The sequence below is a fragment of the Camelina sativa genome, chromosome 6 (assembly GCF_030686135.1).
Source record: "Camelina sativa cultivar CO46 ecotype springtype chromosome 6, ASM3068613v1".
Taxonomy (NCBI): Eukaryota; Viridiplantae; Streptophyta; class Magnoliopsida; order Brassicales; family Brassicaceae; genus Camelina; species Camelina sativa.
Genome location: NC_141885.1, coordinates 22705000 through 23770622, shown reverse-complemented (window position 1 = coordinate 23770622; position 1065623 = coordinate 22705000). Strand labels below are relative to the sequence as shown.

Below are 1065623 nucleotides of genomic sequence, written 5' to 3'. Positions count from 1 at the left end.
AAGGTATAATAAACAAATTATTTAAATGAAACGTTTTGCGAAAATTTCGGATGATCATATTCTTCAAGAATCTAGATGTTGTCTTCAAGCTAATTCAACACCGAACCTTCTTTTGTCCATGAGTTACTCCTAATTTAACTATTGTATTTATATATATCAAATCTCTCACATGTCATTGCTTTTTCCATTTTCTCAAATATTATTGTACTAAGAGCAAGAAAAAAGAGAAAAATGTAATCAATCCAAAATTCTGTATACATCCCATTACCAAAGAAGATTGATTAACATTGAACTAAAAGTTATAAGACTGAGCAAATGAAGAATACTTGAACATGTTGTTGTCAAATTCAACTTCACTACCAAACTTATTCCCAATTACCAATCTAAAAAAAAATGACTCGAGAGTCCATTACAATGTTGTCAGTAAAAGTTCATAACATTTCTACTACCAAAAGGTTGAGAAGCCGGAACAGGCCGGTTAGTTGTCGAATTGCTGCTTCCTCGCCGCCTTCCTTTACTCGGCGTCAAGTAAAGCTTGAGCATTCCATTCTCAATCTTACTAACCTTCTTCTTCCCACTAACACATCCATCCACACTACTCCTTTGAAACCCTCCTCCATTGGTACCAGAACTTCTCCAACTCACACTACTATTGCTCCTAATCATCTTCGGATCAAACCCTTTTCTTGATTCTACATTCCACGACCCTGAAAACGTTCGATCCACACCGCTTCTTCCTTCTTCTTCTTCGAATTTGTTCCCGTTTTTTCGATGAAGCAGCCCGAATAAGTTCCAACTCCATCGAGGTTTCTTCGTCCCCTTCTTGTTGCATTCCATAGTAGTCCCTACATTTTCTCGGACACCCATCTCAGTGTTCTCAACAGAGCAATCATCTCTCACTGAATGTGAATGCGAATGCGAATGTGAAATCGACTCTTTTGACAGTTTCATTTCATTGATCTCAGCCACAACAGAGGCTGATAACTTCCTGGTGGAGCTACAACGGTCAAGACTCTTCCTCCGTCTTGAAGATGAGTCTAAGTAGTACTCTCGTGTCTGTGCAGATCCACCAGGAACAATCTCATCCATCACAGGTCCTGGTACCAGTAGTGGTGGAGAAGGTGGAGGCTTTTCCACCGGAATGTGAGTATCTGACCGGAGAACATGATTCCTCACCGGAGAATCTTCAACTACAGACAACATCGAAGTCATTCGCGGCGGAGCACCTGTTCTCCCGATCATATACCCATCCCAAGAAGCACGCGGCTCATCAAACGAGTAACGAGGGTCATCCACCGAAACTCTACCGGCGTCAATTGAGAATCTTCCGGCGTCAATTGAGAATCTTGGATCTGTGTCACACGATCTCCTCCCGTAACCATACTCAGCAATTTCAGACTGTGTATCTCTAAGCTGTCCCCCAATTGACTTCTCTACCGGTAACGCGGCGGATCCAGCTCCGAGATTGCCGGCTCTATGCTTCTTAAGCTTCTGCTTTTGTCTCCATTTCTGCAGTTTCTTGCTAAACACTGACGCCGCTGACCAGAAACTCCCAGCAATCTCTTTGAAGTCTCTGTTTGGCTTCTTAGTCGTCTGTGGATTAAACTCCATTTCAAAGTCCTTCACTTTCTCAATCTTCTCTTCTTCTTCAATCTCTTCTTCTTCTTCTTATTTGATGTAGTATATTTCAGTCAATTAAATTATCAATCCACAATCTCCATTAATCAACTCACTAAGAATACACAAAGTTGTTTAATCTATTCTTAAAAAGAATTGGTTTTGTTGTAACAATCTTAACTAACAAACAAATTAAAGAAAAGAAACAAAACACAACTAATAACAAACTTTGAATCAAGATTAAACAAGTGAACCTTGGGCAAGGTAATTGACTTGGGAGATAGCTAACCAATCCTAGATATCCAGGCAACAATCAAGAACAATCTTATGGCTAAGAACACTAATGCAAATCAATCTATTTCCATGGTAGAGATTCTTATACTAATCAAGTGATAATCAACTTTTTCCAAAGACAATCACAAAGCATGCATTAAGAACAAGTCTTAATACCACTAAGCACCCTAATCATCAATTTCCATTGGCTAGGAGTGCAAAGCCATTGAATAGTTTGGTTCAGGAATTTCATCAAACACCTTATGGGCAATGGAAATCATAATGTCTAGATTCAAGCTTGATCAAGGCTTTCCAGCATTATTAACACTAAACAAGATAGGAAACACATAAAATAAGGCTCTAGACATCAAAGATCAATTATATATCTCCCTAATCTATCTAACCCAAAGTTCTAATGATCTACTCACTCATCATCATGATCACACAAAGGAAATAGTTTGATCTTTGTGAAATCATAATAAGAGATTATAGATTAAGAGATTTGAAAGAGAAATTGCTATTAAAAAACTTAGAAGTACTCAATCATTCAACAAACCAAGAGTAAATAAGCTTAAGAATCCTAAGTGACTGCTAAACAAGAGATAAACAAAAGATAAACCAAAAATAAGAGATACGAGATAAGTCTCTCCTTAATAGGTTTAGAGTATTTATAGCAAAATAAAAGGGAGCCGGGTCAACCTAGTTCAAACCGGGTCAAACCCGGATCAAAACTAAAACAAGTGTGGTGATGGTCTCACACGGCCATGCTTTGACCGTTTGAGATGGCCGATTGGGATGGCCGGACACACTTTGGCCGATGGTTGTGGCCGCTGGTGTAAACGGTGTTTTCTCTTCTTGAGCTCCATCCGCCATGGCTTGGCCGATTGATGAGGTCACGTGGCTCCAACGGTCATGGCTTGGCCGATTGAGATTGGCCGCTGCTGTAGACGATCTTCCTCTTACTGAACTCCATCGGCCAGCTCTTGACCGATTGGGATGGCCGCTGGTCTTCACTCGGCCACCGTTTGGCCGCTGCTCTTGGCCGCGTGTGGCTCCTGTCTTCACTCTGGCTGTATATACGTTCACTCAAACAGATATAACTCTTTACACGCACATCTTAATGGCCTGAAATCACCTCCATTGCAAAGCTTACTCAATTTTCAATAACTTAGATGAAGAACTCTGGAGCTAAATCCCAAAGAAAGATCTTCATACGAGTCGATCTTTGAGGGACTGCAAACTGGTTCCGAATCATCAATCATCTTGTGTGCATCCAAATGTGTGTCTTCCATTATATTGCTAATTATTGACTTATTTGGCTCCAAAATACACTTTCTTTGTACATCTCTACTCCATCATCTGAGATAACAAAATTGATGCAAAATGTAACCTAAACAACCTAAATGCTCATGAATGTCCTTTACGATTTCAATTTCAGTTTCCTCCTCGAAAAGAGGCGACTTTAATACGGAATTGGCGTTTTCGAGATCAATCTCACTTAATATACCCTCTCTGGTTTGAGAATTATTATGCTCCTCTTCGTGAAACAGAGACCAAAGAGTGTTCCTAACCCTAACATCACAAGATCTTCTATGTGGCTCAAAGGTTAAAGCTTCGGCCTTTGTCGCCGAGAACGATTTCGTCCTCCGAAGTTCCTGGAACAACGACCCGGAGGAGGAGGAGGGTTTGAAGATTGCTTTAAGAGCGGCGGAAGACGACGGCGGTTTCCTTGAAGAAGACGCGACGGAGACGGCGGTGCTCTTCCCGGTTGTGATGTCTAGACCAGAGAGACGGTCGAAGAGACAAGAAGGGCAGAATCCAGTGAAACGCTCATCGGGGTGGCGATCACAAGAAGTGGAAGGACGGTGTGGCTGCGGCGGATGTGGCGGCGGAGCTAGAGCTAAGGCTAAGGCTGATGACACAGATGCTGCAACTGAGTTGTTGTTGTTGTTGTTTGCAGGATTATTCATAACCATAACCACCCGTGGCTCATATCGGGATTCGTAAAGAGAGAGAGAGAGAAGAGCTTCAGAGAGAAGGAGAAAAATGTCGATCGAGTGAGAGAGCCGTTTGGGTTCGCAACGGATAGTGACAGAGGAAAGAGAAAACAAACAGGGAAAATTATGGAGTTTATAAAAGAAAAGGGAGTGAAATTAGAATAAAGAGAAAACATTAGGGGTCACTTTGAAAAATAGCTTATTCGCTAGTTCCGTTGTAAAACTTTTTTAGCAGTGAGTGAGTCGTACTCTAACAACAACACTACTACTACTGCTGCAGACAGAACAAGGCAAGTCTAGGGGCTCTCGCTTGTTAAATGACTGTTACGCCCCTAAATTTACTTCTACTATCACTACCTAAGAAGTAAGTATATAATAAGAACAATCTTTGTTTTTTTTTTCCTACGATCTTGAAGGGACAAGCCATTTTTGTCTGTCTACTCAAAAATTTTGAGTTTTCACACTCTCTTGTTATTTTATTATTTTAGAATTTTAAGCTAGCTGGAATCAAAGCTCATGAATCATCATTATTTGTTTGACTGTTTTTGTACTTACTAAAACGTTTTAATTTATTCGAGTTTAAATGTGATAATAATACCGAATGGCCAAGGCCAAAGTGAAACTAATCCCTTATTACGGCTTTATTCTCGTTATCTCTTAAATTCTAGTTTTTTTTTGTGTGTGTTTTGGCTACTGTTCTTTCTTAGATTCGTCGTTCTATAGAAATAGATCCTCATTTGTAAGCGTTAAAGTGCGTTGTGCTGAAGTACGTTGACGAGATTGTAACTCCATGTTCTTCGGATCCTATTCATCTCTTGTATGGGTAGCGTCATGTATGCACATATATATGGGTCATGTATAGAACAGTGAATTTGAGTGCAACAAATATCATATGGGTTAGTTTGTTGTTTGTATGTGCTTTTTATGAATACTCGTAATTTTGGTTATTAAATGACACTATAAGATACTATATTTGTAAGTTCTTCTTTTTTACGTGGAACCGATCGATAACTTAATAATATGTTTTGGGAAAAAAAACATGAATAGTTTTTATACTTATGTTTTTTATACTTTTAAGGGGGGGGGGGGGGGGGGGCGAATGCAAAGACAGGTAATATTTAGAGCTCGAGGATGTTTCTGCCATTACTTGTTCACTTTATAATCACATTTCGCTTTCTTTCTGTCTTTCTCTTTTATATTTTCTACCTTTCCACTTTCAATTTTGTTTTAGCTTTTTCTTGTTCTATTGCTCTTTTTGTTTTCTCTACCTTTTGTCTTTTGAGAACACATCAAATAATGCATGTTAAATAAGTTTTGTTAATCTTTAATTATACTCGTGTATATCGTATAGTGAAACTTTTTCTCATGTCTTCATGCACAATCACATACCTTCGTTAAATCGTTAGAATTCTATTAAATTCACACACGTGAATAGTATTATCCTATAAAAAAATGAATAACCAAATACTTTACGATTTAAATTTTAACATCGGAAAGTAATAATTGAGAATATGAAGAAGGGCGTGGGATAGAGAGAGCACCGACGGCGCACGAGGGGGAGTGATGAAGATTGAAGAGAGTCCCCTCGGTGAGTCACGAGTTTAACCAGACTCGTGTAAACCCGTTTACTTTTTTTCTCCCTCAGCACACATGTGTCTCTCCATTAGGCTTATCTTCGGCCTATTTACTCACTTAGCACATGAAGTAATAATAATAAGTCAATGACTTGAAGTCATTCATCTCCTCGTAGGTTTTCATATTAAAAAAAATATAGGTTCACTCTTCCTTTAAGATGTACTTAGAAGTTGCTTTTATATTTGTGAAATATTATGTTTCTCTTTTCTTTTTCTTTTTTAGCTATCGTAGGAGTTTTAATGGAGTTTGGAATCTTTTATTTATTTAGGAAGGAATTTAAAACATGTTGAGGTAACATGACCCCTGCCATGTTATGAACCACTCGTAGGATGCATTAACACTTTGAATATTTCAGCCTCACTTTTGATGATTTTAAAACTATGTATAGACCCAAATTATGAAAGTTTTATAGATTTGGAGTTATAATTTATAGCCGTTTAGGCATCTCATGATCTCACTACAAACTATTAGGAATCTATTCATATACTTAATTGGGAATCATTTATATTTTATATGATCTATGCACATCACATGACATCATGTGTGATTGTATGAATACGACTACAACGTCTTTGTAAGCTATACCAAATATGTTATAAAAGGAACCATTGTAAACTGATTTTGGACGAAATATTCTTAATTCAAAATAACTTTAGCAACTTTTTTTTTGGTATTTGAGATAATAACGAAAGTTGTAAGCCATTCATACATTGCATAGTAATGATATTACAAAATAGTTGAAGCAAATAATGTGATTGCGATTATAATGTAGTGGTAAGTGGTAACGATATTAAATGTTTTGAAGAAACTTTTAGTTATTAAAATGAAACAAAAAAAATTAAAAATAAATAGTAACGATACAATTTGGACGTGATGTGTAGGGAAAAATTGTTTTTTTTCCCCTTTTTGGGCTTTGAATAAATTGCGCTTTCAAATAAATTGGGCTTTCTCTTTACCATTATAGACCATTACAAATACTGTACCAAATAGTTAGCAATAGTTCTATTCACACATCACACTAATCACTATGCTGTCCAAACTAATACTTTTGTTTTTACCTCTTCACAGTAGATTTAGACATTTGGTGAATAGCTCGTTGACTTATGTGGTGACCTTTTTCACGTAGACAGCGATTGTATTGACTTATGCGGACATATTTTCACTTATATAAACCCAATACAAATTGGAATTGTTAAGGTTGATTATAACGGAAGCTCCGTTAATTAATAACTCGGTAGTCCGTAGTCTTGTTGACGTGGTAGAGGCACTTTGTCATATGAAACACATGACGTGTCACCACGTAAGAGGACGCAGCATAAACTAGTATTTTTTTAACATTGAGTAAAGTAGCCTTCACCACCAAACACACCACGCCAGTCAGTACAAAAGACTTTCAAACGTTTCTTTCATGACAGCATCGTCCTCTCTCTCTCTCTCTCTCTCTCTCTCTCTCTCGTTCCTCTAACCACTCCTAAACCTTTACTAATATGAAAATTTAATCTTTTCTTAAGTAATTTAATGGCGGTAACATCGTTGGTAATACCTTTGCAGCATTCGTCATGTTTATTAAGTTTCCGCCGGAATCCAATCTTAAGCAAGAAAGCCCTTGTGCCGGTCGGGTTCGAAGCCCGAAAAAATCATACTCAACGCGATAATATACGTTCCGCGTGGCAAGTAAAAGGGAAAAGAAGAGGCGAGGCGGTGGTTGCGGCGGCGAAGAAAAAAAGAAACCAATCGCCGGAAAGATGCGCGGCGGAGGGAGTAACGATCGGAGGAGGAGAGACGGACGCGATACCGATGATGCCGGAAAGGATTAAAGTAGTGATACTGATGGCGTGCATGATGTGTCTGTGTAACGCTGACCGAGTTGTTATGTCCGTTGCGGTGGTTCCACTTGCCGAGAAGCTTGCTTGGTCGAGTTCTTTCTTAGGGGTAGTTCAGGTACTTTCTAAATCCCCTAATAATGTTTTCATTAACTCTAGATTACATTCTTGATCCGCGTATCTTGGCCTTGGAGTAATCAACTTTAAACAAGATAACGAAAACGAAGATTTCAAGATTTTAGCTAAAACATACAGTTTATTACGGATTTCAAACGTTTGTAAATTCCGTAATTGTATCTATAAACTTGTTAAACACTTACTGAAACATCGGGTGATTAAAAAAAAATAATAATATTTGATATAAATTAGAAAAAGATGGAGTAGTTGTTGAGGAAAAAAGGTTGGTGCGTTGTTTCAAGCGGTGGAGATGGCTTTTGACGTTAGCGTGAATGTGAATCACTGATATCACCCAATCTGTTTATGGTGTGGGTCGCGTTAATTGTCCTTTATTTTGTTTTTTTTCAGAGGTTTTGTGTGGCTTCAAAGCCAGTCACAAAAATCCAATCCCTCACATTTTGGAATTATTCAATTCCATTATAGAGGATCCAATTTGAGTCCTCAATTACTATAGATAATTATTTTCTTCTAAATTCCTGGTTTGACCAACACGCTATATTGGTATTTTCTATTAATTATAACAAAATTTGCCCAATAAAAAACAGAAATAATGTTAACAAAATGGACTCACATGAGTTTACTCAAATGAAAGATGCAAATTATGTGTTCCAAAATATATGAATATATAGACTGATATACTAAAGTTTTTACAAATCTAAAAGTCGTGTGGATCATATAAGTTTCATATAAGATCATTATATATGGTTTACTTATAATTATGACTTCCAAATATGTTTAGAAATTTTAATAAACATGTGGGTCATTTTGAAATATTAAAATTCTAACTATGTGAGAAACAAAGTAGGTGTAGTAATAATGCATAAAACAAACGTTTGTATGTGTGGGGCGATGTCACCCACAAAGTTTTTATCACCAATATATGTATATTATAATAAATATATGATATCCTTCTTGGATTAGCACCACTTTAACATTGTTTGGCATACACAATGGTTTCTTAATTACGTGCTATGGATTGAAACACTTTTTGATTTTGCAGTCCTCCTTCCTATGGGGTTACATTTTTTCATCGGTTATCGGAGGAGCACTAGTGGATCGGTATGGAGGCAAAAGAGTATTGGCTTGGGGAGTGGCATTATGGTCCTTAGCCACTATACTCACTCCTTGGGCAGCTACACACTCGACCTTAGCGTTATTGTGTGTCCGAACCTTCTTTGGCCTCGCTCAAGGCGTTGCATTGCCCTCTATGACCACAATTCTCTCAAGGTGAGTCCTTACATTCAAGAACATACTTTCTGAATAACTCAAAACGTTTTACTACTTCTTAACTATGTAAACCGCATACGTAGAAAATGGGGTTTGAAAACAATCACAAACCTAACTTATATGTGTAACGTAAACGTGTACTGTTTCAGGTGGTTCCCTACCGATGAACGAGCGAGTGCGGTTGGTATATCGATGGCCGGGTTTCACATGGGAAACGTGGCGGGACTTCTGCTGGCGCCACTCTTGTTATCATCTATAGGGATCTCTGGTCCATTCATTCTTTTTGCATCCTTAGGTCTATTGTGGACGTCAAGTTGGTCAAGCGGCGTTACAAACAACCCTCAAGACAGTCGATTCATAACCGGGTCAGAACTCAGCCTTATCCAGGCTGGAAAACCGGTTGACCCGCCGACAAATCCAGACCCACCTGTGCGACTACTTTTCTCGAAAATGCCCACTTGGGCGATCATTATCGCTAATGTGACTAATAACTGGGTGAGTTTGAGTTTGATAGTATCCTTTTGTAAGAGTAATGTCTTATCTTCTTTTTCATAAACTCTCACACGGTTTCCGTTAGTTGTTGTTGACAGGGATACTTTGTTCTTCTCTCATGGATGCCTGTTTACTTCCAAACCGTAAGTATATAGCTAGGGATTATTTCTTGTTTTGATTTAGATAAGAAATGAAAAGATGATGATGTTTTATGTTGTTCGATCCACAGGTGTTTAATGTGAATTTGAAGCAAGCGGCTTGGTTCAGCGCTGTTCCATGGGCGGCAATGGCGGTCACAAGTTACTATGCAGGTGCAGCGTCAGACTTCATGATCAGAACTGGTCACTCTGTAACCTTTGTCCGGAAGGTTATGCAGGTGATTATAAAAAAATGCAATACTGAAGTTAACAAAAGCCAAAAATGTAAGATTTTATTTTCTCACATTATTCTAAAGGAAAGTCTTGGCTTTGAATTGTACAGTCTATAGGATTTATGGGTCCTGGATTGTCTTTGCTCTGCCTCAACTACGCAAAGACGCCTACTTGTGCAGCGGTTTTCATGACCATTGCATTAAGCTTGAGTTCCTTTAGCCAAGCTGGGTTTCTCCTCAATATGCAAGTACGTTAATTATAAAACCTTATATATAAACCATTTTATTCCAAGATTGACTTGATCACTAAACTAACCATTTTGGGATTGATTTGATCACTAACCTAACCATTTTTGGGATAATCTTGAATCTCACAACATTGTTTTGGTTTCTATTTGCGGAAACAGGACATTGCACCACAATATGCTGGTTTCCTACACGGTAAATGTCAACATATGGTGGATCTTTTTTTCTTTCTAGAATTGTTTTTTCGTTATTTCTTGCTGAAAAAGTTAGGGCTGTATGTGCTGAGACAGGTATTTCGAATTGTGTGGGCACGTTCGCTGCGATCGTAAGTACAATAGGGACGGGATATTTCGTGCAATGGCTCGGGTCTTTTCAGGCGTTTTTGACGTTGACGGCGGTTCTTTACTTTGCAACCACTGTGTTCTGGATCGTTTTTGCAACCGGAGAACGAGTCTTCTAGATCCAAAAAAGAGCGCTCCTATTTTTTAACACGATTAGATCTTTAATTAGGATACCTGTAATTATTTCGTAATCTCAAACGTCAGCTGAGCTATAAATTCAAGTCTTGGTCAAATTGTTGTAGCTCAATGCATGGTTCATTATCTTTATCCCCGATGTCGGAAGAAACAATACGTGTCGAATCCACAATTGCCAAATCACATTTTGTGGTCAAATTTTATATTTTTTTCGGTCAAATTTTAATATTTGTAAACCCACAATTTTTTGAGATATTATATTTAGTCTTTTTTACTACAACCCCACAAAAAAGAAAAAAAAAAAAAAAAAATCCTATTAATACTATATACTATCACATTTGCTAAACATTTATGAAATTAAAAAGCATAAGCACGAGTTTGCTAAACATTTTAATGCTGGCACATTTTCACCAAATTTAACATTTGTAAAGAGAGATTCACCCCCAAATATTTTGGCTATTTGTTAAATATTCATTTTTCATAGATCCCTTTTTGTCAATTTACAGTAAAAAATCTACTCACCGAAAAAGGAAACAAAAATATTAAATCCATTTTTTTTTTTTTTTTTTTGACTTTTCGTTCATCACTCACCCTATCTTCGTATTTGAACTCTCTACCCCGGAGACGGAGAGATCTGATCTTTTCCCCAATTCGAAAACTCCCCCAAAAGAAAAAAATGGAAGAGATCGCCGATCAAACCTTCTTCCGCTACTGTCTCCTCACCCTAATTTTCTCCGGTCCACCGACCGCCGTCGCTCTCAAATTCCTCCAAGCTCCTTACGGCAAACACAACCGTACCGGATGGGGTCCGTCGGTATCTCCGCCGATTGCTTGGTTCCTCATGGAGAGCCCGACCTTGTGGCTAACGCTCCTTGTCTTCCCCTTTGGTCGTCACGCTCTCAATCATAAGTCTCTCATCTTAATCTCTCCTTATCTCATCCATTACTTCCACCGCACCATCCTTTACCCTCTTCGTCTCCTCCGCAGCTCCTCCTCTGGAAAAAGTGGTTTTCCGATCAGTATCGCCGCCATGGCTTTCACCTTTAATCTCCTCAACGCTTATATCCAGGTACGAGTCTACTGTCCAGCTTATTTCGGTTTGGTTCGATTTTTCTGGTTAATAAAATTAGATGCAAAGAATCAAACTAAACCGGAACATTTCAATTTAAACAGGCGAGGTGGGTTTCTCACTACAAGGACGACTACGAAGACGGACTGTGGTTCTGGTGGCGGTTTATTATTGGTTTGGTGGTTTTTGTAGCCGGTATGTGGATTAACATCACGTCAGACCGGACTTTGGTACGATTGAAGAAAGAGAACCGTGGAGGCTATGTGATACCGAGAGGAGGATGGTTCGAGCTTGTAAGCTGCCCGAATTACTTTGGAGAAGTCGTCGAATGGTTGGGCTGGGCTGTCATGACTTGGTCTTGGGCCGGTATTGGTTTTTTTCTGTACACTTGTTCCAATTTGATCCCGCGCGCACGTGCGAGTCACAAGTGGTATAGTGACAAGTTCAAGGACGAGTATCCCAAGACTCGAAAAGCTGTTATTCCTTTTGTGTACTGAAAATACGATATGTCATGTTTATGTCTCAACTTTATATAGTGAATTTGTTCCAAAATGTTCAGTAATTTGGTTTAGATTCTTCAACAGTGAAAAAAAAAAAAAAACTGTTTATTATTTAGACAAATCTATAAATATCAAAAGGTTTGAGCACAAGAGGGGGTGAAAGCGTTACGTACGTCATGTGAGACTTAGAAAGACAAAACTAAGTGTTCTAACGAAACAAAAAGACATAACAAATACAGAAATGAATCAAAAGACAAAAAAGTCAACAGCTAACGCTTGATCCAATCCAGAAATCATGTTTCTAGTAGCTAAAACTAGAGAAGGCAAGTCTTTTGTAGTTGCTGTTTCTCCACTAAGCGTTTATATGTTTTCTCTTTGCTTCAGATTGTGTGGAGGATACAGCCTCTTTACCAGAGAAATCGAAAGAGCTTCAAGATCCTGCGAGTTTGTTTTCTTTGTGTTAGTTAGTATTGGTTGTGTTTTTGTGAATGAAAATAGAAAGATTTCTGACTTACAAACAATGTCTTGTTCTGTGCTTCAGGCGAAGCTGGGGTTAATGATCTCTGACTTTCCAGATTCTGAACTATCTTCGTCGTCGTCATCATCTTCTTTCACACTCCCGTCTGATTCCTCTGCAGCTAGTTCACGTGCAGCTGCGAGCTCCTTCTCAAGCTCCTCTTGCTTTTCCTGAAGTCCTGACATACTCAGAGTCTCTGCAATCTTCTGCTTTATCTGTTGCTCAAGTGCTTCAATCTTCTGACTTGCCTCGGTGACACCAGGCGTTTGGCTCGCCTTTGCGGTTTCCACTTTCAGCAACTCCACCATGCTCTTGATCTGTGGTGTCCTCACCACCTCCGCAATCTTCTCGTTGATTTCTTGGTTCAGCTTTTCATACTTTTCTTGAAGGTTTTCGGATGGGGCAAAGGTCTGCTGCTCAGCCACATCCTTCAGATTTGGTTTCACAGCTTCCAGTTCCAGACCCATTGACTTTAACACACCAGCCATCTCTGCTTCAACCTCCCCTTTCGTCTTCATAACTTTTTCTTTTAGTTCATCTGGTAACTCTTCAAAAGATGAAGCTCCTGAGCTCGCGACCTCAGCTTTGATTGCCTCAACTTTTTCTCTAATTTCAGGGCGGTTAACTGCTTCCTGGAACCGCTTATTGATCTCCTTTCTCATTGAAGTAGCTTCTGATGCTGCCTTGGCTCTTGAAAAGTCCCTCAGCATGTTCAGCTTAGATTTTAGGCTATCATAGTTAGGCGCGTCAGTCAAACGGGTATTGAACTCTTCCTTAAGCTTCTCGATTTTCTCAATTAGAACCGGGTGCATAAGATGCTCCTCTGCACTCGCTTTCGAGAACTCTTCTCGCATTGCCGTTAGCCTCTCCTCCAAACCTACTGCTCTTGCAGCTTCAGTGTACTCGTCATCTATCTCTGATTTGAGTTTCTCAATCATCTCATTAAGAACTTCACTCGAAGGCTCTTCCTCTGAAGACGTTTCCTTGGCTTTCATAATCTGCTCCTTCAGATTGTCAACCTCACCCTGCAGCTTCCGGCTGTCTGAAAACACGGCTTCCCTCTTCTTCATGTTGATTTTCCTACTCGGCTCTATTTCTTCACCCTCTATGAACACTCCAATCTTTCGGTACTTAGCCATCCTGTGCTTCAGCAGCTCCTCCCCACTCATTTTCCCGAATTCCTACAAAAAACACGAAAGTTAAAGACCTTTTTGATCCACGTTCAGTGTTGAGGCAAATAACTATGCCTTACATTCATATTTTCATTGATAGCAATCTTTATCTGCTGCGATGTCCATGAAGGATCAGCATGTGCCCCACCAAGCGGTTCCTGTACAACATGTAAGAGAGTAACACCTTAATCCAAAGCGACAAAAAGTGGTGTAAGAGGCAAAAAAAATAAATAGATAAAGAGTAGAATCAGTTACAGGAATGATTCCATCGGCTACATTAAGCTTGACCAGCTCCTTGGAAGTAATTCTAAGCTTTTCAGCAGCCTGCGTACAAGAATTTGATTTCAGTTGTAACTTTAGATTCTACATGATCACTTAATCGAGTAGAAGAACAGTGAACAGACCTCAGGGGCAGCCTTGGAAGTCTTCCACAAGATCGCTGCACAGGCCTCTGGACTGTGAAAGGTAAAACAACAGATGTTGATAAATCAATCCGTAGAAATATTATATAATCATATCTACATTGTGGGAAATTTTTACCTGGCAACATAGAAAACTGCATTTTCGAGCATCAACATCTTATTAGCACAGCCAATGGCTAGGGCCCCACCAGAACCACCTTCCCCAATGACAATAGAAAGAATTGGAACTTTCAGGCCAAACATTGTCCTCAGATTGTTGGCTATCGCTTCACCCTATTATACAGAAAAGCAAAAGAAAATGTAATGCTGCAGATAAACCAGTACACTTCGAAGTTTAAACATTAAAAGACAAGCCCTGTACCTGTCCAAGTTCCTCGGATTTAAGGTCAGCATAGGCTCCAGGAGTGTCGATGAATGTCACGATGGGAAAACCGTGATGATCTGCGTAATACATCATCCGTAGTGCCTTCCTGTAACTGTTGTTGGCATTACAGAAATTCTGATAAGAGTCTTGTTCACTTTGAATATATATCTATTTGAAGTACAAACCAGAAAGTTCCTAGTGAAGCAAACATACCCATGAGGAGTAGGCATCCCAAAGTTACGCATTATATTTTCTTTGGTGTTTCTACCTTTCTGGTGACCTATGAACATATATCGCTTTCCATCAATGGTTCCAATCCCCGTTACGATTGCAGGGTCATCATACCCTGCTCGGTCTCCATGAAGCTCCATAAACTGAAACAAGAACAGAGAGTACCAAGGATTAAAAAAACCAAGAATTTATCCTCAATGCATGACAAAAAAAAAAAAGCCTTATTACTGAGAAACCAGACCTTGTCAGTGATGTTATGTATATGATCAAGGAAAGTAGGTCGGTTGGGATGGCGTGCAATGTTCACACGTTGTATCGGAGTGAGATGTGTGTAAAGATCTTTCAGTGCCTGTCTATACTTGTTCTCCAAAGTGATGATCTGCTCAGTAAAGTCCAAGCCAGTTTCATTCGCCATCTTCCTCACCTGAATCACAAGGACCAAAACTGTTTAGTGAAAACTACACTCCAGACAACTGACATTAGCAATCAAACTACGATGATTAGTATTCTCATTCATACATCGACAATCTTCTTCTCCAATTCGACTAGTGGCTTCTCGAAATCCAAAGTGACAGGCTTCTGAGTATCTCCCAAAGGTTTGAACTCAGACAGGTACGACAAGACTCCTCCTTTCACATTAGGGTCAGGATTCGCCGGCCATGGATGGTCAAATTTCTTACCTTTCTTGAGCCGAGCTGTCACAGCCAAGCTCTTTCTTCTGGTGGTAGTAAACACTGCTCTTCCTAGGGTTTTCAATGGTACCCCATTAACACCCTTGGTCGAACTACGCAAGTAATCCGAAGCAGAAGCAGAAGAAGCTCCGCCTAATGCTAGTGATGAATGAGACATTGAAGCCATTTTTTTTTTGTTTTTGTGCCTCGATAGCTGAGGTTGATTTCTTCGAATTACTACTTGAATGGATCCACTCCAAACAGATCCCAATCCTCTAAAATAACCAAAACCAAAGACTAAATTAGAGAATAAATCAATCGATCACTACTAAATCCACGAGAGATTAAATCATATGGGTCAGATTCGTTCAATTGATTATTTTGCGTCAAGCAAATATCAAATTCCAAAAAAGACTCAAACCCATCAATGACTAAACAAAACCCAGCTCAAAGAATCAAACTTTACCTCAAAACACGAAGAAAAATCAAAGATCCGAGGCGAAGAAGGTGGGCAGACTCAAAAGGGAATGAATAAGGAAAGAAGCATCGAAGAGATCGTAGTATCTGAAAAAAAAAAATTGAAGGTAGGAAGGAACAAAACAAGTGTTATGCGAGTGAGTGAGCGTGAAGAGAGCGCGTGGATTTTGTGTGGAAGTGTTTTCGATATTTCTTATGCAGATTGGGAAATAAACACACAGCTTCAGCTTGGGTTCTGTCTTTTGTTGCCAATTGCCAGAATTTTCCGGTTGGTCGTTAAACCATAAAGTTTTAGACCTTGCTCTCTCGCACGTGCCCACGTGGCTCCTCCTACGTGTGAGATTTGATACCTATCACTTCAAATAAACAAAAACTATTAAAGTTTTGGATATGTTCCGGTGGATTTGGTGGGGTTAGGTTATGTAGCGGTGACGTTTATTGGACTATTTTTCCTTAGTTAAATTAATCAGCCGGCTTAAAAACAAAAAACAAAAAAAAAACTCCGTTGCCGGGACTCGAACCCGGGTCTCTCGGGTGAGAGCCGAGTATCCTGACCAGCTAGACTACAACGGATTTGTGTTCGTTATGAGTTATTATCTTATGTATCGGATACGATTTGAAATGCCTACACCTTTGCTCTTCTTCCCTTCTTCCCTTCTTCAAGGGACTTCAAGTCCCAAATTCGAATTCCCCTTATCTCCCTTGCAAGAGATTCCATGGAGCTCAAACCTTCCAACAGTAATTACTTCATTCCTTTTCATCATCCCATTTTGCTTTCTTCTCGTTTAATCATCAACTGCAATCATCAATTTGGGATTTTTATTATTGCAGATAACATTCTTGAGCAGCTGAGAAATGGGTTCGCTCGGTTCGAGCTTGTTTCTTCCCCTACTGCTTCTGTTTCAGATTCAATTTCCTCCACTTCGCAGTCTTCACTCCCTGCTTCGTTCTTGAGTGTCACTAAGGGCAATAGCTATGTGTTCTTCGCCAGAATCGGTTCTTCCAGGTAGGTTTAAATCAGCTCTTAAACCATTGAATTAAAAAAAAATTTGAGTCTTTCTTGAAAACACTTTAACGCTAATCTGCGATATTCATGTCTAGGAATCAGTCTCCTGCAAAGAAAAAAGTTGAGCAGTACGCTGTGGATAGAGTTAAAGGGGATGGACGATGTCTGTTTCGAGCATTGGTATTGTAGTCTTTTGCTTTCTCTGATTCTCTGTGTTCTTTTACTGAGGTTTCCTGAAGAAATGTTGTGATGTTTTCAATGTAAATTAGGTGAAAGGGATGGCCTTTAACAAAGGTGTTACTCTTAACCCCACGCGAGAGAGGGATGATGCAGGTGACTATATATATTTTATCATATAGCCTTGCTTTGATGTTTGTTGTGTGTTTTTTGAGAACTAAGAGATTGAGCTGTCTTGAGGTTACTGAGTTTAAGAAATCAAAAGTAGAGTTCTTTCAGTCTGTTGTTAGCCTTTTAGGTGGGAAAATGTTTTCCTTTTGTGGGTTCTGTTGTCTATTGATTGTTGAGAATGCTATATCTTGTTCATCATGTGTCTTTATGGCAAGAAACTTGCATTTGATTTACACAGATGAGTTACGAATGGCTGTGAAAGAGGTTATATGCAATGATCCCAAGGAAAGGGAGAAGTACAAAGAAGCTTTAGTGGCTATTGCTGTTGATGAGTCTCTGAAACGGTGAGTATCCATTCACTTTTTTCCCATTTTTTTCAGCTAAATGACTATGTTTCTCTTATCACATTAAACACTTAACTTCACAGCTATTGCCAGCGTATTGGAAGACATGATTTTTGGGGAGGGGAGTCTGAGCTACTAGTGAGTTCCTAACACACACCCATTGTGTAAACTCAAAAATTGTCATCATAGAGAGACGATCTAATAATGTCAATGTGTTTGCTTTCAACAGGTTCTTTCCAAGCTGTGTAAACAGCCAATCATCGTCTACATACCCGAGCATGAGGTAATAATAATCCCTTTTGAGTTATGAGTCTTTAAAAGTAGACAAGGATTGGTGTTTCTTTCGTTCTAGTAAGTCAGGTCTCGATCGTAGTCAGGTCTTTGAGTTATATTTTTGGATTTGTTTATCCAGCACGGTAGAGGAGGGTATGCGTCAGGTTTTATACCGATCCAAGAGTATGGAGCTGAGTTTCGAGGAGGCTGGGGAAAAGGAAAGACGAACAAGAATGTTGTTAGGCTTCTTTACAGTGGTAGAAACCATTATGATTTGCTTCGTTGAATTGTATCATTATTTCTTACTTGAGAATTCCGTTGACTTCATCATGGTTATTGTTATGAGAAAAAAAAAATTGGAATTTGTTTTACCCTTAACATACATTATGTGAATCTTAATTAAACTTAAGTATTATTGTATTTTTTTTTGTAACCATTTATTTCACATTAAAAAAAATATTTAAAGCACAATATTTAGTAAATTTATAAAACACGAAAAATATAGTATTTATTATTAAAAAAAGAATAAAAATGTATTTTTAAAAAGCTAATTTATAAGATGAAAAGACGATGCTGCCCCTAAAAAGAATAAAAAAGGATCGTGGCTTGTTTGTTTTGTTCGTTCTAGGCTCTGAGCTCCGATCTCTCTTTCTCAAAACTCCGTCGACAAATCCGTCGTCGACCCTTGTTCGATTCTACTGTTAGACCAAACGTTGATTCCGATTACTAAAAGTAAGTTTTCTTATAAATTGATGAACTTTGATTGTAAAGCCTTTACCTTTATAGAATTTTGGAATTGAAAAACTCAAATCTTTTTAATGACCCAGGTTGTTTTGATTACTCCCCTGTTCCTGAGGGAACAAGATGACGAACGTGTCTGTTGCTGCGGAGTGGCAGCTTCTCTATGATCGATATTATAGGAAGCCTGAAATATACCAAATGAAATGGAAACATGTAGATTTGAGTCGCAACAAAGTGGCTTGTGCCTCCTTTGGTGGTCCAATTGCAGTCATTCGAGATGACTCCAAGATTGTTCAACTATATGCTGAATCTGCTCTTAGAAAGCTCCGCATCTTTAACTCAGCAGGTCTACTTCACTCTGAGACGATCTGGAAGCATCCCGGGGGACGTTTGATTGGAATGTCCTGGTCTGATGATCAGACACTGATTTGTATTGTCCAAGATGGTACTATTTATCGTTACAACATCCACGCTGAGCTCATTGAGCCTAATATGTCAATGGGAAAGGAGTGCGATGAGCAGAATGTGGTGGAGTGTGTCTTTTGGGGAAATGGTGTTGTCTGCTTGACAGAAGGAGGGCAGTTGTTCTGTATCTCTGATTTCGATACCATGAAGCCTTCTAAGTTGCCTGATGTGCCGGGGTTAACAGAAGACGATATGCTTCAGCCGACTTGCTTGGCTGTGAGGGAACCTAAGTACACGATGTCTGGGACTGTTGAGGTGTTGGTAGCAGTTGGCGATGAAATTTTCGGTGTCGAGGAGGACAGTGTCCAAACTTTTAGGGTTGATGAGCCTAATGTTAACGACTCTGATGTGCAGAATGATGATTATGTGAATTTGATTGGACCGGTCCAGAAGATGATTGTATCACCTAATGGAAAATTTCTAACACTCTTCACTCATGATGGCCGGATTGTTGTTGTTGAGATGGAAACAAAACAAATTGCTATTGACTACAGTTGTGAGGTATGCATCATTGCCTCTTGAGATGCTTGGTTCTTTCTTATAATGGAAAGTGGTGGTCGTTTTGTAGTATGGTGACTTGACTATGTCTTTTAATCGTATATTTCTCTAGTCAGCTCTTCCTCCACAGCAAATGGCATGGTGTGGAATGGATACTGTGCTACTCTATTGGGATGAGGATTTAACGATGGTGGGTCCTTTGGGAGATCCTGTTCACTATTTCTATGATGAACCTGTAATTCTTATCCCAGAATGCGATGGAGTGAGAATATTATCTAACACGAGCCTTGAATTTCTGCAAAGAGTACCTGATTCTACTGAGTCAATCTTTAGGATTGGAAGCACATCACCTGCAGCTTTGCTATATGATGCTTTGGATCACTTTGACAGGCGAAGTGCTAAGGTAGGTTTGCTACTGTAGACATATAAAAAGAAGAAGCATAGGCATCTTAATGGTTCTCTGTAGCAGATGTTATACATTATGATGTGATTCCTTCATAGTCAAGTTTTTTGTGTCTCAGTTCTTGATGCTGTTGCTAATGTTGTATTGTCAGGATAATATTTTTAGGTTTAGAATGAATATGGTGTTCTTACAGAGAAATGGAATGAGTTGAGAAGAAGAGTTTGTATTTACTATTCCTAGATCTGGCTGATGAAGTTGATTTGCTCTTCTTCTGTCAGGCAGATGAAAATTTGAGATTAATTCGTTCATCACTGTCTGAGGCTGTTGAATCCTGTATTGATGCTGCTGGCCATGAATTTGATGTAACTCGTCAGAGGGCTCTGTTACGAGCGGCAAGCTATGGACAAGCTTTTTGCAGGTTAGTCGTAAAAAATTGACTTTCAGTGATGTAATTTCTTAGACTAACACTCGGTGAGCTTCAACAGCAATTTCCAGCGTGAGCGTGTCCAAGAGACTTGTAGAACTTTGCGGGTTCTAAATGCTGTTCGCGATCCTGATATTGGCATACCTCTTAGCATTCGGCAGTACAAGGTTTTTGCAATTTATATGTTTGTCTCGTGAAAGAAACATTTGCAGCTACCCTTTCCTCATTAAATTTATTTGGCGTGCAGTTATTGACACCAGTGGTTTTGATTAGTCGCCTTATTAATTCTAATCACCACCTCCTTGCTCTGCGGATATCTGAGTACCTAGATATGAATAAAGTGAGTCAGAAGATATTCTATTTTCCCCTGTGACATCCTTTATCTCCAATATTGTACAAGCCTTAGGGTCCTTATGATTTTCTGTTTTTGGCGTTATATAGGAAGTGGTGATAATGCATTGGGCATGTGCAAAGATAACTGCTTCACCATCAACTCCAGATGCTCATCTTCTTGAAGTTTTACTTGATAAGGTTCAAATACTAGTTTTGATTAGTCTTTGCAAGATATATATAGGGAGATGGAGGAACTAATGGACTTCTAAGGATTTATGTCATTGAATTTCAGCTCCAACTATGCAGAGGAATATCTTATGCTGCAGTGGCCACTCATGCTGATAACTGTGGCCGTCGAAAGTTAGCTGCAATGCTAGTTGAACATGAACCACGCTCCACAAAACAGGTTTGCCTATCTAAGATGTCCACCTCCCCATTCGGATTCCTAATGCAGAAGTAGGAGATATTCATGTTTCGTGATCATTTAATGTAATCCCAGGTTCCTCTTTTATTAAGTATTGGGGAGGAAGACACTGCTTTAGTGAAAGCAACTGAGAGTGGTGATACCGACCTGATTTATCTGGTTATCTTTCATATATGGCAAAAGGTCTCTGACTGATTTATTAGTGAAATGTATACTTTTAACTATAAGAATTCTGTATGATTTTCTAACCAACACGAACTAACTGGTTTTTTATCTGTGGGGTTATCAGAGGCCTCCTTTGGAATTCTTTGCGATGATCCAAGGCAGAGTTTTGGCACGTGATTTATTTGTAGCTTATGCACGGTATGAAAATCTTCTATCTAGCATGCTTGATTAATTGAAACTGCATTTTTCAAAACTTGGTTTAACGAAGCAGTTGTAATCAGTATTATTTTGTAAGTATCTAATGGTGTTATGGAATTTTCCCGTTGTAGGTGTCATAAACATGAATTTCTGAAGGATTTCTTCTTATCTACGGGCCAGATTCATGTACGATTTCGTTATCAAGTTTTTCATTGATTTATTCTCTTAGTTCAGAAGCTAAGTTGGACCAGTTTGTTAAATGTTTTCTCCTGTAAACAGTTAATGACCATCAAATAAGTTTGTGTTAATCTTGATATTGTTGTTATTTCAGGAGGTAGCTTTTCTTTTGTGGAAAGAATCATGGGATATGGGGAAAAACCCAATGGCTAGCAAAGGATCTCCTCTGTACGGTCCACGCATAAAGTTAATAGAAAAAGCTAGAAACCTTTTCTCTCAGACAAAGGAACACACTTTTGAGTCTAAAGCTGCTGAGGAGCATGCAAAACTCTTGAAGTAATCGTTGCAAGCCAATATGCTCTTTTTGTTTCTAAGCAGCCTCGCTGTACTGGAAACTTTGTTTTCAATGTTCTCTTTGCTCTTCATCTCATTGTCTTTTTTTGGTTACGTATTTCAGGATACAGCATGAGCTAGAAGTTAGTACGAAGCAGGCTATTTTTGTTGATTCAAGCATCAATGATACTATACGCACATGTATTGTCCTTGGTAATAATCGTGCTGCAATAAAAGTGAAGACAGAATTCAAGGTCTATAAGGATTTTTTTTTCCCTGTTGTGCAATAGATGACTGTAAGATCACCATCTTCACCACAATACCGTTTGAATTTTCAGGTCAGTGATAAAAGATGGTACTTTCTTAAAGCATTTGCTCTGGCTACAATCAAAGACTGGGCAGCACTTGAAAAGTTTTCAAAGGAAAAGAGACCACCAATGGGTAATTTTACACAGCATCATCTAAGGCACTGATGCTAAGACTTAAGCGTGTAGACAAAGTCATTTTTTGGTCTATATCGTGTTTTAACTGGCATATATATCATGAATGAAGGGTTCCGTCCATTTGTGGAGGCATGCATTGATGCTGATGAGAAAGCGGAAGCTCTAAAATACATCCCCAAATTGTCAGATCTTGTGGAAAGAGGCGAGGTCTGTCCTGCATATAAAACATGTACAATTCAAGATTTGTAAAATCTATCAAACCCTTTAGTGTGAGTTTTGTGTTTTGTGCCATCTCCCAGGCTTATGCACGTATTGGAATGGCAAAGGAAGCGGCTGATGCAGCAGCTCAGGCAAATGATGGAGGAGAATTGCTGGAGAGATTCAGGAAGACATTCTCACAGAATGCTATTTTCGATACCTTGAAAATGCCTTTCCAAGGAGCCTCCTAGCTTCAAGTCCTCCAGTTACAGCGAGGTGGAGATTTTTGTTGATTGTAAGTTTGTAACTAAAACTCATCAGAGAAGTGTGTAAAATAGTACAAGTGAGATAATTCAATGATGTGAGAAAAAGTGGAGTTGGTTCTCCAGGTTGCATAAACACCAATATAGTGGCTCCTCTGTTGACAAAATACATCATCCAGTTCCATTTTATTCGTCGTCTTCACTATATTGGTTGAACTCTTGATATTTGATGTTACAGGAAGCCTGAGATATTTGATATCATTTTGATGGACAAGTCAACTCAAATTTCTCTTTTCTTGTTTGATAAATTATACACTATGCAGTGATATGTTTACTTATGTAGTAATATAATGTCATACAACTACAAAGGCGCTAGAAGTGCCAGAGAAGCTACTAATGGATCCAAACAGCGACTTAGAAGCTCCATAATGTCTTATCCTATAAACTCCGGCGGCCGCAGATTGTGGTACCCTCCACTCAATGGTTGCTTGGCTCTCCGGGCTCAGCTTAGCAGGCCTTGACCACTTAAACTTCAGACTGAAGTCATCGTCGTCGTACACTGGAACCCATGTCCCTCCATCTTGCAGCGTCTCCACCACAGCGAAAGATCCTTCCGTCAACAAATCGTTTCGAGGACACCCCGACCAAAACGTAGCGTTCACTTGTTGACCTCTCCTGAACGTTGACTTTGGAGGTACATCAGCTTTGACGTCTCCGAAGCTGACTCCTAGAGGAGTAGAGTCTACGACAACAGGGGATAGTAAACTGATTTGTTTGTCTAAAAGGTCAGGAGGTTGCGGACCACGTGGGAGTGTTTGACCATTAACCAAAGCTGTGGCTAATTTCTTGAACTCTTGGATGTAAGCAGTGAGTGTGTGTGGTCCGTATAGCGTTGAGGCTCCCTGGAAAAAACAACAAAGCTGTTAAGGTAAGCATGATGGCGTGACATGTAAACAAAGTTGAATCAAGGGAGATAATGTTTTTTTTCACAAACCTCGTATCTTTGAACCTCGTATTCTTCAAAAGTGGCAATGTACTGAGAATACGTGTTGGTGAGACCTGCGATCACGACATGGAGGTTGTTGCCAAATTCCTTGCTGTTCAAAGAGATGAGAAAAGACTTCACAGCGTCACGGAGACGCCTTCCAGCCATTGTGGTGAACTCTGCATCCAATAACATATCCATCCCAAGTTTAGGCTTTTTAGTTCTTTTGGAAACGAATAAGGAAGAGAGAGAGAGAGTCTTATTATCTACCTCCGGGGACACTAAGGATGATTAATTGGCCAATGCGGAGCATCTGAATCGGAAGAATCGAAGGCTGTAGTTCATGCAGTTTACTCTTAGTCAATACACTACATTTTCAAATCTTTTTAATCAGTTACAAGGAAACAGAGAATGGAGCCACTCACCGCCCAGTCATATGGTTCTTTCATCTCACCAGTGTCAAGTAAAATGGGTTTTGGTTTTTGGCATTGGACCTGTCCCGGACCGGGAGTTCTCAACACGTTCCTCACTAGTCTCCAGAAGACATTACCCTTAAAAAAAAAGAATTACATAAGATAACATAATCGTTTTGTTAAAGAAAGATTCAGAGAGAAATAAGAAGATGATAGTTGCAAAGCTAAACTACCTTATCATCTCCTTGTTTGAAATCAAAAGCACCTGGACCATCAGTAGTTCCAGCAGCAAAACCAAACCCCATTGCAGCTGGACATGTCTTAACCGTCTCGGAGCCGCCGCCTGCTTTAGGAACTGTGACATCAAGATTTGAGAAGTCTAGATATGCATGTTGGTAACCAATTTTTCCCTGCAACTTCTCTGTAGCTTTGTTAAAAAGTCCTACTGCCATTTTGAATTGCTTTTCTCCAATGATACGTGTACTCTCAAATTCATCAGGGTAGCTACCAAAACAAAAGTACAGAACGCTAATCAAAATGTGCAAAAGATAGAATTGGACAGAGAGGAAAAACATAAGAAAATCAAGAAGCAGCAGTATAGTATATACCCTGGACCACGGCCATAGCATAATTCGTTTTGTCCATTGCAGGTACTGTGATTGAAATCACAAGGCAGGCCAGTGTCAATGCAAAACGTACCAAGAGTATTTGGACTCACATCACCACAGTTTGATTGACAAAAGGCAGAGACAAATCTACGCTTTGAACCGTTTCTTACTCGGACTTTAGCATCAAGAAGGGACTTATCCACAGAATGTCCTTTAGAGGACTTATAAGTAGCTGAAATATCCAAAAGTCGACTCTCTGAAACAAAGAAATAACAAAACCATAACTTTCATACACATGACTGCAAATGTAGAATTGCTAGATTAGGTAACTTCAAGATAAGGATTAAACTTACGGTTTTTCCTAACATCAGAAACAATGGTTGATACTCGCCGAGGGATATTTCTTGAGCTATCTGAATTCTTCTGTCCATTCTCAAACCAGTCCTCCATAAACCGCGCAGCTGCACCTTTGTTATCTCCACTAATCAACGAGTTAGTCCGGCTCATGGAAGTCCCATGAGTAGCAAACCAGTTAAAGCTACCAATAGGTCCCAACTGAGAATCAACAAACTTAACAAGTGTCATTTCTTTGTCAACGTTATACTTATATTTACTCCTCTCAGCTGCAGGGTTGTTCAGGTAAGAACTTGGACTTCGGTTCACACCAGCATCCAAAAGATCCCCTATTAAATCACCACACACACACACACACATACACACAATGGTTTAAACAAACACAAAAATACTCAACACCATTAAAGGAAACAAGAGAAAAGATTGTAACTTTACCTTTATTGACAAAAGCAGAACCAGGACGTAGGCTTTCGTGAGCTTGGATAATGCTTTGCTCAATGCCGTTAACAACAACGTCAAAAGATTGACGAACAAATCCAAGAGAGGTCACAATATATGTGACGTACTGAAGATATCCTCCTGGTCCAGCGTGTGTGTGAATCCCACTTATTGCTACATTCTTCTCTGTGTAAAGATCACCATACCTGCAAATGTTTCACCATCACAAATTCGTATTGATTCGTTCAAAATTCAACTAACACTCTTCTCAAAGATCAAATCTTTAGCGAATGAAGATGTCAATTCTAGCTATCCGAAGATTCTTGAAGCTAACCTTGCTTTAAGTCGTTCAAGAACTTTGATTGTGACGATTTGAGAAGCCATACAAGCGTCAAGATTCACAAAGGCGACGCGGTTACCTTGTGGCTCAGCGACGATGAAGGCACGAGCTCGTAACCGGAAATGAATACCAGAAGCGATTTGATCTGAGTTAGCGTATCCCATCATGTTGACGTCAGCTGCAGGACCAGTGATGTCATAGCTTCCAACACCAATTAAGTACTCAGAAGACGAATAACTCGCTCTCGAAAGAACAAGAAAGAGTAGAAACTGAAACAATGGCACTGGCACTGACACGGCCATGGTTGGAGAGCGAGCTTGAGAGGGAAGAAGAAAGAGTACAGAGAATGCGGATCTTAGAGGGGAGAATCACACACGAGAATGAGTAGTGAGGGGATTTAAGAGAGATACCGCCATGAAAGATTGAGGAAATCGGAAAGGCGTGACTGAGTAATTTGAGTGGGAGAGAGAGAGAGAAAGAAACTAAGAAAGAATTCAAATGTGGACGCGAGTGGTTGTCGGTAAGTAGTGTTCAAACCATTACCTAACCAAACTCGTTCTCTCTGTCTACTCAACTCTGTCATCAATTCATTTGTCTCATATTTAAAACCGCGTCATATAGTAAATTTTTTAAGTCATGATTTTGCATTCTGCATTATCTCACCCAATTTCTCTACTTATGTATTATATAATGAGATAAAACAGACCGGCAATGCAATTATCTATCGTGCGATTTGATTATTCTTCCGTTTACTTTGTCAGTGGGTTGTTCACTTAATTTAGGCGTACTTCGTGTCTCTATCCATTTTCTTATTACATATTAAGACCAAACAGAAAAAACAAAAACTCAAACTATGTTTACTAGTTGTTTCCAGTAGGATATTATATAATGGTCAAAGAGGCGAGAAAGCTATGTTAGGACGTGGACTTAGGAGAAACGAAAGTCACGCTCATGACTATTGTGAGATTCGTATGAATGATATCACAACACTCGAACATAGAAACATTACATACACACCAAAAACTACATTAGAGTCGAGGATCATGGATCTAGGTATATTTTGGTCCGGACATGGCACCCAAAAAAAAAAAAAAAAATAGAAGTCAAAATACCCATTTTGTGATCACTCCGGAATATGTGCTAGACAAACGAAGATGCTGTTCATACAAATAATTCAGGTCAACAACTATCATAATTCATAATCAGACGGAAAATGTTATTTGTTCATAACCATAAGTGAAATTGGTTGGAATGATGTTTTATATTCAAGGGTTTTAAATATGAACGGAATGAAAGAACATGAAAAAAGATTTCTTGGCGAGATGCCCCCATCCCCCATGACACACAACCTCCTTTAAATTAACTTAACAACATCAAAAAAACAAGTGGGTGAAGTCTTCAACGGTTTCACACGTGGCATTTAAGGACCCGGTTCTACCCGGACCTTATCTGATCCGACCCAATCCGGTTCGACCAAACCCGACAACAAAACCCGCTTCTCTCTCTGTTTCTTGTAATGATGTATTGAAATTTCTTCACACGGAGAAGGAAAAGAAGAAGAAGAAGAAGAAGAAGATCGAATTGTAACTCTCAGAAAATCTCTATAACTTTATCTCTTTTTTTTTGTTTATTTGGCAGACAAAAGAGAATTCGTAATCCATGGATAAGCCTCTGCTTTCAGGTAATTCACAAAAATTCAGAAGAAACTTCATCATCTCCTCTGTGTAAAAATCTCATTTTGAGTTCTCTGTTTCATAATCTATCTTGTCGGAATTCTCATTTTAGGATCAGAGAAAACGAATGAATCCGATAGATGGGATTCGTACCAGTACCTACAGAGAAATAGCTCCTCTGCTCGTAACCCTTCTTTCGCCGGAGCTGGCGTCACCGTCGAAGAAATCCGTACCGCTTCCGCAGTTTCTGATCCTCCGTCTCTCTACCCTCCTGTTGTAAACACCCCCGTTTCATTACCCACTCGTAAGTCTCGTTCCATTTTTCCTGATCCTTCAAAATGTTGTATTGGCCTGCCTTTTAGTTTATTGATCGGCTTTGTGAAAGTTTCATCATTTCCTCTTAAACATCACTTCTTCTCTCTCGGGTTCTTGAAATTTTCGGGCTTTATGATGATTCTGAATGACATAACGTTGATTTACATTAGCTCTGTTTATAATGCTTGGCGTTTGACAGCTCAAGCTATTGGTTATCCAACTGCATCTGGAGCAGGTCATGAATTGCAAAGGTAAGTCCAGTGATTACATGGTTCCTACGTTTGATCTTATTGCTGTTGTTATCTAGCACTAGCTTAACATGTGTTGGAACTTATGTAAATGTTTTCAGGCAGTTTCTTGATGAGATTGAGATAAGGGAGCTGCTTCTTGATCATATTGGCCATCGTTGTTGTTGGGGAAGCCGTCCTGCTCGTACATGGAAGATTCATTCTGTCGAAGACTGCAATGTTTATGTGGGAACTCTTGACACTTTTATTGAGGAGAGGGAAGCTTTAACACAGACATTGCCTTTCAGTGGCGGAAATGTCAATGGAAAGAAACATGGAGCTGAACTAGGGTTATGGGAACTTGACCTGAGATCGCAGTTTCCTACTCTGTTTGTTCCGTATAAAGAAACTCAAGTCCCGGTTCCTAATTCTGAGACTGTTGAGAAGTGCAAAAGTAATAATATTTATGTCTATGACTACCATTAGGACAATTTGAATCTTGTAGAGACTGATGATGCTCGGTATAATTCATCCACAGGTTGCACAGGAAGAGGAGATGTAGTATGTCCAACGTGCAATGCTGATGGAGACCCGGGATATTACAAGGAGAATCAAGTGATGAAGTGTCCCGCTTGCTATGGAAGAGGTTTGGTTGCTCATAAAGATGGATCTGACACAATGTAAGTTCATAAGAACTCAAAATTTCACTTTGATGGTTGCAATATGCAAACTGTGTCTATTTTACAGAGAACCTTATTTTCTCCACAGATGCGCAGGCTGTAGTGGTAAGGGAAAGCTTCCTTGCCCAACTTGCCAATCTCGCGGGTTAATCAAATGTCAGACTTGTGACAGTACTGGTTCTCTTCTTACAAGCAGTATCGCAGTTGTAAGATGGTAAGTTTTACAAATTCTTCAAGAAGGTATAATAGCTTTGTGTGGCAATTGTAAAATTTGATTTTTATTTTCGGGGTTTGACAGGAAGACTCTGTCGAAGCGAAAGGTGAATGCAACAAGAGGGGCTGGTTCAGTACCAGAAGAAGTATTTGACAGAGCAGAAGGAGTTCAGCTTTGCAACACACAAGCTTACCAGTGCACGCCAGCATACTTTGCTGACTCATATTTCCTCAACAGGTTCTCCTCAGAAGTTATCTCATTAAGAGCTGAAGTTCCACCGACGGCGAATGTGGTATGCGAGAGACACACCATATCTGTTGTCCCTGTGACTCGTGTCACCATGGAAGACCGTGGGAAAGCATTCAGCTTTTACATAATCGGTTTTGGAAAAGAGATATACTTGAAAGATTATTACCCAGCAAGGTTCTGTTGGGGTTTGTGTCCTTGTCTTGAGTGGTTAAAGGTTTGAAAAAATAAGAGTTGCTTGAATGTAAAGACGCAAGAGAGAATGCTTGTAAACACAGCAGTACATGTGGTATGTGTATTATTGTGGCCGAAAGGCCAATAAGATGGGGAAATTGAGAGCTTTAAAGTGAAAATTATACTGGATTTCTAGACCTTGTGAGCTTTAAAATTGTTTTATGGTGCAAAATGAAGTCAATAAGATTAAATAAACGTAAACGTAAATATAAAGTATTGCTGTAACAGATACGGAGCAACTCAAAATTTGTTTTGTGATAGAAGATGAAGACAGATAGAAGAGTAAGTAAGACATGGGAGAGTCTCTTCACTTGGCTTTGTTGGCAGGCTTCTTGGTGATGTCCTTCTTAGGTTTCAACTTGTCTGATCGTCCTGACTTGTCTGATCGTCCTGACTTGTCTGACCTTCCTGACTTCTTCTTCTCCTTCTTGACGTTGTACATGTTTATCGCCTAAAATCATATTATATGCAACAGATTAAGACAATCTTTTCACATACAAACATCAGAGGCAATAGATCAAAACCAGAGAGGAGCGCTGAGAAGTATTTTGGTTTTACCTTGCCGACATTGAGAATCTCATGCGAATGCTTTGAGAATATCTTGCTAAGTACATTATTAGTCTGTTCTTTTTCTGGGTTAACAGCCCCGCGCCCTGCTACAACCGGTAAATACTGCAAATATCCCACAAATATCAACAGATATGGTCATTTAGATAGAAGATTAAATATCACATGTCAAAGGAGGGAAACTATTGCTGAATATTACCTTGTGATGTTTACCCTGCTTCTTCGGAGCTTTTTCTCCAGGCAACTTTTTATCGAATTTTCCACCACTAGCGGTTGAAGTAGCGGCTAAACCTGCTACGTCTCCAAGTTCATCCTTTCCAATTTTCTTTGGTTGAGATTTCGTGCCTGATATGGGTAATGATGTTGCAGCAAGTTGGACATGGCTGCAAAGATTGTTGACCCAGTTAGATCGTCAGTTTTCAAAAACCCATGAAACAGGTGGTATGATAACCCCACGTTGAGCATAAAAATGAACAGCTCAAACCAAAAACTGAAGCCAGGATTGACAAATAACAAGCAACTAATCAGGCTTTAACTCATAAAGACATCCTATATGGAGCTAGGATTGAGTTAAATTTCTTTTCGTCAGATAAAACTTAAAGTTTAGCAACTATATCGGTATACTATCTCAGGCAGGGATAACATATGCCATATACCAATCAAAGAAGCTGTTTTACCTCGGTAAAGCACCAGCTTTTTCAGCTGCCTTTAAATTCTGAAGTCTATTCTTTTGTTGCTTTCCCACTCTCTTCTTTTTCTCGTCTAGTCTCTTGGCAAAAGGATCTTCTCCTGGTTCTGCAGTTATCCAAAAGCTTTCATAAATAGTAGGAAAATACAACTTGTAATGAAACTCCATATACAGTCTTCACACTCAAAGAGATTAGATTTAAACAATGTATCTAACAAGATTAATCTAGGTGCCAAAACAACAAAGATAAGATAATTTTTCCCTCAACACCTACCATCTGTTGCCTTTGCTTCAATAATGGGAACATCATTATCATCATTAACACGGTCGTAACCATGGCGACGCTTAAACTGATCAGTTTGTTCGTCCCAGACAACTTTGTCCTTCTTACGCTTCTGTATACCTAAAAAAACAGAAGCAAGAACAATTTCAAACAAAATAAACATCAGTAACTTCAAACTATAGAACAAAGAGGTCGTCAACCAATCTAAATCTCAACCTTGCAATCTTCAAGACAATTTCTCAAATAGCTTTACCTTTCTTAAGCGCAAATTCTTCCCACTTTGTAGGAGGCTTAGGCCTTGGAACCTGGGAAAAAAAAGGAGAAGGTTAGCATACTAAAGTACATTCAGAAAATAAGTGATGAGCAAACCATGAACACCCTTGTAAGATGCTAGATCTATTAAGATCATACAAGAACTCCCTTGTTTGCATTTAAACTGGTTATATCCATGTGTAGTCTAATTTTGCAAACTCCCAAAACCCATATTATAACAACATCAGTAAAAACTAAAAAAAAAAAAGAAGGTCTTACGTGTTTCTCTCTAGGAAGTTTGGTAGTAGGAGGAGGCAACTGGACAATAGGACCATCATTAGTTTCAGTTGAAGTAAAGTTGAAAAGAGCGTTAGCTATTGCCTGAACAAGTTTTCTGCTCTCTTCAAGGCACTCCTTCACAAGCTCCTCCCTAATATAATTCGAAGAAACACTCATCAAGGATAGCAACAAAATAAACTCTAAACAAGAAACAAGTAACTCAACTCAAAACAATATTATGTGATAGCGACACAGCATTGTTTTAATTAGATAAGATTGTCACTCAGAAAGATGATTTAACTCCCAAAACTACTAACAGCACCGAGAGAGGTCGCTGAAATTAACAACCAACACACAACTTTTTTCAATTGGGTCATGGTTTAAGGTACTTAAATAGAACATAAAGAGACCTTAGAGTCTATGAAAAATCAAAGCTTTTCTATGAAAAATGTATCTTTTTACTTCTCTAATTCAGTAATCATTAGTATGAAGCTAAACCCACCTTCAATCAACTAATCAATACAAAAAATATGTATATATATATATATCAAGCCGCCGCCGTCAAAAAACTTAACACAAGGTTCAGGGAGATAGATAAGACGAGAAAGGACGAACCTTGAAGAAGGAGCGGAAGGGAAACGATGATTCGGATTGAAACCTAGGAGATTTCCGACATCGAGATGGTATATTTGGTCTGTCTCCGTCTCCATGTCTTTTTCTCCGGCGCAGTGTTTTGGAATTGAGAGTGGGGAGGGAGGCAAAGAAAAAACCCAAACTGTTTTTTAGGGTTTTGCGATATTTTGAGTTTTAAAACCTTCCTCTCTCTCTCTCTCTCTCTCTCTCCAACTTAAATAACGGAAATTTGCAAATCAATCCTTTTTCTTACCCTAAACATTTAAAAATATATTCAACCTTTAAAATTTAACATTTAAGTACAAAACGTTTTTTTTTTCTTAAAACAAATAAAGTACTCATTCATTTTAGTCACACGATCGTTATTGGTTGTTGTAAAACTAACAAAAATCTCTAAAATAGATTAAGAAATTCCAAATTTTTCACAAATTCTTACCCGACCCGACATTTGTTTCTTTTAATTTCTCATCACCATGGTAAGACCTTGCTAAGAATCTCACATCGATTTTGGTTCTTCTATTTTCGTTTTAGCTTCATATAGCATAGTGAATAAACAATGATAGCCATGAACTAATGCTATATGACTCATGAGAATCCAAAAATCTGACTTAACTAAATTAAGAATGTAAAGATGTTCGAACATGGAACGGTCCATCAAAGTAAATTAAGGTTTGAGGTCGAGACCCAAGACTTTAATATTTTGAATATAAAGTTTTGGGTTCACTTGAAAATTTTGTAAAATGTCTTTTTTTTTTTTTTGTCAACAGTAAAATGTCTCGAAATAATGTTTATCCAAAAGGCTAAAAAAGACAATAGAGTAGAGAATCGTCTTGATCATGCTTAGTTAAGGGGATCAACTTGTTAAGAAGGTAACTGAACCTATAGTTCCACATATCACATATGTTGAGTTTTTTTATAAAGATTTATTAGAATAAGTCAGTATATATATATATGTATACGATTTTATTTGTATTTTATAGCGAGTATAGTTGTTCCTTTCAAATACTGTAGTCCATTAATTTCCAACTACAATTAGAGATGATTCAACTTTTCAGAAGAACAAATACATGTGAAAAATTTAGCTTCAACAAAAATCTTGATTTATACAAGAACATGAACGAAGGTACAAAGAAGTAAAGCAATGATCCTGTCCAGCTAATCACAACGATTTTTGCGTGCGTATGTCTTCGTTATGTTCACTCTTCACCTGCAACGATCACTTCCCAAATAAATCATTTCAGTGCAAAATGAACACACATTTGAATTTTATGTTGATTTTAACAGAATTATTCTTGCTCTCCTCACTTTTTTCTTTGGAAGAACTATGGTTGCGTGTCTTTATGTCATTATATACTCCAATAGTTCTAAATCACCAAACTAGTTTTTTTAAATACTTCTTAAGAAATAATTAAAAAAAAAAAAGACGCATACATCATCCACAAATAAGAGATTTCCATATAAAACCAAAATCTTCTACGATTCCTTCTTCTAGTTGCATTTTCGCCTTAAGAAACACAATTCTACCGTTTCTATATGATTGGTTAATTCACAAACGAAATCTTGTTATAAAAGCAATTTTATCTTAACATAGGTCATCAAGTTCTAAAAGATAAACAAAACGTCTATCATTGATCTACAATATACGTATACATTCATTTACAACCAAAATCTGTTTACATACGACAATATTCATAGAATACAAGTATGATTTTTAATTTTCTAGCACATCACAATATATTTTGTGTATACCTCGTCCGAAAGATATACAAATGATTTTGGTACTTGACTTACGCAAATGACAAGTTCACATGTTGGATCGAGATAGATCGTGTATCGGCCGTCTGATTCGGATCCAACGGCCATCAAAGGCACGAAGAAGATGCAGAATGACGAATTTCACGCTGGTGCTTTTGCCGACCGGCTTGAGATCCGCAAAGTGTTTGGAATGTATACACGTGGTAGCAAGAGATAGGAGGCTGATGATGTACGTGTCCAATTATATTGGCTGCAAATCTAAGGTTTGCCCCCACATGATAACATCTTAATCAAATGTTAATTGTACGTTTTTCATTTTCTTGTGTAAAAAATTAGCTAAACCTGAAACATTTAAAGGAAAAGATAATGCTTTTTAAAACATGTAGTGATAGCAACTAAGTTGGATTGTTCATTTCTCCAAATTAAAAAATCATAATAATAATAATTAAGGGTAAACGAACGACATGTGTGGCGTGGCACATGTAGGGGTGTGGGGTGAGTTAGTGAATCGGGTATGAACCATTTTTGTTGTGGGATAGGTTAGAACTATACTTTAAAGAAGGTAAATATAAAGTTTTGTTGATTCTTAAATTTTTGATAAGATTGCATGTATTTATTAAAATAGTTAAAATGTCCTCGCGAGGTTTGCCAATATAAAAGAGTTTACACTTTACAAACTCTCAAGAAAAGGAACAAATTAATATAGAACGTTTAGTACTCTTTTGTTTCAAAACGTATTTTAAAACAAGAAAGCAAAACGTATTTCTCTATGCGATCTTATGGACAATTTGTTTCATGCAAATATCTTGAAGGAGATTACACTCTCTTCCATCTCCGGCCAATAACCTTTTCTGTGTAGTCTCTTTTCCCGAAAAAAGGTTCGATTGAACTATTGTTTATTGTCTATGGTGGATTAAGAAGAGACAAATATAAGATATCATTTGACCACTTCAACCCGATCGAGGCTTTTGTTATTACATCGCTCGTGACAATGGTGTTCTATGATAATATAATTCAGGGGTTCCTATCTCAAAACTCATGTACATGTCGCTGGCTTTATCCTATATAAAATGTGGAAGAAACCATCACGGACGCTAAAATTAACATATGCGGATTTGGAGGCCAAACATAGAAGATTCATTTTTGGATTATGAAGAAGGATATGGAGCATCTAATATAAAGAAACTCGAAAAAGCAAAAGATAAATCTAATCTTATAGCAAAAATTATATTAGCGTTGTGCAATAGAATTTATTTTTCATTTGTAAACAACTATTTGTGCAACGTGTAGTTTAGCGTTTTCTCTATAGTTAGACTTCCATTAGTAAACATAACATAATCCAATATGACATTTTAGTAGTATTAAAAAATGCATAAGAAAATATCACATGATAAAATTACTATGTTTAAGTTGTGTGGTTGGATATATTTTGCAGAAATGTAATATTACTTTACCAATATACACTTATATTTTAAATAAGCTAAATATTTGTAATGAATTTTAATATATCCTAAATTGTATTTGATAAAAACATAGAATTATTAAAAATATATTAAAAATTTGTTAAGAAGTTTGTAAATTCTTCAGATATTAGTAAACAATTCTTTTCTTACTTTACAATTGTTAAATTTTTTTACATATGTAAGATAAAGAAACATAAATTGTCAACCAATTGTCATAAATAAACAACTATATATATACTAGTATTTTTGCAGCAGTTTTTGCTCAAAAATGTTTTTTTGAAAGTTTTTGCATTGAATGCTATTTAATGTTTATATTCATATCCAAACAAGTTTAGTTAATTTTCTCTACTATCTTTATAACCAAACACAATTAAAATATTTTAAATATTTATATATATAATGTTTTATAATTAATAAAGATATTTAGAAGATTTATTCCAAATTAAAAAAAAATTATTCTCCTATCATCTCTTTTTGATTTTAAAATTTAAATGTAGTGAATCATCATATAATACATAAAATTAATAAAAAGGTATTTTTTTCCTGCATATATTGTGATTTGAATTTTTTAAAACAAACATATATTACTCAATTAATATAAAAAGTATGTGTTCAATATACATATAGAGTAAATTTACTTTATATAGTAAATCATAAAATTTTAAGAAGTTTATAATTTATAAATAATAAATCTAAACTTAATAAAAATTTTAAAATTATAAATATTTAAACATATTAAATTTTCAAAATTACACAAACGAATTATATTACATGACGGGTTATATGACATTACATGATTGAATTAATAATACTAAAAAATAAACTATCAGTAATATGATATTTCAATACGGGTTAAATCCTCATTTTAATGTTTTAACAACACCAATATAAAATATGTCGAATCAAACTGATTTAATTAAGATTATAGTAAAGAAAAATTATTGTGCGGTATACCACGATTTATATATTAAATCACTAAAATTAACAAAAAGTATATTAGCAAAATTAGTATTAAAATAGTATATTAACAAAATAAATAAATAAAAAAAACTTACTCCGCAATACACCGCGGATTATAATGTAGTACCTATTTATTTTCATAATGAATTTTCACTTACATTTTTTTTAGGTGAAAACAAAAATTACGACATTTTCATGTTTTGGTAAATATTACCGTTTGTTTTTTTTTCTTTTTAGTTGGTAAGTTACTTACATAATTACATTCCACCATTAAGATTTGTATTTATTTTCCACTACCGGCCTTCAAACCTGAAAATACATTAATCAGATAAATTTAACCAATGTGCTACAACAAACTATAAAAAATTGTTGTATATTTTGTAAAGTAGCCCATAATTCAGTCTTGTTATATCCTAAAAACTATATCTTATGAAGATTTGTACTACATTAAAGTTATTAAAGTTGATCTTTTGAGATTAATCAAAATAAGATCCCATTTGGGAATTACCCAACACACCATAATTTTAAAAAGAATGTAAAATCAACCAAAAAAAAAAAATGATTAGCAAAAGGTCCACACACACATACTTACATAGCATATCTAAACTATATATAAATACACAAACTCATGAAAAGAGAGAGATGAGAAGAAAAAAAAAAGTTTATAGCCGAATCTCACGGTGGCTAATACAGAAACCCCAAAATAAAACCATAACATGCCCAACCACTGCTAACACCCTCCTAAAATCAAAATAACACACCAACGAACTTATTAAACAAGCACAAAAAAAAAAAAAAAAACCAACTTTTTTTTCTTCTCTCTCTCTCTTAAAAAAAAAAAATCAATCCTTTTTTTTTTTTTCAATTTGGCGCTTTCCCGGAGATTGATTTTGCTTTCTCAGGCGGCGATATGTCGGCGGCCGGTGCAAGCCCTTTGGCCGTTGCACCAATCACTGCCCCTACAACCACCACACGCCGCCGTGTCGGAGATTCCTTAGAAACAACCTCCGAACGACCCTCCATTTCCTCTGATTACTGCAACAACAACAACACTGTCAACATCTCCGTCTCGCCTGATTTAGACGACGGAGAATCCGGTTTACAAGGCGGCGCGTGTTCCTCACCTTCCTCAATTGGTTCCTCCTCTAGCGGATCCCACTACCACCACGATTATCATCACCACCATCACCACCCGACGATTCGGTACCTTCTCCTACGTAAACTACGGTTACCGTTTCTATGCGACGGTGGCGGATCAACGGCTGTGGTTGGTCAAGGTTGGTTCTTTTGTTCCGGGAGAAACATGGGTCGTCGGATCTTGGGTCTTCTCATGATCCTCGTCGTCGCTTCTCTCTTCCTTAGAGTCTCTCTCATGAGTGGGCGCGTCGTTGACCACGCGCACAGGAGAGATTTGAATGAGCTCGTCGTCGTACGGGCGTTACACGAAGATTGGTCAATGGCTCAACGTGCAATGACGGAGAACGTCGTCGTTGAAAAGCTTCCCGTATGTTTCTTTCTTCCTTGACAAAAAAAAAAAATCAAAACTTTTAAGCTATACGCATTTCAGATTCTTATGAATTTGAAACATTAGTTTCGTCATTTGATCAGTTGTTATTTATTTTCCTGAAAAAGTTTTGAGCTTTCTAATCAAAAACCCAGAAAGCGTTTTGTTGCTAATTTTTTCCTCTGTTTTCTAATTCCGTTGAAGATTTTTTTTGGGGTCAAAGATTGGATTTTTAACGGAAATTGGCGCTTTGTTTTTTTTTTTTCTGTCTTTTTCTCGGGAAAATTTCCAAATATAAAAAAGTGGGGTAGGAGGATTAAATCATTAAACTAAAACGAATCATATAAGCTTTTTACGAAATCAAAATTCGTTTTTGCATAATTTCTGAGATTCGTTAATAATGAATTTGACGAGGAATTAGTCAAAATTGGATTTTGAGCAGCCTTTTTAGTTTGGTATGGATTACCAGTTTCCCATTGACCTTCGACTATGTGTTGCTGGAATGCATTATTGAATAATCAAATCTAAAAGGCCTGAGGTTTTGTTCTCTGTGTCAAATCTGGTGGATGGTGTGAATACTAAATAAGGAAAGATCTTAATGTTTTTTTTTTTTTTTAACTCCTTTGGGTTTTTTGAAACGGTATAAGTTTCCAAAACAATGCATTTGTTGTTGGGAGTGGGATGATCGAAATTTATGACCTTTGACTCTAGCTTTATTATCTTTGGTTGTTTCTGCAACGTATGAAAGCCACACTCATTTTTATGTTTTGACTTGATTGTCCGCTGATTTGGCAATTTTACAGATTCCGGAAATATGGCAGAAACCTGAAAGCGGAAACTTTCACCAGTGTGTGTCACGTCCGAAGAACCGTTCAAGTAAAGACACGAACTTGCATTTCCTGATTTTTTAAACCAACAACGTTCTAGTTTTCTGAATTTGTGTTTGATATCAGGGCTGCGTAGGAAAACCAACGGCTATCTTTTAGTACACTCGAATGGCGGATTGAATCAGATGAGAACTGGGGTGAGTGAGAGAGTTCATGTCAAAGTGTGTTTTACAGAAGTTTGATCTCTGGTGTTTCTTATCTTGTTTTTTTTTTTCATATGAAATGCAGATATGTGACATGGTTGCTGCAGCAAAGATTATGAATGCAACTCTTGTCCTTCCTCTCCTTGACCATGAATCTTTCTGGACTGACCCAAGGTTTTATCTTATTTACTCCCTACACAACAAAGATATTCTCCTAGAAAAAGAAGTGGAATTTAAAAGAGTTAATTCTTTGTGATTTGCAGTACTTTCAAAGATATTTTTGACTGGAGACACTTCATGAACGTATTGAAAGATGATGTTGACATTGTCGAGTACTTACCTCCACGATATGCAGCCATGAGACCTCTCCTCAAGGCTCCTGTTTCTTGGTCCAAGGTCTGTGCTCCTTGTTTCTACCATCCCCAAATTCGGATTATAGCGGCGTTTGTGGTTAAAAGATTTGTGCATTGTGCAGGCTAGTTACTACAGAAGCGAGATGTTACCGCTCTTGAAAAAACATAAGGTGATAAAGTTCACACACACTGATTCACGCCTCGCCAACAATGGCTTGCCACCATCAATCCAACGGCTGAGATGCCTTGCTAATTACCAAGCATTAGGGTACTCCAGAGAGATTGAGGATTTAGGGAAAGTTTTGGTTAACCGGTTACGTAACAACAGTGAACCTTTCATTGCTCTGCACTTAAGGTACTGTGATGTTTCTTTCTTTATGCAGCCCTCAGTTTCATTTTTTCACACAAGGTGGTTGAAAAATGAGAATTTGAAATGCAGATACGAGAAAGATATGCTTGCCTTTACAGGCTGCAGCCACAATCTCACAGCTGGAGAAGCTGAAGAGCTGAGAATCATGAGGTATAATGTTAAACATTGGAAGGAGAAAGAGATTGACAGCAGAGAGAGGCGGATCCAAGGCGGTTGCCCGATGTCTCCTCGAGAAGCAGCCATATTTCTGAAGGCAATGGGATATCCATCCTCAACGAATGTATACATAGTTGCTGGTGAAATCTATGGAGGAAACAGTATGGATGCTTTCAGAGAAGAGTACCCAAACGTCTTTGCTCATTCAACATTAGCAACTGAAGAAGAGTTAGAACCCTTTAAGCCGTACCAGAATCGCCTGGCTGCGTTGGATTACATTGTGGCACTTGAAAGCGATGTTTTTGTATATACATATGATGGGAACATGGCTAAGGCGGTACAAGGGCACCGGAGATTTGAAGGGTTTAAGAAGACTATCAATCCAGACAGGTTTGAATCAATCATAATCAATCCTTTTGCAACTGCCTTTTCTTTTGTGTAACGTTTTGACTGATATGGCAGGTTAAATTTCGTGAGACTGATAGATCATTTAGACGAAGGTATCATGTCTTGGGATGAGTTTTCTTCAGAGGTGAAGAGATTACATAATGGCAGGATAGGAGCTCCTTATGCGAGACTTCCAGGTGAATTCCCTCGGCTGGAAGAAAACTTCTATGCAAACCCACAGCCAGATTGCATATGTGAAAAGTCTCAGCCTGAGCAAGTGTGGAAATCATCAGGAGAGTCAGATAGATGGAAGAAGAGTGCTTGAAGATAGAAGACACAGTGAAACACAATACAAACACATATTGATTCAAAACCCTTTTTTTTGTAGCCTTCTTGTACAATATAGGAAAAAAGAAGAAGACAAATTCTTCCAAGAATATCCTTTACAAAATGTGTAGAATTGATTCCACCATACAGGAACATCAAAGTTATATAGCATTTTTTTTGTTTTCCCTCTGTGTATCTCTTCAGAACAGCTGATTAGTAGAAAGAAAAGTAAAAAAATCCCAATAGAGATTTTTGATTGTTCCTTTCAAAAAAGCAGCATGATTTGTGTACATCAGCAGTATTCTTTCATCTCATTGTTGTTATAAGAAGATTCTCAGAGCTTCTATGTTGATTGCTTTGCTTTTTACATAGGACTGTATTTTAAAAACTTTTTTCTTTTCACTGAAGCCATGTGGTCGGGTTCTGACCCGAATAGAGTCTAACCGGGTCAACCCGGTTCTGTTTTTTTCTTCTTTTTTTTTTCCTTCATTGAGAGATGAATTTGATGGTTCAAGTTAGAAACAGATCGCAAGCTTCGTCTTTTCGACAAGATTTCTCCAATACTCATCTCATCTCACCTGTAAGTAATCTCCTTCTTCCTCTACTTCTCTCTCTCTCTGCCTCTTCAACTGCTCATTTTATTGAGCCTTTCAACGAGTCATTTGGTGGGACAAAAAAAACTCGATCTTTTTTTATTGGGTTTGAAATCGAACCTCGATTCTGGTTAAGCTAATTGCTAGATTTGGGGTTTATATCTTTAGTGGTGATCGATCAATCAATCAGTTTGATTGAATTTATTCGAAATCTTGGATCTTTCGATAGAAAATTATACTTACGATTGTGTGTGAGCGAGCCTCTCTCTATCAACAGGATTTGTGGATTACTCTGGAATCTGTTTTATTCGTTTCTGCAGATATTCTTAGGTTCACGAGTTTCTATCAAAGACTTTGAGCTAAACTTCCTTAACTCGGGCATGCATTTGCTTAAAGCCTCTTGTTGCGTTTTTCACATTTCTCTTAGTCTAAGTATTAGATATGAGGTCTTGTTAATCTACTGTGATAACTTCCAATCTCGCTTGATTCAGCTATTGAACATGATGATCCAGTTTTTTTTAGTTATAGGTTTCACAATGTTAAACCTATTCCCATGAGAGAACCATGTCAAGTTTTCTTATCTTTCTTGCTATTTTATGTGATTCTACTTCCCTCTTGAGGATTGTGTTATTTGCTAGCTGGTATGATGGTAATAGGAGCAATCGTAAGACAACATTGGAATACTAGAAACATAGTTTTAGATTTCAAGACACTAAACAATGAAAGCTAGGACCTGCCGAGATCACTGTTGAGCTTTATAGTAGTAGTTGTATTGCAATTGGTTCTTGTTCATTATTAATGTGTTAGATTCAAGTTTTTGCCGGCTACATTCGTGGCTTTCTTCTAAAATGGTAAAGGTACAAAGCTCTTAAGAGTTCCCTGTATCTTTCAGAACACCATATATTCAAAATCACTGCAGTTGATCATACTTGACTACTTGTATATATAGTATCACACATGTATGCATAGTTTCTGATTTTTTTCAATCATTTTCCATAGAATAATCATGGGCTTCTGGACGCTGATGGAAGGATTGTTGCTATTTGCAAACGCGCTGGCTATCCTCAACGAAGACCGTTTTCTAGCTCCCAAAGGATGGACACTTGCAGAGCTCCACCAAACAGGCAAAAGAAACTCTCTCAAAGGCCAAATCATCGGTCTCATCCACGCCTGCCATTACATGAGGCTTCCACTCATGCTCTTTAACTTAATTGTCATTGTCTTTAAGCTTTTCTCCGGTTAATATGATCAAAACCCCTTTTTGAATAAATTTTTCAATCCACAACATTTCTGCAAGTTCTTCTTGTTCTTGTCCTTTGCTAAGATTAAGCAGTTTCTTGTTTGTTTCACTCATTCTAAAGGAAATTTAAAACCAAACTGTTACATTGTATACATTATTGTTATGCTTCTTTCAACTACAAAACACACAAAGTGAAACAACAACTTCTTTGAGACCAAAAGCTCATCACTTTGGATCATTTCATACAACAGGAATCATGACCTCATTGGTCCTGAACGGTGGTAACGTCCATGGAGGATTATACCTAGCAAGAATGAAATCTCCGGTGATCTTAAACCCATCTTTCTCAAGATCACTCGTAAGCTTCTTCACCTTCTCACTCACCACACTCTCCGACGTAGTACCACTGAACTTAACCACACCGTACTTCCTCCCACCTTCCTCCCTAATCACAACCCTCTCATCCGTCGGACGCGGCGCCTCCTCCGCCTTCGTGTACTTAGACGGCAACAAAAACTGCATCGTCACCATCTTCTTCTTCCCTCCTCCTCCTCCACCACCTTCCTCCTTAGTCACAACCGGAGAAGTCATCTCAATCTTCTCACTCTCCTTGGTGATCACAGGAGCAGTCATAGCAATCTTCTCACCTTCTTTCGTGATCACCGGAGCAGTCATAGCAATCGTCTCCGGCTTCTCGTTCTCCGGTTTGCCAAACACACCTATGTACTTAGCCAGAACCTGAAAGCCTCCGTCTTTATCACCTTTAAACTCCGACGCATCGTACGTAACCTCCGCCGCAACCGCCGGTGGATATTCACGGATCTCGTAACCGTCGCCGGATTTAGTCACCGTGTATTTGGGAGTCTCGACAACGATTTTACCAAAAACCATACCCATTATGTATGTTTTACCGAAAACAATTCCCATAGGAGAAGTATTTATCAGCTTTGTTCTTTCGGTTACTAAACGCAAACGTGTGGTTAGCATTTATCTGATAAGGTTTGTTTGCGTATTATATTAAAATTATAAATATTTCAGTTTACTTATAGAAGAAGATACAATTTTTTTTGATATAACTCAAATCGTATTTTTGTATTTGGGTTGAATAATCTGAGACGCGTCATGATGGTTTACGAACTTGCTTTATTATGACTACAAATTTTTACAGAAGTAGTTTGACACGTTTCTGTGTTGTGTGGTTCAGACTTCATAGCATTATTTCGTTACGTGGAGGTTCTGGTTCCGCGACAAACAGTCTGAGAGAGAACGGCACGTATGTTTTTAAGAACGGCACGCAGTTAGCATTTTAAAGATGGTGTATCCTTTCCATGTTTAATGATTAATAATTTATATGTGTGTTACCAAACAGAAGAGTAGGGTTTTATTTTTTGTTTTCCCTTTTTTCTCGGCGTCTTATATATAAATAGTTCTCGACCTATTTTGTTGAATCTGAGAAATTCGTACGGCGATTTTACCGATTCTTTCGTTCGTCTTCTGATTAAGCAAGTTGTGGTAGATTAATTCTAGTTCGATCTTAGTTTTTCTTTTGGGATTTCTAGGGTTTTTTGATTGTTTTAGTTGAGTGAGCATCGGTGATGAATCCACGAAAAAATTGTTATCCTTGCACTTTGATTGCTAGTGAAGAAACAAATGGGGTTTTCAACTTCTGAGATGCTCTTTTTTTTTTTTTTTGGTTTTGTGTCTTCTGTGACGATGATGATTATGTTCGGATTGTTTTTCGTTTTTGGTTTGATTTGTGTTAGGATTGGATCGATGATTTGTTAGTTTAAAATACTGCGTTATCTTTCTGCAAATCTCCTATTAAGGATTTTGAAGAAAAACAATAAAAAAGCTGAGATCCAATGTTTTTATATCCCTTTGGTTGGATTGTTAGAGTCAGATCGATGATGTCAATTGAAAATACTGCGTTATCTATCTTTAAATCTCCGAAATAGGAGTTGCAGACAACTAAACAGAAAATACTGAGATCTGATTATTAGTCTTAGCCTAATTCAGTTGATATGTCGTTGTTTTAGTTCTTAATCTTGGTTTTTGGGTTTTGATTTGTTCTTGTATGATTATTTTTGGACATAAGATTGAATTATAAATAAGTTGAAGACTTAAATGTAAGACTTAAATTGCAACACATTCATAACAATAATGGGTTAATATGATTAGCGACTTTGAAAGATTAAAAAAAAAAAAACTGAACATTCATGAGAATAATGGCTTAATAATATGATTAAGCGACTTTTGAAAGATAAAAAACTGAACAAAGCTCGGTTGATGCAATTGTTAACAGAAGAGTTGTAACCGTACTCGGAACATCAAAGCATATAATCTATACATACTTTGACTCATTTAAGGCCATTAGATACGCTTGTAAGCAGCAGAACCCGCCGTGATAATTTGATAGCCACACAGCAGAGCTTACAGGCTAAAAACACACACAAAAGAAAACCTTAAATTTAAACAATCCATGAATCCCACAAGGTAGGTAGGTAGGTTCGAACCCATGACATGTTCTTTTTCTTCTTCTCAGCACACAACCAGTACTTAATTCTCGGAATTTTGACATTAATTGACCGTATAATTTAATGATTTTGGAGGATTTGATGAGATTTAGAAAATTTAGAATTTTAATAGATTTTAGGGGAATTGATATGATTTACGGTAAAAAAATTTCAAATCCTACCTAAAACCATAAAATTTGTATTTCTGTATTTTTAAGTAAACAAATCCTCCAAAATCCTCCAAAATATTCCAGAATCCCTAAAACTTATTAAAATCCAAATCCACAAACTGTTTTGAATAACAATAGATTTCAAAGTAAATTTTTAAATCATCAATTGAATAACAGTGCCATGATTGAATAACATAAAGATTTGTAACTTTTACACAAATCATTTAAAATCTTAAGTTAAATACACCCCTATAGGTTTTTTAATCAAACGATTGAAAATGCAAACGAACCAGCCCAAACCGGACGGTCCAATACACTAAAAATCGAACGGTTCAGTGAAGGTTTTTTTTTTTTTTTTTTTCAATTTTGGCCCTTACAGAAAAATTTAGCTTCACCCGCCACAAGAAATCTCCCGGCAAAATCGAATTAAACCGTTCCAAAATCTCCCGCTCCCTCCTCCTTTTACCTCCTTCTTCGTCTTCTTCTTCTAATCATCTTCTTCTCTCTCGCTCTCCCTCGATTCACATTCCAATCTTTAGAGAGAAATGGCGAAATCAAACAGATCCAAGGCTTCAGAGCGTGTTATAGGCAACGGTGAAGTAACTCCAATTCAAGTCGCGTTCCTCGTCGATCGATACCTTTGCGATAATCGCTTCTTAAAAACCCGATCCCTTTTCAGATCTGAAGCTTCTTCTCTCATCTCTAACTCTCCTGTTCGTGAAGTAAGCACCTCGATCAATTTTAATTTTGTCTTCATTTTCTCAATTTGATTCATCTGTTCTTACAGTTCTTTTTCCCTGGTTCGATTTCGTTTAGGTTCCGAACAGTTTGTTACCTTTGAATGAGATTTTAAACGAATACATCCTTCTCAAGAAGGAGAAGATGATGATAGATCAGGAGAAATCGAAACTGGATCAAGAGAAATCTCATGTTCAGAATCTGTTGAATGGGATGCAGGATGTGATGAATGCTTATAACTCCACCGTCGCTACACCTCCTCCTCCTCCTCCTCCTCCGGCGATTTCGGCGGCAGCTCCGACTGACAACCAAGTCGTTGATGCTTCGACTTCTAAACAGAACAACAACTTCGGTGTCTCTTCTTCAGGTAAATTTAAGATTACTTACTGCTTTTGGTTTAATTCTGGAGCTGAATTGGAATTATCATTACTGTCTTTGGTTTGTGTTGAACTTGATTGTTATATCATTGGTTATGACAAAGATTATATAGACTTGGTAACCAAATTTGCTAATGGGTTGATTTTGTATATTGGTTGATGTATCTGGAATCTGGATGTTGTTTTGTGGAGCTAATGACATGTTCTTGTTTTACAGGATGCACTGTGTACAACACATCTAATGTAATAATGCCAGTATCATTACCAGGAAACAAAAGAGTTGGGAGTTTCACTGCACCTTGTTTAAGTCAGTCTACTACCAAAAAGCGAAAGAGTCCTGAGGTTTCTCTTGGAGCTCCTTCTGTTTCTAGGAAAGGTAGTTTTGCTGCTGTTTATTCTTTTTATATACTTCATTGATGTGATGATTATGATGATACCTTTTAAGTCTTCATAATCCTTAAACTTGTTTTGTGTCATTCTTTTTCTTAATTCAGGGATGAAAAAGCTCCAACAAGCTGATAAGGTGGTGGCTAATTACTTGACGTTTCAAACATCATCTGAAATACAAATGCCTGTGAACAACGGTGTAGCTAATAAGTCGTCTGATCTTATGCCAAGTGTAGCAAAGTGTTTGTTTAACAAATCAGACATGTTGTCTCCTCCGACCAGTTCAGCTTGTCCGAGGACACCGCCAAAGCAAGCATCTAATCAAAGTGATAGGTCTGTCAGTCCCCAGCAAGAAGTTACTCCTACAAACTGCACAATTGTTACCAAGGAGAGAATCACAGTCAGTCCTCTCAAACAAATTGGTTCTTATACAGTGGAAAGGAGCCATATGGTTTCTTCTTTTTCGCCTGTGAAGTCTGATCTGAAAATGTCGAGTAAAAGAGATCATGTGAAAGGAAGGCTCAACTTCGATGACACTGAAGCCACAATGCACTTGGATGCACCTGCCGCTGCTGATATGGTTCCAACTTCCTCATCTGGCTCTGAAGCAGAAGCTGATTTGTTTGACATAGATTTCTCCAATATAGATCTTCTGAGTGAAGACTTTTCATTTTCGGAGCTACTAGTTGATTTCGATCTTGGTTGTCAAGGAATGCCTGACCCTTGCCTTCCACAACCATCTAATTTCCACATAGAGAGTGCTTCAGGGTATATATTCTTCTCTTTGGCTTTCTAAACCGTCTTAAAATTTTAACTATCTGCTCTGCCATTTACTTCTTAGATCCAATTCTGAATCACAGGTCATCTCCTGAATCAAGAAATACGAATTTAGAGCCTGACCAGGTTGTATCAGAGTATACATCAACAGTAACAGAAATGACACAAGGGAAAGACATGAACACACAAGGTGAGTTTAGACTCCAGTCTTCACTTAATATATTAGAATGCTATAGCTGTTCTCACTGATAAACTCTTACTGTTTCAATATGCAGGATCTGACTCCATGACTACTGTGAAGTCCATAACAAAATGCTTACGAATCTTAAGTCCTGGTAATTGCCCATTCTCACTGTGATCATATAACCATACTAGAGATCTCAATCATGTATCTTTTTTTTTCCTGACATGACAATTTCTTCTATATACAGCCAAGAATTGCAGACAGAGAGTCACGATTGACTGATTCGAGTGTCCATGTCCACCTAACCACGCTTATATATATGTCTTGAGAGCTCCAACTTAGATCTTTTTCGGATGTATTGTGAGAATGTAGTAGCCCTTTGGTTAGCTCCTAGGTAGTTCTAAATGTAAGTTATGTAAACTATAATTTATTTCCTCTAAGTTAGATTAGTTTTGGTAGCTCAATACTCTACATGACGACTATCTATAAAAGTAGAAGTAACTTGTTCTTATTTTACAATTCATGTCTCTATTTGATTTACCACCAAAACTATCTGAATCAAACCAAGAGTACTTCTCCACTTTGTTATTCTGTCCACCTAATTTGGGCCACCAGCCAAATGTTTCTGTTGAACAATACATATCATTCAAATACTTCCAGTTTCTGGTCTTGTTTTAACAACTTTTCCAGTTTTGAACATGAAACTGTTGAGACAGAGCAACTACTTGTGTTGTCCTTTTCGATGTTTATTAACAAACAAAACATAAAGAGTCAAAGCAAAAAAGAGAAAAGGAATTGGGCAGATCCGGCAGAATATATGAGTAACACTCGCACGATGATCCATAACCTTCATGAGTCCTAGTTACAAGATGTTTTTTTTTTCACATTTAGAATTATAGATTTCATAAAGTGTTGAATGAATGTTTTTAGGTATTCAATCATATTTACTAGGAAAATATTCGATGTTGTTTGTTAGAACATGAATATGAATAACAAATCGTTAGAGCTTTGTAATTATACTAGCTCCCATATATTCAACATGCTTAGTTTCATGAATTGGAGGAGTTAGTACATATCTCATCTCCTCTCTTGAAAAGATAACGAACTTATTTATTTTAAAATATCTGTCATTTTGATAGAAGAAAACTCCAAATATAAAGATTCAAATGAAACAAAGAATAGGTATGTCTTGTCATTAGAACTAGACCCACCATTTTGATAAACTGTTGTTTTCTTAATTTATTTTATTTTTGCCATCAAAATTCGTTTTACCCTTTTTGTTTCTTTGTTTCTTTTATTCCTTTGGTGGTTCAACATTTTGACGTGGAAAATGAGATTCCTATTTCTTTTTAGTTTTAATTTGTATGCCTTTAAGAATAAATAGTTATTCCTTGCTTGTTTGAAATATCTTTCCTCATAAAATATAAGATTTTAATCTAAAAAAGTTTTATAGTATCTGTTTTCTTGGGTAGCTAAGCTAGTAGTAACATCAATCAAATACTACACAGCTCTTTTTTATTGGTAAAACATAGCTCCACCGTTTAACTTCGTGGCATGGCCTTCATAATGTTGTGACAAATCCACTTGTGGATGAAGTGTCTATTGAGGATGAGAATGAGGACCAAAACAAAATCAATAGAAACTGAGAGTGAAATAAGAAATTGGAAATATATGCACATGATATTTATAGTGTACACACAAACGCAAAAGCCATCATCATATCTCGTTTCTCGAAAGTGTTTGGCGTAATAGATCGACATTAAAGTTGCCGACGAGCGTTGAGGAAAATAACAAAATAGTAATGACTACGATCATTTGTTTTTTTTTTCTTTCTTGAAAACACGTTAATAATTATCGTGAATAGGAGGATCATCATCGGAGTAATTATTTTCAAACATTTCTTTGGTTAAGAGTTATGGTAAATCAAGATAGGTGAAACTGTTCAATTCAAAATCTAGAGTTATATATATGGTGTTACTCCAAGAAAATAAAGACAACAAAGTCCTACAAAAAGATGACTCAAAACCGGAGAGTACGTAACGTTTTCAAACCATAAATTTTCCCAATAGTACCATCAATGAAAAATCAAAAGACAACAAAACAAAAAAAAAATTTGGCCGTGATTAAATCGATCGGAGGCCGGAATGAGTCAAAGTGTATCCAAAACAAGAAATTTCACCATCTAATGACATAACTACCCCTATACGATTTCTATTTTTATCCTTCTTTCAAGGACCGAATCAGGTTTTCCATAAACTTATGTAATTTCTCGTTATACAAATTACGACGATCACGAAATATGAACCGAGACGTTTAAACGTTGTGATACCATCGAACGTATAGAAGAATCTCTAACTCGTAACAAACAAATCCCTTAAATTTGGTACAAGCTGCTCATGAGAGATAAACAGTTGGGGTTCTCTTTTCTTTTTCTCTTTGCTTTTAACTATTTAAAGATCTTGATTTACTTATGTTTCTTTAGCTTATTATTAATTCCTCTGCTCCACCACCACTACTACTCACTCCTCCTACAATCTCTTACTTCTCAGTAAATAATATAATCTTGTTTTGTTGGTTAGAGATCACCAAATCCACCAAAAACCCCACTTCTTTAAATTCCTTCTTCAGTTCTGTATTGAATATGTGGCATTAGACAAAAACTCACAATGACAGACATAGATTTAGAACAAGGAGGAGCTTTTGGATATCACCACCGGAGGTCATTGGACGGAAGTGACGCCAGCGTTTATTATTCAGACGGGGAAGACGTGACGTCATGCTACTCTTACTTCTATTCGACGACTGGAGGATCGTACGAATACGAAGGAGATCAGTCCAGGAAAGTGTCGTCAGTGATGAGTTCTTCTTCGGAGATAGACGATGGTGATGATAATGATGCGACGGCGCCGCCGGAGAAAGACTGTCGTATATGTCATTTGGGAGTGGAAACGAGCGGTGGAGGTGCGATTGAGTTAGGGTGTTCGTGTAAAGAAGATTTGGCTGTTGCTCATAGACAATGCGCTGAGACTTGGTTCAAGATCAAAGGCGACAAGTAATTATAGTAAACCTACTTTATTTTTAATTATTTTTTTGATTAACTTTGATCATAATTCTTGTTAGGATTTTTAGGAGTTCTTGTTTTTTGTTTTTTCATTTATGTTAGGACGTTTTATTGATCGTTATCTTATTTTTGTGTATAATTTTATTGACTTATTCTCTAATAATTAATTTTCGATTAAAGGAAATTTTCAAAAATTTGGAATATGTGAAGCGTAAGTTCGTAGCTAGAGAGGTATTAACTTAAAATGTTTTCTTCTTTTTTTTCAATATATTTTTAAATTGGTTAGGTTGTACGTAAACACCACTCAAAATTCACGGTTAAAATACCTTCATTTGTTCTCTTTAAGCACGTAAGTTTTTATGAGTTAGTTCCTAATTATGCACCCCAAGAGAGAGTTTTGTTTACTTTATAGAAAATTAACATACAAGATACAACATATGTTTATTGAAACAGAGTATGCGAGATTTGCCAATCGGTAGCCCGAAACGTGGCCGGTGCGAACGAAATGGTTGGATCAACAACGATGGAAGAGACAGAGTTGCGAAACAGCGAGGACACCGGGGCGGTGGAGAATAGGTGGCAGCCACAGAGAGTGGTGAATTTAGTGTTAGCTTGTATGGTTTTTGGGTTCTTTATATCATGGATCTTTCATTTCCACGTTTCCTCTTCTTCTTGAACCCCCAAAACATATACTATATTGATGAGCCTTTGCAATCAAATCTATACACTCTACTTTAAAATATGCTTAAAGCTGTAGGGGGCAACAACAACAATAACACATAATAACACTCATCAAATACAGTACTAAAGAAAAATGAAACAAATTCTAGTGGACAAAATTAAACAAACATATCACAAAATAAAATTTTACTTTTATCCTATATTTTTGTTAATTATAGTCAGTAGTTATTATTTAGACATGGCTTTGATTGCAAAGAATGCTAGGACTCTGCTAGAGTTATATCTAAATAATAACTACTGACTACAATTAAAAAAAAATATATAGGATAAAAGTAAAATTTTGGCCAATAATCACTTTTTCAAAACCAAAAAAATGGCATTTCTCACGAACTCAACCGAAACTGGCATTTTTGACAAGTTTTTAAGGAAAAATGGTATTATTGGCCAAAATCCTTTATTAAAAAATCACGATTAAAAAGTTGAGGCGAAAAAAAAGTGAAAGCATTTATTCTACTTCTTAAAAACATCACGTTTGAAAATTCTCTTTTACGTTTGAATAGTAAAATTTTCTCTTATAAATTACATTAAAAACTAGAATCGGACAGCGCTACAGCGCGAATATTCTCGGGGTTTTTGAACTAATAATTGATATGTGTATTAAGTTTATATAAATTAATACTTGATAATAATAGTGAGTTTTGAACAAAAAAAAAAGATAATAATAGTGAGAATGTTGTTAAATAAATAAGATAGTATGCAACTAAAACAAACAAAAAGAGTGAATTATATGTTGAGAGGGTAAATGATTGTCATTAAAATAACGTTTGCTTATATTTAGTTATGTAAGTGCAATTATATCTTAAATTTTTATAAACTTGCATTTATGAATATGACATTTGAGACTTACGTTCTCCCGTTAAAACCGCAAACTTACGTTTTCCTGCCAAAACCGCAAAATTACTTTTTCTCGCCAAAACATAAAAATACAAAATTACGTTTTTATGCCAAAATCACAAAATTACGTTTTCCCACCAAAACCGTAAAATTTTGTTTTTTCCGCCAAAACCGCAAAATCTTGTTTTCAACCAAACTCGCAAAATTATGTTTTCCCGTCAAAACCGCAAAATCATTTTTTCCGCTAAAAATGCAAAATTATGTTTTTCGGTTAAAACCCCAAAATCTCGTTTTTCTACCAAAAACGCAAAATATCATTTTTAAATGTTTATTGAAATTTAATATGAAAATAAACTAAAACATGAATAAATTAAAACCACTAAAACATATTCAACATAAAATAAATGATATTTTGGTCTTTTACATAAATTGTATCTAACAATTTATGAACACATCAACCAATAACACAAACGAACGTCATCTAGATATTGCATCGAGATACTGCGTCTTGATACTGTATCCAGATATTATGTCTAGTTCACCAAAGGAACATGACCTATAATAAATAATCATCTCGCTTTAACCGGCTACGAATCATATACATGAACAATGTGATTTTCCACCTTACTTATCAAAATTAATATATAGGTATTCTGAATAATTAATGGTTTGAAACTTATAGATATAAATTTAACTTACAAAAATTTATTAATAATAATTAATATCCATAAATTAAAATATTATTCAACCTAGACATAGGAAAGCAAAATACTATAGAAAGATTTTATATTAATGTCTAAGAAAAAAACAATTTATGAAGCCCTTCGCTTCCGGCCCCGTCTTTAGAAAATATTCAATAGCTTAGTAATTTATCTCTGTATTAGTAAGACAACATCGTCCACTTGCCCTTTTTTTTTATTTCTTCTTTTTCATTCTTGTACGACAAAACACTTCTCATCATCTTCTTCTTCTGCTTACGAGTTACGATTCTTCTTCATATACTCTTCCTTCAACATCTTCTTCTAACTCCTGTTTCTCAAATTTGATTCTCTTGTGCAGGGATTAATCAAAGATGAGAGATTCCAACAAGACAGAAGAATCTTATCATAACTCCAAATCATCTAAATAAGAATGGGCTTTTATTATTTCTGGCCCAAAGAAAGACACTAGGTCATCATCGTGTATGACGTATATAAAAAGAAAGCGGGAGACAATTAGAAAAGGAGGTTTAATTTAGTTGCAAGCAGCCGCTGACAAACCCTATATTCTTTCGTGTGTTTTCCTCAAGAGAATGAGGGAGCGTATAAAAGTTCTAGACAAATATGTAAGAAGAGTCCATCTATGATCTCTCTGTCTCTAAGTAGAGTGTTTGATCCATACTTTATTCAGTTTCAGACGATGTTGACTGTTTTTTTTTTTTTTTTTTGTATCTGAATATCGTAGGTTAAGGACAAAATCGATGATTGTCTTAATAATCTCAGGGAGATGAAGGAGATAGAGATCCAACTGAAACAGTCTTGCGGGGTTGACCCTCCTTGTATCACCACATCATATGCTTCTGACATCGACACTTGGCTTGACCATTGGAAGGACATATGGGAAGTGGATATAGATGACTACACTTGCTTAATCATCCACAAGGGTTCTGAAAAGTTTCGCAGAATGAAAATTCCAGACCGTAAGTAATCCTATATATATGTATATAATATAAAGACTATATTGACTAGTTTTGTTTGATATTTTCGGTGAAAAATATTCATACTCTGAAAATATATGCAGGTTTTGTTGCAGTATATTTACATATGCAAAACAGAGGGATAGAAGATCTACCTTGTAAGAAACAACACTAAAAACGCACTTGTTTTTTTTTGTTTTTGTTGTTGTTACTTGTCACAAACGTATCAGTTTCTTTTTTCTTTCAGATAATGATGCTAATATTCCACAACTGGAAGCTTTTCATGAAGAACATCTCCAGGACCACGTAGACGTATTGGAAGAACATTTATTATGTAAAATTCCAGTGGAGCATCGCCGCCTTGCTGACCAACTTCGTTCCAAATTCGTATAATCCGTCTTCTATAATTTAAAAAATAATGCGTGATCTTGTTTGTGCCCCCTAGAGGCTCTGATTAATAAATAATGCTTTCCCGTACAAAAAGAAGACAATCCAATATAATATTTGTGGGACGGAGAGATGATTCTAAAAAGACTTTTAAGTGCGCAGTAACTTGTCTGGTAATTAATCAGTCTCTCATAGGAGACTTGTCGCACGTTAGAATCCTGTAACTTGCGTGAGGACCCTCCCTCAGATGTGTCACAAATAGAGAAGCATGCCAACCCATAACATAAACTGAATCCCCTAATGTATGCTCTTCCACCCGGTCTTAATATCCGGTCCATCTCTAGCAATATGGTTGACATATCACATCTGATTGCATTGTTAACCATGCATTATTGACACAAAGACAAATTAATGGTTAAGTTCGATTATAGGGTATGGATCAAATGGCTCACACATTTGCAACGTATCCTTCCTTGTTTACCAGTTTCCTGCAAAGGCTAGTAGTAAGATTCAACATCTCTGGAAAATAAAACGTGAGATTAAAATCAAAGTAGCAAATGAAAACAAAAAAACTTTCCCTAGCTAGCTATACCGACAGAGACTTCCAACTTTCCATAACAAAGCTATGTACCGTGTATTGGGATATTATTCGATATCATTTATCATATCCCGTAACTTATGTAATTATATAATCTAGTTTCCATAATCTTGCTAATTAGGCTTCCTGTCCACGCCTTTGTTTCGTATATAATCATGTACTCCATATTGGAATAAGAGAGAAAATACTTCGATCATCTTCTTCCTCTGTCTCTGTTCACCGTGATCACTAACTCCAAACAACAAAGAATCTTATTCACGCCTGGATAGGCCTACTCAAAGCAGTTTAAAAGGATGTTACCTGTCCATTGTTCTTCCAGAGGGAGTTCATGCTTATAAACAGGCTGTGCAGCCCAAGGAAAATATCCTCCAGCGCGCAGCATTCTATTGATCTCAAGGAGCAAAAATCCATCTTTTATCACCGCAAAAAAAAAAAAAAAAAAAATGGAACAGCAGAATGAGAATTTTCTCTACATGTATTAAAAAGAAACTAACGCATAGTTCACAAAGAACCTTACCATCACGAGTATTCTACATCTTGAACAATTAAATAAGATCAAAAAGCTTGGCTTGGATATAACAAACGCCTTGTAGCAAAATGTTGCCGCCATAGCAGGCACACCAAGAGCAAATTGAATTTTTGGTTCTCGTGGACATCTATTGGTCCATATTATTTGTAGGAGAGATGAATTAAAAAAAAAGAGATACATAGGAGTTGAACGACTTAAATCTAAAAATTTATTTTTTATTTCGTGTGGTTTTTGATTAAGTAGAAAATACACAAACAAGAGCTAGAAAAAAAAAACATAATAAATATAATTAAACATGCGATACTGGTAGTTCGAAAGGAATGGGGATGAAACTAGGGATATAGGTGAGGTGAGAAGGCCAAAGATCAACCATAGAATCTACTGGAATCTTCCTGAACACATCTCCCTTTACAATGTAGATGCAAGCATGCCCAGTTTCATCACAAGTACACACAAACAGCCTCTTTTCATTATCAACAAAGTAACTTGGCTGAGAGTCAAGACATTTGTGTTGTAACCTGGGGAAGTCTGGCATTGACACAGTCATGAGAGGCATCCACGCCACAGCCTCTCCATTACCGTCAATCTTGTGCTTTGTCACAAAAATGACAATCTTGCTGATCATGTAGGACTGCCTTAACACTGAAAACCGATCTCCCCTGAATACAGCAAGGACTTGACTATAGCCAAAGTCTTGCTCGTTAGGAGGTAGACGACAAAAGGTCTTGAACATCTCCTTGGAAAAATCAAAGCTTCGGATGACATACTCACGGGTAGGTGAATGATAAGCAATCCAATATAAATTCCCAGCCAAGGAAATAATAGTATCTAACTGCGGCATGCCCCAATCATGTTCAGAAGGGGCATTAACAATAAACTTCCACGCATCAGAATTGCACTCGTAGATGGCAACTTTTGGGTAGAGTTTACCGCTACCATCGAAACAAAAGTCAACCCCAAAAACCTTGTAACCTGTTGTTTTGGGTCTACTGTTATCGTACCCTAGGCCACAAAACCTGAATTCTTGATTCTCTATCAATCTCTTCTGTCTTAACCAAGGGTTCCAAACCACGAAACCTTTCTTCCAAATGCTAGATAGAAAAAACCCATCGCAATGAACTAAGTTGGTACATGGCATGTCTGAAGTTATATCATGCATCTCAAGAATCGGGTTGTTGTTGTTGTTGTTGTTGTTGTCGAGATTGATGATGTCCACCGAAAAAATCTTGGAATTGGTCCTTAATATGAATTGAGGGCGTGCGCAAGCCAAGTAGTTCTTCAAGAAACTCTTGTCCTCCCAAAGAGCGTTCCAAGGCTTACATACCGCTCTGGATTGAGCAAGTGCTTTCCTTGGCAGTCGACAAAGTATCTCTCCGACCAACTCAGATGGTTACTTCTCTGATATTTGAGTGAAAGGAATGGGGGTAAAAGTGGGGATATAAACGAGGTGAGAAGGCCGATGACCAACCATGGAACCTACTGGAATCTTCCTGAACACATCTCCCTTCACAATGTAGATACAGGCATGCCCAGTTTCATCACAAGTACACACAAATATCCTCTTTTCATTATCGACGAAGTAACTTGGCTGAGCGTCGAGACACTTGTGTTGTAACCTGGGGAAGTCTGGTATCGACACAGTCATGAAACGCATCCACTCCACAGCCTCTCCATTACCGTCAATCTTGTGCTTTGTAACAAAAATGACAATCTTGCTGGTCATGTAGGACTGCCTTAACACTGAAAACCGATCTCCCTTGAAAAAAGCAAGGAATGAGTATAGCCAAAGTAGTCTTGTTGTTGTTGTTGGCTATGAGGTAGAAGACAAAAGGTCTTGAACATCTCCTTGGAAAAATCAAAACTTCGGATGAAATACTGACGAGCCACTGAATGATAAGCAATCCAGTATAAATTACCATTGAGAGACACGATAGTATCTAAGTGTGGCACACCCAAATCTTGTTCGCAAGGGGCATTACTAATAATCTTGAACGCATCAGACTTGCAATCGTAGATGGCAACGTTTTGGTAGAGTTGGCCACTAGTATCGAAACAAAAATCATACCCAAAAATCTTGTAACCTGTTGTTTCGGGTCTACTATTATCGTACCCTAGGCCACAAAACCTGAACTCGTGATTCTCTACAAATCTCTTTCGTCTTCTTAAGCAAGGGTTCCAAACCTCAAAACCTTTCTTCCAAATACTAGATAACAGAAACCCATCACAATGAACTAAGCTGGCTTGTATTGATGAAATGTCTAAAGTTATATCACGCACCTCAAGTCTCGGGTCATCATCGTCGTCGTCGTCGTCGATGCCTACTGAACAAATCTGGGAATTGGTCCATACGATGAATTGAGGTAGCGTACGAGCCAAGTACTTTTCCAAGAAACTCTTGTCTCCCCAAAACGCGTTCCATGTCTTGCTTACGGCTCTGAATCGAGCAAGAGATTTCGTTGGCAATCGACAAAGTATCTCTTCGACCAGGTACGATGGTAATTTCTCTGCCAGCGCCATTCTTATTTTTTTCGGCGCCATTATTTTTAGTTAGGTCTTTTCTTCGAAAGAGAATAGTATTATTATACTATTTGGGCCTAGTAGAGAGAGTCATATATTAGATTAGATTATGGAGTATTACCCAAGAAAGGCCATTATTAATGATTTTTGAGATGATGTCACTTATTTTAGCAGCAAAACCGTTACGAAGGTTTCATTCAAAAATAAAAAAAGAACTCTTACAACTTACAATGACCTCTCAAGCTGCTAGCTAAAGAATACTGAGTAACCTTCACAAGTGTAGAAATTTTTTGACCATGATCAATGTATTAGAGGACATATATAGCACAACACTATAAGGATTTCTTAATTAGCAATGTTCTGTTGCATTGCTTTCTAGTAGGATGTTTAGTCTTTTTATTCAATAAATCAGACACCTGTTCCCATATTAGTTTTTTGGCGGTGTATCAGTGAAACGAAATTAGAAGCATCTCCAAATGTGAGAATGACATGCGTGCCATATTGGTTCTACTACTTAAAGATGTGTTGTTTAGTTCTCCAGGTTAAGTTTCTAGGATATGGTTTTCACTGAATTCATGCTCCTTTACCTCTATGCTTGGTCAAAAATTCTAGTTCCTTTCAACTCTCTCCTACATGAAGAAGAAAGTGAGAATATAGTCTGATTTTCTATATTTATTTATGGTTACATATATCTGTTGTATGGTTCTCCTTGCTTAAATGAAGGGAAATGCTCTTAGCGTTTAGATTTGACTGACTAAAACTAGCATGAAGGAAATAGTCGAAGATATAATACCAAAGGATAGTTTAATTCTTATATGGAAATGGTTGTTGTCTCTTGACTACACTCAGATCATCTGACTAGTCAGATGGATATAGAGGTTCTTGAAAGATGACAGGAACTATAACTTGCCTATGATAAAAAAAAATGTTGCAATATTTGGTTGATTTTGGTTTCTAGATTTTGCAAAATAAATAAAAAAATTAAAAAAACAAATGTTTTGTAAAGGAAATCTCAAAAACTCATTGAGGTGGGATTTTGGATTTTGTTAAGAAATTAGTAAAATCTTAAAGAATCTAGATTTCCTATTTTTTAGAAAAACTATTTTTCATAAAATCTTGAATGGTTAAAAATTGGATTTTTGAAAAATCTAAAACCAAAAAAATATTTGAAAACCCACATCCATTCAAGGGTACATCTTTAGGTATGATAAAAAAAATAGTTGCAATGTTTGCTGATCAGAAGAGTATTTAGGTTATCAAGTAGGTAGAGTAAGACTGAGCTCGTCACATGCTTGCCGATCAAACTTGGATGTGCTACTGATCAAGCAGCATATGGATAGTGTGAGAGAGAGTGGATCATACTTTTTGGTGTGTCTGGTGTATGAAACAGCCCGATAAGCATTTGATCCACAAACCTTAAATACATTCTATTTCAGGTTAAATAAATACATTCCAATTGGTTGGTGATCCCGTTTGTACACACTCTTCAAAAATTATGAAAATAAAAATAATTCAAAAATTATGAAAATCTTTCTCATCAACCTGAGATATCCAAACGCATGTTTTCTTATATGAGTGGTTAATATTTTTGTGATAAAACAAATATCCTAAGAATATTTAACTATTTTTAGATTTTATAGAAGATAGATATTAACGCTTACTTTCGTATCCACGAGTATGCAACGCGAAGAGGGTGACATAGAGAATGTCATCAATTGGATTTCATGGTTCGTAAAATAGCTTACTAAAAATCTGATTAATGTGTGCACGGACTGAGCGAGCACTAATCATAAAGATATGGTCTGCTATATCTATTGAGATCGATGAGGTTGAACGGTCAATAATTATAAAAATCTGAAATTCATGAAGATATGATGATAGAAGAATAGTATTCGTATGATTATTGATAATGTCAATATCTTAACAAAGAAAATCTACATTTTATCACTAAATATATTGTTTACGTTTGAGTTCATCTTAAAAACTACTTGAGATAAATAACTTGTACAATCAATTTTATAAGTCTAGTTCAAAATTTCGTAACATTACAATCATTTTTATAAGTCTAGATCAAAATTTCGTAACATTTGTTTTATTATTCTTAGACATGCTACTGATCAAGCAGCATATGGATAGTCTGACAGAGAGAGTGGATCATACTCGTTGGTTTGTCTGGTGTATAAAGCAGCCCGATAAGCATTTAATCCACAAGCCTTAAATCTGGGGTAGCACGGACCAAGAAGAGTTAGTTGGATCTGTGAAACTTTGCTGTCAAATCAGCGATAAAAGCTAGGGTCCCGCGTGGATCGTTGTGGTTTTCTGTGGCAAGCTGGTGAAGAATCCAAAGCGCCGAATCCTTGTTGACGCGAACTGACCCACTAGATGTCTCTCCATCAGTCGAGCGGTTCTGTTGACTACTTGCTAATTTAGCATTTAAAGCCTGAGACATTGAGGTCACAACTTACCGAGTAGATAAAGGAAATAAACGACTGTCACGAAGAAGATATTAATTCATACTTGAGTACTAGCGAGCTCGGACTTTAGACCATTGTAATGGTTGTGAGACCATTGGTGTAGAAGAAAAGAAATGATTGTCAGAAAGAAGAGATGAATTCATAACCAATTAGAAAAAAGAAATAAACAACTATCACGAAGAATATATCAATTCATACTTGAGTACTAGCGAACTAAATGTGTGCACGGATTGAGCGAGCACTACTCATAAAGATATGGTCCGCTATATCTATTTTGAGATAGATGAGACTGAAATGTCAAAATGATTATAAAAGTTTGAAATTCATGAAGGTATGATGATAGAAGAATAATATTTGTCTGATTATTGATAATGTCAATATCTTAATTAAGAAAATTTACATTTATCACTAAATATTGTTTACATTTGAGTTTATCTTAGAAGCTACTAGAGATAAATAACTTGTTCAATAATTTTTATAAGTGTAGTTCAAAATTTCATAACATGACAATCACTTTTTTAAGTCTAGTTCAATATTTGGTAACATTTTTTTTATTATTCTTTCAGCAGTTTATCATGGTATAAGTCTATTCAATTTTTGTGACCGTGAATTCGAATTCATTTTAATTATGCAATTATGAAGAAGAAAAAATGATTTTAGCTTTGTCTCTTAATTTTATTGATTTTTATTTTTACTAGGGGATTTCAGTACCGCGCTACGTGCGGTTTATATTTTATTAGTCTTTTATGATATAGCAATATTTTGATAAGTTTTACAAATTGATTTTGGAATGCATTAGTTACCTTACTAAACAAAAATTTTAGTTGGAAATAATGAACTTAAACTATCGCATATTCCCATGGCTTTGTGGTCCATATACTTTGGCTCTCAGCCTCTTTCACATATCGTCTCCGCTAACTGTGCAGTTTGATGATGAGCAATTAATTGTCATTGAATCTTAAGCATTTTCAAAATCTCTTAACACATTTCTTCAGTTAAGTGGTACTGGTATCATATCTATGTTTCCAACAATCTATGGAACATAAGGAGTTCATATCAATTATTAGATGTAACTGAACCAAACTCTAAGCTTAAAAAAAATTTGAGGAAAACATGCATAGTTATCTTTTTAAAGTAGTAAATATTTTTCTTTCCTACGTTCCAAAATCAGTTCAATGTTTTCAATTTAGGGTTTGCTACCTTTTTAAGTTGTTTCCAAGATAAAAAATTATAAAGTATTGGTAAAGATATACCTTAGACTAATGACCATTATACTTAAACCAAGTCGTTAAAATGAACTTTGATTCAAGAATTGGAGTAGATTCTATTATACTCTTTAAAACTGTACTTGAAGAAGAACATAAAAGATTTATTAAAAACTGAGTAAAGGGCCACTTACATCTCATGATCAACTTGTGTAGATATTTCGTATGCAGAGACCACTTAAGTTGTATTGTATGAGCTGGTTACTGGTTATGATTCGAACTACTCTTGCCACTGCCCACTGCCATTTGCTGCATGTACATCAATTGAAGTTAGAGGACGTTTGAGATTTAAACATACAATGAAGACAGTGGAAACATATAACATATATATTCTAATTAGAGCTTAATTTGCTGCATATTAACATCCTCATAGTCCTTTCCACGTTCAGTTAAGCAACGGTCAATACATATTCAAATTAGAGATTTATACATATAATAAAAAAAGACTTTGTGGAAAGGAGTTTTAGAGAAATGAACGTATTAGAGAGTTTATCAAATATCATTTTAAAACAACAGTAATTAGAGATCTTTTTGCCTAAAAAACAGTTTAATCAACGGGTACATATTGGTCCTACATGTAGCTTGTCAAATAAGAGCTAAGTTTAAGCGTTGCAAAACTTGTTATTGTTTATGGTTTTCAAATAATATACATCTAGAGCTTCACACTATAAAGCTGGTGCAACTTAAACACAGGAACGGAAGTCCCTCTATCTAGCTTATGGCGACATGATGATATTCAGCCACAACAAACAAAAATGTAATCCAAAGAACTTAAAAATAGGTTAGATAGAGGGATATTTTCCTTAACTCCAATTTTTTTTTGTCTAGAAAATTCTCTTGCAACATCCTATACAAACCCTGAATAGTAACGTGTGATCAAATTCAGAAGCATAGAAATAGTAGCCAAATGAGTCCATGAGAAAGCATAATCTCAAAATATAGTTCTCATCACCTTTCCTTTATATTTTTGAGTCCTTACCGTCATCACACCTGGAGCTTCTTTGAGGTGTCAAGGGCTTATTGAACCATGTCCTAGATATAAGTCGGACCATTTTAACTTTGAAGTGGAACATAGTTTCATACTTGAAAAAAAAAAATCGTATGAACGTGTTCTTGAATCCAACCATCTGTAAATATATGTCTTTCCATCATCACTACTCAAGATCTGAAATTTGAGATTTGTAGAGAAGTTACTTCAAACATATGATTTTCTTAGGATACAAACTCCAAAGTTCTTTAAACTCTGTCAATGTAGATCAATCGTAAAACATCAAGGTTTTTTACTGTACTTTCTCTGACTTTGTTTGGAGTCATCCCCCCTGCTCTCGCTCTTTACGTAGAAAGTTTTGTAAACCAGAATTCGAAAACAAACATAGTGAGACAATCTTATTATATCCTTGCCTTACAATAAAATTGAGTAATATTTGGGTTAGAATCAGAAGCTAGTGCAACTGTATTCTAATTAAAAAAACAAAAGCAACATTAAGCTATCAAATCCCACACAGTTACAAAACCAACAAACACATTATTTTGAAAAGTGACATTGTTACCATCTATCTGCAGAAGAACAGAGAAGATGCTTCTTTTGATCTAGTTTTTTGTCCACGTTGAGTTCATAATAATCCGCAACGTTTCACAGAAGCCGAACCGTTAAGAACACTTCTGTTCCAAAAATCTTGCTTCACAATGTATTATTGCCTGCAACATCAAATTACTCAAGAGTACCAAAAGACGACGACATGTACGCAATTTTATCTGGAGAGTTTGCTTCCGAAATTTATTTGGTGAATCCAAGGGGATGTATTCAACTTGACATTTCAAGTGATTGGTATGAAATTTACAAATCTTATATTATTCAATTATGGATTTTAAAAAGTATATTAAAATTCACTGTTATTGAACTGATGATTTAAAAATCTACTTTAAAATCCACTATTATTGAACTGATGATTTAAAAATCTACTTTAAAATCCACTGATATTCAAAACAATTTTGTGGATTTGGATTTTAATGATTTTTAGGATTCTGGAAGATTTGAGAGGATTTGTTTAGTTAAAAATACAGAAATCCAAATCTCATGGTTTTAGGTGAGATTTGAAAGAATTTTACAGAAAATCATATCAACTTCCCTAAAATCTATCAAAATTCTAAATTTCCTAAATCCCATCAAATTCTCCAAAATCATGGTTTGAATACACCCCCCAAGAGATTGTGGTATTGTGGGATTTGATAGCCTGTAAACAGAGTTGGAGTTGAGACGATCTTCGTAGCGGAATAGGCGGTTTGCTGGAATGTAGCCTTGGACTCCATTAGCCTGTAGGTTTTAGAGTTAGGTTTGGTTTTTTTTGATGAGTGTTTATTGGATAGACATACCGTAGAGTCCATGAGAAGCAGTTCTACGCCCATAAACATGTTTCCTTTCTTGAAGTTTCGGGCTTCCCAAAAATGGATGAGGCGGACAAAAACGTCTTCCTTGCAAAAATCTCCATCAATGGTATCAAAAATCTGAAAGGTGAATGGATGGGTAGAGGGTTGTAGTTGTGATTTTGACATCTTCAGACTTTGGTGGTTTTGTGTATTTGTTGGGATGTATGTATGGTCGGCGAGGGTAGCTGGTTTTATAGATTTGATTTCTGAAACTGTTAATGACATTTGCGGTAGTGGCCATTAAATTGGACTGTGAAGAAGAGGAAGTGGGGAAGCTATGAGGTCTGATAACTAAAGTTGTTTCCACTGATTAAAACTCTACTTTTTAGGAGAGGGTAATGATACATGCTCTGGTTTAGGTGTCTTTGGTTTATTGGTTTAATTATAGTTGCTTCAAATATTTCCTTAAACATTAGGATTAGGGTTTGGAGTTTTATGCTTTGCTTTATGATTAGGTCGGTTGTACTAGGATCTATAAAAGGACTTCTTATGCTAATGAGAAGAATAACCTCCAACAATTAACCTAATTCTCAAAGAGAGAGTTGGGTTAAAGGGAGTTTTAACTAAATCGTTTTCATTCTCTTAGGGGGAGGTATTGGTTTAGGATTTAGAAAGAATTTTAATGACTTTATGTTCTTGCTGATTTTTAGAATCATAGAAAATTAAAAGTTAAAAATGAAGGATTCTAAGAGATTGTTTAGGAAATTTTTTAAAATCTTGCTGATTTGTTTTTTCTAATCTTGTAAAATCTTTCTATTTGATGAAAGAGTTTTCATGACTTTTGTTATGAAGGAAATGATATAAAATCCTAAACCAATAACATAAAATTTGAATTCATTAACAATCCAAGATTCTTTTGTTTTACTTGAATAACATAAAACTTTTAATGACTTTAAAAAACTCTTAATCCAATAACACTAGATTTATCAAGATTTTAGATAACTTTTTACAAATCCACAACCAATAACACCAAATTTTTAAAGAGTTTTAAAAAGTCTTGATTGAATAACAACATATTTACCTAACTTTTTAAAATCATTAAAATTCTTTCTAAATCCTAAACCAATACCTCCCCCTTACTTTCAAAACGGCACCTACTACTAGAAAGAAGGCAAAAGCTGCGGCTCATAACAGGTAACACCATTACCATTGTTCTTTCTTAAACAACAACAACAACAACAACACCAACAAAAAAAACAAAATTTTAACCCCACCCACAGGACATGATCCATATTCTATAAATCATCGAAAATCAAAAGACCACAATGTCTTTCCAAAGTTCAGTGCAAGCTTCATGCGCCATTCATTGAGTTATCGGTGTGAACGCCGTTGCTGTCAATCTTCCCGTTCACCTGAGCCCTCGGCCGCTAAAAAAAACGTTTAAGATCATCAAACTATGGGATGTGTTCAGGTTGATAAGGATAACAAACACAGATTCATCAGATGCTTACCCAATCAGCAGGATCAACACCGTTCCCATTCAACAGCTTGTGGTTCTCTTCTTTGGTTCTCTCTTTTGAGATTACTGGGAGCAACACAGCTGTCCGATCTGGTAACTCTGTTGTATGCACGTTTGAGAAAGATCAGAAAAATAAGACATACTGTTGGATTTCAGTCAGTGAAGAAGGGTTTTTGCTGAGATCAAACCTGGTAACTTCTTGTCTATACAGAACACCACCAAATTCACAGTATACCTACAGGGGAAGAATCAACACAACCAACCAAGTCAATAAATATTTCAGTGACATTTTGTTGTTTGGGGTCAATTCTTGTGTGATAGTAATGTAAAACATACCATGCAACAACGACATCGACACTGTAATGTTTACGAGATGCAATGATCAAGAGGCTCTGCACGATTGCAATGAGCCACCCAAACAGCTTTATGAACCTGATGAGGATATAGTATCAACAAAAGAGTGATTCACAGAGAACCTTTTTTAAGATGTTGCCAAAGAAAGTTTTACCTTTTAGTGCCGTATTTCTGGTAAGTGCGGACAAAGACTAGCGTGAATATCATATGAGATGAGAAAATCAGGTCTCCGCATCCGTACATCACCCCATGAGCTGATGAGATCAGAGTCGTCACGTGAGAACATTATTAAAGCAAACAAAGAAATGCGTGTGAACACAATCTGAGACTGGGGAAAGAGATATATGTATGATTACTCACGGTTAATCTCGAGCACCTCAAGAGCGCTTTTGGGCCATGGCAACGTGGAAACTTTAGAGCCCTGTAGAAAACAGTGGAAAAGATTAAGCTTAACCGGCTAGACAGATATGACATTGTGTAACTATCTCTCAGTTGATTTACCTCACGACAGTGATAGTTAGGACCAGGAAGCTGAGTCGAATAGAAAGTTATAACACGGAGAAACTGGCAGGCCTGAAAACAGAAACATCGACAAACTTTAATATAAACAAGACAAAGTAAGTAACTCAGCAAGTAAACAGAAAGGCAGGGCACTTACAACTAAGAATGCAAGAACTCTGCACCATATCAACACGGTGTATATCTTTTTGGTTTTCAGAAGGAATGGATGGAAAGTCCACTGCAAGAGAGGCTCAAGGAGTGTTAAATATCGAAATACTCCATAATAATGTAATGGCTGGTTTGATTCAGGCTGAATCATTCAGCTAATAATCAGAACATAATCCAGAAAGAGAGCCAAATAGTACAAAAATCTTAGAATACTGAGGACTATCAAAAGATCGAAAGACTCACCAGGAAAAACGAAACAAAAACACTAGTGAACACAGTCTCGCTTATGTAGCTTCTCTCTTGACCAAGCTCCTATACAATGAAAAACCAAAGCAATATAAGACATCTATTCTGATCCGATGAATAGTGAAGTCAGCAGAACTGAGCATTATAGCTGATATATCTAAAGAGACAAACCGGAAGAAGAAAGAACCCAAGATCCTGAAGCGTTGGTCCTGGGCGATGAATATAATGGACTCCTTTAGCAGCTAAACCATGAATGTACTGCACCATACGAAATAAGTAAAAAAAACTCAAAGAGGTGAAATAAATACATTGTTCAACTCAAAACGAAACCCAAGACAATGCTTTTCTCTCAAAAGTTACTATGTATAACAAAACTATGATCACAGTTTACAGTATCCTACGTTTTCTATATCAGGCCTCAAACTAAAAATCAACACGAATCATCCATCATTAAAACACTAAGCATCAGCATAAGAACTATCGATCCAACTAATCTGACTCTAACCAGAAAAAAAAAGCTCTAAAGAGATTTCAAAAGTGAGTAAATCTCATATTATATCAAAGTTCAGAACTTTAAAGATGTAAAACCTGACAGATGAGACCAGCTAGAAGATACTTCCAGTTCTGAGCAAGAAGACCAATCTCCGTCGTTATCTCAGAGCAAAATCTCTTCCATAGCTATTCAAAAAACACAAAGACAAATCAACCCAAAACATCTCAACAACCAAAAAACGCAGGATTTGGAATTAGGAGAGAAAAAGAGAAAAAAAAAAGAAAAATCAAAGAACCTTGGAAGATTCACGACGAATGTAAAGCGTCATCTTATTCTTGTTTGTTGTTGATGATGATGATGATGATGATGATGTTCTTGTTCTTGTCTTGTGACAATCAGTTCCATTTAAGTACTTTCACAGCCCAACAAATTGGGTCAACATCATCAACCCCCTCCCAAAACCAAAAACACCAAATTGAAAACCCTTTAAGAAACTCTAAAGTCTCGAGCTTTTCGCCGGAAAAAGGTCGGATTTTTTTTTTTTTTTTTTTTTTTGTGAAGCCTCTATACGAACACAAACTCGAGAAGGTCAACGATCTAGATGGTCAAATCCAAGATCTGAGAAGAAGAGGAGAGGTAACGAAAGAATACTAATTAAACAGAGAGATCGAAGTCGGGAAATTAAAAAAAAAAAACGAAGAAGAGCTTAAAGAAGATGATTATAATAAAAAAAAAGACTTTTGAAGTAGAAAAGCCAATTCCTTTAGCAGAATCTGAGAAATGAAGAAGCCAATTTCATTAAAAAAAAAGGCCTTAACCCCACCACCGAGAGAGAGAAAGAGAGAAGAGAGTTCAACACGGAGAAACGGTTGAATTGAAAATTATTAAAACTTACATAAAAAATACCAAAAATGTATACTATTAAATTTCAAGGGATTTCTCAAATTTCAAACCCCAAAGAATTTATTTAGAGAATATATTTGTACAGAGGAGATAATAAAGTTTCTTTTTATTAAAATTCGTAATTTTTGTTTTGTTATTTATTTATTTATTTTAAATATCTAACATTTTCCAACATTAATTATCAGTATTTATTTATCACATGTTGAATAATGATACTATAGCTGTTATGAGCTATGATTTTTTATTATATATATACCAATTTTAGAGAGTGACTCGTTGAAAATGTATTTTCTGTAAATTTTAGGTGTTAGGTAGTGATTTTTGCAATGAAAGTTTAATTCGATCTATAAACAATTGCCAATTTTAAAATATAGGTTGCATAATATTATATTTATATCAAGTTATGTAACAGTAAATGAAATAATTCATGGTATACAATAATAGTCTAGAGATTTTTCATGGAAATAACACCAATCTTCTTCATGCATGTTGACTAGTATTTCAAGTAAGGTTTAGCCATTGTATATAAATTTTAAATGGTTTCAAAATTCAGCTATTTCAGTGAATTTTATTTGTCTTTTTAAAAAAAAAATAATAATTTAAATCAAGTAATGAAAATTATTTATGGAAAAAGTATATGCAGAAATGGAAATGGTGGCTATAAGTAGTGAAAGAAAAGTCATAAAAGTCTCCTTAGGAAAAATATTAAAAAATATATTGAAAGTCAAATATGAACCCATTAAGTTTTGGTGTGCAAGTTAGTTACCCATCACTTGGTTTTTTCCGACACAACACAATATCCTTGTGTGGTAACATTTTGGCCATTTTTGGTCCGACACAACACAATATCCTCACACCTTCTTTAGCCTTAATCTATTCTTACAATCGTTTGGCTAGCTACTCTATACAAAACTGTCGACATCACAATGAGTCTAAGCTAGTTTCATGCCTTTCTCTTAACGTATACATGTTTATAACAAGAAAAATAGTCTTACCATGTTCCAGCCTGTGTTTTGTTTCTAGAACGATATGATAAAAGTCTGGCAATAGTTATACAAAATTGGATAATTATCATTAATCTAGTGTAATCAATTATGATTGGAAATCTCTTTGAGTGAAAAAATTAGATGATTCGAAATAGAAGGAATTAAACAAGTTCAATATTATAAAATTTCAAAATTCTGATAAAGAGCTTTTGGTTGGTTCAGTAAAAAAAAAAAAAAAAAACTAAAAAGGTAGTAGTCAGTGGTCACGAGATGATGAACCCACCAACCGTTATTAACGCTTTAATTTAAAATTTTGAAGGTGATGTCGGGGGGTAATTAGAGTTTAGTAAGTGGCCAATTTGCAACTTTTAAACAAATACTACATACAAAGGTTTCTAATTAAATTAAGTAAATATTGTGATTATGGAGTAGCATGTGGGTACGTAGGGTAAAGCAGCGAAGCATGTCTGTCAATTGACAAATACAGTTTTATTGAATCCTCCTCACATGCTCCCTCACTTGTCTATCTATCCTCAATTCCTTTTCTCATAAATAACTTTATTTAAATACCAAATGATTTTTTTTGACAAAATAAATAAATAAAAATAGACCAAATGATTTTCGATCCAACCGTAAAAACGTCTTCAGTTGAAAAGTTTTTTCCAACAATGTTCCTGATTTTGTACCTAGGATAAAAAAGTAATTTAGGAAATATATAAATTAAACAAGAATTATAAATAGTAGGGACTTATTTTTATATTGAAAAAAACAAAGGTATTTTATGGTAATATAGCAAGCAAAACCCTTAACTTATATATTATTCATAAATGCATTACACTATTTTGTACATTGCACAAATTCTAAAACGATTAATTATGTCATATATATAAACTGTTAATTACAATTATATTAAAGCCCAGCCCACATCAGATCCAACACAGTCTTAACCCAGTAAGCTTCTTCTCTGCCTCTAGACCCGACCGATTGGAGAAACCGGTGGGTTCGTTGCGTATTTCGCCGGTGTTTCTCTCTTCAACAAACCATCTCCGATCAAAACTGCTTCTTCTTCCTCCTCCTTCTGACACCAACTCTGATGACTGGTCACAGCCAACGAGATGAAGAACGCTTCCAAAAGAGAGATCGATGAGCCGAACTCAACCGAGTGGAGTTCATCTCCGTGGCTCACTATTTTGAATGCTGGCTCGTCTCTTTCCTGTGGAGAAACTCAATCAAGTGTTAAAGATGTCTCAAAAATCATCAAAATTGTGCTTAAACAGAACGAGTTAGTTTACCTGATCAAAAAGTTGAAAGCTTGAGGAGAAAGTGTGAGACTTTGTATGATCATTAGAGATGACACGGAGCTTACAACCAATGTCCCAACCACCGCAGTCGCATGCTCCACCTGACTTCCACCGCTCAATCAACGGTAAAGGGGCATCGTTACTGTCTTTAGGCAATGTGTGAACTCCACTTGGGAGTATAATTGTAGTTCTGCTATGTCTCTGACTCAGGTTTCTTGTCTGAACAATAGCTGCAAGCTCCTCATTGGTTGAAGGACCGAACAGAACAGATTCTGATTTGTGGATTGATGAGTCTGAGGTTGAAGAGGTAACAGTCTTCATATGACCAATTGTTGTATGTACAAATGGATGTTCATTCTTGTTGCGGCCTAACCAGTTCCCACTCTTGTTCTTGACTTCGTTGACGGTGTACAATGTGTAAGACCGTGTAGAAGAATCTGAACTCTTCATGGTGGCGGCAAGAACGTTATTGCTGTTGTTGTCTCCAACCACAAACTGAAACAAGTTGATACCTTTTCTCAATGTGAATTGCAAAAGAGCGTGAACTCTTGATCTGCATTGGTTCTTCTCCATGGTTGGTGGTGTTGTCTTTGAAGGTTTTGAAGCTACTTGTAATGGGACATTCCTTTTTTCGGTTTTGGGTATTAATATAGGACCTGATCTAGTTCTGCTGTGACCCTTTGGCTTTGTTCTGGTTGAGTGGTGATTGGGGTAAACTGAGTCGTTGAATGTCAAAGGACCTGATTTAGCTGAAGCATGAGATGAGCTTTCTTTGGAACTGAAACTTCTACTCATCTGACTAAAACTGAAGCTAAACCGCCGGTTAGGGGAAGCATCTCTTCCCTTTTTAGATGTCAAAATGTGAATATTTTGATCCAACAAAAATGGTTTCTCAATAAAATTTTGGTTCCTTTCAACCACAGTTACCGGACTTGAGCATTCACCTTCGATATCACGCCTTCTATCTTGACATCCAACTGTACTAGATACCTCAGATAAAAGCTTGGAACTTGTCTCTGACCCTGGAGAGATACACGAGCTAAGCTCAGAGGCATTACTTAGTTCTTTCTTTAATAGACTCTTATTTAGAGATACTTGATGTTCTTTCTGCTTCATACTCAGAAGTTGATGATCTTTTTTGCCCTTTTGATCCATTCTCATCACTGTATCAGCATCCATTGCATCTGAAGAAGCGTGTGATCTAAGTGAGAAACTGTGATTTCTCAAGTGTTGAGACTTCAAATCCACCTCCAACCTTTTAACAACACCGGTTGATAAATCTAGTTCCAAGGAACTTGCAGCAGTTTCCTCATAACTACAACATGATGACCCATTGCTTCCCTCTGCATTAGTATCTTTCCATTTTTCCAACTGTTTCCAGTCCAAAACCCCAAAACTGAGCGCTTTACCGCGAAAATCTTCTCTAGTTCTTCTTAGATACCTTGGCGGATCCAACATATCATGCTTCACCAACTCATCCTTGCCCTGACACGAGGGATATCTATCCTCATGAACCTTGGAGGCTCTTTGTTGCCTCACCATAGTGATATAATAATCACCTGCAACCTCCTGCTCTATATTGCATTCAAGACTATATTAAATCTTCATCCACCTTTAGACTAAACACTCTGCAAATTATAAGACATAACATGTGAGTCCAAAAAAACAAAGATTATGAGAGAATGAAAGCATAAAAATTTCACTAGAGAACTCCACGGAGTCATACAATTGAATACTTCATACTCAATTCTTAACAAAGCTAAAGTATCTTTGAAGAATTGAGGCTCTGGAGAATATCAGTAGATCTCTAGAGTAGTTCTTAGGAATCAATCACACACACACACAAACACAGATCTAAGTAAAATTTAGGAGAATCAGAAACCTTTGTTAAGAAAATCAGCAAAGAAGAAGAAAGAGAAAGCAAAAACGAAATTGACACTTTCCCTTTTCTTTTTTCCAAACCAAACGAGAGAGAGAGATGGTAAAAGTGGGAATTAGGGACCACTTACGGAGAAAAAAACTCAGGCAGATCGGAGAAAGCTATGTGTGGGTAAAGAAAAGCTTGAAGCATGGTGGCGCGAAATCAAAAAAAAAAATAAGGTAGAAGACGAAGGGAGACGAAGAATGTAGTGTGTGTGTGTGTGTGTGTTTGTAGAAGATGATTCTGTCCGAAGCAAAGTACTTAAAACTGCCACTAAAGTCCAAACACTTGAGTTTCAGTTACTACTTACTACTACTGTATTTAATTCCTTCTTTATTTATTACACACTCTCTTCCGTTAAATATCCTGTCTTTACTCGTTACTCTGATTTAATAAATTCTGATATTAAAACATTTAACAGATGAAGTTGTGTCTTTATTATGATTGGTGGTGATATATAGGATGAGATTTGTACAACTAAATGTATGTAGAACTTGCGGTGTTTAGTGTTCTAAATTTGGTACATCCTCTTACATTTTAGTTTGATTTGGAAATCTTGTCTTGATAAGATCTATTGGATGTGATTTTGTCAAATTGGGGTGGTCCAAAGGGTGGTGGTACCGTACCGCATGATGTGATGAGTAAGAAAGCTGACAATGATTTCGTAGGAAATTTTTGGTCCGGCTAAGATGCATGAAATTGTTTTGTGTGAATTATTTTGCTATCACTCTCTTTTTTTTTGTGCATTATTGAAAGGACTGTTTCCGCTGAAGAAAAACAATTGACAGCTATGAACTTCAATTGATTTTATTTTTCATATATATAGGTGTGCCTTGACATTAGATCTAGATTCAAAACCAATGGATCGAATATATACACTTTTACATCAATCAAGTGGAATTTTGAAATGCATTAGAGAAAAGGTGTAATTTTGAAATATATTTTATTAAGATCATTACGAAAAATGTAAAGTTGGTTTTAGCCTTTTAGGTAAGTAGATCTCCTTGGCTAATCCGTATAAGGTTGTTTTAGTTGAGAGTGATCCTCCGGTTCTATTTGAAGTGTATATATGTCTACACAATGTTTGTGATAGATGAATACAAACATAGCTCTCCTTCTTCTCTCCGGCCCCCTCTCAAACTTAATTTACTTATATTTCACTACCAAATAATATATACAAGTTGTGATTATCCATCTCAACCATTAACTAGATTAGATATATAGGTATCACATAGCCAATTGATATCAAGAATCAAGAACTTCACAATAACATGGGAAGGAACAAGCATATTTTGCTATGTCATCCGCACATAGATATGTGTGGCGACTTCGGAAGGAGAACGTGGGTTGAAATCTTATTTTTATCGTCCAAAACTCTCCTTTTGGAAATTTGAAGTCGAAGCCACTTATCACTTGGATCAACAATAGCCTGGATCAACTACTTAAAATCGCACTCAAACTCGACATCATTAAATTCCAAATTGTCAAGACAAACCATCCCTAGCTAGAGTCGCTGCATTGGCCTTCAGTATTTACAATAACTTTAGAAAAGCTTTTAACTATAGCGCCATACCATCTCATGCATCTCTCCTTTTTCATGTTTTATAATCCAGCCGTATAGCTCTTCTTCTTTTTGCTTATTTTCTATGATTTCTTTTGGTAAAGTAAACATTTAACTGTTTCTCTGCCGACACAATTTCAAAATATTAGATTAATTTTCGTTGTTAATTTAATTTACATTTTATTGGATCATGTATTATTTTTATGTAACTTATACACGTATAGGAAATACCTTTAACAAAAAAAAATATTACGAAGGAAAAAAAAAGAAGAAGATACTTTACCTATAGTTAGCTAGCTACTTAGCTTACAAAATATGCATATATGCATTAATTTGTTTATATATAAGCTGGAGAAAAACGAATTTTCAGTACAAATATACGGCAAATAATAACTTTATTAATGGACGTAGTGTAGCTTTTTTGAAAGAAAAATCCGACAAGGAAATCTCGAGTTTGCTTCATAACAAGAACATAGCATATAATTAGTAGGACCAGTCTCTTCCTCTCAAGACGAAATACTTTTTATAGGCTAAGACTAGCCGAGTCCCCTATGTCCACTACAACAACGACCTCTCCCAATTCTCTTTTTTTTTTCCACCAAATTAAAGGAAATGTTGTCGAGCAAAAACGTAGTAGAGGCTTGGAACACCACCAACACCACAACGCAAACGCAAACGCCACACAGACCGTCACTGTTACACCCAACATTTTATTGGGGTTACAACTGCCAAGTGCTCTTCTCAGGATGGCCTGGTTCTGACCGTGGGATGTATGCGCTGGCACTTATCTTCGTCTTCTTGTTGGCGTTCTTAAATGAGTGGCTAGCTCGGTGCTCTGACGCAGACACAATCAAACCGGGTGCTGATAAGCTTGCTAAAGTTGCTTTCCGTACGGCTATGTATGCTGTTAAGTCCGGGTTTAGCTACCTTGTGATTCTTGCTGTTGTTTCGTTCAATGGTGGCGTTTTCCTAGTCGCGATCTTTGGGCATGCTCTTGGTTTCGCCGTTTTTCGTGGACGGGCGTTTCGGAATGTGGGTCGAGTCGACGGGTAGGAATCGTGAATATCAGTATCTGCATGGTTTAACACCGAACTAAACGAGAATGGAACTTGTTTGGTTTATGGTGTGATTTGTCATTTGTGTGTGTTCATTGACATGTAAAAAGAGAGAGAGAGAGAGAGAGAGAGAGAGAGAGAGAGAGAGAGAGAGAGAGTTGTTTTATGATTCGTATCGTACGTTACATTTGGTGAGTGAAGTAAGTGGCGATCTGTTACTTTGGTTTTCATTTTATTTGTTAGTGATTGTGAGAATAACTTTGCCAAATGTACAAATACCAAATTCTTCTGTGGAATACATCTACAACTACAACAGTTATATATATATATATATTGATTTTGGAAATTAACAAATAATATTTCCTCTGTTTCTTAAAGATGGAATGTTTTGGAGGTTTTTTTAATGTATAGAAGTGTAAGCTGCGCAAAATTACAGTTAAAAGTTACAGTATATAGTACTAAATACTATTTTTGTAATTCAATAACGTGCAAGTACAAAAGAGACACAAAACACAACACTTTTTAATTAGCGAGGTTTAGTGAATGTTTACGTTTTAATTTTTTAGTAATTCAAAGAATATTTTCAACACTCATCAGAAAAAGTGTAAATTTTACCGCGGATTAGTAATTCTTTACCTTCTAAAAAGTTGAAGTTGCTCATTTTAGTGTTTTTGGTCAAACCATATATTAATTAAAAGACCAACTCCATAATTGGTAACTCAATGGAAGAAAAAAGTTTACAAATTAAATCTTAAGAAAATAACAATTTAGATGACCTACCTCATTTTTAAAAAACCTCAAAAACGTAACATACTTTATTTCTAAAAATATTAAGGACCATAAGATCATCATTTTTAAAAATATTTGAAAAAGTAACTCATAAAAAAAATTCAGAGAGGAACATACAACCCCAAGTATCAACATATAATTTGAATTTTTGAAACTTTTTTAGAATTGTTGGTATCTAAATCACTAACTCAGTAATTTTTGAACTAAAAATTGCGGTAGTTGAGCAATGGTCACTAAATCTTGATATAATGAATGTCTTAAACAACTTCTATATTTGAATCTATTTAATCTTAAATATCATGTCTCGTTGTCAAATTCATTATGCATGCTTATACTTAGAAATATTATCTTCTTATAAGAATTCCGAATTCGTCACTTTTATAGATTTCTATCTGAACAAATTTGATTTCATGTTACTGGTCGATATTTTTGATAGATAGTCGCACTGACCTTAACATACTTATTTTAATAATATTTTCGAGATCAATATATATATATATATATATATATATATATATTTTTAAACAACTATATTTAGTTTTGATTGTTACATGGATTACCATTATCAGTGAGATAACTCAAAAATGTTAGTTTTGATTCGTTACATGCATTACCATTACCATTACCATTGAGATAACTTAAAATGTTAGTTATTAATATAAAATTAATTTCAATTATCAAGCGACACTGTATCACCTAACCGTAACTACTTCAATATATATATATATATATATTTTTTTTTTTTAATTTCTAACTACATTAGTAGTTAATTTCAAACAAAAAAAACCAACTCAATTTATTAAAAAATCAAGATTAAGAATTTTTATCTTGTTTGATTCTGCTTTCACTATTTCTTCCCGTGGAAAGGCTGCAAAATAGGAGAGGGGAAAAAGTTAAGAAGAGTAGATTAGGAGATATGTTTCAAGAGATACATATCAACATTTTTTAAAAATGACACATGGATTTCAAATTGATAATATGCCTTTTACATATCAACATTTTTTTTTTAAATGACACATGGATTTCTAATTTTGTTTCAAAGAAATACAAAAACAGAAAATGAATACATTTTTGTCTATTCAAAAAAATTATTTTATCTTCTTATCGCCTTATTTGTTCAAATTCTCCTAGGATTTGAGATCATTATTAATCTAACTATTGTTGATTTTTTTAAAATAAAGTAAAAATGAAGAAGATAATATAGATTATGGTTTAGTATCCACCATACATTCCTAATGAACAATTAAAAACACAATTTAACATGGTTTTTCTCTATACTAGGTAATGTGTATCATTATACATTAATTAACAATTTTAAAATTTATTTTAGACACACAAAAAACTGTACAAAATATTCTCAAAATGATGTCGCAATGACAATGTAATTTCTCCCTTTCCATCTTAAGTCAGTAAAAAAAAAAAAACGTTCATCCTTTTTTTTTACTTGATTCACTTTTTGTTATTCTTGTAATTCTCCTAAATTTTATTATCTTGATAGCCATTTCTGGTAATCTCCCAAAACCAATACTAGTTAATTGAAAATAGTCTCTGAGTTGACCGAGAAAGTCAGCCCAACTCCAAGCCCAAAATTGTAATTTCATTTCACAGTTACATTTGAAAAAAAATAAATTAAAAAGGAACAGATAAAATAGCTCTCTCTCTCTCTCGTCCGTGGGATACCCAATGGCGACGATGATCGGAATCCACCTCTCCGGCTTCAAATCAACATCGTTCTTCACCTCGCCGGAAATCGATTCTCTCACCTCAAAGCTATCTTCACTATCTCTCAAACCCTCACCGCAGCCACGAAAATCGACGGTTATCCGTATGGGCGGCGGTCCGAGAACATTCCCAGGCGGCGTCTCGAAATGGCAGTGGAAAAGGATGCAAGCGAAGAAACAGAAACAGCTACTCAAAGCGAGGCTATGCCGAGAACGCCAGATCTACGAGATGAGGAAACGCGCCGAGCTTAAAGCGGCGGTTGCTGAGCTTGAACGACCTTGGGAGCCGGTTCAGAAACCGCCGAATCTGTTCTCCGTTTGCGCCGACGAGCAAGTCAAGGTGCTCGCGGATCGGTTTCAGAAACCTGGAGGGTTCGATCTGTGGACTGATCGAGATGGTCCGCAGTTGTTTGAGAGTGGTGTTGATGATTTGCCTTCCGCTAGGTTTTTTCCTAAAGGTGTTGTTCATAGTGTGAAGCCTTATGGTAGATTATCAAACTCCGAATCAGATGGTGAAGAAGAGGTTGAGCCAAGAGATGGGAAGCTACGTGGTCGTAGGGTGAGGAAGAAGGTTGGAATCAAGGGGATTGAGAGAGGTGAAGGAGGTAAGAAGAGGTTTGAGAATCGTGTTAATGGTGGGAATTTGAGAAATGGAACGTCTCAGGTATATGAAATGACTTTACAGAACGATGGGAGATACGAAGTTGGATCTTAGATTATGATCAAATGATGATGTCTCTGAACATAAACGTTGTATGTAAACCTGTATGTGCTTATGCTTAATCATCACACACAGATGTCTCTGTTCAAGTATTAGTTTTAAGAGATGGATCAATGATTTGAGATTATAGGCATTGCCAAATGTGCATAGATAGTTATGAGTGTGCAAATGTGTGTTTCTTTGAATCTGTTTATAGGATAGTATCAGTTTACAGGATGTGGTTTTCACTCTCTAGAAGACTTGTTAGGTGGTGATAGGCAATGCTGTAATTTTATAATTCATGTGGTGTAGAAATCATTTTACTGGCTATACATGAGTTCAAAAGGATGATGGAACATGATGCAGGACATTTTTTTAGTGCTTCTATAAGCTTCTGTTCTAGTGTACCATATCACAGAGGGCTAGTACTCAATGTAACTTGTAAGGCACATTGTTTACATCAGTGAATCTTCTCTTTTTCCACATGGTAAGGAAATTGTGAATATTACCAATAGCACTAGCCAAATTCTTTGTTTACTTAATTGATTATTACCTTGCATTTTTCCGGGAATTTTAATGGTAAAATAACATGGTCATTATACTCCTCTCTTAGATGATCAAGGCCGCCAACATCATCCCACGTTACACCAGGCCTAGTAGAGAATCCTTCTCTAGCTAAACTAGGTTGAACTTCTTTTAGCGCTTCCTGTTACACAAATGATGAAAACCTTAATTAGGATCGTTGATATTCTGAGCTTTGGCCCATTCCTTCACCTAAGAATGGTAGAATATACACGAGATATCTATATATATATATATATATATATATATATATATATGTCAAAGAATCAATTAAAGCTTTAGAGATACAAATCAATCACTTTAACTTACTAGCAAAACCAGGTAGCGGAGTCTCTCATCTATTTCACTGATCCAGAACAAGAACCTGCTCTTCAAAAGCACTTCCAGATTATCAATAGAAATGTCACAAGGAATGCTCTTCAAAAGCACTTCCAGATTATCAATAGAAATGTCACAAGGAATGCTCTGGGGACGCTCAAGAATTTCACAATGGGAACTCAAGCATTCTTAACAAATACCAGTTGGCCACACAAAACTGTTTATTTTATTTTTTTACATGATAATGGAGGTGAGACAAATCGCAAGTACTTGAACTATATAGTAGAAAACTTTTTTTTTAAGGATAAGGCAAAAAGCAGTGAATCATATATAAAAGGAACCAAAACGGAAAGAGTAAGCTAGCTGAATCACCATTCTTTATCAAGACTTCATACAAACCCGAAAGCAACTGTTGTTTCTGCGTATGAGTCTTTTTATTGATAGAAGAACTGCTGTATAGGTCAACAGAGATATCTAAGTCTACAAGAATAGTGAATGGGAAAGAGTAACAACATTGAACAACTTTACTAATCTGCAACTAAAACCTTGAGTAGAGATTACCTTAACTGAAAGCTCTAACTCATATTTGAATAGAAAAATCTTTCCATCATTTTATATTTTATTGATAAATTAAATCTTTATAATTTATTGATAAATTAAATCTTTATAAAGGTCATACATTATTAATTTATTAAGGTTTTACCATACTTGCGTATACCTATTACCTAAACATGCTTGCTTAATTTAATAATATTTTGAAGATCATATTGAATAGACCACATTGCACAAGTAATGTGCATCATTATACATTAATTAACAATTTTAAAATTTTATTTAAACTCTTTGATGCAATTGCGTCAATCATCGATAAAGATAATAGAGGGTGCTGTTCTATAGGCTTTAGAAAAGAGTTCCCTGATATTCTCTTCGATCCACCTAGAAGAAGGACATTAAAATGCCAATTTATTATTACCAAACCAGTCTAGCTAGAGAAAGCAAAGCAAAGAAATAGAACTAAGCGATCATACCTGAAACACCAGAAACCAATTCAGAAGCAGAACGCATATAAAAGGGTACACCAGTTTCATTGGCGATGGCATAAGCCAGTGTGGACTTGCCACAACCAGATGGACCATAAAGCAATAAACCAGAAATTGGTTGCATACAAATAGCTTGCGTTACGTCAGGACACAAAAATGGGAGTTTCACATCAAACATGAGCTCATCCAAAACACCTTTCAACCCACCCAAGTCCTTAAAGGTCGGTCCTTTTACCTCCACATCACAACCTTTACTTCCGTCTTCACTAGACATAGCTTGTATCTTCATTGTCTCCGTAGGAAAATTAAAGGCGTAATTGGTGTCTTGGATTTATTAGAGTAAGAAACACGTAAGCCATCATTGGTGATATCAAACTGCATGTTATCGTCTGATGTCAATACATATCCGGGTGAGGAAGCAGAAGAATGTGGTGATGATGCTGATATACATAAATCCGAGTTCCTCTGTTCAGAATCGTCTCGCCTCTGTTTCTTCCTACTACCCTCAATTTCATCGTCTTCTTCTTCACTCAAGGAGTTTATGATTTGTTTGACTTTGATCATGAGGATTTGACGTCTCAACCGAACGCATTCACGGTTCTTGGAACGAAGGTCATCTACAATCTCCTCCACAGTTAATCCCTTATTCCTTGATTCTATAACAAGTTTCGTAAATCCCCTAATAGGAACGCTCCCGCTACTACTGCCTCTTTTCCCCATCTCAAATGTTTTTCAGACTGGGGTTTCTGGGAAACAGGGGAAGGAGTGTTCCAAATACAAAAATGGGGTTGTGATGTGTGTGTAGTGGTGTGTTCAAATTGCGTCAAATTTTTGCCAATATGTTTGTGATATTAGTGATTGATCACACATAGATTTGTGAAGACAAATGTTAATTGGTAAATCACACATAGGTATTGATAGAAAATTTATTTATTCCGTTATTCGTGATCAGCACTAATTGGTGATCACCTATACTTAATTAAATGGATGAAATCTATATGATACTGAAATGACTTAAGTCTATTGGATGTCAAAAAGTATGTCTTTGATAATGGCATGATCTCCACAAATTAGTTTTTTTTTTGCCACTTCTTCGTGTGGTACGTATCGGCAATATCAATGATTGGCATACATGTCTATTGTTGATACTATTCCTTCAAGTACTCTGATTCACTATATGTATATCTAATCCAATGGGAATGGTTCCACTTGTAAGACCATCGTGTCTGCTCTGAATTGGTTAGCCATTTTTCCGACGTTCAATCAATTGTCATCTTTAGCTCTTGATGGTAACGTCCTCTGACTCATCAACCATTGCATGGTGCTTCATTTGATTCATAGCCATATATGTGTTGGAATGTGTCTCCTATGACCCACTTCTACTGACTACTGTTTTAGCAGTGCATAACAATGGGAGACTGTACGTATTACAACTTTTTATGGGGAGCAAAGAACGTGAAGTATATAGAAGAATGTGTGGCTTAGTGGATGTTATAGCAATTTCCATCAAATTTCAAATCGTTTAAAAGTATTTTGCTTATCTTGTTGCCATGACAACCATGTGAAAGTAGTCATTCTAGCTTTCGTAGCTTTTCACTTCTCAGAGTCCAAAATAAAAACAGAAAAAAGAAAGAGAGAAAATAATAGGACTTTTTGGCAAGAGATCAACAAGGCATAGGTGTTGTTCAAGTTGTCCATTGAAGCGTCTACTACGAGGATATGAGCTTATGCTTTATGATATCAAAACTTCCCTTAAGAATGGAAACTCTAAGCCAATTTTAGTAGTTTTTTCTTTTCTTTCAAAAGTAACTTCACCGAAGTGGAGGTCCTACTTCCAGGCAAAACATGTTTTTCATTTTTCCATTGGAAAAGAAAAGACCATTCATTGGAAAATGAGGTTTTCATGTGGCAACACTCAAAATAGTTTTTCTTTAAAGTTCCCCCCACCATTTGCAATAGTCATACTTGCTAAGCTGCGCCAAGTCTTGTTACAAGATTATCTCTTACTTTTCTTTTCAGTACTGTTTGTTTTCGTTAGTACTGTCTGTCGAAAATTCAGTCAATAGTGGTTAACACTATATAGATGGGGAAAGGTTTATCCACTTTCCTAGCCAAGCCATAATGTCACATTTGATATAAGATAGTATGTCGACTCTTAAATGCTTATCGGAGCGTATACAATCTTCAAGATAAGTTTGGATTTTGTTAGTAATTGCAAATCCACTAGACCTTAACTATGATCACAAACTAATGATTCATTGGTGTCATGATCACCTTAAAACATTTTCCCTGACAAAAATCCATTTAAATCACTGTACTGTGAGCATTAAAACTAGTACATATAAATTTTAGCGCGTTTGCATTTTTCTAATGATATGAGTAATAACCCGTAGCTGTAATTCTTTGTTCTTCATGAGTGGTTGTGGTAATAGTAATGTATCAAAGTATAATGATCAACTAATAAGAGACATAAATTAAGCTCAATATTTCTTGGCATGACATTGTGAAAATTTGTGCGGCTTAGTGTTATTTGTAGTTGTTGAATATGTTATGAGTATGGTTAGAAGGTGTATGATCTAGGTACTGAAGTATTGTAAATGGTAAAATACCAAAGAGAGGTGAGATCTATTTTGAAACGAAGAAGGTCAGTAGAGACTAGACTAGAGTCAGTGAAGTGAAGCATGGAAGCATTGGATTTATTGAGCTAAGTTATGCATCTCAGATCCTAATGGAGTAGGGTAGTCAGGATTAAGGGTTGTAATATTGCCTTGGCAAGAAGATAATTGTGACAAGATGCAGAATATTGAGAGATTTGATTCACAATAAGGAAAAGTTAATTGAGTGGGTAGTTTTAACTTGACTTCATATTCTTCATTTTGTTCTGTCAGAAAAGGATAACACTTTTTGTGAATATATATATAATCTTTGTGTTTATATACCGTACGTACGTAGTTAAGGGAATATATTTTTCTTGTTTCTGCCTGGAAAGGTGAAAAGAATAGAAAAACGATCCTGTAAAAGGACAGATTGAGGATGTGATCTTCAACTTGCAGTTTCATTCTCGGTTTGGATTTTTGATCAAGTTGCAGGACAAGCAAAAACGAATTGGGAGCTATGTTCTGTCTTCACATCTCTCTGATACTTCTCTTTTGTACTTAGCTCTTGCAAGTGCAACTTTATCTGAGTATGTGACCTTAGCTTTTAGATTATTTCTTATATTTTCATCTATGCGGATACGGTCCTCAACGAGAATTTGAAGCAAAATAAAAGATATATAATTAGAAAATAAAAATTGCTTGGGACTGCAAATAAAGCAATGTGAAAGAGTGAGCACATGATATGGAAAACACTGTATAAGATGATGAGTCAACACAGCGAGCTTAAGGTTATATAAAGAGGACCAAGTTTGCTTCTTCACTAACAGATCACTACACACACACACACTCCTTAATTAAGAATCAACTCCCTCGTGTAGTGTGTTTTGTCCATTAAAGTTTTGAAATATATGGAGCATAAGAAGATTGGTGTAGAACTTCAAGATTCGTACGATGATCAACAGAAATGGGTTCTTGATTCTTCTCTCGATAGCAGAGGACGTGTTCCTCTTCGAGCTCGAACTGGCGCTTGGAGGGCTGCACTCTTCATCATCGGTATAGAACTTTGATTGTATATATACTGAAACTTTATATCATCTTTGTGAAGTCTTTTTTCTTTTCATCTTCTATGCGCAGTAATTGAATTCAGCGAGAGACTTAGTTACTTTGGACTAGCTACGAACTTGGTTGTCTACCTAACAACAATTCTCCACCAAGATCTCAAGACGGCTATAAGAAATGTGAACTACTGGTCAGGTGTCACTACGTTAATGCCTCTTCTTGGAGGCTTTGTAGCTGACGCTTATCTCGGCCGTTACGCTACTGTCTTGGTTGCAACCACCAATTATCTTATGGTAATATATGTTCTTGCTTCTTAATTACCCTAATCCACTTTATTTATAAATTCCATAAACAACGTTAAACTGTGTCTTGATGTGTTAAACAGGGTTTGCTTCTCTTAACAATGTCATGGTTCATACCGAGCTTGAAACCTTGTCACAAAGAAATGTGCGTTGAACCTAGGGAAGCACACAAAATTGCCTTCTTCATTGCCATTTACCTTATCTCCATAGGGACAGGAGGTCATAAGCCTTCCCTTGAGAGCTTTGGTGCTGACCAATTCGACGACGATCATGTCAAAGAAAGAGAGATGAAGATGTCTTTCTTTAACTGGTGGAACGTGAGTCTATGTGCTGGTATCCTAACGGCCGTGACTTCTGTTGTCTATATCGAAGATCGGGTTGGTTGGGGCGTTGCCGGCATCATACTAACTGTAGTCATGGCTATATCACTTCTCATCTTCCTCGCTGGTAAACCATTCTATCGTCACCGGACACCTTTGGGTAGCCCTTTGACACCAATGTTGCAGGTCTTTGTTGCCGCCATTGCCAAAAGAAATCTACCTTATCCTTCTGATCCTTCTCTGCTTCATGAAGTTTCCAAAGCAGAGTTTACTAGTGGCCGGCTTCTCTGTCACACAGAGCATCTTAAGTGAGTAGAAGCAAACTCAAACAATGTCCCCATTTGTTAATTTCTGATTCTTGAGCATACTAAACTGAGCGATCGGATGTGTGGTTCCTTGTAGATTTCTTGACAAGGCAGCAATAATAGAAGACAACAATCCTCTGGCCCTAGAGAAACAGAGTCCATGGAGACTTGTAACGTTGACTAAAGTAGAAGAAACGAAGCTGATCATCAACGTGATTCCCATATGGCTCTCAACGCTGGCCTTTGGCATCTGTGCGACACAAACTTCGACCTTCTTCATCAAACAAGCAGTTACCATGGACAGGCACATAGCTGGCTTCACGCTTCCTCCAGCTTCAATGTTCTCTCTCACCGCACTCACACTGATCATCTCAATCACCATCTACGAGAAACTCCTCATTCCTTTGCTAAGACGCATCACACGGAACCAAAGAGGCATCAACATCCTCCAAAGAATCGGGACCGGTATGCTTTTCTCCCTCATCACCATGATCATTGCAGCTCTAGTTGAGAAACAACGATTGGACCGTACCAATAACAACAACAAACCGGCCATGAGTGTGATATGGCTAGCTCCACAGTTCATAATCATTGGCATCGCCGACGCCTTCACACTCGTTGGACTCCAAGAGTACTTCTACGACCAAGTCCCTGATTCCATGAGAAGCTTAGGTATAGCGTTTTACCTAAGTGTCATAGGCGCGGCTAGCTTCCTTAACAATCTCCTGATCACAGCCGTTGATACTCTCGCGGAAGATTTCTCCGGGAAGAGTTGGTTCGGCAAGGACCTAAACAGCAGCCGGTTAGACCGGTTCTACTGGTTTCTCGCCGGTGTAACCGCAGCCAATATATGCGTCTTTATAGTTGTAGCAAAGAGATGCCCTTACAAAAGTGTGCAGTCAAGCCAAGGCTCTACTGATTCGTCCGTGTTAGCCGCCTGAATAAACAAAGACATGCACTATGTCACTAAACGTTTTTCTAAAGTTAAAAGATTTCTATTTGATATTTAATTTTGTTTCACATTGTTTTGTTTGAATAATCTATTTGTACAATCTTTTTACTAATATCCTAACTTATTACCAATCAAAGCCAAAATATATTTTCAATGTCATAACAAAGTAACAATAGTAATTTAAAAAATAAAAAAGACAAGTTGAGTGAAATCGAACGGTTGGTTGACGCATATTCCGCGGATCTTTGTTGTTTTACCAAAATACCCTTCTCCTTCTCCAAGCAAGATTTAGGGTTTCTCTCAAAGAGTTTACCTTTTCTCCCTCTCTCTATCTCCCTCTCTCTCTCTCTCATGTCGATGTCTCTGATCTCCATCGTAATTCAATTTCCTTCAATTGATGTGACCTTCGATTCCAAATCTACCAACCCAGAATCGGGTTACTCATAGAAAAGAGTGATAGATAGATATGAATGTTGACGCTAGAGTCGGTGTGGCGGTGGATGGAGCACTTAACACTGCAACCACTGTTCACAGTAGCGTCCTGCCGCAGATTAAGCCGCAGGGGCAGTTAGGCACCGTTGAGAATTTACTCGCTGGAGGTATTGCCGGCGCGTTTAGCAAGACCTGTACCGCTCCTCTTGCTCGCCTCACCATCTTGTTTCAGGTCTGGTTTGAGATTTGAGTTCCCTTTTTTTTCGTTGGTCAATGTGGGTATCACATAGAATTTGTAAAAATTGGGTCTTTTTTGAGCTTCCTGCTTGGTTTTGAGTTTTTGGATTAGGAATTTTGATGTGAGGGTTTAAGAACATTGAGTGAGCTCATGAAGTCATTAGTCATGTATAATTCGTTTGGTCCTTTTGGGTTTATCACACATTTTGACACTCGTAGCAAAGTTCGAGGCTTTATTTTGTTACAATAATAGGTATAATAGGTGGCTTGAGAGCTTCTTGTTTTTTTATTAAGAAGGTTGTTGTCTTGTCTCTTTCAGTTGCAAGGCATGCAATCAGAAGGTGCAGTGATAAGCCGTCCAACCTTATGGTGTGAAGCTTCTCGTATTATCAATGAGGAAGGATTTAGAGCCTTTTGGAAAGGGAATATGGTTACTGTAGCACACAGGATTCCCTATACTGCAGTAAACTTCTATGCATATGAAGAATACAATAAAGTGAGTTGCATTCTAATTCTTTTCTCTAATCTCCTTTTACCATGATTTGTCACTCAGCCTCACAATGCCTCTTTTATTTTTTTGCAGTTTTTCAATTCAAATCCCGTCGTACAGAGTTTTATAGGTAATAGGAGTGGCAACCCGATTGTGCACTTTGTTAGTGGTGGCTTGGCTGGAATTACAGCTGCTTCAGCTACCTATCCCCTTGATCTTGTCAGGACCCGTCTTGCTGCACAGGTAATTGGTTTCCTATCCTTAAATTTTGTGTTTCTTCTTGAATATGATGTTTGAAAGCTTTATTTAGTTCCTTGATCTAACCAGTTGTACTTTCATGGCTTGCATTGCATTATATGTGATCCTTCCCAGAAAAATGCAATGTATTACCAGGGAATTGGGCATGCTTTCCGTACCATATGCAGAGACGAGGGACTTCTGGGTCTGTATAAAGGACTTGGTGCTACATTGTTGGTATGCTTTGTTTACTTTCCCATTTTCTCTTGTGCAAACTTTGTTGGTTCTTAACTTCTTCTTGGTACATCTTTTGTGATGCAGGGTGTTGGGCCAAGTCTTGCTATCAATTTCGCTGCGTATGAGTCTTTGAAATCATGTTGGCAGTCTCATAGGTAAAAGTCGTCAATAGTTGGGATTTTTCAGTTACTTTAGCACTCCTTATTGAGTTTATTTGTTTTTTTTTTTCAGATATTAACTCATCATACATATCTTACTATTTTCTTTGAAACTTCTTCAGGCAAAATGATTCGAAAGTGCTTATTGGTCTTAGTTGTGGAGGTCTAGCTGGAGCTGTTTCTTCAACAGGTTTACTATTCCACCTGACCTTCTCTCTGCGTTATAGTTTGTAGCGTCACTACATATCTGCTTCTTACTATATGTATCAGATGACAAACTTTTTGATGCCCACAATTTTTGTAGCTACATATCCATTGGATCTTGTGAGAAGAAGAATGCAAGTGGAAGGAGCTGGTGGAAGAGCGCGAGTATATAACACTGGACTCTTTGAAACATTCAAACACATATTCAAGTCAGAAGGCCTTAGAGGGATTTACAGAGGAATATTGCCTGAATATTACAAAGTGGTTCCTGGCGTTGGTATCCTCTTCATGACAATGGAGGCTTTCAGGATACTCTTAACTTCTCTCCCCAATTGACAACTTGCACTTATACTTCAGTGGAGTTTAGCTGTTGCTTATAGAGTTAGTAGAAGAAAGGAACAACTTGGTTTTCTTTTCCAACGCTTTTGGTAGTAAATTTTATTCTTCTTACCGCCGTGAAAATATAGAGAAATTTTTTCCAGTGTGTAGGGGTTTTAGTCACTTAGTTGCACTTGGGTGTTAAAAACATTCATATTTACACTGTTCCACGTGAGCATATCTACTGAGAATAACATTTGTGTCTTGTTCTTTCTCTGTTTGCCATCATGTTTACACTCTAATGATACTTATGTAAGTTTTTGTTTGCTTCATCCTGTGTTTTTGTATTGGTAACAAAGATGATGAGATTTTAACAGTCCTGGAATGAGAACATTTTGTTACTTCAAAAAAAGATTACAACTCCTCAAGAAAATCTCGAAACAATCATCAGTCTTTCTAACAAAGAATGTTTTACAAAGATCAAGAACTCAAATCCAAAAAGACCAACAAAGAACTATCTCATCAAGAACTCTCAAAATCCTAAAAAAGAGATCTTAAAACACTAAAGAGACCTAACTCATCTGTCTTCACAAATCTCTGAACCCGAACAAAAAAAACAAAACTTTATGAAAAGGATTCGTAAGTTATACCCCAAAATGCCCAATTCAACTAGACGTCCGGAGCAAGAAGATACTGAGTTCTTGAGCCGAGTTAGCATCCGGGTTAATGAGATGAAACGACTCGGAGTCAGAGCTGCCAACAACATGCTCATAGTTGGCCCTCATATACATAACCTCATCAGCATCCGAATCACCCGACCCGGATCCAGATGGTAACACACCCGCACCAACCGTCATCGACTCCAACCTCTTCAACATCATCCTCGTCTCTTCATTAGCGCTTCTCCTCACAGCGAACCCTAGCTTCCTCCCGTTACAAAACATCGTCCAAACGGGTACGGATCTCAGCAAACATGACTTCAATTCGGGTCGGGTCGGACACTCCAAAGCAACACGAACGAGACCCGAACCCATCTCCTGAACCAACTGGCTCGTAGCTATAGAAAGCTCGAGGAGAAGGATTGGTTTAACAGAGAGACGGTCGTGCTGAACGCAGAACCACACGTGTCCTTTTCTTCTACCAAATATCGTCCCAATCACCATCGTCTTGGAAGGTCTCTGCGGTACAGTCACGGCGGAGAGGTTGTAGTAGTCGTCGGAGGCGGCGGAAGTAACAGCAGCCTCAGAGGAAGAGGCGGATGAAGAAGATGAATCTTGAACGTCGATGTCGTCTCTAAGGGAAGTGCTGAGACGTTTCTTGGAAGCTCCGGTGGAAGTTGTAGCTCCTCCGGGGAACGATACGGTGGTTGGATTCGTCTGAGGTGTGATACATGGAAGAAGAAATCGACGGAGTGAGTCGATTTTGGTCATCTCTTCTTTGTTTCTCTTTGGAAAGATGAAAATGAGTTTTTTTTTTCTTTTATTTTTCTGAGAGTTGCAGAGAGAAATCTGAAAAACTCTGTTTCTTGTGTTTGCTTTTTATATAAAGGAAGCGCGAAACAGAGAAGAGAGAGAGAGAACAAGAGAAGATCCGTTGTGGGCTTTGACTGGTGTTTTGACTGTGTTTTACACGTGGATTTTTGTGGATTCGACACGTGGAAAGTGAATCTTGGATTCTTTCTTTCTTTTTCTGAAAAAGGTTTTGTTATGGAAATGTTTTCACCGGTGAATCGGAAACTCATTTGGTCAGTTTTGTTTTGTTGCTGTGACTTTACCGTACGGTCTATGATGGATCACAATTACTACTGGCTTAACGTTTAACAAAGTGAAAGAAGAAGAAAGCTTTAGAAAAAAGAGTTATCTTGTGCTGATTTCAAGAATTTGGTCAAATACTATATTTGTGTTTCACTTTGACAAAAAATATAGACAATAGATACCCTCTTTTTTTTTGTTTTTCATTAAACTGTCGTTTTAAAGTTTTCTTTTTTTGGCTTAAAAAGAAGAATATAATAAGTTTACATTTCCTATAGTCCCTTTCCAATATGATTTTTGGAACTAGATCTACTAGTATTACTTTGCTCTCCTTATTGATAAAAAAAAAAAACTTATAGTACTAAGTTAGTAATCTTATGGTATTACTAAGTAACAACATATATGTATTTTGGTAGAGTTACTACATATATGTAGCCATATAGAAGTATTAGTTTCATAAAATGTATCAAAAGTATTAGAGAAAGTTTATGACCAAATGAGTTTCCGATTCACCGGTGAAACATTTAGGAGTAGGCAGCTAAATTAGAAGCAAAACATGCACATTGTCAACATTTTAAAACAGAGATCCATCTCATAGTATATAATAAAATATGCATATACTCATATATAGTTCAACGTTATAGATTATTAAAGGATATATATAGTTCACATTTTCCCTCTACAAAGGTAAGTGAAAACATTAATTCCTTTATTTAAATCTTAACAAACTCATCTTCATTTTGATCCAAACCGCGGTTAACTCCTCATACTCTTGCGGTGATTTATGGAACAATGTAACCTGCAAAGAATCATAAGGCATGAATAAGTGTCTGAAGTTCATGATGTACTATATATACTATGAGATTTAGAAGAATCGAATCCATACGTCCACATCGCTTGCCAGCCAGACGGTTGCGGATGTTACAGCGTTTGGGAACACCTATTGCGATTCCAGGATTGATTTCGGCTCTCTTGGCTAAAGGAGAGAGCATGACAGCACAAAGGCAACGAGGATTGGTTCTAATAAGACCACCAACTTTTGCACAGCAAACGGGTGAAACCTTACCCCGCGGGTTCTTTGTGGCAGGCAAATTAACACGGGGTTAGGCTAGCCGCGGCTTGACCAATAGGCACGCGACCACACTCACCAGCCGCCTCAGTGTAAGCGAGTGTGATCAGAAGACTCATCAAAGCCACTGCAACAAACCTACAACACTTCATGCTTCTTTTCTTCTTCTGATATAGTATAATAGTAAGATGTGTTCAGTGGGGTGGTTGTGTTTTCTTGAAGTGTACCGTTAAACTGGACCTTTTCCCATTCTGTAATCATTTGGTTTTATATGCTTACTTTGATTTAAATTTCACCATCTGTCAAGTGTTTAGTCGTTTGATTTCTTGCGTGTTTGTTTTTGTTTCTCTACTTACTTTTCTTTCAACAACTTTGTGCACTCTCTAAGTGTGTTTTCAACGCCTATCACCTACTTCGTATCAATTGCTTCAAATTTGACACTCTTAACTTAATTTAGACAAAGTTATAAGGATTTTTATATTGGATCTAACAACGGAAAATGTAGTTGAACAGATGGAAAATAAACCGAGTAGGCTACAACAATATATGATTTCTTCTAAGACAACAGTTCGGGTTGTGTTCTCACTGACAACCGCTCAATCTTGCCCAATCCACAAACTGCATTCCGGCGTATATGTTATTGGCCAACCGTACACCAACGGTGAAGGCCACAGCTGCCGGAGGCACTTTCTTGGCGAAAGGAGATCTTTCAACCACTCTCTCTAGACCATTGATGATTTGATAACGAGTATTCGAAGAAACACTCAAGAATACACCTGCGAGATTAATTCACCATTGTTGTGGAGATTAGTCATTTAGCAAAGTGAAAGTCAATTATGGTAGAAAAAGCCATAAATATTATATATACCCCAGAGAGCTGCAGTCTTGATTAGTGGTGGTACAGGGATGCTCTCTTCTGATTTATTCATGTTTCTGAGAGAAGATAAATGACAACAAAAATGTAAGCCAAATCCAAAAAGTTTAAGTTACCCTTTTGATTCGGTGTGTACCGTTTTGCAGTCATTATCAGATTTGTGATGCCTTGTCCTACAATGCCACATCCAAAACCCAACTGCACCATACATGATACCCTGAAAAAAATGTGAACAAATATAAATCATCAGCAACAGCAAAAAAAATCATGGAGCAACTGTGGAGACAGAGATTGTGAAGTTTGATTACCTTGTAGAAGTATGTAGCAAGCCTCTGTTGAGCTGAAAAACTACATCCTGGTCTTTCAGCTTCAAACACGCTGCATAAGTTCAACATCTCTAAGTTTAGTAACCGATCAGTTACAAGATGAGAGACGAAAGTACTATATGAAGATTGAGGGATGTACACCTGCTAGGAAGCGCATTACAAGCAAAAGCCATGCGTCCTAAGAAGCCAGATGATGCAGATGGTTGTCCAAAACGGACATAAGGCGCCAACATACCAACCAGAGCAATATCGACCGCAGTTGCAACCAATAGATGAGAAACATACAACTCAAACTCTGCCCAGAAATCCTTCCCTCTCTTTTGAACTTCAGCAATAGTGGCACAACAAGAATCAATGACTATCTGAAATAGGCATATCAAATGCTCATTATTTCATTCAATGCAAGCATGGTAAATATGGCAGGAGTCCATGCCTTACCTCAGCTCCTATCTTAAAGAGGAAAGATGGATCAGCCAACATTCTGTTACGAAACATAGACCATGATCTTATAGCAAACCCAAGCAGCCCAGCTGAGCTCTAAAAGCAAATAAATCCAAACTCAGAACTCGTCTCTATAACTCTAACTTCCAGAAGAAAAAATAAATAATGAGATATGTACCTGCAAATCCAAGTACCTAAGGAGAAGCACTTTGCGGATCCCATAGGCTTAGCAGCTTCAAACATATCAGATGGAAGAGTAGCTCCTCGAGCTTCAGTCTCCTTCATGACCTCTTCAAATTTCAAAAGAGGTCCAAAATCTATTTCTTCGTATTCTTCGCCATCACCTTCTTCTCCTCCTCCGCCATTACCACCATCATTACCATTAAAGCCATCACCAACATTACCATCATCATCTAAATTCTCAGGCTGATCATCAGTTCCCAAGTTTCTAACATTTTCTTTCCCTAAGTTGCTATCATCACTTTCTACTTTTGTTTGTTTAGTAGCCACAACACCACCACTAGATAGCGGCTCAACAGGAGACTGAGACATATTAAGCATCAAAAGACTAGACCTTCGCCTACCTCTAATCCGCAAAACAGGCACTTTCATTGCCTTCACCGAATCTCTAAGTACAAAGTCTCGATTACAAATCCCTAACGCAGAGATCTTGTTTGAGAATTGACAATTCATTTCACATCCTGCCATTTTTCATTTTTTTTTTTCTAGTTTCTGTTACAAGTGAAAGAAGAAGAAAGCTTTAGAAACAGAGTTATCTTTTCAAGAAATTGGCCAAATAGACAAAATACTGTAGTATAACATTATTTGTGTTCACTTTGACAAAAAAAATAAAATAATAAAAAAGACTATATATAATAGTTTCTGTTACCCTTTTTTTTCCGTTAAACTGTCGTTTTAAAGTTTTCTTTTTTTTTTGGCTTAAAAAGAAGAATATATATATATATATATATAATAGTTTATATTTCCAATAGTCCCTTTCCACTTCCAGTATGATTATTTTGGAACTAGATTTATTTACTTTACTCTCCTTATATAAAAAAAACTTATAGTACTCTAAGTTCAAGTCATTCATTATCATTTAATCTATGGTATTATTACTAAGTAACAACATATACTCATATAGTATGTAGGAGTATTAGTTTTGAATAAAATGTGTCAAACAATATTAGAAAGCTTATGAGAGGAGGAGTGGACTGCTAAATCAGAAGCAAAACATGCACAATGTCACCATTTTAAAACAGAGATCCATCTCATAGTATATAATATAAATATACATTATTAGTACTCATATATTAAGTTAAAAGGATTTCTGTAGATCACATTTCTCCTCTACAAAGGTAAGTGAAAACATTTATTTAATTAAAATCTTCAGAGTCCTCTTCATTTTGATCCAAACAGCTAGCTGTTTATTCCTCATAATACGGGGAAGCCATAAGGATTTATGGAACAATGTAACCTGCAAAAGAATCATAAGGCATAAATAAGTGAGAGTTAAATTCATGATGGTATTTATTGTACTATGAGATTTAGACTAATCGAATCCATACGTCCACATCGCTTGCCAGCCTGACGGTTGCGGATGTTACATCGTTTGGGAACACCTATTGCGATTCCAGGATTGATTCCGGCTCTCTTGGCTAAAGGAGAGAGCATGACAGCACAAAGGCAACGTGGATTGGTTCTAATAAGAGCACTAACTTTGGCACAGCAAACCGGTGGAACCTTACTCCTCGGGTTCTGTGTAGCAGGCAAACACGGGGTTAAGCTAGCCGCGGCTTGACCAATTGGCATTCGACCACACTCACCAGCTGCCTCAGTGTATGTCAATGTGACCAGAAGACTCATCAAAGCCACTGCAACAAACCTACAACACTTCATGCTTCTTCTTGTTTTGTTGAGTGTATCAAGTTAGTGCTTTGATGATTCTTATATAGTAAGATGTATTTAGTGGGGTGGTTGTGTTTTCGTGACGTGTACCGTTAAATTGGATCTTTTCCCATTCTGTAATCATTTGATTTATGCTTACTTTGATTTAGATTTCACCATCTGTTAAGTGTTTAGTCGTCTGATTTCTTACGTGTTTGTTTTTTGTTTCCCTCTTTACTTTTCTTTCATAAAACAAGGTTTCAACAACTCTTTGCACTCTCTAAATGAACATTTCACTCCCCATTACCTACTTCGTTAACATTCCCACTAATTACTGATTAGACTATAAGGATTTCGAGCTAAGATTTTGTATTATTGGATCTAACAACGGAAAATGTAGTTGAACAGATCGAAAATAAACCAAGTAGGCTACAACAATATATGATTTCATCAAATAAGACAATCACAAAGAAGAGTTTTTGGTTGTGTTCTCACTGACAACCACTCAATCTTGCCCAATCCACAAACTGCATTCCACCGTAGATGTTATTGGCCAACCGTACACCAACGGTGAAGGCCATAGCTGCCGGTGGTACTTTCTTGGCAAAAGGAGATCCTTCAACCACTCTCTCTAGACCATTGATGATTTGATAACGAGTATTCGAAGAAACACTCAAGAATACACCTGCAATCAATTCACCAATTGTTGTTGAGATTAATGATTTAGCAAAGTGAAAGTGAATTAAGGTAGAACAAGCCATAATATTATATATACCCCAGAGAGCTGCACTCTTGATTAGTGGTGGTACAGGGATGCTCTCTTCTGATTTATTCATGTTTCTGAGAGAAGAGAATTACAACAAAAATGTAAGCCAAATCCAAAACTTCAAGTTACCCTTTTGATTCGAGCCAGTGGAAAGAGGATGTGTTACCGTTTTGCAGTCATTATCAGATTTGCGATGCCTTGCCCTATGATGCCACATCCAAACCCAACTGCACCGTACATTATACCCTGCAAAAATGTGAACAAATATTGATCAGCAACAGCAAAAGAAATATGGAGCAATTGAGACAGAGTCTGTGAAGTTTAATTACCTTGTAGAAGTATGTAGCAAGCCTCTGTTGAGCTGAAAAACTACATCCTGGTCTTTCAGCTTCAAACACGCTGCATAAGTTCAACATCTCAAAGTTTAGCAACCGAGTTACAAGATGAGGGATGTAATCATGTAAGTACTGTATGAAGCTTGAGTATCTTTTTGAGGGAATGTACCTGCTAGGAAGCGCATTATAAGCAAAAGCCATGCGTCCTAAGAAGCCAGCTGATGCAGATGGTTGTCCTAAACGTACATAAGGCGCCAACATACCGACCAGAGCAACATTAACAACAGTTCCGACCAATAGATCAGCAACATATAACTCAAACTCTGCCCAGAAATCCTTCCCTCTCTTTTGAACTTCAGCAACAGTGGCACAACACGAATCAATGACTATCTGAAATTACATATCAAAATGCTTATTATTTCTTAGATGCAAGCATGGTATTACATATCCAATGTGAATGTACAAGGAGAAACTATTTTCTTAATGAAAATTTTGGCAGGAGTCCCTTACCTCAACCCCTATTTTAAAGAGGAAAGATGGATCAGCCAACATTCTGTTACGAAGCATAGACCATGATCTTATAGCAAACCCGAGAAGCCCAGCTGAGCTCTAAAACCAAAGAAATCCAAACTCAGAACTCTTCTCAAACTCTATTATTTCCAGAAGCAAACAAATAAGAGTAATGAAACATGTACCTGCAAATCCAAGTATCTAAGGAGCAGCACTTTCCGGATACCATAGGTCTTAGCAGCTTCCAACATATCAGATGGAAGAGTAGCTCCTCGAGCTTCAGTCTCCTTCATGACCTCTTCAAATTTCAAAAGAGGTCCAAACTCTTTTTCTTCGTAGTCTCCGCCATCATCACTTTCTCCTCCTCCTCCATTTCCACCTCCTCCACCATTGTTAACTCCCCCATTACCATCATTACCATTAAAGCCATCACCAACATTACCATCACCATCGAAATTCTCAGGCTGATCAGTTCCCAAGTTTCTAACATTATCTTTCCCTAAGTTGCTATCATCACTTTCTACTTTTGTTTGTTCAGTAGCCGCAACACCACCACTAGATAGCGGCTCAATAGGAGACTGAGACATATTAACCATCAAAAGACTCGACCTTTGCCTACCTGAAACACTTCTAATCCGCAAAACAGGCACTTTCATTGCCTTCACCGAACCTCTAAATACAGAGTCTCGATTACAAATCCCTAACGAAGAGATCTTGTTTCTCACTTTCAAAACACTCGAGAATTGACAATTCATTCCACATCCTGCCATTTTTCCCTCTTCTGTAAACAGAGAGATAAGTCGACAAATAAAAAAACACTCTTCAATCAAAATCCAAAATTGAAGAACAAGCTAATAAAAGGCTTCTTCCACACAAGCTTCTGCAAAAGCAGCAAAAAACCCCAAAACTGTATCAAAAGGAATAAACTTGCGAAACCCCAATTAATCTCAAAGATTGAAACTTTAGCCGATGTTGATGAAACCCTAACCTTTGAAAGAAGAGAGAAGGTCCCTGCCAAGGAGAAGAAACAGTAGTGAGTAAGTGACTGCAAGAGTTGGATTAGGGCCACTGGCGCTAATTTTTCTCCGGCTTGACTCTGTATTTATTTCATTTCTCTATTCAGTCCCTTCTTGTACGTGCCGTAACATCTGCACATGTGTGGAACCCTTTAGGGTTTTGTCCTTATTCTTTAATTGTCTTTTTACATTGATTTTGTTATTCTGATTATGAGACACGAACAAAAGTACATAAGAATCTAAAGGACACAATATAAGAGGTCAGGAATTAAAGTGCCAACAAAAATTTAGAATATGTAAAGTTTAGATTTTGCATCATAGCATTTGACTTAAACAAAGTCTCCTTTTCATATTTCAGATACATAAATAATGTTTGGTATCAGACTAATGGAAAAACAAAAGGATTGGGATCAAGATAGAATAAATAAAATGTTACAACACCGATCAACAATAATCACACACATTATATCCCCCAACGTCCCTCCAGATTTAACCCCAAAAGAATAAGAATTATATGATTTTGCTGTACACAAAACAAATACATTTTTCTCTTTTAGAATAATTCAAAAAAAAAAAAGGAACACAAGAAGAACAAGAGAACCCAAACGGAGTGAATGGGTTTATGATTGTCTGTTCATCATGGCTAATGATGATCCTTGTATCTGACCACCTGAGCTTTTTCTGTGTGATTGTAGATGTTTTAACCTTCTGCTGAGGAAATCGATATACGTCCTGAGACGATACCTGACTGAGTTTGTAAGAGACAATGGGGGGTTCAGAATCAGCATTGGTGCTTCTACTAGAAGAAATACCAGCAATCGCACCGCTTTTGAATATTGGTTTCCAGCGTTCTCTGTATCTCCCATATACTCCTTAACCTACAAAGACAGTCACGCAAATGGAGTTGAGAAATATACTTCGTATATGAGAATGCATAACAGACAAATTGACTGTTTTGTTTCTAGTTTTGGATTGTTCATCAAATTCTCAGGGAAAAGGCAAAGGAAACTTACTCCTCCAAGCTTTCCAAGATCAAGGGCTGCTTCAAATATAGTCTCCATTGCATCCGGCATTTTTATATTTCCTACAACCAACTCCTTTTAAGATCTTGAATACCTCAGAAACAGATAAGTTTTGTTTTCCTCAAAGAAGAAACATACCAGGTTCAATACTCTTGCCAAGTTCTTCAGCAAGCTCAATCTCCTGGATAAACTGCCTCTGAATCTGAGAGGACATCTCCTCCGATCCATCATGGCTGAGACAAGTCATTTTATCAGAATTGTGGGTATCGTATTTCAGGCTGCTACTTCGTAGTCTGTTAATGTCTTGGTTTGGGCTTCCTTCCAGAGCTGAAATAGCCTGAGTATGACATATGTGCAGTGCCTGTTTCCAAATTGCCAGAATCGCCAATTGGATCGAGAACGCTTCTAAATGTCTGTCAGATTCAATCTATGCAAAGAATCATGAAAATAAATTTACTCAGAAACTCATGATGGCCAGTGACGGCACGATGGTAATACAAGACTATCTATAAACAGTGTAAGTTTGGTTACCCTTTCATGAACTAATTCTGTAATTGTTGCTGCACATTTTCTCAGAGACCTGATTCTTGTCAGACTGTGAGTTGATGGCTGTTCAAAAGCATCTCCAAGATCCAGAGACCCATGAGAAGTGCTTGGGGCAGAGTTTTGACTGTCCAGGCTATCAAACCGACCAATGCTGTTGCCAGTAGCACCAGTTATTGGCATGGGTGCCGTTGAACTTATGCTTCTGTTGAATAATTCTACAGGAGGAGACTTGAATGGGAAATTATACGGCTTCGACGAACCTGATGAAGATGATGGCATATCCACTGGTGGTCCAGATACGAGAACAAAATCTTGATCCATGGAGTCTTGAGAATCATCTACTGCAGAACTGATATAAGTGAGAACCCAAACAAGAAACTTTTTCATTCTCAACAGTGTAGAAAATAGTAGAGATTCAGTTACCTCTTCCTGGAGCAATAAGTGATCTGGTATCAGTCAATCCTGTAGGCTCCCTACGGTTTCTCCTATCCGAATTTATTTGAGTTTCAAATCTAAATCTATCGTTTTCCTCTCTTTGGTTGATTCTACTATGTTCAGAAGTATGTTCTGGATATCTTAAAGGACTAGATTCCGCCTCCCTTCTTTCAGCTCTGGTATCAACGTTAAATCCAGAGGACGACATCATTGAGGACGTCTTTTTCAAATTGGAAGGGCTCCCGTCAGGTCCACTTGAATCATCATCTAGAAAGAATGGCAAACAGTCTTCTTGAGAACTTTCTTCCATGTTTCTTGAGGGACTGCTTCCAGAAGAAAGAAAACCGTCCATTGTTCTTACTCCCAATCTACTCCTGCAACACAGATAATTTCATCAGTACATATGGTTGCATAAAGGAGAGTAAAAGCATTAGTCACGACAAATGCCAAATCTACCTTGAGAAATCATATGCCTGCCTGTCCGAAAGAAAAGGGTGATTAAAGAACTCTTCAAATGTCAAACGTTCCACTGCGAAAGACAAGATATTCAAGAATGGCATGCGATCGCATTGGATACACACAGACTAGGACCATAGTAAAGTGGTGTAGGAGATGAATAGAGCTCAGTGTAAACCGCTATTTAAATCACATCTCTAAGTTCTGGAACCATGAGTTACTCGGAAAACTAGAACAGTCTAGACTGAAATGGCAACAGTAACAATTTCTATATTCAATTATGCTAATCAAACAAATAACTATGAACATGTTTAAATTGCCAGTTCAACGTGGCCACAGTTCTATATACTTTTACGTTTTTTAGGCCAACACACATATGCAAAAGAATTGTATAGCCTCCACTACTTCCAGCAGAATTGACTTTAAACTGATACTGACCTGGATTACGGCGCAGTAACTTTTTACACAGATCTATACAGTCCAAACTTAAATCTCTACAGTCCGCTGGAAAATGTAATTCAGTTGATCTTATAATGTTTTGGAGCAACTGAGAACACAAGAAGGAGACAGAGTTAGATTTCTGCACCAGAACACAAAAATTACACAATATGGAAAGCAGTGAGACGGAGTATACAAAACCTGAATTTGGCTGTTTCCTGTAAACGGGGTTCTGCCTGTCACAAGTTGAAACAAAATAGCACCAACACTCCAAAGATCTGCCTGTGTATTAAGCTAGATTGTAAGGAGGTCATGTTACGAGAAAAAGTCTAGGTAGCATATTATGAGAAAGGTCTGACCTTTGCATCATACTTCTGAAGTTGCATAATCTCTGGGGCCATATACAACGGTGAACCACATAAAGTCTCTGCGAGCCCCCTAGGTTGCAGCGATCTGCATTAAGAAAAGTGTGATGTTCAAAATGAGGGAGGGGGGTATAAAAAGCATAATCCCCCAAGAAAAGCATGAAATTACCTAGAAACTCGACAATATACAATCAAAAGCAGCTGGAGCCCATTTGAAACCTTCTCTAATTCATTCATATAACACTCTTTGATCTAGTAACAAGGGGTGCTGATGACAATACCTTGCAAATCCAAAATCAGCAATCTTCAGATCTGCATCATTTTCATCTGTGGATAGAAGAAGATTCTGTTCCAAAAACGGAAGAACCTTAGATATTACATTTTAACAAAGATGCAATCTCCAAGACTCTATCTCTGCTTAGGCAAGGAGAAACCCTTGTAAAGCATATCCAATGAAAATAGAAGAAAACATGTTTGATTGGAAACTAAGAGATCACCATTCTACAACATCCTTTCATCTTTCTGAAAGTTCTATCATTTAACAGTCAGCTCAACGAGCTTAATTAAGAAACTAATCTGATAAACAAAAGATCATTGAAAGTAATGAGAAATAGACACACCTGAGGCTTTAAATCGCGGTGAATAATATTATTGTCACGAAGAACTTGTAAACCGGCGGCTGTTAGATAAAAAAAAAATCGTCTAAGATTAAAAAATATGGTTCTTTCAACCCAAGAAAAACAACAAAACAGAAGAGAAAGTGTCACTAGAATTTACCTAACTGCTGCATGAAATGCTTAGCAGTAGCTTCAGGAACACTTCCACGTCTCTGGACATACACAGACAAGTCACCTCCTTTGCAGTATTCCAACACTAAATGCACTTTCCCAGGAGACTGCATCACATTGCACAAAACAAAACAATCATCAACCTTCCAAATCTAGACTCAAATTTGTTCCACAAATCAAGCTTAATTTCATGCATATGATCCAAAATTCAACGGCAAAGATCTTAAATTGAGTAACAAAACATCTTAACAAAGCTAACCTCATTCTCAATTTCAAGCTAGAAACAGAGAGCCAACAAAAAATAAATAAAAATCGAAACTTTTAATTTAAAGAAAAAAACCTTGATCATGTCGATCATACGGATGATGTTAGGATGATTGATCCTCCTTAAGATATAAATCTCAGACATGAGACTCTCCTGAAGCTTCTTGTTAAGCCTATCCATGGCGATCTCCTTGATAGCAACCTCAGTGCCGTCAACGCGGTGCCTCGCTTCCCAAACGACCGAGAAAGAGCCTGACCCGATTTGTCGACCCATCAAGTAGTCTCCAACGACCCGACCCGTGAACTGAGCCATTTTAATTTCTCCGATAAACCGGCGCCGAGAATCTAGAGGATCGAAAAGGTTGGAGCTTTTAGAAAAGTTGAGCTGAGAGAGAGAGAGAGAGAGAGAGAGAGAGGAATCTTTTTGGAATTTTTTTTGAAATATTGGATTCGATTGGGTGTGTATTTTCGGATAATGAAGAGAGATAGATAGAGTCAAAGAGAGACAGAGAGGTTAATGAAAATGTTTGACAAAAAAAAAAAAAAAAAAAAAAAAGAGGTTAATGAAAATTGTATAATGTTTTGAGATTTTTTTATTATTATTCTAAGAATCTTGGTGCTAGTAACAACGTTTATTTTTGGTTTACATGATAAAGATCAGGAAATTAATTTAATGATTAATACTAATTAATGTAATTGTTAAGATTATTACGTCACGGCTTTAGTGGAAAAAATGGGATTTGTTATGAGATAATTTGTGGTTTGAGAATTGAGATTACCTCAATTTGGTTGCTTTTTATGTTGATTCAAAGATTGAGGCATGAAATAGTAAAACATGTTACGGTGCGGGTGCGGCAAGCTCCACGGTAAACTTCCTAGTTTTTTTGTTCGTTCTGTTATTCGTTTTCTTTCCTCAAGTGTGAAAAATTGGTTAGGTGTTTGTGAAATGTATTTCTAGTCCGAAATAGGGATGGTTGAGTATATTAGTTAATAGGTAAATATAGGGACGCTAATAAAAGTTTATTGATACTTTGTATTTGTATGTTTTATATGTACCGACCGTTTTAAAATGGACTCATTCCTTTGCTAAATAAATGTCAAATGTCTTGATCACTACTGTTCATCGATGGTGTTATTAGTATATGTCTCGGCCATGCTAGGATATAATAATACTCGTTTGTTTTATGGTTTAGTGACTTGTCAAATGATTATGGATGTTAATTTCTTAGTTTTAATAAGTATCAAGGTTCCTGACATTGTGTGTAACTGTGTGTTTGGTTTTAAACCAAAGTAACAAATTGCAGAGCAGCTTTGGCTTAAATAGAGCGATCAAGATTTTTCCACGTGGCGTCTTATGATTTGTTGTTGCATCCACGAGTTTCTCCACGTCATTATTATATGAGTTTGCAAGGTTTAATAGACGAGCAACCTTTTGAATGTTACGGATTTCAAATAAGGCCCATATTTATTAGGTTAAAGGTCCGTTTTAGTGACCATCGCTAACCTAACCAGGTTGAATTAAAATTGAAAATTACTTCGGTTATTGGTCGGTTCTGTAACTGGTTCAATAATTTGCCTCGGTTTACCAAAAACATTCTTGGAAAATGGAATTGCAAAGCCTGGAAATTAGGATCTCACTAACCTTTATTTTTTTTTTTTTACTTTTTTTACTTTTTTTTAATTATTATTTTATATATGATTCTACCAGTTTGGCTTTCTTAATGGTATAATTTTTTAAAAAATATATACAGAAACAGTAAAAAATAAATATTGGTGTGGAGAAAACTAATTTCTCAGTAAATATTTGCTCTATTTTGTAAAATTTCCTATAACTTTAATAAATTATAGTGGATTGAATTCTATTAACTCTTTTATAAAATTCTTTTGCAAAATAAATATATTTTGATGTTTTGATGGAAATTTTATAAGTATTGTTTCCTCTAAAAAACGCTTTTACGTAAATAGAAGAACCGTTCAGATTCTACAACAGCTTGCCACTGGTGAAAGTGTAGTCTTCGATGGTATCGCCGAGAAGCTTTTTGTCATTGCAAATGTGATCGAAGGGATAAACCCAGCTGACCTCCTCATCGTACGCACTCAACCGGTTCTTCGAGAAGTGACTAAGCTGATTCGTGGTTGATTACCAAGTCTCTTTGTGGCCTTATCGGTTCGTTACTTTGTGGTTGATTGATGTAGACATAACTAACGTGTTCTCTTTTTTGTTTTTAATTTGGAATTTCTAGTATTCTTAAAAATTTCCTCTCAGCATAAAGGTCACATCGCGTTTCCTTAATGCTAGTTTTAATGAACCAAATTTCTTAAAAAAAAATTTTAAATTTGTTTTTTTTCATAAATTTTTTCATATTTGCTATTTTTTATAACTATTTTTCTCCTTAAAAAAACTAAAAATTTGGGAATATTTTTTCATAAAATACATACTTAATAACAAAAACTATAAGCTAAAAGAAAATGGAACCCAAGAGACTCTCCTGAAGCTTCTTGTTAAGCCTATCCATGGTGATCTCCTTGATAGCATCCTCAGTGCCGTCAACGCGGTAAATTTTTTAGTTCTTTTGTTCGTTGGTATTCGTTTTCTTTAGTATGAAAAAATTGTCAAGTGTTTTGATCACTACTGTTCATCAGTGGTGTTATAAGTATGTGTCTTGGCCATGCTAGGAATAATGATACTCGTTTGTATACGGTTTAGTGACTTGTCAAATGATTATGGATGTTAATTAGTTTTAAGTATTAAAGTTCCTGACATTATGTGTAAACTGTAAACTGTGTTTGGTTCAGAACAAATGTATTTGTTTTGTATAAGCCATATCAGACTCACAAGTAGATCGATAGAATCACATGAACTTCTATGAATGTTTTGTGGTTAATTAGGCGTGTCATGTGTGTATTGATGTCTAAAGTGCATGCAAGTCTTATATATACAAATCCCAAAACCTAGAGTTTCACTGTCCATATTTAATTTGCGTCAATACTATATAATTCACGTAAAACCAAAAAAAGACAAAGATTCCACTGTCCGATTTTCCAAACAATGAAGAGAGCACTTTCCTTTCTCATTCTGGTCAAGACCGAGTGAAATATATGTCACACTGATTGAACGTAAAACCAATTGGCATTCAAGTCCAATTGACCTAGTCAATCCATATCTTTATCCTATATATCCTTAGACAAAGATATATAGCTATATATTAATAAAGATTTATCAGAGTTGGCATCAAAGATAGCAAGCATCATACGGAATGTATACTTCTTTTCAAGTTTTTCTCCCGGCCGTAATGAAAACTCTTGAATATAGGAACATATAAATATAATAGATAAAGTTTTACCCGTAATGAAAAACTTTGAACGTTGAATATAGAAACATATGAATAAATCAAAGTCTACGATTATACTAACTTGACACGTTATTTTGTCTGCAGGCAAACCTCGGCAACCAACTATGTATATATACACAATCGAGGGATAACTAATTGTAACGATATATATTTTGCATAAAATGGAGACATGGATAGTAATTATAATTGCTATTTCTTCTTGTTTTGGTGTTTTCGTATTTCTTGTGGCCTTGGCTGGAGCCGGAGGCAAAGGTGGGGGTGGTCATGACGGCGGAGGAGGAGGAGGAGGTGATGGTGGAGGAGGAGAGGATGGCGGCGGAGATGTGGAAATGGGTGCTGGAGTAAACGGAGGTGGCGTTGGCGGTGATGGAAATGGCGGGGGTCATGGAGGGTTTTGGTCCTTTTGGAGTGGTGCTGGTGGAGGAGACGGAGGTGGAGGCGGCTGGGGCGGAGGCGGCTGGGGCGGAGGCGGCTTTGGTGGTGATGGAGGTGGTGGAGGTTTTGGCGGCGGCGGTGGGGGTGGGGATGGAGGTGGAGGCGGCGGCGGAGGAGGAGGAGGAGGAGGTGGAGGAGGTTGCTGACCTTTGGTGTTTAATATCATTTAGAAAAGTTCATGTTAGGAAAAATTCCTAGAATTTATTTTATGTGAAAATTGTTAGTTTTGTGAAGCATTTTGAATTTTAGTAGTCTATATTTTATTTGTTGATTATTTTAGGTATATAATTTGTAGTTCTTGTGAAGATCGTTTGGTTTTCCTAATACAGTAGCGGTATGTATGTGACCAATATTATTATCCATGATGTATATATACTATGGTAATGTGTAATATCATCCTACCAACAGTGATATATATATATATATATATATACATAGTTTGGATGAATGTTTTTAAGGCAAATTAATATTGGAACACATCGAACGGTGCAAATTATTGCTTCACCTAATTTATGCATACATGGCATCTTAATTACTTAACGATGAGACTAAGTCACAAATTGAAGAAGTAATATCACAGCAGGGGGCAAGACTCCGTCAAGTAGTTCCTAATTTCCTATTAATAGAGAGTAGCTCTGATTGGTTTTGATTTGTTCCTTTTCTTTCTTTTTTCGTAAACAATTCAATTCTTTTCTTTTACTTTTTTTTTTTGTTTAGTACTGTATACTGATAAAGATTTACAACCCTAGCTACACACATGATAGAATATGCGATGCAAATTTATTTTAGGTTCTCAAACCAAGCTCACCAAGTACTGAAACCATATATTATCATTCTTTTCATGCCAAAATTTTAGATAATTGAAAGAAAAATTTATTTTCATAAAAGCATTATCATGCTTGACATGTTTGTAAAATGGTTGTCTGTTATATCGTCAGTCTAAAGTTTAAACTAGTTTAAAATGGTTGTATGATCAGGTTGACGAATCAGTTTCTATAGTTCTTTCAAGCAGTGCCGGTCCAGCAACATTGGAGGCCCAATACAAAAAAAAATTGTACTTTTAAAATGAGATTTGATAATATTTTTTTAAATTGTTTTTCTCAGTAAATCCAATGCAATTTTTTAAATTGGGCTTCAACTTAAAACAATTTTTAAATAATGCCTCAACTGAAATTAAATTTAAAAAATAAGGCATTTTAAAAGAAACTAACTCTTAAATTGAGCCCTTTAAGAAAAAAAGCAGAAAATCTTTACAGACTTGACTTCAGAAAATTGAGGCCCGATACCTATGTATCATAGAAATGTGTATAGGGCCGGGCCTGCTTCCAAGCAATTAAGACGGAGAATCGTGGTATGGTATATTATTACGGCTGTAAATAATGGCAATAGATTTTTCATTGTTTTTTTAGTTTTTGGATTTTGGTTTTTGAATTTTTGGATGAATCTAGTTTGTAAAGAATCTATTTTTTAAAAATCTTGAATGATAAAAAATAGATTTTCAAAAAATCAAAAACCAAAATCCACTTAAAAACTAGTTACCATATAAGGCCTACATATCACACTGTATGCATTGTATATCAAACCATGTTGCCATTATTAAACCCTATTAGCCAAACTTCAATCAAAGCATTATCATGCGTGACATGTTTGTGGCATGTTGTATATTGACATGTTGTCTATTTTTTTTTGGTAGTGTTGTGACATGTTGTCTATTGTCAGTCGTTTAAACTGGTTATAGAAAAAGTTATAAAGAATAATTGTTCTCTTTATCGCTTTGACCAAAATCTACTGTTTTTCGTGATTAGTGTTTTTAGATTTAGATTAAATCGTTTGCCAGTATAGAAAAATATGTAACAATAGTTCAAGTTAACTTTTAAAGATTAGTACATACCACTCAGCATATACATGATATAATACGTTATTGTGTGTTTTCTTTTAACCAACCTATCTTTGTGTGATTCTAAATGAACAACAAACATAATAAGAATAGAGACTTTTCCACCTCTTTGGTCCGTCAACTCGTCGAATGTCAACTAATCAAGGTGTGACACTCTGTCACACTAGTAAACATATACAACTCTCATTTTAATATTTCGACGAAATTTTCATTATATTCCAACACCAAACACAACTATTGTTCTTGCTGAACCCAAAAATCGGTAAAGATGGCTCCAAGAACACCAAAACAGCGAACCACTCAGCATTTCACGCACATTCATCCATTGACGGAGTTTAACAGTATCGGTGATTTCATCTGCGACGGCTGCAAAACCTACGGCTCAGGTACGACCTATAGATGCGAACCATGCAACTACGATCTCCATGAATATTGCGCCACATGTCCCCTTACCCTCCCAACCTTCATTCATCCTCAGCATGCCCTCAGCCTCGTTGTTCGGAAACAACAGTCCACGCGCCAAAACGACCGTGTGTGCGACATATGTGACGAGTCCGTGGAAGGATTGTTCTACCGATGCAAGATATGTGAGTTTGACGTGCATCCGCTCTGCACGCAGCTGCCTCAGCACGTCAGGCACGTACTTCACCCTCCCCATCACTTGGAGTTTCGCCTCGCGGGAGCTAGCCAGTGTATGGTTTGTCATGGCCCGTGCCAATCTTGGAGGTATAGGTGTGAGCTATGTAGATTCGATATTCATATGGAATGTATCTTAGCCGTGTGCAACACGTCACCTTCTGACCAGACCGAAGCATCGGGTACTAAGAGCAGAGGGCTTAAGCCAGAGGGAGGACAACCATCGTCGTCGGTGCCGTGGCAACAACCGCATTTTGGTTACCCGTATGCGTATGGACCACCGATGGGTCAACAACCTTATTTTAATCATCATCATCCATATAATAATTACAATAATTTCAACTACATGAACGGGTTCAATATGAATCCGGGACAAGTACCACCAGCGGCTGGGCCAGGTCAAAAGCCGGGTCCGAGTAAGGGGTGGAGAATGTTTACTGTTGCATCGAAGCTAACGATGGGAGTTGTTTCTAATGCCCTGTTTGGGTTTTCCATTGAAAGTCTCATGTCGTGACTTTTTTTTGTTTGTTTTCCATTGAAAGTCTCACAGTTAATTAATTTTCTTTTCTAATGCATTACAAACAAACAATACATCCGCTCCTGACTACCACCCATTTTTGCAAATCTAACTATTACAAAAGAAAAAAATTGACAATGAGATGTCTCCGTTGAAGCCAGAACAAAAAGTAATCCAACATTGCACCCGTAGCCATCCATTAATTGTGGTTACAGTTGGTGACTTCATATGCCATGGCTGCAACACCCACGGAAGCGGACATACAAAAGAAAAAGAATGCTTCGCATCTTGAAGTTTCATAACGGTTGAAGTGTCCGCAGTATCATCACTTCATAGCCAGTACCAAAGCCATTAGTGGTTTTACTTTTGAGATGTCACGTCTGTAACGTTATGCACCATTAAGGTCTGGAACGTCTGTTGCTTTCAATTCGATAAATCTACTGTGTGTTTACCATACACAACATATTACAGTCTCGTCACATGGTTTCCATATCGAATATAATTGGGGTAGCGATGCAGATTCCGAGGAAAATATTGAAAACGTAGCAGAACCAATTATTGAAAACTAGTAGCATTACTAAAAACTGATCTATGGCAAATCGTGGAATGATTTGGCACATATAGTGACCAAATCAGCTTAAGTTTCATATCTCCCCGTCCCAGAGTTCTTCAAGACTCTTATAAGGACTCGTCTCATGAACAAATGACATGCCTCTCACCAACCTACCCTGCAACATTGAAACACACAGACTTCAATATTTTCGATAACCCCCAAACGTGTACGTAAAAGATATAACCCCTTCGACTTATTTGGACTTCAATGTGCGGAAAATAACTTACCTGTTCAATCTCAGAAAACTTGGATAACATGTCATCAGGTATGGCCCAACTGAAAACATCGAAGTTCTGTTTAATCCTGTCTTCATGGGTGCTTTTTGGAAGAACACTTTGACCCATTTGGAGACCCCAGCGAAGTGCAACTTGTGCAGGAGTTTTGCCGAGCTTCTCAGCAACACCACCAAGAATAGGGTTCTTCAAAACATCGCTCTTGAGCCACGTTGTCCCTGGAGAACCCAACGGAGAGTAACCCTACAAAAACATCAACTAAACTGTTAATTTCGAAGACATTTTCTCACTTTTTAAAAAGGATATGAATATGTTTGTTTCTACATACTGAGAGGTGAACGCCTTTAGATTTGCAGAAATCCCTGAGCACGTTTTGTTGCCATGAAGGATGACACTCCACCTGGTTAACAGCAGGAGGTACGCGAGCCACCTCCAAGAGATCTGCGAGTTTCTTTGAGGAGAAATTGCTGACACCAATAGCTCTGGCCTTACCCGCATCAAAGAGTGATTCCATTGCTTTCCATGTGCTAGGAATATCAGTTGGCAAAATGTTCTCTGGTTTAAAGCCAGTAGAACCTTTCTTGAGGCTAACAGGCCAGTGAATCTTCAAACGGACCACAAGAAAAACTGTTAGTAAATCGAAATGGTTCCACAAAAATGTTTGAACAATATCTCACACTAAGTCTTTAAGACTTTAGAAAAAATGAAGTGATATACATGGTGGATAAAACTACATCTATATGCACGTAAAGTACCAAAATGGATTGCTGCAAGGTTATGTTGAAAGAAAAGCACATAGACAAACAAAACAAGGTTTTCTAATATATGACTTACCAGATACAGATCGACATAGTCAAGCTGCAAATCCTGTAGAGTTCTATTCAGTGCCTCGGGCACCTCTTGAGGATCATGACAAGTACACCTTTCATACGAGAGGGTAACCAGGTTAGAATCTACCTCTAGACTTGATAACTGATTACAAAATAAAATAACTTTTAAGGTATTCAAAGCAGAGTGATGGAGAATACCAGAGTTTGGATGTGATGAACATTTCCTCACGCTTAACAACTCCATCATCAAACAATTTCTTCAGAACTAACCCAATCTACAGGAGGAACCGGAGAATTCCCAAATGAGGCAAACCAAAGATGAGCAGTGTTAAGCAAACTCATTGAGATACACAACACACACCACAATCCATAAGAAAGAACACAACTTTTTTTTGCTCCAAGTCCCATAAGAATTAAAAAAATCAAAGCTTTCCTCACACAAAGTATCAAATCGAACAAAAATACAAAAACTTTTTCATAAACCTATACAGCTCACATCTCCAATGACTTTCAAAACTTATACAAAGAAACAGAACCATAATCTGAATAAGATATAAGATGAGTTTTTTTTGGATTACCTCTTTTTCGTTGCCATAGATTTGAGCACAATCAATATGGCGATAACCGATCTGCCTCAAGAAGAAGAATCTTTAAGGATTTAGCTAATACAATCATTAGTCACAAATAACAAAATCACAGGACCGAACCTTAACAGCAGCTTCGACAGCGTTTCCGACGAGACCAGGATCGGCCTGCCACGTTCCGAGACCGACTGATGGAATCTTCGCTCCAGTGTTGATCTCAAAGTATCTGATTTCGTCCGCCATGATCTGAGCTACGAGAGTCTGATGAGACTGGTCTCTGTTAAGGGTTAACGTCAAGTGTGGAGAAGAAGACCATACAGATATATCAGTTTGGGCCTTTTTTTAGGCCTTTCTCATTTTCATAACCAAGATTTTAAATTATTTTTTTCCACTTATAACCAAGATTTATTACATTCCTTTAATAAATGCAATTTTATTGATGTTATGTCACAACAATAATGAAAAAAAAATACAAGTTATAACGGAATTGCAAACTGAAGATTTATGCTAAATTGCTAATGAAGTTATTTTACCGTTTTTATAAAATAACAATTTAAAAGCTGTCAACAAAAAAAAAACGATTAAAAAAATATATATACTGAGACTGGCTCAGTTTATACATGTATAAAATATATTCATACATAAACATTTGCCACTATCGTAATGGTTGAAAACTTGAAGACACGTCCCAATTGAAAACCAGTCGTGTAACAGAACATTTCAACTTATAATTAAATTCTTATATTATATCAACAATTTGACACAGAAAATTTTATAACACTAGTGACATTTTCTTCTGAATGATCAGTCAACTCTACCAAAGTCAACTAAATTACTAATTTTTGTATCAATAATACCAACTAGAAGTTATTGCACCAAAGATCAAAAATACCATTTGGCATCCCTTAACCAATCTCTATTCCCTTCAACTCCCAAAAATCAAGCAGCTGGGATGTCATACACGATTCAACATTTCACGCATATCCATCCCTTGACCGAGGTTAACGGTGTTGGCACATACACGTGCAATGGTTGCAAACTGTATGGTGAGGGCAAGACCTATCGGTGCGACGACTGCGACTATGATCTCCATGAATATTGCGCTACGTGTCCTTTAAGCCTCAGAAACTCATGTCACGGGCCTGATCATGAGCTTATCCTGTACAGCGGTCCCACGCACATGACCGAACGTTCGTGCTATGTTTGCCGAGTTTACATCCAAGGGATGTTCTACATTTGCAAGAATTGCAATTTTGAATCCCACCCGCTTTGCACACACGTTCCAATGCATGCCTCATCTCTCGATCATGCAACGGTAACGAGGCAAAGAAGCCTGCACGACCATCATGGACAGCCATCGTCGCCACACCACTATGGTCACGGAAACCCATATGGTTATGCAATACCATACCCTTATAACCCCTATGGTCATCATCATTATCAGCATCAACATTCAAACATGAACACGGGTTCTCCAAAAGCGGATTCCAATCCAAGCACGCCTAAAAAGAAAAAAAGTGGAGTTCTTAATGGCTTCAAGGCTGTACTAGGTGTAACTGCTGGAGTAGCAACCAATTTGCTCGTTGCATCAATTACAGGTAGCACCATGAATGAAGAAGAGGTTATTTTCTGATGGATTTTTTTACTTGTTTCATGGATTATGGTGTGTTTTAAGTTTGACGTTGTTTTTCGTTACATGCATATGCATATGTGTATGTATGTATCTCGTTAATTTCTCACATTATCGCATGACTGCAAATTGCACTATTTCTAATTGATGTAAATTTTGGGTTAACATACCAAAGTTTAAGTATGCTATACGAAAAGATCTATACTACAAAAACATATTTTCAAATCTAAGAATTCTAGAAGATTCTCTTAATTTCGATCTCAAAATTGGTTAGACAAATAGAAGGGGTTTTTTTTTTATGATCCTTACAAATTTTGAAAATTTATTAAATAGTTTTCGATGAGTTAGAATAAGTCGTCTCAAAGCTACAACTTATTGTCACATTGATCAATTCCGACTGAATCCTTATAATTTTGATTGTATATTTTGTTCTAAGATTGAATACTCGTTTAGTCTATTTTTTTAGATAGCTAGCCCTAATGCAATGTGAATGCAGGAGTTTGATTGGTATGTTCACAATTCACAACCATATGCAAACAGCATATATCCCGATTTGATATAACTACAAGTCTACAATACATTACAAAATGTATAATAAGATTCGATCTTGTTATAAAAACTTAAATAGAAAAACAAATGTGATAGTAAATTAATATATCAGTGACAATATCCATAAGAAATTGCCAAGGCCATCAGAGAGAGAAACCTCCCATTATTTGACAGAACAAACAGATTAGCTAAACATCATCATATCTCCCCATCCCATAATTCTTCAATAGACTTATAAGGGCTCAGTGTCTCATGAACAAACAAGGAGCCATCGATGACTGACCTAGCCTGCATTTTTAATCCAAACAAAAAAACTCTCAGTCCGAGATCTTCAAGCGGAGATATATCATAGCAACCAACTTTATGGAATGAAATCTTAAGAACGTACCTGTTCAACCTCAGAAAACTTATTGAACAAGTCATCAGGTATTGACCAATCGAAAACATCAAAATTCTCTCTGAGTCTTCCTTCATTAGTACTCTTGGGAAGCACACTGTGACCCATTTGGAGTCCCCAGCGAAGCGCAACTTGCGCAGGAGATTTTCCAAGCTTTTCCGCGACCATATTCAGTAACGGGTACTTCAGAACATCGCTCTTGAGCCCTGTTGTCCCAGGAGAACCCAACGGTGAGTATGCCTGCCAAGAAAATAAATTCATTCAACCAATGTATAAGGTAGAAAGTAAATGTAATAGTGAGATGAGTAGTAATGCTTACACTGAGGTGAACACCTTTGGATTTGCAGAACTCTCGTAGCTTAGTCTGTCGCCAAGAAGGATGACATTCGACCTGGTTAACAGCAGGAGGAACACGAGCTAACTCCAAGAGATCAGCTAGTTTCTTGGTGGAGAAATTGCTTACACCTATGGCTCGTGCCTTGCCCGAGTCATAGAGTGCTTCCATCGCTTTCCATGTGCTAGGAATATCTGTAGGCAAAAGGTTCTCCATCTTAAGTCCAACGGAACCTTTCTTTACCCGTACAGGCCAGTGAATCTTCAACAACAATCACAAAAAAAATGTTATGCAATAATCTTTCCCCGAAATGCTATGTAGATTTTGTTTGAAGTGTATAAACAGGTTTGCTCATTTGTTCAACAACATAAATTTTGTATAACAGTTACAAGGAAGTGTGTTTACCAGATAAAGATCGACGTAGTCAAGCTGTAGATCTTGCAGAGTTTTGTTCAATGCCTCCGGGACATCTTTGGGGTCATGATCAGTACACCTTAAATATGATACACAATTTGTAATTGTAAATCCAAGATGATTAAAGCTAACGTACACTTATTCACAGAAATATATAAGCATTAGACAAGTAATATATACCAGAGCTTGGAGGTGATGAACAACTCCTCATGTTTCACTACATTGTCTTCAAACAATTTTTTCAGAACTGCCCCAATCTGTGAAAGAGAAACAGAGGAAAGCAACAAAATGGATTCAAGAAATTGATAATGTAACAAGGCAGAAGCACATATTAAAGACTCTTTTCATCAGTTGTCTATCAAAGACAATTAACTTTAACTGGAAGCTCAATAGTTAAACTGTGTAAGAACAATTCAAGATCCAAAAAGATAGAATTATTCAGTGTGGTTCTACCACTTTTTCGTTGCCATAAAGCTTAGCACAATCAGTATGACGATATCCAATCTGTAATCAGAATTAAGTTAAACATCTTCAATATGAGGAAAAGATGATGAAACAGAGTAGTGGAATCATCAAGCAGAGGAATCTAAAATAAGAGATGGGAAGCAAATAAGAATCGAATTATATACATAAAGACAAACCTTAACAGCAGCGGCGACTGCATTACCAACGAGGCCAGGAGAGGCCTGCCATGTACCGAGACCTACCGAGGGGATCTTAGCGCCGGTGTTGAGCTCGAAGCATTTGACCTCATTCGCCATGATTCAGATGTGGTTCATCCGTTCAACGCAGTCAGCATTTGGTAACGTCCAACTATTTCAAGAAAATAAAAGAGTGACAAGTGTGAGAGGAAGACAGGGAGGGAGGGGCGTGTGGCGAAATTGTCTTTTTTCCTTTCTGTGATTCTAATAAGTATCGTCACGTCAGATATTACTCATTACGTGGCCGGCCGCATGTATCTTATTTGTTCATTTAGATTAACTCTTTGCTGTCCTCTGTTCTCTGATGGTGACACGTTTTGGTCCGAATCAAGATAAGATTCTCTAGTAAGAGGATTCTATAGAAAAAAGATTTTGTAAGAAAAATAAAAAATAATCAAAGTCTTTAGTTTCGTGAATATACAAAATGATCTTTTGGAGTGTTGCAACTACTAAGACACCACTAATATGACCAAGGGAGGTGGTCTTACTAATTTTTGAAAAAATTCTTATATTTATTCCAAAAAAAAAAAAAAAATCTTATATTTCTTTTTGGATGTGAGACTTAAGATATGCCATCTCAAAAATACAACATATTGACACATGGATCAATTCCGACTGAATCCTTATTGTTTTGATTAACTATTTTATCCTGAGATTGAATACTAGTTTGGTCTTTTCTTTAGCTCTAATGCAATCTGAATTCTGAATGCATGAGTTTGATTGGTATGTTCACAACCACAAACAAACATCAACTTTAATTCCGGTTTGAAAAAACTACAACACATTACAATATGTATAATAAGATTCTTTTAATAAAAATTCAATAGAAACAAATTTGATACATCAGTGACAACATCCATAAGAAATTGACAAGTCCATCAGAGAAAAGAAAACAAACATACCAAACAGATCAGCTAAACATCATATCTCGCCATCCCATAATTCTTCAAGAGACTTATAAGGGCTCAGTGTCTCATGAACAAGGAAGGAACCATTCACTAACCTAGCCTGCATATTTAATCCAAATATATAATTTTTAGTTCGAGATCAAGCCGAGAAATAGCATAGCAACTAACTTATTGCAATGAAATGTTAAGAACGTACGTACCTGTTCAATCTCAGAAAACTTAACGAACAAGTCATCCGGTATTGACCAGTCAAAAACATCAAAGTTCTCACTGATTCTTCCTTCATTGGTACTCTTGGGAAGCACACTGTGACCCATTTGGAGTCCCCAGCAAAGCGCTACTTGTGCCGGAGATTTTCCGAGCTTTTCTGCGACCATATTCAGTATAGGGTTCTTCAGAACATCGCTCTTGAGCCACGCTGTCCCTGGAGAACCCAACGGCGAGTATGCCTACACAAACATATTCATTTAATCGTTATCAAAAAAACATATTCATTTAATCAATGTATTATCTTTAAATAGTTAATATATTAAAAAATATGAGTAGTAATGAATTGGTGAGATGATGAGTAGTAATGCTTACACTGAGGTGAACACCTTTGGATTTGCAGAACTCTCGTAGCTTGGTCTGTCGCCAAGAAGGATGACATTCGACCTGGTTAACAGCAGGAGGAACACGAGCTAACTCCAAGAGATCAGCTAGTTTCTTGGTGGAGAAATTGCTTACACCTATGGCTCGTGCCTTGCCCGAATCATAGAGTGCTTCCATCGCTTTCCATGTGCTAGGAATATCTGTAGGCAAAAGGTCCTCCATCTTAAGTCCAACGGAACCTTTCTTTACCCGTACAGGCCAGTGAATCTTCAACAACAATCACAAAAAAATGTTATGCAATAATCTTTCCCCGAAATGCTATGTAGATTTTGTTTGAAGTGTATAAACAGGTTTCCACATTTGTTCAACAATAATATAAATTATGTAAATGTTACAAGGAAGTGATGCTTACAAGATAAAGATCAACGTAGTCAAGCTGTAGATCTTGCAGAGTTTTGTTTAACGCCTCCGGGACATCTTGAGGGTCGTGATCAGTACACCTATGATGATACACAATTTGTAAAAATGCAAAATGATTAAAGCTAGTTACATGACTTAATTACAGAAATATGCATCAGATAAATCAAATCATACCATAGCTTGGAGGTGATGAACAACTCCTCACGTTTCACTACATTGTCTTCAAACAATTTTTTCAGAACTGCCCCAATCTGTGAAAGAGAAACAGAGGAAAGCAACAAAACTCAAATAGATTGAGAATGTAACAACAAAAAGCAGATCATTGACAAGCTAAAAGGCACAGACATAGTAAAGACTCTTTCAAGATCCTTTGCCATCAAACACAATTAAGAAGAACACGTTTCTTTTAGAACCAATGAATAATAGTAAGATCAATTCAAGATCCAAAAAGATAGAAATATCTGTGTGTGTTTCTACCTCTTTTTCGTTGCCATACAGCTTAGCACAATCAATATGACGATAACCATTCTGCAATTAGAGTTAAAGATTGGATTATAATTTTTTTACAAGAAAACAAAAAAAAAGCATGGATTTATAAAGCTGGACAGAGAAGAATCTAAAAGAGATAGGAAGCATATAAAAAGAAAAAACAAATTTCGAAAGACAAACCTTAACAGCGGCGGCGACTGCATCACCAACGACGCCAGGAGAGGACTGCCATGTACCGAGACCCACCGAGGGGATCTTAGCGCCGGTGTTGAGCTCAAAGCATTTGATCGCATTCGCCATTCTCAGATATGGTAGTGTGTTGTTGCTGTGAAACGCACTCAGCTTTTCTTAACGTCCCACTATTATTTCAAGAAAAAATAAAAGAGTGACAACTGACTGACAAGTGTGTGAGAGCGACAGCGGCGGGACACTCGTGCCGACGAAATTGTCTTTTTCCTTTCATTTAAAACCTAAAAAGTGTATTGGCACAATGTCACGTCAGATATTAAAGCCTTACGTGGACGGTGGCACGTAACTTTTAAAGTTTTAATTCGTTTATTTAGATTTCCTCTTGGATATTCTCTGCGTCTTTTTGGTCCACCGCACTAGCGACCAAAAATATTCACTATAGACGGCTAATTTGAGTTCATCATTCACACTGCCGACCTAGTACATTCCCTTAATATGGAAAAGATTTCTAATATATGTCTTGTGAAAATTCAATAAATAGATTTCGTTTCAAAATTTATTATTGTAATTTTGATGAGAATAATAAAAGATCCCTTTGATTCAGTAAGTGACCATACAACAGTATATTTTGGAGTGCAACTAAAGGTTGATAAACTGCTAAGGATATAATCTTAGGCTCGACTAAATCTCTTATGTTGAAATCATTTTATTGTTTGAAGGCTGCAGAGTAATAACATTTCTCAAACCTCATGAAATCCTAATGTGTTTAGTGTCTCTCATGGAAGGATTATATAAAACCTCATGGAAGGATTACAAAAACATTACATATATGTCCTTATTGGTTTTACAGATAGAGAGGAGAGAAGTTATCTCAAATTTCACCGTCCCATAACTCATCAAGGGTCTTATAGACGCCGTATGTCTCATGCGCAAACTCAGCAGCTCGGACTAACTTTTCCTGCAAGGTTTATAAGGTCAGTAAAGAACCATGATTTGATGATCTATCGAAGAAACAAGATAGTTAAGAAGAGGAGGGATGATCATAAGAAACCAAACCGAAAGTTACTTGACTGATCCAGAAAAAAAAAAACAGAGGAAATAACTTGCCTGGGGAATGTTAGAGAATTTGGCAAATAGATCTTCAGGTATAGACCAGTCAAAAACATCAAGATTCTCCTTGAGCCGAGCCTCGCTTGAGCTCTTTGGTAGAACACTATGACCCATTTGGAGTCCCCAACGGATAGCCACTTGAGCAGTGCTTCTTCCAAGTTTCTCTGCAACCTCGACAACAATCTGGTTCTGAAGAACCTTTAGCCTGACTTCTCCCTTAGTTTGGGAACCCAAAGGAGAGTAACCCTATCATGAATCAAAAACCAATGATGATGGCAACTTCATTAACTCATACTCACTAAAAACATAGCAAATTCAGAATGTTTAAGTAGACTCACAGATAAGTGAACTCCTTTGGATTTGCATAGCTCATGAAGACCATGTTGCTGCCAAACTGGGTTACATTCAACTTAGTTAACAGCAGGGGTTACACGTGCCACATCAAGAAGATCTTTGAGCTTCTTTGATGAGAAATTGCTCACACCAATTGCCTTAGCTTTTCCAGAGTCATACAGAGCTTCCATAGCTTTCCATGTACTTGGTATGTCAGGTTTAGTGAGCATCTCAGGTGTTGGCTTAGTCGATTCCTTCTTCAAGCTCACTGGCCAATGTATCTTCAACAAAAGTCAAAAAAGAAACACACATCAAAATGAAAGAAACTACACAAATCCAAGATTCATTTGCTAAGTTTATATGTACCAGATATAGATCAACATAGTCAATCTGTAAGTCCTGTAAGGTTTTGTCAAGTGCCTTAGGCACATCTTCAGGCAAATGATCATTACACCTGCAAAACGAAACAGAAAAAGAAAAAAACACAAACATGTGTTTATATATATATGAAGAGTAGAAAAGCTTGGCCAAAGGAGAAAGTTGCACAAACCAGAGCTTGGAAGTAATAAATAACTCCTCACGCTTCACGAAACCATCATCTATCATATTCTTCAATACACCACCAATCTAACAAATGAAACCAAAGCGTGAGAACAACGAAAGCAGGTAGAGAGCAGAACATTTTTAACACAACAGACTAAAACAGAGCATATTCCCTAACTCATTCAATGGTGCAAATACGTATTAAGGATATTGTGAGGATTCTTGTGCCACAATGAGCCCCAACTAAGCTATAACTTACACTGTTACCAGTCAAAATTTTTAATCTATTGCCAAATGAAATCTATATATGGTTCAAGAGAATTAAATTTTGTTAGAATTAAGAGAAATTGTCAAGGTTAAAATTTTTGTACCTCTTTCTCGTTACCGTAAATAGATGCACAGTCGATATGCCTGTACCCAATCTAGAATAGACAATGAGAGAGGAATGCAATTAGTTATTTTTTAAAAATAATCAAAAACAGAAAAGCTTAATATTCGATCTGAAATAATAATACCTTAATCGCATGTTCGATGGATTCCGGAGCCATGGCGTAGGTTCCGAGACCGACGGAAGGTAACTTGGCACCAGTGTTCAGTTCGAAGAATCGAATCGGAACTGCCATTTTCAAAAAAATTCTATGAAACAGAAGGAACAAAAAAAAAAGGAGAGAGAGAGAGACCAGATGCAAAAGAAAAGAAGAAGACGCAACTCAGTCAGAGACAGAGAGTACAACTCTTTTTGTTTCTGCCTCAAAATTGCTTTAAAACGTATGGCCAATGACACGTTCATAGAAATTAGCCTGTCATTATAATACCGTCAATTCCAAAGTCCTTGATAAACATTAGCGTTTGTTTTTTCTTCTTCTAAATTAGCATGTTTTTTCGCAATGGCATGTTATGTTATCTTATTACAAATTGGCTATTACATGCCATTTTTGCATGTAAATTGCCAACACTTGGCAATTTTAACGTAATTAATTAGCGTTTTTTTTACAACTCATATACCTTGATAACATAAATTAAAAATTGGATTAGTCTTCTCATCTCAAGTATTGTTATTGTACATGTAAACAGAATTGACCGCCACACATGCACTTTCTACCATTTCAATTTTATTAAAATTGAAAACAACATGGTAAGTTCAAACTATTTCACAAAAGTAATGACGGACAAACTAAATATATTCATATAATTTTTTTTATACAATTAGAAGAAGAACACACACAAATCAAAAGCCACGATCAGACTACCCTTTTGAGTAGCCCACGCTTAGAGATCCCAATCTCCCAAACCGGAATGATTACATTTACATCAGGTTTATTTTATTAAACCGTTCCAACCCTAACTCTAAAAAAACACACAAAACAAAAGATCACGAACCCTTCCCCACACCCTCACACGCATGCATCTTCAGGTTCCTTACAGAAGCGCATGTATATCACGTGACAACCCGACGAGAAACAGGTGACTGGACTCCCCTGTAAACAGCGAACGTAGTGGTGGTGGTCTTGGACGAAGATGACGGCGCCGTATTGGAAGAAGATGATCCATGACGACCCGATACATCGAAATCAGATCTTCCGAACCGACCAGAATCACCCGGAAGACGAACGTAGTAAGATGAAGAAAGTTGCTGCGAGGATGACTCGTCGCCGTAACGGATTTGCATGACGGCTTTGTAAACCAACGGGATCAGACCCTCCATTTTTTCTTCTTTATTTATCTTTTGCGAGACCAAAGAAAAACAGAGCAGGTTTGGTTTTTTATAGAGCGATCAAGATTTGCAAACGTGGCGTCTTATGATTTGTTGCTGCATCCACAAGTTTTCCCACGTCATTATATGAGTTTGCAAGATTTAAAATAAAAAGAGAAGCAACCTTTGAATGTGAAATCTGGCTACAAGAAGAGTCTGATAGCTACATTCAAACTAATATAAAAACCACGGCTGGTCCAATGGGTTTATCTTCAACAAAACTATATATTAACACCTATTTAATTATATGAAAATCAAGTTTATCCACATCCAATTTTTTGATAATGGCATGCAGCTGGACTGCTGGAGAGTTGTAATTGTAAACTTGCAAATCTTCTTTTTGTTGCTTTGCTGTAGTTTTAGAAATATAAAAATATGAAACTTTTTTTTATAGACTTTAAAAATATGTTCTTATTGATAAAGTCTACTAGAGTAGTTACTTAATTTATTTTTACGAAGCAAAACTTATTCTATAAAATCTTTGACTAATGGGAAATAAATCATAATATATTTATAAAAAGTGGAAGATATGTTTGGATTATTATAGAAAAGAACGTATGATGTCAAAAGATTTGTTGAGTGGTGACGTTTTGAGGGTAAATAAAAATAAGAAAGGGTTACGGAATTGTGCCCACTAGACTATTTTGGTATAGTCAACATATTAAAAGCATTTAGCTAATTTAGGAATTGATTAATCCGTTTGCGTTGAAGAAGCCAACTGAGTATGATATATTGACTATTGTTTTGATTTAATGTTTATCTTCATCTGCTTGTTGGGCGCACCTGGTATAAATGACGACTGTGACTATATCGTATAATATACTTAATTTGATTAATTTATAGTCTTATAGAGACTTATATGTTAACAAGAAAATCGTAATTAAATTTTTACCAAAAAAAAGAAAATGGTAATTAAATACGCATAAGACCTTTAATTATGATAGTACTGTCAAAATATAGATATCTCCGAGAATAAAGACATGTGTGATGGTCGTAATAGTTAGAAATGAAGATGAAATGTGTCTATCACAAATAACAATATAACATCATGTCAAGAAGTTTGTAGTAAATTCTTACGAGTTGTTAGTTTTATAATTTCCTCTGAAATTATATATCTTAAGAGTTTCTTGTAAAGAAAGGTAGGATGTACAAGCCAAACTTCAAACCCTTTTCGGTATAAAAGAAAAAAAAAGGAATGTAAAATTCAACAAGACAATAATATTGAACTTGTTGATTGCCCTCTCATGGTCAGGTTTATCCCTCTTTAGTTTTTCATATGGGCCTTGAATAGTATAGTTGAAGCCCAAAACTTAGGTTGGGTTGGTCTTTTTAGATCAAAATATATTTTTCATATTTTCTGGAGTTAGCTATCTTTTTTTTTTTTTTTTTTTTAATATTGAGTTAATCGAACTGGTGTGACAAATTAACCACTGTAAATAACTTTAGATTTTACTAAATTAAAATTTGAAAATTTCGGGTTAGGAAATTCCAGTTTGAACAATGACACAAAATATGAATGATAGTTCATAATTTCATATGGTCATCAACTGAAAAAGTCATATGACTTTTCAATCCCCAAGAATTTACTTAAAGATTGATTAACAAGATTCTTGATGTATGAAATAGTCATAAATATAGTATCATTTAACCAAAACATTTATTTAATCTATTTTATCGTGAGGATTTACCTATTTAAGTAATAGTTTTTGAACAAACTATAGCAACCTCAATGACAAAACATACTCGTCGCTAGGTGTGTATATATAGAATGTATATAAACGACTGTAGATTCACAAGAATAATACGATACAATTTTTTTTTTTTTTAAACTAGTATACGTTCACTTGTGGGTAGCCACTTGGAACAAGCAAACACAAAAGATTTTAGATCAGTCAGCTAACTTGTACTAAAATCCAAAGTTCGTATCATCTTTTTTTCTTCATAAAATCCCTACGGTCCAATTAATTAACATAATAAAATATAACCCCTTGATCGTTTATAATACTCCACTCGTTTTGGTTTTAATTGATATTTATCACACCTTGACCTTCATTATTTTCATGACACCATTCTTGATCTTTTCCGTAATCCACCACCTAATATTAATCACCTAGGGTTCCTCTAACCACCCAAGAAAACAAGGAAGATTTTTCTTTTTTTTCCTCTAGGGCTTGTCGTCAACTTCTCAATTGGCCATCATCTACAATGGAGAAACCTGATGACTTCTGGATCCCCAAGAAAAGCAAAAAAGAATCATCATGGGAAGAGCTGGCTTTCGCAGAAGACGATGCTGCCGGATCTTTGTGGCCGCCGAGATCTTACACGTGTAGCTTCTGTCGGAGAGAGTTTAGATCGGCTCAAGCCCTCGGTGGCCACATGAACGTTCACCGAAGAGACAGAGCACGGCTTAAGCAAGCCGACGACCAATACTTATTCTCCAAATCTTCTTCACCTCCGGAGTATCCATCTCATAACGATAGCGATGATATTCGTGAAACCTCTTGCTATACTTTGGTTTTTAACTCAAAACCTAATTATTTTAAGACTCAACACTCTTGTGTTATTGACCTTTCTTCGTCTTCTTCTTTACCATATTTGACTCCTAGGGTTTCTTCTGGTTTGCCTGAAAAACAAAATACTTCTTCCTCTTCTCCTTCTTTCGTTGTAGAACCTTCCAAGAACTCCAAAAAAATACCCTCTTCCCCATGGCCGTGCCCGAGTACCTTTGTGGAGCAAAAGCGTTGTGATCTATATGAAATTCCGGTTATGGAAGGAGACAAGAAGAGAAAGATCGAGAGTGATGTGCCAAGAATCGAGCACAAAGCAAAACTTGGTCTTGGAAGTAGCACTGATCTCTCGGTGAGCATGAATCTGGTCATCCACCAAAGTTTTCCGGTTACTGCTCACGGCAGCGATGATGAGATCGGGAGGGGTGATATATGTAAGAGAAGACGAAGGCATGAGAGTCCATCGCAGCCATCGATTTTCATTTCAAGTTTATCTTGTAAGAGTGATATTATTACAAGAAAAGAGGATATCAAACACAAGGGTGATCGCTTTGAGGATTTAGACCTTGAGCTTAGGCTAGGGACAGATCCACCAAAGGGAAATTGATTGATGGACTGATGAATCCCTACCAAAAGGTAAGGAAGAAATATATATATATAAATAGAAACATTTCATATGGTGAGCCATGGTGAGCGAAAAAAAAACATTTCCTATGGGTGTATGTGTATGTGTTTGTGTGTTACTTGGATTTATCTTTCCTTGGTTTTTGCGTGTTTAAAGTGTACCAGCTGCTATACAGATTCTTGGGTTTTACTTCTTTTTTTATTTGGGATGAGTTGTATGAAAAATCCATTAAAAAAAATGAAAAATGTAAGGAAATACTTAAGGCTTGAGCAATATCATATACAGTTTTCTCGTGCTTGATATATTTTCTAAGCATTCTTACTACACAGTATACACCCTAGTTAAATCATTCTATACACTATTATTATTACATATTTAGATAATTTTTTCCCGGAAATGAATCATGTACAATGCTTAATTATCACATACCAAAAGATAATTCATTTCCTGATTTCTAGCTTAAGGCTTTGAGATAACTATTAGCATTGCATTGTGGGTAAAATGAGATACCAAGTTATGATTAAGTTTTGTGGGTAAATTTCGTTAAAATTAAGCTTGGATTTGAAAAAGAGTATATGAACTCTCGGTACTAGAATTAATAAGTCTTTGAAATGAAAATATGAAAAAATAGCAAAACGAATATGACAATGTTGTGCGTGGCAATAAAAAAATACTATATATGTATGCATCTATTTTAAGTACTTGGATATATAAATAAGACCAAAGTATGAAGACGACAAAAAAAAAAAAAAAAAAAAAAAAACACAAAGTATGTATATATAACCCACCCAACTATAATGAATCAGTTATATACTAGAGCTAGGAAATCGTTATAAGCTTTAAAATCTCGGCTTCGAATCTTACTACTGGAAAATGACAAACTCATTTGTTATGAAAAAAACTACGGTTGATCTAAAGTCTGAGACCTCTTGGTTAAAAAGAACAAAAGAAGAAGTATTGAGCATGTTGTGGTGTAACCACAATCCAAAATAAAATCACATGAAGAAGGAATATTTTGTCACAATTTCCGAGAGAGAGAGAGAGAGAGAGAGAGAGAGAGAGAGAGAGAGAGAGAGAGAATGATGAAAATTGTCTCATAGATCTTAGTTGATTATTTTTATTTAAGGGATTTCGATGGCAAAAATACAAAAGTTTACGAATACCCGAAAAAAAAACGGATTCTAATTTGTAATTTAAGAATTAAATTCCCAACCAATAAATATAACGAATATGACGTCCAAAGTAACGAAAGATTTTAATAACCTTCAATAGTTTAATTTTTATTAATTCCTTGTTGTGGAACGTCGTTATAAGCTCGTTTCCACATACATTCGCATCTCAGTACGTAACATGATTTTCTGTCAAAATCATAGTAAATAAGCATAAGAAAGAGCACAAAAATCCAAATATGTCATAACACATATTCCCTTTCGCTTGTTTTGTCTCAATAAACACTTTAATACATAAGATTTATATATTTATACTATTCCAACCGATCGATTAGAGTCTTTAGTCTCTTTCTCTTATACCCTAACTTTTTTAGCCCCATGGGTCACCAACTCTTCTATGGCTTAGACTTAAAAATATTTCAAAGCTGTGTCGGTAAACTAGGTTTGCACTATTTCTATCATCAACCACCTATAATGCATTGGAAGAATCTGTTTATACTAACTATTTCATGAATTCAGATCCTATATATAAACCCTAGTAGTTTCACTCTTTCTATCTACCATCCAGTTTCCATATATATAACCAATTTTCTTCTTTTTTTGTTAAATACTACCATTTTTTTTTTTGTTAAATACTACCATAGCTAAAAGGTTTACATAATCGGAATTTTTTTTTACCAAATTTGCTTCCCTCAGTCCCAATTCTACGTAAGTTTATAGGAGAAACTATATATGTATATATCTACGGTACAGTATCTACTTGTCTTAAGAGTTTTGGAACTAATTAATCTTATACTGAGTTTTTACTAGAAGTCTAAGGAAAGAAAATTAAATAGTGTCTTGATGGGTTGATTTGATTTAACGATGTTGGCCGTTACTAGGTTCACATTTTCTTGTGGTATATATATGAGACAAGCAGGGCCGGCCCAAATGTATTTGATGCCTAAAGCTAAATTTTTTTTTTTTTTTTGTCCATTAACAAACATTTTATAAAAAATATTAACAAAACCAGGCATATCATGGCTGGAACTCGGATCACTTAAGTAGAAACGGTGTACATAAAACCACTGTACCACTGCAACATCCATGACATGATATCCCATATATTGGTGATAAATATTGGCATCTAAAGCCCATGCTTTACGAGTTTTAGGTCAGGACCGGCACTGGAGACAAGAGATATACATGAATCTTTTAACTATGTAAATGATCTTATCTCATAATTATGTAAATGAACATATATAATATAGGATATGTTATGAGATTCAAAGAAATGTTACAGACTTACAATGAAGTCATAGAAAACTTGTGCGAGCTATTTCAAACAAAGTTTGAATGATTTATTATGATCACATTAGTGACTATTAGTTAAAATTACCTCTAATACTTCTTATTGCAATATTGGTTTCGCAATATATTTCGAAAGTCTATAATTTTGTACATTTCACATTAGTGATCATGTTTGTCGTTGTTGTCGTTTATATTAGTAACGATTGTAGCCATTGATATTTGGGGAAATATCGTTACTAATCAAAACGGTAGAATAGCACCCACTGACTTTGACAATTTGGACGAGTCATTTAAATAAGGTATACAACCAATTCTTGTTTTACCTAGGGTTTGGGTATTAGTTAGATACGCACTTTAGACTAATTAGGTGGTCTTCTCCGAATATAACAATGCATAGGTGGAAGTGAAGTCTTCGAATAGGGGCAGAGCTTCCACATGGGAATGATCAAACTCATTCTCTATAACTCTCATACTTCAATATTTAATCAATATATATGCACAATATGAAGATAATTTTTATATGGATTCTAAGAATTAAGTGTCACGGAAGTTTGGACAATTCTTAAATAATTATATAGAATCCATAATACTCTAATAATTTGCTGGAGAAAAATAAAATATGATAATCAATTATTTCCCATTATTTAATCCATAAAATATTTAGAGTATATCTTATTATATATTTATTATGAAATATGTTCCACACAGTCGAACCCAAATTAAGTCGTGGCACGTGAAACTAACATCAAGGTAAACATACATTTAAAGATAGATCAATTATTTAGGGTTTTACTATTGTGTACAAATGCTTATGAAATTAAACCTTAATCGTTTCGTAAGGTTAACTCTTTAAAATCAGATGATTTGAGATTTCACATGGTTCAACCTTGCATTATTATTATTATATTTTCTCTATTTTCTAAGGTAAATTGGTTTTGTAATTCATTTCGTTAAGTAAAAAAGTTTTTGAAAAAGGTATTTTATGAATAAAACTTGCAACAAAACTTGTTGTCGTTGCAAACCCAATCGCCAAATGTCTATTTGCAATTAACAACTAGACTTAGAAATAATGACTGAAAATATAATACATTTGTGCGTATGTAAGCGAAAGTTCTACAGAGGATCCTGACAACAAGAAAAGACCAAAAATTCTTGGTTGGTCCGCTTTACCAATCTGGTTTTACTTGTATTTTATTCTCAATTATAAAGAACAGTAGTTGTCCACGAGTGAGATAATGTAATTATATAACATACAACTCTCATTCTGATTCATCATTACATAATTATATACTCTCATGGAAGTCTCACTCACAATTATATATCATTAAATTTTCTCTCATATATCTTTTGTAAAATTTGAGTTAAATTTTTAAAATGAAATCTAGATGCATGAAACTTAGACACTAGTATTTGATTGTACATTGTATTACTATTTACCGGCGTAATCATTCTTTCTCTATGCGTTTTCTGATACGAATTCGATAGACCAGAATAATCTTTCGTGTAGTTGCATGCTGTTTGTAAAACAAATACTACCAAGCCTTTTATTACGAACATATATATACATGAACATTGTAGATATCTACTATTTAATTAATGCTCTAATTAATTTTATTATTGGTTTTTGTGGTTTCGTTCTTTACTTATTACAGTTTTACATAACTAACATTATTCACTCAGTTTAACACAATAACCACACATACACACAAAACCATGAACAAAGCTACAGTAGTATGGTTCATGGGTTGTTTGTGTGAGTGTAACATAATTAACCCAATACTACATTTTTTTAGTCAAGAGTGTAAAACCTTTGATTCGAGTTGTTGTTCCTCATATTAAAAGACTTTTGGGCTTTTCAATTTAATTAATAGAATAACCTTTTGTATCAAAACTATTGGGTTACTCTTGCCTCCTTTTTTTTAGTTTAATCGAAATCTTAAAAATACTCAACCATGCTTGGCCCAATAGGATAGATGTTCAACAGCTTAAGGGTCCATCAATATTATTTTTAGCATACATATACAATATCTGACTATCTGATATGCTTAAAAGTTGACTATTCATATCTTTTAGAAGCTACATGTTTTGAATTCAAAAAGACAATGTTGATGACTGCATCGTAACTAAAAGTTTTTTTTTGTCGAAATCATATATTTCATTAACGAAAATAAAGGTGTAGGAATATTCGATGAACATAGACTTTCTCAATTTGTATCGCAATAAATAAATGCAAAATTTATTTCCACTAAACCCCCTTATTCATAATTTCATACAGTCGTGCCTACCACAAAAAAAAGTTTCATTACATTCGTCATATATTTTGTATAGATATATTTTGTATAGATGGATACAAATTAAAACCCCATCCCACATACTATTATAAACATAAAAAAAAATGGCCATCTTCGATCCGTTTAAGCTCCGCTACAAACCGGCGTCGATATTTCCGGCGACGACTGTAAAACCTAGCCATGTTCTCTCCCTCGTCTCCAAGTTCTTCTTTACCATATGCATCTTCATCTCCGTTGCTCTGATCTTTTTCTACATCATCTTCTCCGATTGCTCCGATTGCCACCGCAACCTCGGCCACCGTCGCTTAGGTCCTTACAATGTAAACTCCACTACAAACTCTTCAGCCTCCTCCTCGACCATCCTCCGGAAGAATAAGCCCTCGGAGGCAACCGATGTCTCCCACATAGTGTTCGGGATTGGTGGCTCCATTCAAACGTGGGGAGATCGCAGCCGTTACTCCGAACTGTGGGGGCGTCCCAACGTCACCCGCGGCTTCGTATGGCTTGACGAGGAACCGCCTCTTAATATGACGTGGCTCTCAACTTCTCCACCGTATCAAGTCTCGGCGGATACCTCCCGGTTCAACTACACTTGCTGGTATAAACTGTTTCTACTATTTCAACCAATTTATTTAGGTCAAGGATCAATTCTCACAGTACCTATAATTTTTCTTCAAAAACCTAGTTTCCGATGTTGTAACCACAAATCAAATATATTGTGACAATGCCAAAGCGTACGATTTACTCATCCGATCGCCAATTTTTTCATTAGGTATGGTTCAAGATCAGCTATACGAATGGCGAGAATCATCAAAGAGACTTTTGCGTTAGGGTTAACGAACGTGAGATGGTTCGTGATGGGTGACGACGACACCGTTTTCTTTGTGGACAATCTTATAACGGTTCTAAATAAGTATGATCACAATCAAATGTATTACATCGGAGGAAACTCGGAGAGTGTTGAACAAGACATCGTTCACTCTTACGCCATGGCTTACGGTGGCGGAGGTATGGCAATTAGTTACCCATTAGCCGTCGAGCTTGTTAAGATACTCGATGGTTGTATTGACCGTTACGCATCGTTATATGGATCTGATCAAAAGATTGAAGCTTGTCTAAGCGAGATTGGAGTTCCCCTTACCAAGGAACTAGGTTTCCATCAGGTATATTCAAATTTTTCCTTTTTTTGTTTTTTGTCATTAGTGGAAATTTCACTTATTTAGAAGTATATAATTTTTAGCTTTAAAAATAAGATTCCGGTGGAATATTGAATTTCCATTATTTGAAAATTCAGTTTTAAATTTCAAATCGTGTAAAAATTTAGAAGCTTCACTGCTCACATTTTGGTGTCCGTTTTTTTTTGTTTCAACGTATAATTATCCTAATTAAAATCGACAAAACTATTTTATTGCTTTAATTATGAAATCTTTGATAGTAAAAATTCATTAAGTTATACTTTTAGGACTCGTACGTTTCTTAAAATTCGGATGGAATGTTAGTAAAATTTCAAATTTTAGTCTCGTGGCATATTGATATTGGTGCAACTATATCTAAGTTTTTTTTTTTTTTTTTTTTTTTTTTTTTTTTTTTTGTCAAAACTATATCTAAGTTACGTTCTTAATTTTTGGAACCATAAGATCAGGATTTAATAATTTTTCTTTGAATGGTAATATCCAGGTGGACGTACGTGGAAACCCGTACGGTTTACTAGCTGCCCATCCGGTTGTTCCTCTGGTTACGCTCCACCACCTCGACTACGTTGACTCAATATTTCCAGCGACGAACCAAATCGACGCCCTAAGAAGACTCATGTCAGCATACAAGACGGATCCAAGCCGGATCATCCAGCACAGCTTCTGCCATGACCCGAGCCGGAACTGGTCTGTCTCGGTTTCATGGGGCTACACCATTCAGATTTATCCGTCTTTGGTCACGGGTAAGGAGCTTGAGACGCCGTTTCTTACGTTCAAGTCGTGGCGGACATCGAGCTTGGAGCCTTTCTCGTTTGATACCCGACCCATCAGCGGAGATCCATGCGAGAGACCCATTGTTTATTTCTTGGACCGGGTTTATGAGGTAGGGTTAGGGCAGACTCTTACGACGTATCGGAAACATGTTGACGTGGGAGAGGCGCAATGTGATTCGCCGCATTATTCTCGCGCCAACTCGGTTGAGTTCATCGACGTTTCGGCTACCACATGGAGGCATGATCTATGGAAAATGGTAAGTAAAATTATATGGACACTTAAAATCTTCACATCTGTCTACACCAATTTAGTGACCAACCATATAGGAGAAATTCATGAATTATTTTTAGGCACAGCATTTGAGAATATATCTTGATTTATAGTTATATACATTGTGCTTTTAAATTTGGTGTGTTTGATTTGTAGTTGAAAATATAGATGATCTTTTTATATTTGATTGGGTTTACAGGCACCACGTAGACAGTTCTGTGAAATTGTCAACAGTGAAGGAGACTCGAAAAACGTAATCCATGTCAAGATACGGCATTTTAATCCTTTCGAAAGTGTTTCTCTTCCAACAAAGCATCCGAGCGAAAAATGAATGGAAGGTTTCACAACTCGACAGATGGATCGGCTCCCTTTTATCTCAGAGACTATATAGTTTCATATCAAGAGGAGTTGAGCAACAATTTTCTCATTCGTTCGTTTATGTAAGTATCAACTAACTTGAAATCATAACTTTGGCTAAAGTCAAAATTATACAGATTGTTACATTTTTTATCATATCAATATAATTCTAGTTTTATTAACTCATGTAACACATGTCTTCCTCCAAAATATATATAGCTAGAGCTGGTTTTACCGTTTTAGGCCCAAGCAAAAAAAGAAGAAGATTGGTCTGGGGGGACTAGATGATCTCTTATACTCAGTATATAATAGGAAACAACAATTTGCTTTTGTAACAGATTATTAGAATTAATATTATTGGGCAGAGCCAGAGGGCTCTTAAAATTGAGGTTGAGGAGATAGGTTCAATATATAACAAGCTTGATGATATCTTATATATTATTGTAGGGAACATTTTTTTTTTGTGTGACATATAAGTTCAATATATAACCAAAAAATTAAACTGTACAGAGTATTGTTTGACATTTGGGTCGAATAAGAGAAAATCCCAAAGCTAAGTGTAAAAGGAATACTACTAGATCAGAAGTTAAAATAAATATATAGTTTAGAAGAATCCTTTAGATCTCATCTCTATGGTACTGAAAACGCCTGCTCTCTATTTCAACTTCTTCCAAGCACCACACGTCGGTGGCAAACTCTTCTTCCCGAACCACAAGAAAAGCAAGGAGAGAAGACTTTGTTAGCACTTAGCATACGGACAATGACAATATAACGCAAAAACTCAAGTAGATCAGAAGAGAATATTCACATGGTTGACTTCAAGAATCAAAGATTATACAGTCAGTCAGAAACTTCCAAGATTACTAGGGTGGACCTCTTTGGAGTCTAAAACTTTTGACCAGTTTGTGCATTTGTCACATGGGGTCCAAATTTGTCATTAAGGTCATTTCCAGTATCAGCCCACCATCTACCTCATTCATTATTCAAAATAAAACAGATAAAAGTAAAATGCAGTACCCTACACTATTAAATTACATGGTACTATGAGATGGCATACGAAAAAAAATGTCTCATGGTATCATCATTCTTGTAAACAACGCTGGTATATAAAGGTATGGGAATATGATTACAAATTAACTTTAGTTTGAATAAGTGCCATACAATTCACTTTTCATCTAGACGAATAGTAAACATATGTAAGAAACTAAGGGAGCTATGACAGCGGCGGGCAGGAACTGGAACTTTGAGAACCATCAAAGCTGTTGTGTCCACAAATATGCCCAAATTAGATTCTCACATTTGATTGGTAGTACGTGTCTTGCAATATCTTTTTCACAATTAAACTTAGAGGAAATGTTCGAAACTCGTTGTATTTAGTTGGCTTATTAGACGACCTGGGTCTGTGACTTATTAGACGACTGTAAGTCTTGTGTCTCTAAAAAAAGAAAATATCATAGAGGCAGCAGTACAGCCTAAAGTCAAATCAATAATTTTTAATTAGCACTAATTACTCGAAATACTCCTTCCCTTGGATACGTGACAGCGTATGATGATGTGGTTTCTGATGTCATTCAGACATTCTTATACTAGGAGATTTCTGGTTAAAATATCAAATTCATGAGCATAACTAATTCATAATCAATTTTCCTTTTAAGTAATGACTTCATATGCTTTACTATCTCAAATAAATAAAATCAGTCACTGTTATGGCTACCGTCGAATCTACTCATCATTACCCATAAATACTAGTACATCTTTTTTTTTTATGGTTACAAACATAATGATCATATGATAGAACGAGTAGATTTAATTATTGGTATCGGAGTATATAAAATGGATTATTTTAAAACACACACAAAGAGAGAGAGAGAGAGAGAGAGAGTTAAATTAAGCAATTAATCTTGGAAGTTGGAACACATATCACCTACCTTGATCAAATTTTCTCAATCACGAGCATATCCCCCACCAAAGGAAAATAATCAAAAAAAGATTATTTTTATTTTATTTTCTCTTCTCTAGAAACAAACTAAGAAAAAGAATTAAAAAAAAATGTAAATAAAAAGATTTGACGACTTTTCCACTCTCTTCCTCACCATAAATAATTTGTCTCTCTTTCTTCTTTCTTAAAAAAAACACAGAGAAGCAATCAAGTAAGAGAGAGTTAGTAGTAGTAGTAGCCATGTTCTTGAAGCTCTTCACCATCTTCTTGTTCTGTTTCCTTTCACAATCCCTTAAATCTTCTTCACAGACTCTCAATTTCATATACAACAACGGCTTTAATCAACAGAAGGACATATCAATCCAAGGGATCACCACCGTCACACCAAACGGTCTCTTGAAGCTAACCAACAGAACCGTTCAAAAAACCGGTCACGCTTTCTATACCAAACCAATCCGGTTCAAAGATTCTCAAAACGGCACCGTTTCTTCCTTCTCCACCACCTTCGTCTTCGCTATCAACCCTCAGATCGACATACTCAGCGGCCACGGCATAGCTTTCGTCGTCGCTCCGAAGCCAGGTCTCCCTGACGCAACGCCAAGCCAATACTTGGGTCTTTTCAACATAGGAAACAACGGTAATGACACTAACCATGTCTTTGCTGTGGAATTGGACACGATCCGGAGTACAGAGTTCAATGATACTGACGATAACCATGTCGGAATCGATATCAATAGTTTGAAGTCTGTGAATAGTGCTTACGCTGGGTGGTGGGATGAGAAAGCTCAGTTCAAGAACCTGAGTTTGATCAGTCGTAAGCCGATGCAGGTTTGGGTTGACTACGATGGTCGTAGTAATAAAATCGATGTGACGATGGCTCCGTTCAACGAGGATAAGCCTCTAAAGCCGCTTGTTTCGGCTGTTAGGGATCTTTCCTCTGTTCTTCTTCAAGATATGTATGTGGGTTTCTCCTCTGCGACAGGTTCTGTTCTGTCTGAACATTATGTTCTCGGTTGGAGTTTCGGGTTGAACGAAAAGGCTCCACCTTTGGCTTTATCAAGACTCCCGAAGCTTCCTCGGTTCGTGCCCAAGAAGATCTCAGACTTTTACAAGATCGGGATGCCGTTGATTTCTCTGTTTTTGATCTTCTCGTTCATCTTCCTCGTGTTTTACATCGTGAGGAGGAGGAGGAAGTTTGCGGAGGAGCTCGAGGATTGGGAAAAAGAGTTTGGGAAGAACAGATTCAGGTTTAAGGATTTGTACTACGCGACCAAAGGGTTTAAGGAGAAGGATCTTCTTGGATCTGGTGGGTTTGGGAGTGTTTACAAAGGTGTGATGCCAGGTACGAAGTTGGAGATTGCTGTTAAAAGAGTCTCGCATGAGTCCCGACAAGGGATGAAAGAGTTTGTGGCTGAGATTGTGAGTATTGGTCGGATGAGTCATCGGAATTTAGTTCCTTTATTGGGCTATTGTCGTAGGAGAGGTGAGCTTCTTCTTGTGTATGACTTCATGCCTAATGGAAGCTTAGACAAGTACTTGTACAACACTCCTGAGGTAACGCTTAACTGGAAACAGAGGATTAAGGTTATTCTAGGTGTTGGCTCTGGCTTATTCTATCTCCATGAGGAATGGGAACAAGTGGTGATTCACCGTGACGTCAAAGCCAGCAACGTCTTGTTAGATGGAGAGCTTAACGGGAGACTAGGGGATTTCGGTTTGGCTAGGTTGTATGATCACGGGTCGGATCCTCAGACCACGCATGTTGTTGGAACCTTGGGATATTTAGCTCCTGAGCACACTCGGACAGGACGTGCCACGACCGCTACAGATGTTTTCGCGTTTGGGGCGTTCTTACTAGAAGTCACGTGCGGTAGACGTCCTATCGAGATGCAGCATGAGACTGATGAGACGTTCTTGCTAGTGGATTGGGTTTTCGGGTTGTGGAACAAAGGAAACATCTTGGCTGCTAAAGATCCGAATATGGGTTCAGAATATGACGAGAAAGAGGTTGAAATGGTTCTGAAGCTAGGTCTCTTGTGCTCTCACTCCGACCCACGGGCTAGACCAAGTATGAGACAAGTGTTACATTATCTAAGAGGAGATGCAAAGTTACCGGATTTGTCTCCGTTGGACTTGTCCGGGACTGGGATGATGTTTGGGGTTCATGACGGATTTAGTGAGTTAGGGATGTCGTATTCCTCCTCCGTCTTTAAAGGTTTTACTGGTGGATCTTCCATTGCTGATTCTCAACTTTCGGGAGGGAGATGACTGGGATGTTTTGAAGTTATATGTTATGCTATTTACGTCGATAGTGATGTTTTGAATATTTTGAACCTTTTTTGTGTGTTTTGCATTTTGATATGTAGAGACTATTTGGATGAGATATGAGACCATGTATATATACGTCAACATATGTTGAAGCTACTGTCTTAAGAATATAATGGCCACATGATAACATATGAACGAACGAGTAAAACGATACGGTACAACAGAGTCACATATGCTTATTGATCATTTAGTATTTACAAATAGAAGTTTATCATAGTTAAATGATTACTAAAGTAGATTAGTGCGACAGAAGTGGATTTTCCGAAGTGATTCAGGGTACAAGGATAGTGCTGCTTTTGCCCAATTGGCTCAGTCAATGTTTGATTGTTAAAATTTTTGTCATAATTAAATCCACAATCCATTATTTTCCCCTTATCTACGCAGATTTTGGAATGAAGATCTGAAAGTTACTGATTGATTAGCCAAAAAACCAGATAATCGAAAATTGTTGTGTACCAATTTCCAAGAAGGAACCAATTGATGAAAAGAAAATGAAAACAGTAAGAAAAATTTTCATATACTAATTGGATTATGCCAACTTTGTATAGTCAAATGAATAGCTTAGTATTTGGGAAGCGTGTCGATTCAAGAGACTTAATGAAGAATGATCCAGGACTAACTCCTCACCAATAAAACGGGATCTCTTATCTGTTAAACTTAAATATTGGGTTTAGAATCTTTTAGACTTTCGGAAAAAGGAAGTCTCATGTGCCTCACATGTCAATGTGATGTCCTCTATTCTAACTACGCATGTATTTGTATATATATAGTAACATTCGCACACACAAGGAGTTGGAAGGACGTGACCGAGTAGTCAAGAAGAAAAATGGCGTCGAGACCAGGTTTTCTCACGGACTGGCCATGGGCACCTCTTGGAAGCTTTAAGGTCTCTTTCATTGCCTCTTTTGCTTTATAACATCTTCAAATACATCCATTTATAAACCTTTTCTTATATCACTCATTAGTCATAATGTTTGTATACAATTTGGATAAATATATTGAAGTACTTGCTGTTAGCCCCGCTGGTTATCGACAGCATCTACTCATATGCAACCATGAGAGACTACGAGAAACTTTTGGTAGTGGCCATGACGGTGTGGAGGATTGTTCATAGCCAAGTATGGATAAGTTTGTCCCGGTACCAAACTGCAAAAGGAACCAAGCGGATCTTGAACAAGTCCATTGAGTTTGACCAAGTCGACCGAGAACGATCCTGGGACGATCAGATCATCTTCAACTCTCTCATTGTATACTTAGCCAAAGTGTACGTCTTAGGGACCGATACCCTTCCCTTCTGGCGAACCGATGGATTGATCTTAGTCGCTCTTCTCCATGCTGGCCCGGTGGAGTTCATCTACTACTGGTTTCATCGAGCACTTCACCACCACTTCCTCTACTCTCGCTACCATTCTCACCACCATTCCTCCATTGTCACCGAGCCGATCACTTGTACGTACATAACATTTCGAGAATAAATATGTTCACTATCTTAATCTTACATACTTTTATTAATATGTGCGACAAATTCTAAACCATATGGGTCTTGATTGCAGCGGTGGTACATCCATTTGCAGAGCACATCGGATATACGTTAATCTTGGGGCTACCTCTAGTAACGACTTTGTTGTGTGGGACGGCCTCGGTCGTCTCCATTTTTTTATACATAACTTACATTGATTTTATGAACAATATGGGTCACTGCAACTTCGAGCTCATTCCGAGATTTCTCTTCTCTCTTTTACCTCCTCTCAAGTTCCTCTGCTACACTCCCTCGTAAGTACTTTAAATCCACTAGAATAGTAAATTAACTATTACCAGGCACGATTCTTTTGAACGCGTTACATTTCTGTGTGGTAATACTATTTTCACATTTTTAAAAAGTAATGTTCGAAATATATAGTTTTGTAAACTGTAATCGCAAACAACCGTTTGACTTTTGCGTTTACAGTTTACAAATGAATTTTAATGAAATGTTGAAAACATTAGAAGTTTTGGTTACCAAACATAAAAGCATTGTGACTAAAATATTTGTAGGTTTCACTCGCTCCACCATACGCAATTCCGGACGAACTACTCTCTATTCATGCCAATGTACGACTACATGTATGGGACTACCGACGAGTGCAGTGACTCATTGTACGAAAAATCGTTGGAGAAAGAAGAAGAAAAGCCTGACGCGATTCATCTGACCCATCTAACATCAGTCGAATCTATTTACCATCTTCGTCTCGGTTTTGCTTCCCTCTCCTCGCACCCGCTCTCTTCCCGGTTTTACCTATTCCTCATGAAGCCCTTCACTCTTATCCTCTCCTTCATCCTCACTTCCTTCTCTTCTCGAACCTTTGTCTTCGAGAGAAACCGCTTCCGTGATCTCACACTTCACACCCACCTTATTCCCAAGTTCCCTTCTCATGTAAGTCTCTTTCTCTTTCTCAAATCTTTAAACATCAAACAGTTTCACGTCGTGTAATATTTTGTGTTTGCCAATCAACAGTACATGTCACAGCAGCAGAAAGAATGTATCAACAAAATGATAGAATCGGCTATTCTTGAAGCGGAGAAGAAGGGTGTGAAAGTAATGAGTTTGGGGCTATTGAACCAGGCATGCAATTATTAATACATTAATTATATTGGTTATTCTTATGTTTGCAAGTTTTATCATCAGCTCTATATAATAAATCCTAATTATTGATATACTCAGGGAGAAGAATTAAATGGGTATGGAGAAATGTACGTAAGGAAGCATCCAAAGCTAAAGATAAGGATTGTGGACGGAAGCAGTCTTGCAGCTGAGGTGGTGCTTCATAGCATTCCTGTTGGGACCAGAGAGGTTCTCTTTAGAGGCCAAGTCACAAAAGTTGCTCGTGCCATTGTCTTTTCTCTTTGCCAAAATGCTATCAAGGTACACCTAACTTTTTATTAAATGAAAAAGATTGAACAAAGGTTTTAATTTGGAATTTTGGATGGGCCCTTTGAACAAAAAATGATTTGGATTTTGGACTGAAGAAATGAAAAGATTTGACTTTATTCTATAATTAATTTCGCGTGAGAATAGGATCGAACGTAGATAAAGTCGATGGAGTATCCATATATAAACGTTATGCCACTATCTAATTAATACTTTGATAGTTTAATAGGTGCCTTTTGAGACGTAAACAATGTCACGTGGCTTTTCCACCAAAAAAAAAAAAATGTCACGTGGCCTACTTAGGATTGTGTTTGAAATTGCCTAAGATATTTACAGTTTTGAAAGCATTTTTAATAAATTATGATTCATATTTGAGAGAAAATTATGATCGGTTTTACTCAATGTATGAAATAGGTGATGGTGTTACGCAAGGAAGAGCACTCCATGCTCGCCGAATTCTTGGACGATAGTTGTAAGGAAAATCTGGTGCTCACAACCAATTACAATCCAATGGTATGCGTAAATTACAAAATGACATTAAATTAATAGTGACATAAATTCAAGATTACATAACAAAATATGTAACGTATCATGTAGATTTGGTTGGTGGGAGATGGGGTAAGCACAAAAGAGCAGAAGATGGCAAAAGAAGGAACTCTGTTTCTTCCTTTCTCTCAATTTCCTCCTGACAAACTACGAAAAGACTGCGTTTACCATACCACTCCGGCTATGATCATCCCTCACTCTGCCCAAAACATTGATTCTTGTGAGGTACGTACATAAACATTCTCAGTTTAGTAAAATAGTCTCTGTAGTTTTTATATATATATATATACCTAACACACAGCTCGAATCATTTTTAACCATGCTCTAAACGTAAATTTCAAACACAAACAGAACATTTTCGTTTCGTGTCAAGTGTTTATTATATATAACACATTTGTGTGTCTATATATAGAATTGGCTGGGGAGGAGAGTGATGAGTGCATGGAGAGTTGGTGGGATAGTACACTCGCTAGAAGGGTGGGAGGAACACGAGTGCGGTCTCGACAATTCAGTCCTTAATTCTCCCAGGGTTTGGGAAGCTGCTCTTCGAAATGGTTTCCAACCTCTACGTGTACTTCTTCCATCTTTCGAGACCTAGAGGGATTCAACAATTCGTACTAATTAATTGTTTAATTTTAATTAATTCGTCAAAAATATAGTTTCTAAGAAGTAAACTTTGTAGCTTTTGGTAATCCATTAAAAAACTAATATAAATCAAAACTTAGTTTTGAAATCAACAATAAAATAAATTGTCAGTTTCCTATTTGTTCAATTTTCTATTTCTTTAAGAAGAAGGAAATTTGTTAATTTCCTATTTGTTCAATTTTATATTTCTTTAAGAAGAAGGAAATTTGTCAATTCCTATTTGTTTTAGAAGAGGAAAAAAGCCTGTTGTATTAATCATCCTATTTAGTATAAATATAAGAGGTACGCTTTGGCCTTAGGGTAGAAGAGGCAGAGAGATTCATAGAATAGCTTAGAGATAGATTCAAAGAGTGGCTAAAGGGTTTTGGAGATCTTTCTTAATATTGCTAGTTGCTCTTCTTCAACTCTTTACCAGAAAATTATAAGCCGTCGCAGCTGTTTTCATCTTCACCATGGGCAATTTATTGGGTAAGCGAAAGCCGGATTATGATGACGATGATGATGATGATTTGGAGATCAACCCGATTCTCAAGAAACAAAAGGTAACATCCGAGGAGACATTAACGGAAGGACTTGCTGATGATCCTAGTCTCCAGCACAAGTCTGATGATGATCAGGAGGCTAATTTATTTGGTAAGCGAATCCTGGAAGATGATGATGATTTGGAGACCAAACCCATGCTGAAGAAACTTAAGGAAATATCCGAGGAGACATTAATAACGGAAGGACTTGCTCTTGCTGATCCTACTAGTCTCCAGCACAAGTCTGATGATGATCAGGAGGAGACAATGGAAGGACTTAGTGACGACACTCCCGATTTAGTTGAGGAAGACGATGAAGCTGACTTGATGAAAAATACGCTCTGTATTTCCCATCTCTCTCGCCAAGCTAATATACAAGATATCATCGATTTCTTCAAAGGTGTGGTGCATGTTCGACTTGCTATGAAACAAGATGGTTAGCATGATGGCTATGGCTTTCTTGAGTTTGCTTCTGATCATGAAACAAAAAAGGCGCTGGAAAAGAAGAACGGTAAACGTTTGCTCAATCGCAAGATAACCCTTGATGTGGCTAATAAGAAGTTATACCCTCTACCAAAGTATTCCTTGGATCACAAGGTTTGCTACGAAGACTGCCTTGGACAAGAAAGCCCAGTGGAAGGACTTGCTGATGTTGATGAGGAAGCAAGACAAAAGACGCTGTTTGTTTCCAATCTCCCTTCTCAAGTTAAAACACGGAATATCATCTCTTTTTTCAAAGATGTTGGACAAGTTGTTGGTGTTCGACTTATTGTAGACCGCATGGGTAAGCATGTGGGCTGTGGTTTTGTTGAGTTTGCTTCTGCTAACGAAGCAGACAAGGCGCTTGAACAGAAGAATGGTCAAATGTTGCGCTATCGTAAATCTTTTTTTAGTAAGATTTTTCTTGACGTGGCTGAGAGAGCTCCATACCCAATCCGATACAAGTACAACCTTGTAGAGAAGCTTTGGTATGCAGACAACCTTCTACGTGAACCTAATCTGAAGCAGCAGGAGGAAAAATCCTAGCTACTTGATCAGATTCTGCGGTAAGAAGACTACCTTCTCTTACGACGACGACTGTTAAAGAAGAAGAAGATGAAGCTCTTTGGTGTTTTTTTTTTTTTTACTTTCGATACATTGCAACTTGTTTATCTTACTTCGGTTTTTATTATTACATTGAAATCTATGAACCGATAAATCCAATTTTAAAGTGTTAAAAAGTTTTCATGGACATCTAGGAAATACAAACTCAATTACATCCCAAGCTTTAGTCTTAAAGCGAATGTCAATAACAATTACAACAACAAAAACTAACTCAAGAATTGAGGCTAACTCTCAGATCACTCTTTAGGATCTTCGTTGCAGCAAAATCAATCGTGATGGTTCATTCCCAATAACACACTCACTGGTTCAAATATGATTCCCAACCTTCTCTCTCAAGTTTCTCTCCTTTAACCATGTTCTGATCTCTCATGTCTTTCTGGTACTGACTCATCCTGAATCAACCAAACAAAACCCACGTATCTCATTTATAATAGGTTCCCTAGTTCTTGTTCTATCTGACTCTATGTAACAAAAGAAAAAATAAGAAAAAGAACCTTGAGACAAGATCAGTATCAGAGATTCCCAACATCCGGACTGCAAGCAAGGCTGCGTTGGTCGCATTGTTTATTGCAACTGTCGCAACAGGAACACCTCTAGGCATCTTTGGTAACAAAAGAAGATAAATGGAAAGGTTTAAGAATCACAGACCTAAATTGGTTCATATAGCTGAAGTTAATTATGATGCAATGAATAGTGTACCTGAACGATGGAGAGAAGTGAATCAACTCCATCCAAACGGGTAGCACGGACAGGGACACCAATCACAGGCAAAGGAGTGAGTGAAGCAACCATACCTAAATTCCAAGAAAATCCAATCCTTTACGGTAACAATCTTGTGGGAGGGACAAGATGAGTTTCATATTAAAGGCATACCTGGTAAGTGAGCAGCGCCACCAGCACCTGCAATGATAACTTGAACGCCTCGACTATGAGCTGAGGTTGCGTATGTAAACATCATCTCCGGGGTGCGATGAGCAGAAACTATCTTTACCTGTAAGCAAATGATACCATATTGTACCATTCAGGTTGCAACAGTTTGAGGCAATGAATTTTGTTGTAATAAAACATGAAGAAGAAACCCTTCATATTTGACAGGAGAAGCTGCTTCCGAAAATTGAGGCCACTATCAATGTGGCCAAATATTGGGAAATGCATATCTTTGATTACAGAGTATGTACTATACATAAGACCTGACATACTGGACTATATTTGAGCTTCTTCACAACTAGTTTTACCAAATTACAAATGTCATGTTTCTTATATCTGCCTTCAGTGGATTATAATTACCTTATGTAAGTCGTGCCAAATTCAATTATTAGAGCAGATCTTAAAATTTACCTCATGTGTCACACCAAACAGGTCCAGAATTTTGGCAGCATCCTTCATAACAGGAAGGTCCGAGTCTGAACCCATGATGATACCAACACGAGGTGTCTCTGCAATGTATAAACAACAAGCAACAAATATTTTTATCAGATACTTTGAAAACTCATGAAGGGTTCAACAATCATGAAAATGGCGGTAGTTTCACAAAAAAGTTATACAACAGATTTTGGTAAGTTAAGTCTGAAGGCATTTGGAAACTAAAAGCCTATAACATATAGGTACCAGATGATGCTATGGAAACTGACCATCTACTTGGTGGCTTTGCTCACTTAATATACAATGTAACCTTTGTTCCAAAACACCCATAGACTGCCCAACAAGAGTGATGTGACCCATCTTCCTCTGCTTTCTCATTTCTGACAGTAAGAGTTTATCGTACAAGCTTTGTGAGTAATCAAGGTCGTTCACAAAAACTGGCAACACACCACAAGAAAACCGTAAGGGAACAAAATTCTAACCTGGCTTGTCATACCAATGAACAGATGCACCTGGAATACACATAGCCCTTGCAATTAGCCGATGAGCCAATTTGAAACCAGCTTCTCCCTGAAATTTGAAAAATTGAAACCAAAGGCCACAACATCTTCATTAAACGGATAAAAAGATAGTTGAATGGGTATTGTTATCAAGAAACTTCAAACGACAAAGTAAAGACAAACAGAAATTACATCATCTTCTCCCAAAATATTGTACATAATGGATGCTGGAGTTCTCATTGACGGATCACCTAGTGGAAGACCAACCACAGCCCGCAAGTGTTGTTCAAACTGTGAAGTATAACAGCACTCGATCGTTTGATGGCCACTGTTGTGTGGTCTAGGTGCAACTTCGTTTAGCAGGATCTGAGAGGAACTAAAACTCTGATAAGTTAAAAATGAAAATAGAAACGGTAGAGTTCCTAAAATGTATGAATATACCTGACTATCCTCTGTCAAGAACAGCTCAACTGCAAAAACACCAGCGCCTTCTAAAGAACCAACAGCCTTTTGCGCAACATCGGTTGCAAGTTTGTTGATCTTCCAAGGCACATCTGCAGGTGCTTTAACTATATGGCATATGTTATCCCTAGAGTGTATTTAAAGGTGTATTAGTAGTAGAAAGTAAAAATTTGTACCATATCTTTCAATCTTATACATAATATTTGGTGGAGTTTTGAGTTACCTGTGAATAGTTTCAACAACGGGATAACAAACCATAGAACCATCTTTTCCCCTAGCCACAATAACAGCTAACTCCTAAAATTTTATATAGCCGATTCTACACGTCAGAGCTCAATAAGTCAATAAAGCAAATAAATTTTATCATCATCATTTACCTTGACAAAAGGTGCCCATTTCTCAACATACAAACCACGACTGAAACCTCCAAGAGCTGGAAAAGAGAAAAAATATTGACGCAAAAGCAGGAAAATATAGGTTACACTGTAGAACTAAAAGGTATGTCATTAGGATATCTATTACAAACATAGGTGACAGGTCTTAATAAGAATAAAAAGTCAAGGATTGTCTCAAAACATTATTGCTAGTTTCACATGAGAGCATTATTGTTCATGTAACTCATAATTTCTTGTTTCCACAATGACTGTAGCATAGTACACGATTAACTGGTTCGACTGTTACTAGATACTGTGAAACCACATTACATATGGTTAGTTAAGGGTTTACCCGTTACAGCAGAAGAAAGCTCATCTTGGTTGTTGGCAACTGCATTTCCACGTCCATCATAAGCCAATCGTTTGCTCTTGATCATAAGAGGGTAACTAAAAAGTCCACCTGCTCTTCTTGCTCCTTCAATATCGCCTATCTGACGTGGCGAGATTTACGGGTAAAACTATTTAAAAAACTCATCATGATTCATGGAGAACTTCATGAGTGAATTCTTTCAACAAAGCATAAACAAGGGCCTAACCTCCATAAATTCTGGAAGTGGGATACCATGCTGAGAGAAATGAACTTTTTGCATGTATTTATCCTGGAACATCAAACTGACTCGTATAAATCACATTGCTGGGAAAACTCCATCTGATGAAAATAGTTGAGAGACTAGGAAACCTGTATTATTCTGATAGTAGAAGCTTTCGGTTGGCAATCCACTCCTTGTTTCTCAAGCTTCTCTAATGTTTCCACGTCAACATGTTCAATTTCTACAGTCAAGACTCCACATCTAACTACGACAATAAACAAAAATAACCATCAATATTTGTAATGAAATTAAGAATTGGGAACCTGAAGCATTCAAGAACAAAATAAAAAAAAAAGACCTTTTTGCAAATTCTTCTACTGTAGTACTGTCGTCAAAGCTATCAACCATGTGACCGTACGACAATGCACTTGCTGAACAATTTTCTGAAGGATCTAAAATCATCACTTTAATAGCCAGTTGAGAAGCAGCTTGGCAAAGCATACGACCCAATTGTCCACCCCCAAGAACTCCAACAATTTTCTCAGAAACTCCATGGGCATGTTTATTCTCGTTATTCTCACTTTCAAAGAGAAAAGAAAAATAACATTAGAAGTTCATAGTAATTGAGAAACGAGCAGGGAAGCACAGGTAGTTTCTTAACATTTTGCTTCATTGCAATTGGTGTGATGCAATCTTAACCACAACAGCTATGAAATTTCTGAAGTCCATGACACTTACAAGAAAAGAGAAAGTTTTCCTCATTTCCAAAGATTAATATATGCAAGCTTAATTGATCTTTAGTTTTAAATAAAAGACATCCAACAGCTTAATTGATCAATTCTTGTCTATCTTTCTAACCACCCTAATCACAGTAGACAAGCAAATAATAAGAATCAAGAACATACACATACTTGAGACAAATGATTATGATGCGACACCATTATACTCAAACACACATAAAATTTGCAACCTAATTAAGCGTATATCCAAACTAAAGGATGTCGTGTACACAAAATCCAAAATACAGGGGACATAACGTACCTGATAGGAGAAGCTTCATGAGAGCTGCATGCTAACACCGGATTCAGTTTCCCAGATGACGAAGTGGGAAGCTTCTGTAAATTTGCCATTGTCAAACTCTGCGACAACAGAGTTCTGCTCACTGGAAAAGGTTTAACTCTGTAGGTGAAGCGAGGAGTATGGAGGACTGGAATTGTATTGCCAACGACAAGAGCAGCAGCTGTGCTTGGCTTCAGAAGCAACATCTAAACTGCAATACAAAAAAAAACTTTGGAACAATTACATTCAGAACATACAGCTTTTAGCACCGTTCACAAGTATGCAATTAAGTAACATGAAAAAAGTATGGTAGACCAAAACAGAGGATGAACTCAAGCAAACCTAGTTCAATATCAATAGCTAAACCAATGTGAATAGATTCAAGTAACATTCTTAGAGTCAGTAACTAAACTAATGGACGAAGCAAGAAAAGGTCAACAGCTAAAACAATTACAGCCACGACTTGCGACTCTAGAATGGCTTCAAATTGAGTAGAAGACAAACCTGGTGGTGAATGGTGACAGAAGTGGCTAGACAAAGAGAAGAGTAGAGAAGTCAGGTCCAAACGTTAGATTTTTATAAAGTCAGTTCGATAATAGAGGTGAAGTAAAGCTTCTTCCTTTGTAATCGACCCCCAATAACTTTACCTTCGGAAGTCGAAGAATTCAGAGGCGCCGGCGAGGAGAGAGAGAGAGATAGAGAGAAGATTCGGTCTGACGGAGGAGGGAGAAAAGGTTTTTGTGAGGTTTTCTTTCTTCTAGTGGTGAGTAAACCGGAAAAGCCTAACCCGCTGTATAATTTCACTCGGTTTAGAACACCGAACCGGGTATAATCGGTTCGATCCCATCTCGTTAATTAAAGCTCCATAATTTGATTTGGTCGCACCAAAGATCGGATTTTTATCAGAGGGCAAGGAGGAGGAGGACGGGGAAGAAAATGCCGGTGAGAGTCGTTGAGAGCAGCACGCCTCCTCAAGTTTCAGGTTTTTATCGCTTCTTTGGTTTGTTCCCATTCCTGAATTTGTGGTTCTCTCGCTCATTCGAAATTGTTGTCATTTAGGAACTGATCCTGGGAATCGATCACAACTTCCGCCTAGTTCACTTCTTGGCGCTGGCCAGGTAAAACGATTTATCAATGAAGAGAAAAAAATGTTACTTTGCATAAATCTTTTGTGTAAAAACTAGAAATTTCTTTCTAGGATTGTAATGGGATGATGATAAATCTTAATACTTGGTGGATTCACAAGCTGTTCTCTTCGTTTAACAAATTTGTTTTATTCATGTCTGACCATAGAAAGAGGTCGTGGGAGTATTGAAGGAACTAAAATTCTTGTATTTAGGCTTGTGCATCTGTGGTTATGTATGCACACTCGTTTTATGAACATAGCCTTATGTGTAAGCAGAATCTGAGTATACCTACCTATATACAAATAAAGACTATCTTTAGGTATTCTTATCTGTAAAGGTGAAGCTGCTCTGAGGGTTGAGAGGTTCTGACTACTTGAAATCACTAGAATAGCTAATTTTCTGTTGATCGACTGTGGTAGTTCTAGAAACTCTGCTTCATAAGGGTTTGTTAATATACTTAATGTTAATTTTGTGGGAGTGGGGATACTTAAGACGGGAAGCAAAGTTATAATTTTCATGTTGTTTTAGCTACTTAGAAAAGCAACAAAAAAAACTTAAAGATCTTGTGCCTCGTTGTTTGGACTAGACACAAAGCATCATTCATAGGCAGGCACCAAACATCATGGGGCCATACACTTTCTTCTAATTAGATCTGCAACTTATACCAATGATCTAGCTGCATAAAGATTGTAGAGTACTGCTGATTTTTTTTATATGAAGTAGAAGGTGGCTTTGACTGGCTTGATATCTTTTTTCATGTTGACATGTATGTTAAAATCCAAGTGCACTTATACCTAGTAGGAATTGTAGAACATGTATTGGCTCTGAGAGGTTGTGTATTCATAATGAACATAAAAATGAGGGCTTTTAAGTTGTTGCATACGCACATGTTATTATGCTGCAGGCATTCTCTGGTACGCAAAATGTCTCTAACCAACAGAAGGAGGAAGCTTGGAGAGTTAACGTCCAGATACAGGGAATTGACCTTGAACATGGCTATCTTTGTGGCACCATGGAAGCTCTAAACGTTCCCATGGCAGATACTCCTGTAAGCCCTTACACTCTTACTCGTTTGTTGTCTTTCATGTTACTTCCTCTTGGAACACAATCACAGGAAGGATTCTTAACTCTTGTTATGTGTGTCAGGTCATAACATTCTGGGAAGGGGAAATCGTTGATGGAAACAATTATACTTTTTACACCGGAAAATGGGAAGCCACGTATGTCGCATCATCTTTTATTCTTGAAGTTATGAAACTGGTGATTTCTTATAGTAAAAGAAAGTTTTGAATTTCTGTTGTCACAGGAGGGAAGATGATATGAGACATTGGTCAAAATTCCCATCTTTTTCGCCTCTTCAGGTAACACTCAAGTAACTTTACTTGTTGAGGGTAGTAACATCTCCTGAGCAACGTTCTGAGCTTAATCCTGCAGGGTCAAGTTGAGTCTGACGGTGGCAGGCAATTGGATCGTAACAATTACCCTTATATATTTATGGTACAACTCTCAGTTTTTCCTATCAATACTGATCATCACAGTTTATCTCCAAGTGTCCCATATAATGCCTGCAACTCTGGTTTATTTACTTGCGGTGCAGAGATGGAAAGAGCAATACTTTGTAAATGTTGGCACAGATTGTGGACTAACAATAGCTGGATTTTACTACGTATGCTTCTCCTGCAGTGACGGATCCATCAGCGGTTTCTATTATGATCCAAACAGCAGGTTAGTTCTCATGTTTGTTTACAAAACTAGAATCTGTTTGTTGTTGTTGTTTGAAGTATAGAAAATTTGATAAAATGTTTATTATTTTGGCCAGTCCGTTTCAGAAGCTGGAGCTTAAAACAGTAAACGAAGGAAGATCTGGTTTCAGCTTTTCTTCTTACGAGTTGCAATGATAAAACTTGAAAAGCCAAAATCATCAGACAATCCCATATGATACACTGGTGGGCACATGCGAGGCACGTGATCCAGTACATTATGACGTGTCAATTATTATAAGATTATTTATAGTAGGATATTTTTGCTTAGATAGCAGACCAAACCAGTAAGAACTAAAATACTCTTTTGTCATTATAGTACAATCTAATGTTTTAAGTCATATCTCATTTCTAGTAATCATATATCTCAAAAATATTACCAAATTAGTTTGAAATTGATTTAAAATCTTATTCTATTTTTAGAAAAATAAAAAGATAAATAGTTATCATAACTAGATGTCAAAATAGAATGATAAATAGACCTCATCCAAATCCCATAAAATCGTCATGGGACAATAGTAAATAAAAAGATTACAATATCGTATGGAGCGAAAAGCTAAAAAAAGATAAAAAAAACAAAAAAAAAAAACGGTCCCGTGAAAGGGAGATGGGTCACCTCTCCAACACCCAAGATGCTTTTCGCCGTGTAGTACACAAACCCCGCAAAGACGAGATCAACGGATTCAAAATGGTCCGTGGAGTTCACGTTCTTACGTTGAGCGTCGTACTCTTTGATGATTAATTTTTACATTATAAAATGTTTGCAGTTTCCAGATTTTACGACTCTCCGAAAGGGGAAAGAGCATAAAGAGAAAAAAAAAAAAAAAAACAATTAGCTTCCAACTCTTATCTCTCTCTGCGATCTATGCCTGAAGTGGAACTAGTTAACAACGACGAGAAGCCATCTGAGATTAACAGGTTTCAGTTTTCCTCTTCTTGTTTTACTACCCTTTTCTATAGAGATCTCTGTGTTTTGGAAAATTAGTGTTTAATTAACTTAGAGATCAAATTTTCTACTTATGCTTCTTCTCAAGTTTCTTAGAGAAACATAATAAGATTCTTTATGATGATTGATTAGCAAACCTATATATGTATTCATAGCTGTTGAATATGATTGAATTGTTGTTACTTGATCATTGAGATTTTACAAGTTTCCATTTTTATTAAGTTCAAGATCAATAAATTCGATTCATATGTTTGATGATTAAGAATTAAGATTCATCCACTAGGTGTTTAATCATAATATGAGTTGTTCTGTCACGGTTTCTTTTGCAGGTTCCATCACATGATCATCACTAGTAGTAAAAATGCGTTAAAAATGGAAACAGTTGAAGAAGTGAGCAAGAAGAGGAAATTTCAGACAGATCAATCTGAGTTATCATTATTACCTCTTTCCAAGCACGTTTGCTTCGCCAATAATGTTGCTTGTTCTGACAATACCAATGGTGGATCGGAGATTGATACAGAGTATTCCATGTCATGTGTGAACTCAACAACTTCTATGGAATGTAACAATGATGAGGTTGAGATGAAAGAGGAATCATCTGGATCGTGCAGGGGCGAAGAGAAGATGACCTGTTTCGAAAGCCATCTTGATTTCATCTATGGGACTCAGAAACTAGAGGATTACTCAGAGAAAGACATTGAAAACATTCTCTATCTCGATGATGAAGGAGAAGAAGAAGAAGCTAAAGGATGTAGTAGTAATGCTGCTAAGTTTGTTCTGTCCTCTGGGAGATGGCCTGTTAACCAAGGTAATTAAAAACCGGTGTTTGGTTTGACCATATTGATTCACTGAACCGGAAAATTCACTAACTAGGTTTCTCATGTGTGCAGCAGATTCTACTCTACATGACACAAAGAAGCCTACAATTGATCAAGAATTTGAACAATATTTCTCAACGCTAATGTTGTGACGAAATAAATGTTAAGACTCAAAAAATATATATATGAAGATGTACATAGAGAGCTGTACTCATTCTGTTTTGATTCTTGTCAAGGTTAAACTACTCAAAACTGATTAGAGAGCTTCTTTGAAATAATGTTTGTAAACATGTTACAGATAAAAGCAACAAACAAATTATTGCAGCTCTATAGTTTTCCAACTTTCAAGATATTGATTAGCTGCAAAAAAATAGGCATATTTTCTTATGTCTAAACCAGATATAAAAGTAATTAGAATCACAAAATCTGATGATCTTGAAAGTAACTAAGATCCTTCCTTAATTATGTTCCTGTAATGAAGGAGAGTTACCGTAAGTATTATCGGTTAATATAAATACCGTTTCCCGCTAGGAGTAGTAGAACAACAAACCATTCATAATATGAAAATGCCTTAGAGAAGAAGAACAACAGCGTATGCCACGTTCTAATTTTCTTCTTCAGTTCTTCTTCATGTCCTCTGTTCCATGCGAGCAGTATCTCTAAAACGATTTAGCACTAGTCGGATGGCAGTAGCATCATCAGAACGAGAACGACATTCACGGGCAGCCACAACTCCCTTAAGGGTGATAAAATTCCAAGTCCTGCATGACAAGCAAAAGAACAACATTAATGGGTCAAACTGAGGCTTAAAAGCAAAACATAACTAGAAGAAGTGATGAGAAAGTGAGAAACATCAAACATCTAGAAAGAGTTTGTTGAATCAAATGGAGTATAAATATATAGCTTGGCTACTGGCTAGGATGCTTACTTCAAGAGCATGTTCTCTACTCTGGAGATGCCTTGTGAAATTTCCTTAGCCTAGGAGATCAAGACGGCATATGCTGGTCAGCAATAAAAGGTAGATTCACCCGTTCCACTGCTATCCTCGTCACATTTATAATCTTGACATCTATTTGTATGGACCGACACACATGGTACAATTTAGTTGTATCTTAGTCCACAACATGCCGACCCAAAATAAACCGGATGAAATATGGAATTGAAGTGTTGTTTTGATCTTAGCTTACTTTAACCATTAGAATTCCATTTTTATTTCTTACACCCTTTATGAAGTTCAAGATCGATAAACTCGATTCATATGTTGTTGTCACCTATATGTCTATCTTAGACTTGTTATAAAACAAAAAAAAAAACCTTAAAATTAGTGTTATATATATATATATATATTTATAAAAAAGATTTGGGTTACACGTAAAGACTAACATCTATATGATTTTGTTTCGTATTATATATATTATATAGTCGAAGAACCCAAACGTAAATTTTAGATCTTTTGAAGTATGACGGAAGCAAAACATGCTTCCACGACCTTAATTTTAATGAACGTGAAGAGATGAATTTGTCTTATTACAAAAAGAGAAAACACGTCTTCGACACTTTCCCCCATAATTCCCGATTTGCCCATCCTTCCATAACGCTACCCCTTTCCCTGAAAATTAAAAAAAAAAAAAAAAAAAAAAATCTGTTTCTCAAATTCAATTTTCTGGAGATTTTCGAATTCGTTGTTGTTGTTGTTGAAGAAGACAATCAATGGAAAATAGAAACGGAGGAAACAACAAAATGAATCGGAAGAGAACAATGACGATGAACTGGGAAGGATTAGGTGATTTCGAAGAAGACGAAGACGACAACAACGATAGGTTCTTCGAAACTCATGATCGTCTCTCTTCTGCTTTAGCTTTCGACATGTCTGCTGCTAATTCCTCTTCTTCCTCCGACGACGACGAAGATTTCGACGATTGTCGTCTCTCCTTCTCCTCCGCCGTCTCTTCCTTAACCACCGCTTCTAGAAAGTTCCGTACGCCGGCCATGTCTCCTGATTACGATATCTGGATGGCTGCTCCCGGATCGATTTCAGAACGGCGTCGTCGTCTTCTCCACGGGATGGGGCTTGTTAGCAATAAGGATATGGTCAGTGCTGCTGTTTCCATCCGCCGCGTTGTTTCTAACGCGGCTATTGCTATCAATAGTGATGATAATAATAAGATGAAGATGAATGGTAAGATGAAGATGGCGAATGGTGAACCGGAGATTGAAGATCACGATCATCATCATGACCACGTTCCGGTTATGCTTGCTCGGTCGAGATCGGAATCTGATATCGAGAGGTTCTTGATTGAGAAAAGGAGGAAAGATGAGATTTTAGGGAAAGTCTCAAAGCAGCGTCTCACGAGAACCTATTCCGCAATTGGAGCTACACGGACGAGGATTTACCAAACTCCGATCAGACAATCATCCCCTGCTGTTTGTCGAAACGGTAAGGCTCCCCGCGGCGGTGGTGGTGGTGGTTCAGAGGCGTTGACGTCTGCGGTTGGTGCGTTTTTCTTGATTAAGAATCTTGATACAGGGAAAGAGTTTATAGTGAATGAGTATGATCAAGATGGGATGTGGAATAGGCTTAGTGATTTACAAACAGGGAAGCAATTAACTTTGGAGGAGTTTGAGAAATGTGTGGGGTATTCACCTGTGGTTAAAGAGCTTATGCGTAGAGAGAATGTGAATAGGATTAACTACGAACCTATTATGGATTTAAGGAAGTTCAATTCCTATCTTTCGAAAAGTGTGAGGTTGAGTAAGAGAAGAGGAGCTGCCTTGTTGAAGAACATTAAAGGTGTTGCTCATTCTATGAGTTTACGTGTTGCGGATAAAGATGTTAGCGATGGAAGCACCACGGATAGTCCTAGAAAAGGGAAAGATAGTAAACATGGCAAAGCTAATGAGTGGGTGAAAGTGAGGCCTACAGGGAAGTCTTATAAGGAATTGAGTGCTTTGCATATGTGTCAAGAGATTCAAGCTCATGAAGGTGCGGTTTGGACTATCAAGTTTAGTCAAGATGCTCATTACCTTGCGAGCGGAGGAGCTGATAGAGTCATTCATGTGTGGGAGGTTCAAGAATGTGAGCTGATGTCTATGAATGAAGGGAGTCTTACTCCTATTCACCCTTCGCTTTGTGACTCTGGGGAAAGATCATGTGGTGGAAATGAGATGACAGACAAGAAAAAGAAAGGAAAAAGCGCCTCCGGAAGAAGAAGCAATCACATTCCGGATTACGTACATGTTCCTGAAACCGTCTTCTCCTTTTCTGATAAGCCTGTTTGCTCTTTGAAGGGTCATTTGGATGCTATTTTGGATCTTTCATGGTCCAAATCTCAGCTTCTTCTTTCGTCTTCCATGGACAAAACAGTCAGGTTATGGGATCTAGAAACCAAAACATGTCTCAAATTGTTTGCCCACAATGACTACGGTGAGATAAACATCTTTTGTTTCCGGTCGTTACATCTAGCTATAATTTGCTGCATACCCTTTTGACCTTTTGTCCCATTGATTCAACAGTGACTTGTATTCAGTTCAGCCCAGTGGATGAAAATTATTTCTTAAGTGGATCACTTGACGCTAAGATAAGGATATGGAGCATACAAGATCGACATGTTGTGGAATGGAGTGACCTTCATGAAATGGTCACTGCTGCTTGTTACACTCCAGACGGTCAAGTATTTGCTCTGTTTTTTGCAGTAGTCTTAAAAATCTAGTCCATTGCCGTTTTTCTAATGATGGAAATTTTGGTTTTTTTTCGATTGAAGGGTGCACTTATCGGGTCACATAAAGGAATTTGCCGTGCGTACGATACAGAAGGTTCTTCCTAAGCTCTTTCTGATTCAAAACATCACTTCCTAGTTGAATACTCCTTTTCATTGCTACCCGTTTTTTTTTCTTCTTATGTAGAACAGATTGTAAGCTGAATCAAACTAGTCAGACTGATGTTCAGAGCAATAAGAAATCACAAGCGAGAAGGAAGATCACCAGTTTTCAGGTTCGTGTCCTTAAAAAACCAAACCTCCTCCTTGACTTGAGGAAAAAAAAACCATAAAATGTTTACAAGTTGATGCATTATATAGTTTTCCCCGGTGAATCCATCCGAAGTTCTTGTCACATCAGCTGATTCACGGATTCGAATTTTAGACGGTTCTGAAGTTATTCACAAATTAAAAGGTAAACTCTCTACAACACCAGTTAGATATACACAAACAACCGGCTGTTTGAATCGATATAGGCAGAGAGCTTACAACAACTAAAACAAAAACTGATACTTTTGTTGACAGGCTTTAGAAACACGTGCAGCCAACTCTCTGCTTCGTATAGCCAGGACGGGAAATACATAATCTGTGCGAGCGAAGACTCGCAGGTTTACTTGTGGAAGAACGACAGTAACCGGACAAGATCAACAGTTACGACACAATCACACGAACATTTTCACTGCAAAGATGTCTCAGCCGCTGTTCCTTGGCACGGTCATGTAAGAGGTGAGCCACCACCAGTTCAGATTCACTCTAAACGCCACTCAAAGCGCATATCCACTTCAAGCCAGCCTTCATCCTCCACAAGCTCACCAACAAGAGAAGAATCCTCTGCGACAGCACCAACTACATCCAACCGCAATAAAAAACCGGGGTTACCTCCTATGCCTAAGAAAGTCGCTACGCAGAGTCCTCAGCAACCAGAGGAAGAGGCGGGACCGGAGCTGGGAAGCTGCAGCGCGTCGTCGAGTATGAACGGTTCAGAGCAGCATTCATCAAGGTTTGGGGAATCCCCATCAATAAACACATCGTCAAGGTTATCTTCATGGTCGTGGTTCGACAGTGGTGGCCACGGTCCACACACTATACAGCCAACGGCTTGGGGGATGGTGATTGTAACGGCTACAGTTCATGGCGAGATCAGATCTTATCAAAACTTTGGCTTACCAAGAAGAATCGGTCGCCAAACGACACTCTTTTGATTTAAAAGGAACGAATCGATCAGTGTTTATTTTCTTGACTTGTAACTTTGTTTCTTGTAGAGTACGTAAAGAAACTGTAATAGTGTTGAGAACCTCTCTCGACGTTCAAAATATTTTGTATTTGTATCATCAACACAACACAAACAAAAATTTGTGTAGTTCTCCAAATAGAAATCAAAAACAATTTGCTCCTCTTTTGTTTTCTGCGTTTTCTCGATCTCTACATCTATTTGATAACAAACAATGGAATATACGAAAAAAAAATTAAAAAAAATAAACGAAAGTAAATCAAATGTTCTGTAAATTACTATAGATACATCATCAAAAAAATTAACGATGACCGCCACCAGAAGAGTCTCCACCGGAAAATTAACGATGATGTGATCATGATGATGTTGTCATGACCGTCATTGTTGTTATCATGATGATTGATGATGATGGCCAGTGCTGGTCAAACTTGGAATATCTTTTGTTCCCGTTTGACTGTTTTCTAGATCAAAAGCATCGGACAGATACTTCTCTTCTCCCCAATTGCTGCAACCAGAGATGACACAACATACGAGAAGAATGGCAGCAAGACAAGCGAGGACTATGAATGTAACGAAAGCAATATCCATCTTGTATAATTATTATAGTATAGGAAGAGCAGATTAGGTTTTGGGGTTAAGAACAAACTGGATGTATAATATTTGACTCAATCTAGAAAAATCATACTCCCTCTGTATCATAAAATATGATTTTCTACAATTTTTTCTTATATCAGGAAGATTGATTTTCTGTATACTTTAATCAATTAATGCTAATAAATTGTAAATTTCAAAAATTAATAAATGAGAATTTAAAAGTTTGATGGATTACTATTGGTTAATAATTATAAAATATGTTATTATATAAAGAATTCATTTATAGCTAAACATTTAAAATATTTCTTAATTTATTTGAAAATACTAAAATATTATCTATTGTAATACAGAGGGAGTATTTATAATTGGTAATTTTGAGACCGATATTATTATTACTTTGACCCAAAAAAAAAAAGAAGAAGAATTCATTAATACTAAAGTCTAATTGCATTTGCAACCATGAAATGTTATTAATTTATAGAGATTTTAATTTATTAATTTATCAATAAATTAATAAAATATTAATTTATGAAGATATATTTTTCATAGTTTTGAAAATTTTCTTTATGGAAAATAATAAAAAAGATTATATATGAGCGTTAACAATAAAAATTTCTTTTTATTAGTATTGTCTCTCCATAATTTTTGGATACGATTTAAGAAAACAACGTCATAAATTTTTGATGCAACAAGAATAATTACCGAAGAACTCCAACAAGAATGCAAATTCAAAAATAGACAATCAACACTAGATTCATATTATACTAAGTTTTTTAAATATATATATCTATATATATTTTTAGTTTATATCATTATTAATTTATGATATTGATGGGGATCATATATTTACATAGAATTTTCAAAAAATATTATCTTATTATTTTATTGAATTATATCATTTTTTTATACCGGCCCAATTTAGAACCGGAAAATTTTATTATTTTATAATTTTAAAAGTATTAATTTATAGAGGTTCTACTTAATATGAAAACTAATTCTATTTGGAAGAGAATCTTGAGAAACAGCTTGTGTAGTAGGAATTGAAAACTTATTTTGACATAGAAAACAAAAAAGACTTAGGTTGAATAATACCGCAAATATATTAAAGGATAACCAATAACAAGAGTGCAATTTAACATTATCTTTTAACTTGAATGACAGTTGTATTTTTTTCTTTTTATTTTAATTTCAAAACTTACAGCTGCATTTGCATATTTTATCCAGTGGTAAAATGTAAGTATTTTATATTAATTTTTAGGGTTTGATATAAAATTTTCAAAAAGGTTAATTGGGAAAATCAGTGTATATTATTTAAAAATATATATAATATAAAAATTATATTTGCATTTTGTTTTTTTCATCAATCACTAAAGTCACAGAGGGCATCGCAACCGTTCATAGGAAGGAACGAAAAACAATGAAATCATTACGGCGAAAGGGACCAAATGGTTATTTTCAAGATGCCCAATCACACGTACTGATGTACTTGTGAGTTAATATTACTTCGACACATCAAACTTGTCACCAAAAACTTCAAAGTGATATAGGAGTAGGATAAAAGAGTGGATATCCTCAAATTTTAGGATTACAGAACTCGATCGAGTTATAACTATCAAAAATCCGGAATTGATTTTCGAGTTTTAGTTGTTTACAATTAAGAAATGGATCAATAAAGGTACCTTAATCACAATCATAATTTACTAGCAATTGAGTAATAATTTTGATTTATTTATAATAATCAACCAGGTTCTAGAAAATTTAATTATCATAGGAAACAAAACCGTGTGGTACAAGTCCTCTTGTTGATCAATTATTGTATGATAGCATTGTTGGTCAATTATTGAAGGGGTAAGTTTGTTCGAAAACAAAACAAAACAAAAGTACTAATCAAGAATAATAGAAGATGAGAAGGTGACAGCTCATCGTCTTAAAACTTTTTTTTTGTGTTGGTCCTATCATAAGTAATCAGTAATCACATGATTCTTTTGTTCAAAGTTGGTCGTAAATCAATAGCTGTATTCACTGCATTTACACCACACACATGCCTTTGGCTTTAGTTTTCTTTCGTATCATTCTCATCAACTCTTGTACTTGCAACAAGTTCCAAATGAAGGGGTAAAGATAATTATCTACTAGTCGGGTTAAACAACTTAAACAAGATCATATAGTTTTTAAACCAGAAAGCTTATACGATAATGACAAAATACGTATATATCTCTAAACAATTGTTGTATAATTTTCAATTATTGTATTTTATGTTGTTATTTTTCGCAAAAGAAAAAGGAAAATCTTATAAGATTTAACATAATTTTGGGTGTTTGTAAGTAATATGTTAGGGTTTTATTTTCTAACGATAAATTTTACAGAATGTATAATTATTTTCTAACTATAAAGTTAACAGAAATGTAAAGTTATTTTGAGTATGTCTATTATATTTGACAAATTGATGGTAAACCTAAAATTATGTAGTCAGAAAAAGTGCATTGTTTTTGTTCCGGTTTGACGATGGCTCAAATTGAACACGTAACGCAACTGTATATATATATATTCTAAAATATTTTAATGAAAAGTTATGGCCAAAAATTAAAATTGTTAACTGAAAAAGAGATACATGAAAAAATTGCCGAAAAAGAAAAGAAAAAAATGGGAAGCACGTAAAAGTTGAACACCGCGTTGGCTTTTTCTCCTCTATATAAAGCCTTTTGCCTCTAATCTTTCTCCTTCCCTTTCTTCTTCTTCTGCCTTTGTTTGGCCTCTCACCGTCTCACGACTTGTCCTCTGCGTTTTCATTAGCTAAGCCATTTGTTTCTTAGATCAGGTTCGATAATATATTACATAGATTCTTCTTCTTTTCTTTTCTTTTTTGTGTTTGCTATTCTCGCTTTTTTGATGAGTTGATTTCCAAATTTATGGAAACTTTAGGTTACATGCATTTACGCAAAGCTTGAAGAAATTCTTGTTACTAAATGGCTTCATAGTTCATATGAAAAAACTACATTGTTCATAACTACATATGATCTGTTAATTGCTATAGAGGTTCTCAACCACGTCAAATTGTAGGTTTTAATCTTTCGTTACGTCTTGATTATTTCTGACATACATTATTTTTTTGTGTGAAGTAAAAAAACCATAATTGTATTTTTCGTTCCCTATACTTGAATTCTTTTTAGTTTATAAAATCTATTATGAACATTTTAGTTCAAATTAAGTCAACATGTTTATTGTACTATTTAAGATTATGAGTGGTCGGTGTGACACCAGCCAATCAAACATAATTCTTATCCCCAAACATATGGAGATGAGTTAAACTTGCACACTTTGGCTGTTTGGTTCCCACCACTTTTGTCTGAATGTTTCCTCCCTCTTCTTTGATTATTAAGCATCATTGTCACTGAGTCTAAGATTCTCTCTTTATATAAAGATTCTCGAAGAGTGAGTAAAACCAGCGATAATCATCCCTCATCATCTACTAAAAATGGAGATTGAGCTTTCAAAATATGATTCCCTTTTATTTGGTAAGACACTCATTGCTCTGTTTTCCATTTTTCCCGCAATTTTCTCTGTTTTGTTATCTGAAACAATATCTATATTTTTGTGGGAATTTTTGTAGATCTTGATGATACCCTTTATCCATTGAGCTCTGCGATTGCTAAAGAATGTGGACAAAACATCAAAGGTGACTTTTGTTCATCCGAAATCAATTTCTTGTTCTGCAAGTCATTACGTTTTCTATAAAATTTGTTTATTTTTATCGGTAGATTACATGGTGGAGAAGCTTGGAATCGACAAGAATAAGATCCTGGACTTATCTAATTCACTTTACAAGAATTATGGAACTACCATGGCCGGTCTTCGAGTAAATTTTAATTCTCTCCTTTGAACTTAAATGAATCCGTAGCTTAATTCTTCACCGAGTTTAATCATAATTATTTTCAGGCGATAGGTTATAACTTCGATTATGACGAGTATCACAGGTATATATATATATATATATATACACAAAATCTCATCGCACAGTATACCAAGTCATAGGATGATTCTGAATTTGTCTTGTTTTTTCCTAACAGTTTTGTACATGGGAGACTACCTTATGAGAACATCAAACCAGATCCCATTTTGAGAAGTCTCTTACTTAGCCTACCTCTTCGGAAGATCGTAATGATTATTCTCTACTTAATCATTCCTACAAAAAATATCTCATACAAAAGTTTTTAAATATCTCATATATGTTTATGGATCTGTCACAATTTTTCAGATCTTCACAAACGCCGATAAGTTGCACGCAGCTAGAGCCCTAGAGAGGCTAGGGTTAGAGGACTGTTTCGAAGGAATACTTTGCTTTGAATCATTAAATTCTACTACTAGTAATCGTGAAAACGTTAGTGATGATAAGAATGAAATCTTCGACATCATCGGCTACTTATCCGATCATGAACAGCCAGTTTCCGCTTTACCTAAGACACCAATTGTGTGCAAACCATCTGAAACCGCCATAGCAAAGGCTCTTGAAATCGCCAACATCGACCCTCAAAGAACCGTGAGTGCCTCTTAAAGAGTTTCCATAATACTTTAGACATACATTTGTTTGTTTTTAATGGGTTGTTGTTTCTTGTAGTTGTTCTTCGATGACAGTGTTCGAAACATTCAGGCCGGTAAACGCGTTGGTTTGGATACTGTTTTGGTAAGTTTTTTCAAAACACGTTTCATCATTACTCTATAAGTAGTGAAAGGTCGAGACTATAATAATGGAGTGATGATGTTTGTTTTGGTGTAGGTGGGAACTTCACAGAGAGTGAAATATGCAGATTATGCGTTAGAAAACATACATAACCTTAAGGAGGCTTTGCCAGAGCTATGGGTATCAGAGGCTAAGCCTGAAAAAGTTAGCTACTCCGCCAAGCTTGCCGTTGAAACACCGGTTATAGCCTAATTAATTAAACTCCGGTTATTTGAAAGATTCCACCAGTAATTTTCTTTGTCATAAATAAGTAATTAAATAATCTCTGTTGTAGTTTTTGTAAATAGCCTTTTTACCTTCTCGCTCATATTATGAGTTTATTAATTAATAAATAATAAAAATATAAAATCAGATTATCGGATCATTTGATACAAACGGTGGACTAAAGAGATCGGCCTTTTGGCCCATTATAATATCAGGCCTGTTTAAAACGAACAAAAATAAAATAAAGTTTCAAATAATTCAAAAGATAAGGTGACGTGGCGAAAATCAGAAATTTCGATATCTACTCACTCTCTCTCTCTAGTCATCGTCTGAGCTTACCCAAAATCACCAGTCAATGGCGATGATGACGACGACGACGACGACGACGACCACGAAAACATTCTTCCATCCACAGCTTCCTGCTAACACTCACAAATCCGGAGCTGTAGCTCCTTCCTTCGTCTCAGTTCCTCGTTCGTCGTCTCTTCAATTTCGCTCACTTGTTTCGGATTCAACGTCGATTTGTAATCGAAGTAAGTTAACCGGAAAGCTCAGAAGAGTGTCCGTTATCGTTTCCGCCGCCGCAACATCTGAACCTCTCACCGTCCTCGTCACCGGTGCCGGTGGAAGAACAGGTTCTCTAATCCATCATAAAGAAGATTTTTTAGATTCTCTCTACAATGTGGTATTGTGCGATTCCATAAGAACACTGTTTAATGTTGATGGTGAAATATGACAGGGCAAATTGTGTTCAAGAAATTGAAGGAGAGGTCGGATCAGTTTGTGGCGAAGGGTTTAGTGAGGACAAAGGAGAGCAAGGAAAAGATCAGTGGAGAGGATGAGGTGTTCATTGGAGATATCAGAGATCCTGCAGCCATTGCTTCTGCTGTTGAAGGAATTGATGCTTTGGTCATTCTTACTAGCGCTGTACCGAAAATGAAACCAGGTTTTGATCCTAGTAAAGGAGGGAGACCTGAGTTCTACTTTGACGATGGAGCTTATCCAGAACAGGTTGATTGGATTGGTCAGAAGAATCAGATAGACGCTGGTTTGTATTACTATTCATCTCTTTTGAGGTTTGTGTATGTGTGTTTCAGCTAAGGTGCTAATTGTTTGATGAATATATATAGCTAAGGCTGCGGGAGTTAAGCAGATTGTTTTGGTTGGGTCGATGGGAGGAACAAACCTTAATCACCCTCTCAATAGTATTGGCAATGCCAACATTCTGGTGAGACTCGTCGTTCTCTGTTTTCTTCAACACACCGAAATTAAGTTTCACAGCAAATGGTTCAAAGTCTTTCTGCAATTTTGTATAGGTTTGGAAGAGAAAGGCTGAGCAATACTTGGCTGATTCCGGTATTCCATACACCATCATCAGGTAAACTTTATTGTTGTTTACTTGCATCCGATAAAAATTGCAATGGCGGAGTTCTCATCTTGCAATATTGCTCTTGGATTCAGAGCGGGAGGTCTGCAGGACAAGGAAGGTGGCATTCGTGAATTACTCGTGGGAAAAGATGACGAGCTTCTCGAGACAGAAACAAGAACAATCGCAAGGCCTGATGTTGCAGAAGTCTGTGTTCAGGTGGGTTCATTATGATCAAAAGAGATTTCATAAACTGGATGATCCATCCATCAACAGTCGCCATATTTATTAAAACCAGTTTTTGCTTCTCCTAATCATGGTAAGTGTTCTATTTAAGCAGGCGTTGCAACTTGAGGAGGCAAAATTCAAAGCACTTGACCTGGCCTCAAAGCCTGAGGGAACAGGCACCCCAACAAAGGATTTCAAGGCCCTTTTTGCTCAAGTGACCACTAAGTTCTGATAAGTATTTTTTTTCTTCTCTTTGTCCTGGTAACAGAGTCTTAGGATTGACACTGAGAGGGATGAGTTCTTTATGTGTGTAAACCGTCTCTTTCTATTTCTCATGAGGTCTTGCTTGCCCTAGATTCTAAGTAACACCAAAAGCTTTTGAAATATATTTAGAGATCATCAAAACTCACAAATAGCATTAAGGGACCACAACTAATAACACTAAGAGCTCAGATTCAAAGCAGAAGAGTTTTCCAGAAATAGTAAAACTTCTTATTTCAATGTACGTTGGTCCTCGTGTGTACATTGGAGAAGTAAAAAACCTTTTTCTTGAAACCATACTTTATCTAAGCTTCCTCTTATACGTGTTACAATCTAGACAAGTTAACTCTCTAGCAATATACAAACTCTCTGATCATCCCTAGCTACAAGAATACCGTTAGGAGAACCTAGCTGAGAATTCAACAAATATCCAGCTAGAAAGTTATAAATACGGACTTACATCAATATCATCTTTTAACAAGTTCTTCCGGATGACAAAGACTTTCATCTGCAAACAAAGACACAGTCTTAGTACAATGCTTAGAAAGAATCAGATGGCATTTTTAGAGCAATGTGAATATGAATCCGAGCTGTACCTGTAATATCGTATCTAGGAATTACAGGGGAAAAAATGAAGATATGGTTCTCTCTTATGCTAACAAGGATTTTTCAGTCAAGCCTTGGACTCAGGTTTCCAAACAGAAAGAGCCATGACGGTTCTTCCTTTCCAGCCTTGCAAGAGCCACCTGTTATCTTGATCGATTACAAAATCCTTGTGGTAGAATGTATTGACCTTATGCAGCGCTGTCTTCATAATGCTTGGGTCAAATGGAACTTGTACCAACCCTGACCTCATAGCCCGGACATGCCACTGCTTGTATGTCTCAGGCCTCTCCACTCTTTCCCAACCTTCGCAAGCAATTACATTCAATGCCTCTCTCCCAAAGACCTCCATCTCAAGGAACATCCTCCCTTCGTCTTCCCGTGGCACAATTGTCTCAAGCATGTCGAAAATCGAGGAGAAATGAAAGAGAGCCTCGCGAAACCGTGTCACGAAGAACGGTGCATTGTATGCACCATTCACAATGCCAAAGACAAAAAGATCCGGATTGATCTTCCCGATCAAATTGAGAACAGTGTCTCTACAGCTTTCTACTTTGACCGACTCATCATGCAAATTCTCAGCTCGGTAGAGGCAATTGACTATGATAACCTCATCTCTGTCTATATCGAGATCTTCAAGTTGAATTGCATCCCACTTCTTAGCAATTGCTTTATACTCAAATGGCACGCCAAAGTGTTTGGCATACGCTGCTAACCTTTGACCAGTTTCTTCAACCCGTTGTGCTGGACGAAACCCTGGCTGCGGAAACTCAATCCCAGTGATCCTAACCATTGGTGATCCATACATGGAAAACCGGTGAATAAGAGTTGGCCATTGGAAACCATAGAGGATACCAAAATCAATAACATGAACCCGCTGAGAATTATCAACAAGATCGCGTATCGTTTTATTGGTTATGAAATAAGAGAGCTTCCTAAACGGACAACACGCAAGAAAAAGCTGGTGAGCCTTCAACACAGCTGCAGCTGATCTCGGTTTACTCACAATCCCTTTGTAAATCTGGCTTCCGGTACCTGCTAACCTCGCCTCGAGACCATTAGCAAAACAATGAGCCAATCTCTGGTTCCCATCACCAAACGGCGTAGAATGCAGCCTTATCTGTTTCAACAACTGACCCGCACACCTACGATCATCAGCTGCAACAGCTTGAGCACAATGTATCAATAAACTTCTCAAATCCACAACTTCTTTTTTCCCATTTTGCCCACCTCCTCCTCCTCTTCCACGTCCTCTTCCTCTAGCTCGTCTCTTCCCACCTTGAGCCACTGAAGCTTTCTTCTTCTCCACTCCTTTCTTCAGAACTTCACGCAACGCATCAAACTCCTTCATGCTCTCTTCTCCAGGAACATGAACCAAGATCTTATCTACAACATCTGACCTCAAAATATCCTCACCAAACACAGCAGGTAGCTTACTACTCCTCTCTTCTTCCACACTTATCTCATCACGGCTAGAGTTCTTCCTTCCCCTGCTCATACAAATCTCTTCTCTAAAATTCACAATCAACTCGTTTTGTTCAGGAAGAAGCCTACTAGCTTCTTCAATCCCACGCCTAAACAACCAAACAGATTGATGACTCTCCCGATTCGAATCAGAATACAAACTCTTCTTAGACGACGACTCGTCAATCTCAAAACCATTAGATTGAGGAACACTTAGAACCGATGAACAAAGACTCTGAGGATTTCGAAAATCAAAAGTAAAACCACCACTACTTAGTGGCTTGATTCCACCATTTCCAAAACCTATACAATCACATCCGGTGTAGTTAACTGGAACAACACGGTCAAGATTCTCACCATTTCTCTCAGAGAACGAAGCCACCAAGTTCCGTTCAGGAGATGGAGGATACTTCTTGCCAATAGCTTCGTAGAGCGATCTCTCAGCAGCTTCGAGATCTAGAGACTCTTGGAGCATGCAAACTTTATCATCCATGTCTTCCTCATTCAACATCTGACTAATGTATCCTAAAACAGCATCGGAGAAATCGAAATCATCAGCCGGATCTTCTTCTTCTCCCACTACCACTTCCCGTAAAAAAACTGAATTCTCCGCCGGATTCCTGTGATCGGAGGAGGAGAGATTGTAATTGAAACCGTCGTATAGTGACACCGGAGTGAAAGTATGATTGGGGAGCAACGAAGTGGATTGATCGGGTAAACCGGGTAAACGGTTCCGAGTAATCGCAGCAGAAATCCCGGTTAGACCTGGTTCAGTTATCATATTCTCTCTAGATTGAGAAATTAATGAAAGAAGCAGCAGGTGATTAAGGAAGAAGAAGAAGAAGAAGGAGAGGGAGGGGACCGAAGAGAGAGATAGAGAAAGGAATCGGAATAAATGCGTTTTAATTTATTTTTTTTAAGATAATTAAGAGAATTATAAATTAAAAAAAAAAAAGGTCTGATCTCCGAGGTAGGGAAAAGCAAATCACAGCCGTTGGATCATTATGCGTTTTTTGTGGGGACCTGTTGTCGTCGTCGTGCTTTATTAATATTTTTATAACAAATTAGCTAAAATGTACTTATCGGTTCATTGATTGCCACGTGTTGTCATTATAGTATGTTAAAGCTTACATAATTGTTGTTTTTAATATGCAAATTAGTAAGTAGTACACTATACTTTTTCTTCTTTTTAGTGGCAAGTACATATTTAATGAGATTTATGATTTTATCTATAGTTTTTTTTTTCCCCAACTTGGATAGTTGGATCGTACTAGAATCAAACCTTAATTATTATTTTCCCTTTGTCCAAAAAAAAAATATATATATTATTTTCCTTTCTAGAACCTTAAAATGTCGACAAATCATTTTGAATTTCTTAGTTTACGATTAGGGGCCTAGTTAAAATAAAATAAGAGAGCCGCTGGACCTTTTCTTTTCCCCAAGAGCACACACAATGGCTACAATTATGAACTTCATTTCCAACTTTCAATCGAATATTATTTTGTGGTATCACTAGTTTAATAACTCCACGCTATGTGTTCAGTTTCAGTATTCGCCAAAAAAATATAATACGATATCAACATGTATTCGCGTGAGAAACGTAAAAGACCCGATAGATCAGCTAGTGTTATGTAAGTCAAGCATATGTAGAAATACCTTAATTATACATATAGGGTCGAGCGCAAACGTACGTTATTACGTGTATTGTTTGCATATCATTGTCTATATATCCCTTGTGTGACGTTTGGACTGATATTTTGATTGTATGTTATGGTTTAATTATATTCTTTGGTTAAGTACTATTCTGTCGTTCTTAATTGTTTTCTTAGCAACTAGCTATTTCCTATGTTCGTTCGTCGTCGTTTTACTTTTATGCATCCTTCTTTCGTTGTCTTGCTTTTTCTAAGCCACTTTTTATGTTTAATTCCATAAAACCACGCAAAACCTTATTCATTTCGTTTAGCTAAGTTTGTTTCTTACAAACGACGTGCAACTTCTAGATCTTTGTAAATTCCTATTTATCACCGTAACACTAGCTAGACCCATGCATCTATTAGAATGTTTTAGGAGTTTACTGGCGACCACACCAACGTAACTCTAACTCAAATTTGCGATAGATTTGCAAGGGATTTACTAGAAAATAAAAAACCATAGCACATCCCTCGCAAATTTGCGAGGAACTCAATCGTCGCAAATCTGCTGCTCAATTGCGACGCATTTACGACAAATTCGCTGGGAAGGTCCCATTCCTCGCAAATCCATTGCAATATTGTGACGATTTTGCGAAAACATAATCCATAGCAAATTTGCTATGAAATTGCGAGTGATTTGCGAAAGCCATAGCAAATCCATTGCAAAGTTAGGATAATATTTTTTTTATAAATATTACAAAACTTAATAGAATTATTTTGAAATACATTTGAATGTGTTCATAAGGTGAATTTACTAACTTTTAACATTATTTTGATGGTTTTTACAAATTAGATATTCAAGATTTGCGACAAATTTGCAATTGATATGCTAGACGCATAGCAAATTAGTCGCAAATCCATCGCAAACTACTCAAAACATAGCCATTCCCTCGCAAAAAAAAAAACTTTAAACCCTAAACCCTAAACCCTAAAGACTTATTACATTACTATTAATGATTAAAAAAGATGAATCCAAAACTTATAATCAAAGATAGCAGTGCAACACAAAATTGTTAGAGAATTGGAAAATTTGGCAAATATTTGTCTCAATGTAATGAACAAATATGTGATATAGTGTAGAACATCATCATGTTTAGAGTAAGATGCAAAATTGGACAATTTTGGAAAGTTTGATGATAGAAAAGAGTATGATGACACCATTGGAACTTATAATATATTTGAAAGTTAATTTGACTAATTTGTTAAAATTATTTTGATGGTTTTTGCAAATTAGATATTCAAGGTTTGCGACAAATTTGCAACTGATTTGCTTGACCCATAGCAAATTAATCGCAAATCCATCGCAAACAACACAAAACATAGCAATTTCCTCGCAAATAAAAACTTTAAACCCTTGAACCTAAACCATTAAGACTAATTACATTACTATTATTATTAATGATTAAAATGATATAATTCAAGAATTATAATCAAAGATAGGGCACTAATGACAATTGCAAATCCTAAACCCTAAAGACTTTGCGAGGGATTTGTTACGTTCTCTCGCAATTTGCTCGCAAAAACCCTAAATTATAAAAATTTTAAATTAATTAATGTTTGCGAGGGAATTCCAAGGGTGCGTAGCAAATCCTCGCAAATTTGCTCACAAAAACTCGAAATAATAAAAATTTAAATTAATTAATGTTTGCGAGGGAATTACGAGGGACCGTAGCAAATCCCTCGCAAATTTTGCGTTGAAATTGCGACGCCGTTAATTTCCTATATAACTAAAAAACCTAGTTTGAGCGAAGCTCAAACCCAGCCAACAAACCCTACTTTCCTTCTTCTTCTTCCGATTTCTTTCTTCTACGGTTGTTCTCTTCTTCGGTTGTTCTCTTCTCTGGTTGTTCTCTTCTCCGGTTGTTCTCTTCTCCTCTCTCTTTTTCCGGTGAAACCTTCTCCAACCCTTACTCCTCCTCTTCTCTCTTTTCTTTTGAATCTCTTGTCCGGTTAGTCTCCTCCTCTCCCTTTCTACCTCTATCTCCGGTGAGTCTCCTCCTTTCTTCTCTATCTCCGATTACTCTTCCTATTCTCTCGATCTGAAAGTCTTGTTATTTTAGGGTTTAGATTTTTATTTTAGGGTTATGATTTGGGGGTCAATTTTTAGTTTAGGATTCTAATTTCGAGTTTAGGGTTCTTATTTCGTGTACAATTTCGATCATAGGGTTTCAATTTTAGGGGTTCAATTTTAGGGTTTCAATTTTAGGGTTTTGATTTTAGGTTTTTGATTTTAGGATTTTGATTTTAAGATTCGAATTATAGGGTTTTGATTTTAGGTGTAAGATTTCGAGTTTAATTTGTTTTTTGTATAATTTTATTGAATTTTGGTTTTAGAGTTTAAGTCTAATTTTAATTTTATTTGATTCAGATGTCTTCTCGAGACCAAAACGGGTCTGTAAACCAAAATGTTTACAGCCAATTCATATCATCTCAAGGTTTATCTCCTCCCATCTCTGCTCGAGGGATATGCTCTACTGGCCCTGCTCAAAGGTTACCTTCTCCTGCTTCTTCTCAGGGAACCTCACCGGCAACACAAGATAACCATAATGCAGTCTTTGCGGGGGTGCAAAATGATCTTCCTCCTCAGCAATCAACTTCCTGTGTCAACAGTGTAAGTGCCTCTCAAACTTTTTTCACTTTGGAAGAGTTGCTTGCAAGTCCTGGGCGTGCTGGCTTAACAAAACTGGATCCTAATCGACCTCCGGGTACACTATGGTGAGAATGTTAATGATCTGACTTATAGTTTATCTTTATGTTTTGTATTTTCAATGATCCTCAATCATTTTATCTTATGTATGGTAGGTTTGACCAGGATTCTTTGGTTGGTGCTACTGTCCGGGCCATTTTTGAAAGAGATTTCAAATCAGCTCATGCCAATTGGACCCAAACACCATGTCCGGTTGTAAACCGGTGGTTTGAAACTTTTGCGGTAAGTTACAGATTTGTTGATGTGTTTAAATTACAGATTTTGTGTGTTTATCACTTGATTCTGGATCTGATTTTGTTTGTGATTCATTTTATGTCTTTACAAGCAAACATATAATTGGGATGCGTCCATCAATGAAAGAGTTAGAGCTGAGTTTGAAAAGAAGTTGAAGTCCCGGATGAGTGATCAAGTGTCTCGTTGGAAGGGTAAGTGGAAGAAGAAAGGTAATGACGCAATGCCGCGGTGGCTTGATCCTACCGTATGGGATGGTTTGGTCAAGTTTTGGTGTGAACCAAAATCAGAAGCAAAGAGTATCAATAGCCATAATGCTCGCTATAGTGATCCAGATGGCACCGGAATACATAAGCACCGTTCTGTTCAGACCTCTTTTAAAGCCCGAGCACGAAAGCTTGTAAGTATCTCTGTTTAACACAAGTTCATTAATCATATCATATCTACAATATAGTAATATAGTTCTTTCATTTCTCTGTTTTTAGTCTGAGAGGACTGGTGAGCCACTACCTGATTTCCTGCGAGTCCTAGAAGATACTGTCTGAGAAGGTATACAATGAAGTGTCGTCAAAGATAGCTGAAGCTGAGTCTGAGCTATTATCAGCGGATAACATGGAGAGTAGTGCTTCCGGAGGGTTATCAGTCATTGTGAAGAACCAAATTTATGCCGAGGTAAAACATCCTTCATTGTTTATGTTAATGTTTGTGTTTGTGTTTATGTTTATGCTTCATTGTTTATGTTAATGTTTATGCTTCATTATTTATGTTAATGTTCCTGTTTGTGTTTGTGTAAACACTTATGTTTGTGTTTGTGTTTGTGTAAACACTTATGGTGTGTATATGTTTTGTTGGCAGGTTGCTCCGAAGAAAAAGAACCGGATATATGGGGTTGGTAACATGCAAGCAGAAGCATCTTCAGCTCAAATTGGTCAACCGCCTCCTCCTTCTGAAGATCCACTCGTTCTAGCTGCGAAGCTTGCTGCTGCCGAAGCTGCTCTTGCAACTCAGGCAACTCAACTACAAGAAAATTCGGAGAAGATGCATAGTTATGATGCATACTTCGAATATCTTGCAGAGAAAGATCCGGACTTTGCTGCTAGATTTCCCAGAGAAGATTCAGTGACCAGACCTGTGACCAGAGATGCAACCACCGGAGAACCTACCACCGGACAGTAATAAACACTCATGAACTCTCTTTTATCCTTTGAACCTCTCATATGTAATGATCTCTCTTTTATCTTTTGAACCTCTCATGTGTAGAACATAATCGGTTATTAGGATTTGTTAACTTATTTTGTAAACTTAGTACTTATAATTACAGCTTTAATTTGCATAAGTTTTCAAGGTTTAATTTTAATTATAAGTTTAATTTTAATTACAGGGTTTAATATTAATTAAGCTTACCAAAATCAAAATTTTAATTTTTTTTAATACCGTTTTTAGAATTTGTGACGGAAATATTAATTGCAAATGTATCGCAAATTTGTGAGGGATTTACTAGATACATAATTTGCGAGGTTATTGCTAGACAAAAAGTTTCTCGCAATATGTGTGAGATTTGCGAGGGAAAATTATTTCTCACAAAACTTGCGAGAGATTTGCAACGTTGACCAATTTGCGAGAAGCGATTTGCGAGAGATTCACGATATATATGTTCACTGCAAAAGATATATTTTCTTGTAGCGCTGGTTAAGTTGCTGGAGTTTCTAAATGTGAGGGCCGGCTTGAGTGAAGTTATATATATATACATTCTTCAACTGAAGTTATGTCTTCCTTTGGAAATTAAAATGATCGATAAAAAAATATTGTTTCAAAATATCAAATTATTTAGATAAAACGTTTTCATAGTTACAGCCTTCTAAAATTATACATATATCTTTATGTTTTCTCATTTACATGATAATTTTACCATATCAGGTCGAGTACGTCATGAAAAAACAATTAGTACTTTTTAATTTGTCGGAGAGTTCGAAATAGAAATCTCAATTATTGTAAACAGTATGTAGCTGCTGTAAACTCACCTATCCTGAGCCCTTAAAACTTACAAATCACATGGAACCCTTATAGAAATTGTGTAACAACAATTATATCAGAGACACTCCACATGCATCATGTAATACGATAGCTCAAGAAGCTTGCCATTCAACTATTGCGGCCCTATGTCATCCAATTTAATACAACTTTATTATTATTCAAAAAAATCATAAAATAAACAATATTTATCCGCTGCAAAACCTAATATATTTATTTGTATGTCGACCACATGCTCTTAATGTGATGCTCTCGATTCGTTTGGTTCATTTATATGATATGTTCACATTTCACAACAAAATATACAAGAAATATGCATACATGTATTTTTTTTTTTTCATCATATGCATACATGTATATATTGTTTTTTTGGTTCTTTCTATAAACATAGACATACATGTATTTATGTTAATTGCTCTGTAACCAAAAAAACTATACATGCGTGCATGCGTAGATAATGGCAAATAAAAATACTATAACCTATACTTCGTAAAAAGAAAAGACAAACATACGTAATTGTGTTTGGCATTTGTTTTTTTGGTTTTTTAACTATGAAGAATACTTTTGGGTTGTAATCGGTTTGGTTTCGGATAGATTATATAACTTATATGTCTTTTTTTTTTTTTGTCACCCTATATAACTTATATGTCTATTATTATATAATTCTACATTAAAAACATACATAATTGTATAAATTTTGGTTTACTTTGTCATCCATCCTACACGAAGATGTCACCATTAAGTTCAAATTAAAACAGAAATAAATCGATTCGGTTTAGTCTATAAGTAAGAACCCATTAAACCGGTGAGATGGACAACAATTAATTTACCTCAAAACCCTATCACTCTGCAAAATTTACAGAATAAAACCCAACCAGCCAAAGTCCCCCCATAAATACACATAGTCCTTCCCGCTTTCTCTCAGTCCTATCCAATACACACATCTCTCTCTCTCTCTCTCTCTCTCTCTCTCTCATAATGATGGCGACTGCGTTTGGGATCTGCTTGTGGTTGGCCGTTACGGCTTCCTTTCTCTTAACAGCTACAAACGCCAAAATCCCCGGCGTTTACAGTGGCGGACCGTGGCAGAACGCACACGCCACTTTCTACGGCGGTAGTGACGCCTCCGGAACCATGGGTATATGCTCACTACTCACTACCTTACCAAATTCACCATTATCAATTTCGTTTCATATATATAACCAGAAATTACGATTTCTAACTTCTTCTTGTTTGAGAAAGTTCCTAACTTTGTTTGTGCTCTGTTTTTTTTTGTAAAGTTCCTAACTTTATTGTGTTCTCTGTTTTTGTGTTTTGGCGCGTGGGGTTTTAAAAGGTGGCGCGTGTGGATACGGGAACTTGTACAGCCAAGGATACGGTGTGAACACGGCGGCGTTGAGCACTGCTCTGTTCAACAACGGATTTAGCTGCGGTGCTTGCTTCGAGATTAAGTGTACCGACGACCCGAGATGGTGTGTCCCGGGAAATCCGTCGATTCTTGTGACGGCGACGAACTTTTGTCCGCCGAATTTCGCTCAGCCGAGTGATGACGGAGGATGGTGCAATCCGCCGCGTGAGCACTTTGATCTCGCTATGCCTATGTTCCTCAAGATCGGTCTCTACCGTGCAGGCATTGTCCCCGTCTCCTATCGCAGGTCTCTCTCTCTCTCACTGCTTTTTTGTTTTTTTGTTTTTTGTTTTAGTTTCTTTTACTTTTCTGCATCGTTTTGGTTTTACCGGTAATATAATTTGGTGAATCAATAAGAATTTAACTGTAAATAATACTTTTAGGCTGAAGAAATTACACAATAGTAACTTTTGCAAATTTGTATTATGTGAAAGATTCATGTTTTAATGGGAAATAGTGTTTTATTGTGTAAAGAAAACAAATTAGAGGCTTTATTGTTTAATAGCTCGCTAATAATATGCTAGAAAAATGAGTAAATTTTTATAAAGAGTATTTTGTTCTAAAATGCAAATGTCTTAATTCTTATTAGGTGCTCTACTTCAAAGATATTTGTACCAGACTACCGAACATGTTATTATTATTATTATCTCTGTGTGTTTTGTTTTCTTCTAGGTTTCTAGCACTTTTTAGATAACGGCCTATGAGTTTCAGAGTTCAGAAACTGAAACCATCGCTCTCAATAGTATTATTGTTATTACTTTGGTTTTTTTACTCTGAAACAGTATAAATTGATTTATTTAGTATTTCAATTTTATCATTTCGGGAAAAGAAGCAGGACACAGTAACCCAGAGATCCATCTCACTCTCTCTCTCTCTCTCTCTCTCTCTCTCTCTCTTCATATCATCTCTTTGTCTTGTTGTTAATAATTGTCTGAACTCTCTGTTTGTTCTGAAGGGTACCTTGTCGGAAGATAGGAGGGATAAGGTTCACAGTAAACGGGTTCAGATACTTCAACCTTGTTCTGGTAACTAACGTTGCCGGGGCCGGGGATATCAACGGAGTTAGCGTGAAAGGATCAAAGACAGATTGGGTGAGGATGAGTCGTAACTGGGGACAGAACTGGCAGTCTAACGCCGTCCTCATCGGCCAATCACTTTCTTTCAGAGTCACCGCCTCTGACCGACGTTCTTCTACCTCGTGGAATGTTGCTCCTCCCTCGTGGCAGTTTGGTCAGACTTTCTCCGGCAAAAACTTTCGAGTCTGAGAAGACTCTGAACTCTGAAACCACCACACACAAAGAATCAAAACGTTTTTTTTTTTCCAATGAAGACAAAACAAAACAATACTCAAGAGATGTTATTTTTATTTTTAAGACTATGGAAGAGGAGAGAGATCAGAGACATCATTTTCCAGCCCTGGGTTTCTCCCTTTAATTTTCTCGGGAAATATTCCGGTGGCTTTGGGAAATTATTTTACTTTGTTTTTGAAGAATTATTATCAGCAAATTTTATTTTATTTCGTTGGTGTCATCTTCTGCTAATAAAAAGCCAGAGAATGTAGACAGGCTGTGATTGAGTCTGATGGACCGTGTAATGGGCCCTTGGGCCAAGTTTTTCTCTACTTATTTATAATCTGGCTGGATTCGATTTCGTGTGTGGGACTCCTGTCTAAGCGTATTATAGAGTGAAGACAACAATTGATTGTAATTTGCATCATTAAGATTGCGATGTTTAAGGTTATTGGCCCATGCAGGTGGTGGTTATGGACTGAAAAGGTTAATAAGTTGTCGTCATGGATCCATAAGACTATAAAGAAAAAACACAAATGGATTTAAACCGGCAGTGCGAGTTTGTGAAGGTACGTTGTCATCCCTTACATTTTTATTGCACCTTTTTTGTGCGATTGTTGTGCTTGTGATTTTTTGTGATACATGTGCTGATTTGGGTGATATGTTGTCCTCGTTATCTTTGTTTATTGTTTAGCATTGTTATTGTTATGTTGTTTGTTTGATGTTCATAATGATTCATATTGATATTCAATGAGCAAGTTCAAGATTTTATTTATTTACTCTATATATTATACGACTCTTCATGACCGCATAGTACTATTTGAAACTCAAGTTAGAACATATATTTGCAGTGAATGATGCACATGTCATAATTCAACATCCATCATACATGATGCACGACACATAACCTAAACCATACTCATTAATATCATGATCCTCATCACATTATTATCATTTTTACTTGTACTTACTTCGTTAATAATCTTATTACATTGCCATCTATGATCTATCATAAACAAAGAACACCTATTACAAACAAGTCCTTAATCCAAAAACTGCGTCAACTCTAGTTAACATTTTAACCACAGGTTCGAGTGCACGAAATTCAGCAAAGGAACGAGTCAATTTCATAATGTTTTGTCAAAAAACAAAATGGGCACCCCGTTTAAGGATGCATGATCCAAACTACAACATGTCCATATAATAATAACCTGAACTATAACCTCTGTAGCTATATATTATTAGAATAGCGGGTTAGTTTAGTTCAATACGCATGTTATTCCCCGTACCCAATTATGACCTCAACCTAGTAATTTCTCGACCAAAAACTCATAATTTCACATAGCATATAGTTACAAGTTAAATGAAGTTCGATAACTTAGCAGACTAGCTGTATGCTCGAGGCGAAACAAGAAAGAACGGATGGATTTCCAATTGGTTCAATATAATACCTAATCTCCCTATCCTTCTAGCTAGCTATTCATTCAAGAGTGCTCAATTCACAGCATCCAAAACCAATATCATATACTCTCTCCGTCTCATAAAGATTGATATTTAGAAGTTTTTACACATTTTAAGAAAACAATGATTACTGAGTTTAAATATATATTTTTCTTTGACTAAAGAGATATTATTTAATTTTAAACCAATAACAATTCAAAATTTTAAATATTTTCAATGATTACTTCTTGAAATTTACAAAACATCAATCTTTGTGGGAAAAAAAAATATCTAAAAACATCAATTTTATGAGACAGAATGAGTATATATATTTATGAACGAGAACCCTACGTTTAACTATACTAGTCAATCAATCATTAAAACTGATATATAGAGCAAAACCGTTAAATTAATTGAGCCGATTTTTCTATGTATATGGCCCTATAGGATGCTAATCGAGTTACAAGTTACCACTCCGAGTCCGAATCAATCCTCATCACGAAAATTCTTTACACGCATAGCCACAACAAAATTTAAGAACAAATGTCAATTATAAATTTATTAATAAGTTGTCATAATTATTGGTTTAAACTCTGTTTGTCAGTCATTTAAACTGAGAGGAAAACCGTTAACTAACCGAGCCGATTTTTCTAATTGAGTAGCCACTCCGAATCAATCCTCCTCACGAACGCATAACACACCAAGATTTAAGAACAAATGTAAATTATAAAATTTATTAACAAGTTGTAGTATACAAAATTAATTAAGATCAAAATTAATTTTCTGAATTTAAGTTAGTTTGAATTAAAAATAATAATTTAAAATAGAATTCAAATAACATTATTTAAGTGATTTAAAATAGCGTAACTATCGAGATGTCCAAAAATTGATAGTTTCACAGACACCAAAGACAAATTTGATTTTTCAACAAATTTTCCATTAAAAGAAAATTCCATGTAAGAGGAACGCATCCAAACCAAAAAAATAAAAATAAACAAATATATATATATATATATATATATCTCATAGTTGTAATGAAAAAAGTTTGATAAATGGTAAAAAACAAAAAAAAACAAAAAGAGAAAAGAGAAACAAAAAAGCCGGAGGTGATGGAGCACATGAGGTAAAAGGCAAGATATGGCAGAGAGAAGATCAGAGAAGGGATCTGCCTCAATTTGACAACACATATGTCATGTCATCTCCCTCACTTTTATCATTATTATTATTTGTTTTTTATTTTCTTTTTTTTCTTATATAAAACATATTTCTCTGATTCCATCAGCATTTACTTTATTTATTTACTGTCTTTGCTCTGTTTCACAATCTATATACAATAGTGTATTTTTTAAGAAAAAAGATCGTTAGCTACATTAAGCATCCTAAAACGCATAGTCACACGCTAAATATAATATTGTACTTTAAAAAAGAAAGCTTTTTAAGAATAAAGTGGAGAAGGTTCTTTTTCAAACCTTTTTTCATATATGTATTGCATTACTACATAAATTATGTGACATTACGTGGTTAACACCATAAACATATATTTCCGATACACTGGTTGACTGACTTTGGAGTTGACTAAAAAAATATTTTAATTTTTTTTATGTATACTATTAAAAACCAAAAAATTTAAATTGCTATATGAAATAGTTTTTATTTTTTTAAAAAAATTAAGACATATTCTATATTATATAACTAAATATTCTGTTTACATCTTTAATGTATACATTCTTATAATGAGTAATTTTTATTTTGAAGATAAACTAATAGTCAACTTTTTAAAATATTGTTTTGCAAAATCAATTTTTTGGATCTTCTTTCTTCTATATATTAAAAATAAATATTATGTGTTTTTGTTGTTTACAATCAAATATATTGCTTTATTAAATAAAAAATATATTTAAATAAATCAAATAATAAGTTGATGTTTTTAATTGCAATAGAAAAAAATTAACTATTATAATACTGGATGAATTAACATATATACAATATATTTTCTATTGCAAAACTTAATAAAAGTGAAATGAAAAAGCCTTAATATTTTTTCAGATATTATAATAATTCTTAAAAAAAGTGAATTATAAAAAATTTCAATAGTTCTAATGATTTTGATATGTATTGGGTTTGGTTTTAAGTTCTTTTGTTGTAGAAATATTTTCTATTTAGATAAATTAAGTAAGAAGTTGATGTTTTTAAATTAATAATGTTAAAATAGGTAGTTTTCTTATTTGATTTATTACAACAAGATTATCTGGTTTGAATTTAAGTTCTGATATCTTATGAATGATTTTTATTTCAATTTTATTTAAGTTTTGAAATTGAAAAAAGGTAATTATTATAAGACTAAATGAATGGAATATATATATATATATATATATATATACAATATATTTATTTTGGATCCATATATATTTTTAATTATAAATACCATAAATGATTCCTAAATAATTTAATTAAATGTTTTTATTTTGGTTTCTAATACTAAAAACAAAAAAAATTGCATATTTTTATTGGTCAACATCGGTCAACGCCGGTCAACACCGGATTCTGATAAACAGTGTACCGGAATAAGATGGTTGTGATATTGAGCACATGACATCATATAGTTGGTATATGTGGCCATGCAATACATATACTTTGTGTAGTTGAATATATATCTCCAAAATTGGCATGTGTGTCATGTATTGTGATATAGTTTTTGTAGCTGACTATTTTTTTTCTTATTTTTTATACTCTTGCTAGTAGTTCATTAAATTATTTATTCTTTCTTCCCCATAACTAAAATTCTAAACTGTATATACATTTTGTTAGGTCTTGAAGGTCTGAGGGATATGCCATATTATGAAGGGTGACTATGGACAACAGGATCATACATCTTAAGATTCGCTACTAGAAAACATGCCCTAACTCAAACTTAAAATTAAAAGAACACAAAATTATACTATCAAAATTTGAATGTAAAGAGGACAAAATTTGGGTAAACAAAACGGTCAAGTAATCCAATCATTCATATCGATGTAAAAAAAAAATCATACAAAGCAGGCCCATCGAAGGCCCACCACTAGTCTCCTATCAACGTACTTTTCTTGTTTTGGTTACAAAATCAACCTACTATGTTGGCTGTTCTCTCATCTGTCTAAACTGTAAGATCAAACTACATCATAATTTCTTGAGTGTTACATTGGGAGTGACTCAGTTTCGTAATTATTGGCTAGTAACAGGTGAATATATTTGGTTAAAACATTAACACAAAGCATTTTTGAAAATGTATTTGATTCAAGTGGCAGATCTTCTCAATTTTGAGTTATGTAGTTAAAATTTTTATATATTTAAAAAAAATCATACACTAAAGAAACGTGGATATTAAGTTCAATTTCGCAGAATTTTTTAAATAAAGTTTTTCTTTTTCAGTAGAGTTGTCCAGCTTAATATTACTATATTTCTAGGGATTTTTATTATGAATTCTCTTCAGTTTTTCTTTGTAGTGAACATTCTAATTTGATGAAAATAACTTTTTGATGTCGGGTCATGTCTTTGCATGACCAAATGATAAAATGCAAACCATAGCAAACTTATTATATTTATATATAAATGTATTGACTTAATAATGGTGAGTCTGCTACAATTATTTCAAAAATTCCTCCTATTCTACTATTACATTACAAATCTGAATTGTCCAAATGCATTATTAGTTAGTAGAATAGTATTACAGTATGACTATTACAACAATAAATTTACTATTACAATATTGTAACTTTGTAAGCATTAGAGTGACGTCATATATAGAAAGTGTTATCATATATTTATGTGGTTTGCCTAATTTGTTATAATAAGCTAAGATACTCTCGAGGGGGTGATAGAGAGAGTGAGACTAGTAGTAGTAGTACTGTAGTAAGTAGTAGAGGAGAGGCAATAATAAATAAAAGAGTGAAAGTGTTGTCTGCCTGATTATAGCTAGGACTCGGAGAAGATACTAAAATACGCACATTGGTGCATGGTAGCAAAGGTGTGTGAGAGAGAGAGTGAGTAGTGGTAGTCGGATGTGATGGAACAAGGAAAAAGTATGTTTTGGTAGGGACTAATGTAGAAGGGGACCATTTACACACTTACATGCTTTCGCCTCCCCAAAAGATACCGTCCCCATTTTCTGACACGTGTTCTCCTCATCCCCCTAATTACTCATACGTCAAATCCAAATTATTCTAACCAAAGAATTAAAATAACACCAAAAACTTATTTACTACTATTATTTTTAGGTAAAATCTATTTTATTGAAGGACGTAGAGTACATGATTATTAGAAAACTGAAAATTTCAATGGCAAACAATTGTCAAAAAGTGAGTTTATTAGGACGAGTACATTAAACAAACAAGTTGATATCTTCTCTAACCCTTTCTAAAACTGGATAACTACTTTACTAATATATTACATTGTGAAAATACACAAGAGTTTGTTTTTCTTTTTTTCTCTTCGCAAGGTTAGTAATGTTTTCCCTCTTATCATCACAAAAACTTTTGTTTTCTCATTTCTATTTGATTATCATTGCGAAAATATTCATCTTTCTATCTTTTACATTGGATCTTAATTTGTTTGAAATAATATAAAGTAGATTAAAAGTTTAATTTGTTTTCTTTTCTTTTGGCTTTAGTGAATTTTAATTATTATTCAAAATTAGACAGAAACTTGTAGACAATGTGTTGAGTAGACCAAAGAGTTTAAATGGAGCAACATTTTTCTGAGTCTTCATCATTGTTTGTAGTTATACGATTAGCAAGTAAATGGTTTTTTTTTTTTTAATAACAACCCTAACCAATCTATATATATTGTATAGTATATAGATAAAAATACAATATATTCAGCCACTAAAGTACAACTAACTTTTGGCGATTTTTGGCTTCAAAATTGAAAGCATCTACGTATATTCGATTTATATATATATATTTGATAATGTGATTGAAATGAATATTGAGATCCCAATGTGATATGATTTTCGATTTTTTTATAAAGAAAAACAAAACTAATATTGGTAACAACGAACTTATGGAATTTCAACTTTTTACCTCCACGCGCCACTGTCAGAAGATTTTTTTCCCCCCACTTGTGTGAAAAAGGGAAAAACGTCTGTGTCTCAGTCGGTAAACTTTTTTCTTCTTCTTTTCTTTAATCCCATAATAATATTTGCCGTCTCTGTGGTCTAATCGTGTACGTCGTCTGGTTTTAAAAGCCTCTCTCACTTTGGTCTTTTTTCGTTTTTCTCTCTTCCATTTTCTTCTCCAACTAGAAAAACAAATCCTGTGTGTGTGTGATGGAAGTTGCTTTAGAGTTTGGAATTGTCTTCCTTTTCAATATTATTTGGTGAGCATATTTTTTTTTTGTTTTTATATTATATAATAATTTATAATTCAACTCTCTTATCTTCTTAATAGTGTTTTGGGGTCAGCATTAATTTCCCCTGTTTGGTTTTGTATAGTGATGAACTGATGATGATGATAACTAATCATTCCAAGTTTTTGCTTATAACCCTTGTCTAAGTTTTTTTTCATTTTTCATTTCTTGAAGATTCTTGAGTTTGTTACAAGTTTTTACACGTTCTGATCCCAAATTGGAGTTTTTTTTTTAAAGTTTAGTATCAGATCTTGTAGATATTATAAATTGTGGGAATTTATGGAAAGGTTTAATTTTGAAATTGGTAGAGATGAACAAGGATGGTGAGATGGGAAGAAGTGATGTCAGGAGGAGATGAAAGAGAGGCAACGTTGGAGTGGTGAAGAAGATGCATTGTTACGTGCTTATGTTAGACAGTTCGGTCCGAGAGAATGGCATCTTGTCTCTGAGCGTATGAACAAACCTTTGAACCGTGACGCCAAGTCTTGTCTTGAACGATGGAAGAATTATCTTAAGCCAGGGATCAAGAAAGGTTCTTTGACTGAGGAGGAGCAGAGGCTTGTGATCCGTCTTCAGGAGAAACACGGCAACAAGTGGAAGAAGATTGCTGCGGAGGTTCCCGGGAGGACCGCCAAGCGGTTAGGGAAGTGGTGGGAAGTCTTTAAAGAGAAGCAACAGAGAGAAGAGAAAGAGAGTTACAAGAGAGTTGAGCCTATTGACGAGAGCAAGTACGATCGGATTCTTGAGAGTTTTGCTGAGAAGCTTGTGAAAGAGAGGTCTAACGTTGTTCCTTCTGCTGCTGCTGCCGCTGCTGCCACTGTGGTGATGGCTAATTCGAATGGAGGGTTTCTACATTCTGATCAGCAAGTTCAGCCTCCTAACCCTGTGATCCCTCCTTGGTTAGCTACTTCTAACAATGGGAACAATGTTGGCGTGAGACCTCCCTCGGTGACTTTAACATTATCGCCTTCCACCGTGGCTGCAGCCGCACCTCAACCGCCAATCCCGTGGCTGCAGCAGCAGCAGCCCGAGAGAGTAGACAGCGGTCCAGGGGGACTTGTGTTAGGGAATATGATGCCATCTTGTAGCGGGAGTAGCGAGGGTGTGTTCTTGTCAGAGCTTGTGGAGTGTTGTAGAGAGTTAGAGGAAGGGCATAGAGCTTGGGTGGAGCATAAGAAAGAGGCCGCATGGAGGCTAAGGCGGCTGGAGCTGCAGCTAGAGTCAGAGAAGTCGTGTAGACAAAGGGAGAAGATGGAGGAGATTGAGGCTAAGATGAAAGCTCTGAGGGAAGAGCAGAAGAGTGCAATGGAGAAGATCGAAGGAGAGTACAGAGAACAGCTCGTTGGTTTGAGGAGAGACGCTGAGGCCAAAGACCAGAAGCTGGCAGATCAATGGACCTCTAAACATATCAGACTCACCAAATTTCTTGAACAGCACATGGGTTGCAGATTAGACCGCCCCTGAACTGCCTCCTAAACTCTTTGTTGTAATGTAATGTAAGCTTTTTTTTTTCTTTCAGACTCTTTGATCAGACTATTATTGGGTTCTGTAACTCAGCTTTCTATTTGTTACTTAGCTTCTTCTTCCATTCACCTTTGTTCCTCTTTACCACTTCAGTTTGTTTATCTATGGCTTTGTTTTCTCAAGCTTAGTGTTGAATTCAGTCAGGTCCATCTTTTATAAATAAAACTGATATATAAGTTTTACATATGCAAATTAAATTAAGGTAATGTTAGAAGATAGAAAACAAATTGTTACATTAATAATAATTAAAGAGAAAAGAGGTGTAATACTTATTCACTCAAAAACACAGTTGCATTAGACTTTAACCATACTACAAACAGATTACCATAAATCCTTGAAAATGTATTTGGCATGAATTCAAAAACATAAAAGAACAAAACCAAAGAGCAGAATAACGGAAGATTAAAAACCCGGCTTGAGGACTGGTCGGAAAAACCCCGGCGGTGCTTCTTCTCTGAAAAATGATCAACATTGAACTCAGAAGCATTTCCTGTGAACAATCGATGGACCTGACTCGTCGTACTCTGCCTTTGCGATCCACATCTGCACAAGTTAAAATATAGTTTCAGTAGTGAACCGAGTTAGTATAGCAAGAGACAGGTGAGACTTTAGTATAGGACTAAGTGTACCTGCTGGAAGGTACTGAGGGAGGCCAAGATGGAGCCTCCAATCCAGACAGAGTATTTCCTCTCCGGAGGGGCGACGACTTTGATCTTCATGCTGCTTGGAGCCAAAGCAGTGATCTCTTTGCTCATTCTGTCGGCGATTCCCGGGAACATTGTGGTTCCACCACTGAGCACAATGTTACCGTACAAGTCCTTTCTGATGTCGACATCACACTTCATAATGGAGTTATAGGTGGTTTCATGGATACCAGCATTCTCCATACCAATCATAGATGGCTGGTAAAGAACCTCAGGGCAACGGAACCGCTCTGATCCGATGGTGATCACTTGCCCATCAGGTAGCTCGTAGTTCTTCTCAACAGCTGAGCTAGTTTTGGCGGTCTCGAGCTCCTGCTCGTAGTCAAGAGCAATGTAGCAAAGCTTCTCCTTTATGTCTCTGACAATTTCACGCTCTGCTGTGGTGGTGAAAGAGTAACCACGCTCGGTTAGGATCTTCATGAGCGCATCAGTGAGGTCACGACCAGCAAGATCAAGACGAAGGATCGCATGTGGAAGGGCATAACCCTCATAGATAGGAACAGTGTGGCTCACACCATCTCCAGAGTCAAGCACAATACCTACACACAATCAAAATCCGGAAAAGGCTTTTACATCATCTTGTTCTGCAAAATGTAAAAGCTTTTATCCCATAAGAGAACACGAAAGAGGGGTTCACTCACCAGTTGTACGGCCACTAGCGTAAAGAGAAAGAACAGCCTGAATAGCCACATACATAGCCGGGGCATTAAAAGTCTCAAACATAATCTGAGTCATCTTCTCACGATTAGCTTTCGGGTTAAGAGGTGCCTCAGTGAGTAGAATAGGATGCTCCTCAGGAGCAACACGTAGCTCATTGTAAAAAGTGTGATGCCAAATCTTCTCCATGTCATCCCAGTTGTTAACAATCCCATGCTCAATCGGGTACTTGAGAGTTAAAATACCACGCTTCGACTGAGCTTCGTCGCCAACATAAGCATCTTTTTGCCCCATCCCAACCATCACACCGGTGTGACGAGGACGACCCACAATACTAGGAAACACAGCTCGAGGTGCATCATCCCCAGCAAAACCAGCCTATACTTAAATACAAAAACAACATAATCTTAAAACCACAAAAATCAAAGGCTACATTGTTCATAATAGGATCAGTCATCAACAACGTGATCAAAACAGAGAGAAAGAACCAATCACACACACACACACACCTTAACCATTCCAGTTCCATTGTCGCAAACAAGAGGTTGAATGTCTTCACCGTCAGCCATTTTCTACCTTTCTGCAAACCAAAACACACATAAAGATCAAATTTTTAATCAGTACATTTCACCAATTCAGATATAGGAAAACAATACAAAAACCAATCCTTTTTTCTATATATTATAGATCCAGAATCAAGTACAATATTATAAAATTCAACCGGGAACAAATATATATATATATATATATATATAAAAAAAGGGATTTTTAATAAAATAGACAATTTGAAAAACATCAGTCGCGGTTGAGAGAATTGTTCGATTAAACAAATTAACAAATGGGTGAGATGAAACATACGATTGATTAAAATCGATAAGATGAAGTACAAGTGATGACAATAAAGACCACCAGATCCAATAAAACAACACTCAGAAATCAGAACGACGATATGCATTCAAAATCGATGATTGTAATAAATAAATAAAAAAAACCAACGTAATTGTGTTCGAAGATCACACAATCGGAAAGGGTCTCAAAAATTACCTGGAAAAAAAAAACAAAACTTTGTAGCGGCTGGAGGATGAAGAAGAGAGGAACAAAAACGAACAAACAAGAAAAAAAAAACAGATGAAGGGGGAGAAGAGGAGGAGGAAGGGAATGAATGAACGGGGAGAGTACAAAATTAAAAAGAGAAAAACGGGTCCAAAGGCTTCAACTTCGGCTCACCTTTTTTTCCGGCTCTAAATTTTTTCATTTCAAATCCCCCAAAAAATAAAATTATAAACTTTGGAATGACGTTTTTACCCTTTATAGTTTTATGCTTTTATACAAAGACGAGACCGGTTAGACTTGAGTTTTGGTTTCATAGTTAAACTACTAAGAGTATCTCCATCAAAACATCTTAAGTGAATATCTTACAAGTTGCTTAGCAAAAAAGCAGATTAATTATAATGGAAATAATCTGATTTTGCTAAGAATCGATTGTTAGCTTAGATGTTTTAGGATCATTAAGAATCATGGGTGTGTTGGTTTGTGATTGGTTGGAGTAAAATTTTTTTTTTTTTTCTTTTTCTTCTTTCCCGATTTTATTTTGCTCTCCTCTCTCTCTCCTTAATCGTTTCTCTGTCTCTCGTCTCTCGTCTCTTCGATATCAATATATCATAATGGAAAAGCTTGAGAGAAGATGTATAACACTGAGCAAAGCGTCTTTCACCGGCGATATCATCATCTCGATCGACTGTGGCACTATCGACGGTGGCGGTTCATCAATTGGAGAGGGTTTTTGCTTCACCAAATCGGAGATTGAAGTGGTCAATTCTCGAATTGTTTGGTTTAATCGTTTCTCTAGGTAATAATCTCTTTTACCTAATCTCTTTGATTTCATTAGTAGATCGATATGAATCATTAGCTTTATGGATTTTAATATAACTGGCCTCTTGAATTTATATCGACATGATACTGGATTCAGGGCTTTTCGTGGATAGTATATTGTAGGATTCACTAATTGTGACTTTTTTGGCAAACCACCTTTGAAATCGAATTAGAATTACCTACTGGAAATATCTGATTCTTACTTGTGTTTCTTGAATTCATCATAACTGAGAACTGATTGATCTGGTTTATCTCGAGTGGTGTTTTTGAACTCATGTTGCAAAGCTTGTCCTGGCTGTGAAGAAAAAAACACAAGTTGAGTCTAATGATGTTTGTTTCATGTAAATCGATTATGAAGAGCTTGTTGTTGTTTGTTTGACGCATGGATTTTGCATATGTCATAGTTTTGTTTTGAGCATTTGAGAGTTCATTATATCTCTCTCTCCCTGTCTATCTTTCTCATAGTCGTCTGAGACTGATTCTAGTTGTGTTCTCTTCTTTAGTTTGTATTTCATAGTCATTACGATGGCGCCATCAACAACCAACCAACCGTCAAACTTATCCAAAGAAATGATCAGATCAATCCAAGACAATTAACCATGAGTTTTTATTGTAATAATCTATATGTTTTGGCACTTGAATTTCAATATAACCGGCCTCTCTTCTATTTCTCAAATTTTTAAGAAAGATATTTTTAAAAACCTCAAATTTAACAACTTTCAATGAACCTATGAAATATTAAAGTTTTTTATGAAATTCTTAATTTCACTTTTTTCAAAATTAAAAATAAAATCTGTATTAAGATACTTTACTTAAGATGCTTTGATGGAGATAGTCTAAGGACTATTCGTTCATCATTATCAATACTTAATAGACGGTTCACACACTTGACAATGCATTTTCACTATATCCAAACAAATGGTTTGAAAGCTCATACTGATGACACTTTTTAATGCTTCATATCATGCACGTCTTAGCCTATATGTTTTTTTTTTTTTTTTTTTCTTTTTGGTACCATTCACGCGTGTTTTTAAAGTTCTTAAGTGGAAATCAATATCATGAATTTCTCCAATGTCTATTTGAAAAAGAAAATTAGACAAAGAAAAACGAACAGGGAAGAAAATTTACTTACATTCAAATATATTCTTCTTCTCAAATTTTACTCTTGGATATTCCTATTTTGTCTTGTATTTCAATAATTATAGTTTTGGTTACCATTAATATATTAATGATTTTTTATAATAAAATATAAAAATATTTATGAAAATTAATAATAGTTACCTTAGGTAACTTACCTATACTGTTTAAGAGTCAACTTCATATGTATATAAGGGCCGTGTATTCAAAAGATGATTTTGGAAGATTTTGGACTTTGTTTAAAAATCACATGTTATTCAATTTAAATTTTTAAAATCTCCTGTTATTGAAAATGAGATTTTTATAAAATTAATTAAAATCTCTTGTTATTCAAACAACAGTTTTTAAAAATCATATGAAATCAACTGTTATTGAAAACATAACTTTATATTTCTTTAAAACCCCATAACAATGATTTAGGGAGATTTTTGGATATTTTTTACACTAGAAATCCAACTTATAAAATCACACCTCTAGGGATGATATTTGAAATATTTGTTTTACAAAAAAAAAATATTCACATGTAGAACTTGTAACATTCAAGAGAACTTGTAACATTCAAGAGACACTTTTTACTATTTTTATTTTACATACATGAATGTATCTAGAGTATATATCGTTAATATGGTCGAAAACAAAGTCGTTACAATTCATATTCTTTAAACTTAACAAAAAAAAAACTGTCATTTAATATATATTACATATCTTTTTCTTGTCCAAATGTTTTGCAAAATCATCAGAAGATATTATTCCTATTTAGATTTATCTTACATAACATATTTATATTACTTTGTCCTGAAAAAATTAAAAAAATAATTTAACTAAACAGGACTCATATACTGTATCTGAATTCTGAAGTTATAAATTCTCTAAAAAATAAGAGTTAGGTCTCCTTAAAAAAATACACACAAGTTATTAGCAAAAAGATTATATGGTAATCTAATATAATAAAGTAGGCTTACACCCTCTAAAGAAGCTCTATCTATCTGCCATGTGGCACCTCTGAATCTTTTTTTTCTTTCATGTTTAAGCTAATTATTAATAGGCTGTAAATAGTTAATGAGCCACAAAAATATCTCGACTTCCGAAAGCAAAACCGGCGGAATCTCACAGTTTCGTCTTCTCCTCTTTCTCGCCTCTCACTCTTCTCCACCCTCCCCTCTTATCTGTTCAATTACAGCTAGAAACCCTAATTAATCTCACCACTGTTTTCATGGTGTTCCATTGACCACAACATAGATCTTAAATTAATATTTCGTCTATAAAAAGATTACGTTAACGTCGTTAAAAAAATGTAACAATGTGATGTGGGAAATTGGCAACGAAAAACTATTTTTTATCACCTATAAAATAGTTTAAGTATTTTTTGGCAACGAAAAAAGTTCGTGTTTTTTTTGGCAATTATTAAATAAGTCATGTATTTTTTTGGCATTTTTTTTAAACTTTATAATTTAAAAATATGAGAAACACACTCTTCTATTTTTGATTATTATCATCTAATTTTAAAATATATAATTTATTTTCACATTTAATTTGTTTGTGACATGTGACATATTGTCAGGTAATTTTCTTTTAAATTTATTTTGTGGTCTCTTTTCAATATTTTCTTACCTAATTATTTTATATATTTTATATTATATAATATTTTATAATTTCAGTTACTCTCTCCTTAATGGTCTATTTGGTGTTCATTTTCTTAAACATATAATATTTATTTTTAATTAAACCTACAATACAACATATTTAATCATATACATTAAATCATGCTTTAAATATACACTTTAGTATTAAATTGTAACAGAAATTACATAAATGGTGAATTGACTATTTGTTTTCTCCATTCACTTTCCGTTAAGTACCCTAACAATTATAATTATAACTCCTCTAATTTAATTTTTGAGAAATGTAAATTCCATCACTTCTTATCCTATAATTAATCATTCTCACATCCTCCTCCATCATATCTCAAATCCTAATTTTTTTTTGTTTTAAATATTCTTGCATTAGTTGAAAACTCAATGAAGATTATATTTTTATATTATATAATATTTTCTAATTTCAGTTACTCTCTCCTTACTGGTCTATTTGGTATTTATTTTCTTAAACATATAATATTTATTTTTAGTTAAACCTAAAATACAACATATTTAATCATATACATTAATTTATACTTTAAATATACACTTTAGTACTAAATTATAACTGAAATTACATAAATTGTTAATTGACTATTTGTTTTCTCCATTCACTTTCAGTTAAATACCCTAGCAATTATAATTATAACTCCTCTAATTTAATTTTTGAGAAATGTAACAATACCCCATCACTTCTTATCCTATAAATAATCATTCTCACATCCTCCTCCATCATATCTTAAATCCTAAATATTTTCTTCGTTTTTTTGTTTCTAATGTTCTTGCATTGGTTGAAAACTCAATGAAAATAATATTGTAAGAGTTTAATAATATATTTTACTTTGTTCTCCATTTTATTTCTTCTTCTTTTTATGTACTTATTTCTTTACTTTAGATGTTAGATTATTTCTTATATATTCATATATATTTATTTGATTCTTAAAAATATGTAATGTTCTAACTTCTAAGGAAAGAAGTTTTTGTAATATAATTGTGAAATATCAAATCAATTTTTCTTAACTCTCTCTTACCTCTAACAAAATTGTAATACATTTTTAAGAATACTTATCATTATATTTAGTTTCTGATTAAACATATAATTACATAAAGATCATTAAGCTATATTTATTTAATTCAAATATGTACTTCAAAAGGATTTCTCTATATAAAAACAATATAATATTCTATTTCCTATCTACTTTTTACTACAAAAATGAAACAATTATAACTAAATCTAGCAATATAAATTAAAATGAGGGCAATATAAAAAAAGAGACTTAAAAAAGTAAAATTAATTTTTGGGAATTGTACTTTAAAGTTTTGTTTGCACTTCATATGATTTTATAGAGAATAATTTTGTTTCTCTCATTTAGTACTTTAGGTTATGTGTTAGCATATATGAACAACTTAAATTAATATTTGAATATCATAGTTAATTTTCATTTTATCATTTTTTTAACATCAAATCCTTAGAAAAACTAATGAAAATTATTATCAAAGTTAAATAATAATAAAAAAATCAAGAGATATGTATGTGTGATTATATTTAAATTAGTTATATATTATAAATTTGTATAATTTTTTTTTAAATGTAAATTTCTTAAAGACATTTAGATTTAGATTTTTTTTGCTTTTTGTCATTATTAAATAAAATTAAATTAATTAACATAATTTATTATATATATAACAATCCGCGTATGCGCGGGATATAACCTAGTAATTAATAAATTTAAGTTAGATACGAAACGAAATTAAAGTCTTTAACGGCAACAAATATTTTTTTTTCAGGAGGAAACAAAAAAGCGCACATGGAAACGTAAAGGCAGACGTCAATTTTGGTGCTTAACTTGCGAGGAGCAGAAAGGCATCGTGCCATCATTTTATTACTTTATTCGACGATATGATAAATATATATTATCGTAACGGTATAATAACGTATAAGGTCTTCCCTTCTGAACGAGTTAGAGGGTCTTGGGTTACGTTATGTATGCCTCTTTAGACTCTTTCTTACCACAACCAACAATACCACAATAAACTCGCTCCAATCTCCGACTCCAAACAAACCTGAAAAAAAGAAATAACAAAAAAAAAAAAAAGAAGCTGACAATTTTCTTGATTAGTATTCTATACCACGTTGGATCTATCTACATCGATCAATCATTATTTCTCGTCTCTCATTCTCTCCCTCTCTCTTTCTCTCTCTCTCAATAGAACAAGAGTTTTGTGTTCTTGTTTTTGTGCCATTTCTCGAGTATGTCGGATACGAGCTTGAGAAGGGAAGATGTAACGTTAGGTAGTGTTACAGAGACGAGAGAAGATGAATGTTCGGACAAGAAATCTGTGTTAAACATTTGTCGGAAAAGGAAGAGATCAGATGATGGAGAAGAAGAAGAGGTTGTGGAGGAAGATAATGACGGATTCAAAACACCGACTCGTCCGGAGAATAGAATCCCTAAGGTCAGAGAATGTCCACCGGCGCCGAGGAAACGGGAGTATTCATCGGAGATGCTTAGAGCTAAAACGATGTATTGCCGGAGACGGTTGAGTTTCGCGCCAGAAGATGACGTGACCTCGTTTATAACAGATTTGCAGTGGAGGACGACGACAATGACGATCAAGAAATAATTAAGATTAAGGAGAGAGATATTGTTTTAACTTTTTAGTTTTTTATGATTTTATTTTTTCATGATCCATATCTTTAGGTCACGTTTGGAAAATATCTGAACGTTTTTTTCCTCCCGCAAATAGACAAAAGAAAAATACTTGATTATTATTTGGTATTTTTGTTTTTAAGAGTTCCAGATCATATAGTGATTTTCGTTTCAAGATGATTATTATTTGTCCATTGTTAGGTTTTTCCTTCTTTTGATATGGATGATTTTCTTGTGTTGTGTTTTACTTTTGTGATGGTAAAAAGTTTACAACGAGCGTCTAGCTAATTGCGTATATGTTGACGAAACTGAAATATGTTTCTTCGTGATCTTGTGTATCAAACTCGAATTAATTACTCTTGTGAGTACATGAGGGTTCAACATTAGTGAAAGTGTAAATTCAGTTCGTATCCGTCAAGTCGTCAACCAGTAGTACTGGTTCAGCACTAGCCTTGTGAATCGGGTAACCTATTGTTGACAATTGTATAATGTACATTTGTTTACTAATATTCACTCTCACAATGAACGAAGATGACATCGTAAAGTTAAAGGGTTAGCAAAAGAGTGTGAGAGAGAGAAAGAATAAAAGTGAAAAAAGGGAGAGAAACATGAAGAAGAAGACAGGACAAGAAAAGAGATTGGATATAGAATTTTATAAACGCTTTAGGGGTCGAGGCCTTATTTAAGTTCCTTCGACTTCTAAAGTTGGAACATCCAACGCTATTTACTAATAAAGGCTACACGGAAACTCGTTAAGCTTCTTCCTTTTTCTTATGGATCTTCAAAATCTTTATTTTTTTTCTCAATATTTTTTTATTTCTTTCTTTTGTTGCCGTTATGTTCGTTTCGTCTATGTTACTCTCTTTCTTTTTTTTTTTTTTTATGTGGCTTTCGGTTTTGTTGACCTGTCTCCTAATTTGTTAATTAATTGACCATTAATTTTTAATCTGATTGCAGCTTGAATGAAGCGTTATGGTATCTTACTGAACAACGACAAAAAAAAAAGAAGATGTGAAAAAGAGATTTCAATTAAATTTCATAGACTCTTAATTTCACACGAAAATGTAATTATCTTATTCCCTTTGAACAGTTTTCCATCACATTTTATATCGAAATCTAGATTAATCATGAGATCGAGTATTTTCCGCAGCTCTTCTTATAAAATATAACAATAGTATTGATTATTGAACGGAAATGGAACCATAAGTCCATAACTATCTGAATCTGAATCTAGCCACCTATCATTCTTGCTTCATTATGTTTTTAGTTTACACTTATGTTAATTAATTTATTTGTAATCATAAATATACACGATATATATATATATATATATATCGTATGGCAAATGTACTCACGAAATAACCTTTATTTGTCATCCAAACAAATAATGCATACATATGAGAAGCAAATGCATATCCATACGACCATACAAACAAACTTGCAAAGTTTGTGAAACAAATAAGATGAAGATATCGTTGTGAATAGTGAAAACTGACTATAACAATGGAACAATGATCTTATTTCCATTTAAGTTTTCAATGTGGATGTGTAGACGTTGATGATCATCCATGATTATTCACACAAAAGAGATGCTTGGTAATGATGATGATGATAAAGTCTATTTGCATAGCATTAGCTGTGATGTCTTGATGGGATTCTTACGTTGGATGCTGCTGCAATTGAAAATTCAAAATCAAAACCAAAGCTTCAGTTGATATAATTATTACTTATTAGACCTGAATTTTTATCACTAAGTTTTACAAATAGACGTGTTCACATATAAAAACGGACGTCTACATTGCGCGAACAACACAACTATGAGTGTTGGGCCTGTGATAAATATAAATAGGTTCTACTAATATTAAGTTTGAATAGGCTCAATCTAAAAAGCCCATTTGATAGCAAAATAGGCCCAATTAGTTGAAAACTTAGGGTTTCCCATTTGTCGCAGTATATATAAAACTGCTTTCTTTTTCTCCAAAGTTTCGTTGTTTTGCAGCGGCTGCTTCTCCTCCATTGCAGGTTTGGGACTCTGATTCAAACTCTCTCTTCTTCTTCGTTATCATTGTTTTAAGATTTTCATATTCGGTTTCTGAATCTAGTCTCTCTGAGTTTATTGCAGGTAAAAGATGACAACTCCAGCAGTGAAGACCGGTTTGTTCGTTGGATTGAACAAAGGACATGTCGTCACCAGACGTGAGCTAGCTCCCCGTCCCAATTCTCGCAAAGGGGTATCAATCTAACTCCTCGTCTGATTACAAAGTTCATTGCTTTTTAGATATTGCTTTTGTGGGTCTATTGTTTTAGCTGGATGTGTTGTATCAACCGTGATAAGCTTAGAGATGGGTCACATGTTGTTTAATGATCTGTAGTATACATAGTTTTACTGGAAATGTTGAGTTTTGAGCTGAGAAATGATGTTGTTTTGAGCAATGGCGACACTGTTAGTTAGTTTCTGGTTCTCTAGTTTCACATTTTACTCTCTCTGGGATTCATTTCTTAAGTGTTTTGTTCTGATTACAAAGTTCATTGCTTTGCTTTCGTGGGTCTATGGTTTTAGCTCGATTTGTGGTATTTACAGAGGTAGGCTTAGACATGGGTCACATAGTGTTTACTTTTGATTCGATTCTTTAGTTTTTAACCGGAAATGTTGAGTTTTGAGCTGAGAAATGGTGTGTTGTTTTGAGCAATGAGGACACTGTTAGTTAGTTTTTGGTTTTCTAGTTTCACAAGATTTTCATTTTACTTTCTCTGGTTTTCATTTCTCAATAGATTTGTGTTGATGTTTGTTTTTTTGTTTGGATTTGTTGTGTTTGTTATAGAAAACGAGCAAGAGGACATTATTCATCAGATCACTGATCAGGGAAGTAGCTGGATTTGCTCCTTATGAGAAGAGAATCACTGAGCTTCTTAAGGTTGGCAAAGACAAGCGTGCTCTTAAGGTTGCTAAGAGGAAGTTGGGTACCCACAAGAGAGCCAAGCGAAAGAGAGAGGAGATGTCTGGTGTTCTCCGTAAGCTGAGGTATGTATAAGAATCCCATGTATTTTGATATCCCTAGAGTTTCATTTTCACATAGCTCAATTCATTTCGCAAGATTGTTCATCAATTTGCACACATTGTCTTTTGTATTGCTTCTCTTTATGAAACAGAGTGTTGAATCATATTCTAGCAATTGAATCAAACTGACTTTTGTTTGTCTGAATACTCGCAGGTCTGGTGGTGGTGGTGTTACCGAGAAGAAGAAGTAAACTTCTTAGGCTTCTGTGTTATGGGATATTTGTTTCTTTTGGAACTCAAGTTTTGGCTTCTGTATGCCCAAAAAGCGTTCATGTGTTGTGCTTTGTTAGGGATGTGGATTAATCTTGTTTCACTCTGTTCCGTTTTTATGTTGAAGCTTATTAAACTTACTATTACTTTTATGCTATTGCTCTGTTTTACCAATGCAATCTCAATAAACCGTATAGTCTACACTCCACAATAACATTAACAACCAAGAATATTTCTTTTGTTACAACGAACTATAAAAATAACTTATTTGGGCGTCTATTGAATTTGCCATAAAAAAGGAGCTAACCAAACTTTTTACTGAACAATACAAATGTCAGGATGCGCCTTAGTTATCTCAAGGCCTTGTTCTAGTGTAGACAATCGTAAGTATGTAAGTAATGCGTACGCGAGGTCTCATGATTTAGATTTTAGACAACAATGTATATGATACGTAATGAGTCGGCGAACTGTAAGTCTCCCAAAATCGTATTTTTGTTGTTTTCCTTAGGATATTTTGGATAGCAACCTTGTTGAAGTTGCAAAAATATGTATCTCTAGGAGTTTTGCTATATCTTTCGTAATTTCATATGGCTTCTGATGATGTATCGATTTTTTTTTTTTTACAAGGTGCTATTAAATTCTAATTCTTGTAGACTACGATCCGTGTGCATGTGTCCTTATCCCACTCAATCATATGAAAAAAACTAACATCTCATATGTTTTAAGGAACAAAATCCTCATCAACTTCCTTCGCTTTGGGAAATCCGTTGGAAACTTCCAATAGTCATTGCTAGCTTTTTGAGGTGGTTAGCTAGGAGTTTGCAGAAGCTGTTGTCCGTTGAGAGCTTCTGAAATCGTTAGGTGAGTTTCACAATTTACTGAGAGTAGTTTTCGAAATTGTTAGGAACTTTCAGAAGTGGTTCGAAATTTATGAAAACATCGTTTTAGATTCCATCCATTTATCAGCACACATGTTGCAACCTTTTGTTAGCGTTCTGTCTTCGGGTTTAATTCACTATACACATCCGACAAATAATATATATATAAAAAGGTTATAAAGTTGTAAACGGGTATAAACTCGGATTTACATGGTCCAACGTTACATTAATATATATATATATATATTATGCATACACGGTTATATAAGTATAGATGTACGCTTGTGTACTTTTCATAAAGTGTATAGCTAATAAGGAATCTCTGGTCTTAAAATGAAGAACGTGTGTGGTTGATGACAACATGAGGAAGAAACGTGACAAGGCAATACTACTAAAAGATTATAATCCCTTCACTACTTTATCCACATGTATGATCCTTATAATTATATCGATCAATTTCCAAAGCCTAAAAGATGATAGAGACTCTAGATCCTTTTGTATTTTATTTATGCACATATCTTAAGTATTTTTCGATTTATATGTGATCATATGTGATGCAACTTGGATTGACGCAAATATTTAAGAGAATTGATTGATACTTTCAAGCTGATACCAAATAATATGATCGATTACAATTTGGCTTAAATGTGAACTTATAACTGATCAGGTCATATGATCAAAACCGGTGGTAGAGAATGAGCTAGTTTAATGTAATTTAAAATCTTTTGGTTCCCAAAATTGAAAAGGCCCATAGTTTTTTTTGTTACGTACAAAAAGAAAAGTCCATGTTCCAATTTAAATTATACAATATCTACTGGAAACTTGTGGCATTTCCATATTACAGATGCTATTTTCCAAGCTGCCATAATACCCTTATCTACAAATTAAAGCATAAAATATATTTATCTCCATTACAAAGCGCGGCAACCACCAACTAAAAAATGAAGTTTTGATATTTTGTTACTTGCAAATGCAGCATGGAAAAGTTGTTTTTTTTTCTTAGATTCGGGAAAATAGAAACTGTCGAATCTCAAATTTCATGGTTATGATCTCCATGGGTACCATTTACACCCCTTGATATAGCAAGTTTAGTGCCACAAAAGATTTTTTTTTTTGTGAGATACTCTATTCAGTTCTAGTGGATGATTGTGTACAGACCAGATTAAGGTTAACCATAAAACAATAGAAACTCTATTATTTTTTTAAACGTTCAACATGGTCTGGCCGGTCTTAGCGGGACCAGTCCTGTACAAGTTGGTCTATACTGGCCAGTGGGTTGTATAGACTCTAGACCAGCGACGCCTGACCGATTAATTTATTATTTCGGCCAAAATCAACGCCATATTGTAGTGTACCATACTACCATTAAGTTATGCGGTCAATTATATTGGCCAAAATCTTCGCTTTTGTACCACATATTATTACCCTATCTAGTATCGAACATGATAAGACCCTATAAGTCTTAAGATTACAAAGAACAGTTATAAAATTTGTACGTTAACCAGCAAGAAATTTTTAACATGCTTATATATAAAATTTGTATCTTTACCATCTAGAAATTCCGACATATATATGCTCAAAAGTATTTGTTGTATATATAAGTATGTGGAAAGAAATAGAAGAAATTATAAATTTTCTTTATTTGTAGTCCCACGGAAGTATGTGAAAAAACACATGCTGTAAAAGTGAAAGCTGCTGTAGAAGTAGTACAAAAATATGCTGGTCGTCGTCTATATATGCCTAGACCTTCGTATGGATGTGCCTGTACATAATTGTATATATTCATGCACGGAAATACATACATGATCAGGAGACAAGATTTTAACTTGGATTTCTGAGCCCTGCGATGCGTATGTTGGGGCTCATTCATATACAGAAGCCTATCTTGATTTATTATGCCTAGCTATTATCACTTCAAATCATCAACTGACGAGTAGCTGATGAAAAGAAACAAAACTATATATCAATGTGTATAGTACTAATTTATTCTTTCATGAACAGATTTTTATCTTTTATTCACTTGCTTGTAGTAAAATTAAGTTTGAATCTACATTCGAGTGATATGATCAAATTCAAGTAACCAGTGTATCGATATTTCTGATCGGCACTTCAGACTACAAATGAACCGTTACAATTTAAAATGTAAATTACGACATGAGTACGGTAATTTGAGTTTTATACTAAATTGAAATAGTCGAAATTTAAAGGATTTGTCGTACAATGTCGATGATTATGTTTGGTAAGTAACTTATTATTAAAACTTAATATAGCTAAATTATGGGAGATCGGGCAGGTTTTTATTATGTGGCCTAGCTTTATAGGTTTGAATGTGCTTTATTCCATATTGGTGAGCAGCCTTGGTACTTGCAAAAGCAGAACACAATCATCTAATTTAGATTCCTTTCTTTCACTGTGAACCAATCCCTCCTTTTTTTAGGACCCAAACATATTATGTGTATATAATACATATCTTTCTGTCTATTCGTTTTTGAATTATCCTTTTCGAGAAGGATGATGAAGGACGTTCCTCAAAGGACTATAACATCAATAGTTAATATAGTACTAGTATTCACTTTTGTTTTTTTTTTCAGTTTCAATTTTGTAGTAATCCATAAATTTCCAAACCCTTTTGCGCATGCAATTACAACCAGAAACAAAAATGTAATCAGTAAGTGGAACATTGGAATAAGGGAAGAAACTCTAATAATAATGACCAAATCAGTAGAGAGACTTGAGATGATGAGTCCCCAAGCCTTGAGAGTGAAAATGGATGACGTGGCTCACACAAACTGACAAAAAAGTAATTTTGTCGCCTAGTGAGTTGTGTACAAAACACGCGTACCAAGGCGCGTCAAACTGACAAACGTAAGATTAAAATTCTTGTCCCGACATTGATTCTCTGTTTCTGTCCTTCTTAATGTTTCATAGTCACATGTAAGAAAAATCCGGCCGTCATCTTACGATTATATTATCGCCTACGTATTTAAAATGTGATTGACAAAAAAAAAAAAAGTTATTCGCTAACTGCTTTCAACACGTAATTTAAGTTAGAACATCTTCAAATCCACTAAAAGTGTATCTTTATAAATACAAAAATATTACAGTATATGAAAAACACACAAATAAAATATGATTTGATTGTTTTCACACAACTACATCTCGATCATAATATTGTTTAATTTGTCCTTGAAATCAACCTACTTATTCGCAAGAAACTGCTTTTGACATAGAAAATAAAAAAAATGCTGGAATGACTAAACCTAAGATTCCTTGCTTTTAATTTGGTTTCGTCAATTCAACCCAACCCCAACGATCAGTTGCTCTTTTTCGTCTCTATTCACATATCTTTTGTTCCTCCATTATATTCAAAGCTTTAATCACGAATTTTTTTTTGAAAAAATCCTTGTAAACAATGCATTTTTGGGTAAAGTGTATCTTTGCATTAGACCCGAAAAAAAAACATGTTGAAACTGATAAAAAAAATATTAAGTAATTGAAAGTAATTCTTAAAAGAGTCATTTTTCTACAATTGAAAAAGTACATATATGATCTCTAATTCTCTACGATTCAGCCAATATATATCAGATCATCAGATTTAGATTCTTGGCTTTTGGGAATTGTGACTGCCGCCCGAGGTAGAGATTTGAAGAAAAAAAGTTCTATGAGACTATTTATACCTCTACTAAGATGATAAGAGGAGCTGCATATGTACAAAGAGTAATGGTGAGAGCTTGCAGAATCAAATATAGTTAACTACCATTTTGTGATGTTTATGGAGAGGTTAAGCGCTCTATACTGATATAAAAGCTAAGTTGCAAAAAAGAAGTCAATCAGTTTGAAGCTAGATTTTTTTTTGTCAACAACTATGAACTACTCAAATATTAACGAGCCAGTTAGGCAGTTTCAAACTAGATTATAAATTTAAAACAACATAAATTTTACTAGACACTACAAAATTAAGTACTAGCAATTAACTAATTATTAACATCAAGCACTCCTCAGATAAAATAATATTAACGGTATAAGACAAAACTAGTGAAAAATTAAATGAACTTGTCGGAATTTCAATAACTAAGATCGAGAGATAAATCTCTCTAATACATTCATAGTAGTGAAACTCGAAAGATAACAAAGGAACAGTCTCAAAAACATCCAATAGCTTAACAACATTAGATAGAGAACACCGGAAAGTTGTAAACAGCATTAACTAAACAAAAACGCAAATTAAAATAAGACAAAACTAACCTAATAACTAGTAACTAGGTTTTCTTTTTTTGCACCAAAGTATACCCTCAGGTTTCCTCTTTTTTTGTGTGTGTGTGTGGTTGAACTCAACGAGAAGAGCCGAAAGCGGAAAGATCAGTCCAGGAAGAGCAATTACCATTGACATTAACCCATTTGTAAGGATTATCTTCAACTTTAACCGAAGAAAATTGCGATGCCAAAGCAGAAGAGATCGAGGCTGAGGTTATCCTCGGCGACTCAAAAGGGTAAAACCCATTTGAGGATGGATTAGGATTAGAGGAATCGTCCAAGTTTCCACCTCCCAAACTCGGCTGCTGATGATGAGACGTCGATCTCCACTCATCAACACAGCTCATAAGCGAGCCACCAGATGTTCCCATATGGATTGACCTCAAGTCTTGACTCAATCCTCCATAGTTCAACAAGCTCATGTTGTTGTCTGTTTTTGTATTATTAGTGAGATCTCCGAGATGATTATAAGTAGGATTCATTAGCCTACCCGGAGACAAAATCTGGCTTAAGATACTCTCTTGGTTTCCTCCATAGTGAGAAGAGAGAATCGAGCTGATGGTGGATGCATTCCCGGAGGAGAAGCTGTTGTTGTTGCTAGTAGCGGTGCTGTTATTGTTGTTGTTGCTGCTGCTTTTAGAACGCCTGTTTCTTCGGCAGCCACCGCCTACGGGGACGTTGCGGAGAGCACCGCCACGTGTCCAGTATCTCCGGCAGGTCTTGCAGAAGTGGCGTGGCTGAGTGAGGCTGTAGTTGTTGAAGTAGCAGAACTTGGTGTTGGTGGATTCGCATCTTGGACATTTCAGTGCCGCTTCGGGTAAGGCTACGTTTGCTTGTCTTGCTCTATCCACCATCGATCCGGCTCGGATTGAGCCGCAGCCTCCTCCCCCGCTCCCATTAGACTGCGGCTGCTGTTGTTGCTGCTGCATCTGAGGACGAAAAACATGACCTCCCGTTGCTGAGGCTCCTGCACCGTCCTGATTGTAATTGCTCGGAGGAGCCTAAAGTTACAAAATAAAAAGGATGAGGAATTATTGAAATTGAACAAGAATATTCAAGAACATGCTAAGCAAGAAGAACTTTTCTGTCTTTTCTTTTTCTTGCTTTAAATTAATATCAGTACTTTCTTTGAGTTTGATTCCAAACTCAAATCATGCCAATTGCAAAGCAAGAAGAATTTTTTTGTGTAGCTTTGAATTAAGATTTCTATTTTTGGTTTTGATTCCAGATTTAGAACATGTAATTGCTAAGCAATAAGTTTTTTAATGTGTCCTATATGAGAAGTGTATATATGGAATAGTAAATCACTTACTTGTTGCCAGTTGGATGAATCAAGATAAGCTTGGATGGAGGAGAAAACCATTGTTATTCTCTTTGTTTTTCTCTTTTGATTTTATTCTTCAAAATTCTTAAAGTAAGGTTTTTTTTTTCTTTTTTCTTTTTTCCTCTTCTCTTTTCCGTGGTGGGTGATGGATTAGAAATAGAATAGAGGAATCAGATCAAAGAGAAAACAAAGCCGAGAGAGAATGAGAATGAAGGGAGAAAGAGAGAGAAAGGAATGTTGAGTGTGAGAATGAAGATGGCTAAAATTTAAAGTGGGTGAACCTTTATATATATCTATGTCAATATATATATATATATATATATAATAATGTTGTATGGAGATGTAAGAAGATAATTGTCATATATGTAATTATTAGGGTTTGTGTTCCATATGGGGTGGGACTGACATGATTCTTTTTGTTTTCTTGCTTTAGTTAGGGTTTAAAATTTCCTATCACTAGTTTCATTTCATATATATGTAAGTATATGTTCTTAATACATAAGCTTTTATTTTGTGCCTTGTGATGAATCCATACACCGGTCATAAGCTTATATTGTCTTAATACATAAGCTTTCACAATTGTTGTTAATTTGTTATGAATCCAAGATGAAAATTATTAATTTGTTAATTAGTTAGAAAACAATTCAGTTACCGACGTAATCAAACTGGATGAAGTCCTTATGTAAAAAAGTTAACCCTTGTCCCTTAGAAAAATGACCACAATGTGTTACTTTAATTTATGTTTTTAGATTCAACTAAAAGAATCGAATTTTATCTGGTAAATAGTGATGATATATAGTTGATTTCTGTGTAGATTGATCCGAGTATAATATATGGAGTGAATTTAGGAGACAAAGGTGTTATGTAGACCGAATTCCAAGGTGTTAGCATAATGATTATAATAGGATCGTTGATCATATAATGATTTATTCTAATAATTTGAAAAACAAAAGAAATGAAAAAGAGATTGAAAATAGGAAAAGTGGGTTAAAATGGGTGCTTTGGTCGTTGGACGACAGCCGAAGCATCGCGACCGGTCCATCATGTTCCCCCTCTCTCTCTCTCGCTCTCTCTGCTTTTTTCCTCTGCATGGCAATATCTTCTCGTAGATGTTATTGATCATCACGCTCCCTCGAACCGCGTGACTCTAAAACACTGAGCCTTGGGACCATTTTCCGAGGTTTCTTTTGTAAGTTTTACTTACCACGAAAACATTCTCCACACATTTCGATAGATTTGATCTGTCATCTATAGTATGATATATGGATCACCTCGTAAACTAAAAACGGCTAACTACAAAACGGCAAACAAAACAAATTTTGTGTGTTTGGTAAGTAATGGCTCTCAATTTTGTAAATTAGGATATGGTTATGTTTTCGTTCAAAAAAAAAAAAAAAAGGATATGGTTATGCAGTTCCACAATTATTATCAATTCAAGTTTAAGCAACCAGCAAACTGTTACCATTTATATTTCGTACTCGTATAGTCGTATGTGCAATCATTCTCCAAGTTTACAAATATGCACATAATGTATATCTTCAGTCAATAGTATAGTCAAGTTGTTTCTTCTTTTCGCATTGTTATTTCCGTTCCACGTATTTTATTTTCTACAACTTTATTACTTTTGCAGCTTTACCAATTAGAGGAGCTATGTCACAAACAAACTATAATTTGGTAATGTGTAGAAACTTGTACAATATTGTACAGTGTAGTCTAAAAGAAGTGTAGGTAACACAATTAATGATTGGAATAATAATATCAATAATCAAGAGTTATTAGGCAACACAAAAAGAAACTATTTACATTGCTTAGCCCTGAAATTCTCATGGTCTAGAAGCCTAACCATGAGCTTCTCAAACCTCTTCCAACTCACTGTTGGCTTAACAACTTCAAGAGTCTTCAACCCCAATCCATCGTCTGTTTGACCCAACAGTTCGGTGTCGATCTTATCGAGTACGAGATCATCCTCTTGAAACTGCCTTGCGAATGGAGCCCCGCTTTGGACCATATCCAAGAAATTCTCAACCGTTAGATTCAAGGCGCGCTGTTGGAGAAGCGGATCCCAGTTTGTGTAATGCAGGTCGTGGTTAACAGTTGTGTTCTGATAATCTTTGTTGTTGCACACAACTGTCTGAAAATAGCCTTCGGATGACAAGAGGAAGTTTGTATAGTACATCAATAACGTTCTTGGGAGATTGTCCCATCCCCAAATGCAGAACTCGAGGAATGGTCTTGTTAAAGCTACGCTGGTTGAACCTAGTAGAACAAGATTCATCCACAAAATGAGGCAATCATACGCTTAGGATAAGAGTGGAGATGAAATGAGATTTAAGTGTGTTTTTTTTTTACCCATGAAAAGTTTGAATGAAGCAGGCAAAGATCTCCGTTCTTTAGCCCAAAAGACACCAGACTTCTTCAAATGGTAAAAGCCAGGGTCAATAATGATAGGCCTTGCTCTTTGGTTCCTGCAAAAAAATTACAGTTAGAGCTGTTACACAAAAAGCAACATAAATGATCTGTTTCTGAAGAAAAAACAAACATTCCGGGTAGGTATACATAATATTAGCTCCCTCACTCTTTCCAACCGATGTTGCTTGTGTGCTCAATGAAGTTTAGGTAGCGAGGCAAGTATGAGAAAATATGCAAAATATCTGAAACCAAAAAAAGAGCCACAAGTACAATAAGATCACTGAACTATAAAACAAGAATCGATAAGTCCAAGCCAAAACCACAATTAGACACCTTCATATGTTTTACATTCAAGTCCAGTGTTCAGAGTCTAGTTAGAGTCGATACACAGAAACAAATCAAACATATATACATCATAAGTCTGAGAAATTCTTGTACAAGTCAATAGTGCAAGAAGACAACTGATCGGACTCCACTGAAGGACACATCAAACAGAGGGAAGAGATATGAGTGGTCTGGTAAGCATTTAAAACAAGAGAAATGAAGTTTGAGGTTAAATCAAGTTAAAGAGGACAATCAAATTCAAAAGCATTAAGATTTTCTTGATTCCTATACAATACAACATTGTCTACATAGACAACCAACCAAACCATGAGCCAAATCAAATACACAAGGCTTTTGTTTCGTATGATTTTCCTACTTCCTATATACAAATGTAACATTTATCTATACCTAATTTGATATTAGATTACAGAACAAGAACAATTTCACTTTGAATCTCCAATGAACTTATCACCACCAAACATGAAGCAAAAAGATTTATAATATTTGGGTTAAAGATTGAACAAAAAAAAATTACCATCTTGAGGCATGAGAGGGTAATCAGAAGAACTAAGATTGATAAACCAATCCCAATCCTTAGCTTTCTTCAACAAAATCGCAACACCGTGAAGTGTACTAGCTAACATCGTCGGACCTTTCTCCGTAACCAAATCAGCTAAACCAACAACCATAACATTCCCAAACTTCTTCTTCTCCGATCTCACATACTTGGCAATCTCCATCCTCTCTTCATCGGAAGCTTCGAGGTCCAAATGAAGAAGATAGTAATTTCTCGGATGGTGGATCGCTCTGAGCAACCGCTTCACACGATTCCCATCTCCTTTCGTCCCCGTTACCAGATACGCTAACCTCGGAAGCTTTGATTCTCCGGTTAAGCTTCGATTTGGGATTAAACCGGAGGATGAATCTGATGGTTTTCGAGAGGTTAGTGTTAAACCCAGAAGAAATAAAAGTAAAACGCCGAATACTACTGTAACCACCGGTCGAGAATAAGAACGAGGAGAAGTAATGTGAGATCTTTTCATGTTTTAATCGTATAGGTTTCTCTCCGGAGCATGTCCGTCTCTAGATCTGAGCCGACGGTGGAGAGAGAGAGTAACGCCGGGAAGAAGACGAAAGTTTGGTTTTTTAATTTTTGAAAATATTAAATCGGTTGGTGAAAAACCAAAACGATGTCGTTTTATTGAGAGAAGACGTGGATGAATTAATAACCGTCCGATTAATCTAGGAGCTCACTGTGAGTCAACGTCAGATTTCACATCACTCACACAGATACACACACACTCACAGAGTTGCTTACGGAGTTACGAAGCAACCAAATTAAATAAAATTTAACGGACATAATTTTTTTCGAAATTGACGTAATTTGTTTTACAAAATATCTATTAAAAAAATGTTGAAAATAGCAAAATCGAGAAATAAATAATATTTTTTTTATATAAAAATTCAAACTAAACTAGAAGCATCAGGTAAGCCTTGACGCCAATCGTCATCTCTATTAGTGGCCGAAACGCGACGGTTTCCACCGCTGCGATTCGCGTTAACAGTAGTAACGTTGGCGGCAGCTGCGGTTTCGGTGGTGGTGTGTTGTTTAACGGGGACTTCAGCTCGGCAAATGGGACAATTAGGATGATCTTGAAGCCACTCTTCAATACAATCCACGTGGAAAGCGTGGTCACACGTAAGCCGCCGTATTTTTTCACCGTCGGTGATTACGTAGAGACAAACCGTGCACTCGTTTCCGATCTCCTTCGAATGTTTCTCCTTTTTGACTTTCTCGCCGGATTCAGGAGGAGCTACTACGGTGGTGGTCGGCGAGGTGATATCGATGGTGACGTCGTCGGAGGAAGAGGATGTGCTGCTGCGGCGTGAGGAAGAGGAGTTGCGTCGGGAGGAAGAAGAGCAGGGGACGGTGAAGAAGAGAGCGTAAACTAAAGCGGGAACGGCGACGATTGCGATGACGGCAAAGATTAGTTTGAGAGGAGAGAGGTCGATGCTTCGTGGAGGAGCTGGGAACGGTGGTGGAGGTCCGAAGATGATGAAGGTTGAGTTGGTAGTGATGGTGGTGCCGGGAAAGACGGTGTTGGGAACAGTAACGTCGGGATTTGGGACGACGGCGCCGTTGCCGGAGTCCGAGCCGAAGGTTGTTGTTGAATTATTGAACATAATTATGTGAATATGAAATGTGGTGGGGGACGAGTGATAATAATAATAATGGATAGTGCTTTCTTATTACTAGCTAAGTTTGGTTTTTTCTTTTTTTTCTTTGGCGAAAGGTCAAAATTAAATAATTTTATTTGTAACAACAAAATTAAATAGCGGTTGTATTAATTTGCTAATCTCGTATACAACAATCACTTTCGTAACTATTTTATTTACGCTTACATAACAAAGTAATAAATCTCTTTCATTGGTTTATTTAATTTTGATAGCGTGTCTTTATTATGATTCTAGTAGATGTATTTCGTTTTTTTTTTTTTTTAATACAGTGATAAAGATGACGAAGGATCTTCTTCGGTGTTTTGTTATGATGGTTACATGGCAGTAGTGGTTGGACATTTGGTGGTTTGTCGGTGCCACCAAAATTATTTATTATTTTATTTCTAACCTTTATATATCTCTCTATCTATGACTCTTTGGTTTTGGTTATATATATAAGCTAATAATAGACCACTTCTTTGAGGTGTAGTGGAGTATAGCGATGATGGATTTTATGGGTTTTACTTTTTACATGTTTGTACTTGTCAAAATATTCAATAGAACAAACTTGAGGAATGACTTGAAACACTGAGTAACAAATGAGTGTTTAATTTTCTTTGTCTCTAAAAGGCCGTCGAATTCCTGATGATACAACAACACCAAGGAAAAATTAGTTCTTCATTGTTGGAAATGAATCTCAAAATATAATTTTACAAAAGCAAAGGAAATGATGCACTGCACAACAAGTCAAGTGAGTTCAGATTCGGGCAGTAACCAAGAAACGTTGCAAATATTTCCCAAAAAATACTTAGGCAACGAAGCATGCAAGCAAGTCAAATTAAAGAACTGAGGTAGCGGATCCTATGTAATAATCAGCAATCCTCTGTATATGGAAAAAGAAAAATGTCATAATTAAGAAAGTTGTGTTATTGATCAATGAATAAAGCTTGATGCATACCTCTAGCGTTTGAGCAGAGATTGTCATTTCACGGACTATGGATATGGCAGTAAAAAAACCACATATCATAATATCATCATCATCATACTCTTCCACAATAAAGTTAAGATCAATGTTCACATTTGCATAAGGACCAATATTATGAACTATGAAGCTTTCAAATTGGTAATTGATGATACTTATATACTTGAGTTTGGGGAGCATAAATTTCAACCTCAGGGTCACAATGCTCTTCAGCCTCAGCAGCGTCGTAAACCCACTTGAATCTCTTCAAATTGACATTTTGGTTAGATTCTTCCATAAAGGTAACAAAAAGTACTCCAAATCCCAATAATCAGGGAAGTTACTGGAGTCCAGGTCCAATGCACGAACATGTTTCCAAAATATCTCCATCGCTTAGACAAAACGCTAGTGCAAACCAAATCCTTGGTAGAGAGGTTCGAGAGGATATGACGCAAGATACTTAATATCAAATCCAGTTTGGTTTGATGTCTAAAAAGTTTATGTCAATAAAAGTTGATGTTTTAAATGGGCTTCGCCAATGTTCATGGTTTAATTGACCTAAATTTAAATTTCATAGTTTAAATAGCCTACATTTGAAAATTCATGATTTAAATGAGTTGTTAGCTATTATTATAATTATAATTATTTTGTTATAAAGATTATGATATCAATTTTGAAACTAAAGAAAGTCAAGATCTTTGCCCATAATTTGATCCTAATTCTTAAATATAGATTTCTACTTAAAAAAAAGGATCAATATAAATCATTAGATAATTTTCTTTTATTGTTTTTCATAATTTGTTTAATGATTGATTGGAGCATATTAGAATCGTTAAAAGAAAAATAAATCAAGTTTTGGTATGACCCAATTAAAAATCACATGGATTAACCTTTTCTATACAAGGCAAAAAAAAAGTCCATAATATCAAATTCATGAAGTTTTGTTTGATGGAGAAAAAGGTTAGAACATATAAAGACCACAAAGATAAAGACAATTTAGACTACGATGTATTAGTGTATGTTGTGCTTCTTTTATTTACCAACGTTGGTTTGAAAACCAAAAAATAATTTATATCCTTCTTATCACCAAATATATTTTTTAAAATTTCTTAAAAAAAAAGAAAAAAAAAATTAGAACTAAACTGTACATAGTTGACGGCGTGTAATCATAAAAACAAACCAAAGTATATACAGTAGAACCTCTATAAATTAATAAAGTCGGAACCATAAAATTTTATTAATTTATGAACGTTTTAATTTATCAATAAATTAATAATTATTAATTTATCGATAAATTAATAAAATATTAATTTATAAATAGAATTTTTTATCAGAAATTCAGAGTTTAGAAGAAATTGCTGCTACTATTTTTCAAAGTGATGATGAAGTTGAAGAAGATATGACGGTACCTTTAGATCCAGTTACAAGTAAGGAAGCAATTATCGCGTCAATAACTCTCTACAATTTTTAGATGCGATTTGAGAAGACAACACCATAAGTTTTTGATGCAGTCAGAAAGATTAAAGATGTTTTCCAACAAAAATGCAAATTCAAGAACAAACAAATAACAATAGATTCATATTTCATTAGATTTTCTTAGATATATATATATATATACTAGTTTATTTGATTATTAATTTATGATATTGATAGGACCATATTTTTATATGAGAATTTTAGAAAAGTTATTAATTTATTATTTTATCGAATAGTGTCCAAAATTACACTAGTCCCAACTAGGGCCGGGCATTCGGGTAATCCGTTCGGGTTCGGATATTACCCATTCGGGTTCGGGTAAACAGGTTTAGAAAAATAGAACCCATTGGGTATTTTTAGATATATGGGTTCGGTTCGGTTTGGGTACTATCGAATTCGGGTCGGTTTAGGTTACAAATTTTAGAACCCGATTAGTATCCGAACTACCGGGTACCCGAAAAAATAGAACTAAATTTAAATAAATTTAGTTAAATTTTGACTTATATAACAAAATATTTTAGATATTTTGATTATTTTTGATATTTAGGTATAAAACTAAATGAAATATTCAAAATTCTAATCATAATTTTGGAGTAATTGCATTATATTAATGATAAATATTATAAATATGTTTATATGTTCGGGTTTAATGTGTACTCAAACGAGTACCGGATATTATTCGACGCTAACCCGAACCCACGGATATTAGAAAATAGAGCCTAATAAGATTTTATAGGCAAACCCGTACCCAACATGAACCCGGTTTTTCAGGTCGGGTTCCGAGTTGGGTATTCGGATATGGTTTTTATGCCCAGGCCTAGTCTCAATTTAAGACTAGAGGAATTTATTAATTTATAGAGGTTATTAATTTATCGAGTATTAATTTATAGAGGTTCAATGTATATCAATAAACTAATCATAGTCACCGTTAAGTAACGGAGGAAAGTCTCCACGGTGCCATCCAGGGCGGGCGTTTACTTCCGTCGGGTCCGTATCTTCCTCTCTCTCTCGAAAAAAAAAAAAAGCAAAGAGCAAGAAGAAGAAAAATCAAGATTTTGTTGTGTTGGCGATGATGATGACGATACCATCTGCATCGTGCTCATCTTAGCTTCATCCTCTTTCTATGTTTATCTGTATTTATTCCACAAGGGGAACAAAAAAAACTCCTTTTTGCATCTCTTCTTCAAAGTTTCCGTTTTGTTGGTGGTTTGTGGCGATTCATCAGTATCTTAGAAGACTAGGGAGCTTCCTGTTATAGGATAACACGATTAGGGTTTTACTTCCATCCCATTGGAGTTACAGCTGAAAGATTGGGAATTTAGGTGTTTTAGAGTTCGATTGAGATAAGGAGGTCTAAGTATATATGTAAGTAGTTTGGTTCCTTTTTTTAGAAAGTGTTTGTCTTTGGGAGAGGAAGATGAGAATTTCAAGTGTTGTTATTGTTATTGGGGTTATGAGATTTGTCTCTGGTGTGAGTTGAAAAAGGTAAGATACTTTTGTTTAACGTCTTTGACACAATGGAGAATCATCATCCTTCGACTCTCTTGTCTATGGATTCTAGTGCTTCTTCTCATGAGGAGCTTGATTTGGAGATGAATAATAACAGGCAATCTCTTCTCTCTGGTCCTCCTGATATCAATTTGCCACTCTCAGCTGAGCGAAGTCCTCCTCCTCAGCCTTGGAACTTGGATTCTTGTGACATTTTGGATGTTGGGTTAGGTTCACAGGCTTATGAGACTGAGAACTATATGAGTGTTGTGCCTAAGGTTGGGAGGAAATGCGCAAAGCGGGTTGATAGTGTATGGGGTGCCTGGTTTTTCTTCAGTTTCTACTTCAAGCCTGCGTTAAACGAGAAGTCAAAGGCGAAGATAGTCAGGGATAGCAATGGGATCTCTGGTTTTGACAAGTCAGATTTGAAGCTTGATGTGTTTCTAGTTCAGCATGATATGGAGAACATGTATATGTGGGTTTTTAAGGAAAGACCTGAGAATGCGCTTGGGAAGATGCAGTTGAGGAGTTACATGAACGGGCATTCGAGACAAGGGGATCGTTTGTTTCCATTTAGTGTTGACAAAGGTTTTGTAAGGTCTCATAGAATGCAGAGGAAGCACTACAGAGGTTTGTCAAATCCGCAGTGTGTTCACGGGATTGAGCTTGTTCCTTTGCCAAACCTCACGTGTCTTGATGAGGAAGAGAGGAAAAGGTGGATGGAGCTTACGGGTCGTGATTTGAATTTTACCATTCCACCTGAAGCTAGTGACTTTGGTTCGTGGAGAAACCTTCCCAACACTGACTTTGAGCTCGAGAGGCCTACACCGTCTTTGAAGAATCCTTCTGCAAGCCACTCTAAGAAATTACTCAATGGATCGGGGCTCAATCTCTCAACTCAACCATCCAACCATTCAAATGGTGAAGCAACTGATCTATCTCCCTCAAGCCACAAGAAGAGGAAGGACTTGTTCTCAAATGGGATCCATGAGGAGGAATGTTGCTTAACCGTGAACCCGATACCTCCTGTTATCGAATCTCACCAGAACGAGCTACCAAATTGGTCAAACGAGTTTAGTGGAGCCATGAAAAACGTTTATGGACCTGTTACTGCTGCAAAAACGATCTACGAGGATGAAGAAGGCTACTTGATCATAATCAGCCTTCCTTTTGTTGATTTAAACAGCGTTAAAGTCTCGTGGAGGAACACTCTCGCACACGGAATCATAAAAGTTTCATGCATCAGCACATCGCGTGTACCTTTTATAAAGAGACATGATAGAACATTCAAGTTGACTGATCCAGCCTCTGAGCACTGCCCACCAGGAGAATTTGTCAGAGAGATCCAGTTATCAACCCGGATCCCAGAAGATGCAAACATTGAAGCGTATTATGATGGACCTGGATCAGTTCTTGAGATACTTGTTCCGAAACTAAGAGCTGGCCCGGAAGAGCATGAGGTGCGGGTGTGTCTCCGTCCTCATCTCAGTGGAAACGATCTGATGCTGACATAAAAAGAGAAGCATCTGTCAAGTTTCCTTTGTTTGTAAAAGCTTATTATAGGAGACATCTCTCATTGATATTGGCCACTCATCATATATAGGCGTTTTCACTGTTTTAATAGGATTTTTTAATCTCATTGCAATCTGTGTGTACGATGCGTTGGAATCAACCCTGATTCAATTTGTGTTTGTACAGTACAAAGAAAGAATATTTGTCATGATTTAGGATATTACTAATTTACCACATTAAAAGCTTTGAGGGCTGACTGTAACATTCTCTTAAATTTAAATATGTAACCATTTCAAAGTATAATAGCTCGTTCAAGCTATAACAAACGACTCATATCAGATACAGTTTGAGGTTACTACTGATTGAGATCCAGCAAGAGCTGTCGAAGTGCATCCGAAGTGAGAGGTATATTCAGACACTCTTGTCCATCAGAGTTCCTCTTGGTCTTAACCAGTTCGTGGTCTTTAAATTCTGTGAGATGTGAGTTCAAAGTCACTTGACTGCTCACAAAGAAGCGTTCCCGAGAGGCTGAATACAGATCATCAGTGGGCATGCCATCTTCATCTGGGTGAGAAAGTTGATACTCAGCAAGAATCTTGAAGACGTTCTGAGCGTTTGGCGTTAAACTCTGTAAGACAATGGCTGCTGTTTTGGCGGTTTGGGCTGTGCTTCCCTGTGCAAGAACCAATGGAAAGAATACACCTTCCACATTGTATGGCGCAAATGTTGGAACATGGTGCCATAGCCAGTTAAACTGAGTGTGCACCATTTTCTTATCCCACACTGCCAATGGATACAAGAAACATCGCCTCAGGACAAAGAAGCAATACAGAAGATATTTGAAGTATTGGACAGATGGCAGTGAACATAAATAATGATAACAGACCTCAGTCATGATGAGCAATTAGCAGAAGATATACAGAGAAAGATGGAGAGTAATGCTTACATAATGGAGCGTTGACATGGTCAATAGAGGCAACAAGGCGTATGTGCGAACAGGAAGCAAGCCGGGCAAGAGTTTGTTGTGATTCGGGATCCCTAAGAGCAGGGCCGTCAATGTTATGGACAACAACGCATATGAAGCAGTCTTTATCTTCAGACTGTGGGGCATGTAGAAAGGAAAGAATATCATCTATGGAGCGTAAAGGAGATGTTTCTTGACCTTTAGAGACGCTCCCAGAACTCTTTCTTCTAGACTTCAACAGCTCGGACAGAAGTTCAGCTAATGCTAAAAGAACCTGAATTTACAAACATTGAAAAGACGATTTTGCTATTACCTAAAGCGAATTTCTTTCCAACCAGTGAAGAACATACTGCATCCAATCAGAGAAAAGAGTACCTGTTTTAGATTTACGGAAGGGAGGTAGCCGTTGATGACCACAACGGAATACTCAGTCAAAGAAGCAGAAGCAAAATCTTCAATTAAAGCTTTCTTAGATCCAAAGCCATACATTAGAAGGCCAAAGCCACACCTGTAAGTAGCAGCAAAATGAAATGAAGACACACTAAAAGTATGCATGATTCAGATGGATGGAACATATTTCAGATTCAGGACACAACTAAGATGGAACATAGGTGACTCTTAACTTCTAGAGAAGAAATACAGGAGAAGGTCCAGGCTCAATGTCTATGTTATATTCCTCTGAACAGTTTCTACAATAAGTGATATTTCAGATTCTAACTTGTATCCAAGAAAGAGGAGTATAACATATGCTAAGTCAAAACTCAAAAAGCAAAGAACCTTTTTACTCACCTGAGCTCAAAGACCCACTTTGGGTACATAGTCTTGTAATCACTCATAAGCTTAGAAACCTCTTTAGCGTGCTTCATTTCAATATTAGATGATGTTTCTCTAAGCTCCTGAAAACACACATAACGTTTCTCCATCAATTTGTCAAGAAAAAGCATAAAAATTGGGAAGAGAATATCCAAAAATCAGCACCTGCTCATCAACAATATGAATATCAGAGAGCTTGTGAGCTGATCGCTTACTCGCCCCACCCAATTCTTTTGCCAGAAAGTAGTTTCTTGAGAAACCAAACTCATCTTCTTCTTCTATGTTGTCAATGTCCTCCATCTTCGTTTGGAACAAAACAATGAAACAATCGAACGAAACTAACAACATAACAATGGATAACTCAATTTCACCAAATCGAACGAGAAATCACCTTTATAAAATCCGGACACCTACACGAACAAAATCACGGCAACGAATCGTTCGTGGATTCGATTGTGTCCGATCAGATCGCCGGTAAGAACTTCGACGATTAGATTTAGTTAGCAGCCGGAGAAGACAACAAAAATTGACCTACGAAGACGATGAGATGCAGTCTCGATTTTCCCGCGCTTTTTTTCTTCGTGTTTCCCGGTTACAACTCGACGCCGTCGTTTCACAGGCATTTAAATTCTAACGGTTCAGGTTCCATTATCAGATATGACACGGATGGCAAAAGATCCAACGGTCCACATGCTATGCTGACAGAATCACACGGATCGACATTATAAACCGTCGGTTAACAGCTGGTTTGGTTAGTGTTTTTTGATTTAATATGTTTTGAATGGTTTTGTGGAAACTTTGAATCAATCTGTTTCTTTTTCTTAGCTCTGTCCCAGTTTGTGTGCTCTACTGCTCTGTCTGAATTTTTTAAGGATCTTAATTATCATATATGGTTGCAAAGTTTTTTAAGGATATTATCATATAAAGTTGAGGCTAACGAACCGAAGAAGAAATATCTGAATCTCAACCGATGTTCACGTCCTAATCCTCCACCAGGATGTCATCAACATCCAAATAAACCCCGTACCCCGGTTCACAAATATAGACGTGGCTGCACCAAAATCAACCGATGCCGCCGACATCCGTAATGGCTGTCCTAAGCAAATGACATATTTTATGTAGCATGTGCCACCACATAAGTCATATAATGTATGGTGTTATGTGTTTCAAAACATTTCACAGGATTGATCTTCAGTAATGGCGGTGATATGCTAACGAAAATGTATGGTTTTAATTTGAACTTAATAAATTCATGTGTCATAGTAACGAAAGTCCATATGTGGTTCTTAGCTTATAAGCTAAAATCGAATGTGAATGCACAGAAACACAGTGAAAACATGGAAGATACAACGATTTTAAAGTTAAAAAGAAAAAGAAGATCCAACAACTCAGAATTAAAGAGCTAAATTCTGGAAACCTGTGCTTTTTTATTCATTCATACACGACTCACCAAACTTATGTTGTAAATTATTCCGCCACGATCATCCAAACTTATCAGCTGCAAAAGTTATTTGTCTGATGGGCTTCGACTAAAGGGAGGTGGAAAATAGGCCGGGATTATCAGGTTAGCTATATCGCCGGAATATCGAGGGACAGAGGGACCGGAGGTATGTCGAGGCGGGGGGCTACTCAAGAAAGAGGAAGAAGCGTAATAGTAAGCGTAATTCCAAAACCAAATTCTTTCTTATATATAATCCACCTAACGTACGTACCTGGCAAGCGTGTATGTGTTTTCCGAACTTGTCGAGCTGCTTAGCCCAACCAAAGAGATCTTCTTGAGTGATGGAAACACCCTCTGCCTCCTCCCTCTTGATAAACTCATTTAACGTATTCCTCACTCCCCTCCCCTTCTTCTCTATGATAATCCGAAGTTCCTTGAACATTTTCCTCTTCTTCCTCTGCTCTCTTGTCTTCTGAGCAGAAGCCGAAGATCCATCGTTTGTTACCGATGATAGATCAGCCTTGTAGACGCCAGCCGACGCCGATGGAGCAGCGGACGTTGTACAGGCCCGCTTCCAGAGATGGGAATTCTCGACGCTAGCGGCCGATGTCGGAGCAGCGGCCACTGTACAGACTCTCTTCAAGAAATGTGAACCGGATACCATTACAATGCGGCGGAAGTTCATTGTCTCACACTCTCACAAAGTCACAATTGTCAAAACCCTAAATAGTTCACTCTACTTCTTCTAATGTTGATTGATTGGTTATCATTTTTGTTATAAGATTCTGGTTTTGGTTTGCTATAAAACCGAATATATATATTTTTTTTTCCGGTTTTACAACCAAATTTTATATATCGTCCTTAGTTCTGTATTTTCTTGGTTTAATTTTGGATTTTAAACGATTGATTCGTGATGCTGTTAATTTTATTCTGTTTTACAACCAATTTTTTTTAATAATTCTGTATTTACTCTGTTTTCGTTATTATTACTTGATTTTTGTTAATATCTTTCTCGAGAATGTTACTTACAACGAGCATGCTCGTCCGAAGAGGCAAGGACAAACTTTGTAAGGATTTTTGGGTTTGTTGTTAATTTCGGGAGTTGAGATCTCTCTGCTGTTTTAGGGTCTCGTGCTGAATGTTTTAGTGGTTTGAATGAATGAATCTGTTTCTTTTGCTTGCTCTGTCTCAGTTTGTTGTTAACGTAGTTAAGAGTATTATGGTCTACAAAGTCAGCGCTAGAGATCCAAGTTCGATCATACATGTGTAGTTTGTTGTAGCCATATTTTGACTTGGATTGTTGATAGCGTAGTTTTATTTATGTCATTGAAGATTCATCAATTAGCCCGATGGAAAAGCTTAATGAGCTGCAGTACTGTGCGGATCTAAACTTTGTGTTTTTTTTTTTGAGGTTGTAGCCTATAGCTAAAATCGGAATGTGCTGATGGGGATTGCAAAGTTGAGACAAGTACCCATAGATATAAACTGTTTGCATCGAGAGATGAAGATGATGGTGGGGATTGAATCCAAAAAAGAAAACACTGCAATGATATATGCTAGCTGCAACACGGAGGAATCGATTAAACAAAGTAGTATGATTGCAAATGAGGTATGAGCTGATAAAGACAAGCGACCGTTAGACCTCATCTATGCAAGATTGATGATGCCTAGGTAATGACGACATTATGGACATGTGTTTAGACGCTTTTTGAATGTATATTTTTCAGACGCTTCCTCAAATATTACAAGTTCTCTTACTCGCAAAACTAAATAATCGAAATTATTTCATATGGAAGACCCGGTTCAAGTTTAGTCGCTCTAGTCAGAAGTTTGCTTTGCTTACTTTCTATTTACAAAAACGAGACACGACTCTGTTTGGTTTAACTACATGTTATATTAATGCCGGTTTGTGTTATAATCATTTGTTTAATTTTTTTCTTTGTGTGTAAATACTATAGGGTTCGACACGTTTCCAATTAAAAGCCAGAGTGCTTAAAATATAGGGCACTACTACGTAGTGTAAGAAACAAAATAGTTGTTGGCACAGTCAAAGATACTTTTAATTAGTGGCTAAAGCAAATTCTCCCCATTCTATTGGAGCGATGTATATACCCCAATAAGCTTTCGCCTTACTGAAACAAAGGTTTGACTGTTTGAGTCGATTATGGGATATTTTGTCTTTTACTCAGTTCCGTGATCTGGATATTCGCATATTTACGATAATTAGTTATCACAATTCAAGAATATTGATTTACGGTACCAACAAAGAAACATGATCGACGCACCATGAACGAAGAATGATTAATTCGACGTGTTTGTTACTTTGTACACAGAACGTTCGATCGTAATAGAGTGTATTATTCGTGTCGTGCACAAGATTTTACCTTAAAGAAGTACCCATATACATTTTTTCCCCACACCGTACGCGAGGAGATATTATTCGTGTCGTGCATTATGCATAAATATGAACGGAGAAGTAGTAGTGGACTGTCGTGAGTGCACTCAAACTAGTCTTTTGTAATTGACGACAAATACACATTTTATTCATTTAAAATTAGACCTAAGAAAAACAAAAGACTTTGTATATTACACTCAACCAGTTCGGGTCTGATGGACTGATGGACACACGAGATAAGGAAAAAAATTACCATTAATTTCTTTCTAAGAGCCACTTATATTCATTTTTAAGATAGTGGTTATACTTTTTAAACCATCACATTTATTGTTTTTAAAACTAAATAAATGTTGCTTAGAATTGTTTTTAATACAATATTACACATTTTTAAAATCTAGTATCATGATAACAGTCACTTACTTTTTTTCTTAATTAGGACCACCATTTCTTTGGGCTGATCTTGTTCAACTTTAAATTAAATTATGCTATAGAAAATACGATTTTGCACAGAGACTATAATACTAGCTTTCAATAACCGACAGTGACAAAAATGATTTTGCAATATAAATGATTCAAATGCGGTTGAATATGTCTCATCTCAGATGAGACGTATGCATGCACCGCATGCACCTTCAGAACATTGGAAGTTACATATGACAGGCAAAGGAAGCCATTCTGTTTGACAAAAAAAAAGAAAGGAAGCAATTCTATAAAAATACGATAGGATGACTCAATTCCACCCATCGGATTCAGGCACTTGCTCTTCCTTTAACATACATATTCATATCATATATAACTATGACCATCGGAGTTTCGTTATTATGATAAAGACTTGGCGATCGATTGCTTCTATAGAAATATCAATATGGGTGTTTTATATTAATTAATGTCAGTGACCTTCTCTTTCTTTGACAGCGAGTGACAATTATTTTAAGTAATTATGTCAGTGAGCACCATGGCTATACGCACAAGAGAATTCAGATATATAATAACAAAATGATGTTGACAAGGGAAAAAAAATTTGCATTACAAAACAAAAATGTATATTTGGATCTTCTCTAAAATTATTTTGTAGCAAAAATTAGTGGTTTTTGTCACTAACCACTCTCCTGTCTCGTCTATAAAAGGAGTAATAGGTCGTTCCTAACTAGTCATAAGATCTTCCAATCATGTTACAATGTTAGTGAGGAGGCCACACCAAAATCTATAAAAAAAAATTCAAATAAAATTGTTCCGTTAGATTCTTCGTTTACATGCAAAAAAAATAAAATTGTAAGTATAAGATCGTTTGAGGTTCGTTATTTTGACTGAAATTGAAGGAAATGGCGGTAAACGGAACGAGCATCAAAACGGCGTCGGATGGAGTATGGGGAGGAGACAATCCTCTCAACTGTGCCTTTCCTCTTTTAATAATACAAGTCACCATCGTCCTATTCACCAGCCGCTTCCTTACCCTTCTCCTCAAACCCCTTCGTCAACCCAAAGTCGTCGCCGAGATCCTTGTAAGCTCTAGACACACTTTACATGCATACCTATATGCTTTTCTCTATATTTTAAATTGTCACATTAACGTCGAGTATATTAATAACATTATTATAGGGAGGGATATTGTTGGGACCTTCAGCATTGGGGAGAAACAAAGAGTTTGTTAAACTCGTGTTTCCAGAATGGAGCACTCCGATACTAGAGTCAGTTGCTAGCATTGGCCTCCTTTTCTTCCTCTTCCTAGTCGGTCTAGAACTAGACCTCACGGTTCTAGGCCGCACGGGAAAAAAAGCTTTTGCTATTTCTTTTGCCGGAATCTCTCTCCCTTTTGTGTTGGGCGCTGGTGTTTCCCTTTTCCTCCGTAGAGCCGTGGAGGAGGATCATGAATCAACAGGATACTGGCAATTCCTTCTATTCATTGGAGTCTCTCTTTCCATCACAGCTTTCCCAGTCCTTGCCCGTATCTTAGCTGAACTCAAGCTCTTGACCACAAGTGTTGGTCAGACAGCCTTAGCAGCTGCTGCTTTCAATGACATGGCCGCATGGATCCTCCTTGCCCTAGCCGTGGCTCTCCCCGGAAGCCACGACAACCACAAACATGCATCTCCATTGATATCCATATGGGTTCTTCTTTCAGGTTTTGCCTTTGTTATCTTCATGATTTTTGTGATCCGACCAACCATGAAATGGATCGTCCAGAACTATGCCAGCACGATGCACGAGGCGTGCATATGCCTAACTCTAGCAGGAGTCCTAGTCTCCGGTTTTATCACAGACCTAATCGGACTACACTCCATATTTGGGGCTTTTGTCTTTGGGCTAATCGTCCCTAAAAATGGATCTTTCAGTGACCAGCTCGTCGAGCGAATAGAGGACTTTGTCTCGGGGCTTCTACTCCCGCTCTACTTTGCATCTAGCGGACTGAAGACAGATGTAAACAAGATCAATGGTGCAGAGGCTTGGGGGATATTGGCCTTGGTAATATCCACGGCTTGCGTAGGGAAAATCATTGGCACCTTCCTCATGGCGATGATGTGCACCATATCCGCGCGTGAATCCCTCACTTTAGGGTTTTTGATGAACACTAAAGGGCTCGTTGAGCTAGTTGTACTAAACATCGGCAAGGAGAAGAAGGTAGTAAACTTAGACAAGTACACATTACCACAATATTAATTCTTTCATATAAGGAATTAGAGAAATTCTCAGAACATAGAAGACCTATTTACTTTCTCAAGGTTGAGATACTTCTATAAATTTTATTTACAAAAAAAACATTTAATTTAAACACTAGAACTATATTTAAAAAAAAAAACTAAAAGCCAAAGAAACAAATATTGTTGTAGGACCTAAACACTGGCCAAACTTGTGAAAGCAGAGAACATGCAACATGGATATATTTATTTATATGTTTATTTACTGGCCATTGAGATATTTTAGTCTTGAATCAAGACTCTTGATATCTTAAAGTTTGTGATGGATCTACATGCTTTTAATATCGATTAGGTGCTCAACGACGAGATGTTCGCAATTCTAGTCCTGATGGCTCTGGTCACAACCTTTATGACGACTCCATCAGTCGTGGCTGTATATAAACCCTTGAACAATGATGGTTCTGACTCCACAGGTGACGAGAAAGAGAAGTTACGCATCCTAGCCTGTGTACGTGGTCCTCAAGACGTTCCTTGCATAATCAAACTCGTTGAGTCTCTTGGTACGTCCAATGGATCACTCAAAGTATATGTGATGCATTTGATGGAACTCACTGAACTATCATCCTCCATCTCGATGGTCCAACGAACGAGAAGAAACGGTGTGCCGTTCATAGATAAGTTGTGTAAAGGGAGGCCGCGTGACCAGATAGAAGCTGCGTTTAGTATTTACGGACAGGTCAGAGACCAGAAACAAAGGATTAGAATCCGCCACTTAAAAAGTGTGTCAGCTTTGGGAACGATGCACGAGGACATATGCAATGCAGCGGAACATAACAAGGTGTGGATGATCATATTACCGCATCTGATAACGGGATGGGGAGTGGTCAACGAGAGGGTGATGGAGTATGCTAAATGCCCAGTGGTTGCGGTTCTAGACCACAAAGAGACTGGAGAAAGCAGTAGCCGCGATAGGCCAAAAAGAATAGGACTTGTGTTCATTGGTGGGATCAACGATAGAAAAGCACTTGAGATTGGAAGTAGAATGGCTCAACACCCCAAGACCAAAATAACACTCTTGCGAATCTCCGATAGTACCTTAACTTCTGGTTATAGTGAAAAGGTAAAAAATCATTTACATTAACTTTAGTGTAGTAGACGGAACTTACTAAAGAATATAAATCACGTAACCATAACTAATTAAGATTGTGATGATGTAGGAGATTGATGATATAGCAGTGGAAGATTTTAAGCAACAATGTGAAGGTGTAGAGATAGAGTACGAAGAAATCAAAGTCGAGGAAATAGGAATGAGAAAGGACTATGAGCTTCTGATAGTTGGAAATCGACAATCAACAAGTTGTCAAATGGGACGACTAGTGGTTTCAACACTAGTCATTCAAGGAAACATTGAAAAGAATACAGCAAAAACTATTGTGGGAGACAATGTTTGAGACTAGAAACGATGATTGATATAATTACTAGCCTGTAATGGTATCCAGCTAAGATGAACCTTACGTACAGGTTTATCCAGCTATGATGGAACCTTAGTTATGTACAAGATATTGATATCAAAATATCATTAAATAATCAAGAACTAGCATACAAATTTAAAAGTTTGTAGCTAAAATTACAATATTTGGTTTTAGCTATTTGAATTTGGTAACACAATGACAATATTAGCATAAATTTTTACATGTTGAATTTTGGACAGTAATTAGTAAATGATACTTCATTTTTTTTTTATCTACTAATTTGCTTTTAGCTCGTTTACAATATTTTTAGCAGTGGGAGAAAAAAAACAATAATAATATTGGAAATTTTCAGTGAAGGTGCCGCGAAACTCGCACGTGCCAAAAAAAAAAAACGCATGAAAAAAAAAAATTCCAAATTTATTAGCAAAACGATTGAGCGAAAAAACGCGTTGGTGGTGTATCATCAGAATCTGGACCTGAATCAGATCTATTCGGGTCGGGTCAAATTAGTAGCTGATCGGAGAACCGGCATTATGGCGGCGGCGAGAAGGTTACGGACTCTCCAATCCCAGCCGGAGAACAAGGTATGCGTCGATTGCTCCCAGAAGAATCCACAATGGGCATCGGTTTCATACGGGATCTTCATGTGCTTGGAGTGCTCAGGGAAGCACCGTGGCTTAGGTGTTCACATCTCCTTCGTCAGATCCGTGACCATGGATTCATGGTCCGAGATCCAGATCAAGAAAATGGACGCCGGAGGCAACGATTGTCTCAACAAGTTTCTGGCTCAGTACGGGATCTCTAAAGAGACCGATATCATCGCAAAGTACAATTCGAACGCCGCGTCTGTGTATCGAGATCGGATCCAGGCTTTAGCTGAGGGAAGGCAATGGAGAGATCCACCGGTTGTGAAGGAATCGGTTGGTGGTGGTGGTGGGATGAATAAAAAGCCTCCGTTGTCTCAGGGAGGTGGTGGTAGGGATTCTGGTAATGGTGGATGGGATAATTGGGATAATGATGATTCGTTCAGATCTACTGATATGAGGCGGAATCAATCTGCGAGTGATTTTAGGTCGTCGGGAGGTCGTGGTGCTCCGGCGAAGTCGAAATCGTCGGAGGATATATACTCGAGGTCTCAGCTGGAGGCTTCGGCGGCGAATAAGGAGAGTTTTTTCGCTAAGAGGATGGCTGAGAATGAGTCTAAGCCTGAGGGACTTCCTCCTTCGCAAGGAGGTAAGTATGTTGGGTTTGGATCTAGCCCTGGTCCAGCTCCGAGAAGCAATCAACAAGGTGGTGGTGGTGGTGCTGATGTTTTCTCTGTTATGTCGGAGGTAAATATGGATGCTTTTTTTTAGAGTGATTTGATTTTAGATGTTGAGTGACTTCTCTGTTTGTCGAATCGTGTGAATGATTGTGTTTGTTTTACGTTGTATTTGCAAAATAGGGTTTTGGGAGATTGTCTCTTGTTGCTGCATCAGCTGCAAATGTTGTTCAGACTGGCACCATGGAGTTCACTTCCAAGGTACTTACTTCTTTTATCATTCTGCTTCGGTGATGTGCTTGCTTTCTTAGCACGTAATCAAAGCTCACTTCTTGGTAAAACAATCTGTAGTCTTTGTTATTTCATAGCTGTGTTAAATTTATTTTGAAATGTCGTAATTACCGCTTTGCTCAATATACTCTGTTAGGTTATCCCAGTTTCAACAAAGTTAGAGTCTTTTGCTCAATACTCTGTTAGGTTATCCCATTTTCAACGAAGTTAGAGTCTTTTGCTCAATAATCAGTTAGGTTATCTCATTTCCAACAAAGTTAGAGTCTTGTCTAGCTGCAAAATGGTCTCCAATTGCAGTATTGAGGCTACTGTGTTTTGTGACTTTTGTCTTTAAGCCTCTGCAAAATCTCTAGTGGGATTTACTAAAACTCTGAATATAGCATAATGCCGGATGCTCTCTATAGATGTCTATGCTGCTGACAATAATATCTTGGATTGTGAGATAAGAAACCTTTTGTTTCATTGCAGGTCAAAGAAGGTGGCTTAGATCACACGGTCAGCGAGACTGTTAATGTTGTTGCGAATAAGACAACAGAGATAGGACAGAGGACATGGGGGATCATGAAAGGAGTTATGGCAATTGCTTCACAAAAGGTTGAAGAGTTCACTAAAGAAGAAGCATCAACCTGGAATCAACAGAATAAAAACGAGGGCAACGGTCTCTACCAGAACTCTGGGTTTGGAAACAAAACAGCAAACTCATCTTCTTTTGGAGGGTCACAGTCATCATCAAGTGGTCACAACAACGGTTATCGTAACTCGAGTTCTTGGGATGACTGGGGAGAAGAGAAGGATACCAAAAAGGAAGCAGCACCAAAGGTGTCGACTTCTAATGATGATGACGATGGTTGGGCTGGTTGGGATGATAATGATGCCAAAGATGATGACTTCTATTATCAGAGTGCCGGCGCTAAGAAATCTGTAGGTCACAATGGGAAATCAGACTCTGCTTGGACTGGTGGAGGATTTCTCTAGCGGTAAGCACTTAACACCAATCAAGTAAAAACCAATCCAAAACGTAAATGCGATACGTTCGTAATAACATTATCTTGCTAATCACAGGTGTTTCAGGGATGATGGTGAATGAAGTTGTACAATTAAGGAAAAGCAGAGGCTGTGGTTTTCGTGCTCTGTCACAAGAGAGAGCAGAGTGGTAATCTCAACCATATTAAAGCCAGCACAGGTCCTTCTTTTCACATATCAATTGATTTGGCGATCAATCAAAAATGGATCGTCACTATTTGTTCTTCTACAATATAGTTTCATTTATATTTGTACAAGCTTCATAGAGAACTGTTTACTAAACTATTCGGGTTAGTCTTCAGCTCTTTTTTTGAGATTTTAAACTTTTTATTTTTCTTGAAATTTGTAATGACCACAAAAACAATTTTTCCTTCTTCATATTGTCTTCTTTCAAATTCACATATTTTCTTTTGTCCGGTTACTATGTTACACGCAATTTCCTTTCGTAGTTTTATCGGAATCTGATCCGATTACGGATACATATTCAAATTGAATTTTTGGTCAAGAAGAAAATGGGGTAATGTTTTATTCTCAGCTTATTTCATATGTAAAATTCTTATGTACATGGAGGGAAAGAAGTAGCTAAATAGAGGTGGCGTTATGTGGAGATGACACAGTTTGGAAGATATCTTGATATACCAAGTTTGGAAGAAATCTTGATATACCAAGCAATGTCTCTTTAGAATATTTGGAAGTTTGAAAGTTGAAACTGAGGGAAGGCTACGTTTGCTTAACGTATACGATGCAACTTGGTTTATGAGTTGAGAGCATGTCTCTCACACGTTCTATGTTCTGTCGTACAAACCGCACCAGTTCACACTTGCATTCAATAATCCGACATCCTGAACCGGGGCTGATTATGCTATATATACATTACAAAAATACGTTATGTTAATTTTATAATAAGAAATTTCTAGTCATATAACATACTAACGTAGACAAAAACTAGATGAGCAATTAGAGTTGTACACAAGGTTGCAACAGCATAGAAAAATACAGAACAGTGATGTATTATAAGTCTGTTATTAAATTTTAAGTATTCGATTGGGATCGGTAGACGAGTTCCTATTTTTTTTAAAAAAAAAATTGAGGTTATATATAAAAAAATTAAGTTTTCAAAGGAATAATTTTTAAAAATAATTAGTCAATTCAACGTAAAGAAAAAAATCTTTGTCCAATAAATTAGTCAATTGTTTGGATTAGTTTCACTATATGTATTAATTACTACCTTTTCTAGGCATTTTACGAAAACTGTAAGCATTAATTTTTGATAAGCTGTCAGTGAAAAGGTTAATGGACCACATGTGTCGACGACAGCAAACTCTAGTCTAAATGTAGCTAATCTTCTCACGCGTGAGAGCCTATTTAAAACCACACAAGTTCCTCCTTACCTGTAATCTCTCTACCTCTATTTCTTCTCCATTCTTCTTATTCATCTGCAGCAACCTTTTTTTAGGGTTTATATTATTGGTTAGATAAAGAGAGAGAGAGAGAGAGATCATGGGAATATATGGAATGGTGACAGGGAAAGCAGGAAAGAGTGGATTTGGCTCAGCTTCAACTGCTGAAGATGTCACTCACTCCATTGATGCTAATCATCTCACTGCCATCATCACAGGTTCTGCTTTTTGTTTTCTTTTTGTTTTGTTTTACATCTGATATTCTTTTTTACAAATCATGAAAAGAGGAAAATCAAAGCAAATCTATTATTGCCAAACAAATTTGTTTTCCGTTTTGGTGTCGTGGAAGATATTTTGTCAAAAATAAATTTTTAAGATTCAATAATGGTGGAAGAAAAAGTCAAACTTTTAAGATTTAATGTTGGGATTTTATCAGAAAATAATATAATTTATTTTTCTCAAATTGTAAAACCCAAAGATTTTCTTTCCTTTTCGTAAATAATTAACCAAAACATTCTTAATTTTATATTTTCTTTCTAATTAAGATTGAGATACACAGTAGAACAAAACTTATTGATTTGATAGTAGTCAACATGTCATATTTTTTTTTTTTGTTACTTCTGTCTTTCTTCTGATAACGCTAGAATTTACTTTCGTGTCTTAATTTTGTAAAAAGACACAGAAGTACGAATTTTATCGTTAGTTGTACACTTGTACGTTGCTTCGGCCGTTTGTTGGATTCTTCTTTTGTTTTGTCTGCAATATCTTCAAATAATGATTAAAAATATTGGAAATGAACCCAAAAAAAAAAGGTGGAACAAGTGGGATTGGATTGGAGGCAGCAAGAGTGTTAGCAATGAGAGGAGCTCATGTCATCATTGCTGCAAGAAACCCAAAAGCTGGTAATGAATCGAAAGAGATGATTCTTCAGATGAACCCTAAAGCTCGTATCGATTATCTTCAGCTCGATCTCGCTTCCACCAAATCAGTCAGATCCTTCGCCGATCAATTCCTTGCCCTTAATATCCCTCTCAACATACTCATGTACGTATGAAATATCAAATTTGAATTTTTATTATTATTTTTGTGTGTTTATTTTGAAGCGACTGAGAGTTTAATGTTAATTAGTTGTTGTGTCCTTTGAAATGTTAGAAACAATGCAGGTGTTATGTTTTCTCCTTTCCAGCTTACTGAAGATGGTATTGAATCACAGTTCGCAACAAACCACATCGGTAAGATTTTTATTTAATGTTTCCTTGTCAGAAAACTATATCGAAATACACAAATATTTATTTAGTTATTTTCAAAACATCATGTTTAGTACATGAATACTAAAGAAATAAGTATATGCTAAACTCAATAAATTTATATTCAAATTATGTAAAAATGGATCGTCCAGGTCATTTTCTGTTGACGAATCTGCTTCTGGACAAAATGAAAAGTAGCGCAAGAGAAAGTGGAACCGAAGGAAGGATTGTGAATTTGTCATCTATTGCTCATACTTATACTTATCCCGAAGGTATCAAGTTCCAAAGCATCAATGACCCTGATGGGTAAGTTTTAATATAATTCTATACTTATAATGAACTTGAGATTAAAGTTTTTAGCTAATGTAAAAACAACTATATTGTCTATATCATTATTTTAGATATTCGGACAGAAGGGCTTATGGACAGTCCAAACTCGCAAACTTGTTGCACTCCAATGCACTATCTCGTAAACTACAGGTAATATATATACATACACATACACATATTGATATAGTCTTAAACTTACATTTATATGTAAGTGATTAAAAATGTGATGCCATAATACGAAATGATCATGTAGGAAGAAGGTGTGAACATCACAGTAAATTCGGTACACCCTGGACTTGTCACCACCAATCTCTTCCGTCACTCCGGTTTCGGAATGAGTACGTACCGGTTCTCTATTCTTCATTCCTATATCGCACACTTAATTTTGATCATTTTTTCCTAATTCGACATTTTAATTAACGTATGTTCAGAGGTCTTCAAGGCTATGACTTTCCTCTTGTGGAAAAATATACCTCAGGTGAATTTCAAACCCTTTCTCATTCCGAAATTTTCTTGTGAGACTTAATTTACTATTTTAGTTATATGGTTGTTAATTTTTTTTATGGGGTATTGTTAATTAGGGAGCAGCAACGACATGCTACGTCGCAACTCATCCTGATCTCAAAGGCGTCACCGGGAAGTATTTCGGCGACTGTAACATCATCGCTCCGAGCAAATTCGCTACCGACAATTCTTTGGCCGATAAACTTTGGGATTTCAGTGTCAAACTCATCGATTCTCTCTCTCACTAATAATGCATGTACCAACAACTCAAAATTTATATTTCTTAATAATGTTGTCACATTGACATATCTTTTTATATGTCACCACATAGTTTTTTTTTATGGTATGCAATAATTAGAAAACGTTATCGATTGTGTGAGAATCGAATGAAGTATAAACACACAAAATCTTGTGTAAGAAAATAGTAACATCTTCCTCTAGTATAATAATCTATCAATTCTCCAAATGTAATTGAGAAAAAGTATGTATATTACAAGGTTACAAAAAAAAAAGATGCACATATTGTATATCCCACTGATTTATGAGAATAATAAGTGGAATCTATGCGGCGTCAATAGTGTATTAATGGGTTTCTTCAGCCTCCCAAAGGCCTATAGTTCGTACGAAGACGGCGGAAAGAGCCACAACAATCGCTGCAAAAACCGGCGACACAACTAAGTCCATCTTCGACCTCCGAAAAAGATTCGCCGGCAAACAGATCATCTCCGTAGGAAGATCCAACGGAACCAAAACTGCTGCGTCGGAACCGCACCGCCGCGAGGAGAACCCCACGAAAGAAGAAGAAGAAGAAGAAGAAGAAGAAGAAGAAGAAGAAGAAGAAGAAGAAGAAGGGTAAATAGCGAATGCGAATTCCGTCGCGAGAAAGATGATCGCGACCATGATCGTCAGAAAAAACGTCAACGTCACGCCCTGTACGAAAATCGGAATCCGCCAGGCGAATCGTTGAGTCAGGGATGAGAAAAGATTGCGAATCATTCTTGGTTTGAAGTTTTTTTCTTAAGGGTTTCAATTTTTTTTTCTCTTTTCTCTCTATGGGTTTATAGTTTCTATACCGGTCGTAAATATTATTACTTCCACCGTATACAGGGCCGGCTTTCCTTGGACTTTGTACCAAATTTTTTTTTTCTCTTTTTTATTATTTGTAAATTTTACATATTTGAGTTTTTTTTTTTGTCAAAATATCAGACATACCTTAAAATTTTGTAAAAAAATTTCAAAAGTAATGTGACCTAGTGCAAAAGCATCGCTCTCGCATCTTCCCATCACCGGGCCTGGCCGTATAGAAGATGGAGTAGCTTCGATAAAAGGAGATAAGTAGAGAAGAGAAGATTTAACCTAATGTCACCTGCTTTTATATAGTACTAACGACGAATTTGAGGACAAACTTTGAAACGACCAAACTATCACCATTTTGATGTCTTAATCATATTCTACTATATTAATTGAGAAATATAAATATGAAACTAATCTTTGTAAAAAAATTACATTGTCATGCTATTGTCATTATAATAAATTCGGTACACCCTAGACTTGTCACCACATTGGTTTAGGCATGAGTACATACCGGTTCTTTATTCTTTCATTTTTATCGTACACTTAAATTTTGATCAATTTCTCCTAAATTCGACATTTTAATTAACGTATGTTCAGAGGTCTTCAAGGCTACGACGTTCCTCTTGTGGAAAAATATACTCAGGTGAACTCGAAACCCTTTGTCATTTTTGTTTTTCTTATGAGATTTAGTTATATTATTTTTCTTATATGTTTGTTATTATTTGTTGGGGGTATTGTTAATTAGGGATAAGCAACGACATGCTACGTCGCACTTCATCGGGAAGTATTTCGGCGACTGTACGTAACGTCATCACTCCGAGCAAATTCGCTACCGACAATTCTTTGGCCGATAAACTTTGGGATTTCAGTGTCAAACTCATCGATTCTCTCTCTCACTAGTAATGTACCAACAACTCAAAATGAATATTTCTTGATAATGTTGTTACATTGACACACATCTTTATTATATATCACCACATGTTTTTTTTTCATGGGATACAATAATCAGAAAACGTTATCGATTGAAGTAACATTTTCCTCTAGTAATCTATAATTGATCCAAATTGTATTAAGGGAAGTACATATATTACAAGGTTATAAAAAAAAAGGATGCACATATAATAACTAGATGTATGAGAATATTTTTAGTGGTCTATGCGATGTCAATAGTGTATTAATGGGCCTAAATTAGTGGGTTTCTTCTTCAGCCTCCCAAAGGCCCATAGTTCGTACGACGACGGCGGAAAGAGCCACAACAATCGCTGCAAAAACCGGCGGAACAACGAGGTCCATCTTCGACCTCCGGAAAAGATTCGCCGGCAAACAGAACATTTCCGTGGGAAGATCCAACGGAACCAAAACAGCTGCATCGGAACCGCACCGCCGCGAGAACCCCACCGAAGAAGAAGAAGAAGACGGGTAAATAGCCGAGACGAATGCAAATTCCGGTGCGAGCGAGATGATCGCGACCGTGATCGTCAGAAACAACGTCCACGTCACGCCGTAGACGAAAAGCGGAACCCTCCAGGCGAATCGGTGAGTCAGAGATGAGAAAAGATTGCGAATCATTCTTGGTTTAAAGAATTTTTTTTTCTTAAAGGTTTCGACTTTATCCTTTTCTCTCTTAAGGGTTTATAGTTTCCAAACCGGGTCATAAATATTACTTCCACCATATAGAAGATGGAGTAGCTTCGATGAAGGAGATAAGTAGAGAAGAGAAGATAACCTAATCTCACCTGCTCTAACGACGAATTTGAGGACAAACTTTGAAACGACCAAACTTATCGCCGTTTTGGTGTCTTGATCATATTGTGAATTAAGACGCAACTTTGCATACTTGGGGAGCTAGAGACGCACGTTTAGGACAAAAATTAGTTGTCGGAGTCTCGATGTTAGATATTTTTGATATTTGACGTACACCCAATAGAGGTGAAATTTACAAACAAGTCAAATTATGTCATACGTAATGGCATAAATTAGTAAGAGTTCCATTGGTTCGATGACCACTTTTTATATGCCGGTTGATCGGAGGTTTTGCTAGGGGTTTATATTAAGAAAGCCAAAACTCAAGATAAAAATTTGGATTATTTGAAAAACTTAAAATGATTTTGTAGGGTTATAGATTTGAAGGTTCAAAATAAAAATTAACATCAACCCATCTTTGAAAATGTATGATTAATATTTGTATGCCTTATTTTGTCAAGAATACCGATTTGTCAAAGGTTTATTGGTGTGGGTGACAACATCACTTGCCTTACCGAATCCGAACAAATTCTTTCTTATATTTCTTAGATTTCAAATCTTTACATTTTAAAACCTAATAAACTTTATTCAAAAAAAAATAGTAATACTTTTTTTATATGAAAAATAGTTAAATACTGTATAGATTTTTAGCTAAAAATCTCTAAAAATACCATAATTATGTTTTATTTTCTAAGATTACTATAAAAAATCCAAACAACACCGAATTTATTAAAAGTTGTTATAAGTGTAGGAAATATAGTCTTTAATGAGTTTATTAAACCGTACTCAATTTTTTTTGTAAACCTATATTGGTTATACCTTGTTTTTAATTTTAATTTATGAATATATTTGTGGTATTTTAGATATTGTTTTTTTAAATTTTAATCAAAACTATAACAAAGACATATCTTATTGAAGAAAAGAGCCCACATATACACGTGGATATTCACCAAGTTTTTTTTATTTTTAAAAGAGCAACTGAAGTAAATGATTTGGTCTCTTCTCGTACCTTCCTTCCAAGATGTCATCAGCAACTGCCACGATTTGCTTCCCTCTTTTTTTTTTTTCTTTTCATTTTACATAAAGTCACCCCACAAGTTCAGTTCAATTTTTATAATACCCTCCAAACTTTTTAAATCTCACATATACACCCCCCCAAACATTAATTTTTGTTTTTAAAGTGAACTAGATTGCAAATCTCGGTCAAAAGAGTAAACATTTAAAACATTTAAGGACTTGTTTTGTATTTTCTTTTAATATGGATTTACTGATTACTATTATTATTTCCTTTTTTCCTAAAATTACAAAATATAAAAATATCTGTTTTTTTCTAGTTTTTTTTTTTTCCCCTTCTCCTCTGCTTTGCTTTGAAAAGTAATCTGGACCGCGAGAACAAAGCTTTTCGTTTTCTGGTTCGTTGCCGCCTTGCACGTTCCTTCTTCTTCCTCATCTTATCTCCTTCCCCTCTTTTACCCTAACCCTAGTTCTCTTCGCCGTCCTCTCTTTTCTATCTCTACCCAATTCGAAATCTTCCAAAGCCTTATCTACAGATCTTTTAGATCCGTAATTCTCTACTCTTGATTGATTCTTCTACCCCCCCCCCCCCCCCCCCCCCACATATCTTTTTTAGTGTTTATCTTCCTCGTTTAATTCCTATGAATTGATTTTTTTTTTTTTTTTTTTTTTTTTTTAATTTTTCTTCTGTAAATTTCATCATCCAGATTGAATTGGATTACTCTTTCTCCTAGGAATCAGATAATACAAGTTTACGGATTGGTATACTGGAACTGTTCAACGCTTACGTGATTTCAAATCCCAAGGCTCAGATCTGAACTCTCTAGTTTAGTAGTTAGTGTTGTTCTGTATATTGGATGCCACGTTGCGATGGGAGAAGGAACAATTTGTTTAGAGATCCCAATGGAAGAGAAGATGTCTTCATCAATGGGTCAATTGAAAAGAGAGCGTCTTGATACTACTGATGATGAAGTTGTTAAAGGTGATCACTTTCCCAATAAGAAACAAGCCAAAGAAGCTTCTAACGATGACATTACATCGGAGATTTCGAATCCCGTTGCTTCTCCTGTTGAAAGCACCTCTCTTTTCCGCGATGTCTCTAGCCAGCCGGTTATATCCGGTTTAGGTGATCCCGTCGAGTGTTCCGGGAGTGATTTTGGTTCCGAGGAGACTATAAGCGATGGAGAGCGTGGCGTAACAGAGGATTCGAGTGATGTGTTGTTACCATCTCGTTTTGTGTTGGAGATTCCTAAGCATCTTAGCTCGACTGGGATCACGAAGATCACGTTTAAGTTGAGTAAACCTAAGAAGGAATTTGATGAGTTGCCCGTGGTAAAGGATCATACTTGGGACGGTGGTGTTGTGAAGATGCCGAAGAAGATTGTTTCTATCAGCTACCCTTCTAATGTGAAGAAGCTTTTGGAAACGGGTATCCTCGAAGGCGCTCCAGTGAAGTATATTTCAACCCCACCTGTGGTAAAGTCTGAATCTTTGTGTTTCTTATCGAGTAGAGTTTTGGTGTCTTATATTCTCGTTATATCACTTTTTATGGCCTTTCAGAGAGAGCTTCAGGGGATAATCCATTCGTGTGGGTATTTGTGTGGCTGTGCGAGCTGCAATTTCTCGAAAGTGAGTTTGTTTGCGATCGTTATGTATGGTTTTGTTGTTTCTGTAGTTATTTGTTCTGTGTGTTTTTAACGATGTCATATTTTAATTATGCAAAAAGGTATTAAGTGCGTATGAGTTTGAGCTGCATGCTGGTGCAAAAACTAGACATCCTAATAATCACATATTTTTGGAGAATGGAAGGGCGGTTTATAACATACTTCAAGAAGTTAAGACTGCTCCTCGTGATGTTCTCGAGGAAGTAATAAGGAATGTAGCTGGTTCTGCTCTGAATGAGGAGGGCTTTCAAGCTTGGAAAGGTGATGGCCAGGTGTCTAGATTGTTGGTGCATCTATGCCCTCTCCATAGATTTTCTTTTGCAATCATTTGCTTTTTGATTACTAGTTCAGAGCCTGACATGCTGTTATTTACTGCAGCAAGTTTCCAACAGAGTGATAGCATGTCTGACCGGAACCATTACACGGAACATTCTGCTGTCAGGTAATATTACTTCCTACTTGTGGTTTACTACTTGATCTGTAATTGGGGAGTTTATTTGAGATGGTAGTCAGTGATACTTTTGGTTTCATATAGCTTTTGGTTAATGCAATCTAAGTTGCCATTTTGTGTTACTATCTGAAAGGGATTCTTGTGAAACCTGCAGTTATCTTGGTCCTGGTCCTGGTCTTGATGAGACTCAGAGTCTTACTCCATGCTCTGTGGAGAACCATTATTATCCAGAGAAAACATATGCAAAGGACACATTATATGAGCCAAAGCGGATAGCGAAGAAGTATGCATCTTTGATATTTCCACTTACAAATTAATTACTGTTAGGTATTACTTATGGTCCTTAGGACAATTATCTATGGAGCTATGGAAATTTATTTGGTCGCTAATCCTGTAGGCTTGCTTCTCATGTATCTGGTACGGGTTGTCATAAGAAAGTTTCTGAAGGAAGCAATAGAAAGAGGTTTGTGTTCTTCTATTAGCATTTGAATCTCTAATTGCTATCTGACGTTGATAGTAAAAGATACAATCCTCTGTTTCTAGGGACAATGATTTACATCGGTTGCTGTTTATGCCTAATGGGCTTCCGGACGGGACTGAATTGGCTTACTATGTGAAAACGCAGGTTTGTTATTGCAGACAAACGACTTGTTCTACTTATCTTCCCTCAAAATTTGAGTTGAACCTTAGTTTTGTTAACATGTGTATCCCCTACAGAAACTACTACAGGGTTACAAGCAAGGAAATGGTATATTATGTAGCTGTTGCAGCAGAGAGGTAAATGGTGGATGCAATGGCTATGTTGATTGTCCATCAGAATCGGTTTGAATTTCAGATGTGGTTTTACTTATTTTGTTTTGTGTTTATTACAACAGATTAGTCCTTCGCAATTCGAATCGCATGCTGGAATGGCTGCTAGACGACAACCGTGAGTTATCCAATAATATGCTATTTTACCGTGAGATATTCAATAATATGCTATTACCGTGAGATATGGTTAACTTTAATGTAAACTTGTAGTGTTGGAATGTGTTTCTAAAGTTTTTTGTATCTTTTGTAGTTATCGTCATATCTATATCTCTTCGGGATTATCATTGCACGATATAGCCATGTCATTGGCGAATGGACATATCATTACAACTGGTGATAGTGATGACATGTGTTCAATTTGTGGGGATGGTGGAGATTTACTACTTTGTGCTGGATGTCCTCAAGCATTTCATACAGGTAGGTGCTGGAGTATAGTACTCTTGCTCGTGTACTCTAATATATTAAAAATGCTTCTAGGTTTCGAACTGAAAGTAGCTGAAGCACTGGTTTTTAAATGGTTTCCTCAATCGTAATGCATATGGGACAACGTTGGTTAGATCAACTCTCGTATTTTTTTCTCTGATTTTGATCCTTCATGTCTCTTTTATATGCAGCTTGTTTGAAATTTCAGTCTATGCCTGAAGGTACTTGGTACTGTTCGAGCTGCAATGATGGACCTGTGTCTTGTAAAAAGGCTCCTGCAACTGATCCTTCTAGCAACTTGAAGCCTATAGTTATAAGACTGACAAGAGTCGTTAAAGCGCCAGAAAGCGAAATTGGTGGCTGTGTGTTTTGCAGGTTGGTTGCATATACTATATTTAGTTTTCTCGTATAGATTATAACAGTTGTCGAATCCTAAATACATGTGCAAGCCACTGCAATAGCCACCTTTGATTATTGTGCATGTTGTGGAATCTATGAGGCACATTAAGGTGCCTAATTGTTACTGTGTTTCACTCTTGTCTTATTTGATAGGTCCCATGATTTTAGCATTGGAAAATTTGATGATAGGACTGTTATTCTCTGTGACCAGGTGCTCCCTTGATTCCTGATTCTTTTAATTCAATTCTTCCTAGTAGTAGTTCAGTATTTTCTGATAATCCTCTTCTACTTTTCTTTTGTAGTGTGAGAAAGAGTACCATGTTGGTTGCCTCAGAGCGAATGGGCTCTGTGATTTAAAAGTAAGTTGTGTAAGGCTGGCTCCTTCTGCTTTGTGTTCACGAGGTCATTCGTCATATCTCAACATCTTCCTTGATTTCTGTAGGAAATTCCGCAGGACAAATGGTTCTGTTGTAGTGACTGCAGCAGGATTCACACGGCAGTTCAGAGGTCTGTTTCTTGTGGACCGCAAACTATTCCTACACCTTTGTTAGACATGATACGTAGAAAAGATAGAGAAAAAGGAATATATACCGATCATGGGGATACAGTCGAATGGAGGATACTTAGTGGAAAGAGTCGATACCCAGAGCATCTGCCCTTGCTTTCACGAGCGGCTGTTATCTTCAGGGTATGTCTTGACTTCAGATGTGTTCCAACTATGTTTTGATTTTATTACTTGTTGAAGATGTGCCCCAGGGCTATATATGTTGGACCACTTTCTCGCCTATAATTTTGACCTTCTGAAAATATGTATAACAAAGATGGACCCTAATTCTTTCCTTTTTAATCTTCTAGGAGTGCTTTGATCCCATTGTTGCGAAGTCTGGCCGTGATCTCATCCCTGTCATGGTGTATGGGTAAGCAATGACGTCACAAGCTCTAATACAATAGCCGTGTTTTGGCAGTGGTTGATTGTCCTTGTAATTCTTGTGATATATTTGCAGGAGAAACATATCTGGCCAGGAGTTTGGAGGAATGTACTGTTTGGTCTTGATTGTAAAGTATGTTCTCTTTCTGTTTATTACTCTGCCTTTTCTCTTACAGCTTTTTTGTCTTCTATGCTAATTGCTCTTCCTCATGATGTTCGTTTAGTTCTCTTGTTGTTTCTGCTGCGCTGCTGAGAATATTTGGCCAGCAAGTTGCTGAACTTCCTATTGTAGCTACAAGCCGGGAGTACCAAGGAAGGGTAAAGCCTCTGTACATTTCATATTTTCTACAATATCATAGGTTTTTTTGGCTTATGGATTAAATTAGTTTTATTATGTGATTTGGGCAATAGGGATACTTCCAAGGACTCTATGCTTGTGTAGAGAATCTTCTTTCTTCTTTAAAGGTTGAGAACCTGGTCCTTCCGGCAGCCGAAGAAGCTGAGTCTATATGGACAAAGAAGTTTGGCTTTACAAGGATGGCTGAACAGCAAGTAAGTGTATTACGTTATGATTTGCTATGGAATTGTGAGTTTGTTAGCATTCAGAAAAATAGTTTGAAACATAGATTTGGATAGTGAGTGTTGGAATCCAATTTGGTAAAAGCAGCAAGTAGCAATAACAATGGTGTTTTTTGCAGTTGCTGGAGTACCAAAAGGAAGTGCAGCTTACAATCTTCAAAGGAACCTCAATGCTGGAGAAGAAAGTACCTAAGACGATTTTATCAGAATCAACAACTCTCATTTGATCTGATCTGATCTTGAAACGATTCTTCTGGAATTTTTTGGTGTTGGGATCTATCCTCTTCTTTGTTTTTTGTTTTCTGGAAGATGGAGCAGTGTTTTTTGGTATATTTTTTTGTAATATTTGGTTCATTTTTTTTGAATATAGATTGTAGGTTTTACAGAGAGGATGAGTCCCAGAACAGTTCCATGTTTTGTATAGAGACCAAAGAGAAGAATAAACAGATACATAGAAACAGATACAAACAACATGTCCGTGAAGTATTAGACTAACCAGAAAATAAAATCATTTTCAGTGTTATTTAACAGAATCTTTTTTTTTTGCTTTGTAAAAGTTTGTGGCAATGTTTATGTAAGATTTGGATAATATTTAAACTTAAAATGAAACAATCTTTAGAGTTTAGACTTAAAAATCACTAAGATCTCATGTGAAACAGAGGAAACGACGACGTTTCGAGTGATGGAAAAAAAAAAGAGTGTTTTTTAGTTAAAACCCCCAAATCCTTGTCTCAGTTTGCTAGTTGCTACAATGGCGTTCTCATCCAGCTTTCGCCGTCTCTTTGCCGGATCCAACAATAGCCTCTTGTCTTCGTCATCCTCATGCGTTCGCCACTGCTCAACTCTTACGTCCCCCAAGCTCTTCGTTAGTGGTAATTTATTTCTTGAATTGTCTTCAATTTTAATCAAAGATGAATTTCCAGCTTTTCTGGAGTTGTGCTATAGATGATGTCGAGCTTGGATGATTCTAGTCATGTTCTCTTACAAAGGATAAGTATTTGTTTATCGTGTGGAACCTTTTGAGAAATGATCATTCTCCTACTTTAGTGATAAGTATAAATAGGAGGGGTGGAATTAGTGTGAAAGGGTCTTTGACCATTTCGTAAAGTGAGAGCCTTTTTGCTTAGGGAGAGAATTTGGATCTTTGATCTATTCAATCAGTTTCATCTTGTGTCTGGAATTCAACATGAAGGTTGAGATCTACTCGCCAATTTTCCATTTTTCTGATAATTGAATTTAGTGGTTAGTGAGGACTTGTGGTGAGTGTGCTAATCTTCTTTGATGTGTGGAACTCCGATGGATGTTCTGAGTTAGAGATTGCCTTAAAGGACCGTATTTTGTTTGCTTTATTAGTCTCTTTTAGACCTGAATATAAAGAGTGTTCTCATTATATGTACTCTTGTGTCTTTGGTGTATCTTGAATAGGTCTTTCTAGACTCACAACAAATGAAAAGCTTCAGGAAGCATTTGCTTCTTTTGGGGAGCTTGTGGATGGTAATGCTACTCTCTCTCCTTTTATCCTTCGTATGAATCCAACATAGAGAGCCTTAAACTCACAATTTTTGATTATGTTCCGTTGTTGCAGCGAGAGTGATCACAGATAGAGAAACAGGTAGATCAAAGGGTTTCGGATTTGTGACATATGCAACAATAGAAGATGCAGAGAAGGCCAAGAAAGAAATGAATGCAAAGTTTTTGGACGGTTGGGTGATCTTTGTGGATCCTGCAAAACCTAGAGAACCAAGACGGCCTCTGCAGCAGGAGCCTCCTCAGTCTTATTCTGGATCTGGTTTCACAACCAACAAAACCATCGGCTGGTGTAAATGAACAAAAAACCCAACTGACTACTTTATGTATGATATAAAATCAGATTCTTGGAGCCATTCATCTATTTTTGAGACAAAAGTCATATCCTTTGGAACCTTATCTTTCCGTTTTGGGCAGATTATAAGTAATAAGAGTAACTAAAAGCTAGATCAGACAAAACAGAAGATGTTTATACAAAATCAAGATTGAAAAGGACAATGACTGACCAAAAAAAAATCCAAGTCAAAAGTCAAAAACGCAGCGTTTTATGTTATCGCATCCACAGCCTCCGTCCGTCCCTTTCTCTGCCACGGTCTGTCACTGTGATCTTCTTCTCTTTTTGTCATAATAAAAAAACAAGAACTGTGACTGTGACTTTCTCATAGGGTTCAAAGGTTTGATTTTCAGACAAAAATACAATGTGACAGGGATTCTCTCGATCCTTTGATCATTTGTCTATCTTTTATGCAATTTGGTTTTGGTTTAATATACAATTGATCCCGGTTCAATGTTTAACTTTTATTAACCGGCTTAATCATTGAGGGTTGTGTAAATGTTTGATTGAGAGAGAGGACACTCTACATTATGTACGGCCTGCAGCCGAAGCTAATTCAAAACAAAAATAACCATTCTCGTTGAGACTCCACGAACCCAAGCTCTCTTCAAGGTGATCTCTCTCCCCTTTGATCATCTTCTTCTAGTCTTGAGTATTCCCCTTACTTCGAATTCACATAGTTTGGGACTTACAATTAATCAATCTGCAGCTTCCTGATTTGGTGATTGTTTAAAAACAATGCATTGTTCTCATACTCACTTCGCATCCTTCAAGCTTCCTCATTTCTTCGCGCCTAAGGTCTCTTCTCTCACTCTTTATCTATTTTGTATGTGTGTGTGTGCTTTTTTCGCCAATTAAGTAGAAAAAGTTTATAACTTTGGTTCAGCGTTTTATGGCGTCTTCACGGAGAGATTTTAGAGTGTTTGCAGTAGCAACCAGTGTGGAGGAGGCGTCTGGTAACATACAAGCAGCTCCAATCTATTTACCTGAAGGCTCATGGAAACAGGTTTTGCTTTGGCATCATAAATTAGTAATCTTTATTTATTTTTCGAGGAGTTGCTTCAAAAGTTTTGTAAAATTGAGGACCTTGTTGTTGGTTTAGATAGCTGGTGGGGTTACAGCTGCTAAAGGGTTTAAAGCTGCTGGTATGTATGCTGGATTACGAGCTGCTGGGAAGAAACCTGATCTTGCTCTTGTAACTTGTGATGTTGAAGCTGTAGCTGCAGGTTCCAATACTATAGCTTGTTTGGTCCTTAATATGTGTGTATTCAGAGGCTAAATGTTTCTGACTTTTTCTTTTGGGAATTTCTTTAGGGGTGTTTACTTTGAATGTGGTTGCTGCTGCTCCTGTAGTTTACTGCAAAAAGGTTCTTGAGACTTCCAAAACGGTAATCCTCTATCTTATCATTTCGGATTTAGGATCTCGAACCAAAGCATTTTGTGAATTTTGAGCTTTGAAATCAGTAAGTTTAAAAACTTTTCAGGCGCGTGCGGTGTTGATCAATGCCGGTCAGGCCAATGCAGCTACGGTAAGATGTTCTTAGATATAGTCCTATGCTTTTTCAGTAAGTTGAGATGTAGAGTTATGTGTTTAGGAGTTCATTAATATGATTTGTGAAGTAGCCTGAAATCTATATAGTTGTTAGCTATGCATCACTCATTATTGTTATATGTATTAAGGATTAAGATCATTCATTTTTCAGGGTGATGCTGGTTACCAAGATATGTTAGATTGTGTTGGTTCTCTTGCGACGGTATGCCCTTGGTGTCTTTCATTCCCGATTCTTGCGCAAACCTCATGTCCGTTCAACATTGTTACCGTTTGTTTCTTTATTGCTGCAGCTACTTAAAGTGAATCCAGATGAAGTGTTAATCGAGTCAACTGGGGTTATTGGTCAGAGGATTAAAAAGGTATAGCTTCTTTCTCATCCCTTTTCCATGCAAGTGCTCCGATTAAGTTAGTTTACCGTGCAGAAAGAGTTTCTCCAACATATTTCTCATGTGCTCATATTTATATTACTCTTTTTTTCTCTTGCAGAAAGAGCTTATCCAATCACTTCCAACCCTAGTCAACTCGATATCAGACTCTGTTGAAGAGTATAATCTTCTTTTCTCAATCTCTCTCTCTCTCTGAGTTTGTAGATGGCACAATCTTCAATTTCTTTAGTAGCTGTTGGACATAACCATATGAATTTGATATACAGTGCAGATTCTGCTGCTGTAGCAATCACAACAACGGATCTTGTAAGCAAGAGCGTGGCAGTTGAATCACAGGTAGGAAGGTTCAAGAAACACCTTTGTACTCTATTTCTGACATTTCATATATCTTACAAAAATTTGAAATTGTTTAGGTCGGTGGAACCATAATTAGAGTTGGGGGTATGGCAAAAGGCTCCGGGATGATACATCCAAATATGGCTACTATGTTAGGTGTATGTCCTTTATTAATTTCTTCCTAGGCGTGTATCTGTTTGAACATACATTGTTTTAAACAATGCCAAATCGATATTTATCTTTCTCAGGTCATCACAACGGATGCGCTAGTTGAAAGCGATATCTGGAGAAAGATGGTAAAGGTTGCAGTAAACCGAAGCTTCAACCAGATCACTGTAGGTTACACAATTTCAAACATTGTTGTAATTGGATACATTTCATTTCCCAAGTCTTGATTAAATTCAACTCATGGTCTTATAGGTAGATGGCGACACGAGTACTAATGACACAGTCATTGCATTGGCGAGTGGACTGTCTGGATCACCTTCTATATCTTCTTTGAATTCTAACGAAGCTGCACAGCTTCAGGCATGCCTTGATGCGGTATGTATGTTTTTTTTGCTATCTTCGTAATAGTTGTTCATGAGCTGGACTTAACATGGATGATGGAACCCTAAAAAATGTATGTATGGATGTTTTTTTTGCTATCTTCATAACAGTTGCTGCGGTGTGTAATGTTTTTCAGGTGATGCAAGGGCTCGCTAAATCAATAGCTTGGGATGGTGAAGGCGCAACATGTCTCATCGAGGTTCATAAAACAAAACTTCTTCTCCCAAACCTCTGATTTAACACAAACCTTAACACAAAAAATCACCAGGTAACTGTAAAAGGAACAGAAACTGAAGCAGAGGCAGGGAAAATTGCACGCTCGGTGGCTTCCTCTTCACTGGTCAAAGTATGAGATCAGAAATAGACGTACATGAATAATCAAAGTGAGCATTTCTTGCTTCTAAATTAATAGTAAACATTTATTGTTACTGGTGTGACAGGCAGCTGTTTATGGGAGAGATCCAAACTGGGGACGGATAGCTGCAGCTGCTGGCTATGCCGGGGTTTCTTTCCAGATGGATAAGCTGAAGATATCGCTCGGCGAGTTCTCACTCATGGAGAGTGGTCAACCTCTTCCGTTTGACAGGTTTATCTTACAGTAGATTTGTCTCTCAATGGGAAAATATAGTTAGATCATGTTCTTACACAAATGCATATAACAGGGATGGAGCCAGTAACTACCTCAAGAAAAAGGGCGAGGTTCATGGAACGGTTACGATCGATTTATCCGTAGGTAAGAGAGTGTTTTGACTAGCTTTATGAAATAAACCCTGTATTGTGGACCTGAGTGTGGTTTTGTCCGGTGAACAGGTGAAGGTGCAGCCATCGGAAAGGCTTGGGGGTGCGATCTTAGCTATGATTATGTCAAGATCAATGCTGAGTACACCTCATAGGACTGATACCGAGAGACAGAGTTTCATGTGCTGTTGTTGTGTTATTATCTCAATTTATAAACTGATTTTGCTTCAAATAAGACAGCGTTTGACACGTTTGAAAGACATTTCAATATTATATAAGATTGTTGTCAACCTCTTCCGTTTGACACGTTTGAAACTGTTGAATCTCAAAAAGGAAAAAGAAGCAACAAGACTATCAGAATAGTGTTAGGTATGATCGATCATCTATTACACATAATAAAGGTTTGAAACTCAGAGGGAAACTAAATCCAAAAAAGAATAAAGTAGAACCAACAAACGATTACAATACTTTTACGGATCATCTATTACACATAAGAAAAGTTATGAAATTCAACAAGAAACAGCACAGAGATTGGATGATTATTAGACAAGAGGTGGCCAAGCTCATAGATGTGATGAAATTAGTAAGCCAATGCCATTCAAGAAGATGCTGCAACTAAAGGCATCTGAGTTACCCATTCAAATTTCTCGCAGCTGTGTTTGCGAGAAGCTTTCTTCTTGTCTTTGCTGCTGCCACCACGCGAGGAAGAGTTGTCTTTACTCTTCTGTCCTTTCTTTCCGGTCTTCCTATGGTTGTCTTTGATCTTGGGTTTCTGCTGCTGTTTCTTGCTTCTTGTGTGGGAGGCTATGGAGGGAGGAGGATCATACACATCTGCCGCCCATGAAACACTCGTCTTCCTCAGTGAGAAGCCATGCTTCTCTCGACTGCCTTTTATGGCTGGGATGAGAACAACTGGTGGTGTCTGTTGCAATTCAAGAAACAGGTGAGAAACAACCAGCATAGAGCAAAGAATAATACGCAGCCTTGGCTTGAGAGATATGATAAGGATCTCACTAGGAAACCAATCTGACCAACAACACCCCATTTGCGAGGACAATTTAACTCTTACTAAAGTACAAACTATACAACTTTCAGAAACACTAATTCGAGACTCTTGATTCTTTCAAAACCATCTGGACTGATGCAGGAAAACATACCACACATAGAAAATATCAATGACCCACGATAGCCTAGGCAAAACAACTAGCTAGTGTGATCTTTGAAGCTCCAAAAACTGGTACCAAACTTGTTCTTAGATAAATAGACCAGAAACAGCAAAGTCTAAGAATAAAAAATAGATAGTTAATAACCAGAATCGTGACTTACAGTCGTAAGGTTCTCATCCTTGTCTTCATCATCAGAAGAGTTGGGACTTAAAGTGGATTTGCTGGAATCCTTATCATAAGTAGTTTCTTCATTTACAGTTTGGTGTATATAACCAGTTTCATCTCCATCAGTCTCCTGAGAATCTTCAGATCCAGTAAACGAGGTATGCTTGGAGCCTTTAGAACAACATTGTGTGGGACTAGAAGCAGAGATCTCAAAGCTTGCATCTTTGAAATCCAACTTGCCACAAACAGAGCTCATATCCAACTAAAAGCTGAAGAGAGTCACACAAACAAATTCAAAGTTAATTAGTAAATGAATGATCTTTAAAACACACAAAGGAAACAAAAGCATAAGACTAGTCACGGCACAAACAAATTCAAAGTTATTATCAACCAAATGCTCACACATATGAAACAAAGAGTCATTCTTAAATCCTATTCACTCTACTTGCATGAATATGAAACCTAATCTACGAAACAAAGACTCCAAAGTAAACAAAAATTAAAGCTTGAGACAGAAAAAAAAAATCACCTTTATTGGGTTGCAAAATGGAGCACCGCCAAAAATGAAAACACCAGAGATGGATCAAAGATTGTGTATCCGAGAATGAGAGAGGGAAAAGGGTAAAAAAAAAAGAAAAGGAGAGGAGAGGGGAAGAAGGAATCTGAATATGTTAACTAAGATTACCACGCCAATCACACTTTTCAAAAGGTTTCGAACGATTAGAAGAACTCAAACCAGAATGATAAGGAGTCAACGAAGGTGTCAAAGAAAGGAGAAGAAGAACAAGTAGCTTTGAGGGCACCGAAGGCATTCTTTATCTTATGCTCTTCGAAACCCTAGCACCGCAATAAAACCCTAGTTCTCCAATTTCGAAATCCAAAGATTAATCTTCAGAGATCTCAGAAAACTTTTGATGCAGAAAGAACAAAAGAGAAAGATATACCCAGAAAAAAACCCTTAAAATCGGATCATGGAAAAAAAAAAAGTAAAACCAGAGAATTAAGGAGAAGAAATAATTATATCCACAACGAATCTCACGCGTGAGGAGGAAGATAATAATAAGGAAAAAAGCTAATTTGAGAAGAAGAAGAAGAAGACGAACTACAAGGAAGAAGACGAAGAAAATGATTGATGACGTTTTTAAACAAGAATAAATCAACGGTGATAGATGTGGCGGCCTACCCTACAGATAGATTCATTACCGTACACGTGTTCCTCTTATCTTTTTAAGACTTTTCTTTATTGGGCCTTGATATTTTTCTTTTTGGGTTTATAACGGGCTAATAAACTGCTATTTAAGGAAATAAATTACACCGAACGATCTACCTAATTATTAGGTCGGTAGGATCAGATTCCCTCCATTGCTCCATAACAAAGCGGTTTCAGGATCAGTTGTATTTGTCATCTATTTTTATTGTTTGACAGGTCTTATATATATAAGATACACTGAGAATTGTTCAATCATCACTAACAACGGATAGAAGTCCATATTACCTGAAAATTCAGAATTGACATAAACATTTAAATGTTGGAAGACGCAAACATCTTAATCCCTCCTCCGTTGTAAAATCAAAACTGAGTAACAAAATTGTTTCTTCATGGTCTAAAGCAATCTCGTCACCTTCAAAAACACAACCTCTTTTGGTTCTATATATGATGCAGTCCGAGAGTGACATTATGTTTTCAAACGCAGCAACATGGTCATGGTGGTTCAGTTCGTAACGAACCCTAATACCTCAAGACTTGGTAGCTACGGCAACATATGTTATTTTGATGTCCTATAGCAAAATCACTAGTCTATCGTCTATCGTCATTGGTGGTGCATAACAACAAATCAGTACTAGTCTATCGTCTATCCTCCTTGAGGGCTATATAAGTAAATATCAATTATTAAGAGGATGAATAACCAAATAATCCATCAAATTCCGGCAAAAGACCAAACGAAATAGAGTCTAAACCAAACATTTAAACCGGAAATTTACGAGAAACCCTAACTAGTGAATTTGGTAACCGCCTTGGTGCCTTCAGAAACAGCATGCTTAGAGAGTTCACCAGGCAAGACAAGTCTAACGGCGGTTTGAATCTCCCTCGACGTAATCGTCGGCTTCTTGTTATACCTAGCGAGCTTAGACGATTCCTGAGCGAGTTTCTCGAAGATGTCGTTGATGAAACTGTTCATAATCCCCATAGCTTTCCCAGAGATCCCGATATCTGGATGGACTTGTTTCAGAACCTTGAAGATGTAGATCTTGTAAGTCTCCACGCTCTTCTTCGATTTCTTCTTCTTCTTCTCGCTTCCTCCTACTTCTTTGCTGATCTTCTTCTCCGCCTTTGGTAGTTTCTCCGCCGGTGCTTTCCCGGCAGGTTTCTTCTCCGCTCCTTTCGGTGCCATCACTGATGATGAGATTAATTTCAGAGGATTTTGAGAGACGGCGTTGATTATGATGAATTGATGATCTGAGAAGGCGTTAACAGATTTGTTGTTTATTATATAGAGAGTAGTGGTTGCTTGTAATTGGTTTCTGTGTTTTTACAAGGATTGATGACGTGGCGTAGATAAATAAACGGTTGAGATTACATAGGAGGATCTCTTCCATCTGACGCATCGCTTATTTTTATTGGGTCGCGGATTTGAAAGTTTGCTTAAGGCCCATATACGCTGAGTCTAAGAAATAAACCGACACCGTTTCTAGATTAGCTAAAGAGTTAAGCCCAAGGCCCAGTACTAGTTGGTTGTTTAACAACAACCAACCAGTCGTCGGTTGCAATATGGAAAGTTACACTTTATACGGCATCGTTTCAAAGGTAACCTTTTAAATCAAGCTATCACGAACAAGATCCAACGGTCTAGATCAATTCAATCCTACCAAAAAAAAAACAAGAAAAACGAAAAAAGAAATCTCCGAGATACGATTGACCGGAATGCTGACGTACTCCTTCGGTAATGCGCTCAATCTCTCGAATCCTCCGAGTAGATGATTCTGGTACTAGTTTTTGAGATTCCTTCAGTCTTATAGAATCTATTGTATTAAAGGCTTCTTAATGGTTTCAAGATTAGTTTGAACTTTGTCTATGGGACAAGTTGTATTGAGTTCCTTTTGTTAACATGGACTATGTTTATTGTCTCACTCACTCAGTCGAAATTGGGGTTTGACAATATTAATATCAAGATGTGGAACATTGAGCTGGTGATGGATGACAAGAGAATGAAGCTGCAAATTTGGGATAATTCACAAAACAGGGGTTGGTTTCTGTTTCTGACATATTCTCTGAGAGAATCATCTTGTCTCCCTTTTGCTATTTTATTATTTTCTGATGTGTGAATGTATTCTCCTTCTTTATTTATGGTGGGAATCTACAAATATCGCCTAAGTGGTTTTAATCTTATTGCAACATACTTAAGGGGAGAGCCATGGGGGCATTTTACAGATTAAAATCATCTTTTCAGTAGTAAATATTATCTTTACTCTTAGACATCATCACGTTTTTATTGAGTTTGATTTCTGTTATATATCTACTAACTATGATTAGACATCCAGGAATCAGATCCCCTAACATAACATTTGAGCAAAGACAATGTCAACACGATTCGAGTGGTAAACACAGCTGGTTTTGGATCACAAGCATAAGAGTATTTCTACCTTCTCCTTCCATGGTCTATTATTTAATTTCTCCTCCTTATTTTTCACGTGATTTTGTTTTTTTTTTTACCCGTCACTTTATTTGTCATTTCCATGATGTGCCAAATTTTCCAAGGGCCAAGTTCTTACTGATGAATATGGAATCAAGTTCTTTTTTAGACCCTATGTCATGGCTCTGGCTATTGTTATTGTCTTCAAGATATACACTAACGTTGGTTTTTTTTCATTGGCTGATGATTTATGGAGTTACAAAGTGCCACGATTAGTTTGAATGTGAAGGAACACAAACATGAACATTGTTTCCGTAAGCGACTTATATATATATATATATATGTGTGTGTGTGTGTGTTGAATGTAGTAAAATAACATATCCAACAGAAAGGTAAAGTACTCTGTTTCCAAGGGTTAGTTGACTACCTGAGCAAAGATTACTAGATTAGTCCATGCATTACCCTAATCCTAATTCATTGTAGACTCCAACATCAGTTATATCATTGACAATCTATTTGTCGTGTATGATGATTGTTTTGATCGTAACACGACCTATCTTCTGTCTTGAAATTTCTCCAAGCTACGCGAAATCAGGCTACCGGAGGAACATCCCCAAGCTACGTAAAAATCAGCATATTGCGGTTCTTAAAACGTGTAAAACGTAAGGTAAGGAGAAGAAACAAAGGCATGCACCACAATTTCTTTCTTTGTTATCTATGATATAGTCTTCTTTATTTCCTTTCTTTAGCCTTCGTCCCTAATGTTTATGGAGTTACATATTATTACCTACATATCTTTATATTTTCTACATCTCTTTATATTTTCTAAACCATACCTAGCTAATGATTCAAAGACAATTATAAAAAGAAAGAAAAAAAAAACAAGTTAGGATTGTTGAAACTTCTTTCGGTATGTGATTGGAAATTATGTCTTCAGATATGTAAAGGGTTCGCTTTTGCTTTTTTGCCACAATGGCGATGCCTATTGTCTGCTTTCTAGTTCGCATCAGATCAAGACTTATTTGGATCTTATAGTGTAACTTTCACTCCTAATTCTCCTTTATTTTTGTAGATATTAATAAAACCAAGCCAAATCCAGATGAGCATAACTTGCTATCAAACAATATCCAATTTTGATTCTGTTTTATCAATTTAACATTTCACACGATTGGAATCTATATATATATATATATATATTTTTTTAAAGTTTGATGAGATATGATTCATATGGATGAGCTTCTCTCATGATTGGGTGTCACAACATAATCTATCGTGTCGTGATTAAAACTAGCTAGTAATTATCTATTAGGAAAATGGGAATTATGGGGTTGAGATTAGAGATAGGTCAAGGCGAAGTTAAATCTGATGAAGAACGCACCGAAGAAATAAAGCTGCAAGTGGGTGATAAGACTTGATGTCTGAGTCGACTTACACCATTTTAAACATTTGAGACAGACACACTAACAAAGTAATTATGTTCCCACCAATCACCAACTACTTCACTTAGATCTGTTCTCCATAATCTTTACACATACCTTCTTCTTCATTTTTTGCTCATCTTTTTTTAATTAGTAATTATTGCTCTTTTCTACCTACATCTTTTAAATTAGTAACTTCATTTTCTTCTTTTAGATTATAGTATTAACACTCACGAAGTACCAACTCTTATCTTAAATAGTCTAACCCGTAATGCAAAGACAACTAAACTCTAGAACTTAACTTTTTGGACGTTGGATTATGTGACTCTGCAGTGTGCATAAGCTTAATTTAAGCTCAAACATAGGTTTGTTGTTAGAGATCAAATTCTTTTCTTCAATTCGAATTGTACTGATTGAGTGATTGTTCATATATTTGAATTTTAATACACTTTGCTTCTGATAAGAGGAAACCTGTTAAACAATTATCTCAATTATATATATATATATATATATATATATATTACTTAAACTAAAGTATCTTTTGTATCATATGTGAGATTCCTAACATTTTGTGGACCAACGACACAATGTTTATTTGTTTACACTATGAAAATGTAATGAAAAATAAGAAAAAGTAGTATATAAACCCCCCTGGTTATGTTTCAAATTTCAACTAAACTACGCAGAGTCGGATGAATTATTGTCGATTGATAACACTAAAAAAAATCATACCTAAAGAAAAGGCTAATTAAAAAACAGGTAAATGAAAAAGTTAACGCTAATCGTTACAATCGCACTCGGGACCACAATTAGAGAGTATTATCTTATATTAATTTCTAATAAGACCATATTAAAGCATGCCCTCCCCCCCCCCCCCCATAAATCATACTCAAATTATTCTCAATTCATATATTATTCTTTTTCGATTATAGTATTACATTAGGCACTTGTATATCATATAAAATTATGTAGATATTTAACACTGAGAGGAGAAATAACATCGGAGATCTACGAGCAAATCCATCTTCAATTTTTCTAATGACTTTTAAGAAAACGAATAACAATATTAATCCACTAGATAGATCGATGTTCATAAACGAAAGCACATTAAATCTCGTAATTGTTATATAACTTCTGATGAAAAGAAAGTATTAAAAGGAAAGACAATGCCCATATGTATTGAAATGAGGACCGCCCAAAGCATTAGCATACACAATAATGCGGGGAAAAGCATTACTAGGCAATAATGCGAGAGAAAGCATTACATAACAAGTTAAAAAAAGAGAAAAAGGAGCAACTGGGAAAAACTTGATCAGAAGAAGACGATCATTATCTTTCTTTTCGTTTGTTGTATCTTTGACCATATAAATACCATAAATAAATTAATGGAGATCCCATTCTTTCACCTTTTACTTTCGATGTTTACATATTCAATTTGGAGCTTTCAAAAACAGCCTTATATATGCGGTTTCGTATCGTTTGCCCACATACATATATCTAGGAGACTAGGAGATGATATTATAGGTCATCCAAAGGTTGGCCCGCAAGAAAAAACGACATTGTATATAGTCTCGTATATACAATCCTATATTAAGACGTTTTATATAAAAATTTATGCAGATATCATAAAAGTTTTCTTTGGTTTAACATCACCTATTGGTTTTATTGTTAGTCGGAGGTTAAATCCATAATGTATCTTGTGTTCTCACGATCTCATATAAAACCAATATACAATAACCCTATGTATAGTATAGTGATATGCAATAGTCTTCTTATAAAACTTCTCTACGAACGTTTCAGCCTTCATAATTGTATAATGAAAGTGCCAAAAGATCTAATACAAAGTGAGTTTATATGTGAAAATATACTGTCAAACGGTTAGAAAGGAGAGACGTTAATCAAAAATCATACCTTACCTTCAATAATAGCGATCAAGAAAAAAATTTCTTTTAAATCATTGCAGTTTATTCATTCCCAATCTCTTATCCTTTTTTTTTTTTTTTAAAGATCGGTGCACCACACGGAATCTTACTTTTTGTTAGCTCAAAAGGGAAAGCAGATGTATATTTAGAGTCCCAGTGTTATTTTGCACGTCTCTTATTGGTTCTTACAAAGTACGTAAACGTTAACGTTTAAGGATTTGGTTAAATTGCAATCTTATGTGTATGTATAAGATTTTTTTTTAATTTATATATATACGTCATATTAAAAGGTTTATGCATGTATCTGTGACTTTGACTCAATTTTAAACCAAGCGAACATAAGTAATATCGTTTCTTGACAGTTTTATCTTTTCATGTTTGCTTTTGGTCAATGTTTTCACGCCCCAGCTGGTCAGACTGGTTAACCCGCGATCCGAAAACTTCACCTGTTTGGATATAGTACTAATAACCGGTAATAATAAAATCGGAAAAACCCAAAAAAACTGCTATTAATCCGTGACTCAGTAAACCGGTTGACCCGACTAGTTATCAGTTCAAAAAAATATACTTGATTTTTTAAAAAGTATAGAGATTCACAGTTTCAATTATTTTTATAATCTTTATTTCTTTAAAGCTTAAACGGCAACACACATAACTCACGACACACCTCTCATCTTCAACTTCTTAGTAATCTCTCATACTTTACGTAAGACCAATTAGTTATTTTTGGAGATGTTTTATTAGTGTTCTTTATTAATTTATTTGGATTTAAAAGTTTTAATCATTTATTATTATTATTAAACTTCGTACTTTGTTAAACATGATATTCTTTTTATGATATTTTTAAAAATGTTTATTTTATATAAATGCATTAAACATATTTTATTCAATTGACCCGTGGTCGAATCCGATTGACCCAATGACCTGGTGACCCGATGACCTGGTGACCCGAGAGCTAGTCCGGTTTGCAATTTGGATCGGATTTCAAAACATTTGTTTTGGTCAAAAATAATAATTACATATGTCTCTAGAGACACATGTATAGCCTTAGGATGTATAGTAACTAAACTAAATCATTTTTGTATCTTCTTGGTATTTCTCTACTTGTATAATGTATATGAACATATTTCTATCAAATAATCATGTAATTTTAATCAAAAGGGATTTTTTTTTCAGGTTAAGAGATAGTACTAAAGCTCCACCACATTTATATGTATAACAACAACAAAAAAGTGAAAAGAAAATAATGTTACAAAAAAAAAATCTCCAAAATTGCCTATCAATCAAAATTACTACATGCGTGTGACACTTTAAATTGGTTAGTAACATTTAATATCTACAGATCTAAAATTAGTACATGCGTCATCTAAAATTTCATCAAAATTTTAATTTATTTTAGATCAATATCACTTACAACATTAATAGCACGTACGTATTATATAATAACCAAAAAGATTATATATCATTATTTATTAGCCCACTGCAGCTTCTTGTCAACCAACTTTAAATTTGATATACGTCTTATATGGTGAATAGTTCATATATACCTGCCAAGTGCAGAATTATGAATCAAAAACGCAACCGAACCGATTCTTCTTTACAAAAATAAAATAAAATTATATGTAAGAAAATAATGAAAGTGATTCCACCAGAAACTAAGTGGCAAACTGGGAACAGTGCAAATGACCCAAAATATTGGCGATTATACGCACTTACATCAATAAATATTCCATGACCTAAAATAAATTAGAAAATAACTTAATAAAAAGGAAAAAAGCAAAAAAAAAAAAAATGTAACCAATGATCACTCTACCCAACAGTGTCGGTATATTGTGACTCACTAATCGTTTACTTAGTTTATATACAAGAAAGAGCTCGATCCATCAACACCTCTCCTGCTGGAGTTAGGCGATCGACCATTCATCTAATGATATATGGGAACATAAAAAAGTTCTGCTTAGGACATTTCTATGTTGTATTTTTATACAACCGAGGAAAATAATGTAGTAGTAAACGATACATGAGATATTTTGACCCAAAAAATGACATTGTTTCAGCAATTTTTTTTGGTTGATAAAATTGATAAATGCTTCTGATGGTAGTTGACATAGTTATCAATATAACATATAGTTAAAAACGAACTGTATACTTCCACAACAAGAATGTTATTATCAAGAAAATGAATCAAATGAGAGAATATATATTTGATTACAGCTAGCGTGCAATCAAATTCGATCAAATATTAAATATACGAACACAAAGAATTACATTTAACTATTTTTACAATTTTTTGTATCTTTGGATGGTTTTAGGTTATAAGGTAGAGAAATACGTCCCATAATTTAAGAGTAAGGAATTGGACAACTTGTCTGAAAATTTGTAAGAAAGAAAAATAAAAATTACGGACATACTTTTATAATATAATATTTTACACTAAACAAAGACGTATAAGTTTCCGTAGAGGAAAGGATGTTCACATCACATCCTTTATCATTTGGCTCTATATAAAGAGAGATAACCAAGACAAAACATAACAACTCATTTCTATTAAAAAGAAATATCTCCATATATCTATATTGCTACTACTTTAAAATATAATCAACCTAGATTCTTGATCCTAAGTTATTAGGATGGAGGAAGTAAAGAAGAGGGATTGCATGGAGAAGGCAAGGCCATTCATTTCAATGGTAGTGTTACAAGTAGGACTAGCGGGAATGGATATTCTGTCAAAGGCTGTTCTAAACAAAGGCATGAGCAATTACGTCCTTGTTGTTTACCGTCATGCTGTTGCTACCATCGTTATGGCCCCCTTCGCCTTCTACTTCGACAAGTACGTACTATTCTCTATCTTCCCTGCTATTTAGATCAACATAGTTCAATGTTTTGTTTGAACCGCTACATCAAAATATCATCTACACGAAGATTTCATTCTTTTTACGTTTGTGTTTATTTCGAAGAAAAAAAAAAGTAAAATTGTTGGGAATATAACAGAGTTTGCAGGATATATATCAAGTTTGATCAATATTAGGAACAGAGTTTGCAATACAAATATTTTAGGCTACCTTCGTGTTTCTATGTGATGGTATATCTGTGATCATGAATATGATAGTATAGAAATGCAAACACAAACGCAAAGAAACTCTTGTGGTCATATTCCACTAAAGAAATTTTATATTAAATCATGTATACATATTTATTGTTGAGTTGTTTTATGTCAAAAAAAAAAAAAAATGTGGGTGGTGACTGGCGCGTGCATGGACGTTTGGTGTGTTGGAAGGATGAATGAAAGTAACAAAAAGAAAGAATGAGGCTTTTGACGTAATATATGATGATAAGAAATGGTCACTCATATGTTAAAAGACAAAAGACTTGTAACCGTTTTATGTTTGCTTTTCTGTGGCTTCTGTCATGATCATGCATTCAATATGAGAGTCGTTCCAATTTTTTAGTGTTTCTTTTTGCAAAAAGAGATATACTAATTCAACATCAAGTGCTTAATTTAAAAGTGTGTATGCTTTAGTAATTGTGAATTTGTAATCTAGTAATTTCTAGTCAGTCTATGAACCAAATTGAAATGATTTTAGGCTTATGCATAGTTCATGTTCTAATCAATTTTCAGTTTTCTGATCAAATTTGATTTTAAATAAAAACAGGAAGGTGAGACCGAAGATGACACTGGTGATATTCTTCAAGATATCACTCCTTGGTTTACTCGAGTAATATTTTTTTTTCTTCATTTCATTCTGTTTTTTTTTTCTTTTTCTTAACTTGATCTAATAAACAATTTTGTAATAATATAGGCCAGTGATCGATCAAAACTTATACTATCTAGGGATGAAATACACTACCGCTACATTTGCAACCGCCATGTACAACGTCCTACCAGCAATCACTTTTGTCCTTGCTTATATATTCGGGCTCGAAAGAGTGAAGCTACGGTGCATCAGGAGCGCGGGTAAGGTGATTGGGACGTTGGCTACAGTTGGAGGAGCCATGATCATGACACTTGTTAAAGGCCCGGTTCTTGATCTCTTTTGGACGAAAGGAATATCTTCAAAAAACACAGATGGCACTGACATTCACAGCGCCATCAAAGGAGCAGTATTGGTCACAATTGGTTGTTTTAGCTATGCATGTTTCATGATTCTTCAAGTAAGCTAGATTCTCTCTACTTCAAAAATAATACAGCTATGGGTTGATTTTGACAAATTAATGAATCAATGTTTTCATCAGGCAGTAACACTGAGAACTTACCCGGCTGAGCTTTCTCTCACAGCATGGATATGCCTAATGGGTACAATAGAAGGAACGGTCGTGGCATTAGTGATGGAGAAAGGAAATCCTAGCGCTTGGGCTATTGGTTGGGACACTAAACTTCTTACATCCACCTATAGTGTAAGATTCATTCATACATTCACCTATATTGTAAGATTGATTCATCACTAATTATATTAATAAAATAAGTTATTGAATCTAAATTGTGTGCAGGGGATAGTATGCTCAGCATTGGCTTACTATGTTGGAGGAGTGGTGATGAAAACTAGAGGTCCTGTGTTTGTAACAGCTTTTAGTCCTCTATGTATGATCATAGTAGCGATTATGTCGACCATCATCTTTGCAGAGCAGATGTATCTTGGAAGGTAAGCAAATCACCAAACATAAAACATGAGCTATTTAACTATCAAAATCAGAATGATTGTAATGAAAATAGTTTGTTTCTTTGTCAGGGTTCTTGGTGCGGTTGTTATATGTGGAGGGTTATACCTTGTGATATGGGGCAAAGGCAAAGATTACAAATATCAAGTCACACTGCTAACAAATGATGCATCAACACAACCAAAGCTAGAACTAAGCGGAATTGGAAAGGATAATATAGATCATGAAGTCATTACAATCAGCAAGCAAGGAGAAAAGAGAACAACAATTGTAGATTCAGTCTAACTCAACAAGTATATCGACAAATGTTTTTCATGGAGGAGTCAGAACGTATCACAGAGATTTTCCACTAGTTTCCAATATGTATCAGAGAAACTGTAGAAAAAGAATTGTTAACTACCATGGACGGAAAAATCTTTCCAAGAGGAAATGCAAAATTTATATATGATAAAACTATGTGATTCATGCCGTATATATACAATGAAATATGGTAAATGAATTACCAGTACAGGAGAAAAATTATTGACAATGAAGTTACAATTCTCTCAAAAGTGAGCTTATTTAACCTCCTTTGTGCTTCAAAATATCACTGAAAAATGGCAAAATTCTACCACAAGACACGCTCATACAGACTTACCATGGTCTAAGGAAAAAGAAAAAAAAAGATTGTATTGGAGCTAAGAGTTTTCCTAATAGTGTCTAAACCAGAGTTCATGACTCATGACTAGTAAACCCTACAACGTCCCGGTTACGTTCATTAGAAAGAGCTGTAATCTCTACAAGAAGTAGAAACATAGTGAACAAAGTAAGAAGCAAAGAGTAGATTCTAGCATTCTCAATGAGAGCCCTTAAAAATAACTTTTGAGTTCTGATTTTTCTGAATATTTTCAAAAATCATCATAAATTTGATGAATATAACTAACTCATATTAACTAATTAACAAACAAAAAAAAAAACTGTTAGAGGCAGAGTCGTTTTAGTGATATGCATAATTCATGTAACTTACTTCAGAGGAATGAAGTCTTATATTAATCCTTAGGAATGGAGAACTGTCGATACTTTGTATGGATGGGAAACGTTAACCTGGAAATTGTACCTAATCATGCCTATCCCTGAGAACAATATACGTATAGTGAAATAATCACTGATATAATTAGGGATTTAGACATAACTTAATTATGAGCATAATCCTTGTGAGATGTGATGCACACCATATGTTGTGTATTTTTTAATATAACCTATACAAGCGAAGAAATTGAATAAAAATCATTATGCTAATTATTATAGTTTTATGTTTGTGACATCTAAAAGTTGGAAATTGAATTTTGGGTTTCGTGATCAATTTTAGAAGTTTATCTTCATACCTCTGTTTTTGGGTGTTTCTGAAAAATTAAAAATTTAGAGGACAATTCTGTAAATAGTAAGAACTACGAAGAATGAAGTGCAAACAAGGTGAGAAAGTTATACGAGGAGAGCCGAGAGGCTCCAGTGATTTGGGCTTTTCATGTTTGGGTCTATTAAGTGTGTGCAAGAAAATTGATTTTTGAAATTTTTACTTTAATAAACAAAAGCTTTTATATGTTCCAGTGTTCCACTTACTTTAAAAATCAACATCTAATCTCGATCTAATCCAAAACTTAGCTAATAGAGGGAAACAAGAAAAAAAAAGGTTAACCCAATATTAACATAATTTAAACAATCTTGCTTTTGCCAAATTCGAAAGCTCCACTGTCCAATCCTAGGAATCCATGTGTTCATCTCTTCTTTGTGTCAACATGAAAACATCCAAAAAGAAATAGAAACAAAAAAAAACAAAAGTAAATTAGGAAGCAGAGGATATAAGTCTAGGTTGTGTATCTATACAACTTTGTGCACGCGTGAGCAACCAGATCTCTTCAGCTTGGACTTTCCCGTGGCGCGTATAAGGCAATACCGGGTTTGGACGATGGTTTTGGTTAACCGGTTTAGTTTTCCGGTTCGATTGATTATGAGTCAAGTCAATATGTACCGAAAATAAAGATTGAACCGGTCTGTGGTCCGAGAATCTTGACTCTCCCCTCACGTACCAAAGTTGCTTCATCCCGTCACCTTTCCACAATATCCGATCACACCTGAAAATTAAATTTTGAAAACATTGTTAGAAAAAAACAAAGTTTAAAATCATCATTATTGTAAAATATTCAGTTCATGTTAATTATCTTACCAAGCCGGAGTTCGTCGTTTATCTTTTGATTTTCCGGTCTGGACAACGTAATTATCAGAGTTTATTTGATATTTATACGTTGGTGCGAAATAAATTTTGCCTTCTTCCCATCCCCTAAAAACTCTACCAGCACTTTGTTCTATCTTTAGCTGCAAGAGAACATGCTTTATTAGTTTAAGTACTCTTAAATAAGTATTTTATATACACAATTAATAAGCTGTACATAAAAAAATTGTGTACCTGATCTTTCTCTAGAAGTGCTTCCCAATCATGGTTTATAAGTTTTTCATGTACGTCACTGCTCGCCCTTAGCCGATAATTCAAATCTCCGAGCCATATAACTTTACTGTAACACAAACACATAATTAACAAAATTAATAAGTTAAATCAAACTTCAATATAATAAAATAAACTTGTTATTCGGACATTTTTCATATAGACTTACTCGTGGTCCATTATTGTCTCGGGTCGAGAATCTTTAGAAGAACGTGAGAATCTTGTCCTCTTAAATATTTCAGCCACATCTAAATTTCTTCTGACCTCGTCGCCTTCTTTTTCTCCAGACGTAAGATGGGTACAAACAAAGCATAGACTTGTCTCATGCAACGACATGCTGATGGATACGGAGCCCTACGCAAGGTTACATCGTTAATTAGCTACCAAGCATACACATATGTCAAAATATCTTAGAATTTTACACCCAAAAAAAAAAAAAAAATCCTAGAATCAGCTCTATTGAAACTTTGTATATCTTGTATTAACCTTGTTTCCAAGATATCCCATGATACCACGGCCAACGCATGAAACCTTGAGGTTGGTTATACGTTTCCGGAGATCATCTCTAACCCATACACACAAAAATACCCCCACCATTTGTTTACTCGCCGCGAGGCTATATCCGCGAAGAGGGGTCGAATTGCATGGAATTGGGTTATCATCCGAGAGACCTGAGAAGCTGAAGCGGGGCTGTTGTGATGATTTCGTAAGTTCAAAGGAGGTTCTGTGATTTTTAACAACTTCAAGGTCGTTGTTGTTGTTGTTGTTCAAGGCTTCTCGGATAAGAGACAACCACTTAGCCGCTGGACCACTGTCCTCGGCTCCAAGAACATTACCGGCATTTAATGGCACGATTTCTTGAAACCTAAACAAAACAAAATAATGAAATGATATAATTAGTCCAAACCATATATATGTTAAAATAGGAGAAAATTCGTTAATATGATTATAAGCATACCCTAGCACGTAAATATCGGCATCTGTGGGAGATTCAAGCCAATCTTTTAAGTCTAATCCTTCATGTGGCGACTTCCCTCCCACGTTCCATGTCCCCACGAACATTCTAATCATCAACAATTGAACAACTTACAAAGTTAGTAACCATAGCTAATTGTAACTAAAAATAAGATAATTTGTAGGTTAATCATGAAAGCATATATATTACTTGAGATCAAGTTTGTCATCAACACGTGTCAGATGTTGTTCACCGGTTGATTGTTTTAAATCCCCATTTCCTTGGCCCAACCACCCTATTACAACCGCAAAACAAAAACAAATTTAATTAATTACGTATTAATTAGTATTATAAAAAATTATATACGGACAAAGATATGTATAAAACAAAAACTGGTGAATTGTATGAATAGCAAGTACACCTAAAACTTACGACTTTTTTCGTACTTATAGCCTAAGTCCTCATCTCTCATCCTACACGTCGAAACAGATATTACAACTAATCTATCATTTTCTTTGTTTTTGTCTTTACAACTAATCTCATTTTATCACTTGTTAAAACAAGATTTTCATAGATAAACTTCGGTTCCTTAATATCCCATTATGCCGTCGTTTTTAACACATATGTCTAATCCTACTACCAAAGATGGACCCAAAAGCTTTATAATGTACGGAGACTGTCTCAGTTCTAGTACGGACATTAGATACGACGCCGTTTTCGATGCACAATAACAATATAATAAAAATTCATGAGATTTTTTATATATTTTTTACCTGGAAAATTTTCCGGCACGATCATGTCGGAGCAGCTTTTTCGCCTTGGCTCCATATTCACTAGAGAAAAAAAAAACCCTCCGGTTAGTCGAGGACAAAAATATTTAAAAAAAAACGGCACGGAGTTCTTTAGATAAATATCCAAAACGGGACGAGTCAATATCTCACCTTTGACTGAGTAGTCGGAGTGGAATTCGTAAGCGCCGCTACGTAGGTTTAGCCACTTCCTCACGACGGTCCTTGGCCAAGAAGCCTATATATAAAGCAAAACGCAGCCGGTTTTAGCCAAAAGATGATTTTAAAGAACTAAAAACTACATGTGGTTTTAAAGAACGTACCTTAGATTTCAAGATCTTGCCCATATTTCTGTAATAGAACGCTCTGCTATTTTTTCCGCCACCGTTGTTGTGTTTTGTACAAAGTCAAGAACCACGAATCCGAGGATTTATAAAGGATGAGGATCTGGAAATTAAGAGGTAATCAAGATATTAGTACGCGTAAGAGAAAACGAAATTAATGGAAAAATAATGACTAATAACTATATGAATAATATTTATTGCGATATTTGGGTCCAATCAAAGAGCAAGAAAGACAGAAATTATAATGTTAAATAAAGAAAACGCAGACAAAAAAATTGAAACAAAAATAATACTAGTAGCTAAGATATTCAACGGGAAAATAGAAAAAAAACCTAGTTGCAGGAGAATCGGAGACAGATATTTTAAAAACTTAACTACTTATAAAAAAAATAAACAGTTCTAGAGTCTTAATTAAGGGAGAATTATATTAAAAAGCATGTTGTAAAACTTTAATTAACACATGCCATGCCCATGGCATGATGCGTATGAAGCCATGTTCTTCCTTTACAGAGGGGAAAAATAAACAGAGAATAAGGTTTTGTAAACGAGAACTGAAACTTTGTTTCTTGTTTTAGAAATAAAAAGCTAATTACCCGAAAATATAAGCGTACGCATCTTTGAACTAGGGAGGTGCAATAACGAGATCGATGAGAGGAACGATAACAAAACCATTTTTTCCTATGGTTAGTGTTAAAAGGGGAAAATAAGGAAACAGAGCTATCATGAAGAGAAAAAAACAGAGCAAGTAAAAGAAGACGAAAGCGTGAGGAAAATTCAAGGGAAGACATTTGTGAGTTTCAAACAATAGATAGTCTTGTCCGAAAACGACTTAATGAACAAATAGGGTAAATTACAGATTTATTAGCTGTAATAATTGTAGTTTTGTAGGAGGGAAGCTATAGACTTACATGAGTATAAGTTATACAAAACAATGTTTTGTGAACGAAAATGGAGAAGGGCCAGTTTAAATTTTGAGGAGGAGAAACCTGTGAGAGAGAGAGAAAGAGAAAAGTTCTGAAGGATGAAGAAGAACGTTGTGCGCTTATACGGCTGTAAATGGAATTTATAAAAGTTGTGTTATGTGTGGGGAGGTGGACTGATTGGACCAATACATTCCTTATTTTATCTGTGATATTTTAATATTTAATGATACTTTACATTACCTATGCAAAGGTGTACTGAGATGGAAGGTTATGCAATTTTAAATATTTCCTTAATTGTAATTTTGGAAATTTACTATATCTTTGGCTATGGCCTGTGGGGAGATCTAGAAGTAGGAAAGGTTTGTGGATCAGGAAGAGGTCTTATTGTCGACAAAAAAAAAAAAAGGTCTTATTATATCAAAAGTGTTTTTGGTTTCGGTTTTTCATTATTTTGGTAAAGCTTGTAGACTTTTGTGTCTACCATTGTACCTTTTATTTATTAAGTTTTCACAAAATAAACTTAAAAGTTTCAACTTACCTATTTAAAATATATTATATACTTAAATTATAAAATAATTTATATATTAAAATAATATGATTTAAAAAAATTATAAGTTTAAGTGAAAGGTCCGTAGTAATCGACTAGAAAAAAAAAATGAACAATTCATGATAGGGACTCGCTTCAAAATCACATTAACATAAATTTATTTCTGGAGTACATAAATTGCATTTTCCAACGATTTTTAAATTACGGTCAACTCCTTCGCATCTCTCAAATGAATCCTCTTGTAGTTGTATGGTTGACTTCATGAGACAAGTTTCACAATGAGCCCACGGTTTTGTCTCAGCATTGAAATTATGAATATAATTAAAACAAGTAGGATTTAATTACACAATTTACACCAATAAGATTAACTAATACCTTACGACTGAATTATGAACTCAATTATTCAGTCGTCTTCTCCTATAAGAATGTGATGCACTGATATTTCCTCATATGTATATAAAAATGCACACAATAACACTTTTTAGCACAGTATTATACATGTAACATTTTAAGTTTTACCAAATTTGGAGTTCTAATTACTATAATCTTTATTTGAATCCTTGTGATATCCTTTCCATAAATTTGGTTATGATATTCAATTTTTAGTTTTTTTTTTCCTTAAAGCAACAGTTCTGACGTGGAAAATACTGCAAACCAAACTGCAATTGGCAGAGTTGACACATACCGTACTAAAATGTCTTGGTCAAATCAGTTAAGTTCTTTTGAAAACGTGTACTATTTTGCTTTTACCTCAAACTTGCTATTTTCCCATAAGAATATTCAAATTTACCCACTTTTGTTACACAATTTCTCTTAATTTTAACTTACCAATCCTATGTAATTCACATATTTCCTGCCATGAAAATATAAAAATACAGTCACTAAATGACTAACTGTTAAGAGTGTAGTAAATTGTTCCATTGGGACATTTAAAAAACTTGGAAGGATAGCAAATATTTGAAAGTATGAGTTTTATAGTACCCAAATAACATGTAAAAGGGCGGCAATCTTACGAAACTATATGTTTACAGCCAATTATTTTATCTTTACAGTTTGCACCCAAAAAAAATTAGACAAAGTTATTGGACTCATTTTTTATGAATGTTAAATTAACATATATGCTTCGGCATGCAGTGATAAAGAACAAAACCTAATACTGATTTCCTTGAACGTTTTTACATTTTATTTCTCCTCATTATTATTATTAATATTTTTATTAGAGCCATCGACCATATATATAGACGCCTATATATATGTGTGTGTGTAGTGAGAAGAAAAAAACCTCGTAAAAATTGAACTTTTGAAGGCCTTCTTTTGACTAACCCACAAAAAAACCTACGAATCGTCATCGTGCTCCACACTAGGACATGTGTTCCAACTCCTTTTATTATTATAGTCTCGTTACAAATCAGAATTCCACAAACATGCATTTAAATATAATTAGTAACCAACTAATCACATAATCTCAGACGACACGTCCTGATTCTACGGTCCGAATGTTAACGCAACATATATAGATCAGGTAGGTTAAATTCTCACATTTATTGATCTCCTGTCTCTTTCATCACGGATATGATCTTATCGATCCATTTACAAGGAGTGATGAAGAATTGAAGATCCATGTCCCCCGATGTATTAACAATTATTAATCTCTCTTCTAAAGCTAATTAACTTATTAAGTTATTTGCTCTTTCGGAGTTTTAGATGTTTGACTAGTCGAAGAAGCTTCCAATGTGCATACTTTTTAGTTTTTATCGCTTATATATATCCCCCTTTGGATTAAACTATACAAAGTTTTTTAAACATTTTGCAAACTGTGGCTTATTTTTACGGGTATGTGTAGACCTGTGTAGATTGATTGAAATAATGCGGGCGACCTAACATGCACGTCGGATTTTAGACTCACAAACGACAAGTAATCCTTCATTATCGTCTTAAGTCTCCTGATATTCTGTACGTCATATTATCCATATTTTGTATCCGAGAATTTGGTTATCGTATATAAGTTAATACTCAATATATAGTATAATTATACATATATATACACTTTTTTTTAAGAAATTAACATATACATATATACTTGTAATTCATAAAAGAAAAAATAACATGCATATAGTTTAAATTAAGTTTTCGTGGTTAAATCGGTGAACTTAACATTCTGAAAGACAATTAAAGATTTTATCTGTGCTATATAAATTGCACTTTACAACATTGTGGTTGTAGTAGAAACTTAGGTTAACTTAAAGTTCAATTGGCAGTGAAATGCAGCATTCGATATATCAAAAGTCATTAAAAATTAATAATTTCTAGTAGATATTTAAAAAACGAATTTCAACAAACTTCGAATAAAAAGAAAGTTGAAACCTTATATACGTTTTATCTTCCTATATAACAATGAATATGACGAATGAAATAAACTTTTGAACATTTGAAATCATTGACTACATTATTTCATTTAATTCAAAAGATTAATTAGTTTAAAAATTATAACGAAGGTTATGAAATTTCTAGAAACAAATAATTTCAAAATAACTAAATCTGCAAATTTGAGTTTAAAATAGTTGTGGTAATATATAGGAGTATTAAATAAGAATATACTAGAAAAGGTATTATTTAATTATAAATATACACTCTAAACTTTAAACGTTTAGCCTGGTCACGTCACCACTATTCATTAATTCATTAGACAGTACATTATTTCTCTAATTAGAGCCAGTCTAAGTGTCATCAATACATAGTAAATTTGTTTTTTTATACGAGGCTTCAATAACACAGTGCCTCCATGTGTCAAAATAAATAAAGAATTAGATATGACTATGATGACCACCACCTAATTAAAAAGGGGGATTAGTTTAATTTTTACTAGAGGGAGTAAAGGATTAAGACATCTATATTTATGTGTTGATGAAAATAAATCTCTTTTCTTCTTGAGGTAGATTATATTGATGTGATCTACTAGATTATGCATATGCATATAAAACTATCCCATGGGAACAATTTAGCTGTCCTCAACGTACAGACATGAAATTTAAGAACAAAAGTGTTTCGAATACTATATAATCTTAATTAGTAATAATAGTTAAATTCTTGATAACATGCATGTGTCATTAAAGTCATATTTTCAGCCATTAAGTAATAAACCAAGGTGGTCGACACAAAAAAAGAAAAGGGGCTAAAACAAGTGAAGTTCATTTTTTTTTTGTCAAAAGTGAAGTTCATTAAAAGACAAATTCTATAAGTTTAGTTGGCGGTTACTCAAGCTACAATTGGAGGCAGATAATTACAGGTGTCGTCTAATCTTAATTAATGAAAATATTTTGATCCGAGTAACAACAAGAAAGTAAGTGTTGTTTTTGCCAACAACAAGAAATATAACAGACTGGAACAATTAGCAAGAACAATAATCTAAGCATTGAAATTAGAGAGTATTTTTTCTATATGAGTTATGTTAAAAGATGTAATAACTTAATTATGCTCAGGTTAGAAAAGAACCACATGCATTTTTAAACTTATAACAGTAGATCTTAGTTCATCGTAGGCGACATGATGATATTGTAACATCTTGGGTGAGAAAGGAGAAAATGGGTTTCAGAACTCTTGAACGAAGTTTGAATGGTTGTCGACCAATAAAACGAGAATATATAACCAATGACAACGACAGATTCTCGGCTAGTAGACACTAATCAAGAAATATTGTCTTTTGCAAACTTGTTTTTTTTTTTTTTTTTTTTTTTTTTTTTTTTTTTTTTGTAAAGTTGAATACTGATCATTCAACTTCTAAGTACGAGCGCTGAAGTTTTTTCTAAATCGCTGCCAAATCTATATGTTTATATTTTATTATAGCAACAAAATCCTTACAATATTAAAATATGGTTGGAAGAATATGTTAATTAATTTATATAACAAAAAAGAATATGTTAATTAATTTATATAACAAAAAAAGAATATGTTAATTAATTAAATATTATATTTATATCGTTTGTTCAAAAATTTTTTTTAATTAAATATCGAAAAAGCCAACGAGCGTTTTGAGATGGAGTGGCGCAAAGAAAAGTGGGGTTGGTTAGTAAATCTACAAAAGGAGAATAAAAATCAGAAAAAGGCTAAAGAACGAAAGTATTGTCCAATTATTAGAGTTGTAACGATATGATTAGTGTTTAGTGACTACAATCAAGTGTTTTAATAATTAAACTCACTTGCTAAAAGTTAAGTTCCCAAATAGATGCACATGTCCGATCTATATTTTTATAAAGGAAGACTGGAAAACAATAATGAATGCCTATGATGAGAAGTGTGTAAACTGCCATGCCATGCATGATCATATCTTGCAGAAGAAAATTCAGATTAAAAACTGTACAAGCTAAGGTGGATGTGAAATATCGAATTCAGAATCACGCAACCATGTAAAAACAAGCGCTAAATTTATTTAGAAATCTATATTCACGTTTGCGTCCAATTCATATGATGTGAGTCCATTTCAACCAACACCATAGTCCATATACATGTGTTAAGTGTTAACGTACATTGATACATGTTTAACTTAGTTAGAAATCAGATATTAAAAATATATTATAAACCACACATAAAATGTTCATTTTCTTATAAAAAAAGATATTTAGCGCAATATATATTAATAGATATAAAACTTTTGACCCGAAAAAAAAAGAAAAAAACTAGCAAACGATTGCTATCGATATATGACCATTCGAAAAAGATTTGCATTTCTTTTAGTCTATCGTGCTTTAAAAAGTATTATAGGTCCAATATTTTTAAATGCTCATTGCAAATTTGCGGCTCTGTTGTAAAGCTTATTATTATTTTTTAAAATAGTTTAATAAATTTATAAAAAACACTAAATAATGAATGTTTCTTTTGATGATAGAGTTGAGAGACCAATGATTTGGATCGCAATATTGTATAGAGAGGGAAGTTGGTACCACTACTCTCCTAGAAAGTGCTCTCATATGGCCAGCTTTGGCAGGCAAGTGAGTGACCCACATTTCTTTAGTTATCCCCCTTTAATCTGCGTGAATCGTGATTAATATATATATAGCTCTCATTCTATTGAGTATGATGTAATTCTAATCCACGTTGTTCTTAAAAGTTTCCAGATGGAAACTATATGGCCTTTTTTCAGTATTAGTTTTTTAAGACTTTAGTTCACTTCTTTTTTCCCTTGAAGTTTCTACTTGGAAAAAGCATTTAGCCTTGAAGCGCACTATGGGATAAATTTGTGAATAAAAAACTACGACATTTAAATTACCAAATATATACAATATAAGCAATCCCATAAGATAGGAATTGCCGTATGACACTTTACACAACAGTGGACTGAACGAGGATTGCATCCGGTAGTTACACCCATCACCCGGTCAGTGTTCCCGATCCAGTTATGATAAAAATAAGAAACTACTGTACTAAGTTAGAAAGGACTAATAAATTTATGCTATTGTAAATAATTGAATAAACATAACATAAACTACTACAAGGCTGTACATAATCTATAAGATTACTAATTTAAGGGAAAAAAAATCATAAAACATTTAGAATGTTTAAGGTTCAACATATAAGAGCAGCTCCATCAGTTTGTATGTAGGTGAATCTCTCACGTGAGAAAGAGAAAAAAAAAGAAAAAGGAAGAGAAAAGAGAAGAGAAGGCTAGAAACGTTTTTTACAGGAGAAACAATGAGAATCAACTGACAATGGGTTTCTCATACTTGGCTTGATAAGATTGGTTATTCTTTTTTTAAGTAACTAAAAATTAAAATTAAAAATTTATATATTATAAAATGATTAAAGTATTATATTTAGTATACTCATGCGTACGGTATCAAACCGATGGAACTGCTCTAAGTAATATATAATTGAAGATTATTGTTATTTTTAGTTGTCATAAATTTCATGCTAATTAACTAAATGGAGTAATTGTGGTAGGACCTCCATTGCTATGAGTGTGGTTATGGTTGGAAGCAATCGCAACTGCTGAGCCTTGGGTTGGGTAGTCTCGAAGGCTCGAAGTTAGTTTAACTAATACATCAGTATGTGTTATGAGACATTCCAAGTAGTATATATGCATGTATAGACTACATCGTGAAGATGATATAACTTTACTTAGCACCCGATCAGAGCCGTGCTTTAATTTACCGTTATAACATTTATATGATCATATATATAAATGCGTGATCCATGGCCAGTAATAATTATTATACTGAATTAGGAGTTCCATTGAGCTTTTAATTGACATGTACACTCGGTTAATAGTAACTAGCTAGCTAAGCAATGACGTGAATGATCCCCCGCTTTTTCCCATTCACGAGAATCACATGAAATGCACTTCATGCCAAGCAGAGTGTGATTTAAACTCTCTTATGATTCGTCTAATCAAGCATTATGCTGATATTAATTAATTATATTATATATAGGTAATATAAGAATAACATTAATCTCATTAATTTAGTTATTTTGATGACTAAACAACCCACTGAGACCAATAAATAATGCTTTTACGATCTATAATGCAGACAATTAATCGAATTTGGACCATCGGGTTCGTTGGGATTGATTTCCATCTTTACTAGAGTCCTAAAATTTTGGAAAGCACTACCACCGACCTAAACCATATGTATAGATAAATAAGTATGTAAGTATTAATTAAATATTATATTGTGGCGTAATTAAGTATTAACCAATGATTTGTTGAACTAATTGGGATATTCCGCATATTAGTTAGTAGGTAGGGGCTATGCATTCTAGCTAGGAAGTATTGATATATAAACGTTAGTGTGATATACGTGATTCATGCATCAATAGAGTTGAGCATTTCATATTTTCATGCATCCAAATAGAAATTCCTCAATTTATTTATGCATTGTTTATGATTGTGCAGTTTTAGTGGTGGTCACACACAATTCTGGCCCATTACTAACCAATAGAATTGAGCAAAAAACGAGCATTTGACAGATTAGCGAGTGGGGAATATGCATTATGCATTGCATATATACGAATATACCTTGCTGAGAAATATCTCATATATATTTGCACACATGATGATGAATCCATGTTTGGCTATATATGTCCTATGTATTATATATGGTTATACGAATATACAATTGTCCCCGTAGCTAGCGATTCCAAAACTCATCCAAATTTGATGAAAAGGTGAGACGACTTCTCAAATAAATGCATGCATATGGATCGACATCTACATGCACATAAGCCGAACCAGTAGGTCCCTTTATATATAAACCTTGAATATATAAAGTCACCAACTTTTCAGAACCAAAAACTCGATATATACATCGAACTATACATTCTACAATATTATAAAAGGACTCATATATCATGTTTGAAGCCGCGCATGCATATGTTACATGTTTGTCTCTATATATCTGTATTTGTTCGCATGAATATATATAATAAAACTATAGATGTGGACCATGTGCATGTGGTGAATGGTGATAGTGGTCGATGAGAAATATTGGTGGCTATCACATGTTTAGTAATTAAAACTCTTTTAAATTGGTCGTTAAAAGTGGCAATTAATTGCGTGCTTCAAAACAGAGGACCTTTGACTTTCTTCAACACGCAAAGTTAAACTTTTGGTTGAAGTCAACTTTATTACAGTGTTAATTTTTTTTGTCAACTATATGACCTAGATTTCAATATTGTAATTGCTACATGTTTGGTACTTGTAAAGAAACGAGTTTTTTCCTTCTTCTCAAGACGGATAATGGATACCCGTTGTGCAGCTGTTTACTTAAAATTAGCTTGTGATCTTTGATTAGTTACAATGTTATGAGCATGAAATAAATACACTATTCTTCAGCATCAGTTGTCTTCAAAATGATCAATGAATTAGGGACAGTTTCCTAGTTCGAAGAGAAAACGACCATGACACGACTAGTTAAAGACCCACGAGTAACAAATCAGCATTACAGAGTCTACCAACTGTTTCATCTAGACTTTTCTACCTTTTTGGGTCCAGTGAACTATTAATATTAGTTTTACGGGTTCAGATGCTTCCCGAATCGAATCCAAAGCCAAAACAAAATATTTTTAGTATCTATTTCAGTAATATTTGCAAACCGATACCAACTGAATCTCAATTTTTTTAATCAATTCTGGTCGGGTTTTCGAGTCTGATATTTATGCTCAGGCCTAGTACAACCCTTGTTTGTTTGCAAAAGAAATAGACTGAGAATCATTGCTCTATCACATTTGGAGCTTAATCTCGTTACAAGTGACGACGAACGAACATATAACGAACCCGAATTCGCACTTCAACTTTTAAAACACATGTCACAGTCAATAAAAAAATGTTTTGTGAAAACATGGAGTCTGAACTTCAACTTTCAAATTGATCACCAGAGACAAGAATTCAATCATCACTACTTACCTAGTTACCTTCTTTCTCAGGTTTGAGTTGGCATGAAAATTAAAGATATATAAGATGAAATCCTTGGATTCTTCTACTTGTTTCTCCATGAGGAGATACTCTTCCTCCGCCGAGATCTTAGGCTCTTCATCCTTAGAGCATTTCCATCCCTAATACTATTGGGAGTGTCCTTAAATCTAGTACATTATGTTTTAAAATGTCTTGGCAGAGATACTTTTAACACAATATCTCAAATTTAAAGACATCCAATTATTAGAATAATGTTTCTTTTTTACATATTATTTTTTAATTATGATAAGACACTTCTCATAGTATTAGGGATGGAGATGCCCTTAGAGCATCTTATATTAGGATAATACCTTGTCCAAGAAACATCATCATCCTTGTATAGCAAGTATGTACAGTTACATGTGTATCAATTTATCAGAGGTTTTCGAATTTTGTATAATGATCATATGTATTGAGCTACGCACGGCGATTGTTATTTGAAACCAGAAAGTGAAAGTTAGCCAGGTGAAGGATTCTGATAGTTTTGTATCATCTACAAACGCAAAAACTCTGACAGGGCGGGCGACAAATGATCTATGCCGAAAACTACATAATGTGTATATATAGAGCTGATGAGAATGCATGGGCATGAGTCTTGCATTATATAACTAGCTAGACTGTGTCTGATCACCATCCAGTATTAGACATTGGATGGCTCATGTGTCAATCGTCTGAGGATATCAATATAACAAAAAATATTCAACAGAGTTTCAAAACCCCTTACCCTAATAGAGAGAACACAAAGGAAAAGACTCAACAAAGTAATTAAAAAGACAAAAACAAATCCAAGTACAATATTATTACCAGTTTTCTAATTGAGCTCAATATAGACAAGAAAACAAAGATAGACCAAGTATCACGAATTACCTTGTTTCTCAGGCTTGAGTTGGCATGAGATAGTCTCGGGGAAAACACGACAGCTAACCTTAGCTTGGAACTCTTTGGAGTCATAACCATTAAGTAGTTTCCCTTGAAAGGTAATGTAAAACATGATGCTAGGAGAGACGTGAAAATTGGCTTTGATAACCTTGACTAACTCATATTTTGTACTATTTATTTCATTGAATCTCTCTAGGGATTCCCGAGATAACCTGTCCATTACGTCTCTGCTTGTTCCTAGTTCCAAAGGAATATTAATATTGGCATCGAGATCATATGGTCGGTAATTGAAAATGCAGCGGAACTTGGTGAAATCGATGTCAAACCCCTAAAGATATTTTTTAAAAAAACACACACACACACACACACCAAGATGATGAATCAATATTATTCCCAAGCAGATAAAAGAAATTTACCATTAAAAAAAAAGAAGAGAAAGATGAAAACCTCGGAATCTTGGACTTGTTTCTTCATGAGGAGATACTCATCCTCTGCTGAGATCTTAGACTCTTCATCCTTAGGGCGTCTTATACAAGGATAGTAATCTTTCCCAGGAACATCACCGTCATCCTTGTATCGCAATTCTACCGGTATAACCATAGTTCTCCAATCTGAGACCTGATAATATGTATAGAGCCTATTTTTTCTTTTTGGGGGCAAATATGTATTGGAATCGTCTCTGGTAAATCAGACCCCTCATTATCCCCCATCCTTTGCGTTTTATGAACAAAACAATAACCCTAATTAACACTCTAGGTTTTGTACTCTTCGCATTTTGGTCTTATAGTTTTGTTTGTCCGTAAATACCCTCAGATATATTAATGAATGTTTTCACTTTTCAGGTTAACTCGTAAAAGATTATGGATATTGAGCTAATTTTGATTGATTTTGTTAGTTTGAAGCTAGTAACTGTTTACAAATTTGAATTAAAAGACTAGTAATAATAAAGCTCTTTCAATCTATGTTGCAGTCATTTCAAAACCAAAGCTTTTGGATGGCTATAAGAGTAGTCATAGATTCATATAGTGTTGGCTAGATGGCTAATGGTAATGCTTCTAAGCGTCCTCATCAGTGTCATTTGGATGGCTCCGAGGCAGAGTTACTTCTAAACAAGAAACATGAACCTGATATTCCTACCAGCAACTTGTATTCTAGCTCACATTTCCCCTGTCTGATCAATTTACTGAGCGGTTACCCCGAAACTTCCAGGGCTGCCGATGTAGATGATAAAACTGTTCATTCCATTAACAATGTAAATGTCACTCTAGGAAGGAATGGGACTGAGGTGCCTTACAGTGAAAACTCGTTTTCATTATCAAAATCCCACACATTTGAGAATCGACAATCATCAGCTAGCTATAATATATCTGGTGTGGAAACAAAAAAAAAGAAGAAGTGAAAGTTAACAAGGTGAACGATACATGATCTGATAGCTTTGTATAATCTAACAAAGCAAAAACTCTTAATTCTATGTCGGCAACTAATGTGTGTATATAGAGCTGATGAGAATTCCATGTGCATAGGTCATGCATTATATAACTAGACTCGGTTCTCGGTCTGATCACCACCCACTATTAGACACTAAATGGCGCATGAGTCAATCTGAGGATATCAATATAACAAACAAAAAACATTAATTCAGGAGAGTGTAGAAACTCATCAAATTGAAAGAAAAAAAAGACAGAAAAGAAAAGTACTATAAAAGTAGAAAAAAAAAAACTGACTTAGAGTACTATAAAAGTAGAAAAGAAAAGAAAAGATGGAAAACCTTGGACTCTAGGACTTGTTTCTCCATGAGGAGATACTCTTCCTCCGCTGAGATCTTAGGCTCTTCATCCTTAGGGCGTCTTATATGCGGATAATACCTTTTCCTCCCTGAACCATCTTAATCATTACTACCATCATCATCATCCGCGTATTTCATATACACAGTCTCCAGAGTAGTTCTCCAATCTGGGGCCTCCGCAAATTAGGGATCTATAAATGCATTATTAGATCCTTAAAAACAAATTACAGAGTTGGATTCGTACCTGGTAAATCATGGCCATATATACCCAGAATTATCCCCCATCGAATCAGATTTCTCACTTTGCGTTTATGAACTAAATACAAGAACCCCTAACTCTTTAGTGTCAGTGAGTTGCTATTGTTATTTTTTGCAATGTTACGAGCATGACATTAAATAAAATACATAAATTTAATATTTTAGAAATATTGGCTTTAACATATTTGCTAATATTTTTTTCTTGAATGTTTTTATACAAGTTTTCTAAACCTATATATAAGCAAATTAATCTGTGAAATAACAACGTCTTAAAAATCTGCCAAAACCAAGAGATAATATGTTTTCGAATTTTGTATGATGATCATATATATATATATATGTCTTGAGCTACGACAACGACTGTTATTTGGGTATTCTCTATGTTTGTTATTTGACTAGTAATATTATTACTATTGTTAAAATCAAAACCACTTTCAGTTTTATAAAGTCAGCATTGCTTCGAAAAGAATATATATTATAGCTAGTTGAGTTGCCAACAATCTGCTTAATAGTCTGGAAAGAAAAAATAGTGCGTCATGTAGTATCACTACAAGAAACAAAATCCATTACCCCTGACTTAGTGGCCTGCTAATCAACTTGGTTAAGAGATTCGGTTTGTCTTAGATTGGTAGCAAAAGTAGTAGTAGTAGCAAGCGTCATTACATCATAACATAGACTTGGTTAATTTATCACAAGAGTGCTTGCGTCTGATCCAGTTGATATTAGATGGCTCCAGTGTCAGTCAATCTGAGGATATCAATATAACAAGAAAGAAACTTTCATCAGTGTAAAAAAAAACCCTAAGAGAGAACACAAAGGAAAAGAAGACTCATCAAAGTAAAGAAGAAGACAAGATAGATATACGTTGGTTCTTTAATTATATGCAGCCTCAGTGGAGTGAACTGCCAAAAACATATCCAAAAAACAATATTGTAACCAGTTTCAAAATGATAGTTTAACAACAGACAAGAAAACTAAGATAGACCAAGTCATGTCGAGTTACCTCTTTTCTCAGGTTTGAGTTGGCATAAGATATAATCAGGGGTACCACTGCAATAGCAGAGCCTGGCTTGGAACTCTTTAGAGACATCATCGGAGGGCAGCTTAGCTTGAAAGGTAATGTAAAACATCATGCCAGCAGATAAGTGATGATTGACTTTGATAACCTTGTCAAATTCATATTTTGTACTATTAGTTTCATTGAATCTCTCTAGGGAACCCAAAGACAGCCTGTCCATAAACTCTCTGTTGGTTCCTGGTCCACCAAACTCGTCGTCTCCATCGAGAGCAACAGGTAGGTAATTGAAAGCGCAGCGGAACTTGGTGAAATCTATGTCAAACCCCTAATGATTATTACTTATTAAAACAATACACACACCAATATGATGATGAATCATTTTCCAAGAAATTAAACTGACTTTTTTAAACACTAGTAGATTTTATAGCAAGCAAGAAAGAACCAAACATACACTAAAAGAAAGATGAAAAAACCTCGGACTCATGGACTTGTTCCCTTAAGATGCGATACTCTTCCTCCGCCAAGACCTTGTCTTCATCCGCACAGCGTCTTATAGAAGGATAATAGATTTTCCGAGAAAACTCATCTTCCCTGTATAGCAAATATACAGGATGCACCATCGTTCTCCAATCTGACACCGTACCGACTAACTACTTTTAGGGATTTCATCCAATATATGTATGTATACATACATCCTTCCAAATAAAATAAAAAATTACAGATCTGGTTTCGTACCTGGAAAATCATCCGCCATCGAAGGAGCTTTGCGTGTTTTATGAACAAAAATACAAGAACCCTAGCCCTATAATTTTTTTTCGTTTGATACAGCTAACGTAGTTTGGTTAATTGTCAATCGGACGGCTGAGACACATTACTCTAATCCAGATATACAAATAACAATAAAAGAGAATAAAAAACAACAACAACAACAACAACGGGCTTGTGTAGGTAATAAATCATATTCTTTTTGTTTTTTCCATTAGGCCTGACTTAGTTGGCTCAACATTTGGTTTAAAGGATTCGGTTTGTTTGCTAAAAGATTAATTTATAGACAAGAGATGAACGAGTGAAACTTTAAAAGAATGAGAAAGGAGAATGAGAGAAAAGAAAGAAAAAAAAAAGACTGTAAGAGTGAAATATGAGAAAGCTAAATTAATAATGTCATTTGAACCTTTAAAATAATCTTTTATCAAAATTCAGACCATTTTAATTTTAAACATCCAACTGGACCGAAAGTATCCGGTTCTATAAGGACGGCTCAAAAATGGGATTTGAAAACAACCTAAGAAAAATTGGACTGAGAGAACCGTTGCTCTCTATCATAATTAAGGGATTAGCAAACTTTGAATTCGCTGTTGGACTAATTAAATTAAAACACACCGTCAATACATAGATTAAAATATAATAAGATAACATAAGCGTCTGATGAGAACTTGGGACTCTAAAGACAAGAAACGAACAGGGGAAATAGTAGCAAGTGTCATTACATAACATAGACTCGGTTTGTGCTTGCGTCTGATCCAGTATTAGACATTAGATGGCTCCACTGAAGTCAATCTGAGGATATAAATACAGCAAGAAAACAACTTTCAGCAGAGTGTAAAAGAACCTTTAGTAACATAGGAGAGAACAAAAAGGGAAAGACGATCATCAAAGTAAATTAAAAAGACAAGATAGATAGATATACCTTGGTTTCTTGGGATCTTCTTTATCTGCAGCCTCAATGGAGTGGACTGCCAAAAACAATATTATAACCAGTTTCAAAATGATTTCTCAACAACAGACAAGAAAACAAAGATAGACCAAGTCATGTCGAGAGTTACCTCTTTTCTCAGGTTTGAGTTCGCATGAGATAAAATCGGCGGTTTCAGCGCAATAGCAAACCTTAGTTTGGAACTGTTTTAAGACATCATCGGATAGTAGCTTACCTTGAAAGGTAATGTAAAACATGATGCCAGCAGAGAAGTGAAAATTGGCTTTGATAACCTTTAAAAAAACATATTTTGTACTATTTATTTCATTGAATCCCTCTAGGGACTCCATAGATAGCCTGGCCATGAACTCTCTGGTGGTTTCTGGTTTCACAGCATACTGGTTGTCATCAAGATTAACTGGTCTATAGTTTTCTTTCTTACATTACCACCCCTCTGAATATATTAATTAGGTAAATGTCCATACTTTTCAATTTTATCTTGTTAAACTTAGATTACCGCCTACCAAAGATGAGATGTAAAACATAGTAATTAATATGGTAAATTAAATATTAAATATTATTTGGCTATTTATTATTTAGAAGATTAATAATGTATTTTCTTTTTGTTTAGTAATTAAATTGCAAAAATTACGATTTGACATTTTCACTTATAATGAGCATTATTTAGGTTTTCTTTATAAAATCCATAAATCTTTATTGTAATGTTAATTTGATGTAATTTTGATATAAGATAATATTAGTTTTATATATGTACTTCCATAATAATCGTATAGAGTTTAAATTATAGTGTTTTAATTTTGAAATTATATTAATTTTTTTTTTTTTTTAACATCTCGAATGCTTTTATTACCAGAAAGAGTGATCCTCGTTTGGGGACATTTACAACAAAATACAAGAATGTAATAGTAACTGGTAAAAAAAACATTGTTCGGTACAGGTTCTTTGGCAAGTCGATCTGTAGCTTGTGTATCTTGTATTAATGAGACAATGGGCTTTATTAGTTGAGATAGGCCATTGAATTATGTTGTTTGTAAGGTTGGCGCAAGTCTAGCTATAAGTAGAGTTGTCAAGTCTAGCTGTTGTTGTGTAATGTTTAGTAGTTTAACCGTGCTTGTAGAAGTGAGTCTACAACTAGGAGTAAGGTCTAAGCTATGGGTGCTTGTGTAAGGTACTAAGGTGCAAGTAGAAGCTGTAGTATAATAATCTATCCTTGTGATCAGTATTAGCAGTGTAGTCTTTTAATACCCAAAAATGCAACATGATAAATAAGATAATTAGTGACTTTGATATTCGTGGTAAGTGACTTGTGTTTTATATTACTTTACATTGAATGTTGAAAAGAAAACTTATTATTTTATTTACATATATATGGTATATGTTTGACTTGTGTTTTATATCATATCAAACATAGTAAGTCGGTAAGTGACTTATGTTTTATATATATTAAGATTAAGATTACATATGGTTACTATGTTTGATAGCATCATATAAAAAGGTACGGCATAACTGCATAAGTAGTAGAACAAAGTCTTTAAAAGTTACGTAAAACAAAATACAAAACGAGTTTTCTCAAAATACCAAAATACCAAAAATATGGTTTTCATTTGTTTAATAAACTAAAATTCGTAGAATTATAGTGCACCATAGTCCATATATAAGATAAATTGGTGCATAACCAACATAATAGATAAGACCGCTTCTAAAACCAAAGTATGCTCATTTCGCTGCTCCATGTGATACAGCACTTGGGTACCTGTATATATACAACTGTTATGAGTGCTTATGTTAATTTTAAGTTTATTCCAGTAACCTATTAAATTTATGATTTCCGATTCATATCACACAAAACCAATTTAGTAAACTAAATATTTAGTACAAGAATATATTACTTACTAGCGGTTTTTGGTCCTCATACATCCATGACTTGATCAAGAAGCTGCATAATTTAGTAAAAGTTTATTATATATAATAATAAAATTAGTAAATTAATCATAAGTTAGACAGAATGAAATTATGCACATGCATACCTCAGGATACATGTAGGATTTAATCAAGAAGGGTCTTCCAGCAGGCAAAATGACTCTTCTTGCAAATTTTCCAAAACCATTCACTCCCCATTTGGGTCCCCAACTGTTCTGATACTCGAAATAGGATACGCCACTTTTGTTTGTTGAATACTTGGTAAGTAACACGATGTGAATTTCAACTTTCGAGTTTTCGGGTGGCCCATAGTACATAATATCCCCCTATTTAAAAAAGAAAAGATAACAAAAGTCAAAAGTCAAATCCAAATTATGTCAATAAAAATTAGTATTTGAAAAATTATGTAAGAAATTTACTTACTTTCATTGAATATTCCGGAGTAACTTCTATTTCGACAGAAACCGGTCCTCGAGTCTTCACCAAACGAATAATGTCTGTTTAATTGACATTCTTTCCCTCGATGATGATGAACTCACCAATTTTAAAAGTTTTTTTTATCCTTGAAAATTTAATGCTGACTTTAGATATAAATTGACAAAAAATAAAACAAATACTTAATAAAAAGAAAAACGCATCAACTAATACCCTCAAAACTAAACAACATTTCCCACATTCAAAAACTAACCAAATTGAAAAGAAAAAAAAAACATGCAAGTGGAGAATAGGCAAATTAATTATGAGATGTGCTAACGTAAACTAAAGTATGATAAACTTAGAAAATCTCATTTTCTAACCTCTGGAAAAAGTAAATTATAGGCCATGGATGGCTACTGGTTTTTAACTAGTTTTTAGATTTTGGTTTTTAGCTTTTGGATTTTGGTTTTTGATTTTTTTAGTTTTTGATTTTTTGTGTAGATTTTAGTTTTTGCAAAATCTTGAATGGTGACTTGATTAGGTTTTGGTTTTTATGTATAATAATTATTTTAAAAATAATAAAATAATGATTTTTAATTTTTATTAAAAGATTAAAAATACAATGATGCAAGAAAAAAACATACGTTTATTGCATATAGAAAATACATTACTGCAAAATTACTATCATCATCATCGAGAACTCCATAATGATGCAGAAATTTCATCCCGAATCCCTTCCATATACTGCATTGGAGTATTGTTTTGCTCTAATTCTTCATCTGAATTATAATCTTCTTCAGCTATATTACTAGCTATGCGGTCAGAATCGAAGTCAACATCTCGTAGATTTGATAATCTAATAAAATTATGTAATGCCATTGTTGCAACAATAACTTTTCGTTGAACATGTATGGCATACCTTGGTTTTTCTCTTAAAACTCGTCATTTTGCTTTCCATACACCAAAAGTCCGTTCGATGACAGATCGCAGTGAAGAATGTCGTTTATTGAACATTTCTTTGTGACTACTTGGTGGTCTAGCTCCATTATATTCTCTAGGATGGTATCTTTCCCCTCGATATGGAGTAAGGAATCCAGGTCGAAGAGCATAACCAGAATCTCCCAAATAATATTTGCCCGTAGGTGGAGTTGGAAATTGATGATTCCCCTCCATTGCTAGCATTAGAACCTTAGCATCATGAGCAGATCCGGGAATACCAATATACGCATATGTAAACAACATGTTTATATTGCATATTGCTAAGATATTCATACTTGTGCCGCTTTTCCTATTCCAATATTTTTCTGAATTTTTTCCCACAACGGTGACCGGAACATGTGTTCCATCTATTGCACCAATAAAACCTCTAAAGTAAGGCCAGTACCTTCTGTCAGATTGTAACTTTGGATTAGGTTGACTGAGCTCTTCTGGACCAGGTCTAAGCAATTCAACCGCCATGTGTTCGAGAGCATTCAACACTTCGTGAAATTTTCGGCCTATGGTTTCTTGTGAATGACCAAATATTTTTCCAACATACCTCTGAGTTCCGTTTTGAGCGCATATGGTGAGAAAAATAGCAACTCTTTCCTGGATGCTTACTTCATCGGTGTCCATCAAGTGATGGTCCTCCTTAAGTTTTTCACATAGTTGGATGTACACCTGGTGGATACATCCAAATTATGACGTAGCATTGTTGCTCATGACCATGAATTAGTTCATATACGTATCTTCGGCCACGTTCTGGATCTACATTCATCGGTCTCCTTTCTATACTCATGGAGTAAGGATCCATGAATGATTCTCCAAAGTTAATGCTTCCATCTTCTGCCTCATCATCTTCAAGCATTCTGTAAAACGCTTCCCTCTAAAAAAAAAACAGATATGAATTACTAAGATGAAAATGGAAGATATTTATTAATTTCAAAAACAACAGAAAAATAAACAAATCATTATTCTACGGCAAACTAAAAACATTCAACAAAAGTGAAATAAAAAAAGTTTTCTTCTGATCAATATTATTCATTAGCCTATTCAGTTGTTCGACTTATTCCTGTTGTCCGCTCAAGATATTTGATCCTAGCATCGTCATTGGGTAGTGTTAGATAAACATGTGCATGCGTCTCGTTGCTTTGAAGCACACTCACCGCTCCCCAATATAAAGAGGAGTCATATTGAAGTCCAGGGAGTGTTAGTAGCGATTCAATTGCACGTTCCAACTTGTTATCTTGGGCTTGCTCATAAATTTCTGTTCGTTTCTTGTAAGCATCATTTGTCACAAAGTCGTATGAAACTTTTGACGTTGCTCGTTTACGTGTTGAAGATGAAGGACGTGTAGAGTTTCCGTATACACGTTTTGAGCTCTGGTTGTATGAAGACGGTGTTTCGCTCAGGTTTTCTGAAGGCACATCGAAATCATTTCCTAGATTCACTGGTTTCAGAATCATTTTCAGTAGCGGTCTCTGACTCCGTACACTGATCCACTCCGGAACCTGGATAGTATCCATCATCAGTACCAATGTGTTTGGTGCTGAAAAGCCGATCCATTCTATCGAGGTCGATAAGAGGATTTGCTCGGAGCTTTGAAGCAATTGGTGTTTCCTATATAATAAAAAGAATTAAAGTTCAATAATTTAGTTTACTATATGTTGTTAACTAACAAAATCATGTGATACGATATGTAAATATTACCTTAATACGTTCCTTCCACCATCCGTCGTCCATGTCAATAGCTTGAGTGGTGGGATCAAGTCCAACTCCAGTTTTTTCGATCAGACGACGATAAACATCATAAAGCTTTTTAAGATTGTAAAATTTGTTTTTTAGTGGAAGCCAATCAAGATCGTGACCTGTGGCTTCTTGAAATCCTTTTCTAATTCTCGCCTTACTCTCTTTCTTTAGAGGGCCAATACGCCAATTAATAAGCTCCATCTCAGTCTCATATATTTCAAGAAAATGATGAACCATACTATCGGTCCATTGAAGCTTCGGCTTTATATCATATTATTTATTTACATACACGTAATTAGTCAAGATAATTTTGTACTATGGTAGGATAGACATCACTAGAAAATAAACATCTCAGCTAAATAGGTACCTCTCTCGCATTTGATGATTGTCCACGATAAGCCATACCTATAATAAACTATAATGTAAACATCGTAACAATAAAATAAAAATTTCTAAACAAATGGTGTTGATATAAATAAATAATGGTGTTAGACTAAAATTTACCGCAAAATCCAAGCTTAATTTGTAGAGATGTTTGCACTCATGCGATGGGAATGAAATTTATGTGAGTGTAGAAGACAAGTATGAAAAGTTGCTCTTTTATAGTAGTAAATAAATTATATAAAAGAGATTAGTTTAATAATAAAAAAATATGCAAGTCTTTAGGAAATACCCGTAGAATAGGTTTTAGTTTGGTCGTCGCACAAAAAAAAGGTTGTATAGTTTATTTTAGAATTTAAGGAAATTAGAATAATTATATATTAGCAAAAAGAAAATAAATATAAAAAAAATGTCACGCTGAAAAACTCCTAAAATATGGTTTTTAGATTTTATGAACAAATTGCTAAAATCCTCCAAAATCTGGTTTTCCTAAATTTTAGAAAATCTAATTTTCTCATAATCATGAATGGCTTAGAAATTGGATTTTACTGAATCTAAAGCCAAAAACTGCACCATCACTAATATTAATTAACTTAACAAATAATGAAATAATATACTTATAGTTAGTACTATAAATGCACCGTGGGAAAAGAGAAAGGAAGTGATGGTACAGTTGCATGCAACAAAGTAAAGGTTAGTACAGATAATTTACTTGACTTAACAAATAGGGTGTGTGATCATGTATATATTTTAAAAACAAAACACAGGAGTAGTTATAGTATTGTACTAGTTAATAATATTAGTACCGTTTAACATTCTAAACGGTACTTAACACTCTATAGTGTCAAGAGTACTTGTCGTTTTCCTATTTTTTTTTATTAAGTACTAACTTCCCGTTTAGCCATAATAAGTTTTAAAGTGCAAAGGATAACTGTACACAATTAACTTGATTAGAAATTACAAAATATTAACTGATATACAATTAGAATTACAAATTAGAATTACTAGAGACAAAACAATGGTTCTCTCATTAATTTATGTGACTATGTCTATGTGTATCTAGTATCTACTAGACTACTACCTTTATAATGATTGTTGAGCTTATTGAATGTTTTTGTTAACATGTTTTCTTGACGCTTATACAAATTTTCTATAAATATAAGATATTATTTTTACGAAAACTAAGACAAATAATATCCAGTTAAGCCTATTAATTCGAAAAAAACATCCGCTTAATAGGGTGGAAAGAAAGACTAATGTGTCATCTTATACAGGAAATAAAATTACTAATCCTAAATTATGCGTAATATATTTTCATTACTACCATATATATAAGCAAATCAGTGAAATGACAACGTCTTAGATTTTAACATCTATATTTTTGCATAGCGTATTTATGTAGTATGTACGTACTATACGCATAAGCCAAGAAATAATACGTTTTACAATTCATAATCAGGTTGTTTGCCAAAAAAAAAAAAAAAAAAAAAAAAAAAAAAAACAATTCCTAATCAGGCATAGATGGGCCCAAAATTTGTCCCGCTAATGAATACGTTGTACTCCAGGAATGGAAATTTATAATTTATAATTTATAATTTTTTTTAATAGTACATGAAAAACCAAGAACGAACTTATACATACCATGAAGTTTTTTTACATTAACGTTTGAAGATTTAATTAAAAAATGGGAATTACAATACAAATGATTGAGAGAAAGAAAAGAAAAAAAAAACTAAAGAACGAATTTCATATCTATTTTTGGGACAAATGTCTTCCCAAAAATATATTCAAGATCATTCTCTAACGGAGTCAGATTCAAATCCAAACTCAAAACCCTCTTGCTACTACTGCATCGTTTCAAAACAGGCATGGTAGGAACCACGGGACAGATGAACGATGGCTGGACTTTCATGCTTGACCTATGCCGTCTCATGTGACCACCTAAAGCCTGTCCGGTCCCAAAACGTTGACCGCATATCGAACACTCGTGCAAATGATTATTTCCTTTATAATTGTTGCTAAGATGTTTCACTTCGTTCTGCTCAACGGTAGTGAGCTTTGGCTTCTTATGGCTTGCCCGGTGACCACCAAGGGCTTGAAACGAAGAAAATCTCCTGTTACACGTTTTGCATTCGAATCGGTTGCTCATATGGCTATCTGTATGTTGGTTCTGGTTCAAACCGATCTGTTTAACCATGGAGGTTTGTGCTAATATCATCAGACATTTTGCAATTTCTAGATTCTTGATGGATTCTTCGAAATCAGATCTTTCTCTCTTCATACTTATTTTTTTTCTTGGTTTGGTAAGATTTTGAGAACAAAGAAAGCAAAGTAAATTAAGATTTGAGAGGTGTTACAAACAAACAAACAAAAGTAGACGTTTGAGTTTTTGCTTGTTAAAAAAGAAACCTGAATTGAGAGAATGTTGTAATGAAGGTTGAGAACTCAGAAGTAATGTATTTATAATATAACAGCAATACCTAAAAAGTTGGACTTTCTAGTAGTTTGACCAAAAGAAGTCGTCTAAACTAATATTCTAACAATAAACAAGTAGTGCGATTGTCAAAAAACAAAAACAAGTTAAGTAGTGCGGCTTGTTTGACTTGTAATTGTTTTGTTTGACATTTTCAGTAATCAGCCTTCGACCGCCGGCACAATGCATACCACGAGGGTTGAATAACAAGGGTAATATCGCCTTTTCGTGATGCATCATCACATAGTTCTCGCTTCTTAGAAACTTCTAAGGTGTGAATCTGAAATAAAGTAGTAGAGTCAGTCAACAAATGTACACAACACAGAATAAATCTAGCAACTTGGTTTCTCATGGACTTGCTTACCACACAGTCATTACTTAAATAATTAACATCAAACACCCAACCCATCCATATATATTTAGTTAAAAACTGTATCCTAATCATATTTTCTTAAATCAATGATTGGAAAATTACAGCTCTAAATAAGTAATATATACTTATTATGTTTTTGGTAAACTGTTTTTCCGTATTTTAATGCATAGTCAAGAAAACACTACTAAACCTTCAAACTAGCGCAAAACAAATATACAAAACTAATCTTCAGATGCAAGTTCTAATACAAATCATCGCCATGTTCGTTGAGAAAAATTCAATTTGGTCAAACAAATGCACTAGAGACCAACCTAAAGCCTTTTTTAATACTGTATATAATACATTCTCCACCTAGATGGTTAAGAGCTCGAAGGCAGTCAGATTAATTTGAGATCGTCATCAGTGACGGATTCTTGATGACAGCAATTGTATTTTAAAAAGTGATAAATTAGAAATATGTGCTTATTTTCTTGACTTTATTATGTTTTTTCTTGTAGAAGCAATGCAAAAGTCTTTACTTTTCTTTTGTTTACTTTCTCATATTTCATTTTTGGTTGACTCAAATGAGAAAATTAGCCAAATCAACCGTAACCGGTGACGTCATTCCAAAATCTGAGATTTCAGCAATTAATATGCATACCGGGTTTTATGTAAAAGATAAGTTTGCGTACTACAATAACAACCTTTACACACTCTCGATCTTCTAAACTCATCTAGTTAATGAACTTAACTGCCAGAGCTTGAAGCTTTTTCTTTTTTTGTCTGATCACTCATATGTTTACTTCCAAGAATGGAGTTCTGTTGTTAGCTTCGTCCTGTCCCTGTTTTGTTGATCTTTTCTCCAAACTTGTGTGATCTTCGCTGAGAGTAATCTGCGAAAACAAAGTCCTCATCTCCTCAATCGAAGCCAGGCTTGGCACAGTTATGGACTGTTTCTTTGGTATTTCGTTCTTGTGCTGATCAACCTGGTCATTGTATCAAAAGCTTTGCTGTTAAATATATACACATATAGATCACAATATAGAGTTTTTTAGTGTTTTCCAAGTTTATGTTGTTATGGCTGCTTCAGTACCTGATAATCTTTTATGAGAGACTGTTCTGTTTTGTTTCTGATGTTTGATAAGGCTTGTCCATGACTCTCTTGCAATAATGTGACCTGGTTCATGCAAGTCTGAACTATGGCATCCGTTGTTTCTTTGTTTTCACGGTCTTGCATCAACGAGTCTATAAAAACCAAGGATTAGAACGTTTTCTTCGAGAGTCCAAATGCGGTTTTTGAGTAGGGAAGATTACCATTAACAGCTGCGTGAAGTTTATTAGTCCTAGTAACAAAGTTAGCATCCATTGAGGAAAATGTGGATGCTAATTCATCGTGTCCCCTCTCATTTTCTTTTGCCATGTCCCTATACGTAGAAATATTATTCAGTGTAATGATGTGGAAACAGAGAGAAGCATGGATACCAAACGAAAAAACTTACTCCATTGTGACATTAAGTTCTTGTTGATACTTCGAGTTAAGGTTCTTTATGCCTATTTCAGTGGTCTCCCACAACTTCTTAGAATCATTGGCCCTTCCCAAGCTGCAGTAAATACAATGTTTGTATGAGAAGATAGAATGTAAACTAAGTGAGACGTTTGAACCCAAAACAGTGGGGAGATGGAATTTGTACCAATCTTCAAGGTAACTGTCCATGACTGTGATTGACTCAGCTGAAGTTATAGTGTTTTCCGTGAAGTGGGTTTTCTCTTTCTTTAGATAGTCACACAATTCCTCCTTTGCGCCAACCGAGACTTGCTGCATACCAGACATTTGTTCATACAATCTCTTCTCTTCCAGTATGTCGTGTTCCCGGATATTGCTTGATGCATCAGAGATCTAGAAACACGTAGAGCATCAGTCTTTAAGGTTTGATTCAACAAATGAACAATTAAAGCCTAGTGGAGCTATTAATGGTTAAATACTCACCATTGTAGTTTTCTTTGAAGTTAACTTTGATAATATCAGACTGATATCATTTAAGGCTTGCTTCTCCTCTCTTTCAGCCTCTTCCTGTTTTCGGTAAAGATGATGGGTTGTCTGTGAGTGTAAGACTCTCAGAACATATCCAATTGAAGTCTTTAAGAGTTTAGCTCACCTTAAACTTCATTTCAAAAGCACTAAGCTGTCTTGATTTCTCTGCTTGGCTTGCTCTAAGGGTTTCCACCACGTTGTGGGCTTGGTTGTAGATGTTACTGAAAATGGTTGAAGTCGAACTGGAAATTTCTTGTGCAGATCTCATGCTTCTGATCAAGCCCTGGATAAGTTGAAAACACAGTTAAATTTTCAGAAAAAAAATAATTAAACTAACAAGAAACCAGCAAATAATTTTTACAGCACCTGCTCGTGTTGTCTTGCGGCAAGTGCCAAGAGCTTCTTCTGATCATTAAGTGTATTGTGGATTTCCTGAGCGATTGCAGAAGCCTCTGTTGCTGATGTAGTGAGAAACTGAGAACAGAAGGGCACTTGAATTATTACCAAAACAAATGCTGAGAAATAGAAATTCACAGCAAGAGGTGATAATATTTCATAGCTAGATCTTGTTCATACTTTCTCAACCGCCGCTATTTGTGATACTATAGAGGAGTTCGTCTTCTCCAGATCAGAGGAGGCCTTCTTTTGTAGCATTTCAGATAGTTCCTTCAAGGCTGCTATTCCTAAAGTATATGTGTCTGCTGTTTTCCCAAATCTTGATTCCAGATCCCGTGTTGCCTGCGTGAGTAATTCAACCACTAGTGAGATCAAATGGTCCGAAGCAAAAAGTGAACTGACATAAGTATGGTCTTTTTTCTTACATCATATTTATGAGCAAGAAATGCGTGGGAATGTTCCTCCATAGTTCTTAATTGTTGCTGTTGCTGAGAGACTGATCCAAGAACTGTTCTATGCAGATCCTTAAGGTTTTGATCAAGCTGTGAACCAAATTGCAGAAGCATGCTCTGGTTTTCGGATTCCAGCTGATCCTTTTGGTCTGCAGAATCAAGTAAAATCAGCACTTGACAGATCTTGTTTTCAGCCCTAGACATAGGAAAGAAGAAGTACCTAATCTCGTGAACAACGAACTTATATCGTCTGATGCATGCAGCAAATCAGAACACAAACCCTTTGCGCGGTCGATCAAAGAAGTCTCTGTCCAAGAAAATATCAATGAGACTGATCCAAGAAAGGGGAAGGACTTACATTTCTTTATGAGTTAGAATACCTGAGGCTTTCATCCTTGAGATGATGACTTCTCTTTCTTTCAACTTTGAGATAACTTGGATATAATTCTCTTTGAGTTCAAGCAACTCTTTGTTACTATTATGCAGGTCTCTCTGGATCATGAATAATTTAAAAGTCAAGAAAAATCTCATTCAAAGCATGCATAATCTAGAGAGTCAATTACTGGAGTTTTTATCACCTTGCAGTCCTTAAGGTCACTTTCTACGTCCAGTAACTTCTCTTTCTCAATCTCGTAAAGGTCACAGAACTTGGAATCTTCCTGCATAAGAGAAGCCATTTAAGTTCCAACAGGAGAAGATTAGTTTAGTTTCTAACAGTTAGAAGAGAAAAGGTAAAGCAAACATACACTTTCGCTGAGATTCAATTCATTCTCCAACTGTTCTATTCTCTCCATTCTTGCCTGCAACAAAAGAATCATTAAGCTGATGATAAAATAAATATAAACTTTTAAGTGTCGTCATTTGAACATACCTTCTTTTCAGCTTCTTCTTGTGTATAACTTTCATGTGCAATGTAAACACCATTTTTATCCCTTGCCGCTCTTACATCTGCATCGATTGTACAATAATTATAACGAATCCAGCACCTCACTTGATAATATTGAAAAGAGAAACTGGAGAATATTCACAGAACATTATGTTTGAAAACCTTCTTTCATTCTCTCAATTTCCAAGTAAAGGTCTTTAAGCAGCACAGCCTTGGATACTTTCTGGTTTGCCTGCAGAGACACGTTTGGTTAGAAGGAAAAAAACAAAGGATACAGTGATAAATAAAGATGAGATATGGTAGCGTAAATAAAACCTCGGGTTTGTTCTTGATGTTCTTGGCACGATAGGCGTAATCCAACGTACTTAAGGTTTCTTCTAAGGAATGAGCAGATGGAGAGATTGTAGCAATGATACAAGTTTTCGTCTTTCCTCCTAGAGAGTCCCGTAAAAGCCTTGTCAGCTTACTATCCCTGCAAAGATGAAGATCCATAATCATGTTTCAAGACACGCAAATAGTATGACAATAGACTCATAAATAGTTCTCGAACAGGGCAAGTACCTGTAAGGTATATGGGAAGAATGCTCCACAAGGGCATTAATCACACGACCTAGAGTAAGCAAGCTCTTGTTAATCTCACCAGCTTCTCTCGCACGGCCATCCCGAGCTCCTGATCGTAAAATATTCTCGGATCCCGCTAGATCCACAAGGTTAAGCTTGCCACATTTGATCAGCTCTTCTTCTCCCATAGACTCTTCCTTAATGTGAACAGTGATAGTAAAAACTGAATGTGACCGACTGCTTCGCTTATTCAACAAAGTATCAGCAGTGCGCCTTTTAGATGAGCCTCGTTCAAGAAGAGCATATATATCATTAGCACTATACACAACTTCTTCTTCAAGACCCCTTAAAACCACAGAACCCTTCCCATCCTCCATCAAAGAAATGGGCTTCTTCTGCTTATCCTCAGAAGATGTTGACGACTCATCTTGAGCTAACAAGTCAGTAACTTCTTCATTGTAAAGCTCCAAGAATGTTACTTTCATACTGTAATCAGCGTTTTGGGACTCAAGAGTATCGAAAATATGACGAACAGCTCTTGGAATCACCCCTGCCTCCACAGGTAAATCCCCTCCCTAACAAAAACAAAAAACACGAATCATAAAACAAACTAGCGGAAAACAAAATACAAGAGGAACCACTCTATAAATACCTTTTTCCTCATTCCACCTTCCATAGTGTAAGTCTTTCCAGTTCCCGTTTGCCCATAAGCAAACACAGTACAACTAAAACCTTCCAAAACTTCATGAACAATAGGTGCAATAGCTTGATCATATATCGACCGTTGTTGTGATTTAGGACCAAAAACCTATAAATAACTATAAACATCAAAGACCAGAACGAACCAATCCATCAAAAGTAGAAATTAAGAATCCTTGAAACCTTGTCGAAATTGAAAAGACGGTCGACTTGTTTATTAGCAACAGTGTGGAGAACATTGACTTCTCTTCTAATCTCGTTACAAGAGATGACTCTAGGAACATTAGATCTCTGCTCATCTTCACTCAATGGTCTGCATCGAAGAATCACCTGAACGTTAACCTCTTTGTTGTTGTTATCTCTGTCGAGACGGGTAGAGAAAGAAGAATCAGGTCGTCTTCTCTCAAGACGAGGAGTTAGAAACGGTGCTGGTGATGGAATCACTCCTCCTACTCCACTTTTCCTTGTAGCCTCTGGCGTAAACGACATCCTTCCTCAACTGAATTGATCTTTCGATTTCTGTTGAATCCAAAAAAAAAAAAAAAACATAAAGAAATTCAAATTGATTCCTTAATCAATTGAGAAAAAGCTTTGATTCAGAATCCCAGAGATTCGAATTCTCAATATAATTCAATTTTTCTTCGCGAACTACGAACCAAAAAAAAAAAAAGAAATTGATTCACTTACAGATAAAGAAAGATGTAGGGATCTTGGAGATCGAGAGAGAAACTTTGTTTCAAGTTTGAGAGAAATTTCAAAAAAAAGTTAGGGTAAGTAACCGTTGGGGATTCTTAGATCGGGCTCGGAGTGTGTGTTGTGTGTGTGTGTGTGACTGTGTGTAATGTAAAGCAGAGAAGAAATATTTGGATTCCAAATTCGAATTTCAAAAAGTAACAAACCAAAAAATAATTAAAAAAAAATAAATATGAAGTTTTTTTTTTGGTCTCAGTATTTAACTACACTTTTGTTTTGAAAGAATGGAGATGGATAAATCAAAACTGATAGTTACCTATTTGACAGAAGACAAACATAATGTTCATACCAAAGCACAAAGAAACAAAAAAAGAAAAGAAATAAAAACTCAAAAGAATTTGTAATTGAATTTTAGAGTATTCAATTACATATGTAGAATAGATATAGATATTCAAGTTGTGAAAATGGATTAATGATAATTTAATGTATTTATCATCTATATAGAATTCTATTCTAATATCTGTGCTGTCAAAACAAAAACAAAAAAAAATCAATAATAATTCTAATGTTTGTATTATTATATCTAAATTTTAATAGAATATGATGGAATTCAAGAGAATGCAATAGAATTTAATAGGTACAAAATCTCCTAAACCTCATATATGATTTGAAGACAAACATAATGTTCATACCAAAGCACAAAGAAATTAAGTTTCATGTGATCTCTCTTAGTTTCCAATCATATTAGTGCACATGTCAAAAATAAGTTTCCCAGTAGGCCTTTACTAAAAAGTTGAACATTTGTTTGTAAATTGAAATTTGCATTATTTTTCATTTTTAATCAATATTTTTATGAAACCAATATGTTCATATTATATTCTATATTTATTACATTTAAGATATTACTATCATTACATTTTTGATACAAACTCAAATCATCATATTTGTGAATTTCATAACTTATTGTTTTAAGAGATTAATTTTTCTCATATGTATTTTTATGTATATTTCAATAGTTAACATTTCTTTAAGAGAATGATAAAGTAAATAAATCCGCAACAATAAATTAAGTATTAGTGGGCTGAGCAACAACGGTTAGTTTAGGAAAAAAAAAAGATTTAGACATGTTGTTAATTGTATTTTTGAAAAGCGGTTAGTTTCTATAAAGATATTAAATCTTGTATTCATTTCTTTTTTTAAAAACATTTTTATAACATACGAAGATATTGGTTTCTTCCATTTTGAAAACTTACCAAAATATATATATATATATACCTATTCAGAAAAAGAAAAAAAAGGAAGAAATCATAAATCAAATCTAAATATGCCAAATAAATATTTTAAAGGAATTATTAATATTGACTCATATAACAGGTTGTGTAGGCATGAGTGACTTCAATCTCGATCTCTTCAACAAACGAATGATTTCCATCTCATCAACATTTTTTCCCTCAACCTTGAATTCGAAAATTTTGAAGACCTTTCTACCCTGAAATTGTTGTAACTGATTTTAGATCTACAAAAATTATTTGAAGTATTAACTAGTCAACTTAACAAAAAAAAAAACAATAGAGCAAACTAACATTCACTTTGTCAATGCCAAACTGCTCTAATCTCATTTACCATTTTTCAAAACGTATTTACCGTCTTTCTCTCTTATTAAACCATCATCTTTAAGAAAAATCTTTAGACCATTGTAGTTTTTTAAAAACTTATAAGCGAACTTTTCCTCTGGCCGATAGTCGAAAAAGTACCCTCACCTTATCATGAATGTATAAGTGAGCATCTATCAGTTGGTGATAGTCCAGCAATATCCCAGAAACAAGACATATTAATTTTTATTCAAAAAGTAACCAAAACAAAACAGAGCTGTAATTGATTAAGCTAAACCCAAAAACAAATCTTTGTAATATGTAACAAGCTCTTAAAAAAATAATTAATGATTTTTTTGATATGTATTTTTTAATGTATATTTCAATAGTTAACATCTCTTAAGAGAATGATAAAGTAAATAAATCAGTAACAATAGATTAAGTGTTAGTGGACTGAGCAATAGCGGTTAGTTTAGAATATGAAAAAGAAAGATTTGGACATGTTAATTGTGATTTAGAAAAGGGGTTAGTTTCTACAAAGATATTAAATCTTTATTATTCAAAAAGAAAATAAGACAATGACATATTTATATACAGTTAAAATGAGAATTCACTAATTCAAAGCCAATGAAAAATCCATGAATAACAAAGATGAAGATGTTGATGTATTCATTTCTTTATAAAAAAATCATTTTTATAACATACCAAAATATTGATTTTGATATCTTCCATTTTGAAAACTTACAAAACCAAATAAAATTAATTTTTAAAAAAGATTAATTTTAGTACAAGATTTGCTAATGGGTTAACCACCTCTATATCTCTCTATGTTTTGAAGATATTGTTGGAGGTAAGTTTTGCGGCTATATTTAACAATTATATGAAATTTATTATTATTATATTAGAATTGATCTTTTACTCTCTAGGTTTACTATAAATCTATATGATCCTTTTACTCTCTAGGTTTTTTACATAACCGAGCATCATCACTTCACTATGTATGTATTCAGATTTAAATTCGTATATCGTATGTTACTGTCAGATTTGGTTAAGCAAACAAATAATTTTTTTGAGTAAAAAAAAAAAAAAAAAAAAGCAAACAAATAATTTTTGTTTTCTACCAAACCAAACAACCCTAATAAAAGAACCTTCACGCGCCGTGTCTTCTTTCTCTTCCTCTCACTTCGTCGCGCCTCCTTTATTTTCTCATTTCTCTCTCTCCCCTCTCAAAACTACTCGTCGCTCATCCGCCGATTGATTCCTCGTAGTCTCTCTCTCAGGTATGCTTCTTTCGATCTTCACTCTTATATCAACATCAGTGCTTTCTCATTTCCGGTGGATTCATTTCTAAATCACAAAGTCTCCACCTTTTTCCCCAAAGGGGTTTTTGTCGATCGTAAAGTACCGAGCTTTGATAAACCCTAATCGTCTTCGTTCAATTGTAGATAGATACTCAGTATTTATCTAATCGGAATTATTTAGGGATCTAATTTCTTGATCGTAGTGACTTAAGAGTAACCCTAATTTCGTGATGAAATGATGAAATTTCTTATCAGTCTTCATTTTGATTCACTTACTTGCAGGTTCGATACGATCATAGCCTGAGGAATTTATTGAGGAGATAAATTAATGGGAACACCAGAGACATCTCGAGAGCCTTGCCCTGACCGTATCCTTGATGATATCGGTGGTGCTTTTGGTATGGGAGCTGTTGGAGGATCTGCTTTTCATTTCATTAAAGGGTCTTACAACTCTCCCAAAGGTAGTCGTTTTGTTGGAGGAACACAATCCGTGAGCATGAATGCTCCTCGTACTGGGGGCAGTTTTGCTGTTTGGGGAGGTTTGTTCTCCACATTTGATTGCTCCATGGTCTACTTAAGGCAGAAGGAGGATCCCTGGAACTCCATCATTGCTGGTGCTGCAACTGGAGGGTTCCTTTCCATGCGACAAGGGTTGGGCGCTGCTTCTAGATCAGCTGTTTTTGGAGGTGTTTTGCTTGCTTTGATTGAAGGAGCCGGGATCATGTTGAACAAGCTACTCTCTCAGCCTCAGCATATGATGATGGAGGAGCCTGTCCCTGGCATGCCCGGAATGCAAGGAGTGCCTAGAATGCAAGGAATGCCTGGAATGCAAATGGGGCAGATGCAGAATCAAGCACAGCAGATGTCAGAGAGTCAAAACCAGAGTACAGCTTCGTCATCATCATCATCATGGTTTGGAGGGCTTTTTGGTAAGAAAAACGAGGAGGTGCAACCAGGCAGCGGAAGTAAAACAGAGGTGTTAGAGAGTTTTGATGCTCCTCCGGTGCCATCATTTGAGTACAAGTAAGCTTGTGGACATCTCTCTGTCATCCAATGGTTTGCCTTCTGCCTCAACAATCAAGTTCCATTTTGTCTTCTTTTTTTTTTGTCTAATATCGTGCTCTGCTGAATTCTTCTTGTTCATGGAAGAATCAGCATACTATGTCCTCTATCCTTTCGCTAATGGTTATGTTTTAATGAGTTTATGTACTCAATTTAGGAATATTTATCCTTGTGAAACCATCATACAGATATTGTTGGTTCTTAAATAATGTAGTTTTAGATTCTCATAATATGCCCTGGTGGGAATGTGTTTTGAGTAATGAACATGAATCCCTTGAGAGCTTCAATGGAATCCCCTTGTCCAAGATTTAAGAGTCATCTCGATCATAGAGTCATTTAAAAGTGTTCTCCACCCAACTACTCAAAACACTGCAATTATGTAGACCAAGCAAAGTTCTTGATAGAACTGGCAAAGTGGCTTGCAGAATCTTCAAATTGAAAAAGAAGATGAACGATTCTAACTACAATCATATACCCTTGAGTATGTTTGAGATTTTGCATCACAAAATTTATCAATCACAAAACCAAACCTACTTAGCAAACACACTTGTCAAAGATGAATTTTTGGTCACTAAACAAATAAGGATTAAGGAGGAGGGATTAAGGAGAGGGATTAATTAACATTTAATTCGTGAAAAATACGTTTAATCTTCTAGTTCCAGCCCTACAAAGGCCCAAACTGTTTATCATAAACGGCGTCGTATCTTTTAGTATATTCGAACTTGAAGGCTGCTTTTGATCGTCGTCTTCCTCAAATCTCACTGTAGGGTTTTTAGGGAACATAAATAACTCTCTCTCTCTCTCTCTCTCTCTCTCTCTCTCTCTTTCTCTCTGCAATCATGGAGTCTCTAGGGAAGTTACAGATTCATCAGCAACCAAATCACCTCTCTATCACTCACTTCTCTTCATCTTTCCCGAAAAACCCTTCCTCCATCTCTTTCAGATCCTTACCCAGATCAACTCCGTCCTATAAATACGCTTCCATCAAAGCTTCCTCATCCAAATCTCAAAACCCTAGTCTCTCATTCCTTAAATCCACCTGCGTCACCGTCACTACCGCAGCAGCTTTGTTCCTTGTGAATCTCCAGCTCAAACCTTCGCCGGCGATTGCGGCTCCCGTCACAGCGACGCCGTCTGTAGAATCTCAGAAGCAGAGTAACGGGGAGCATTACTCTTACCAAGATATAGAGAGATCGATCGAAGAGTATCTCGTTTCTCACCCTGAAGACGTGAAATGCCTACGAGGTTTGGTGGAGATAAAGATCAAATCTCAGAAGCTTACAGAAGCAATAGAGTTGATCGATAGGTTGCTTGAACTCGAACCAGAGGAGAAAGAGTGGCCGATTCTTAAAGCTAACATCTTTAGTCACAGTGGTGATTTAGAGTCTGCTAAAAATGGATTCGAAGAGATTATAGCTAAGGAACCGCTTCGTGTCGAGGCTTACCACGGCTTAGTTATGGCTTATTCAGATTCCGGTGCTGAGTTGAGTGCTGTGGAGAAGAGAATTGAGGAAGCAATGGTGAGGTGCAAGAAAGAGAAGAATCTTAAGGATTTGAGGGATTTTAAGTTACTAGTGGCGCAGATTCGAGTTGTTGAAGGGAAGCATAACGAGGCGTTGAAGCTGTATGAGGAGTTAGTGAAGGAAGAGCCGAGAGATTTCAGGCCGTATCTATGTCAAGGGATTATATACACGGTGTTGAAGAAGGAAGATGAGGCTGAGAAAAAGTTTGAGAAGTTTAGGAGACTTGTACCGAAGAATCATCCTTACAGAGAGTATTTTATGGATAATATGGTTGCTACGAAGCTCTATGCGGAGAAGGCACAGAGAGAGATGGCTGGATCAAAGAGTTAAAGAATTTGGAACTCTGATGATTGTTGTCTTACACAAATGGGTAATGTGATTTTTGTTGGTTTTGTTCTGCTGCTTATGGTTTTATTAGATGGTTTGTAGTAGGTAGTTTGAGAATGAATTTGATATCAAGATCGTGTGTTGTTGTAGCATCTGTTGAATACTCAATATTGGAATCTTGAACCTCCTGCAGTTTTTGTTGTTGTTGTTGAGATGTGTATTACACTCATCACGAGTGTAATTGACACTCCAGGAGTTTGGTAAAAAGAATTTGTTTCTTTTTTTGTGGATTATATCTATCAGCTTACAACGTGTTCCTGTGAGAATTGCTGAGAAACTTTGCTTATCTTCATCATTTCCTCCTACCATGAGGTTTGAATTCGTAGGGAAAAAAAAGAGCTTGTGGTTTTTGGTTTAGAAGATTATGAAGGAGCTGCTGTATGTTTACATATGTCTTCTTGATGAAAGATTGCTCTCATGGGTTTTAATTTTGGTTTGGAATAATTAGGCATTGCTGGCGACCTTGCGTACTTGTTCTTTCAATGGTAACAAGTTGCTATCTCTTGTCTTCTTGTTTGGAAGTTTCTTATTTTGCTTGGTATGGTCTGGTATGAAAAATAGGAGAAATTAGCCTCTCTTTTCTGTAGTTTAAGAGCCTTGTTTCTCCTCTCTTCCAGCCACTTGCTGCATTTCGTAAAGATTAGTGTGTACCTCGCCAAACATATATCTACTTAAAAGAATTTGTCCCAACTTGGGAGAAGGGTCTATTTCCAACAACAATAAAAATATATAGTAGAGACTACCATAAGCAAATGTTAGACAACTTTAAACTATAGTTAGAGTGGTAAACAGAAGTTCTTGGGTCCGGATGCTTGGTAAGAAAACTGCAGCTAGACGTGCTGATTTTATTAGAATCTGGATCAGGCGGCTGATGTCCAAACTCAGACCGAAGAGGGACCAAATTCTCGACGTAAGAAGATACAACAGATGTATCGGAGGAGAGACAACGAATCTCATGTGTCTCTGGGTAATATATGAACAACCACTGGTCATTGTTATAGAAGAGAAGATTCCCCTGCTTGGAAACAGCCAGAGGCGTGAACGACATTAAGCACCTTGAGTGTCCTAGGTTTAAATCATCTAGAGCAGCTAGAGCTATGGAGTAAGTCTTGCTCCATATTTCTTGGTTTGCATCCATGCTACATATCTCTAGTGTGGTAGCAGCACGCGTAGTGGCTATGGTCAGACGGTCCTCAAGGTTGGCCATATGTGTATATCGTGAGACCCACTTATCCGGAACAGAGACGAAATGGGACTCTTGTGTGTGAAGATCCAAGGCTAGGATTTTGGAACCCCCTCCAATTTTATACGATGCACAGGACAACCAATAGATGGAACCAGACACACACACGGATTTTCTTGACACTCCGACCACATAAGGATAAAGCCTCAGGTTCGTCCATTCACCACTTTCAACATCAAGAACATCGCATCCTCCCTCCATAGGGAAAATGCACATTTTGATTACTTTAAAGCTCCCCGTAACTTTGTCTCTACCAAATCCCATGACCCAGTTTCCCCGAATGAAATCTACCTCTTCTCCTGAAAGAAGTAACAACACTAGTTTCTACCTTGTCTCGACACCATTAATTATTGCCACACAAAAAAAAAAAATTTTAAAAAAAGTAGGATTACGTACTAACCATTTATAAATCGAGAGGACACTGGATCTGGGGCGGATGGGAGCCGCAGGAGTTGTCCGGTCGAGGGTTTCAAAACGATGATAGACTCTGGTTCAGCAATGCAGACCAAACCGTCGCAAGTCATCAAGGGCCGTGCGTCGCAAGTCATCAAGGGCCGTGCGTCGCAAGTCATCAAGGGTATTGCGTCGCGGAAGTGTAAATAGACGATCACTTCGTCGAGCCGGGCCTGACGGATGATTCTCCGGGTCTTTTTAACATTCATACGCCTTTCAACGAACATATTCGATTCCAGGATTGATCTCCATTGTTTTGAGACGGTTTTAAACTTGAGGACTGATTTCGAGGGCAGTCTGAGGAATATTTCTTCTAATAAATCGGGAACTAAGAAGATCAACTTAGTGTTTTTTTCTTCTTCCACCATCTTTGTTGCTTGCATGCATTTGTTCTTTTTCTGACTTCTGTCTGAGAAACTCTATTCCGATCCCGTAAATTTATATATAATCTATTAATATCATAAATTAATAGTTATATAAATTTATTCGAACATATCTAAAACCTTTCAACAATATATAATTCTTAAATTCCAGTTTTCGTTAGTTATTTTTATTGTATTACACATTTTTTGGTGTTGTGCTTTTTTTTTTTATAATATTAATACTATAATTACTTTATAAGCATTCTATGTACAATGTATGTTCCAAAACAAAAAAAAGATAAATAATAATCTAGTGTTATAGAAAATAACCATGCACACCTTTTCTAATTTTTGAACATGTTTAAATTTTATTTGGATAAAGTTAAATCTCTAAAAATAATATTAATTTTAACAAGAAACAAAAATGATATGGTCAAAATATAAAATAAACAATGATAATAATTTTAGAGATTTGCTCTATCAAATCCTAGTCAGCAGAGATCCTTCTTGAATTCACTATTTTATTCTTGATTATCTAGAATTCTCAGTATTACTCTTGAATTATGTAAATAAAACCTCTATAAATTAATAACATCATAATTAAGATATATTATTAACTTGTTCGATAAATTTTTAGAAAGATGTGTCTAATTTAATTAAAGGTACTTAAAAATAATAATAACCAGTTACAACTTACAACTTATAAGTAAACCACAAAACTTTTTAAAACAATAAATATACTAAAACCAATTATAAGAAAAATTAACATTAATTCAAGGAAAACAAAACTTCAAAAGTCAAATTTCACTAACTATATTGTTTATATATATATATATATATATTTATACAATTATTAATTTTAGAGTATTTGATAGGACCATAAGAAAAAGGCTGAAGAGAGCTTGCAGGTTTGTGTGCATAATGGTGGATTAATGAAAAGCTTGAAGTTCTGATAACGAAGACCATAATGGTGAACAGTTAAAGAAGAATACCAAACCCCCGAAGAATTTATATCTCTACTTCCGAAGAATTTAGACCCTCAGCGAGGATTTTCTTAAATATGATAGTAAGATGTATCAAATGATGATTTTTAATCTCGACAATAATACGAATTACGAAAACAGAACTTTAGAAGTTAGAACACACCATGACCATGACCATGACCATCACCGTAGTATAGTATATGCGAAATAAAATATTTAAATTGAAGTTACAAAAGTTGATAATGCCTTTCCCACAATGCGTTGACCACGTATATCTCATCAAAGATTTTGATTTTACACCAAAAATAAATCATATTTTTAATTATTTTTTCTATTTAGGCGAGACATGCAGCTTGAATCGGATGGCTTATCTAATCTTTTTCAAGGGTTTAAAGACCCAAACGTTTCGTCTTTTGCCTTTCTATAGTCGATTCTTCATACATTAAAACAGAGAAAGAAGTTGAGAGAGAGGTACGTAAAGAGATATTAAAGAAGAGAACTCAAACCGTTTCTGCATTTGTTTTCTCTGATTCAAGACCCAAAGCTTCTGCGTCTTCTTCCTTCTTTAATCGATTCCTTACGCATATCGAAACAGAGAAAGAAGAAGCTGAGAGGTGCGTAAAGAGAAATTGAAGAGGAGAACTCAAACCGTACGTTTCTGCATTTGTTTTCTCTGATTCAAGACCCAAAGCTTCTGCGTCTTCTTCCTTCTTTGATCGATTCCTTACGCATATTGAAACAGAGAAAGAAGAAACTGAGAGGTACGTTAAGAGAAAAGAGGAGACTCAAGATAGATCGTTTCTGGGTTCCTTTTGTTGTTTTCATTGTTAAAGGGTTTTATAATTATAGACCCAAAGCTTCATCTTAGTTTCTTTTTTGATTGATAGATTCTTTATGCATTGAAACAGAGAGATGAACTGAGAGAAGTTAGAGAGAAAACGAAATATAGTTTCTGCATTTTGTGGATAGTTTCTAATCAGTTCGGATAAAGTGAAGGCAAGTTTAATCAATTCGTTTTCTCTAAATTCAAATTGTTTCTTTACTCGAGATCTTGGGCTGGGTTTGGTTTTGATTCATTCAATCCTCTGTTTCTCAGGCTGTGGAAGTGTTTGATTAAACAGAGTATCCATATTCAAGCGAATTAATCTCACAAGGGTTTAATATGGATACTACACACGAGCAAGAGCTTGAGACACATTCAGAGCCTGAGCCCTATGCTACAATTTCGAAGCTTGTGTCACGGATAAGAATTAGTAGAGACAAAGCAACAACTCTACTTCTTTGTTATGGCTGGTATATATTCCCACTATTCTTATTATACTAAATTTCTTCTTAATCACTGATTATGAATTATATTTTGCCTAGGAATGAACAAAAGTTCAATTCAAACTTCTTGCTTTCTGATGAGTATGAAAGAGTCTCAAGGAACATTGTTAACAACCCTAAACATGACTTTGCTGTGGTATGTGTTATACAGTTTTGGTTTTTTATTTTCAGATACTTGTTGAGAACCCATAGTTAAACTAGGTTATTATTTTCAGGCTAGTTGTCCTAGATGTTGGAATAAAGAAGTATGTCAAAACATAGGATGTGGACACTACCTATGCAATAGATGCATCTTAGGTATCCCACAAAATTAAAAGTGTTTTTTAAATAATTGTTTTGTGACTCTCTTTAAATGATATTAATTTTTTTTTTTTTTTTTCAAGTATACATCAATTCTGAAGTAACTGCTGGTGAAGTCAGATTAAGTTGTCCTGTGCTTGGCTGTTGGAAGTATATAGGACATGATTTTATAAAAAGTAGGCTTTTCTCAAGAAGAACTAATTTCATATGATAATGCTATGAAACAATCTTATGAACGTCGTCAAACCACTGTGAGTAATGCTTTTTGTCATTTATTGCTTTTTATTTTATACTAATGTGATTAATGATGAATTATTAATTGTCCATTTTGTAGGAGGTTAAGAAGGGTGTTTAAGAGAAGCTGTTTCGTTAGTTGTGAAAAAAAAACATAGGCCGATAAGAACTTGTTACTTTTCTATTGGTGTGTAATCGTTCTGGAGCTCATTGGACTCATTTTTTTTTTAACATAATAGTGAATTACTGAGAGAGTTATAGGTTCAAAATTGTAAAGCTCAGGTGTGTTTGAAGAGGAGCTTTTTTAAGCTCTTGATTTGTACGTTTTTCTATTTTTTGGGGGTAAAAAATCTCTTGATTTGTACATGTTTGCTCTGATTAATAAAATCTTACCCGAGGCATAAGATAGACAGGAAAAATCCATGGATACAGAGGTTTTTTTTCAAGTTAATATAAGATACGTAAAACCAAGTAGAGGTACAAAGGCAGTAGCAGAACTTGAAAAGATGATAGTGATAGGTAAGGAAAGAGATTGAAGAAATAAAAGAATATTGACAGACGAACTCATAGCACTATATCAGATTTAATATTAAACGAAAAGTCTGTTTGTTTTAGAAAGTTACTATTCTACAAGTTATATTAAGTCTGAAGGGGGGCTTTCCATATGTGGAAAATGCAAACATGCATGTAACAATGACAAGTTTAAGAATCTTAGGACGAGGTGATTGGATAGTAATATAGTATCAAAATGAAACCTACCAAGGGGGGCTTTTATATGGCAGTAAGGTTTTGAAATTTTACCAATTATTTTACAAACATGCTCAGCAGAAGTAAATTGTCGCATTCAAAAAAAAGAAAAAGAGTAAAAGTAAATTAGGGATTTTGAATGTTCACGTTTGGCTTTGGGATTGTAGGAGTTGTCCAAAATTGGGCATTTTTGACCTTTGATATGCTATCCAATATTTCCAAGGGAGTGATATTTCCGATCACAGTCACTTTCTTTGCAGCAAAATCAATGTTGAAGGATGTTACACCTACAAAGATATCAAATTCATTAGTTATAAAACCATCTTTAGACCAAAACCGATTTTTAAATTAATAGACCAGACCAGCTCTGGTATAGACAAATATAACCAAATCAAAGTGAGCCAAAAAGAGTAATTTGGAATCAAATCTAGTTCTCTGGTTTCATACTCCAAATCCGGGCCAATAATATATTTTTGTATATTGTTCATATATTATCTAAACCGGAACCTTTTGAAATTTAACCGATACTTAAGCCAAAAGAGGAATTTAAGAATGGCATTTAATCACCTTGCATTCTGGCCAAGTGTTTCCTTACTTTGCCTTCACAGCCTCTGCAGTGGAGAGACACTTTGAGAACAACGAGCTGCTGCTTCACATAAATGCAACTCTAATCATCATCACACTTGTCACCATTTATTTGCATTTATGCCACTCATATTATTTTAACGTAACAACAAAACAACTTACCTGGTCTGAATCACCAGTATCACAAGTAGTCTTCTTCTCCTCCGTCAAAGTTTTGTTTTCGTCAGCAGGAGCTACTACAGCTTCAACCGTCTTAACCGGATCCTGAACCGCAGAACCCCCGGAAATAGAATCCGGGTCGGATCCCAAAAGAAACCTCGTAGAACCCACAGGGTTGTTGATTAAGTCACATGCAGATCTCGCAACACAGCTGAAACTCTTCCTCGCTAGGCTGATATCACTGGTGATGAGCTTCAGCAACGCAGCTGCTCCGCCGCCACCGCCGGTACTTCTCCGTCCAGTGAAGCTCCTCCTGCCTTTATAGATCTCTAGCTTTTTGTTACTGATCTCTCCGTCTTCGGCGCCGGAAGGAGGTAGTTTTATGAAGTCGTCGGCGAATGATCTCCGGGGATCTTTAATGATAGGATTGTGACGGTCTATAGCTCGGCCGCTTGTTCGTTCATCGTCGACGGTGGTGGTTTGTTTCTGAACGTGGTCCATGCTTGAACATATGGCTGTCGATGCTTGCGAAGCACAGAACATACGTCCCTTCATTATATGGAGAATTAAAGAGAGCTCAAGAAGTGACAGTATGTGAACAAATCTTGATGATGAGAGTGGTAATATGTATATGATTGAAGATGTTAGTACTCGTATATAGAGAGAGAAGTGGGTCGGAACAAAGACAAAGAAAATGATATTAAAATCCCAAAGTCTATGTTTTCATTGATTTTGATCACGAAGTCTGTGTTTGGAGGAATAAAACACTAACTATTGGATTGGAGGAATAAAACACTAACTATTTGTTGACTTCAAAATAAATCCCAAACTTTCATTGACTCAGCCAATTGAGGCACCACGTTAAGTGGTCAAACGGAGCAATTAAATGGAGTTAATTATCCATTAACGGTTTCCGTTTACAACAAAAACGACGTCGGTTTATTTATCTCTAAAACCCGACAAATCCTAATCGATTTCTCATTTCCCCCAATTGACAAACCTTAATCGATTTCAATTATCCCAAATCAGAAACCCTAATCGATTCATCAATGACTCTGAGAAAGAAGATTGCTACTCGTCGTCCTAAACGGAAGAAGCCTAATAATGCTGGCGAATCCTCTGCTCAAGAGTCTACTGCTCACGGTTCAATTGCTCTTGAGTCGACTGCTTCTGGTTTGAACGCTCTCAAGTCGACTGTTCCCGAATTGGCCGGCGGGGTAAGTACTGCAATTATTCCGTATAATTCTAGTCCCTTAAGTGAGTCTATTCCTTTAGAAGAGCGTGATTGTTGTCCCTTTGAAGAATTTGATGTCGTTAGTGGAGATGATTGTGAGGTTGGTGGCGACGAAGATTGTGATGATATTGGGTACGAAGCTGGTGTCGAAGAAGACTTCAACGGAGAGGAAGATGATAATCAGGGGAATGGAAATGGAAACCAAGTAATTGTAGAGGAAGATGGTAACCGTGTTGGTGTAGAAGAAGAATTCTACGAGGACTTCGAAGCAGAGTTTGGAGAGGCTGCGAGAGAAGAGAAAGACGAGACTGATAACGACAGTGGAGCTGATATCTTTGATGACGAGAAGATTCCAGATCCTTTGTCACAAAGTGAAGACGAAGATAATGGCCAAGGTGATGAACATGTGGAATCTGAAGATCCAGAAGTGTTACTCGAATTGGGGAAAACTTTTAGCTCACCAGAGGAATTCAAGATAGCTGTTTTGAGGTATTCTCTAAAGACTAGATACGACATTAAGTTGTATAGATCGCAGGCTTTGAAGATTGGTGCAAAATGTGCTAATACCGATCATAAGGTGAAGTGTTTGTGGAGATGTTACTGCTCATACAATAAGAAGAAACACAATAAGTAAATCAAGGTATATGAGAATAAGCATGTATGTATGAGATCGGGTTTTAGTCATATGTTAAAACGAGGAACGATAACTTGGTTATTTGCGGATAGGTTGAGACAGAATCCAAAGATCCGACCAAGAGAGATGGCTGCAAAGATTAAGAGAGAACTCAATCTAGAAGTTAGTGAAGAACAATGTTCTAAGGCTAAGTCAAGAGTGAGGCAAGAAGCAAAGGCTGGTCATCAAGAGCATTTCTCACGGATATGGGATTACCAAGCAGAGATTTTGCGATCAAATCCAGGATCAATTTTTGAGATAGAGAATATTCCTGGTCCTACAGTTGGGAGCATACAAAGGTTCTATAGGTTATTTGTGTGTTTTCAATCACAAAGGAGTTTTTGGAAGCGGACATGTAGACCCAATGAAGTAGAGAGTAACTTCATAAACCATTTGATGCCGTTAGTGGAGATGATTGTGAGGTTGGTGACGACGAAGATTGTGATGATATTGGGTATGAAGCTGGTGTCGAAGAAGACTTCAACGGAGAGGAAGATGATAATCAGGGGAATGGAAATGGAAACCAAGTAATTGTAGAGGAAGATGGTAACCGTGTTGGTGTAGAAGAAGAATTCTGCGAGGACTTCGAAGCAGAGTTTGGAGAGGCTGCGAGAGAAGAGAAAGACGAGACTGATAACGACAGTGGAGATTATATCTTCGATGACGAGAAGATTCCAGATCCTTTGTCACAAAGTGAAGACGAAGATAATGGCCAAGGTGATGAACATGTGGAATCTGAAGATCCAAAAGTGTTACTCGAATTGGGAAAAACTTTTAGCTCACCAGAGGAATTCAAGATAGCTGTTTTGAGGTATTCTCTGAAGACTAGATACGACATTAAGTTGTATAGATCGCAGGCTTTGAAGATTGGTGCAAAATGTGCTAATACCGATCCTAAGGTGAAGTGTTTGTGGAGATGTTACTGCTCATACAATAAGAAGAAACACAATATGCAAATCAAGGTATATGAGAATAAGCATGTATGTGTGAGATCGGGTTTTAGTCATATGTTAAAGCGAGGAACGATAACTTGGTTATTTGCGGATAGGTTGAGACAGAATCCAAAGATCCGACCAAGAGAGATGGCTGCAGAGATTAAGAGAGAACTCAATCTAGAAGTTAGAGAAGAACAATGTTCTAAGGCTAAGTCAAGAGTGAGGCAAAAAGCAAAGGCTGGTCATCAAGAGCATTTCTCACGGATATGGGATTACCAAGTAGAGATTTTGCGATCAAATCCAGGATCAATTTTTGAGATAGAGAATATTCCTGGTCCTACAGTTGGGAGCTTACAAAGGTTCTATAGGTTATTTGTGTGTTTTCAATCACAAAGGAGTTCTTGGAAGCGGACATGTAGACCCATCATAGGAGTAGATGGTGCATTTCTGAAATGGAACATCAAGGGACATCTATTGGCTGCTGTTGGAAGAGATGGAGACAATAGGATAGTTCCACTTGCTTGGGCAGTGGTTGAGATAGAGAATGATGACAATTGGGATTGGTTTATGAAGTTACTCTCTACTTCATTGGGTCTTGAGGGAAGACAAATAGCTATCATTTCTGACAAACAATCGGTTAGTTAAAGGCATACTTTAAATTATTATGTTATCATCACATCAATCATATTAATTTATTATGTTTCATTGATTTGCAGGGTCTTGTTAAAGCCATCAAGAACGTTCTCCCACAAGCTGAGCATCGTCTTTGTGCTAAACATATTATGGAGAATTGGAAGAGAGACAGTCATGATTTAGAACTACAACATCTGTTCTGGAAGATTGCGCGAAGCTACACCACATGACAGTATCGTAAACATATGGAGGCATTAGAGAACTATAATCCAGGTGCATTTAATTCTCTACTACGCACCAATCCGATGACATGGTCTAGAGCCTTCTTCAGGTTAGGTTCCCATTGCAATGATAACCTTAACAACCTTAGTGAGTCTTTTAATAGAACCATACGCCAAGCTAGGAGGAAGCCGTTACTAGAGATGCTTGAGGATATTAGGAGGCAATGTATGGTGCGGAATGAGAAGAGGTACATAATTGCTGGAAGGTTGCAGACAAGGTTCACAAAGAGAGCTCATTTAGAGATAGAGAATATGATAGCAGGATCTCAGTTTTGCCTCAGAAGCATGACTAGGCACAATCAACATGAGGTCCAATTGGGAGATGAAACTTATTCTGTGGACATGAATGCGCTTAAATGTGGATGCGTAAAGTGGCAGATGACAGGTATTCCTTGTGTCCATGCTGCTTCTATGATCATAGGTAGGAGACAGAAAGTTGAAGATTATGTTGTTGACTGGTACACAACAAGATTGTGGCGTTAAACATATAGAGATGGTATTCACCCTGTCCAAGGTCAGAACGAATTGCCTAGAATGAATAGATTAGGAGTCTTGCCACCACCTTGGAGAAAAGGAAATCCGGGTTGACCAAATAACCATGCGAGGAGGAAAGGTAGGTATGAAATTGCCTCTTCATCAAGCAACACAAGACTTTCACGCAATGGAAGAGTCATGACTTGTAGTAACTGCAAACAAGAAGGACACAATAGGCTATCTTGTACAAATCCGACAGTTGAAGCTCCAGCTGCAAGACCAAGAGGTCGACCAAGGAAGAATCAGGTTTGATGCTTTTGTTTATCTTGTATTATGAGACTTAACACCATGGAAGAAACCGTTAAACATAAACGTATTTTTGAAACAGGAACCAAGGAACGCATTGTTTGGCCAAGGGGGATCACAACCATCTACACACGGTTTATCACAACCAGTTTCTCCAGGAGTATCCATGCTACCTACACATGGTTCATCACAGACAGTTTCTCAAGGAGTATCCATGCCACCTACACACGGTTCATCACAGCCAGCTACACAAGGAGGATCACTACCAGCTTAACAAGGAGGATCACTACCAGCTTCCCAAAGAGGACCACAACCATCGTCACAAAGGAAGAAGAGACAAAGGAAGCAATCAACACAGGAGAGGGCATCAACATCAACACAGTGGGAACCTCCTCAAGCTCCACAGCGTGAACAAGGACTAGGAGGCTGGAGATCATGGTTTGAATGCTCAAGCTAGAATGTATGACAGGACATGGTGTAGTTTTTTTTGTTGTTGTGTTTGGTCAATTACCTTTCATGTTTGTTGCGGTCTAACATGGATTTGTAATCTTTTGTTGTCAAAACGATTAGTTTTCTTTTGTTGTATGCCTACTTTAATATTTAAGACTTAAGACTTCCATTCACAAATCAACACCAACATACGCACAAGAGCATTTGTCATCAACACCAACAAGAGCATTTGTCATTAACGAACAAGAGGAAGATGCATTACACACACTAATAACCAAGAGCAAACGAACCAAAGTTTGTTTGCTTTGCTTTAACAACCACTAGGTAAGCAATGCCAACTGATACAAAACAAAGATAAACGAAACACACTTTCAACCACTTTGTAAACTTGCGGATTTCCATTTTGCTCCATAATGCTTCTTCTTTCAAGTCTTGTAAAGCACCAATCAAATCATTAACCTCCGTTTTTGTTTTCACAATCTCATTGGCCATAATTCCTAGTTTTGGTAATGCATCTTGAACTTCCTCATACACAACATCCTCCACCCACTTAAACAAGTGACTCTGTTGCAAAAACAAACACCATTACTTACCATTGCATAGATAATCAACATAGAATTTTTTAGTGACTGCTTACATCTCTTTTATTTGTCCACGAGCTAGGACCCCTTTTTGTTATACACCTGAAGAACGGTCGACCAGGATTCTCTTCAGTTCTTGATATAAAGATCATTACACCGGCTCCACAAACACACTTCGATGGCACTCCACGGTCGAACCCAGCTACTACCGATGTCTCTGAGCTAGAACTCATCACGTCAACTCGAAGAAGAAGAGAGAAATCGAAGAAGAGAGATAAATCGAATAAGAGAGATAAATTGAACAATCGGGATAATTGAAGTTGGGGGAAATGAGAAATTAGGGTTTGTCAATTGAGGGAAATGAGAAATCGATTCTCAATTTAGGGGTTTTCGAGATAAATAAACTGGCGTCGTTTTGTTGTAAACGAAAACCGTTAACGGATAACTAATTCCGTTTAATTGCTCTGTTTGATCACTTAACGTGGTGCCTCGAATGGCTGAGTCAACGAAAGTTTGGGATTTATTTTGAAGTCAACAGCTAGTTAGTGTTTTATTCCTCCAAACATAGACTTCGTGATTAAAATCAACGAAAATATAGATTTGAGAATTTTAATGACATTTTTTTCTGTGATAAAGAGTTCTTTGTCCATATATGTAATAAGTTTGTTGAGGTGGCGTTTGTAATTTTACTCTTACATTTTGTCTTTTTAAAATATCTAGGCGACTCTATGCAAAAGTTAATTTACTCTTGCATTTTGTAGTTTTAGTAAATTAGTTAGTTTATAAGTTCGTCGATTTCTGCCACTCTCAATATACTTATAAGCAAAAGTTTACTTATAAGCAAAAGTTTACTAAAACTATATCTTTCTCTTTTTTTTTGGAATTTTATGTATAAAGTCTAAGAGACAAGACATGGTTACAAACTTACAAATATGAAAAGAAACAATAAGACTGTTGTATAACTTTGCTATATATAATTGGATTTTTAAACGGATACCAATCACGGATCACACTAGCTATACACTTTCAAGTCTTAACCATATCATTGGATCCCTTGATATCAAAAGTACAAATACGTCTTGGAACATAGTTGTACAGTATAACCAAAGCATACATTATCTCAAAGTTAAAGGTTCTTAGAATTATTTTGTAGTTGTATTGTATAATTCTTTGAAAATTTACGATATTATAAACAATGCAAGTGCATCTTCAACTTCATAATTATTTTATACTTCCAAATTCCAATGCTACTTATATAGTATTCGAAGGTTAGCTAGCTAGTTCCATGTCATGATGATATGATCTTTACTCCGAACCACAACTTGGGGATAGTAAATTACTTTTCATGTGGGAGTTTAGAAGGTGTCCCTTTTGTTTTTCCACCACAAGAAAAAGATAACAAAATCAATATCATTAAGAAAAACCTTATACTATCTGAGAAAAACGTTATATATTAACAGAATACTTAAAAAAATACGTTTTCTCCTAAAGTGTTTTTTCATTAGTTGTAAATAAATTGCATGCTCACTGGGTCCCTGTCACTGGATGAAGATGTTGGGCATGGACCGTGTGGGGCATCATCATCCTTCACGAGGATTTTGTTTTCTAATTCGAAATCTTACTTCACCTATCTTCTTTACTAATCTATTAGTTTTTTTTATTCCAAATGAAACACTGTTAACTGTGTCAGAGAGGGTAACGGTCGAAAAAAAAAACAGATATATAATGTTGAGAAAAAAGTATTAATGGAGCTTTCCTTATAAATGGACAAACGTGATGCTTAAATGTTAGAGCCGGTCAGAGATATTTTGACGATTACCATAATTTATCTATCTTCTTCCTCAACTTTTCACTGATTAAGTAATTTGGATTGTTTATTGAGATCTGACGCAATTGACACGAGGAATATTCTGTGTTGGAGGTACAAATCAAGTGAGGGTGTATCCAGGCTTTTAACCTTTAATTTCTCACTATATTCAAAGTTTAACTCAGTTCAAACCTCCTACGTGATATTAAAAATACTCACTGTCGCGCATAACGTGTAGACAGGGCATATTTATATAGTAGTTTTTTTTGGTCAACATATAGTAGATTACTTTGAAAGAATTACATTGTAGTAACAATTTTATATCAAATATTTTCTATTTTTAAAATCAACAAAACAGTCTAAAATCTAAACTTAAGTTCAATTCCTCAAACATTAAAAGCTAAAAGTCTAAACCTTAAACACAATTAACTCTAAACGACTCAAACCTAAAGAGTAAAGAGTATGTTTTATATCATTAATTTGTTTTTTTTTCTTATCTATCCCTAATATATTTCTAGTTTTATCTTAAATTGAGTCATATATTGATACTAAACTATCATTGTTAAATCCCCTGATGTGTAAAAAGAAAATATATATCCCTTAAGGCTTTGCTGAGTATGGTGGGCTTTATTAATTTGTTAGATACGAGGGTTATTCACAATTTGGGTTAAGCACTAATTAAGGCCCATTGGGCGATTGTGGCTTTCAGGTTCTAATGTTTCAGCCGAAGAGAGCCGCGAAGAAAAAAGAGACTTGCCGATCTCAATTGGGTGTTAGGTGTAACAGAGCCGATCGCTAATATTGGTTGCCTCGTGGTTTCGAAATTTGTAGTTTTTTATTTTATGAAATCATGCGTCCTTGCATTTCTGCATTGAGCAGCTCGATCGTTTACTACGCCTTTCATTAGAGAGCTATACGTTGGATTAATTAAAGTTCCGATAATACTGTATATTGACTTGAGAGCCAAATTTGATATCGTACGTTTATGCATGCATGCTGCTTCAACCTATGATCAGATTTTGAAGTTAAGTGTATTATAATGATGATCTCGAGGCAAATCTGGTCAATTTTGCATAATAATTTGTAATTTTTGTTAATGTAGTAAGTTAGTAAGATACTAACTGTAATCTCTCACCTATTTGCAAACAGCTCACAAAGAAGCAGGTTTGCTTTACTTGTGATTGTAACGTACAGACTTGTTTGGTAAGCATTTCAATCACACTACTATCTATATTCATGCACGTTGTTGGTTCTCTTCTTTTGGATGCCTTATTGATTCAAGATAATATTTTCGGCAAACTGATGTGACATTAGACATCGTGTTACTTTTCATCTATGTCGTCTCTCTGTCCTTGCCAAAACATACAAAAGTAAGCTGATCATTTGGATGATGTTTACCAAATTTTTCTCCGAAATGGCACCAGTTCTGTAGACATTGGTTTCTGCTTTTGTCCCCATCACATCCCTTCTTGAGGAATGTTTCAACATGCATTATTAAAGACCAAATGATAGAATTCGAAAGAGGTGTCCTTTCTTACGCTAAATTACGTTATTATAAGTAAGTTAACCCCACTACATATGTTCATTGCAACTGTATAAATTTGATCTTGTCCAACTCTTTTCTACAGGAATTTGACTAACTAAGAGACGTCAACATTAGAATTCTTATCTAATGGGCATATTCAGTGTTTACTATCCAGCTTAGAGGATAACAAAGAAATGGACATCTTATGATTGTAATCCATATTCAATGTTTTTTCTTTGGTTAGGTGTGTTGGGTCGGGACTCTAGACAAAAGCTACAGTAACAGACGGAGCAATCCATTAGAGTGGAAAAAGCTTACCGGATTAGGGAAGAAGACAAGCTATCCACAGACAAGTTGGTGGTCCGAAAAGTACTCATACCTTGCTTCTCATTACGAAATGCCCTCTCTCTTTTTGTCACTGTCTCTCTGTCTTCGCCTATTTGCTTCCAGTATTTTTTACGAGGTCCCGTTAACTTGTGGTCTCATTGCACATCACATATTAATATCTCACATATGTGGCTCGTATTTGATCTAAAGGTTATGAGAATGGATGATTGAGAAGCAGAAACATAATAAGAAATTTTCTATAAGTGACATGGATTTTAGTAGTTAGAGTTTACTGTTTAGAGAGTGGAGAAGTGTATAAACAGTTAAAACCAGTTACGTGGGTTCCACGTTGCAGACATGATTGATCTTCTTCCTTTATTTCCATTTTAGTTGGAGACACAGGATAACTCTTTTTGAGTCTTAGCTTTTCTGAAATGTCCCTAAAATATATTAATTTATCAATTGTAGTTTCAATGAGTCTGTGTCACATGTTTGAATCTTGTAATTTTTTTTTAATTGTACCAATAGACTGACAAGATTTAGTCGTCGATGGGTCAACGAAACTGTGGAAAAGCTCACTTCATCTTCTGATTCCTGTTGTAGATCATGTGGATTTTTGGACTTAACTACGAGGGGAACAGTTTACTGATATGCAGGGGCACGAATAAGACTTTACTATAATATATATGAAGTTGATAATGTTAGAATGGTACAAATACGATGCATATTTGTTCTTAGCTTTAGTGTTGTTTTATTTTTGCCAACATACAATTTCGAAATATTTTTGATAAACGTGTAATGATATGACCATGGTATAATTTTCTGCTTAACTTTTACGGTTTTCGATTTAGATTTTAAGACTAATCGATCTTGAGGACATGGAACTAGTAGTAGTAGTAGCACATAATCACTAGGTTGGTAGTCAAATTTAGGTGGCCTTTTTTACAAAAATAAATCAATAAGAAGTTTTTTCTTTCTTCTAATTAAAACAAATAAAGAGTTGTCGATTTGATTATATACAGAAAGTAAATACAAACTTTATTGGTTATATATTCAAAACAAACTTTGAAATTTTGTATCATTTATTATCTTACAATATTATATTAATCTAACAAAAATGTAATAAAACACCTTTCATATATATATATATATATATATATTTGTATCTGCTTTTATCAAACACAAAAAAATTATATAAAAAGTCTTTGTTAATACATGTAACTTAGAAAATGCACTAGTAATCTACTATTCTCACCGACTTGAGTTGACTGGCATGCTCATATGTCAATGTCGCCTAACTAGCATGACTATATTCGAAGTCTCCAGTGGATTGGATCATAGGTTGTTTAAAATCCAATTAGAGTGGATTGGATGTTGTTTAAAAGCCACTTAGACTAGCAAACAAAAAAAAGATTAAGGGAAAACGTACTAGGATTGGAAATTTTAATTATTACTACTTATGTAACAAAGAAAATGGGCAGAAAGAAAATTACCTTGATCGTTCTTGAAATAGATTGGATTTTTTTTTTGGTAGTGGAAATAGAGTGGGTTTTAATTATAGAGAAAGATAAAACAGATCTTTTTATTTTATTTTTGTAGGTTCAATAGAACCAATAAACTATAGAAAAAAAAAACTTAGTAAAATAAATAACAATTTAAGTTTGTTGTTTCAATAGATCTTTTCTAGGTATTATTTTTACTGTTTTGAGTTTGTTGTTGATAAATAATTAGTTAGTCCCATTTTAAAAACAATTTAAGTTTATGTTTTCAATAATCACAAGCTACTTTAAATCATTACTTTTATGTAAATTAATCAAATCAATGACATATTTATAAGCTTAACTTTTTTTTATGCATGGAAAACGAAAGCTACACACTTTCATGCAGCTGACACTCATCATGCTTCCCATGGACTCTTAAAAGATTTTCAACAGAGATTTTTTCCCTCCACGCGGATTTATATTAGTTTATTTAACTAATCGAAACAGTACTATATGTTTTTTTTTTTTAAATGTGTTTTTCTTTGCTAAAAGTGTATAGACTGCTATTTATTTTGTTATCCTTTTTTTATTAGTTCATTAATTAAGCATTCAAATTAGTATTTTACAAGATTTTTGTGTAGTTACTTTTTATTTTATTTTTCATCAGAGCTTTATGTTCTGAACGCATATTGTTGTTGAGATTTGTGAAGCTGCTGTAAGATTTTTGTAACTCACAACTAAATTTGTCCAACTCTGCGTACTCAATTTCGACTTTATCCAACATTACAAAACTATATTTACAACCACTTGATATTATTCATGCATTCCCATCACTATTTCAATTCTTTAAATTTTTAAAAAATTATCTGTAAGTAGATATAGTATAATTATTATATTTTATAGAAATTTCAACATTAAAACCAAAATGAGTAGATGTATTGTTATTGTCACTGTAGATTCCAAAACAAAATGCAAAACCAAAAAAAAAAGACACTTTATTATCTATAAACAAATATATTTAAGTGCTTGCATTCACTGCTCAAATATTTCTCATCCAAAATCTTACACTATCTAATGTATGGTTTTGAATAAATCGAATAAATCATAATGGGACCATATATCTCTTGTAGTGATAAACTTCAAGAAGCTCATAATCATTGAAATTTTATTTTTGGAATATTTTTATGAAAAGATACTTTTGAGTTATTCCTTTTTTGTTTGTGGGGTTCTACATATATGAGATTTATATGAATGTAAAAGTTGGACCCCAAAACAAATGGGCCTAAATTCGCTTTTCTTCTAATATCTTTACTTACTATACAATTTAAATATAAGAAATACCATATTGACCAATTGTTATTTTGCATGGTATCCCTATGATTACAAATTTGGTTGGGAAAATATAATTCTTTTTAGGTTTGACGTAATATACAAACCTGTAGTTTTAATACATATAAAAAGGCACCTCCCTGAGAGAGAGAGAGAGAGAGAGAGAGAGAGATAGAGAGGATCCTCACTATTGCTGTAAAGTCCCTTTTATTCAGTTTGCTTCGTCATTTTTCTTTTGGGTCTACTCAATTTTTTTTTTTTTTGGCTTAAGAGAGAAATTGTAACTCATAGTTTCACCAAAGTTTTAACTTTGTGTATATTAGGAAATACGTAATAATTTGAAATTAGTGGAGAAACCTGAATTTTAATGAACATAAGAAGTTATGAAGTGAAAAAAAATTGCTACGTACCACGTAATTAAATAGATTGGAACTGTATTCCTTACGAAATTCGAGTTTTTATAATACGGTGTTGCCAACGCTATAAATGTTTAAATATTCTAACATACTGTATTGGAGACACTTCAGTCTAATAATTTATTCCACAAGTGAAAATCTGCTTTACATACTTTAAGCCTTGATATTAAATCAAAATTAAAGTTAAAATTATGGGTTTAATACTAAAACCAAAGTCATGCCACTTAAACCAAATTAAATTAATACATCCAAGTTGTATCCTCTTACTTTACTACCTCAATTTCTTTTGATATAATTTTGTAACTGATTTTACTATTTGATTGACATTTTTCTCCAATTTTATATATTTCTTAACAACTCAGTCATTATATTTTGCTGGTGTTACTTGTTGATTTGTCAATAATATGCATCATACTAGATCTAAATATAATAATGATATTTAATTTACACAAACCATTATACCGTAAGTTTTGGTACAAGGTATAAATTAATTCTTAATTTTATTAACAGCTTATAAAAATAAAATAAAATAAAAAAATCGTAGTAAATGCCACAAACTAGTGACATGTGATCATCTCCTCTAGGCTCTACTAGCTGATGAGCTGCATAAATGCAAAAAGTCTTACGAGTTTAGTACCATAGAACAACACGAGATTACTATTGTTAGCATATATAGCAACACAATCTGCATACGAAAATGAGATCGTTGTAAAATGTAAATGGATCCAGTGAATTGAAAATTCGTTCAACCAGTACAACACTTTGATGTGTACTAAAATCTTCAACTGCGTCATGTCAAGTGTCATAAAAGCATATTGACGGAACAAAATCTACATCTACTGATAACAATAACGCAACAAAATAATGGTTCAAAGTCAAACACGATTAACGTTGTATGGAACGCTATTTTAAAATAACATTACTAATGAGTAATGACTATCAGTATTTTAACTACTACTGTAGTTAATACTTAATACTTTACTTAAAGAATCAAACTACAAAAACTAGATACTATTATTACTAGTTTGTTACTAGTTGGCTTTCACCAATATTTAAAATCGGCGGTCAAAAGTATCCCGTTTTAACTATTGGTCAACAAGAAGCCTGTAAATATTTTGTAGCTAGACAATCAATACTATAAATTTTGTTTTGACTTTTTTTTTGTTTTAAGTCATTACCTATTGAAAAAAATAAATAAGTGCTCTGTTCACAAACTAAGTTTAAACCCAAGAACCTTGAAATCAGTAATTTTTGTAGCATTAACATTATAACACATAAAGAAACCTCGAATTCAGCAAACTTCTAAAACAAAAAGGCACACAAAAGAATCTAAAAATTACAAAAGTAAAAAAAAAAAAAAACATCAGAGTAGAAGAAAAAAGTTATATTTTTCGAACTTTTTTATATGTCCTTCTTTTTTTTTTGGAATGAGAGAATCAGAGAGAGCGTTTGTCACAGATCTGAGAATCTCAATCCCTATCAAGGTCACCACAAGTAGAAACAGAGGTTCTTGAAGAACAGAGCTCAGATTCAGCCACATTGCTCTTTCTAGTTGTAAATGATTGCTTACAATGCTCTATCGCTCCTTCGATGGAGTTATCACTCGCGTTACTGCTTCTCATCAGTGTCTGCAGATCCAACGACCCGTTTGATCCAAAACTGAACGAAGACGACAACGACGAAGCAGACGAAGAGGAAGAAGAAGATGTTGAACACTTGGCTTGAGAATGTCTCTGTATCACACCTGAGAACGATCTCCTATGAATCAATTGAGGATTCTGATCACTGTTCACAAATGGGTTCTTCTTCTTTCTTGAGGTTTTAGAAGGCTCAGTTTTGAATCTTGGGTTGATCTCTGATGAATCTGAGCACCCTGGTTTCGAGAACAGAGCTCTTAGGTAAGCGCTTGAGGCTTTGAGCTTTTGTGTTATCGATGACTGTTTGATCTTTTTGCTCCAACTGTTTCCGAGATGGTTCTCGTTGTTGTCTATGAATCTCTTGAGCTCTGTCGATATCTCAAAGTAGCATTGCTCGTCTTGGCCGATCTCGCTGCTACTAAACCTCCTTGGCGAGGAAGATACGGCTGCGGTGGCGCGTGGAGAGATTGGAGTATCTGTTGTTACTGCGGCAGAGGAGGAGGAAGCGAGAAGAAGCTTCTGTACCATTTTGAGACGAGGGGGGAGATGAAGAGGTAGGAGTTGACCTTTGTAGAAAAGCTCATCCGCAGGAGATGTGGTTGATTCGCCGGAAGCTACGGCGGTGGAGCACATTTGAAACTCGAACTCTCGGCTTTGCGGCGGCGGCGGGGAGGAGGTGACGTTGAAGGTGAAGAAGCTTGAGGAAGACGGACAAGAAGAAGAAGAAGAAGAGAGATTGACCTCCAAGTCAATGTAACCATCATCATCACCATCGCTGGACATAACATGTGTTCTTGATTCTGATTCATGCAAATCCATGTCTTTCTTTAATTATGTTAAAGATTGTGTATGTATCTGTGTCTGTGTGTGTATATATATTTCTCTCTGTGGTTTTACTTCTTTACTTACTTCTAGGGACTGAGAGAACTGAGAAGAGGGAAAGAGCATCTTTTAAAGTGATCTTTTCTTTCATTTTATTTTCTTTTATTTTTAAAAAAATAAATGCCTATGTGGCTACTACTACACCTTTTTCTGTTAATTTTATAATAGTTGATTGTTTTTTTTTATCATATTAATTTGTAGACAAGAAAAAGATTTGTATTTATACATCCAAATTATGTAATTATTTATTTTTCCTTTTAAAAGATTTGTCTAGGGACACCAATTTGTCTAGAGGGTTCCCTTATTTTTGATACTACGATGTATGATCCCGCAAGTTTACTGTTTACCGTTGGAGCGTGTGAATTTGCATTGGTTATTTCATTTTTTTTTTTTACTACATGCATGATTGATTTGATGGCCTTATTATAATAGAGAGGAAGGCAGTAAGCCAGTAAAATATTAATGGAGGTGTATGCTCTTATTTATATACAAATTTAAATGATCAACGAAATGACTAGATAAGTAGATATAAACTTATAAACAAATATTTTATTTTATATTCATTTAAATAATTAAATCGACTAATGAGTTTGTGGATCTATTTTGAAGTCTCCAATATAGATTATGTTCCCATTCCTCGTACTCATGTTTGCCCTTCGAAACCTTTAAACTGTTTTTTTCGATTTTATTAGTTCTCGATAAAATACCCATTTTGCAAGTAACTTCACCAATCTCAACTTGAATTTGTCCACCGTGATCCAAGATTACTAAACCTAAAATATTCCATTTACGTCCAAGATACATAGATTTAGATCTAAATTACTAAAAGATCTTATACAAAAGGATTAATTATACTAACTTCACTAATTTCTATGTTTTTTTGTTCGTTGATATTTCACTCTAAACCTAAAATTCCACAACCACGAACAAACTTGAACACTACTAATTTAGTAATTTGTACAGGGAATATACATACTAACATGTGAATGACAATTGTCCCGTGAATAAATTTAAAAGTTTTTTTAAAACCAGCATCGCTCAGCAGCACCACAACACACACGATATCATGATCGTCTGAGTTAATTTATGCTTCTTAACGGTTTCATTTCTGGTTTTGTTTGTTTCTGGTCTGATCAGCAATTATAAGATTCAGCATGAAGACTGAAAGAAAAATCTACTAAAAAGATGATAAAAATGTTTAAATCTTAGAAGAAATAAAAATCGTTATTTTATCCTTACCCTCGTGTCTCATTGGCCACAATAACAACGGTCACGTGAAGTGGTAAAAGAGCACAAACGGTAGATGACAAAAGTCACAATCTTTTCTTACATTATTTACTAATTACTAGACTATATATTTATTTTTTAAATTACAAATTAAATGCAGCATTTTCGTTTCGACATATCAGAAAAGTTTATCTTTTTAATCCAAAAAGGGTAATAATTGTTGCAGGTTGTGGGTAAGTGGATTGTGACTATCATCCCCACACTCCAATACTATATATATTTTTCCAAGTCTTTTCGCTTTCTACTTTCTTTATTCATAATATAATCACATGAAAACATTACTATATGCTTTCCATTTCCTTTTTACCGAGTCACGAATTTAGGAATAAGATCGTTCAAATGATTTATGTACCTTCCCATAAAATTATAACGATAGATAAAGATTAGCATGGTCCATGCGTCGAATTGACATAGACAAATCGACAAATTGGGGGGTTTTTTTTTTTTCTATTAACAAAAAATATTTAAGTAGAAATTCTTAATATAACTACCAAACACGGTAAAAAAATTTCGTTAAATTTGTAACATTGGTAGTTGAACTTACACAGTGTATCTGTTTATGGAATATAAAACCACCATCTTAAATACCTACTAATAAAAAATTATACTATATATATAAAATGGTAATATAAAGGAAAGTTTAGTTAATTTGTACTATTTAGTTGGTAATTCCGTACAAATCATGTCTTAGACCATCATTAGTGGAGTAACCCATCAAAGTTACTCTCACATTAATTTATTATATAAATAATCATAAATTAAGTAAAGTAACTCTTAAAGAACTAATGCAAAATCATCCTATTAGTAGAGAACCCCAAAGAAAATTATTCAAGCATTTAAATAATAATTTTAAAATTTATGTTTATTAATTATCAAATTTTAATTATCTAAAAATGACAAAACAATTATTCAATATGTTTAGTTTCAATTTGTTCTTGTGGTCTAATATCAATACAACAACAAAACAAAAACAAGGATCTCCAATTAGACTTTGTTCTCCAATTTCTGGTTTTGAATACATTGTGTAGTTTGGATCTTTGGAACCCTGCAAAAGTAACCGCAAAACGCTATACTACCACAATCTGATTTGAAACAGGGGGGCTGCAGGGGAAATCACATAACACAGTCAAAGGGATATGAAACCGACACAGGATCTCAAGCAAGAAAACAAGCTGAGAAAGAGTTATATGAGACTAAAGAAGCTTACTGTTAGTTATGGTTCTAGCTCCCTTCACTCTGTGGCAATTGTTGTATATTTAATTACAAAAGAATCTTGGCTTCTACAGTTTACTTTCAACTCCAGAACCCTGCAAATTTTTTATGTTCTTCATATTAGAATATCTTGAAGCACTAGTTTGTGCAGCGTCGAAGCTTAATCTGAAATCCTAACAATCAATCCGATTAATCTGAAACCCTAAAAGAAAAACATGCAATCAATCAGACATGAGAAACGAACCTTCTCTCTCCGATTCGTTAGGGTTTGCACCGGTAATTTCAATGGATTCGACGAGAATCCATTGTTTTCTCCGACTTCTTCATCAATCGCCGTTTCTCTCGCATGCGGAAACAAGAGAGAAGGGAGAGAGACAGTCGGGAAGAAAGAAAAAAAGAAATGAGAGAAAAAAAAAAACCCGGTTTTATATTTATTTTCCAACCACTCTCGTCACGCCACATATCGTTCTTGGGGTGTTGCTCGGAATGCTTCCGGCAGTAACGATTCTCGGCTAAATGGACCCATTTTGGATTTTTTATTATTTATTTGGGCCCCAAAAACAAAAGAAACCCAGTGAGAATCGATCAGTAATCATGCTCTTAGTTGGTTGGTAATGGGTAGAATTGGAGTGGGGAACTCTGTCGTACACAGCGAAGTACCTAAAAGGGCAGAGTGAGTTAGTTCTTCTCTGTTTCAATCATTGACAAACACCTCACAAAGTAAATATGCTTACCATTTCCTATTTCCCTTTTCCCAAATTGTTTTTGTAAATTAATTTCTAACTTCTTTTCCAGCAAGAATTTTAAAAGTTAAGCATTCCTTCTGAGATAAATACGTACATAGTGTGGTAAAGATGTGGAATGATGAGAACAAGTGAACAACTACACTTTCAACTTTTTTATTTTCTTACATATCCCATAATGTGAATAGCCTGATAATAATGCCAATGACGACGCAATCCAAAATCCGAAGTTTCTCTAACTTAAATATGATTTGAATAAGTAAAGAAAGGAAAAATAGGATTGAAAAAATAAAACAAATAATCAAAGTGGGAATAAGATTTAGATTAAATTGTAAGCAAATCATTAATTAATTTTAGATCCCACTAATTATGAGTTATTGGAGTGTGTAGTGGGAAGCCTCTCTCCCAGTCCAAAACATATGCACACCATAAGACCACCACACTTCATAAAAATATGGACCTACCTGTTTTTATTTCTTCTTCATATAGTTTTATATTTTACTTCTCCTAATAACAACAAGTGGACTTGAAATTGTTGTGTGCATTCATATCCGTAGCTACCACGTAATTCGAATTTGAACCTCTTGAAATATTGTTAAAATATCAGGGAAAATGAACTATTCATGAGGTAGGAGGACTAAGCCAAGACACCAAATGATAACAACAAAAACCATTCGGCAGCTTTTGTAGCTTCCACCAAAAGAATTGTCAATCAACTCATATCAAATCTCATGAGTTGTCTGACTTTTTCAAAAAAATACATTTTGAAGGATCTGTGATCTAGTAGTTGAAGCAAACAAGCTGCGTGTCAGTGCATACAAGAAATATAGTCCCTTTATAATAATGAATGGGGTGGAATCTGGTAATTACTGCCGCATGTAGCAACTGGAAAGATAGGACTTCCCGTTATCTAGCCTGCTCTGTTCTGCAAGTTACAGTTTATACACTATGGCAAGAGCGGAACCGAAGGAAGTATGGGGAGAAACCTATTACGGCACCTTCTCTCATTCAAACAATCGATCGGCAGATGCTGGATCAACTCTTAGCTATTGCACTCAAGGGGGATCGAAAATCATCTTCAGTCTTTCAAATTCTTTTCATTCTCTCAAACACTGATGCAATAGTTGTAACAAAGTATTTCTTTTGAATATAATTTAACATTAAATTAAAAAAAATATATATAATAATGAATGACAAATTTTGTTATTTTAATCAAATCGAAGAATATTTGATGAAAACGGCAATCGACATTTTAACTTCAAATACAATCATATATCAAATTGTATTTGTTTTAGCACTTTAGAAAAATTCGGGATGAGTATATTATACATACATATATATATATATATATATATATATATATATATTTCTACATGGTGGACGTTGGCGTTGGCATTGGCACGACGAAAAAAAGTGTTCGAAAACTTTTTTCTTAGTGCGTTCAACAAGAAGCAATAAACACATTGTTTTTAACAAATGCATTTATATCCATATTGAACGTCCTGACACAGTGAATGCATACCCCATTCAAATGTTGAACCAATATAATATGCGCAAGAACAATTGCACTCATATATATTTTTCTTGTGTAGGAAAATATTTCAAGGCAAAACATGAATCATAGTCATCATGCATTGATGGTAATCCTTTACTTAAAAAACATAGTATCACATAGGAACAAGAATGAAAAATAAAATAAATATATAAGTAATTCTAATCTCCGGCGAAGAAAAACCAAAAAATGTTGCCGGGAAAGAGTATATACAAAACTTATTGGGTGGCTGTAAAATTATCTACACTTGATCATATTTCATATTAGAAATTCAAAAAGAAGAAAGAAAATTAACTTACAATATCTTTTTATGGTATACTTTGGAACTCGGACACATTTTTGTTAGATAGTAGTAAATAAGATATACTCTCCTCTTCTTCCATCAGCTCCTACACCAACAACATAACGAAATTTTTTATTAACTTGTCATTATACCCGAGATCAACGGTTCTGACATATTTGCCTAAAAGCATGTGAATAATGCAAGCTTCTTGTAGCTAAGTATATAAGCTCATGTGGCTTACCTTTGCAAAATTTGGGTCAGCTACTGGTTTTTGAGGTCAGAGTGTCATCAAGAGCGTCGAATTCCCAGTCATTGATTTCATCTGCCAAGAACTCTTCTCCGTCATCCAGTTCCAGCTCGAGTTGTTTCTTTGCCGGGTCTTCTTCCTTCTCTGAGGATCCCTTTCTACTGTCGGGCGAATCATCATCAGCGGATAGTTTCAGGACTGTATCCGAAAGTGGAGTCTCGTGCGTCACTTTCAGGGACGGTGAGCGTGAAGAAGAGGTTCTAGAAGGAGACTCAATATCCAGAAGCGGACGTTCAATAGCCTCAAACTCTTCTTTTGTTTTGTCCAATGCCTCAAATAGTTCCTTCACTCTTTTATCGTCTTTCCTGGATCCAAAAGAACACCAAGCCAGGTCAGAGTAATGTTTGTTACTCATAATAAAAGTGCAGTCATAATTGTAAAGAAGAAAGGGCATGCTTTTTGAAACTTTACCTGGAGATACCTTCGGTCTGTGAATAGAATGGCTTTTTCATCGCATCCACAACACTTAATGTTGTTACAAACTGCTAAAGCTAATAAATAATCAGAAGAGATGTTATGGAAAAAAGGACAGGCAGAGTAGAAACTTGTGCCACAAGTTTCTGGCTCTGCAGTTGGAATCAAGCTTAGGAATGTTCTGTTTTATTATGCACGTTCAGAAAAGTTGTCTAGATGTCTGTATTTCATAAAGCCATTTACCTTAGCTTCAAGGTCAAGATACTCCTTCTCAAGCTGTTTTCTAGAATCGATTGGCTTTGTATCCATACTGTCTGTGATTTTCTCTGCTTCTAACCTAATATTTTCCCATATACACATAAGAGCTATCAGCCTAACTTAGTACAGTCAAATAAAATTTACAAGAACAGAGAAAGTATATATATTACCCTTTACTAGGTTCCAAACTTTCCACGACTCTTCGGATCTTGGGTATTGAAGGATCCAGTTGTTCCTGATTTAATATTAAGAATATGAATTTGAGATATTAATCTTTGGTTTACAGTCATGATAGGAATTAGAATCAGTTTTTTTTTTCAAAAAAACATTTTATTTACTGTATCTAATTTTGGGATGAACATTTTGAATTACCTTGTAGAAAGAGAGGAGTTGAACAATCAGATCGATGAAATGGTCACTATATCTCTCCATCTGACCACTTGAGTATTGAACCATGACGGAAGGTGGCAACAGACGGATCAAATGCAAAGTAATTAGGGAAGCAACAATAATAGCTGAGATATTTTGCATAGTGGAGATAAGACATACCTCACTTGGTTTTCTTTTTGTTGAGAAAATTTAGACTGGAGAATCCAAGTATCTTCCAAAAACTTGATCCATTTATTTACAACATCTGCCTCTACTCGGCATGAAGTTATTGAACGAGTCAGCTCTTCTTCCTACAACGTATGCCGGCCAAACATCATAACAAGCTGTTCTTATGGGCTAATTTGTTTACTATGCCTACGTTCCATCTAGCTAATGCAAGGGGAGAAGGACAAGTAGTAAAGTACCTTTGACTTCAGGTGCATAAGAATTTCATTACTTGCATTATCGAACTGCTCTCTTTCTTCTTGGGCATTGCGAAGGCGAGCCCGGGCAGACGTTATTGAGGTGTTGACCTTCATTTTCAAAAATACATGTAAAATCTGTAATATGACCCACAATTCTAAATCTCCAACCAGTTCACTAAATAAAACTTTTTGTGAAAGTTACCCTTTTCAGCTCAGCTTCAAGATCATCCTTGAGAATCTCAAGTTTCTTTAATTCTGCCGCTACATCCTGAAAATCACATTTGTACTTAGCCCATGTTGAAAACAGAAGTCCAAAGAGATTAGGGGTTGCAAACCTTTTCCAGCTGACTAACTTCATTAGTTTTTGAAACCCGGTAGCTAAGAGCTTCTTCCTTTTGGCTTCTGCTTTGTCATATGGAAAAAAAGATAGGTCTGAACTATGGTAGTAAAGATGATAGATAGAGTTTGAAATTTCAATGTTACATTTTCTCACCTGTGATCCACGATTCGCTTTTCTGCTTTCGAGGTAGAGTTGAGTAAGGATTCTGACAGAACTTTCAGTTTATCGATCTGCAAGTATATAAATAACGTAGATAATAATCTTCACTATTGCAAGACAGAATCTATGAAAAATTAAGAACAAAAAAGGTAAATGTTCTGGATCGTCTTGCAGATTCTCACCTTCTCACTGTGGCATTGAAGAGAATCAACATTGCCTAATGACTTTTTCCTAAGTAAAAGTGCTTCTAGCTTTGAAAAAGTGCGAACTTGCTCAAGAATTTCTCGGAGAGCCTGCATAATTTGAAAATATGAGGCCAAAAAGGTGAATGTTCCAAAGCTTTAAAGTGAACAATGTGGCAGTGAAAAGTAGGTGAGAATATCTTACCTCTGTTGATGCAGCAGTGCTTCCAGCGGTTTTTGAAGCATCTTCATTTGAAGCCTGCTCGAGAACCTTGAGCTTCGTCTTATCGAGTTTCTCCATCAGAGTATGGGCTTCAGTATCTATTCTGAGCCAGTTACAAACGCGAATCGAACCAACAGAAGTAAAATTTTAAGACAAAACATTCTTAAACTGCCATACAAAGCTTTCAATACAGGAACATTTGTGGAGATTATAAAAAGGTTCTGATCCAAGAATACCTTGCAAGATCAGCACTGATTTTTAGCCCTCCAATAGCACCTTGAACATATTGAAGCAGTTCCTCACGCTTTGCCTTAAAAAGACAGAAAAAAAATATGCATTACAAGGTGCAAGACCTCCAACAATTCAAGAATATTAAGATCCATTGAGATTGTTCATCATCTAGCAAGACAAGACAAGAACTCTGTTCCAAGGAACAGAGTCTAGGAAACAGAACATTTTTTCTTGCAAAATCCAGCACATCCTTACCAGAACTTCATCCTTGTACTTCAAAAACACCGTTGCTAAGTCCTGCACATTTTGAATCACTGCTTCGTGAGCTTCCTTCTCTCCTGATAAACAGAGCCTGTATGTACAAACAATAAACATTTGAGTTGAGATTCAAGATTTCACATTCAGTCACTTAAAAAGCTTCAACGGTAAGGGAAAACATCACCCAAACAGTTCAAGAAGCAGCTGGACTTCTTCCTCATTCGGCGCTTCCAAAATCTGATTCGCACAAAAGAGTAACACTCAGTGTATCAGGAATAAATTAAGAGTCTTTATGATCACTATTACAATGCCACAACAGGAGAAGCAATACAATGTATCTTGTCTTACATTGCATTATTCTAACTTACCATAGATAATACCATCCCTTCAAGTGCTTCACTATGAAGAAACACATCACGAAAAGTCATTGGCTCACCAAGACCAGGATCAACGTAATAAACCTATCCAGTTTCATAATTAACCAAACATGATTATAAACCTAAAACTGCTGAGCCAATCAAAGACATTGTGGATTTGCACTACTCACGGTGCTGAAATTCTTAGGAGAATCCTTGGAGGCTTCATCAGAAGAATTAGGATCATGATCAGCTTTGTGATTGTTACGTTCGCTATGCTCGAAACAAGAATAAGTTAATCTCTCGATCTCTCTTAGAGCAACGAGCCATCTTCTCAACAACTGCACTCTCTCGTTACCTCTCGAAGAAACCGAAACCTCTTCTAACCTCTTCACCGCGAGACTAAAGCTCTTCACATTCCTCGATCCCTGCGTTTTCGAATCAAAAACAAAACAACATCTCATCGGAGATTAAAATCTCAATATTCAAGATAAGAAGACGAGATTTGGAAACAAGATCAGGGGAAAAAAGAAACGTACGATGCGATCCTGGATCAGTTTAGCGCCTTCGGAAACGGCATTGCCGGCTGTAAGGACGACGGAATCGGCGACATTGCGAACGGTTCGTGTGATGTTGTTCTTCCCGCCGACTTCTACTGCTTTGTTTACCGCCGATCTCAACCACGACATCGCCGAGAGATTCTTACTTTTTGAATTTAAATTCGTTTTTTTTTTTCTTCTTCGCCGATGATCGGATTTTGAATTTTGGTTAAAATAAGGGTCTCGTTCTGGTTTTTCTAAAACGATATATATTAATTACTTGGTTGGAGAAAATTAAGATCACATATGGAAAAAAAAAAAAAAACAGAGTGCAATGCGAGAGGAAGAGATTGGAGAACAAGTCAGACGGTGTTCTTTTTCAACATTTTCTTAGGTGTCTTTATTATTTAATTTTAATTTTTAAGTACTCAATTTGGATTAATTTGATAATTACGTATTCCAGCACCAAAATCATTTATTTTAAAACAAATGTTTAAATATATCATCTTCATAAAAAAAGGGAAAAAGCTAAAAAAGAAAGAAAAAGATTACCCATCATAGATTTTCTCATTCATCTAAACTTTAGTTTTGTTTTCCAAAAAAAAAAAAAATCCAACTATTATTTCTTACAACAAAACAAAACTCATGATTATTTTTTGTTTGTTAAAATGGCCAGAAATTTATACAGTGGCCGCCGGCTTTTGTTTGTCATGCAATCATGCATGGTTAAAGATAGTTTTTTGTGGCCAACTTTTGTGTATGTTAATTCACGAATGATCACATATACTATTATGTAGTCACAGAATTTTTAAGTAAATAATATGTCATAGTCATAGAACAATTACGTAAAAGTCAACCTAAATCAAAGAAGAATCAATCAAGCTTGTCTTAGTCATATATGAAAGCAAGAGCTATAGCTCTAGATTAAGACAGAGAAAAGGAGGCTCAAACATATCTCTTCATTGATCAAACAAATGTTCAGAATACATCATTTGTCTGTATATAGAAGAAGACATGAGAAGACACAATGATCTAATGATTACAAAGGTAGGTAGATGTGTGACAAGTGTCTCCATTAGCTGCATAAGATGGTGAGGTAGGAGCAGCAAATTGGTCCTTGTTTGTACTATAACGTGAGATGTGTTTGGCATTACCTCCGTACATTGCAGAGCACATGAGGTGAGGATCTTTTTCTTGTTACCACCGTTGGAGACTGTGGTGAGAAAGCAAACTGTAGTGGGCTTGATCATATCTTCGAGACCCAGCTTTGGCTGATGGACTGAGTTTTCAGTGAGTCCAGTAGTGCTACTCCTTACAATATATAGCTCATGATTAATATATACTATGTTCTACGTCCGCGTAAACACGTATCGGAACTCGTAAGTCTAATCAAAATTATAGCCGACACAGATTATAATTTATAAGGCTACCAAAATATATCTGTATGTAAATATAGATTGATGCTTTTTGATAATTCATATAGTTTGATGTTGAAGGTTAAGAAAAATGTTGGACGTTCGACGAAAAAAAAAAAAAAAATGTTGGTCTGTTGTCGTATCAGGCTTACGTACACAATTCATAGTTGAATGTCTTCTGGTCTTGACTTAGTTTCGAGTACTAGTTTCTAATTGTCTTGGTCTTGTCTTAACAAACGCTTTTAAAATAACTGTAGTGCATGTAATTGTGGTTTGGTCGTGACTCGTGAACTGGTAGCAAGTGGACAGTTCAGATGTTTGATGTTTCTGAGTTCTGACTAATATTAATGATTATTTTACTTAATTTGTAGTTACCACTTGAAAATTATAATTTGGGCCGAGAGAAGACCATTCAAATTAATTAAAAGATCTAGAAAATGTTTGCTTTTTTTTTTTTTAATAACAAAAACTAGAAAAATGGGTGTTTTGTTTTGATGGTTGATATAGTTCTATTATATCCCTCGTACGTCGAAATGGCAAACATTTGGCTTGGAATGGTATCTTGCAAGCGATATATGTGAGGAAGTTATAAAATGTTTGCTAGATGTTTTGCTTTTTTCGGTAATTGTGATTTCAACTTAGCATTGACTTTTTATACATCCTATTTTAGCAATCTATACTCAAAAAAGGATTTTTGGATTTAAAAAGGTCGTATTCGCATGACGTGGCAGATCATATATCCTTTATATTGTCAACTAGCATCAAAATCTTTGTATCAAACTGAACTTTCTTTTACATGACATTAACGATTTGAACTTATAAGCGATAAATAATGAAGGCGATTATCACAAAACAGATATTTACAGTTAAATATATAAATCATAAAGTTTGTATAGTATCAGCATCAATCTTTCTAAGAACATTACAGTTCGACCAATAGAACCTACGAGAACGCATTGACTCTCATGTGAACATTTGTTAATAAGAGAACTCATGAATCATGATTCAACAATTAATATGTAAGACAATTCTTTTTCTGAGGGTTATGAGATTTCTTGTAAGAATAGGTAAATGAAATGTACTCATCATTTTAGGTCCTATTTGTGAAGCGTATAGTATAAAGTCTTCAAAAACAGATATAACAGCCATACCAAACCATTATATGCCTACTTCTCCACGTTAGGCTTATATTAAGCATTTTTTGGGGGATATGTATTATATGCTTACTTCGTCACGTTGAGCTTATCCTATTATGTTGTAATTAGAATTTTTGTGTTTTCGTGTAGCCCACTCATCATCATACTATTGAAGTCGTAACCACATTTAATTTTGTTCCAATGACTTTTCTTTGTCCAATTTTGCTATATACTTCCCAAAAAATTACTAATCACTAATATAGGCATGTTGCACAGGACACCTACTGTAATAATGTTAGACTTTAAAGCTTATATTTGTTGAGGAGTACTGATTAATGAGAGGAGTAGGTGTACTGTGCAACATGCCCATCAGTTTGAATTGTAAATTTTGTTTCTTTTAAGGTGTTAATTGGTTCTCCCGCTATCTTCCGCAAACACTGCGTTTGCGAATGAATGTGGTTGCTAGCGGTTGGTACCAATCACACAAACCGCTTATAACTGTTTCCAACCGCTTGAAACCATTGAATTTTAAAAGTTTCTTTTCGCAATCGTTTGCAGTTGCGGTTGATTTTTTTTTAAAACAAAAAACATATCAATTATACTGATTTTTTTTTCTTATCTGTTCTACCTAGCTATTGTATCCATTTAAAGATAAGAGAAAATGAAGTATGAATATGATTGAGAAGATTAGAAAATAAACAATTATAAGAATATAAGATTCCAATTAACAAAAACCTGAAAATAGCTGATTAACCAACTATAATACAAAATTTTTACCCGCTATTGCATCTGCTGGAAGATAGCTAATTATAATTAAACATTTATATAATTATATATTACATATATATTATGTTTTAACTGTTATTGCATCCGCTGGTCAACCAGTCGTAAGACTCCCGCAAATGCACCTATTTTAAAACACTAAAGAAGTTATATTCAAAATGTTTAATAACGCTTGAAACCGCAACCACCTGTTTTTGCAATTTTCCGCAATCGTAACGGCAAACGCTGTGTTTGTGTTTGAACCAGTCAAGTCCTAAATCAGTTTCTTTTATTTTGAACATGTTGAAGGTCTAGTCTTTGCAGTTTTTAAAATAAAATATCTTGCCACGCATGTATGTGATTGATTCTGAACATGTAATGAATATACATAGACTACATACAATAAATGTTACCAAATAACATGTTTAGTTATAACCAAATACAAACTAAACTACAAATAAGTTAGGAGATTATTTGATGTTTTATAAATAAAATAGGTCAATTAGCTTAACAGTTTTATTTATTTAGTGTTTTGATTGAGAAAAGGGAAGGTGACTTTCGTTTGCTAGACCAAAAACATGTTTTCTCTTTAGTTTTGGAATGTCAGCTAAAAAAACACAAGACAGTCTTCGAGAAGTGGTGAGATGTTGATAGAAGAAAAAAAAACAACAATTTTATATCATTATTATCATATGATAGGTACGAGTTTGCTGGTTTAACACGATTTGGACATCTACTAAATTTCGATGTACATAATTCTCTCAACCATCAACACCATATGTACTAATAGTACTATTATAGTTTTTTTTTCCAACCGCATAAAACCCGTGTAACGAAACCCAAGTTATTAAACAAACACTAAAAAATAGCAAATTTTGAAAGTAGCTTAAGCTAATAGACATGACGAAAAACAGAGAAGGGGTTTTTAATTTGTACAACTTCTCACCAACCCAAATACTTTTAGGTTAATACATTACATCAAAAATATATACAAAACCAAAAAGAAATCGTTAGACACTTAAGAGATAGATTACCAACTATTTTGACCATTTCGTATCTCTTTCATTCTTCTAACGAAAGCTTTTTCCTTATATAGTTTCTCTCATCATTCGTATTCATATCTTCTTTGTGGGTATGAGTTGTAAAACCCATTTAACCTGAAAAATATAAGAAGAAGAAGAAAAAAACATAGAAAATGTCTGGCTTGCTCGGTAAATTATCTCCATCCAAACGTGTAACTAGCAACAATGATCTTCCTCTGTTTTATGTGAACCAAACGTCCATGGAGCCTCAAAGATGTCCAAGAGACACGCCTAGAGTCTCTGTCACATTCGCGGAGCTTCTTATGAATGTGGAGGATGCAAGGAATGACCAAAGTACAACTCGCCGGACACTGGAAATGGCCTCACCTATCACTTCTTCTGCATCATCTTTCGATACATGGACTTCAGCTCCAGCTTCTTCGTTATCATCTTCCCCGTTTGTTCTTTCTTTTAACGACTTGACCTATAGTGTGAAGAGCCAGAAGAGGTTCAATCCCCTTGCTTGCTACGGGAAGTCACGAAATGGTTCCTCCGTGAACACTAAGATACTACTGAACAGTATTTCAGGTGAAGCACATGAAGGGGAGATGATGGCGGTTCTTGGAGCTAGTGGTTCTGGTAAATCAACACTAATCGATGCATTAGCCAACCGGATCGCAAAAGACAGTCTCAAAGGCTCTATCACCTTAAACGGGGAAGTTCTTGAATCCCGTCTACAGAAAGTCATATCGGCTTACGTGATGCAAGACGACCTTCTCTTCCCAATGCTTACCGTGGAGGAAACTCTAATGTTCTCTGCAGAGTTCAGACTCCCTCGTTCACTCTCCAAGAAAAAGAAGAAAGCAAGAGTTCAAGCTCTGATTGACCAACTAGGCTTAAGAAACGCTGCAAAAACCGTGATTGGTGATGAAGGCCACAGAGGCGTGTCTGGAGGAGAAAGGAGAAGAGTTTCAATTGGAATCGACATAATCCATGACCCGATTATACTCTTTCTCGACGAACCAACCTCGGGACTTGACTCCACTAGTGCATACATGGTTATCAAAGTGCTTCAGAGAATCGCACAAAGTGGCAGCATAGTTATCATGTCGATCCATCAGCCAAGTTACAGAATCATGGGTTTGCTAGATAAGTTAATCTTCCTTTCAAGAGGTAACACGGTCTACAGCGGCTCACCAACACATCTCCCTCAGTTCTTCTCAGAATTCGAGCACCCGATTCCTGAAAACGAGAACAAAACAGAGTTCGCACTCGATCTCATCCGTGAGCTAGAAAACTCAGCGGAAGGAACCAAAACACTCGTCGAGTTCCACAAGCAATGGCGAGCAAAGCAAGCACCAAGCTATAACAACAGAAACACCAACGTAACCCTCAAAGAAGCGATAACAGCAAGTATCTCTAGAGGGAAACTTGTCTCAGGGGCAACAAACAACACATCAAACCTAACAACCTCATTCCAAACATTCGCAAACCCTTTCTGGATCGAAATGATCGTCATAGGCAAACGCGCTATACTAAACTCAAGAAGACAACCAGAGCTCTTGGCAATGCGGCTAGGAGCCGTAATGGTCACAGGAATCATCTTAGCCACAATGTTCACTAATCTAGACAATTCCCCAAAAGGAGTCCAAGAACGTTTAGGGTTCTTCGCATTCGCAATGTCCACAACATTCTACACATGTGCTGAAGCTATCCCCGTCTTCTTACAAGAACGTTACATATTCATGAGAGAAACAGCTTACAACGCTTACCGAAGATCCTCATACGTTCTCTCTCAATCCATAATCTCAATCCCTGCTTTAATCTTCCTCTCCGCGAGCTTCGCCGCCACAACGTTCTGGGCAGTTGGACTCGCCGGTGGATCCAGCGGGTTCCTCTTCTTCTACCTCACGATCCTCGCCTCGTTCTGGGCAGGAAGCTCCTTCGTAACGTTCCTCTCCGGAGTTGTCTCCAACGTGATGCTCGGATTCACAGTCGTCGTAGCGATCTTAGCCTACTTCCTCCTCTTCTCCGGATTCTTCATCTCCAGAGATCGTATCCCACTCTACTGGATCTGGTTTCATTACCTCTCCTTAGTGAAATACCCTTACGAAGGAGTGTTGCAGAACGAATTCGAAGATCCGACGAAATGCTTTGTCAGAGGAGTTCAGATATTTGACAACTCGCCGCTGGGGCAGGTCTCCGAGGCGATGAAACTGACTCTGTTGAAGAGCATGAGCGGTGTATTGGGGATCAATGTGACGGCGGAGACGTGTGTGACGACTGGGATTGATATATTGAAGCAGCAAGGGATTACGGATATAAGTAAATGGAATTGTTTGTGGATCACGGTTGCATGGGGTTTCTTCTTTAGGGTTTTGTTTTATTTTACACTCTTGATTGGGAGCAAGAACAAACGGAGGTGATTGTTTAACCTTTTTTTTGGTTGTTTTGTGAAATTTCAGGAAAAAATAAAATATGTAATTTATTTTCTTTTTTTACCACCTAAAATATTTGTATTTCTTCATTATAAACTTATATTTAATCAATTTATTCAATGTTTTAAATACATATGAATAATTTTAACATATTGACTTGATCAATTGTGATTAGAGAGTGTAACAATTGTAATTATTAATTAAACACAAAAAATTGCAAACCTATTCTTTTGAAAATCTATAATTGTATACTTTCCAAAAAAATTGTTTTGCTATAAATGGGCTTTAATATAGTTTTAGGCCCAATAGATTGCAAAATGGTAAGTATCGGTAACATGACATCTTCGATTCTTATCTTTTTTTGGCTAAACGCCTTATACCGGTTGATTGAGGAGACAAACACCAATGACTACCCGTATTTGGATCTAGTCGGTTCTGTCTGAAGCCCATTTATATACTTTATGTAGACCAGGCTTTCTGCTTTACCATACGCTGTTCTTCCCCCTTTCGTTCCGAAAATTAGGGTTTACAGGTTACGCAGTGCTCTCCTTCAATCACCCCCAGGTATCGTGAATCTGTGTTGATTTTGATGATTCTGATTGAGATTTAGTGTTTTCCGTTCTCCAATTTTACGTTTTTACTTCGGTTTGATGAATCTGCGGTGCATGTCTTTCCTTCCGGTTAAATTTTTCTTTTCTGAATCTTGATTGAGTGACGTTCGATTGAAATTTTGACTCTTCTGGGCGGTTTTTGTTTAGGTCTTGGGTTAGTTGGAGTTGTTGTTGTTGACGTGTTCTTGTTATACAGTGGTAATGCTCAAAATTTTATGGTTTCTTTTGTCCTTTTTGTGTGTAGTTTGAACAATGCCTCGCTACGATGATCGCTATGGGAACACTCGTCTTTACGTTGGTCGCTTATCATCTCGTACTCGTACCCGAGACCTTGAACGTCTTTTCGACAGATTTGGAAGGTAATTGAAGGACTCTTCTCTCTCTCTCTCTCTCGCTCTACTTATGATGATGAAAGTAATCTGATTTTTTACGTTATGGGGGTTAAATGACAATCTCAGTGTGCTTTCTTCGTATTTTCTTAGAATTTGTTTGCTATTGTGTGAGGATCAATATGCAGAAACTTTAACACCTAAGTGTAGTGTCGAGGGGGGGGGGGGGGGGAAGATTGTGAAATCTAGGTTTAGTGTATGTTTTTAACTTGAATGATCTTATTGAAGGTCTCTGGGATTATGCCTAACCTGGAGGTGTTTGATGAATGGGTGGACTTGGTGGAATTTCTTGCCAAGTGTATAGGGCCGGGGGCCGCCTTGGCGATTCTGTTTGTTGATTTTGTTTTTGTGTGTGTGTTTTGATGGAAACGGAGACTCAGTCTCTAAATGGTGTTTACCAAGTACTTATGATGTGATGGCCTTACTTTTCTGCCAACAATTTCTTCCGCAGAGTTCGCGATGTGGATATGAAGCGAGATTATGCTTTTGTTGTAAGTAAAATCTCTCTTTTTACCCTGAGGTTTTTGTTGGTCAATAAAACTGTCATGTGCTTTGTTTTATACTAACAAGTAAGTATAATTTTGGGTAAGTTCACACTGTGCATGCGGTTTTCGTCGTAACAATTTTGAAACAGGAATTCAGTGATCCCCGTGATGCTGATGACGCAAGACATTACTTGGATGGACGCGACTTTGATGGAAGTCGCATCACTGTGGAGTTTTCCAGAGGGGTGAGTCTTTTTTGGTTTTCTATGTTCATGATCTATTGTTTGTTTTATATGTTTGGTTGATGCTAATGTCATGGATATCATGTTTGTATGATAGGCACCTCGTGGTTCTCGGGATTATGATAGCAGAGGCCCACCTCCTGGGTCTGGTCGCTGTTTTAACTGTGGTGTTGACGGTCATTGGGCTCGAGACTGCACAGCAGGGGACTGGAAGAACAAGTGTTACCGTTGTGGAGAGAGAGGACACATTGAGAGAAACTGCAAAAACAGCCCCAAGAAGCTTAGGTACTTAAACATTCTTATCAAAAAGTGAAATTTTTGTTATCCTTCCGGTTTTTTATAACTCTTTGTGAATTGTATGCAGGAGGAGTGGAAGCTACTCCAGGTCACCTGTAAGATCCCGTTCTCCTCCTCGTCGTAGAAGAAGCCCAAGCCGGAGTCTTAGCCGAAGCTACAGGTTAGTCTTTTCCCTCTTAAAAATGCTTGTTATCTTCAACTTCTTGGTTTGCAGGCATTAGATTTTTGATATGAACTTAATAGCATGTATCTGAGTAACTGCTTTCTATAGCTTTGTCTATGGTTTTAATTGTATAGCACTCTGATTGACTTCTTCTTTTCTTTATGATCAGTCGATCAAGATCCCCGGTGAGAAGAAGAGAGAGGAGTGTGGAGGAGAGATCACGCAGTCCGAAGCGAATGGATGACTCTCTCTCACCAAGAGGCCGAGATCGTAGTCCGGTTCTTGATGATGAAGGCAGCCCAAAGATCATTGATGGGAGCCCGCCACCATCTCCAAAGCTTCAGAAGGAAGATGGTTCAGACCAAGATGGTGGTAGCCCCCAAGACAATGAGAATGGCAGAAACTCTGGAGCCGGCGGTGACAGCCCAAGAGAGGACCGTAGCCCTGTTGATGATGATTACGAGCCAAACCGTGCTTCCCCTAGAGGAAGCGAGTCCCCTTAACTCTGATGGCTCAAGGCCTCAGGTTACAGGTGTTAGTATGTGTACTATTGGATCGACCGACTGCTAGATACTTCTTTTCTCGTTTAAGTGTGTTTGCTTTGGAACCCTTTAAGTTCATGTTATCAAGAATTTTTCTATCTAAGACATAATGTTGGATGTGTTCTGTTTCAAACAAGTTTTCAAAGGTTGTTGTTAAGAGAATGGATATTTATAAAAATTTCAATCTGAGCAGAAGACATGAGTTTGTAACTGGTAAGCTTTAGTGAAAAAGGATGGCCAACAAAGATACGTAGAGGTTATGCTACTAACCGTGGCTGCTCCAACCATCATGTTCATGACTACGATCTGAAGCTGAATAGCTTCAAGAGGCGACGCACCACCCATTATCATACCAGTCATTGCGCCTGGTAGAGAGATCAACCCAACGGTTTTGCAGTTATCCAAAACCGGAGATAGAGATATCACCAATGCTCTCTTCACCTGTTGCAACGTCGCTTGTCTTGGCGTTGCTCCTAGTGCCAATGCTGTCTCCACCTAAACAAATCGATTGAACCGGAAAATCTAATTTAACCGAGAATTTGGTTCGGTTTAGGTTGTAAAAGGATTTTTTTTTAATTACCAGGTTGAGTTGCATCTTGATATCATCTCGAAGCTGTTTCATTGTAACTCCGGTGACCGTCATGGCGTTTCCGACCATCATTCCGGCGACTGGGATCATGTACCTCGGAGTGAAAGGGAAGACGTTGAGGACAACGAGCATGAACATCGTGATTGAAGTTCCGGCGAGGATAGATACTCCGGCTACGTATTTTCCACGTGGCACGTGCTTAGCACGTTTTCCGGCAGTGTAACCGGCGACAGAGACCTGTACGGATTGGTCAAACATATTGAAACTATAAAGAAGTATATATAGGAAAACAGAGAACTGACCATGAAGAGATAAGCGAGGATGATCCAGCCGGAGTTTTCTTGGTTGAAGATGAACTGAAGGACAAATCCGATAACAGAGAGCTGAACAAACGATCTGAAAACAGAGTATATCATTTCTCCTTCCAAAGAGAGGTTCTGCGAGTAGGAAAGAACCACAGCCAAAAGAACAACCGCGAGCGCCGCGGCAGGCTTCACCATGCCTTTCAGAAACACGATGAGCCATTCGTAATCCTTGAAAAAATCTTCCCAATCCAGATCCATGTCTCCCTCTCTGTGTCGCCCTCTACTTTTGTTTTGTCGTCGTCTTATGAGTGCGGTAGTAGTGGAGAAGGGTATTTAAAAGAGGACCAGTTGGAAAGAGTAACACTTTCTTCTTTATTTTCTTCAGCTTATGTTTAATATCCTTCCTTTTCAGAAAGAAAAAAATTATAGATTCGATTCCTTTTATTCGTGCGAACTCATACCAGAGATATTTTATTATAAACCAAAGAAAATTTCAAGAAACTCATTATAATAATTCAAGAAAATTAAATACGTCATTTAGAACAAAGTCAAAAGAGCTGAGAGGGTTTTAGAGAACTCTTGGTGCATTTTACCGCCTTATACAGCTATATTCATTTGATTACCTGGTTGATTAAATAACTAATGTGTGTTCATTACGTAATTATAAATTATTTTCACTAGTACTAGGTCTTGTTGTAAACGTTAATGGCCAAAATATATAAAGAAAATATCTGGATCTGGTATATATACTACAAGACTAATCTAGAGGAACTCCATGTGATCTACAAGACAATGAAGAACAAGAGCAATATCTGGCATTCTACAGTTGCTACCATCTTCGGCTTTAAACATGAAAACATTGTTATTGATCTCGATCCAACTACAACCTGGATTCGTCCTCAGTCCTTTATCTTTCATCATCTTCCTCACTGTCGCCGCTTCTTTCCAGTATTGGACACTGGCGTAAAGATTCGCCAGCTGAACATGCGTGGCTGCACATTCAGGTTCAAGCATCAGCCGTTCCTCTGCAGCTCTGATTCCAGTCCACACATCGCCGTGAACACGGCAAGAGAAAAGCAGAGATCCCCATATGACTGAGTTTGGTTCCATTGGTATGTCCTCGATCAGCTTCAGGGCTTCTTGCAACAAGCCAAATCTCCCGAGAAGATCTACCAGACAAGAGTAATGGTTGAGCTCTGGTTTCAGGCCGTGTTCCTCCATCAAATTGAAGAACTTTCTTCCTTCTTTAACCAGACCCGCGTGTCTACACGATGACAAGACTCCTAGATATGTGATTGCATCAGGCTTTGTTCCGCTTTTAGGCATCATTACTTCAAAAAGCTCGATTGCTTGCGTTGCAAGGCCGTGCTGCGCGTAACCAGCAATCATAGAGTTCCAAGAGACAACGTCTTTGTTCGAAAACAGGTCAAATATACGAAAAGCATCCTTCAAATCACCGCATTTGCAGTACATTGATATCAGAGCATTTGATATATGAAGATACGACTTAAAACCCATTCGAAGTGTCTGGCAATGCACGCTTCTCCCTTGCCCTAGAGCTCCACTTCCCGTGCAAGCGCTCAAGAGAGCCGTGAATGTATAATCATTCGGATCAGAAGTTGAATCTCTCATCTTTGAATAAAGCTTAAAACAGAGATCCACACGCCATTCCTGCGCAAACCCTGAAACCATAGCCGTCCACGAAACGACGTTCCTCTCAGGCATTTCTTCAAACACTTTATGTGCACTCTCCACGTCACCAGAATCTCTATACAACACAACCAAAGAACTTCCAACGTAGACATCTGAGATAAACCCACCTTTAATCGCCAAACAGTGAAACCCATAACCTGTTCTAAAGTCACCACTCGACCCACAAGACCTCACGGCGGACGATAAACCATAAGCATCGAAACTCCACCCATCACGCTGCTGCATACCGCCATTGACAAAGCTTGAAGAACCCTCTAACATAACTTCTTTAAGCACGCTCGAAACGCCATTTTTGGTTCTCGAGAGATCAAAATCATCTGAAATCGCTGAACCTATGAATCGCCTCGAATCTGTTTGTAGAAATTCCTGAACGAAACCAAAATGATTCTGACGATTCGATGATGCTCCACCAGATTTCGAAGATATGATATCTAAAACTCTCAGTGCACGAGCTCGTCTCTCGACTTCAGTTGCTTCCTTGGTTAAATCACGATTCAGTGATCGAGTGTAGCTAGATCGAGATTGAATATAACTGAAAGCTCTACAATAATGTTTTCTCAGACAAGACATGAAACTGAAAAAAAAGACAAGTCGATTCCATCGGTCAATATGTATATAAATATGGGCTTAAGGCCCATAAACAGACCCATTAACTTGCTTTGGTATATAATGATGCTGTTTATTTTCTCCCGTTTAGCTTTTTGGTTAGATATGAATGAAGTTGGGATTCGAAATTCAACGAGCCTTGCTAGGCTTGCTAAACAAAGCGGCGGTCGACGGCGGCGCGTACGGCCACCTCATCCAGCACTTTACTACCCGTCACCGACTTCCTCTCCACGCGCTTCAGCTTCATGCGCGCATTGTCGTCTTCTCCGTCACGCCTGACAACTTCCTCGCTTCCAAGCTCATCAATTTTTACACCAGGGAGAATCGGTTCCGCCAAGCACTCCATGTGTTCGACGAAATTACCGTTCGGAATGCTTTCTCTTACAATGCACTTCTCATCGCGTATACTTCGCGTGAGATGTATTACGATGCTTTTTCGTTGTTCTTGTCTTGGAATGGCTCTTCCGGTGCCGCCAGACCAGATTCTGTTAGTATCTCTTGTGTGTTGAAGGCCCTGTCCGGTTATGATGGTTTTTTGTTTGGTTCACTGGCTCGACAAGTTCACGGGTTTGTTATTCGAGGTGGGTTTGATTCCGATGTCTTCGTGGGCAATGGGATGATCACGTACTATACAAAGTGTGATAACATCGAGTCTGCGAGGAAAGTGTTTGATGAAATGTCTGAGAGAGATGTTGTGTCGTGGAACTCTATGATTTCCGGGTATTCTCAAAGTGGGTCTTTTGAGGACTGTAAAGAGTTGTATCAAAGGATGTTACGTTGCCCTGATTTGAAGCCTAATGGAGTCACTGTAATAAGCGTATTGCAGGCTTGTGGACAATCAAGTGATCTTGTTTTCGGGATGGAAGTTCACAAGAAGATGATTGAGAATCATATTCAGATGGATTTATCCTTGTGTAATGCTGTGATTGGGTTTTATGCTAAATGTGGTAGCTTGGATTATGCAAGAGCATTGTTTGATGAAATGAATGAGAAAGACTCTGTTACGCATGGGGCTATCATTTCAGGTTATATGGCTCATGGTCTTGTCAATGAAGCAATGGCTTTATTTAGTGAGATGGAAAACATTGGTTTGAGTACTTGGAATGCTGTGATTTCGGGTCTTATGCAGAACAATCATCATGAGGAGGTTATAAGCTCATTTAGGGAGATGATAAGATGTGGCTCTAGGCCAAACACAGTGACTCTTTCGAGCCTTCTTCCTTCTTTGACATATAGTTCAAATCTGAAAGGGGGTAAGGAAATCCACGCTTTTGCTATCCGTAATGGTGCTGACAGCAATATATATGTGACTACCTCCATCATAGATAACTATGCCAAATTAGGATTTTTGCCAGGAGCTCAAAGGGTTTTTGATAACTGTAAAGAGAGGAGCTTGATCGTTTGGACTGCAATTATAACAGCATATGCTGTTCATGGGGACTCTGATTCTGCTTGTAGACTGTTTGACCAAATGCAATGTCTTGGAACTAAGCCAGACAATGTCACACTAACAGCTGTTCTTTCAGCTTTTGCGCACTCTGGAGATTCAGATAAGGCGCAGGACATATTTGATTCTATGGTAACAAAGTATGACATTGAGCCTGGAGTTGAGCACTATGCTTGTATGGTAAGTGTTCTCAGCCGGGCTGGAAAACTTTCGAATGCAATGGAGTTCATTGCTAGGATGCCAATCGAACCGATTGCTAAAGTGTGGGGTGCATTGTTGAATGGAGCTTCAGTTCTTGGTGATGTGGAGATTGCTAGGTTTGCTTGTGATCGCTTATTTGAGATGGAACCTGAAAATACAGGGAACTACACTATCATGGCGAATTTGTACACTCAAGCAGGGAGATGGGAAGAAGCGGAAAATGTAAGGGATAAGATGACCAGAATTGGATTGAAGAAAATCCCTGGAACTAGCTGGATCGAAACTGATAAAGGATTACGTAGTTTCATTGCGAAAGACAGTTCGTGTGAGAGAAGCGAAGAGATGTATGATGTAATAGAGGGTTTACTTGAGTCAATGAGCGACAAAGAGTATATCATGAAACAAGAGCTTGATGAAACTTATTGATCCTTTCTTAAGTATCTCCTATGCATTTTCTTGCCATGAAGTTCAAAGTTTTTTTTCTAGGGGGCATCTACAGTAAGTGATGATTTGTTCTTTTTGGGGCTTTTTAAAGAGTTGCTATTTAATGATTTTGTTCCCCATGATTTTTGTAGTTGTGATTGAACACACATGGGGTTGAATAGTTGATAGAAGCAGCAAAGCCCAAGCTTCAACTTGAGAGTAAATGAAGTGATTTTGATTGAAATGGTAGGGTTGCTAATAAGAATAAGAACATCACTTTTTTATGATTCATCATTTGTTTGGTTCACAAAGTAAGCATTATTATGATTAATGGTTATTTTGCTAGTTAATTTTTGGTCCCAGAGTAAAGTACACGTGACCTCTATCTTACTTACTACTAATCACTAATCACTTAATTTGTCTTTGCGTATTGCTATGCATATCTAATTTGTAAAGTAAACCAACAAAATTATGTAGTGTAAGGTTGGGTGAGAGCATTAATATTTCAGCGTGACCACCTCTAATGATTTACTCTCAGATCTATGGAGGGTCACAAGAATTTTCTCATCTCCTTAATTTTTATTCGATTACAGTACTGTCTGAAACTTATTTCTGTTTTCAATATTTTACATCAACAAATAGTGCAATGCCGCACAACACAAGAATCAGAACACAGAAATAAAGTAGGCATATAAATGCAACCGATACATTAAAAACAAAAACGAAAAGTTACTTTTGACAAAGAGTTTTGTGACACTTGGTAAAACTAGAATCGTGTCACAAAAACAGTGAAGACTTTCAATAATGGTTTTTTCTTTGGAATTAACGTCAAAGAACAACATTATGGTTTATGGATTTATATATCTTAATCCTTAGCATAAACAATCAGGATGATTCCTCTTGTGCACATGTATATTTGTCTATGTAAGATAATATATGCAAACTATGCAGTAAAAAAATGTTCAATACAGTGATATGTTTTAAAAAGGGTCTTGAGAAGTGAGAGATTTTACCAACTCACGGGAGCTGCAGGCAACAAAAGTCCAAGCCCACACTGTCGTTTTGCTTACAAATCAACTTATTTATTGTCCCTACACGACAGATTCTGTTTTTTGTTTTTCAAAATTTTGGGGGGTTTTTAGGTTCATTTCCCTCCTCTCTTCAAGTCTCAGGGGATTTGGATTTGAATCTGGATCTTTTGTTTTTTTTCTTTGAACTTGGAAGTATTTTTGAAAATTTTGTTTTGAAGAGTGTCGAGGTAAGTCGATTTTTAAGTATGATGTTGATATGGTCCTTATTGAATGTAACATTAAATGACATGATCTAACAATACATAGGTCTTCTTCTCTTTTTTTTTTTTTTTGCAGTTAGTTCTGAAGTTGAACTTTAAGATTTTACCAATTTGGTTTTGGTTGTTGAATGATAAAAACAGTATGAGTATGACCATTGATCACTCCATTTACAACACAAAATGCAGGTGAGTCTCTCTCTCTACTTATATAGATATACATATGTGATTTAAGAGCTTTTATATAGAGACTGAGGAACTACTTTTGTGTTTTCTTTTGTTTGGTTAAGAACAAATTTTGCAAGTAAGAAGATGGAAGAAGAAGAAGAAAAGGAAGGTCTGAGAACTGTGGAATGTTTAAGAGGGAGACTACTTGCAGAGAGGCAAGTTTCAAGATCTGCCAAAGAAGAGGCAGAGATTATTACCAGAAAGGTAAATCATAAAATCCTAAGTTTCATTCCTTTTTAGGAAACTGTGTTTGATCAAGAACCATGAAAGAGTCATTCTAGTCAGTTAACTATGAAGAGAGTATCACTAATTACTCTGTTTTAGTTTCTTGGACGACCAAAAAAAGTGTTGTTTTAAAGTGGTTAGTTTTGATCTGGCTTTAGTAAAAAGCTGATTTTTTCTCTTATCTCAAGAGACAACCTTTACTGATATCTTGGAAACAGATGGAAGAGTTGGAGCGTAATCTGAAAGAAGAGATCAGATTAAGGGAAAAAGCAGAGAAGAGACTAAAGCATCTGATGAAGAAACTTAAATTTTTTAAAGGGTCACACAGTTCGGAGGGATCAGATCAATTAAGTTCATCTGAAGTTTCTTGTGTATCATCGGTTTGCACTTCGGCCTCCAAGGAAGAAGAAGAAGAAAATCATGAAAAGGGAGCTGCGGAAGAAAAGAAAAGTGATCATGCAACTGACAGTGTTGCTTCTATGGAAGATGATTCAGGTTCAAAGCTCAAAGATGTTTCTTCTGGTGAAGCAAGTGTTGTTGCTTCAACCTCAAGTCATGAAGAAGAATCACAGGCTGGTAATGAGTTCTCTTGGTGCTCAGATGCAACTTAAGGGTTCAAGAATCAAGAATATCCATTTATCCTCCCCTAACCAACTTTGAAACAGAACCATTTCTCATGGTGGATATCATAAAGTTACTAATACTATATAGTATATAGTACTACTTTTGTTAATCACCAATCCAAGTTCAAGCTCAATATATTGAGGAAATTGGTGGTAATGGAGATAGTAATGAACAAGAAGAAGAAGAGAGAAGCCGAGATCAAAGACAAATGTGGGTTCATTGATACAAAAAGGTAATGGAAGGAGAGAGGCCATGTGAATAAAGCGATTTGATTAGGCTTTAGGACACATGTAGAGTTTGATAGTAATAAATTCAAAGTGTTATTAGTAGAGTTTGGGAGGACGACACGACACACATGACATAATGTTATGTCTCTTTCTTCTTGTGTTTTTTTTTTGTTACCAAAGAACGAAAGTGACGTTTCTTGGAACCTATCGATGAGACCGAACAAAAGGAAGCAGTATATTTTTTTCATTGCAATCGTTTCTTGGCCTCTATCTTTTCTTCATGTCCGATCTATACTTGGACTAATAATATGTAAAAATTTCTCAATGGCCAAAGAAAAATGAGTTCAAAGGTCTATTAGATTTTACATATTATTCATATTTTTCATTGCAATTGCATATTTGTTCATAATGTTTTATGAATTTACATTATTTTTTCTATTTGTCCACGTCATGTGTAGGTGGACTTACAAACTTAAGTAATATCCAATTATAATACGCCATGTGGATAAAAGTAGATAGTATTGCTAGGTTTTGTATTTTTGAGTTTTTTTTTGTAAGAAACAGACAGAAAATTTTGTTCTAAATTAATTAAATATAGAATTAACGTTATGAATTATCTGATACTACGAATGTTATGATTTATGAAGATATCTTTTCTATAATCGTTTAGAAATTCATCTTTTTTTTTTCAATATAATTTTTTAATTTTTTTTTGCTGGAAAACGAAAACAAATTGATCGTGCATGACCGATCATGACGGAGAAACACTTGTTTGTCGTCCACAACTATCTAAGAGACAGGTGATAATTTTTTTTAATATGTTTTTATTAATCGGTAATCTCTCTCGTTGACGATTTCTCTCAATCGCAGTACCAAACGAAACCGATGATCCTAGCTTTTGTTTTCTTCTTTTGATATCAAATTATCATCGTTTAATGTTGTTGTTAATTAATCATTAGAAACTGTGTATGGATTTGAGATTTGTGAGTAGTACTGTGCGGTGTGGTAATGTAAAGTAAAAGCTATGGGAATTAGAAATAGGCTTCTTTGTGAAATATTATGTTGTTATCTTTGGTGAGCAAACGCTCACTGGAGGTAGATTCCAGGTAATTACTTTCTCAAATGATCATTTCGTAATTTTGTGATTATCATAAGTTATTTGAAGAATTTTTTTGATTGGCACTGCAGGGACGCCTATGGATTTGCCTTGAGACCTCAACACGTTAAGAGATATCAAGAATACCTTAGCATTTATACAGTTGAGTTCTTCTTGCTCATCATGCTTCATTTGCTTTCTCAGATCATTTAGTAGATGAAAAAACTTGGCATTAGAATTCATGTATGTGGTGGTATGTCAAATCAAAATGTGTATGGGGCTTGTGTGTTGTTTCTACATTCCAACTTACGAAATTGTGTACTAATGGAATAGGAGGAAGAGACAGAGAGAGCTGAGAAATGGAAGATTTTTCTTGACCGTCAAGACAGCGCCGCTGATCCTTGTTCCTCAGAAGAGGAGTTTCAGGATACATTACCGACTGATGATGACTCTGACTTTGGAGAGGAGAGTGCTTCAAAGGAGGATTCAAGAAATGACAAACATGATTCTGGTTCTTGTAAATCTGGTGGTTTAGAAGTGCAACATGTTGAAAAAGATAGTACTGAAACAGTTGGTGAGCTTTCAAAAGAGAAGGAGCTAGCTGAGGAGGCACATGTTGTTGACGAGCACCAATATTTGAGGGAGAAGAGTCTTAGAAGAAACAGTGAATCTGTAAAAGATGAGGATGAGGGATTTGAATCTGAGAAAGAGAATGAGTCTTCAGTTGAAAGTGAATCTGTGAGAGATGTGGATGAGCGATTTGAATCTGAGAAAGAGAAGGAGTCTTCAGTTAAAAGTGAATCTGTGAGAGATGTGGATGAGCGATTTGAATCTGAGAAAGAGAAGGAGTCTTCAGTTGAAAGTGAATCTGATGAAGAGAAAAAATCTCAGTCAGTAAAAGAATCCATTGATTATGTACACATTCAACAAGAGAATGAGGCAGAAAAGCTTGTGGAAGAAGCAGATAAATGTGGATTGGATGATGAAAAAGCACAAAAAGAAACAAAGTCCCGTTCAGTTATCGAATGGGCTCATATTAGACCTTGTCTTGCGTCTATTGAGGCTATGATGTGTTCTCGTGTTAAGAATGTAAAGTCTATGCAAAACAAGCAGAAGACTATAGTTGAGGACCATGCTTCATCGATACACAAATCGTTAGCTTCCATTGAAGAATCTGAACAAAACTCTGGGGAGAATGACCGTGACAGTGAGGCTTCCACAAGTAGATCCCATTCGATAAAAGAAGAAGAACATGATGCTCAGGGTAGTGTTTCTCCAGAGCCATTTTCCCCTTGGTATGAAGAACTTGAGGTACTTGTTCGTTTGGGAGTGCCAAAGGATCTCAGAGGGGAGGTAAAGGTTATACTTAACTATCTCACTGAATAAATTGACTTTTCTTGTTCTAACATTTGCATTTACAGGTCTGGCAAGCCTTTGTAGGTGTAAAAGCAAGACGAGTTGAGAGGTACTATCAGGATTTGTTGGCCCAAATAACTAACTCTGATGAAAGCTCATCTGACGTCCAAAGAAAGTGGAAAAAACAAATTGAAAAGGTTTGCTTTAGAGAAATGCTTGTTGGGATTTGGCACTCAGTCTTTTGAATCTGGAAGTTTTCTTATTGCCATCATGACCATCACTATACAGGATATACCTCGGACATTCCCAGGCCACCCTGCTTTGAATGAAAATGGTCGAGATTCCTTAAGGCGGATACTTCTAGCTTATGCTTGTCACAACCCATCCGTTGGGTACTGTCAGGTGACTTGGTCCTATAGTGCATCTCTAGTCATGTTTACTCCATTGGTGGTGGAATTTTGCATAATAGCATTATTAATTGTTACTAGGCTAAGCTAACAATGATCCTGTAAAAACTGCAGGCTATGAACTTTTTTGCTGGACTGTTGCTTCTATTGATGCCAGAGGAAAATGCATTTTGGTAGAGTGATAAAGCTTTTTTTTTTCTCTGTATTTGAAATCTGGCATATGCATTTGTCTGAGTGTCACAATGAGCTGATTTTTGCTTTACTGTATATTTTCAGGACTTTGGTTGGGATTATTGATGATTATTTTGATGGCTACTATATAGAAGAGATGATAGAATCTCAGGTAAACAGTTCATCCAAAAGGCTTTCTGATTATGTCTCCTTACAACATTTCTGTATTACCATTGTGAATCTACCTACTTCTCTTAGGTTGATCAACTAGTCTTTGAAGAGTTGATGCGAGAAAGATTTCCAAAACTCGGTTCGTTTTCTCATCTTATATTCAAGTTCCTCTTTATATATATATTTCCACCTTATACAGAGCAATGTGATCGTTTCTTCTATTCCAATAATCCTCCTGATGCAGTTAATCATCTGGATTACTTGGGAGTGCAGGTAGCTTGGATCTCTGGGCCATGGTTTCTATCTATTTTTGTCAACATTATTCCCTGGGAATGTGGTGAGAGTTATTTCAAAAAGAAGTTTCTGCATTCATGTTATGTCAAAAGGATTGAAGTTGTATTTCATCTTTGATGTGTTCTTTTTTTTGTCTCAGTTCTGCGGATGTGGGATGTGCTTCTCTTTGAAGGAAACCGTGTAGTGTTGTTTCGAACAGCATTTGCTTTAATGGAACTATATGGTATTGCTGATATAATTTTGTATGTATATCAAATGTGTGTGTTTGAAGGAAACAAGTTTCATTCACTCTATATTTCTTTAGGTCCTGCAATAGTGGCTACAAAAGATGCAGGAGATGCTATTACTTCACTACAAAGCTTCGCTAGTTCAACATTTGATAGCAGTCAACTTGTTTTGACTGCATGTATGGGTTATATGTCGACGAATGAAGCTAGACTAGAGGAGCTGAGGAAAATACATAGACCTGCGGTACTAGAGATTGTCGAGGAAAGATTACAGAAGGGTCGAGTCTGGAAGGATAAAAAAGGATTGGCTTCTAAGTTATATAGTTTTAAACATGAAGGCTCTATACTAGATGAACAAAAGCCTACTCAAAGGACTGATGGTGATGATGAATCTCGTTCGCCTAGTTGTTCTCTGATTCTTGATGGCGCAAATGTTGATTCCGAAGTAGACTCTTTACCAGATCTTCAAGAACAGGTAATTTTTTTTGTTCCATACTCTCTGTTTTATGTCCTGTTCTTTAGAGCTAGCCCATCATCTAATAATTCATGATAATCATATGCTTCATACATATACTATATCTTGTTCTTGGTAGTAAATTTCAAGGTAATATGGTTTGAGTTCATGTTCTTCTGTAGTTGACTAAGTATGAGCAGTATGCAACTCTTTTTAAATTTCACCCATAACAGTTATTGTGTAGGTGGTATGGATGAAGGTTGAACTATGCAGACTGTTGGAGGAGAAAAGATCAGCTGTGATGAGGTTATTGTTACTCTATTTCCCATTCTATTTTTCGTTATTCAAGGAGTTTAAACTTAATTGTCTTTGATACTAGTTTAATCCTAATATATATAACTCCTTCATGTAGAGCTGATGAACTAGAGGTAGCTTTGATGGAGATGGTCAAAGAAGATAACAGATTGGAATTAAGTGCAAAGGTAAATCTAGACTTCCTCAAAACAATAATGTTAATAGCTTGAGGAACTACTATCATTGATTGGTTTTACTGTATCTTGAGAACTTTGCTTCATCTCTCTTATAGTGCATTCAGTAGGACACTGTAGATTTCCAAACGTTAGGCTCTAAACGATCTTAAGTTGATGAAACATTAAAGACTGACAAATATATTTCTTGGTCAAATTGGAGTATATTTTATTTTGGAACTTAGTGGGAGGGGATTGTATCTATTGATACTGATTAAACTAAAAACTAAACCTTTAATTTTACAGATTGAAAAACTTGAAAAGGAAGTGAGAGAACTAAAACAAGTTCTTTCTGACAAGAAAGAACAAGAAACGGCAATGCTTCAGGTCTGTTTCATATATTTAGTTTTCCACAAGCGCTCTGCACTTGTCGGTGTTTTAATCTACCTTGTGACGCGTGCTTCAGGTCTTAATGAAAGTTGAACAAGACCAAAAGCTTACAGAAGATGCTCGGATAAGTGCAGAGCAGGATGCAGCTGCACAAAGATATGCAGTACATGTGCTTCAGGTGCTTTGGCCATCTCACTTTGCATCTTCAAACATTCAATCAGAGATACATCATCTTTTATCTTAGCTTGATGAAATTATTGGAAGTACAGGAAAAAAATGAGAAGCTTGCAACTCAACTAGCTCAGATGGAGAAGAAACTAGTTACAGCAGAATCAACTCTCGAAGCTACTTTGCAATATGAATCAGGTCAAAATAAAGCATTATCATCTCCAAGGTACTTCAAAAACCAGATCCTATCTTTATGTTTTATTTGGCTGCTTTGATTCTGTATAAATCTTCCAAAAACTTTGGTAACATACCAAAAACAGAATCTACCTGTTTCTATAGATACACATCACTCAGTTTTACATTTGCTATGATGTGTTTGTTATTGTACTACTGCTCAAGTCAATGCTGTTTAAGAAGATAATTCTTATATTGTTTCCTCTTCAACGTTGTATAGGTTTCCTCGTCCTGCACCGGAGAGCCCTAAAAAGAGGACAGGCTTCCTATCATTTGGGCTAGGCTGGCGTGACAGGAACAAGGTGAAGTGCTTAATGCCAATCTAGCTAATGAAATATTCTGCTTAGACTTAGCATTGTTTTTCCTCTCCATCTTTACATTTCCACAAACTTAGATGATATGTCTGATCTATCTTAACTATCAATGTAATGTTTTTTTCTTTTTTTTGTAACAGGCAAAACAGCCTGAAGAATCAAATAGTGATAACACTAGTAATGCAACATCTGAAGTCAAATCTCCATCAAAAGATAGTGTTTCAGGGCAGGAAAGCAATGTATCAAAAGAAAGCAAAACCGAAGATCTTCTAAATCCTGAGACAAGACGTTAACCGAGAAAGAGTCATAAACTGCTGAACATTTAGGTAATTTTCAAAGCTTTCTAGCATCATCATATTCACCTTCCTATGAGTTCTCTGCAACTACCCAGAGGGCGTCTGAAAAACGTATCGGTATGGTGTTCTTAGGATCTTGAAGCTGCTAAAGATATTCTCCCGTTGTCTCTCTGTCATAAGGAAGAGTTTGGGGTTTGAACTATAGATTAAGAGGCTAATGCTATTGTCAGAAAAATTTGCTTTCCTCAAGCTTTCATCTTCAGGAGCTTGATACCTGCAAAACTCCAAAACAATGAAGTAAAGGTTTGTTCAATTTTCTTGATCAGTTATAAATAGAATAGTTTAAAACTGTCACCAGAAAAAACAAAACAATCCATATTTAAGTACATTTTATATCTTTTGTAGTGGTTGGTACATTGTCTATCATATGGTCTAAGGAAAAGCTTGTGTTGGTATATGAACTGTTTAATTGATCATCGTTTTTGAAAGTTGAGTTTGGCAACAAAGAAAGCAAACATAGTAGCCAATGCAACTGGAAATGCGATGAGAACAATGGCTGTAATCATCAAACGCTCATGATGGAATCCGAAATAGTCCTCTAAGAATATTGCAACCGTCGTGGTTTCTCCGAATGCATCGATCTCTTGATGAATATCACCATACTGAGACGAGAAAAACATGTTGAGCGTCCAAGATGTCGGGGTTATATAGTATAACCATACCCACCACTTTGGTATTTGCTGCATTATACATCATCAATAAAACACTATTAAGTATCTAATAAGGTAAAAGATCAAAGATGATGATCAAAGATAAAGATCTTACTGGTCGTGGGATCAAGAATCCGGCGAAAAGGTTAAAAGTAACAAAGAAAAGCGACTGGAGAATAGCTGCGACCATGAAGTTTGGAGTGACGGAGATGAGGAACAATGCAAGGTAGTTGAAGCAGAGCAAGTTACAGAACATTGCATAGAGACTCCACAACATTTTAGAGAACGACGCGTAGAAACCAATCATAGGATATATTATGATCACAAACTCTGCGCTTTGGATGAATATGTAAGGAATCTCAGTCACAACTTGAGCTAATGCGTAGGCAAACGCAGAGTACATTCCTGCAAATCTTTCCCGGTACATAACATTACGCTCTGTCTCAAAATACTGCAACGCTGACGTGCAGTTGTTTATCCCCACGAAGAGGACTAGACCATAAATTGCCCCTAGAACTGTGAACAAACTCTGTTGAGTGTCTCTGCAGAAACATACAAAGAGAAAGTGAATTACTAAAAACAGTATAATAAATCTTGGAATTATTTCAAATGGATTATATGTAACTTACATTTTTTTCCCTTGATTCCAGAAGAGTAAACCAAAGATGAGAGAAGAGACTAAAGTGTGACCGATTCGCATCAAATTGTAAGAAGGGCTTCTCCAGTAAGACAAACACATCTTCCATAAACAAGATTTAAACTGTCCCCACCAGTTTTGTGCAAAAGTTCTCTTGAAATGCAAATCGCTTGACCCTGGATCCGGTTTGCTCAACTCTTTAACAAGCTCTGAGTTTCTCCTGTAGAAACAATAACACATAAAGCTCATTACTCATTAGTTACATCATAAAAGGAACCAAAAATCTAGCCGTAACTAAGATCTATATATACTACTCACTTGTAAAGATCTGATTCGTTGTAGATTTTTGCAAAATCAATGTTGAGTTCAGTCTCTACAGATTGTGAAGTGACCTCTAGCATCCATGTTGCTGGATTGTACTTGTCTCTAATTTTACCAACTCCAGGGATGTTCTGTTTATTTACCCCCCAACAAAACTGAAAAGATTACTAACAAAACAACCAGAATCCAGTATAATTGACTTTTGTTACTTGTGTAGAAAGGTAACCTCAAAATACTCAGTGACACAAGATGAATGTTGTCCGAGTGGTCCAGTGTAAATCATGCGACCACCTCTCTTCAGAAGAACCAACTGAACATAATAAATAAAACATATATGATATGAATACAGGAAATAAATATTGAATAAATATTCATATCATATATGTTTTATTTATTTATGCTTAAAGCTTATTAATATATGAATAAGCTTTAAGCATAAATAAATATTGAAAAAATTGACCTCGTCGAAGGCTTCAAAGATGTGGATGCTAGGCTGATGAATAGTGCAAACAATGGTTCGTCCAGTATCAACTACGTTCTTCACAGCTCTCATTACAATAGCGGCTGATCTTGCGTCCAGCCCTGTTGTCGGCTCGTCCATGAATATGATCGACGGATTCGCCACCAACTCCACCGCTACAGTCAACCGCTTCCTTTGTTCCGTTGACAATCCGCTCACTCCCGCCACTCCCACCAACGCATCTTTGATCTCTTCAAGCTCGATCGTCTCCAGAACTTGCTTCACAAATCTCTGCACGAATTTTCAGATGATTTCTTTATTTCGATTTCTAGGTCACAGTGTTGATGATGCCCTGTAGAATTAGGGCTTACGATTTTGGTTTTGGGATCGATTTCAGGAACTAGACGGAGCCAAGCTGAGTAAATTAGGGATTCTTCGACTGTGATGTTTGGTGAGTGTATATCTGTTTGCTCGCAGTAGCCTGAGACTCGTGCGAACGTTTCTTGTACTTTAAGGTAACCGCTGATTCTGATCTCTCCTTCGATGTATCCGCTTGTTTTTCTTCCGGCGAGAACGTCGAGTAATGTGGTTTTACCGGCTCCGCTGATTCCCATCAACGCCGTTAGAACTCCGGGCCTGAAAGCTCCGGTGATGTCTGAGAGAAGCTGTAACTTCTTCTCATTGTGCCCTTGACCCTTCATCTCCTGAGATTAGCAAATAGCCAGACATGTATTACTCTCTCTTTGATGGTCATTGAAGTTGAAACTGGTTTTATTATTATAATTAACCAAGAATGTACAGAAGCTTGTTACCACAGGGACATCGACGTAATAGTTCAAGTCTTGAAATGTTATGGTGAGGGGTTTAAAAGGTAAGATCATATTCCCTGTTGATCAGCGAAGGCATTGTTAGGTTGATGGAGACTGGAAAAGGAAGAGTTTGTGTGAGTAGAATAAAGAAAGACAACATATCTCACCTGAATCCTCGTTTGTCTTTATTGTGGAATCTAGTGGCTTGCTCTTCTTGACTGATGAATCTTTTGTTCCTTGCAGCTCAGAGAGCTTGTCCTGGGAAATCATGGCACGAGATGATGTGGGAGCTGTCATGTGTTAAAGAAGCTCGTCAGTTTTTTTTTTTATTGTGGGTTTGTGTTTGTGACAATCTTTGGATATACTTACATTTCAAGAAACTCAGAGCTAGAGTGAAAATGGTGTTGAAGATAACAGTGAGACCAAACAAGGCACATAATGAGACCCAATACATGTAATCATCATAGTTCAGCCCTCTGCTTTCAAGTATGGTTCTCCCCAAGGTGACATTCGTAGGTTGCATCTACAAACATAACAAGAAAACCTAATTAAGTCTTGGAGAATGAAGAGGATATTGCATGGTTATAGAGAAACAAGTAAGAGAAGAGAGAATCACTTGCTGCCACCGCGGTGCAAGAAACTCGTTTACCGAGAGCCCAATCTCAGCGTAGCTTATAGGATTTACCCAAAATCCCCATTTCAGCCACCCCGGCATATCGGCTGCACCAACCATTGTCATATGTAAATGGAACTTTCGAACAAGATTGGAAAAAAAACAATGAAGAGAGTAGAACTCTTACTATAGGGGATGGCAAACCCGGCGAATACAAAGGTGAGTAACATGACAAAGCTACCAGCTGCCAATGAAGCAACTCCTGTCTGAAATATTGCAGCTATACACCGGAACATGGAAATCGATGTGAAGTGAACAGCAAAGAGTAGAATGAACTGTCGGAAGAACCTGAAACATCGATCAAAGATCATACATTACATTTTTCTGTCATTCTCAGGCTTGGATTGTGACTAGAACAGGGAACAAGCAAGAGAGGATTGCAAAATCTCACCGGTAAGCTTCAGGAGTGTATCCGATGACATAGTAAGTGAGGCAGGTCCAAACGAGAGATTCAATGAAGGATAGAGGGACTTTTAATACAGTTGCAGGGATTGAATAAGCCCAAGCTGGATAGAAACAAAGTTGCTTCTGCTTGTAGAACACGGAAAGGCGTTGAACAGTCATAGACAGCTCTGGAATACCATCAACCAGAAGAACAACAGTTGCAAAAAAGAGGCAACTCATGTAAGAATTCCCATGAATGATATCTATGTCCATACGTGTTCGAATAAACACAGTCATTGTGAGGATTGCGGATATAACAAGCTGTGCAACAAAAACAAGAAGGATCCTTCAGAAAAAGAAGACAAAAGGAGAGAGATATCTACAGAAAGAAAGAATGTAATTAACCTGAAATGTCTTGAAGAGGTAGACGAAATAGTTTCTCTTCATGAGAAGAAACTCTCTTGAGATGCATGCTTTGAACAGCTCCCACTTTGGAAGAGAATACACATTGAATGAAAGAGCATCTTTGTGAGTTTTTGATTTATCATATTGCTTAGAGAGGGTTTCCTCAATTTTTCTTCCAGTCTCTAAGTCCTTGAATCTCCTTGACAATGTGTATACTGAGACAAAGCTATGGGGTAAGTCATGGTGCAGCCAGTACTGTCCTTGGTCCTTCCTAGATATAACCTGCAAAGCAAAAACAAGTCAGGACCATGGGAAAGAAAATTTCAATGTCAAGGAACAGAGTTTTTGGATTTTTACCTCCTGGAGAAAGTCTGCAACACCTTTCCTTTCTGGACATTGAAATCCACATGCCTCGAAGAATTTTATTACCTCGTCGCGTGGACCTTGATACACAATTTTGCCTTCAGCCATCAGCACAATATCGTCAAAGAGGTCATATGATTCTGGAGCAGGTTGTAGAAGGGAAACAAACACAGTTGCGTTGGTAATGTGAGCTAGTTGCTGAAGAGACTTGACAATCTGAAATGCCGTGGAACTGTCTAAGCCGTTTGTTATTTCATCCATGAACAGAGCTTTGGTTGGACCAACCATCATCTCAGCTGTTAAACACTGATTTTTTTAGAATCCATGCCATACCAACTAAAAGATGACTTGTTTTGGAGGATTCTTGGCTATGAACTAACTAACCTGTGGTAAGACGCTTCTTTTGCCCTCCGGATATGCCTCTTTTCATCGCATTTCCAACCAATGTTTCTGCACAAATGTCAAGCCCGAGTATCTGAAAATTTCATATAAGACACAATTAAGATGCTAGTCTAGAGGACTAGAAATCTAAACAGTATCAGAGAAAAGAGCTATACCTTCATAATGTAATCTGTTTGGAGACTTCTTTTAATTCCTTTAACTGATATTGCCTGCACAGTGAGATTACAAACGAAATTAACACCAATAGCTCAAGTTCAAAGATCAGTTTCAACAGAAGCCTCAGGAGTGAACCTTCATGTAAGCATCTATTTCTGAGTCAGGAATGATTCCACCATCCTTTTCTCTTTTATTGACCTCCATCATGATATCTGTTTCAGAAGAGAAGATATGTTTTTTTCACGAAAACCGTTTAGAGATTGTTTCGAAAAGAGCCTGAAGATATCTACCTGTTCGGCTACCGACACCTTGACAACGAGCTGAGAAGTCGATTGTTTCCCTCACAGTCATCTCTGCAATGTGAAGATCATGTTGACTTATATACGCTGATGTTTTCTGAGGAACAACTTCGTACAGTCCGTGTCCATTGTAAGAGATTTCACCAGAAATCTATTGAAGATAAAGGAGACATGAGTTCACACATCTGCAGCAAAAGCATTCAAAAGAGAGGAACAAAGATCTGAAACCTTTAGATTCTTTTCCAAGTTTCCAGACAAGGCCTTAAGAAAAGTAGTTTTGCCACATCCAGGAGGACCAAGCAACAATGTTAACCTTGAGAAACAAGAAGAGACATTAGTTAAGTGCATTACACGATTCTTATCAAAAGAAAGCTCCTCCTGCAACTAACCTTCCCGGTTTAATGATGCCGCTAACATCATGAAGTAAGTTTATCTTGGCTTCACGTGTTCTTACACCACTCAGCTTCATCAAGTCCTGAAGAAAAAAAATATTAGAATGCGATTTTATCCCAGCCACTACAAAATTTAAACTCCACATTACATTCTTGAGTATACTCACTAAGAAAACACGCTTCAAGGAGTTCCATAAAGTTGGAAGTGCCTTCCCTTCAACGACTTCACATTCTGCTTCCACACCTAAATGCTCATACCTCACCTCTATGCTTGGAAACTCCACACCGACCCTGCAGGTTTCTTAAGCTCAAGAATCACACTTTCAAGAAGCAGATTCACAATCATATATATATATATATATTTCACCTGTCCATCCTTTTTCTGATTTTCATGAGCAGCTTGAGATTATCATTCTCAATGTGTTTGATGAGCTTCTCAATCATCAGATGACGTTCCATGGCTCCAAGCTTGGTGACATCAACGACCTTTTTCCCTTTCTCCGCAGCCACACCATGGTTGTCCACCAGAGATGATCGCAGCCGTTTAAAAGTGGGCAATCTCTGGATCTCACCCCATTGAAGAGCATGCTCTGCCTCATCATCAACACCATTTTCAAGCTCATTTCTTGAAGAACTGCTCCTGGAACAAGATCCGTTGCTTATTCCAATCTCTGCAAGCTCCATTCTCATTGACGTTTGCTCTGTTTCTCCACTTCAGCGAGCCCCTAAAGGCTAAAGTTCTATGGTGAGATGCTCACAAGTCAATTATGGGATAGATGCATTTGACTCGTTCTTCTTATGTACGTGTATAATATAAATATACGAATATGTAAAGTGTGTTTTTTAAAAATTGTTAGGTGGTGGAAGAAAGGATTGTAACATTCTAACTGTCAAAATTCAACACAACATAATTGTGTTGTTTTTGGGATCTTTTAAAGATTTCTATAACAACAATCAACAAATTCGATCTAAATTAAAATAAAGAAGAACTCGAGTTGTTAAAGTAGCAAATGACAGTAGAAATCAACCAATAAAGTAAAAATTATATTTAAAAAGTAGACTAACCGAGTAATTGCCTAATTAAACTTTGTGACTTAATGGAGAAAAATGATAATTACTACTATTATAATGTGTACCCACATTTTTTAATCAGCAGAAGCAACATAATTAAACAGGTACAAAGTAGATTACAATTCACACTTAAAGGTAAGTGAGATGTGACTGCGCGGATTAGTCTAATTAAGAAAGGTATATGATGTGTTTCTCTTGTAATTGTTATCAAATTCTAGTTTCCTTTGGATAGACAGCCTTTCTTGACTCAAAAAAAAAAAAAAAAAAAAAAAACTATCAAAGTGTCTTTCTTAGCTAAGCTGGTCTCTCTGATAGAGTGGGCGCACGGGTTTGATAAAATTTTATCAAGATTTAGAGTTAAAAAAGTTAATAGTAAGCCACAGTATCAATAATTATATAAATTTCATGCTTTTTGGCTTGTCGCTAATTATACGCTCCTTTGTAATAATTTAAAAGTCACTAAAAGACGCACGTCGAAGCCAATATATATATATATATATGGCTAAATTGATGCGTTGTTTGCTCGATAGTAATATAGAATTAGTGCTAATAAGAAATGATATTATGATGGATGGTGAGACAAAGCAAAAGCAAAAGAAGATGATAATTTGTATGTATGGTCATCAATTATAAAGAAGAAGAAAGTATTGTTCCTAACTTCGTATCTAAGAATAATAGTATTTTTTTAAAAACTTATAAATCAGGTTGGTGGTGGACATTTTGAGAACTTATTCAATCCAACGTATGATGATGATGGATGATTAAAACAAGAATAAAACTGTCCAGACTCCAGACGAAGAGCTCTTTAAATTAGCAAAAAGGAGCTTTCAAACTTTACGCTAAACCTAAACTAGTCGTATCTTAACACAACTACTGTATATTAGACCATTCCAGATTTAATTGTATTCTTCAAGAATATAGAGATATATAAAAACATTTCTATGTATATATTTTGGTTAGGCTTAAAACATCTCCCATTTATAACTTTAACTTCAAAACTAATCTATCTTCTAATCTAAATCTGAAAAAACTTAAAAAAAGTAAAACAAAGCCAAATAGCCCAACATCATAACACATCAAGGCCCAATAAAACCCATTTTATAAACAGAACATTACTACTACCACCTCACTCGTTTTCTAGGGTTTCTTCATTCGTGAGCGGAGCCGCGGCTTAAAAAAAAAGATCCCTACTTCTCTCCTCCTTCCTCCTCAATCCTCACTACACCACTTCCAGTCATGGCCGCCGCCGTGGAAATCGACGCTGAGATTCAAGAACAGCTTACCAACGAGGTTAAGCTCTTCAACCGTTGGAGCTTTGATGATCTTGATGTAATTTTCCTCATCTCTCTCTCTCTCTCTCTCTCTTTAAACTCTTTAGAGTGTGTGTAACAACAACTCGTAGATTGTGCTGCTACTCTTTTGGTTCTGTTCCAATCGATCTACTCGTTTACAGTTTCTTCTATAATCTAGATTCAGCTGTAATCTAGCCTTGTTAATGAATCTTATCTCTTGAAATGTGCTAGAAATTGAAATGATTGCTCTGCTCTGATATGAGTACTTTACATTGGCTTCATTGTTTGAATTAGTTCAAATTGTTTCACTATAGCTAATAACACTTATTTGGCTCTTGGGATGTTTTTTTTATATATTAGGGCTTTTTATAGTTTGGATCTCTAAATTGACTTCAAAGGTCATGTTTTTTGTTTGTGTCTGTGTGTGTGTGTTTCAAAAGATTGAGGCTGATAATTTTGTTGTTTCCATCTGTGTATCTGTGGATGTGTAGGTTAAAGACATAAGTCTTGTTGACTACATTGGTGTTCAGTCAGCGAAACACGCAACCTTTGTTCCCCACACTGCTGGAAGATACTCTGTCAAGAGGTTCAGAAAGGCTCAATGCCCAATTGTTGAGAGGCTTACAAACTCTCTCATGATGCACGGAAGGAACAACGGTAAGAAGTTGATGGCTGTTAGGATCGTCAAGCATGCTATGGAGATCATCCACCTCTTGACTGACGCCAACCCGATTCAAATTATCATTGATGCCATTGTTAACAGGTAATTTTAAGATTGTGCTATCGAAACAACCTGTTGTTTTCTTGCGTGCGTGCGTGCTTCTTCTATGAACGTTTTTTTTTCTCATGATGTTTGTTTTCTTTGTGTGAACCAGTGGTCCTCGTGAGGATGCTACCAGGATTGGATCTGCTGGTGTGGTTAGGAGACAGGCTGTTGATATCTCTCCTCTAAGACGTGTCAACCAAGCGATCTTCCTGCTCACCACTGGTGCACGTGAAGCTGCCTTTAGAAACATCAAGACAATTGCTGAGTGCCTTGCTGATGAACTCATCAATGCTGGCAAGGGATCTTCCAACAGGTAAATAAATACACACTCATCTACATTGTGTGTTTCTTCATGTCTTTGCATTTGTATCGGTTAGAAGCTAATAATAGTATCTGCTCTTCTCTTCTCTTGCAGCTATGCCATCAAGAAGAAAGATGAGATTGAGAGGGTTGCCAAGGCCAATCGTTAAGGGATCGTCCTTTCCTTTATGTTTGCATTATATCAAAGAGTTTTTGTGCTGTTTCCATTAGCTTTGGATATGTTTCAGATGATCTCTCTATCTTTAATGAAGTTTTGACGCTTGAATCGACTTGGGATCTTGATCAATCAAACATTTTCATATTTAAAACTATTTCATCTATATATTTCTGATTTAAAAGTTCTATAAATTATGATTGTTTGATATATGGTACCCATCTTCAAGAATTATAGTTTCCAATTTGCAGCTATTCTTCAAATAGAAAATGTAAATGATGGTGCAATTGTGTTCCAACTTCCAACCCAAGAAAATATCTTTTGAGACTCGGCTAATATTTCGAATCTTTAAGGACCCAACTAAACACTGCTTAGTGTTGCTGCTTGACTAGTTTGGCAATCATTCCATATGACAGACTGACACTAATTTATGTGACATTCCTGGATGGTGCTGCCAGTCATGTTTATACATGCGGGCATGACTATGAGAATGTTACAAATCATACTCAAGTGACGCAGAAGGGCTTCTTAATATCGAGACATGGCCGACCTTTCAATCCCCATCTACCAGGTATGATCTCAGTATTAGTTTATTTCTCCCTTCAGTTCAGACCGCAAAAATATAATCATCTAGCAGCAGATAGGTTAGCTCATTAATAAGCTTATGAGTTTATCTTTTATTTCTTGGATAAGAAGTACGATACCAACGTTAGGGGATTTAGTGGATTCGATAAACCACTAATGTAAGTGAGGCACATCAGTCGAAAGTGCATTATGTTTAACAAAAAGAGGGAAAAAAGGAAATGGCACTATGAAACCAAATTTCTCGAGTCCAATCAACCCACCATCCATGTAGGAAGTTACAATACCAATTTCTTGATTCTATCATGAGGACACCTAAAATGTAACTCTTTTTTTTTTTATTTGGTTTTGTTAAAATAACATCAGTCTTCTTATCCTTACAATCTTTATGTAAATAAAAATAGATTCACACGATTAATTAACTACTGTGGTATAAAGATCGAAGAAAAAACATGAATGGGATTAAATGGATTGCTTAGAAAGTTGTGGGAAGCTAAATGGGTAAAAGAGCAAATGGTGATTGTGTATACCAATTTGCTTTCTCTTTTTTTCTATTTCTCGACAAAAAAGAAATAGAAAAAAAGAGAAAGCATGAATGCATCAAAATGTGTTACTTAGAAAGCTGTGGAGAGTTAAAAGGAAGAGTAGAGGAGGAAGTTGGAGGGTTCAAGAGCAAATGATGATTATGTTTACCCTCGTAGGTTGTAATGAAAGCTCTTGGATCATCACTCGCTCTCTCAACATGTTTCCTTGCTCTGCAATTAGCACTCGTGCATCTGTAATAACTTCTTGGATACGCATTGCCTCCCACCACTTTTTGTCCGTACTTCCTCCACCTGAATCCATCTTCAAGACTGTCTGATTCCACCGAGCCTTGCGATACTCCTGCTTCACTCGTTTGCTTCTCGTTCTTCCTGTTGTCAAAATACAAATTCAATACAAGAAATGCAAAAAACACAAACACATAAACTAGAGTTTGAAACAATCCCTAGTCTTACCTTCTTTTGTTTCTGTTTGGATCATCAAGCTCTCCTCCGTTGCTGCCTTCATCACATTGGCTACTTCTGCAACCAGAATCCGAAGTTCCGGCATTCGAATTTGTCGATTTTGGAACCGCAAACTCGAATGGTGTAATAACACAACCCTCATTCATCTTATCTGTTCTGCTTTTAGAAGATTCATTGCTTTGATTGCTCCAAAGAGAAGAATAGAGACTATTGGTAGGGTCTTGTCCCATTGATCCTTCAGAAGCAACCGCTTTTGGTGGTTTCTGAAACCCTGAAGAGGTTGTTGATGAAGCGCGCCGTGGAAGAGGACAAGACGGCTTTGAGTGATTATGCTCACCTTGATACACAATCTCTGAAACCTGACCTTCCACTGATCTCTCTACTTTCTTCTTCACCGGACATTTGGGATGTGTGCATTTGTAATAACTCCTTGGACACTCACTCCCTTTAACTTGCTTCTGTCCGTATTTCCTCCAGTTGTATCCATCCACTGAAGATCTGTCCCCAACAGATGTCTCTGGTTCCGTAAAGGATGGAACTTTCTGGACTAGATTAGGACCCGCTCGATATGTACCTTGGCTCACACTTTTCCCATAGGCTACTGCTTCGGGTTGTCTCCAAGTCTGCTGCATGTTCCCCTGAAGCTAAAGAAAACAAAAGAGTGTTAAAACGACTTCGAAAAATCCGTAGTCAGTGTTCTTTTAGCTTTGGAAGCTACTTACCATATTAGCCAATGCAGAGACGGTTGCTTTGGAGACAAGCTTTGCTTTGGGTTTATAAACGACATAGCTTTTGCTATCTGAATCATCACAAGACTTTCCATTTCCCTTATTGTTTCTTTCAACCTAAAATTATCAGAAAGAGTTGAGTCAAGACCAAGATGGAGAAGATTCAGAAAGAAGATAACAAATGACAAGAATTTAAGAGACAACTCGATAGATACCCGTGGATATGAGACCGAAGCTGCAACTGGCTGGTTGAACCTCAAAGTCTTTGGTCTTATAGCAGCGTCTACAATGTCATTGCAATTAGATTGAGGAGATACGGTAACTGAATCAGTGAGAAGCTCAGTGAAATTCCTGAAGCTAGAACTTGAAGAAGGCCTCGAGGCCACCGGTTTTGCTATTATCACTCTATCAACCTCCTTCACCTCCATTGCTCGACCTTAATTAGTGCCGAGCCTGAACAAAAAAACAAGTATTCCACATTCTGTAAGAGATATTTCTCATGATTCTAAGTTATGACCAACTCGTTAATCTATAACTTAAAAAGACAAAACTCATTTGCCCAATTTAGGAAAGGAAAAGGTGGAGCAAGATCAAAGATCAAACAAAAGTGATTGAAGAAACATCAATTCCCAAATCCAATCATAAAAAATCTCTCGATCTATAAAACTTGAAAAATAGTTGCAAATAATAAGATAAGAAAAGAAACTTGATGATACACATGTGCCCATATAATCTACAATCATAACAAAAAAAAAACACAAACGCCAAAAGAGAGAGAAATCGAAGTAGTAAGTAGTACTCACGGTGAGAATGCCAAAAAAAAAACTGAACTTGTGAAAAGGATTTGAGAGGAAACCCTATTTCAAGAGAGTTAGGATCCAAGAAGCATATCCGAATCCGGTTTACGATGATTGCAATATGATGATATTCATATACCCTTCGTACGATAAGAGAGTTCGTTGAGCTTTGGCCGACACTGTAACGTATACACGTGTCACTTTAGGGAATTTTTGGATGGATCAAGGTCCGTTTAGTCTATATTGATGATGAAGATGCTCATGAAAAGGAATGAGACAGAGATGAGAGGAAGAATAAGATGGTCACTCGTTGAACGTTAGTTGAGTTTAGAAAGTTGGTTGGAAAACGTTGCCAGAATAGAAACGCCATCGTTTCGCTTTTTAGTTGACAGACAAGGTCACAGCGACCAAAACATGTCTTATTGTTTGTTGACACGCGCGCCAACTTGTTTTGTTCCTAGCAAACACGTGAACAGAACCATACCAACCTGTATATCTTTTTATCTAAAATTAAACCAAACCAAATTATATCCGGTTTATTACAATCACGTTGTTCTTGTCTCCTTTCGTATTTTTTTACCAACCATACTCTAAAGTAAAATATTATTAAATACCACTGCCCAATGATCATTTAAATATATATATATATATATATATATATATATATATATATATATATATTTATGTAAACAACTTATTGTTGTTTTTCTTTGTTAGCTTGCAATATTCAACGATATTGGACTTTCAACAGATATATTAGAGTTGATATTTATTAATTGTCTAACTAATTTGTTAGGTTCTTAGTTAAGAAGATTGTTGAAGCTTAATCAATGTATGTATATAAACACACTTGTACACAGCTTTATGTATAAATCACTTTTTTCCTATTAACTCACATCTCAACTTCTTCATTGTCTTGTTATATGATTCCTCCAAAGTTTTGCATTAGTCAAGTTTTAAAGTATTAATTTAATATATCCCGTTCTTGAACAAATAATGTTTTATCAAGTTTTTGACTCTTACAGTGAATAGCAAATCGAGTTTGAACAATAGAATTGCGCGTAAGAAACTAAAAACTATTACAAGCTTTGTTTGACACAACTGGAATAGCAAACCGGCTTCTAAGTCTTGCGTTACCAAGGCAATCGAAGTACAATGTGTCATCGTGATTTTAGTGAAACGGGTTAGGTCCGGTTTAGCTTTTCAATCAACCAAACTACACGTTTGTTCCTTGTGATTTTAAATGCAACGAGCTACGTCCGGTTTAGCTTTTTTAATTGAATCTGATTACATCGTCCACAAGAAGAATTTGTACTCACGTCGGAAGAATAAAAAGACCCTATATTTTTAAGAGACGCGAACGCAAAACACATAAGCTAGGTGATGACGATCACATACAGTAAAAGAGCAATAATTAATATAGAAGAGCCAATAATTAGTATCGATTCGATGATGTAAGGAACATTTCTATCCCGCACCGCCAATTCTAGGACAGTCAAGAGCTGGTTATAAGTTCCCGTTTTTAATGTATGCGACTGTTTTACTTTACTGTCTGGTTGAGTTCTTTAACCAGCCAGCTCGGCCAGCCGCAATATCATCACATTCACCAACAAAACATATCACACAAGAGCATAAAGATTGAACACGATGCACATAACAAGTAGTGTAAATGTATTGATACAATCCTGTATTATCAACTAGCAAAGCTCAAACAATCATTGGATACAGAAAATTTCTCTCATGGAGCCGAAATCACGGGCCCGTGGAAAGATAATAGTTTGCAAGTGTGTATGATTATTTCTATTGAGGTAAAAAAACAATCTACTGGTTTTTTTTTTTTTTTTCACTTTTATTTCCAACACAAAATTGATAAGGCATATGTCTTCCACATGCAAAGAATTTAAATACCGGGGAGATTTGATTGTGAACTATGCCACGGCAGACTGTTTCTCTTCGTAATCATCAAGCCTTAAGGCTTCTAATAGCCTTGGCCAAGACTCCGGGATGCCTCCAGGTAAGTCAAACTCCATTAGCTTTCCCTTGTTACGGTAGTATTCTTCTAGAGGCTGGCTCTGCATATATAGAAAGAAGACACTAATAAACACTTGATAGTTCATCAAATTTTATACACTTGAACTGGAAACGACAATATATAGTCTTACCGTTTCGCTGTATATACGAAGCCTTGCTTTCACAACCTCTTCAGTATCATCAGCTCGAGTGATGAGCTTTGACATACAGTTAGGTGGAGGCATTAGCGGATCCATGCTAATAGCAGGTCTTCCATTCTCACCCTTTAAGTTGATGTGTGCGATATTAAAACCTTTACCACATTGATTACAGGTTCTCCTCCCAAGGCATTTCTCAACCAAAACTTCCTCAGGTAGCTTCAAATTCACCACCAAATCGATGTCAGTTACATCTCCCAGTATTTCCTGAAACAAAAGACAATCCAGTGTTAGAAATTGTTACTGGAGATTGATAATCAAAACTTTCTCAATATGCTTTAAAGATGTAAAAACCAATGATTAACTTACAGCTTGTCTCATGGTCCTTGGAAAGCCATCAAGAATAAACCCTGATTCACCTTTGGCTTCACCAGCCTCAAGTCTCTTGGACAATAAGTCAACTATAATCTCATCAGACACCAATTTCCCCTGGTTTACAATCTCCGATAGCTGCATCAATCAAAAACATCCAAATGATGAGTCTTTTAACTCTTATGCAAAGAAACAAAACAAAGCCATTGACTTTAATGTATACGAATAGATCCGTTATGATGCTAATCAAATGTAATCAGAAACACTTTGAAATGGAGTTAGGTCACTAGATCTGTAACGAGATAGATTAAATCCTTCAGATCCAATGAAAAGATGTTAATTTGAGACTACTTGGATCCAAACTCGAACATAGAAGAGATCTTCATCTCAAATCTCAATCACAGTAATAGAAAAGAGAAAGCAAAAAGAGAAAAAGGTCGCACCTTTTGGGAGAGAGGTCCAGAAGAAGCTAGCGCCTCACGGACGAGATCACCGGTAGCTATATGAGGAACACCAAGAAGGGTCGAAAGTCTGCTAGCGTAAGTACCTTTTCCAACACCAGGACACCCGAGAAACACCCACTGAACATTCCTATCTTTCGCAGCAACCTTACGAGCTCCGCCGCCGTGAAGAAACGGCGAAGACGCGTGGCTAGCTTCGGTAGAGTAGAATCGGTTACCGAAGCCAAATAGGGAGGAGGATCTCGCCACACGCACTACTCTCGCCATTTGCAGATATAGAAATGTAGAGAGAGAGAGAGAGAGAGAGAGAGAAGCAGCGGCTTGGCGTGAGCTTGAGATGAGATTTGAGAGCTTTTTACCCTAAAGAAGAACGTGCACGAACATATGCTCTTTTAAAGGATCTTTTTAGATTCTTTTCCCGTTTTGCCCTAAACTTATCCGACGTGGCATGTGACTTTTCTAACAGATCATGCTTACGTCATCGGACACGTGTGTTAACCCAACTCCACGTGATTAACCAACGGTTTGAGAAAATCCGAAATCGATTAAAGTTTAGATTTTTTTTTTTTTTTTGGTTTCCTCTGCTTTCACTCCAGGAAGCAGCAACAATGGCGGTTTCTCTATCGTCACCATCGTCTTCGACGATCAATTCCATAACTTTACAGCCAAAGCTGAAGGTGGTTCATGGATTAAGAACAGTACTTCCTGGTTATTCTGTCAAATCTCACTTTCGTGGTGTTTCTCTCCGGCGTAGGGCTGTTGTTGTGTCGGCCATTACTGGCGCTTCAGGTGAGTTTTATTTACTCTATTTTGATGAAACTGAGTGTCTCTAGATTCCAGATTTCCTACTATTATGTGATGACGATTTTATCGAAACAGGAACTGGGATTGGGAAAGATACAGCTGAGTTGTTAGATAAAGTGAAAGTCTTGGATTTGAGAGGAAATGAGATTCCGATTTCTGATTTATGGAAAGATAGGAAGGCTGTTGTTGCATTTGCTCGTCATTTTGGGTTTGGTTTAATCTTTTTTTTTTGGAATTTCTTATTTAGGTTTTGATGAATTTGGTGGTTTTAGTTACTTATCTAAGATTTGGTTTGTTTAATGTTTTTATTTCAGATGCGTGCTCTGTCGGAAACGAGCTGCTTATCTTGCAGAAAAGAAGGTAACAGCTTGATATTTGGGTTTCTAAAAGATTGGTCATTTACTCATCATTTATACAATTGAAGTCATTGAGTGAGTGAGTGAGTGAGTGAGTGATGCATTTGAGATTGTGTTAGGATGTGATGGATGCATCTGGTGTGGCTCTTGTTCTGATCGGACCAGGAAGTATCGATCAGGTAATTAACACGTTTTTGAACTCAAACAATTCTTGCTAGCATTTTGATTAGTGTGGTGTTCAAAAGAAAAAGATGTTACATTACATAGTTGTTGTCTATGCTCACGTTATATATATATTATTGCTGCAGGCTAATACTTTTGTGGAACAGACTAATTTTAAAGGAGGTATGTTTTGATTCTCAATTAGCTTTTGGATACTTAAAAAGACAGGTGAATGCTTTCTATGAGTCTCATCATCTAAATTTCAATCAATTTTTTTTGTTCTCAGAGGTTTATGCAGATCCAAACCACGCATCATACGAGGCGCTAGAGTTTGTTTCAGGGGTTACTGTGACATTTACCCCCAAAGTAAAGTGACTTACTTTCTACTTACTACTTAGCATAATAATTAGGTAACGAAAATGTTATGCCTTTGTGGTCTCATTAGCTGCTGTGGTAATGTTATAGGCTGCTATGAAGATAATAGAGTCTTACATGGAAGGATACCGCCAAGACTGGAAACTCTCCTTTATGAAAGATACAGTAGAAAGAGGCGGCTGGTAGGTTTAAGAGTGCGGTTAATCATTGGTTCCGGATAACTTTATTAACCATGTGTTTGATTAATGTTCTCGTGCAGGCAACAAGGCGGAATCCTAGTTGCTGGACCTGGAAAACATAACATCTCTTACATCCGCAAGGTTATCTCTTCTTCTTCTTTTTCTGAATCTTTATGCCTTACAACTGTGTCATGTTAATACTGATGTAAAGACTAGTCTCCAATTTCAAACTCATGATTGTAACTAAACTATTTATTTGGGGAACATTTCAGGACAAAGAAGCTGGAGATGACCCACCTATTCAAGAGATTTTAAAAGCGTGTTGCGCTTGAAGGAATCCACAAGCATGGTTACAAAAAAAAAGAAAAAAAATGGCATCCTTTTTCTTACCATAGAATCAAATCTCTCCTCTTTCTCTTCTGCTTCACAAGTCACAACACAATGTATCAAAAAATATGAACATGGTGAAGGAGATTGGTTTGTTTTGTACAATAAAACATGGTGAAGTAGCTTTATACAAACGGTATACATATACATTTCTAGTTTTGCCAAAAAAAAGTTAAATCTCAATAACTTGTTTTCCTCGAAAGCTTAAAAAATTGGTTTATGATTTCAAATTTTGATCACTTTCATATGATTGATCAACAACAATTTCAAAAGTAGAGAGATTGGTTTGGGCCTATGCTATTATACACCTAAACCGGGCTTGACTATAACAATAAACGGACCGGGTTCAAATTCAACCCGACCCGGAGAAAGATCTCGGATCCGCCCTAAACCCTACCCATCACTAAAACTCTCTCACTGTCTTCTTCTTCCTTCTTTCTCACTCAGCTCTTTTCATGTCGAATTGAAAATTTTTCAGAAATTCGAAACACAAAGATCCTATACACGAAAGTTCCATTTCAGATTACAGGAAATGGCTTTCATTTCCAGATCTAAACCCTATCAATCAAAAGCTAGGGTTTATCTCTCACTTCCCAGATCGTCAAACTCATCATTCCTCTCGCTCTCTCGTTTCTTCAGCTCAATCGAAGACATCAAAACTCCAGGAGACGCAAACCCAGAAACCGAAACCGCAGACGCAAACCCCGAGACGAAGAAGAATCCTCCGGGGACGAGGCCGATTAGGGAGAGGTTCCAACGAGGTAAGCGTCAAAACCATGAAAAGCTAGAGGATACAATATGTAGAATGATGGATAACCGTGCTTGGACGACACGTTTACAGAACTCGATCCGAGATCTTGTGCCTGAATGGGATCATTCTTTGGTCTATAATGTCTTGCACGGTGCTAAGAAACTTGAGCACGCACTTCAGTTTTTCCGGTGGACTGAGAGATCTGGTTTGATTAGTCATGATAGAGATACGCATATGAAAATGATTAAGATGTTGGGTGAGGTTCACAAGGTTAATTATGCTCGGTGTATTTTATTGGATATGCCTGAAAAGGGTGTTCCTTGGGATGAGGATATGTTTGTGGTGCTTATTGAGAGTTACGGCAAAGCTGGGATTGTGCAAGAGTCTGTTAAGATCTTTCAGAAGATGAAGGATTTGGGTGTGGAGAGGACGATTAAGTCTTATAATACTCTGTTTAAGGTGATTTTGAGACGTGGTCGGTATATGATGGCGAAACGGTATTTTAATAAGATGGTAAGTGAAGGTGTTGAGCCAACTAGGCATACTTACAACCTAATGCTGTGGGGGTTCTTTTTGTCTTTGAGGTTAGAGACTGCGTTGAGGTTCTTTGAAGATATGAAAACTCGAGGGATCTCGCCTGATGCTGTTACGTATAATACTATGATCAATGGGTACTGCCGGTTTAAGAAGATGGACGAGGCTGAGAAGTTGTTTGTGGAGATGAAAGGGGATAATATTGAGCCTAGTGTTGTGAGTTACACCACGATGATTAAAGGATATCTTTCGGTGGACCGAGTTGATGATGGTTTGAGAATCTTTGAGGAGATGAGATCTTCTGGTATTGAGCCGAATGCTACGACGTATTCGACGTTGTTGCCAGGTCTGTGTGATGCTGGGAAAATGGTGGAGGCTAAGAATATTTTGAAGAATATGATGGCGAAACACATTGCTCCAAAAGATAACTCGATCTTTCTGAAGCTTTTGGTTTCTCAGAGCAAAGCTGGGGATATGGCAGCAGCTACTGAGGTGCTCAAAGCCATGGCTACATTGAATGTTCCAGCAGAAGCAGGACATTACGGTGTCTTGATCGAGAATCAATGCAAGGCTAATGCATACAATCGTGCTATCAAGCTTTTAGACACACTACTTGAGAAAGAAATCATATTGAGGCATCAGGATACTCTGGAAATGGAGCCCAGCGCGTTTAACCCGATCATCGAGTATTTGTGCAACAATGGCCAAACGTCGAAAGCAGAAGTGCTTTTCAGGCAGCTGATGAAAAGAGGTGTTCAAGACCAAGATGCTTTGAACAATCTAATCCGTGGGCATGCAAAAGAAGGAAACCCGGATTCTAGTTACGAGATTCTGAAGATTATGTCGAGGAGAGGTGTCCCTAGAGAATCAAATGCATATGAGCTGCTCATCAAGAGCTACATGAGCAAAGGTGAGCCTGGAGATGCGAAAACCGCACTGGACAGCATGGTCGAAGATGGGCATGTCCCAGATTCATCGCTTTTCAGGTCAGTGATTGGGAGTTTGTTTGAGGATGGTAGGGTGCAGACAGCAAGCCGTGTGATGATGATCATGATAGATAAAAACGTTGGCATCGAAGAAAACATGGATTTGATTGCCAAGATCTTGGAAGCTCTGTTAATGAGAGGGCACGTAGAAGAAGCCCTCGGGCGTATAGATCTTCTGAACCAAAACGGACACACAGCTGATCTGGACAGCCTCTTATCTGTTCTGAGCGAGAAAGGAAAGACGATTGCAGCATTGAAGCTGTTAGACTTCGGGCTGGAGAGGGATCTCAGCTTAGAGTTTTCGAGCTATGACAAAGTGTTGGATGCGCTTTTAGGAGCCGGGAAGACACTGAATGCGTACTCAGTTCTGTGTAAGATCATGGGGAAAGGAAGTGCAACAGATTGGAAGAGCTGTGATGAACTGATCAAGAGCTTGAACCAGGAAGGGAACACAAAGCAAGCTGATGTTCTTTCTAGAATGATCAAAAAGGGACAAGGATCTGTTTCTTTATAGAAACTTTAAAAGTGATTGATTCTTTCTTAGTTCTTCTTTCGCTTGTTAGTTCAAGAACTTGAGTCTCATGGTATCCAAATAAATCCTTTATCTGAAACTTGTTTTGAAGGAGACGTTTGTATAATCAGTTCTTTTTGGTAGGGAACTGTATTGTTTTCTGATTTACTACTGTGATTCTTTATTTCGTTTTGAAGTCGTTAAAGTACGTAAAACAGACTTTTCACTTTTCAAATCTTTATCTATGGAGCAAGTTGAAAGATCCGTGCTGGAACAAGAGTTGTGTTGCATCTTCCATTGGCATTTAGTAAAAATATCTTATCTTCTCATATGATTTTATTTTTTTGCCTAAGCACGAGACGTGCCATCTCCACAGCCCATCCAAAATTCGACGGTCCAGATCTCATCTCATCCATCATCACAACTTCATATTATGACAAGTTGTTAGTAGACTGTCCCAATTAAACCACAACCAAATACACAACTAGTTTAAGTGAGAAAAAGCACACAATATATTCACAAAAATTATTTGGAAACCTAAAAATACAAAAAAGCACACTAAAATATAAAACTAAATAATATTGTAATATGTATGTACAATTTAACTTTTTATATTACGAGAGAAAAAACAGAAAAATTAAAGATGTTTCTGAATTTTGAGATTCTATAAAATTATTGCATAAAACAGAAATCAGGATATTTAGACAACAAATCATAGTTTGAGATGTGAAATTTAGAAAATAACATTAGTTTGAGATATTTATGCAAAAGCTTAATATTTTTTTTTTTTCCATTTTGCCCATAAATATCGAAGACACTGCATCTTATCTCCACCCTCAAATCCTCTTTCACCCAAAAACCCCTAAAAAAAAAAAAAAAAAAAAAAAACCTTATCTCTTCTTCTTCTTCCAAAGTAGTGTTCCCATGGCTGCTTCAGCTTCTTCTCTCGCTCTCTCCACCTTCAACCCTAAATCTCTTCCTTTCTGCGTCTCTAGACCAGCCTCTGCTTCTCTCTTACCTCCTTCCCTCTCCTTTAAACTCAATTCCGATTCCGTTTCCGTCTCCATCTCCGCCAAATGGAACAGCTCTCCCGCTTCTCGCTTCGTCCGTAACGTCGCTGTTTCCTCAGACTTCGAGGTCGAAGAAGATGGTTTCGCTGATGACGCTGCCCCCGCGCCCCAGCAGGAGCAATCTTTCTCTGCTGACCTTAAACTCTTTGTTGGTAACCTTCCGTTCAACGTTGACAGTGCTCAGCTCGCTCAGCTCTTTGAGAGCGCCGGAAATGTTGAGATGGTTGAGGTATTGGATTTAGGGTTTTTATTACCCAATTTTTGTGAAGAAAGAACTGTTCTTTTTAGGGTTTTTATATACAATTGATTCCGATATTGCAAATGTGTGGTTACAGTAAGATCCGGAGAAGAGATAAAGATGACAACTTTGTTTGATTTGTGTTGTTGAGATTAATCGTTTTTGGTTCTTTGTTCTTTTGTAGGTTATCTATGACAAAATAACAGGACGAAGCAGGGGTTTTGGATTCGTGACTATGTCTTCAGTTTCTGAAGTTGAGGCTGCTGCTCAGCAGTTCAATGGCTATGTAAGAAGATACTTCACTCTCTATCTGACTCAAATTTGTTAATTGTTTGATATGAATTCTCTAAGGAGTTGCTTTTATCCGTTCTTGTTTGGTATGCGTTTGTGTTTTTGGTGCTACTTAGTGTGTTTAGCATGTTCTACTATATTCCTGTGATAAGCTGTGTTAATGTATTGAAAATGAAAACTTTTTCTTAGGTGACATGTAATGATAAAGCCTGAACCTTTGTGTTGTTGTTTACATTGCATAAACTTCTAGTTGCATTAGTTAATCCTGTTTATGTGAAACTGCAGGAGTTGGATGGTAGACCATTGAGAGTTAACGCGGGTCCTCCTCCACCAAAGAGGGAAGATGGTTTCTCCAGAGGTCCCAGAAGCAGCTTTGGAGGCTCAGGTTCTGGATATGGAGGAGGTTCTAGTGCTGGTTCAGGAAACCGTGTTTATGTGGGCAATCTCTCTTGGGGAGTCGACGACATGGCTCTTGAGAGTTTGTTCGCGGAGCAAGGAAAGGTTGTTGAGGCTAGAGTCATCTATGACAGGGACAGTGGTCGATCCAAGGGTTTTGGGTTTGTGACATACAACTCTTCTCAAGAAGTCCAAAATGCCATCAATTCCTTGAATGGAGCTGTAAGTATCTTTTTCCTCTTTCTTATACCAATGTATGATCAAATCAAACAACTCATGAGTCTTGACATACTTTTGTTGTGGCCTACAGGATTTGGACGGCAGACAAATTAGAGTCTCAGAAGCTGAGGCTAGGCCTCCAAGGCGCCAATTTTGAGCACCTTATCTATGGCTTCCTATTCTCAAAAACGCATATTCTGGAGGGTATGACTCAACACTAATGTATTTATAGATGGGCTCTTTGCATTTAACTATTTGATGACTGATTTTATCGAGTTCTGAAATGTAACAGCTGCTTCGAAGCAGAGAGGATTTGTGAGATGATGGCAGTTTCAGACGGTACTAAGCTCTTAGCTTCGCCTATGTTTGTTGCCTTTGGATGCACGAAGGTCGTAAAGGAATGGGTCTTTTTATTTTTTTGAGAAATATATAATTAAGATAAAACCGGAGAGACCGTGTTCTTGTCTGTCTGAATGCTGCCATTGACTGCTTCGCTTTGGTTTTGATTCAAATTTTCTCTCTATTTTTTGTGGTCTTCGTAATGCTTCTCTGTTTTTCGATCCTCTGAGCAAATGAATATGAAAATCCATAAAATACTAAAATCAAGCAATGTCTAAAACCGAACCAATACAATTTGAGGTGGAACGAACGAGTTTGCAACTTGTATGTTGTTCCTTCAAAAGGAAAGAGACTGATCCCTGCGTTTAGCCGATATAAGTCAACACACTCAACTGAGCAAATAACTCAATTGGTTCACAAAGCCCAAATGTTAAATGTAGTGTGGACTTAAATGACAAAAATCCCAAATTTTGAATAGAGAGTAATTGTAGTTGAATATACTAAGAGGATAGGCTTTTTAAGCATTTGGTCCATTTAGGTGGTAGACCATTGAGCATTTGATGAGTTCAATTGTCTGTCACTCTGTCCTATGGATTTGGTATTCATAGTTATACGACTCAAGTTTCATGAAACATCGCTAATGTAGTTAAGATAGTATATATGAGTTTTAGGTAGCACATACGAATGAAAAGGGTTTTGAGTTTAAGTTGTAATGTTATTTTTGGTTAATGGGCTGCTGCACAGCTTGTTGGCCCGTTTGAAGACAGCTTTGTTTGAGAGACTTCTTGTTGATCCAGAGTCTTCTCCTTCTTCTTTGTTGTGATGGAAGTTGAAGCATCCGAAACGTTTTTGTGTAGCCTGTTTACAAATTACAAAAATGTATTATTTTTCATATATTCACAATTTGACGTCAAAATATAGATATCTACGTGTAATATTTTTTTGTTGTTGCAGAAACGTGAAAGATACACTTTGGAAGCAGTTTATGAATTATATGATGATGAAGAGCATCACTTGCTTTCCATTGCCGATAGACGTACGTAGTTCTGTTGGTAATGATGCTACCCACAAAACGTCTCGTTCCATAAGTACAATCTCTTACAAGTTACAACAAAGCATAAACTTTCTTCTTTTTTTTGGTTTAAACAAAGCATAAACTTTGTTATATAGATTGTTTACTTTTATTAAGTCAGCTAAAAGGACAGTTTTTACAAAGCTCCCAATGATCATATATAGACTATATATCGGGACCTTGTCTTAGACACCTTAGCATGAAACATTTACGTAGGATTACAACTTTATGGGGCTCCACTTAAAAGATATTACTCATTTGAATCATAAAAAGTTTTTTTTTTAATTTTTGTATAACATATTATCCTTTAAATTGTAACAGTAAAACTATTAGTAAATTGTAGTAAATAAAGTAAAGCTGTCGTTAAAAGTAATAGACAACCTACATAGGAAAGATGAATTTGTGTTTAGGTGACGCCAAACAGTTTCTTTCATTCAACTAGGTTTTGAACCCACGCTACGCGTGGATATATTTGATATATTTTGATAAAAAATATATATGATTGATGACAGTAGTAAAATATTATCTTATAACAAATTTAAATTAGTATTAAGAAAAAAGTTAAATTTCAGATACACAATTTTTTGAAATATAAAAACCAGTTGTGTTATAAAATCAAATCTGATAACAAAAAAATTATGAATTTAACTTGACATCCAGGCGAGGCGAATTAAACTGATGACATCACATATCCTAAACCATTTCTTTGACCACCAGAAAAACAAAACAATTTTATCATCATGAATTTAACTCGTTTTCATATTTAATTGATCGCTACCACCTATGTTTTCGTGTTTTTTATTCAATGTTTTTTTATTCTTCATATTATTTCTTGTTATTTCTATTGTCAAATTTCTTGGTAATCGTCATCATTACTTTTACCGTCTGGTTCTTCGCTATACTCTTTTTCTTCTTCATTCTCGCCAACTTCTTCACTTTCTTCCACTAAAAAACTTTTTTATAGACTATCACACAACTTGTTAATCCATCAAACTCCAAGAAAAAAATCATTTCTTTTCTCATAAAAATAAAAAATTAATGAAAAAATATCAACTTATCTATAAAATCATACACAAAAATATGTTTTACAGCTCATAAGAAATAAAAAGCACAAACGTAGATAAATAAGATAATTTATGTTTTACATAAATATTTATAATATTTTAAACTTTTAAAAGGTTTCGAAATATAAATTTTGAACCTTTTAAATAGTTTCAATATTTCTAATATTTTAAACTTTTAAAATTTAAAAATTATAATATTTAAAAACTTTTTAAAAGCTAAAAGCTTTTAAAAGTTTCAATATTTATAATATTAAAACTTTTAAAATTTTTAAATATTATAATTTATTTTTTTCAAACTTTTTAAAGTTTTAATTTGATCAAATAAAAAACCGGATCAAAACGAATATACTTTTAAACTTGGACGCCTGATAAACCAAGCTTTCCTGCTCATTCGTTGTTGGAAGCATATTAATCCTATTTATACTGATTCTGAACCATTGTCTAAAACTTTTCTAGTCGATGTCGGATATGGTGCATAGTTCTTTTATTTCGATAAATTTAAAATTTTCCTTTTTCTAAAAAATTCTGGAAATTTAAAAAATGTTAATGAATGACATGTCAAATCCTGATTGGTTGTTTAAAATAATTCTTAATATATAAAATTCTGGAGATTTTAAAAAATGTTAATTAGTGAAGTGTCTAATCACACTTGGAGGTTTAAAATCCTATGTGGACGCTTTTAGGAGCTTATAACTCCTACTTTTTATTAGTATAGATTAATTCTTTTTATTTTCTTCTTTTTTGTGTTTTCAGTTTTATTTATGGTTCGACTTCGTTTTGTGTTTCGTATGGAATCACAATTATCTCATAAGCGTCCTTGAGGACTATACATATATAAAACACTAATAGGAGTTTAATTCTTATTCAAAGTGAAGCATGCAAAACAGAAAGCACAAAGGAGTTGAACTTCTATGATAAACGAAAGCCTAACAAGAAAGCAAAGCCGAAAGCCCAAACAAAAGAAAGCAATTTTTTTTTGTAGTCAGCTTTTGTGTGTTATAGCATTTTGTTTGATATATACATTTTTTTTTGAATGAAGATATATATATTTGCTTAAGCTCGATCCGAAAAGACTTATCGTTTAGTTTGATTCGGATTTGTCAAATAAATGGGGCAAATGCAAACTTATTTAGTTTGAAGTAATAATACTCCAGTACTGCTGCTAGCAAATTAAATAATTGAGGTTCTTATAACATGTAGACACATCTCTGAAAGTATAAAAGAATATTTCTCGTCGATAGTTTGAAGGAAAATATTGACAACTTGTAATAATAATTAAAAAAACAACTACGTATATATAAATACACTATATACTAATATACTATACTATATAATTAGGAGTGATGGGGAATTTCGTATAATGTTTATATCTAAAAGAAAAGATGAAGTAATATTAGGGTTTTGAATATGCCAAGCCGTGAGTTATGGGCCACACACAGCTTTGTAACTCTGGTCAGCGCAAGTAGACCCTCTTTGACTTGTGAACCTCATTCATTAGGCATGAACATGTTCCATGTTTGCTCCTTTGGTGAATCCTATAAAATCCATTATCCTTTACAAGACATTTTTAACCATATTTATGTAGCAAACTGATGTCGATGCATGCTTTTCTAATTATTTGTCGATATTTCTTTTCCGAAATAACATATTCTCCACGTATTTATTAACTCTTTTTTTTCTAGGCAATATATATTTCAGAAAGGGGACTTGATCGACATGCAATAAATATTAGGAATCAATATTTACACTATTTGATTGGCCGTATAAGTTTATAACACGATCAATCTCTCAAAAAGAAAAAAAGATTTATAATTAAAACTTAGAGATAACTAAGTGATTCATTTTTCTGTTTCTTTAAGGAAAAAGAAAAGCTATGTGTGTGATTCACATGTGTATACAGGGACTAAATATTTGGAATTGTAGGCGCTCAATATGAACTTGATAAAAAAAAAACAAAAAAAAAATGTGTAAAAAAAACAAATGGGGTATAGAGACAGCCGAAAGGTTGAGGGAATTGAAATGAATGTAAGATAATGTCCCCAAAAACTAAGGACAAACTTAATTCTCCAAAAGAAAGATAAAAACACATATGAATGTCTCTTTGCTTCTTCTCCATCATACGTCTACCACTCTTCTTGCCTACAAATTAGCTCATATCTCCTTTTGTCTTCATTATATTATAGAATATACCCCTCACTATACATATATACATTACTCGGTACCCATGTTTTAAAAATCTCCGCCTAGCACTGATCACGCCCCGTAAAATCGCTAGACCCACCTACTCTGCCTCGATTAATGACTAATCCCCGCCTAACATTGATTATCCGATTATACCGTCTAATTCCCATATAATTTTGTATATACCGATTATTTTTGGACCCAAATATAAATCAAATATATGTATTTTTGTTATTAGACATTTAAATTAAGAGTTTATGATGTTTTACAGTAACTAATGTACAAACTTTTAATTAAAATCATAATTTTGTTCTTAAAATTACGTTTTTATGTTTTGAGCGTAATTTTAAAGACAATACTGTAGCTTTATATTTTATTTGATATTTTTTTTTTTCACATAAACATAATTAAACATATATTTAGTACTATATATTTTTAATTTATAGTTAATTTAATAAAATAACCCAAAAACTAGTCCCTGATTAATCTCCGTTTAATCTCCGATTTTCTCGCTAGGCGCTAGGCCCACCCCGACCGCCCGACTAGCGCCTAGCTATTTCTAAAACAGGGCTCGATACATATATTACATAAACCAAAATTTAAACTGTTGACCCAAGAAAGAAAAGAAGTTTCAATAAATTAAATAAGAGCATGACTCTTTTCAATCAATACGATTAAGACTGATTCTTTGTAAGGTTTGATTGATGAGAGGGGTAATTCAAGTTGTTATATTAAGTGAAAAATGATAACTGATAAGTGAAAAAATGTGAGAGAGATGTGACTTTTAAGCAACGGTATTAACTGTCCGACACTTTAGGATAACTATTAAACAACGGATTTGTCCCTTTTTTAACCTTTGACTGGTCCCTTTTGACCCATTAATCCATGTTCATCTTTTTCTTTCTTGTTTTGTTGTCTCTTTTTTTTTTTTGTTCTTAACTTTATAATTCCTTAATTTATGGATTTAGCGTCGGTCCGTAGGGATAAAAACAATGTTAGGAATTCTATTTTCGGTTCGAGGCGGTAAATGTTTTTTTTTTTTTTTTGTAAAAGCCATAATTCAAAAATATTGTCGGAATCATATCAACCTTTTTTTAGATGGTTTTGCATTAAGTTTGACGTCGTGTTCATTCAAGAATTTTAACCCGGGGTGTAATCATAGTCTCCTACAGAATTTTACGTGGGATGTCCTTTCAAATGATTTTAAAATTTTAACAATATAACTAGTAACTACATAAAAAATAAAAAAAATAGGTATCATATTTCCGAGATATTTCAATCTCCAAATAAGTTATTTGGTTTAGAGTGTACCACACACGGTAAACCGTTCATGTTTTACCTTTTAACGAAGCAAACAATATCCTCAACCTATATACACCAAACTAGATCATACACAGGATTAATCTTAAATTCACACCATAATATAGAAGCCAAAAATACTAGTAATATTTCTATACATTAATCTAACAAGATCCAACCACTAATTTAGTACCTGAATCAATCTTGATGTTTCTAATTATAAAGCAAACTTACGAGTTTTGTAGACAACTTTCATGAAAGATAGATCGTCAAGATTTGAAATTATCATTGACCGGATACATAATAAGCATACAGACATTTTCCGATAGAAATTCTCTACAATGTCTATTTCCTACTTTCATGTTGATATATACAATGCTGTTGTTTAGAGAATATATAACATATATATATATAGCTCATTCGTTAATTATGATTACCCTCTGAAAGAATAAATTCACTTTTTAATATCAATACAAAGCTATATATTAGTTTAAATATATCTTTTTCCAGGTTGGTAAAATAAATAAATAAACAGATTTTTATGAACTAAAGCTAAAACTGAAAAACGAAAATTTAATACTAATATATTTCTTCTTCATCTTACTTAACATTCAATCAAATTAAAATATACATTCCAATTTGTCGGGATTGAATACTTTTTAACAAAAAAAAATATCATGTCAGATGGAAAGTGTGGAAACTTTTCTGCTTCGTCAGTACTATATATACAATAATAATACATGCATATAATAAATAGATGAGCTTGTATTATACTAATAACTTGGTGCCTCTTTGTCGGTAATATAATTTACTCTCGCCTTTTGACAAAGTTACATACACAAAAATTGTATTTGAGTATTCGTTTAAATATGAAATGAATATCGTTATAAATTCAAAGTTTTAACTGAAGTAATCATAAAACGGTCAACGTTACCCTAAAAATTTAACTGGCTTTTGATTTTTGAACTAAAGTTTCTCAGCTTTCGGAATTTTTCTAAGTTTAACTGCCTTTTTACTTTTCTTTTTTGTAAATTCAAAAATGTTAAACGAATGTTGACCATTCCAAGAACATTAAGAATACTTTATGATAAAAAAAAAAAAAATTTGGTAAAACTTTATAATGAAATTTATAGCCCCTTTTTAAAACAAAATGAACTACATCTCTGGCAACTAGTACTTTCTTTGAAACAACAACAAAAACCAAAGTGTCTTTTTAAAGTAATGTAGAATTCCGTTAAAACTTTGACATCATAACAACCGGTTAAAGAAAAAACATTAACCTTTTGTGTTAAAAAGAAGAATTTGGTCTTCAAATTAAAAAATATCCACTATTCGTTTTATCAAAAGAAAAAAAATATCCACTTTTCGAAGTTCTGTTTTTCTTTGATTCCTTACAAGACTTCATGTACCCAATTTCAATTTAAACAGAATAAGTATTGTCGGATGGAATTGTGATATCACTGCATCGTCATGGTTACTATAATAAAATAAAAATTGGGTCGGAAGTGAAAACCCCAAGAAGAATGTGGAGGCAAACTAGAGATGAACAAAAAAAAATGCGCATGCAAGCATGCAGATAATAAAACACAGTAATTTATAAACTTACTTATGTGTTTGTAATCTCTATAACCCCTACATAGAAGGAACGGGCAGCATCTACTCAGATATTGGGATTGCAACTATCTAATTCTTCTTTGTTAAATATTCACACGCTTAAAACATATATTATAAACAAATAAATTAAGTACATGATTTGTATATTGTAACTGTCTAATTAAGAATGTGGGGTACTGTCATTCCAAGCCAACAATTCCAATAGGGTTATACCATAGGCTTTGAATGAAACTATATATAGTATTTTTATGAGTATTTCCTATCCGTTTTTAAGCGAACCCTAATTAAAGAAAAGACCAAATTAAAAGACTAATTAACCTTTTTTAAAAAGCTCTCGGACACTCTGGCTTATAGGATGGAATCAAATAGGAGATCCTTTTCTGGATTTATTAGGTGAAACGAAGGAATCTCGGAGAATATTTCTGTTCAAGTGGAACATTTTAAATTGAGTTGTCAGTCCATATATACTTTATAAACCAACTAAAATATGACTAGATGTTTGATTAATGATGATGATTTTTTATGTTAATTAGTGAATTTAGAGTTTTGATGATAATATTGGCTAACATTAGAGGTTTTGATTGGTGTTATCTTTCATCCTTCGATAGCGTTCAAGATACATCCACTTCTAACGTTATCAACTAGCAAAGATAGAGTTGGAAATAGATACAGCCACTTCTGATGATTTTTAAAACATTTTGCCCACCAATAGTATTCGGAAACGTTATAATATTATCATCTGTCGAAACTCTATATACACACGTTGTCTGTCTCATACCACAATAAAACGTGGAGCGATAAGACCAAGTGGAATTAGAATGACAACTTAGTTACACAAGAAGATGGGGCAATGTTAAGAAGTGTTTTTTAGTAAAACTATAAAAAGGTTAAAATGAGTATAGGGGAATAAAAAATAGAAGAAATGTTTCCTATGCAAAGAACAAGAAGAAGGTTGTCTACATAGGGAGGGTGAATTGGGCTACATTGGTAATAAAAGCCATAACTCACTTTGTGTTTCTTATTTCAATCATCAATTGGCACATTGCTCCATATCTCAGACATCATCATCTCATTAACTTCTTTATTCCTTGATATATAAAAACAAATAAATGTGTATATATCTATTGGTGTACCCATAACATTTCCATGGGTTTCATTTAGTTATATTAGTGGGTTATTCTTGTCTTAGCTATTTTTTTCCTTTCCTTGTTTTTGTTTGCATGAGTATCAGTAAATAACGTTTGTACCCATCTTATACTGTCCAGATATAAGCTGTCCAATATTGTTTCCCCTAAATTATATTATTGTTTTTAAAATGGATTATTTGTCCTGTTCTTCATAAAGGGAATAAAAGTGAGTGAACTTTATCACTGATCAGTCAATTTTAAAAATCTAAAATGTCTCTTTTGTTTCATTGAGAGCTCTCTTAAAGAAAAATAGCAAGAGGGCTTTACTATATACATGCATAAAAGAAAATTACAGCATGACATTGTTACGAGCATATTAGAGAAGTAAATATACACGCGACTATCCCATTTTTCATGTCTTGTTCTTATTCATTTGGACATACTTTTAAAAAAACTTAAATCTGATTGATGGTGAAATTGATGAGCATGTGATGTGATCGATAAAAACAACTACTCCCTCTGTCTCGTAAAAAAATTGATGTTTAGAAGCTTTTACACATTTTAACAAAACAATGATTACTGAGTTTAAATATATTTTTTTCTTTGACTAAAGAGATACTCCCTTTGTCTCATAAAGATTGATGTTTGAAACCTTTTACATATTTAAAAAAAACATATTTCAAAATATATGATGTTTTGGAGAAGTTTTTTGTTTCATAATATAGGATGCTTTCAAATTTCAATGCAACTTTTAGATTAGTTTAGTATTTTATATTATGCAGTATTGTTTTTGATTGGTTGAACTTGTTAAAAGTAAAGACTTCTTAATCTGCGTGCTTTGCTTAAAACATCCTATATTTTGAAACGGAGGGAGTATTATTTAATTTTAAACCAATAACAATTCAAAATTTTAAATATTTTCAATGATTACTTCTTGAAGTTTACAAAACATCAATCTTTATGGGACAAAAAAATATCTCAAAACATCAATCTTTATGAGACAGAGGGAGTATTATTTAATTTTAAACTAATAACAATTCAAAATTTTGAATATTTTCAATGATTACTTCTTTAAGTTTACAAAACATCAATCTTTGAAGACAAAAAAATATTCCAAAACATTAATTTTTATGAGACAGAGGGAGTAGTTGCGTGACTGTGTCTATTATTTTACCAATGCTAGGTAGCTTCGACTATAAACATGTGTACCACAATATCGTGCTTTCTCATTGTAAATGTGTATACCTGTACGGTTTACAAACGATAGCATAAACATTTTTATTCTTATCATTAATAATTTGATGGAAAGGTAAGTGGCATTTGGTGTATATATCAAAGCAATTGTGAACAATTAGATATAAGATCTTATACTCACACACACCCTTTAATGAATCTTCACCGCGCATAGGGTCTTATAGATAGCCAGTTTAGGAAAACATTCCTATATTACATTGCTGTTATGCTGTAACCATTCATGAAGTACTCGTATAATAAAACTTGTTTATGATCTAGATGTATAAAATCTTACACGCAATATTGTACCGTTTCTTGGAACATTAAATCGTAATAGTGTACACGCGAATGTTTATCCCACCCGATGACCACATCAAAATTAAGCCTCAACGTTCAAATTTAAAGTAAAATATTTGAATAATAAGGACTTAATTTCACAAAGTCTCTATGAGCCTCTACATATGTATTTTGCCTACTGCGCTTCGATAATGTACTAATACCGAGAGTGATCAGCATGCATCTTCTAGTTTTCTACAAGCCTACTATGAATCAAGCTTATGTGTCACAACTACTTTAAAACAAAGGATTACATAATAAAATATATATTTTTCTCTCTTCTTCAAAAATAGTCGGGGTTTATGACTCCGTCTCCCGACTATGTAATATGTGTATCGTGAGTTCAAGTGTTTCCTGTCAGCACTACATACATGAACTTGCCTAGCCATAACCCATAAGGTCCATAACCAAAGTTTTTTCTTCCAACCACAACGAAGGTTTATGGTAGTAGCCATAATATTGTGATACGTTTATTTTTAAAAGAGGAGAGTTAACACTTTTAACACAAGGAAGAATTTGGTCACGCGTGCCAAAGATGAACTGTATGTGCGGTTGGAGAAAGACGCGCGTGCTTTTATCTCTCACGTGTGAAGACAAATCAATTTCTTTTTTCAGTTAATATAAACAATTTAAGGAATGCCAAAGGAATATTAAAAAAAACATACATATATATATATATGTATGTATATATCTTCTGATTTTCTCAATAAAATATCGATTTTTTTAAATATCCGAAAATATTTAACTATATTTTATAACTCATTTATATATTTTCTTCATATGTTAGGATAACTTATAAGTGTTTTTAGTATTTTTCCAAAAAAAATTATTATTATTGTTCCAATTTTAGGAAAACATTTTCTATTGCTAAACTTTTACTAATCGTTATTTTTTTTTTCTCTTAATAAGTGTCGTACTTTTGAAAATGCCAAATAAAAAATAAAGTAATATATTAAAATATACATTAATCGATGACGCATGCCGAGAAGACGCACTATATAACTAACAGCCATCCTTGAGCCAAAGCATTAGTGGTGAAGATAGACTACAACAAAAAACAAAACAGAGTTTTCAGATATCAGTTAGGTTTGTTTGACACTCGTAAAACTGTCTTAAGAAGTTTGATTAACCTTAAACTTTAGGTTTTCTTAAATTAATTTAGAGATGGAGATCACAGCTGAAACGATGCAAAAGTCAAAGTTCAGAAGAATCTGTGTCTTCTGTGGAAGCAGCCAAGGCAAGAAGAGTAGTTACCAAGATGCTGCTGTTGATCTCGGCAACGAACTGGTAATACATGACTTTCTTTTACGTACTTATGTTTTTCATTTTCGCTAGTGGGTTTTGAAATAAGATGATGATGTTCTTTTTTAGCTTCATTATGGTCAGCAAAACTGTAAATTTTGAAGGTTTTTGATGAACATGTTCACAAGATGTGTAACTTTTTGCAAATGCAGAGCATTTTTGCTTGCTTCTTCTTAACGTGCCTAGTGATAGAACCTTAGATTATTCTAGTTTCTGTTTTGTTAAATGGGTTGGAATCTATGCTTCATGTTGAACTCAAAGACTTTTTTTTTTACTACCAAAGCTAAGCTTCATGTGTAACTCTGTTTTTTTGGTTCTGCAGGTTTCAAGGAATATTGATCTCGTCTATGGAGGTGGGAGCATCGGATTGATGGGTTTGGTTTCACAAGCTGTTCACGATGGTGGTCGTCATGTTATTGGGTAAACTTTATTTTTTAGTCAAATCAGTTTTTAGTTAAAACTCTTTCTTTCTTTTTTAATCTCTTCTCTTAACAACTTTGGTGAATCTTTATCATACAAAAGAAAACAGTCTTTTGAGTTTCTGATGGAACACAATTTGTCTTAATAATAACTTTCTAACAAACCTCTGTTTTTGTCATCTTGTTGTCACTCTACAGAATCATTCCCAAGACCCTCATGCCTAGAGAGGTAAACAAATTTAAAGATTTTTTATTTGTTTATTAATTTTTATCTATAAGTTATCCAAATCACCATTCAAACCCATTTAATCTTCAGTCTTTGCTTCAGTTTTACTCTTCTCTCTATTTATTACCCTTTTTCTTAAGTCTAATGATTATGAGTAGTTTCTCTTTTCTGCCTCCTCTTCTTTCCCTTTTATTCAATTAGGTACCCTAAACTAAAAATATCTTCTTTGTCTGTATTATTTTATTTAAAAAATAAAAAAGGGATATGAAAAGAAAATGATGAAAAAGAGGTAAACTAGATTAGGGTTCTGTAAAAAAAAGTGAAGTATATATGTAAGAGATTCAAAAATGTAAACAGCCAATATTTTACGATTACTTGCATTGCCATGATTGCTTTTGCCTGTAGAAGAGTCCAAACCTGCTTTTTCCCTTTAACTACTTTTAATTATTACTTCCTTTTATTATATTTTTTTTTTTAAAAAAAATAAAATTGGTGGATGTGCTCTTTGTTTACAGTTGACTGGTGAAACAGTAGGAGAAGTAAGAGCAGTTGCAGATATGCACCAAAGGAAAGCTGAGATGGCTAAGCACTCTGATGCTTTTATTGCCTTACCAGGTTTTTGTTTTTAAACCCCCTCCACCCAAATTCTCATCATTTTATTTTGCTTTGCTTTTTTTTTTTATAATATAAACCTCAAATTTTGCTTTTCTTTCAAACCAAGTAATGATGATATTTAAGGAAAAAATTGGTCAAAACTCTAGTGACACATGAGCCTCAAGAACACCAGTTTTAGGCCCTCTAAAAGTAAAATTTAATGGGAAATAAAATGCTTAAAAGAGGAATATTTGTTCATGAAAAGAAAAAAGAAGTTTGACTGATTTTGCCAAAGAGGGAAGAGAACAACAAATTGGTAAAACTAAAAAACATGGTTAATTGTCTTGGTCAAGCTGCAGGGTGAAAGCTACACTGAAAAGTTTTTTTTTTTTTTGTTGGTATGGAAATTTTTTTAAATAATTAAAAGTTTCTACAGTCTAAGATAAAGGGCCTTGACCCATCAACATCTGGCACTTAAAATTAGACTCTTTATTTTTTTTTTCTCTTTACTCTGTTTATTGCTCTGCTTTTAACTTAGGAGGTACTATCCATAGAGCTTGTATAGTCTTACTGTGACCAAAGTTTTCTTCTTACCTATTTCAAGGTAAGAGACAAAACCTGAAACAGTCCCACATATAGCATATTTTTGCCCACACTGAATCTGAAATCATTATGGAAAGTCAAATTCTTTCAAAGATCTTGCTTTGGCAATCATATTCTTACCAATGTACTACAAACTTTGTAAGAGAGAGGAGAGAAGACTCTATTATTTTGGTTTTTCTTGTACATGTGTTGAATTGATCATATCAAATTAACTAATTAATTTTCTGGGTTTTTTTAATCTAACCAAACCAATATACTAAAAGTTTTGTATGAACACTGTAGGTGGTTATGGAACCCTTGAAGAGTTGCTTGAAGTCATAACTTGGGCTCAGCTTGGTATCCATGACAAACCGGTAAAATAAATAAATAAACCCTCTCAGATTTTCATAAACGAGGCTTGAGATATTCAAGATTAATAACAATTTTTTTCTGCAGGTGGGTTTGCTCAATGTTGATGGATACTACAACTCTCTGCTCTCATTCATTGACAAAGCCGTCGAAGAAGGATTCATTAGCCCGACTGCTCGTGAGATCATCGTCTCCGCACCTACTGCTAAAGAGCTGGTGAAAATGCTAGAGGTAATTATTAAAGAAAACTGAAGATATATATATTGATCATTGTAATTTTCTGAATATCTTCATAATCTCATAAAGTGCTTGTTGTTTTGTAGGAGTATGCACCTTGCCATGAAAGTGTTGCAACTAAGCTTTGTTGGGAGATGGAACGGATTGGCTACTCTTCTGAAGAGTGATTAAGATCAAGTTTATCTATATTTAAAAAAAAAAAAAAATCTACTTGAATATTTTCATATATATAGATATGAAAATTGTCGGAGATTTTCAGGATTTTAATCTTACTATAAAAGGAAGGAATAGGTTATGATTAGTTTCCACTACGGAGGAAGTTCTTAATTGATGTAAATTATTATTAGTAAGTCTTTTTAACTCCAAGCCAAATGTTTTTTTCTTTTTCTTTTTAAATTCTGTAAGTGCTCAAACTCTTTCCTTTGTAACCAAAACAATTCACACTTTCGTGTCGTCCCATACATTATCTATCTCCTCACAGGATATCAATACCGACAAAACATATATTATGTATAGTCAATACTCAATGACAGAGATTGTCTCTGAACCAAAAAAAAAAAAAAAACAACAGAAAAAACAAACGAAAACAACAAAAAATCTAGAAAAGTTTTATCTAAAATTGTTGTCATAGAAAAAGAGAAAAAAAAAAGAAAGGAAATCTAAAAAAGCAACCATCTTTTCTTTATAATTCAGATTTCATGATAAAATCTTTTCATTTTAATTTTACTATATTTGGAATGTTTAAAAAAACTTTAGTGTGTGTTTTTTTGGGTAGCCAATGTAATACTAACTCAAATATAAACTGTAATATTCGGGAAAAAATCAAACGTTTATTTAGAGAAATATTCAAACTGTTATGAGAAATTAAGTAAACTAGGATCTAAACAGCGGTACACCGCATGATCATTTTTTTATCTAACCAGCGGTACACCGTATGATCATTTTTTATTTTATTCTGACATTATTTTGTGTTTGCATCTAATTCCTCTATACTTTGTATGTGCTTATAAATATATTATTTAAATAATAAGACTTCATTTTGTATTATTGTAGAATAAAGTAAGAGATTAGATAAAAATAAACATGGTTATTGTTCGTTGAATTTCCGAATAAATTTTACCGTGTGAAATATGACTACTATATCATTGTAATTGTTATACACAAGTTAATTTCTTATAATATACTTTATTATATATTAGAAAATTCTAATACATTTTTGAGTTTCGGGTATGTGTGTGATTGGAAGGGAACAGATTGACGTAACAACTTTCATTATATAAACTCTAACCCACTCTATCACATGACCCACTAAACATTTAAATCTTTTAAGTTAAAAGTGTTTAGAATATTTTAAAATTTTCTTGATAATTTTTAACTATGGGACTCTAATTTCTTTTAGATGTAGTGTAAGAATCTTTTTGGAAATAAGTTAAAGAATGATTTGAACAAAAAAATTGAGAAAAAACCTCTCTTTAAATCATGACCTTATATTAGAGCATGTCAATTTAGGATTTTCAAGAATAATATTTTTTCCGCTTACAATTTGTTTCCATTTGTGGATCTTGTTTAATTTTTTTAATAAGTAATTCTTGTTGTAAACTTGTCTAAGTTCTTGAAATTAATTCCTTACAAAATTTCTTAGATTATAAAAAGGTTGCAAAATTTCTTAGATTATAAAAAGGAAATTTATAATAATATCATCATTTTAAACAAAATAATATAAGTTTTACTTGTTGGTTTATATATCACGTTTTGAAAAAAGGACCGCTGATTTGAGGACATAGGTCGGGAGTGTAACTTATTCGTTATGTTTTATTTTTCAATTATATGAGTAAATGATAGAATGGTAACTTTAAAGTCATCTTCTCCGCATGAGCTTCTCAAAACCATAATTATGACCATCAGCAGTTTTAAGTATACTTTTTTTCACCAATTTCACAATAGATTGAACTGACTTTGACAACAAAATAGAACATTTATCTGTTTTCCCAAATTTTACTCCAGTTTAAGCATTATTGCGGCAAAGCTCCACCCGGCGATTTGTCAGCTTCGGTGGCCATAATTTCGAATATAGTATTTAAACCATGATTTCTATATTAGTAATGATCCAACCAAAAATCATGCGGATCCTTGTCTCTTATTAATGTTTTTATGATAACTCAATTATACCCTTTTCAATTTCAATTAATTGAGTTCTGATATCATAATTGAGTGGCAATTGATGTAAATAAAGCTAATATTTCGGATATTTTACTAAATGTACTCTTCTTTTAATTATAAGAAGATAACTAGAGTGGCTTTTAAATTAAGTAAATTGTGTGCGTTTTAGTTAAATAACGCTATCCTTAGTATTATCGAACAAAGTACATCAAATCTGTATCATAAATAAACTACGCACAACCGAGTGCTTATTTCGATAAAATTAGTTAACGTGAGAGATTAGAGATCATGTCTCAAATTTTTAAATAAAATTATGGATAACTTACTTACCTATAAAGAGTCAAACATTTACCTAATTTATGAAAAAATGTAAAATTAGACGTCAACATCTTTCAAATAGACGTTAAAAAGATTAATCAATCGAACCGACACTAATACTATGTTTTTGTTCTTGTTAAAAAGTTATTAATTTCTTTTAAAAAAATACGTCGGTTACTCTGTTTAATGGATTTTAAAGTTTACAATAAAGTAGTAAAGTTGTATATATTTTGTCAAATATTTAAAATTTTTAATAAATTTTTTTTTGGTAAAGGGCCGGGGTATTACCCCAGGTTTTATTAAAAGAGCAAAGAACAATTACACACGAATATGTCTCAGGCACAAATGACCAGCAGCATCCGCACGTAGGAGTCCATCAACAGACTCCGGGACCGTGTTAAAAACATGAAAGTCTAAAGGAAGAGAAAACGCATAAGTAGCTAACCCATCAGCAAGATGATTTGCTTCCCTATACACGTGTCGAAAACGGACTATCCAGTCCCTCGTAATAAAGCCATGGCACAGACGTACCAGGAAGGACAGAGGATGAGAGTCTCCTATCCCTGTCGTAAGGTAACCAACCACCAGTTTCGAGTCCACCTCCACCTCCAACCTCGTAACCTTTGCCTCCCAAACAAAACTCAACCCGTAGTAGACGCCCCAAAGTTCAGCCAACTGCGCCGAGCAACGTCCAATACGTACTGCAAAGCCACCACACCATACACCCACACTATTCCTCAACACCCCTCCTGCGGATGCCATACCTGGATTACCCCTTGACGCTCCGTCAGTATTAAGCTTAAACCACCCTTAATCAGGAACCACCCAGCCAATTTCTCGGACCACCCGTGTTGTCGCTCCGGAGTGATTCACAGTAATCGACTGTGCCTTTGTCACATCCATTGTAAGCTTCTTTACAAAGGAGACCCGATCCCTGCAGACCAATTTCTCCCCAAAAACATCACAGCAACGCCATTTCCATCCCCGCCAAACAGCCAGTGCAAACATTGTTGCCCAATCCCCGTCACAAGTACTTGTCCCCTTATCCAGGTTATGGTACATCCACTCCAGAAGAGACATTGTAAAAAACCCTCGTCGCTTACTTCGTGGTAAGATTCTGTTCCATAAGCCAGAATATAAAAAAAACACATCACATTTTTTTTTTTAAAGTATATTATTACTTGACCAAGCGCAAACGTCACTTTCAGTTGCAGTTCTTGGTGGGAACTGTTCAAAGCTCGCCTTTAGCTGCTTATGATGAACGTAAGCCGGCCGGCGATTCACCCGGTGGATGTTCTTCCGATGGCTCCAACTACCGGAGCGATCGATAGACCACCAGTGAGGATGAAAGATGTGCAGGGCATGCCCGGAACCACCGGCGGTCTCATCCTCCGTCTCTCTCAATTCATCCCTGCTCTCATCTCCGTCTCCGTCATGGTCACCACCTCCGACTTCCGCTCCGCCACCGCTTTCTGGTAGTCTAAACTGACTCTAGACATAGAATTTTAGCAAATTCGATGAATTTAAGATTCTGTAAACTTTTAGGGTTTTTAGTAGGTCTTTGGAATCAAATTTGTTTGATGTTGGCTTGAAATTAGGGTTTTGATATGAAATTAGACTTCTTGGTTTTGAGAAATTGGATTTTAGTTTGAGCAATATTGGGTTTAGACAATATGAATCTGACAAAGCTCTTATGATATGTGACAGTTGCTTGGTTCTTGCGGTTAGCTTGCAAAGCCTGTGGAGCTTGTCTCTTTTTATTGTTGATGCTTATGCTCTTCTGGTGAGAAGAAGCCTTCGAAATCACTATGCTGTTCAATGTTTCACAATCGGAGATGGAGTAAAATACCTAATACAAATATCAATCTCTTGTTTTTGATGTTTTAATTAGTTTACTAAGAGGTATTGCGAATGACTGTTTTTTCCCATCTCTCTCATTTGTTTGCAGGTCACATCAACCCTTACGTTTGCAGCTGCATCTGCGTCAGCTGGCATAACTGTACTCATCAACGATCTTGGACAATGTAACGTGAATCACTGTACGAGGTTTGAGACCGCCACAGCAATGGCCTTCATCAGCTGGTTTGCTGTGTCTCCTTCCTTTATTCTCAACTTCTGGTCCTTAGCCACTCACTAAAATATATAGCACACAGGATAAGTTCAGAGGAATCCATCTTCCTAGTATAATGTAAATAAAAGGGTGGAGGAGTATAATTTATCCCTCCATTAGCTTATTAATGTTTTGAAACAGATTTTTACATTGGAAAAATCATGGTAGTTGATCTTATCGGTTAAGTGAAGTCATGTCATTTTTTCCACGAGTCATCTAGTTTATATCAACAAGATAGTGATATATGTGGAATCTTGAGGTAGGAGGAGAAGGAGAGTGAGTGGTTGGGTTTGGCTGTTTGGGTGAATAGATGATGTTGAAACGTAACTTATTTGTAGATTCCAACTTCCAAGTTAGATAAGGATGATGCATAATGATATGGAGTGATATGATTTGCCAATTTTGTGTGTGTTTTCGTATTGAGTTGAGAGGAAGTGTAGCAACTTAAACTTCTCCATAGTGTCAGGAGGTCCGACGTTGAGTAACAAACAGGGAAGTTAGATATATGATGAATTGAAATCAATCAGTAGTATTCAGTAACGCAAATCTTCTTGTTTTATAATTTTCGTCTCTTGTCCAAAAAGTAAAGAATTGATGGGTGTGATGGAATGGAGTTTGACCAATTCGTTTAACGAAAATATTATAAAACGGTAATTTTCACATGATACGTAATGAAACCAATATTTTCGTTTGTTGGTTACTAAAAATCTACGAATGACAATACTTGACTAAAGTTTCCAGCTATGACCATGTTTTGCCTAGCGTAAAGACCGGTTCGATGAAGGAAACAGAAAAAGTTGTGACGCAATCCATCCGCAACAAAACGATCACAAGGAGAAAGCAGTCGCTTAAAAAGTCAAAGAAATCTGAAAGTACTAATGCAAAAGTTTTATGATACTCAACTATGGTCGTTCTAAACAGTTAACACCTTAAAATCAAACCGTTATTTCTGCGCCCTCACGGAACCTAAGAGGCAAGAACACAACACAAGCGGGGCTAACCACAGTGATGTACAAGTGCAAACCTTCTTCAAAAACTAAAAGTGAGCTCTTTGCCTACTAGTATTTATAAACCAACCCAAGGATCAAATAAACATTTGGAGTTACAATATGAATTCAGTTAAAAGGACCTGAGAGCTAAATTTCAAAAGTTGATTTATCAATACAAGGTTATAAGGTTGGTGTTGTTGTATAGTACTGCTTCTTTGGAAAACTATCCCACGAAAGAGCCTATGAAACATCTATGACAATCCAGGATTTTTCTTACCAGTGGACTATCGCTGACAACATATCATGAAGATTATTCTAACGGGGTGCCTGTCGTGAGCGACACTTTAACCGTGAAGCTTCAAGCTCTTGTTTTAATTTCTCTATCTGAATGAGCAATGCCGCATTTTCCTACCCAAGAGACAGTGAACTAATGAGCCATGAGCATCCAACGTAAGACGATACAAAAAGAATTTGAATTCTTGAGTGGGGAATGTCACCTTTTGTAATGACTCCAGCTTTTGATTGCCGTTTCCATTCCCAGATGACTCTTTGATCTGTAGGAAAACAAGACAATGCTCAAAATCAATAGAAATAAAGAAAGAAAACTACACTCAAGGACTCAGAGTAGTGCTATGCGCTTGATGCTTCCTGATCAACGGTTTTCAAACACATAATGCACAAACGGCGAAAGAAATCTAAGTAGAGAAGACAAAGCTGTCCATTCCCATAGCAGATGCAATTATTTGAGAATTACAAGGCAACCACATCACTAGTGACAGTCTTGTTCAGTGTCACAACAAATACATTCAAAAAAAAAAAAAAAAAGAAACATTTCTACAAGGAGGAGCTTAGAAAAATACCATAGCGAGCTCTGTTGTACATTTAGAAGCTTTCTCAGCTTCCTTATCAAACATTCTCCTCCAGTCTGCAGATTCATCCATTGCTTCTCTATTAGCCAAATCAAACTGTTTCCTACACCAATTGTAAAAATCTCAAAATCATTCACATTTACTTGAATGATTCTAACACTAACCATAAAACCCCTAATTCCATAAATTGTAGCTGAGATAGATAACGAAAAGTCTCTATTCACATAAAAGTTGGAAAAATCCAAAGCTACTGAAATTAAAGACCCATCAAGAAAAACCAATACTTTAAGCAAATCAACAACACGAAAACACAGACCTTACAATGATTTAAACTGAACCAAATAGAGAATTAGAACCGTTTTTCACAAACCTTAAGCGTTCAGTGTCATCTGAAGACAGAGTATAATCGATAGTCCAGAGCCTCAAGTAAACAGCGATACCAAGAACAAGAGCTAGAACCAAACCCACCAGTATCGTCTTCCTCTCAGATCCTCCCGCCATTCTAGAACATCCACGACGAGCTTGCCCCAAACCAAGAAGCCTCTCTTCTCTCTCTCTCTCTCTCTCACTCCCCAGCAAACAAAAGAGTCAACGATTTGTTTTTTCGGGGTTCAATCAAACCGGAGAATAGTATTAAACTAAACCGAACATAACCGGATTAGTGAAAGCTTCCTTAGATTAAAAAGCCCATTACAGGCCCGACTACGAATAAGGCTAAACTCGTAATTTCTGCTATTCGTAAACCCTAATTTTAACCTCCTTCAAAAACCTTTGGATCGTCACCTCGAAGCGCCTCCTCGTTTCGGGACTCGATCGTAAAAGAAACCCTAGGAAAAACCCGAGAAAGGCAAAAAAACACCGACCATGCCGCCGAAGTTGGATCCGAGTCAGATCGTTGACGTATACGTACGCGTAACAGGAGGAGAAGTCGGAGCAGCGAGTTCTCTAGCTCCAAAGATCGGTCCACTAGGTCTCGCACCAAAGAAGATCGGAGAAGACATCGCCAAGGAAACCGCCAAAGAGTGGAAAGGACTACGTGTAACCGTCAAACTAACGGTGCAGAACCGTCAGGCTAAGGTCACGGTGGTTCCATCGGCAGCTGCACTCGTCATCAAGGCGTTGAAAGAGCCGGAGAGAGATAGGAAGAAGGTGAAGAACATTAAGCATAACGGGAACATATCGTTTGAAGATGTGATTGAGATCGCGAGGATCATGAGGCCTAGATCTATTGCTAAGGAGCTGAGTGGTACAGTGAGAGAGATCTTGGGGACTTGTGTGTCTGTTGGGTGTACTGTGGATGGTAAAGATCCAAAGGATATTCAACAGGAGATTCAAGAAGGTGAAGTTGAAGTTCCTGAGAATTGAAGAGGGTAATGGTTCGTTTGTTTCTTTTACTTCTTCTTCTTCCATTTGAGCTTTTAGTTTCTTCTACTTATGTTTTATGTTTTAGAGAACAACGACGACCGACTCTCATCTCAGTTTTGGATTGTTATTGCAACTTATTTTTATTTATCCAGTCCCAATCTTTATGCTACTTTTCAATTTTATACGAAATGCTTCCAACTTTGTCATAGGAATCAGATTATTGAGTATGAACCTAGCTTTTGTTGGTTAGAGTAGAGAAATGTTTTAGGATTAGAAATGAGAAAGAACAATGGCGATCCTCATTCAATCTGCCTGCATTCCCCAAATTGTGTTTGTCTCTCTTAAATTGGGATTTAACATACACATTGGTTAGAGTAGATGGAGATAATGATAAGTGAAGTAGTGTGGTCTTTCCCAATACACAAAACTCAATAGACATTGCGAATATGAAAACATTTCACTCGATTGATAAAAGGAATCACACACAAATACGAGTAGAAAACAGGAAGAAGAAAAGAGGGCATATTGTAAAAAAAAAAAAAAAAACCATGAGCCCGATTTCTACATAAATAATAATGATGACCACATTTTGTTGTTGATTGTGGCTAAGTTCAAACGTTGGCTGCACTTCTGAAGGATCCGAGGGACTTGGACCCTGATGCCCTTAGAACGAATTGGTGGTAGAATGCAGCAATCGCAGCTCCAATGAATGGTCCTACCCAGAATATCCACTGTAATTTACATAGACCAGAAAGAAAGAAACAACATTTCATTATTTTTCCGTCAAAACCAATAGAAACATATTTTGATTAAGATAGGAGTAGAACATACGTGGTCATCCCATGGCTTGCTCTCGTTAAAGATTACGGCAGCTCCGAAACTCCTGGCCGGGTTAATGCCTGTTCCAGTGATGGGAATAGTGGCCAAATGTACCATAAACACGGCAAACCCAATCGGGAGTGGCGCCAATACCTTTTTGCAAGAAGTAACTCAAAGTATTAATTAACCATATCATGTTAAGTTTACTAGTACTTGATAATATATGAAGAGATTAATACTAACAGGAACGTGGGAGTCTCTAGCGTTTCGTTTGGGATCAGTTGCGGAGAACACTGTGTAGACAAGGACGAATGTTCCAATGATCTCTGCTGCGAGTCCAGCGCCTGTGCTGTAGCCGTCGGCTAGAGAGTTAGCTCCTCCACCGTAACGAACGTAGTAAGCGCTTTGAAAGGCCTTCACAAACCCAACTCCACAAATAGCACCCAAACACTGAGCCACCATGTAAAGCACCGCTCTAATCAACGTCACCTTCCGGGCCAAGAACAATCCGAACGTCACGGCCGGGTTTATGTGACCACCTTCAAAAACGTTTTGAGGTTTAATATCAAATACACAAGAAACCAAAGGATACGTTTATAAATGTCACAGTTTTAAAAATAACTGAATCGGTCCGGTTTGATATATGATACCTGAGATACCGGCGGTGCAGTAGACAAGAATGAAGATCATGCCACCAAAAGCCCATGCGATGCCGAGGATTCCGACACCGCCGCAGTCAACTCCACCGGCGGTTGTGTCTGACTGAATCTTGTAGCCGATGACTGTCAAAACTGTGACGTACAAGAAGAGGAGAGTGGCTACGAACTCGGCGATGACGGCTCTGTATAAAGACCACTTGGTAAGCTCATCCGCGTCAAAAAACGGAGTAGGCGGCGGATCTTCGTAGTCCCTTGCCTGATATCCCTCGGCTCCTTCGACGCCTTTAGCCATAATAAGTTAATGGATGCTTCTTCTAGAGTTTCTTAGCTAATTAAGAGAAGTGTTTTGTTTGTTGTTTGTTGTTGGACTTGTGGTTGTGAGAGATGAAGAGCAAAAGGTTCTTTATATAGAGAGTGAGCTCTTCTTGGTTTGTGATACTGTTTATGTGACACTTTTGATTTGATGTTACAACAACAATAATGTTTTTTTTTTTAAAAGACAATAATGTTTTGTTTTTGTAACGATTACATATGTTTGTGAATATAAATACAGGAAAAAAAAATTAGATGCAAAGAGCAATCATTTTCTTTTCTTTTTCTTTTATCTACACTAATTTTTATATTCTTTCTAGATTTCTTTTAACTACTTAGTAAGTTAGTAATCTTATTTAATCATCAAATTGACGTCAAGTAAGTTGTAAAGGTACACAAACCTGGTGAACCAATTTGAGTGGGATGTAAGTAAACTTTGAAGTAAAAACTATTTTTTAGTTATTTTACATTTACATGAAAACATTAAACGAAGAAAAACTGTGACTATTTCCAAATAACTCAATTATTGCTATTTGCTACTGACTTACTGGAGATATCAACATCCCAAATTCACGTCACTAAATTTTGTTAGGCATATCACCCCAAAAAATTTGACCGTTGACAAAACAACCAAAAACCAATAAAACGTGAGCAAACTATACAAGTGAACAGATATAAACAATGATATATCAGAAATACATTTATGTTTACATACATTACCTTATCTACAAGCTTTACCCACATGCATAGGTACTTTAAAAAAAGTTTTTTTTGGCAAATATTGAGATTATATCATTTGTAAAAGTATTTGTCACGATCGTGTCACGAAACTTGTGTGTTTCCTGCCGTTTCGAGCACATTCTGGATCATTCCTGCATCTTTTCCATGATAGTTTGGTAGAGCATCAAATTATAAAGCGAATCATATTTTGTTATAGAGAAATGAAATTATATTTTGAGTCATTTTATATGAGTGATCTTAAAGAACCACGAAAAGGTTTATTCAGTGTATAAATTTATTAGAATTCAGAATAAATTAGCACATTTTTTCCATAGAGAATATTATACGTAACCATTATTTTACAAACGAAAGCGACAAATACAAATATTAAGCTGAGGTTGGAACTCTAATCCAATGCTAGCAGAGGAATGTCGCTAAAACGATAAGGATATTGTGATGTGGCAAAACATTGGCCACGAACACAATACTACACCACATTCCTTTTGTCTGTATGTATACACTTTTGTTTTTCTAATTTAGTTTTAATTTTGTATACAGAATAGTGAGTGGGGATACATACGTAAGAAAATTGCTTTTGGAATTGAGGGTGGAAGAGAGAGCAAATAATGATTATTGTTACCACAGTCAACAATAATCATAACGTGGCGTTAGAGGAGTGGTTGGGTGGAACCGACGGCTTTACTGAGTTGGACTTAGTCTGTATGGACGGTGCCGATCCAATTGTCGGAGCTATCTCTATTGGGGCGGTTTCTCTGCGGTCTAGTGGACCCGAGTTTCATCATATTTTCGACCTATTTAGTGGAAACAGAACCCGTGAAGCGACGCCGTTTCTTTTATCCTGTCCATGTGATAATTATGTTATAAATATAATGGTAGGGTACTGCTGAAAATACTCTTAATTCTTTCTTCTTTTCTTCCATCTTAGAGCATGTGCATTGGTAGAGGACAATTTATGGTCCTTCAAATATATTAATCTTATTTTGAGAGTTTCTTAAGTTTAGTACGAGTATTGGTGTTCCTCAGAGTTGGTCCCCTGGAGAAAATAATAGATTTATTAAATTAAAAAATTAATTATTTAAATTAATAAATAAAAACATATTAAAGTTTTAATTTAAATAAAACATATAACATTGACATTAAAAACATTAAAAAAATAAAAAGTTACAAAAACTTGAAAAAAAAAAATATACAATTAAAACATGAAAGATAAAAAACATAAACCATACAAACATCAAAGATAAAAACAAACATTTTATTCAATTCATAGAATTTTTTTAATCAATCTTCATTATCTGGAAGATGTCCAAAGTTAGTCCAAATATGCTCAATCAAATCTTTTTTTAACCGTTCATGGACTTTTTTATCCCGAATTTCTGTAAGACGAATAATCGTTGTGCTCATATTTGAACTCAAGCTGGCGGCACCGACGGTATATGTTTGATCCACATCTTCTCCGTGTTGAAATTCAGAAACAATGTTTCGGTAACTGTATGTTCCTCGTTCATCCTCGACAATCATATTATGGAGTATTATGCATGCTCTCATAACATTTGCTATTTTGTTTTTATCCCATAAACGAGATGGATTTTTAATAACGGCGAATCTAGCTTGCAAGACTCCAAATGCACGCTCAACATCTTTCCGCACAGCTTCTTGTTTTTTAGAGAAGAGAGAATTTTTCATACCTTGTGGAAGCCGGATAGATTGTATAAAAGTGGCCCATTTAGAATAAATACCATCGGTGAGATAGTACGCCAAATTGTACTCACTTCCGTTGACAAAGTAGTTGACCTCTGGAGCTTTACCGTTAAGAATGTCATCAAAAACATTTGATCGATCTAGAATATTAAGATCGTTCATAGTACCTGGAGCTCCAAAAAAAGCATGCCATATCCAAAGGTCGTACGAAGCTACCGCCTCCAGCACGATTGTAGGTTTTCCGGTTGATCGTGAATACATCCCTTTCCAAGCTGTTGGACAATTCTTCCACCCCCAATGCATACAGTCAATGCTCCCAACCATCCCGGGAAATCCACGTTTTTCATTTTCATAGAGTAGTCTTTCTAGGTCGTCTGGTCTGGGACGTCTTAGGTATTCATCGCCAAACAACAGGATTATTGCGGCGGTAAACTCGTGCAAACATTTCCGAGCTGTTGAACCACCAATTCGTACATACTCGTCTACTGTGTCGGCGGCAGTACCATATGCCAATTGGCGAATTGCTGCAGTACATTTTTGTATAGGTGACAGACTAGCCCGACCGGTTGCATCCTGGGATTGACGGAAATACTCGACTTCTGTAGAGAGACGTTGCACAATACGCATGAACAATGGCTTGTGCATGCGAAACCGTCGCCGAAATAAATAGTCCGGGTATGTTGGAGTATCACTGAAATAATCATTCCAAAGATTATTGTGGCCTTCTTCTCGGTTTCTTGAGATAAAAATCCGTTTGTGCGGCTCTGTTGGTTCTTGAATGAGATTAGAATTTTCGGCATAATTATCAAAATATGCATCAAAATCATCATCCATACCATCTCTTTGGTAGTGATAATGGTATGATGAAGATGCCATTTAGAAAAAAAAGGAGAAGTGTAGATCTTGTTATCTTCTTGAGGAAAGAAAGAAAAAGAGAAGTGGAATTCTTGTCTAGCTCATTTGTTTGGCTTTGTGTTACAAGAGAAACATATATATAGCAAATGATTTTGTGTTACTCAATCCGTGATGATCCGTGACTTCAAGCAATGTGACAAAAGCAATAAAAACAAAAGCTTGTGACAAAATCTTGTGACTACCACAGTAATGATCCGTGACTTCAACCATATAACAAGGATACCACAAAAGCAATACAAAACCATCAATACAACCATCATCAATACTAAACCATCAATACAAAAACCAGCAATACAAAACCATCAATACAACCATCATCAATACTAAACCATCAATACAAAAACCAGCAATACAAAACCATCAATACAAAAATCATCAATACCAAAACCATCAATACAAAACCATTTCTAATCCTATTTCTGGTCTTCCATAGCTCAGATATTTCCTTCTCTAACCGGTCGATTGTCTGCGCTGTCTCATAGTTAGTCGAGATTGGAAGGTTATCTACCTTCTGAGACAGGACGTCACATTGTCTGCCCATCTCTCTCATCTCCTCCATAACAGCTTCATCCCACCACTTGTGAATATGCATCTCTCCATCATCAACATTCCCACATGTGTAGAACCTGCATTAACATATATAATTAGCAAATCACTTAATAATCAGTTAAACATAGCAATATGAAAATAAGAGGGGCTGACCATACCGTCTGTTGTAACTTGTAGATAAGAGGGGCTGACCACCACAATAGCATACCTTCGGGAATCCGAACTCAACCTCAGGTTGAGGAGGGTATTGAGTCGCCTCAGCATTCATGAAGCTACTCTCAGCCTCATCCGTCCGAATCAAAGCTTTTATCTCACTGTCCACAGCTTGGTCTGACGAATCATGCTGAGAGTAGCTGTTGTCATGGCCCATCTTATTTATATGAAACATATACACATAGAGAATAGATTGACACAGTCAAAAACACAAGGATAATAGATTAATCATACAAGAACAGTTTGACACAATCAGAACTAAAACAGAAATTCGAACTTAGCTACTAAGAAAATCATACAAAGTAACAACAATCTCAGAAATACTGAGCCACTATCTTATCCTTGATAAGTTGATCAACTTCACTAAGTGGTTCTGGTTTGGCGAGAAGTGTGTCTAGTATGCCAAGCTTCTGTAGCTTCTCCTTTTCAGCCATATCCACCTTCTTTACTTCCCACATGCTCTTATAGTCAGCAAGAGCCTTCCCCTGAGAATTGTTCCTCCTGGCCTTTGCAGCCTTGATACCTTGAGGCCTTTCCTCAAAGACTTGCTCACTGTGGGTTGACTCGGATTGTGAAGCTGTCTCGGATTGTGAAGCTGCCTCGGATTGTGAAGCTGTCTCGGATTGTGAAGCTGCCTTTGAAACAGGTTTCCTCTTTGTTCTGACTGAAGTTGAAGTGTTGTTAAGAGCGTTAAGATTCATCCATTTCTGCTCAAACCTTAACAAACACCAGCAATGCTCCATTGTAAACTTCGTCTTTTGTTCAGCGAAGTAGATGTCATGAGCCATCTTTACCACATCGTTCTCAGAGTGTCCACTACTGTTTAGTCTCTCTGCAGCTGCGTAAGCCCCGCAAAACTTGTTTGTGCACTCATTGATTCTAAACCACCTCTGCTTACAGTTTATGTTCATCCCTTGTTCACCATTGGCTAGAGCATGAGGAGTCTCTGCATAGTATTTGTTAACCCTTTGCCAAAAGCTTCCTCCCTTCTGTTGATTTGCAATAATCGGGTCATTTGAAGTGTTCAGCCACGCACTGATAAGAATTTCATCATCGGCCGAATTCCATTTCTTCCTGTACTTCCTGGCAGGTGTCTCTTGAGAAAGAGGTACATCCTGAGATTCTTGAGACGAGTAAGGAGGTACTTCGTAAGCAACATTGTCGCCAGGTGATGGAAAACTCTTATAAGGAGAGTTTTCTTGGTTAAGAGACTCTCCTTGACTGTTGAGAAGCTCTAAATAACTAGAGGACTGACAGAATGGATTGTAAGAACTCATAGCAGAAGAGTTTTAGATGATGAGGACTCGGAAATGTTGTTGGTTTAACAAAGAAGAGAGATAGAAGAAGATGGAGAAAGATTGAAGGCGGGTTTGGTGTTTAAATTGTGAAAAGATATCAGGTAATAAGTTACCATTCATAATGACCTAACTTACAACAACCTAAGTCTAATCACAATTTATGACAACTGCAAACCATACTCGTACACAACTACACCAATACACAACTTACACAACTACACCAATACACAACTACAAAGCATTCTAGTATCCCATTAAATTGATAGAGGAGATGGTTTAAGACAAAATATTTACGGTTTTAATATATAAGTTTGATCACAATTAAGTTAGATTACAATAAGCAGAGATCATTACCACTAATAATATATATTCTCATAACTTTTAACAGATTTCTTTAAATAGATCACTATTACAAGCAAAGCAATGAATGAGACCAAGTCTACACCAACCAAAACAATTTATGATCAAGAACCTATCATATAAATTTGTTTACCAAATCAATTATTGAGACCAATACAAAGAACAACTAATCAACAACCAAAGCATTAAAAAAAAAAAAATTTACCTCTGACTCAATGATTGTCAACTGCTTCTTCTGTGATTTCCCGTGATGTGTTGCTATCTTTAAGTGACGCTGAGGAAACTCATGAACAGCAAACAATATGCAAGGTATAGTCAGTTTAACATAAAAGAATCAACATTATCCAAACAAAATAACAAAGAGACAAAGCCAGAAACTCATACACTCATCCAGCTAACCCCAGAGACATAATCTAAAAAACTAATTCGAACCAAAACTGAGACATAATCCAAAACCCTAAATCTAAACAAAAATCATCAACATTTGCACCGTAAACCCAAAGATAAAACTATTATCGAGAACAATCGAACCAGAGACTAAACAATCAATGACCAGACGTACCGAATCAGAGGAAAAATAATCGAAACCCTAACCAGAGACGAAGCCCTAAACTAATCGCAGAACCCTAAATCGACGAAACCCTAAACTAATGACAGAACCCTAAATCGAGAGATTAAATTCAGGATAAATAATCGAAACCCATAACCCTAAATCGAACTCTAATAACAAATCAGAGACTAATAAATCGAGAAACAATTTCGAATCCCAGAAACAATATAGCAAACCATAAAATCGAACACGAGTAGAACACTAACCTCCTTTCAATTGATACCGGCGGATAATCTTCTAGATGATATCGCAGATCGATTCGGATGCTTTCGCCGGCAAAACAAGTCGCCGTCGAGAGAGATAGAAACAAGAGAGAGAGAGTCGGAGATAAAAAATAGAAGTCGATGGTTCAATTTTTTTCTATCCCCTATCCAAACAACACAAACAACCGAGAGCATGCCACGTGTAAGAAAGGACGGACAAATAAACGTCCCCTTTAAAGGAACGTTCCTTCGCATAATCACATATTTTGATTTAAATTAAATCGTTTTATTATGAAGGACAGATGAAATATACGCTAATGCAAATGCTCTTATAGATCTTATAGGTAACACCGAGTCTATGAGTTATATAAATTGATTTAGCCGTTACCAGTCACAAACAAGAAGAAGAAATAGTAGTAGCTAGTGTAGTAACAATTTCATTTTGATGTAATACTTACTTTTCACAATTAGTAAATACATGAAATCTTGTTTTCATAAATATAGTTTATGTAATACTCTTCACTATTTATAAAGAGTATGATGTATAGTTTATTTAGTCCCGTAAATCTTTTATTTTGATGTTAGTGTTACTATTCAAAAACATGAGGTCCTTCTAGAGAGTTTGTATACGAGGTTTAAAGTAGCAATTAAAAAGATGGTGGAATCGACATAATTAGATTTTTTTTCCAACCATTGGTAAATCTAGCTATCTGAAAATTTCCAACATATATATAACGTTATCTCATCTTATAGCCGAATGTTTTTAGAAAAACTAATTTCAAGTATGCCCAAATAGATAAGATTCATATAATTTATAATTTTTAATGTGTAAAAGAGTGACAGTCTATATTATTCTAGGGAGAGGACGAGGCTCATGACATATGGACAAGAGAAAGAAAATATAGAAGCATATAGTATGTTAGGGTCGGTCCAAATGAAAACTACGTTTAGGTATGGGGCGGCGAGGCTAAGTTAATTTAACCATAATACTCCATTATCTACCATAATAATTTTAGAATTAAAAAGGTCGCTCTTCTTATTGATAGCTCCACAATCATTCTTTTAAAAATAATCAAATTCTCAAAATATGTTCAGCTTTTAGTTCAAAGAATTGCAAAGTTAGTTGAAACCACTAATAAATGTGAGTTCTAATTTCCTCACAAAGACAGTAACTATATTAACCATGATCAGTTGGTTTTTACTGTAATAACTACATGGATATGAAAATTTTGCTTTTAAAAAAACTAATAGTGGAACAAGAATATATTACGCCAATATCAGTTTCTATTAATAATGAAGCAATGATAAGATTGGTTTAGTATATATTATCATCACAGCTAGCTATGTAATTAATTAGTGAAAAGCAAAACGTCCACAAAAAATTAATCATAATCGTCACAGACAATTCTATATTCATTTTTCATTGAAACGGATAATAAGAACAACCACAAACCTACCAAAAGTAATTCAGTATTGTAATATAATCTAATTAATAATATGTATACGAATTACTCACCATGGACAAGCAAAATTAATAAGAGCACACACTCGGAACTAAACTCTATAGTCTCTATATAAACAACCTTCCTTCATCTCTTCACAATCACATAACAAAAACCACAAAACACATTTTTTCATAACAACAAAAAGTACAGAAATGGCGAAAGACGTGGAAGGACCTGAAGGATTTCAATCTAGGGACTACGAAGATCCGCCGCCAACTCCGTTTTTCGACGCGGAGGAGCTTACCAAGTGGTCTTTGTACAGAGCCGTCATAGCCGAGTTCGTAGCTACTCTCCTCTTCTTGTACGTCACTGTTTTGACTGTTATCGGCTACAAGATTCAGTCAGACACAACCGCTGGTGGAGTTGACTGTGGAGGTGTCGGAATCCTCGGCATCGCTTGGGCTTTTGGTGGCATGATCTTCATTCTTGTCTACTGCACCGCCGGTATCTCAGGTATCGTTTATCAAACCGGACCGGTTCACTTATTTTAAAATTGTGACATTTATAAACGTATCCTTTTGGTTTCTTGTTTATTTGATACCCCAAAACGTTTTTGAAGGTGGTCACATAAACCCGGCCGTGACGTTCGGATTGTTCTTGGCCCGGAAGGTGTCGCTGATTAGAGCGGTGCTTTACATGGTGGCTCAGTGTTTGGGTGCTATTTGTGGAGTTGGGTTCGTGAAGGCGTTTCAAAGCGCTTACTATGTTCGTTACGGTGGAGGAGCTAACTCTCTAGCCGACGGCTACAACACAGGCACCGGACTCGCAGCGGAGATCATCGGAACATTCGTCCTTGTCTACACAGTGTTCTCCGCAACTGATCCCAAACGAAACGCTAGAGACTCCCACGTTCCCGTTAGTATTAATTTCTTCATATTATCAATTAGTAAATTTTAACATGATATGATTATACTTAATACTTTGTGTTACTTTTGTAAAAAAAGGTATTGGCACCACTTCCAATTGGGTTTGCGGTGTTCATGGTACATTTGGCCACTATTCCCATCACCGGAACAGGCATTAACCCGGCCAGGAGTTTCGGTGCCGCTGTAATCTTCAACGAGAGCAAGCCATGGGATGACCACGTATGTTTCTACTCTATATCATCTCTTAATCAAATTATGTTTCTATTGGCTTTCTGGAAATAACAATATATATTTTTGGTCTATATAATTACAGTGGATATTCTGGGTGGGACCATTCATCGGAGCTGCGATTGCTGCCTTCTATCACCAATTCGTCCTAAGGGCATCAGGTTCCAAGTCCCTCGGTTCCTTCAGAAGTGCGGCCAATGTTTGAATTTAGCCACAAAAACCAACAATCATGATAACAACGATTTATAAAATGGTTGTGTTATTATGTATGTACAAAAAATTTGGCAACTTTGCTTTTTAAAACTATGCCCTGTTTTCTTCTTGTTTATTATCTGTTTTAATTGTGGTGTAATGCTTTGATATGTGCCAATGCCAACGTTTGTGTACTCGGAAAAACAATTAATGAAACCAAATTGTTTTGCCTCTTTTTTTCTTCACGTCAATATTTTTAGTTTTACTGATCAAATGTCACACGTACTAAAATTTCAGATGATTACAGTCCATCGCGAAGGATTCAATCCAGCCACAGGTTCCCCTACGGCTAAAAAAAGCTTATTTACATTAATAATTCTTAACATTTACACCAATAAATAAGAAGCATTACTAGTTTAGTTGGTTTTAGAATACAAAACTAGTGTTCAGCTTTTCTTCAAGAAAGTACAAGAAACATATGTTCCTCTTTCCAAAAGGCCCAGTCGCCAGCTCATTCTGAACCCCTAGTTGTGTTTTATGTCTGGCACTTTGTTGTCGACTTGTCGCCCTCGCCTAGTTATATTAGCAAACTCTAAACCACAAGTCAATTGGTAAAATCGTCGTCTCAAATTCAAAATTACTCTACACCATAAATTAAATTTGTGGTTAACACTTTTTGTTCAAGTTGACATTCCCATTCACTATTATAAGCAGCTATACTTTTGTAAATAGTTGAGCATACGCAAGATATAGCTTGTTGGTTCAAATAATTTGCGTCACTTTATTTAAAATATACAAAAGGTCATTTTCACAAATCACAAATAACTACATCAAAGAGAGCCTGAACAAATACACAAAACACCTATAAATGGACACACGTTTGGAAAGATTAAACAAATTAATAAAACCCGATAAAGTTAATCAATCCAGTGTTAATTATCCAAAATTCCAAAAGTAGATCAAGAATCAGGATAAAAAATCATGGTTTAAAATAACTAGAATATAGGAAAATTTTGAAAAATCACTGCAGTGCAGAAAAAAACACTTAGCGTCTTCTTCCGAAGCACCAATATTGAAATTATTGTTTTTGGTTAGTATTTTTGTTGGATATAGGCCCTAAATCCAAAATAAATGTTTTCTTCTAATTACATCCGAAAACTCTCTTCGTCTCTCTATAGTAGTCTCCATCAATCCCCAGATGTCTCAGCTTCTCACATACATCAATAGAGTCAGATTCAGTACCCAGGAGAGAATATTCACATGGTTTCCTTTCGAAACCAGGACCTGAAACAATATGACCGAATGGTGACTGATTTAACTAGAACCACCGACCTTGCTGGTCACCGAGGGTTTGCTTGCGGTTGGATTTGATGCTTCTGTGTTACTACTGGACTGGTTGTCTGGTCGTGTCCAGATCTTTAAATGGCCTTCTCTGCAAGCTGTTATCAATGATTCTTGGGTGAAGATCAAGCCCGAGAGGGGCTCCATGTGAACACGGTGAGCCATGACTGGAGAAAGCTTTGGGACATCGCGCATGCACGGCGCTGGCTGAAGTGTGCCCACTGGAACGATGTTGTCCCAGTGCGCGGACTGACTCCCCGTGCTGTAAGTGGGTGATCCTCCTGGAGGTCTCCGAAGCGGAACTACAATCTCATCCATTTCTAAGTCCCATAGCAGTAACTGTGTGTCCTGTATAGCACAAGCAGGACGAGCCAACACCACAAAGTATAAGTTACTGACACAACATTCACACAAAGTGTGCCAAGGCAATGGAAAACTCACTTTCTAACATATTTTACCGAGCAGATTAACGAATCTATGCCCATAATCTAGCAAATTCCACATGATACATGCTATCGCCCCATATGATCAAAAGAATGTTTCCATGAAAACATTTCACTTCAATTTCCTCACTATCTATTTCTCCTACACTAGGATTATTCTACATTCTTGTGTCCTATTAAACTAAAATACACAAGAATCTGAGCAGCAGTTTATTCACGTTCCTTTTGATGGTCAGAGGTCTATTCTCGTTCTCCAGTAAATATAAAAAACGGAGAGATATTAAGACTGTTCAATCGGTAGTAATAGGTCAAGGCAAATTCTCAACGTGGTACCTGACCAACTGAACCAAACCGATACATGACATTCTCGCCAGACCCGTCTGAATTTGGTGACGACCAATACGAATCAAAAGCCACTCCACTTACCTGTGAGAAAGCAGATAACATTGGTCAAGTAGTGTTTGTGTTACATACAAAATTCACTATATTCCAATTTGAAAACCATACCCATGAATTGTGCCCCTCACCCCACGCTACAACCTTTCGATCTTCCATACTCCAGACTTGAACCAAGTCATCTTCACCTCCAGTCAAAAGGTACTTTCCATCCATACTGTCAGGCCGATCACAATGTTAGCATGCAACAACAATTCCATGGTAAAAGCAGCTTGAGTGAACGAAAATTCAGTTCCTTCAAATGCAATAGGGAAGATTATTTGTCAAAGGATTAGATCCAGTCACCTCCAAGCACAACACAGTAGAGCACCATAATAACTTTTTACACCACACACTAACTTTTGGGTTGAGAAATCAAAAATTCGAAGATAACCTGTACATGGTCAAAAAAAGAAAACGAATGATCAACATTTAAATATGTAGAGATTAGAGAAAGAACTGGAGTCGGCGATAAAACAATAAAGAGCATCATACCATCTCTTCCAACAGTAGCCAAGTATGCTCCATCATTTGAAAATGCAATGCAGTTAATAGCACCTTGACCAATATGCCATCTCGCTCCTGGATTACTCTGCAGGCGTATTTGTGGGAGTGAAAACATAAGTATTATTTTAAAGACAGAAAAGAAACCAATGGAAACACTAGCAAAATCAGGTACCTTGCTATATTTTGCTTTGTCAACTGAAAACTGTGTCGGATCTCTTATAGCAGAAAATGAAGATTCAGTTGCACCATCTTTATTCTGGAAGTATAATAATTACTCTGGTCAGAAGTTAGACAAAATTAGGTAAATGAAAAGTCAAATGCAATAATTTTGTTCCGAATTCAGTGCTTGCCTTTTCATACACGTACAAATTTCCATCGGCATGAGCAACAACAAAAGATCCATCACTTCCAGGCACCCAAGCAATACTAGTACAGCGACTGTTAATAAGAACAAACTTTATCTTATCACATGACACAAATAATATATATATTGTTCCAGAAAGGATATTTCAGCCAGATTTTTGTTAAGTCTAATTTTATCCAAGAAGGGAATCAAGTATAATGTATATTATCTGATTCACTAAATTGAGCGTTACCTAGAGCATATATATCCAGTAAAGTGACAAAAACGACGATAACTAAGTGACCACATCATGTCAATTCAGAAAAATAAAGAAGTTTACAAAGGAAAAAATCTTGCCTGTTATTTACAGAACCATCTTTGTTATAATGCTGAGCATTAACAAGCTTCTTACTGACATCCTGTAACTGCTGTCTTAGTGATACGGTGTAGACTACAAAAATTCACCAAAAGAATAAAGAACAAGACAAATTTCCATCTAGAACATAACTTGATCTCAAAGTTGTACATTACCATCCCCGGAATTCAGCCCAATAAGTAGATCATGTCCATCCTTAGCATCTGGATCAAACGCATGACACATAGGGTTCGAATTGCTAATATGGATAGACTTTACAGGATCCTAAAACAAAGAATATTTCTTTAACAGTGACCAAAACAAGCACATCAAATCAAATCTTAACAAGACTAAAGGAGTAGAAGTAAAGTACCTTGTCTTGCGAGTTCAAGTCACTAATAAAAATAGCATCACCGACATTGAAGACAATATAAGTTCCTTTCCCATCGAAATTTGTATTAGTAGCCGAGGTACTAGAACTAGAGGCAGCGAATGAGGCACCGATTCTCGAACTTGCACCCACGTTTTTGGTCCCTCCATTACCTCCAACAAAACTAAGTGCACGGTTACCATTCCCACCACCCAGTAACCTTGCTGTTGCTGACCGGAAACCGCTACTAGCAGTGAAATTTGACGAAGTACCAGTTGGTGTCGATGGAGCAGGTTTGTCCTTAAGGTGAGCTAGCGTAACCTGACACACCCAAAAATTTCCCAAATCCATCCTCAGAAATTAAAAAAGATGCAAATGAAATGTGCATTTGATACTCCTACACAAAACCCCTTGAGAGGTATACAATTTCACAGTGAACAATTTCCCAAATTTTGCAAACCACATCACAATCACAATTGGAATAGATTAGATTAAACTTCAAATTCAGAGATTAAGACGCACACACAAAAATAAACGAATCAAAGCATATATAACCTGAGTGACGGTTTTGCCATGAGTATAGTGAAGGAGCCCAGAGGGATGCGTCTTCTCGTAGTGAAGCTTGTACTTCCCTTCAGGTGTCTTGAAATACGTCTTGATTCCCGGAGACTGAGAAGGATTCGCCGCCGCCGAAGCTGACGAAGAAGAAGGCCCGGAGGTCATCATACCATTCGAAGTGTTCATCATCTTCGCTCTTTCTTCTTCTTCTCCAACTCTACACAAAAAAAAATCAACAAAATCCCCTTCTTATATCGTCTTCGATGCAAAAAAAATTGCTCTCAAACTCTGTTCATCGTCCGCCGAAAAAATCAAAACGGAACTTCAAATTCTGGATTCTCCCAATGGCTGATTCAACTCTATGAAGAAGAGAATACAATGTTGTTGGTGTTGGTCCTCTTCTCTCCTCTAACTTTGTGTGTATATTTCCGATTTGCTTCTTTTTATTTGCTTTCTTAAATCATCATCATCAATCAAATTGACTATTCATGGATAAATTAAATGTCATCTCAATCAACGGTCACGATCCTGTCCGTGTAATTCAACGGCTAGAGATCTTTGGATCTCTGGGTTTCTCCGAACTCTTCACAGTTGAGGCCCATATACAGTCCACATTATAGGCCCATTATAGTCAGAACCAAAAAAATCTCTTCAGATTCTTGCTGGCGTGAAAGGAATAGCAAATTACATGATGCTTTTACTAGTTGTTTTTAAAAGTCTTTATAAAGTTCAAAAAGCCATCGCAGTATATGCCTAATCACGACCCATGTTAGTCGACAAAAAGATATTGAACGGGTTTAACCGGTAGCCGGTGAAGGTGGTCACTGGTCAGAGGCGGATTAATTGTCCCAGCAAACGTACTCAACCGCTTTAATTTGATTTTTTTTTTTTCTAATAAACCGATCTCCTCTTCATCGGCTTTATTAGTTAGTTCGTACCATCACCGATAAAAAAAAAAAAAAAAGGAAAAGCAAAAACATATATAATTTCTCTCTCTAAACCCTTTCTTTTTCCTAGAAAAGTTGCGTCATTAATACGAAATTTATACCGTCTCTTTTGCTTTTCTCCACCGATCGGTATCATTTCTCATCGCCGGGGGGGAGGGGAACGTTGTGGTAAGGTTTGTAATTGTCTTTGTCCCTTTTTTCCCGATCCTTGTTGTTTCAACCTTTTGAGGTGATGATGATTGCAATTTTATTATCATTATTATTATTTTCTCGTTACCGATCGTTGTTTTGTTTGCTTCATTCTTTTGGGGATTGCGTGTGTGTATGTGTGATGATTGTTTGCTTTTTTTTCGGTTTAATCCGGTTTATTCCCGGTTTTGCTGCTACATCGGTGATTTTTCACGCAATCTTCGGGTTTGATCGCGATCATGTCTCGTACGTAAATCGGAGTCGGTTTTGAGGATACCGGACTTTCGAATTTTGTTAGTTAGCTTTGTTCCGATGCTGAGAACTGAAAGGAGACCAAAATTGGTGGATTAATTTCTACGATGTTTTGGTTAGCTGTTGGTAGAAGTTGTCCATGCTCTGCTCTGCAGCGACGGGCTAGCTAGCTAGTTTGGGATATATTAGCGTAATCTAGGCTTAGCTGGTTTGTATCCTGCAGGTTTCCCCACCACGAACGAACCTCGGGTAGTTGAGAAACTGAGGAATTAACTTATCGGTGATTCAAGTTGTTTGGGAGAGTTGAGAGCTAGTACAACCATAGATTTCAGGTCAGAACTCATCTTCCTTCCTCCAGAACTTTTAAAAAAAAACTTTTTAAATTATAGCTTCGAAACTGCACTTTTCAGACAGATGTTAGTCTCTCATGCTTAGCCTTTGTAACACATAGGATCAGTGGCTACTGGCTGGCCTATCCTTTGCTGTATTCTGATTTGCAGATTTTGTTGTGGACCGTTTTGGTTGTTTGGCAAAAAAAGCAAAGAGGAACTGAACTCAGAGAAGTGATCCAAAAGTTATTAGCGTGGTTAGTTCTACTCCTAATGTTCAGTGACCAATCTTATGGTTGTAAAGGCTTTGTCAAGTTTATTCGATTCAGTTCTTCCGCCTGTTTTTTAGTGGTGTAGGATTTATTCTGATCCGATTACATCTTTATGGGAGTAAGCAAATAATCACTAACTAGTCTGGCCGGCATCACATGTGTACCTGAATGTGCTAGTCATTTAAAGATGCATTCGTCCTATAATGGTATCTGGAATGACATCCTGCCACATACAAGCATTTTATCTGGGTGCACGATGATGTGAAACATAATGCTGATTTCATAAAGCATCCTTTCAAACAACTTACTTTGTTTTACAACCCTTGTGCTCATGAGTCCCGAATTCAGGTGTATGTCAAGGTGCATTGGTGGGTTTAGGATAATAAGAACGCTGAAATAGTAAATGAAGTAGTAAGCTTTTACTGGCTAGCACTTTTGTGGACTAAACCGTTCGCCCAAGGAAGCTGTAGTGTATTCAATATGTGGATCCGAAGAAAAGGAACTAAATTTGGTGTTCTTATTGTATTAGTGAAGTCACATGCTTCATCACTTCCGGTTGGTCTACTTGAAAGGTGTGTGGAGATGGTGAATCAGTTTCTCAATCAAGCACAACAGCTTTGTCACTTGGGGTAGTGTAGTGTATTTTTGGTTAGGATTTCCAAACCTATATCCTGCTAGAATTATTTGCCGGTAGGTGAATTTTTGAGGATTTACTGTAAGCTTATGTCCTGCTATTGGACCTCCATGTAGTTTTCTTGGTTAGTAAACCATGGTTGTAAGTTTAGAGAAAGACATGTACATGGCCTTTATACATACTCCAGATATGTCAAATCTATTGTTTGTAACAAAGAACATTACTTGAGTAGGTGAACAAGCAGTGCATTGATAGGAGCTGAAATGATGATATTAATTGTTTCCTATTTTGCATGGACTTGCTTTGATGCTCTTCTATTCGGAATTTCGGATACAATATATTCGCCCATCCTCTTCTCTATGTCCTACTTGGTTCTCAATAGACTGTTTCTGTAAAATTTATTGACTTTCTGAAAGTGTGTAATTTTATGAACTCCTTGTTACTCTTAACTTTTGATGGCTCTGGTTTGCAGAGGCGAGAACCAGAGTGATGCTTTAAATGCAAAGTCTTCTTAGTTTCCCAATCTTGTTTGCGCTTTGTCTCTTTTTTTCTTTCTTTTGGCTTAACTAAGAAGAAGTACTATATGTCTGTTTTTCTTGACAAACTCTTATCTGTAAGTTATTCTTATGAACTATAGATCTGTACTAGTTAAGGTTTATTTATATTTTGTATAAGCATCGTAAAGTTTCCTGCAGCACAGCCTAAGTCCACGAAACTTGTTTGCTAATGTTTTCATGACATCTGAGGTATAATATGGTAATTCGTACTAGAGTTATCACTGATTTCTTTATACATTACCTTGGAAATGTGACTATCAGAGTGAATACAGATTGGTGTTTTCAGTTACCATTTAGTGCTTCTTGGGTTCACTTTAATAAATACTTTGCATGAAAGAAACATAAATGTGCATTGTAATTACTGGAATATTTTTAAATGTTTTTCTGGATAAATTTTGAATGTTGAGAGAACTTTTCTGTGCAGGTTTAATTGGAACTCAAGGTTGAAGTGTTGTGTAATCATGGGGCACAGACATTTTCCTGGCTCATCCCAATATTTTGATGATGAACATGATCAAGGATGGAATCGTATACACCCAGAGCATCCATATACGAGTCTAGGTAACTAGTCCTCCATATCTATAGATATTTAATCTGTTTTCAATTGATTGAGATCAATTTTTCAACCTCGTTTGCTATGTAAAAGCAATTTGGTTGATGATGCATGTTTATTTTTAGGTTAAGATGTTCCATATGCTTTCACCTATGGGTAGATTGGGTTTCACTAGGCAACAGTTGAATCCTAATAAGTGGATACCCTCGGCTAGTGAGAATTAGGAGGCTGGATTTTATAACCATCCTTGAAACCCTGGCCTTTTTCTTAGAAATATGTCTGGACTTTCTGATTAATATTATCCACCCCATATTTTCTCAGCAAGATCTGGGACAAGTGAGAACAGATCGCATGTTTATCCAGCAGAAAACATATCGAATGAAGGAATGCCAGGTTCTTCTCAGTGGAACTCTTCTCCACGACCAAATGCCTATACTGCCTCAGGTCATAGTGTGGAGAGACCACACTACAATCCGGGGGCTTCGGGCCCATCTCATGATCCTTTCGTGAGTTCGACAGTTGTAACTTTCTCTGCTCCACAGGAGAACTATGTGACGTTTCCAGCTTCCTCTAACTGCAACAACCAGACATGGTCAAATGCTAGTTATGTTGATCAATCTATGGAAAATGTAAGAGGAGCACAAAAGCGAAAAAGCCCGTGTGGTTCTTCTATCTATGAAATGGGCAGTTCAAGCCGATACCACAGTGACAGAACTTCTTCAGACACACCATTCCCCGCGGAATTTCACCTGGGAAAATCAATAAAGCATGATCATGATCCTCATTACATGCCATGGCTCATGAACCAAACTTACCAAAGTAATAATTCGTTGATCAGGGGAGAGGGTTCTTCAAGGAGTGTCCGGAGTCGTCCTACACTTGATTTAGAGACCAGCTTTGATAGAAGTCCGAGACTTGATTCCCATTATGCACACCACCACAGTGTTGAGCATTCTGGCTCAGGTCAATTTCCTGGCCATACATCTCACATAGATAAGGACTGGAACTGTGGTAGACTGCCCCCAGCTCCTAGAGGTATGCAATTTTCAGTTTGTCTCGAGCTCTGAATTTTTTTTTTCTTTTTTATGTCTCTATAACCACATGAATTCTCACCTTGCAGATATAAATGGCTTTAGTCCGGAGACAAATCATTTTCTTCCTGCGAGAAGTGTTGCCAACTGCACGTCTGTTGATACTTCCAGCTATCACCATGGACTTACCGGAAACAGAAACCTTACAGTTTCCCACGGTTTTCCTGGAACTTCAACACAATCTACAAGCAGCAGCCGCTTCTCTCATAGTTCAACACCCACCTATAGATCTTCTTCGCAGGGTTCGCGATTGGGACATGTAGCATCTTCATCTGGAGACAGGTCTCATTTGGTCACTGAGACTTATCCTTCTAGGCATCTAAGGCCACCACCACACATTTCATGGCGTAGCGGTGATCGCCCAGGGAGACGCAGGAGTTCCTATGAGAGGTTTCAGCCTCCTTTCGATGAAGTTGCTCTCCATGAACGGTTTTCATCTGAGGTATGGTATTCCCTTACAGCTACATTATTTTGAGTGGAAGTCTGTCCTAATCCCATTAATTATAAAGATAAGACCCCTTTCATTTACAACTAAATTTTTGGGGGGTATGTAAAAACAGGGATTCATGGACGTAGATCGCCAACCACACTACGATGGATCCAGAAACTCGCCTGATTACCACAGAGACATGAGGCTCGACATCGATGACATGACCTATGAGGTTAATTGCCAAATACTTGTGTTTTGAAACCTCACATAGGCTCACTGATATATATTCTGAATGATTGACACCATCCAGGATCTTCTTGCTCTTGGAGAAAGGATTGGGAGTGTCAACACAGGTCTATCTGACAGAGCTATCTCCAGTTGCTTGTTAGCGACAACGTATTTTCCATTGTATCAAACGGAGGAGCAAAGAAAATGCGCTATCTGCCTGGTAAGATTTGCTTGGCTAATGCAATTTATGGTGAAAGTGAAAAAGGCTAATGGTGATGTGTTAATGGTAATATAAATAGGAGGAGTACAAGGAGAAAGATGAGTTGGGGGAAGTGAAGGGGTGTGGTCATGACTACCATGGGAGCTGCATCAAGAAATGGCTGTCGATGAAGAACTCTTGCCCTATTTGCAAATCCCCTGCTTTACCTGATGCTTCGAAGAACCCATCATCATAAATTATCTTTCTAGTTTTTTAAATACTCAAATGCTTTTAGGTTTATCTTTTCTGTGTGAATGTTATATATATAGAATACAACATTAAGGTTGTCTTATTAGTTGTAAATAGAAGGAACTCCATGATTATTTCTCAAGGGTTATATAATATATGTTATTGCTAATGGCTCTCAAGGATTTCCTAGATGCAAATAGTTGCAGTACACACTAGAACATGATCGACCATACATAAAGCAATGTTTCCTCGTTGCTAATTCGTATTAATGACTTCATGTAGTAATTCGTAGCCCTCACTCTACATAAATACTCTCTGTATGTGTCAACCTGCATGTTCAAACATGGTTAACCTTAATTTTGCTTGAAAAGTTGAGAGTGTGCGTCGTCTGTGTAACCTCAAAGTTTAGTAACTCGTAAATTATTTCTTAGCAATTTGTCGTAACCCGAGAAAACTGCATGCTATTGTTATATACGTTGACACCGTGACGCCATCACGCCACCAATCTCCAAGTACTGATCGAATGCCTCCTTGGTGCTCACCTGGCATAGCTATAGCCTGTAGTTGGCTTTGGAGTACTGTTTGAACTGTACTTTAATTAGGTGATAAACAAAAGATGCTGTCTATGATAAAATACGCTTACTTGTGACTATGAATATCCACTAGAGTTACTAGATAATATATTTGTGATATATTTATTTCATTTTAAGTCTCATTTGGACTCATCAACCTCTTCATATATAAACAATTAAGAACTGAAATATTCTATTTATTCAAATATATTTTTCACTAAAAGATTTATTCGACTTTTATTGGTTTCAAAACTGAAATAAGATGAAGAGGAAATCAATGTCTGTTTACTCCATACTGTATATGAAGAAAACGTGAAAGCAAGTGGAGAATTAATTCAAGACGAGGATGATTATGATCTTGAATTACTACATAACTATAGTTTTATAAACACAAATATAGCCACACAAATTTATAAAAAACGTACGTCAGACACACTCCCAATTAAATACAATAAGGGTAATAATAAAATTTAATTGCAACGGATAAGGCTCTGTTAGGGGATAGTCACAAGGGTCAACTCATCTAATAAGTCACATTCATATATCTCGAAATATATAAACTACATAAAAAAGAAATAAATTTCTGTCTAATATTATGAAGCAATAATACACTAACATTATTAACACATTACCAAATAAGATAGAATATATATATATATATATATATATATATATATTAATTTTGCTTCGGAACGAAATGATAGGAAAACTCAAAATTATTCCGACACGCTTCAAGCATTTCGCGGGGAGAAGCAAGATGGGTCCATATTTTTGACTTTGATGAGAGGCAGAAAGTGATGGTCCAGATCCAAATTCTATTGGTGAAAGATGATCAAAATTATACTCATACATGTATAAGAGCAACTCCAACCATAAAACACCAAAACACCAAATTTTGACACTAAATTTTGTGTTTTAGTGTTACAAAAAGTTTTTTTATCTTCAACCACAACACCAAATTTTACACTAAAAACAAAACTTTTGATTATTATATTATTAAACAAAACTATTATGTATTTTATTACATTTAGTTTTTATGTTTGTTTAGTTTTAATTTTATAATATTATGTTTTCACTATTTTATTGAAGTTTAGTATGAACTTTTAATCTTATTAAATTTGATATTTAGTTTGAAATTTTATCATAATTATTATTTTATACTATATTAATTATAGTAACTAGTTTATATTACTAAATGTAATAAGATAGTTTTAAAAATATTAATGATATATCTAGCTTTTAGTTGATTAACAATAATTTTAATATATTTTTTAATAAAAACATGAATAAAATAATATATATATTTTTAGTGTTTTGTGAACAGTGTAACATTATTCACAAAACACTAAAAAAATAGAGATAGTGTTTGTTTTGGTGTTTGGTTAGAGAATATTAACTAGTGTTTTGCCGTTTCCGTTGGAGTTGCCCTAAGCCTATAGAGAAACCTTTTCCATGTAGAAGAACAAAAAAAGATCGGAGGAAAAAATCATTACACAAAGAATATTGAGGATAAGTGAATTGGCAACAAAGCATTATGTCAGCAAGTGAGTGGATTCATTGGACGGTAGTTAATGGCAAAACTAAAGACCAGAGATCAGTATTTTTACAGCCGCCATAACTAAGAAAGTGGAATTGATTTTTATTTTAGTGGTTATGCGAATGCGCGTGCGATTACGCAAGTGCCTTAAAAGGTCAAACTTAATGGCTTTTAATTATTCATACATTACACCAACGAATCTTTATTGCTAAGCTAACGATAATGCTTTGGTTTATAGTTTATACTATCATATTTCAATGAGAATGTGTTAATATTGACAGCCATGTTAATTTTTGCATCAAACGTATGCATTAGTCCGCTAAACACGCAGAAAAACTCGTATAAAACTTGACTCAATTTGTCCTGACTATTAATCAGATCTAAAAACTACTACGCGTTTACCTAAATGGCTAAATTTAAAGTCATCAATAATCCTAATCCAAACTCTTCTAAGCGATCTAATTAATGCTAATATCTGTCATTAGTAGACTCTAGAGGATCGTTGAACAGCTAATTTAATTATAGGATCTTTCAAATTTGATCAGTCTTCTCGTAACATTCAAATTTGAGACCATATCCAACCAGACTCGAGATAAAAACAATATTGTTTTTTTCAAAAAAATATACACTACACAAATGTTTCGTTGTAAGATCGGATCCAAATTTCCAATTCCCAACAAAATATTTCAACTGTTGCTAAATATACTATTAAGAAAGTTGTACTGAGACACTTGAACTTTATTTGAAAAAATATTTATTAATGTTATACGTAATCTTATATAACAAAGTAGAAAGTCTTCCAAAAATTTTTAACTAGAGATTGACACATGTCAAATGAGAGCTTGACACATGTCCTAAATTAATTAAAACCATTTAGTAATAAACTAATACATGTGTTTTTTCTTCAAATTTAAATACACTAATATAAAATTTAACTAAACAAATACATATTAAAATAAAGAGGTTCAAATGATTCAAATAAGGCATAACACATAAAATTTCAGAATTTGTGTTAAAATTTTGTACAAAAATATATGTTTAATAAACTAACAAAATGCTAACGTGACAATTAAAAGGAGATGGTATGACATTTGAGAGCCTATTTTATTTGTTATAAAAACACATATGTTTACTTATGTTTTCTTTATATTTCACATATGTTTTGTTTATTGTCTTGTTAGTTTACTTATTTATTTTTAAGAAATATATGTTAGATATTAAATAAATGCATATCAAACTATCAAATCAAATCTGATCATATATATATATATATATGATTTTATTATAGTCACAAATCAATAAAAATTTATAAACAACTAAAAACACACCATCCACACATTGCGTGGACAACTATCTAATTTTTAAGAATTTAAGGTTTTTACTCGATACTTTTGGCATGTTGTGTTACAAATTGGGCATACACATAAATATTTTAATGAGTAGTCCAATTCTTTCGTTTGATTGTTGAGAAAATAAACTTTAACAACTCCAAAAATACTGAAGACAAAAAATTTCTAAAGTGAGGCCAATGATTCTGAAGATATATTATTATTTTTTAGTTACCACAAATTTCATACTAATTAAATTTGAGAACTTGTGATTTGATGATAACACAGATCCTTCTTTTTTCGATGATCTTTGGGATAACATTAACATGGCATTAAAAACCCTAAATCCTAAGTATTTCCTACACGTACCCCCTATCAGTTATGGAACGTTCTAATCCATTAGTCTAGCGGTTGTTGATCTTCTGGGTAACAATGGGTTCGATATGAGGAGGTGCGTACAAGAACCGTCGTCTGTGATTATCGTCTATAAGTTGTTGAGTATCAGCAAATCCAGCGGACGGTAAATTTTTTTCTCTTTGTAGAATGATTTTTTGTCATGTGATCATGATACCTCTTGTTTTTCTTCTTATGAATTTCATCTTTTTTCTTTTTCTAGATAATCCTTATGAGGGGAAGACATATGCAGCTGATGTACTTCTGGTGAAAGCAATGCTCCTTCATGCAATTAAATATCGCACGAAGAGGTGTATCCTTCACAACATCATATCTCACTCTGACCCCCGTGCTACATCCTTATGGCGTTGGGTGACAAAGACTACCGTTCTACTCTAAAAAAGTAGAATTGAAGTGATCTAACTAATGCTAATACATGTCATTAGTCGACTAAAGATTGTTGAACAGCTATTTAATTATAGGATCTTTCAAATATGATCAGACTTCTCGTAACATTCATATTTAACCATTGAATAACAATTAACCATTATTTCTTAAGCGGCACCGAGTTTGAGACCATATCCAACCAGATTAGAACAATATTGTTTTTTTCAAAAAAATATACATTACACAAATGTTTATTTGTAAGATCAGATCCAAATTTCCAATTTCCAACAAAACATTCAACTATTGCTAGATATACTATTAAGAAAGTTGTACTGAGATGCTTGAACTTTATTTGAAAAAATATTTATTAATGTTATACATAATCTTATATAATAACGTAGGGAGTCTTCAAAAAACCTTCAACTAGAGATAGATACATGTCCCATGAGAGCTTGACACATGTCCTAAATTAATTAAAATCATTTAGTAATAGACTAATACATGTGTCTTTTTCCTCAAATTTAAATACACTAATATATAATTTAACTAAACAAATACATATTAAAAAAGAGGTTCAAATGATTCAAATAAGGCATAGCACATGAAACTTGAAAATTTGTATTAAAATTAGTTTGTAGATATTTCATATTTTTATATTTAAAGAGGTTCAAATTATTTAAATAAGGTATAGCACATGAAACTTACGAATTTGTGTTAAAATTTTATACAAAGATAAATGTTTAATAAACTAACAAAATGCTAACGTGACAATTAAAAGGAGTTGATATGACATTTGAGAATCTATTTTATTTGTTATACACATATGTAAAAGTATTTTACTTATGTTTTATTTATATTTCACATATGTGTTTATTTATTGTCTTGTTAGTTTACTTATTTATTTAAAAAAAAATATGTAAGATATTAAATAAATGCATACCAAACAATCAAATCAAATTTGATCATGTATATATATATATATATATATATGATTTTATAATACTCACAAATCAATAAAAATTTATAAACAACTAAAAATGCATCATCCACGCATCGCGTGAACAACTATCTAGTTTTTAAAAATTTAAGGTTTTTACTCAATACTTTTTGCATGATGTGTTACAAATTGGGCCATGCACATAAATATTTTAATGAGTAGTCCAATTCTTTCGTTTGATGTTTGAGAAAATTAACTTTAACAACTCCAACAGTCCCGAAGACATAAAGTTTCTAAAGTGAGGCTAATGATTCTAAATTTGTAACGATATCTTAACGGAAAGTAAGAAGCCTGTAAGTCTGGTAGAATATGTTTAGAATTGTGGTCGTGCACACTTTACCAGTTCAGCAGGTAGCACGGTAGCAGCATCAAAGGCTTATGAGTTTTTTTATGTTTAGTAAATTTAATTAATTAACTTAATTATAACCATAATGAAAATAATAGGCGAAATATAGTATAAAGCTATAGATTAGTATGGTGGTTAGTTATTAAGAAAGTTGGAAGTGGACGTGTATAGTATTCATAATCATTTGCAAACAATTATATTCTGTAATAATTTTGATTTTAAGAACTCTTTCAAATGTTCATATTAGATCTCTTCGTTTACTTCTCGTGGAACATGGAATTGTTTAAAGATGATGGCTAACTAATGTAGTCTATGAAGAAAATATAGAACAGGAATGTAACAAAAGAAAGTGAATAGCCAAACTAATAAACTAGTACTACTACTACTTTTGTACTATTTATTATCGAATAAAATTTTGAAATCGAGTCTCACTGAATTCACATGTCCAACAACTATTGAGTTCAGACTTCAGATAACTATAGCTAGTGGTTATATATTTGAGTATTAATATGTGTTTAGAATAATGAAGAAACCCCCTGATTATTGAGAAAAAAAAAATAATAGCGACTGCAACCACTATGACTAAAAAATACTTAATTATATAATACACGATTAAGAGAGGTTCTCAAACTCTATATAACCCTACATTGGAACACATAGAGACACACACCAATAATTTACTAGTAGAAAAAAGAGAAAGAGAGCAATGGCCAGTGCAAAGCCCTTCTGCCTCCTCGGCTTCTTTTGTCTGTTATTACAGTTATTCTCCTTCATCCATATCGGTAAATACACTCTTCCCTCATCTAATCACGTTATGCCATGTGTCTCCATGGTTCACTACTTTCATTTTCCACCGTTAAAAATTGATCAACATTTATTTTTGATTTTTAGTGATCGCTAGTAAACGCAGATCTAACATAATAACAAAAAAAAAATGTAGGAAATGGGGAGTTGGAGATGAACTATTACAGAGAGAGTTGTCCAAAAGCGGAAGAGATAATAAGACAACAAGTCGAGACGCTTTACTACAAACACGGCAACACTGCCGTATCTTGGCTCCGTAACCTCTTCCATGACTGTGTCGTCAAGGTTTATTATTAATCAACTCTTTTAGTTTTACATATTCACCATAATGAGTAATACGACATAAATACATATATTAATGTTCGTGTGTTATTTATTTTATTTTGTAGTCGTGTGATGCGTCGCTGCTGCTGGAGACAGCGAGAGGTGTGGAATCTGAGCAGAAATCCACGAGGAGTTTCGGTATGAGAAACTTTAAGTACGTTAAGATTATCAAAGACGCACTTGAGAAAGAGTGTCCTTCCACCGTCTCTTGCGCTGATATCGTCGCTCTCTCTGCTAGAGACGGTATTGTCATGGTGCGTTTTAGGCAATTTTTTTTACATGCATTTTACATTTAATTCTAATAATAAATGGCCAAAGATAGAGATGATTAATAGTTTTTGTTAATTTTTTTGTTAATTATTGTCTGGTGATATTAATAGTTGAAAGGGCCAAAGATAGAGATGATTAAGACAGGAAGAAGAGACAGCAGAGGAAGCTACTTGGGAGATGTTGAGACTCTTATCCCTAACCACAATGACTCTCTCTCCTCTGTTCTCTCCACCTTTGACTCCATTGGTATCGATGTTGAAGCCACCGTCGCTCTCTTAGGTATCCTTTTAACGACATATATCACTATAATTAAACCGGCCACGGCCAGTAACACTTAACTAGGATGGCATTTCCACGGTTTAGTTCAAACGAAAATTTTGAAAAGAGAAGAGTTTAGTTCGATCTAAAAACAATATATTTGATTATTAATCTTGGTTTGGTTGTCTTAGATAAATCACAATTTTTTTACATTAATTTTAAATTTAGGAAAGTATACAATAATTTATAATCTGGAAATTGACTTTAACAGTTAAAATTTTGTATGTTTCCGATCATTGTAAAGAAAATTTGTTTTGTTATATAAATTTGGTATTGATTCGGTGTTTGAGATAATGTCTAACGATAGAGACGGAAGTGAAAGATATATCGTATAATTTTTTTTTTAGAGATATGAATTCTTAAATAAAATTGATATTGTTATTGATCAGTCAATTTATATTACCGTAGGTGCTCACTCAGTGGGTAGGGTCCATTGCGTTAATCTAGTGCACCGACTATACCCAACGATTGACCCGACGCTCGACCCAAGTTACGCTCTTTACTTGAAAAAACGTTGCCCAACTCCAACACCTGACCCGAACGCCGTCTTGTACTCCCGCAACGATCGTGAGACCCCTATGGTTGTGGACAACATGTATTACAAGAACATCATGGCCCATAAGGGGCTTCTTGTGATTGATGATGAGCTAGCCACCGATCCGAGGACCGCACCGTTTGTGGCCAAGATGGCTGCGGACAACGGTTACTTCCACGAGCAGTTCTCACGTGGCGTCAGGCTCTTGTCCGAGACCAACCCGCTTACCGGAGACCAAGGCGAGATCAGGAAGGATTGTCGTTATGTGAACTAGTATTGGTTATAACTTATAATGCATGTGAAAGACAATAATCATATGAATTTATGTATTTAAATGTTTTGGATTCAATAAGAAGAAGAAACACCAAAACCGTTGTGGATTGAGATATGTTTGTATCGTCTTAAGGTTCCGATGGTATTTTTATATTTTGTCATGTGTTGGTGTATATCCCGTGAGTGATTTTGCAACTACCGATTCGGACTTATTCGAATTTTAGTTCTAAGTTATATAAATAGTGGTACCAACCCATATGTAAATTAAGCAGAATGGTTAGATTTTAAATTCTCTAAAACCAGACGATAAAACTATTTGAAATCATCTAAACCTATACTACAAATCTATCTTAATACATAGATATAGATTTTTAAACTTTTGTTGTTGTCTACAATGTCGACCTATTTGAAGTTTATGCCTCTCAACAAGAACAAGATAGCTAGAGATCAATTTCGGGGAATATAATTAGATAATGTCGTCGGCTCCAAGCCAAATCATGATCGTGTTTGTTTAGTTGTGAGATGCCAAACGAGTTGGGTACTTCTCCATGTGTCTCCGTTGACTCTTTTTACGATCTCTCCCATTATTGTAAGAGTTTTAAATAATTTGTTTCTTTTTAATTATCGACGAATAGTTTGGTCAGTCTCATTTGGTGTCTAATTAATAGACCTAATTATTTGTATAAGAAAATGGCAAATATTATTATTTTATTAACATATAAGATAGTACCAAGATATAGAAGTCATCTATTCAAAACCAATTGATAGAACTATAGAAGTCAAATCACATGCGAAGTAAAATCATGGAGTCAAACTATATAATCACTAGTTTAATCAAATTATTACAAAGGATCTAACGCAATTAATACGATACAACGACGCGTATATATAATAAATAATATTGTTGAATCTTTATTCATACTATAGTTGAAGAGAATTGTTATGAACTTATGATGAACGTTGGTACGTGAGCGATGAGCGAACAATGGCACTTCCCCTTCTGTTCAAATGATACTTAATTAACATTCTTGATGAATAAATTATTATTATTCTTATTATTAACAAGACAACTAAATGAATGATTTGGTTAAAATTTTTTATAGAACTGTAAAAAAAAACAAAACAAAGTTCGCATGACACTTAGAGTTGTTGATTATGTAAGCACCAATTAATTTTTCCCTTCTTCTCTTCAGTCTTTAAACTTTTCTAGACTTAATGACAAGCATTTGGGATCATATAGCACAATTCGCTATACGAAGCAGAGGCAGAAGAGGGTTGATGACTAGATGATACCTGACTGAGAGGCAACAATTGCTATAATACATTAAACATATTTTAAATTAGGTTTTAAGGTTTTTAAAAAAAAAAATGTTTTAAGTGAGGAGGAAGGATATACATACATTAGCTAAGCCAACTATAAGAAATTTTGAAAGTCAATTGTGCCCTGATTGTTATGTAATGTTATTTATTGGGCCTCTCTACATTTACTTACTTGGATGCAAATGAATTAAATACTATATTTTATTTTATTTTATTTGTCTATTTTTTTTGGTCTTATGTCTGAATCTCTTCTTGTCGGAAACACAGATCTCAGTTTCTTATAGAATCTCCGACTCGTTTCTTTGCCACATCGGGGTCTCGTAGATTCGGATCGTAGGTATGAGCAGTCAAGGTTCCGCCGGAAAGGTACCTCTCCATTTTTTTTTTTTTTATAGTAATTTCGATGAAATCGATCCATAATTGGTTTATGTTATGGTTTAATCTCATTTATATTGATAGAGAAGATTATCTGAATTTCGCTGTTAGCTTGTCGTATTGTCTTGATCTTGTTGATCCTTTCGCACTGCATTGTTTATTTTGAAACATGATCTGGAAAGTTAACAGAGGATTTCAATTGTGTTCTCCTTATGGATTAGTGTCAAAGTGTTAAGATTTCACTGTGCCCCAGTTTGCTGTGATAGATTTCACTATTTGTACATGATGCTGCTAATTTGTATCAAGAAATCAAAAGCTTGATAGTGTTGGTTTCGTTATGCTGTCTTGCATGCTACCATAAATCTCACATTGGTATGAAGAATTTTTGTATACATTGTTGTGAATTTACAGGCGGCTGTTGAAGCCAAAGGATTGAACCCGGGATTGATAGTGTTGCTTGTTGTTGGAGGTCTGCTTGTGACATTCCTGATTGCCAATTACGTGATGTACATGTATGCTCAGAAGAATCTACCCCCAAAGAAGAAGAAGCCCGTCTCCAAAAAGAAGCTCAAGCGTGAGAAGCTCAAGCAGGGAGTCCCTGTGCCCGGTGAATAGTACCACCAGTTTACTTTTTTCTTGTATTGAAAATGTCAATGAGACTTTTATATGGAGTGTAGAAACGACCCTTGTTTTGCTTTCGGTAGACTTCACAAAGATTTGAATATCAGCTTTTGGTTATCCCTTCACATATATTTTGGTAGCAGTTCTCGTAGAATCTCTCATGATCACTTAACTTTATTTGTCCATATATTGTTGGCTTTGTCGATCCAAAGGTTTTGCTTAATACTCTTACGTTTAAAGGTTAAACCAATCCAGTTTTCGTTATTTCAAGGCTCGGCGAATTGTGAAACAAATGAACATTCCAGACCACATGAAAACAAGTTCGTAACAATAAAGATATATATGTTCGTTTTCGAGAAAAAAAAAAAAAAAAAAAAGACACACGACAGATTACATCCAGATAAGGTTTTATTCAAAAAAAACGTAAGCAAAAGACAATATCATGGTTCATGTTCCACACAAGACACTTGTTTCACCAACGTGTACACAACACAACAATACAAGTGCTACTTAGACCATTCGACTCAAAGCAAGCTTCATTTACGAGCCATGGTTTGCTCTCTAGGTGGCATCACGACCACGGTAGACTGAGCATTGAAACCTGGGTGAAGAACCTTCCTGCGGAGCTCACGTCCTTCTTGGCAAAGGGCACATGTATGGCAAAGTACATGTGTAACAAAGTCACAAGTCATCTCCAAGTGTTCCCTTTGCATCTCATCCTCTATGCAACTACCACAGCAACCACAAGACCTGTTCATAGCCTCAAAGCTTCCCTGTTTTTACCCAAAACAAAATGAAAGATAAGGTCAGAAGATGATGGAATTTGCCCTTACAAAGTGGCAATATATAGAATGAAAACGGGGAGACCAATAAGGTTGTGAAACGAGACTATTGTAATGGAGATCTAGGAGACCACGCCAGCCCTTCTATGGGTTCTAAATACTAGTGAATTTGGTGGAAGTGGAACCAAACAACAATCTCTTGGGGCTATACCCCCCACTCATCATCATCCACGCAATCAAAAAGACATAAAGACAAGAGGTGATCAATCTCATCTTTAATTATCCCAAGTTCACTTGTCTATATCATATGAAGGAAACATAAACCATTACCTCAAGGTTAAACTTTCGACGAATAGCAGAACGGCTGGAATAAGAGAACCATGGAGCAAGACAGTTCCAACCAAACAAAGAATTACCAACAAAGTACAATCCCAAATAAGTCAAGCAGTGGTTTGAAAATGTTCCTGGAGCAGACCCAAGCCTCTCTGCATTAGTTCCATACAACACACATGGAGCCACACTTCCAAGAAGACCTACAAAGAACCCAAAAAAAAAAACAAAAGCAAATCATTAAACACACAACATATCCTAATTAAATATCACATCTTAGACCCAATTATCTCTGAACTCAATCAGATCTAAAGATTGAATTTTTCAATCAGATATCAATCAATCTCGAACCAAATTAACATACCCATTACCCCAAAAATTCAAAAAACCAATCACTCAAAATCCAAAAACGAAACTACTCACAAACTTCGAGATCGCTGCTGCAAAACTCATCATTACGACCAAGACATGTGAAAAGACCAGAATTCCACTGGTTTCTCCTGATGGGTTCGCCAATCACGCTACCATCCGCCGTCCAACCGTATTCCTCCACCGCCGCATGAGGAGGCACAACAACCGACGCCGCCTTAGCCTTAACATCCCCTTTCGAGCAGATCTTGCTGTCGTTCTCTTTCCCTTGCAAGAGAGGACTCGATTCCTCTTTTTGAGCTTCGCGGCTATCTTCTCCCGCCATATTGTGCTAAGAAATTATTTAACGCAAAGATCTAATTCTGGATAAAAAAAACGATCTCTTTTGATCTTAAGAAGGAAGCAAAAAAAAAAGGTTGAGACGAAAGAAGAAAGAGAGAGACTTTGAGCGTCTCGTACGCGTTAAGATAATTTAATAGAGATAGTCAAAAAGACACCTTCATCCCCATTTTCCTAAAATAATAATTTTACTTCATTAATATCTGGGCCTAATTAAGGCCCATAATGACATACTCTTGTAAGGCCCATAACTCATCAATTTATTTGTAATGTATCTTTGGAAAAATATCTGTAAGAGACATCTTAGGATTCTATAAACACGAATCTATTATCAAGTGTACGATCGAAACTGGTTCCCTTTGTTTTAATTACAATGTCATAGAAAGGACAATTGTATAATAGTATTACATGGACATGGTCAGGGGAACCATAAGATTCCCTAGGGTAAACAAAACTTTTAAAGCTCTATAAAATTTCAGTGAAACTTCCCGAAGTAAATCCAAGAAAGAATATAGTAATCGTTATACTGTATAAAACTTCTCGTAACAATACAAAGAAATAAGTAAAAAAATATAGTAGTAAACCGATCACTCACGTAAATCCCAACCTTCGGTTCTGTCGATAACTCATCTCGGGAACGAGTTTCTCTCCGATTCTCGCTGGCTCCGAGTTACTGCGCGTGAGAATCACACATTGTCTTCGTTTTGGTGGTTCATCACTCGCTACTGATTCTCTTCTTGAATCATCCAATCTCTCTGACTCTGTTGTTGTTTCTGTGACGCTCGTAGTCGTTGAGTCTCCTGATGAAACCAATAATACATTTCCCGGCGAGGCGTGTCGTCGGAAAGGGTCTTCTTTTGCTTCGCTGCTCTGTTCTTCTTGATCTCCAAAGAAGCTGTTGTTATTATTAACCAGTGAAGGAGATCTATATGGTGCAGATCTGCATCGAGTTAGTAAAAATGCGTTTCTTGGTGGTGTAGCTGTGAAAGATTTGCATGAACTTGCTTCTTCTTCTTCGTCTTCGTTTCCTTCTTTTTGAGCCTCCTCTGTTTCCTCTGGCTCCACCGTGGAGCGTCCAAAGATAGGCTCACTTCGCGACGAACTTGATCTCTTCTCTGATTTTCTCGAGAAACTTACATTAGAAAACGATTTCCATTTGCGCCACACAGGACTAAAGCAAGTAGGTTTAATTATTCCGGTGAAAGGATGACAAGAAAAAGCGCTCTTGACCCACCCGCACCGACGGCTTTGACCTGTTGCACTGCCTCCGACGACGACCCGATTAGTCCCGGGTTTGGGTTTCTTTGACCGGTTTATCCTAACTTGACCCATGCAAGTGACTTTAGGTGAAGTCGGTTCTTGTGTCTCAGTCGTCGCCGCCGCGTTCTTCCGCCGGAAAAAGATAGGTCTTCTTGAACGAGAACGGCTTCTGCTTCTGCTTCTGCTTTTGGTCCGCAAGAACCGCATCAATAGAGGCGGGTTTTCGGTTCGACCCGGACTTGAAACGGGTCTTGATGAAGAAAACCTCATCTTTTTTTGTTTTTCAGTAGTGAAGATTTTTGAAGCTCTCTCACTCTTATTTTGGTGACTCTGGTCCCTCTCCCCTATATGATTCAGATCGAAGACTGTGTTTTTATTATTATTTTTATGTTTTGTTAATGTTCACACGTTGGGTTCAGAAAATTTGACGGCTGAGATCTTTTCTATAAGAGGAAATCGATGGTTCTGCTTGGCTAATCCTTTTTAACAAAGAAATATTTGTACTTTTTGTCTCTATGCTCTCTAGTTAAGATCTCTTGCTGGATTCACTTTTCGGGACATCTAAACTTTTAAGTAAAATAACGAGAGAACTTGAGTCAAAAGAAGAAAAAGTAATAAAGAGTACTACTACTCCATTGGTATGTTCCATAATGAAACTGTAAAAAACATGTCATTTTCTAGACTCATAAACAAAATATGCGAAGAAACTTGAGATTTGTAAGTACATTGCTTCATTCTGATGTTTAAACGGATCTACCCATCACTTGGAAGTCCAACAAATAAAAAAAGCACATGAAGGACTAGAAAATGAAAATTTCAGTTTAAATCTAGATTGATTCCACTAAAATCTGAGCTTCACCTTCGTATGTGATACGGCAATAACTTTGGCACCAACTAATTTGCATATATCACATGTTGTTATCTCTTTATCATCAGTTCTTTTCATTTTGAAAAACAACAAATTTTTCGCTATAAATGTTTGCGGTCTCTAACTAGTGCTTCTCTAATTGTCAAGTATCTTGGCATTGTGCTAATTACTTAAAAACTAGAAGACTGCCAAGCTTAAATCTCCTTATGGATGTCTTTGCTCTGTCTGCTTACAACTCAATACTTGTAAAATATACTTCTGCTATATGCCGAACCTGTGGCCAAGTTGATAGTAAATCGACCCTTCTACTATCAACGTGTTTACTCAGTTATCTATTATAGTCTTTGGACCTAGGAATCAGAGTAATAATAATAATAATAATAACTTATAAGTAAAACGACTATATGAGATATTTGAAATACATATGGACTTTCAAACAGAGTTAGAGACCTTGCTTACCAATCAAGAAAGCCAAAATATGACCATGAGCATGAATCATATAGAGTCGAGCAATATGATCCATTGCCCGGTTTAAACCGAAGTAGGTTGACAACTTTAGTTTCAAAGCTTCTAAAACTTTTCTATGAATCCACATAAATCTTTAGCTCCACAACAAGCTATAGCTCCATTTGACTGTTGACAAATCATTGTTAGCATTATATTTATCTATCTAGTCCAAGCAATCGAAATGGATTCAGCTTCGAAAAATAACATCAGTGACAAGTTTAAGAATAGTAACTTTGTTCTCTCGATTTAAGATCTTTTGACAAAACCTCCTTTTTGTTAAGAGAGCGTACTAAATTCCATGTGTTTAATCAGAGTAGGGTCTCCATAAATTTATTTAGAGTTTCTGTCTACATTTACTTAGTAGAATTAATAGCTCAATTAATTTATCTATAGTTCTATTCTATATCTAACAAAGACTATCAATTTTTATATTTACTTTTAGGACCAAAAATGTTACTAAATTGTATGACCTTGCGTAGTTTCTTATATATATACTTTTTTTTCCATCACTTTCTCGGTCTCACCGTTCAAGACTATTGTCCCCATTATTAGACCAAAAAAAAAAAAGACTATTGTCCCCATTAGGTACTCTCAGTCAAGAGTTAAGAAAATAGGTAGATAAGATAGCTTCTTTTTTTTTTTAATCATCGAGTAAAATAATATTTGCAAATCAATGAATCTACTACATGTAGAAGTAGAACAATGTGTTACCGAATAAAATGACGTGATATCATATAAAATTACATAATATTTGTTAACAATGTGAAACCTGATAAAAGATTAAAGTAAGTTACTTAGTTAATGAAATCATCAAGGTTATATAGTACTTATTATTAGCAATCTACTATTCTACTTTACTACTATATACATCCACCGCCAAAATGGCAATCATCCATGGGATTAAGGTTCATTAGTAAGCAACGATCGATTATTTTAATATATATTTGATATTAGCAATGATTTTGATTAATTTCCCAAATATGTTTCAGTTAATGTGTTCCAATCCCAACAACTGGTTGTTGCAAAAGACAACCAAAACAAGCAATCATCAAACATCAAAATACTCTTACCGTAGCTCACCGGTTTCAATCACACACCAAAACTACACAATTCTCATAAAAGTTCTTAAATTATATATCACTAACTTGACACATTGTTTTTCCCAAAAACAAGAAAAGGAACTCATTCAAGAAACCATCTTCCTTTAAACAGAAATTTTATTATGGGATCCCTAGAGAGATCAAAGAAGAAAGCTCAAGTATGGAAGAAAGCTGTGATCCATTTCTCTCTTTGTTTTGTGATGGGTTTCTTAACTGGCTTTGCTCCTGCTGGTAAGGCCTCATTTTTCTCTAATTCCGAAACCACACCCTATACTTCTACAAAATCTCAGAATCCACCCCAACCTTTTGAAAACTCTACCTACACACGCCATTCCCTCCTCAATACAACCTTGATCAATTCCCAAGTCCAAGCCCCTGCTCCTGTGAAGACGCGAGAAGCCGAAGCAGAGACCAAGTCTCTCTCCGAGACTATAGAAGATGAGAGCCAAGTTAAAGTGACACCAAGAGGACTAGTGATTGTTGTCACTCCGGTGATGACAAAAGAGCGCTACAAAAACGTTCTTCTTAGAAGAATGGCTAATACCTTGAGGCTAGTCCCACCTCCGTTATTGTGGATAGTCGTGGAGAAACACTCCGATGCTGACGAAAAATCCTCCTCTACAATGTTAAGAAAGACTGGTATCATGTATAGACGTATAGTCTTTAAAGAGAATTTCACTAGCATGGAATCAGAGCTTGATCATCAGAGGAATCTAGCGTTGAGACACATCGAGCATCACAAACTAAGCGGGATAGTTCATTTCGCGGGACTAAACAACATATATGATCTTGATTTTTTCGACAAGATAAGAGAGATTGAGTACGTAAAAACTAAACGACATTTTCTTTAATCATCAAATTATAAAGAGTATTTTTTTTGTAATGTTTTCTTGTTTTGTAGGGTATTCGGTACTTGGCCAATGGCGTTACTATCGGCTAATAGGAAACGAGTGGTAGTAGAAGGGCCAGTTTGTGAATCTTCACAAGTATTGGGGTGGCATTTGATGAAAATTAATAACGAGACAGAGACAAAGCCTCCAATTCATATATCAAGCTTTGCTTTCAATAGTTCCATACTTTGGGACCCTGAGAGATGGGGTCGTCCTTCTTCGGTTGAAGGCACCAAACAGGTAACTTGAGCTTCAACCTTATCTTTTCATACTTTAAGGTTGAAGATAATGTAAATGTGTAAGTGGAATGGGTTGGTAAGTTAGTAACTTAGCACAACCTGGTCATTTTTAAGTGTTTGTTTTTGTCCTAAATTATTCAATAACCAATTGAATCCGCTAATCATGAAAACAGGCTTAATAAACATATACACATAGCATTTGTCTTTAGCAGAAACGGCCATGTCCATTTAACAGAAGGGTAGTTACATCTTTCTGTCGTCCGTCCACAGTGAATATCTACCAAAACCTACAAGCATATTTAAAACACAAACTACCCTTTCGGCTAATTAAAATCAAGAAAAGTACATTTTTCCCTAATAAACCCTTAATTTGTAATCTGTACCGAGAAAAACTGTCTATATAAACATTGCTAAGTCTGTGTAATCATTGTATTTTTCTCATTTTTTATTTTGCATAGGATTCGATAAAATATGTGAAGCAAGTAGTTTTGGAGGACGATACAAAGTTGAAAGGACTTCCGGCACAAGACTGTTCCAAGATTATGCTTTGGCGTCTCAATTTTCCCACAAGAACACGTTTAAGCACCTGATTTGCTTTATTTTTATCCTCTAATCTCCTCCAAATTAGACCTTTTCCTTCTTTTTTATTTTTGGGATTTATACATCACAGAAAAGGAAACACTTGTAGAGAGAACCACAAGCACAGGAAAAAAAATGGATTTGGATCTGTCATGAAACAGAGCTTGAAGTTTTTTTTGTCTGAGTTTATTTATACCCAAAGCTGAAACTTACAAAGAATTGAACACAAAAGGAACTCAAAATCTACTACACAAGGGGAAGTTAAGCAAATCTTAATTCATGTATTCCAAAGGCTCTTAAACGAAAAGAATTCAGAGACAAAATAATGTTAATAAGTGTGGTATACTTTCCTTAGCCAAATTTTCTGAAACCTTTGTGTTTGTTTAAATTGTTTTAGTTTGTTAGTCTGAACAATTTTTAATCACATGCAATTGAAAAGGATAATCTTGTATAATAATGAATATGAATCTTTCAAGCGAAGCAACAAGTACTTTAGTCTAATCTTAATAAGACACATGCATGCACTATTGTTTGGTCATGAACATCCTGACGAGTTCATAGGGCGACCATTCGTGTATCGGTGTCCATATATTTTTCAAGTATTGGAGTGCTAAAATGATTTGGATGGGATCCTGATCTAAAAGAACTCGAAGAACAACTTCTTATTATATGACCCCCTTTTTTTTTTAATGATTTTGTTGGATTTGTGTAGGTACTGTAAAAATTATTTTAGTAAGGTATCCATTACATGTAACATAATCAGGTAACATTTTTACATCCACTATATCAAAAAAGTTTTCGTTATGAGTAGTGAACATATTTCATGTATTAAATTTAAGGGTAATATATTTAGACAAGACTTCTTTTTGATAACCGGATGATCCTACAAAAAAAAAAACAAATTGATTTAGGGCACTGTAAGGTTAAGAAGTTTTGTATATTTCATGCAGTGGTAACAAGATGGATGTTCAACAACTAAATTGAACACCATTCACCACTAGATCATCCATACATGATACATGTTCCTATATTTTAGTCTAGCCATGTTACGAAATTACATGTTTTAAAAACATTTTTTGTGTTAAGACTAACGCCAGACAGATCAATATTACAAAATAATAGTCTTTATTACTAGCTGTATAACGTTTATATTAACCAAAATACAAACACATTTTTAAAACCAGCCAATATAATAAATTTATTGTATTAGTTATGCAATTAAAATAACTAGTATATAGTTTTTGTAACTAAGTAGCATGTACTAGCCGATATTCATATATATATATATAGGTAATCAATAATAATTTGAAACGACCTGTCAAGGTCAATAGCGTCAGATTAGCTTGTGCACATGGAATAATAGTCCCGATAAAACTCTTTGATTAAATGTAGTGCAAGGGACATGGACCGACCAAAAATTTGGGATATCAATGTTCATAAATCTAATTACATACTCCGACCATATAGTATATGTATTAAATAATAAATATGCAGGTTGCATTTAACTCCCGGTAACCTATTGCGGTGGCAACTGGGAATTCCTAGGATCCCCGAAAATAGAAAAACAATAATGGCCACACAAAGTCACAAACTCTATTATTAACTATGAGTATAATTCAAAAACAAAAGAACCAAAACATACTCGATGAACCTTTTAGGTATTTTTTTTTTACATCCAACCTCATTTTTTAGCTTATACTATATACATAGGAGTCCACTTTTTGTTTTTCAACGGCAGTTATATGTGGTTGTTAGCTGATCAGTGGTAGTATAGTCTATTTTGACTTAGTAGTTTGACATTAGGAGGTCGACTCAGCTTTTTCAATCGTGAGATACAATGGTTTTTGAAAACTGGACTTGAATTAGTAGTGACTTACTCGAACACTTCGACATCATATATAGTTTCAATTGGTGCAGTTCTAAGGTTGATGTCAATAGCTGATCTTTACTGGTGATACTTGTTTCCCACCTAAAAAAGAGCTTTTAAAATCCCCATCTCGAATACCATTACTCACCTAATCAAGTTTGTAGAATAATCTTTCACTGATTCATGTGTGTTTGAGTTGGTTTTCTACTTTTTTACTTTCTACCAATCCTGCGTGATGACTAGGTCTATATTATGCGTTACTTACTCTACTTTAATTCCAATAGTAAACTCAAAATGATGTCTCTGTCTAATAACAAAAAAAATCAGAGAAGATACATATAGGGTTTTTCAGGAATTTTTTTGAATACTGTATATGACTATATAATATACATATATGAGATTAAGTAATTCAAAGAAACTCTTGCTTAATTATAGAAAAAGAAACTGTACTGAGGGAATATAGGTGCATCTTTCTCGTAAAAAAAGGTGGAGTATGGGAATTAAAATATATAAAGTGTTTCAAGTATACAGATAATTGCATGCTTAGTATCTTCTTCTTTCACTTACTTAAACAATAAAAAAGATAACCGTTAGCAACTAAGCATATATTACCGTTAGAAATTAAGTAGAGCTAGCATAGCAACATGAGGTCGAACAATGGCACGTGACTCTTCTGGCGCATCAACAAGAGCGACGCCTTCTCTTTCTTTCTCTTTTATCATTTGTTTTCTTGTTTGTATTGTACAAGGATGCTCTCTCGTTTCCTCAACTTGATGCAATTATCAGTCCCACGAAATTTGTTTTATTCCGAAGTAAATATATTTTAAAGTAATAGTAGTATAGAAGAACGTTAATGGCCTTTTTTTTTTTGGGACAAAGAAGAACGTTAATGGTCAAGGTGTAAAAATATTTGGTAGTTCAGCCAAAATAGTGACAACATTTAGAACTTAAGAGTGTCAATGCATGCTAGCACGTGTCAAGCACAAAACTGTAAGAAAATAACTGATTATTACTGTTTTAAATCACTATTTTCTTAATTACAATAAGACTTTTGTTTTATTTGTGTTGTAAGCTAGTGAGTTGTGGAATTAAAGAAAGAGGTTGGCGTTACATTTCTTTTTAGGCTTTGAATGGTGGGTGGGTACATGTTAAACAACATAGTTATGGTTAATGGAGTTAATGATTGTAAACACATTAATAGTGTGAATTTTACTTTTACAAAATTTGGCGTATTTAACTTTGATTATGCTATATTGTGTTGGCATTAAACTTTTCAAAAAATTACTATTAAAAAATATTACTATTTCTTGAATAACGAACACCATCTGACATACCTGGTCGGAAAGAGGAGGTAAATAAAATAGGGACTAAACTGAAATAAAACAAAAAGTAACGGGGCAAAATCATGATTTCTCCTAAAGTCTCAATTTGTTCACAGTCTCTCTCTTTTCTCTTTCTGGATATTTAATGTGTAAACAAATAGACAGTTCACTGGTACACACAAAAAAGGACTTGGGAAACGAGCAGAGTCAGTAAGAGAACAACACTAGGGACAAAGAGAGAGGAAGAAGATGATGTCCGAAGAAGCTCCATTGGTTTAACTCTTCTTCTTCTTCTTCTTCTTCTTCTTCGGCTAGTTTAGCTTCTAAGATCTTTCATTTTTTTTTTTAATTCATCTCCTAGTAACTCCGATCTCTCTATTCTAAGAAGCATTTCAGACCAAAAGAGGAAAGCTAAAGCCACAGTGCAGGTGAAGAACACCGAACACCACTTCTCTTACTCTCTCTCTTCTCTATCTGTTTGAAATACTTAAAAATGGTTTTTTTTATCTTAGAAGGTGTTCCTTTGATGGGTTCGAAAAAAACCTAAACTTTGATGGTTTTTTTCTTACAAAAAATTTATTTATGCTTTTTTATGTTGGAGAAAGTGTAAATCTTTTGAGGGTTTTGGGTTCATTGTTATGTTTACTCTCTTTTTTGTTTGTTGTTCTTCAAGTTGAAGATTCAGCCAAAGAAATTAATATAGTTGTTGTTTTTTTTCTCTAAAAAGAAAGGGTTTTTAAAAGTTTTGATTTTTCTGATAAAAATTTTCTCGTTTTAGGTTGAAATTGAAATTTGTAAGTTGGTTGTTAGTTTCTTTTAAGATCTGTTGTCTATTTTAGGGAAAGATCCACCTAATAAAACGAGAACCCACGTTAACTAAATGACATAAATTGAAATTTGGTATTTTCTTCCTCTTCAATAGATTCCAAAATTTTTGTAAAGAGAAAACAAAACTAAGATTGATGACTTGACAACTAAAAAAGATTTTATGTGGAATATTAATTTGTACTTTCTTTGCTTGTAATTGGGTTTATCTCTGTCATTAGTTTGAATTACAATTTGATAAAACCTTTTCTTTTTGACTGTGAACAGTTTCTTTCTTTTTTATGTTCGTCTCTTGTTGCCTTGGTTTGGTAGTAGTGGTAGTAGTTTCAAATGGAGTCTCTTTGAAGCTAATGTATTTGTATTGTTTAGTTTGTTAGGTTTTTTTTTGTTTTTATTGTACACTTGCTTAAGCTTTGTACTTCCGTTGAGTTTGTTGTATATGCTTATGATATTCTTATAATACTGACTGGTGTTTGTTACTTCTTTCTTACACACACAGTTTCTCTTCATGTTCTTTTTTTCAGGTTCTTTCTTCAGAGGACCCAAAAGAAAAGAAAGTGTTTTTAAAACTCTAATCCCAAGCAATGCAGACTCCAAAACCTAGGTGATAATCCCCTCACTCTTGTCCAAAGCTTTCTCTTTTTGTGTGTCTTTTAGAGTCTTTGATGTGCTCATTGGAGTTTTTTGGTTGTATTTACTGAAGTCTTGATTTGTTTCAATGGTTCTTGGGGGTGTATTTTAGTGGCTTATTGATTCGTTCTTGGTTTGTTTGATTATGATAGGCCGGGATCGTTGGAGTTGCCTCAAAAGAAATCTCCTGCAGCAACTCCTAAAACTGCTCGTAATCTCAAAAGTTCAGAATCCGATCCTGTTTCATCTCCCAACCCGAAAATCAGGACACCTAAAACTCAAAGTCCAAAAGTAGTTGCTGATCGCCGCTCTCCAAGAACTCCTGTTAATGAGGTACTACTAGCTTTGCACAATGCTTTGTAGTTTGTAAATCATTGCCTATTTGATTTGACTCATACTGGTCTCAGTTAATACACGTTTCGCAAGGACTAGTTTGTGTTGTCGAGAACCTGGTACTTATTCTTGGTGTATGAAGTTTGTCTGTGTTGTTTCTTACAACAACTAATTAAACCTGAAAGTTGCTGAATCTGGACTCTTTGCAATAACTGATATGTGTATATGTGATATGTGATGCATCCATTTGGTAATTGAGTTGTTGTTTATATTTGTTGCTTCTGTATGCTAGATTCAGAAGAAGCGGACAGGGAGAACAGCCGAAGTGGCATCTCAGATATCTCAGCTGCAAGAGGAGCTAAAGAGGGCAAAGGAACAGCTAAACGCTTCAGAAGCATTGAAGAAGGAAGCTCAACATGAAGCAGAGGAGACAAAGCAGCATTTGATGGAGATCAATGCCTCTGAGGATTCTAGAATTGATGAGCTTCGTAAGCTCTCTCAAGAACGAGACAAAGCATGGCAGTCTGAACTTGAAGCAATGCAGAGACAGCATGCTGTGGATTCCGCTGCTTTAGCTTCTAGTATGAACGAGGTCCAGAAACTGAAAGCGCAGCTGTCTGAATCTGAGTCTATTGAAAACTTGAGGATGGAACTTAACGAGACACTGTCTCTAGTTGAGGAACTCAGAGGCGAGCTGTTGGATGCAAAGGAAGGGGAAGCTCGGGCACATGAAATTGTGTCGGGAACTGAAAAGCAATTAGAGATAGCAAACTTGAAGCTTGAGATGTTACGCTCAGATGGGATGAAGATGTCAGAAGCTTGTAATTCCCTTACAACCGAGCTAGAGCAGTCTAAATCTGAGGTAAAGTCACTAGAGCAACTTGTGAGACAGCTTGAGGAAGACAATGAAACCCGAGGAACCACCAACGAGGACTCATCATCAGTGGAACAACTCAAAGAAGAGATAAATGCTGCAAAGCAAGAGATTAGCCAATTGAAATATGCAGTAGAAGTAACTGAGAGAAGGTACCATGAAGAGTATATCCAGAGCACGTTGCAGATAAGAACTGCTTATGAACAAGTTGAGGTAGTAAAATCCGGATATGCAGAGAGAGAGGCCGAGTTGGGGGAAGAACTGAAGAGAACCAAAGCTGAAAGAGAGTCTTTGCATGAACGGTTGATGGATAAGGAAGCTAAGCTGAGGATACTCATCGATGAAAACGAGTTACTGAACTTGAAAATCAAAGAAAAAGAAGAAGTAAACTTAAACTTGGAGAACAGCTTGAACCAGAACGAGCCTGAGCACACGGACGAACTCAAGAAGCTAGAATCCGATGTGATGGAGTTGAGAGCGAATCTTATGGACAAGGAGATGGAGCTTCAGAGCGTAATGTCGCAGAATGAGAGTCTCAGGAACGAAATGGAGACAATGCAGAGCGAGAAGAACAAGGTTATCAATGAGGCCTTAGAGAAGCTCAGGAGTCTGACAGAGGAAGCAGACAAGAGCGGGAAGAGAGCGGAAAATGCAACAGAACAGTTAGGGGCAGCACAAGTCACCAACACAGAACTAGAAGCTGAGCTGAGGAGACTTAAGGTTCAGTGTGATCAATGGAGGAAAGCAGCTGAAGCGGCAGCTACTATGCTCTCTGGTGGTAACAACAACAATAACAGTAACGGCAAGTACGTGGAGAGAACAGGATCGCTAGAGAGTCCTTTAAGGCGGAGGAACGTGAACATGTCGCCTTATATGGATGAAACGGATGATGAATTGTCATCACCAAAGAAGAAGAATGGGAGTATGCTGAAGAAAATTGGTGTGTTACTGAAGAAAAGTCAGAAGTAATCATTGAAGTTCAGGAAACAAGAAACTACCATTGTCCTGTCTGTAATATTCGCTTGTTTTTCACAAGTTTCTATGTGTAGACATGTTTTTGTTGCTAAGAAAGTTGTATTGTGAACTACTTTTGCTTTTCTTTTCTATTGACGTAGCTGAAACTCTCTGATCAACATTTATGAAGCTGAGCTTGGTTGTTTCCAATACAAAAATATTGCTCCTAAAGTTGTTCCACATCTACTGCAACTACTTGCTTTTTCCTCTTACCAGCTTCTATCTCTTTTTCCCATACCTCTTTCTGCCTCCTCTCTTCTTGTTCTTCCCGTGATTGCACATCTTGCTATTTGACAGACTCGGAAATATTTAAGCTACTACATGATAATGAAAATATACTGTATTACTCAAAAGAAGGTTTTAGAACTTGATATACAAGTTGACATTGTTACTTTATAAAATCCATAACGAACCAGACTGCAAGTACAAATCAAAACTATACATGACAGCACATATCCTGTTGTCCGTCTCTTCTTTACTTAAAAGCTGTAAATTATAACAAGTTGCAAGTGATTTGGCTTCATCACCATACCTACATTATCCGAGTTGTTCCTCTGCACTGACTTTTGAATACATTTTGTTGGTAAGCTTTGGTGAAGCCGAGACAATCATCCTTGAACTCCTTGAAAGGGGACTGGCCTTTGCTTTAGACATTGTAGGTTGGGACTTACCAGACGTTGTTCTACTAGCAGGTGATCCATTGGGAGTACGAGCTCCATGTTTTGCCAAGCCACTTACCAGACCAGTACATGATCCAGTGGGTGTTCGTGCAATGTTACTCCTCGCCTGTTAACAACAAACATTCATATACTTAATGGATTCCACATAGATATGGCTCAGATACATTTCTTTGTCAACGTTACTCTGAATTTGGGAACTTACTCCGTCAAAGTAGCCTATTTTGGGTGATGGCACGCGGAGTCCTGTTGGTTTCATCACGGAAGCAGAAGGCACAGAGCCACCATTGACAAGTGAACCACGTTTCTCCAACTTGGGGTCGTTTTGGACAGCAGATGCATCTATAGAATTGTTAAAAAGCTTCAATGTCCGTGTTGTACCATTAACTGCAGGGCTGCTTTCACCAGAGACTGTTTTCTTGTTACCTTTAGCCATTTTATTAGGTGTTGAAGCTCGTGGTGATTCGAATGACCAGTCAACGCTAGCACTAAGACGTGATACATTAAGCTTGGACTTGTATGTCTTACTGGCTGAGAGGGGTGAAACTTTAGGCTGACCTATAATTCTAGATCCAGCTCTGGACGTTGGTCTACTTGCCAAAGAATGGGAAGCTATTCTTAAACTCTGATCTTTCTTCTGCTTTACTGAATTTATAGCAGACTTGTTAGAAGCGATTGACGAAACACTGAGACAGCTCTCAAGTGAAGAGCAAGAAGATGTCAATTCCTTCTGGGAGGCAACTGATGAACGTAAAGCACATTTAAAAGGCACTACAGGTGTTGACACAGTGGGTCTACTTCTTCTTGAAATTGGAACTCTGGAAGCCAAAGGCTCTTTACCTGTAAGATCACGGTAGGATGCAGAAGTAAAGAAAGAGATAATTCGTAAAAGACATGTAAAGACATATATGTATAAGAAAGAGTTATGACTAACCCCCAGATAATTTAGGATTCGTTTCTTGTTTGGCTTTGTTAGTATCTACCGAACCTCTTGTAGTTCTGCTGAGTCCAGTGGATGGCCTGGGAATGGATGTATTATGTTCTTTTGTAGCGATGGGCTGTAGACAATGTATCACTAACATTCATTAGTACAGTTCAACATTTTCTATCTCTCTTACTTATCCTGTCAGATGCTTTAACAAAACAAGCACATATAGAGAGAGTCATAAACATATACCTGCTTTGTCACCTTTACTAATCCTTGTGCCTTAATACTGGGCCTTTTACGAATAGAATTGGGTTTTATCTGAGAAAACAAACAAAACAAAGACATGGTTAATCAAAAGAGGGAGTGCAAGATCAAACCATAGCTTAAAGCTGTTTTTGGCACGTACCTTTTCCTCAGAGCCAGGGTCCTCTACTGTACTTGTAGCTACAAATTTCAAAAAGATGACCAATTAGAGATTCATAAATAACAGAAATTAACTATATACAGTTTCAAACAACACTTCCTATAAGTTCATCTGTTTGATACCAAAAAAGAAACATTTTGTTAGACTAAAAGCTCCATCTACACCTAAACAAGTAGAACATAATCATAGCCAGAGATGCCAATGCTTTGAACCTTATATATCAGCTTAGAATTGTAAAGCTAGTTCCATTTCTCTCTACCAAATATAAAGGAAAAACTTACTTTTTGGGCTAGGTGGTGCTGCCTCATTAGCTCCAAATTCTTTAGTCTTGTCAGGTGTTGCTGCATCAGACGATATATCAGACCTTTGGATTGACGCTCTTACATCTTCAAACAAACCAGTCTCCTCAACAGTGCAGTCACTTTTGAATGTAGATATGGACTCTGTTGATCTATGCAAATCCTCTCGAATGGTTGGTAAATTCTTCCTCTCCATCATGCTACACAATTCATCCGGTTCCAAAACACCTAAATTTCAACAACATCAACGTATCTTCAGCCAAACAACACGCACATACTAACTGAATTAGAAACACAGCAGCAACACACACAAAAAAAAGAAGACATGCCTGGATTGGTGAAAAAGGCTTTATCCCAAGCAAGACTCTTGCGTAGATGAGTCTTCATCATCTTATGAGATTCCTTCTCTTCTAAAGTAGTAGTAGAAGAAGACACCACAATCTCATCATTATCACAACAATCATGTGTATCCCCAAACAAACAAAGACCTCTGTCTTCCTTATCAGTATCTATAAATACATCATCATCAAGAACAAAAAGAATCAATAACAACAACAATAAACACAATCATGAACCAAACAACAAGAATACAGAATTGATACAATTTTGAAATGCGATTGAGAGATCTAATGTATTATAGAAATTACCTGAGAATTTCTCGGTGGATGGATCGGGGAGGGAAGACGAGAAGAAAAGGAGGTTATCATCCTCGGTGGAGACATCAATGAGAGCAAGACCATCGATGTCTCCAAGCTCCTCGCTTCTCCAGTTCTCCTTGTTGTTGTTGTTGTCTCCTCCTCCCATAGAATGAAAGAAAGGAAAGCACCTTTACCAATCTGAAGGATTTAGCAAAAAAAGAAAAAAAAAATGAAAGAATTTGAAACGAAGCAAATCGGCGGTTTTGTTATTTTGCTTATTTAATTTACAATAATCATTGTTTTGTTTTGTCTTAATTCTTCTTCTTTAACCGAAGTGGGTTCTCAAGATAAACGTGATCCGTTGATTTCTGAATTTGTGACCGTTGGATACTTTTTTATTTTTTTATTTTTCTTCTCGTAGAAAAGGATCTCTAATTTGGTTTAACAGATAACGCCGTGTTTTAAAAAAAAACAACTGTAACCAACATGTAACAATAAGCATCTAATTACAAAAAAAGGTTAAATTCACAAATCAAAATTACTACGTAGTGTGAACATTTTGCTGTAGATCACTTAGGCATCGAGGTTTTTGATTTGAAGTATTCATTTTTGTCATTTGCTGTGTATTGATTGGTTGAATCAGAAATCATTCATGGGACATGTGTTGCAATTTTGCAACAATTTTATGCAATAATAATCCACAAACCAAATATAAAAATGATTTCTTTAACATATTCAGAACAAATTCATAGGAAAAAAAAAAGAAAAAAAAAACAATGAGATTGTCACAAGTTCTGCATATATAATATAGCAAAACTCTTACAGCTCACAAATAATATACAGACGAAAGATAAAACCCTTTTTTGGTGCCACAGTTTAATAAAATCCTCATCACTAGTCTGTTCCAGGCATTGGAACCATCATATGCTGCTGAGCCTACATTATACCAAGAGTCATACATATTAGTACAGTGGTTTTTTTTGATAGATTATGTAACATAAGTGATGTTTAACAAGTTTTCAGTTCTGTTTATGCCTATTGGTATGCACAACACTCAAGGGTTTCAAGGAGGGGATTCAGAAAGATGATACATCAATTAAGTGACTGGTCGGATTTGTGTTAGCTGAGAAATGATCACTCATCTGTAACGTTTTGGGATTCTGATTAAGCTATTGATACGGAAGGAATGAGAAGACAATAGGGATTTATGAAAAAAGTAGTGAAGTGAGTATACTAAGAAAGAAATGAAGGATGTGTATCGTGCAATGAGTGTGAAAGAGAAGAGAGGAAACTTTACTTGAGAGTTCCCATAAGGACCTTGTGAGAAAGAGCCTTGGTTAGGAAGCTGCGGAAACTGACAAATGGTAAACAAACCCCGTGAATGTCAAGACTAACTCGGGTCATAACTAACGCGAAAGAGACAAGAAGCGCAGATAAATGAAAAGACATAAGGCATAATAAGTTTTGAGACATTTAACTGGCCATTTTGGCTTGATTGCCCATCTTTCTTTGCATTTGCATCCCCACCTTTTGCTGATCCCTTTGTATCACCCTATTGATCATTAACAAGGATAAGGGAAGCATCAATAATTTCATACACTAGTTGCCTAAAAGATAAATATACAATAGATGATTCTCGAAAACTATCAGGTTTGTTGCAAGTATTAGGAATGAACAAGAAATAAAAGATGAGGAGCTACTGACCTCCATCTGCGATTTTCCAGTTCAGGTAGTAGAGAAAGAAACAAGAAAAAGGAGAAAACAGAGTAAGTGAGTGAACTCCAAAAACTTCCAGCAGAACTAATTAACATCGTAATCAAAATTGTATCTTTTGTTCCTTGGGCTGGAAAAAATTAGGTAATTGATTACATGGAAGCTGAATATGGAGACACCAGAACATACCTCTCTATATCTCATCAGGTAAAGCTTGAGGGGTTCAATGTATTCTTCAAATCCTAAAGTGGCCATTGCCCAAAGCAAATCATCTCCATTAATGGTCTTCCTTTTCTCTCTTTGACACTTATCACTCGCTCTGCTCCATCAAAGTCATAATAAAAACAGCCATTGCATCATTACAAAAAGGAACTTTGTAAAACTACAAACCTAACCTGAATGATCCAATATGCTAACATCAAATCCAAACAATATAAGGACTAAAAAAGACCTCAACTTTAAATCAACCAACCAAAGCAGCAGACATTAAGAAAACCCAACAATCTCAAACTACCCAAAGTGGACTTGAATCACCATAAAGTTTAAGACTTTTGAAAACTGTGCTAAACATCAATGTTCCCATGAAGACTCTATAAACAGGTCCAGCAAATAAAAATGTTGACAAGGTTAAAAAAACAAGACATACTCGCTGGTGATGAAGCTGATAAACTCAGAGACACATTCCTGAACAATCTCCTTAGCATCTTTAGCTATTTTGCCATTAGCAGGAAGACCTCGTTTCATAATACGGCTTATGTTAGCAATAGGAAGAAACCTATCCTGCTCACGAACGTGTAAAGACCTCGGACTTTGATCTCCACCACTCTCATGGCTTCCACCGCCTCCGGGACTCTTGGCCTGCGACTCCGTCATCTCAAGAAACCCAAACAAAAAAAAAAAACCTAACTTTCCCAACAACAAACAAATAACAGACAAAACCCATCAACATAATAAACACATCACAATTAGAGAAAAACAGAAGCGAGAGAGAGAAGATATGATTTACCAGAGATGAATTCGAAAAAAGGGCGGGAGTGAAAAAACAGAGAGGTGTCGTTGATTGGAGGAAGAGATTGGGGGAGGGAGGGAGGCAGCGAGGGAGAGGAGAGATTGATCGGACGCTTGAGAAAAGAAGAGAGAAGAGAGACGTCTGCGATTTGAGAGATTAGGTTTTTCACTTTTAATGAGCTTTTTATCAGCACCGTTCGTTTTTTTTTTTTTTTTTTTTATATATTTATTCTCTCTGGTTCATATTCTACCAAATCCAGATGCGCCACGTGTTCTCTTATCTTTATTATGAAGGAGGGGTACATAGTATGTATTATTTATTAATTTACTTCTAATCATTATAATTTGATTTTGATTTGTGATACTTGTTATTCAATAGTAGGGACTAGGGAATTTTTTTTTCTTTTTTAAAGTTTATTTTTGTATTAAACCCAGAGAAGAAATCAATTAACTAAGATTATTTTGAAATTTACAATTTGTAATTTTTCAACCAAGACAATAAAATTACAAGAGAAAGGTATATCTCTGAAATATAGTAACTTATAAAATATTCATGATACTTTTAATATTTTAAATACCTTGTCTATACCAAGAATATATAGATTGTGATAATTCAAAGAGACAAAATAATTAACTCATATAAATATATTTGTGTTTCTCGCACAACATATATCTAATTTCTTTCAAATATAATTAATTTTTCTTGTGAAACGCGCATCTACATGTTTTTAGAGTTTTTTTAGAAATGTCTTTTTTGGTGCGTCTTTTTTTTTTAACTGTCTCTTTTAGCTGTGTGTTTTCAAAAATATCGCGTTTTCCTTAAATATGAAAAATTTATAAAACAAATAAGGTACTTCTAGATGGTAATTATTTCTCGGAGTCCGGAGACTTGATCCAAGTGTTTATAAAGTTTAATAAATATATTTATAAGATTTATAAGGTTTTACACATTACAAGGACACATATTTGGGTAGATTTCAGATTTTAAAAAAAATTTCGGTTTTAAAGACCGTACTAGATTCAGACCCGCACGTACAAGATTGATTTCAAAAATTAAGTTTGCTGTTAGATTTATAATATATTACATATGTGAGGAGTTATGTTTGTAGACATATTTTTTTTAGGAATGTTAACATTGATATAACCGAACTCATACCAGTTAAGTATTTGATTTGTTTATAATTTGGTTTAGACTAAAAAAGTGATCAGTTTGTCTTTTATTATATGTAAAGATAATTACATGACAGAAAATAGTAAAACAAAAGTAGTATATCCCTGTCTACACATTTCATATTATATATTTTAGTTTATCAAATAAGAAATTAAGTAAGTGTTTTGGATCCTCACAAATGTGTGGGTTTTATTGTAGATATATTTAGTTGTATAAGATCTATAACATAAAATTATGTTATTTTGCTATAAAAGTGTGAGAATGAAATAATAATCCTTTCACCATAGAATTTATTAGAATCGTAGCAGTTATGATATTAATCCACTAAAACTATTCTTAACTGTAAAATTTTTTTTTTCCACTTATGAACCAAAATCGGCAAAATTTCAACATTGTATATATTTTGAATTAACATTTTGGAAATCGATAATATTTTAATTTTTTGAGATAATGATGAATATAAAATCCAAAATTTATATTAAAAATATACTATTTTTTACCCTGCATAAACACAACCAAATTATTAGCTAATTTAAAAAACATTAAAAAACTAACAACAATTAGAATCTTAATGTTTATGTGTATTACATACACATGAGTTTGAATCCCAAGTCCAAATTATTGAACCAATGTTTGCCAACTATAAAAACAAAGCACACAAATTAATAATACACAAAAATCACCTTCAAACTCAATACTAACTACAAAATTACATCATTATTTAACAAAAATAATTACAGCTCGATGAGTTGCTTTAAGGATCCATGTTCTATGAACAACTCTTCATGCTCTTCTCAATATCCTGATAGCTTTTTTAGATGATTTAATAAAGGGAAATCAATTTATAAACTCTTTTAATCAAAGGGTGTGTCATGCAAAATAAAGATCGAACTTAACATAAGATAAAATCCACCAAGTAGTCAAACTAAGTAATATTCAAAAATAAATAGATCAAAGTACCATAGTTTTGAAGAGATACTAACACACAAAGTAGAGAAACAATTGTCTCCCTGCTCCATTTGAACGTTGATCCATTCGAACGCTAAAACCAAGAATAAAAAAAAAAACTCAAAATTAGATTCTACTTCAATTAGCAAATAGAAAAAATATATATATATATATATATATATATATATATATATATACTATCGAAATTGAAAACCAAAAAAGGATAATCTAGGATTTAAACACAAATATTTCGTTATATATATATATATATAGGAAAATGGTATAACATAAGTAAAATATCTGTTTGTGAGTTTTCATTTATAGTTAAGATATTTTTTACCCAAAACATTGTATAAACATACGTGCGGGATTAATTTTAAACATTGAATTTACTATCCGATTTTTAATATATTTTTTATGTGTAGGGTTATGTTTGTAACCATATTTTTTTGAATGTTGTTAACCTTCATAATTCAAATTCGTACCAGTGTTAGATTTTGTATATATTCAGGGTATATATTCATGTTTCGTATTATGTTCCACAGGTGTCAAAATAAATAATTATTTTTTATATATTCAGGGTATATATTCACTTCAGCTCACCATATGGTTCAAGAACTAAACACGAAACATGAACCATAAAACAGGGTGATACATGTACCCTCAGTTCTTGCCATGACCACACTTGCTTGCACTGTTGCACAACTCGTGTCTTCACAACTACAAAGAAAAATTACATTAAGGTCAAATCCCAAAACTAAAGTTATAAATTAATGAGCAAGAAAATAATTTTACGTATGCTCATTGTGTGAAGATGAAATCAAAGTCGATCCTCATTCCTTCCATGGTTTTTTCTTCCTTACTTTTTATATTAACACCAAAACGTTCATATTTCAAATATTAAAGTTATTGTACACTATCAATAGATTGGTTCAATGAATTTGGGTTGAAGATATCATTTTTTAATCTGAAATATTAAAAATCAATTTATAGCACTAAAACATATGAGGGAGAGAGTATACATAACGTAACAACTATTATTTGATACATTAAGAATCACCGTATAAGAAGTAGCTTAACTCCATAAGACCATAACCCATAGAAATTCCGACTCAAGACCACGACGATTCAAATATGTTCTGGTGTCTGTTTGTATGACTGCACAAACATTAGTCAACATTAGTCATTATCAACAAATAAATATAAATTAAAGATATAATAATTTTGTAGACAAAATGAACAACACGTGAAGAAAATTTTGTTTTTAGAATGCTATAGTAATAGTAAAGAAAATCGTTGAATGGTTTGATGAATAATGAATATTCATTTCTACTACTATATTTATAGTAGAGTTTAGATGGTTAGAATTTTCGAGATAATGCACTGCATTCAAATCACAAAATCTTTTCGAGATAATGACGAATCTAAAATCCACAATTTATTCGCAAACTATGCTATATTTCAAAATACTAAATATTTTATTTACATTATATTTGGCAAATATTATAACTGTTTTTAAAATTTTTGGAAGCAATCAAAATTTTTATTATTATTTCTTCCATCTAATACTAACCATAATTAGTTATTGAAAATTGTATGATTTTGTTATGAAAGTTTTTAAAATAAAAAATAAATGATGATTTGTTATTATTGAGTTATATTAAATTGAATTGTTATTTTCTGAAATATCTATTAATATATTATCAAATCAAGTCAAATCCAAAAAGTTAAATATATAAACTATCCTAAATTTATGTTCAACTTTAATAGTTGTTGCAAATAGGCTTTGATTTTTTAAAAACTTATATTAGAATTAATAGCGAATATTAGAGGGATTGATATTGTTAGTAGTTATGGAATGTCATACAATTACGGAAATCAAATCTAAATATAAATTACCTTATACGCAAATATTTATTTGCCCCACATTATACGCAAATTTAGAGTGTTATATCTCTAATCTGTTTGGCTCATCGTTTAATATCGTTCATATGACAATTGATCGTGATTAAGAGGTTCGAATTTCTAGGATCCGAATATGATAAACCCGGGTCATCCAGGATCCGCGTATCAAGTCAATAGATACTTACCAATTTGCCCTTGTCATTTTTTCTTTTGTTCTCCAAAATTATTCTTTGTAGGAGTATTGTATGGCATACTCTTTTTTTCTTTTTTTATTTTTATTCCAAGTGTGCTAACTAGGTAATATCCCGTGCTAGAGCACCGGATTATATATTTTGTTAGTTAGTTTTTTTTGTAATTTGCATTTTTGTAATGTAGTTTTTTATTTTGACTTATTTTCTTTGTTTATATAGTGTTTATTTGTATATTTGGGGTTATACAGTAAATTGGAAATCCTAATAGAGTAAGTAGTTTGTAGAATGTAGCTTTTCATGAAAACAGACACACCGCAATATTGGATAGTAGTTTTGTAAGAAATTAGACACTCCGCAATATCGGATAATAGTTTTGTAAAAGGATAGACACAGCGCAATATCAGATAGTAGTTTTGTAAGAGAATGAATTTTTCTTTGTTTTGGTTTGTCGTCAAAAGAGGAGAAGTTGCTTGTTAAATTTTAGTCTGAGATATTTCAATGCTTAAGAAACCATTGTATTTATAGTGAGATTAGATATATTTCGGTTATTATTTAGAAGGTAATATTTGATATATCAAATCTCAGCAAAATTGTAAAAAAAACCCAATTTAATTTATAGTTTGATAAAAATACCTGTTTTAACGAGTTTAACTAAAACTTTTTATATATTTTAAAAATTTTAAGAGTAAAAATATTAATATTACTTAAATATTTTATAGACTTTCAATATATTATAATATTTTAAACTTTCGATGGAGTTCAAATATTTATAATAATTTAAACATTCTATAAAAATTTAAATATTTATAATATCTTAAACTTTTTAAAAAAAACGTAAATATATTATTTTATGTTTACTTTTAAAAGTTTAATATGCTCAAATATAGAACCAAATTAAATTGTTAAATTTGGATACCTGATAAATCAAGCTTCCTGCTCATTTGTACTCAAAACATATTAGTCAAATATTTATAGTGATTATCAACCATAATCCAAAATATTTAGTCGATGTGGGATATACAATACACATTTTCTGTAAATTAGTTTACAACTTTACATATATATAATTTCTGTGTTTTTTATTCTTTCCATCTATACTAATCATAATTAATTACTATAATTTCGATAAGAAAATATTAAAAATCTAAACTAAATGATAATTTGTTTTTATTTAATTGTATTAAGTTGATATGTTGTTTCCGTAAATATCTCACAATATAAAAGCAAATCAAATTAGTTTACATATATATATATACAATTCTGTATTTAATCTATTGATTATTTTGGAAGCAACAAAGTCACAATTGATAAATATTAAAGATTTCTCATTATTATTAATATTCGTAATAATTATAGGGATTAAGTATGGTAGTAGTTAATATTTGATATTACTGAAGCCATTAAATACTCTGATACCAGTTTTCTTATTTATAGGGATTATACATATGTTTGGTTGTGTGTTTAACTATTCTTGAATCAAATAATATACTGGATCCAAAAATTACTAATCTGGAGAACAAACAGATCCGCAAATTTCTTTTCTTCTATTTTCGGGTCAGAGAGGATCTGCGTCCCGGCCCGGTTAGTTTTAAGTGATCGACCCAAGGGTATAATGGTCATTTAGATAAATTGAAACTACATGTTAATTTAATTAAATTAAATGATTCTGTAATCATTTTTAATGAAAAACGTACCAAAAGAAAGTTATTGTCCAATTTGAGTCTAATTAGTACTTCAGCTTTAATAGAATAGATAGTTGAAAAAATTAAATAGTTGTTTCCAGAAATATCTCAAAATATATTAGAATATTAAATATATTTACATATATGTAATTTCGAATTTAAGAGTTCGGTTTTTATGGCAACAAATTTAAATATTATTGTTATTTTTAATTTAATTATTATTATTTTTAATTTAATTTCCATAAGCATTAGATATTATTATCTTGTTGATTGAGTTGTTATAGTATAATAATTTCAATTTCAATAAACATGAGAAAATTGCATCCGATTTTTTAGTGTTATATCTTTTAATTTTGGTTCATCTAATACCACTAATATCAATTTGTTTGGCTCCTATTAAATATCAATATGTTTGGATACATGATTTATACATATTCTTATTTTGTTTTCAATGGTATTTCATATAATAATCTTTTAATTTATGTCTATTTATTAAAAATGCTTCCATCTTAATAGTATAGATTAATTAAAAGTTGTATTGAAACATAAACATTTTAAAAATGAATGAATTCACAATTGGAGAGGTTTGATATATCTCTATATTAGTAAAAGACAAGTACAAAATCTTTTCCGGGTCGGATCATTAAAAAAAATTACCCGAAATTAAGACAATCAGATATGGTTAAGAAATATCCAATGTTCAAGAAAGCGCTAGGCGTTAACTAGGCGGTGATCCAACGCCTAGCGCCTAGAACGCCTAATCGGAATCTAGGCGTTTTTAGGCGGTTTAGGCGTTTACACTATAAACTAATATATATTTTATATTATATACATAATTATACAAAATATGTAAAACAATAATAAAAATATTAAATCAAAAACAAAACAATATATAAAAACATTATTTCAATTTATTTTAAACAACAAATTAAACATTTATAATTATGCTTATAGAAAATAAACCTTATAAATTTTATATTTATGAAATTAAAATATTAAAAATACACTAAAATGATGATACTACAATTTTAAGCAGTCAAAGCGGTTGTCTAGGCGGTGCTATAGCGCCTAGCGCCTAGACGGGGCGGATGCGAACGCCTAGAACGCTTTTTCGAACACTGGTCCGAAAACTATTCATGGGTTTTGGGTTATATGTTTTCGTATGTTTTAAAAATATTAAATTAAATGTAAACTTAAATTGATTTTCCTAAAGAAACTACGTATAGTGGTTAATCGAATATTTATGGTGCCTCTAATTTAGGAAACTAACAAAATTAATGTTATTAGAAATTCAAATGATGCTTCAATTTTGGAAAACTATTATAAATTAATATCTGATTACCAAATTGTTCCTAGATTTTAGTCATCTATCGGAAATCTATTAATTTCTATGCTAAACCTAAACTAACAAAATCCAAAAATATCATTTATACAGATATCAAATATTTGTCAAATATCCTATCGCAAGTTTTCACCTAATTGTTAATTTGTTAGTATTCTAATTGATTTCGAAAACATAAATATCATTAACCACTAAAAAAATAACATAACCCAAAAATATTTCCTTATATTATTAGAATTCAATATTAATACAAGCTCAATTTCAATAAGTTAGTTCAAGTAATTACCTTGAAATCCGAAATTACCATTAATATTATAATTATATTTATATAATTATTAGGAAATCACTTAAATCTCTCGACAAGCCAAAACAGTTTTTTCAAGAAGAATTCAATTTACTAACCCTAAAAATCGACACTCATTCCTTAATATATAAAGCAACACATTTGTGGAACAAGACATCAATTGTTTCATTCCAACTTTTCTATGATTTTCTGAAGTTTTTATCTATGATTTTGTTTACTATATTCATGTTCTTTTATCCAATATGATATATATTAATGCTTTTTATTTTTTATTTTACAGGAACATCAAAAACATTGTGAATCTATCAAATAAACTCATAGTTTCTTATGTGATACGGATATGTACAAAATTTCATTCAATATTTTTCTAATTATGATGCAGATTACGACTACAAACCCAATTATAAATTTGATTAATATACTTTTTATTGTTTTTGGACAAATGAATCATTATGAAATTATGAAATTACTATCTTCTTATGTTCATGTATATACATAATTTGACTTAATATAGGAACTATATTGTTTTATTTTCTGCAACTAATATGTTGCTTAAATATATTTAAAGTTTTTGAACAAAAATACTTAAATGTATATATTTTAATTTATATTTTAACCAAATCGTATACATTACATTACAATGCAACAATAATGAAATCATATACATTTTAATATCAAAACTTATTTTTTGAATTTATAAGAATTTCTTTTTTTATCTTAGAATTTATCAATTACTATTATTTGGGAAGCAAAAATAATAATATGTAACTAAAGATCCTAAATATTTAGAAAATTCCATAATATTCATTAATCTATTTTTCTTATTCGCATGGTGAGTAAAATAACTATATATATATATATATATATATATATATATATATATATATCTTTTTGTAAACAATAAATATAATCGAAGATATATATATTTTAAACTAAATATTACGCATACAATATTCCTTAATCATTCTACTCATTATTAATGCAAAATCACTATATTTACTTAGATTATATATATTCTATAAGTTTGTTTTAAGTAAATTATTAATTTACTTTCAAAAAAAAATATTAGGAAACTATCATGTAAACCTATATTCCAATTGTTATTATTTAAAATACTAGGTTTTGAACCCATGCTACGCCTGGGTATATTTGATAAAAACTATATATGATTAGTATTAAGGAAAAAGTTAAATTTAAGATACACAATTTTTTGAAATATAAAAATCAGTTGTGTTATAAAATCAAATCTGATAAAAAAATCATAAATTTAACTCAACATCCAGGCGAGGCAAATTAAACTGATGACCTCACATATCTTAAACCATTTCTTTGACCACCAGAAAAACAAAACAATTTTATCATCATGAATTAACTCGTTTTCATATTTAATTGATCGCTACCACCTATGTTTTCGTGTTTTTATTCGATGTTTTCTTATTTTTCATATTCTTTCTTGTCATTTCTATTGTCAAATTTTGTGGTAATCATCATCATTACTTTTACCGTCTGGTTCTTCGCTATACTATTTTTCTTCTTCATCCTCGTCAACTTCTTCATCCTCGTCAACTTCTTCATTTTCTTCCACTAAAAAACCTTTTTTTTAGACTACCACACAACTTGTTAATCCATCAAACTCCAGGAACAAAATCATTTCTTTTCTCATGAAAATAAAAAATAAGATAAAAATAAAAAATTAATGAAAAAATATAATATTATCTATAAAATCATACACAAAAATGTGTTTTACAGCTCATAAGAAATAAAAAACACAAACGTAGATAAATAAGATAATTTATGTTTTACATAAATATTTATAATATTTTAAACTTTTAAAAGGTTTCGAAATATAAATTTTGAACATTTTAAAAAGTTTCAATATTTATAATATTTTAAACTTTTAAAATTTAAAAATTATAATATTTCAAAACTTTTTAAAAGCTAAGAACTTTTAAAAGTTTCAATCTTTACAATATTTAAACTTTTAAAAAGTTTCAATATTTATAATATTTTAAACTTTTAAAATTTAAAAATTATAATATTTAAAAAAAAATAAAAGCTAAGAACTTTTAAAAGTTTCAATATTTATAATATTAAAACTTTTAAAATTTATAAATATTATAATTTGTTTTTTTGAAACTTTTTAAAGTTTTAGTTTGATCAAATAAAAAACCGGATCAAACCGAATATACTTTTAAACTTGGATGCCTAATAAATCAAGCTTTCCTGCTCATTCGTTGTTGGAAGCATATTAATCTTATTTATACTGGTTATGAACCATTGTCTAAAAATTATCTAGCCGATGTGGGATATTGTGCATAGTTCTTTTATTTCCATAAATTTAAAATTTTCTTTTTTCTAAAAAATTCGGGAAATTTAAAAAATGTTAATGAATGACATATCAAATCCTGATTGGTTGTTTAAAATAATTCTTAATATAGAAAACTCTGGAGATTTTAAAAAATGTTAATTAGTGAAGTGTCTAATCACAATTGGAGATTTAAAATCCTATATGGACGCCTTTAGGAGCTTATAGCTCCTACTTTTTATTATTATAGATTGTTCTTTTTTAAGTAATCTATATTCCAAATTTAAAAGCTAATTGTATACCTCTATTGTAGGGATTTAAGATTTCTATCTATATTAACATTTTTACAACATTTTTTTTAAAGAAAGCTTGGAGTTTGAAAGTATTTACCACCAATGCCATTATCATTAAAACATTTAAAAAAAACTAAAAAAAATTAAAAAAAAAAAATGAAATAAGCAAAAATAAGGTATGTAAATCGGGTAAAAATCCTCTTATCCATCCAAAATTTTTGACTTAATTTTCCTAAATTATCTCCACCTCCAAGCCTAATTGACTCTAATAATATACAATCTTAAAAATACAGAAATCATTTAGATTCCTAAAATATCTTTACTAATCTGTCCTAATAAATATAGATTGTACTAATAAATATAGATTTTTTTTGGGTGCAAACTAATAAATATAGATGAAAACGAGATAGTATATCTAAAATAATATTTTCTATATTTCACTTGGTTTATCATTTTTAATATATTTTAACATCAATTCAACAATTTCAGAATATGATTATTGATATAATTAAAATTAATAAAAGGTTATAAATGTTAAAAATATCATCAAAATGGGTTATATTGCAGAACGAATTATATGGTTAGAAGGTTTACCTTAACATTAGTATAAATTTTTAAAATAGATTAATCCCACACTTGAACGCGGGTTAAATCATCATCTTATTGTTTTGTTAACACCATCAATTTTAGAATATTAGACATATCTAATTAAGTGATTTATTACGATTATGTAAAAACAAATTGTACCATGGGTGAATTAATAATCAAAATTAAATTTTAGAATCTTAAACACTAAACAAAACAAACAATATTAACAGAAAAATAAATACAGTATAACTTAAAAATTTTAGTCATAAAAAGTTATTCTGCGGTATACCGCAGGTTAAAATCTAGTAATATTCTAAAAATTTCTATTGTAACACGCATTTTAGAAAGAAAAAAAAGGAAATCTAAATATTGATATCACTCCTATTTGTAATTTAATTACATATTTTAAAAAGAAATCTAATTTAATTACATATTCTAAAAAGTCTGCTCTTGAAGATAAATTCTTGCAATGCTAGAGCACTCTCGTTTGCTGGACGTCTTCAGCTACTTCGATCGGTAATATTCAGCATTACAAACTTTTGGATTTCTGCTTTTAGACTTCCCAAAGCCTGCATTCGCGAAATTGACCAGCTGTGCTCGGCTTTCTTGTGGTCTGGCCCATCTTTAAAAGCTAAGAAAACTAAGGTAGCATGGACAGAGGTTGTCTCCCTAAGTCTGAGGGTTTTTTGGGGCTTCGTTCATTAAGTGAGGCTAATAATGTGAGTGTCCTGAAGTTGATTTGGAGAATTCTCTCTGCCAAGAGCTCGCTATGGGTTAACTAGGTCCACCGTTACCTCATTCGGAGTGGTTCTTTCTGGTCGGAAAAAGATAATATTGTTGTTGGATCCTGGATATGGAAGAAGCTTCTGAAATACAAGGACCTAGCAAAACAGTTCCACCGCATAGAGGTTTATAATGGCGAGTCCACTTCATTCTGGTTCGATAACTGGAGCTCTTTGGGTCGTCTACATGAGAAAGTTGGGGACCGTGGTTGCTTATCTATGGGAATACCAATCTCAAGTACGGTAGCTCAAGCAATGGACCGACTCGCCGTCGACGAAGTCGGAATGCGTTTCTCAGCTTGATTGAAGATGAAATCCACAAGAAACAACTTTTCCGTGTTCATGATCGACAAGATGTTTCTCTGTGGAAGTGGAAAATTAACATCTATCACAAGAAATTTCGAACGAAGGACACCTGGTTGCACCTCCATGGAACACATTCATTAGTGGAGGAGTCTCGAGTAATTTGGTTCTCTCAAGCTACTCCACGTTTTGCTTTTCTCACTTGGTTGGTGGTGAAAAACAGACTCGCAACAGGGGAACGAATGGTAAACTGGAACATAACTGCTAATACAAGCTGTGTTTTCTGCAATCATCTGGTGGAGACACGAGAGCATCTGTTCTTTCTATGTCCGTTCACACAGCAGCTTTGGGAGTCGTTGGTAAGAAGGATTATCACGGACAAGTACACCATGGATTGGACGCAGGTTATGCATCTACTTATGGGGACAGAGTTGGACAAAACACAATGGTTTCTATTGAATTATACTTTTCAGAATGCTATCCACTCAATTTGGCGGGAGAGAAACGATAGGAGGCATGGGGAACCACACTCATCGGTGGAGAAGATGGTGAAGTTTATCGACAAAAACGTCCGTAACAGGGTCAGCACAATGCCAGATAAGGATGGCACCCTCATTCAGGCTTGGTTGGCATCGAGGTTCCATTGATACTATGGTTTTCTCTTTGTTTAAAAAGCTTTCAAATATGTAAACACTAGTTTGTAAAACTGTTGTAACAAGTTTATTTTTTCTTTGAATATAATTTAACATTAAATTCAAAAAAAAAAAAAAGTCTGCTCTTAGCTAAATATAACTCCTTGCTAAACATCTGACATTTTCTAGCCAAAATTTTCCATTCCCCAAAAACCAATCTCCTAAGGTAAACTTCATATGAACTTATCTTTGCATTTTTTTATGCTACTAATATCCAATTAAGAAGTTTTTAGTTTTATTTTTTACACTTGGAGGAAACTAAAGAGAATCTAAAGAAGAAACCTTTAAAGATCCACAATCAACATAAAAATAAAACCAAACATCTCTTTGATAAATTGTTTTTCCAAATTTGAGTAAATATAAATTAGATTAATAAATTTAGGTAAATGATAAATTGTTTTTCCAAATTTGAGTAAATATAAATTAGATTAATAAATTTAGGTAAATGATAAATTGTTCTTATGGTTTGTCACATCATACATTATGAGTGTGTAACTTTTACAAACGTAACAATTTTTATAATATTTTTATATATTTTTCTATTTCTACTACTAAGATCAAATTGAATTATCTATTCTTTTGTGTTGTTAGAATTTTCTCTAAACTTTTAAATATTTATTTTTATCAAAACGCATTATATTACCATTTACTCACTTTTTTAGTTTAATTACTATTCTTCTATCCAAACTCTCATTACACAATTATATGATATACTGTAATGACTGCAGAAATAAAAATATATCATATTTTAATCTATTAAAACTGTATATATATTAATGAATATTCTCCCGCATTGTAGGGCGGATCCGATCCTAGTTAAAAAATAAATGAAGTCACATTTGGAGAGATTTGATAGATAAATAATAACATAAAAGACTCGTGTCAACGCAAGTAGAAATTTTATTGTAAATAAAACTGAGAAACATAGAAATCCATGTCATCCGTACTTGTCGAGTTCCCCCATATGTTGTTATTACAACGGTCATGATGATCTCTGTGACTAATAATAGCAGTAGCAAAACGGGCTATGCATCGGTCGTCCTCAGAGTAAGTATAAGCTAGCTCTGCTCTTCTGCTGCCTTCACGTTGTCTGGTCTTTATTTCACCTTCAGCCTTAGCCCTCTTTCTTGCTTACTAAATATTTATCTCTCTTCTCTGATCACCATGGGGAATTGTGTGTCATTCCAACTTTCTGTTGATGGTCAAATGCTTATCCGTATCTCTACATTCTTATGTGGTGAAGGTTATATTCGAACCCTCAAGGAGAATCTAAGGGCTCTAGAGAGGGAAATGGAAGATCTCAAAGCTATTCAAAATGTGGTGAAGAACAGGGTAGCCAGAGAGGAGGTGACACGACATCGACAAAGGCTTGAAACTGTCCAGGTATGGCTTACACGTTTCGAAAAGATTGATATAAAGTTCAATAAAATTCTGCTGCAGAGTTTTCTGACATGGAAAATAAAATTCTTCCCATTCTTAAATACAGCTACGATAGCTTGGTGGATGAAAATATCAAGTCGTGTTTCCTGTATTGTGCTCTGTTTCCGGAAGATTTTAACATACAAAAAGAAGAGGTGATAAACTAGATCTATCAGGTAATGAAAACTTGAGTGAACTTCCAGAGCAGATATCAGAGATGGTGTCCTTGCAGTATCTTGACTTGTCATTTACAAGTATAGAGAAACTGCCTGTTGGGTTCCTGGAGTTAAGAAGCTAGTTCACCTGAATTTAGCTTCTACAGAGAGACTTGGTAGTATTAATGGGATATGGAAGCTGTCTAGTTTAAAAATTTTGAAACTACGAAATTCCAAAGCTCATATCGATGTAAGCTTAGTGAAGGAGTTGCAGCTCTTGGAGCATCTACAGGTTCTAACCATAACGATAACGGGGTCAATGAAGTTGGCTTGGGAGCTAATAATAGGCGATGAAAGGTTGGCAAAGTGCATGAACTTGACTGCAGTTAGATAGATATTAATGGTGAGTATGAAGAATCTTAGTGAGCTCTGGGTGGAAAGCAGTCATGTCTCAGAGAGATTGATACAAATATGAAGTTGCCGGGAATGCGAGATGGACAAGTCCATGCATTTGAATCAAAACTGTTTCTAAGCTGGACATGGTTCAAATTAAAATTGTGGAAGCGCTAACGTTGGAATATGGTTTATGTCCAGTTATATGATCGGGATAAAGAAACTTGTATTTGGTGGATCTCTGAGTTCGAGAGCTTAAAAGGAGAATATGACATCTGAGGAATCTGGTTTCAGAGTCAAAATTAGATGAGAGAAGAAGAAGAATGACGAAAAAGTAGTAAATATGTATTATGGGGGAGGAGGAGGGGAGCTACTATTTTGTTTTTTCTAGCCAATCACAAGGCTTTATTTCTTACCCACGCGCACAAAACGCGAGTTGCGCGAGTGCGGCCAATTCCTGTGGGTTCTAACCTCCCAAATCATGCCTATTTCATTCGACGCTCTTCTTTCCAAAATTGACGTCGCGTGACATTTTTTTTTTGGTTTCTTTCTTGTTTTTAAAACCAATTGTAAACCGAACCAAAATCAATTGTAATTTCAAAACCAGTAAAACCAAACCGAAATCAATTGTAATGGTTTGTTTAACTAAACCTAAATCTACTTGACTAACCCGGTGAGGACAGAATCATGTTCGTGCGGCATAGCCTTTGAATCAACCCGGTGGTGGGTAGCTCTTACAAAATATACAAAGGTAGCTCTTAAACCGGTTTTCTTACGGGTCTAAACAGTGAACCAGACTAAACCCAATCTACACCATAAAAAACCATAAACCGGCTACAGATGATGCTTCGCTGTTAAATCTCTGGTTACGTAAGGATGGTTTGCTCTTTTTTAAAACAAAACCATGCTTAATTTATTTATGTTTAAACCGGTCTGGATACTAATAAATAAAGTAAAAAAAGACCAGACAACGTGAAAGGTAAAAAAAAAACACAAGCAAGTGGTGCATGCATCTGTACAAACAAAAGCCAAAATCTACTACTACCGAGCTGTTGGCTGCAATACAGATTCATCAATAGAGACATAATTCTGCGATCCAGCCAGGTCAAGCATTCCCATGTTGAGTGATGACGAATGCGCCGAGCTCCTAGAAAACTCGTCTGATACTCCACCTCTTACGGCCAATGCTTCTTTCTCGATCCTAATCGCGTCTTGTATATCCTTTTGCACCTCGGACATCGAGGGTCTCATGTTCCCGTGAGGTTTCACACACAACAATGCTTTCTCAGCGATCTTCCACATTGACTGGAGACTGTAATCGTCTTCTGCTAGTGCTGGATCGATGATCCCTCTGATGTCCCCGTTGTCTATATGCATCTTGGCCTACAGAAAAAGGTATCAAAGGAATGATCTATACCCAAAAAAAAGAGTAGCCACAACTAAAAAAAAAAGAACTAACCCATTGGACTATGTTCCGGCAGTTGACACCGAAGCTTTCATTTGATATGGCTTCTTGGCCGGACATAAGCTCAAGAAGAATGACTCCGAAGCTATATACATCACTCTTCTCTGTTAACTGCTGCGATATGTAGTACCTTAGATATCGAATTAAAACAAAAATATGTGAGCTCTTGACATTTGGCTAGTTTTGATAAAGACATGTGAAGTAAGTTCTTGGCATTAGTTAAAGTCTAGCTTACTCAGGATCAAGATATCCAACTGTGCCACGGACAATGCTAGAGACATGTGAGGTTCCATCAACTGCGAATTTTGACAATCCAAAATCTGAAACCTTTGCCCTCATGTGTTTATCGATGAGGATGTTACTCGTCTTGAGATCCCTGTGTATGATTGCTGGAACACACCCTGTGTGAAGATACTCGATCCCTACAAAAAACAATCAAAACCAGCAAAATGAAAATACTGAAAGCAGCCTCGGGATCAGAATTCAAGAGCTCTTTCTGTTTTGTTTAGTATGATTCACGGACCTCGGGCTGCATCTTCAGCTATCTCCAGCCGTTTAATCCAGCTGATTCTTCGATCACGGGGTACCACACCTGGAAAAGAATACGGTTGTTTAACATAACATTAAACCAAAAAGCTGCAATACACCATTCCTATCTTAAGATGTAGCTCAAAAAGCTGAATATGTTACCATAAAGATGCTCCTTCAAAGTCCCATTGTGCATGAACTCATACACGAGCATGTTTTTCCCCTCTTCTTGACAATAACCAAGAAACTGCACAAGGTTCCGGTGATGTATCCTTGAGAGTAATGTAACCTGAACAAACCATAATCACTTGGGTTACCTTACCTCTTAAAACAAAAAAAAACAAAAACTCATACTTAGGGGGTATGTTGATATAGTTATATTATTTTTTTACCTCGTTTGCAAACTCTCTCTTTCCCTGATATGAATTATTTGCTAGAACTTTAACAGCAATCTCTTTACCCTCTCTTGTTTTCCCATAGTATACGATTCCAAAACCTCCGGACCCAATTCTCTTCTCAAATTTTTTGGTGGCTTCCTCGATCTCATAAAGTGTGAAGCAATGTGCAGCGTCTCCATGAGCTTCACTCAAGGTAGATGACACTCTTTGAATCGGTAAGGGACGATTCGTCAACTCCGCTAAAATTAGCCCAAGAAAAAAAAAGGTAAGCACATTCATCCAAACACTAGAATCAAGATACACTCTGAAACCGGTATACTATCAGAAGATTAACATACCTGAAGTTTTCCTCATCTTGTTATTCTTCTTGCTTTTGCACATAAAGATGCAAGAAATAATGGTTGCGACTAGCAGAACAGCAGCACCAACTGATGCACCGATGATAACACCGAGCTTCTTCCCTTCATCTCCACTCTTTTCAAGATTAAGGTTCCCAGAAAAGCTGAAAACCACATAAAAAGGAAGAATGCATGAGTGTTATTTGAGCACGTTTAAGATACTCTAGTGAGGAACCATTCAAGCAAAAGCACTTTAAATCCGTAGTTGGATATGAAAAAATACTTACTTTGAGATCACATCTTTGGTAAGGTCTGATGGTATTGTTCCTGATAACAAATTGTTCTGCAGATACCTGGAAACATAAAGCAGGTCAGGTACATAAGAATGCAGTTTCCACCATAAACAAAATATTAATCCTGTTTAAAAAGCTTACAGTTCCTTCAGGTTTGGGAGTTTGGCCAACGAGGAAGGGATCTTTCCGGTTAGTCGGTTGTTCTCAAAGTGTCTGCAAATAGTTCATTATATATTTCTAGTTATATGAAGGCAAGAAAAGAAACTTAAACTTCAAAGAAAGTGATTTTACATTATCTCCAGGATAGGGCACCGAGAGAAATCAGGTATTGGACCCGTAAAAGAATTCCCATCAAGCCATCTACCATTGAAAAAAGTTGCAACGTCAATAACGAGAAACATCAGTTGTATACTCCCAAATTCAAAAGTCTAAAGAATAAGCAACTTACAACTCAACCAATCCAGTCAATTTCACCAGGTCAGAAGGTATATTTCCAGTCAAGTTCATATTCGAAAGCTTGCTGCAGTTATAACAGGAATGACATATAAGCACATACACAAACAACCGATAGCAAAATAAAGATACTAAGATATAATTCCTTACACAGCAACAACCCTTGGTTGTGGATCTGAATTGCATTCCACCCACGACCATGGTGAGGGTGAACATGGGTCTCCGCCTTCTTGAGCCCACTCAGTGGAAGAATAGAGAGATGCCACATTAGCCATAATGGTTGCTGCAACACAAACAATCATCTTAGAATCAAATGTGAAGAAGACACAACACTAAGAGGAAGGGCTAGTTGTTGTGCTCACCGTCTACTGAACCATCGCTTTTCCGCAGATATTTGCTGATCTCCATGGCATTCAGAAGGGGTCCCCTAGAAGAATCAGCCGTTTTGGCAAATCTGAAGTTGAGCACATATGGAAGGGTTATGTTAGGATAGCCAGGTTCATAAACACGGTATGGTCCCAGCGCATTTTCCTTGATGTTAACAATGGCTTTGCTAATGTCAGGCTGATCAGGTAGAACTAATCTAAACTTCCTTGACTCGTCGTCAGCCAAATCCTCGATTTCAGAAAAGTATGTAAATGCCCAACCAGAACCAGGGAAGCCCTCCAGATTAATTCTGTAAGTTAAAGACCCGTTTGTTCCAACCACAGCCGTCTGCATAACCTTCTGAGGCGGTTTCTCATGGACACTGCTTTCAATAGGCAATGTAGTTGACACTCGTGCAGTCCCAGCAGCAACATCCACAAGATAATTAGCCTTTTTTACCAAATCAGATTCCCATATTCTATCATAAGGATCATCCGGGTACCTGCAATACCAACAACTTAGTATTTTCTTAACTAGTCCTGATAAAATCACAATGTTGTTGACAGAACAAACATACATGAACTATTTATACTGACCTCACAGCATCTTCACTTTCAGCACCAAAATTAATCCGAGCTGCAACACTCAGGTAAAACCGGTCTTCAAAGTCGGTGTTATACATTTGACCATTCAACTGCCTAAGCTCAAGGGTAGATATAAACGGCTTCCCAGTAGTGGCATTGGACAAACAAACGCTGACAGTAGGAGTAGAAGCCAGAAACACCAGTTCTGCTGTCTCAATTGTAGAGGTTTCAGAGATGGCAATGGTCGCCCAATGAGTCGCCCCTAGGGAGATATCGAATTTGGGATACACATTGCTGCTGTTGTCGAAATCACCATACAAGAAAGTAGCTCTAAGGAGATATCGATTCCTACTCGTGACATTAAGTGTGTAGCAATACTTTCTTGAATCAGCAGGGAAATGCCTCAAAGTCGTGTACTGAGCTCTTGTTTCGTTAAGGGACGATATCTTAGCTGTTTCTCCGTAAATGAGATGATTATCAGGTGACCATTTAAGTCCAAGCTCATCAGTAAATGGCTCTGCACCTCCACAATCCAAGCTTACAAAACCTGCTCTTACCCAAAAACAAAAATTTGATTTTTGTTATAGAATTCACTTCAAATACCACAAAGACTCAACCTTTTTGCCTACTACAGTCCAACTAAACACACACACAAATCTCAAAACAGCAGAGCTCTTGAGATTTGTTAAAAAAGGCAAAACTTTTCAAAAACCCTTGTAACTAAACTACTGCATCACATAAAACTAGAATCCTAATTCAAGAAAGGAAACAACCAACAAAAAAAGTACTGAGAAACAGTGAATTTACCTGGAGCTTGTGCTGATGAAGTATGGAAAAGACAAGTAGAAGAAACCAGTAGACACAACAAAAGCAGCGAGATTCTCACCATCTCCTACTCAGAGACCCAACACTTGGTAACAGTTTCAACACATAAATGGCGTCACAAAATAAAAGAACCAAAAGAAAAAAAGAAAAAAAAAAAGCAAAATGTGATCCCAGAAAGAAAAAAAAAAAGTGAAAGAAAGCAAAAAAAGAAATGAAAATTCCCAGAAACAGAGTAGTCGAACCTAAAATATAATTACTTTCTCCAGCAGAGAGATCTAAGGAGAGAAAATGGTTTTAACCACAAAACCAAAACCCGAAAAAAGTTATAAAATTTAGGGGAACGTGAGAGAGAAATGAGTGTGTTTCTTCCTCGTTAAGTGTTTGCTTTTTTGCCTGATGTGAGAGAAGAGAGCAGAGAGAAGGAGCTTCAAAGCCAGTGGAGGTAAGTGGTAAAGTTGCAATTGTTGGGTCCATATATTATTATTAACAAGTCCTAGACTCTACTACTTACATCTAAACCGTTCGTATGGCTTTTCACGTTTAATTTAATGGTCCAGATCACTTGTGGTCCACCTTTAGCGTTGTCGTAGTGGATTCTCACACCCCCGCAGTCTCCAGCGAAACGGTGCCATTTTAGTTAATAATGATATTTTCAGGTTTAATTCAATGACATTCTCTTCTATTTCTTGAGAATATTTAATTATTTATAGTTACATCCGCATATTTATCTTTTATGGAAAATTAATATAATTTCATAAAAGATATAAAGTGATTAGAAAATTTGATAAATTTTAGGAAAATTGATATGATTTAAATTCCACCTAAAACTATGAGATTTAGATTTCAAGAACACAGTGAATTTTAATATTTTTTAAAATTTATAATTAAATAACATAAAATTTATAAATTTTATACAAATTATTTAAAATGTTAAGTTGAATACATCTCTTAAATTTAGTAGTATGAATTTTGTATATTTATGATGAAAGTTCTCTCATTGTTATTGTTATTGAAAAGAAAAATACTTAAAAGATAATGAAATCAAGTAGGAAATTTGAAAATTGATGATCACGATAACGTTCTTAAATGATCAAGTTCTAAGATATTAGTATATGCTAAACATAAATCTGGTAATATCTTAACTATATTCGAGATTCTGTTTTTCATCCCTAAATTATTATATTCGAGATTCAGTTAAGTGTTATTCGGAGATACTTTACTTGGTTTTATTTTGCCAATAGAACAGATAAATATTTATTTATTTTTAACATCAATTTTATATTTATATTTAGGCAATAACGTGTACACTATGAAACAAACATAATGAACCCAACGAAAAAAATGAAGTTCCACATTTAATGTCACATAAATATATACCCGGGGGGAAAAATCGTTAAATAAATAAATCGAGTTGTACACATGTGACAGAATTCCCAAAATAAATCCCCCACGTACGCTATGTCTATGTCTTTAGTGTGCATCTACACATGTTACTATATATTTGTTGATATGTTGAATGTAATTAGAGTAAGATACTTGTAATGTGTTGTCAAGAAGAAAAAACGTTAGCGATATTGTACCCCAAACATCTTATCATAATTATAGTGGGAAATTGGTAATTCAAATTGCGTTAACAAAATAAAGTGGAGGATAAAAGTTGTAAAAAGATTAGCTTTAACCTTTAAATAAGATAACTCTATGTTTCAAGTTGCATGGATATAGTCTAGAGATGTTAAACTTTTATTTATTAAAGGTTTAGAGATAAGTTCAAAAAAACAATTAAGATCAAGAGTTCCGCAAAATATCGTTTTTAAATGTTTAATGACAAACAGTTTGATTGATCTAGTCTTGTTAATGAAAATTTATTGTTACAGTACATATTTCTTCGGTCTCCACAACATTTATGTTCATCCGATTTTATTAGTATATAGGGTTTTACAAATTTTCCTAACAAAAGTACTACTATTTTTGTTTTAAAATGATGTTTTAGATGGAAAATACACTTGTAATTTAGAAAATATTTTAGAAAAGAAGTATATCTATGTATAAATATCAAATTGCTATATATATGGCAAAGATAGGAAACGGTCAAGACGTAGAGAAGAAAACATTCTTGGGTTTTGGGAGAGTAGACAAAAACTAGAGATCTGAGTGTTGTTTTACTGTTTTATCGTCTTCCTAAAAACATCTATCGCATCGGCTAATGAGCTTTTGAATCAAATCTCTTCTATTGCTTTATTAAAATGGATTATTCTTCTTCTTTGCCTTTTCCAATATCATCTTCTTTTTTGTTTAGTTTGGTATCTAGTTATCATCAATATGCTTATTTTATTTTATTTTCCTTAAAAGTTATTGTATTTTCTCCTTTGGATCTGTATTAATTTGTATATTTTGTCACGAGACAAAACAACATAACAAGAGTCTTCTCTAGTCTTCTTTACAGCGTGATCGAACATTACATTCCTACCAATTACACCTTTTCTTCACACACACACATATATATATATATATATATACATATCATGTTTGTAATGGATTCTAAACTTCTAAATTCGATTTTGGTATATAAAGTAAAAGAAACTTTAATTCGTTTAATCATTTTAGTTCTTAAATTTTAAAATAAGTTTGTTGTTGTTCTCTTGTAATTTTTGTTAAATTACTTATTAGGGTTCGAAACTTCAAATTGATTATATAATCTTAGTAAAGACTTTAAAGACAAGTCCAGCATTTTTTTTTTCGTCTAAAGACAAGTCCAGCATAAATAGGAATGATCTGTATGGGAAGATGACTAAATGGGTCTTATTATGTGTGGGAGTGTGGAGTTCCTTTATCGCCTCCTTGTGTATCGACTTTAGCAGACTCCAACTTTTTGTATTCATAAAGATAATATTCTCATTATTATCTTTTTTCTCTTATCTGACTTTTTTTTTTTTTTTTTTTTTTTTTTTTTGCCTCATTCTAATCTAAAGTGATGCATCTCAAAAGCACGATCCCGGTGGAGACGTAGTGATTCCCTCCCTGGCCATTTCTAGTTCCAGGCCGTTGCCAATATTTGTCAACATGAACTCAAATTTAACAGCAAATCTTTTTGTCTTTTGAGATAGAATAGAAGTTTTATAATCATAATAAAGTGACAAATGATATTCATGAACGCCAAATGAATGTACATTGGCAACATAAAATTAGAAAATTATAAGAATCATGTGATCAGAGTAGAAAATTAGAAATCAAAACATGGTTTTCGAAGCAAGGCAATTAGAAAATGGTGGGTGGCTTTTAAGTTTTAACAAACCCATCTAGAAAGATAGCCCATCGAGTAAAAGAATAACTAAACTAATTAAGCCCAATAAACTAAGAACTCTACAACGGTACAACCTCTGAGTTCTGACGAATATATAATAATTAATGTTCAAAATTGCGACAGCATGTGGGAGCAGGGTGGATAGAATACTACAAAAGACGACAACTAGTATCCATTTTATCGCAAGGAGTGTATCGATAAATACACAACTTTAAAGTTAAGTAGTTTGTTTTCTTAAACCAAATATATATGATCATACATTCATACATACCATTACGACAAGTAGTCTATTAAAATTTTACGTACGTCTCATTCTCATCTACCACCTACTATATTAAACTAAGAAAAATCTTTAGGGCGTCAATCAATTCTAATCTATTTAGATATGTCCAATCCTATAAACTTTCAACAAGTTTAAAGCTTCTCATTCCACTCTTCGATGGGTGTACAAGTTTATGGACGATAATAATTTGGAGAGCCATCATGAAAAGTTAATTCAAAAAAGAAAAGTCATTCCAGACCATTTCTTTCCGTTGATAAATATACTCGACCGACATAGCAAAGAACACTTAATCACCACATGTTTTGATAATATGAGTAATACATGAAACTCAAATGATTGAACTGGATCCATCTTCTTCCAAACTTCCTTAATTAGTAATATATATGTATTGATATAACTCGATATATGACGTGTACATATTGATTAGGTTTGTGGTGTTGTAAGTTGAGTAAGATTTGGACAGCAAAGAGGAAAGGGGTTTGGTGAAAATGTGAAAGTGGGACCTAATGATGAAGTCTGATCAAGAAGAAAAGAGGGTTTGGTGAGACGAGTGGTGTCCGATGGATCCTCGCGACTATGGTTGTTGTTACCCCTCTTTTCTCCATTTCTCTTTGTTTGTTTGGTGGCCTAATTTTAGTCATTCCCTTTTCTCAATTTTTTTAAAATATATATATATATATATATATATATATATATATATTAGTCATTTCTTAATGTAACTGATGACATCCTAAAAATCCACTAAAATAACAATATTTTCGACCAAATAATTCGCTTAACAAATTTAATTCTGTATATGTGTTCCCTAGAGATATTGTCTTTTCCCGATTACAAATATTCTTTCTTGACGTTTTCTATATATATGTATATAGTTCCATGTAGGAATCCTTAGATATGAAACAAAGTTTCCATGTTTATTTTGTTTGTCCTGGTAAAGAATACGATAAACCATTAACAATATCAATATTATTCGTGGAAGACAATTGTGGCTAGATCAGGCACAAGGAGAAAAATGCATTCATGTAAATAATATATTCATAATTTACTTACATGTGGTTGGTGTCTATATGAAAACCATTCTGATTAGATCAGTCTGATAAATAGCGTATTTAATTATATCGGCCCGCCATGTTCTATAATAAATGTTTTACATGTATATATTGTACTTACTACCTTCTTAAATATTAAAAAATAATAATAATGAAAGCTATACATAAACCAATCTGTTCATTTAAAGACCTTTAACATAAAAAAAAAACAAAGATAAATATCGACTCCAGCTTTTTTCAAACACTAGAAAAAATATTTGTTCTGAAAAGCCTATGATAGAATTCACCATAGCCCATAGGACTTACATATTGTAGCTTAAAAGATTGTAAAATCCACAAACATAACGTAGCTAGGTACGTATGTAGTTAACTCTAGTTAAGGGTATATATATAAATAATAGTTTACTGAAAAAATATTCGTTTAAAAACGATACATTTTAATAAACAAATAAACTATCCTTTTTGAAAAGAAAAAAAAAAAACTCCTTTGAATCATTAATTAATTGATTCTAACGAAGACATAAAGACATTAGTCATATAATTTTTAATTTGTTTTCTCTGGTTTCTCAGAAACTATGAATAATAGAATAGGAAACTGCATTTATGAAAATTAGTTTCTAAAACACTAGTTGAGTCGTGAATCGTAATGACAACTCAACAGTGTAAGGAGATGAAAGCAAAATATCCCAATTTTCATGCATGGAACATACTCTCTCTCTCTATTTTAAATTAATTGACATTTAAGGTTTTTAATTTTCATGTATATTAATGAAACATTATTTTTTTGTAGACACCTGCCCCATCATCAACTAAGGTCTAAGGTATTGGGTTCGTCATTTTTAGCTAAGAAACGAAATCATGAATTGTCATTGTATTTGAACTCTATATATACTGGTTTAATTTTCTCCAATGCAAATTTGGCATGTGATCGGGAGTGGCAAAGCAACGACCAGAAGAAATGTTCAGTCACCTTTATTGGTAATAAAATGGGTAGTGGAGATTATTCCTTAATGAGATCCAAGGAGGAGAATAGAAAACGCCCGACCATAATCACTCGTGGACTCTACTCTACATACATTTTTTACTCTATGTCCGTGTATGCATCTTTATTTGATGATCGGTTTGTTTTTTTTAAAAAAAACTGAAGAATCTGAAAACGCAAGAGCTATTGATATGTATGGAAACTGATGCACAAAGCTGAGTCACAAACTAAGACAGGAGTTCTTTAAAATAAAACTTCTTTATTAGATAATCTGTTTAGTAAAATTACAAGTTTCACTCAATCAATTATCTAATCTCTCATGTTCATGGATCTATACTCAATCCAAAAACCTCTCAAGACAAACCCCTTAGTCCCCTTAAGCGTTATGCTTTCCTACAAGAACCCACATAACCTTAATATCTAAGAATTCTCTTGCTCTTTTTGTGCTCACCTCTACAAAGGCTTAGTCCCCTATTTATACACAATAGGTTGTGGCCATACAAGCTTAAATTCCTATTCTAATCCTAATAGGAATTGCCAAATCTCTTTGCAAATTTCCTTTTCTTTTATGGAATACGAAATTCTTCATCATGTTTCCTTTTCTACTAGAGACTATCTGCTTGTCCTTCATTAATGTCACACTTTCTTGACTGATTTTCTTTGTATCCCTCAATTCAATCTGCAGTGACTTAATAAGTGCACCAAGACGACGCTTCTCTTTTAATAAGGTCTGATTTTCCTTTCCAATCTTAATCAGTGTTTCACGCACCTCCTTGTAACATTCTGTAAATTCATCTACCTGTTCCCCTTCAGATTCAGATTCTGAAACTTCCTCTCCTTCAGTAAATGTAGTGACTCCCAAGAATGCACCAAGCTTATTTAGTTCTATTCCATTATCATTATCTTCCTTTGTATACTTTTATGGAATAGTATATCCCAAACCTCTGTTAAATTTTTTTGTTCTAGTAGAAACTATCTGCTTGTCCTTCATTAATGTCACACTTTCTTGACTGATTTTCTTTGTATCCCTCAATTCAATCTGCAGTGACTTAATAAGTGCACCAAGACGACGCTTCTCTTTTAATAAGGTCTGATTTTCCTTTCCAATCTTAATCAGTGTTTCATGCACCTCCTTGTAACATTCTGTAAATTCATCTACCTGTTCCCCTTCAGATTCAGATTCTGAAACTTCCTCTCCTTCAGTAAATGTAGTGACTCCCAAGAATGCACCAAGCTTATTTAGTTCTATTCCATTATCATTATCTTCCTTTGTATCATCTTCAACTATCAGTTTAGATTTTTCTTTTCTAAGTTTCCGATCATTACCACATTCTAGCTGAGTATGTCCAAAACCTTTGCACATAAAACATTTAATTTCTCTTCTTCTGATTGTAGGACAATTATTCTTATAGTGTCCATATCCTCTGCACTCATGACATTGCATGTATGTCTTCTTGACAGCTTCATCTTTCTCTGGATTATTTTTGATCGAGCTGAACCTCCTCTGACCTAGTTCTTGTTATGCTTCTTTCAACACTCGACTAAATTTTTGGGCCAGCAAACCAATCGAATCTTCTTCTTCTACTTCGTGATTCTCTCTTTCAAGAGCAAAAATATCTCGTCTATTCGCACCTTCCAGTTCCATCTCATGAGCTTGAAGCATACCAACAACTTCTCCAAAACTAAGATTTTCCGTGTTATGAGACACACTCAAAGCAGTCTTGTACGCCATGAACCTTGTAGGCAGACATCTTAGAAATTTTTTCACCAATTTCTTGTCTTTATATTTTTTCCCAAGAGTCAATGCTTCCTGAGCTAAAGAACTTATCTTGGAACTAAAATCAGATATTGACTCATAGCGTTCCATCTTTAGATTTTTAAATCTTGAAGCTAACATGTCTTTTCTTAAACTTTTCACCTTAGTGGTTCCTTCAAAGTGAGTTTGCAAGATATCCCATGCTTCTTTTGCTGTTTCACATCCCTGAATCAGTTCAAACTGGTTTCTTCCAACATTATTGTGAATAGCGGAGAGTGCTCTGGCGTTATATTTTGATTTCTTCAATTCGTCGTTAGTCCAGTCCTTCTCTGGCTTAGCAACTTCCACTCCTGATTCATCCTTGATTTTTGGTTCTTCCCACTTTTCCAATATGGCTTTCCAAGCATATACATCAATGCCTCCTATAACCGCCTTCATCTTTGATTTCCAAAAACCATAGTTTCCATCACCTAATATTACTCTTGAACCGAACTCAAGTCCATGATAGCTCTCCATCTTCTCCACAGGATCTCACCTGTATGTAATCTCACAAGTGCCGCTCTGATACCAATTGATAACGCAAGAGCTATTGATATGTATGGAAATTGATGCACAAAGCTGAGTCACAAACTAAGACAGAGGTTCTTCAAAATAAAACTTCTTTATTAGATAATCTGTTTAGTAAAATTACAAGTTTCACTCAATCAATTATCTAATCTCTCATGTTCATGGATCTATACCCAATCCAAGAACCTCTCAAGACAAACCCCTTAGTCCCCTTAAGCGTTATGCTTTCCTACAAGAACCCACATAACCTTAATGTCTAAGAATTCTCTTGCTTTTTTTGTGCTCACCTCTACAAAGGCTTAGCCCCCTATTTATACACAATAGGTCGTGGCCATACAAGCTTAAATTCCTATTCTAATCCTAATAGGAATTGCCAAATCTCTTTGCAAATTTCCTTTTCTTTTATGGAATAGGAAATTCTTCATCATGTTTCCTTTTCTACTAAAAAGGAATCTCTTCATGCTTCTAGACTCTTCTCCAAGCTTCTAGTCTTCATAAACTTCATGGTTTGAATGTTAATCGCCTTAGCTGCTAACCTTCTTTCAGCTCCATATTATCTGCTTCGTTGAACTACTTCTTGTAGTACTCTGAACTAGTGCAACGACTACATCAACATCTTCATCTTCATCTATGCCTTTCATAAATGTCTTTTTCTTTTTCTTTTCATCTTGTTGTAAAACTCAGTTAAGAATACATCAACAATCTCTCCCTTTCTTATTGAGTTTTACGATCCAAGCTTCACACTGCTACTTTGATGATCTCCAAACTCTCCCTTAATCTCCAAGTAAATATCTCTGCAGCATCTAAAACTCAATCTTCATAACACCAACAGAATCGTCGATTAATCTCTTGTCAACACTAAAAGAGTTAGAGATATATAGCAAAATCTCAAAAAAGTTAAGCTAGAGAGAGAGAGTAAACCGGATAAATCGACCAACCCAAAAATCGGATATTTGACATAAGTGTTTCCTTTCACATTGAACCAAATCCACCTGTATTTTCAAATAAATTTACTTGTATATTATAATACGGTCCGTCCACTTTGAAGCTCCTTTCCTCTTGCTTTCATTTGGACCCTTATCGTAGAAAACAAAACAGTTTACAAATTATAAACCGAAATCAAACTCAAAGTCAATTAAAAAAAAGGAAACCATAAGTTAACTCTTCAGTGTTTTGAGTCATTCCCCCGAGGACAAAATTAACACAAGAACAAAATATATAAAACAACGAAATTATAATTAACCTTTGTTAATAAATATATATAATAAATAGGAGACTTTCGCTTGCTAGGCGCAGGCTACTACGATGGAGGAAACTTACATGCATTGCACATGCAAATGTTTCAATGAAGGCGCCTGCCTTGCCTAAACAACGACCCACCATTTCTTATGTTCCACCCATATATATCATTGCGTGCGACCATGCACTCCCTTCGGGTTATTGGTTTCTATTGCTCTTTTATTTCGACACTGATTATGACTATTACATTTTCTCATTTAGATTAATATAACGCGTTTAATTCAAAGAATGGAGTTTGATGATGAATTCATATTGTAATTATTAGCTTATGGTTCCATGCTTGGTTTGACAAGAATGACACAAGATAACAATATACTTTTAATAGTAAATCATAAAAATAAAGAAAAAAAATCATAAACACTTAACTCAAGTTTTTTTTGTAAACTGATTATAAGTCATTAAAGTCCACTACAATATAATCTGTGCTTAGGATAAGATACGAAAATGGAGGTTGTATTTATATATAAATGACATTTGCTTTTGTCATGCAAACGGCGTGTTGCGTCACTCGCGCGGCTCCTATTGAGAATCTTATAATCGCGTGAGTATTATAGTTTGCAATCTATCCACGCAATAATAATTATCTTTCACAATTACAGAATCAACTAAACATGTACATTTCTATCTAGCAAGACATTACTAATTATGAACTTTTACGTATCAAACTTTGCTATATATGCATGCTTTAAATATTTATTTACTTCTTACTTTTAATTTCTCAGTTTTCACCTAATGATTGCTTGCACCTAATACCTATAGCATTTAATCAAAAAGGGATGTCTGCAAAAGGAGAAAAGAAAAAAAAAACTCTCAAATTGCTCTTCTTTACAATGTAATTACCATCTACCTAAAAAAAAAATAAACAGTGTGACGGACTCAAAATTAATAGACATAGAACCATTTTTTTTTAGACATAGAACCATCATATATATGTATATATATTTGAAGAATTTTATGGTTATATACATTAAGACATTTAAAAAAAAAAAAAGATCCAAAGTATGAAATCTGATTCTTTGTCATGAATGAGTCAAATTATCAGAATTTTACAAAATTGACGGTGGTGATAAAGAAATTATATTGCATATATATTACTTTTGAATACACGAGATTGGCATGCAGGTTTTCAAAAATAAAAAAGGTAAAATTACATATTAACTGTTTTGGAGATATTTTGCAGAAAAAAACCAATTAAAATATACGTTTTTCCCGAGTTAAATAATCATTTAAATGTGCATATAAACTGTACTCAAAATAAACAAAAGAAAATGTGTAAAGAAGAATCACATTAAACAAAGTCAATACTAAAACAAAGTCAATCGAATTATCACAACTTCGGAAAAGTACAAATAAGAAACACAATAATTAAAATGAGTACAAAAAACCCCTTCCTTATCAAATTTAAAATGATATCCAAAAGGACAAAACAAATTTTTTTAACAAGATCGAAAAATATCAAAATGAGAAAACAAAATGAAATTAAAGATAGTGTTATGGTGGGGACGTTAATTGGACTCAATTACGTTCATACATTACCACACACCTACTCCCATCACAAATGAAACGCTTTACTCCAAAAAAAAAAGAAAAACTCTTTCAACTTCATAAAAACAAAACAAAAATCTCATAGTCTCACCAACCGCGAAATGCAACTATCGTCAGCCACCAGCCACGACCACTTTTTACCACCGTGACGTTTGACCCCCCCAAATAACAAAATCACCACCGCGTTAAACAAATAAACCTTACAAAAAGGAAAAAAAAAAAAACTCTACATTATACGACGTAAACCAAATCCATCTCTACCACTCACTCTCCCATCTAACGGTCATCATTAATTCTCAACCAACTCCTTCTTTCTCACTAATATTCATTTTTTTTCTTCGATATTAATTTAAAATAAAAAATTAAAATCAAAATTATATGGAAAAAAAAATAAACTAGCTCTGTATGCGCTTACCTACCAACAAACACTACCATCCTTATTTAAACCACCCTTCATTCATCTAATCTTCTTCAGGAACAAATACAATTCCTTAACCAACACAATATCGATCATAATATTACATATCTCTTCTCGATCTCTTACTCTTCCTTAGAGATCTTGTAATCTCCTCCTCTTTTAAAAAATATAATCTCCTCTTTGTAAAACTAAGAAGTCTAAAATGGAGGTTAACGGAGCACACAAGATCATCAACGGAGGAGGATCGGTCGACGCTATGTTATGCGGTGGAGATATGAAGACAAAGAACATGGTGATCAACGCGGCTGATCCTCTCAACTGGGGAGCTGCGGCTGAGCAAATGAAAGGTAGCCATTTGGATGAAGTGAAGAGAATGGTTGAGGAGTTTAGGAAGCCAGTTGTGAATCTTGGAGGTGAGACTCTCACCATTGGACAAGTCGCTGCGATCTCAACCATTGGTAACGGTGTGAAGGTGGAGCTGTCCGAGACTGCCAGAGCCGGTGTGAACGCTAGCAGTGATTGGGTTATGGAGAGTATGAACAAAGGCACTGATAGTTACGGTGTTACCACTGGTTTTGGTGCTACTTCTCATCGCAGGACCAAAAATGGTGTCGCACTTCAAAAGGAGCTTATTAGGTAATAAATCATTTTTTTTTTTTTTTTTTGTCTCTAATTAGAATTATTTGGTAAAATGGTAATATACTACAGTATATGCTTAGGCAGATACGTGGCAGTTACTAGTTGATTGCAGTATATATATTAAAAGAAAATTAATTAATGTTAGTAATTAGATTGTTTTGATATATACTCCTTACTTTTTCTAGATTTTTTAGATTTGATTTTTAAATTTTAAATAATTTAACTTTAAAATGAATTTTGAAAATAATTAAAATCACGGGAAACAACTCCCTTAAGGTTATGTCAATTATTATGACGTTGCATGGGAAATAAACGGATCGAATCGGGTCAAATACCCGGGTCGGGTCTACTAAATGGTTTATTTTGTTCGGTAGTAATTAAGAGTTTTTAATTTAATATAAACAATTAACTAATCAACACACAATTCGAATGTTTCTGTGTTCGTTACAGATTCCTGAACGCCGGAATATTCGGAAGCACGAAAGAAACGAGCCACACATTGCCACACTCCGCCACAAGAGCTGCCATGCTTGTACGGATCAACACACTCCTCCAAGGCTTTTCCGGTATCAGATTCGAGATCCTCGAAGCAATCACCAGTTTCCTCAACAACAACATCACTCCATCTCTCCCGCTCCGCGGTACGATCACCGCCTCAGGAGATCTCGTTCCTCTCTCCTACATAGCCGGAATTTTAACCGGACGTCCCAATTCCAAAGCCACCGGTCCAGACGGCGAAGCTTTGACAGCTGAAGAAGCTTTCAAATTAGCCGGAATCAGTTCCGGATTCTTTGACTTGCAGCCCAAGGAAGGTCTTGCCCTTGTCAATGGCACGGCGGTTGGATCTGGAATGGCGTCGATGGTGTTGTTCGAGACGAACGTTCTCTCTGTTTTGGCTGAGATTTTGTCAGCGGTGTTCGCGGAGGTGATGAGTGGTAAGCCTGAGTTCACGGATCATCTCACTCACAGGCTTAAGCATCATCCTGGTCAGATCGAAGCAGCGGCGATCATGGAACATATACTCGACGGGAGCTCGTATATGAAATTAGCTCAGAAGCTTCACGAGATGGATCCGTTACAGAAACCTAAACAAGATCGTTACGCTCTTCGTACATCTCCTCAATGGTTAGGTCCTCAAATCGAAGTGATCCGTTACGCGACGAAATCCATCGAGCGTGAGATCAACTCCGTCAACGATAACCCGTTGATCGATGTATCAAGGAACAAGGCGATCCACGGTGGTAACTTCCAAGGAACACCGATCGGTGTTTCGATGGATAACACGAGGTTGGCTATTGCTGCGATTGGTAAACTCATGTTTGCTCAGTTCTCAGAGCTTGTGAATGACTTCTACAACAATGGTTTGCCTTCGAATCTAACCGCTTCGAGGAATCCTAGTTTGGATTATGGATTCAAAGGAGCTGAGATCGCTATGGCTTCTTACTGTTCAGAGCTTCAGTACTTGGCTAATCCTGTGACTAGCCATGTTCAATCAGCAGAGCAGCATAACCAAGACGTGAACTCTCTTGGATTAATCTCCTCTCGCAAGACTTCTGAAGCTGTTGATATTCTCAAGCTTATGTCAACAACGTTCCTCGTTGCGATTTGCCAAGCTGTTGATTTGAGACATTTGGAAGAGAATCTAAGACAGACTGTGAAGAACACTGTCTCTCAAGTGGCTAAGAAAGTTCTTACTACTGGAGTCAACGGTGAGCTTCATCCTTCTCGTTTCTGCGAGAAAGATTTACTCAAAGTCGTGGACCGTGAACAAGTCTACACTTACGCTGACGATCCTTGTAGCGCGACGTACCCGTTGATCCAGAAGCTAAGACAGGTTATTGTCGATCATGCTTTGATCAATGGTGAGAGTGAGAAGAACGCAGTGACTTCAATCTTCCATAAGATTGGAGCTTTCGAGGAGGAGCTTAAGGCGGTGCTACCTAAAGAAGTGGAGGCGGCGAGAGCGGCTTACGATAACGGAACATCGGCTATCCCGAACAGGATCAAGGAATGTAGGTCGTATCCTTTGTATAGATTTGTGAGGGAAGAGATTGGAACAGAGCTTTTGACAGGTGAGAAAGTGACGTCTCCAGGAGAAGAGTTTGACAAGGTTTTCACGGCGATTTGTGAAGGCAAAATCATTGATCCGATGATGGAATGCCTCAACGAGTGGAACGGAGCTCCCATTCCCATATGTTAATTAAGAGTAAACTCCTCTGTTTTTTTACTTTACTGAAAAGTTTTTTTTTTTCTTTTTTTAAATGTCTGAATAATTTTACCAAATGATTGTCTGTGAAGTGGATTTATGTTTGTCTAAATTAAAATTTGTGCTGTAAAACTCATTGTAAGTTCTCATCAAATGAAGAAACAATTTTTCTGTTACGTGAATCATACTTCTTCTTTTTTTTCTTTCTCAAATTCCACATTATATTGAAGTCTCCATAACAAAACACCACAAATTCATTAGGAATTTTTTTTTTTTTTTTTTAAACTATGAAGGAAAAAAATCGATTTTAGTTGAAGAAAATGTTTACCAACAACTATATGGAATCATATAAACTTAACCAGTCTTAACTCTAATGTTAATTGTAATCATCTAAAAAGTATTGATTAATTAAACGTTCTACGGTTAGAAAATTTCTTATAGAGCTTTGAAACTATTTTTATGAGAGAAACCATAAATAGAACCAAAAATCATAACACTCTGATGATTTTTTTTTTATCTTTTGTTTGGTTAGCACTTAGCACTAACACTGATGTACATGTATAATGGTTATTAAAATGTAACATTTAGGATTTTTGTTTTGTAAACTTTTTTCCTATGTATTTTTTTTTGGTTTTCAAAGCCGAAAACTTAAATTTTAAGTATGTTTGACAAACAGAAAAATGCACATTCAAATACGAATTTGAATGATCATTATCTAAAATCACCAAAAAATAACATAAGTTACATAATGCTATTTGCACTCTACCCGGAAGGCCGGAACTACTTCATACGTATATTCTATAGTGTGAAATTGCCCAACCAGAAAAAGATAAATGATGCGAGATTCTACAATTTAGGCCCAATTAGAAGCCCATTAGAGTCAATACAAACAATACAGCTCCAATACGTTTATAGACAAAACAGAGTTAATCTCTCTTCTTCTTCTCTTTCTCTCGATCTACCCCAAAGTAGCGGGAGCGAATAGTGAAACAACAATGACCGATCAACACCACCACCACAACCACCACGCGCGGCTGAACCGCCTCCGCACAACAACCCAGCTCCTCCGTCAAACCACAGCTTCCTTCTCCACCCACCCACTCACTTTCATCTTCCTCACTTTCCTCCTCTTCTCCTTCCACTCCCTCGTCGATCATTGCTCTCTTCTTTTAACGTCTTTCGTCGACACTGACCCTTCCCTTCGCTCTCTCCTCTCTCGCCTCCCTCTCAACTCTCACTCCCACGCTCCTACGCGCTTCCACAATCACCGACGTGCTCCTTTTCTTCAGCTCACGCGCCTTGGTACCCTCGACGACGACTTCTTCTCCACAGACGAACACGATCCTCATCGCCGATCTCTTCAAGGTTCTTTTTTTCCTTCGCCCATCAACGCTACGACTGTGTTTCTCTCCGGATTTGAAAGCATTTCTGGCTTTTCTCGCCCTATCTCCGATAATGGTCTTCTCCTCCCTCAGATCATCCGCTCCGGCGTCGTTTTACGGCAGCTTGAGAAGGAAGATGATGATAAAGAAACAGAATTGGATGACTCTGAGGAGAAGAAAGGTGAAAACTTTGAGAGTTTTGTGGATCTGAAGATGTTGTTCAAAGGATTGGAGCTAGGTCGTCATGATGCTGCGGCCCTGTTCTTTCTGGTGAGCTTTTTATCCGCTGCGTATGGATGGGTGATTATAGGGTTTACCACTGTTTACTCATTGGTGCTGGCGATTATATTCGTTACTGTAATCAACGATTTGCTCGGTAGGTTTCCTTCGTTTCTTGGGGTTGTTTCGACTGGTTCAAGATTGGGGTTTAGGAGAGTTACAGGATTCGTTTTGATGAGATGGGCAGTCAAAGATGCTTTGACGCAGCTTCTTGGTTTATGGTATTTTGGAGAGGTTGAAGATCAGTACTCGTTTTTTAAGCTCTTTGTGAGGTTAAAGCTGATGCCTTTCACTGTTATGCCCCCATGGATCAGAGGTTTCGAGAAGGAGATTTCTGGTTTCTTGTTCGCTTGGTTTCTACTTGATACGCTTGTTGGTTTGATATTAGCTGTTGATGCTTTTGTTGCTATTGTGGATTCAAGAAGGAGGGGCAGGGAGATAGTGAAGGAAGGTCTCTATTTGATTTCTCTCCTGTTGCATCAGGCCGTGCAGCTTAAGTGTCTCGAAGCTATTCTTTGTGGGTCTTTCTTCAGATGGTTTCTGGTTCGAATCCTAGGGAAAAGCCTTGCTTCTGTGGTCCAATCTGCGTTGGAAGTTTACTTCATGGCGGCTTGGTTAGTGTTCTACTTAGCAGCTAGGTGTAAAGATGCGCACGCAGACGGTAGGAGGTTTGGAAGAAGAGAAATGGAGAACTTGATTGATGGGCTGAGATGATAATGAATGTGGACCTGTAGGATAAATCTTTCGGGTTGTCAAAGGAGAAAACCTTGGCGTCGATGTTCAATGCGAGTGGCTAACTCTCTGCGCCAGAAGCTATGTCATGACTGAGGTTCCTTTGGTTTTAGAATTGATGTTGATTGATAAGATTGCCTACAATTCAATGTATGTACGCACTTAGGATTACTTGTGAGCTATGAAAGAGGGAGAATGATACAACTACTGTGTATACTCATTTGCAAGATTTTCCTTTGTATATATCTTGCTGCAGTTGTTGATATCAATACCATGAGGTGATCAAGTTTTTTTTCTTTTTCATTTTGGGAATGATAATAGTAGATCAAGCTTAAATGTACTTTGGCCATTTTGACCTTCTTTATGTGGATACAACATTTTTATGCATTCTTTCGATTGACGCAATGGGGAACTGGTTTCTGACATACATATTTAATAATTTAGCTTCCTATGAAAGACGTAACTCTTGGTCATAATTCTTTTTGACTGATTCTTTCAAGAACTCCGTTGCTTTTTACTTTTGCGTTCTTGTAGTGAGGATATAACAGCAGGCAAGGGTATTCCCAATTTAGAGGTTGTTCCTATTAATCGGTGACTGCATTTCAGTTTGTTCTATATTTTGAAATGTATTGTAGAACTGCCATCTGGTTTCAGAAACATTGCTTTCAAGACGGCTTGGCCTTTGTCTTGAGATGTGTGAGAAAGTAAAGCTGTTATATGCTCTCTCCCTCTGCCCTCACTAAGAAAAATGGGAAGGTAAAGCTGTTTGTTGTTTCAGTTTAGTTGAAAACAACGGAGCTCTGGCATTTTTCTTGAGTAATTCTTCATGTTTTAGTGTTTCTTATTCAGAAACGAGCTCTGGCTTTTGTGGCTTATGTATTTCTTTGGAGCTGGAGAAGTGTGACACAGAACTTCAATCGTATTTTATTGCTTTCCTTGTAGCTAATAATTCATTCCCCACTGAATTTAAAGACACATTTAATACAAAAAGTCTTACATTATTAGTGTACCCCGATAGCTTAGCATTAAACAATATTCTTTTTGTAAACGTGGAGCCGGAGAAATCAATGACTGTCTTGAGTTCCCTGTACAAGAACCTTCCTAGATAAATATGCAGTTATTCTGATGCTGGGGAGCACCAGCGCAACGGACAACATTGAGGAAGGTACTCTCATTGCATGGAATCCATAGTCTGGAGTCAGCACTGAAACCGTAAGCGTCCTCTGCTTGATCCAGCAATGCTCGGAAGAGTGGGTGTTTAAGCAAGGTGATCTTTATCACAAACCTCCTGTACTCCTCACCCACATATACAACCAAGTGTCCCTTAGGGACATCTTTTGGTGTCACCTCAGCTTCCTTCTTGAATGCCCAGCAAATTCTCTCGTAGCATGCCTCGCAAGACGTACAAGGTATTATGACTTTGCTTGTCATCTTTTTCAGTTTCTTTTCACAGGACTTAATGAACTTGCTCTTCATTTTAGTAGGAGGAGAAGATTAATATCTAGTATAAGATAGATTGATAGATAGAATACTTTGATGAAATAATATGTTTTTTGATGAATAGTACAAGGTGAAGGACAAGTCTATATATATATGCCGAAGTAGAAATATCAGAGGTCCCCATTAAATGTTGGGACATGACAGTTAGCCAAGGGGGGTGAGATGGGCAACTTTTAAATGATACAGTACTTTATTCAACCGTGCGGTTCTGTTACTTGTGTTGATAGAGTTGCATTGCTGAAACTGTACGAACATATACTCTATGGTTAGATGTGATTAAAAAAATTGCCTAGTTCACATTGGTGTCAGAGTTCTTGAAGTTTCACGGGGAATTAAGACCCCACAAGACAAGATGAACAGAGATAGAGAGGAGATAAGATCTGAAGGAACAGGGTCCAGGGATGGGTCTAAATCTTATTGGAGATAGTGTGATCTTGGTTAATGATTCATGCATGGGCACTTTCAGTTTGATCTGCAGAAATGCTCAGCCTCCAGATCTCTTGACTTTTCCTAGAGTTATGTTGGTTCTAAACGCTCAGGTGACTTCTTGAACTATCTACACATGGACTAATGTAGAAACCTACAATGATGTTAGCTAATGATCAGCATCAGCAATATAATTAGGTAGCCTAGCTTACACATGTGAGCTTTAACTTTTTACCAATCAAAAGCGCATAGATAGTGCAGTTAAAGTACGCGGGGAAGAATGTGGTTCACAAAGTTGAGATAGGGATGGTGAAAGGCTTGTTGTCTCTAGGAGGGGTACATAGATGGAGAAGTGTCAATGTTGGAGGGTCCATTATAGAAGAGAAACGAGTATCATTGATTAGGATTCATCCCCCTAAGGATTCACAAAAAATGTTCCCTTCAATTGAGTAAGAGATCCTCATTCTTACACCATTTCTCTTCTAAAAATGTCTCTCTCAGATCTATCTATCTGTTATGTTTGTGTTGTGTGTGTGTTTTGAAGTTGGTTTTGGTCTGTCAAGTAATTTAACAACGACTGCCACTCTGAACTAAGCTGGCTTCTTCTGACTTGAGAATTTATTGCGTGCATGTGCAACTCTTATGATGTTATCTCTATACTTCTCTTTCTTCTCCCTTTTTCATGGAGTATAAAAAAATATATATTTTTAATCATCATCTTATCTTGGCCATTGAACATGTCGAAATTGACCTCTCAGACTCGGACATTTGTGTCATATGTGTACTTTTAATGTTTAATTATCAGCATCCTAAACCTTTTACTAGTATTACATAAAGTTACTTGTTATATAATTTGATGTCAATATACATACACTCAACTTTTAAAGGTTAATCAATTACATCAAGTGTTAAAGATAATCACACAAATCTTTTACTTGTTTCCCATCTGCTCTTTACTAGATGAGAAGCTACATAAAACAGTTACATATAGACACTGCAAGAAACAGGGTGTGTGAGAGACCATGTATTTTCAGACAAAACTAGTGGATTGTGTTACTGCTGTTTGTTGTTTATTCACATTGGAGGATGGAGAATATAAAGGAAGTACGCAAAAGCTTTGATGCTGCAGTAACAGAAACTTCACATGGAAGAACTTAGATGTTTCAGATAATACTGATGATATCCTAAAGAGAACTATTACTTTCCAAGACAGATAAAAATCGAGTTTAGTTTAGTATCTTTACAGCTTCTCTAGACTCTTTCTCTATATCAATTCCTCTTCTTCTTCTTCTTTGAAGTGCTTTGGCTTCTTGAGGAATCATAAACGAAACACGATGATTTGGAGAACGGATATGGATGGCGTGATGCAAGTTCCCTTACACGATGTAGAATATCCTTCGGCATAGGGCGAGCCAATGACTTTCGTCTTTCTTCAGCCTGTATATTTCAAAGTTGTGTTACAGAGGATTTCTCATTATATGATTTCTTTTCTTTGACAAAAGGAAGAAAAAAAAGCAAACCTCTCCATCATTATGCTTGTCGTTATAACTTGCTTTCAGTAGATTACGCCATTTGTCCTGCATATGTTCAAGGTGAAGGTTTGTGACAGAAAACAAAGAAAAAGGTTCAAGCAGAAGAAGAACCGAGACACCAAGCACTACTAAATGATGAGTTTGATATTAAGGTGAAGGGTGAAATACTCTGATATCGACGGGTGTGCGGTGGGTTGCAGAATGAAAGAAGTTGTTTTTTATATCGGTCCATTTGCCAACACCAAAGTGAGAAATACCATCAACCAACGTCATAACTTCATCAACAGTCCACACTCTCTGCTGCTTTCTCCTGTCACTTCTGGTTCTGGATGTCTTTGTTACAGAGATGTCATCCTCACTTTCAGATGAAGTTAGTTGATCATCACGAAATGTATTCTCCTGCAATATCAAATAGGATTTGGTTTACATAAATTAGAACAAAAAATGGGAAAACTCTGTAGTCTTAAACGAGTAAGAGAAACCGTTGAAGTATGCATGTATTTCTTCATAGGTTCTTTCCGGGGCCTAAAGTCATAAGACATTCTTTCACCAGAAGAATCTAATCTGCAACATTAAAAATGAGAGAGCTTCACTAGGAAATCTGACGTGTGTGATTATATATATTAAGAGTAAGACTTTAATCACTGAACTATTATTACCTTCTATAAGCGGTGTTGGGCAAATTCTTCTTCCGATTCCTGCCTCGTTTAACCCAAGAGCCTATAAAAGTGGATAGTGGTTTCTTGTCATCTTCTGACTCATTTGAATCCAAAATATCTTTAAGTTTTTCGCTGGATACATTCTGGTGTTCAGCATGTGGAACAGTTTCTTTTGACCACTCTGAGAGTCCGGTGCTTCCACTTATTCCAGGAGAATAAGATTCTGAAGGGAAGTTCATAAGACCATAGGGGCCACCATCCAACTCAGATACTTTCTTCTTGTCTTCAGTTTCTACAAGTAAGTTATAGTTTGGATTGTGAACCATATATTGTTTAGAGATGTACTAGGATGATAGAATCACGTACATAAATTTACCTGGAAGGATATGGTTACTAGTAGAAGAAAGATCATGTGATGCGTAGATATCTTCCACTTCTTCAACTTCATCAAGAAAGCCATCAAGAATCTAGGAGATGACAAGAAACTTCATGTCAAGAATGACCAAGAAAAGAAACCATGTGATAGAGACTAGAGAACAGAAAAGAGAGAACACATACTTCGAACTTTAAACCAGCTTCCACATCTTGAGTGGTACAAGAGTCTAGTCCACCTTATAAACAAAATGAAAGAGAACTCTAGCATTCACGATACTCCCGATAACAGAGAATGTTACAAAGCAATCAACATAAGACTCACTTACCATAGTCTGGGAGAAAGCTAAAGTCAAATCCATGAGAAAATTCATCCATGGTGGAGCTTAAGCCCATAGTCTCCATACCGAGACCTAAGAAACTGTTTACCGAGGTATTGTGATCATGTGTAGGTTCCATTACAAAACGCTTTGTGTCACTCATTTTATACTCGTTTGAAAGGCAAACATTCTCATCAACCTATCAAGAAAATAAAAGATTAAGTCATGAGGAAAATTCATCCTAATATACAACCAAAATCAAAGGAACACAAGTGAAGAATAAGAATCTCACACTGTCACACTTGAATCCAACAGCAGGAAAACCGGGTGTCCTGTCCATCCTAAAAGGTCCATACTAGAGATTAAAAGGTACGTCAGAATAATTGAACAGAACCAGACAACAGTGTTGCCCATAAAACCAAAATCTTAACTTACATGCTAGATTCACAAAAAAAAACTGGACCTCATTTCTCAATTGAAAAAAAAAAAAAAAAAAAACCAATCAGACATGTGTTCCCCAGTCAATAGATTAATTCATCATACATTCATACAAGTCAACATTGAACATGACTTTGCCTCTGTAGTCTAGGAAAAAAAAAAGCATAAATAAATAATACTCCATAAATCTACTTGAGAGAAGAGCAAAGGACAGACATTCTAAAGTCAGGCAATAATATACAGGTTATAAAAAAAAAGAAAACAAAATATATACTTATGTCGGATGATCTCAGAAGAAGATAGTAGTTCCATAAATAAACCCAAAAATAAAAATCAAAACTTTGAGAGCTACAGAGAGAAGCGTATACTATACTATTGTTTTTAGTTTTTTTACACAAAGCACCGATCAAATGCAAATACGACGTAGTATAAAGTGGGCCAGAGAGTTACAGCTGTTACATTACACCACAAAATAAAAATAAAAAAATCTAGCTTATATCTTCCTTAAACGAACACACCTGGAGTTTTGAACAATCCGAGATTAAAAAAAAAAAAAATCGAACGAGATTATACATACACATTACGATCTATTTCAAACAACAAAAAAATCTGAACTTTTGAAAAAACATATCCAAAGTAGATATGGATAAAGACAATGTCAGAGAAACATAAACAAAACTATTAAAAAAAAAGTACCAAACAGACAGAGACTTCGAGAGGAGAAGAAGAAGGAGAAGAGAAGGAACACACTGACTGACGGAGAAGGTGAATGGGCGACGACTGTTGTTGTTTGGACTTTAGATTATTTATTTTTGTTTTATGTGATTTGTTTTTGTTTTGCCGGATTCCAAAAGCTGATTTATTATTGAAAACCAAAAAAATGACGTAAGGCAAGGCACCGTCTAATGCTAATATAACGTGCGTTTCAAGTCCGCAACGATGACAGATGTTATGTTTGTTCATCTACTGTTATATTGCAATTGCACAACAGGGTGCTCTGCTGACTCGGATAACGGCAAAAGTTGCGATTCTTTTCACGCCGTTTAGTGTGTGACTCGATTCTCTAACGTTCATTCTAAACGAATAAAACATGGGCTTCTGGTTTGTTACTCAATAGGCCCACACAATTCAGAAGTTAAATAAGGTAAGTGACAGAAAAAAAAAAGAAAGAAAAAAAAACACGGTGTCGTTTTCAGGGATTGAAACTACAACGCTTCTTGCCGTTTTCATTGCTGGAGCTAAAACATAGAGATAAGACTTATTAAGATTGGCCTTGGGTTCCTTGGACGCCAGGAAGATCTCCACCGGATATTAATCCTCGGATCTTGACATCATAGTAAACTTCTTCCACTCTTCTAAGGTCATATTTCATACCTGTTCAATTATACGATAAAAATATTCTATGTTATACAATCTCACTCTCAGCTAATAATGCAAATGGAGAAAAGAGCAGTCAGAGATGTTTTTATATGACTTACTGTCGAATTTCTTGCGCAGGAAATCGTTCCTGAGATTCAGCATACGGAAGGCTGCATGAAGATCCGTCAAGAAATTCATCACTTTTCTCGGGCAGTCGTAGTCTCCTGCTGTCACTCGATTAACCACGTACCTAGGCTGCTCAAAACATTGCATCATACCCGAAAAAATGATTTACTATCGAGTGGGATGCTAAGGGGATAAGATGGAGAGTAAGAATTAGGGATGAAAAATTGATCATACCAAGTCGTTTGACATGAAACAGATTCCTGCAAAGTGTTCAAAAAGAGGAAGATCAAAGTACTATAAGTAATGTTGCGATTTTCATAAAATGGTCAGGGGATTATTTGATCTATAGAATTAGAAAGTTCTTTCTCAGAAACATACCAGTCAGATAATCTTCAGTCTCCAATCCAAACTCCAAACTGTTCACTGCAATTCAATGAAGTGGAATTAGAAGAAACGTTCTGCTTAGTTTCACCGAAAGAGAAAAGTATTTTAGCAAAATTACAATTCCAGATTACAAACAAAACAACACTTTGGAGAATGTCTATTCTACAACAACATAATGCAAATTCAGCCTTCGCATCATTATCCATCCTACGAGAGTTTGTGGAAAACTGTAATAAATCACTCAATTGAGGTGAAAGATCCAAGTCTTAGCAAATGATTGACACTAAAATGGATAAAATGCAGGCTGAAACAAAGCCTTAGGATAAAATCAATTACAAAGAGCAAGAACAAGGTAGGCAAATTAACAAACTTAAGAGAGTCAATTAACCATGAAAGAGAAGAAGACCAGTGGCAAACTGAATCTGATCGTTAAGAATAGTAGACAGGTCAGGCAAAAGGTTCAAAGCTTGTGAGAGAACCAGCACGAATCAGGTTCTGTTCTTAGTACAGCCACTAGGCCATGGTATATATTGAAAGCAAGAAAAAAAAGAGTGAAACTGAGATCCAGAGACATACACCCAAGGTTTTCTTCAGCTTCCGTATGCACAAGAAGAGTTCCAGTTTCAAGCCAGTGCATAAAAGCAAGCTGGGAGACCACTGCTTGAGTTTCACTTCTCCAGTCTCCATGGTACCTAAATTACAAAACCTTTTTAATCACTAAACCATTGCATTGCAAATACAAACAAACCTACTACATCTGGCTATCAAATTTACCTATAGTACTGTCCAGGACACTCCCGAAGAATCTCAGCAAGCCGGCCGTAAAACTTCTTCAAATCATTGATCTTTTCCTTAGATTTCTCGATAACCTCTGAATCCATCAACAAAACATAAGCGTTCTTACAAGTACCAACCAAGGTTTCAAGCAAATTCTTAAAGAACAGAAAGGTTATGTGTGATTCAAATACTCATTCCTTTCCTTAAGAACAAGTACACAATATCTTTAATTTTGATTTTGCTTCCCTTCAAAGAGAACTTAATCACCAAGTTCTGAACCTAGCAAGCCATTTCAAAAAAGATGGAATTTTTAACCTATTTTCAAATACAAAAGAGCCAAAGACTAATGATTTACCAGGAATAGGTCGAGACTGATGAACGAGAAGAAGATTAGCTTGGATTAGCCTCGTAGCGGACTCAATCTCCATAACCACAGCACGAATCTGCTCCCTCAAAGCTGCAGATTCTTCCAACTGAACACGGAAGCTCTCGAACTGTTTCTCAAGCAACTGAGAAGAAGGTGGAGGAGGCACCTGATCATCTCCTCCCGCCATAGGAATGTAGGAAGAAGAAGAAGAAGAAGAAGAAGAAGAAGAAGAAGAAGAAGAAGAAGAAGAAGAAGAAGAAGTGGAGCAGAAAGGGGAAACTACGATTCGATGACGGAGAGGATTGGAACGCCGAGGAGCAGCATCGCCGGAGAAGAGAGGAAGAAAATGGAGAATCGAAGAAGAAAAGGGGTTAGGGTTTATCAAACGAGACGCAGCAGTCAAGTGAACGTTTCGAAACGCTGAATTCATCACTGTTGTATTATTCTCTCTCTTTCCAACACTACTCTTTATCTTATGAACCGAAACGAAATTTATACCGGATCGAATTTAATCAAACCGGTTAATCAAACCGGATCGAATTTAAAATAAACCGATCCAAATGCTATTACACTAAAACCTCTATAAATTAATAAAGTCGGGATCATTAAATTTTATTAATTTTTAGAGGTTTTAATTTATCGATAAATTAATAATCAATAAATTAATATTTTCTTAATTTATCAAGAGATTTTCTTATTTTCTTAATTTATAATATTGGCTATCGTAATAAGATGAATGTCAATTGTTTACTAGATTATCTAGGTACAAATGATAAATGTTAAAATTTTAGAGTTTAGAAGAAATTGTTATTACTATCCTTCAAAGTAATGATAATTCGAATCGTAACGATGAAGTCGAAGAAGATATTGCGGTACTTTTAGAAACAGTTACTAAAGATCAGCAATTATCGCATCTAGTATTCTCCATAATTGTTGGATGCAATTTGAAAAAGATTATAGTTGAACTCCAACAAGAATGCAAATTCAAGAATAGGCAAACAACAATAGAGTCATTACAACAATAGAGTCATTTTCACTAGATTTTCTTACAAATTATATATATATATATATATATATATATTAGTTTATTTGATTATTAATTTATGATATTGATAGGACCATATTTTTACATACGATTTCCAAAAAAAATATTATCTTATTATTTTATCGAAATGTGTCATTTTTTACACCGGCCCAACTTGGGACTGGAAGAATTTACACCGGCCCAACTTGTCATTTTTATCTTATCTTATTATCTTATTATTTTATTTTATCAAAATGTGTCATTTTTTACATCGGCCCAACTTGGGATTGGAAGAATTTATTAATTTATAACGAGTATTAATTTAAAGAGTATTAATTTATAGAGGTTCTAAAAGAGGTGATTCAGCATCATTTAATTGACTTAATTCTAAGCGACTTTGACATAAATAATCCATAAACAAATTATACTAACTAACTAACCTCTCTAACCATCAATCTATCATATACCTTTCATTTATATGATACAAAACTTAGTTTTCAAAGTATATCAATAATACTTTGACATATGTGAAAAAAATCTATTGAAAATTATATGAAAAATTAAAAAATATTTAAGATACAAAGATTACAATCAACATTTTGAAAAAGTATATAAAAATGAAAAGTGATGTTAAAATAATAGGAAAAAGTATTTTATTAGCTCTTTCTGTCCAGCTAACACATCGGTCAGTATATCTTCCAAACTCCCGTTCTTCATGTACTCCTAAACGAGGAAGTGGCACTCAGGTCTCGACACATGTGCTAATAACGGGAGAACATTCTGGTGCCGAATTTGACCGACGGTGTTGATCTCTGATTTAATTTACTTCATCTTTTTATATATATAATTTTAAGAAAAACTAAAAAGTATTTAACATAAAAAGATTAAAATTAATATTTTGAAAAGTATATAAAAAGGAAAAGTAATCTTATATTACTATTCTAGTAGAAAAATAGTCTATTAAGTTACTAATTTTAATAAGAAAATATGTGCAACTAATAAGGAAAACATATGCAATTTAGTTGCAATTATTATTTATTGTTAACATGTAAAAAACAAATCTATGCTACAAAGTGATTAAAGTATATAAAATTTTATGTGTTAAAATTAGTAATTAACATTATGTAAAAAAAAAAAGAGAATCAAAATAAGAAATTAATATAATTTTCTTAAGCTTCTCAATTGGTGAATTATCTTATAGCATACTGAATATTGTTTTATATGGATGGTGAGTTTAAATTAAGTATGAGAAGATGGCCAGGTATGTGTTTCTTAAACATGCATGCATATTAGGTTTAAAGCAAGGAAGAACTAGCAAAACTCATAATGACCAGGGATGTGTTTTTTCACGCATTAACACATTGTCAGAGCCCCCCCCCCCCCTCCCCCCCCCCCCTCCCCCAAACATAGTTGCTCCGCATATTGTGGTAATATCGTGGTGATGGTCATTTCGGTGAATTGCTTGAAGACCTCAAGGAACTAGAGTTTGTCACATATAATGATGTATTTAACCTAAGAAAATTTAACCAAATTTTCTTAGGCTTCTCTACTGATGAATAATATTATAACGTATTAAACATTATTTTATATATTTATATGGATGATTTAACTTAATTTTCAAAATTTCTCATTTATAGTAAATTTTATATGGAATCCTTTGATGCCATGACAGATATGTTAACGGTTAACCTAACGTTTTTTTTTTTTTGTCGTCCACGGTTAACCTAACGTTTATAAAAATAAGAAAACATGAGAATTCAAAGGCATGTAATTATTAGAAAAACAAAAAGAAATGAATAAAAAGAATAATGTGGAATAGAATAAACAGTTTTTGATGAATGAAATTAAAATTTGCAGAGAATGAATAAAATAATAAGTGGTAACTAAACAATAAAAATATATTTTAAAATATATTAAATATTAAAAAGATCAGATTTCAATGATAATACTAATACTACTTTTAATGTATATATAATAAATTTTATATTTTTTAAAAAATAAAATTTGTGAATTGATTTTAAATATGTCATATGTCATATTAATAATTAATATTAACTTACAATAAAATTTTAAACGTAATTAAAAATAATTAAAAATATTATTAAAAATATTTTTAGCTTTTATTTACTATATAAACATCTCTTAAATTTATTTTACTATTCATATAGTTTTCAAATAAAGCTTGAAGATTAGTTTAACATGGAATTCGTATCCAAAATTTGTTATTTATGACTTTTTAGATTTTAATAAGATTTCAATACTAAACAAAATTAGTTTTTTTATGTTTCATATAATTTATCCTTAATCACATTTATGTAAGATTTTTTTACAATAAATATATAATAATAAAAAATAAATAACAGAAACGTGAGACAATAATGTTTTCGTACAAAAATAACATATAGTCTTCCTCTTTTTCAGTATCAGTGTCAGTTTCCCAGCTAGTACAAGAAGTATTGTCAACAATTTGGCGGTCGATAGGCTTTTCTCAATTTAAAAACCTTGTACAATCAGATATTGCAGGCTGGAGTATGAAATAGCATTTCTGATTCAGCCTCATCATGAGGTACCAAGAGAATGTTGGTAAAAGTGAGAATGCTTTTAAAAGTGAGAATGTTTTTACATCAAACTAGAATGTCTACCACTTCTTCAGGATCAGTGTCAGTTTCCCAGCTAGTACAAGAAGTATTGTCAGTATTGTCAACAATTTGACGGTCGATAGGCTTTTCTCCATTTAAAAATCTTGTACAGTCAGATATTGAGGCTGGACTATGAAATGGTATTTCTGATTCACCCTCATCATTAGGTTGTACCAAGAGAACGTTGGTACCTCTCCATTTCAAAGCCCAAAAAATCCTCATGGACTCCTCATCAGTAGTGAGTCTTTTTGAGATTATCATCACATTGAATCGCTGACGAGAAGAATTTACTGTGTACATAATGTCCCATAACACTATTTTAGGTGAACCTAAAGAAAATAAATCAGCAGAGATCCATGTTAGGAGGTCACACATACATACGTATAAGTAAGTATTAGAAAAAAAAAAAAGAAGTGTAAAGATGAGGTTTTAAGTAAAACGAATATATATACAGTACTCACGTTTGGGTGAGAACATGATCCTTAGGAGATCCATCGATTTTTCATCTAATGCTAAGGGGATCTCCTTCTCACTATAAGCATTGACTTCCAAAGTACCATAATAGCCCATATTCTCAAGAGCTAATTTCAAGTTGTGATAAATACAATTAGGCGCGATATCTTTAGGGATCGGGTAATCGTCGATGTCCCAGTATATGTGTGAGTAAGCACCTTCACAAAACAGACAAGTGCATCATATAAAAACAATTTAACTATTACCGATCAAGATAACTACTACATATCGATAAGATGAAATCTTAAAACAAATAAAGTCTTTAAAAAAAAAATCAAGAAGAGAGAGAGCTTACTGGAGAAATCTTCCTCGCTCTTGGTTTTGACGGATAAATTTTCCTTACTACGTTTCTTCCGCATCCACTTAGTTTGACTGGGGGCGACTCTAAAGAAGCCAATAACCTCACCTATGTCAAATAGGTATCCTGGCCCTTCTGAGGGTTCTGGTGTGAGCGTGAGCAGCTCAGGCTGTACTAAGAAAGAATTATAAGCTCTGGAATTAAAACATCTAAGACTAAAGATGAAGTCAGCAATTCTTGGCATGCCATTTCTCCTCAAGTTGTCTCCTTGGATCTTGATGTTGTTGGAGATGACGATCACATTTGATGGACCAGCATGTCCCCCAGGTGTGTCTATTTCCCATAAAAAAATGTCATGTAACATCCTATCATATCTCAGATTTTTATCCCCTGGAACTGTATAACATATTTATGCTACATTAGTAAATATAATAGAGACAAAAAAATAAAAATACAATACGTCTATATAATAATTAGATATATATATATATATATATTTTTTTAAAAAGGAAAATACCTTTGGGAAGGAAGTAGATGTCAGACTTGCGATACTCATTCAGTAATTCATTCGAGAAGGTTATCTTCTCGTCAGCATAAACCCATATTGACATGTAACCAAAATAACCTTTTCCCTCAAGTGCTGATTTGATACTCTGATAGATGGATTCAGGATCAAGATGATTAGGGAGTGGTGAATCCTGGGCGTCCCAGAATACACCTGTCTTAGGCGCATCGACGTATCTGGTAGGCACTGCAAGAACGAGATATATATATATATATATATATATATATATTTTATAAAAAAAGGAATTGCATATACTATATTGACCATATTGGTTTTACTTTGACAGAGAGATAGAGATCTTACCAGAGAAATCTTGGTAAAAACTTGCAGTTTGGTTCACAACCGGCTTTACTCTAACTAAATTAGATATTGACTCTGGAGTACGAAAAAGCTGTTGAGATGCGGCCTCATCATGAGGCTGTACCAAGAGAACTTTTATACCTCTTGACTGCAAAGCACCAACAACCCTGGCAAACTCAGTGTCATTTGGGAGGTTTTTTGAGATCACCATCAAAAGTTTTGGGTTGTTCTTAGAATAGAACGTTGCCGTAAGAAGCATTAGATTTAACATTAAGTTAACCCTAATATGTCTATCTCCTGGAAAAAAAACATACATGTATGAGTAAGTAAAAAAAAATACAAAAGAGAGTATTAAGAGAGCTGGTTAGAACCACGAGGAATTTACCTTCGGGTACATCGTAGATTCCCGCATCGTACAATTCATCCCTTGAGCCAATACTCTTCTCACAATAAGCATTGATATTCACCAGACAATCAGAATAATAACCCAATTTCTCAAGAGCTGATTTGATGTTACAAGAAATCGAATGAAGATTGACATCTTCAGGGATTGGGCAATCCTCGACGTCCCAGAAGACGTATGACTTTACGTAACAACGAGCTTCACAAAAAAAAAACGAAACGAGGAAAAGATGGATTAAAGTGGGATTAGAGGTTCCATAAATCGAACTAGCTAGATCTGCTACTTAGGAAGAGCTAGAGAGACTTAGTGGGGAGATCTTCTTCCTCGTAATCTTCCTCGCTCATGGTTTTGTTTCGACGGAGAGACGATCGCCCAGAGAATTGTTTTCTTGTTTATTAGGTTAGGTATTGTCTTTGCTTCTAAATCATTATTTAGGGTACTTATCGTCGGTCGAACCAAACCGAACCGATAACTGAACTACATGTATAATTTTGCTGATCGCTTATTCGAAGAGAAACCAAGAACCGAAAGATTCTTTGGGTTAAATTAACTCTTTGGGTTCAAACCGGATCGGATCGATCGAGACTGAGATAAACCGAAGTAAAGCACGGTAGAACTGGTAAATTCAGAAATTGGAAATTGTGAATTTCTAAAAGTCTACTTTACGATACTCAATTATAATAATGTATCAAAAATACAACTTTGTTACAAGATTTTGTATCTACAAAAAAAAAATGTACGCTTCTCTTTTTTTTTTTTTTCAGATTTATTTTTTCTGGAATGTAACCATGCAGAAATAAGCTATGAATCGGCAAATTAGTCCCATGAGAATGAGAACAATGAGACATAATATCCAATCACTAAGATCATATCCGTTTTGTGACAATGAGCTGCATCGCGTCACCACCCATACTCCAGAGTACCTAAACCAACAAAAGTATCCAAAAATCAAATTTTTTGTTAACATATATTTTGTGATAGAAGAAATTAAAATATAAAAATTTATCTACCTTTGAGCGTTGGAAAGGACAAAAGCTTCAAGAGTCCATTTGGGGTAGCAGAAGCTTCCGAGATACTTAAGAACCATGCTTTCTTTATCTTGATTCGCGATGAGAGTCATTACAACGGGTACTAACACCGACAACTGCAAGAACAATAACCACAAAATGTATCATAATATTGTTAGTCAAAGTTTTTGGTAGCTAATTATATATGGAGTATGAGAGAGTGGATACAAACCAGTTGGGCTGCACTAGGACTATACAATATGGCAAATACGTAAGCCATGCCCGTTACGCAGTAGACCAAGCAGACTAGAACAATGTAGTTGTCTTCGAAACTAGATCTCGGGTTGTTGAAGAAGTAGAACATGGACAAGTACACTAAAGGTTTCAAGAATGTGTTCAAGTGGTCCATTGTGTCTTTAGCCATAAAATGTGCCAAACTGCTGATTCCAGCGGCACTTTCTCTCCAGTATTGTATTTTATCTATAGAGAAAGATCTCAACGCTGAGATCTTACACAAAAGAGCTACAGAAAGAAAGACAGAGAAAAATAAATATTAGTTAACTGTCCAAAAATTGTGGACTATCATGGATATAAGTTAATATATTTGTGTACGTAAAAAACTTACAGACGGCTATAATCGTGTATGTGTAGCCAAGTGTATCAATGGTCTCGTCGTTCACTTTAGCAAGAGTTCCTAAACAAGCTCCTGCAACTAATAATATTAAGAAATCTAACGCTTGTAGTCTTGCTTCTCTAAGTCTTTGTTTGCCAACCCTGAAATAATTAAATAGACTAAAGTTTTAGTGTACATATATGAAAACTAGCAACCCCAATATATCATTCCATCAAATCTAGAAAAGTCATACCTTCCAACAAAATATCTATATTGTCGACCTACGGTAGGAGTTACTCTATCAGAATTGTCATGAGAGTTGGAGTAATTGTGTTGTAACTGATCTTTCGTGATCTCCACATTAGTTTTCACATCTTGCCATAGATCATTACTAAAAGAATTATGAGAGGATTCATCTTGAGCTGATCCAGATGATGATGAAGGGAGTCCATCACAAAGCTTCAACATATCATGAGGCACAGGGTAACCATTGTGTAACATCCATCTCACAGGAAGTTGTTCTACTGTTATATCACCATCTGGTTTCACTATGCCTTCAAGAATATCTATATAATGATCAGGAGGATTGACACGATCCGGTACGGTGATCCCGATGTCAGCAAAATATTCTTCAATTTTTTTGACAGATCCATGGTACACGGTAAGACCACCTTTTGCTAGTATTATCATGTCATCGAACATTTTGTACATCGTATAACTGATAAGAGATGAAAAACACATGCATTATTTGAGTTTACATTGTTAGAACAAAATTACTCTATTCTTTTCATAACTAATTCATCGTGGAGATCATAATGTACCTGGGTTGATGCACGACCATACAAATGTTAACTCCTTCAAGTGCTTCACGTCGAAGTGCTCTAAGAAGTAACTGTGAAGATGCACTGTCTAAACCTGTAGTGGGTTCATCTAATATCAATAGAGAAGGTTCCATGACCATTTCAACACCAACGTTCACTCGTTTCCTCTGTCCTCCAGAGATTCCTCTTTTCTCTACCGTACCAACCAACGAGTCTCTTACATGTTGTAGTCCTAAGCTTTCAATCACTCTTTCAATGATCAACACTTTGTCTGCTTTTGACATATAAGCACTTAATCTGCATGTAAATAAATATACAATATATTTAGTATAAACACTATATATGGACTAGGGTAAATAATAATTTAATTTAACCAAAAATTTTGAAGACTTGGAATCTTAGTATATATCTCCTCTAAGTTATGAAGATAAGTTTACCATGGTTTACCTGCATCTTGCGCTAAACCGAAGGTTCTCCTCGACGGTAAGATTCCCATGCACAACATCATCTTGTGGAACAAATCCAGTGATCTTCTTGTATGAGTTTATGGATTCATTTTTACCATTTATGAGGATAAGACCAGTCCTCGTACATCCAGTTGTTTTTCCTGCCAAGGCGGAAAGAAATGTAGTTTTCCCAGCTCCTGATGGACCCATGACGGCAGAGACACGACCGGGCATGATCTTTCCCGTAACAGATCTCAATATATGCTTATGTTTACCCTTCAATGTAAGAGTTAAGTCTTTAAACGCAACTTCTATAACAGGTCTAGTCCGCATATCAGTGTCAGTGGCCATCGAAATGACTCCAGAGAATGTCAAGTTCTTGTTGTTTTGCTCCATAGCTTTCTCCTTCTCGATCTGACCATATGCATACTTAAAAATCTGGCTTTGAGTATGTAGTTGTTTACCCTTTGGAGCTTGTAGCTTCTTCCCATGCTTACTACCAGTACCTACATTAAACCCTTCGTTGTTACCCGAGTTCTCCTCCATTGATTTCATCATCTTGGTTAAATTACTTGCTTCTTTTTTCTTGTCTTTTGACTTTCCAGAAGCTTTAGCTGGTGCGGCATCCTTCCTAGCAGACTTCATGCGAGAAAATGTCTGAGATAGTTGTGCAGACAATCCCAACTTTTGGTTCTTGGCAACATCTTTTGCAGTTTTCCACCTTTCTCGAGCTTGTGTTGTTTCTTTTGCGTGTCTTGCTGCAGCTTCTCTTGATTTTGCTTGTCTTTTCTCTCGAGTGGCAAGAACTTGATCAGAACAGTTATAAACCATGATCATCACAAGACTTAGTGATGCCTACACACACAATTAACGAAAATATAATTTCCAACAAATTTTAAAGCAAAAATGTGTTCTATAACAACTTACAATTAAGATAGCTCCATAGGCATGGATATTTTGGTTTGCGGTATTCGGATTACACGTTGCAAGCTTGAAACATGCTAAAATAGTCACCAAAAAGGAGAATTATAGATCAACTTCAGTTGTAATCTATTTAAACAGATCATATGATATAAAACAATACATTATTCTTGGGTTTTAGAAACTTACGTTTTTGTGAAGTAGAACCTTGTCTGCAGTAATACCTGAGTAATACATAAACACATTTATCAACTCATCAACTATGTGTATTAACAAAACATTAGTTGACAATCGTCACATTACATCCTTCATGTAACAACAATGATGAATACTTCACATATGAAACAATTATTAAAAAGTGAGAAGAGTTGTGCGATAAAAGAATCAATACCCACTACTACAAGTGACCTTTCGAATTGTTGTTGGGCAATATGAACCTGGAGAACAAAACATATCACCACTACTCTCGGCATCAACCCAACTATCTGCGGAACCACATGTATGGTTGACTTTTCCCGGAGGAATCTGGTAATTATAGCTGCAATATAGAACTCTTCATTTAATGATCCACTAATATCATAGTTCATTAGTGTAGTAAATTAATCTAACAACTTACGGTTCGCAAATTCCAGTTGTTTTATTAAGCTTGGCAAGCGGGCAATATGCGCCTAATGGACACGCTTTGGTTACATAAGTCAGAGAAAAAACAACAATGAATATGTTAGGCTGAAGTTGTTGGTATTCAAAATAATATAATAGGTATATATGCATGTGGATTTCTTACGTATCATGCAAGCAAGACCTTGTGGACAAAAGAAACCCTCACAACAAGGTTGACATTTACGAGTTCTAGAGGGAAGAACTTTTCCATTGTTGAGATCAAATTTTTTATCGTCATCCGCATTGCAACTCCATCCTGGCTCACATCCGGAAACCCATTTAGCTAAATTGCAGTTGATGTTAGGCCTTACATGAACCGTTGTTGCTTCATCTCTTCTAACAAAACTATTGAAGTAGAACTTTATCTCAGCAGCTGTACATAGTCTAATTGTGAGGTCACCTGCATGTTATGAACATGATATCTCAATGTTCAAGAGTTTGAGTAGATAAATGATTTTTTTTAAATAACCATTTATCCTGTTTTTACCGTCAGTTCTTTTGACACAATTGCTTAAGAAGTCAAGATTTTTATCAAAGTTAAATGCTTCATTCCAATCGCTCTTCCTGAATTGTCAACAGATTAATTGTAAGAAAAATATACAAAGTATATGTATTGACGAAAACATGGGAATATAATTCACTGGCCGATTTTATGAAAATACTTACAAATTTTTGATGCAATATCCTAAATCTCGGTCAACGTCAGCCTTTAAGATGTTCTTTAGATTCTGAAGTCGACTATATATAAGGTTTGTAACGGAAACAAGAACTTTAGGGTTCCCTGTTTTGCTATAATCATCACCATCCAGGCATAATGCAAAAGATATAAAACTCAACCAAAAAACAAAGAACAATAAGATTTGTTGTGTCCGACAAACATCAACCCTAACTCTCATTGTTCTTAAATCAAAGTCTTGACTCTTGATATAGAATTAGAACCTCCCAAACTGAAATATTTGAATTTTTTGAGCAAACAATGGAATAGTAGAAACATTGAAAGCTACCAATCGAAATATTCGTAGAGATGTCTTGTGTATCTCTATCATGTCTTGAGAGGCAAACGTCAATGGACACAAAGAGAAAACCAATTAGTTTTCTTGAAGAATAGAGATGAAGAATTTTAAAGAAAACTCTAATTAACGAGCTTGTTGCAGATTTTTTTTGTGTGGAAATCTTGAAATGATGACGTTGAGATCAAAAGTTTTGAAAAATGAGAGACTTGTGTGAAAAGAGAGAGAGAGTTGAGAAGGGTCATCGTAAGAGTCATGGAAGGAGGTCCAGATTTCTAGCAAATTAATAAAAATGAGTGGTTTCTTATTACTTATTTACCAAACATAGAAATAGGTAAACTATATTGGAGGAGCATGACAAAGAGGATTTTTTTTGGATTTCATGATAAACTTTTTTTGTAAATTATATTCTTTTAAACTGGTTTTGCCAAACAATTAATAAGCGTTCTAATAATGCCAAAGCAACGCGAACAACAAAACAATAGATAGAGATGAAAACCATATAGTATAACCTCTTATCTCCCGTTGGAAAAGAAGTGCTTATAAGCAGTGCGTAACAACACCTCGATCCTACCCATCTTCTATTATGTTTCTTTTTTTCTTATGAAACTAGATTATTATGACTCGTGCTTCATCATAGATTGATGTTTATTTTACGATTTAAAATTGTAAATTTAAATGATATATTTTTTTTTATAAACAAGAGGTTCTGATAAGCAAGTCAAATTAAAAACACCGGTAAAAATATTCAAATACAAAAAAAAAAAAACACCCGTAAAAAATATTGACAGATTAATCTTGGGATATTTTTCTAATCTTATTTTTATCGAAAAAGAAAAGTTAAACAAAAAAAAATTCCGAGACATGAACATATGGTCGATAGATTGGACATTGTCCTGATTATGTTTACAATACTGATTATATTTGCTATAGACATTAGACATATATTACAGTTTTATAATTTATAATTCAGTTTTATCAACTCATTAACTATGGATCTATGTATATAATCAAAACAAGTGTCAAATCTATCGTTTGGTTATTGGTTCGGTTTGATTTGGTTATGGTTAGTTTGTATATGGGATGATGTTACCAATCATTCGGTTATTTTGAAGATTGACGAGAGAATAACACATTAGTTGTTTAGAAAAAAATATTATATTGACTTTAATAATCAGCTTTGTGTTACATATATGTTAACAACTTAACATAGATCAGAATAATTTACAAAATTAGAAGATATTTTCATATCTATATAATAAGGAAACTATATATATAACAATATCTCCCTTCGTATAATAAACTCGTGCGTGGATCCTTCTAGAACCTTTTTGTACATCTTGTTCCTCCTCTCTCTAGCTAGAAGAGGAAAAACAAAAAGTGTCGACCATGAAGATGGAAGATTTCTCCAGTAAAGTACCCTTCTCTTTTTTTGATCGATAAGATTTTTTTTTTTTTTTTTTACCCATTATATATCGATCTGTGCATCTTTATTCTATTGTAGCCTCTCTCACTCATCTTTTTTTTTTTATATTATATATATTGCAGAGCCATTCAAACGAGACGTCTATGGGCCTAAAACAGCTGTCTTCTGGGACGTGGAGGATTCACCGTTCCCTAATGATCTTGATCCACAATCGATCTATCAGAAAATCAAATCGGCTCTTGTGGAAAAAGGTTACGATGGTGAGATGTCAATATGGGCTTATGCTGAGAAGATAACGTTATCGGATGAGTTGTTGGACTGAGTATTCCAAGTCCAAAATCTACTTTCTTCCCGGAGGTGAAATTAATACTAATGTTTACCCTCTTTTTCTTATAATACGTATGTAATACTAATAATATCTCCAAATGTTATTATTTTCTCCAGGAGCTAAGGAAGCGAGATCAATTAGGATGATACATGACACTATTTTATGGGAAATAGACACTCCTCTGGGTTATCCTACAGAATCTGATCTGATTATCATCGCAGATAACATCGCAGGTGAAATGAATTTCATCAGCTGTCTTGAATATTCCGCTTCGGCTGGTTACGATAATCTCTTGGTACAGCCTATTCAGCTTGCTGCACCACCCAATACCTCAGAATCAGAATGGCCTCGTTACTTGTTTGATGGAGGAAAGCCTATTGGTTCAATCAGATATTTGTAATTCTTTCTACTTGCTTATCAAAGAGGTCATGACATGTAATAATAGACCTTATTCTGACTATTAAATCTTTTTTTTCTTACTTTCGATATTTGGGCTTTTTTTTTGGGTTTAAGTCCAATAATAATAAAAGCCCATGGCAGCAACAAGTTTTAATCATAAAGAAGAAAAAAAAAAAAAAAAATTGGGAGTGTGTCTGTCGTCGCCTTATCTGTTCGTCATGGCTCCTCCTCAGTAGAGTTAGCCTCATGTTCTTTCTTATTCGTCTTCCTTAGCGATTCGTGGAACCAAAATTAGCGTCTTTTTGGTGATTCTGTGAAAATGGAAGCTACGAGGAACTTGGTTTCTTCTTCATCTCCTCCGTTTCAGACAAAGACCCATCTCAAGAACTACTCTTCTCCTTCCTCTGGTACTTCTTCTTCTTCTTCTATTATTCCAGCATTCCAATTTCGAAATTCGTATATAAATTTTGTGCCTTTTTGCTGTGATTTTTGTTTTTTTTCTCTATATATACGAATTTTGTGTTAAGCGTTTTCTGATTTTTGTCTTTGTTGGGTTATAATATTGCCAGTAGTGATGCTTCATGAGCAAACAGCAACTCCTGTAGTTAACTCACGTCATCTCAATTCTTTATCTCGACATTTTCCTGCGTCGGTTCTCTCACAGGAGCCACGGGAAGAGTCTAGACCTCTCTCACATGCCTTTAGAGAAGACAGAACCTCCCAGGTGCGTTTTATAAGCACAGCTGTATTTACCTAAATTGCTTGAATCAAGCACAAAGTTATAAACTTTTCTTACTCTCTTGTGTTTATGTTTCCGCCTATGAATGATCATTTTGTTTTCATTGCGAAATTTTAAGTTGACTCTGGAGAGGAGGCAGTTTGATGAATTGGTTTCATCTCGAGACGATGAGAAATTTGAACAGCAACTGATTCAGTCTGCTGGTTTATGGAATCTGTAATGTCTCTTTCCTCTTATTTTAACACACCAGTTTTGAATTTCATGTGTTTTGTGAATGATGTGTAATCTTTCTTTGTTTGCAGGTTGATATCTCCTATGATAACAGCTGAAAAGCAATTGCCGGCAGTTGTATCTCCCTTACCTGATGCAGATCTTTGTGATGTGGTTGCACTAGCTCAGAAGGCTTTATCAGCTTCAAAACAAGCTGCATTGTTAGCTGACGACACTGAAGCAAATCCATCTGACAACTCCGGGGATTCTCTCTCCACTAGGTTGGTTGCTTTTTTAAACCTTGTTTTGTCTATCTCATCAATCTGTTTCTCTGCTACTTAAGGGCTACAATGTGAAAATATTTGTGTGTTTCTGGATGTTTGCTTGTAGCTCCTCCATCTCCTTACCAGAAAAGGGAACCATAGTGAGGTCAAAGCGGCTGCAAGAGAGACGAGCAAAGAACAGAAGGGCTCCAAAATCAAATGATGTGGATGACGAGGGTTATGTTCCTCAGAAACTTAATGCCAAGAAAAAGTATAGACAAGGGGTTGATTCTGATGATGCGCTTCAGCTCTTCTTGTGGGGACCTGAGACTAAACAACTTCTGACTGCTAAAGAGGAAGCTGAGCTGATATCACATATACAGGTTCATGCTCTCCCTACTCTTGTGTCCTTGCATCTTGTTGAACTTCCTTGGAAACTTCCCCTGATGCTAACTTATGCATCTGATATATCAGCATTTGTTAAAGTTGGAGAAGGTAAAGACTAAACTTGAATCTCAAAACGGCTGTGAACCAACAATTGGTGAGTGGGCTGAAGCTATGGGGCTAAGTTCCCCTGTCTTGAAATCTGAAATCCACCGTGGTAGAAGTAGCCGAGAAAAGCTGATTACAGCAAACCTACGACTGGTAGTCCATATTGCAAAACAATATCAGAATCGTGGACTCAACTTTCAGGACTTATTACAGGTTAGCTTCAAACGAACCCCTTGTTTTTGTCCTATCAATATCTCTGATCAAAATAACAAACAAATTTGTCTAGAAACAAAGATTTCTTGTTTAAGATATCTGATACTGTTGTAGTATCTCGAGCTCTATAATAGTTCCAGTGTGCGATAGAGTGATCTAACATGAAGTCACATTTCTTACGATGCTTCTTCTTGTGCTTATCTAATGGTTCTTAGGAAGGAAGCATGGGGCTAATGAAGAGTGTAGAGAAGTTCAAACCACAATCCGGATGCAGATTTGCTACTTACGCCTACTGGTGGATTCGACAATCCATAAGAAAGTCTATATTTCAAAACTCCAGGACAATTCGTTTGCCGGTAACTACAAATTTTTCAAAGAATTGATCGTATCTGGCATTATCTATTAGACAATAAAAGGATAAACTTCTAAAGCAAGACTTGGTGAAATCTACTCATGTTAATACAGGAGAACGTATACATGCTACTAGGAAAAGTATCCGAAGCCAGAAAAACATGCGTGCAGGAAGGAAACTACCGTCCAAGTAAAGAGCAACTTGCAGGCCACGTTGGGGTTTCAAAAGAGAAGCTTGATAAACTGTTGTACAATACAAGAACACCTCTTTCAATGCAACAACCAATTTGGGCTGATCAAGACACCACTTTTCAGGTAAACCCTTTTTAAAGATATCATTTTGACCGAAGAAAAACATGGTGATAACCTTTTAAACCTAACAGGAAATAACACCAGACAGTGGGATTGAGACACCAACGATTAGCGTGGGAAAGCAGTTGATGAGGAACCATGTACGGAACCTCCTCAATGTACTAAGCCCCAAGGAGAGAAGGATCATTAAGCTGAGATTTGGGATTGATGGAGGGAAACAGAGATCATTGTCGGAAATAGGAGAGATTTACGGACTGTCGAAGGAGAGGGTAAGACAGCTAGAGAGCCGGGCGTTGTACAGGCTTAAACAGAACATGAGCAGTCATGGACTCCATGCTTATTCTGATTTGCTTATCTAGCTCATGGAGATATTGGCATCTTCTATTAATAATCATGTGTATACAAAAAAAAATATACTTTGTTTTGTTGATATTCTGAGGGATAGTGTTTTCTTGGATAAAAGTTTTGTAAACTTTTTCGGTTTTTGGGACCAAGGAAAAAGAGGGATTACCACATTTCCATAATTTGCTGTGTAATTGTCTATATCTTTTTTAGTTATGCAACTCAAAATAAAAGGTTGGTTGAGAGCAGGGGATCCAAGTAACTGTTGGAACAATTTATCTGCAATTTGTGTGCAAGTTCAACAACAAAAAGTCACACTTAACACAGTCCGACCAAACCTACTGATTCACAATAGCATTATGTGAACACCCTAAAACTAAGCCATATATGATTGAAAGTCTCTAGTATATCTAAAGGAGAATGCATTATAAAACTTATCATCTACCAGCTAGTAAGCAAAACTAGTTACCACTTCTTGTGTAAGGCGTTTGTATGTATCGACCAACCGTGATCTTTTTTATCGTCTGATTTTGTGTCTCATTAGTGTATTTGAGTGTCGGAAATAATTCTTTGGTTGGTTCAGAAACCACGTGTACACGATATATCCTTACATATACTGTCCTACATGATATCACCGTTTTTTTTCTTTTTCTAATACTAACAAATAGAGATAAACAAATCATAAACTGTTTCTATAGATTTCTTTTATGATATTGTAGGGTTCTTCTGAAAAGTCTTTAGAAATTTAAGAGCTTTTCATACCAAATAAAAAAAATAAAATTTTTGGAACTATCTTTGGTTTCAAAATATTGTTCTCTGTAAGTTAGCTACAAATATTAGTCACTTTACACATTGAATAACATGTTTTCAAAATATTAATCAACACTCAACAGTATACGCGACGGTTTTGATACCATCTTCTTGAACAGATTGACATATTTATATATTTTTTTATATATAATAATCAGAAAATCTTATACCAAAGTTCACACATGTCTTAACTGTGAAAAACCAGATAATCATGTCCTTTAAAAACGTTTATAATGACTTAACCATGGTTAAATCGAAATAGCTATGAATCGAATTTTGGTTTCTAAATCCCATAATGATCTTTCAACCATTAGATTACAATATATGAGTTTGATAATATATACAAATACGTATATTGTATTGTGTAATCGTTTATATATTGACTTCGTTTTTTCTTTGTTAAACATTTATTTTTGATAAATTTTTAATATAGATACAATTCATCTTTTAACATTTTCAAGATTAGAGTCTTCCTTTTTTTCCACTATTTAAAGGTACAATTAAAATTTGATGGGTAAAACTTGTCAAAAGCGTGTAAAAAGGTAGTATCGTACGAAGCTAATAAATTGCAATGAAGACGACACTTCTTACAGAAGTGGGGCTCGGCTTACACGGATGACCACTCACCTTCAGGTGCATGCCAATGCGGCAATTGCCTTACCATTACGTAGCTCGATATTGAATCATTTATATGTAACAGAGATCGACCAAAATAAAATAAAATTCTAAATTTATATTAACTGTGCATCACCATGTTTTGTCTCTTTCCCTTACGACATAACATAACATACCATAGCGTAACAGTGTGCATCTTTTTTTTCAACATTATTATAGTGTTTTGTTTTTCTTCAGAGTGATACATGGTTTTTGTATAGTATTTTTTCTTTTTTTAGGTCGTCTAACATAGTGATTAAATATACTTGATGAGTTTTCTTCTTTTCGTTTCTGATGAGTTATTTTGGCAAAAACTAAATCCTCAATTTTGCTTTTACATTAACGGTAACATTTTAGTCTCAAAATACTAATATATCACATAAACTTTTAGTCACTCTAATACATAATTTTCCAGAGACTATATAAATATTTCTTTCAATTAGTTTTTTTTTTGAATATCTATTTTCAAAATAAATTTATAATTGTAGTCAATATTCTCCATCTTCACGAATGGTTAGTTAGGAAAATTATTATTTTTAAACCATGTGAAAACCTTTTTTTTTGTTATTTATAGAGTTTATAAGAATGGTCAATTATTATTAAAATCACATTGAAAAAACTTAAGATCTCCAAATTCTATAGTGAGTCCTTAAACCATTTGGACCACCATAAGTTGGTTTTTATAGACAATTACTTAGTAAAAACATATTTTTGTGTGTGTTTGATAAAGCTTGTCCCCTCCCTTCCACTCCAATAGACGACTATATACTGAACTCTCCATCTTTGTCTCTCCTCGACAAAACTAAAGCTCATAAGTCATAAGAACCATCAAACTCTTCCGTTCCTTGCATTTTTTTCGTTCTTTAATTTCTCATAATATCGTAGTAGGACTCACTAATATAAGAAACCAATCAATGGCGTCGGAAGAGAATGGCACGTGCGACCCGTGCAAGACTTTTGGGCAAAAGTGCAGTCATGTCGTGAAGAAACAAAGAGCCAAGTTTTATATTCTTCGCCGTTGTATCGCCATGTTAATCTGCTGGCGCGACCAAAACCGCGACGACGCTTAATTGTTTGTCTTTTGTTTAATACGTTTTACGTTTTATTTTGTTTTAATACAATATAATAACCTTAACTAGTTTTAAGAAGATTGTATTAAACGATCCAATCTAGACTTGGGCACGACAGTAGTCCTGAAAATAAAAAAAATTATATATGGGTACTATAACACTTTTATATGTTATTAATGACGGTTGATCCTAAATGACAAAAAAAAAAATTAATCAACTTTTGCAAGATATCCCTTGAACTATGAAAATAGTATATACAACTCTAAAATTCCGCAATGTAACCTTCGACTATATGACAAGTTGACAACAAGAAAAATAAATCATTACCACTACCAACACCGTATTCTTCGTTGTCATCATAATCATGGTCGCCTCCACCGTACCACAACGGCCACAACGGCAGTTATGGTTATTTTGTTTAAAATCTATAACCAAAACAATGGTATTAGATATTCAAAGGTACATTGTTTTGCATTTTTTGTATAATTCAAGAGTGGTTTTGCAAAATCGTATTTTAAGGTTTATTTTTCTAAACTTTCTATCTTGAATCTAAGAGAATTATTGGACACAAAGTATTCGGAGCCTGAAGTACTGGAAACAGATGAAAACGTGAAAAAATTATGGCCTTTTGTCCTTTGTAGTGTTAAAGTTTCCTTTTGTTAAATTGAAGTTCAGGTAGACAAATATTGTTTCAATGGTAGATAAGGATAAAAATAGACACTGTCTAGTATTCTAAAGATAGAAACTTTTCTGCTTCAGAATAAAACACATCATCAGATTCGTAGTCATAGACTCCATTTGTTCGTAGAAAATTTTACATGAATTTAAACTAGGTACGTGACTTCGTATAGATATACGTACGTACGTATCGTACGTCCGACCGTCCTTCATTGTGCACTGTAGATATCTAAAGACAGGATTCACAAGAACATTTGATTATGAATTAGTTTTGGATTTGGTTCCAAACCTTAGAAATCAGAATAAAAAAAATATTGACGCGCACTTCAACGGTAAAAATCATATATAAGATTTATGTTCGATCGTAACTTTATCTATAGTCCATACATAGTAACGGAGTAATCACGTCAACAATATATAATACTAGTATACTACATATTAGTCGAGGCCTTGAGGGTAAATAACAATTCTCAATGAATGCACCTTTCCTTTTCCTTACCTTTTCTACGAGTGTAATTGGTACATATAATATTACCAAATCTACGTATGGTTCATATCACTAAAGTTAACAATACAAAGTTTTGGACCACACTAGCTAGCTACTTATATCAGTATATGTCCATAATTTTGTTAATACTATTCTTTACTGTTAATTATTTTAACGTCTCGTATTCACCGATTCGATTCTAGATTCTGTAGTTCCACCATTGAAAAAAAAATATAATGGAGTAACATACTGACGCAAGAAGAAAACATAGTTGGAGAACAATGATGGAAAATATTTAATAGGAAAGTCCAGTACGATCCTAACGAGCCCACGTGATCTAGTCAAATTCGTACAAATCTATGCAATCTAAATTTTTTGACTAGTAGGTAAGAGTAAATTTCCGCTGCACTTGTTTAAAAACACGAATCATTGTCACACCAACAAAATAGGGGTAATTTGTAGAGAAAACGAAGTTAGTTTGAATCTATATTTCTTCTCTTTTGTAAGATTTTCTTTGTCACTTCTTGTGGACCGGAACCGGACCTTTCACACTAGAAACCAAAAAAAAATGATGTTTCTTCTATACTCTATTTGAAGTCATTATCAAAATTTCAGTAGGAATCACTAATGAGCTTATCAATAAGAGTCAACATAACTCGAATCCGATTAGATTATCATAGAAAATTATATGAAACTTATCTTCAAATAGTATGAGACTCCCATGTCAAGATATTTTGATATAAGCAACATGAACTAATTTCCAAGTAGACACTAAAAGATTCTAAGCTTTAAGGAACACAATAACTTGGGAGAAAAAAGGCTAATTCATTTGCTTATTACTTATACAATAATGAATGTGTGTGAACGATTTTTTTTTTGTTGCTTCTTCTACATATTTCTCATTGTCTATAGCACTAAATCCACAAGTTCCAAAACGTCTCTGGGTTTCTCATTTCACTTTGAATGGAGTATAAAGTTTCAGAAAGCTCCTCCAAGCGAGGGTGCGTAGAGTCACCAACTAGAAAAGTTGAGACCTGGTTTCCTACTTCGATCCAGCTACATCCCGGTGTTTTCTTCATACCTCGCTCAACCATTTCTCTCCTTACATCTTCTGCTTCCTTCCACCGCCCACTCGAGCAGTACAAGTTGGATAACAGAACAAAACTCATCTCTTCACTTGGTTCTGCTATCTTTAGAACTTTGCTAACTTCTCTGCCTAATTCTGTGTGCCAATGTGTAGAACAAGCACCCAAAAGAGCTTCCCATGAACTACTATTACTAGCTTTAGTGACAAGTGAATTGTAAGTTGTAGCCAAGTCCTTTGCTTTTGCTAAATATCCACCTCTCCCAAACATATCTATCATACATGTTACATGATCTACTTCCAAAGGGATTCCATGATCTTTAACCATGGATTTAAAAATTGAGCAACCTTCCTCTACAAGGCCTGAATGGCTACAAGTTGTCAACAATCCAATGAATGTCACCTTGTCTGGTTTAATCCCAGACACTATCATGTTGTCATAGAGCTTTAGAGCTTGATCTGCTAACCCGTGGACACCAAATGAAAAAAGCATTGTGTTCCAAGATACCAAATCTTTGTTAGCTATATCCCCAAACGCGCGGTTTGATTCCTTAATATCTCCACACTTGGCATACAAATTAACCAAGGCGTTACCAACATAAGCATAACCTTGAAAGCCTCGATGAATCAAACAACCATGGATCATTTTTCCATGTCCTAAACAGGCTAAACCTGAACAAGCGTGAAGAACTGCACCATAAGCAAAATGATCAGAATCCACCCCAGACTTCATCATCTCAACAAAAAACCTCAGTGCTTGCTCTCCATCTCCATTCCTACCATATCCTGCAATCATAGTAGTCCAAGTAACAATATTTCTCTCAGGAGCTAGATGAAATACCTCAAGAGCTTTCTCTGTTTCTGCTATCTTCATACACGCGTCAATAACAGAATTCCGAGATACCTGACTCAATACTTCAACAGACTCGAGCCCTCTCATGGCATCATCTCTGCATCCTACTTTCGCATAGAAACTTAAAACAGAGTTTTTTGCCTCAACCGCAGAATCCCACCCGTTCTTCACCATAACAGCATGTACCATCCGTCCACAAACCAAGTTACATGAATCACCACAAGCATTCATCAGAGAACTAAACGTATAACAATCCGGTTCAAACTCACTCTTCTCAATCATCTCTTTGAACAACCTTAAACAAGAATCGATCTTTCCACACTGGGCATGACCAGAGATCATTATATTCCACGCAAAAGCCACCCTTTTCGGCATTTCAACAAAAACATCGAGAGCAGCTTCAAACTGTTCAACATTCATGTACGCAAACAAAAGCGAGCACCAAGTTACTTCATTTCTACCATCATTGCCCATATCTCGAAACACTGTGTTTGCGCTAAGAGTATCAGAACACTTACCATACATGTCAATAAGCGAATTATTAACCGGCAACGAAGCACCGTATCCAGACCGAATAACCAAAGACTGAATTTTTCTTCCGAAACTAACATCGCCTAGACTCGCACAAGTGCTCAAGATTGCTGTAAACGAGTAATCATCAGCCTTAGCGTCAGAGATTCTCAACTGGGTGAACAAAGACATAGCTTCCTGATATAAACCCAAACGAGAATAACTCGTCAACATAGTGTTCCACGCTACGGTATCTCGTTCAGGCATTTCGTCGAACACCTGGCGTGCGCTTGCTATGCGACCTGATCTCGCCAAAGACGCAATCTTTGAAGTAAGACGAACCGAAACAGACATTTGGGCATACTCATGGAGTTGATCTTTCTATTCTTCTTGCGGTGCGACAGATATAATAACCAAAAAAAAAGTGAACTTTATGTCGATTTACATATGTTTAAAATAGCTTTAGTCTGATCGACTTGTTTCGAGACCATTTACAACGGGATTACACAATTTAGTATCTATACTACTTCGGACCTCACCAACGAACGATTTAAAATTCGTCTCAGAAGATCCAACGGCTGTAACCGCATCTTTGAGATGACGTTTAACTTTTTCGACGTTGTTTCTCAGCTCACTTGAAGTTTCACCTTTGATCATCAATCTCCTTACGTTAGCCGAGACTTGGTCCCTTGTGATCGTCTTATTATTATCATTATTATCATAAAGGTTAATCCCAATGCGCCAATCATCGACCACAAGCTTCCTATTAGTGAACTGATCCGTCAATAGCGGATAACACAACAACGGCAAACCGCACCAAACGCTTTCCAAAATTGAGTTCCAACCGCAATGTGTGAAAAACCCTCCCACGGCCGGGTTTGAAATGACTGCCATCTGGCAGCACCACTGGACCACAAGACCTCGATCTTGGGTCTGGTTTACAAACCCGTCCGGGAGAAAATCCGGTACGTCGGATCCGACTATATCCGGACGTAAGACCCAAATGAAACTTATCCCACTAAGTAAAAGCCCATGGGCTATTTCAACGATCTCTTTTTTACCAACGTGTGCATAGCTACCAAACGAGACGTAGAGGACCGATCCGGTAGGTCGGCCTTTAAGCCATTCGGTACAGTCTGATTCGGTCCATAAGCTTGTGGGGACAACCGAATCGGTTGAGAAAACCGGACCGATGGCGTAAACCGGTTGTTTGGCTTGTAGAGCCGAGAGAGAGTCTGGCTCGAGCTCTTGCACGGTGTTGCATAAGACGAAATCGGCTCTCTTGACGTCTTTAAAGGCCTTGGATAATATTTGATAGACCACTGTATTTGTGTCTACGTCTTTGTCGCTTACTTGAAGATATGACATCAAGTCCTTTGGTTCTATTGCCTTAACCCCTGGTACGTAATCGATCACGTCTTCACGATTCTCTACCATAAACATTCAAAACAAAAATATTAGAGATGATTATATATAGGATAATTCCGAGTTCAATAAAAATACAAATTAAAAATCATATTTTCTTGTCGATAATACACAAAATTTCTAATTATCTATGTGACTTGTGAAAAAATTAGAAGATATGGAGACTTGTTAATATTATTGCTAAATCAGGAAAATATATCATTGACATGATTGAGTAAGAGTTTTACCAAGACATTTGAAATGACCGTTGGATATGAGGAGATCCATGTGATAATAAAGATTGAGTACCAAGGCAGGTTCGGTCCAAAACGAGACATTAACAAGGTTGTGCTTGTCGCAAATCATAGATGACCAAACATAAAACGTGTCGGCGATCAAGCAAGTCACCGGATGATCATCCTGGCGTGAGAGTTTAGCGATGAGATCATCGACGTGGGCAGAGAAGACGTGGAGAATGCCTTCGAAAAACTGGTCATGGTTAAGTGAGCGGTCAAACCCCAAAGGGAAGCCGTCGGTCACGGTGGTGTAACGTATGTCGAGCTGTCCTGAGCTGCGGGCGGCGGAGAAGATGTCTCCCTCGTCACCTTGGCGAGCGGTGGAGATGTGATGGTGGATGGAGTCGGTATTGACGAAAGTGATGGTGAAGCCATGAGAAGCGAGTTTGATGGCTAAGTGGACAAAAGGGATAACGTGGCCTTGAAGTGGGTATGGTATCATCATGATATGAGGCTTCCTCGACTTTGCGCTCTCCATTGTTTTTTTTTTTCGGGAAGAATTTTTTTTTCTTGGTGTTATGAGTGATTGTATGGACTGAGAGTGTGGATATTTATCAGAAGTACAAGTGAATTTCTAAAGATAATATATTTTATTTTTCTTCATCATTCGTGGAAAACTTGAATGGAGATTCTTCTGAAAAAACTTTACCAATTAAGCTATAAAAAGAATCATGCTATCATTTCATAAAAAATTTCTTGAAATTATATCCGATTAGCTGAAAAGGAAAAACAAATTTTGGTGTGTAAGAAAAAATTATTGCTAAATTTTTTGGAAAATATCAAAAGTTGCTCGTCCAAAAGTTGATGTCAATTACGGCTAGCTAGAAAATATCAAAAGTTGAGTCCTTAGATATATAGGACATGATCTCTTCCCTCGCATATACTACTAACTCAACACAATCCATACCGTTGTAACCTTCGATACAAATCTAGAAATTTATTTAATTTGCTCTTACTATATGGTATGGACTGTGTTGTGAATGAATGTATATTAGCTAGAGAGCTCGAAGCCTCGAATATGCCTTTATATATTTAAAAAATATATTCTGTATGATATATTGATATGTGTAATTGTGTCATATTGATCGTCCAAAAGATGATATATCGTGACAACAGAAGTCGTCAAATTTATGAAGAAGAATATTCGAAGGGCACGTAAAGAGTGTCTCTTCGTGTACGAACTCGACGTGATGTGAACGAGTAGGCCAGTGTAAAGCGGTGTATCACACTAAAGAGATTTGTCATGTTATGACAACTTGGCACTCTTACGTCATTGTTGTGTAGGACTCATTATTAAGACTTGAGAGAGCATATCCTTCGTAAAAAAAAAAAAAAATGTTGAAATTACACAAATCCATAGTTCTTCTCTACCTACTGATCGGATAAAAGCTGAATCCGACGGTGTAAACTTATGACCATACGGTTTGCCGGTTTGGTTTAATGAATCAAATTGGGTTGTAGTTGAAATTTGGTTCTCTTAGGGTGGAGAGTGTTGTGTTGATTTTAAGCTTTTTAAATTAGACTAATCATTGAGAGCAAAGAAACTGAATGTTATCGGGAATAGAAGAAAAACCCAATTTGAACACTTTGGATCAAGACAACAATCATATCTAGTTTTGAATGATTTCTTTTTTTTCTTATTACTTTAAATAAAGAGTCTAGTGTTGAAAAAACCTTGGGTTAGCCGATCAAGTGTAGAAATGAAACGTTTGGAATCTTTTCTAGATAGAATATTTAAAATGAGAGAAAAGGAGTAACTTAGTCCTATCATGCTTTATCAAGAAGATAATGGATACTTAAAATTTGGATGGTGATACAACGTAACAAGTCTAGTTTTAACCTCTGCTCATTCAATCATTTGTGTTTCAAGATGAATTTTGGAAAGCTTTTTCGTGTCTAGATATTGAGTTATAAAAAGTTCAAATAGTTTTGCGTAAATGTTATTTTACTCAACTCTTAAAAGAATTTGTTTAGTATTTAGAAGATTCTGCGACATTCTTCTTTTGCCATGAAACTTCTATAAACAAAAGAAGAAGAAAAAACGGCATGATAGCCAAATAAACATGTAAATAACAACAGTAAAGGGGTACACATAAACATGTACCAACACAGAAGACTGTGTTGAGACTTGAGAGGAAGAGTTAAAACTTAAACTTAAATCAGATTTTTGTACAGTGAACCTATCAGTTGGTGATAACGTTACTTTTTTTAAAAAAAGGAAGAGTCACTTTCTTTTCAACTATCAACATTTGGACCCCATGCTTTTAGCTTTTAGTTCCATTTCAGACCATGTTAGACTTATCCTTCTTGTTGTCCAACCCAAAGAGCGAGCAGTTCTGAAAGGCATCGAGGCTGGTCGCAATTAGACGGCTCAAACCCCCAAGGCTCTCACTGAGGATCAAATCGTCTGTATACTTTGAAGATCTAATGTCTAAGTCCAGTGGTCCTAACGAGTCAGGCTGCAAAGAGAAGTAAAACAAAGGAAACAAGAGTTTTTGAATATATGTGCTTTTTCACTTTGGAAGAAAATATGGGATTTCGAGATTTACCCAATATATATCCGCAAGCCCACAATGGGTCTTCCCTGGAGAATCCATCGTATGGGGGTCTGTTGGACCCTCTTCCATAGGCTCTCCATGGTCAGGAAGCTTCTCATCAACGGATAAAGCCTAAGAGAAAGTATTGTATCAGATGGTTTATTTTTATAAACAATTGTTGAAGTGGAGTTTGAGAATGATATAGTTACCTCCACCAATTGAGAAGGTTTTCCATTTACTCTGCCAACACCTCGAGGAGAAGCAACATTAGCCAACTTGGACGAATCTTCGAGACGATTATTTTGGAAAGAGAAGGCATCACGTGTTTCTTCATCATCCCATAGAGAGGAAGAGCCAGAAGTCAACGGTAGTGGAGCACTGGACTTGTTCTGGTGTCTTAGTATATGAGCAGCAATTGCAGCATCAAAAGAGTCAGAGGCAAATGAAACATCTCGAAGGACGCAATGTGAACCCTCGGTGGCAGGTGGATTCCCACCATCACTATCTATGTCATCGGGCACATCAGAGAGTAGATCACCTATACTTATGTTAGTAAGACTATCAGCCCATTCTCCTGCTGATTGAGCATTACCGCTGATTAAATGCTCAAGTGGAGAAATAGTTGGTGAAGCAGGTTCATAATCATCTCTATATTCTGCGGGACGATCATGGGTTTCACCAGAGGCACATACAAGACCCAGGCTGGGTTCTACAGATGTCGGTTGTTTGGCAGTTGAATGCACCGACAAGGGTCCTGATTCAGTAAGGAGCATGTTGACCTCGTTCACCCCATCCACATTCATGTCATCCTCGAGTGAAGGGCAAAGATCTGAAGTTGGAACTTGAGAAATAAAAGAACCTGATGCATCATGGACAAACCAACCATACCTGCAAAGAGATATAAGAAAATTAATTTTGTTTCTCCTGTATGATATAATTGGACAGAGAGATAAACCTGCACGAGACTAGGAAAATATGAGAGCAAACCTTAAGCGGAAAACCGAGGGACTTCCGACCATTGAATGCACTTCTGCTGCACTTAGAAAAGAGTCATGGGTCCACCTTTGATGGCACGTTATAGTTTCTTTTCGTGCATTGTAAGGAAATAGCATTAGCTCTCCAGTCGCACAACTTGAGCTTCCCCATTTGCGATTGAGATGTTCCAGTACAGATGATATCTTCTTGCGATTACTAAGGGTAAGTTCTAGATGCGGATTGTGCTTATCCTGTTACAAGATCAAGCTCCATTTCATGTCTCCGAAAATTATTGCTCCAATCAGTTTTATTCGTATTAGAAACTTACCATTTCCAAGGATCTTCGAGTACATTCATCAATCGGGAACAACTGAAGTTTCAGCTTGGCAGAAAACTGCATATTGGCATCACTGAGAGGAACATCACCAGATGAGCACAGAGAAAGTGGAGACTTTCCGGTAATATATCTTGTCGAACCTAAATCTACGATAAAAAGAGAATTCATTTCAGAATTTGCACATGTTAGTTCTCAAAAAACATGCATCTAAGAAAATGAAATATTATCCCATACTAGCAAGTAAACCTTCTTGATCATCCATATCTTTGTCAATTGATGTTCGTTCCAAATGCTCTGCAGCATCAGCAACCAGGGAGACCCCATCTATCGCAGCCTTTTCCCATTTTTTATAACCTGCTGAAAAGGAATGAACTGCTTAGAGTCACGTAAGAACCTGGAACTACATCAAGTTTTTAAATAGTAACTTAAAACCTAAGATATACATGGAATATTGAAAGTAGATGATCTCCAAAACTTGTATGAACGCTGAAAAGGGAAAACACACACACAATATGGGACTGAAGAAAACTGTCTATCTAAGAAACATGCATAAAAACTAGCAGAGAAAGAACCTTGTTTTCGTCGCTGCCTTCCACCTCTCCCAAAGGCTGTATCTTCTTTTTCGTCACCAAGGTTGACACCAAAGCTTTCACCATGTTTGGTAGATGCTCTTCCAGACCCTAGCTTTTTAACATTTTGGCCGTCGGAGAGAATCAATTTAAATGGACGGTTATCCAATCCTCTTTCTCTGCTTTGACTTGAGATATTTCCGAGGGAAGCAGAAGAGAAATTTTCTCCCTGGCAAGCCCGTTTTCTTATGCTCTTTCTGCGGTCTTTCAGCAATTGGTGTTCCTTCATGCAAAATGGTTTGTTAGACAATAGTTTGAAAACAATTCCTTGTCAAATCCAAGATGGTTTTGAGTTAAAACGAAATTTAAAAGTGCCAACTAACCAAGGCCTCTAAAAATAGCTTGAATCTCCGGGGTTTGAGATGAAGTTTTGAAGCTTTGCAGCTATACTTTTCCAGTAAAGACCACCTGCAAGTCACATGAAATAGCATGTTAACTTTAGAACAGACGAAATCATAATATGTGGAATCATCTCAACTAGGAGAACGAAAGATGGTATGATGTCTGAAATATACGCCAGTTGCTACTATCTGATCATGTATGAGGTTACTGGCAGATATTATCAATGCTCAAGAGAAACAAGAAACCCTTCCTAACCATTATTTTGTCACTAACAAGAAATGCATAACCATACTACAGAAGATATTATAGGCGAATGGAACCCTTAAATGGAGAGTAATGTTCTATCATTTGTTTACAATAATGTAACAATCTACAATACCAGCACAAATCATAATAGAAAAGAACTGTATATATCAAGTACCATCGTAGCATTGCAGCATTTGTGTCCTTTGGATTCTTGGCATCAAGGCTCAGTTCTGGACCCAATAGTTTATTCATACGTCTCACTAGACGATAATAGTAATGCCTGACCTGTAAAATCACACAAAATTTCCACAACCATTAGAGCAAAACACCAAGGTTAAAACAAACCCAAGGTTAAAAAAGGCAACCAACCTGGTCCTTGTTTTTGCTTTGGACACGAGAGGTAATCTTCTCAAAATTCTGCAATAACCAACACACAGAGAAAACGTCACACACGAAACAACATATAGACGAAGAAACCAAAACTCATTCTCAACTTCAACAATTGATAACCTTTCCAACTTGACGAAGAGCAGTGAAGAAACTTTCTTCTTCCTGATGCGTCCAAGCAGCCCATTGCCTAGTCGGCTTCTTAGCTGCTCTCCAAATAAAACAATAAACATTGCAGTCTCCATTAAAAAAAACAAGCTCATCTCAACAAACAAAAAAAGAAACATAAAAGCAAAACTACTTAAAACCAAAGTGCAAACATACCAGGAAACTGAGAAACACTGATAGAAGCAGAAGAGAGTAAATTAGGATTGCTGTTCTGGTTTGATATATGGCCCTCATCGATAGGACGACCTTCGGGGTTCTTCTCGGCTTGCATTTCGCAGTAATGCGCAAACTGTTTTTAAGCATTCATGCTTTTCCTTATGCTTCCAAGTTCCTACAAAGCAGAGCAATGAATCCAAACCATGAAACTAGAAACTCAGAACAAATGTGGATGCTTAATCATGGCGATCATCAACTTAAAATCACAAGAAATTTAGCAACCGACATAAATTTTACATTCATGACACAAAACCCTAATTTCAAAGCTAAAATGAAGAACAAACAAATTCACCCAAATTAAAAAAAAAAAAAAAAAAACCCTAAATTTAATTTCACCGGATCAAACACAAAACGCCCAATTCGATTTGATTCGATTCAATTCTATTCAATACCCTAATTTAGCTTAATCGACATATAAAAACCTAGTAAGGTAAGACGAAATTTCGGAAAAAAAAAACAAAAAATAAGAACTAGGGTTACTAAATACATACTCAAAATTTTGAATTGGGAAAAAAAAATAAGGAGAGAGAGAGAACAAGTTTGACCCAAAAACAAATACACGAAAAAAAAGAGAAATAATTTTACCTGGATTAAGAGTATGGGGTTGACGAAGAGTGGTCGAGAATTTAGGGCAAATCGAACGAAATTGAAGCCGAGGATATTTTCCCGACGAACATCTATGGTTGAACCAAGAACGAGGAGACGAGAGACAAAAAAAAAAAAAAAAAATTATTTTTCTTGTTTTTTTTTTTTGTTTTTTTACATTCACATAAAATAAAAAAGAAAAAGAAAAATAAAAATAAAATTAAAAAGGGAATGTGATTAGTTAAATTTGTACGTTGTTATCTAGATGTAAAAAAATTTAAGGATGGGTTAGTTAGTAAACTAGTAGTATATTTTATATCAGAATTATATTTTAAAAATTAAATGAGTTTAGTGTTTTTTTTGTTAACTTTCGAAAGAATCATTCAAAGATATTTAATTATTTTAACGAACAACAAAGGAAACAAATAAAAGGTCACTCTGCCAGTTGCCTTCCTCACGCTAAGTATATTTATTTAGAAGTTAAACTTACCAAAATTCGATAATTAGTTTGATGGAGGTATCTTTTTCTAAAAAGAAATTATTATTATTATTATTATATTATTATATTATTATATTATTATATTATTATTTTCTCTCTTTGAAAAAGGGAAAAAAAACAAAAAAAATTGGTTGGGTCGTAGCACGTGGCTTCGGTTGGCATCTCACAAGTCGCATGATGTAAAAAGTAGCGTTTACAATATTAAGTTAAAACGCCAAAATAATGTTTCAAATTGAGATTAGTCTCAGGGCCCTGTATAGAATTAGGTCTGCCCCAATGAAATATATGTATGGGCTTTCTTTAGTCCAATAGTAACTAATACCACAAGATCCAATGTGTTTTTTCTTTACGTACATGATTCAACTCTTTCTTTAAAGACCTCTACATTATGCTTTAGAAGATTACTAGATCAATACTTTGAAAGAAGTGGGTTTCAGGTATAGATCTTTGAGACTGATCGATCGATCAATGAGTAATTGTTTGTAACAGAACAATATGTATCGGAAACTGCAAATTAACTTCAACTTTGATCTCACGGTTCAATCAACTTGGGTATATAATGGTCGTCTTGCGGTTGAAAGACAGGACATTGAGGCTGAAGTAGAACGACATTTCCGAGATTTTTTACAATTAATTCCCACTGAGTTTGAAGGTTGTTTGGTGGAGGAGCTGGAGTTGCTGTTGTCGTTCCGGTGCTCGGATTTAGATGCTCAAAAGCTCACCCGTGTTGTGTTAGGGGAGGAAGTCGAGCAAGTCTTATTCTCTATGCCCAATGATAAGTCACCGGGACCAGATGGATACACTGTCGAGTTTTATAAGTCCACTTGGGGAGTACTATACAAAGTCATATCCAAGATAATTGCCAATCGCTTGAAGTTGCTGCTTCCACAATTTATTTCTGGTAATCAGTCAGCGTTTGTGAAGGATAGACCGCTGATTGAGAATGTTTTGCTCGCTACTGAACTGGTTAAATACTACCACAAGGGCTCTGTCTCTGGTCGTTGTGCCATCAATATCGATATCTCGAAAGCTTTTGATTCTGTTCAATGGAGCTTCTTATCGAAAGTTTTAATGGCCATGCGGTTTCCCCCCACTTTTGTGCACTGGATAATGCTCTGTGTTACTACGGTTTCATTCTCTGTTCAGGTGAATGGTGGTTTAGTGGGTTTTTTTCGCAGCTCTCGTGGTCTTCGCCAGGGTTGCTCACTGTCACCTTATCTGTTTGTGATATGCATGGAGGTCCTTTCAAAAATGTTGGATAGAGCAGCCGGTATGCAGAGTTTTGGGTACCACCCGCGATGTAAGAACCTCGGGCTCACTCACCTAAGTTTTGCAGATGATTTAATGGTTCTTTCGGATGGCAAAGCTAGATCAGTGGCAGGGATTGTTGTCGTGTTTGACGCTTTTGCTAAAATCTCGGGTTTGAAGATAAGTATGGAGAAATCAACACTGTTTTTGGCGGGTGTTTCTCTCTCCAATGCTGAAATCATTGCTTCTCGTTTTCCATTTACTCTTAGCCAGTTACCAGTTCGATACCTTGGGCTGCCTTTGGTTACAAGAAAACTTAGCAATAGTGATCTAACTCCTCTGCTCGAACAGTTGCGAGTTCGGATAAGTTCTTGGACAGTCCGCTCTCTCTCTTTCGCTGGTCGTTTGAATCTCATCTCTTCAGTTTTGTGGAGCACTTGCAATTTTTGGATGGCAGCGTATCGATTACCAGCTTCTTGTATAGATGAAATAAACTCTATTTGCTCTGCTTTCCTTTGGTCGGGAACAGAGCTAAATAGTCGCAAAGCAAAGTTGTCTTGGAATGCTGTTTGTAAACCGAAACCAGAGGGTGGCTTGGGGTTGAGATCTCTTAAAGAGGCAAATACTGTTGGTTGTTTAAAACTGGTTTGGCGAATTGCATGTCGAGGCAACTCACTATGGGTCTGTTGGGTGTACATGAATCTAATGAAAGACCAATCTTTTTGGTCTATCAAGGCCAGCTCAAGCTTGGGATCCTGGATATGGCGTAAATTACTCAAATATCGTGATCTAGCTCGGCCGTTGTGTAGAGTGGAGGTTGGTAATGGGGAGTCCACTTCTTTCTGGTATGATAATTGCACTTCTATGGGTATTTTATTTGACTATGGAGGAGATAAAGGCATGATGGACATGGGGATCCCAAAACAGAGTACATTGGCTGAAGATTGGTGTACACGTAGACGTCGCCGCCATAGAGTTAATCATCTTAATGATATGGAGGCTATTATGCACACTCAATGGCTGCAACGACGTGATACGTTTGATACTCTGTTATGGCGAGGGAAGGGGGATAGTTTCAGATCAGCTTTCTCCACCCGCGACACTTGGAACCATATTCGAACGAAGGCAACTACAGTCGCGTGGAACAAGGGAGTCTGGTTCACTCATGTGGTCCCTAAGTACTCCTTTTGTGTGTGGTTGGCCGCGCATGATCGGGTTTCAACAGGTGAGCATATGATTCAATGGAATGGGCAGGCTGCAGGTTCCTGTGTATTATGCCACCATGCTCTTGAAACTCGAACTCATCTCTTTTTTTCCTGCTCTTACGCTACTGAGGTTTGGGCTTCTTTGGAAAAAGGAATTTTTAGAACACAATATTCGACTGATTGGGTTGCTCTGCTTGACTCCATCTCGAGTGATCAACACAGTGGTGTCGAGATTTTTCTTCGTCGTAATCTTTTCCAGATAGTCGTTTATACCATTTGGCGTGAGTGGAATGGGCGGAGGTATGGTGAGGCGGCTCACATTGCACCTCAGCTCATTGGCTGGGTCGATAAGCAGATCAAGGACCAGCTAACTGCAATCGGGAAGATGGGAGAGCGCCGTTATGATGAAGCATACCAACTATGGGTGCAGTCCCGACAATAGCTCCTATGCTATAGTTCTATATGTATAATCTTCTGTCTAATTTTTAGTCTCAAAAACATTAAGCAAACGCTGCACCAGTTGTAACAAAGTATATTTTTTTTTGAATATAATTTTACATTAAATTCAAAAAAAAAAACTTGGGTATATATGTAACCAATAGTATTATCTATGCGACTATGCACGTCATTTCTATATGAAGAGCATCATTAATGGATTATTGACTTGTATATATAGTTCGTTTTGGTTAAAAGTTGACATATCGTTATGTTATAATAAGATGGGTTCAAATTCAACGAATGAAAATAGTCAGAAGACTAAGCTACGACGGGATGAATCAATAATACTTAAATTTGGGCGTTTTCATCATTTCATGGTCAATTTGTTTGACATGTTCATTTCGTTACGCCAAGCGTAGAGATTTGACCCGCACACTGATGCTAACATATAATATATATATATATATATATATGTGTGTGTGTGTGTGTACATGTGACGCTTTGTATATATTCATCAAGTTTTGTTCTTGTAAGAATATGCAAGTAGTTGTATTAGTAGTAAATGGAATGGCTGGCCAGGTCAAACTGTTTTAAATGGAGACCAACCTAATGATTTCTGTAGTCAAGGACATGCTTTTGAAGCTTGAATTATGTTTCCTAGGTGATACTTCAAAGTTTTTACATTTAAATTGATGACATAAATATAGTGGCGGGCGGAATAACAAGTTCGTTTATACGTTGAAAGGTAAAAAATAATGGTACCACAAGAGATGATGTTTTAAAAATAACATTATGTTTCTTTGGAATTTGACTGATATATTTGTAAAACAAAATTTGACAATTTTCTTTCTTGGAGATCAAAATATGATACGTGGAAACACTGGACACCAAAAAGAACTCCTTGCATGATTTTTTTCAGGCTCACATTATATAACATAAGAATCCCCGAATATGGACTTCCTCTCGTCCTCAATATAAGATTGAATGAACAGCGTACAAGTCACAATTTGGGTATTCATAAATGTTTTCACCCAATAACTTAACATGATGTACTATACAGATGCGATAAGTTAGGCTACATATTCACATCTTCTTAACACCAAAATAATTTTTATAGTTCAAACGATAGTTCTATCAAAATAACTGTCAAGATCAATCGTTACTTCATAAATGATACTAATAGAATTATTTTGTCATCTCCTAATTAAACTCAAACTCGTATGATAGTAAAAACGTCAGGATCGGCCTGTCCCTAACCAACAGATTGATTGATGAAGATGCATCATCTCTCACGCATATATAAGTCAAACCAGCATATTCCAAATCCAAACCCTTTTCAGATTCGCGACATAGACCCAAGTTTGGCGCCAACACCATACAACATCAAGTCATCAATGATCCCACATGCTTTATACATATCATGCCGTGTTACTAGAGTACTGTACATAATGTCTAGTATTATTGTAGCTTTTTTGTAAACAGTAAACACCTGAGTAATTGAATAACCATTAGACTAATAACAAAACGCAAGCTTATAGGTATTTATATTTTGCTATCATTTTCATAACTGACAAACATAATTCACTGTTACCTTTTTCTCAACAGCTATTACTGTTGACTAAAATAAGAAAAACAAAACTTTTTGACTGGATTATAAGAAATAGTAACTACTTCTGCATATAAAATAAAATAAACTTATCTGTTCATAATTCATATTCATGAACCATTATAATCATTTGAAATCATATAAACTGATAGTAATATATTTTTTTAATAATTACCATTTCATTTTAGCTGTGTGATGTTTGATTTAATTCTTTTATACTAATCACACTCACTTATTCCACTTAAATTGTATTCATTAATGTTTCACACATGTCCTCCATTTTTTAACTACTGAGGGTTATAGATTTGTGGTGAGTATAACAGAGTGTCCGTAAACATGTCGTAATATTACAAAAAAAAACTAGAGAGATGGAGAGATTTATAGATAGAGAGGTCCACTAATTTGCAACCACAAAATAGGTATCCACTATTTTTTTCGCATTTATCGAATTACTAAGTTTCTTTGTATTTTATGCTGCCAGATCCACTTCCATGAAGGAGACATGAGGTGGGCATTGATTGGATTTTGCAACCTATCACCTAATTGGTATTATCATGATCAGTACTATTGTTATTACTTTAATATTTTTCATGAATATATATTCATAGTGAGCAATGACATAACATCTTAGGTGGATTCCCATTTTGATTAAATAGATGAATGTATTTAGTACCGTTTCTTAAATATTATTTAGGTACAGAAAATTCCAAATACGTTTCTAGGTACAGAAAACCACCTTTTGAAATTTGAGGCTAAAACAAAGTTTTCAAATTCAAGATGGCGAAGATATATATATATATATATATATATATATATATATATATATATATTTAGATGATATTGGTATCTTGACCAGGGTTTGACAGACTTAACTAACAGAACTTTGAATTTATTTTTCAAAATATGACGATTGTATTTTATTTGTACTATAAATTTGACTATCTTAAATCTTAACCTCATCCTCGTAACAAACGATAAACGATATAATACGTTTGGTTTTATATTGGATCTTCTTTAGTCCCGAATGATAAAACTTGTTCACATTATTTGTTTGTATTGTCACTTTCTTATTATATATATCTCCACTAGGACACTAGCTTACATCGTTACGTGAGACATATATTTGGGTCTTAGGCCATCATTAATGGGAGAACACCAAGGGTGTTCTTAGCCCAAAAAATTATAAAAATAATGAATAGTGACTTAGAACACTTTTTTTAGTTCTTGATGTAGAACTGATCTAAACCCAGTTCTTATTTGACGTGGCTTCATGTGATTGGACAAGATTTTTTGGAAAAAAAAAAATATTTCATTTATATAAGGAAGCAATTTAAATGTTAATTTATAAGTTTTTATAATTGTAATATGTTTAAGAATATTATATTAATTTATAAGTATATAATTGCTTTTATATAAATAAGCAATTTAAATGTTAATTTATAAGTTTTTATAATTGTAATATGTTTAAGAATATTATATTAATTTATAAGTATATAATTGCTTTTATATAAGTAAGCAATTTAAATGTTAATTTATAAGTTTTTATAATTGTAATATGTTTAAGAATATTATATTAATTTATAAGTATATAATTGCTTTTATATAAGTAAGCAATTTAAATGTTAATTTATAAGTTTTTATAATTGTAATATGTTTAAGAATATTATATTAATTTATAAGTATATAATTGCTTTTATATAAGTAAGCAATTTAAATGTTATTTTATAACTTTTTATAATTTGTAAAATGTTTATGAATATTATTTCACTATATCTTTATTCTAAGAACACCATAATTAGTTCTCCCATTTTTTTATCTATGATCTTAACAACTGATCTAACATTATTTTCACTATATATTTAATATAAGAACACAAAAAAAAGTTCTCCCATCATTAATGATGCCATTATGGAAGAAAAAGGTAAGGGGAAATCAATTACTATTTTTTCTCTCTCTTTATCTATGGCGACAAGAAGTGATCACTTTGGCAACACGTCTTTTACAATTCACCAAAAAAATGAAAAGAAATTGGCAACACGTACATGTACACATGCAATTATTTGCCCCTGTGTAGATGAGTTCCACGCTATCCACAACGTATTTGGTTATTGCAATTAAATTATGTACATATTTCGATATGATTCCAAAGAGAAAAGCTTGTAATAAGTGGATTATGGGGTATAGAGGATATATTTATACATCAATTCCATTTTTAAAAAACCTCAAAATAGGGTGTCCGTGTCTGATTTATCCGCAGCACGGCAGCACCCAATGATTGATTTATTGCATGATCTTGAGTGATAGAATAATATCGTATACATAAAATACTAAACTTCAAAGATAATTACGTACGTATGCAATTATTTAAAAAAATACAAAGCAAAAGAAGACTAGAGGGGCGAAATAGAAAGTGATGGGATCATCAACATGGTTTTGTTGTCATCGTTTTGTCTTTGTCCAGCAGTCTAGAAGAAATATTAAGTCACCAATTTTGTTTCATATTAAGATTAAGTCACCATTAATCATGCTAAATCATGTAGTTACATAAATAATGACTATATATGACAATAATGCACATATACACGTACATAGAATGCAAACAAATGCTATATGTTAAAAAGACTTGCGTAATTGTGCAACTAACCTCTTTTATATAATACATGCAAATGGTTACGTAGTCTCTCTGTTTTACATATATAATATTTTTATATATACAGTATACGTAATTCCGTTTATATAAAAATACTGTAGTTCTTGGTTTGAGAAAATGTATATCTATATCTATATATATATATATATTTGAACGAATAACAAATATAAATGGATGAAAACTGAACATTTGGCCATGAGAATTATGTAGTCATGGTTTATCGAGAAAATGGCTTTAGTTTGCTTTCCATCAATAAACTCATTAATATATTTGTTCATCTTATCAAGATTTCGTACACTTTAATCATTTTAAACATCTTTCTAAAGGAATCAATAGTTAATAGGAAAGCTGAATCCAAAATACATGGTGTTAAATAAGTAAACACACATAATAATACGTCTTGAATCGCCAAGAACAACGATAGTTCTATCAAAATTATCCTTTCTGATAGATAGCAGTTATTAGTTATAATATTCGCTTCATCATTTGACATTATTTTTGTTACTTGTTTGCTGAGAGTGCAATTAAAGTAAATCAATTAATTATTATTTGTTAAACGAATTAACTAACAAAGGAACGGGTGTTATTACACGTAAGAACCGGATGGCTCCATCTCGACTTCAAAAATTTACCTAACTTGCTATACGTACGTGTGCAACAACTCCTTGAGACACATGCATATACTGTACTACAAAAAGTTTCGAAGTTTTTAGAGAATGAAATGAGCATGCAGAACTTACTTGTAAAAGCGTAAGAGAATCAAATATTGATGCTCATCAATCAGCATATATCAGGATTTCTTCTATATGTTTTCCCCCGTGCCGATAAAATTGGAGATCAAATTTGATGTAACAATGTAGTAATGAATAGAAAAATTTCTGTCGTTTCACTTTGGAAGACAAAATGGATGCCCTATACGACCAGCAAAAGGTGTTTTCACGATATCTAATTCATATGAATAAATGAAGGAAGGACTAAATGATTACTTATATAAAGGGTAACAATAACTATCATGGAGATAATAATATCATAGTTGATCGAAGAAAATGGCTTTAATTAGCTTTTCCACCAAAAAAATCATTAACGTTAATAATAAGTACTGTATAATATTTTCAAGATTTCGTACAAGTTAATCATTTAAATCATCTTTCTACATAGGTCAATGAACCAAAATGATTTTTCAATGGAAAATAAACATTCATTCATAATCCTGAAAGATAATTTATATTCCTTTTTCATCATTTTACATTATTATTGTTATTTGTTTGCTGACACTACAATTAAAGTAAAGCAATTAATTATTACATTAAAGAAACTAAACTAACAAAGGAACAAATGTTACACGTCAGAACCCGCTGGCTCAGACTCAGCCTTTCAAAATTTTCACCTAAGTTGGTACATTGTGTTCCCACATTTATGTTTTAACCCTTAGAATTTTTTATATTTACAATTTAACCCCATGATTACATAACGGAGCAACCGTTGGGGTTCTCATCACTGAACATCCCAGGACCAGGAGGAGCGTTCATGTTTGGCTGCGAGTACGGCACGTAACTCTCACTTGCGTAATTGTATCCTGAACCTGGATAACTCTGACCTGCCATCGGATAACCCTGACCTGCCATCGGATAACCCTGAACTCCCATTGAATAACTCTGACCGTACACGTGTCCTTCTTGCCAATACATAGGAGCCGTCGGATAAGATGAGTATCCATAGTAATCCATCTTATTCACCATCGCCACAGGCGGCGGCGCACCTCCTCCTCCGCCGTCTCCACCTCCTTTCTTCTTCTCTCCGCCGTCACCAGCCTCTTTCTTCTTCTCTCCGCCATCACCAGCCTCTTTCTTCTTCTCTCCACCGTCACTTACTTCCTTTTTTGCTTCATTCACTACAGCGGCAGGAGCCTCTTTCTTTGCTTCAGGAGCGGCGGCGGCTTCCGTCTTCTTTTTCTCGGCGGCTCCGTCATCTTTCTTGGCGGGAACAAGAGGCTCAACGGTTCGTTTGAGCTTCTTGGTGAGTAGAGGCACTAGTTCTTTAACGTCCATTGTTCCTTTCACTGTCACCACATCTTTAGCTCCGTCAACAGCCACCGTTTCGACCCCTGAATACAAATTAATTATTAATAAATTAGCATAACTAATATTTATTTATTTTTGGTTTTCGAATTTAGTAACTTCGTTTGTTATTGTTATTTTCTTACCTTTGATTTTCAATATTATTTTCTTGATTTTCTGAATACAACCTTCACAATGTAGTCTGATCTTTAAAGCCACCGAACTCTGAAACACAAAAAGAAATTAAAGTCAAATTCAAAATCAATAAAGAATTCCTTAGACAATTAAACTAGTTTTACTTTTTAGCTGCCTAATCTTTTTCCGTTTAGCTTGTCTGCCTATAATTAAACTAGTGTGATTAAAACTACAAAACTGTATCCTTTTAAGTTGCTAACGTACGTTGTTTAAAAAACCGGCGTACACTAGCAAAAGCATAGTTGTCTCTTCTTGTATTCAAGTAAATTTATACCTCTTTTGGAGCTGCCGGAGCAGGAGGAGGAGGAGGAGGAGTCGCCGCCTTATCTTCACCGTCAGCTTTCTTCTCTTCGACGGCAGTGGGGACAGGAGGTACGTCTTCCTTAGGTGGTGAAGGTGGCGGTGGATTCGCGAGAACCACTTTTCTCTTAGTTTTCTCCTCCAACTTCTCCCGGAGAACCACCGGGTCAATCTTTCCGACCACCGTAAGCTTATTCCCACCAGTATCCGCCGTCACATCTTTCACTCCACCGAAGTGTTTCACCATTCGCTTGATCTTCTTAGCGCAGCCTTCGCAGTGCATATCAACTTTGTAAACAAAGGCAGAGACAACCGCCGTGGCAGCGGCCGGAGCTGCCGCAGAATCTCCTCCACCGCTCTTTGGCTTGCTGTCTGTAGTCTCAGCTGCGACTACGGTGGCTGCCGGCTTCTTCTCTTGTTCAACTTTGGCACCTTCTTGAACTTCTCCCATTTCTTGGTTGAAGATAAGGATAATTTTATTAGGGGTTTATTTTTATTCTTTTGTATTTGAAAGATGAAGAAATGTTTGAACAAGAGTAAGCGGAGGCAAATGTGCGTATATATAGAGAAATATAGGGTGCGTGGAGATTATTATTTTACAATATTGTTGATTGATACTGATTTATTTTAACTTAGTATATTTATAATGGTTTGATGTTACATGTTGATTTCGTATGTGTATTTGTTGGGGGCTGAGGTCAGCGAGAGTGGGCGTTTGACGCCGGTTTGACACAAGTGATGGTACTAGACACGAAGCCACCAAGTTTCTGAACATAACATTATTTTTATATAATCAATCGGATAATATTAATAAAATTTAGTTTGTTTTTATACGTTAAAATAGCTGATCAATTTTAATGATTTCTTAAAGGTAAGCATTGCTTTTGAAACACAAAAGGGTATCATTTTCCAGCTTTGACTACTTGATGACTATAGTCTAGATTAGCCGAATCTTAATCAGTTTGAGGTAAAAATACATTCGACCAATAGTCACAATTCAAAGAATATACATCATACCTTACTAAAAAACAAAACTTTAGTTAGAAGATATATCGCAAAATGCTGTTTTATTTTTGAAGTAGTAGTATACGAAAAGTTGGGATCATTTTGTTATTTGCTAGATACAAAGTGAATGTATTATTTTGTTAATAATTAAATATTGTATATCCAATCATGAAAGAATGTGTTCACCAAAAGTTTGGTCAAAAACAAAATAAAAAATGGTCCAAACGCACAAACAAATAATCATAGGTTATACTATAATTTAGAGTAGGATGAGATATGAATCGATAATTTTATGTTAGGTGAGAGAAATTAAATTAACTGCTGATTCGATAATAATGGAAAGATACGAAGCCAGAGATTGGTTAGACAACAAAACACGTAAAACAAGAGAACAGTTTTATTCAATAGAATTTGGTTTTCAATAAGTTGGCAAATATAACCGTTAGAGATGTAACCTAATACAATACAAAAACATTACATTATGGATATCGTTACAACTGGTTCGTAAACGAATTACGGGACTAAAAAGGGATGCTTTAATTAAACCCATTTTTTTGAATTTTTGAATCACATCATTCTTGTTTTTTTAAAATAATTTGTAAAGAGATTAAAGAGATAAAGATGATACTTTTCTTTCTGATAGATATTGGGTATTGGTTAAAGTCATGATTTTGCAAATTGCATAGTCTTGTCTCATGATAAGTGAAGTTGATGGAACCTCCTCTTCTTTTCTCTTTTTGGGTTTTTCCTTTTGTTTAGAAATTTCATTTTAGGGCAGCCCATCGGGGTTACTCTAAAATTTATGTTTTTATTAAACAAATAATTAAAAAAAGAAAAAAAAGAAAAAAAATAAGATTGTTTGGTTGAGCACCATAAGAAATGTTGCTTGTTTGAAAATAGACATATGTTATTTACTTATTGATATACATATTAAAAAAAAAAAAAATTGTGTAATAAAAATATATTTTTTTAGTTTTTCTGAAATACTATTCATCCTTGCTCCATTAAAGATGGTCTTAGCAAGTGGTTTACTACAATAGACTATTAAAAAAATAAAGATAAAACTCCTTAATTACACAACAGATTTAGCAAAGGTTTTTAGATATTTGGTTGTAATTTTTAGGGAAATATACCCAAAATACATAGAAAATACCACATTTGATATTAATCCCATTTACCTTATATTAAGGTCAGATCTAAATTTTAAAATAATACAAGAAAAACGACAAATGGCACATGTTTTTAATTTGTCAAGTTGTTTGACCGATTTATATATTTAGTACAGTACATAAAAGAATTCTAGACATGTGTGTCAGTGACTCAGTGTGTGTGTAATTTGCATATATGCTAATGCTACTAGTAAATTTAACAGCAAATTTTTATGCAGATTTCAACAAAATTGTACATGTTTTCGAGTATTGAGAATGTAATTTCCACGTTTTCTTGTAATATACTATTCGTATCACCTAACCAATGCACATACACTAGTTTACACGATTCGTACAGCACCACTAGCTTACATAACTATTTTAAAATTCTTCAATATAATTTTGTTTGCTCCCCTGAAGAGCAATTATTGATTTAAATTATACGAGTTAATTTGGTTTTAGACATTTAGTAAGTTTCAGCTTCATGGAAGCGGCCAAGAACTGCCTATGTTCAAAAAACATGGGCTGCGGTATAGAGACAGAGACATGAGGAACTGCAAAAACATATTGAGTTTTACACTTTTACTTTTCTTATGAATAACACTACCTTATTGGGTTTGGTGTGTGAAAAATATTGAACTTATTTGAAAACTTTATTTCAACTGCATATGAATAGTAAAAGGATAAGGAAAAGTAAAAAATTGTTTCATGAGTTGCGTAATTGCGTTTCGTTCTCCCTTTACCGGTCCATTTTGTCAACATCATGTTTCATTGTGTTTTTTGTTGAATTTGTTTTTTTTTTTCATATGGTCCTATGTGTGACGTAATAGCTGAGGTGGACACATATTATCATATATTCATATTGACATGAGATATAATAGAGTTTGATTGAGAACTTTCTTTTTCGCAAAGTTTAACGATCAAAAATGACCACAAACTTTATCGTAAGTTTGTCTTTGTACTTTAAATTTTGTTGTTTGTGTTTTGAAAACGTATGTGTTAGTAGTTTGGAGTTTGGAGTTACGTTTGTCAGTATGTAATCCTATATTTGCCCGTAAGCTAAATACGATTTTAGCATTTAACATTTCTTGTTTTGTTTTTATTTCGGCATCGTTTTTGCTTTTGTGTTCTGTACCATGTAGGAAGAAAAACGTAAACATGGTTGTTACTTTTAACTATTTAACACGTAATATTGACTCAAATCCTTTAAACTGTTTTTGTCAAGTACCACAATCACGAATTTTGACGAAGGTTGTATAGCCACATGAAACACAAGAGTGGAAACGTTTTCAACACACATTGCATCTTCAATTATGATAACAAAATTACTCATCATTAAATCTACTAATCGCCAAGACAAAGCCGTTCATATCACATTTGCTCCTCCGCGCGCGCATCACTTTATATCTTTGCAATAGAGGTGTACATAGAAAACGATGGGGTATAGAAAACGTTTAGAAATCAAAGTTTAGTGGGGGCAGAGACAAAGTAGGAACCAATTCAGCAAGAACTCAATTTTTAAACATGATATCTAAACGAAGTTCCAATCGATATGCAACACTATTACAAGAAGAATTTAAATAATATAAGTTTGGATTTGGTACGGGTCTGTTTCAATATCATTGTTATCATTATTGTTTTCCTCGGCACAAGCACCATATTTTATTGGAACCGAGACCCTATCGCGACGAGTCTATATGGTGCAGAAGTATCTGGAAAGAAAAAAAGGAACTTCCCACATTCCTAAATCCTACCAAATCGTGCTAACAAATAAACAAAGAAACAGAAAGAAGAAAATGAGAGAGAAGAAAGAATGATTCTATTATTATTTCATTAATTGGTTTTGATATAATATCTTGTTCCTTTTATACATAAGGATACAAGGGATACTAGAGTTTTAACCTAGGTTCTAGATTCTTCCAATCATTGTTAGGTGGCGTCATTTTCATCACATGGTTCAAGGACGGCAAATTGGTTCTTGGTTGGCAATGCCGTACAATCTGCAGGTGACGTTTTTCTTATTTCTTTGTCGTGTTTGGCAGGTATCCGTTGAGTAGATGTGGGCTTAGGAAAAGTGTTGGGCCTTGGTCCCAATAATCCTTTTTGCAAAGCTGTGTCGTTTTGGACACATTTCTTCACACTACCCCGCAAACTTGGAGTAGGTGGTAAGCCAACGCCAATTTTGAGCCTAAGAATCTCGAAGGGTCTTTGAGGAAGAGACTTGGTGAATATGTCCGCGAGCTGATAGTCTGCAGAGATATGGTTCACAATGATGTTTCCAAAAGCAACCTGTTCACGAACATAGTGATAATGTGTGGCGAAATGTTTGGTGCGAGCATGGAAGCTTGGATTCGCGGTAATATAGACAGCCGAGAGATTATCGCAGAAGAGTTCTGGTGTAGCTGTCAGTTTTACTCCCAAGTCTTGAAGTAAATTGACAAACCATGTGATTTCAGAGGCAGCCTCAGACATTGCTCTGTATTCAGCTTCAGTGGAGCTCTTGGAGACTGTCTCTTGCTTTCGTGATGACCAAGAGATCATGTTGCGACCGAGGAATGTGCAGAATCCGCCAGTGGAGCGACTAGATTTCTCACATCCTGCGTAGTCACTATCACTGTAGGTTGTAAGGTTGGAGTCTAAGTATTTGTCAAAGGAGATTCCCATAGTAGTGGTTCCTTTGATGTATCGGAGAATACGCTTGAGGAGTTGAAGTCGGATACTGAGGGTTCATGCATCTTTTGACATACATAATTCACAGAGAATTGCAGGTCTGGTCTGGTTAGTGTCAGATATTGTAGACGTCCTGCCAAGCTGCGAAAGTATTTTGGGTTAGCAGATGGTACGGACTGCGTAGGTTGAGCATTATTACCAGATTGTTGTGGTTTTTGTTTTAGTTGTTGAGGAAGGGGTGTTGCAATTGAAGCACACAATAACATTCCGGCGATGGCTAACAGGTCTTCAGCATATTTTTGCTGCGATAGGAACATTCCTCCGTCATGATACTGGATTTGAATACCAAGGAAATAACGGAGCTTGCCAAGATCCTTCATTCGAAATTGTGTGTTTAACTGTTCGAGGAGGTCTTGGAGCAGCTCAGAAGAGTTTCCTGTAATGGCCATGTCATCAACGTAAAGAAGTAGCATGATGACATTCTTGCCTTTAAAGCAGACAAATAAAGAAGGATCCCTCAAGCTACAGGTGAAACCGAATTCAAGCAGGAAGTTACTGAATTTGTCAAACCAGGCCCTTGGTGATTGTTTTAGACCATAAAGAGATTTGTGGAGGAGACAAACATGATCTGGATACTGTTCATCAACAAATCCTGCTGGTTGCTTCATGTAGACAGTTTCAGTTAGATCACCATGAAGAAAGGCATTTTTAACATCCATTTGCTTAATCTCCCAGTTCATTGTTGTTGCAAAGTGAAGAACTGCTCTAACTGTTGCTGTTCTTACTACAGGACTGTAGGTCTCAAGGTAATCAATACCTTCTTCTTGTTTGAACCCTTGAGCCACCAGTCTGGCTTGAAATTTGTCTAATGAGCCATCTTCATTAAGTTTAACTCGAAACACCCATTTGGAGCCTAAGACGTGCATATCATGAGTGGGAGGAACTAAAGAGAAGGTATTTGCCTCTTTACAGTTGCCCATTTCCTCATTCATTGCTGCAGTCCAATATGGATCCTGTAACGCTTCTGTCACTGTCTCAGGATTCGGTTTGGAGATTCCTGCTTTGGAGCGAGTTTCCATCGGATGGGGTGAGTTTGATGTAATGTCTACACTTGTTTTTGCATTGGTAGTGGTGGCTTGATGATCTGCTGAATGTTGCACAGTTGGGACTAATGATTGAGAGCTCTTGCCTATAGGAACAAGTTCTAAGCTTGTCGTACACCCAGAACTCTCATCATCAGAACCATGTGTTGATTTAACAGGAGCCACTGTTGTTGTGACCTCATTGTCGTTGACTGAAACAGATGAAGCAGTAGAAGCTGGAAAAGGAGAAACGTTTAGCTGATTGTTGATTTCAGGTGCAGAAGCATGTGCAGGAGATACCACTTGAGCACAGGGATGTGAGTTTATCAGAAACCTCTTGAGCCAAGCTGTATATAAAGGAGTAGGTGCTGAGTTTTGCAGATGGACGTATAAGTTTGCAAAGGGAAAGCTTGATTCATCAAAGATTACGTGACGGCTGAGATAGACGCGTCCAGTGGGGGGATATAGGCACCGATATCCTTTAAATTTTTCAGTGTAGCCTAGGAAGACACACTTGAGAGTCCTAGGGTCAAACTTAGTTTGAGCATACAACCTTAGAGTGGGAAAGCATGCACAACCAAAGATTCTCAAGGCAGAGTATTCTGGTGCTTTGCCAAAGAGTGCTTCATACGGACTGATATTACCAGTAAGAGAGCTGTGAGGCAAAATATTAGATAGAAAATTTGATGTGAAGAAGGCTTCCACCCAGTAGCTTTGTGGAGTAGTACTTTGAAACATCAAGGTGAGAGCCATTTCAGTTAACTGTCTATGTTTCCTCTCAGCAATGCCATTTTGTTGAGGTGTATGAGGACAAGAGATGAAGTGTTGAATGCCAGCATCTTGCAGGTGAGTTAGTAATCTTTGACTTATAAACTCTCCACCACCATCTGACTGAAAAATACCAATTTTGGTCTACAACAAATTTTCAACCAGACACTGATACTTGAGGAAGATAGAGTATAAATCAGATTTTCTCTTTAAGGGATAGAACCAACAATATCTTGAAAAATTGTCAATAAACAGTGCATAAAATCTGAATCCTTGAACAGAGGAAACAGGACAAGGACCCCAGAGATCACAATGCACTCTCTCTAAGGGTCTTGAGACAATAAATGAAGAAGAACTAAATGGCAATCTTGAACTCTTCCCAAGCTGATATGGTTCACACACCTTGCTGGTACTTTTATTGACTTGAATTGCCTTATTTGCAGATAGGAGCTGAAGAACTTGTTGATTAGGATGTCCTAATCTCTGATGCCAAACTTCATCACTTGTCTTGATTTGTCTTGTAGAGTAAAACACCTGAAATTTCGGATCATCCAGCTTGTATAGTCCATTATTTTCCTTTCCCTTTGTCAGAACTTTGAGAGTTGCTTTGTCCTTAATAACAACATCAATATCATTAAATGTGACATTAGATGGGTAATCTTTAGTTAATTTGAACACTGACAGTAATGACTTTGCTATTTCAGGGCAAACCAACACATCTTTGAGATGAATATTACCTGATGTCGAAGGGAGATTTGCATAACCAACATGAGTGATTGGAAGGTAGTTTCCATCACTTGCCATTACCACATCACTACCATGGTATGGTTGAGACTGTTGCAGGCGCTGAGTGGAGCTTGTAATGTGTGATGTAGCTGCTGAATCAGGGTACCAGCTGTTGTCCTCAGTGACATTTGTGATGTGTAAGGCTGAGAAGGCGGAAACACTGATTGCAGGTGGAGCAGGTTGTTGATATTCCTCATCGAACCTATACCAGCACTCAAAAGCATTATGACCCCTTTTACTGCAAATCTGACAGACTGGTTTCTCATTTGCGTTGCTGGAAGTTCTGGTTGGGATGACAGACGAGAACTGTTGATGAAAGCCACGACCATGAGTGGAGAATGACCCTCTGCCTCTGCTTCTGTTACCGCGACCGCCACGAAAACCTGAGGTTCTTGTGGTGTTGAAAGCAAGGTGTGGTGAAACTTTGGTTGAAACAGAGTATCCTTGAAGTCTATCATCGTAACCAGTAAGGCGAGAGATCACATTATCATAAGTGGGTGCTGGCAGATGATCCATTGAATCCTCAATAATATTGATAATAGGTTCATATTCACGACTTAAACCTCTCAAAGCTGCAAAAATCTTCATTTTCTCACTAACTGGATCACCTATTGAAGCTAGCTGGTCACAAATATCTTTGATTCCCCTAAGATAATCTGACATGCTTTTCTCTAGTTTTCAGCATTTTGAAGACGCCTTTGTAGCTCAAATAACCTAGAGGATGATGTGCGGTTAAAGTGAGAGATTAGTGTGTCCCATACCTCTTGAGCAGTTGCAGAAGCTACCACCAGACGTAGAACGTTCTCTGTCATGGAGCCGAGCAACCATGCTTTAACCACCTGATCAGATCTGGACCAGCTCTCAAAATCTGGGTTGAGTATATCTTTAGCTTTGCCATTGTTGTTGTTGCGGATGGGAATCTTCTCATCTGGAGGTTTGGTAGCTCCATTGACAAAGCCTAAAAGACCTTGAGTGCGCAGAAAAGACTCGAACTGTGACTTCCAAATGATGTAGTTTGCTCAATGAGCTTTATTGTAACACAATTGGAGATGTGAAGAGAAGGAGAAGAATAGGGTTCCATGGTTCCGTCCATGGCTCTGATACCATGAAGAAATAAACAGAGAAACAGAGAGAAGAAAGAATGATTCTATGATTATTCCATTAATTGGTTTTGATACAATATCTTGTTCCTTTTCTACATAAAGATACAAGGGATACTAGAGTCTTAACCTAGGTTCTAGGTTCTTCCAATCATTGTTACGTGGCGTCACTATCATCACATGGTTCAAGGACGACAAATTGGTTCTTGGTTGGCAATGCCGTACAATTTGCAGATGACGTCTTCCTTCGTTCTTTGTTATGTTTTGCAGGTATCCGTTGAGTAGATGTGGGCTTAGGAAGAATGTTGGGCCTTGGTCCCAATAATCCTTTTTGCAAAGTTGTGTCGTTTTGAGGAATGTGACTCATTGTCCTTTCGATGTGAACCTACTAAGTACGTATATCATCAATTAAAAAAATCCGATTGGTTCACTCAGAGAGTAAGATCGGTTCTAGTTCCACTAAGCATATGTCGTCGTAGTGATTACCAAGAACACCTTGGAGAAGAAGACATTGTCGTGAGAAGCATGAAGAGTGCATGCTATGCAACTCTTAACGATTTTATATTCGTTTCTTGTTATACTGACTAGGTTTGCTATTATATATAGACTAATTAAAAACTCGTGAGTCGTGACCTATCGTCCAATGTAATTACAGACTTACCTTTTGCTATAATCAGAATTTTTGTTTGTTGCATAAAACGAGTCCACCAACTATGTAAATTCAGATGTTGGTCTTACATTTGACTTATTCTTCTTATTTTGAGCTATCAAAGGTAATAAGCCCAAATTAATCACATACGGGCCAATTTAAAAGCCTGTTTATCATAACGGGCCTTTTATCATGTCTCAATCCTTTCAAACCGCCTTTTTTTTTTTAGGTCAACACTTTTTATAACCGAAACTGAGAAGCTTTTTAGGGTTTCCTCTTCCGCATCGTCGTCTTCGTCTCCAGCTCCTCCTGTGGTATCTTCTCTAAATCGTAAGTTTTCAATTCGTTTAGACTCTTCAATTAGCCATTGATTTTGCAAATAATGATTCAATTTCACTACCTTGTGAAAAAAAAGTAGGAAGATAAAATGGGTAGATGTCCGACTAGAAAAGTGAAGAAGAGGAGATTATCTCACAAAACAGCTCGCCGTGACAAATTCGAAGTGAAAGGAGACGATTTGGTTTACACTGAGTTGCGTAGACCTGAGACGGAGATGAAGCCTTTAGAGCTTGACCAGGATTTGCCTGGAATGGGTCAATTCTACTGCTTACACTGCGAGTAAGAAAGACTATTAATCAATATAAATGTTTAACCTTTTTGCTAGCATAAATCTCTCTCTCTCTCTCTCTCTCTCTCTCTGGACTCTTTGGGGTTTATGAATCTTTTGAACTTTGAACTTGTCTATATGTTTCTGATTGTTCGTGTGAACATTTGTGTTTAAGAAGACTGACCCATTTGGCTCTTTTACCTTTTTATGTGTTTCAGTCGGTACTTCTCCAAGTCATCAGTTCGAGATGATCATTTCAAGACTAAGAAACACAAGAAGCGGTAAGCTGATTCTTCATTGACTTGTCTTGCATTTGTGTTTGGAACTTTGTATAGTTATGATGCTATGTTCAAGCTTACCTCTCTTATCTGACATAGCTGGATAACTAAACATTATATTGTTGCTCTACGCATGTCTGTGGCTCTGTTAAGGTGTTAGTTTATAGGTTTCGAAGATGTTTATTGCGCCTTAATGAGTATCATGACTCTGAAATTGTTTTGTCCATTTGGATTTTTGTATGATTGCAGTGTGAAGATGATGAAAGGACCAGCACCACACTCGCAACTCGATGCAGATTTAGCCGGTGGAATGGGAATGCCGGACAATGGTCCAAAGCTGATGTCTGTCTGAGTTTTTACAGTTTTGCTTATTAGTAAGACAGTTAATGGAACTTGGATTTTGTTGTACCGATTATATTCTCCTAAATTAATGATACAAGGTTTTGTCGGACCGTCTTTTACTATATATCGATTCTTGTTACTCGAATTGCTACAAAATATACTCATCTGTATATGTTCCATCTTCCCTGCGCATGATCAAAACTACCAAACCAGCCAAATCCTATGAGATCATCCACGCTTAAAATTCCGTAAAAGAAACAAACCAGAGGATGATGCTGTTATTCAGACACGAGAAGAGGCTCTCAGTGTAATCGGGAAGAGGCCCTCCAGAGTTTCGTTTCCAAGCCCATGACGGCAGTACAGAGCAAAACCGACCCAACAAAGTTTATGGGTACATAAACGGAACTAACTAGCATCAGTCAAAGCGTTTAGATATATAAAAAGGCTTGCGAAATTGTTGGATTCCTAGGGAAAATAGTGAAAAACGTCTAAACGACCACTCATCATGTCTCTCTGCATCCTCAAAATAACATGAATATTTTTTTGGCAGGTGAAACTTTTAGATTGTCACATATCAAATTTGTTATGTGGAAAAAATGTAAGCCTCACTTTGTCCTATAAATAATTTTGTTATGCATTAACAGTTTAGAACCACCACAAAGCGATTATTACATATTTTCTTAATGAGATTACTGAGTGCTTTTCATTAAATTATAATAGCGTCACTGATATACTGATAACATTAATTTAAAGTAAAAAACTTAACGTAGAAAAATGTTCACTCCCGGAAAATAAAATAGAAAGTGATGTAGTTATTTTACTCCTTTCTCCCTCAAAGATTAATGTTTAGAAACTTTTACACATTTTAAGAAAATAATGATTACTGAATTTAAATTTAAATATATATTTTTCTTTGACTAAAGAGATATTATTTAATTTTAAACTAATAAAAATTCAAAATTTTAAATATTTTCAATGATTACTTCTTAAAATTTACAAAACAGTGGGAAAAAAAATATCCCAAAACATCAATCTTGAGTGAGGGAGTATTTGTGAACAAGTTACATAGTGGATATATAGATACATAGTGGAGATATCGGTAGCAAGAGTAATTATTCTGGCCTTGTTTGAAATTCCCAATTAGTGAACGACATGTGCCTAGGTGCTTCTTCTCCTCCACTATAATTTCCAAGTTTGCTCATAATTAAACACAAACTTATTGCATTCACCAACTAAAACAAAGTAGTCGTCATCATCATCATGGTGTGTGTCCCATATGCATATATGCATGTATATGGTCGCACGCGTGTGCTGCACAAAGATAATGAAATCAAGAAGTGTTCATAAAAAAAAAAGTCATATAAACACAAAAGAAATGTTGCCTTGTCTTTCTTTTACTTTATTTTGTTGTTAGCTTTGGGTCTCATCATCTCATTCAATGTCCTTTTTGGACCCATCCTCTTTTTATCATTTTCTGTTTTTTTCTCATCTTCATAATTTTGTTCCCCACGTATGTTCGTGTGTCTAAACTCTAAAGCATCCTTTTTAACAGTATTGACATAAATCTGTAGTAACCATTTTTATATGCGTACTTACTAATCATGATCTACTAAAAAATCATGATTTATACACGTGATTTTAAAATAACGTTCTACAAGACCTACAACATTCAAACCCCCATCTAACCTATGCAAATGCAATAAAAAATCTTAAAATATTAGAATAAGAATCCATATATTTTTCTGTGTATATTGGGAAGCTTAGGTAATAGCCTCTAACGGCTACCTTGTACAGCTGCTCTTATATAATCTCATGAATACAATGATACTGATCATCGATTGAGATTATACCTAACCTAATATGGTATCAGAACCTTTGCTCTAATCTCTTAAAAAAAAAAAATCTCAGCCACCTCTCACCTCTCGCCTCTCGTACGTCTTTCTTCTTCTTCTCTTTGCTCTCCTTCTTTTCTTCTTTTCTTCTTTTCTTCTCTGTTTCTTTCTTCCTCTGCTCACATCCATCTATGGCTACCACTACACCAACAACAGCCAATACGGCTCCACCGGCTGCGAGTCTCACTCAGATCCGTGCCCACATCCCCATCATTCTTGACATGAACAAGATGAACTACGATTCATGGCGCATCCTCTTTGAAACTCACTGTCTCAGTTTCTCTCTCACCGGTCATCTCGACGGCTCCTCTCTTCCCACCGGACCGACAGACACAATCTGGAAACAACTCAACAACACAGTCAAGATGTGGATCTACGGTACTATTTCTGAATCTCTTTTGACTTCTGTTCTGAAAACAGAGTGTTCTGTTCGCGACGTCTGGCTCATGCTCGAGAACTTGTTTCGGGACAACAAAGAGGCTCGTGCAATCCAGTTGGAAAACGAACTCCGCAACTTCACGATCGGTGATCTGGCTGTCCACGACTATTGTCAAAAACTGAAGTCCATCTCGGATACGCTCGCCAATGTTAACTCTCCTATCACCGATCGCGCTTTAGTTATACATCTCCTCAACGGACTTAGTTCCAAATTTGATAACATCATCAATGTTATCAAGCATCGCTCACCACCCTGTTCATTTGGAGAGGCCCGATCCATGCTCATCAATGAAGAAGACCGACTCAAGACCAAACGCCAAACCCTTCCAAACAACGACGACAATGCTTCGTCCCCTCAAGTTCTTCTTGTTTCCTCTCAACAACAATATGAACCTCCTCGCTCTACACCCTCAAACCAGCAATTTCAATACAATCGTGGTGGAGGTCGTGGAAACAAAGGAAGTAGGGGCAGAGGTCGTGGAAACAAAGGTCGTGGCGGCAACCCTAACTACAATGGTGGCAACTGGGGCTCTGGAAATCAGTCTTGGTCCTGGCCCAATCAGTCTCAGTGGCCCACTCCTCCTCAATGGCCCATTTATCCAAAATGGCCTACTATACCAAATTTCCCCAGTCCACCACTGCCTCAACATCATTACGGTCAGCCTCCTCAACATCCTCGTTTCTACTCCGGTTCCAAACCACCACAAATGTCACCACAACCAACACAAGGGATCCTTGGTCATGCGCCTCCTCCAACGGGTTCTGCATATATCACAACCACTCATCCTACAACCGCTCCTCTAACAAACACATAATTTATTCCCACCACTCTCGCCAATGCTTTCAACACCATGACCTTCCCGGATCCTAACGACGCTAGCTGGTATATGGACACCGGAGCCACCGCTCATCTCACAGCTCAACCAGATACACTCTCCTCCTTATCTTCGTCTTCTAATCCCCTTCTTCCTTTCGTAACTGTTGGTAACGGCTCTGTAATCCCTGCTACGTCTTCTGGCCATACATTCATCCCATCTAATTCTCGTCCTCTCCTTCTCAAAAATGTTTTTGTTTGTCCAAAAATCCTTAAAAATCTCATTTCTGTTCGTCAATTTAACATTGACAATTCTTGTTTCGTTGAATTTGATCTTTTTGGTTTTCTTGTTAAGGATCTTCATACCTGAGTGCCTCTCATCTGATGTGATAGCCAAGGCCCTCTATACTCAGTCTCCTCACCCTCTCATGAAGTCTTTATCACCTCTGCTTCTGCTTCCACTTGGCACCGCCGCTTAGGCCATCCTGGCAATTCTGTTTTTCGCAATTTAATCTCTTCTGGTTTATTTGATTGTTCAAACAATGATATTTCTTCTTTATGTCATGCTTGCCAGCTTGGTAAACATATTCGAACCATTTTATTCTTCTACTACTACAGTTTCTTCTCCATTTGAAATAATTCATTTTGATATCTGGACTTCTCCTGTTACAAGTGTGAGTGGCATCAAATACTACGTTATTTTCTTAGATCAGTTTTCACATTTCATATGGATTTATCCTCTTCGTTACAAGAGTGAGGTCTTTGCCAAATTTTTACATTTTTTTAATTTTGTTAACACTCTATTTCAAACCCCCATTAAAGCATTTCAGTGTGATAATGGTGGAGAATTTAACAATCGCCAAATTTTGGATTTTTTTCTCCTCTCATGGTATTCAACCTCGGCTTTCTTGTCCTTATACCTCTCAACAAAACGGTAGTGCTGAACGCACTCTTCGCACAATTAACAACCTTGTTCATGTTCTTCTCTTTCAAGCTAAGATGCCCAACACCTATTGGGTTGAAGCCTTAAACATGGCTGCTCATCTTTTTAACATTCTTCCTTCGAGTGCTATAAACAATCAAATTCCATTCACTTGCCTTTTTAACAAACCTGCTAGCTATGATCACCTTCGCGTTTTTGGTTGTTTATGTTACCCCAATCTTCTTCCCACCACCGCCAATAAACTCCACCACGCTCCACTAAATGTGTTTTTATTGGTTACCCGTCTAACCATCGTGGGTATCGTTGCCTTGAATTTTCTTCTGGCCGCATAATTATTTCACGTCATGTACTTTTTGATGAATCCAATTTTCCTTTTTCTATTACTTCATCGAGTTCACCTCTTCCTACTCCATCTTCCCACTCCTTAACCCTTTCACCATACTCTCAATTTTCAATTTTCCCATACTCCACTACATCCTCTACTTCTACTCCTGTTATCACTGTCCCGTCTAATGCTATACCTGGAACAACAAGACCTACTTCTCTCTCTTTACCTATATTACCTCCTCCACCACCTCCTGCAATTCCACCATCTCCTCCTCTGTCACTCCCGGTGTCTCCGTCACCTCCAGTACCTTCGTCACCTCCGGTACCTCCGTTACCCCCGATACCTCCGTCACCACCAACGCCTCCTTCTCCTTTGGTGCCTCCGTCACCACCGGGTCCTCCACAACCTGCTCCTCCCCCACCAGCCCCTACTCGTGTCCACACAAGGAGTCAAAGTGGTATTACTAAACCTAAACGAATCCTCTCTCTTCATACAACTCATATTTCTCCTCTTCCCCGTTCTCATATTCAGGCGGCCCGTGATCCTAACTGGAATGGGGCAATGTCATCCGAATACACGGCTTAAAAATCTGCGGGCACATGGGATCTTGCTCCTCGTCCTATGAATACTAACATTGTGCGCTCTATGTGGTTGTTTAGTCATAAATTTAATGCAGATGGCACCTTATCTCGGTACAAAGCTCGATTAGTCGCAAATGGCAAATCGCAACAGGTGGGTGTTGATTGTGAGGAGACATTCAGCGCTGTCATTAAACCAACGACAATTCGCACTGTCCTTGATCTCGCTGTTGCCCGGGACTGGCCCCTCCACCAACTCGACGTTAAGAACGCGTTCCTCCATGGCGACCTTGAAGAAACTGTCTATATGCACCAACTGCCCCGCTTTGTTGATCCAAAAAAACCGAACCATGTGTGCCTGCTCAAGAAATCATTATACGGTCTCAAACAATCACCAAGGGCGTGGTTTCACCGCTTTTCTCAATATGCTACCAAAATTGGTTTCAAGAACAGCAAAAGTGATGCTTCTGTATTCGTCTATCGTCAAGGCAATGAACTTGCCTACCTTCTCTTATACGTCGATGACATCATCCTCACCGCTTCACTATTTCCCTGGCATGGTGGTTCGCAGGGACACTAAGGGACTGTTTCTCAGCCAACACAATTATGTTGCGGATATTCTTCATCGTGCAAATATGTCCAACTGTAAACGAGTCACGACTCCAGTTGACACTTCGGCCAAACTCCACGCTGCTGTCGGCCCTCCTGTCGCTGATCCATCACTATACCGAAGTCTTGCCGGAGCTCTCCAATATCTCACCTTCACGAGGCCGGATATCGCTTATGCTGTCCAACAAATCTGCCTCTATATGCATGACCCTCGTGAGCCTCACTTCACCGCCATGAAACGCATCCTCCGTTATCTCAAAGGAACCATCTCTGAAGGCTTACACATCACCCGCTCAAACACAACAACGCTCACTGCTTACACCGATGCGGATTGGGCTGGCTGCCCCAATACACGTCGGTCCACCTCCGGATTTGCCGTCTTTCTTGGTAACAACCTCATCTCCTAGTCCTCTAAACGCCAACCCACTGTATCCCGCTCTAGTGCTGAGGCCAAGTATCACGGTGTTGCCAATGTCGTTGCCGAAAAAATATGTATACGCAACCTACTCCTTGAACTTCATTGCCCTCTTAATACTGCCACACTTGTGTACTGTGATAATATAAGCGCAGTTTATCTCTCCACCAATCCGGTTCAACACCAACGCACCAAGCATATTGAGTTGGATATCTTGTTTGTCCGTGAATGGGTAGCCATGGGCTAGGTTCGTGTATTCCATGTTCCATCATCCCATCAATATGCAGACATCTTCACCAAAGGTCTCCCTACTTCTCTGTTCCGCGATTTCAAGTCGAGTCTTAACGTTTATCCTCATCACGTTTTGACTACGGGAGGGTATTAGAATAAGAATCCATATATTCTTCTGTGTATATTAGGAAGCTTAGTTAATAGCCTCTAACGGCTACCTTGTACAGCTGCTCCTATATAATCTCATGAATACAATGATACTGATCATCCATTGAAATTATACCTAACCTAATATAAAAGATTACAATTTCATCATATATCATAATATTATTTTCTTTTAGAACGGATCTCATGATTCGAAAGTTAGTCTTATTATCTTGAAATCTTGAACAAACCCAACCAATATATATATGGTAACGAGTGCACTCAATCACAATGAGATATATGACCTCAATGAAACAATCATCACCCTTCACTTCACTAGAAAGGCACATAGATTGATATGGCATAAATATAATGGATATTACAGAGGTGAAAAATTAGATTAATTATGGATAATACACAATAATAATACTATACCATCAAATCTGAAACGTCGTTCCAAAAATAAGTAACCCCAAAATCAAAACAAGAAACAAGAAAAAATGAGTTCGTAGAGTTTTTTTCTTTTCAGAACATCTTCTGGTATTTAGTTCTTCTTTATACTCTCTTCTTTCTTCTTCTTCTATATGACCAAAAGTAGTAAGTACTAAGCATCATCTTCCTTAACCCTAGAACTTGAACCTGACGTCATACCGATCACCTGAGTATGCGTAAATCTCTGCAACTGTATCATCCGCGCGTAGATTCCATCAGGATTGTTCTTGATGAGATGCGAATGCGATCCTTGTTCCGCCACTTTGCCATCATCTATTACCGCGATCACGTGGGCGTTTCTAATTGTAGATAGCCTGTGAGCCACGACAATGGACGTTCTACCAGAGCAAGCTTGGTCCAATGCTTCTTGAACTGATCTCTCAGACTCTGCATCAAGAGCGCTTGTGGCCTCGTCGAGCAGCATGATCTCTGCTTTCCTAACTAGGGCACGCGCTATCGCTATCCTCTGTTTCTGTCCTCCCGAGAGCTGAACGCCTCTCTCCCCAACATACGTCTTGTAACCTTCGGGCAGCGCGGATATGAATTTGTGAGCGCTGGCCAGAGTTGCAGCTTGTATGATCTCTGCTTCGGTCGCGCAGTCGTGTCCATATGCGATGTTTTCGTAAATGGTGGTTCCGAACAAGCATGGTTCTTGAGGGACTATGGCTATGTGTTTCCTTATGGCTTTCAAGTTGTACTTCCTTATGTCTTTACCATCAATCATGACACGGCCTGAAGATGGTTCGTAGAATCTCTGGATGAGAGAGATCACCGAGCTTTTCCCACACCCGCTTGGACCAACAAGTGCTAGAGTCTTGCCAGCTCTAGCACGAAGGCTAAGGTCACGGAAGATTTGGATGTCTGGTCTTGAAGGGTAAGAGAAATCAATGTGTTTGAGCTCGACTTCACCGCGTAACCGGTCTGGGACTGGGGTGGTATCAGGATCATCAGGTTCAATCTCGGTTTTGCGGTCAAGAAGTTCGAAAACAGAACGCATAGCTTGACCACCTTTTATGAAATCAGGAGCTAGTGTGAGTGTCTCTGCTGCACCATTGGCTGAGACCATCAGAACCATGAAGACTCTTATGGTTTTGGAGAAGTCAGAGATGCCATGTTTCACAAGCCATGATGCGTACCATAACCCGAGAGCGTATGATGCGTAAAGACAGAACTGAGCTATACCATAACCACTTCCAGCGATCTGTCCTTTCCAGAAGCAGCGTTTCAGTGGTGGTTCAAGGTTTGCAGTGTATAGACGAACAATCTTTGCCTCTGAATTGAAGGCCGCGACTGTCCTCACATTAGCTATGGCTTCACCAGCGAGCTGTGTTCCCTTGGCATGCGCCGCTTCCAGGTCTCCCGAGAATCCAGACATGAACATTTTCTATTGAAAAGACAAAACAGAGAATTAGATTTAAGAACAAACAATAAGAGTATGCATTTGCTTTGTAAAAACACAAACCTGTAAGACAGTTGCAGCAACAACAACAGGGAAGACTGCAACAAGGACAAGTGCTAGTCTCCACTGTAGAACAAACCCGGCAGTGCAAGCTACTAGCATCAGTGCTGTATTCTGCACAATTACTGAGATTCTATCTCCTATAGCGGATCTCACATTATTGGCATCAAGAGCTAACCGAGCTGCTATTCTTGCACTTTCGTTCTCCTCTTGATCAAACCAAGCCATCTCATTCTTGAGTACGGCAGTGAGCATCTTCTCACGGACTCTCTTGGTCAGATTCTCACCCACAATGTCCCAGAAAGAATGCTGGAGCGTGTTGAAGATAAGTGCTGCAGAAGAAAGACCGATCAAGAGATAACAGTACTTATCAATCTGTTTGATCATGTATTCATGGTCCGGGTTGTAGTAGATGCTTAGGACTGCGCTGAGGACGTATGCGAAGAAAGCACTGAGGGAGCCGCAAACGACAGAGCCTACAGAACCAAGCAAAGCGTATTTCCACTCCGGCGAGTTCATTTTAGCTAGTCGCCAGAACGAATTGGCTTGATCTTTAAAGGCCAGCTTGTCGTGTCGATAGTTTGGATAAGAAGAAGCTTCAATAGAGAGGCTGAAATCAGAAGTTGAGAAATCTGAGAGTCTCCTTGAATAAGGTGATCTTCCATAAGACGAATTCCGAGTCATTATTGGCGAGCTAACCGAGTTTCTAGCACTTGAAGGTCTGCAACATAAATATATATTTACATTAGTCACGTAAGAAAAGCACCTAAGTGTGACACAAAATGAATCAGAATATATACCTTGCACTACTCTTTCTAGCATTACTCATGGCAGTTTCATGAGCTGCCTCTTGCATTCTAATTAACTTAGCGTAGATTCCGTTTTCTCCCTTGGAGAAAAGCTCATCGTGCGTTCCAATCTCAGAGACACTTCCTTGCTGAAGCACAGCAACAAGGTCAGCTTTGCGTATGGTGGAAAGGCGATGAGCAATGATGAGAGTAGTCCTTCCAATCATGAAACGATCCAATGCTTCTTGCACAAGCTTCTCTGATTCAGAATCTAATGCACTCGTCGCCTCATCTAAAAGAAGTATCGCAGGGTTCTTCAACATTGCTCTTGCTATTGCTATTCTTTGCTTCTGCCCACCTGATAGCTGCAACCCTCTCTCCCCTACCTGACATTTTTCACATTTACCAACAAGAATGTAAATAAACTGAAATAAGTGATTAAAATCCATTGGAATAGTGGTTGCTGATTTTGAAGTTAAAGTGGGAAGAAAAAAACAAGCACATGAACACTCAAAAATATTCAACATCAAGACACATGACTAAAACTACTTGTCTGGGTCTCACATGCGTTGTTGACTTGACCAAACCCATGTTACTCTGTTATAAATGCTTTTCTAATGACCATACCTTCTTCTTCTCTCTTTTGACTCTTTCAAAAAAACCTTAAACTAATGAAATTAAAGATTCAAATAAACCAATTCATTTGAATGAGTAATGAAAAAAACACCAGACCTGTGTGTCAAAGCCATCTGGTAGTTTAATGATAAAAGAATGAGCGTTTGCGACTCGAGCAGCCTCCTCTATCTCAACTTGATCTGCGTCAGGACGGCCTAAGAGTATGTTTTCTTTGATAGAAGTGGCAAACAATGCAGGTTCTTGGCTCACAAGCCCTATCTGTTGCCTTAACCATCTCAGTTTCAGCGTCTTCAGGTCCTGACCATCTAGTAAAACTTGTCCTGCAGAGACACAATAAAACTTTGTTAAACTAACAATGCTGAAACAAAACAGCTTGAAAAAAATGTATCAGAATGTTAAATTTGTTAACCTGAGTTCGGGTCGTAAAACCGCTCTATAAGCGAAACGACTGTGCTTTTCCCTGAACCACTGCTCCCAACCAAAGCTATGGTCTTCCCAGCGGGAACAGAGAGGCAGAAATTGTTAAGAATCTTAACATCTGGCCTTGACGGATACGAAAAGTCCACATTTTTCAGCTCAACAAGACCCGTGACAGAATCTAACTCCACACCAGACTCACTGTTGCGCTCTATTGTAGGTTTGTGATCAATGATTCTAAAGATCTTCGCAGCAGCAACCTTAGCTTTCGCAAATGAAGCCATACTCGGTGCTGATTGTCCCAATGCCCTTTTAAACCAACAATCAAAACCTCATCTCCATCAACAAACCAATTTCAAAAATCACATGATAAGAAGAAGAGTGATGAACAGAGAAGAGTTGAGTAGCTTACAATCCACCAATCATGACTGCGAACATTGTAGCAATGGCGAGACCACCGTTGGTCAAATGGTGACGAACGAGATAACCACCGTACCAAAGCAAGAGAGCGTAGCAACAGAAGACAACGAAGTAAGTAGAACCAAGTCCCATTCCTTTAGCTAAACCTGTTTTGTAACCAAGTTTTTGAGCTATCTTTAAAGCTGATGAATAAGCTTGTGAAGCTCTTGACTCTCCAACGAAAGCCATCACTACCCTGATTTGCACCACTGTCTGCCATTTTTTTAAACAAATCGAATCAGACCCAAAAACACCCAGATGATTGATGATTACTAGATTTGACAAAAATAGAAACTTTAATTTTTTTTTTTGTTTTCAAGGGATTTGTGCTGCACTCTACCTGTTCGACGATATTACCAGCTTGTGAAAGAGACTCTTGACTCTTATTAGACAGCTTTGAGAGAGTAGTTGTGTGAATTCCTCCGATCACAGCTATCAACGGAACCACCGCGAGAGTCACTAACGCTAGTTGCCACACCGCCGTGAAACCAACGATGAATCCAGATACAAAAGTCGCCATGTAATGAATGAAATTACCCAACTGAGATTTCATCATTGAAAAACAAAACAGATCAGATGAGTGAAGAAGAAACAAAAAGAACAAAGAACAAAAAGAAATGTAAAAAGTTTCTTACTTTCTCACTAATGGCGTCTTGAACCATAACAGCGTCGGTGTTAATAGCGAAGACAACATCTGAAGTTCGAACCTCAGTATCAAAGAACTGAATGTCTTGATTTAAAGCTGCTTCTAAATACTTAATCCTCATCTTCGTTGTTTGTCTCTCTCCACTCCACATCCAACACGAAATCTCTGTTCACAACAACACTAAACTTAAAAAATCGAATCGGATCAAGAAAACAGTATATAAAGCTTAGATCTCTTTCTTCTAACCTGCCCATGAAGAAGCCCAGATTGCAGCACCAACCACTAAAAAGTAAAGTGCATACTGCAAAAAAAGTTTCAGTTTAGTGTTGTTTTTTCAGAGATTTGAACAAAAAGATTTGAACTTTAAGAGTACCTTGAGAACTTCTTGCATCATCTTGTCGACGTCATTAGCATTAGAACCAAAGGAATTAACAAGATCGGCGAAGAAACGAAGGAACAGAGGTAAAGAGCAGCCATGGACGAAAGCACCAACAGAGCCAATTCCCATCAGTACATAATCTAATCCGTCGGCGAATCTGAAAAGCTCTCTGAAAGCAACTCCTGGAATCTCTGCTTTCTTAGGCTCTTCAACCACTTGTGTCGGCGGAGGAAGGGGAGGAAGAGGAGGAGGACCACCGTCATTGTCCATTTCCGGCGAGTTTCTCCGGAGCTCTGTTTCTGGGTTTATAGAGTCGTTGTTGTTGTTGTTGTTGTTATCAGGGAGAAGCTCAATGCCTTGCATTTCGGACCAGCGCCATAGTTCAAGTGGCTCTTTAATTTCTTCTTCTTCTGCTTCTTCTTGTTTTGTCTGATCAGATTCTTGGGACATTTGTGTATCTGTTTTTTAACTTTGCTTTATAGAGAACCTCAAAAACAAAAACCACAACAGCCCTGAAGAAAAATAAAAAAAAAAATAAAAAAAATATATGTATTTTCTTATAAATTGTATATAAAAAACAAATAGCTTCTTCTTCACAGTACTTATAATTTTATAATCTCATCTTTGAGTTTTCTTCCGCTCTCTAATATGCCTTCTCCCATACTCTTTTTAAGTCTTGACTAATCCCACTTCCGTTTTTAAAATTAAAAACATACCTTATTTCCTTATTTATTAATTGTTTTTACCGTTTAATTTTTTGTAACATATTGAGAATCTGACTGGTCAGTGAACTTGTGTATTTTTAGTGAGTTAATGTAGTGTATTTATTTTCTGTTCTATGCCAATTTTGTAAAGAGAATTAAATTAGATTACCGAAAATTTTGGATTTTTTTTCTTTCTTTTCGTGTAGTGATTTTCACAGCCCACGCTTGATGTTTTTATTTCCTTTTACATATTTTGTTTCCATGTTCTTGGATTCGTTTGCGTTTTAGTGCGTTATTTTTTATATTTTGTCTCCAAAAAGTTAATATTGATTTTAGTATTATTTTTTTTCTTCGGTTTCTTTGTTGCGTAGAAAACAAAGAAAGTGACAGATGATGGAAGAGAGAGAGATTGATGGAATCCGACATACAACACTGTTTAAAATGGAGGTAAGTTTTTTGACTTACAACAGTTTCTTCTATTCATTGGTCTCAAATCTTTTAAAAACTATCAACAATCAAAAAAATATAGAAATTTTTACAGTAAGATACTATAGGTAAGATACAATGACAACAAAAAAAAACTAAGTGGAGTACTATTTAAAAATATAATAACTTTTTTTTTTAATTATTGACCGAATTTGGTAGGTACAATTATTATCGATTATGATTGTTCTTTCGATCATGGAAATGTGTACAGTACTAGTGATGAATCTTTAGCACCAACAATAGAAAATTACTGGGTTAATAAAAACATGGTTATTACGGAAAAGAAAAACATGTTTATTTGTTAAAAATAGTAGCATATAAAAATGTGACTATTGTTTTTTTGTTAAAATAAATGTGAATAATGTTACGGAGAATCCTTAAAAAATTAAAAAATATTATAAATATGTTTACAAATAAAATAGAAATGCTAACCAACGATATGTTCAATGTTACAGCTACAATTGCAACTAATCATATAAAATGTTCTATAAAAAGTTTTTTTTTTCCAGTAGATCTAATCTCCTTTGCTACTTCTTCAAATCGGTCCTTTCTTATCTTTGGGGTAATTTTAAGCAATTTTTGGTGGTTGAGTTTCGTTTGACATTGAATAATGATAATGTACACACAGACCAATTGTATATTCCAATGAGTCCAAGTGAAAAAGGGTTGGGAGTGTATTAGAAAACATATATATGTTCAGTTGTTCACACGTCTTTTTTTTTTTTTTTTTTTCACACATCTTCCATTTGTCAAGTCTCCCATTCCTATAATTACGGTCTCAGCTTTAATTGTTTCCTCTATTTTTCTAATTCGTTCTAATTGCTTTAATCATCATCATTAACAAAATAAAGAGATAAGATAATGGGGGTCACATTAACAGACACCTGGTAAACGAAAACGAATCTAACCCGGTTTAGTTTATAGAGATTTTTATTAAAAAACGAACGTCGTGATAGTGAATTATTTTTTGTGATTATTCAATAAAAAAGAAATAAAATCAGAGTCAGAGTAAGACACTGTGGTACGGAAAATAAATAATTATATATAGTATTGAAAGCCATCTTTTGTGGGAAAGAGAAGTTGAAGCTGCTTTAATCACGCCTCTGAAGATCCCTAATTTTAATTCTCCTATGTCAAAAGAAAAGGCATATAATAGCTGACTGAGTAGACCGGCTTAACAATGCCATATGCTACGAATTCAAATGACAAATATTATAGTGTATGTGAATACGTATGCTAATTTTATGTAGATAATGTTTGGTTACTTTATGTTGGTTGAAAGTCGGTTTGCGTCCATGATTTATCAGCATACCGAATCGGTTTAGTTGACCGGTAGTTATGTAAGTTAAGAGTCATTAACTCTACGACTAACTCATTTGTGTCCCTTCGTAAAAACACTTATCTTTGTCTATAAAAGAGGGAATGTAGACAAACAAAAGAAATAACTTTGTGGGCATCGACACAAAGACAAAGAGAGAAATTAGAGAGAGAAAACGTTCTAGAGAGAGAAAACTTCGAGAGATCAACGGAAAGGGCACTTGAACGGTGGCTTGTGGTTGATTTTCATCTGTGATTTCAACCCCGATCTCTGCATCAGTTCTCAGACGATTCATGCCATATTCGTCACTAAACCGGTGAAGGTACGTTTCCGATTTCACGCTTCCGCATAGTAGTCTAACTTTGGTATCAGAGCTTTTGGCTACGGTTCTGGCATGTTTTTCATTCTTAGTTATCATATCGCTTTAAGAACCGAATTTGAATGCATAAATTTGAGACAATATGTGAATAAACCGCCGATTTTAATTCGCCCATAACTCTCTGTACAAAATCCGTAATTGCATGATTTCGGTGGCCGTGCGTAGATATTGAAATTCTCTTTCTAATGGTATATCGCACGCCTGATTTCCTTCAGTATACAGAGAGTTATAGGGGCCGAAATTTTTCCGTGTAAATGGGCGTTTAATATATATATGAGGAAGACGATGAACAGTAATCGCCATGTGGCAGATTCTGATTTGTTTAAAACATATATTGTTTATTCAATAAAATGAGTTTGGTATGTCCAAATTTTTTAAAAATTAAATTTCCCTAGTTTTGTCGTGATAAGGAAATTAAGAATCTGAAATTATTATTATTATTTTTTTTTTGTCAAAATTTTTTTTTAATGAAGCATGTTTTATTTATTAATTCATGTTAGAAAATACTTTAATTAAGTGGGAGTTCTAGTTTAGTTTAGAACTTAAAATTTTGCATGATATAAGTTAATTTGTTGTGACAAGATTGTAATACGGGTGATGATTGGGAACATAGTGAACTCTCGATCTTGTATTATAAATTGAGTTACACTAGATTGATTTATGTTTATGGCAAAATGTATGTTATGTGTGAATAAATATGCAAACGAATTAATGTCTTTGAATATTCCAACAGGCATGGCTTGTAAGAATATTATTGCGGAGCTCAATAGAGGAGACAAACTGGATGGTGACAACTACGATCTTTGGTATCGCAAAGTCCAGTATGTCCTTGAAGAGCAAGAGGTGAAAGAGACTATTTTCCATCTCATGGAAGAGCCTGAGCAGGGTACTACCGCTCAACATAGAAGGGATCAAGAGGTATATGTTGTCTGGAAAAGAAAGAATAGCATCGCTCGCATTACGTTGCTGAGTTGCATGCAAGATGATCTTATGTGTGAGTTTGAAGAGTATGACACTGCTAAAGGCATGTGGGAGGCGTTGAAAGAGAAGTTTGGTGCCACTTCAGCCACCAAACTTAGGAGACTTAATCAGAGGTTTAATGACTACAAGAAGCGCCCAAATCATTCGATGAGGCAGCATCTTAGAGTCATGGCAACCATGATTAGAGAGCTTAAAGGTGCTGGTCAAATTATATCTGATGAACAGCAAATCCAAGCAGTTCTCCGCTCGTTGCCTGAAAGTTGGGACCATATGAAGGTTCAAATGACGCATAATGTTAATGTGAAATCCTTTGAGGATATATCACGTCATCTTGAGTTAGAGGATGAGCGTTAGAGGCTGCTAAACCCTTCAATGAGGCCAATGTTGCAAGTTCAAGCTCAAGCTTGAAGCGCAAGAGAGGTAACAAAGGAAACAAGGCTCCCTATCAACCTGAACTTAAGAAGCAGAAAAAATTTGCCAAGCGTGGCAAGCGTGGAGGGAAAAAGGATATGACCAAAATAAAATGCTACAACTGTAGCTCCATGGGTCACTTTGCTCGTGAATGCACCGAGGCAAAGAAGGTATTATCCTTAAATTCTACTTGCAAATATGCTTTTGTTTCTAGTTGTGTTATGCTTACCGAATCTCATCCTTTGTGGATTGTAGACTCAGGAGCAACAGACCACGTAACTAGGAATCGAGATGCGTATGTCGAGTACCGGCGGATACCTAAAGGTTCAAGATGGTTGTATGTAGGAAATAACTCCAAGGTTGCGGTACTGGGTATTGGCACTTGTCAGCTACACATGAGTGGCGGAAGAACACTTATCTTACATGATGTCTTGCATGCTCCTGAAATCCGTCGGGACCTTGTCTCTGTTTTAGCTTTACTTAAGTTAGGATTTGGTTTGAATTTCCATGACATGTGTTTAAAAATTACTCTAGGGTCTGTGTACTACGGTTATGGTTCTGTTTGTGATGGTTTTATTGTACTTGATTGTACTACGAATATTACTACTAGTAATGTTGATCAAAGTTTTTCATATGTCACAAGTTCTACAAATGTTGAAATAAATGTGTGGCATTCTAGACTTGGTCATATTGGTGTTGATCGAATGAATAGATTGGCTAGAGAAGGCCTTCTCGGCTCTCGTGCCCTGTGACTATTCATTGTGATAGTCAAGCGTGTATTGCTTTCTTGAAAGATCATAAGTATCATGGAAGGACAAAGCACATTGCAATCAAAAATAATTTCGTGAGAGACATTGTGGCAAATAAGGAGGTGGTCATTAAGTACATATCTACGCATAGGATGGTAGCTGATCCATTTACCAAACCCATCCCAAGAGATGTTTATCTCGCTCATGTTCGAGCTTTAGGTATGCGTAGAATTTGATTTGTGTACTTATGAAAATTTTGTCATTTGACGTTGTATTTGTATTGGATATTACATATATATTTAATGATATATATATATATATTTTTTTTGATATCATATACATCGGTCATTTTTTTTTTATGTTTGCATATTACACACAAATAATAAGAAGTGTCACCAAGTAGGAGATTGGTTCACTCACATGAACAATCGCCTCAAATTTCTTTGCGAGATGTTGAGATGAGACATGACCAGCTTGGCGCTAGTGGGAGCTTGCTTTTGTAAGGCTAGTTAATGTTGCCTTGATAAAGAGTCAAGATGAGATATGCTTATTAAGATATCAATCATGATTGACCCAAAATCATGAATACTTGGAAGAGCGGGATAAGTACATAATCAGGCGCTAGACAGCGAGATGATAGTAGCTTGATCCTCATAGTAGTACTTGGTTTAACCAATTGACACATTTTTTTGAAAAGAGTTAACTACTATGACATGTGAGTCATACCACATGTGCTAGTCCGACAATATAGGAAGCGAATGATATTTTATTTGTAATCCCTATCATCCGCAATGTGAGTTCCTATAAACCACACTATGGTTTCAAGAGTTACCCTTGAACCTTCGTCTATGTTCTGAAGGGATAAGCTAATGTTCGCTACTTTAGTATGTTTATCCAATGGTGATGGAATAATTAGCCTTATGGGACATGCTAGGAAAGCGGTTAGTTTAGAACGGATATACATAAGTACGGAAGGGAAAAACTATTTGATTTTACATTGACATATGTGTTTGCTGGCCAGCCACTATATCGCTCAATTGGAGTTTGAATATAGTGAACACATGATGTGAAATGTCTAACATATGCTATAGGGATAAGATATGTTAAGATTGATGTAAAAGATAAATGAGTTTGGGGAACAGCGAGACATGCTGAAATGCAATTATTTTCTTTAGGGTTGTAGCAGTTATGTATTCCTAACAGGTGCATAATTTAGCTCCCAAGTGCAGGTGTACTCGCAGGGTCGCACGGTTCATTTGCCGTATGATTTCCGAGTTATAGCTCTCGAGCTTAACTTTAAAGATCTCTCTAGTAGTAGTCGCTTCCCATCATGTGCGAGTGGGAGATGTTGGTTGAAAGTCGGTTTGCGCCCATGATTTATCAGCATACCGAACCGGTTTAGTTGACCGGTAGTTATGTAAGTTAAGAGTCATAACTCTATGACTAACTCATTTGTGTCCCTTCGTAAAGACACTTATCTTTGTCTATAAAAGAGGGAATGTAGACAAACAAAAGAAATAACTTTGTGGGCATCGACACAAAGACAAAGAGAGAAATTAGAGAGAGAAAACGTTCTAGAGAGAGAAAACTTCGAGAGATCAACGGAAAGGGCACTTGAACAGTGGCTTGTGGTTGATTTCCATCTGTGATTTCAACCCCGATCTCTGCATCAGTTCTCAGACGATTCATGCCATATTCGTCACTAAACCGGTGAAGGTACGTTTCCGGTTTCACGCTTCCGCATAGTAGTCTAACACTTTACCCGAATAAATTGTATGTTGGGTTGTCGAGGAGCTTAGATCCATTTTAAATACACAATTCAATCATCGAACAAAATTGTGAAATAGTTAAACAAGTTAGAATGCGAACTAACCAACATTGTTTTGATAACTAGTAAGTATATTTTATATAGTTTGACATTATTAAATGAGTAGGATGACTATTTGTGTAATTAGCATAGACATCGTGATAAAAAGAAAAAGGCAGAGAACATCCAACTAGGCGGCTCACATTGGTAGCTTCATCGTTAGGGATACACATGAAAACATTTTCACATCAGAATTCGAACCCTTTAGATGAATTCCTATAAACATTTGTTAAAAGTCATCTCTCTTTCTTTCTTTCTTTCTTTCTCACTCTGACATTTTTGACTAAACGATTATATTTCGAAATGTATTAATTTGTACTTTTCTGTTTTTTGCTACAATTGTTTCATAAGTCAAAAATGATTTATTTCTGAATTATTTTCATATAAACAAATTCCTAGAGACGAATATGGTCTTTTTAACCAAAAGTCACGTCGGTGATTCCCTCGTTTGTTGAAAACAAAACCTACCCTATCTTTTTTATCCTCCTACTTAATCATTTTTTACCAACTAATTTCATTATTTATGAGCAAATAATCGAAATGGATTTGGTTAAAAACCCTTTTGTTTAAAAAAGTTACTACAGTCATTGGCCCACTTGGTTTTCTTTTTTCCTGAACAGTGAAAGGAGACAACATGCGCAGACTGCAGTGAAGCTACTTCGATCCTGACATTAGCGTTAACTTAGCTACTACACCTTCTATGGCTTTGTCCCGTTGAAATAAAAAAAAAAAGAAAGAAAATAAATGAAGAACTTAAAATTTTGTGACTGTGTAAATAGAAGTATATATATTGTTGGTGCACTGTGTAATAAATGGTACTGTAATTCAAGGAAATTATTTTACAGAATCAGACTATTTATCCACGAGATCAACACATGTCCTCTGACTCTGATGCATATCTTTATCTTCATTTACACAAAAGTCACTGATGGTAACATAATTCACGACGGATTGCATTAAAAGATAAACACCACTCCAGTGTTACTTCAATCACCTGAATCATAACTAAAGCAATAAATTTAATTCTTTTTAATTTAAATGGATTAATATGGAAATAAACTTACGTGGGAAGACGGAATATGTGAGTTTAAATAAACACCTCAAAAACTAAATCAAATGAAAAGCTTTAGATGAATGTGAAGATACTATTTTGTCCAAAAAAAAAAAAAATGTGAAGATACTATATACGAGAGTTATCTTCCAATATTAATTTTTTGTTATTCAGAAAACTATTTCTCTACAACACAAACATATATAACCCTTTTAGCCGTAGGAATATGGATATGTTACGTAGGTCATGTCAATTAAATAGGGGTAAAATGACAACACATGAAAATGAAACTCAAGGGGGACTCGAATTGGTACATAGGACACTCACGTAAATGGAAAGTGGTAATAAATTGAGTAGAAAACAAACAGTTGAAAAGAAAAACAAAAATCATGTAGAAAGTAAGGGAAAGTAATTTCCGACTCTTGTTAACTTTTGCAATCGGATGCTGTCCATTACATAACCTACATCTGAAAGACTTCTTAAACACAGAAATCGATATCGTGTCCGTGTGAATATAAATGCAAATAGTAGTCGATTTTTGTTAGAGACACACATCCATGCAAACATTGACTTCAGCTCCTGTACTTGGTGATATTTAATGCGACAAGGTGGATTTTATTATTCTTTTTATTTCAAAATGCTAATATTTGAAATAAGTTATACACTTTTTATAAAAAAAAAATACTCATATTTACAGTTTTGTTTATTCACTAATTGTTATTCTATTTCCTACTCGGAACAGAAGACTAATTAGAGTTATATACCGAACCGATTTCAGACCGAAAAACAAAACCAAAGAACTATTACTTTTACAGTTTTACTCCGATATTACAGCACAATATCAGTCAACGGTTATTCATCAGTTTTAGTCATATTTTATCTTGTAAACACAGCATAATATTAATCAGAGATCATGTGCTCTTGCTTAGTCTCTCTTCAGGAAAATCTATTATTAAAGCAAACAATTAAAAACTAAGTACATGATAATATAAAGTTGGGTGGTCCAAATTCCCTCCCTAAACAAAGGGATTATAAATAATTTTCCGTATCTTTATAGTACTAATCAGATCAGTGACGGAGAAAGCAAAAAAAATAAGACGCATATCACACACTCTTGGATATATATACAGAAACACATACATGAATTTGATATTTTATTGTAGAATTTGAATTGGAGACAAAACAAAAAAACTCGAATGCCCACTCAAGTACCTCTATTGGAAAGTGGTGGACATGACACTCATTGTGCCTATATTTTCTTAACTCTCTTGATGACATTTTGCAAATTTAGGGGTTAATCAAATGTCTGATTTTGTATTTCATTGGTTTTAATATATTTTTATTTTTGGTTAAAGTTAAAACTGAAGTTCACATGGGAATCACAATAGTTCGTATGGTTAGAATCACCAATATTTGAGGGAAGAAAAACTAAGATTCATGAAGTCAACACAATATTATTCCATTAGTCAAATGATTCCAAGTAATCGCATCCATCAAAAAAAAATCGATACTTTAATAGTAGAATTAATGAGATGAAGATTAGTTGATTAAAAATTTTCTGTTGGCAAATAAATTTAAAAAAAAAAAAAAATCTGTTGGCAAATAAATAAAATACATTTTCTTACAATGTTTAATGTATCGAGGACTAGCAAACTAACAATTAAAATTTATAAAAGTCGCATTCGTTGATTTTGCTCGTTTACACATTTATCCCTTGACTTTTTTTGGGGGAACAAAGTTCAAAAAAAGGAACTTTTAAATTATGCGAGTGATGAAAATAATTCAATTTTCTTATGCCATATTATAATTACGTTAAAACAATAAGATTCTAGACACCGTCATGCTTGCAGCAATTTGGTCAGTTTCGTCAATGTGTCCGCATATGCTGGTTCATTCTCAACCTATAAACCTGACTTGACTTTGACAAGTACCTTGGGAAAGAACCGGTGGTGAAAATTGTATTTTCTTTGATAGTACTCTATCTTAATTACTACTACTGTAATAAACATCGTAGTATTTAAGTACATTTTCGTATGGGTATATAATTTACTCGAGTAAAAATTCTGTGAATTTAACTGAATCCAATACAAAGTTCGAATTGTTTTTTACTAAATACTAGTCACATATATGCATGTCTTTTATATATAACTAAGTACTACTCCCTCCGATTTTATTTACTTGTCATTCTAGAAAATTTTACGCAAATTAAGAAACTATGTAAATTAACAAGTTTAATCTCACAAATAATTTATTATTTTATTTATTGTGTTAGTTTAATAGGGTTATATTTGAAACTTTATTGTAAAAGTTACATTGGTAAATAAGAATAACAAGTATTACATTGGTAAACTTTATTGTAGACAAGTAATAAAAATCAGAGGGAGGAGTAATAGTTTTGATACTTATATTTAAGTGCTAGACTGCATTATTGGCTTTGTTGATGGTACAGTTGAGACATTGCATTATTTACTTTCGAGATGGTACAATAGAGACAGCCTCGCCTTAGCAGCAATCTACTATAGTGTGCAATCCAAAATGGTATTTTAGCAATATTTAGCAGCAATCCATTTTTTTAGCAATCTACTAAATGATATTTTGGATTTTTTACCAATTACAAGATTTTGATTTTTTTTTTTTTCAGATAATCTCTTCTACTAAGATTTTGTTTTTTTTTTTTTTTTTTGACAATTTTTAACTTTTTTGTAACGGCACTGAGATTTTGATTCAGTGGAATAATCCCTATAAAAGTTAACTATGATGGGCATAAGTATAAAGCAATATGCGACGACAAACGAACATTTATATTTTGACAGCTTATCACTAATAATTTATCTATGGGGTTTATCTTATTAAACTGATATGATCCCATTTTCCAAATTTACTACATATATGTGGGATAGATGAGATTCATATATCATTTAAACTACCAAAATTTAATTATATTTATGGTTGAATTATGTATATGATAAAGACTTTTTAAAAACTTAAGATACTTTATATATTGTAATTGGTAAAAAATCCAAAATACCATTTATCTGAAAAGACTTTGGTAGAAAACAAAAATACCATTTCTTTGTTTTGTATAAATTTATTATGCCAAATTCTAAATTTTATTAAAACTTTATCAAAAATATGCATAAACTAGCTAAAGGGTTAACTAACAGTTAATTTCAACAAAATAAATGAGAAAGAAGAAGTTTAGTTTGGTGTTTTCCATCAGAATAGAAAGCTAAATCACAGCAAAACTCCACACGTGCCCTTGCTTTGTGTATTTTTCTTTATGTTCGTCGTCTTTGTTTAAATGCAAATTTTCTAGTCACTTTTTAATTTAATATTTATTTTGTAATTAAATATTCTGTTGCTCTTAATAATTGGCTCATTTTTTTAAAGTTTAATCTACTAATTAGATATTTTTAACATCTTTAATCTACAAATGTAATTAGTTTTATGCCAAATGAGTGGGCTGGAAAATTCGCAAGTGCCTTCACGTCACTGTATCAATTATTGTAAAGGTTAAGGAATCTTGGTGTCGTGAATCTCCATCTTAATTGTCAGGTTCGTACATACTTCTTTTAATAGTGCCTTCTCGACTGTTAGATATGAATACCATAATAATTTTGAACCATGCGTGTTTGTATAAATTACTAAGCGTTTTGATTTGTAAACATTTTGTTATAAAACTTGTATTGTTAAACATTTTTTAAAAATAAATATAAACGATAAAAATAATCTAATTTATCTTCAGCAATGAAAATAATATAATTAATTTTCATTAAATATTTAGACTCACACATTGGGGTGGGGATGCATGTGTGAGCATGTTAGTTCTAAATTCATCTGTGTTTGGCTTGTTCATATGTGCCACACCACTTGCTTTATGCTCTTTGATCCTTTTTCTTTATTTTCTCTTTTTAGTTTTCTATTTTCTTAGCTTTTTCTCCTATGTTCAAATTAAATTAGTACATGTGATCTCCTCTAAACAGATTTATCCTCTTAAACCAAGGATAAATGATGGCAATATGTTATTCTTCATCATGTTATTATTTTTTACCAAAATCAATTTTTTTTTACCATATATGAGTAATCTATTGATTGACAACGTTGTTTTATTTTATCAATAGATTACTCATATATTGCAGATAATGTTGTAAAACACTTGTGGACTCCATAGACCGGCCCGCTCACAGTCCATTAGGACATGGCCTTACGGCCCATTTACTGTCCGCACATGTACGGCCCATCGGCCATAGCTTTACGGCCCATGGCCATTGCTTTACGGCCCATGGCCTATCTTATGTACTCTATTGCTTTATGGGCTTTAGCCCTTGTACTCCTATTATATATACATGTATGCTCGACATTAATCAATAAGACTAAGAGATTTCACTTCCTAAATTCTCTAGTTTACAACACGTTATCAGCACGATAGTCTCTAACCCTAAACCCTAAAAGCAGCCGCCGCTTCCTAAACCCTAAAACCCTAAGGCAGCCGCCGATCTTCTTCTCTCTTCCACAAACCCTAAACCATCTTTCTTTCTTGCTCCCATCCGAGATCAAAACCTCTTTCTGTTCGAAGATCTCCTTGTTCACGAGCATACCTTAAGCTCGTGATCAAGCTTCTATCGACAGCTTGATCGAGGATCTTGGTCCGTGTTCGGGGGTGAGTTCGTCTGTCCGTGGTTCGTGATACTGGACGAGAGAAGTACGAAGCTGTTCGTGGGAAGCTGTTCATCATCCGCGGAACCTGTTCGTTGTTCTGTCCGCGGACGCTGTATGTGATCCAGTACGTGGTTCTGTCCGAGATCTGGTTCGTGGTTCTGTCCGAGATCTGGTTCGTGGTTCTGTTCGTGGTCCGTGAACGAGAGAGAGTTAAAAACCGAGGTCTGTTAGCTCCCGGTCCATATCCAGTCAGATCCAAACCGGTGAAAGGTAAAAATATGGCCGAACCCTCTTAGAACCCTAATATCGAACATGAACATTAACAAACTATTAAAACCTAACATATCCAAGTACATAAACAAACAAACCTTAAACTTATATCCATGTAAATCTTAAAATCGGATTGCATAGGGCTGTTAGGTTGTTTGTAAATTGCACCAAACTTTGTCAAACATGAAATCGAATTTGGTTGTTTGGATTGGTTGTTGCATAAGAGCCTAGAACATGAACTTGTTAAAATCCAATATTGTTAAACGGTTCTAGGATTTAAAACTTGGATCATTCATGCATCATAATTAAAATTGGATCATTGTATAGGATGTTAGAAAATCGACTGCATGAATCCATCCTTAGGATTTCTTAATCTCGAAAATTTAGTATTTTGTTCTAGGGTTGCAAAATTCCGATTGAACTAAAAACTTTTGTTAAGTTCCTATAAAATCTAAAACATAAAATCGGAAATTAAAACTATGGTTAGGATAAGTTCCTAATCAATTATAGTAATTATCTAAAACCCTTGAAATAATATTTACTAAATCTTAAACTAAAAGGAAATTTAAGAAAAAGGAAATCCTATCTAGAAATAAGGAAATTATTGCATGCATACATATTTGATTTTGTTGTCTTTGCATGCATGAATTTAAACCATACGAAATCTATAATAGGCAAGGGCATGTTTCGGTCTCAAATACCGCATGGCCCAAGGACATGTTTCGGTCTCAAATACCGCATGGTCCAAGGCATGTTTCGGTCTCAAATACCGCATGACCTGAATAAATGTTTGTTGCATGATTCGGTCTCAAATACCGCATGCTAACTATCGGTTGTCTACATTATATGCAGATGGCGAATCTCAAAAGCCTAGACTATCCCATCTTGCAAGCTTCTGGAAAGAACTACTTGGAATGGGTCAAAGACACCGAAATCCACCTAAGGTCCAATGGCCTAGCTGGTTGCATCGATGAGGAAGTTGAGAGCACTGATAAGAAAAAGAATAAGTGTCTCCAACATATGCACCATCACATTGCAGAGAGTCTCAAGAGTCAGTACCTCTTTATAGACAATCCACTCGCCCTTTGGACACAGCTTAAACGCCGTTACGGGCACCAAAAGACGGTGCTCCTTCCAAAGGCCGAGTTTGATTGGAAGAACCTAAGGATCCAGGATTACAAATCCGTGGAGGAGTATAACTCTGAGCTTTTTAGGATTGTCTCACTCCTTAGGTTATGTGAAAAAGAGGTGACTGAAAGGGAACTGATAGAAAAGACCTTGTCTACTTTCAGCCCTAACAATAGAGTTCTTCAGCAACAGTATCGGCACCAAGGCTTTGCCGATTATGGGGCACTCATTGAATGTTTACTGCTAGCTGAGCAGAATGATGAGTTGCTGCTGATGAACAGTGCTATGAGACCTCCCGGTACAGCCCCATTACCGGAAGCAAATAAGGTTGATTTGGGAAAGAAAACTACAATGGAGCCTAAGGAGCCCAAAATGCCCCATGAGACCAACTATGTCCACAGAGAAAGACACTACGGCCAAGGCCGTGGTGGCAGAGGACATAGTGGCCGTGGCGGCCGTGGCGGACAGGCCGGCCGAGGAGGCCGCGGACGTGGTGGTAAGGGCCGTACGTCCTTTAAACCACGTACCAAGGTTAAATCGGTCTGCGACAGATGTGGTATGTCAAACCACTGGTCCAAGACTTGTAGAACTCCCAAACACCTCATTGATGCATACCAAGAAGTTCTAAAGAAAAATCCGGAAGCCAACTATGCGTACATCGATGATGAAGGAGACTTCGATCATGAGAATGACGACTTGCTAGAGACTTCCGATTGCCTACAAGATGATGATTGATTTTCGTTTTAAAGCGGTTTAATTTCAATGCTTTTATGATTTATTTTCCTTTATTGTATTGGATGATTATTTAATTTAAATGCAATGGTTCTTTTATTTTATAATTGTCCTATTAAAATACAAAATTATGTCCTATTTTATAGAAATGGCCAAGGACATGAGTGAACTAGTAGTGGACAGTGGATCCAGCCACACTATACTAAGAGACAAAAGATATTTCATAGATCTTAAAATGAAAAGTGCAAATGTTAGTACAATTGCGGGTATAGCCAACATGATAGAAGGCTACGGCCAGGCTCACATTTTGTTGCCTAACGGCACACATATTGAACTAAGTGATGCCCTATACTCACCCAGCTCTAAGAGAAACTTATTGAGCTTTAAAGATATAAGATTAAATGGCTATCATGTTGAAACCAAGGGTGAAGGAACTAAAGAATTCCTATACATTACTGAAAATGTAAACGGCCAAAAGATGGTCCGAGAGACTATACCCGCACTAGCCACTGGTTTATACCATGCTAAGATAAACATGATAGAAGCTAACATGACTAAGCACAAAATGTTCACTGAACAATTCACTCTATGGCATGACCGGTTAGGCCACCCGGGTTCGAACATGATGCGTAAAGTAATTAAGAGTTCAAAAGGGCACAACCTTAAAGAGAAAAGAGTTTTCCCTAAAAATCTCACTTGTGTAGCATGTGCACAAGGGAAACTCATTACAAGACCATCACCAGTAAAAGTCACAAAAGAGACTTTGCATTTTCTGGAAAGGATACAAGGTGACATATGTGGACCAATACACCCACCTTGTGGGTCGTTTAGATATTTCATGGTTATGATCGATGCATCAACCAGATGGTCTCACGTATGCTTGTTATCCACAAGGAACCTAGCATTTGCTAGGCTGTTGGCTCAAATCATAAGATTAAGAGCACATTTTCCAGACTTTCCACTTAAGACTATACGTCTAGATAATGCTGGTGAATTTACATCCCAAGCGTTTAATGATTATTGTATGTCCATGGGGGTGAGTGTGGAACATCCTGTGGCACATGTTCATACACAAAACGGATTAGCTGAATCCTTCATTAAACGTATACAATTAATAGCTCGACCATTGTTAATGAGATCGAAGCTTCCTGTGTCGGCTTGGGGACACGCGGTCTTACATGCAGCAGAACTCATACGCATCAGGCCATCTAGTGAACACATATAATCACCATCCCAATTATTATCGGGTCAAGAGCCAGACTTATCCCATCTCAAAACATTCGGTTGTGCCGTTTATACACCCGTTGCTCCACCACAGAGAACTAAGATGGGACCTCAAAGGAGGATGGGAATATATGTGGGATATGAGTCTCCCACCATTATAAAGTATCTTGAGCCATTGACAGGAGATCTATTTAAGGCCAGATACGCGGACTGTCAATTCGTTGAGTCCGAATTCCCTACTATAGGTGGTGAGACCGGCAAGCTGGTCAAAGAATTAACATGGAATCAAACATCCTTAAATTGGCAAGATCCTCGAACTCTAGCATGTGATGCAGAGGTTCAAAAGATTATACATTTACAACAGCTAGCTAATTAATTGCCAGATTCCTTTGCTGACCCAAAGAGAGTAACAAAATCGTACATACCAGCTTGCAATGCACCAGTACGTATTGATGTTCAAAAGGAACACAATAGACAAGTTGCTACAGAGTCTAAACCACGTTTGAAACGAGGTAGACCGTTAGGTTCCAAAGATAAAAATCCTCGAAAGTCTAAAGGTGCAAAACAGACCGAGGTTCAGGGAATTACCGAAAAACCAGACATGGCCGCGGAAATAATTAATGTACCAGGTGAAGTTCAGGACGCTGAACTTCAAGAACCTGAAGGAATTGATAACAATGAAATATCAATCAATTACATAATGTCTGGAATAAAATGGAACCGGAAAAATGTCGACATTGATGAAATATTTATAAACAAGGTAGCACTTGAGATAAATGAGGATCTAGAACCCACATCCATATTAGAGTGCACTCAAAGTAAAGATTGGCTTAAATGGAAAGAAGCCATTGATGTGGAGTTAAACTCTTTAAAGAAGAGAAGTGTGTTTGGTCCGATCTTAAGGACGACACCTACCATTAAACCAGTTGGACACAAGTGGGTCTTTGTAAGAAAGAGAAATGAGAAAAATGAGATAGTGAGATACAAAGCACGGCTTGTAGCACAAGGATTCTCTCAAAGACCCGGCATAGATTATGAGGAGACATACTCCCATGTGATGGATGCCACGACTTTTAGATATCTAATAAGTCTGGCCATAAGAGAAAATTTGGATTTACGGTTAATGGATGTTGTAACCGCCTATTTATATGGTCCACTGGATAATGAGATTTATATGAGATTACCAGAGGGTATAGAACATAAATGTAAAAATGGTACTCGAGACCAATACTGCATAAGGCTAGACAAATCGCTTTATGGGCTGAAACAAAGTGGTCGAATGTGGTATAATCGCTTAAGTGATTATTTAGCTAAGAAAGGCTATAAGAACGACCCAATCAGTCCATGCATATTCATAAAGAAGTTTGCAAACAAAGGATTTGTGATAATAGCAGTCTACGTGGATGATTTAAACATCCTCGGTACCTCTGGGGAAATCGCCCAAACTGTTGAATACCTCAAGAAAGAATTTGAGATGAAAGACCTAGGCAAAACAAAATTCTGTTTGGGATTGCACCTTGAGTACATAAATAATGGAATCCTTGTGCATCAAAAGGCATATACAGAAAAAGTACTCAAGAGATTTAATATGGAGCAAGCTCACCCATTGACTAGCCCAATGGTTGTGAGAAGCTTAGACTTGGATAAAGATCCATTTGCTCCTAAGAAGGCCAATGAAGAAATTCTTGGACCTGAAGTGTCTTACCTCAGTGCTATAGGAGCGTTAATGTTCCTGGCTAGTCATACTAGGCCGGACATATGCTTTGCCGTGAACCTCCTAGCAAGATATAGTTCTTGTCCAACTATACGGCACTGGAATGGTATTAAACACGTACTACGGTACCTGCGAGGGACGGTTGATTTTGGTTTATTTTATACTAACCATAACCGAGACTGTCTAGTTGGTTTTGCTGATGCAGGTTACCTATCCGATCCACACAACGGTAAGTCACAAACAGGTTATGTGTTTACGCACGGCGGTACGGCGATCTCTTGGCGTTCAATGAAGCAGACTCTTGTGGCCACATCGTCAAATCACGCGGAGATCCTAGCCATCCATGAAGCCAGCCGTGAGTGTGTTTGGTTGCGGTCAATGACTCAGCATATACGGACGGATAGCGGCTTAGAAGACAGCAAGGGAGCAACCGTCATCTACGAGGACAATACGGCTTGCATCGCCCAGCTCAAGGAAGGATACATCAAGGGAGATCGGACGAAGCACATACTGCCGAAGTTCTTCTTCACACATGAACTACAAAAGGCCGGAGAAGTTCAAGTGGTGCAAGTACAGTCCTGCGACAACTCAGCCGATCTCTTCACCAAAGCATTGCCGACATCGACGTTCAGGAAGCTCACGCACAAGATTGGGATGCGGAGACTTCAGGACTTGGAGTGATGTTTGGATCAGGGGGAGCAATGTGTGTTGTACTCTTTTTCCTTCACCAAGGTTTTGTCCCATTGGGTTTTCCTGGTAAGGTTTTAATGAGGCAGCATCCCCTAAGCACATTGCAGCGATCCCATCCAACATGGTACGGTCATCTCGTCCAAGGGGGAGTGTTGTAAAACACTTGTGGACTCCATAGACCGGCCCGCTCACAGTCCATTAGGACATGGCCTTACGGCCCATTTACTGTCCGCACATGTACGGCCCATCGACCATAGCTTTACGGCCCATGGCCATTGCTTTACGGCCCATGGCCTATCTTATGTACTCTATTGCTTTATGGGCTTTAGCCCTTGTACTCCTATTATATATACATGTATGCTCGACATTAATCAATAAGACTAAGAGATTTCACTTCCTAAATTCTCTAGTTTACAACAGATAAATGATTATATCGTCTAGTCCTTATTACTTTGAATATATAGCATTTTCTCCATTCTATTGTGTTGCAATTACTTTAATTTATTTCATAGTGATTTTTATGTTATTAATTTATTTATTCTAAATTTGCTAGCTTGCTCAATTTTGATATTTCATTTACACTATACATGTAATTAAGGTATTTTTAGATACTTAAAAATCACATAAAACCTACGTTTTTTTTGAATTTCTTTACTGAATTTTCTTTCCAATCAATGATTAGATCTTTTTCTTTTTGTGAAAGCTTTTTCTTCGCATGTTAAATCCCTAATTGTATGGCTGTACGGTCATGAGATGGCATTTTTTGTTTGTTTGCTATTGTTATCCACTTATTTAGGCCACTCAGCCAAATGACTAAAATCTATCTTTTATTTCCAACACTGTTATATATAGGGAGGTAGCAAAATTTTAATAAGAAAGTTACTCAATGCTACTAATCATTCAAAACCTTTCATTATTTTTGCTAATGATACAGGTGGTTCGTAATTGTAGGTTAAATCCTCCAATATTTTTGAAAGTTGATTAATGATTAGATCCTTCTAAATCACCAGTAATTATCATATGAAACTTCAAAATTTGCTTACAAGATAATCAGTATAAAGATATTCAACCAACAAATGTCAACCCATAAGCAATGAAAATTTTGATCCGATGAAATGAATACGATGAGATAGAGAAACAAAGGTTTGGTCCTTTGGCAAATGGAGAACATGTGCAGTTGTGCACTAATCCTATTCCATTATCATACTATTTTTCCAACTTCTTTTCTGTTCTATAATTTTAGTACTTTTTCAACTCTAGAATTATTATTGAACCTAAAAAAAAGAAAAATGAATTATGGTAGTAGCTAGAGTTTCAAGGGTCCATCTCATTCACGTCTCCGTGACATCTAGCAAGTGCCTAGAAAGTTTATAAAACGACCTTATTGTTTTCGGTGAAGACATAAGTATATGTCCATATCTGAATCTGTTTCCTTTACTGATTGATTGGTCGAACTTATCCAATGACGATTTTTATTTTTTTCAGTACAACAGAAAAGAAAAAATCAGTTACCTAGAACTTTTTCATTTAAATTTTTACCTGCATGCTTGTTTATATATAGTTTATGATTGTGTTTATGACTCATACATTCATATTTAGTATTAATTGTTATAAAGAGCATTTCAATTATATATAACGAAATTTTTACAGAGTTGTCTACTTTCACTATGTGTCCTTTCAAAAGATTTCAGCTGATCCTTACGTGATATGATTTTTCACTTGTATATGTTGCACTAGCTCGAAGTTAGATTGTTATAATAGATAAAAACAAAATGTAATTAACGAGTAAGGTGCTCAGCTAATTTTAAAGAATATATATTGTTCTACCTGCAAGGTTTGTCAGAACTTTACAATTGACTGGATGTGAAATATCGATCCGCACATGCATGTGAATATGACTTTTGTGATTGTGAAATGTGGTGGGACTGCGGCGTTTTTTGTGATATATAAGTCATAGGAAAGATACAATGAACAAAAAATCAAAGACAACTTACAACTTAGGTTTTCGTTTTAAGTATATATCTTACTAATAGATAAACTTTTTTACTTTATTCATTTCAAACTCCACATTTTCGTGGTATAACAAAATAAAAACAAAAAACATAAATTTGAGGTCAGTCACAGAATAATTAAATATATTTATCCAAAATCTAACTGTTATTTGGCCTAAATATATATATATATATATATATATCAAATTACTCAACATTAGCTTAACCTATAACGATATCGTATGTTTCTAATATATTTTGATTCCTAACGAATATCAATCGTAGTAAACATTTAAGTGCATGTGAATTTTCGAGATAATTTCGTTTTAAACTAAAAATCAAATAAGAAGAAAAAATGCAAAAAAAAAATGATTTACGGGGAAGTCCACTCAATAACATGAAACATCTTGGACCACAAAATTCCCAATCTTACTATTCTTGTGAAACAACCTTGTACCTAACTAGTGACAATTGAAATTTTACATAAAAATAATCATTGAAATTTCTAAAGTTTATCACTTATCTTTCATGGAAACGAGTGTTACACGTGATTACGTGAATATATATAAATCTTTGAAACTTCAAAGCTTATATATCTTATATTTCACGTAAATAAGTGTACACAAGAACAACACTAGAGAAGAGATCGGAAGAAGATCATAGAAGTGATGGTACGTACATGTATATCATGTACACAATGATTTTGCCAAAAACACTATAATATTGGCCTTTTTGGGGGTGTTAGTTTCAACACGGCACTTTGAAAATGTTGCTATTACAAGGAGTTTGTTTTACTAAACAAGTGTGGATTTGTTATTTCCAAATTCCAACCAAGAGGAGTTGGTAATATATCTACCTAGGGTCTCTTTTTTTCGTCAAATGATAATGACATTTACATGATTACACTAATAAGAAGGTAACTTAAATATATATATATATATATCTGAATATATATATATATATATATAAGTTACCTTCTTATTAGTGTAATCATATATATATCTGAATAGTAGGTTTTAATATATTAATACCGGCATGATGCACGAAAGCTTAGTCTATCAAACATATTCTTGAGCTTATAGAATAGTGAATAATCATTTGTCCCCTTATTGGTACACAAATTCATATGATTCTTTAACTTCCACTAAGTAGATTTGCGAAAAAATGGAACATATATATAATATTAAAGATATAACGAAAAGTTAAATTGTCTTTTACAAATAAAATAGTAGTGTGGATTCCACATCATTTTACACGTAAACTTTCCAAACGTTATTGTGTTAGTGTTAGTATGAGATCTCTGTTAATAATGCTACTTGACCACTTGGTACCAAGTCTAATAATGGGTTTGTAAGTTGAAGTTGAGCGAAACAAAAACAAACTAGGCCAATTAAGTATTGGATATGGGCCTAACATAGCGTTTAGCGCTTTTATTATTGTATTGTTTTCTCCGATCAAAAATCTAGATCGCCTCGTAACATCTCCGATTGCGATTTGCTCCGGCGGCAATTTCCGACACGGCGCGCCACAAGCTTTATCGTCTTCTTTCTCCTTCCTGAGGTGATTTTTGAATTTCGATCCGATTTTTTTTTTTTGTTTCTTCTCCACAATTGTTTGTTTATATTACTCAATTTCTACAAACTCTGATTCAGGTACGGAGAAGGTCCTGATTGATCTGAGTTGTGTACAATGGCGTCTGGTAGCGTCGGAGGAGGCGGATCCTTGTCGGAGGTATATAGTAGTGCGAAAAGGATTCTACTAAAGGCTCGCGATGGAATCGAGAGGTTGGAGAGGTTCGAGTCATCTTCTATGGATTCTCCCGATTTGGCTTCCTCCGTTAAACGAGACATTACTGAGGTCCGATCTCTTTGCTCCAACATGGATGCTCTCTGGCGCTCTATCCATGTTAAATCTCAGCGTGATCTCTGGAGAAGGTTCTTGTTTCCATCCCTCTCATATTCTAAATTCATCTGCAAGTGATCATTGCAAATCTCTGAATGCATAAGAGTAGTTTTAGTCCAAGTTCCTGTGTTGAAATCACAAAGCATATTAGGTGTTTCTTGATTTCTACTGGTTTTCTGAATCTCATAAATAGTGCTTCTCGAACGTTAGGGTGATATAGTTGAAGCTCTTGTGTTGAAATCAGAAGTAAGTTTTGGTGGGGTTTTGTTGCAGAAAGACTGAACAAGTTGGAGAAGAGGCTGAGTATTTGAACCAAAGTCTGGAAAAATACATGTCGAGGAATCAGAGAAAGATGTTGGAAGCTAAAGAGAGAGCGGATTTGTTAGGCAGAGCGAGCGGAGAAGGAGCTCACATTATGCAAATATTTGATGAGGAAGCTCAAGCTATGAACTCTGTGAAGAATTCGAAGAGAATGCTTGAAGAATCGTTTTCCAGTGGAGTTGCTATCCTCTCCAAATATGCTGAACAAAGAGATCGTTTGAAGGTAACCTTAACGGAATCTTAACCTGTGTTATACGCCACACAAGTCAATAAATACCATTAAGGTTTTCTCACATTGGGTTTTTGGATCTGTCAGAGGGCACAGCGTAAAGCTTTGGATGTTCTGAACACCGTAGGGCTCTCCAACTCGGTACTGAGGCTCATTGAGAGGCGCAATCGTGTTGATACTTGGATCAAATACACTGGTATGATCGCGACACTTGTCATATTGTATTTTTTCATAAGATGGACACGCTAAACCAAAGAAAATTGAAAGGCTTTAGTTACAAAGATTATATATGTAAAGAGTTTGGCTACTTGATCTTACTTCTTGTGCGCGGGTAAAAGATATTTTGTTTTGTTTATGCCATTACAAGACATTTCTGGCATCTGATCTATAGCTCATCAAGTTGAGATTGTCAAAATTGTACATAGCTTCTCGATTTCCTTTGCTTTGAATACAAACCACAACCAAGTATAAGGAATCTTTTTTGTCCTCCATATTCTCGAGGCTACGATCAAATGTTCACAATCTACAAGACAAGAGGTAGACGGAGTTTGATTGATTTTGACAAAAAAATTCGTTGTACATTAATTTTGAAATTGATATATCGTCGTTATGGAGATGTTCTCCTATCAGAGTTGAAATATAAACAAACATGTATTTTGGTTATGATGATACTTCTTTCAAGCCAGTCGAATCTTGTTGGCTTTACAAAATGATTTGTGGTTTTGATAAGGTAGTAAGGTAGTGACTTAGCGTTAGTCTCGTCAACAAACAAACAAACAAAAAAAAACTTCTAATCCGTAAGTATGGTAAACAAAGATAGCAAACGTAAAAAGAAACAAACTAGCCCAAAGTTGACATAAAAAAGATAGAGAATAAAATTGCTCCTCAGATTTCAAATCTTAAACTCCCCTTTGACACCATCAAAGAAAGTTTTCCATATGTCACCCTTGGAAGACCAACCAAAGTAAATACCTCTTCGTAGAGGATGAGTTTTTGCTGTGTAGTGAGTCACTAACTGTGGAATGTATTCTCCACGCATCTCTTCAAGTAGCGCAAACAGAAACATCCTCTAGTTCAATTACAAACCAAAGAGACGACAACTAATGAGAAGCTTAATATGTGCAAGAGCATCCTTCGTGCAGTCGGTTGTAACAAATTGTGTATCTTGGTTGCAAGCAACACAAAACTCATAGGGTATTTCTACATCTCATAGGGTATTTCTACATCTTCAACTTCATCTTCATCTTTATCTTCATTTTCATCTTTATCATCATCCTCATCCTATTTCTTTTTAATAAAGTTTTAATTAAAAAAATTATTGTATTCAAAGCTTTTTTTATAAAACAAAAGAGATTTTTTAGTTAGTGAGTAGAGTTATTTACATATATTTTTTCTTTGAAAAAACTAATTACATATATACATCTAAAATTTATTAATTAACATTTATTACAAAAATCTAGTAATGTAAATTTTCAACAATTACCATAGTTTTTGCCAAATATTCACCACTATCAAATTATATTGCCAACAATTTATTGATTCGCAGGAGCACCTTCATCCCCATCTTGCATCTCAGATACAAATGAATTGATGATTGATGTTGCCCTGTTCAAGACATGAGAAATAGCAACTTCATTCCAATCATACTGGATGAACAGGAAGAAAGCTTGATTTGAATTAAGTCTGTGCTGTTGGGCGAAATGCTCAATGGTATTCCTGATAGCAGAATGCTGCAAGAGAGAAGAGAAAAAAACGAGTGTTAAGGCAAATATCAAATCAATCCCGGAATATCAGCTACATAATCTCTCCCAATCTATTCCAAATATTATAGGATTTGCTAAGATCTACATTTACCCAAAATCAAAATATATTTACATCCAAAATCTACCATGATTTGCTAATACCTAATATCTACTACATTTAGTATCAAATTTTAAATTCAAACTTGATGGCCGAGGAAAGACATTGAGAAGAGGGTTTCGAATCAAAGCTCAAACCAGTGTCTAATCAAGCCCTCTTTTTTTTTCTTTCCCCAAAATCACATAAAAGAGAACGAATAAAATAGACAAAATTTTGTCTCAACGGTGAGTTACATTTACTTTATGTTCGGGTTCTAACCGGGTTCGGGTTACATTTATTTAACATTTATCACAGAAATTTAGTAATTTAAATTTTCAACAATTGCTGCCAAATATTCACCACCCTACTATCAATAGTATTGCCAATTTTTTTTGAAGAACTTAATTCAACAATTATCTCCTAAAATATGATTATATAATTTTCTAAAAAATGTTATTATATCAGTTTCTATTTAAATATATATATATATATATATATATATATATATATATATATCCCCACATAGAATTGTGATTACACAATTTATTGCAATTCTTTCAGTTAAATATTACTAATTTTTTTGATGGTAAAATGAAAAGAGAAGAAAAAAAAATTGAAACAAGAGGGGGACACGTGGCAGCATCGGCGTTAAAGCATGTGGCGTAGAGAGATACTCTCTCGCTCTGTTTCCTTTTTTCCCCTTCTTCTTCCTCCACGTCTCTCTGTTTCTGTTTGTGTTTGTGCTGCTCTCATGGCGGAGACCTCTACTACGCTTCTCTTCTCCACCTTCTCCTCTCACCTCACCATCTCTCCTGTTCTTCACTCTCATCATCCTCCTTCACCCGCTCGATTCTCATCTCTTCTTCTTTCCCGCGTTCGGAAGGCTTCTCGATTCGCCGTTAAGGCTTCGCATTACGGTAGCTTCTCCGATGACGATGCTTTTAGCTTCTTCCCTTGGTCCGATGCTAACAACGGTAAATCTAATTTCGGAGTCTTGCTCATTCTTATTGTTGGATTTAGATTAGGGTCTCTCATATGATCTAATCCAAATCAGGGTGATTCTGATCTCACTCGTTATGTTGTGATGCTTGTTGATCATCCTTGAATTATGTAATTTAACAGTTTTTGAAGTCTTTTATTCACATTTTTCTTGAAATCATATGCAATTCTTGAGTTGTGATCTGTGACAATTTGTTTTGTTTTGTTTTTACAGACATTGAATGGGTTCCTGAAGAAAGGATTACACTTTTCACTTCTGATGGGTTAGTTCAGATTGGAGGCAATATGGTTCCTCGCCGCATCAAATCTTCCTCTCATGTATGCTAATTTCATTATCTTTTGATTTAACTCTTTTGTTTGTGTTCTTGCTTGGAACTTCTTACAAGTTGTTCAAATCTAGTCAGGTTTTCAAATGTTTGTAGAGATTTTGTCACTCTGTCTTAGCCTAAGAGGTGTCTTGTTACTTGACCGTTGTGCTATCCTCAAACCATCTCATGTATGCATTTCATTGCATATGTTCTTTTTTCTGTTTGATTCCGTGCCTGTGGATAACAGATTTGTGTCATGTGTGTGTTCTTGTCTGGAATTTCTTATAAGTAAACAATGTAGAACCGATTTCGATGTTTCTTATCTTAAGAGGTTTAATTACTCGCCTCGCCTCATTGTGCTGTCATAGTTTTGCTTACATGTGTCGTTTCTTGGTTGAGATTGAATTATATGCTTTGTGACAGAAGAAACATGGGAGATCCAAATCACCAGAAAAACACCAAAAGTTTCAAGAAAGCGCTTACATGGATCCTGCTCAAGGTCTATGCCTTGGAGCTCTATTTGACATCGCAGCTACAAACGTACGCAACGCTTACTTTTTCGGTTTACTAAACTATGGACAACACAGATAATGTAGTGCACTGTATAAATGTTAGGGACTGGATATGGGAAGAAGACTATGTATCATTGGATTCTGCCGTTCTGTTGAGATGCTTAGTGATGTTGTTGAAGACACTGTCTTAGAACATGGTGGAGAGGTTTGAGTTTACCTTGAAATCACTCTCTCTGTCTTTCTCTCTCTTTTGCCTTTTAACGTTCTTTCTAAATTAACTACTACTTTGTGTTAAAAAGATTGTTGCTACAGAGAAAGAGAGCACAAGCGGTTTACAAGAGAAACTAACAATGACAGTGGCAGTTCCATATCTCTGGGGAGTTCCTCCGGCTGCAGAAAGGCTTCACCTTGCGGTTCGAACAGGTGGTGGCATCGTCGACAAAGTTTATTGGCAATGGCATTTCTTGTGATTCACAAAACATTGGCTCTAACCCACAATCCTCAAGTGTTTATATATCATTCATTGTACAGAACCTTTTACATTTGCTATAAATTCCCCTAATACATACTTTGATCTAATAATCTCTTTATGGTTTTTCTGCTTAGAGATAACAAGATTTTCGTTAGAGATCTGTTTGATGGGGGTATTGGGTTTTCATTTGGACTAGCTTGACTTATATGGTGGCCCTGTGCTGTCAAGGAATGCATAAATTTTGAAAAGGTTTGGATGTTTTTATTAATAACTTAGAGATTATAGGATATATTCTCTTCATGGAGATGCAGAAACTTAAGATACTCTTACTACGAAAAGCGTCTAAAGATCCTATTGAACGACCTTAAAGTAGTCCCGCGAAGCTTTCGGGAAGAGAAGTGAAAAGTCTTGTGTGTAAGCATAGCATTGGGGAAGAGAAGTAAAAAAATCTTGTGTGGCATTCCTGACCTTAACATATTCAACAACATTTAGCTGTAGATAAACTCTCTTGCATACTGTCTGTGGACGATGTTATGTGCATTCTTATTAAAAATGTCACAATCCTTACCTTCTTTAGATACCCACTCTCAACTAAAAAGAAAAACAAATACCGGTCAGTACAAAAAGTCAAAGTTCAAACACTAGCATAAACTCTAGTTCTTGTCTTTACTAGGATTTACTTTATTCCTTGCATCTCAATCCCAACAAATACTAGAAATAGTCTTGTGGTTCAATTTGTGCTTTCCGTAGAAATCTCTTTGTAAAGGATTTTGCAAAACGTGTCATGTTAAGACTTTCATATACAGCAATAGAAGCCAATATAGTCATAGCCTTTGTTCCAAAAAAAAATATTAGCAATAATTTGATTGTATATCAAACTTTAATTCTTGTCACTAATATTTATCATCAGTCGATCGCTGTAATAGTGTTTCAATGAATTATGTCGCACAATGATAGGCATCTTTTACAGAGAGGCAATGTCGTACCTTTTGTCAAGTTCCTCTCCACTCAAATTCTAATCACGCCATCTTTAATTCCTCATTCCCTTAATGCAGACTATTCAAACTACATATAAATATATAATGAATGAGATCATGCATGTACAAATATATGTTAGTGATTATTTAAACAGTGAAGATTCTTTTTTCTTTTCTTTTCTAATTCGTCGGTCGAAGAAGAAAACAAAATCTGACGGAGAAGTTAATTTATACAATTGTGTACGAATATATGCAGTAATACTAATATGTCGAGCCCAATCTTGGTACGACTCTCTTATCAGTATCAAAAAAGACGTTTGTGGCTAATTAATCATGCGTTAGGATTTATATTTTAAATTCGACCATCAATAAGTTATTTATTATCTATAGTTCATTTCTAATGTTGGAATTATGTCTATTTTCTGTCACATCAGATGCGCAATAGTCAAACTTGGAAGAAGAAATAGCAACAAAAAAAGAAATAGCAACAAAAAAAAAGGAAGAAAACCACATATATACAACTAGATGTCTGAAATATTCGAAAGATCCATTAATAAACATTGTGAAATTCTTTCTACTAATTTTGCTAATGAGTTTGGATAAGTTTGAAGGCAGCAGATACGATTGACCAGTTTCGCTGGAAGAAAATGATTGAGTTGCGCTTTAGAAAGTCGATAATTTTAATATTTAAGAACATAATGTTGTTTGGGAATATATTTTTGCCATCCATATCATTATTAAAATCCATAATAATAACAACAATAGATGTTGTGGTGAATATGGTCATCCTTTTGATCAACGATTGGTTAATTAATAACTTATACATGAGGCTATACTTAAGAGCATGGAAAGAAAAAAATAATACCTTGAAGAAATGCAAGTGGGAATAGTTTTCGAATTTAAATGGTAAGATATAATTTATATGTATGCATGTGTTTTAATTTGTGCTTATTGACAAGATTTTGAGATTCCTTAATGAGGGTGAGGGGAACAATACAAAGTAGTTAGCATACCAAATACTCTCACAGTCTCATGCATTCTTTATAGTTTATACTCTAAAAGCAAATTATAAGAGTTTTTTTTTTTTTTGGTGTGGTGGTAAAAAAACGTATTGGTAGATTATTTTAGCTATACAAATATGGAGTTGACATAGATAACCTATTCCAAATCTGTTATATATCTTAAAAACCTATATGAATGTTGTTCTTTTTCTATAAATTAACTTAATTACTCCAATGTTCCGAAGAACAAATAGTTCAAAATAGTTAAAAATGAAACTATTAGAAAATGATGCGACATTTTTATGATATGATAGATTTTTGTATCACATGTTTTTTCATGATAGATATAAGCTTATTGGCCATAGAAATGTTAGTTTGTAGACAGAAATCGATTTGTTAGTCACAATGTTCTTTTGACCACTATAAAAACTTCACTTAACACTTTAGCAGCTGTAAGTTCAACAAATTATATCTAAAGAGAGTTCTTATTTACAATAAAAAAATAAGTTAAACTCATTAATCACGTTTAAACCCCTCTTAGAACAAGCTTTAATAATTCATGTTCAGTTTTGAGAAAGAAAGAGAGAGAATATGGGGGTTGAATCAAAGTTGGTAAAAGAGATCAATAGTACAACATGAACTTATCCTCTGTCTTGTTTTCATCAAACCACAAGCTATTGCTACTACTAGTACAGCTACTACTTATTAATTGCTTGATCTCCTCCATTCCATAATCTTCAATTACAGCAGAGCTCATTGATCTCTCATCCTCTTCATGATGATGATGATCACGATGTTCCATCTTCACTCTTGTTACTGTACTTGTTGTACTCGACCCACTTCTTACATCACTCAACAACATTATTCCATTGTTTGTACTTTGCTCCTGGCTGTCTTCTTGATGGCTCATTATGAAATTGTTTCTGTTTGGAGAATTTACCAAAGTGCCCATTTCTTCTTGATATAATAGTTGTTGTTGTTGGCCCACCATTGTCATCATCATCCCCTGATGAGGTGTGAGAAGTTGGTTTGTTGATATTGATGGGTTATACGGAAGAAGACTATTGATCATATTGTAATGTGATGGTGATGATGGTGTAGCACTGGCTAAGTGGTGATTTGGAGGAGGAGCCATGGTGGCAATGAGCTTCTTCTTGAGCTTAGTGTTCCAATAGTTCTTGATGTCATTATCAGTCCTACCATGTAAGTGAGCTGCTATTACTGACCACCTGCATTTTCAATAATTAACTCCTTTATGTAACCACAATAAGCTAAATACAATTAATTTTGTAAGCTTAAATCTTCAATACTTTTCAAAGTGGATTTGCTTCACTTTTTTTCTTCTTTTTGGGCTAACTTATGAACTAAAGAATATACCCACAAAAGGAGGCAATTATACTGCACAAAAGGTGGGTATGTAAAAGCTATAATCATGAAATAAAGTATTTTTTTTTTTAATTAAAGAGAAGAAAAAAACAATTGAGATTGAAGCTTCCTTGAAACATGCAAAGTCTCTTCTTTTTCGATACCCATTTTCTTCATTTCATTCCCATGATTTAAACAAGAGTAATCTTTACCAATCTTTAAGATTATATATCTATTTAGGCCCAAGATTATTAATGTTGGAAAAATAATTATTTATTTTAAGACTTGCTTAACCTGCTTCCGATGGAGGCATAGAGGCTGTAGATAATATTGTCTTCTTCCTCAGTGAAATCTCCATGTCTTATGTTTGGTCTTAAGTAGTTCAACCATCTCAGTCTGCAACTCTTCCCACATCTCCTTAAACCTTTATAACACCATATTATTAATGATATTAAAAAAAAAAATCAACCAAGACCCACCAAAGGTTAAAAATCCAAGAAAACACACACACAAAAAAAAATTTTAAAAATCAAAGAATCATGAGAGGTATGAAAATACCAGCTTTGTGAGGGAGAGAAATCCAGTTTCCACCAGTGCCTTGTTTCTCTATGTAGTCTTTAAGCTTTGCATCTTCTTCAGGACACCATGGACCTCTCTTCACATTTGCCTTGTCACAACATGGAGCCCTACCCATCTCTCTCTCTCTCTATGTGTGTTTTTGTTGAGTGATCTTTGTTTTGTGTTTAGAATGAGAAGATGAGAAAGCAAAAGTGTTCTCTGGTTCTGTAATTATCAAAGATAAAGACATCTATTTATTGCTCTATGTATTGGAAACGCCCAAGTCAATGAAAACCTATATTTTTATTTTCTTTCCATAATGCTTTTTTTTCTTTTCTCCCATGTGGATTGCCTTCATTATTATAATATGTATGTAGAGAAGGAGAGAGAGAGGGGAAAATAGTGTAAATAAAATATAGATGTGTTTTTGGTCACCAAAGCAAAACAAGAACAGCTGGTCTAATTGTGAATAGTGGAGAAATTAAAAAGAACAAAACAATTTCTTTTGAACAAAAATTTAATAAATAGTAGTACCAACTAATTAAGTGCTTTAATGCTCTTTTATTTTAAAAAATTGGACAAATGGTTTGCAGGAAGAAAATAAACTGGACAAATGGTTAAAAGTTTGAATTCTTTGATGTCTTATTACGATTGAACGTGCATGTTTGTCTCTTGAAGAGACCAAACAACCGTTTTATCAACCCATTTGACCGGTTTTGTGGGTCTTCATTGGATTAAACCAAATCGAACCAACTAAAAGTCAGAACCAACATGAAATAATAATTATATGGTATACAATACAAAACTGTACTGTGTGAAATAATAAACACGAAAAAATGGTGCATGGAAGCAAGAGTCAAACATTTTATGGTATTTTATTTTTCTTCGTACACTTACCAATAATAAAAAAGGAAATATTTTCATGGACAGCTCGAAGGTAAGTGATAAGAAAAGAAAAATGAAGAAAATAAAAGGAAAAGTTGACATTAAACCAAAAATTAGAGAAAGGGGTGAAAGTGATGTGTACTCATTTTCCAAAAAACCAAAGTGAAAGGTTTGACTAAGTCATTTCCCACAAGACATTGTCAAAGTGATTGATCCCGAGGCCACCACACATACATATATTCTTATGGGACGAATATGTGTATATCTATATAATAATACTAGTACTAACATAAGGCATTTATGTATACAATGGCAAAATAAATTTGAATGTTTATGGCGTAGCAGTTTAAGTTGGTAAGTTGGTGTGGCACTTTTCAAAACTATATTTAAGATAGATAGTACTAGTAGAACTTAGTAACACTCATTTCTTTATACAAGATATATAGATAACACTTATCAGTCGTCAGACCAGTAAACTAAACTCTAATACTATATCACATCCATTATCTTTATCGTAGGCGGGTTGCATACACTTCATATACCAAACACATACAGCTAAAACAGTCACAAATCGGATGTATGTGAGATTATTAAATGGCAACTTGTGGATTAATGTATGTATGTTTCGTAGATGTAGGTCTACCTTGTTACAATTGCAGATTTTTGCATTTACATGTGAAATCACCTAGTAAAAAGTATTAATTTATTTTGGCATTTGTATAACTTTTTGACATATGTATGTTAGAGTACATACTCTAACAATGTATGCTATGTTTTCGTTTATTATTTACCAAACAAAAAAAAAATTCAAATATATCGTGTCATCATGACGCAAAAAAAAAGTATTATCTTATCATGTAGAAGTAAGATTCAAAATTTTCAAAATTACAAGTTTTATGAAATCATTTAATGTAGCTGTTACATTATGTAAAAGAAAAGTTTAGAACTGGTGAATTGCAACAAATTCTTATACTATAGTTACATTTTTTTAAGAATTAACGTATATAATTATTGAGATGGAGTCCCTACCTGAAAAAAGATTTTTCAGTGACTTCATGGGTTATACCGAGAGGTCGAAATCTATCGACCAATATTTTTTATGAAATACGCAAATCTAATAATTGATAAAGATGGTCTTTTATATAAACATAAAATAATTGCATAGTATGTCGTAATTTTCCACTCAAATAGCTAGGTGCCTATCCTTTGAATGTAGACGTGTAATTGAAAATCTCCTTGAGACGTTAACTGCTTACGATTATGAAATATGAATTATTGATAAGTAAACTATATAATATATAACGATGCCTACTATATATGTTGAACAATGAACAATTTGTTATCATGTCTGCAGTGGAATCATACTATTCATCATATCATACAGTGGCCCAAAGTCAAAGAAATAGACTTTTGAAAGACTCTAAACGAGGTAGAAGGTTTCAAAATTTAAAGGCTCACCACTCACTCACTCACCCACGAGGAACGTGAGAGTCACGTGGGAATCGGAGCGTGTTGAGACCACGCGAAAAGAGTGCAAAACGACAGCGTTTAAGACTAACGTCGTGTCTCTTTCTTCACCTTTTCTTTACAACTCTCATCAGACTATCTCCTTTCCCTACCACTTCCGCTCCTCACTTCACTTTACCGACACACACTAACTAAGCTCTCTCTCTTCTTCAATGGCGGCAATCACCGGATTCTCCGCTCTCACAAGCCCTATTTCGTCTACTGCTCCATCGTTTCCGGCGTCGCGTTTACTCAGTTCCACTCAGTGTCTCTCCAGATTCTCAAATCCGTCTCCGTTTCTCGCGCTCTCTGACTCTCGTCGGAGAAAAATCCAGTTGATTCCCGCGTGTTCTTCTTCGATTGGTGACGTAGATGAAAAGGTTGACGCAAAAGGTGGTGATGAGAAGGAGATTAAAGAGACATTGGTGTTATCAGTCTCTCCTTTGCCTCTCCTCCTCGTTGCTGCTCTCCCTGGAGGTATAATATTAAACTTTAAATCTGAATAATGTAATCGCTCAATGTATATCATGTTAATTTAGGAGCTATAAGTAACCATTAGTGACAAGTAACGCAATTTGTGTGAATGCTATATGAATCAAATTTGGCTTTGTGTCCAAGAAGTCAAGAATGTTGTGCTGAGCTGTATCTCTCTTTGTGGCAGCTGCAACTGTAAGATCTGTTATTGGACCTTTTGTGGAAGTTGTACAATCCTTGAATCTACCTGACTGGCTTGTTCATTGGGGCCATCCGGGGAACATGGTATTATTACTATTACTACTCCATACCCAATTCATGCTTCTTTAACCTCATCCCTCATGTGTGTTTAATCTTATCAGTTAACCAGTTTCTTTAGACATTTGTCTTGTGTGTTTGATGGTTTGGATTTGTTACCTGTTTTCTCTCAGGCAGTAGTTCTTTTTGCTATGGGTGGCTATGGAACATACTTAGGCTTCCGGATTCGTTATTCAGATGACATTGTAAGACTATTTTTAACCAAAATAATCTGCTTTTAATATCATAAGAACCGTTGTTGTTTAAAGAGCGTTGTTTGCCCTTGAAAAATGTCAGGAAGAGAAGGCAAAGGCAAAAGATCTGCACCCAAAGCTTCTAGCAGGAATGTTTTTCTTTTTCGCCCTTGGAGCAACTGGTGGTGTCACATCCCTTCTTACCTCCGATAAACCCATCTTCGAAAGGTATACTTTTTCTTACATAGTAAACTCTTATTTACTGACATGGTAACAAGAAGACCTCTTCTAACTTAGTAATGAGATCTCAATATTGCGCGACTGATATGGTTGCGGATTTGTGTAATGTAGCCCGCACGCTGTTACGGGATTCATAGGTCTTGGTCTCTTGACTATTCAAACAATCTTACCATCTTTGTTCAAGGTAATTAATGTACAATGCTGGATTTTGCAATGTGAAATCCCAAATCATTTATGTAGTTTTCAAGATCAAGAACCTAGTTGTTTCAAAAATGTGCAGGACAAACCTGAACTGAGGAACGTGCACGGGATCCTCGGGAGTGGGATAATGACACTCTTCCTGGTCCATGCTGCTTTCGGGCTTCAGCTCGGTCTCAGTTACTGACTATTCTTTTACTGACCTCTTCTCATATGTTTTCTATTCTATAGCTGCAACCACAACAACACAATCATTTTTCTTTACTTTTGTATTCGTATAAAAGTCTTGTAATTTTAATAAAAGAAGATATATAGGCAAATTACTGTGAATTTTTTATATGTCTTGTTTATATATTACACTTTTTTTTTGTTATAAACTTGCAATTTATTAAAAATAATGATGATTTTTGGGGTTTTCACTTATATATATTTGTGTTAGCTTTTAGATTTTTATTTTTGGGAAATTCACTTTTAGAAATTTAAAAAGTACAACAAGATCTACAAAAAATTAACGATCAAATCATCATATAATTATTTTTAAAACAAAAAGTTATAAGCAAATACCATTCACCAACCAACACCTAAATATGAAAAGTATATATCTATATAAAAAGAAGAAATTAACAAAAATATCTAAACCACTCCATGATTTGGCCAGCATGTTCCATGTGTGTTAACCCGAAGGATCCGGTTCGGGTTACGTTTACCGATGTCGATGTCCGGGTCGGATACTCTTATCTCACCAACCGCACCCACACCTACGACAACGGGGTTGGTGAGATTACATAAGTTACCAAACATCCCACCGTTCATTCCTCCCTTCATTCGAGATCAACGGTGTATAAACATCAGAACACTGTACATCAGAAAACACGTGATCAGAGCATCTCCAACAATATAAACCGAAGAGAGGTGAGCGAAGAGCGGGCAAACCAAACACAGAAGAACGAGTCGAACTCCCCCGAGTCACCCGCCGAGTTTTTCTCACTCGTTCTCTCAATATAAAATCTCTTCTCTTTTCTTCTCTCTCGCTTTTATTTTTCTCCTCCCTTCCAGATCTTTGAATCCGAGAAGTCTCTCTCTCTCCCTCTCTACCTACTTCGTTTTAATCAGGTTTGGTTCCTTGCTCTTTCCTTCGCTAGATCTGTAAGTTTTGATTTCTAGGTCGCGATTTGGAATTCATGGTTTGTAGTGTTAGATCTGAAGAATCGAATCTGTTTGATTTAGTTTTTTTTTAGCTTAATTGTTCAAATCTGATCTGAAATTGGTGAAATCAATTGTGTCGGTGGAGCTATACTTAATTTGTGTTGTTGATGATGAGTTGTGTGTATGTGTAGAAATGGAAACGTTCCTATTCACATCTGAATCCGTCAATGAGGGACACCCAGACAAACTCTGTGACCAGGTTTCTGATGCTATCCTCGATGCTTGCTTAGAGCAAGACCCTGAGAGCAAAGTGGCGTGTGAGACATGTACCAAGACCAATATGGTGATGGTGTTTGGTGAGATCACAACATCTGCCAAAGTAGACTACGAGAAGATTGTTAGATCCACTTGTAGGGAGATTGGTTTCATCTCTGCTGATGTTGGTCTTGATGCTGACAAATGTAATGTCTTGGTTAACATTGAGCAACAGAGTCCTGACATTGCTCAGGGAGTTCATGGTCATTTGACCAAGAAGCCTGAAGATATTGGAGCTGGTGACCAGGGACATATGTTTGGGTATGCTACTGATGAGACACCTGAGCTTATGCCTTTGACTCATGTCCTAGCTACCAAGCTTGGTGCTAAGCTCACTGAAGTGAGGAAGAACAAGACTTGCCCTTGGTTGAGGCCTGATGGTAAGACTCAAGTCACAGTTGAGTACAAGAACGATGGTGGAGCTATGATTCCGATTAGAGTCCACACTGTTCTCATTTCAACCCAGCATGACGAAACTGTCACCAACGACGAGATTGCTGCTGACTTGAAGGAGCATGTCATCAAGCCGGTTATCCCTGCTAAGTACCTTGACGATAACACCATCTTTCACTTGAACCCATCTGGTCGTTTTGTCATCGGTGGGCCTCATGGTGATGCTGGACTCACAGGGAGGAAGATCATCATTGACACTTATGGTGGTTGGGGTGCTCATGGTGGAGGTGCCTTCTCAGGAAAGGACCCAACCAAGGTTGACAGAAGTGGTGCCTATATCGTGAGGCAGGCTGCAAAGAGTGTGGTAGCAGCTGGACTCGCACGCCGTTGTATCGTGCAGGTATCATACGCCATTGGTGTCCCTGAGCCACTCTCAGTGTTTGTTGACACCTACAAAACCGGGACCATCCCAGACAAGGATATCCTTGTGTTAATCAAGGAAGCATTCGACTTCAGGCCAGGAATGATGGCTATTAACCTCGACTTGAAGAGGGGAGGTAACTTCAGGTTCCAGAAAACCGCTGCCTATGGCCATTTCGGACGTGACGACCCTGACTTCACTTGGGAGGTGGTCAAGCCGCTCAAGCCAAAGGCTTAAAAGGTAACAAAAAAAGCTGGCAGTTGCAAGAACTGAGTTGAGACACTCCCCCAACTACTGGGAACTTATCACTATACCATTATTATTGCAAAAAGACTTGAATAAAGAAGCATTCACATTTGTTTTCGCGAGCACAAGGTCAGCACCTTCATATATCTGGTACCTGAAGATTGCAAATGAAAGATTTGAGTTTTATGTTTTGAAAATTTTCGCTCTTTTTTTTTTTTTTTTTTTTTTCACTTATCTCTTGTATTGTAATTTTGATTGTGTAACCAAGAAATCCATCTTTGTGATGTTAAAAAAAAGAAAAAAAAAACATAATTTCATGCAAATGAGCAAATCTTTGAACTGGAAAAGGTAAAGAAACAGAAATGAGCAGAACAAGTATGACTGTTCCATAAACTGGAACTGAGTTTGTGGAATATAGGGAGAATCTGGCCTACATAACTGACACCTTTTTTTTTTTTTTTTTTTTTTTTTTTTTTTTTTTTTTGCAAACATATGTTTCATTCTATTTAAAACAAAAATAAAAATAGATAGAGGTCATCCAGATTGTAATCTTGAGAGCTATGAACCATATCCTAACAAAGGTTTTAGAACCTGTGAGTTCAAGCAATAACGATGCGACTTCCAAGAACAAGTCTGTGGAAGAAGATGTGGCCACTGTCTTGTATCGAAGACCAAGTGACGTTGAGATAGCCAAAGCTGAGATACTCACCGGGGTGAGGATGTCTACCCGAAGGTTAGCTTTGTTAGGAGGTCGAGCAGGGTTGAGGATACTCTGATTGAGGGTAAAGGGAGGGTTAAAAGATGTGATTGGATTCGGTGTAAAGCTCTGGATGTTGTAGTGGTAACACCCACTCCATGGAGATGGGGTCATAATGCCACGGGACTTCAAGAACTTAGGAGATAAAGAGTTCATAAGTGAAGCTAAGACCATGATACTCAAGCAGAGCTCGTGGAATCGTAATATAAAAGGTGGATCCTCTCTGCCATGGAAATGGTGATCAAGAATTCCACACAGATTATATCTACAGTGAGGCGCTGATAGATAGAACACAAACCTGGGCTTCAAACAAGAGGATGGCTGCAGGGTAATGGGAGCAGTAAGGCTCACCCAAGAAGCTACTAACAGGTGCAAAATAAACGTGTAAAGCCGCAACAAACCAGGTGGATCCTCTCTGCCATGAAAAATGATGATCAAGAATTCCACACAAGGTGTTTAAAAAGCGAGACACGGACAAGGGGATAATAGACCTGAGCTTCGTACAGGGGAAAGGGTTCTGGGATTTAAGTAAAGCTTGGTGAATCCAGTTTTTGAATCCAACAGACAAAGTCACAAACTTAGCATGTACCATAGTTCCAACAAATCCTTTGAACATCCAAAACAACCTAGCTAAATGGGTTCTTTGATGCAGTCTTCGGACACCGAGGATAACCAAATAGGCTAAGCAAAGTCGATAGGATATCTGGGGATTAGAAAGCGAGAACCTGGGCTTTTGGAGGTTGGGCAAGATCTTGCAATCAAGCCGGTAGTCCAGTAGCAAAATTAGATCTGTCGAGCTCCGACAGTGACTTGGATTCAAGGCGGTAGTCCGATATCGAAGAAGACGCAAATCTCTGAAGGTATCCTCATCAGTCGCCGTCTCCGTCTCTGCCTGCCAAGGCTCGGGTGACGTTGTCGTAGAGGATACTGTAGAGACAATGGCCATTCCAGATCGGGAATTAGAGAAGTAAAGGGACTTGATTTCCGCCAGTATTGGGGCTTTGTCGGGGTCACATATATGGGAGTTTTTCAGTCTCCTCCGACCTCTGTATTCGATGATGCGCGAGCCTCTACCTGAATCTGAGTGAGTGAAGCGGGTATGCGAGGGTTGCAAAAGAAGACTCAAACAGGGAAAAAGAAATTGCACAAAGGGTTTAAAGGAGCAACGAAAGCAGAGACAGAGAACTAAGGTCGAGATACCCCAACGCCGGCGAGCAAAAACCCCACCGACGTCAGAGAGGTTTGGGGGTAGCGGCGCTTCGATATTCGAGCTTGGGAGAAAAAAATGTAGGGGTTTTTCGTATATGTTAATCATAACTGACACCTTAAAGTTTTATTTTTCTTGTAATGAACTAATATCGTTAAAATTAAACAAATATAGAAGGAGATATGAAGGTTGAAGAAAAAAAGAGAAGAAAAATATCACACAAATAGGAAGTCTAGAAAGATGTCAATACTTCATAAAATATGTTTTACTTGATCTCGTTGTCCACCTCATAAACAATATGTTAATAGGTGAATGCCATTTAACATGTTACCTCGTTAATTTTTTACTCATCTTAAACTATTCAACAAATTGTCCCTCAATTATTTTGGTGGGTTACAATTTTCTAATATTTAACGAAGCTGATCTTCTTCCGAGTCAACTTTACTCACCCACCATTCAACTTGGTTTCATCTAACTTTTGGGTTCACAATTCGTTTTTCCTACAATCTTTTTTTGTCGGCAAAACTATACGATTCCTATATTTTTAGGAGAATTGTAGTGAAAAAAAAGAAATTCTATACCTACAGGCTACAGCCGCCGTTGCACCATGGGATTTGATAGCTTTCGTAGTCTCGTCTTCAACGTTCTTCGATGCTTCCTTTGATCGGGTGTCCGTCCTTCGCGTTTATTCCTTTGGGCTAGTTAGTTATGTCTCTTTCATGTGTTTTAAGTTTTTTTGTTTGTTCAAGGACTTATTCATTCCTTTTTTGTTAAACACATATTCATGTGATTAGTTTCTACTATGTTTTTTCTTACCTCGCATTTTCTTAACATTGTAAATCGCCCGCTATGAATAGCATTGCCTTTTATATATAAAAGAAAATTAAAATATACATCCTCTAGTCATCGATCATGACAAAAAGATGGTGCTTTTAACCTACATCAATTTTCGAGTTAAAAAAAAAAAAAAAGCAAAAATATATTATTTGTTACAAAAACAGAACTCCATATTGACAGCAAAATATAAAAGAAAAGCATCAGAATGTGGATGATGAACTCTTATCTTTGAAGATAAGTGATAGTCTTTTATGGTCCGTACATAATATGCAAACAAAAAAAATACATAATAATAAAGAATCCACTTATCAATCATTACGTGTAGCTTCGACTTCGAGTTTAGATTTCAGATATCTCGATTGTGGTTTCCAAACGTCACAAACAAAGAACAATTATGCAGAAAGAAAATATAGATTTAAATCTAGAAAAAGGAAAGAAAGAAATAGATTTGTGATTAGAAAGCCATCGATCACTCAACTCATTGATTTTGTCGTGTGGCATGTATTGTTGTGCAAGCATCCAAAAGACCTCATAAATTATTATCAGCACTAACATGACATAACGTTCTTCAATTATGTACATATTGACATGGTTCTTCTACATGACTACATCTTATCATATAAGCATCCAAGTGTGTGTAGATCAAGACACTTCCGTTTTACAGTCCCACGTATAATGCTACACTCCATATTTAATAATTCCATACATATAAATTATAGAATCACACGTCCACGTAAGCTTATTTCCACATTTTATAATGCTTCCAGTTAAATTGTCTACAAATAGCTCTTACCTATATCATAATTGATGGAAAAGTTGTTGTCACGGCCTAATTAATATTGTTGGTTAGATGATTATTTGGTTTAATATTCTCTCTTTCTTTCTTTTTTTCAGTCAGTTAAATACTCCATCCGTTTCAAAATATAGGATGTTTTAGTTAAAACACGCATATTAAAGAATAATTACTTTTACAAAGTTTAACAAATACTGCATAATATAAAATTAATCAAAAAGTTGCATAGAAAGTTGTAAACATCATATATTATGAAACAAAATTTTTTTTCTAAACATCTTATATTATGAAACGGAGGGAGTATTCCCTAAATGAAGCAAACGTACGATAACATAATATCCAAGTTCTATATCTAACCAACTGTTAAAAAAAAAATATTAGTACGATCTTCAATCTAAATCCGAATTTTTTGGTGATCTACGTCTCGACAAAGAATTTATCAGTCATGAGCGATTACAAGGGTTTTTCTCTAGCATATGTTAAAGTCACACACACTCAAGCTCTCGACGTTGTTAAATCCAAAAAAAGAAGAATAAGAATATTGTTAGGATGAGTGTTAGGAGAGTGTTTTATCATTCTCCCGTTAATTTGGTATGAATCGAAAATAATCTTAAACAGTCTTAGAACTCGGTCCAATAATGTCGTAGTCGCATTATCGCATCTTAATACAATGGGAATTCAAACTCACTAAACAAGAACATTAAAGCAGTTATATCAATCAGTTCATATCAGTTTTGTCAAAGGTGCAAAAGGTTGACTTGACGAAGGGAAACAGAAATGGTTGAATGAAGTATTCCTCTTTTCTTTATGTCGTTGAAATTTTACCATGTGAGGGTCAATTTTAATGATAGAATGCTAATCTTCTTCTTTTACTAATTTTTTTTAAAATAAACTTCTTCACTATATTGTATAATGGAAGTAAAACAATTGTATTCGTATTTGAGGGTAAATTTTGTTCATTAAATACTAACTACACAACTCGTAATACGTAATTTCAGCAAAACACTATCTATTTTAGCAGAGTTAGTATGTAGGCAAGTTGATATTTAGTAGCCGCAAATCATTTCCAAATATTATAATTTTATATGTTTATTATATCAGTTATTTCGCGGAATATATAATAAGTAGAATGTAATTAATATTGTTTTATAGTTTAGCTTATATTTTGGCTGATACTCTCGTAAATTTCTTTTTCCTAAATATACGATCACTTTTTTTGATAGACAACATATAATTTGGGTGCACAAAACAAAATGTAATATATATTAAGAAATTTCGAGTTTCCGAGTCCAATAAAAACATTCGATACGTAGGTAAACCTTTGCTAATATTCTCGAAAACTTAAATGGTTGAGTGGAATTTGGTATTAGTAGTATTTTTAATATTTTTTTTAAGGACAGCTGAAGTGGTTTAAAAACTAGTACAATAAAAAAATGTTTTTAGAATAGTGAAAAAATCAATTATGTTTGAAAACTAGAAGCTGATCAAAACATTCTTACTTTACATATGTTTTATAAAACTCGTTCGTCAAAACGCTCGTTTTAAACGACAATCTTAAGCACCGTTCCACATCTATGAATAATTGAAACAATGCATTTTTTTAAACGGTAAATCACAAACGCATCTTTCGTTATTTACCGATGAAAACGAGATCATTGTTGCTAATAACAAAATGCATCAAAACAAATGACTTCTCCACCGAAAAAAAAGAAGAAGTAATGAGATAAATGCATGATCTTAATCCAACTTCATTATTGTAAAATTTTCTGCATACGAAATTAGTAAACCAAAGAATAATGAAGTTGGTTTTTGGCAAATGAATTAATGAATTAATTTTGTCGGTCAGATGGGTCCGGCAACCGTCGATAATCAAGACTCGTATCACCGTAACACCGTTACCGACACAAATAGTGAAAGCTTATATAATTTTATTTATTTTTAAATAATATTTATGCATTTAATTTCGAATATTATTGAATTTCAGCATTGTCCTTTCGGGGACATCTTCTCAATTTTAATTTGTTTATAAGATTATAAAATTTAATATTTTTACCAAGTTCTTTATTTTAGGTAGGACCTTGGGACAAAAGAGGTTCGGAAGTACTACTTCCATAATTTATACGTAATGTGATACATAAATACAATCTCCCAGAAAATTGAATATTAACGTATTATAATTATGTTATCATTTGTCAATCAATGCTTATTATTGTTGGTTAAGGTCAATAACTATATGCATTTTTTTTCCGAGTAGAACATTTTTTTTTTGTTACAATGAGTTTTGATCATCTGTCAATCAATGCTTATAATTATTGTTGGTTAAGGTCAATAACTATATGCATTTTTTTCCGAGTAGAACATATATATATTTTTTTTTGTTACAATGAGTTTATTAGTAAAACAAAATTATTAATCGAACCCATTATCCTTTTTAACAAAAACTATAGTACATGTTTCACTCTCTATAATACGCATATATATATATATATATATTTAAGGAATCGATATTTTGGCATCTGGCTAAGGTAAAGTTTAAGATTTAATTTATATCTCCTGCAAGTGCAACCAAGAGAAATAAAATGGATAAAGGCCCTACGTTTATGTCGACAAAGCGGAGTTATAGGATTCCTAATAATGATTATCGGATTTTAAAACTAATCACGGATTTAATCCAATTCTCTTGAACCCCTAAATCACACTCTTTTGGGTAAGTTTACCCTCGTTCGAAAATTTGGGTCACACCTTTAATAATAATTCTTGTGATTAATTAATCACTATAGCAATATATATTTAATGTACATATTTGTTATGATCAGGCGTACGTGCACTATTGGAAACTAATCATTCAGATCCTTTTTATAATGGGATATGGAGCAAGACAGCTTGTGTGAAACAAGTGAAAAACAAGTAAAGCTCGAATAATAAATAATGTAGGACAAATGTAACAAAAGATATGTGAACGGTGGCAGTGTATAATGTCATCAAATTTTGAGTAATTGTTTTAATAATTTGAATGGAAAAATGTCGTCAAGGATGGATAGCCCTGCATAAAATGAGTAAATTTTTATGAAAAAAGTATATCGTGCTCTTGCATATATATATTTTTAATGGTAACAAATTAGTCTCGAAACGTTTCAACCGCAATGTAAATATCCATGTAGTTTTTGAACTCATATGTCGTCTATTTGGATGGTTAATGAAATAAGAAATATGATACTGAAGATTATATAAGGGACATATATATCATGGATTGAGAATTTAGTCACAAGAATGAAACAATTATGTTATCGACCAAACAGGAAAGTTAAAAAGTAAGAAGCAAACGCAAACTTTACGAACCATAGTTGAGCATAGATGACTAAGCTAAGTCAAGATTGCTCACTATTAACATGTGCTAATCAACTTAAAATCGCTAATATCTCATTTGCAATGATTACCAAGCATTCCTTTCAAATCTAATAAGCAACATGGTATTGGCTTGAGAATCGAACTAATATCCGCTAATACTCGATTAACACTGTTAACAGAATATAAATGTTGACAAAATGCGTACAAAAAGGTCAGTGAAATCTTAAAGACTATTTTGATTAATGAGAGTTCATGGCCTTTTCTATATATATACGAAAGTTGCGGTTCAATCAACTTTTCTTCTTCTTTGGCAGCATTACCTTAATAGCTTTCCACAACATCACTTCTTCATATCTTGTAATATCTTACTATCATAGCAAAGAAAAAAAAAAAAAAGAAGAGATAAAGCTGGTGGTAGATTTTGAAGATGATGAGATGCGCAGGGGAATCTTACGTACGCAAGGTTGTCGTAGGCCATGTTAATCGGTGTTGAAACCACTTTGTCCGTCCGTGTATCGGTCAATTTGTGTGAATATGATCTTAACCTAAGATTTTCCATAAATTTATAGAGCATGTAAGTAAGTGTATATCTCAGAAGAGCAACGTAATAATGCTAGTGATGTTTTTATATTTTTAGACCGTTTTAAGAGTCTTTAGGTGAGTGGACCACTCATTTTCATAATGTATTTTCGTGAGTGGGTCCAAATAGTTAGGACCCATTTCAATTGCAATTTCCATCATAAAGGCTTATAATATAATATGCCATGCTACTCATGTCCATCCATCCCCACATCATCATCTCTCTCTGCATTTATATACTCCACTCTTCTTCTTTCCACTCCACACAAAAGAAGAAGAAAATGAAAATGGGCAACTCTTTGATCTCTCTTCTCTCTATCTTCCACTTGTTGGTGTTTTGGGGATCCTCAGTGAATGCTTACTGGCCACCATCACCTGGTTATTGGCCAAGCTCCAAGGTTAGCTCCCTGAACTTCTACAAAGGTTTTAGGAATCTTTGGGGTCCTCAGCATCAAAGAATGGACCAAAATGCCCTCACTATTTGGCTTGATCGAACCTCAGGTACTAATCAAACTATTCTCGTTTTCTGATGTAGGTAGTTCAAGTGTGATGTGAAATTTATTTCTTATTATCAACAATGTATTTGGGGTTTATTATTATAGGAAGTGGGTTCAAGTCGGTAAAGCCATTTAGATCAGGCTACTTTGGAGCAAACATCAAACTCCAACCTGGCTACACTGCCGGAGTCATCACATCTCTCTATGTGAGCCTAGCTAGAGACTCTCTTAATTACGTACTTTTTAATTACATTTAGTGATCTTAATTAAATTAATTTTTGCAGCTATCAAATAATGAGGCACATCCAGGGTTCCATGATGAGGTGGACATAGAATTTTTGGGGACAACATTTGGGAAGCCTTACACACTTCAGACGAATGTTTACATTAGAGGAAGTGGTGATGGCAAAATCATTGGTCGTGAGATGAAATTTCACTTGTGGTTTGATCCCACTAAAGAATTTCACCATTATGCTATTCTTTGGAGCCCTAGAGAAATCATGTAAGCCTTCTTCTACTTAAATGTCTCTAGATTTTTTTTTTTGTTTTTGGGTAAAATCTTTATGACTTTATAACCCTTTAATTACCATAGTGTGTAGTTATATAAGATCCGTGTTCATACGAGAAGTTACGATAAACTCGTTTTTTTGGTCACGGACCTAGGTGGATGTATCTAGAGCCATATAGTAAACAAACAAACAAAAAAAAATACGTTTCTTAAAATGTTATTTTATAATTGGGAAAAGATCTGCTTCCCCCTTATGTTGCATTATTCGGGCAAGGAAAGATGTAAATAGATACACGAACAAGAAAGAGACAGACACTGACCGTACGACGGTGGACAATTATACTTGATTTTTTTTTTTCTTTGTAGGTTTATAAATAATCAATAATCTTCTCATGTGTTTTATTTGTCTGGGCCGAACCAAAGTGCCAGCTTTTACTAAAGTTTTTAATTCTCTTAACTAAGTATGCCCTATGAGAGTATGAGGTGCCACCTCAATGGGACATACAGAATCTACCTACCAAATTTAAGCATTTATATTTGTTATTATTAATTTTTGTTTATTTAAAAGTCTCATACTTTCATAATGCCTAGATACTACTATGAAACATACATAGTTTAATCTTGGCATATTCCTTATTTAGTAAATTAATATTGATTTTTTTTGTTCCTTTTGTAATTTAGATTTTTTGTGGATGATATTCCCATAAGAAGATACCCGAAGAAGAGTGCGTATACATTTCCTTTAAGACCAATGTGGCTTTATGGTTCCATATGGGACGCTTCTACTTGGGCAACTGAGAATGGTAAATACAAAGCTGATTACAAATATCAACCTTTTACTGCCAAATACACTAATTTCAAGGCGATCGGTTGCACTGCCTACTCATCATCACGGTGCCGTCCTATATCTGCTTCACCTTACCGTTCTGGCGGCCTATCCCGTCAACAGTACCAAGCCATGAGATGGGTTCAAACACATAGTATGGTATACAACTATTGCAAAGATTATAAGCGTGATCATTCTTTAACGCCAGAATGTAGGCGTTAGGAAATATTTGAGAAATGTCCCAACGTTTGAGAATTTTAATTACATCAAAGAAAATACCACAAAGAGCTTGGTAAAATTTTGGGATTTTTTTCTTCTTTTTGTTTCATTATTATTATTATGTGGTTGTTTGTTTCACAAATAAATTTTGTTATTTGGCTTATCATCTTGTGTAAAGTAAATGTATTCAATATCATATTGTTTGTCAATTTTGTCTCATAAACAAAAGTGTTTGAAAATGTGGTTCAGTTATTCCATACCATGGTCACACTTATCTCAACAATGTATATCATCAAGTACCATCGCTAAAATGGAGTGTAAAAGGCCAGTTGCCAAATCTGTTTTACTTTTAAATTGATTTTTAGTCTCTTAAGTATTAACCAACTTTCAAATCCAAACTAAACCAGAAATATTTACCGAAATGCTTATACATTCTTTCTATCGAAAAAAAATTAAACTAAAGCCTAACAAAATCAAAGAGAAAATAAAACTCATTGAAACATAATCATATATACCTATGAACCAATTTAATTGTGAGGTAAAATATAAATACAATTGTTTGCTATATTGAAATTCATTTTTTTTTTATAAAAATAAAAAATCTTAATTAAAACGATTTAAATGTTTGGGTATAACCAATTTTCTTTCTAGCCAGATCATCAGTATATAAACAACAATACAAATCATGCACGTAGTGAGTGGCCATCACTCAGTCTATCTATAAACAAACAAAAATAAATGGACGAATACGACTAAACAATGTGAAGTAGCTTTACATTCGCATTTGGTATATGCGTACAAGACAATAATTGAAACACCAAACATTCGTTAAGAAAACTAGCCCACAAAGCATTAGTGACCCATTCTTCTCTTTTCCTCCTTTGTTATTTTATGATAATTAATGTTCTACATTCAATTATTTTATACTAATAAAACAAATATACATCACTAATAAAAACACATGTTACTCGAAACTTGTTTGCTATTGATATGTTTTCCAACATTTGTCAATTTTTGATTAGGCAAGATGACATATCTGTTTATGAAGTGGCGCTTGTGAATTTTAACTGAATAGTTTGTTGTACTTTAATTTTAAAACATTTGTTGTAAGAAATTTCTTTTAACTCTTTAGGAAGTAGTGCTTCTAGAAGAAAAAAAAAATACAAATGTGCTGCATTCTAACAAGGAAAATTCGAAATAGTCGTATTTAAGAAGATCGGTGGTGTGCATTAAGTTAATAGCATGGACATTGATGCGAGTGGCAGAGTAAGCGATGGACTCAAAAATAATGGAACCATGTGAAAATTTATTAATTGTGGATTCTTCATATACTAGTCAAAATTTTGAGAGACGTAAAGTTTGAACAAAATACATTTATACAACTCGAAACAAAAGACAATAGAAAATTGAGTTAAAGCTTTCCAATCCAATAAATTTGCACTCGAGATACCAAATGTTTCTAAATTGTGACATGAGAAACTATGTCCTCAATGGTGATGACAGTACTCATTCAATGTGTTTGAAGAGATTAGTTACACTGATAAATTGTTAATCAACAAAATCGTATTCTGTAGAGTTTATCCTCAAAAGAAAGAACACTGTGTTGTAGAGCCCATCGTATGGAATCTTGCGAAAGATTATTTATTTATGGTAAGTTTAACACAACTGCAAAAACACTAAATATTATGGACAATTTACTAGAAGTCTACAAGTATATATGAAATTAATATCGAATAAAACAAACAGAAAAACTTAAGGGCTTTCGAGGTTCCACGTCGAAATGATTTCATTGGGCATTGATGAGATCATGAGATCTGCAGATTATAATAGTGGGCTAGCCTTGTCTTTGAGTTTCCACAGACATTGTCTCCTTTTTCAGCAATCGTCATTTTCCCTCTCTCTCTCTCTCTCGATCTCATTCCATTTTTGTGTGTTTAGCTATCTCTTTCATTAATTATTTCAATAGTATAATAAATACCATCATATACACAATGTACTTTTCAAGTAGTAGTTATAGATAATCATCTCGTGGTGATCGAATAATTGCATCATTTGTCTTTTAGGCTGATAAAATAAGATTTGAGTATTTTCAGTGTGCTTTATCATCGTTATATATAATACTCGATGTATATACAGGTTTAGCGAATTAGCTTACACTATGGTTTAGCTTCATATTTCATAATGTATATCTTATGATCTTATTATATCTGTCCGTAGTTTCAAAATAACAATATATATGACTCAAATCAAGCAACTATCAATACCGACCTTAGCTCAGTTGGTAGAGCGGAAGACTGTAGTAGTTGCTGTAATCTTTAGGTCGCTGGTTCGATTCCGGCAGGTCGGATTATTTTTTAATTTTTTGACTTTTTTATTGGTTACCCAGCAGGTTTCATATCTTATTGAATCACAAAACAGACCTTGGGCATTGGGCCTTAATCTAGTTTTTAATAATATGGGCCGATAAGTCAAAGTTTAAAAGTTGTATTACGCGGTTGCGCTAAACAAATACGACGCCGCTTTTCATATGGTCAATCCGTGTTTTTGACTCGACGGTTTTATTTCGTAGTTGGAACGGCTCGAAAGGAGAGGGTCAATATTGTAATTTCATTATAATACTTTTCCTTTTTTTTTTCTTCTCTTCCAAATTCACTTTTTCGATTTTTTTTTTTTTTTCTCTTTTAGAAAACCCACTTTGCGAAGGAATCAAATCGACTCGTTTTTATTTCTCTTAAATCCGCCATAGATCCAAACACACACCACCTGCACATCCGGGTTCGAATCGTCCACCTCGAGCATTTTTACGCGTTTTGCAGCTTCTTCTCCCTCTTTTATCTCCTCTTGTCATATGCTGTTTCAAGCTGTTTAGGGCTCAAAAGTTTTATTCGGGGAGAAATTTGAAATCCTTCTGTAGGATTTTTTTTTGTGAGATATGGCTAGGGTTTATAGTAATTGGGATAGGCTTGTTCGTTCTACTTTAAGAAGAGAGCAGCAGAGGAATACAGGTCAACAAGCTCATGAGCGTGTTAATAGCGGACTTGCTGGAGCAGTTCCTCCTTCACTTGGTCGAGCTACGAACATCGATGCTATCTTACAAGCTGCTGATGAGATTCAGTCTGAGGATCCTAATATCGCTAGAATTCGTACGCTCTTCCTTCCTTAATTTTTTTTTTTTAGGTTTTGTGATGTTTCATCTTTTGCTCAATATTGACACTGGTTTTGGCTGATGTAGTATGTGAGCAAGCGTACTCTATGGCACAGAACTTGGACCCTAACAGTGATGGTAGAGGTGTTCTTCAATTCAAAACTGGTTTGATGTCCGTGATTAAGGTGTTTATTTACACTCTCTCTAATATGTATAGTTGTTTAACGATGTTATATCAGTGAATTGGTGGTTTTTAGTCACATGCATCCTTATGCTATGTCCGTAGTGCAAATGTGCAATCATTCTTTCTTGGTTTTTGCTTTTATCTTATGTCAAATGGTAATGTTTACTTGTTCTGAGTTCAAAGGGGTTTGATTGCTTTTGCAGCAAAAACTTGCCAAGAGAGATGGTGCCTCAATAGACCGCAATCGTGATATTGAACGACTATGGGAGTTTTACAAACTTTATAAAAGACGGCATAGAGTGGATGATATCCAAAGGGAAGAGCAAAAATGGAGGGAATCAGGAACAAATTTCTCGTCAAATGTTGGGGAGTATGTGCATCTTAAAAACTCCTTGTTATTTTCTTCGTTTTCGACACTGTTTGGATTCTACCCCTATAAAATGACTGGTTTTCTGTAAATACTGAAACATGCGTCCTGAGTTGTGTTAATGCTGGTTCTTCATTTGGCAGTGGTTTTCTGGGTGTAGATTAGTTTGTTTGGTATGTACGTCCTTATAAGTGATCTTGATACATATAAATTATGAATTTATGATTGCCTCTGCTCACTTTTGCGGATGAGATTTTGTATATTGGAGATGATATCTGAGATAATGTTGTCTTACTTTTCCTTTTTGATTGAACAGTATTTTTTTTCTCTTTTTCCATAGGATCTTGAAGATGAGGAAGGTCTTTGCCACATTAAGGGCCTTAATTGAAGTGTTAGAGGTCCTAAGCAGAGATGCAGATCCAGATGGCGTTGGGAGATCTATAAGGGATGAGGTGCTTTCTCGTACTTACTGCTTCTTGTAATTCAAAATAATTTTAATCTGCTTCTCGCTTCCTGTTTTGCGGATGCCAAGCGTTCAAAACACAGACATAATAACTCTGATGATTGAAGATCTTTGTTGAGAAGTTGCATCTGTTTGAATGGATTATAATTGTTTCCTATGATCATTATATTACTCCGTTAAGTTTCATGTTATAAAAGTATATTGTCTGAGTTCATTGATATCTGTTGTTTATGTTTTCAGCTTGGGCGAATTAAAAAAGCTGACGCAACTTTATCTGCGGAACTTACACCTTACAACATTGTCCCTCTAGAAGCGCAGTCCATGACGAATGCAATTGGGGTTTTCCCTGAAGTAAGTTAAACGAGAATGATTTTTTGTTTTTCCATTTTTCAATCAGTAGTTTTAGCTTTTCAATTTTTTTTCAGAAAGAACTCCATTGTCTATATTTAGGTGCGTGGTGCAGTACAGGCGATCAGATATACTGAACATTTCCCTAGGCTTCCCGATGATTTTGAGATTTCAGGACAACGCGGAGCAGATATGTTTGATTTATTGGAGTACGTTTTTGGGTTTCAGGTACAGTGGTATTGGATCAAACTCTTCCCTGATTGTTTTTTCTTCTTCTTTCACTTACATTGTTTGTGTTGTTTTGACTCAGAGAGACAATGTAAGGAACCAACGGGAGCATCTGGTTCTCACACTTTCAAATGCACAATCTCAGCTAAGTGTACCTGGCCAGAATGACCCAGTGAGTTCTTCCTTATGACCTTAATACTCTATTGTGGCATGCTCCTTTACTGAGCGACAGCTACGATTTTCTCGTTGGTTAAGAGGATGTCCTCTTAAAATCTTGATATTTTTTTTTCAATCTTGTGTAGAAAATTGATGAGAATGCAGTCAATGAGGTTTTCTTGAAGGTTTTGGACAACTACATCAAGTGGTGCAAATACTTGAGGATACGCCTTGTGTACAACAAGTAAAATTTTGTCTAGTTCTAGTAATGGAAATACTGGTTTAGTTCATGTTAATTACTAAATTTGAAATTTTCAGGTTAGAAGCCATAGACCGGGACAGGAAGCTGTTCCTTGTTTCTTTGTACTTCCTAATCTGGGGTGAAGCTGCTAATGTCCGGTTTCTTCCAGAGTGTATATGCTATATATTTCACCAAGTAAGATACCATTTTGTTGTTGATTATGCACCAATTTCCGCTATTAGTATACTCTTGTTCTAATTATTAGTTTGCTAGGTTACTTTTTGTTTCGTATTTCCTTGCCAAGGAACAAATCTAGATGTGTAGGTTTTACAGTTTTTTTATTTAGTGTTGTTCTGCTGTTTCTCATCCTGTAAACAACGCTACAAGAAAAAACTTGTCCGAAACGCTCTAGCATCTGATCGTCTCTGCATCTTAGCACTTAGCTTATGTTAAAGCAACCAGCCTGACCCTTATTCTGGAATGATGATCAAAAAGGCCCATGCGATCTTGAATTTTACACCCAATGCGAAGTGAAAATAGATCCTTTCTCACACTTTACCTTTGTTGGTCAGATGGCCAAGGAATTAGATGCAAAATTGGATCATGGAGAAGCTGTCCGTTCTGAAAGTTGCTTAACTGAGAGTGGTTCTGTATCATTTCTTGAGAAAATTATCTGCCCTATATATGATACAATGTCAGCGGTGAGTCATTGCTGTTACAATTTTTTTTGGTGCATCTTAATTTTTGGCAAAGTAGTTTTCCATTTGGCAAAATGTTACTGTTTCTCCTCCGATAATTGGTATGTTTATACATATTTCGAATGCTAGGCAAAAATGATAGTTTGAGAGTGACTTCTTTCACTCAATCACAGCGTTTGGAAAGATAAATTGGTTATTTAGAGTATCTATCCCTTGTTATGACTTTCTGTGTTACCTCCATATTACTTAGATTAGTAGCAGTTTTTTTAGGAAATTCTCACAACATTAAGTGAGTTTTGAGTACGATCTTCATGATCGTCAGTTTCTTGACATAGTATCTAGTTTTTTCTGGTTTTATATTTGAAAGTACATTCCTACTTCGTTTTTAAGATCAGATTTTTGTTATCTGTTTCTGGAAATTTGTAGCATGTTAGTTAATGTGGATTTAAAAGTGTCTGTCATTAATGTTTTGTGATATGGTCGTCTGAGCCCTTAAATTGGTTTTGAAATTTACTCATGTAGGAAACTGTTCGAAACAATGGTGGGAAAGCTGCACATTCTGAATGGCGGAATTATGATGACTTCAATGAATATTTTTGGTTTGTAGTTTATCAGTACTATTATATTTGCAAGTATTTACTCATTTCGAGGAGTCTCCATTAACTGTGTTTGTTATTCAGGACACCTGCTTGCTTTGAGTTAAGCTGGCCTATGAAAACAGAGTCACGCTTTTTAAGCAAACCTAAAGGGCGGAAAAGGGTAAGTCTTGCTCATATTGGATAAATTCCATGATTATAGTTTCATTCCTTCTTGGTTTGGCCCACTGATCACCTGTGACCACTCAGTTCCTCTTGCCTTCAATTTCATGTGGTTGAACTCTTTCATTCATGATAAACAATTGTTTAATGGGTCTTGTCCAGTTGCGGGTGCTTTATCTTATAGTTTTGGGAGTAACTTTTTTTCCCCTACGTCTATATGGGGGAATTACGTCCAATGGGAATTATTGTCCAAGTTCCAACCAATAAGATTATCCAACAATTTTAACTCCTCAAGAGGAGATGGCTGTAAAACACTGCATAAGATTTCTCATTAGAGTCATTCATTTTCTCCACCAATCATTAACTTCTGTCTTCTTGTTAATATCCATATTTCTGCAACATCTTTGATTGGTTCGTGTTCCTGGAATTCAATGTAGACGGCTAAAAGCAGCTTTGTTGAGCATCGGACATACCTTCACCTTTTCCGAAGTTTTATCCGACTTTGGATCTTCATGTTTATTATGTTCCAGGTTGGTGTGGTATATATGAACAATTTTCTGCTTAATTTTGATAGTTTTCCTAATAATAATTTTTTACCTGTCCACAGTCTTTGACGATTATAGCCTTCAGGAAAGAGCGTCTTGATATAGATACTTTCAAGATCTTACTCAGTGCTGGGCCTACATATGCTATTATGAACTTCGTTGAATGTAAAGTTCTCTGGTTGACTATGTTGTCTTACTATTAGAAAACTCAAGTCACATTGTAGATTTGTACGTACCTTGTTGAATATACATGATGTACGTACCTTGTTGAATATACATGTTTTTCATTTATTCAGGTCTTCTTGATGTTATGCTTATGTATGGCGCCTACACCATGGCAAGAGGAATGGCTATATCCAGGCTGGTTATCCGGTTTATTTGGTGGGGCGTGGGATCAGTATTTGTGGTATATGTCTATGTGTACGTATCCAATCTCTTCACATGAGCTATTTCTTCTTGATAAAGTTCGTCTGCAGAACAGCTAACCATTCAGAAACACATATGGCAGGAGGGTTCTGCAGGAAAGAAATAAACCAAACCAAAATGAGTTTTTCTTCCACTTATACATTCTAGTATTGGGTTGTTATGCCGCTGTTCGCGTCCTCTTCGGACTTTTAGTCAAACTTCCAGCGTGCCATTCTCTGTCAGAAATGTCAGATCAATCTTTCTTCCAGTTTTTTAAGTGGATTTATCAGGTATTCATTTCGTAAGACTTTAAATAATTAAAAAAGTAGCACTATGAAGTACGTTGTTGATACTTCTTATCTTTTTCAGGAACGATACTTCGTTGGACGTGGGCTCTATGAGAATTTAAGCGATTATTGCAGGTTTTTCCTACCTGCCTCTTCAAACTATATAGATGGTTACAAAGACAAAAGTTCATTGTATTTATTATCTGGAGTTCTGATTTCTGAACTCTGACCTTGCATTAGTTGGCTAATTGAAACACATTTTTTTAATCGAAAAAGTCCTAAAATATTGCTGAACTATCTGACATATAATCAATAAGTTTGTTGAGGGAGATTTTGCTTTTGAGAGTAGAAATCCTGCATGTGTCAAATTGTCATTTTACACCTGAATTTTTTTATCCGTTTGCACAAAAACTGTTGGAAAGGTTTAGTGGTTGTTTTAGAAAGTTGCAGTTGATTTGGGATCTTAGTAAAATTTGCTAGAAAACTTTGGTTCCAGAGTTAGGTTTACTCAAACTTTTTCCTATAATGTTCAGGTATGTGGCGTTTTGGTTGATTGTCTTGGCCTCCAAGTTCACATTTGCATACTTTCTCCAGGCAAGGATGTTTCTACAGCTGTATATTATTGCTACTGTCCATATTTATTAAATTGCATAATGTCTCATATCTGAATCAAAATGTATCTGGTTTATTAAGTAACTAACAAGTGTGTGTCTCAAATAGTAACTAATAATGATTAAGTAACTAATGTTGCACTGACGGCTAAATCTTCTTCATGTTACAGATCAAACCACTCGTTAAACCCACCAACACTATCATTGATCTTCCTAAATTCCAATATTCGTGGCATGATATTGTCTCAAATAGTAAGTGCATATATGCTTAGGTACTCTAATCAATATATTTGACTGGCTGTATCTATTTGAAAATAAATATGATGTGACCACACGACTTAACAAATAACTCAGTAACTTGGCGAGGTTAGCTGTGTATTTGACTCATTTGGCTACATCAACTTTAACTGAACTATACTAGATTTGTATCTGATCAACCATAATACAGACTAGAACTTGCTACTGATCGTCTTTGATAATGTTGCTGACATCTGTGGCTCCGCTAAAAATTGGCAGGTAACGATCATGCGTTGACCATTGTCAGCTTGTGGGCTCCTGTTGTGGCGGTGAGTATTTACCTTATATGTTAGCAAAAGCTTAGATATCAACTGTCTAAGATGTCGCTTTCGAGTCTGATTTTCTTTCGTAACTACTTGTCCTTAACTTGTGTTCTTTAAAAGTTCCTAATCTTGGCATTGGCTATATATGTCTAGATATATCTTATGGATATTCATATATGGTACACACTCTTGTCTGCAATAATTGGTGGTGTGATGGGTGCAAAAGCTCGTCTAGGGGAGGTAATACGAGTACTTATATGTTCTACTGTTTCTGTTATGATATCGTGTTCTGTTTCATATTACTGGCCCCTTACTAACCATGTTCATATATCTGTCTATTTTAGATACGCTCCATTGAGATGGTTCATAAGCGTTTTGAGAGTTTTCCAGAAGCTTTTGCCAAGAACCTTGTCTCTCCTGTTGTGAAAAGGTTATAATTATAAATCCATTTTTGTTTTTGTAACATTTCTTGGACATTAATAATATTTCTGTTTATGATTATATACTAAAATATTTTTTTTGTTGGGATCCCTTCACCACCTAATCTCTGTTGTAATGATATATTTCAGAGTACCATTAGACCAACATGCTTCTCAGGTCAGTATTTTAACTCTCTGTCTCATCAGTTTGTGTATTAAGAGTTATTCTTGCAACATTGCCTTCCATAGTTACATCTTCTTCCAAAAATGGCTCAGTGATCTAATTAAAAAATTATATGTTGACTTTTGGGGATTCTGTTCGGTAGAACAGATAATGTGTTCACAGAAAGTACAGTAGCTGTTTTGGCTGCAGTGGCCATTCCTTTTGTATCTTATACGTGTAACTCTACTTGATAGGAAATCTAAAGTAGAAGATGCTTATAAATCGTATCTTGTTCATGGACATGTAACAGAGTTGAATTTCTGAAAGCCTTTGATTTGTGTACAGGCTTTGCTGTAATTTTCAGTATAATGTGGTTTTTGCAAAAAAAAAAAACAATGCGAATTTGTCGCCTTATATTTTGTTCTCTCCTGATACTTCATTTCATACTCCCCTTTTCCACTTCTTTGATGGTTGTGCTAAGAGCCGACTGTTTTCTTACTGTTTCTCTCTTTCTATTGTTTCCTTTAATGCTGTGGGTGTTTTATTTATTGTCAGTCGTTTGATTAATCCTAGAACTTTTCTTTTCGGGGTAATGATTTATTTATTCGTAGAACGTAATCCAGTTGTTTTTGCAGGATGGTCAGTATATGAACAAGGCATATGCTGCAATGTTTTCGCCGTTTTGGAATGAGATAATAAAAAGCTTGAGAGAGGAAGATTACATCAGTAACAGGTTAAAAATTATTTTGCTTTTGTGTTTTTCGTTTTTTGCCATTTCGTACAACGCATCTTACTCATCATTTAAGGTCTTCGATTGCAGGGAGATGGATTTACTTTCTATTCCCAGTAACACGGGGAGTCTTAGACTAGTCCAGTGGCCCTTGTTTCTTCTCTGTAGTAAGGTGCAACTTGTTAAATAATTTACTCTCTTTAATGTTGAGAGTTCAGATATGACATTTTCCTCTCTTGTCTTAATTATTTTGGCTTCTTTTGTTTTCCAGATTTTGGTAGCCATTGATTTAGCCATGGAGTGCAAAGAAACACAGGACGTACTTTGGAGACAGGTATGCGATGATGAATACATGGCATATGCTGTTCAGGAGTGCTATTACAGCGTTGAAAAAATATTGAATTCCATGGTTGATAATGAAGGGCGACGATGGTACAGTCTTTCAATTTGATTGATTCTTAATGTTTGTTTAATATGCCAATATCATGTTTTGTTAACTTTACATGTGACATTTATAAACATGCCTCTTTTTTACTCTTGTAAATAGGGTGGAAAGAATTTTTTTGGAGATCAGCAACAGTATGCAAGAGGGTTCCCTTGCTATAACTCTTAATCTTAAGAAGCTTCAGTTGGTAGTTTCCAGATTCACTGCATTAACGGGGCTTTTGGTACGCCTTCTCTAGCTTAATGTGACTAATAATTTTTTTGTTGGTAGAAGGTTTAAACAAATTGGATGTACTTTATTATGCCAAACACTCTTCTGTGAATTATTACTGCTTTCATAAATTCATAATGAATCTTCTCTTGGTGCTTGTTTCGTTTTCTGACTTCAGCTTTATAAACCTAAAATACGGCGTAGGAACATATGCCCTTTTTTGGTCCTGTTAGGAACTGGGTGTGCGTGATACTTAAACGCTCCTTTTCCTTCTTTCTCATGTTTGTCTTCTTTTACTTTTTCAGCGTTTTTGTTGATAACATTGGAACTTTTTCTTATGATACGAATTTGGAATCCTTTTTCCGAAAATATTAAAGACTTCAATTTCTTACACTACTTGGTAGCTTTGAATTCCCTTTTTTCAGTTCTTATTGCATCCTATCTAGCTTCTCGTAAAGTATAGTTTTCCTTTTATTATCGATTTTATCGATTAGTCCTATTATGCCTATAAGTACTGCAATTTATCGCTGAATTTATATTATCTCATTTTCTTAGAAATCTCTTTACGTTTGACACTCAGATTGTAATTGGACATCTTTCACTACTTTCTGAGTTTTATGCTATTGATTGTTATAATCTCAATTGTTTCATCTTGTTTGCTTTGGCTCCCTAAACATTATCTATGTCATGCCCAGATTCGACAAGAAACTCCAGATCTTGCAAAAGGTGCTGCAAAAGCTATGTTTGATTTTTACGAGGTGGTGACGCATGAACTTCTTTCACATGATTTGAGGTATATTGCTAGATTTGTTTACTCTCTCAAATCTCTACTTGTATGGCAACCATCGTGGAGAATATATCTTATGGTTTCACTTATATGCATCAGGGAGCAGCTTGATACATGGAATATTTTAGCACGGGCACGTAATGAAGGGCGCCTCTTTTCTAGGATAGAGTGGCCTAGGGACCCGGAAATTGTAAGTCCTTCTAGAAGAAGCAAGTAGGAATTCCATTCCAAATGCTGGTTTTATGGTCTTATGCAAATAATATTATTGTTTATAATTGCAGATTGAGCAGGTCAAGCGGCTACACCTTCTTCTCACTGTGAAGGATACTGCTGCCAACGTCCCAAAAAATCTTGAGGCAAGAAGAAGATTGGAGTTTTTTACAAATTCCTTATTTATGGATATGCCCCAAGCAAGGCCCGTTGCTGAAATGGTACCATTCAGGTATGTGTGGTAGCACTGACTTGACATTAACTTATAGTATTTCCTCCAAATTAATACATATATCCTTAAAATGTTTGGTCGAACAGTGTCTTCACCCCGTACTACAGTGAGACTGTGCTCTATAGCTCCTCAGAACTGCGAAGTGAGAATGAGGATGGGATATCTATTCTTTTTTATCTTCAGAAAATATTTCCTGGTATGTATCTTCTACTTCTAGGCGTGTGAGGTCATTCCTTGTTCAATATAGTCAGCAGCTGATATCTATCTCTATTTGTGGATTTAGATGAATGGGAGAACTTCTTGGAGAGGATTGGTAGATCTGATTCAACAAGAGATGCAGATCTTCAAGAAAGTTCAACTGATGCTTTGGAGCTTCGATTTTGGGTATCTTATCGAGGGCAGACTTTAGCAAGGACTGGTTAGAAACGATCTATATTGATTATCACTTCCAAAATAGTTTTTTAAAGTTGCATTTACATTCATTAGATGTGTGTTTATGTGGAAAGTTGGTGGTTTCATACTTGAGTATGCAATTTATTTTGTTCGTTTGAATGTAAAGTGCGAGGTATGATGTATTACCGAAGGGCTTTGATGCTTCAGAGTTTCTTAGAGAGACGGGGCTTGGGAGGTACTTATTTCCAAAAATTATTTGCAGTATTCCTTTCCTTTGAAAGGCATACCTGTAAGAGCAGTTTTTTTTTGTTTGTTTGTTACAGTGGATGATGTCTCTCTGACCAATATGCCACGCGGGTTTGAAGCATCACCTGAAGCACGAGCTCAAGCAGACCTGAAATTTACGTATGTTGTGTCATGCCAAATTTATGGGCAACAGAAACAGCAAAAGAAACCAGAGGCTACTGATATATCACTTTTATTGCAAAGGTGTGCAATAATTTCTTTTTTTGCCCATTATACAGTTCTGCTTATAAATTCTGCAGACGTAATCATTTAGTCATGAAGTTTAATATCTTCGAGGAATAGGCTACACGGTATTTCAGTTCGTCCCATTTTGTTAGTTGTTTGTTCTTCGGTTGCCAGATACTTCTACCCTATGCATTAATACGGACATCTTGTTATGAAAAACCTGCAACTATTTCAAAATTTCTATTTGCTATCAATTTTTTTTAAAGTAATCGTGATATTTGATTTGGTGTCATCTCTAAATTCTCATTAACGGCACATCTTTTGTTGAAAATATCTTACACGTCCCATGTTTCAATTATTTCTCTTGCAACTAGATATGAGGCACTCCGAGTTGCTTTCATACACTCCGAGGATGTTGGAGTTGATGGGAAAAAAGAATTTTATTCTAAGCTAGTAAAAGCTGACATTCATGGAAAAGATCAGGTACCAGATATATATGTTGGCGTTTGCGATGGTTAATTTGTCAAATTGGGTTTAGATGTTGGAATGTGCCGAAGTAAAAGTTATCCCCTAGTCTAAATAGTTCTCATTTTCATCTGGATTGATGATTTATAGCACTCAATAAGTTTCACTATTGCTACAGGAAATTTATTCAATCAAACTCCCTGGAGATCCTAAACTTGGGGAAGGAAAGCCTGAGAATCAAAATCATGCAATCGTTTTTACGCGAGGAGAAGCTATCCAGACAATAGATATGAACCAGGTTTATCATCACTTCTTTGTCATGGTTTGGCACATTTCCATATTGCCATTGAGAGTCGTTCTGCTGTTAAGCTAAACCTGTCATGCAATTGGTCGATATTGATTGTCTTAAATTTCTAAGGTTTGCTTTGGCCGTCATCAGGTTGCCCAGTGTCACTTTTCCTCCTCTCATTTAACTAGGATTTGTAACCAGGAAACATAGTAATATATCATGTAGCAGCAATATGTTGGCGCCTTCCTTACTGTGGCATCTCACCAACTTTTTTTCTTGATACACTATATTCCTCAGGACAATTACCTAGAGGAGGCAATTAAAATGAGAAACCTACTCGAGGAGTTTCATGGAAAACATGGAATTCGACGTCCTACGATTTTGGGGGTTAGAGAGCATGTTTTCACGGGAAGGTATGCAGTCGTCACCTTGAAATATTATTTTCTATTATCATATGTTTATTTTTAATCCCCTTTCACATGGGTGGCAAATTGATATTGCAGTGTTTCATCACTGGCGTGGTTTATGTCCAATCAAGAAACCAGTTTTGTGACTTTGGGTCAGCGGGTCCTAGCATATCCACTTAAGTGAGTATTCTTGCTTCAGACTTTACCTTGCACAATAGGACTACGTTTCATGTTGATTTTGATTTTTTTTTTTGTGGCGCTTGTTAAGTGGGTTTAGCACCCGCTCTCTGGTTTTTTGGATTCATTTGATTTAATCTACAACTTTTTAGTGATGGCTCAAATTTAATTTGTTCAAAATTAATCTTACAGAGTTCGAATGCACTATGGGCATCCAGATGTGTTCGATAGAATATTTCACTTAACTCGCGGTGGAATCAGCAAAGCATCCCGTGTTATTAACATCAGCGAAGATATATATGCTGGTACGTTTAGTAGATGGGTCTTTTCGGGTACACTTGATAAGTTTTTGCTGCAATATTTACATTTTAAAATACTTCTTGAATGCTGTTTACATAGTGGTGTATTGTCATTCTGAATAGAGAGTTTAACTCTGTAACATCTTTGGACATGGTATGTTCTTAAAAGGCTGAGCTCTTTACCTATAAACAATGACAATATTTGCAGGATTTAACTCGACACTCAGGCAGGGGAATATCACCCACCATGAGTATATTCAGGTCAGTGAATAGCTTGCATTAATTGTTTCTTCACTTAGCTTGTATCCCATATCGATCTGAATACATGATCCATACGTATTCATTCATGTAGGTTGGTAAAGGAAGAGATGTAGGACTCAACCAGATTGCGCTATTTGAAGGGAAAGTAGCAGGTGGAAATGGAGAACAGGTTCTTAGCAGGGATGTCTACAGAATTGGGCAGCTGTTTGACTTTTTTAGAATGATGTCGTTCTACTTCACAACAGTTGGTTTCTATGTCTGCACAATGGTACTTTTCATTCTCTTGTGTTTTGTAAGTTTGTTTCCCCCATTATCACTTGTAGTAAAAAAATTCGTTGATGCAGATGACCGTCCTTACTGTGTACGTCTTTTTGTATGGAAGAGTTTATCTGGTATGTTATGGAGCCTTCTATTTTTTCTTTTTATGAGTTTTCTTAATTATAAAATGATGCGTAGTTATGCCCAAAAGGAAAAGTGATGGGTAGTAATTGCTCTCCAAAACGTGTAAATTAGTGTTGCTTATTGCAGTTTTTTAGGATTACAACCACATGCTATTTTAGAGTTAGAATTATTTGATGTCGACTATAATTCTTTAATCCTAGAGCAATATGGGTGCGTAGTATTTGGCCCTCCTTTTTGAACATCAAAGGTTTCACATACGATTGGGCATCAAACTTTGGTTGATTGACCTTTTGACATGGATAACAATGTTGGGAAAAAGCATTGTCACCTTAGTCTTGCAATTTGGTTAAATTATGCACTTTTTTCTTTTTTATTAGTGTCTTTTATTTCTTAAGTAAATTCCCTTTCCTGTGTGTTTCTCAGGCCTTTTCTGGTGCTGATCGTGCAATCTCAAGAGTAGCCAAACTGTCAGGTAACACTGCGTTGGATGCTGCCCTAAATGCACAGTTTCTGGTCCAGATTGGAATCTTTACTGCCGTCCCTATGGTTATGGGTTTCATACTTGAACTTGGGTTGCTGAAGGTTGGTTGATCTATTCTCTCTGTCTCCTTTTGGACCAAATTGTTATCCATACTGTTCATTTTACTTTTTAACTTCTGTGATACATATTTCTTTCTCCACAAATAGCTTTGAGAAAGCTCTTCTACTAACGTTTCCTTTCTTATATCACAGGCTATATTCAGCTTTATAACTATGCAGTTTCAGTTGTGTTCTGTCTTTTTCACATTTTCCCTCGGGACAAGAACTCATTACTTTGGGCGTACTATCCTTCACGGTGGTGCAAAGGTATACTTCCTTGTATACAAAGGCAATGGACATTGTTGCTCCTTTCTATCTTCCTTTTTTCTGTTTAACCTTTTTTGCGTGTTTTTTAATCAACAGTATCGAGCAACTGGCAGAGGCTTTGTGGTTCAGCACATTAAGTTCGCCGATAATTACAGACTATATTCGAGAAGTCATTTTGTTAAAGCGTAAGCCCAGAATTTAATAAGTTCCTTATTATTATCTTTGGTATGATCTTGATTCACACAATTGGAATAAGAGCTTCGAAAGTCAAATAAGATTTATCATGTGGATGCTTAGTGACCTTCTTCTTGCTGACTTATGAGAGTCTCTTTCTTGCGCAGTTTTGAAGTAGCTCTACTGTTAATATGTTACATTGCTTATGGGTACACGGACGGGGGTGCCTCTTCGTTCGTTTTGCTAACTATCAGCAGTTGGTTCCTTGTAATCTCCTGGCTGTTTGCACCCTATATCTTTAATCCTTCTGGATTTGAATGGCAAAAGTTAGTACTGTGCCTGTTTCATTTCATTTCCATATTCAATTAATTTTCTGTGGTGCCACAGATGGCACTATATCTTAAATTGTCTTGGATAATGACCTTTAATACTTCATGTTTGATATAGGACTGTCGAAGATTTTGAAGACTGGGTCAGTTGGCTGATGTACAAAGGTGGAGTGGGAGTAAAGGGAGAGCTCAGTTGGGAGTCGTGGTGGGAGGAAGAACAGGTTTGTCGATTTTGTTTGTTTTTGATGTTTTATCTTCTTCCATACTTGTTAGTTTTTTTTTGTTTGTTTGTTAATTTTTGTGTGTCATTTTAGGCGCATATCCAAACACTAAGAGGAAGGATATTGGAGACGATTTTGAGCTTGAGATTTTTCATGTTTCAATATGGCATTGTGTACAAGCTCAATCTCACTCAGAAAAATACTTCACTTGCGGTAACGCTAGCTTTTTATCTTGTGTTTATTGTTTAGTTCAGTTTAACGGGATATTTGAAAGTTGTTTTACATTTGCTTGATTATGGAAAAAGCTGCAGCGTTTAGATTGTGTATTTGCTTTCTGAGTGCCTGACTGAATCCTCTTTCTGTGTGTATGCAGCTCTATGGCTACTCGTGGATTGTATTGGTTGTTATTGTGTTCTTGTTTAAGGTGTGTACTAAGATTCATTAGTTTCTTCTCCAGATTTGATTATTATCTTGTAACCCATCCCACTAACTTTTTATCTTGTCTCCTTGTTATTCAGCTTTTCTGGTATAGCCCCAGGAAATCGAGCAACATTCTGCTGGCACTGCGTTTTCTGCAGGGAGTGGCTTCGCTCACATTCATTGCCCTCATCGTAATAGCCATTGCATTAACAGATCTATCAATTCCGGACATGTTTGCATGTGTCCTTGGTTTTATCCCAACTGGTTGGGCTCTACTGTCTCTAGCCATCACATGGAAACGGGTGCTTCGGATCCTGGGCTTGTGGGAAACAGTACGTGAGTTTGGGCGTATTTATGATGCTGCAATGGGTATGCTCATATTTTCTCCGGTCGCTCTTCTTTCCTGGTTCCCTTTCATCTCCACGTTCCAGTCTCGTCTCCTCTTCAACCAAGCCTTCAGTCGCGGCCTTGAAATCTCCATTATCCTCGCCGGAAACAGAGCTAATGTTGAAACCTGATGAAAGAGAGGGAGAAGTTAGTGTGGAAGTAGAAGAAGGATTTAGATATCTTTGTTTGTTGGAATGTAAATGAGCTTTGTAGAGTTTGTAGAACGTCATTGAAAGCTCATCTGACTCGAGAGGATTTTATTTGTTTGTAATCTTACTTTTTGCTCTCTCTATGCTTAATTAATCTTGTGGTATTGTATTTACTGTTTATTGTCATAGGTTGACTATAATCTGATAACTTGATTTTGGTAAATTGAAGATTTGTTTATTATCTGAAAATCTTTTTGATATATGGATTGAGGGACACTTGCGTTCCTGTAACTAATCTAATTGAAAATTATATAAAGTGGTCAGTGGGGGTGTGTAATGGTCATAGCTCTACTTTAATTTGTGCCAATGGGATTACGTTACTTGGCTTAGACGTAGCATGCGGATTATTATGTATGTAATCCGTCATCACAATTGAAATACTATCACAAGGAAATATCCAATTGCTTGTAAGACGTACACAAAAACAATGACAGATAAACATCTCTGTCTCAGAAAAAATAAATACTTTCATGTGGAATTCAGTAGTCTACCATAGACTCGAAAAGTTAAATTTACCCGTGGTGACATATTACCTTACAAAGTAGATTTGGAAAAAGTAACTCCACAAGAATTTTAAATTAATAAACATTTCACAGCTCACATCGTTCTGGTTTAAGGAAAAAAAAAACAATGAGGTCACGTTTCATATGTATTGTGTAGTGTGTAGGACTGGTCATTACTTTAATTAATCGCCTTTAAAGCCCTCACTTTTAGGAGTAGAATAGTAAACGATTTTGACTAACATAATTAAGCATAAGAAATTGCTCTTCACCATCACCCAATAATATATCAAAAGCTCGTTACTACTCAAATAATCATAAACCATTAACGGAATTAAGGTCTAATTCCGATTTGATTTTTCACACCAAAGAATATATAACAAGTAACCAACCACCATGATTGGAGCGGATAATCAGGATGTTGTTTTCCTTACCGACTACTCCGACTTAGTGCAGATGGTGTCTTCGTCCTCAGAGTGGTCAGTGTTCAAGACTTATTTGGAGAACATCTAAAAAGATAAAGAAGAGTTCACATCTTTTTCGCTGATCTTTATTCCTTACATGCAGAATGGTAAAGCGGATAATCGCATCTTATTACCTATATAAACAATGTTCCATCTCATCTGGTTTGCTGTTGACAAAAAAAAAAGTAACCAACCACCATTGTATATTGCTTTAGTTCTTTTATTAATTAATTAAAATATTAATGGGAATTAGTAGGTTCTTAATAACATCTAAAACGAGAACAAATCATATACACCAAAAGAGTTGAATAATAGTAAGTCAGGGAGAAATCACAATCAGTGCTCAAAAGGGTAGGATCACACAAAACATGGTTTCAAGTACTGTACAGCTACACGACCAACAAGTTAAGCACACCTTTAAATCTTTGACTCTCTCTCTCTCTCTCTCTCCCATATGTAATAAAATCCAGCTAAAACCTTCACAGAAGCACAAAAAAAAATCGAAACTTTGAAGGGAGAAGAAGATGGGTATTTTGTCGGATGATGTTGTGATAATCAGTCAATCGGAGAAAGAAGGTGAACCGAGTGTTATCACCATCAATTGTCCTGACAAAACTGGTCTAGGTTGTGATCTCTGCCGTATCCTCCTCTTCTTCGGCCTCAACATTGTCAGAGGAGGTAAAATTTCTCCTTTTTGATATCTCTACTCTGCTCTCGTTTGTGACCTGAAATGTGTTGCTCTGTGAAGATGTAACGACAGATGGGAAATGGTGTTACTTGGTCTTCTGGGTGATTGGGAAACCAAACACGAGATGGAATTTGTTGAAGATGAGACTTGTTGAGGCAAGCCCTTCTTTTTCTTGGGCCTTTGGTATCTCAAGATGTTACCTTTCTGATTCTGAGTCTCAGCCTCCCAAGCTTCCTGATCTTTTCTTGTTGAAGCTAGCTTGTTCTGATCGCACAGGGCTTCTATATGGTTAGTTTCTTGATTCTCTTAACTTTAGTTAGTTAGTTAGCTGTGGGTTCACTCACTGTTTCTATATATTGGCAGATGTCACAGAGGTTCTTTACAAGCTTGAGATTAACATTGAGAAAGTTAAGATATCGACTACACCTGATGGGAAAGTTATGGACTTGTTCTTTGTCACAGACACTAGGTAATGTACAATGAGTATCTAAAAAGGAGATTTTTGGATATTCATGCTAGAATGTTTAAGGTGTGTTCTGTTTTTTTGTTCTTGTCAGAGAGCTTTTAGGGACGGGGAAGAGGCGAGAGGAAGTGTATGAGTACCTTAGAGATGCTATAGGAGATTCAATGATCAGCTATGACATTGGACTTGTTGGCTCAGAAATCACAGCTCGCTCACAGGCTTCCTCGTCAGTTGCTGAAACATTGTTCTCCTCGGATGTGTCGGGAGAGCAGCCGAGTGGTGGGTTACACACTTCAAGCAATGTGTCTATCTCAGTTGACAACTCGCTAAGCCCAGCTCATACCCTCATTCATATCACTTGTCAAGATCACAAAGGCCTATTATATGACATTATGAGAACCTTCAAAGATTTCAACATTCAGGTTTGTGCAAGTCTTTGATGCTTTTATCTGCATTACTCCACTAGTATTCACATAAGAGACACGTCTTCTCGAATCTTGTTTGATGACCAGATCTCATATGGGCGTTTTACAATCAAAAGAGGAAGGAACTGTGAGATCGACTTGTTCATCGTGCAATCTGATGGTCGGAAGATCTTGGACTCAAGCAAGCTAAATGCATTGGTTTGTCGTTTAAGAGCAGAACTACAACAACCTCTGAGAGTGGTCATGATGAATCGAGGTCCAGATACTGAACTTCTAGTCACAAACCCTGTCGAGTTATCTGGAAAGGGACGGCCACAAGTCTTCCACGACATAGCACTTGCCCTCAAGAAGATCAACACCTGCATATTCTCGGTATATATATATATATTATAACTGATCCAATCACTTGATTCAAGGTCTTTGTATTTTATACCAAAAACAGAACAAAATTGTTATAATCGTCTGATGTCTGATGTCAAAAACTAGGCTGAAATTGGAAGACACGTGACGGGAGAAAGAGAATGGGAGGTGTACAAAGTGTTGATCAACGAAGAAGACAGCTTACCTGTCACAAGGAGCAAGATAGAGGAACAAGTGTGGAATACTTTAATGGGTTGGGAATAAATAAATCAGACTTCAGGATCATCAACTAACCTCAGCCTCTGTATTTAACTTTATAATGCAATGAGTGTATGTAGATTAAGATGATATGTGGTTATATTATATATCCTATATGTTGATAAATTGAGATATTGTAAGTAGATAAATGAATAAAAAGAGTTGTAAATGAGTGTGGGAGTGGTTTGATAGAGAAAGAAAGAACTAAGGCTTAAGCCAAGTTTACCTCTTTGTATTTTGTTGTGCTGAGATCTTTTTTTTTGTTTTGTTTTGTTAATGGGCCGAGTTAAAGGCCTAATAGAGAGGATGGCTATTTCGTAATTAGATACTTAATGAAGGGTACAAAAGTGAAGGAGAAACCTATGAAAAGAAAATGGCGACTCTTTTTAAGAAGCACACGAAGACAATCTCGAACGAAAGCTGACCACAAAAGTTTTCGACTTTGAGAAGCAAATTAGATAAAAATCTTTCTATCCATTTCACGAAAATCCAAAATTTGTAGGGCTCTCTCTCAATTTCGATTTCTGCTTTCACTGTTTGTTTATTATCCGGAGAAAAAAGTCGAAAAAAAAAATCTAATCTTTAATGGCGAAGAAAGGAGGAGCGACGACGCTAGCTGAGGATGCACCATGGCGAGTTTCTTCAGTAAGACCAGTGCCTAAGATCAGTCGCTCACCTGTTCTTTCTATCTCTCAAAGCCCTGAAACCGATTACGCCATTTCCGTCATGAAGGTTTTGTTTCGTAGTTTTTGTAGATTGCAATTTGATTTTGGGAATTACCATTTTTTTTTAACTAAAGAATTCGGGTTTGCGTTTAATATTTGCAGCATCCGAATCCTGTGGGAGGTGGGTTTGCGATGGAAGCTGTACTTGAATCTGCAGGACCTGAATGTGTTGTTCCTGGCCAAGTCACACCTGTTCGGTTACTTGGTGTCAAGGTGACTTCTTGCAGAAAGGATGATGATTTGTTATGTGTTTGTTGTTGCATTTGTGTGTAGTACAAGTTCTTAGTATGTATATTGACTTAGAATTCATACAGGGAAAAGGTTTATGTGTAATATCCATCTTTGGTTGTCTAATTCCTTTGTCCTGTTGGATGCTCTAGTCTATTTAGTAGTTTTGTGCATTGCTCGCCTTTGAGAATAGTTTCTACTTCTGTAGCTGCTTAGGTCTGCACATAGGGTAGGATTACAAGTTGAACATATCATCTTTATCAAGTCTGGTGTTTTGACTGCTTTCTTCTATATTCATTCCTATTGGTGTTTTTATTCACTCATGGGTTGTTAGGTCTCATTTGCTAACAGTTATATGTTTGGTGTATTCGTATAGGTGTGGCCAGTTGAAGTTGATCTTAAATTCTTGGAACCAGTGGGAAAAGAGCTGAAAATGCTTGGAAAGGTAAAGACCAACATCTTATTGCTTTGTGTCTGAATCAGATACTAGTACACGATCCCTTGTTAGTATGAGCCAATACTTTGGATGATCCTGTTTTGTTCTCTGTGTTTGTTTGAGGCAATGATTTGAACTCTTAAAGCTCTTTGTTTGCCTGAGGCTAGTGTGTTATGTGAAGTTGTTACAATTGGGGATTAGATTAATGTTTCCTATATAACTCATAGCATATCAAGATCATAGATGGTCATCTTTTTTTTGGGTAAGCTAGTTATTAAGGACAAAGCCTATAGTAATCATGTGGCTCAACAAGTGGGAAGTAGTGGGAGTTGAACCCTGGGAGCGTATCTGGTCTAGCCAGCCACTTCCAACCGAGAAATCTGAAGTCCAATTGAGATGGATAGATTGCCATCTTCACACAAACAGTTAATGTCAGAAAATATGGGTTAGACCAGGATTTTGATTCAAAAATGGAACAAATTTATCAAGATAATGAAATGTGCTCGGCACATAGTATGAATGCATTACTTACAGAAGTACTTGTATATAGTACTCTCTTTTGTTAGACTTTAAGATTATAAGTGATGTCTTCTTTATCATATTTGGCTGTAATTTAATTTAACAAGTGGTATCTCTGTTGTCCTGAGAATGCAGTTCATGGACAATGCCGTTGAGCTGATGAATAAGTCTTTCATTGACCGCTAAGCACTATGGATTTAAGGGTTACATACGTCGGGAGTTTTGGAATTGCGGGAGATCTGTCTAGTCGCCGGAACTTGTTAGAGGCAGAGAGATCCAATATGAGCAAAGTTGAATATGGTGTGTGTGTTTGTATAGAGAATTTTACAAACAGAATTTATATGCTATATCAAATCATTGGTTTGAATGATAATTGTAAGAATGTCTTTAAAGGTTATCTCCATTCTCCAATGTTCTTCAAGTTTTCTGTCGTTTCCTTGTCGAAAAGAATAATGGAATATTGCAAAGCGGCTAGATTTCTCGAGATCACATTACTAACTAACAGAGGTTCAAAAGAGGAAAGGCGATAGAAAAATATGTGTTAAATGTATATGAGTGGTTCAGAAAAATTCAGTATGAAGGTGAGATTTATGTTGAGTTGGGTTTGGTTTGACAACAGAAATGAAATCTTTTTAAAACGATATATATCAACAAGATTGGTCTACAGCCACATAATCTAGTTAAATTGATACGATGTCAATACAGAAAACGTTAACCTTACCACATACCGGAAACAAAAGCGACCAAAACATATAAGTAACACTAAACCGAAAAAATAATTTTAAGTTCGAAAGCTAAAGACTCACTCAGGGAAGAAAATTGTCAATGTAGTGTGTTCTCCCACCTTTGAAAAAATATGGTTTAATAACATGTTGTAAATGTTAGATAGAGAAGTGACGTTATCGTTGGAGTAAAAGAAAGAAGCAGCAAAACTTTAAAATAAAAGAATGTTTGGCACCGCCGCACCGGCCCATTCCAATTCGAAGAGTTTACAAATTATCTACTCCACAAACCCTACAACGTGTGTAATCAGTTTTAACTTTTAGTAAATATAAAATTTTAAAACTAAACCATATCTATGGGAAGAAAAGAAAACACTAAAAAGTAAAAACCTTTTGGTTAATATATCATTAATTAAGTCATGTGGTATTCTGCTCACTACAACTTTGATTTCTTGATGTTTAAGTACTCAAGTTCTCTCATACTACTTATCATAATTCAAGAAAAATCGTAAGGGTAACAAAACTACTATTCCCTTGAAGGCTGGAATACTAATTCTAAATATAATTTGGAAGAAGCCATATAGTTGTTGAAGAAAATCTAATGATGAAGATCTGTGGAAAATGGGACCTAACATCAATAATTTATGCAAAGGTCCCCTCATCTATTTACTTTTTAGCCGATAGCGACCAGCTGTCCTCTTTTACTGTCGATTTTTCAATCACTTTTGATAGTTTTTTTTTGGCCTTGTCCCTCGTGCGAATCTGTATCCCATATTGTTTTTATTAACGACAATTTTAACGTTTGTGACATGTAATTTGTTGCCAATAACGTGGTTAAATAAGTTCTCTGTTTTCATCTCAACAATAGCGGGGAGATAAAAAGGGGTATGCTACCAACAAGTTTGATCTAAATTGCTTTTAGGTATATTAGAGAACTATAAATTAAATCTAGTAAAATCTAAAACTACATATTATAGAGATTAGTGCAACTAGCTAGTCGTTTTTTTTCAAGTAAAATACGAAGCGGTTAGATGGGTTCGAGTTTCACTTGAGATTAAATTCTTAGTTTCGATTTTGCGGGTAACCGTGTGCGTATAAGCAAAGTTTGTGTTTAGATCATGTGACCGACCTCTTTGTTCAATTTATTAGATTTTGTGAGAGCCATATGATTGATAAGGTCTGGTATGAGTTATGTGTGTACTCTTACAAAAAGTTGATGACAAATTACAAATTTCTCGGGGAAAGGGAAAGAGAAACAGAAAATTAGGTTAAAGTTTCCAAAATGGCACATGGGTAGTGAATTATCGAACATTCTGGATTAGTATATATTACTATATACTACTTTTTTTCTTTCACCAAAATCATACAACAACAGAATGAATCTTAATGGCCTGTTTAAGCTTCAGTTAAATCTTAATTCAATTATAGGTTATGTTGATGACATTGGAAAGATACTCAACAGTACACACAAATGTAACGAGCCATGCATATATACTTACGATGATGTTTTGTATAACAAAAAAGTAATCATAAGATACATTAGTACATTAATACCATGTCTACAATTGAACCAGTGTACGATTCTGCTTGTGCGACCAAAATTTCAAACTTTTCCTGATTTGTAGAAGGAAAGAAGAATGAATAGTAAGGAAGATGCTAAAAACTGGCGCAGGCGTTTTCACGTGCTTATGTACATCGATCCGTATCTATCTAATGCCAAACCAAAAAGAATTCGAATTATGGAACGTAGCATGTCGATGACAAAGACCGATAGGTCCCTATGATACTCCTCGCCGACATATCGGAACAAAAACGAAGATACAAGCCAGATGTAAACACAGAGACACTTCTTCGGATGGGTTGATTTGGTCCAGACCAGTTCAAAAGGATTTTGTAAAATAAAAACAAGAGAAGCAAGTGTTTGATAGATTTTTACCGCACACAAAAAAAAAAGTGTTTGCCTAAATAACCTAATAGATAGAACTCACCAAAGAGTAGCCTTCCACATATATATATTCACCTCGTTCCACTCCAATCTTAGCATTCGTGTCATATATAACGTTATTATGTCAACTGATTCATTCTACTTTCGATACCCAATTGTGCTTCGCATCATTGCCGTTAACCAGTTATAGTTTCATTGTTATCCAATTACATATTTAACTAGATCCTAATTTAGACGTTTTACGTGATAAACGTCAGGTTGTTGACCATAACATCATATAATCTCGGGTATGATTGAAATCTACGTTTGCAAAACAATAATATACTGAAAAATAAAACGTGTCTTTAAGGTTGTTGTGTTGAGTTTGAAAGTTTCAAATTGAATAAGTCGTAGTCCTGATTTGTAGGACACGAGCTCTAGTCTTTTTAGTTGCGTTTATTTCGGTTTCTCAGTTGTAAGGTTCTTATAAGAACCAAGCTTTGTTTCAGTTTAATTACAGAGAGAGTTTTTCCCAGTTTTGCAACGCTATTCGATCCATTTCTTACAAGTGGTATCAGAGCTTTGCTTGTCACAAACCTGAGGATTACAACACAGAGAGAATGAGTGAAAAAGACACGTTGATTGTGCCTAAGTTCGATGGAGACTATGAGCACTGGGCGATGCTCATGGAGAATCTGCTCAGATCCAAAGAGTGGTGGGATCTCATTGAGACTGGAATTCCACGGCAGGAGAGGAATGTGATTCTCACCGGACCACAAAGAACGGAGTTGGCGGAGAAGACTGTCACAGATCATAAGGTGAAAAACTACCTGTTTGCATCCATCGACAAAACGATCCTCAAGACGATTCTAAAGAAGGAGACATCCAAGGATCTATGGGAGTCGATGAAGAGGAAGTTTCAAGGCAATGACAGGGTTCAAAGCGCACAATTGCAGAGGTTGCGCAGAGAGTTTGAGATCCTCGAGATGAAGAATGGTGAGACCATCAATGGCTATTTCTCAAGAGTGATGGAGGTTGCCAACAACATGAGGAATTTGGGAGAAGACATGCCAGATCCGAAGGTGGTGGAGAAGATCCTACGCACTCTGGTGGAGAAGTTCACGTACGCCGTGTGTGCAATAGAAAAGTCTAATGACATCAAGATGATGACGGTGGATGGACTGCAAAGTTCTTTGATGGTGCATGAGCAAAACTTAAGCAGGCTTAGAGGAGAAGAGCATGCGCTTAAGGTGGAAGCTCAATGGAGGCCAAGCTATGGCAGAGGCAGAAGCGGACCATCAAACCGAGGTCGAGGTCATGGTTTGTACCAAGGCAGAGGGCGTGGAGGCGCTTCAAGGGAGATGGTAGAGTGTTACAAATGTCACAAGAAGGGACACTATAAGTCAGAATGTCCAGAGTGGGACAAAGAAGCTAACTATGCAGAGTTGGAAGAAGACATGGTGCTAATGTCTTATGTCGACATGGAGGATCAGGAGCAGATATGGTTCCTGGATTCTGGGTGCAGTAACCATATGTGTGGAACCAAGGAGTGGTTCAGTGAGTTCGATGGTGCCTTTAGACAGAACGTCAAACTTGGAGATGATAGAAGGATGATAGTAGAAGGAAAGGGAAGCCTGCGATTGGAGATAAATGGCACAGTCAGAGTAATTACCTCAGTCTACTATGTGCCTGGTCTAAAAAACAACCTCCTTAGCTTGGGACAGCTGCAGCAGAAAGGGCTTAGAGTGATCTTTGAAGACAACGTATGTGAGATCTGGCACAAGGAGCAGAGAACTATGGTGATGTACTCGACTATGACCAAAAACAGGATGTTTGTTGTTCATGCTACAGTAAGAATGGGTAGAGAGGTGGAAGAACACAAGTGTTTTCAGGTGATGGAGAAAACAGAGCAACTGTGGCACAAAAGATTTGGTCATCTTAACTACAGAGGTCTAAAAACTCTAGCAGAGAAGGAGATGGTGAATGGACTATCAGTCGCTAGCCTTGAAGAAGCTGAATCCACCTGTGATGTCTGTCTAAAGGGGAAGCAGAATCGCGACAACATCCCAAAGAAGAGTGATTGGAGAGCAACAAGAGCACTGCAGCTTGTTCACAGCGACATATGTGGTCCTATCTCACCAGTGTCAGAGAGTGGAAAGAGGTATATTATCAATTTTATTGATGATTATAGCAGAAAATGTTGGACATTTCTCTTGACAGAAAAATCAGAAGCTCTGCAGTCCTTCAAGGAATTTAAAGCTAGTGCAGAAAGGGAGTTGGGACAGCCTTTGGTGTGTTTGAGAACAGACAGAGGTGGAGAATTCAACTCAAAGATGTTTGAGGATTACTGTAGGGAGAGTGGGATCAAACGCCAACTTACTGCTGCTTACACACCACAACAAAATGGGGTAGCAGAGAGGAAAAACAGGAGTATCATGAATATGACAAGGTGTATGCTGCTGGAGAAGTCGATGCCAAGGAGATTTTAGGCAGAAGCGGTTCAATATGCGGTTCACATCTTGAATCGATGTCCATCAGCAGCATTAGGTGACATCACACTTGAGGAGATGTGGAGTCAGCACAAACCATCAGTGGGGCATCTAAAGATTTTTGGGTGTGTTGCTTATGCTTTGGTGCCGTACAAACGAAGAATCAAACTCGATGAGAAGAGTGTCAAATGTGTGATGTTTGGTTTGAGCAAGGAATCAAAGGCGTATCGTCTTTACAATCCTGCGACGAAGAAAATAGTGATTAGTAGAGATGTTCATTTTGATGAAACCAGAGGTTGGAGTTGGGATGATGAGATACATGGTAACGAGTTGACATGGAACGAGGTGATAACGGAAACAGAGGGTGAAGAAACAGTGGGAGCTGCGAATGAGAATGAAGTAGCTGAGCCACCACGTTCACCAGAAAACAACGAAGAAGAAGAGGGTGGTGAAGTGGAGACTCAACAAACTGGTACTGATCAAACGCCTATAGCTCATGGAACGAAACGAAACCGCCAAGCACCTGTGTGGATGAAAGATTACGTCACAGGGAATGCAGGGTTTGTGATTTCAGAAGAAGAAGATAACTTCCTGGCCATGTTCGTTGCAACTGATGATCCATATCGTTTTGAGGATGCAGTGCAGCAAGAAGTATGGAGAAAGGCCATGGAAGCTGAAATCAAAGCCATTGAAGAAAACAACACTTGGGAGCTGATGGATCTACCTCATGGAGCAAAAGTGATCGGGGTTAAATGGGTGTATAAAACAAAGTTCAATGAGAAAGGAGAGATAGAAAAGTTCAAGGCAAGATTGGTGGCTAAAGGGTATCATCAGAAGTATGGAGTTGATTTTCATGAGGTCTTCGCTCCAGTTGCTCGATGGGACACAATCAGATTGATCCTTGCGATGGCTGCAGATAAAAATTGGAAAGTGTTTCAGCTTGATGTGAAAAGTGCGTTCCTACATGGAGAATTAGATGAAGAGGTTTATGTAGAACAGCCAAAGGGTTTTGTAGTTGAAGATGAATCAAGCAAAGTATACAAGCTAAGGAAGGCATTGTACGGACTCAAACAGGCACCAAGAGCCTGGTACAGTCGGATTGAGGGCTACTTTTTGAAGGAGAAGTTTGAGAAAGCCTACTGTGAGCACACGCTCTTTGTGAAGAAAGAAGGAGGTAACATCTTAATAGTAAGCTTGTATGTGGATGATCTGATCTACACAGGAAATTCAACTACAATGCTGGAGGAGTTCAAGAAATCAATGATGAGAGAGTTCTCCATGACTGATCTGGGAAAGATGAAGTATTTCCTGGGTGTAGAAGTTGTTCAAGAAGAAAGAGGTATCTTCATCAGTCAACAGAAATATGCTGAAGAACTGTTGGTGAAATATGGAATGGAGAGTTGTAATGCTGTGAAGAATCCGATTGTACCAGGAAGTAAGTTGTCAAAAGAGGGAGGTGGAGAAGCTGTTGATCCCACGACATTCAAACAACTTGTGGGGAGTCTAAGGTACTTAACTGCAACTAGACCAGACTTAATTTTTTCTGTAAATCTGGTTAGTCGCTACATGGAGACACCCAATGAGCAACTTATGTTGGCGGCAAAGAGGATATTGAGATATGTACAAGGAACTAAGCAACATGGTATACAGTACAAGAGAGGAGAAGGGCAAGAACTTGTTGGTTTTGTTGATAGTGACTACGCAGGAGATGTTGATGATCGGAAAAGCACTTCAGGGTATGTCTTTATGCTTGGAGGAGGAGCTGTCTCATGGGCATCAAAGAAGCAGCCTATAGTGACTCTATCCACCACTGAGGCAGAGTTTGTTGCAGCAGCCTATGGAGCATGTCAGGCAGTGTGGCTGAGGAACATTCTTGAGGAAATTGGGTATGATCAAAGAGAAGGTACCGTTATGTTCTGTGATAATAGTTCAACCATCAAATTGTCCAAGAACCCGGTGTTACACGGCAGGAGCAAACACATTCATGTAAGGTTTCACTTCTTACGTGAATTGGTAAACGACGGAGTCATCAGGATGGATTACTGCTCAACTCAAGAACAGATTTCTGATATCATGACTAAGGCTGTTAGACTTGAAGTGTTCGAGAAATTGAGAAGAAGAATGGGAGTGTGCTGTGAGGAAGAGTAAACTGGAAGGAGAGGTTCCAGTTTAGGGGAAGAATTGAAGAATAAAACGTGTCTTTAAGGTTGTTGTGTTGAGTTTGAAAGTTTCAAATTGAATAAGTCGTAGTCCTGATTTGTAGGACACGAGCTCTAGTCTTTTTAGTTGCGTTTATTTCGGTTTCTCAGTTGTAAGATTCTTATAAGAACCAAACTTTGTTTCAGTTTAATTACAGAGAGAGTTTTTCTCAGTTTTGCAACGCTATTCGATCCATTTCTTACATATACTGCATTAAATAAGTGAAATAATTTTCTCGTTGTTATTTCATTAATTTTCACAACTTTTACAAAATGCAAATACACATGGACAGAAAACTACAAAAGCCGTAGTCACTACTACTCTCACTGACTGACCCACAATTTCATTTTACTCCCTTATTGCAAAACGTACGCCAACAATCACAACTTTCAACTTTCTACATGCGTATACGATTTTTTTTTTTTTTTTGACACTAACAGATCAAAACTTGTAACAAAGCTTCTCTAGCTAGGCGTTATATCCTTAGCACCACAATAGTTTTATAGGTTAAATTAAGTACTCATAATTCGTTTTCTCATTTCTTAAAATTTGACGTACTTCAATAGTTCAATATGCTATCTAATATAACTAATTTTAAATATATGTACTACTCCATGTCTCCATATATCAACTAAAATTTAAAACTGATGTGGAAATTAAAAATTTGGAAAAACAAATGACACAAAAAAGATTGGAACACTTGAACACTTAAGATGAGATGGACACTTAATTCACATTATAGTAGTTGCAATTACCACTCTTGAAATCAACGGACAAGGATTCATCTAGAAGATCATCCAACGGTCATAAACCCCTTGATGGTTCGAAATTACACAAACGGAATAAAATACAAAAACATTAAAATTCAAAGACGGATAAAATTACACAAGAGAGAAAAAGAGAGATGAATTCAGTAGTCGGTGGTTGGGAGCTGCTCGTGGGTGGTGTTGATGAAGAAAACCTCGTAGATGAGTCCGGCGATTCCACCGCCAACAAGAGGTCCGGCCCAGTAGACCCAGTGGTTGGTCCAGGTCCAGCTCACCACCGCTGGTCCAAAAGCCACGGCGGGATTCATGGAGGCTCCGGAGAATGCTCCTCCAGCTAAGATGTTGGCTCCAACTATGAAACCAATTGCGATTGGAGCGATTGTTCCAAGACTCCCGTTTTTGGGGTCAATGGCGGTGGCGTAGACGGTGTAAACAAGCCCGAACGTCATCACGATCTCAAAAACGAAAGCGTTCAACACTCCTACTCCGGCAGAGAGTCCAAAAGCCGGCACAGCCTTGAAATTTTCAAAAAGTTAATTAGTTACTTGAGGGAAAAGTTAGGTCAAAAACAGATAAAAATAACTAATTTGACATACCAAGCCGCCGGTGGCGAATTTGAGGATGAGACAAGCGACGACTGAGCCGAGGAGCTGAGCGATCCAGTAAAGGATACCACGGAGGAGAGTGATGTTACCACCAACGAAAGCGCCGAAAGTGACGGCAGGGTTAACGTGTCCACCGGAGATGTTAGCACCAACGGAGACAGCTACAAAAAGTCCAAAGGCATGAGCCAGTGCAGCAGCTACGAGACCGGAAGGAGTAGTGGCTCCGTTTTCAGTGAGCTTGTTAAAAGCCATGCCAGAGCCTGAACCAGCGACGACAAAGATCAAAGTTGAAATGAACTCAGCCAACGCCGCCTTCAAGGCGTCGGGACGGGTCGCCTCATCTGGACGGCCAACGGCGATGTTTCTGATCGGCATGATCGGACGGACAGCTGAGATTGAATCGGTCTTAGATGTTAGAAGAGTGAGGGAGATGTGATTGATGATGAGTTCCTCTGTTCTACTCTGTGCTCTTACTTATATCTGAGGTGGCGCCTTCTTTGTGACTTGTTACCGGTTGAGAAATTATTTAGAAATAATAAATAAAATTTTTAATTTTTGTTGAAATTATGTGATTGGAGCGGGTGAAGATTTAAATTTGTTTTAAATAATTATGGGAACAGGCTAAACAAGTACATCGCTATGATTCCAGCGAAGCGGAACCGACCAATCTACGTGGCGGATAATGACTTGTCATGTTTGTACATGTATAGAGGTTTTGTCCTTTTTTCATATTCTCTCTCTCGAATGATCTAAAGAGGAAAATACAAGTTTATTCTAGTAATTTTCTCCAACTATTTTGCTAAAAGTTTTTGTTTTTTAACTTAATTAGTGGTAGAATTTAATCTTTCGAATATATATACGTTGTAAATACAAATCAAGCTCCAGAACAAAAATTATACTAAAGAGTTGTTACTAATTCGTATGTTTAGTCATTTGTTTCTTCCTTATTTATTATTTGTCGTTGTTTTCTTTGTTATATTGTCGTTGTTTTCTCTTGGGTCTGTGTACTTGAAACATAAATAATTCTGTGTGGATAAAGTCATGGCTAGTTTTGTGAATTTGATATTCGTAGTGACATTACATGCTAACCATATCTTATGATTTAAAAAAAAAATATTATCGTTAAGTGGAATTATTAACATAAATGACATCTATGCCAAATCATCCGATTTATCGTAATTCTTTCAATTCTCCCTCCACGTATACGAGGAAATTATAAGATGTTATCTTGTTTATGGTGCCAAATTTTCTATGATTGTTAAAAAAAAAGAATGATAATATATGAATATTATTGTTTATGGCACCAAATTCTAACATTCCAGACCATCTCACAGTTTTTTACATAACATACAAATAGATAATATATATTTATTTTAGCATTTTATTTTGTAGACCAATGATCTATATATTAGACAAAAAGTATTGTGTGACGGCCCTCCACTTAAGGAAAAAAAATCATTTATGAATGTCCTACCACCACGATGCAATCTGTCTCTTTTGGGTGGTTTAGGTTTATTATTCGGCTGATTGGTTCTGCTAGAAAGTGATTATTCTTGATTAAAAAATGCAACAAGTTAAATTGAATAATAATAATCTAAAGACGCGATAAATTAGTTTGTTATTTTATTTGAAACTTATTTATAAAAAATAATTTCGAATAGTTTGGCAATTTGTTCTTAAAAATATAGTTTAAAACCATCTTGATGTTTTTTTAACTGTTGGAAGTTTTAACAACTTAACTAATTTTCTTTATATAAAAAAGATCCCGATGGTTTATATAAATTCGAAGGGTTTAAAGCGATTGACTTATGTATAACACACACATAAAACACATGAGTCGGTTGTGTTTAGAGAGAATCGTAATACGATAACCAAACCAACTAGAGAAGAAAAAAAAAAGTCCCATCACATAACACGGGACGAAGTTGGATATCTATTACAATGTCTCTTTCCAAAATTTATTTCTATAATATATTCCAACGAATTGTGACCTGTGAATGATATAAACATGTGAAACTTTTTATTTGATGTAAGTCGTGTGATTTTAGAATAACCTAGATGGGGATGGATTGTTAGGTAGATCCATTGTTTTGGGGTGGATCGCATTAATGAATATTTATGGTGCACATCAGATGGCATGCATACATGCGAACGTTCTAGACTTGTAGTGGTGAATGTTCCAGTATATATTTACCATGTCACATGTACATACTTTTTTTTTTGTCCACACATGTACATACTTCTCAAAAACATAGTAGCCACAGTAGTATCTCCAAAACATTTAACCCTCGGAATTCCCCTACTTTGTGACACTTTTAAGGTCCTTAATGTTTTCCTCGCTCAATTTTTTTTTTTTTTGAAAAGATGCATTTTTGGACCGGTCACCTCACCTATTATAACTAGTTATAAGATTTCAAAGCATTAACTATCTTAAACGTTGAAAGAGCCAAACATATACGTGGACATAACGAAAATCATTCAATTTATATTTTAACAATACTAAATTGAAGTTTTGAACCATCATATTTATTTACATCGAACCACAATGTATATTTTAGAAAAAAAAACTTGAACAATTAAACATTTATATGTAGATATATGAAAACGATTTTTAAAAAAGGAATCAAAAGTGAACTAAAAACATCATCATCTTACCAAAACTATTTTTTTATCGTTAATTATGAAAATGATTAGGTTTGGTAAGCTTGGGCATATTCTCTCTCTCTCTCTCTTTCTCAAGTTTGTGAATTGTGGGGTTGTGGCCGGTGTACTATTATATTCAAGTGCTCTAATTTAAATCATTGTTCATTTCTACGTTAATTAATATAAAAGAAATGAAATATGTTTTTTTTAATGAAAATATTGTTATTGTGGAAAGAAGATTGGCTATTTGGCTTCAGGCAACTACGTAATTTATTAGTTTTGCAAAAATGATAAGGCGCACGAATCTCTATGCATGGTCATTATAAGAAGAAAGAAGGTTTTTTTTTTTTTTTGTCAATCAAGAAGAAAGAAGGTTTTAATTTCGGTTTTTGCTAGCGAGTACACATTTTTTTGGGACAACCAACACACGTCTCTGTGGTGGATCATGTTTGGTTTTTAGATGGTTTTCACAAATCAAAGATAGAATTAAGAGGATTAATTTAACGTTTATGGTTTCTGGATCTGAAATAGATAGACTTGTATCTCGTTCAATGCTAGAGTTTTGTTGATATTGAGTTAACAGGCTTTTAATGTCACGACAGAATCTTACTGTAAGAGTAAGATTGTCGAAATAATGTATAGTGAACGTCTGAAAACGTCTGTACGTTGATTTTTTTATTGACATTGACTTTTTTTTTTGTTTCTTGAAAATGCTTGGTTAAAATGATAAGTTTATATATTTAAGTTAAATGATACTCATCTTAGACCAATACGAGTATTCATCTAACAAAATTAATAAACAACAGAAGGTAATTTTTCGTATATTAGACCCAAAATAATTAAGTCGACAAAAAGAGTGGAAAAAAAGCAACAATAAATTTCTAAATATGATCGTAAGCCGGCGAACTACAATCCACACCGCCCAATCTATCCATCCGGCCGGCCAATAAGAAAACAAAAATAGAGTTTTTTTTTCCATGAAAAAAAGAGTTCACATCACATTATTTTTGTTGACTATATAAATAACACATTTTTTTTTGTCGACGACTTATACAGTTATACTTAAATGATTTTTATAAACGTGATAAAGAATATTCAAATTTATTTGGCTCCTCAAGGCTAAAATAGTATAATCACGTTGACAAATTAAGATATTATAAAATACGTGGCGTTGGCAATCATCTTAACCACAATTTTTTCGTTTCACTTTAAAAACTATACAGTAATTAAAATGTTAAATAATCAGAGTTAATTATTTTAAAAAGTAAAAATACAATTAGAAGGAACTTGCATGTATATTTGGGTATCATAAATCGGCTTAATTGAGTGAATATTTGCAGCTTAAAAAACCCATTGTAGCTGATTAGTTTTTTTTTTCTTCTTCTGATAAGAGCTAAATTATTTTGCGTTGAAAAGAAGAGAGTTTGATCAAACCATCCTTGCAGAGAAAACTGGCCTTGAAAAACCCTTAGACAACATTGTAATTTGTAAACCAGCCAAGCTGGTAAGCTGATATTGGAAGCACATACAAGAAACTTCATTTCTAAGGGTATGGTAGATTCTCTATTATGGTTGTTTGATCTAAATGCATATGTTCTTTTTTTTTTTTTTTTTTTTTTTTTTTTTTTTTTTTATTACTGATCCATGTAGATGTAGGTAATATATCCCACTTAGCTCTTTTTTGAATTCATTTTTCTATATGCCTTACGGGTTAGCAACCAATTGCCCTTTTTTTTCTTTCTGGCTAGTACTTATCATCTTTCAAACTTTTGCAGATATGATCTTCAAGGTTTTATAACTCTTAACATTCAAGTGTGCTTTCTTCAGAGGATTTACAAGGCAATCTGAACAATATTATAGATTCACCAAGGCGTGTTGGTCAATTGGCAAATGGCAATGTTTAAAAAGATTATGAGTTTTTTTGGTTCTTGAATAATTTGCCTCTCAAATGGATTTTTTTTTTTTTTTGCATCCAATGTTATTAGCATGTATTCTAGAAACCGGCAGTCCAAATTATAAGAGTGTAAATATAAAACTCTAGAACACAAATGTCTAATTGCTTGTGAAGTTATGATATACAACATATAGATTGAGGTCGTGGCAGTTGTGGTATAAGGAATCAACGGTGTGCTTCTACCAATGCTACACCTTTTCGCAATTTGTATTTTCCTTGACTTATCGAGCTTCTTGAACATTCTTTGGAAATCGTTAGTGCTTATCAATGACAAAACCATAGATTTGTTTATGTTTTCTGACCAAGATTGAAAAGAACTAGGAGTGAAATGGCAAACGATATCGAAATCAAAGTTTTAAAGATCAAGGTTTGATAATTTAACCCTAGGTCCATGGTATCGATATCAAAAGTCAAAACCAATGGGTTGCTTACAAGGCAAGTCTTCATCAAACAACAAAAAGAGAAAAAAAAGAGTAGCAAAGAAGAATTGTCTCAGGAAGAAGAATTCTCCGATATGAAGAAGAGATTCGAAAAAGGGAAGCAGATGAAGAAAAAAATGGTAAATATACTGTAAAAAAAATGTCAAAGAAGGCGTGGTCTGATTAAAGTCTTGATCCAGTTTTGACCAGTACAACTAGTTGTAGTTTTATCATGATCCTTTCTAACTTACTACAATACATGTAATAACTACTATTAAACTTCAAAGTTTTCTTGCATTGGATACTCAAAAGTTGCATACTATTTTAGTTGATATTAACACCAGTAACATATAAAACACCGCACAGATTGTACGAAAACCATCACACTTAAGAAAACCAAACTTTCGAGCATTCATAATTTATTATGTGATCCATATATCATATAGGTAGTACCACATTATCAGATGGATCTGGTCTTGCTACGCTAGAAGTTTTGGCAAACGAACTCATGAAGAGGAGAGAGAGGGTGTGTTTCTTCATGGTTCTTCTGACGATAGCTATGTGATGACGGGGAGACATAGGCTGACGCTGACCCATATGTGGGTAAGTGTACCTTATGTAGAAAGTTGCATCTCTGGCCATGAGTCTATCCTTTGGCGGCTCCGCATTGCCCATAAGTTCCACAGCCACCATTAAAATCACCAATTTTGACAGATCCGGATTAGCAATACCTTCATTCTCTTCGACGAATGCAAATTCCATGTATAGACGAATCCAGTCATATTTTAGCAGCTCTGATTCTTCCACCTGAAAAAAGCAAACACATCACATACTGATCACATCAATGCCAGGAGCAAAATCAAAGTGAAACTTAACGGAGGGTCTTAATATCTTACCAGGTAGAAACGTTTCTTATCATTGAAATCATTCTCTGGAGGTCACTCAGGCAGTTCACGTCGGTAGCAATCAGGTCTTGGTCCGTAATGAAGACGCCCAGGTCCTGTTCCCCATACACAGAGAAAGTCACACGACGACATTTAAGTGTGCATGCAGAAGGCATAAAAAGACTGGAAACTAGCTAAGGGTATATAGTATGAAAGGAATTAGAAGAATTTGTTGCTGTTATGATAGACTGGATGAGGGTACTTACGTGGATGTTTGGGCTTAAACCTAGCAGTAAACCAAGTGAGGGACTTCTTTCTATGGCCTAAGTGAACAACACTAGTTTGAAATTGTCGACAGGATCGGCGACCTGGGTCCTTCACAAGCAAAGTTATATGGTATGTGCGATATCCAGGTTCCGGTAGCTCATTGAGTATGTCAAGACTATCGAACTGGAGGTTCGTCCCTTGTCGTAATTAACAATTAATTAACTAAGGGTAAGGAGGAAAGAGATTAGGTTCTTAAATATTTACCTTTGACATATTAAACTTATGGACCCCAATCTTAGCATATAAGATGAGAAGGGGGAGTTCATCATCGTAATTATATTCTCTAAAACTGATAGGCGCAACTCCAACAAATCCAAAGCGTTTTGGTCTCTTCAAATGATCAATTTCGAACCCCTGATTACAAATTAGGGGTTTTTGAATTAGGGTTACAGTTTGGTGAATCAAAACGACCTAATTAAAGAGATAAAAGAAGATGAGAGATGATTACATTATTAGATTTCCACACTTCTTCCCAATACGCGACTTCTGCCTCGTACCGCTTTTCCTCCTCGTCACTCTCTGCACCCATTCTTTGTCGTAATATTTCTCAACTTTGCTCGGTGGATGGAACCAATCGCGCGGCTGATGCTTTTATTCGACTTAAGGGTTTTCTCAACGCGACATGACATCATGCCCTGCCTTATTATACATCCCGATTCAAATCATGATTTTGGTGAATTTTGTAGAATTTAGGAAATTTATAAAATATTGGAGTTGAGAGATTTAATTTAAGTGAGTTTTTAGAATTTATTATTATTATTATTATTATTTTTATTTTTTTAAAACAGCTGCTTTTTCATTTATTAGTTTGGAATGATTACAAGAAAACTTGGGATCATAAGAGACAAAAGACAAATGATTTTGAAAATGTATCTTTGCTAATTTATCTAATGTATTATTATTTTTATTTTTTTAAATGGAAAAATACAGTAGTTTGTTTTCGCCGGGCCAAACTCCGATCCGTTTAACGCCTGTACCGATGTCGTTTAAAGTTGAAATACAGATGCAGAATCCCATTCTCGAACGTGTTTTTGTAGCCTTTCTTATGAGATTTATCCCATTCTTTATTCACGACCCGGAACGCAATGTCTTCATAAGACGGACCAGCTTCGAACCGGATTATACAAGTTTCAGAGCTTGTCCCATCTTTTTCTATAACACAAGTCGGAACCTTAGTCTTGTCTACTAAATCCGGGTAGAAGATGTTAAACTTGTACCCTTGAACAAATTTTGGAGGCGGGTTGTCGTGATCATAGTGTGTTTGGTTATACTTATTCCACTCGTAACCCGTGTGAACTCGGTTGAAATACTTGGGTTTTCTTGGCCGGTACTTGTCATCCCACTTGTATACCTTCGAATCAAGGTTTACTTCAGCATTAGAGCCAAATACAACATCACCTTCCCCCGTTGCTCCCATTCTTTTCATTGCCTTACGCCCCAAGTTATCTTCTACTTGTGATGAATTTGAGTCCATTGCTTCTCTAAGCCGCTTCCTCTGTTCCTCCAGCACAATCATCCGTTCCATTTTTAGTAGGGCTTTGTCTTCATTAGGGTCGATTGCTTCTTCACGATCATCACCGTGAATGAGCTCTGGTGAAAATGAACCAGCCTCTTCTAGTGAGAATGTTTCTTCATCATCTGAAAGATTCATGCCGTTTACATCATCATCCTTTTCTTCCACCACATCTGAAAGTTTCTCGAGGCGATGTAGATGTCTCCTGAGTATCTCAGCGTTTATTTCCTTCAAGCAAGCCTTTGCCTTGTATATACTGATGCGTTCAAGAATCGCTTCCCAATACTCTACTACTTTGGCTGCTCCACAACGCAGTTGTGATTCGATGTCAAACTGCAGTTTTACAAGCTCCGCGTGGGTCTTCCCATCAAGAAGTTCTCTCACATCAGCTTCAACACCAGCGTGTAGTCCTCTTTCTTGAGCAGCAAGCAATTCCTCTTCTCTAACTCTTGCTCGATCAAGGGCATCCTTTTTACGAGCTTCAGCTAACTCCCAGTCGCATATCACGCTAAGAGCCTCCCAATACTGTACCCGTGTTGGAGTTTCTCGATCCCAATCCATGTACATTTTGATATCATCACGAAGCTCTTCCAAATCTTTGATATCAAGTCCCTTGAAAACCATGTAAGGTTCACTAAGCTCGATATTCACATCATCTGAATCATCCACGTACTTGTAGAGGACGTCGATTGGCTTCGCTCGACCTTGATCTAATCTAATCGCTGACCTCACCTTGCTCTGATAGAAATTGAACTCTTCCTCTTTCTTCTCCCAATCTTGAAACTCAGCTCGAGCACGTTCTCTAGCCAATAACGCCATATCTTCCTCATGTCGAGCTTTCTCCACTGCACTCTCTTCTCTCCTATTCTTAACCTTTTCAACCTCTGCCAGATTTCCCCTACGTCTTCTCCTCTCAGCTTTAACAGAGAATTCATCCAGAGATGCTCCATGGTAAACATCTTTTTCAATCTTCTTCCGCCACACGAAAGTCTCAGTAAGGTTCGAATCACCAAAAGGGTTTGAATCATTGGAATAACCTGACACTGACCACGTCTTAAGTTTCTTTGATGCTCTTACTGCCTTCTTCAGAGCTCTTTTGGCCATATACTCCTTTCTTTCTTCCAAGGAGGAATCATCGGATTCGTCTCTTCGTCTGTTCCTACTCTTACCATGAGAACCCATAATTTTATAGTTGGAGACGACGATCTAAGATCAGTGGGGACGGTGGTGAAGGTAAGGCGGTCGAAACTTCTCCTCTCCGATAATAATGGATCGATCGAGTATTGGATTTTGTGATTGAAACTGATTTCAGAATATATATATCGATCGAATCGTGTTTTGCTCGAGCAGTCGAGCCAACACCTAAGAAAAAGTTTAACCTAGGTAACAAAAACTGAAAAGGGTATTCAATTTCCAAATTAATTCACTTTCGTATTTTATAAGTTAATATACCTATTCCGACGTAATTTCCTTTTTACATATAACTTTCCCCGTTACGTATATTCAATAATCTCTTCTAATTGCATACAACATTCGTTCTCTCTTAAAATAAATTATAAAATAAAACTTAAATTACGTAATTATGTTAGATTTAAGTCGGTGTTGGAATCGATCTCATTGACAAAAGTAATCAGGGATTAAACAAAGATATGGTCTAAACTAGAATCTAAAATAACCTAATTTCTTTATGGTCTCTAGTCTCTTAAATCAAAACTCAAAAAAAAAAAAATGAAACTAACTAAAAGAAACTCTTAAACGTTCAAGCCATATCAACTTTAGGAGTTAGAAGGCTGATTTTAGAGATATGGTGAGAACTGAGAAGAGAACGTAAGAAAAATTAGCCAAGAAGAAGCAAAACCGATTAACTAGAGATATTTACGTTCCGAAGGAAATTATATTGCTACTACTCACAAGATTACGTTGGAAGTATCATTAGATTCAAGTAGGTTCATGGAAATTACACTCTTCCGTCATCTCTTCCTCGAAAGTTACTCCAATTTAACCTCTCTTTAGATCAATAAATCTACCCATGGAACATACAAAAAATATATTTTATTGCTTGTATTGTTCGGACACATACACAATATAGGTGTGACCAATATTGTGGTGGTCTCGCCAACAACGAATCAAATGTGTGCTTACACGTTCCACCCTTTTGCAACTTCTGTCTTCCTTGCAAGTTATACCCAAAATGATTAGCTAATTCAACACTTATAATTTGTTTTCTCTGAATAATTGGACACAAACTGAATCATATGTCAGCTCATTCCTGTAGCAGATCGGTTACCTAGAAATTTGACGTACAGAATTAAGGATTAGATGATTGAGAATTCTCATCATACATAAGCAAAAGTTTTCTGTTTCTGACCAAGACCGAAAAGAAGGAATGAAACGGAAAACGATATCGAAATCAAAGTTTTTTAAGATCATGGTGTGATCATTTATCCCTAGCATAAGCGATCATGCTTACATATTTAGAGGCTTTAGGCAAAATTTTATCGAAATATGTTTCAAGGTTAATGATATAGCCTAAAAAAAACAAGAGCCCAAAAAATATAGTTAAGACTAAGATCTACCACCAAAAAAATATAGTTAAAGAAAAGAATGATACATACTAGATATCTTGGAGATAAAACCTTGTAAAATAACTTCTTAATTAAAGTGTCAATTCTAAGAAGATTGTAAATTAATGTGACCTATAAAATTATGACATTAATTGTGGCTTAGGGCATTTGCCCATTTTTTTAAGAGGTAGTCAAGGCTCTTGGTTGCTTACAAGGCAAGTCGTCATCAAACAACTAAAAGAAAAGAAAAAAAAAAGTGTAGCAAAGAAGAATTGTTTTGGGAAGAAGAAGAATTCAACGATACGAAGAAGAGACTCGATCGAAGAAAAATGCAAGCAGATGAAGAAAAAATTGGTAAATAAAATGTATCAAAGAAGGCTAGGTCTAATTCCATAATGTATTCCTGTTTTCCATAAGTAGAAATGCTTGATCACTATAGGGCCTGCTTTTTGTTAGCTTAATTTTATTTAGTCACTCTGTTGTTACTTCCTTCAGGTCCTTGGCTATCTGTCGTCCCCTCTTTTTCCAAAAAAAACATTAGCATGTTTTGGCAAGATAAGGTACGCTCTTGTTTTGGGAAGATACTGTGATAGTTTTTTAAATATATTATTTATTGTTTCCAATCATAATTATGGTTAGATTGCACCGCATAACCAAATAGAATTCCAAATGAAAATTATAATTTTTATATACTTAAAGCAAATAGAATAAAAAATATCTCAATGTTATTATATAAAACTAAAAAAAAATATAATTTTATATTTTATTCAACATAATTTTTTTGTTAGTCATAGAAAATTTGGGAAAAAATATAATCTTACGGTGTATACCCGGTTAAAATCTAGATAAAAGAATTAAGTAATTACTCAAAAGTTTATTGTCATAATGGACACTGACCTACACATTCTATTATCACATACTCTATCAATATTAAAACACTATACATATCTAATTAAATTGATTAAATTATGATTATGTAAAAAAACAAGTTATCACGATATACCGCGAGCAAATCCTAAAATTAAAAATTAAAATACAATTATACAATTTTAAACGTAATCGTAAATTGACCGAAGTGGATCATCTAAATCTATTGAGGACGCATTCTTCTCTCAGAGATGGTAATAGCTGGTGGATTGTGACACCTTATATGTCGTGTGGCTCTTGCTTCAGCATAACGAAATCAGATTATCCACAAGGTCTAGAGGAAGTTGTGATTGCTATTCTTTTGCGGAAGATTCTAAAAGCTCTTGGTCATCTTCATAAACTAGGGCACATCCATGAAAATCTTAAGGTACTTTAATACCAATTCACTCTATGTACATCTCTTTTTGAAATGTTCTGGTTGACTCAAAAGGAAGTGTTAAAGCTTAGTGACAATGAAGTTTTAACATGCATGTTTGGTGGTGTGCAAAGGATGAATAATTATGTTGGAAATATTATAATCAGCTAATTACCCTCTTACAACAATCTTTTGTACTTTTTTTGTCCAAAAAAAGGAGATTTTAAGAAATTTAAGTGAGTTTTTAGAATTTTTTTTGTGTTTTTTTGAAGAGAAAATCTTTTTAGCAAATTTAATATTTAGAGAGAAAAAAACTAAGAAGAAGAAGCAAAAGTATGGAAATATATATATTGCTAAGTGTACTCATAAAATTACGTTGGGAAATATCTCATTATTGGTAAGTTTACAAATAACGAGGAGATAACCAAAACGATTTCGAATATGCTAGAACAAAAATCATGATCTTGATCCCCACTAGGCAAATCCTCTACACATTACATTACAAAGAGTATTTTGTTCATCCATACACCAAAAGTGATCATCATCCTACACTACTCCCATTGTCATCATAATTTCATTGTACGTTTTTAACCATTAGAGAGATTAATCAAGTTGTGATTTATTGAAAATATAGATGAGTTTTGATTTTTTAAAAAAGAAGAAGAACAGAGTGGTTCAGAGAGCACCGCTAAATAATTGGGCCAATAATGTGAGCATTCTTATCAATCTAAATAATTTAAACAATAGAACAAAGGAATGATCCAAAAGCAACGGGCTTAAAAACCCCGCTATTTTACCCGACCCGTCTTGTCGGGTATGGGTCCATCGTTTGTTCATATTGATTGGTTTCATATTATTTGTTTTCTTCCCCAAAACTTTTTCCTTTTAACATTCAAGTCCCTCCTCTCCGAGAAGAGGCGACGCTAAATTTATAACTAACGAGCTCAGAGCTCTTGATTTCTCTCGGTCGTAATCTTCCCCATCGGAAAAATCTTGGTCGATCACAACGGTTGAATTTTTGGTATATTCCAAAATTCTGGGGTTTTTGAATCAGGTGGAGGAGTTGATCGATTTTTGAATGGCTTCTTCAAGTTTGGGGAGCTCAATCCCTGCACCAGGTAACACAAACTTTTTTTTATTTTCCCTGAATCTTTGATTTCAGTTTTGTTTATCTGATCTCAATTGATTAGTGTATTGGTTGTTTGGTTGAAATTTTTTGAATTGTGTAATTGGGTCAACATTGGTTTTGGCAAAGGCTATGTTTTTTTTTTTTTGTTGATCAAGTCTTTTGATTAGGAAACGAAAAGTTTACATTTTGTTTATTTGTTGGCAGAGGCTGTTCAACTTCTGGTATCGTCTCTAGCTGATGATTCCTCTTTGGTTAGAGAAGCTTCCATGGCTTCTCTTAGAGATATTTCCTCGCTGTATGTACTGTTTTATCTTCTTTTTACTTCATTCACAAGACATGCATAATGAGTATTGGGAGATCGCTGATACTGTAACTGTTGTGTGTGTTTTTTTTCCCAGGAATCCGCTTCTGGTTCTTGATTGTTGCTATGCTGTGTCTCGTGGAGGACGAAGGGTAACGTTCTGTTTTCTTGTTTTTTTTTTTTGTTTGGTCTCTTTTCGTCGGATTTTGTTTCCTTTTATTTGTGCGTAAATCTGTTGCTACTCGGTGTTGCAGCGGTTTGGTAACATGGCTGGGGTTTTTCAAGTAATGGCATTTAGTGTTGGTTCGTTAGAGAAAGGGGAGAGTGATGCAGTTTTCATGGGGAAACTTGCTAAGATTGCTACAGCTGAGATAATATCTTCCAAGGTGTGTTGTGTTGTGAAGGCTTCATCATTCTTAAAAACTTCTTTTTTATATTCTGTATAGTTAGAGATTTACATAATGCAGCTCGAACCGTAGATGGAATTTTTTTTGGAAATTAGCTTGTTTGAAGATGCATAAATGGTGCTCTGTGGCTTTTCACTACTCTTGGATATTTCTGTTTCGGTGTCCGTTTTCTTCAGTAGACCATCTATGTGTCGGTTACTTGCTTGAATCTAAGAAGGTTTGTAATGCGGTGGACACAAAGTGAATCATATGTTGCTCATTCCTGTAGCAGAAGTTACCTATAAATTTGACGTACAGAATTTAGGATTAGATGATTGAGAAATTCTCATCATACATAAGCAACGTAAACTGGGGAAACTAACTGCAATTCTTAAAAAACTTTCTTGTCGTATATGTTTCCTGATTATTGTAGCATCTTTAAATGGTTCATCATAACGTAGGAACTAAACGCTGATTGGCAAAGGCAAGCGTCAGGGCTGCTTGTCTCAATTGGAACACATTTTCCTGATCTTGTAAGTCTTTTTTTTCCCTCTTTGCTAATTCATAGGGGAATATTTGGACCTAGTTCAATGCGACTGTATATTCCTGAGTCGTTTCCTTTTACTATTAACAAAAGGTTGCTGTAAGAGGGTTACTGTACAACATGACTGGTGGTCAGATACATTACAATCTGGATTTACTTTCTGCGCTGCACATATATGTGGATCTAAGTTTAAAAAATGATCAGTATGCTGAAGTAGGTTGTTATCTTTGATAGATTGTATGACAAAAAATGAGGAGCTGATGAGAAAACCATAGTAGAGACTTGTCATCTGTCATCATGTTAATTTCTGAATTGAGGCATTTTAGATAGTGTCATGAATAAAGTTGGTCCATTGTCTCTCTACTGTCATTTTGGAGTTAGATGGAGCTTCTTTCATTAGACGCTGGCCTTGATTTTCCTTCACCAAGCTATTTGTTTTTTTTTCTTTCTATTAAGTCCAAGTTATTGCTCTTTATTGTAATTTTGATCCTTTTAAATTGATTGACAGATGATGGACGAAATATTTCTTCACCTGTCTGGTCCGGCCACAGCTTCGCCTGCTATGGTTCAAATTCTTGCTGACTTTGCCACATCTGATGGTTAATTTCTAACTCTCATCCGCGTCCCTTTTATTTTTTGTTTCTCATCTTGACAAGTTTATTGAAATTGCTGTTCTCTGATATATTGAATTTCTTTCATATTTCCTTTGAAGCTTTGCAGTTCACTCCACGCCTGAAAGATGTACTTTCAAGGGTGTCGCCTATTCTTGGGAATGTTAGGGACTTACACCGACCAATATTTGCAAATGGTATAGTGAAAATTTTGTAATCCGTTTTTGTTTAGGGAGTGAAACTCTTTTATAGAAACTGCTACTTTGTGCCAAATTTTCCCCCTCATATGATAAGCTGGAGATTTTTTCGTGTACTTTGTGGTTAGTTGACTCTAATTTGGCCTAATAGAAGGGTCATCAGGTCAGAGTTTGTTTACTTGCTGAACCAATATGGCAATTTAATTCACACTAACAGAAAAGTAGGTTATTAACCTGTTGATCTGTACATCTTCGCACTCTCTAAAATGGTGGAAGAGATGATCAACCCATATCATGCAATTTGCATGTGTGCTAATATCAAACACAAGGAAGAGCTTGCATAATTCAAATATCCCAGCTAGTATCTTGTACTATCTTATTTTTGCTTATTTTGTCTCATATATTAATCACTGAATTTATGTCTAGCATTTAAGTGCTGGTCTCAGGCAGTGTGGCTATACATCACAGATCTTACATCAGATTCTCCGCTTGACAGTGATGTCATGTGAGACCACTTTCTTTGATCTGTTTGATTTCTACTAGTTTTTGTGTTGAACGCACTCAAGTCAATGGCTTCATTTGATGCAGGTCATTTCTGAACTCTGTTTTTGAGCTTTTGTTGAGAGTTTGGGCAATTTCTCGAGATCATAAGGTGAGTCTCTTATTTCTTTTAGTATTATTCGCCACTTTAGGTTTTAATAGTATTGTGTGTTTCAGTTAAAATTGTTCAAGAGATTACCAGGGTAAGCATGTTCACTGACTATAATTTCATAACAAAGACAATGAAGAAAGGAAAGTTTGTTTTCTGGGTTTTTCTCCCCGGTAAATTGTTTATTTGATATTCAGAATGCAAGGAGATTAATCTCTGCAAGATTTTGCTATTTTGCTAGTTCTTGTTCTCCGGACGTGCCCTCGTAACTTTAAAATATGCTGAGTTAGTTGCTTCTCTTCTGAATAAGGTACGAGTATCTACTGTAGAGGCTTTGGGTCAGATGGTCGGTCTTATCACGCGGACGCAACTGAAATCAGCATTACCACGGCTTATTCCAGCAATTCTTGAACTGTAAGTTTTGTTTTTCTTCTATTTTTCGTTCTATCTCAAGCTTTACTTCTCAAAGGCCCAGAGCCCAGTAAATTCGCTGTCTGCTTAATATATTTTTCCCACCAATTTAAGCTTTGGTAAGTGAAACAGAAGTATGTACCAAGCCATGGAATGGTTTCGTGTAAACTTGTGTTTATTTTTAATTTTGAGTGTAACATTTATTCATTCCTTTCATTTCAAATTTTAGGTATAAGAGAGACCATGACGATGCTCTTTTGGCAACATGTAGTCTTCACAATCTTTTAAATGCCTCATTACTTTCCGAGTCTGGTCCTCCACTGCTTGAGTTTGAGGTATGGTGTTTCCATCATTTTTTTGTTGCTAAGGTGCCTCATTATTTACAGTCATCTCATCTGGCACATTTTTTTTAAAATGTGATGCGGTATTGGAAGGATAAAAATAGTTTGTTAGACAATGTGTCAGTAAAGCTTTGTTTCTTGTCAGGACCTCACAATTGTTCTGTCAACACTTCTTCCTGTGATCGGTGTCAATAGTGAACGCAGAAGGTGCTCAGATATTTCAGTGGGACGAAAGGTAAGTCACTGATCGCCTTCATTCAATTTTAGTTTGCAAGGTAGGGGTGGGAGTGTGCTGTTAATGTATCAGGCCTCTCTCATTTTTTGAGCCTTCAGTTTGTGACCGATGTATTAATCTTTTGCCTGTTCTTTATTACTTATGTTGCAGACATACAATGAAGTGCAGCGGTGTTTTCTGACTGTTGGCTTGGTTTACCCCGAGGATTTGTTTACATTTCTTCTTAACGTAAGGACATACTTTGTTTGATGGATATGGTTCTAGATATTATTTTTCTATGCAATGCGAAACAGTGGCATTACCTAGCACTTATATGGGACTTAAAAAAATTGATTGACGGATGGTTTCGTGTAAACTCATATTAGACTTAAGAACTATTTCTTGCCACACCGCTGTGTGATATCTTTTACTGGCTTTTTATCCTTGAAATCCCTGTCTTCCTCGTATATTTTCACCAGAAATGCAAGTTGAAAGAAGACCCTTTGACGTTTGGTGCTCTTTGCATCTTGAAACATCTGCTTCCGAGGTGTATTTCTTAATCTTATATCAGTATAAATTTTAAATTTAGAGTTTATCTGCCATCCCAACTTAATGATATTGCATCGCGTTCGGAGGTTGTTTGAAGCCTGGCACTCAAAACGGACTCTTTTGGTCGATACTGCGAGCTCTTTGTTAGATGAGCAAAGTTTAGCTGTTCGAAAAGCCCTTTCAGAGGTACCAAACTGTCATATCTTTTTCTTAGTTACTACAAAAATATGCATGCTTTAGCATTGTTCTTCTGCTTTGATAACAGTTGATCGTGGTCATGGCTTCACACTGCTATCTGGCCGGTCCATCTGGGGAATTATTTGTCGAATACCTTGTCCGCCATTCTGCAATAGGAGAGAGTGAAAATCTGAAGGTAAGACCATATAACATAACACTTAACTTACAAAATAAGGTATGGTGCTCACCTGAACTATGTGTGCTGTAGTATAACAAGGGGAAAACTAGTTTTATGCACGAATAATATGATTACAATGGTCGGAAATAAAGAAGATTTAAATTAGAAACAGAAAGAGAAAATCGAAACAAGGGGAAAAGTAGAAAAATTGAATGTTGTTTCTAGTTTCCCGATCCCTTGAGCTTGAATTGCCTTCTTTGTTGATATTTATAGAGTAAGGCAGCCTAAGTATATGTATCCTCATGTCCTGCCGAGTGTTCCAAATGCAATGAAAAATTAGTATCTTTGTTGCCGTTATCTCATGCCCTTTTTTATGTTGCTTAGATATTTCATCCACCCAGCTAAAGTTTTTGTAAAAAATAAGTGACTTGTTGGCTTCATTTAAGAAAAAATCGAGAAAAGTGTTAGGTTGACTCCTGGGTGTTGCTGTTCGTAATAACGGAACATGGTTGTTATCTTGCTCCGAGTTGTGTTATTGAGTCTTCTTATTAACTTGTTCCAAGTTGTGGAGTCTTCTAAAAACTGTATATAAGGAGCAAATAACTTGAACAAGTTTGAAGTCAAGGTACTTCTATGTTTTTCCTAGAAGTTTATGTGATCTACAAATATTTCTCTTAGGCAAAAGGGGAACCAGTTAGTCCAACACAGCTGAGAGCAGTTTGTGGAAAAGGTCTTCTGCTCTTGACCGTTACTATCCCGGAGATGGAGGTGCGATTTGTCTTTTATTATAGAACTATCCAGTTATAGCTTTCAGATTTTAATGCTAAAATGTATATGAAACTGCAGTACATTCTTTGGCCTTTCCTACTGAAAATGATTATCCCTAAGGTTTACACCGGCGCTGTTGCATCAGTAAGATCTTTCCTTTGCTGCCAAGATTTTTTCCTTTCGGAGATTGGACCTGAGTTAACGGTATTATTGATAAAATTTGATAGGTCTGTAGATGTATATCTGAACTGTGTCGACGTAGATCTTCAACCACTCCCATGTTGATCGAGTGTAAAGCTCGTGCTGATATTCCTAGCCCTGAGGTAAATTTGTTCGTATGCCCTTTCATTATGATCTATAAGTTTTGTCGTGTACGGCAAGATCATAAAATTGAAAACACATATACACATATATCGCAGGAGTTGTTTACCCGTTTGGTGGTTCTTTTGCACAACCCTCTGGCTAAAGACCAATTAGCATCCCAAATTTTGACGGTAAGTTTGTGTCAGTAATTTCACAACTCCTGTTATAGACTCACATTTTATGTCCCATAATTCCATAATGTATTCTTGTTTTCCAAGTGTAAATGCTTTTTTAATAGCTTATTTTTATTTAACCACTCTGTTGTTACTTCCTTCAGGTCCTTGGCTATCTGTCCCCTCTTTTTCCAAAAAACATTAGCATGTTTTGGCAAGATGAGGTACACTGTTGTTTTGGCAAGATACTCTGATAGTTTTTTTTTTTAATATATTATTTTTGGTATCCAATCAGCTACTAGAGAGCGAGAAATATGGTTAGATTGCACCGTAGTTCCTAGTATATTGTACTTTTGCATCATATTTCCTCTAGATATGACTTCAATTATGACGGCTATAAGAGCTACTGAATGTTGTTGTTTTTTCTTAGTTACTCATATCAAATGTGAGTTTACCAGTAACCCTAATTATTTTTCACATTTGGTAAGCTCTAGATTCCAAAAATGAAGGCGTATGTCTTTGACACAGAAGATCTGCAGCTTGATCCAACTTACCAGGAAACATGGGATGATATGATAATTAATGTAAGCTTATTCAATTAGTGTGAAGGATTTAAAACATTTTTCTGAGCTGAAGTTTCTTTAAAGCCTAAACACAAGGCAATTATAAATCTATGAAATTGACTAGTCAAGATTTTTTTTTCTCAAGACTAATCAAGCTTGTTCTATATATGACTTGTACTCATTGTTCTGCTATACAGTTTCTAGCAGAATCACTGGATGTCACCCAGGATGCGGACTGGGTTATATCTCTTGGAAATTCTTTTGCAAAACAATACATTCTTTACACTCCGGATGATGACCATGCAGCACTTCTACACCGGTAAAATTCTTGGATTTTCATTTTGTTCTGGTCTCTAATGAAGTTGAACTATCTCTACTTCTTATTGGTGCACTATTCTGACGTTAGTTGTTGAGCACTAATATTTGGTTTGGATTGTGGGTCAAAATTGTCAATCTTCAAAATTAGAAAATGTATAACATTTTAATGAAGTTTCTGGATTTTGTATGTGGTGATTTTCTGATTCCTTTTTACCATATTAATAAAGTTTGTAAAAGCCACTCCAGTACCTGTAATGATTTTTGTAATGTACATTCTTTCTGTACTTTACTATCTGGCTGAAGAAGCTTGTTTTCCTTGTGATTTAAGTGCTTATTTTCAGATTTTGATAGATGGCTGATAAGTTTTGAATTGTCTCTGAAAGCTGCAAATAACTTTAGTTTATAGCAGACTACCAGTAATTATATTGATAATCGAGCGGAAAGCTGTGTCATAAACCTCTTCTGCTTTTATTTCAGGTGTATCGGAATACTTCTCCAGAAAGTTAATGATAGAGCGTATGTTCGTGACAAGATTGACTGGATGTACGAACAGGCTGACATTTCTATACCTGCAAATAGACTTGGTTTGGCGAAGGCCATGGGGCTGGTATTTTAAGTTTACCTATCTGTACATAGCTCAGATGTTGATTTTCACCCTATATTTATATGCTACTTGAATGCGTAGGTTGCAGCTTCCCACTTGGACACTGTACTGGAAAAGCTGAAAATCATTGTAGATAATGTTGGGCAGAGTATTTTCCAAAGGTTTATCTTGCTTGACTTAATGAAATCATCGCCACATACACACTTTCTTGATATGCCTTTATATCCGTCACTCATTGTCAAACCTATTAGTATGTTTTTCTCTTTTAATTAACCTATATATCATCACAAATTCTCTACTAGTGGAAGGTTGTATCTTAATGGTTGCACATTTAAAGCTGTATTTGCACAAGCAGGATTTGTTGGTCATATTGTTATTAGCTCCTTTATTAGTCATATTGTTTCTTCCAGGCATTCTAGAGTTGGTCACGTTTACCACATGTTTGTAAAATTTATGACATAAAACTGACTTAGCGTTCTCGTGTTTTTTCTAGGATCTTATCTCTCTTCTCTGAGAGCTATAAAACAGAAAACAGCGATGATATACATGCTGCTTTGGCTTTGATGTATGGATATGCTGCAAAATATGCTCCCTCATCGGTTATTGAGGCCAGAATAGATGCACTTGTCGTATGTTTTTTTATCTTCTTTCTTCCATCCTGCTTCTTTTTCTATTATCTGTTATAAACTTACCCGCCAGACTGACTTTGTGTCATGCTAGGAAAACTCATCTAATGAAATTAAAATATTTATGAAGAACTTGGAAATCCGAATAGTTTTCTGTGGCCAGACAGTGATTTATGTTGAATTGTAGTGACCACTTCTACCACTTCTACCTTTAGATTCCAATTTCATAATCAGATTTTGTTTGCATGTACCGCAGGGCACTAATATGCTTTCGCGGCTTCTTCATGTGCGGCAACAAACGGCAAAACAAGCTGTTATAACTGCTATTGATTTATTAGGTTGGTACAGCATTGAAATATAAGTGAAGGAGTCATTCTTACGATGACTGAGCGGTTTCTTTCCTCTCTTTGTTTTTTGGCACATCTTGAGAGTATATAGGATCCTGATCTCTTGCGTCTTTGTGTGAAGGTCGTGCTGTCATAAATGCTGCAGAAAGTGGTGCTACATTCCCATTGAAAAGAAGAGATCAGATGCTTGATTATATATTGACTTTGATGGGCCGAGATGAAAACGAAGGTTTTGCAGAATCTAGTCTTGAAGTTCTACACACTCAGGTAGGGTAATCTATGCAAGAATCTGTACCGTGTGGCATTTCTTTCAAACAAGCTGATACAATTTCTCTTTCTAATAAATCTTGTTCAGGCACTCGCTCTGAATGCATGCACAACACTGGTCTCTGTGGAACCGAAGCTGACCATTGAAACTCGAAATCGTGTCATGAAGGTGATTAGTTTCTCGTTTACACCGAGTATAAAAAGGAAAGAATGAAGCTAGTGCTTTATGTTTTGTATCTATATTTTCTCTTGAATATATGCGTGTTTTCTCGGACAGGCTACACTGGGATTCTTTGCTTTGCCTAATGATCCATCTGATGTCATCAGCCCCCTTATAGACAATCTTGTGACTCTCTTGTGTGCCATCCTCCTTACAAGGTATTTTACTTGACAAGTTATATTTGGAAATCTATTATGAGGCTGCAGCTTCTCTGAATGTTTTGGTAAGTTGCATGTCATTTTTGTTGACCAAAAAAAAAAACAAGGTTGTAAGTCATTTTGTTGATCTGTTTATCATTTCCATTGATGAAATACTTTCTGTCTTCAGTGGAATCGTTTTCATAACATACAATTTCAGTTTTTAATCATTTATTCAAAGTGCTATCCATTACAAATTTCAAGTTGATTTTCTCTTATAAATCATGTGATCTGTTTAATTACCTTGCATAACAGACATGTTACTGATGTTAGATGAGATTCAGTGATTTTGGTAGTAGCTTTGCAATAATCTCTAATACCGAGTCCTACTACAAGTGCATGGTACCTTTTTATCCGCTTATTCAGTCATATCTGTGCATGATCTAGTGGAGAGGATGGAAGAAGTCGAGCGGAGCAGCTTTTACATCTGCTTAGACAGCTTGATCAATATGTTTCTTCGCCCATTGATTATCAAAGAAAAAGAGGTTGCGTGGCAGTTCATGAAATGCTTCTAAAGTTTCGTAAGCTCTGTGTGGGTGGCTATTGTGCACTTGGTTGTTCTGGGGATTGCCCACATAGAAAGTATGCAGACCGCAGTATGCAGGGGAATTTTTCAAATCTACCATGTATGAAGATATTTCTAAACAATTTTTAAATTTTAGTTCAGACACTATGATCAGCTAATTAGTTTCCTTTGTTTGACATATAGCGGTATTTTTATTTCCTGACCGCGAGGTGTTGTGTTTGGGAGATAGGGTCATAACCTATCTCCCACGCTGTGCTGACACAAATTCTGAAGTTCGAAAAATTTCTGCACAGGTATTTGATTAGTAATTATTTGATCAATTTTCATAGAATGATGGGTGATCATTTTATCTGAGTGTGACTTTGGTAGTTTCTAATGGTTCCTCCTACTATTGTTGTTGTTAGATTCTTGACCAGTTCTTCAGCATTTCCCTTTCCCTTCCCAAAGCGGCACTCTCAAGCGGGCTAGATTCTGAAGAATCCTATAAAGCCCTGTCTTCCCTTGAGGATGTCATTGCCATTTTGAAAAGGGTAAGCAGTTTTTGGTTAGATTTAGAGTTTTGTCTTTCTTTTGTATGCTTCATTTTCAGGGTGTCATATTTCTTTGAACCGACTTTCAGGATGCCTCTATTGATCCATCTGAAGTTTTCAACAGAATAGTCTCATCAATTTGTGCTCTTTTAACAGGGAATGAGGTTTGTTTTATTTTCTTTTTTTTGTATAAGTTCTGGTGTCATTGGCTGGTTGAGCATTATGTTGTGATATGTCATGTAGCTTGTAGCAGCCTTAAACAGTTGCACTGCAGCTATCTGTGACAAAATCAGGCAATCTGCTGAGGGAGCCATTCAAGCGGTTACTGAGTTTGTTTCAAGAAGAGGGAGTCAGCTTAGCGACAATGATATATCAAGGTACATCAAAGCTTCTTATCATCGACAAGCGATATTTCCATTTTACATTGTTATCTGATAACCTTGTTCCCCTTTCTTCTTTTGGTTCTCTTCTGGCAGGACGACCCAGTCCTTGCTATCCGCAGCAGTTCATATAACTGATAAGAATTTACGTGTTGAAGCTATTGGAGCTGTATCCTTTACTTAATTTTGTTAGAAAATTCAATTTGCATGTAAATGTGTTACTGCTATAATATAAAATTCAATTTATCTCGTATGCTCTTGGCATATTACTGCTTACCTTAATCACATGAAGATCTCTGCACTGGCAGAGAACACGCAACCATCTATTGTGTTTAATGAAGTGTTGGCTACTGCTGGAAGGGACATCGTGACGAAGGATATAACTAGGATGCGTGGTGGCTGGCCAATGCAAGATGTATTTTATGTAAGTACCATTCTCTACAAGAACTATGTTATAATATGAGATTATTCTCATAGATGATGTTATTTTATATTCTTTCATGGTCATCTCATCTTGTACGAAAATCTTGACACAATTTTGGGAATAAATTGTCTAATGCAAAGATGAGGCCTCTCATTGTCAATTATATTTTGATGTAGGCTTTCTCTCAGCATACGGAACTTTCAGTTCCGTTTATGGAACACTTAATATCCATTCTCAATCGTAGTTCTTTAGTTAAAGGTGATTCACATAAGGGAGAGAATATCAGCTCTTCTACTGAAACACATGTTGAAGATGATATCCTCCAAGCTGCCATTTTTGCTCTCACTGCTTTTTTTAGGTATCGTTCATAAACCATCAATTTTAATTGAGAGTACATATTGCATTTTTGGTGGCTAATATAGTCAATTAACCAGAGGGGGCGGAAAAATTGGAAAGAAAGCTGTTGAGAAAAGCTACTCTTCTGTCGTTGGGGCACTTACTCTTCAGTTGGGAAGCTGTCATGGACTTGCAAGTTCTGGTCAGCAAGATCCATTACGGTAGCTCCTCTACTTTCAAGAGAACTGTAGCCACATAACGATTGGTACTTTTATTTTAGTAAAACCTTTATTCCCCTCTTGGCAGAGTACTTCTAACGTCATTTCAAGCTTTCTGTGAGTGTGTTGGTGATTTGGAGATGGGAAAGGTACCGTTTGAGTTAAACAGTAAAGTAGTTCTGTTTAGTTTCCAGTATGATGAACTGATACCTGTCTTTGCTTAGATTTTGGCTCGTAATGGAGAGCAAAGAGAAAAAGAAAAATGGGTTGATCTTATTGGCGATATTGCTGGATGCATTTCAATTAAGAGACCGAAGGAGGTACCTAGTTATTTGATTATTGCAGTTGTGTTTCTCAGGGTCTTTGTAGCCTAACTGTTGTGTACTGGTGTTACAGGTTCGACATATATGCTCGATTCTCACGAAAGCACTTAACCGTCCACAAAGATTTCAAAGGGAAGCTGCTGCCGCTGCATTGTCAGAGTTTATCCGCTACAGGTATAATGTTTTCAATGTCTTCGAAACTTTTGTATCAATTTTATTACTAAAACTGTAGTTTTATGGAATTTTACGCGGCTTAGTGACACACTGATTTAGATACATGTACCCATTCATCTTGTAAGCTCTGTTTGGAAAAGGAAGTTAAGGTCCAAGTGAAGAAAATGGGTTTTAATTCTAGGTCATGTGTATATAAAAGTTAAGAAAAGAAAGTCAAAGGACCGAAGCATCGTGCCTGATATGTGTGTCATGAACAAAACACTTCCTTAGTACTTTAAATTCTTAAGTTTTTAATATTTATGAGGTGCAGTGGTGATTTTAGTTCTGTAATGGAGGAGATGGTCGAGGCACTCTGCCGACATGTGTCAGATGATTCTCCGACTGTAAGGCGCCTTTGTCTAAGAGGATTAGTGCAAGTAAGAGTAATTATGAGCAGTTTTTATTTACTTATCTTGATTGTCTAAGAGGACTAGTGCAACAAATAGTTATGCGGATCAGCTTTATTCCTTATCAGGATTCAAGTAGGTTTGCGAGAAAGTCTATACTCCTTTTTGATTATGATAATGATGTTAGATCAATAGTTAATATCTAAAGAACCCTACATCACTCATTATGGAGATGTGTTACCTTCCAATAAGTAAAACAACTTTATAAACATATTTATAGCATATTGATGCTATGAGAGTTATTTGGCACATATACTAGAGGATATCTTACCAGTTTTGGGACTAAGATGGTCTGCGAAATTTAAATTGTTTTCTGCTGCTTCTCCTATTTCTGAATAATCACTTTTAGCTGCTTTGTGCTTTTGCCAGATGCCATCTGCTTGTATGAACCACTACACAACTCAAGTTATTGGTGTAATATTAGCATTGCTTGATGATCTGGATGAGTCTGTGCAATTAACTGCTGTGTCATGCTTGTTGATGGTAATGCTCAAACCCACTAACAACTGAAGGTTTCTGATTGTCTACCAATTTGTTTAAATTATATATGCTTGTTTTCTTTTGTTTAGGTCACAGAGTCAGCTTCTAATGATGCTGTTGAACCTATCTTGCTGAATTTATCTGTTCGGCTTCGTAACCTTCAGGTAAGGTCCAACTTTAAGTTATCTGAAAGGTTTTAATGAAACTAGTATAAACTAAAGCTTTTAGGCTAGACTCAACTTTGAACAGAAGTAAATTCAGCAAACTGTCAGATACAATTTTCTGAATGGAGTGACGTTGAATTTTACATGAAATTCCAATTTGTAATAGGTTAGTATGGACCCGAAGATGAGAGCCAATGCATTTGCAGCACTTGGAGCATTAAGTAAATATGCTATTGGAGGACAGCGGGAGGGATTTGTTGAGCAGGTGACTCATACTCATTCCATTTCCTATTCAACAAAATACGGATGTCGAGGAAAGAAGATATTTCATTTTTAATCTAAAGCTCATTTGATGAAAATGTCTAATATCAGATTCACTCCTCCCTTCCGCGCTTAGTAGTACACCTCCATGACGATGATCTTAGCATACGGCAGGCTTGTCGGGTAATTTTCTTCATATCTTATTGCTCCTTTGTTTGGTTTGAGGTATCTTTGAGTTTACATATCTGTTATTTTTTTTTTTTTGAATAGGGAACCCTCAAGCGGCTTGCTTCACTCGTGGACATAATAAATTATTCTACCCTTTATGATTCACGTGCTTTTGGTTCTGACGATAGGTGCCAAATCTATGATTCCAAATCTATTTTGTGCGCAATGACCACCGTTATATACTAAAATTTGTTTATACTTTCAGAACTGACTATGAAAACTTCGTAAGGGATCTCTCAAAGCACTTGGTTCAAGAGTCGGAAAGAGTTGATACTTACATGGCCTCAACCATCCAGGTTAGGCTTTCCTTGCTCGATTTTCATAGTTACTAAATTTATAAACTATATTTACAATAAGTTCAAGTGATTACTACCCGATGCAGGCTTTTGATGCACCGTGGCCAGTAATTCAGGCGAATGCAATACACTTCTCCACCACCATGTTATCACTCTCAGAGGATCAGCACATAATCTCTCTCTACTACCCACAGGTAAATAAGAGAAACTACATATAAACATGCACATAAGTCTTTATTAGTTCTCAAGCCTGTCTCTTGTTCAGGTGTTTGAAACGCTGGTTAGCAAGATGACCCGGTCACAAGATTCAGTTGTGAGAGCAGCATGCTCATCAGCCTTTGGGTTGCTGCTAAGATCAAGCAAGTCAACATTGTGGAGAGGAGCTCGACTTGATCGGAGCGACTCAAGTAGAAAATCCAATGATCCTGAGTCTGTTAAGAAATAACAGGTGCATTGCGGTCCGTGTGAATACCAACCAGTCTGTTAAGAAAAATCCGGGGGTTTGCAATAAATATTTCCATAGGTACAGTGTGCGATGAGAACCCATCCAGGTTTGTGTGTTTGTTGTAAAGTGTATTATGTTTTCATCTTGCAAGGGTTGTCACTTGTGTGTCATCTCTATTACCGAACTCAGGAAAGAAACATTCACACGAAAGTGTTGTAGGCTCTGGTCATCTTTTTGTTGATTATGATTTTTGAGGCTTTTGCTAGATATAGCTAAGAGTCCAACGTTGGATTTATCTTCGTTTACTGTTATATATGAAATTTTAATTAGTCTTTCAAGTTTCAAACACAAATTCGATCTTGGTAACATTAGTAATTTCTCTTGGTCTCTTTTTGTTTATTTGTATTCTTGAGATTTGCGGTAAGATGTGGCTATCAGCGAGCCTCCAAGTTGCTTTTTTTTTTGTGTCTGTGGATTATCTTCTTTTCGTTATGAAGATATGTCTGGAAACATTTCCTGCGAAGGATGTAGGATGGTCACAAACGGACAAACTACGAATTGGCCAAGAATGTCCTGTAGTAAGCACAATCTGTGGACTTCATAAGAGGTGTTTGGCAAGTAAATTCTGTTTACGTCATCTATTACGTCTTTTGTTCACTTTATTTTTTTGCTCTCCACGTATCTTATCCTATATAAGCTCCACGAATATAAACCAAACCCAAACCAAAACTTGAGTTTCTTATCAAGGTTGAATTGAAATGGCTTCCGAAACAACTAATGAACCTTATCCTCTTCACTTTGTTCTCTTCCCTTTCATGGCTCAAGGCCACATGATTCCCATGGTCGACATTTCAAGGCTCTTGGCTCAGCGGGGTGTCATCGTAACAATTGTTACGACGCCTCTCAATGCAAGGAGGTTCAAGAATGTCCTAAACCGTGCCATTGAGTCTGGCCTGCCCATCAACCTAGTGCAAGTCAAGTTTCCATATCAAGAAGCTGGTTTGCAAGAAGGACAAGAGAATATTGATTCTCTTGAAACGATGGAGCGGATGGTACCGTTCTTTAAAGCGACTAACTTGCTCGAAGAACCAGTTCAGAAGCTCATTGAAGAGATGAGCCCTCGACCAAGCTGTCTAATCTCCGATATGTGTTTGCCGTATACAAGCAAAATCGCCAAGAAGTTCAATATACCAAAGATCGTCTTCCATGGCATGGGTTGCTTTTGTCTCCTGTGTGTTCACGTTGTACGCAAGAACCGTGATATCTTGGAGAATTTAAAGTCTGATGAGGAGTATTTCACTGTTCCAAATTTTCCTGATAGAGTCGAGTTTACAAGAACTCAAGTTCCGGTGGAAACATATGTTCCTGGAGAGTGGAAAGAGTTCGTGGACGTTTTGGTAGAAGCGGATAAGACATCTTATGGTGTGATAGTCAACACATTTCATGAGCTCGAGCCTGATTATGTCAAAGACTTCAAGGAGGCAAGGTCCGGTAAAGCATGGACCATTGGACCCGTTTCCTTGTGCAATAAGGCGGGAGCAGACAAAGCTGAGAGGGGAAACAAATCAGACATCGATCAAGATGAATGTCTTAAATGGCTTGATTCTAAGGAATCGGCCTCTGTGCTCTATGTTTGCCTTGGAAGTATCTGCAATCTTCCTCTGTCTCAACTCAAGGAGCTAGGGCTAGGCCTTGAGGAATCCCAAAGACCTTTCATTTGGGTCATAAGAGGTTGGGAGAAGTACAAAGAGCTAGTTGAGTGGTTCTTGGAAAGCGGATTTGAAGAAAGAATCAAAGACAGAGGACTTATAATCAAAGGATGGGCTCCTCAAATGCTTATTCTCTCACATCATTCCGTTGGAGGGTTCTTAACGCACTGCGGATGGAACTCGACTCTTGAGGGGATAACCGCTGGTCTACCGCTGCTTACATGGCCGCTATTCGCAGACCAGTTCTGCAACGAGAAACTCGTTGTGCAGGTATTAAAAATCGGAGTAAGAGCCGGGGTGGAGAAGCCTATGAAATGGGGAGAAGAGGAGAAGATAGGAGTGTTGGTGGATAAAGAAGGAGTGAAGAAGGCAATAGAAGAGTTAATGGGTGAGAGTGATGATGCAAAAGAGAGAAGAAGAAGAGCCAAAGAATTTGGAGAATTAGCTCACAAGGCTGTGGATGAAGGAGGCTCTTCTCATTCTAATATCACATTCTTATTACAAGACATAATGCAACTAGCACAATCCAATAATTGATTATACTCATCTTTCCATGAAAATTTTATACATTTAATAGATTTTTTTTTGTTTCTTTTTGAAAATTTAATTGGATGGATTAGTTACGAATCAGCGGAAGACAAACATAGAGATAACTTTCACTTTCTGGAGTCAAATTCCAAAAAAGTTGGCCTAAAGTTCGTTTATAGAAATATATAAATTTAAGGCTGCGTTTAATTTTGAGGTTTTCCTCCGACATACCAGTCGTGGGTTTAAATTACAATATGACCGGGTGACTATGATAAATATAAATTGTAAATCATATGTCAAATAATTTTATGAAAAAATGTGAAACGATTAAAAGTGTAGTTACAGTATAAGTATCCATCTTTGGAATAAGATTTCTATTGTGTTCAAGGCCAATTTCAGGAACTTTATATTTTACATATTTAAAGTTTGAACATGATTAATTTTGTTTAGATAGTCTAAGTAAATCTAGATTAACATGGATAATAATTAAAATTTAACATAACATAAACCTAAAGTTTTAAAATATGTCTTGCACGTAGAAAAATTAGATCCAACGATTTGGATTTTTTCTCAAAATGAACAAATTAGAATTATTAATTATGTATGAGAGACATACATATACATTTTTTTTTGGGATTTGTTTAGACTATAAATCTATAGTCTTTCAATCTTAATTGAAATAATTTTAATCCAACCATTCTCCAACTAAAATTGTTAATTAGTATTCACACATATAAATATAACTATCTTATATTATTATTTATTTTTATATTTTTGTCGGCATATAACTATCTTATAATAAAAATATATCAATAACGGCTGTAAAAAATAATGGCTATAAGTACATGTGCATGAGACATTGTGACCCATCGAGACTTTTTTTGTTAACACGTCTCGTAGTAGATATAGTTGTCATGGAAAGAGTCAAATACGATTTGACGGTTGTGGATCTTTTAGTGCCATTTTTATAAAAGTTGAATGAAACTTTGATATTTCAAACAGAAATCGATTTTGGTACGTAATGTCTTCTTTTATATATTAGTCTTTTGAGACTTGCATAGCATGTGTAACTAACTCAAGACTCATGAGAGCCCAAATTTGATTTTGCGTCTTGCGGATCAAGTCCCCTTTTATTTCATTTCTGAATAAAATATTTTTGTAAGCTTTTCCAGTAAAGAAGAGTCACTAGACGAGTGGAGGCCAAGAAATATCCTCTTCGCTGACCAATTTTTCAATTATTATCCCATTACTTGATGTGATGAGCGTCATCTATGACATCATGTTGGTGAAGTCTTATCCGTCTTATATAATCTCACGATCACATACACACACAAAGTCACACAATCCAAGAAACTACAAACTTGAGTATTCCACATTGAGTTGGGACCGGTATGGCTTCGGAAAAACCCCACCAATTTCATCCTTCTCTTCACTTTGTTCTCTTCCCTTTCATGGCTCCCGGCCACATGATTCCTATGATTGATATTGCAAGGCTCTTGGCTCAGCGCGGTGTGACCATAACAATTGTCACGACGCCTCACAACGCCGCAAGGTTTAAGAATGTCCTAAGCCGTGCCATCGAGTGTGGCTTGCCCATCAACATAGTGCATGTGAAATTTCCATCTCAAGAAGCTGGTTTGCCTGAAGGAAAAGAGAATATAGATTCGCTTGACTCGATGGGGTTGATGATGGCACCTTTCATTACAGCGGCTAATATGCTCGAAGAGCCGGTCATGAAGCTCATGGAAGAGATGAAACCTAGACCAAGCTGTATAATTTCTGATTGGTGTTTGCCTTATACGAGTAAAATTGCCAATAAGTTCAATATACCAAAACTAGTTTTCCACGGCATGGGTAGCTTTTGTCTTTTGTGTATGCATGTTCTACGCCAAAACCTCGAGATCTTGCAGAATGTGAAGTCGGAAAAAGAGTATTTCTTGGTTCCTAGTTTTCCTGATAGAGTTGAATTTACAACGCCTCAACTTCCTGTGAAAGCAAATGCAAGTGGGGATTGGAAAGTGTTCATGGACGAAATGGTAAAAGTAGAATACACATCATATGGTGTGGTAATCAACACATTTGAAGAGTTGGAGCCTGCTTATGTTAGAGACTACAAAGAGGCAAGGGCCGGAAAAGTATGGTCTATTGGACCCGTTTCTTTGTGCAACAAGGTAGGAGCAGACAAAGCAGAAAGAGGAAACAAGGCTGCCATTGATCAAGATGAGTGTATTAAGTGGCTTGATTATAAAGAAGAAGGCTCGGTACTCTATGTTTGCCTTGGAAGTATCTGCAATCTTCCTCTGGTTCAGCTCAAGGAGCTGGGCCTAGGCCTTGAAGAATCTCGAAGACCTTTTATTTGGGTCATAAGAAGTTGGGAGAAGAATAACGAGTTAGCTGAGTGGATTTCACAGAGCGGGTTCGAAAAAAGAATCAAAGAGAGAGGACTTCTCATCAAAGGGTGGTCGCCTCAAGTCCTTATCCTATCACATCGCTCTGTTGGAGGGTTCTTAACGCACTGCGGATGGAACTCAACTCTTGAGGGAATAACCGTTGGTTTACCGCTCCTTACATGGCCGCTATTTGCTGACCAATTCTGCAACGAGAAATTGGTCGTGCAAATACTAAAAGCCGGTGTAAGAGCCGGGGTTGAGATGCCTATGAAACCGGGAGAAGAGGAGAAAATAGGAATGTTGGTGGATAAAGAAGGAGTGAAAAAGGCGGTGGAAGAATTAATGGGTGAGAGTGATGAAGCAAAAGATAGAAGAAGAATAGCCAAAGAGCTTGGAGAATTGGCTCACAAGGCTGCGGAAGAAGGAGGCTCTTCTCATTCTAACATCACATTCTTGCTACAAGACATAATGCAACTAGCACAATCAAAGAATTGAGCATACGACACTTTTTTTTGTTTATCCCCTATATAGTAAAAGAAAACCATTCTGCATGTATCGTCGCTGCGTACCAAATTTATTATTCACCTTTAATATTCGATAAAATTACATAAAACTGTCGCTACCATATATATATATATATATTTGTCAACTATCACTGCTGTTCAATTTATTTATATACACAATATTTTGCTCTTATAAATTCTAAAATTGGTAAATATTATTCAAAAATTGATAAATATTATATCTTACATATTTTCAAAATTAAATTAATTTCACTATGTACTGTAATATAATAATATAACTTTATTATGAGATGTAAAAATATATATATTTAAAATCATATCTTCAAAAATATATAAATAATGGTACCTTTTTAATAATTTTATAAAGCTCTAATGGTGAAAGAATCGAACATCATTTGAAACTGGCTCAATGTTTATTTTTTTACTAAAAACAATAACTATATTTGCCCAAAAAAACATATGATCACCAATTAAAATGACATGAATTTATACTTTAATTTGGATAACTATGTTATTAAACATTATATATAAATATGTAGTTATAGTGTTTTTACAGAAATATAAAAATTTAGAAAATTCCGTCCAATAAAAATGAAAACAAGTAATAATATTATACCAATAGCTGAGATATATAGAGATCTAATGACCAATTAAAATTTATAAAATCCAGTGATATAATATAAGGGATCTAAGACCAATTATATAAGGGATCTAATGACCAATTATAGTCTTCCCCTCACGAAACAATTTTGCAATTTTATTTCTCCATCAATTACGGACACATCCATTACTTAAACAAACTAATAATATTCAAATTAATAGAATTCTCCTCAATAAAATACTTACTTGTATCTGCTATATAAAATACTCACGTTTTATACCTCATTTTATTATTTTCCCTTCTCTTACTATATTATTTACATTAAATTGTGATTAGTATAACTGAGGAATATTTCATTCAATAAATGAAGGAAATCTATACTATTAATTGGGGAATACACTTAAGGGTTAAAAAAAAATCATATCAAATATTCATGTTGCCAAACTGTCCCAATTTATATATTAAGAAGAAAAAAAGATTAAACAACAAATTTATTATATTTTAGGAAATCGTTCAAATTAGTTCCATAATAATCAGGTTATGAGAATTTTGTGTAGATTATATTCATGTATGACAATATACGTGACGAGAATTTTGGGAACAAGAATTCAAGCAAAACATATGTGGAGATACTATTTACTCATATGAATTACGAGGAATGAGGTTTTTTTGGGTCAGAAAAAATAAACGTTGCAATCAAACATATTAGACGGGTTTGATCGCTTGAAAATTATATTTTCTAAAAATTATGAATAAATAACTCCACACGTGGTGGAGGTCCGAACCTAGTAAACATTTATACATCAAACAGTCTTTTATTTCCATGTTGGAGAAATTTAAATCAGAGCGTTAGTTAAACACGTACTACTTCCTAAGTTATATATCTGAAGTCATCTTTAACTTCCTAAGAGTTGGTATTAATATAAAAGGCTGCGCCTAATAATCATAAACGAAAAACAAAGCCTTTTTTCTCGAACGTACTACTTTTTACCAGTCGCGGGTCTTAGTTGATTAATAGTTGGAATACAATAAATAAATATAAATATAAGTTAAATAAAAAAAAGTTTTAAAAAATAGTAGATACAGTATGTCTCATAAATAATTGATGTAATGATAATCCGTCAAATATTTAAGAAAATATACACTACATACCAAATTTTACTCTTTTTATTTACAAAACGGGTGAAAAACAAGAAATCATAAATTAATTTATAATTTCCAAAGTTGACAGAAATGAAATATATATATATATATATATATAAATAATTAATTTACTAATTTCATTTATCACATATTATAAGTGTTTTTCTAACAAATATCATAATTGTTGGTATATATGTATAAGAATTGAATTGAACTTTAAAATGATAAATAGAAATCGATTTTGATAATGTCCGAAAGAGTCATATTTTGTGGGTGTTTAAGACTTTTATCGCATATGTATCGTTGACGAAGACTCCACGTTTGATTTGTGTCTTTGTAAGCTTTCTCGGTAAAGAAAAGACAATTTGAAGACGCATAATGGTCACGAAAGGACGACAGAAGTTGGTCACGAGTTGTCCTCTTGTAATAACCTCTGCCGATTATGTAAAAACAACTCTATTATTAACGTCATCTACCGCATCATTTCGGTGAAGCCTTTTTTGGACCCCAACTCTTCGTACCCGTCTTATATAATCCCACGATACACTCGCACACAATCAAAGAAATACAAAAATTTGAGAGTTCCTATTGAGTTGGTACGATATGGCTTCCGAGAAAACCCTCCAAGTTCATCCTCCTCTTCACTTTGTTCTTTTCCCTTTCATGGCCCAAGGTCACATGATTCCTATGGTTGATATTGCAAGGCTCTTGGCTCAGCGTGGTGCAACGGTAACTATTGTCACGACGCGTTATAATGCCGGGAGGTTTGAGAATGTCTTAAGCCGTGCTGTCGAGTCTGGCTTGCCCATCAACATAGTGCATGTGAAGTTTCCCTATGAAGAAGTTGGTTTGCCAAAAGGAAAAGAAAATATAGATTCGCTTGACTCCATGGAGTTGATGGTACCTTTTTTTAAAGCGGTTAACATGCTCCAAGATCCTGTCGTGAAGCTCATGGAAGAGATGGAATCTAGACCTAGCTGTATAATTTCTGATTTGCTCCTGCCGTACACAAGCAAAATCGCCAAGAAGTTCAATATACCAAAGATTGTTTTCCACGGCATAAGCTGTTTCTGTCTTTTGTGCGTGCATGTTTTACGCCGAAACCTCGAGATCTTGACTAATTTAAAGTCGGATAAAGAGTATTTCCTGGTTCCTAGTTTTCCTGATAGAGTTGAATTTACAAAGCCTCAAGTTACAGTGGAAACAAATGCAAGTGGAGATTGGAAAGAGTTCTTGGATGAAATGGTAGAAGCAGAAGATACATCCTATGGTGTAATCATCAACACATTTGAAGAGTTGGAGCCTGCTTATGTCAAAGACTACAAAGACGCAAGGGCCGGAAACGTATGGTCGATTGGACCTGTTTCCTTGTGCAACAAGGCAGGAGTAGATAAAGCTGAGAGGGGAAACAAAGCGACCATTGATCAAGATGAGTGTCTTAAATGGCTTGATTCTAAAGAAGAAGGTTCGGTGCTCTATGTTTGCCTAGGAAGTATTTGCAATCTTCCTCTAGTTCAGCTCAAGGAGCTTGGTCTAGGCCTTGAGGAATCCCAAAGACCTTTCATTTGGGTCATAAGAGGTTGGGAAAAGTATAATGAACTATCTGAGTGGATGGTGGAGAGCGGTTTTGAAGAAAGAATCAGAGAGAGAGGACTTCTCATTAGAGGGTGGGCACCTCAAGTCCTTATCCTTTCTCATCCTTCCGTTGGAGGATTCTTAACACATTGTGGATGGAACTCGACTGTCGAAGGAATCACCTCGGGCGTTCCATTGATCACATGGCCGCTGTTTGGAGACCAATTCTGCAACCAAACACTGGTAGTGCAAGTACTAAAAGCTGGTGTAAGTGTTGGGGTTGAAGAAGTCATGAAATGGGGAGAAGAGGAGAAAATAGGAGTGTTAGTGGATAAAGAAGGAGTGAAGAAGGCAGTTGAAGACTTGATGGGTGAGAGTGATGATGCAAAAGAGAGAACAAAAAGAGTCAAAGAGCTTGGAGGATTAGCTCACAAGGCTGTGGAAGAAGGAGGTTCCTCTCATTCTAACATCACATTGTTTTTACAAGACATACGTCAAGTACAATCTGTTTGAATATTTTTGTAAATACAAATTTATGTTTTTGGAGGGTTTAAATTAAGAACAAATTGTTTTAAAATTTTGACCTATCATCTCATGATGATGAATTGATGATTAAAAAATAAAAACAGTATACAAAACTCTTTTTGCTTGGTACGTGTAGATTTCTTTATTTGATTTTGGTAAATTAACAAAAATGCTGTAGATTGTATTCCTTTTTTTTTGTGTGTGCACATATTGTATTCCTTTTATAAATTATTTTATATAATATATTTCTATCTGTGTAATCATTTTTTTTTTCTTCAGGAGATTATCTTCCTTCTTTAGTCTCAATACTAATTACGTCATCTATTACATATGGTTAAATGTTTTTCTTGTTCTATATAATCACGATTTTCTTGCATCTATATATTTATATGCTCACATGCACACACTCATATTCCAAACGAAATAAAAATCTGGAGCAGACATGGCTTCTGAAGATAGTCACCACTCACATTCTTCACTTCACTTTGTTCTCTTCCCCTTCATGGCTCAAGGCCATATGATTCCCATGGTTGATATCGCAAGGCTTTTGGCCCAGCGCCGTGCAACCATAACCATTATCACAACGCCTCACAACGCAGCAAGGTTCAAAAATGTCTTAAGCCGTTCCATTGAGTCTGGCTTGCCCATCAACATAGTGCATGTCAAGTTTCCACATCAAGAAGCTGGGTTACCAGAAGGACAGGAGAATTTGGATTTGCTTGAATCAATGGATTCAACTCTACATTTCTTTAAAGCGGTTAACACGCTTGAAGAACCGGTCATGAAGCTCATGGAAGAGATGACACCTAGACCAAACTGTCTTATTTCTGATATGTGTTTGCCTTATACAAGCAAAATCGCCAACAAGTTCAACATACCAAAGATCGTTTTCCATGGCATGTCATGCTTTTATCTTCTGTGTATGCTACTTCTACGCAGAAACCGTGAGATCTTCGACACTATAAAGTCAAACAAAGAGTATTTCCTCATCCCTTATTTCCCTGACAGGATCAAATTTAGGGAACCTCAAGTTCATGTCGAAACTGATGCTGATGGAGAGTGGAAAGTTTATTTGATTTAACAAATCATATGGTGTGATCGTCAACACATTTCACGAATTGGAGCCTGCTTATGTCAAAGACTACAAAGAGGCAAGGGCCGGAAAAGTATGGTCCATTGGACCTGTTTCCTTGTGCAACAAGTCAGGAACGGACAAAGCTGAGAGGGGAAACAAGGCGACCATTGATCAAGATGAGTGTCTTAAATGGCTTGATTCTCAAGAAGAAGGTTCGGTGCTCTATGTTTGCCTAGGGAGTATCTGCAATCTTCTTCTGGATCAGCTTAAGGAGCTCGGACTAGGCCTCGAGGAATCCAAAAGACGTTTCATTTGGGTCATAAGAAGCTGGAAGAAGTATAATGAGTTAGCTGAGTGGATAACACAGAGTTGTTTCGAAGAAAGAATCAAAGATAGAAGCATTCTCATAAAAGGATGGTCTCCACAAATGCTTATCCTTTCACATCCTTCCATTGGAGGGTTCTTAACACACTGCGGATGGAACTCAACTCTAGAGGGGATAACCGCTGGTCTACCATTGCTTACATGGCCGCTATTTGCAGATCAATTCGCCAACGAGAAATTGGTTGTGGAGGTACTAAAATCTGGAGTCAAAGTTGGTGTTGAGGAGCCTATGAAATGGGGAGAAGAGGAGGAGATAGGAGTGTTGGTGGATAAAGAAGGAGTGAAGAAGGCAGTTGAAGAATTAATGGGTGAGAGTGATGAAGCAAAAGAGAGAAGAAGAAGAAGAGCCAAAGAACTTGGAGAATTAGCTCACAAGGCTGTGGAGGGAGGAGGCTCTTCTCATTCTAATATTACTGTCTTCTTACAAGACATAATGCAGCTGGTGAAATCCAAGAACTGATTACATCATTGTTTAGTAATATTATGATAGTTATCTATATGATTTCCGTTGTATGCGGTCTAGATTTGCTTGAAATGTTAAATTTTAAAACTGCAATTGGTTGATGAAATTTCAAAATTTTTTATGAACCTCTCACTGTTTTTAGTTTTTTTTTTCCTTTTTATGAAATTTTTTAAGGAGGAGGTTTAAGACGGCTACTATAAGTTTTCAATTCTAAAATTTTCAAAAAGCTCTGATACTTCAATTGGTTGATATTTTTTTTTATTTTTTGAAGATTTTAGTATTAAAAATAACATAAACTCTAGCAGCCGTACATCTTAAATCTCCTCCTTAAAAATATTCATTAAAAAAACAAATGAAAAAAAAAAAAAGTGAGAGATTCAGAAATGATAGAGGAAAAGATCCATACGTTCAATAGTAATTTAATTTTTTAATTCCACTTTTTATGATTTTCAAATCCAGTTTGCTTGACTTTTCTAATTCCACTGGTGTGGTTTTACGAATCAATCAATCACATAAAATTTCAAATCCTAAGATGATTTTCAAATCTACTAACATTCACAACTTATAATTAATCCGTTGGATTTGTTCTGTTACCAATCTGAAGTTTCAACAATCAAAATATTTTGACATAAGAAAATGTATTAACAGGATTCTAATATAATATCCTACAAAGATCAATCATCAAATCTGGAGTAAGAAAACAAATAAATCAAACACTTTGATTTTTTTTTTTTAAGACATCATCAAACACTTTGATTTTTTTTTTGTTCCTTTAGGTCATGATGGGGCCTTTTTTTTTATGCTTTGAGGTTTGTTTGTTTCTAAATTTTTTCACCCAATTTTTTTTTTTTTTTTTTTTTTTTTTTTTTTTTTTGCGGCTGTGAAATCTTCACTATAATTTCGAAGTAGTTCTCAAAGATATTTTCTATTACTTTTTTGGATTATATGAAATTATGAATACGAAAGAACACTTGAGCTCCTGACACGATATATTATGATATTTTACTTAGCATTGTGAACCACTCGGTTCTGTAACTGTAACGAATAAGCCAATTTGCTTTTTGTTCTTTCTTACATCACATTTTAATTATCTCCTTAACTTCCAAGGCTATTTATCCTTTTCATGAGTCGATGAATATAAATATATATGTATTGCACAGAAACACACACACACACAAAATCAGAATCAAAGCAAAACAAAAAACCAAAAAGAACATAATTAAGAGAGTTCCTCATGGCATCCGAAACTAGCCACCAATTTCCTTCTCTTCACTTTGTTCTCTTCCCTTTCATGGCCCAAGGTCACATGATCCCCATGGTCGATATTGCAAGGCTCTTGGCTCAGCGAGGGGTGACTATAACCATTGTCACGACGCCTCAAAACGCAGCCCGGTTCAAGAACGTTCTCAGTCGGGCCATCCAGTCCGGCTTGCCCATCAGTCTTGTGCAGATAAAGTTTCCATCTCAAGAATCGGGTTTATCGGAAGGACATGAGAATTTGGACATGCTCGATTCGTTGGGGGAGTCATTAACCTTCTTTCAAGCAATTAATATGCTGGGGGAGCCCGTGGAGAAGCTCTTGAAAGAGTTTCAACCTAGGCCAAGCTGCATAATCGCCGACATGTGTTTGCCTTATACAAACAGAGTTGCCAAGAACCTTGGTATACCAAAAATCATCTTTCATGGCATGTGTTGCTTCAATCTTCTTTGTATGCATATTATGCACCAAAATCACGAGCTCTTGGAAGCGATAGAGTCTGAAAAGGAGTACTTCTCCGTTCCAAATTTCCCTGACAGAGCTGAGTTCACAAAAGCTCAGCTGCCAATGCTCTTACCTGTTGGAGTTTGGAAAGAGTTTATTGACGAAATGACAGAAACGGATAACACTTCGTATGGTGTGATTGTTAACACGTTTAAAGAGCTTGAGCCAGCTTATGTTAGAGACTATAAGAAAGTTAAAGCGAGTAAGGTATGGAGCATCGGACCGGTTTCCTTGTGCAACAAGGTAGGAGACGACAAAGCTGAGAGGGGAAACAAGGCGGCCATTGATCAAGAAGATTGTATTAAATGGCTTGATTCTAAAGAAGAAGGGTCGGTGCTATATGTTTGCCTTGGAAGTATATGCAATCTTCCTCTGTCTCAGCTCAAAGAGATCGGGTTAGGCCTCGAGGAATCCCGAAGGCCATTCATTTGGGTCATAAGAGGTTGGGAGAAGTATGACGAGTTAGTTGACTGGATCTCAGAGAGCGGTTTTAAAGAAAGAACCAAAGAGAGAGGCCTTCTCATAAGAGGATGGTCCCCTCAAATGCTTATCCTTCCACATCCTGCCGTTGGAGGATTCTTGACACACTGTGGATGGAACTCAACTTTAGAGGGAATCACCTCGGGAGTTCCATTGCTCACATGGCCATTGTTTGGAGATCAGTTCTGCAACCAGAAACTGGTTGTGAAAGTTCTAAAAGTAGGTGTAAGTGCCGGGGTTGAAGAGGTCATGAGATGGGGAGAAGAAGAGAAAATAGGAGTGTTGGTGTATAAAGAAAGGGTAAAGAAGGCAGTGGAAGAGTTAATGGGTGATAGTAATGATGCTAATGAGAGAAGAAAAAGAGTCAAAGAGCTTGGAGAATTAGCTCACAAGGCGGTGGAGGAAGGAGGCTCTTCTCATTCCAACATCACATTATTGCTACAAGACATAATGCAACTGCAGGCATAATCCAAGAACTGATTGTAACGTTTCTTGGTTTTATCCAAAAAAGAAAATGATTGTAACGTCAGTTCTTGTTGAAGAAAAATTCGTAATATTTTTTTTATTTAAAATTTTATATACTCTCAAATCTAATTATAATATGATGATCATACTCAGTTACTCACAGCCTGTTCTTCTAATAAGTTAGTACATGATTAATATGTAAGTTAGTAAGTATGTAACGTCCCAATTAAAAAAGACAGAGAAAAAAAAAACTTATGTACAATGAAGTAGAAGAAAAACACAAGTTCTAATATTATTTTTAGTTGTATAAGAGTGTAGAAACCTTCTCAAGTGGTCCTGCATGAGGAGGATCGCAACTTTGCTTCTAGCGGCTCCTCAAGAGTTTAGACATGTCAACACTTTTGTTTGTTCACTCTTGTTGAAGACGCATCAACAACTCTTTCCCATCGATCATGACAACTGTTCATGATGTTTATATCTTAAAGATAATACTATATATAATGCAAAACTAAAAGATAAAGAGACTTGTAATATATGACAAGTAGTGACAATAAAAATGTTACATGTTTGGTCATACCCTTTTATGTTCACTTTTCACTTATATATTACGTATATTGTAATTTTTCTAGTTACAAATATAATATGGGCTTTAAAATTTATCTGACTTCCCAATAACATCTAAAGTTCGATAACCTTTACCATGCCACGTGGAAAAGTGAATCGAAAGGGTCAAAAGGATCAGTGCGGTGGTCGCCGGCGAGGACGTGTCGTCAAAATAAACTCCTCCAACCTAATTCTCCACAAGGTGAGATTTTTAAGCTCATCAAACAATTCACTTCTCACTCTTGCCTTCGTGGGCACTTCTTAAATCACTGTGTTCTCACTTAAATTTTGGTTTTTTTTTTGTTCCTTTAGGTTTGTTGTCCAAATGTTATAAAAAGAAGAAGGAGATCCCGAGAGTTCGAGTTTGTTTGTTAATTTCTAAATTCTTTCACCCAATATTTGTTTTTTTTTTCTGCTGCTGTGAAATCTTCACTATAATTTCGACGTAGTTCTCAAAGATATTTTGTCTTACTTTTTTGGGCTGATATGAAATTATGAATACGAAAGAACACTTGAGCTCCCGACATTGATATATTATAGAGTTATTTGGAAAAATAGACACTTTTCAAACCATAATTGTAAAATTAGTACAATCATTATTGTTCAAGAAAGCGTTAGGCGGTATCTGGGCGGTGACCCAGCGCCTAGCGCCTAAATTGCTTAATCAGAGCCTAGACGGGTTTTAGGCGGTTTAGGCGTTTACAACATAAAACATTATATATATAAAATTATATACAAATATATGTTAGAAATTTTTTAAAAATCATAAATTATAAACAAAAATAAGAAAAATACATTTATTTAAGTTATATTAACAACATATAAACATTTATAATTATGTATACATGTATAAAACTTAATAATTTAAATATATATAGTTAAAAATCATAAATATATATATTTAAATTAAATTAATATAATTTTAAGCGGTTTAGACGGTTATCTAGGCGTCTGCTGAACGCCTAGCGCCTAGACGGCCGCCTAGACCGCTTTCTTGAACACTGACAATTACTATTTACAATTAGCAAATTCCTGTTTTTGAAAATTTTAAAAATGTATAAAAATCTCTGTTTTTTTTTCTTTATAATTTGATATATTTTTTTGTTTGATAATTTTGTTTGATAACGTTAAATATTTTTTACAAATTTTGTATCCGTACACATTAATAAGTATACAGATGTATATACACATTATTAAGTGTACAAATGTCCGTACACATTATTAAGTGTACAAATGTAATTTGTGTAATTTGTTTAATTCTTAGGGTTTAAGATATTTGTATCACAATGGTTTTGTTCAAATTACATATGTACACTTAATATTGTGTGTTTGTAAACTTAATAAAGTGTATAGATATGTGTACACTAAATAAAGTGTATGGATACATAAGATGTATATAATATATATATAAATTATGAAATAAAATTCTTATCAAATTATAAAGGAAAAATATAGATTTTTTTGTATCTAAAAAAATTTCTAAAAAAAATTATATTAACAATTATTTGAATAATTATGATTGAAAGAAAAAAAACTTTATTTCACACCCACACACATACCTCTTTTGGTAATCTTCTCATCTAAGCATATGTCCCCAATCTCTGCTATCTCACACATTCTCTATTACACAACACCTAATTTTCCAATTTTGAATAGTAAACGTATTAGTTTGCCAATTAAGTTTCCAAAATGTACTCGTATGCAAACAAATCCTATATTATAATAGTATTGTGAACCACTCGGTGTTCTGTAACTGTAACTAATAAGCCAATTTGCTTTTTGTTCTTTCTTACATCACACATTTTAATTATGGGTTTCTTTTCATGGCTATTTATCCTTTTCATGAGTCGATGAATATAAATATACATGTGTTGCACAGAGAAACACACAAAATCAGAATCAAAGCAAAACAAAAACAAAAACAACTTAATCTCATGGCATCCGAAACTAGCCACCAATTTCCTTCTCTTCACTTTGTTCTCTTCCCTTTCATGGCTCAAGGTCACATGATACCCATGGTCGATATTGCAAGGCTCTTGGCTCAGCGAGGGGTGACTATAACCATTGTCACGACGCCTCACAACGCAGCCCGGTTCAAGAACGTTCTCAGCCGGGCCATCCAGTCCGGCTTGCCCATCAATCTTGTGCAGATAAAGTTTCCATCTCAAGAATCGGGTTTACCGGAAGGACATGAGAATTTGGACTTGCTCGATTCGTTAGGGGCGTCATTAACCTTCTTTCAAGCAATTAATATGCTGGGGGAACCGGTGGAGGAGCTCTTGAAAGAGATTCAACCTAGGCCAAGCTGCATAATAGCCGACATGTGTTTGCCTTATACAAACAGAGTTGCCAAGAACCTTGGCATACCAAAAATCATCTTTCATGGCATGTGTTGCTTCAATCTTCTTTGTATGCATATTATGCACCAAAACCACGAGTTCGTGGAAGCGTTAGAGTCTGAAAAGGCGTACTTCTCCATTCCAAATTTCCCTGACAAAGTTGAGTTCACAAAATCTCATCTTCCAACTATCTTAGCTCCTGGAGATTGGAAAGAGTTTTCTGAAGGAATGACAGAAGCGGATAACACTTCGTATGGTATGATTGTTAACACCTTTGAAGAGCTTGAGCCAGCTTATGTTAGAGACTACAAGAAAGTTAAAGCGAGTAAGGTATGGAGCATCGGACCGGTTTCCTTGTGCAACAAGGTAGGAGAAGACAAAGCTGAGAGGGGAAACAAGGCGGCCATTGATCAAGAAGAGTGTATTAAATGGCTTGATTCTAAAGAAGAAGGGTCTGTGCTATATGTTTGCCTTGGAAGTGTATGCAATCTTCCTCTGTCTCAGCTCAAAGAGATCGGGTTAGGCCTCGAGGAATCCCAAAGACCATTCATTTGGATCATAAGAGGTTGGGAGAGGTATAACGAGTTAGTTTACTGGATCTCAGAGAGCGGTTTTATAGAAAGAATCAAAGAGAGAGGCCTTCTCATAAGAGGATGGTCGCCTCAAATGCTTATCCTTCCACATCCTGCCGTTGGAGGATTCTTGACACACTGTGGATGGAACTCAACTTTAGAGGGAATCACCTCGGGAGTTCCATTTCTCACATGGCCATTGTTTGGAGATCAGTTCTGCAACCAGAAACTGGTTGTGCAGGTGCTAAAAGTAGGTGTAAGTGTCGGGGTTGAAGAGGTCATGAGATGGGGAGAAGAAGAGAAAATAGGAGTGTTGGTGGATAAAGAAGGGGTAAAGAAGGCAGTGGAAGAGTTAATGGGTGATAGTAATGATGCTAAGGAGAGAAGAAAAAGAGTCAAAGAGCTTGGAGAATTAGCTCACAGGGCTGTGGAGGAAGGAGGCTCTTCTCATTCCAACATCACATTATTGCTACAAGACATAATGCAACGGGCAGTACAATCCAATAACTGATTGTAACGTTTCTTGGTTTTACCCAAAAAAAGAAAATGAACGTACGTTGCTTCTTTGATTTTGGTTTCATCCAAAAAAGAAAACTATTGTACGTTACGTTGGTTCTCTGATTACACCTTTGTTGAAGAAAAATTCATAAAAATTTTATTCAAAAATTGCCTATACTCACGAATCTAAAAAATAATATCATACTAAGATTATTAAGTAATCGACGTCTATTAAAATTATGTAACTCAATTCAGAAGACGCGAAAAAAAAAAAAAGTTATGGAGAAAGTAGAAGAAAAACACAATTTCAAAAATTCGTTTTAGTTGTCGAAGAAGAGTGTAGAAACCTGCTCATCAAGTGGTCCTGCATGAGGAGGATATAACTCAACTTCAATATTGCTTGCTTCTTGCGGCTCCTTAAGACTTATCAAAAACTCTCTCCCCTCGATCATGACAACTGTTCATGATGTTCTTATCTTAAAAGATGACATAACGAAAGAGACATCAGACAGTGTATTGACAAATGACAACATAAGTGTTCACTTTTTCACTCAAAGTAATTTTCCTAGTTAAAAAAATATATAATGGGCTTTAAAATTATCTTTACATAAAGGCCCAATAATAATATCTCAAGTTCAATAATAGCTGTTTACGAACCACTGCCACGTGGAAAAGTGAATCAAAAAGGGTGAAAAGAATCAGTGCGGTGGTCGCCGGCGAGGACGTGCTCGTCGAAATAAACTCCTCCAACCTAATTCTCCCCAAGGTGAGATTTTAAAGCTCATCAAACAATTCACTTCTCACTCCTTTTGCTTTCGTGGGCTCTTCGTAGATCAATCACTGTGTTCTCACTCAGATTTTAGGTTTTTTTTTTTGTTCCTTTAGATTTTGATTTCATCGAAATTTTCGTAAAAACCCTAATCTTGTTTGGTTAAAAGGAGTGAACTTGCAGAGGTTATCAATGGAAAGCGATAAAGAGGAGCCAGTGGTGTTCTTGGACCGTACAACCCGAGCAACTCGGGGTAAACGGTGAGAAACAACTTCGAGCTAAAAAGCTTCTTACTTGATGAATGTGTGTGTTTGTGTTTTTGAAATCTTTTTAGTCTCATTACTTTTCTTGTCTGCAAGGATGACCAAGTTGCTTGATGACGAAGTAGAAGAAGATGAACAGTTTTGGAATCAAGAAGCTCTTAAAGAGGTTTGTTTTGTTATAAATTGATAGATGTTATAATACATAATGGAAAAATCAGATACTATTGCAGAGATATTTTTGTATGTATGTTGTCAATTTATATATCTCCCTTTTATCTTTGCTATATGCAGGAAGAACATGATGATGAATATGAAGCAGAAGGTGAAGTTGCTGATGAATTTGACAGCGACTTCAATGACGATGTATTTTTTACATGCTGCTTGTATATTCAGTTCTTATTCTTCACCAAGCTGTTCCATTCTTATTAAGCTTCTTTGATTTGCCTTGTGTTTTGGAATAGGAGCCCGAGCCTGAAGCAGTAGCAGAAAATGAAAAAGTCGAGAGGTTTGTCTCGTTTGGCATTTTCAGAAGCTCATTATGTGATTGATGACTATTATGTAAATTTGCTTTAGTTTTGTTACAATTGTACACATTGTTGCAGGGATCTGCCAAAGAAGCGGCTGATTTACCCTGGGAAACCTGCATCAAAGAAAAAGAAGAAGAAGACGAAGGTAATTTCGAAATTAGAAGATACTCCTGGAGATGAGAAGCCAGGTGAAGAAGTGGGAAATAAGGAACAAGACGAAAAAGATGAGAATGAAGCACAAGAAGATATGGAAGGGGAGAAGGTCATTAGGAAATCTACTCGGACTTCAGTAGTTGTGCGGCAAGCAGAAAGAGATGCGTTGCGTGCTGCTATACAGGCGACAACAAAGGTTTCCACAGAACTCATCCTCATTAGCTAATGGCTGCATTTTCATAGTTTTAGTCTTGCCATGTTGACTTCCTTCTTGTGATTGTTCAGCCAATACAAAGGAAAAAAGTAGGGGAGGAAAAACGGATGACACAAGAAGAAATGCTGCTTGAAGCTGCTCAAACAGGTTTGGATTTATGATGCTGCATCAGTTTTTTTCTGTCAGAAACTCAAATTGCTAACGTCAGGTGTTTTGCAGAAATCATGAATTTGAGGAATTTAGAACGTGTCTTGGCAAGGGAAGAAGAAGTGAAAAAGAAAGCGATTGTGCATAAAGCAGTCTACAAGGGTCCTCAGATTCGGTATATTTCAAAAGATGGTAAGCTCTCCCAGCAAAATAAGTTTTCCAATCTAAACGGATATTTCCAGACTAAGATCTCTATTGTTTAACTTCTAACTTTACATGCAGGATGCAACTATTTAGAATTCAGTAATGGTGCGTCGTTCAATTCAGAGTTGTCAACGAAGTCTGTTCCCTGTAAGTAATTTTGTTCTGAGTTGTGTTTAGAGATGACCATAAATCATGTTGATCTATAGTTCTATACTGATCTCTGTCTGTATATTGGTTTGTTTTCTCTTTTCCAGATCCAGATAAAGCTGTATGTGTGATTACGGGATTACCTGCCAAGTAAGAGTCTTTCCCATTCTTGTACTTTTTCATTGGAAGAAAAAGATTGCGTGGAATGAGCGTTTTTTTTGTTATCCTCCTGTTGAAAAAAATGATGTTCTACCCAAGCAACTTGATTTATCTTTTCTCTGCAATTCTAAAACAGTAAAACTAGTTTTTAACTGTTGTGTATTGGTGATGATACAGGTACCGAGATCCAAAAACTGGTCTTCCTTATGCAACTAAAGACGCCTTCAAAGCAATACGTGAAAGGTAATTTAAAAATATCTGCATCTTTGATTTCATCAATAGATATATTCATTCTTTATTTCCTCCAAATGGATCAAAACAAATGAACGTTGTCAGGGAAACACGCTTTTTACATTGCCATTTAACTCTAGTTTTAGAATCTGATATATTCCACACATGTTATGTTGTGGTTCTTTTGAAGGTTCATGGACGAACACGATGGTTTGAGAAAGAAAATGGAAATGGGAGATTTGTTCGATACACTTGTAGCGAAAGGTTTTACAAGAAAACAAAAGAGAACTAAGATTCCGAGGCTAAACAAATCATTTACCCTCAGAAACTCAGCTCGTTTCCTTAGGTTCGAGTCTGAAGAAGAAAGTGAAGAAGAAGAAGATTCAGAATAATAATTAACCACCTCTCCCTACTCTGCTTTGGTTAGTATATACAAACAAAAGCCTTTGTTTCCTTGAAACATGATCATGCCACTTACAGTCGTAATCATGTTCTGTATAACCTGCAGCTCACATCACATGATTGGAACTTCCCACAACCAGTATGTGTATAAAATCATTAAATGATTTCGGTTGTCAGAGATAAGAAGAACATTAATGGAGGAAGTTTTCATGATCAGAGCTTGAAATTGAAACAGCACTCGAATCAGAGAGATTGATCCTCCCAACCAGAACCTACGACACCATCACCGAATCAGAGAGGAAAAAAAGTGTAATTTTATATATTTTGTTGACCTTGTAAATTCATGTAATTCTCTCTCTACTTAACTTGTGACATGAAAGATTATATTTTATTGGTTCAGGTAATATCAATTTCACATTTAACCGAACCGAATGAACTTTAGATTTTACTTCGGTTCTGTTAAACCAAACTCCAAAGCTATAAATAAAACACTGATTTGAAAAATTGGAACTTTATGCCTTTTACTCAGACTCAGAGCTCCAAATCCAATGGCATCATTTGACATCATTACAAGGAAGTAGAATGATTCGTAGTTCAGAGTCAAGCTTCAAATCAAAGAAACACCAATGCCTTATCTTACTCAAGCTTTGTTCCTCAATCAAACATCTTTTACAAATCCATGGCCAAGTCCATTTCTCCGCTCTCCAAAATGACAGCTTTATCATCAGCGAGCTTGTACGAGTATCTTCACTATCTCACGCCAAGGACCTTACTTTTGGGCGAACCCTTCTGCTACACTCTTCAGATTCGACTCCTTCCACTTGGAATATGCTCAGCAGAGGCTATTCATCGAGTGACTCTCCTGTAGAATCGATTTGGGTTTACTCTGAGATGAAGAGACGAAGGATCAAACCTAATAAGCTCACTTTTCCTTTTCTTCTCAAGGCTTGTGCTTCGTTTTTAGGTCTCACTGCAGGGAGACAGATCCAAGTTGAGGTTTTTAAACATGGGTTTGATTCTGATGTCTATGTTGGGAACAATCTTATTCATCTCTATGGTACTTGTAAGAAAACTTCTTCCGCCAGGAAGGTGTTCGACGAAATGACTGAGAGAAATTTTGTTTCTTGGAACTCGATCATGACTGCTCTCGTTGAGAATGGTAAGTTCAGTTTAGCGATTGAGTGTTTTCTAGAGATGATTGGTTTGCGGTTTTATCCGGATGAGACGACGATGGTGGTTTTGCTCTCTGCGTGTGTTGGTAACTTGAGCTTGGGAAAATTGATACATTCACAGGTGATGGTACGAGAGTTAGAGTTGAACTGTAGACTTGGTACTGCACTTGTTGACATGTATGCAAAGTCTGGTGGATTAGAGTATGCTAGGTTAGTTTTCGAAAGAATGGCTGATAAAAATGTTTGGACTTGGAGCGCCATGATTGTAGGATTAGCACAATACGGATTTGCAGGAGAAGCACTTCAACTTTTCTCGAAGATGATGAAAGAATCATCTGTGAGACCAAACTACGTGACATTTCTCGGTGTTTTATGCGCTTGTAGCCACACGGGATTGGTGCAGGACGGGTACAGATACTTCCACGAAATGGAGATAACACACAAGATCAAACCAATGATGATTCATTATGGTGCAATGGTCGATATATTGGGACGTGCAGGTCGACTAAACGAGGCGTATGACTTTATAAAGAAAATGCCTTTTGAGCCTGAGGCGGTTGTTTGGAGAACTCTACTCTCTGCGTGTACTATCCATCATGATGATGATGATAAAGGGATTGGAGAGAAAGTAAAAAAGAGATTGATTGAGTTAGAGCCAAAGAGAAGTGGGAATATGGTGATTGTGGCGAATAGGTTTGCGGAAGCGGGGATGTGGGATGAAGCAGCTGAAGTTAGGAAGGTAATGAAGGAAACTAAGATGAAGAAGATCGCAGGAGAGAGTTGTCTAGAGCTAGAAGGGTCAGTTCATAGATTTTTCTCTGGATATGATCCTCGTTCTGAGTATGTTTCTATCTATGAGTTATTAGATTTGTTCAAGTTTCATCACTTGACATATGACAATCATTTGTTGTCTAGTGTGATCTGAATCCATATCTTCTTAACCTCTCTTCTTGTTTCTTAAATTACACTTAAGATTTTCTATAGTGAATGACTCTAAAAAAAAAACTATTATTTTGGGGTTTTAATGTAATATCCCAACCATATGTCATTATGTCAAATTTTTGTGTATTTTAGAAAAAACATTTTCTCAAATATAATCTTTTACAAAATTTATAATCAATAACACCAAGTTTTTCTTATAAATTTAATAAAAACTTGAAACCAATCAGAATATATATACTCTTTTATTTTCAGATAGTGTAAAGTATAATTTTTGATATAGGCAAGTGCAATTGAAATACATTGAAAGTGTAAATTCAAATTTGGAAAATATAAATGGATGTGCGAATGAATGGAGCAACAACGAAGAAAAACGTAGCCAATGGCAATATGGCATATCCAATGGAAGATTCTCAACAAGGTTTTACAATATAAAAAAGTAGACTCTTTATCATTATTTCACATTATAAAAAGTCTTGAAACCAAAAGTTGTGTCTTTAGCGGCTCCGACTTAATTTCATTGATTTGCTTCTTTTCATAACGATTCATTTAAAAAAAAAAAATCTTGAATATTATGAAAATCATACATCAAATAAAGAAAAGATATAACGTTTTGGATTTTCGCTTTACATGCACTTCTTCTTCCGATAAAGTAACAAACAATATCACATAGACACATCCATTGAGAGCTTACTAACGTACGTGAATCTAACATAACAAATTAACAAGATAGATTGATCATCACCAAATTGTAGCAGTTGATACGTTGAATCCTCTCACGTTTAATAACTTATGCAATTATGTGTATCTTAATTAGGTATGCATGCCGGAAAGTGTAGTTACTTGATGTTTTCAACGCATTTACGAGTGGAAAAGTACGTACGTCAAGTCATCGCATACGTATGATCCATCTTAGGAGCTATAAATGTCATAGGTATTATTTTTTGTTTAATTTCGTGGGTGTTTTATTAATGTTATTTCCATCATAAAAGATAATCAATGAAATTGTTTTCATCATAAAGTAAGCAAGAAAAGTAACATAAATTGATTTATGTCAATATGATATGATAATCCATGGAGTGCGATTGGAGCTGAAGTGAAAAGGGTAGCTAATGCGCAATATTAGCATATCCCTTGGAAGATTCCCAAATCACCAATTTCTCAACACATCAATTCTTCTTTCTTTCTTTTTTTTCTTCTTCCAAATGAAGAGCTAGAAGAGTAAAATACTATCACATGATATAGTATAATTCATTGTTAAAGGTCGAATATCATAAAATTATGCTAGCGTACAAGGGACATAAGCGCGTATAGTTGTATACGTATATGTGTGAGTCTATAAAGAAAGCATAAAAGCATCATTTATAAAACCCTCTCCACACAACCAAACACATGACGGTGGTGTTGGCTCTTCTCTGAAGAACCTGAGGAAGTCGGAACCCGCGGTTTTAACCAGTGGGTTCTCTTTTATATATATATGTAGATAGGGCAACATCGGATCCTTTGGCATTTCCTCGACGTGAGATTGAAGAAGAAGATGTGTGCATCGTCTTCCCTTCGAGAGTTCTAATCAAATTGTGTTGTTTCATAGTTTCACTTCTTCTCTGGTTTGTATTGTTCACCCTCTTGTCTCCCACTCTCTTTTCATCTGTGTTTGTGGTTTCTGTTATAAACTTGATGATTACTACCCTACAGTTTATGGATCGATGATGAGTTTTTAATTTGAATATGTCTTTAATAGCTTCCTTCAATTGGGATTTTAGTGCACTAGTTCTTATGATCGCTAGCTACTCTGTTACCACACCAAGTTGAAAACATTGTAAGAGACATGACGAGATATATAATATATATATTGATTCTACCACAATAATTTAAATTCCACAATAAGAAGTTATGTTTATAATGTTCTTGTATTTTAATTATTTTTTCACCATTTATTATGAGCATGAGATTGAAAACAAGAATATATTATCTCATCTTATTATTACAAATATAATGTAGAAGTAGTTCAAGCAATAACAGTTGGACTAACTGTCCATTAATACAATCATACAATCACCATATTATATATGTTAGAAATTAGTTGGCTAGACCAAATTTTCTGCTGAGGTGCTGGTTCTTAAGGACATCTGTCTTCGTAGCAGCCGGTGGAGATTGGTTACACGTTCTATGACAGTCGGTACATTCTCCTGCTGATGATGAAAATTGACAATGGGGACGACACAATATACTGCATTGTACCTCCGATTTTGCTTCACCTCCGACCACAATCGCCGCTACTATCAAAACCATCATCAGCATCATGCTCAAATTCTTACCCATCTTCCTTTTATTGTTTTTTTTTTTTCTTAACTGAATGAGTCCATAATATGTAAGTAAGTCTCTCTATTTATAATTCTAAAGAAGTGATGATTATTTGACTTCCAATTAATATTTTGTATATTTTGGTGGATATATATCTTATATTATAGGAATGCAATATAATTATAGCGTGTTTCTATATATCTACGAAAAATAGGATAGATATCCTTTGTATGGATTTCCCTTGAAGATTTGTATTAAAAGAAAATATTATCTACCATTTCAAGCATGGAAAATTGGATAAAAATGTATAATGTTATTAGAGTTTTTAGTAGGAAAAATGCTTTAGACATATACTGTATATTAGTGTTCATCATATTTTGCACTCTCAATATTTGATAGGTGTCACATTTGTTGTTTTTTACTTTTAGAATTTATCATTTTCATTTATTTAAAATTTCGAAGCATATCCAAAAACATTTTGGGTGATATATATAACTACGTATGTTTACAAAAATATACAAAATAATTTTGGAAAAAAAAAAATTTCGGGGAAAACCAATCTAGCAAAAGCAAACAACAAAATTTGTCAACGAATGATCAAAATGGACCGACGAAACAGTTATAAACAAACGCAATTATTTTATGTTATAGCAATACAGTTTTAATATTAGATTTATTTTGTGTTTCTATATATCTATGAAAAACAATATAGAATTCCTTTGTATGGACTTTTCATGTAGATTTTTTTTAAATAAAAACTTTTAAATGAGGTGTTAGCTCCAGATTATATCAAAATAGTTGGTGTTAAATGAGGTGTTAGCTTATATTTTTTTGTATTGATTGATATTATCTACCTATTCTCGCATGTAGATGAAATTACTATATGAAAATGTATGTATGATGTTTTCTCACATTAGTTTTTTTTTTTAGCTTTAGATTTTATAATTTGTTTTTCGGGTGATACAATAATCTACAATATAAACTGACACACAAAAAAAAAAAAAAAAAAAAAAAAAAAAAAAATCGGAAAAAGCAAACAATTCGTCCGTTAATAAACGAATGATCAAAATGGAGGTGCAAAACTGTAAATATACAAACGCAAATCATAAACGCTGTTATTTTGAAGAAAGAGAACAAAACGAGAAAAAAACGCAAAATTTTCGCGTTTGCAACATCTGGGCCTTGAGCCCTATTACTTTAAATTAAAGAAATGTCCTTAAAAAGGTTTTATATTTACGAAATCTGCCACTGCCTTGTAGACTGTAATTTACTGCATTTTCTCTCTCTCTCTCTCTCTCTCTCTCTCTCTCTCTCTCTCACTTTCTCTATCTTGTTCGTTCTTCTCCTACCAATGGCTGCAAAATCCTAATAGCCAACCTCTCAAAGGATTTGGGTTTCATCTTCTTCTTCGTACAGATCCACTTACAAAACCTCGCCTGAACCCTAATTTCACTGTGATTCGATCGGATGTTAACTTCTAAATCCTGAAATCTCCCTCGATTCGTCTCGTAATCGACCTTGTTTTTAAGACTCTTCAAGGTTCGTTTCGTTTTTGTCTTTTCTTTATCTATACCAGATTCGAAAAGCTAAACCCTGTTATGCAAATTACGATTAGATTGCTGAATCTACTCGTCAGTCGTCACTAGTTCATACTTCTCCTTTTTTTTTTCTGTGTATATTTCATTGGGGGAGTATTGTGTTGTAGAGCAGATTCGTTTGCAATGAAGGAAGAGTCTATAGGCGGCGGTGTCAGTTCGGTTTGGCAGTCTCCGGTTAAGCGGATGTCCGTAGACGGTGGTTCATGTGGGGAAGGTGGTGATAGGAGTAGGACTAGCTGTAAGAGAATTAAAACGACTCAGGTCAATGGTTTTATTGTTTACACTAGAACTAGGAAGACTAAATTCACCAAGCTTCACGAAGAAGATGAAACTCCTGGGTTGTTGTTGGAAAATGGAATGTCGAATCATCATCATCTCGAGGAGTCGAAACCAGCAAGTGGTGGAGATACAAATGGCTCAGTTGATATGTGTCACAGCAGCTCGATATCTCAAACTAACGTTAGTGGGAGCTCTTGTATTAAGAGTACGTTTGTTGGAAGCCCCGCTGGGAAAATTGCTGTGGAAGAGAGGTTACTTACTGGCAGCTTGGCTAAAAGTCCGGTAGTTGAGACTGACAGTAGCTCATTAGTCGATGTTGTAATTGATGACATCAATTTTGTAGAACTGTTGCAAGAAGAGATTCCTGTTGAAATTCTGTCAGAAGGAAGCCTAGGTTTTGAGATTAAGGGACTACGAACTAAAGTCAGAACCATGGGAAAATCCTATAGTGTTTCCAAGGAGAAAAGGCATGGATATTTTAAGCGTACCGCACAGATCTATAAATCACTTTTACGAGTGAAGAAGGTAAACAGCATGGTGCCTGAGGATGTAGAGGTTCTTGCGGAACCAGAGTTTGACCATGAGGGTTTAGATGAACAGATTCATTCTGGCCGTACGGCGGACAAGTCCATTTTAATCCGCAGGAGGCCAGAAACTGTGAGGGATCTTTTTGAGACTGGTATACTCGATGGTTTACCGGTGGTTTACATGGGTACTGTTAAGGTTAGGCTATTCTTTTCTGTATGCTTTTATGACCATTTCATTCTAGCTTAATCTGAAAAATGATTTCTTTATGTGCCAGTCTCAAGCCTTTGGTCTCCGTGGCATTATTAAAGATGGTGGAATTTTGTGCTCATGTTCCTCATGTGATTGGGCTAATGTAAGAATGTGTTTCCACCCTGCATCTTAGAATGCAGGTTGACTTTGATGATCTCTACTTATTCTATCAGACGTACTCTGATATATAAATTATTCCCGTTTTTTGTAGGTTATTTCAACTTCCAAATTTGAGATCCATGCTTCTAAGCAATACAGACGAGCATCACAATACATTTGCTTTGAGAATGGTAAGAGCCTGCTAGATGTTCTGAAGATTAGTAGGAACACTCCTCTACATGCACTTGAAGCAACAATTCTTGACGCTGTTAATAGTGCTTCTAAAGAAAAATGTTTTACCTGTAAAAGATGCAAAGGTGGGTCTGTTTTCTTATTCCTCCCTAGCTTGTTTTAATATTCATCGATTTCCTAGATTTGCGGTTAAAATTGAACTTCAATGCCTGTGCTTTCTAGGTGTCTTCCCTTTTTCCTCTCTTGGCTATAGAGGGTTTCTGTGTATGTCATGCTCCGAGGTAGAAACTTCTCAGGCCAGCCCTTCTACTACAAGGACTTTAAATATTGCTCCTGCATGCATAACATCTCCGGTTAAGAGTAGATTGAAGATAACAAGAAAGTTGGTAACCTTTATTCTATGTACTCGTTGTCATAAAGTTGGTAACAAGAAAGTCTCTTCTTCTGTTGAGATTTACATCTTCTGTGTAGCGAATTTTTTTTTTCTTTGGGCATCATGCATGAGTATAAATATTCAATTCTCTGCTGTCTTGTTTTACCTTTTCAGGCCATCAGAATCCACGTCACAATCTCCAGTATTTATGTCACCACTTGGAAATAGCACTCGAAAGATAACAAAAAAGTTGGTACCATTTTGTTGCTTTTTTTGTTGTTGCTGTTGTGTATTTTGCATCTTCATCAATCATGGAATGAGAAAATACACCTTTCTAAACCATAAGATAAGACTTATTTATAATTTTCGTTGTCGCTGTGGCATGTTATGTTTAGTGCATGTCCTTACTTTCTTGGATTTGGTTATCAATATTAAATCATCACCTTGCATTTCAGGGCATTACGTCAAGCTTTGGTTGGGAAGGCTTATCTCAGTGCTTCGACAAATATATCTTCTCAAAATAATTGCAGATCTAAATTTAAGAAGATGTTGGTATCTTTACTTCATGATGATGTTAGCCAAATCAACACTGCTGATAAAGAGTCTTAGTTTTGATGCATCTGGTTTCGTTGTATTTGTTGAAGGTGGACCCAAGATTCTGTGACTTCCGAGGATTTTACAAGCGTGTCCTTTTCTGTTTCTTCAAAAAAGAGGAGTTATAGATTAACAAAAAAGTTGGTATCATTTGTTTATAGCAACCTTAATTTCATTTATTCTGGCTGGTTATCGTCTATTATCTTCTTACTTAAATCCTTTTTCATACAGAGATCACGGATTGCATAAATTAGTGTTTGAGAGAGGGGGATTACCAGATGGAACTGAACTAGGATACTATGCCCGTGGAAAGGTTACTTACTTTATCGATTGTGTCGTTATATTGTTATATCCGTCTTCATGTCCTTTTCTTTTGAGACATTTATCACTGTGGGCAGAAATTGGTTGGAGGCTACAAAATGGGCGCTGGAATATTCTGTTACTGTTGCAAGTCTGAGGTATTTGGATATTATACGAACAACATTATGCCTTATCAGTTAGTTCTTAATTTGGTATTTTGTGAGCAGGTGAGCCCCTCTCTGTTCGAAGCTCATGCAGGCTGGGCATCTCGTAGAAAACCGTGCGAACTTGCTCTCTTGTCTCTTGTATATTGGTTTTGTTGCATTCCCTTAATGTCTGATTATTCTCTGTTGTTGCAGTTATTTTTATATATATACATCTAACGGTGTATCTCTTCACGAATGGGCAACTACTTTCTCACAAGGTCGGAAATATTCTGCTAATGAAAATGATAACTTGTGTGTTATTTGTGCTGATGGTGGAAATCTATTGCTTTGCGATAGCTGCCCAAGAGCGTTCCACATAGGTAAAGCTATACTTAATCAATTTTGCAGCATCGTTTCATTTTCTTTCTCTATCTCTTGAATACTTTTGCTTCTACTTCGATACTTACACTTGTTGGTAAAATATGACATGCAGGATTAATTAATTTTTATGATTAAAATCCTGAGCTAGAAATAGATATGTATATATTAACAAGCAGGATCATTTCGAGAACCTTTCCCATATTTGTCACTTTGCTGCATTTCTGATCACGTATCTTAAACAAGAGGGTCTGCTGCATTCTTATGTTCTCAATAACTCTCCTGCAGTTTCAGTCACTTTTGCTCAACATATCTTTCTGGTCTATGTAGAATGCGTTTCCCTTCCAAGTATACCTCGTGGTAACTGGCATTGCAAATACTGCGAGAAAAAATCCAAGAGCGAAATTGCTGGAGACTATAATGGTAATTCTTCTGCAGTTGGGCAACTAGAAGGAGTTGATCCTGTTGACCCCGTTGATCAGTTAGCTGGACGATGCATTCGCGTCGTCAAGAACCTGGAAACTGAAATAAATGGGTGTGTCTTATGCAGGTAATCATTCTGATTGAGTCGAAATTCTTCTTCTATATGTGTTGTATACTTAAAAATTGTTCGACAAATCTGTCCTGAAAGGTTCATAGGTCTCACATGTACTGAGACAATCAGGTCTATCTTGAATCACTTGTTTCAGAAGACTGCTAGGCTTCTTATAATAATTACCTGTTCTAGTGGACCATTAGGTCTTTGTTATAGTGTTTATAAAGCACCGGTTTTGATGTGATAACTGCGTTTTGTATTTATGTCTAGCCAATGGTAAATTAGATAAAACTAAATAAGTATTTATTTTCACAATCTTAGCTAATAAAATATTTTTTTCCAGTGGTTCTGATTTTTGTAGATCAGGATTTGGGCCCCGGACAATCATAATATGTGATCAGGTACTTTCTCAATCGAAATGAGATCTTGAATAAAATTATTCTGTAAATTTCATATCAAATTAGTTACCACTTTTACTCTCTCTATTTTTGCAACAGTGCGAAAAGGAGTACCACATTGGATGTTTGAGTAGTCAGAATATTGTGGATTTAAAGGTGACCACATATAGCTTCAACCCTAGCCTACAATCTTCTGCGTTTGTTCACAGATTCGATCATTATATTTAGATTGTCTGCCCTGATTTCACCTTACACAGGGTAATATGATATTCTGACAGGAATTACCTAAAGGAAATTGGTTTTGCTCCATGGACTGTACGAGGATCAACTCCACATTACAAAAGTTACTCCTTGGTGGGGCCGAGAAGCTTTCAGATTCTTCTTTGGGAATAATACGGACAAAACAAGGGAGTACTAATGTAGGTTCCATCAATAATCTTGACATCAGATGGAGGCTGATCAGCGGCAGAGTTACTTCTCCAGAGAGCCGAATGTTACTGTCTCAGGCATTGGCTATATTTCATGTGAGTGCCTCTACTGTTCGAAAGTTTAGAATTAGAACTCTGTGATGGCCACTTTTTGTTTCGATTAGATAATTAGTAGTTAAAAGATAGATGACGAATTGGTTTAGGTCATGGCTGATTCTCTTTCCATTTGATCTTGGCGGGAAAGTTATGGGGCAGGGTAACTAGCAAAGGCTGTGCATACTACACAGTACCCGAGGAAGGTTGCATAGGTTTACATTACCCGTAGTGTATAGTAAATTAAAATTTGAATCTTGTATATATATGAACTAAATTATCATCTTGATTTGGTTAGTATGTACATATATATCTATTTCTGTGCCTACAAGTTGAACCAAAGTAAGGCATTACCATGAATAAAAAGTACCCTCTTCTGGAGAATTTGTATAATATCGAAATGCAGAAACTTCTTGCGCAAGATTTATATCCCTCTGCATTTTTAATGGAAGCATATGGATGGCCGCTCTAACCGATAGGAATTTGCTAAACTCTACCATCGTGTCCTAAGTTTATGCGTGTTTTCTTACAGGATTGCTTTGATCCTATAGTTGATCCAATTTCTGGACGCAATCTTATTCCGAGAATGGTTTATGGGTGAGGACTTTTCCATCTATGCCTGCTTCAAGTAGGCTTGACTTTGATCCTTGTAACACTTTCAAATACTATCGATAACAATCACAAGTGCATGTTTTGTTTAGGAAGACTATGCAAGGACAAGACTACGGGGGAATCTGCTGTGCTGTTTTGACTGTTAAGTAAGATCTTTTCCCTGTCGCTATCTAACAAGAAGCCATATTTATACTGCGGTTAGGCATTGATTTCGCTTTTTCTGCTGCTAATTTACACAGTGCGACTGTTGTTACTGCTGGACTACTACGAGTATTTGGCCGAGAGGTTGCAGAACTTCCATTAGTTGCAACACGCATGTGTAGCCGAGAGAAGGTGATGTCTTCTTGGCTCTTTAAAAACTATATCTAGAAGCGAAAGGCTGTTTCCTGATTGACTTCAGAGGTTCCTTAACCGAGTTTTCATGGGGTTTTGTACAAAACAGGGCTACTTTCAATTGCTCTTTTCCTGCATTGAGAAGCTACTCTCATTCCTTAATGTTGAAAGCATCGTGGTTCCAGCAGCTGAAGAGGCAGAGCCCTTATGGATTAAGAAATTTGGGTTCAGGAAACTTGTACCTGAACAGGTAAAACGATGGATTTGACACGCTTGTGAATTGTGTAGTTTTAGAAATTTATTCTAAGAGAATCTCATAACTATTAAACCCTTCACTGCTACAGCTCAGCAAGTACATAAAGACGTGCTACCAAATGGTGAGGTTCAAAGGAGCATCCATGCTGCAGAAACCGGTGCACTCGCACCAAGTCGTTGACAATAAGATCGAAACCAGTGTATCTTTAGAAGAAAAAATTGATTTGAAACAACCCAATGAGTTGTATGTTCATCCTTTGTGTTGAGGTAAAGCAAGTCATGTATTTGGTTAAAGATGGATTAAAGAGTGAAGGGCTTAGGAGGTTTTAAATGAGTTTTTACAGCAGAGACGTGTAAATTTTGTAGATGCGGAGCTTTTTTTTGGTTACATATTAGGTTCACATTTCTTACAAAAAAGAATGGTGAATGTTTTTGTTTGGATATATCATAATCATGGTCGTTACTTTCTTTACAGATTATGCTCTTCTGATATCATATTTGTTGAAATACTGTATCTACCAAAATTATTATTATGAAAGCAAATTTTTAGTGTGATCCAGTCATCACTGTTGAAAAAGAGTGTTTACTCTAGAGGGAAATACTTGAAATATATGTAAAAACAAATTTCAAGATTTAGTAGGCTTATTAGAGCATGTGCATTGAGCTCTCTTACATGTCTTTTCATAATTAGTTCAAATTTTATTAAGATAAATCATATCCAGAACAGTTTAAAAAATTAATGAAATAATTTATATTTATTGTTTTTATATTTTTTAGTTAATAATAAAGAAAATTATCTATCTAACAAGCTCTATTATGCATGACTTAGTACTTTTCATATTTTAAATATGTTTTAAGCAAATGTTAAGCATTTTTTGTGCAATTTCTTACAATGAAGAATGTTTGTATTTGGCTAATATCAAGACAATTACTTTCTATTCAAATTATGCTCTTAGTTATGTCATTTTTATTCAAATATCTATCTACCGAGATTATTATTATTAAAGCAAATTTATAGTGGGATCCAGTTATCATTGTTGTTGGTTTTGCATAAAACCACGTAATATTAATAGCGACATCATCTCTAGAAAAAATACTAGGACGCGATTCTCTTTTTTTCTCTGTTGATCTGAATGGTCTTTGTAACTTCACCAAAGTCCAGAACGCGATTGATGTTGTACCTGATTTAAGCCTTTCAAGGACCCTCATTATCATCAACTCAGGAGTTTACAACCTATGTTCTTTAAGTTCTTTATGTATGTTCTCTGTTCTAATGATGTATGTTTTCATGAAAAAACAGAGAGTAAAAAGAAGGCAAACATTTTGATGCAAGGGAGAGGATATGAAAGAACAACCATTTAATGGAATGATAGTGCTCACTCATCAGGAGGCACGACAAATAGCTACACTTTTGCTATCTTTGCAAATAATTTTGTGGCTTATAATGGGGCTGTTCGTTTGATCGCCGCAAGTAGTTGCGGCTGCGGCAGACGCAAGTTTAGCTGTTCGTTTGGTCGCCGCCGATAGTTGCGGCATGACGCAGCGGCAGACGCAGCGTTCTGCGATTAATTTTTTTGGACGCGGATTGAATTCAACGTCAGAGACGAAAAGTTGCGTTATATGAAGTAAATAACAAATATACCCTTGTTTTCTTCAAAAAATTACAAAACAACTAACCCTAAATTAACTCTCTTATCTCGTCTTCTCCGTCGCCACCATGGTTCTTCTTCTTCTCTAAGCTTCGTCATCTCCATCTCTCTGGGTAATTACTATACAAATCCAAAGCTTGGTGAACAACTTCTCTATTTCATCCTCTTCTCTCTTCTCTATTTCAGTCCAAAGGTACAATTTCTATCTTCACTCTCTCTCTCTCTCTATCCCCATCTCTCTATCTCTCGGCTCACTCGTTACAAAACTGGTTTTGGAATTATGGGTTTTTGAACATTTGAATAATTCGTTTATTTTGGTCTTGTCTTGATCTCTCAGTGTTTGTTTGTGAGCAAATTTGTTTTTTTCTTTTTGAATTCTTAGCACTTTAACAGTAGAATTATTCAGATGAAAGGTTATCAAATTGATGGTTGCTTTGGTTTATAGGTTCAAATACAAGTGCTCAAGTCTCGATCTCTCTTCTTTGTTATATAAACGAGTGTTTGGTTTTGATGTAAACAAGTCTTGTGTTGTGTGTCCCTCAGCATAAAGCTTTACTTTTGTGGCTTTAGTTTAGATTGTGAAATGTTGTACCTTAACTTAAGTCCTTTGTTAATGTTATTGGCAATGGCTGATGTGTACGTAAATGGTTCTGGCTTTTTGAATAAACAAACACTTTCAGTCCCTTGTTAATGATTTGCTTTTATACGAACCCGTTTCTTCTATGCAATGATCTGTTGTTTAATTTTTATTTTCATGTGTTTATGATTACTTGTATATTCTTCTAATAATTCTCTTGCGTACTGTTAGGTGATGATGATGGTGATGATGATGATGAATTTGGTTTGATTGATTCACTTACTGCAGAGAGATTAAGTCATAGAACAGATCGAGGAGCAGGATGGCGTCATGTCCAACAACTTATGCATGGATCAGATACACAATGTTATGACATTCTCCGAATGAACCAAAGAACTTTTGAGGCTTTATGTAAGATGCTAACTACACAATATGGATTACAAGAGTCTGAAAATGTCTACATTGAGGAATCTGTTGCCATGTTTCTTGAGGTCGTTGGTCAGGATAAAACTATCCGAGATATAGCTGCAAGATATCAACGTTCATTGGATACAGTGAAAAGGAAGGTTGATGATGTTTTGAGTGCTCTCATCAAATTTGCAGCAGATACACTAAAGCCACAAGAAGGTGAATTTACAAGAGTAAACCCTGTTTTGAGGAATGATGATCGATATTGGCCATTTTTAAAAGATTGTGTTGGAGCACTTGATGGAACTCATATCCCGGTTCGCCCTCCAAGTCGATCTGCAGAAGCATATAAAGGTAGAAAACAAGAACCAACAATAAATGTTCTTGCTATATGTAACTTTGATATGAAGTTCATATACGCATATGTCGGTGTACCTGGTAGAGCACATGATACAAAGGTCTTGACTCATTGTGCGAGGTATGAACCTTTTTTCCCACATCCGCCTAGTGGGAAGTATTATCTTGTTGACTCTGGGTATCCCACAAGGAGAGGGTATCTTGGTCCACATCGTGGTTTGCGATATCATCTTGGTCAATTTGCTAGAGGAGGACCACCAGTAAGTGCAAGAGAATTGTTCAATAGAAAGCATTCAGGTCTGCGATCTGTGATTGAGAGGACATTTGGAGTGTGGAAAGCAAAATGGAGGATTTTGGATCGTAAGCATCCAAAATATGGTGTCACTAAGTGGATTAAACTCGTAACAGCAACGATGACACTACACAACTTCATACGAGATTCACATAGGGAAGATCATGATTTTGTACATTGGCAAAGTACAGAAGGATATCATGGTGATGAAGGAGAAGAAGAAAGAGAAGGAGAAGAAGGAGAAGAGGGAGAAGAAGAGGAAGAGGGAGAAGAAGAAGAAGAAGAAGAACATATTGCATATGAGCCGACGGGTGATAGAGCTATGGAAGCTTTGCGTGACAACATCACGAATGAATATGGTCAAGGCCGTTTACCTTATTAAAAAAATTTACTTATATTTTTAATTTAGCTTATAATTTATCACAAAATATGTTGTTATAATTATTGATTTAATTAAAAAATTATTACTAGCTAAATAAACATTCTTATGGTTGTAAATATATTTAAATTATATTTTGTTGATTCAAAATATAATTATACAAATTTATAAAACTAAAACAAGAATTAAATATAAAATTGCCGCAGCGTCTATAAAACGAACACAAAACAAGCGATAGCGGCTGCGGCAGCGGTAACAATAGCAAAACGAACATATTTCATGCAGTAGCGGCAGCGGTAGCGGCAACAAAACGAACAACAACCTGCGATAATGTTTACCGCAGCCGCAGACGCTACCGCTGCCGCTGCCGCTTGCGACAATGAAACGAACAGCACCAATATAAGTTTTAAGGTAAACTATCAAGATCTCACTTATAGAACCTAGTTTTTTTTTTTGTTTGTTATGAGTTCTTATAACAGATCAAAACGGCATCACTTTCCCAAAAGACCTTCAGCCCAACTCAAATCAATTAATGTCCAAGCCCACAAGCAATGTTAAATCCCTGCAACGGTCATCATCAACGGTCTATGTCAGCAACCGATTCTTGTAGTTGTTTTCGTTGTTGACTTGAACGACTCTGGCAATTTCAGTAGTGTTAGAGAGTTTTCAACGTAACAATTTCAATATGCTTAATATCTAAACTAGATAAAACACTAACAATTTATTGAATCAAAGCAAAATTATAAAATATAGTATGTTGCTTTCATAATGGTTTTATTAAGCATCATTAGCCATCTTGGCGTGTACCCACAATTACTCGCTTGTCCGTTGCTTGAGTTGAAATTATATCTTATAATCCCAACAACTATTCCTTTAGAATAATTTAATCTCCAACATCGTATAAGTTACCTATTTCTAAATAAAACTTACGAAGTGCTCGGATCTACACTAACACACGCACCGCGGTTGAAGGTTTGTTTCACCACCTTTACAAAAGAATTTGGAACACTTGTTTGGCTATAGGAATCACATCCGGAAGCTTCAAGGCTTGTTTGCGCTATGGTTCCGAAGCTACTCTACTTAACCTATATATTATATTTCTACTTATGGTTCTTATACCGGGTTTATTCATCTTCGAGTTGGTTGTCGCAATTATAAACCAGAAAATTTTATTTATATAAGACCAGAAACTTTATAAAACAAAACATACAAAATTTTATAGTATGTTTGGCTAGATTTCAATATTATTATTAGTTATATTCTTTTACATAGATATAGCCGTGTTACGATTTTTCAAAAATGGATCTTAATGACAAGGGAAAAATCTACATATTAAACAACAAACAAAATATGTCATTAATTAATTTAAAGACGTCTCTAAGAAAAATTTCCTAAACGACCAGCTTTAAAAGTCTTACAAAACATATGTTGCAATTGTACTTGTATCTAGAAAAAAAAAAAAAAAAAAAAAAAAAAAACAAGATTTCGATTCTCTTGAACCCTTATTCCATTATTGAGTCTAACTGATTGAAAATGCCTCTAAAAAAACTAATTTTCACTATCTTTATTTTATCATTGTTAACATTTTCTTATAATAATTTGACGACAATATTTCAGAATATTTTGAAGTTGAATATTTATGCAACAATTAATATTTGATCTACATGAACTTTAGAGATATAATTTTCCTTCAAATATATAGTTAATTAGTCGTATGAAAATAAACCCCTTAAGAAAAAAAGATGAAAAGATACAAAAAAAATGAAATTCAGAAATGCCATTGGATGTTTGATATTAAAAAAGAAATGTTGAATCACCAAACGTATCTGATTGACAAAGAAAAAAGTATCACAATGTCTTTGAAGCCCATGTCCTTCACTTTACTCCCACGCCACTCTTCCTCACACCTCTCTATATAAATACCAAGCAACATTTGCCCTCTTTTTACTTTTAATTAGCTGAGACACAATAAACCCGATTATCTTAACCATGCCCATTAAACCGGTTTTAACCACCCTAATAGCCTTTTTCATTCTTGCTCTCTACACAATCCCATTGCCTTCCTCTCTATCTTCTATTGCTACAACTATCATAACCAATTCCCAACTCGGAGCATTAACAATACATTCAACATTCTTTGGACACAGACACCACCATCACCACCATCATCATCACCACCATGAGCGGCCAATAAAACTTTGTGAGAAATGGACTTCAAGGCTTACACACCAATACAAGACATCTCTTGTGTTGATTGTTGATTTGCATGGGTGTGGTAACTTCAGCAATGTTCAAAGTGCCATTGATGCTGTCCCTGATTTAAGCCCTTCCAAGACACTCATCATCGTTAATTCGGGTTCTTATAGGTCATATCTTCAACTCCAAGCTCTTTTCTTTTTCTCCTTTGTGTAATATGATATATATTTAGTAATATTTACGACTAATGAAAGCAGGGAAAAAGTTATGGTTAATGAAAACAAGACAAACATTGTTCTTCAAGGAAGAGGATATCAAAACACATCCATCGAATGGAACGACACAGCAAAATCCGCAGGAAGCACTGCTGATAGCTTCTCCTTTGTAGTGTTTGCAGCTAACTTCACAGCTTACAACATCAGTTTCAAGGTAAGAAGGACATCGAGATCACAACAATTAATTATTACTAACTTAATTATCTAACATATATGATGATATGAGTTATCATGTGTGTGTATGTGTTGAATGGAGGAAGAACAATGCGCCAGAACCAGATCCTGGTGAAGCTGATGGACAAGCAGTAGCTCTAAGGATTGAAGGGGACCAAGCTGCTTTTTATGGGTGTGGTTTCTATGGGGCTCAAGACACGCTTCTAGATGATAAGGGAAGACACTTCTTCAAAGATTGCTTCATTCAAGGGTCCATAGATTTCATATTTGGAAATGGAAGATCACTTTACCAGGTTAAAATTAAAAATATAACACATTCATGACACTTTCAAAACGTGACTAAAATACTTTAAACCGCATGCAAGCAGGATTGTACGATTAATTCAATAGCAAAGGGGAATGCATCTGCTGGAGTTACCGGATCAATCACGGCTCAGGGAAGACAATCAAAAGATGAAGAATCAGGATTCTCTTTTGTAAATTGTAAGATAGATGGAAGTGGGGAAGTGTTGCTTGGACGAGCTTGGGGAGCCTACGCTACCGTCGTGTTCTCAAATACTTACATGTCTGGAATCATCACTCCACAAGGATGGAATGACTGGGGCGACCCAGCCAAACAAAAGTACATTTACATACACACACGTTTCAGACTATATACTGTATACAAAAAGAATATTATGTGTATCTTAAATGGAGTTATTTTTCAGGACAGCGACTTTTGGTGAGCATAAGTGCTATGGACCCGGAGCAAATTACAAAGAGAGGGTTTCGTTTGGGAAACAACTCACAGACTCTGAAGCATCTTCTTTCATAGATCTTTCTTTTATAAATGGTGATCAATGGCTTAATGATCACACCAACAAACTCTCTGACCTTACATCTAAGGATATTAGAGACGATCTTGTTGGGTTTTACTAACGTTTATAAAAGATGCATAGGGAAAAAAAACCATCACAGATCTGAGTTGTGATGAAGATCATATATTTATGTAACTTGAGGTCGAGGTGTTCAACTAGATATCATTCAATCATAACATCTTCAGACAAATCCATCAAAATGAATAACCATGTGTTTTTAATTAGCTCTCGCTTTTAAATAAAATTTCTAAGTGATTTGTAAATTTAAGAAGAATAGAGGAAAGCTGGTAACTAACTGTAAGTATCCAGATGCAAATTAATTTCATCGAATGAAAAGGAAATTATAGTCATGACATCACAAACAAATGGTGAAACATGTTAGAATATAGAATATGCTATATAATCTAACAAATACATAGATTCATAATAAGAGGCTTTCACCCACCTTAAGAAAACGAAACAAAGGCAAACCCAAAAATTAAAAACAACCACAAATGAAGAGCCCTGACGTGTTTATATGACAAATATCAAATTTGATAAATAAAAAGGTAACGCGGTAGATTAATATTTATTTTCAATTTTTTGTCGCACTTTTCAGAACGAAAATAACTAACAAAATTATTTTTCCAACTCAAATCTGTTACGCGACAATTAGACTTCGCTTGGATAACTTCCCCTCTGGGCCGGCCTTGTTCAAAGGAGCATCCATGCTGCAGAAACCGGTGCACTCGCACCAAGTCGTTGACAATAAGATCGAAACCACTGTATCTTTAGAAGAAAATTTTGATTTGAAACAACCCAATGAGTTGTATGTTCATCCTTTTTGTGTTGAGGTAAAGTAAGTCATGTATTTGGTTAAAGATGGATTAAAGAGTGAAGGGTTTAGGAGGTTTTAAATGAGTTTTTACAGCAGAGACGTGTAAATTTTGTAGATGCGGAGCTTTTTTTTTTTTTTTGTTACGTGTTAGGTTCACATTTCTTACAAAGAAGAATGTTTTTGTTTGGATTATTATACAAAACAAACCACAAGGCTCCAAATTATGTTTGAGAGGCAATTTTTGGATTAGCATACGTAAATGGTAATGAAGTAATGCACTTCACTTACCTTCCATCTCTCTCGTTTCTCACCTTAAACTTCTCTCTGTGTTTCATCAATTCTAAACTCCTCATGATAATAATCATTTCTCTTATCTCTACATCTATCTGTGCAACTACACCTATCTCTGGCTCAGTTTTTGTTGTGGACTTGAAGGGATCGGGTAACTTCAGCAATGTCCAGGGAGCTGTCAACGTTGTCCCTGATTCAAGCAAGTACAAGACCCTCATCATTGTCAAGGTATTCTATATATACAAATCTATGTTTTTCTTGTTATATCTCTTGTAGTAATGTAGGTTTCATGCAAAAAGTATACTTATTAGCTCATTGGAAATTTGAGATCATTAGCTTCAAAGTATGATTCTTTGTTTTTGTATTCTTATTTTGAGTATACTTATTAGCTCATTGGAGATTTTGATTTAGTTGCCTCATCTTATTACAGAGAGCAAAAAATTAGTCCCTTTTTTGCATATTTTAAATATGTTTTAAGCAATTGTTGTGCAAGTTTTTAGTTATTTAACACTTATACCATATATGATTGAAATGCAACAAATAGTTGAATGGTTTGAAGCTTTTCAGAGTTGTTTAAATGTTTTTGAATCGAAATATATATATATATATATATAGTTACACTTGATTACTAAAATATACTATTTTTATTAATTACTAAATGTTAATCATTAGATCTTGTTTCCATGACTCTTCATTAAAAAACATTATGAAATTTACCTACTTCTTTGGAAAGTCATTTCACCAATTCACATCTCCATCATAGACAAAAATTTACTTCACACTCAAACAAAATTAACATAAATATATCTGTGATTAAACAAATATGATGTGAATTTAGTTTCATGTATATAGATATATTTTGGTTTGGTACATCCTTTGAAATATAATTAATTCTCGGAGGTTCAAAAAATTGTGTCAAATAGTTTTATAAAAATTTTGGAATCCTTGTTTAGGCTATTATGATTGTGTGATTTTTTGTAGATTAAATTAGAAAATATATAAAGAATCAAATATTTAAAGCCTAAAACTAATGGTTAGGATTTAACCATAAGTTTAGGTGCATGTGTGTGGTATAATTAAGAGAGTTCACAACTCTGTAGGAAGTTGGTTAGAAGGAGAGAAAAAAAAAGAGAAACAACTCTCATGCACATTACTTTAAATTAAACTCTTCACTAATGCTAGTTATTTGCTTTCCGATGAGTTTTGATGATCGAAACCACCTTTTAAATTAAATTCCTCCCTAATTCTAGAATATGATGTCTATTATTATATTATTGGTAACGTGCTGTGAGATCAAAATCTATGTGAAAAAAAAAATAATATTAAAACTGATCTCGGAGCTTCAATTGGATTAAAAACATTTTTCAGTTCGATTTGATTAAGATGTGTATCCCTATTTGGAACAAAATACTACTATTAAAGTAACAGAGCTATAAACTGAAGAATGTCATATATGTTGAGTCTCGTATTTTCTATTTGTTGAAGCCATAATCATATTCATGAAGAGGAAAGACATGGCTTGTATATTTTGTTCTTATTTCTCTTAAACATATATATGACGTAAGTCTATAACACAATTTAATTCAACTCAATGTTATTAACGTTAAAAAAGGGTAGTTTCATTTATCTTATACGAATTTGCGTGATTCAAAAAAAATTTGCCAATAAGGAAGATAGTCAGGGAGAGGATGTGCGTAGAGTTTCAAGAAGTCTCTCCAACAAAAGACATTGTCTTTGATCTGGTTGAAACTCATGCCGTATCGTACTGGAGCCGACATGTCTGATGACATGTATTTTGATCTCTCCTCGTACGGAAGCTAGAAGAATCTCTTACACACTTCTATCATGTTCCTGCTCACATCAGAAACAAATGGTGATACATTGATGCATAAGAGTGCTTTCACCCACCTAAGTAAACCAAACAAAGCCAAACCACCAATAATTAAAAAACAAAAAATTTAAGAATCTCAAATGAAGAGCCCTAACATGTTCATATGACCAAGAAAGATCAATATGTTTCGTCACACTTTCCACAACCAAAATAACTAACATGCACAAATACTTTATTGTCCTTGGTTTCCCATATATCTCGTATGACATTTTTTTTTATTCCCTTTGGATGATCAATAACTTCACCTCGAAATACGGAAATATCATACATCAAACTATCTTTATATCTAAAACCAAAAAAAAAAAAAACTATCTTTATATCGTGTAGTTCATAAACAAATTGAGTTCACATATATGATATATGACCAATTGTTATAACTATATATGAAAATTGACTACACATCCCATTAGAAAAAGAAAAAAAGGAACAGCATACTTACCATAATACGTACATCTATCTCGCTATTGTAAATTTTTGGTTTAATTTTGCATACTTACAGTCTTACACACATTATATTTATAAGAAAATTTCAGTAAAAGCCAACAAAGAACAAAGAATTAGTAGAAGATTTTAAGCAAGACTCTCTATGCTTTCACCTTCTTATCAGCAAACACGATTTCGGATGTCTCACGAGATTGAACATTAATTGTATTGCGTCCAATAATGAAATTATATACTTGAATGCTCCAAATGAAGGGGTTAATTCAGATCAACGAGATATGTCAACCCCATATCAACAGCCATTTTAAGCAGTAATAATAGTGAAATATGATTGGTTGGAATAGTTGAATATGGCTTATTGAAAGGGTTAATTATAGTCAAAGATAGTGTGGGCTTAGAAATATTCTTGCTAGGTTATAATAGATGCTACAGAATTAATATATTACAATATCTTAGTGATAAAGATTTAACCATATAGTAGTTTACGTAATATAATAGTCCCGTCCGATATTTTCGGTGAAAATTCTTACACTGACGGCAACTCAATGTAGTTGTTTGTTATAGAAGTTACTAATGATCGATCACAAAGAACAATCCGTTTCAATGATAGTTTTTTCTTTTGGTTTAAATAACGACTGTATAATTGTACTACTAAAGTATTGAATTTTCGTTTGATTTACATATATTACAATAATAATATATTACTTTTTAATCTTACGTACGTATGTAGTAGATATTGTTAATGACTAGTGACATACATGAAATTAAACTTAAACTGAATTCAAAATTTAACTTTCATGGTCAGGTTTTTTAGACTGATACAATGGTGAAGATGGTTCAAATGCTTATGCAATATGAAAGTGATGGATTGATTTTAACAAGATACAATGGTGAAGATGGTTCAAGGTGAAGACTGATACAATGGTGAAGATGGTTCAAGGTGATTTTAACAATATGGTTTTTTGTTTCATCTTTTGGGATTTTCGTTAGCCTAATTAAATGAGTCGAATATTAAGGTTGACTTTTTATTGTACTGGTGAAAAAGTCAATCTTCAGATAAATACTTTGGTTATCCAATATACACATACTGTATATCGCTTTTATACAAATCTCTACGTACCCTATGAACTTTTCATAAACAAATATGTACGGAGAATTTAAGTTTTTGTGAGATTTTCCCAAACAAAGTTTATTTACAAGCAAAATACTTGAAAATAAAATGTGTGCCTTTATTTAGTTGGTTTATTACATAACAATAAATGAAAAACAGAAGATGAGTGTAAAAGCAACCCTCATAGACCTGTAAGAATTCTTAATTGCACAAACTACAAAACCATTTAATATTCTGTTATACTAAACCAAAATGGCAATATTTCATATTTCATAAGAGGTTAAAGAAAAATAAAAATCAGGGAATCTTTTATTTGGGTAAGGGACGATCATTGACAGTTTCCCTCGATGTAAAAGTCCAAATCATGATTACATTACATAGATGTGATGAAAATGTATCTTTTTAAACTTCATTACAAAAACAAAAAAAACGTCCTTTATTTATTTTTTTCTTGTTAACCACAACGGTTCTAAACCGAATCCAAATCATTGACGTCCGGTTTAGCAATGCTCTCGGCAGCGTTAAATGACTTAAAAAATTTCCCGCGTATTCCTATCCTTGTAGTAAAAGCTTTAATATTTGAGGTTGATTTGGTTCGGTTTATATTTAAACAAGGCTCGGTTTGGTTTATAAACAATTTTTTATTCTTTTTTTCTTTCAAACAAACCATTTTGGTTTGGTTTTCTATCTCTACACTACACTTAAACTTTCACAATCTTTTTTTTTTTTTTGGAAGATGATCATAAAATATTATTATATATACACACTATTTTTTTTCTTTTAAAAATGATCCTGAGCTTGTAAAATACAACATTAATCAGGATGAATTATGTCACTGTATATGATATCAATTAAACCAAAAATCCAAAATTTTGAAGAAACCCCAACTATTTTTAAACTTTCATACACAAATACTATTTTTGTATTGTGTGTTAATAATTTAGGTCTTCAATGAATTTTTCTCAAAACAAAAATCAGATTTATTTTATTTGTTTGAGAACAAATTACACATTAACCTTAGCTTGTAAAATACAACATTAATCATGGAAGAATTATTTCTCTGTACATGATATCAATTACTCTCAACGGTGCAGAATCAAAATGTATGCTACTGTTTAGTGTACAGAAACGAAAATAGACACTAAAATTAGATAACTAGCGTTAAAAGCATCATGTGCAAAAAAACTATGACACCAACTCATAAGGAGGTTTATGAGTCTCAAATTTCTTAAATGCCTGAACTACAAAACCCTATACATAAATTGCTGAATATAGAAACATTGCATACAAAGTTGAAATGGTGAAAAATTAAAAATTAAAACAAATTAAGAAAATTTAGGGAATCTTTAGTTGTGATGACAGTAAGAAATATCAAATGAAAATTGGGATACTAATTGACCAACATCATCATCATCATCATCTTCCCCAAGTTTTATAAAAAACGGAAGAAGCTTTTCTCCTCTTAACAATTTTCTCCTCATTTCATCTTCCCCAAGTTAAAAAAAAAGCTTTTGAACTCTTCAAAAATTTCTCTACATTTCATCTTCTTGATACACTATGTCTATCATGCTTTTCCTCATTTTCTTTCTATCCATCATCTCTCCAATTCAATTGGATTCACCTAAATGTGACAAGTTCTCAAAGTTTCCCATCAAAGGATACACTATGGTGTTCAAGGTATCTCTTCAAGGTTGTGGAAGGTTCACAAAGATCCAAGATGCCATTGATGCAAGCATTGGCTCAAGTGTAACCAAGACCCTCATACTCATTGATTTTGGCATCTATAGGTTAGTCTTTCACTCTAATCTTCTTCTTTTTTCCTTATAATATTTAGATGTGGTGTCTAGTCATATATATATTTTTTGTTAGGGAGAGAGTTCTTGTTCCTATGAACAAGAACAACCTTGTGATGCAAGGTATGGGGTTCTTAAGGACATCTATTGAATGGAACAACACAGCCTCTTCATCCCATGGAACATCTGAAAGCTTCTCCGTGGCTCTCTATGGAGATCAATTCACGGCCAAAACCATAAGTTTCAAGGTAAGAGTGATTCTCTGATTTTCTTGTATTATTTTGAAGTATAATTTACATACTTCTATGGAAATTTTCGTTAAGTTGTCTCATTTTAATAACAGATAAATTTTTTTGCTTGGAACTTAAGATACTGGTAAAATAAGTAAAGTGGTCTTGGTTCTGTTTTATGGTTTTAAAGAGATATATCATCCTTCGTAGATAGTTTAAATTTGATAGAGTATCTAATTAAAAAAATCCTCTGTTTTATTGTTTCTAATGATTTTCTCTCTTTCTTACACAAAATTTTGAGACATTGTTTCCTCTGTTTTATAGTTTCTAATGAATTATTTACTTCGTTGGTGGATAGTTATACTTAATTGATGTATCTAACAAAGTTTTCTCTCTGTTTTATTGGTATCTAATGATTTTTTTCCCTGTTTTATGGCTTCTAATAAACTTCTCTACCCTTAACGTTTTGTCATTTGCATGGTATAAGAACACGTCTCCCGCACCCAACCCCGGAGCAGTCGGTGCACAAGCGGTGGCTCTAAAAATTGTTGGTGACAAAGTTGCCTTCTATGGATGTGGCTTCTATGGGAACCAAGACACACTATTAGACCAAGAAGGAAGGCATTACTTCAAAGAGTGTTTCATCGAAGGATCTATAGACTTCATATTCGGTAATGGAAGATCGCTTTATGAGGTAAGAAAAAAGATACAACAATATCATTATTAACGTTTCTCACATAGAATTTTGACATGTAATTAACCATCCGAAACCATATACTTTCCTCCTTTTGAGGATTGCATAATTCATTCCGTAGCAAAGGAGAATACAATCGGGTGTATTACGGCAAACGGAAGGAACACGTTAAGAGACCGAACCGGATTTGTTTTTGTGAATTGTCAAATTAAAGGAAGCGCGAAAGTTTGGCTTGGGCGTGCGTGGAGACCATATGCGAGAGTTGTCTTCTCCAAGACATACATGTCAAAATTCGTTTCTCTTGATGGGTGGAATGACATGGGAGATCACAAGACACAAAAGACTGTGTATTACGGAGAACATCGGTGCTACGGACCTGGAGCGAATCATAGTGAACGAGTTCCCTATGGGAAGCAACTCACCGATAAGGAAGCAGCTCCTTTCACCAACATATCCTTTATCGATGGTGAGCAATGGCTTTAGAGCATACCAAAATCAAGAAGATTATATACAAGCTTTACTTATCCTTTGTATATGCAAGTAATCTATGTAATATTAACTGCTTTTTATCTTAAAGACTCATGTGAAAGAATCCTCTGTTGCCTTTTTGTTTTCTCGATTAAGATTGAATAAACCAAACCCGAAGCATCATCACAGATTTAGGCCAAAACATTATAAACCAGGAGTAATTATCTCTCAGTGTGGATGATAACTAGATGCAAAGCACTTTGGACTCAACCATCATAAAGAACAAAGATAAGCCCAAAAAATAAAAACCAAAAGCATCACAACAGATGTAGGCTAAGTTATTATAACCAGAAGTAGTCTCCAACTGTGCCCTGAAGCTTTGCATGCACATGTAAGTAACACCATCATCTATGTTATTCAAAAAGTCCTGCAACTAGGTATATAAATGATCATGGATTGTGATGTTGTCATTTGCATAATACAGGAAAAAGCGGTGGACTTGCCTTTTGTTTTGTGTAACTTGCTTTGGCTACTCAGTTCTTGTTGTTGCACTCGGAAGGATAGACTCCAAAGGGGAAACGGAACTCTGAGCAAAAGAATTGGATCCAATCTATTCAACAGTCTTTGACACATTTACCATAAACACATCCTCTAGAAGAAATTTTGTATCAAGCGTAAAGGTTAATTCCATGCAGAAGACAATGTTTACAATCTATGACACTAGATCAAAACCACAGCTCCAGGAACTGTCGCAAACACAGCATAGCTAGTGAGTGAAACAGGGCCAAATCTTGATTTTGACCTTTCTCATACAGTCATACGGCAACTTCAGAGAATTCTCTGGTGTTGACACTGCAGCCACGACAGACGCTACTCTTGGTACAACCACACTAGAGGCTATTACAACAGTTTCATACACTGAAAGGGTCGCTCCTACAGACTTAGAAACTGAAACTAAAAACATTACAGCACTTCCTCCCTTGATGATGGCATAGATGACCCTAGTGTATGCAGGTTGGTCAAAGAAGGATTGGTTGGGAAAGGCCTTGTAAATAACCGGGACTGAATGTAGACGATGCCGGGACTGAATGTAGACGATGAGTCCATCATGTTGGATATGACGACTCCTTCAGCTGGATTCTAGCTGGAGGCCGAGGGAACCGTAATGGTCGAGGCTAGTTTCTCATGGTTTGGTTTCTTTCTCCACAAGCAAAAGCTTCAACCTGTTTTCGCATGTTATTTCATTCTAGAATTGTATACTAATCTCTACCAAACTCTAAACTATCTCTCCTAGAAATGTATTTGGGATATTCTGACCCAACTGAAAACACTCATTAGGATCAGGGACAAAGACTCTACGTTTACCTCATTTCAGCATTGTGGGTGTGGCCTTATCCGTTGCAAACATTCTATAACCATCACTTTATCCATTTTTTTTTACCTACTTTATCCATTTTCTTACACCGGTCGAGTATACAGTAAATAATAGATAGAAACAGTCGCCTCTTGCAATTCAGGTAACGCCGTTTTTTCTTTTTTTCGTTATTAATACAATTCTCAAACTTAATGGAATACTCAACCACAAGAAACACGCCAACATGAAAACTTGGTTTTCATCAAACAAATATAAAATTTTCTTTTTTTGACATCGAACTTATCAATCCAAAATAATTAAATTCAATTTCAAAGTAGTATTATAATATCTGACTCTAAAGTTAAAAAAAAAAAAGAAGTAAAGACGTAAATAAGTAATAAGTGTATTATTATTCGAAGAGCCATACGTTCGGTTCAACTCAAAACTCAAAAGGTTTTACACCAAAAAAAACACAAAAGAGTTTCTGTTTAAAGACGACTTGACATATATATCATCATCACATGATCATCTATAGAGAACTAAGAGAAGGCTGTGGAGACGGCGCTACTCCTTGCCGCGGCCATAGAGAGGGCGGTGCTCCTTTTCACAGCGGTGGGCACTTGGTGAGGCATCAAATATCATATAACACTATTCCCATATACCTCCGAGGAGCTTCGATACAACAGAAATACTCTATTGTCCATGGCTTTCCTATATACCTCCTATAACACTATTCCCTTCGGATAATCAATATCTTCACCTGCAAATATCATACATGTCAAACAATATTTTTATATTGTGTTACCTCATAATTCATAAACATATTGATCATTCACATTTATGACCAACTCTCATAACTACATGTGCAAAAATAGACTACATATATCCCATTAAAACTTTTTTTTTCTAAGGAACACAAGCAGGTTTACTAGTCGCCATACATATCTATTGCTAATTTTTGTTTGTGAGGAAAATAAAATTATAATAATAAAACTTGAACAAATTCTTACATTGATGAAAATTGAAAGCCAAAGAGAGACATTTGCTATGGCTTGCGCGACAAGTAGATTTGGGTGCGTGCGTCTTTCGCAAAGCCATTAAGAGGTTTATATAATAATAATACATGAGAGAATCCATCACATAAATGATAATCTTATAATTTCTTATGTAATTTATATATAACATTTTTTTTTGTCAACAATTTATATATAACTATTTGGCCAGTTTATGACAAGGAAATTGTACCAACAACTGATCACAAACTAATTGTGGTGATGCATAAGCATAAGAGCGCACTTTCAGTTCACCCACCTAAGGCCATCTTTAACGGGAGAACACCCAATGTGTTCTAAGCCCAATTAAATTAGAAAAATATTGAATAATGGACTCAGAACACAATTTTTGATCTTAAAGTAGAACTGATTTAAGGATAGTTCTTGTGTATGTGGCGTTACGGGAGTGGTTGAGAGTTTTCTCAATCGAGATTATTTTCATTTCTCTGTTTCTCTCCCAAACGCGTCTAGGTTTTATTCGAGAAAGAGAGAAAACGGCGAAAGCTTCGATTTCTTCATCTTCGCCGATTAATTTGTATTCCGGCCATTCAAACACCAAAATCGAAAGCTCTTCCGTGTAGAAGTCGATCTTTGCATAGCTTTTCCGACAAATCCGTTTAAATTCTCATCTTTTGTCGATTCACCAAGTTTCGCGATCTGAAGGCGAAGTCGAAATCTTCTACATGAGCCTTTGTCTCCTCGTCTCCTTTGTCTGGCAAATCTCATCTCCGGCGATATAGATAAGGTAGTCCCGTCGTTTCCTCTGTCAGTCATTGTTTGTTCGATGTTTCATCGATTTAGGGTAAAACTGAAATCTGTGAATTAGGTTTGGGTTTGGTAACATGGTATAGGGTTTAGGGTCATCTGTCAATTAAAGGTTTTGATTAATCAATATAGGATTTTAGTGAGCTTGCAGGATGTATGACTGAATTCCGAGTGTTGTATGTTGTATTTGAAATCAACCTTAACACTGATTAACTTTAATCGATTTTGTTTTGTTTATGAGGCTTGTAGGTGAGCTTAACGAGGGCAAATTTAATCAGATAACCATCAACAAACCTGCATTTGCTCGAAACTAAAAGGTAAGTCACACTCACTATATGTAATGCAAGGTTGGTTTCCTGATTTTGGTGGTGTTGTGGTTTGTGTAGTAGTGTATTAGTGTTTATTCACAGATTTTATTTGATTGTAGTGACTTGTTAAGTGTTGTTTGATTGTGTAATGAGTTTCTCAGAATTTTTTTGTGATGGTCTCGGATGTTTGATTAGGTTTATTTCTTGTATAATATAATTGAGTTGTTGTGAATTTAGTGTCACTTGGTTTTGATTGTAGTAGCTTGTTAAGTGTTGTTCATGTTCTCGTATAAGTGGTATTTCACGGATAAGTTCCGATTGTAGTTTTCCTATTTATGTTTGAGTTGTCTTAAAACTTTTAAAACTGATTCTGATGAAAGCTTGTAAACTTTGAAAACTTTGAAAACTGTATAATATGAATATTTTAACAAAACTAGTTGAGTAGGTAATGAATAATATGAATGTGTTGGTTTACAAAACTTTTAAAATTTTTAACAATCAATGACCATTCTAATGTAAGATCATTAGTTTAAGATTATTATATTATTAAATCTTATGATCTTACACATGTTCTCCCAATAACTAACTTCTTAACAAAAGATCTAAACTAATGATTTTACATTATTTTCATAATATTTTTACTCTAAGAACACTCAAAAGTGTTCCCCGTTAAAAATGCCCTAAGTAAATCAGACAAAGCCAAATTAAACCAACATTAGTTTTGATTTCAATTAAAAGGTAGGGAGATTATTTTTTTATTTCAATTTGTCATCGCACATTTTAAAAACCAATATAAATAACTAATATGGAAAATTATTTTCGACTCTTAATGTTTAAACCAAATATTCTAAAGATCATACTTTCAACCAAAAGGATTTATTTATTTATTGAAAGACTTGATTAAAAAAGAGATGACATGGGTGGTGGAGACGGCACTTCCCCTTTTCGCAGGTGTGAAGACGGCGCTGCTCCTTTTCGCGGCGGTGGAGACGGCGCTGCTCCTTTTCGTGGCGGTGGAGGCTGAGGTACACCTTCTCGAAGAGGCGGGCACCTCTTGATGCATTCTTTTTTAAGGTATTCAGGAATGCAAATCCAAGGAGCTTCGACACAACACACTTACTCCAATGAATATGGTTTTCCAACAAATCGCGTAAAACATCTTTCTATTCCCTTTGGATGCTCATAATCATAATCTTCTTGACCTGCAAATATTAGGCACCAAACAACACTTTCATTATTAGCTCATATATAAATCAAACGTTAACCATGTAGTAATCACACACAAAAAAAATACTAACCATGTAACAAACTGAATTCGTATGGACTAATTCTAGTGTGTAATACGTAAATTTAAAAGGCTTTAACAAAAAGTAAATATATATACATTGAAAATAGCACACACATGCTAATAAAACCTTTCATATATATCGTTAGTTTTGATTTGTGGGAGGAAGAAAATTGAAACAAATTCTTACATTGGTGAAGACCAAAAAGAGAAACAATTATGAGGCCGATAACCAAACTCTTACAAGCCCTCATATCCTCCTCTCTTTCCAACTCTTTCAATTTTCTTAGGAGTTATGCAGAACTTAGATTTGTGTGTTTGCCCCGGACTCAAAGCCATTAAGAGTATACATGTAGGAGAGAATGCATCACATAAATGTTAGTATGATATTTTTATTGTTTCCAAAGAAAACAAAAAAAAAAGTTAATTTTATGGAAGACTCAATTATATGTATTAAATAATTCATATTTGTTTCCTTTACTTCGTCCGTTTAATATTTGTTTCCTTCTTTTGGCAATTGGTTCTACATTCTCACTAATTTCTGTTTTTCCTTTCCTTTTTTTTTTGGTCAACATATTTTTATTCTTTCCTTTTAGACAAGATTTTTCATTTTGAGATTTTGTGAACATAATTAATGATACATTATTGACTAAAATAAAATAAATAAAAAGTTACATGTGAATGTGAGGGTACAGTGCACTTGACGTTCTTCTTCTTTAATTTTGGCTAGTTTGGATCAGGGTTTCAATTATTATTTTCCTGTTTTTTTACAGATCGAATTATGTTTGGAGTTTTGAACATATATCCGAAAATCACTTTTACAAATTTAGATAGTAAAACTTACGACTCGCCGAGTCGAAATCTGGATACTTTGATATTTTGAATCCAAATACTAATTATTATTTTTCTATACAACAAAGAAAAAAAATTGCCCGCGATTTCAGTTAAAACAAAACAAAAAAAAATGAATGGAAAAAAAAATGAATCTCTGTTAAAATTTGTTAGAGAATTCCATTATCTCATTTGAGAGAAGAACCCAAAGCAATAATCCGAAAAAGAAAATAACGTAAAAAAAAAATGATAACGCCAATGTTTATCATCATGCTTATATAATTATTGTATACATTGTTGTAGTTGAAATTTGTAATAATTTTAAGGACAATACTTGTCTAATATAATAGGCAAAGATTTTTCAGATCACAATTCAACTCATTTTGGTTATATGTTGTATGTCCATCCCCTATTTGGAACATAAAACGATTCAAATTTTAAAGACTCATCTCTATATATAGATTCAAAAGCCGCCACTTACATACATATCTTTATTTAATAAAACAAATAACCGCCATAGCCTTTTAGATTATATTGCGTATGCACTATTTAAAATATCTATATTTTAGGAAACGAAAAAAATGTGAATGTGAGAAATCTGACCTGAAGTCGGAGGGAGAAGAAGGCCAATAAGGAAGATAGTCAGGGAGAGGATGTGCGTAGAGTTTCAAGAAGTCTCTCCAACAAAAGACATTGTCTTTGATCTGGTTGAAACTCGTGCCGTACCGTACTGGAGCCGACATGTCTGCCGACATGTGTTTTGATCTCTCCTCGTAGGGAAGTTCAAAGAATATCTTACACACTTCTATCATGTTCCTGCTCACATCTCCCTCCATCCCATGATTCACCACCTACATGCCCATTAAGATAGCTTAACTTGTTTAGCAAGCAAGCTAAATATCACTTTGTGTAATCTAGCGCTTACTTTAACAATTTGGGATTTGGGGACCAACCTGGAAGAAGCCGTAGGTTTCGCAGGCCTCAGCTATGGTTTGTAGAACGTGAGGCCGGTTAGGTCCAAGGAGCTCAGCGAGATCTATGAGGGGAAGCGTTTTGTTTTGGTTTGATGAGCTTGTCGGATTTAGTGAAGATGGGTCGGTCAGGTTCAGGCCATATATATTTGGTTGGCACTTTGGTCACACTATTGTCACAAAGATGTTTCACACCTTTTTGGTATTTCTTGTTCTCTTCTTCCACCACCGGAGCTATCGTCGACGGCGACATTTTCATTCGTTGTCCTGCAAATGATACATGGCCACGTAGATGCATCAATAATCAATTAGCAAATATAGAGAGAGAACTTATCAATGCATGAATGCATGGATGTTATGCATGAAACAAAATTTCTGTACTAGACCTGGAAAGAAACAGGCAAAAGATTCAAAGAGTGAGACTGATGTTACCTCTGTTTGTAACAAAAAAAAAGTTAATGGTAGCAAATAATCAAAACAGCAGAAATCAAATTTAAGAATCAACGAAAAGAACACAAGCAAACAGAGAAGCAGCAAAACCGAATCGAGACTCATACAGAAACAGGGCAAAACCAAGAATACAGATACAGCCACTATTTCACTTTCACAGATGTTTATTCATCAATGTACCAATTAATCAGGAAAGCAAGCATAGTGAGTACCTAGGAGCCAAAAACAAACCAGAAAGGAAGATATAAAATTTTAAGAGCTTACGGGAGATTCGCAGATGGCGGAGTCGGAAGTAGAGATATCTCCGACGCAGTGCCGGCTCAAGGTTTTTAGGGGGCCCTGTGGCAATTTTTTTCTTTTTTGAATGAAAGACCCATTTTTTTTTTTGAATGAAAGACTATTTTTTTTTAAACCTCTCTTATATATTAAAAAAATATGGTTTTAATAATATATAAACATTTGATAAGATTAGAAAAATTTATTTTTATTCTACGTTGGAGTTGGGTGAGATAATTATAGAAAGTAAAGTCTTTTTGGTTATTGACTCGTAAAAATAAATCGTTAAAACATATTTTAATGAATTATTTTTGTGTTACAAATTTTGTCTTTGCCTCTTTTATCTTTACATTATTTTTTTGTGCCCATTTATCTTGCATTATTTTTTTTTGTACCCCTTTATCTTGCATTATATTTTTTTTGTGCCCCTTAATCTTACATTATTTGTTTCCTTAATCTATGAACCCGGGGCGGTCGTACCCCTTGTCCCCCTATCTAAGTCGGCACTGCTCCGACGGCAGACGTAGACAGTGTCCTGTCACCGCGACGAGAGAGGATCACGACCAGGTCATGAAACGACGTCGGTTACTATTAACTTTTTGGTAAATTGCAAAAGTTTACAAAGAATTTTCTATTTCTTAAAACTTAGTATATTTTTTTTGGACAATTTTTGGGTTCACTTTTTAGGACCCCTATTGGACAATTCATCAACCTTTCTTATTCACCCCCTCTTAGTTAAGTAAACAAATTATTGATTAAGGAAATGAATTATGTATATTAATTAATTTTATAATTATTAATTCTAAACATTATATTATAGTTTTAAATTATAACATCTAAACTCAAATCACTCTTTTTATAAACCCAAAATAAAATACAATTTTCTAATTGTAAAATCTAAACCTAACCACTATTTTATAAACCCAAACCGACATATAATTTTATTTAATTGTAAAATCTAAACCCTAACCACTCTTTTGTAAACTCAAACCGACATATAATTTTGTTTAATTGTAAAATCTAAACCCTAAACTCTAACCACTCTTTTGTAAACCCAAATCGACATATAATTTCATTTAATTGTAAAATCTAAACCCTAAACTCTAACCACTCTTTTGTAAACTCAAACCGACACATAATTGTGTTTAATTGTAAAAACTAAACCCTAACCACTTTTTATAAACCCAAAACGACATATGATTTCGTTTAATTGTAAAATATAAACTCTAATCATTATTTTATAAACCTAAACCAATATAATTTCCTTAATAAAAAATCTACATAATTGGTTTCCTTAACTTGTTTTGTCTTTTTATTTTAGTTTTGATTTCTTTTATAAACTAGATAAGGCCCGCGTAATAACGCGGATAAAATTTTTTAAAAATTATTGAGAATAATTAAGTAATAATAGACATGTTTTTAGATTTTATCTTGTAACATTTTAATATTGAAGATGAACTTCTCATATTTCATTTTAAAACTCTCTCTGAGTTCTATTATATAAGAGTTTGAAGGTTTTTTGCATTATTTTATAATATTTTCTCAAATTTCTATGTATAATTTTTATTAATATAACAATTTATGACTATTTGAACTATGCAATATATTTTTCGGGAAAACGATCTATTTTCCCACAAAAAGTATCACATCAAGCTAGATAGAGCTCAATCTTTGATCAACAGAAGAAAATCATTATGTTCTTTTTTTTCTTTTAATTTGTTTTAATTAATTTAATTCGGTTTAAATTAGGTTATATTTGTTTTATTATTTTATTTAGTTGGTTCAGTAAATAGTGAACCGAGCAAAACCGATGTTTGTGGGTAATTAGGTGAAAAATATGTTTCAAAGGAGATATAGATCTTGAACTATGGAGTCTGAGAGATATAAATTGAGAAATATAAATTGAGAAATATTTTCTCTAAGATATATAGCATGTGATAATAGATTGAGCTATATCTGGCTTGATATGATATTCTCTTGGAGAAGTATATCGTTTTCCGTATATTTTCTTATTGGTTGAAGTTTTATAAATGACATAATATTTATTGTTTATTAATGTTTGTGTTTTTATCTAAAAACTCTTATAGGACAAGGAGTACCATTTAAATATCTATAACATAGTAATAAAGCATATTTTAAGTTTAATTATACATTTAATTTTAATGCATAGAACTAAATATTTTTTATCAAACACAGTTAATAAATCATATCAAGTCTATATCTTAGTAAGAATTGAAAATACAAATAAAAATTAGCAAAATATATTTTGCAATTAAACTGAATCAACATATTTAAGATATATTTGTTATGTTGGTATCTCATAAGTACTAATTTTAACTCATTTCATAATCAATTTTAAATAAGTGAAAGTTATAAAATAAAAACATGTATAAAGATATATAGACATTACCATCAAATTAGTGAAGATTCATTCCTATAAATTATAATATATTTCGTATTATCTTATGTTTTAACATATGCATTACAAAAATACATGTGTTCAAATTATAAAATCAAACATAAAAAAATATGATTAATATTCTTGAATCAATTTTTTAAAAATGATACATATTAATATTTGAAATTTTTTAAATCTTCGATAAATTTCATCGTTAGACATTCAATTAGTAATCACATTTAACTATCTATTTCATCGTAAAACCATAATTCATTTTTTCATGTATTAGTTAAAATTATAATAAAAAAAACTAATATGAGCATCATATGAGATAATATGTATATTGGTTAGTATTTTAAATTTAACAATGAACAATCAGTAAAAAAATCAGTTAACATCCACAAAAAATTTGGAAATTTAAAAATATCCTATATATTATTCTACTATATGTGGTAATTTCATAAGTAATACTTTTGTCAGTTTTCATCAATTAACCAAAAATTCATTCCTACAAACTCAGTTTTTCTATTTTTCTTTCAGGTTTCTCATATTACTACATGCATTAAAATCTTTAAAATAAAACATGTAAAACTATACTAATACACATCATGTATTGATTTTTTTAAGTTCATTACTCTTTCAAGGTTTTGTGTGCTTACTTATAATAAAAATTTATATTACAACGATAAATATAATTTATATTCAACTAAAATTATGTTAAATAACTTATGTTATTCTTTTTAACTTTGTTATTCATTATTTATTGATTAATATACATGTTTAATTAATTTCTTTTTGGTTAACACATGTCAAATTTTATTGAGAGCACACGTATAATATATAATTAGAAAGTATATTGCTTTTGTTAGTTATCCTTTTTTATTTAGAAAAAATAATTTTTTTATATAATATAAACATGGAAAATTATGTAAATAAAATTAGACACATGTCATGATCTAATCAATATATTTGACACGTGTCACTATCTTGTTAATGAGTAATTTTGACATTTTTAAAAATGTAAACATATAAAATTTTGTAAATAGAATTAGACACGTGTCGACATCTAATCAATATAATTGACATGTGTCACGATCTTGTTAATAAGTAATTTTGTCATTAAGGTTTATATAATAAGATATAACATGACATAGCAGTTTGTTATATTTTGATTTGATTGATTTATAATGAGGGGGTGAATGAGAGTGGTTCACTCCTAAGAGTGAATGAGAGTGGTTCACCCCCAAGGGTGAATTCAAGAATTTTTCATTTTTTTTTCCTTTCTTTCGTTCACTCATCATAATTTTTGTTTTAATTATATCTTTTTCTTTAAAGCTGAAACATTCTCCAGGTTAAGGCCTTAATTAAATATATAAAAAACCTGAAAATCTTCTCAAATATTTTTATTCAAATGTCAGACTAAAATTCCGCATGATACACGAAACTTTATCTAATGATTTTTTTTTATAAAATAACATTATCAGTCAATAAACATTTTACATATCAGGCAATGTTGCATCGATCGAAGGAGAAGGTGTTTCATCTTTTGTAAGCGGCGGGCACTTAATGCAATCTTCAGGAAAGATGAAAGGAGTGCATATGGAAGGTTTTTTGATACAACACAAATACTCGAGTTGCCATGGTTCTCCCATAAATTTATGGAAACATCTTTCTATTCCTTTTGGATGATCGGGATTCGGCTCTTGACGATCGGGATCCGGTTCGTGGCGATCGGGATCCGGCTCGTGGAGATCCGGCTCATGGCGATCGGGATCCGGCTCGTGGCGATCGGGATCCGGCTCGTGACCTACAAATATTATCTCAAAATAATTATGTTCCAACAGTAATGATGATATATTTAAGTATGATTTTTTTTTGATGGGAAAGGAGGAGACAATGCCTCCCCTAATTTATTAAAAGAAAAATTAAACAACAACACTACGAACAATAACAGACAATGCCTCCTCTAATTTATTAAAAGAAAAAATTAAACAACAACACTATCGAACGATAGCAGAACCGTGGTTATCCTCTGACAGTATTGAACTAAGACAACTGGGAACAACATCGAAAGCATGAAAACCTAACTCAAGCGAGAAAGCATAATTTACCAAACCGTCAGCTAGACGGTTTGCCTTTCTATACGTGTGTAAAATACGGACGCACTAGTCTTAGATATAAAGCCGTGGCACAACCATACCAGGAAAGACAAAGGGTGAGCCTCGCTAACCCATGTCTCGAGAAAACCGACAACTGCCTTCGAATCAAGTGTAATATTTAGTATAAATTTTGAGTATGTATCAAGTGTAATATTACAGCTCATCTTTGATTAGATCTCAACTAATAACTTTCTTCTATAAAGTGTATGCGAAAATAACAACAAATGTATATTGACTATCAAAATGGATGTGAAAAAAAATATATATGCATGTATGACTGATCTATGATATTTCAGGGAGAACACTGATCTTATTGGATGTGTTTTGAACTTTGGATATGAATCCATCGAATCATATGACAAATGTTAATATGAATTTAGATGGGTGAGATAAGACGAATATACTTGAGTTGAGTCGCATCAACTATAAGTTTTGGTTTGTAGGGAAAACAAAAAAAACTGAACAAATTCTTACATTGGTGACGAGCAAAGAGAGAGACAATTAAGAGAACGATAAGCAAACTCTTACAACCAATCATCCTTCTCTCTTTCCAACTCTTTCAATTTTCTTATGACGTATGCAACAATTAGACATTGAGAGAATATATAGGAGTGAATCCATCACATAAATGTTAAATTAATTTCCAAAGAAAATATTAATTTGTTGACTACAATCTCATGCAATTTAATTCTTTGGTAGTATATACATTTTTCTTTATTTTGTCATAGAATTTATTTCCCCTTATTTCCTGGTCAACATATTTTGTTTGTTTTAGACAAGTTTCCAAATTTTCATTACTATCTTTTGGGATATTGTTAACCTAATTAAGCCATACGTTATTGACTAATATAAATTTTCTGCTAATGGTCACATCCATCTCTACTTGTGTTTGTACTACCCGTTTCAAAAAAACCTTGTCTATTGCGTCACAAAAGTCTGAAGTAAAAAAGTCACAATAGCTTCTTGTTGTTATTATAGCGTTCGCTTAAATTACAATTTCGGCCTAAAAAGTGTAACATGTTAAACAAATAGATTTCACGTTTGAGTATCAAAGAACTATATTGTCCCCTCATAGTTCATCGTGAATACACATATTTTAAACTCAGTACAATAACCAAAACTTGTGAATTTTCTACCATAGAACCAAAAAAAAATAAGACTATATTCATTATCAAGTTCTTGACACAATCTTAAAAATACAAAGAATTCCCTTTGCATATGGACCATCCAAACGATTGTTGACATATTTTACAAAGCTAGAATGAAATGATACTTATGTTGTGAAGTCTACTACATTAATGTGTACAACCAAGAAACACAGAGAATGATAAACCTAAAAAGCACAATTGGATATGTTTATCAGAGACCAGATTGTGTCTCCATCTAGTTTCCAAAGAAACCAATCTCAATAACTCAAACCCTTTCCTGGGAGTGGAGAACTGGCCACATCCAACAGCTTAAGTCCTAAAATAGTCTATAATTTCACAAAATCATGCTTTTTCAAGTCACTCTTCTGCTCATAGTTCTGGACCATTCTACATTTACAAACACGCAATAGTTAGTTAATCTAAAATCTTTGGAACCCGTGGTCCTCTTCTGCCATATAGACTATTCTTTATTGCTTATATCCACCAAAGAACAGAGCTAACCAATTCTGAACCTTTGCACCCCATTGTAGATACCCTCTACTTCCATTTTTTTAAACTACTTTCTCTTATCTCCTTCTCTTGTGCTTACTCAATCATTAAGCTACAGCCTACAGATTCCCACAAGCGTAATCATCGAGAATCAATAAGCCAGAAGCAAACACTATTGCGTAATCATCAGGTTCACCACATTCATCAATTGAACGAGAAGCAATTAAATCAAGTAATCTTAAAGGGACAAAAGGCAAATATCTTCTGACAGAAGAAGCTGAATCATCAGTCAGATTGCTTAGAATAAAAAGAGATGCCGAAGAACCGAATCCCTAATTCCTAAGCTCTTACTATGGTTGTCGCGACGAGAGAGAAGAGAACATTAAACAGATCCTGAACCTAAACAATGTCGCTTCAGATTTTTGACATTTTTTTTAGGGAGATTTTTTTTAGGTAAAACGACGTCGCTTCTACATTGGTTTGAACCAAACGACGTCGCTTACGTCGCTTCTACATTGGTTTCAACCAAACGACGTCGCTTAAGTCTTCAGGTTGATTTGGTTCGGTTTATATTCAAGAAAAGGTTTGGTTTGATTTATAAACAATTTGTTGTTTGCTTTCAACTAAACCATTTTGTTTTGGCCTTTTGGGCATAATAATTTTTCTTTTCAGTCAATCTCTAAATTACACTCCAACTTCCACACCACAACTCTCTCATGTCGACTCTTTCCATAAATCTTTTTTATTTTTTTTCTTGTTTCCCACAGTCTTCCATGATTCTCTTAAGCAATTCGTTTTTGGATGATGATCATAAAAAGTATTACTATCTATACACAATTTAAAATTGATCCTTAGCTTATATAACTTACAACATTAATCATGGGAGAATCATTCACAATACATGATATCATTCAAACCAAAAAAATCAATTTTTTGGAAGAAACCTTAACTATTTATAAACTTTCATACACAAATTTTAATTGTCTACGTATTATCTGTTAATAATTTAGGTTTGTTCTATGTATTTTTTTTTTTTTTGTAGATGTGAAGATATTATTTGTTACATTTTAGGTTACCTTTTGTTCATTTTGGGAAATTAAGTTTTTGTTAGTATGTCTGTTTAAAGATGGTATAAGAAAATGTTTTTGTTTGGATTATATATCAAAAAAAATTATTTAAGTTTATATGTGTTTGTTTTCTATTTATTCTACTCTTGCACCAAACATTATTGTAAAATTAGTGGAAATTATACATTAGTAGGCTTGTAATACAAACCACAAGATGCCAAGGTTATGTTTGTGTTGATTTAATAAATGGAAATTTGAAGAGAGACAATTGTTGTGTTAGCCCATCTCTTACGCATAAATGGTAATGCATGTCACTAGATAATTTCAAGTGAAGTTGAAAAGGTAAAAAATCAAAATAAAAATTAGTTGTGATAAAAATGAGTTTGAGATAGGGTCTTTGTCAAATATTTAAAATGGGATTTTAATTTATTAACGTCATCATCTTTCTGAAGTTAATTGATCAACATCATCATCATCATCTTCCCCAAGTTTTTTAAAAAGAAAGAAAAAGCTTTGTCCTCTTAACAATTTTCTCCTCATTTCATCTTCCCCAAGTTAATAAAAGCTTATGAACTCTTCAAAAAAATTTCTACATTTCATCTTCTTGATATACTATGTCTAGCATGTTTTTCCTCATTTTCTTTATATCCATCATCTCTCCAATTCAATTGGATTCACCTAAATGTGACAAGTTCTCAAAGTTTCCCATCAAAGGATACACTATGGTGTTCAAGGTATCTCTTCAAGGTTGTGGAAGGTTCACAAAGATCCAAGATGTCATTGATGCAAGCATTGGCTCAAGTGTAACCAAGACCCTCATACTCATTGATCTTGGCATCTATAGGTTAGTCTTTCACTCTAATCTTCTTCTTTTTGCTTATAATATTTAGATTTGGTGTCTAATCATATTTATATTTTTGTTAGGGAGAGAGTTTTTTTTTGCATATTTTAAGTATGTTTTAAGCATATGTTAAGCATTTTTTGTACAATTTTCTTAGATATTTAACACTTACATCATATATGATAGAGAAATTCCTTTAAATACCACTAAAATATTTTTTTTCCAAAAATACCACATTTTAGTTTTTTTTCCAAAAATACCAAATTTTTTTTTTTCCAAAATTAGCACAAACACAAAAAATTGATTTTTAAGAATGTAGAATTTTTTTTTTTAGGTTTGGGTTGACACATTTAGTTTTAGGGTATAGTTTTTAGGTGTAGGATTTAGTATTTAGAATTTAGGAATTAGTTTTTAGTATTAGAACTTTAGTTCAATTATGTGGTATTTTTGGAAAAAAATTACATTTTAGTAGTATTTTTGAAAAAAAAACTAAATTATGGTATTTTTGAAATAAAAACATATTTTAGTGGCATTTATGACAATTGTCCTATATGATATGTGTGTATATATATATAATTTAAAACCACCCTTTAAATTAAAATCCTCTCTAGTTCAAGATTATGGTTTCTATTATTGTTAACGTGCTGTGAAACCAAAATCTATGTGAAAAAACAAAAAAAAACCTCTCGGATATTTAATCAGATTACAAACATATTTGGAACAGAATACTATTAAAATAACATAGCTAAGAATATCCTATATCTCTACTCTCTAGTCTCGTATTTTCTGTTTGTAGAAAATCATAATCATGTTCACGAAGAGGAAAGATATGGCTGTATATTTTGTTATTATATCTCCTTGTACATATATATATGACGTAAATCTATAACACAATTTGATTCACCTCAATGTTATTAACATTAGAAAAGGGTAGTTTCATTTATCTTATACAGTGAATCTTGCGTGATTCAAGAAAATTCTTCCACTTAGGTTCTCGAGACGAAAGATATTGAAGAAAAGTGGCAAAATCGGTGTCCATATACTGTGGTGGATTAAGTTCATTGACGAGCTTCGATGATGGTTTCACAACGGAGGTCAAGGGGAAGCTGTGAAGCGACGCCACTGATATCCTAGGCTTTGTGGAATTTACCAATACCCTATGTAGCACGCTTTTGTATCTCCCATTACTAAATATCTACAGAAAGAGGGACCAAAATTGTTAGTTAGAACAAAAAATGTAGAGATCCTTATAAATAGAAATTAACTTTGACTTGCTAATCACTATTAAATATCAAAAATTAACTACTAGCCTAAGTCTAACAATGATTATCTTGTAGAATTATTTTTCATGAGAAATGTTTTTATGTAGTAACAAACTATATGTTTCTAAGTTTAACAATATAGTTGGAATTTTTCATTATCCATTTCTGTTCATCGAGTTTAAGATACAAATTATTTAGACAACAAAAAACAAAAACAAAAAACACTTCATGGAAAACGTTCAAGGAATATGCTAATTAATATACCTCGAGATGATCGCCGACGTTGACGACAAAAGAGCCAGGGATGGGATCAACAGTGACCCACTCGTCACGGTACAGAATCTGAAGGCCTTCGACGTCGTCTTGAAGAAGAAGCGTCAAGAAGCCGTAGTCTGAGTGAGGTGGCATCCCTAGCGTCAGCTCCGGCTCCGGACAAGGCGGATAACAATTCACCACCATCAACTGACTTCCCTCTTCCAACTCCTCCACGGCCTCGTCACCGCCATCGATTTCAAGACTCTCTATGATGGCTTTCACCATAATCTCGAACATCTCTTTCGTGTCTTTAGCGTAGGTAGCCGCCAAACTCCTGTTTTTCAATTTGTTTTTATACATATAAAGTTTAGTTACATGTAACTTTTAGTAAATTTACACTATGTTAAATAAAACATATTGGACAATGATTTATTATATATTACGCGTGATATGTAAAGTAGCCCCGTGACTGCTAGTTTTTTGGTGGTGCGGTGTAGCTATGAAGATAAATTATAAATAAGTCGTTTTTATGTGACCTTTTCTTTGTTATTTAGTAGTATGATAATAATCCCACTCATCGATCTATTGATTCACAAGCCGCCACTTACATACATATCTTTTTTTAATAAATCAAATAACCGCCATAGCCTTAGATTGCGTATGCACTTTGTGACCAAAATAGAAGAATTTGGTAAAAGATTCTAAATTGTATGTCTAAAGATGTAATACACAATATAGCTTTGAACTACCTGTTTTCGAGTTTAATACTTAAAACACATGTGCTAAAAAAGTACTTGTTAAATTTCTTGTTGAAATTTCAAAATTTAAAATATCTATATTTTAGGAAACGAAAAAAATGTAAATGTGGGAAAATCTTACCTGAAATCGGAGGGAGAAGAAGGCCAATAAGGAAGATAATCAGGGAGAGGATGTGCATAGAGTTTCAAGAAGTCTCTCCAACAAAAGACATTGTCTTTGATCTGGTTGAAACTCGTGCCGTACCGTACTGGAGCCGACATGTCTGACGACATGTATTTTGATCTCTCCTCGTACGGAAGCTCAAAGAATCTCTTACACACTTCTATCATGTTCCTGCTCACATCTCCCTCCATCCCATGATTCACCACCTACATGCCCATTAACATAGCTTAACTTGTTTAGCAAGCAAGCTAAATATAACTTTGTGTAATCTAGCGCTTACTTTAACCATTTGGGATTTGGGAACCAACCTGGAAGAAGCCGTAGGTTTCGCAGGCCTCGGCTATGGTTTGTAGAACGTGAGGCCGGTTAGGTCCAAGGAGCTCCGCGAGATCTATGAGGGGAAGCTTTAGGTTTCCTTTTGGTTTGATGAGCTTGTCGGATTTAGTGAAGATAGGTCGGTCAGGTTCTGGCCATATATATTTGGTTGGCACTTTGGTCACACCATTGTCACAAAGATGTTTCACACCTTTTTGGTATTTCTTGTTCTCTTCTTCGACCACCGGAGCTATCATCGACGGCGACATTTTCCTTTGTTGTACTGCAAATGAGACATCGCCACGTACATGCATCAATAATCAATTAGCAAATATAGAGAGAACTTATCAAAGAACAAAAACTTAGAAGTTATATAATATGTTTTGTAGGGAAGGACGCTGTGTAATATACCTGCTGGATCTCGATGCTCTTGAAAATTCTAGAGATATTAAATCTATAGGTAAATGCGAGGATCTATGTTTAAAGACTTGGTAAGATATGGTGTTGGTGGGTGGAGGTATTTATATACATACGTGTTTGGAGGAGACGTTGAAATGAATAGTCCAGAATTGATATTTTGTCGAGTTAAGGCAGTTTTGGTATTGGTCTGAGTCAAATCCTTGGAGACATGACTTTTTCTTCTTAATTCCTCCTCACCAAAAACCGTTGACATATTGTTGTTATTATTTATATACACTAAACTATTTGAACGATAAGACCACAAGATGGTAGGGTCTCTAGCTCGCAATAATATTAAATAAATTTGAAAATGATAGAAGAAAATAAGAATACAAATTACAAAAGTCTACCTAGTTTATGTATTATGGAGTTACCTCCTGAATTTTCACGGCAAAAAATATATTATATTGTTGACGAGAAAAACATATAGTATATTATAGATAATGTTTGCGTTTGATATAAATAAATAGATGGACATAACAAGATCTTATAGCTCTCGATTCTGGTCACAAATGCGCAACAGCTATCATATAGAGATGATAGAGTACATATCCTTATTTATTTCAATTATTAAATTTAAAATATAAGAAGTTTAGAAGTATGTTCGAAAATGTTTTACTATAATTACCAGATGAAAATGATAGCTTCGATAGTTCGATGCATATATGTTTATTATGAAAAGCATACCTAATTGTTTACAAGTTTTAATTCGGGTTAAAGAGTATTTTTATACATACAATATGATAGTCTGATCAGATACGTATAATTTACATAAATGAAGAACGATATGGGGGAGGCATGCAAAATCTCAAACTTTATACGTTTTAGATTCGTAATCGAAAAGGTCTGTAATGAATGCTTTTCGAATACACAGATTTTGGATACGCCAAAATATTCGTGTACTTGCGGCTGTTGTGGATACCCGTACTTGAGTACTCAAGCTTTCATTAAAATACATACATATATTTATATTTAAAAATTAATTACTTCATATAAAAAATGATACACAATATAGATCCAAAAAGTTGTAATAGAGATTTTTTGAGTCCGATGAAGCATCGACTATTGAGTCTAAATAAATTTAAGGTCTGATACTAAATTATACAAGTGAGTAACGACTAATGCCATTCTTCAACTCAATCGCATATATATACGATATGGCAATTTCAAAGTAGTTGCTAAAAAATAATGCGGAATGTGACAATTTAACAAGTGTACACCTAAAATACATATGACTAAATAAACCCCGTACGCCATAGCTAGTATCTTAAAAGCCATCGCAAAAAGTTACTTTTAGTTTGTGAAATTTCTATCGCATTTATATACCTATACTTAAATTAGTCAATCACTTCTCATTTTATACATATAGGATATAGCAAATATATACAATACTCTACAGACAAAAATTGTAGCAGTTGTACAACAACATGTTGGAGATCGTTTATCTACAGTCAACAAGTTTTGGATCATTGGTATCGTACGAACTATATTATCAGTACTAGTTCAGCAATGATTCTTTGTAAATGAAAATCATGCTACTAATTGTCAACACAGAATATTTTGTAGTGAGGAAAATAAATATGTTGAAATGGTAAATGGTAGATGCATATACATTTGATTCCATACGTCATTTTATCTCATATGTATACATAAACAGGAGGAGGAAGAAATTTCGTGATGAAGACTAATTAATTTCTAAAATATGTCATTATTTGTCAAAACTTGGAAATATAAGTATTTAAGTACCACAAGAAATTCTTAAGAAAAATAGGCTCATGTACATGTGTATCTTTTTTCCTATGTTTTTCGTTTATATAATTTAATTGTTTTTGTAAATTACTCTTAGTGGTGCATATATAAAAGATCCCAAAAATATGATATTTAAGCATTTGACGAAACGAAAGTACCCGGCGCGAGACTTCGCTGATCGGGTCCCGTTGGGAAGGGAATGGGTCAACTCAATAGGACTTCGTATATACATTTGACTTTTGCAACATTTGCTAATATAATTTTTTCCTTAATTAAAATACTAGTATTGGACCCATAATTCGTACGGGAAAAAATTTATTATAAAGATTAAGATGTAATAAAATTAAACATAAATTATTCACACTAAGACATATACTACAAATGTGCCATTTTGTATAAAAAAGATATATATATATATATATATATATATATATATATATATATATATATATATATATATATATATATATATGCAACTTTTGATTTCATGTACAATACAATCGACAAAAATGAGACTAAGAAAATGAAAATGAATTATCTGTTATGTTAATGTCATAATGCAAAGTTGGGAATATATATGTGGACATGTTCATTATTCACAATTAACAGTGCTATCATATATATGTCTCTTCTATTTGTGTCCCTTTTCTATTGAATATTACTTCCATCAGATCTAACCAACGCCATTATTGTTTGAGCTCTCTAGTTATCATCATCGATCATCATCCTCTTGATGAATCACAAACCCATTCTTTCGATGAAACCCATTAACCGACAATACAACAATAAATGCTTTGAGGACATGATCTTGAACCAAAGTAAGCAAATTTTTTTTTGTAAAATACAATTGAAAACATAGTCAAGCACAATAGAGTGTTCAACTGGAGTTTGTTGGGTATGAAATAATGAAAGCAATGTAGAAGTGGCTAAATATAAACAATTAAAATTAAGCTATTTACCTTGTCATCCACCACTATTAAATCAAGTCCATCCACAATTTTCTCCAGTTATTGTGATTCAGATCATCTTCTCAAATTCAAGCAGGTGGCAACCACAATAATACATGAAATGAAATTGAAAAATTGACATTAGAATTAATAGACAAAAATTCTGATAATAAAAACAAATTCTAAAAAATCTATGAAGAGAAAGAAAAAATCTAGAACACTAACTACCAAATCTTCCAAATGAATAGATAAATTCAGAATCAATGAGTACAAGAGAAGTGAATGAATATAAACAAAGCTTAAGTACTCACCTTTCTGAGAATTGTAACTGTAGGTTTATATGGCAACCAGAAGAAGAAAAAAATTGGAGAGGAAAACAGAGAAAATCGTAATCATAGTGAACAGGAAGAAACAAAATTTGGTGTTAAATAGGAGATTAATTCAGTTATATATCTTGATCGTGGAGGTGATAGTGAGAGTAAAATTAGGGATATATTTTTACAGTTTTTGTTTAAAAATTCTCAGGAACAAAAAAAACTGAAAAATATTTGTTTTAATTTTTTTTTCTTTCCACGATCTCTTGCTTTTTTATATATATACATATTTGTTTTTAATTTAAATATAAAATAGAAATCTATGTGGCATGATATAATTGGCAAGGTGACTTGTGTTTTATAGGATAAAAGATGTAATTTAGCTAATAGTCTTTCGATTACATCTTATTCGACTTTTTTTATTTATATATATATATATATATATATATATATATATATATATTAGGTCAAGGCTATATAACGTGTATCTATATAAATAGTATCTAACAGAATTCTAAACAGGTTGATCAAAAACAAAAACTACGAGAAATTTCTTTAAATACCATTAAAAAAGTTTTTTTTCCAAAAATACAACGTTTTAATTTTTTTTTTCTCAAAAATAAGTTTTTTTTTTAAATTACCACAAAACAAAAAATTGATTTTTAAGGATGTAGAATTTTTTTTTTTTAGGTTTGGATTGACACATTTAGTTTTAGGGTATAATTTTTAGAGGTAGGGGTTAGTATTTAGAATTTAGGAATTAGTTTTTAGTATTAAAATTTTAATTTATGTTGTATTTTTGGAAAAAAATACATTTTAACGGTATTTTTAGAAAAAAACTAAATTGTGATATTTTTGGAATAAAAACATATTTTAGTGGTATTTATGACAATTGTCTGAAACACATCATTTTCCATGAACTGAAAAAGTTTTATCGTTTAATGTATTTCTCTATGTAGTACTATATAAAATGGTTGGACTAATTATCAGAAAGAAATAGTTAGACCAGAATTACAATGACTAATTTATTTCACAAAACAAAATCATAGCTACATTACGAAATTATGTAATTTTTAAAGTCCCTCTCCAACTCTAAAGCTTTGACATTACCCTTAATAGAATAATAAAAGTCTCTAACTAATGTGATCTTGTCATTATAAAACTAAGTAAGCAAGCTTAAGTGTTTAATAAGGAATAATAATGACAATATAGATAAAATGTGATTGGACGAATCTTCCCAAATATATTAATTAAGGTTTATTTTCATCCATGCATTCCATCTGTTGACGATTAATTTTTTTTTTTTAAACATAAATGTGATGAATACACAGCATGCAAAGTAATCTCGAAGTATTTGCTTTTTTTTTTTTTTGAACAAATAATCTCGAAGTATTTGCATACGATCTTTTCCCCAAGTAATGACTTTAGTTTTGATTAAACTATCAAGAAATAATGAATTATTGTCTGAGGATATCGGATATTATTTTATGAAAGTCAAACAACGACATCGTGAAGTACATATTGGTTGGTTTTACGATATCCACGTCACATCCATGTATGGGCACGTAGCTAGCTAACTTAAACTATTGGACGTAATATAAAGCCATATAAAGTGCCCCCTTCTTGAATTTTATTTTATGTTTTTCTTAAGCTAAAAAGTTTCCAGAAGTTATACAGCATCTTCCCCGATCGAGACTAGTATATAAACAAGGTTAACATATCATTATCCCACTTTTAATATTCAAATTTATTAATATGAAAATTTATTTGTTGTCATTGTTACTAATGCCGGATGGTATACTCCTTGATTTTTAACTTCTTGAATTCAACTTTGTTTTTAATGTTGAGTTTAAAATTGATCTATAGATTCAAAGTTTTCTAAACACATCATTCCAAGAACTGAAAACTCACATATTCATAAAAATTGACCGATTCAAATTAATGACTCTTCAGTATGCACCATTCTTCAATCTAAATCCAATTATGGGTTTATAGAGTCGGAAAAGAATTATAGATTTTGTAAAGTCGTTGAAGTATAAGTCTCAAAAACACACCCCTATGTAAGCTATAAAGTCTATTCTCTCACACTAATGCTTTGGAAGTCCGTAAGTACTAGAGTTGATTTTCAGATTTTGCTGTGAAGTAGTTCTTTAATTTCTACTATTTGAATTTTCAAATCTAAGGTTTTGCATAGTGTTTTTTTTTGGGTATATATTTAGCCTGGTTATTTATTTTTATGCGTGAAACTGAAGATAAATGTAAACAGTCGTGTTGATATGCTGATTATCAAATCTTATACGAATTTAATCTAGTGACAACTGGTTATTAAATAAAGATGTGAGTCCTACACAATATATAAGTGTTGGCCTTGTGAGTCCATAATTAGTAGGAACTGTTACGTGAGTTGGCAAGAATAAATAAAAATAGAAGACAGTTAAAACTTGCGACAAAACAAGTAGCACATATGTATGGACGACCAGGCCCCGAAGTCAAACACAAAATTCATATATTAACAGGAGAATTATATTAAAAAATACTCTGTATATTAATATAGTATCTGCATGCATTTCGTCTTTTTCTTCTCCATTCGTTGCATTGGTTTTGTAGGCCACGTCAGGCTCTCTATTTCTTTATATTCTTTTGTATATTCTCCTTCGCATTAAAAATTTAGCTAGCTATTATTGTTCAAAATAAATTATTTTAACTATTAATTTTCTTAAAACAGTGTTAAAAGTATTGGCAAAGAAACATATTAATGTACATGTATAATGCTTGAATACCTTAAACAATAGTAATATTTTAGCGATGAATTTTCAACTATCGTTCATTCGCCATTAGAGCATCTCCACTCCAGCAACTCAAAAAAATAGTTTTTATATTTATTTATCAGCCAATCTTAATTAGCCACATTACGGTTCTCATGCGTTGCTCAAAATGCTTCCCAAATAATCTGTTTTCAGGTTATTGGACTTGAAATGGATTGTTTATTCAATATTTGGGGTCCAAAAATAAGAGAACTCAAGAGAGTACCTTCCAGTGGAGGTGGTCTTAGTTTCTCCGTTATTAACTAGTTCTTTAATTTAAAGATGTCAAGTGTCATTGCTACATCTTTTTCAATCGTGAAAAAGCTATGAGACATTGATAAGCTATTACATGTACATATGTATAAATTAGTATACTAGTATAATTTTATAATGTGAAGTTAATTAAAAGAGTCATAGCTAGATTTAAGTTTAACTAATGCACATTGTGACTTAGCATCTTGCAATTGAGGGGAAACGAATCCGTGGACCTTTCCAAGTCCTATCTAATAACAGTTGCCGAAGTCAAATGTTATTATCGTAAGAGTTTTTTTTTTTAAATTATTGTATGTAAAGTCAATTAATATAAAACTTAGAAGAGCTAGGGACATATTGCTGACGAACGGTTGCAACCGCAACGTTACTCGAACTATTTTTTAAAAGAGACAAGCCACGACACTAACCAATTTCATGTCTTAAAATTTGCTTTCAACTTTTTCTGCTGGTGGGATCTTAGATAATTGATACTTGGCACTCGACTTTTAATAATATTCACGTAAAGATACTGAAAGTTCCTTAACGGAAAATTTAACTTATTACTATATAGTTAAATGTTGCAAATACTTTTATGGATTTCATAGAACTATACATTATACTACTTATTTAGTTAATTGTCAAATGCTGCAATTGTATGTTTAAGGCTATTATTTGGGACCATATACTATGTCTATATGCTTTGATATTTTATGGAATATCTAGATTGAAAATGCGGAAACATGCATTGATAGTATTTGAATTGTGTTAACTGTTAAACGAGACTTAGTCATCATAGATTTACGCGGTGCCTGTTCCCACCAAATAAAATAAAAACTACGCGGTGTTAATCTCTCCAACCGTTAGCTGACCGGCATGCTGTTTGTATCTAGAAACTAAAAACAACGCAATATAATGGAGGTCGAATGGTCAAAGAGTTGAACGTTTAAAGCCGACAAGGTCTCCTGATTCAAGGGAGGGGGGGGGGGGGGGGGTCTAGCTTTTAAAGATCTGGCCATGTCCGTAAACGGAAACAGTACTTCAGATGTACTTATTTTTTTTTCTTTTTTTTTGGACAAAGTACTTCAGATGTACTTATGGTCAACTCTTCTTCACGGACAATTAAAACCAGATAAACTAATCATTCATTTCCTCTTTACGTTTTTTTCTTCTTATGGTATATGCTTTATTATAGTAAGTCGCATTTGTATTTAATGAGAGACATCATAATAAAATGCATGCATGATCCATAAATTATTGCTCAACTCTAACCAGTAACCACAAGTTTTTCTATTTTATTATTGTCCAACAATATTTTGTATATTTATACTTATTGACAACGTTTGAAGATATCATTTTTTGTTCGCACTACTTGTAAGTAGTAAGAATTAAAAGAAAAAAAAAAAAAACGACACTTCCTCCAGCCAGAACAATCTCTGAGTACAGTTGTTACATCATGTGGTGATCAGGAGATCTGAAGTTCTGCACTAATTAGAAAGATATAATTTAAACGATTCACAGTGTGTACTTATCCATAGAAATAAATTAACATATTTTTATGTTCTGTTTTCTCACCCATACAAAAAAGGTATCGTACGTAAATTATTTCAACAAAAAATGATAGTATCGTCTAAAAGAAAACACGTACATTAAAAAAAAAAAAAAAAAAAAAAAAAAAAAAAAAAAAAAAACACGTACATTTTATTTTGACGAGATGAAATAACGTGAAAATTGGGCTGACATTTATTAATTAAACCGGACAAGCCTTGGGACTTTTCAAGTTTTCTACTAGTTATTCATGAAAGTAGAGTGTTGTTTAAAAAATTGAAAAATAAATTATGAAAGTAGATTAACTGTATTTATATATCATTAGCGTACAGGTTATTTAGTGTTATCTGTTACACAAGCTACTGTCATCTAAAGTAGCTCTAACTTCTATATGTTTTAACTAACTTGATCTTACATTTTTGATTTTGGTATATAAAGAAGTCAATCAAATCGAATTTTAAGATACAAAAAAAAAAATGTCACTTATATCTCATTGCCAAAAAAAAAAAATTGGTTTGGGAAAGAATAAGAAAGTCCATTGTGTTGTTCGTGGACAAAAAAAAGTTCCTGTGGTTTCAATTTTCAAACGTGGCAAAAAAAAAATCAAACGGATTGAGAAAACACCCTAAAAGATCTCTGATGGGCCAACAATACAGGCCCATTAAACGACACATAATCATAGTTATGATGTCTCGTTGGCAGAAGAAAGTTACGATTCTGTGCAGTTGCCGACTCCTTCCTTGATCATTTCATCACCATCATCTGCTGTAAAGTTATATCGATTTTGGATTTTTGCTTTTTATTTGTATTGGTAAAATTGTTTCGGAAACAAAACCCCTTCGGCTGGATCGGTCGACTCTAAGAACCATGTTCAATTTCTGGTAATATCTCATTCAACTCCATGATCTGTTTCACTTTACTCATTGTCTCTTTGTGATTTACATATGCGATCTTTTGCTCTCTTTTACATCAGCTCAGATTATGATTGTTTTTGTCTAATCTTGATTATGATTGTTTTGGGGAATTGCGATTTCTATGTGTTTGTGATTGAATTTAAAAAAAAAACAGAAGTTACTAACTTTACTAATGCATACCGTTAATTATTCTCTAGACCCAAAGAGTTAAGTTTTATGGTTGTTTCGAACCTATCTAGAACAATCCTGATGCATAATCTTGTGAAAGCTTTGTTGCTGTGCTGGTCTCCTTTACAGTAATTTATGAGATGGTTACTCTAAAGATTAGTAGATTTGGGTATCTTCTAAGAGAAAGTATGTGGTAAATGTTTGAAAGAATCCTCATCTCTGTCCATGAAGTTGTGCTGGGTTTTCAAGTCTTTCGCAATGTTAGTATATTGAGTATTGGAACAATTTCAGGGTGTATTTTTAGATTTGTTTTTGTATTTTTGTTGTTTGTATTCAGGGGATCAAAAGAACAACAACAAGGGCAGTCTCATCCTTCTTTAGAAACATCTCCACAACCGTGGTATTCACCGTCTTTGGTCACCGGCCCTAGCTCATCCCGATCTCAAACATCAGGGCAGATTCCACCACATGTTTCACCAGGTGAAGCCGCCGGCATTATTTCGATTTTAAAAGACAAAAGGTTGGCTTTCAATTAATTTGCCTCTTTTGTGCATAATCTGTTAACATTTGTCTTGTGTCACACATTTTTTTTTTTTTGTATTCTTTAATTATGAACTTATGGCCTTTTAGGCTTGGAAGAGTTTAGGTTCGGTGGATTATATGATAGTTTTGTTGCTGAAAAGTCTCTGTGATTTTGCATTGTGTTGATGATTTACATATACTTTTCCGTATATTATGCTTACTCTTATTACTCATTTCTGATCTTCTTCAAATGGTTTTTTTGCTATAGTGTGGATGAGCTCAAGAACCTTCTGTCTGACAAGAATGCATATCAACAGTTTCTGTACTCGCTTGACCAGGTCGCTATTCAAAACAATGTAAGTCGAAAACATGAAGTGAAAATAATCATCTATTGTCTTCAAGAAATGAAACTTATCCACTATATATGCTTGTGCTTCTTTATATGTTCATTAGATCAGAGAAGAGCTTCGCAAAGAAACGTTACATCTAGCTAGTGAGTTCTTGTATCATGACTTATATTTAAACGCTATATTTAAACGATGAAAATCCTATTCATATCGCGAGATCTAAAACATTCATGCTAATATAACAGGAGAAAACTTGGAGAAGGAACCACAGATAGTGGAGCTCAGAAACCAAGTAAGTATATTGTTGATATTTGAGTGTGTAATATAGTGAGTACATATATATGAAACTTCTCAAGTTCTCACCATCTATAAAACCGTTTTCAACAGTGCAGAATAATCCGTACATCTGAGCTTGCAACTGCGCAAGAGAAGCTTAATGAGCTTGAGAATCAAAGAGAAGAGATCCTTAAATTCTACTCTCCTGGTTCTCTTCTTCATAGGCTTCAAGGTAAAGAAGTACTCTAGTTGCTGTTACATGTGTAACCAAAATTATTCACATTGGTTTTCTAAAACACAAGCCCGGTTTGTTTTAATGCAGATGCTATGAACAAGGTCGATGAAGAATCCGAGGAGCTGCAACATAAGTTTATGGAGAAGGATATTGACACAGCCGTATTTGTGCAGAAATACAAGAAGTTAAGAAGCAAGTATCATCAACGGGCTTTGACTCATCTCGCTGCTAAAACTTCATCATCTATCGGTTGAAACAAAACAATTAATGTTTTGGTGTTTTATGTGTATTAGTGTAAGTAAACAAAAATGGTTCAAAGTATAATATCTATATACGAGATCAATGTATCATTGGATTAAAGAATCATGTTATATGCTCTCTAAATCTGAGTCTTCAAATCTTTTTTTTTTATTATTATTGTTTCTTCCTCGGCTGGTGTGTGAAACATGGAGAGAGAGAATATGTGTTATGACATAGAAGAGCTTACACTACAACTTTAGAAACATTTTCACTAGAACTAAGTATGTTTAAAATACAGGATAATTCTGACAGATTACAACAAAATATACACAAAACTATTTTGGGAGGGTGACGTGGGAATGTAAACTTGAGGAAACTCACACCACAATTTACCCAAAGGCCTCCTTGACTCCTTCTTTGACGTGCCCTTTTGGATCACGACGACTAAGCGCGACTCACCCACAAGTCAATGTTTAATAATAAAGTAAACTAATACTAATAAGTATCTAACTCATTCATCGTGATTCATCATCTCATGTCGTTGTGAAATTATAACATTTGTTCTTCTTTCTTTTCGGCTAAGTTTCTGTCTCTCTAAAATCAGAACACTAGCTCTCACTCGACAAGCAACCAATATAAATAGTTCATCTTCTTACATTTATGCTTCGATTTTGTAACGTGAATATTCTAACAAGGTGCTCGTAGTCGTATCTAAAGAGATTTGCGTATATGAAAACTGATTTTTCTCCTAATAAATAATAGCCTAAATAAACAATTTGGTTGCTCCAAATTTTTTATACCTTTTACCGGTTACATCCGTTATTTAAGATAATTTCCCGGTTTACATGCACAATTTACTAATTTCATAATCAAGTAAAAGAGAAGAAACGATATACCAATCGTTAATTTATAAAATTGAACCAAAACCAAACTAAACCGAAATCAATATATATCTTTCCTTAAAGCTCTCCACTATCTCCGCTATTGAGAACGTCTCTCTCTCTATCTTTCTCTTTCTTCTCTGACAGTTCTTTTTGTTTTCCTGTCTCTCTCTCTCTCTCTCTCGCTCGCTCGCTCGATGCGAAGAATCGAGCACTTGTGTCGCTCTTTGTAAACTTTGTTTGTATCTTTATCGGGAATACAATCTCAACGAGCTACTTGAATGCGTATCTTTAGTCCCCTGATGTTGCTTCTCGCGGTGGTGGCGGTGGTTTTGGCTTTGGCCGTGACTGGATTCGCTACACCGCCGTTAATCTCAACGTTGGCGCAATACGCAGCTGGTAAAGTCAAGATTCTACCTTTAGAAAGGGCTTTTCCTCTAGACGAGCAAGTTGAGCTGAGTGAGTGATCGTGTCAGGCACGCGCGAATCTTACTCGGCGGAGGAGGTCGTCAGAGCTCCGTTGGCGGCGTTGTGGACTTCCCAGTTCAAGGCTCTTCTGATCCTTATCTCGTCGGGTATAATTTTCTTCATCTTTTTGGATTGTTCTTCTTTTTTTCTAATTTCTTGTTCTACCCAAACCAGAACTAAGAAAATGTCTTGCCTTTTATGTCATCATCGGTCTTTAGGTTGATCGTTTTCATCAGATTCTATGATGAAATTGAAAGATTTAGGGTTTTCAGAGTTTTTTTTATTTATGATGTTTTACTTTTTTATTTATGTTCCTTTAGACCTTTGCCTTTATCTTACCCCTGTGCTTTAGAAGGTTTTGAATTGAAAGACGAAGAAAGAAAAAAAGTAGAGTTTGAAATGCCATAATTACGGAGAAGATCTTATTAAGTTGTGGTCTCCTTTTCTTTGTTGCAGCTCCAAGACGACTATGTATGTCACATTTGCACACTATTTTATTGGAGTTCTAATGGGTTTTATCAGCTCTGTTTTTTTTTGTGTGTGTGTGGACAGTGGACAGATCTTTCTTTTATGTGATATGTGTATCTGTGTTTTTTTTTCTTGGTAGGCTTTATTTCACAAAGGTCAAATTAGGTTCTCCACCCACAGAGTTCAATGTTCAGATTGATACTGGAAGTGACATCTTGTGGGTTACTTGTAGTACTTGCAGTAATTGCCCTCACTCTAGTGGACTTGGAGTAAGTGTAGCTTTGTCTTAGTTTTTACTTACAAGTGAGATTAGCATCAGAGAAGTGTGAAAGGCTTATCCTTTCTCTTTTTTTCGAAATACATTTTCAGATCGACCTCCATTTCTTTGATGCTCCTGGTTCCTTGACTGCTGGCTCTGTTACTTGTTCAGATCCGATTTGTTCTTCAGTCTTTCAGACAACAGCTGCACAGTGTTCTGAGAATAACCAGTGTGGTTACTCCTTTCGCTATGGGGATGGAAGTGGGACTTCAGGTTTCTACATGACTGACACGTTCTATTTTGATGCGATTTTGGGAGAGTCTTTGGTTGCGAATTCATCTGCTCCCATTGTTTTCGGGTGAGAGCTTTAACTATCTAACATTAGCCAGCCCTTGTGTTTGCATGAAAGTGTATGGCAGATTAAAGGTCTTAAGCTTTCTAAGTGATTTTCTTGTATTTGCAACAGCTGTAGTACCTACCAATCTGGGGACTTGACAAAGTCAGACAAAGCAGTGGATGGAATATTTGGTTTCGGCAAGGGAAAGTTGTCAGTTGTTTCTCAGCTGTCTTCACGAGGGATTACACCCCCAGTGTTTTCTCATTGCTTGAAAGGAGATGGTAGTGGAGGTGGTGTCTTTGTCCTTGGCGAGATATTGGTCCCAGGAATCGTTTACAGTCCTCTTGTCCCGTCACAGTAAGCTCACTAACCTCTTCAAATTTTTCAGTTTTGGATTGTTTCTCTAATTGTGTATTATGCTGTCACAACCTGAAATTGTGTTAAGTCTTTGTGTTAGTCTAGTGCATGAGCTTTATATGTAGCGTAGGTGGTTTGTAGTGGATTATAGCTATGTCGTCAGCTCAGCAACATTCGTTGAGTTGGTTTTTTAGTGAGCTAGCAGGTATTAATCAAGTCTGTCGATGATGTGTAGTTCTTTGGTGAACTGAAATATTGAATAAAGGAGTGTACTGATTTCAATTCTAACAATCGCGATTAAATCAATTATTGGCTTTTTTGCTGCTTCCCAAATGGTTCTGAAATTGTTGTTGAGTGGCATGTGTTACTGATAAGAATCTGTCTCATCTTTTGATTATGTAATGCAGGCCTCACTATAACTTAAATTTGCTGAGCATTGGCGTGAATGGACAGATGCTGCCTATTGATGCAGCCGTGTTTGAAGCATCAAATACCCGTGGAACTATTGTTGATACAGGAACCACTTTGACATACCTGGTGAAAGAGGCTTATGATCCCTTTATTAATGCTGTAAGTTTGTGTATATTTTATGTGTTCTGCATGAGACTGTGAACTTTCACATCATGATGTTGTTGTTTTGTAACTGCAGATATCAAACAGCGTGTCACAGCTGGTAACACCGATCATTTCTAATGGAGAGCAGTGCTATTTGGTCTCGACTAGGTATGTCTCCTCATCTATAACAGCAACGTTCAAATCCTTTTCTCTCTAGATCAATGTTAAGAGGAGAGTTGTTTTGGTTCTGTGTGTTTGTGCAGCATAAGTGACGTGTTTCCTCCGGTTAGTTTCAACTTTGCTGGTGGTGCATCAATGATGTTAAGACCTCAGGACTACTTATTTCATTACGGTTTCTATGTAAGCTCTTCTGTTTGTTATATATATATATATATACATAAATAAAAGTAGTAAAACTAAAATAGTCTGCTTTTTTACATAACTTCTTCTGACTTGGTCTCTCCTATCTAACAGGATGGTGCGTCCATGTGGTGCATTGGTTTTAAGATAGCTCCGGAAGAACAAACCATTTTAGGAGGTCAGACACTGACTGAGCTTTAAAAACTAACGACTACCGCATCTTCTTGTTTCAACAGTGGTTATGTTATATCTGTACTGTTTTATATTTTGCAGATCTTGTACTTAAAGATAAAGTCTTTGTGTATGATCTTGCTCGGCAACGGATCGGATGGACAAACTATGATTGTAAGTATATACAATCACATAGTAATAGTCCTCGGTTATCTTCATCTGAACTTAGAGAACTTGTGTTTTGTTTTGACAGGTTCGATGTCTGTGAATGTATCGGTAACTTCAGGAAAGGATATCGTAAACTCAGGGCAACCATGCTTGAACATCTCAACAAGGAACTTACTCTTGAGATTCTTGTATAGCATGTTATTGACTCTACTTCTTTGTATTTTATTCTCCTTGACGTGAATTTATTATAGAGTTTTGTGTTAGAGTTAGTGTAGTCTGAATTTATTGAGTTTCTTTGATTCTTTTCACCAATTAGTGACTTTTTTTTAATAGTAGATAAAGTCACTCTTGTTAAGAAAATACAAAATAGAGTTACTAATTATGGCCTAATACTATAAATAAATATTGAAGAAAATTTCAGTATTATCCTAAAGTGTTGGGGTATAATTAAACGTTAATTAATAAGTCTATTAACGAAACGGCACGAGCGCGACGAAACGGCACTAGTTAGAACAAAACGCTACTGAAACGGAATATAAAAAGCTCAGGAGAGGAGAGGAGAGTGAGAGTAAGCGTAACGGCCTCGTTTTAATCTTGTCATCTTCTTTCTTTCTTTCTCATTCTCTCTCTCTCTCTTTCTCTTTCTCTTTCTCTCTTTCGTCGTTTAGTGCATTTGTGTTTCCTTGGAGGAATCAGGGCAAAAAATGGCGACTGTTCACGCTCCTTTTCCCGCCGCGGCGAATGCTTTTTCGGGATCGAGTTCTACGGTGCCGGCGTCGTTATACGTCGGAGACTTACACCCTAGCGTCACCGAAGGTACACTCTACAACGCGTTCGCCGAGTTCAAGAGTTTAACCTCTGTTCGTCTCTGTAAAGACGCCTCCACTGGTCGTTCGCTCTGTTATGGTTACGCTAACTTTCTCTCGCGTCAGGATGGTACTGTTCTTCCATCTCTTCGATTTCGTTTGAGATTTTTGTTTGACGATTTTTAGGTTTCCGGCGAGGCGTTTCGTTGTAGCATGTTTCGCATATTTATCGTTGTTTTTGCGCACTTAGATTCATAATCGCTGATGAATCTGTGTTTATTTTGGCCGATTTTTTCGGGAATATGTTGATGTCTTCTCCAATCTTCATAAATCTCCATGGATTAGTGATCTGGAAACGGAGCTTGTTCTTAGCCTGTGTTATTTTGGTGTAAATTTTTCACGCTTTTGATGTCTGACCTTTTCGTTCATTAGTGACATTTCCTTTGGTAACGCCTCACCGGAATAAGTTTTGCTTGGTTTATTGAGCATAGATGAAAACTAAATGCAACTTCGTGTTTCTGAAATGCTTGAATAAGAAGACATTGTTTGATAGCATTATTTACTTCACTTGTGCAGCTTACAATGCCATCGAGAAAAAGAATCACAGTATGTTGAATGGAAAAATGATTCGAGTCATGTGGTCAGTTCGAGAATCTGATGCTCGGAAAAATGGGGTTGGAAATGTCTTCGTTAAGGTAATAACTCAAACCATTAAGAGATTGGGATGACACTGTCAATGTTTGATACAAATGTGTTGGTGTCCTGTGTGTTTGATGGTGATAACGTTGTCATCTTTCTTTTTTTCTTTCAGAATCTGCCTGTATCAGTCAACAATGCGGGGTTGCAAGGTATGTTCAAGACATTTGGGAATATTGTGTCCTGTAAGATTGCAACATTTGAAGATGGAAATAGTCGGGGCTATGGTTTTGTTCAATTTGAGCAAGAAGATGCTGCACATGCTGCTATTGAGAAGTTGAACGGTACCATTGTCGCTGACAAGGAGATGTAAGACTTTCCTACTTAGTGGTTCTCTGATTTGTGTCTTTCGATATTGCTTAGAAAGTTAGGATGGGAGATCTGAATTCGACCATTATGTTTTATCAATGGCTTCCAAATCTGAATCTTTTGGGAAATTATATATGCAGCTATGTTGGCAAATTCATGAGAAAGACTGAACGAGTCAAACCTGAGGATAAGTACACAAATTTGTACATGAAGAATCTGGATACAAATGTCAGTGAGGTCTCTTTAAGGGAAAAGTTCTCAGAGTTTGGTAAAATTGTCAGCCTAGCAATTGCGAAGGATGAAAAAGGGTTATGTAAAGGATATGCATTTGTCAACTTCGAAAACCCAGAGGATGCAAGATGCGCAGCAGAAACAATGAATGGAACACAATATGGTCTGACGGAGTTGTTTCTTTTCTGAGATGATGAAACCGTCGTAGGTTTTGCCAAGTTATTTAACCCTTTGTTTCTTTTTGATAGGTTCAAAGAAATTGTATGTAGGAAGGGCACAGAAGAAGTCAGAACGGGAGCAACTGCTTAAGCAACAGTTTGAAGAGAAACGAAAAGAACAGAAGATGACTGCTAAGGTATTACCATAGATAAACGCCTTTGCTAGTCTGTTATGATATTAATCTGATATATGGCTGTTGTTAATTCTGAAATGAAGGTGTCAAACATATATGTAAAAAACATTAATGTTGATGTTACTGAGGAGGAGCTGAGAAAATACTTTAGTCAATGTGGCACAATCACTTCTGCAAAGCTAATGTGTGATGAGAAAGGAAAAAGCAAAGGGTTTGGATTTGTGTGCTTCTCAGCACCTGAAGAAGCTATTGATGCTGTGAAATTTTTTCATGGTAAGCCTCATGATCATGATGTGTTGGAACATCATGGATAAATGACATAGTTCTTAGCACATCTTATCATCTGATTATTTACTTGCGCCACAGGGCAAATGTTTCATGGGAAACCACTTTATGTGGCTATTGCTCAAAAGAAGGAAGAGAGGCAGATGCAATTACAGGTTCCATTTGGGAAAAGTTTGCCGGCAGCAGGAGGAAGCACTTCTTTACCTTCTGTCATACCAGGGACATACCCTTCAGTCTACTACACAAACACTCATCCGGGGATGGTCTATCCATCATACGCCCCAAATCTGATCAATTCATCATACCCTAACGTTCAAGTAGTCACATATCCTCCAGTGGTATATATCAATATCCTTATTATTTGTTGAAAGAATAGTCACTATGATAATTTTATAACACTAAGATCTGTGGTAGGTTGCTAATGCGCCAAGAAACAATAAGCAGAACAGAATCGAACAGTTGGATAGGAATGCTGTTTCGTATGTGCCCCATGTGTCTCAGTCTACTCAAATGCTTCCTTTGTCAAGAGATTCTTCGAACCAGCAGGTATTTGTCAAATACTATTTGTTTGTCTTATACCTTGTGAAAGATGGTTAAAATCAAGTTTTGTAAAACAGATGCAGCATAACAGATCCTATGGTCGTGGGAAAGATATGAAGAAATTAAACCAACAAAGACAGGCTGATACAATTGGGAGGGAAAAGCAAATGATCGGAGAGATGCTCTACCCTCATGTGGAGAAACTCAAGGTTGGTGTGCTTGATTTTTAGTAGGGCTAGCATTGATTTAATGCTATACCCAGTGACCGTTCTTATCATTCTTTTGCAGCCCCAACTTGCTAAGAAAATTACAGGGATGCTTTTGGAAATGGACAAGCCGGAGTTGCTTATATTGCTGAACTCACCAGAAGACTTAGCTGGTAAGGTCCATGAAGCGGTTGAAGTGCTGAAGTCATCGAAGACAAATCTTTCCAGTCCAAACAGTCTTCGTTCTGATTACTTGGCGACTGGCGTTTTTGGCCTTTCGATTAATTGAAGGGCAAAATGGAAAAAAACCTAGTTTACCTTGGTTGCTGCTACACAAACTCTCGTAGGATTTTTTTGTTTGTTTTTTTTTTTTTTGGGTTTAGTTCGTGGATTGTTATTCTACTTTGCCTTTATTTTCTTGTGTGAAAAAATTTGCTTAAATGGTTTCAATAAATACGGTAATTGTGGAGAAATGGTGAAACATTTATCATGCATTTGTAAATCAAGGCTATTACACACTAGAACATGATCTTCTTGAATGAAATATGATTTCTTCCTCAGGTTCCACTGTCAAAGAATGTCGCCCGAAACATCTTTCCTCTGTTTTTGATTTTCCCTTCTCGTTTCCTTCAACCCATTTCTTCAGCTTCTTCATCAGCCTCTTCCTCCTCGAAGCTTCATGATGATGATGTTGATTATGAACCTCTTCATGATGAACATCTGCTGTTGTTAGGGCCTGAGCATCATCCCCTTGATTTTCCATTAGCTCTTGCAAATTTCGATGTGGTGGAGAAAACATATTTTCTCCATAATTGGTTCCATTTCTCACCACGTCGTGCCTTAAGCAAGCATTGCTCCATCTCAGATTAATCACTTCCTTCACTCCAATCGCATAAGCCTTCTTCAATTCCTCGTATTCTTCTAATAACCTTCTATAACTTTCTACACTCACCATCTTCACAAAAGCAAGGACCTGCTGATAAACATAAAACGAATAGAGTATTTTTATTTCAATCACAAAAATTATACTTACCTCTGTTTCCTCTGAAAATCTGCTGCAGATATCTTCCTTTTCCTCTTGCAACACATCAATGTTAGCTTTTAGGTCTTTAACTTCATCTTCCAGTTTCTTCACAACGTTATTCGTCGTTTCTAATTCATCAACACACTTTAAAAACTCTTTCTCCACGCCAATAAACCTCATGCTTTTCTCGTTTACGACGCGGTATAACTGCTTAGATCTTCTCCTGAGCTTCTTTGCTTTCCCCTCAAGCAACCCATTATCTGATCTCAACTCTTGGATCTCTCCCACAAGTTTGAGGTATACAATCACCAAATCTTGTCTCCTCTTGTGCTCTTCCTCCATCGCCAAAACTTCCTTACGGAAGAAATTTAATTGAGATTTCTCAAGACTCAACATGCTTTTATGCTCCATAAGCATTACTTCTTGATCTTTCAAATTACAATACTGTTCGAAACGTAACTCCATCTCGTATCCTTTCTTCTGAAGCTCCTCGAATTTGGATTTTAAACTGAGAATCTCTTGCTTATCGTGATCAAGGCTCTCTGTTTCTTCTTCTTCGTTGTTTCTTCCTCCAGGTGATGAAGAGAACTCCGGATTGCTTGCAGGTGAAGTTACCTCATTATCTTCTTTCCTAAACACAAACCTTGCTAAAATCAAACCAGTCGCTGATATAACAACAGCAACACAAACTCTCAGAATCGCTGGTTTCATAGCTCCTCCTCCTTCTCTTGGACCTGAACCATCCATTAGTCTCCTCCTCTCTATCTTTCAACTCCAATGACTTTTTTTCGGTTTATATGATCGAAACACAGATTACAGAATTGATTGATGAATCTTTAGGAGGGTTTGATCAAATTTAAATGGTTTATACGAATCATGGTCTTTCAAGAAAAAAATAGTTTTCTACTCCTCTTTTATTGTGGAGGAAACATGTCTTGTAAGATTATTCGTTTCCTTGGTGTGTGCTTTTTTCTAATTGAGTTTTAAATAAGAAAGTTAATTGAGATCGGTTGCTTTTTGACCATTGCTTTTGCTTGCTTACTCGTTTGGGGATCGGATTCTCCACTTACACGACACACGTGTGTACTCACACTCACACGTACCTACATCTACATGTTATGTTATGCATGTCTGCTAGGAGCCTAGGAGGTCCTGTTGTTATGGTTAATCAAATCGAAACCTAGATATCAACATCTGCATCATAAACTTGAACTGATCAACTATATGATTTGACTTGATCTTACTAGAATATTTCGTAAAAGGAGTCAGTCCTCATGTGATTGTGTAAATCATGTGGGAAACGTGACCGATTTGGATGATTGGGATCAAATGCGCGTCACAATGTTCTCGGAAAAATAATACTAATTAATAAACGAATGATGTATACCTAATTTAAAATATAAACTATTCTATGTGACAACATGCATGATTAACGTGATAACTGTGTTGACAGAAAACAGTTAATTAAGATGTTTAACAGCAAAAAGAAAAGGTGAAATATTCGGTTAAGATCAATAAAGTATATACATTACATGTGCTAACTTGAATCAAGTAGTGAAAAATAGAGAAAATTTTGAAATCAAATCCAACCTAAGCGGATGAGAGAACTTATTGTATCCTTCCGAGAACCGTCAAAATGGTATTGATAACTGACTTGATATCAATGTTCGGATCTATCCAATGATTAAACTTGTGTCCTTGTTTATCTATACCAAATGCTTATTTCCAAGTTATTTGCATCAGTAATTTTGATGGTTGGAATAAGATCGATAGATACCGTAAAAAAATTGTAATGAAATGCAAATTTTTCAAATTTTTTACCTAAAACCCTTTCTGATTTGTACTCTTTCGCAAATCCGCAAAAATTCCAATAGTTGACCGATATATCATATATGATTTGTTTCTTCCATAGTTTAAAGATGAGATTTTTAAAAGCTTAATATTTCTCTTACCAGAGGAGACTATTCCATTATTTTTATTGTACTACAATTTGTTATCTATAAAAATACAAAAATCATACACGTTATATATTAACTACGTACCAAATTCTGTAATTTAGTAATCACGAACCATATTTTCTACACGCTACATTATCGAAATGTTGTGTTCGAGAACACATGCTTATGCCTTAATTACGAAGTCATGTCCATGAACACTCAAGATCCATGCATGAAAACTCCACGTGTCATAGTACATTCGTAGGAGATAAAACGAAGTAAATGATACGTGGCAGCTGTTGCGTCCGCCTATCTACCACGTGGATGTCTAAACAGAAGTAGAGCATTACTATAAGAAGAAACAAAAGCAGCTCAACTGATACCACAATAATTAGAAAAGAGATTCTTAAATTTTCAAGTAACCGAGCGAGAGAAGCAATGGCATCAGACAAACAAAAGGCGGAGAGAGCCGAGGTTGCGGCGAGGCTAGCGGCTGAGGACTTGCATGACATCAACAAAGATAGTGGTGGGGACGTCACGATGTATAAGGTGACAAAGAGAACAATCGAACATCCGCCGGAGCAAGAGAGGCCTGGGGTGATAGGATCGGTGTTCAGGGCTGTACAAGGAACGTATGAGCACGCGAGAGACGCAGTAGTTGGAAAAACCAACGATGCGGCTGAGGCTACGAAAGAAGGAGCTCAGATAGCCTCAGCGAAAGCTGCTGAAACGAAGGACGCAACCGTAGAGAAAGCAAGAGATACTGCGGGTTATACGGCAGAGAAGATGGGTGAATATAAAGACTATACAGTTGATAAGGCGGCAGAAGCTAAAAATAAGACCGCGGAGAAGGCGAAGGAGACCGCTAATTATACCGCTGATAAAGCGGTGGAAGCAAAGAATATGACCGCGAATAAGATGGGTGAATACAAGGACTACACAGTGGATAAAGCTGTAGAAGCAAAGGACAAAACAGCAGAGAAAGCAAAGGAGACGGCTAATTATACGGCGGATAAGGCTAAAGAAGCCAAGGACAAGACGGCGGAGAAGATAGGTGAGTATAAGGATTACACGGTGGAAAAGGCCGTGGAAGCTAAGGATTACACCGCGGAGAAGGCAATTGAAGCAAAGGATAAGACGGCAGAGAAGACCGGAGAGTATAAGGACTACACAGTGGAGAAGGCGACGGAGGGAAAAGATGTTGGGGTGAGTAAGCTTGCGGAGTTCAAGGATAGTGCGGTTGATACGGCTAAGTGAGCTATGGGTTTCTTGTCGGGGAAGACAGAAGAGGCTAAAGAAACAGCTGTGGAGACGAAAGACATTGCAAAGGTAGTCTCCTGGAACGTTATTTTCATGTGGAATGTAGAGTATATGTGATATGTACATGTCGAATGGTTGGTGTAATGTAAAATTGTTTGATGACATAGGAAAACATGGAGAAAGCTGGAGAAGCAACGAGACAAAAGATGGAAGAGATGAGATTGGAAGGTAAAGAACTCAAAAATGAAGCTGGAGCTAAAGCCCACGAGGCCTCTCAAAAGACTAGGGAGAGTACTGAGTCAGCAGCTGAAAAAGCCCAACAGACCAAAGATTTTGCGGCCGTAAGGTAACAAAAAAAAAAGCTATGTTCGTGATATATTTTCATGTTTTTGAGGTTTGAAGGTAACGGCTAAAACGTTTTGTTTTGATGTGATTAAATCATATATAGGGGAAATGAAGCGAAGGGGACAATATTTGGAGCATTAGGGAATGTGACGGAAGCCATAAAGAGCAAGTTGACAATGCCATCAGATATAGTGGAGGAGACACGCGCTGCCCGTGATCATGGAGGGATGGGTAGGACGGTGGTTGAAGTCAAGGTCGAAGATACAAAGCCGGGTAAGGTGGCAACTTCACTCAAGGCGTCGGATCAAATGACTAGTCAAACATTCAACGACGTTGGACGTATGGATGAAGAGGCTCGGAAAGATAAGGGAAAGCTGTGAAAGATTAGAAAAACATAAATGTCTTTTGGACCTTTTTGTGTTGGATGGATCTGTCTGTTATTGGGCTTGTAGGCAGATAACGTTTTCTGATAATTTCTTAGTTTGTATTCTTGTACTCTTTTCTATTTATGCAACTTTTGAAAACTAGTTCTAATTTCTCTCTAACTTATAATCTTGGCACTTGGCAGTGTGACTTCCATACGGTTTATGATACTGTGACTAATCATAACCCGCCACTGCGAGACTGAAGTACAATTTATTTTGGTAATCAATCCTTATAGGCGTACGTGTTTTTAGTTCAGTAATATTACTAGGGATAAAGTTAAAAAAAAAACAGTGTTTGTGTATATTTGTTTGATAATGTGCTTTGATCAAAAACTAGTCGGTTGGAAGAAAAAAAAAATTGATCGAACGAGTAACGTTAATTATGTGATTTGATACCGTCGAAGTGAGATATTTTGGTTCGGACGAATTACCGTCATGGATTTATTGATTGGCGTAGCATAAGAGGACATATGGGAAACAATGAAGTAAAGGAAGTAAAGGTTGTCTTGTTCCTGGAGGAGAACAAACCACCACATGGGTTCGATTAGTCTCTCCTTGGATATTCTTGTGGATCAAACGGTTCCAATCACTGACATGGCTTGCTTGTTTCTTGTTTCTGTGCCATCTTAGTTTTGCAACTTACCAAGTTCTGATACAAATTCACACGTTTAATATTGGTCAATATTGCATTAATTGAAACTTCACATATAATATTTAATTTGATTATACACTACCGAATTAATATTATGGGAATGTAAAGTGGTTGATCAATCAAAGACTCGGTTCTAAGTCAGTGAACCAAATGATATTAGATCTTTTTACAGCAAAATAGCTGGTTAGAAAGACAAGACTTTTTGTTTGTTTGTTTGTCTGGTCCACTAAGGGATGCCACAAGAACTCTACAAAGGAAACGTCGAATCCAGTGAAAATTTGACGGGAGAGGATAGCCGAGAGGTGGTGGAACCTCTATCCCAAATGTCAAACAAAAAAGAAATTAAACTTAAAATGATACTTATATTTTTTCTGGCCGTTTAATCACGGATAATATCTTTATTGTTCAGGAAATGTTTCATGGTTTGAATACAAATCCTCGCTATAAATCAGAGTTTTTGGCTTTCAAGACGGATATGAGCAAAACCTACGACTGGGTGGAATGGAATTTTCTAGAAGCAGTAATGATTAAGTTGGGGTTTGATAGAAAATGGATATCATGGATTATGTGGTGTGTTTCCTCAATTTCATATCAAATCCTTCTTAACGGACAACCTCAAGGTTCTATTAAGCCTCAAAGGGGTTTACGTCAGGGGGATCCTTTGTCTCCTTACTTGTTTATAATTTGCACGGAGGTTTTAATCGCCAATATTAAAAAAGGTTGAACGAGAGAATAGAATCTCAGGTATCAAGTTAGCTTGGGAGTGTCCCACTATTTCACACTTGTTGTTTGCAGATGATAGCTTGTTCTTCTGTAAAGCAGAGACGGCTGAATGCACTACGGTTATGGAAATTATAGGAGACTATGGGAAAGCGTCGGGACAAGAGATTAATCTAGAAAAATCCTCCATCATGTTTGGCAAGAAAGTCCCGCCTGATATACGGACTCAGCTAAAATCTGTAATGGGTATCTTAAAAGAAGGTGGCATGGGTTCATATTTGGGTATTCCAGAAAATCTTCAGGGTTCGAGGACCAAGGTCTTCAGCTATGTCAATGAGCGTTTGGATGATCGAGTAAATGGTTGGTCTGCAAAGTATTTATCGAAAGGTGGTAAGGAAGTTATGATTAAATCGGTAGCGTTGGCTCTTTCAGCTCATGTGATGTCTTGTTACAAATTACCGCAGGAGCTAACGTCTAAATTAACGAGTGCTATCTCAAATTTTTGGTGGAAATCTAATGATAAGGCACGGGGTATGCATTGGGTGGCATGAGATAAAGTCTGTAAGGATAAGTGTGATGGAGGATTGGGTTTCCGCACTTTGGAACAATTTAATGACGCAATGCTGGCTAAGCAGTATTGGCGGTTAATTCATTATCCGAATTCCCTGATGGCTCGGGTTCGAGAGGTAGATATTTTCGGAACAAACATCCTTTACAGGCCATGAAGCCATATTCTCCTTCTTTTGCTTGGAGAAGTATTTACTCTACAAAGGATTTGGTCGAACACGGATCCAGATGGGCGATAGGCTCGGGCTGCCAGGTTTCGGTATGGTGAGATCCTTGGATACCGGATTCTCAGCCAAGACTAGCTAATGGTCGAGGGAGATTGCTACATCCCAATCTAATGGTTAATCATTTAATAAACCCAATTACTAAGGAGTGGCATATGCCAATCCTGGAAGAGTTTATGAACCCGGAGGATATACAGATTATTCAATCTATGGAGGTCAGTAAAATCTTTAAACCCGATAGATTGATCTGGCACTATACTAAGTCAGGAAAATATTCGGTCAAATCGGGTTATCGGCTCGCACGTGAATTAATTAAAGAGGTTGAATATGGGCCGACGTGTACGGCCCTTAGGGCACATGCATGGAAACTTGAGATTCCCACAAAGGTCCAACATTTTTTTTGGTAGGTTGCATCCGGTTCCCTCCCTGTGATGGAACGTCTTGCTCAGCGGGGTGTCCGGTGTGATACTTTATGCAAACGCTGTGGTTCGGAGGTGAAGACCATAAATCATGCACTTTTTGAGTGCTCTCATTCGCGGCGGATTTGGGATTTATTTCCGGGTGACATATGTTCCGGGGACTTTCCTTATGGCTCGATCTACTTGAATCTAGATTTTCTATTCTGGCGAGCGCCATCCCAGTTGAACGTTTCGGATATAAGCCTTCGCTTACCATGGCTTGTCTGGTTAATTTGGAAGGACAAGAATAAAAAAGTTTTCCAAAGACTTACGGCAGAGCCTATTGACGTTATCAATCATGCAGCTAATGATAGAGTGTTATGGGAAGAGGCCAAGTCCTCTTATTCGGACTCCATAGAGCCTTTGCCTGTGAGGTTCGGGTTCCTTCTCCTCGGTGTCAGGTCGATGGATCTTGGAAGGCCTCTGATCCTTTAGTGGGTCTAGGATGGTGGTTTTGTAACAGTGAGGATATCACTCTGCTATTAGGAGCACGGAGTCTGCGACGTAGTCCTACCCGCTACATTCGGAGGCACAAGCGTTGATTTGGGCGATGGAATCCCTTCTGGCGGCAGGTGTTGATTGTCAAAGTTTCGAGACGGATTGTGCAGAATTAGTGGCGATAGTGCAATCTCCTGATGAATGACCCGCCTTCTCTAACCTGTTGGATGAATTCTGCTGACTTCGATCCTCTTTTCCGGCTTTCATGCTTTTACGGATCCCGTGGTCGTCAAATGTTCGGGCCGACTGTTTTGCTCGTTCTTCACGATCTTTATCTTTTGAAACTTCATTCGTAAACTCTTTCCCTCTGGTTTAGGCAACCAATATTAAGATTATTTTCTAATTTAATGTTTAGTTGACAAAAAAAATAATAATCTTTTTCCAATCATTTTTATTTACTATTTTCCAACGTATTTGGGTAATATCAATATGGTTACACAATCCTACACGTACGATTCTATGTAATTTTATGGTTTGGCGATTGACGACCTAGTTCACCACCCTAATAGTTTATTTAATTATTTTGCTATATCTTGGTATGCTATTTTTGTAAAGTTCGTAATATGCCATAACCCATAACTTGTTTAGTATAGTGAGCAGTGAGCACTAATTTGATGGTTCTCGCTAGAGCTTTTTATTTATTTATTTTTTAACTTCTTATTGATTCCATAAAAAAGACAAATTATCTGTAGTTATCTAATATCTTTCTTTTTTTTGAACAAATCTAATATCTATGGATTAAAAAATTAGATTAATAAAGAGGCTTATAATCTTTTTTTTTTCTTTCATAAGCATCAAAAATGTTAGATAAGTTTTTTTTTTCTTATAGTATCTGACTATCTTCTATGGAAAATATTTACGAGCCCTGGTCTGGTCTGGTCGGGTGGTCATATTGATTTCAAATATCCGGATTTATACAATCGTAGCTTTCAAAAAAAAAAAAATGTTTGCAATATCGTAAAAAAATATTAAAAAAAAAAATCTGAAGAGATTTAATTAAATATCGTCCGCTATTCAGATAAGGCTATCAATCATATAGGCTAACGTTTAAGGAATAATATTTTCTCACGTTGAAGAAAATTAAATTTATTCAATGTTCGTTGTTGTCTTTATTTCCTAATAATTTGAAAAATTATCTCCTTTTATTTCAATGTTTTCGCATTTTACTTATGGACTAGAACAAGCCAAAGATTACAGCCTCAAAAAAAAAATGTTGAATAAAAGAAATCAAATACGAATTTTCCAAAAACAGAAAAAAAAAAAAAACAAAATCATGCCACGTGTAAAACATTCAATAAAAGGTAGTATCGTAATAGTATACGCAAGAGCACAGATGATTATATAATAAAAACAATCATCATCTCTATCTTTCTCCGTCGTCACCTCTCCTCCTCCGACTCTGTTTTTTTTTATAAGACGTATCTCTCTTTCTGCTTCACCACAGACCAGACCAGACCAGAGACAACAAACATACCCCAAAAAAAAAAAAGCTTTATTTTTCATTTTTGGTGTTTTTTTTTCTCGTTGAGGGGTTTTGTAAATTAGAGAATTGTTATGGGATTGTGGAATGGGAAAGGCACCGGTGGATTTATCCTCTACCTTCTCGTAGGTTTCGCCGTCGCCGTCTTCTCTGTTTCTTACGTCGGAGACACATCAAACCCTCATCTTCTCTCTTCCTCCTCTTCTCCTCTCTCTGCCACCGAGAGAGTTTGGCCGGTAAAAAATTAAAGTTTCTTCCTTTTTTTTCTGAATATTTCCTTCCTCGTTAACTTCGTCATTAAAAGTTATCATTTTTGAATTGAAAATTACTTAATCCGATTTGGTAATTAACAAACGTGCCTTTGACTTTAAAATAAAATAAAAAAACCTTTTTAACCCAAAAAAGCTTGTTAAAAAGATAGAAAAGAAAATGGATTTTTGACTTTTTTTTTTTTGTATGAAATTGTGTGAAAGTAGGATTTGAAGTTCAGCTGGAAACTAGTTTTGGCTACTGTGATAGCGTTTTTAGGATCTGCTTGTGGCACTGTTGGTGGTGTTGGAGGCGGTGGTATATTCGTTCCTATGCTCACTCTTATTCTTGGATTCGACACTAAATCCGCAGCTGCTATCTCCAAATGTAACGAATCTTTCAATCATTTTGTTTCTGTTTTTTTTTTTTTTTTTTTTTTTTATGAGAGAATTGTGTGAGTTAATTTGTGTGTTGTTGTTGTTGATGATGGTGAAGGTATGATAATGGGAGCATCAGCATCATCGGTTTGGTACAATGTAAGAGTACGTCATCCGACAAAAGAAGTACCAATCTTAGACTATGATCTTGCTCTTCTCTTTCAACCGATGCTTCTCCTTGGTATCACTGTTGGTGTTTCTCTCAGTGTTGTGTTCCCTTACTGGCTCATCACTGTCCTCATCATTATTCTCTTCGTTGGTACTTCTTCGAGATCTTTTTTTAAAGGCATTGAGATGTGGAAGGAAGAGACATTGTTAAAGGTTTAGTTTTGTGACTCTTTCATCATAATATGTTTGAGACTTGGGATAATGAAATTGTTTTATGTGGTTTTGTTTTAAAAACAGAATGAAATGGCGCAGCAGCGAGCTAATATGGTTAACTCCCGGGGAGAACGTGCGTAAAAAGCTTCATACTTATGATTGTCTTTTCTAATGTTTCTTGGTGATCTTAAACTTACCACATTGTTTACTTTCTTGTTGATTCTGTTGTTGCAGTTTTAATCGACACAGACTATGAGCCGCTTTACCCGAGAGAAGAGAAATCAGATCTGGTAAGTTAGGTGAATGCAAGATAATTTTTGAACTTGTTGGCTCTTCAAGACTTGCATAAAGAATCAAGAACTTGTTTACTTGCAGGAAATAATACGCTCCAACCTCAAATGGAAACGGCTTCTAGTTCTGGTTACTGTGTGGTTGGCTTTCTTGCTCATCCAAATTGTCAAGGCAAGTAATCTTCTTCTGAACATTCTCAATAATGTTGATTTTGAGCTCTCATTAATCTAACTCTCGGGTTTATACAGAAGGAAATAAAGGTCTGCAGCACAATATATTGGATACTATTCGTCTTACAGGTAATAATATATCTGTTCCTGATAATCTTTGAATTGTGGTTCGTCTTACAGGTAATGATATATCTGTTCCTGGTAATAATATATCAAGTCCTTTGGAACCATTTTTTCCATTTGTAGTTCCCAGTTGCTTTAGTGGTGTTTGTATTTGAAGCAATGAGATTGTATGGAGATAGCAAAAAGAGGCTTAACAGTGGAAACACTGAATGTATCTGTGAAGCTACGATCGAGTGGACTCCTATGAGTCTAATCTTCTGTGGTCTATGTGGTGTTGTTGGAGGTGTCGTAGGTGGTCTACTCGGATCCGGTGGTGGATTTGTTCTCGGCCCTTTGTTACTTGAGATTGGAGTCATCCCACAGGTATACACACAACCTTATCTATATATGATATAAAACCTAAAAACCGATCATCTTATTTTCTTTAATCATTATCCATTGTTAAAACAACAGGTTGCTAGTGCGACAGCTACCTTTGTGATGATGTTTTCTTCGTCTTTATCCGTAGTTGAGTTCTATCTCTTGAAGAGGTTCCCAATCCCATACGGTAAGATATCTCTTAAACACACACACCGGGAGAAACTTTAAGAGCAAGGAAACTGATGGTTACTAATCTTTGTTTCATTGACAGCAATGTACTTGATGTCGGTATCGATTCTTGCGGGTTTCTGGGGACAATCGTTTATAAGAAAGCTCGTGGCGATCCTGAAAAGAGCGTCAATAATCGTGTTCGTTCTATCAGGAGTCATTTGTGCAAGTGCTCTGACAATGGGAGTGATTGGGATAGAGAAGAGCATAAGGATGATACATAACCATGAATTCATGGGATTCTTGGGATTCTGCAGCAGTCAGTAGTGAAATCTAAAATCTCCTTTGAACAAAAGTTTCCCAAGTGTTCTGCTTTGTTGATTCATTGGACAATTTCGGTTGTCCAGCATTACCATTATTATGAAAACTAGTTATAAGATCAGATTGTTTTTACTTGCACTCCAAGTCATTTGTGCTCTGTTCTTGGTCAATACATAAGTTGACCATCTTCAGAAGTAGAGTGTGTGTGTCTAAATTATTGTCATATCTTTGTATTCAACGTTGTATTATTGCATCTCTGCATGCTTGCGAGACAAACAATAAATAATTGAAAGAAGTCTATTTCTTCTCACATATTCGATGTAACTACTACAAGTAAACATAACGTGTTTTGGTAATATTTCTAATTGGAGGGTGGGTAATAGATATGGACTTTGCTAAAGATTGTCGAATAAACATAGCCATCTTTTTAAACAGTTGACTAAGAAGAAGACATTTTCAGACACGTTTTTTTTTTGTTTTTTTTGGGTTGACAGCAACTTCACACAAATCTAACCACACCCAGGTTGTATATATGGTCATTATTTTGCAGAGTACATCCCACAATATTTATTGAGTTATTATATGTTTTTAACACAATAAATATTGTGGTTCCAAAAGTTTATCAACCACATGATTTAGAGAGATTGCAATGTGCTGAGTCGGATCACCTTGGTCCATTCACCATGGTCCATTCACCATGGTCCATATGTGACCAGTCTATACTTAAAACCATTGAAGCCTTCATGAAATCCTTAAACAAAAAAGAAGAAGTTCTGGAAATTCGGATTTTAAATATGGATGTTCCATCTTCTGATCTTCAAGTTCGAACGTATTGCACAATGACTTTATTGCTTTGGTAGTTTCGAAATGAATTTCACGTTCCCATGTTCAGTGGAATGTGTTTATTTTACTGGAGGCCATAAAAAATTGTTTAATGGGCTTAACAATACTACAAATCTTATTAAATGGGCTACAAGGCCCATTACGTTCATTGAGAAGCTAGGGCTCAGGCGAATTCATCCGCCTTATATACGATCCGTTTATCTAAAGCATAGATTTTTTTAGGGTTTCGAGTGAAAAGAGTAACAAGCGCGGCGGAGCCATGGTTCTCAAGTAATCAATCTCTATCTCTCTCTCTCTCTGTTTTTCGTGCTTTCTCAGCTCTCATAGGCTCACATTATTGCTAATGATCCTTGTGAATCTGAATATGCTACTTTCAAAGATAACCTTTTTTCTAAAATGAGTGTCTTTACGTTAAGATCTGTTTATCTATGTCAGCAATTTGAGATTTTTTTTTCTGGTTTGTGTTCGGAAATAACTAGCTCTTGTTGTTCTGTATAGTTGAACTCGATTGTGTTGGTCTCTAATTGAAATTTGGAGAAATCGTACATTGTTTGTTTGCCTTAATGTGTGCTGTGTTAGTGTGGTTCGATGTAGAAATGTTGAGTTATGTCTCTAATCATTTGACTATAATTGATATGTAGGACTGAGCTTTGCCGATTCAGTGGCCAGAAGATCTACCCTGGAAGGGGAATCAGATTTATCCGATCTGACTCTCAGGTACTTATGGGGTCAATGTGTGTCTCTATGTATCAAGACTCTGTTGCTATGTCTATGCGTATTGATTATATCCACTTCATGATGTTTCATCAGGTGTTTTTGTTCCTTAACTCCAAATGCAAGAGGTACTTCCACAACAAGCTGAAGCCATCTAAGCTTTCATGGACCGCCATGTACAGGAAGCAGCACAAGAAGGTCATAACTCTTCTTTTTTGTTTTTTTTTGGTTTGCTTCTTGTTTTCTAATTTAAGTACTATTGATTGAATTCTGGTTCTTACTCTTGTTTTGTGATATCTTCCAGGACGCAGCGCAAGAGGCTGTGAAGAGAAGGAGACGTGCAACCAAGAAGCCTTACTCAAGGTCCATTGTCGGTGCTACTTTGGAGGTTATTCAGAAGAAGCGAGCAGAGAAACCCGAAGTTCGTGATGCAGCCAGAGAAGCTGCTCTACGGTTTGTTTTCTTTACACGTACAACATTCAATCTTTTGTAACCGTGGAATGTGATTGATTGAAAAGGAATTTGATGTTTTTGCAGTGAGATTAAGGAGAGAATCAAGAAGACAAAGGATGAGAAGAAGGCAAAGAAGGTCGAGTATGCTTCCAAGCAACAGAAGTCTCAAGTGAAGGGCAATATCCCCAAGAGTGCCGCACCCAAGGCTGCTAAGATGGGTGGTGGTGGAGGCAGACGTTGAATGGAGCTATAGAGTAGCCCCACTCATCTCTCTTCACTTATCTCTGTTTCTTGTTTTGACATTTGTTTTGTCACCAATTTTTTTAGTTTTGCACCAGATCTAATATATTGTACTTGAGGTTTTTCTTCACCTTATGAAACTTTTTGTTTGGTATCAGTCCCCTGTGGTTCTTTACTCTTGATATTCAAAAACTGCACTATAGAATTTTCAACTTGGCTCTAGGACACTGTTAGCCTAAATGTGAGGTTTTGATCAAGCATTTAACGAGTTTTAACTTGGCTTTAGAGTTTATGGTAGTGTATTCTTTATAAACCTCGAGAACTCATTTCCATGAAAGTTACTTAAACCAATACCTACTAATACAAAAACAGAGCAAGCCAAGGAAAGTGCAAATACAATTTTGAGCCACTTTGTAACCTAACTTGACCCGGTGCTGCCTCTAGCTGCAGGCTTTTCCCCAGTTTTGCATCTTCTTGTTTGAACCATTCTCTCTTATCATTGATTTCAATTGTATAAGCTGTTGAAACAAAGTGAAAGTAACCCAAGGAAATGTCACTTGAAATGATAAATTTATGAAGTTACTATCGACTGATGAATTAATTACCTCTTCTTGTAGCAATTCCTTTTCTCTAGAGACAACATCGAACTCTTGCCTTAGTGATTCATAGAGATGCTCGAGTTGTTTGTTCTTCCACCTGGCTTTCCTGTTCTGGAACCAAACCGCAATCTGTCTCGGCTGCAGCCCGAGTTCTTTCGACAGCTTCATTTTCCTATCCGGATTCAGCTTTATATCTTCTTGGAAACTTCTCTCAAGAAACTTTAGCTGCTCGCTCGTCATCTTCTTCTTTTTCTTCTGCTGTCCATTGTTATTGTTGCTTTCTTCTCCATAACCACTTTCAACCATTTGTAGAGGGACATGAAGCATACCTTGTTGTGCACCTACCATTGTACCTGAAGAGATACATCTGTTGTCTTGGTTTCCTAGAAATTTAATATAATAGAGAGTGACTTGTAAGAAGTCATATAGTTGAGTAAATGATAAGCATCAATCATATAAATTAGCTCCATTAGGGATGCATATGTACCTGGAAAACGGTCAAGGTTGTAAAAAGGAGAGATGAAGTTGGAGGAAGAAGCGCCATCGATGAAGGAGCTACTCCAATATTCCATCTTCTCTTATTCTTTTTTTTCCCTCTTTTGTCTATTTCTGCGTACACCAATCACTTTCAAGTGACTGCTTTTTAGCCAAATAAAGGAATGAATAGTTTTGGGTTTGATTTGGAACTTGGAGTTAAAAGATGATGTGTATGTTTATTATGCAAATGTTAGTACATGCATGTGCACTATATATATATATATAAGTGAATATGGTTGAAAACCCTAGTGGTTCTGTTTTTAACTAATTGGGTCTCCGTCAAGAGAAATGTGTAATGAAAGCGAAAGGTTTCCCACTTTCTTCCATTTAAGCTTTAACCGGGTAACGATGACTCCAAACAGTGAGAGTACGTAGAATGGGCGGTGCGGAACAAGGAAACAAAGTAAGTAAATTCATGTAGCTTATTTTTTATCGAACAATATAGTCATGTTAAAGAAATTCATTTTGAAACCCAAAATATTTATTAGAAAAAAGTCAAATTTGATTATCAATAATATTTGAATGCATTAAACTCTCAAATCCGACAAATTTAGACAATTTAGTTTAATAAAATTTCCAATTCAAAAATCAATCAAAATAAGTAAATTGGTTTACATCCCTTATTCTACTACTCTTGTTCAATCTCACTTCAAATGTGTAATTTCTAACACATCCACTCTAAGATAATATAGTTCCGGGTCAGTTTTGAACAGAACCCCAATCTAAAAACAGCAACATACCGGTGATATATATAAAGTGGTGTTCAATAACTAAGGTGTTTCCTATAATAATACGTGACTAATTTAATGTCGATATTAGTGTATATGAAGAAGTAGTGAGTGGAGAAAGTAACAGTATGATATAGAGGTGAAAAAGAAAAGAGAGAATGGTCCAGATTCTACTTTTTATACAAATGTCGATCACTCTCTCTACCTTAATCAACCACCAATCTGACATTGTATCAATTCAAACTTCTACTCTCAATCTATAACATATATAGCCTCCAGCTTTCATCTCTTTGTATGTATTTGTTATAAAGTCCCCACAATCTATAACACAGCCTCCAGTTTTCATCTCTTTGTATGTATTTGTTATAAAGTCCCCACAATCTTTATTTAACACTGTGGAGCTGCAGGGTGCTACTCGAACAGATAGATATCAGAAGGTCCAGTTCTGATCCTGACAAAATTTGGGAGTACAGTACACTAGTGAAAATAGTATCATCATATCGATGTACGAGTTTTTTTTGTATTGATCCGGTGATAAAGTATACAGTTGTTAGAAATGGGATGATGCAACGAATTTTGAAGAAATATTGTTGAATTCTTATATCGAATATATATGTATATGGTTGGATAAAGCTGAAATTTCTAGCACAAGTTACGTTTCCCCAAATCAATTTCTACGGTAGAAAAACGTTATAATTAGATAAACATGTTGTATTTTTAATCAGGTTATTTTCTTTATGAAGCATGTGATATTGACGGGAAAAAGAAAAAGAGTGGCAAGACACAAGTCATGCCATTAGTGAAAATAAAACATTAGTATAAACCTTTATGAAAGTGAACAAAAAACATAACCCTCAAGTAATTTGGTTAAACTTTTAGTTTGGTTCGTTTCACATATCTTTATGAAAGTGAACAAAAATCCTACCAATGCTAGCAAAATTAAAGTTAGCTCATTTAAGAAGACAAAAATTGTTATAATATCGGATCGAAGATATTTTTGATCATCAATGTTGGATATATAGTTACTATGATTAAAGTTACTTTTAAAAAGAATAATTTTACCATCATGCACATGATGGATAATCAAAGATGCCAAAGAGATGTAGTTATTATCTGCTGGCCTATAACTAAAGTCTGTCAAAACTTAAAATCTATTGAAAACTCAACACTTTGGGATCGAGATACTTAATTATTGTTGTCACGTACATTTCCAATTGTAATTGAGAGAGTGTAGTAGAAGTAATAATTAAAATGGGAGAGTAAATACTAGTTCTAAATAGTAAAAAGTAGAAATGATAATAAACTAAAGGAGGACCAATATTACAGAGATATAAAAGCTCAAGAGAGAGTGTTTATGTCATTTACAGAAGAATTTCGTATAAAGAAGAGTCAGTCTCATTAGAATTATTTCTTACTTTTTCAAGTTAACTTTATATATTCTTGACACAGATACCCTGTTAGTTAAAAACCAAAACCAACGGTTAATGATTCCAGTATAAACGTACTTGCTATGTTTCCAGTATAAACGTACTAAGTACTAGCTATGCATAAGAGCATGGTGAAATATATAAAGCTTTTGTTTTCTAGACAAATTTGACGATCAACTTTTGCCTACTTTGGACTGTTAAGTGCCAGAGAAGACAGAACCTGACTTTTTCTTTTGCCATTTTTACATTTTTGTTTTTTTTCTTTTGGGTAAAAGTTAAGTCGAAATTGTCAGCTTGTCTCCTCCATCTTGAAAACAAAAAATCAAAATTCATTCAATAGGAAATAGACTTTCGAATAGCAAAATACACGATTTAACAATTAACTCTAGTGGTCCTTTCCAAAGAAGGGATGGTCCTTACAATTGAACAAGACCCTCTTTATCTTTCAAGTTAGAATAGTTAGAGCCTATCTATTACAACGTGTACAGTATTATATAACAAAGGTTTTACACCAAAGTAAAAGATAATTTGAAAACAATCACGATTTCTCGATTTAAATCTGGAACAAACGGAGTTATAAACAATAACTCGATCAATTCACAATGTTATACCTAATTCAAGACCCCAGATCAAGAAGAAAAACAGTTTTACATTCAAAAGCATGTAGTATATGCAAAAGTGTGATGTACAATTCCTTCTTTCTAACTATTTATTTCACAGCAGCTTTCCTTTTCTTGCGTCGCTTCACCTCGATCGGGATAATGAATACCGAATCCACACAGATTCCACCTTTCGAATGTGTGCAATCAATCTGTTTCATCGACCATCGGACTTCAGTTGATGTTTCCGAGCAACCAACAACAAATTCTCCAACCTTATACTCTCTCCAGTATCCTCTGTGTTCCCCACCTATTTCCTTATCAGCCAAATAATACTCACACGACGCCTCTTGCCCGTCTGAAGTTGAAAGCGAAAACCGAACAGGCTTCAACTCCCAACCGTGTGTGTGTTCGAAATGGCAAACACGTCTTCCCAACCTTTTCGAGAATCTCCCAAGGTGTATTTTGAATGATAGACAGTATATACCAGGAGGAAGATTAAAACTCACCATCCCATCTACTTCAAACCACCAGATCTGCTGTAAGTAGGCTACAACATGGAACCTGTCAATGAATGTAGTGTTTGCTCAGTGACCCCGCAGACACTTTTTTTTTTTAATGTTTTTCCAGTCTAACATAAACAACCTTCATCATTTGTATTCAACTTTCTAATGGAAATTCATATCCTCTGTTGCAGAAACTTGATATTGTCATTAGCTGCCTAACCATTCTGCAAGTCTTGATAGACCATAACAATAAGTATTATTGGAAACCTAAAAGCTAGCTGAATCACATACATATTGATAGACCACTCATCAAAACTGTAACGCTCAAGCAAACTTTCAAACAAGTTCTAAACCTAGAAGAAACTGAGAGAACTAAGGATCAAACAGTTGACAAAACTCAGGATCAAATAACCAAGTATTGCAATGCCCCTTTGATTAATCTAATAGCTGAACCTTGTAAAGTTCAATGTACCTTGATTCATCAGTTGCAATCCAATTCCAATATCTGCGGTCTTCAATTCCAGTAATAGCCATTCCTCTAGCCGAAATCGCCATACAAACCCGTCCTGTCAATTTATCAATCCACACTTCCTGCAGCCAATTTATCATCAACACAAGACATTGTCATCAGATTATAACCTTAGAGATAGCTTCACAATTCCCAATTCCAATCCACAAACACAAAACACAAAACACACAAGAAAAGCCCTAATTTCCCAATTCCCAAATCAATCAAAGGGCAAAGTTGAACAAACAAACCTTATTACCATCGTCGAAAGGGATAGGACGAGAGAGCAAAGCGAAAATATCCTTCTTAGAGAGACTCTGATACCTCTCCGGAGGCAACAGAACAAGCAAATCATGGTAATTACTTGGCAGCTTCTTCTCCCACACAGAATCAGACGAAGCCGCGCCACGAAATGCTCGATTCAAACGAGCCAGATTGCAAATCTCCGGCGGAGTTAGGTGAAGAATCACGCAAGCAACGCAGCTCTCAGGTATATCGCCGAGACTCGGTCCGGTTGCTAAACCATTACTGTCACCGTTGAGGTTCGAAAAAGACGACCCCATGAGCCCCTATCTAAAAAAAAAAACCTCGCTCGCCCTAGAAACGGAGAATAAAGAAGTGATGATGATGATGATGCTCGAGAGCCATAGCGATGGCGAAGAAGTGTGAGTTCTGTTCTTATCTCATGTCGTCGATCTCTCTGGTGATGCTTTGATTTTTCCGGGGATGAGAGGAAGGTGAAAAAGGGTGACGTGGGAGGAGACGAGGATCAACGGCTGACACGTCGCAAGTCCGATGACGAAAGAGTGTGTAAATATATAATTACGGCTTACCTAAAATGATTAGTACTAATCTACTAACAAGATAACAAACCGACCATTACTTAAATTACATAAAATTTTGAAAATAACAATAAAAAGTATGAAAAGGCCGACCAAAATGTCAAAAGAAATGGGCCAGGCTATTAAATGGAAACAAAAAAGAATAGGCACGCCCGGTGGGACTCGAACCCACAATCGTTTGATTAGAAGTCAAACGCCTTATCCATTAGGCCACGGGCGCTTTTGTTCTTTACCTACTATAAATAAATACTTTGTTTTTTTTTTGGATCAAAACCAAAAATAAAGACTTTAAAATTCTAGATTTGGATGTAATGTATGATCAGTGTTACACATACTTATAGAAACAAAACAAAAAACTAATCATTTCAACGATTCTAATCTGATTGTGATGTCACATTTGAAAAATAATGATTTTTAAGTATTCAAATAAGAAAAATGTCAAAAGTACTAATATGTAGTCTCAGGCTCTCAGCTACTTACTTTTTTTTAATAACCTTACCAAACGATTAAAATGTCAAAACTCAAAAACAAAAAAAAATTAGTCCTATCAAACTTTTGACTTATTAATTGTCATTTTGTGTCTTATTACATATTTTTCGTATGAAGTCTTATTCTGCCTAACAACAAGACGGCATAAATGTCCTAAAAAAACTTTTTTAAGGATCAACCTACCTACACTCACTCACTTCCCCTATACATATCTCTATCACTTCAACTGTCTAAAGAAAACATTTAAAGTGTGTATTATCTCCACAGCCACATATATATAAGATGTCGTGTGTTTTCTGGATTGTTTTTGTGATAAGTCCAACACTACTATCATTATTCCAAATTTTGCAGTAAATGATTGTGAATAATGCAGGTTTTTGTGTCTAGCTTTGAACCACTCAATTCCAAAGGAAATATCTCCGGTTCACCTCATTGTTTGAAACTGTTCAACAACTTGTCCTTTCTAAAACCTTTTAAATATCTATCTGCCACTTCTTATTTTCACACCATAGTCTTTTCTGATCGATTGTAACCGACTATCTGTTATTAACTTATTATAAAGAGAAAGGCTCTTTTTAGCTCCAGAAACACAATAACAATTTAAAAATAATGAACTCAAAGAACCGCATAAACAATGTCGGAGAAGATGTTGATGATATCGAAATCCCTGACACTGCTCATCAGATTAGCAGCGGTGTGTAATTCGTGTTTCCCCCTCTTTTTGGTTTATTATTTTATTTTTGGAATGTTTTTTTTCCTTTTTCTTTTTGGTTTCAATGTTAAGCATGCGATAAAAATGTTGTTATATATATCTCTCTACCCCTGAAAACGTTTTACAACCATAAGACTAGGGAGGCAAAACTCTGCTTTCTACTGCATATATATGGTCGCATAATGGGAGAAGCTAAGTAGTATGTTTCTTGTAATGTACAGATTCATGGTTCCAGGCAGCGTTCGTTCTGACAACAAGTGTAAACAGCGCATACGTGTTGGGATATTCAGGAACAGTCATGGTTCCTTTAGGATGGATTGGTGGTGTGCTTGGTCTTATTCTTGCTACTGCGATCTCACTCTATGCAAACACTCTCATAGCAAAGCTTCATGAGTTTGGTGGCAAAAGACACATTCGTTATAGAGACCTTGCAGGGTTCATTTACGGTAGAAAGACTTATCGTCTAACATGGATGTTGCAATATGTCAATCTTTTCATGATTAATTGTGGATTCATCATTCTAGCTGGTTCGGCCTTAAAGGTAGTAAACATTTTTGTTTCTTGATTCTTAATTCTCGTGAGACAAAGTTAGTTATATTGGGGGTGTGTTCTGTTTTCCTTGCAGGCTGTTTATGTGCTTTTCAGGGATGATCATGCCATGAAACTACCTCATTTTATAGCCATTGCTGGTCTGATTTGTGCGGTTTTTGCTATTGGTATTCCTCATTTATCAGCTCTTGGGATCTGGCTTGCGGTTTCGACCTTCCTCAGCCTCATCTATATCGTTGTAGCAATTGTGCTATCGGTTAAAGATGGTATGATGATCAGGCTTCAATGACTACTATAAGGTTATATATGGAGTTTATAGCTAATGAGATTCTTCCCTTTTTGTTTTTGTTTTTTTTTTTGCTAGGAGTCAAAGCACCTTCAAGAGATTACGAGATACAAGGATCACTTTTTACCATCACTGGAGCAGCCGCAGCACTAGTTTTCGTATTCAACACTGGGCTGCTTCCAGAAAATTCAGGTGAAGTTTACTTATGTGCATTTAGATATGCAGGTTTAATCTTACTTAAAATGTTTAAACTTACTTCAAAATTATGATTTTGTTACAAGCATTTCACATGTAAACGCAAACGCATAAATGATCCTGTTTATTGACACTTCTTTTTCCCTCAATGATAGGCAACAGTAAAGCAACCGGTTGTGAAAAACATGATGAAGGCCCTATACTTTCAATTCACGGTGGGTCGTTTACCGATTTTCACGGTTGTATTCGTCGGATATTGGGCTTACGGATCCTCAACCTCGGCATATCTACTAAACAACGTTAATGGCCCAGTTTGGGTCAAAGCCCTTGCCAACATCTCTGCTATTCTTCAATCCGTTATCTCTTTGCACGTAAGTTTCTCTTCGAGAGAACAACTTATTAACCAGAATTGTGACCCAATCCGTTCTTACTCAGTTCTTGTTGTAGATTTTTGCAAGCCCAACGTATGAGTACATGGATACAAAGTTTGGAATCAAAGGAAACCCACTGGCTTTAAAGAACTTGTTGTTTAGGATCATGACAAGAGGCGTGTACATAGCGGTTAGCACGCTTCTGTCAGCGCTCTTACCGTTCCTTGGGGACTTCATGAGCCTCACGGGTGCAGTGAGCACATTCCCTCTCACATTCATTCTAGCCAACCACATGTACTATAAGGCTAAGAACAATAAGCTCAATCCTTTGCAAAAGCTATGGCACTGGCTCAACGTTGTCTTCTTCAGTTTGATGTCTATTGCTGCTGCCATTGCAGCTCTTAGGCTCATTGCCCTTGACTCCAAGAACTTTCACGTTTTTGCAGATTTGTAACTTCATCATGAAAGTTATAATTGCATATAGTCATCGTATTTCATTCTTATCAATAAAATGAAAATGATCGATGTAGTTGCTTATAATTTTTGAAGGTTTTAAAGTTTCAACCTTTAAACACACACAAAATTCAGTATTTGATTGGGTATGCAAAGCTAGCAATTGCAATTTGATAAATGATCGTGAGGTGATAATTCAGATTTTTAGGTACTCAATGTTGCTATAAGAATGAATATAGAACTATACTTACTAAGGAATGTAGAGATTATGCATAGAGTGGGAAGTGGTTTACAGCATAACTTGGAAACATCAATCTCCTAAATACAAAATCAAAAGTCCAGGAGATATATATTTTCACTCCGATATCTAAGCATATCACCGGCGAAACAAGAATCGCAAGTATTTTCTTGGAAAGCACCAAGAGTTTTAGTGAAGGAAAGAAAATTGATTAGTAACAAAAAAAATAAAAGACAGACGAGACTCACTTCTGACTCCGCTTCTTCTAATCCTCTAGCTCGATGATTTTGACCACAGACGCATCCCCCACTTTCTGACAGACCACAACTCTGTCATGTGACTTGATCACTCCGGCTTGCTTCCCATGGTCTAGAGCCACTTTCAGAACTGACTCATTTGTTGCACTTGTTGATTCCGCCTGAACAAAGGATTTCACAATACATTAGAGAAGATACGGTTTCAATCCCGGCTAGAGTTTTACAATTGCAACGACAACACTAAATTTGCAAGATTCTTATTGCAATGAATCAAATTATTTGCAATAGAGACTTACAGGGTGACGAGGGTCAGCAAGCATGGGGAAGAGACCTCGGACAATAAGTGACTGCCTTGCCTGAGACAACAAGATACACAAACACAACGTTATGTTTGAGCAGTAATCAAAATTTTGTCATATATGACAATGGTTTTACACGTGTAACTTTTTAAAAAAAATCTGCAATATGCTATTCCCTTTGAAAATCAATGTGGACAATTGATAAATAGGATATGCAAGTATAATTCAAGTAACAACTGTAATCACTGAATCTTGAATTTCAGCAAGTTGCATTACAAAAATCCCAGTTCTTTTTCCAAATTCACACAATCAGAGTGAACTTTACCTCAAAGGCTCCGCTAAAGCTCCACTTCAGCTGATTTGTTGTAAGCCGGGGAATGACAACAGAGAGAACGGGCATAGTTGGCCTGTATTTGGCAATCAACCTTCATAGAGATGGAAGAAATATTAAGTAACAGCTACAAAGCATTGAAATGAAGGCATAGTTTAAACTGGAAGGAATGGTGTGAACCTTGCTGCTCTTCCAGACGAGGTAAAGCATATAATTACAGATGCCTTAACCTTGATGGCTGCCCGTACCTGATATCAAGCAGAAATTAAGCCTCTCAATTAGAAATGATGACTGAAATAAACAACATGCAGGGAAAATTCTCAGCTTTTGTAGGTGACGCAGAAAAGAGACTTACAGCAGAAGAAGCAATAGATTCCAAGTGGGACATTGGTTCTCCAACATACTTGACAGTCTTTTTGAAGAACAGATCTTGGTTGAAAACCTTCTCTGCCTGTAAACAAGTACATAAAAGCATAAGAGAAAAGCAGATGACAAATCATAGCTCAGATGATTGAGATGCTAAGAAGGCAGTGGAAAAAATAATACCATAGAACTAGAAAATAAAGCGTACCTCACAACAGATTCTACCAACAGTTGATATGGTTTCCACTGGGTACAATCCACGAAGGGTCTCAGCACCAAGAAGAATTGCATCACTTCCTGCGGACAGTGAAAAGGAAGAAACCCTCTTCAATTTATGACCAAAACTATGATCCAGATATACAACATACATATTTCGGGGATTAAACATACCATCCAAAACAGCATTAGCAACATCAGTTGCCTCTGCACGAGTTGGCCGCAGATTGTCTGTCATACTGTCTACAACACGAGTGAGAACGGCTGGCTTTCCAGCCATGTTACACTTGTAAAGAGCAGCCTTTTGGAACAAAAACACCTGCGAGTTTTAGGGTCAACTTAGTACGTCGCTCCAAAATATCACGAATACTTATAAATTCTAATGAGACAACCACAAATCTAATTAGAAAATGTGTGGACTTTGGACTCAAACAAATTAATTTGAGTGACAGTCAACATACCTTTTCCGGAGGTAGATCGATACCCAAATTCCCACGAGAAAGAATAATGCCATCTGCTTCTTGTAGAATTTCATCAAAGTGGGTTAATCCCTAAAATCAAAGACACATATATATATTAACAGCACCATCCCCATTTCCAATGAAGGAAAAGTTACAGAAGGAAATATGTAAAGAAAAAATGAATGCAATTAACTTACCTCTTCATTCTCAATCTTCGCAAATATTTGTGTTTGAGAGAGGTCACCCAAACTGTTAAGCAACTCACGGGCCTGTGTTGTGGCAGAAAAAGTGATAATTCAAGTGTATCAGAAGCCCGGAATCAGTAGTAAGTAAAGAAAGGAGTCACATTAAGGCAGTATGAAAAAAAACTGTTGTGAAAAGAAAATGGACCTGGCGAACGTCTTCTGCATGTCGACAATAAGATAATGAGAGAAAATCGATCTTATTCTGAACTCCCCATGTACTTATAACCTAGAAAAGAATCAGAACAGAAAAAAAAAACTAGTAAAAACACTCCAACAGATAAGCTAGGATATTATGAAAGACAGAGCAAAGTGGTCATTGAGATATGTAAAATTATAAGCAACACTAACCTCCTTATCCTTCTCAGTGAGGGTTGGCATATCAATGTGAACTTGAGAGACATGCAATGTGAACAACGGACCACCCAGAGTAGCAGCATTTCTTGACACACAAACGACATCATCTCCTTTTACTTCTTCAACCTGAAGGTTTGTTTAAATGGTTAAATCTTCTCACAACACAACCATTTCTAAGTCTAAAAATCAAATTTCAGAGAACACCGTAGAGTAATTCCATAAGCAAACTATTTTTATACCTCAAGCCAAACTGAAGTTGTTTCACTACCAGTGAAGAGGTACTGTCCAACAAAGATAGTGTCTCCACGCTTAACTGACTGAACAAATCAAACAAATAAAAATCCATCAAACCCCTATATAGAAAAGCCAATTATCACCTCCTCCAAAAAAAACTATACAGTAAAGGTTATATAACGAACCTTCGCTAGCCCATTAAAATTGATGGGAAGGACTTCAGAGGAAGCTTCTTGATCTTGACTGGGAGTCAAAGTAACAAGGCCATCAGCTTTAAGAGAAATAGCTTTCTCAGTCTTGTTAATAACTTGCAACTCAGGTCCCACAGTGTCTAGCATAACCTAGCAATCCATAAGATTATAGCATTTTACCAACTAATCGAGTTGCCAAATCCAAAGAATCAACTAAGAGCAAAAAAAAAACCAGAGAAAAAGAGAATAACATACAGCACAAAGCTTCTTAGTGCTCTTGACAGCAATCTTAAGATTCTCCAACGTCTCTTGGTGATAGTCTGCATCACACCATGAGAAATCGAATCGAGCCACTGCCAAAACAAAGAACCAACACACATCAATAACCAGTGAGAGAGAACCCCAAAAAAAGCAAATCAAGTCTCATAAACAAAGTGATGGTAGTCGCTATTTACCGGACATTCCAGCTTTGAGACAACCAGCAATCACCTCGACGGATCGTGACTTGGGACCTAGAGTCCCAACAATCTTAGTCAAAGCCGGGAAGAAACTCTGCGAAAAACAGCCAATCAAGCAGATCAAAAAACCTAATCTCATACTATTCACTACTTCAGATAGATGATATAAAAAAACCTCGCAACAGATCCAAAAGCGTACTTAGGAAATCAAAAACAATCACAGAATGAGAAAAATAAAATAGCTCACTGATTTGGAAGGCTCCAGGATTGAAGTCATCCTGATCGGTTCCTCGAGAAGGAGATGACTCGAATGCATAGCTGCTGATCGGAATTCGTAGATCTCAGGCGACGGTATACGGTGACGGTTGAGAGACGGAGAGGAATCTGGGAGTGGAGAAGAGGCGGAGAAAAGTGTGCGCGATTGGGTATTATTTGATACGGTTGACCGGCGAATATGCCTCCAAATACGACGCAGTTTTCGTTTAAATAGCACACAATAAAAACAAATTGTTGAAAAACAAGCCATCAACTTTAGTTTCATTAATTTTACCCCCCCAAAACATTTCACTATCTAATGCAAACTTTTTTTTTGCTAAGAATGTAAATATTCATTTCACAATGAAAATGTAGGTTACACAATTAAGGGTAACTAAATCATAGTCCCATGCCAAAAAAAAAAAAAAAACATGAAAGCATACAACATTCTTGAACTAAATCATCAATTCTCGTTAAAGAAGACCATTTGGGACAAGATAGGAAGAATCCCTAAAGTGAGCTAGAAAATCTAATGCAAACTTATCCTCTATTTGTTTTTTTTATAATACACTGATTATTTTTATTTTGGTAATTTGTAGAATCCTTGAATAATAAAAGTTTTATATGAATTCAACAGTCAATACAAGAGAAAAAAATTACCATAAAAATAGTAGTATATTCAAATAAATCATTCACTCTTTCTATAAATATAAATATAATCTTAAAATCTTTTATGCATCTAACATGATTTTGGATACTAAGTATTTTTATTATATTTTTTAAAAATAGTGAAAAACTTGGAAAAAGTCTAAAAGTAGAAGGACTGGATTTAGAAATTAGGTGATTTTAATGATCATCTAGAAATGGGATCTACAAATGTCAATGAGCTCACAACGACGGTCTCAGTGGTACACGTGGTAGCAGCAAATGGGGAGCAACGTAGCTGGTTTCGTATTCTTCCCCAAGTTTATTTTTTCGTGGGGAAGGGGTCAAATTTGCCTCACGCGCCAGAGGGTTTTTCAGTTACGAGACGTCGCACTAATCAAATTAAATACCATTAAACTTGCCTTTATGGTGTAATGAAAGCTAATTTTTCACGATTGTATGATTTTAAAATTACGAATCTATTTTTGTTACCATTGAAGCTTTATGGTTTAACACTTCAACTATCAGAAACCCATGATGTAAAACTGTTTATTTGTTAAAGATTCGCTTATAGAAATGAAAAGGAATCCATGGTATTTGTCTGATTATGTTGGCTAATCATGTGCTTGACCATTCGTTAATTTAGTTAATACAGATGCCAATCATAAACCTATGGGCTCAAAAGGTACGTGAAAGGTCAAATCCAAAAGGGTGACTCTTCAACCAAGAAGACAATTTACGAGTGGAGATAAAACCATCCACCGTTCTAGAAGCATTAATCAATGTGCGTTCGAGTTTTATGTTCAATAATCAAAATTAGCACTTGCTATTTGCTAATTAACCTAAGAAGACACATGAGCCTTAATGGGCCTTAACACATATTTGAAACGGCTTTATAAATCCACAAAACCCACAACGTTACGAAATCACATACTAGTACGGTGACGACACAAAAAACATAACTAAAAACTCCGACAAGTTTGCAAATCGAGGATTTCCAAGCAAGAAACCTTAAAATCGACCAAGATCCAAACGATACATATTACTACAAAAGCCACTGACGAAAACCAAACTTAGCAGTCTTCGGTAGTAGCCAACGACGGAGACATTGAGTTTCTTGACTCATCAAAATCCTCACCCACCGGAGATTGCTCAACTCTTATCTCCTCAACCATCTTAACAACCTCAGCCATCGTTGGCCTCTTCTCCGGCTGCGGCACGACGCAAGCTAAACCGATATGAAGCATCGCAACCATCTCCTCCTCAATGTTCTTATACCTCAAAAGCTCCGGATCAAACACCTCCGCGGTCCATTCCTCCTTCACCACCGACCTAACCCACTTCGGCAAATCGACCACCGCTTCTTCCTCCTCCTCCACAGCCACCGACGCCGCTGATCTAGGTCTCGACGGTGACGGGAACATCGAGGGCGCTTTCCCTGTTAAAACCTCCAGGAGCAACACACCGAAGCTATACACGTCAGCTTTCTGAGAGAGCCGTTTGATCTCTGACTGTTCCGGCGCACGGTAACCTCCTAACCGGGCGATAGCGTGAACCGGGTTTAGCAAAAGTGATAAACCGAAATCAGCTATCAATGCGACACCGGTTCTGTCCAAGAGCACATTAGATGATTTGATGTTGCCGTGAGGGATCTTTGAAATGCTATACTCATCGTGAATCTTTGCTAATCCTCTCGCTGCTCCTAACATTAGACTAATCCTCGTGGTCCAGTCCAATGGAATCCTTCCAGGACCACGATTCCCTAATAGACACCATTCACAAAAATCAAAACTTTGATTACTCAATGTTATAAAAAAAAAATCAAAACTTTGATTACCCCAATGTGATAAAAATCAAAACTTTTAGGCACTAACGAGTGACCCAATTGATAAAAGTTAAGCTTTACCATGAAGAAGGGAGTGTAAGCTTCCATTAGGAAGATACTCATAAACTAAGAGCTTCTCTTCTTTAGCATAGTAATAAGCTCTGAGCTTAACAACGTTTTGGTGTTTAAGCCTACCAATAATCTCCATATACTGCTCAAACTCTTTCCTCGGACAAGGATTCGCATCTTTAAGCCGTTTCACCGCTACGGTCGTTGAGCCGTCGTCTAACACCGCCTTGTACACCGTCCCTAAACTCCCTTTACCAAGCATCTCCGCAGAAGCTTTCAACAAATCCTCAAGCTCAAACTGTTTCCTCCTCTCGAAAAACACAAGCCTGCTCCTATCTGTCGCCGACGTAGCATCACTCTCCCCTCCTTCGCCGTAACTGCTTCGTCTCTTCCCTTCTCCTGCTCCGCCGACGAAACCACTCTCTACACTTCCGGGTTTGGATCCTCCACCGGTCCGGTCTAATCTCCCACAACAGAAAGCAAAACCGAAAGATACCAAAACAATAACCGCAACACCACTACCTATAACCGCCGCGATTATTCCCGGTTTAACCCCTCTGTGACCGTGAATTCTCGGTTCTTCGGCGATAACCGGAGAATGCGGAATCGAAGTAGGGTTCGAAGGAACAATCTGATCCGTATTGGAAGATTCCGGGTCGTTTGTGAAAGTACAACCCGGTAAAGGATCCGACCCGCATAATCCTTCGTTACCGGAAAAGCTCAATTCTCCAAATTTCTTCACCACACCGTCGGAGACGTTACCGTGAAGCTCATTGAACGAAACGTTCAACTCAAGAAGCGAGTTCATCTGAGAAAAATCCGGGATCCGACCCGTTAACTCATTTTTCTGGAGCCGGATAGTTAAAACCCGGGTAAACCCGAGGATCTCTCTAGGTATCACTCCACGGATGTTGTTATCAGAGAGATCAAGACGTATCATTCGTTTAAGAGACGAGATCTCTTTAGGTATCTCACCGGAGAGATCGTTACCGGCGAGATAAACGAGCCTGAGGTTGGTACAGTTCGTGAGAGGTGAAACGGTGCCGTTGAGTCTGTTGTCGTGGAGGTCAAGGAAACGGAGCTGGTCTAAGGAAGAGAGAGAGGTTAAAGGTCCACGTAACGAGAGAGAAGGGAGAGAGAGTTCGGTGACGCGGTGTGATGATGGTGAGCAAGAAACGCCTTTCCATGAGGAGCTACAAGCGTCGGAGCCTGACCAGTTACGTGCGAGGTTGCCGTGTGTGTCGGTTTGGAGGCGGAAGAGTGTGAGTGCGTTTGTGTCGTTTTGAGCGAATGAGATTGAGAGTTGAAGGAGGAGGAGGAGGAGGTAAGGAAGAGTTTTGATAGACATGGCGGATGAGTGAGTGAGCGGGAAAGAGAAGAGTGAGTGTGAAAGAGAGGAAACTGTATCGTTTTGTAAAAACAGCGATTGGTAATAACGACAAAGCTGTGGAATCTTTTGCTTTTTTTTTTTTCTTTTTAAATTTTAATGGTCTGATCTGTTGTGTTGTGTTTTTTTGAATGCAGGCTGTGTCAGAAGTGTGAGTCTAGAAACGAAGGGGGAGAAAGAGATAAAACAAAAACTGAAGAAAGTGAAAAAAAACAAAAGTTACGTACATAGGCAGTGATTAGGAACAGAACTCATGAAGAATAATGTACCTTCCTATGTTAAATTTGCATATATAACATAAGGATTTGTTCAAGTAAACTCGTATTTGTATCCACTCGAATCAAATATTCTTTAATCAGTTTTTTTTTTTAAAGATCTGGTTTGATAGATATTTTACAAAGAAGGAGATGAAGGTAAATTATTAGTGACAAAAAGGTGAAAAAGTAGGAATGATTGATGTTTTCCACTCCATGTTGTGGGTGAACATAACCCTACGCCCTCGAATAAAAAAGTTTACCCCAAACTTTGAAAAAGTTAGCCACTGTATATGTATATTGCTATAACTTGTGTCTCTTTCTGCGAGAATTAAAAAAAAAAAGTGCAATTCGTTTCTCTATTTAGATATTGAGTTAACACAAATTTAGCACATTTTAGCATTCTTGTTTTCACCAAATTACTGTTTAAATGAGTAATTCGTTACACCATATACAAATTCCATGTTTCTTTTAGCTTGCAAATTTTGTTGTCGAAGTCTCTATTATGTGTCATATTATCCACTAATACACATTGTCGATATGGTCCTATGGTTTAGGTAAAAGTAAAAGTGTTATATTGTTTTGTGTGTTAGAAAATCAAAGAATTCAAATTAGCTTAGAGTGTGCCGACAAAAAAATTAACGAATAACATGGTGGAGCCATGATTGGTACGACGCGACAGTTGATGATTTTGTTTGGAAAACAAAGTCAGCTTTGCACTTTCTTCTCTCTTTCCCTTTATTAATCGGGCCCTCGGTCTTTTTTTTTTTTTTTTTACCAACCCGACATTTTCTTTTGAGACCCCTTAGACCTCTGGCAGGAGCATAACAACCGTAGGCACGGTGAACAACCCATCTCGGCTCATCGACTAGGCAAACGGATAGACAGAACCATTCGCAACAGGCTCCTTCTGCTTCTAAACTCGGGACACCCGGACTACAAAGATGTCCTCATCCGCTGGTTCTCCACCAGAACTTAAAATTGTCTTCCATGTTTTAACTGTTAAACACTCAGACAACTTACACTTGATGTAAAGAACAGGTTTTTTTCATGAATAAAATTTTACATTCATTCAAAAAAAAAAAAAAATATTATAGAAAGCCTAAAAGGAGGAATGATAGGCGCAATTGGCGTTATGATTTTCATCTTGGTTTAAAAGGCTGGCTGATCATAGTAATTTTTACTAAAGTTTTTACATCCTCCATATTTATTAATCAAAGTTTTAAAATTGTAGGTTGCTCGATCAAAAAATCTGCACTGTTTGTGTTTATTCCTACTTAAAAGAATTATCTTAATACATTGATGAATATTTTTTATATTAAAAATGTGATTTACAATCTAATGATGCATATATACAACTACCACTCTAACTAGTTATAAAAAAACTTACGTGATTTGCCACTAGAAAGTGTCGTCAGCTTTGGATACTTATTGAATTTCTTGTCAACAGTTTGGAGAGTTTGAGAGTTTTTTTTTATTCATAGGAAAGTTAAAGAGTAGAGAGAGTTTGGGTCATCTTAAAATTACTTTGGACTAACAACACTTCTCTTTGGGTCAACATCATTCAGCAAGGCTCTTTCCGTTCGGGTAGGCTTGGTATGTATGTTTGGGTTTTATCGTTGGCGCATGGAATTGTTGGGCATTGGCTCATGGGCTTAAAAGTGAACAATAGTTTATTTTATGAAGGATTCTAATTTTGTAATCAACACAAAATGAAAATACTTTCAAAACTGGGAAGAGCTAGATGTCAAAAAAGTCTTTTATGAGTTACGAGTTTGGAAAGAGGCGTTACAGCACATTATTCATCGGTTTTCACTGGCAAGAAATATAATTTGCCAGTTTTTGTTTTACTTAAATACTTTTTTTGTCGTTGATGTTTTTCCGGATAAATACAAATTTTTTTTCTCTTTTTGAATAACGTAAAGGTTCTTTGAACTTATCAAAACTGGTAAAAATCTTTTTTTCTCCTTTGTCTTATTCCCTGTTTAGACGTTACTATAATTTAAAAAAATGGGAGAAAACTATACTCGTGTATTTTGCTTCCACTGAAAAAGAAACCGTCGTTTTGATTCATTATGATTTTTTTCCATTTTTACGAATTTGTTTTTTAGTGGATTTGGTCCTACTGATTCAAACTCCTAAATTTAATAATCTTTTATTAGTTATCTCAAATACTTTCTCTGTTTCATGATTTTATTTTTGAAATTTGATTCATGAATAGATGCATTTACCATTGGATTGATATATATACTATAATGTTCTCTTTTGTATATAATTTCTATACTATAATGTTCATTTGTTATATATGTGTGCCATGTTAGTTCGATCAATCTTATGGTATAAATATGTAACTAGAGTTGGATAGTCTTTCAAACATTTGTAGTTTTGACTATATTTAGCTACTTTAGTTGTGTTTTTATTTTGTATGTGTACTCAGTAATTAGAGTTATATATTGTCGAGTTGGAACATAAACTAAAATTTCAAAATTTGTTAAAAATTTTAAAAAGTTTTTTACAATAGGTTTTAAGTGTCAAATATGGAATTAGTAAACTAATTTTAGACACGTGAAATTTCAGATCTTTTAACGGTATTTAAACTGTTTATAAAGATAAACGATCTCTTCATAATACTGCGTAAACAACTTAACGACAAGATAACTTTTAAAATAGAAATTTAGCCATAATGGTTAAAGTAAGTGATCGATCGATGCATTAAATAAAAAAAACTCTTTACTAAACATGTATTCGATTACATCCATTTTTTTGTAGCATATGTTTAACTGTAAAGTGTCAAATATAGAATTAGTAAACTAATTTTAGATATTTGGAATTTCAGATTTTAACGGTATTTAATTTTTTTATAACGATCTCTCCATAATACTATATATCAACTTAACGACAAAATAACTTTTAAAATAGAAATTTACCATAATAATGTTTAAAATATTTGATCAGCCGATGCATTATATATAAAAAAACTCTTTACTAAACATGTATTCAATTGTATCCATTTTTTTGTAACATATGTTATCTTATACACATACTTGATGATTTTAATCCAAATTATCTAAATTATCAATTTAGATTAAGTAGATTTATGGAATTTATGTTGACAAAAAAAAGTTTATCGAATTTATTATTAATTAATTGTTCTTAAATTTACCAATCTAGTTATAAAAAAAGTCATTAATTAAACTTTCTTATCTTTATAAATAAATTTAAAAAGCGAAAGTTTATTTAGACAGACAATATTATAATTTATTTATCTTTTTATATAATTATTACTAGACTTTTTAAAATGCTATTTTTATTAATACCTATACATACACACAACATAAAGATATACAGCTTTTGCAAACTGGCACATGCATGCAACATAATAATTATGAAACGGCTAAATTTTTTTCTTTCCAAACTATCTTTGATTTCCCTATATATACAATGACCTGGAAGAGTTTTATAAATCACAAAATCTAGCTATATCTCTATCTTCACTCGAATTGTGTCTTACCCCAAAAAAAATCTTCACTCTAATTCCCTTCTCATTTCCAGCCTCTTATCATGGATCTAAACTTTGCACAAAACAAAATCACGGATCTAAACAGAACCCCCCCTCCCTTGTCATTGAACTCATCAAGGCATATCTCTCCCTCTCCGGTCACGCAGACTGCCGTAGCGGCACCAGTCACCGTAGAGGATGGCTCCACCAGCATGAGGAGGAGAGGTATAATTTACGGGCGGGATATACAAGGGAAGTTCCTCAGTAAAGATGGGACACAAAAGAAGAGGTCGCGTTCTGATCAAAGAAGAAGAAGAAGAAAGAAGAGGTCGTCGTCGTTGACAAACAGTATTGCAGGTATTGAGCTCTTTTACAATATTAACTATATATATATATATATATATATATATATGAGTTTCGTTATTAACGAGGGGAAAACAAAATTAATCTTCTATATGTCGATCTTGTGTGTTAGGAAATATAAACATAACGATATGATTAGAGAAATCAATGAATCTAGGGTTACGTTGTTCAATCAAATGGAAATTTCTTGGAAAAATCCCTTGTAGTCTTTCTTTTGGTAGATCTTCGGTTTTTAATTTGGATGTATTTTTTTTGGGATTGGAGGTGATGACATGTCTATGACTTTGGGAGGAGGGGACTTCAGGCCACATCTCGTTACAGTTAACACAGGAGATGTAAGTATATAACTTAATAAGTTAAACTTATGGATACCTGTTTATTTATTTCATTTCTTGTTGTTGAAAAAATATTGTTTGTGTTTCTTCACTGTGGATTTAGATTTAGATTAATTTTTTTATACTATATATCTTTCGGTCAAAGTTAAAGAACATTTCTCTTCAATCCTCCACAACATAGTTAGTATACATATATATATATATATGTACAACGAAGGCTCTTTAAAAACACACAATATCTATAGTTTTTAATCCACGTAAACATGTATTATAACGAAAACTCTTTAACAAATTTTTTAGCCCAGTTTAACTCGAGTTTTTAATGGAGCTATGATTTTAGATTCTTTTTTTTACATGGAAGGTAAGCAAATTTATTTAAGTTAGTAAATCATATGAGCTAACTTTAATGAATCATCAATATATTTGTGAGTAAAGTTCGGTTTACATAGATATCAGATCTTTTAAATTAGTTTTACAACATACGATAACAGTAATTAATATTCTTCATTCATTTGTAGTTTTTGGTTATTTTGACGTGTACGTAACATTGTCATTTATCTCTACTTGGTTACACATACTGTTCAATCGTAGGTAGCGGGTGATGAGGATATCATATATGTGTCAAGTACTAACAGCTTTGTTTATTTGCTTCAAGAGCTATTTGGTCTTTGACTCTTAGTATATATCGTATATGTGTTGAAAATGAGATGTTTTTGTAAATATTTATGGTTTTTATACAGGATATAATCGAAAGGATTATGTCTTTCACGGCTAATGGTTCTCGTGGAATAAGTGTGCTAGCGGCAAATGGTTTGGTTGCTAACATCAAGATTCAAACGCTCCTTAGATCCCGTGAAGTCGTGACTTTTAAGGTATAATATGATGAACTCAGGCTTGCAGTCCAATCTTGGAATCTTATAACTCAATGGTTCATGTTGGAAGGATGCTTTAGAAAAATTGGTCTTAGATATAGATTAATTATATTAATGAGTTGTCTTAACTTGCATTTTGGTGTTTCAAAATGTATACCATGCATTTGGATACGTTATAATAACATTTTGGTGTAGGATGTGTATGCGATAGTATCTCTTAAAAGTTCAATGACAATATTGGAGAGCGGAGAAGTGAGGACTAAGACGGGAGAGTGGCGGATTACGATTGGTGGAGCAGATGGAGCCCTCTTTGGTGGTGTTTTAGTCGGTAGTCTCACTGCAGCATGTCCAGTCCAAGTAAGAAACAAACATCATCTTAATTTAGTTGCGGCTCAATGGTTTGAAACTATCTAAATTATTGTGATTCATTATTACAGGTTGTGGTTGGCAGTTTCTGGCCGTTGGTCACAAATCCGCCTGAGAGGAGAATCGCTGAGAGCCATCCGCTGGCTATTGCACCCGTTATTCCACAAACATTGGCTTCCTCCTCAAGACAAGTCCAACAACAAGATATGATACGCGGCCGAAATGATAAGTCCAAAGCTGTGATGATTGTACCTACTGTCCCACGCACACTGGATTTCCCAGCCAGGGGACAAGTCCGACAACCAAACATGATAAGCGGCTCTTCTCACTGTCAGACCAGAGGCGGGTCTCAAACTGTGAATTTTTCAGCCAGGATACCAAGTTCAATGGCTCTCTCAATCATGATGGTACAAGTCCAACAGCAAAATATGAGAGGCCCTTACATCTCTCATAAGAAAGACGATGAGTCCCAAGCTGCGAGTATTGCACCTAGAATACCAAGCGAGCTGGCTTCCTCATCAACAGGACAAGTTGCACAGCAAGGAACGCGGGAAGCTCCATTCCAAGTCTAGGGTGGCACAGCCAGAAGCAGACTCATCAGAAACTATTAATATTGAACTAATTAAGACTTTAAAGTTAATAAGTCTATATTAAATATATTATCTCTCCTTTTGAAATTCAAAACATTCAGCACATTAGTTTGTTTACAAACCAATGGACAATAATATTAAACTATTTTTCGTTCATATTGCTTCTCTTTGTCTAAACATATTGCAAGGATTTAACAAATGAAGAACATAAGTGATTTAACTTTATTATTAGAATTGGAATAAGTAGGCTTTTTTATGAATAGTAAGCCAAAAGAAGGGCATTATTATTGAGAATAGGGAACTTCAACAAACTGAAAAATATGCAAAGATTAAGAGGCAATCTTTGAGACATTGCGGTAGAAAGACCAGTCCGGATGAGAAGAATCGATCTTGGGCTGTCCAAAAGAATGCTCTTTGATATAAGCTTGAACATCCGATGATTTGGCCAGACCATCCAAGTAAGAGCACAACTCTCCATCGGGATCTATCATAAATTCATAACAAAAAAAAATCCAACCATTACTAAAAAGCATGTCTAATGATAAGAGAGTAACATCACAAGTTTATAACTTTGCATACCAAGTAAATTATCATTTTTGTTAGAAGAATCATAGCTCATTGGGAACAGACCTGTATTGTCCTGCATGCACGGCAAGATCAATATTTAAAGTTAAAAAAAATAACTGAACTGATTAATTACCAAAAGAAATAGAAAATAGTATATAAACTGAAGCAATTAATGCAATAATTAAGAATCATAATTAAAGCAATTAATGTTCTTTTTACCGGATTCAGAAGAGCTTTGTAGGCTCATCATCAATGAAGATGGTGTTTGAAGCAGAGAAGTCGCTGAAGCACTGAAACACTTTAGAGAGATCCTTAAAGAACATAGGCTTCTTACTATTCTCTAATGTCTTAAAGCCACTATCAGTACACTATTTTTGATCCTAAAACAAAGTATCAAAAAGTGTACATAAACAAAGTGTATCATCAGAGAGAGTATGTATAAATGGTCACTTATAAATCTAAATATACAAGTCTACTCTTACCCATACAAACAAGAGCTTATCTTCCAAATTTTCGAGAACAATGCTTAGAATCATATCAACGTTATTCCTATTAAATAGTCAAAACAAATAAAGAATCATGTACACTATAAAGCTCAAAGAACTCAGATTTTAATCAGTATTTATAAAGATGGGAAATGAAGAGACAAACTCGCAAGCAGAGGACCAAATCCCAACATCGAATCGCTCAAGACAAAACTTCATAAACTCTTCTGCATATGGCCTCTTGTACACTACACAGCAACAGTAAAAAAAACGCACTTTAAACTAAACTATATATGAAAAACAAACTAGATATTGATAAAAATGATATTGAAACGTTACCAAGATTTGGCCCACAAGAAGCATCAGGAGAGCGGTTCTTAGGTTTTTTACGCATGTCTTTTTTGTGGACACGGTGTAGAAGAAGACCACTCAGACTCAAGACTAAGAGTTTCTTCTTCGCCGCTAAACTAAGCTTAACCATAAACGAAATCAGGTCTGCATGCTCTGAATCTGAACCATCACCTTCATCGTCGCTATCGACCGAAGCAATGATGCTCTTCTCATTCTTTTCTTCCGCCATTGTTGTGCATAAGTTCGTGAAGACTCATACGATGAATTTATATTAGTCATTTGATGGTGGTGGCGATTTAGCTTCACGAAGGTCAAAGCCATTTATTTGGCGTTATATCTGCATGCGGCGCTTTGGATACTGTTAAATCTTTTTTTGTTCTTATCCTTAATTGTTCTCATATTCACTTTTATTCCTACAAAGACCAATCCATTGGTAGTATACATGGACATATATAGATGGACAAATGTCGATACGTCTTTGGTCTTTCCATCTAATTTAAAGTTTCGACGGAGTTATATTTTCTAACTTCTCACATTCATATAAAACATGAAATGCATATAATTAAATAAATTTTAAAATATGTAACATATATACACACATATATATATATATATATATATATAATTTACATATAAATGCATGAAAAAACCATAGAGTTTAGTAAAACTTAGATTATTTTACAAAAATTAGTAAATTATCAATTAGATTTTTGAAAAAAATCAATATTAATATCACCTATCCTTCTCATTTTGAGTTTGAAACTCCAAAGATCATCTAAAAAATCCCACACAAACTCCACATTTTAAAAAGAACCTCAAAATTTTGACATATATATAGAATAAGCACAACTTAATGAAAATGTATAGGTTGATCCCTCCGGCTAGTCATAAGTAACATGGCATAAAAAATGGTTGATCCCTCCGGCTAATCGTACGTGTGAACGTCACCATGTGGATGTTTTGGATTCACTATGTTTTTTTATGTGTTAGTATCTATAATTTTGTGCAGGCCCAAATTTGCTAACCCATTGTATCCTTTTACCAAAAAAAATAAAAAGAAAGTAAAAGTTCTATTAGTATCGTTTCTATATCCACACCATCTAAAATTGAAAACTTGACATTAAACATGTTCTTGAACGTTGACCAAGAAAAAAAATAAGAAAAGGAAAAACATATAATCAAAAATGGAATAAAATATTGATTCGTATATTTTTATAACTTCTTCTAGAGTCTTAAAAATTAAAAAAAAAACTAGTCATATTCATATTACTTGGACAAGGAGCAAAGGCAAAATAGAAAAAAGCCTTTTCTATATTGCAAAAGGCGTGCAGCGCATCGTTTTGGCTTCATCTTAGCACTGATCTGACGAACCTACCTTCTCATCCAACGGTTAATATCGAAACAATCCAACGGCTTAGTCATAACCCGTGACGTCTTTATATATCGAACCAGACCACCCACCCAATTCCTCAGCTACTACTGTTAAAGCGATTCTCTCTCACTAAAACCCTCGAACACATCGCCTCTTATCTCTCTCTCTCTCTCTCTCTCTCTCTCTCTAGATCTACTCACTCACTCGCTATGGCTACTATCACCGTCGTTAAGGCTAGGCAGATCTTTGACAGCCGTGGTAATCCCACCGTTGAGGTTCGTTTTTTTTTTCTCCGATCAGCTTTTTCGGGCTCGTTTATTCGTGGTGGATCTGTTTGTTTTGATGAGTATTCCTAAGCTACGATCTCTGTCTTTTGTTATCTATGATGGTTTATGAGCGTACCGTGGTTTCGATTTCGTTTTTTGTTAGGGATGATCGGTGTTTTTTGTTTTGATCTCGGATGTTTATATAACGGATCTGTTTTATTTGATCTGGTTTTCACGATTTGGTTATGTATCTGTTGTTCGATCTCCAAGTTTGCTAATGAATTGATGTGATAATGGTTTAGGTCGATATCCACACATCCACTGGTGTCAAGGTTACAGCAGCTGTTCCGAGTGGAGCTTCCACTGGTTAGTTACTATTTTTTTGTTTTTTTTATGTTCATGCCTTGGGGCTTGGATATATTACGTATTGTTTGGTTGACTCTGTATTTGTGGGATTTTGTTGTTGATAGGAATCTACGAGGCTCTTGAGCTTAGGGATGGAGGATCAGACTACCTTGGAAAGGGTGTCTCTAAGGTGAGACTGAAACTGCGATGAGATTTTTATGTTTTTAGTGGTGTAAGTGTTTGTTTATCTGAGTTGGATCTGTTTGTCTGATTTGTTCTTTGTTGAATTCACTAGGCTGTTGGCAACGTGAACAACATCATTGGCCCAGCACTTATTGGAAAGGTGAGTCTCAGTTTAATCTGCTTTCGGTATATCATATTTGTGTCTGCTAATATTGTCTTTTAACATCAGTAGTACGTGCACAAGGCTTATTCATGTTATTGTTTTCTTGCAGGACCCAACTCAGCAGACAGCTATTGACAACTTCATGGTCCATGAGCTTGATGGAACCCAAAACGAGTGGGGTTGGTGCAAACAAAAGGTAATTCACGGAAAATTATTCATGTCTTGTGTATTCACTCTAGATTGAAAGACGAGTCTCACTAACTTGCCTCTTCTTTTTTTTTTGTGTACAGCTTGGAGCCAATGCTATTCTAGCTGTGTCTCTTGCTGTCTGCAAAGCCGGGGCTGTTGTCAACGGCATTCCTCTCTACAAGGTAGAACAATTTTGCATTTATAAGTTGGTTCCCTCTAGCCAGGGAGGACAAGACTATTGTTGCTACTTTGGCTACTTGGTTTTTTCTGGTAGTAAATGTTCTAAGCTCTTCCTTTTGCGTGGTATTTGGGTGCAGCACATTGCCAATCTTGCTGGAAACCCAAAGATTGTCCTTCCAGTTCCTGCCTTCAACGTCATCAATGGTGGATCCCATGCCGGAAACAAGCTTGCTATGCAGGAGTTTATGATCTTACCTGTTGGAGCTTCTTCCTTCACGGAAGCCATGAAAATGGGTGTGGAAGTTTACCACCACTTGAAGGTATATTCCAATCCTTTTGTTCTTTGAAATGCTCTTCAATGAATATGCGATATACATGTATTACCTTTTCGTAGCTGCTGTAACTGCAGTGACAATTACTTGTCTAATTCCTCTGGACCAACACATAATACATGTTTTCTACTATGGCTTGACCATCTTCTTGTTCTCATGTTTCTCCAGTCTGTGATTAAGAAGAAGTACGGCCAGGATGCCACCAATGTTGGTGATGAAGGTGGCTTTGCACCAAACATTCAGGAGAACAAGGAAGGTCTTGAATTGCTCAAGACTGCTATTGAGAAGGCTGGCTACACTGGCAAGGTCTGTCTCTTACCTGATCCAATTTTGCTGTTCTTTCACCTGAAATGTAATTTATGAAGCTAATGGATCCAAGTCATTTTTTTTCAGGTTGTCATTGGAATGGACGTTGCTGCTTCAGAGTTCTACTCATCTGACAAGACCTATGACTTGAACTTCAAAGAAGAGGTGAAACTTCTTTTTCCTTCCTAATCTCTTCCTTGTTAGGATATAACGTGTGCAAATATATTAACTTATAGCTGCTGGGCTATTTGTTTCTCTGCAGAACAACAATGGCTCTCAGAAGATTTCTGGAGATGCTCTCAAGGACCTGTACAAGTCCTTTGTTGCTGAGTACCCAATTGTGTCCATTGAGGACCCATTTGACCAAGATGACTGGGAACACTACGCTAAGATGACCACCGAGTGTGGAAAAGAGGTTCAGATTGTCGGTGATGATTTGTTGGTCACCAACCCCAAGGTCTGTTTTTATTTGCCAGTGTTTGTGACTTAAGTAGATGTTCTTACCAGTTTTATTTTGTCTGTTCTCTCTCAAAATGCTTATATCTGTCTTGTACTATTTCTAATTCCAGAGAGTTGCAAAGGCAATTGCCGAGAAGTCTTGCAATGCTCTTCTTTTGAAGGTACCTTCACTATTCTTTTGGTTTATTAATTCGAATCAAATTAAAAAAAGTTAAGCTAGTTAATAACCAATTTCTTTTTGAACAGGTTAACCAAATCGGATCTGTAACCGAGAGTATTGAGGCAGTTAGGATGTCGAAGAAGGCAGGATGGGGAGTGATGACCAGCCACAGAAGTGGTGAAACCGAGGACACCTTCATTGCTGATTTAGCCGTTGGGTTGTCTACTGTAAGTTGAAACCATATCTAGCATTTTAAGTAGCAATCCTCTGTTAAATCTTTTGTTGGATTCTCATTTGGATCTTTCTGTCTATACAGGGACAAATCAAGACTGGTGCTCCTTGCAGATCTGAGCGTCTTGCCAAGTACAACCAGGTTTAACATCTCGAACCAAACAATCTTTGTATGTTGAATATGTTATAACAACTACCAACACATTGTCTAATCTGTTTCTTTGTTTACAGCTTTTACGTATCGAGGAGGAGTTGGGATCTGAGGCAATCTACGCTGGAGTCAACTTCCGCACACCAGTGGAACCCTACTAAGTGAAGCTTTTAGAAGCAAAGTTGGTCTTCCGTTGGCGAGGAGAAGATGACTTCCGAGTTTGATCATTTTGCTTAATTAAATAAAACGTTTGTTTTGTTTTTCTTTGTTGGGTTTTACGTTTTTTATTCATGAACCCTTTTTGTGGGGGAGAAAAGTTGTGTTCATTTTTGTAAGGGGAAACATGAGAGAGCTCTGCCTTTACGGAGGATGGTAGCCCCTATTTTACAATCTAATTTCGGCTTTACCCTTTAATTTTCTCCTATGATTGTTATGGTCTCTACTCTCTACTCTCTACTCTCTACTGAAGTTTGGTTTCTTAGGCTATCATTAATGTGTTTGCGTGCCTGTTAGAAAATTTTCTTAATAGAAATAGTATTGAAGTACACTAACACGTTGAAATGGCAAGCTCTTAAGGTTTTATAAGAATGCAATCAACATTAATTAACTTGAGAGTTCAGTACACCATCTATTTAAAGATTGATCTCTAGAATCATTCATACAAGATCGTATCTCCATGACGTTCCTTCTCGGATGACTTAAATCGTTCACTCAAACGTTGATATGTATAATCTAAGCAACTGAAGATAGATATAACTAACTAATTTCCTGAATTTGGGGATAGGGATATCGTCAAATAGGTATATTACTAATTATATACAAGAAGCAGGTTTGCCCGAGTGGTTAAGGGGGAAGACTTAAGTTCTTCTGCACATAAGTGCGCGTGGGTTCGAACCCCACAGCCTGCATCTGTTTGCTTTTAATTTTTGAAAATTTACCATGTTTTAGAGGCTATATGGAAGAAGCCTGCAATATGTCATAGATGAACAAGCAGTGTGGTTTGAGATGTTATTAATGATAAATTTTCAAAATTTGAATGTCTTCTGAACAAATGAGTTAAGTACGATTTTTGTTGGTTAACAGTTTCAATGATGTAAAAACCAAAGAAACTGTTTCATGGTTTCATGAAGCTTTAGAAAAAATTAAGGAAACACAAATGCAGGCTGTGGGTTCGAACCCACGCGCACTTATGTGCAGAAGAACTTAAGTCTTCCCCCTTAACCACTCGGGCAAACCTGCTTTCTTGTCTTATGACTTCTGTAAGAACCAATCACAATTATCAGACCATAAAGGAACAAATAGTATATTTCTTTGGTTCGTAAGTAATTAACAAGTTTTATTATTGCTTTGCAATGTGTGTGAATCGAACAAAAAAAGAAGACAAAGTAAAAGTGTAACACAAATTAAATTATTCGATTCAAAACATATCATTTCTTGGAACGTTTCAAGTAAACAAGTAAACCTATGCTCGTTAGGACAATAGCCCCAGCCATGACGCCAGTCTGCCACTGCCACCAAACACAACCGCCATTTCCCTCGGACAAATCAGTAATCGTCTCAAGAGCCGTTGTCTCAGTAAAATCGAGATGCAGTCGCAAAACCTTTTGTCCCAAAGACCTAGCAAAAGCCACAGCAGCAACAAGATCACTGTCCCTACTAATCAAAACTTTATCACCTTCATCATCTTGGTACATAATCTGAAGGCCTGTATCCGCATCACATCTTTGCATCACAAGACCCATCACTTCTTCAAAACTCTCACCGGCAGAGTTAAACCGATGTACTCTCCCTTTACGATCTTCGAATTTGAAAGCAAACGAGCTCACAAGTCCCTGTGATGGACAAGACTGCTTCCCCTCTGAATTTATCAGCATTGCTGACATATCGCTGTGTGTTTCGTAGTCCTCAGGTGGATCTAACGCGAGAGCTGAGTCCCAAAACTTTTGCATCATCGTATTCGTCATATCATTCACAGCTCCTGAGCTGTTGTTCTCAACTGTTGAAATAGCTGCGTGTGATATCTGCAGCACGTCTAAACAAGCTACAGGGAATCCATCTTTATCTACAACCGGAAGATGCAAAAACTTCCCGTCGTGCATTATATGCAAAGCGTCTAGTATTGTTGTCTCTACTGATGCACATTCAGGATTTGGTGTCATTACCTTTTCAACAAGAGTAAGCTCAGGAGACAGATTCTGCGCCACAACTCTCATTAGAATGTCCTTTGAAGTTAGAATCCCCTGAATCTTGTTCCCTACAGCGATGATCACAGAGTTAACCCGCAAATCACGCATCCTTTTGGAAGCTACAAACACAGGATCTGATGCAGACACAAGTGCAACTTTTGAATTCTCAGTAATGATTGTTGACAATGCAGGCTTGAACATCCGCTCCCTCAACGTGTCGATGAAAGCGAAGTTCCCACTTCCCCAATGCCGTTCTTCCACTGCAGTAGCTAAAGCACTTCCTTGCTCTGCAGCTTTCTCCATCCGAGAGATAGCATCATAGAGACACTTTGTGATATCCAACAGAGCAATGACTTCACCATTCTCTACAACAGGCAAATGCCTGAACTTCCCTTGAACCATCTTCTGAAGAGCCTCGATGGCTAGTGAATCAGACGTGACAAAAATGGGGTTCCTAGTCATGACTTTAGAGACCAGAGTGTGCTCTGGTCTCAACCCTTCTGCAATCACCCTTGTAGCTATATCCTTGTCGGTAACAATACCAGAAAGAAGAGCACTTGAGTCAGTTAACAAAACGGCATCAACACGTCGAGCAGCCATCCTTCTACAAGCATCAAAGACAGTTGTTCCTTCATTAATAGTGAGAGCTTTGGATAACCTTAGCTTCTTGACAGTTCTCTCGCCATCAGAAACAGGTTGAGCAAGAGGTGAATCGGGTTTGGAGGTATTCTCAGTAAGGCTTCCGCTTGCGCTTTCACTCTCCTCTGATTGAAGAACAGGTTTCTTAGAAGCTGATGATGTTCTCCTTATACTTGAAATGCTTCTCCTCCTAGATGAAGTTGGAGTAGTCGTCATATTTTACAAAAAGCCTTTTAATTTATACCCATCAACCTACAAAACCAGACAAAAATCAAAAATTTACAAATACTTAACAATAATGTGATTCATAATCTCTTTGTTACATTCTTCTTTTGGATAATCAAAACCATTTTAACAATTTGGAAGAGCAAAAGGAGATACATTACGACAAACAATGAAGCAGATTAAACAAATCCAAATTCCAGATTTAGGACATCCAAGACAAATTGAAACAGATCAAACATTAATCTCTAACCTGTGAAATACAAAATCGAGATGAAAGCTAAAAGAAAGAAGATACTAACCAGGGGAAATGGCGTAGGAAGAGTTGAAAAGTTTGAATCTTTATGTTGGGTGTTTAATGTAAAAGCCAAAGGTTTGGTGTTCTTTCCAAATCAAATTGGGAATTAGTTTCGAAATTTTGATCTTTGTTATTATGTTTCTGTCTTCAATGAGCAAAACCCAATCATCAAAATCACAAATTTATATGTTTGATCTTTAAGAAAAAAGCTCAAAAAGGTTTGATTCCAGAAATAAGACTATTTTTTTTTCTTTTTTCCTTTGTTATCTGTTTTTTCTATTTTTTCTATTTTCTTTTGGTTCGTTATCTCATCATCCCTATAACAACGTGTCTGGTCGTTTTCTACCACTCACACCGAAATTAAACAAAACAAAAAGATGAATAATACAATAATTTTTTTGAAAAAGAAAATTATTCAAAAAAAATTATTGTTAAATAGTAGATAACAAAGGAAAAAAAGTAGATAATACAATAATTAATAGACAATTAATTTTGGTTAAATTTTATTTATCACATACATGTAAAGTTTTATCAGTTAATGAGAGTGAATATTGTGTACGTCATAAGCAAAATCTTTAGCTGTAGAGATAGAGACCTTTCTCGTTGGAGTTAGTCTACTACATTCTAGAATGAATGAAAGTGAAAACTACTTATAAGCAATGATCCCAAAAGATAGAGAAAAATTGACACGGGGTTTACGTTAATTAATAAGTATATATACTTGATTAGTTAGTGTAGTCTTGTTATATGTGACTCGATTAGTCGATCGGTGGATTTTAAGCAAAGGAAGATCCGAAAGATGGCATTTCTATGTTAATTAGTATATAAGTGTGTATAGTTTAATTAGTTATTGTAGTCTTGTTCTATGTGATTGACTATGAGGATTTTAAGCAAAGTAAGATGCGAAAGATTGGCATTTGGCTTCCACTTGGCACTATCTCAATTTGCATGAAAATCACTATATGGTCTTTTTTGTCTCCTTGATTTGAGAATATATAGGCATGTTGATACAAAAAGTATTGATAATATCATAACTATGATAAGAATAAAAGTGCGTTGCTGAATCCTCAAAACTTTAATGTAAACAATTTGCCTGGTGAATTGAATAAGAGAGAATTAAATGAATCTGATACAAAAAAACGTAAACGTAGCAAGAAGAGCATGACGTTGGTGGTGAGATAGAGAGAGCTAATGACACGTCTCACACAGTGCGTAAAACGGGACGGGATTCTCTTACCACCGACAGTTGAATAGGATGAAGGACTCTATGGGGATCACTGAGATGATGAGCAAAACCGTCGGAAATCCGTCTTATTTAGGACATGACTGGTTCAAACGCAGTGTTTGCAAATGATAGCGAGAAAATCAATCAACATCTTCATTATATTGTTTGATATAAACTTTTTAAAAATATTGGACAGATTACTAGAAGTGGAAATGTTCATTCAAAATTAAATTTTTAAATGAATAGTTTGATCCGTGGAAGACAAACAAACTTCATCATTCGAAGGTTGTTGTACGTTTCGAGGTAAGCATGATGACAGATCGTTGCGAAAGTATAGTAGTAGCAAAATTTTAATTTTCTTAATTTTCAAATATGTCATTTCAAAGAGTTAGAATTAAGTTCTAAGTTTTTGAATGAATAGTTTGATCTTTGGAAAACAAACAAACTTCATCTTTTTTGAAGGTTGTTGTACGTTTCGAGGTAAGCATGATGACAGATTGTTACGAAAGCTTAGTAGTAGCAAAATTTTAATTTTCTTAATTTTCAAATGTTATTTCAAAGAGTGGATCATGGCGATAGATGAAAAAATTCTTGTTTTAAAATGTTTCAACGTTTTAAATCAGAAAATAAAGAGTAAAAAACAAAGAATAATGAAAGTATAATTAAAACCTACGTGATTGATATACCGTATACGTACCATATAATAATAATGATACAATGTTATTTAACATGTCGTTTGAGTGAGCTTAGGAAGAAGGAATAATATTGTTAACAAGCATGACATCTTCTTAGACCAAGCATTAGATCTTTGTTATGTTAAGCGTTTATTAGGATCCAAGTGCGAATTAGCTTTCTAATTTCAATCTTCGTTTATATAGTTGTATGAATTCGAATTCTTCTGTCCCAATATTAATTTTAAAATTTGAACTGATATGTTTTTCAAATTTTATACATATTCGTCCCGATCTCTATAATATATCCGAAAAGAAACACATTTGATTTTATTTTTAGCAATAATTCTTTACATGTGAAATATTCTAAAATTTGTTTGTTCAGAACCCACTACTAATCTTATACCGTCCCTATAGTATTACCCAATCATTACGTTCATCTCTTTCACCTAATAAGTTTAACCAATCCAACAACGATGAATTTCGGATATTTTTTTTAGATTTATCAAAAATTCGATAAGTTTCCAAAAAAATTACATTCTTATAAAAAAAACTTTCAACAAATTCATAAACTAAAAGATTTACGATAATTATTTCTCATGCACTGCACGTCTCTTTGAAGGTTTATTGCATGGTAGAAATTCAAAGTTTAGCATACTAATTATTTCCCCACACATATTCACAAATATATTCGTATGATGCATTATTTTTGGTTACTCACATCGACTAGACTAAACCATTGTTTATAATTTTCTTCATTCAACCTTGACAGAATTAGTTTAAAACATCGTTTTTGTTCACCTTCGACAAAGACTCAAACCTTTCTTCCAAGAATATCAGTTTATAACCTTTTGATGATGTGAAAGTGTTATCATCATTCAAAATTTAACAACAATTATAAAATATTATCAAAACAATAATCAACTATGGATACATTGGAGGGATTTAGAGGAAGAAAAAAGAGCACAAGAATTATTGGACAAGTAGCCTAATGAGCACCCAAGTGCCTACACCTACAAACTAATCCCATATCAGTGGAAAACAATAATTCTAAAACGAATCATATAACATGTTGGTAAACTCAAATGAAACTTTATAAATATATAAAATAACATAAAATTTGGTTAAATGACTTATTTTCGATCATCATTACAAATATACAATCTTATAACAACAAAGTGTTTTTTTTTTAAAAATCAATGATAAATTTAGAACCAAATTTCAAATCATTTTCCTAAAAAAATTAAAATATACCTGTCTAATTCTTGTAAAACGTAAAATTAGTTAGTGTATATAATATTTAACGTAAAATAATTTATCACTAGACAAAAACAAAAACAGAAGAAGAAGAAAAAGAAAAAAAAGAAGAGATGAAAGAGAAAACAAAAATAATAATATTATTAACTTTTCGAACCATCATCTTTCCCAGGTCCAGAAGACCGCATAGAAAAGAATTATTATTTTTAAATAAAGTACCGTTAAAACTTTTCCCGTCAACCAAACGAATTTTCGCGCTACGGCTAGAAAGTCATCACAATTCACACAACAAACAAACAAACACATGTTATATACATACGCTAAAAAAAGCTTTTCCTCCTTTTCTTATTTACTTGCTTTGTCTAACTCTTTATACTTCATCGTTTCCAAAGAGAAAGAACGAAGGATCGGTTCGGTGATCTTATCCTCTCACAGCTACCACCAAAACAAAAACTCTCTCTTTTATCTCCTCCATTGATTCTACTGGTACAGTACTTTCTTACTATGAATTTTGGTTTTTGTTTCTTACTTTATTTTTTCTTTAACAATTTTGTTGCAATTCTAAAACAAAAAATGTCATCTTTCCACCTAAATCGTTACTCGCTCAAAATCAATGACCTCCGGAGATCTCTCTCTCTCTCAAAATTCTCAGAAAAAAGTGGATCTAATCGTTTTATAGTCTTTGAAGTTTCTAATATTGGTTGGTGATCGATCTCTTCATATTTTTATTGAGAAATTATTCAAATTTTTGCAGTGGAAAAATATAGAAAGTTTCAAGCTCTTTTTTTTTTTTTTCTCAAATGAAGGAAGAGTGAACAAAGAATCAAGAGAAGAAGAGTAAGAAATGGAGAAACAAAGCAGCGTTCAACAGCCTCCATGGATTCCTCAGACACCCATGAAGCCGATTTCTCCGCTCTGCTCAAATACGGTGGAGGAGCCAGTTCATCGGAACCAGGTTGAAGAAAGGTAAGATACTTTTTTGGTCCTTAAGTTGTTGAAATTTTAGAGAATCGTATTGGGTACTTGCTTATGGATGTGATGCATGCAGGATATTTGTTGGGAACAAGGACACGAATGGTCTTGATCACTTGTCTTTTGGGGATTTGCTGGCTCTAGCCAACTCTGCATCACTCTGTTTCTCTGGTCAAATCCCAAAACCTACTACAAGTAAGAAAGGGCTTTTGATTCTGGTTTGATTAGTAATGAAATTGCTTTGTCAAATTATAAAGATGGACTGGGACTGAGAGAGATAGCTAATTGTCAATGTAGGAGACACAGAAGTGATGGACAAAGGTAATGAAGCCGTGGAGAGTGTGATCTCAGTGAGTAACAATGTTGCTGAACATATCATCAAGACTCCTGAAAAACCAAAGAGGAAGAAGCATCGGCCAAAGGTTCTTAAAGAAGCTAAACCCAAGAAGGCACCTAAACCGCCAGCTCCAAGGAAATCTGTTGTTGCTGATGGTCAAGAGACCAAAACACCAAGGAGGAAATATGTGCGGAAGAAGGTGGTCAGTAAGGATCAAGAGTCAACTCCTGCTGAATCATCAGCAGCTGTAAAAACTTCAACTCGTGCCAAGAAGCTTTGTAGACGAGCTTTGGATTTTGAACCCGGAAAGGGAGATGAGATGGAATCAGCTGTTTTAGATTCTGGGAATCAAGGATCCAACGGTTGCCTTCTTTCGGTGCCTACCACGCCCAAGAGAAAGCGCAGTCAAGGTAAAAGCAAGGGGAAGGAACCTGAGAACAATGGTAGTTACCTAGAAGAAGCTGATATTTCAATGGCACAAGCTGCAAAGAGAAGACAAAGAAAAGAACCAACAACTGGCTGTGACATGAATCTATCAGAGATTCAGTACCATGAGCTATGTGACTACCAGAAAATACATTGGTTGTATTTCCCAATGTTACAACAGGAAGGGTGGAGATCTGATGCCATTTGCAGCAAATCATTCGCTGGACAACAACACAAGGATGTTTCTGCCTTTGACTCCAAGTACTACAGTTTCACAACTCAACCCAGTGGTAATAGAGTCCTAACCAATGAAGAAAAACGTGAAGGTACCTTTCAAAGAAGGCAACAGTCTGAATTCAATGTTCTCTCGGATAAGATAGATACACCAATAAAGAAGAGAACTACAGGCCATGCTCGATTCCGGAATTTATCTTCCATGAATGAAGTTTCTGAGCTGTTACCCTCAGGATATCATAGCAAACCACTGCAGAAGGATAATAAGCGAATCATTCAGTCTGTGAAATCACAAACCAACCAGAAAACTCTTCTTCTGAATCCTTTTCAGTTTCCAGTTTCAGTTTCTGGTAACGAATACATATATAGCTACATCTATTTGTTTTCTTGAATCTATTAAATGCAGACTATTTAAAGATAATGATGATGTTTGGTTCCTGCAGGTCTTTCTCCAGATGAACTTTGGAAACAACGTTACTCGGTTCAAGCAATCAGTGAGCAATTGCGTCTATTAGACATCAACAGGGAGACTTCTGAAACTGCTCTCGTTCCTTACTCAATGAAAACTCAAGGAAACCAAATTGTAGTCTTCGGCAGTGGCGCTGGAGCAATTGTGCCTGTAACTCCTGTTAAGAAACGGCGCCCACGGCCAAAGGTTGACCTAGACGATGAGACAGAAAAAGTGTGGAGACTGCTACTGGAAAATATTAATAGCGAGGGTGTTGACGGATCAGATGAGAAGAAGGCGAAATGGTGGGAGGACGAACGTAATGTGTTTCGAGGACGAGCTGACTCGTTTATAGCACGGATGCATCTTGTACAAGGTTATACATCAAATTGTCCTTATGCTAGTTTTGGTTTTAACCACGTGGTTTCAACTTTGAATTAGTATGTCTCAGAGATAATTTCTTGTTATGGTTCTAACAGGGGATCGCCGTTTTACACCTTGGAAGGGATCCGTTGTTGATTCTGTTGTTGGAGTATTTCTCACGCAAAACGTTTCAGACCATCTTTCAAGGTAAAATAAGCTCTAACATAATTCTATGTTGAAACTAAATCCAAGACAGCTACAAGTCACAAAACTAGCTTATCTAATTTTTTTTATTTTCCTTCTAGCTCTGCTTTCATGTCACTTGCTTCAGAGTTTCCTGTGACTTCAGTACCCAGCAGTAACTTTGACGTTGGAACAAGCTCCACGCCTTCTATTCAAATAACTTACTTGGACTCAGAGGAGTCGATGTCAAGCCCAGCCGATCAGAATCACAGTTCTGTTATCTTGAAAAACACAGAGGCTGATGAGGAGAAGGATTACGTACATAGCAATGAAAACTCCAGAAGCAGTAGTGAGATTGCCAGCTCAGCCCATGAATCAGTTAGCAAAACCACGGATTCAAAGATGTATGTGGAATCAGATCGAAAAGGCTCAAGTGGAGAGGTTGATAAGACAGATCAGGAGTGCCATATCTTAAACCTGTTTCCATCTGAAGATTCTGCACTTACATCCCAACGGTCAGTGGTTTCTGATGCTCCTCAAAATAAAGAGAGACCAGGATCAAGCTCGGAGATCGACTTAGAAGAAGAGTATCGTACTTCCTATCTGAAGCTCCTACTTGGCGTACAAGGCTCACAAGAAGAGTCCAATCAAAAGAGTCAGTGTGACAATTCAAGGCAAGAAGTTGGGGTCTCAAGCAATCATGGAAGCTTCCAAGTATCACCAAATATGTCTCCCGGTGATTGTAGCTCAGAAGTTACGAATTTACAATCACTAAAAGTGACCACAAAATCTTCTGATGGGGATGTTTTGAGTTGTCAGAAATCTGAGCTGGCTGAAGGCTGTGCAAAAGGAAAAACGAAATTGAAGGAGAAAAAAGAGGCGTTTGATTGGGATAGTTTAAGAAGAGAAGCCCAAGTTAGAGAAGGAAAAAGAGAAAAATCAACAAGGACAATGGACACTGTGGACTGGGAGGCAATACGAGCTGCGGATGTTAGTGAAGTTGCTGAAACTATCAAGAGTCGCGGCATGAACCATAAACTTGCGGAACGTATACAGGTGCAACTTTCGTCTTTATATGTGGTTAAATTTCTTATAGCCTTCATTTTAAATATTTGAGTCTGAACATGAAAAGTAATGCAGGGCTTCCTTGATCGACTAGTCAACGACCATGGAAGTATAGATCTTGAATGGTTGAGAGATGTTCCACCTGATAAAGCAAAGTGAGTTTAAAACATGAAGTCTACTATTTTTTCTTTATCCACAATACAGAACAATGACTACTAATTAGGCAGTTTTAGAAAATTCAATGCATTGTGTATTCTCACATATTATACAACCTGTGTAGAGAATATCTTCTGAGCTTTAATGGATTGGGTCTAAAAAGTGTGGAATGTGTGCGCCTTCTAACATTGCACCATCTTGCATTTCCGGTAAGCCAGGATTAATTTTTCGTTGTTGCCCTATAAATAGTGAACTATATGATTCATGAACTTAATCTATTGACAGGTTGATACAAATGTTGGGCGCATAGCCGTTAGACTTGGATGGGTGCCCCTTCAACCGCTCCCAGAGTCACTGCAGTTGCATCTTCTAGAAATGTAAGCACTCTACAAAAGGTTCCTACTTGGAAATTTAAGTTTGTTACTTACACAGATGGGGTTTGGTTTATCCAGGTATCCTGTTCTTGAATCTATCCAAAAGTATCTTTGGCCTCGTCTATGCAAACTCGATCAAAAAACATTGTAAGAACTCTGATCATGTTTATCACTAACTTATTTTTTGCATGCGTCATTTTAATACACTCGTTCATTAGTTTCATCTCGTATATTCTCACAGGTATGAGTTGCATTACCAGATGATTACTTTTGGAAAGGTATGCATTAAAGAAATACACATATACACATGAAATAATCAGCTTACATGATTAAGTTTGTAATCTACATTTTTATTGTTTCAGGTCTTTTGCACAAAGAGCAAACCTAATTGCAATGCATGTCCCATGAGAGGAGAATGCAGACATTTTGCGAGTGCGTTTGCAAGGTACTACAACATATTCTTTTTTCAACCTTTAGTATTATTATGAAGAAACCCCTTAGTCAAATATAACCCTTTAAATGAGAAATGGTTCATATCTAAAGTAACTCTGAATTGGTACAGAAATTGAGTAAACCTTCATTTGGTTTTCAGTGCAAGGCTTGCTTTACCCGGTACAGAGAAAGGCATGGGGACGCCTGATAAAAATCCTTTGCCTCTGCACCTGCCAAAGCCATTACTGAGAGATCAAGGGTCAGAAGTAGTAAAGCACGCAGAACCAGCAAAACAGTTCACATGTTGTGAACCAATTATCGAAGAGCCAGCATCACCAGAGCCAGAAAGCGCGCAAGTATCAATAGCTGACATAGAGGATGCATTTTTTGAGGATCCGGAAGAAATTCCTACAATAAGGCTAAACTTGGATGCTTTTACCAGTAATTTGAAGAAAATTATGGAACACAGCAAGGAACTTAAAGACGGAAACATGTCCAGCGCTTTAGTTGCACTTACGGCTGAAACGGCTTCTCTTCCAATGCCTAAGCTCAAGAATATCAGCCAATTGAGGACAGAACACCAAGTGTACGTATTTCTTTTTTCTCTGATTATCTTCGTTCTTAGGTATATATGAAAAACAAACACACTTTTCAAATTGTTACAACTTGAATAGAATAGAATCATCAAGTGATAAGAATTGCAATGCTAAGATATCAACAGTTTTGTTCAGCTTGACTTATTTATAACTTGATTCTGTTTTATTTTCCTGTATCCTGCAGTTATGAACTTCCAGATGGGCATCCTCTTCTAGTTCAGGTATGTGAAGAGTAACTGGATAAGGTCACATGCAGTTTGGTGCTGTCAATATTGTAAAATCTGATTAGTTGTTTGTGTTTTTTTGTGACAGTTGGAGAAGAGAGAACCTGATGATCCGTGCTCTTACTTGCTTGCTATTTGGACGCCAGGTAATTTAATGATGTGCAGATCTTTTAATCATGAGATGACATAGATAAAGTTTCTTTGATTGCTATGTTCTTCAACAGGTGAGACAGCTGATTCTATTCAACCGGCTGTAAGTAAGTGTATATTCCAAACAAATGGTAAGCTTTGTCATGAGGAGACTTGTTTCTCCTGCAACAGCATCAAGGAGGCAAGATCTCAGACTGTGAGAGGGACAATCTTGGTAAGTAATTGCATCAAACTCCTTTGCTACTAACTGCTCTTATGTTTTTACAACATATAATATGCTGTATATTCTTGCAGATTCCATGTAGAACCGCAATGAGAGGTAGTTTCCCTTTGAATGGGACTTATTTTCAAGTTAATGAGGTGATACTTGAACTCCAATATATCTAACTCGTTCATTTAATTATTTTCATTGAAACTTCTGATGTATTCTATTATTTTAGGTTTTCGCAGATCATGCTTCCAGCCTAAATCCAATCGATGTTCCAAGAGAGTGGTTATGGGACTTGCCTAGAAGAACTGTCTTCTTTGGAACCTCTATACCTACGATATTCAAAGGTAATAAGATTTTCGTTATTGGAATGTGATGCTATTGTTGATAGAAGGAAGTTGTTCTAACCAAAGCTATACTTTTTTCTTTCAGGCTTACGTACGGATAAGATACAACAATGTTTCTGGAAAGGTATATCTTGTTATAAGCTATAACAATTTCATATTTTCTTTTTTCGTAAATGTATTAACTTATCTATTAAAATCTGTAGGGTATGTATGTGTGCGTGGTTTTGATCGAAAGACTAGAGGACCTAAGCCTTTGATTGCAAGATTGCACTTCCCTGCGAGCAAAATGAAGGCGCAACAAGTTAACCTCGCCTAATCCGAGTGGCAATCAGACAGACAAATACAGCTTTTGGTTAGAGAGAGAGCACTCTGGTCCAGTCTAGTAAATGTAAGAAAGTGAAACGTAAAGTTCACAGTCCTAGAGTTGTAACAGGTTTTTAAATTCTAGTTGAGTTTCGTCTTAATTTGTATCAAATACTTAGTCATAAGAAACAGACCCGTAGTCTGAATCATTCTGTTTACGTTATTTTAGTTCTCTTCTCTCCCAACTAATGTAGATTTTGAAGCACGTCTCTTGCTTCAATGTGATGTTTGGTTTGGTTTACATCTGAATTTCAGATTAGCTTTTTTGGTTACCTGAATAAAAAAAAGCTGGTTTGATATAGACCCTCTTTAACTTGGTTTAAATTATATGGTTTTACCGAACCGAATTCAATTATTGTCAATGTTATTAACCAATTTAGATGATGAGCCTATTTATACATTGATTAGGCTTTGGGTCTGTAAAGTGTAAATGAGCCTATTAACATTTTTTTTTGGTCACGTCTCCTTAATTAAAACCCCCAATTCGCAACCCTAATTACGAAAAGAAGTTATATTTGTAGAGCAATTATTTTGTGTTGTATTTGGCGTAGACCGTTTGATAGATTCATTAAGAAACCTAGGCTTAAGGGAGGAATCACACTAAAGTGCATATCGTTTTTTTTTAATTAAGTTCATTGACTAATAAATATTAATATAGGAGTTACAAATTTACAAAGAAATAATAAGCTTTCTATCAATTTATATTTATAAAGGAAAAGAATGTACTTCTTTCTTTTGTTATAGGAGTTACAAAAACCTTTATAGAGTTACAAATAATGCAATTAGTGCATGGCATACTAACCCCCCCTATGTGTTATCATATATATATATATATATATATTTTTAATTTCATTGAGTAATTACTATAAAAAATAAAAAATGGAAGTTAAGACAAAATTGTAAACATGAAACACAAAATAAATTAATGAAATATATTTCCTTTAACAACATGGACATATGAGAGTTGCATAACATGTGAAGCTACAATATATTGCTATAATAAATGATAAATATTTGAAATTTATTACTTTTTTATTTATTTTTAGAGTATCAAAACAAAAATAGTATGTGAAAAAAAAAAAAAAGACAAAATCTCAAAATTAATTGGAGAATATGTTGCCCAAATAGGAAACGCGTTAATAAAATCTGAAAGCTTGTTGTCTCTCTAATAAACATCTCTTTTTTAACTTTTCATCGTTTCGAAGAAAGGAAGCAACAACAAAGAATCTGATACTCCTCCTCTTCACAAACTTTATCACTTTGATTCAATCACTGGTAAAAGTTTTGTTTCTATCTTTTTGCATTTTGGTAAACAATGTTAACGTTTGTTTGTCAATGTTATATCTGATCTATAGTCTTCGTTCTTCTATCTACTCTCTCTATAGCTAACGGATTAATCGTTCATGTTCGCTACTACTACTCTCTCACCCAATATCAATGACTTGCGGAGATATATCTTTTTAAACCCATTCAGAAAAAAGTGGATCTTAATACATTCTTTCTTTTACTCTTCAAATTTTTTATTCACATTTCTCTGCAAAACCAAAAAATGATTTTGCAGTGAAAAGATAAGAAATTTTACAGAGGAAGATAAAATGGTTATTGATTAAGGGAGGAAGAAGAGTGAAGAAAGAGTCAACACCAAAAACAGAGTAAAAAAAAGAAATGGAGGAACAAAGGAGGAGAGAAGAAAGCTTTAGTATTCAACAACAACAACCTCCATGGATGATTCCTCAGACACCCACGGTGGATCCGATCTATCCATACACGGTGGTGGAAGAGGAACATTCTCATCGGAATCAAGTGGAGGAAAGGTGAGTCCTTTTGTTCTAAAATTTGTTCTTCAAAGGTCCCGTGTTTGGAGTGAGATTGTTTAAGGAAAGTGATGTATGAATTGATGTATGTAGGGGATTCGACATGAGTGGTCTTGATCACTTGTCTTTTGGTGATTTGTTAGCTCTATCAAACACTAGACCAGTCTATTTCTCTGGTCAGACTTCTTGGCCTTGTAATGCCTTAGAAACCACAAGGGCTTATGATTCCGGTCTGATGATCAGAGATAATATTTCTCCGATTTGCCCCAACACGGTTGAGGAACAAGCTCATTGGAATCAGTTGGAGGAAAGGTTAGTCCTTTTTGTCTTAAATTTGAGAAACTTTTAATGATTTCGTGTTTGGTAGTTAAGTTGCTTAAGGAAGTGATCTTTGTAGGAGACTGGACATGAGTGGTCTTGATCAGTTGTCTTTTGGCGATTTTCTGGCTCTATCCAACAATGCACCAGTCTATTGCTCCGATCAGACCACCCCTTGGGCTAGTAATCCCTTAGAAAGTGAGAGGGCTTTTGGTTACTGTCATGATCAGAGAATTTGATTCTGTATAAGTTGGACTGAGAAATCTGATTTTCAAATGTAGGAAACTCAGAGATAATGCAACAAGGTAATGAAGCTGTGGATTGTCTCAGCACAATGAGTAACGATGTTGCATCAGTCTATTTCTCCGGCCAGACACCACCTTGGGTCTCAGAACCTACAAGTAAGAGGGTTTTTGATTCTGGTTCTGATTAGAAATGAAATTGCTTTGACAAATTTTTAAGTTGGACTGAGAAATATCTTATTCTCAATGTAGGAAACACAGAAATTATGCAAAAAGGTAACGAAGCAGTGGAGATTCTAAGCTCTGTGAGTAACAATGTTGCTGAACAGTTCATCAAGACTCCTGACAAACCAAAGAAGAAGAAGCATAGGCCAAAGGTTGTTAGAGAAGCTAAACCCAAGAAGGCACCTAAACCGCCAGCTCCAAGGAAATCTGTTGTTGTCGATGGACAAGAAAGCAAAACACCGAGGAGGAAATATGTGCGGAAGAAGGTGGAAGTCAATAAGGATCAAGAATCTACTCCGGTTGAACCATCAGCACCTGTAAAAACTCCAACTCGTGCTAAGAAGCTCTGTAGACGAGTCTTGGATTTTGAGCCTGAAAACGGAGATGAGACGGAATCAGCTCCTAGAGAAAAGATGTTAGGTTCCACTAATCAAGAGTCAAAAGATTGCCTTCTTTCTTCGCCTAGCACGACCAAGAGAAAACGCAGCCAAGGTAAAAGAAAGGATTCAGAACCAAAGAAGAATGTTGGTAATCAAGAAGGAGTTGATCTTTCTATCGCACAAGCTGCAAAGAGAAGACAAGCAAAAGAACCAACTTGTGGTGACTTAAATTTATCAGGGATTCAGTATGATGAGGTATGTGACTATCAGAAAATGAATTGGCTGCATTTCCCAAACTTGCAACAAGAAGGGATCAGATCTGAACCCATTTGCAGCACACCATTGGCTGGGCAACAACGTAAGGATGTTTCTGCCTTTGATTATAACTGCTACGGTTTCACCTCTCAGCTCAGTGCTGATACAGTTCTAACCACTCAAGAAAAACGGGAAGGTATCTGCCAAGGAAGGAAACAGTTTGAGTTTAATGTTCTTCCGGATAAGATAGATACACCGATAAAGACGACCAGGAGCAAAAAGAAGCGAGTCACCAAGTCTAAGAAATCACAAACCAAGCAGAAGACTCTTCTTCCAAATCACTGCCAGTTTCCAGCTTCATTTTCTGGTAATGAACTACATTTCTTTGTTTTCTTGAATCTATTGAACGCAGACTATTTGTTGATGGTGATGATGTTTGATTCCTGCAGGTCTTTCCCAAGATGAACTTTGGAAACAACCTAAACTGGTCGAAGCAATCAGTGAACAATTGCGTATATTAGATATCAACATGGAGAGCTGTGAAACTGCTATCGTTCCTTACTCAGTGAAACCCCAAGAAAACCAGCTTGTACTCTACGGCGGTGGCGCTGGAGCAATTGTGCCTATAACTCCTGTTAAGAAACGGCGCCCAAGACCAAAGGTTAACCTAGATGATGAGACAGAAAAAGTCTGGAGACTGCTATTGGAAAATATTAATAGCGAGGGTATTGACGGATCAGATGAGAAGAAGGCGAAATGGTGGGAGGAAGAACGTAATGTGTTTCGAGGACGAGCTGACTCATTTATAGCACGGATGCATCTTGTACAAGGTTATACACTACACTAGTCCTTATGCGAGTTTTGATTTAACCACACGGTTTCAACTTTCAATTAGTATGTCTCAGAGATAACTTTTTGTTATGGTCTTTGGGTTATCTAAATAGGGGATCGCCGTTTTACACCTTGGAAGGGATCCGTTGTTGATTCTGTTGTTGGAGTGTTTCTCACGCAAAACGTTTCAGACCATCTCTCAAGGTATAATTCTATGTTGAAACTAAATCCAAGACGGCGAGACAGCTACAAGTCACAAAACTAGCTTATCTAATTTTTTTAATTTTCCTTCTAGCTCTGCTTTCATGTCACTTGCTTCAGAGTTTCCCGTGACTTCAGTACCCGGCAGTAACTTTGACGTTGGAACAAGCTCGACACCTTCTATTCAAATAACTTACTTGGACTCAGAGGAGTCGATGTCAAGCCCACCCGGTCACAGTCAGTGTTCTGTTATTTTAAAAAACACAGAGCCCGATGAGGAGAAGGACTATGAACATAGCAATGAAACCTCCAGAAGCAGTAGTGAGATTGCCAGCTCAGCCCATGAATCAGTTTGCAAAACCACGGATTCAAAGATGTATGTGGAACCAGATCGAAAAGGCTCAAGTGTAGAGGTTGGTAATACAGATCAGGAGTGCCTTATTTTAAACCTGTTTCCGTCTGAAGATTCTGCACTTACATTCCAACGGTCAACGGTTTCTGATGCTCCTCAAAATAAAGAGAGACCAGGATCAAGCTCCGAGATCAGCTTAGAAGGAGAGTATCGCACTTCCTATCTGAAGCTCCTATTGGGCGTACAAGGCTCACAAGAAGAGCCCAATCAAAAGAGTCAATGTGACAATTCAAGCCAAGAAATTGGGGTCTCAAGCAATCATGGAAGCTTCCAAGTATCACCAAATATGTCTCCCGGTGATTGTAGCTCAGAAGTTAAGAATTTACAATCACTGAAAGGGACCACAAAATCTTCTGATGATAGTTATGAACCACATTGTAGCTATCAACAGGATGGGGGTGTTTTGAGTTGTCAGAAACATGAGATGCCTGAACGCTGTTCGAAAAAACACAAAGGCAGCTTCCAGATTCCAGATCTTAATGAAAGCACTAGTTGTATTGATGTCATAGAAGACACGGAAACGCCACCAGGTCCTGACTCTAGACCGCTTGAAGACTCATCGTGCAAAGAGCTCAATCCTATAGATGATGCTACCTTAAATGCAAAAGGTAAAAAGGTTTTAAAGCAGAAAAAGGAGGCGTTTGATTGGGATAGTTTAAGAAGAGAAGCACAAATTAGAGAAGGAAAAAGAGAAAAATCAACAAGGACAATGGACTCAGTGGACTGGGAGGCGATAAGAACAGCGGATGTTAGTGTAGTTGCCGAAACAATCAAGAAACGTGGGATGAACCATATGCTTGCGGAACGTATACAAGTACAGTTTTATCTTTACATGTGGTTAAACATGAAAAGAATCAAGAAATGTGGGATGAACCATATATGCTTACTTCTTTTTAAGTAGTTGACTGTGAACATGAAAATAATGCAGGGCTTCCTTAATCGACTGGTTATTGAACACGGTAGTATTGATCTGGAATGGTTGAGAGACATTCCACCTGATAAAGCAAAGTGAGTTTGAAGAAAAGTATTTTATGTTTTTTTGTTTATTTATTTAATGCCATATAGAAAAATTACAACTTAGGCGGTTAAGCGTCAATGATTTAATACTGCATTGTGTATTTCTCATATACTATACAATCATGCAGAGAATATCTTTTGAGTTTTAGAGGATTGGGCCTAAAAAGTGTGGAGTGTGTGCGGCTTCTAACACTGCATCATCTTGCGTTTCCAGTAAGCCATGACCATTCTTTATTGCTGTCCATGTGATGTGAATTATATGATGTATGAACCTAAGGCAAAACTCATTGACAGGTTGATACAAACGTTGCTCGCATAGCAGTTAGACTAGGATGGGTACCCCTTCAGCCACTCCCTGAGTCACTTCAGTTGCATCTTCTAGAAATGTGAGCACTTTACAAATGGTCCTACTTGGAAATTGTGGTTTATTACTTATACATTTGGGGTTTGGTATATTCAGGTATCCTATTCTTGAATCTATTCAAAAGTATCTTTGGCCACGTCTTTGCAAACTCGACCAGAAAACATTGTAAGACCTCTCATCATGTTTAGCACTATCTTGTAATATTTTCATACCTAATTCTACTAGACCCATTCATTAGATTAATGTTGTATTATCTCATACAGGTATGAGTTGCACTACCAAATGATTACCTTCGGAAAGGTATGAAACAGTATACACATATCTTTGTATGAAAAAACAGCAGGTAACATGATGAGGTTTTATTAATCTACTTGATAATTGTTTCAGGTGTTTTGCACAAAGAGCAAACCTAATTGCAATGCATGTCCGATGAGAGGAGAATGCAGACATTTTGCTAGTGCTTTTGCAAGGTATTACAAAATGTTCTCTTAAACCTTTAGTACCATTATGAGGAAACCCATAATTCAAATATAACCCCAGTAAATGAGAATTGATCCGTATCTTGAACTAGCTTTGAATTGGTACAAAAACGTTTTAGTAACTTTCACTTGTTTTACAGCGCAAGGCTTGCTTTACCTGGCACAGAGAAATATATGGGGACACCTGATAAAAACCCTTCGCCTCTCTACCTGCCAGAACCATTGCATAGAGAGCAAGGTTCAGAAGTAGTAAAGCACTCAGAACCTGCAAACAAGGTCAAGTTTTGTGAACCAATAATCGAAGAGCCAGCATCACCAGAGCCAGAAAGCGCACAAGTATCAATAGCTGATATAGAAGATGCATTTTTTGAGGATCCGGAAGAAATTCCTACAATCAGGCTAAACACGGATGCATTTACCAGTAACTTGAAGAAAATAATGGAACACAATAAGGAACTACAAGTCCGAAACATGTCCACCGCTTTAGTTGCACTTACTGCTGAAGCTGCTTCTCTTCCAATGCCAAAGCTCAAGAATATCAGCCAGTTAAGAACGGAACATCAAGTGTACGTATCCATTTTTCTCTGTTATTCATCGTGTCTTAGGTTGAAATGAAATCAAAAGTAAATTCGGTTACAATAAGCTTTGATACAGTAAATCGTTAAGTGGCAAACCAAGCATTTACTCGTAAGTTGGGGAAGCTGACAAACTTCATCTTGACTTCTTTATAACTTGGTTCTGTTTTATTTTCTTGTATCTTGCAGTTATGAACTTCCAGACTCACATCCTCTTCTAGTGGAGGTATGTAAAAAAAACTAGACAAGGACACATTTTATAGTCTGTCAATATCTAAATTCTGACGAGCTGTTTGTGTTTGTGACAGTTGGAGAAGAGAGAACCTGATGACCCTTGTTCGTACTTGCTTGCTATTTGGACGCCAGGTGATCTAGCAATTATTTAGTGATCTGCAAATCTTTTAATCATGAAATCAGAATCAGTTTGATAAAAAGGTTTCTTAATCGTTATGGTTTTGAACAGGTGAGACGGCTGATTCCATTCAACCATCTGTAAGTAAGTGTATATCCCAAGCAAATGGTAAGCTTTGTGATGAGGAGACTTGTTTCTCATGCAACAACATCAAGGAGGCAAGATCTCAGACTGTAAGAGGGACAATCTTGGTAAGTAATTGCATCAAACTCCTTTTGCTACTAACTACTCTTATGTTTCTACAACATATAATATGCTGTAAATTCTTGCAGATTCCATGTAGAACCGCAATGAGAGGTAGTTTCCCTCTGAATGGGACCTATTTTCAAGTTAATGAGGTGAGTCTTGAACTCCAATATATCGAACTCGTTGATTTAATTATTTGCATTGAAACATCCAGATGAATTCTATATACAGGTGTTTGCGGATCATGCATCCAGCCTAGACCCAATCGATGTTCCAAGGGAGTGGTTATGGGATTTGCACCGAAGAACTGTCTATTTTGGAACCTCTATACCTACGATATTCAAAGGTATTAAGATTTTCGTTATTGGAATGTGATGTTATTGTTCGTATAAAAGAAAGTTGTTCTAACCATTGTTGAGCTATTCTTTTCAGGTTTACCTACAGAGACGATACAACAATGCTTCTGGAGAGGTAGAAGTGTCACAACATTTTGTTTAAGCTACACCAATATCTGTTTTTCCGAAACTTTAACTTATCTTTTAAACCTTGTAGGTTATGTATGTGTACGTGGATTTGACCGTAAAACAAGAGGACCAAAACCTTTGATTGCGAGATTGCATTTCCCTGTAAGCAAAATGAAGTCACGGGCTACCGAGAGTGCTAAGTAGGCAAGCAAATAAATATGACTTATATGGTTAGAGAGCAAGCAAACTGTACAAAACTAGCTGATTCAACGGAATCGTCAACATCACCTCAAGGCCTTCTTAGTTATTTTGGATTTTTGTTTTATTTAATGTATCCTACTCATAGTGACTAGAATAGATTGGTGTTAATCATTGTTTGCAATATTCATTGACTATTAGTTGAATTAATAAAAGAAGAGATAGTTTTCTTTGTTCCTCTGTTTCGGTATCATTTGAGAGTATCAATGAAATATAAGAAGACAAGACGTTTTGGTTTTCCTTCTGCAACATTAGCCAATGTAAAATGTGAAACATAGATAGAGCTAACAGTTCTAGTGGTAACACACAATTTAGTACGTCTTTGTTTGTGTCATATATGAGTCACACAAGAAACACAGTGACAGACTAGTTTTATAACTTATTTCCCAACTTGATTTGACGATTAGTTTCTGTTACGTTTTTTGCATTGTTGTTGACGGTTTAGCTTTGGGTTTACTCAATTCAAGATTTGGTTCGATATATGATCTCGGTTAACTTTTGTCTGAATCAGATGATGGGCCTATATTATACATGAAATTTGGGCCATTAAATAGACCTAATATTATTAACTTTTTTTCTTTCTATTTTTTTTTTTTTGGTCTCGTCGTTTCTCCTTAAAATCCCCAATTCGCAACCCTAATTGATCGGAGATTGTCCAAACTCTCTGCCATTTTTGCCGAATCCGAAGCATTCCTCATCTCTTCTCCGTCTTCCTCGCAGACTCGCGTTATGCATCTCAGTTGTAGATTGTAACTTAGGGTTACTGATTGCTGTAATGTTCTGGTTCTCTTTAACGAGGATTTGTTGTCACTGCAATCGATTTTGCCGATTAGGTTAATTTAAAGGCAGGCATTTTTTTTTTGTGTTGTATAGTTTTTGAAAAATGGATAATTCGCGTAGGCCGTTTGATAGATCCAGAGATCCAGGTCCGATGAAGAAACCCAGGCTCAGCGAGGAACCAATCCGACCTGTAAATCCCAACGTGCGGCAATTTTCGTCGCAGAGAACGCTTGGTACGGCTGCGGCGGTGACAGTACCACAACCGGCGACGTCGAGATTTCGGGTTAGTGGCAGAGAAACTGAGAGTAATATTGTCAGTGATCCGAGCCGAGAGGCTTACCAGCCACAGCCGGTTCATCCACATTACGAGCTTGTGAACCAGTACAAGTCGGCACTGGCTGAGCTCACTTTCAACTCGAAGCCAATAATAACAAACCTTACGATAATCGCTGGAGAGAATGTTCACGCTGCTAAAGCCGTCGTTTCCACTATTTGCAACAACATCCTCGAGGTGAACACCCAGTTTTCATGCCCACTGTTATAGTTAGTGTTGTTGTTATACTCCGTGCCAAATCTCGATTTTCTTGTTTGAGTAATTTGTACGATATATGGTAAATAAGGTGAAGGTGGTGGTTGAGATTTGTTGATATCTGTATACGAGGTTCAATGAGAAATTCGAGTTTTTGAAGCAATCTTAGTATCTTTTCTGGGATCTATTTGTTTTTATAATTTCTCATCAAGTCGCAAATCGTTTCTTTTGAAACGAAGCTCATAGTCTCTGTGAACTTGTTCATCCCATTCTGTAAAATTGTCACTTGAACAGGCACCTGTTTCCTGACACTATGTTATTAACTACCTTTTAGAATAGATGTTGCCCATGTAACCATTATGTTCTTGTTCAATTATCAGGAATGCATATTTCAGCTCCTCATGTGATTGTACTGAGGTTAGGTTGTAGGAATGTGTAGTCTCTTTGTCAGCATTGGAGTTGTTTGTATCTCACTTTACCTTTTAGCAAGAGCTCTCATAAGCTCTGTTTTTTAGTGTTTTCTGTTGGTGGCTTCTGATTACTGCATACTCTCCAGAAAGCTTGAACAGCTTTTACTCATCTTTGGGTAGCAAGGAAGCATTCAATTGAAGGAGCCTGATCAATCAAGTGGGTGGGGAAACAAGAATTGCTATTTCACTGTTTCTCACTTCAGCTAGTGTTTTCACTCTGCCATACTGGGCTTATAGATGTCATTAGGATTGTCTAATGGTTATTTGTGTCTATTATTGGATTCCTAGTTGTCAGGATATATGTTAGTATTAGCTTGAATGTCATCATGGTTTGTGCTTTTGATTCTAGTTAACCATTAAGTTATTGACATTTTTTATTACCTTTAGAGGCCCTTAAGTGCGGAAATACTCAATGTTACTGTCTGTGAGATCAATTTGGCCTTTTTTCTTCTGGGTATCTGATTAGAAGAGTATTATGCAGGTACCAAGTGATCAGAAGCTGCCAACACTGTACCTGTTAGACAGCATTGTGAAGAACATCGGAAGAGATTACATTAAATACTTTGGTGCCAGGCTGCCTGAGGTTTGGTGCTTTGTTGATACTCATGGTCATAGAATGTCTTCTACCTCGCAACTTTATCTCTGATTTCCATCGTTTTACGTCTGTGAAGGTATTTGTTAAGGCTTACAGGCAAGTTGACCCTCCTATGCATTCTAACATGCGGCATCTCTTTGGAACCTGGAAAGGAGTCTTTCATCCGCAAACACTTCAACTTATAGAGAAAGAACTTGGTTTTAATGCTAAAAGTGATGGTTCAGCAGCTGTTGTATCCACAGCCAGAGGTGATCCGCAATCTCAGCGCCCGCCACATAGCATCCATGTGAATCCCAAGTATCTAGAAAGGCAGCGCCTTCAACAGTCTGGACGGGTAAGCAAAGACCAAATAAATTTGTAGCCACTTATAGTTATTAGTGATGATACACCCTAACCTTCAGGAATTCTCTGTTCTAAGTGTGTTCATAAATGTAGGGTACATATGTTTTTTGGTTTTTAGATAGCAGCGTAACTATTGATGGCTGCAATCAAATTCTTTCATAGGGTCCTGAGGTCTCTGGATATAAGTAGAGGCTATTTACCTACCTAAATAATAGTGGCCTGAGTGTATTTCGGTTTTCTTTGCAGACAAAAGGAATGGTTACTGATGTCCCCGAGATCGAACCCAATTTGACTAGGGATTCAGATAGACTGGAGAGAGTTTCAAGCATAGCATCTGGAGGCTCGTGGATAGGTTCAGCTAAAGTAAATGTAAGAGGATTTTGCCTTGGCACGGTTACAGTTTTATATTTAACTGCGGTCTACTGATTGTGTATTTAAATTTCAGACCATTCGGCGACCTAGTGAACCCCTGTACGAGAAAGATATTGAGTCAATAGCAGGGGAATATGATTATGCTTCTGATCTACCCCATAACTCTAGATCGGTGATTAAGAAAGTTGGTTCAAGGGTTACTGATGACGGATGTGAGAAACCATGGTACGGAGCTATGAGCAGGGGTCCTGATCTGATTTCTGACCAAAGGGATGGGTTACATACTAAAAGCAGAACTTCCAACTATGGTATCGCTAGAATAGAAAATTTGGAATCAAGTGGTCCCAGCAGAAATATAGGTGTACCTTATGATAGTTGGAAAAACTCGGAGGAAGAAGAGTTTATGTGGGATATGCACTCAAGGTTATCAGAAACTGATGTTGCCACTATCAACCCAAAGAATGAGCTTCTTGCACCAGATGAATCAGAGAGACTGGTTAGCGATATAGTAATTTGAATTCCTTTTTATTTTGATGCGTCTCATTTAATTTGTTGACTCTTAACCTTCTCCCATCTTGTAGGGATCGGAAAACCACCTTATTAAACGACCAAGGTTTTCAGCTCTGGACCCAAGGTTCGACCCCGTGAATTCAACATATTCCACCGAACAAAAAGATCCAAGTATTTATGGCCACTGGACGTCTTCTCCACAATCGTTGCATGATTCAGAAGTTTTTTCTTCTATCAATGCAACCTCTACTGCAGCTAGAAAGGGAATTCAGCCTCAACCTAGGGTTGTCGGCTCTGGAATTTTGCCAAGCTTAGATAGACAGTCGCCTTTACAGGATTCAACTTCTAAACAGAATGTGACCAAGCAAGATGTTAGAAGAGCTCACTCCCTTCCTCAACGTGATCCAAGGGCTTCCCGGTTTCCAGCAAAATCTCAGAATGTCCCCAGGGATGACTCTGTACGGCTCCCATCTTCAAGTAGTCAGTTTAAAAACGCAATTATGCGTGAACTACCTGATGCATCTCAAGTGGGAATATTTGACTCTAAGTCAGCAACTGCAAATGCGTCAGACCTTTCTATTGCCTCTCAAGCTACAGGACAATCCAACATGAGTGATTTGCTGGAAGCTGTCATGAAGAGTGGAATCCTTTCTATTAATTCAACATGTGGTGCGCTCAAGGAGAGTTCTCAGAATGAGGTTAACCCAGGGGTACTAGCCGCCCTCTCTGCAGCCACTAAGCCAAAGACTTTACCAATTCCAGTGGCTGATGACAATTTATTAGCTCGTTTAAAAGTTGAACAATCCTCTGCACCACTTGTCTCATGTGCAGCGTCTCTTGCTGGCATCACATCGGTACAAACGTCAGAAGAGAATAGTAAGGCCAAAGAGAATAGTAAGGCCGCAGATCCTCTTTCATGCCTCTTAAGCTCATTAGTTTCAAAGGGTTTGATATCTGCTTCAAAGACAGAGCTGCCATCGCCTCCTTCCATAACGCAGGACCATAGTCCTGATCATTCCACCAATAGCTCTATGTCTGTATCTGTGGTTCCATCAGATGCTCAGCCATCCGTTTCGGTGAAAAAGGGGCCATCTACTGCCCCAAAGGTAAAGGAGATAGTTGAACCATCTGAAACAACAAAAACTGAATCCGAAGACCTCATAGGATTGAAGTTTAGGGCAGACAAAATCCGCGAAGTTCACCCCTTGGTCATTAGTAGTCTCTTTGATGACCTTCCACATCTCTGCACCTCCTGCGGCATTCGCCTTAAAGAAAAGGAAGAACTTGATAGGCACCTGGAGCTGCATGAAAAGAAGAAGCTCGAGCTCAGTGGCACAAACAGTAAATGTAGGGTTTGGTTTCCAAAGGTTGATGACTGGATAGCAGCAAAATCTGGAGAGTTAGAACCTGAATATGAGGAAATTCTAAGTGAACCTGAGAGTGCTATTGAGGATACTCCAGCAGTAGCTGCTGATGAGACCCAATGCGCATGTATATTATGTGGAGAAGTGTTTGAGGATTATTTCAGTCACGAAACGGCTCAATGGATGTTCAAGGGAGCTTCTTACCTGACCGATTCTCCAGCCAACAGTGAGGCCAGTGGTCCTATCGTCCATGCGCGTTGTTTGACCACGAGTTCATTGCAGAGCTTGGAAGTTGGAAATGCAATCAAGCAGGTACAAACTTGTAGCTCTACTCAATCTTTATCTTTCTGTCATTCTAGGGTTCTCTGATCTCAAACTTTGTTATTTAATCCTGCATGAATTCACCTTTACGTGTTCGTTTCATGTTTGGTTCCACTCTGCTAGGAAATTGTCGAGTAGCCTCCATATGAACACCTGTGCTGGAGGAAGCAGTAGCTTCACAGAGGGAACAGGTTTGTGTTTCTTCTGGGTTCCTCGGGATGCTAGTTTTGTAGAAAGAGTGTCAACCTTTTGAGTTAAGGAAAAAAGATGTGCAGTATTTTTATTTTATTTTCTTATTTGTCTCTCTTTTTTTTCACCGTATACGAAAACAAAAAGAGCAAAGAGGCATTCCCAAATATTGCAATTGCAAATTCCCATATTCTACGCCTTTCTTTTGTGTGTCACAAAAGAATATGATTAAGAAACACACAGGTCAGGGTAACGTATCCTGAACATCCAAAGCAAACCCATGACCATATATGTACCTTTGCAATTACTATTTCTGTTTTAAAATATTTGTGTCATCACTCATCATATCTCTCATTTTGAGTGTAGCTGTGGTTATCATGTGAATCCTCATAGAATTGAAGTTACCTTTTATCGTAAGCCCCCCTTTACTTGCTTGCAGATTGGGGAAAAGAGCAAATTAACATTTAGAGAATTTTGCACCCACACCCACTTTCTCAAAAAGTATTAACACTCACACCTACTTTTCTTAAGTTTAATTACATATTACCCCTTACTTCTTCTAACCTCTTCTATTTTTTCTTTCTTTCTCTATCTCTCTCTCACAATTATTTAACTAAACAATACATCTTCTTCCTTGTTTTGTTTTTGCTCATCCATTGAATGAGAAAAGCTTATTATGTTTCTCTCTTTCTCTCACATTCATTTTCTAAAGTTTTCAAAAACCATTCCTACAATGGTGGAAATTTATAAAATGTGAAATCTTTAGATCTTTTTCCTTAACACTTTAGATTATATGAAATTTGATCTCGGTTTTCTTGGTTTTATTGTGATTTTGTGATTTTACTGATTAATTGTGGTCTTGTGAACTTTTTAATATTGAATTTGTTTTAGTTCGATCTGGGAAAAAGTTTGAGTTTTGTTGTGTGAGTGTTATTCATTACTTATATTGTATCCACAAATAGTTATTCATTTGGATAAGTTTGACAAATAATGTATCCACAAATATTGTATCCACAAATAGTTATCCATATGGACAAATATCGTATCCATAAATTGCACTATAACCCCATATGTTTCCATATGGACACGTTGTCATAGTCACCTGAATTGATGTGTATTACTTCTATTTTGTATGAATAAACACAAGTAACTATCTATTAACAATACTGCAATTGACTATCCACTTATCATTGAACAAATGTTCAACGACAAATGGATACTTTATAATCTAAAAATTTATCAAAAATATAGCAAAATGTATCTTAGAATGTAGAAAATATATAATCATAACATATTGTATATGGTTGTTCAAAAAAAAACATATTGTATATAAATAAATAGAAAATTTGTTTTATGATAGTCATTTAAAGTGTTAATAACAAAAAAGAGAAAAATAGAGAAAATAAGAAGATAAAGAGGAGAGGGGCAAAATTGTCCAACTAATAATGACACCTAAGCAACAAACTTAAGAAAGTATAGCAAGTTTGTAAAGTTGGTGTGGGTGCAACAAATTGAACCCAAAGTGGGTGTGGTTGCAATAAACCCTAACATTTATTGGATAGAGAGAGGGAGAGAGAAATGGATAAGTTGTGAGAGTTAAATTAGAGTTTGTAACGCCATCTTTAACGGGAGAACACCCACCCTGTTCTAAACCCAATTAAATCAGAAAAATATTAAACAGTGGGTTTAGAACATTATTTTTGGTCTTGAATTAGAACTGATTTAAGCCCAGTTCTATTAAGACGTGGCAGTACGTCATTGGTTGATATATTTTGCAAAGGATAAAAATTTTCATTTCTCCTTCTTCTCGAAATCGTATCTAGGTTTAGGTGATGTCCAAGACGGCGAAAGCTTCTTCTCGAAATCGTATCTAGTCACCATCTTCGCCGACTAAAGTTAGTATTCTGGCCAAAATCGAGGGCTCTTCCATGTACAAATCGATCTCTGCATAGGTTTTCCGACAAATCCGTTTAAATTCTATTGTTTTGTCGATTCATATCTCCGGCGATTTGAAGGCGAAGTCGAAATCTTCTTCCTGAGCCTTTGTCTCCTCGTCTCCTTTGTTTGGCAAATCTCATCTCCGACGATATAGACAAGGTAGTCCCGTCGTTTCCTTTGTTAGTCATTGTTTCTTCGATGTTTCATCGATTTAGGGTAAAATTGAAATCTGTGAATTAGGTTTGGGTTTAGTAACATGGTATAGGGTTTGTCTTATCTGTCAGTTAACGGTTTTGATTAATCAATATAGGATTTTAGTGAGCTTCCAGGATGTATGACTGAATTCCGAGTGTTGTATGTTGTATTTGAAATCAACCTTAACACTAATGAACTTTAATTGATTTTGCTTTGCTTCTGATGCTTGTAGGTGTGGTTAACCAGGGCAAATTAAATCGGATAACCATCAACAAACCTGCATTGCTCTAAACTAAAAGGTAAGTCACTAGGTTGTTTGATTGTGTAGTGAGTTTCTCAGAATTGTTTTGTGATGGTCTCGGATGTGAGCAGGTTTATTTCTTGTAATTGAGTTGTTGTGAATTTAGTGTCACTTAGTTTTGCTTTGTATATCTCAGCATCTAACCTTTTACCGTCTGGTCATGTTCTCGTATTAAGTTGTGATTGTAGTTTTTTGTTTTTAGGTTTGAGTTGTCGTAAAACTTTAAAAACTGATATCTATGAAAGGTTTGAAACTTTTAAAACTTTTAAAACTTTATAATATGAATGCTTTAACAAATAGGTAATGAATAATATGAATGTATTGGTTTACATATAAAAAAACTCAATGAACTTTATTTACTTCTGATTTGACTGAAGTAGGTAATGGTTATTTAGAATTAAAAGTCTCTAACAACACCAAACTTTTGAATTAATGATCTTCTTAACTTCTCTATATTACAACCGACCCAAATACTCAATCTCTCATACGAGATACTTCTCTTCTATCATCCATCTTATTTGCTTCTTTCTTAACCTATCAGAAACCTCAGCTTCTTCCTTGTTTAATTCTCATTGCTATGGAATCAAACAATACTCCTAACAGTCAGTCTCAATCCTACTTTAGCCTTCTTAACTTCTCATATGACAGCTTTGCTCCCAATGTAAACATTGGGACCTCTCAAATCCCTGTTTTTAGTTCACAATCTAGTTCACAGCCGAGTCAACCTCCTAGTCAATCAGAAGAGACAGCAGAACAGCGTAGGGAGAGAAGAATATGGTCCACACAAGATGACTTAGTCCTAATAAGTGGCTGGTTAAACACATCGAAGGATGCAATAGTTGGGAATGGCCAAAAGTCAGGGTCCTTTTGGATCCGTATAGGAGATTATTATGGAACAAGTAGTCATGTACGTGGTGGTGCTGAGCCTAGGCTCCCTGACCATTGTAGACAAAGATGGCAAAAAATCAGTAAGGATGTGAGCAGGTTCTGTGGAGCCTTTGCAGAGGCAGAGAGTGAGAAAGCTAGTGGCATGGACTCTGAATACGACTATGGTATAAACAGCCCATTAGACTATAGTTCCGAAGAGGAGGAGGAGGCTGGGTCGGACTCGGTTGACGAATATATACGTCTTGCTGAAACAACTGCTCGTAAATGTTTGGAACATTTCATCGTCGGAATAGTTGACTTGTTTGGCACTGAATACCTACGCTGACCCACAACAGAGGATCTTCAAAGGCTACTCTTTTATGGAGAACAGCGAGGTTTTCCCGGGATGGTTGGAAGCATCGACTATATGCATTGGAAGTGGAAAAATTGCCCAACCGCTTGGAAAGGAATGTATTCACGAGGCACCGATAAACCAACAATTGTTTTGGTGGCGGTAGCTTCACAAGATCTCTGGATATGGCACGCATTTTTTGGATCTCCAGGTACTTGTAACGATTTAAATGTTCTTGATCAATCACCAGTATTTAATGACATTATTTACGGTTGAGCTCCCGAAGTTACATACTATGTCAACGGAAGTGAGTATAATTTGGCTTACTATCTGAAGGATGGTATTTACCCCGAATGGGCGACATTTGTTAAATCCATCCCACAACCACAACACTCGAAACATCGTTTGTTTGCAGAACGTCAAGAAGGTGCACGAAAAGATGTTGAGCGTGCATTTGGAGTCCTACAATCTAGATTCGCCATGATTAAAAATTCATCTCTTTTATGGTCAAATGGTAAAATTGCATATATTATGAGAGCATGTCTCATACTTCATAATATGATTGTTGAAGATGAACGAGATTCATACACACTCTATGACGAACAAGAATTCCAACAAGAAGATGGAACCGGAACTACTCCGGATCTTACGTTTTCAGTAAATAGTCTTCAAATCTTGAAGGTTTAGGTGATGGTCATACAATAATTCGTGATAGACAAGCACATCACAAATTAAAGTAGGATTTGATTGAGAATATATAGAATAAATTTGGACATTAAACAATATATTAATTAAATAAAATGTTTTTGTGCTTTAATTAATTAAGTAATGTTTGGTTTTTTTTTTTTACAATGTTTTTTTGTTTCATTTCAATTTGGTATTGTATTTTGAATTTTAGTAAAAAAATTTTAAGTTTGCAATTTAAATGTAATTTTTTAAAGTTTTTTAAAATTATAATATGTTTAAAAATTATTATATTATTAAATTTTATTATCTTAAACATGTTCTCCCAATAACTAACTTCTTAACAAAATATCTAAACTAATGATATTACATTATTTTCATAATATTTTTACTCTAAGAACACCCATAAGTGTTCCCTATAAAGAAAAGATGCCCTAATTTAGTGTAAGTGGGAAGATAGAAAAGCACAGGAAGCTCTCTCTGTTGCTTCGCTGTTCCGTCCTTTTTGGAAAACTCAATTTTCACGTGAACAAGAGCAATCAAAGTTAATGTGGAATCGGACAGGCCTCCTTTTTTATTTTCTTGTCATACTTGTTAAGGATAAGCTAAGGGTTTGTTTTTTTGGTATATGCAAACGTTTGAGAACGTCAATTGTGGTTTAATCGTTTGTTATTGTTACCAACGGAAATGGTCAATGTTTGACCAAGACAAAGGACAACATCAACATGCAAAAGTGGTATTTACATATGACATAATATCAGATTCGGTAGCCTGCTTTCTCGAATGTAATTCTCTTCAAGAGTGTTCGTTGACAAATCTAAACCTTTGCTCATTTACAATTTATTTATCTAATCAACTTTTTCCTAAGTCAATTACTTTGTAATGAAAGTATTAAGGGAAAATATACCCATTATCCCGATCGACCGAAGTTTTCCGACCATGAAAAAGTTCCTCTGAACGGGATAAGACTTCCAAATATGTGTTGCTCAACTCAGTTGCCACATCAACCATGTCTTTGAATAACTATAAATTGTGGAAAAGCAGATTTTAATTATTATTGTTGTTGATGTTGTTGTAGGTAAGATGATTGACCCTTTAATGAGCTTATTATTATCCAGTTGTGTGTTTTAAGAGTAAAATAAAATAAAGACTCGGTCCGTTTTCATGCGTCTTTGATGACTCTCATGATGCCATTTCTCAAAATTTTATAACACTTTGAGAAATCCAAATCCAAGAAGATGTCATTTGCTCATGTTTCGTTTCTTGTGTCTTCTATATTCTTCTCCCGAGAAACCAAATGAATGGACTCCTTTTTCTTTCATTATAGTAGTTATGTAGTTTCTCTTATGTTAAAAAACTAAGATTTTTTTGCGTGAACTTAGACTTTATCAGTGACGACGATTAAGTCTTTTCCTTCTCCCTCGTGTTCTATATTTCGCACGACTGCATAATTTAATCATACTTTCGAAGATGTCACTTGGAATACTATTTTGTATTTTCCTTACATTAACGAGTAGTATAAAATACCAAACGCACACATCTTGTTACAACAACCAATGCTGTATATAAATGATCAGGTCAAACTATTATTTAATTTGCTTTTGTTTGTTTGTAAGTTTGGAACAAGCTATTTTTTATTTTGTTTCTTTGGATTATACTATTGTTACGTATATAAATTAACGATTTAACCGTAGAAGCAGCGGCAATGTATTTAAAATACATCAGATTGAAAGAGCTAATCTATATATGATCCGTTCCTTGGGTTTATATAACGACGCTCGTTCTTTAACGACCTTATGAGTGAATTTTTCAATTGCAGTTTGATTTTAAGTGAAAACTCACCTTAATCCAATAAATGAGACTCAGTTTAAAATATGTCAGAAACTCCACGTTTGACATTATAAAACAATCATCTCAACAAGATTTGTAAGAAATTACACAACAAAAATCAAAATATATAAAGCACATGAGACAATCCATGTGAAGCCAATAAACTCTACCATAATTACTAACTAGTATCACATTAAACAAAATTGGACTATTCTTTTTTGACAAAATAAGTAAAGAAAATCAAATAGCAAAGCAAAAGAGATTTAAAATTCATACACGTCGATAGATTAGGCATAATGCAAAGAACATGGTACAAGAAAATATCTAAAATTTCATATCTCTTGATCTCTTGTCGTTAAGCTTATCTTATTTCTCTCCCCCCCCCCCCCCCCCCCCCCACACATATTTCTATCTAAATTACATTTAATGATGGATTTGTTTTCTAATTTTTATACTCAACTGGAGCAAAAATCATATACACATAAAACAAATATTAAAACAGACCAGACGAAACTCTCAACAAAAAATTAAAAAGTCAGAAGAGAGACATCTTCACATGGCCCGATTGAAAGAAAACACATATATCCAAAAGACAAAAGAAGAAGAAGAAACAACTCTTCACATCTCTTTCTTTCTTCTCCCATTTCTTCTCTGCAACTCTTCCGTACCAAGAAACTTAAATTCCCAACCAGGTTTACTTTTTTTTTATATCTTTTTATTTTAGTTTCCCGGTAAAAACAAACAATCTCTCTGTCACGTCTTTCTTCTTCCACGTCCGTTCCTAATCTCTAAACCCTTCAAGTAAGTATCTATCTATCTCTTTATTCACACGTATAGCATCAGATTACCATAAATACCATCCAACACGAAAACCTAAAATCTTTCTTCTTTCTTCTTGATTCTCTAAAGTTTCTTTCTTTCTATAACTTTCCCGGGAAAACTATGAGAGGCCTCGCGGCTTGTTACAGTGAACACGCCATTAAAGTATCAGATACATACTGTTCAGGTCCTTCGAATCACTCATACCTATCTCCGACATTACCACCTTCGATCCCAGACACGGTTACCACCACTTATAAATCCAATCTCCCTTCTTCCGACAAACCCGTCTCTGTTTCGTTAACCTGGTCTGATAACATCACCGTCGTCATCTCAACGCCGCCGAAGTCTTACTCTGTTTCGCTTAGGAAACCTAAAGGATCAAGAAAGCTTACTTCTTCCTCCGGTTCACTCAACGCCGAGATCTTTTGGGATCTATCTGAAGCAGAGCACGGAAACAACAACGGACCTGAACCTACCGGGAGATTCTTCGTCGTCGTCGTTGTTAATTCCGATATTACCCTTAAGATTGGTGACGTTGACCACCGCGGGAGAGAGGGAACGTCACCGTCGTCGTCGTCGTCGTTATGGCGTGTCTCGAGAACAGAGAGATTTTCTGGAACTTGTTGGCTCACGACGAAAGCTCAATTCTCCGACGTCGGAACTAAACACGAGATTCAGATTCAATGCGGCGGAGGAGGAGGAAGCGGAGGAGAAGGGTATTTATGGAAACTGAATAGTCCAGAAACGATGTCGGTTTACGTGGATAAGAGGAAAGTGTTTGCGGTGAAGAAGCTTAAATGGAACTTTAGAGGGAACCAAACAATGTTCTTCGATGGGATGCTTATAGATATGATGTGGGATTTACACGACTGGTTCTACAAAGAGACAACGGCGACGACGTCTTCTTCGACTAGTTCGTCTTCCTCTTCTTCGAGTTCGTCGTCGTCACCTCCGTGTGCTGTGTTTATGTTTAGGAGGAGGAGTGGTTTGGATAGTAGACTGTGGATTGATGAAGATGAAGAAGAGAGTAATAGGATCAACAATAAGAAGGTTGGATCATTAGATGAGAATCATTCGTTTTCTCTTATCATTTGTGCTTCTAAAAAGTGAACACAACCCAAAAAAAAAAAAAAAGACATTTTAACGTAACAAAACATTATAAAAGTTTTTTTTTGAGATGTCTGAATTTTTAGTTCTTGTGTTAGAAAAGTTTGATTTCCCTTGTCCATGTTATTTCGTAATGGGGGAATTTGCCATACCAATTCCGCAATTCGATGCCCGAACGACAACTAATTTACATTGTCGATACTTTTTAGTTTGGCTATTTTGTTGCTTTGCGACGACGACTCGAGATTCTCATGAATCTTTCCATTTAAATTTAACGTGATACATACATGTAATAATTCCTATTTTCCTTTTTCTTGTTAACGAAAAATATGAAAAAGACTGATCTACCATATAGAATTGTCACAATCTATGGGTTCATTTTTTTTTTTTGGTAGGAACAATCTATTGGTTCATTTTTTTTTTGGTAGGAACAATCTATTGGTTCATTTTGACATATTCGAAGCTTTGCCTTCACTAGCACGTCAATTAAAACTAAATTTTATAGCCTTAAATTATACGTAATTTTATATTCTTAACCGTGAAATAAAGATGAATGTATATAGATAAATATACGTAACTATTTTGATAAATTATGACAGTGATGATAGTGACTTTTTCGATATTTCCAAAAGAACAAAAATATAAAGCAAACATGGAAACAAAAATTAAAAACTTTAACAAACAAAATGGAAAAAGTGCAACTAGCTAGGGAATAAAAAGACGGGATTAAACAAGACAAATAAAAATCAGAATAAACACTAGAAACTAAAATTCTTCAAAATACTTTTTAAAAAAGAAGAAAAAAAATGATAAATTCAACAAATTTGATGATTTATTTTCAGACAACTCGCGGTCTCACATAAATAATATCAAATCAAATCTTTTTTTTTTTCAAGATCTATCAAGTAAAATCTACTATAATTTGTTTCTTCCAAGATCTGCAAGTCAAATCTTCACTACTTTCTAAAAATATTTTTTCGTAAAACTGAAATTACTTATCTAAATAGTATTGGGCCAATGGGCCCTAGTGAGGCTGAAGTCACACTTTAAATAGACGAATGTCGTAGAAGTTACTGATAAAAAGCGTTTTACAAAAAAAAAAGTAAAGCGGTAAAAACCGCCCATAGAAACAATAAAACAATTCAACAGCCGGAGTAAAAGCTTTACCTTGGAGAAGAGGCCAAAACATTCTTCTGGAAGCTACCATTACCATCACTCCTATATAATAATAAGCTCACCATCCTCATCATCATCATCCTCAACTTCATCGATTCAATTCTTCAACCATGTCTTGCTTCACCACCAAATTCGCCGGTAACTAACTCTTCATCCCTCTGTGTACTCTGTTTCTCAATTCTGAGCTCTATTGATTGACTCATCCGTTCTTGTATCCTTCGCTTTTGGTTTGTATTATGCAAAACTAGGTCAGATCTACACATGCTTAGAATTTGATAGTCTTATCTGATTAACGCAACATCAGGACGATATATACAATTGCCGATTTGAGTTTTTTTTAGGGCTTTTAGGGTTTAACGTTTTTTGAGGCTCTGTTTGCAGATGAGCTGATTGCTAACGCTGCTTACATCGGCACACCTGGGAAAGGTATCCTTGCGGCAGATGAATCAACTGGAACCATTGGCAAACGTCTCGCTAGCATCAATGTTGAGAACGTTGAATCCAACAGACGTGCTCTTCGTGAGCTTCTCTTCACTACTCCTGGAGCTCTTCCTTGTCTCAGTGGTGTTATCCTCTTTGAAGAAACTCTCTACCAGAAGAGCTCTAATGGTAATCATATGCTGAATCTGTTAGTCTTCCCTTATTGTGTTATTGGTTTGCTTAATTGGTGTTTTTGATTTGATTGTGATGCAGGTACGCCTTTTGTTGAGATGTTGAAGAGTGCAGGAGTTTTGCCTGGTATTAAGGTTGACAAGGGTACCGTTGAGCTTGCTGGGACCAATGGTGAGACGACTACACAGGGTCTTGATGGTCTTGGTGAGCGTTGCAAGAAGTACTACGAGGCTGGTGCTCGTTTTGCTAAGTGGCGTGCCGTGCTTAAGATTGGTCAGAATGAGCCCTCGGAGCTAGCTATCCATGAGAACGCTTATGGATTGGCTAGGTACGCTGTCATTTGTCAAGAGAACGGTCTTGTACCCATTGTGGAGCCTGAGATTCTTGTTGACGGGTCTCATGACATCCACAAGTGTGCTGCAGTGACAGAGCGTGTTCTTGCGGCTTGCTACAAGGCCCTGAGTGATCACCATGTCTTGCTTGAAGGAACACTTTTGAAACCAAACATGGTTACTCCAGGATCAGAGAGTGCCAAGGTTGCACCAGAGGTGATCGCAGAGCACACTGTCCGTGCCCTTCAGAGGACTGTGCCAGCAGCGGTGCCAGCTATTGTGTTCTTGTCGGGTGGACAGAGCGAGGAAGAGGCCACAAGGAACCTTAACGCCATGAACCAGTTGAAGACTAAGAAGCCTTGGTTTCTGTCCTTTTCGTTTGGAAGGGCGTTGCAGCAGAGCACATTGAAGACTTGGGGAGGAAAAGAGGAGAATGTGAAGAAGGCACAAGAAGCGTTCTTGGTTAGGTGCAAGGCTAACTCTGAGGCCACACTTGGTGCATACAAAGGTGATGCTAAGCTCGGTGAAGGTGCAGCGGAGAGCCTTCACGTTAAAGATTACAAGTACTAAATAAAGAGTCTTTTTTAAGGATCGTTATTTTCATATCATCGTTAGTGTTCTTGCTCTTAGCTTCCTATGTTTAGAAGAGTGATACAAAAGAACCCCGCTTAAGCTTTTATCCGTGGTTTCTGTTTCGTTTCTTATGGAACTTTATAAAAATGGTATTGTCTCGTTGGGATTTCTAATTGTTAAAGCTAAAACATAACAACAAATTTTACGGGCTAAATTTGGTACTCAAATATGACATAGCTACATAACATATCTATCAGAAGCAGATGACATGTCAAGGTCTCTGCTACAGTTTCAGTAATACATTTTTTCATATATGAGTATAAACTAGTACTATACGAATTTTTGATGTCAATGTTCATCATTATGATATAGCAAGTATAAATTTTGTTTTTAAGTATTACTATATTAATCTCTCTGAATACTATACATCAAAATCTGAATGCCACTTATAAAAATATCTGAATTATAAACCACTTGTGTATTAAAATTATGTTATCTTTAATAATCACAAACTTCTGTGTCTTTTTGTATCAGTTGAATATATCTGAGCAAGTTGCAAATTGGAATCTTTTGATATGGCCACTACTTCAAAATTTACCCAAATGCTTTAACACGAGTTTTGTAGCATAACAAATTAACAAGCGAACAATTTATTACAAGATAAGAAATACTTCAACACAATGATATACGAAGACATAATGTGTTTATTGACTTGAATTCCCATAACGTCTCTAGTAAACTACTATTTATGAACTTTTAAACCTCTACTATAATTAAGGTCCATATCTATGGGTTTCTTAATATTAAACGGAGGATCATTATTTTTTTCATACTTTTATTACCTTTCCAGTTATAATAAATGGTTGACTAACCAAAGATAACTCAATGGTCGACTAGAGCCCGAGTCAGATTGAACTGTTTTCGAAATAGGCAGCTAGATTGACATCTCTAAATTCTATATTCATAACACTTACTCGGAGTCTCGGACCAATAGTTACAGGCCTAATTGTTAAATGACATCATTAGAAATGTTTAATTGGCATTTGCATGTATCATCAAAAGTATCGGTGTTCAACCTATATATCGACTCGGATGTCGTAAAATTCCACATAGGTGTTATCCGACAGCCGGCATAAACCACTATAATAGTGTACGTGATAGAGAAATTTTGATTTAATTAGGTGAAATTTTTGATATGGTTGATCATTGATGGGAACAAAATTTCCACGGTATAAATTTCGAGATTTTTTTGTTTGGTAGAACACGGTATATTGAGATTGTGAAATGGAGTTCTTACCTTAATCGATTTGACAAGTTTTAGTGAGAAAAAAAAAACTATTTTAACAATATATTAATGTTTAGTGGAGTGCTAAACCTCAACGAAATTGACCCAAACAGCAATATTCACACACTAAGTTATTCTTGAGACACTTTTGGATGTGATTATTATATAAATATCCTTCAGCAGCAAGTCAACTCTATATTTATTTCTGTTGAGAAATAACCATTAACCCCAAAGTAAGCACTATATAGGAAATATGTTGATAAATACATTAAAGCCTGATCATGCCATTGATATTGAGTATATATAATATAATTATATAGCTATATACATAGATGAATACTTGTACATATATATATGAGTTGTACAGTTTAGTTTCACTATATGTAAATCACACAAATTAAGAGGCTAATATCTTAAATGAAAGTGTTTTCAATAAAGTGATGTCAAGATCAAGAGGAAACATGTATATTCATGAACCTGTGATAGGCGAAAACGACCACTTTTAGACAGAAAACATATATACATTTGCGACTTAATTGGCCACCACCCAAAAAAACGCTATATCCAACAAGAGGAGCAATTAAAAAGCTGTCTTTACAGCTTTAACTTCATCATCTCCAAGCTGTGATCAATCCCTCCCAAACCGTATTCTCTTCATTCCTAACTGGTTTGCACTTTCTTCACTCTTCACTCTTCACTACTACTTCACTCTTCAAACTAACTTAACTGCCCCATATAAAATGGCTTCTTCCTCCTCCACTCCATCATCAAACTCATCACTCGTCCCTCCTCAAACCCCTAACTCTCATTATCAATATGCAAGGAACCTCCAAGGACAATGGTGGCCGCCACCCTTTGTACAGGGGAGTGAGACAACGAAGGAACTCAGACAAGTGGGTTTCTGAGATCCGTGAGCCAAGAAAACCTAACCGTATCTGGTTAGGAACATTCTCCACTCCCGAGATGGCGGCAATAGCCTATGACGTGGCAGCTCTAGCCCTCAAAGGCACTCAAGCTGAGCTCAACTTCCCAAACTCGGTTTCCTCTTTGCCTGTCCCAGCCTCCATGTCTCCAGGAGACATCCAAGCAGCAGCCGCTTCAGCCGCAGCTGCTTTTGGTGCTGCTAGGGATGCGATTGTTATGGCCAATAATAACAGCCAAACAAGCGGTGTGGCCCACGTGAATGATAGTTATAATGACAGTACAAATATGAATGAATTCATGGACGATGATTTGGTATTTGACATGCCTAATGTGCTCATGAATATGGCTGAAGGAATGCTTCTCAGCCCACCTCGTCCTTCTGCCTTTGATGCTGCTTACTACGACGTTGATGGTTTCACTGGAGGCGACGATTACTTGTGGAACTTTCCTTGATAACTAAACAATTTAACCATATAATATATATAAGTATGTGATTCTATGTGTTTATATATATGTGTATGTATGAAATAAAGAAAATGGTGTCTAGTGATGCATCGCATGCATGGTTAGGCCGTTTGGGCCTTGGGGCGGGTTCCTGTCACCGTAGGGTGTTTTCAACGGGTTGGCCATGAGGTCTGTTTGTGGCGGGTTCACCGCTTGTTGTGACCATTTTACGCGATCCCTTCAGACCCGTCGCGTCTTACTTCTTGTTTTTTTTTTGTCATGTTCTTTTCTCATTATTTTGGGCGTCACCGCCGTGTAAAATTCTGAATCCGATTTTTCCTTTTAGGATTGATATATATATATATAGATATATATATATATATATAAAATTAAATATATATATATATATAATTAAATATCTTTTTAAAAAATTGTTAGGCCCCGTTAAGACCGTAATATTAAGACCGTAAGATTAAGGTGTTTGTCTTTAAATCATCTTACGATCTTGGCTGATACTCTTTTATTTTTATAGATGGATAAAATTTCATAAGGCTTGTTCTTAAACAATTATTGATATAACTAATTTTTATTATAACACATAGAGGTTAATGTCATGAAATAGTTCTACATGTTTCTACATGTAACATGTATATATATATATATATGTATATATATGTATATATATTTACATGTAACATATATATATATATATATCTTTACATGTAACATATATTTGACCACCATATTCTCTATATATCTCAGGATATAGTAGTTGAAGGATCGATATATAGTTTGAAATTCGGCCGGCAGAGAAAGTTTGATGAAAAAAATAAACGTAGTAGTGTATAAAAGAATAGCAATAGCGATAATATAAATTTTTTGCAAACAGTCTTACAAATACTTGAGGAGCTAAATTAGTTTGGTGAGGAAAACACAAGATGATTTGGATACGAGTCTTAATCGAATCATAAGCTTGCTGATTTTTAAATGTATATTTTACCTTTTAATATGATCTACTTACTACTCATGAAATTTTATTTTCATCCGTTTTAAATGGTCATGGTCCCAAAGATGACGTGACATTTTTGAATTTAATTGAATATTATCTGGAAGTTGTAAATGAGAAAACGCAAACAAAATAAAAAATTATTGGCTTAGAATTTACAAAAATATTATAAATTAATATTGCATTCTGCTTAAAATAAAATTAAAACATTTATTGGCTTGAAAGGAACGCAGTCCATCTGAATTTTTACATCAAAAATAAATGCATATGTTCAAAAACAAATAGCTTCTTTAAACGTAAAAAAAAAAAAAAAAAAAAAAAAAAAAAAAAGAAAAAAAAAAAACTCCTGAAAAATTTAGAGTTCTTTGATATGCATGGAAAATATTGATGCATACATAATACGAAAGTCTAAACATATTTGAACTATTTGGGCTTCTTGAAACTATAATAAACCCATGTAGTCCCAGGACAGACCCGTTAAAACACTATTTTACATTAAAATAGCTGCACAAGAAAAATGAAGAGCAACGAATAAGTAGTAAAAGTCTTGTTCGTTAAGAATGAATGAATTCAAACATTTGATTTGTTTTATTTCTTCTGTTCTTCATCATCTCCTCCCACCAAGATGTTAACCGTACGTACTTTGAATCTCTCAAGCTTCTCTATAACCTCTTCGACTAGACTGCCCCCTCGGGAACGCGTAGTGTGAATATCAATGCCCCTCTCAAGCTTAGAAAGTTTGTGATCTCGAAGCATCCCAGTATAATCTATCAGTTTTTTTATTTTCGTCTGGCCTGCTATATTTAGTGACAGATGATTTACCACTCATTATTGTGTTCGTATAAATCGAGAATGATTCACAAAATGATGATCTTGGAAACGATATATGTTAAGAAGGAAAATATCAAAAGTATATTGTATTGTGTGTTTATATGTTGATTGAAATATGTATATATTGGAATTGTGTGTTTATGTGTTTATATATGCATTGGGGTTTGCTTAAGTTAAGACATTGTTTGACGAAGAAGAGATTGCGACCGAATCTTCTTCGAGAGACTTGGTAAAGAGGAACCATCAAACGTAGCTATTTCGAGAGCCGTAAGGAAAGTCTTCAGTAATCGTACTCTTGTGTATTCCACACCTTTACACGTTTGATTTTTGTATAGATATTAAAAATAAATTACTTCGTGTGTAAACAATAGTTTACCGTTAAAAACATAGGGGGCATTCACGACATTCATGGTAGATATATAGGTTTACCTTTTACCTTTAAGGTTCCGTACGTACCAAAGTATCTAGAAGCACAACTATTCAATATATTTTTGCATGCACTAACTATTTAAAAGTACCAAATTTGGTCAAACCTTCCACATGTACACTACTAGAATAAATTACATGTCAAATGTTATTAAGTTAGTTCCAGGAAATTACCAAAAGTCTCCAGGTCTTACTATTGTGATTATGAAGCCTGAGCTGTTGTTATACGTGGACTGAAACATTGAGGATCTTGGACATGACCAATTCCTACCGTCAACCTTTCTCGTATTTTTGCTAATAATACAACCTTTATTTAATTATGGAATAGTTGTCATTATTCTTTTTATTTTATTATCATCCATCTCCACACCATTTATTAACTCATACGTATTATAGATGCATGTTTGGACAACTAATCCCAAAAACACATTATCATATATGCTCAATAATAGAAGTAGGATTTAAATACTAGAATTCTCACTAATTGCATTTACTTCATCCAAGTAATTACACCAACATAATTGTTAAATTAATAATTATTAATTTATAAAGAGAAATTCCTAATTTGGTAAAAAAGTTTAAAAATAAAATTTAATCGGTATAATTAATATTTTATAAATCCAATTAAAATGAAAATAGCAATTATAATGTTTTGAAGATAGTACTCAAAGATTTTTATAAAGTAAAAAATATTAAAAATGAGCTCTAATAAAAATTAATGTGTATATATATATACATATATTTAGATAATTTTATATAATTATTAATTTATATTATTGATGGGACCATATATTTACAAAGGATTTCCAAAAAAAATATTATCTTATTATCGAATTATGTCCAAAATTACATTAGTCTCAACTTGGGACCGAATAAATTTATTAATTTATATAGATTATTAATTTAACGAATATTAATTTATACATATTCTACTGTATATAATGAAATTTTGAATTTATTTTTGATAGGCCTGAAAAACAGTGTATATAGTCTGAATAACGGACAAGACCAAAAGAACAAAAGCAGCAAGAGCCGAGGCAAAAGACCAAGGAGAGCTAAAGTAAGTGAATTTGAAACTAGCCCACGTCACGTGCCAACCACTCTTGTAATACTCATTCACTTCTTCAAACAAGTCTTTGAGGTAACACTGTGTTATATCGAACGCCACGTCTTTGCCTAGACTGTTCACGAATTCCGCGATCTCTATGTCTGTTCCGAAATAGTTCTCTATGATGTTTTGGTCGCATAGATACTCAACGTCCTTGTAACTGTTCATCAGACAGTCTAGAAGCGTCGCGTATGTCGTGAAATGCATTGAGCACGACGCGTGGCACTGCTCGTAGGCCACGCAGTTCTCTAAGAAACTACTCATGAAGTCATCGATGGTGATCGTCGGCATCTCGATCGTTCCGTGCCTGAATCTCACCACTAAGAAGCTCTCAGCGTCTTTCAGCTCCCGGAGTTTGATCCCGGCTCTCCGGAGCTTCGAGATGTTGTGGATGATGTGGGACGGCATCTTCTCCTTCCCTTGATTCGTTACCGGCGGCGCGTGAAGTCCACTCTCCGGGATGAGGCTTGACCGAACGAGGTCGAGGAGGTGTTTGGCTCTTAGCTCTTTGAACCTGGCGAGATCTTCGTCTGTTCTGTGCATCGTGTTGTTGAAGAAGGCAAACGCTAGAGATGGTAAAGAAGTGTTGGTCTCTTCTTCGTTATCTCCTTTTGTGAGATTGAACAAAGTTTCAAGAACGAAGAAAGGGATTTGATTCTCAAGACGAAGAAAATCTCTGTAGAAGAAAGGAAGAACCCAAGCCATGGACACAAGTGGATCGTTTGGTTCGAAAGGAACAAGATTGCTAACTTTACGAAACAGCTCAAGAATAAAGCAACCGTCGAGAACCATCATCTCGTTGAACTCGTCTGAATCCATGTGGATTGACTCGGAGTAACACTCTCTAGCCTCTTTCTCAACGCTTTTCACGCTCTTCATGTAATCCTCTAGAGTTCGGTTTTGGGTTCGCGTGAGAAGAACGTTTAGGTAACGCCATTTGTGTTCTTCAATCATTTTGAGGTGCATTTTTCCACGGTGGTACGGTCCGACCGAGACCACTCGCGGCTCATAACATCTTCCGTTACAGTCAATCATGCTCTGAGGTACTCGGAAGATGGAGCAAGTTGGTTTTCCCGCGGCCGAGCTAAGCAACCGCGGTGGCTCCTTCAGCTTCTTATGCATCCTCTCAATGCGGATCTTGAGGAGGCTTTCTCCCTCATTAGGTACGGAGGCAGAAGGCGGTTGCTCCCCTGCGTCCACCATTTTTATTGGTGTGAAATTGATGAAAATGATCTCTATATTCTATAAACCAAGTGAAGGGGTAGTTTTGTAACTAAACTAGTCTTTATGATTGGTATTTTTCTTTTGCTGGTCCACTTAGTCGTCACATAATGGAGATTGGTCCATTCTCCGGTTGATGATATGTTTCATATATTTAGTTTAAGAGATTTTCATTTTTTTAGTGGAAGTTGGTACTCATGATGGCTAAATGACTTGGTCCTTCCATGATCCTCCGATATTCCTATGAAGCATTAGTAGTGATTGTTATTATTTTATTTTTAGAGTTATATATACGCTCGTTCATAAGATTTCAAGTTAACAATCTAAAAGTTGTATAAAATTTTAGAAAAATATTGGTTGGTCCAAAAAAAAAAAAATTGGTTGGTATCACGTAGGTGTCAATTAATCGGACCATCCATGTCCGAGACTCCGAACCCGAGAGAAGCCTAAAATTTTTGGTGTGAGTCTAATTTCTTATTCTTAAATGCCAGTCCGAAACCGACCGGCCGACCCTGACCCTGAAATCATAATTCAAAAACAAAAATCATGATATGAGAATTTTAACATACGAATCGCACAGCATACACCTCGACATAGTATCAATCCGATAAACGCAAGTATATTTAAATAATCCAAAAAAACATCAGGGTAGGCAATGATTTTGCAACCTTAAAACTTGGGTCTATATGTCATACTATTAAGCATCTCATTTCAAATAGTATATGGTCCTTTAACACCTACTATGACAAATGGGTCCTTATTTCTGTCATTTTAAAACTAATACCTTAAAAAAATCTAGTTCTAATTTTGTTGTTTCTTCAAGTACTACTAATTTTTTCTTATTGGGCCTGCAATTATGAGAATGCCAGAGTGGATTCGATTATGAGAACGTCAGCTACGCTGCTGAGGCTGACTCAAAACTCCTCCTGGAACAACCATATACCGGTTTTAATTCAAAACTGATATAACCAAACAGAAAGTTCATATATGCTAAACAATGAATGTTTCCCAAATATACAGATTAGTTATACTTTCTTGAATAACTAGTTATCTAAAAATAAAACCGTTAACCAAAAAAAAGAGTTATTCTTTAAAGAACATTCAACTAAAGATTTGTACCATAGAAGATGTGGTGTATGAGGAGAGATTAACGTTGTGATGTTTTTAGAAGCGTTTATGACTTATGAGTAGTGATAAGAAAAAACCTGGATTAACGTTAGAGGTTAATTCGGTTTATCAAGTCAGAAATATCTAATTCTAAAAATTTACTAATTTTCTTGCTCTAACCAAAATTCATTATTTGTTCATGGAGAAGAAGAGACAAGTTCGTGAGAAAATTCATCAATCAAAAATAAGAAAATAGAGAGCTCGAGATCGGACACAGCCTCTTCCACTTCTCCACCGTGTTGTGTCCATTCTCTGGTCTCCTCTCTCATATCTTTCCGCACCACCACGTCCACATCCTCCTCTACTCCCAACCCTATCTTCCATGCGTTCATCATCCTCCATTTCTTCTGCCTCTCATCATTCTTCTTCTTACTCCTCTCCTCTTCTGCGCATCGGCTCTCTCGTGCCATTGCTTCATCTACGTCCTCATATTCTTCATCTGAATCGTAAATCCTTATGTTATCGTCTTCCTCGCTCTCCTCATACTCTTCCTCTTCTTCGTCCTCTTCTTCTTCCGACATCTTCCCTTCGAGCTCTACCGGATCCAGCCCCGCTAACTTCTCGAATCTACGAAGCTTCTTAAGTAGCCGCCATTTAGCCCCTGTTCAGTCAAAACACAACATTTAAAACCCTTAATACGATATGGGGACCATTCTCAAGCTATGCCTTTCAATTCCACTAGCCCATGTGATGTGATGGAAGATTGGATACTCACGTTGTACAACTTCAAAGCTGCACGGGAGGAGATTGTGATGGTCAGGCTCGTGTTGGTGGTCCTCGTCCTCCTCTTCCTCCTCCTCCTCAAGAGGGTCAAGTACAGAGACAGGGCTACATTGTTCCTTGTCTTCCTCTTCTTTATCTTCTTCTTCTTGTCCTCTCACTTTCTCTAAGCTCTCTGTCTCATCGCTATCTTCGTCCTGTTACAACTCATTGAACACACTTTTGGTTTCAACATTTTTTGTCTCTTACTATTTCTGACGCTGGATCACAACTATTTTTAGCTATTTCAAATTTATATCCTTATCGCACTATTTTACGTACCTATTAAGGGTTTCTCCATGTTACCTATATCAATATTTTAGGTTTTTTTTTTACTATGCATTTAAAAAAACAAAAAAAAAACAAACTAAAACCACAAGAAATGGAAAAGGTAAAATTTAACTTTTGAATTTTGTAAACATACAATTTAATACTTCCCCAAAAAAGATCCCAACTTTTTGACAAAAGTTAATGACACATTCTAAGAGTTTGTAGCCAATAATTACAAAAGGTTTGGTCTACATTTAAGACTTAACCCACTGAATTCAAAGGTAGAGTTCTGATAATTTGGCAGATACTAATTTTAATTGGTTTGAAAACTTTCAAGTCTAGCTTGAGAGACGCAATAATCGTCATAGTGGGGAGTGTTGACCACAGGTATGTAAATGCCATAAACACCCCCACCATAACCAAGCTCGACGATTGGTGTTGATTCGAAATTAAGGGCATATGCGTCGTTCTAGAGTAAAAAACATATTTACCGTACTTCCTGAAAAAACTTTCATGATTCAGTCATATCATACAGTGATACAGAGACAATTATCAGCCGGCCATGTGTCTCTGCTCTAATCAGAAGATGTTTTTTCAGGTTTTCCATAGAATGTTTTTTAACTTTTTATTTTTTTACTGTCTAGTAATTTATTTTAATTATGGAATTTTAAATAGTGGATTTATATAGGAATAACTGAGAAACAGAAAAAAAAATATCATAAATAGGTTATATCTTCCAAAATTTTAGAGAAACAACAAAAAATCACCATTAACATGTACTAAATTTTAAGAGTTATGGTTTTATCATTTCGAATTTTAAATTATTAGTGTTTTTTTTTTCTTTTATAAAATTTGGACATCTCAGTTCAGTTCTGATATAAAATTTAGACTACATAATTGTCCATATTGGGTAAAGATTTTATTAAGAATAGAGAGATGGAGACAAACCTCTGTACTGCGTCGCGCCGGAGAAGTAGCCGTCGATGTGAAGTGAGGAGTCCGGTGACCGGAGGAAGAAGGACTTGTTTGAAGAACGAAGTGAAAAGGGCTGTCACAAAAGCACTTATCACCAATCTCCACAAAACGCTCTCTCCGGCTGCCACTACTACTACTACTACTACTCGTTGGTTCCGACCCGCGTTCTAAAGAAATCGCGTTTTCATCAGCGTTATCCAAACGTGGTTTTAGTTTACGGTTTGTTAGCAGCTTCAAGACGGACCCGAACATACCAAACCCGTTTCCTCTGGTCCGAGCTTTGTTGGTCGTCTTAGCCTTCTCCGACTGCTGCTTCTGAATCCTAGCCGCTGCATCCAAGAGAATTGCGGCGGTTCTAGCCGGAATCTGGAGGAAAACACGACCGTCACGTGTCTTTTTCTTACCCGGAGAGCGGAGCTCAAAGAGTGGAGACTTTCTTGGGTCTGGAGATTTATGAGCGGCGAAGAAACAAGAACTCTCGCAGGAGAACAAACCAGGAGGAGGAAACGTGGCGACGTTGTTGTCGGACTTTCGCTTCTTGACACGCAAATCGGAGCAACCCATCTGAGAACGGAGTTCAGAGATGTAATGGTTGAGATGAAAAGGCTCTTGGTCATCTTCAAGAAGCTCATGTAAATGCTTCTTCTTCTCAGCCATGGCAGAAAAGTTTACTTAGCTTTTAGTAATGTCTCTCTCTCTCTCTCTGTGGAATTCAGAATCATGGAGAAATAGTGAAACGAAGGAAGCTTTTTGCTCTTTTCTTATAAGGAGAGAGAAATAGAAAGAGAGAGAGAAATAGAAGAGAGAGAGAAGAGATTGTGGGTGAAGGATGAAAGAACAGTTGAAGACAAAGGGTGAGACATTGGATAAAAGAGTCAATGCTTTGGATTTGGCTACTTCCTAGCATCTTGAAAAATAAAAAGAAAAAAAAAATAAAAGTTTTCGTCTTATGTATTCTTTCTTTCTTCATATCGAAATTATAATTGGCACGTGTCTTATGCAACGGTAATTTTGTTTGTTAAAAGAAAGTTTAGTTGACATATTATTGTATCAGAGTGGGCCTCAAACACTCCTGAAAAAGTAGAGTTAACGTGTGAAATTTAAAGAGTCTTTTTGTAGCCGTGTGTGTGTGTGTTAGTGTGTATAATATTTATCCATTTCCCTTATTTTCACCGGGTTGTGTAAAACTCGATTCATGAGAAGTAATTTCACCTGAACTTTTATGGGCTCACAAACTCCATTTATGTAACGCACAATAATTTCCACATGAAACAACCTTACTGTGTGGTACGGTTATGAGGGAAAATCAAATGGACTACCATTATTACTACAAGTCATTCATGTGTATAACGTTTGTCGAGCTAGTAAACTTAGTTTTAATTAACAAATCTTAATTACTGCTACCGTTGGAATTATAATTAGAGTAAAATTCAGTGAAGTTAAACCGAGCCTTTGTAAACAATGGGTAATATGACAATTCTTGTTGAGGGATGATTAATGTGTTACTCACCCTTTGTACGATGACGATTCGTAATATGACAATTCTTGTTGAGGGATGATTAACGATCTTCGAAATCATAATTGGACTGGATAAAAACGGATTCATGAATTGTCAAAAAAAAAAAAAACGGATTCATGTATGTTCGGTCCCAGCTATATATCGTAGGCGGACAAAAAATTGAGGGTGCTAGTTTTGCATGTGTTAACTCCTAAATTTCCATGTGTCCTTGCTTGAAGTTACGTAGTATCTAGTATCGATATGTGAGTCATAATGTTTGAAGACAAGTAAACATAGATTCAGAAACCAAAAATATTGTTCAGATTCAAAGTAGCAACGAGAAAAGATATCAGTGGAACGTATACAGTTTTTAAAAACTTCTATTTTTTTTTTCTCTATATTTTACCATGTTATTTTGTCAGTTTACCCCTTTTTAGCAGCACTGTTTGCTACTAAATCAAAAAAAAATGTGGTAACTATAATTTTATATTCTGTACTTTCTTTTTTATATACTGAAATTAATTTCAGTGATTTTCTTAACTATGAAGCTAAATATATTAAATTTAAGTGTGACTATAGTTCGAAAATATTTATGGCCTATCAGAATTGTACATAGTTTAAAAAAAACACTGAACACAGAAAATATTCAATACGACTTTGGTACGAGAATTGGTCTACTAGAGTATAGTGGAAACAAACGTTTATGAAAGTAGTCAGTAGACTGCTAAAGTTTGGTTTTATGAAAGTGCTTAGTGAAATGGACTGGACAGTTTAATTAAATACTTTGTTTTTTCTATATATAAATGGACTGACGTTAATTGGTTTTGAAAGCAATAAGATACGATTTTGGTGATAACAATCAGATTGGCACTTGACGTAACTCCTAATCTGAATATCTGATTTTAGTGATTGACAATTATGTAAAACAAAACATCCCATGTTCTACATTTAACATTACCGGGCATATCACGAAATCTATCGTTAATTATATTAAGAAATCCCAAATAACAATACTATTGACTTACAAATTCGGAAAATAAATAGTATCTGACTATGTTGAAATCAAGAAAGCAATCATACCTATAAATTATGACAAATCAATTGTATATCACAAAGTGATGATTTCTATTTTTATTAAAAAGATCTGATAATGATGAGAAAAATAGGACATTAATTATCTGTTTCGGCTTTATATATATAATTTTGGACTACTGAACAGGTCCGTATTTTTGTCGTAATATATCTATGATTAGTATCACAAATTTAGTATATTATCTTGACCCTAACAAAAACACAAAGGAACGACTAAAATACCAATTTATTTTTGTTAAGGCAACTGTTGGCAACTACTAATCCAACGACTGATTTGTCCTACGTACACACGGTTATATACTCCACTACTAACGTATAATGTCCACACGTGAAATATATAACACAAAGTAATACTAATATGCATCGAATCGAATTATCTTCTCCTTGAAATTGAAATTATACAAAAACGAAGAAAATATTAAATACTCACTATTAGAAAAATGCATTGGGCAGGACAATAAAAGGGTTCGCACCATAAATGAGAAAGAAAAGTTGTAGGCTTTACAGCTGGGTACTTGCCCTTTAATTAAATTCACAGCATCTGTGGACTTTATATAGTGGATATTTTTTACTATGGTCCGACCTTATATAATTTCATGTGGCACTACGGTTAGTTTATTGTTTAGTTTTGGCTTCATTTTTGAAAAATTGAGTTAAAGAGAGATTGTGGAATTACTGATATCTTATAGTATATAATTTAGTTTTAATATGTTCATGCACTCATACCTATTTTTCAATTATTGACAAATCTGTGATTTAATAATAAGTAGATTGTTTTTTTTTATATTGTTCTTGTTGTCTCACTATAAATATATACTTACCTTTTCATAAAAAGCGAAGTCCACTAATTATCACCACTTATATATAGAAAATAATTAATTTCAAATAGTACTATACTGTATTAATAAACAATTATGGAAGGAAAGCAACATGTCGAGACACTGTTTGTTCTTGGATTCCCCACTGTCTAGTAAGATTTAATACTTAACCTAATCTACTTTACATATAAAAAACGAACAAGATTTAAGATTAACTAAAGCTGTAGTATTAGTTAGAATAGCAGCTGATTATTCTGATTAATTATTTGTTTATTAGCGAAATCTATGATCTCTCTTTCTTTCTTTTTTTTTCATGCAGAAGACAAAAGATTTTGCTGAACGCGTGGAACGTAAAACGACACCGTAATATGTACTATGTTTTTGTTTTTTTTTACCAGTTTTATTGTTAGGACAAACTTTGTAATCGACCAATGAATTAAAATATCCCTATTTGTACCATGAAATGTCAATTTATGAATATGCATGCCGACGGATTTTATTTATGTATGTACTTATAAAAATGTTGCAAGACAAAAAACCTTATACTATAATTGAAATTTGAAAAAGAGTTGATTGCAATTTTACGTATACAGTAAAACTAAAAAGTTTACTCATAAATTTGGAGTGAAAAGTACATTATATGAATAGTTCGGACGTTTGAACGAAAAAAGAGAGAATAGTTCGAACATTATATGAGTTAATGCTCATTGTTTGGAACGTTTTTGTTTAATGCGCACATACGTAAATTTTTTTTTTTGTTTTTTTTGACATCAACGTAAATTATTTACTGAAAAAATGAGACATTGACAAAAGAAATATATATATATACAAATGCAGGTTTATGTGCGTGATACTACTTTGATTTTTTTTTTTTAACGCAAATCGCGCCTTACTGTTTCTTTTTATTTACACAAAATAAAATAATACGACTGGGTCTTTATTAAATATGTAAGTGGATATAAAATAAATGTACAAGTACTTTATATAAATGTATATGGCTCCCATTTGAGAAATCAACTTTATTTTGAAAATATTTGGAAACCCACTTATGTTGGTTACTGTTAATAGCTACTGTACGTGTACTTGAACTGCAGTCCTACTATAATTTTGATTGTTCTCTCATCATTGCTTAAGGCTTTAAGCTTGTTCGTGTACTTAATTAACTTTGTTCTATAGTTGTCCTAATGTTATTTTCTAAAGGTGGTCTAATTAAACAAAAATTCATTATTTTCTTATTCATTGTTCAAATTGGTGTCGATCGAATTATAACGTCCAAAAAGACTTCTACAGTTTGATTTATTTGCTAGTCCATATATACATAAAACATTGTTAAACATACAGACACATCTTTAATGTTTAATTTCGTCCATAATTCAAATAATTATGACATCTTTAAAAACCTAATGCACAGAAATAGAAGTATGGATCACTTCGTAAATGTTTTTCTGTTTTTTTGTTCGTCAAATAATAATAGAAATGTTCGAAGTGACAGCGCAAAAACAATCAGTGAAAAAATTGGTATGGAAGAGAGAATTGCCATTAACGTAGCAGCCAAATTGTCAATAAATTAGAGGCAGACAAAGCATAAGGTCATGAGACTTGTTTAGAATCCTAATGGCTAAGGTACGTACGTTGCGAGAGTGGGTGGTGTACGTGGCCTAAATCGATGTAAAACAAATCCATACTTCGATCTTAGATAGCGTGCCCACATAAAATTAAGTTTAAATTTTTGAATTTCAACAAAAGAGTGTGAGAATATGGACGTGAAGCCTTAAATTTTGTGATTTAAACCAAAAATGCTAATCATTTCATCACGTAGGTTGCTAAATATGAAGCGACGAACATGTGACTTACTTCAAAATTCTGCAATAATGCATAAAAATAGTTCAAACTGTATAAACATAACAGGTAACTAAAGTGACAAAAATAGTAAACAAGAAGGTGATCAAATTTCAGCATAACAAGAAGGTAAACAAGGTAAATAAAGTTCAAATTATATTTTTTTGAGCGCTCACGATATATTTTAAAAAGTTTAAACAGTAAATATTATTGAATTGTAAACAATAAATTAAAGGTTAGACTGATACATATATAATATATAAAGTTGACACATTATAGTATTATGTAACACGTACATATTTTATGAGAATATGTAGATTGGGTTTTGTTTTACTCTAAAACATCTTTACCGTTTTTACTAATTTTACTGTTTGGGTTCATTATATACTTTGAAAATATATAGATGGGTTTTGTTTTTTTTCTGTGACATGTCTTTACTGACTTAATTAGGTCTTTCAAAGAAAATTCTGGCATTTGGTTTATATTAAAGTCTGTTCGTTTGGTGAACTAGACAAAATATCTAGATACAGTATCAAGACGCAGTATATGGACGCAACATCTAGATAATGTTCGTTTGTGTTATTCGTTCATGTATCATAAATTGTATTTCGATTTAATTATGTTTGTTTTGTAATTTGATATCTGTATCTGGATACAATATATGTAAAATACCAAAAAGTCCTTTATTTTATGTTAAATATGTTTTAGTGGTTTAAATTTACTTATGTTTTTTGCTTATTTTCATATATATTAAATAAATATTTAAAAATGAGATTTTGTGTATTTGGTATAAAAACAAAATTTTGCAGTTTTGGCTGGAAAACAAGATTTTGCGAGTTTGGCGAGAAAATAAAATTTTGCATTTTTTTGCCGAAAAACGTAATTTTGCGGTTTTGGCGGAAAAATAGATTTTGTGGTTTTGGCAGAAAAACAAGATTTTGCGATTTTGGCGGGAAAACATAATTTTGCGATTTTGGCGGGAAAACATAATTTTGCGATTTTGGCGGGAAAACATAATTTTGCGGTTTGGCGGAAAAACGAGATTTTGGCGGGAAAACATAATTTTGCGATTTTGGCGGGAAAACATAATTTTGCGATTTTGGCGGGAAAACATAATTTTGCGGTTTGGCGGAAAAACGAGATTTTGGCGGGAAAACATAATTTTGCGGTTTTGGCGGAAAAAAAAAGATTTTGCGGTTTTGGTGGGAAAACGAGATTTTGCGGTTTTGGCAGGAAAACGAGATTTCGCGTGTTTGGCGGGAAACGTAACTTTGCAGTTTTGACGGGAAAACATAATTTTGTGTTTTTGGCGGGAAAACGTAATTTTGCGGTTTTGATGGAAAACATAACTATGCGGTTTTGACGGAAAAACGTAATTTCTCGGTTTTGGCGGGAAAACGAGTTTTCATGTTTTTGTGCTTTTTGGTAGGAAAACAAGATTTTGCGGTTTGACGGGAAAAGCGAAATTTTGCGGTTTTGGCGGGAAAACGAGATTTTGCGGGTTTAGAGAAAAATGAGATTTTGCAGGTTGGTGGGTGAAGAATTGGAATTTTAGAGTTGTATGTATATTAGAATTGAAAAAAAAAATATTTTGTAATTATTTAATTAAAATAGGGGTTTTTTTGATTTTTACAAATTATTGATGAGTTTACCTCATCCAAACTCTCTAAAAAATCTCATCCAGAAATTCAGTTTTTTTGATGAGTTTTAAAAATATATCCAGATATTGTATCTAGATGAGTTCCTAATTGTTACTAAACAAACAATAATAAACATTTGCATCCAGATATTGCATCTGGTTCACCAAAGGAACATGACCTAACTGTTAAAAAACAAAAGGGACTTGTGATCACAAAACGTGACAAGTAGCAAAAGTTCATATATACTTCATAGTATTTTGTTTCGTTTATTTTTATGTCCTAAATATATAATTGATGAACAAAAGCACAAACTTGCATGCCGATCTTGTTTTGATTTTTATTGTCTTGTTTACATATACACATAACGTACCAAATAGATCAAGACAAAAAAAAAAAAAACACACACACAAATTGAAAGTATGTGTATTTTTATAAGGCAGAGTCTGACGAATTCAATATGCATACCCCGCCCACCAAATAAAGTAAAACAAACGGTCGTTATTAACTAGTAAATCACATGTATCATAATATCATTGTTTTATCATTATTGTCTCATGATATTGGACTGACGCTGATTTTGTAAACGTGCAAACTATAATATATTAAAAGTTTGAAATACAATTTATGTAGCAAAATAATGAGAAGTTATGAAAGAAAGCATTTCTACTTTGATGAAGGTAGAAGAATAACAATGTCATCTAAACAAAACAAAAAAACATTTCATAATATATGAAAATTTAGGAGTATTTTTAAAAGAAACACTGAAACAGTGAATGCTACTTATTTTCTGTTTGACCCCAAAAAAAAGAGAGAGTAAATGCTACTATTAGATCGACTAATAACAGATATAACTGTTACAAGTGGGCCTAAGATTGGGTCCAAAGTTATAGTGCTTTTCTAAATTTGCTTATATTCTTCTCCGTCAATCTAATGAAATAAACTGATTAATTAGGATGGAAAACATTATATATTTATATATAAATCTTTTTACCACACAAGATCATCTTATGGAAGCAAAATTATGTGGCGCTCTACAATAACCTCACTTTCATAATTATGTTGTAACATCGCTTCCAGCATGCAACAAATATGCCTCTTGATCTCTGTGGGAACACATTATAATGCGCTCAAATTCATCTTTAAGGTACATTGGAGATAGAATATATGGCTTCCAGCTAGACCAATCAATTACTAGTACTCGTCTTTTAGCTTACTAAATAGTCGAATGGCGGGTAATACATTAACGCAGGGATCAACTTCCGCCTATTATGTGGACTATATGACAATATCATTTCATGATCATCAAAACGCCAATTCACAATATCCCCCTCAAATACCGAAACCATATATAGTGATTCATCAACTGTCACTAAAACGTTCTCGATTCTCTACTCCACACTATAATTGAACATGGTTATTGGGGTTTCCTTATTTCTTCGAGTGATCTTTTTTGCATCTAGGGATTATAATTGAAAAGTGAGGATTCATAAGCAAACGGACGAAGCTACTTCTCGTTGAACTATTCAGCAAAAAAAAAACCCAAATTAGTAGTATAATTATTTCGGCCAAGTCATCTAAAACTTTTGTCATATTCACTTAATGACAGTGTTCACGTTATATATATGTTTTTTAAATATATATCTTGGTCTTTCCCGTTTTGTATACTTCGATGGTTTGATATATAAACGGAAAGGATTATGTAAATAAACAACTGAAAAGATTCTGCCGTTCCGACAGCTTTTTAGATTTCAAAAACGCACGCGAGAATCACTTTTTCTTCTTCTTTGCCAACGATAAGAAACTTTACTAAAAAGCCAAATATAATAAAACAATTTTAAAAATAAAATAAATGAATTCTTCAAAAGACAAATACAAAAACATAATACAGATAGAAAAAAATTCACTGTGATGATGATGAGTTTGAGTATCCTAAAGAATCACCCGATGTTTCCCATATCCCTAAATTTGGTTAATCAAAAATAAGAGAACCCACAAATTTTACAAATCAAACCTCCCAAAAGACTAACAATAAAAAAAAAAAAAAAAAAGCACCCACAAATCTTAAAACATACAAACATAAGATGGAAAATTAAAAACTAGGTAGGTACATCATCACACAAAAGAACCAATTAGTTCTTTCTTCTTCTTCAATTCTTGAACACATTTCATTTCATTCATGCGGTTTCTATGCTCTTGCTGAGCTCCTCCAGCTTAATCATCCTCAGCTTCTCGCTTTCTCCAACCAACTGTTCCATCTCCCCAAAAAGAAAAATAACAAACACCATTTATGTATAATAAGCGATGGATTTAACAAATTTTAGCAACTTAGTTGAGATCTCGGAACTAACCTCCATGAGTTTGGTGATCAGCTGTACTTTCTCCCTGTTCTTCTCGTTGAATGTATCAAGTGCTTCTTTGTATTCCCTTTCCTGTTTCAATTTCATTACACAAATCGTTCACAAATCGTTCAGTCTAGCAAACCCAATTGCTAAAGTTTAGGGTTAATACCATAAATATCAAATCTTTTTGGTGTTGTGTATGTATACAGATATGGTAGAGACAATGAAATCAAATAGTATATGTTACCTTCTTTTGAACAGTGGAACCTAAAGGTTTGAGTTCTTTGTTAACACTATCAATCTTCTTACGAACAACAGAGACTTCTTTCCTCATAGGATCTGCCATAGACTCAAGCTCCTGTATACAAGAGACCCCAACACCAACAAAAATCACACCTTTGCCCCTTTGGAACACACAACATCAAAACAATAGCCAAAAATCCTAGATCTTGAAACCCCCAAAACAGAGCAACAACAACACCAAAAAAGCATCGAACTTTCTAGGGTTTATACTATAAAGACAAGTTAAAAGACTCAAGCTTTAGAAGGAAAACAAACCTCACGAATAGAAGAGAGACGTTTGGTTTCTTGTTCGACCCGACCCAACTGAGCTTGGATCCGTTCACGAACTTCCATCCTCCTCTTCTCAATCTCATCTTCTTTAGCTCTAAAAGCAGAAAGAGCAGAACGAGTCATCTCTTCGTCTTCTCTCGACATATGGCTACTAAAACTCAAACTCCCCGTATGAAGAACCATATCGTTGCTCTGCTGAGTCTGAGTCTGAGGAGGAGGAGCCGCTGACTCTTCAACCGTCGTAACAGGTCCGTCGTTGGTTTGACTCTGAGTCATCTTTGGTTTCTTCTCCTCTTCCTTGTGGTATTTGCTCTTCTTCTTCCTCCTTAAACCAAAGCAGGAACTCGAATCCTCCTCGGTTGGATTAAGGTGGGGTTCTTCGATTAACCCTATTTTTGCTGATTTGGGGGTTTAGAGAAAGTTTGAAGCTTTTTTGGGAAGGAAGGAAGGAAGGTGTTTGTTGTTTTAATGGCGGAAAGAGACGATTTGCTGTATTCTCTCTTTAGTGGGGTGGTGTGTGTATTTGGTAATAAAGCTAATCTCTTCAATTTAATTATATTCCTTAATTACACCATTTCTAACCTAATCTTATTCTTTCTAATCATTATTGTCTTCTCTCTGTATTCGTATGTCTTTTTTAAAAATACGGTCTTAAGGTTTTTATGTTATTTAAGTGGAAAATACATCTTTTTGTCTGTAAAGGAAAAGCAAAAAATGTGCCAATGTTATAAACTATACAAAAATAAGAATTTTGGGCATTGGCGTATTACGCGATGTTAATGTTACAGACTGTTTTATTTATTGGAATAAGCAAAGCTAAGAAAATGACCTAACTGCCAAGTGACAACCATATCCAACCAATCATATGTGCAAACATTTATTGTTCTTTTTTTTTTTTTTTTTTTTTTAGCATATAGTATATTTTTTTTTATTAGTATCATTGTATAAAAGATCTATATATGAAATCTTTAGTCGTGTTACAACCAGCAACCAAAATATCCTTGTTTTTATTTTGACATCGCATTCATCGATCCACGGACAACCAAAAATCCAAAATATCTTTAAAAAACTTTGTGTGATTTGGATTTAATAATTAATCGTCATAGCTGTAGTGTGTAGATGTATAAAGCAAAGAGAGACGACTCATACATCAAATACTCTAATAAGCTTTATACAATAATTTCAAACACTTTCCATCTCATCAAAATACCTTTACAAATTAGTCAGATTTTTAAGGCTAGGACTAAGAGGTCGACCGTAATTTTGAGTCTGTGGTTATGAACTTTCAATTAATATACGGTTTATCGATGCTAAGTTGCTTTCAAGTTTTCACTAATAGTAGATATTAAAAATTGTATATTCAGAAAAATCATAGGAATTTAAGCGTTTACATTGACTAACATGAAAGAAAACGTAATGGAATTTGATACGGATTTATTTAACAAGATAATCAAGAATCCAAGATGACGAGACATTGTAATCCTTCTTTGATGGCAACGTTTCTCCAATTTATTATTGGACGACTTTGTTTACTTTGGGGATCGTTTGTTTTGTTTTGCTCTCTCTTCTTTTAATTAATTCTTCATGATTTAAACTTTAATGCATATAGTTTGGCTCATACGTCGAGAATCAAAAAAATTCCAATACTTTTTACCTACAAAAGTCTTCTTCCCAAATTTGACAATTAACGATAATCTTTACCTTTCATTTACAAAGGAAAACATAATGAATTGCATGTGAATTATGGCATAAACCTATACGAAGAATACTCAATCAACAATGTGATTGATTAACATATACTAATATACTACTACATATAAAAAGATGTTGGTGCGTATATGGTGTATATATTTTAACCTATTTGTTCAAAATGATTATCAATATTTAAGTTTTTGTTGAAACTGTTGACTATAAAAAATAAGAAGTGATGATTAGAAAAAAAAACTGTTTTAAAAAGATTCAAAAATCAAGTTCTTGTTCCAAAAACCATAATCATTTTTAGTTTCTTAAAATATCACAAACCACCCTTTGGTCGGACAGGATTTATTTTTAAGGTTATTTATTAGTTTGTCTAGAAGTCATTGAGAAATTAGTCTTCTGTCGTACCATTGACTTGACCAAAGCTATTAACGTCCAAAGACTTTTCTTACAAATCAATTGCCCGTCGAATCTTCTACTAAGTAATATATATTACCCACTATACGGAACTCTACACGTAACTTTGAATCAATATATTCCCCAGCAGTTATTTATCGTATAAGGATGATGATGGAGTATACTCTACTATTTTCGACTTGAGAAGTTATTGAAATGTAGATGGATACTGAAGAATCATTATCATAGAGGCCTTGTGTGGTTAGGTATTGGAGCAACATTACGGATTGATAAATCTTTAACTATGGAAGTAGTTTCTGCATTTTTCTTCGGTCAGTAGTCTCCGCTGCTAATACACAAGCCTCGTTAATGGTCATGTGGGTATAGTTACATGTTTTGGGCCTTAACAGAGGTTTTATTGGAAACAAAGAGATTAATAGTAATTGTTAAAATTCATGATTGGGCTATTTAAGTAGATAAAGTCGTGAAGTGGATCAGGTTGGGCTATTTAAGCAGAGGAAACTGTTTTGTTGCCTTAGAATTAGATAGTTAGATGTTTGTCTTCTCAACAAAAATAATTAGGAATCGGACTGAAAAGTTTTAAAACGGACAAATACAAAAGACCTTCAACAAGTAGTCGATTGGGCTTTTCCAGTTATAGCTCAAATCTCTGTACGTAGGCCCAAATCATATTATATGTATTTTTTTTGTTTGGCAACATATCAAATTGGCTCCTAGACAAGATTAAAAATTAATCATTTTTTCTCCTTATTATCATATCTGAGATTCGGATTCGATATTTGTTTTCTTTGCAACAACAACAAAGAGCATTAACCGTCTTGAGTCAATTGTTCAGTAGTACTTTATTATTTTAGCAGCTGACGTAAATTAAGTAGAAAACTGTATAACGACCAAAGGACATGTTACAGTTCGATGTAAAAGTCCGCATGCAATGTATTTTTTCACCCTCGAACCAATATTCGCAAAGGTTGAAAGCCCAAGTAATTGTTCTCTTGAATAAAAAAAAATACACGAGGTAATTCGATTTCGAATCCCTCAAATTAGATCTACTATTATATATGGCTTGATCTTAATATGAAATCAACTTGTTTTTAGTGTATATATTTGATTAGAAAACACATAAATGGAAGGAGAGATTGGCATGACATGCAGGCAAAGTAGTCTTTTACATTGGATTCTTTAAAATAATATTGAAAGATCGCATGTTTGATGCATGTTGACACGTGCGGTCATGCCCTTAGATGCCTTGTGTCAACAACAATGTGTATGTCTGTGTGTGCTGTGTTCTCACCAGAAAGATCTATTGTTTCCTTTTTCCTTTTGGTTTCTTTTTCATTCTTTTTCTTTCTTCTTCTTTCTTCTTCTTCCATGTTACTAAAAATAACACAATGTGTTAGGTAGTAGCCTTCCTTTTTTTATTACGTGGTTAATTTATACAAATAATGTAGCCATATGCCATATCATGTTAATTTTACGCAAAATAACATATTCTTGATACTTTTTTGAAACAAAGTTTTCACGTATGTTATTATTATTAGTGAGATTAGTGAAGAAGCATAAGAGAGAATAATAAAGCACGTGGGATCACGTGAGGGCTCGCGTGCCGGCGTGACTTGCCTTTTACTACAAAATTGTTTTCTGTAATTAATAAAAAATTGGGGACCCCAAGTGGACTGAGGCCTGACCTTCCTTAAGTCCATGGTGGGTATAGTAGTAATATACGTTTCTTTCTAATACAACAAAAACAAAAACAAAAACAAAACTATACTATATATTACACAAATATAAATTAAAAATATATATTGGGGAGTCTGAGAGATTTGTGTCAGAGAAACGTATTTTGTCTTCTCATGGACATGTGAACTCTCGCCATCCTTTGCCTCTTCTTCTTATTCTCTGTCCTTCGCTCTCCTCTCTATTTGTATAGTATTTTAATTTCAGATTTGTTTGTACAAATTAACTCGTTTTATTCATAATTTAAAGAAGAGAACATTACACCACCAAACCAATAGTACGACATGATTAAACTCTCTTCTCTTTGCCGACGTTAACTTTTCCTTTTTCTTACCGAACTTTCTATTTAATAAAACGAATAATATTGACAGTTATATTTATATTATTGTTGGCTCGTTGATAGTTACTACATCAACGCTGTGTTTTTTACTGTTATGTCAGAAAAATAGTTATGTAATTAGGGTACGTACGATGGTTTTTTCGTAAGTAATAAAACATGATCTTGAAAAATGACAAAGAACAAGAAAAACATAAGTGCTCCCTCCAAGTGATATAGTTTTGTGACTATGTAGTAGAGAAATATGCTGACCCTGAACTTTTTTCGTTCGCTCGAGTGGTATAATTTCGGTCAAAGATCTGCTGGTCAGTAACTTTGATGAGTGGCAATGCAATTTGTAATGTGTCATCCTCTTATTTGCTCCATACTAATCGCAAAAAGGAGAAATGTAAAAGTTAAGCCTAATGAACTTGAAAAATTGACATTATTATTTGGGGTGTGTTAGTGATATGTGAATGAGATTTTGGAGGGTAAAAAGCAAGAAAATAGAGGAAAAGAGAGGGTTAAAAGTGAAAAAAACAAGAAGTACTATGAGTAGTCAAATCAAAGATGAATCACAGCCAAAGAGAAACCCTCACCACCCACTTGGGTTACTCACTTTTATGCTTTTAACTTCTGAGCTTTCTGACACAGCCCACCTGCTTCTCTTTTCTCATTATTACTTCCCTCTCTCTCTCTCAACTTCTTTCTCTTCTACTACCTTTTTTTTTACCTCAGCCGACCCGAATGTAAAACCTAAATCAAACCCAAAAAAAAATTGAATAGAATACAAATTCAAACCGTTGACAAAAAGCAAAGGAAATTTTGAACCACAATCTTTAAACCAAATTGAACCACAATCTTTAAACCAAATTGAACCAGCGGTTTTCAGTCTAGTAGAAGATATCTATCGAATAAAAACCCCATTAAAACGAGGAACAAAGTTGACCATATCATAAAATGTTTCAAATGTTCTATAATTAAAAAATACATGACTCCTTATAATATTCTTGAGTCTTGAGACATCGTTCTACCGCCATCTCTGAAAGTTCAATTTAGTATATATCAATTAGATTTGTTTACTATACGTATGACTCATGAGCGGTGTGAAATAATAATAAGAAGAAAATAAAAGAATGAGTTAAAATCGTGATTGAGAAGTGATAGTTATATATTCTGTTATATCACTTAAAAGAATAAACATTTTGGTTTCTCAGCCATGAATTTTTACGTCAAATAATATTGTTTCCCTCAACAGATTCGTTCCACCAAGAATTCAGCCAATACTTCCCAAATGAAATATACCATTTTCGGACTAGATCTTATGGACGTAAGGTACAAAATTTATTAGTCAAAAAAGAAAATAGAGTAGACAGTACATCTATCTAGTGCCCTGTGTGATGAACCTAACGAATTTTACTAATCACTCAAAACTTAAAATAAAAGTAGTTCGGTTTAATAAACGTAACGTTCTATTCATTAATTAATCATCAAACAAATCACTTGATTAAGGACTAAATTTAAAATTACTCACAACTCCAAGTAGGCTTTTTTTTTTTTTTTATAACTAATAAACTAATCAAAAGGTAGTAATTTATTATACTAATTGGAGGTTTGGTATTTCCAATGCAGCAAAAGACAGAAAAACTGCAGGTTATTATCTCTCCATCTTCATCTTGCAGAGAGTGGTTCTTTCTGGGTTTTCTGACTTTGCTTTTTTTTTTTTTATATATCTTAATTCACAAAACTAATTATTTTAATAATCTGAAAGATTAATGGAAGATTTGTGAACCCCCACATTAATTTTAAGGTTTATATATAAAGAGTTTAGCCTCTTTTTTACTGTATAGTTTCCTCTCTTGCCCCATCTGTCTTGTCTCATTGTCTTTTTCTTGCAAGTCTCTCAAGTGTCCCTAATAAAAACCTCTTTACCCCCTTCTCTGTCCTTTCTCTCTCTCTCTCTCTGCAGAAGAAGCTCAGATACAGAAACTGACTTACAAAGAACAAAGCTTTTCTTTCTTAGATTCTTAGAGCCAAAAAAAAAAAAGAAGTTATTTTGCTCTTCCTAACCCCAACAAGACATTCACAGCTATTAAATCAGACCCCTGGAAGACAAAAAAAAATAAAGGGAAAAAAAGAATCCTGTTATCTCAAAAGTAACCAACAACAACACTTCTCTCACTCTCTCTCTTCCATGGATTTGCAACTGAAACAATGGAGAAGCCAGACAGAGTCAGAAGAACAACCTTCTGCAGCTAAGATACCAAAACATGTCTATGACCAGATTCATTCCCAAACTCCAGCTTCTACTGCTCTTCCTCTCTTTGCCCCTGAACCTACCTCTTCTAAACTGTCTCCTGATTCTTCTTCCAGGTTCCCCAGTGAGTTCTCTTTCTTCTCTTCCCCACTCCCTCGTTTCTCTTATTCGTTTCTTAGTCTAATTACTGATATATGCTTGGCCTTGTTGTTGTTGGTTTTTGTAGAGATGGGGAGCTTCTTTAGCTGGGCACAGTGGCAAGAACTTGAACTACAAGCACTGATCTACAGGTACATGTTGGCTGGTGCTGCTGTTCCTCAAGAGCTCATTTTACCAATCAAGAAAAGTCTTGTCCATCTTTCTCCTTCCTATTTTCTTCATCATCCTCTTCAACACCTCCCTCATTACCAACCTGCTTGTGAGTCTCGACAAAGTTTTTTATTATTTTCATTTATTAAATAAGATTAGATGCATGATGGGTTTTGTGCCTACTGTGTTGGAGTTGTGTTCCCAAGATCCATACTTTCGATATTTGTAGTATACTAGTATTATCTTGTTCTGCCAATCTTGGAGATCTAAATTAACATTTGATTAAGTAGAATCTTGTTCTTGATCTGATCTGTGACATGAATGCTATAATAAAAAAACAGGGTATTTGGGGAGGGCGGCGATGGATCCTGAGCCAGGGAGATGCAGGAGAACGGATGGTAAGAAGTGGAGATGTTCAAGAGACGTCTTCGCTGGCCACAAGTATTGCGAGCGCCACATGCACCGTGGCCGCAACCGTTCAAGAAAGCCTGTGGAAACTACTCCCACCACTGTCAATGCCACCGCCACGTCCATGGCTACCTCAGCAGCAGCCACAGCCACCGCAACAACAACATCAACGACAGCATCTACGTTTGCTTTTGGTGGTGGTGGTGATGAAGTGGTAGGTCAAGGAGGAGGGTCGTTCTTCTTCTCTGCCTCTTCCAACTCTTCTTCATCTGAACTTCTCCACCTTAGTCAAAGGTAATTAAAAAGAACTGTTTATTTTACTCTCTTTAGGTCTGTCTGTTTTAGCTGTTGAACTTGTTGGTCAAACACATTGACTTTTCTTTCTTTAGTTTTAAGCCAATAAGATTTCTTGGTTGAGACTTAGAGTTTTGAGACGATTGTTTTTAATAATAGTGATGTTCAATTAGAGTAAAACAATACTGATTCTGAGTCTTAAACTATGAAACTGATAATACATAACTTGGGTTTGTATAATGTTGTGAAGAGAGGGGTAATGTTGGAAATTGAGAGACACATCCTTATCATTTTAGGGTTGGTTTGTTTGTTTTTTTGTTGAATTATGAGTTTGATTTCTTTGTGAAAGTATCTCTCTTTTTTTTTTTTTTTTTCTGTTGAGAGTTAATGATAACACTGGATTTGATAGAATCTATTTTTTTTTTTTGAAGCTGTGTGAGAGACTTTTCAAACAGAGAAAATAGAAAGAGAGAGAAATAATGAGATAGTAGGACCTTAGTGAAAGCTGACCCATATATGTCTCATATCTTGCAGAAAAGTTAAAGCTTTTAGATTCTTCTGCACCTACCTCCCCTATCCACACATAACACATGAGATACAAACTCATTTAATTATTCTATTTCTATTTACTCTACTTAATCAGTTCTTTTAAAACCCGCATTAAAAGGTGCTTTTAAAGCCTATTATCAACATATAAAGGCTATAATCATGTTGTTTGAAGCCTAAATGTGGAACCTCTTTGACAATTTTTGCTTTATGATCTGTTTTTATGAGTTTGGTCTCTTTCAAATCATTGAGATGTGGATTCTTTGTTAACAGTTGTTCGGAGATGAAGCATGATAGCAACAACATCAACAACAAGAGGCCATACGAGTCCCACAATGGTTTCAGCAACAACAGATCAGATGGAGGCCACGTTCTGAGGCCCTTCTTTGATGATTGGCCTCGTTCTTCGCTTCAAGAAGCGGACAATAGTTCAAGTCCCATGAGCTCAGCCACTTGTCTCTCCATCTCCATGCCTGGAAACTCTTCCTCAGACGTCTCTTTGAAGCTGTCCACTGGCAACGAGGAGGAGGCTCGGAGCAACAACAATGGGAGAGACCAGCAAAACATGAGCTGGTGGAGCGGTGGAGGGTCTCAACATCACCATCACCACATGGGTGGGCCATTGGCCGAAGCGCTGAGATCTTCCTCCTCGTCTTCCCCAACCAGTGTTCTCCATCAGCTAGGTGTCTCGACACAAGCCTTTCATTGAACAGTGTTAAAAAACCAAAACAACATTGCGGTTTTTACTGTTTGTTTTGGGTTTGTATTCAAATTTTCGCTGTATAAAGAGGGGGAGTCTTTTGTTGTCCTCTTCCTTTTTCTTTATGATTTCCCCTGTATCTGTAACTTTCTCTCAGCTTTTACTCTCAAAAGATTTATGTTTTTGGAACTTCATATCTATAAATAAGACTTATGACGAAGCACATGAAGCTGAGCAAATGTAGAAGTGCAACGACTTTTATTTCATTTTAAAGTTATAATGATGATGCTGCAAGCGAAACCTAAAGAAAATGGAGATCAAACAGTACATCTTTGAAGTACAAAGAAGCTTACAGTAGGTACACTCGGATATCCTTTTCTTGCTCCTAAACATCTTCGGGTAACAGGCTTATGGGGACAAGAGAAGAACGTTCATCATCCTTTACTGCAGCGTAAACTACAGCGGTTCTGCACGGCGCATACACCATGAAAGAGCAAGGCCTCTCGTCGTGCCTTCCATCCTGCATAGCAAATTATCAGTTCTTTCGTAATGATTTGGAGAAAAGAGTTTCTGTTTTCGTTCTCGTTTAGTTAAAGGGCTTACAGAGGTGAAAAACTCGGCAGAGTCATCTAGTCGGTTGAAGCCTCCGAATAAAGAGTTATCAGAGTCCAAAACGATTTTGTACTTTTCAGGAATAGAGCAACCGATTCGGTAGTCAGAGTAACTGTTCGTCCAGTGGAAGTTGAAGACGAAGACCAAGTTACCTCTCTCGAATACAATGACTCTGTCTCCTTCATCCTTGCGGGAGATGTACTGGTGCTCTGAAGTCATGAAACCATAGGTCTCCTCGAGATGTTGCATTGCTCGATCAAACTCTTGTAGTCCATGGTATCTAAGATATTCTGCATCTCCCAGATCAAACCTACGTCGGCATTTGTCATAACTACCATTATTCCCAGGGATGACTCTGCCATCAGGAAGGTGCTGATCAGTCCTTGGGAAGTCGATCCACTCTGGGTGTCCAAATTCGTTTCCCATGAAATTGAGGTATCCTTCTCCACCCAATCCCATCGTAATGAGACGGATCATTTTGTGTAAAGCAATCCCACGGTCTACACGCGGGGTGGCCTGTCTATCAACGGCCATGAAATCATACATGTCCTATACAAGTAATAAACATAAGATTTAGTCGAACAATCTGACATAAGACTTAAGAGTTCAAAGACAGTAAGATGTTTAGTAATTCTATTTCCTGAGTCTTAACAGCAACCGATATGGTACCTTGTCCATTAGCCAGAACGCTATCGTTTTGTCTCCAACAAGGGCTTGATCATGACTCTCCGCATAGACGACACATTTTTCTCCCCACCTTCTGTTGGTAAGCGTGAAAGTTATATCACCAACCTGCCAGTCCTCGTCTCTCTTCCTAGAGAAATTACAACACACCATATCAGTTCAATATGATATAACATCGTCCACTTTCATCTCATTGAAAAGCCAAGACGTCCTGAGGACATACTTGAGAAGCTCAATCCATTTATCTGCCACTGCCATGTGTAGACGGTAGTCAAAACCCACACCACCGTCTTCGACAGGAACGCAAAAAGCTGGCATCCCGCTAACCTATTACCAAATCAATTGAGAGAGCTGAAAAGAGGTACCAAAGACACTTCAGTATTTACTAAACAAAAGGGCAAATGACTTACATCTTCGCCGACAACAATAGCCTCAGGGTATAGCCCATGAATCATATCGTTCACCAGCATTAGATAGACCACAGCGTCAACATCAGTAGAATAACCAAAGTACTCATTGTAATTCCCAGTAAACTCGACCTGCCACAAAAGTTAGTAGTTAGGTTCCATAAAGCCATATATTTTGCAAATATTTGTAGGATACTGTGATACATAAAGGATTAGTTACTATTAAATTTTGACAAAAAGCACAAAACTAATCCCATACAAAATACCACCTGCAAGCCATGATGAGTGTACATCATGGAAGTCACACCATCAAATCTGAACCCATCAAACTTGTATTCTTCCAGCCACCATCTCGCGTTGGAAAGAAGATACCTAAGCACCTAAATATACAAGGACTAAACGTTAATAACGATACAGACGTAACCACCAACATGGTGGTACACTAAAGAGACATACCTCCCAGCTTCCATAATTGAAAAGACGAGAATCCCACATCCAGTGATAACCCCGCGATCCAGAGTGGAAATATTGACCATCAGTGCCATCAAACATGTTCAGGCCATCCAGTGTGTTTTTTGATGCATGGCTGGATTTATTTAAGACAATGAAGAATTGGATTTTCCATGAAAAATTCCATATCAACTGATTCACAATAAAATCTAACTGATGTAAGATGATTCTGGAGAAGTCCGTTAACGGGAAGCCAATACCTGTGCACAATATCCATCAGAACAACCAGACCTAGCTCATGAGCTTTGTCTATCAAAGATTTAAGGTCATCAGGTGTTCCAAAGCGGCTGCTAGGTGCGAAAAAATTTGTCACATGATACCTGCATTGCATGTAGCACAGTCACAAGCTCATTCATCAAGGAGACAAAAGGATTTACGACTGCAAAGAATCAACAAATGCCTTTTAACAGGTATGCATTGGATAATAACTAGGTAGAAAATTTATATCTGGAAATGATGATACCCAAAGCTGGCATAGTAGGAATGCTCTTGAATGGCCATTATTTGAACCGCATTATAGCCTAGCTTTTTTATACGGGGAAGTACATCATCTCTAAAGTTGGCATATGTATTTATCATTGGTTCCTGCAGATCAAAGATAACAACGTTACCCATTATCATATCGTCAAAAGTGAAAGTCTTCTGCCATCAAGAACCTGGAACAAAAATAAAGACTTCCGAGATTTCCTTTTGCATACTTATATTGAAACTATACATTCTCTAAAGATGATTACGCCATCAAGTAACGATGATAGTCATCTAGTTCAAAAGGACTAGTTCCTATATTCTCAATGTGCCTAGACCAAACTTTCCACTATCATCAAAAAGCAACGAGGTCAAGCACATTTAAGAATTTGTCATGTCAAATGTAGTTTTAAACTTCTACCTCTGTCAGTTACCATTCGAAGATAAGAGAAAGAAACATACCGTACTACTCATTCCAACATGTGATTCATATATACGCAAGGATGTGGGTCTCTTTGGACGAGGATGTTTGAACACATATTTATCCTGAAACAATGGAGTACTCTTTAGGCCTTCAGCGAAGGAGAGATATATGAACCATATGTACACATAGAGAATGCTGGAAACAAGTTATGACTTAAATACTAAATATAATGTTTTTGTTGGATGTCTACATCTTGAAAAGTGTTGATCTTCTCTAGAAAAAAACCAAAACAAGTGAGAATGTAAAATGAGTACTGGTTTGTACCTCCTCAGCAGGGTCATAATATACTCCATTGTATGGGATCTCGCCTGGTGGCTGGACAGAATATTTGATCCAAGCTGGAATGGAGTCTTTAATACCAGTTGGGGTATCCATGCGAATCTACCAATGCCATGACACACAATAAGAATTACGATAAGAGTTACAAAGCTGACAATTTTGCATGTTATTCCAAAAGGTTAACTATGAACATGTCACCTTCACGCGGGAGCCATGGGGAATCGCTGACGAGCCATCAGCATTATTTGGCAGAAATATTTCCCACACACCAAAGTTGTTCTGCTCAATTTCAGTGATAAGATTGTCTTAGATGAGAATTGCAGAAGGAACAGAATAATAATAGAGCAAAGCATGCCGCCAACAAGAATCATTGAAGGTTATACACGCTGAGATGGAAGATTAAACAATAAATCTCAAAGTAGACTGTAATAGCATACCCGAGTCATTACATCAGCTTTCGCATCCCAGTTATTAAAATCTCCAATTAGTGATGCTGCCTGGAAAGGCATAATTCAGTCAAATAACTCTTGTTAGAAAAAACAAGAATCTAGATATTCAATCAGGTGCAGATACATGCATGGAACAGAATACAAAAGACAAAACCGATTGCACAATATCAGGGCACATGAGACCCTTTTCACTGAACTATGAGCCCAGGTTGATCATTATAATTATGCTAAATACAACACCACTTGACCGGTTTTGAAATCTGCAACCCCAACAGCTCAAGGAAAAATATTCACCACCACAACATAAAGCTTGGTATGTTAGCAGTAGGTGTACATCACATGTTCAATCATATTGAATGTAGCAATACATGTGTTTTAATCCATGCTTTTAAATTTAGTTCTCTTCACAGGCATAAAAGTTGAAATTCTGAAACTCTAGTGATGGACCACAAATAACATACAATCATGACAACATAATAGTAAGGTAAAGTATTGAGATGAAACAAACCTTAGCTCCTGGTGCCCATTCCCGGTAAGTGATACCAGTGGCGCTAATAAAGCAGTGAATTATAATTAGCAACTGCAATACCAACTATCTGTAGAGTATTTACTAAACTTTTACCGTGACTAGAGTGCTGAAAATGCCATAATTAAAAACGTTAAAGCAATCGAAACGGCACTTGAATATATATATTTTTAATGAAGTTTACCTTCGAGTGAAGCCAAATATTTCGTAACCACGAGAAAATGCCTCCAAACCACCTTCATTCTTGTCGATTTCGTCACGCAGTTTTCTGTACTGCCCATATCTGCAACATCATGCTGAGTAATTAGAACTTAACAAAAAAGAAAAAAAAGAAACACAGGTTTTTAAGCCAGGAGAAGGATGTCATAGAATTTACAAGATCCACCAACAAAAATGAGGGACTTGTACTTTTGGCAAACAAGATAAAGCTAGATAGTAGTATATTGTTTACCTGTAATCAAGATGACCACGATGACTGTTCAACATAGGATCAATGTCATATATTTTCTTCCCATCTCCAGGAGGTGGAACCCTCCTCTGCCCAACTTCTTGGTCAACAGACTGTGACATTTTTGCAAAATCTTCTTTATAACTTTTGCCTCCAGATGTTGAGAGTGGAGAAGTTTGATCTAGTTTCTCTGTTTCCACGGCTTCTTCGATTTTCGGGGCGTCTACATCGTCGACAACCTGATAAATCATCAGGTTAGAACAGTAATGTAATGTTTCTATTCATTTTGATTTGTAGAAAAGATCACTTTATCCAAACAATCATATGTTCACTGTTTGGTTCTCATGAAAAAAGGTGATAAGTATCTCATTCCCTTTCATTTTGTTTTGATCAAAATATTATGACTACAATGCACCATTTACTTCTACACAACTTCATCTGGTGATCATGCTAAAATAACCCTGATGTAAGCACAAAACCGAGAAGACGACAACAAACCTGAGTATCTTCTACTAGATCAGTGACAGATGAAGAGCTATCACTCTGATGGCCGCCGAGCTTCTCAGATGCAGTGGTAGCTAAAGAAGACGAATCAGAATCATACGGTGGCTTCCGAGCAAAAACCTTCCCTAAATCAATCAACCAGCAGAATCGATGCCCCAAACAAACAAACCAAAAAAAAAAAATAGCAAAATCAAATTCACATTTCAAAATAACCAAAACATTGGAGACTCATCAATCATTCAACAAGAGTAATCACAACAGTTACAAAAATCAATCGTCCAAGCAATTCAACGAAGCAGGATCCACACAAAAAAAAAAAAAAAAAAATTGAAATCGACTCGATGAAAATCACCAATCTCGAAACCCGTGCCCAGTAGAAGGAGACACACGGAGATAAATGAAAACAAAGGAGATGGGAAGCAAAGTACCAGAAGAAGAACGAGAGTCCTTCCTCAGGGAGAAGGAAACAGCGTTGCTTCTCCTGAGATCTTCATTAAAACTTGGGAGAGAAGAGTTCTTCTTACTCGATGGAAGATTAGGGAAACGTACGCCTGAGATAGTGTAAACCATATTGATTGATGAAGACAGAGAAAGAGAACTTGGGAAGAGAGACTGAAGGAGCGAACAAAAGCTGAGTGAGAGGAATAAAAATCTAAATACTAATGAAAGATTTAATTAGACTTATTTTTAAACTAATAAACGACAAAAATTAAAGTTAAAAAAAAAAAAAAAAAATCAAAATCACATGAAGCCTCATTAGGGACGGAGTATAGCGAGCCACGTGTCTCATGTCAGATTTTTAAATTGGACCCATCATCAAGCGTCGTCTCTCTCGTCCGTCTTATGTATCACAAATTCTCAATAATTGCTTCTTTTTAACCTTAAATAAATCAATTCTTAATTTGGAAAATATCATTATGATTAGGAAAATATTTGTATTTGTCAGATTTCAGACTCGTAACTGAAAAAGCTTTTTTCTTTTTCTTGATTAGGGACGAGTCCAAAACTTTTTACACAAATATCTTTTCTAACGAGGAAGAATCACTAGAGAATAAAGAATATCCCAAGAAAGAACAAATATTTCATTTATATTAATATTTTTGAACGAAGTACATTTTGTATTATGTCCTTTTAATTTTGTTTATTTAAAAATTTATTTATAATATTAATTCCTAAATTTTTTCAAAACTAACATTACTCCAGATTTTGTTTCCTAAATATTTTACATTTCATTTCAGTTAAAAAAATAACAGCAATCAATATGGAAATAGAAACTATCATATATTTAACCAAACATTATGTTATATTTTGAAGATATTTTATAACTGAATCCATCGTAAACAAAGAAAAAAACAATTTGATTTCCATTTTGTTTTCCAAAATCTGTGAGCTTTGATTCTTAACGTAAGAAACACTTCGATTGACAATCATTTAAATATAATAATTAACATATATAAACTTAATAAAATTTTTAATTATTACGCATATGTAAAATTAAAAAAATTCTAAAATACTATATAATGTGGTTATATAGTAGATGAGTTATAAAGAGAACATGTTGAAATTAATAAAATATTATTAAATTTTTGTTAACACGGGTTAAATTCTCATTTAATTATTTATCAACACTACTAATATTAGAATATTTGACATAAAATCAACTTGATTTAACTAAGATTGTATAAAATAATTAAATCATTAGGAAAAATGTGACTTAATCACAACATATAATTACTGATTATGTATTTAGATCCCTTATTTTTTTGTTATAGTAATTAAAAATCAAAATAGAATCTCAAACACTAAACAAAACAAACTAAATATAACAAACAAATGGTCATGAAGTGTATTACGGATTAAAAAATAATATAAATATTTAGCCGCACAACAACTAGAAAATTTAGTTATTCCTCAATTTACAAAATATTAAATATTTAACAAATAGATACAACATAAAATATAATTTAGAATAGAAATTATATGCCTCCGGTGTACCGCGGGTTAAAATCTAGTATAATTTAGGGTTTGTTTGCATATTAGTACATTTTGGAAACTTAATTGGTAAAGTAATACATTTACAATTCAAAATTGGAAGAATAGATGTTGTTTAATAGAGAATGTGTGAGATAGGAGAGCTTGTGGACCATAGGCTTGGATGAAAATATTACCAAAAGGGGTATGTGTGTGGGTGAGAAATAAAGTTTTTTTTTCCCTTCAATCATAATTATTCAAATAATTGTTAATATAATTTTTTTAGAAATTTTCTTGGATACAAAAAAAATTATATTTTTTTCTTTACAATTTGATATGAATTTTATTTAATAATTTTTAAATATATTATATACATCTTTTGTATCCGTACATCTTATTTAGTGTACATATGTCTATACATTTTATTAAGTATACAGACACATAATATTAAGTATACAAATGTAATTTGAACAAAACCATAGTGATACATATATCTAAAACTAGAATTAAACAAATTATATATGTACACTTAATAATGTGTACGAACATTTGTACACTTAATAATGTGTACGGATATAAAATTTATAAAAAATATTTAACATTATCAAATAAAATCATCAAAAAAATGCATATCAAATTATAAAGAAAAAATATAGATTTTTATACATCTTTAAAATTTTAGAAAACCAATTTTAATTACCCAACATTTTTGTTTTTAAGATTGTAGGGACCATATTTAAAAAAAAAAAAAATTAGAGACTCAATGGCATGTGTTGTAAATATGAAATGTTGATGATGGTTGAAAGGTATTGTGAATAGTAAAAAACAGTAAAAAATGTGTAATTTGTTAATTGTAAATAATGATGTACTACTTTTACAATTTTGTTTTAAAAATTGTCTATTTTACCAAATAACTTATTAATTTATTACACAACATGGGCTGTGTTGGTATAATTTACTAACCAAACGCCAACAAATAAAAATAATAATTATGTAATACAAAGCAACAATTTACATGAATTTATTCGTACGGTTTCTTTACCTTTTTTGGAAGTTGAGGAACTTGATACCATAAGCAAATACAAAGAGAAAAACAAGGATCCATGCTATGTGGACAACGGCTACAACTGGTAAGAAGTCATGTTCGAACCCGAATCCATCTTTGAGCAACGTTTTCAGACTCGTGTCTCCAACACCACTTATGCGCACTATCGAATCTGTGTCTCCTACTTGAGATGTGATGATTCCATACAACGTCCAAGCCACGGGCGATGCCCAGTAGTACCATCTCCACCATATCGGTATTAGCTGCGTTCAAAATTAAAGGTTTTGTTAAGTTTAGTTAGTTAGCTCTTCAAACAGTTCTGTTGATATGTGTACGTAAGTTGCTTAGTTCATTTTACCGGTTTAGGGATGAGGAAACCGGAGAAAAGATTCCAAAGACTCATGAAGAATGACATGCAGATTCCGGCTATTTGATAGTTTGGTGTCAAGGCCACAAGCATCATACCGTATAAGGTGAAGTAGACGAAGCTTGTTAACATGTAGTAGTAAAACCAAAAGAATTTGACAGCAGTCCAGTCGTATCCGATCATCGAGTAAAGGATTAGCGTGTAGAGTCCAGTTTGTATAATGTTGTACATGATTTCCACTGCTACCTGCACCATTTTTAGATTTCAGTTCTGAACCATATATCTTAGGAAAAGTTTCATATAACGTTACTTAAGACAATATTATTAGAATGGTTAGGTACGTACCTGAGAAATTGCATAGGGAATGGCAGAGTACATTCCAGCTGCTTTCTCTCGGTAGAACACCGTTCGCTCAATGGCAATCGCAGGTTGAACTGTTGAAGCGTTAGTGCCACCGAGGAACATTACAGCAGCGTACATGGCTCCAAAGAAATTATTCAGGTCTTGCTCTTTCTCTCTGTTTCGGTTTTTGGTTTTTGGATTAGATACATCACATTTTGATAATATATATGAATAGACTAATAATGAAGAAGAGAAAAGAAATGGCTTACATTTTGGTTCCTGTTTGCCAGAAAATTAGACCAAACATGAAACCAATGACTATTGTCATGAGAAACCGAATGGCATTATACTGAGGATATCTCCAACTCGACCAATACTGTTTCCAGAAGCAAGCCTTCATTTGAGTAGCAAACGGTTGCGCGTACTTGGTTTGGAAGTAGAGATCATTAGATCCCGGTGGTGGAGTACTGAGCTCTTTGATGAGTTCCTGATTTCTCCTGAGTATAACATCAAGTTCATGTTAGATAAGACAGTGTAATAAACTCTGGTTTAGTAGTAGCATTTTTCTTAAACGTACTGATAAAGAGAGGAGTTGGCGAATATTTGAGCAAAGTCCACGCTCAGTTGTGTCTCCATTGAAGGACTAGTGACGTCAAGCATCCACGTCGCAGGATTGTATCCGTCTGTGATCTTCGGGACCCCTTCAATAGCCTGCAAAAGTAAGGTTCTAGATACAGTTACTTCCATTGATAGATATTACAAATTCATATGGCCAAGAGATGGGAAAGAAAACCAATGAATCACCTCGAAGTATTCAACGAGTTTTTGTGAGTGATGTCCAAGACTTCCATCATATATAACTTGGCCTCCTCGTTTCATCAACAACAGCTGCATTAAACCAAAGATGTATTAAATTTGTATCCTCTTTTTTGTGGATTGAGTCGATCTTTTTGGAGGCATACCTCATCGAAGGATTCGAAAATATCGATGCTAGGCTGGTGAATTGTGCAAACTACGGTTCTTCCTGTATCAACGGTATTCCTAACAGTACGCATAACGATGGCGGCAGCTCTTGCATCAAGACCAGATGTTGGCTCGTCCATGAATATTATTGATGGGTTAGCTACCAATTCAACAGCAATAGTAAGCCTTTTCCTCTGTTCTGTTGAAAGACCATCTACACCAGGAAGCCCAACTATAGAGTTTCTAAGGGGTTTAAGCTCCACCAACTCCATCACTTCTTCAACAAACATCTATTCAGTCACATAAACAGGAAAAAAAGAGGTTATCAGTTTCATGCAAGTGATTATGATAAAACAATTAAACGTTATGCATAGTAACACTTACCTCTCGAGTTTTGACATCTATATCGGCGGAAAGACGAAGCCATGCTGAGTAGATGAGGGATTCATAAACGGTAACGTGTGGAGAGTGGATATCATTTTGTTCACAGTAACCAGTGACTCTAGCAAATGTTGCTTGGTTCTTTGGGTATCCGGATATGCTAATACTCCCTTCGATGTAGCCTCCTGTTTTCCTGCCGGCCAGGACATCCATTAAGGTTGTCTTACCCGCACCACTGACACCGACCAATGCTGTCAATACGCCTGGTCTGAAAGCTCCACCAACGTCTCTTAGTAACTGGAGGCGGTCGCCTTCAACTCCTTGAGCCTTCATTTCCTGCAAGAGTTAAATGGAACTTAGGTGCATTTGTAAAAGCGATACACAGAATTGGTAAATTTGATACACAGTTACTTACTGCAGGCATATCAACGTAGTAGTTCACATGACTAAATGCAAGAGAGAGCGGTTGAAAAGGTAAAACCATTCCTCTCTTTGGCCAATGAGTTGAAGTACTTGTGAGTTCCACTACAGAATTAGTGGAGTCAGAATAATCAAAATGAAAAGATAGCTACTGAATTAATGAGGTAAAAGATTTCACCTTCTGTTCCACGGTTATTTCCTCTATGTTTCTCTTTACCTTCTTCCACAACTGTAGCTTTGGAGTCACCGAGAGCTACATAAATATTTTCAAAATCTTGTCAACTAAAAATTGATTCTTGTTCATAGTTATGAATAGCCTGTAAGTTAAAAATAAGAGCACTTACGGTTCAAATACGTCAAGGCTAAGATGTAAAAGACATTGAACAACACAGAAAATCCAAGTAACGCTCCGATACATATCCAAAACCAATATGGCTCTGTAAAGAAGCCTCGGCTCTTCAGCAATACTTCTCCAACTGTTTTCGCGTCAATGCGTGTATCATTGTTTGGCTGGATCATGTAAACATAACAGATTTTGCATCACAATTGTCAAATATAAGTTGACCAGATAAGGACTTGGTGTAAACTTACAGTGTCCCATCGCTCATCAAGAAATTCATTCATAACTAATGCAGTCTGTCCATACATCATAGGTGATATATAATAGGCCCAAGTCATCCATGATGGGATGTCATCTGTGAAGAAAAAAAATAAAATATATGTTTTACTTAACAATTTATATAAAAAGAAGCCAAAAGCTATATCAAGAAACACAAATCACTTATATTAAAAAGTTTTTATATGTTATGTGGCAAGATATGTATTATTTAAGGACTTCAACTGTGTCCACTCAAATTTCTTACTATCTGGTAGAACATTTTTTTTCTTTGCGTTAAAAAGGATTATATCTGCTTACCTTTAGCAACAATGAAGCCTCCAAGAACAAATACGACTAGCAATGACAAGGTCCCGACTGAGGTTGCGACTACTTCTGTTCTTCCAAGGGCACCAAGGAATCTAAACAAAGAAAGGGCCATCTGATTCACACTAAAGTACGCCAATAACTGCCGGAAGAACCTAATGGCAAAAGTTTAGTTAGTTCAAAGGGAATGCAAATAGAAGAAAAATAAATAAGTGTAGCTTTATTAGCACTAGAAGCTAGCAAAATTACCTGGAAGCAGAAGGAGCAAAACCAATAGTGTAGTATGTAAGAACGATCCATATTACTGATTCAATAAGAGATAATGGGATCTTAAGAAGAAAAGCTGGTAAGGCGAAAGCCCATGGAGGATAGAACAAGAAGTCCCTTTGCTTAAAGAAAACTGGAAGCCTCATCACTGTGAATGCTAGTTCAGCCATTCCATTAAACATTAGATTGAGCAAACTGAAAAAGAGAGCACCATAAAACTTTTGACCATCCTGCACCGTGCCAACATGCATTTCTGTCCTAAAAAAGACCGACATGGCAATCAAAGACATGATGGTTATCTGAACGGTCTTGAACACATAAACAAAGGAGTTGCGTTTCATAAGCAGCCATTCTCTATCAAAGCATGCCTTGAATAACTCCTTGTTTGATATACCATACTTTTGTGTCACTAGTGCAGCAGGATGGGTTTTAGCTTTGTCATACGGAACCCTGAATTCTGAAGCAAGTTGTTGCCCAGTGTGAAAAGAGTTGTAGCCGCTTGAAAAATCACTTACGGACACATAGCTGTAGGGTTGTTCTCTCCTGTTCCAATACTGTTCTTGGTCCTTCTTAGACGTAACTTCTTGCAAAAAGTCTGCAACACCTTTTCTTTCAGGACATTGGAACCCCATGTACTCAAAGAACTCAAGAACTTTGTCTCGGGCCCCTTGGTAGACAATGTGCCCCTCTGAGAGCAGGATAATGTCGTCGAAAAGCTCAAACGTCTCGGGAGCAGGTTGTAGAAGCGAAATAACCATGGTGACATCCGCGATATGAACTAACTGCCTCATGAACTTGCAGATTTGGAATGTTGTGGAACTATCCAACCCTGTTGATATTTCATCCATGAAAAGAGCTGTGGCCGGTCCAACCAACATCTCTCCTGCTCAGTTTAGACAAGAGTCATTCGAGTTTAAGAACACATATGCACTGTTATTGTAATGTAAACATATGCAAAACTCACAAGTTTTTACCTGTTGTTAGACGCTTCCTCTGTCCACCAGAAATACCTCGTCTCATCACATCTCCAGCAAGTGTGTCAGCACAGATGTCCAGACCAAGTATCTGTCATGTGCCATTAACCAAGAATAAGTCCCAATACCTGTTAGAGTGAGAAATCGAAACACAAAAGTTGTACCTTAAGAACATAGTCTGTAACCAGACTAGTTTCTTGCCCTGCTATCGCAATGGATTTCATGAATGCATCAATCTCAGGGTCTGGCTTTATTCCAGCTTCTTTTTCCCTCCTTGAGAGCTCCGTAAGCAGCTGGTACCGAGTCCCAACACCTAGACATCTCCCCGAAAAATCCAGTGTCTCTCTCACCGTCATCTCTCCGAAGTGAAGATCATGCTGACTAATGTAGGCACAAGTCTTCTGAGGAACAAACTCGCTAAACTCATGACCGCAGTAAGTTATCCTCCCAGTCATCTGTTTGTCATGAACCAGACATGTTAACTCAACCAGGAGCTTTTAAGAGGACATAAGTATACATATCTAATAATTAAAAACAAACCTGGAGGGTGTCATCAAGCTTCCCAGCCAAAGCTTGTAACAAAGTTGTTTTCCCTGAACTTGGTGGACCAAGTAATAAGGTCATCCTGAAAATGTTACTCATAGAGTCATAGTCACATATATTATTAGCCTTCCATCTAAAGGTATCCGAAATATAATATAGCAAAAGACCGCTGTGACATTTACTTTAATTACCTTGATGGTTTGATAATGCCACTGATAGATTTAAGTATCTGAATCTTCTTCTTCTTAGATGGAAGGAGGTGGAATAATCCAAGAATGCTCTAATTTAACAAATACCAAAAAAAAACTTTTAGTAAGCAAGATTTTGACAACAACAACCACAACATGTGAAAGTTACCCCAATCATGAGTTTCATACAATTTTTACATTCACACACATAAAGTTTGACATTTTATATATATATATGTACTTTTAGACCAACAAGAGTACTATACATCCTGAAATAACCGGATATCCTAATACGGCGCATGTCTGATGCCAAACCGTAAAAAGTACTAGTAAATTTAGGTATATATATAATTTTTTTGGGTAAATATGTTAATATCATTAGAAAATGAAGATGAAGTATTACACGTTACCTCTAAAGAAAGCAACCTTGGTAAAAAACAAAAAAAATCAAGATAAGAATAAGTTTTGGAAAAGATTAGGTATTAAATATATTTTATGAAACTTTTTAGATCTCATTTTCCCAACGACATCATCGAAGAGGACAAGTTACCACACACAAATAAAAACAACCCAACACGAACCTCGATGGTATTCAAAGTGACGTTGAAGAGAGTAGGAAGAGCTCTGCTTGCACTACGAACATCTCCTTCCACTGAAACATTCTCATACCTTACTTCAATCTTCGGTACTTCAATTCCCACTCTGTTTTTTTTTTTTCCGCCAAATAAAAAATAATAAATAAATAAATCTGACGACAAAACTGACAGGAAAAAAAAAAAAAAGACAAAAGACAAAAAGTTTTTTGAGTATATGTCTGAAAAGAAACATAAGTAAAACCTGTCAGTTCTTTCTCTCAATCTCCGGAGAAACTTTTCGTTATCTTCTTCGACGAACTTCAAAATCATATCCATAAGATGCTTCTTCTCTTTAGGTGCAAGATTCGTCAGGTCAACTTCTTCAAGTCCAACTTTACCGTTGACCATCGTCTGCGGCAGCATACCTTTCCTCAACCGATCGTAAGTCGGTAGTCTCTCAAGCGCCGCCCACCGGAGCTCCACCTCATCTTCCTCTCTCCGTTCGCTCCGACCAAAAACGTCGTCCGTCGGGGAAGCGAACACTTCTCTGAAGCTTCTTGATGCAGCTTCGGCTAAACTCCGGTGACTAGTTGAGGCTAAACTCCCAATTCTCCCGCTCATTGTTCGGACAAGATCCTCATCTCGTCCTTGCATCGTCAACGGTTTATGGCAGTCGTGATTTGAATCTCAGGTATATTCGTTTCCGGCGACCATCTAAGGGGGAGAGAGAGAGAAAGAGAGAGAGTGAAACTTTGGAGGTCAGGGAAGAAGTAGAGGCGGGGTTAAAGCTCCCAGTGACAATATTTGTTTTTAATATTTACACTTAAATAATTGAAATTTGTTCGTTTTCTTTTGTTGTCTAATGAAATTTAGCGAATAATTATTCAAAGCATCTTAAATATATCATATCTCATTATTTATGATCACATGATTCTCGTTGATTTGATTTTAGTTTATTTTTCAAATGATCTTGTGGGTCTACTCTAATCTAGATCTAATATATTAAAATGTAACGTAAGATGCCTCGCATTCACCCTCAAAATAATTATAATTATTTTATTCTTAATAAAATAGGCCTGTTTTGACTTTTTCATATATTTTCTATTTTTATAAAAAGAAATTAAAATAGATATACACCTAAAAACAGAAAAAAATAAATTATTACCTTATTGAAAAATATATTTTAAGGTATTGTAATACAAATTTGAAAGCTAAAAAAACTAAGATTTATGTTATAGTTTTTGGTATATCATTTTTAAATAATTGAGATAAAATTTAAATCTTCCTTTTTTAGCTTTCCAATTTGTATAAATAAATATAAGGTTTATTTAAAACAGAAAATTCGTCTGCAACTTTAGAAACTCTGGCTTTGTCTAAGAATATCATTGTTAAGGATATAAAGGTGATTACAGAAGGTGGTAATGCTACAGTGGTATTGAGTGATTCTGAAGAGAAATATTTTGAATCTGAAGGAGGTGTTTCTAGCAGTATTGGCTTAGAAAATTACAAACTAGCTAGAGATATGGTGAGAAGAGTCATTAAACCACCTGCTAAACTCACAAATCACACTCAGTTTGCGTTTGCACTATGTGTTGCAGATGAGATAGATTCAGAGGAACCAGGATGTTATCACGATGCAAAGTTGAGTAAAGATTGGGATAAATGGGATGATGGCATGTCGAAAGAAATTCAGTCGCAAGTTAAAAGTGGAACATGGAATATCATCCACATATCAAAGGATGAGAAGGTTTTGGGTTGTAGATGGTTGCATAGAAAGAAGCCTGAAATTCCTGCAGTGGAACGAGAGAGATACAAGGCAAGGTTAGTTTCCCATGGCTTCACACAGAGAGAGGATATTGATTACCATGAAGTATTTGCACTAGTTGTGAAGCATATTTCCATCGGAGTATTGATGTCTTTGGTTGTTAAAGAAGATATGGAGTTAGAACAGATGGATGTAAAGACAACGTTTCTACATGGAGAACTTGATCAACCTCGATATATGGAACAACCAGAAACTTTTGGGGTAAATTCTGGTAAAGATCAAGTCTGTTTGTTAAAGAAGTCAATTTATGGTTTAAAGCAGACACCCATACAGTGGAATAAGAAGTTTAACGATTTTATGCTCAGTCAGAGTTTTAATAGGAACCTGCATGATTCATGTGTCTATGTGAAGAAGGTAAGCGATGAAGAGTTTTTCTATCTACTATTATATGTAGATGATATGTTGATAGCAGCTAGAAACATGTATGAAATCAACAAGGTTAAAGAGGTTCTAAGTTCAGAGTTTGAAATGAAGGACCTATGAGCAGCTAGTAGAATCTTGGGAATTAATACTAAGAGAGATATGAAGAATGGAACTTTGTATTTGTCTCAGTCCAATTAAATAGAAAAGGTGTTGTGTCAGTTCAATATGAAAGCAACACACTATATGGACACTCATATTGGAGGACATTTCAAGCTTTCATCTATTAAAGCAGATAGAGAATGCGTAGATACAGAACAAGTTCCATATGCAAGTGTTGTCGGCAGTATAATGTACGCTATGGTTGGAACACGACCTGATGTAGCTTATGCTATTGGAATTTTGAGTTGATTCATGAGTAAGAATGGAGAAATGCATTGGGAGGCTATTAAGTGGCTAATGCGATACTTGAAGGGATCTTCAGACTTGAATTTGGTTCATACTAAGGGAAAGGATTTTAGAGTGCAGGTTTCTGTGATTTAGATTATGGTGGAGATCTAGAACGCAGAAGATCTTTGAATGGTTATGTGTTTACTGTGGGTGGAAACACGGTTAGCTGGAAGTCTGGTTTGCAGCAAGTGGTGGCTATGTCATCAACAGAAGCTGAGTATATGTCACTTACTGAGGCTGTGAAAGAAGCATTATGGATCAAAGGTCTTTCTGAAGATATGAAACTTAATCCTAAGGAGGCTACAGTGTAATGTGATTCTCACTCAACAATTTATTTGTCAAAGAACAATGCATTTCACGAGAGGATGAAGCAAATCGCAGTCAAGTATTATTTCATCAGAGACGTGATTGAAGCTGGTGAAGTTGAGGTACATAAAATTCATATTTCTGTAAATTCTGCAGATATGCTTACAAAAGTTATTCAAGTGAACAAGTTTGAGGAGGCTTTGGATTTCCTAAAGTTTCTCAGGCAATCAGTGTGTTCGGTACCGCTAGAGGTTACATCCAAGTAGTGCAGTTCATTAGAAGAAGAGTAAAACATGAATCAAGGTGGAATGTTGTGGTTCTTGGTTGTGATTCAATTTTTAGGTTTGACCTAAACCGGTGAAATTAGATTCTGATTGAGTTCTGGTTATGACTAGTTATCGGACTGGTAAAAGAGAAGGAGTACAATGAAGACTATAGTCGCGATAGAGGGATTGCCATTTTGTTGATATTCATATAAGTATCAAAATCATTTATTCGTCTTTGTTACGAGTTCTATCTTTTCTAATTGTAAAACGAAAGAGATAGAAAGATAGAAACTTGTTATACTCCATTGTTGTACAAGTTCATTCTTGAGCTGGTTCATCTTCTTTAGTTGTGAATTGCCGGATCGAATCTAGCCCTTGATGTAGTTTTTGTCAAATTGACTTAGCTGAATTGGATAAACAAAGTCTTTGTTTTTTTTTTTGCTTTATATTTTTTTATTTTCTCTATATTATTTTTTTATTAACAATACTTTGATAATGAAAAATTAAAAATGTTTAAATAATTATTGTTTTAATATTTGATTTGGTGGCGGAAGACGCGGGTAAAAATCCTAGTAAACTAGTATACGTACTGATTGAATGTGTGTCTATTCATAGTGTTGATTGCCTGTCATTAATAGAATAATTAAATGGGAAAAAGGACTAAAATCATTGTTTAAAGAAAAATAATAATCATTTGAAAAAAAAAAAATTAAAAAGATGTAGTCGTTGATTACGACATGGGCTGTAATTGTTGGGCAATTAAAAAACCTCGTTGAAACCACCACAAGTTAAGTAATACTCTACAGTGTATGACTGCATTAGTGATAGAGCTTATTGCTAAACAAAAAACAACAAAGATCTAACGGATAAACAATTAGGGTACATTTTAAATTAAAAGTAGTACGTAAAACTTAAAGTTATGAGATAGGGTATGTATTAATATGATAACTAATTAACTATATTTATTTTTGTTAACAATAGAGAAAAAGGAAAATATTATCATACATTTTATACAATTAGTAAAATTTATAATTATTCTACTTACAGTTCAATTGTTAACATCTCAAATTGATGCGGAGACGATGTTAACAGTCTCAGAGCCGTACTTGCGTCTCAATAATCATATTTTCGTTTTCTTATTTGGTTTCTTAAATACGACGTACGTGCGTGTCTCGATAATCATATTTTTTGTTTTCTCAAATTGATGCGGATGCGATGTCAACGGTCAGAGCTGTGTAATACGAGGTACAACAAAAATGTCTTGCGGGGAGGACTTCATCGGGAAGGTAATCACAAGTAGTCGACTAGTCAGTCGTTCATCTTCCTTGGCCACCCGATGCACTCAGAAAATCTTGTTTTGTCTTCAACGTTACGTGTATGATATATTATTGGATAGCTCTGCTAGTTACTCATTTATTAAGCCCAAAAATGACAAAACATGAATTGAAGGATAATTTAATGTAAACATGAACTGTTGTGTTCTTATTATTACCAACCAAACGCGAAAAATAAATAAAATAATTAGGTGATGTGATACCAAGAAAATTTACATTAATTCATCCATACGCTCTCAACGCTAAAATTAATCTAAATTCTAATAAGAGGTTTTTTCACCTTTTTTGGAAGTTGAGGAACTTGATACCATAGGCAAAGAGAAAGAGAAAAACTAGGATCCATGCTATGTGGACAACTGCTACAACTGGTAAGAAGTCATGTTCGAACCCGAATCCATCTTTGAGCAACGTTTTCAGACTCGTGTCTCCAACGCCAGTGATGTGCACAATCGAATCTGTGTCTCCTACTTGAGATGTGATGATCCCGTACAATGTCCAAGCCACAGGCGATGCCCAGTAGTACCATCTCCACCATATCGGTATTAGCTGCGTCACAAGTTGTTCGAGTTAGTTAGCTCTTAAAACAAATTTATTGGTGTTCATTCAAATGTAAGTTGCTTAGTTCACTTACCGGTCTAGCAATGAGGAAACCGGAGAAAAGATTCCAGAAACTGAGGAAGAAGGACATGCAGATTCCAGCTATTTGATAGTTTGGTGTCAAGGCCACAAGCATCATACCGTATAGGGTGAAGTAGATGAAGCTTGTTAACATGTAGTAGTAGAACCAGAAGAACTTGACCACAGTCCAGTCGTACCCGATCATCGAGTAAAGGATTAGTGTGTAGAGTGCAGTTTGTACGGTGTTGTACATGATTTCCACTGCTACCTGTACCATTTTTAGATTTGAGTTTCTGATTGTGGTCTAACTATATTTTAGGAAAAGTATCATATAACGTTAAGACAATGTTATTAGAATGTTTAAGTACGTACCTGAGAAATTGCATAGGGAATGGCAGAGTACATTCCAGCGGCTTTTTCACGGTAGAACACCGTTCGCTCAATGGCAATCGCGGGTTGAACTGTTGCAGCATTGGTGGCACCGAGGAACAATACAGCAGCGTACATGGCTCCAAAGAAATTATTCAGGTCTTGCTCTTTCTCCCTGTTTTGGTTTTTGGTTTTTGGATGAATACGTCACCTTTTGATAAGATAATATATAGTTTAATAATGAAAAGAAGAGAGAAAAGAATGGCTTACAATTTAGTTCCGGTTTGCCAGAAAATAAGACCAAACAAGACACCAATGACTATCGTCATGAGAAACCGAATGGCATTGTACTGAGGATATCTCCAGTTTGACCAATACTGTTTCCAGAAGCAAGCCTTCATTTGAGTACCAAACGGTTGCGCGTACTTGGTTTGGAAGTAGAGATCATTAGATCCCGGTGGTGGAGTACTGAGCTCTTTGATGAGTTCCTGGTTTCTCCTGAGTATAAATAACGTCACGTTCATGTTAGAAAGACAGTGTAATCACTCTCGTTTAGTAGTAGCGTTTTTCTTAAACATACTGATTAAGAGAGGAGTTGGCAAATATTTGAGCAAAGTCCACGTTCATTTGTGACTCCATTGAAGGAGTACTGACGTCAAGCATCCACGTCGCAGGATTGTATCCGTCCTTGATCTTTGGAACCCCTTCAATACCCTGCAAGTAACGTTCTAGTTACAGTTACTTCCATAAAAAAATAAATAATAAATTCATACGACCAAGAGATTGTAAAATAACTAATGATTCACCTCAAAGTATTCAACGAGTTTTTGTGAGTCGTGTCCTAGACTTCCCGCATATATAACTTGGCCTCCTCGTTTCATCAGTAGCAGCTGTAATAAACCAAAGATGGTAGTTAATTTTTTTATCCTTGTTTTGGGACTCATAAGTGGATTTTTTTCGAAAGCATACCTCATCGAAGGATTCAAAGATATCGATGCTAGGCTGATGAATTGTACAAACTACAGTTCTTCCTGTATCAACGGTATTCCTAACAGTACGCATAACGATGGCGGCAGCTCTTGCATCAAGACCAGATGTTGGCTCGTCCATAAATATTATTGACGGGTTAGCTACCAACTCAACTGCAATAGTAAGCCTTTTCCTCTGTTCTGTTGAAAGACCATCTACACCAGGAAGGCCAACTATAGAGTTTCTAAGGGGGTTGAGCTCCACCAACTCCATCACTTCTTCAACAAACATCTATACAATCACATAAACATGCCAAAAAAGGTTACCAGATTATTAAACCATGCGAGTGATTATGATAAAAACATTATGCATAGTAACACTTACCTCTCGAGTTTTAGCATCAATATCAGCGGATAGACGAAGCCATGCTGAGTAGATGAGGGATTCAAAAACGGTAACGTGTGGAGAATGGATATCATTTTGTTCACAGTAACCAGTGACTCTAGCAAATGTTGCTTGGTTCTTTGGGTAACCGGATATGCTAATACTCCCTTTGATGTAGCCTCCTGTTTTCCTGCCGGCCAGGACATCCATTAAGGTTGTCTTACCTGCACCACTGACACCGACCAAAGCTGTCAATACGCCTGGTCTGAAAGCTCCATCAACGTCTCTTAGTAACTGGAGGCGGTCGCCTTCAACTCCTTGAGCCTTCATTTCCTGCAGAATAAAACAACGAATGAAACTTAAGGTACATTTGTAAGAGCGATAGACAGAACTGGAAACTATGAGACACAGTTACTTACTGCAGGCATATCAACGTAGTAGTTCACATGACTAAATGCAAGAGAGAGCGGTTGAAAAGGTAAAACCATTCCTCTCTTTGTTGAAGTACTAGTGAGTTCAACTACAGAACCTGCAACTTCTTCACAAAGTCAGAATAATCAAAACGAAAAGATAACTACAAAATTGAAGAGGTAAAAGATTTCACCTTCTGTTCCACGGTCACTCCCTTTCTGTTTGTCTTTACTTTCTTCCACAACAGTAGCTTTGGAGTTACCGAGAGCTACATAAATAATTTTCAAGATCTTGTCAACTAAGAAATGATTCTTTGTTCAAACTTATGAATAACCTGGAAGTAAAAAGTAAGAGCACTTACGGTTTAAATACATCAAAGCTATTATGTAAAAGAGATTGAACAACAGAGTAAACCCAATTAGCGCTCCGATACATATCCAAAACCAATATGGCTCTATAAAGAAGCCTCGGCTCTTCAGCAAGACTTCTCCAACTGTTTTCGCGTTGATGCGTGTATCATTGTTTGGCTGCATCATGTAACAGAACAGCTTTGCATCACAATTGACAAATAATATAAGTTGACCAGGTAAGGACTTGGTGTAAACTTACGCTGCCCCATCGCTCATCAAGAAACTCATTCATAACTAATGCAGTCTGTCCATACATCATAGGTGATATATAATAAGCCCAAGTCATCCACGACGGTATGTCATCTGTGAAGAGAAATATAAAATAGTATTACTTAACAATCTCATAGATATCAACAAGTCTTTGATTCTATAGTTCAAACAGATTTTTCATGTTCTATGATAAGATATGAGAATGTAATATTATTACCTTTAGCAATAATGAAGCCTCCAAGAACAAATACGACTAGCAATGCTAATGTCCCGCCCGAGTTGGCGATTACTTCAGTTCTTCCAAGGGCTCCAAGGAATCTAAACAAAGAAAGGGCCATCTGATTCACACAGAAGTATGCCAACAACTGCTTGAAGAACCTAATGGCAAAAGTTTTGTTAGTTCAAGGGAATGACAACAGAATTCAAAAATAAAGAAAGTTCCTAGTGGCTTTCATAAGCACCAGAAGCTAGCAAATGTACCTAGCAGCAGAAGGAGCGAAACCAATAGTGTAGTATGTAAGAACAATCCATATTACAGATTCAATAAGAGACAATGGAATCTTCAGAAGGAAAGCTGGTAAGGCGAAAGCCCATGGAGGATAGAACAAGAAGTCCCTCTGCTTGAAAAACACCGGGAGCCTCATCACTGTGAATGCTAGTTCAGCCATACCATTAAACATTAGATTGACCAGGCTGAAAAAGAGAGCACCATAAAACTTTTGGCCATCTTGCACCGTGCCAACAGGCATTTCTGTCCTAAGAAAGACTGTCATGGCAATCAAAGACATGATGGTTATCTGGACGGTCTTGAACACATACACAAAGGAGTTGCGTTTCATAAACAACCATTCTCTATCAAAGCATGCCTTGAACAGATCCTTGTTTGATATACCATACTTTTGTGTCACCAGTGCAGCAGGATGGGTTTTAGATTTGTCATACGGAACCCTGAATTCTGAAGCAAGTTGTTGTCCGGTGTGAAAAGAATTGAAGCCGCTTGAAAAATCACTTACGGACACGTATCTGTAAGGTTGTTCTCTCTTGTTCCAAAACTGTTCTTGGTCCTTCTTAGACGTAACTTCTTGCAAAAAGTCTGCAACACCTTTCCTTTCAGGACACTGGAACCCCATGTACTCAAAGAACTCAAGAACGTTGACTCGGGCCCCCTGGTAGACAATGTGCCCCTCTGAGAGCAGGATAATGTCGTCGAAAAGCTCAAATGTCTCGGGAGCAGGTTGTAGAAGCGAAATAACCATGGTGACATCCGCGATATGAACTAACTGCCTCATGAACTTGCAGATTTGGAATGTTGTGGAACTATCCAACCCTGTTGATATTTCATCCATGAAAAGAGCTGTGGCCGGTCCAACCAACATCTCTCCTGCTCATTTAGACAAGAGTCACTCGAGTTCAACAACACATCTGCTTTTGTCACTGTAATGTAAACATGGCAATATGAAAGTGAATATATGCTATACTCACAAACTAATTCTTACCTGTTGTTAGGCGCTTCCGCTGTCCACCAGAAATACCTCGTCTCATCACATCTCCAGCAAGTACGTCAGCACATATGTCCAGACCAAGTATCTGTCATGTGCCATTTAACCAAGGATTAGCCCAAATGTTGTTTGTTATAAAGAGAGGCCAAATCACAAAATCTGTACCTTAAGAACGTAGTCTGTAACCAAACTAGTTTCTTGCCCTGATATCGAAATGGATTTCATGAATGCATCAATCTCAGGGTCTGGTTTTATTCCCGCTTCTCTTTCTCTCCTTGAGAGCTCAGTAAGCAGCTGGTACCGAGTACCAACACCTAGACATCTCCCCGAAAAATCCAGTGTCTCTCTCACAGTCATCTCTCCAAAGTGAAGGTCATGCTGACTAATGTAGGCACAAGTCTTCTGAGGAACAAACTCGCGAAACTCGTGACCGCAGTAAGTTATCCTCCCAGACATCTGTTTGTCATGAACCAGGAAATGTTAACTCCAACCAGAAGCTTTGTAAGAGCACATAAATATACATAACAAAAATAGACAACCAACCTGAAGGGTGTCATCAAGCTTCCCAGCCAAAGCTTGTAACAAAGTTGTTTTCCCTGAACTTGGTGGACCAAGTAATAAGGTCATCCTGAAAATGTTACTCACAGTCACTTATATTATCCGAGATATAATATAGCAAAAGACCATTGTAACGTTCACTTTAATTACCTTGATGGTTTGATAATGCCACTGATTCCTTTAAGTATCTGAATCTTCTTCTTCTTAGACGGTAGGAGGTGGCATAATCCAAGAATGCTCTAATTTATCAAGTAAATCAAGAGTTCAACGACAACAACATGTGGAAAATTATCCCAATCATCAGTTTCACACAATTTACACACATAGAGTTTGACATTTTTAAGATATCTAATTTTGGAACAACAAGACTACATCCCAAACAAAGTAAAATATTAATTGCATGACTCAAAAAGCCGTAAAGTTAGGTATATTTATATTCTGAAACTTTTTAGATCTTGTTTTCCCAACGACATCATGGAACAGAACAAAGTTACCACACATAAAAAAAAAAAAAACGAACCTCGATGGTATTCAAAGTGACGTTGAAGAGAGTAGGAAGAGCTCTGCTTGCACTACGAACATCTCCTTCAACTGAAACATTCTCATACCTTACTTCAAGCTTCGGTACTTCGATTCCCACTCTGTTTTTTTTTTCCGCCAAATCAAAAATTAATATCAAAATAACAAAATTGAAAGAACAAAAAAAAAAAAGACAAAAGACAAAAAGTGTTAAGAGTTCATGTCTGAAAAAAAAAAAAACATAAGTAAAACCTGTCAGTTCTTTCTCTTAATCTCCGGAGAAACTTTTCGTTATCTTCTTCGACGAACTTCAAAATCATTTCCATAAGATGTTTCTTCTCTTTAGGTGCAAGATTCGTCAGGTCGACTTCTTCAAGTCCAACCTTACCGTTGACCGTCGTCTGCGGCAACATACCTTTCCTTAACCGATCGTAAGTCGGTAATCTCTCCAGCGCCGCCCACCGGAGTTCCACGTCATCTTCCTCTCTCCGTCCGCTCCGACCAAACACGTCGTCCGTCGGGGCAGCGAACACGTCTCTGAAGCTTCTTGAAGCAGCTCCGGCTAAATTCCGCTGACTAGTTGAGGCTAAACTCCCACCTCTCCCGCTCATTGTTCGGACAAGATCCTCATCTCGTCCTAGCATCGTTTGTTAAGAAGGAAGAAAGAAGGCGGATTATGGAAGTCGAGATTTGAATCTCAGGTCGATTCGTTTCCGGCGACCATTTAAAGGAGAGAGAGAAAGAGAGAGACTTTGTAGGTGGGAAGAAGGGAAGAAGAAGAGGCGGGGTTAACGCTCCCAGTGACAATATTTGTTTTCTTTTTTTGTTTTTTTAATATTTACACTTTAATCTGTCTGATACGTCTAATACTCCCTATATTTCATATTAAGCATATTTTGAAATTTAAGATTTATTTTCTTTTGTATTTTTGTACATATTTGGTAAAATTTCTAATTTTAATTTTACAATTTTAAAAGTCTTGGCCAATGGAAATATTATGCTGTATATTAATAAGAGGTCAAACAAAAATCATATATACTTCCTTAATTATTAGTGTGCGAATATTTTTTAAAAAAAATTAATATGAAACAAAGAGAGTAAAAAATTCAGCTATTTCAAATTAAAACATCTTTTGGTGATTTGTTTTTTTTTTTTTTGGAAAAAAACATTTAGATATTGTCAAATGAATTATATATCGCAGACATATCACAATCTCATTATTTTGTTCAGTTGCAATTTTACAAACTATAGATGATTTCAATTTAAATAATAATTTATTTCAATTGATCTTCTAGTTGTGTATAGCCTTCAGCCTTTGTAGGTAATAGTCTAATCTAAATAAACTAATAGTACTGGATACGGATTGGATGTGTGTCTATTCATTCACAGTGTGATGTAATTGCCTGTGTCATTAATAGAATAATTAAACGGGAAAAGACTAAAAATCTTTTTCTTTTAAGGAAAATACTAACAATCATTTGGAATTTTTTTTTTTAAAGATCATAGTCGTCTACCACGACATGGGATTTATTTTTGGGCATTCAAAAACCTCGTTGAACCTAACACTACAACAAGATTAGTGACAGAGCTTAATGCTAACATGCACTACAACAAAGATCTAACGGATAAACAATGATATATTGATATACATTTAACAGTAAGTAAAATTTAGTAGTACCAGACATAGGGTATGAAAGGATATGATAATTTAGTTAACTTTTTTTGTTGGGAGTAGAGAATATATAAAGTATATGGTTAAACTAAAATATTGTCATGCAGTTTGATTAATTAGTAACATTTATAATTATGCAACTATACAATTCAATACAGTTACCATCTCAAAATGAATTAATGATGCGGATTCAATGTCAACAGTCAGAGCCGTAATATACGACGTACGTACAGACTCTTGGTAAGTGTTTACCAAGAGTTTCTAAGGGGTTTAAGCTCCACCAACTCCATCACTTCTTCAACAAACATCTATTCAGTCACATAAACAGGAAAAAAAGAGGTTATCAGTTTCATGCAAGTGATTATGATAAAACAATTAAACGTTATGCATAGTAACACTTACCTCTCGAGTTTTGACATCTATATCGGCGGAAAGACGAAGCCATGCTGAGTAGATGAGGGATTCATAAACGGTAACGTGTGGAGAGTGGATATCATTTTGTTCACAGTAACCAGTGACTCTAGCAAATGTTGCTTGGTTCTTTGGGTATCCGGATATGCTAATACTCCCTTCGATGTAGCCTCCTGTTTTCCTGCCGGCCAGGACATCTATTAGAAATGATGTGTTTCATATTTCTAATATCATTTGTTTTTCATTAATTATGCTAATACTCCCTTCGATGCACAAATTTTTTCTCTTGTTTCTTACATTTTTAATTGGTTGTTAATTACATTTTTTCTATTTTTTTTACTTATATTTCCAAAATGCACTAGTTAATCGTTATTTGCTTTTCTACTTTCTAAAATATTAATAAATACATCTAGTAAATTCAATAGATCAAGTTTCGATTCAATTTCTATTTCAAAAATGTAAAAATCAATGACAATGATATTCCTCATAAAAAAAATTGAATTTTTAAAGTTTTTCACAAACTTAAAGTTTAAAAATATGAGATGCAAAAACGATAGAACTATTATATCAAATAGTTATATTTTATATGTGCCCCATGTTAATTTTAGTTCTCGATCCGCCACTGGTTCATAGGGAATGTAAATCACAAGTAGTCGACTAGTCAGTCGTTCATCTTCCTTGGACACCAGATGTACTCGGAGAATCTTGTTTTGTCTTCAACGTTACGTATGATATTTTTTGATAGCTCCACCTAGCTACTCATTTATTAAGCATCGCTTGCTTACAAATTGTTGTTTGTTTTGATAGTGCTTTTGGTAGCCCAAAAATGGACAAAACATGACCTCAGATCGTCGACCATGCATTCTCAGCTTGAATAGATTTGAGGTGTCAGCCTTGCGATATCGCACTGCTTCGAAGGTTGCTCTGATTGATCATTAGTTTGACCCCAATTATGAAAGTTCAATTCAAATGTCGTTGATATATAAAACGATTGATATATTAGAGTTTACTTCTTAGCAAACCAATATAATAATAGAAATAGGCTCCTAAAATTAGTTAGGTTTGGTTTAAATTTTCTTTTATAATTCTGTATCAAATTTTGGCCATGACCTTTTGTTTCCAGTGAAAGATGAATAAATAAAAATATTATATTTTGATTCGTTACAATTTACCAGTGGTCAAATACAATGATAAGAGACCAGAGGAGGACATATGAGACTGGGAGACTCCCTAGGGAACTTTTTGATCACATTTCACAGATATAATGTGTGATTTCAAATACAATGCACTAAACTGGGACAAAGCATATCTTTGGAGATTTCAATCTTTTATGCTTTGGAGATTTCAATCTTTGAAGGTAATCTATATACTTCTTCCGTTTCATAATATATGATGTTTAGAAACATATTTTTGTTTCATAATATATGATGTTTCTAACTTTCTATGCAACTTTAAAATTAATTTTATATTTTATATTATGCAGTCTTGTTTATTGTTTATGATTGATTAAACTTTTTAAAATTTTTTGTCGCCAACTATATAAAATTGTCCACATAAGATAAGATATTAATTTGTCCCCAACTGCCAAGTATATAAAAGCTGTCCACATAAGATAAGATATTAATTTGTCCCCAACGGCCAACTATATAAAATTGAATTCAACGTTAATTATACTTTGTTGTATGACTGCTTTATTTACCCCTGAAACCTTCGTATGGTAAAATCACATTCTAATGGCCATTTTTTTTTGGGGGTCAATATTAATTAAAATCTTATTTTTTAAATATAAAATCTAGGTTGATAACAAATTAAGAACTGCTAAGTTGACTTTTTCTTCGTTATTGTCAAACATCTTATGAAATCAGCACAAAATCTAAATAAATAGTCAACTCCCGGATGGTTTAATATAATAGTATCTATCTCTTAGCCTAAAAAGTAAAAAGTTTTTACTAAAAACTAAACACTGTAAATAATCAATTTATTAACTGATTTTGTAATCAGCATTTTAATTTAATCTCTCACCGTCTACTTGAATAGGAGAATCAATAAAAACAAAAGAAATTTTCATCTATCACACCAAAAAATCTTATTCTTTCACAGTTAGTCAAAATCAAATAAAGTTTCCATGTATTAGCCCTCACACAAAATTATTACAAAAATATACAAAAATATCCCTGTAAATAAACTGTTATCATTTGGTTACACGAACCAACTACAATCTACTAAAGAATTATGAAATGAATAAAAAATATCTTTTTAGATGAGAAAAAAAAAGAAGAACAAGAGAAAACGGAAGTTAAAAAAAACTGCCTTCTTCACTAAAACAAATTCTGGAAATTAGTGAAAAATCTTAGTTTATTTTATTTTCTCAACTAATAGGAAAGTTAATAATTGATCGTTTAAGAGATAATTATTAGAAACAAACGACCAAATTCAAGGAAAAATTGGATGAATTGAAGAGTAATCTGAAGATAATCAGAAGAGGAAGGATGGCATAGCAGAATCTCGTTTTTGAATTTAAATATGCTAATATATGCTAGATTTACAAGTTTAAGTGTACAAAAATATTAAAACAAAGAAAACAAAGAATTATGAAAACACTGTAAATGACTGCTGCAAAATTAGGGTTGCAAAAGTGGATACTCAGGTTGAAGATGATTACAAATTTACAATTTTGTCCCTCATTCAATTTCTTCCGTGTACGTGTATACACTTTACGGTGTACGTAATATTGATTATGTACTATTGTGAAGTTGGTGTACGTAATATTTAAAGAGTTTGTACATTAGAAATATATGGTTAATGTGTACGTACACATGAACAAACAAATTATTACTGCGTACGTATATGGAAATAGTAATACTAATATCTTCAGTTTTCTAATGACACGATTCAAAAATAAATTAAAGAAAAAAAAATTTCTATAATGAAATAGATCTTAATAGTTAGAGAAAAAGAGTTATAACTAAAAGTAGCCTCGAAGTAGCCATCCTCGACCAGTTCACATTGTTCGTATGTTGGTAGTGGTGTCGGTCGACATAACCCCTGAAACACGACCCGTAGTCGATTTCAAGCACCTCTCGGCCACTAAAACCTAACTCCACGACCAATACTCTTTCCCTAACGATTAAGCACATACCCAACGTATTCACAATGACAACAACCAGAAAAAAAAACCCATGGATTCTTCTCAATCCATCTTACCCATGACAAATCCACCCCAATCATCCCAAAACCCTAGATAAGCCTAGCACCAACCACTTACTTTGGATTAAGGACAAAATCTGAGGAAGGAGCAACACCTCACCACCAGCAGAGCTTCCCTCTCCTCCTCCACGCCATATCATCACCACTCTCCTTCAGAATTTGTTGGACCTTTCCACATAAACCATGTGATGGAGCATGAAGGGGAGAGCTGAGGAACCCAAAAAGAAAGAATGGAGCCTTAAAGATCATATATGTTTTTTTGAATGTTTATTTATAATTCTGAATGTTCGGAATGTTTGTACTATTTCTGAATAATTGTAATTATGAATGTTATATATAATCAACAGTATAATAACGTTTCTAATAATATTGTATATGTACGTACACAACATTAATGACTTGTGTACATACGCAGTTGCAAAGAATCGTACATCAAAACACAGTACTAGCAAAACAGAGTATTAGCAAAACACATCGTACATTGGTTATGTGACTAATTTTATTTATTTTATATTTTACCTTTTTACTACTGTAGCAAACAGATTTTATTCCATTTAGTCACAAAAAGGGGAACAATCCTAATTGACTTAACTAAAAACTTCATTTGGTTTGTTTGCTTGAAGGGTTTAGTTGTCCAAAATTATGAAAATGGCTAATACATGAAAAGCACTTTTGACTTTTACCTAAAGTGAATAAGAAACTCACTTCAGGGCTACTGCGTATAATTTACCCTAAAAACAAACCTACTTTTTGAAATATAATGTTCGTTTGTTTTTAATATTGAAATATTGAAATATAATATTTAATATGAGGACAGCAAATCTCCGTGGTAGTCTCACACCTCTCCATGCATAGATGGAAGCGCTTATCTGGACGATGCGTTGTATGATTGGTGCAGATAATCAGGACGTTGTTTTTCTTACCGACTGTTCTGACCTGCTGAAGATGGTGTATTCCCCTTCCGAGTGGCCAACCTTCAAGCCCTACTTAGAGGAGATTCAAGTTGACAGGGAGGAGTTCCGTTCTTTCTCATTAGCTTTGGTCCCCCACGTTCAGAATGGTAAAGCTGATAATCTGGCACGACGCGTTCGTTCCGTTTCGCATCCAGCTACCTATGTAAACAATGTTCCTTCCCATTAGCTCTTCTCATGTGATCTATTTTCTTGTTGTTAAAATATATATATATATATATATATATTTATTTAATTTAATCTCTAAGCATGTACTTGAATGGGGGTATTCAATAATATTATTAACACGTTTGATGGTCAAGTTGAATGGGGGTATTCAATAATATTATCAACCACAATTAATACAGGATGGTCAAGTTGCATCATGTAATTTAATCTACAACTACACCGAAAGTGAAATATAAACCGTAGTTGAGTTCCAAACAAAAATCTTTCAGCTACATCATCAATAAAATCTAAACCAACTAAAACACACATCATAAAGTGTAGTGTAGTGTAGTAGAGTGGGTAATCAAAGTCTTTGTTTGATAAGCGTTTTAGTGTAGTTTTCGCCATTCCATAGCATAACCAGCGTCTCTCTATGCACAGGAGCCAAGACTCTTCCCAGTGCGCATCTCTCAGACTTGCATCTACTGATCTTCACTATGCTTAGGAAGTGACTTCCTTCTTCCTCCTGCCACTCCAAAAAATTATCGACGATTATGACCAAAAATGTATCTTAATCTAGCTACAAAGAAGGTCGTATTACATATGGTGTTCCCTAGCTAATGATTAAAACTTCCTTAGGTTTTCTCTGTTATTACTTACCTCTGGGGCATCGAAGCCGCCTTCCTTTGCATCACACATGTCCAGAGATACCAGCCGAAGCATTGGAAACTGCGATAAAAATTAAGCAAAAAAATCTCCTGTCATATAAAAAGTTAAGCTATGGAGAGTGCCCTAAATTTACCTTCAAAGTAGCATCAAGAAGGAAGCTTTTTTGTATTCCAGAGCCCTTCAAAAAGAAAAAGAAAACAGGAATATGGAAACTGTTGATACTTGATAATGCTTGACACATCAAAGAGTTTTTCTAGTTCTAGCTGAGGGGGATGTGACATAGTACGAAAAAGAATGGATATATGAAAAAAGAGAACTCACGTTGTGGCGAAGCAAAAGGTCTTCGAGAGCAATGCAACCATAGAGAGAAGTGACACCATTCTCTGTTATACTTCCACATTCCTACCACCCAAACATGGTTAACGTAGTTATAAAAGTGAGTTACTGTTCTTCTAAAAGTTTCCGGTTAGTTCATCATGATACCTTAAGATACAAACCTCTAGATGAAGATAAATCATTCCCGGCCATCCACCTGAGATGATAGGTTGGCAATCTGATAGATATATATCAACACAAGAGGTGAAAAAAATTAAGAGATTATGAGGTTAGATGACTTGGTTCCCTAGAGAAGTATAGTTTGTACCTGAATTTAAGTGTAAACATCCTACTAATGAAAGCTCTGTCACGTTCGGACAGCTTTGTGTGAGAACAAATAAATCATCACTGGTCATCCAACGAGTTACCCTCTCAAGCCTTAATTTTCTCAGGCTCGGCATAGAGAACTTGAAACTTTGAATGGATATGTCACCAAAACAATAGGACAAAGCTAACTCTTGCAGGTGCTTCAGTGATGTCGGGATACTTGCCAAGGCAGAATCAGAGATTTCCTGTCAAACCAAAATTAAGTTAAAATGGGAAAAAGATCAGAGACTCACTATCTTTCAATAACACTCTTCAAAATTTAAAGAATCAGAACTACCTGAAAATAAAGGACGATAGACTCTAGCAAAGGACAAGCTGAAGAAAGAAGCTTTAAAGCATCTTCACCTAAGGAAGCACCCAAACCCACACTTATAGCTCGTAGGAACGAAACTGCAGGTCTCAAAGACTCAAGAGAGAAATAAGAAAACCCCCAACCAATCTCAAGCTCCTCCAATCCACTTCCCTTGCTTAAACTTTTAAAAACCTCATGAGCAGAAAACAACGGAGAGGAATAGTCAGTTCTCCCGTCACCCTGTAACTGAAGCAGATTTTTGCATCCCCTGGCTTTGAGGCTTTTTAGATTAGGATTTCTGCTAATTACACGAACAAGAGCCATCCGAGATATCTGTAAAAATCACCACGCGTTAGAGGGGCTGACGCATTATGGATTACTGAATCAGAGCATCACTTGAATGTGGCTAAGTCCTGTGGAAGTAAGATATGCCATAATAGTGAATGAATGACTGACCGTGGTATTTGAAATATCAAGTGCTTCCAAGGAAGAGCCGGGGAATTCACATAGCACACTGTCTGAAACTTTTGTATCCCTTAAGCAAAGACTCTTCATTTTCTGTGTCTGACTTATCAAGTTAAAAAGCGATGTCTCACTAATTCCTGAAAATGTAACACTAAGATTATGTAAGAGCCCATGATCTTTTACATTAAAGAGAGACTGAAATGGGAAAAAAAAAATACACACCCTCGCATTTACTCATGTGCAACATCTGAAGCTTGGGTGCTAATGAATTTGAATCCATATGCTCATTGGTCATAGAAATACTAGCGCATAGTGCCAAAATCGAATTCTCCGAAAAAGAGGTATAGCAAACTATGAGAGAGCATAAATACTTACACCTCTGTATAACATATGCTATACATGCATCTGAGAGTAGTGCACACCCTTTTATGTTCAGGTAACATAACGAATCACATAGTCTAGAGATGCTCTGTAGACCCATATCTGTAGCAATGCAAAATGGAGACATCAGCTACGAACACATAGTTAGCTACCTTTAAGTTAGTTAGAAGCAACAAGAAAAATAGTTGGGATCTGGATTGTCAAACAATTGGGAGTGTAGAAAGTAGCCAAAAACAAACAAAAAGACTAACCACATATATCACTTCTACCCTCCAGCGTTAGTCTTGTGATATTAGAGAGCGAACAATGACCTCGGCCAGAGTAAAACAACGATGCTTGAACCGGTATTATAGGAGCGATATCAACTGTTAAATCAACTTCAGTGAGCTGGCGAAAATTCTGGAGAAGTTCAAGCACTGTGAACACCTTGATGTTTAAGAGATAAGCAGCTCTCAGTTTTCTTAATGATGGGAATGACTTAGAGAAGCACTTGATCACAAATTTATAGTTAAGCCTCTGACACTTGGACATATCTATCTCTTTCAGCGATTCGAAAGACAAAATTGGTAAAGTTCCATAAGATAAATGTTCTCGATTTCCTTCATCGTCTTCAGGATTCTTTAGGAAACTTTTCAAACTCTTTCTCCACCTGAGACTTGAGAAATACGAGTTAGGAAGTACTGCCAGTAGCACACAGGCTTCATTTAACTGCCGGCATCCTGAGAGGTCCAATATCTGAATGAGGGAACAAAGGCGTAATTAGAAAGGACAACATAAAGCTTTCAAGGACTCAGCTATTCATCAGATTGAATCAAAGACATACAATGTCTAAATAATTGAAGACAGAACTTGGATTTATGTGTCTTCGTAATGAAAAAGTTGGATACTTTAGAAAAGCTTTTAATTATAAACCTGTACATAAGTGAACTTTATAAGATGCCCAACACAAATACTAATTCTAGCAAAACGTGAAATACAATTATTGACACAACTACATATATAGCTCAAATCAAGGAAGAAAATTCATTCAAGGGTAGATACCTCAGTGTATTTAGTCAGGCGAAGTCTAAGATCAGCAGGAGGGCCATCTGTTAGACTATCGACTAAGTATGTGGATGGGATTTTTATTAGTTTAATCACCAATTCCATGCTTTGATCAGCAAACTTTGAGAAACCATGAGACTTGCTTCTTTCTGAAATATGGAAACAAACTAACCTAAATGAATTTCTGCTATATCCTCAAGTTGGAGAAATATCACACACATCTTTTATAACATTACCTGCAATAAACCACAGTGGTAAGAGACTAAAACGGACCTACAATATAATTTACCAACAAACACGAAAAACTAAAGTGAGAACCATAGTTCCATAGAGCTAAACATATATATATATATATATATATATATATAGAATGCGCAAAATAAAATAAAAATCCAAAGAGAAATTATTAATATTCCAATTTGTCCTCAAGTACTTAAAAAGAAAAATCCCTAACAAGGTTGATAATTTACAGCACATGAGTTACACCATTTTTTAACCTCATCATATTGTTAAATCTATCTCTGCATAGGTGACAGACCTTCTAAACGTTACCTGTTCCATCAAGTTGATTGTGTTATCCTGCCTACTCTCCGAAAAGCCAGACATTCTTCTCTCGGCATCAAGCCAAAAAAGAAGTGCATCAGCAAGATGCATCTCACTGTCAGAGTTAAGTCAAAGGTGAGAATCTTAGGGTATGTTTGCACTGATAAGATAGAAAATGGGCACAAACACACCTGTGTACAGTCAGGTGAGGATGTTTAATGCAACAGATCAACAACTCATATGGAACACTTCCAAAATACTCATCAGATTTTACCAACATCTGCAGAAGACATAAGGATCCGTTATTAGCTACCAAATTGGAAGAAGTTAAGATCTTTTAGACATAAGATCATCATTTACTATCATACATCCTACATATCATTGAAAGGAGTACACAAGCGTACCCAACTAGGAAGGATAAATGGGAAGAGTGAGTGGTACATACGAAATTCTTTGCAAGATAGGCCGTACAGAGATCTGGCAAAAAATCTCCAGCTGTAAAGCATCACCAAAAGAATCATGATTTAGAAAAATATAACTAATTTAACAAACTATAAGAGATTTCTCGCAAGATTATTCTAACCATGCTCAAGACCAAAACTCCACATCTGAATAAGGTCAGACAAATCTAGTTTAGGTGATGCAGGATCATTCGATGATACCAACACTGAAATCCAGCTTTTGCATATAGAGAGAAGCCTCTCAACCCCAAAATAGAGTGCAGCCTATATTTCGCCACTCAAGAGTTTCAATAATTAAGCATGTTAAGATCAACGAAAGCAGATGATTGATACAAAAAAAAAAAAAAAACGAACCTCAAATAGAGGTAAGAAACTAGTGGATGTAACATCTATGGCGTAACCATACAAACACATGAGAAGGTTCAAGAACGTCTCTAGGTTCCAATCGACAGAGACATGATCGAGGCCTGATTCACTGTTACAAATTAAAAATCCAATTTCAATCATCTCTTTGATTGAAAACTAATACATACCTGAAGCTTCCGCTTAGAAGGCCTTGGAAGTACGATGATTCCTCAATAAGCCTACATAGAAAACGAAGCCAGAATCAATAAACAAAACCTAACCAACGCAAAATTGGGGGATGAGGAAGTAGTATATGATCACTTCCACTTGCCTAGTTCGATGAACTCGAATTTTTACACTTGCGTAAGCGGGTATCTCTGACAAATCCCAAGATGCAATTTCAGAAGCTGAGATTGAAATCACTTGACTCGGAGAAGAAGAAGACGCGTCTTGTTCATGTTGAAGACAATGATCCTTCTTCAGAACGAGGATTACGAATTCGTCGAGTGAGCTTAGTGCCATTGTTCTCTTCTCTGCAACAAACACGAATCTGTGAATTAAAAACTCAAAACTCCTCTCTGCTTTTAAAAACCTAAACAAATCATCACCAAATTTTTAATTACCGGAATAAACCGGACCATTTTCAACTAAACCGGAACCAAATTATTGGTTTAATGAATAAAAAAGCTCCGAACAAAGAGAGCCCTTCGTAGTTCCTCCTCCTACCTTCGATCGATCTGGAAAATAATTCAAACGTTGTTGATTGATCCGTGAGGTTTCGTTATCATCGGCTCAATATGCATCACTGGGTTCAAGCTTCTTCTTCCGATTTCAGCGGAACTCCTCCACAGCCGCGGAGGTGAGATTTTTTATCTTCTTCTCTATATACTTAGATTCGAGTTCAGCTGATTTTGTTGGTGTTCGTATCAGTGGGCATACAGCTGTCAATGTCGGGAAATCCATGGTGGTGGTCTTCGGAGGTCTCGTCGATAAGAAATTTCTCAATGACATAATTGTTTATGATATTGGTATTATCATCATCATCATCCTCCTCTCATCCCTTTGTTTTGGCTTCTCGATTGATTCTGTTTTTTTAGAAAGCTTAGCTTACTTACTCCCATTATTCTCGAAGGAAGATGCTTTTTTTTTTTTGTTATTATTGTGAGTTACTGTCTTTGATTGCTTTGCTTGTGATGAGTAGTGTTTTCTTGTAGTTTATCGATTGTTAGCTTGGTTGGGGTACTGCTCCAGCAAAGATGGTTTTTTTATCACTTAAGAATTAGCAAAACATACATGGATTAGGTGTTGTAGATGAAAAAGATTGATACTGTCTTACCAGTTTTGTTTGTTTTTGTTTAGTACTTCATATTCGTGTTCTCCTTTTTGAGTATTAGTGAAATTGGTTTCTTTATGATCTTTGAGTGTAGGTGGTTATACTTTTATATATATCAGTGTGTGGTTTTCCCATTAGCGTCGTTGATCATGTTAAGATTGGCTGTTCTTATGATTGTTTGTTCTTTATCCTGTCGACTAGAGAACAAACTTTGGTTTGAGCCAGAATGTACTGGCAGCGAGTCAGAAGAAGGACAAGTGGGTCCTACACCGCGTGCATTTCATGTTGCCATCACTATTGATTGCCATATGTTCATCTTTGGTGGACGTTCTGGTGGCAAGAGGTACCTCACTGGTATATTTTTTTAGTTATAGCGGCTTTACATTCTGTTTTTCACTGACCTTAAATTGCTTGTTTTCTATAAATCAAATTCAGGTTGGGAGACTTTTGGGTTCTAGATACAGGTATGTATGTACTGTCGTGTAAGACTTGCCTGTGAATTTTTAATACTATGCTTTGACACTTCTATGATATTCTTATTCATGATGGCATTTGCTACAGATATATGGCAGTGGTCTGAGCTGACTAGCTTTGGTGACTTACCTACACCTCGTGATTTTGCTGCCGCTGCTGCTATTGGGAACCAAAAAATTGTTTTGTTAGTATCAAACTTTAGACGTCTGTCATTAGGTATATTTTTTAATCTTGCTGCCTGCATAGCTAAATCTAAGATCGTTGGCAGGTGTGGCGGCTGGGATGGCAAAAAGTGGTTGTCAGATGTATATGTTATGGATACAAGTAAATCTTCATTTCTCTCTTCTAGTTTCAGTTTTGCAATAAACTCTATTATTTGCTAATAATGCTTACTTTCTTGGTATTCCATCAGTGTCCCTTGAATGGATGGAGCTTTCAGTTTCGGGTTCATTGCCACCTCCTAGATGTGGCCACACGGCCACCATGGTTGAGAAACGGTTACTTGTTTTCGGTGGCCGAGGTAGACTACACCAAAAATTTGCAGATTCTCTCTGTCCTTAATTGTGTTGAGATGTTTGGTATATTTTTACTCAAGTTTCTTCCCCTTTATTCTACTGAACACCGAAACTAATAAGTGTGATTTCTCAAGAAACAGAATCCTGAATGTTAATTTTCTATTCCGCCTTTCATTCTTCAAACAATGTTATAGGATGTTGATGTGTTTGATTTCCCCATCGCTGGCAATTGTCAACTTGATTGTTAATGAAGTTTCCTGACTGAGTGTATTGATGGTATATGTATTGTAGAAACTCTTTCCAACCTTAATGGATGGGTCATGATCACAGTTTGTTTGGCTAGAGTCGGTAAAAACAAAGCTGAGAGTATGGTTTGTAATATGGTTAATTGGTTATCTTTTCAGGAGGTGGTGGCCCAATCATGGGTGATTTGTGGGCTTTGAAGGGTCTGATAGATGAAGGTTCATCCTTGATTTCTTAAATATTCATTGAAACTAATAGGCTGTCTCTTAGTTTGTCTTATTTTATGTTTATTGATCATAATGTGGTTTACCTTTGTTGTGGAAGAAAGAGCGTGAAACCCCTGGATGGACCCAACTCAAGCTTCCTGGTCAAGCACCATCATCTCGATGTGGTCATACAGTTACATCTGGAGGGCATTATGTATGTCATTTCAGCTCATATTTGCTCCTTGTTATCTATGTCTGTAATGAAGATGTTAATCATTTTTTTTTTTTGGTTTTGGGATGGATGCGTTCGTGACCTACATCACTCACATCATTAATTTTATTTATGCAGCTTCTGTTATTTGGAGGACATGGAACTGGTGGATGGCTGAGTCGTTATGATGTCTATTATAATGACACTATAATTTTGGACAGAGGTAGATTTTAGCTCACTCGTCCCATTAATCACGAAAATTTCTCAAAGCCACCTAAAATCTACCTAATTTTTTTTACAATAGTAAAATCTACTAAGATGATTAACTGTGATGTATTTTATTATTTTTCTTCTGTGTAGTTATTATATGCTTTGTTATTGTTTCTGCTAAAGTTTTATTCTCACATTCCAGTAACCGCTCAGTGGAAGCGCTTACCAATAAGCAATGAGCCTCCTCCTCCTCGAGCTTACCATACCATGACTTGTATTGGGGCTCGTCATCTTCTAATTGGTGGTTTTGATGGAAAATTGACCTTCGGTGATCTCTGGTGGTTGGTGCCCGAAGGTATTTTATTCTTCTTTGTACTGATGTTTTACCTCCCAAAGCTTGCCACCTTAGGTATCATTCTGTTTACACGGATCATCAATATTATTTTTGGATAGATTTTATATATTAAAATAGTATCGATAGACGAACCAATCATGGTGTTGGTCATAAATTATAGGCAATTAGATCCATATCAGTTTCTAGCATGCTTTTTTTTATTTATCAAAGTTTTTTTGGCAAGTTATGAAGTTTTATTCATCTGTTTAAATTTTAGTGAACTCTGAAAATGTTCTTATTGTGTTCGATAAAGACCTAATTCAAAACTTCTACGTTTCCAGCACAACTTCACCCTATTCTTTTTTGCTTTTGTCAGATGATCCGATAGCCAATAGGTCATCTGTACCTCAAGTTAAAAATCCTCCTGAAATCAAGGAGTCAGAGAGAGAATTGGATAAGGTACACTGGAGTTCCTACATATCATTTTATGTGTTTCTTGCCAATGCAGAAATTAGCTTTTCAGCTTGTTTAAACAATTGAGAGTCTGATCACCGCAGGAAAGGGGACAAGAGGGATTCAGTATTGTTGATTTGCAAAAGAAAATGGGAATATCTGTTTCATCAGGGCTGCGTTTTCAAATTCCCGAGGAGTCAGAAGATCAAGAATTTGTTGAATTAGGATCAAGATTAATCGAGGGAGATGTAGTTGATGATCGGGTCTTCATGATTGAGGTGATCTTTCCTTTCTCATTTTCAGGATGACGGATGTATGATTGTCTTATCCTGTACTAAAATGCTTCTCAATGAAAAGATGGCAGCTCAAGCACTTCGGCAGCATTGGAAAGAGTCCACTCCAATAACTTTACAACTAAAAGAGCTTGGTTCCTTACTTCGAGATTATCAGCGACTGGTTACGCGAAAACACATGTGAGTTCTTTCTTATCCTTGCCAATTATTTTGGATTTGGTTCTTGTTTACTTGGATTATCTTTGTATGTCGATTCAGATGGTTCTTCCCCTGGAATCACCACATGAAAGTAAAATGATTTAGATAAGTCCTATGAGTGTTTAGGAGTGACATATCATCGTTGTTTCTTGAATATGCCCTTGAGACTTATTAATCCAGTGAAATTATTGATACTGATTCATTTTTTAAGGTTGTGAAATTCTCGCGATAACTAGAAAGTATTGTTTTGTACCCCTTCTGAAAACTATTACATGCTATGAAATTTTGTTTTTTCTTCTTCCTTTCCTTCACACATATTTGTTTCTCATGGCGGGTGTGTCTCAGAGCACAGAACAGCTTAACATCTACTGACTTTGGCCTCCCCGGAACGAAGACCTTTACGTTTTATCATATCAAAAGTTCGTCCGAGGTAAATACCGTGTGATTTTCTCCTGTTATTAGCTCTAATGAACGTTTGAAACCAATCAATCAATGTGTTGCATCATCATAGTGACCCTTATATACGAATTTAACCTTACATCACATCGTGCTCTGAGCCTTTATTGTCTATTTTTAAGTTGATTTTCGCATATGTACTCTTTATCTCTACTTTTGTTAGTTTTCACTGTCATGTTACCACTGTGATGCATATCAGCATTGACTATATGCATTACTCTTATCTCTTCCTTAGTTTCGTCTACAACTTTTATGCATCTTAACAAACACGTCAGGTTCATTATTTTCACATGCGTTCTGACACGTTTAATTCGATTGCTACTCTCAGTTGCGGATTAATGATATCCCGAAATTGCTGGAAGAATACAAAACCCTTCTAACCTGATTGAGGAGCCGCAACAAAACTCACTAGGAGCAAAATCATCTTTAGGTATGAATTTCTTAAAGCCCTGAGGCAAACTTTTTTTCTTTTCCATTACATTCTTTTACATGCTTTCTCACTTTTATAGAGGAATTTAAATACATACATGATGCCAAAACCTCAAACAGGCAAACAGGTTTCCATGTAAAAGGTAAAATCCATTATCGCAAGGACCCAACAGTCTGGTTGATCTCATCCAGCTTCTTCACCCTTACTCTTTCACTTTCAGCCAGTAGCTGCCAAGAAGATCACCGAGATTACGATCAGTATTTCAAGTGCAATCCTTATAGCTAAAAGTCTTAGAGAATCAGATCTGTGATTGATTTACCTCCATTAAGATTGAAACAAGGTGAGCTTTCTCTTTGTTCTTTTCGTCGAAAGCCTCCAGTACCTCTTTGTATTCCTTCTCCTGTCATATATTTATCATCTGGTGTGACTATTGATGAACATAAAAGAGTTGTAGAGGTAAAAAGAAGCAGGATTGTTAATAAAGACTTATATAAAACCTTCTTCTGGCAGCTCTGAGACAAAGATTTGATATCCCGATTTGCCATTTCAATTTTCTTTCTTACCATCCCCACTTCCTTCCTCATTGGATCTCCCATGATTTCTAGCCCCTTTGGGACAATGTTGGTATTGTTAAATATGGATATATGATTACAAAGAAAGTGAGTAGCGTTCATATGCATTTTTGAAGAGTATGTTTTCGATTAGTGTTAATAGCTTATGTTGAAGAGTATTGTTTCTATTGATGTTAATAGCTTGTTGGACTTACTTCTAATGTCTGGGTCAAGCTTCTTGTGGCTTCCTCTGCAAACCCAAGTCGCTGTTGAATCTTGTCCTTAACTGCCATCTTCTTCCTCTCAATCTCTTCTTCTCGGGCTTGAAACTTTCGCCATATCTCTTCTTCTTGGTGCTCGTCCATTGGTAGCTTACTTTTGGTCGAAGTTGTAGCTACTGAGTTGTTCGTATTCATGTTCTTGTTGTTCCTTTGGTCGGTTTATCTTGTCTTCTCCAAACACTTCAACCCTATTTATCTACTTGCAGTGTTTTTGTTTTCTTTCTTTTTATGGGCTTTTGCTTTTGCTTCAACCTTCTTAAAGGAGATTGCTTTGCCGTGACACCATTCCAAACCAAAGCAAATCCCGCCAAATGAAAAGTGAAGAAAAAGGTTCTTCTTAAATTCCTTAAAGAATAGTAGGCACTTGGTTGAGGACATTAAAGGATCGGACTGGGCTGTATTCACCAACTTGGGTGGGATTTTATAACTCTTAACCAATTGCACGAACAAACTAATTCTAAGCTATGTCAATGAATTAATGATGCTGTTATTGGTTCGAATTTGTCTGTTTCATACGAGAAACTTGAATGAAATGAAGGAAAACATTGTTTCCAATTAATCTCTGACTACTGTTTACGATTGCAGTTCAGATTCTTAATCAATATGGTAAGACAATAAGAAAAAATAGAGGTAAAACTTTACCTATGAGACTTAGAATAGATATAATAGCTTAAGCAGCAAAGTTTCCTGTCTGCTAAGACCTTAATGTTTTTCCTATCTTCTAAAACAACTCGAACTCGAGATGATCTCCGATGGCTTTACATTCAAGATACGTATTATTTCCCTCAGGAGAAGTCGCTTCCGTTGCACCATTGTCATAGATATCTGGCAGCTCAGGCGGTATGGCACATCGGATGAGAGCCCAATTCAAACCTTCAAAGAAGGGATGTCTTTTGATCTCTGCAGATCCTTTCACTGACCCGAGACGACTCTCTGGATCCTTCACCAGCAGCCTTCTGATCAACTCCTTTGCCTGGAAGCTCACGAGAGGGCTGTCAGGAAACTTGAGGCTCTGGTATACAACATTAGACAGTGTCTCCTCATTGTCATAACCTTTGAAAGGCGTCTTCCCATATAAAAGCTCATAGAGAAGAACCCCGAATGTCCACCAGTCTACTGCAGCACCATGCCCTTCTCCTTTGATGATCTCTGGGGCCAAGTACTCGTGCGTTCCCACAAACGAATTTGATCTTGCTTCGGTTGGTTCAGCCACAAGCTGAGGCAATGACCTGAACTGCTGGGTCAAAAGATCAGGCCTTTTCGTTTTTCTTGGTTTTGAGTTTCTAGCTTCGGTTGATAAGAGCCTAGGACTGAAACATGGGACCCGACACGATGGCTCAATACATAGAGGTTGTATGCAATTAGAAGTGTTGTATGGACCCGACATCCTTGCGGGATCTTTCTCAGGTGGAGAAGTTGATCTGAGTAGAGTCGGGTTCACTGCACATCTGAGTGAGAGGTCAAAATCTGTAAGCATGATGTGACCATCTTCTCGGACGAGAATGTTCTCTGGTTTCAAATCTCGGTATATAACACCAAGCATGTGTAAGTACTCCAGCGCAAGGAGGATTTCTGCTACATAGAACCTGTGAACAATATCATCAGTTTCACTGTATATTACCAATGAATTTGCTAATTAGAGAAAGACTTTGTGAGCAGTACAAATTCATAAACAACAATGTGAAGTGTAATCTTACCTAGCTGCGGGTTCGGAGAAACACCTGCTGAGCTGTTTCTGCCTCAGGACATGAAGATCACCACCAGGACAATACTCCATCACCAGACACGACAAATTATCTGAAGTAAATTGCGCATACAAGGTAGGCAGAAAAGGATGGTCCAACATTTTAAGGATTGCCCGTTCTGCCTGTGCCCTTGGTGTCTTTTTCCTTCGGGCCAAGAACTCATTGTCCATGACTTTTATGGCAAACAGGCAGTTTGTACCAACTAGCTCGGCAAGATAGACTGTTCCGATATCTCCACAACCAAGCTTTTTCAAAAGGTTGAAATGTCTGAGTCCTAAAGAGCCGTATTGCAACTTCACATGCTTAATTGCTTCCCATCTCACATCCATAGACATATGAGGTTTATTTCCACAGCTAAACCTGCTCAGATTGCTCTCCTCACTCATGCTTGTGCTGCTGCTATAATCCCCTAGGCTATTCTTTGAGCTCAACGAGAATTCAAACGTTTCACTAGAAGTTGGATTCTCTCTTATCTGTTCATCTGCATCACCTTTTCCACTGTAATTTCTTGGAGAGGCTTCTTGTTTCATGACAATGACAGCTTCACCGCTATCACTAACCTCACAAGAATCAGAAGAATCCTTGTTGGGCTCTTTATTACACTTCACAATGCGAATGAGACGCGGGCTTGCGAGTAATTCTTGATCTGCTTCTATACTGACATCTTTTGAGAAAGATCTCAAATCGTTTGAGCATTTCTCAGTGCTATTAGTATTTATGGGCAGGTGGTTTTCAATGCTGGTTCTCTTTACCGCACAGTGGCATTTCTGGCACAAAACTTGACTTGTACTAGGCTCTTCTACTAAGGAAGTATCAACTTTCTCGACCATTTTCGTAGCAGAAGCTACAGCGATTCTTAACTTCCTTTTAACCAAAATCCTCCTTTTCGGCCGCGATTTGGGACGAGGGATATTTTTTGTTACCTTGCTTACCAATTTTCTGCTCTCGGTTCCTACACTAGGTGCATTACCAAAATTTCCTTTTAGCTCTGAGATCAGAACTGTTGGCTCACTTTTCAGTCTTGCTGATGAGAGGATGCTCTTGTCTAGCTCTTCAGCATAAACTTTGCTGCCAGGACACGAAGGTAGCGAGGTAACATGTTTGTCTATTTCCACCAAACTATCTTCAATAACAACATGAGGAGGATATGAAGCATTTTCTTCTATCTGTAACTCATAATCTCCACTACCAGAACTAAGAGAAGATCCAGTTTTGTTGGATTTCTGCAATAACGAAGTTTCCAACATTTGACATCCCACTGTCTTTAATCCTGATCTGTTTCCATTTACAGGGAGAAGTATTTCAGCCTGAGATGGTTCAGATATGGAGTTAGAAGGCTCAAACCGCTGAGGTACACTCTGGGAGGAGCTAGGTATATCGTCTACCGGCGTCAAAGATATTTCAACCAAGCTTTTACCCTTGTCCACAGGAATCCCAGACCTGCCAGCAGATTCATTCAAAACTTGTCTATAAAGACTCTTTTTTCTGTCTGCTTCAGAAACCCTCGGAGATGCAGCTGCAGATTTTGATAACCGTTTCTGGGCAGCCATTTCTGATGCCTTGGAGATGCAAAGATCTCTCAGAGCCTGCTTCAGTGATATTGAATCAGAGGGGCCAACTCTTGGTGATCGAGGCGTTCCCATGGGAAAGGGCTTTTTCATAGCGCCTTTTCTTGAAGGGCTTGTGCTCCTGCTTGTACCAGCACTTGTGCACCTGCTTGTACCAGCACTTGCGCTCGTCTCAAGATGATGGAAAGAAGAGCCCATCACTCTTCGAGGTGATGGTTTTATAGTTATAGACTGGAAAAGCTGATCAATGTCATACTCCATAGAACCTTGGTACCCTGACTTCAATGCAGGACGCTGCTCTATATCGTTACTTGATCCCAAAGGTGGCATACAATATCTGCTAGAATGTTTGGCCAACCTGACCACATCCTTCTCCTCAACAATTTCACAAGGACCCACGAATGATCCCATGGCAATAACTTACTTTACAACAGTGGACAGATCCTCATGCCGATATCATTCCAAGACTTCAGACACAAAGAGTGAGAAATTTAAACCGTTGCTACTTAAACCACGACTTTGTTTTGGAAAGACCGTGAGAGACTCATCTTCCTTGGTTCATCTTAAAGATCCGAGTACAACACCCTGCAACAATCACATCCCCTGTATTTAATGAGAAACAGGCTATATGGACTATCAAAGAGCAGAATAAAGGAAAGTAGAAAAGAAGATGTAACAGAGACTTGAAATGATGATCAAAGTAAGGAGTTTAAAAAGGATATGAACAGTGAAAAGTCATTATAGTTAAGTCTTATAGACTCAACTCAAATGATGAACCCTACACAAGTACAGATAGACACTTTTAATTAACAAAAAGAACACATTTTTGTAGGGAAGCCCAAACTTTTTAATAGAAAGAAACTCATCAAAACCACAAGCCAGGTTCAAGACACTTCAGCTAATGAAAAAAATAAGCAAAATACTAACCAAACCCAACAAGAGAAAAGCAAATCAAACCCCATCAAATGTGAAATCAAAGCAAGAAGTTCTAGCACTCTCGATCCCAGATCTCATAAAGCTAACATATTGATAAGACCACTAGCTTAAACGAAGAAGATCCAACTTTAAAAAAAAAAACATATCGAAGCTGTCAAATCATCAGGAGACTTGTAAGTGATTCACATCAAATCCAAAAAGATTGAAAGCTTAATCCCACTGGACATTACACAAGCTCAGTGTCCAGAAACAATAGATGCAGAAAAAAAGAAACTTGAAATCCCGCTGAAGATGGTCCCCAAATCTCATCAAAAGCAACAAACAAAGATCGAAAAATGCAGAAGCAAGAGAACAGAGGCGTACCAAATAACAACATTAGGAGGCAAAACCAGGTTCTAGAGTTCTAGAGCTCATAGAGACTCCCCAAAAGAACCCTAAAGAGCCTAAAGGTCTGAGCTTTGAAGAGAATCCACAGAGCTAGAGATAGAAAGAGAGAGAGAGTGAGGAGAAAAAAAAAAAATCTTTAAATTTGTCGGGGATTTTGGTGTTTAGTGTAAATGGTAAAGTTGAAATGTGAAGAGTAGGGTAGGCCCTCTCCTAAAAGCATATATTTGCGGGTCTCTTTGTCAAAATATACTAAAAATGTTACGTCCAAATTCACATCATTACATTTCTTTCTTTCTCTTTTTTTTCTTTTCGTCTTCATTACATTTCACATCAATCTGTTCTTTTTACCGTATTATCAAATAATTATTTTCTTAGTTTCTATGGTCTTCGTTGAGAGTATAGTACTAAAAAAATATCTTGTGATAAGGTAAGAGAAGTAATGGCATGTGGCAAAATGCGAATCTTGGATTTAAGTGTTTGTGTCTTCTTCTTCGTTCTCGAATGTGACACCAAAAAAAAACAAGAATATATATTTTTTTTTTTTGGTAAGGAAAAAACAAGAATATTTAGTAGGCCTAAAGGATCGTTATCTAAGCCTATAGCCCAAAACGAATATGATACAGTAAAGTTCTAAATGTTACTATGGCACCAAAGAATTACTACATTTGATGATGAGCTGAATGAGGAAATAACAGTGAGAATGGCTAGTGTTTAAGGGTTGTTGAGTCATTCCCAAAAAGAAACAAAAAGGATACTCGATATAACAAGTTACACACACACACACACACACACCATAAGACAAAAAGGAGCCACAACCCTTTTAACATAAGCTAAATAACCGTTCAAATGATGGCTTAAACACAAACCAAAGCAATAGTACAAGGAACCTAAAAACATCGAAATCACTCCATAAGCAGAAATTTTCTTACTTTCAGATTAAGGAGAAACTCCTGCGTTTGCAAACTTTGCCATGAAATTAAATTTCTTGATACTCAATTTCATCTCCTGAACAAGCAATGCTTTCCATTCGTCGATTAGCTCTTTTCTTCTTTCAGCTCCAACGTTTTCCAAATTCTGACGCAGCAACTTTTGCTGATACTTACTACAGTTTTTATAAAATGTATCTGCCTCAAGTATCTCCAGCAGAACACCCACCTCACCCACACCATCTTCTTTACTCTTATCTTTCTCACCATTTTTAGCTAAACTTTGAAACGATATCACAGACTCGAGTGTATCCTCCATAACACCTAACTCATCCGCACCATCCTCTTCAATCATCTCTTGCTCACCATTATCATCAATCTCGTTACTCACCTGCTCTTGCTCAGCACAAGGCACATCCTTATCCTCTTGCTCAGCACAAGGCACATCTTCATCCTCTTGCTCAGCACAAGGCACATCCTTATCCTTTTGCTCAGCACAAGGCACATCCTTATCCTCTTGCTCAGCACAAGGCACGTCCTTACTCAGAACAAGAAACCAAGATCAATAATTCATTAAGCATTAGTAAAATACAAGTTTTAAGCATTAGAAACAGAACAAATACACTCACCTTGGCTTGGTCCAATTTCCCTTTCTCACCATTATCAATTTCTACACTCACCCGCTCTTGCTCCGCACAAGGCATATTCTCTTGCTCCCCAGAAGGAACATCCTTATTCAAAACAAGATCATTAAAAGTCATTACACATTAGTAACACAACTTAATTTTCTAAATCATGTTCTGAGATAGTAGCAAAGGAGATTGGTGGTAGAAACAGAACGAACACACACTCACCTTAGCTTGGTCCATATCCTCACTAGAAACAGCATCTTCAGTTTCACTTTTGGCCCAAATCATCATTGACAATTTGAAGATTTCATCATCATCAGTATCAGTAAAAGAAACATCTTTCCCATCGTTAGATCTCTCCTGATTGTCTATAAACTTTCTCTTCAACCTCTTCACCTTATCGATGAACTGCTTCTTCGAAAAGTTCGCTTCTACATTATCTTTTATATAAAGGTACAACGCAGCCCAGTCGGATCCGTAACTCGATTTCGTTTCGATTTCATAGTCCACAATACCCTATTTCACACAAACACAAAACAGTAAAACAAAAGAAGAGTATAAAGTAGTAGACACAACCTGAGCCAACAGAGAGAGTTTACTAACCCCGAGAATGACAAGCTCATCGTTTTTAGACCAGTTCATCTTTGAAGCAGAGGAAGGTTTCAATGTAGTAGTTGTCGTCGTCGTCTTTAGTTGCTTTCTCGTCCTGTGCATCGCCTCGACGTCATCGTCACGTTTCCTCGTGAGGGAGTCATCCGAGCTGGAGTTGCTATGATCACCAAATCTCTTCGTAGCAACCATTCTTGATCGATGAACAAAGATCGAAACTTTGGGTGTAAGAAAACTAAAAACCCTAGCTTTTTCTCAAACTGAGAATTGCGTCTCTCTATCTCTCTATTTAAAACCCCTCATCAGAGACGAAGGCAAAGCACAAAACTTTTTCTTTATTGTTCGGCGACGATTGATGTTCTCCAGGCGTAGGAGAAGTCGGAGAGTCCAAAACGTATAATGACTAAACTACCCTTTACCCGTTCCCAAATCACAAGCAAACCCTTGAAAATTCAATTTGAGATTGTGTCCTTCTTGAGGTCTCATGACATAAACGATCGAGAACATTTTGCTCTGGTCTTTGATTAGTTGGCTAAGATATGTTCAGGTTTTAGTAAACTTTGACAACAACAACAACAACAAAAAAAGAAAAAAAAAAAGGTTTTATGCCTAACCTCAAAGATTACAAAGTTTTTGGAATCGTTTAGTCTACAAAAATTCAATAATATTATAACCATAATTACAATGCTAAGATATATATTGATCTTTATTATACATTCACACAAGGGAGTGTGGACAGCTATACAAAAAGAAGTTGGAGGATCAGAGAGAGTCTTGGTTAAAGAGGTTATAACCTGAAATGAGGGAACTGAAAGCAAAGGCAAGGAAGGCCAAGAAGGACATAGCAATTGAGGCACTCGCCATCTCTGTGAATTGGTCTTTTCCCCAGTTTGAAACCCAATCATCAACGCGAGTCACTGCTGCTGTTGATGCAGACATAAGCAGATATGCCAGTACCTGATAGCACAACACCAAAAAAAAAAAAGCAACTACGCTTCTTCAGAACACAAACCTTTCATATTCATAATTCGATCTGCGTTTATGTATGCTTTTTAAATGTATTGCAGTAGACTTAAGGGAGCTTGGGGATTTTTACAAAAAAATAAGCTTAGGAGATTTCAAACAAATACGGCAGTCATTTTCACCATGTTTTCCTTAACTCTAAGATAAATCCTATTCCACATATGTTATATGTTAACACAGCTTTCAGAACAAAAGTTGATATGAGTGTAACAATATTGGACTTTGACCACAAAGTGTTCTTCTTTGACTCACAGGAGACAAGGTCAAACCAGCTGAAAGTGCAAGTCAAAACAAGTCTTCTCAGTTCTCATCACCGAAGTGCAACTAAGTTGATCATAAAAGAACGAAAGTAACAAAAGAATACCATAGAGAGTATACAAGATAAGGCACTTTAGAATGGCGAGTAAGAGTAAGTTGATGACTTGCCTGATCTATGATGAACTCAAACAGAGGTCGAAGGTGGTGGCTAATCAAGTGATTCTCTTTGACCAGATGGTACGCTAAGTCACATGCCTGGAAACTAGCATAAATAAAAGCAACCACGTTCACAGACAGACAAAACCTGCCACCAGATACCAGAAGGTAACACATAGATATCAGTATAGTCTCAAAATCAAATCATAATAGTTCAACCAAAACATAAGACTTGGATCACACAAACTGCTTATCAAATACCAAACACTAGTGATTCAGCTTGAACATTTTAAACCCCTAAACCCTAAAACTAAACCATGAACCTAGATTCAAGAAACATCACCATCTAAACAAGAGAAGAAGCACAAACACAAAAAGAATCATACCTGTACTCCTTGTAACGATCAAAAGAATCACCACTCCAACCTTGAGTTCTATCAGCAGCCATGATTGAGAAGGAAATCAAAGCCAACACAACCTCACTTAACCGAAACCCTAAAGCTGAATACTTTACAACCTCTTCCCTCCTAGACCTTCTCAAGATAGCCGAAACAGCTCCAGATCGTTGCCCACTACTTCTCCCAGAACCAACCCTCGCACTCTTCCTCGTCGTCACCGTAGGAGGAACCACTTCTTTAACAGAGCGATTGTGATTGTGATTGTGAACCACCACAATCGGAGATGGGGTCTCCTCAATCTTCAAATGATTTTGGTTTCTCCTACTCTCGGGTTTACATTTCTCATCTTCCTTCTCCGATTCACTGGAATGATCAAGAGAATGTGGCGGCGATGGAGACGAAGAGAAGTGACCAGTGGAGTTATCGAAAGCTACTATAGCCATTGAAGTATCAGACGGAGGTGGAGATTTCACCGTGGAAATTGAAGACGGAGACATCGACGGTGTCGTCTTAGTCGGAGATCTCATCGGAAAAAAACAAACCTTTGAAAACGAGTTTGAGGATTTAAACAAAACACAAAATCGAATTTAGGAAAAAAGCGTGAAATTAAAGCGAAAAAGGAACAAAACAAAAGTGGAAAAGTCATTATGAGAATCAAACAAAGCAAGAAAGACTTTGCAAGATTCTGTCTTTTTGCCCCTTATGGTTTTGGTCTTTTTAGTATATTGCCCCATTAGTTTTTAATTTTGATAATTCGTACCTACAGTTTTCGGATTATACTGTTTTGTAGTTTTGTTTTTCAATATTCTGCCCCTAAATTTTTGACTTTTCTATTTGTGCCCCTTGGTTTTTACTCTAGCTAATAAATGGCTTGGTCGGAATTTGATTTAATGTTAGCTTCGTATAAAATGTGCGCGCAAGGGATACATCGTTATAAAGACTAATCATTAATCTCATACATCATTATAATGAAAATAGTGTTGAATATATTTTGATCTATTTACTTCAAAAATGTGAATCAGGTAGAAGAAGAGAAAACACAGAACGCCATGCTTGGTCAGTGATATGAACATTGTCCCAAAAGAAGAATGATTTTGGATCTTTGCAAAGAGTGAACAACTTTTCACCATGTATGCCTACATCTCCACAAGATTTGCCTCGTTCTGTTGGACAACATGCCTTCAATGGTTCCGGAAATCTCGAAACTCCTGCCCAAATTAAAACATTCGTATACACACCTCATTAGCATATCAAGTTGTGTTTGGACTTTGTATAGAGATCTAGACGATGCTACTCTATCATCCGTAATAACTCGTATGTTTTTATAATAAAAAAATAAGGTACCTAGAACTCCTTTGTTCTTGAATATGGTCACAAAAGCATTGTAGAGATCAAACACGAGGAAACTGTTATCATTACTGTTAATCTTCTTATCGTTTAGTTTGATCAGTCCTTCACGGAGAAGACTGTTGTGAAGGTACGTCGAGGTGTCATTGGTGTCACAGCCCCCTTTAGGAGTGGCAAGCTTTGGCAAACATTTCTGCGGTGGGGATAAAGCCACCAAAACCTTTCTTACTCCTAAATCCTTAATTCTCTTCACATCCAACAAAATCTGTTTCACAACTCTCCTTATGAGTGCTGGACGACCCTGCCATGCACATTTTATATTTTGTAGATGGACTCTTAGAAAAAATAGTCAACAAAATAGTTTAAATTTTTAAATATTTTGTAGATAGACTCTTAGAAAAAAATAGTCAACAAAATAGTTTAAATTCCTAACTATACTTTAAACTCCAAAAGCTCAACTTTGAATGTAAGATCCTAAATCATAGCATATATTGTCTGATTTGACCACCAATCAATTGAAAAAGAGACGATTTTTATACCTGTTCGGAACCGTTGCGTCTGTTGTAAGTAAGGTAGTCATTGCCTACGATGCTGAAAAAAGCGACGGAGGAGTTGAGTTCGGCCGATGAATAAACTTTTCTCCGGATGAGTTGTTCTAACGAATCGATCTGCACACTTGCGTTAGGAACTGTTTTGAAAATTGTGTCAAAGACGCCGGCTCCACCGAATGCGAAATTCATTCCTCTTTTGACTGCATGTCTCGGTCGTCCGAATCTGCCCCATTTGTATGCACACGGCGTTCGAAGTCCAATATACTTGGCTACATGTATATAATATGAGTCCAAAGTAAATAATTACTGATAATATATGCTTTTCTACGCAAATAAATAATAACGCGGTTTTATTTCTGTGTTCATGTCTACGAATTCAAAAATGTAGATTAAAAACACATATGTAATATTTTTTGCAAATAGCTAATGATTTTGCATTTTGTGCGAGTAAAAACGTTAAAATTAAAAATTATGTTTCATGTAGTAAATATTTAGAAACAAACTATAATGAACTTGATTACGAATACAATTTAACCGCTATAAATTAATATTTCAATAAATCACTACATTTCGTCAGTTCCAGATTGATTTTTCGGACTAATTAATATATCAATAAATAAAAACTATAGGACTTAATTACGCACATTATAGTCAGTTCAAACTATAATCAAACACGCAACCACAATCACAGGTGTAGTTTGGTATGTGATTTTTATTGGCAAAAAAAGAACTTCATACCGAGATAATCAGTGGAGACACGACCATCGGTGAACCGACCAGTAGGCCTTCCCGGGAAAGTGATTCCGTTGGGAAACTTCCACGAGGAAGTGATCATAGCAGGTGTGTTTCCGGTGTCAGCGAACGAGTCTCCGAACACAAACAACGTTTTAGGTTTGAAACCAAAAATGCCACCTTCTCGTGGCTTCAGGCTAGATGGAGAAATTGAACCTCTCACCTTGTAATCTAGAACGATTAAGAAACAACAACAAATATGAATTAAACTAATATACAGATTAATTAAGCAGATCAAGAAGAAGAAAGTAAAAGCTATATATATATTATATATATATATGTGTGTACCTGATAGAAGAATCAGACACAAGAAAAGAAACCAAGGAGTGAGTTTAGATATGTTCATCATGATTGTCAAAATTGTTTTGTTTATGCATGGAATAGGTATGAAACTGCTTGAACGTATATATAGGTAATCGAGGAGATAGCCAGTTTGCGTGTGAGTCTTATTAGATTTTTATTTTGGCTTACGGTTTAACAATTTTAGCCGTTTCCATGCATTGAATAAATTGTGTTTCTTAAAGAAACATATTGTGTGTCACCGTTTCACGTTGTAGATATTTTTCCTTATTAATTTCTTGCCATTTTTATTGAAGATTTTTTTTTTTGTTTCTTAGCACAAGTTTTAAGTTTGGTTTATGAAATATGCAATATATTGTACTAGATATTTTTATTGTTCTGAAGATTTTGTTCAAACATTTCTAACTATCACCTAATATGAACAAACCAAAAAAAGTAATATTTCCTCTATTATTTGACAAAAAGAAACATAAACTTTTTGTTCATTTGTATGACTTTCCTTCATCCAATTAAAACTCTTAAATTATAAATATGTTTTGCTAAGATTAATATGAAATATATTTGAAGTATTAATTTGTATCTAGTTTTTTGTTTATGTGAGTCTTCCTGATCAAGTGGTGATTTAAAGATAAAAATGCTTTTAGACATTTCATGTTATTTGGACCCAATGTAAACAGAAAGGGAATAATTGTTTGACGAGAAGTAGTTAATTTGTATTATTAGTCATCTTTATTTGATAAAAATGATGAAAAAAATGAAATACATATTTTGTGTAGAGTATAATTATTCAACTAGTTGAGAACTCTAACTATCCATCTACTAAAACTTTCGAAGTGTGTTTTGATTTCTTTTTAATTAATTATATAACTTGACCTTTTGTTTTATACAGCTCAAAATATTTGAAAATAAATATATTAGCATAGAATTTCTAGTTGAACAACATATTTCGGACTGATCCAAAATACTGAAAAGGAAAAAAACATGCATAAAAAGTTAAAAAACGAATTATCGAAAGATTTGTAAAACACCGACCACATGGTATATTCCCGAATACTCCAAAATCCTAGGTCATGTTCTTGTCTACCTAGATCCCAAAACTTACGTACCTTCGGAAACCTCTACCTTGTTCATACCATTTGCGCAATTTTTATGGTTCATGGACTGGTGGCGGATTGCACGAGAAAAAAAAAAAAAAAAAGACTGGTGGCGGATTGTGTTTGCTATATTGGATGGGTTTTTGCGAGATCATCACAAATGTACTTGTGGGTAGGGTGAATGACTTTGCTGATATACATTTTTTTTTTTTTTTGCTATTGAGGCAAAAATGCAAAATATTTTCAAATATGGCACATATATATGTTTAAGGCAATTTGGGTTGTTTTTTTCCATGCAACCTTGATCACTGATTGTGCATATTTGATAGCATGCGTAATTGGGGAGACTAGTTGGACCTTTAAAGCTATCTTTAGGCGCATGAACCTCGAGTAATTCTAGACTAGTTGGCTGACCATTTAGATAAAAATAAGCCCACACATTCGAAACTAGTGGATGCATCTTCGTCCTTAACGGTATGAATCCGACCTTATGTAATGACTAAAAAAGCTCACAAACATTTTGAGCTTAATGTCCACATATCAAATATCCAACTCTGAACGGCTCGACTAAACCGGTTAAAAGGTTATTAGAATTTAAACCGCCTTTAATCTGTCGGTAACTCGGTTATAAACAAATTCTCAGAAAGAGCGAGACACAGTTTTATATATGTTCTTTCTTTTTTTCCCCCTTTTTACACAAGCAAAAGCCACACAATTTATAATTAAAAAAAAAAACTTTAATTTCTTTCGATAGGAAAAAAAAAAGAAAAAGAGAAAATAATTGAAAGTTCATGACGAAACCATCTCAGCCTTAATCGCGTGACACGTGTGCGTTCATAATACAAAAAAGTATTTTGTAAACATAAATGAACGGCTGAGATGCACCGAGAACAATCTCAGGGTAAATTACGCAAATCGCGGTCAACGGCTCCTCCTCCTCCGCTGCCTGCTCCGATTCATATCTTCTGAAGCTTCGCCGCAACGACCAACGGATTAGCTTTCTTGATCTCCTCACGACCCGCAGATTTGAAATCGAACGTACAACCGTGAACCTCAGGGTACCTATGAATCCCACAAAAAGTCGTACCACACCGACACATAAACCCGGTTAACCCGACACGTTTCCTACACACGGTGCACCGGTTCGGCCGTTGCTGCTGCTGGTTCTTGTGACTCTCCGTCGGCGTTTGGATGGCGTTCTTCTTCTTCTCATCCGTCTTCGTCGGGATCGTGATCTCTAATTCCTCCGCGTAGTTATCGTGAAGGACAGGTGCGATCACCAAAGGAGGAGGGGAGAGAGATGACTCGACGGTTGATATCATGGAAGCTTGTTGTTGTTGTTTGAGACAGAGATCGCCGTAACAGTTTGAACAGAGATTCATCGTTGTTGAGCTTCCGAAGAAACCACAGTTGTTTACACATAGACGGTGTCCTTCTGGTGTCTCGCATCTATGTTCCTCCGCCATAATATTATATCTTTCGACAATTTTTAAAAAAAGACACAGATCTTTGTAGGAAGAAGAAGTAATCAAATCTGAAACAGAACACACAGAACAAAAAAAAGATTAGGTAAAATGGTCACCGAGAGAGTTTTTGCAAGAAATGTTTCCTGCGTTTTCTCTCGGTAACCAAAAACAGAGATATGAAAAAAAAGAAAAACAAAACACAGCAAGAGAGATTGTGAAAAAAAACAAGATTTAAAAAGAGGAGAGAGATTTGGTTTTTATGTTGTTGTTGTTACCTGTTTGTTGGTTGATTCACTGGATTCTCTATAATGGGGTGAAACGGAGAGAGAGAGAGAGAGAGAGAGAGAGAGAGAGAGAGAGAGAGAGAAGAGAAGAGAAGAGAGAAGCAATATATATCATATGCTAAAACAGAGAGATGAAGACGATGATGATGATGGATGGAAGACAAATTAAAATTTATAAATCAATCTTTAATTCAATGATTTTTTTTCTTTTATTTGAGAGAGGTCTATTTTTTTCTATATAATAATGTTTTGTTTGTTTGTTTGTTTGGTGCCAAATTCTATTATTGATTTTCTTGAAACCGTGTTTCATGATATGATTTTTACCACAAAACTAGGAATCTTAATCTACAACACAAAATATTCAAAAGTCAAGACATTTTTCTTTCAATTTGGATCAAATTTTTTTGTTTTTACGATGGACGACTGTCTATGTAACTTTTTCTTTCTTCCTCTTAAGTGAAGAATTGTATAGTATGTGGTGAAACTAAAAGTTTATACGTTTTATATGTTGGAATTAATGTGTATGGATGTTACAAAATGTAGTATTGCGTGCAAAGAAAAATACATGAAAAAGACAGGTTGGAAGAGGAGCCAAATTTGAAGTATAGCCTTTCTTTCCTTGATCCACTAGTGATCTTATCTTCTAGCATCTCTCTCCTCTTCAGTCAGACTATATATTAGTAATATACTTGTGTATGTGCACATACCCTCCGATGTCACCACCATATGGGGCATACCATCAATAAAATTTGCCCACAATCGAATGATATTTCTTTTTGTTTTTTCCATTTTGGTAAGTTATTATATATATCACTGTTGTTGATAGATACCAAGTTGCATTTTATCTAAGTCTTTGTCAAGGTGACTAGTTTCTTTATCACTATATACATTTTTAAGCCTTCATGTGATTTTACTAATATTGTAAGTTAGACAATTGCTTCTTTACAACTGGACTCTATAGATTTTTTTGAGTTTGTTTTTGTATTCATAATATTGAAACCGGTTCCATTGATCCGGACTGTCTTTATATAATAGAGACTAGGTAAAAACCCGCAATATGTGCGAGATAAAATAAAATTAGTGTTATAAGTAAAGTTATTATGGAGGATCTAAAATTTGTTTGTGTAAAAACTAAATATATAACCCTTGAAATTATGTTTAGATCAAACTACTATGTATCGACTAAATATATAATCCGTTCTTACTTCAATCTATGCAAGATTTTTTTTTTTTGTGTAAAAATATGTTTCACCCGTGAAATATTAGATCAGTGACATTAAATAAGTCAATTGCCTATAATAATTATTATTGTGATAATTTATTTTGGAAAATTTATCTATGTGAATACTGAATAGTAATCAGTTTTTTTTTAAATAGGTGAATAAAATAGGGTTTTGAAAATGTTTTAGATCTAATAATGTTATAATAGTTAAATATGTTATAAAAATGATTAAAATTTATTTTAAAATAAAAATGTTTGATTTTTTTAATTAGTTTAAAAGAAATATTCCTTAATCATTTATGTATAAATATTCATAAAAATGGGAGTAATAATGGAGGAGGTTGGGGGTTATATAACAATCGGCATAAATCCCCCAAGATTCTCTCGCCCGTCCCATGTTCCCACTTTACTTTCGAATTTTGTTGGTTTATGATTTCTATTGACATGTAACCCTCATTATTGGTTTTATGTCGGCTATAGTTTTATTTTCGTTTGTGTCTTTCTCTTTTATGATTCCACACAAAGTCTTTAATTTATCTGTACATGTGTTCGGGCAGATTTCTCTCAATCCTTCTGTATTTAAGGTGCATGCCTTGATTTAAATATGTCACGAGCATGCATTTGCTATTGGTTCAGGCCGGCCGGCCGTCCATAGTTATATTAGCAGGTCGTCTACAAAAAGATTACGTATGACCCTTTTATATGTGATTTTACATATTTAATTATGCCGTATATATTCTGAGAAAGAGGATACATACATTTTTGAGAAAAGAAAATACAAATCTTTAGCCATGTGATGAGCATTCTTATGGTTTTTTGATAACTTTGATAGCACCATTGTTGATTCCGAGCATGTCGGCCACCAAAATTTTTTTTTCTTAATTATGAAAGGACTTATTTATATTTTGTATTGAGATGACTCATTGTTAGTAATTGAAAAAGATACTTCATGTCATCGTTGATCGTTCTTCCTTACTGCATGGTTTTTATAACATTTTTTTTTTCTTTCTGACATTTCTCACATTTCTTTTATCGTTCTTCCTTATGTTAGGAATGTAAGATTACTTTTAGGGTTGTTATGGAATAATGGATTTTAAAAAAAATTTGATGTATTTTGGAATCTAGCGTTATTCAATTAGATATTTGAAAAAGTACATTAAAATATACAGTTATTGGATTATGTATTTATTTGATGGATTTTAGAATTCTTCAAAAACACTGTTATTCAATGTTCATTCGATTTAGTGTCATTTTAGATTTCATTGTATTTCACTCTAAAAAGATGAACAAACACAATCCCACATATTTCTCAGGTATTTCAATCTTTCTATCTTTCTCTTTTTTTTTCAAAATTGATTCAGAAGATTAATCTAAGAATTAAGAAATAAAATATAGCTCTGGCCAAAAGACCACTGTGATCTTTCATTTTGAGGCTTGACACAGTTTGCAGATCCTCAGATCTGATTATGCCTATCAAATTCATTGTTTACACAATTTCACTGGTTTTTCTTCCATTTTTCTGTTTTTTTTTGTTTGAATAAGTTTCAGGATTAGAAACTCTTCTATCTCTGGTTTCATTTTGATTGAAGATGTTTGTTCCTCTTGTTTTTGTTTCATCTGATTGAAGAACATAGGAGAAATCACATCAAAAGGAAACCCTAAAAGATTGATATTTCATCTCAGATCCAAAAATTCAAAACTCGTAACAACGGAATCAAACAACAAGAATCTCCAGCGGAGATGCACCACCATAAATCAAGAAAAAACCCCAATCAGATCTCCAACTCAGATCGACAATGACCATAAAATATTGCCACAACATGTTTTTGTTTCATTTGATATAATTATGAGTAATTTATTTTCTTTTGATTTAATTTCAAATATAATAAAATCCACTTTTCAAATTCATTAGTAGTGTCATTCAAATCCACTAATAATGACAACAAATTCATGTTAAATGAATTAGAAAACTTTTAAATTCTAAAATCCACTAGTAATTAAAATCTATTAAAATCCGTCATTCAATAACACCGCCTTGAAAAAACTTATAGTCGAGGTTATTTATTATCCGTAGTTTGACTACACCACATGTGTGTTTTTAAAAAAAAAATATTTGTTTATCTGCAGTTAGACATATCTCAAATTGTGGTGCTTTCTGAGTCGATATATACCTACCATTCATTCTTCTTTATGGGAAAGCCAATTTAACCCATTATTGCGTTTATTCAATAGGTCAGTTACCCTTATGTTTGATCTACCTAAGCACAAAAAGATTAAGAGTGTATATGCAAGGGCACATATAGAATAATACCATATAGGCCCAAGATAGTTTGGGTTAAGGTTCTAAATAAACCCATATAGAGAAAAAAAAAACTCTAATGGAATAATAATGATCGGTGATGCGTGAACGTAATAAACGTCTAGTCAACGTGTCGTCGTTTTGGTGACATATGCAAAAAGATTACAATTTGCTCTCTCTCTAGTTGGCACATCTGACAATAATTAGGTTCCTTCCTCCCAAGTTCCCCAATCCAATTATATATTCCAACTAACTAGGGAATATACTACATATAAATTCAATTTATATGATAGTTATGTTAAAAATTCAATTGGAGTGAAATTGAAACAGATAATAATAATATACTACATATCTGTCAGAACCCAAGAATAAGAAAACAAAAGAAATAAGAAAAGCGTGGCTGGACGACTCAGCAAATTCGTCTTCTTCTTTCCATAAAAATTAAAAATCTTGTTTTTTTTTTTTTTTTTATCTCATAACTAATCCACTTCGATTCTTCTTCTTCTTTTATAAAAAAAAATAAAAATAAAAAAAAAAGTTGTGGGTTTTTTTGTGGTATAATATATTTCTATCTAACTTGTGTTTAAAGATTCCTGAAAATTAAAAGGTGAGACCTTTCTGAATCTGATACGTATCCTATAAAATCTCGAAAGAAAAGCTGAGAGAGTTTTCAAGAGGTTTTATAATTCCGGTGTGAGAAACCCTTTTGATTTTATTATATATCTCCGGCGTCGAGAGATGGAGAATTGTAATGGTGGGATCTCAAACGGTGACGTTTTTGGTATCTCTTTTGGTATCTCTTCCAAGCGTGAGAAGCTCATTATTGATACAGACCCTGGAATCGGTGAGTGAGAGCTTCTTTGCCCTGTTTTTTGATTAAGTTTTTAGTAAATGGATCTTAGATGATTTTAGTTTGAGGGATAGAGTAGGATTTAGCCTCAGAAAGCTTCCAACTTTGTTCTCTAATCAAAGCGAACATTTCTCTCTTATATCTGTTTATCTGGGATCATTTAGTTGGAAAAAGTTTGGATCTTTACACTCCAATGCTTTGTTTGATAGAAATATTTAGAGGAAAAGTGTTATTTTTTTAGTATGTTGACTTTTATTTTGCAAATGAGTTTTGATTGTGGTAACAAGTTTCTTTCAATTGTAAAACCAATTAAGATCAGTTCTAATGATGTATGATTTAGATGATAGTATGGCGATAATGATGGCGTTTCAAACACCGGAGCTGGAGATATTAGGATTGACTACTGTGTTTGGCAATGTTACTACACAAGATGCTACTCGTAATGCCTTACTCCTGGTATGTATTGTACAATGCTTCATTTCTTCACTCATTACAACTTCTTTTGAAATGTTTTGGAATGTGTCTGTGATCTCTTTTCATTGTTTATGCAAAAGTACAGTGTGAGATTGCTGGCTTCCCTGATGTTCCTGTCGCAGAAGGTACTTCTGAGCCTTTAAAGGTACCATTTTTCTCTCCTCTGATAAAGATTTGAACCTAATTTATGCCAAGATCTTTGATATGGGAATCAAGTCAACCCGTTTGTGACTTTATCTCGAACTTCTGGCTTTGGTGTGTGTTGATTCAGGGTGGAATTCCGCGTGTTGCTGATTTTGTGCACGGTAAAAATGGACTAGGAGATGTCTCACTTCCTCCTCCTAGTATAACGAAATCTGAGAAAAGTGCAGCTGAGTTTCTAGATGAGAAGGTCTCAGAATTCCCGGGGGAAGTCACCATTCTAGCCCTAGGACCTCTAACCAACCTGGCATTAGTAAGAATCATAAACCCTTCCTTTAATCTTAAAATCGGATTTGTGTTTTGACGATTACAAGTTTTTTTCTTGTTTCAGGCTATCAAACGTGATAGTTCATTTGCTAGTAAGGTTAAGAAAATTGTTGTTCTTGGTGGAGCCTTCTTTTCTTTAGGAAATGTCAATCCTGCAGCTGAGGCTAATGTAAACCCTCCTCCCTGTAACCTCTTCTGAATCTTCTGTCAATGAAAAAGAAAATGCCAGTTTCATTTTTGTCGGTCTCTGCTCTGTGTGCAGATATATGGTGACCCGGAAGCAGCTGATGTTGTGTTTACATCTGGAGCTGATATCACTGTTGTTGGTATAAACATCACAACTCAACTTAAACTATCAGGTGAAGAAGCTTCTTCGACCCATCTCCTTTAACATATTGATTCCGTATTATAAAAGCCTGTAAAAAGTAAGTGTCTGTTTTTAATCTATTTCAGATGATGACCTCTTAGAGCTGCGCAACTCCAAGGGGAAACATGCTAAATTGTTAAGCGATATGTGTGAATTCTACAGAGATTGGCACGTCAAATCTGATGGTGTTTACGGTAAGCAAGAAACTGTGATCAATCAAACATGCATTAGATATTGCAGTTTTTGATTCAAAAGTTTTGTTGTTCGCTGGTTTCAGGAGTGTTCCTACACGACCCAGTCAGCTTTGTGGCTGTCGTACGGCCTGATCTATTCACATACAAGAAAGGTGTCGTTCGGGTGGAAACTCAAGGGATATGCGTTGGCCACACGCTCATGGATCAAGGCCTCAAGAGGTTTTTATAATCTGATCTTCTTCACAAAATAAGAAAAGCACTTGAAATCTTTTTGACATTTTACAAAATAACGGTTTTGATCGGAACTTGCAGATGGAACGGAAGCAATCCGTGGGTAGGATATTCACCGATATCAGTGGCTTGGACAGTCGACGTAGAAGGAGTTCTGGAATATGTGAAAGCAAAGCTGATGAAGCCATAAAAAGATGAGTTCCAAGTCACAGTCTCGTTTAGAATGTGTGAATATTCATTTGAAAATGGCATCATCACATTCATATTCTTCTGGTTCTAACTTGGATTTCAATTTCATCCTCTGTATTTGATCTGTATAAATGGTGCCACGTATATTGGATTTTAAAAAAGAAACTAATGAATGAAAACTATCTTTGTTTCTTTCCATCAGTCTCTCTCTGTCTCTCTGTTATTATCGATCTTATGAAAAGTTTTGAGACTTCTCGGATCAACGAATGTTAAAAGGGTTTGGGATTGTTGCTGGATATGAATTTGATAGAAAAATCGAACTTTGTAATTGCAATGCAATGATCGGAAAAGTAATGTAGTTGACAAGTAAGAGAGAAGGAACAACAAGTCAACAACAAATGTGTCACGTAATGTCCCTGTCCACACCAAAAAAAAAAAAAAAACGTAATGTATGATGACAAGTAACAACAGCTTGTCACAGAGCTAATAAATCACAGCCAAAACTTTTACGATGACAAGTTTCTATATAACTTTTAGATTAGTTTAATACTCTATATTATACACTCTTGTTTTTGATTAGTTGGACTATTTAAAAATACTTATTTCTTAATTTTTACTTAAAACATCATATATTTTGAAACGGAGAGAGTAAATATCTAAAATTATAAATGTTTTTTCATTATGATGGAAAATAAATAGAGTGGGAACATGTGAAAGAGGGTAGACTAAGGAGGAGGAGGATTTAATGAGAGATGGTTATAACAAGTTGGGCTCACGATGCATAATTGTATCTACAGGCAAAAATTGTGGATGATGTTGATCATCATCATGATGAAGTCGGGGACTAGTACTCATGAGTACTTCTTCTTCTACCTCTCTTTTTCCTTTAAATCTTTAAATCGATTTTTAGAAAATAGTAAATCATTTTTTACATCCAAACTATATACAGTAAATAAATGTGTGTATGCATCATCCATCAAGGTGAGCATACTTTGTCACATGTAAAGAGCTCTTGCAAACTGGGTACTGTTGGCAATTTAACTCCATATCTTTTCTTTTTTTTTGGTCGTCGTCCTTGACTCAATAACTTCCTTAAATCATGAGGTCAGATTTTCTTTTTCTTTTTCCCCCCTTTTTCACTAATTTTGAGTAAATGGTATTTAAGATACGCTGAAAAAGTAGTAGAAATTGGATAATTGCACTAGTTGGAAAAAGAAGTAAAAAAGAGAGAGAGAATAAAGGGCTTTGTATAATTAGAGGGGGTTTTGTTTGTCATCATTGGATGCTACAGAAGAAGGTGTTTAATATACTATGAGTCTGGCAGCTACTCCTTCTAATTCGTGATTACCTAAGACCCGTTTTGTCTCCCTTCTCTTATGTTTTTCATTTATTACTCAACTCACTTATACTCTATACTTACGACCCAATTTACAAGATGTTGAAGGTTCTATCATAAGAACTGGATTAAAATGTTTTCAGCTTTGGTCAGACCTTCTCTTTTCTCCATGAATTTTACCTTCTCATTGGCTCAAACACTAAGCCAGACCTAGCCGAAAAAGGTCTTTGAAGTTGAGCTAGACCATGCACTTGCATGACACCTCTACATATATGCAAAGTATTACAATATTTAATTTGTTTCTTGATCTATATAACGTTTCGAGTTAGTTTTATAAGCAACTCTTACAAAACCAGATGCACATTATTGATGATAAAAATTGGTTAAATCAATTATTTTAATTTATGCATTCCCTACTAATTTTCATGCACTTTTTAATGTATATATATCATGCACGTAAAAATTTAAGCAACAAGATCTTTACACTTTAACGAGTGCAAAAAAAGAAGAAAAAAAGATAAATCTTTACTTTAACGGTGTGACCACTTATAGTGTTCGACACTCCCGCATGGGTTCAACTCTAACATCAATCACCTCTTGTATATATATGTCGTTAACCATTTTTGTGTTCACCATATGTTAATTATAGTTTCTTAACGTATGATCACTTGCGTTTCCCATGAAATCATCTACTGACCGTAGCAGAAACAAATGCACTTTGCACATATGACAGCCGGTGATGCATCACACGCGTGAGTTCATGAAGAAACCTACTAGGTAAGCCAATTTAATATCATCTGTTGATTCAATTTATCATATATCTAGTATCCGCATTAAAAAATAGTGTCCTCTTATAAATATAATTTGGTGATCATTTTAAGGGAGAGGCTGATTCATCCAAATTGATCCTGAAGTCAAATCCAATAAACATTTTCTCACATTTTAGTGAGATAAAACACTGAAAAAATAGTAATAACAAAACACTGAAAACACTCTTAACTTATATGTACGTTACGTACGTAGCATCCCCATCATGTTATATATGCTTATGCCATATTTTCTATGCCCTTTCCGTACCTCTTATATATGATTCGTCCCTTTGATAACTTACGTTTACAAATAGATGTGCACTAAACGAACTTATATTGAAAAGAATATTCATTGTGGGACAAATCCATGAATCCACATAACATGGAAACAAAGATGGATTTGTTAGTTGTTACACCTAATGGTTTATATATATATATATATATATACTAATATAAAGTAGCGCATGTGCATAAAGATACAATTTTGCACGATATATAGTGTAACACCCAGAGAGCAAAGCTAACACGATGCTTTCTCTTTATATTCTTCCTTTTCTTATGTATTAACTCATTTTATATAACCTTTTTTTGCCTTTTGTGAAATTAAATATCAGTAACCATAAAAATGTGTAGACAAAACAAAACAAAGTGGAACCCCAAAATGCAGGGAGAAAGCGCAATGCTTGAATTATAAATTCTAAGGATAAATTTTTATTTTGTTTTTATATAATTAATTTTAAAACTTAGGTAGCTTGTTTGGTTGAAGATTTGTTTAAGAAAATTGAGTACACCTTGTCCCGTGTTTGAGTTTTAATTGATGTTAATAATTTAGGCCTTCAGAAGTATTAGTAGTATACTAACAGGAGCAGAACAAAACTCTAGAGTACTATATACTAAACGAAAAAAAACTTATATTCCACCATATTGATATATTTTTCTAAATTTTGCATGGCAAGTTACAAAACACCATTCAAAAAAAACATGCATGATTTTGCTCTGATTTAAGAAAATTTTCAAACCGTCTATGGACAAATATGCAGAAAAAAATGAATCAATAGAAAGTGTATATATGAAATTAAAAACTGAAATAATTTTTGTAAGTATCACATATATAAACTGAAAGTGTATAAACGAATTCTCATCATTAATTTGTATTATATATTCATTTGTGTGCTATGTATTTGTCACCTGCAAAAAGTGGCTAAAGAGCCCACTCTATCTCTTAATTAATATACTTCAGACCTATGTATATCATTAGTGCTCCACCCCACAAAATCTTTATTAAATATTCGTTGTATGTTTTTTGAAAATAGAAGATGTTATGATAATGTTTCCATGCAATGCAAATGGACGCACTTTACCTTATGGAGACCCAAAACATAAAAAGAAATAAAGTTCTAAAGGGACGAAATGATGACAAATTACAATGATTAAAAGTGGGAAATAGTTTCATACTCACACGATTTAACATACAAGACCATACATTTTGATGTCCTACACATACAACAAATTAATGTAGCATAACTATTTAATAGATAGATATAAGAGTACTTGTTTTTACACAACTATTTATCAAAACATAAGTGATTGTTGAATATTTTTTACAATTTTTGGTAAAGCATTAATACCAACCTTTTTTATGTCACATTACAATCATCGGAACTGTTAAAGATGACTTGTAAAAGAGAAAGGAAATTGAAGAAACATTTTTAAAGGACAAAAGATAGTTTTTAAGGCTAATCATAATTATTCACATCCGCAAGAAACGGAGAGATGCAAAAAGATGAAGAGAAGAACCAAAGTACCAAACCATATGGGGGCAAAAATGTCATTTCTAATTCCCCTAACAGATAATAAGGTGGATGAGATGACTCATGACTCACACACACACACACCTCCCTACTTATTAATTATCATTGCCTTTGATGTAAGCAAGTAGTGCAACCACTATTTATTTATTTTCTTGCTTCCATTTTTTAATTTATTTGCCATTTCAAGACACACATAATAATTATGAGTTCGAACTTATGTTTTGAATTTTAAAGTCATTGAATGCTTAGCACAAAAGGCAAAAACGGAAAACACAATTTACCGTTCACAAAACAGGCACTATATATTACAATACGACTCATTCCGTGAATTAAAATAATAAACGCCAAAAACAAATCACAAGATTTTGATAAAGAGAAAGTAATTATAAACGTGAAAGTGCAATAATTCGTATGATTATGTAACCAAACGAGGTCCACGAGGGACGATATATGGTTAATGAAGCTACATGATGAAGATTTGACCATAAAACAGAAACAATCCACCTTGTAAACTATGATGCTTCACGCTGTGGCACACTCATAACCCATGGAGAGAGTTTTTTTTTTTTTTTTTCTTGGGGTCCCAAAACTTTCCTCATTCATAATTTCTCTCTTTTTAATTATTTCGATCTTTATCTAAATGAAGGGATGATGAAAGGGTCATGAAGAAAAATCGAACACGAACTCACCTTCTAAGATGTGTTATTATGGCTGATGATGAGTAGTGTTGACTAAACCAATATAGACCAAACCGGGATATGAAAGTAGTAAAGAGAGCAATGAAAATGGTCTAAATTGAATAATGAATGATTATGATATGGTTCGAACCAATCCCAAACCATGATTGCGAATCTTTGGGGGACGACGGCCTATATAGCCCTCCCCTTCATCATCATCATCATTTTCACTCAATAACTCGTTTCACCCTCTTCTATAATTACATCTTTACCCTTTCCTTACTACAAAATTACCCCCCTCCTATCTAACACTATCAGCCCAAGCCGGTCTACGTATTTAATTTGGTTTTTAGGGTACCCTATAGACTATAGTAAGTAGTAAGAACTGTTTCTTTAGTTTAATCTTTTTACCACCAACATTATGACTTCCATTTTCGTGCAGATGTCATCTTGGTTAGTGTTTTTTTTTCCTACTACAAACACGCATTTGTGGATTAGTACGAAAACTCGAACTTTGGTATCTTGATCCAAAGGTGAATCTATTCAACCATTGGTTATAAATTTGGAGTTGTAGGATTCACTTCTATCATTTTGATATTGAAATGACATTTATAGAATTATTTGGTCTATGATATCAAAACGATATTACATCACTTGGCGGGTCGGGAATGTACATGGTGAAAAGAGAAAGAACAGCACATCTCATACACCAAAACCAAACGCTCCTCAAGTTTTTTTTTTCTTTATCACTCTTCTCCGATCATCATCATTCACATGACGCAACACAAATCTTTTTTTTTTCTTTCCCTCACAAATCATTATCATTATTTAAGAAAAAAAGACAAAAAAAAAGAAAAGAAAAATATAGAGCTGCGAAATCGGCCGCCATCTAAGCATAAACACAACACAAAGCATGATTGTTGTGTCAGGAGAGAGAAGCATGTCCCCCTTCACTCTCCTCTCTCTCTAGCTTTTGGGGGTTCTATATAAGAGACACTATCTTCATTTTGTTCTCTTTGTCCCTCTACCTTCCATACATTTCATACAATCTCTCTCTCTCCCTTACAACAACATAAACCCACTTCATTTCGATTCTAGTTAAGTCTCTTCTTCCCCTAAAGGTAAATCTCTCTTTCTCTCTCACTCACTCACTCAACATATGGTCGTCTCCCCTCACGTACAAGCAACGTGATTATCATTTACCATAACAACAACCCAACTATTTTTTTTTTTCCTTTAATAACAAACTTTAAATTGTTGGAAAATCTTAAAGCTTTTATATCCTTTTCTTTCAGACAAAGGCAACCAAGTAAATAAACTCTATTTGTTTTTCTTTTTCAAAAACTCTCTTCTTCTTCTTCTTCTTCTTCTTCTTCTTTTCTTCTCATTTTTATTTTACGATAAAAAACCCCTGTTCTGTTTTTTTTGCTTGTACCGGCTCTGTTTTGGTTTTTTTTTTTTTGAAATTTCATCATTATGCTTACTGCATCATCATTACTTTATTTTTGTTCTCATTGTTGTCGTGGCTTTATCTTCTTCTTTATTTCTCTTTTATCCTCGCAACCAAAAAGAGCATGATTGTTCCTCTGTTTGATCATTGATTCTTCTTTAAAGATTTTTTTTTTTTTTTTTGACATTTTTGGTAGAAAACGAAATAAATGCGGTCATGATTTTTGCTTAGTGTAATTCCCTTATTAAACGTGTGAAGCTGCACAACCCATGTGGTGCTGCAATGATTTAACTGCAACTATCTATAATCATAACACGAAATCTTTAATAAATCCCTCTTCTTATTCTTTTTTTTTTTCTTTTGTAACATAATTTCACATTCTTCTTTTTTTTTTTTTTTAAGAAACAGAACTTGTCGAGATGGAGAGGCTAAACTCGAAGCTCTACTTGCAAAACTGTTATATAATAAAGGAGAACGAGAGGTTGAGGAAGAAAGCTCAGATTCTGAATCAAGAGAATCAACAACTCCTCTTCGAACTCAAACAGAAGCTCTCAAATGGATCATCAAACCAAGGAAACAACAACAACAATCTCTCTTCATCATCAAGCTCTGCTTCTGGACATTAATCCTGATCATGGAACAACAACAACAACAACAAAAACTCTTTAGGACAAGATTTGGATTTGGTTAACTAGAAGAACCCTATATCATCCATTTTCTTTTCTTCTATTGGTGTAGTAATGTAAGAAAAAAAAATAGTTAAGAATAGTTTGGTTAGTGGTATTATTATTATTATTATTATTAATTATCGAGTAGTTTTTAAAAATTTATATTTGGTGGGTTCTTCTTTCTTCCTGATTTACTAGAAAAAGGACAGAAGCGTTGTGTACTCTCTCTGACCTATTCTTCTTCAGTTCTTCTCTCAGGGATATTTTACTTTTGTTTCCATTTATATGTTAGTTAGATTTTTCTATTTTGCCTTTTCATGTGGGGTTTGGTTGTTTAGGACATGGTGGATTCTGGGACTACATTGTCCCTTCTTCTGCTCTTCTCTTAACTTAAACAACCAGTATCTCTTTACATTTTTATTATTATCCCTTTTGTTATTGGGTTTTACATTTTCCTTTATTTTCTTTTAATAAATTACATGGTCTTGAAATAACAAATTGTTAAGGGTAGCAATAAAATGTGACATTGGTTGTAGTTTCTTTCTGTCACAGTTATGTTAGTTAGGAGTTCTATAACCTCAAGGTCCTCGACCAAAATTTTTAAAGTAATATATAAATTGTAAAGCAGTTTGTTTTCTTTTAAATACCAAAAATTATATAAGGATAAACTATAAAATAGTGATAAGGTCCATAAGGGATATCAGAAGATAGGAGAAAAGTGTGTTTAGAAGAACATAAGTACTTGCTAGTTACTACCAAAGTACCAATTTTAAATCACGTGATCAAAGTTGTGTCCTATTGACTGTATTTATTAGATCATGTGCATATTAAAATGTTAATTATTACCTCCTTTTTAAACATTTTGGTTTACGAATGTTCGTAATATAGTATTGATCATCTGATATTAAAATGTTCATAATAGTATTTAGTCTTCAACTTTTTTAAATTATCCAAATATATAAAACTAGTGAATCACTTACAATATAGGGAGTACCGATATGCCTGTCTGAAGGATCACTTTTATATCGTTCGACTGTCCTCGTTGGTCATCCTAGTTGTTTCTAAGGTAATTTACAGAAATTAATTAAAAATGAAAGAGAAAGAAAGAAAGGAAGGAAACGTTTCTAATATTAGGACAATGAGAAACGTTTCTTCGGTGACAAGTGGCACAATATTATTGGTTTTAGGGGTAAATTTTTTTTGGTCTTCTTCTTTAATTTGTGAGTTCTCTCTTCTATCTCTTTCTCTGCGACAGAAACGGCGATTTGTTTCTTTCTCTTCCAATTGATTTCCACATCTGATTCTCAATGGTTTCGCCGTCGATTTGGTTTTGAGTTTCCGCTGAAGCAGACGCAAGGAGATTCCGGTGTAGATCGATCGATTAGTCGGAGTGTTGAACTCTGGATTGGTGAGAAGGTTGGTTGATTCTGAGATTTTGTGTTTGTTTTATGAGTCTTATGAGTTAATCTCTGGAATAGTCAGAGTGCTTTATGAGTTATAGTTTATGAGTTTGGGATATGTATATGAATTTGTTTTTAGAGCCTTATTTTATGTGGTTTGATTCTGATATTGTTCTTTCATATTGAGATTATAGTTTGTAAAAGAACAAGGAACAACACATAAGAGGTAAATATAGAGTCCTTTCATTTCTCAGTAAATCTTGCTTGTGTTTCGGATTGAATTGTGTCTTGCTTGTGTCTCAGATTGAATTGTGTCTTGCTTGTGTCTCAGATTGAATTGGTACTTATCTTCTTTTTCAGTAATTGGTTGTTGGTTGTTGTGTCTTTAATGGATGTCTTTACACAGTTGGTATTAAGACTCATGTACTTGTATTCATTCATTGTGTGTTTGGTGTTAGTTTCATTACTAACACCCGACTTGTTTCTTTTAGTTGAGTTCAAGCAAGTCACAGTTAAGGAGAAAACGAACCAACCATTCAACCAACCCAAAGAGGTAAATCTACTCATAACTACTTATGTTTTGAATGTTAAATTGGGTAGATAGGTAAAGAGTAATATTGATTTGGAATTGGTGTGTGATAAATGTAGTTGTTCGGATAGAAACAAATTGATTGCTTTGTTTGTTTGGTAGTATCTATTTTGAGGTAGTGAGTTATAGTATGGCTATTTATTTGGGCTCCTATGGTGTACTTCTTTGTGACTAGGTTGTCATTATTCTTAATTGGTGGTTGTTCTCTCATTAATGGATGTGACTAGGTTGTGTATTCATTGTGTGTTTGGTGTTGAAAATTAAATGTAACTTCAATTAAAGTTTAAAACTGGCCAAAATATTTCACCTTATAAACTGGCCAAAATACTTCACCATATCTTCTAACCAAAAACCCTTCTTCTTTTCTTTCTATATCTCTCCAAATTCCATTTACTATTATGGAGTCTGACCATGGTCTAAATCAGTCCACAAATTTTATGGGACTTATGAATAGTCAGCAGGGGGTGGCTATCCTCAAACCATTTCTTTTGATTCCCTCTATCCAACTATACCTGTTCTGTCGTCCCAAGTTCCTCTCTTTAGTTCCCAAGTCAGTTCCGCGCCTTCCGAAAGTGAAGACACACCTGCAAGTCATAGGGGAAAAAAGAAATAAACACCTTCTGATGACCAGATTCTCATAAGCAGCTGGTCAAACAAGAGCAAGGATGTTGTGGTAGGTAATGATCAGAAGGGTGAAACCTTCTGGAAAAGGGTTGTTGATTATTTTTCAGAAAGCATTTCTTTTGATTCCCTCTATCCAACTATACCTGTTCTGTCGTCCCAAGTTCCTCTCTTTAGTTCCCAAGTCAGTTCCGCGCCTTCCGAAAGTGAAGACACACCTGCAAGTCGTAGGGGAAGAAGGAAATGGACACCTTCTGATGACCAGATTCTCATAAGCGGCTGGTTAAACAAGAGCAAGGATGATGTGGTAGGTAATGATCAGAAGGGTGGAACCTTCTGGAAAAGGGGATTTTCTGATGACAATGAGAAGATAAGGCCAATTCAGTGTAAACAGAGATGGGCTAAGATTGGTGATATGGTCGGCAAGTTTTGTGGAACATATGCTGCTGCTGTGAGGGCTAAAGCTAGTGGGCAGAATGAGGATGATATAATGAAGCTAGCTTATGAGATGTACTACAACATTTACCAGAAAAAAATTCATTCTTGAGCATTGTTGGTTAGAGTTACGCTATGACCAGAAATGCTGTGAGTTACTTAATGGTAAAGCCCCTGAAGTGAGCAACAAGAGAAGACTCTTTGATGATCCTGCACAATCTTCAGCTTCTCAGACCTGCGGTAACATAGATGAGCCAACCAACAAAAGGCCTCCTGGTAGAGACGCTAGTAAGGCCAAACAGAGGAAGATGCATGCAGAAGCGAAGGAAGGGAAGGCTTTGAAGGAGTACCAAAGCATGTGGGAAATTAAAAAGGAAGACTTGCTTCTGAAAGAGATATTGTCAAAAATGCAAATTCTTGACAGTTTGCTGGCCAAAAAGGGACCTCTTACTCAGAAAGAAGAAGCTATAAAGAGAAGCTGCTTGACTTAGTGGATGATTAGTTTTAGGACATAAACATTGAGAAGCTGTCCTTTATTTCCGGTCATGTTATGTATTGTTCTACTTTTAGGTCATTGTCTTTTGAGTCTGTTGAGTCCTGTTTGAACCCTTTATTTCCGGTCATGTTATGTATTGTTCTACTGAGTACTACTCAGATTTATGTAATGTCTACTTATAAGTTGATGTGTTTATCTACTTCTGTGTACTTCTTTCTTTTAAAATTTCTGATGCTTTTGTTAACTTGTTAATTGTCTGATGCTTTTGTTAACTTGTTAATTGTAATGGTTATCAGGTTCAGGAACTATAGCAAGGTTGCGGTGATGGAGGAGATGAGAGCTTCTGAAACAAACTATAGCAAGGTTGCATCAAAGGTAGATACTCTTACTCACTATGAAACCGAATCACAAGATCAACAAGCTAGAGAAGCTTGTTGCTGAGTTGAGGACGAAGAACAGATTGCATCGGCTATAATGATTTTTTGTTCAAGAACTATTTGTGTTCACATGTTCACATATAAAACTATATCACTATGAAAATATAGCAAGGTTGCATCGGCTATAATGATTTTTTTCTGACTATGTGATGCGCTTTTGTTCAAGAACTATTTGTGTTCACATGTTCACATATCACATGAGTTTGGTTTTTTCCTCCACAAGAATACAACAAGGATCACAAGATATACAACAAGGATCACAAGATATATGAAAACAAATAAGTAACACAAAAATACAACATATATAAACACAACAAAGTCTCACGGGAAATTTAACAAAAGAATCACAAGATACACATTCTCTTCTATATATAGCACATCTCTTAAACTCATTCACCATATATCACATCTCTTCAAGTCATTCAAAATTCTCTTCTCAAAATTCTCTTCTCTTGACATCAAATAGATTTTTTCCTTTTTCTATATTTATTTTCAATGGGTTCTTCTTCTCATTCCCATTTTAATTTTGCAAGGGATGATGATCCAAATTTTGAGTCCCATTTTGCTGAAATGTTTGATAACCATGATCTTAATGAGAAGCGTATGAGAAAAAAAAAACGTGATTTCATTGAAAGAAATCGGGAAGAAAGGCCACAACCGTTTGTGGAATGATTATTTCAGTGAATCTCCGACATACCCTCCCCATATATTCCAACAACATTTTAGAATGAACATGCCATTATTCTTGCGTATTGTCGACCGTCTTACTGCAGAAGATCCTTATTTCCGACAAAGAAAAGATGCCACCGGAAGGCTTGGCCTATCCCCGATCCAAAAATGTACTGCAGCAATTAGGCTATTGGCATATGGTGGCGGGTGTGATACGGTGGACGAATATGTCCGACTTGGTGAAACGACTTCTTGTTTACGTTTGCAACATTTTGTCACTGGAATTATCAATTTCTTTGGCGATGAATACCTAAGAAGACCCACACCAGAAGATCTTCAAAGATTACTCTATGTTGCAGAAGAACGTGGATTTCCCGGGATGGTTGGAAGCATCGACTGTATGCATTGGGTTTGGAAGAATTCCCCCACAGCTTGGAAAGGCATGTATACACGAGGATCCGGAAAACCAACAATTGTTTTAGAGGCGGTCGCGTCATATGATCTCTGGATATGGCACGTTTTTTTGGATCTCCAGGTACTTTTAACTATCTTAATGTTCTTGATCGATCTCCCGTTTTTGATGATATACTTTATGGTCAAGCTCCACAAGTTACCTACTACGTTAACGGCAGAGAGTACAATTTGACTTACTATCTGACAGACGGTATTTATCCGAACTGGGCAACTTTTATTCAATCCATACCACTACCACAGAGTCCGAAAGCATCTTTATTTGCTGAACGCCAAGAAGGTGCCCGAAAAGATGTTGAGCGTGCCTTCGGTGTCCTACAAGCTAGATTCGCCGTAATTAAAAATCCATGTCTTTTATGGGATAAAGATAAAGTCGGATTGATTATGAGGGCTTGTATCATACTCCACAATATGATTGTTGAAAATGAACGAGATGAATACACTCAAGCTAACGTTTCTGATTTCCCACAAGGAGATGATGTAGATCTTTCATATTCTATCGATATGGCTTCAAATATCATCAATGTGCTGAATGGTCAAATAATAATTCGTGATAGAGAAGTGCATGACCAATTGAAGCATGATTTAGTTGAACATTTATGGACTAAATTTGGAGATTAAATATGTTTCTATATTTTATTTCATGTTGTGTGTTATGGTTTTATTTTTTAATGTTTTGTATTTTAATTTTAAATGTTGTATTTTATTTTATGTTTTTATTATTTAAATATGTTTCTATGTTTAATAAAATAATTTTAATATTTTAAGTTAGTATTTATTATTTAAATAGTAAAAAACACCTTAAATTGGTTCTACTAATAATCAACAAAATTTTCCTTCTCTCTTAACAAAGTTTATTCTTCCCTTTTTATTATTAAAAATTGACTTAAGAAACAACTAAGGATCACATTAATGAGGATAGTCTTAGATCACCATGTTAGGTTCACACGAACAAATATTGGAGTACACATCAATTTCTTGACCTATAAATCCAAACCAGCTTCAAATTTCGTAGGAATGTGGCATAGAACTCACTCAAGTGCTGGTGAGAAAATTACAGAGACACCTACGAATCTAGAAACATAATTTTCGTAACATCTAAGTGAATATCATCATGGTAAACTCAGACTTTGAAAGTCAACTTTGAAAAAATAATCTCCAGAAAATTATTCCGTTTGATGATTACCCATCAAAAATCTCTTTGGAAGGATCATGCAAGACATCATCTTCTGAATCTCTCTGATGTAAGATTATGGACCTCTGTTCAATTTCTAATCATTTGTTTCTCTATTTAAAAAAATTAAATAAATGAATTTTGGCATACTGACAGTGGACAATATAGGTTAGGACTTAGGACCCTTGGCCTTATGTAAGACTTTGTGATGTACATCTTACTAGACCATCCTTCCTCCTATCTTTAGGATTATTACCGAAAAAAATGGGACAATTAGCCACATTGATTTTGGAGACACTAACTCGATTGTTTTTTTGTCTAATTACAGAAGTCAATATTTACAAAAGTAAAACTACATAAGCTATCAAGAACATTAGCTTGCAGTAAAAGACCATAATTTAAATACTGTGTGTGTCCAAGTGGAAATTTGAAAACGTAAACTCGGAGGATGTGTTCAATTCCACAAACAATAGCCAAACCAACATGGGCAATCGACGGTTCTGTCATTGTACATGAGAGGCCTTGTTAAAGGAAAGAGAAGTGAGACGAACCCAACCACACCGCCTAAGAACGCCACACTCACCAAACCTGAGAGAAGAACAATGACTATCTTTATAGCTTTATTCTTCTGTATCTGCATTTGTTAAACAAACAACCTTGAAATTATGTCTTACCTTTCCCTCGTGCGTATAGCACAGGCAATCCCATGTAGTTGCAGAATATATGAGCAAATAAAGGAGCAACGAGATGTCCTGTCAATATTACGCAATGCAGGAGACATCATCATCAAGGCCAAATATTAGAAGGGCTTTACATGTAACTAATATAATGCGAGAAATGTACCGGTTCTGATGAAGAGGAAAGATGCATATGCACCAAAAATGACTGTGTAACCAAGCTGAAGACCTGGTCAACGGACAAGTGAAGCTCAGGACTTTATAACTAGCAAACTATTATTATGATTCAAAGATTAGAGTGGTACATACCAACAATCAGTGAAGCCCTGAGATAGCTGCGGTTATGCCTGATGTACATCTCTCTAAAATGGTTCAAGTGGGCTGCACAGAACATACAAAAGTCAGACAAATCCACCAATTTTCATCTCACTGGAGTTGTAAACTGTCATTCATAGAGAGACAACGAAACAAACCCAAGCTAAAGAGAATTGGGCAGAGAAAGATGGCGCTATAAATCTTAAATCCAGCACACAGAAGCAAAGGTATCATACAAGCTCGGAAAACAAGTTCCTCGGTTACTGGTGCCTGCAAATCACAAGAAATGCCAAATCTAACAGACCATAAGTTTTTCGATTTCGTCTTATGCATATGACATTGACAGTTAAGCTAATTAGTAAATTCATGTCTTATGGAGTTTCAGACTTTCAGTACAGAATTGACAGTTAAGGTAAAAGATATGGCCAACAGATGATTACCACGATAAAATTGCGCCAAACAGAAACATTAGAAGCACCTGTCACTATCAAAGCAGGGATTGTTTGGACAAAGCTTTTGATGTTATTAATGGAGCTACACCCTCCACCAGTCTCCTTCCATGATTCCAGGAGCAATAACAATTTCGAGACCAAAGATCCCGCATAAATGAGAGAGGTTAACAGAAGAGGATACACTACTCCTTGCCACTGTTTCATATCACAAAACAAAACATTTTAAGATGGAAAATGTAACAAGCAAACGACTAAACACAGTGAGACAAAGAAATTACTTACCAGATGATCAGTCCTTACGCCATAAACAGATGCCTCCCAGCTTTTTATCTAACATTACTCGAGCAAACAAAAAAAAGACAAGTTTCAGCGAGTCTTGTATCTAGTTTTGCATTGTACCACAAACACATATCATAGTCATGAATCTTTTAACAAGAACCATGTGAACCATTAACACATACATCAACCAAATGCATATAGTAATCATTTTTCTTCATCGAGTACACAGACACTGCGGCTATCTTGAAACTTATTAATACTATGTAACTAGCTTTCGTTTAGATTTGACTTAGTTCGATTACAGATTCAACGGAGAGTTCAACTTCAAATCGTGAATTGGGACTTCCAGAGAGAGAAGCTTACCGGGAGTACAAAAGCTGTGAAGACGAGAGACGCTACAGTAGAAACAGCCGCGCAAATAAATCTCCGAACCATAAATTCTAAGTAAGAAGAAGCAGACGGGAGACGGAGAATCACGGTGGGAGCATAAAGAATCAAAACATAGAATAACGCCATAGCGACGCAAGCAGACACCGCCATTGGCATCGAGACACTCTCCCCATCGACGGCCATAATCAATTGGGAACGAAGGAGCTCGCTCGCGGAGGAAGCCCCGGCAAAAAAAAGTCACCGGTCTAGTCGAAGTCACCGCTGGTTGAATCTTAAGCCCGGCGGTCTTCAACGAATTACACCCTGCCACGTTATCGAATAGTTTACTGGGCCGATGAAACCCATTGGGCCCTTCAAAAATTATTTTTTAATAAAAGAGGATACAATGGTAATATCACAGAAGACATATACGTCAACAAACCAATTCCGAAGAAGACTAGTGGTTATATCTCGTCATAAAACTATGTAGACTGACGAAACTACCCTCACGCGCCTTCTTCTAAAAGCTGTCTTCTTGTACCTGTACCGCTTCACTATCAAGAAAAAAGGAACTTTTTCTCGCAATTGATCCAAATCGTGAAACCCTAAATTCGAATCTCGTTACTAATTTTGGAAGAAGATGACGAAGGATTTCGCAGTTCCACCAGTAGTTTTCCCTCCGACCGGCGGATCTTCAGGCGGTGCTAATGTCCAGCAACGAAGATTCTCAGCGATTCCGTTTCAACAGCCGCCTCCTTCATCTTCTTCCCAGATCCCTTTCTTGTCGTTCAACATGGGATCCGCGGCCGCTTCATCCGCTACACATGCCGGACCATTCGGCGGCACAATCGCTTCATCATCGTCTTTCGGCGGTGGTGGTGGTTCGCCATCGTTTGAAGACGAGGAGCCTCTGCTTGACGAGCTCGGTATACATCCAGATCAAATCTGGAAGAAGACTAGATCGATTCTAAATCCTTTTAGGATTAATCAAACTGTTCATAAGGATTCAGATCTATCTGGTCCAATCTTTCTATACCTCGCGCTTTGCTTGTTTCAGTTGTTAGCTGGTAAGATCCAGTTCGGTGTTATACTTGGATGGATCGTCGTCTCGTCAATCTTCTTATACGTCGTATTCAACATGCTTGCTGGTCGAAACGGGAACCTTAATCTCCATACGTGTACGAGCTTGGTTGGATACTGTTTGCTTCCGGTGGTGGTTTTATCTGCGGTGTCATTGTTCGTTCCGCAGGGAGCTGGGCCGGTTAAGTACGTGCTTGCGGGGGTGTTCGTTTTGTGGTCAACTAGGGCTTGTTCTACTTTGGTTGTATCACTCGCTGATGGTGGTGAAGAGCATCGTGGCTTGATCGCGTACGCTTGTTTCTTGATCTATACTTTATTCTCTCTTCTTGTTATATTCTGAGTGTCCTTCTGTTATGGCTTTTTTGAATCTGATGCCATTAGGGAGTAGCAAAAAAAATTGCTATAAGATCTTTGGATGTGAGGTTGATGAATTGGGTGGGAATAGCTGCGAAGGTGTAAAGGCTTTTTCTTTTTTTTTTTTTGGGGATAAATTTAGAAAGATGTTTAAGAAGAAATTTGATTCAATGTTTGTGTATCTTTTCACTTGATCTACGAGGTGTTTACTTAAGAATTAATTTATACGATTTCATTGATGTGTTTGTTCTCTTTTAGACATTCTTTTGGCATAGCTTGTTCGGGATTGAATGCGCTGAGCCGATGCAGAACATATTGATTTATTGATAAGAGCTTAATATGCTTCCTTTTGCTTTGTCTGGTATGAAGTTTTAGGAATGGTTTGACACTGTTAGGATTTGCGTAAAACTGTAGTTTAAAGTAGGCGGAGTAAATTATGTTTTTAGATTTTGACCGATGGGAAGTTTGGAACTAAAGACAGTCGAATGAAATTCTGATTAGCATCTAGGAGTTACTTGGTATTGGGTTTGTTCACGAATAGAGAAATAGTGTGACATGTGCTCTTGGCGTCAGTTTACTATTTTAATGTCATTTTCTAGAACTGCCTCTACTTTTGTTGATAGAATTGGCCACATAAAAAAGAGTTGTCTCCATCTTAAGGCACAGTCTTTTAGCTGGAATTCGCTTTGAAATTGAGTATATCAATCTTGCTAGAGCTTAACGTGAATGCTGTTGGGAACCTTTTCTCTTCTTTGCCAGTTATACCTTGACCCAGGGAACTAACTACTTTTGTGTGTTCCACCAGTTTCTCCACAATATTTTTGATTTTTGAACATAAAACAAACCATGTAGATATATCAATGTGATGGATGTACTTGAGAGATGCTCATGTTCTCGAGTACCCGAACAACTAGAAACCAAACTTTTTAAGCGGTTCGTTATATCTTTTATAATGTTTTGCTAAATGAAGCCATTATATACACCACCTAGTTACTCCATTATATCCTATAATATGAAATGATCAACTAGTGATAAACCATTAAACATTCGTCTTAACACATGCCATGTATAGACAGCACCGTAAATTGTTAAGTGAAGCGTACTTACCCTCAACCCTTAGTTTTTTTAAGATAAAAGAAACCCTCTAACAACCAAACCAAATCACTCCAACCTTTGACGTTGCCGGCACTGCACTAGAGATGTCTGCAGCTGGTAACAGACAGTTGGCCAGTAAAACACTGCCTGTCCTTGCCGGAAATCTCTTCCAATCGTACGGTGGAGACTCATTTACTGCCTCCAGGTCTATCTCGAACAGATCATCTTCACTACCTTCCTCGCCATCGCTTTTAGGTTCGTTTGGTTCTTGTTTCTCTTCTTCTTCTGCTTCTGTTCCCCAGTTTACCAAACCAGCACGATGTGTCATGTTGATTCTGACTAATTTCCGGTTTAGGAATCTTGTGGTTTATACTTGATTCTGTAGTTATTACATTCTGTAGTTATTACGTATATATAGAGGGTGTATAACGGGAGGAGAAGATGGGTCAGTAGAACGGTCCTCAACGAATCTACAACTATCTTTGTTGGGAATTTTTGGGACTTTCACGATACCTATTTTTATATAAAGAGAAAAGGAAATTCCAAAAGAAGAATAGATGTTGTTATAGACTCCTGACTTGAGAATTATGTAGTAATAAATGTTGTACTATACTACATAAATGTTCACGGTGCAACGGTCGCTGTATGTATTTTTAAATGAGCAACCATAAATGATACATTACTTGTTTAGTTCTATCGAGCTTTTCCTAATACTGTATGTTGTTAGGAGGGAATGATATTTTTTTACTGTTCTCTCTTCTCAGTTTTTACCTTTTGTTTTTGTCCACCCAACAATATAGAGACATATCCACAAACTTTCTAGTCACCAAAACGAGTCTACTCACATATTAAATACCGCTTAATCTAGTAATATATATATATACGATCTCATTTTCTTGTGATTTTGAGATACAAGTATATGCTATGCTCTACATTTGTTATGCTATGCTTTGTTATGCTATGCTTTGCTCTACATAATTCATAAGATACCAAATTGACATCGATACTATTTTACCAACCGTAAACAGCTCAATTTATATAAAAAATTTATACAACTCCTAGGAATCACCGGTTTAATAACATTTTATAAATAAAATATATAAATCATTTCGGTTATTAACTTGAGAAAATGTATAGACTTAGACTCAAAACCACTTACTTATTTTAAAATGTCCCTTGTAAACTATTTCTAACATGGCTAAATAAGTTTTTTATAAATAAAGTCCATTTCTAACATGGCTAAAATATTTTTGTTTAAATCAGAATGCCATGAAATTAACGGTTCGATCTCAATTCCTGATAAAATGTTGACTAAGTCAACGATATCATTGTCAAAAACCCAAAACTAAAATGATAAAATTTTGATTTCTTGTTTACTATAAAAAGGTTATACAGTATGTGGAGGAGAAGGTACACCTAACACTAATCAGATATACACCTACCAAAAATATCTATCTTACGTATTATTTTGCAATGACTATGTTATGTTTTATAAACTTCGCATATTTTTTACTTAACCCCTTTTCACTATTTTCGGGGTCTAGTAACTTTGTAATTTAATCTAACAGATTACGTGGCTTAACGGTATTCACATCTTACTCCTACTACATTGGCTTAACAACTCAAACAAACAAACAAGAAACAACCAAATTTGTAAAAGTTGCAGCAAGTATAACCCCTTAAGATAGTCTAACCTGCGTCTTTTTTAGACCAACCTCTCTTCTCTCTTACTTTCCAGAATTCCAGCTACTTCTCTTTTTCTACCTGTATCTCTCTCTCTCTCGGCCATGGCCACTGGATCGACAGATCCTCCTAGGTCTCCCTCCTCAGGTTTGATCTTTTCTATCTTCTATTTTAAATTCACCATTAGATTTTGAAATTTCTTCTTTTGTCCCTAAAAAGGATAAACCCATCAAGAAAATTTTCTCTGATTCCAGTATTTTAATTTTTGATTTTTTTGTTTTTGTTTCAAGAAGTAGAGAACTGTGGTCATATTGATGTGAAGTGAAATGATTATTAGATTATTGAAATTTAGACAAATCACATTTAATGGTTGCAATAGTCACATTAATTTTTTTTGTTTTGAGGAATCTTTAACAGTTTAATAAGTGCTTACGAGTGATGAGTTTGGTCTTAAGAGACATCACAGCTTTGGTTTCTTGCCCTTGAAGATTCATTTTTAAAGACAGGACAAAAACCTCTGTTTGTCTGAATCTGAATTACAGGTGTTCTTCAGAAGTTGTTTTTGGTGTTCTTTGTCTGTATAGCTGCTTCGACTTATAAGGCGATCCAGCCTCCTCCATCGAAGCTATGTGGCTCTCCTGATGGTCCATCCATCACAGGACCAAGGATTAAGCTTAGAGACGGAAGGCATTTAGCTTACAAAGAGCAAGGAGTTCCAAGAGATGAAGCTACCCATAGAATCGTCGTTGTCCATGGATCTGATAGTTGCAGGCACGATAATGCTTTCGCAGCTCTACTATCACCGGTACTTGTTTTATAATGTTCTCATGCCAAAAACATCACTAGTTGCTAAGATGTTAACTTTTGATATCGATGTTGTAGGATATAAAAGAAGGACTAGGTGTGTATATGGTTTCATTTGATAGACCTGGTTATGGAGAGAGTGATCCTGACCCAAACCGTACTCCCAAAAGCTTGGCTTTGGACGTAGAAGAGCTTGCTGATCAGTTGAGTCTAGGCTCTAAGTTCTATGTCATCGGGTACTCGATGGGTGGACAAGCCACATGGGCATGCCTTAAGTACATTCCTCACAGGTATCACTTTCAGAACTAACATTGTTAATGATCACATAGTTATTTAAGGGAATGGTTTTGATGTGTGTATGTGTATAACTCTGTTTGATTCTTTAGGTTGGCTGGAGTAACAGTTGTCGCTCCAGTGGTGAACTATTGGTGGAAGAACTTTCCATCAGACTTATCAACCGAAGCTTATTACAAGCAAGCGAGAAATGACCAATGGGCGGTTCGTGTTGCACACTATGCTCCTTGGCTAACTCATTGGTGGAACTCACAGGAGTGGTTCCCTGGATCAAGTGTTGTGGCCCGAAATCTTGGTATGCTGTCCAAAGCAGACAAAGAGATCATGTTTAAGCTCGGTGCTGCAAGAAGGCCACATGAGGTATGTATGTATGTAGAACAATTTCATCATCACTTTTTTCTTCTTCTACTTCACCTATTTGCATTCTCATCAAATTTAAGTCTTTATTTAGGCACAAATAAGGCAACAAGGAACACACGAGACATTGCACCGTGACATGATTGTTGGATTTGGAACTTGGGAATTCGATCCAATGGAACTCGAGAATCTGTTTCCGAACAATGAAGGATCAGTGCACTTGTGGCAGGGAGATGATGATGTGCTTGTCCCCGTGACTCTGCAACGTTACATTGCGCAGAAGCTGCCATGGATCCAATACCATGAGATTCCTGGAGCTGGGCATTTGTTCCCTTTCGCTCCAGGTATGGTTAATAACATTGTTAAGACTCTCTTAAGCAAAGATGAAGTCAAGAACTAAACTCTCATATACCTTCTCTCTCACAAAAAGATGAGGCTAATTTGGTTTTGTGGCATGATTGCTATAATACTTTGAACCAATCAGAGAGATTCTCAAATTTTTTTGATTACTGGTACATATGTTGTGGCCTTGTGGGTAGATACTGGAATGAGTTTTGGTAGCATCTGTATGAAAAACCTTGTGTTTGTTTGGAGTCTAGACGATATTAATAATAATACGGAGATACTAATAAGCATCCGACCTTAGCTCAGTTGGTAGAGCGGAAGACTGTAGTAGTTGCTGTAATCTTTAGGTCGCTGGTTCGATTCCGGCAGGTCGGATTTCTTTTTTAATATTTAATTTGATGGATAATCTGAATCATTTTTTTTTGTCAAGTCTAAAAAAAGAAAATATCTTTTACCAAAGAAGAGGATAATAAATTTCTCTCGATTTTGTTTCTTTCTGACACCAAACACAGTACTACTACTATTCAAAATCGAACAAGTCTACTTTCACTAGCTAAAGGACAACAACAAAAGAAGTGTTTACAAAATTTTGACTATTTCATTCTAACATTTTGAATAACATACATATATTTGTATTCATATAAAATTGTATTGATCTCTCTAAAAGTTAATTATACTTTTTTTTGGTTAAAAATTTCGAAAACAAATTATGAACAAAGATTTCGACCTATTTTAATACCTTTTATTAACCACAAAAAATTATACTATAATCGCTAAATTTTAGTTGTGATTAATACAAAATTCTCAGCATAAAAAAAACCAATATCACACTTCTAGTTTGCTTCAACTTCTAGTGCTATTGGAAGTATGTATAAGGTTTAGATTGATTTATGGTTTACACAGGTTTAGTTAGTATACCACACTTGTATAAAGCACACAATTGTATAATTTTGTGATTAAGAAATAAGACAAAGATATTTTGATACTCTCTAACAAACTTATTCTTCTTCTTCATCTCTCTCGAATCGTAATAAAGTGCAATTTTCCAAAAGAGAATCCATCGGTTCAGACCAGTGTTGGCGTAAAAGAAAAAACATTTTGTGTAGCCGAAGCAGAAGTATAACACGCGTCGAGCCGAAGAGAGGACACTCGAAGAAACAGAAGAGAGACACGTGCGGGACACGTGTCGGAAGCAGCCGTACAGATTCTTTGCCTCTGATCATGGGCCTGGACCTGGACCTCTCTTAGCTTACATCTCCCATTGGTCGAAGATAACTTTGGACAAAAGATGTTGACCTCCACCCCTGTCTCTCTTCGTTCGTGAACCATAAAAATAAATATAATCTCTCGTTTACCGCCTCTCTCTCATACCAATTTATCTCTCTCTCCCTCAAAAACTTTTCTCAGTTAAAGTTCTCCGGCGGCTTTAAAAGCTATGTGAAGGAGGGTGAACCTCTAGAACAAGAAGCATTAGTTCTTTCAGTTTTCCGGCGGCGGAGGAACACAAAAGCCACCTGTTTTTGGACATACATATTTCATTTTCAGGTTTTCATTTTCTTGATTTATTTATTGTTTTTTCAAGATCTTAGATTGTAAGACTGTTAGAGGAAATTTATTTCTTTTTATATAGTTTAAATTTGTTTCATTTTGCTTTTATGGTCCTCTCATCTGCGTTTTATTTTGGTTTATATGGTGGATTTAAAGGATGAGTTCTAATGAATATTTTAGTTTTGTAAAATTAAGCTCTAATTATCTAATGTGTTGATAAGTTAGCTTTTGAGAGGAAACTAGTGGGGTATGATATTTTTTCCTCTTTTGGAAACGGAAACTTTATTGAAATGTGTAATTATTAGTTTGTTTATTGCTATATTTAGTATCGTTTGTCGCTGTCATGATGTCGACCGTTCTTCTTTATTTTCACGTGGACCGACTTAATTATCTTTTTCTTTTCATATGATTTTTTTTTTTTTAATTCCTTAACGTCATTTACATGTTTCTGTGATCTGGATAAAGTATCTAATGTTTGGTCAAAGTAATACGACGATTTTAATTTATAAGAGACAAAATGGTTATTGTCGTCTCTAGCTAGGTAGGTGATATGTTTCAATATAGTGTGAATACAGATGTTAATTGGTCATTGTTTGTGTATGTGCAGTTGTTAAATGGTACTTAGAGAAACAAAGATGATGTCAGAGCGAGAAGTGGAGTCGTCGACGGCACAGGCAAGACAGAATGGAGTAGGAGGTGGTGAGAATCATCATCCGTTTTCTTCGTTGGGAAGACAATCCTCCATCTACTCATTGACACTCGACGAGTTCCAACATGCTCTCTGTGAGAACGGCAAGAACTTCGGTTCTATGAACATGGACGAGTTTCTCGTCTCTATTTGGAACGCAGAGGAGAATAATAACAATCAGCAAGCAGCAGCTTCTCATTCTGTCCCGCCTAATCACAATGGTTTCAACAACAACAACAATGGAGGCGAGAGCGGTGTTGGCGTCTTTGGTGGTGGTTCTACGGGCAACGAAGGGGATAATAGTAATAACAATAAGAGAGGAATAGCTAAGCAGCCGAGTCTTCCTCGTCAAGGCTCGTTAACACTTCCAGCTCCGCTTTGTAGGAAGACTGTTGATGAGGTTTGGTCTGAGATACATAGAGGAGGAGGTGGTGGTGGTGGAGGAGGAGACAGCAATGGACGTAGTAGTAGTAGTAATAATGGTCAAAACAATGCTCAGAACGGCGGTGAGACTGCGGCTAGACAACCCACTTTTGGGGAGATGACACTTGAAGATTTCTTAGTGAAGGCTGGTGTGGTCAGAGAACATCCCACTAACCCCAAACCTAATCCCAACCAAAGCCAAAACCAGAACCCGTCTAGTGTTATCCCCGCAGCAGCGCAGCAACAACTCTATGGTGTGTTTCAAGGAACCGGTGATCCTACTTTTCCGGGTCAGGCCATGGGTGTAGGTGACCCATCAGGTTATGGTAAAAGGGCAGGAGGAGGGGGGTATCAGCAAGCGCCACCGGTTCAGGCAGGGGTTTGCTATGGAGGGGGCGGTGGTGGGTTTGGAGCAGGTGGACAGCAAATGGGGATGGTTGGACCGCTAAGCCCTGTGTCATCAGACGGATTAGGACATGGACAAGTAGATAACATAGGAGGCCAGTATGGAGTGGATATGGGAGGGTTGAGGGGAAGGAAGAGAGTAGCGGATGGTCCAGTGGAGAAAGTAGTTGAGCGAAGGCAGAGGAGGATGATCAAGAACCGCGAGTCTGCTGCGAGGTCTAGAGCAAGAAAACAAGTAAATATTGATCTTTTGTCCAGTCATTTGATGACAGCTATGAATGTTTCTTCTAAAAGATAAGCTAATGGTTGTTTGTTGTTGTGATGGGAAGGCCTATACAGTGGAATTGGAAGCTGAACTTAACCAGTTGAAAGAAGAGAACGCGCAGCTAAAACATGCATTGGTATTGACTACATCTCTTTAAGAGTTCATTCCTTTTGTTGAAGGGATTACAATTTTACAAACAACTAAACTCTCTTTATGTTTTGATCAGGCGGAGTTAGAGAGAAAGAGGAAGCAACAGGTAAAAAGCTATGAGCTTACATTTCTAAAGATGGATGCAGTATTTTTATTTTGGTCGGAAGAAGACTACAATGGTCGTTGGTTTTATTATGGTTGCAGTATTTTGAGAGTTTGAAGACGAGGGCACAACCGAAATTGCCGAAATCGAATGGGAGATTGCGGACATTGATGAGGAACCCGAGTTGCCCACTCTAAACAAAACAATAGGAAGATGAAGTCGTCAAGACAGAACAAGGGAAAACTGATGGTCTCTAGGTTTGTTGCTTTCTCTTGAGGAATGAGGTTATAGAATCTTTACTTTGATGTTTTCTGTGTTGGTAGGAGGAACACACCATCTGATCTTCTTTACTACTGTTCCTTGTGAACAAGAAAGTGATTCTGTGTTTCAGACATCATAAAATCTTTGGAAAGTATAACATGTGTTCTGTCACCAGATTTGTTCTAGATCCTCTGCACTACTACAAAGAGTCTTAACTTGGAATGACACAATGTGCAAGACAAAAGATACTCAGAATACTTCAAACATAGTTCGACAAGAGATTACTTAAAACTCTAGATCCAATGCATTAAAATGCTGCGTTCTTTTCTAACATTGAAGTTACATTCAGTAACAACAAAAGATTAATAAAGATAGAAAGCAAGAAACTAAAGTAGAGGTGAGAAAGATAGGCTTCATGTTGATTTGCCTCTTGCATTCTCTGTGAAACCTAGTGGGCTCTTCTTGGGGTATTTAGGCTATCCATTTCCTCTTTTACCTGCAACAACGACAAACCAACACAACACGAACAAGAGAAGCAAGTTGAGTGTTAGTAAATGCGGTTGAGATCAAGTGAAAGAATCGTTTACAAATGCTTTTCATATAACCTGCTGGTTCCAAGAGCCTCTTTCATCTTTCGTTTCATGGCACCTGCATCGATAGAGAGCATTGGAGGTTTCTCATCATCCTGCTTCGGGAAAGCCTTGAGATCGTCTTCCGTGTTGGTTTGGACGACTCTGTAAGGCCTGAAACGAACAACCAAACCATCCATAAGAAACTCTCCAGAAAGATGAGAGTTATATATATATATATATATATAGATATATTACTCAAAATGCAAATCCAGGTTCAAGTTTCAAGCAGAGAGATTAAGAAGTAAGAACACATAACAACCTACTATATACTCTAATGTTCTAACGCCACTCCATCGAAAAACTATATCTGTCCTCGATTTAATGTAAATTAAATCCAAAACTAGAGAATCCAAAACATGATACTAATGATCCGTACAAATCAAGTAAAAGAAGCAAAACACTAAACCCTAGAAATTTCACAAAGCGAGAGAGATAGAGAGAGAGAAGCCACGAAAATGCTTACTTTCCTACACAACGGATGTGGAACTCCTTGGATTCTTCGCATTTCTTGACGGATTTACCACGCCAGCCCTTCGTCGTCTTGCACACCTTTCTTTCAACCTCCGTGGTGGTGCAGTACCCGTTGGAATTGGAGTCTCCGAGCTGTTGGTCTGTGAAATCGCTACCGGCGTCGGAGGAGAAGGAGGAGGATGAATCTTTTTTCCATAACCAACTCATAATAGCTCAGATTCGTGATGGACTCTTCTTCTTCTTGTGTGTGTGTGCGAGTTAGTGAGAGTGTGAAAATCTTCTTGAAGAAAAGACTCTGCTTTTTTATTTTAAACTGGGCGGCCTTAACCGAACCAGAGGCCTGGTTTGGTTTTTCTAACTATAACTAATTTAACCACACTCAGATTTGTACCAACTTTTTTTTTACCACGCTTTCCTTGTGTTTTTTTTTTAAATTAGTTATGTCGAAATCATATTTCGTGTAGTAATTTATATAACACAATGTCAAAACATTTTTAATGTCACAATATGTGCTCATTAATCATTTTGTTAAGTTATGTGCACAAAAAACGAAAAAATATCATTTTGTTAAGTTATGTGCACAAAAAACGAAAAAAAAAAAATCATTTTGTTAAGTTGAGTGAGTCTGGGCACTTACAATTTGTAAGAACTAGCCAACTCTAGGAACACTTCAATAATTTCAAAATATTATACGACGACTTCTGTACTTTAATATAAACGATTATCATTTTAGTTTAGTATCCCTTGATTTTTATTTGGGCCAAAATATTATGACATTAAAAATTATAATACATTGCGACATAAGTTAGTATAGTTTGGCTGCAACATAAGCGATACATTTGGACGGATCGTGCAACTTATTTCTTTTGTTTGTCAACGTGCAATCCAGGTTTTTAAAAGGAACCAAATTATGGCGACATTATGATTTCACACTGGATTATGTAGAACAATCTTATAGTATTATATTACTTAAAAGTAATAAATTATATAGTATCTCATATAGAAGAAACAAAAGTCAACTAGCTTGCCCTATAAATAACCCTATGCTTTCATTTGGTTAGCTACAATCTCATAAATCTCTGCTCTATTGAAAGAAGAAGAAGAAGACTCATCAACCAGAAAGCAAAAAACAAAGAAAGATGGCCAAGCTTATCATTAACTTCTCTGCTCTCTTGATGATCGTCTTGTTGGTTTCTAATGGTAATTTTAAGATTTAATTAACTTCCTTTGTGCTGGTTAATCTATTAATATCGATTTTGATGAGGAAAGATTAATGTGAGAAGTGAGAACGGTTTAAACAGGACTCCCAAAGGCGGAAGCCCAAACATGCTTAAAAGGTGAAGCTCAGGAGGGTGTGTGTGTTCAAGTTGACGGCGGAAGATTGTGTGACCTTCTTTGCAAGACAAGCGACTCAACTTGGTTCGGGGCATGTGAAGTGGAAGAGAACGAGACACACTGTCACTGTTACGGACCTTGTTAAGTATCTGATCATCCGGAGGCAATACCAAATATGAAAGGTCCGATATGTGTGCTTTGCTTATGGTCAATGTCACATATCTACATGTGTACGTATTCCATGTTTGTGTGTGTGTGTGTTTTTATTTATGGCGTTCAATAAATTTGTAACAGCACCTTGAATGTCGCTGGTGTGCTCAATCAATGTAATACAAAGATTGAATCTGAATTTTATGTTTGCTTTTGTTGTTCTCCTATATATATGTGTGCTTACGACAATATATCCGCAACCCCAATGGGATGCAGCGTACTAACGTATACCACATTGCTATAAGAGTTCGATCAACTCGTTTGAATGTTAGAAATCTAGCTAGACTTTTTCTAATAAGTCGTTGTGTAATCAAATTAGCCAAATGCAAAGAATATTTTTAATCTCATGCATTAATCAATCAAAAACGTGAAGAAATTTATTCTCTAGAGAACTCTAATTAACCTAAACTTTTAAAAGAAAGTAAAATCCAAGGAAAGCTCTAATCAAAACCATTGCTAAAACCAGATGGCTTTTATAATTTACCACCACAACTTTCTTGGAAATAGTTAATTGTATAAAAGCCATTTAACAAATTCATACCCAAAAAGATCAAACTAACAAAAAAAAAGCTTAAAGTTTTTCATTCATGTCCCAATTTTAATTTTTACTGATATGACAGTGAAAATTAGAACATAAAGCATTTTTTTTTTATATTAGTAATTATTATTAGTAGTGGGGTTTAATGAAAAGAGATATTTAGTCAGAAAACACCAAAACCCTCCGTTTTGGCTTTTGGGGTTTGCTTCCATAGTCCATACCTTGAGCTCCTCCTCCTTGTCCTTCAATTCACTTTTTTTCCTTTCCCTTCTCCTACCTCTTCCCAAGTCTTCTGCTACTCTCAGGTTTCTTCTTCTTCTCCTCTACTTTAGCATCTGATTTCGTACTTTTTGAGTTTCTATGCCTTTTGCAGAATCACCCAAAAATCGAACCTTTTTCTCGTGATTTCTTCAATCTCTTAACCTTGTTTTCGAGTAAATGCTGCAAAAACTTTGCAATACCCATCTCGAAAATTGATTTTTAGTCAATTTGTAGTATTAAAGTTCTCCTCTTTCATGCTTTCGTTTGATTTTATTGTTTCTCACTTCTTTTATCGTTCTAATCTAATGCTGTGTTAACAAGAGCAACTGGGTTTTGCTTATGTTTACTTTAAGAATGCAAATTGCACTGCTTTGTTTATTCTCTTAATTGAGAGCTTTGGGTTTGACTTCTTAGCCTTTTCATGAACAGGTCTTGTTAGGGAAATTACCCAGTGGAGTTTGTAACTTCCTACAGTGGTTAGTGGTATCGTTATGGCAACCTACGTTTCACCGTGTTTCACTCCTTCAGATTCTCGGTTGCTCACTGTTCTTAGAAAGAATGTTTTACCAGAGAATCATTTAGGCAGGTTTAACTCTTTTAGAATGTTTGAGAGTAAGAAAAACAGACTTGTCGCTGCTTCTCAGAAATCTGAATCTTCTCCAATCAGAAACTCTCCACGGCATTTCCAAAGCCAAGCTCAAGATCCATTCTTGAACCTTCACCCGGAAATATCCATGCTTAGAGGTGAAGTAGTCAACAACACAATAGCCAATCCAAGAAAGGAAACGTCTACTACTGGACCTGTTACCGAGGATTTTGAAGAGCCATCTGCTCCGAGTAACTACAATGAGGCCAGGATTAAAGTTATTGGTGTGGGAGGTGGTGGATCAAATGCTGTGAATCGTATGATAGAGAGTGAAATGTCAGGCGTTGAGTTTTGGATTGTGAACACTGATATCCAGGCTATGAGAATGTCTCCTGTTTTACCAGATAATAGGTTACAAATTGGTAAGGAGTTGACTAGGGGTTTAGGTGCTGGAGGTAATCCAGAGATCGGTATGAATGCTGCTAGAGAGAGCAAAGAAGTTATTGAAGAAGCTCTTTATGGCTCAGATATGGTCTTTGTCACAGTATGTCCTCAAATCTTTGATTATTATTACTATTGCATCCATTCTTCTGTAGTTATAAACTTTGGTTGTAGAAAAAGGGATTTCAGACCAGTTTATGCCTGTGTCATTTCTGAATCACTTACTTCTTGTTCTCATATGTCCAAAAGTCAATGTCACTACCTGAGGTCCTGAGCATTGATGTTTGCATGTCTTTGTCATTTTTATAGGCTGGAATGGGTGGTGGAACTGGAACTGGTGCAGCCCCGGTAATTGCAGGAATTGCCAAAGCGATGGGTATATTGACAGTTGGTATTGCAACAACGCCTTTCTCGTTTGAGGGTCGAAGAAGAACGGTTCAGGCTCAAGAAGGGCTTGCATCTCTTAGAGACAATGTTGACACGCTCATCGTCATTCCAAATGACAAGTTACTTACAGCTGTCTCTCAGTCTACTCCGGTAACTGAAGCATTTAATCTAGCTGATGATATACTCCGTCAGGGGGTTCGTGGGATATCTGATATCATTACGGTATAGCTTGTTTAATGGATGCCCTGTGATCATTTTTTTATATATGACAAATGATTTACCAGCTATCTTTGTTTTTGCTTCGTAGATTCCTGGATTGGTGAATGTCGATTTTGCTGATGTGAGAGCTATAATGGCGAATGCGGGTTCTTCATTGATGGGAATAGGAACTGCAACAGGTATGTTTGGAATTATTGATACTTGTAAGCTCTTTTGGCTCAAATTGCATAAGCACCAACACGAGATGTGTATCAAAGTAGTCTAATAGAACTAACGAGCTAGTAGATTTGATGTGGCAAAGAAACCAGAGTGAGGTACTCAAAGTGACGATATAATATTCACTGTTACTCAACTGATATGCATCTATGCCATGATGTTTAAAGAAAGTCTTGAACTTGACCTTCGTTTAGGAGAGGTTTTATTTTGTTTGCTTTATGCTGATTATTTCTTGTCACTGGTAATCAAACAGGAAAGAGTCGGGCAAGAGATGCTGCACTAAATGCGATCCAATCACCTTTGTTAGATATTGGCATTGAGAGAGCCACTGGAATCGTTTGGAACATTACTGGTGGAAGTGACTTGACATTGTTTGAGGTTTGTCTCTCTTTCTTATCTCAGTATCGATAGATCCATAAACAATAATTGGATCTTGAGAGACCCGTTGAAATATTGGTTTCTTCCTTCCATAGATAAGTTAGAGCAGAGCCTGATTTTGCTTCATCCCCCTAAAATGCTCTATAGTTTTTATACACTTTGGTCTTGGTGTAGGTGAATGCTGCTGCAGAAGTTATATATGATCTTGTCGATCCAACTGCCAATCTTATATTTGGTGCTGTTGTGGATCCAGCCCTCACCGGTCAAGTATGTCCTTTTGATTTTTCTTCAACTAAACAGGTATATGACGTCTAGAGATATATAATTGATGTTTTTTGTTGGTTAAAAGGTAAGCATAACCCTGATAGCTACGGGTTTCAAACGACAAGAAGAAGGAGAAGGACGAGCGGCTCAGATGGCACAAGCGGATGCTGCCTCAGTTGGAGCTACAAGAAGACCCTCTTCCTCCTTTAGAGAAAGCGGTTCAGTGGAGATCCCAGAGTTCTTGAAGAAGAAAGGTAGCTCTCGCTATCCCCGAGTCTGATCACTATCCTGCACGCTGCAACAATAACAGACATGTGTATACCGTACTGCCTTCTCTCGCGGATACAGCAAGATGTTTTGATGTATGATCACAAATCTGTGTGGGTGTGTGTATATGCTCTCCCTCTCTCTCTCTCTCTCTGCCTCTTGGTTGAATAGGTTCTTTTAGAATTGTAATGTCACTTGTCGGAGAAATAATCATATACTTATATATGAATCATGATTATGAAAGTTTTAACACAATTGTTTCTTCAGCAACAAAGTTATCTTATCAAGTGAGATAACTAGAACTTTTTGAATATATGTCTACATGTCTACTCCTTCACTCGCAACTGTTTTGACTTTTGAATATACAGACCAGAAACAAGGTTGAGTCTAGTTAACACAGATCAAACACAGGTGGTTACAACAGCCGGACTTGCTTTCTTGAGAATTTTCCGGCACAGGACAAGCCATCCATCAATTTATTATATGTAAAGATATCAGGCAGCATATCTTTATCCAACATCTCGTTCACTAGAACTTCTCCTTCCTTTTTCCTCCCTTCTTTCGTGAATCCTGAAACCAAAACATGGTACGTTGTCTCATCGAGTTCATATCCTTTGCTTGATGCCAAAAGCCTCAATCTGTTTGCGTCAATCGAATGACCAGAACTGCAGAGATCCCGAAGAAGCAAGTTAAAGGTCACACTATCGGGAAGGATTCCTGCATTCATCATCTTCTCGATAAACCCTGATGCTTTCTCTGTTCTTCCTGATTTCCTCAACCCTTCAACGAGTGTAGTACAAGCAATCAAACATGGGGTTTGCCCTTTCTTCCACAACTCCTCCACCATCTCCATTGCTCTATCCACCTTGTTTTCAACACAGAGTTTCTCAACCAAACTACCATAATCAAACTCACTCGGTAAAACCCTCTTGTTCGAAAGATCGATCACCAATCCACAAGCATCATCAACCCGACCTTCCCTACACAACCCATCAACCAGAATCTCACAAGTGGCTTCCGAGAATCTACAACCTAGCTCAATCATCTCATACGCCATTTTGACACCTTCCTCGATTTTACCCCTGCTCAGAAACCCTCTAATCAGAGTGTTGAAGCTAACCACATTCGGTTCACAACCTTTCTCCTTCATCTCCCTAAACAAATCCAAAGCCAAATCAAACTTAAAACTCCTGCAGTAGCCATTGATGAGAATGTTAAACGTGCATACATCTGGCTTTGCCCTTTCCTTCCCCATCCTCTGGTAAAACCTTAAAGCCTTATCCATATCACTAACTTTCACATAACCATTCACAATAGTGTTATAAACCGCAACATTTGGTTTACCATCGATCAATCTCTTCATAGTATCAAACCCTAACAAAGCATAATCCATTTTCCCAGCTCTACAGTACGCATCAATGGCGGATCGGAAAATAGGTTCGAGCTCTGGACAAGAGAAGATACCTGAGGAACAAGGACACGGATTCGCCGCTACGAAAGAGAGGAGACGGTAAAGATCGTCGAACCGGTGCGTGGCGGCGAGTGATCTCGACATCCAGAGGAAAGAATCGTGATTGTGGCGGAACGTGTCCAGCGTAGCTGCCCAATTGAAGACGGCGAAGTCATAATGAGCGAAGAGAGAATGGTGACGGAGCTTCGAACGGAGGAACCCGAGGAGAGTTTGAGGAGTTAGGGTTTGGTGGTGAGGGAGATTGTTCTCGAGGTAATTGACGAAATTGGAGTGTTTGGGAGATGGAGTGAGAGTAAGAGTCGGAGGGATTGAGGTCTCCGGGAGTTTTGGTGGAGGATTAGGTAATCGGTAAATCTCCGGCGACGCCGGAGTGATCGGCGCCGGGAGATGTCTGGACTTTGTGACTAGATTGATAACGTTCTTCTTGTTCCATCTCATCACTCTGTTTTGTCAAACAAATCGAAAAAAAAAAGGTCGCAACCTTTAACGGTTTTGGATTCATCAAAACCGGAATAAACCGAGATTTAAACCGGTTTCTAAACCCTAGATTTAAATGTAGAACCAGAAACGCTTCTGGTGATTTACAGTTTCAGTTCCAAAGATGAGAACTTTGACCTCCCAGTTATACTCCAGTGGTGGTGGTCTCGCTTGGTTCCAGAAGAAGAATCAGAGCTCTCTGTTTAATAATCATCTCAGAATCTCTAAACCATTGAGGGTTCATGTTGTTGTATCTGCTGTTCAATTCAGACCTTGCATCGACATACACAAGGTATGAAAATCAAATTCACCCGATTTGAAGATCCTCAATTGGTGTTGAATGAAAAGTGAACTCTTTTAATTGATCTCGGTGTGTGTGTTCTGAGTTTTGATAGGGAAAAGTGAAACAAATAGTTGGATCCACACTTAGTGACTTGAAAGAAGATGGTTCTGTTCTCGTTACGAATTTTGAATCTGACAAGTCTGCGGAAGAGTATGCGAAGATGTATAAAGAAGATGAGCTTACGGGTGGTCATGTGATAATGCTTGGAGCAGACCCTTTAAGCCAAGCTGCAGCTATTGGAGCATTACATGCTTATCCAGGTATGCCTTTTGATGAATGTCAAATGGTGTTTTTTTTTTCTTTTTAATGTGCTGTTTGAATTGAAATGTAAAGTTTTGATGTGTTATATATATGATGATACAAGACAATGAATTCTAGGCGGTTTGCAAGTTGGAGGTGGGATCAATTCAGAGAATTGCTTGAGTTATATAGAGGAAGGAGCAAGCCATGTCATTGTCACTTCGGTATAATCGCCATCTAACTCGGTTAGATATGTTATCATAGGGATTTTGCTAGTTGTAATCACTTTTTTTTGTTGATATTTTCAGTATGTATTTAACAATGGAAAGATTGATCTTGAAAGACTCAAAGATATTGTGAACATTGTTGGGAAACAAAGACTGATATTGGACCTTAGCTGCAGAAAAAAGGTAATTCTTGGACCAGTATCATCGTTTTATGTCATGTAAAAGATCCGTAAACTTACATTGATATATGCATTTATTTATACGGGTATTGTGTTATCTAGGATGGAAGATACGCAATTGTGACTGATAGATGGCAGAAGTTCAGCAACGTCATCCTTGATGAGAAATCATTGGAGTTTCTTGGAGGATTTGCAGATGAGTTTCTGGTACACGGCGTAGACGTTGAAGGAAAAAAGTAAGCTTAAATATCTCAACACGGTGATTTGAGTGTCGTAGAGTAATTTTTACATTGAAAATACAGTGTTTAGTCAGTATGTACTGATCAGTGATGGTAATACTTCTTCTCTGAAGGCTTGGGATCGATGAAGAGCTTGTAGCATTGCTTGGCAACTATTCTCCGGTGAGTAATAACATATGCATTTCTTGATTGAGTATCATAGAGACTCTAGAATGTCTTGTTCTTATCAGGATGCTTTATTTTCATATGACTTGGAACTTATCTTACTAACTTACGGTTATCAACAGAACTCTACTCAATTCAGCAAACATGTGATTCAATAGATTTAAATAAAACCGGAATTGGTTTGTATGTAGTGGTTTTGCATCACCTGGAGACATAGAGATAGGATGAGAACTATAATGGACTATGAAGTCTATGATTAATAGAGAAAGCTTGACTGCAAAACTGTTCATTTGAGCTTTTGATCTCAGATGTTTGTTTGTTTTGACCTTGACAGATTCCGGTGACTTACGCTGGAGGTGTGACGGTGATGGATGATGTAGAGAGGATCAAGAAGGCAGGAAAAGGACGCGTAGATGTAACAGTGGGAAGTGCCTTAGACATATTCGGGGGAAATCTGCCATACAAAGACGTTGTCGCTTGGCATCACAAGCAGCAGCTCTCACTCCACTGAGTTCTTCCCCCATTATCACCACCCTTGCTCATCCTTCTGCATTACCCCCAAACTTTAAGCTTCAATGTTTGCAACATTAAATCTTCAGCTCAATCTTCATTTCAAACATTTGTCTGGATTTGTCAATTTTGAATATTTTTTCAACTACTACTTCTCAAATCTCAACCAGTTCTCTCATTCAACCAAAAAAAGATTAAATACAAATACATATTGTTTGACAACACGCATGTACATATATAAAAAACATTAGCTGAACTATTTACAACGGAAACAAAGAAGAATACAAAAAGAAAACGGTGCGGTGGGTGTGAAATCACCGTTTCGCGTTCCCGCCGTGTTTTTTTCTGAATAAAAAATTTCGTTTAACCAGATGCCACGTCATCACCAACGCCGTGTTTTTTTCTGATCCCACCAACTAAAATTCAGACAAAGACAACCAAAGTACTGTTTCTATTCTACTTACTTTCCTCCCCCTGGGACTTAAAAAACAAAAAACACTATATAAAAAACTGTACCCCACATGTATAACTATTAACACACTTGTCACGCGGCCACGTCAACATCCCCCACCATCCAACAAATCCGCTCTTCTTCCGGAAGCGAAACGCGTCATCCCACCCAAACCGGGTACGGGTACCACCACCTGCTCTCCGCCGTCACCAGAAGAAGAAGAAGACTTCGCAACAGCTTCCTTCGGGAGCCGGTTCCTGATGTCTTGTTTCCTGCTCGACGCTCCGTGAGACCCACGCGCTGACACGTCTTTGCATCCGCCTTTGATCCTGAAGATGGCTCTGAAACTCGCTATAAACCCGGATTTCTTAACCCGGTTAGTCGGTTCGACCCGGTTCGATTTCTGGCGTTGCATACGGCGGCTGCGTTCTCTTCTGGATCTCACTGTCCCGATGCAAGACACCTTAGGAGAAGAAGGTTCGCGAACCGAAGTACTATCCGTATTTGTTCGTGACCCGACCCGTCTCAAGACGACCTTGTTCTTGCCGCCGTGGTGTCGCCGTTGCTTAGCTTCGTTGAAACAAGTATTTTGCGGTTTAGGTAAACCGATGATCGACGCTTTGGATTTAAGTAAAAACCGTTGCGAGCTCGTGTTCGTGTGTTGTTGGTTTGGATTGAGTATCCCTGAGTTGCCTCTTTGTGAATCTTGACGATCAAAGAAGGCGTTGCCGCTTAGCCACTCGAGCTGATCAGCATCGTTTGACAAGAAGTAAGATTGCGGCGGGAAATCGTTTGGACTCACGGCGGAGTTGCTGTAGTAAGGTGGGATCGTCGGTTCTACGGTGGCGAGGGTCTCACATGCGATCTTCCGGTGGTCGGAGCCACCGACGCATACTGAAGAAACAAAGGCTTCTAGATCGACTTGGTGCATAGAGAGAGCTTGTAGAGAGACAAAGAGGAAGAGAGAGAGAGAAATTGTAAATGTGAAAGGTTTTGATATTTTTTTAGTGAGAAGAAATAGAGGTGAAGAAAGGATTGATGCGAGTATGGCTTTTTATATTACCAAAGACCAAATGTTCTTTTTTCAGATTTTTTTTGTATTTCTTTTTGTCTTCTTGTTGTTTGATTTATGACTTATATGCTCGAAAAACCTGGGGGAGGAGGAGGAAGAAGCGTCGACGTAAAATACAAATTAATATTATAAAAGATCAGAAATATGCAACGAAGATTAGTTGCTAATATGATATACATATACAACTTAAAGTGGGCTTTTTATAAAGATTGATATATACTAATATGAATTTGAATTTGGTAAGTGCTTAGATCGTGAATTTTTTTGTTTTGTAGATAAATAGATATTTTCGAGAAAAATGTTATTTATTTTTATGATCTTTCCTTATATCTATTGCCATCAAACTGGTTAAGAATTTTTCTTTCTTAATTCAGTATTATTAAATTAATTGATTCAGGTTGAATCAGGAAAAAACAACCAGCTAAAACGATGCTAACTAACGGTTTGTATTATAGCTTTTCTTCTTAATGTATAGTAGTACTATTGATAATTAGTTTTGGATGAAAATATGTGTGTATACAAACTATACATTAATGATCCAGCATGATAAAGATTCGTTTCTTTTTTTGGCGGCCGATTCGTTCTCTTTTTAAGGGGTTGGATCCAGTTAGCTGACTCATACTAAATGATTTTAAACCTATCCTTCTTAACTTTTTGTCGTCTTCATAAGTTGGAATGGCAGTGGCACCAAATCATTTGTTGGAAGCTTCTAAATGAAAATAGGTAGTTTAGATATGTGTTCAATTCATTTTACATTTTTACAAGATTCAATCAATTTTATTTCGATATTATTTTAACTTGGATTGCATTACAAAATTCTAAAAAAAAAAAATACAAAATATGTAGTCCTACCACGCACCCATATGTATGTCTAGTAGAATTGTGTATTATCGTTTTCCACCAAAATCAGGGAACCGAAAATGATATAATATTAATATCTAAAACTAAAACTGATTGATGCAATCGACTAGAACATTTTAGCCTGTTGTCTGCACTCCGACATATCACACTTTAGGGGTCCTATACACTTCGACTTACTCTGACAGTTCTTCCTGACATGTCTTCCTCTATTAATATTAGTAAGCCTATGAATAAAGAATACTTTTACGTTGAAAATATCAATCTTCATTGGTGACATTGTACCGCGAACTATATATGTTCACAATAAGGGTGGTAAAATTTGGCTGTATAAGTACAAACTAGTAAATAATTGGTGGTACATTTGTCGTTGTAACGTCAATTTTGTATTGCTATTGCAACATTTAATAGAAGTGCTAAAGAGATTGTCCAGTTATATCTAATTTCATTTATTTTTTAATAAGGGACTATACTATGTCAGAGCTTAGAAGTACACGCTGAGGGAATTTGAAACGAAACCCTTTGACGAAGTAACCATGTGTTACTTTCAATTGTTTATAGCACATCATTTGATTAAATATAGAAATCATGGAATAAAAGCCTAACACAGACCAAACTAATATGCCTTATAAAACTTTTCTAAAGCATCATGCAATATTGTTTTTTATAGCTTTCTCATTCTCGTGTTAGCTTTCTATTAGTTTTAATTCCCTGTTTTCCCAAGTACTGGTCAAAGTTTGAGGATTCGTTTTTTGATCTTTCGTATATAAAAAAGACCTAATTATATAGAAAAAATGATTTATTTGTTGACGCTTTTGGGAAGTTTTGTAATAATAATATTCAGAGCTCTCTGAGTTAATTACGATCTAACCCCAAACCAGGAATATTAACCAAATTTTTTTTTTCAAATTTCGTGGTTATATTTTGGCCGTATTCTTTTTTTCTTTCGTCAGATGAAAAAGGACATTGATTTTTTTTTTTTGTATTGTCAAATTAGGTTTACGATTACAAACGATTTTCGAGCTTATTAGTTTTGAGTCATTGACTAAGCATATACGTCAGCATCTATGATGAGAATGTAAGATAAGAGCGTCAAAGGCTATGAAACTCGGTTGCAGTCAAATGTCCAACCAATTAATAAACTAACTATAAATTACTTCAATAATTAAAAAATAAAATAATCAAACTAGTATGAACTCGATCCTTTCTAACGAGTATGGTTTCGAGAAGATCTCGTTGCGTTATTATCGATTAAAAAATACCAGCTATGTAGTGATTTTTTTTTATATATATACAAAATTTCGTCCTAGCAACTAGCCAGTATAGAAAGAAGAAAAGAACTATTTCGAATGTTCGAGTTAAATCGTAATTCTAGTCACAGCTGAACTCTCCACACGGACCACACCATTCGATAGTTTCTAGAAGCTAAAAGATTATGGCTTATCTAGTTGTCCTCGTCACGAATGACATATTTGACTATTTTCCGATATTTATAAATTATAACCAATATGATTTTATTCGTGTACGTGTTCAGCGTTTCTGTGTAAAAATAGTAATAAGTCAGTTGTCAATAAAGTAAATAATGTACATGTAGCGCTTAAAATATTATGCTTATGAAATAATTTGATCTAGAAACAAAATTTGTAAAAAGGTATTTTTCTGCATGAGTGAAAACAACTTCAGTTATTTTTATATTATCATAAAACTTTGTTTTAATTCTAAATTAGTTGTAAATAAAAAGTAAAACCTGGCCAAATATAAGAAAAGTCAAATAGCTTTTAGAAAACCTTCAACCTGCAGGGTCAAGGGACATTTTTTTTTTGTAATAGAGCTTTGAAATATGTTGGGCTGGGTCATTCTTTTAAATTACTTCAGATTCTAGTGTCATTCAAGTTGTTAATTTTTCATTGCTCTACAACCATGACATGCTTGATCAGACCCATTTGTGATTTCCACCACTCCGCGATTTCCACCATTTGACGAGATCAAAGCCTCACTCATGGCAATTGGCATCCCTACATGAAACCTCACTTCTCCTTTTGCACTCTTGACTCTTCTCCTTAATTCAGAGATTCTATGTCCTAGCCGTTTCTCTCTTTTGATATAAGACGAAGTCAACCATACACCAATGACGATGGCTTAAACTAAAACGACGACGGCAAACGACAACAAACTTCGGCGATTTCTTTATTCTCATGAACGAAAGATGACAACGTGTTTGCTTTTTTTGGCGCCTGCGATTTCTGCTAAGGTTGTTGTGTGCTCGTGAGCATCATGGTTAATATATTTGTCTTTCATCTTTAATACTTGCTTTTGTGCTAGCAATTATAATCCTTGAGACCAATTAACTGAGTAACATCTTATAATTAATTTGGTTACTAGGTTGAAGAATCGGATGAAGCCAGTAGAAAGTTTCCAAACGCAAAGTCCATATCCTCTGCTCAGTTTTTCGGGTGATCAAAATAAATCTTCCGATCTTGAATCAAGCACTACCCTTGACAAGTTCTCGGTAAGTAGATCTCCCACCAACTCTTATCATGTCAAACACTTGTTTCCATATCACTTTGATGAATGTTCTATTTGATATCTTCACATGCCAACAGTGCCCGCTCTTAGAATTTTTTTTGGGCCCTGGGCAAATTTTTTGACCCCTATATATTATGTATTAGAAAATTTTGTGGATTTTATTTTGATAATTTATAAATACATGAGAAGTTTCGGGGTTTTCTTTTGGTAATTTGAAAATTATAGATTCCTTTTTTGGTTATATTTACCCCATGATTTTTCTTTTGACATCAATGTATATTAAAAAGTTATGAACCCTTTTTTTGGTAATATGAAAATTATAGGCCCCTTTTTTGGTAATATGAAAATTATAGGCCCCTTAACTAAATTGTTTTTTTTTTTTTACAAAAGAAAAAACAAATTGTGTGCCCCTTTTGTGTGTGGGTCTCTCGGCATTGCACTGCTCGCCCTCCCCTTTGAGTCGGCACTGCATGCGAAGACACATTTCTCATCGTTAACGGGCACAAATATAGAATAATATTTTTAAATCTGTAGCCTCCGTTATCTATCGTGATCTACTAAGTAAGGAACAAGCCGTAGCTTTTGTTTGCATCGGCGATATAATCTAAGAAGAACTAATTCTAAAACTTTCTTCCAGAATTGATGTCACCTAAAAAGTTTACATCTATAAAAAAAAGAAAAAAAAAAACTTACGTCAAAGTAGTAATATATTATACGGGATTCAATTTTTCTTATATTTTTGTATAGTTCAATTATAATTTTCTGTTTTATTTCTTCATTTTAATAAAAATAATTCACATAACATGATTATTAAATTATTTTGCAATTTCATTCTAATTATAATAAAATATAATTCTATTTTAATATATAAAATATTTATAGATAAAAAACTGAATACATTTTGTTTTAAGAGAAAACTAAATATATAATAATTTGAATTTTTTATATTCAAAACATAAAAAAAAAATCAGTTCTTTATTCACAATAAATTTATTTTTATGAATTTCTCACATATTTTATTAACTTACATATTCTATCAAAATTTGTAATTCTCATATTTTAAATCATAAATATGTTTTTAAGGCATTGATACGCCCAAAATTCGAAGATCACTAAGCCGGACTAAAAATGATAGAAACTCGCCAAGGTGCAAGGTGCAACAAGGGAGATTTGATGGATTGAGAGGTCGCACAGCAGTTGCGGGAGGCTGCTGATATTTCCAACTCCAATCACTGCTAGATATGACACACTAGTCCAACAAAAGGAGTCTGTTGCTTGGATATTACACACCAAAAAACAAAGAAATGTTCTAGACAAAGAACAAAGAGATAAACTCTAATAAAGAAAAGGAAAATTGGTTGATGATTCTCAAATGATATTACATGAGTTTATATAGAGATAGAAAACTTGGTCACAAAGCCAAATATTATTCTTGAAACTAAAACACACTAAAGATAGATAGTTGAATGAAGATTCAACTCTTTGAAGTTTGTCTTCCCAAGGTGTCCTTCCCAAGGTGAGTTGAACTCTATTTTCGTCACTCGTCTCTGACCACAAAACAAAGTCATTATTTTGGGCTTTCTTGGATTTGAATTAGGCTCAAAGTGGGTTGGACTTGATAGGTATCATTCCCAATTTTCCCATGCTCTTTTTGGCCATAAGATCTTGAATTGACCCATTAAGTGTTTCCTTAATCTTCTTTGATATTTACTCTTTGATCCAACTTGCTGATGAGAAACAACATGGTCTGTATCTTTACTTCATCCTGGACTTAGTAGAAACAGCTCCTGGTTGCCATACGTAATTCTGGAATGTCCTAAACCAATCGGACCTAAAGCTCTTCAAGTGTAGAACTAGATTGACTTCCTTTGGCAAATGAAGTGTATCTTTGTATTTCATGGGCCAAATCTTCTCTTTCAGAGCATGTTGGAAACATAAGATATACATTAACATCCTCCAAGTGGTTTTGTACCGAAACTGTTTCTAAGTTGGTCTGTGTAACACGGTCTTTTGCTCGGACGCAAAACTGGGACTGAGATAGATCCACTGACTTGAAATATCCATATCTTTCACATATAAACTGATATTAATGTGATTCCAATTCTCCGTGGTTATGGAATGGATCAAGATTCCAGAACATTTTGGTTCATACCTTGAATCCTTTTGAATTGGTCGGAATCCTCCTTTGAATACTCGTGGGTCCAAATCACCTAGCGATGAGTTCACCTTTGACTTCGTTCATGGTGAGCAAGACTCAAGGGTCGTCTTGGATGGTCTCATGATCACATCAGGCATTAAATTTCAATCAAGTGAATTTAATAATTTGTGTTTATAATGTTGAAATTTGTGACCTCCATAGTATTTATAGCATTGCATTGAATGATTAATAAGAATAAAAAATATAATAAAATTGATTAATATTTTTAATTAGTACATTTTTGTGAATCTTATATAGTTTATGTAGCTACTATGACAATGAAATATGAATTGATATAAAGATTAGAGCAACAACTACTATCCAATTAAATAATATATTTATAAAATGATTATAATATAATATGGATTGTACTTTGCCATTCTCTTTTTTGTTTTTAGGATATTAGTATTACATATATATTACTCATATATTCTGAAAATCATAATTTCTAGTTTTATTTTCAATTTTTTTTTTACAACTATTTTCAATTGTACTTGTCATCTTAAGATATGTCATGTATTTCATATTTTGCTTTTATATTTATATTCTTTTATAAGATATGTAACTATTTTTCAATTTCTATTCATTTATTAATATTATTCTAATCAGTAATCATATATCATTTACCAGTATATAGTTAATTAACATATTAAAAATGTATGATTATATTAATTTATTCAAACCAAATTGTTGTGAATTGTAAATATATATAAGTTATGTTTTGGTCTCATTTATATTGATACAATTGAATCATTTTCCATATGATTTTAAGATATGATTTCATCAATATCTCGAAAGAGTGTCTTTAATTTTTGATTAATCACCTCGTATAATATTTAGATTCAATTTAAATAATATATCAAATAATATTTAGATTCAATCTAAATAATATATCAAAAGATATTTAAATTCAATCTAAATAATATGTTAGTTTTCTTGCCTTTGTTGGACAGGGAAAGACTATTGAGGGAACTAAAGCTATAAAACAATAATTGAGGGGAATATATTGTACAAGTTTTGAAATATACTTATTTAAAATAATATTTATGTAATATAAGCTACAAAAACATCACGTTTGCACTCATATATATGTAATATAAGCTACCCATTAATTTGATGGTTTGCCTCTGAGTTACATTGCTACCGAGGAAAACTAATGTGTCATGCGCTTGATTAGCCGTAATACGTAGATCAGCATTGCAACGATCATCGAAAGCTTCTCGAATCTTGTGTACTGGGTACCGATATTGTAAAGAAATAAAAATTATGCCCGGCTGACGAATCCATTGGCATCCGTATCCGCAAGCCTCATGAAACTGTTAAGATGTAACCAGGTGAGCAAAATACCTTAGTCTTTTCAAGGCTACACTCATCTCGGCTTTGCTCAGTCTAACGTTTTGTACCCCATACGTATCATAAACATCCTTGTATCAATCGTTGTAGGCTCTTTGCATATCCACATCTGAAAATCTTGCCTCAATGCTTGCCATGGAAGATAAACCGGCCACGATACTTGATACGAGAGATTAGGGATTCCGAAGTTTTGAGAGTTTGTGTTATTGAATTGTGACTTGTAAAGGATTCGAGATTTATATATCAAAACAGTTCAAGCAATCATATATCGATATCATAAAGGATTTATAAATGATTCAGGATAAACCACAGAAGAATGTTCAAAAGGATTCAGGATTTGTAAAGGATTCAGGATTTCTAAAGGATTCAGGATTTATAAAAGACTAGTATTAGAACCGTGACGTGACATGCACGGAACATATATTCGTTAGTTGGAAACTCATTGTTCTTTACAGTAAATTTTTAAAGACAATTATATCAAAGAGAATAAATCTATATAAAAACAAAGCCATGATCATGCCTATGAAGGACGAACCATGATTAATTACAACGACTCTATATTTGGTCCAAACATCATATAACTTATAACTATTAAAAATGTTAGTGTATTTTCAAAAGTCAACAAAATAAGTATACTGTATGTTACTTAATGTTTTATGTAAAACCCGATACCCATTTGTTCTACGTACCATATCAACTCATTTATTTATCTTTGCTTTACTCAATTGTACATCATGTATAAAATCTAGTAATAGTGTAATACCAATATTAAACCAGTGGATATTGTCATTTTTCTTGTCCGACTTTAACTCGCTATACCTAGAAAACATTCAAAGAAAAGAGGCGAACCTAGAGAGAGATTCATAAATTATACCAATCTGTTACTATTCTGTGGAGATAACCTTCCAAGAACTCAACACAAATCAGTTTAATCACTCATGCAGAAAGCAAGAACATAGTCAATTATCGATGTGATGAATCTATTGTATGTAGTGGATTCAACCCAACCATTATAACAATCAAGTGTTTCTCTCGAGCTCAAGAACAGAGCTTCATGAAGATTACAAAGATAGAGATAAATCACGATAGAACAGAATAGAAGAGAATAAGAACACGATAGACACAAAAATATTAAATCCTAATCCTTTTGCAATTTGGATTTCTTTGAAACCAAATCATCTTTCTTCTTGGACTTCAAACCGAAACCAAAAAATATTGAACCATCATTAAACCAACTAACCAAGTCAGCATGAGGCTAACTGGTTGAATTGGATCACACCATTAACACCAAACATAAAGGAACTAGAGAGAAAAGAATCATAGTAACAGAACTAGCCTAGCCAACACATTTTGGAATGTACTCTCAATTCTCAAATTCGATTCACGTAAAGGAAAAGGGTATAGTCCACAGATCTTTAAGTAGATCACTTGAGCTCAATATGGGCCTACCTACTAGAATAAATTTGAAAAGCTGTAAACCTTTGACTCTGTACAAAGTCAAAAGTATTGTGTCCCAATATGCTCCAATGGTTCTTCCACTTGTCTCCACCAGTTCTCTCAAGTACAGTTTCCAACTCTTAATCATCCTTCTCTCTCTCAGTACATATATTTTCACTACAAATTAGGATTTTTTCGCAAAGACTAATTAGCAAAAACTGAATTACCTCTTGTATAATAAAGAGACTAAGTTATGGCTCTTGTGTTGGGATTTGTAGTCGAGGGACGTAATGCGATCCCAATTCCCACACCAATTGTTCGATACAAAGAGTGAAGTTAGATAGAATCGGTGATTCCATTCTGGTGACGCAATTATTAAATGGTTACTTTACAGCATTTGCATTTTTGGTCAACATTTTATTTAGATACAAATATTCAAGTTGCTGTTTCATTAAAAAAAAAATATTAATTTCATTTCAAATGTACAATTAATACTTTAGTAAATGGGAACACAAATGTATATACTTATAAAATATTTTAGACTTTTAACAAAAACAAAAAAGTAATATTTAAGATTTATTGTCTGAGGAGATGCATTCAATATCTAGTGATTAACAATGAGATCTCTTTCCTTTGACATTTTCAGATAATTGAAATCTAAGATCTATTTATAGATTGACAAAAGAATCAAATTAATGGTTTGCACATTCGATGGTATGAAACCGCAACCTGTAGACTTGGAAGATCTTTGCGTTATCGAGTTGTGGATAGGCAATAATATTGTTGGGTGAGTGTTCACCGTTTGGCAGTTAGATACGTGACATCGATTGTTTTTCCTCCTTCTATAATAAATGGTGCATTGAAAAATGGGTGAATAGAAAAAAGTCACCTCATACTCTCATACTTGCTTCCTTAAGAAAACTTAGAATTCGATTCATAGTTTCATGCTTTAAATCATAATTAAATCTTATAGTTTCAGTGAAAACTAATCATTTAAACGAACAAAATAGTAAATTTCAAAGAATTATATGTTTATTGGTATTACAAAAATGTTTTCCGTAAGTAAGAAAAAAATATTGACTCGGAATATGTATACAAAACTAATCAAATGGTCTCGACCTACGCCTAGGAGGTTGGTGTTGAGTATTTCCAACCCAATCATTAACTTGGCACTAATCATATATAACAAACAGAAAATTATACTAACAATTGAATAAACCGTTTTTAAAAGTGGATATAAAATTTGATACACTTTTGTTTTCTTCCTCATGCTGACCATTAAGGTCAACAGGAAGTTATTAATATGTTTTTTGTTTTTTTTTTGGGTTCAAACAGGAAGTTATTAATATGTATGTTTAAAAAAACTAGGGTAACGACTAACGAGCACAGCTAATTAAAATATATATACACATAGAGATAATGGTAACAACTAGAAGTTGTAATCGGCTCTCGTTGTATAGGAGTCGGCCAAGAGAGCCGGCTAGAGAATCATTCTTTCCTACAAATATACAATAATAATATTCATATGACTTTTAGTCAAATATATAATCATAGATGTATATGATATTATTTTACATATATGACACGTATATCTGAAAATAATAATTTTGTTTAAGTTATGTTGCATATGAGATTATCCACTTATAAAAGTGTTATATTTTGTTTAAACGTCTACTCTTAGTTGTGGTTTCTCCATAGGTCGTTATCTTATGATTATCTATGAAATTATAATTAAGATACTGATAAGTTTTGAGTAATAAATTAAATGAAAAGGAAAAACTAAAGAGTGGACAGCTCCCCGTTTAGGTCTTGAAGAACAAATACAATCGTCAAAATTGAATCATTGATATATCTACAAAATGCAGTTTCTCATTTTCAAACACAAGTAAATACTTAAATATGGATTACATAACTCTTTTTTAGCCTTTTATAACCATCAAACTAACCACATTCGAATGATTTCCGATTTATGAAAATGATATTATTATTTAGGTTAATCACCAAATTCATGCACATATGTCAACATGCAATTAGTGACTCCAACTCACATATTATTATATTGATATAATTTATACACTAAAATACGACATTACTTATGACATCTTACCTACTACGAAAAACTATATATGTACATGGTTAGATGCACATGCACAAATGTAACAAACATCACTTTAAAATACTTGATTGATTATCAAAGCACATATTTAAGAAACATCACTTTAAAATACACGAGCTGACATTAAAACACCTGTTTGCTTAATGGATTCCCTACTTTTTGTTTTCATCCATCAATTTAAATAAAAACTCGTCTTTTAGTAATTATGTATATATCCGATAAGGCATTGGATGATGTACCATTCACCAACTCCTTGTGTGAACTTGAAAATTCAGTCATCAGAAAAAAATCATTACAATTATTGGTATATTTTGTAAAACAAGCAATCATCTCGTTACTTAAATTAGGGCCATCTATATAATCTTGAATCAAGAATGACATCTCAGATACAGATAGTATTAAATAAAATGTCACGGACCGTATATACGAATACGTACGAACCTCCGTGATAACCTATCGCTTGCGTAAGGTACTACTAAGGTAAAATATATAAGTAATGTCATAGATATTGATTCATTTTGGTCTCCAAAAATACATATCACGTAGCCATGATTTGCGACGAGATATATGCATTTTGATTGCTATTATTAAAAGTACATTTCCATCCGCCAAGAAATGCACCCCACTATTCGAAGTCAACACAGACAAACAAAAAAAAATTACGAAAACAAAAATTAAAATAAAGTCAAAAGCTCGCTAGACATCTCATCTTGGTATATAATCACCAACCATCTTCTAATTTCTTCCATTTTATTCATCTTCACAATCTTAAATTCTTTATACATATCTTGAGAGTTTCCAGAGAGAACAAAAAACAATAAAATACAAAGAATAAAAATAAAAATGCTGGGAAAAAGAATAGCTTCGTTCAAGAACTTAGCCAAGAAAGTGAAGAGCATCAACACGACGACGAGAAGCGGAGGAGAAGGCGGCTCCGAGTCAACACATAACGAGTCACTTCTGATGGGCGAGGCAGAGGAGGCGGCTATGGCGACAAAGACGCCAACGGGGACGTTCGCGGTGTACGTAGGGGAAGAGCGCGTGAGACGCGTGGTTCCGACAAGCTATTTGAACCATCCGCTCTTTAGGATGCTCCTAGACAAGTCTCACGACGAGTTCCTCTGTTTCGAGCAGAAGGTTATGTTGGTCGTGCCTTGCAGCCTATCCGTTTTCCAAGACGTCGTGAACGCCGTCGAGTCTTGTAACGGAAACTTTGATTTCGGCGATTTTGTCGAAGAGTTTCTATAATTTAATCTTCTTCTTTATAATTATTAATCTTTCTGAAAACGTTTTTCTAGGTCATTTTTTTGTTTTAAGGAAATTATATATACTCATTAGGATATGATTGATTGATCGTGAGATTTGTGATACATTGAACACCCCTTTGTTGCGTGGTGTGGAATTTGTAATTTTTTTCTTTCCATAATCTAATTATGATATATGTTATTTTACTTTAAAATAAAAATAATCAATACATAGTTTATTCTATTTAGGTTTTTACTAGCCTCCCATTTGATGACCTTGGTCGCTTTTTAATGGTTCAAACTTCAAACATGTTTGTGTGAAGACATGTTGGCGAGTTAAGTCAGAGCTTGCTTGTCTCGAATAGCTAGTAATCCAACATCGTAGACTGCGACTCCGAGTCTGTGACACTAAAAGGTTAATGAGAGAGAGAGAGGAGGAAAAGAACAATAGTATTTGAGGGTTTTATAGGCGGGTCAGTTGGGCCTTAATGGGCCAATATAAAAAATATGGACTTTTAAGGGAGGGACACGTGAATCGTCGGCATGTTGTAGAAGGGAAGGGGTAATGTGGTAAAAGTGTAGGAAGAAGCGTTAAAATTCAAAAAGAGAAAAAAGGAGGAGCGGCTCTTCAAATAATTTCAAATCTCACATATCCCACTCCACCCCCGCTCTCTCTCAGATTCCGTCGCCGGTGAGATAAGAGAAGAGAGAGAGAGAGAGAGAGAGAGAACTACAAATAGCGAATAAAAATTTCGGATCTAAGTAGAAGAAGGTATAATTGGACATTTGAAATCAGTATCTCTGGATTCGCCGTCGGTTCGTCGCTTCAAGATGTCTAGCCGCCACGACAAAGAGAAAGGCGTTAATGTTCAAGTTCTCCTTAGATGCAGGTTAAAATCAATTTCTCTTAATTTCAATTTTAGGGTTTTGGGTTCAATTTTGGGGTCTATTCCCACCTTTTTTGTATGTTCCAATTGATTTAGGTTTTGGTGGTTTCGCTACTGTGTTTCTGACTTTTGGGTGTTTTTTTTTTTTTTTTTTTTTGACAGGCCATTTAGTGATGATGAATTGAGGAACAATGCTCCTCAGGTTCTCACTTGTAATGATTTGCAAAGAGAAGTTGCTGTTTCCCAAAACATCGCTGGGAAGCACATTGATAGGGTTTTCACTTTTGATAAGGTATTTAAAAAATTAGTTTGCCTCTGCTCCCTCTATTGGGGGCTTTGTTTCTTTCGGATGTGGGCATGGGATCTAGACCATCGGATATGCTAAATGTGTGCGTTTATATGTTAAACACAGGTGTTTGGACCATCAGCACAACAGAAGGATTTGTACGATCAGGCAGTTATTCCAATTGTGAACGAAGTACTTGAAGGTTTTAATTGTACAATATTTGCATATGGCCAGACTGGTACAGGGAAAACATATACTATGGAAGGAGAATGTAGAAGGTCAAAGGTCTGTTATTTTGTTTGTTGCTGTGTGTTTTTTTTTTTTTAAGGTTTCATGTTCTAAGCTGTTTACTTCTGTTTTAACTGGGACAGAGCGCACCTAGTGGAGGTCTTCCGGCAGAAGCAGGTGTTATACCTAGAGCTGTTAAACAAATCTTTGATACGCTTGAGGGTCAGCAAGCTGAGTACAGTGTTAAAGTCACGTTTTTAGAACTCTACAATGAAGAGATTACTGATTTGCTTGCTCCTGAGGATCTATCTAAAGTTGCTTCTGAAGATAAACAAAAGAAGCCGTTACCTCTGATGGAAGACGGCAAAGGTGGTGTTCTTGTTAGAGGGTTGGAAGAGGAAATTGTGACAAGTGCCAATGAAATCTTTACTTTGCTCGAGAGAGGTTCTTCTAAACGACGGACTGCTGAAACATTCTTGAATAAACAATCAAGGTAATGCATTTTGATGTTTGTGTTCTTTGCTCATTAATGTCCAAGATGTCAGCTACTTGATAAAAATCCTTCACTTGCAGTCGATCACATTCGCTCTTCTCAATAACAATTCATATTAAGGAAGCTACTCCAGAAGGTGAAGAACTAATCAAGTGTGGCAAGCTGAACTTGGTTGACTTGGCAGGATCAGAAAATATTTCACGTTCTGGTGCTAGGGATGTAAGTAATTTCTCACTGTTCAATCAAGTTTGGAGTGTCTTTCCTCTCATCTTCTAGATTTCATGTCTGGTCATGTGTGAGATATAATCAATAGCATTTCTCTTTCTAGGGCCGGGCTCGAGAAGCTGGTGAAATAAACAAAAGTCTTCTTACATTAGGACGAGTGATCAGTGCTTTGGTTGAACATCTTGGACACGTTCCTTACAGGTTAAACTTCTATTTTTTTTCTGGTTTTCTTTTCTTTACGTTTGGGATCACATAGCAGTGTTTCAAGTTATGCTGAATCCTATAATTGTTTACTGCAATGAAATTTAGGGATAGTAAGCTCACCCGTTTACTGCGTGATTCACTTGGTGGGAGAACAAAGACATGTATCATAGCAACAGTTTCACCTGCCGTTCATTGTCTGGAGGAGACCTTAAGTACTCTAGATTATGCACACAGGGCTAAGAATATTAGAAACAAGCCAGAGGTAATAATCTATCAATTATGTTTATTCTTTCATTCATAAATTTTAAGCCTCTATTTCATTTTTCTTATTCCCATTCAGGTCAATTATTGAAAAGTTGTAATTCATTTGCGTACTCTTGTACATTTCGTTTTGGCAGGTCAACCAGAAAATGATGAAATCTACTTTGATAAAGGACCTTTATGGTGAAATAGAACGACTTAAGGCCGGTAAGTGGCATTCTCATTGTAGCTGTGGATAGAATAATTGTGAAGGGGATGGAGTACTTATACTTAGTTCAACAAATTTACTTGCTACAAAAAGTCTTCTGGTTTGGCTCCTCTGCTTGTCTTTTGCTCATATGTTTTTCTTTGCTTGTTTATTTAGAGGTATATGCTTCTCGTGAGAAAAATGGTGTTTATATGCCAAAAGAGAGATACTATCAAGAGGAGAGTGAAAAAAAGGTATTGGGTTCTTGCGCACAATTGTTTCTCAAAGCAGATTTCATTAGTTGAAGAAACAAAATGATCATTTGACCTTAGAGGACATCGTAATGTCTAATTGCCTCTTAGTTTTTCTACTAATATAATACTTTTTAAACTCTATTTTGTAGGCAATGGCTGAGCAGATTGAACAGATGGGTGGTCAGATAGAGAATTATCAAAAAGTTAGTTCGTCTTACTCTGTCAATGATTTTTAACGTTGGTGTCAGAACATGTGAACAAATTAATTTACATTTTTTTGTGACCAGAAACTTGAGGAGTTGCAAGATAAGTATTCCGGTCAAGTGCGGGACTGCTCTGATCTGACTAGCAAGCTTGATACCACTGAGGTACTTGTTATTTTGTTTGGATTTACTTTTGTGCTATATAACTATATCAATATGCTGAGACTTCTTCAACTGTGTTATCTAGAAAAACTTGAGCCAAACATGCAAAGTGCTTGCTTCCACAAACGAGGAATTGAAGAAATCTCAATATGCCATGAAGGAGAAAGATTTCATCATTTCAGAGCAGAAAAAAGCTGGTATTTTCTTTTAACATTTTCTCTTATCAAATGCTTGAACATTCTTCTAACATATTGCTTTTTGTCAGAGAATGTACTGGTTCAACAAGCTTGCATTTTGCAATCCAACTTAGAGAAAGCTACTAGAGACAATGCTTCATTACACCAGAAAATTGGTATGGGTACTTACTATTTGTGGCTGTCTCTTCATTTGCAATTTCGTAAATGTGATCTTGATTTGCTGCTTTGCAGGAAGAGAGGACAAGCTCAGTGCGGACAATAAAAAAGTGGTCGACAGTTATCAAACAGAACTTTCTGAACAAATTGGAAATTTGTTCAATAGGGTTGCTTCTTGTTTGTCTCAGCAAAATGCACACCTTCAGGGTGTTAACAAATTGTCCCAGTCTCGCTTAGAGGCACACAACAAGGTATCAAACTGATATGTTCTTTTGGTTTTATATCAATCTTGAGTTATGTCTTGTAAAAACTGTTTTTTTTTAAATTATGCTAGAGCCTAGAAGTATATAATAATCTAACACTATCTGCAAATTTGTTTGTCTAGGCCATTTTAGAAATGAAAAAGAAGGTTAGAGCTTCAAAGGATTTATATAGTTCCCACTTGGAGGAAGTGCAGAATGTAGTTCGGTTGCACAAGGCAAACTCGAATGCTTGTCTTGAGGAAGTTTCAGCATTGACGACTTCAAGTGCATGTTCCATAGATGAGGTACGCCTTTAGTTGATGTCCTTTTCTTTTAGTAACTTTTGGAGTGTCTTTAAAGTAGTTATATCTTGTCGATTTTCAGTTCCTTGCTTCAGGAGATGAGACAACATCATCGTTATTTGATGAACTTCAGAGTGCTCTCTCGTCCCATCAGGGAGAAATGGCTCTCTTTGCAAGGGAACTGAGACAGGTCAGTGCACTGAAATATAAGATTATGTAGGTAATTTATATATTGGCCTTGGCTATCTACAAGAGTTGTTTACTGATTGTTTTTCTCCATTTTTCTTAATTTGCAGAGGTTCCACACAACAATGGAACAAACACAGGAGATGTTTGAATACACAAGTACGTTCTTTCAGAAGCTTATGACAGAGTCTAAAAATGCTGAGAGTCGTGCTGCAGAAGCGAATGATAGTCAAATAAACAGCATTATCGATTTTCAGAAGACTTACGAGGTCATGATACTACATCTCTTCACGTCTCCTGCCAAACATCTTTGCTTGATCCCATCTATAACTGATAAATGTTGTGCAGGCTCAATCAAAATCTGATACAGAGAAACTTATAGCGGATTTGACTAACCTAGTTTCAAGTCACATTCGTCGCCAACATGAATTGGTTTGTTGCTTCTTCTGTCATTTGTTTCGTTCTCTCTTCCACTTTTTTGTTACTTGAAACTGTGTTATTTTTCCTGGCAGGTGGATTCAAGACTCCAGAACTTTAAAGATGCCGTCTCTTCCAACAAAACTTTCTTGGATGAACACGTCTCTGCTGTTAATAATCTGGCTAATGACGCAAAAAGAAAATGGGAGACATTCTCCATGCAAGCTGAGAATGAAGCCAGAGAAGGTGCTGATTTCTCGGCTGCAAAACATTGTCGAATGGAGTTACTGCTTCAGCAATCGTAAGTTCCTTACTACGTTTTGCAATTTCTTTGACTTACAGTTTTTCAGTTATGCATCTAAACCTTGCTGGATCTTTCTATGCGTTAGTGTGGGCCATGCGGAATCAGCTTTTAAACACTGCAAGAGAACTCATGAATCTCTAAAGGAGATGAACAGTAAACAAGTCGCAGATGTCTCTTCACTTGTTAGGTAAGTGGTTTAAGTTTTGAAGATACATATCTGAAATTCTGACCTCGTCATACCCTGTCGAAAATTCACTTCATCTACATTTATGAATTCTCTTATCAATGCATAAACTTCAATATACTTGTTTGGTTTAGGTCTGCTTGTAATAATAATGAGCAGCACGATGCCGAAGTAGATTCCGCAAGGACTGCGGCTGAAAAAGATGCAAGACAGAAAAGCGATGAGATCATCCAGCAAATTGACCGTGAGTATTCTTTCTTGCCCATGACTGTTTGTTTCTTTTGTCCATTTGAATAAGTGCATCTACTTAGGCTTGGCATGATCATTACTTTCCCAACCATGAACTGATGATGGTATCCTTATAATCTTTCAGGCATGTCAGAGGACGAAAAAGCATCTGTATCACAAGTATTGGAAAACGTCAGGTCGCATGAAAAATCTCTCCAAAGTTTCCAAGAGGATCAGTGTTGCCAAGCCAGATGCATTGAGGATAAAGCTCAAGAAACTTTCCAACAAAAATACATGGTAAGTTGTTGTTCCTCACAGCTTAATAATAACATACTTTTTCACTCTTAGAAGAGCATTGACCCCAAGCTCTCTTTTGGTGAACCGCAGGAATATGAGCCAACAGGGACAACTCCAATGAGGAGTGAACCAGAGGTCCCAACCAAAGCCACCATTGAATCACTACGAGCCATGCCAATTGAGACATTGCTTGAAGAATTCCGTGAAAACAACTCGTATGAATCCTTTGCGACCAAGGAATCGAAACCACAACAGCTAACACGGTCGCCTCTCTCACAGGTCAACTAGGGAACCACCTCTGTTCCATAACATGCTCTTCTGTATTCGAAAACCTCAAACCAGTGTATGTGTCTGTCTGTAATACTATTATCTGTGTACACATTTGTGAAAGTGTGGGATCAATGAATGAAGAGTCAGATGCTTCTGACACATATTTCTAGGTTCGAAGTGTTGAAAATAATCCCTTACTTTGGATTATACTTTGTTCGCTTACATTGAAATTGTAATGTATGACTTCTTGTTTCAGAGAGGGTTGTTCTAAAATATCAACATAATGCGAATCTTGGATCCTTTTTGCTCATGATGTGCATGCATATACCACTTGATCACTTTCTATATATGACTCAACCATGAAGATGCTTTCAAATCCCAACAATGAACATTTTAAGTGGGAAGTCAAGTAGCATTTGTGAAATCGTAGTCACCGTGCCACTCAGAAGATTCATCTTTCTCACTTCCCATGAGAATTTCTAAATATCATGAGCATGAGAGATTCTCATAGAATCCTCTTTTACCATTTTAAAAGAACAATTATGAACATCTTTTTGTTCGTGCTCATTTACCAAAGCTTTACAACTCAGCAACTGTTCACTTGGGATTTTAATACAATCTCATTTGTGTATATATATAAAGCTTTAAGAGGACATGTTATGACACTGGTAGTGCCAAATATGGTTTCTATATCAAGCTTTTGGGTATTAGGTCATTCATTATAGAAAGTGGGAACATCAATAAAAGTGGAATTTTCTTTTATGAATTTCTTCTCATTCTTTGTTTCTTCAATGAAATGTATGTATGGTAACGATTAGTTAAGTATGGTGATAGTCCCTGCAGGTTCATATACACAAAAGATGCAAGCAAAAGTGTTGTAGGTGTAATTGATGTTTCAAAATTATAGCAATCGAATCATCATAACCAGCAAAAAGGTTGTGGAAACATTACTAGTTTTTTCTTCTTTTTTTTGGCAAACCGGAATTGTTAAAGAAAAATAAGAGATATTCGGACTTTGAAGCATACCGGAAAATTAGGTTTATATGTGAAACTAAGTGCATAGATGAAAGCCTGAAAATATAAACTTAAACTGCGGGAAGACTTTTTGCTTCACTTTTTGGCATTATGATGATGTGACGGCAAATTGCTCGAATACAACCGGACATATAACATAAGATTCTTTATGTCTCGAGCATTGTCTCTGAAGGTTCCGGTTAAACCATTTCTTGACTAGATCGACTACTTATTGAAAAAAAGAAAAAAGAAATGAATTTTAAAGAATTTTTTTATCATCAGGCTTCACACCATATATCAAAGAAGATAATTAGGTGTAATTAAATTATATATTAGAGTATTTTGAAGAAGGTTTTTTTTTTCGTTTATAAACCATAGAACCGTCCTACATATACTGTTTCTTTACTTTTACAAAAAAAAAATATATATACTTGTTTCTTTACTATGATCAAGTACGTAAGATAAAATAGTAAAAATGATTATATATGTATAATTAATGGTTTCCTGTAACCGACAATATTTTTTTTAAGTATTTAAAAAAAGAACTAAAATAATGGTTCATGTTGCATGGAAACTTTTTTTGAAGTGCGTTTCTTATTTCCGAAACGTTTTAAAAACAGAAACTCATGGAAACTCAGAAACAAGTCACAGAAACACAATTCCTAAAAAACTCTGTTTAGAAACACGATGGAAACTCTGTTTCTGTTTTAGAGACGCGACGGAAACTCTTTTTATAATTTCAAAATTTAATAAATAAATAATTTTGAAATATAAGAATTCATGATACATATAATGATTAAAAATATAATCTAATTAGTAGCTTAAAAGTTAAAATCCTTAAATATATGGCTATGCTGGTCAAAAAAATTGATTTTGAACGTTTTTTTTTTACAGTTTTACTTTTAATTAAATTATTTAATATTTTTGTTTCAGATTTGTTTTTAATATTGTTTTTATGTTTAGGGATTTATTATATCTATATATATACATATATATATATCCATATATATACATATATATCCATATATATACATATATATGTAGATATGTTTCCTATACGTTTCCATTACCAAATTTTCCAAAAAAATCGTTTTCCATTTCTGAAACGTTTCGTTTTCAAGTATTCGTTTTCGTTTCGATGCAACCTAGATACTTCCATTTATTTTGGTTTTTTTTAACTGACAATCAAAATTGATAGGACACATTAGTTTTGTAGAGATAGGTGTATTTTTCACTAAGTTGAGCATTGAAATCGGAAAATATCGATTTTTGAGTATTGAGTAAAACCGCAATTTCAAAACCGAAAAAAATGAGGCATTAGTGTGGTTGTCTTCCAAAACACTTTTGGTGCTCAAGCAAACCACTATATATATATAGATAGATATAATCAATTAGTTATATGGTGGATAATTATCTCCTAGTTGTGCGGTCATTCATACGAAAAGATAATTACCATGCATAAGCGATAATTACATAATTTGCTGTCCAAAAAAAGGTATAATTTTCTGCTCCACTAGATATGATCCCATCAGCTGATATCATTTGGGTCTTTCTAATAGAAATAATTCGTTGTTGACAAAAAAAATAAAATTATCTAAAACAACCACGTTACATAAACGATATTATAATTGACTTATTAGTATATAAGTATATTATGTTGTATTAAGTATAGTTGAGTCTCCTTTATATTCTTATACAGTTGTATTAGATTAAGACCTGTACTAGAGCATGGGTTAAAATTCATTTTATTTATATTGTAATTTTTATATAAAATATAATTTATGTGATTGTTTTTAACAGCTTTTTTTAGATAAAACATTATGCAATAAAATCATATGCTAAATATGATTGATTGAAAAAGACATATATTTTGTAAGTTCTGTATTGTTAATGATTCTAGATAAGTACCCTCCTATAACAATGGTTAAATTTTATTTTATACAAATTTTTGTATATTTTCTATTTTAAAATAAAATTTTAATATGTTGTATTAGTTTATGTATGTGAATTTATTTCAACAATGTATATTCTACATCATGATTTGAATGTCATTATAAGACATAATTTTGTAAATTTGGTTTTTAAATAGCGAGTTATTATTATATTATGAGTAATTTAATATATTGTTATACTTTTTGTTTTAATATACTTGGTTTCTTAAAATTCTTTCATATTATAGTGATATATCAATTTACAGTTTTTATAGTTTCTAACTTTTATATCAAGTTTCAGTATTTTAAAACTATTTTAAAATAAATTATTTAAAGTTTATTATCTTATATAAAATTATAAAATTAAACAAAAAAGTATGAAATTGAATTTAAATATTCAAATTTTGACCTGTCACTCAGTAAAATTTTTAATTCAATAGATATTATTTTTAAAGAATAATATTACTAAAACTTGAATATTTAATAGATTGAACCATTTATATTTGTTTTTAAAGTTCAACTTATGGTATATCCAGAAATTAAATTATTTTTTAATTATAATAAATAATATGATAATTTATTTGTTTTCACAAAATAGACTCATATATAAAAATGAGAGGTGAAGTATAATGATAATTAACAAATTAATGTGTCAAGTTACATATCAAAAGATTTAATTTGATGAATAATTTAATAAAAGAAATTAATATGGTAAGTTAGATGATGTTAAATGATTCTTTAAAATATTTTTTTAAAGATTTTTAAAAACAATGTGCTCTAGTAATAAAATTTTCCGAAAATAAATTAAGGTTGTACCCACTATTTAACTTGTAACCAATTAATCTACAAATTAATCTATAACCTATTTGTAACCAACTCATTAAAATTATATAGTCTATAAAACAATGTTGTGTACTTTCTTTTTATTATATAGGGGATAGAGTATAAATACTCCTTGTATGGTGACTTAGCTCATCAATGAGAAAGATCCCTTTTACATCAAAGTTGATAATTATAAAGTTTTCTCATTAAAAATAATTCAATCCTAATAAATAAACTTTTGTTAGATTTTTTGGTTTGCTTAAAATATACAAGCTATCACTTGAGCAACAAATCTCAAAGAAGTTATGCATGGAAACCTAATCAGTTCATACATGTTTCAATAACAAACTTTGATTAAAACATCCATTGAATTGAATTATGGGCAATTTTTTTCTGAAACTAAAATTTTTGGACAGTCACACACTAGAAAGCCCTAGATATAAGGAATAAAACTGTCGACCAAAAAAACTTCAAGTTGGATAAAATAGAAAAATATTAAAATATCAGAATTCAACCTGGATGTAAATTTCTCTAATAATAGTCGGAGTAAAAATCTCTAGATCGGATTAACATTATCCTAAAAATTATCTACTTGGTTATCTTCCTCCTCATACTTCGTCTCTATATAAACATTATGCAACAAACTACTTTGGCACTATCACATTCTCTCCTTCTTCACGTTAATACATGAACGCCCACACACACACACACGCAAACAAAAAAAAACCACTCAGATCTTTAGTCTTTTAGATCAATGGGTGTTTCCAATATTGTTTTTGTCTTGTTATTGCTTGTATTAATCAATTTAAGCAATAATAACATCAAACGAATTGACGCATTTCATCAGATTTACGAAGAACTGCAATCTGAATCAGTCAAGTCAGTGAATCATCTCCATAGACCTGGTTTTCACTTTCAACCTCCAAAGAATTGGATTAACGGTACACTCATCTCTCTCCCTCTTTTTCAAATATAATTTGGTTAGACATATTTGTTTCTAATTGAGTGTTTAGATTTTGGTTTTGAAGTTTCGTTTTTCATTTTCTGTTAATGTTTATAAGTTTCTGAAATGAGAGTTGATTCCACTACAACTGCTTCCTAGATCTAAAAACAAGAAGAAGAAAAAAAAAGATCATCCGTTCCTTTATTAATCTCACGTATGATATGACTACGTTTTCATTATTATTAAACCCAGCATATATATAATGTGAGAACACAGCTATGTTTTTGTTTTGTTTTTTTTTTGTTTGGTGTTTGTGGCCACATATAGCTTGCTATAATATATATTTTCCAAAAGGGAATTTTCGTCAATCTCCGTCTTTATTAAGAATTTAAGATCAAAATCCTTATATTTTTATAAAGATTTTTCTATATAGAGATCCCATTTTATCCTTAACTACATCAAAATCCCATATTCATCGCTTCAGGGATATGTATATCTTACGAGTTTTTAAGACTTCAAATATATGTATCGGGAAACAATTTTGTTACACCTCAACGGCTTAACCTTTCTTCTATTCACAGTTTCTTAATTTCATCTTCAAATTGTTATACTAAAATACTTTAACATGATATTCTTTTTTCGTATTCTCGAATGCTGGTATCTTATCCTATTTTGATCGAAATCATATTATACTAATCTCGTTTTTTTCTTTGTTTTCATTCATTTCCATGTGGCATTCTCGACAATCCTCATAGACCCAAATGGTGAGTTTATCAGTAAATACTTTTTTAATTCTATACATACATGATGATACACATCGTAAATGTAATATACGAGATAAACTAATTTGAGGTTTTTGGGAACAGGTCCAGTATACTACAAAGGTTTGTACCATCTCTTCTACCAATATAACACCAAAGGTGCAGTTTGGGGTAATATTATATGGGCACATTCGGTTTCTAAAGACTTGGTTAATTGGGAGGCTCTTGAACCGGCCATTCATCCCTCTAAATGGTTCGACATAGGAGGTACATGGTCCGGTTCAATCACAATCGTACCGGGAAAAGGACCCATCATCCTCTATACCGGTGTTAACAAGAACCAAACTCAGATGCAAAACTACGCTATCCCGGAGGACCCATCAGACCCATACCTAAGGAAATGGATTAAACCGGATGATAACCCGATCGCCATGCCAGACTATACCATGAACGGTTCAGCATTCCGTGACCCAACCACGGCTTGGTTCTCCAAAGACGGGCATTGGAGAACCGTCGTGGGCTCAAGAAGAAAACATAGAGGAATAGCTTATATCTATAGAAGCCGAGATTTCAAGCATTGGGTCAAAGCTAAGCATCCTATTCACTCCAAACAATCAACCGGTATGTGGGAATGTCCTGATTTCTTCCCGGTTTCCATAACCGATTTCGAAAACGGTTTAGACTTGGATTACACCGGTGCAAACACTAAGCATGTGTTAAAGGTTAGCTTGGACATAACCCGCTACGAGTATTACACGCTTGGTAAATACGATCTTAAGGAAGACCGGTACATACCAGACGGTAATACTCCTGATGGTTGGGACGGTTTAAGATTCGATTACGGTAACTTCTACGCGTCTAAGACGTTCTTTGACTACAAAAAGAACAGAAGAGTCTTGTGGGGTTGGGCTAATGAATCAGACACCGTCCAAGATGATATTATGAAGGGTTGGGCTGGTATTCAGGTATCTATAATTAATTAATTAAACTAATTATACTTTATGTTATATATTCAAAATTTTATGTTAATAACTAATTTCTATAACGAAATGATATATAGTTAATTCCAAGAACGGTGCTTCTTGACTCAAACAAGAAGCAATTAGTGTTTTGGCCTGTTGAAGAGATAGAATCATTGAGAGGTCATTACATTCGAATGAACAACCATAACATCAAGATGGGTCAACGAATAGAAGTCAAAGGGATCACTCCTGCTCAGGCTGATGTGGAAGTGACCTTCTACGTTGGAAGTCTAGAGAAAGCTGAGACATTTGACCCGAGTTTCATGCTCAAACCGTTTGAGTTGTGTAAGATAAAAGGCTCAAACGTGACAGGTGGTGTAGGACCTTTTGGTCTGATCACATTAGCAACTCCTGATTTGGAAGAGTACACTCCTGTCTTCTTTAGGGTCTTCAAAGACACTTCAACTCATAAGCCTAAAGTTCTCATGTGCTCCGATGCTAGACCGTACGTTTCCATGCATGATCTCTCTCTATATATGTTTAATCTACTAATATTAAATATGCTTTTCATTTGACTAATGAAACATTTTCTTCCTTTATAGTTCGTCGTTAAAGCAGGACCAGGGTCCGCTCGCAAAGGATAGGATGTATAAACCATCGTTTGCTGGTTTCGTTGATGTTGACATGGCTGATGGAAGGATTTCACTTAGGAGTTTGGTACGTATAAATTTGAGAATCTTTTGTATTTTTGCTTGTTTATGTTATACAATACAATGTGACATAAATGAATTTTGATTTACAGATATATTGATCATTCGGTAGTAGAGAGCTTTGGAGCACTAGGCTTGTTTATGTTATACTATATAATGTGACATAAAATGGAATTTAATTGTTACAGATTGATCATTCGGTAGTAGAGAGCTTTGGCGCTCTAGGAAAGACGGTGATAACGTCAAGAGTGTATCCAGTGAAAGCAGTACAAGAGAATGCACATTTGTATGTGTTTAACAATGGAACTCAGAGTGTGACCATAGAGAGTCTCAATGCTTGGAACATGCAACGTCCTCTGCAGATGAATTAATGATGGAGATCTTTAATTTAGCTCTCCTCTCTATAATTTAGCTAGATACTGTGACATTAGGAGAAAAAAAACATTGGGATTTTATGTTTTTATGATTGATCGTCTGCGCATGTTCATACTTTTACGTATGGAATCTTGTACCTTTAATTTCTTTAATAATATATCTCAATAAAATAATTTCAGAAAAATAATAGGAGAAAAAAAGAGATAACTTTGCGTTTTTTTTGTTTTTCCAATATTTTTTATAGAAAAAAAAGTAAAATATTGCTTTTTCTAAAACAATAAGCTTATAATTTTGTTAAAAAGGATATAAAAAATAAGTAAAAGGGATATAAAAAAAAGATTAAGTAAAAAAGGAAAATTACAGGCCAAAACCAAATCGTTATAGGAATCTAAACGATATCAATTATTTCTATAAATACAAAGTATTGGGTTTCGATCTCTCACAAACCCACACAAAAGTTTTACATCAATCAAGGAGAACACAATGTCTGTAGCACAAATCTTCGAGAGAGTTGACAAGAACAAGGACGGGAAAATATCATGGGATGAATTCGCCGAGGCTATTAGCGTTTTCTCTCCAGAAATAACGTCCGAAGAAATTGATAAGATGTTCAGAGTGCTTGACACTGACGGTGACAACCAAATTGACGAGGTGGAGTTTGCTTCCTGCTTGATGCTTAACGGGGAAGGAGAAGAGGACGATGAAGAAGTTCATCTGAGAGAAGCTTTCGATTTGTATGATAAGGATCGTGATGGAAAGATATCAGCAAGTGAGGTTCATATGGTATTGAAGGGTCTTGGAGAGAAGAAAACAATGGAGGAATGCGTTGCAATGGTTCGAGCCGTTGATAAAAATGGCGATGGTTTTGTGGACTTTGAAGAGTTTAAGATTATGATGACTTCTAACAACAAGTCGCTCTGATCTTCTTCTTTTAATATCTTAATGTTCTTTTTTTGGGTTTGTTTTGTTTTAAGTTTTTGATTTTGGTTTGATGATCTTTTACCAATTGTCGAATGATTTTGTTTGGATTTATCTCTATCTTTTTTTAACAAAAATAAGATTTTCTTAGATATGATTTTGTTTCGATTAATTTAATATTTTCTTTTCAAAAAAAATTATAACATCAAAAACGCTGTGTTAAAGCAAGACAAGGATAGTAATTTATAAACCAACGTTCGCTGGGATGTTGATACAGCTGAAAGAAGCATCTCTCTAAGGAGTTTGGTACTTGCCTTATATTATATGAGAACTTTGATATATTTGCGTTGTTTACGTTATTATAACACATGCATAAACAAGCTCTCTACTACAGACAGAATGATTAAATCGTTGGTCATGTGTTTTAGTGTTTAACAATGATACACAGACTGTGACCATAGAGAATCTCTCAATGCTTGGAACATGCAACGTCCTTTGTAGATGAGTGATAGGGCTCCTTCTTAATTATAGTTCTTCTCTCTATTTATTTCGTCTATTGATCCTCATCAAGTTATTGAGAGTTTTTTATTGGTGTGTTTACGAACTATTTGTTTGTTAATTATGTATTGGAATATTGATTTGGTTAAACTTAAAATCCTTAATGCGCTGAAGAGAATTATACTTGAGAGTTGAGATGGCAGAACTACCAACTTTAAAGAAACCTAGCGGAGATTTTAGAATTTACCAAAACCAAAAAACCAATAACAAGATTTACTAATAATAATAAGAATCAAAATTCACTGAAACAATGTTTGTCTCAGAACAATAGAGATGTGTTTTTCTCAAGGGTAACACAAAAATATGACATAAAAAAAAAAAAAAAAAAAAGAGATTGGCGAAAACAGATCACTTGATCTTCTTCTTAGGCCTCAACTGGTTACTGTGGCCACACTTCTTCTTCCTGCAGTTCACAGCCCTTGGGTGGAGACGAGCATAACACCTAATAAACCAACAAGTCAACTCAAAACATGAGACACAATCTTCACACAAAGACACTGATCTTAGTTAAGACAAAACAAGTTAAGCTTTCATGTTACATTCAAAATAGTAACATCCCACAGAACACAATTCAGGTTCACGCTCTCAAGATACTATAACAGCAACGTTTGATACGAGGACTCAACAAAATATGACAGACTACCTGGTTCAGCTAAGTTACCCCAGGATCACTATCAAACATTGCACAATCAGAACAAGAAAGCAAACGATAGATTATAAATATAAAAAGAAGCTTACTTGCGACAGATCATCTTGTCTTGATTATACTTACGAGCCAAAGCCATCAAAGAAGGCTCAATGATACCTCCCCTCAGCCTCAGAACAAGATGCAGAGTCGACTCTGTTTACCAAAAAAACAAACCAAAACCATAAATTGAAAATCAACAAAACACTTATAGCTAAACTAATTACATTTTCACAGAGAATACAAACCTTTCTGAATGTTGTAGTCAGCCAAGGTGCGACCATCTTCAAGCTGTTTCCCGGCGAAGATCAACCTCTGCTGGTCCGGAGGGATTCCTGAAAACAGATGAAAAACACTATTCAATAAGAAGGGATCATAATTTCAAAAAAAAAAAAAAAAAAAAGCAAAAGCCAGAGTCAGCAGTAACGTTTTTATACCTTCCTTGTCCTGGATCTTGGCTTTGACATTGTCGATGGTGTCACTGCTCTCCACCTCGAGGGTGATGGTTTTCCCAGTTAGTGTTTTCACGAAAATCTGCATCTTTGCACGTTTCGTCTTCCTCCTTCGCTTCGCCGGAAATTTCAAAACGGCGTAAAGAATTGTAAAGAACGAAACTTTATACTTTCTCCCATTTCTAGGGTTTTTGTGTTTGATTTATTAAACTGATGGGCCCTTTATTCCAAAGCCCATTAAAACTAATGGACATCTCGACATTCCTTTTTGTATGACCTAAGTTTTTTTTTGTCTTTTTTGACATTCATTCATTTGACAGCTATCTTCACTTGATCGCCTTCAGTGTCACTCCGGTTGTGAACTGGCCATGGGCTTTATCACTTGTGTGATTTGGGGGAATGAGAGAACAAACAACACAGGCAGGATGAACACATCGTTGTTACTCACAAAATTATTTTAATGCTTTCGTTTCACAAATGAATTGCTTTTCGAGCTTGAGAACTTCTCCCATTAACTTTACAATTTATTCTTTCTGTTTCACCCCAAAACGTCATAATTTAAAAGGAAGTACATGAGAATGAGATACAAAAGCTTTGCTAGTTTCATCAATCAAGCTAAATACTTCAAATTTTTCATACGAGACAACCAGACAATAAAACACAAAAAGCACAACATTTTAGTTTTATTGAGAAGTCAGGAAGCTAAAAAGCCAATAGACTTATCATATTAAAAAGCAATGTTGTTCAAATTAACAGAAATCATTTAACTCCAAAACTCTTTCACAATCTAACAAACTTCAAACAAATTGTCCTGACAAAATGAAACACATGGAGCTAAATAGAGACGTTCCCATAACCCCAAAAACTCAGAGCCTCCTTCCCCTTCTACCACCCTTTCGGCGGGTACTGTCTGTTGGGATGGGAGTAACATCCTCTGCAACAACAACAACAACAATGTTAGAAATGCTCACTCAAGAAACATTACGACAGTCAATAGCTGGAAGATGATACTCGGTTATGAAGCTTACCGATACGGCCAATTTTCATGCCAGAACGAGCAAGGGCTCTAAGAGCAGACTGGGCTCCAGGACCAGGTGTCTTGGTCTTGTTTCCACCAGTGGCGCGGAGCTTCACATGAATGGCGGTGATTCCGAGTTCCTGTGTTTTGAATAGTAGTTAACAAAGCAGTTAGAACCACAAACAAGGTGTGGACTTTAGTTCCGTAATGAAAAAGTTAGGTAATATATATAGTTAAGGTACCTTGCATCGCTGAGCAACATCTTGAGCAGCAAGCATAGCAGCATAAGGTGAGGACTCATCTCTGTCAGCTTTCACCTTCATCCCACCTAATCAAAAACAAAAGAGAATAGTTACTCATTTGAATTCAAGAAAGACGAATACTACTCAAAAGAGTGTAACACAAGTGAAGTTGAGAGACTAGGTAACACTTAAATCTCTCATACCCACTAAAGACTACAAGGACAATAACATCAGGCGAAACATCATCTAACTTCTTAATTCATCATAGAGAAGCATAATCAAGGATCAGCGATGCTTACCAGTGATACGGACAAGTGTTTCACGTCCAGACAAATCAGTAACATGCTGCGAATTAAAGATAAACATCATGTCAGCTTCGCATTACAAAAAACTGATTAATGGAATCTCTCAATCATGTCAGAAGAAACTCACAATGAAAGTGTCGTTGAATGAAGCAAAGATGTGGACAACACCAAAGACTTGCTCTCCCTCACGAACAGTTGGTCCAAGAGTCACAGTCTCAACCTTTGGCTCCTTGGTCTTTCTCTTCGACGACTACACAAAAACATACATTCCCACTCCATTTACATTAACGCTTAATCCATAAAACCCAATCTCCTATAAACTCAATGGCAATCCAAACATTATCCCAATTTTGAGATCAAAAGCATCAAGAACAAGCCTAAACAATAAACAATATCCATTTGCAAATTTAATCCAATCAACCAACAGAGTCAGGATCAAAGGCAAAGAGAGATATATACTTTTCTAAACTGCAAATGACAGGAAACAGCATTGGGAAAAACGTAAATCTACATTTTTGTTATCTGAAATCAATCTGAGATAATAAGAGAAAACTTTACAAGGACGAAGCTTACCATGGTTGACAAGAGTAGATCGAATTTGAAGACAGAAACAAAAAGAGGCTCTTGAAGCTGTAGTTCCGCCTACAATACAGAGTTTGGCCAGAGAGAGAGACGGAGAATGAATCAGAAATCGAATTTATATTAGGGTTTTATGACTTCGGAGTGAGATCGAGAGAAGCCTTCGTTTAGGGTTTCGAAATACGTTTTGGGCCGAGTCTTACTTGTTGGATTCAGCCCATGTTGATCATAAATCCATAAACCGTCGCCGTTTTCATAAATATCGCTGGGAAAAAGAAAAAAAAAATGACAACTGTGGGATTTGAACCCACGCCCTTTCGGACCAGAGCCTAAATCTGGCGCCTTAGACCACTCGGCCAAATTGTCATTCGTTGATTGTCTTGCAACATAATTATTATTATGGTTATGTTTACTTTGCTGTATTCCAAACTGTAGAAACTATCTGGTGTTTACAAGAGTTCTGTTTATGATATGTAGTAAAAAAAATACTAGAAAGACATAAAACATAAGAGACGCTTTGTTTCATTTTCATTTGAAATAGACCAGTTTAGGCGATTCGAGCAAGCTCAACAGCTCTTTTCAAGGCACCTAAGAGGCTTCTCATGATTCTTTCTTCTCCCGGAGGTGCTTTGTCTTTCTTCCGTCCATGACGCGTCGCTTGGAACACCAAACCATCCTCCTTTGTTTGGTTAACCAAACAGTCAATGTAAACCGGAACATCGGTTTTGCCTTCATCCTCCATCACGATGAATCCTAACCTTGCTCCTCCACTTATTCTATCAACCTAATATGATCCATAGCCAAAAAATTCACATTTTTATTTAGTTATACATTTCGATCAAATCGCAATTAGGAAGCAATTTATTTACCTTGAGAGGAACAGGAAGTGGCAGATTGGCTCCTTGGCAAAGACTGGTCGCCCACTGTTGTTAAACACAATAGAAAAATAAATCAGTTTATTAAAAAAGTGATCCGCTAGAAGGAGGGTTCGAACCTCCGACCTTGTGGTTAACAGCCACACGCTCTAACCAACTGAGCTATTCCAGCTTTTTGCATGTTCATAAAATCTATACCTGGAAAAGAAGAGTTTCGAATCTCGCGATATCTGTGTTCCCCGGAAGCTTCATTGTACCCAGAGAGACTCCGTCTTCTTCCCCAGCCTTGACGCCTCCGTTTCCCGGTGAAGCATTTGCTACAACCGACTTCTTCATTTGCCGGCGACCCGCTACGCCATTCGTCGGAAGCAAACAAGGAATTGAGGGACGGCGAAGAGTTCTACCCGGAGATCGCACTGTTACCGGAGGCGGAACGAAGAGAGCCGCTGCTGTGAAAGACATTTTCGTATTGTCACGTCCTTCACAGAGTGAGAGATAGCTTTTTAGAGGATATGAGTTGAAACATTAAAATCTTTACAACGTGTTCTTTTCTTGGCCGTTGATTGTCCCCAAGGGACATTTGTAAATGGAGAAAATTAGGATTTTGATTGGAACGAGGCGAATTACAAGAAGAAATTAAACGGATTCAAATCAGTCTATTTCAATCAAAGTAGAGTCAAAACCAGAGTCTACAATAGTATCATGTATCAGTACAGAGCTATAATTCTTCATGTCGTAAACGTTTTGCTGATGCTTCTTCTTCTCATCGACAAAAACTCGTCTGTTCTAATCGACCACTTTGGTTCTCAGAATCCTCACTTCATGGATTGGCCTGGAAATTTGAGAATAGAAAAGAGATTTTATTTGATTACTCGGTTTTTTTCCAATGGGTCAACCGTTGATGATTTTGAAAGAAGAGTGAGTAAACTTTACTTGTCAGTGCTATCGGTTTGGACACTACCGAGCCTCTTGATCACCTCCATACCACGGCACACTCTGCCAAAGATTGTGTGCTTTCCTGAAGGTTCATACAAATGTTAAAAAAAAATTAGAACAGTAAGTAACACTCTCTTGGTAAACTTGGAAAAGGATCTCTCAATTCTTAAAACATAAAAGCAAGTTTCAGAGATAAATGTGTGTTTACCATCCAAGGACGGTTGTGGTGCTAAAGTGATGAAGAACTGACTCCCATTTGTATCGGGACCAGCATTTGCCATTGATAAGATGCCAGCTCCGGTGTGCTTCAACTCTGGATTTATCTCATCCTCAAACTTTGAACTGAGAAAAGGAACAAATAAAAAAAAATATACATAAGACTAATTCTAAGAACAATATACGACATGAAAAACATCCTACAAAGTAGAAGATTTTGGGTTTCAAGCTTCTGGAACACATGAGCGGACCAAAAGCAAGAATGAAACAGACTATAAATCGAGCAGCTAGAGCTTTCCACATTATAAATCATGTTAAGAAGTTTTCAATATTGTTTTGTTCAATTTCAAAAACACAAACGATCAAACCAAACGGAAACTAAGATGTTACTTGCTCTCAAACTATAATGGAGCTGTTTTATACTACTAACTTTCATCCAAGCTTTGATGTAATCCGCCCAGCCAAAATTAACATAGCTTACTAACACACATCCATAGAATCAACCAGCAAAGCTAACAGTGATCAAAAAGAAAAGACAAAATGATGAGATAAAGATTGAAACACGTACCCATAAATGGATTGACCACCTCTTCCAGTTCCAGTAGGATCCCCACCTTGCACAATGAAATCCTGAAACAAACCAAAATAGCAAAAGAAACAAAAAAAATCCTTAGAACTTCATCACATATAGTGAATGATCTCAGTACAAACGATAAATATACATATATATTGGAAACAGGACAACACAGACCTTGACGATTCTGTGAAACAGAACGTTATTATAGTAACCTCTCCGGGACAGCTCAACGAAGTTCCGGCAAGTTCTCGGGGAGTGTTTGTAATACATCTGAGGAAATTGACACAAAATCAATATAAACACTGTAAACCCTAAAACCCTAAATTCTAAAATCTTCACGAGGAGAAGTTTCGATTCGAGTAGAATACAATCGGAATGAAGAAACTATATATGAAAATCCAGATCTCGGAGTTCGTGTGAGCTCTATATAAGAATGTAATCGCCGGAATTTGTTTTTTTTTCCCCGTTGATTCGATAGTTAAACAAGAAAATAACAAGGAAGAAAGAAAGATAGATACCTCGACGGTGAAGGGACCCATAGAGGTCTCCAGCGTAACCTCCGGCGGGCTTCCTTCAGGTCTCGCCGACATTATTCAGTGATGGCGGAAGAAGGTCTGAGAGAGAGAGAGAGAGAGAGAGAGAGAGAGAGGGAGAGAAGCGTCTCGTCGGGAATCGAAGCAAGACAAAGGTGTGAGCGATGCTTACTCTTTTATCGGGTCGGATCTGATTCTGCCAATTGGGTCGGTCAACCCGAAGTTTATTAACATGTTTGGGCCTAGTGCAATCCATTGTATTGTGCAAACTCCATCTACCACTTCTATATGATTTTTTTTTTTTTTTTTTTTTCACACAAATTAATAAACATAAACACTATAAATTTGTTTAATATTATCTACTACAATCTTTCGATAAATCATGGAGTTGATGATCCAAATTTGTATTATGCCTTAAAAGCAAATATATATATGATCACAATCTGTCAATCTCCATGACGAAAGAGTTCTCATGCATGCTTCTTGTCAAATTTATGTTCAATGATGATTTCAAGATGACTTAACAGTTAACACACTCAAATAGTGAAGTCTTCATGTTGATAAGAATATTTGACCCAAAAAATGCTATTGCAAACAAACTTCACACCAATGTTTGATTCATGACTTCTAGTTTTGTCATAGAGACCCATAGGGTAAGCAACTGAAGCAAAGGATTATGACATAAAATTTAGAGCATTTTTTGTAAAAAAATTATAGAATTTTTATATACATCTAAAGACTTTTACAAAAATGTGGACTTTATTGTAAGTGCAAATCATAGGTTTTGAGGTTAGTTGTTAGTTTTGGTTTTGATTTTTTCCCTTTTGAGGTTAATGGTTTGCTTTGTTAAACTATTAGATCAACATTTTCATCAAACCTAATGCTTTAGCTTTAGTTTGTGACTTTGTGTTCATAAAATTTTAAAACATTAAACATAAAGTCTTATATACTATTGGTTATAATTTTTGGTAGTATATAAAAGGGCATGTTTTTAAGTTGTCCATAAGGCACTAGTAAATGCCGGACCGGCACTGGATTCACTGGATAGTTGAACTTACAAAATTATATTTTAATTCATGACATTTAGTTTTGTCATGTATGAGTCTTTAATTAGGAGTTGGGACTTGGGAACAACTACCTTCGTTTATAAAAAACTTGACACACACGATACGAAGTAGCTTACAACAACATGCATGGATACAAACTTTTAAACTTCAACAATATATAGCCGCCTTTTTACGGCTTATTTATACAAAATATTACTCTATTCATTACCACAACCATATTATATATTGAAACTATAATAATACCAATGACACTTCACTCAATGGCCTTACACTCCATATAGATATTCTTTTCATGGTGCATAGCCACCGCTGCCTTCTCCTCCACCAGCACCCCCACCGTGACCATATCCAGATGCGGCAGCATAACCTCCGCCACCTCCTCCTCCTCCTCCAGCCCCACCGCCGCCTCCTCCTCCACCGCCATGTCCACCAGCTCCCGCACCACCGCCGTATCCCTCTCCAGCTCCACCTCCTGCTCCGTAACCACCACCGTGAGCTCCTCCTTCGCCAGAACCTCCTCCTCCACCGCCACCATTCCCACCGCCTCCACCACCCCCATGTCCACCGGCACCGGCACCTGCACCCCCATATCCTCCTCCCGCACCGCCACCTTGTCCACCACCGTATCCTCCACCATGTGCACCGCCACCTCCTCCACCGCCTCCCGCTCCGCTTCCTCCTCCTCCAGCATGCCCACCAGCTTCTCCGCCTCCGTATCCAGCTCCACCGCCTTCACCGCTTCCACCTCCGTAGCCTCCTCCAGGACCACCACCTCCGCCAGCACCACCCCCATGTCCACCGCCTCCTCCGCCACCAATATATCCCTCGCCATACCCGCCAGCTCCACCACCTTCACCGCCTCCGTAGCCAGATCCTCCTCCAGGACCACCACCGCCACCTCCGCCAGCACCACCGCCATGTCCACCACCTCCGCCTGCGCCAATACCACCAGCTCCACCGTAGCCAGCACCGCCACCTACTCCGCCGCCACCACCGATACCCACACCAGCACTTAAACCACTTTTGACGCCATATTCAGCGACTACATCCTCGGATTCAGAGAAGGAGAGAAGTGCTCGTCTAGCAGAACATAATCCTAAACCTACAAAGAAACATAGAAAGAAGATATTTTTGTGATTAGCCATATTTCACTCTGTCTTCTTAGTATTTAGTTGTGAGATGAGTTTGGCTAGAGAATGTGTCCGTATTTATAGGCATTTCATGAGACCCAACCGCGTTTGTTGCACATAGGATGGATGTCATAAAATTTCACTCGTTGAGGCCCACACCTAACCTATCAGTTTCATTTGGTTATCTTATGTGCTTTTTATCTAGTAATGTCATGATTATGTGTAATACTTTTTATATACAACTACAAACACTGTTTTAGGTGTATAATGTTATAATCATTTGGTTATCTTACTAGGTGTGTATAATTAATTCACAATATGGTGGAACAACAATGGGTTATATATCTTTTATAGTGGTTCATATAACCGTTAAACATTTATGTTCTTTAGATGTCTTCATGAAATGGTATGTTTAACTACAAAATACAAATTGGTCATTTCATGTATATATTATGTATATAATAGTACATTACTCCTTTTATATCAATAGTTGTAACACATTGACACTATACATAAATCATTAGACTAGATTTGTACTCATATTTATAAAAGCAAGTTTTGATCAGCTTAGATCGAGTTTTACTGAGATGGTTACAAATAAGACAAAATTAATGAGATGGTGCATGAGATACTAAGCTACAATAACATATTCGGTCATAGGTGAGTTGAAGTCTTGCTTTGAACAAGGTACCGATCACTATAGGTAACAACACTTCTCGTAATGTATATATACAACTTATGTTTCATGGGGTTTACTACTGTATCACTTACCAGTATACATAAGTAGAATCAAACTTCTGATGACAGTACTAATTTCAGATTCACTAATCACTAAGTAGCTAGTGCCGCTTGTGTGTGTATGCTTGGTTGTCTCCCATATTGCATATATAACTGACATATATAATAACTAATTGTACTCTAAATAACTGAATATAATGAATCAGACCTAAATTCTACATATTATCATATTTTTCTTTATGGATATCTGACTCACTCCTATGTCTACACTAACCTTTCAGAATTAAAAATGAATTCCTAACAACTTGTGTTTATTAGTGGCTACGCTAATCTTTTTTAACAAGGCAATAGATATAAACGTTGCATAAACGCAATTACATGAATATATGCACTCCAGTTAGTTCACGTTTTAGAATGTCTGTATATTATACATTATCCAGAAGTTTTATAAAGTTGATTTCTTTATTAGAATTAAAAAGGCCATGTGAAATTCTCATTATTAGCGTTTTGGCAATGACAATGAAGTGCGCCATCCAGCAAATTAGCAACACTAGAGAGATACAATACTTTCCGATCACATACCCACTTGTTATTCTATGTGTTAAAAAAGTTTATAAATACATTGAACAGAATAAATAGGTAAATTTCATGACAAAAAAACTTATTCATGATTTATAATGTACTTCTTATTTACGAAAATGATTGAAATTGATGTTTTTCATTCCTATGTGCTATATTTAAGGAGTACATATAAATCATGAATAAGATTTTTGGTCCAATATAGATGATGTCAATTTAGCTTTATTTTTTTTTTTTAAAATCGTTAAATTGCAACCAAGCATCTTACATACCATATTCAATGTGAATTCATCTAACTAACCACATTAATTCATCAACCCATTATGTATCATATAGTGTCATGTTTAAGCATTTTTAAAATAAGACAAACAACCGCAATGTAATCGAACGCTAACAATATGGAACCAAAACCGGTTCAAAATGACTTTGGTTAGATTTAATTACAGTTTACTAAAGAGTTATTTGGCAAAATGATACGTTTTTGAAACATAATTATAAGAACGATAATTATAAGAACGATACATTCACTATTTACAATTAGAAAAATTCACATTTAACACTGTTGGACTGTTTTTCTTTTCTTTTCTACTATTCAATGGTCTGTTTAATTACAATTGCTGTCATTGTACATTCCCTTTTCTTCATATTTCTTGATTTCTTAAATAATTGTTAATTATAAACTTTTTTTTGAAAACTTTTTAGCTACAAAAAATTCTATACTTTTTTTTTACAATTTGATATGAATTTTATTTAATAATTTTTAAATTTATTATATACATATTTTATATCCGTACACTTTTTTAAGTGTACAGATGTCTATACACCTTATTAAATGCACATATGTCTGTACACATAATTAAATGTACAGATGTCGGTACACATTATTAAGTATACAGATACAATTTTTACAAAACCATTGTGGTGTTACAGACATCTAAAATCCTAAAAATTAAATAAATTACATTTGTACACTTAATAATGTGCATAAATATATGTACATTGTACAATTAATAAGGTGTACGGATACAAATATTGTCGGATAGTTTGAATCTATCCAATAAGTCGGAAGGTTTAAACCGTACATAAATTTTGTTGGACGTTTTAAATCTCTCCAACATGTTGGATGGTTTAACCCGTCCTCAAATATTGCTGGACAGTGTAAATCTATCTAATATGCTAGATGGTTTGAACCGTACACAAATATTGTTGGACGAGTTGAATCTATCAAATCTATACTAATAAAAAGTAGGAGGTATAAACTCCTAAAGGCGTCCACATAAGATTTTAAACCTCCAATTGTGATTAAACACTTCATTAATTAACATTTTTTAAAATCACCAGAATTTTATATATTCAGAATTATTTTAAACAACCAATCAGGATTTGACATGTCATTCATTAACTTTTTTTAAAAAATTTCCAGAATATTTTAGAAAAAGGAAAATTTTAAATTTATGGAAATAAAAGAACTATGCACAATATTCCACATCGGCTATAAAATTTTTAGACAATGGTTCAGAACCAGTATAAATAAGATTAATATGCTTCCAACAACGAATGAGGAGGAAAGCTTGATTTATCAAGCGTCCAAGTTTAAAAGTATATTCGGTTTGATCTAGTTTTTTATTTGATCAAATTAAAATTTTTCAAAAGTTTCAAAAAAAAAAAATTATAATATTTAAAATTTTTTTAAATATTATAATTTTAAAAGTTCTTAGCTTTTAAAAAGTTTTTAAATATTATAATTTTTAAATTTTAAAAGTTTAAAATATTATAAATATTGAAACTTTTTAAAAGGTTCAAAATTTATATTTCGGAACCTTTTAAAAGTTTAAAATATTATAAATATTTATGTAAAACATAAATTATCTTATTTATCTACGTTTGTGCTTTTTATTTCTTATGAGCTGTAAAACATATTTTTGTGTATGATTTTATAGATAAGTTGATATTTGTTCATTAATTTTTTATTTTTTATATTATTTTTTATTTTTATGAGAAAAGAAATGATTTTGTTCTTGGAGTTTGATGGATTAACAAGTTGTGTGGTAGTCTAAAAAAAAGGTTTTTTAGTGGAAGAAAGTGAAGAAATTGACGAGGATGAAGAAGTTGACGAGGATGAAGAAGAAAAAGAGTATAGGGAAGAACCAGACGGTAAAAGTAATGATGACGATTACCACAAAATTTGACAATAGAAATGACAAGAAAGAATATGAAGAATAAGAAAACATTGAATAAAAAACACGAAAACATAAGTGGTAGCGATTAATTAGATATGAAAACGAGTTAAATTCATGATGATAAAATTGTTTTGTTTTTCTGGTGGTCAAATAAATGGTTTGGGATATGTGAGGTCATCAGTTTAATTCGTCTCGTCTGGATGTCGAGTTAAATTCATGATTTTTTTTTATCAGATTTGATTTTATAACACAACTGATTTTTATATTTCAAAAAATTGTGTATGAAATTTAACTTTTTCCTTAATACTAATTTAAATTTTTTATAAGATAATATTTTACTATATTCATCAATCATATATAGTTTTCATCAAAATATATCAAATATACCCACACGTAGCGTGAGTTCAAAACCTAGTATGATGGATGGCTTAAACCGTACACAAATATTGCTGGACGGCATGGTGAATGGTTTGAACTGTATACAAATATTGATGGATGGTTTAAATCTATCTAATCTGCTAAATGATTTAAACCGTACACAAATATAGATATTTTGAATAAAATTATATCTGAAATCATTGAAACAAAATGTATATCAAATTATAAAGAAAAATACATTGTTTTTTTGTATGTAGAAAAAATTTGGAAACAAAAATATATTAATAAATATTTGAATAATTAGGAAAAGGGAATTGTAACGAAAAGAAAAAGAAATAAAAATATTAATATATATAGAAAGAGAAAGAGAAAGCAAAAAAAAACTTAGAACAAAAAAAGACATCCAAAAAAATCAATGTCCCATCTATTTTTTTCTTCCCTCTCTCCTCTTTCTTCCCTCTTTCCTCTTTCTTTCTCAAATATCAAATAAACAGACGGGGGCTTTTAAATAAAAATTGTCAAATGCTCTGATCCACATAAATTTTTATCTCTTACCATTTCTATTTCTTAACACCCACTTTTTTTCATTGTAAATAGTGATCGTATCAAACTTATAATTAAGTTTCAGAAACGCACTAAAACACCAAGAAACCTTTACTAAAATCGAACTAACGGAACCTTAGCTAAACCAACCCCAAAAACTAAACTGAAATGTGAGAGGATTGGCTAAAGAGGTGTCTGAACCAAGTAATAGCAAGGTGGTATATGCCCGACCATCATGCTATCATCAGTCCGAATTGACAGGTTTTAGTTGGCCGCAAAGTGTTTAGATTTGTACATATGAAAGTGGACCCAACCATTTCACTTTGTTTCGCAAGTGGCTCCTTTAATAAACTTTTGACAAATGGGTTTCGGGCTTATGATTGTCATGAAACATAGAGAGAAGCACACTTACACAAAGATTAAGAACTGATCATATACAAAAAGGGGGAAAATATACTGAGAAATTAAGGACCAAACATTATAATTGGAATGTGCCAACTAAAACTGCTAATTAGTCATCCACAATATGTATGTCTTTGGACTGATAATACTAAAATATAATTTCATACAAATGCACATGTTCGTTATGATCAACCAATATATTATATATATGGTAGCTTAATGGGTTGCTGGTAAAAGAAAATGGTAGCCTATATGGTTGAAAGATTTTACATATTAGCTTTTTGTATGAGACTTTCGAATTTGAAAGCGTCGGTAAAAAAAAATTGAATTAGAAAACGTTAATTATTGAGTTCAAAAATAAAAAAACGGTCATGATTTTGAAAGAACGGCTCTGTCCTCGCAAGACAACCCAACAAAAGAAAGATTTAAATCTCAAATTCCCAGAGACGTTCCTTAACACCGAGCTTGCAGCAAACATAGACATCATGTGACGCCAGAACTATCTGATCATAATAAAGTTTGTAAACGCCCCAATCACTCATACATATCTCCTTATCTTTCCTCACTCCTCTGTGCCCCAAACGCTCCTCCACGATCTTCTCAAAGGAACTACGCTGGAGCCAAATAGGCAGATAGTACCTTATGTCCAGAAGTCTCCAGATGTACAACTGATGGTAAAATCTCTCGAGCTTGTCCTGGTCCTGACTGTTCCAGACGCCGACAAAAGTGATTGTGCGATCATCCAAGAAAAGTCGGAGGACGTTGGGCATGCTCTTACAGTGAGACAACTGGATAATAAGACAGCGGATACCAACACATAACTGGAGAGTGTCCGGTGGTGGATCGGGACCACCGGGTGTCTATTGGACGCCGAGTCCGACAACGAGAGGGTGTGACAAACGAAGACGGCTGAAGAAGCGAATGCTTTGGATCCATCGGCGGATCACTGAAGTAGTATGAGTGCCGTGACGATCAAACGTTGTCCAAAAAAGTCGACGTGGTGTACGTCTCCGTGGATATGGCGCTTTGGGAGTCTTCTTCTGATCCTAGCCATGGCTATTTGAAACCTGCTAACTTAGAGAACGACAGTGTCTCAAGAGAATTGACACATTAAAATATATAGAGGCTAATTCATATCCTTTAATTAAATATTCTAAATCTCTTAATACTTATCACCATAATATTATTCTTCCGTTTAGATGTCACCGGCCCACTTCATAAACGAACTTTGTTCTGTATATAGCTTGTTTATAGTAGTAGATGGACCGCATCCCAAATTATCTCCAATATTCTTCGCACGACAAACATGGTATATGAAGCGCTGCTGACTTTTGCATTCACAAAAGAACATGTATGCCGTGGACATTATGTCAAGGACGGATTCAACAAATTAAAGGATACATTAGCTAGGTGATAAGCATCTATACAAATTAGACAAAATCAAAGATCATTCTTAGATAATTCGAGATAAAATTTAAAGTTTGAAAATAATGAGGTCATCTTTCAGTTTCGGTATTAAAAACAAAAAGAAAGTAACGGGGTTTTGGTATATATAAATAAAAATAACAGTTCACAAATCAGACTAGAAGTAACCTTAAAACATGAGATTTTCAATATAACTCCCCAGCTGTACTATATTGTATAATCAAACTCGCCAAGTTATACCAAAAACTCTGAACAGTTAGAAATTTAATTATGAATCTCGGAAATTAGATTAAAAAAAACTATTTTAAAACTTCGAACCCTTACAAACTATATCATATAACTCCCAATAATATCTCACTAGCTCAATCCATATATAAAAATCCTAGAATCGTAAAGAACATATAACCAGAAACTTTGAGTTGAACTGTATTAAGATACGTAACAAATAATCGTTTAGAATCAAGTGCTATAAGAAAAACTTACCTTGTAGAGGAAATTATAAGGATGACTACTCGAATCGTCCAGAGTCGATCTGAGGTTAAATAAGAGAAGACACAGATACAGTTGAAAATCCCCAAAGAAGGCGAGAGCAAATAGGGTTTTGTTATGTTTCGAGATGTATATACCCATGCCTTCCTTTACTTATTTACATTTTTATTCGATTTGGTTATGTTCGTAAATTTAATTACAAGTCTAGTTTTGTTATTTTTATGCTTTTGTGTATACCTAACTCGTAAATTTCCTTTTTGTTAATATAATAGTTTTGTTATATTTATGCTTGATAGCTTTTGTGTATGATCCCAAAGTAAATAGCTTTTGTGTATATCTAACTCGTAAATTTCCTTTTTGTTAATATTTCCCTTTTAGCGTTACGATTGTCTCTTTTACAACGTACACACTTTACATTTATTTCATTTTTTCTGTTCATGACCAATGTTGACATAAGATTTGAAATAGCGAGCAAGAGTTAATTTAAAACTAGATAAAGACTCGTCCGATGTGCGGGTTTAAAGTTTTATAAATAACGTTATTTATAAGTTTTATTTTTGCTATAATATATTGATTTATATTTATTTACAAATCTTTTATGTATTTTACCATTAAAAGCGTATTATACGTCTTTTTACTTTCACTTTTGCATAGTTTTTTTAGTTACTAAAATTATTCGTTCAAAAAATATTTCTAATAAAAAAATATATTACATAGTATACTAATCAATGATGTAACATCACATAGTGTATGACCAACTATGGAGAGAACCTCAGTTCCGCTTTCCTCCCTTATGGAGAAAACCTTGCGTCCAACCTCTTCCACCATGGAGAGAACATTGGCTCCACCTTCCTCCCTTGGGGAGATAACCTTGTGTCCAACCTCCTCAACCTTCCTCTCTTGGGAAGATAACCTTGCATCCAACCTCCTCCACCATAGAGAGAACCTCGGCTCTGCCGCTCATGTGTAGAGAGAATATGTTCACGTCTTTTAGCTATCTTAAAATGGCTTGCTCCAACAACCAATGAAACGAAATACCTTTTTATAACGTCATAAAATCTTTTGATAGTAACTAATGTTAAATTTTCCAATGTATTCGTGAAAGTGTCTTTGACACACCATGATGTACCTTTCCATTAAAAAAAAGTTTTACCAATAGAACAAAGTTGAAAGCAATACTTTTTGAATAAATTATTTTGTTAGATGAAAAGTACGAGACAATCTATGTTTATATAGAAGTGATTATTTACAAATTTAAAACTAATAATTAACTGTATGTTTTCCTTAATCTCCTTTTTATTTTTTGTATAATTAATAACGTAAAATTAAAAATAAGTAAATAAATTAAGAATTTCAAATTTTATGATATATATATATATAATCTCCTTATAATTATTTTTTAAAAAAACTTTTAATTTTTGTAACTTTTTTGATAATTATCTTGACACATGTCAAAATCTTGTTAATGACTAATTTTCAAAGTCCAACTTTATATAATAAGATATGAATTTGTCACAGAAGAAAAAGTTCTTAAATTGTTTATTATTGAGTTTAAAGAACTAGAAAAATAAAATATTTTTCAAACCACAGCTCTTTCCTTGCAACACACCCTACAAAAGAAAGGTTCAACCTCTCACTTTCCAGAGACGTTCCTTAACACCGAGCTTGCAGCAAACATAGACATCATGTGACGCCAGAACTATCTGATCGTGAGAAAGGTTGCGAACGCCCCAATCACTCATACATATCTCCTTATCTTTCCTCACTCCTTCATGCCCCAATAACACCGTAGCATAGTTGGAGAACTTTCCGAGGAGGATCGGTACCATGAGGTGTCCATTGGACGCCGAGACCAACAACGAGAGGGTGTGACGACGGTTGTTGTGGTGGACGGTGTGGATCCATTGCCGGATCACTGAGGCAGTGTGAGTAACCGTGACGATCAAACCTTCTCCAAAGAAATAGACGTGGTATTGGTGGTGAGTATGGCGCTTTGGGATTCTTCTGATCCTAGCCATTGTTGATCTGATTTGAAAGAGATACAGAGAAAGTGAGAGATATATAGACAAGGTTAAATAAGAGATATCAATCCGAACGTTCAAGATTACGTTACAGAATTTGAATTTTGAACAAAACAAAAAAAAAATATAGAAGAATATATATGATTTTATCAACTACATATCTAGGGGAATATTTTGCTGGAATATAACAGCTTAGTTAAGGAGAATATGATTTTATTTTATTTTGGTGTTAATGTAGGAATTAAGACTTGATCCATTTATTTTTTTTGGGCAAACACACCTGATCCAATTAGAAAGAGTTATATGGTAGTACCATAATGGTACACTTGGTAATTAAGCTCTGTTATTTCCTGAAAAGATTTACAGAAATTATAATTGTATCAAAAGGAACTAAAATTGTGTATTATTATGTTGATATTTAATTACCAAACTAATTTTATAATTGAGCAAGTGCTAATTTTTTCAAAAATAATTTTGTTTTTCAATTTATATTAGTCAAATTAGTTTTTGATAGACAAATTTCGATAATGATCCATATAAAAGAGTAAAATAAAAACATAAAATCAAAGTTATAAAAAAAAAAATCCGATTCCGGAATTGACATTGCATACATGATAACCATATTATAATTTTGTGCTTCGCTTGAAAAAAAAAAACTAACTAGTTAAAAGTAGTTTTAGTCGTTAGATAAACATACAATTGGCAATAAAATGTAACATAAACAACACATTATTAAGCTCTTTGTGCCTACGAACGGATACCAACTTCATTAGTTTTTTTTTTTTTGAGTTCAATTGTTTAGCTCAAACCCAAGTACAGTAAGTGGGGGAAAGTAAGAAGCAATGAACAACTCCTCTCCCCAGACTCTAACAAATCAACTAAACTTAATATCAAACAATTTTAAAAAGCTAATCATTAATTAGCTACTAATTATTCCTAATTAACCACTGCATAATTATACAAGCACTATATAAGTGCATCTTCCATTAGTTTCCCACCACAACTACAAAACCTTCCAATACACAACACACAAAGCACACAACTTAGTCTTTCTTAAACCCCACCAACTACAAGAGAAAATGACGAAAGATGCCACCACCATTGACGTCGGCGAGCCAAGCACCGTGACCAAAAGTTCAAGCCATGTCGTAGTTGACGCAAAGAAGAAGAAAGGCTTCGTGGCAGCCGCAGCAGGAGGTGGCGCCAAGAGAGGTTTGGCCATATTCGATTTCCTCCTCCGTTTGGGCGCCATAGCAGTCTCCATTGGGGCTGCCTCTGTCATGTACACCGCCGAGGAGACTCTTCCCTTCTTTACTCAGTTCCTCCAGTTCCAAGCCGGTTACGATGACCTTCCCGCATTTCAGTACGTCCATTCCTATCTTCTTACTATATAATTACTTATTTTACTTCATATTTACAAAACTAATTAATGCATACAGCATATCTTTAAACACGGTGAAACATATCTCTAGTTTGATATAGTGTACTTAAAAATTATATATTTAAATTCGAAGTCAAGTCAATGAGTCATGTACCGGTTATATATCATTGTGATTTGTGAGGCTAGTGACCTAATAAATTATATATTATCTGAAGGTACTTTGTGATAGCCGTAGCAATAGTGGCCAGCTATCTCGTCCTTTCACTTCCCTTCTCCATCATAGCTATTATCCGTCCACTCGCTGTTGCGCCCCGGCTGATCCTCCTCATCTTCGATACCGTAACATACCTTATAACTCTATTAATCATTTCTTTCTTAATTTCATATAACTCACTCTCTTTTATGTTATGGTGCATGTTATATATATAAAGTTGGTCGTGACGCTCAACACATCAGCAGCAGCAGCGGCAGCATCAATCGTCTACCTTGCACACAACGGCAACCAAAGCACCAACTGGCTCCCCATCTGTCAGCAGTTTGGAGATTTCTGCCAGAACGTTAGCACCGCTGTTGTAGCCGCTTCTATCGCGATTCTCTTCTTCATCGTTCTCATCATCATCTCCGCCGTCGCCCTCAAGAGGCATTGATATATTTCCCCTTTTTTACAAGTGTCAAGACCGTAATGTACGGAACTAGTGGTTCTTCTTGTATATGTGTTGTGGCTTTGTGCTTTGTGTAACATGAGAATTGGTATTATTGTGTGAAAATGTAATTGAAGAAGTTGTTTTTTATGTTTTTTTTAAAAAAATTGTCTCTTGGGTCAATTTATTAGAAGCTTCCGATTCATGTAGAGGTTCTCCGAAGACAAAACACAACAAGAGACACAAAGCCTAAAATCCCAAAAGATACAGTCAAAATGTCAAATACCGATTCTACCCTCATCTTCTTCTCCTTCATCTCTCTCTTCTTCTCCATAAACTCTTCGTGTCTCCTCTTCGATTCTACTTCTCTATGTCTTCCATTTACCCTTTTGCCCTCCATTACCCTCTTCAGAATTACCAAACTATCCCTACCGTTCAAATGCGTTCCCTCCATCTTCTCCGCCTTGAGACTCACCTCCCTCACGTGCAGCTCCTCCTCGCCGCACGTGACCACCGTGATCACACACTCTACCGTATCCACCACCGTCGCGAACTGCGCCTCCACTTCTCCGCTTATCCAGTTCCTCTGCACCGACACCGGCCGGTGACTCGACAAATTCGCCGCTCGTTTCCCGATTGGATCAATCACGATCCAGCTTAAAGTCAGATCCTTCTCCAGATCACGACACGTGTCTTCCGTCCTCGTCCTTCGTTTAATCGGCGTCGCAACCGTATCCTTCGCGTCCACCAGATCGATTCTCAGCGGCGAGCTCTGAAACCACGCCGTCGTGGTCTCCGTCTTCACGACTCTGCTGAGAATCAATTCCCCTCTGTAGCGAAGATCAACGGCGGAGATCAGTTCCGGAAACGGACGGTCGAGATCAGAGACTGAACCGGCGGCGGTGGTTGTTTCCATTTCCACCATAGAATACGCGTCGGAGAAAAAAGAACGAGAACCGCCGTCGGAGCAAGAAGGCCACGTGGATCGGCAGATTTTGGACCATAGGATCTCGTTGGAAGCGAGATGGTGAAGATGCGAGGAGACGCACGAGACGGAGGCTAAGGTTGCGCCGTCGAGACGTGTCAAGATGTGAGACTCTATAATGTCCTGATGGACGGTGGAGATTAAATCTGTTACGGTAGCCATCTCTGTTTCAGTGATTAATTTACTAATTGGGGAGTGATTAGTTAATGATGTTTTGGTTAATCAGTGAAGGGGTATTTATATATACGAGCGTCAAAGTCTTTTTATTTGCCAAAGTGGTCCATCTTTTTTAAACTTTATTACAATAGTACCGCTGCTTAAACTGCCAAGTTGATATGCTTTTTTTAATAACAAAAATATCATTAACGTCATTTTCGCTAGTATAATAAATAATTGACGCAGTTATGTTGACGTTGAAAAGAATAATTTAAATGTATAATTTTTAAAAAAATTGTGATTGGAAAGGATATATGTGATACATGATTTCGTTTAATTTAAATCAACTTTTTATATATTGTATAATTAAAATTACATGATTAAAGAGATTATAAATGAATTTTAGGACGAATAGGAGAGTTCTAATCCCATTATTAGCTGATTTATGCATCTGAATTAATACAAAATAAATGATGTATCTACTTATTTTGTTTCTTTTAAGCTAATCAAAACAGGACATTATAAATTAAATGGATTTTTGAATGAAATTATAAAGTTTTTTTCCATAGAAAATTGTCCAAGAATACTTAGCCAAAGCATCACTTCTAAGGCATTAGATTTCCGGACAACTTTATTTATCAACTAGAGAAGTATGTATATATTCTATTCAAAATATACATAATCTTTTGTCAATTATACATATTATTATTCAACAACTGGTATTGTTTGTCAAACTATGTGTACTATTGAAACAGGCAGTCTTAAATATGCTAATTTTAGTCATTGTTTCTTTTAATAATAGTAATTAAATTTTCTTTGATGTTTAAGGAAGCGATGGGAAATCTTTTCTTCCTTTTTTTTTTGTAAAAGATATGGGAAATCATTGCATTGGGGAAAAAATTATATTAAAAAACATTTGTCTTGCACATTAACAAGTAAATAGAAAGATTTATTGGTTTCACTTATAAATCTCTTTTGTACACAAATGAGTCCTTACTCGTAGAGCTCTGATAATTTAGCTTCTGTAGAAAAGACATGAAAGTACAGGCGCAACCAATGTCAGAATCCTTAAAAGTATTTATGCAAAAAAAAAAAAAAAAACATAAAGTGATGAAGATCAAAAACGTACACACATATGCGACGAGACGTTCACAATTAAAGGAGTCATAATTCATAAAGATACGTACGAAGGTGGGAAAGGGATATGGCCCATGTTGACCTCTTGTATTTGTTTGTTCAGCCAGTATTATAAATTAAATATATATGATATCATACATTCTTGTTTTTATCACCCGTAATTTCAATTTAAACTAGCAAGGTCCGGCTCGGCTACATAGTATTAGCAAAATATGAGACAATTGTTGGATATTTTAGTTTTTTGGTTGATGGAAAAAAAAATGCCGGCGCAAACTGACACAACGATGTTTTTAGTATTTTATTTGAACTTTTTAGGGTAGGTTAATTTGAGTTTTAACTTAAAAATTTTAAATATATAAATTTCATTCCATTATGAATCATATTTAATATGTCTTATAAACGCTTAAACGACCGTGTAAATTTGCATGATCTTTGGTTAAGCAATTTTATGCATCATCGAATCGCCATCTGCTTAATTAGTACTTGGCTTTTTTTTGCCTTGAACATGACAATGGGATATTATTTACAATTTAATATAATTTCACAAACAACAGGGAATGGGACAACCTTAAAACAACACTAGATTAAGGGTTGCCTTAAATTTAAGTCAAGAGATATCACCGTCGATTAGGTTTGTACAGTTTCTTTGTGTTAAATAAAAAAATTGACTAGTAAGTAATACCCAAAAAGAAAAGGCTCGATGAGAAAAGGAAAGACCAACAATGATTTACATCAGCATGACTGAAATAATTGATAAATAACGTCGTCTTGGCATTTTCTTATATATATTGTAAAGTATTGAAATATGCAGTATACTAATGCATATATACATATATAACTAAAATACTAATAAAAGGGTATAAGTTAATATCAGTGTTTAAGATCTTTATTTCAATGTTTTTTCGTCACTATTTCAAATTTTATTAGTGTTTAAAAAAAAATGGAAATCGGAGTAAAAACAGACAAACGATTAATAGACGAAGTTTATGGCCATAACGACAAGTTTGGGAAGCAGCGTTGGATCGATAGACTTGACGGAGCAACCCACCACTGGTCAGGACTCAGGTGCAGCAGTCTAATTGTCTGAAGCACATGCACACATCTTGTGGCCTCTTTTAGACCCAACCCAATGGCCAGTCCATATGGCATATATGATTTTGATCTGAATCTGAAGCAGTTTTTTTTTTAACCATTATTTTCTGTGAGACCTATATTAGTTTTCTGCTAGTTCTAAATTTTTTTAGTTTTCAGTTAATAGACTAATACACACTTAATAAACTAACAATATTGTCGGTTTCATTTGCGTCATATATTATAAAATAAGCGAACGACATTATTGTATGTGTATCCGGTTCCTACTCTCAACCTAATTTTCCCTTTTTGACAGACTAATATCCACTGGATATATACAGTTACATTTTAAATTGTATATCTTATATAGTCAAGCACTGATCTTAAGCGAATGTACTACATCTACAGTTCATGATAAGAAACTGAAAAAATATCATTAAGAAAGAACCTAACTTTTTGGCGTAGTTGCTTGGTTTGCTGCATCTCTCTACCGAGTATAATGCTCTGTTTTGTATAATTGCTCTGGTTTTGGTTCCTTAAAATTGTTTTGGAAAAGTCAAACACAATTTTTGTATAACGTTTATTTCTTTTGCATATAATTTAACATTTATTCCAAAAAAAAAAAAAAAAAAAAAAATTTGTGTAGTTGTTTCCAGATGGTGAAAGCTAAATTTTGTGAGTTATATATCTCTCCTGGTTTGTAGATTTACTTTTGGGAAGCAAGGATAACCTCGGCTAGGATGCAGGATAAGTAGTTTTGATCTCGGAGCAATGCATGTTTAATAACTTCAGAGATAAAAGTGACTGTGCATTTGAAAAATATGCATGTATCCGGTATCCCCTAAGTTTCCCTAACGTTCAAATTAGAATATAATCACGTAACTGATATATCATAGAATATGGAGAAAATGAACAATCCTTGATTGGGCTGCTATTAAATTTATCTTCTGCAGGTTTAGTCCTCAGCCAATGCCTATCAAGTACTTACACAAGATTTTGCGCAGAGACTATTCTCAGAAAGGCCCAAGTTCTGGTCCATGTAACAGTTGGAATATTAATTATGGTACCATGGTTAGGTCTCCAAAGTCTCATGCTAATTATATGCTTATGATGAGTACATCCATAATCTCTTGTCATGGTATACAGTATATACATTCTATATTATATTCTGTAATTAAAGAGAAAATATAATAATAGCATTCATCTGGCCATATGGACTTGGATTACTTTTAAACTATCAAGTCAAATTACAAACTTAATTACATCCTTTGTTTAAGACATCTCATTTGTGTCAGTATTCATGTACTATTCTTGCCATAATTCTCTGTACTGAAAAGCAATCTTGTACTCAATTACTTCTAAGTGCAATGCACTTGCACAGATGATCTCATATCTTTTTCAAACTAATATTTTTTTAAGTATTAATCCAGGTGTGTCAGATACCTACTAAATCAAACTTGGATTCTTTGTCTAATTTTTTTAAATTATTACATTAATTTCGTAATCAAAGCCTACAAATATCGTACGTGTATATGTACACAAATGTACATGCACAATGCACACATACTTAGACATAGGTGTGTACGTAGTGGCACGTGGGTATACTAGTCTAGATACTTCTGATAATGTTTTTGTCTTTGTCACTATATGATTGAAATTTTGATGCCTTTTTCTTACAATTATATTTTCAATCGTTAACAAATATATAATTACGAACTGAAATGCTGCATAAGTTGATCATCACTATTAATTTAGTCGGAGGAGCTACGTCTTTGGCTGCTACCATATTTGAAACGACGTGACAAAACATTGGTTTAGGAACTTGGAAATATGTTCGTCCCTGCCAAAAAGTATGTTTTTTAGTGATTACTGTTAATCCGTTAGTTTTATTTTTCTTCGATATTTCATCAAGCTAAGCTACCTACACTATAATTGTAATAAACAAAGGATAATATTTTCCTCGACTCCAAATAATACAGAAAATACATCCTTTCCAACAAAGTGTCTTTCATTCATGTAAAACTCAGGCAAACAAGCCATGAAATCAATATTTGTTGTTGATACATGATACTGCATCACAGCTTGCCTAGCTAGCTAAAATTATTAGGTCCAACATTTATAGACTTTTGACACATGAGTAAGGAAAATAAGTGTATCATATTCGGTTTTTTATAAAAGAAATAATTCCCTAATTCTCGATTTGTGTGATTGAAAACATTAACTGTTGTTTCCGTTGCAAAATATTACTGCTCTAAATGATGGCAAAGTTTTACTGAGTTAGAAAAACAAGTTAAACTAATTAGTATATTTGTTTGATCTCTTCCAAAACAATATTTTTATTTTAAAAAAGCCAAAAAATGTTAATGCCCATTAAACTAATTAGTATATTTGTTTGATCTCTTCCAAAACAATATTTTTATTTTAAAAAAGCCAAAAAATGTTAATGCCCATTGGTAATAACTAATAACTTGTGCCGTCGCTAATGTGTTTGTTCTTCTGAAACCTATAGAACTGTATATTTACATAACAAATATTTCAATAATATAAGATTTATTTTAGACACAAACAACTATATAGAATATCACAGTCGTCACACCATATATACAGTTGATTGATATGAAACTATTTTCTTCTATTAATTTGAGATTCTTTTGGGATAAAATATAAATTATAACTTACTTACAGTAGTTATTTATGGACTGTCGTCGTAGTTGTTCAGGTTAAAAATTTGAATCAAATTGGAGATCGAATAGTAGTTCAGAACAGTTGCATTTTTTTTATAGAACAGTTGCAGTTACTGAAATATATAATCGGTCCAAGAGACTTCGACTTCATACCCGGTCCAGAAAATCATTCTCAATCGCTCATCCGAACCATTCATTAATCTAGTTCTAACCCTAAGTTTTGAATCGCTATTCAAACTGGTAAATTTATATATGTACTTGAGAAATATTGGTTTACGTCACAGCTTAACGTGAACATTTTAGTTGTATACGTCGCATGTATATGAATCATATATATACCTATTTATATATAAAGAGCATAGTCATAGATATTTAGTTGTATTGGGATCACAAACGAGAACACAATAATTGCGAAAAGGGAATCAAAATAAGTACATCAAAGCAAAATAGCCATAAACGTAGTGCACATATATGACCTTCGTGCATGGTCAAGCTTATTTAGTCTCACTCACTTTCCTTATAATATAATCTCATAATGTATCTTTTTCTTTATTCATTTTATGAATCCAAAGATCTCTCCTAAAATTTTACAATTTCTTGGAATTTGTTTGTCTCTCTTTATCTATATGGAGTATACTAGTAGTATATTTTTATTTATGATTCCCTATCTTGATTCGTCGCTAAGGATCCATGTTCCTTCTCTGCTGCTCTTCTCATTATTGTTTTCTTTTCCTTTCTTATATACGTACTCATATTGCAACATTTTTTTTATGGCAAGATAAATTTATTCATTTTTAACATTCATTTAATCAAATTTTCAAGGGAACTTTTCCCTTTCGTACTATCTTCATTCATTTTTAGAAGAACTCTCTGATTAACTCTTACAAAGTAATTTCACATAAGTAGGTAAAGTGTAATTGTGGAGAAACATTGATGTCAGTAGTGGAATTGAAGAAACAGGGGTTTTACCTGATGATAGAATGAATCTACTTGGAAATTGAGGAAGTTTCGCAGCGATCGAGGATGAGGTATTATCACTTGACCTGGTTTTTATTAAAATATTACATAAACAGAAATATCACATAACAACTTTTTGGTGGACGAAAACTTTTTCGAATTAATAGGCTTCAGATCTAAACAAGTTGTCGATATAACGTCACCAAAAAACAAAGCAAGTTGTCGATATATTATAAACATATGACGTTTTTTCTATACATAAGTAATCGTTTTTTGGTTAAAATACACAATTAATCGTTACACCTTTTAAGTTATGTACTGCATTTCATTATCACCAACATAAGTTAAGAAGCTACACAGAATAAGATGAAATTTGATTCATGTCACACAAGTTTAAAACTTCTGTAACGATCCGCCTGTTTGTCTACTTCTTCTCTGTAAGAACCATTAGCAAAGAGAGTTTAAACTTCTCTTCAGTAGGCTTTACATTACTATAAGGATTTGTTTAGTTTTATATGTACACAGTCATTGCAAAACTGAATTGTTATGTACATTATCACTAAATTTATTTAAATTCATGTTAAAAAACTTTTGAAACCGAAATATTTTTAAACTACATTGCATAAACATGATGATTAATATAAGATCCCGCTGAATACTCACCTAACATATATAATCTAACTTTATGAGATTTTGGAAAAATTAATCTCTCAAGAGCATAATGACAGATTGTGATAAATATGTCAGAAAAAGGAAACAAAGAGGACAAAGTAGTCGGGAAGACATAAAAAACAAAAAGCGAGTAACAAATTAGAAAAGTTTGTTTTGGGTTTACGTAATACATTTGCGAATTTTATATTCTTTTTTTTTTTATTATATGTTTGTTAGTGAGGGGAGATTGTGAGGAGAGGATTGAAACACGACTGTAGAAAGAGGACAGACAATTGAAGACAGATCTTATCTCTATCCCTCCCACGACTCTTTCTTTGGAAACACACACAAAGCTATATCATATGCGTTCTTTTTATTTTTTTTTATATATAAATCATTTCACATAAAATAGTTAGAGCCAAACAATTTTCGAAATTTTATGAACAATACGTAAACATTAATGAGATGTGTCATGCACGTGATGAAAAAAACTAAATAAGGAAAGGCTGTACATAGAAATCTTCTTGGTTAAGAGACAAAAGATCTTTTCTAGGCTTTGGTCCATGTATCTGCCTATATGTTTTTTTTCTTCTTCTCACTTTAAAAAAATATAATCTAAGAATATTTGCATTATCATCAGAGATAGAATAGGCTACCTTACTATTTCTGGAATTAGACAATATTTTTTTCTCGTTAAAACTATACAAAATTTTCTCATGTAGAAAATATGGTGTTGTCTTAAGTAAGTTTAATACAAAGGAATGATGGTAATTCAACCATACCTGATGAAACTGGTAATATATAACGAAAATAAAATAAATGTATTGTAATGCTATGTAGTGTCAGTTAACTAGTAATACAAATGTCAATATGTCAAAACTAACATAATTAAGAACGAGATAATTGGATGATTTGTTGGGTGGTGAATGGAGAGCACGTGCTTGACAAGTTTAGTAGTAAACTATAGAAAATGAAGGATAATGCGATAACATGTGCCTTATCCCGACAAAACACATCTCACATGTAAATATAGTCATATAGATATGTGCATACAGCATACATAAATATCAAAATGTGAAATCTATACACCCTAGCTAAAATACCACTAGATAACAAGTCCTTATTAGTATTGAATAGTATTATCATCAACCACCTTTTCATATTTTTCTTTGTTTTGTAAGCAAACTTTTTACATTTATTATCAGGAATATTAAACTTTATATTGAAACTGAAATTCATATGTCCAAATCTTTATTATTCTTCTTTTACATCGAAATTTATATATCTCCAATTATATATATATATATAAATTACTAGAAAGGCATATCTTACATATATTTTTATATACATACTTGATAATTTATATGTCAATTTTAATTTCTCTTTCTTTGAAACTTATATATAAACATATATAAATAGAGGCAGATACATGTACCCTCCTTAAAGGAGCATTGGTATCTCAAAAAATAGTTGCCCTTAATTTCTCTTTCTTTCTCATCACTATTTGACATCTCTTTCCTCTCTCTCTCTTTCAAATGTCAATAACCCAATACTCAAGCGATTTCCACTACCATTCTCTCATGTGGCAACAACAGCAGCAACAACAACACCACCACCAAAACGACGTCGTGGAAGAAAAAGAAGCTCTCTTCGAGAAACCTTTAACCCCAAGCGACGTCGGAAAACTTAACCGCCTCGTCATCCCAAAGCAGCACGCCGAGAGATACTTCCCGCTAGCTGCAGCCGCTGCAGACGCGGTGGAGAAGGGACTTCTCCTCTGCTTCGAGGACGAGGAAGGTAAGCCATGGAGATTCAGATACTCGTATTGGAACAGTAGCCAGAGTTACGTCTTGACCAAAGGCTGGAGCAGATACGTCAAGGAAAAGAACCTTGACGCCGGAGACGTCGTTCTCTTCCATCGCCACCGTGCTGATGGTGGTAGATTCTTCATTGGCTGGAGACGACGCGGTGACTCTTCTTCTTCCTCCGACTCTTATCGCCATCATCAATCCAATGCCTCGCTCCAATATCATCCTCATGCAGGTACCCCTCTCTCTTCTTGTTTTTCTTTAACATGTAAAGTTTGGATAGTGAAACAACTAAACCCCAATTTTGTTAGCTAGATTATTAACTAATCCATTTTGTCGCTTCTAATTTTTGTCAACGTATATAATTCATTTTCCATGCACATATTAGGTAGATAATAGCGGAGTTAAAATTTAAGGAGTAATGCGATCCTTTTGTTAAAGTTTTAAAAGTGAATATCTATTTCATGAACCATATGAAGTTACGTGACCCAATTGAAAAATAAAATCTTTATCTTGTTTGGGACTTGGGAGCGTGAGGTTAGACGCGCTTTTAAAGTCAGTAGAGAAGTAAAAATAAAGAGATGATGGAAGCCCATAGAAACAGAATCGGATTCGTATTATCTGCTCTACGTGACATTTGTTGCGTATCCTTACTTACACCTACTCGTTCTCCATTTCCATTTTACACTATATTTATTTACACTTATATATAAATCCGTGTATATATACGCAACATAAGAAATTGACCAAGTTCAAAACCCATCATCAAACATAATTAATTTAAGAGTATATAGTGTATACTTATTTTTCAAATGTATATGTTTAATTGTTACATGTGATGGAGACATTTTGTAGTACCAATGTTATTACTTACTCGCATATAATATACTTGTATCGACGTGGCGTCTCCTTGTGGTAAAGCTTGTCATCTGAGAGTACCAAAAATGGAAATTCTCATCCGATTAAAAAGTCTTGTTCTTTTTGGGATAATTCTGACTATAGAGTCTCGGTAGTTGTCCATTATAGATTCCTCGATTTCAGTTTCTACATTAAATTTATATATTCAATATTTGTTGTTAATCTAATTGAATGGCACATAGGGGCTCAAGCGGTGGAGAGCCAGAGAGTGAATTCGAAGACATTGAGACTATTCGGAGTGAACATGGAGTGCCAGCTAGACTCGGACTGGTCGGAGCCATCCACACCTGACGGTTCCAACACATGTACAACAAATCACGACCAGTTTCATTTCTACCCTCAGCAACAACAACACTATCCTCCTCCGTACTACATGGTACGTTTCACTTATTATTTTAAACAAACAAAATAACTTAATTTGTTTTCATTTTGCTTAAGTCGTTGTAGAGTAGTTATCTAAGTACATGTCCATATCATTTTTACCGGCATTTTACGTTTCTCATTCACGCGTTTTCAAATTCAAACGTAAGTTACTTTATCTCTATACGTTCGCTTAGAAAAGTCAAGAATGTTAATCTTTATGTTTTTATAGTTTTATTTAGAAACTTATTTAGAAACTAAGGATAGGAACAAATGGTCTTTTTATTTATTGGGTTGGGGAGGACATTTTAGAGAATAGAGAATGAAGATGTACTGTTCATATATCACGCCGAGTGGTCTATCCAAAAATCTTATCCCAAACGAAGTGCCGTCCATTGTTATTATTAAAGTTGTTTCTACTATATAAGTGTTCTTACTATTAGTGTTTGTTATTGTTAGGCACGTTTCTCATTTTTATCATATGCTTTTTGGTCCTCAAGAACAATAAATTTGACAATTCCGTCAAACTTTTCTTCTAGACGACTATACCTAATCCTTATATATACATGAACGAGCATAATTGATGTGTCGATGTTACGTGCGTACGTATACATATCGACACATAGGTCTTGTTCCCCACATCTCTATTATTGGATTTTTCGTACCGATCAACAATAAAATCTATCATTTGACACGAAAATATTTGGATTTGGAAATACTCTTCACAAAGTGTTTGTCCCAATATTTAAGTACAAATAACCATTTTTTTTGGGGAAATAATTTAAACATAACACCTGTTATTGTATATCTCTTTATCTTGACTACATAAGTAAAGAAAATGGAAAGTCTACTACTACTTGATACTTTTGCAAGGGATTCTAATTAAAAGATGGCATGCTTTTTTTTCCTTTTCTTTTTGCATAAAGAGTGTTTATTTGATTTTGCAGGACCTAAGTTTCACAGGAGATGTGAACCGGACGAGCTGAGAAGCCCACGTACAAGGATAAGAAAGAAACAAAAGCTTCACATATATGGTCCCTGTCATGCTGTTTTTAGATGTTGATCCCTTAATATTACAAAGGTTCATTTTGTATTATTTAAAGTAAAATCATAATCGATTCTTCCTTTAAATCTCTCCCAAAATTTTCACTCTCTTCCTTTTTTCTTCTTATGTATTAGATTCTTTAATATAGCTAACAATTGTATAGAATTCAGAGTTCTGGCTATCCCACACTTCATCTTTTTTTATACATTTTTTTTTTATATAAAAACCATCCTATTATGGAGAGGCAAATTAATTATAAACATTCTAAATAAAACACAAACCAAAACCGAGACTTCAACTTATTAATGGGCCTTTTATGATTCAATTAATTACTATTTTATGGGCCGTAAGTCATGAGCTAAATGGCCCAATACTATAAAGAAAGAGGGTAATATACTGTTTGGATACGACGTTTCCTATATTCAGTATATCGAAATATAAACCTATCCGTGTATCCAAACAAGTCGGTAAAAATGGTATCGAGAGAGGAGAAACCTCTCCTAGGGCTTTAACTGTTTAAGGCAACACACACTCCTGTCTTCTGGGTTTTTTTTGGTTTGTTTCTCAAGGAAAAAATTTCAACTTTCTTTCTTTTTTATCCGATAAATTAAAAGAATATGTTATCAATCTTAATCTGATTCAATCTCATTGCGGCTAAAATTCTCAAAAGGTCGCTTATAGGGTCTCTCTCTCTCTCTCTCTCTCTCTCTCTCTCTCTCTCTCTCTGTTTCTTTCTTCAAAAAAAAGGAAATTGATTCTTTTTGAAATCACTACGATACGAAGGTTGTTGTAATGGCGAGTAGGAAGCTAGTTCGAGATTTACTAATCACAAAGCAGCCTCTTTTTCAGCAATTGACTCACCAACGGGTTCGTGTTGTTGTTGTGATTTATTTTTTCTAGTGGTTGTGATTACGAAGCTTGGGATGATTGATTTTGTGTTTTGATTTTTGTAGAGAGTTGGCGCAGGGAGACTAGGGCTTCTTGTACAGGGAAATGGGTATGCGAGTCATCGCCGGTTTAGTGTTTTCAGTGACTTCTCTAAGAAAATTAAAGGGGAAGCTGAAAGGTATAAATGCAAATCTTTTGTTATTGTGTTTATGTGTATGTGTGGAGGCATGTGAACTTTAAAGTTAAATCCTTTTTTTTGGTTTGTTTTACAATTTGGTGTTGTAGCAATCCTGAATTTCAGAAAACAGTGAAGGAGTTGAAGGAAAGAGCAGAAGAGTTGAAAGGTGTAAAAGAGGACCTGAAAGTTAGGTAATTCACATTTTTAAAAATTGTACACGATATAGTTAACCTTTACTTTTAGCATACAAATAGATCTCTTATTGGAATGAAATGGCAAATGCAGAACGAAACAAACGACTGAGCAGCTGTATAAGCAAGTTGATGGAGTCTGGACTGAGGCTGAATCTGTGGCCAAAAAGGTATGCTTTAGTAATTGGCACCATATCTGTGTCGAATTATCTCTTTCGAGAATGCTTCAAAGGCAATATTGTTTACTCGTTGCTTGTTTTGCATATTTTGATTTTCATATGTTAAGACTTAAGTATGTGGTTTCTTCTCTTTCTGAAATCATTGGCTATACTATGTGTATGCTGTATCTTTCCTAGTTTGGTAACTAAATTGTTTTAGTGAACTGTAACGTAGTTTTTTAATGTATGACTAGCCAACTTTGTACATTGTAAAAGGCTAAGAATCTTCCCTGACAAAACAGCTTTGATGGTGCAGGTCTCTTCAAGTGTGAAAGACAGGCTATCAGCAGCCACAGAAGAGGTCTTGCTGGAATTCCGCTTTTTTTTTTGTTGTTGTTGTCCTTACAGTGGTTAATTGTGGTAAGTTTTTTTTGTTAACTCGGGTATGTATCTTTTGTGGTCAGGTCAAGGAGTCATTCAAGCTCGGAAAGGAGGAGAATGCAGAGTCAGCAAGTTCATCAAGCACAGGAACCACTGAAGGTGAAAATCAGCAGCAGCAACAACAATCAGGTACGACGGAGGAGCAAAATACATTTTTTGGACAATTCAAATCCAGCATTTCTTCCCCAAAGCTATCTGAGGCGTTTCACAAGCTGAAGGAAGCCAAACCCCTTGACTTTGCAAAGAAGGGACTTGACATTGTAAAGGATGAATTGCGTGGAAACCCATCTAAAAGGAAGCACCTGGAATATACTCCTCCACCGCCATTTACAGGTGAGAGAAGTACGAGAACGGAGATGGTGGTTACGCCAACAAAACAGTCCAAGTGGCAAAAAAAATGGGAATCGTTAAGAGAAAAGGTAAATGACCATCTTTGTCTTGTCCACTTATGCCATGTTTTAAAGGCCCTTGTTGAGTTTTTTCCTTAAATTTGGTATAGATGCAAGGTTATCCTATATTTAAACGTCTTAGTGGAATGAGTGAGCCTGTTGTCAACAAGAGCCAAGAGGTAATGGACATCTTCTACTCTTCTCTTTAGTCACTTTTGTTCAAATATCTTAATTTGCATTACTGTCTTTGCTAATACTGCTTTGTTATTGTAAATTGACAATGCATTTTGGACCGTGTTAGATTGCAGAAGATGTGATGGAAAGATGGGAAACCAGTGATAATCCGATAGTTCACAAGATTCAGGAGTATGCTCTAATTGCTCCCTTACTATCTTCCTTTAAAATTAACTTACTTGCAGCAACTCAGAGATATGTGCATTCTTTTGTTTGGCAGCATGAATGAGAAAATCTTTGAGGAAACAGGTTCTGCATCGACTTACAAAGAGATACGCCGCCGAGATCCGTAAGTTATAGAGGCCTGATTATTGGTTTGAAGATATGGCCCTGGTAATCATATTATTATCTCTTTTATGGTCAGATCATTTTCCTTGCCGGACTTTGCTGCAGAAGTTCAGGAAGCCATCAGACCAGTCTTGAATGCATATAGTAAGGTAAATCTCAGGTTTTTATATAAGATCATCTTGTCCCATCTTCGTTTTTGTTGCCTCTAGCTAATTCCCATGTTCGTGCAGGGAGATGCTGAGACCTTGAAGAAGTATTGCAGCAAGGAAATGATTGAACGGTGCTCGGCAGAGCACAGAGCTTTCCAGGTTCATGGTCTTTTTTTCGATCACAAGGTAAGTTTTTTTTGTTTTTGGTTCCACTGGATCCTCCTTCGTTTCGTGGTGAGTTAAATTGATTTGGCCGTGATGTGCAGCTTCTGCATGTATCTGAAGTTGAAATTCTAGAGACAAAGATGATGGGGAATTATCCAGTAATCATCGTCAAGGTAATGGTCTTCATTTTCCTTCTGAGGTCATCCTTTAGCTAAGAATTGGGTCTGATGGATTTATAATCTTTGATGTCAGTTCCAAACGCAAGAAATCTACTGCGTTCGCGACAAGAATGGAAATATCAAAGAAGGAGGCCAGGTATTGTGAATAAACATCATAAACCAAACTCAAAACATATGGGCAATGCCAGAGTCCATTAAGAATGTGTTGTGTGTTGGATATAGGACACGATACACATGGTGCACTACGACTGGGCAATGCAACAAGTGGAGGCATCAGAGTTAGGAGAAGATGCGATTTATCCCATTTGGAGGCTCAGAGAGATGCGGAGAATGGGTATTCAAGCTCTAATTTGAATTCTTCTAACTTATAAGAAGCTAAGCCTCTCTATTTGCCAATGTACCATCATTTACTCAAATCTTGTGTGCTCTTGCATTTTTCTTTTCTTGTTCTTCTTCTCTCGGGAAGGAGTAGCTTCCCATGTTTCCGGGGAATAAGTTTTGACAAATATATAATTAGTTCCCAAGTCGTTTTCAAGTTTAACGAAGTTTTTTGGTCATGTTCGTGCCCTAAAAGGGTAAAGACCCTTTGGTTGGAAAATAAAGAGAACAAGATTTGGTAAATGAACTTGTAAATTACCGATTTCAGTCCAAATATGTATTTGGGTTTTAACAGATTGGACAGATTAGTGCTCATGCTCTGCTTCTTCCTGTCAAAATTTACCCTGAGCCTTTCCATGGATATTATTCAGTAAGTTTCTGTTCTAAAACATGTTGTTCGGCAAGTCAGCTTGATCATTAAACCTCCTTCCTCTAGTACAATATTTTGAGGATCATCTTCATGGACCACCTTGTCTTCCATTACTATACTGATATGACCATTTCATTATTATAACCATATGAGTTGTTGTTACCTCTGAAAGGTTTGAGCACCAAACAGTCTTTCTGTAACATGGGAAAGAAATGGGTTCACACTTTGTCTGCAGTTTTGACCCTCAAGTACTTGGAGTTGAGAGATACAATGTCATCAAATGAAGGGAATGCAATACGAAGGATGATACATTGTAGTACGACACAAATTATACCCTTCTCATCAACACAACAGTTTTGCCTAAATCACTTAGTTGATGATAAATCCCCTTTAAGCTCACACAACTGTTGTATTCTTCTGCTCATATATTTGTAGCCTAGCCGCTAGGAGATGAAACTGTTGTATTTGCTACAGAGCTCCTCCTAATATAGTGATCAATCATATGATAAGTTAACAGTGATGATTGAGTATGTTTGGGGTTATTTTTGAAAATATCTTAAATTTGTGGTTTTAATTGTAAAGAGAACAAAAATCTGGGTAGCGGAAAATAAAATAGTTGCCACCTGCAAATTCAGCTACCCCCAACCAAGTTTGGTTCGACTTTGATTATTCTCCACTAATAGCGTTTTTTGTGTCTTCTCCGCATCAGAGAATCTCTCAGTTCTTCTTCTCAATTTTGGTCAGATCTCACAATCAATCGACTCGAACGAAACCTCAAGCTCATCAAAATCATGACTCTTGGCTCAGGGGCATCGAGTGTTGTCGGTAAATTTTCGATTTTTTTTTGTTTTTTTTTTGTTCTTCATCTCTTAAGTTTTCTAGGGTTTTTGATTTGAGGCGAGAACGCGTCTTGGGGTTTATCTTAATTATGTTTCAATCGATCTTTCTTCTTGATTGTTTTATGGGTTAATCTCTGTTATCTCTATCTCTATCTATAACTTTGAAAGTTTTCGTCTTTTGATTGGTATTGAACTCACTCGCGTGGTAACTTTTGTATTAGCGTTATGTGATAATCTCAATTCTTGAGTTTGGTTGCGGTGATGATGGATTGCTTTCATGCTTTTGATTAGAATTGAGAGTTTATTTGTGTAATTGTGTGTCTTCATTCACTAAAACAGAGTTTTTTTTTTTAGAAATATTGAGAGCTGAGCTGAGCTGAGCTGTTTGATGTTTACTTTACCTTGTGGTTGTTACAATTATATAGTTCCGAGGAATTTTAGATTGTTGGAAGAGCTTGAAAGAGGTGAGAAGGGTATTGGAGATGGAACTGTTAGCTATGGAATGGATGATGGAGATGACATTTATATGCGTTCTTGGACTGGCACTATCATCGGTCCTCACAACGTAGTTATATCTCTTCTTTTTTTAATTCTTCACATTTCTAGAAACTTTTTTGAATGATATGGAAACATTTGTTGTGACTCTTTCTTGAATGGTTTCATCTGACTGGTACTTTGTTTGTGCAGACTGTACATGAGGGTCGAATTTATCAGTTGAAACTCTTTTGTGACAAAGATTACCCTGAGAAACCCCCGACTGTTCGGTTCCATTCACGCATCAACATGACTTGTGTCAATCATGAAACCGGCGTGGTCGGAAATGTGATTTTGGATTTTTTTTATGATTTGTTGCTTTTGAATTAGTTTACTCAAATGTGGATTTTGGATATCAGGTGGATTCAAAGAAGTTTGGAGTTCTTGCAAACTGGCAAAGGGATTACACAATGGAGGACATACTGACTCAATTGAAGAAGGAGATGGCTGCATCGCATAACCGGAAGCTTGTTCAACCTCCTGAAGGAACCTTCTTCTAATACCTCTCAAAAGCCTTGGAGGGGGGCTTTCTCCATTGTTGATCTCAAGCTTTTCTCTTTCGTACCTAAAAAGTAAAAACAATGGTGTCTGGATGGATGATGATGTTCGATTAATCATCTGGAGTTTAATCCTTGTGTGCAAAAATATATGAAGACAAAGTTGTATCATGTCTTCATCTTCTCAATTTAGATATAATATGGCAAACTGATCTTCTAGGAGCAGAAAGCAGCGTTGTTTGGCTTTATTTCATGTTAGTGAATTGTTTACTTTCTTTCGCTGTCACTCGACTTGAGCTCTCCAATTGTCTTCACACTTGGGTGCATATCATGCAAGAACTGGGTCAAGATCATTGGACTGTAGGTCTTCATACAGTTTGGTATTGTAAATTGAGCCCGAGATTAGGTATTGTATTGAAATATGTATCATTCAGACCTTCAGTTAACTAATTTAGTCTTCATCTCTCTGTACCTCGTGTCAAAGCTTCAGTTTCGTCTTTGATTTGGACAAAAGAGTGAAGGCTGTAACGTACTAACGTCCAGTATTATTAGAAAACATGTCGGTGTGTCTGTTTCCTCATGTCCTAGGCTTGGGAAGTGTGTCATATCTGCTTCACCTTAAGCTTGATTGTTAACGACAGTCCATTACATCTCCTCTATCTTTTTTCCATCTTTATTCTTTTTTGCCATGTGACTTTTTGTTTTTACTTCACAAACATTGATAACTATTTTTTTTTTTTTTTTGCCGAACATTGATAACTATTTTTATGGCTATCTTTCAATCTATGCAACTCCTTTTTGGTTCTTAATCCAAGGCATTAACTTTTTATCTTTTTTATGTCGTTTGTCACATCATAATCATATCATTCAGGTACTTGCACCTTTTTGATATCCAACTCTTTTTAATATCATTCAGGTACTTGCACCTTTTTAATATCATAATCATATCATACATAAGGATTTGTACGAGAGAATCTAACTCTCTGTAAGAATTGAAAACATTGCGAATGGTTTTATAAATGACATCAAAAACGGATAGTTACTTACTCAGATCACAAAGATCTAGTAGACTCGGTTGCCATATCAACTGCCATGTCAAAGTGTGGTACGTAACATGACATCTAAGTCGTAAGTCGACGACTATTAACAGTTTGAATAACGACGTTAGAATCTATATATGTTTTAGCCACAAATATTTTAGTCAATACTTAATACCCGTAAACAACACTATCGAAACAATCATAAATGAGTTTTTAACTTTTTCATCCATATATATATATAGTTGTGTTACCATTTTACAAACTACAACACAGTATAATCGACACTACGTTATCTTCTGTGAAAAGCAAGACTCTGGGTGTTTACATTTGTAAATTTTGTAGCGACTTTCGAAAGTCCATGCACATACCTTACCACACGGTTCATGAATCGCGCCACTTCATTCCATATCATACGCGACCAAATCATTATTTTAACTTTTGTTAGCGAGTAACGACGACCAAATCATTATTTTAACTTTTGTTAACGAGTAACGACGACCAAATCATTAGCAACCAATGAATCATACATGATGATAACAAAAAGTGTAGTATAATGTAGAGAAAGAGAATGCATACCTACATAACGCAAATGGGTCCATCCAAAAGCCATGCACCCATGTGCTTATGATCATTCAACGGAAGGTACGGACGATTTTTCGTTTGATTTTAGCTTTGGTAGCGCATCTGTCGTGTTTTAATATTTGATTTTTTAAAAAACAATTGTGGGTTCATCTTCATGGATGGTAAGTTACTTACGTTGTAATTGTAAATTACATGCTAATTAGTAATTAGGAGGGGCTACGTACGTACATTGAGGTATGTTGTTTCGTAATTGCTAGCGACATTGACAACAATCACCAACATGTTTTTGTTCGTTTCCTAGTCATCACAATATCCAGTGACCATCAACAGCGATCAAATCTTGTTCGTTTTGTGGTCTTTAGTATAACGATTCTTTCAGTAGTTAACGACTAATAAATAAACACGATCTAATCGTGATGAATACAAAACAAACATGATTTAATCTTTGGTAACTATCGTTGTGGTCAGCGAATTCAAAACGTAGAGAGTCAAATATAATCTTTTTACTTGTAAATCATTCTTTTGGCATTATCTAAGAATGATGGTTATAAGTTTGTCTTCCTTTTGATGAAAATTGAGATTGCTTTTCAATTTTAATCTTAAATTACCGCAAACATCAAGATTTTTGAAAAAATTGCATGAATGGATTCAAGGCACTCGTATAGGGTGTCAAAATGGTTCCAAATTAATGAATCAACCCAGACCAAACCAATCCAAAAACTTATTGAGTTGATAATTTGAGTTTTAATGGGTTCATGGATCAAAATGGTTTGTGGGTTTAATGGATTGAGTTGAAATGGATTAGGATAAAATGGTTATGAGTTAACCCAAAACCAAACCAAATATAGTTGAATTGATTTTGAAAACCAAATTAAACTGATTTTTCTTTTAATTAAATGAGTAAACCGAATTGAACCAACCAAAATGAACAAAACCAAACCAAGCTCTCTCTCTCTCCCACAGTCCCACTTCTTCTTCTTCGACTCTATCTTCTTCTACTTGATCGACTCAAGAAGAAGATAAACCCAGATTCGAATTTGAACATTTAACAAAACAGAATCAGATGAAGATGACCAGAAAATCTCAAATTCGAATTTTGGAATTTACGGTTGAGAGAGAGAAAGAGAGAGAGAGAATATTGAAAATTTGAAGTTGAATTAAGAAGAGGAAGAAGCTTCCTTTATTGTTTCCATTTAGTGTTTAGGAGATTTATTTTCTTGGTTTGCTATTAAATGGGTCAACTTATTTAACCAGTTAATCCATTAATCTAAATGAGTTGTGGGTTGATCCAAACCAGTTGCTAAATGAGTTGGATTGACTCATTATCTATTAAACACTAAATCAAAATGGTCATGGATTGGTTTGGTTTGGTTTATTCAACTTGACACCCCTATTGACTCGTACGAGGTGATATTTAGAATATTTGTTTGGGCCACTAGAGAGAAGACAATAATGGTCCCAAAGGAAATAAAAAGGGTTAGTTAGATAAGATTGGGCCTACAATATTCCTTGAAAGCGATAATCTTATTATTTAATCTTCTTATTATATTCAAACTCAAAGATACAAAACAGTAACATCACATATTCACATTCTCCAACTTCTGAGCTACAAATATTATATTTCGTATTCGTGACACCAACACACTGTCCCCTCTTCACTACTTTAGTCACGTCGCTGCAATTTCATGGACCCAAAAAACACTCGCATTATAAACCTTAAGATATCTCAATTATTACTACAAGATGTGTGTTTCTACGTCATGAATTTGTGTCGGGATAACTTTTCATGTTAAATCCTCGATCCAATTCCCAAACAAGATATCTATATATAGATTTTTGTAAGCACAATCATATGTATAGTTCGTTTTCTTTTCTTGATCGCCAATGCTATAGTAAATTTGGAAACTCGAGGAAGTACCTTTTTTTTTTTTTTGAGAAACCTCGAGGAAGTACTTAATAATCGACTTTTGTAATTGATTTTGTAATCTTTACTGAGGTAGTAATTATTTGTTTGAAGGGATTAGACAAACGGGTTTTTTTCCATATATATTTTAAAAATGGTAAGCTAAGGCGCCTAAGGTTAATATTACTATATGAAGTTTGTAAATTAGTAGAAAGGAATCATGATTTTGGTATAGCGATGTAGAGAGAGGGATGATAGATTTCGTAGGAAGAGGACCACATTCTCAATCCTCACATCCCACCAAAATGGTCCCTTTATTTTGCAGCTTCCACCACCATTGAGCCTTTCCATTACTTTAATTGTTTATACAATTATAGCTCTAACCATTTTAATTGTTTATTCTTTGTAAGCATTACTTTGAACAGGTTAAGCGTTCATATGAAGAGAATTCATTGTTGAGAATCTCGCATTCGAAGCACGCTTTATCGAGTTGAACTTTATGAAGCTAAAATCACCATTTATTCTTTCATAGCATGGTTTAAAAGTGACTGTGTATCATGGTTTATCAACTTTAATCTTTTGAACCTATGACAGGATCCATTTATAGTTTTTCTGACTGGTGTAAAGTTTAAAACCATAGATACATATAGTGTTAATTAAAACTCATAGTCTACATATGGACCAGATTATTAAAACGATGATTAGCTAAGAACGATGATGAATATTGTTATAAAAAGAAAATGTGATTACTCAAATGAAACGCCTACGAAATTTCCATGAAGACAATGGCATAATAATAAGAAATGTTGGAAGACATACAGCTTTCAATCATTATATTCCCTTTTAAAAATCCACATGATTTGTCTAATATCTCCGCTCGTAGTTGAATAATTTATTTGGAAGCTTCTACTTCTATAATATATTATTAAAGATGCATGTAACTCATAAAATATTTGATATGATAATGATTTTGATATCTCTCCTCCCGTGTCACAATCTCTTCACTGGCGTCGCGTGAGAGGCACGTGAGTGAAAGTTACGTGCAACATGGAATTGTGAGGAGGCTCTCACATGGCACTCCCCGTTTATATAAATATAAATTCACCGATACGATCTATGATTACTGAATTTTTATCTGATTGACTGCACTCTACAGAAAAAAAAAAAAAGTATACATCGACTGTAGAAGAATCATTCTCAGTGAGAAATTAATTAAGCTATATCTATTTTGAGCATTCTATATAGTAAATATTTCTACAATATTGACATAAGAGTTAACATACAATATGTACATTTCTACGTAACACACTGATGCAAGCGAACCTATAGATAGATATGTAAAAATAGGTTTCAAGTGCGAGCAGGTTCCGTGAAAGAGAAACACGAAACATAGAAAAATGTTTCCGATTCGGGGAGGAAGCGTGTAATAACAATTAGTTTTAAATGCAAAATAATTGCACAGTTTTGAGATATTGTCTGATTTTACAAAATTTCTTTAAACCGACGTCATATCTCTTTTGTTTGTTGGTCAGTTAGTTGGTTGATTCGTTGGTTTAATTTGGTTGTTGCGTTTTTCTTATTATGGAGTATATAATTATCTATGTTACGTTTTTTTTTTCCTTCCATTTAAATCATTAGTCTTATGTTTGAAGATCTATATCATGATTGATACTATATGGGTGCCGTTTCTATTTTGATTATAACTACGTTTTTTATTAGTTTGATACGAGTTGGGTTTTGATTTAGATGTCTATTTGATGAATATACATTGTTTATTTTATTTTATTTTGCTTAAGCTAATCTTTCCATTTCATTTCGGGCGATTTTTATGTTTGTGGTTTTGGTTTTCTATCATAACGCATCTAAATCAAAATAATACTCTGTTATGGACCAAACTTTTAATGTGACCTAATATTTTTGTCTTTCTTAAGGAATAAAGATTACGTTCCTTTGCCACGTGCAATACAAATTGTGTAGTCCCCTAGTACGGAAGCTTCAATTATCGTTTCTCTTTTCTTTTTGAAACTGCGATCAATCGACACTTAGCTAACTTTCAAAATAGTTAACATTAAAATATTTGCATTCATCTGTGTATCTTTTAAATTTCATAGATAATGATGCAACACGGTAAACGATGTTATTAGGCGAATTATGTATTTATAAAAGAAATCAGTCGTATTCAAAACCAATAATTTGTGATATAAACCTTTTAGTATCCTTTCAAAAAGTTCAAAACTCTTTTTTAAATAAATTTAGTGTAAAGTCTAAACATTAAAGAAGCTCTGAGGAAAAGGGAAAAACGAAAACAAGAAAGCATCATTCATTATAATAAATACGAAAACAGCTTAACCGGGAAAAGGTCACTGAATTATAGTATTGAATGAGCCCCAACCAAACAACATTAAATTTTGAAGCTAATAATTAAATACAACAACCAAATAAAATTTAATATAGAAAATAGTAGTATCATAGACGTTCAAATAAGTAAGTAAAGAAACAGACCCTACCCATTCGTCTCTCTGTCCTCTTCTCCCTTCAAACCCTTAAAACCTTCCCTCCCTTCACTCCATTAACTCTCTCAGTTTTCTTATTTTTGAATCCAATCCCCAAAACATACAAACACAAAAGTAAACCAATTTATTGTCCCCGAAAGAAAAAGAAAAAATAATGAAACTCCCATTTCTAAACAAGAACAACTCTCATTCCTCTTCATGGCCATGGCCTTCTTGTAATCAAGAACCAAAAACCATGTCTTTTAGAGCCACCATCACTTTCACCAATCCTATCCACGACCAAGAAGACGATGAGCTCGACTTCGAACCACCGGAGATTTCAGATTCCGTAGAGAGTGTGATAAAAGGGCTAAGATCATCGGAGAGACTCATCTTTGAAAGCAAAGGAGAGACCAACTCTATACTTGAAGAAGCTACGAGTAAGCGAGAAGAAGACAAAGAAGAAGAAGACGGCTTCGTGCTCTTCTCCTTGGAATCGAACGACCCTTACACTGATTTCAAGAGATCCATGGAAGAGATGGTTGAAGCACACGCGCTTCACCACGACTGGAAAAGCCTCGAGACACTTCTCCTTCAGTTCTTGAAAGTCAACGCCAAGGCCAGCCATCGATACATTTTCGCGGCCTTCGTCGATCTCCTAGTGAACTTGGCACTACACACCAAAAAACCCATCATCGATAACGACATTTCCAAAGACGACAGCGTCTCGGCCTCACGCGCCGCCGCCGCAGCAGCCGGAGAAGCAAGCACTTCTTGCTGTAATAGTATGACTCTTGGAGAATCTCCGTCGTCTCCGTTGTCGTTCTACACGTCGTGTTCTTCCTCTTCTTCCTCCGATGAGACTTCCTCGACGTCCGTACGATTCTTGCCGTTGTCTTCATTGTTAGAGATGGATGAGAAGACTAAAGACATTTTAGTTTACACTGCTTAATTTGCTTTTTTAATTTATTCTTTAGCTTGATTAAAATTTGTGCAGAATCGTAAGTCGTAACTTTGGCTACCCCGACTACACATATGAAAATGATGAATGGTATTAATTTTTTTTTTGTCGACAGATGAATGGTATTAATATAATATTGATATATGTATTGTGCTTACCTTTTTTTTTTTTTTTTTTTCTACACTGTTATTTCTTCAAAAGATTATATAGGATGATGATAGTTCGATAGGACCATTTTTAAGAGATTCATAATTAAGAAAACTGAATCGGTACTCTTAGTTTTTTTTTACACAATTTGTATAAATATACTAAAACATTTAATATTTTTATATTTATTAAATATATAGTAAATCATTTTTTGTTTTGTTAAAGACCTATATTTAAAAAGATAAATAAAATAAATAGTACAAGATAAGTAGATTGCATATAATGCTTTCACCTTTCACTCAAAATGTACATATGAAAAAGAACTAAATCTGAGTTGAATTCTGTGGTACTATGGTGAACCTACAACCAAATAATTTAGACAGTATCAACTGCCAAATTTTGGCATTTTTTTATGAGTGGAATCAGACAAAGTTATAATATATTAGTAAAAAATTAAAAACTTTGTTTGAACGTTGGGTGAACTAAGAACGGGAAAACAGTGAAGATCATCTTCGCTTCAACGGCAGGTTTGGCTTTAAGATGAGACATGTGGGACTGTGAGTCTGTGACACAATCCTACGAGATTGCCTCCTAATCTATAGTTTTTTTTTTGACAATTACTAACAATAATAAAGAAAAGGTTCAAAACTAATTAACATGGGCTGAACTATCAAATTATGTATGGTTTTAATTAGTCTCTGACATCGTGTTTTTGATAGATCTAATCTGAGCCGTTGGTTTTGAATTTTAACTGTCGTTATATATATATACATATAGCAGGGTTTTTGTTTTATAATAAGAGACCTGGTTCGTATAGTAAAATCCAAAAATAATTGTGACTGCAAAAAAAAAAAGAGCCCAGAAATTCAGAATATAACAAAATATTAGATGCTGTAAGATATACCTTGCTCTTTTTTAAAAAGCCCTGACATCTCTGCCTCTTTTGATATATAATCTTCCACGAATATATATACATTTATAGAAAGATTACTATTAATATAAAAATTAAGAGCGTCTAGTTTAAAGTATAAACTAACAAAAGCCAATAAATTAGAAAAATTACCATCTTCATTTTTTTAACAGAGGTTTGGACGAGGCCGAGCGCTAGTAGGGATGGGTACCAACCTCAAACCATCTTCGAAGCATAGCATCTAAATCGTGATTAATTATTTTTATTATCTTTTGCTTTGCTTTCAGTTTGAATATAATGGGCTTGGAAATTTAAAACTGATTTACAAAAAAAGAAAATTAAAAAAAAATGAAAGGTTAAAGAACTCATATTGTATAAAATACTAGTTCATTTATAACTGTTTTAACTTCTTCAGTTGTTATTTTTTTTGGTAGGGAACTTATTCAGTTATTGAGAAGGAGAACAAGTATTGCTAATAAAAACACGTATATGTAAATTAGTTGCGGCTTAACGGTTATTGACGATGCTAGTTAAGAAAGATAAAAAGACAGATACTTTATTGATTTGATAATGTTGATGTAAAAACAAAATAATTGTCAACTCTCTATCTTCGAGATTAATCTTTCTGCGGTAACGATTATTAAAATCTCAAGAAGCTTCGAACTTTTGTATCAGTAGCTATATATTTAATTAACATTTCTAATCACCCTCACCAACTCTCCAATTTTATATCTTTCACTTTTCTTGGCTTTTTGTTACGATTTATTAGCATGTGTAACATAGAAAACGAATTTCATTTCTCGAGATGCATTATAGTAGGATTTTAAAATGATTCTCGAAGTTTAGGCATATACAACAGTCACAACTCACAAGTATAATAAAGAGTCATTAAAAAGGAATAATGAACGTAATTAAATAAAATGAGCATCAGAAACGGATAAAGTCCAAAATTTTAGGCCGTGTTTTGCTCTCTTGAGATTCAAAGTTCTCATTTATGAGAAAGACCAAATCTCATGTCACAGATTTAAGCTCCTAATTACCCAAGCAACAATTCATTGGTATATCGTTTTAAGCTTAACTAATGCAATGTGGTTCGTTATACCAACTTATTTGCGTTATCTCATTTCCATCAACTTATTTGCGTTATCTTATTTGTGGTTAGTAACTTCAGAAGTCTTCACTCTTCACAACGGTCATCTTCATGGCATTAAATTGTTACAAGTTACTGTAGTGACCCTGTTCTTTTCACTAACCAGTAAATGTTGCTTACCTGTGATATTGTTCGTGGTTTATTTTGTCGAACCGATTTGATTAACCTGACTCGTAATCATACCCAACAAAGATAACTAGTTCAGTCCCAATTCCAAATAATTTATCTGCTAAGCTCTCAGCTTTTCTACCCGTGTTTCAACTTTCAAACACTCAAATCGAAACGATTTATCTAACCAATAATTAATTTCTCTTGGCTTTGTTTAAAATAAATATGGGTTTTATTGACGTAAGTTAAAATTCTAGGAAAATGGAGAGATACAATTAATGGGGTTTGTAATCAAAAATTAAATTGTTTTGTGAGGAATTATGTATTGGGTTTCTCTAAAACATTTGGACTAGTAAAAGCCTGCAGGTGTGTCTATTACTTTGTCCTAAGCTCCAGTAATCGAATACATGTTTCTAGACTTCTAGTGGTGGACTCGAACTGGGAACTTACGCATCGCCGTCAAGTATGTTGACTTTTAATTTACACCGTTGATCACTTGAACAAGTCTAGAGGGCTGGTTCACTCTCCGAACCATCTGGTCCCTAACGTAACAGCCCATACTACTACTGTTCAAGCCCTTAAAACATGCGTGACTCCATTTTGTAGTTGTATTTTCTTGTCAAGTGCACAATGGTCATAACCTATATTGTTTTAGTATGCTATTAAAAAAACTAAATTTCATAATCTCTAAACTCTATTATGTGGTATATTACAAAAAAAATGCCATTGCATTTTTATTAATTTAATAATCTAACAAAAAAAAAGCTTGATATGGGTTATACATTAATCGGGGTGGACATTTTTTTGCAAGAATAGACAAAAAAAAAAAAAACCCTCTCTCCTAAAGAAGAGTTCGCCCTAGCCGTCAACAAGCTTCAGTTCTCCGTTTGCCCTCCCCGGTGGTCGGTGCTCCTCGCCGCTGCCGTGAGAGGGTACCTTAGTCTCTCTTTTGCTGTTGTTGTTTAGTTCCTTGCTTCCTTTAACTCTTGAATTTCGGTGGAGATTGGCTTCACTTTGGTTGAGACGGCAGATCTTCACAGTGGGGCTTGCGAGTTTCGTCGTCGGCCAGCTTCTCCTGAGAGAGTTGTTTCTTGGGTCTCCTAGATCTATTTTTTAGAAGATTCGACAGAGTTTTGAGTTTCATGGTGATTCGCAAAATTTGCTCTCGAATCTGTGGTTGTGGTCTCGCTTGTTTCTTTAGCTCGGTAAGCTAACCTTCTGATATCTTCTTCACCGTTGTCTAGAGCTAAATGGAACTGTTTTAGTTTGTTTCAATTTCTTGGATTAGTCGTTTAAGTAAATGTTTGGCTTTGGACTGGGGAATCGTTTGGCTTGCTTCGAGTTTCAATTTGGGCTTGTGGAGGCGGTTGGAAGTGTCATTTTGCAGAGATTTTGCTAGCAATTCCGGATCAGGTAGATCCACGGTATGACTCGAAGAATAAGGTATCTGCTTTGCTAGGTCCTTCCCTGTGTTCTTTCGTTCATGTGTTGTTCGATTGGAAGCCGTCAGTGTTGTGTGGTTGTGTTTGCGTTACCCGCCCAGCCTTTACCTTCCTATCACCCTTGTTTATCTCGTCTTTCCTTTGATTCCCAAAAGGCTTGTTTCCCTCTCTAAGCTTAGGCTCCGTTTTGTTTGAAGAAATGCTAGTCTCCTTTGTCTGCATTTGGTCCTTCTCATGGTTGTGGTTTGTTGTGGTTGATAGCTGTCTCGGTTAGACTTCGCTCCTTGTCTTGCTTTGCAAATCTGTTTAGATTTGATTGCGTTTTGAAGGCTTCTAACTAGACGTTATGGGACGATGTAGTCGTCGTCGTCGTATCCAGAAACGTTCGAGTCTTGTTTGCTGGGTTATGAAGTTCTTGGTTCTTGCTTCGAGAGATTGGCTCTCATATTGATAGGAGGTGGTGGTTGTTATTTTTGGATTGGCCTCGGGCATCCTTGGTAAAACTCAGCTTCAAGAGCTTCAGAAGAAGAAACATTGCGGTTTGGGACTAGTTTATTTCTTAAAGGTTCATCCTAGTTTGCCTTTGTCTTTAGCTCTTGGGTTCATCCTCTTTCCAAAGTTGAATTTTCCTTTGCTTTGTTGTTTGTTTTCTGTGTTGGTTTCTCTTATGCTTCCGGGGATATGTACTCGTCCGCCGGCTTTGTTTCCCTTGTTTGGGCATTAGACTCCGGAAAAATCTTGTCTTTCGCCGGTTTAAGTTGTATGTCGCAATGTATTCCACCTAGTTATATATAAAAAAAAAATCTTGTGATAAAAAAAAAGAGGGGTTATACATTAATCGGATGCACTTGAGAGTGGATGAACCTTCACTTGGGTTCTGGTGCACTTGAGAGTGGATGTATTGCATCAGTCCATTTGAACCAGTCAACTTAATCCTGGTCCCAAGAGAATCAATCAAAAGGTCACATTTTGAAGTGATCGGTATAAAGCACATACCGCAGATGGATCAAAGTCAGCACGTGGAGCTTTTTTCCCTTTGAGCAATCTACGAACCATCTTGCTCTTCTCTTTAGTCAGCTCCACTTCCTCGTCATTATTGTAGTCATCAAAAAATTTGCGCCTAGAACAAAAAAAAAAAATATATATATATATATAGATATCATCAGCATAATACTGATAACTAACTAACTAAACTACATAACAAATAAACAGAGAAGTCTTCAAACTAACCAATACGTAGAGTCATCCATAGTTGCAAGAAAAGAGTCAAGTGTGTCTTGTTTTTTCCTTTTTAGTAATCTTCTTCCCAGTGATGTCATAACCAATATGTTTCTCATCTTTATACCACTCCAAGGGAACATCCCCAAATGTAATTCTAGGAGCAACCTATACAGATCAAAGACATTAATTAATATATAAATATAATTTCAAAGTAGTCTTAATACCAAACAGAGATTAAGACTTTATAACCCATCCGTCTTCTGTTCCTCCCTGTGTTACATCATCTTCTGATTCGAAATCATCCAAATTCAAAGATCCGTAATCAGAATCAGTTCCAGATTCTTGTATTAAGGTTTTCACTTCTTTCTCTACTTCCTTTTCAACTGATTTCTTCTGTTTCTGAGATTTCCCAGATACGCTTTTGATTTTGGTTTCTATCGTCGTCTTATCTTCGTTAGCTTCTTTGCTCTTCTTCGTCATCGCGGAGGCGAGGTTTCGTCTGAGACGACGAAATTGGTAGATTTACGGTGGCAGAGATGGAACAAAGATTTAGTTTAGGGGTTTAGGTTTCCTAAGTCCCAATGGTCTAATGGGCCTATTTTATCTTTGGGCCTTTCGTGAAGACGATTGACATTTTTTTTGACAAAGAGACATTTGACATTTATTGTTTATTAAAAAAAATTAGAAACTAATATTTATCATATTTAAAAAAATTAAATTAAATCACTCCCTAATAAATTAAAATTACCATTTTTCAATTTCATTCTCTCTTTTCATCTTTCTAATATTTTCTTGGGTTTTTTAATTATTTTATTATATAACAATTTATTCACATATGTTGCAATTTGATTTTTTTAAACAGACGTATATTACTCAATTGATTTTTAAAAAAATATATGTACAATTTATCATATGTGTAATTTATTAAATATTTTTTTTCACTTCATATTTACGCAGTATTAAAATCTAAAAAAATCACAAATGCTATATTTTATTCAATATAGTATATACAACTAAAAAAATAAATCAAAAACAATCGAGATTTCTAAACACGAATTCTTCAATACGGGTTTTTAATATATTTTCTGGATTTTATCAAACTTATATAATTAATGGATTTGAATATTGTATCATGCACCGAAAACGGGTTGAAATCAGAGTATGAAACTAAATAAATTAAATGTAAAAAATTATAAAATGTATTGAGTAAATCAAATACAAATTTTTATAATTAACAAATTACCGCAAAGATTTTCATGTGTTGTAGTTTATCTTTATATATATTATTTATAAAAGATAAAAACTTTTAATAATAATTTATTGGTGATCGGTAGTTAAATTTTAGAAATTTGGGAACTAGAGTTCAAGTCATGTTAATGCGATTTGAATTATACTCAGGCATTTCATATATTCTAGAGATTAATCTCGATTTCCTTCTAATTTGCCAGTATTGAAAACACAAATTACTCATTAGATATGGTTACAAACGAAGAATGGTACAATACAAATCTATAGTATAGGCCAAAATTTCAGAAGTTTTGAGAAATTTTGCTTCTGAAGTCATTAATGGAGGAGCCACGAGAATCTTACAGAATCGTTATTGCTCCTTTTATTGCTTATCGTTAATGCTTCTTTTATTCACAGATGTCTGAGCTCATAATTACTAGTTGCTGCTTAGTCTAATCTGAAATTTACTTCAATATTGATTACCATATTTACTACTTGGTAGTTGGGTCATATATTTATAGCACCCATTGATTATTCTTTCAACATTAATATCAATGCATGTATTTATAATCATAAATATTACCAGTAGTAGTATAGCCTAGTTGGATGAAGTTAAGTACTGTATGTATTTTAAATGTGATTTTGGTTGTTTCTAAAATGGAATCGAACCACTCGGTCAGATCGGTATAACTCTGATTCTAAACGTTTGGTTTAATTCTACGCGCACACAATTTTTCGAGCGACACACATACCAACACCAGTCTAAATGTGTTGATCGGTGACTGATTACACAAAGTACTTTCTATTTTGAGTGTAAAAACTTTGGATTTGTAGTGGTACGTAAGAACTTTTGATTTTGTAGCGGTACTACGTACCAATGGTACCACCCAGTCAGTCACCCCACAGATGGTCCAAGCGAACAAAGTGGATTTTGAAATATTTTTTTCTCTCTTATAAAATAATGGATATCCTCTTCTTTTATGTTATCCCGTTAATTTATATTAAGAACTTTATAAATTCAAAAGAGTTTCATGTAATGTCAAAAAAAAAATTTAATAATCGATTAGAAGTTTTTTTTTTTTTTAAATGTATGTGAAATGAATGAGACCGAATGAGTTTTAGATTTAAAAAGAAAACACCAAGTGTCTCTTTTATGGGATTAAGTTTTGGCTAATAGTACTTATACAATCACTATTCACTAGTTAAAAGTTCTAACTTTTCTTGAAGCTGATACCATTTACGATTTTTTTAAATAAAAAAAAAAGAACAGTATTTTTTTAAACAATTACCTTGATGAACTAGAAATTACTGGGTCAGTGAAGAATTAAATACCTTGGGGACCAATGTTAAATGTCTTACGACAAAACTTTTACTAGAAAATGTAATTTCTTGAATTGTCTGTAGACCTGAGTGGACCACTAGACAAAAACTAATAATTACTAGTAAAAATTACTTAGTTTAGCAACAAGAAAAATTGCAAATATTTTAAAGGATGAATCATATAGGAGGAAACTGTAAGAAGGGTTCGTCCAAAGTATCATCATCAATAAAATACACAGGAGAAGAAGTAAGAAAACAGTACAGATAAGTGTCTGCCTCGCTATTTATTTATGTACACACTCTGTCTAATTATTACGAGTACCAAATCCCAATGCACCCTCATGTCTTTTACCGCCAAAATCCACAGGTTCGCTACTTTTCTATGACTGTTGTATTCATTATGACTTTAAAACTTATGAGTTATTATGAGGGTAGTAATGAATCATTATGATGAAAAATACATTATACTGGCACACTTCCAAAGTACAGCATACAGTCCGAAATTGGCAATAAAGGGTTAACATTGGACTGATGTAAAATCCGTGGTCTGGTACTCGAGATACTAGCACACGGCCAAACGATTGGTTTTAAACTAGTAACAAACTTAATTAGCGGTATTCAACATACCAACACATCTTTAGATAGCACATGAGGCTAATTAACAACATGTACCGTCACATATTGTAAAGATCTGTACGTACTTCTGAGTTTACTCCATAATAAGTATTATTCTCAATGTTGGTCCCCATAAACTACTCAAAATTGTAATCCATATCTCTATCTAATTCTTCATTGCGAAAAGGTTTTTTACCCCAAAATTTAATACATATAGGCCAAACAGAAATAAGTTAGTATTATCTATTGGAGAAAAGTGACGAATATAATGTAGATATACAGTCCGCAAGTATAATTTAAACATGCACGGTTCATATCTGAAAAGAAAAATAAACCTAACATTTCAAAAATATTGGGTTATAAAAATATTACTGTACTGCCCACTTCGTACATTTGACAATATCTTACGTGATATATGGACTGCATAATATCATGTGAATAATAAATAAATAAAAAGATTTCACGTGTACTTGTTTTGGGGAACCTTCACGTCATCGATCGTCCTAATGAGAGTCACGAGTGTCATGCACAAAACAGATCTTTAAAACTTCTATTCTTTCTCGATTTTGGCCGAATACAACAACAAAAATTAACATAGAAACATGTAGCAATATTATTATAAATATTTCTACCATTGTCGCCTACACTTGGTTAAAAAAGACAGAGAAGAAAATCCCAAAGCTACAGATAAGAAAGTTAAAAAGCACAAACCCAATAATATATTGACACGTTGGTAGTAGGTAAAATGGATAGTCAACGTGTCAATACATTATTGGTGACGTGGCATATTTTCTTAGTTAAAAAAACAAGTTTTACATCGTTCGGTGGTAGTGGTTACGGTTCGAGGCACGTGAGCCATGACGGTGGACGAGTGGAGACTCTTGGACGCCGCCACGACGTTTAACGGCGGCGGAGAAAACTCCGTCCCAGATTTCGGAGAAAGCGCGGATGATGATGCCGTGGTGGTAAGGCTCGTTGAGGGAGAGAAAGCAGTGGAGAAGCTCTCTGAGGTCGTCTTTGGAGTAAATCTCGTTCTCGAGAATCATCTGAAGCATAGACTGGCGGAAATCAAGGTGAGGATCGTCGGAGTCTTTCTCGACGGCGACGGCAGCGGTGGAGGGTGTGGCGGAGGAGGAAGAGGTGTCGGAGAACCAGTGGGAGGTGGATGGAACGGCGGAGGACGAGGAGGCCGTGGTGTTGGAAGAGTGGGAGTGGCCGTAAGTAGAGGAGTAGTGACGGGGCTTTTTGGGAGAAGGGCTGAAAAAAGAAGACAAGTTTGGGAACTTACAGTTGCTACAACCGATGTCTACAACAGAGACTGCCTTAAGAACCATCTTCTTCTTCTTGCCTTTGCCGGTCGTCATAGCTTGCTCTTTTTGTTACTTACTGTCTAGAGAAAACTGTTATTAGAGAAAGAGAGATAGAGTGAGTGAGTGAGAGGGAGAGAGAGAGAGAGAGAGAGAGAGAGAGAGTATCTACTTGGATTGGTATTAAAGGGTGCATGTGGTGACTGAGATGGATTAATGAGAAGTAAACTCTTCGCAATAATATTTAATTTGATGTTCAACGTCGACAGTTTGTAAAATCTTTTAAATTGTGTGAACGTTTTAAAACATAAGTAAATGTCTATATCCATGACAGCCTGAGCATTAATTTGACATATACTTACTTACTCCACTGGTTCTATAAAAAGAGTATTAGATATATAGGACTGAATCAGAGAAGTTGTTGAATAAGAATTAGTCAAATTACAGCTTTTAGATTTTAACATTACCGTCCAAGTAAAGTTTGTTTAAAATGTATTTTGTATTGGGCCTTCATGAGCTTTATAAAACGCCTTAAACTGAGCCTTCATAAAATGTGTCACTCAAGACGGATTTAAACCCAAAGGCCGTAGCTCCTCCTACCACCCTTCGATCGATCTAGCCTAAAGACATCCAGACCACGATCTAGCGTAAAGACATCATGTATCAAGTTGTCCATCGATGTGATTTTCTATTTGAGATACATAGTGTAAAATATAAGTAAGTAACATAAGCAATCACTCACTACTGATCACTGGATTTTTAACCAATTGATTTTTACTTGAGTTAAATATATTTTTGATTAGTTACATTACTTTTGCTTTCAGTTTGCACTTTGCACCATTGTAATTAGATTACGGTGAAAGTCATAGTAAGTAAATCATCAAGCTTAACGCGGGATACTCCCATTGAAGCGTTGACTATGTCTTTAACCCATAAAGTTTTGCAATTTTGACTAGGTTTTCCTGAATTTTTTTTTTAATATAGATATATTTTTAATTTTTATAAAGAAGACTAGGTTTGATTCGAATTATCCATCGGATAAGGATAGATGGAATTTCTAGTGGAATTCATTCTTTTAGTTAATAAATTTATCGTTTTTAATAGTAGAATACTATAATTAAAATTATAATTAAGGACAGCAGAATATTATTTGTTTATTGGATTTAATTAAGTGTGACTCAGTCAAAACTTAATTTTGATTCTTGAAGGACTTGTCTTTTGTAAATTTCCGATGAAAATGTTAAAATCACAAGAATAGAAGATAACGGTCAAACGATAAACCCGTTCCTCGTACCCACAAATTCAAGTAGCGTTTGTGGCAAGAAATTTTATAACCGTTTACTTTACACCAAAAAAAAATTAAAAAATGTCTTCTATACCCTGAAGTATTTTCCAATTATAGAATTTACTCGTCTTCATAATCTTCCTCTCTCTTTTTGTTCATCATTTTTGAGATTCAAAGTTTTTGTTTTTTTCTTTTCTTTGCTTAAACCGGAGAGACACCCTCTCCCTAAATATAGGTTTCTTGTTTATAACAACTTATACATTTGTTCTTTTCTTGTTATATACAAAATCGGTAACTAACACACATAGTTTGATTTCATTTGCAGTTTTGATCCTTTGGGTTCAATTTCTCTGATCATAACATTCTTCTTCATACGTTCAAGAATCCTTACGAGGACGAGATCTTCCCTAACGTCTTTGATCTTCTTCAATAGGTTCGTTTGCATTTGCCATACGCGTGATGAATATTAAAAAAGAATGATCGGTTCGGGTTTTAAATGATTGTTGGATCGGTTTTGTTATGTTTGTATATCAGGAAATTCTGATTTTGGTCGAAGATGTTGGGAGATTTCATCATCAGACTCCTTGTGTATGTCGTCCTACCATAATCTCTCTTCTCTTTTTATTAATGTTCCTTCAAAAGTATTTCTCTTTGATTCTTTAATTATAGTTAGATTAGATCAATGTATATGTTTAATTGAAATGGTGATAATATTAAATGGCAGATTAATATTAGGGTACACATACCCTGCATTCGAATGCTTCAAAACGGTGGAGAAGAACAAAGTTGATATCGAGGAACTCAGATTTTGGTGCCAATACTGGTAATATTTATATATATTGTCATCCCCTTTTTCTCATTGTTATATATATATATATATATCCCACAAAAAAATATAGATATTTATATATATATATATATATTTCTCTTTTTGGTTTGTTTGATATAAAAAGATAGAAGACAACAAAATACTGTTAAGTTGGATTTCTCTGTTAGTTTTTTTTTTCTTTTGGATGCACCTAACCTTTTCTACAAGTATACGTATTTGGTCTCTAATAGTTTGGGAATTACTGGTACAATTTCTATTAGGATTTTATTAATGTAATCTCAATGTATGTGATGCACGTATTGTTTATTTTAAATATAATAGTTATTTGTCAGTATGAACTGGAAGATATTAATCTATTAAACATGTGTATTTGAATAATTAGGATACTCTTGGCGCTAATTTCATCATTTGAGAGGGTTGGCGATATATTTATCTCATGGTAAGTAGTAGGGTTTTAATATTAGTTAACTGACTTATGCCCTAAATCCACATTTAAAAATGCATCAAATTTTTGATTTATGCCTTTAATTATTATTTGCAGGTTACCGTTATACGGAGAGATGAAAGTAGTCTTCTTCGTATATCTATGGTACCCCAAAACAAAGGTAAATGGCACATGTTGCTTTTTAGATGATGGATATAGTTTGTTTAGTAAATAAAATTTATGGTTACTAATAACTTTAAAAAATGAATGAAGGGAACGAGACATGTGTATGAGACATTGTTGAAGCCATACATGGCTCAACATGAGACAGAGATTGACAGAAAGATAATGGAGTTGCGAGCTCGAGCTTGGGATTTTTTCATCTTCTACTTCCACAACTTTGCCCAGGTCCTTTTTTTTTTTTCTAGATTTTTATAATTTATACGACATTGTTATACCATAAACGGTATTAATATAATATCGTGCACAGGCTGGTCAATCTACCTTGATCCAGGGTTTTCAGTACGTACTCGCCCAATCGGTCCGGTTCTCAGCCGCTGCAGCTAGCCCACCGGTACGTACGTATCACTCTAGTTTTGCCCCATAAATGCATATATCGATACTATCTAGTGACTAGTATTCAAGTCGGGTAATTAGCGTAAACGCAGTTCTGTGCTTACGCTTTGTATGTGTTATAATTACCGTTCCAGCTTTAACACGTTTTCTTTTTCTTGTGCTCCTGCCAAAGCCGATGGAGCGGAACGTAAACGTGAACGCGCAGTCACCGGTAGAGATGGACAATGAACCACTGTCACCGCGGGCTCCAAGACCGCTGAACAAATCTCTGTCTGCGTTGCGATCGCTAGAAAAGCAAACGAGCAGAGGGAGGAAGTGGCCGCCACCAACACCACCACCAACACCAGGCCGAGACTCAGCCGGGACATTCAATGGAGAAGACGGAGTCAATATTCCTGATACTATTCCGGGATCACCCCTCACCGATGCTCGAGCGAAGCTCCGACGTTCTAACTCCAGAACTCAGTCCGCAGCATAGTAACGTACATATTAACGTGACTCGACGGAACTCCTTAATTTGTTTGAAGATATATAGGAAAGAAAAGTGAAATGAAAGTTTTGAATTGTTTAAACTACAATACAGATTGAATTTTTTCTTGTGTTTATGTAAATTGAAACAGTATGCATTAATACAGCGAGAACATTTGTTTGCTTGTTTCGCTTAATCTTTTTCTGGCTAGGTTGTTCAATCTGGATACAGGTTGTTTGGGTAAATGAGTTTTGTTACGTAATGATGCATTTGGACGGTCAAAAATTATACTCAAATAATGTACCAATGCAGCCGATGAAGTGCATTCTCTGTTAAACTTACATTAGTTTCTCGTAACTGGTGCCCCTCTACAACATTACTCTACCGATAAATGAATCATAATCTAATGGTACATTGTATGGAACGCACCTGCCATTGGTTCGTACAGGTTCTGTATTTGCTCCCTCCTTGGAATTGATTTTGGGAGTGTTGTGAGGTAACACATTTGGGATCAGAACTTGAGATGTGTGTTTGGTATTGGATCATCTCGGTGTTGAGTCAACAGCGGTTGGTGTTATTTCACCCATTACCGGTGGTGGAGTACCCACGTCGGCTATTCCATACTCCCAATCGATAACAGCTTTTGCTATAGTTAAGGATTGCTTAAATTATCATATGCAGATAGATAATTGAACTATAAGAGAGTACCAATTTGCATATTTGCAAAGGATACAGTCCGTTTTCCAAATATCCGTCATGCTAATTTCAGCATTTGAAAGAAGCCAGTAGTCCGACTCATCATTCTGCAAAAATATAAGACTGACATCAAAACAAGAAAGATTTTGAGAGATGTTAATAAGTTCTTGTGCACAACTTCATAATTCTCTGTTTCTTTTTTTAGTCTTCTAGAGTATCTTAAAATAAGCAGGAAGATGACTTACTTCAACGTCAGAGGGAGTAATCTTAAGCATTCCTCCTACTTGCTCCTGCAAATAATTAAGATCAGAGGTATCGCCGGGTTGAGGATGAGGATGATCGTGAGACACGTTATGCTCAATAGCAGTTCCTGTGTTATCAACAGTTAAGGCTTCAATGTCATGGTGTCCTGAAGATCCTGAGCTAGAAGCAATAGGCAAGCATGCTGGTGGTGCTGCAACACTCCCATTTGTGTCTTCGAACTTCCCTTCAAATTCGCTGAATAAAAGCATGTAAACGAGAGAGTCAATTTTCAAACTGAAGAAATCTTTGTTTTGCTATGTTCAATTATCGGTATACCGCAATCAGTAGAGTATACATCGAATGAACAAAAATGTGAATAACAACGTTTCTATTATTTGTTTTATAGCTACTCCAGGAGGAAATGCTTCTATGTGTTGCTAACTGGGAAAAAAATTCTAATAAGTAAACACCAAACTAAACCTTTTATATGTTAAGACATTTTCTTTGATTATGTTAAATATGGGTGACTACTATTTCAATTTTAAAACGAAATTCTGCTTTGGTATATATATAAACACTTTGAAAAGATAGAAGAAACTAGAAGCCAAGGCATAAATACCTGACGAGGTATACGTCAATAGGTCCCATAGTACTTCTAAGAATGATCCTGTATCTCCTTTGTGGGTGGTCAACCGCCTGTCAAGTAGAGAAGAAACATTATCAGAACGTATTGGAATCTAACAAAGAATAGCAGATGTCTTCTATAGTCGCTGAAAGAGACTAACTTCATCTGGATCAGGCACTTCCAAAGTTGTGCCATGAGGAGCTTTGACGGCTATCAGAGTCTGGTTCTGCAGAAACAGCAAAGAGAGAGTTAAGCTATAAGTGAACAAGTAAGTCTTGGGATAGACATACATACAACCAGTTGATCAAATACCTAAGGATTAAACATATGAAAAAGGAAAGACAGACCTGGAAACCTGGTAAACTTTTGATATCCTCTTCAGTAACAAATAGCCATCTGGACAATGTGAACGGATTAGTCAAGTGTCCATCATAACAATAGCACCATCTCATAGCAGAAACAAACTAGCCATATAAAAAGATAGAACAACAGAGATTTTTACTTTTGATTCTTTTCATTTTCGCTCAGATCTCTTAATCTTTCCTCCGTTTGTCTGAAGAAAAGTTGTTAAGCGTCAACATTGGTTGAGTAGATTAACCACAACAACCCAAAACTCTCTAAATGAATGCTATGAAACCTGATTTGATTATCTAATGCTTGCTCCTCGAGGGAAAGGTTTTCAATTTCTGCCTGTAAGGAGAAAATAAGATCATTAATCAAACAAAGCGAGAATCTAAGTGCAAGGTATTTTACGATTTACATGCAAAATGAAGTTTAAGTGTATGCTATTTCACTACACCTGTATTACAGATACGTCAGCATCCACATCGTCAGGACTCGAAGGATCAACGCCCCTAAGCAAGTTTATTGATCATCAAGTGAGTTTATATGTAATTAAACGATTAAGGAATATCCCAATGAAGCAGATACGCGGAAAAATTAGGTACGAACTACATAAGCATACTATATAGCATAACTAAATCATAAAAAGTCCTCACTTCCAAAGTATCCGATTCTTGAAAGGCTTTTCGATGAGATCTATCCCCTCCAAAACGTTTGTAATATCATATATACGTCGTTTCTGGACCTCTAATGTTTCTGCAGCTTTGTTTAGGTCCAGCATTCCATCTTTGGCTTGTTTAATTAGATTGACAAACTTTTTTGTAAGGAGACCTGGCCAGCTTTATGTCAGCAACTTCACATACACTACAACAGGTATCGGAATATAAAGAGATAATAGAGTTGCTAAATTACCTAGGGAACTGTCATAGCGGCAAGGAGTTAGTGGTACAGGAGAACCTGCAAGTTTACCGACAAAAAAATAATCAGCCCTTCAACCTACTTGTTGCTCTAGACATGATATATAGTTTCAAAATAAGAATCTAATATACAGCAAGGCCAAAAGGAGTAGACAGTAGTCAAGAACACCAAAGATAAAGAACATGATGAAGGTAAACCGGCAGCAACCTACAATCCTACTTACCAGCGTTAGTTGAGATGGGTGTTTGAGGAGTTGACTTATTTCCTTTGGCCTTTGACTTGATGTTGACTCTGCCTGTCTTTGTAGGAGTTTTACAGGGACTGCTATTGGAACCAGAACTTGTGAATCCATTATTAGATGGAGCAACAACCATATCCATTGTCGACTTTCTCTTCCGTGACTGCAGAATAAAAATCAACTTGTTATTAACTTGAAAGAAGTTGGGTCAAAAGAGATATCATCCAAAAGGCTTTATAAAGCTTCCAACACCAATACTTGGATATCAAATTAGCTTATGCTCAACACTATATGAAGAATCAACTTAAGAGTATACTTATAGGATACTTACAGGAACTAAATAAAAGAGGTTGATGAAGCTCAAAACATAAAATTGGTAGAGATGACAATGTAAGGGGAGCAATTGAAATTCAATTTCACACACAATTGAACACCCCAGGCAAGGAAATTGCACAATCAGAAGCTCATATGACATAGGAATTGAAGAAATCGTTGCCGATTTGAGTCAATTGGGTGTAAAATTGAAGACCACACTATCAGACAAATTTGTGGGCAAAATGTACCATCGCGAAGCTAAATTAACGACAAAAATTGGGATGAATCCACAACAATCTAATTAAAATCAGAGTCAGAAGCAAGCGAAATCCGAAAACATCATCGAAACCCAAAAATAACAATCTCACACAGGCGAAAACCCCCAAAATCGAAAGCACCAGCAAAAAAAAAAAAAAATTAAACTCACAGGAGATCTAACAACGACAGCATCCTCCTCCCGATCTACAACACCGAAGCCATTATTAACTAAGCTCCTATCGGTGTTATGAGTGAGCGAAGAAGAAGAGGTAAATCGATGGTAATCATCGGAAGGATGAAACGGAGGTTTTGTTGAGGCGAAAGCTAAGTGACGACGTAAAGGTGGGACAACGGGTGTAGATGTAACGAGAGACGAAGATGACGGCGGATGGTGCGGCGGCGGCGGTGGCGGCTGAGAAGAACCGGGTGAAGATCGTACGATACCAGACATGGATCGTAGTGAAAACGTGAGTCGGATTTGTTAGATTCCGATGATGATAAAAACGACGGCGGTTGAAGGAAACGAGGGTTTTTAGTGTTAGAGAGAGAGAGAGAGAGAAAGAGGAAGAAGAAGAACGAAAGAATGAAGAAGGAAAAAAAAAAGAAAAGAGAGCAGAAAACGAGGGAAGGAGGGAATTTTATGTTGGGATAGATGTGGAGGGAAGGGAAAGCCTTCACCTATTAATTAATAAAAATCCATAAATGAAAAAAAAAAAAAACATTAATATTATACTATTTTTTATTTTATTTGTGCCCCGGAGTTTTGTATTTGGTTTTAGATTGACCCTACTTACTTTACGTTTATTACTTTTTTGTTCCTTTTTGTAACGGGAATATTGAGATTTTTTTTTTTTTATGTTGTTGTTTTTAAGGGGTGAAGTAGAGAGAGTGATCTAGAGAACTTGTATTTTGAATCTGTGATTGATTTATTTTTAAAGGTGTAGTCGGTAAGAGATTTCTGCAATATAGATTGGGATATAATTTTTGTTTATGTATTTACATGTGCTGCTGCTTCCGTTTCATATTAATAATTATAGAACAACCCACTGGTTTTGAAATTTATTTTTATCCTTTTGTACTCATTTGTGGTTGTTGTTGTATGACAGTGCGAACTGATTTAGAAAAGAAAAAAAAAGTGTAGATAAGTTGGGTATGGTATATATATATCGGTAAAAATGTTTTGACGACCAAAAAAAAATGGTAAGTTATACAAAATAGTTAAGAAAAATAAATAGAAGATGCCAAAATGGTAAGAACACCTAAAGTGGCAAAGTTTTTGTACCGCTTTTTTCGTGCCCAGCGTAAGGTGGTCACAAGAAAAGCGTTCATCTTTCACCGTTTGATAACAATTTCACCTGGAGAGAGTGTTGTAGTTTATGTTTTTACGAGCGTAAGTTACAAAAGCCCATTTGAGACGAGATAATGTAATGTTGTTATCAAGTTACAGCTCATACTTTTCATAAGTGAAATTACTATACCGGACTTCAAATTGGTTACATGAAAGGTCTCCGGGTTGGTGTTCAGGGTTGGATTTAAAGACAATGCTTATAAGTTATAGGAGAGTCAAACGTGTGAGGTATCGTTGGTAACCAAGTTGTTTGTCGCGAGCGCAATCTAAAGGGAACCCGAAACAAAACACCTAAAACAGAGAATCTGATCATAGACCAATGGCAAGTTTTAGGAACCATAAAGACTAACAAGCTCTCGATCATCAAGATTCGACCACGATTGAAATGTTAAAGACCAATCATTACTAACTGATAACGCTAACCTGTTGGCATATTCATCATCTTGACCAGTCTCTCCAAATTGTAGAACCACAAATTCTGAGCAAATCGGAACTCTAACAAGGTTTCTGATCTTACATACACTTTGATCACTCTCGGTCACAACAATACGTATAATCTTACCAAGAATCTACATTCTTATCAAGATATAATCTTACCATCTCTCTCTCTCTCTCTCTCTCTCGTGTCTCAAAACGTAGGCAGAGAGACCGGTTTCTTCATTCTTATGAGTTCTTCAGAATCATTCAATACAAAAAAATGTACCTAAAACAAAAGCAAACCCACATGAATTCTCACCAAATTCTCCAAACCCATATAGAGAAACAAAAAAGCAAGAAAACAACTCTCACTCACTTACTCTTTTCCAACGTTCCAAGTTCCCTAGGCACAAAACTCTATAAATCAAGACTCTTTTGTACAGTAACAAGGCGAGAGGTCTTCAATGGCGGAGAAGAATCACAACATACCTCCAATGTATCCCGAAACCCAGCTTCATTCGTCTTCAACATCACCGGCAACGGGAACCTCACTCCTTTCGCCGCACAAGCCTGATGCCTCGGTTTAATCCGGTTCTCCAAACTAAACGAGAAATACTGAGGAAACTCAAGTATCTCTCTCACATCTCTCCCCATCTCCACCATCAGATAATTCAACTTGGGCTCATAATTCTCAGCGATACTGTAATTAAACAGCTGCGGGAACCTCCGAAACATTGCGGCGGCGCTACGCCGAGAGAATCCTAGCTTCTCGAAGTAATCGATCCGTGGTACGAGTTTTTGCTCAACGCTACAAGAGAGCAGATACGTGTGTTTATGCGGATCTAAGATTCCGATTCTCTGGAGAAAGTAAAGCGTTGGTCTGAGCTGGTGATCGACGCTACAAGCGAGGAGACGAGGACGACGGCGTAGAGCTTGACGGAGGTCGAAGATTGAGTCGACGCCGACTTCGCGGAGGAGGAAAGTGATGACTGGGATTGTGTGCGAGTTTAACGGCGAAGTGAGAAGCTCCGGGCACATGGAGACGAGTCGGCGAAAATCTTGTAAGGTGAAGTTGATCGGTGGAGTGGTCATGTAATCGACGACGGATTTAACGGCGGAGAGAGCGGTGGAGAGGAGAGGAGGGTGACGATTTATTAGGGTTAAGAAATCGATTCCGAGTGAATCGAGGTAAATGAGTTTCTCGTGGATTGAGGATTCTAGGGTTTCGGTGGTTGTTGTTGTTGAGGTGGAGGTGAAATTGGTGAAATCTGGGGATTTGAAGAGCGAAGAAGAAGAAGAAGAAGAAGTGTTTGGTTTGAAGGAAAGTGCGGGAAATTGGTGGAAGCGGATGCGAGAAAGAGTGGGGAAACTGCGGTGAAGGGAAAGGAAAGAGGAAGAGAAGAAAGAGAGAGCTTCTTGTTGCATTGTTCAAGAGACATCTCACACCACTACATGGATGATTCGATTGACGATGAAGCTCTCTCTCTCTGGCTCTGTGAAGGTAAAAGTGATGATGATGAAAGGATAAGAGTGGAACAGTGTGAGATTTTTGAAGATTGGGATTTTGGTGAGAAAGGAAAGGAGCAAGGGGATAGCATATCCTTAACCGATCCGGTTTAAATCAAAACTTAACCGGTTTATTGCAAATCAAAATTTCGTTGGAGTTCTCTCTCTTTTCTGGTTTCCCTTCTTTTTATAAAGCCCACTGGGCCGTATAAATGCTACATCTTTTGTAACTTGATTTGTGTCACCACAAACAGAGACTAAAGCAAGTGTTGGATTTAATCTATTTCACAAATTTTTTTCCCTTCAAGTAAATCAAGTTTTTTTTTCCTCTAAACTATGCCTAACAAAACCGTTACGAATCATTCATATTTTTAGAAGCATGACATTTTTTGCTCTAACAATCACTGAAACAATGATAATAGTCGATTTTGAAAACTTATATATGAAAAACTCGTCACATCGTCAAGGATTTAGAACCAGTCTTAGCTTGCATCCAACAACGTTGAACGAGATTGTCCAAACAAAATTACACTGTTACTTTATAAAGACTTCTGTGTATGTGTTAAGACACAAAATCAAGTTTTTGAATAATCACCAAGGCGAAACGAATCTTAAAAAAAAAAAAAAAAAAAAAAGTAGACTAAAATACGAATGGACAAATCTAAGGGAATTAAGTCGCCTTCTGAAGTGAAAGCGTCAGTACGTATTATCGTCCCACACCATTTTGGACACAAAATCGTCGTGCTTTGGAACATACTCCTGCAATTACAAACATGCGGTTAACCAGTTTACTAGTCTTCTTTTGGCATTTGACACATTTAGTGTATATATAAATAGAATAATAAAAGTTTAGCGAAAGGCGTAAAAAAAAAACCTCAAGAAGTTGAAGTAATTCAGGAGCGTTCGGAGCCGAGACGATGATGCGACGTGCGGTGGATGAGACAAAGCCTTCGTCCACTGCCTTATCTATAAACGTCAATAGTGAATCGTAGAATCCATCCACGTTCAATAGTCCCACCTACATTTTTTTTTAACTTCACATTATGTACAAAGGGGTCTTCATGTATGTGTCTGTTTACATGTTTCAATCAATTTCTAATAAGCATTCAGAATTAATACGTACGTACGATATGATTCTGGAGTTCTCTTCAATTATGAATTTAGTATTAACATTATAATAAAGATTTCACAACCTTAGTTAAGACATTATTCCATGCGTATATATAACTTCAACCCACATGCGTAGATTCTATTACGAAACATGCATGACACATATAGCCGATAAAAACATACTTAACAAACATATCTCTAATTTCTTTAACTATGTTTTGTCGGATAAACGTGATTACCGGCCGAAAACTCAAAGTAATGTATTTCATGATCTACACAAATTTAATTTAATTACCGGTTTAGTGTGGATTCCAAGTTGAGACCAGGTGATAACTTCCAACAGCTCTTCAAATGTCCCATATCCACCTGTTTATTGTTTGTCAAATAACACCACATACACTAATTTATCAATCTTCATGATCATAGATATATAGACATCTTTAATATTTTTAAATACATAAATTGAAAAAGAGTATAAAGAAAGAAAAAATCAAACCAGGAAGTGCGATGAAGGCATCCGCTTGGCGACCCATTTCAGCCTTCCTTTGGTGCATAGTCGATACTGTTATAACTTCTCCGATTGATTCACCGGTTATCTAAACACAACATCATTTTATCACATATCCGTCACATATATATATATATATATATAATCATGTTTTGATTCACATATATATTTTACTAAAAACACATCATTTTTGACGACACAGAATATAATAGAATATATATTTTTGACGATCATATGACGACGGCTATATTTGTACATTTTTTAAAAAAATGTAGAGTAGATTTGTAATTTACCTCTCTTGGTGCTAGAGACTTCGGAATGATCCTGCGCATAATATCAACATCTAACGTAAATAATTATCACTTATAGATATATATTAAATCATTAATTTCGTATAGTCACCTTACTTTGTAATGGTCAAAGTTTTTTTATCCTTTCTTTATTTTCTTTCGGTTTAAGGTTCAAATTTCTTTGAAACATTAAACTTCAATTATTAGTATATGTTTAAGTAGAGCTAAAGACATGCAGCTGCCTTTTCACTCATTGGCCATAGATTTTGTCTAGATAAATAATATACAAAAGCGAATCCAGAGCATTTTTTGTTTTTTATCATATTAATTTATCAAGTATATACATATATCTCGGAGCAATCGAATTGCTATTTATGATAATGTTACCCATATGAAAGGCAGGACAGGAACATGGGAAGAACAAAAAAGAATGATGCAGTGTCGCCTTTAACGTATAGAAAAATTGAAACCTCTAAATTTATATTGTTTAATAACCTTTTAATAATAACTATGTATTTATATAGAGAAGGAGAGATAAGATACCCAAGAACATGACGACCACCATCATGAACAGCCTGAGAAATGAGACCCATTAGCCCCACGCTTCCTCCTCCATACACCAAATCGATGTTCCTCTCCACCTTTCACAATATGTGTGTTTTATTAGTGTTTTAGACAAGTACATTTTATTCTATATATATAAATTTACTAGTTATAACTTATAAGTATCATTAGGTTTTTTAATTCACAACACGAAGCATGGTGGGATTTTGTTAATTGAGGAAGTGAATTTCAAGCTTAATGTAAAGATTAAACGATAATAAAACTACACAGTGATATATGATAATTAATTATCCATTATACATCGAGCACTTAAATAATACACATGTCTCACATACCTTGATGCTTCATGTATAGTTGTATATCTCTGAAGTTATTTTTAGCTAATGGTTTAATTAATGTATTGCAAAAATGGAAAAATACTTGACATATAACTTCATACTAGTAAAAACCAAAATCTGTTTATCGTAATAGAATTCTTAATTAGTTATTTAAATAAGCATAATAAAGTGACGAATGATGTAAATAAAAGTGTGGAAAATAGAGAGAAACCAGTTGGTGGGCGAGTTGGAGAGCAGCGTCGTGATAAGTAGTTTTGTTGCCGGAACTGCTTCCGCAGAAGACACAGATCCTCCTGAATCTTGATTTTGTCTCTTCCATTATCTCTCTCCTTTTGTCTCTTTCTGTCGTTTTCCTTCCTTTTTTTTTTTGGGTTCTGTCACTTTCTAAACTTTTTATTTATAGATAGATAAATATCTATGTTTTGCACAAAAAAAAAAAAAAAAACAAAAAAACAAAAGATAGATATCTATGTGAAGAAGAAGTATACAGATTTGGTTAAGGATCCAGGTAAGGCTGGCTATAACTTATAATTGGATTCCGCAGATTGTGACAGCTTTTTTTCCTTAACGATATAGTTTAGAATGTGTATTAAACTTTTAAGATAAAAATATGAATCGGAGTCATTTTGCATACATGTCAAACCCATATTTCTTTTCTCATCATTTTTAATTTTTATTTCTTAAAATCTGCTATTTTATCTACCAAACACTTTTAGTTACGAACTATATATTCTTATAACTATGATAAATCAATTGTCATTATTACTACAAAACTTACCATGGGAAAATATATAAAAAAAAAGAAACTACATAAATAGATATTAAATACATTTTCACACGTAATTTTTTAAAATTAGAAAATTATATTGAAAGTGTAATGTTATATGCATAAAATTATGAATTACGTAGATGATATATTATTTTTAAGAAAAATAACTCACTGAATTTTATACTTATGACTTAAAATTGATATAACATTCTCTTATAAATATAATGGACTTGCATTCATTTCACGAATATAATTTTTCTTCCAGAATAAAATGAAATAAAAAGAAAATTAACTTTTATATATAAAGTTTTTGGTATATACTTTATATGCATGCCTCTATTTATTGATTTTCATAACCCACACTCAATCTGTTTTTGTTTATATAATTATTTATGCAACTGTGACATTGAGATTGCAATTTGACTCTGATCACAAGGTACGTAATCGGACAAGTGTCTCACAAGAATCCAGGATTCGATTCCGTTAAATGCCTTGTTAAGATGCTTTAATTAAAATAAATGAAGAGCTAAACCATATCTTTGATTGAAGAATCGGTCACTATGCGTATCAGATAAGCTTACTTCTTATTAGTCACCAAATCTGTAGAATCTTTTTGTATCAGATAAGTTTACTTCTTATTTAGTCAGCAAATCTATAGAATCTTTTGCTTTCATACCCTGTAGCTAAATTTTCAATGACAATAGTACACCATGGTGCGGTGCCTATAGGCCCGTTACAGACTACCTAGTACACAGGCTAATATCTTCGTTAGCCTCTACGACCTGTTAAAACTTTTAGGATCAACAATCCAAAAAAAACTGATCACCATAACAAGTATGGTTAATTGACAGCTCAAGAATCACAGAGAAATTCGAATATGGTTATACTTGATATTTACAGATATGTATCTATTGTTATGTCTAAGTTTGATTTATAAGTATTTATTAAAATGATTAGTAACCATTTTTAAGTAAGGATCGAATTCCACGTTTCAAGCTATGCCTGATGTCGAATTAGTTAAGAAGAATTTAGTGTAGGTTATCTGTGGGTGAGGTCTGGTTTAGACTGCAACCAGTTTATTGTCAGAGAGTCTGACTGATTCGGAGGTTTCGAGAAGGCTGAGAACAATTCAAAACTCTTATTGGCTTACAGGGTTCCCTGTTTCTTCTTCTACTGTATAATAAAAGCTATAGTCAGTGATCCATTTCATAGCGATTTTGTGGACAGAGTATTAGTATATATATATACCCAGACGTAGATCTTGTCACATCGACCTATTCTAACAATTTTGTGTGACTCTCTTGTTTCATATTGAATCAACTTTAAAAGATAGAGACACCCAAAACAGAGAGTACAACCAAACCAGGGAAAACAAATGTTATAAAGACTCGTCAAAGAGTCTTTTGCAGACACTTGATTATAATTTGAATTGAATTGTCTTGTCCATCTCCTTTTCACACTCTTAATTTGCAATAACTCGCGTGATTAGTAGATGTCACTGTAAAATTGAAACCGCCATATATTTTTCTGGTCAGAATGCGGACTAGTAAATATCAAATACGTAAAATAATGTTTTATTTTTATATATAAACAATAAACAAGGGAAGATGAACATATGAATACAGTAGGCTCTACATAAGGTAAGTCAAAATGTTGCGGGGAAAAAAAATAAACGAACCAATGTATGTGATGGACTAGAACAGGACTTAAGACTCAATAATCGAAGTCGCACTTAATCGGGAAAACGCTGGAGGAGGTTGTAGTTCCGTTGGAGGTACTTAAAGGAAGCCTTAGATCATCACAATTAACCTTAGGCTTAATCTTCCGAAACTTCAAGTCCCCAAGCTTAAACCTAACCCTAAGCCTGAACTTGATCTCTATATTGTAAACACCGGAGACCCTCTCCATGTTCAAAGTCCGAGACTGTCCTGCGTTAAAGATAACAAGGTTTTGGCCTTGGAATGTTGGTGTGAGAACGGTTGTGTTTTTGTGTCCTTGATAGAAAGGAGTTAACGTGATGGAACTAAACCGCTTTCCCTCGTAGTAGGCATGAGCGTCGATCCTGTCGTAGTAGACTCCGATCCTCTTGTTAGGGTTGCGGACAGGGACAGTGAGGGCTAGGTTATACCTTAAAATATTATCTTGGGAAGTGTGGTCAAAGCGGGTAAGGGACGCATCGGTCACGTGGAACTTGATGGCACGGGGACGGACGATGAGCCAGAAGATGAGAGCGGCTACACCGAGGATGACAATAAGGGATATGATGACTTTGACGAAGAAGCTGAGGAGGCAGCAGCCACAGCCGCGACCATGCCCACGTCGGTAGTAGCCTTTGGGAGCCGGTGGTGGGACAGATGGACCGTAGAAGGCACCGTTGAGAGGTTGTTCAGCCATGTTTTAGTAATTTTGTGGAGATCGAGTTGGAATGAATGGGTATATATGGCTAAAAGAGGTTGATGTAAGTCCTCTTTATATACACTTTTTCATTTATGCGTTGGTCAATTTATTTGATTAAGGTATTGTCACGCTACGCGGGATTTGGTTGAATTTTTGACCGTAGTATTAATATTATGCAATAGTAGGCTTCTGATATTGCCCCATAATTTCCAATAACGCGTATTTATATAAGATCATATATGTGATCTCTCTTCGTACGTTGGGTTCTAATTATACTTTTCTAGTTTCTAGAACCTAAATGGCCGTCTGTGTCAACATAGTTATGTCTGAGTTTTATTTTTTTCTCATTCTTTCAAAAAAGATATTAAGTAGAGGCGAGAGATTTTACATTTTCCTCTTTTGAAGTAAATGTATTTATTAGATTTTGTATTTTACATAAGAAAAATGAAATATCATGTTTTCTCCCAAAAGAAATTTTAAAATTGGAAGATTTTAATAGAAGATGCCATAAAAAATGGAAAAGAGCAAAAAAAGAAAAAAAAAATATGGGCCTATGCTCTTTTAAGTCCATCACAATTAAATTAAGACAAGCTCCTTTCTATTTCATAACGGTTACTAAATAAGAACGTTGTCTGATTGTCTCTATATAAAAAAGTTACGATGTAATATTTCGTGAGTGAATTCTAATAACTGTAACTCCCTCCCTAGTTACTTCTATTCGCATGTGATCCTTATTTTTTAACAATGTGCCTGCCGACTTCCCAATATCATTAAATAACAACATATATCTAAAACACTATAAAAAGACAAACGGAACATCTATAAAGCTGATTTAATTGTCCCCTCCATATCATTCATATATTTATTTCGAATCTGATATATTGGAAAAGTCGAAACCTTCTTATCTCCTCCAATCATTCTCCTCCTCACATTTTACTTTTGAAATTGATATCGCATATTTCAGATCTAAGTCCACTAACAAAAATACACATTCCAAAAGTTTTATGTGACATGAAAGTATAGGCGAATGGCAGATTCTAAAAATCTAACAACAACATTGTATATAACTATAGTGTCATGGACAGTATAAATTTACGAGAAGATCATACAGAAACAAAAGGGTAGACGAATTAAACGATATAGAAGCAAAAACATTATCCAAGTAGAAGAAAATAGTAAAAGCAAACTTCAAGGTTGTGTCCTTTTTCCCTAAACGTTGACACTGCACCTACTGGCCATCGTGTACTTAACGGCGGTTTCGCCGACATGAATTCCGGCGGCTTTATCAGCTAGATTCATATAAGCCTGACAACGGACATGGAGATGATACTTACCAGTGATAAGAGTTCCAACCTTCCACCTCACGCGCCCGTCGGCGCGTATAATCAACGAGACTAACCCTCTGTTCTCCTCATCGCCTAGAGCCAAGGCGTTGAAAGGAGCGATGGGGACAGCGTTGCCGTATACGAAAGGAGACCAAACGTTGTCTTCTTTATGTCCTTGGTACGTCGGAGGTATGGCCGTACGTAGTGTGATTTGCTGGCTACGGTAAGTAACGTAGACGTGAAGACGGTCGTAGTAGATTCCAATTCTGGAGTTTGGGTTACGTGAAGATATTGTGATCTGAAAGTTTGAAGTGAGGAGGTTAGGCTGAGAGAGGTTGAAGGCGTAGACGGTTGTGTCTTGGAGGATGAATCTTGGTTTTGTTGGTTGGAGGATTACCCAAACGAGAAAGATTGTTATCAAGACGATGATGATGAAGCCGATGATTGCTCCGCAGATTCGACTGCCGGCTCCTCCTCCGCCACCACCGCCGTGGCTTCCGCAATCTTTAGTCATTGGTATTATATATTTACGGGTTTGCCACTAGGCTTCGTTGGATGGATGGGAAAGATGTATGTGTGATGGAGAGAGTGAGAGCGAGACTAGCTATGTTTAATATTTATATTGGTAATTTAGAAGTGGTATAGTTTTGTGACTTTATTCACCATTTTTATTTCTTATTTACACTTAGCTTAGGCTTTTAGAAAATAATGAGTCATATAGATGCAGTGTCTTTAGGTAAGAAGTGTGATTTTTTAGTTTGATAATTAGCATTCAAAAAGTGACGTGTAGAAAAGTAGAATGTATACGGATGAATGTGTTTTTAACTTTTAACTCGAATTATATAAGAAATGTATCTTTTATCTATGGATAGAAAAAAATGTAGGGAAAGGAAGGAGTGGACATAAATTGATATTCTTAAAGTTTATGACTTTATGATATTTAACTTTTAGTGTGGCTTCATCTACCCTACCATTATTCGTGCAAGGTCCCCCCCCCCCCCCCCCCCCCCCATGACTGTATCAGCTAAGCAAACAATTGATTAATAATTGCAAGAAATTCATGTTTATGTTATGCATGAACGTAATGCTCACAACTTCCCTCTAGACCTATCCACATTGTAGGATGAGCTCTTAAAGGACGAAATTACCCTACCCAAAGAAAGGTGCTCTGATCTTTTTTCGGTGCAGAACAGAAAAGTTCATACTTATTTTTATTAACCCACCCATACATTTTCAACTATCCATTGATTGTTTTCTTGACTAATTTCTTTGTCTCTTAATTTTTTATTTACATCTTATTTGTATTATGCTTTGGAGTTAGGAAATGTTAAATTTTGTAACATTAAACAGATTAGAACATTCGATATACGGATATTATTATTGATGGCTCCAAAAACAGCAATTGAAATGTACACTCAAGCGACATATAGTGAGACCGACAAATGTTTAGACATAGGTTGCACTTGCCACTTGGATGGTTGATAATAACAAAAAAAAAAACTAATCAAATATTTTCGCATATTTGGCTATTTGGTTCTGATAACAATCTGTGTAATAGCATAGAAACTACAGAATTTTGTAATTTAGTAACTTTATTTATAGGATTCGTTACTACAATTACAATGCAGAGCAATATTAAATGTTTATTAAAATGTGTATTGTTACTGAATCAAATTGTCCATTGAAAATTATTTTGAACACTCAAAACAACTCCAAAATATTTTGGATATAGGCAAATCTTTGGCCCAATAGGCACTGAGAATGAATTGTTGGAATCAGCAGCCCAACACCATAAGATTACTACGTTTTGATGCAAGTAAGCAAGTGTATATAACAGTACGATTATATAACTAATGAAAGCAAACTTAAACATCATCAAAGTTGTCTACTTTTCGCCATTTAAGTACAATTCTGAATTTGAGACACATACTGACTGAACCAAAATCTAAAGAAAGGACATTTAGACCTTGAAATCACGCTTAGTCATCTTAAAACTTTGTCCTGATGAGTATTATTTACCTCCTAATTAATACCCAAAAGACCTCCTAATTATTACTTATTAAGGCTTATTAGTAACTACTCGAACTTGTCCCATCAAAAAGTCCAGTCCTTGGAGAAATCCATGTCTGGAGGCAAATGATAATGGCACTCATCCTTCTGTTGCTCCTCCTGCCTTGTACTCGCAGTAGTCATTACTCCTCTCCTTGCTTTGGTCAAGAACTCATTCTTATCACTTTGATTCCGTTTCCTTTGTTCTGCTTTGGCTCCAAGTAAAAAAAAACAAAAAAAAAAAAAGGTCAGAGATTTTGTCCTTTTTAGTTTTGTACCAACCAAAAACAAAGCAAAGAACCAAGTCTTAGTCTCCCACTCGAATCAAAGATATTTTCAAACTTAAAGTGAGTAAATGAAAAGCTTAGTTATGGAAACACGTAGAGAAGAAAAGTAAAAGTGAAGTCGCTTACTAGGCTTCTTCAGGGAGTTAAAAGTCTGAGTACTAGTAGTAGTTGGACGGTGAAGAGGGTGGAAAACGCCGGTTCCTACAGATTCCCTCAAAACGTTGCAGTTTCGATGAACCAAACCTCTACTGTGCAACCGTGCCTCTTGTTTCTGTAAAACCTTTGCTCTATCTTGCTGTGACTGCAACCACCACCACAACTCAAAATAAAATAAAAAAACGATGGACCGAGAGAGAAAGATAGAGGATATCATCAAAAGAAAGTGACAAAGTTTGCATTTTTATTTATTACCTCATTCTTGCGGTTGCGGATCCTTGAAAGATGAAGTTCATAAAACGATTCAAGCATGGACCTTTCTCCGTACAATCTCAGATCAGCTTTTGGACCATTAGACCTCAAACACTGAAAAAACAAAAAAAAAGCCACACCAAAACAACATCATGAAAGTTTCGAAACTGTGAAACAGAGGAAAAACTAAAACATGTGAAAATGTGAAACAGAGGAAAAAATGAAACTTGTGAAAATGTGAAACAGAGAGAGTGTGTAAAAAAGGAAGGACCTGGAGAGATGACGGTAAAGTAGGAACACGTCTGGGTTTAGGAGGAGGGAGAAGAGAGAGCGACGAGAACTGGTCAGAGAGTGTATCCACCACAACGTCGGAAACGTACGGATGATCACGGTGGTTACGGCTGAGTGAGTTGAATCCTTCGACGGACGTTCCGAACGGATGAGAACGGAACCTCAGTTCTTCCATGTAACCCGAATCAATACGAAACTTATGATTTCTCGCCATGAAAAAAAAAAATCAAAAGACTGAAGACTCTCTCTTGGAGAGAAAGCAAAAAAATAAAGCTCTGATTTTTAAAGTGGTGTGGGTTTGACGTTATATCACATTAATAAGACAAAAAAAAAAAAATTATCCATTTTTTATTTTGTTTGTTTTTTTCAGTTATCACGCGAGTGGTGACTGCGAATGTCACGTGATCCATCTCCCACGCGCCCGTTATCTCAGTCAAGCACCAAACATCCAATAATCTGATGACACGTAAAGATGATTGGTAGCTTTGAGAACCAGAACCGTTAGCGCGTGTACTAAACGCTTTGAGAAGTGGAGTGTTTTAAAATCAGTTCTGCAACCGCCGCAGACATACGCAGCCACCAATTATGATGCCTACACGTGTCAGAACTGTTACCTACTGTATTTGTAGTTTCCACTATTTATAAAGTGTGTGCTTGTGTATGTTTCCTTTACCGTGCACCTTCCTCGACTCTCTTATTACTAACAAAATGACTTTTTAGAAAGGAAACAAAAAAAAAAACACGTTTTTTGAAGGCTAAATGAAGTGTTTTTTATGTGTATGTACTAAGTGCCAACTTATCAAGACGATAGGAAAAAATGTATTTGCATTGGAAAAGTAAACTAAATAAAGATAGAAATAAATAGAGCTAGAAGATGATAAAATCTTTTTGGGTCCAAAATGGGCTCATCTTACGCTCACATTGAGACCATTATATAGGAACACAATGTAGATTGGTTGGTTCATGGATTAGTTTTTGTTTCGTGGGCTTTAAATTCTCCACCTCTAGCTCTCTCTCTATTTTCATATTCAAAATTTGTTTCATAATCTCGATCTCGATGTACTTATGACATATATCGCCAGAATGTAACTGAGTAGATGAAACTAGTTAGTTTTCTGCACCTTTTTTGAAAGGTCAAGTCAAGCTTATTGAAATCGAGAGTTCAATAACTGTAACTACTAAGCAAAATGTCTAGGAACATGATCAAACATGTTTTTTTCATGATAATTTGGTGGATCTCACCTAGGATAATCCAGCTTCCAGTTACGTAACCAGTATAGTTGGAAGAGAAAAAGCATCATCATCATTTAGGCTTCGATTAACATGACGGTTGGTGAAGTGGTGATATATCACTTATATAAGAGATTAGGTAGTAGTAGTAGATTGCAAAGAATAATTGGTGGGAATTATGAGCTAGGATTTTTAGAGGAAAAGTATTTCTAAAGTTGAAGTGCTACTTGTTTTAAAACTGCTATAGTGTATGTTCATATTTGGTAAAGGCGTAAAGCTGATATGTTGTTATTTGTCTTTTCAGACATGTGGTTTTTCTTTACCTTCACTACATAGCTAGCCGGCAAAATGTACTTCTTTCCTACCAATGCTATATGTACACATCTAGCCTTGGGGTTGCGACATAACATTCTTTTTAAACCTAACCATAAATTACATTTATATTATGTGAAATTCTACGTTTATAACCTTTTTTGAGAGTCAGATACTACTTTGGATGGTGAACCTTTTTTTTGTTTCTAAAAGTTTCATGAAACCGAATACAGTTAATTCATCTTAAAGACATATTTAATTACTGTTATGCATGCACAGTGTTTAATTAGTATTACGCATGCATGCAATCTTTTACTTGATTACTAGTTATGGTTATTCACTCAAACTTCTTCTTTGTCCAGTAATGTGGAAATATCGCAAATGAATGAGTTTAAACCAAAAAAAGAAGCTCAGTTCCAGAATAGCCCAATAAAGCCCAATGTATCAGCACAAATTATCTTTGAACTGTGAACCTGGCTTTTCGGGGGATAGGGTAAGTCTAAAATGTTTTAAAAGATAAATTTATATCTGATATTTTCTCGTCAGATGTGAGGTAATATGACATCCATATCATTTATTTCTAATGTGTTGGAGCAAGTCCAAAACATATTTACACTTTTGTTGGACACATCTTTTCTATATACTGCTTGTTTCGCCTAAAAGACACGACTAGAGATCCGATAATGTAACATGTCAATATAAACGGTATATACAAAGGGGAAAAAAAAAACCAAGTCTTAGGTAAAGCGCAAAATTCTCTTTTGACAGAGCAAACTTCCAAGCAAAATTCTTTTTTTTGGCACAATACATTAGAATTTATGATTCGTACGACATGTAAACTTTTCTCAGGAACTGACTTAAAGAAGTTTGACTTTTTTACAGATTATGAATATTGGAAGCACAAGTTACATCAATATGAATACAACTCTAGTTTCATCTATATATATATATATATATATATATAGTCTCTTTTTTTTAGTACATGCTACTCACTTTCTCATGACACATGTTGTTTTCTATGAACCTTAATCTCAATCAACTGAAAAGATAGAAGAAAAGGATAATTAAAAATATATATATATATATATATATCATATGTTCATTGCAATTGATATTGCATTCTATTTTAATGTGAATTTAGTAAAAAATGAAAAACAAAAGAAATAAAGAGAGACATGTAGGATACCACACTATGGTGTAGCAATGTGAAAGTTGGAATCTCATTATTGAACAAGAATAAAAAAAAGCTTACAACTTGCTCTTCAAAAAAGTTATTGCTAAAGGCCCCATATCCCTACTATTCCCATTCATGTTTTCATTTTCTAGTTTTCTTACTTTAAATTATTATCCTCTATATTAAAGAACATCATCACATTTTTTTTTTTGTTACAATTGGAACTACTCATATATAATATTTTTTTTTTGTTATGAGATGATGGCAAGATCACGCCTATACCCGCTTTACTCTTCAAAGATAAATTCGGTAAAACCCCATATTCCTCATGGGATCGAAGCATTGCTTCCTAAATGGATTCTTCTCTATCGTGATTATATTTATCCCACTTAAAGATATAGTAGAACCAATCCTAAGTCTGTATGAGAATAATCTAAGACTCGGGATCGCACATTAGATATCTAAAAAGTTGGTTCCATATGTTTTATATTTTGTTTTAAAGGAGTAATTTTAAGGAGTTTCAAATATGGAATTTGGCATTTTGCGTAGGAACTCTAGGATGGGGGGCTCTGCATTAAGTAATTTCACTGCTTCGATATATATAGCATTATTCATGTATACGCATGAAAAACGCTATGATTACTACACATTTTTCTCTCTACGAAATCTGTTTATTTTAGAAATATCAGATAAGTTGTCTTTTGTGATCAGTAGATATACTATTATTTATTGAGTTCTCTTTTCTCCTTCTAATGATTATAAAAAGTTCAGTTTCAATATCTCATAGCTTTATGAATTTAAGTATTATTTTGAAGTGTTGTGCTCGACAAAATGAAACACAACAAAAGATTGACATGAGGGTTATGTATAACAATGATTCTGATAGTGAATTGAATATTCATATTTTATATGTAGTTATGTACACACACAGACACATGCAATCATACACCTATATATATATATATATATATACACAGACATGCAGTTATACACACATATATATACGGCTTTATTAGGGACCCAATATCTCTTCAATCCCTATAGAACCAGATTCCATGCTTCATTCTGTGTTATAACTTATAACTAACTTCATTCTTTGTTATAACTTATAACTAAAATTTGTGGTCTAAGAATTGTATATCTATTACAAAATAAACAAACAAGAACGATCTAACTTTCACTTCTTACCAAATGTATGTATTTACTAAATATATGAATTTTTGTGATTATAAAAGTCAATAACATAGACCTTTATACTTCTTCTATTTCATAATATAAAATGTTCACATAGATTAAAAAATGACTACATTAAAAAAGTTATCCAATCGTAAACAAGAATGCATAATATAAATTATGAAATTAATCTAATAATTGCATACAAACTTAAAAACATCATATGTTATGAAAAGTATTTCCCACATTTCTATGCATGTTTTGTGTTTTCTAAGAACAACCGTTTTTCTTATACTAAAACGTAAGACGTACACACCATCTGTTTTATTTAAAGTGATATTTAATATTTCTGTATGCAAATTTAGAAATCACTAGAATTTTATTTAATATACCTCTTTTAAATAAAACATCACCAAATAATTAAAATGAACTCAACCAATAAAAAAACATATTGCAATGTATAATTGGTAAAAAAACACTTACAGAAATTTAATTTCTGCATAAAAAGTTAAACATATCACTTAAATGAAACAAAAAAAAGCTCTAAATTAACATCACTTGAAATGATACAGAGGGAGTATCAACATACACATCATACAACTCCATAACCATTCTCACCTATATGAATAATATTAGTTGTTATATTTTCAATATATCCATAATATAAATAATATAAGACATTTTATAGTGCTTCTGTTTCTTGCTAATCTGTTTTAGAATTTTTTAAAAATATTAAAATGTTGATTATAAACGTATTATTTTTTGTGTGTTTACAACTGTTTTTAACTCTAAACTAATAATATTCAGTCATTTATCTTAAAGTTTACAATTCATCATAAATAACTAATAACAAATGCATAATTTATTTTTTTAAGTATAATTTTAAAATATATTTTTTTTCTTTCTAAAATTTGGATTAGTAAAGAGCAGAATAAACATATGATAATGATAAAAACGTAAAAATTAATATCAGAAATGAAACTGGAGTTAGGCAATTATTGTGGTGTGTAGCCTTTTTGAGTCTTGACCTATTTATTGAAGGGCCAATGCTAGCCTTGTCTTTCACCCAAATTTCTGTATCATTGAATAAAATGCTGTCCCTACGAAACTAGTATGATGTTTTTTAAGAAAATTTATAAACTTTCGCAAGCATATACTCAACTATTAAAATATGAAAGTTCATTCGTTCATGACTCTATTTTTAACAGCTTATGAGTATCAATAAATCAACATCATACACTATGACAATAAACCGACTTGCACACACTTTTTTCGTAGCCGCGCGCTACCAAGGAAGCGATATGAATCTGTACTCTGTAGTAAGCAACCATAAGTAACAAGAGCTATAATTTTATATATTCCGATCCAGGAATCTTGTACCGAGTAATTTGTTGTTACTTATGGTTGCTTACTACAGAGTGCCAAACTTAAGGTTGCTATAATCTTGTGTCCTAGTAAGTGCCAAACTTAATTTACGGGAATTGTTTAATTTGAGGAATAGTTTTATTGTCGTCGTTCCAAGTAAAATATTGAAAGAAAAAAAAACTTTACGAAAATATGACTCACGACTTTCAAATAGGATACTATTTTATCTTATCCTATTTTATCTTATAGGGTTAGATATACGAGCGGTCCTAACACTATTTCAAAAAGGTTTTTTTTTTTTTTTTTTTTTTTTTTTTTTTGACATTTTCAAAGAACTACTATTATTTACAGTCACTTTCAAATCATGAATAACCTAGGCAATTTCTTTTTCTTTAACTTTCATACATTACCCCGATGCAGGTAGGCCTCGTAAAATTGATTGGATTGCATTAAAATCGAAGTCAATAATCAAAAGCCATGCTTTGCCCACCCTTTGACCACACAATTATACAAATGTGATCATATCTCTTTGTTTCTTTTTGCTTTTGAACCAAAGCCTCATTACAATTTACCATATATATAGCCGCCGAAATAATCACCACTGGCTCTTCATATATAATATAGCCCTTCCACTTTGTAACAACATATAAGCTCATAGAGATATCATATACATATAGGTGTAGGACAGTCACAGAGTATTGCCTTTTCAATGTTACACACCTAGATAAATTTAATCACGCGTCACACATCTTCAATATAAATCCATTGGAAATTTCGTTATATTTGATTTGGTTTTCTTGTAGTGATATATAATATAGCGCTCAAAACTATTGCTATAATTTCACTAGATGATCACTGCTTTTGTATATATATATATATTTGTTCATAAGAACTTTAAAACAATACCATTGTTATTACATACATTATACTATATAAACTACAAGAAAACACGCGCTTTGTGACGGAAATCTGCGACGGCCAAATGCCCTCGCAAATTTGCGACGAATTTGCGGGTCATTTGCTATGAAGACGAGGACCCTCGCAAATCCCTCGCAAATTTCGAGGGAAATATCCCTCGAACATCACTCGCAAATTTGCGAGGGAGTTGTGAGTCATTTGCGAGGAAACAGCTGTCCTTCGCAAATCTATCGCAGAATTGCGATGAATTTGCGAGTAATATAATCCGTAGCAAATTTGCGAGGAAGTAACGACAGATTTGTGAGGTCATTATGGGTTTAGGGTTTAGGGTTTAGGGTTTAGGGTTTGAGCTTAGGGTTTGAATTTTAGGTTTAATTCTGAAGTGAAGTTCTCAATAAACATCAAGAGACAAAAAAAATATTTGAGATGAATCAACATGTGTAAAGAAAACACATAAGATAAATAAATCAAGATGTGATTTACTTTTATTATGAACATAGATATGACCAAGTGTTAAAGTGTTTTGATCAACAATTGCAATGTAGAATCCATAGTCCAGTAATCACAAATTGTAATCACCAACTATATGAACTATGAACTTTCCAAAACATAGGAAAAACATGAAATTAATAGAGATTGTATCATTAAGAAAATAAAGTTGATGCAAAAGAATATATACACTTGCGAGGGATTCGCGATGAATGTGCGAGGAGACCCGCAAAACCCTCGCAAATCACTCGCAATTTGCAAGGGATGTGCAATACACTATAGCTTATTCCTCGCTAAAGCCTCACAGTTCCCTCACAATTTGATCTTTTTACATGCAAATTAAAGAAGAGCATTACTAAACAACATTGCATCCAAAGCATAGGAAAATCTGAACTTAGTAAACTAATTTTATCTACTTTAATTTGAACCTACTTTAGTAACCAACATTTGATCTTTTACATGCAAATATGAACCTACTTTAATTTTATCTACACATAGCAAACTATTTGTATATAATAATATTGGATTAGCAAACTAATAATATTGGATTAATAATTTTCAAAGCATAGGAAAACTTTCTTTAGCTTTTGATTGAGTACATTTTAATGAGGATGATCTTGGTATATAAAATGAATTTGATTATTAAGGTGCGAGGGATTTGCGACGGATTTCTTACTGGGCCTTGCAGATCCATCGCTAATCCCTCGCAAAGTTGGTGTATTTAATTGGTCAGTTTGTCGGTTGTTGAATCTTTTTTGCGAGGGATGTGCGATGGAACCACGCTAATCCCTCGCAAAGTTGGTGTATTTTGATTGGTCAGTTTATCGGTTGTTGCATCTTTTTTGCGAGGGATGTGCGATGGAGACACGCTAATCCCTAGCAAAGTTGGTGAATTTTGATTGGTCAGTTTGTCGGTTGTTGCATCTTTTTTGCGAGGGATGTGCGATGGAGCCACGCTAATCCCTCGCAAAGTTGGTGTATTTTGATTGGTCAGTTTGTCGGTTCCTAGTTATTCTGTCGCAATATCTGTGAGGGAGTTACGAGGGCACAAAATATTTATATATACCATCGAGCTCTGGTTTGAGCGAAGCTCAAACTCATTCACCTAAACCCTAATTTCTCTTCTTCATCCTCTCAACCCCTAATCTCTCTTTCTTCTTCGTCTTCTCTGACAAACCTGAGCCGCTCTTCTTCGTCTTCTCCAGCAAACCGTAGTCGCTCTTCTTCGTCTTCTCCGGCAAACTGTAGCCGTCTCCGTCAAACCCTTCTCTTCTTCGTCTCCGGCAAACCCTTCGTCTTCTGCGTCGAACCTTCGTCTTCTGCGTCGAACCTTCGTCTTCTGCGTCGAACCTTCGTCTTCTGCGTCGAACCTTCGTCTTCTGCGTCGAACCTTCGTCTTCTCCGTCAAGGTATTAACTCTAATATTTCTTCGTCTTTGTTTCTATCCACCTCGTCAAACCCGAATCTCTTCAATAAACCCTAATCTCTTCAATTAACCCTAATTTAATCTATTAACCATAATTTCAATCTATTTACCCTAATTTCAATCTATTAACCCTAATTTCATCTATGAACCCTAATTTCATATATTAACCGTAATTGCATCTATTAATCCTAATTTAATCTTTTAACCCTAATTGTTTCTAATTTCTCTTAGATCTGATTAAATTGATTTTAATTTTCTTATAGATGTTTAATGGCAACGATTACACAAGGTTCATGTCTGATCAAGGTGTACCTGCTCCCACCGGTTCTAACCGTGCATGGACTCCAACCGGTTCTAATTCTCGCCGTTCAACCTCGCAACCACTACCTCACACACCGTCTTATTATACTCCTTCTCCTTCACCCTCTAATGTTAATCAAGAGGAGTCTCCACCCGCTCGTTCGTCTTCTACAGGAGCTTCTACACGTCTTAACAATCTTACCCTCGATGAGTTACTCGATAGTCCTCGGCGTGGAGGTTTACCGAAGCTAGACCCGCGTCGACCTTCATGAAACTTTCTGGTAAAAGTTTCATGAACCTTGTGTAACCATTGAATAGGAATCATAGGGACATCTTGAATCCGAATCATTCACTCCTTTCATGTTGTAATTTGTTTGAAGGTTTGACCAAGATCCCTCTGTTGCTTCTACTGTACGAAGCATCTTTGAAAGAGATTTCAAAGAGCCTCATGCCAATTGGACACAGACGCCGACTAAAGTGGTAGACCGTTGGTATGAATGTTTTGCGGTAAGTCTAATCTGTCTGCAATCACACAATATGTTTTGTTTGTCATTTTTAAACATATACTAATTTACTTTTTTTTTTGGAAGCAACTATACAATTGGGACCGGTCCATCAATGATAGAGTTAGGAAGGAGTTTGAAGACAAGCTTAAGGATAGGCTGTGTGATCAAGTGTCTAGGTGGAAGTTAAAGTGGAAACTCAAAGGTGATAAGGCAAAGCCACGGTGGATTGATCCTCAGGTATGGAGTGGTCTTGTTAAATATTGGCTTGATCCCAAATCAGAAGTCAAGAGTTCCAACAGCCAGAATGCTCGATATCATGATCATGATGGCACCGACATATATAAGCACCGATCAGGCCAAACCTCTTTTAAAGCCAGTGCTCGAAATTATGTAAGTGTTTAATCATCTCTCTTTTTCTCATTTTCATCTCTCTTTTTCATATTAACTAATCATCTCTCTGTTTCTCTTTTTCAGTCTGAGCTAACTGGTGAGTTAACTCCTGATTTTGTACGCATCCTAGATGAGACTCATCGAAAACCTGATGGGTCTTTTACGGATGGAAAGTCAAAGTCTCTGTTTAAGAGTTGGAATCTGATCCTTGTACGGGGGAGAATGGAGAGAGCACTGCTTCTGGTGGGGTGCCAATTCATATCAAAAATAAAATTTACACATCGGTAAGTTGTCTGTTTTATATACTTTGAATGTCTTTGTTTTTGTTTGAGTTTTGTGTTTGTCTTTCTTTGAAGTTCATTTGTGTTTTATTGTTTTGTTGGTAGTTTGTTCCAAAGAAGAAAAACAGGATCTATGAGGTTGGTTCTTTGCAGTTTGAAGCATCCTCTAGCAGTAGTGGTCCACCACCGTCGTCTTCTCCGGCTAATGATCCGGTTCTTTTAGCTCAGAAGCTAGCTGCAGCTGAAGAATGCATTCAAACTCAGGCGACTCAAATCCAACAAAGTGCAGAGAGGATGCAAAGCTTTGATATATACTTCGAGTATCTCGTTGAAAAGGATCCGGAATTTGCTGCTAGGTTACGAAACCCGACAACAACCAACCCAGACGCCGGAGAAGGGCGCAACACCGATGATACGGTTAACGCCGGTAGTGGAACCAGAACCAGAAACATCACCTCTCTCTCTGAAACTTTTTAAACTCTTCCTTGTAATGTATTGTTTTTTTGAAGACAATATAAGTTTAATTTCAGTTGGAATTTATATTTTGGGATTTTATTAAGACATTTTATTTTATTCACAGTTGTGAATTGAATTTAAAATTTCATTTAATTTCAATTTAATCTCAATTCTATTCCCAATTCAAATTTAATTTAATTTCAATTCAATTCTATTATCAATTTCAATTCAATTCAATTTGCGATGAATTCAGTTTTTCGCAAATTGCTTCAGAGTTGCGAGTCAATATGTTTCTCGCAAATTGCTTCACAGTTGCGAGTGAATTGGTTTCTCGCAAATTGCTAGTGATTTGCGAGAAAATATTTACTCGCAAATTGCAAGGCATTTGCGAGAGACAGAAGTTCCTCGCAAAATTTGCGAGAGATTTACGATGTTTGAAATTTGCGAGATGCGATTTGCGAGGGATCGTAGTATTTCGCAAATCCCTTGAGACTGTTGATTTGCGAGGGATTTGCGATGATTTATTCCGTCGCAAATCGCGTGTTTTCTTGTAGTGATATTTTTAAATGTTTCTTTTTAAGAATAGAATTTCAAAATATACAATATGTGAATTTGAGTAACAACATATACAATATTAGAAACAACTGACAAAATAAAAGCAAAATATAAGGAAAACATAAGAATATTGGCAAAAATAAATAGGAAATCTATATGAACTTACTGTTATTATATCAAAGCTGTACCAAAACAAAAATTGGAAGATCTCTCATGACCTAAAATATCCAACCACTCTTGTTGGGTTAATATTTATCAAAAAAAATATATATACTAATATAAACAATTGTGGTTCGCGGATAGACCTACCAGTATATTAAATCTTAAATGCAGTATCTAATAAATCTGGAGAGGTAGCTACTTGCTCGTACACCCTCAAAGCTCCTCCATCTCTATGATTGGGGTTTTCTTCCACAACATTATATCAGCATGGTTCATGTGACATTGAGGTGTCTCATACTAATTGGTCACCTGATTATAGCAAATTTGGACTGTTCCTGTAATGTTTTAATAGTCCACTGGCTCTTTGGTCGGGTTATGGGCTTTCCCTCAAATATTGCATGTTTTTAGTAAACGCACGTATTATGATGTTAGGCACACTTTTGTGAAAAGTTTTTTTTTTCTTTTCTCACAATCTGTTTAAAAAAACTTATCTTCATCATAACTAATGCAAGATAAAAAAAAAAAAAAAGGGGGGGGGGGGGGGGGGGTTATTAATACAAAGCTTATTGTGTTTTCTTTTTTTCTTTTGTCTTGGTACTGTGATGTCACAGTGAGCACTCTATGTTCTTTTGTCCTCTTTAAAACTGCGTAGGCCTTACGTCACGCGCCACTTCCCTCTCCTAACACGGCAGCTTTAAGAAAAGAAAAAAAAATACAACAATATTCCACGCGCATGTGTCGGGGTCGAACGTAAGCCTTCGGATCAAAAAAAAAACAAAAACCAAACCAACGGTGCGTGAAGAGTAAAAGGTTAGAAGCGTAAATCGAAAATAAGGTAGGACCAAGTGATCTTGGAACCATTGGTTAAGAAAAAATGCGGGACAAAGGTCGAATGGTACTACGAATTGACACGTAGAAAAACTAAACCGACAAAGACAAAAAGTCGGAGATACACGCATATCTCTGGCATTTAAAAAAGGACCAAACCCGATCGCCTAATCAATGTTTTATTAAAACTATTATCGTGACTAATTTATTATTATGTTTTTTTCTGAAGAAGATGGAGAAAACAAAGATAGAAGGAAGGATTATATAATTGGAGTTGCTAGGAGGAGTAAATGGGAGAAAAATAAATGTATAAAGGTGAGAAAGAGAGTCGTGGAAAATTGTAACAATTATAGGATTGGCTGCTTTCTTGACTTAAGAGGGGGACACATGGGGTCCTGCTATTTGTGGAACTACACGGCCCCTATAAAAGAGGATTTTTTTTCTTCTTCTCTGTGTGTGTGTGATTGGGATGTGGGGTTCACAGCTCGAAGACGAATCTTCTTCGTTTTATAAAAAATATAAAAAATAAAAATTGAAGAAAGTGTTTTGGAAATATTAGGGAGGAGAAAGAGCCAACACGAGTGGGGTCTAATGTAACACTGTACACGCGTCAACTCCACAGTTTCTATCTTTCTTCTCTCTTTGTTTTTGAAGTTTCATTAGAAGAGGGGGATAAGTTTTCGTACGTACGTAGGAACAAAAAAGAGCAAAATAAGTTATTCGTTTCAAACTTAAATCGATAAGAATGAAAAACAAATGTAGGATCGAGGTTTTTGGGATTGTAAAACTTGTTAGGTTTTTATTTGATACTTTTGTGTAGTGAAAGATTTGAATATTCTTGGACAATTTTGAATTGAGTGGCGAAAAGTCTTGTTTGATTGTTATACTATTTCTAGAATTGTTCTTTATTTTCTTATCTCTTTTATATTTTTTTTTCTTACAGTTTGTCGATTTTTCTTATAATTTTTTATGATTTGCTGATATATTGCTTATATTTTGTTATTTATGTTATTTTTTTTTGTTTTCAACAAGTTCAGTACTTATTTTTGCAATAGTTGTACGCATTAATAGACTTTAAAAAAATTATCTTATTTTCTATGATGCACATAAATTGATATCCAAAAGTATCAAATTAAACAACAAGTAAAAGAATTAAAAGTTACTTCTTATGAAATAGTCAAAATGTTTTCTGTATACTCGTCAAGTAATTAATAATATTATATTGGCAAACGTTTATCTTTACTAAAGGTTTAGTAGTCACATCTTAATATTTATTAATTTATCAGTGGCAAAAAATTCTCATTTTTAGTATAGTTTTAATTTAAAAATTATTATAAAGGAAATAAACAGAAAACAAAGATTGCAATTATTGTTTATTTTAGGTATCACTAAAAGGTCATTTACTTGATTGATATAACACCTTATCTATTTAACAACTCCCATCAACCCAAAATCTTAAAGTGTCAATTAGGTTAAACTGACTCGTCTAATTAAAAATCAAAATCAAATCAACTTTTTCGCCACTTAATTGGTTATACTATTTTTTTTTTTCAAATTTTTCAGATTAAATTGTGGCTTAGCATTAACCATACGATATTATCATCCTTTGTTATTTACTTACTTTAAATACCCAATGGATCTTCCAATTAATAGCTGAACTAATAATTTTGATAGTTTTCTCTCACATTCGAAAAAGTTACTTTTAATATTACTAACATCGTACCTTCATATATCTGGATGTGACTACAAGTTTGCGGTCCTTTGAGAGACAACTCTATTCTATATAGTATAGTGACAAGTACATAAACTGAATAATTTATTGGAGATGATCAATGATTAAACCAATGACTAATTACTCTGTCTCACAATCAGACTAAGATAATAAATCATCATCAAACACAACAACAACAAAACTGACACGCAGAGTCATTGTATTCTCGAAAAGGATAATATAAATTGGTGATTTATCTAAATACTTGTCACACATTCTTCATGCATGACATGTCTTGCTAGACAAATGTTTTGAAGATAGATTTTGATATATTATTTTAGATATTGAGTTAGAACTATGGTTAGGCATTTATGCAATAAACAAA

At 35.6% G+C, this 1065623-nt stretch overlaps 209 protein-coding genes, 10 long non-coding RNA genes, 12 other non-coding genes and 32 pseudogenes across 423 annotated transcripts; 140 read left to right on the top strand and 123 right to left on the bottom strand.

Annotated features, from left to right (window-relative positions):
- Positions 1–264: 264 nt before the first annotated feature.
- On the bottom strand, positions 265–4090 carry LOC104792602 (protein OCTOPUS-like). Its single transcript, XM_087454569.1, has 3 exons — positions 3298–4090; positions 3173–3237; positions 265–1670 (listed from the first exon to the last, which is right to left on the bottom strand). The coding sequence occupies exons 1-3, from the start codon at positions 3864–3866 to the stop codon at positions 421–423; spliced, it is 1884 nt and encodes a 627-aa protein (XP_087310695.1). The 5' UTR covers positions 3867–4090; the 3' UTR covers positions 265–420.
- Positions 4091–6716: 2626 nt separating this feature from the next.
- On the top strand, positions 6717–10553 carry LOC104792601 (putative anion transporter 3, chloroplastic). 2 transcript variants are annotated; one of them, XM_010518787.3, is made up of 8 exons: positions 6717–7463; positions 8523–8749; positions 8899–9244; positions 9340–9384; positions 9471–9617; positions 9722–9859; positions 10019–10052; positions 10148–10553. In XM_010518787.3, exons 1-8 carry the CDS (start codon positions 7041–7043, stop codon positions 10315–10317), a joined length of 1530 nt encoding a protein of 509 aa, XP_010517089.1. In that variant the 5' UTR covers positions 6717–7040; the 3' UTR covers positions 10318–10553. The 2 variants fall into 2 exon arrangements, 1 of the variants encoding a protein (XP_010517089.1); XR_015559823.1 differs by having other exon boundaries at positions 6778–7463; positions 9327–9384.
- Positions 10554–10681: 128 nt separating this feature from the next.
- On the top strand, positions 10682–11954 carry LOC104792598 (steroid 5-alpha-reductase DET2). The gene is made up of 2 exons (XM_010518785.3): positions 10682–11402; positions 11507–11954. The coding sequence occupies exons 1-2, from the start codon at positions 11010–11012 to the stop codon at positions 11897–11899; spliced, it is 786 nt and encodes a 261-aa protein (XP_010517087.1). The 5' UTR covers positions 10682–11009; the 3' UTR covers positions 11900–11954.
- Positions 11955–12006: 52 nt separating this feature from the next.
- Positions 12007–16186, bottom strand: LOC104792599 (acetyl-coenzyme A carboxylase carboxyl transferase subunit alpha, chloroplastic). The gene is made up of 11 exons (XM_010518786.2): positions 15746–16186; positions 15128–15554; positions 14850–15032; positions 14591–14751; positions 14375–14489; positions 14132–14286; positions 13996–14047; positions 13847–13915; positions 13672–13749; positions 12418–13600; positions 12007–12340 (listed from the first exon to the last, which is right to left on the bottom strand). The coding sequence occupies exons 2-10, from the start codon at positions 15464–15466 to the stop codon at positions 12440–12442; spliced, it is 2313 nt and encodes a 770-aa protein (XP_010517088.1). The 5' UTR covers positions 15467–15554; positions 15746–16186; the 3' UTR covers positions 12007–12340; positions 12418–12439.
- A 70-nt stretch (positions 16187–16256) lies between these two features.
- On the bottom strand, positions 16257–16329 carry TRNAE-CUC (transfer RNA glutamic acid (anticodon CUC)). The gene has a single exon. It is a non-coding gene; the product is annotated as a tRNA-Glu (tRNA).
- A 12-nt stretch (positions 16330–16341) lies between these two features.
- LOC104792597 (OVARIAN TUMOR DOMAIN-containing deubiquitinating enzyme 3) lies at positions 16342–18160 on the top strand. 2 transcript variants are annotated; one of them, XR_015559824.1, is made up of 8 exons: positions 16342–16494; positions 16588–16762; positions 16858–16942; positions 17032–17095; positions 17349–17454; positions 17548–17592; positions 17684–17737; positions 17867–18160. XR_015559824.1 is itself a non-coding variant. In XM_010518784.2 (8 exons), exons 1-8 carry the CDS (start codon positions 16473–16475, stop codon positions 18011–18013), a joined length of 708 nt encoding a protein of 235 aa, XP_010517086.1. In that variant the 5' UTR covers positions 16342–16472; the 3' UTR covers positions 18014–18160. The 2 variants fall into 2 exon arrangements, 1 of the variants encoding a protein (XP_010517086.1); XM_010518784.2 differs by having other exon boundaries at positions 17538–17592.
- Positions 18161–18299: 139 nt separating this feature from the next.
- LOC104792595 (protein VACUOLELESS1) lies at positions 18300–22959 on the top strand. Its single transcript, XM_010518782.3, has 16 exons — positions 18300–18459; positions 18555–19434; positions 19544–19834; positions 20113–20252; positions 20320–20425; positions 20506–20598; positions 20700–20789; positions 20884–20997; positions 21091–21198; positions 21305–21378; positions 21510–21564; positions 21710–21891; positions 22013–22142; positions 22227–22329; positions 22441–22538; positions 22631–22959. The coding sequence occupies exons 2-16, from the start codon at positions 18592–18594 to the stop codon at positions 22778–22780; spliced, it is 2577 nt and encodes an 858-aa protein (XP_010517084.2). The 5' UTR covers positions 18300–18459; positions 18555–18591; the 3' UTR covers positions 22781–22959.
- Positions 22960–23067: 108 nt separating this feature from the next.
- On the bottom strand, positions 23068–26622 carry LOC104792596 (neutral ceramidase 2). Its single transcript, XM_010518783.3, has 9 exons — positions 25925–26622; positions 25588–25796; positions 25152–25481; positions 24799–25054; positions 24424–24694; positions 24203–24328; positions 24048–24111; positions 23787–23956; positions 23068–23694 (listed from the first exon to the last, which is right to left on the bottom strand). The coding sequence occupies exons 1-9, from the start codon at positions 26230–26232 to the stop codon at positions 23146–23148; spliced, it is 2283 nt and encodes a 760-aa protein (XP_010517085.1). The 5' UTR covers positions 26233–26622; the 3' UTR covers positions 23068–23145.
- A 691-nt stretch (positions 26623–27313) lies between these two features.
- On the top strand, positions 27314–29638 carry LOC104792594 (uncharacterized). Its single transcript, XM_010518781.3, has 7 exons — positions 27314–27611; positions 27716–27907; positions 28118–28169; positions 28268–28599; positions 28684–28825; positions 28914–29039; positions 29124–29638. Exons 1-7 carry the CDS (start codon positions 27590–27592, stop codon positions 29506–29508), a joined length of 1251 nt encoding a protein of 416 aa, XP_010517083.1. The 5' UTR covers positions 27314–27589; the 3' UTR covers positions 29509–29638.
- Positions 29639–29676: 38 nt separating this feature from the next.
- LOC104792593 (ribosome biogenesis regulatory protein homolog) lies at positions 29677–32765 on the bottom strand. Its single transcript, XM_010518779.2, has 8 exons — positions 32204–32765; positions 31589–31739; positions 31311–31362; positions 31049–31177; positions 30764–30881; positions 30286–30469; positions 30078–30191; positions 29677–29970 (listed from the first exon to the last, which is right to left on the bottom strand). Exons 1-8 carry the CDS (start codon positions 32296–32298, stop codon positions 29827–29829), a joined length of 987 nt encoding a protein of 328 aa, XP_010517081.1. The 5' UTR covers positions 32299–32765; the 3' UTR covers positions 29677–29826.
- A 4271-nt stretch (positions 32766–37036) lies between these two features.
- LOC104792592 (O-fucosyltransferase 19) lies at positions 37037–40711 on the top strand. The gene is made up of 8 exons (XM_010518778.3): positions 37037–37903; positions 38707–38779; positions 38857–38927; positions 39019–39107; positions 39197–39329; positions 39409–39641; positions 39726–40202; positions 40275–40711. The coding sequence occupies exons 1-8, from the start codon at positions 37310–37312 to the stop codon at positions 40522–40524; spliced, it is 1920 nt and encodes a 639-aa protein (XP_010517080.1). The 5' UTR covers positions 37037–37309; the 3' UTR covers positions 40525–40711.
- A 1414-nt stretch (positions 40712–42125) lies between these two features.
- On the top strand, positions 42126–42509 carry LOC109133511 (protein transport protein yos1). The gene has a single exon (XM_019246970.2). It carries the CDS (start codon positions 42126–42128, stop codon positions 42360–42362), a length of 237 nt encoding a protein of 78 aa, XP_019102515.1. The 3' UTR covers positions 42363–42509.
- Positions 42453–43477, bottom strand: LOC104792591 (heme-binding-like protein At3g10130, chloroplastic). Its single transcript, XM_010518777.3, has one exon. The coding sequence runs from the start codon at positions 43344–43346 to the stop codon at positions 42600–42602; it is 747 nt and encodes a 248-aa protein (XP_010517079.1). The 5' UTR covers positions 43347–43477; the 3' UTR covers positions 42453–42599.
- Positions 43478–43942: 465 nt separating this feature from the next.
- Positions 43943–44036, top strand: LOC147942947 (small nucleolar RNA snoR26). The gene has a single exon (XR_015560628.1). It is a non-coding gene; the product is annotated as a small nucleolar RNA snoR26 (small nucleolar RNA).
- Positions 44037–44123: 87 nt separating this feature from the next.
- LOC147942946 (small nucleolar RNA snoR27) lies at positions 44124–44223 on the top strand. Its single transcript, XR_015560626.1, has one exon. It is a non-coding gene; the product is annotated as a small nucleolar RNA snoR27 (small nucleolar RNA).
- A 31-nt stretch (positions 44224–44254) lies between these two features.
- On the top strand, positions 44255–44353 carry LOC147942945 (small nucleolar RNA snoR27). Its single transcript, XR_015560627.1, has one exon. It is a non-coding gene; the product is annotated as a small nucleolar RNA snoR27 (small nucleolar RNA).
- A 1103-nt stretch (positions 44354–45456) lies between these two features.
- LOC104792589 (uncharacterized) lies at positions 45457–48024 on the top strand. The gene is made up of 7 exons (XM_087454568.1): positions 45457–45764; positions 45859–46147; positions 46375–46533; positions 46652–47312; positions 47405–47511; positions 47597–47656; positions 47753–48024. Exons 1-7 carry the CDS (start codon positions 45588–45590, stop codon positions 47785–47787), a joined length of 1488 nt encoding a protein of 495 aa, XP_087310694.1. The 5' UTR covers positions 45457–45587; the 3' UTR covers positions 47788–48024.
- A 1699-nt stretch (positions 48025–49723) lies between these two features.
- Positions 49724–51306, top strand: LOC104792588 (uncharacterized). Its single transcript, XM_010518774.3, has 2 exons — positions 49724–50557; positions 51020–51306. The coding sequence occupies exons 1-2, from the start codon at positions 50172–50174 to the stop codon at positions 51240–51242; spliced, it is 609 nt and encodes a 202-aa protein (XP_010517076.1). The 5' UTR covers positions 49724–50171; the 3' UTR covers positions 51243–51306.
- Positions 51307–53037: 1731 nt separating this feature from the next.
- On the top strand, positions 53038–54299 carry LOC147942944 (uncharacterized). The gene is made up of 4 exons (XM_087454567.1): positions 53038–53465; positions 53585–53819; positions 53921–53974; positions 54064–54299. The coding sequence occupies exons 1-4, from the start codon at positions 53433–53435 to the stop codon at positions 54207–54209; spliced, it is 468 nt and encodes a 155-aa protein (XP_087310693.1). The 5' UTR covers positions 53038–53432; the 3' UTR covers positions 54210–54299.
- Positions 54300–55619: 1320 nt separating this feature from the next.
- Positions 55620–57053, bottom strand: LOC104699293 (putative F-box protein At3g16590 pseudogene; annotated as a pseudogene).
- An 11-nt stretch (positions 57054–57064) lies between these two features.
- Positions 57065–57847, bottom strand: LOC104699292 (putative F-box protein At3g44130 pseudogene; annotated as a pseudogene).
- Positions 57848–64987: 7140 nt separating this feature from the next.
- On the bottom strand, positions 64988–68199 carry ATIPCS2 (Inositol phosphorylceramide synthase 2). Its single transcript, XM_010518772.3, has 12 exons — positions 67530–68199; positions 67330–67419; positions 66913–66999; positions 66739–66807; positions 66485–66565; positions 66328–66399; positions 66187–66247; positions 65981–66080; positions 65809–65904; positions 65661–65707; positions 65465–65571; positions 64988–65380 (listed from the first exon to the last, which is right to left on the bottom strand). Exons 1-12 carry the CDS (start codon positions 67560–67562, stop codon positions 65306–65308), a joined length of 918 nt encoding a protein of 305 aa, XP_010517074.1. The 5' UTR covers positions 67563–68199; the 3' UTR covers positions 64988–65305.
- A 1714-nt stretch (positions 68200–69913) lies between these two features.
- On the bottom strand, positions 69914–72903 carry LOC104792585 (uncharacterized). Of its 2 annotated transcripts, none has more exons than XM_010518770.3 (3): positions 72434–72903; positions 70416–72052; positions 69914–70336 (listed from the first exon to the last, which is right to left on the bottom strand). In XM_010518770.3, the coding sequence occupies exons 2-3, from the start codon at positions 71964–71966 to the stop codon at positions 70094–70096; spliced, it is 1794 nt and encodes a 597-aa protein (XP_010517072.2). In that variant the 5' UTR covers positions 71967–72052; positions 72434–72903; the 3' UTR covers positions 69914–70093. The 2 variants fall into 2 exon arrangements, with proteins under 2 accessions (XP_010517072.2, XP_010517073.2); XM_010518771.3 differs by having other exon boundaries at positions 72151–72581.
- Positions 72904–74432: 1529 nt separating this feature from the next.
- LOC104792584 (copper transporter 4) lies at positions 74433–75288 on the top strand. Its single transcript, XM_010518769.3, has one exon. It carries the CDS (start codon positions 74519–74521, stop codon positions 74957–74959), a length of 441 nt encoding a protein of 146 aa, XP_010517071.1. The 5' UTR covers positions 74433–74518; the 3' UTR covers positions 74960–75288.
- A 2045-nt stretch (positions 75289–77333) lies between these two features.
- Positions 77334–78325, top strand: EMB1513 (copper ion transmembrane transporter). Its single transcript, XM_010518767.3, has one exon. It carries the CDS (start codon positions 77434–77436, stop codon positions 78184–78186), a length of 753 nt encoding a protein of 250 aa, XP_010517069.1. The 5' UTR covers positions 77334–77433; the 3' UTR covers positions 78187–78325.
- A 275-nt stretch (positions 78326–78600) lies between these two features.
- On the bottom strand, positions 78601–80910 carry LOC104699291 (cation/hydrogen exchanger, putative (CHX21); the record flags this gene model as incomplete). Its single annotated transcript, XM_010414617.3, is given in 8 exon segments — positions 78601–78645; positions 78725–78877; positions 79063–79259; positions 79444–79551; positions 79912–80007; positions 80100–80427; positions 80430–80837; positions 80839–80910. Coding segments are annotated over 8 exon segments (1407 nt in total), but the record flags the coding sequence as incomplete, so codon positions are not given.
- Positions 80911–83450: 2540 nt separating this feature from the next.
- Positions 83451–85777, top strand: LOC104792582 (protein NRT1/ PTR FAMILY 5.6-like). Its single transcript, XM_010518766.3, has 4 exons — positions 83451–83761; positions 83843–84060; positions 84153–84697; positions 84792–85777. Exons 1-4 carry the CDS (start codon positions 83617–83619, stop codon positions 85633–85635), a joined length of 1752 nt encoding a protein of 583 aa, XP_010517068.2. The 5' UTR covers positions 83451–83616; the 3' UTR covers positions 85636–85777.
- A 133-nt stretch (positions 85778–85910) lies between these two features.
- On the top strand, positions 85911–88291 carry LOC104792579 (uncharacterized). The gene is made up of 7 exons (XM_010518765.3): positions 85911–86310; positions 86635–86811; positions 86899–87048; positions 87178–87279; positions 87364–87434; positions 87560–87627; positions 87742–88291. Exons 1-7 carry the CDS (start codon positions 86113–86115, stop codon positions 87975–87977), a joined length of 1002 nt encoding a protein of 333 aa, XP_010517067.1. The 5' UTR covers positions 85911–86112; the 3' UTR covers positions 87978–88291.
- Positions 88292–88322: 31 nt separating this feature from the next.
- Positions 88323–89463, bottom strand: LOC104792578 (MIZU-KUSSEI-like protein (Protein of unknown function, DUF617)). Its single transcript, XM_019246967.2, has one exon. It carries the CDS (start codon positions 89387–89389, stop codon positions 88625–88627), a length of 765 nt encoding a protein of 254 aa, XP_019102512.1. The 5' UTR covers positions 89390–89463; the 3' UTR covers positions 88323–88624.
- Positions 89464–90312: 849 nt separating this feature from the next.
- On the bottom strand, positions 90313–90968 carry LOC104792577 (uncharacterized; annotated as a pseudogene). The gene is made up of 2 exons (XR_015560473.1): positions 90597–90968; positions 90313–90509 (listed from the first exon to the last, which is right to left on the bottom strand). The product of XR_015560473.1 is annotated as an uncharacterized LOC104792577 (transcript).
- Positions 90969–91202: 234 nt separating this feature from the next.
- Positions 91203–93236, bottom strand: LOC104792575 (protein RETICULATA, chloroplastic-like). Of its 3 annotated transcripts, XM_087453763.1 has the most exons (7): positions 92599–93214; positions 92418–92516; positions 92121–92341; positions 91962–92031; positions 91790–91870; positions 91648–91712; positions 91203–91555 (listed from the first exon to the last, which is right to left on the bottom strand). In XM_087453763.1, the coding sequence occupies exons 3-7, from the start codon at positions 92134–92136 to the stop codon at positions 91362–91364; spliced, it is 426 nt and encodes a 141-aa protein (XP_087309889.1). In that variant the 5' UTR covers positions 92137–92341; positions 92418–92516; positions 92599–93214; the 3' UTR covers positions 91203–91361. The 3 variants fall into 3 exon arrangements, with proteins under 3 accessions (XP_087309889.1, XP_087309887.1, XP_087309888.1); XM_087453761.1 differs by lacking the exons at positions 91962–92031; positions 92121–92341; positions 92418–92516; positions 92599–93214 and having other exon boundaries at positions 91790–91846; XM_087453762.1 differs by lacking the exons at positions 91203–91555; positions 91648–91712; positions 91790–91870; positions 91962–92031; positions 92121–92341 and having other exon boundaries at positions 92599–93236.
- Positions 93237–93671: 435 nt separating this feature from the next.
- On the bottom strand, positions 93672–94338 carry LOC104792576 (non-specific lipid transfer protein GPI-anchored 30-like). Its single transcript, XM_010518763.2, has 2 exons — positions 93989–94338; positions 93672–93897 (listed from the first exon to the last, which is right to left on the bottom strand). Exons 1-2 carry the CDS (start codon positions 94317–94319, stop codon positions 93881–93883), a joined length of 348 nt encoding a protein of 115 aa, XP_010517065.1. The 5' UTR covers positions 94320–94338; the 3' UTR covers positions 93672–93880.
- Positions 94339–94659: 321 nt separating this feature from the next.
- Positions 94660–97157, bottom strand: LOC104792574 (protein RETICULATA, chloroplastic). 3 transcript variants are annotated; one of them, XM_010518760.3, is made up of 8 exons: positions 96907–97157; positions 96104–96798; positions 95919–96017; positions 95578–95798; positions 95403–95472; positions 95240–95319; positions 95083–95147; positions 94660–94992 (listed from the first exon to the last, which is right to left on the bottom strand). In XM_010518760.3, exons 2-8 carry the CDS (start codon positions 96686–96688, stop codon positions 94799–94801), a joined length of 1314 nt encoding a protein of 437 aa, XP_010517062.1. In that variant the 5' UTR covers positions 96689–96798; positions 96907–97157; the 3' UTR covers positions 94660–94798. The 3 variants fall into 3 exon arrangements, with proteins under 3 accessions (XP_010517062.1, XP_010517063.1, XP_010517064.1); XM_010518761.3 differs by having other exon boundaries at positions 96104–96825; positions 96907–97102; XM_010518762.3 differs by having other exon boundaries at positions 96104–96699; positions 96907–97078.
- A 165-nt stretch (positions 97158–97322) lies between these two features.
- On the bottom strand, positions 97323–101805 carry LOC104792572 (Protein kinase superfamily protein). Of its 6 annotated transcripts, none has more exons than XR_015559409.1 (14): positions 101325–101805; positions 100974–101091; positions 100817–100875; positions 100478–100542; positions 100191–100284; positions 100033–100113; positions 99832–99940; positions 99394–99466; positions 98926–99311; positions 98763–98843; positions 98488–98653; positions 98095–98383; positions 97948–98018; positions 97323–97812 (listed from the first exon to the last, which is right to left on the bottom strand). XR_015559409.1 is itself a non-coding variant. In XM_087453757.1 (13 exons), exons 1-13 carry the CDS (start codon positions 101559–101561, stop codon positions 97555–97557), a joined length of 2196 nt encoding a protein of 731 aa, XP_087309883.1. In that variant the 5' UTR covers positions 101562–101805; the 3' UTR covers positions 97323–97554. The 6 variants fall into 6 exon arrangements, 4 of the variants coding, with proteins under 4 accessions (XP_087309883.1, XP_087309884.1, XP_087309885.1 ...); XR_015559410.1 differs by having other exon boundaries at positions 98763–98840; XM_087453757.1 differs by having other exon boundaries at positions 98488–98843.
- A 4274-nt stretch (positions 101806–106079) lies between these two features.
- On the top strand, positions 106080–150500 carry LOC104792560 (protein FAR-RED ELONGATED HYPOCOTYL 1). 2 transcript variants are annotated; one of them, XM_010518741.3, is made up of 4 exons: positions 106080–106139; positions 149176–149326; positions 149684–150162; positions 150248–150500. In XM_010518741.3, the coding sequence occupies exons 2-4, from the start codon at positions 149274–149276 to the stop codon at positions 150322–150324; spliced, it is 609 nt and encodes a 202-aa protein (XP_010517043.1). In that variant the 5' UTR covers positions 106080–106139; positions 149176–149273; the 3' UTR covers positions 150325–150500. The 2 variants fall into 2 exon arrangements, with proteins under 2 accessions (XP_010517043.1, XP_010517041.1); XM_010518739.3 differs by lacking the exon at positions 106080–106139 and having other exon boundaries at positions 150245–150500.
- LOC104792571 (protein VACUOLELESS GAMETOPHYTES) lies at positions 107170–108158 on the top strand. The gene has a single exon (XM_010518755.2). The coding sequence runs from the start codon at positions 107202–107204 to the stop codon at positions 108081–108083; it is 882 nt and encodes a 293-aa protein (XP_010517057.1). The 5' UTR covers positions 107170–107201; the 3' UTR covers positions 108084–108158.
- On the bottom strand, positions 108489–110715 carry LOC147942943 (aldo-keto reductase family 4 member C10). The gene is made up of 7 exons (XM_087454566.1): positions 110470–110715; positions 110341–110391; positions 109961–110037; positions 109767–109854; positions 109261–109536; positions 108927–109175; positions 108489–108814 (listed from the first exon to the last, which is right to left on the bottom strand). The coding sequence occupies exons 1-7, from the start codon at positions 110587–110589 to the stop codon at positions 108731–108733; spliced, it is 945 nt and encodes a 314-aa protein (XP_087310692.1). The 5' UTR covers positions 110590–110715; the 3' UTR covers positions 108489–108730.
- LOC109133510 (uncharacterized) lies at positions 111251–112166 on the top strand. The gene has a single exon (XM_019246964.2). It carries the CDS (start codon positions 111299–111301, stop codon positions 111977–111979), a length of 681 nt encoding a protein of 226 aa, XP_019102509.1. The 5' UTR covers positions 111251–111298; the 3' UTR covers positions 111980–112166.
- LOC104792570 (NADPH-dependent aldo-keto reductase, chloroplastic-like) lies at positions 112508–114602 on the bottom strand. Of its 2 annotated transcripts, XM_010518753.3 has the most exons (7): positions 114312–114595; positions 114124–114174; positions 113851–113927; positions 113662–113749; positions 113242–113517; positions 112914–113162; positions 112508–112813 (listed from the first exon to the last, which is right to left on the bottom strand). In XM_010518753.3, exons 1-7 carry the CDS (start codon positions 114429–114431, stop codon positions 112724–112726), a joined length of 951 nt encoding a protein of 316 aa, XP_010517055.1. In that variant the 5' UTR covers positions 114432–114595; the 3' UTR covers positions 112508–112723. The 2 variants fall into 2 exon arrangements, with proteins under 2 accessions (XP_010517055.1, XP_010517056.1); XM_010518754.3 differs by lacking the exon at positions 114124–114174 and having other exon boundaries at positions 114312–114602.
- LOC147942942 (NADPH-dependent aldo-keto reductase, chloroplastic-like) lies at positions 115164–117260 on the bottom strand. Its single transcript, XM_087454565.1, has 7 exons — positions 116960–117260; positions 116768–116818; positions 116465–116541; positions 116283–116370; positions 115862–116137; positions 115480–115728; positions 115164–115379 (listed from the first exon to the last, which is right to left on the bottom strand). Exons 1-7 carry the CDS (start codon positions 117077–117079, stop codon positions 115293–115295), a joined length of 948 nt encoding a protein of 315 aa, XP_087310691.1. The 5' UTR covers positions 117080–117260; the 3' UTR covers positions 115164–115292.
- LOC104792568 (aldo-keto reductase family 4 member C8-like) lies at positions 117659–119701 on the bottom strand (annotated as a pseudogene). The gene is made up of 7 exons (XR_015559822.1): positions 119470–119701; positions 119326–119376; positions 118962–119038; positions 118778–118865; positions 118417–118692; positions 118076–118324; positions 117659–117926 (listed from the first exon to the last, which is right to left on the bottom strand). The product of XR_015559822.1 is annotated as an aldo-keto reductase family 4 member C8-like (transcript).
- LOC109133396 (uncharacterized) lies at positions 120118–120709 on the bottom strand. The gene has a single exon (XM_019246474.2). It carries the CDS (start codon positions 120657–120659, stop codon positions 120393–120395), a length of 267 nt encoding a protein of 88 aa, XP_019102019.1. The 5' UTR covers positions 120660–120709; the 3' UTR covers positions 120118–120392.
- Positions 122707–124143, top strand: LOC104792567 (zinc finger protein 10). Its single transcript, XM_010518748.3, has one exon. It carries the CDS (start codon positions 122913–122915, stop codon positions 123819–123821), a length of 909 nt encoding a protein of 302 aa, XP_010517050.1. The 5' UTR covers positions 122707–122912; the 3' UTR covers positions 123822–124143.
- On the top strand, positions 128659–131365 carry LOC104792565 (uncharacterized). Its single transcript, XM_010518747.2, has 4 exons — positions 128659–129187; positions 129362–129752; positions 130267–130812; positions 131026–131365. Exons 1-4 carry the CDS (start codon positions 128694–128696, stop codon positions 131155–131157), a joined length of 1563 nt encoding a protein of 520 aa, XP_010517049.2. The 5' UTR covers positions 128659–128693; the 3' UTR covers positions 131158–131365.
- LOC104792564 (L-type lectin-domain containing receptor kinase IV.1) lies at positions 133100–135579 on the top strand. Its single transcript, XM_087454563.1, has one exon. It carries the CDS (start codon positions 133363–133365, stop codon positions 135388–135390), a length of 2028 nt encoding a protein of 675 aa, XP_087310689.1. The 5' UTR covers positions 133100–133362; the 3' UTR covers positions 135391–135579.
- On the top strand, positions 136242–139765 carry LOC104792563 (protein CER1-like 2). 2 transcript variants are annotated; one of them, XM_087454564.1, is made up of 9 exons: positions 136242–136336; positions 136468–136899; positions 137004–137223; positions 137485–137863; positions 137945–138052; positions 138152–138352; positions 138773–138871; positions 138956–139129; positions 139317–139765. In XM_087454564.1, the coding sequence occupies exons 2-9, from the start codon at positions 136506–136508 to the stop codon at positions 139500–139502; spliced, it is 1761 nt and encodes a 586-aa protein (XP_087310690.1). In that variant the 5' UTR covers positions 136242–136336; positions 136468–136505; the 3' UTR covers positions 139503–139765. The 2 variants fall into 2 exon arrangements, with proteins under 2 accessions (XP_087310690.1, XP_010517046.2); XM_010518744.2 differs by having other exon boundaries at positions 136245–136336; positions 136455–136899.
- Positions 140002–141273, top strand: LOC104699289 (uncharacterized; annotated as a pseudogene).
- On the bottom strand, positions 141218–146475 carry LOC104792562 (phosphoribosylaminoimidazole carboxylase, chloroplastic). The gene is made up of 18 exons (XM_010518743.3): positions 146169–146475; positions 146026–146051; positions 145504–145732; positions 144821–145042; positions 144612–144723; positions 144469–144531; positions 144225–144363; positions 143876–143931; positions 143722–143795; positions 143478–143625; positions 143229–143402; positions 143019–143106; positions 142806–142916; positions 142513–142610; positions 142048–142165; positions 141874–141968; positions 141669–141775; positions 141218–141566 (listed from the first exon to the last, which is right to left on the bottom strand). Exons 3-18 carry the CDS (start codon positions 145725–145727, stop codon positions 141473–141475), a joined length of 1923 nt encoding a protein of 640 aa, XP_010517045.2. The 5' UTR covers positions 145728–145732; positions 146026–146051; positions 146169–146475; the 3' UTR covers positions 141218–141472.
- LOC104792561 (uncharacterized) lies at positions 146390–148766 on the top strand. Its single transcript, XM_010518742.3, has 8 exons — positions 146390–146503; positions 146581–146639; positions 147553–147696; positions 147795–147868; positions 147955–148009; positions 148083–148145; positions 148246–148373; positions 148468–148766. Exons 1-8 carry the CDS (start codon positions 146458–146460, stop codon positions 148544–148546), a joined length of 648 nt encoding a protein of 215 aa, XP_010517044.1. The 5' UTR covers positions 146390–146457; the 3' UTR covers positions 148547–148766.
- A 1118-nt stretch (positions 150501–151618) lies between the features above and the next one.
- On the top strand, positions 151619–155323 carry LOC104792559 (uncharacterized). Of its 2 annotated transcripts, none has more exons than XM_010518738.3 (6): positions 151619–153596; positions 153686–153843; positions 153934–153985; positions 154081–154163; positions 154249–154342; positions 154453–155323. In XM_010518738.3, the coding sequence occupies exons 1-6, from the start codon at positions 151883–151885 to the stop codon at positions 155127–155129; spliced, it is 2778 nt and encodes a 925-aa protein (XP_010517040.2). In that variant the 5' UTR covers positions 151619–151882; the 3' UTR covers positions 155130–155323. The 2 variants fall into 2 exon arrangements, 1 of the variants encoding a protein (XP_010517040.2); XR_015559820.1 differs by having other exon boundaries at positions 151699–153596; positions 154076–154163.
- A 3001-nt stretch (positions 155324–158324) lies between these two features.
- LOC104792558 (uncharacterized protein C24B11.05) lies at positions 158325–160841 on the top strand. Its single transcript, XM_010518737.3, has 9 exons — positions 158325–158570; positions 159174–159267; positions 159363–159428; positions 159511–159608; positions 159689–159726; positions 159820–159907; positions 160008–160289; positions 160368–160433; positions 160527–160841. Exons 2-9 carry the CDS (start codon positions 159228–159230, stop codon positions 160680–160682), a joined length of 834 nt encoding a protein of 277 aa, XP_010517039.1. The 5' UTR covers positions 158325–158570; positions 159174–159227; the 3' UTR covers positions 160683–160841.
- An 86-nt stretch (positions 160842–160927) lies between these two features.
- On the top strand, positions 160928–162693 carry LOC104792556 (uncharacterized protein At2g37660, chloroplastic). The gene is made up of 6 exons (XM_010518736.3): positions 160928–161329; positions 161434–161742; positions 161825–161922; positions 162011–162072; positions 162156–162279; positions 162401–162693. Exons 1-6 carry the CDS (start codon positions 161050–161052, stop codon positions 162518–162520), a joined length of 993 nt encoding a protein of 330 aa, XP_010517038.1. The 5' UTR covers positions 160928–161049; the 3' UTR covers positions 162521–162693.
- Positions 162694–162757: 64 nt separating this feature from the next.
- On the bottom strand, positions 162758–165927 carry LOC104792555 (scarecrow-like protein 9). Its single transcript, XM_010518735.3, has 2 exons — positions 163146–165927; positions 162758–163057 (listed from the first exon to the last, which is right to left on the bottom strand). The coding sequence occupies exon 1, from the start codon at positions 165395–165397 to the stop codon at positions 163223–163225; it is 2175 nt and encodes a 724-aa protein (XP_010517037.1). The 5' UTR covers positions 165398–165927; the 3' UTR covers positions 162758–163057; positions 163146–163222.
- Positions 165928–172048: 6121 nt separating this feature from the next.
- LOC104792554 (expansin-A3) lies at positions 172049–174200 on the top strand. Its single transcript, XM_010518734.2, has 3 exons — positions 172049–172414; positions 172613–172931; positions 173640–174200. Exons 1-3 carry the CDS (start codon positions 172255–172257, stop codon positions 173947–173949), a joined length of 789 nt encoding a protein of 262 aa, XP_010517036.1. The 5' UTR covers positions 172049–172254; the 3' UTR covers positions 173950–174200.
- A 6344-nt stretch (positions 174201–180544) lies between these two features.
- Positions 180545–182441, top strand: LOC104792552 (transcription factor AS1 pseudogene; annotated as a pseudogene). Its single transcript, XR_015559818.1, has 2 exons — positions 180545–180765; positions 181104–182441. The product of XR_015559818.1 is annotated as a transcription factor AS1 pseudogene (transcript).
- A 123-nt stretch (positions 182442–182564) lies between these two features.
- LOC104792551 (actin-1) lies at positions 182565–185022 on the bottom strand. The gene is made up of 5 exons (XM_010518732.3): positions 184725–185022; positions 184190–184260; positions 183665–184058; positions 182949–183562; positions 182565–182862 (listed from the first exon to the last, which is right to left on the bottom strand). Exons 2-5 carry the CDS (start codon positions 184247–184249, stop codon positions 182797–182799), a joined length of 1134 nt encoding a protein of 377 aa, XP_010517034.1. The 5' UTR covers positions 184250–184260; positions 184725–185022; the 3' UTR covers positions 182565–182796.
- A 23-nt stretch (positions 185023–185045) lies between these two features.
- LOC147942941 (uncharacterized) lies at positions 185046–186217 on the top strand. Its single transcript, XR_015559819.1, has 2 exons — positions 185046–185529; positions 186056–186217. It is a non-coding gene; the product is annotated as an uncharacterized LOC147942941 (long non-coding RNA).
- Positions 186218–190283: 4066 nt separating this feature from the next.
- LOC104792550 (cyclin-dependent protein kinase inhibitor SMR12-like) lies at positions 190284–191168 on the top strand. Its single transcript, XM_010518730.3, has one exon. It carries the CDS (start codon positions 190577–190579, stop codon positions 190946–190948), a length of 372 nt encoding a protein of 123 aa, XP_010517032.1. The 5' UTR covers positions 190284–190576; the 3' UTR covers positions 190949–191168.
- Positions 191169–192911: 1743 nt separating this feature from the next.
- LOC104792549 (large ribosomal subunit protein eL36y) lies at positions 192912–194416 on the top strand. Its single transcript, XM_010518729.3, has 4 exons — positions 192912–192996; positions 193097–193205; positions 193797–193996; positions 194187–194416. Exons 2-4 carry the CDS (start codon positions 193104–193106, stop codon positions 194221–194223), a joined length of 339 nt encoding a protein of 112 aa, XP_010517031.2. The 5' UTR covers positions 192912–192996; positions 193097–193103; the 3' UTR covers positions 194224–194416.
- A 4740-nt stretch (positions 194417–199156) lies between these two features.
- LOC104792548 (dof zinc finger protein DOF2.4) lies at positions 199157–200975 on the bottom strand. The gene is made up of 2 exons (XM_010518728.2): positions 200687–200975; positions 199157–200375 (listed from the first exon to the last, which is right to left on the bottom strand). The coding sequence occupies exons 1-2, from the start codon at positions 200735–200737 to the stop codon at positions 199452–199454; spliced, it is 975 nt and encodes a 324-aa protein (XP_010517030.1). The 5' UTR covers positions 200738–200975; the 3' UTR covers positions 199157–199451.
- A 1374-nt stretch (positions 200976–202349) lies between these two features.
- Positions 202350–204644, bottom strand: LOC104792546 (beta-glucuronosyltransferase GlcAT14C). 2 transcript variants are annotated; one of them, XR_015559817.1, is made up of 4 exons: positions 203967–204644; positions 203255–203349; positions 203048–203163; positions 202350–202954 (listed from the first exon to the last, which is right to left on the bottom strand). XR_015559817.1 is itself a non-coding variant. In XM_010518727.3 (4 exons), exons 1-4 carry the CDS (start codon positions 204472–204474, stop codon positions 202494–202496), a joined length of 1161 nt encoding a protein of 386 aa, XP_010517029.1. In that variant the 5' UTR covers positions 204475–204638; the 3' UTR covers positions 202350–202493. The 2 variants fall into 2 exon arrangements, 1 of the variants encoding a protein (XP_010517029.1); XM_010518727.3 differs by having other exon boundaries at positions 203274–203349; positions 203967–204638.
- A 130-nt stretch (positions 204645–204774) lies between these two features.
- Positions 204775–205863, bottom strand: LOC104792545 (RING-H2 finger protein ATL33). The gene has a single exon (XM_010518726.3). It carries the CDS (start codon positions 205613–205615, stop codon positions 204896–204898), a length of 720 nt encoding a protein of 239 aa, XP_010517028.1. The 5' UTR covers positions 205616–205863; the 3' UTR covers positions 204775–204895.
- Positions 205864–209021: 3158 nt separating this feature from the next.
- Positions 209022–211327, top strand: LOC104792544 (uncharacterized). Its single transcript, XM_010518725.3, has one exon. It carries the CDS (start codon positions 209603–209605, stop codon positions 211085–211087), a length of 1485 nt encoding a protein of 494 aa, XP_010517027.2. The 5' UTR covers positions 209022–209602; the 3' UTR covers positions 211088–211327.
- An 11-nt stretch (positions 211328–211338) lies between these two features.
- Positions 211339–213456, bottom strand: LOC104792542 (origin of replication complex subunit 2). The gene is made up of 6 exons (XM_010518724.3): positions 213254–213456; positions 213028–213162; positions 212839–212945; positions 212425–212557; positions 212032–212323; positions 211339–211868 (listed from the first exon to the last, which is right to left on the bottom strand). The coding sequence occupies exons 2-6, from the start codon at positions 213160–213162 to the stop codon at positions 211441–211443; spliced, it is 1095 nt and encodes a 364-aa protein (XP_010517026.1). The 5' UTR covers positions 213254–213456; the 3' UTR covers positions 211339–211440.
- A 4391-nt stretch (positions 213457–217847) lies between these two features.
- Positions 217848–220969, top strand: LOC104699288 (cation/H(+) antiporter 20-like). Its single transcript, XM_087454562.1, has 4 exons — positions 217848–218200; positions 218298–219317; positions 219687–220454; positions 220552–220969. Exons 1-4 carry the CDS (start codon positions 218021–218023, stop codon positions 220783–220785), a joined length of 2202 nt encoding a protein of 733 aa, XP_087310688.1. The 5' UTR covers positions 217848–218020; the 3' UTR covers positions 220786–220969.
- Positions 220952–223784, top strand: LOC104792541 (ADP-ribosylation factor GTPase-activating protein AGD7). Its single transcript, XM_010518723.3, has 4 exons — positions 220952–222137; positions 222251–222328; positions 222827–223335; positions 223421–223784. The coding sequence occupies exons 1-3, from the start codon at positions 221202–221204 to the stop codon at positions 223331–223333; spliced, it is 1521 nt and encodes a 506-aa protein (XP_010517025.2). The 5' UTR covers positions 220952–221201; the 3' UTR covers positions 223334–223335; positions 223421–223784.
- Positions 223785–224634: 850 nt separating this feature from the next.
- LOC104792540 (short-chain dehydrogenase TIC 32 B, chloroplastic) lies at positions 224635–227229 on the top strand. Its single transcript, XM_010518722.3, has 8 exons — positions 224635–224999; positions 225594–225825; positions 225934–226013; positions 226181–226334; positions 226430–226508; positions 226612–226696; positions 226790–226836; positions 226940–227229. The coding sequence occupies exons 1-8, from the start codon at positions 224882–224884 to the stop codon at positions 227108–227110; spliced, it is 966 nt and encodes a 321-aa protein (XP_010517024.2). The 5' UTR covers positions 224635–224881; the 3' UTR covers positions 227111–227229.
- Positions 227230–227385: 156 nt separating this feature from the next.
- LOC104699287 (uncharacterized) lies at positions 227386–227998 on the bottom strand. Its single transcript, XM_010414612.3, has one exon. It carries the CDS (start codon positions 227856–227858, stop codon positions 227445–227447), a length of 414 nt encoding a protein of 137 aa, XP_010412914.2. The 5' UTR covers positions 227859–227998; the 3' UTR covers positions 227386–227444.
- Positions 227999–228863: 865 nt separating this feature from the next.
- On the bottom strand, positions 228864–229940 carry LOC104792539 (uncharacterized). Its single transcript, XM_010518721.3, has one exon. The coding sequence runs from the start codon at positions 229503–229505 to the stop codon at positions 229125–229127; it is 381 nt and encodes a 126-aa protein (XP_010517023.1). The 5' UTR covers positions 229506–229940; the 3' UTR covers positions 228864–229124.
- A 1057-nt stretch (positions 229941–230997) lies between these two features.
- LOC104792538 (increased DNA methylation 1) lies at positions 230998–236470 on the top strand. Of its 4 annotated transcripts, XM_010518719.3 has the most exons (20): positions 230998–231242; positions 231401–232169; positions 232254–232322; positions 232420–232618; positions 232736–232799; positions 232963–233091; positions 233206–233271; positions 233352–233433; positions 233526–233585; positions 233684–233736; positions 233869–234035; positions 234233–234416; positions 234594–234651; positions 234743–234799; positions 234883–235128; positions 235296–235357; positions 235445–235501; positions 235593–235686; positions 235780–235920; positions 236067–236470. In XM_010518719.3, the coding sequence occupies exons 2-20, from the start codon at positions 231564–231566 to the stop codon at positions 236172–236174; spliced, it is 2502 nt and encodes an 833-aa protein (XP_010517021.3). In that variant the 5' UTR covers positions 230998–231242; positions 231401–231563; the 3' UTR covers positions 236175–236470. The 4 variants fall into 4 exon arrangements, 3 of the variants coding, with proteins under 3 accessions (XP_010517021.3, XP_087310683.1, XP_087310681.1); XM_087454557.1 differs by lacking the exon at positions 230998–231242 and having other exon boundaries at positions 231299–232169; positions 232420–232629; XR_015559815.1 differs by lacking the exon at positions 230998–231242 and having other exon boundaries at positions 231344–232169; positions 233684–233766.
- A 101-nt stretch (positions 236471–236571) lies between these two features.
- LOC104792537 (organelle RRM domain-containing protein 2, mitochondrial) lies at positions 236572–237871 on the top strand. Its single transcript, XM_010518718.3, has 3 exons — positions 236572–236819; positions 237373–237441; positions 237533–237871. Exons 1-3 carry the CDS (start codon positions 236699–236701, stop codon positions 237772–237774), a joined length of 432 nt encoding a protein of 143 aa, XP_010517020.1. The 5' UTR covers positions 236572–236698; the 3' UTR covers positions 237775–237871.
- A 224-nt stretch (positions 237872–238095) lies between these two features.
- On the top strand, positions 238096–241661 carry LOC104792536 (arginine biosynthesis bifunctional protein ArgJ, chloroplastic). 5 transcript variants are annotated; one of them, XM_010518717.3, is made up of 18 exons: positions 238096–238420; positions 238518–238606; positions 238695–238814; positions 238911–239034; positions 239123–239196; positions 239293–239337; positions 239512–239562; positions 239651–239719; positions 239847–239905; positions 240013–240082; positions 240160–240240; positions 240331–240417; positions 240503–240625; positions 240768–240830; positions 240900–240977; positions 241072–241217; positions 241294–241364; positions 241442–241661. In XM_010518717.3, exons 2-18 carry the CDS (start codon positions 238547–238549, stop codon positions 241522–241524), a joined length of 1404 nt encoding a protein of 467 aa, XP_010517019.1. In that variant the 5' UTR covers positions 238096–238420; positions 238518–238546; the 3' UTR covers positions 241525–241661. The 5 variants fall into 5 exon arrangements, 4 of the variants coding, with proteins under 4 accessions (XP_010517019.1, XP_087310684.1, XP_087310686.1 ...); XM_087454558.1 differs by having other exon boundaries at positions 238136–238420; positions 240331–240421; positions 240507–240625; XM_087454560.1 differs by having other exon boundaries at positions 238294–238420; positions 238738–238814.
- A 60-nt stretch (positions 241662–241721) lies between these two features.
- Positions 241722–245160, bottom strand: LOC104792534 (uncharacterized). The gene is made up of 3 exons (XM_010518716.3): positions 243230–245160; positions 242696–242969; positions 241722–242291 (listed from the first exon to the last, which is right to left on the bottom strand). Exons 2-3 carry the CDS (start codon positions 242954–242956, stop codon positions 241968–241970), a joined length of 585 nt encoding a protein of 194 aa, XP_010517018.2. The 5' UTR covers positions 242957–242969; positions 243230–245160; the 3' UTR covers positions 241722–241967.
- On the bottom strand, positions 244605–245093 carry LOC104699284 (histone H2B.4). The gene has a single exon (XM_087454561.1). The coding sequence runs from the start codon at positions 245091–245093 to the stop codon at positions 244692–244694; it is 402 nt and encodes a 133-aa protein (XP_087310687.1). The 3' UTR covers positions 244605–244691.
- A 334-nt stretch (positions 245161–245494) lies between the features above and the next one.
- Positions 245495–247214, top strand: LOC147942940 (uncharacterized). 2 transcript variants are annotated; one of them, XR_015558867.1, is made up of 3 exons: positions 245546–245685; positions 245839–245944; positions 246241–247214. It is a non-coding gene; the product is annotated as an uncharacterized LOC147942940 (long non-coding RNA). The 2 variants fall into 2 exon arrangements; XR_015558866.1 differs by lacking the exon at positions 246241–247214 and having other exon boundaries at positions 245495–245685; positions 245839–246177.
- A 4917-nt stretch (positions 247215–252131) lies between these two features.
- On the top strand, positions 252132–254781 carry LOC104792533 (WAT1-related protein At2g37460). The gene is made up of 6 exons (XM_010518715.3): positions 252132–252502; positions 253326–253388; positions 253473–253824; positions 253906–254067; positions 254161–254312; positions 254400–254781. The coding sequence occupies exons 1-6, from the start codon at positions 252303–252305 to the stop codon at positions 254611–254613; spliced, it is 1143 nt and encodes a 380-aa protein (XP_010517017.1). The 5' UTR covers positions 252132–252302; the 3' UTR covers positions 254614–254781.
- Positions 254782–255987: 1206 nt separating this feature from the next.
- On the bottom strand, positions 255988–259934 carry LOC104792532 (type I inositol polyphosphate 5-phosphatase 8). Of its 2 annotated transcripts, none has more exons than XM_010518713.3 (11): positions 259803–259934; positions 258874–258997; positions 258704–258788; positions 258536–258595; positions 257973–258057; positions 257766–257870; positions 257294–257672; positions 256977–257161; positions 256772–256877; positions 256532–256680; positions 255988–256439 (listed from the first exon to the last, which is right to left on the bottom strand). In XM_010518713.3, exons 2-11 carry the CDS (start codon positions 258895–258897, stop codon positions 256151–256153), a joined length of 1467 nt encoding a protein of 488 aa, XP_010517015.1. In that variant the 5' UTR covers positions 258898–258997; positions 259803–259934; the 3' UTR covers positions 255988–256150. The 2 variants fall into 2 exon arrangements, with proteins under 2 accessions (XP_010517015.1, XP_010517016.1); XM_010518714.3 differs by having other exon boundaries at positions 259488–259930.
- A 5702-nt stretch (positions 259935–265636) lies between these two features.
- Positions 265637–265698, top strand: LOC147942939 (small nucleolar RNA U49). The gene has a single exon (XR_015560629.1). It is a non-coding gene; the product is annotated as a small nucleolar RNA U49 (small nucleolar RNA).
- Positions 265699–269466: 3768 nt separating this feature from the next.
- Positions 269467–270382, bottom strand: LOC104699283 (uncharacterized). Its single transcript, XM_087453756.1, has 2 exons — positions 270134–270382; positions 269467–270014 (listed from the first exon to the last, which is right to left on the bottom strand). The coding sequence occupies exons 1-2, from the start codon at positions 270284–270286 to the stop codon at positions 269664–269666; spliced, it is 504 nt and encodes a 167-aa protein (XP_087309882.1). The 5' UTR covers positions 270287–270382; the 3' UTR covers positions 269467–269663.
- A 1761-nt stretch (positions 270383–272143) lies between these two features.
- Positions 272144–273761, bottom strand: LOC104699282 (uncharacterized). The gene is made up of 5 exons (XM_019246408.2): positions 273484–273761; positions 273222–273379; positions 272734–273073; positions 272595–272632; positions 272144–272477 (listed from the first exon to the last, which is right to left on the bottom strand). The coding sequence occupies exons 1-4, from the start codon at positions 273500–273502 to the stop codon at positions 272604–272606; spliced, it is 546 nt and encodes a 181-aa protein (XP_019101953.2). The 5' UTR covers positions 273503–273761; the 3' UTR covers positions 272144–272477; positions 272595–272603.
- A 5065-nt stretch (positions 273762–278826) lies between these two features.
- On the bottom strand, positions 278827–279929 carry LOC147942938 (uncharacterized; annotated as a pseudogene).
- Positions 279930–281475: 1546 nt separating this feature from the next.
- On the bottom strand, positions 281476–282333 carry LOC104792531 (zinc finger protein ZAT11 pseudogene; annotated as a pseudogene). The gene has a single exon (XR_015559406.1). The product of XR_015559406.1 is annotated as a zinc finger protein ZAT11 pseudogene (transcript).
- Positions 282334–283325: 992 nt separating this feature from the next.
- Positions 283326–288756, bottom strand: LOC104792530 (kinesin-like protein KIN-5B). The gene is made up of 21 exons (XM_087453755.1): positions 288446–288756; positions 287942–288277; positions 287712–287867; positions 287060–287634; positions 286814–286970; positions 286661–286730; positions 286484–286560; positions 286359–286412; positions 286191–286271; positions 285993–286104; positions 285833–285919; positions 285586–285761; positions 285341–285502; positions 285131–285238; positions 284889–285047; positions 284720–284803; positions 284424–284629; positions 284232–284333; positions 284047–284156; positions 283826–283977; positions 283326–283718 (listed from the first exon to the last, which is right to left on the bottom strand). The coding sequence occupies exons 2-21, from the start codon at positions 288245–288247 to the stop codon at positions 283524–283526; spliced, it is 3129 nt and encodes a 1042-aa protein (XP_087309881.1). The 5' UTR covers positions 288248–288277; positions 288446–288756; the 3' UTR covers positions 283326–283523.
- A 2352-nt stretch (positions 288757–291108) lies between these two features.
- On the top strand, positions 291109–292636 carry LOC104792529 (mitochondrial import inner membrane translocase subunit TIM17-2). Its single transcript, XM_010518710.2, has 2 exons — positions 291109–291323; positions 291627–292636. The coding sequence occupies exon 2, from the start codon at positions 291673–291675 to the stop codon at positions 292369–292371; it is 699 nt and encodes a 232-aa protein (XP_010517012.2). The 5' UTR covers positions 291109–291323; positions 291627–291672; the 3' UTR covers positions 292372–292636.
- A 494-nt stretch (positions 292637–293130) lies between these two features.
- LOC104792528 (protein SLOW GREEN 1, chloroplastic) lies at positions 293131–294549 on the top strand. Its single transcript, XM_010518708.3, has one exon. The coding sequence runs from the start codon at positions 293246–293248 to the stop codon at positions 294257–294259; it is 1014 nt and encodes a 337-aa protein (XP_010517010.2). The 5' UTR covers positions 293131–293245; the 3' UTR covers positions 294260–294549.
- A 502-nt stretch (positions 294550–295051) lies between these two features.
- Positions 295052–296402, bottom strand: LOC104699281 (F-box/LRR-repeat protein At2g43260-like). Its single transcript, XM_010414608.3, has 2 exons — positions 295960–296402; positions 295052–295858 (listed from the first exon to the last, which is right to left on the bottom strand). The coding sequence occupies exons 1-2, from the start codon at positions 296393–296395 to the stop codon at positions 295056–295058; spliced, it is 1239 nt and encodes a 412-aa protein (XP_010412910.2). The 5' UTR covers positions 296396–296402; the 3' UTR covers positions 295052–295055.
- A 1324-nt stretch (positions 296403–297726) lies between these two features.
- LOC147942937 (putative E3 ubiquitin-protein ligase ARI10) lies at positions 297727–299486 on the top strand. Its single transcript, XM_087453110.1, has 7 exons — positions 297727–298118; positions 298266–298353; positions 298454–298650; positions 298723–298819; positions 298899–298980; positions 299067–299234; positions 299318–299486. Exons 3-6 carry the CDS (start codon positions 298520–298522, stop codon positions 299192–299194), a joined length of 438 nt encoding a protein of 145 aa, XP_087309236.1. The 5' UTR covers positions 297727–298118; positions 298266–298353; positions 298454–298519; the 3' UTR covers positions 299195–299234; positions 299318–299486.
- Positions 299487–299986: 500 nt separating this feature from the next.
- Positions 299987–301421, bottom strand: LOC104792527 (protein SODIUM POTASSIUM ROOT DEFECTIVE 2-like). 3 transcript variants are annotated; one of them, XM_010518707.3, is made up of 3 exons: positions 300712–301421; positions 300532–300610; positions 299987–300251 (listed from the first exon to the last, which is right to left on the bottom strand). In XM_010518707.3, exons 1-3 carry the CDS (start codon positions 301261–301263, stop codon positions 300091–300093), a joined length of 792 nt encoding a protein of 263 aa, XP_010517009.1. In that variant the 5' UTR covers positions 301264–301421; the 3' UTR covers positions 299987–300090. The 3 variants fall into 3 exon arrangements, with proteins under 3 accessions (XP_010517009.1, XP_010517008.1, XP_087310161.1); XM_010518706.3 differs by having other exon boundaries at positions 300532–300631; positions 300712–301417; XM_087454035.1 differs by having other exon boundaries at positions 300532–300607; positions 300712–301415.
- Positions 301422–301757: 336 nt separating this feature from the next.
- Positions 301758–305518, top strand: LOC147942936 (uncharacterized; annotated as a pseudogene).
- A 443-nt stretch (positions 305519–305961) lies between these two features.
- On the bottom strand, positions 305962–306508 carry LOC109133365 (uncharacterized protein At1g43920, Chloroplastic pseudogene; annotated as a pseudogene).
- Positions 306509–314395: 7887 nt separating this feature from the next.
- Positions 314396–315921, bottom strand: LOC104792525 (putative membrane-associated kinase regulator 3 pseudogene; annotated as a pseudogene). Its single transcript, XR_015559814.1, has one exon. The product of XR_015559814.1 is annotated as a putative membrane-associated kinase regulator 3 pseudogene (transcript).
- A 4578-nt stretch (positions 315922–320499) lies between these two features.
- LOC104792524 (uncharacterized) lies at positions 320500–325213 on the bottom strand. 2 transcript variants are annotated; one of them, XM_010518702.3, is made up of 19 exons: positions 324818–325213; positions 324470–324706; positions 324291–324383; positions 324107–324159; positions 323920–324016; positions 323670–323743; positions 323416–323536; positions 323211–323321; positions 323023–323099; positions 322865–322931; positions 322732–322797; positions 322530–322637; positions 322285–322415; positions 322108–322174; positions 321906–321970; positions 321721–321814; positions 321475–321545; positions 320998–321368; positions 320500–320862 (listed from the first exon to the last, which is right to left on the bottom strand). In XM_010518702.3, the coding sequence occupies exons 1-18, from the start codon at positions 324965–324967 to the stop codon at positions 321014–321016; spliced, it is 2037 nt and encodes a 678-aa protein (XP_010517004.2). In that variant the 5' UTR covers positions 324968–325213; the 3' UTR covers positions 320500–320862; positions 320998–321013. The 2 variants fall into 2 exon arrangements, with proteins under 2 accessions (XP_010517004.2, XP_087309880.1); XM_087453754.1 differs by lacking the exons at positions 324107–324159; positions 324291–324383; positions 324470–324706; positions 324818–325213 and having other exon boundaries at positions 323416–323531; positions 323920–323986.
- Positions 325214–329210: 3997 nt separating this feature from the next.
- On the top strand, positions 329211–331721 carry LOC104792523 (ABC transporter G family member 2). Its single transcript, XM_010518701.3, has one exon. The coding sequence runs from the start codon at positions 329326–329328 to the stop codon at positions 331576–331578; it is 2253 nt and encodes a 750-aa protein (XP_010517003.1). The 5' UTR covers positions 329211–329325; the 3' UTR covers positions 331579–331721.
- Positions 331722–331936: 215 nt separating this feature from the next.
- Positions 331937–334497, top strand: LOC104792521 (serine/arginine-rich splicing factor RS2Z33). 2 transcript variants are annotated; one of them, XM_010518698.3, is made up of 7 exons: positions 331937–332154; positions 332446–332560; positions 333042–333081; positions 333225–333320; positions 333415–333602; positions 333682–333774; positions 333947–334497. In XM_010518698.3, exons 2-7 carry the CDS (start codon positions 332454–332456, stop codon positions 334278–334280), a joined length of 858 nt encoding a protein of 285 aa, XP_010517000.2. In that variant the 5' UTR covers positions 331937–332154; positions 332446–332453; the 3' UTR covers positions 334281–334497. The 2 variants fall into 2 exon arrangements, with proteins under 2 accessions (XP_010517000.2, XP_087310680.1); XM_087454554.1 differs by having other exon boundaries at positions 331980–332154; positions 332819–333081.
- Positions 334473–335625, bottom strand: LOC104792522 (protein ALUMINUM SENSITIVE 3). Its single transcript, XM_010518699.3, has 3 exons — positions 335211–335625; positions 334900–335145; positions 334473–334814 (listed from the first exon to the last, which is right to left on the bottom strand). The coding sequence occupies exons 1-3, from the start codon at positions 335469–335471 to the stop codon at positions 334500–334502; spliced, it is 822 nt and encodes a 273-aa protein (XP_010517001.1). The 5' UTR covers positions 335472–335625; the 3' UTR covers positions 334473–334499.
- Positions 335626–335906: 281 nt separating this feature from the next.
- LOC104792520 (pentatricopeptide repeat-containing protein At2g37320) lies at positions 335907–337559 on the bottom strand. Its single transcript, XM_010518697.3, has one exon. It carries the CDS (start codon positions 337494–337496, stop codon positions 335976–335978), a length of 1521 nt encoding a protein of 506 aa, XP_010516999.2. The 5' UTR covers positions 337497–337559; the 3' UTR covers positions 335907–335975.
- A 54-nt stretch (positions 337560–337613) lies between these two features.
- On the top strand, positions 337614–339847 carry LOC104792518 (pentatricopeptide repeat-containing protein At2g37310). Its single transcript, XM_010518696.3, has one exon. It carries the CDS (start codon positions 337642–337644, stop codon positions 339604–339606), a length of 1965 nt encoding a protein of 654 aa, XP_010516998.2. The 5' UTR covers positions 337614–337641; the 3' UTR covers positions 339607–339847.
- Positions 339848–340379: 532 nt separating this feature from the next.
- LOC104792517 (uncharacterized) lies at positions 340380–342448 on the top strand. Its single transcript, XM_010518695.3, has 4 exons — positions 340380–340861; positions 340971–341080; positions 341182–341323; positions 341563–342448. The coding sequence occupies exons 2-4, from the start codon at positions 341037–341039 to the stop codon at positions 341953–341955; spliced, it is 579 nt and encodes a 192-aa protein (XP_010516997.2). The 5' UTR covers positions 340380–340861; positions 340971–341036; the 3' UTR covers positions 341956–342448.
- A 309-nt stretch (positions 342449–342757) lies between these two features.
- LOC104792515 (uncharacterized) lies at positions 342758–348695 on the top strand. Of its 10 annotated transcripts, none has more exons than XR_015559811.1 (19): positions 342758–342995; positions 343384–343453; positions 343625–344644; positions 344713–344844; positions 344936–345049; positions 345169–345227; positions 345331–345397; positions 345484–345535; positions 345670–345733; positions 345830–345913; positions 345995–346392; positions 346616–346677; positions 346784–346853; positions 347145–347225; positions 347305–347406; positions 347498–347622; positions 347851–347932; positions 348085–348270; positions 348373–348695. XR_015559811.1 is itself a non-coding variant. In XM_019246958.2 (19 exons), the coding sequence occupies exons 1-18, from the start codon at positions 342949–342951 to the stop codon at positions 348235–348237; spliced, it is 2811 nt and encodes a 936-aa protein (XP_019102503.2). In that variant the 5' UTR covers positions 342777–342948; the 3' UTR covers positions 348238–348270; positions 348373–348695. The 10 variants fall into 10 exon arrangements, 4 of the variants coding, with proteins under 4 accessions (XP_019102503.2, XP_087310678.1, XP_087310679.1 ...); XM_019246958.2 differs by having other exon boundaries at positions 342777–342995; positions 345641–345733; XR_015559808.1 differs by having other exon boundaries at positions 342818–343301; positions 345641–345733; positions 346605–346677.
- On the bottom strand, positions 348617–355595 carry LOC104792516 (ABC transporter G family member 33). 2 transcript variants are annotated; one of them, XM_087454551.1, is made up of 23 exons: positions 354619–355595; positions 354419–354542; positions 354249–354334; positions 354088–354172; positions 353851–354010; positions 353696–353772; positions 353560–353613; positions 353387–353452; positions 352997–353298; positions 352640–352921; positions 352242–352555; positions 351978–352138; positions 351794–351897; positions 351547–351700; positions 351345–351467; positions 351181–351254; positions 350740–351072; positions 350369–350659; positions 350135–350218; positions 349906–350039; positions 349580–349807; positions 349066–349492; positions 348617–348980 (listed from the first exon to the last, which is right to left on the bottom strand). In XM_087454551.1, exons 8-23 carry the CDS (start codon positions 353430–353432, stop codon positions 348714–348716), a joined length of 3324 nt encoding a protein of 1107 aa, XP_087310677.1. In that variant the 5' UTR covers positions 353433–353452; positions 353560–353613; positions 353696–353772; positions 353851–354010; positions 354088–354172; positions 354249–354334; positions 354419–354542; positions 354619–355595; the 3' UTR covers positions 348617–348713. The 2 variants fall into 2 exon arrangements, with proteins under 2 accessions (XP_087310677.1, XP_087310676.1); XM_087454550.1 differs by having other exon boundaries at positions 353387–353477; positions 354619–355158.
- Positions 355596–356280: 685 nt separating this feature from the next.
- Positions 356281–358021, top strand: LOC104792514 (small ribosomal subunit protein uS7z). The gene is made up of 4 exons (XM_010518686.3): positions 356281–356651; positions 357106–357377; positions 357490–357693; positions 357796–358021. Exons 1-4 carry the CDS (start codon positions 356559–356561, stop codon positions 357848–357850), a joined length of 624 nt encoding a protein of 207 aa, XP_010516988.1. The 5' UTR covers positions 356281–356558; the 3' UTR covers positions 357851–358021.
- A 735-nt stretch (positions 358022–358756) lies between these two features.
- On the bottom strand, positions 358757–361352 carry LOC104792513 (WRKY transcription factor 44). 2 transcript variants are annotated; one of them, XM_010518684.3, is made up of 5 exons: positions 360976–361352; positions 360388–360625; positions 360167–360289; positions 359436–360088; positions 358757–359351 (listed from the first exon to the last, which is right to left on the bottom strand). In XM_010518684.3, the coding sequence occupies exons 2-5, from the start codon at positions 360598–360600 to the stop codon at positions 359048–359050; spliced, it is 1293 nt and encodes a 430-aa protein (XP_010516986.1). In that variant the 5' UTR covers positions 360601–360625; positions 360976–361352; the 3' UTR covers positions 358757–359047. The 2 variants fall into 2 exon arrangements, with proteins under 2 accessions (XP_010516986.1, XP_087310675.1); XM_087454549.1 differs by having other exon boundaries at positions 361029–361204.
- Positions 361353–362630: 1278 nt separating this feature from the next.
- Positions 362631–364533, bottom strand: LOC104792512 (adenylate kinase 1, chloroplastic). The gene is made up of 4 exons (XM_010518683.3): positions 363953–364533; positions 363507–363647; positions 363132–363404; positions 362631–363041 (listed from the first exon to the last, which is right to left on the bottom strand). Exons 1-4 carry the CDS (start codon positions 364235–364237, stop codon positions 362898–362900), a joined length of 843 nt encoding a protein of 280 aa, XP_010516985.2. The 5' UTR covers positions 364238–364533; the 3' UTR covers positions 362631–362897.
- Positions 364520–369056, top strand: LOC104792511 (thioredoxin-like protein AAED1, chloroplastic). Its single transcript, XM_010518682.3, has 9 exons — positions 364520–364759; positions 364850–364982; positions 365089–365134; positions 365250–365309; positions 365439–365475; positions 365579–365658; positions 365758–365849; positions 365927–365987; positions 366119–369056. Exons 1-9 carry the CDS (start codon positions 364579–364581, stop codon positions 366176–366178), a joined length of 750 nt encoding a protein of 249 aa, XP_010516984.1. The 5' UTR covers positions 364520–364578; the 3' UTR covers positions 366179–369056.
- LOC104792510 (large ribosomal subunit protein mL102 (rPPR5) pseudogene) lies at positions 366766–369250 on the top strand (annotated as a pseudogene). The gene has a single exon (XR_015559806.1). The product of XR_015559806.1 is annotated as a large ribosomal subunit protein mL102 (rPPR5) pseudogene (transcript).
- Positions 369251–369899: 649 nt separating this feature from the next.
- LOC104792509 (RNA-binding protein CP29B, chloroplastic) lies at positions 369900–371752 on the top strand. The gene is made up of 5 exons (XM_010518679.2): positions 369900–370314; positions 370508–370609; positions 370900–371232; positions 371321–371433; positions 371522–371752. The coding sequence occupies exons 1-4, from the start codon at positions 369940–369942 to the stop codon at positions 371384–371386; spliced, it is 876 nt and encodes a 291-aa protein (XP_010516981.1). The 5' UTR covers positions 369900–369939; the 3' UTR covers positions 371387–371433; positions 371522–371752.
- Positions 371753–382521: 10769 nt separating this feature from the next.
- On the top strand, positions 382522–385680 carry LOC104792508 (cytokinin riboside 5'-monophosphate phosphoribohydrolase LOG3-like). The gene is made up of 7 exons (XM_010518678.2): positions 382522–382781; positions 383119–383216; positions 383414–383444; positions 383957–384056; positions 384921–384991; positions 385074–385217; positions 385310–385680. The coding sequence occupies exons 1-7, from the start codon at positions 382659–382661 to the stop codon at positions 385388–385390; spliced, it is 648 nt and encodes a 215-aa protein (XP_010516980.1). The 5' UTR covers positions 382522–382658; the 3' UTR covers positions 385391–385680.
- Positions 385681–388689: 3009 nt separating this feature from the next.
- LOC104792507 (CASP-like protein 5A1) lies at positions 388690–390019 on the top strand. Of its 2 annotated transcripts, XM_019246957.2 has the most exons (4): positions 388690–388810; positions 388910–389176; positions 389409–389541; positions 389650–390019. In XM_019246957.2, exons 2-4 carry the CDS (start codon positions 388956–388958, stop codon positions 389836–389838), a joined length of 543 nt encoding a protein of 180 aa, XP_019102502.1. In that variant the 5' UTR covers positions 388690–388810; positions 388910–388955; the 3' UTR covers positions 389839–390019. The 2 variants fall into 2 exon arrangements, with proteins under 2 accessions (XP_019102502.1, XP_010516979.1); XM_010518677.3 differs by lacking the exon at positions 388690–388810 and having other exon boundaries at positions 388813–389176.
- Positions 390020–390875: 856 nt separating this feature from the next.
- LOC104792505 (uncharacterized) lies at positions 390876–392398 on the bottom strand. 2 transcript variants are annotated; one of them, XM_010518676.3, is made up of 4 exons: positions 392040–392398; positions 391661–391772; positions 391298–391354; positions 390876–391208 (listed from the first exon to the last, which is right to left on the bottom strand). In XM_010518676.3, exons 1-4 carry the CDS (start codon positions 392168–392170, stop codon positions 391116–391118), a joined length of 393 nt encoding a protein of 130 aa, XP_010516978.1. In that variant the 5' UTR covers positions 392171–392398; the 3' UTR covers positions 390876–391115. The 2 variants fall into 2 exon arrangements, with proteins under 2 accessions (XP_010516978.1, XP_087310673.1); XM_087454547.1 differs by having other exon boundaries at positions 391661–391765; positions 392040–392282.
- A 135-nt stretch (positions 392399–392533) lies between these two features.
- On the top strand, positions 392534–393203 carry LOC104792504 (large ribosomal subunit protein uL11y). Its single transcript, XM_010518675.3, has one exon. It carries the CDS (start codon positions 392534–392536, stop codon positions 393032–393034), a length of 501 nt encoding a protein of 166 aa, XP_010516977.1. The 3' UTR covers positions 393035–393203.
- A 276-nt stretch (positions 393204–393479) lies between these two features.
- LOC104792503 (aquaporin PIP2-2) lies at positions 393480–395032 on the bottom strand. The gene is made up of 4 exons (XM_010518674.3): positions 394504–395032; positions 394097–394392; positions 393866–394006; positions 393480–393765 (listed from the first exon to the last, which is right to left on the bottom strand). The coding sequence occupies exons 1-4, from the start codon at positions 394802–394804 to the stop codon at positions 393646–393648; spliced, it is 858 nt and encodes a 285-aa protein (XP_010516976.1). The 5' UTR covers positions 394805–395032; the 3' UTR covers positions 393480–393645.
- A 3309-nt stretch (positions 395033–398341) lies between these two features.
- On the bottom strand, positions 398342–399097 carry LOC147942935 (uncharacterized). Its single transcript, XR_015559805.1, has 2 exons — positions 398886–399097; positions 398342–398804 (listed from the first exon to the last, which is right to left on the bottom strand). It is a non-coding gene; the product is annotated as an uncharacterized LOC147942935 (long non-coding RNA).
- Positions 399098–399254: 157 nt separating this feature from the next.
- LOC147942934 (uncharacterized) lies at positions 399255–400217 on the bottom strand. Its single transcript, XM_087456238.1, has one exon. The coding sequence runs from the start codon at positions 400215–400217 to the stop codon at positions 399255–399257; it is 963 nt and encodes a 320-aa protein (XP_087312364.1).
- A 2544-nt stretch (positions 400218–402761) lies between these two features.
- Positions 402762–404435, top strand: LOC104792502 (aquaporin PIP2-2). The gene is made up of 4 exons (XM_010518673.2): positions 402762–403369; positions 403476–403771; positions 403861–404001; positions 404096–404435. Exons 1-4 carry the CDS (start codon positions 403069–403071, stop codon positions 404213–404215), a joined length of 858 nt encoding a protein of 285 aa, XP_010516975.1. The 5' UTR covers positions 402762–403068; the 3' UTR covers positions 404216–404435.
- Positions 404436–405213: 778 nt separating this feature from the next.
- On the bottom strand, positions 405214–409247 carry LOC104792501 (uncharacterized). Its single transcript, XM_010518672.3, has 11 exons — positions 408552–409247; positions 408000–408317; positions 407803–407911; positions 407629–407722; positions 407279–407366; positions 407101–407184; positions 406917–407013; positions 406728–406815; positions 406494–406599; positions 406320–406412; positions 405214–405891 (listed from the first exon to the last, which is right to left on the bottom strand). The coding sequence occupies exons 1-11, from the start codon at positions 408741–408743 to the stop codon at positions 405517–405519; spliced, it is 1644 nt and encodes a 547-aa protein (XP_010516974.1). The 5' UTR covers positions 408744–409247; the 3' UTR covers positions 405214–405516.
- Positions 409248–409260: 13 nt separating this feature from the next.
- Positions 409261–414653, top strand: LOC104792499 (uncharacterized). 18 transcript variants are annotated; one of them, XM_010518668.3, is made up of 9 exons: positions 409314–409674; positions 410166–410274; positions 410394–410528; positions 412159–412295; positions 412609–413322; positions 413408–413820; positions 413939–414040; positions 414119–414256; positions 414336–414653. In XM_010518668.3, exons 4-9 carry the CDS (start codon positions 412196–412198, stop codon positions 414489–414491), a joined length of 1623 nt encoding a protein of 540 aa, XP_010516970.1. In that variant the 5' UTR covers positions 409314–409674; positions 410166–410274; positions 410394–410528; positions 412159–412195; the 3' UTR covers positions 414492–414653. The 18 variants fall into 18 exon arrangements, with proteins under 18 accessions (XP_010516972.1, XP_087310666.1, XP_087310670.1 ...); XM_087454535.1 differs by having other exon boundaries at positions 409427–409669; XM_087454537.1 differs by having other exon boundaries at positions 409494–409674; positions 410443–410528.
- A 5913-nt stretch (positions 414654–420566) lies between these two features.
- On the top strand, positions 420567–422729 carry LOC104792498 (peroxidase 21-like). Its single transcript, XM_010518658.3, has 5 exons — positions 420567–420826; positions 420985–421133; positions 421238–421426; positions 421553–421721; positions 422169–422729. The coding sequence occupies exons 1-5, from the start codon at positions 420751–420753 to the stop codon at positions 422567–422569; spliced, it is 984 nt and encodes a 327-aa protein (XP_010516960.1). The 5' UTR covers positions 420567–420750; the 3' UTR covers positions 422570–422729.
- A 1152-nt stretch (positions 422730–423881) lies between these two features.
- LOC104792496 (DNA-binding protein S1FA2) lies at positions 423882–425013 on the top strand. Its single transcript, XM_010518657.3, has 2 exons — positions 423882–424254; positions 424675–425013. The coding sequence occupies exons 1-2, from the start codon at positions 424228–424230 to the stop codon at positions 424876–424878; spliced, it is 231 nt and encodes a 76-aa protein (XP_010516959.1). The 5' UTR covers positions 423882–424227; the 3' UTR covers positions 424879–425013.
- A 152-nt stretch (positions 425014–425165) lies between these two features.
- LOC104792495 (cell number regulator 8) lies at positions 425166–426873 on the bottom strand. 2 transcript variants are annotated; one of them, XR_015559804.1, is made up of 3 exons: positions 426420–426852; positions 425752–426199; positions 425166–425657 (listed from the first exon to the last, which is right to left on the bottom strand). XR_015559804.1 is itself a non-coding variant. In XM_010518655.3 (3 exons), exons 1-3 carry the CDS (start codon positions 426688–426690, stop codon positions 425421–425423), a joined length of 711 nt encoding a protein of 236 aa, XP_010516957.1. In that variant the 5' UTR covers positions 426691–426873; the 3' UTR covers positions 425166–425420. The 2 variants fall into 2 exon arrangements, 1 of the variants encoding a protein (XP_010516957.1); XM_010518655.3 differs by having other exon boundaries at positions 425997–426199; positions 426420–426873.
- Positions 426874–427062: 189 nt separating this feature from the next.
- On the bottom strand, positions 427063–428470 carry LOC104792494 (uncharacterized). Its single transcript, XM_010518654.3, has one exon. It carries the CDS (start codon positions 428232–428234, stop codon positions 427296–427298), a length of 939 nt encoding a protein of 312 aa, XP_010516956.1. The 5' UTR covers positions 428235–428470; the 3' UTR covers positions 427063–427295.
- A 1864-nt stretch (positions 428471–430334) lies between these two features.
- Positions 430335–432319, top strand: LOC104792493 (beta-1,4-xylosyltransferase IRX9-like). The gene is made up of 3 exons (XM_010518653.3): positions 430335–431259; positions 431341–431569; positions 432027–432319. The coding sequence occupies exons 1-3, from the start codon at positions 430562–430564 to the stop codon at positions 432156–432158; spliced, it is 1059 nt and encodes a 352-aa protein (XP_010516955.1). The 5' UTR covers positions 430335–430561; the 3' UTR covers positions 432159–432319.
- Positions 432320–433803: 1484 nt separating this feature from the next.
- LOC104792491 (interactor of constitutive active ROPs 2, chloroplastic) lies at positions 433804–439183 on the top strand. 2 transcript variants are annotated; one of them, XM_087454526.1, is made up of 5 exons: positions 433804–435609; positions 435698–435764; positions 436686–436765; positions 436944–437124; positions 437417–439183. In XM_087454526.1, exons 3-5 carry the CDS (start codon positions 436746–436748, stop codon positions 438965–438967), a joined length of 1752 nt encoding a protein of 583 aa, XP_087310652.1. In that variant the 5' UTR covers positions 433804–435609; positions 435698–435764; positions 436686–436745; the 3' UTR covers positions 438968–439183. The 2 variants fall into 2 exon arrangements, with proteins under 2 accessions (XP_087310652.1, XP_010516954.2); XM_010518652.3 differs by having other exon boundaries at positions 435409–435764.
- A 154-nt stretch (positions 439184–439337) lies between these two features.
- On the bottom strand, positions 439338–442276 carry LOC104792490 (uncharacterized). 2 transcript variants are annotated; one of them, XM_010518651.3, is made up of 9 exons: positions 441988–442276; positions 441670–441849; positions 441323–441568; positions 441024–441061; positions 440867–440935; positions 440624–440747; positions 440116–440529; positions 439895–440031; positions 439338–439798 (listed from the first exon to the last, which is right to left on the bottom strand). In XM_010518651.3, the coding sequence occupies exons 1-9, from the start codon at positions 442142–442144 to the stop codon at positions 439550–439552; spliced, it is 1614 nt and encodes a 537-aa protein (XP_010516953.1). In that variant the 5' UTR covers positions 442145–442276; the 3' UTR covers positions 439338–439549. The 2 variants fall into 2 exon arrangements, with proteins under 2 accessions (XP_010516953.1, XP_010516952.1); XM_010518650.3 differs by having other exon boundaries at positions 439895–440529.
- A 412-nt stretch (positions 442277–442688) lies between these two features.
- On the bottom strand, positions 442689–444894 carry LOC104792489 (nuclear transcription factor Y subunit B-8). Of its 7 annotated transcripts, XM_087454529.1 has the most exons (7): positions 444698–444892; positions 444338–444593; positions 443881–444010; positions 443683–443688; positions 443450–443530; positions 443276–443332; positions 442689–442914 (listed from the first exon to the last, which is right to left on the bottom strand). In XM_087454529.1, the coding sequence occupies exons 2-7, from the start codon at positions 444562–444564 to the stop codon at positions 442873–442875; spliced, it is 543 nt and encodes a 180-aa protein (XP_087310655.1). In that variant the 5' UTR covers positions 444565–444593; positions 444698–444892; the 3' UTR covers positions 442689–442872. The 7 variants fall into 7 exon arrangements, with proteins under 7 accessions (XP_087310655.1, XP_087310653.1, XP_087310656.1 ...); XM_087454527.1 differs by lacking the exon at positions 443683–443688 and having other exon boundaries at positions 444338–444597; positions 444698–444894; XM_087454530.1 differs by lacking the exon at positions 443683–443688 and having other exon boundaries at positions 443457–443530.
- A 15165-nt stretch (positions 444895–460059) lies between these two features.
- Positions 460060–465053, bottom strand: LOC104792488 (putative LRR receptor-like serine/threonine-protein kinase At1g67720). The gene is made up of 15 exons (XM_010518648.3): positions 464405–465053; positions 463610–464144; positions 463010–463515; positions 462798–462930; positions 462643–462714; positions 462486–462554; positions 462336–462407; positions 462189–462254; positions 461902–462065; positions 461558–461802; positions 461328–461454; positions 461161–461229; positions 460873–461059; positions 460632–460767; positions 460060–460555 (listed from the first exon to the last, which is right to left on the bottom strand). The coding sequence occupies exons 1-15, from the start codon at positions 464484–464486 to the stop codon at positions 460214–460216; spliced, it is 2805 nt and encodes a 934-aa protein (XP_010516950.2). The 5' UTR covers positions 464487–465053; the 3' UTR covers positions 460060–460213.
- Positions 465054–475200: 10147 nt separating this feature from the next.
- LOC104792487 (phenylalanine ammonia-lyase 1) lies at positions 475201–478649 on the top strand. The gene is made up of 2 exons (XM_010518647.3): positions 475201–476258; positions 476712–478649. Exons 1-2 carry the CDS (start codon positions 475825–475827, stop codon positions 478459–478461), a joined length of 2184 nt encoding a protein of 727 aa, XP_010516949.1. The 5' UTR covers positions 475201–475824; the 3' UTR covers positions 478462–478649.
- A 737-nt stretch (positions 478650–479386) lies between these two features.
- LOC104792486 (uncharacterized) lies at positions 479387–481247 on the top strand. The gene has a single exon (XM_087454523.1). It carries the CDS (start codon positions 479463–479465, stop codon positions 480840–480842), a length of 1380 nt encoding a protein of 459 aa, XP_087310649.1. The 5' UTR covers positions 479387–479462; the 3' UTR covers positions 480843–481247.
- A 512-nt stretch (positions 481248–481759) lies between these two features.
- On the bottom strand, positions 481760–483633 carry LOC104792485 (auxin-induced protein 15A-like). Its single transcript, XM_087454524.1, has one exon. The coding sequence runs from the start codon at positions 482334–482336 to the stop codon at positions 481962–481964; it is 375 nt and encodes a 124-aa protein (XP_087310650.1). The 5' UTR covers positions 482337–483633; the 3' UTR covers positions 481760–481961.
- A 249-nt stretch (positions 483634–483882) lies between these two features.
- Positions 483883–487051, bottom strand: LOC104792482 (uncharacterized). Of its 8 annotated transcripts, none has more exons than XR_015559803.1 (11): positions 486804–487014; positions 485962–486024; positions 485679–485868; positions 485536–485588; positions 485354–485444; positions 485118–485269; positions 484978–485038; positions 484801–484882; positions 484487–484717; positions 484307–484363; positions 483883–484223 (listed from the first exon to the last, which is right to left on the bottom strand). XR_015559803.1 is itself a non-coding variant. In XM_019246955.2 (11 exons), the coding sequence occupies exons 2-11, from the start codon at positions 486007–486009 to the stop codon at positions 484056–484058; spliced, it is 1128 nt and encodes a 375-aa protein (XP_019102500.2). In that variant the 5' UTR covers positions 486010–486024; positions 486804–487014; the 3' UTR covers positions 483883–484055. The 8 variants fall into 8 exon arrangements, 6 of the variants coding, with proteins under 6 accessions (XP_019102500.2, XP_087310648.1, XP_010516937.3 ...); XM_019246955.2 differs by having other exon boundaries at positions 484801–484877; XR_015559802.1 differs by having other exon boundaries at positions 484801–484877; positions 484978–485269; positions 486858–487014.
- Positions 487052–487149: 98 nt separating this feature from the next.
- On the bottom strand, positions 487150–489581 carry LOC104792484 (uncharacterized). The gene is made up of 7 exons (XM_010518639.3): positions 489109–489581; positions 488751–488847; positions 488553–488668; positions 487971–488015; positions 487827–487852; positions 487586–487721; positions 487150–487481 (listed from the first exon to the last, which is right to left on the bottom strand). Exons 1-7 carry the CDS (start codon positions 489548–489550, stop codon positions 487369–487371), a joined length of 975 nt encoding a protein of 324 aa, XP_010516941.2. The 5' UTR covers positions 489551–489581; the 3' UTR covers positions 487150–487368.
- A 3141-nt stretch (positions 489582–492722) lies between these two features.
- LOC104699280 (uncharacterized) lies at positions 492723–495264 on the bottom strand. The gene is made up of 6 exons (XM_087454520.1): positions 494845–495264; positions 494463–494756; positions 494112–494345; positions 493592–493990; positions 493245–493454; positions 492723–493112 (listed from the first exon to the last, which is right to left on the bottom strand). Exons 2-6 carry the CDS (start codon positions 494728–494730, stop codon positions 492769–492771), a joined length of 1455 nt encoding a protein of 484 aa, XP_087310646.1. The 5' UTR covers positions 494731–494756; positions 494845–495264; the 3' UTR covers positions 492723–492768.
- Positions 495265–495508: 244 nt separating this feature from the next.
- On the bottom strand, positions 495509–500943 carry LOC104699279 (putative white-brown complex homolog protein 30). Of its 2 annotated transcripts, none has more exons than XM_087454518.1 (14): positions 499997–500943; positions 499818–499894; positions 499455–499730; positions 499287–499350; positions 499062–499208; positions 498860–498894; positions 498677–498750; positions 497751–498604; positions 497304–497600; positions 496736–497200; positions 496495–496643; positions 496102–496391; positions 495873–496006; positions 495509–495785 (listed from the first exon to the last, which is right to left on the bottom strand). In XM_087454518.1, exons 1-14 carry the CDS (start codon positions 500224–500226, stop codon positions 495629–495631), a joined length of 3249 nt encoding a protein of 1082 aa, XP_087310644.1. In that variant the 5' UTR covers positions 500227–500943; the 3' UTR covers positions 495509–495628. The 2 variants fall into 2 exon arrangements, with proteins under 2 accessions (XP_087310644.1, XP_087310645.1); XM_087454519.1 differs by having other exon boundaries at positions 499066–499208; positions 499997–500597.
- A 1698-nt stretch (positions 500944–502641) lies between these two features.
- LOC104792480 (RNA polymerase sigma factor sigF, chloroplastic) lies at positions 502642–505597 on the top strand. Of its 2 annotated transcripts, none has more exons than XM_010518633.2 (9): positions 502642–502900; positions 503063–503217; positions 503351–503448; positions 503535–503723; positions 503833–504088; positions 504180–504410; positions 504626–504766; positions 504876–505076; positions 505145–505597. In XM_010518633.2, exons 1-9 carry the CDS (start codon positions 502813–502815, stop codon positions 505430–505432), a joined length of 1647 nt encoding a protein of 548 aa, XP_010516935.1. In that variant the 5' UTR covers positions 502642–502812; the 3' UTR covers positions 505433–505597. The 2 variants fall into 2 exon arrangements, with proteins under 2 accessions (XP_010516935.1, XP_010516936.1); XM_010518634.2 differs by having other exon boundaries at positions 502676–502900; positions 503066–503217.
- A 2007-nt stretch (positions 505598–507604) lies between these two features.
- Positions 507605–508017, top strand: LOC109133363 (small polypeptide DEVIL 16 pseudogene; annotated as a pseudogene).
- A 1902-nt stretch (positions 508018–509919) lies between these two features.
- On the bottom strand, positions 509920–512326 carry LOC104792478 (pentatricopeptide repeat-containing protein At2g36980, mitochondrial-like). Of its 2 annotated transcripts, XM_087454516.1 has the most exons (2): positions 511570–512326; positions 509920–511456 (listed from the first exon to the last, which is right to left on the bottom strand). In XM_087454516.1, exons 1-2 carry the CDS (start codon positions 511660–511662, stop codon positions 510029–510031), a joined length of 1521 nt encoding a protein of 506 aa, XP_087310642.1. In that variant the 5' UTR covers positions 511663–512326; the 3' UTR covers positions 509920–510028. The 2 variants fall into 2 exon arrangements, with proteins under 2 accessions (XP_087310642.1, XP_087310641.1); XM_087454515.1 differs by having other exon boundaries at positions 509920–511915.
- On the bottom strand, positions 511972–514334 carry LOC104792479 (UDP-glycosyltransferase 86A1). Its single transcript, XM_010518632.3, has 2 exons — positions 513214–514334; positions 511972–512991 (listed from the first exon to the last, which is right to left on the bottom strand). The coding sequence occupies exons 1-2, from the start codon at positions 513737–513739 to the stop codon at positions 512024–512026; spliced, it is 1494 nt and encodes a 497-aa protein (XP_010516934.1). The 5' UTR covers positions 513740–514334; the 3' UTR covers positions 511972–512023.
- A 960-nt stretch (positions 514335–515294) lies between these two features.
- Positions 515295–520177, bottom strand: LOC104792477 (TSL-kinase interacting protein 1). 4 transcript variants are annotated; one of them, XM_010518629.3, is made up of 13 exons: positions 519684–520177; positions 519039–519213; positions 518838–518920; positions 518697–518744; positions 518503–518612; positions 518063–518147; positions 517683–517962; positions 517357–517464; positions 517102–517256; positions 516786–517024; positions 516008–516686; positions 515811–515930; positions 515295–515720 (listed from the first exon to the last, which is right to left on the bottom strand). In XM_010518629.3, the coding sequence occupies exons 2-13, from the start codon at positions 519151–519153 to the stop codon at positions 515544–515546; spliced, it is 2199 nt and encodes a 732-aa protein (XP_010516931.2). In that variant the 5' UTR covers positions 519154–519213; positions 519684–520177; the 3' UTR covers positions 515295–515543. The 4 variants fall into 4 exon arrangements, with proteins under 4 accessions (XP_010516931.2, XP_010516929.2, XP_010516928.2 ...); XM_010518627.3 differs by having other exon boundaries at positions 517345–517464; positions 519684–520127; XM_010518626.2 differs by having other exon boundaries at positions 517345–517467; positions 519684–520118.
- Positions 520178–528534: 8357 nt separating this feature from the next.
- Positions 528535–530684, bottom strand: LOC104792476 (heavy metal-associated isoprenylated plant protein 5). Its single transcript, XM_010518625.3, has 3 exons — positions 529856–530684; positions 529533–529611; positions 528535–529433 (listed from the first exon to the last, which is right to left on the bottom strand). Exons 1-3 carry the CDS (start codon positions 530330–530332, stop codon positions 528793–528795), a joined length of 1197 nt encoding a protein of 398 aa, XP_010516927.1. The 5' UTR covers positions 530333–530684; the 3' UTR covers positions 528535–528792.
- Positions 530685–539312: 8628 nt separating this feature from the next.
- LOC104699277 (uncharacterized) lies at positions 539313–540440 on the top strand. Of its 2 annotated transcripts, none has more exons than XM_087454514.1 (4): positions 539313–539419; positions 539508–539707; positions 539915–539977; positions 540224–540440. In XM_087454514.1, exons 2-4 carry the CDS (start codon positions 539517–539519, stop codon positions 540324–540326), a joined length of 357 nt encoding a protein of 118 aa, XP_087310640.1. In that variant the 5' UTR covers positions 539313–539419; positions 539508–539516; the 3' UTR covers positions 540327–540440. The 2 variants fall into 2 exon arrangements, with proteins under 2 accessions (XP_087310640.1, XP_019102018.1); XM_019246473.2 differs by having other exon boundaries at positions 539314–539419; positions 539505–539707.
- Positions 540441–541983: 1543 nt separating this feature from the next.
- Positions 541984–546881, top strand: LOC104792475 (uncharacterized). Its single transcript, XM_010518624.3, has 2 exons — positions 541984–543630; positions 543816–546881. Exon 1 carries the CDS (start codon positions 542340–542342, stop codon positions 543459–543461), a length of 1122 nt encoding a protein of 373 aa, XP_010516926.1. The 5' UTR covers positions 541984–542339; the 3' UTR covers positions 543462–543630; positions 543816–546881.
- Positions 546882–547040: 159 nt separating this feature from the next.
- LOC104792474 (ABC transporter B family member 1) lies at positions 547041–552804 on the bottom strand. Of its 2 annotated transcripts, XM_087454513.1 has the most exons (11): positions 552587–552801; positions 551979–552496; positions 551852–551906; positions 551595–551770; positions 551300–551500; positions 550913–551172; positions 550493–550809; positions 550180–550403; positions 549460–549833; positions 548663–549380; positions 547041–548584 (listed from the first exon to the last, which is right to left on the bottom strand). In XM_087454513.1, exons 2-11 carry the CDS (start codon positions 552432–552434, stop codon positions 547313–547315), a joined length of 4053 nt encoding a protein of 1350 aa, XP_087310639.1. In that variant the 5' UTR covers positions 552435–552496; positions 552587–552801; the 3' UTR covers positions 547041–547312. The 2 variants fall into 2 exon arrangements, with proteins under 2 accessions (XP_087310639.1, XP_010516925.1); XM_010518623.3 differs by having other exon boundaries at positions 551979–552804.
- A 1796-nt stretch (positions 552805–554600) lies between these two features.
- LOC147942933 (uncharacterized) lies at positions 554601–556897 on the top strand. The gene is made up of 3 exons (XM_087453914.1): positions 554601–554814; positions 555605–556433; positions 556519–556897. Exon 2 carries the CDS (start codon positions 555607–555609, stop codon positions 556204–556206), a length of 600 nt encoding a protein of 199 aa, XP_087310040.1. The 5' UTR covers positions 554601–554814; positions 555605–555606; the 3' UTR covers positions 556207–556433; positions 556519–556897.
- Positions 556898–556950: 53 nt separating this feature from the next.
- Positions 556951–559726, top strand: LOC147942932 (uncharacterized). The gene is made up of 2 exons (XR_015559458.1): positions 556951–558728; positions 559500–559726. It is a non-coding gene; the product is annotated as an uncharacterized LOC147942932 (long non-coding RNA).
- A 5985-nt stretch (positions 559727–565711) lies between these two features.
- Positions 565712–566722, top strand: LOC147942931 (uncharacterized). The gene is made up of 3 exons (XM_087456237.1): positions 565712–565971; positions 566092–566285; positions 566607–566722. Exons 1-3 carry the CDS (start codon positions 565712–565714, stop codon positions 566720–566722), a joined length of 570 nt encoding a protein of 189 aa, XP_087312363.1.
- A 6868-nt stretch (positions 566723–573590) lies between these two features.
- Positions 573591–575205, top strand: LOC104792473 (membrin-11). The gene is made up of 4 exons (XM_010518621.3): positions 573591–573898; positions 573991–574272; positions 574514–574784; positions 574878–575205. The coding sequence occupies exons 2-4, from the start codon at positions 574028–574030 to the stop codon at positions 575037–575039; spliced, it is 678 nt and encodes a 225-aa protein (XP_010516923.1). The 5' UTR covers positions 573591–573898; positions 573991–574027; the 3' UTR covers positions 575040–575205.
- A 2017-nt stretch (positions 575206–577222) lies between these two features.
- Positions 577223–579027, top strand: LOC104792472 (uncharacterized). 2 transcript variants are annotated; one of them, XM_010518619.3, is made up of 5 exons: positions 577223–577603; positions 577843–577946; positions 578360–578476; positions 578552–578653; positions 578748–579027. In XM_010518619.3, the coding sequence occupies exons 1-5, from the start codon at positions 577285–577287 to the stop codon at positions 578916–578918; spliced, it is 813 nt and encodes a 270-aa protein (XP_010516921.2). In that variant the 5' UTR covers positions 577223–577284; the 3' UTR covers positions 578919–579027. The 2 variants fall into 2 exon arrangements, with proteins under 2 accessions (XP_010516921.2, XP_010516922.2); XM_010518620.3 differs by having other exon boundaries at positions 577285–577603; positions 578363–578476.
- A 2408-nt stretch (positions 579028–581435) lies between these two features.
- LOC104792470 (transcription factor RAX2) lies at positions 581436–583318 on the bottom strand. Its single transcript, XM_010518617.3, has 3 exons — positions 582822–583318; positions 582558–582687; positions 581436–582127 (listed from the first exon to the last, which is right to left on the bottom strand). Exons 1-3 carry the CDS (start codon positions 582955–582957, stop codon positions 581521–581523), a joined length of 873 nt encoding a protein of 290 aa, XP_010516919.1. The 5' UTR covers positions 582958–583318; the 3' UTR covers positions 581436–581520.
- Positions 583319–585028: 1710 nt separating this feature from the next.
- Positions 585029–586992, top strand: LOC104792469 (uncharacterized). Its single transcript, XM_010518616.2, has 6 exons — positions 585029–585689; positions 585874–585971; positions 586118–586189; positions 586281–586405; positions 586529–586601; positions 586698–586992. The coding sequence occupies exons 1-6, from the start codon at positions 585386–585388 to the stop codon at positions 586800–586802; spliced, it is 777 nt and encodes a 258-aa protein (XP_010516918.1). The 5' UTR covers positions 585029–585385; the 3' UTR covers positions 586803–586992.
- Positions 586993–587320: 328 nt separating this feature from the next.
- On the top strand, positions 587321–589459 carry LOC104792468 (S-adenosylmethionine synthase 3). Its single transcript, XM_010518615.2, has 2 exons — positions 587321–587728; positions 587953–589459. Exon 2 carries the CDS (start codon positions 587955–587957, stop codon positions 589125–589127), a length of 1173 nt encoding a protein of 390 aa, XP_010516917.1. The 5' UTR covers positions 587321–587728; positions 587953–587954; the 3' UTR covers positions 589128–589459.
- A 7413-nt stretch (positions 589460–596872) lies between these two features.
- Positions 596873–598916, top strand: LOC104792467 (putative xyloglucan endotransglucosylase/hydrolase protein 32). Its single transcript, XM_010518613.2, has 4 exons — positions 596873–597158; positions 597260–597360; positions 597439–597656; positions 598344–598916. The coding sequence occupies exons 1-4, from the start codon at positions 596939–596941 to the stop codon at positions 598708–598710; spliced, it is 906 nt and encodes a 301-aa protein (XP_010516915.1). The 5' UTR covers positions 596873–596938; the 3' UTR covers positions 598711–598916.
- A 2054-nt stretch (positions 598917–600970) lies between these two features.
- TRNAY-GUA (transfer RNA tyrosine (anticodon GUA)) lies at positions 600971–601054 on the top strand. The gene is given in 2 exon segments: positions 600971–601007; positions 601019–601054. It is a non-coding gene; the product is annotated as a tRNA-Tyr (tRNA).
- A 238-nt stretch (positions 601055–601292) lies between these two features.
- LOC104792466 (callose synthase 10) lies at positions 601293–616830 on the top strand. Of its 2 annotated transcripts, XM_087454510.1 has the most exons (50): positions 601293–601850; positions 601940–602037; positions 602240–602406; positions 602744–602855; positions 603107–603217; positions 603317–603442; positions 603525–603614; positions 603745–603842; positions 603917–604034; positions 604412–604540; positions 605060–605136; positions 605218–605296; positions 605733–605825; positions 605903–606005; positions 606137–606260; positions 606349–606535; positions 606615–606667; positions 607066–607126; positions 607314–607395; positions 607660–607709; positions 607857–607943; positions 608048–608133; positions 608273–608300; positions 608921–609018; positions 609106–609187; positions 609287–609447; positions 609563–609683; positions 610366–610463; positions 610557–610647; positions 610739–610899; positions 610986–611095; positions 611183–611317; positions 611459–611527; positions 611616–611781; positions 612138–612246; positions 612407–612526; positions 612815–612930; positions 613021–613104; positions 613294–613406; positions 613609–613661; positions 613753–613929; positions 614006–614053; positions 614487–614645; positions 614796–614909; positions 615006–615094; positions 615251–615409; positions 615531–615633; positions 615727–615846; positions 616007–616057; positions 616152–616830. In XM_087454510.1, exons 1-50 carry the CDS (start codon positions 601640–601642, stop codon positions 616569–616571), a joined length of 5697 nt encoding a protein of 1898 aa, XP_087310636.1. In that variant the 5' UTR covers positions 601293–601639; the 3' UTR covers positions 616572–616830. The 2 variants fall into 2 exon arrangements, with proteins under 2 accessions (XP_087310636.1, XP_087310637.1); XM_087454511.1 differs by lacking the exons at positions 601293–601850; positions 601940–602037; positions 602240–602406; positions 602744–602855 and having other exon boundaries at positions 603292–603442.
- A 1060-nt stretch (positions 616831–617890) lies between these two features.
- On the top strand, positions 617891–620036 carry LOC104792465 (ACT domain-containing protein ACR10). Of its 3 annotated transcripts, XM_010518611.3 has the most exons (7): positions 617901–618017; positions 618099–618291; positions 618362–618589; positions 618665–618770; positions 618859–619186; positions 619277–619561; positions 619676–620036. In XM_010518611.3, the coding sequence occupies exons 2-7, from the start codon at positions 618138–618140 to the stop codon at positions 619811–619813; spliced, it is 1239 nt and encodes a 412-aa protein (XP_010516913.1). In that variant the 5' UTR covers positions 617901–618017; positions 618099–618137; the 3' UTR covers positions 619814–620036. The 3 variants fall into 3 exon arrangements, with proteins under 3 accessions (XP_010516911.1, XP_010516913.1, XP_087309877.1); XM_010518609.3 differs by having other exon boundaries at positions 617891–618291; XM_087453751.1 differs by having other exon boundaries at positions 618004–618291; positions 618374–618589.
- A 97-nt stretch (positions 620037–620133) lies between these two features.
- On the top strand, positions 620134–622136 carry LOC104792464 (uncharacterized). The gene is made up of 4 exons (XM_010518608.3): positions 620134–620539; positions 620635–620745; positions 621137–621205; positions 621851–622136. Exons 1-4 carry the CDS (start codon positions 620393–620395, stop codon positions 621899–621901), a joined length of 378 nt encoding a protein of 125 aa, XP_010516910.1. The 5' UTR covers positions 620134–620392; the 3' UTR covers positions 621902–622136.
- Positions 622137–629763: 7627 nt separating this feature from the next.
- LOC104792463 (aquaporin TIP1-1) lies at positions 629764–630865 on the bottom strand. The gene is made up of 2 exons (XM_010518607.3): positions 630413–630865; positions 629764–630331 (listed from the first exon to the last, which is right to left on the bottom strand). The coding sequence occupies exons 1-2, from the start codon at positions 630794–630796 to the stop codon at positions 629960–629962; spliced, it is 756 nt and encodes a 251-aa protein (XP_010516909.1). The 5' UTR covers positions 630797–630865; the 3' UTR covers positions 629764–629959.
- Positions 630866–635734: 4869 nt separating this feature from the next.
- LOC109133449 (uncharacterized) lies at positions 635735–636699 on the bottom strand. The gene is made up of 3 exons (XR_002038543.2): positions 636588–636699; positions 636334–636437; positions 635735–636244 (listed from the first exon to the last, which is right to left on the bottom strand). It is a non-coding gene; the product is annotated as an uncharacterized LOC109133449 (long non-coding RNA).
- A 777-nt stretch (positions 636700–637476) lies between these two features.
- LOC104699274 (splicing factor Cactin pseudogene) lies at positions 637477–639343 on the bottom strand (annotated as a pseudogene).
- Positions 639344–642871: 3528 nt separating this feature from the next.
- LOC104699273 (protein SHOOT GRAVITROPISM 6) lies at positions 642872–659622 on the top strand. Of its 7 annotated transcripts, none has more exons than XM_087454506.1 (51): positions 642872–643125; positions 643341–643431; positions 643535–643589; positions 643692–643823; positions 644285–644356; positions 644876–644966; positions 645080–645175; positions 645602–645680; positions 645764–645827; positions 646135–646238; positions 646465–646570; positions 646722–646811; positions 646962–647039; positions 647270–647337; positions 647426–647525; positions 647605–647712; positions 648373–648462; positions 648541–648606; positions 648690–648785; positions 648882–648956; positions 649103–649162; positions 649433–649522; positions 649699–649820; positions 650297–650426; positions 650505–650584; positions 650917–651052; positions 651306–651387; positions 651518–651663; positions 651752–651832; positions 651941–652041; positions 652468–652706; positions 652790–652899; positions 653011–653136; positions 653226–653300; positions 653380–653513; positions 653613–653685; positions 653809–653940; positions 654117–654298; positions 654375–654497; positions 654583–654643; positions 654719–654814; positions 654891–654991; positions 655314–655407; positions 655807–655920; positions 656007–656081; positions 656248–656346; positions 656454–656525; positions 656613–656698; positions 656776–656866; positions 656953–657060; positions 657132–659622. In XM_087454506.1, exons 1-51 carry the CDS (start codon positions 643086–643088, stop codon positions 657309–657311), a joined length of 5100 nt encoding a protein of 1699 aa, XP_087310632.1. In that variant the 5' UTR covers positions 642872–643085; the 3' UTR covers positions 657312–659622. The 7 variants fall into 7 exon arrangements, 5 of the variants coding, with proteins under 5 accessions (XP_087310632.1, XP_087310631.1, XP_087310634.1 ...); XM_087454505.1 differs by having other exon boundaries at positions 655302–655407; XM_087454508.1 differs by having other exon boundaries at positions 642874–643125; positions 645088–645175.
- On the top strand, positions 658070–659622 carry LOC104792460 (UDP-glycosyltransferase 73C5 pseudogene; annotated as a pseudogene). Its single transcript, XR_015559801.1, has one exon. The product of XR_015559801.1 is annotated as a UDP-glycosyltransferase 73C5 pseudogene (transcript).
- A 1017-nt stretch (positions 659623–660639) lies between these two features.
- LOC104792459 (UDP-glycosyltransferase 73C3) lies at positions 660640–662590 on the top strand. Its single transcript, XM_010518604.3, has one exon. It carries the CDS (start codon positions 660940–660942, stop codon positions 662431–662433), a length of 1494 nt encoding a protein of 497 aa, XP_010516906.1. The 5' UTR covers positions 660640–660939; the 3' UTR covers positions 662434–662590.
- A 2190-nt stretch (positions 662591–664780) lies between these two features.
- LOC104792458 (UDP-glycosyltransferase 73C4) lies at positions 664781–666435 on the top strand. Its single transcript, XM_010518603.3, has one exon. It carries the CDS (start codon positions 664810–664812, stop codon positions 666292–666294), a length of 1485 nt encoding a protein of 494 aa, XP_010516905.1. The 5' UTR covers positions 664781–664809; the 3' UTR covers positions 666295–666435.
- A 200-nt stretch (positions 666436–666635) lies between these two features.
- Positions 666636–668225, top strand: LOC104699271 (UDP-glycosyltransferase 73C4 pseudogene; annotated as a pseudogene).
- Positions 668226–669307: 1082 nt separating this feature from the next.
- On the top strand, positions 669308–671042 carry LOC104792456 (UDP-glycosyltransferase 73C1). Its single transcript, XM_010518602.3, has one exon. The coding sequence runs from the start codon at positions 669463–669465 to the stop codon at positions 670936–670938; it is 1476 nt and encodes a 491-aa protein (XP_010516904.1). The 5' UTR covers positions 669308–669462; the 3' UTR covers positions 670939–671042.
- A 2202-nt stretch (positions 671043–673244) lies between these two features.
- Positions 673245–675115, top strand: LOC104792455 (UDP-glycosyltransferase 73C1 pseudogene; annotated as a pseudogene). Its single transcript, XR_015559390.1, has one exon. The product of XR_015559390.1 is annotated as a UDP-glycosyltransferase 73C1 pseudogene (transcript).
- A 460-nt stretch (positions 675116–675575) lies between these two features.
- Positions 675576–678590, top strand: LOC104792454 (SWR1 complex subunit 2). Of its 2 annotated transcripts, none has more exons than XM_010518600.3 (13): positions 675576–675713; positions 675886–675976; positions 676076–676145; positions 676271–676342; positions 676441–676484; positions 676582–676855; positions 676945–677020; positions 677093–677212; positions 677303–677371; positions 677479–677521; positions 677708–677773; positions 677952–678183; positions 678270–678590. In XM_010518600.3, exons 2-12 carry the CDS (start codon positions 675909–675911, stop codon positions 678151–678153), a joined length of 1104 nt encoding a protein of 367 aa, XP_010516902.2. In that variant the 5' UTR covers positions 675576–675713; positions 675886–675908; the 3' UTR covers positions 678154–678183; positions 678270–678590. The 2 variants fall into 2 exon arrangements, with proteins under 2 accessions (XP_010516902.2, XP_087309864.1); XM_087453738.1 differs by having other exon boundaries at positions 675656–675810.
- A 78-nt stretch (positions 678591–678668) lies between these two features.
- Positions 678669–680393, top strand: LOC104792453 (pentatricopeptide repeat-containing protein At2g36730 pseudogene; annotated as a pseudogene). Its single transcript, XR_015559389.1, has one exon. The product of XR_015559389.1 is annotated as a pentatricopeptide repeat-containing protein At2g36730 pseudogene (transcript).
- Positions 680394–682225: 1832 nt separating this feature from the next.
- Positions 682226–682639, bottom strand: LOC104792452 (uncharacterized). The gene has a single exon (XM_010518595.3). It carries the CDS (start codon positions 682594–682596, stop codon positions 682354–682356), a length of 243 nt encoding a protein of 80 aa, XP_010516897.1. The 5' UTR covers positions 682597–682639; the 3' UTR covers positions 682226–682353.
- Positions 682640–683809: 1170 nt separating this feature from the next.
- LOC104792451 (increased DNA methylation 1) lies at positions 683810–690442 on the top strand. 6 transcript variants are annotated; one of them, XM_087453746.1, is made up of 21 exons: positions 683810–684117; positions 684289–685178; positions 685258–685335; positions 685444–685648; positions 685746–685905; positions 686071–686145; positions 686352–686444; positions 686541–686630; positions 686722–686803; positions 686889–686948; positions 687018–687070; positions 687150–687316; positions 687645–687864; positions 688193–688250; positions 688347–688403; positions 688526–688771; positions 689301–689365; positions 689470–689526; positions 689620–689713; positions 689823–689963; positions 690058–690442. In XM_087453746.1, exons 2-21 carry the CDS (start codon positions 684300–684302, stop codon positions 690232–690234), a joined length of 3057 nt encoding a protein of 1018 aa, XP_087309872.1. In that variant the 5' UTR covers positions 683810–684117; positions 684289–684299; the 3' UTR covers positions 690235–690442. The 6 variants fall into 6 exon arrangements, 3 of the variants coding, with proteins under 3 accessions (XP_087309872.1, XP_087309873.1, XP_087309874.1); XR_015559397.1 differs by having other exon boundaries at positions 683826–684117; positions 688879–689365; XR_015559398.1 differs by having other exon boundaries at positions 683826–684117; positions 688505–688771.
- A 1117-nt stretch (positions 690443–691559) lies between these two features.
- Positions 691560–693667, top strand: LOC147942930 (uncharacterized). The gene is made up of 2 exons (XM_087455554.1): positions 691560–691810; positions 692426–693667. The coding sequence occupies exon 2, from the start codon at positions 692539–692541 to the stop codon at positions 693631–693633; it is 1095 nt and encodes a 364-aa protein (XP_087311680.1). The 5' UTR covers positions 691560–691810; positions 692426–692538; the 3' UTR covers positions 693634–693667.
- A 1909-nt stretch (positions 693668–695576) lies between these two features.
- LOC104792450 (Pectin lyase-like superfamily protein) lies at positions 695577–697356 on the top strand. Its single transcript, XM_010518593.2, has 5 exons — positions 695577–695996; positions 696084–696255; positions 696362–696568; positions 696644–696897; positions 696983–697356. Exons 1-5 carry the CDS (start codon positions 695620–695622, stop codon positions 697191–697193), a joined length of 1221 nt encoding a protein of 406 aa, XP_010516895.1. The 5' UTR covers positions 695577–695619; the 3' UTR covers positions 697194–697356.
- Positions 697357–703249: 5893 nt separating this feature from the next.
- LOC104792449 (putative pectinesterase 14) lies at positions 703250–704883 on the top strand. The gene is made up of 4 exons (XM_087453061.1): positions 703250–703470; positions 703553–703724; positions 704194–704400; positions 704500–704883. The coding sequence occupies exons 1-4, from the start codon at positions 703250–703252 to the stop codon at positions 704881–704883; spliced, it is 984 nt and encodes a 327-aa protein (XP_087309187.1).
- Positions 704884–709086: 4203 nt separating this feature from the next.
- LOC104699270 (uncharacterized) lies at positions 709087–710003 on the bottom strand (annotated as a pseudogene). Its single transcript, XR_015559536.1, has 2 exons — positions 709823–710003; positions 709087–709549 (listed from the first exon to the last, which is right to left on the bottom strand). The product of XR_015559536.1 is annotated as an uncharacterized LOC104699270 (transcript).
- An 847-nt stretch (positions 710004–710850) lies between these two features.
- LOC104699269 (putative 2-oxoglutarate-dependent dioxygenase SLC1) lies at positions 710851–711687 on the bottom strand. Its single transcript, XM_010414597.1, has 4 exons — positions 711630–711687; positions 711417–711499; positions 711067–711314; positions 710851–710872 (listed from the first exon to the last, which is right to left on the bottom strand). The coding sequence occupies exons 1-4, from the start codon at positions 711685–711687 to the stop codon at positions 710851–710853; spliced, it is 411 nt and encodes a 136-aa protein (XP_010412899.1).
- A 4259-nt stretch (positions 711688–715946) lies between these two features.
- LOC104792448 (uncharacterized) lies at positions 715947–717304 on the bottom strand. The gene is made up of 2 exons (XR_015559387.1): positions 717192–717304; positions 715947–716365 (listed from the first exon to the last, which is right to left on the bottom strand). It is a non-coding gene; the product is annotated as an uncharacterized LOC104792448 (long non-coding RNA).
- Positions 717305–721073: 3769 nt separating this feature from the next.
- Positions 721074–723673, bottom strand: LOC104792447 (putative 2-oxoglutarate-dependent dioxygenase SLC1). The gene is made up of 5 exons (XM_010518590.2): positions 723427–723673; positions 723009–723298; positions 722659–722906; positions 721789–722113; positions 721074–721457 (listed from the first exon to the last, which is right to left on the bottom strand). The coding sequence occupies exons 2-5, from the start codon at positions 723282–723284 to the stop codon at positions 721203–721205; spliced, it is 1104 nt and encodes a 367-aa protein (XP_010516892.1). The 5' UTR covers positions 723285–723298; positions 723427–723673; the 3' UTR covers positions 721074–721202.
- An 8072-nt stretch (positions 723674–731745) lies between these two features.
- Positions 731746–733931, top strand: LOC104792445 (vacuolar protein-sorting-associated protein 37 homolog 2). 2 transcript variants are annotated; one of them, XM_010518589.3, is made up of 7 exons: positions 731746–731966; positions 732505–732687; positions 732958–733045; positions 733143–733182; positions 733282–733328; positions 733424–733544; positions 733635–733931. In XM_010518589.3, the coding sequence occupies exons 1-7, from the start codon at positions 731953–731955 to the stop codon at positions 733799–733801; spliced, it is 660 nt and encodes a 219-aa protein (XP_010516891.1). In that variant the 5' UTR covers positions 731746–731952; the 3' UTR covers positions 733802–733931. The 2 variants fall into 2 exon arrangements, 1 of the variants encoding a protein (XP_010516891.1); XR_015559396.1 differs by having other exon boundaries at positions 731764–731966; positions 733429–733544.
- An 830-nt stretch (positions 733932–734761) lies between these two features.
- On the top strand, positions 734762–738178 carry LOC104792444 (aspartic proteinase 36-like). 3 transcript variants are annotated; one of them, XM_087453743.1, is made up of 11 exons: positions 735105–735243; positions 735593–735607; positions 735744–735873; positions 735974–736221; positions 736330–736557; positions 736965–737127; positions 737207–737280; positions 737376–737472; positions 737587–737650; positions 737746–737817; positions 737897–738178. In XM_087453743.1, coding segments are annotated over exons 2-11 (1233 nt in total). In that variant the 5' UTR covers positions 735105–735243; positions 735593–735605; the 3' UTR covers positions 738052–738178. The 3 variants fall into 3 exon arrangements, with proteins under 3 accessions (XP_087309870.1, XP_087309871.1, XP_087309869.1); XM_087453744.1 differs by lacking the exon at positions 735593–735607 and having other exon boundaries at positions 734762–735243; XM_087453745.1 differs by lacking the exon at positions 735593–735607 and having other exon boundaries at positions 734768–735243; positions 736035–736221.
- Positions 738179–738357: 179 nt separating this feature from the next.
- Positions 738358–741709, top strand: LOC104792443 (polyadenylate-binding protein 7-like). Its single transcript, XM_010518588.2, has 10 exons — positions 738358–738747; positions 739194–739312; positions 739429–739622; positions 739763–740016; positions 740102–740208; positions 740289–740478; positions 740572–740828; positions 740905–741036; positions 741108–741239; positions 741319–741709. Exons 1-10 carry the CDS (start codon positions 738516–738518, stop codon positions 741523–741525), a joined length of 1824 nt encoding a protein of 607 aa, XP_010516890.2. The 5' UTR covers positions 738358–738515; the 3' UTR covers positions 741526–741709.
- LOC104792442 (uncharacterized) lies at positions 741668–743220 on the bottom strand. Its single transcript, XM_010518587.2, has 2 exons — positions 742270–743220; positions 741668–742191 (listed from the first exon to the last, which is right to left on the bottom strand). The coding sequence occupies exons 1-2, from the start codon at positions 743005–743007 to the stop codon at positions 741748–741750; spliced, it is 1182 nt and encodes a 393-aa protein (XP_010516889.1). The 5' UTR covers positions 743008–743220; the 3' UTR covers positions 741668–741747.
- Positions 743221–744582: 1362 nt separating this feature from the next.
- LOC104792441 (uncharacterized) lies at positions 744583–745807 on the top strand (annotated as a pseudogene). Its single transcript, XR_015559386.1, has 2 exons — positions 744583–745526; positions 745625–745807. The product of XR_015559386.1 is annotated as an uncharacterized LOC104792441 (transcript).
- Positions 745808–747112: 1305 nt separating this feature from the next.
- LOC147942929 (uncharacterized) lies at positions 747113–749283 on the top strand. Its single transcript, XM_087456236.1, has 6 exons — positions 747113–747181; positions 747289–747499; positions 747675–748130; positions 748235–748425; positions 748537–748605; positions 748798–749283. The coding sequence occupies exons 1-6, from the start codon at positions 747113–747115 to the stop codon at positions 749281–749283; spliced, it is 1482 nt and encodes a 493-aa protein (XP_087312362.1).
- Positions 749284–750517: 1234 nt separating this feature from the next.
- Positions 750518–753576, top strand: LOC104792440 (sulfite exporter TauE/SafE family protein 4). 2 transcript variants are annotated; one of them, XM_087453741.1, is made up of 10 exons: positions 750518–751062; positions 751303–751462; positions 751571–751833; positions 751918–751966; positions 752068–752123; positions 752209–752295; positions 752373–752423; positions 752541–752780; positions 752871–752964; positions 753049–753576. In XM_087453741.1, exons 1-10 carry the CDS (start codon positions 750901–750903, stop codon positions 753270–753272), a joined length of 1386 nt encoding a protein of 461 aa, XP_087309867.1. In that variant the 5' UTR covers positions 750518–750900; the 3' UTR covers positions 753273–753576. The 2 variants fall into 2 exon arrangements, with proteins under 2 accessions (XP_087309867.1, XP_087309868.1); XM_087453742.1 differs by lacking the exons at positions 752373–752423; positions 752871–752964; positions 753049–753576 and having other exon boundaries at positions 750523–751062; positions 752475–752670.
- A 594-nt stretch (positions 753577–754170) lies between these two features.
- LOC104792439 (large ribosomal subunit protein eL24z) lies at positions 754171–755673 on the top strand. Its single transcript, XM_010518584.2, has 5 exons — positions 754171–754379; positions 754751–754826; positions 754920–755021; positions 755128–755276; positions 755361–755673. Exons 1-5 carry the CDS (start codon positions 754369–754371, stop codon positions 755515–755517), a joined length of 495 nt encoding a protein of 164 aa, XP_010516886.1. The 5' UTR covers positions 754171–754368; the 3' UTR covers positions 755518–755673.
- A 136-nt stretch (positions 755674–755809) lies between these two features.
- On the bottom strand, positions 755810–756837 carry LOC104792438 (homeobox-leucine zipper protein ATHB-22-like). The gene is made up of 3 exons (XM_010518583.3): positions 756603–756837; positions 756122–756498; positions 755810–756034 (listed from the first exon to the last, which is right to left on the bottom strand). The coding sequence occupies exons 1-3, from the start codon at positions 756685–756687 to the stop codon at positions 755957–755959; spliced, it is 540 nt and encodes a 179-aa protein (XP_010516885.1). The 5' UTR covers positions 756688–756837; the 3' UTR covers positions 755810–755956.
- A 2497-nt stretch (positions 756838–759334) lies between these two features.
- On the bottom strand, positions 759335–761305 carry LOC104792436 (F-box protein PP2-A15). 2 transcript variants are annotated; one of them, XM_010518582.3, is made up of 3 exons: positions 760672–761305; positions 760385–760503; positions 759335–759970 (listed from the first exon to the last, which is right to left on the bottom strand). In XM_010518582.3, exons 1-3 carry the CDS (start codon positions 760981–760983, stop codon positions 759517–759519), a joined length of 885 nt encoding a protein of 294 aa, XP_010516884.2. In that variant the 5' UTR covers positions 760984–761305; the 3' UTR covers positions 759335–759516. The 2 variants fall into 2 exon arrangements, with proteins under 2 accessions (XP_010516884.2, XP_087309863.1); XM_087453737.1 differs by having other exon boundaries at positions 759335–760144; positions 760672–761277.
- Positions 761306–761409: 104 nt separating this feature from the next.
- TRNAR-UCU (transfer RNA arginine (anticodon UCU)) lies at positions 761410–761482 on the bottom strand. The gene has a single exon. It is a non-coding gene; the product is annotated as a tRNA-Arg (tRNA).
- A 713-nt stretch (positions 761483–762195) lies between these two features.
- LOC104792434 (proline transporter 3-like) lies at positions 762196–764447 on the top strand. 2 transcript variants are annotated; one of them, XR_015559395.1, is made up of 6 exons: positions 762196–762445; positions 762685–763004; positions 763089–763278; positions 763377–763490; positions 763649–763864; positions 763941–764447. XR_015559395.1 is itself a non-coding variant. In XM_010518580.3 (6 exons), the coding sequence occupies exons 1-6, from the start codon at positions 762361–762363 to the stop codon at positions 764316–764318; spliced, it is 1308 nt and encodes a 435-aa protein (XP_010516882.2). In that variant the 5' UTR covers positions 762258–762360; the 3' UTR covers positions 764319–764447. The 2 variants fall into 2 exon arrangements, 1 of the variants encoding a protein (XP_010516882.2); XM_010518580.3 differs by having other exon boundaries at positions 762258–762445; positions 763377–763495.
- Positions 764448–764564: 117 nt separating this feature from the next.
- Positions 764565–768427, bottom strand: LOC104792435 (pyruvate kinase 1, cytosolic). The gene is made up of 16 exons (XM_010518581.2): positions 768212–768427; positions 767962–768058; positions 767762–767859; positions 767501–767656; positions 767321–767398; positions 767076–767207; positions 766873–766953; positions 766680–766751; positions 766483–766572; positions 766196–766340; positions 766014–766102; positions 765798–765893; positions 765623–765690; positions 765437–765536; positions 765109–765168; positions 764565–764973 (listed from the first exon to the last, which is right to left on the bottom strand). The coding sequence occupies exons 1-16, from the start codon at positions 768278–768280 to the stop codon at positions 764821–764823; spliced, it is 1584 nt and encodes a 527-aa protein (XP_010516883.1). The 5' UTR covers positions 768281–768427; the 3' UTR covers positions 764565–764820.
- Positions 768428–769743: 1316 nt separating this feature from the next.
- Positions 769744–772176, bottom strand: LOC104792433 (leucine-rich repeat receptor-like protein kinase PXC1). The gene is made up of 2 exons (XM_010518579.2): positions 770771–772176; positions 769744–770626 (listed from the first exon to the last, which is right to left on the bottom strand). The coding sequence occupies exons 1-2, from the start codon at positions 772104–772106 to the stop codon at positions 769938–769940; spliced, it is 2025 nt and encodes a 674-aa protein (XP_010516881.2). The 5' UTR covers positions 772107–772176; the 3' UTR covers positions 769744–769937.
- On the top strand, positions 772061–772363 carry LOC147942928 (uncharacterized). Its single transcript, XR_015559385.1, has 2 exons — positions 772061–772187; positions 772283–772363. It is a non-coding gene; the product is annotated as an uncharacterized LOC147942928 (long non-coding RNA).
- Positions 772364–775741: 3378 nt separating this feature from the next.
- Positions 775742–778580, top strand: LOC104792432 (AT-hook motif nuclear-localized protein 11-like). The gene is made up of 5 exons (XM_010518578.3): positions 775742–776255; positions 776526–776596; positions 777337–777468; positions 777664–777825; positions 777906–778580. The coding sequence occupies exons 1-5, from the start codon at positions 775961–775963 to the stop codon at positions 778404–778406; spliced, it is 1161 nt and encodes a 386-aa protein (XP_010516880.2). The 5' UTR covers positions 775742–775960; the 3' UTR covers positions 778407–778580.
- A 52-nt stretch (positions 778581–778632) lies between these two features.
- On the bottom strand, positions 778633–780056 carry LOC104699267 (uncharacterized; annotated as a pseudogene).
- A 1024-nt stretch (positions 780057–781080) lies between these two features.
- LOC104792431 (bifunctional enolase 2/transcriptional activator) lies at positions 781081–784578 on the top strand. The gene is made up of 14 exons (XM_010518577.3): positions 781081–781474; positions 781768–781831; positions 781936–782000; positions 782106–782153; positions 782266–782352; positions 782447–782527; positions 782663–782845; positions 783026–783163; positions 783251–783328; positions 783426–783620; positions 783733–783783; positions 783869–784009; positions 784099–784155; positions 784245–784578. Exons 1-14 carry the CDS (start codon positions 781409–781411, stop codon positions 784323–784325), a joined length of 1335 nt encoding a protein of 444 aa, XP_010516879.1. The 5' UTR covers positions 781081–781408; the 3' UTR covers positions 784326–784578.
- Positions 784579–784989: 411 nt separating this feature from the next.
- TRNAL-UAA (transfer RNA leucine (anticodon UAA)) lies at positions 784990–785072 on the top strand. Its single transcript has one exon. It is a non-coding gene; the product is annotated as a tRNA-Leu (tRNA).
- A 249-nt stretch (positions 785073–785321) lies between these two features.
- Positions 785322–785403, bottom strand: TRNAL-UAA (transfer RNA leucine (anticodon UAA)). Its single transcript has one exon. It is a non-coding gene; the product is annotated as a tRNA-Leu (tRNA).
- A 67-nt stretch (positions 785404–785470) lies between these two features.
- LOC104792430 (CBS domain-containing protein CBSCBSPB2 pseudogene) lies at positions 785471–787819 on the bottom strand (annotated as a pseudogene). The gene is made up of 2 exons (XR_015559384.1): positions 787514–787819; positions 785471–787241 (listed from the first exon to the last, which is right to left on the bottom strand). The product of XR_015559384.1 is annotated as a CBS domain-containing protein CBSCBSPB2 pseudogene (transcript).
- A 2958-nt stretch (positions 787820–790777) lies between these two features.
- On the top strand, positions 790778–797839 carry LOC104792427 (DNA glycosylase/AP lyase ROS1). Of its 6 annotated transcripts, none has more exons than XR_015559382.1 (22): positions 790957–791148; positions 791315–791362; positions 791469–791628; positions 791711–791829; positions 791932–792981; positions 793075–793455; positions 793559–793649; positions 793748–794681; positions 794766–794845; positions 794971–795055; positions 795132–795223; positions 795299–795367; positions 795462–795498; positions 795583–795665; positions 795813–796238; positions 796433–796469; positions 796561–796618; positions 796697–796836; positions 796917–796982; positions 797073–797177; positions 797263–797301; positions 797381–797839. XR_015559382.1 is itself a non-coding variant. In XM_087453735.1 (22 exons), the coding sequence occupies exons 3-22, from the start codon at positions 791507–791509 to the stop codon at positions 797491–797493; spliced, it is 4137 nt and encodes a 1378-aa protein (XP_087309861.1). In that variant the 5' UTR covers positions 790957–791148; positions 791315–791362; positions 791469–791506; the 3' UTR covers positions 797494–797839. The 6 variants fall into 6 exon arrangements, 3 of the variants coding, with proteins under 3 accessions (XP_010516871.2, XP_087309861.1, XP_087309862.1); XM_087453735.1 differs by having other exon boundaries at positions 797063–797177; XM_010518569.3 differs by lacking the exon at positions 791315–791362 and having other exon boundaries at positions 790778–791148; positions 797063–797177.
- An 839-nt stretch (positions 797840–798678) lies between these two features.
- LOC104792428 (DNA glycosylase/AP lyase ROS1) lies at positions 798679–806146 on the top strand. Of its 4 annotated transcripts, none has more exons than XM_087453734.1 (23): positions 798679–798815; positions 799102–799354; positions 799448–799666; positions 799752–799870; positions 799963–800073; positions 800167–801141; positions 801224–801604; positions 801719–801809; positions 801901–803032; positions 803147–803226; positions 803364–803448; positions 803530–803621; positions 803696–803764; positions 803863–803899; positions 803987–804069; positions 804219–804644; positions 804843–804879; positions 804962–805019; positions 805117–805256; positions 805338–805403; positions 805483–805597; positions 805684–805722; positions 805804–806146. In XM_087453734.1, the coding sequence occupies exons 2-23, from the start codon at positions 799206–799208 to the stop codon at positions 805917–805919; spliced, it is 4620 nt and encodes a 1539-aa protein (XP_087309860.1). In that variant the 5' UTR covers positions 798679–798815; positions 799102–799205; the 3' UTR covers positions 805920–806146. The 4 variants fall into 4 exon arrangements, with proteins under 4 accessions (XP_087309860.1, XP_087309859.1, XP_010516874.2 ...); XM_087453733.1 differs by having other exon boundaries at positions 803687–803764; XM_010518572.3 differs by having other exon boundaries at positions 799954–800073.
- A 379-nt stretch (positions 806147–806525) lies between these two features.
- On the top strand, positions 806526–814080 carry LOC104792425 (polyadenylation and cleavage factor homolog 4). Of its 4 annotated transcripts, XR_015559394.1 has the most exons (9): positions 806542–806745; positions 806847–807264; positions 808234–808335; positions 808424–808681; positions 808936–809058; positions 809135–809557; positions 809643–811247; positions 811380–811447; positions 813811–814080. XR_015559394.1 is itself a non-coding variant. In XM_087453740.1 (8 exons), the coding sequence occupies exons 2-8, from the start codon at positions 806857–806859 to the stop codon at positions 811392–811394; spliced, it is 2934 nt and encodes a 977-aa protein (XP_087309866.1). In that variant the 5' UTR covers positions 806526–806745; positions 806847–806856; the 3' UTR covers positions 811395–811644. The 4 variants fall into 4 exon arrangements, 2 of the variants coding, with proteins under 2 accessions (XP_087309866.1, XP_087309865.1); XR_015559393.1 differs by having other exon boundaries at positions 806526–807264; XM_087453740.1 differs by lacking the exon at positions 813811–814080 and having other exon boundaries at positions 806526–806745; positions 811380–811644.
- A 3975-nt stretch (positions 814081–818055) lies between these two features.
- Positions 818056–819660, top strand: LOC104792424 (uncharacterized). The gene has a single exon (XM_010518567.3). It carries the CDS (start codon positions 818555–818557, stop codon positions 819542–819544), a length of 990 nt encoding a protein of 329 aa, XP_010516869.1. The 5' UTR covers positions 818056–818554; the 3' UTR covers positions 819545–819660.
- A 956-nt stretch (positions 819661–820616) lies between these two features.
- On the top strand, positions 820617–822400 carry LOC104792423 (fructose-bisphosphate aldolase 6, cytosolic). The gene is made up of 3 exons (XM_010518566.2): positions 820617–820855; positions 821099–821326; positions 821411–822400. The coding sequence occupies exons 1-3, from the start codon at positions 820828–820830 to the stop codon at positions 822229–822231; spliced, it is 1077 nt and encodes a 358-aa protein (XP_010516868.1). The 5' UTR covers positions 820617–820827; the 3' UTR covers positions 822232–822400.
- A 1676-nt stretch (positions 822401–824076) lies between these two features.
- LOC104792422 (ethylene-responsive transcription factor ERF024 pseudogene) lies at positions 824077–825241 on the top strand (annotated as a pseudogene). 2 transcript variants are annotated; one of them, XR_015559392.1, is made up of 2 exons: positions 824077–824186; positions 824343–825241. The product of XR_015559392.1 is annotated as an ethylene-responsive transcription factor ERF024 pseudogene, transcript variant X2 (transcript). The 2 variants fall into 2 exon arrangements; XR_015559391.1 differs by having other exon boundaries at positions 824086–825241.
- Positions 825242–826481: 1240 nt separating this feature from the next.
- Positions 826482–826722, bottom strand: LOC109133455 (uncharacterized; annotated as a pseudogene).
- Positions 826723–828089: 1367 nt separating this feature from the next.
- Positions 828090–829802, bottom strand: LOC104792421 (UPF0481 protein At3g47200-like). Its single transcript, XM_010518563.2, has one exon. The coding sequence runs from the start codon at positions 829459–829461 to the stop codon at positions 828106–828108; it is 1356 nt and encodes a 451-aa protein (XP_010516865.1). The 5' UTR covers positions 829462–829802; the 3' UTR covers positions 828090–828105.
- Positions 829803–830751: 949 nt separating this feature from the next.
- LOC104792420 (uncharacterized) lies at positions 830752–833541 on the bottom strand. Its single transcript, XM_010518562.3, has 3 exons — positions 832624–833541; positions 831362–831563; positions 830752–831247 (listed from the first exon to the last, which is right to left on the bottom strand). Exons 1-3 carry the CDS (start codon positions 833305–833307, stop codon positions 830784–830786), a joined length of 1350 nt encoding a protein of 449 aa, XP_010516864.2. The 5' UTR covers positions 833308–833541; the 3' UTR covers positions 830752–830783.
- A 7817-nt stretch (positions 833542–841358) lies between these two features.
- On the bottom strand, positions 841359–843217 carry LOC104792419 (uncharacterized). Of its 2 annotated transcripts, none has more exons than XM_010518560.3 (4): positions 842435–843217; positions 842124–842234; positions 841886–841966; positions 841359–841792 (listed from the first exon to the last, which is right to left on the bottom strand). In XM_010518560.3, exons 1-4 carry the CDS (start codon positions 842723–842725, stop codon positions 841712–841714), a joined length of 564 nt encoding a protein of 187 aa, XP_010516862.1. In that variant the 5' UTR covers positions 842726–843217; the 3' UTR covers positions 841359–841711. The 2 variants fall into 2 exon arrangements, with proteins under 2 accessions (XP_010516862.1, XP_010516863.1); XM_010518561.3 differs by having other exon boundaries at positions 841359–841783.
- A 5241-nt stretch (positions 843218–848458) lies between these two features.
- Positions 848459–851351, top strand: LOC104792418 (growth-regulating factor 3-like). The gene is made up of 4 exons (XM_010518559.2): positions 848459–848995; positions 849098–849289; positions 849522–849882; positions 850702–851351. The coding sequence occupies exons 1-4, from the start codon at positions 848809–848811 to the stop codon at positions 851135–851137; spliced, it is 1176 nt and encodes a 391-aa protein (XP_010516861.2). The 5' UTR covers positions 848459–848808; the 3' UTR covers positions 851138–851351.
- A 16-nt stretch (positions 851352–851367) lies between these two features.
- Positions 851368–857339, bottom strand: LOC104792417 (1,4-alpha-glucan-branching enzyme 2-1, chloroplastic/amyloplastic). Its single transcript, XM_010518558.3, has 18 exons — positions 856925–857339; positions 856491–856621; positions 855996–856231; positions 855729–855827; positions 855527–855569; positions 855007–855066; positions 854768–854848; positions 854555–854671; positions 854269–854352; positions 853805–853926; positions 853542–853661; positions 853288–853417; positions 853101–853211; positions 852835–852963; positions 852648–852751; positions 852410–852554; positions 851732–852289; positions 851368–851648 (listed from the first exon to the last, which is right to left on the bottom strand). Exons 1-18 carry the CDS (start codon positions 857064–857066, stop codon positions 851514–851516), a joined length of 2547 nt encoding a protein of 848 aa, XP_010516860.1. The 5' UTR covers positions 857067–857339; the 3' UTR covers positions 851368–851513.
- A 2008-nt stretch (positions 857340–859347) lies between these two features.
- Positions 859348–866374, bottom strand: LOC104792415 (ABC transporter G family member 34). Its single transcript, XM_010518555.3, has 20 exons — positions 865717–866374; positions 865461–865581; positions 864883–864971; positions 864689–864773; positions 864313–864603; positions 864149–864239; positions 863157–864057; positions 862902–863062; positions 862577–862680; positions 862330–862495; positions 862164–862238; positions 861981–862090; positions 861569–861901; positions 861184–861474; positions 861026–861109; positions 860799–860932; positions 860491–860718; positions 860225–860396; positions 859871–860125; positions 859348–859775 (listed from the first exon to the last, which is right to left on the bottom strand). The coding sequence occupies exons 1-20, from the start codon at positions 866106–866108 to the stop codon at positions 859506–859508; spliced, it is 4353 nt and encodes a 1450-aa protein (XP_010516857.2). The 5' UTR covers positions 866109–866374; the 3' UTR covers positions 859348–859505.
- A 1511-nt stretch (positions 866375–867885) lies between these two features.
- Positions 867886–868400, top strand: LOC147942927 (secreted RxLR effector protein 161 pseudogene; annotated as a pseudogene).
- Positions 868401–870115: 1715 nt separating this feature from the next.
- LOC104792416 (ABC transporter G family member 34-like) lies at positions 870116–876803 on the bottom strand. The gene is made up of 20 exons (XM_010518557.3): positions 876195–876803; positions 875944–876064; positions 875574–875662; positions 875409–875493; positions 875031–875321; positions 874863–874953; positions 873847–874747; positions 873584–873744; positions 873356–873459; positions 873108–873273; positions 872940–873014; positions 872755–872864; positions 872336–872668; positions 871952–872242; positions 871789–871872; positions 871563–871696; positions 871253–871480; positions 870986–871157; positions 870627–870881; positions 870116–870541 (listed from the first exon to the last, which is right to left on the bottom strand). Exons 1-20 carry the CDS (start codon positions 876584–876586, stop codon positions 870272–870274), a joined length of 4353 nt encoding a protein of 1450 aa, XP_010516859.2. The 5' UTR covers positions 876587–876803; the 3' UTR covers positions 870116–870271.
- LOC147942926 (uncharacterized) lies at positions 875889–876918 on the top strand. Its single transcript, XR_015559380.1, has 2 exons — positions 875889–876047; positions 876289–876918. It is a non-coding gene; the product is annotated as an uncharacterized LOC147942926 (long non-coding RNA).
- Positions 876919–882510: 5592 nt separating this feature from the next.
- LOC104792413 (BTB/POZ domain-containing protein FBL11) lies at positions 882511–887832 on the bottom strand. 40 transcript variants are annotated; one of them, XR_015559363.1, is made up of 19 exons: positions 887584–887832; positions 887441–887491; positions 887262–887382; positions 887030–887171; positions 886892–886941; positions 886638–886726; positions 886456–886561; positions 886140–886176; positions 885901–886052; positions 885111–885594; positions 884701–884961; positions 884470–884615; positions 883999–884346; positions 883663–883906; positions 883503–883572; positions 883341–883421; positions 883153–883197; positions 883011–883108; positions 882511–882876 (listed from the first exon to the last, which is right to left on the bottom strand). XR_015559363.1 is itself a non-coding variant. In XM_010518552.3 (19 exons), the coding sequence occupies exons 1-19, from the start codon at positions 887772–887774 to the stop codon at positions 882852–882854; spliced, it is 2727 nt and encodes a 908-aa protein (XP_010516854.2). In that variant the 5' UTR covers positions 887775–887832; the 3' UTR covers positions 882511–882851. The 40 variants fall into 40 exon arrangements, 22 of the variants coding, with proteins under 22 accessions (XP_010516854.2, XP_010516852.2, XP_087309846.1 ...); XR_769069.3 differs by having other exon boundaries at positions 883011–883079; XR_015559364.1 differs by having other exon boundaries at positions 883011–883079; positions 887262–887374; positions 887584–887824.
- A 97-nt stretch (positions 887833–887929) lies between these two features.
- On the top strand, positions 887930–893117 carry LOC104792411 (protein GLUTELIN PRECURSOR ACCUMULATION 3). Of its 7 annotated transcripts, none has more exons than XR_015559361.1 (18): positions 887930–888111; positions 888183–888280; positions 888787–888928; positions 889021–889049; positions 889147–889243; positions 889328–889383; positions 889472–889579; positions 889979–890035; positions 890142–890237; positions 890373–890457; positions 890647–890799; positions 891155–891237; positions 891336–891509; positions 891589–891704; positions 892068–892152; positions 892507–892608; positions 892728–892750; positions 892829–893117. XR_015559361.1 is itself a non-coding variant. In XM_010518546.3 (17 exons), exons 1-16 carry the CDS (start codon positions 888050–888052, stop codon positions 892561–892563), a joined length of 1494 nt encoding a protein of 497 aa, XP_010516848.2. In that variant the 5' UTR covers positions 887953–888049; the 3' UTR covers positions 892564–892608; positions 892728–893117. The 7 variants fall into 7 exon arrangements, 2 of the variants coding, with proteins under 2 accessions (XP_010516848.2, XP_087309834.1); XR_015559362.1 differs by having other exon boundaries at positions 892688–892750; XR_769067.3 differs by having other exon boundaries at positions 887953–888111; positions 890146–890237.
- On the bottom strand, positions 892588–893663 carry LOC104792412 (uncharacterized). 3 transcript variants are annotated; one of them, XM_010518548.3, is made up of 4 exons: positions 893375–893663; positions 893106–893216; positions 892928–893008; positions 892588–892835 (listed from the first exon to the last, which is right to left on the bottom strand). In XM_010518548.3, the coding sequence occupies exons 1-4, from the start codon at positions 893573–893575 to the stop codon at positions 892761–892763; spliced, it is 468 nt and encodes a 155-aa protein (XP_010516850.1). In that variant the 5' UTR covers positions 893576–893663; the 3' UTR covers positions 892588–892760. The 3 variants fall into 3 exon arrangements, with proteins under 3 accessions (XP_010516850.1, XP_087309836.1, XP_087309835.1); XM_087453710.1 differs by having other exon boundaries at positions 892928–893216; positions 893375–893652; XM_087453709.1 differs by having other exon boundaries at positions 892726–893216; positions 893375–893651.
- A 305-nt stretch (positions 893664–893968) lies between these two features.
- On the bottom strand, positions 893969–898396 carry LOC104792410 (serine/threonine-protein kinase KIPK2-like). The gene is made up of 3 exons (XM_087453706.1): positions 898053–898396; positions 895138–897338; positions 893969–895026 (listed from the first exon to the last, which is right to left on the bottom strand). The coding sequence occupies exons 2-3, from the start codon at positions 897162–897164 to the stop codon at positions 894162–894164; spliced, it is 2892 nt and encodes a 963-aa protein (XP_087309832.1). The 5' UTR covers positions 897165–897338; positions 898053–898396; the 3' UTR covers positions 893969–894161.
- A 388-nt stretch (positions 898397–898784) lies between these two features.
- Positions 898785–900745, bottom strand: LOC104792409 (GLABROUS1 enhancer-binding protein-like 3). The gene is made up of 4 exons (XM_010518544.3): positions 900235–900745; positions 899857–900147; positions 899632–899733; positions 898785–899540 (listed from the first exon to the last, which is right to left on the bottom strand). Exons 1-4 carry the CDS (start codon positions 900430–900432, stop codon positions 899013–899015), a joined length of 1119 nt encoding a protein of 372 aa, XP_010516846.1. The 5' UTR covers positions 900433–900745; the 3' UTR covers positions 898785–899012.
- Positions 900746–900828: 83 nt separating this feature from the next.
- Positions 900829–902740, bottom strand: LOC104792408 (CASP-like protein 4A3). Its single transcript, XM_010518543.3, has 3 exons — positions 902064–902740; positions 901690–901825; positions 900829–901197 (listed from the first exon to the last, which is right to left on the bottom strand). Exons 1-3 carry the CDS (start codon positions 902600–902602, stop codon positions 901003–901005), a joined length of 870 nt encoding a protein of 289 aa, XP_010516845.2. The 5' UTR covers positions 902603–902740; the 3' UTR covers positions 900829–901002.
- A 216-nt stretch (positions 902741–902956) lies between these two features.
- On the bottom strand, positions 902957–905198 carry LOC104699264 (GDSL esterase/lipase At2g36325-like). Its single transcript, XM_010414595.3, has 5 exons — positions 905054–905198; positions 904712–904936; positions 903962–904242; positions 903420–903723; positions 902957–903283 (listed from the first exon to the last, which is right to left on the bottom strand). The coding sequence occupies exons 1-5, from the start codon at positions 905112–905114 to the stop codon at positions 903081–903083; spliced, it is 1074 nt and encodes a 357-aa protein (XP_010412897.2). The 5' UTR covers positions 905115–905198; the 3' UTR covers positions 902957–903080.
- Positions 905199–906795: 1597 nt separating this feature from the next.
- Positions 906796–908210, bottom strand: LOC104792407 (zinc finger A20 and AN1 domain-containing stress-associated protein 4). Its single transcript, XM_010518542.3, has 2 exons — positions 907901–908210; positions 906796–907693 (listed from the first exon to the last, which is right to left on the bottom strand). Exon 2 carries the CDS (start codon positions 907623–907625, stop codon positions 907116–907118), a length of 510 nt encoding a protein of 169 aa, XP_010516844.1. The 5' UTR covers positions 907626–907693; positions 907901–908210; the 3' UTR covers positions 906796–907115.
- A 3487-nt stretch (positions 908211–911697) lies between these two features.
- LOC104792405 (uridine nucleosidase 1) lies at positions 911698–914401 on the top strand. The gene is made up of 9 exons (XM_010518541.3): positions 911698–912274; positions 912621–912736; positions 912840–912899; positions 913026–913208; positions 913287–913391; positions 913485–913581; positions 913676–913783; positions 913867–914002; positions 914096–914401. The coding sequence occupies exons 1-9, from the start codon at positions 912169–912171 to the stop codon at positions 914202–914204; spliced, it is 1020 nt and encodes a 339-aa protein (XP_010516843.1). The 5' UTR covers positions 911698–912168; the 3' UTR covers positions 914205–914401.
- Positions 914402–919688: 5287 nt separating this feature from the next.
- LOC104792404 (protein LITTLE ZIPPER 4 pseudogene) lies at positions 919689–925128 on the top strand (annotated as a pseudogene). 3 transcript variants are annotated; one of them, XR_769066.3, is made up of 4 exons: positions 919689–919957; positions 920695–922370; positions 922846–922907; positions 924792–925128. The product of XR_769066.3 is annotated as a protein LITTLE ZIPPER 4 pseudogene, transcript variant X3 (transcript). The 3 variants fall into 3 exon arrangements; XR_015559797.1 differs by lacking the exons at positions 922846–922907; positions 924792–925128 and having other exon boundaries at positions 919828–919957; positions 920695–921259; XR_015559798.1 differs by lacking the exons at positions 922846–922907; positions 924792–925128 and having other exon boundaries at positions 919845–919957; positions 920689–921259.
- Positions 925129–925353: 225 nt separating this feature from the next.
- LOC104699263 (uncharacterized) lies at positions 925354–926454 on the top strand (annotated as a pseudogene).
- A 1078-nt stretch (positions 926455–927532) lies between these two features.
- LOC104792403 (CAAX prenyl protease 2-like) lies at positions 927533–930565 on the bottom strand. Of its 2 annotated transcripts, XM_087454503.1 has the most exons (9): positions 929781–930565; positions 929333–929662; positions 928973–929020; positions 928679–928885; positions 928397–928508; positions 928233–928304; positions 928090–928152; positions 927921–927998; positions 927533–927834 (listed from the first exon to the last, which is right to left on the bottom strand). In XM_087454503.1, exons 2-9 carry the CDS (start codon positions 929540–929542, stop codon positions 927701–927703), a joined length of 924 nt encoding a protein of 307 aa, XP_087310629.1. In that variant the 5' UTR covers positions 929543–929662; positions 929781–930565; the 3' UTR covers positions 927533–927700. The 2 variants fall into 2 exon arrangements, with proteins under 2 accessions (XP_087310629.1, XP_010516842.1); XM_010518540.3 differs by lacking the exon at positions 929781–930565 and having other exon boundaries at positions 929333–929759.
- LOC104792402 (uncharacterized) lies at positions 929979–931011 on the top strand. The gene has a single exon (XM_010518539.3). It carries the CDS (start codon positions 929979–929981, stop codon positions 930756–930758), a length of 780 nt encoding a protein of 259 aa, XP_010516841.1. The 3' UTR covers positions 930759–931011.
- A 684-nt stretch (positions 931012–931695) lies between these two features.
- LOC109133361 (uncharacterized) lies at positions 931696–932233 on the bottom strand. The gene is given in 2 exon segments (XM_087454504.1): positions 931696–931946; positions 931949–932233. Coding segments are annotated over 2 exon segments (312 nt in total). The 5' UTR covers positions 932196–932233; the 3' UTR covers positions 931696–931881.
- A 1042-nt stretch (positions 932234–933275) lies between these two features.
- Positions 933276–935514, top strand: LOC104792401 (uncharacterized). Its single transcript, XM_010518538.3, has 5 exons — positions 933276–933697; positions 934093–934355; positions 934433–934644; positions 934741–935008; positions 935100–935514. The coding sequence occupies exons 1-5, from the start codon at positions 933655–933657 to the stop codon at positions 935403–935405; spliced, it is 1092 nt and encodes a 363-aa protein (XP_010516840.1). The 5' UTR covers positions 933276–933654; the 3' UTR covers positions 935406–935514.
- A 127-nt stretch (positions 935515–935641) lies between these two features.
- TRNAY-GUA (transfer RNA tyrosine (anticodon GUA)) lies at positions 935642–935725 on the top strand. The gene is given in 2 exon segments: positions 935642–935678; positions 935690–935725. It is a non-coding gene; the product is annotated as a tRNA-Tyr (tRNA).
- Positions 935726–936308: 583 nt separating this feature from the next.
- Positions 936309–939364, top strand: LOC104792400 (protein ABSCISIC ACID-INSENSITIVE 5-like). The gene is made up of 5 exons (XM_010518537.3): positions 936309–936895; positions 937506–938649; positions 938744–938815; positions 938906–938935; positions 939034–939364. Exons 2-5 carry the CDS (start codon positions 937513–937515, stop codon positions 939127–939129), a joined length of 1335 nt encoding a protein of 444 aa, XP_010516839.1. The 5' UTR covers positions 936309–936895; positions 937506–937512; the 3' UTR covers positions 939130–939364.
- A 61-nt stretch (positions 939365–939425) lies between these two features.
- Positions 939426–940638, bottom strand: LOC104792399 (fra a 1-associated protein-like). Its single transcript, XM_010518536.3, has 3 exons — positions 940289–940638; positions 939799–939936; positions 939426–939689 (listed from the first exon to the last, which is right to left on the bottom strand). The coding sequence occupies exons 1-3, from the start codon at positions 940501–940503 to the stop codon at positions 939686–939688; spliced, it is 357 nt and encodes a 118-aa protein (XP_010516838.1). The 5' UTR covers positions 940504–940638; the 3' UTR covers positions 939426–939685.
- Positions 940639–941400: 762 nt separating this feature from the next.
- LOC109133508 (Defensin-like (DEFL) family protein) lies at positions 941401–941917 on the top strand. The gene is made up of 2 exons (XM_019246942.2): positions 941401–941496; positions 941598–941917. Exons 1-2 carry the CDS (start codon positions 941436–941438, stop codon positions 941774–941776), a joined length of 240 nt encoding a protein of 79 aa, XP_019102487.1. The 5' UTR covers positions 941401–941435; the 3' UTR covers positions 941777–941917.
- Positions 941918–942523: 606 nt separating this feature from the next.
- On the top strand, positions 942524–945653 carry LOC104792396 (cell division protein FtsZ homolog 2-1, chloroplastic). The gene is made up of 7 exons (XM_010518534.2): positions 942524–942684; positions 943070–943770; positions 943977–944276; positions 944362–944452; positions 944743–944867; positions 945042–945134; positions 945217–945653. The coding sequence occupies exons 2-7, from the start codon at positions 943132–943134 to the stop codon at positions 945409–945411; spliced, it is 1443 nt and encodes a 480-aa protein (XP_010516836.1). The 5' UTR covers positions 942524–942684; positions 943070–943131; the 3' UTR covers positions 945412–945653.
- Positions 945654–945656: 3 nt separating this feature from the next.
- Positions 945657–947460, bottom strand: LOC104792397 (pentatricopeptide (PPR) repeat-containing protein). Its single transcript, XM_010518535.3, has one exon. It carries the CDS (start codon positions 947305–947307, stop codon positions 945814–945816), a length of 1494 nt encoding a protein of 497 aa, XP_010516837.1. The 5' UTR covers positions 947308–947460; the 3' UTR covers positions 945657–945813.
- On the top strand, positions 947422–949415 carry LOC147942925 (1-(5-phosphoribosyl)-5-[(5-phosphoribosylamino)methylideneamino] imidazole-4-carboxamide isomerase HISN3, chloroplastic-like). The gene is made up of 7 exons (XM_010518530.2): positions 947422–947638; positions 947742–947949; positions 948068–948153; positions 948238–948339; positions 948438–948571; positions 948688–948736; positions 949074–949415. Exons 1-7 carry the CDS (start codon positions 947471–947473, stop codon positions 949248–949250), a joined length of 924 nt encoding a protein of 307 aa, XP_010516832.1. The 5' UTR covers positions 947422–947470; the 3' UTR covers positions 949251–949415.
- On the bottom strand, positions 949402–950844 carry LOC104792395 (uncharacterized). Its single transcript, XM_010518533.3, has one exon. The coding sequence runs from the start codon at positions 950629–950631 to the stop codon at positions 949807–949809; it is 825 nt and encodes a 274-aa protein (XP_010516835.2). The 5' UTR covers positions 950632–950844; the 3' UTR covers positions 949402–949806.
- A 10994-nt stretch (positions 950845–961838) lies between these two features.
- LOC104792392 (auxin-induced protein 15A-like) lies at positions 961839–962747 on the top strand. Its single transcript, XM_010518529.2, has one exon. It carries the CDS (start codon positions 962103–962105, stop codon positions 962505–962507), a length of 405 nt encoding a protein of 134 aa, XP_010516831.1. The 5' UTR covers positions 961839–962102; the 3' UTR covers positions 962508–962747.
- A 299-nt stretch (positions 962748–963046) lies between these two features.
- Positions 963047–968931, top strand: LOC104792391 (kinesin-like protein KIN-5C). The gene is made up of 23 exons (XM_087454502.1): positions 963047–963393; positions 963553–963682; positions 963803–963961; positions 964048–964397; positions 964478–964616; positions 964726–964823; positions 964932–965088; positions 965225–965294; positions 965452–965528; positions 965678–965731; positions 965816–965896; positions 965979–966090; positions 966159–966245; positions 966322–966497; positions 966632–966793; positions 966873–966980; positions 967087–967245; positions 967325–967408; positions 967489–967694; positions 967783–967884; positions 968016–968125; positions 968255–968406; positions 968497–968931. The coding sequence occupies exons 1-23, from the start codon at positions 963335–963337 to the stop codon at positions 968692–968694; spliced, it is 3030 nt and encodes a 1009-aa protein (XP_087310628.1). The 5' UTR covers positions 963047–963334; the 3' UTR covers positions 968695–968931.
- A 4159-nt stretch (positions 968932–973090) lies between these two features.
- LOC104792390 (beta-fructofuranosidase, insoluble isoenzyme CWINV4-like) lies at positions 973091–976476 on the top strand (annotated as a pseudogene). Its single transcript, XR_015559359.1, has 6 exons — positions 973091–973384; positions 974142–974150; positions 974253–975112; positions 975208–975614; positions 975712–975826; positions 976008–976476. The product of XR_015559359.1 is annotated as a beta-fructofuranosidase, insoluble isoenzyme CWINV4-like (transcript).
- A 149-nt stretch (positions 976477–976625) lies between these two features.
- On the top strand, positions 976626–977189 carry LOC104699262 (putative calcium-binding protein CML32). Its single transcript, XM_010414593.2, has one exon. It carries the CDS (start codon positions 976678–976680, stop codon positions 977113–977115), a length of 438 nt encoding a protein of 145 aa, XP_010412895.2. The 5' UTR covers positions 976626–976677; the 3' UTR covers positions 977116–977189.
- A 678-nt stretch (positions 977190–977867) lies between these two features.
- Positions 977868–978984, bottom strand: LOC104792388 (ubiquitin-ribosomal protein eL40 fusion protein). The gene is made up of 4 exons (XM_010518523.3): positions 978793–978984; positions 978604–978690; positions 978409–978511; positions 977868–978112 (listed from the first exon to the last, which is right to left on the bottom strand). The coding sequence occupies exons 1-4, from the start codon at positions 978893–978895 to the stop codon at positions 978019–978021; spliced, it is 387 nt and encodes a 128-aa protein (XP_010516825.1). The 5' UTR covers positions 978896–978984; the 3' UTR covers positions 977868–978018.
- Positions 978985–979507: 523 nt separating this feature from the next.
- Positions 979508–981145, bottom strand: LOC104792387 (small ribosomal subunit protein uS11y). The gene is made up of 6 exons (XM_010518522.2): positions 980946–981145; positions 980500–980622; positions 980367–980412; positions 980068–980153; positions 979836–979965; positions 979508–979741 (listed from the first exon to the last, which is right to left on the bottom strand). The coding sequence occupies exons 1-6, from the start codon at positions 980946–980948 to the stop codon at positions 979674–979676; spliced, it is 456 nt and encodes a 151-aa protein (XP_010516824.1). The 5' UTR covers positions 980949–981145; the 3' UTR covers positions 979508–979673.
- Positions 981146–981237: 92 nt separating this feature from the next.
- On the bottom strand, positions 981238–981317 carry TRNAL-UAG (transfer RNA leucine (anticodon UAG)). Its single transcript has one exon. It is a non-coding gene; the product is annotated as a tRNA-Leu (tRNA).
- A 28-nt stretch (positions 981318–981345) lies between these two features.
- On the bottom strand, positions 981346–982432 carry LOC104792386 (uncharacterized). Its single transcript, XM_010518521.3, has 3 exons — positions 982025–982432; positions 981821–981874; positions 981346–981735 (listed from the first exon to the last, which is right to left on the bottom strand). Exons 1-3 carry the CDS (start codon positions 982286–982288, stop codon positions 981499–981501), a joined length of 555 nt encoding a protein of 184 aa, XP_010516823.2. The 5' UTR covers positions 982289–982432; the 3' UTR covers positions 981346–981498.
- TRNAN-GUU (transfer RNA asparagine (anticodon GUU)) lies at positions 981925–981998 on the bottom strand. Its single transcript has one exon. It is a non-coding gene; the product is annotated as a tRNA-Asn (tRNA).
- A 30-nt stretch (positions 982433–982462) lies between the features above and the next one.
- Positions 982463–984342, bottom strand: LOC104792385 (peptidyl-prolyl cis-trans isomerase CYP18-2). Its single transcript, XM_010518520.3, has 6 exons — positions 984074–984342; positions 983730–983825; positions 983547–983608; positions 982971–983104; positions 982760–982844; positions 982463–982658 (listed from the first exon to the last, which is right to left on the bottom strand). The coding sequence occupies exons 1-6, from the start codon at positions 984143–984145 to the stop codon at positions 982613–982615; spliced, it is 495 nt and encodes a 164-aa protein (XP_010516822.1). The 5' UTR covers positions 984146–984342; the 3' UTR covers positions 982463–982612.
- An 870-nt stretch (positions 984343–985212) lies between these two features.
- On the bottom strand, positions 985213–986351 carry LOC104792384 (uncharacterized). Its single transcript, XM_010518519.2, has one exon. It carries the CDS (start codon positions 986298–986300, stop codon positions 985446–985448), a length of 855 nt encoding a protein of 284 aa, XP_010516821.2. The 5' UTR covers positions 986301–986351; the 3' UTR covers positions 985213–985445.
- A 5099-nt stretch (positions 986352–991450) lies between these two features.
- LOC109133360 (uncharacterized) lies at positions 991451–995115 on the bottom strand (annotated as a pseudogene).
- Positions 995116–996028: 913 nt separating this feature from the next.
- LOC104792383 (casparian strip membrane protein 1-like) lies at positions 996029–997149 on the top strand. The gene is made up of 3 exons (XM_010518518.3): positions 996029–996403; positions 996637–996760; positions 996853–997149. Exons 1-3 carry the CDS (start codon positions 996120–996122, stop codon positions 997066–997068), a joined length of 624 nt encoding a protein of 207 aa, XP_010516820.1. The 5' UTR covers positions 996029–996119; the 3' UTR covers positions 997069–997149.
- Positions 997150–997193: 44 nt separating this feature from the next.
- On the bottom strand, positions 997194–998313 carry LOC104699261 (putative F-box protein At2g36090). Its single transcript, XM_087453703.1, has one exon. It carries the CDS (start codon positions 998207–998209, stop codon positions 997265–997267), a length of 945 nt encoding a protein of 314 aa, XP_087309829.1. The 5' UTR covers positions 998210–998313; the 3' UTR covers positions 997194–997264.
- Positions 998314–1006135: 7822 nt separating this feature from the next.
- On the top strand, positions 1006136–1009060 carry LOC104792382 (B3 domain-containing protein At2g36080). Its single transcript, XM_010518517.3, has 3 exons — positions 1006136–1006746; positions 1007612–1007805; positions 1008737–1009060. The coding sequence occupies exons 1-3, from the start codon at positions 1006239–1006241 to the stop codon at positions 1008773–1008775; spliced, it is 741 nt and encodes a 246-aa protein (XP_010516819.1). The 5' UTR covers positions 1006136–1006238; the 3' UTR covers positions 1008776–1009060.
- A 219-nt stretch (positions 1009061–1009279) lies between these two features.
- Positions 1009280–1012715, top strand: LOC104792381 (mitochondrial import inner membrane translocase subunit TIM44-2). The gene is made up of 14 exons (XM_087454501.1): positions 1009280–1009701; positions 1009788–1009900; positions 1010008–1010091; positions 1010186–1010261; positions 1010566–1010610; positions 1010714–1011109; positions 1011190–1011258; positions 1011381–1011445; positions 1011534–1011602; positions 1011678–1011750; positions 1011832–1011936; positions 1012017–1012088; positions 1012168–1012230; positions 1012317–1012715. Exons 1-14 carry the CDS (start codon positions 1009627–1009629, stop codon positions 1012446–1012448), a joined length of 1437 nt encoding a protein of 478 aa, XP_087310627.1. The 5' UTR covers positions 1009280–1009626; the 3' UTR covers positions 1012449–1012715.
- Positions 1012716–1013426: 711 nt separating this feature from the next.
- LOC104792380 (ubiquitin-conjugating enzyme E2 variant 1C) lies at positions 1013427–1014998 on the top strand. 2 transcript variants are annotated; one of them, XM_010518514.3, is made up of 4 exons: positions 1013427–1013667; positions 1014107–1014249; positions 1014369–1014494; positions 1014575–1014998. In XM_010518514.3, the coding sequence occupies exons 1-4, from the start codon at positions 1013634–1013636 to the stop codon at positions 1014713–1014715; spliced, it is 444 nt and encodes a 147-aa protein (XP_010516816.1). In that variant the 5' UTR covers positions 1013427–1013633; the 3' UTR covers positions 1014716–1014998. The 2 variants fall into 2 exon arrangements, with proteins under 2 accessions (XP_010516816.1, XP_010516817.1); XM_010518515.3 differs by having other exon boundaries at positions 1013445–1013667; positions 1014107–1014246.
- Positions 1014999–1020623: 5625 nt separating this feature from the next.
- On the top strand, positions 1020624–1021847 carry LOC104792379 (transcription repressor OFP15 pseudogene; annotated as a pseudogene). Its single transcript, XR_015559516.1, has one exon. The product of XR_015559516.1 is annotated as a transcription repressor OFP15 pseudogene (transcript).
- A 2966-nt stretch (positions 1021848–1024813) lies between these two features.
- LOC147942924 (uncharacterized) lies at positions 1024814–1026204 on the top strand. Its single transcript, XR_015559559.1, has 2 exons — positions 1024814–1025448; positions 1025808–1026204. It is a non-coding gene; the product is annotated as an uncharacterized LOC147942924 (long non-coding RNA).
- On the bottom strand, positions 1026083–1026446 carry LOC104792378 (uncharacterized). Its single transcript, XR_015559560.1, has 2 exons — positions 1026312–1026446; positions 1026083–1026228 (listed from the first exon to the last, which is right to left on the bottom strand). It is a non-coding gene; the product is annotated as an uncharacterized LOC104792378 (long non-coding RNA).
- A 3922-nt stretch (positions 1026447–1030368) lies between these two features.
- On the bottom strand, positions 1030369–1031355 carry LOC147942923 (transcription repressor OFP6 pseudogene; annotated as a pseudogene). Its single transcript, XR_015559573.1, has one exon. The product of XR_015559573.1 is annotated as a transcription repressor OFP6 pseudogene (transcript).
- Positions 1031356–1032414: 1059 nt separating this feature from the next.
- LOC104792376 (HVA22-like protein j) lies at positions 1032415–1034916 on the top strand. Its single transcript, XM_010518511.2, has 9 exons — positions 1032415–1032657; positions 1032748–1032855; positions 1032957–1033010; positions 1033147–1033245; positions 1033634–1033690; positions 1033793–1033856; positions 1033949–1034083; positions 1034166–1034249; positions 1034424–1034916. Exons 3-9 carry the CDS (start codon positions 1032979–1032981, stop codon positions 1034727–1034729), a joined length of 777 nt encoding a protein of 258 aa, XP_010516813.1. The 5' UTR covers positions 1032415–1032657; positions 1032748–1032855; positions 1032957–1032978; the 3' UTR covers positions 1034730–1034916.
- Positions 1034917–1034989: 73 nt separating this feature from the next.
- On the bottom strand, positions 1034990–1039055 carry LOC104792375 (transcription factor E2FA). The gene is made up of 13 exons (XM_010518509.2): positions 1038525–1039055; positions 1037768–1037945; positions 1037539–1037583; positions 1037283–1037457; positions 1037084–1037138; positions 1036922–1036974; positions 1036787–1036837; positions 1036632–1036680; positions 1036445–1036510; positions 1036279–1036355; positions 1035662–1035914; positions 1035454–1035523; positions 1034990–1035360 (listed from the first exon to the last, which is right to left on the bottom strand). The coding sequence occupies exons 1-13, from the start codon at positions 1038804–1038806 to the stop codon at positions 1035263–1035265; spliced, it is 1452 nt and encodes a 483-aa protein (XP_010516811.2). The 5' UTR covers positions 1038807–1039055; the 3' UTR covers positions 1034990–1035262.
- A 1109-nt stretch (positions 1039056–1040164) lies between these two features.
- Positions 1040165–1041738, bottom strand: LOC104792373 (protein SEEDLING LETHAL 1, chloroplastic). Of its 5 annotated transcripts, none has more exons than XM_087454500.1 (3): positions 1040610–1041689; positions 1040497–1040523; positions 1040165–1040406 (listed from the first exon to the last, which is right to left on the bottom strand). In XM_087454500.1, exons 1-2 carry the CDS (start codon positions 1041543–1041545, stop codon positions 1040497–1040499), a joined length of 963 nt encoding a protein of 320 aa, XP_087310626.1. In that variant the 5' UTR covers positions 1041546–1041689; the 3' UTR covers positions 1040165–1040406. The 5 variants fall into 5 exon arrangements, with proteins under 5 accessions (XP_087310626.1, XP_087310625.1, XP_010516807.1 ...); XM_087454499.1 differs by having other exon boundaries at positions 1040501–1040523; positions 1040610–1041682; XM_010518505.3 differs by lacking the exon at positions 1040497–1040523 and having other exon boundaries at positions 1040610–1041738.
- Positions 1041739–1042138: 400 nt separating this feature from the next.
- LOC104792372 (cytokinin riboside 5'-monophosphate phosphoribohydrolase LOG2-like) lies at positions 1042139–1044793 on the bottom strand. Its single transcript, XM_019246399.2, has 7 exons — positions 1044648–1044793; positions 1044078–1044175; positions 1043538–1043568; positions 1043233–1043332; positions 1043032–1043102; positions 1042501–1042644; positions 1042139–1042385 (listed from the first exon to the last, which is right to left on the bottom strand). Exons 1-7 carry the CDS (start codon positions 1044753–1044755, stop codon positions 1042323–1042325), a joined length of 615 nt encoding a protein of 204 aa, XP_019101944.2. The 5' UTR covers positions 1044756–1044793; the 3' UTR covers positions 1042139–1042322.
- Positions 1044794–1046763: 1970 nt separating this feature from the next.
- LOC104792371 (NDR1/HIN1-like protein 10) lies at positions 1046764–1047647 on the bottom strand. Its single transcript, XM_087454029.1, has one exon. It carries the CDS (start codon positions 1047597–1047599, stop codon positions 1046919–1046921), a length of 681 nt encoding a protein of 226 aa, XP_087310155.1. The 5' UTR covers positions 1047600–1047647; the 3' UTR covers positions 1046764–1046918.
- A 990-nt stretch (positions 1047648–1048637) lies between these two features.
- Positions 1048638–1049552, bottom strand: LOC104782011 (NDR1/HIN1-like protein 12 pseudogene; annotated as a pseudogene).
- Positions 1049553–1050781: 1229 nt separating this feature from the next.
- On the bottom strand, positions 1050782–1052246 carry LOC104785935 (uncharacterized). Of its 2 annotated transcripts, none has more exons than XM_087452880.1 (4): positions 1051943–1052246; positions 1051675–1051785; positions 1051390–1051564; positions 1050782–1051191 (listed from the first exon to the last, which is right to left on the bottom strand). In XM_087452880.1, exons 1-4 carry the CDS (start codon positions 1052174–1052176, stop codon positions 1051022–1051024), a joined length of 690 nt encoding a protein of 229 aa, XP_087309006.1. In that variant the 5' UTR covers positions 1052177–1052246; the 3' UTR covers positions 1050782–1051021. The 2 variants fall into 2 exon arrangements, with proteins under 2 accessions (XP_087309006.1, XP_010509531.2); XM_010511229.3 differs by having other exon boundaries at positions 1050782–1051182.
- Positions 1052247–1065623: the final 13377 nt, after the last annotated feature.

What these genes read in the sequence shown, in the direction of transcription:
- LOC104792399 (XM_010518536.3), bottom strand. Translation starts at nt 940,503, where the DNA reads ATGAGTTGGTTATGGAAAAAAGATTCATCCTCCTCCTTCTCCTCCGAC. An exon ending in CACATCCGTTGTGTAGGAAA is followed by an intron (nt 939,937 to 940,288) that starts GTAAGCATTTTC and finishes TGTTCGTTTCAG; the next exon opens with GCCTTACAGAGTCGTCCAAA.
- LOC104792527 (XM_010518706.3), bottom strand. Translation starts at nt 301,263, where the DNA reads ATGAAGGGACGTATGTTCTGTGCTTCGCAAGCATCGACAGCCATATGT. An exon ending in ATACTGGTGATTCAGACCAG is followed by an intron (nt 300,632 to 300,711) that starts GTAAGTTGTTTT and finishes GATGATGATTAG; the next exon opens with AGTTGCATTTATGTGAAGCA. An exon ending in ACACTTGGCCAGAATGCAAG is followed by an intron (nt 300,252 to 300,531) that starts GTGATTAAATGC and finishes ATATCTTTGTAG; the next exon opens with GTGTAACATCCTTCAACATT.
- LOC104792516 (XM_087454550.1), bottom strand. Translation starts at nt 354,941, where the DNA reads ATGAGAATGGAGCTTGCAGAGATTGGAATAAGCAACGGATCTTGTTCC. An exon ending in GTGTCACTGAGTATTTTGAG is followed by an intron (nt 350,040 to 350,134) that starts GTTACCTTTCTA and finishes GTAAATAAACAG; the next exon opens with AACATCCCTGGAGTTGGTAA. An exon ending in AACGAATCAGATCTTTACAA is followed by an intron (nt 349,808 to 349,905) that starts GTGAGTAGTATA and finishes TTGTTTCTACAG; the next exon opens with GAGAAACTCAGAGCTTGTTA.
- LOC104792416 (XM_010518557.3), bottom strand. Translation starts at nt 876,586, where the DNA reads ATGCTAGGACGAGATGAGGATCTTGTCCGAACAATGAGCGGGAGAGGT. An exon ending in GCCAACTCCTCTCTTAATCA is followed by an intron (nt 871,481 to 871,562) that starts GTATGTTTAAGA and finishes ATTTATACTCAG; the next exon opens with GAGAAACCAGGAACTCATCA. An exon ending in TTCCCTATGCAATTTCTCAG is followed by an intron (nt 870,882 to 870,985) that starts GTACGTACTTAA and finishes AAAATGGTACAG; the next exon opens with GTAGCAGTGGAAATCATGTA.
- LOC104792601 (XM_010518787.3), top strand. Translation starts at nt 7,041, where the DNA reads ATGGCGGTAACATCGTTGGTAATACCTTTGCAGCATTCGTCATGTTTA. An exon ending in CTTTCTTAGGGGTAGTTCAG is followed by an intron (nt 7,464 to 8,522) that starts GTACTTTCTAAA and finishes TTGATTTTGCAG; the next exon opens with TCCTCCTTCCTATGGGGTTA. An exon ending in TGCCTGTTTACTTCCAAACC is followed by an intron (nt 9,385 to 9,470) that starts GTAAGTATATAG and finishes TTCGATCCACAG; the next exon opens with GTGTTTAATGTGAATTTGAA.
- EMB1513 (XM_010518767.3), top strand. Translation starts at nt 77,434, where the DNA reads ATGGCGACGATGATCGGAATCCACCTCTCCGGCTTCAAATCAACATCG.
- LOC104792424 (XM_010518567.3), top strand. Translation starts at nt 818,555, where the DNA reads ATGAGAGGCCTCGCGGCTTGTTACAGTGAACACGCCATTAAAGTATCA.
- LOC147942929 (XM_087456236.1), top strand. Translation starts at nt 747,113, where the DNA reads ATGCCACAAGAACTCTACAAAGGAAACGTCGAATCCAGTGAAAATTTG. An exon ending in ATCTAATGATAAGGCACGGG is followed by an intron (nt 748,131 to 748,234) that starts GTATGCATTGGG and finishes CTGGCTAAGCAG; the next exon opens with TATTGGCGGTTAATTCATTA. An exon ending in AGATTATTCAATCTATGGAG is followed by an intron (nt 748,606 to 748,797) that starts GTCAGTAAAATC and finishes TTTTTTTGGTAG; the next exon opens with GTTGCATCCGGTTCCCTCCC.
- LOC104792536 (XM_010518717.3), top strand. Translation starts at nt 238,547, where the DNA reads ATGCATTGTTCTCATACTCACTTCGCATCCTTCAAGCTTCCTCATTTC. An exon ending in CTCATTTCTTCGCGCCTAAG is followed by an intron (nt 238,607 to 238,694) that starts GTCTCTTCTCTC and finishes ACTTTGGTTCAG; the next exon opens with CGTTTTATGGCGTCTTCACG. An exon ending in GTCAGGCCAATGCAGCTACG is followed by an intron (nt 239,338 to 239,511) that starts GTAAGATGTTCT and finishes TTCATTTTTCAG; the next exon opens with GGTGATGCTGGTTACCAAGA.
- LOC104792503 (XM_010518674.3), bottom strand. Translation starts at nt 394,804, where the DNA reads ATGGCTAAAGGCGTCGAAGGAGCCGAGGGATATCAGGCAAGGGACTAC. An exon ending in CTAGAGACTCCCACGTTCCT is followed by an intron (nt 394,007 to 394,096) that starts GTTAGTATTAAT and finishes TCTTGCAAAAAG; the next exon opens with GTATTGGCGCCACTCCCGAT. An exon ending in GCAAGCCATGGGATGACCAC is followed by an intron (nt 393,766 to 393,865) that starts GTATGTTCTACT and finishes TGTAAATTACAG; the next exon opens with TGGATATTCTGGGTAGGACC.
- LOC104792544 (XM_010518725.3), top strand. Translation starts at nt 209,603, where the DNA reads ATGGAGAATCATCATCCTTCGACTCTCTTGTCTATGGATTCTAGTGCT.
- LOC104792517 (XM_010518695.3), top strand. Translation starts at nt 341,037, where the DNA reads ATGAGTATGACCATTGATCACTCCATTTACAACACAAAATGCAG. An exon ending in ATTTACAACACAAAATGCAG is followed by an intron (nt 341,081 to 341,181) that starts GTGAGTCTCTCT and finishes TGTTTGGTTAAG; the next exon opens with AACAAATTTTGCAAGTAAGA. An exon ending in CAGAGATTATTACCAGAAAG is followed by an intron (nt 341,324 to 341,562) that starts GTAAATCATAAA and finishes TCTTGGAAACAG; the next exon opens with ATGGAAGAGTTGGAGCGTAA.
- LOC104699279 (XM_087454518.1), bottom strand. Translation starts at nt 500,226, where the DNA reads ATGAGAGTTAGGGTTGATGTTTGTCGGACACAACAAATCTTATTGTTC. An exon ending in AAGGTCACTTGTAGTAGTGG is followed by an intron (nt 498,895 to 499,061) that starts GTATTGATTCTT and finishes TGTATTACTCAG; the next exon opens with GTATTACTGCAGACAAGGTT. An exon ending in CCTATGGAGCTATCTTAATT is followed by an intron (nt 498,605 to 498,676) that starts GTAAGTTGTTAT and finishes TTGTGTGTGTAG; the next exon opens with GCATCACTAAGTCTTGTGAT.
- LOC104792522 (XM_010518699.3), bottom strand. Translation starts at nt 335,471, where the DNA reads ATGGATCTGGATTGGGAAGATTTTTTCAAGGATTACGAATGGCTCATC. An exon ending in TCCTCGCTTATCTCTTCATG is followed by an intron (nt 335,146 to 335,210) that starts GTCAGTTCTCTG and finishes CAATCCGTACAG; the next exon opens with GTCTCTGTCGCCGGTTACAC. An exon ending in TCAAGATGCAACTCAACCTG is followed by an intron (nt 334,815 to 334,899) that starts GTAATTAAAAAA and finishes CGATTTGTTTAG; the next exon opens with GTGGAGACAGCATTGGCACT.
- LOC104792449 (XM_087453061.1), top strand. Translation starts at nt 703,250, where the DNA reads ATGCTTTTCCTCATTTTCTTTCTATCCATCATCTCTCCAATTCAATTG. An exon ending in ATTGATTTTGGCATCTATAG is followed by an intron (nt 703,471 to 703,552) that starts GTTAGTCTTTCA and finishes ATTTTTTGTTAG; the next exon opens with GGAGAGAGTTCTTGTTCCTA. An exon ending in ATGGAAGATCGCTTTATGAG is followed by an intron (nt 704,401 to 704,499) that starts GTAAGAAAAAAG and finishes CCTCCTTTTGAG; the next exon opens with GATTGCATAATTCATTCCGT.
- LOC104792419 (XM_010518560.3), bottom strand. Translation starts at nt 842,725, where the DNA reads ATGACTCAGAGTCAAACCAACGACGGACCTGTTACGACGGTTGAAGAG. An exon ending in GTCTCTCTTCTATTCGTGAG is followed by an intron (nt 842,235 to 842,434) that starts GTTTGTTTTCCT and finishes TCTTGTATACAG; the next exon opens with GAGCTTGAGTCTATGGCAGA. An exon ending in GTTCCACTGTTCAAAAGAAG is followed by an intron (nt 841,967 to 842,123) that starts GTAACATATACT and finishes AAATTGAAACAG; the next exon opens with GAAAGGGAATACAAAGAAGC.
- LOC104792508 (XM_010518678.2), top strand. Translation starts at nt 382,659, where the DNA reads ATGGAGATCACAGCTGAAACGATGCAAAAGTCAAAGTTCAGAAGAATC. An exon ending in TTGATCTCGGCAACGAACTG is followed by an intron (nt 382,782 to 383,118) that starts GTAATACATGAC and finishes TTGGTTCTGCAG; the next exon opens with GTTTCAAGGAATATTGATCT. An exon ending in TTGGTATCCATGACAAACCG is followed by an intron (nt 384,992 to 385,073) that starts GTAAAATAAATA and finishes TTTTTTCTGCAG; the next exon opens with GTGGGTTTGCTCAATGTTGA.
- LOC104792563 (XM_010518744.2), top strand. Translation starts at nt 136,277, where the DNA reads ATGGCGTCGAGACCAGGTTTTCTCACGGACTGGCCATGGGCACCTCTT. An exon ending in TTTGCCAAAATGCTATCAAG is followed by an intron (nt 138,353 to 138,772) that starts GTACACCTAACT and finishes TGTATGAAATAG; the next exon opens with GTGATGGTGTTACGCAAGGA. An exon ending in AAAACATTGATTCTTGTGAG is followed by an intron (nt 139,130 to 139,316) that starts GTACGTACATAA and finishes GTCTATATATAG; the next exon opens with AATTGGCTGGGGAGGAGAGT.
- LOC104792578 (XM_019246967.2), bottom strand. Translation starts at nt 89,389, where the DNA reads ATGACCAAAATCGACTCACTCCGTCGATTTCTTCTTCCATGTATCACA.
- LOC104792501 (XM_010518672.3), bottom strand. Translation starts at nt 408,743, where the DNA reads ATGATGAACACTTCGAATGGTATGATGACCTCCGGGCCTTCTTCTTCG. An exon ending in ATTTGTACGTGTATGAAAAG is followed by an intron (nt 407,185 to 407,278) that starts GCAAGCACTGAA and finishes TTATACTTCCAG; the next exon opens with AATAAAGATGGTGCAACTGA. An exon ending in GGTTTGGTTCAGTTGGTCAG is followed by an intron (nt 405,892 to 406,319) that starts GTACCACGTTGA and finishes TGTGCTATACAG; the next exon opens with GACACACAGTTACTGCTATG.
- LOC104792595 (XM_010518782.3), top strand. Translation starts at nt 18,592, where the DNA reads ATGACGAACGTGTCTGTTGCTGCGGAGTGGCAGCTTCTCTATGATCGA. An exon ending in TATGGACAAGCTTTTTGCAG is followed by an intron (nt 20,253 to 20,319) that starts GTTAGTCGTAAA and finishes GAGCTTCAACAG; the next exon opens with CAATTTCCAGCGTGAGCGTG. An exon ending in AACCACGCTCCACAAAACAG is followed by an intron (nt 20,998 to 21,090) that starts GTTTGCCTATCT and finishes ATGTAATCCCAG; the next exon opens with GTTCCTCTTTTATTAAGTAT.
- LOC147942944 (XM_087454567.1), top strand. Translation starts at nt 53,433, where the DNA reads ATGAGGGAGCGTATAAAAGTTCTAGACAAATAT. An exon ending in CAGAATGAAAATTCCAGACC is followed by an intron (nt 53,820 to 53,920) that starts GTAAGTAATCCT and finishes AAATATATGCAG; the next exon opens with GTTTTGTTGCAGTATATTTA. An exon ending in AGGGATAGAAGATCTACCTT is followed by an intron (nt 53,975 to 54,063) that starts GTAAGAAACAAC and finishes TTTTTCTTTCAG; the next exon opens with ATAATGATGCTAATATTCCA.
- LOC104792386 (XM_010518521.3), bottom strand. Translation starts at nt 982,288, where the DNA reads ATGTCTTTCACAGCAGCGGCTCTCTTCGTTCCGCCTCCGGTAACAGTG. An exon ending in TCGAAACTCTTCTTTTCCAG is followed by an intron (nt 981,875 to 982,024) that starts GTATAGATTTTA and finishes GTTTAACAACAG; the next exon opens with TGGGCGACCAGTCTTTGCCA. An exon ending in CACTTCCTGTTCCTCTCAAG is followed by an intron (nt 981,736 to 981,820) that starts GTAAATAAATTG and finishes GGATCATATTAG; the next exon opens with GTTGATAGAATAAGTGGAGG.
- LOC104792555 (XM_010518735.3), bottom strand. Translation starts at nt 165,397, where the DNA reads ATGATAACTGAACCAGGTCTAACCGGGATTTCTGCTGCGATTACTCGG.
- LOC104792512 (XM_010518683.3), bottom strand. Translation starts at nt 364,237, where the DNA reads ATGGCGAGAGTAGTGCGTGTGGCGAGATCCTCCTCCCTATTTGGCTTC. An exon ending in CTGGACCTCTCTCCCAAAAG is followed by an intron (nt 363,648 to 363,952) that starts GTGCGACCTTTT and finishes TGATTGATGCAG; the next exon opens with CTATCGGAGATTGTAAACCA. An exon ending in TTCGTATATACAGCGAAACG is followed by an intron (nt 363,042 to 363,131) that starts GTAAGACTATAT and finishes CTATATATGCAG; the next exon opens with AGCCAGCCTCTAGAAGAATA.
- LOC104792463 (XM_010518607.3), bottom strand. Translation starts at nt 630,796, where the DNA reads ATGCCGATCAGAAACATCGCCGTTGGCCGTCCAGATGAGGCGACCCGT. An exon ending in AATTCGCCACCGGCGGCTTG is followed by an intron (nt 630,332 to 630,412) that starts GTATGTCAAATT and finishes GAAAATTTCAAG; the next exon opens with GCTGTGCCGGCTTTTGGACT.
- LOC104792554 (XM_010518734.2), top strand. Translation starts at nt 172,255, where the DNA reads ATGATGGCGACTGCGTTTGGGATCTGCTTGTGGTTGGCCGTTACGGCT. An exon ending in TGACGCCTCCGGAACCATGG is followed by an intron (nt 172,415 to 172,612) that starts GTATATGCTCAC and finishes GGGTTTTAAAAG; the next exon opens with GTGGCGCGTGTGGATACGGG. An exon ending in GTCCCCGTCTCCTATCGCAG is followed by an intron (nt 172,932 to 173,639) that starts GTCTCTCTCTCT and finishes TTTGTTCTGAAG; the next exon opens with GGTACCTTGTCGGAAGATAG.
- LOC104792452 (XM_010518595.3), bottom strand. Translation starts at nt 682,596, where the DNA reads ATGGGTAAGAATTTGAGCATGATGCTGATGATGGTTTTGATAGTAGCG.
- LOC104792594 (XM_010518781.3), top strand. Translation starts at nt 27,590, where the DNA reads ATGGATAAGCCTCTGCTTTCAG. An exon ending in CCCCGTTTCATTACCCACTC is followed by an intron (nt 27,908 to 28,117) that starts GTAAGTCTCGTT and finishes GGCGTTTGACAG; the next exon opens with CTCAAGCTATTGGTTATCCA. An exon ending in GCAGGTCATGAATTGCAAAG is followed by an intron (nt 28,170 to 28,267) that starts GTAAGTCCAGTG and finishes AAATGTTTTCAG; the next exon opens with GCAGTTTCTTGATGAGATTG.
- LOC104785935 (XM_087452880.1), bottom strand. Translation starts at nt 1,052,176, where the DNA reads ATGGCGAGAAATCATAAGTTTCGTATTGATTCGGGTTACATGGAAGAA. An exon ending in CTTTACCGTCATCTCTCCAG is followed by an intron (nt 1,051,786 to 1,051,942) that starts GTCCTTCCTTTT and finishes TTGTTTTTTCAG; the next exon opens with TGTTTGAGGTCTAATGGTCC. An exon ending in TCCGCAACCGCAAGAATGAG is followed by an intron (nt 1,051,565 to 1,051,674) that starts GTAATAAATAAA and finishes TGGTGGTTGCAG; the next exon opens with TCACAGCAAGATAGAGCAAA.
- LOC104699284 (XM_087454561.1), bottom strand. Translation starts at nt 245,093, where the DNA reads ATGGCACCGAAAGGAGCGGAGAAGAAACCTGCCGGGAAAGCACCGGCG.
- LOC104792450 (XM_010518593.2), top strand. Translation starts at nt 695,620, where the DNA reads ATGCCCATTAAACCGGTTTTAACCACCCTAATAGCCTTTTTCATTCTT. An exon ending in CTTACAACATCAGTTTCAAG is followed by an intron (nt 696,256 to 696,361) that starts GTAAGAAGGACA and finishes GAATGGAGGAAG; the next exon opens with AACAATGCGCCAGAACCAGA. An exon ending in GGCGACCCAGCCAAACAAAA is followed by an intron (nt 696,898 to 696,982) that starts GTACATTTACAT and finishes GTTATTTTTCAG; the next exon opens with GACAGCGACTTTTGGTGAGC.
- LOC104792413 (XM_010518550.3), bottom strand. Translation starts at nt 887,774, where the DNA reads ATGGCACTAAGCTCACTCGACGAATTCGTAATCCTCGTTCTGAAGAAG. An exon ending in CAATCAACTTGATGGAACAG is followed by an intron (nt 886,177 to 886,455) that starts GTAACGTTTAGA and finishes ATTATATTGTAG; the next exon opens with GTCCGTTTTAGTCTCTTACC. An exon ending in GCACATGAGTAAATGCGAGG is followed by an intron (nt 884,616 to 884,700) that starts GTGTGTATTTTT and finishes TTACATTTTCAG; the next exon opens with GAATTAGTGAGACATCGCTT.
- LOC104792485 (XM_087454524.1), bottom strand. Translation starts at nt 482,336, where the DNA reads ATGAAGAGCAAGTTCATTAAGTCCTGTGAAAAGAAACTGAAAAAGATG.
- LOC104792381 (XM_087454501.1), top strand. Translation starts at nt 1,009,627, where the DNA reads ATGGCGAGTAGGAAGCTAGTTCGAGATTTACTAATCACAAAGCAGCCT. An exon ending in ATTAAAGGGGAAGCTGAAAG is followed by an intron (nt 1,009,901 to 1,010,007) that starts GTATAAATGCAA and finishes TTGGTGTTGTAG; the next exon opens with CAATCCTGAATTTCAGAAAA. An exon ending in TCTTGAATGCATATAGTAAG is followed by an intron (nt 1,011,751 to 1,011,831) that starts GTAAATCTCAGG and finishes ATGTTCGTGCAG; the next exon opens with GGAGATGCTGAGACCTTGAA.
- LOC104792588 (XM_010518774.3), top strand. Translation starts at nt 50,172, where the DNA reads ATGACAGACATAGATTTAGAACAAGGAGGAGCTTTTGGATATCACCAC. An exon ending in TTCAAGATCAAAGGCGACAA is followed by an intron (nt 50,558 to 51,019) that starts GTAATTATAGTA and finishes TTATTGAAACAG; the next exon opens with AGTATGCGAGATTTGCCAAT.
- LOC104792397 (XM_010518535.3), bottom strand. Translation starts at nt 947,307, where the DNA reads ATGAGATGGAACAAGAAGAACGTTATCAATCTAGTCACAAAGTCCAGA.
- LOC104792371 (XM_087454029.1), bottom strand. Translation starts at nt 1,047,599, where the DNA reads ATGGCTGAACAACCTCTCAACGGTGCCTTCTACGGTCCATCTGTCCCA.
- LOC104792456 (XM_010518602.3), top strand. Translation starts at nt 669,463, where the DNA reads ATGGCATCCGAAACTAGCCACCAATTTCCTTCTCTTCACTTTGTTCTC.
- LOC104792489 (XM_087454529.1), bottom strand. Translation starts at nt 444,564, where the DNA reads ATGACGGAGTCGCAGGCCAAGAGTCCCGGAGGCGGTGGAAGCCATGAG. An exon ending in GCCAAAATGGCCAGTTAAAT is followed by an intron (nt 443,333 to 443,449) that starts GTCTCAAAACTT and finishes ACCATTTGTCAG; the next exon opens with TTTCCGCAGCTTCCTAACCA. An exon ending in GTCCTTATGGGAACTCTCAA is followed by an intron (nt 442,915 to 443,275) that starts GTAAAGTTTCCT and finishes GGTATAATGTAG; the next exon opens with GCTCAGCAGCATATGATGGT.
- LOC104792384 (XM_010518519.2), bottom strand. Translation starts at nt 986,300, where the DNA reads ATGGCTAATCACAAAAATATCTTCTTTCTATGTTTCTTTGTAGGTTTA.
- LOC147942934 (XM_087456238.1), bottom strand. Translation starts at nt 400,217, where the DNA reads ATGAGTTCTTACAATCCATTCTGTCAGTCCTCTAGTTATTTAGAGCTT.
- LOC104699273 (XM_087454505.1), top strand. Translation starts at nt 643,086, where the DNA reads ATGGCTTCTTCAAGTTTGGGGAGCTCAATCCCTGCACCAG. An exon ending in GGGCAGAGTATTTTCCAAAG is followed by an intron (nt 650,585 to 650,916) that starts GTTTATCTTGCT and finishes TGTTTTTTCTAG; the next exon opens with GATCTTATCTCTCTTCTCTG. An exon ending in GAATTTTTCAAATCTACCAT is followed by an intron (nt 652,707 to 652,789) that starts GTATGAAGATAT and finishes TTTGACATATAG; the next exon opens with CGGTATTTTTATTTCCTGAC.
- LOC104792411 (XM_010518546.3), top strand. Translation starts at nt 888,050, where the DNA reads ATGCATCACTGGGTTCAAGCTTCTTCTTCCGATTTCAGCGGAACTCCT. An exon ending in GGGAACCAAAAAATTGTTTT is followed by an intron (nt 889,244 to 889,327) that starts GTTAGTATCAAA and finishes GATCGTTGGCAG; the next exon opens with GTGTGGCGGCTGGGATGGCA. An exon ending in CAGAGAGAGAATTGGATAAG is followed by an intron (nt 891,238 to 891,335) that starts GTACACTGGAGT and finishes TGATCACCGCAG; the next exon opens with GAAAGGGGACAAGAGGGATT.
- LOC104792385 (XM_010518520.3), bottom strand. Translation starts at nt 984,145, where the DNA reads ATGTCGGCGAGACCTGAAGGAAGCCCGCCGGAGGTTACGCTGGAGACC. An exon ending in TGGGTCCCTTCACCGTCGAG is followed by an intron (nt 983,826 to 984,073) that starts GTATCTATCTTT and finishes CAATTTCCTCAG; the next exon opens with ATGTATTACAAACACTCCCC. An exon ending in ACCACAACCGTCCTTGGATG is followed by an intron (nt 982,845 to 982,970) that starts GTAAACACACAT and finishes ATGAACCTTCAG; the next exon opens with GAAAGCACACAATCTTTGGC.
- LOC104792440 (XM_087453741.1), top strand. Translation starts at nt 750,901, where the DNA reads ATGGGATTGTGGAATGGGAAAGGCACCGGTGGATTTATCCTCTACCTT. An exon ending in CGCAGCTGCTATCTCCAAAT is followed by an intron (nt 751,463 to 751,570) that starts GTAACGAATCTT and finishes ATGATGGTGAAG; the next exon opens with GTATGATAATGGGAGCATCA. An exon ending in TGCTCATCCAAATTGTCAAG is followed by an intron (nt 752,296 to 752,372) that starts GCAAGTAATCTT and finishes GGGTTTATACAG; the next exon opens with AAGGAAATAAAGGTCTGCAG.
- LOC104792528 (XM_010518708.3), top strand. Translation starts at nt 293,246, where the DNA reads ATGGAGTCTCTAGGGAAGTTACAGATTCATCAGCAACCAAATCACCTC.
- LOC104792392 (XM_010518529.2), top strand. Translation starts at nt 962,103, where the DNA reads ATGCTGGGAAAAAGAATAGCTTCGTTCAAGAACTTAGCCAAGAAAGTG.
- LOC104792425 (XM_087453740.1), top strand. Translation starts at nt 806,857, where the DNA reads ATGGATAATTCGCGTAGGCCGTTTGATAGATCCAGAGATCCAGGTCCG. An exon ending in TTTGCAACAACATCCTCGAG is followed by an intron (nt 807,265 to 808,233) that starts GTGAACACCCAG and finishes AGTATTATGCAG; the next exon opens with GTACCAAGTGATCAGAAGCT. An exon ending in TAGGTTCAGCTAAAGTAAAT is followed by an intron (nt 809,059 to 809,134) that starts GTAAGAGGATTT and finishes TTTAAATTTCAG; the next exon opens with ACCATTCGGCGACCTAGTGA.
- LOC104792445 (XM_010518589.3), top strand. An exon ending in TCGATTTTAAAAGACAAAAG is followed by an intron (nt 732,688 to 732,957) that starts GTTGGCTTTCAA and finishes TTTTTGCTATAG; the next exon opens with TGTGGATGAGCTCAAGAACC. An exon ending in AGAAACGTTACATCTAGCTA is followed by an intron (nt 733,183 to 733,281) that starts GTGAGTTCTTGT and finishes CTAATATAACAG; the next exon opens with GAGAAAACTTGGAGAAGGAA.
- LOC104792551 (XM_010518732.3), bottom strand. Translation starts at nt 184,249, where the DNA reads ATGGCTGACGGTGAAGACATTCAACCTCTTGTTTGCGACAATGGAACT. An exon ending in CGCTAGTGGCCGTACAACTG is followed by an intron (nt 183,563 to 183,664) that starts GTGAGTGAACCC and finishes GATTGTGTGTAG; the next exon opens with GTATTGTGCTTGACTCTGGA. An exon ending in CCCTCAGTACCTTCCAGCAG is followed by an intron (nt 182,863 to 182,948) that starts GTACACTTAGTC and finishes TAACTTGTGCAG; the next exon opens with ATGTGGATCGCAAAGGCAGA.
- LOC147942931 (XM_087456237.1), top strand. Translation starts at nt 565,712, where the DNA reads ATGGCGAATCTCAAAAGCCTAGACTATCCCATCTTGCAAGCTTCTGGA. An exon ending in CAGCTTAAACGCCGTTACGG is followed by an intron (nt 565,972 to 566,091) that starts GCACCAAAAGAC and finishes CTCACTCCTTAG; the next exon opens with GTTATGTGAAAAAGAGGTGA. An exon ending in CAGTGCTATGAGACCTCCCG is followed by an intron (nt 566,286 to 566,606) that starts GTACAGCCCCAT and finishes ATGCATACCAAG; the next exon opens with AAGTTCTAAAGAAAAATCCG.
- LOC104792427 (XM_010518569.3), top strand. Translation starts at nt 791,507, where the DNA reads ATGGAGAAACAAAGCAGCGTTCAACAGCCTCCATGGATTCCTCAGACA. An exon ending in TGCACCATCTTGCATTTCCG is followed by an intron (nt 795,056 to 795,131) that starts GTAAGCCAGGAT and finishes ATCTATTGACAG; the next exon opens with GTTGATACAAATGTTGGGCG. An exon ending in GGCATCCTCTTCTAGTTCAG is followed by an intron (nt 796,470 to 796,560) that starts GTATGTGAAGAG and finishes TTTTTGTGACAG; the next exon opens with TTGGAGAAGAGAGAACCTGA.
- LOC104792507 (XM_019246957.2), top strand. Translation starts at nt 388,956, where the DNA reads ATGATGAACGTAAGCCGGCCGGCGATTCACCCGGTGGATGTTCTTCCG. An exon ending in CGCTCCGCCACCGCTTTCTG is followed by an intron (nt 389,177 to 389,408) that starts GTAGTCTAAACT and finishes GATATGTGACAG; the next exon opens with TTGCTTGGTTCTTGCGGTTA. An exon ending in GTTTCACAATCGGAGATGGA is followed by an intron (nt 389,542 to 389,649) that starts GTAAAATACCTA and finishes ATTTGTTTGCAG; the next exon opens with GTCACATCAACCCTTACGTT.
- LOC104792477 (XM_010518626.2), bottom strand. Translation starts at nt 519,153, where the DNA reads ATGCAAGCCGAGAAGAACCCCGAAGGTCGTCCTATCGATGAGGGCCAT. An exon ending in CCCTCGGTTTTCCGCTTAAG is followed by an intron (nt 516,687 to 516,785) that starts GTTTGCTCTCAT and finishes ATCTCTTTGCAG; the next exon opens with GTATGGTTGGTTTGTCCATG. An exon ending in GGCTTGCGGATATATATTGG is followed by an intron (nt 515,721 to 515,810) that starts GTAAATCTCGAA and finishes TTCTCTTTGCAG; the next exon opens with CCTGACTCGTTAGGACCACT.
- LOC104792599 (XM_010518786.2), bottom strand. Translation starts at nt 15,466, where the DNA reads ATGGCTTCAATGTCTCATTCATCACTAGCATTAGGCGGAGCTTCTTCT. An exon ending in TAGCCGATGGAATCATTCCT is followed by an intron (nt 13,750 to 13,846) that starts GTAACTGATTCT and finishes CATGTTGTACAG; the next exon opens with GAACCGCTTGGTGGGGCACA. An exon ending in CTATCAATGAAAATATGAAT is followed by an intron (nt 13,601 to 13,671) that starts GTAAGGCATAGT and finishes TGTTTTTTGTAG; the next exon opens with GAATTCGGGAAAATGAGTGG.
- LOC104792443 (XM_010518588.2), top strand. Translation starts at nt 738,516, where the DNA reads ATGGCGACTGTTCACGCTCCTTTTCCCGCCGCGGCGAATGCTTTTTCG. An exon ending in TTGGAAATGTCTTCGTTAAG is followed by an intron (nt 739,313 to 739,428) that starts GTAATAACTCAA and finishes TTTTTCTTTCAG; the next exon opens with AATCTGCCTGTATCAGTCAA. An exon ending in TGCTGTGAAATTTTTTCATG is followed by an intron (nt 740,479 to 740,571) that starts GTAAGCCTCATG and finishes CTTGCGCCACAG; the next exon opens with GGCAAATGTTTCATGGGAAA.
- LOC104792487 (XM_010518647.3), top strand. Translation starts at nt 475,825, where the DNA reads ATGGAGGTTAACGGAGCACACAAGATCATCAACGGAGGAGGATCGGTC. An exon ending in CTTCAAAAGGAGCTTATTAG is followed by an intron (nt 476,259 to 476,711) that starts GTAATAAATCAT and finishes TGTTCGTTACAG; the next exon opens with ATTCCTGAACGCCGGAATAT.
- LOC104792498 (XM_010518658.3), top strand. Translation starts at nt 420,751, where the DNA reads ATGGCCAGTGCAAAGCCCTTCTGCCTCCTCGGCTTCTTTTGTCTGTTA. An exon ending in ATTCTCCTTCATCCATATCG is followed by an intron (nt 420,827 to 420,984) that starts GTAAATACACTC and finishes AAAAAAATGTAG; the next exon opens with GAAATGGGGAGTTGGAGATG. An exon ending in AGCCACCGTCGCTCTCTTAG is followed by an intron (nt 421,722 to 422,168) that starts GTATCCTTTTAA and finishes ATATTACCGTAG; the next exon opens with GTGCTCACTCAGTGGGTAGG.
- LOC104792582 (XM_010518766.3), top strand. Translation starts at nt 83,617, where the DNA reads ATGGAGCATAAGAAGATTGGTGTAGAACTTCAAGATTCGTACGATGAT. An exon ending in GGCTGCACTCTTCATCATCG is followed by an intron (nt 83,762 to 83,842) that starts GTATAGAACTTT and finishes TTCTATGCGCAG; the next exon opens with TAATTGAATTCAGCGAGAGA. An exon ending in TGTCACACAGAGCATCTTAA is followed by an intron (nt 84,698 to 84,791) that starts GTGAGTAGAAGC and finishes GGTTCCTTGTAG; the next exon opens with ATTTCTTGACAAGGCAGCAA.
- LOC104792401 (XM_010518538.3), top strand. Translation starts at nt 933,655, where the DNA reads ATGGCCACTGGATCGACAGATCCTCCTAGGTCTCCCTCCTCAG. An exon ending in TCGCAGCTCTACTATCACCG is followed by an intron (nt 934,356 to 934,432) that starts GTACTTGTTTTA and finishes TCGATGTTGTAG; the next exon opens with GATATAAAAGAAGGACTAGG. An exon ending in CTGCAAGAAGGCCACATGAG is followed by an intron (nt 935,009 to 935,099) that starts GTATGTATGTAT and finishes GTCTTTATTTAG; the next exon opens with GCACAAATAAGGCAACAAGG.
- LOC109133511 (XM_019246970.2), top strand. Translation starts at nt 42,126, where the DNA reads ATGGGCTTCTGGACGCTGATGGAAGGATTGTTGCTATTTGCAAACGCG.
- LOC104792505 (XM_010518676.3), bottom strand. Translation starts at nt 392,170, where the DNA reads ATGGCGGGAGGATCTGAGAGGAAGACGATACTGGTGGGTTTGGTTCTA. An exon ending in GATGACACTGAACGCTTAAG is followed by an intron (nt 391,773 to 392,039) that starts GTTTGTGAAAAA and finishes CAATTGGTGTAG; the next exon opens with GAAACAGTTTGATTTGGCTA. An exon ending in GTACAACAGAGCTCGCTATG is followed by an intron (nt 391,355 to 391,660) that starts GTATTTTTCTAA and finishes GTTTTCCTACAG; the next exon opens with ATCAAAGAGTCATCTGGGAA.
- LOC104792537 (XM_010518718.3), top strand. Translation starts at nt 236,699, where the DNA reads ATGGCGTTCTCATCCAGCTTTCGCCGTCTCTTTGCCGGATCCAACAAT. An exon ending in CCCCAAGCTCTTCGTTAGTG is followed by an intron (nt 236,820 to 237,372) that starts GTAATTTATTTC and finishes TATCTTGAATAG; the next exon opens with GTCTTTCTAGACTCACAACA. An exon ending in TTTTGGGGAGCTTGTGGATG is followed by an intron (nt 237,442 to 237,532) that starts GTAATGCTACTC and finishes CCGTTGTTGCAG; the next exon opens with CGAGAGTGATCACAGATAGA.
- LOC104792421 (XM_010518563.2), bottom strand. Translation starts at nt 829,461, where the DNA reads ATGGTGGACGCAGGGGAGCAACCGCCTTCTGCCTCCGTACCTAATGAG.
- LOC104792514 (XM_010518686.3), top strand. Translation starts at nt 356,559, where the DNA reads ATGGCCGCCGCCGTGGAAATCGACGCTGAGATTCAAGAACAGCTTACC. An exon ending in GGAGCTTTGATGATCTTGAT is followed by an intron (nt 356,652 to 357,105) that starts GTAATTTTCCTC and finishes GTGGATGTGTAG; the next exon opens with GTTAAAGACATAAGTCTTGT. An exon ending in ATTGATGCCATTGTTAACAG is followed by an intron (nt 357,378 to 357,489) that starts GTAATTTTAAGA and finishes TGTGTGAACCAG; the next exon opens with TGGTCCTCGTGAGGATGCTA.
- LOC109133510 (XM_019246964.2), top strand. Translation starts at nt 111,299, where the DNA reads ATGTCATACACGATTCAACATTTCACGCATATCCATCCCTTGACCGAG.
- LOC104792476 (XM_010518625.3), bottom strand. Translation starts at nt 530,332, where the DNA reads ATGGGAGAAGTTCAAGAAGGTGCCAAAGTTGAACAAGAGAAGAAGCCG. An exon ending in CTCCGGCAGCTCCAAAAGAG is followed by an intron (nt 529,612 to 529,855) that starts GTATAAATTTAC and finishes TTTGTGTTTCAG; the next exon opens with AGTTCGGTGGCTTTAAAGAT. An exon ending in AATAATATTGAAAATCAAAG is followed by an intron (nt 529,434 to 529,532) that starts GTAAGAAAATAA and finishes ATTTGTATTCAG; the next exon opens with GGGTCGAAACGGTGGCTGTT.
- LOC104792559 (XM_010518738.3), top strand. Translation starts at nt 151,883, where the DNA reads ATGGAAAATAGAAACGGAGGAAACAACAAAATGAATCGGAAGAGAACA. An exon ending in GTTTGCCCACAATGACTACG is followed by an intron (nt 153,597 to 153,685) that starts GTGAGATAAACA and finishes TTGATTCAACAG; the next exon opens with TGACTTGTATTCAGTTCAGC. An exon ending in CCGTGCGTACGATACAGAAG is followed by an intron (nt 153,986 to 154,080) that starts GTTCTTCCTAAG and finishes TATGTAGAACAG; the next exon opens with ATTGTAAGCTGAATCAAACT.
- LOC104792520 (XM_010518697.3), bottom strand. Translation starts at nt 337,496, where the DNA reads ATGTCTTGTCTGAGAAAACATTATTGTAGAGCTTTCAGTTATATTCAA.
- LOC104792458 (XM_010518603.3), top strand. Translation starts at nt 664,810, where the DNA reads ATGGCTTCCGAGAAAACCCTCCAAGTTCATCCTCCTCTTCACTTTGTT.
- LOC104699262 (XM_010414593.2), top strand. Translation starts at nt 976,678, where the DNA reads ATGTCTGTAGCACAAATCTTCGAGAGAGTTGACAAGAACAAGGACGGG.
- LOC104792382 (XM_010518517.3), top strand. Translation starts at nt 1,006,239, where the DNA reads ATGTCAATAACCCAATACTCAAGCGATTTCCACTACCATTCTCTCATG. An exon ending in CCAATATCATCCTCATGCAG is followed by an intron (nt 1,006,747 to 1,007,611) that starts GTACCCCTCTCT and finishes AATGGCACATAG; the next exon opens with GGGCTCAAGCGGTGGAGAGC. An exon ending in ATCCTCCTCCGTACTACATG is followed by an intron (nt 1,007,806 to 1,008,736) that starts GTACGTTTCACT and finishes TTGATTTTGCAG; the next exon opens with GACCTAAGTTTCACAGGAGA.
- LOC104792435 (XM_010518581.2), bottom strand. Translation starts at nt 768,280, where the DNA reads ATGCATTCGAGTCATCTCCTTCTCGAGGAACCGATCAGGATGACTTCA. An exon ending in CAACTTCAGTTTGGCTTGAG is followed by an intron (nt 767,208 to 767,320) that starts GTATAAAAATAG and finishes ACAAACCTTCAG; the next exon opens with GTTGAAGAAGTAAAAGGAGA. An exon ending in TTGCTGACCCTCGTCACCCT is followed by an intron (nt 764,974 to 765,108) that starts GTAAGTCTCTAT and finishes TCCTTTGTTCAG; the next exon opens with GCGGAATCAACAAGTGCAAC.
- LOC104792375 (XM_010518509.2), bottom strand. Translation starts at nt 1,038,806, where the DNA reads ATGTCTGGTATCGTACGATCTTCACCCGGTTCTTCTCAGCCGCCACCG. An exon ending in GCATTAGATAATCAAATCAG is followed by an intron (nt 1,036,838 to 1,036,921) that starts GTTTCATAGCAT and finishes ACTTTTCTTCAG; the next exon opens with ACAAACGGAGGAAAGATTAA. An exon ending in GGATATTTGGAAAACGGACT is followed by an intron (nt 1,035,361 to 1,035,453) that starts GTATCCTTTGCA and finishes CTATAGCAAAAG; the next exon opens with CTGTTATCGATTGGGAGTAT.
- LOC104792438 (XM_010518583.3), bottom strand. Translation starts at nt 756,687, where the DNA reads ATGGAATATTGGAGTAGCTCCTTCATCGATGGCGCTTCTTCCTCCAAC. An exon ending in CAACCTTGACCGTTTTCCAG is followed by an intron (nt 756,499 to 756,602) that starts GTACATATGCAT and finishes TTAAATTTCTAG; the next exon opens with GAAACCAAGACAACAGATGT. An exon ending in AGGAATTGCTACAAGAAGAG is followed by an intron (nt 756,035 to 756,121) that starts GTAATTAATTCA and finishes TTGTTTCAACAG; the next exon opens with CTTATACAATTGAAATCAAT.
- LOC104792493 (XM_010518653.3), top strand. Translation starts at nt 430,562, where the DNA reads ATGGGATCCCTAGAGAGATCAAAGAAGAAAGCTCAAGTATGGAAGAAA. An exon ending in GACAAGATAAGAGAGATTGA is followed by an intron (nt 431,260 to 431,340) that starts GTACGTAAAAAC and finishes CTTGTTTTGTAG; the next exon opens with GGTATTCGGTACTTGGCCAA. An exon ending in CGGTTGAAGGCACCAAACAG is followed by an intron (nt 431,570 to 432,026) that starts GTAACTTGAGCT and finishes TATTTTGCATAG; the next exon opens with GATTCGATAAAATATGTGAA.
- LOC104792482 (XM_087454521.1), bottom strand. Translation starts at nt 486,419, where the DNA reads ATGGAACTACTATCTTCTTCTGAGATCATCCGACATAA. An exon ending in TCTGAGATCATCCGACATAA is followed by an intron (nt 486,011 to 486,381) that starts GTATATATTTTG and finishes TGGACCTTTTAG; the next exon opens with GATGGACAGGACACCCGGTT. An exon ending in TTGGATTCAAGTGTGACAGT is followed by an intron (nt 485,869 to 485,961) that starts GTGAGATTCTTA and finishes TTTTCTTGATAG; the next exon opens with GTTGATGAGAATGTTTGCCT.
- LOC104792598 (XM_010518785.3), top strand. Translation starts at nt 11,010, where the DNA reads ATGGAAGAGATCGCCGATCAAACCTTCTTCCGCTACTGTCTCCTCACC. An exon ending in TCCTCAACGCTTATATCCAG is followed by an intron (nt 11,403 to 11,506) that starts GTACGAGTCTAC and finishes CAATTTAAACAG; the next exon opens with GCGAGGTGGGTTTCTCACTA.
- LOC104792434 (XM_010518580.3), top strand. Translation starts at nt 762,361, where the DNA reads ATGAACTCAAAGAACCGCATAAACAATGTCGGAGAAGATGTTGATGAT. An exon ending in TGCTCATCAGATTAGCAGCG is followed by an intron (nt 762,446 to 762,684) that starts GTGTGTAATTCG and finishes TGTAATGTACAG; the next exon opens with ATTCATGGTTCCAGGCAGCG. An exon ending in TTCCAGAAAATTCAGGTGAA is followed by an intron (nt 763,496 to 763,648) that starts GTTTACTTATGT and finishes CCTCAATGATAG; the next exon opens with GCAACAGTAAAGCAACCGGT.
- LOC104792469 (XM_010518616.2), top strand. Translation starts at nt 585,386, where the DNA reads ATGGCGGCAATCACCGGATTCTCCGCTCTCACAAGCCCTATTTCGTCT. An exon ending in CGTTGCTGCTCTCCCTGGAG is followed by an intron (nt 585,690 to 585,873) that starts GTATAATATTAA and finishes TCTTTGTGGCAG; the next exon opens with CTGCAACTGTAAGATCTGTT. An exon ending in TCTTACCATCTTTGTTCAAG is followed by an intron (nt 586,602 to 586,697) that starts GTAATTAATGTA and finishes AAAAATGTGCAG; the next exon opens with GACAAACCTGAACTGAGGAA.
- LOC104792591 (XM_010518777.3), bottom strand. Translation starts at nt 43,346, where the DNA reads ATGCTAACCACACGTTTGCGTTTAGTAACCGAAAGAACAAAGCTGATA.
- LOC104792567 (XM_010518748.3), top strand. Translation starts at nt 122,913, where the DNA reads ATGGAGAAACCTGATGACTTCTGGATCCCCAAGAAAAGCAAAAAAGAA.
- LOC104699288 (XM_087454562.1), top strand. Translation starts at nt 218,021, where the DNA reads ATGGCGGTAAACGGAACGAGCATCAAAACGGCGTCGGATGGAGTATGG. An exon ending in ACATCGGCAAGGAGAAGAAG is followed by an intron (nt 219,318 to 219,686) that starts GTAGTAAACTTA and finishes AATATCGATTAG; the next exon opens with GTGCTCAACGACGAGATGTT. An exon ending in CTTCTGGTTATAGTGAAAAG is followed by an intron (nt 220,455 to 220,551) that starts GTAAAAAATCAT and finishes GTGATGATGTAG; the next exon opens with GAGATTGATGATATAGCAGT.
- LOC104792433 (XM_010518579.2), bottom strand. Translation starts at nt 772,106, where the DNA reads ATGTCTATCAAAACTCTTCCTTACCTCCTCCTCCTCCTCCTTCAACTC. An exon ending in CTTACACTCCCTTCTTCATG is followed by an intron (nt 770,627 to 770,770) that starts GTAAAGCTTAAC and finishes GGTGTCTATTAG; the next exon opens with GGAATCGTGGTCCTGGAAGG.
- LOC104792407 (XM_010518542.3), bottom strand. Translation starts at nt 907,625, where the DNA reads ATGGCGGAGGAACATAGATGCGAGACACCAGAAGGACACCGTCTATGT.
- LOC104792465 (XM_010518609.3), top strand. Translation starts at nt 618,138, where the DNA reads ATGGGTATTTTGTCGGATGATGTTGTGATAATCAGTCAATCGGAGAAA. An exon ending in TCGCACAGGGCTTCTATATG is followed by an intron (nt 618,590 to 618,664) that starts GTTAGTTTCTTG and finishes ATATATTGGCAG; the next exon opens with ATGTCACAGAGGTTCTTTAC. An exon ending in TTCTTTGTCACAGACACTAG is followed by an intron (nt 618,771 to 618,858) that starts GTAATGTACAAT and finishes TGTTCTTGTCAG; the next exon opens with AGAGCTTTTAGGGACGGGGA.
- LOC104792545 (XM_010518726.3), bottom strand. Translation starts at nt 205,615, where the DNA reads ATGTTCAATAATTCAACAACAACCTTCGGCTCGGACTCCGGCAACGGC.
- LOC104792473 (XM_010518621.3), top strand. Translation starts at nt 574,028, where the DNA reads ATGGCGTCTGGTAGCGTCGGAGGAGGCGGATCCTTGTCGGAGGTATAT. An exon ending in CAGCGTGATCTCTGGAGAAG is followed by an intron (nt 574,273 to 574,513) that starts GTTCTTGTTTCC and finishes GTTTTGTTGCAG; the next exon opens with AAAGACTGAACAAGTTGGAG. An exon ending in AACAAAGAGATCGTTTGAAG is followed by an intron (nt 574,785 to 574,877) that starts GTAACCTTAACG and finishes TGGATCTGTCAG; the next exon opens with AGGGCACAGCGTAAAGCTTT.
- LOC104792560 (XM_010518739.3), top strand. Translation starts at nt 149,274, where the DNA reads ATGCCTGAAGTGGAACTAGTTAACAACGACGAGAAGCCATCTGAGATT. An exon ending in AAGCCATCTGAGATTAACAG is followed by an intron (nt 149,327 to 149,683) that starts GTTTCAGTTTTC and finishes TTTCTTTTGCAG; the next exon opens with GTTCCATCACATGATCATCA. An exon ending in GAGATGGCCTGTTAACCAAG is followed by an intron (nt 150,163 to 150,244) that starts GTAATTAAAAAC and finishes TCATGTGTGCAG; the next exon opens with CAGATTCTACTCTACATGAC.
- LOC104699277 (XM_087454514.1), top strand. Translation starts at nt 539,517, where the DNA reads ATGGGTAGATGTCCGACTAGAAAAGTGAAGAAGAGGAGATTATCTCAC. An exon ending in TTCTACTGCTTACACTGCGA is followed by an intron (nt 539,708 to 539,914) that starts GTAAGAAAGACT and finishes TATGTGTTTCAG; the next exon opens with TCGGTACTTCTCCAAGTCAT. An exon ending in ACTAAGAAACACAAGAAGCG is followed by an intron (nt 539,978 to 540,223) that starts GTAAGCTGATTC and finishes GTATGATTGCAG; the next exon opens with TGTGAAGATGATGAAAGGAC.
- LOC104792584 (XM_010518769.3), top strand. Translation starts at nt 74,519, where the DNA reads ATGTTGTCGAGCAAAAACGTAGTAGAGGCTTGGAACACCACCAACACC.
- LOC104792409 (XM_010518544.3), bottom strand. Translation starts at nt 900,432, where the DNA reads ATGGTTGCTACGAAGAGATTTGGTGATCATAGCAACTCCAGCTCGGAT. An exon ending in ATGAGCTTGTCATTCTCGGG is followed by an intron (nt 900,148 to 900,234) that starts GTTAGTAAACTC and finishes TGTGTGAAATAG; the next exon opens with GGTATTGTGGACTATGAAAT. An exon ending in AGGATATGGACCAAGCTAAG is followed by an intron (nt 899,734 to 899,856) that starts GTGAGTGTGTGT and finishes GTTTTGAATAAG; the next exon opens with GATGTTCCTTCTGGGGAGCA.
- LOC104792479 (XM_010518632.3), bottom strand. Translation starts at nt 513,739, where the DNA reads ATGGAGAGCGCAAAGTCGAGGAAGCCTCATATCATGATGATACCATAC. An exon ending in CGGTCATTTCAAATGTCTTG is followed by an intron (nt 512,992 to 513,213) that starts GTAAAACTCTTA and finishes TGTTTATGGTAG; the next exon opens with AGAATCGTGAAGACGTGATC.
- LOC147942925 (XM_010518530.2), top strand. Translation starts at nt 947,471, where the DNA reads ATGAGAACTTTGACCTCCCAGTTATACTCCAGTGGTGGTGGTCTCGCT. An exon ending in AGCATTACATGCTTATCCAG is followed by an intron (nt 947,950 to 948,067) that starts GTATGCCTTTTG and finishes AATGAATTCTAG; the next exon opens with GCGGTTTGCAAGTTGGAGGT. An exon ending in GCCATGTCATTGTCACTTCG is followed by an intron (nt 948,154 to 948,237) that starts GTATAATCGCCA and finishes TGATATTTTCAG; the next exon opens with TATGTATTTAACAATGGAAA.
- LOC104792454 (XM_010518600.3), top strand. Translation starts at nt 675,909, where the DNA reads ATGGAAAGCGATAAAGAGGAGCCAGTGGTGTTCTTGGACCGTACAACC. An exon ending in CGAGCAACTCGGGGTAAACG is followed by an intron (nt 675,977 to 676,075) that starts GTGAGAAACAAC and finishes CTTGTCTGCAAG; the next exon opens with GATGACCAAGTTGCTTGATG. An exon ending in GTCAACGAAGTCTGTTCCCT is followed by an intron (nt 677,372 to 677,478) that starts GTAAGTAATTTT and finishes TCTCTTTTCCAG; the next exon opens with ATCCAGATAAAGCTGTATGT.
- LOC104792572 (XM_087453757.1), bottom strand. Translation starts at nt 101,561, where the DNA reads ATGGCTCAGTTCACGGGTCGGGTCGTTGGAGACTACTTGATGGGTCGA. An exon ending in GCATTTCATGCAGCAGTTAG is followed by an intron (nt 100,876 to 100,973) that starts GTAAATTCTAGT and finishes TTTATCTAACAG; the next exon opens with CCGCCGGTTTACAAGTTCTT. An exon ending in CAGAATTAGTTCATGAAAGG is followed by an intron (nt 98,384 to 98,487) that starts GTAACCAAACTT and finishes TTCTTTGCATAG; the next exon opens with ATTGAATCTGACAGACATTT.
- LOC104792444 (XM_087453743.1), top strand. An exon ending in TGCTATTTGGTCTCGACTAG is followed by an intron (nt 737,281 to 737,375) that starts GTATGTCTCCTC and finishes GTGTTTGTGCAG; the next exon opens with CATAAGTGACGTGTTTCCTC. An exon ending in CGGATGGACAAACTATGATT is followed by an intron (nt 737,818 to 737,896) that starts GTAAGTATATAC and finishes TTGTTTTGACAG; the next exon opens with GTTCGATGTCTGTGAATGTA.
- LOC104792534 (XM_010518716.3), bottom strand. Translation starts at nt 242,956, where the DNA reads ATGAGCTCTGTTTGTGGCAAGTTGGATTTCAAAGATGCAAGCTTTGAG. An exon ending in AGGATGAGAACCTTACGACT is followed by an intron (nt 242,292 to 242,695) that starts GTAAGTCACGAT and finishes GAATTGCAACAG; the next exon opens with ACACCACCAGTTGTTCTCAT.
- LOC104792576 (XM_010518763.2), bottom strand. Translation starts at nt 94,319, where the DNA reads ATGAAGTGTTGTAGGTTTGTTGCAGTGGCTTTGATGAGTCTTCTGGTC.
- LOC104699282 (XM_019246408.2), bottom strand. An exon ending in AACAAGTCCATGAGTCCGAG is followed by an intron (nt 273,074 to 273,221) that starts GTTTTTTCATCT and finishes AATAATCATTAG; the next exon opens with GGGTTTGACATAGATTTCAC. An exon ending in ACTCAAACCTGAGAAAAGAG is followed by an intron (nt 272,633 to 272,733) that starts GTAACTCGACAT and finishes TGTTTTTGGCAG; the next exon opens with TTCACTCCACTGAGGCTGCA.
- LOC104792597 (XM_010518784.2), top strand. Translation starts at nt 16,473, where the DNA reads ATGGAGCTCAAACCTTCCAACA. An exon ending in GCGAGAGAGGGATGATGCAG is followed by an intron (nt 17,096 to 17,348) that starts GTGACTATATAT and finishes TGATTTACACAG; the next exon opens with ATGAGTTACGAATGGCTGTG. An exon ending in GAGGGGAGTCTGAGCTACTA is followed by an intron (nt 17,593 to 17,683) that starts GTGAGTTCCTAA and finishes TGCTTTCAACAG; the next exon opens with GTTCTTTCCAAGCTGTGTAA.
- LOC104792515 (XM_087454552.1), top strand. Translation starts at nt 342,949, where the DNA reads ATGACGGAGAAACACTTGTTTGTCGTCCACAACTATCTAAGAGACAG. An exon ending in GGAAAAAACAAATTGAAAAG is followed by an intron (nt 344,845 to 344,935) that starts GTTTGCTTTAGA and finishes ATCACTATACAG; the next exon opens with GATATACCTCGGACATTCCC. An exon ending in CATTATTCCCTGGGAATGTG is followed by an intron (nt 345,734 to 345,829) that starts GTGAGAGTTATT and finishes TTTTTGTCTCAG; the next exon opens with TTCTGCGGATGTGGGATGTG.
- LOC104792468 (XM_010518615.2), top strand. Translation starts at nt 587,955, where the DNA reads ATGGAAACGTTCCTATTCACATCTGAATCCGTCAATGAGGGACACCCA.
- ATIPCS2 (XM_010518772.3), bottom strand. Translation starts at nt 67,562, where the DNA reads ATGACGCTTTACATTCGTCGTGAATCTTCCAAG. An exon ending in GAGTTCTTGCATTCTTAGTT is followed by an intron (nt 66,400 to 66,484) that starts GTAAGTGCCCTG and finishes TTCTGTTTTCAG; the next exon opens with GCCTGCCAGTTTCTCCGTGT. An exon ending in CTAACTATCACTGTCGTGAG is followed by an intron (nt 66,248 to 66,327) that starts GTAAATCAACTG and finishes TGTTTTCTACAG; the next exon opens with GGCTCTAAAGTTTCCACGTT.
- LOC104792403 (XM_087454503.1), bottom strand. Translation starts at nt 929,542, where the DNA reads ATGGCCGTCGATGGGGAGAGTGTCTCGATGCCAATGGCGGTGTCTGCT. An exon ending in CCCAATTCTCTTTAGCTTGG is followed by an intron (nt 928,305 to 928,396) that starts GTTTGTTTCGTT and finishes TGTTCTGTGCAG; the next exon opens with CCCACTTGAACCATTTTAGA. An exon ending in GCTATACGCACGAGGGAAAG is followed by an intron (nt 927,835 to 927,920) that starts GTAAGACATAAT and finishes TTCTTCTCTCAG; the next exon opens with GTTTGGTGAGTGTGGCGTTC.
- LOC104792546 (XM_010518727.3), bottom strand. Translation starts at nt 204,474, where the DNA reads ATGAAAAGATCTCACATTACTTCTCCTCGTTCTTATTCTCGACCGGTG. An exon ending in AGCAACATCGGTTGGAAAGA is followed by an intron (nt 203,164 to 203,273) that starts GTGAGGGAGCTA and finishes ATTTTTTTGCAG; the next exon opens with GAACCAAAGAGCAAGGCCTA. An exon ending in TTCATTCAAACTTTTCATGG is followed by an intron (nt 202,955 to 203,047) that starts GTAAAAAAAAAA and finishes TTGTTCTACTAG; the next exon opens with GTTCAACCAGCGTAGCTTTA.
- LOC104792486 (XM_087454523.1), top strand. Translation starts at nt 479,463, where the DNA reads ATGACCGATCAACACCACCACCACAACCACCACGCGCGGCTGAACCGC.
- LOC109133508 (XM_019246942.2), top strand. Translation starts at nt 941,436, where the DNA reads ATGGCCAAGCTTATCATTAACTTCTCTGCTCTCTTGATGATCGTCTTG. An exon ending in CGTCTTGTTGGTTTCTAATG is followed by an intron (nt 941,497 to 941,597) that starts GTAATTTTAAGA and finishes CGGTTTAAACAG; the next exon opens with GACTCCCAAAGGCGGAAGCC.
- LOC104792511 (XM_010518682.3), top strand. Translation starts at nt 364,579, where the DNA reads ATGGCGGTTTCTCTATCGTCACCATCGTCTTCGACGATCAATTCCATA. An exon ending in GCATTTGCTCGTCATTTTGG is followed by an intron (nt 364,983 to 365,088) that starts GTTTGGTTTAAT and finishes TTTTTATTTCAG; the next exon opens with ATGCGTGCTCTGTCGGAAAC. An exon ending in ACATCTCTTACATCCGCAAG is followed by an intron (nt 365,988 to 366,118) that starts GTTATCTCTTCT and finishes GGAACATTTCAG; the next exon opens with GACAAAGAAGCTGGAGATGA.
- LOC104792395 (XM_010518533.3), bottom strand. Translation starts at nt 950,631, where the DNA reads ATGCACCAAGTCGATCTAGAAGCCTTTGTTTCTTCAGTATGCGTCGGT.
- LOC104792562 (XM_010518743.3), bottom strand. Translation starts at nt 145,727, where the DNA reads ATGTTGCTTCTGAAGCCAAGCACAGCTGCTGCTCTTGTCGTTGGCAAT. An exon ending in AATGGGCACCTTTTGTCAAG is followed by an intron (nt 143,796 to 143,875) that starts GTAAATGATGAT and finishes ATAAAATTTTAG; the next exon opens with GAGTTAGCTGTTATTGTGGC. An exon ending in TCATTGGTATGACAAGCCAG is followed by an intron (nt 142,917 to 143,018) that starts GTTAGAATTTTG and finishes TCTTACTGTCAG; the next exon opens with AAATGAGAAAGCAGAGGAAG.
- LOC104792467 (XM_010518613.2), top strand. Translation starts at nt 596,939, where the DNA reads ATGAAAATGGGCAACTCTTTGATCTCTCTTCTCTCTATCTTCCACTTG. An exon ending in GAGTCATCACATCTCTCTAT is followed by an intron (nt 597,361 to 597,438) that starts GTGAGCCTAGCT and finishes TAATTTTTGCAG; the next exon opens with CTATCAAATAATGAGGCACA. An exon ending in TGGAGCCCTAGAGAAATCAT is followed by an intron (nt 597,657 to 598,343) that starts GTAAGCCTTCTT and finishes TTTGTAATTTAG; the next exon opens with ATTTTTTGTGGATGATATTC.
- LOC104792521 (XM_010518698.3), top strand. Translation starts at nt 332,454, where the DNA reads ATGCCTCGCTACGATGATCGCTATGGGAACACTCGTCTTTACGTTGGT. An exon ending in AGCGAGATTATGCTTTTGTT is followed by an intron (nt 333,082 to 333,224) that starts GTAAGTAAAATC and finishes ATTTTGAAACAG; the next exon opens with GAATTCAGTGATCCCCGTGA. An exon ending in CTGTGGAGTTTTCCAGAGGG is followed by an intron (nt 333,321 to 333,414) that starts GTGAGTCTTTTT and finishes TTTGTATGATAG; the next exon opens with GCACCTCGTGGTTCTCGGGA.
- LOC104792602 (XM_087454569.1), bottom strand. Translation starts at nt 3,866, where the DNA reads ATGGTTATGAATAATCCTGCAAACAACAACAACAACAACTCAGTTGCA. An exon ending in ATCGTAAAGGACATTCATGA is followed by an intron (nt 3,238 to 3,297) that starts GCATTTAGGTTG and finishes ATGATGGAGTAG; the next exon opens with AGATGTACAAAGAAAGTGTA. An exon ending in TAGCAATATAATGGAAGACA is followed by an intron (nt 1,671 to 3,172) that starts CACATTTGGATG and finishes ACTACATCAAAT; the next exon opens with AAGAAGAAGAAGAAGAGATT.
- LOC104792532 (XM_010518713.3), bottom strand. Translation starts at nt 258,897, where the DNA reads ATGGGCAAGATCTTGAAATCTAAG. An exon ending in GATGACAAACTTGATCTCAA is followed by an intron (nt 257,871 to 257,972) that starts GTAATATATATG and finishes GTTGATGATTAG; the next exon opens with AATGTTCGTGGGGACATGGA. An exon ending in GCCGATATTTACGTGCTAGG is followed by an intron (nt 257,673 to 257,765) that starts GTATGCTTATAA and finishes TGTTTTGTTTAG; the next exon opens with GTTTCAAGAAATCGTGCCAT.
- LOC104699261 (XM_087453703.1), bottom strand. Translation starts at nt 998,209, where the DNA reads ATGGCTACCGTAACAGATTTAATCTCCACCGTCCATCAGGACATTATA.
- LOC104792380 (XM_010518514.3), top strand. Translation starts at nt 1,013,634, where the DNA reads ATGACTCTTGGCTCAGGGGCATCGAGTGTTGTCG. An exon ending in TCATCGGTCCTCACAACGTA is followed by an intron (nt 1,014,250 to 1,014,368) that starts GTTATATCTCTT and finishes TTGTTTGTGCAG; the next exon opens with ACTGTACATGAGGGTCGAAT. An exon ending in TCAATCATGAAACCGGCGTG is followed by an intron (nt 1,014,495 to 1,014,574) that starts GTCGGAAATGTG and finishes TTTGGATATCAG; the next exon opens with GTGGATTCAAAGAAGTTTGG.
- LOC104792539 (XM_010518721.3), bottom strand. Translation starts at nt 229,505, where the DNA reads ATGATTCGCAATCTTTTCTCATCTCTGACTCACCGATTCGCCTGGAGG.
- LOC104699269 (XM_010414597.1), bottom strand. Translation starts at nt 711,687, where the DNA reads ATGTCGCCGTCGACGATAGCTCCGGTGGTGGAAGAAGAGAACAAGAAA. An exon ending in GAACAAGAAATACCAAAAAG is followed by an intron (nt 711,500 to 711,629) that starts GTGTGAAACATC and finishes TTCCCCTCATAG; the next exon opens with ATCTCGCTGAGCTCCTTGGA. An exon ending in AAACCTACGGCTTCTTCCAG is followed by an intron (nt 711,315 to 711,416) that starts GTTGGTCCCCAA and finishes ATGGGCATGTAG; the next exon opens with GTGGTGAATCATGGGATGGA.
- LOC104792565 (XM_010518747.2), top strand. Translation starts at nt 128,694, where the DNA reads ATGGCCATCTTCGATCCGTTTAAGCTCCGCTACAAACCGGCGTCGATA. An exon ending in CGGTTCAACTACACTTGCTG is followed by an intron (nt 129,188 to 129,361) that starts GTATAAACTGTT and finishes TTTTTTCATTAG; the next exon opens with GTATGGTTCAAGATCAGCTA. An exon ending in AGGAACTAGGTTTCCATCAG is followed by an intron (nt 129,753 to 130,266) that starts GTATATTCAAAT and finishes GGTAATATCCAG; the next exon opens with GTGGACGTACGTGGAAACCC.
- LOC104792494 (XM_010518654.3), bottom strand. Translation starts at nt 428,234, where the DNA reads ATGAGGTTTTCTTCATCAAGACCCGTTTCAAGTCCGGGTCGAACCGAA.
- LOC104792415 (XM_010518555.3), bottom strand. Translation starts at nt 866,108, where the DNA reads ATGCAAGGACGAGATGAGGATCTTGTCCGAACAATGAGCGGGAGAATT. An exon ending in AAATAACCGTGGAACAGAAG is followed by an intron (nt 862,091 to 862,163) that starts GTGAAATCTTTT and finishes CTAATTCTGTAG; the next exon opens with TGGAACTCACAAGTACTTCA. An exon ending in TTTTCGAATCCTTCGATGAG is followed by an intron (nt 861,110 to 861,183) that starts GTATGCCTCCAA and finishes GGTTTAATGCAG; the next exon opens with CTGTTGTTGATGAAACGAGG.
- LOC104792391 (XM_087454502.1), top strand. Translation starts at nt 963,335, where the DNA reads ATGTCTAGCCGCCACGACAAAGAGAAAGGCGTTAATGTTCAAGTTCTC. An exon ending in GCAAGCTTGATACCACTGAG is followed by an intron (nt 965,897 to 965,978) that starts GTACTTGTTATT and finishes TGTGTTATCTAG; the next exon opens with AAAAACTTGAGCCAAACATG. An exon ending in GAGTTACTGCTTCAGCAATC is followed by an intron (nt 967,695 to 967,782) that starts GTAAGTTCCTTA and finishes TCTATGCGTTAG; the next exon opens with TGTGGGCCATGCGGAATCAG.
- LOC104792499 (XM_019246956.2), top strand. Translation starts at nt 411,024, where the DNA reads ATGTGGATCCGAAGAAAAGGAACTAAATTTGGTGTTCTTATTGTATTA. An exon ending in CCGGTTGGTCTACTTGAAAG is followed by an intron (nt 411,116 to 412,158) that starts GTGTGTGGAGAT and finishes TTTTCTGTGCAG; the next exon opens with GTTTAATTGGAACTCAAGGT. An exon ending in GAAAATGCGCTATCTGCCTG is followed by an intron (nt 414,257 to 414,335) that starts GTAAGATTTGCT and finishes TAATATAAATAG; the next exon opens with GAGGAGTACAAGGAGAAAGA.
- LOC104699283 (XM_087453756.1), bottom strand. Translation starts at nt 270,286, where the DNA reads ATGGTTATACCGGTAGAATTGCGATACAAGGATGACGGTGATGTTCCT. An exon ending in AACAAGTCCAAGATTCCGAG is followed by an intron (nt 270,015 to 270,133) that starts GTTTTCATCTTT and finishes AAATATCTTTAG; the next exon opens with GGGTTTGACATCGATTTCAC.
- LOC104792428 (XM_010518571.3), top strand. Translation starts at nt 799,206, where the DNA reads ATGGAGGAACAAAGGAGGAGAGAAGAAAGCTTTAGTATTCAACAACAA. An exon ending in TTGGGTCTCAGAACCTACAA is followed by an intron (nt 800,074 to 800,166) that starts GTAAGAGGGTTT and finishes TTCTCAATGTAG; the next exon opens with GAAACACAGAAATTATGCAA. An exon ending in ATTCCACCTGATAAAGCAAA is followed by an intron (nt 803,227 to 803,363) that starts GTGAGTTTGAAG and finishes ACAATCATGCAG; the next exon opens with AGAATATCTTTTGAGTTTTA.
- LOC104792570 (XM_010518753.3), bottom strand. Translation starts at nt 114,431, where the DNA reads ATGGCGAATGAGGTCAAATGCTTCGAGCTCAACACCGGCGCTAAGATC. An exon ending in CAGTCGCCGCTGCTGTTAAG is followed by an intron (nt 114,175 to 114,311) that starts GTTTGTCTTTAT and finishes TTCTGATTACAG; the next exon opens with ATTGGATATCGTCATACTGA. An exon ending in AGTTTTCTGAGGTTGAACAG is followed by an intron (nt 112,814 to 112,913) that starts GTACGTTCTTAA and finishes TTAAAAATGCAG; the next exon opens with GCTAGGTCAGTCATCGATGG.
- LOC104792585 (XM_010518770.3), bottom strand. Translation starts at nt 71,966, where the DNA reads ATGGTGAGGCAACAAAGAGCCTCCAAGGTTCATGAGGATAGATATCCC. An exon ending in GCTTTCAACTTTTTGATCAG is followed by an intron (nt 70,337 to 70,415) that starts GTAAACTAACTC and finishes GTTTCTCCACAG; the next exon opens with GAAAGAGACGAGCCAGCATT.
- LOC104792488 (XM_010518648.3), bottom strand. Translation starts at nt 464,486, where the DNA reads ATGGTGAGAATCTCGCTGCTTTTGTTGTGTCTACTGGTTTCTTCTACT. An exon ending in TTCATCAGCACAAGCTCCAG is followed by an intron (nt 464,145 to 464,404) that starts GTAAATTCACTG and finishes GGGTAAGAGCAG; the next exon opens with GTTTTGTAAGCTTGGATTGT. An exon ending in CAACCAAGGGTTGTTGCTGT is followed by an intron (nt 462,715 to 462,797) that starts GTAAGGAATTAT and finishes TTATAACTGCAG; the next exon opens with CAAGCTTTCGAATATGAACT.
- LOC104792496 (XM_010518657.3), top strand. Translation starts at nt 424,228, where the DNA reads ATGAGCAGTCAAGGTTCCGCCGGAAAG. An exon ending in GTCAAGGTTCCGCCGGAAAG is followed by an intron (nt 424,255 to 424,674) that starts GTACCTCTCCAT and finishes GTGAATTTACAG; the next exon opens with GCGGCTGTTGAAGCCAAAGG.
- LOC104792400 (XM_010518537.3), top strand. Translation starts at nt 937,513, where the DNA reads ATGGTACTTAGAGAAACAAAGATGATGTCAGAGCGAGAAGTGGAGTCG. An exon ending in GGTCTAGAGCAAGAAAACAA is followed by an intron (nt 938,650 to 938,743) that starts GTAAATATTGAT and finishes TGTGATGGGAAG; the next exon opens with GCCTATACAGTGGAATTGGA. An exon ending in AGAGAAAGAGGAAGCAACAG is followed by an intron (nt 938,936 to 939,033) that starts GTAAAAAGCTAT and finishes TTATGGTTGCAG; the next exon opens with TATTTTGAGAGTTTGAAGAC.
- LOC104792466 (XM_087454510.1), top strand. Translation starts at nt 601,640, where the DNA reads ATGGCTAGGGTTTATAGTAATTGGGATAGGCTTGTTCGTTCTACTTTA. An exon ending in ACATTCATGGAAAAGATCAG is followed by an intron (nt 612,247 to 612,406) that starts GTACCAGATATA and finishes CTATTGCTACAG; the next exon opens with GAAATTTATTCAATCAAACT. An exon ending in CGTGGTGGGAGGAAGAACAG is followed by an intron (nt 615,634 to 615,726) that starts GTTTGTCGATTT and finishes GTGTCATTTTAG; the next exon opens with GCGCATATCCAAACACTAAG.
- LOC104792451 (XM_087453746.1), top strand. Translation starts at nt 684,300, where the DNA reads ATGAAGGAAGAGTCTATAGGCGGCGGTGTCAGTTCGGTTTGGCAGTCT. An exon ending in AGATTGAAGATAACAAGAAA is followed by an intron (nt 685,906 to 686,070) that starts GTTGGTAACCTT and finishes TTACCTTTTCAG; the next exon opens with GCCATCAGAATCCACGTCAC. An exon ending in GGAAACTTGTACCTGAACAG is followed by an intron (nt 689,964 to 690,057) that starts GTAAAACGATGG and finishes TCACTGCTACAG; the next exon opens with CTCAGCAAGTACATAAAGAC.
- LOC104792417 (XM_010518558.3), bottom strand. Translation starts at nt 857,066, where the DNA reads ATGGTTTACACTATCTCAGGCGTACGTTTCCCTAATCTTCCATCGAGT. An exon ending in ATTATGACCCTGCTGAGGAG is followed by an intron (nt 854,353 to 854,554) that starts GTACAAACCAGT and finishes CCATTGTTTCAG; the next exon opens with GATAAATATGTGTTCAAACA. An exon ending in CGTTCTGGCTAATGGACAAG is followed by an intron (nt 852,290 to 852,409) that starts GTACCATATCGG and finishes TTACTTGTATAG; the next exon opens with GACATGTATGATTTCATGGC.
- LOC147942942 (XM_087454565.1), bottom strand. Translation starts at nt 117,079, where the DNA reads ATGGCGAATGCGATCAAATGCTTTGAGCTCAACACCGGCGCTAAGATC. An exon ending in CAGTCGCCGCCGCTGTTAAG is followed by an intron (nt 116,819 to 116,959) that starts GTTTGTCTTTCG and finishes CTCTAATTGCAG; the next exon opens with AATGGTTATCGTCATATTGA. An exon ending in ACTACGTTGATCTTTATCTT is followed by an intron (nt 116,138 to 116,282) that starts GTAAGCATCACT and finishes TTGTTGTTGAAG; the next exon opens with ATTCACTGGCCTGTACGGGT.
- LOC104792530 (XM_087453755.1), bottom strand. Translation starts at nt 288,247, where the DNA reads ATGTCGTTTACGCCAGAGGCTACAAGGAAAAGTGGAGTAGGAGGAGTG. An exon ending in AATTGAGAGAATGAAAGAAG is followed by an intron (nt 286,561 to 286,660) that starts GTTTTCAAACAT and finishes CAATCGATGCAG; the next exon opens with ATGTAAGAGCGGCAAGGGAT. An exon ending in ACTTCACGCAGCTGTTAATG is followed by an intron (nt 283,978 to 284,046) that starts GTAATCTTCCCT and finishes TGGTTTTTATAG; the next exon opens with ACTCGTTGATGCAAGACCGT.
- LOC104792518 (XM_010518696.3), top strand. Translation starts at nt 337,642, where the DNA reads ATGAAGTTGGGATTCGAAATTCAACGAGCCTTGCTAGGCTTGCTAAAC.
- LOC147942933 (XM_087453914.1), top strand. Translation starts at nt 555,607, where the DNA reads ATGGCTTGTAAGAATATTATTGCGGAGCTCAATAGAGGAGACAAACTG.
- LOC104792504 (XM_010518675.3), top strand. Translation starts at nt 392,534, where the DNA reads ATGCCGCCGAAGTTGGATCCGAGTCAGATCGTTGACGTATACGTACGC.
- LOC104792396 (XM_010518534.2), top strand. Translation starts at nt 943,132, where the DNA reads ATGGCAACCTACGTTTCACCGTGTTTCACTCCTTCAGATTCTCGGTTG. An exon ending in CAGATATGGTCTTTGTCACA is followed by an intron (nt 943,771 to 943,976) that starts GTATGTCCTCAA and finishes TCATTTTTATAG; the next exon opens with GCTGGAATGGGTGGTGGAAC. An exon ending in GGATATCTGATATCATTACG is followed by an intron (nt 944,277 to 944,361) that starts GTATAGCTTGTT and finishes TTTGCTTCGTAG; the next exon opens with ATTCCTGGATTGGTGAATGT.
- LOC104792478 (XM_087454515.1), bottom strand. Translation starts at nt 511,915, where the DNA reads ATGTCTGTTTCGGTTCGTCTTACTTCAAAGATTGCGTCTTTGGCGAGA.
- LOC104792540 (XM_010518722.3), top strand. Translation starts at nt 224,882, where the DNA reads ATGGGAATATATGGAATGGTGACAGGGAAAGCAGGAAAGAGTGGATTT. An exon ending in TCTCACTGCCATCATCACAG is followed by an intron (nt 225,000 to 225,593) that starts GTTCTGCTTTTT and finishes CAAAAAAAAAAG; the next exon opens with GTGGAACAAGTGGGATTGGA. An exon ending in CACTATCTCGTAAACTACAG is followed by an intron (nt 226,509 to 226,611) that starts GTAATATATATA and finishes ATGATCATGTAG; the next exon opens with GAAGAAGGTGTGAACATCAC.
- LOC104792561 (XM_010518742.3), top strand. Translation starts at nt 146,458, where the DNA reads ATGCCGGTGAGAGTCGTTGAGAGCAGCACGCCTCCTCAAGTTTCAG. An exon ending in CACGCCTCCTCAAGTTTCAG is followed by an intron (nt 146,504 to 146,580) that starts GTTTTTATCGCT and finishes GTTGTCATTTAG; the next exon opens with GAACTGATCCTGGGAATCGA. An exon ending in CATCTTTTTCGCCTCTTCAG is followed by an intron (nt 148,010 to 148,082) that starts GTAACACTCAAG and finishes TTAATCCTGCAG; the next exon opens with GGTCAAGTTGAGTCTGACGG.
- LOC104792558 (XM_010518737.3), top strand. Translation starts at nt 159,228, where the DNA reads ATGGAGATTGAGCTTTCAAAATATGATTCCCTTTTATTTG. An exon ending in ATGTGGACAAAACATCAAAG is followed by an intron (nt 159,429 to 159,510) that starts GTGACTTTTGTT and finishes TTTTATCGGTAG; the next exon opens with ATTACATGGTGGAGAAGCTT. An exon ending in GCCTACCTCTTCGGAAGATC is followed by an intron (nt 159,908 to 160,007) that starts GTAATGATTATT and finishes ACAATTTTTCAG; the next exon opens with ATCTTCACAAACGCCGATAA.
- LOC104792475 (XM_010518624.3), top strand. Translation starts at nt 542,340, where the DNA reads ATGGCTACCACTACACCAACAACAGCCAATACGGCTCCACCGGCTGCG.
- LOC104792420 (XM_010518562.3), bottom strand. Translation starts at nt 833,307, where the DNA reads ATGGCTGAGAAGAAGAAGCATTTACATGAGCTTCTTGAAGATGACCAA. An exon ending in CGGCGCGACGCAGTACAGAG is followed by an intron (nt 831,564 to 832,623) that starts GTTTGTCTCCAT and finishes GAGTTGTAACAG; the next exon opens with GACGAAGATAGCGATGAGAC. An exon ending in CAGCTTTGAAGTTGTACAAC is followed by an intron (nt 831,248 to 831,361) that starts GTGAGTATCCAA and finishes TTGACTGAACAG; the next exon opens with GGGCTAAATGGCGGCTACTT.
- LOC104792387 (XM_010518522.2), bottom strand. An exon ending in ATGTTGCTCAGCGATGCAAG is followed by an intron (nt 979,966 to 980,067) that starts GTACCTTAACTA and finishes TTCAAAACACAG; the next exon opens with GAACTCGGAATCACCGCCAT. An exon ending in CATGAAAATTGGCCGTATCG is followed by an intron (nt 979,742 to 979,835) that starts GTAAGCTTCATA and finishes TTGTTGTTGCAG; the next exon opens with AGGATGTTACTCCCATCCCA.
- LOC104792459 (XM_010518604.3), top strand. Translation starts at nt 660,940, where the DNA reads ATGGCTTCGGAAAAACCCCACCAATTTCATCCTTCTCTTCACTTTGTT.
- LOC104792592 (XM_010518778.3), top strand. Translation starts at nt 37,310, where the DNA reads ATGTCGGCGGCCGGTGCAAGCCCTTTGGCCGTTGCACCAATCACTGCC. An exon ending in TTCATTGCTCTGCACTTAAG is followed by an intron (nt 39,642 to 39,725) that starts GTACTGTGATGT and finishes TTTGAAATGCAG; the next exon opens with ATACGAGAAAGATATGCTTG. An exon ending in AAGACTATCAATCCAGACAG is followed by an intron (nt 40,203 to 40,274) that starts GTTTGAATCAAT and finishes CTGATATGGCAG; the next exon opens with GTTAAATTTCGTGAGACTGA.
- LOC104792541 (XM_010518723.3), top strand. Translation starts at nt 221,202, where the DNA reads ATGAAAAAAAAAAATTCCAAATTTATTAGCAAAACGATTGAGCGAAAA. An exon ending in TTTTCTCTGTTATGTCGGAG is followed by an intron (nt 222,138 to 222,250) that starts GTAAATATGGAT and finishes TTTGCAAAATAG; the next exon opens with GGTTTTGGGAGATTGTCTCT. An exon ending in CCATGGAGTTCACTTCCAAG is followed by an intron (nt 222,329 to 222,826) that starts GTACTTACTTCT and finishes GTTTCATTGCAG; the next exon opens with GTCAAAGAAGGTGGCTTAGA.
- LOC104792410 (XM_087453706.1), bottom strand. Translation starts at nt 897,164, where the DNA reads ATGGGATCATTCGTGGGTCCTTGTGAAATTGTTGAGGAGAAGGATGTG. An exon ending in TTCTCCGAACCCGCAGCTAG is followed by an intron (nt 895,027 to 895,137) that starts GTAAGATTACAC and finishes TATTGTTCACAG; the next exon opens with GTTCTATGTAGCAGAAATCC.
- LOC104792431 (XM_010518577.3), top strand. Translation starts at nt 781,409, where the DNA reads ATGGCTACTATCACCGTCGTTAAGGCTAGGCAGATCTTTGACAGCCGT. An exon ending in TGTTGGTCACCAACCCCAAG is followed by an intron (nt 783,621 to 783,732) that starts GTCTGTTTTTAT and finishes TTCTAATTCCAG; the next exon opens with AGAGTTGCAAAGGCAATTGC. An exon ending in GCAATGCTCTTCTTTTGAAG is followed by an intron (nt 783,784 to 783,868) that starts GTACCTTCACTA and finishes CTTTTTGAACAG; the next exon opens with GTTAACCAAATCGGATCTGT.
- LOC104699287 (XM_010414612.3), bottom strand. Translation starts at nt 227,858, where the DNA reads ATGATTCGCAATCTTTTCTCATCCCTGACTCAACGATTCGCCTGGCGG.
- LOC104699280 (XM_087454520.1), bottom strand. Translation starts at nt 494,730, where the DNA reads ATGTTAAATCTAATGCTTCTTACGGCAACGTTCTATTCTAAGAACAAC. An exon ending in CATCTACTTCCTTCCCAAAG is followed by an intron (nt 493,991 to 494,111) that starts GTATTTTCCTTT and finishes TATGTTATACAG; the next exon opens with TTCCAGGGGATAAAAATCTG. An exon ending in GAGCGAGGAAGATTTCTCCA is followed by an intron (nt 493,455 to 493,591) that starts GTAAGCTCTCTC and finishes TGTTTTGTGAAG; the next exon opens with GTGCTTACTCACACATATAC.
- LOC104792474 (XM_010518623.3), bottom strand. Translation starts at nt 552,434, where the DNA reads ATGTCCCAAGAATCTGATCAGACAAAACAAGAAGAAGCAGAAGAAGAA. An exon ending in AAGACGCCATTAGTGAGAAA is followed by an intron (nt 551,501 to 551,594) that starts GTAAGAAACTTT and finishes ATGAAATCTCAG; the next exon opens with TTGGGTAATTTCATTCATTA. An exon ending in CAGATGGCTTTGACACACAG is followed by an intron (nt 549,834 to 550,179) that starts GTCTGGTGTTTT and finishes GAAAAATGTCAG; the next exon opens with GTAGGGGAGAGAGGGTTGCA.
- LOC104792388 (XM_010518523.3), bottom strand. Translation starts at nt 978,895, where the DNA reads ATGCAGATTTTCGTGAAAACACTAACTGGGAAAACCATCACCCTCGAG. An exon ending in CAAGATCCAGGACAAGGAAG is followed by an intron (nt 978,691 to 978,792) that starts GTATAAAAACGT and finishes ATCTGTTTTCAG; the next exon opens with GAATCCCTCCGGACCAGCAG. An exon ending in GACAAGATGATCTGTCGCAA is followed by an intron (nt 978,113 to 978,408) that starts GTAAGCTTCTTT and finishes TTGGTTTATTAG; the next exon opens with GTGTTATGCTCGTCTCCACC.
- LOC104792412 (XM_087453709.1), bottom strand. Translation starts at nt 893,575, where the DNA reads ATGAATACGAACAACTCAGTAGCTACAACTTCGACCAAAAGTAAGCTA. An exon ending in GCTTGACCCAGACATTAGAA is followed by an intron (nt 893,217 to 893,374) that starts GTAAGTCCAACA and finishes ATTGTCCCAAAG; the next exon opens with GGGCTAGAAATCATGGGAGA.
- LOC104792549 (XM_010518729.3), top strand. Translation starts at nt 193,104, where the DNA reads ATGACAACTCCAGCAGTGAAGACCGGTTTGTTCGTTGGATTGAACAAA. An exon ending in GTCCCAATTCTCGCAAAGGG is followed by an intron (nt 193,206 to 193,796) that starts GTATCAATCTAA and finishes TGTTTGTTATAG; the next exon opens with AAAACGAGCAAGAGGACATT. An exon ending in GGTGTTCTCCGTAAGCTGAG is followed by an intron (nt 193,997 to 194,186) that starts GTATGTATAAGA and finishes GAATACTCGCAG; the next exon opens with GTCTGGTGGTGGTGGTGTTA.
- LOC104792436 (XM_010518582.3), bottom strand. Translation starts at nt 760,983, where the DNA reads ATGGGGTCGTCTTTTTCGAACCTCAACGGTGACAGTAATGGTTTAGCA. An exon ending in CTTTCGACGATGGTAATAAG is followed by an intron (nt 760,504 to 760,671) that starts GTTTGTTTGTTC and finishes AATTGGCTGCAG; the next exon opens with GAAGTGTGGATTGATAAATT. An exon ending in ATTGCAACTGATGAATCAAG is followed by an intron (nt 759,971 to 760,384) that starts GTACATTGAACT and finishes ATTCATTGACAG; the next exon opens with GTTCCATGTTGTAGCCTACT.
- LOC104792464 (XM_010518608.3), top strand. Translation starts at nt 620,393, where the DNA reads ATGGCGAAGAAAGGAGGAGCGACGACGCTAGCTGAGGATGCACCATGG. An exon ending in TTCGGTTACTTGGTGTCAAG is followed by an intron (nt 620,746 to 621,136) that starts GTGACTTCTTGC and finishes GTATTCGTATAG; the next exon opens with GTGTGGCCAGTTGAAGTTGA. An exon ending in AGCTGAAAATGCTTGGAAAG is followed by an intron (nt 621,206 to 621,850) that starts GTAAAGACCAAC and finishes CTGAGAATGCAG; the next exon opens with TTCATGGACAATGCCGTTGA.
- LOC104792418 (XM_010518559.2), top strand. Translation starts at nt 848,809, where the DNA reads ATGGATTTGCAACTGAAACAATGGAGAAGCCAGACAGAGTCAGAAGAA. An exon ending in CCCTCATTACCAACCTGCTT is followed by an intron (nt 849,290 to 849,521) that starts GTGAGTCTCGAC and finishes ATAAAAAAACAG; the next exon opens with GGTATTTGGGGAGGGCGGCG. An exon ending in CTTCTCCACCTTAGTCAAAG is followed by an intron (nt 849,883 to 850,701) that starts GTAATTAAAAAG and finishes CTTTGTTAACAG; the next exon opens with TTGTTCGGAGATGAAGCATG.
- LOC104792442 (XM_010518587.2), bottom strand. Translation starts at nt 743,007, where the DNA reads ATGGATGGTTCAGGTCCAAGAGAAGGAGGAGGAGCTATGAAACCAGCG. An exon ending in GATTTTCAGAGGAAACAGAG is followed by an intron (nt 742,192 to 742,269) that starts GTAAGTATAATT and finishes GCTTTTGTGAAG; the next exon opens with ATGGTGAGTGTAGAAAGTTA.
- LOC104792484 (XM_010518639.3), bottom strand. Translation starts at nt 489,550, where the DNA reads ATGAATTCAGCGTTTCGAAACGTTCACTTGACTGCTGCGTCTCGTTTG. An exon ending in TCAGTCTCGACCTATTCCTG is followed by an intron (nt 488,848 to 489,108) that starts GTAAATCATTAG and finishes TGATGGATTCAG; the next exon opens with AGGTTATCGAGAAATCTAAG. An exon ending in GTTTCATGTCAAACGACTTG is followed by an intron (nt 487,722 to 487,826) that starts GTATGATCAATT and finishes TGTTTTGAGCAG; the next exon opens with CCTAGGTACGTGGTTAATCG.
- LOC104792402 (XM_010518539.3), top strand. Translation starts at nt 929,979, where the DNA reads ATGACGAAGGATTTCGCAGTTCCACCAGTAGTTTTCCCTCCGACCGGC.
- LOC104792470 (XM_010518617.3), bottom strand. Translation starts at nt 582,957, where the DNA reads ATGGGTAGGGCTCCATGTTGTGACAAGGCAAATGTGAAGAGAGGTCCA. An exon ending in TTCTCTCCCTCACAAAGCTG is followed by an intron (nt 582,688 to 582,821) that starts GTATTTTCATAC and finishes GGTGTTATAAAG; the next exon opens with GTTTAAGGAGATGTGGGAAG. An exon ending in TATGCCTCCATCGGAAGCAG is followed by an intron (nt 582,128 to 582,557) that starts GTTAAGCAAGTC and finishes TTGAAAATGCAG; the next exon opens with GTGGTCAGTAATAGCAGCTC.
- LOC104792383 (XM_010518518.3), top strand. Translation starts at nt 996,120, where the DNA reads ATGACGAAAGATGCCACCACCATTGACGTCGGCGAGCCAAGCACCGTG. An exon ending in GATGACCTTCCCGCATTTCA is followed by an intron (nt 996,404 to 996,636) that starts GTACGTCCATTC and finishes TATTATCTGAAG; the next exon opens with GTACTTTGTGATAGCCGTAG. An exon ending in TCCTCCTCATCTTCGATACC is followed by an intron (nt 996,761 to 996,852) that starts GTAACATACCTT and finishes ATATATATAAAG; the next exon opens with TTGGTCGTGACGCTCAACAC.
- LOC104792571 (XM_010518755.2), top strand. Translation starts at nt 107,202, where the DNA reads ATGGCTCCAAGAACACCAAAACAGCGAACCACTCAGCATTTCACGCAC.
- LOC104792579 (XM_010518765.3), top strand. Translation starts at nt 86,113, where the DNA reads ATGAATGTTGACGCTAGAGTCGGTGTGGCGGTGGATGGAGCACTTAAC. An exon ending in GCCTCACCATCTTGTTTCAG is followed by an intron (nt 86,311 to 86,634) that starts GTCTGGTTTGAG and finishes TGTCTCTTTCAG; the next exon opens with TTGCAAGGCATGCAATCAGA. An exon ending in TCATGTTGGCAGTCTCATAG is followed by an intron (nt 87,435 to 87,559) that starts GTAAAAGTCGTC and finishes AAACTTCTTCAG; the next exon opens with GCAAAATGATTCGAAAGTGC.
- LOC104792472 (XM_010518619.3), top strand. Translation starts at nt 577,285, where the DNA reads ATGTGGCGTAGAGAGATACTCTCTCGCTCTGTTTCCTTTTTTCCCCTT. An exon ending in TTGGTCCGATGCTAACAACG is followed by an intron (nt 577,604 to 577,842) that starts GTAAATCTAATT and finishes TTGTTTTTACAG; the next exon opens with ACATTGAATGGGTTCCTGAA. An exon ending in TCTTAGAACATGGTGGAGAG is followed by an intron (nt 578,654 to 578,747) that starts GTTTGAGTTTAC and finishes TGTGTTAAAAAG; the next exon opens with ATTGTTGCTACAGAGAAAGA.
- LOC104792509 (XM_010518679.2), top strand. Translation starts at nt 369,940, where the DNA reads ATGGCTGCTTCAGCTTCTTCTCTCGCTCTCTCCACCTTCAACCCTAAA. An exon ending in CTCAGCAGTTCAATGGCTAT is followed by an intron (nt 370,610 to 370,899) that starts GTAAGAAGATAC and finishes GTGAAACTGCAG; the next exon opens with GAGTTGGATGGTAGACCATT. An exon ending in TCAATTCCTTGAATGGAGCT is followed by an intron (nt 371,233 to 371,320) that starts GTAAGTATCTTT and finishes TGTGGCCTACAG; the next exon opens with GATTTGGACGGCAGACAAAT.
- LOC147942937 (XM_087453110.1), top strand. Translation starts at nt 298,520, where the DNA reads ATGGATACTACACACGAGCAAGAGCTTGAGACACATTCAGAGCCTGAG. An exon ending in CTAAACATGACTTTGCTGTG is followed by an intron (nt 298,820 to 298,898) that starts GTATGTGTTATA and finishes TATTATTTTCAG; the next exon opens with GCTAGTTGTCCTAGATGTTG. An exon ending in ATGCAATAGATGCATCTTAG is followed by an intron (nt 298,981 to 299,066) that starts GTATCCCACAAA and finishes TTTTTTTTCAAG; the next exon opens with TATACATCAATTCTGAAGTA.
- LOC147942943 (XM_087454566.1), bottom strand. Translation starts at nt 110,589, where the DNA reads ATGGCGGACGAAATCAGATACTTTGAGATCAACACTGGAGCGAAGATT. An exon ending in CTGTCGAAGCTGCTGTTAAG is followed by an intron (nt 110,392 to 110,469) that starts GTTCGGTCCTGT and finishes TTCTTGAGGCAG; the next exon opens with ATCGGTTATCGCCATATTGA. An exon ending in ACTATGTCGATCTGTATCTG is followed by an intron (nt 109,537 to 109,766) that starts GTAAGTCATATA and finishes GTCCGTTTGAAG; the next exon opens with ATTCACTGGCCTGTTAGCCT.
- LOC104792575 (XM_087453762.1), bottom strand. Translation starts at nt 93,128, where the DNA reads ATGGCAGGATGTGAAATGAATTGTCAATTCTCAAACAAGATCTCTGCG. An exon ending in TTAGGTACTTGGATTTGCAG is followed by an intron (nt 92,517 to 92,598) that starts GTACATATCTCA and finishes ATTTGCTTTTAG; the next exon opens with AGCTCAGCTGGGCTGCTTGG.
- LOC104792372 (XM_019246399.2), bottom strand. Translation starts at nt 1,044,755, where the DNA reads ATGGAAGAGACAAAATCAAGATTCAGGAGGATCTGTGTCTTCTGCGGA. An exon ending in TTGGAATCCACACTAAACCG is followed by an intron (nt 1,042,645 to 1,043,031) that starts GTAATTAAATTA and finishes AAAAAAATGTAG; the next exon opens with GTGGGACTATTGAACGTGGA. An exon ending in AATTACTTCAACTTCTTGAG is followed by an intron (nt 1,042,386 to 1,042,500) that starts GTTTTTTTTTTA and finishes TTGTAATTGCAG; the next exon opens with GAGTATGTTCCAAAGCACGA.
- LOC104792502 (XM_010518673.2), top strand. Translation starts at nt 403,069, where the DNA reads ATGGCGAAAGACGTGGAAGGACCTGAAGGATTTCAATCTAGGGACTAC. An exon ending in CTGCACCGCCGGTATCTCAG is followed by an intron (nt 403,370 to 403,475) that starts GTATCGTTTATC and finishes ACGTTTTTGAAG; the next exon opens with GTGGTCACATAAACCCGGCC. An exon ending in CTAGAGACTCCCACGTTCCC is followed by an intron (nt 403,772 to 403,860) that starts GTTAGTATTAAT and finishes TTGTAAAAAAAG; the next exon opens with GTATTGGCACCACTTCCAAT.
- LOC104792490 (XM_010518650.3), bottom strand. Translation starts at nt 442,144, where the DNA reads ATGGGAGGAGGAGACAACAACAACAACAAGGAGAACTGGAGAAGCGAG. An exon ending in AGCACCACCTAGCCCAAAAA is followed by an intron (nt 441,062 to 441,322) that starts GTAAGTTTTTCC and finishes TGAAATTTGTAG; the next exon opens with CTACAAGTACAGTAGAGGAC. An exon ending in GAATCCTAAATTATCTGGGG is followed by an intron (nt 440,530 to 440,623) that starts GTTAGTCATAAC and finishes GTGATCTTACAG; the next exon opens with GTAAAGAGCCTTTGGCTTCC.
- LOC104699264 (XM_010414595.3), bottom strand. Translation starts at nt 905,114, where the DNA reads ATGATGAACATATCTAAACTCACTCCTTGGTTTCTTTTCTTGTGTCTG. An exon ending in GTGTCTGATTCTTCTATCAG is followed by an intron (nt 904,937 to 905,053) that starts GTACACACATAT and finishes TAATCGTTCTAG; the next exon opens with ATTACAAGGTGAGAGGTTCA. An exon ending in TGTCTCCACTGATTATCTCG is followed by an intron (nt 904,243 to 904,711) that starts GTATGAAGTTCT and finishes ATATACATGTAG; the next exon opens with CCAAGTATATTGGACTTCGA.
- LOC104792405 (XM_010518541.3), top strand. Translation starts at nt 912,169, where the DNA reads ATGGAGAATTGTAATGGTGGGATCTCAAACGGTGACGTTTTTGGTATC. An exon ending in TGATACAGACCCTGGAATCG is followed by an intron (nt 912,275 to 912,620) that starts GTGAGTGAGAGC and finishes TGTATGATTTAG; the next exon opens with ATGATAGTATGGCGATAATG. An exon ending in ATCCTGCAGCTGAGGCTAAT is followed by an intron (nt 913,392 to 913,484) that starts GTAAACCCTCCT and finishes CTCTGTGTGCAG; the next exon opens with ATATATGGTGACCCGGAAGC.
- LOC104792574 (XM_010518760.3), bottom strand. Translation starts at nt 96,688, where the DNA reads ATGGCAGGATGTGGAATGAATTGTCAATTCTCGAGTGTTTTGAAAGTG. An exon ending in TATAATGCGCTTCCTAGCAG is followed by an intron (nt 95,473 to 95,577) that starts GTACATTCCCTC and finishes GAACTTATGCAG; the next exon opens with CGTGTTTGAAGCTGAAAGAC. An exon ending in TTGCTACATACTTCTACAAG is followed by an intron (nt 95,320 to 95,402) that starts GTAATTAAACTT and finishes ACATTTTTGCAG; the next exon opens with GGTATAATGTACGGTGCAGT.
- LOC147942930 (XM_087455554.1), top strand. Translation starts at nt 692,539, where the DNA reads ATGCATGGATCAGATACACAATGTTATGACATTCTCCGAATGAACCAA.
- LOC104792439 (XM_010518584.2), top strand. An exon ending in ACAGGAAGCAGCACAAGAAG is followed by an intron (nt 755,022 to 755,127) that starts GTCATAACTCTT and finishes GATATCTTCCAG; the next exon opens with GACGCAGCGCAAGAGGCTGT. An exon ending in GCCAGAGAAGCTGCTCTACG is followed by an intron (nt 755,277 to 755,360) that starts GTTTGTTTTCTT and finishes ATGTTTTTGCAG; the next exon opens with TGAGATTAAGGAGAGAATCA.
- LOC104792589 (XM_087454568.1), top strand. Translation starts at nt 45,588, where the DNA reads ATGGCGAAATCAAACAGATCCAAGGCTTCAGAGCGTGTTATAGGCAAC. An exon ending in CTAACTCTCCTGTTCGTGAA is followed by an intron (nt 45,765 to 45,858) that starts GTAAGCACCTCG and finishes GATTTCGTTTAG; the next exon opens with GTTCCGAACAGTTTGTTACC. An exon ending in TCCTTCTGTTTCTAGGAAAG is followed by an intron (nt 46,534 to 46,651) that starts GTAGTTTTGCTG and finishes TTCTTAATTCAG; the next exon opens with GGATGAAAAAGCTCCAACAA.
- LOC104792513 (XM_010518684.3), bottom strand. Translation starts at nt 360,600, where the DNA reads ATGGAGGTGAAGGAGGTTGATAGAGTGATAATAGCAAAACCGGTGGCC. An exon ending in CTTCGGTCTCATATCCACGG is followed by an intron (nt 360,290 to 360,387) that starts GTATCTATCGAG and finishes TGATAATTTTAG; the next exon opens with GTTGAAAGAAACAATAAGGG. An exon ending in CCAAACAGAAACAAAAGAAG is followed by an intron (nt 359,352 to 359,435) that starts GTAAGACTAGGG and finishes TTTTGACAACAG; the next exon opens with GAAGAACGAGAAGCAAACGA.
- LOC104792423 (XM_010518566.2), top strand. Translation starts at nt 820,828, where the DNA reads ATGTCTTGCTTCACCACCAAATTCGCCG. An exon ending in CTTCACCACCAAATTCGCCG is followed by an intron (nt 820,856 to 821,098) that starts GTAACTAACTCT and finishes CTCTGTTTGCAG; the next exon opens with ATGAGCTGATTGCTAACGCT. An exon ending in CTACCAGAAGAGCTCTAATG is followed by an intron (nt 821,327 to 821,410) that starts GTAATCATATGC and finishes ATTGTGATGCAG; the next exon opens with GTACGCCTTTTGTTGAGATG.
- LOC104792480 (XM_010518633.2), top strand. Translation starts at nt 502,813, where the DNA reads ATGGAAGCTACGAGGAACTTGGTTTCTTCTTCATCTCCTCCGTTTCAG. An exon ending in GAGAAGACAGAACCTCCCAG is followed by an intron (nt 503,218 to 503,350) that starts GTGCGTTTTATA and finishes CGAAATTTTAAG; the next exon opens with TTGACTCTGGAGAGGAGGCA. An exon ending in AGCTGATATCACATATACAG is followed by an intron (nt 504,089 to 504,179) that starts GTTCATGCTCTC and finishes CTGATATATCAG; the next exon opens with CATTTGTTAAAGTTGGAGAA.
- LOC104792596 (XM_010518783.3), bottom strand. Translation starts at nt 26,232, where the DNA reads ATGGCCGTGTCAGTGCCAGTGCCATTGTTTCAGTTTCTACTCTTTCTT. An exon ending in TGCTATGGCCGTGGTCCAGG is followed by an intron (nt 24,695 to 24,798) that starts GTATATACTATA and finishes TTGTTTTGGTAG; the next exon opens with CTACCCTGATGAATTTGAGA. An exon ending in TCAAACAAGGAGATGATAAG is followed by an intron (nt 24,329 to 24,423) that starts GTAGTTTAGCTT and finishes TTTTTTTTTAAG; the next exon opens with GGTAATGTCTTCTGGAGACT.
- LOC104792432 (XM_010518578.3), top strand. Translation starts at nt 775,961, where the DNA reads ATGGATCTAAACTTTGCACAAAACAAAATCACGGATCTAAACAGAACC. An exon ending in GTGAAGTCGTGACTTTTAAG is followed by an intron (nt 777,469 to 777,663) that starts GTATAATATGAT and finishes ATTTTGGTGTAG; the next exon opens with GATGTGTATGCGATAGTATC. An exon ending in CTGCAGCATGTCCAGTCCAA is followed by an intron (nt 777,826 to 777,905) that starts GTAAGAAACAAA and finishes TCATTATTACAG; the next exon opens with GTTGTGGTTGGCAGTTTCTG.
- LOC104792529 (XM_010518710.2), top strand. Translation starts at nt 291,673, where the DNA reads ATGGGAACACCAGAGACATCTCGAGAGCCTTGCCCTGACCGTATCCTT.
- LOC104792491 (XM_087454526.1), top strand. Translation starts at nt 436,746, where the DNA reads ATGCAGACTCCAAAACCTAG. An exon ending in ATGCAGACTCCAAAACCTAG is followed by an intron (nt 436,766 to 436,943) that starts GTGATAATCCCC and finishes TGATTATGATAG; the next exon opens with GCCGGGATCGTTGGAGTTGC. An exon ending in CAAGAACTCCTGTTAATGAG is followed by an intron (nt 437,125 to 437,416) that starts GTACTACTAGCT and finishes TCTGTATGCTAG; the next exon opens with ATTCAGAAGAAGCGGACAGG.
- LOC104792542 (XM_010518724.3), bottom strand. Translation starts at nt 213,162, where the DNA reads ATGGAGGACATTGACAACATAGAAGAAGAAGATGAGTTTGGTTTCTCA. An exon ending in AAGTGGGTCTTTGAGCTCAG is followed by an intron (nt 212,558 to 212,838) that starts GTGAGTAAAAAG and finishes TGCTACTTACAG; the next exon opens with GTGTGGCTTTGGCCTTCTAA. An exon ending in CCATGTCAACGCTCCATTAT is followed by an intron (nt 211,869 to 212,031) that starts GTAAGCATTACT and finishes ATCCATTGGCAG; the next exon opens with TGTGGGATAAGAAAATGGTG.
- LOC104699281 (XM_010414608.3), bottom strand. Translation starts at nt 296,395, where the DNA reads ATGCAAGCAACAAAGATGGTGGAAGAAGAAAAAAACACTAAGTTGATC. An exon ending in GTCCTCTCGATTTATAAATG is followed by an intron (nt 295,859 to 295,959) that starts GTTAGTACGTAA and finishes TACTTCTTTCAG; the next exon opens with GAGAAGAGGTAGATTTCATT.
- LOC104792550 (XM_010518730.3), top strand. Translation starts at nt 190,577, where the DNA reads ATGTCGGATACGAGCTTGAGAAGGGAAGATGTAACGTTAGGTAGTGTT.
- LOC104792495 (XM_010518655.3), bottom strand. Translation starts at nt 426,690, where the DNA reads ATGGCGGGAGAAGATAGCCGCGAAGCTCAAAAAGAGGAATCGAGTCCT. An exon ending in CAGCAGCGATCTCGAAGTTT is followed by an intron (nt 426,200 to 426,419) that starts GTGAGTAGTTTC and finishes GGTTCTTTGTAG; the next exon opens with GTCTTCTTGGAAGTGTGGCT. An exon ending in GTCGAAAGTTTAACCTTGAG is followed by an intron (nt 425,658 to 425,996) that starts GTAATGGTTTAT and finishes GGGTAAAAACAG; the next exon opens with GGAAGCTTTGAGGCTATGAA.
- LOC104792376 (XM_010518511.2), top strand. Translation starts at nt 1,032,979, where the DNA reads ATGTTGGGAGATTTCATCATCAGACTCCTTGT. An exon ending in AGATTTTGGTGCCAATACTG is followed by an intron (nt 1,033,246 to 1,033,633) that starts GTAATATTTATA and finishes TTGAATAATTAG; the next exon opens with GATACTCTTGGCGCTAATTT. An exon ending in ACTTCCACAACTTTGCCCAG is followed by an intron (nt 1,034,084 to 1,034,165) that starts GTCCTTTTTTTT and finishes TATCGTGCACAG; the next exon opens with GCTGGTCAATCTACCTTGAT.
- LOC104792538 (XM_010518719.3), top strand. Translation starts at nt 231,564, where the DNA reads ATGGGAGAAGGAACAATTTGTTTAGAGATCCCAATGGAAGAGAAGATG. An exon ending in GAAGGAAGCAATAGAAAGAG is followed by an intron (nt 233,272 to 233,351) that starts GTTTGTGTTCTT and finishes CTCTGTTTCTAG; the next exon opens with GGACAATGATTTACATCGGT. An exon ending in CAAGGATGGCTGAACAGCAA is followed by an intron (nt 235,921 to 236,066) that starts GTAAGTGTATTA and finishes TGTTTTTTGCAG; the next exon opens with TTGCTGGAGTACCAAAAGGA.
- LOC104792523 (XM_010518701.3), top strand. Translation starts at nt 329,326, where the DNA reads ATGTCTGGCTTGCTCGGTAAATTATCTCCATCCAAACGTGTAACTAGC.
- LOC104792524 (XM_010518702.3), bottom strand. Translation starts at nt 324,967, where the DNA reads ATGTCGTGGTTGAGATCGGCGGTAAACAAAGCAGTAGAAGTCGGCGGG. An exon ending in AAGTTAGTCAGCTGGAAAAG is followed by an intron (nt 322,798 to 322,864) that starts GTTTGCAACCCC and finishes TGTGATTTTCAG; the next exon opens with GATGTAGCGGCAGAATTAAA. An exon ending in AGTTTGGAACCTAGTAAAGG is followed by an intron (nt 321,815 to 321,905) that starts GTAATATATATA and finishes GGAAAATATTAG; the next exon opens with GTTAGAAGCAGAGAAAATCA.
- LOC104792556 (XM_010518736.3), top strand. Translation starts at nt 161,050, where the DNA reads ATGGCGATGATGACGACGACGACGACGACGACGACCACGAAAACATTC. An exon ending in GAAGAATCAGATAGACGCTG is followed by an intron (nt 161,743 to 161,824) that starts GTTTGTATTACT and finishes GAATATATATAG; the next exon opens with CTAAGGCTGCGGGAGTTAAG. An exon ending in ATTCCATACACCATCATCAG is followed by an intron (nt 162,073 to 162,155) that starts GTAAACTTTATT and finishes TCTTGGATTCAG; the next exon opens with AGCGGGAGGTCTGCAGGACA.
- LOC104792593 (XM_010518779.2), bottom strand. Translation starts at nt 32,298, where the DNA reads ATGGAGACGGAGACAGACCAAATATACCATCTCGATGTCGGAAATCTC. An exon ending in CCTTCCGCTCCTTCTTCAAG is followed by an intron (nt 31,740 to 32,203) that starts GTTCGTCCTTTC and finishes GAATTATATTAG; the next exon opens with GGAGGAGCTTGTGAAGGAGT. An exon ending in AACTTCCTAGAGAGAAACAC is followed by an intron (nt 31,363 to 31,588) that starts GTAAGACCTTCT and finishes TTTTTTTCCCAG; the next exon opens with GTTCCAAGGCCTAAGCCTCC.
- LOC104792564 (XM_087454563.1), top strand. Translation starts at nt 133,363, where the DNA reads ATGTTCTTGAAGCTCTTCACCATCTTCTTGTTCTGTTTCCTTTCACAA.
- LOC104792408 (XM_010518543.3), bottom strand. Translation starts at nt 902,602, where the DNA reads ATGAGATCTCCGACTAAGACGACACCGTCGATGTCTCCGTCTTCAATT. An exon ending in GATCGTTACAAGGAGTACAG is followed by an intron (nt 901,826 to 902,063) that starts GTATGATTCTTT and finishes ATCTGGTGGCAG; the next exon opens with GTTTTGTCTGTCTGTGAACG. An exon ending in TTGAGTTCATCATAGATCAG is followed by an intron (nt 901,198 to 901,689) that starts GCAAGTCATCAA and finishes TTGTGCTATCAG; the next exon opens with GTACTGGCATATCTGCTTAT.
- LOC104792533 (XM_010518715.3), top strand. Translation starts at nt 252,303, where the DNA reads ATGGAGGAAGTAAAGAAGAGGGATTGCATGGAGAAGGCAAGGCCATTC. An exon ending in TCACTCCTTGGTTTACTCGA is followed by an intron (nt 253,389 to 253,472) that starts GTAATATTTTTT and finishes GTAATAATATAG; the next exon opens with GCCAGTGATCGATCAAAACT. An exon ending in TTCTTACATCCACCTATAGT is followed by an intron (nt 254,068 to 254,160) that starts GTAAGATTCATT and finishes AATTGTGTGCAG; the next exon opens with GGGATAGTATGCTCAGCATT.
- LOC109133396 (XM_019246474.2), bottom strand. Translation starts at nt 120,659, where the DNA reads ATGGAGGGTCTGATCCCGTTGGTTTACAAAGCCGTCATGCAAATCCGT.
- LOC104792447 (XM_010518590.2), bottom strand. Translation starts at nt 723,284, where the DNA reads ATGTCGCCGTCGATGATAGCTCCGGTGGTCGAAGAAGAGAACAAGAAA. An exon ending in TCTTCTCCCTCCGATTTCAG is followed by an intron (nt 722,114 to 722,658) that starts GTAAGATTTTCC and finishes ATTGAAAAACAG; the next exon opens with GAGTTTGGCGGCTACCTACG. An exon ending in ACGTCGGCGATCATCTCGAG is followed by an intron (nt 721,458 to 721,788) that starts GTATATTAATTA and finishes CTCTTTCTGTAG; the next exon opens with ATATTTAGTAATGGGAGATA.
- LOC104792373 (XM_010518505.3), bottom strand. Translation starts at nt 1,041,545, where the DNA reads ATGCAACAAGAAGCTCTCTCTTTCTTCTCTTCCTCTTTCCTTTCCCTT. An exon ending in GGTTTCGGGATACATTGGAG is followed by an intron (nt 1,040,407 to 1,040,609) that starts GTATGTTGTGAT and finishes CTTTTGTTTTAG; the next exon opens with GTACATTTTTTTGTATTGAA.
- LOC104792548 (XM_010518728.2), bottom strand. Translation starts at nt 200,737, where the DNA reads ATGGTTTTCTCCTCCATCCAAGCTTATCTTGATTCATCCAACTGGCAA. An exon ending in ATTCATCCAACTGGCAACAA is followed by an intron (nt 200,376 to 200,686) that starts GTAAGTGATTTA and finishes TTGTAACTTTAG; the next exon opens with GCTCCTCCGAGCAATTACAA.